General features: G+C 36.1%; 16 protein-coding genes, 1 long non-coding RNA gene and 6 pseudogenes across 29 annotated transcripts; 16 read left to right on the top strand and 7 right to left on the bottom strand.

The window, feature by feature from the left end:
• Positions 1-67,079: 67,079 nt before the first annotated feature.
• On the top strand, positions 67,080-586,968 carry LOC309844750 (ephrin type-A receptor 6). Of its 2 annotated transcripts, XM_082691954.1 has the most exons (19): positions 67,080-67,186; positions 89,183-89,221; positions 98,692-98,847; positions 120,156-120,491; positions 260,216-260,340; positions 300,756-300,803; positions 301,209-301,371; positions 332,929-333,037; positions 336,269-336,342; positions 339,221-339,346; positions 378,448-378,633; positions 428,509-428,634; positions 445,023-445,084; positions 472,401-472,610; positions 546,634-546,783; positions 562,142-562,335; positions 564,516-564,587; positions 573,003-573,152; positions 574,486-586,968. In XM_082691954.1, exons 3-19 carry the CDS (start codon positions 98,835-98,837, stop codon positions 574,598-574,600), a joined length of 2,259 nt encoding a protein of 752 aa, XP_082548080.1. In that variant the 5' UTR covers positions 67,080-67,186; positions 89,183-89,221; positions 98,692-98,834; the 3' UTR covers positions 574,601-586,968. The 2 variants fall into 2 exon arrangements, with proteins under 2 accessions (XP_082548080.1, XP_082548081.1); XM_082691955.1 differs by lacking the exons at positions 89,183-89,221; positions 300,756-300,803.
• On the bottom strand, positions 301,415-330,121 carry LOC309841038 (ferritin light chain pseudogene; annotated as a pseudogene). Its single transcript has 3 exons — positions 330,063-330,121; positions 327,698-328,231; positions 301,415-301,484 (listed from the first exon to the last, which is right to left on the bottom strand). The product of its transcript is annotated as a ferritin light chain pseudogene (transcript).
• On the bottom strand, positions 386,808-387,627 carry LOC309862428 (small ribosomal subunit protein eS6 pseudogene; annotated as a pseudogene). Its single transcript has one exon. The product of its transcript is annotated as a small ribosomal subunit protein eS6 pseudogene (transcript).
• A 2,510-nt stretch (positions 586,969-589,478) lies between the features above and the next one.
• On the top strand, positions 589,479-631,443 carry ARL6 (ARF like GTPase 6). 3 transcript variants are annotated; one of them, XM_082688385.1, is made up of 9 exons: positions 589,479-589,911; positions 592,624-592,773; positions 598,744-598,805; positions 599,244-599,312; positions 602,987-603,081; positions 617,218-617,347; positions 621,109-621,164; positions 628,865-630,681; positions 630,732-631,443. In XM_082688385.1, exons 2-8 carry the CDS (start codon positions 592,651-592,653, stop codon positions 628,888-628,890), a joined length of 561 nt encoding a protein of 186 aa, XP_082544511.1. In that variant the 5' UTR covers positions 589,479-589,911; positions 592,624-592,650; the 3' UTR covers positions 628,891-630,681; positions 630,732-631,443. The 3 variants fall into 3 exon arrangements, with proteins under 3 accessions (XP_082544511.1, XP_082544512.1, XP_082544513.1); XM_082688386.1 differs by lacking the exons at positions 628,865-630,681; positions 630,732-631,443 and adding an exon at positions 624,927-625,050 and having other exon boundaries at positions 589,490-589,911; positions 621,109-621,163; XM_082688387.1 differs by lacking the exons at positions 599,244-599,312; positions 630,732-631,443 and having other exon boundaries at positions 589,494-589,911; positions 628,865-629,833.
• A 22,496-nt stretch (positions 631,444-653,939) lies between these two features.
• CRYBG3 (crystallin beta-gamma domain containing 3) lies at positions 653,940-763,945 on the top strand. Of its 3 annotated transcripts, XM_082695200.1 has the most exons (23): positions 653,944-654,306; positions 669,962-670,028; positions 687,254-687,681; positions 696,140-698,232; positions 700,399-702,389; positions 703,683-703,727; positions 704,478-704,593; positions 705,530-705,677; positions 710,514-710,650; positions 711,962-712,076; positions 713,237-713,272; positions 715,309-715,442; positions 719,865-719,991; positions 728,723-728,865; positions 728,984-729,110; positions 729,990-730,022; positions 735,554-735,660; positions 739,136-739,262; positions 751,469-751,608; positions 754,268-754,391; positions 759,750-759,908; positions 761,354-761,513; positions 762,252-763,945. In XM_082695200.1, exons 1-23 carry the CDS (start codon positions 654,158-654,160, stop codon positions 762,338-762,340), a joined length of 6,795 nt encoding a protein of 2,264 aa, XP_082551326.1. In that variant the 5' UTR covers positions 653,944-654,157; the 3' UTR covers positions 762,341-763,945. The 3 variants fall into 3 exon arrangements, with proteins under 3 accessions (XP_082551324.1, XP_082551326.1, XP_082551325.1); XM_082695198.1 differs by having other exon boundaries at positions 653,940-654,306; positions 696,140-702,389; XM_082695199.1 differs by lacking the exons at positions 653,944-654,306; positions 669,962-670,028; positions 687,254-687,681 and adding an exon at positions 687,984-688,029 and having other exon boundaries at positions 696,140-702,389.
• Positions 759,968-761,347, bottom strand: LOC309846454. The gene is made up of 2 exons (XR_014301944.1): positions 760,243-761,347; positions 759,968-760,030 (listed from the first exon to the last, which is right to left on the bottom strand). It is a non-coding gene; the product is annotated as an uncharacterized lncRNA (long non-coding RNA).
• Positions 763,875-797,044, bottom strand: RIOX2 (ribosomal oxygenase 2). Its single transcript, XM_082695214.1, has 10 exons — positions 796,988-797,044; positions 791,190-791,661; positions 778,293-778,412; positions 777,082-777,210; positions 771,809-771,912; positions 768,664-768,766; positions 768,071-768,242; positions 766,314-766,402; positions 764,960-765,046; positions 763,875-764,312 (listed from the first exon to the last, which is right to left on the bottom strand). Exons 2-10 carry the CDS (start codon positions 791,625-791,627, stop codon positions 764,154-764,156), a joined length of 1,401 nt encoding a protein of 466 aa, XP_082551340.1. The 5' UTR covers positions 791,628-791,661; positions 796,988-797,044; the 3' UTR covers positions 763,875-764,153.
• A 12,574-nt stretch (positions 797,045-809,618) lies between these two features.
• GABRR3 (gamma-aminobutyric acid type A receptor subunit rho3) lies at positions 809,619-856,453 on the bottom strand. Of its 2 annotated transcripts, none has more exons than XM_082687132.1 (11): positions 856,200-856,453; positions 854,233-854,379; positions 853,900-854,094; positions 844,803-844,907; positions 839,288-839,355; positions 836,724-836,947; positions 832,516-832,598; positions 830,683-830,823; positions 824,581-824,733; positions 814,576-814,772; positions 809,619-810,427 (listed from the first exon to the last, which is right to left on the bottom strand). In XM_082687132.1, the coding sequence occupies exons 4-11, from the start codon at positions 844,897-844,899 to the stop codon at positions 810,125-810,127; spliced, it is 1,266 nt and encodes a 421-aa protein (XP_082543258.1). In that variant the 5' UTR covers positions 844,900-844,907; positions 853,900-854,094; positions 854,233-854,379; positions 856,200-856,453; the 3' UTR covers positions 809,619-810,124. The 2 variants fall into 2 exon arrangements, with proteins under 2 accessions (XP_082543258.1, XP_082543257.1); XM_082687131.1 differs by having other exon boundaries at positions 844,803-844,921.
• Positions 856,454-885,137: 28,684 nt separating this feature from the next.
• On the top strand, positions 885,138-886,058 carry OR5AC2 (olfactory receptor family 5 subfamily AC member 2; the record flags this gene model as incomplete). The annotated part of the gene is made up of 1 exon (XM_082682142.1): positions 885,138-886,058. The coding sequence occupies one exon, from the start codon at positions 885,138-885,140 to the stop codon at positions 886,056-886,058; it is 921 nt and encodes a 306-aa protein (XP_082538268.1).
• Positions 886,059-904,683: 18,625 nt separating this feature from the next.
• LOC309846416 (olfactory receptor 5AC1-like) lies at positions 904,684-905,617 on the top strand (the record flags this gene model as incomplete). The annotated part of the gene is made up of 1 exon (XM_082695297.1): positions 904,684-905,617. Exon 1 carries the CDS (start codon positions 904,694-904,696, stop codon positions 905,615-905,617), a length of 924 nt encoding a protein of 307 aa, XP_082551423.1. The 5' UTR covers positions 904,684-904,693.
• An 8,618-nt stretch (positions 905,618-914,235) lies between these two features.
• LOC309846423 (olfactory receptor 5AC1-like) lies at positions 914,236-915,159 on the top strand (the record flags this gene model as incomplete). Its single annotated transcript, XM_082695313.1, has 1 exon — positions 914,236-915,159. The coding sequence occupies one exon, from the start codon at positions 914,236-914,238 to the stop codon at positions 915,157-915,159; it is 924 nt and encodes a 307-aa protein (XP_082551439.1).
• Positions 915,160-923,289: 8,130 nt separating this feature from the next.
• Positions 923,290-970,611, top strand: LOC309845474 (olfactory receptor 5AC1-like; the record flags this gene model as incomplete). The annotated part of the gene is made up of 2 exons (XM_082693508.1): positions 923,290-923,325; positions 969,613-970,611. The coding sequence occupies 2 exons, from the start codon at positions 923,290-923,292 to the stop codon at positions 970,609-970,611; spliced, it is 1,035 nt and encodes a 344-aa protein (XP_082549634.1).
• Positions 970,612-978,775: 8,164 nt separating this feature from the next.
• On the top strand, positions 978,776-983,027 carry LOC309846390 (olfactory receptor 5H2-like). Its single transcript, XM_082695293.1, has 2 exons — positions 978,776-978,915; positions 982,028-983,027. Exon 2 carries the CDS (start codon positions 982,046-982,048, stop codon positions 982,973-982,975), a length of 930 nt encoding a protein of 309 aa, XP_082551419.1. The 5' UTR covers positions 978,776-978,915; positions 982,028-982,045; the 3' UTR covers positions 982,976-983,027.
• A 12,603-nt stretch (positions 983,028-995,630) lies between these two features.
• On the top strand, positions 995,631-1,000,360 carry LOC309846377 (olfactory receptor 5H2-like). Its single transcript, XM_082695277.1, has 2 exons — positions 995,631-995,771; positions 998,923-1,000,360. Exon 2 carries the CDS (start codon positions 998,941-998,943, stop codon positions 999,868-999,870), a length of 930 nt encoding a protein of 309 aa, XP_082551403.1. The 5' UTR covers positions 995,631-995,771; positions 998,923-998,940; the 3' UTR covers positions 999,871-1,000,360.
• Positions 1,000,361-1,019,270: 18,910 nt separating this feature from the next.
• On the top strand, positions 1,019,271-1,020,212 carry LOC309846436 (olfactory receptor 5H2-like; the record flags this gene model as incomplete). The annotated part of the gene is made up of 1 exon (XM_082695349.1): positions 1,019,271-1,020,212. Exon 1 carries the CDS (start codon positions 1,019,283-1,019,285, stop codon positions 1,020,210-1,020,212), a length of 930 nt encoding a protein of 309 aa, XP_082551475.1. The 5' UTR covers positions 1,019,271-1,019,282.
• Positions 1,020,213-1,035,200: 14,988 nt separating this feature from the next.
• On the top strand, positions 1,035,201-1,037,599 carry LOC309846367 (olfactory receptor 5H2-like; the record flags this gene model as incomplete). The annotated part of the gene is made up of 1 exon (XM_082695241.1): positions 1,035,201-1,037,599. One exon carries the CDS (start codon positions 1,035,201-1,035,203, stop codon positions 1,036,128-1,036,130), a length of 930 nt encoding a protein of 309 aa, XP_082551367.1. The 3' UTR covers positions 1,036,131-1,037,599.
• A 16,590-nt stretch (positions 1,037,600-1,054,189) lies between these two features.
• LOC309846431 (olfactory receptor 5K3-like) lies at positions 1,054,190-1,055,137 on the top strand (the record flags this gene model as incomplete). Its single annotated transcript, XM_082695338.1, has 1 exon — positions 1,054,190-1,055,137. The coding sequence occupies exon 1, from the start codon at positions 1,054,208-1,054,210 to the stop codon at positions 1,055,135-1,055,137; it is 930 nt and encodes a 309-aa protein (XP_082551464.1). The 5' UTR covers positions 1,054,190-1,054,207.
• Positions 1,055,138-1,063,338: 8,201 nt separating this feature from the next.
• LOC309846044 (claudin domain-containing protein 1-like) lies at positions 1,063,339-1,076,861 on the bottom strand (annotated as a pseudogene). The gene is made up of 5 exons: positions 1,076,782-1,076,861; positions 1,075,932-1,076,084; positions 1,065,842-1,065,978; positions 1,065,466-1,065,686; positions 1,063,339-1,063,509 (listed from the first exon to the last, which is right to left on the bottom strand). The product of its transcript is annotated as a claudin domain-containing protein 1-like (transcript).
• A 6,396-nt stretch (positions 1,076,862-1,083,257) lies between these two features.
• On the top strand, positions 1,083,258-1,084,230 carry LOC309846600 (olfactory receptor 5H2-like; annotated as a pseudogene). The gene has a single exon. The product of its transcript is annotated as an olfactory receptor 5H2-like (transcript).
• A 10,748-nt stretch (positions 1,084,231-1,094,978) lies between these two features.
• Positions 1,094,979-1,095,908, top strand: LOC309846399 (olfactory receptor 5K3-like; the record flags this gene model as incomplete). The annotated part of the gene is made up of 1 exon (XM_082695294.1): positions 1,094,979-1,095,908. The coding sequence occupies one exon, from the start codon at positions 1,094,979-1,094,981 to the stop codon at positions 1,095,906-1,095,908; it is 930 nt and encodes a 309-aa protein (XP_082551420.1).
• A 10,444-nt stretch (positions 1,095,909-1,106,352) lies between these two features.
• Positions 1,106,353-1,123,932, bottom strand: LOC309847135 (claudin domain-containing protein 1-like; annotated as a pseudogene). The gene is made up of 5 exons: positions 1,123,836-1,123,932; positions 1,117,412-1,117,530; positions 1,107,461-1,107,588; positions 1,106,830-1,107,047; positions 1,106,353-1,106,463 (listed from the first exon to the last, which is right to left on the bottom strand). The product of its transcript is annotated as a claudin domain-containing protein 1-like (transcript).
• A 370-nt stretch (positions 1,123,933-1,124,302) lies between these two features.
• Positions 1,124,303-1,127,830, top strand: LOC309847649 (olfactory receptor 5H2-like; annotated as a pseudogene). The gene is made up of 2 exons: positions 1,124,303-1,124,813; positions 1,127,719-1,127,830. The product of its transcript is annotated as an olfactory receptor 5H2-like (transcript).
• A 17,686-nt stretch (positions 1,127,831-1,145,516) lies between these two features.
• Positions 1,145,517-1,149,212, top strand: LOC309846379 (olfactory receptor 5H2-like). Its single transcript, XM_082695282.1, has 2 exons — positions 1,145,517-1,145,646; positions 1,148,075-1,149,212. The coding sequence occupies exon 2, from the start codon at positions 1,148,093-1,148,095 to the stop codon at positions 1,149,020-1,149,022; it is 930 nt and encodes a 309-aa protein (XP_082551408.1). The 5' UTR covers positions 1,145,517-1,145,646; positions 1,148,075-1,148,092; the 3' UTR covers positions 1,149,023-1,149,212.
• Positions 1,149,213-1,153,433: the final 4,221 nt, after the last annotated feature.

Genomic DNA, 1,153,433 nt, shown 5'->3' on the forward strand with positions numbered 1-1,153,433 from the left:
GGAGCCTGCTTCCTCCTCTCTCTCTCTCCCTGCCTTTCTGCCTACTTGCGATATCTGTCAAATAAATAAATAAAATCTTAAAAAAATAATAAAAATAAAGAAATAATAAAAAAAAGAAATATTTCATAGGTGTTTTTTCAGAAGGTTCAGGAATGGATCTATGTCTCTTTGTATGGACTTCTTAATGCATGTTCCTTTCAGGTTTTATCCCCCTTGTCTTAAAGTTTCCACCATAAAGGTAATACTTCTGTCTGCTCAAACCATCATTACAAATAACTGACAAAACAGCCTCCATATTCCCCTAATAAGTCACATGAAATTCATTATTTTTCTCTATATCCAGTCATATTTGTGAACCTCGTTCAACATCATAGCTTACTGTCCTTGAACCTCTAACATACTTCACTTGTTTTGAGTTACTCATTCCCAAACAACCATCAGTTGGAGTCTCCACTATGTGTCAAGTCCTTGTCTCGCCTACTTTTGCTTCACTTAGGCTCAGCAATATCCTGTAGATAATGGTTATCCAGAATGGTTATAGTTCTGCATTATTTGTTCTGAAAATTACCTGTATAAACTGGCTGCTTTTAATTTTAGTGATCCTATTGAGGTCAGATTTCCTGGAAATAGACCTAGAAGATGCATTTGTATTCAAGACATTTACTGGGGAGTCCTCCAAGGAACAACACCTCTGAGGGAATGAGGGACCTATGACTGGGTGGATGCAGAAGTTGAATTGAGATGCATTTGCAAAAATGGCTTCTAACAGATTGCCCTGGAACTAAAATGGCCATTCAGAATTGTCCCTAATTGAGGCAAGAGGATCCTCTTTGTTCCCCCTCATGAACAAGCCATTGATATGAGCTGCACACCACACTTTATATGAGCAGCTTCTCCTTTTCTCAAGGTAAGTTCCCAAAGAGGTACTCAGCTATGTTCCATCAGCAGCACTCTTTGCAGCTGATGTAATGAAAGACTCAGTCCATAGAAGGGGATCTGGGTGGCATACTATAGTACCTACAGAAAACATCTTCCCTGGCTTTTCTCTTTTTTCCATCTGGAAGTAATACCGATCAAGGTCAGTCCCTCCCTTCCTCTCCCATCCCTTCCTCTCCCTTCCCCTCCCCTCTCTCTGTTTTTGTATTCCTCTCCCCTAACCCTCATAGCATTTCATCTGTATTTCTGTTGTAACATTTATTGCATTTTACATTTTATTATGCTTTTTCTAGTGTGTATGAGTTAAATTCATCACTATAAGGTAGGGGTACTTTTAACGTAGAAACTGTTCTAACTGTATTTCTTACTGACATGTACACAGAGTTAGATCTTTTTTTAAAAAAATATCTAGTGGAGGTCTGCCTGGATGGCTCAGTTGGTTGAACTTTTGGCTCAAGTCATGATCCCAGGATCTAGGGACTCCCTGCTCAGGGACTTCTCTCTCTCCCTCTGCTGTTCCACCTGCGTATACTCTCTCACTCTCTGTCAAATAAATAAGTAAGATCTTTAATAATACATATCTAGTGGCAAAATGTCCTATAGACTTGTTCTTTATAATTTACCTATGAAGAAAATAAAACAGTTTGTGTATATCTAGAGTCATGAGAGATGTAAGAGATTTAATCACTTTTTATTTCATTTATAGATCAAGTCTAGGTATTCTCTACACTAGAATTCTGCAGAAATATTATTGGTTTTGTGTGTGGTATCTCGGGACAGATGGCCAGTTCCTGAGCACCATGAGGAGGTGATTACTACTTCTATCATAACATCTGCTGCTATTATGCTGTTCATTCAGAATATAAAAGTGAAAATTGGATGTAGCAAAAGCAGTTTTATCACAGAGGAGCTCCTTGATCAACAAGGGCCCTTACCCTCCCTACCTTCAATTACATTTTATAACCTTGAACCATACTTAGAAGAGCTTGTCACACCAACCACTTTTTAATAATGATTAAGCTTAATTCACATCAAAAAGAATCTAAAAACTTTGCTATGGATTTTCAAGTAATAACAAATGGCTATGTTATAAATTGGTATGGACAATTCCTTAAAATTAAGGATTTTACTTTTACTACCAACACAACTGAATTTAATATACATTAAAATTACTGGATTAATTTCAGATATGTCTTCTCATAGCTTCATCACCACAAAATTTTATATATTAAGGGCATCTGTGTATGTTCTGTTCTTTTATTATTTTATAATTTCAGAAATGTACTTTGATGATTCTAGGTCTAGTGTAATTTTATTTTCAAATTGTCTCTTCTCAGTAAATATTAACAAATGATAATCACTAGGGTCCTATGTCTTCTGATTTAAGATATGTCCAATATTCTTTTAACTCTATAGCTTATTATTTTCTTCATTGATTAAGATCATAAGACAAAAACACATTTTCTAATTATGAATGGACTTACTTATTTAAAAACCATTCTGGAATTGTCTTGTGTATATATGGGATTGAAAAATAAATAGGATGCTTTTTTTTCCAAAATTCTCACAAGTGTGGTGGAAGATGTTTCTATACAAGCGGATCTAATGCAATTGGATCAAAGCGCTCTGGCACTGTGAAGATTGCTATTGGGAGCATTGAAAATCAAACGAATTCTTGACAGATTTACTGGAAAATAAAGTGAATGAAAGAGGTTGTGTTTGAGCTGATCCTTGTCAGCTAAGCCTGATTTCTGATCTGCATAGAGTATGCATGAAACATATTTCCAGTAGCTGGAAAATGGACTATATGATGAGTAGTAGAACATGACAGAGGCCAAATTAAGGTCAGGTATTAAACAGCCTTAAAATAATTTTACCTATATTTAATGGATAACTATTTAAGGATTTTTTGTTTTGTTTTGTGTTTTTTTGTTTTGTTTTGTTTTGTATTGTTTTGTTTTTGAGAAAGAGAATTACTTGATCGCATCTTCATTTCAGAAAGGAAGCTTTGATTGTATGTATAGGATAGATTATGAATGGAAGCCTAAATGAGAGGCAATTTAAATAATCCAAGGATGAAATTGTTGCACTATGAATGAAGGCAAGGAAAACTGTCAGATATTTATTGCCAGCTAGATGAAGAAAATACAGGAGAGGAGAAGTGGGACATTGACTGGAGTTTCTAGCTTGAATGACTGATTGCATGGTGATAGAGTAACTAATGTAAGGTATGCAGGAGAAGAAGCTGAGAATGCAAGGTAATATTAATTCACCTTTGAAATGTTGTCATCTTGGGGCGCCTGGGTGGCTCAGTCAGCTCAAGTCATGATCCCAGGGTCCTGGGATCAAGTCCCACATTGGGGTTCCTGCTCAGCAGGAAGCCTGCTTCTCCCTCTCCCACTCCCACTGCTTATTTTCCCTATCTCTTACTCTCTCTCTGTCAAATAAATAAATCTTTAAAAAAAAAAAAGGAAATGTTGTCATCTTCCATGGGACTTTGGCACAACCAGATGTATTTATTCTATAGGCAGCTGCAAATTTGCGTGTGTAACTCAGCATCATTACTACGTGTGCAGGAACTGGTATCATTAAAATCAATGGGAATGCTAAGAGGTTGAAGGAGGAGGGAAATAAAGAGAATGAGAATAGAGTATATACTCTCAGAATATTATGAGAATATAGATTAAATGAGAATTGAGACTAAATTGATGAGAATGAGAATAGAGATTAAAAAAAGAGTGAGGACTCCTGTCATATTCTTTGGGGACATATGTCCTTTGTGTAGTTACAGTCATTGTGTGAACTCATTTAACATTATGCCCTAAGTACTTTCTCATTTTGTTATAGAATGAAAGGCCTTTTAGGATGCTGGAGTTAACTATATTATAGGGGCACTACCACTATATTTTATCTAAATATATCAAATAACTACTATAATAGGCACTTTTAAACAGAATCACCCTATTACCAAACTCCCTTAAAAATAATCACAGTATCTAATGGCCTAGTTTCAAAAGATGATCACTTATATAAAAAGTTTTTGAGTTTTGGCCCAAAGGCAAACAGGAGGTGAGTCAGCAATGGAACTTTTTTTATTAATTTCCTTTCATTTGTAAGATTTTCTTCTGCAGTGAGAACATATAGAGTGAAAGGGGAAAAACTAGGAAACCTATTATTTGCATGTATCCAATTATAAAATGCTAGCTAATTTTAAATATTTTATTTTAGATTAGAGGACCATGCTCTTTGAATCAAGGCTTCAAGCCTGACTGCATTCATTTGCAATCAACTACACATGTATATCTCATAAGATTTAGAAATTATTTGGTCATAAGAAGCCAAGAGTTAGATGAATGGCACAGCATAATTATTTTTAAAAGACATTAAAATATATTTCTTACATTTGGTAGTCAATTCATATACAAAGAACCATGTATTATTTAATATTATGTTCATCTTCTTCAGTGTTGGGTACATTGTTAGAAAGCAATAAGTTTCTATTTCTATGAAAAATGTATTATGTATTATAAGCTTTATTTTGATCTCCAAATACTGTATCAAATAAACAGGATGCCAAGAGTTCAAATTCATTAATTTGAATAAAATCATCAAGAGATTATACTGTATTAAGGTCTAATTTTGAGTTAGTGGTCCAGAGCAATTTTATATGCAAGAGATTATTTCATAGTCTTCTGTTTCTTTCAAACCCATTTCAGGGTACCTGTCAACTTCTGATTCAGATTCTGTGTAGACTAAGTATGCATATTATTAAGATGTGCACTGGAATATCATTTATCTTCTTTTCTCATACTTAAGTGTTCTGCTTCAGTTTTGGAACCCTGTCAGTCATATATATTCTAGAATCAGAGATTCTTTCAGTCAAAAATTACCTTAAAACTACCTAGTCCAAACACCTGCCTAACATGTATAGTCCATTTCACAAATGTTCATTCAACTTGTGCTAAATCTCTCAGAGACTAGTAAATATAAAGATCTTGCCTAACATAAATCCTCTCTTGCCTCATCTTAACATGTTAACTCCTTTTCTGTTTTGGTGGGGCAGTGGCTTCTAGTCTCTCAGTTTGAATACCCAGATCCATTTTTATGGTGTAAAACCCTTACATTTTAGATTCATGCACATGTGGCTTAAAGCACTATTTCCAAACGTTAGTACTTGTAATCTTGGGAAGTTAAGTTCTCTAATACTCAGTTTTCTCATCTGTAAAATGGCAATAGCAACAAATACCTTGGAGAGGTTGTGAGAGTTAAACATGAAAGTATCTAAAATATTTCCATACAATACCTTTGCTGTGTCATGCATATTCATTTCCTTTTCTAACTTCTTATGGTCACTGGTTGATCAATACTATCACTTCAAGCAATCTAGATATGGCTAAGTTATACAAAGATTGCATTAGCTTCTTGTCAGTGTCATTATGCTATTTATTCACAAGGAGCTGTCATAGAAAATTATAAATCCCTTTTGTATAAGAGCTGCTAGCTTTCATATCACCCTCATGTATACATTTTTGTCTTTTTTTTTTTTTTTTTTTTGTATTTGGTATAATGCTTTTTGGTAGAGTCTGCCTGTGGCTCCAACTTGTTAAACAGTCTTTTAGAATCTCATTCAGTTAGCCCATGTATCTATCGGCTAGGTTCCCAAATTTGTCTTCTGTGGACTTGATGATTTTTCCTCCTGAATCAGTGATGAAACACTGAAACAAGGGTGGGGAACATATGCAAGCCAGGCTACCAGGGAACTATGCACTGACCCATTATTCTGCACCTTTCATTCTTGCACCTACTTCTAATTCATCTTACCTTTGCAGAATCTAACATATTTCTTTAGCTGCATATCTTCTACAAAATTACTATGAGGAAAAAAACAAGTGCATTGCTGAAAAACAGAATGATTATACCTGTTCATCCCTCTGGACGCAGGTCAGTAAGGACCATCAACTCGTGGGCCAATGTCTCTGAGAAGACCAGGAGCAGGCACATTAAAAAGCTGACCCCAGAATCACAATCCTTCTGAGGTTTCAAAAGCACTGTACCAACTACAAGAGCAGGGCTAAAATCCAGAGAAAAATCAAGTAACTGCAAAGAAATGAAATGAAATGAAATGCAAAGAAATGAAGAAATGAAAAAAGATTGAGAGAGGATAACAGGAGAATTCTAAGTGATTATTATTGATGGACAAAAGGAAGTATTTTTGCTTTGCCTATGTAATTTGAATTATCTGAATTTGTGAAAAGGGAAGAAGCAGAATGAACATGCATACATAAGTTCCCATATTTTTGGAGTATTTCAGTTATTAATTCTACTTTGATTCGGGGAAATGTTTAGCTGTCAAATGGTTTGGGGTAAGACCAGGTTGGTTCTTTGTTTGCTACCCTTCCTTTGCAGAAACTGTTAAGCATTCCTATAGTAGGTAATTTCATTCAGGATCAACATAAAGCCAGATGAAGGCTGAGACTCATTTGCTCACTGCCAGTGTTGCAGACTTACCCCAGTCTCACTGTTTCCCAGGGGTCATTGATGAAATCATTGACTCACACAAACGTCTCCATGTACCACTGTGATATAATGAGTCTGTATAAGAAAATTCCAGAAAGAAACTCCAGAAAGAAAATTAGAGTAGTTAGATACCTGCTTAAAATCCCTTACCCGTTTGGAGTTCAAATTCCTTTTTTGTCAGTATGTCAGATATTTTTTCTGGGTTCAAAAAATGTTCTTGCTGTATGAAGCAAAATATGAATTTAGATACTTATTTTGCATCTCATAAAATTTAGTGCTTTGATGAAGTAGACATCCTGTTTTTCATTTATAATTTGTATAATTTTAAAATAAATCATAGCATGGTTCTTGTTTTCTTAGAAACTAATTCTTCTTAGAAACTGGGTACAGTTGAGTTTTATAAAACTTGATGTGCAAATGTATGTTTTTATTTAAAAAAAAAAGGTTATAAAACCTTGTGTGGATGTTACTTGTACTGTTTAGTCACTCAACTCTGCATGATTATGAAAGTGCAGAAGCATGAAAATTAGTAATTGCCCAAGCAATTTAGACAGATAAAAAGATAATGAACTGACTCAAACCTGCTAGACAAACAGCTGACATGTAGAATGGGTTTAAAAAGTAAAACATCTTGGTTAAAACCATGATTGTTTACTAAAAGACTATTATTCATTGCCATGTTTCTATTAACAGACAATTCATAGGTCATGAGCTTTGTCTTATAACTTACCTTTAAGCTAACCTAAAAACTAATGTGTTTAAAAGAATGTTATTTTCTGAATCATAATAGCATGACTCTATGGTCCGTGGGATTTGTGAATATAATTATTAGATTTTACTATCATTAACCAAATAGAGTTTTCAGCATTTGTGGTATATTAATTAGTAAGTATAAACATACCACAGTATATTGGCCCTAAATGATTTTATAGTATAAATTTAAAAAGCACTGGCTTCTAAATAATATTTAACATGCAAAAGATACAATTATTCTAAATTGAGATGATAAATACTTAAATGCTTATTAGTTATTAATTCTATAAATGACAAAATAGATTCAGAAATATTATATCCAGCCAAGATCATGTAACTATTGAGAGAAAAGGGAGTTAAACCAAAGTCCATATTCTTTTCAATATAATAAACTGCTACAAATAGAAGATGTAGCCATTTCCCTTGTTACCAGTTTAAAGAGTGAGTCCTGATAGTATCACCCAATTTCACAATATCCTAAGAAAGTAGTTTCCAATTATTTTGAGATATAAACTCCTTAGCAAATCTGATAAAGAGCTATGTACCCTTGCTCCAGAAAATTCACAAATGCCCATTCATGAGCTGGATTTAGTAATGGCCCGCTGAGCAATTATCAGAGTGCTAATCTAAAAGTAACACTAACGTGGCACTAGGATTATGTTGAGGTAGAGAAGAACTGCTCTAAGTGAATTCTTCTTAGGGACTATCCTTTATATAGCTGGAAGAATTATTTTCATAATTCTCTTAGGAAAGGAGAGGTGATGTCAAAGATTTGGGCCACCTCTAGACTATGTGGCATGTTGGTGCATACTCCTGCCTTTTAAGTGGACCTAGTTGGACAGGGTGGGCAGCTTCAGGAATCTAAATATAAATTGGTTTTCCACATTTATTTGTCCTCTTGGCTGGATGCCATTGTGACCAGATCTAGAGACCTTGCCCACAGGCAGAAGCTCTGGTAGCAACAGAGGCTTTATAACTGCCCTCTCAAGAGGTTGGATTCAGTTAACAGCAAGATTCAATATTTACTGAAACGATTATACCAGGGTAGGGTGGGGAGGATAAAGGATGACTGTTGCTGCCACTGCTTCATTTCTTTACTTTCCCTGAAGCAGAGAAATCTGTTTCAGCTCCACAATAATGCTGGACAGATATATTGAGAATAAATTGAAGAACACCAAATCATCAGCCTACTCTATACTTCATACTCTCAGGAATGTTTAGGTGTATTGGTCTGACCTGCACATTTATTAAATATTTTCTATACATTTTCAGGGAGTTTACAACCAATTGATGCTTACAGATGTCGCTATGTCTTTCTTCACTAATTATTTATTCAGTGAAAACATATATTATGTGCCGTGAATTAAACCTGTTTCCAGATATGTCTTCAATAACAAGTGTAATAATTAACATACTTGGTAATATTAGACTTAAGTTTATAATGTAAAAATTATTGTAAAATTCACATGAATGTGGGGCGCCTGAGTGGCTCAGTGGGTTAAGCCTCTGCCTTCGGCTCAGGTCATGATCTCAGTTCTGGGATCGAGCCCTGCATCAAGCTCTCTGCTCAGCAGGGAGCCTGCTTCCCCCATCTCTCTCTGCCTACTTGTGATCTTTCTCTCTGTCAAATAAATAAATAAAATCTTTAAAAAATAAATCAATAAAAAATAAAAAATTCACATGAATGTGTCATTGAAAAGAAAAGAGAAAACAACAACAACAACAAGAAACAGTGAGTAGAAATTTATTTGGTCCTCTCTCATTTTGAGCTTTTCTCAATTGGTTCTCTGATGTCACCAAGCTTTGTGCTTATAGGAAGAATCAGCTTGAATTTTTTGTGTGTCTCTGTACTTAACAGTATCATTTCTCTGACATGTAATCATAAAATGAAATACTTACGGCTTTCAATTGAATTTACACATTTTTTAAAAAAATCATACTGTTTTAATGGATTTCAGAATTACTTGCTGTTATACATCATGTTGATTTGGTAAGCATGGAAATCTATTGATTTTATGTGTTCCAATTTTCTACTGAGTGGTTAATCCTTTTATAAAACAAAATGTATTTCAGTGGGAAGAAAGAAAGCAGTGCAAATATCTTTAGGCTGATGAAATTTTCCTAGCATCAGATAAATTGAGTGATTCATTATTAGCTTGCATACAACATTTCACTGATGGATACTTAACAATGATTAAAGGCTGAAAGCCCGATTGTAAGAGATTGTTTCATCCAGATTGAAGATACATGTTTATGTCACCAGTAACCTTAAAAGCCACTTAGGAACAGTGTTATTTGTTTAAAATTATTTATATAAAAACCTGTAAAAGTGGAAAGCACATAATAAAATTATATAGTTAAATAAAAATATATATGTATACAGTATATATGTTATATGTTAATTCCTACCATTTGTAAAAATAAAAGATATGATATTATTTGATGTTGTATTTGAAAAAAATGTTTATAGCTATCTTATTTATATTTCTTTGACTACAAACCATTGTTCTTATGTATATGTAGATTTGTCCCAGAATATTTTTCTTTTATCTGATTTAGAAATAACTATAAGCTATGCTGCTTTTAAGTTTGATATCAAAAGGAGTATTAATATTTGTGTTATTATTTAATCATTTATCCAATACCAAATGAAAATCACAGATTAGGTATAAATTCACATTTTTGATAGTTTAAACATGTAAAATAATAGCACATGTAGCTAATACTACTATTTATGTTTATACTTGGATTGCAACAGAAGATTCTTCTCTTTAAAAATTCAGTAATATATTTAAAAATTCACATATGCTGCCATAATATACTTTTATAGCTAATTATTCATGTGTACAATGTCCTAGCTTCTCATCTTCTTTTTTCTCCTTGTATAATGGTATTCCAAGAAAGGAGTTCAGTCTGCCTTAAATAGCACTCAGGTTTTGGCTATCCAACTTTATTACCATTTTGTCCAACTTTATTACATTACCATCAACACCTCTCCTTTCCTTAAATATAGCAACCCGTAAGGCATAGGGTAATCCAATGAGATAACTCCTTCAAATATTGAAATTAAGAACAAAATCTTTGAAATGTTAACCAATATAGAGATGGGGCTGGGCTAGCCATTTTCAGGCATGTGCATTAGGGTAAATCAGTGTAGAAAGCAGTCTTCAAGGAGAACCAGAGTAGATCAAACATATAGACAGAAAGGGTCAATAGACCATTGTGGCCTACAGCAATAGTGTACAGAAGTCAGCTTACTCCATTTTGCAAGAACCAATTGCTTAATTTTAAGGTATCTTTGCAGTCAGGTTGACTTCAGTTGATAGTTCAAAATCTGCCATGGTGGTATATTTACACCATGGAACCTGGCAAACCCTCCAAATCAGAGCTTCCCTGTCCCTGAGAGCTGGTGATTATACATTTAGCCAACACTGGCAATGCCATAGGCACTAACAGACGCAGACAGAGAGAAAGCAGGAGAGTAGTTCCCCACATGACTGACAGGTTCTTAGGTCCCAGTTCTAAATCCTTGCTTTATTTTTGTGAAATGCTTTTATAGCCTTCCAAGAAACCGCATTTATCTTATCTTATCTTATCTTATCTTATCTTATCTTATCTTATCTTATGCAGAGAGTCCACAAGCAGGGGGAGGGGCAGGCAGAGGGAGAAGCAATTTCCCTGCTCAGGGACTGGATCCCAGGACCCCAGAATCATGACCATATTTGAAGGCAATGCTTAACCGACTGAGCCACCCAGGCAGTCTCTATGTTATCTTCATTTTACATAGTATGTACACACACACACACACACACACACAGTTTGACCAAAGATGCCTTCAAAAAGGAGCATCCCAAATAATCAACTAATTGCCACAATTCTATTCAATGTAAGTGGAGGATAAATAACCTGAGGGTGGCAATTTATCATATTCATGTGAAATGTCTTATACATACACATGTTTAAGTCTCTATGCTTCTTTATTGATGTCTTATAATTTAGATTTAGCCCCAACTAACACCTAAGGGCAGCTCTTTTGGTATCATGGTGAAGCATTTCTTCATGTGTGTTTTATTGTTAATATGATCAGCACCAAGAGAAAATTTAAGGAGGGAGGAATAAAGAGGATGAATGTAGTATCCTAAAAGATAATAGAGTATTTTATTAAGGACTTTGTTCTTGCTATAGCCAATTTCTACTGTCAGAGGCATAATGAGAAGTTGGATTGGATAGGTTGGAGAGTCAGCCTGATTTTTTTTTTTAAAGGGAAAAAGAATGATGCTAACTTTTTTTGCCTTTCTGGATTTTTCCAAGTCTTGCTTTCATGCCACTTCCTCTAATGTCTTTTAGATTAAGGTTTGTAAATATTCTGTCACAAATTACCTTTAAAAGACTCATATTTGGACATTACTTTGAGGAGAGGTCACGACTTATTCTCCCTATTTTATTACAGCAGCTAAGCTTTTGGCTTAGCTGCTATAATATATATATAAAATATATATTATATATATATAATATATATAATTCAGTCATACTAAGATAATACTATTGATCTTGGCAAGACATATGCAAACTTATGTGCTTGATCCTAGGAGTTACTAAAGCCCAGTAGTCATGGCAGGTCCTGTCTTTATTGACCTCAGAAATTTTAAAGTTAAGGGGTCAAATATCAGCAAGGGATATTAGCAGTTCCAGATCTATCTTTTGACTTGCTGGAAGCATCTTTACTAAAATAAAGTGACTGACCCACTTTTTAAAGGTTTTACAAATCTTAATTGGGAGCAGGTTGACCCCTCCAAGTGCCAAAGGAAGAATTTTACCTCATTAGAAGAAGTCCAACTGTATCCTTAGAAAAATGGGGGGGTGTCATAAAGGACTCTTGGGAAATGACAGGCCTTTGGGCTATCATATGTAAAGATAGAGTGGGTTAAAGCCTCTGCCTTCGGCTCAGGTCATGATCCCAGGGTCCTGGGATCGAGCCCCGCATCGGGCTCTCTGCTCTGCAGGGAGCCTGCTTCCCTCTCCCTCTCTCTGCCTGCCCCTCTGCCTACTTGTGATCTCTGTCTGTCAAATAAATAAAAATCTTTAAAAAAAAATAAAGAAAAATAAAAAGAAACCATTGTTCTGCCTTGTTTTGTGTTTTGATTTGTTTTGTTTTGTTTTAAATGCCACCAGAAGAGACTATTATTTTCCTCTTTGAACTTAAAGTCAAATGATGTTTTAGGGCAAATGTTAACCTTTAGCTGAGAAAATATTTAGTTTGGTTATTTATTGAAACATGCTTCTAGTGATAGTTTCTGGCAAAATACATAAAGTACAGAACGTGAAAGGATTCCTATAGAAGTTGACCCAGTTTGACAAGGCTGTTTGGTGGGGGGGGGTTGTGTGTGGTTTTTTTGGTTATATTAGTATGAAATTGTAATTCCCTAGTACGATATAAATAAGTAGAAATGTCTCTAGAAATTTAAGGTCACATCTGTTATTGAGTTACTTTTTTCCATTAATGCAATAATATGGGCAGGTATTCATTGGAAGGCAACATGAAACAGTATAATTTGTCTTTGGGCTTGTAAGAATGTAAGGCATGTTACTTTTTGGTATTGTAAATATTCTAAATTTTAAATAGGGATTAGGTTATTCTTTCCTTCTTCTAAAAGAAATAGAAAAATGAAAGCTCTTATAGGTGTGTTGATAAATAAATGATTAAAGTGAAAAAAGTATTTTCAGACAGTATTACTTAAACACAAAAGTGGTTAAGTTTTTAATTATTAGTCTACTCAAAGGCTGCTGACCAGTTAGTCCAGAAAATAGACACACACACACACACACACACACACACACACACACACACACACTTCTGCCTACACCCCTCTTGCACTGAATTCCAAGCCCAGTTATAAATGCTTTCAGATTGTTTTACAGTATTCACTCCAGTTGTAATAAGGACATAAGTAAAGGCTATTGATGTAGTTCATCTTTGTAGAAGACTGAGAAACGGCTTCAATCAGAGTCATATTTCCCACTGCGCTTTGGTTTAGTGAATGGGTTACAAAATGAGACTTATTCAAGATCAAATGGCAAGCCAGGCTTGCATCCCAAGGCTGTGATTATATGACAAAAACCTATCTCAGTGCAGGCATGGGATTTCCTACTACTTTAGAAGACAACTTTTTTTTAGCCTTCACTGTATTGCTAGTCTCTTAAACTTTTGAAAAGACACTGCGGTTTCTTTCCTTGACCCAGGCTTGAGATTCATTGATTTAGATTTGATGACCATGTTAACATGCTCTTACCCCCATCTGATTCGTCTAATAGCTAGGGGATTGCACTTCTGTTGTCTCTGAGTCTACCACAGAGACAGCTAGGAATCCAAGAATGCTAACTCCAGGTGTGAGACTTCATCTGGCATTCCCTGAATACTGAAGAAAAACCATAGTTTTCTTGCTTTTCTGAACAGCTATCTCAGTCCAAAAACAAGCAAAAAAAAATTATGATAGTTTTATTTTTGGGATTTAGCACAAATGAAAATACAATTTCACAAAACTACCTCCAAATAATTACATAAAGAAACATAGTAAGAAATAATTTATTAACACCTCACTACTAAATAGCTTTCTCCTGGGAATTAAGATACTGTTAAGAAAGAGATACTGTTAAAAAATATTCTTAAGAAGGAAAAAATTATGACACTTGTTAAAGATGGGAAGACAAACTATTCAAGGAGCATCATTGTGATAAGAATGCTGGGGTTACTACAATGGGGTTTTGTAATAGGAGAGAGAAATCGGGTTCAATTCCAAATAGCACAAAAGAAAGTGGGAATTCATAGCCACGAGAGGGTCAAGAATTTAGTATATGGGAATTTACTAAGGGGAAACATCCCAGAAGGATTTGGCTGAAGTGGCTAACAGGATTCTGATGAAGGCTGGGTCAAGGTGATCATTGTCACCTGGGGGATGGTGGAGAATCATGAATATGATCAGACATTGAAGACAACCAGATATGAAGGATAGGGAGTTCCAGTTAAATTGACTTAGCAGCATTCTTGCTAAAATTGGACAATGGAGGCCCAAAATTTATGGAATAGTTGAGAAAAGGATTCAGAGCAGCCTGTGTAGAGCTTGGTGACATAGAGAAACTTTGTTGCTATGCTACACCAAAAGATGGCAGATTACTTCCCATGACACCCAAATCACTGCTACTAGGTTTTTATAAATGTTACATCTGTTTTTGCTTTGTGTTCTGTACTAAGGAAAGGTGGAAATGTAGAATTCTACATTTCAAGTAATACGGGAGAATAAAATTAAATATATCAGAACTAAAACTAGTATATACATTCAGTTCTGATGTTCAGATGATCAATATTAGTTTATTGAAAATCAGTTCATTAAGAGCATAAGGATGAGGATGAGTGAAAGGAGGAAGCTTAAAAAAACAACAAAAAGCTAAAGATGTAGTTGAGAAAAAAATAAAACAATGACAAGCATAAAATAATAATAGAGAAAAGTACCATTCCATAATAACCTTGATAAAAGGATATGACATTCTATAATTTACTTTGCCTCTGTTGGATTATACTACTTGATAATTAGCTTGATATAGATATAGAAAAAACACCAGACACTAAAAATTAGACATTTATTTAGATATTTTTACAGTTTCCTTTATTCTACTACATGAATTATTATGTTCCCATTGGAAACACCAAACTAAAATTATTCAGAGATAATTTCCTAAATGTCTATTGTGTGCAAAGGTACAGTGGCAAATTATGTGTTCACAGTGTGCAGTGAAACTATAATGGAACTTCAAGGTCTGTCATTTGATCAAAATGAATATTATTTGGTGTCTGTCAAAGTGGATTTTGTTAGTGAAATTATTTCTTTTCCTTGAGTGGTAGTACATGGAAACTATCACTAATTTCATGAACCAACATTTGTTATTTTCTTGTCAGGTTATTCATGTCTGCAAGTATTCTGTTTACCCTCCCTACATTTTATTAACATGTCAAGTTTTTTTTTTTTTTACTTGTTCTTTATTTGCCATCTGTCAAGCTGAATTTATAGTTCCTCTGCATATGGATAATTATATATAATTTGCCTTTATTGTAAATTGATTTGGCCATAATTCAGATATAATATGATTTTATAGTATCCTATTAACTTTTTTGTTTTGTTAACATCTGTGCCATATTTGATTATACAGGTATTTCTAATTGAGTCAAATTTTCTGACCCTGTCTTGAATGCTATTTTTGTCATCTTTCTATTCCAGTTAAAGCAGACCCATTATCTTAGGCTTTACAACATGAATTTCAGAATTTTCTCTCAAATATATCCCAATTTATCAGTTTCCTTATGTATTCATGTATCATCCCAGCTTGACAAATTCTCTAGCTATTCTCATGGCAATATGCACATTAATTAATTCATCTAACATTAGGGGAACATTAAGGAACATAGGAACAATACTAAGACTACATACAGCTTTTAATTAAACTGTCTATTCTAAGCAGTGTGTATATACTGAGATCTGCTAAGAGTGAAAGTATTTCAGATATCCTCCCTGTGATTTGCCCTGATTATAGCCAAACTATCTTTTTTTTTCTGCTGAGAAGGGCTAAATATGTTTCTGAGAAGATATATTGCTGCAGAAGTTTATTGTTACCATGATTATTTTATTACAACCATTCATATGCCACTTAATTTACAAAAAGTGGTCTTAAATCATTTGGTAGTTAATTCTTTTATGTTTCCATGGGGAAAAAATCAATAGTGCAGTTTATTTACACCTGTGAAGCTCTGATACTGAAATGGCAGATTAAAAATGCCAGAGGAGAAAAAGAACTAGTATTTAGAGAAGTAGTGTTATGTAGATTAAAACCCAAATGTGTGTTTTGCTTAATTTTTAGACACATATGAAAGAAAATATACAGAAGTCTCCATTACATGAATGCAATAGTAGCATCCTATATGTAGGAATTTAAGAAATACAAATGAAAGTAGTAATATATATGTAAGTTTATATAAATATGGATGGATAGATGAGTGTGGGGAAATAGATAACGAGGTAATACATCCTTGTCAATATCCCCAAAGAACTGTATAAAAATGAAAATAGATCAAGGCTACTTAGAATATTTCTTAGTCATAATAATGATCAAATTAAACTACAGCAATAAAATAACTATAATACTGAATTTTTGGTCCTGATTCCATTGTAAAATGGTAAGTTAAAGATGAAATAGGAAAAATCTGTGGGTTTCTATAATATTTATTTTTTTCAAAATATTATCACAGAAGTATAGTTCTTTTCTTCCTCTGAGAGAGGACAATCATGTACAGATGACCTTATTTGCAAATGGAAAGCTAAAAATGACCCAACTAGATGCCTGGTGTATTATCTAGGACACCTGCCCAGATACTGGCAGCAAACAGGTAACGGATCAGAAAATTTTTCATTTCAATCAAGGCATGTGGGGTAATAAATATTCTCTTGTTATTGTACTCTTATTGCTAAAAATACTAAAAGAGATGCTTTCTTATCAAGGTGTGTGGCTGTCTGCTTATACATTAGTATATAGGCTGTGTGTCAGCAGATCAGTCTCTGGAGGTAAACAGCCCATAGTGGTTTCAATTATAATATAAATGACCTGCCATGTTAAAACTAAACTGATCTGTTTTCCACCAGAGATTAAAAAAAAAAATTAGGCAAATTTAAAGTGTATAAAAAAGTGTATAAAAACTATACATTACATGGTACCAGCCCATGTGTCAAAAATCTGTGAATGCCATTGTACTATTCAAAGAAGCCAGCCATCAAAACAGTTCAATAATAGTGAAAGCAAAAGTTATATATAAATATGTATTTAATTAGTTAAAGAGTTAACAAATTAATCAGAGCCTTTGCTTTACAGAATTGCCATCCATTTTGTAATCAATTCATATGCTTATTAATCCACAAAACAAATAATTGATAAGCACTTACCATGTGTCAGCGACTATTTCAGGACCTTGAAATGCATGGCAGTACTTTTCAAGAGAGGTACTTTCCAAAGTATAGGAGGTGGAAAACTGCTAAATCATTCACTCAACCTATTTTCTTTGATAATTTCTTATTCTGCTCTTATATTGAAAAGCCCTTTATTTGGCTAGGTAGTTGATTCCTTTCATGATGATATTTAAGGATATAGTGACATGTTCTCTTGCTCAAAATGATCTTTTCACCTGCTTATTTCCCTGCCTTAAATGGTGCAGTGAATAAATATTCTCTAAAATCATAATGCACTTTGCAGGGCTTGACACATCAATCTCACAACTTTTATTCTACAATCCTTAAATTGTGAGTTTATCAGCTTACTTTACTCTTAGCCAGTTGAGAATACAGAGCTGAGTAAAGGTGCAATTACACAAAATGGGTCTGAGTGGAACATTGTCATGTAGAAAAGTAGGTAAATGGATACTCAAAGTAAATTTACAGAGAGTAATCAATGTATACTTTCTCCCAGGGCTAAACTTGCTGCTGAGTTCAATTGATATAAAAATAACAAAATAGAGAAAATATTATCTGTTCTTGGGAATATTATAGCCACTCAAGGCAAGTTTTCCTGCTTATAGGACAGTAACATTATAAAATCACACACACACATGCACACACACAGAGAAATTTAAAGTAGAATATTAGATAATCAGCCCATTAACACTGACAGCATGGAGAAAAAATTACTGGTGTTCTTAAGCTTTCCAGTGATTGGTAAAAGTTGAAACTTGTATTAAAAGGTAGTAGACATAGGGGGGTTGGGAGAGGGTGGTGGGGTTATGGACATTGGGGACGGTATGTGCTATGGTGAGTACTGTGAAGTGTGTAAACTGGGCAATTCACAGACCTTTACCCCTGGGGATAAAAATGTATATTTATAAAAAAAAATTTGTTTTTTAATTTTTTAAAAAGGTAGTAGACCTATATTGTAGAGGCATGACATCCAGTGGAAGAGAGCAATCCCCTTCCTGTGACTGAAATAGAGGTGGATAAAGTAGGAAGAGTAATTTATGTTGGGCCTAGAATATTGGAATAAGTCATGTGTATTTGGTCAAGTCAACTTTTGACAAAGTTGCTCAAATCTTAAGTAACAAATTTTAAAGCATTTTCAAATTGAGTAAATTGGTATAGGGATTTATGAGTAAACTTTTCAAATGACCTTTCTTATCTGCTTTGTCTTCTTTTTCCTACAAAAAAATTATCAGAATCATTATTAGATATGTACAAAAAAGTACATGTAGAACCCTTATTAAATATGTAGAAAAAACATGTAATTGACAAAAGTGTTCAGAATGACTCTGAAGACTGTAAGTGTTTACATTCAAGGGTTAGAAGATAGAGTTACAATTACCAGGAAATATTATGTCAAATGCTCATTTGCAAACATAAATCATAATGTATTTTGTAAAATATCTCTTAATATACCAAGTTTTGGAATGGCATAATGGTGTTCCCTTTTGGAACTTGTAGTAAAATTTTAATATTAATAATTGAGACTTTTAACAGTATGAAAGTGATGAGAATGCTATAGGAATGCCTGTACCACCTAGGAGATCGAAGTGGTCAAAAGTATCTTCTCTAATAATGAGTTTATTTTTTTTTTCCAAGAGGGAATTAGAAACTTTATCCTTTTAAGTGTATTAGTATAACTGAAGATGTTAATTCTATAGTAGATAAATGAAACTGAGTATGATATGTAAAATTCTATTAGCTGCTAAGAGGTGATTTTAGAAAAGTAATATTATATTTGAAATAAAGAGAATTGCTTCTTACCTGGTTTGTAAAGTAAAATTATCTCTTATTAAAATGATTTCCCTTAATACTACTTTTATGCATATTTGTATCAGTAAAAACTGACAAACCAAAAAATACTTCCTGAATTAGGAAAAAAATCACTGCATTATAAGAAAATTTATTAATATAATGAAAAAAGGAAAATAAAATTTCAAATTTACTGATGTTTTAGTGTATTGAATCAAATAAAAAGAAATCAAGAACTAGACTACAACCAAAATAAAGAAATTTGAAATAATAGTACTGAATAAGTAATGATGATCCACTCACTTGAATTTAGAAATGTATATGTTAAAAGAGTTTTCAGCTTAACTGAGCACATGAATCATAATTTTAAATATTTTGGTTTATTATTTTTTAAAATGCCAATTTTAAATGTTTAACCAGACATTTAAGGAGAAAAAAAAAAAAATGAATAACACGTCTACTGATGTTTCCCGAGCTCAGTATTACATTTGAGATGAAAACACATCAGTCTTTATAATTTATGTTACCAAAATACAAATGACTAATTCATTTTACTCATTTATGGATTAAGTTTAGTTTGTCCAAAAATACATTTTTGAACTATATAACAACTATATAACAACATAAAAAGAATTGGGGAAAATGGGGAATGTTGACTTTGTCTTTTGCATTTCATAAGAAATTGGGGGTAAAATAAGTACTGTTATTTCCCTAAAGTCAGGAGAGAGTGCAATCAGAAAAGTGCAAAACTATCATGACACTCAAAAACTTGAAAAAACACATATTTGTGTTTATTCAGCCTGTGCCCAGTACCCAGGAGGATATAACATGCTGACTTTAAAGAACTCCCGCATTCAGAATGTGGCTTTTTCAATAACAAGCTGCATGAAGTTGAGAAAAATCACTTAACCTATGCAAGTCTATAAATTTCAGATCCAGTTGAAATTTCTACTCCTAGAGCCTAAAACTTTATTTATTGTATCTCAGAACCCACCCCCTGGCATTTCTCTTTGGAATTATCTCCATCAGAAAATCTGAAAAATCATTTCAAAATTTTTGTTGACACACCAGTAGCAGGTATTGAAAGTAAACACTGATTATTAAGTGAAAGTTGGAGATCATTCACCTAAACTTCAATTTTTATTCATTCATTTTTAAGATATTTAAGATACCTAATAAGTATAAGGATCTTATATGGGATTATTCTGAGGCCAAAGCTGATATCCCTGCTGCCTCACATAAGTAAAGCCTGCAATTCCTAGCAGTGTAGCAGGTCTAGACCTGAAGTTTTTGCACTGAAACAAGAACTCTCAAAAGGGATTTAAGTGATCTCAATTATTAGTACTCAGAGACCCACTGTAGAATCATTTATGCATTTTCTACTTAGGAAAGCATTCCCAATTATGCCTTTAGGATTCCCACACATGACACTCAATGAAATGTGGACTTCTAAACTAAAAGTATTCAACATTCATAGAACCAAGCTATTATGAATCAGCAGAAACAAAAATCAAACAGACCTGCATGGACAATGGCCTAGATATTATATAAAATATCTAAAGAACTTAAACATGTATTTTTTAAAAGCAAGGTAAAGAAACCATCAAGTGAGACAACATAAAAAAAAATTTAAAAAACAAAACAAAACAAACAAACAAACAAAAACAGGGACACCTGGGTGGCATCCAGTTAAGTTCCTGCCTTTGGCTCAGGTCATAATCTCAGGGTCCTGGGATTGAACCCTGCATTGGGCTCCCTGCTCAGAGGGGAGTCTACTCCTCTCTCTCTCTCAAATAAATAAATAAATCTTAAAAAAAAAAAACAAGATTAAAATAAAAGGTCAATAAATAGGTTAGATAGCAGAATAAGATAAATAGAGAAATGAATAGGAGATAGATTTGAATAAATTTCTCAGAATGCAACACAGAGAAGTATATGAAAAATACAGATACATATAAAGCAGAATGAGAAGTTATACTATCTATGTAGTGTCCCAGAAATTACAGATTGTAGTAATTAAAAGTGCTTAAAGGCATAATGACTGAGTATTTTCCATAATTGATTAAAGATAATAATCAACAGATTCAGGAAGCTCCATATATAAAAAGCAAAATAAGTATACACATAGACACACTGAGAAGAAATTTCATACCAAAGAGAGAAGATCTTCAAAACATCCAGAGAGGAAAAGGGCATATCACCTACAAAAGAAGGACAAAGGATGGATAGGAAATTTCTAAAAGTTTTAATGTAAGCCAGACATGCACAGAATTGTATAGTCAAAGTATTAAGAGAAAATAACAATCAGTCCATTATTAATTATGCAGCAAAACTATCTTTAAGATGGTAAGATTAAATAACAATACTTTCGTATAAAAAGTATATAAATTGTGACACCAGCATTTTGTCATTTATGGAATCTGTGATGGTATTCTTCAAGAAGTTGACAAAGACACCCTAAAAAAATAAAAAAGTATCCAAATCTCAATCTTAGTCATGATTATATATAATAAAATATCATTAAAAGAATTCCTGTATTACATGAAAAGAATTATATCTGAAATGTAAATATTCTTCAAAATTAAAAAAATTAAATATAAAAATATCAATACATGAAAGTAATTTTAAAATTTTATGTTATATAAATCAAAATTTATGAATTCAGTGTGGAGACAGGTAGCAAAAACTTACCCACTTTTGAGATTACTTGGAGTTCTGCAATTTAAAATATTCTCCTGCCTTTTGTATGAGTTCAGACAGTTCCTGCATCCTGTTGTCTTTTGGGTCTTAGATTTTCTATTTCTTACATTCTCTCCGTCCTGTGGTTGCTTATTGTAGATTTTGTAGAATTGGCCTTTCCTTGCCAAAAACGTAGGCTAGAGTCATTGCTTGGATTAAACTCTAAATCTAACCTTTGAACTTGGACAATTTATTCTCCCCTTTTCAGTTTACACATCTGTAAAATGTAGATAGTAATTGAATCTACAAAGTTGTTTTAAGGATTTTCAGTCCCTGAAATATGACAAGTGCTCAATATTGTTTTCTTTAAGTCATCATATGATATTTCAATGCCTTTAACATAGAAATTTATTTAGCAAAATTTTTATAAAACTGTATTGATATTTTATTGTGAAAAAGAAATTAAACCATTTGCCAAATGCCATTCGTAGACTAGGTCTAGAAATACGTTTTACTTACTGTCTACTACTTTTATGAGTAAGAAAAACTACCTCCATTCTTATGTTTCAGCATTTATTAATATTCAAATAATAACTTGCTTAAAATATAAAATAGTTACAAAATCAATTTAAAAATATTGTATAAAGTAGGTTACAGATTGTACCACAACCACATTACTTCATGGTGCCGTATCACAGGGAAGAGGTTTTCACTGTGTGTGGTCCAATTCTGTTAGGCCCTTGGAGAAAGTACTAAGAGCAGCTGCTCATACAACTACCTCATAAGCTTGCCATATACTAGACAGCAAAGTTATTTTTTTTAAATATTCACCAAAAACTAGTATGATATAGAAATATTATAATCTTATAAATGCAGTTTTGTTATTCTCCATGGTTTAGTCAATAGTTTGCTTTGTGTGATATCAGAAAATACTCTTCTAGTGTCCCCACCAATAATAAGTGTTAGAGAACTTCCTAATTTTGTCAGCAGAGTGGGTATAGGTGGTCTCATGCTTACTTTACTTTAAATTTCTGTAATCAACAGTGAGCTTAAAGATCTTCTCTTTTTTGGAATTGTTTTTCTGTATTTTCATTTAATACACTTTACACATTTAAAATTATATCCACTTAGAATGGCCAAAATTAACAAGACAGTAAACAATGTGTGTTGGAGAGGATGTGGAAAAAGAGGAACCCTCTTACACTGTTGATGGGAATGCAAATTGGTGCAGATACTTTGGAGAACAGTGTGGAGATTCCTTAAGAAATTAAAAACTGAGCTACCCTATGACCCTGCAATTGCACTACTGGGTATTTACCCCAAAGATACAGATGTAGTGAAAAGAAGGGCCATCTGTACCTCAATGTTCATAGCAGCAATGACCACAGTTGCCAAACTGTGGAAAGAGCCCAGATGCCCTTCAATAGATGAATGGATAAAGAAGATATGGTCCATGTATGCAATGGAGTATTATGCCTCCATCAGAAAGGATGAATACCCAACTTTTCTATCAACTTGGATGGGACTAGAAGAGATTATGCTGAGTGAAGTAAGTCAAGCAGACAGAGTCAATTATCATATGGTTTCACTTACTCGTGGAGCATAAGGAATAACACAGAGGACATTGGGTTGGAGAGGAGAGATAAGTTGGGAGTATTCAGAGGGGGAGGCAAACCGTGAGAGACTATGGACTCTGAGAAACAAACTGAGGGTTTTGGAGGAGAGGGAGGTGGGTGATTGGGTGAGCCTGGTGGTGGGTATTAAGGAGGGCATGTATTGCATGGAGCACTGGGTGTGGTGCATAAACAATGAATCTTGGAACACTGAAAAAAAAGTAAAATAAAATTACAAAAAAATTTAAAAAATAAAATTATATGCAGAAACTTTAAAATCATATAGGTAGATAGGTTTATAGCAGAAAGAAACCAGCCCCTATACACCCTCACCTCATTTCTTATCTCGCTATCCAGAGGCAATCATTTTTCTCTTTCTAAACATTTTTTTGTAATTTTTATCTGCATATATTTAAATAAAATGAATATGCCACAATCTCCATTTTAGACCTTATTTATCTATTATTGTAGATTAATACTTGCAGTTATCTTTCCTTTCCCTTCCTCAAATGTTGCTAAATCCATACTCACTATTTCTGTTGCTACAGTGCTCCAAGTATTACAGTTCATTGTTGGACCATGTAATTAACATACAAGGAAAGAAAATTTTCTTCAAATATTTTTAACCTGGAATTAATAATCTCTTCATGTTTTTTTAGTGTATCTATTTTTAAAACATGAAAGTAATTTACCTTCATATCCTATATGCTATATTTCAATACAATTTTTCATAAATAGTTCATATATATATATATTTTTTCCACTCTGTAAACTTTTCTTTTGTATATCTCATTTTGTTTTTGCTTTTGTTTTAAAAGTCTGCTGCAGAGTGCTTGTCTTAACACTACCTTTTGCTCAAACAGACTGAGAGTTGCTGGGGGGATGTGGGACGGGAGAAGGTGGTGGGGATATGGACATTAGGGAGGGTATGTGCTATGATGAGTGCTGTGAAATGTGTAAACCTGGCGATTCACAGACCTGTACCCCTGGGAATAAAAATACATTATATGTTTATTAAAAAAATAAATTAATTTAAAAAAAAGACTACCTTTTCCTCATTCTTGGATTTACTTTGCCTTGTTTCCCTTCTGAATCTCGGTTTTGAAATGCTATGTAGAACATTTTTCTGTTACTGTTCTTCTATTTTTATGGTCTGTATATTCACAAAGCTTTTTGAATTGCTGAGAAATAAAGTTGAGAAACATAAATGTTTAGTCTTTGTATATCTTTGTTTATACACAGAATTCTGTATTGAATAGGGAATAAAAAACATCCCTTTAACTCAATGTTAAGTTAATTTTTTTCCTTAAATTTTATTTTACTTTGAAAATGTATTCACTGTACATGGTAAATAGAATTAAACCAGAGAGACCGATATGAATGAAATGTAACACTCTCACTCTGAATTTTTTTTTTTTTTACATTTTTTTTTAATTTATTTTTTATTTTCTCTGAATTTTTAATGCATGAAGAGCTTACTCTAATTTTTCTGCATTTGTTTTCCCAATTGTATCATACAGGTCTTTATTTGTATTTAGAATATAACCCTCATTCTAATGTATCTTCATACTAAGCCATTGTCCAGAAAGTCTCACTCAAAATTAAATTGGTTAGTACTTTCTGGATATTCTGTGCTTTTTACATTTAATTTTCTCCTTAATCCAAATGGGTTTTATTTTTCAACTTTTTAAATAGGAATATTTTAGACTTTTCGTTGCCTATTTTCCTTGCATATGAATTTTTCTTATCTGTTTTTATTTCTTTTGATTTTCCTACTTTTAACTTTAAGATAATGTCTTTAGCTTTGGGAAATGACAACAATAAATAAGGCATTTTTGTGTTCTATTCTAATGTCCTATTTTGTGGTTAAATTACCACTTGTTCTCATTTCTACAAAGAGCATTTCTTTTTTAAATAAGGTTTAATTGGAAGAATTTGGCAATTTCTAATCAGTCCCGGAACTCTACTGTGTAGGTCTCTTATTTTGTTTCAAACCACATTTACTGAAGGATTTATTTTTTAAATGTGAAGATTGTTTTCTGTTAGCTGAAATAAATCCAGCAGTGATTTTTGTTTTTACAAAACAGTATTTTGGGTACAAACTGTAGCTTAAAAGAGAGTAGCAAAATGCAACATATAAAGACTTGAGCACTTTCCAACAATTCCAGGAATGTGTTGGTTGTAAAATTGTTGTTATCTGCTTTTTACCAAGTCAGAAGATTTCTAGTGCGCTTTGGTGAATTTTCTGGCGTTATGATCTGTCTTCAATGGAAACTCTCTTTGGTTATTTGAAGCATTGCTGTGGAGAACCTAATAAAACATAGTGGTAAAATGGTGAAGTGTGCAAAAATTACTAAATACAAATTTTTCCATAATTTTATTACTCTTAAAGATTTTTGAATTAGCTCATTCTTGTATATTGGCAAATTTGTTCCAAAATATTTAGCTTAAAATATAATGTCCCATCTACTCTTTTATTGTTCATTTAAAATTAGCCAGTATAAACATCCTGTGAAAAGTTACTTTAGAATACTATATCTACACTGACTGACATTATTTATAGCTTTAGCACTGTTCACCTTTTTCTGCTTTTCAAATCTCTGTCCTTGAGCATTGAACTTCCTTTCCAGTTTCTGTGAAAAAATTTTCTTGGTTTTACTCTACTCTTCCTTGCCATGCTTTCCTAGTGTCCATTGCTAGTAGATCTACTTCCACCCATGCATTAAATGTGGGTGTTTTCTGACAGTTCAAACAACAACCTTCATTTCTCGTTCTGTATGCTGCTGGAGAATATAATCTAGTTTTATTATTTTCAGTACCATCTATATGTTAATGTCTCCCAAACTGTATTCCCAGCCTGTCTCTCTCCTTAGAGCCATTTCTAATAATCACCAGGCTTTTGGGCATCCCTACATTATGTCCTCAAACTCAGGCATTTTATACCCAATCTGTTCAAAACCGAAATATTCTCCAATTTCCCTACCCCCAAACTCTTTGCCTACTATATTCCTTATCTTAGACAACTCACAGCAGTAAGTCACCTTATCAGCTGAGTATACATTCAAAAGTGGTACTTCCTATCCCTATTATTCTTATTTTTCATATTTGATTTTATGCATATCTAGCAGATACTACTTCTTTTGAAGTATCTTCATCCTTAGTTCATAATCTCAATATTATTTCTTGATCACTAACAGTTTTCTGATAATTTCCCATTCCTAGTTCCTTCTACCTCGAGTTTGCTTTCCACATTGATGCCCAAATATTCTTTCTGAAATGCAAAGAAGTTTAAAAGGAAATAAAAAGAAAAAAATTGCAATATGTGAAATGATATAAGTTGTTCTTTTAATAAATTGAAAAATGCAAATCTTATTTGTTAAGCTCTTACTTTCATTCAGTAGGGAAAAAAATCCTTTCTTAAACTTCGATCTTGATTGCAATAAAATTAAAGACATTCCCAAAACATGCTAGTAGTAGCATCATGGGTTCCAGATACACTAAAATATTCGCTTCCTTACCTAAAACTCTTTTTTATCCTTTTAATTTTTTTTAATTTTTTTATTAATTTTTTATTTTTTATAAACATATATTTTTATCCCCAGGGGTACAGGTCTGTGAATCACCAGGCTTACACACTTCACAGCACTCACCAAAGCACATACCTTCCACAATGTCCATAATCCCACCCCCTTCTCCCAAACCCCCTCCCCCCAGCAACCCTCAGTTTGTTTTGTGAGATTAAGAGTCACTTATGGTTTGTCTCCCTCCGAATCCCATCTTGTTTCATTTATTCTTCTCCTACCCACTTAAGCCCCCATGTTGCATCACCACTTCCTCATATCAGGGAGATCATATGATAGTTGTCTTTCTCCGCTTGACTTATTTCGCTAAGCATGATACGCTCTAGTTCCATCCATGTTGTCACAAATGGCAAGATTTCATTTCTTTTGATGGCTGCATAGTATTCCATTGTGTATATATACCACATCTTCTTGATCCATTCATCTGTTGATAGACATCTAGGTTATTTCATAGTTTGGCTATTGTGGACATTGCTGCTATGAACATTCGGGTGCACATGCCCCTTTGGATCACTACATTTGTATCTTTAGGGTAAATACCCAATAGTGCAATTGCTGGGTCATTGGGCAGTTCTATTTTCAACATTTTGAGGAACCTCCATGCTGTTTTCCAGAGTGGCTGCACCAGCTTGCATTCCCACCAACAGTGTAGGAGGGTTACCCTTTCTCCGCATCCTCACCAGCATCTGTCATTTCCTGACTTGTTGATTTTAGCCATTCTGAATGGTGTGAGGTGATATCTCATTGTGGTTTTGATTTGTATTTCCCTGATGCCGAGTGATATGGAGCACATTTTCATGTGTCTGTTGGCCATCTGGATGTCTTCTTTGCAGAAATGTCTGTTCATGTCCTCTGCCCATTTCTTGATTGGATTAATTGTTCTCTGGGTGTTGAGTTTGCTAAGTTCTTTATAGATTCTGGACACTAGTCCTTTATCTGATATGTTGTTTGCAAATATCTTCTCCCATTCTGTCAGTTGTCTTTTGATTTTGTTAACTGTTTCCTTTGCTGTGCAAAAGCTTTTGATCTTGATGAAATCCCAATAGTTCATTTTTTCCCTTGCTTCCCTTGCCTTTTGCGTTGTTCCTAGGAAGATGTTGCTGCGGCAGAGGTCGAAGAGGCTGTTGCCTGTGTTCTCCTCAAGGATTTTGATGGATTCCTTTCTCACATTGAGGTCCTTCATCCATTTTGAGTCTATTTTTGTGTGTGGTGTAAGGAAATGGTCCAATTTCATTTTTCTGCATGTGGCTGTCCAATTTTCCCAGCACCATTTATTGAAGAGGCTGTCTTCTTTCCATTGGACATTCTTTCCTGCTTTGTCGAAGATTAGTTGACCATAGAGTTGAGGGTCTATTTCTGGGTTCTCTAATCTGTTCCATTGATCTATGTGTCTGTTTTTGTGCCAGTATCATGCTGTCTTGATGATGACAGCTTTGTAATAGAGCTTGAAGTCCGGAATTTTGATGCCACCAACGTTGGCTTTCTTTTTCAATATCCCTTTGGCTATTCGAGGTCTTTTCTGGTTCCATATAAATTTTAGAATTATTTGTTCCATTTCTTTGAAAAAGATGGATGGTACGTTGATAGGAATTGCATTAAATGTGTAGATTGTTTTAGGTAGCACAGACATTTTCACAATATTTATTCTTCCAATCCAGGAGCCTGGAACATTTTTCCATTTCTTTGTGTCTTCCTCAGTTTCTTTCATGAGTACTTTATAGTTTTCTGAGTATAGATTCTGTGCCTCTTTGGTTAGGTTTATTCCTAGGTATCTTATGGTTTTGGGTGCAATTGTAAATGGGATTGACTCCTTAGTTTCTCTTTCTTCTGTCTTGCTGTTGGTGTAGAGAAATGCAACTGATTTCTGTGCATTGATTTTATATCCTGGCACTTTACTGAATTCCTGTATAAGTTCTAGCAGTTTTGGAGTGGAGTCTTTTGGGTTTTCCACATATAGTATCATTTCATCTGCGAAGAGTGATAATTTGACTTCTTCTTTGCCGATTTGGATGCCTTTAATTTCATTTTGTTGTCTGATTGCTGAGGCTAGGACCTCTAGTACTATGTTGAATAGCAGTGGTGATAATGGACATCCCTGCCGTGTTCCTGACCTTAGCGGAAAAGCTTTCAGTTTTTCTCCATTGAGAATGATATTTGCGGTGGGTTTTTCATAGATGGCTTTGATGATATTGAGGTATGTGTCTTCTATCCCTACACTTTGAAGAGTTTTGATCAGGAAGGGATGCTGTACTTTGTCAAATGCTTTTTCAGCATCTATTGAGAGTATCATATGTTCCTTGTTCTTTCTTTTATTGATGTGTTGTATCACATTGACTGATTTGTGGATGTTGAACCAACCTTGCAGCCCTGGAATAAATCCCACTTGGTCGTGGTGAATAATCTTTTTAATGTACTGTTGAATCCTGTTGGCTAGTATTGTGTTGAGTATTTTCGCATCTGTGTTCATCAAGGATATTGGACTATAGCTCTCTTTTTTTGGTGGGATCCTTGTCTGGTTTTGGGATCCAGGTGATGCTGGCCTCATAAAATGAGTTTGGAAGTTTTCCTTCCGTTTCTATTTTTTTGGAACAGTTTCAGGAGAATAGGAATTAGTTCTTCTTTAAATGTTTGGTAGAATTTCCCCGGGAAGCCATCTGGACCTGGGCTTTTGTTTGTTTGGAGATTTTTAATGACTGTTTCAATCTCCTTACCGGTGATGGGTCTGTTCAGGCTTTCTATTTCCTCCTGGTTCAGTGGTGGTAGTTTATATATCTCTAGGAATGCATCCATTTCTTCCAGATTGTCAAATTTATTGGCGTAGAGTTGCTCATAGTGTGTTCTTATAATAGTTTGTATTTCTTTGGTGTTACTTGTGATCTCTCCTCTTTCATTCATGATTTTATTTATTTGGGTCCTTTCTCTTTTCTTTTTGATAAGTCAGGCCAGGGGTTTATCAATTTTATTAATTCTTTCAAAGAACCAGCTCCTAATTTCGTTGATTTGTTCTATTCTTTTGGTTTCTATTTCATTGATTTCTGCTCTGATCTTTATGATTTCTCTTCTCCTGCTGGGCTTAGGGTTTCTTTCTTGTTCTTTCTCCAGCTCCTTTAGGTGTAGGGTTAGGTTGTGTACCTGAGACCTTTCTTGTTTCTTGAGAAAGGCTTGTACCGCTATATATTTTCCTCTCAGGACTGCCTTTGTTGTGTCCCACAGATTTTGAACTATTGTATTTTCATTATCATTTGTTTCCATGATTTTTTTCAATTCTTCTTTAATTTCCCGGTTGACCCATTCATTCTTTAGAAGGATTCTGTTTAGTCTCCATGTATTTGGGTTCTTTCCAAACTTCCTTTTGTGGTTGAGTTCTAGCTTTAGAGCATTGTGGTCTGAAAATATGCAGGGAATGATCCCAATCTTTTGATTCCGGTTGAGTCCTGATTTAGGACCGAGGATGTGATCTATTCTGGAGAATGTTCCATGTGCACTAGAGAAGAATGTGTATTCTGTTGCTTTGGGATGAAATATTCTGAATATATCTGTGATGTCCATCTGGTCCAGTGTGTCGTTTAAGGCCTTTATTTCCTTGCTGATCTTTTGCTTGGATGATCTGTCCATTTCAGTGAGGGGAGTGTTAAAGTCCCCTACTATTATTGTGTTATTGTTGATGTGTTTCTTTGATTTTGTTATTAATTGGTTTATATAGTTGGCTGCTCCCACGTTGGGGGCATAGATATTTAAAATTATTAGATCTTCTTGTTGGACAGACCCTTTGGGTATGATATAGTGTCCTTCCTCATCTCTTATTATAGTCTTTGGCTTCAAATCTAATTGATCTGATATAAGGATTGTCACTCCTGCTTTCTTCTGATGTCCATTAGCATGGTAAATTCTTTTTCACCCCCTCACTTTAAATCTGGAGGTGTCTTTGGGTTTAAAATGAGTTTCTTGGAGGCAACATATAGATGGGTTTTGTTTTTTTATCCATTCTGATACCCTGTGTCTTTTGACAGGGGCATTTAGCCCATTCACATTCAGGGTAACTATTGAGAGATATGAATTTAGTGCCATTGTATTGCCTGTAAGGTGACTATTACTTTATATGGTCTCTGTTCCTTTTTGATCTACCACTTGTAGGCTCTCTCTTTGCTTAGAGGACCCCTTTCAATATTTCCTGTAGAGTTGGTTTGGTATTTGCAAATTCTTTCAGTTTTTGTTTGTCCTGGAAGCTTTTAATCTCTCCTTCTATTTTCAATAATAGCCTAGCTGGATATAGTATTCTTGGCTGCATGTTTTTCTCATTTAGTGCTCTGAAAATATCATGCCAGCTCTTTCTGGCCTGCCAGGTCTCTGTGGATAAGTCAGCTGCCAATCTAATATTCTTACCATTGTATGTTACAGACTTCTTTTCCCGGGCTGCTTTCAGGATTTTCTCTTTGTCACTGAGACTTGTAAATTTTACTATTAGGTGACAGGGTGTGGGCCTATTCTTATTGATTTTGAGGGGCGTTCTCTGAACCTCCTGAATTTTGATGCTCATTCCCTTTGCCATATTGGGGAAATTCTCCCCAATAATTCTCTCCAGTATACCTTCTGCTCCCCTCTCTCTTTCTTCTTCTTCTGGAATCTCAATTATTCTAATGTTGTTTCGTCTTATGGTGTCACTTATCTCTCGAATTCTCCCCTCGTGGTCCAGTAGCTGTTTGTCCCTCTTTTGCTCAGCTTTTTTATTCTCTGTCATTTGGTCTTCTATATCACTAATTCTTTCTTCTGCCTCATTTATCCTAGCAGTGAGAGCCTCCATTTTTGATTGCACCTCATTAATAGCTTTTTTGATTTCAACTTGGTTAGATTTTAGTTCTTTTATTTCTCCAGAAAGGGCTTTTATATCTCTCGAGAGGGTTTCTCTAATATCTTCCATGCCTTTTTCGAGCCCGGCTAGAACCTTGAGAATTGTCATTCTGAACTCTAGGATCTGACATATTACCAATGTCTGTATTGATTAGGTCCCTAGCCTTCGGTACTGCCTCTTGTTCTTTTTTGTGTGTTGAATTTTTCCGTCTTGTCATTTTGTCCAGATAAGAGTATATGAAGGGGCAAGTAAAATACTAAAAGGGTGGCAACAACCCCAGGAAAATGTGCTTTAACCAAATTAGAAGAGATCCAAAATCGTGAGGGGGGAGAAAGGGGATAAAAAGAGGTTCAAAAAGGAAGAAAGAAAAAAAAAAAAAAGAAAAAAGAAAAAAAAAAAAAAGAAAAGAAACGAATTAAAAAAAAAGAAAACACCTTTCAGAAAGTGGTTGTTTTTCTGTTTCCAGAATTGCTGTTCTTCTTCTCTTTGATCTGCCGATGGATTTTCAGGTGTTTGCAATCTTTAGATAAGCTATCTAGCTGATCTCCGGCTAGCTGAAGTAGTCTCAGCCTGCTACTTCTCCGCCATCTTGACTCCTCCCCATATCCTTTTAATTTTTAAATTATGTTATGTTAGTCACCATACAGTACATCATTAGTTTTCAGTATAGTGTTCTGAGATTCATTGTTTATGTATAACACCCAGTGCTCTATGCAATACGTGCCCTCCTTAATACTCACCACCAGTCTCACCCATCTCCCCAACCTCCTCCCCTCTAAACCCTCAGTTTGTTTCTCAGAGTCCAGTCTTTCATGGTTTGTCTCCCACACCAATTCCACACCCTTCTCTTTTCCCTTCCTAGAACTCTTTTTGTCTTCTTCTTTCCCTGGTGAAACCCAGTTCTTTCTATAAAACTTATCTTGGATGTTACCTCTTATGACTGAACAGATTTTTTTTATATCTTTTTAAAATAGAGTGAAATGCAGATATTTATTAAAGAGTTGAGATATATTTGAACACATTTGATTATTTTATATTTACAGTCTCTGTGTGTCTTCGACATTAACTCCCACCCAGGCTCCACATTCTATAATAATTTTTTATTTATTTGGCTTTTCCCCTTCCTTGACTATGTCTTCCCTGAGGAAAGAGATTGCAAGTTTTATTTTTATGTTCTCTCTGCAGAGCACAAGTTCAGGCACAAAATAGGCATTCAATAAATAATTGATGACTTAATGAAATGATCTCATCCTGATTAATTTTTTTACTACAAAGCTATTTGACTAGTAGAGAAAATAATATTAAGTCTTTCTGGAAGTACAACTGCCTCCATTTTATTAACAAAATAAAATACTTAGTTGTTTGTTCATTCATTCATGTAAGTGATTAGTTATGTAACAATTATACTTCAGCAAAACTATACAAACATGCATCAAATTGATAGGATTAAAAAGCCACTGTGAAAGCCCATATTGGGGACATTCTACAGAATATCTGACCAGTATCTCCCTGAGACTGTCAAGGAAAGTCTGACAAACTATCACAGACCATGAGAGACATGACAACCAAATGCAATATGGCAACCAAGATTGAATCATAGAAAGAAACTGAAAAACTAGTAGAATTCAAATAGAGTCTTATAGTAAATAGTAATGTACTTACTAACATCCATTTCATAGTTTACTGTGGTGATATAAGGTATTGACACAGGATACTAGGTGAAGGTATATGAAAACTAACTCTCCATACTATATTTGCAAATTTTGTATAAATCTAAAATTATTCCAAAATTAAAAAATGCAAACAAATGGCTTGTTAGTGTAGTACAATAAACAGATTTTCTAAATTATATGCGCACTCAGAGAACACTTGCAATAAAGAAACATTTAATTTTTAAAAATGCAATCTTTTTCAAAATTTTAGTGGGAAGTTATAATTGTTAAAATGCAATTTTTCTTTTTTTATAAGCTACTTGCTGTAAGATTGATTTTAAATTGAAGTGATCTAAATGCTTTTATTATCACACACTGCACTGTTAATGATCTCTTTTATATCAAAATTTGAAGACATTATTTTTCACCTGTTTTTGTCAAAATTTTTATGTAAAACTCTGACCTTGAAATCAATGGAAATTCATATTGACTTTTGTCTACCTGAATATTATGGACCATGTTCAATCTTTATACTTTTAAAATCCCTCACAGCAAAATATGTTTGAGCAATTGGTCTTTTCATCTATTACAAAAATAAAACATCCATTTTCTGATATCCGGGGACATTTTGAGGGGTGGGCAAGCATACATTTGTTTTTCTCTTTTATTAATGTTTTGCTGGAGGGCAAATGTCAATGTAGCCACTTTCATTTTTTTACCCCTCTTGTTGAAAGCTCCTGTAGGGAAATTCTGCACATGGGTTTCTTTGATGGTTCTTTTCATTTTTATCTCCTGCTGTGACTTTGACAGTCAGACTGGCAGTAGGAGACAGAAATAAAAGAAGAAGCCTTAAAGAAATGTTATAGCCTCATGCTGTGAATTTAGAAGATGACAGGGTTTTTTGGCTTGCTTCCTCTGGCCCATGACTAAAAGAAGAACTGTCACCAGGTTACAGTGCTAAGGGGAAGTAATGAGAACATATTTTCTCATGCAGGCTACCTAGAAGACTTTGATGCTCATGGCCCACCCAAGTCAATATGAAGCCCTGAGGCTAAAAACCGCTGAGACTGGATCCAGAACCATATTACTGGGGAAAAGGCTTGACAATTCTCTATGTATAGCTTCCACGCAGTAGGCATATAATAAACATTCATTCATGATAATGGCATGTAAATTTTCCTTTCACACCACTGCATCAGCAAGAGTCTGTAATCAGTCAGTTTGTCTATCCCTATTATAGCTAGAGTATTCTTAAAAAGAAATGATGAAATTAGTGTGGTCGATTTGACCTTCTTATTTTTCCGTAGAAAGGCATTTCCAACTCTTTGTTAACCAGCAAGGGATTACATTTCCATTAATGAGGATCCTTAGGGCCATGCAATAACTAATAATATTTCTAATTAGGAAATTCAAGAATTGTCTATGAAGATTTCAAATTGTGAAATTCTTTAAGCTTATAATAAATCTTGAGAAATAGAATTAGCCTCTGATGGATTATAAAATGATCAAATTTATCTTTTTAAGTAAAATGATATAAAGTGATCAAATTTATCATTTTAAACACATATTTTTATGTAAAATGTGATTAATTTCTAAAGTATTTGGTCCATAAGGATGATATATATTTATCTTTGATAGAAAGATTAATATGCTTTCTTTCAACTGAAATGTAGTCAAAAATGTGATTAATTTCTAAAGTATTTGGTCCATAAGGATGGATATATATATATATATCCATGATATATATATCATGATATATATTTATCTTTGATAGAAAGATTAATATGCTTTCTTTCAACTGAAATGTAGTCAATTTTGTTAATTTGGGGGGAAGTTTAAAAATGTATTTATAAAACAGATTCTAGAATTTCATGAAATTACATATATACATTCACATATATATTTAAATGTATATTGTAAAAAGCAAAATGGAATGTTGTCCTTTACATATTAAAATATGTAAATCAAAAATGTTGAAATTGCAAAAGTGTAAAATATGTTCCACAAAAAAATTGAAATATTTTCTCCTGAATATAAATTTTTTAGAGTTGAGAGCTCTGCAAAGTTAGAGACAATACAGTCTACACAAGACTGCCTTATAAGTTCAAAGGTTCCCCAAACCACCATCACCTTAAAAATCACTAGAGAGATTCACAGAAATCACTGAAAGCTGCTATACTCATGGTCAGAGTCTATTACACCTAACGGATACAGATCAAAATCAGACAAGAGAAAAAGGGCATAATAGAGTCCAGGAAAGTTCCAAACATGGAGATTCCACTTGTTCTGTCTTCAAGGCGTCAAGACATCATTACCTTCCTATTATCACTGGGTTACAGCACATGCAGGGTATTGCCAATAAAGGATGCTCACCCAATTTTGATGTCTAGAGTTTTAACTGGGGCTCCATCACATAGGCATGATTGATTTTTAGTGTGACTGATCTCAGTCTTCACTCCCTCTGAATCTCAGCTAATACCATGTGCCCCAAAGCCACCCTAAATCACAGTGTAACTGTCTGGCTGGCCCAAGGCCCCCACATAAAGATACTCCTGTCACAAAGGGCATTATAAAGACTTAAAGATAACCTCTTAGAGACCAAGTGCAAGGGCCAGATCTCATTTTGTATAAGGCAAAATTCTTTGCCACAGGACTTAATACGTGTATGTTCATATTACTTCTGTCTTACTTTTTTAAAAATTGCTACTGTATTCTTAGTTCAAAATAAGAAATATTGGCTTTGATTTCTTAGTTTATCTGATAACAGAACTTATTCATCCTTTTTTTACTACATAAGTGTTTTTAATTATAATTCATATATATAAATATATATATATACATATATGTATATATATATATCAGAGTGTGTCAAAGATTATAGAAACTCCCCTTAGAAAGGTTTTGAATAACCTTACCAAATTCTGTGAATTTAACTTCCAACTTCAAAGTTCAGAAGTGTTCAATTCTGACTTATAATTTATTCTTATAAGAAGACAACATTTCTGTCCTGAGTTATGATGAACTTTGGCATAGAAGCAATAAAGTAATTATCTTTTCTACTAGTCTTTAAAAAAAAAAAAACAATATAACAAGAAGCAGTCTCTTTTCTCTAGTTATAAATTTGATCTGCAGGCTAAATAAAAGCACAGAAGCCTTCATGAATATGGTGATTATTTGAATGTAATTTTCACTACCATGTCCTAAATCAGGCCTTCACTACTGAGAGACAATTCTCTGTGGGTCTCTCATGTTTCCGTACATCTTTTAAGCTGTCTTTGTTTTGGACTACCATTTCAAGGACATTTGTATAGTTAACAGCCTTGGATGAAAAAGAGTGTGTCTCTCTGGAGCAAAGAGTAGCTTTGTTTACTTTCCAGTATAATAAAGTTCATCTAACTCTGCAACAAAATTTTGTCAGCCTTACTGCTTTATATAAAAGATTTAGTTTCCTCTCCTATAATGCAGCCCACTGAGTATGTATATACCACCTATCTCTGTGGGAATTGGGCTTAACAAAACAACACAAATACTGGTGGTATTGGATTACCTCTGTAGCTGTTAGCAATAAAGTCCTTTGTCTCTGATCCAGGATTCTCTTGTCTTTTGCCAGTGTTCAGAGAACTGTGGCAGACAAATATGTAAGTAGGATAAATCTCAGCCCCGTCACAGTTTCTGACACTCAAATCCTTTCCTTAGTCATAAAAAGTGTTTCCTTTTAGTCTTAATTTCTGACTTCTTTAATTCATCATAATATAACACTGATCATTGTTTCTAATGTCCACTTTTTGACTCAGATCTCACGGCTACCCATTGCTTATTGATTAAAGTATAAACTTTAATTAATTCACTAATTTATTGATAAAAAAAATCTCAAAGCATTTATGACTCAAATTTTAGGCACCCAAGATAAAATTATGAGCAAGTTAATTATGCAACTGGTCCCCAGAAGCTTGAGGGTAATTGTAGTGCATTAAGCTGGAACTCTCCAGTATCCAGCCTTCCTTGTGTTATTTTATACTTTTCTTGTCAAAGAACCTATGTTCTGGCAACCTGGATTGAATCCCAAAATAGATCCCCTAAGTTCCAACCCCATGCTTTTGTCCGTTTCTGTATCTTAAGTGGTGTTCTTCTGGATCTGCACCTATTTAAAACCAGTCTATGTTCTACATATCCTTTTAATAACAATTTTTTTAATGTTTCCCTTTTAACTTTACTTAGAAGTGATTTTTGCTTTTGTCTGTATTTATTTGTTACTCATTTATATTGTGATCATTAAATCCATTCCTTATTCTTGTACTGGACCTTGTCCCCTTGAGGAAACATAAAATATCCTGTGTATCTTTTATGCCTTACATTGCGTCCTACTTAGTAGGTGCTCAATAAAATTGGAATAAGAGACTAAATACAGATATGAGAAATACCCAAAGCCCCATAAGCCAAGCCAAAAACTTTCTTTTATTTATTTATATATTTGACAGATAGAGAGAGAGAGATCACAAGTAGGCAGAACAGCAGGCAGAGAGTGGGTGTGTGTGGGGGAAGCAGGCTCCCGGCTGAGCAGAGAGCTCAATGCAGGGCTCAATCCCATGACCTGAGCTGAAGGCAGAGGATTAACTCATTAAGCGACCCAGGTGCCACCAGAATTTTCTTTAACTATCATCATCTGCCAACCAAATGCACTTATAGATATATTTTCTTCCTTTAGACTTGGCCATTGGAGCACAAGCAACACAAAGCATAGGTCTGCTGTTCTGAGTTTAGTACTGTCTGTGCCTTATTTACATCATTTTTAAGAACTAGATAAAGATTATAATTAAATTTTGTGCCTTACTGAGAAGTTTCAGAGCTCCTGAAAAGTAATAAATAAACTGAAAGATAAATCTAGCCAATCATTGCATGAGAAGTTCCATGCCAAAAAGTGAAATAATTTATTTCCATTTTAATCAATATAATAAACATAACTCTGTGACCTCATTATTAAAATTACTATGATTCATATTGAAAATATTCTATAATTTATATTATGATTAATTTTCATGAATTTTTATAACATAAAACAATTATATTTAGTATGTTTATTAATAACAAAAAGAACTTATTGCTCATTGTGTGCCAAACATTATTAAATGCTTTATATACTCACAGTATCTTTAAGAGGTAGATTCTGTTAGTATTTCCATAAGTAATGTAGAAAGAGAAATTAAAATCTAGAAACATTAAGTAGCTTGCCTGGGAACACAAGTAACCTTTAAAAATTAATGGCCATAAATATTGAGAAATAAGACATCAAAAATCCAGCTTTATTTGGGGAGTATGCTCCTTTGCAAGGGCTGTGTTTCATTAAGTATAATCTTTGACAAGAGAAGCAGAGAAGAGAGATATTAACAGATTGTTTAAGGTTGTTTATCACAAGTGTGTTTTTTTTTTTTAAGATTTTATTTATTTGACAGAGAGAGATCACAAGTAGGCAGAGAGGCAGGCAGAGAGAGAGAGAGAGGAGGAAGCAGGCTCCCTGCTAAGCAGAGAGCCCGATGTGGGACTCGATCCCAGGACCCTGAGATCATGACCTGAGCCGAAGGCAGCGGCTTAACCCACTGAGCCACCCAGGCGCCCGACAAGTGTTTTTAAATTAGGGAGGGAAAATAATAGTTTGCATTAGCAGAGTTTTTATTGATAAAATTCACTACTGCAACAGCCCCAACTCTTTACCAATTTTTAAAGTTTTTATTTAAATTTCAATTAGTTACCATATAGTATAATATTAGTCTCAGGTGTACAATATAGCGATTCAACCCTTCCACATATCACCCAGTGCTCATCACAACAAGTACCTTCCTTAATCCCCATCACCTATTTAACCCATCCCCATCCCTTTCCATTTTGGTAGCCATTAGTTTGTTGTCTATAGTTAAGAGTCTGATTCTTAGTTGCCCCCACCCCCGCCTTTTTCCCCCTTGGTTCATTTATTTCTTAAGTTCCACATTATCAGTGAAATTGTATGGTATTTGTCTTTCTCTCATAATCGTATGGTATTATGTCTTTTGTCTTTCTCTTGACTCAAGTCTTCCCACTTAGCATAATACTCTAACTCCATCCATGTCATTGTGCAAATGGCAAGATTTCATTCTTTTTTATGGCAAATATTCTACTGTATGTATGTACGCATACACACACACACACACACACCACTATTTTTTAATGTAGTTCAGTTTTGAATTTTTAATTCTTAAGATAATATATGACACAAGGAAAGCAAAGTAAATATTTCAGAAGTGAATTACAACATGACTACTTGAATTAATTTATTGATTTATAAATTTATCAGTGCCACAGAACACGAAGAAGTCAAATATCTTCTTTGTCCATGCTTTTCTATTAGCATTTTCTTTTTTAAAATTTAATTTAATTTTTTTAGTGATCTAAAATTTATTTTTTATGCACCACACCCAGTGCTCCATGCAACACATACCCTCCTTAATACCCACCACCGGGCTCAGCCAACCCCCTACCTCCCTCACCTCCAAAACCCTCAGTTTGTTTCTCAGAGTCTATAGTCTCTCATGGCTTATCTCCCCCTCCAATTTCCCCCAGTGATGATGAGTGACATTGAGCGCTTCTCTCCATCTCCCAATATCCTCCATGTTATTCCTTATGCTCCACAAGTAAGTGAAACCATATGATAATTGACTCTCTCTGCTTGACTTATTTCACTCAGCATACTCTCTTCCAGTCCCATCCATGTTGGTACAAAAGTTGGGTATTCATCTTTTCTAATGGATCCATTGTGTATATGGGCCATATCTTCTTTATCCATTTATCTGTTGAAGGGCATCTTGGTTCTTTCCACAGTCTGGTAACTGTGGCCATTGCTGCTATGAAAATTGGGGTATAGATGGCCCTTCTTTTCACTACATCTATATCTTTCCAGTAAGTACCCAGTAGTGCAATTGCAGGGAAGCTCAATTTTTAATTTCTTAGGGAATCTCCACACTGTTTTACACATTGCCTGATTTCAAGCTTTACTACAAAGCTGTGATCACCGAGACAGCATGGTACTGGCACAAAAACAGACAGATAGACAAGTGGAACAGAGTAGAGAGCCCAGATACGGACCTCAACTCTATGGTCAACTAATCTTTGACAAAGCAGGGAAAAATATACAATGGAAAAAAGACAATCTCTTCAATAAATGGTTCTGGGAAGGTGGAAAGATATGTATAAGAGAATGAAACTCCACCATTCTCTTACACCATACACAAGATAAACTTGAAATGGATAAAAGACTTCAGTGTGAGGCAGAAATCTATCAAAATCCTAGAAGAGAACATAGGCAATAACCTCTTTAACATCGGCCACAGCAAGTTCTTTTAAGACATGTCCCCAAAGACAAAGGAAACAAAAGTGAAAATGAACTTTTGGGACTTAATCAAGATCAGAAGCTTCTGCACAGCAAAGGAAACAGTCAACAAAACAAGGAGGCAACCCACAGAATGGAAGAAGATCGCAAATGACACTACAAAGGGCTGATATCCAAGATCTATAAAGAACTCCTCAAACTCAACACACACAAAACAGATAATCATGTCAAAAAATGGGCAGAAGACATGAACAGACACTTCTCCAAAGAAGACATACAAATGGCTAACAGACACATGAAAAAATGTTCATCATCATTAGCCATCAGGGATATTCAAATCAAAACCACATTGAGATACCACCTTACACCAGTTAGAATGGCCCACATTAACAAGACAGTAACCAGCAAGTGTTGGAGAGGTTGTGGTGAAAAGTGAGCCTTCATGCACTGTCGGTGGGAGTGCAAGTTGGTGCACTCACTTCTTTATCAATTCATCAGTTGGTGGACATTTGAATTCTTTCCATAATTTGGCTACTGTTGATAATGCTGCTATGAACAATGGGTTTGTGTATCCCACACACACCCATCCAATTAGTATTTTTTTATCCTTTGGGTAAGTAGTTAGTAGTGCATATGCACTACTACATAGGCATAGGGTAGTTCTATTTTTAACTTTTTGAGGAACCTCTATGCTCTTTTCCAGTATGGCTGCACCAGTTTGCATTCCTACCATCAATGTAAAAGTTTTCCCTTTTCTCCACATCCTTACCAATCTGTTGTTTCCTGTTAATTTAAGCCATCCTGACAGGTGTGAAGTGATATCTGATTTGATTGATTTGTATTTCTCTGATGATGAGTGATGTTGAGCATCTTTTCATGTGTCTGTTAGCAATCTGTGTATCTTCTTAGGAGAAATGTCTGTTCATGTTTTTTTCCCATTACTTAACTTCATTGTCTTTGGGTGTAGGGTTTGATAAACTCTTTATAGATTTTGAGTAGTAACACTTTATCTCAGATATGTCATTTGCAAATATCATTTCCTATTGTGAAGGTTGCCTTTTAATTTTGTTGATTGTTTCCTTTGCTATGCAGAAGGTTTTTATCTTGATACAAGTCCCCATAGTTCATTTTTGCTTTGCCGCCAGAGACATGTCTAGGAAGAAGTTGCTATGGCTCATGTCATAGAACTTGCTGCCTGTGTTCTATAGGATTTTGAGGTTTCTTCTTACATTTAGGTCTTTCATCCATTTTGAATTTATTTTTATGATGTTGGCTATTATTTCTTCTGTCTTATCTGTGAAAGCAGAAATAAATGATATATAAACAAAACAAACAAAAAAAAAACCACGGTAGAACAGAACAATAATACAGGAGCTGGTTCTTTGAGAGAATTAATTAAATAATAAACCTCTAGTCAGACTTACCAAAAAGAAAAGAGAAAGGACCAAAATAAATAAAACACACCTTCACAAACAATCTTTATTGGGTACCTCTAGATTGGAAGTTCAAGAGACAATCCTTACATCATGTGGGATGAATGATGCTATAGCCATCTGAATTAGGCAATTGAACTAAAATATAATTCATTCACATTATTAAACCACCTTTGAATATGTAAAATAGATAACTCTATAAGGAAATCAACCTAGTTCTATATAAAATGTAATTGAAATAGAGGTTCTACTGCATTGCACTGTTCTATAGGTTTTCTCAGGAATTTCAATACTTTGAGTTTTTAATATTATGATTAACTTTTCTAAGTAGCAGAGAGAAATTAGAAATCTTAAAATAAAAATAGATAAACATTAAGTAAAGATTCTTTTAAGGGGTCAAAAATATAGTATTAAGAAAGAAAATTCAAACTTCTAATGTTGCATTGAATTTACAATACTGTCAGTTTCTCTTTTTTGTTAGAGTAAGGAACTTAAACCCAAACCTAACTGACCCGAGTGGGCTCTGTCCCTTGGCAGTATGCCTAACAGAATCTTCCAGAAGTCATTCAAGTTTTTTGAGACTAATCTTGCTCATTGAATAAGCAGTATAGAATTAGAAATAAACTTCATAATAAATATGAAAATTGCTCAATACAAAAATATTGTAATACTGCTCCCATAAAAAATATTCACAAACTTAGAATCTTTAAGGAACACAAATTCTTAATCCTGTGGTTCTTTCACATCAGAAGTCCAGGTTGATTGGACTGGTTTCTTGGCTCTGTACTGTATAAAGTTGAAACCAGGGTGCTGGCTGGCTTGGGTGTTATTGAAAAGCTCTAGGAGGAGCTGGAATACTTGCTCATTCAGATTGAGAGCATAATCCAGTTCCTTGTAGTTGTAGGACTGATATTTGATTAACCTGTCTACAAAGTTGGGACTGCCCTTAGTTCCTGTCAGACTTGACTGCTTACATATCGGAGCCTGCATCTTAAAGCCAGGTATAACATGTCAAATCCTTCTTATGCTTGAAAGCTCTCTGACTGCCCCTTATGGTGCCATTTGACTGAGATAGAAAGCCCCTGAGACTTTAGTCAGATTTATTTTTTACCCTTCAAAATCCCTTACCAGTAAGACTTACCAGTAAGTCTGGAATAGTTGCAACGTTTGGCTCACTAGGTCCTGTCAGCACAATATCATCAATGTAATGGCCAGTATAATATCTTATGGAAGAGAAAATTTATCAAGATTCCTTCAAACTATATTGTGACTATGTACTACTGGTCTTTCCAGATGAAACTAACAAGGTGGACCTTGTTGCAGGATGGAGAAGAAGGTTTTAGTAGATCAATAGCTGCATATCAGGTACTGGGGATTTATCATTTTGCTGAAGCATTAAAACCATATCTGGTATAGTAACTGCAACTGGAGACATCACCTGGTTAAGCTTAGCCTAATCCGTTGTCATTCTCTGTATTCTGCATAGGCTAACTGGGAAAATTTGAGGGAGGGTGTTGTGAGAATCACCATCCCTGTATCTTTCAAGTCCTTGATGGTATCAGTAATCTCTGCAATTCTTCCAAGAATGAGGTATTGGTTTTAGTTTACTGTTTTCCTAGATGGGGACAGTTCTTGTGGCATCCAGCTGACCTTTCCCACAGTAATGACCCTAGCTTCAGAGGTAAGGGACCTAAAGTGGGAATTCCACCAGTTGGTAAATATATTTATTCTAATCATGCATCTTGGAATTGAGGAAATAATCACAGGATAGGTTTGGGGTGCCCCTGGGTCCACTGTAAGATAAACCTTAGCTAAAATTCCATTGATCCCTTGACCTATATAAGCCCCTACTCTGATGGATGGACAACAGTGGTGTTTTGGTCTCTTGGTATTAATGTCCGTTCATAGCATTGTCCAGTAGTTCCCCAAAAGTCTGATAATTTCCATTCCCCAAATCACATTTATCCTGGTAAAAGTCCACAGATCACTTTAAGAAAGTCTGGGAGAAAGATTAATAATACAAATCTTTGAAGAGTGTCAGGGTCTTTCCTCTAGGGGACCTAGCATCCCCTTCATTCTAAAGATATTAGGTCTGTAAAGGCTCAAGAGTGGAACTGAGGGGCGCTTGCGTGGCTCAGTGAGTTAAAGCCTCTGCCTTAGCCTCAGATCATGATCCCAGGGTCCTGGCATGGAGCCCCACATCAGGCTCTCTGCTCACCAGGGAGCCTCCTTCCTCCTCTCTCTCTGCTTGCCTCTCTGCCTACTTGTGATCTCTGTCTGTCAAATAAATAAATAAAAAAAATTTTTTTCATAAATGTATCATTTATTGCTTTTTTTTTTTTATTAAATTTTTTTATTTTTTATAAACATATATTTTTATCCCCAGGGGTACAGGTCTGTGAATTACCAGGTTTACACACTTCACAGCACTCACCAAAGCACATACCCTCCCCAATGTCCATAATCCCACCCCCTTCTCCCAAACCCCCTCCCCCCAGCAACCCTCAGTTTGTTTTGTGAAAATAAGAGTCACTTATGGTTTGTCTCCCTCCCAATCCCATCTTGTTTCATTTATTCTTCTCCTACCCACTTAAGCCTCCATGTTGCATCACCACTTCCTCATATCAGGGAGATCATATGATAGTTGTCTTTCTCTGCTTGACTTATTTCGCTAAGCATGATACGCTCTAGTTCCATCCATGTTGTCGCAAATGGCAAGATTTCATTTCTTTTGATGGCTGCATAGTATTCCATTGTGTATATATACCACATCTTCTTGATCCATTCATCTGTGGATGGACATCTAGGTTCTTTCCATAGTTTGCTATTGTGGACATTGCTGCTATAAACATTCGGGTGCACGTGCCCCTTTGGATCACTACATTTGTATCTTTAGGGTAAATACCCAATAGTGCAATTGCTGGGTCATAGGGCAGTTCTATTTTCAACATTTTGAGGAACCTCCATGCTGTTTTCCAGAGTGGCTGCACCAGCTTGCATTCCCACCAACAGTGTAGGAGGGTTACCCTTTCTCCGCATCCTCACCAGCATCTGTCATTTCCTGACTTGTTGATTTTAGCCATTCTGAATGGTGTGAGGTGATATCTCATTGTGGTTTTGATTTGTATTTCCCTGATGCCGAGTGATATGGAGCACTTTTTCATGTGTCGGTTGGCCATCTGGATGTCTTCTTTGCAGAAATGTCTGTTCATGTCCTCTGCCCATTTCTTGATTGGATTATTTGTTCTTTGGGTGTTGAGTTTGCTAAGTTCTTTATAGATTCTGGACACTAGTCCTTTATCTGATGTGTCGTTTGCAAATATCTTCTCCCATTCTGTCAGTTGTCTTTTGATTTTGTTAACTGTTTCCTTTGCTGTGCAAAAGCTTTTGATCTTGATGAAATCCCAATAGTTCATTTTTTCCCTTGCTTCCCTTGCCTTTTGCGTTGTTCCTAGGAAGATGTTGCTGCGGCAGAGGTCGAAGAGGTTGCTGCCCGTGTTCTCCTCAAGGATTTTGATGGATTCCTTTCACACATTGAGGTCTTTCATCCATTTTGAGTCTATTTTTGTGTGTGGTGTAAGGAAATGGTCCAATTTCATTTTTCTGCATGTGGCTGTCCAATTTTCCCAGCACCATTTATTGAAGAGGCTGTCTTTTTTCCATTGGACATTCTTTCCTGCTTTGTCGAAGATTAGTTGACCATAGATTTGAGGGTCTATTTCTGGGCTCTCTATTCTGTTCCATTGATCTATGTGTCTGTTTTTGTGCCAGTACCATGCTGTCTTGATGATGACAGCTTTGTAATAGAGCTTGAAGTCTGGAATTGTGATGCCACCAACGCTGGCTTTCTTTTTCAATATCCCTTTGGCTATTCGAGGTCTTTTCTGGTTCCATATAAATTTTAGAATTATTTGTTCCATTTCTTTGAAAAAGATGGATGGTACTTTGATAGGAATTGCATTAAATGTGTAGATTGCTTTAGGTAGCATAGACATTTTCACAATATTTATTCTTCCAATCCAGGAGCATGGAACATTTTTCCATTTCTTTGTGTCTTCCTCAATTTCTTTCATGAGTACTTTATAGTTTTCTGAGTATAGATTCTGTGTCTCTTTGGTTAGGTTTACTCTCAATAGATGCTGAAAAAGCATTTGACAAAGTACAGCATCCCTTCCTGATCAAAACTCTTCAAAGTGTAGGGATAGAGGGCACATACCTCAATATCATCAAAGCCATCTATGAAAAACCCACCGCAAATATCATTCTCAATGGAGAAAAACTGAAAGCTTTTCCGCTAAGGTCAGGAACACGGCAGGGATGTCCATTATCACCACTGCTATTCAACATAGTACTAGAGGTCCTAGCCTCAGCAATCAGACAACAAAAGGAAATTAAAGGCATCCAAATCGGCAAAGAAGAAGTCAAATTATCACTCTTCGCAGATGATATGATACTATATGTGGAAAACCCAAAAGACTCCACTCCAAAACTGCTAGAACTTATACAGGAATTCAGTAAAGTGTCAGGATATAAAATCAATGCACAGAAATCAGTTGCATTTCTCTACACCAACAGCAAGACAGAAGAAAGAGATATTAAGGAGTCAATCCCATTTACAATTGCATCCAAAACCATAAGATACCTAGGAATAAATAAATAAAAATATTTTAAAAAAAAAGAGTGGGAATTGATTGAGGAACTATGACTTTTTTTTTTTTTTTTAATGATTCAGGCTAGACTTTTGTTCATTTGACCTAGAATTTTTCTGTTTATACAGATCAATAAGAATTTAGTAGGCTTCCTATCTGTTTCCCTTCTAGGAACATATGTTCAACTAGTCAAAAAGTATGTGAGTTGAGGCTTTTCTTATTGCTGCTTTGACTTTGCTGTCCACTATACTAACCACTCCTACCTTGACTTAGCAGTTGAGTGATGCCATTCAGCCTCTGCCACCAAAGGATCCAACTTCTTGCATTGCATTTATATTTCCCAATTCAGTGATTGTAGTTCTTACTGTAAGGTTTGGCCTACAGAAAAGAGTAATCAGAGGTCATTTCAAAGGATAGTGAGGTTCCTTTCACAAATTTATTTCTCATAGTCATGGTGAAAGGTATGTTTTCTAGACCTTCCCATTATGGGCATGTGGGTCTTAAATGACAAATTCACTTTACCACTCCAGTCTCCCTTTGCCTTTGAATTCCTTCCTGTGCATTAAACCAAGGCAGTCTTAGCCAACCAAACAGAGGCCTTTGAAACTTCCTGAGCTATAAATTCAGAATTTTTGAGTAAGCCTGTTACTCAAAGTTAGCCTAATACAACATTATGTTCCATAATTAACCCAAATTCTTAACATTTATTCTTACAGTGTTCCCCAGATTTCTGTTTGTATAAATCAGAAAGCTCAGATAGTTCCTTTGAAGTATAGTATACCTTCCTCATGGGTTACACTTTCACCTCATCTCTAGGGTCCTACTGAGTTTTGTTTATAGTTACAGGTCTAGAAGCAAAGAAGGATGGTGAGGGTGGGTCCTGAGGAGACTCTGCATTATATCTTGCACAGCAACTGATTGGGGTGAGCTGATAGAGTTTCCTCAGGCAGTTCAGGGTTAATGTCTTCAGATGAAGGTAAGGAGGATACTCCCCAAGGAAGTGGGGAGGCCTCTTTCACCAGCAAAAAAGACACCAGAATTTTGAGGTTCAGTGTCCCCAGCTTTGCAGGGTCTTTCTACACATTCCTGTTCCAACTTACAGTATCCCATTTTTTTCCCAATCAGTGCCCTCCCTTGAACAGAAGATTCTCATTATGGCCAGAAGTTCAAGCTGCATTGCAATTTAGGCAGTCACAGGATAAAATTCTGCATTTAATTTTCAGTAATCTCAGCATTTCAGGTAAAGGAGTTATGACTCTGAAAGATCACATAGAAGCTTTCAGGTCATTTATGTAGAACTAGAGCTGGGAATTTAAATTTCTGAGCTCATCCTTTTCTCTCCCCATTTTGTTTAATGACATTAGGGGCAATTAGCCATTGTATTTGTTTGCTAAAAATATTCAAAGTATCATACACACAACAACTCAGATCCTTGCTTCTTATAAGTGGCTGCTTAGGAGTGTCCAGTGAAAATGTGTTTGCACATCTCCATGGTCAGATCATGCCATAGATAATCAATGCTCTCTTTATTACTAGAAATAGTAGTTTTTAAAATAGAACCAAATCATTTCCTGTGTCTCTATGTTCACACAGAAAACTATTTTGGACATAAATTCAGGCATTAGTAAGTGGTTCAGGTAACCAGACCTCTTATAGATATAATTTCAGGAACTATACATTTTTTTGGTCATCCAGACTTACCATCTTATTATTTTTCTTTACAAACAGTAAGTCATACAATTTAACCGAAGTTTTGAAAGTAATGTTACAGGAGATACTTACCCTATTTCTGAATTTAACATTTCTGTTAAAATGCATTATCCATTACATATGGCTTGTTTTCATGACAGCTCTTAGACTAACACGTACATAACATATCAAAAAAATTTTTTTTGACCAAACATCACTGAAATTCCCATGTGGTTATTTTTTATACTAATAAGCTAATAAATATGCATACACTAGTTAAGTATTTAGCATTCGCTATGAATTTTGCTGCTTAGAACAGTAATAAGAATAACATAACTTCATAAACTTCTTTTTAAACATTGAATACGTGTCTCTTAACAGTGCTTTATCTAGCATTGTTTTGAGTCTGCCAGTATCTGAGGCCTCTTTTTAAATGGTAGAGCCTACATCTGTAGAGACATTAAAATGCCAGGTTTTGACTTTTCAGAGCTCCCTTTCAGAGCTCTGAGAAGAGCTTCCTTTCCCTGGAGCATGGCATGATGTAACTTCTGCAAACGAGTTTCATAGGCAGCTACACCTGATTTCCAAAGAAAGCAGAAGCAGCAATTCTATTGGCAGTATCTAGGGACACATGGTGGTGGTGCTTGTGGTTCACACTATGACATCTCATGTCCAGATCTAGTTAGAAGGTTGGAAGATGTTCTTTGCCATGGTGTTGGATTGTGGCCCCTGAATCCAGTACTGTATCCCCAAAATTCTGGGGTCTACCCAATATTCTTTTGTTAAAGTACTGTTCCACTTGTATCAGCTACATTCTGTCACATTCTGCACTAAGCCTAATACACACACATTAATAAAAATTGTGTAAAATGACCTATATAAATATTATCGTTGGCCATTATTTTGGATGATTTTTTTATGTATTTTGCACAGACTATTAGATTGTTATAAGTTTAACTACTTACCTTGCTTATTTTTTTTCTCCTCTGTTACTTTTTAGTCTTATTGTTTCCTTTAAAGTTACAAAAGAAGTACAGGCTTGGTTTAAATACTATTTAAAATTGAGAACTGGAAACATTGAGTATTTGGTGTTGAGGATATATTGTATTCATATGGCATATATTGCTAATTTGGGAGACAATCTTCTCTTCATAACGAAGTAATTAAATCTACTCTTAGTTTCTCTCCTCTCGCAATTAGTTGTCAGATCCTATTGGCTCTTTCATGATGCCATTCATGTATCCTTACTCCCACTACCACAATCCTATTTGAGGGCCGTATTAACTCTTTCTGGAATGTTAATGACTCTTTATTTCTTCAATCAATTCTGTTCAAACTTCTGTGAGGCTGACTTAATCGTGCAAGAACACAACTCTTAGCAATAACCTTTATTTCTCACCACTGCCAGCTAACTTCAATATGAAATCCGCAGGTTAACAGATAAAACACTACGGCCTCAGTTCACCTTCTCAAATGTATTTGCTACTGCTCTCTGGCATATATAAAGCTAGATCAAAACTGGTAAATTTACTATTAATTAAATGGTGTCTTTATTTTTGTATTTGGATCATTTTGTTTGTGCTGTTATCATTGGCTGTTACTTCCTTGTACCTGACCTATATAGTCTCTTCCTTGGAGATAACTATCTGTACACCAAGACCTCCTCAAATGTTTCTTGACTCTCCAACAAAATACAACCTTCCTATTCTCTAAAATGTCACATGAGTTTGCCTAAAATCTACTTCAGGGATTTATAATGGATTATATTTCCAACATCAGATTGCACACATCTTTTTGAAAGATTGTATTTGTTTATTTGAGAGAGAGAGAGAATGAGGGATGTTGGGAGAGAAAGAGCATGTGTGTACAGTGGACGGAGGGGTAGAGGGAGAAGCAGACTTCCCACAGAACAGGGAGCCCAATGATAGGTTCCATCCCAGGACACTGAGATTATGACCTGAGCCCAAGGCAGATGCTTAACTGACTGAGCCACCCAAATGCCCGAGATTGCAAACAGTTTAATAAATTATTCCCAATAGTGTATCTTCTGCATATACATACTGTGTGAAGCTACAAGATACTTAATAAATATTTTCTAAAGATTTTATTTAGTTATTTGAGAGAGAGAGATCACAAGTAGGCAGAGAGGCAGGCGGGAGGGGGGGGGGAAGCAGGCTCCCTGCTGAGCAGAGAGCCTGATGTGGGGCTCGATCCCAGGACCCTGGGATCATGACCTGAGCCAAAAGCAGAGGCTTTAACCCACTTTAACCCACTGAGCCACCCAGGCGCCCCTTAATAAACATTTCTTAAATTTTATTCATTGATGTAAGTGTTTGGTAAGTTTCAGGTTGCATAATAATCATGGGAAATGGAAATCAGAGCAAATAAATGTATAATGTTGGCTCTAAAGAGGAATAGAAAATGTCTGAGGCTGGTAATGAGCAGAGAAGTCAAGGCGTGTGGACTGAAGTGAAAAAGGCTAGAAGTGATTGTTATTGCCTGGGATCATTATAACTCTGCCAGTTAAGTTTTCTGCAGAAGGGAATGAAGCTTTCACTAGCATCAGTGAACACCATTGAGTGGAACAAATAATCTAGAAAGTAGTAGGTAAAGAGCTTCATACTAGAAGTTGAAATGGTATTATCTTTCAATGATTAATGATTTCTTTGAAAGTGGATTTTTAAGTATTCAGTAGAAATTACAATGTGTCTTTTGTCTATACAAAGCAAGTTTGCAATACAGTCTGACAAATATAGACACTTTTGGTTTCCATTTAAAAGACATGACTAGATTTCTTTATACCTGTGAAAATGTATCTGTCTCTTCCTTATAAGATTAGTCTTGCCTTCCCAGGGACTTCTGTGTTTCTTTAATATTAAATTTGGGTGATTGTTTTATTGCAGAAAGCAAGTACTCTCCCAAAGGAAGTTTTACATTTAATGCAACAAGCATTTGGTAATACCATCTGTTGTTATTATGTGCAAATATGTAAGTGCTGCTATGAAGGACACAAGATGTGGTTCTTAGTCCTGAATACTTACATGCTGTAAACAATTAGTTTTATCTTAAACCTTTACAAGTTAGAAAAAAAAAAAGAAAAAGTATAATAATTAGCCAAACATTTATGTTTTCACCCTTTGTAGCTAGGGTAGAAAAGCTGAAAGTATGTATTTTTTTTTTTTAATCAAAGCAACAAACTTGTGGATATTGGTCTCTGTACATAGAAGAAACCCTGCCTGAGATCATATATATCCTAAGTGCATGGATTATCAAATTAGTTTGGAAAATTAAATTGGAAAAGAAGTTGGAAGTCTTTTCTCATGTTTAAAAATCTCATAGTTATTCAGATTTGGCAGATGTTTTAGAATCACTGGCTTTAAAGAATCTTTGATAAAAATATTGAATTAAAATGCAGCTTGAGGGCTGCTGTAAACAGTTGTTCAGGCTACAGACTGCATAACTCTAAAGGCTCCATATATCTTAGAACAGCTACGTAATTTTGCAGTAACAATCGGTCCCTAAATCAGAGTTGGTTATCGTAACAAAGTTTTTTTCTGTTGATCATGCTATATGACCAGTGCTAATCAGCAGTTCCTCTGCTGTATGTCATTTTCATGCAGGTCTTAGGCTGGAGATATATATTTTATTATGAACTTCTGGTCACGATGAATGTGGCAGCAGGGGCAGGGAAGCAGAGGGGAAGGAAGCATAGGAAAGCACACGTAGACTCCTAAAGCTTCTACCCAGGAATAATAGAGAAACTTCTGTGTATATTTTTTTGGACAAAGTAATTCAAGTGACCACAATTCACCAAGGCATAGAGAGGTATAATCTCACAAGATAAGGCGGGGAACTTTAGAGAACAATAATAAAATGTACCAGAGGCTTTTTCATATGAATGAATGCTGAGGTCTCGATGTTTTCTGTTTTTGTTTTTTTTTTAATATTTTATTTATTTATTTGACAGAGAGAGATCACAGGTAGGTAGAGAGGCTGGCAGAGAGAGAGAGAGAAAGAGAGAGAGAGAGAGGGAAGCAGGCTCCCTGCTGAGCAGAGAGCCCGATGTGGGGCTTGATCCCAGGACCCTGAGATCATGACCTGAGCCGAAGGCAGCGGCTTAACCCACTGAGCCACCCAGGCGCCCCTCAATGTTTTCTGTTTAACTTAGATTCTGAACTTTCTATGTTTGAATTCTCCCTATACATCGATATTAGTTTAATTTCTTTAAAAACCTTACTATATCTTGAGGAATGGATATTCATATTTTAATATTTTATTTAAAAATATCTCTATCTAAATGAACTAGAGAATTGACTTGGACATGTCATTAATTTTGAACTTCAAAATTTTGAGTATTAATAATGAAGCTAGCCAGCTGATAACTCCTTTTGCTTTAAGTTTTAAGGTGTCATAAATGATTACTTTTGTCCTTTTTTATGTTATCAGACTTTAAATAATAGTATTCATTAGAATATTTTTCATGAACAAGAGCCTAATTTATCCAAGTCATTTAGTATATAATCTGTTTAAAGTCAACATTATTATTTATTAATAATTGATTCTAACAGATAATAAGTTTTGAAATATATATTGAGGCTAGAAGCTCTCTTAAAAGAAGATCTTTCACAACTCTCATTACTAGTTTCACAGCATCAGTCTTGTGAAGCTTTATTTACTTATTTTATTACTATATTAATTAAGATTTTAGACTTTACTCTCCCCTTGGTTTCAGAAACAGCAATATTTAAATAGTAGTTGTAGGTTATAAAAGAACTCCATTTTGGATGAATTTATTCATTAACATACACTCTAGATTTCATTTATAAGGCAAATAAGATCTATTGATTCTGTCTTTTTTTATATCATGGCATATACCCTTAAAATAATTAATTCTGTTTATAGTGTTGCTGCAGAATTAGAAATGTTATTTGGTATAAAGCCATTAAAATAGTTATCATATTCTTTTTATGGCATTCAAAATACCGTGTTTGTAAATTCTGATGTCTCCTTTTTCATTTCATCAAAGATTCTAACACCTCTGTTCTTAATTCCAAAGCACTTTTTTTGTAGTATACATGGAGTGGGATCACATTTGGTGTCAGCTTATTATATATAGTCACATTTAAGTGCTAAATTGGACACTGCCTTCTTCTCTCTAAAAATATCCAACACAGGGACGCCTGGGTGGCTCAGCTGGTTAAGCAGCTCCCTTTGGCTCAGGTCATGATCCCAGTGTCCTGGGATCGAGTCCCACATCGGGCTCCTTGCTCAGGAGCTTCTCCCTCTGCCTCTGCCTGCCACTCTGTCTGCCTGTGCTCACTCTCTCTCTCTCTCTCTGAAAAATAAATAAATAAAATCTTTTAAAAAAATCCAACACAGCCAGGTTTTCCTCCAGCACTGAAACAGTTGATACTTTGTTATTTGAGCTCCAGATGAAGTTGTTTGCTGGGGTTTAGGGGCTCTTGGGGGGTAAAACATGCATATCTTCGTTTCAAGTCACACTTAGTGTGGAATTACATTTGCTGAGGCTAGGTATATGAAAGACATGTGGTAGCTTAGCCAGTAAGACACATGGAGGCAATAACACATTCTCTTCTATTTCATTTTCAATCTAGAATACACATTTATTCAGGGAAATGGCCAGTAGAATTCTCTTCTGTGTTTAATCTGCCTTCTTCTGGGGTGCCTGGGTGGCTCAGCGGGTTAAAGCCTATGCCTTCGGCTCAGGTCATGAGCCCCACATCAGGCTCTCTGCTCACCAGGGAGCCAGCTTCCTCCTCTCTCTCTCTGCCTACGTTTCTGTCTACTTGTGATCTACTTGTGATCTCTGTTAAATAAATAAATAAAATCCTTTAAAAAATAAATTAATTAATTTGCCTTCTTCTCTTCCTTTACCCATTCACCCCCTGCCACTCTTTCTCTTTCCATCTGTATCTCTTTTCATCAGTATCTTGTATTTTTAATGTGATTTCACTGAATACATATTTAGGTGGTTATTATGGCCACATCATAGATTCACTCTTTGACATATCTTCCCATTTCACTTACAGGCGTATAGAATCACTGTCACATTAGTGTAAGTGTACAGATACATATGTAGACACTAGTCCTTCATAAAATACAGTCAGTTATATATTAATTACTTGCTTATCTTTCCTCTTTCCTCATTCAACCTCATCTTAGACCTCTCACTCGAATAAATGAATTAACTTTCCCCAACTCAAAATAAAGTTTGTAGAGATTTTAACCTTATATGTACTTACCTACAATAGATTTCTTATGTGATTTGGAATACAGACATGAACAAAGAGGCTGGAAATGACCCAAAAGTGGAAGAAAAATGTAGATGTTATTTATAAGCACCTTGCTAAATGCACTCAGAGACTTCAAGAATTAAGTAAGAGAGCCTTATATTGGATGGAGTTGGGAAGAGCGACAGTTTTATTGCTGAAGGTAATAAGCAAATGAAAGTTGTTACCATTAAAGCCAACTTCTTTTGTACTCACAACTGAGTCAAGAAATCCACGTTATATAGACTGAGAGACCACTCTTAAGAAACTTATTTTAACACCTTGGGTTTAATCTGCATGAATGAACCCTTGATGAAGGGTTCATTCATGGATAAAGTTGCAAATATAAAGCTTATCCTTGGAAGAGAGTAGGAGAAATGGGACCAGGTCCAAAAGAAGGTGAGAGAAATAAATTCAAAGGCGTGACACATAGGCACTCTGCATATTGCTGATTGGAGGATCTGAAAGCCCTTTTATTTTCTTGAGAATAATGCAAAAATGAGTGATAAGCTCACTATTAGGCTTAGAAACTAACTAGGACAGAATTCTGTCTCAGCTAGAGGAAAAGATACTGGACCACAGGAGTTTAATACCAGCTTCAGATTTATAAGAGACAGAAAGCATTGATTTTACCTGGTATGGTATGGAGACCAAAAAAAAAAAAAAAAAAAATGTAATCAGTGTTTGTTGAATGAATGAATGATGTCAAAAATTAAGTACAAACATTTATTCCAAAGGCATAGAAATAAATTATCTACCATCTAATGAATTTAAAGGTGAGATGCAGATAAAGCCTGCATTTTGTTTCAGTTATGGAGGAAAAAAGTAGTAAGGTTAATGTATAGGAGAGTGATATCAGTGGGTAGAATCTGAGAGAGAAAAAGGTGCCCAGGAATCCAGTCAGCTATGTTTATAAGAAGTAAGAGATAGGGACACCTGGGTGGCTCAGTCAGTTAAGCAGCTGCCTTTGGCTCAGGTCATGGTCCTGGGGTCTTGGCATTGAGTCCTGCATTGGGCTCCTTATTTGGCAGGGAACCTGCTTCTCTCTCTCCCTCTGCCTGCTTCTCTCTCTCCCTCTGCCTGCTATTCTGCCTGCTTGTGTTCTCTCTCTCTCTCTCTCTCTCTCTCTCTCTCTGTCAAATAAAGAAAATATTTTAAAAGAAGAAGAAGAAGAAGTAAGAGATAATGAAGATAGAAAACAGGCATGGAAAGGAAGGGAGACATGCAAAATATATTGCAAGGATAGAGCCAGTAGGCATTTGAATTGGTTTGATGTGGTATCTGGGTGAATTTGGAAGCATAGACAAAATCCAACATCTAAGTGTTATTGATTATGAGAATGGTGGCTCTGCTACCAGAATCACAGCAAAGTAGAGGAGAAGCAGATTTAACTAGACCGTCATATAGTTAGTGAGGAGAGGGAAAATGGTCAGTTCAGTTTAGGACATAATGAGCTAAATAACCATCTAGGAAGATGTCCAGAAAATAATTTGTCATAAGGCTGTGTGATCTGTGAGAGGCCAAAAACCATGAAAATCACCAAGAATCAATTCTGAAGGGGTGCCAAGGAAGACTAGGGAAACTAGGGATTAAAATTATGGAGTAATTACAGAAGAAGACTATACCATCATACAAGTCAAAGCAGTGAATCAAGAAGGAAGCTTTTCAACATCGTGCACACCAATATTTATGTGGAGAATTAAGAAAGGCAATATGTAACTTGTTTACCCATAATGCAGGTTTTGTGAAATGGTAGGAGTCAAGTCAGGTTGTAATGGGCTGAGGAGGTGGTAGGTGCTGTCGTGAATGAGGTGTGTATAGACTGCTCTTGTGAAAGTTTTCTGTGAGACAATGGTTTGACAGAGTACGTAGTGAGCTGCCTGGAATATACTGCTCAAGAAATGTGAAATATGTAGGAATAGGAATTATATCTTAGCTATTGTATATCTCCTGTGGAGCTTTGAAGTTCTTGGCACAGAGAGTCTCTTAATAAATAAGTGTTGAATTAACAAATAGTGAGCAAAGCCAGCTGGAAAGCTACTTGCTTTCCTATGCAGAATCCTGAAACCTTGTCTTTGCAACTATTTTGGGAATGGATAGCTTAATCAGAACTATCTAATTACACTGTGATTCTTATTCCTTCTAAAATCCTTGACTAGTATATACACATAGAGAAAACACGAATTTATGCTCTGATGCAACTGTAAACAAATAAAAATAAGTCATATAGTTAAACACAGTGGGGGGGAGCGGTGAATTAGATTCATTTTTAAGTGTTGCTTCTGACCCATGAATATTTATCACTGTAGGGTTGTGTACATCCGCTTTGATCAGAACATTACAAGTGTCATGTCTTAAAATTAATGAGTTGCTCTAAAATTGCTCTAAAATAAAGGAATTGCTCTAAAATAAAGGCATTACAAATAAAGGTTTTTACTATCCATCAATACCTTAACTAGCTTTCTTTGAATAATAGCATCATCAGTCTACTGCCCTGTTGTCCAAATGACCAGTTATATAACACAACCAAATTGCTGTATTTTCAAGGAGTCAAGAGTATTTACATTTTTATTGAGCAGACAGTGATTTTGGGTAACTGATGATTTGAAAAATTATTCATACCCAGCAACAACAAAATTATTTCATACAGATTTCTATTGAATATGATTTGATATTTTACTCTAACATGCTTGATTTTGACATTTTCTATTACTTCACATACTGTATGCTATATAAATATATTGACCATGTTTTGAACTATCTCAGAGGTTCTGATTAGACCTAGACTTAAATTTTGAGAAGTTAAATAAACTACTAGTAGTAATAAACATCAATGTAAAATGCCATAAACTACTTTTGAAATGTATTAAAATTCAGATGTCAAAGGTGACATGTTAGCATATTCTAGAAATAAGATTTATATTAAATGTCTTAAAATTTTATTTTCAAGATGTAAGCATGTTAGTTTGGTCAGGCTGCCATAACAAAGTACCAGAGACTAGGTAGTTTAAATGACAGAAATTGGTTTAATCAGGGTTTTGGATGCTAGAAGTTTAAGATCAAGATGTCTGTAGGTTTGGTTTCTCCCGTGACCTCTCTGTTCCACTTGCAGATGGGCTTCTTCTCCCTGTGTCCTTGCTTGGCCTTGCTTCTCTAAGCATCCCTGGTGTCTCCTTGTATGTCTTCATCTCCTTTTCTTATAAAGACCTTAGGGCCCACTCTTAGGGTTTTATTTTAACCTAATCATCTCTTTATAGCCCAATCCCAAATACAGTTACATTCCGAGTTACATTCTTACACCATAAGAATTTTAGGGGAACACAATTCAGTCCAGAAAAATGAGCTATTGGTGGAAATTTCTGTTCATCCAAAACATTTCCCAAGGTTCATACAAAAATGTAGAAAAATATTATGAAATACACATCTAGTAAACCCGGTGTGGACAAAGAGGCCACTGCATTTTAGTGATTAAAGAATTAGATTTGTAATTAGATTATTTAGATTCTAGTTTCAAATATGCCAGGATATCAGAGTCAGAAGATTTTTGGAAAATTAAGTTGTATTACTATAGTATCAGGAAACATAACATTTGGCTAGAGTCTCAATTCTACAAGTACTCCCAGAAACTTTCCACTTATCATTATAAAATTATTAGTCTAATACTTATTCAGGCAAATATAGCCCATAATTCAAACAGGAGGTGAAAATAAAAGTTCATTTAATTTAAATGCATAATCTTGGAAATTATTAATTCCTGCCAAAGACACATATGATGCATTTAAATACAAGTATGCACCAGGCTTTTTACTTTTCTGTGTTTGTAGACACTTTCTAGATTGCAAAATAAATCATGCAATGATTTATGCCCAATAATTACTTTTTAAAATTCTATTTAATAAATTGAAGTTATCTGAAACAGTCTGTTTATAATCATTAGAATATTTGGCAAACTGATTTAGTAATAGTAGACAAACAATGGTTGATGACTCATCTTAAAAAGGCAAATAGGAAAACTAGATTTATGTCGGGGATACCAAATGTATTTAAGCAACCTAAAGCTTTATCTCTTGAGTATCACCTCTATTCAAATAGCTCCAGGGCACAGAGGCTACCCCAGACACTGGGCATGTGCTTTTGACTCTGACCTCTAACATAGTGATTTATCCAGGAGCAGGCACAGCTGGACCAATTAGAATCCCTCTTCTTGGAAAGGGAGAAATATAACAGCCAAGAGTTGAGGAAGATGAGTCATGCTGGTGGGCATACTTCAGAGTAAAGGCCCACTTACCTCTGCTACAAAAGATCCTCGGGAGGTACCTGGCCCTCTCTCTGACCTTCTGAAGGTCCCAGTTGTTTTTCAAAAAATTGAGGGAGACAAACCATAAGTGACTCTTAATCTCACAAAACAAACTAAGGGTTGCTGGGGGGAGGGGGTTTGGGAGAAGGGGGTGGGACTATGGACATTGGGGAGGGTATGTGCTTTGGTGAGTGCTGTGAAGTGTGTAAACCTGGTGATTCACAGACCTGTACCCCTGGGGATAAAAATATATGTTTATAAAAAATAAAAAATTAAACATGCAAAAAAAAAATTGCACCTTGTGTTTCTTTCTTTCTGTTTGCTAGTTTGGCTTATACTGTCCACAACTCAAATAACATTAAAATATCTCTCTAGTATAGTTTCATAAAACAATAATTTGAGATTTTCCTGAGATAAATAATTGTTTCCTACTGAAATTCCTTAAGAATACTGACTTTCTCCCCAAATTTGTCATTTAATTCCATATTACAGACTTGCTTACCTAACAGGGAACAATATTGAATATGTATTTAAGAAATACACAGAATTGTCAATTTCACATTGACATTTCTTATAGATTGGTTATTATCAATTGGCTGTTCAAAGCTATGTTTTATTATTCTTTATTGTTAGTATATTGTGGTTTCTCTCCTGGGACATAAGCAGCATTTGTCCTTATGGAAAATTAATGAAGTCAAGATAACTATATCTTAATCTTGTCAGAAACAGAAAGAAATCAAGAAATGGGTCTAGTTTCAACCAGTCCTGATGATTTTGTGCAGGAAAAAGTAGCTCCAGGAAGTCTATTCTAGGAGAAAGTACCTTTAAGAGAGTTGGCAGTTTTCTTCGTTGATATTTGAAAGCAATGTTACTTCCCATATGGCTTCATATCAGAAAAGACTATATAATTCAACGTCTTAAATGAGAAAGCTTGAATTTTGCAAGTAATGAAGCTAAGGACACAGCTTTTGTTTTGCTTCAAAGTGGGACCTAAAGTGCCTAGGTCCCAATAGCCAGAGGAAATAAAGACAAAAATTTATAATAGAAATGTTCAACTATGGCAGTTTTTCCTTTTGTTTTTGTGGAGGAAGGGTAAAATGTTTTATTTATTTTATTTCTTAAAAGATTTTATTTATCCACTTTGAGAGAGTTTTCATCTGCCAGTAAAATGGGTAGAGGTGGGGAGTAGCTAAAGGGGAGGAATAGGGACAAGCAGATTCCAGCTCTGAGCACAGAGCCCTCACCCTGGGCTTGAGCCCAGGATCCTGAGATCAGCACCTGAGCCAAAACCTAGTCTGAGCTTAACTGACTGCACCACCCATGCACTTCTAATTTCACTTGCTAATGCTTTGCATTTGAAATTCATAAAGGATTTTCATATATATCTCTAACTTTCATGTGTGATCTGAGAAGTAATCATAGTAACCCATTTTCAAATGAGATGTGACCAAGTAGAGTCAATGTAATTTTCCAAATATCATCCCACTGACTTAAGTTTAAGTAAAAATTAGATACAATCCCATAACTTTGGAAAAATGTTGATTATCACAAGAAATAAAAATAAATCAAATTAAAACAATGATATACAACTTAAAATTATTAATTAAGACAAAAATAGGGATAGTAAGCAGCAGAAAAAATTATTCCTTTCATATAAAACTGTTAGAATCAACAACACCTTTCTTTTTTTTTTTTTTTTTTTAACTTTTTATTTTTTATAAACATATATTTTTATCCCCAGGGGTACAGGTCTGTGAATCACCAGGTTTACACACTTCACAGCACTCACCAAAGCACATACCCTCCCCAATGTCCATAATCCCACCCCCTTCTCCCAAATCCCCTCCCCCCAGCAACCCTCAGTTTGTTTTGTGAGATTAAGAGTCACTTATGGTTTGTCTCCCTCCCACACCTTTCTGCTGGCAATTTAATGATATATTGAAAAACAATATAATTGATTACCAACAATTCCATCAAGAGTTTATCCCAAGAAAATAATCGTGAATGAGCATTAGCTATTTTACAACAAAATTAGTTATATTTTTGTTAAAACTATAAGGAAATAGAAACAATGTAAAGTGTAATAAGAGGAAATTGACTAATTAAATTACTATATATCATATATTTAAAGTACTATCCAGCTGTCAAAATGATTGTGTAGAAATCAACTTAAGAACACAGAAAGAAAGGGGCGCCTGGGTGGCTCAGTGGTTTAAAACCTCTGCCTTTGGCTCAGGTCATGATCCCGGGTCCTGGGATCGAGTCCCGCATCGGGCTCTCTGCTCAGCAGGGAACCTGCTTCCTCCTCTCTATCTCTCTGTCGTCTGCCTCTCTGCCTACTTGTGATCTCTCTCTGTCAAATAAATAAATAAAAATCTTAATAAATTAATTAATTAATTTTAAAAAAAACACAGATGTTCACATTTTATTAAATGAAAATAATGGTTTGAGATAGAATGTATATATGTGTTCATAAATAAAATTAAATGTTGTGTGTACATATACAAATATTTCAGATATATATAATATTAGTTGATATTTTTGTTAGTTTAATTGATGAAAAAATTTTGCTTATATGTACTCTGCAATTTTTTGCAGTGAACATGAATCTCCTTTGTTATTACTCCCATAGAATTTAATTATTTCACTTATGTATAAATATAGATTTTTTATATCATTTCATTTGAATGCTGTGAAGAGTGATGACTTAATAACTACAGGTCATTTCTGAATACCTGGAATGCGAGTAAAAGTTTTAACATCAGCAATTAGTATAGCTTTATTTATAATTAGAACATTGTGATAGATTAGATAAAAATGAGGCTACACTCAATTATGCTATTGTCCAGCTGTATTTTATGTCCTCACTATATTTTATGAATTGGAAGTGTCATCACCCTAGTTCAAAGTTTCTCAGACATGCATTTTGAGGGAAAGCAAAGGAATATTTCATACATTATTCGTATTCTTTACAAATTCATGTAAGAACAGGTATGTTATTCTAGATAGGATTTTCCTTTGTCAATATCTTTTATCTTCTTTCATTGAAAGTGATGACCTCATTTTATAATATTAAACATGTTAGCTATTCTTGGCTGTGTTGGTTGGCTGTGTGTGGTGTACATGTGTGCACACACATATACATGTATGTTTCCTGAACATAGCTTCAGATTAGATCCCGTCAGTCAGCATGGTAAATTTGTTCAGACTCCAGACCTTCCTTTTCCATTAAATTAACCAATCAATGTCTGAGGCAATCAATGGATTCTGCAGCAGCTGACATACATTCAGCAGCAGCCCAGTAGTAGGATTAGTTCAGTTCTATGGTATAGTTATAGGCTTTTTTCACAAGATAATATAGTGAACTCACTACTTGAAAAAACTTTTAAAGTACCAATAAAAAATAATCTGTTTTATATAGTTTTATAGATAGAATTATAAAAGTATATACCTGAAATAATTTTCTGTACCATTCTTTTAGAACAGTAGTGATCTACCTTTGCCGAGGTATTTTATTTTACAAAAGACCCCTTACGCTTTTCCTTTTCTTTTTTTAATCTTGAGATTGACTATCATTCTTAGAAATAAAAAAAAAAAGAGAGAGGCGTCTTCAAGGTTATTTTTAAAGCAGTGGAAACTAATATAGTGTGTTGTGTTTTCAAAAGTAGGGAATTGTTCTTGCATTTTAAGTTCTACACCCTGGACATAACTCCCAGTCTACTGTTTCCATGGCCTATGGTTTCACTGTCTGGATTGTGCTTCCTTTACTCAGATGTTCCTTTGCCATATCTGAAGTAAATATTAAAAAAATATGCCTTTCTCGGGAACTAAGCTGACCTCACAGTCTGCTTTCTGTTGGTAGAATTTGGGGCCCAATAGTTGTTTTTAAGTTTTTAATTTTTCTAATACAGACTTGTAGGTTTTATGGCAGTACAGCTCACAACTCTTAACAACTTGGTTATATTTTCATCCATTAAATCTAACCTGTTCCATGTGTTAAACTCATAAATCTTGTTCTAATGCCTCTCTCTCAATTTAACTGTCAGTACCTAGACCTTGGGAGAGCCAAAGTATCTTGGCTGTAGTATCTTTTCCCATAACCATTTTGTCTTAAAGGACTTATTGGGGACCAAATTAATCAGTTCAAAAGTTCTAATAAAGTATGTGGTAGTCTAGCCCTTGAGTTAATTTCTCAGCGTTTGCCACTGAAAACATTTCTCAATGGATAGAGATGAGAAACAACCAATTCTTTCAACCCTTCAAGACATGAATCTTGAGTAGCTATTTACTTCCACTGCCCTTTGCAAAACATCCAATTTCATGTGTGTGTTTGTGAGCTCATCTCTTCCTATGACATTGTCAAATAGAGCCAATAGCATTTAAAACACATTAGTAACATTTAATTCCCCAGTCTTTTCATCTAAAACTAAATGCCATTTGGCGTGTTATCAATTTACCCAGTGTTTCACCACCATATAATATTGGTTACCATCTTCCCAGCTCAGTAACTATTCTGTAGCCTGACCTAGGAGATGACACCACATATTTTAGAGTTTGGGTTTTTCTTTAATATAAACACCACATTTTTAGCACTAATTCATGTAATAAGTCTTCTACATTAGATAGTTTATGTTATGAAAACAAATGGCTCAAAATATCAATTGTGGCTTCAACAATAATCTCACCTCTTGTTTACTTTATATGTTTGCTATGGGGCTTAGCCCTATGGCTCTTCTTCATTCTGTAATACAGTTTGAGGACCACCCCTTTTCTGAGATTTGTTGTTGGGAGTCAGAAGGAAAGGAGAAATGGTAGAATGAAGCGATGACTCTTGAGGCTTCTACTTACAAATGACGTATATCATTTGTGTCCCTATTATATTGGCAAGACACAGGATCAACCTAATGTCAGTGGGTAGATAGGGTAGGGAGGAGCAGTTAGGGTAGTAAATGATTAGAAATAATTATACAATAATTGACACCTTCCTTCGAAATTAAGAGAATGCAAATTAAAATGTATAAAATATCATTTCACACATCCCTGATTGGTAAAAATCCAAAATGTTGATTTTACCATCCATCTTTGAAGATGTGGGGAAATAGAAACTCTCATTCATTGCCATTGAAACTATAAGCTGGCTTAATCACTGTAGAGAAAAATTTGGTAACACGTAGTAAAGCTGAAGATTATGTAGTCTATGATCCAGAAATTGCGTGTTTTCCGGTATATTTTCCTACATGCCTACCTGATAACATGTGCAAGGAGGTTTATCACAGCACTATTTTTTTTTAATTTTTTATTTTTATTTTTTTTATTTATTTTTTTTTAAAGATTTTATTTATTTATTTGACAGACAGAGATTACAAGTAGGCAGAGAGGCAGTCAGAGAGAGGAGGAAGCAGGCTCCCTGCTGAGCAGAGAGCCCGATGTGGGGCTCGATCCCAGGACGCTGGGATCATGACCTGAGCTGAAGGCAGAGGCTTTAACCCACTGAGCCACCCAGGCGCCCCTTTTTATTTTTTTATAAACATATATTTTTATCCCCAGGGGTACAGGTCTGTGAATCACCAGGTTTACACACTTCACAGCACTCACCAAAGCACATACCCTCCCCAATGTCCATAATCCCACCCCCTTCTCCCAAACCCCCTCCCCCCAGCAACCCTCAGTTTGTTTTGTGAGATTAAGAGTCACTTATGGTTTGTCTCCGTCCCAATCCCATCTTGTTTAAAAAACAAATTGTTTTATTTTTTAATTTATTTTATTTTTTTTTAGACTTTTATTTTTGTATTTGAGAGAGAGAGAGAGAGCACATAGTGGGGAGATGCAGAGAGAGAAGCAAGGAGCTTCTCATCCTGAACAGGGAGCCCAGTGCAGGGCTCAATCCCAGGACCCCAGGATCATGACCTAGCTGAAGGCAGATGCTTAACTAATTGAGCCCACTAGGTTCCCCAAAACGCAATAGTTTTAAGTAACATAAGTGATCAGCAATATAGAAATAAATTATAATATTTTCATATAATTGGATGTTAGACATCATTTACAGTGAATCAACTACATCTATATATTTTAACATGGATAACTTTTACAAATATTATTGTTGGGGAAAAAAACAAATTTCAGTGTTGTAAGTTGTCTGCCACTGTGACATTATTATATTCTATTTTGCTGAGGATACTAGAAACTTTTCTACAGGATGTCTGTAAATTCTGGACAGGTGAAAATATAACACCATGAAGGACAACTTCTATCTGTAAAAACTAAATAATATTATCTATGTTTTCAGACTTTATGGACACTATAGTATGAGATCTGGCAAAAAGTATGAGTGAAGATTATCACCATAACAATGTTTTTTAAATGTCTTAAATTGTTTAAGACATATAACTTGAAAAACACAAGCTTGCTTTCAGAGCACAGAATCATTCAGATGCTATGGAAGTTAGGTCAGGTAAGGTTAGTTGCCTAAATTATTATTGTTTCTAAGCAGGGACAATGAATAGTGAAATTAAAAACAATCATATAATTTTTTGTTGTTATTTTCTCCGAACAAAATTATAATGCTTTTTAAATGTATGGGCATTTCCATGTTATGATTTAGGCAAGAAATGGGTAAAGTAGAATGGAATTCTGATTATATCTCTTTAGAAAGATGAATGTAGCCTCAAAAATATCCTGTATCCCTACCTCCACTTTTCACCACAAAGTCCTTTTACTTTTAACCTTTTGACTTTAGAGATGGGAAATTATTAGAGTTTGCTCCAAGAGATGCTTATAATAATCATAGGTTTACTGTTTGCTTTTCAAATTTTAAGTCATTGTATGGTCTCTACTTAGTTCAGAAGTTTTAGCTTCTACGAAATAAACCATTTCTACTTTTAAAATACAAAACAAACAAACAAACAAACAAACAAACCATGTAATATTTCCAAGATGCTTATAGATTTCCTGGGGGTGGGGGGGAAAAAGAGAGAGTGAGTTCAGGGCTTTATAATTTGGTAGAACTTCCCTCACTGTGGGTGACAGTATATAATATGGGTGATGAATAAGGATCCAATTACACCTGAATGGAAATACCAGAATCTTTCATAAATTCTTTCATAAATTGACCCAAGCACTAGTGGTGGGCAGGGTCAGTAGAAACTGCTTATGAGAGTTTGTGTAATTTGAATATCTGTAGGGCCTAAGTGAGGACATGCTACAATTCTGAAAGAACACTACACAATGACCAAATCTATACTAGTAATAGGTACTATCATGTTTCATCCTTTCACTCTTACCACTTCAGAATTCACTGGCTTGTTGAGGCTAGATTTTATTCTTTGAAGAATTAATGTGCCCCAGGAGCAGCCGTCAGTGAATGACTGTTGTGAACAAACATCCCAACTTCCTCACTTTGGTGGGATAATTCTCAGGTGCCTGTTCTACTCTTGTCTCCCAAAGTTTCCCAGCTGGGTTAAACTCTGTAATCATCCATTCTGGTAGCTGGCTTAAAAACAACTTTTTAAGGTACTGCCTTCCTTCCTTATTTCATTACCCACCCAATCCCCAACCCGATCTGGCCCACTTTACTTTCCAGATAAATGACTTAGACTGGATGTTTATTTCAGAGTCAACATCTGAAGGAACCCCAATTAAGGTAAGAGTGTTGCCTTCTATATCCTAACTCAGCTTCTTAGCACAGTTTTAAAGGATGTATTATATTTCAAAGAGAAATAAGGAGACTCTTTAGTTAGAAGACATCTTTAAGGTGTCCTCAGATCTGAAAACATTGATGGAGCTGTAAGGATCCATTACAGGAGGGAAAAACAAACAAACAAACAAACAAACTGTGACTTTGTTTAAATTCTGTGACTGTTTAAATTCCCCTGGTGCGGTCATCTATATCTGGCATAACTTTGATTCTAGATTCAGCATAATCGTGAGCTCTCCTCTGCTTGCTGTTCCAACTTCCAGCTTCTAAATTCTAACACAATAACTACAGAGCTCCCTATCCCTGGCTTCACTTTACTAAGTCTGCATAGGCTGTGATATAAATAGCACTCAGGATTGCTCAGCTGCATCTTAAGAAGACCTAAGGGGATAAGGTAAAACGAGTGAGTACTTTGCTTTGGCCCTTTTAATTCCTAAGATTTTCAATTGGCTGAAGGAACCAAAACTAAGTTTACATAGGGATAAAAACCAAACTTAACAGAAGGGAGATTTTCTTACTATTCTTTCCTTTGCTTCATGTTCTTGAAATAATAAAGCCACTTTTAATGAAAAGTCATTAAACCAAAGATTTAATATTGAAAGTGCCAGTGTCTGAATACATTTCATGTTTAAGAATGAACTCAAAATTAGAGAAACAAAATCGTTTTCACTGGTTTGAAAGTCGATATTTCTGTCTGTATAATTTCCTCCTCCAACTTGGATGGCAACTGCGACACAGAAGGGTCTGGCATTTATTCAGCCTGCTTCTCCCTCTGACCCGCCCCCTCTTATGCTCTCTCTATCACACACACACACACACACACACACACACACACACACACACACACACACATACTGTCTCTCTCAAACAAATAAAATCTTAAAAAAAAAAAAAAGGCTAGTACTCTTGTTTCCTTTAAGAGTTTGCTTACCTACAGTTGAGCTGAGTTTACTGGCCAAGCAGAACATCAGAGTCCTGAGGCATTAGGGTTGTTGGTATAGCAAATATGAGACAAAGAGAAAGTTGGAAGAGAGTTCTCCTGGCTCCTTAGGTCTCCTTCCACCTTAGCTAGTGGCAAGCATCTTGCTTGAAAAGAGTAATATAATAATGAATTTGTTTTTTGTTATTATTAAACCATTAATGAGAGATGGCTGGGAACTATGACTTTTTTCATAGAAAGGGGACATGATCTGGGGGTGAAAGCAAGGCAATTATCTGGGTATTATTTTTTTCCTAATTTCATTCAAAATTGTAGAAATGGGTTACAGGGAACACACCTGTCCTGTCATGGTACTTATCAACCCTGGCTGCACATTAGAATAATTAGAATAACCTTGGAAACTTTGGAGAATGCCCTCACCTTCACTTCCCAGAGATACTGACTTAATTGGCCTGAGGCATGACTAGGCCACCAATAACTTCCAGAGTTCCTCAGGTGATTTATTTTATTAACATGTAATGTCCTTAGGTGATTTTAATCTGCCCCTGGGGTTGAGTGTTGGAGGATTGAATTTAGAGCAAGACAGTATGCATTCTGTCTTTGCCTGGTTTTGCCATCTTTGTCAGTCTTAACTTGTGTGGAATCATATTAGTTCTTTAAACAACCAATGTTTAATTCCAGATATTGACATGTATTTACAATGTAAAAGATACAAATATGAATCTGGAAATTGTCTCTGACCTCAAGGAATTCATGAGCTACTGTACGGGGTTGGGGATGACCACAAGTTAACTTAAATATGGACCTTAACTGATGCAGATAAATCATGGAGAACAATGGCAGCAACAGCTGTCCTGTTAGATAGAAAAATCTCAAGCTCATGAAGAAACTCAGATTCGAGGCCAACTTTGAACAAGGGTATTCTAGGCTAAAGAGCAGTATTTCCAAAGGCTCTGGAGGATGTAGAGTATGTTTGGGAACCAAAAGTAGCGTAGGGTGGCCACACTAATTGACACAATAGGCAAGAAGTTATGAAGGCTTCCCAGGACCAAATTGTGAAGGGTCTTAAATACCAGGCTCTCATTCACACATGACAACTAATAGAAATGTGATAGCAATGTCAAAAAATTTTGTTTACGTTTTGAGAAATTGTTCCCAATTACCATCTAGACTCCTACCTGTGTCAATGCTACAGAGTGGTTTTAATTGACAAAAACCAGGAATCAAACTCAAGTTTGAAAGCAGAATGCATTAAGTTTTAATCATCACTCCATATTGTCTCTAGGTTCTATGTATATTGCAGTGAGATAAATCCTTCCTACCTGATAAAGTGGCTGTGACTGATTGAATGAGATGCTGCATGTATGGTGTTTCACTGCCTACCTGATACATATTAAGTGCTCAGTAAATTATGTATTTCTGTCCTGTGATGCTTTCAATCTGGCAGCCTCTGTGTCTGTGTTCCCTCCAGCAATGCAAGCATGCACACTCAGCATTTTCCCTTGTGCTGCTTAGTTACACAATGACTGACAGTCTCCATTACCCAGATTCATAGTATAGTTTCTCAGTTCTCTCATCCAATTTAATTCAATAGGTGTTTGCTAAGAGCTTACTAGTGCACAGCAGACCATTTAGGAGGCCTGCAGTTGGATATAAGAGGACACAAAGATGAATATGACATAGTCTCTGCACGCCAGGAGCCTGCAGTCTAATGGTTGAAATAGATATATTCATAAACACTTAATAAAAAGCCAGTGTGGACGTAGCTTTGATTACCTGCTGAAGGCAGAGATAAGGAAGTTGTAAAAATCTGAGAGTTCTGTGCAGTTTATTTTTTAATTAGGCCCAAGCATAATGGCTGCTTTAGGTTGGTTGGAAACATTTGGCAAAAAGCCTAAGGTACTGTGGTTCAAAAATTATACATGATTTATAATCAAATTGCATCTTAGGAAATAGAAGAAAACATGTCTAATTGCTGTTTGTGAATTTTATCTATTTTTCAATAACCAAGAAACAAAAACTAATTTATCAGTTAGACATTGGTACTGCATATCAAAATGAGTGTGTTCAAGATATCAAGATATATTTTATAGAATTCAGTAAATGAGAATTTCATTTCCTCCAATAAATTATCAAGAAGTGACCCTTGTCAGTGTCTCTAAAGTCTCTTCAAATCATTGAAGTACTTTACTCATGAAACACATCTATAAAAAATGTGACAACATAGAAAATTGTCTTGGGGAGTCTTTTGATTTGCATTAGTTTTGCTTCTTTAATCTTAAATATCTTATAAAGTATTTAAATTATTTTTTATAGTTACAGTCAATATAACCAAACTGAAATTTACTTGAAACCTATAATCTATTAATCATATTTACAAAAACTTGAATTCTTAATTCAGGTACTTTTATTCTCTATCCACTGTGCATGGCACCTGATTCACATTAGCTTACCTTCTATTAAAAATAAAAATATACAACCATTGGGGCTTTATTTATTGTTAAAGTAAACATGTCTAAAAAACATGTCTAAAGTAAACATGTTTAAAAATATTATCTAATTAGGAAGGATACTTTGCAGAAAGCAAATATTGAGTTCTTTGCAATAATTTAATAACCTCTTTTTTTTCAAGTTAAAGGAACAGAATTGTCTTTTTTATATAACACTAAGATATCGTAATTAAACTGCTGGCATCTTTCATCTTGCAGCTCTGCCTCAGTGTTCTCATCTGTAAGGCAATAATACATATTGAATAAAGCTAATTCTGGCTTCCAATCTTAATTAAGAAAGTGCTGTTATATGCAGCAACACATAGCCCTTACATTTCCCAATACCCAATACCCAGTGAAGACATAAATTCCTCACTGCCTGAGTTAACACTGGCACACAGGCACATAAGGACCAGAATCTTCATCACTAGCTCATAATTTTTGATTGCTCATCGTTGGCAAGTTACTCTAACTAGGCACTCTAATGGGTACACACATCACCAAACATGCTGACACCATTGCTTTTACATCTGAGGGTTCCACGAAGGCAAAAGAAGCCTCAAGGAGATGACAGAGTAATGGGGAAAACTGCATTTTATGAAGTAAGGAAAATTACTAAAAGGCTAGAGACATAAATGAATATTGCCCCTCAGATAGAACTCTTGTATATACTCTTCATGCAAGAAACTCTTTTATGATACTCAAAATAGTCCCTCTTTCTGAGAACAAAGATCATGTTTATTGTAGAACTAAGAGAGAACTGTTGAAATTGTTTGAGAACATTCTGAAGAAGTCCAAGGTCCAAGCTCTGGTAGGGGCATCCTGAGGGTATGTTAAAGAAAGAATATTAAAGAATTTATCTTCTCCAGAAAAAAGTGATAACAATTTACTGATAATTGACCTGGAAGATAATTGACCCTATATTGACCATCAGAGTCATAATCACCCATTCAACAAATACTTACTGAGTAAACTCGTGTTGCCAAGTTCTGTTCTAGGCACAAGGGATAAGTCATAAACAAAAATGATGTTTTCTGGTCTCAAGAATAGCAATAAAAACCAATTAAAAAAACAAAATTTAATCTTCTAGTAATATTATGCAGAGGATAAGAACACATGATGTGATAGAATCTACTTAGAAGATCAATTCTAATGCACAAATATCTGCTGTATTCCAGAGGAGAAAGAGGGACAGTATGACTGGGACAAAATGAGGGTAGAGGAGGGGATTGGAGAGGTAGGCAGGGTCCAGATTTTACAGAAGTGCATTTTAAGCTATGTAAGCAATATAGATTTTATTCAAAATGTAATTCTAACAATTAAAGGGTTTAAACAGTGAGGTGAAAATATTTTACTCTAAAGTCTCTGCCTGTACATGCTGACTTACATTTTTAAGAAATTGCCCTGACCATAATGTAAAATTTATTGTAAGGTCCTGGGTGAAAAGTAGAATCATTGGAATCATTTAGGCAAAAGATGATGGCAATGTGGACTTGGAGATAAAGGGATAGATATAGCATCCATTTGGGAGTTAAAGACACAAGAATGATGTAGAGATTTGCCAGCTGAAGGCAAAGTTGGGCCAACATAAGACGTTTGACATTTATACAGATTGTTCATAAGTAGGGAAGTTGCCACAAAACAAGTCATTAACCAAACCATAGTGTTTTTACACCAAAAATACTACAGGTGGCATGGATTATGATGCTTCAAGAAGAAGGAAAGAGATAAGAGAAAGCTGATGAAATATTTAAGGTGTAGGGATCTGAGGCCCGATTGTAGTGTGGAGGAAATCTTTCCTCCAGGAAATCCAAGCCGTCAGAAGGCAGGAGTTCTAAATCCACCCCTGGTACTGTTCCAATGTGAAATTCTGAGGAATGAGTGTATCTTTCTAAAGTTTTGTGTCCTTTGTAAAACAAGAGTTTACTGTGGAGTATTATCTTATAGTTACTAATAACTTAAATATTTCATCGTCCCTATTGTATTAGTTTTTTACTTCACAAAAGGACAGGTGAGTGGCCCCTGGGTGGCTAATTCAGTTAAGCATCTGCCTTCAGCTTAGGTACTGGTCCTGGGGTTATGGGATCAGCTCAGCAGGGATCTTGCTTCCCTCTCCTTTTGCCCTTCCCCTGCACTCATGTGCTCTCTCTCTCTCTGCTGTCTCTCTCAAATAAATAAATAAAATATTTTTAAAAACCTTAAAAAAAGAAAAATGTGTGAGACATGTATGATAAAAGTTATATAATTGTGTGTTTTAAATAATTTTTTCATCAAATTATTAACTATTTTAAACCTTGAAAATAGTCCAGAACTTTGAAAAGAGTAAATTTTATTCATATGAAAGGCAATACTGTTTAAGAAATGATGAAATTATAAAATATTTGCCTTATGTATTGAGTAACTATCCACTTTCCAAATAGCAATTTCATTTTTTTTAAGAGTTATTTATTTGAGAGAGAGAGAGGAGAGGCACGCAAGTTGGAGGAGGGGCAGAGGGAGAAAATCTTCAAGCAGACTCCTTGCCAAGCACAGCGACAAGGGGCTCAACCCCAGGGGCACCTGGGTGGCTCGGTGGGTTAAAGCCTCTGCCTTCGGCTCAGGTCATGATCCCAGGATCCTAGATCGAGCCCCACATCAGGATCTCTGCTCAGTGGGGAGCCTGCCTCCCTCTCTCTCTCTGCCTGCCTCTCTGCCTACTTGTGATCTCTGTCTTTGCAGGTAAATAAATAAAATCTTAAAAAAGGGGGGTGGGACTCAACCCCATAAACCATGGGATCATGACATGAGCCAAAATCAAGAGTCAGACACTTAACTGACTGAGCCACCCAGGGGCCCCAATAGCACTTCACTTCTCACGTGTTAAGCTCCCAAAATATAAAGATCCCTTACATGATTAGATAAAATCATATATAAGGGAATCATTACACAGCACTTACTGTGTAAGAGATACTAAGTACTTTAGAAATATCAACTCAATTATCAAGCTACCCTTATAAGATAAATGCTGTTTTTTTTTTAATTTTTATTTATATTTTAAATTTCTTTTCAGTGTTCCAGAATTCATTGTTTATACACCACATCCAGTGCTCCATGCAATATGTGCCCTCCATAATAACCACCTCCAGGCTTACCCAACCACCCTCCCACCACCCCTCCAAAACTCTCAGATTGTTTTTCAGAGTCCACAGTCTCTCATGGTTCATGTCCCCCTCTAATTTCCCCCAACTCCCTTCTCCTCTCCATCTCCCCATGTCCACCCTGTTATTCTTTATGCTCCACAAAAAAGCAAAACCATATGATAACTGATTCTCTCTTCTTGACTTATTTCACTCAGCATAATCCTTTCCAGTCCCGTCTATGTTGATATAAAAGTTGGGTACTCATCCTTTCTGCTGGAGACATAATACTCCGTAGTATTTGAACCACATCTTTCTTATCCATTCATCCATGGAAGGGCATCTTTGTTCTTTCCACAGTTTGGCAATTGCTGCTATGAGCATTGGGGTACAGATGACCCTTCTTTTCACTACATCTGTTTCTTTGGGGTAAATACCCAGTAGTGAAATTGCAGGGTCATAAGAAAGCTCTATTTTTAATTTCTTTCTTTCTTTCTTTTTTTTTTTTTTTTTTTTGACAGAGATCACAAGTAGGCAGAGAGGCAGGCAGGGGCGGGGGGAAGCAGGCTCCCCACCAAGCAGAGAGCCTGATGCGGGGCTGGATCCCAGGACCCTGGATTCATGACCCAAGCTGAAGGCAGAGGCTTTAACCCACTGAGCCACCCAGGCGCCCCTATTTTTAATTTATTAAGGAATCTCCACACTGTTTTCCAAACTGGCTACACTAACTTGCATTCTCACTTACAGTAGAATAGGGTTGCCCTTTCTCCACATTCTCTCCAACACACATTGTTTACTGTCTTGTTAACTGGCCAGTCTAACTGGTGTAAGGTGGTATCTCAATGTGGTTTTGATTTGAATCTCCCTGATGGCTTGTGATGTTGAACATTTTTTCATGTGTCTATTAGCTATTTGTATGTCTTCATTGGAAAAGTGTCTGTTCATGTCTTCTGCCCATTTTTTGACATGATTATTCGTTGTGTGTGTGTTGTGTTTGAGGAGTTCTTTATAGATCCTGGATATCAGTCCTTTGTCTATATTGTCATTTGCGAATATCTTCTCCCATTTTCTGTGGTTCCTTATTTTGTTGACTGTTTCCTTTGCTGTGCAGAAGCTTTTGATCTTGATGAAGTTCCAAAAATTCATTTTTGCTTTTGTTTCCTTTGCCTTTGGAGACATATCTTGAAAGAAGTTGCTGTGGCCAATGTCGAAGAGGTTACTGCTTATCTTCTCCTCTAGGATTCTGATGGATTCCTGCCTCATGTTGAGGTCTTTTATCCGAGGTCTTTTATCCATTTTGAGTTTATCTTTGTGTATGGAAAACGGTCAAGCTTCATTCTTCTATGCATAGCTGTCCAATCTCCCCAGCACCATTTATTGAAGAGACTGTTTTTCTTCACTGTACATTTTTTCCTGCTTTGTCAAAGATAATTTGAACATAGAGTTGAGGGTCAATCTCTGGGTTCCCTACTCTGTTCCACTGGTTTTTGAGTCTATTTTTATGCCAGTACCATGTTGTCTTGGTGATCACAGCTTTGTAGTAAGGTTTGAAATCAGGCAATGTGATGCTCCTAGTTTTGTTTTTCTTTTTCAATATATCCTTAGCAATTCAGGATCTCTTCTGATTCCATACAAATTTTAGGATTGTTTGCTCCAGCTCTTTGAAAAATGCCAGTGGAGTTTTGATCGGAATGGCATTGAAAGTATAGATTGCTCTAGGCAGTATAGACATTTTAACACTGTTTATTCTTTGGAAGCCTGGGTGGTTCAGTGGGTTAAGCCTCTGCCTTCGTCTCGGGTCGTGATCTCAGGGTTCTGTGATGGAGGCCCTCATCGGGCTCTCTGCTCAGTGGGGAGCCTGCTTCCCCTTTCTCTCCACCTGTCTCTTTGTCTACTTGTGATCTCTCTCTCTGTCAAATAAATAAATAAAATCTTTTAAAATAAGATAAAATAAAAACAATGTTTATTCTTCCTATCCATGAGAATGGAATGGTCTTCCATCTTTTTGTGTCTTCTTCAATTTCTTTCATGAGTCTTCTATAGTTCCTCAAATAGAGATCATTTGCCTCTTTGGTTAGGTTTATTCCAAGGTATCTTATGGTTCTTGGTACTATAGTAAATGGAGTTGATTCTCTAATTTCCCTTTCTGTATTTTCATTGTTGGTGTATAAGAAAGTAATTGACTTCTGTACATTGATTTTATATCCTGCCACATTACTGAATTGCTGAATGAGTTCTGGTAGTTTAGGGGTGGAGTCTTTTGGGTTTTCCATAGAAAGTATCATGTCATCTGCAAAGAGAGTGCTTGACATCTTCATTGCCAATTTGAATACGTTTTATTTCTCTTTGTTGTCTGATTGGTGTTTCTAGGACTTCTAATATCATGTTGAACAAGAGTGGTGAGAATGGGCATCCTTTTCATGTTCCTGATCTCAAAGGGAAGGCTCTCAGCTTTTTACCATTGAGGATGATATTTGCTTGGGTTTTTCATAGATAGATTATATGAAGTTGAGGAATGTTCCCTCTATCCCTGTGCTTTGAAGTGTTTTAATCAGGAACGGATGCTGGATTTTGTCAAATGCTTTTTCTGCATCAATTGAGAGGACCATGTGGTTCTTCTCTCTTCTCTTATTGATTTTTTCTATCACATTTTTTGATTTGTGAATGTTGAACCACCCTTGCAACCCAGGGATAAAACCACTTGGTCATGGAGGATAATCTTTTTAAAGTACTGTTGAGTCCTATTAGCCAGGATCTTGTTGAGAATCTTAGCATCCATATTCATCAGGAATATTGGTCTGAAATTCTCCTTTTTGGTGGGGTCTTTGCCTAGTTTGGGGATCAAGATAATGCTGATTAAATAAAATTGAATATTCAATTCAATAAATTCAATAAAATTGATAAATTTCAATAAAATGATTCAATAAAATTGAAGCAGAAGAAAAACTCCCAGACTCTTCATAAAAAGAGTCTGGGAGTTTTTCTTCTGCTTCACTACTTTGAAACAGTTTCAGTAGAATAGGTATTATTTCTTCTTCAAAAGTTTCATAGAATTCCTCAGGGAATCCATCAGGTCCTGGGCTCTTGTTTTTTGGGAGGCTTTTGATCACTGCCTAATTTTGTTACTAGATATTGGTCTATTCAGATTGTCAATTTATTCCTGATTCAGTTTTGGAAGTTTATAGTTTTCCAGGAATGCATCCATTTCATCTAGTTTGCTTAACTTAGTGGCATATAACTGTTGACAATAATTTCTGATGATTGTTTCTATTTCTTTGGTGTTAGTTGTGATCTCTCCCTTTTCATTCATAATTTAATTAATTTGGGTCTTCTTTTCTTTTGGATTAGTTTGGCCAGTGGTTTATTGATCTTATTGATTCTTTCAAAAAAACAGCTTCTAGTTTCATTGATGCATTCTACTGTATCTCTAGTTTCTACCTCATTGATTTCTGCTCTAATCTTGATTATTTCCCTTCTTGTATGTGGAGTTGGCTTAATTTGTTGTTGATTCTCTAGTTCTTTAAGGTGCAAAGAGAGCTGGTTTACTCTGGATTTTTCAATTTTTTTGAGAGAGGCTTGGATGGCTATGTATTTCTCCCTTTTTGCTATATCCCATAGGTTTCTCCCTCTTTGCTATATCCCATAGGTTTTGGATTGAAGTGTCTTCATTCTCATTGGTTTCCATGAATTGTTTAAGTTCTTCTTTGATTTCCTGGTTGATTCAAGCATTCTTAAGCACGGTAATCTTTAGCTTCCAGGTGTTTGAATACCTTCTGAACTTTTTCTTGTGGTTGAGCTCCAGTTTCAAAGCATTGTGATCTGAGAATATGCAGGGAATAATCTCAGTCTTTTGGTGTCGGTTGAACCCTGATTTGTGATCCAGTATGCAGTCTATTCTGGAGAAGGTTCCATGTGCACTTGAGAAGAATGAGTATTCTGTTGTTTTAGGGTGGAATGTTCTGTATATATCTATGACGTCCATCTGATCTGAAGTGTCATTCAATGGTCTTGCTTCTTTATTGATTTTCTGCTTGGATGATCTGTTACTGAGAGTTGTGTGTTAGGTCCCCTACTATTAATGTATTCATATCAATATGATTCTTTATCTTGATTAACAGTTGTCTTCTGTAGTTGGCTGCTCCTGTATTGGGGACATAAATATTTACAATTGTTAGATATTTTTGGTGGATAGACCCTTTAAGAATGATGTAGTGTCCTTCTCTACCTCTGACTACAGTATTTAGTTTAAAATGTAATTTATCTGATATGAGAATCGCTACCCCATTGAGGCCCATTGGCATGAAAAATGCTTCACTTTCAGTCTGGATGTATCCTTAGGTTCAAAATGGGTCTCTTGTAGACACCATATGGATGTGCCCTGTCATTTTATCCAATCTGCAACACTGTGCCATTTTATGGATGCACTTAGGCCATCCATGTGGAGAGTGATTATTGAGAGATACGATTTTATTAACATCGTGTTACCTGTGAAGTCTTTGTTTCTATAGATTGTCTCCATAAATTTCTGTTCAATGATATTCTTTGTTTTTTTTCCTCTTTTATAGAACCCCCCCTTAATATTTCTTGTAGTGATGGCTTAATGGTCACATATTCTTTTAAACTTTGTCGGTCTTGAAAGCTCTTTATCCCTCCATCCATTTTGAATGTCAGTCTTGCTGGACAAAGTATTCTTGGCTGCACGTTCTTCTCCTTTAGTGCCCTGAATACATCAAGCTCTTTCTGGCTTGCCAGGTTTCTGTGGATAGGTCTGGTGTTATTCTGAGGGGCCTTCCTCTGTACATAAGGAATCTCTTCCCCCTAGTTGCTTTCAAGAGCTCCTGTCTAAATTGCAATTCATTATTTTCACAGTGAGGTTTCTCGAGGTCTTTATAGATTCTGTGATTTTGGGGGGAAAACTTTCTGCCTCTAGGACACGAATGCTGCTTCCATTCACCAGATTGGGAGGAATATTTTCATGGAGAACGTGTTCAACTATATCCTCTAGTCTTCTTTCTTCTTCCTCCCCCTCAGGGATTCCAATAATTCTGACATTGGAACGTTTCATGGTGTTATTTATTTCCCTAATTCTGTTTTCATGGTCTCTAAGCTGTTTGTTCCAGGCCTCCTCTAGATCTTTTTTCTCTATCGGTTTGTCCTCTAGGTCACTAATTCTGTCTTCTGCCTCAGTTACCCTAGCTGTTGCTGTTTTTACAATTACTTCATAGATGAGAAAATGAGACATAGAAACATTCACTGATGTTCCTAAGGTCACATAGTTAATAAGTGGATGGGTCAAGATTTTAATCCAGCATATCTGGCACTAGGGTCTCTGCCTCTAAATATTACTTTATATCTGAGGTTGATAAAGGAAGGCTTGTATTCTTGAAAATTTAACAGAGAAAAAGTTCCTGGATTTATATGATAAATTATTCTCCATCATCATGAGGAAAAGAACAAGACACTCAAATCCCATAAAAGGAATTGTGAAGAAATGAAGAAGAGACTTCTTAATCAAACACTCTAGTGCACTTCAGCAGAATTGATTGAATAAGAAAACAAACAAACAAACAAAGATTTCTGTGTCAAAAGCCCCAAACCCTATCCACAGTGATAGGGTTGCCATCATTAAGTATATTAAATATTTAATAGATATTATTTTTAAAGATTTTATTTATTTATTTGGCAGAGAGAGACACAGCAAGAGAGGGAACACAAGAAGGGGGAGTGGGAGAGGGAGAAGCAGGCTTCCTGTGGAACAGGGAACCCAAGCTGGGCTCAATATCAGGACCCTAGGATCATGACCTGAGCCAAAGGTAGACGCCTAACAACTGAGCCACCCAGGCGCAACTTAATGGTTATTTTTAAAACCACACTTAATCTCTACCTTGTTCTTTGTCCTCATATTTTAAAAATGATTTTTTTTTCATAATGTCACTTTTTCCTCTTTTCACCACCACCAACCTTGATGTTAAATATTTCTTCTCAGGATCAATTCCTTGGTCTTCTACTCGGTCTCCTTGCTTCTTACCTCAGACTACTTTAATAGATTTGGTACACTGTCAACTGATTCCCATTTAAATTACACTTGTGTTTCTTCATTCAAACACTTCTGTGTTCTTTAATGTAAATATGAATTGCTTTAAGCTATTTTCTAAGCCTCTTGATCACCACCCCCCATTAACTACTTTATATCTCCCTTTCCACTGTCAACTCTTTATTCTATTCAAGCGGGTTTCTTCTCTGTGTTTAGGAATTTGTGGTACTCATTTTCATTTTGCATCTTTTTTTTTTCACATTCTTTTTCCTATTTTACCTTTCCATGGAAAAAGACCAGTTAAAATGCCACATCTCTAGGCTGATTTTAGCTACTGCACTGCTTATTAACATGTTTCTTCTTGAAAGTCTAGGCATTTATTATCCCTACCATTCATGAGGGGTTTAATCATATAGTGTCTAATATTATCATATAACTCGAGGTGTATACTCATTACCTCTTCACTGCATCTTACACAATCTCTACCCATGACTTCTCTATTATATGCTGAGTGAATAGTAACTGCAGTCAATTATGCATTTACCAAAGTTGTTCCACTTGAGAATAATCAAAGGTGATTGTACTTGAAAATGCAGTATCAGCTAAATGGTTTTTGCAATAGCACTGTTATTTTTATATTAATTTTCCTGTTTGTAAAGGTGCAAAAAAGGAAAATTACACATGCATTCAAATTAAAATATGCAGTCAAACATGGAAGCTGAATATATTTGTCAATACAGCAATTTGAGACAAAAGTTCTAAAATTGTAGACCTCAAAATAAAAGTGTGTATTACAATTTGGGATTAATTTTCTAAATTGTCAGTACTTGAATATAATATTTCTTTCATAACAGACATAGTAAAATTTTATGTTAATTCCTGGTAACTTTTGAAAGTGTTTCTGCCTCCTTGAAGCTGTATCAGAATATTTGTAATTTATTAATATTTGCTGTATATTTAAAAATTAGTTTTGTAAGTCAAAGAATATCAAAAACCAAAATGTTTTTGGTTATTCATTTAACAAATATTTGTTGAACACCTAATATATACTAACCACTGTAGTAAAAAAATGAGAATTTTAACACAAAGATAGTTTACTCTTACAAGTGCTCACACATTGGCGTTGAGGATCCTAGAATCATAACACTGCAAAAACAAATATCTGCTTAAATGGAAGTCCATGTAATATACACTTGCAACAAACATGAAAGACGAATTGTTCATGTTGATAATGAAATTTTGGGGCTCAATAACTATTTACCTAGGTATCTAGAGTATGAGTATGTCCCAATTTAAGGAAATGTGATACACAAATGCATAAGATAGATTAATTAGAGAGTTTGGAGCTGCATAAAGGAAAGTCTGCTAAGAATTACACTACTGTGTTTAAAATATTTATACATGCATGGATATAAAAGACTTACACAAAATTTGATGAGTATATAGCTTCTGATTAATGAGATTTATAGCTAAAATTGAAAACTGTCCTTATGGTTCCAGGTTTTCCAATGGCAACACTTATTATGAAATGCTCATGATGGTTCATGAAATGGTTCATGAAATGCTATAACTGGTTTTTCAGAAAAGCTCATGCTTGTTGTGAAAAATTATATTATCCAAGCACTAGCTTACAGATGATCTGCCTGTGTGCAAAAGAGTCGTTGGGAAATTTAGTCTCAGGCCAATGGCATTAATACATGGAATGGATCTACCTGTTGGAACTAGGTATGAACCAAGTTAAGAGACCATATTCTGGTCTGAAACATCACATCTGTACAACCCGCACATCATAGTCTCTGCTGATTACACAGCCATATAGAGCTATTGCAAGCAATGCATTGAAGGTAGTGAATCTTGAGTGTCTGCTGTTGCCGCATGTTGAACGTGCCTTTATGATCCATGAGACTCTGTTATACCCAAACCATGCTGGATCAGTGTAGGTACTCTGCTTGTCCTGGATAGAAGATGCTGTTCTAATTTACTTCAATTTAGTATTTACAGAACATTCTAATGAAATGTGAACCAAGGTTTCAATACCCTGTTTTAAAATGGTAACAGAGGTGAGGCAGCTGGGTAAGCATCTGGCTCTCACTTTGGCTCAGGTCCTAATCTTATGGTTGTAATCTCACATTTATGAGATTGATTCCTGCATCAGGCTCTGAGCTTAAAGTGGAATCTACTTAAGATTCTCTCTTTCCCTCTCCCTCTGCCCCTTTCCACCATTCTCTGTCTCTAAATAAGTAAGTCTTAAAAAAATAAAATAAAATTTTAATAGAAATGTGATAAAGCAAATACTGTTTAGTAACATCATTAGTTGTTATTCAACATAAGAATATTAACTGTGATATTGAATGCAAAGTAAAACAAACTATAAGTATGAAATTCAAGCACTTGGGTTTTATTATAGAGGGCTACTTATAGTGGAAAAACATTGGAAACACCCATTAATATTTCAGCTAATGATATAAGTAATCATTTTGAACATCTACAGAAAATAGGAAGAGATATTATCTGAATATTTACTAATGGAAAAAATGGTCAATGAAAAGGTTTAAGGAAACAAACCATAAGTGACTCTTAATCTCACAAAACAAACTGAGGGTTGGTGGGGGAAGGGGATTTGGGAGAAGGGGGTGGGATTATGGACATTGGGGAGGGTATGTGCTTTGGTGAGTGCTGTGAAGTGTGTAAACCTGGTGATTCACAGACCTGTACCCCTGGGGATAAATATATATGTTTATAAAAAATAAAAAATTAATTAAAAAAAATGTTAAATGATATTATAGTATTTTATCTTTATAGTTTTTAAGCAAAGAAGGTGGTGAATATTTTGGGTATCTACTCTTCTTAACTTTATTCTATAATATCTCAAATAATTTTGACTAATTAGTATATTAATTATGTATAAAGTTAATCCATATAGCTGATGTTTGAGCTTCTGCTATGTCTGCAGTATTGTCCCAGTGCAATAGCATATATAAGAACCTTACTTTTAAGTAATTTACAATATAGTTCTTAAATGACATAAATAACAGGTATCAAAATGTGGAATACAGATGATAATTGCAATGACAGATTACTTAAGAAGAGATGAATTTGTGTGCCAGGAATATCTTCTAACATATTTATATATACATATGTATGTGTATGTGGATGTTTGTTTATATACATTTACATTCACATAATAACAAGGTATTGTCCCAAACAAAATTTGGGCTAAAGAATCAGAGAGACCTTGTTTGAAATCCTAGCTTGCTCATATAACCTTGAGCAACTCTTAAAGCCTTCCATCTCCTTATTTGTAAAATGAAAATGTTGATACCTACATCATTGGATTTTTTTTAAAGATTTTATTTATTTTATTTGACAGAGATCACAAGTAGGCAGAGAGGCAGGGAGAGAGAGAGAGGAGGAAGCAGGCTCCCTGTTGAGCAGAGAGCCCGATGCGGGGCTCGATCCTAGGACCCTGGGATCATGACCTGAGCCAAAGGAGGCTTTAACCCACTGAGCCACCCAGGTGCCCCCATCATTGGATTTTTGAAAGACTTAAATAGAATAATGTTTTTAAACACCAATTCATTGTGGACAAGAAATTGTGATTATTATATTAATTATCGATATGCTTGATAACTCTATAAAAAGAACATGTACACTTTTCTTGTTAGTAAAATTTTTATAGTGTATAACTCAGCAATTTTTACATAGTTTTCTGCACCATTCAGCTACAGAAATACCACAAATACATGACAGCGGGACATTCACAATTGTCAGATTGAAGAATGGATTATAAGTTCGCTGCTAAGCCAGCAGAAGATATGGTTGTCAAACTTTACTGAGGTGTCAGAGTACTTGAGACTTAGAGCAATGATGAGTTAGTTTGCTCAGTGTTCAAATCATGCATGATGCAAGCCATTTTATGATGCATCTGTTCTTTAATTCTAGGTTGAAAGATAAAATGTCTTGCTTATTTTTTTCTATAAAATGGGGTTGTCACAAACGTGTTTTTTATGAAATAAAAGTTGTGAAATACATTTTTATTTCTAATGGCCTAAATAAAGATATACTTGTTTTGCTTCTTAGGAAAAAAGATAAGTGTCTAAGAAGACATAAAACCATTAGTTAGAATTGTTCCTATTGATTAAATTCTACAAAAGAGTATTTTTTTTAAGATTTTATTTACTTATTTGACAGAGAGAGAGATCACAAGTAGGCAGAGAGTCAGGCAGAGAGAGAGAGAAGCAGGCTCCCCGCTGAGCAAAGAGCCCGATGTGGGGCTTGATCCCAGGACACTGAGATCATGACCTGAGCGGAAGGCAGCGGCTTAATCCATTGAGCCACCCAGGCGCCCCAAGAGTATTTTTTATTATGACATTTATTTATAATCCAAATACCATCACCAATTATTCTCTAAAAGTTGTGGTTCATTCCTTCACTGCTCTGAGTTACAGCATAGGTACATTCCAGATAATGAGCCAACCAGTGTACTCTATGATGAGAACTCATACTACAGACTAAAAAGGACTTGGGTCATAACTTTGGCTCTCCTACCATTTGACTTTAAGCAAGTCTTTCAGTTACTCAGTGTGTCATAAGAAAATATCCCCAAAATTTAATGCCTTAAAATAACAACTCATTTATTTTGCTTATAAATGTGAAATTTTGACAGAGTTCAGCAAAGACAGCTCATCTCTGCTTCATGCAGCATCAGCTGAGGTGGTGATACAGGAGCCTGGAGAATCTACATTCTAGATAGCTCACTCACCTGGCTGGCAAGATGGTACTGATTGCCAGCTGGGAGCTCAGCCAGTGCTGTAGGCCAAGGGCCTGAGTTCTTTACCTGGGCCTCTCCATGGCTGCTTGGCCTTCCTCCTGACATGGTGGCTAGTTTCTAAACATAAGCATCCCAAAAGCAACAGCTCTATCACCATTGATGACCTAGCTAGCCTAGGAAGTCATATATATACTCCCTGTAGTCACAAGCACACCCAGATTCAGGAGATGGGGAACATGGACCTGAACTCTTTATGGAAAGAGTGTCCGTGAGATATTGTCGGAAGGGTGGAGAGTGGGAGATATTGTTGAGGCCATTTTTGGAAAACACAGTCTGCTGTAACAAGTTGCTTAATATTGCTCAACTTCAGTTTCCTCATTTAAGTAGTAATATGTTGGGCACCCTTCTGATCACTCTACACATAATAATTAAATTCTCACAACCCCCCTGAGTTAGGTGCTATTACTTATCCCCATTTTTCAGACAAGGAAAATGATGCATAGAAAAATAAGTTGACTGAAATGACAGAGTTGGTAAAATACAGGAACAGAACTTGAGCCAAGTAATCTAGTTCCAAAGGCCACACTCTTTATTATCCTTTGTAATTGATTTTTATAAGAAAAACTAAAAATATATATATATGAAGTATTTTGCACAAATATCTGGCTCATTCTGAATGCTCGATAACTACAAATGATTATGCTGTAGCTATTATACTATATCTTACAGTTAATCACTGAATGTTTTCTCTTTGGGATAGTTTTTCTTATTCACTAAAGTAAATTTAGGCTGACTTAAGGAGTATACAAGAAAAGAATATTGAAGAGAAAGTTAGAAACTGATATTACAGGAGCATCTGGGTGGCTCAGTGGGTTAAAGCCTCTGCCTTCGGCCCAGGTCATGATCCCAGGGTCCTGGGATGGAGCCTCACATCCCACTTCCTCCTCTTTCTCTCTCTTGCTTGCCTCTTGGCCTACTTACTTGTGATCTCTGTCTGTGAAATAAATACATAAAATCTTAAAAAAAAAAAAAAGAAACTGACATTACAGTTGGGTGTCTAGAAAAAACAATCATGAAATAAGAATAAGACTCTGATTAGGGAAAAAATGTTAAGTGGCATCTCATTTCAAAGTATCTGGAAATATGGTGACAGATGCAATAAACACATTTTTTATAAAAGTAGTGATAAGTATGAAGGAAGTTGTATTAACAGTGTAGGCTTAAGATTAAAATATACCAGGGCGCCTGGGTGGCTCAATAGGTTAAAGCCTCTGCCTTCAGCTCAGGTCATCATCCCAGTGTCCTGGGATCGAGCCCTGCATCAGGCTCTCTGCTCGGCGGGGAGCCTGCTTCCTCCTCTCTCTCTGCCTGCCTCTCTGCCTGCCTCTCTGCCTACTTGTGATCTCTGTCTGTCAAATAAATAAATAAAATCTTTAAAAAAAATTAAAACATACCTGGACATAATAAATTAATTAAGAATAACATTAGAAGATGAATGTTAGAACACTGAAAAGATGATCTGTTATTTATAGGGAAAAAATTGGTTAACTTTTAATATTGTACCAGTATTATTACCAGATTGCTTTCAAAATGATAATAAGTGGTAATAAAAATAAAAAGTATCTAATCATAAAAACTGCTTATATAAACCTCTTGGTTTCCATTACCTCCACTGACTTACTCTCACACTAAAAACATCCTTAGAATTTTAAATTTGCATGTCACAACCTCAGACTACTGAAGAATTTCTGACTTCACTATCCAAGTAATGCCCTGTCCTTGACAATTATCCACCTCTTGAAGTAATGTGCCTTTTTCAACTCATCTTTAACATAAATTATGAGTCTATGAATGAGAAAAATGGTAGAAGATAAAATAAGGTCTAACATATCTAGTTTATGCTTGTTAATGGCAACTTATGTGGATTTCTGAATATATCTCTTTTTTATAAGTTACCATGTCACATAGTAAAAAAAAAAAAAAAAAAAAAATTGTATTTAGTTTCTAGGTTCTTCTTTATCTAACCAAAATTCAAAAGCTCACTGCTAGTCTGAGACCTGAGTAATGGTCTTTTGGTTCAATCTTCAAAGTCTTTGGTATGTTAAATAGAATCAAATCTATCAAAACTACATATGTGTAGTTTGGGAGTAAAACCAGGAGTTCATAAACAAACCTACAGGGTTGATTTCTCCAGCTTCTCTCTCTCCATGTTCTTCCCAGTACTCTCTGGTTTACTGTGGCTCCTCTTTTTAAAATTTCTTGGCAGGAAGCCTGGCTGAATATTTACTCCACTCAGCTGTGCACTTCTTCAAATGGCTAAGCATCCAGGGCCAAGTGAGATAAGGACAGAGAGAAAAGAAATGCAGTTGGTGGGAGTTGACTCCACCCTCTCAGAACCTCAGCTTGAGTGAATGGAGAGGAAGTTTTCCCTTCTTAAGAATTTTGACTCCTGTGGGCTTTCACTACTGACCACCACCAGCCCCACCACTACCGCATGATTGCTTGAGGGACAGGCAGAAGAAAATGGAGAAAAGAAAGAGAACCAAAGGGGGAAGGGATTTTCACATTCTCTCCTGAACATTAGGAGTTCTGTTTCTCACTTCCAGAATGAAGATGAGCAGTCTTGCCCTAGAGCTCTGTCTGTGACCTGGTATCCACTTCCAAGTGTTCAGGCCGTTCAGTCCAGGCTCCAAGTATTAGGGAAGGCAGGAGGGATGGAAGGGAAAGAAATATGGTCAAGTCATCACTAACTCATATTTTTATTTTCTCTAATATACCTGCTTCTTACTTTTCAAAGTCTTCAAATATCTGCTGGGTATGGTGTGCTCAGATTTTGTAGATAAGCAAGAAAAATACGACACAGTTTGCTTATTCCATCCTTTTCAGAACCAAGGCCCCTTCCTCTGATTCTTTAGGATAAAAGGTCTGATGGTTTTTGTAGGTCTGATGGTTTTTCTGTTTGTTTATTCAAAAGAGAGTCCTCTTTAAACATTTTTTTGATGAAAGTAAGAAATTAGAATTAGTAACAGGACAATTTTATATCCATTATCTCATGAGGACTTTATAGTGGTCTGCAAGAAAGGGTAAGTTCAATATTTTGAAGCACAATGTACAAGTTTAATAGACTTGCATTTGATCTTGAGATTTTCCTTGGGTTGTTAGTAATAGATTATTCTGAAGAAACAAAATATTCATGGTTGTTTAAACTTAGATTTTAGGTTTTTCTTTTCTTTTCTTATTATGTTTTAATTCCCTAATATTCCCTGCCTTCTCTGTCTACATGACAGCAAAACTTAATTTTCATAACTGCCGAACAGCTTCTAAGAAAACAGTGATGAGATTATCTATCCCAAGTTCTTAAATTCATGAATTCTAATGTTTTGAGACATGATGCAGATCACATATTTTACTGATAAGTCATTCAGGTTTATCTAAACTTACAGACTATTGACCACCGATGAGGGAAAAGCAGTCAATTATATTAATATCAGTTAATCTCTGTCGCATAAGATGCAATTCAATATTTCATCAAGTGGTGAGAACTGCATGATATGCCAACTAGGATTTCTTGTGGTCCTTTGTCTTAGAATTCTCTGATAATACAGATAAACCTGCAAAACATTGCTACCAATGTATGCCTACCCATTCTATGTTTAAAATAAAGTTATGTACAGACAGGTTGTACATTTCTTGATTTTGTTTTAGCAGAGACATTGTGTGTATATGTATGTGTATGTGCCTCAAAGTACTTTCAAACTGTATTTCAGTGATACCCAGAGACTTAAATTTATAAGGTAAATTGCATTGCAAAGTATGTATTTCATTAACATTAGTGGTAATTCAGTAACTATACTCATACTGAATGTTCCTTTAATACATGCTTTTTGTAAAAATTATTTTGACCTTATAATATGTATCACATCTCTTAATACTGTTATTTTATTTTTAAAAAATATTTTATTTTTATTTGAGAAGGGGGGAGAGAGAGAGAGAGAGCGCAAGTGAGACCACAGACCACAAGAACAGGGGGACGGAGAAGTAGACTCCAAATTGAGCAGGATGTGATGTGGAACTGCATGCAATGCAGCCTTGATCCCAGGACACTAGGATCATGACCTGAGCCAAAAGCAGTGACTTAACCAACTGAGCCATGCAGTGGCCCCTTTTACTGTTATTTTAAGCAAACATTTAGAGTTCCTCAAATTAGGAGCAGTAAGGCATCCAGCTCTTGATCTCAGGGTCATGAGTTTAAGCCCCATTGTGGGCTTGGAGTCTGCTTAAAAAAAAAAAATAGAGTAAAAAAAAAAATAATAATATAGTTCCTCAAGTTATAAACATATTTTTGAAGTAGAAAACTATATTTTAACTTGGATTATTTATTATATGATTTTATAAGAATACTTATATATTTTACATTTTATAGATTATGATCATCAAATTACATTGCATTTGTAGTAACACTCTTGCTACCTTTATGAGTAGGTACATGGAAACATGAAAACACATATTTAACAAATAACGGGTTGATTATAATTTGATTATTTTCAATAAAATGTATTCTAATTATATGATTAGAAGTTTAGTAAAGTGTAAAACTTTTTGTTTAAGAATTGTTGCTGAACATATCAGCTTATTTCCATTCCCTCAGGATACTTCACCAGAATAAGGGAACATAGAAAGTCTACACTAACAAGGACAAAACAGGGGGTGAAAGGAGTAGAAAATACATCAGGTGAGAAAGATCAACATGTCAACAAAATTACAAAAATTAAAAATCAAAAAATCAAATCAAAATTAAAAATTCAAAAATAAAAATCAAATAACTCACCTAGCAATGGAATTTGGTATGATTGTCTGCAGGGATAGAAGCTGCTTTCACTTTGTGCTATTCTGTTGGGTATATACTTAGGAGTAGAATTGTTATGTCAGTAAATACTGCCAAACAGTTCTACAAAGTGGTACCAACAGTTAAAACTTCTCCTGCGATATGAGAGCTCGTATTGCTCTATCTCCTCACCAACACTTACTATTGTGTCTTTTTCACCTTAGGTATTCTGGTAGATGGCAGTTGTATTGCAGTACTGTGAAGTAAGTTTTTTAAAATATGTCTTTGAGAAACTAGCAGGTGAACTTAGATAGGAAAAGGACATTATACAACAGTGAAATAGGGGTCCCTGGGTGGCTCAGTCCCTTAAGCGTCTGCCTTTGGCTCAGGTCATGATCCCAGGGTCCTGGGATGGAGTCACACATTGGGCTCTCTGCTTATCAGGAGTCTGCTTCTCCCTCTCCCTCTACCGCTCTCCCTGACTGTGCTTACTCTCAATTTCTCTCTCAAATAAAATTAAAAAAACAAAACAGTGAAATATGAATATAATTGGGAAAGTAAGAATTTAAGATGATTAAAATAGTCTGATTTTTACTTGCAACCATGATATAGTAAATATATGAAAAAAAATTTTTAAATATATGAAATAAATCACAAATATATATGGAAATATGTATGAAATATATACACAAAATATATGAAAAAATACATTTTAAGACAAAACATCAGATAATGAAAGACTGTGATCCCTGCTAGATGGTAAATAAAGGAGGAGAGCCCTACAACTGTTCCCACTTGAGAGAGTTTCAAGGCCATGGTGCAGGAAGGAGGGATTCTTACAGAAGTGAGCAGACTCCTTCTGTGGATTGAGAAGACAGATCTGAAAGTCCATGTAGACTCAGATATTCAGATACACCAAAGCAGAGTATGAAAGAGGAGAGGGCCTCTCTGATAGAGAACTCCAGAGAGCTGTCAAAGTTCTCCAGCGTATTCACCTGAGTTTGCCCATGAGCAAATAAACCAACAAAGGAGATTCAAATGAGATCATGAAAAGGATGCAATTATTTAAAAAGAAAAGAAAAAAGGCAGAAAATGGAGCAATAAACAAATGGGAAAAGTGGGGGAAGAAACATCAAGATAGACTTAAGCCTAACCATATCATTAATCACATTAAATGTAAATAGACTAAACACCCCAATTAAAAGAAAGAAGTTGTCAGATTGGACTTTGAAAAATAAATGCAAGACCCTGGTATGCTCTACCTGCAGGAAATGTACTTTACTTTTAATTTAATTGAATTTTTTTAGAGAGAAAGAGAGAAGTGCAGAGAGAGACTCTTAAGCAGGCTCATGGTGGGGATGGAACTGGACATGGGGGTTCAGTCTCAAGACCCTGATTAATTCATGACCTGAGCTGAAATCAAGAGTCAGATGCTTACCTGACTGAGCCACCCAGCTGCCCTAGAAATGTACTTTAAATATAAAAATGCAGGGGCACCTGGCTGACTCAGTAGAGCATCTGAATCTTGATCTCAAGATTGTAAGTTCGAGTCCCATGTTGGGTATAGAGATTTCTAATATCTTTAAGAAAAATTAAAATAAATATAAAGATCCAAACAGGTGAAAATAAAGGGACACAAGGAAACTTTTAGGGTTGATGGATCATGCACTATCTTGTTTGTGGTTAAATATTCAAAGTTGTACACATATGCCAAAATTTAACCAATTGTATACTTTACATGCAGTTTATTCATGCAAATTAGACCTCATATCTTACTAAAGCTGTTAAAAAATAGTATGGTGTGTGTGGTATGGAGAATAGAAAGAAGTCTAAAATTTATGTAGCAGTGGGAGGGTAAGTTTGAAAAAATAGGTGTGAGCTCAACTGTGAAGCAGTTTAAATGCTCAACTGAGTTTGGACTTTGTGCTAGAGACCAGGTGTTAGCAAACATTTTCTATAAAGGGCCAGACAGTGTACGTTTTGGGCTTTGCAGGCCAAGAGTCAAAATCAGTGTTACCATGTACCTATATAATCTTTTAAAAATCCAAAGACTATTCTTAGCTCACAAGCTGTACAAAACCAGGCAGTGGACCAAATTTGGTAAAAGTACAACAGTTTGCCAACTACTACCCTAGACAATAGACAGTAGCATGGTCATCTCTACCATTTAGAAATATAACTGACAGTAACTATGGTGTAGATTTGAACAGGCAGAAAGCAGAGGCAAACAGATGAGTTGAATGCAATAGTATAAGAAATGGTGGTTTAACATAATGTCCTAGTATTATGGTGGAAACTAAAAAAATTGATTCATTATAGATCTTCTTTATCCATTCATCCACTGACAAATACTTAGGATGTTTCTGTATCTTGGCTATTGTGAATAACCCTGCAGTAAACACAAGAGTTCAGATCTCTTTTTGATATCTTGCTTTCATTCCTTTGGATAAATTTTTAGAAATGGAATTGCTGGTCATGTGGTAGTTCTATTAATCTTTTAAGGAACTAAACTGTTTTCCATAGCAGCTTAAACAAGTTATCATCCCATCAACAATGCAGAGGAGTTCCTTTTTCTCTAAAACCCCTCTGACACTTACTTTCTGTCACTTTGATAATAGACATTTTAATAAGTATGAGGTAATACATCATGGTTTTGATGTGCATTTTGCTGATGATTAGTAAGGCTGAGCATATTTTCATGTGTCTATTGGCCATTTGGATGTCTTTTTTTTTTTCTGAAAAATGTCTATTCAGTTCCTATACCTAATTACTTAATTTAATTACTTAAATTATACCTAATTACTTAATCTAATTCTTTTCTTGTTGATTTGGATTAATTCTTTATAAATTTCAAATATTAACATCAGATAGATGGTTTGCAAATATGTTCTTCCATTTCATGGTTTGCCTTTTCATTTTGTTGATTGTTTCTTTTGCTGTGCAGAATCATTTAAGTTTAATGTAGTCCTATTTGTTGATTTTTGTTTTTGTTGCTTCTGTTTTTATTGTCATATCAAAAAAAAAAAAAAAACTAAAACAACAACAACAAAAAAACTTTGCCAAAACCGATGTCAAGGAGCTTTTTCCTATGATTTCTTCTAGGAGTTTTATAGTGTCAGGTCTTATATTTAAGTCTTTAAGCTATTTCAAGTTAAATTTTGTGGGTGGTGCAAAATAGGGATCCAATTTCATTCTTCTGCTTGCAGCTCTACTAGTTTTCCCAGTAACATTTATTGAAAGGATTACCCTATCCCTATAGCTTATTATTGGCTCCCTTATCAAATATTAGTTGACCAAATGTGAAAGAGTTTATTTCTGGTCTCTCTGTTCTGTTCCATTGGTCTGTGAGTCTGTCTTTTCTTGTGCCACGATGTTACTGCTTTGATGACTGTGAATTTTAGGATAGTTTGAAATCAGGGAGTGTAATGCTTCCAGCTTTTTCTTTTTCAGAATTGCTTTGACTATTCAGGGTTTTTTGTAGTTCCATACATATTTTGGGATTTTTTTTTATTTTTGTGAAAAAATCTCACTGGAATTTTGATAGGGATTGTGATGGATTTAAGCAGTATGGACATTTTAACAATTAATTCTTCTGATGCACGAGCATGAGTATGAGATAGTTATTCATTTATGTCTTCTTCTTGGTTGAACTATTTACTCATTCACTCATTAAATTTATAAGCATGTGTAAAGGTGAAAGATATGCTAAGTATTAAAGATATATACCCACATCTGACTTATGGCAGTTCCAAGAAACTGAGGTGATAAATGTGACAAGATCATTATTATCTCATACGATGCAAGCTAAAAGAGAGGTGTATGGGGTAGACCATTAATGTGTGCTACATAAAGAGAATGTGAGTACCTAGAACATTGGCTTTCTAACATTTTTAACAGCATATTCCTATGTTTTGAAATGAAATATTATACTTAACTTTAATATTAAAATAAGGTAATATTTTAACAATCTAAATGTATTTTATAAGTTCAACACTTTAAGATTTTTGAAAGCAATTTTGATGTGTACATAGACATTTCAAATCAGAGATAAGGCTGAGAACTGCAGTACGAATATCCAATTAATATTTGTATTTTTTGTGGTAGCCAAAATATTCAAATTCATGATAATTTCAACTGGAAAAGTTTTTTTTTTTTTTTTTCTAATAGCCAGCTCACCTTGAGATATTAGAATAATTACTATTGAGTTGCAACTGAATCTCTTTCAAAATCTTTATTCAGGGTTTCCATCCCTTAAGAGTAATTCAGCAAGCCAAAAACAAAACCCATAAATTTATAGTAAGATGAATTATGCTATGCTCAGAACGTACATTGAGTAGAAATGCATAATCTTCTGCAGGAATTTAATTAGCAAAGTACTCACACTCTGTCCTATTCAGTGAAAAAAAAAAATGTATCGAACACCTACTCTATGGTAATGACTGTTACCAGCCCGCCCTTGAGGACCTTACAGTCATTAAACAAGTAATGGCCAAGGTATTGCTGAAAAAGTAACAAAAAGGATGCAACCACCACAGATTAACCCTCGAGCCGGACCCAGGGAACTGAAGGCTCCTCAACCCCTTTCCTGTCCTTGGACTCTATGATCTGCCTATCATCCCCATAATGGGAGCTCTTTTCAAGGACAGAACCTTGAGAGAGTAAGATGCTATTGAGACCATCTGGACTGTATACATGACTCATCCCATTTAAGGCCTCTATATAAACTTTTAAGATTCTGGAGGGTAGGTGCAGAGAGCTGTTTATCTTACAACTGCCCAGAACGAGCCTCCTATGTCAGCTCCCCTGCTTATGAAACTTGTCACCTACCAATCTGGAGTGGCCTGCCTCTTCCGTCTCCCCCCCGCATTTCATGCACAGCACTAGTTTGCAAACCAACAAGTATGCTATTGTTGAGAAGTCACAGGTGCTTAAAGAAGCTATTCTAGAAAGTCAGGAAGAAGTGGGACCTGAAAGAGGGTTAGGAGTTAGCAAGGTGATTGGGTCATGGGATGGGATGGAGAAGAGAGATTTTCAATAGAAAAGGCTCAAGAAGAAGAAAGATCATGATAGATTCATAGAAATTAAAGGAGACTGTCAGCAAGTCATTCGTTCATTCACTGAATACTGGGGAAGGACCAAATAATGCCTGGTGCTGGTCTAGGCACTGGAAATACACCTCAGTAAACAAAAGAAACAAAAATCTCTGGCCTAACAGAGCATACATTTTAAAAGGAAGTAGCTTAAAAAGTTAAACATATCATGTGTCAGATGTTAAGTTCTTTGCAGATAGGAAAAAGAGTGGAGGGTAATATAAAACACTGTGGTAGGACGTAGCAGGGGGTGCAGTTTTAAAAAGGGAATCAGGCTTCATTAATACGATATCATTGTTACAAAGATCTGATCTAAGGGAGGGAGCAAATCATACAGAGAGGTGAGTAAGAGCAAGTGATAAAGGCTCAGTAACAGGAGCATGATTTCATGCAAGACTCTGAGGGAGGCCAGTGTGGCTGGAGCAGAGGACCTGATGGAAAAAGAGTTGATGAAAAGCAGAGTCACAAGGAAGGGAAAGGGAGCAAAATCATGCGATGTCTAGTAGACAATTAATAGGGCAATGGCTTTGCTCTAGGAGAGATGGAAAGCCACCAGAAGCCTGGAGCCCAGTGATAATGTGATCTCATGTAAGTTCTGAGAGCATCAGAACTGGGTTGAGAATAGACTGTAGAGGGGCAAAGCCTTAATCAAGGGAGTGTGAGAGGGAAGCAGCTTCATGTGATGTGGTTAGAGCTTCAGGCTGGGTCAAACCACAGGGGAACTTGTAATGCAATTGGTTTTAAACTTGAACATAGAGATGATGGGAAGTCATCAAAGTTTTTTCAGCAGGGAGATATAATGAAGAGATTTCTGTGTTCAAAACTGCACTATTCGGTGTGGTAGCTCATAGCCGCATATAAAGTGAGTAGGCACTTGAAATGCAGCTAGTTTGAATTGAGATGTCCAGTGAATGTAAGATACATATCAAATTAAATAGTATAAAATATTTAATACAAAAAAAACCCAAATAATGTAAAATATTCCAAGAGCTAGTTTATGTTGAAACGATAATATTTTGGTTATATTATGTTAAATAAAATATTTTTTTAAAGGGGCCCCTGGGTGGCTCAGTGGGTTAAGCCTCTGCCTTTGGCCTAGGTCATGATATCAGGGTCTTGGGATTGAGCCCTGCATCTGGCTCTCTGTTCAGCAGAGTGTCTGCTTCTCTCTCTCTCTCTCTCTCTCTGCCTGCCTTTCTGCCTACTTGTGATCTCTCTGTCAAATAAATAAAATATATATATAATTACCTCTTTTTAGTTTTTTAATGTGGCTCCTACAAAAATTGAAATGACATATATATATATACTTACATATATATTAGTTTTAGTACTATCCTATATATAGTACATATATACTTCTCTCTCTATATATACACATATATATGTATATATAGATAGATATAGAGATGTATATATAGATATTGATTTATAGAAATATAGATATTATATATATATATATATATATATTAGTTTTTAGTACTATTGGACAGAGCTGGTTTAGAAGATCCTCCTGTTTACAGAATAAAGTAGGCAAGATGGGTGCTGAGACCATTTAACAGCCTGGTCTCTAGAATGGTTTGAATATCACTAACCTATTCTAAGTATTTTAAGAGCTGCTTTAAGCACTCTAAAATTCTAAAAGAAGGTGAAATATTAGCTGAAAACACTTCAGATAAAAAAATATTTAAATTTTTGTTTTTTAGTCATCAGAGAAAATAAAAGTTGACAGTGTTTCGCTGCACAAAATGAAGTTATTGGCAGGCTACTTTATATGCTAAACAGTGTTTATGACCGAGATTTGAATGACCGATAACAGAAAGGAGTCAATATTTACAGCTCTTGTTTATGATTCTTATAGGTTTTGTATCTGCACATATGATAAACTTTAATATAGTCCTATAGTGTTCACATTCCTAATTAATTTATTTCAAAAGGCTGTTATAATAATATTTAAATTATATTTTAACTAATATTGGAATATGCAGAATGCAAGCTCCCCATTTAAATTTGCACATTCTCTATAAACTGTGTGGCTTATTAGATTTATAAATATTGTAATAGATGAGCTCAAGACATGATTAAATTTCTAGTTGAGTTCAACATTTAGAATTACTTGCCAAAGTATTATAAATGTATTCTATGGAATATAATTAGTTATTTTAAACTTCATAATTAAGTAGATGATAATTACTTAATTGACAAAATATATATGTTAGATTTGGTAAATATTTTATAACACATTGTCTTTTAACTATTATAGCATATTAAATTTAGAAATTTGGTATTTTTTAAAAGATATTTTATTTGTGAAAATTTTAGGGGTTGAGTATATATATTATTTATGTACTCTGAATTTTGACAGGATTAGAGAGCTATTTGATGATACAGTGTTTTTACTAATTAGTTATATAATATTAATTAATTTATCAGCATGTTAAAGAGACTGGTTGATATTTATGTATCAACACTAATAGCTTCATTGATAGTAAATAACCAGGTTTTTAAAAGTAATTTTACTATACAGAATTGATTATAACTTCTCTTGAATTACTAGGTCATTTGTATAAAGCATTATTTTTTCAGTGTAATTTAACTTAATTTTTTTTTCAGTGATCCAAAATTCATTGTTTATGCACCACACCCAGCACTCCATACAATACATGCCCTCCATTATACCCACCACCAGGCTCACCCAACCCCCCACACCCCTCCCCTCCAAAACCCTCAGTTTGTTTCTCAGAGTCCACAGTCTCTCATGGTTTGCCTCCCCCTCTGAATACTCCCACTTACCTCTCCTCTCCAACTCCCAATGTCTTCTATGTTATTCCTTATGCTCCACAAGTAAGTGAAACCATATGATAATTGACTCTTTCTGCTTGACTTATTTCACTCAGCATAATCTCTTCCAGTCCCATTTATGTTGGTACAAAAGCTGGGTATTCATATAAAGCATTATTATAAAAGCAAATGGTCAAAAATAACCCAGTCATTGCATGTGTCTAGATGCACATGTGTAAGTGTTTGTGCATGTGTGCATATATGTGCACACACCTCTTATAGTTTACGCCTCCTAGAGGCTGAGTCAGTGGTACACAGTATACTACTGACATCAATCATATTGCAGTCCTTTAGAGCTGTAGAAATATATATTAAAATATATATCTAGGAAAAGACAAATAGTTATTTTATTGGGACTCATTTAATTATGATTCCAATTTCCCTTAAAATTTCTTTCTTTCCTGAATATATAATCAGGAGACTTATCAGGAGATTATTGTTTATTATTGTTAGTTATTTTATATTTTTAAATCGAGCATTTTGAGGGGGCACCTGGGTGGCTCAGTTAAGTGTCTACCTTTGGCTCAGGTCATGATCCCTGGGTCCAGAGATCAAGCCCCGTATCAGTCTCCCTGCTCACTGGGGACCTGCTTCTCTCTCTTTTCCCTGCTTGTGCTCTCTCTCACTATCTGTGTGTCTCTCTCTCAGATAAATAATAAATAAAATCTTTTAAAAAATGGAGCATTTTGTGAAAATGTGTTAGATTAAAAGAAGTAGTTTGTTAAAACATTTTTAACATAATGTATGTTACTGGAAATTTATTCTACTTTTATTTTGTATATGTGTTAATTTAGAAAGTGGTCAGTAGTGGTTTTTGAGACTAGAAACAACTACCCCCTCAACATTTAAGACCTTGAATGCATATTTAGCATAGGATCTTTTTTTCTAGATCTTCCATTCCTGTGAAAAAGTTTCCTAAGAATGACAACATGGGTTTAAGCAAAGAGAAAATGCGGCCTAATAAAATATATCATCATGTAACTTTTATTATTTACATTTTATTTTCATGATTTTTTGTGAAAATTTTGTTGTTTACAATTTTCATGGTTCTTGCCATATACAATTTTCATGGTTCTTGTCAATAAGCATATATATATCTTATTGACTTAATATTCTGTCTATCTACTTTTGAAATTAATTCAAAATTTTAAATGAATGTGTTTCAATATAATAGAAAAAATTGCCATAAAAATAAAAATAAACTGATTTAAAAAAGCAATGTTATGAAACAATAGGTAGATCTTGCTAAAATCTCTGAACCTAAGGCCAACTTTCATTTTGTTAAAAAAAAAAAAAAAAAAAATATATATATATATATATATATATATATATATATATATATATATATATATATTCACCAATAGGACAGATGTTAAGGTATACCAGCACCACACTGGGACTTTCTCTTTTAGTTCTTAGAAGGACTGAGGGAAAAATGGAAAGCAAATATATTTTACACAGTGTGATTCAATGTTATTTAATTCTATCTCCTAGAACTACACAAAATTATTTCCCTTACTTCCTGGGAGGGGCATCTCCACCCTCTGGTAATCAGCTATTTTGTGTATGCATATTTCCGGTATGCTATCCAAAATTAGCAACCTGAGCCTAAATATGATGTCACCATTATGTTACTGATTTTGAATAACTAACTTCATTAATATTAACATATATTGACTTTTCTGTATATGTGTGACACTGAACTCTGAGATCAAAATGTATATCAATTAAAATATGGTGTATGTGTACAAGTAAAATAGCGCAAGCAATAATAGCAATAAAAGTATTTTTTCCTGTTTTTACAGCTTGCAGACCAGGATTCTATAAAGCATTTGCTGGGAACACAAAATGTTCTAAATGCCCTCCCCACAGTTTAACCTATAAGGAAGCAACTTCTGTCTGTCAGTGTGAAAAGGGTTACTTCAGAGCTGAAAAAGACCCACCTTCCATGGCATGTACCAGTAAGTCTCTGCATTTTTGCATTTGTAAATCCTGTTTTCAACCCTTTGATCTCTTTATTCTAAATTGCTTTAAAAAGTAAATGTGCAAAATTCTGTGGCAACTATGTATTTGACTTTGAAAACAGTGAAGAAAAAAGTTTCTCTTTCTCTCAACATAGTTACCTTTCATCTGCTTGCAAAGGAAGTGCCTATTCTTCAAAATTCACCTTTATCCAGGAGATTAAAATCTCAGCACTGGTGTGAGGCCCTGGAAATTTTTCCAAACCATAATCTGTCCTTAGGAAGTTAAAGCAGTTTAAGGCTACCTAAGAATTTATAAATAAAACTTGTTCTTTGCTTCACCCTTGTCCATTTTAAGGCACATCAATTTAGGAACACCAAGTTTAGTGTGGGGGAACTTCCAGATGGAACTTTAAAAGTCATTGTGCTGTCGTTTTGCAGAAAAAGTTCTAGTTTTCCTTGACATTTGTCTTTAAAGGAAAGTGTTTTTGAATTTGTCTGCATTTCACCTTTCACTTTCCAATTTTTGGGTTGGAATCAGTAGATATTAAATTTAAATGTGAAGGTCATTTAACTGCATGCATCAAGAATTATAAGTTATCTGTACTCTTTTATTATAAAATACTATGAATTACCTGTACATTTAAAAATAAAATAAAAAATTAAAAAGTAAAAGTGAATTTATTAATGCATTGCTAAGCTATGCAAAAGTAAAATGTCACCTTTTAGGTAGCTATAAAAGCCTTTGTTAATACATAAATAATATACTGCAGTGAAAATTTGCCCTTCTGTTTGATGAATTAGTACCAAACTATTGCTTATCTTCTGTAATTCCATAAAGGCAAAAACAGATTGAGAGTTATATAATGTTGCATATTCCTTAGAGACGATGGTGATGTCCCATTTCTTGTAAATGATGCAGCCTATAGATTTATCTGCATTACTACAGACTTTAATATAAAATATTTTATAGAATATAATTAATTAAAATGCAACACGTTCATTAGTAGATGTAACTTTTGCTTTCTGATTGTAAATGCTGAGTGACCATTTTCTTCAGAAAGTTCCAGCCTGGGAAATTACTACCTGGCATTTTTTTCATTGGGAACATATTTTAAGTTAATAAATAGAAAAGGAAATTTTGAAATATAATTTCTCACCTAATTATATAGAGTTTTTAATAGGAAAACCTTGCTGTTACCACATATATGTAATCCTTCTTCAACGGTTACTATATATTATTACATTACATTGTGAACAGCTTACTCCAGTTTAGGTAAATGGTGGATTTCAAATGGCTACAGTACTGCTAGGAAGGTATTTCTCAAAATCTGTATCAGAAACTGCAACTTCTGAAGTAAGTGATCAGGAATTTTTCTTTTTATTTTCTTAGGTGGCCATAAATAGACAATTGACAAATTGAAGGAATAAATTGGTTCCCATCAATCTAACCCTTCAGTGACGTAGCAGGGTAGGCATGCAGTTCTTTGGAGTGAGGGTCTGGTTAAGGAAATAAATAGTGAATGCAACAAAGTCCACAAACCTGATAAACTAATCAGTCATTGAATCAGATATGTGTATTTATTAGCTTAATGTTTTATGTTTTTTGGATTTTTCTTTCCTCTAATACTTTGTATTATAAATTATGTTTTTTTTATCCTTTTCTGTTTTAATTTTATTTTAATCAATATATATAATTTACCAGGGAACTCTAATTTTCTCTCTGGCCTTTTTCCATCTTTATTAACCTCTCATTCATGGCTGATTTTTTTTTTAAGATTTTATTTATTTATTTGACAGAGAGAGAGATCACAAATAGGCAGAGAGACAGACAGAGAGAGAGATGAGGAGAAGCAGGCTCCCTGCTGAGCAGAGAGTCCAATGCAGGACTCGATCCCAGGCCCCTGGGATCATGACCTGAGCTGAAGGCAGAGGCTTAACCCACTGAGCCCCCCAGGCGCCCCTCATGGCTGATTTTTATTTCATTTAATTCCAGTATAGTTCACATACAGTGTTATATTAGTTGCAGGTGCAAAATATTTTGACTCAACAATTCCACACATCATCCCATGCTCATCACTAGCCTGCAGTTGTACTAAACAGAGGCAGAGAAAGTTTTGATTCTGATCATTATTGGGCAGTTTTAGGCAGAAAATAGCATATTGTTTTGCCATCAAACACTGAAAGATAAAACCCTCCTTAAAAAAAAGTGAAAACTTTAGTGAGATCTCGCTAGTCCAGCCTCAGGAGGTCCCCCTCTCAAGGTTTTTCTGTGCTACTTTCTTAAGAACTTCTGTTGTGTTTTAACAAAACTTACCATACTGTATTGTAAGTTAACCATCTTTTAGAGTCAAATTATTTGAGTACGAGTTTTGGTGTTAGTGCTTAATAGCTATGTAACTTTGGGCAAATTTCTTGACCTCTCTCAGCCTCAGTTAACCCATACATAGTGATAATAACAGCATATATCTCATTCTGTAGCTATTATGATTAAATAAATTAATTTTTGAAAAGTTCTAAGAACAATACCTATCACATAGTAGGTGCTACATAAATGTTTATTTAACCCAGAAAGCTATTCTCCTGTGATTCATTTTGAAATTGTTTTTGATCAGCAGGTATTCAAATTGTTATAACTTTTGGAGGGGGTTAAATTGAATTTTTGATTGATTGATTGATTGATTGATTGATTTGAGAGAGAGAAAAGAGATAGCGAGAGAGAGCACACATGCAACAGAGCACAAGCGGAGAGGAGAGGACCCTGGGATCATGTCCTGAACCTAAGGGAGACACTTAACTGACTGACCCCTCCCCCAGGCACCCCCACTTTATGGCAGATACTTCTATACTGAGCTCATGGCTCCCATCATCTGCATTCTTATAAACTGAAAAAAATAATATACTGAATTGTTTACATTTTCACAAAGTATTTTAAGTCCTGCACCTCTATTGCCTGAGATGAGGTTTTCCAAATTATATTTTGACTAGGGTGAGGGACCCTAGCAGTTATTATAAAATGCAGAAAAAGGAAGGACCATAAACTCCAAAGTATCATTGCCCCTAAAAATTGGAAAATGAGATGGTTGGGAGAGAAAAATCAGAAAAGTTACAGGTGAGGATGAACGATAAGAGGACCAGGGTAAGTTCAGGGTAAGTTCACTGAGATAATAGAAATTTTGAGGTCAAGAATCAAACAAGCAGTCAGTCTTTTCCGTCTTTCATTAACCACAAATAAGTGTCAAATTTTGATAATATGCTCTCTTAACTTCTAGAGAAGTATCTATGAATTAGCCATTCTTTATCACCTTTGTTCCAATAGTGTGTTATCTAAAGCTCAGAATCTGGGTCAGTTAGCAGTCAGTGCTACCACTTCCTGGTGTTTTTATCAGTCTTAACATTTGAAACTGCTTTCAGAGAATCTTCCAGGAATTTAAAAAGAGGCAGTTTCTTTCCTTAATATCAGGGACAAAGAGATTTTGAATGTATGAGTTTAAAAGAAAGTGAAGGACTAAAATATCAGAAATGACAAACCAGGACATTTGACTAGTCAATGGCCTAGTAGGGAAAGATTTTATATATAGGGATAGCATGTGATCATATAGTTGATATGATTTTAAGGACCCCAAGAATCTTCCCCTGCTTCTTAGTGCCATCATCAAAATAACAATAAACATCCTTAAAAATATAATTTTACTATTAGGAGTTTTATGATTTCTTTGGGTTTTCACTGTAGAGATAGGTATCTTTTTATTTTATAATCTTGAAATATAAGATTTATTCTCATAAAAATCTTTATTAAGATTTTATTCTTTTAGAGCAGTTTGAGATTCACAAACAAAATCAAGAGAAAATACAGAGAAGTCCCATATACCTCCTTGCTCCCTGATATGCACAGCTCCCCCCATTATTAACATTCCCCATTGGAGTGATACTTTGGTACAACTGATGAATCTGCATTTGCATGTAACAATCACCTAAATTCCACAGTTTACATTGAGGTTCACTCTAATTAGAATGGTTCACATCCCATTCTGTGGGTTTGTATAGGGCATGTATCCATCATTATAGCATCATACAGAGTATTTTCACTCCCCTGGAACTCCTCTGTGCACTACTAATCTCTGCCAACCACTTATCATTTTACTGTCTCCATACTCTTGCCTTTTACAGAATGTCATATAGTTGGAATCCTAAAGTATACAGACTTTCAGATTGGCTTCTTTCACTTAGCAATGTGCATTTAAGATTATTCCATGTCTTTTCATGGCTGGATAGCTCATTTCTTTTTCATGCTGAATAATATTCTATTGTCTGTATGTACCGCAGTTTACTTATCTATTTACCTATTGAAGGACGACTTGATTGCTTCCCAGTTTTGACAGGAAAAAGCTGCCGTAAACATGCATGTGCAGGTTTCATATGGACATAAGTTTTCAATTCTTTTAGGGTAAGTACCAAGGAGGATGATGACTGGATCATACAATAAAAGTATGTTTAATTTTGTTAAGAAACTACCATTTTGCATTCCCACTAATAAAGAATGAAAGTTCCTATTACTCCACATCCTCACCATCATTTGGTGTTGTCAGTGTTCTGGACTTTGGTCCTTTCTAATAGGTATATAGTAGAAACTCATTGTTTTAATTTGTATTTCCCTGATGACATGTGATGTGGAGTGTCTTTTCACATGCTTATTGCCATCTGTCTATCTTCTTTGGAGAGGTGTCCACATAAACATTTTTACACTTCTAAGATAGCTACAATTAAAAAAAAAAAATGCCTCATATTCAAAGCTATTCTCTCTAGTAGTGGCGGGCGAGAGGATGACCTGATCTTCAACCTTCTATTGGGCCTGGCTCTTGTTAGTTTACTTTCCTTACATTTTTGTTTCTACTAACCTCTTCCTCACAACCTATAGGTATACCCAAACTCCTATTGTTAAAAGAATACTCCAAGTCCAATATTTTTTTCTCTCCCACTTCCCCCAAATAATCTTGGAAAAGCAATCTTTATTGGCTATGCTTACTTCTTTATTTTTTTTAACTTTTACTTTTTTTAATTTTTTACTCTACTATATTCAGATTTTTACTCTTCACTCTAAGAGAGTCATCAGATTTTTTCCCCTACCGAAGTAAACTGTCAGAAAAATTCACCATTGATCTTTGCCATTTTGTGTTAGAAGTATTTTTGTTCAGTTATTTATGATATCTCTGTTGATCCTTCCCTCTTTCTTTTGTTTCTTTTTATTGTAGGACATTGTAATCTCCCTTTCATCCTCTTAATTTTCTCACCATTGTATTTATTGCCATTAATGGTTTCTCTTCTTTTCCTTATCCATTAAATGTTAGTTTTCCTTACATTCCTTTCTTTGCTTTCTTATTTTTCCATATGTCCTCATTCTCATGGCTTCAAACATCACCTGTAAATAGATGATGCCCATATTTTTATTCAGATCCTGGGCTTTTCTCCCAAAGTCCAGAGTTATCTAGCCAATTAATTGTATGATTTGGCAACCTAAAGGTCTTGTGGAAACCTGTCCAACTGTCTGACCTTACCTCATACCCTACTTCCTTTGGTTATTAAACTCATGGACTTCCAAGGTACTGAGCTTGTTGTCATCCTTGGTGCCAGCCATTTCTTCTACTTAAAAATACTCTTCCTCAAGGTCTTATGGCTATTTTCTTTTTGCCCTTTAGGCTCAAATGTCAGCTCTTTGGACAGGCACTTCCTGACCAATCATTCAAAAATAGAATTTCTCCCCATACTCTTTTTTATGTCACATTTCATTTTTTTATGTATTGTCTCAGTCTTTGAAATTTCTGATTTAGTTGTACTCTTGCTTCTTTGTTTATCATCATCCTAGCCATACTGGAGTATCAGACCCATGAGATCATGGGTGTTCTTTCCCTCCTGTATCTCCAGCGCTAATAATAATACCTAGATACTAGACACTAGGGCCTAAATAAATATTTGATGAATGAGTAAACTAATAATTTCAAATCCAACCAGTAAAAGATAATTTATTGTTTTCTCTCTCAGCCTGCTTATTCACCGCAGCTTTATTTTTTTATGCTGATGAATCCTCATCTACCCATACTTCTAAGCCAGAAAGATTGGAATCATAATTCCTGCCCTGACCTTGACATGTAGTAGTCACATGTCCTATCAGATCTACCTATTAGCATTTCTTCTGTCCATTCCTTCCTGTCATTTCCTGGTCCCATCCTTCTAGTTGATGTCTTTGACTCTTCCTTAGGCTAATTTAATAATATCCTGGCACGTATCCTGTCTTTAGTCTTCCACACCTCCAAAATATTCCAAACTGTTAGACACAAAATCATATCATATTGATCATATCACCACTCTGCCTAATGTCTTTCAAAGCCCAACCCCTATTTTCCAGACCCATTAGAACCAATCCAAGGACATTCAAAGTCCTACCCGACCTATTTCTCTCCCTTGAATTTTAAGCGTAATAGGATCTCTCAAACAGCCCTACTAACCAGTTATATCAACAACATACTTAAATTTAGACCTCAATTTTTTAAAAAAATTCCTTGTGTCATTTTTGCTTGAACTTCAAAATATAGAAACAGAATTATGAATAAGAAATTTAAAATGAAATACTGAATATTTTCTCTAGATTTTTAATGTACTTCATAAACTCTGTTTCTCAGGTGACTAATTAATGTATATTCTGCTCTTTAAAGGGTGAGCTGTGGAGGGCACTCCTTAATATCAGGTCTTAGTCAATTAGGGATGCCTCTGAGAGCATTTGAGAGCACAGGAGACCCCACTGCTGCCAAAAAATCTGTTATCAAAATAACTACCTAAGGTTTTTCCAGACCCAAAGGCAAAAATACTCACTGAGGTTAAAGAAACAAAGGAAAATAAAAATTACTTTAAAAAGTACTTATCCAGCAGGAAAGGCAGAGAGCATGAAAGGATCAAAAGACATGAAGTGACAGTCTAACATATGGATGCATGAAAAGTTAGACAAAATATAATTACACTGTCATGATTTTTACTTTGATGTTTCTCATGTGTTTAAATCAATAGGATCTTTTAGCTGCTGAACAGGTGCTGGAAGATTAACACATTCAACAAACATTTGTGTTACCCACTTAGAAAAGTTCAAAACATAAGATGTAAATCATATCTCTATCTATCTATATGGATAATTCTCATGGACATCATTAAGAATTTCTCTCTCTCTCTCTTTATTTTTGTCATCTAAATATGAATCAAGTATCTTGTGAGTAAAACCAGTTTGTTCAAACTTCATTCTTTTTTTAAAGATTTCATTTATTTGTTTATTTATTTAAAAGAGAGCACAGAGCAAGAAAGCAGAAAGAAAGAGCAAGAAAGAAAAAGCAGGGGAACGGGCGGAGGGAGAAGCAGACTCCCTATTGAACAGAAAGCCCAATGCAGGGCTTGATCCCAGGAAGCTGGGATCATGACTTGTGCGGAAGGCAGATGCTCAACCAATGGGCCACCCAGGGGCCCCTCAAACATCAGTCTTACAAAAAGGCAAATACCATGTTTTTATATCTTTGTATTTGAACTACAGTGACCAGGATTGACATGAATGTATAAAAGTTTGATTTACTTTTGATTTAAGGCTAATATTGTAAAATGACTTTTGATGGAATAATTGGCAACTTAAAAAAAAGGCCACGATTCTCTCATTCTTAGTTTGAGTATAGAATAAGTGGTGTGTTGAGATGCCCCAGGAGAGGTGATCTTCATTTCAATTTCCCTACTCAAGTCCCCCACTTCTAGTTGGATATAGAATGTTCACACCCAGGTACCCCTGCTCTGCTTGTTAATTCTTCTTTTTCTTTTTCCCTCATATCTTTAAGTTTTTTTTTCTTCTTTCTTTCCTATGCATGTTTTGCATGAAGAACTCATTCTGGTTCCTTTCCTTTCCATTTCACAATTGAAATACAAAGTGCAGCTGATTGGGTAGGTGGCTCATTATAAACACAATGTAGGAACCACAGTTTTGCAGATGGCAAGATGGGAGAAGTTGCAAAGATGGATTGTGTTACCTCTGGAACACTGTATTGTATCTTGTCTTACTGTAGAAGATAACTTTAAATATTCACTCTGTCTATTGCAGTGGTATATTTTTAAAATTAAGATGACCCTTACCTTATGGAATAAATACCTATATGAGATGAATCCCAGTTTCCCCAATATTGGTCACTGATGTAGGATCTCATTTGAGCTTCACGGGGTTTCCTGAATGTAAATACTATAATTTTTACTTCAGCAGAGCAGGTTCTTGTATGAAATCACCTGAGTTTCCTCTATAGTAAGAGATATTAAATGGTCATAAACTGCTGATGCTGGAGAATTGAATTACCACTTGCTACCAGGACTCTACAGTTGGAATTCAGAGAGTATTGTCCCATTCAATATCAATTACTTATACACAACAAACCAATTACCAAGAAGCATCCATAATTGGAAAGATAGCATTCATTATTATCCCCACAGTGTTATGCATTTTGAGAAAGATTATTAATTTGTTTTAATCTATTAATTTATTGTTTTGTTTTCGCTCCCCAAATATGGCTGTGCTTAGTCTTTTCATATTTCTCTTTTCTATTTCTAATGAGACTTTAATTAAAAATAATTGACTCAGACGCAGAAAGGGCTGTATGTAGGTATGCATAATTTTTTTTTCATGGTATTAAGGAACTGGATGATATTTGACTCAGAAGACCCAAAGTCAGCCTTCTCATTATTTCATTTGTATTTTAGTGAGCTTTTATCAATATATGTGATTTTGCCATTTAACTCTTGACCTGTACAGCTATAATACATTTCTATGATCCATATATTTAGCTATTCTGTGAGTTTATAGATTTTTTTCTGAATTGATGAGTGTAGTCTATAACTATTTCTTGGAATTTTTCCAAGGTAAAGTTGTATCTGTGTTCTACAGTGTAGAAATTTGTGGCCACAGATGTTTACTTTTCAAGTTTTTAAGTGTCCACAGAACTATATTTTGAGAAGTTTTATGTTTATTTTTTGAGAAGTTTTAAATTCCTTCCCAACAGATAGAGAGATGGGTGACTACCCTTACCATAATATAAGCATTCCCTTTTGCTTCTTAAGTGATTTTCAAGTCATGTGAATCTATCTGTAACCAGTAACACCAGGCTCTTGGAAAGATTTTAATCTCAAACCTCCTGTTTTCCAATATATGTGGAAATTAGCACTATTTGAAAAAAAATTCATGGAGGATTACACAAAACCATGCATTCTATTTTTTCCCTTTGTTAAAGCACATATTATCTCTGGATCAAGCTGGACCATGTTAGACTTGTATACAGTGATACACATATTTCAGTGTAATTTATACATTTATTGTTAGTTACATCTATAAAATGGTTATTATTAACTACCTTTGGGTTTATCATGATAACTGAATTAAATAAATCACATGGAATATTAAGTACACATCTTAGAACAAAATCAGTGCTCAAAAATGTTGGCTTTATTTTTAAAAATCATACCTGTAAGGTATAAAAGTGTTCCTTTCTGCCTGAGGACCAATAAGGAAGTGTCACAAAGGGAGTAATGCCTAAACTGGAACACGAGGGATGAGTAGGAATCTTCCACAGAGCAAAGGGACATAAAGGAACAGCATGCACAAAGGCATTGAGATGCAGGAAAAGGAAGCAAGAGGCCTGGTTATAAAGAAACATGGTAAAAAGGTTGAGAGGTTTAGGTTTTATTTTGGAAGTGAATTGTATCTGGTCTATTAGATTTTTATTTTCTTTAACTGTGGATTTTAGAAATAATGAAGAATCTGAAAAGAATTATCTAAGTCATCATTCACAGTACTATGAAAACACTTAATGAATAGTCAATTTTGGCATCAATTTAGTTACTGAAGTTGGTGTAAAAATATTGAAGAAAATGAAAATATGTTGACTAAAGGATTTGACATGTGCATTCTGTTGTATTTTGAGCAATACTTAATTTAATAGCAAGATTTAATTTTCAATTGCTCTTCTGTGTATAACATTATTATAAAGTGCTCCAAGATAACATTATTAAAAAAAGAATCTGTCGTCAGAAGGCAATAAATTTCTCATTAATTTGTATGTTCTGAAAATTTGTATTTGACAATACTCTCTAAGCAAAGCACTATAAAATACTTTAAATATTTATTTATCAGAATTTTTTTAAAATATTTATTTATCAGGATTTTTTTATCTATAGGATGAATACACATAGCAGTGTTAAAAAAATTTTTTTAAACCTGAGAAGACATAGGTATCATCCCATCATGAACACAGTGCGTGAACTTTACATAACTATAATACTTTCCTGGACCTCATTTCTTTATCTGACTAAACTGATTTATCTTCCCTCTGGTGAGGATGAAGCCCCTCTTTTGTGATTACTCATCATCCATTTATTTCCAAATGTAAAATATTGTATTATTGTATGAATAGAACTTAGAGCACAAATGGCTTAGAGAAGGAAAATATAAAATTCTGCTTACATTTACACCTATTAACATATTTTTCAAAAATCATTTGGGAAGGACATTATATTAACAATATACCTATAGATAAAAGGTAAAGTTAATAGTGATAATTCAAAAAATGAGGTGACTTTTAGAGTTTTAAATTAAGCCCATATGCAAATCTGACAACCTATATATTCAGTACATTACTAAAATCTAGAGATATACTTTTTCATTTATTGCTATGTGTTTATCTTTCTTTAGCAAAGCTTATAATTTACTCATTGCAAAAGTATTTATCTAAATATTTCTAGATGGTTCAATATATTTTTTAAATGTTCTCTTTGACATAGATCAACATAGGACTATTTTTCTCTCATTTGTAAGCTCATATATAAGAAGAAATTACTTTTTTATTAGGAAATGCTACTATATTTATGATATCCATTAAATTAACAAACATATTAAAATTCTTTGCCAAATAGGAACCTAGTAAAATATAGTTTAGTAAACAGTAGCCTTCTATGACTTGATTTCCTCAGTTATTTGGATCAAATTTTCATTGTTCTTAAGGTTAGAAAATGCATCTACAAACACAATTAGCTATACAGTTCATGAGTACTCAATCTCGAGTCAGCAATAAGGGCCTGTTTATTTGTGAGTTAGCATATTTCTATAATTATAATCATGAAATATAAATCTGCAACTATGATGTAGTAACTGAAATATGATCCTTACGTTTGCTCTCCTTCTATGTTAGCCTGTAAGAGTGTTCTGTACAATGATAGTTTTGCTATAGATGCTTCTTGGAAAATAAGTTTCTATAAACAAATGTTTGGGAATTTTGGATTCACGGAAGAGAAACAAGTTGTGTTAATTTTGTTTCACTGCCAAGTCGGCCAGAGGAGTCTTTTTTTTTAATTTTTTTAATAAACATATCATATATTTTTATCCCCAGGGGTACATGTCTGTGTACAGGTTTACACACTTCACAGCACTCACCATAGCACATACCCACCCCAGTGTCCATAACCTCATCCCCTTCTCCCAACCCTCCTCCCCCCAGCAACCCTCAGTTTGTTTTGTGAGATTAAGAGTCACTTATGGTTTGTCTCTCTCCCAATCCCATCTTGTTTCAATTATTCTTTTCCTACCCCCTTAACCCCCCATGTAGCATCTCCACTTCCTCATATCAGGGAGATCATATGATAGTTGTCTTTCTCCGACTGACTTATTTCGCTAAGCCTGATACCCACTAGTTCCATCCACATGGTCGCAAATGGCAAGATTTCATTTCTTTTGATGGCTGCATAGTATTCCATTGTGTATATATACCACATCTTCTTGATCCATTCATCTGTTGATGGACATCTAGGTTCTTTCCATAGTTTGGCTATTGTAGACATTGCTGCTATAAACATTCGGGTGCACGTACCCTTTTGGATCACTATATTTGTATCTTTAGGGTAAATACCTAGTAGTGCAATTGCTGGGTTATAGGGTACTTCTATTTTCAACATTTTGAGGAACCTCCATGCTGTTTTCTAGAGTGGCTGCACCAGCTTGCATTCGCACCAGCTTGCATTCGCACCAGCTTGCATTCCCACCAACGTTGTAGGAGGGTTCCCTTATATCTGCATCCTCGCCAGCATCTGTCATTTCCTGACTTGTTAATTTTAGCCATTCTGAGTGGTGTGAAGTGATATCTCATTGTGGTTTGATTTGTAATTCCCTGATGCTGAGTGATGTGGAGCAATTTTCATGTGTCTGTTGCCCATCTGGATATCTTCTTTGCAGAAATGCCTGTTCCTGTCTTCTGCCCATTTCTTTTCTTCTTTTCTTTTTTTAAATTTGATAGACAAGTAGGCAGAGAGGCATGCAGAGAGAGAAAGGGAGGGAAGCAGACTCCCCGCCGAGCAGAGAGCCTGATGCGGGGCTCGATTCCAGAACTCTGGGATCATGACCTGAGCCGAATTCTGCCAATTTCTTGATTGGATTATTTGTTCTTTGGGTGTTCCGTTTGCTAAGTTCTTTATAAATTTTTGACACTAGCCCTTTATCTGATATGTCATTTGCAAATATCTCCTCCCATTCTGTCAGTTGTCTTTTGCTTTTGTTAACTGTTTCCTTTGCTGTGCAAAAGCTTTTGATCTTGATAAAACCCCAATAGTTCATTTTTGCCCTTGCTTCCCTTGCTGTTGGCGATGTTCCTAGGAAGATGTTGCTGCGGCTGAGGTTGAAGAGGTTGCTGCCTGTGTTCTCCTCAAGGATTTTGATGGATTCCTTTCGCACATTGAGGTCTTTCATCCATTTTGAGTCTATGTTCCTATCTGGTGTAAGGAAATGGTCCAATTTCATTTTTCTGCATGTGGCTGTCCAATTTTACCAACATCATTTATTGACGAGGTTGTCCTTATTCTATTGGACATTCTTTCCTGCTTTGTCAAAGATTAGTTGACCATAGGCTTGAGGGTCTATTTCTGGCTCTCTATTCTGTTCCATTGATCTATGTGTCTGTTTTTGTGCCAGTACCATATTGTCTTGATGATGACAGCTTTGTAATAGAACTTGAAGACCAGAATTGTGATGCCACCAACTTTAGATTTCTTTTTCAATATTCCTTTAGCTATCCGAGGTCTTTTCTGGTTCCATATAAATTTTAGGATTATTTGTTCCATTTCTTTGAAAAAGATGGATGGTACTTTGATAGGAATTGCATTAAATGTGTAGATTGCTTTAGGTAGCATAGACATTTTCACAATGTTTATTCTTCCAATCCAGGAGCATGGAACATTTTTCCATTTCTTTGTGTCTTCCTCAATTTCTTTCATGAGTACTTTATAGTTTTCTGAGTAGAGATTCTTTGCCTCACTGGTTAGGTTTATTCCTAGGTATCTTCTAGTTTTGGGTGCAATTGTAATTGGGATTGACTCCTTAATTTCTCTTTCTTCTTTCTTGTTGTCGGTATAGAGAAATGCAACTGATTTCTGTGCATTGATTTTATATACTGACACTTCACTGAATTCCTGTACAAGTTCTTGCAGTTTTGGAGTGGAGTTTTGGGTTTTCCACATATAGTATCATATCATCTGCGAAGAGAGATAGTTTGACTTCTTTGCCGATTTGGATGCCTTTAATTTCCTTTTGTTGTCTGATTGCTGAGGCTAGGACTTCTAGTACTATGTTGAATAGCAGTGGTGATAATGGATAGCCCTGCCATGTTCCTGACCTGAGCGGAAATGCTTTTAGCTTTTCTCTATTGAGAATGATATTTGCAGTGGGTTTTTCATAGATGGCTTTGATGTGCCCTCTATCCCTGCACTTTGAAAAGTTTTGAGCCCGAAGGGATGCTGTAATTTGTCAAATGCTTTTTCAGCATCTATTGAGAGTATCATATGGTTCTTGTTCTTTCTTTTATTAATGTGTTGTATCACATTGATTGATTTGCGGATGTTGAACCAACCTTGCAGCCCTGGAATAAATCCCACTTGGTCGTGGTGAATAATCCTTTTAATGTACTGTTGGATCCTATTGGCTAGTATTTTAGTGAGAATTTTTGTATCTGTGTTCATCAAGGATATTGGTCTGTAATTCTCTTTTTTGATGGAATCCTTGTCTGGTTTTGGGATCAAGGTGATGCTGGCCTCATAAAATGAGTTTGGAAGATTTCCTTCCATTTCTATTTTTTGGAACAGTTTCAGGAGAATAGGAATTAGTTCTTCTTTAAATGTTTGGTAGAATTCCCCCCGGGAAGCCATCTGGCCCTGGGCTTTTGTTTGTTTGGAGATTTTTAATGATGGTTTCAATCTCCTTACTGGTTATGGGTCTGTTCAGGCTTTCTATTTCTTCCTGGTTCAGTTATGGTAGTTTATATATCTCTAGGAATGCATCCATTTTTTCCAGATTGTCAAATTTGTTGGCATAGAGTTGTTCATAGTATGTTCTTATAATTGTCTGTATTTCTTTGGTGTTAGTTGTGATCTCTCCTCATTTCGGTGCTTTCTCTTTTCTCTTTGATAAGTCTGGCCAGGAGTTTATCAATCTTACTAATTCTTTCAAAAACCAGCTCCTAGTTTTGTTGATTTGTTCTATTGGGTTTTTTTGTTGTTGTTTCTATTTCATTGATTTCTGCTCTGATGTTTATGATTTCTCTTCTCCTGCTGGGTTTAGGGTTTCTTTCTTGTTCTTTCTCCAGCTCCTTTAGGTGCAGGGTTAGGTTGTGTACCTGAGACCTTTCTTGTTTCTTGAGAAAGGCTTGAACCGCTATATATTTTCCTCTCAGGACTGCCTTTGTTGTGTCCCACAGATTTTGAACCGTTGTGTTTTCATTATCATTTGTTTTCACGAATTTTTTCAATTCTTCTTAATTTCCTGGTTGACCCATTCATTTTTTCAGAGGATGCTGTTTAGTCTCCATGTATTTGGGCTCTTTCCAAATTTCCTCTTGTGATTGAGTTCTAGCTTCAGAGCATTGTGGTCTGAAAATATGCAGGGAATGATCCCAATCTTTTGATACCGGTTGAGGCCTAATTTAGGACCAAGGATGTGATCTATTCTGGAGAATGTTCAATGTGCACTAGAGAAGAATGTGTATTCTGTTGCTTTGGGATGAAATGTTCTGAATATATCTGTGATGTCCATCTGGTCCAATGTGTCATTGAAGGCCTTTATTTCCTTGTTGATCATTTGCTGGGATGACCTGTTCATTTCAGTGAGGAGGGTGTTAAAGTCCCCTACTATTATTGTATTATTGTTGATGTGTTTCTTTGATTTTGTTATAATTGGTTTATATAGTTGGCTGCTCACATGTTGGGGGCATAGATATTTAAAATTGTTAGATCATCTTGTTGGACAGATCCTTTGAGTATGATATAGTGTCCTTCCTCATCTCTTATTATAGTCTTTGGCTTAAAATCTAATTGATCTGATATAAGGATTGCCACTCCCACTTTCTTCTGATGTCCATTAACATGGTAAATTCTTTTCCACCCTCTCACTTTAAATTTGGAGGTGTCTTCGGGTTTAAAATGAGTTTCTTGTAGACAACATATAGATGGGTTTTGTTTTTTTTATTGATTTTGATACCCTGTGTCTTTTGATTGGGGCATTTAGCCCATTAACATTCAGGGTAACTATTGAGAGATATGAATTTAGTGCCATTGTATTGCCTGTAAGGTGACTGTTACTGTATATTGTCTCTATTCCTTTCTGATCTACTTCTTTTAGGCTCTCTCTTTGCTTAGAGGACCCCTTTCAATATTTCCTGTAGAGCTGGTTTGGTGTTTGCAAATTCTTTCATTTTTTGTTTGTCCTGGAAGCTTTTAATCTCTCCTTCTGTTTTCAGTGATAGCCTAGCTGGATTTAGTATTCTTGGCTGCATGTTTTTCTCGTTTAGTGCTCTGAAAATATCATGCCAGCTCTTTCTGGCCTGCCAGGTCTCTGTGGATAAGTCAGCTGCCAATCTAATATTCTTACCATTGTATGTTACAGACTTCTTTTCCCGGGCTGCTTTCAGGATTTTCTCTTTGTCACTAAGACTTTTAAATTTTACTATTAGGTGATGGGGTGTGGGCCTATTCTTATTGATCTTGAGGGGTGTTCTCTGAACCTCCTGAATTTTGATGCTTGTTCCCTTTGCCATAATAGGAAAATTCTCTCCAATAATTCTCTCCAATATACCTTCTGCTCCCCTCTCTCTTTCTTCTTCTGAAATCCCAATTATTCTAATGATGTTTCATCTTATGGTGTCACTTATCTCTTGAATTTTCCCCTCGTGGTCCAGTAGCTGTTTGTCCCTCTTTGCTCAGCTTCTTTATTCTCTGTCATTTGGTCTTCTATATCACTAATTCTTTCTTCTGCCTCATTTATCCTAGCATTGAGAGCCTCCATTTTTTATTGCATCTCATTAATAGCTTTTTTTATTTCAACTTGTTTAGATTTTAGTTATTTTATTTCTCCAGAAAGGGCTTTTATATCTCCTGAGAGGGTTTCCCTAATATCTTCCATGCCTTTTTTAAGCCAGGCTAGAACCTTGAGAATCGTCATTCTGAACTCTAGATCTGACATATTACCCATGTCTGTATTGATTAGGTCCCTAGCCTTCGGTACTGTCTCTTGTTCTTTTTTTTTTTTTTTTTTTTGTGGTGAATTTTCCCTCCTTGTCATTTTGTCCAGATAAGAGTATATGAAGGAGCAAGTAAAATACTAAAAGGGTGGCAACAACCCCAAGAAAATATGCTTTAACCAAATCAGAAGAGGTCCCAAATCATGAGGGGGAGAAAGGGGATAAAAAGAGGTTTAGAAAGAAAGAAAAAAAAAAAAAGAAAAGAAACAATTAAAAAAAGAAAACGAATAAAGAAAAAATATAAAAAAGTAATATATATATATATATATATATATATATATATATATATTTGATAAACTAGTTAAAAAAACGTTAAAAAAGCAAAGGGTAAAAGTTAAAACAAAATTAGCAGAAGAGAAAAAAGAATTGAAAAAGAAAAAATATTAAATTAAGGACAAGACTAAAGAATCATGGGGAGAAAGCCAAGAGTTTCGTGCTTTGCTTTCTCCTCCTCTGGAATTTTGCTGCTCTCCTTGGTATTGAAACTGCACTTGGTCCTGGCTGGATTTCTTGTTGATCTTCTGGGGGGTGGAGGCTGTTGTAGTGAATCACAAGTGTCTTTGTCCCAGGCGGAATTGCACTGCCCTTACCAGGAGCTGGGCTGAGTAATCCGCTCGGGTTTGCTTTTGGGAGCTTTTGTTCTCTGAACACTTTCCGTAGAGTTCCGGAGGACAGGAATGAAAATGGCGCCCTCCCTGTCTCTGGCCCGGAGGAGCCGAGAGCCCAGGGCCCCACTCCTCAGTGTGTCCTCAGAGAATAGCGTCCATTTACTCCCATTTCCCTGGCCTCTGGCTGTGCTCTGAGCTCACTGAGCCTGCGACCGGTTCAAGTTAACCCCCAGCTAAGAGCTCACTCCTGGCCTCTGTCTCTGTAACCGGCTTCCTCTTTCTAATACCTGTAAGCTCTGCGACATTCAGACATCCCCTGTAGGACTTGAGGCCAAGCTGACCCCGCGTGGGTTTCACCCTGGTTTAGCCTCTGGAGCGATATCCCTCAGCAGAACAGACTTTTAAAAGTCCTGATTTAGTGCTCCATTGCTCCGCCGCTTGCCGGGAGCCAGCACCTCCCCCTGCGGTCTATCTCCCCATCGCTTTGGATTCACTTCTCCGCCAGTCCTACCTTTCAGAAAGTGGTTGATTTTCTGTTTCTAGAATTGCTGTTCTTCTTCTCTTTCATCTCCCGTTGGATTTGTAGGTGTTTGCAATCTTTAGATAAGCTATCTAGCTGATCTCCTGCTACCTGAAGTAGTCTCAGCCTGCTACTTCTCCGCCATCTTGACTCCTCCCCCCGCCAGAGGAGTCTTAATTGGAATACTAACTAGATTTTTGTGTGATAGTTCATGGGATTAGAGATACTGCACAGGATATATTTTGGGAAATGCAATTCTGTTTAAAAACATTTTACATAAGATGAAATAAAACAAAATAAAAATTGTAACCCACCTGGCCTCTGCTACTCAGAGGAAGATGGGAGCTACAGACTCAAATGCTTTTCTGGTAAAAGAAAAGTCAGCACTGTCCTAGGCTTCTCAGAAGTTTGCTATTAGAGCATTATTCCTTTATTCTTTAAAAGTGTAAAGGGGGACCCAAACTGAAGCAAAAAATAAAAAGAAGATTAAAGGGGCGCCTGGGTGGCTCAGTGGGTTAAGCCGCTGCCTTCGGCTCAGGTCATGATCTCAGGGTCCTGGGATCGAGTCCTGCATCGGACTCTCTGCTCCATGGGGAGCCTGCTTCCCTCTCTCTCTCTGCCTGCCTCTCCATCTACTTGTGATTTCTCTCTGTCAAATAAATAAAATCTTTAAAAAAAAAAAAAAAGAAGATTAAAGATGTATTTTCTGGATACAAACTAGTAGAAATAAAATTGTGATTTTAATGTAAGATTTATTATGTGTTGGACTTGAAAAATGTCCAGTTGCAAATCAGACTAATTGCCCTTCTCTTTTGAAGTCAGTTTGGAGGGTGAAGTGTGGAGATTGCTTTCTTCTATGTGAATTACTTGTTTCTCTAAAGAAAAAAAAAAATCAACATAAGGCAATCCCTAAGAGTTTTCAATATAGATATCTCCAAAAGGGTTATTGCTGCCAAGTTTTTTTCCCAATGTCACATAATCTTTGTATAATTTATAAATGATAACAAAGCAATCAGGCCACATTCATAAAAGCCCAGTGACACATAATTTAGTTGAATCTGAGGATTAGAATTAATTGTCTCTCTTTGTTCCAAGTTCTAAATCTTAGTAAATGATTCACTGCATGTCATTACAGCTTAATATTTGCATGAAATCACAGTTTAGCTGGCATAATTTAACAGCAATTAAAAAGCTATTTAATCGTCATGCAAATTGGTATAAGGGCCCTTGAGTAAAAAGGGTGTCTGCTTTTTTTTTTTTTAAAGTATCTCCAGACGGACAGTTATACACTTGCAGACACCCATAACATAATTGATAACATTCTTCCTATTCATGAAATATAAGTGAATAATACTTCATTTTTTCCTTTATAAATAACAGAAAAGAGCAACAATATGAATATGTCATTCTGTAGGAAGGCCTTATTATGATAATGATAATGTATCTTTATCTTCCAGGCATAAGTCTAGGTTGGAGGTAAGCTACACAAGTCCTCATCCTCTAGCTTATAATACCTTCCATATTTTCCCTTCTGAAGAAAGATACTTCTGTAGCTCTCTGAAACATGAAATGGCATAAAGCAAAGTATGCAGAAACCTGTTAGAAAAGCTAACCATTCCATTTCTAGGTCAGGCTTTAGGTAATATATGTACAGATGACTGAGGCCCTTACCCATCAGGCTGCTGTTATCAGGATCCAGCAAAAAGAAAAAGGAAAATATAAAATAACAACTCCTAATATTTTAAACCTAACACATAATCCTGTAAATTTATGAGTAATGTTATACTACTCTAACACTGTATAACAAATCTCACTAACAAGTCCCCTGTACTTATTCAAACTATTCCCTACATGGCAGCCAGAAAACCCGAATGTTCTTTTTTAAACACTTTACTTCTATATATAAAATCTCTAAGCCTGTTGCTGTTGTGCATAGAAAAATATCCAGACTCATTACAATGAGCCTAGGAGTCTTACACTTTCCAACCCCTTCCTCTTCCTTAAAGCTCATTTCTTTCTTTTTCCTTTTTCATTCTAGCCATAGTGGTTATCTGCCAGTTCCTTGGCTATTTTCAGATCTTTCTTGACTAAAGAACCTTCTACCCTTAATACTTCTCACTCCACTGACATCCTCTTCCTCACCATCTCCATGAAGCTTTCTCATAATGATTCTCAGATTAGTCTTCCTGATAATGTTTGGGCTTTTTAAATATTTATTTATTTATTTATTTATTTATTTATTCATTTATTCACTTACTTATTTTGAGAGAGAGAGGGAGAGAAAGATCATGGAAACGGGGGAAGAAGAGCAGGAGGGAGAGGAACAAGCAGATTTCACATTGAACATGGAGCCAGATGTGGAGCTTGATCCCATGACCCTGAGACCATGACCTGAGCCAAAATGGAGAGTCAGACACTCAACTGACAGCCACCCAGGCACCCGTGGTCCTCCTGACAGCCACCCAGGCACCCATGGTCCTCCTGTTAATGTTTAGTTCACTTCCTTTCCTTTTGATGTTTGCAATTGTACTTAATACAATTTGAATTTTATTCTTCTTTTAATGTTTGCCTGCCATTCAACTTAAATATATATAACAAAGTAGGAATTTATTACATTCACACTGTAAGTCCCAAATCTAACAGGTTATCTGGCACACATAGTAGTCAGTCACTTAAAAAAAAATTATTTCATGAGTGAATGACTGTATCTCAAGATCCAAAAGAACCCTATACCAAAACTTGAATTTCTTTTCTATGAAAAGAAGGTTGAAGCTAATTCTATACCACCTTCTAGGCAAACTTTCTTGATAGCAGAAATTTAAAGAATTGTTTTAGATTTCTTTAAACTAATCATTCTAAAATATGACAGGATTGTTATTTTATTATATTTATACAATGAATCTATCAAAAGCATATTCTCTTACAGATAGGATTCTGTATTATTTCACACATAGTGTAGTGCTGACTCCCAGTAGACCTTTAGTTAATGTTTATCCAAGGAATGATACAAAATGAGGTTTATTTGTTTGTTTGTTTTTTTAAACTGGGATTTAAAGTACTCACATAAGTGTAAAAGATTATTGGCACAATTTTAAGAAAAGACTGGAGTAGTTAAAGTTTATTAAGTACTCTATGCAGTGTGATCCACATGGAAAAATATTAAGAAATATTGTGGTTTTGTATATGTATGTATTTTTTTCAAATTTTGAAAATGGTGATATAATTATTAAAATGTAATTAATACCATCACATAATTTAAAATCATTTTTGCTTATGATATATTCCAGTAAACAAATTTTCAAAGTGTAATTACCATATCTTTTGGATATTTTTGGCTTTTGATATTTTCATATTCATATACCAAAGTTAAGAGAGAGGCCATCTTTCCCCCCACCCAAGACTTCCAGGCTTAATCAGATGTTTTTAACCATATTTCTTTATGGTTCCCATCAGAAAAGCTCAAACTAATATACAAGACAAATGTTTATTGATGAAGTTTTCAAGTTAGCATCCTTCTAATTCATTGTCCTACACATGTACATTTGTTTTTTAATTGCTTTTCTCTAGGGCCGCCTTCAGCTCCTAGGAATGTGGCTTTTAACATCAATGAAACGGCCCTTATTTTGGAATGGAGTCCACCAAGTGACACAGGAGGGAGGAAAGATCTCACATACAGTGTAATCTGTAAGAAATGTGGCTTAGACACCAGCCAGTGTGAGGACTGTGGTGGAGGACTCCGCTTCATCCCAAGACATTCTGGCTTGATCAACAATTCTGTGATAGTACTTGACTTTGTGTCTCACGTGAATTACACCTTTGAAATAGAAGCCATGAATGGAGTTTCTGAGTTGAGCTTTTCTCCCAAGCCATTCACAGCTATAACAGTGACTACGGATCAAGATGGTAAGTTCCATTGGTATTCTCTCTAAATAAACCCATAATCCCTTCTCATGCATAATATCCCTGGTGGGCCTTACTCACTGAGGTGCAGTTGTATATTCTATACACTAAAGAGGTGATCTTCTGGTTGTTGTTCTTACTGGTTTCTAAGGTCCAGAAGATTTTTATATTACTTCTTATTAGTGAAGTTAATTAGATATAATACTTCTCAGCAATGTTTATGCACTGCTTTTGATATAATCCTATACAAATACATCTTAATGAGCAAGTCCATATTACTTACAAACAAATGTCAGATAAAAAAAAATGTTGCTAAAAAAAAAAATGTTGCTAAAGGAATTGAAATTCAGTTACTCCACTTATGCTGTCATTCCTTTTCCATATCAAATAAAGCAAATAGTAAGAATTTATGTTAAGTATAATTCGTATCTATGTTGTAAAAACTGCCACCAACATGCTTAACTGTGATCTACTCTGAAAAAAAAAAGCAAAAAATATCCAGAAATGTATCCAAATGCTGTTGTTAAGTATCATTTGCAAAATGTTGGTGAATAGTCTTTTTAAAAAATCCAATTGCTTTTAGTTAAATGTTCCCTTCATAACAGTATAGATTTTTACTATAACATAGGCACAAATACCCCTATGATTCTTGTAAGAATATATTCTCTTTAGTTCCCTCATAACATGATTTATTGCAGTACACGATACAGGAAAAGCATCAGAGATTTTAAAAACTCCTTTCGAGAAGCATTCATAAATTATGTGGGCACACAAATGATTTACTTATAGCAGAGAGTGTTGTTGTATATAAGCATATATATGTGAGACAAATTTATAAAGATAAAACTATTCTTATGCTGTAGCAAATGCCACAAACTATGTGGTTTAAACAACAGAAATTTATTTTCTCACAGTTCTAGAGGCTAGAATTCAAGAATAGTGTATCAGCAAGTTTGATTTCATTACTCAGCAATAAAAGGGAACAAATTATCAATGCACACAACTTAGATGAACTTTAAGAGCTCCTTTGCTGAGTGAAAAAGACAATTTCAAAGGGATGTATCCTGTGTGATTCACTTATATAACATTCTTGAAATGACATACTTATAGACATGAAGAATAGATAAGTGGTGGCCAAAGTTGGGAAGTGGGGGAGAGGGATATGGCCATGAAGGGCAGGAGAGAGACTTTTGGTGATAATACAGTTACATATCTTGATTGTTGTGACAGTTACATGAAGCTGCGTATGTGATAAATTGCATAGAGCTACACACACACACACACACACACACACACACACAGTGTATTTTACTAATGTCAATTTCCTGGTTTTTATTTTGTACCATAGTTACGCAGATGGTTAACACTGTGGAGGCTGAGTAGATGGTGTATGGGATCTCACTATACATATTTTTTTGAATCTATAATAATTGCATAATTTTAGAAAGTTGCTAAACCTGTAAGATGTGTACAAAGAAACTTTAATATTCTATTAAAAAACTTTAAATGAATGTGGCTTTTATTTAAATGGTTACACGTAAATTCACTTTGCTGATAATTTTCAGAAATAGATCTGATAAATAAAGCAAAGTCATATAGTACTGTGCAATCATCACCTTGTATATACCATGCAGTTTTACCCTTCATTTAGCAAATAACTACACATCATAGAATTTGCTTTATGGCTTTTAAAAAGGAATTCCTATTTCCTCTTTATTTCCTTCTTTCCCATAGTATCAACAAAATCTGATCAAATATATCTTCAGGATATAAGAGATTAGCATCTTCTGTTCCTCTCTACATTAGCAGATGATATCTAAAGCGTTTTGGCTCCCACTGGGTCAAAAAAATACAACTCAGAACAACCATTCTTAACCATAGGGTATAAATAATTAATTTGGGTGATAAAAGCAGTATTTCACTTTAAATAAAATATATATATATATCTTTATTTACATAATTTCATATATATTGCATTCAGCAGTCTTTCATTCGAGGATTAAAAAAGAATTCATTTACTCTACTTTCTCACTTAGCAGAAGACAGAATATAAATTGTTTCTCATTTTTAAAATGAGAGAATTCAGTAAAACTGTATTTCTTTGAAGACAGAAGTTTAATTAGGCACAAAATAAAATATAGTATCCATCTATTGAGACTATACATTCTGGAAGGATACTATTACTAAGCAGGCCTCCCCAGTAAATTTCATTTTGATGAAGAATATTAAGAAATAATCATTGTTAATTTAATTTAACTGTATTTTAGATGTAAATAGTAAGAAAAATCTAAACATATTTAAATTTTATTTGAAAAGTACATAAAGGACCTAACTGAGCTAAAATATTGCCAAAAAATTAATGAAATATTATGACCATCAGAAAAAAGACAAGGATGTCCACTCTTACCACTTTTATTCAACATATTTCTAGAAAATCTACCCATAACAATCAGACAACAAAAAGAAATAAAAAACATCCAAATTGGTAAGAAAGAATTGCAGTTGACATGATACTCTAAATAGAAGACCTTAAAGATTCTACAAAAAAAAAAAAATACTAGAACTGATAAACAAATTCAGTAAAGCTGTAGTATACAAAGTCAATGTACAGAAATTTGTTGCATTTTTATACACCAATAATGAAGCAGTGGAAAGAGAAATCAAGGAATCAAACCCATTTACAATTGCACCAAAAACTATAATATAGCTACGAATAAATCTAACAAAAGAGATGAAAGACCTGTACTCTGAAAACTGTAAAAACACTGAGGAAAGAAACTGAAGACAACAAAAAGAAATGGAAAGACATTCCATGCTCATGGATTGAAAGAACAAATACTATTAAAATGTCTATACTACTCAAAGCAATTTGCACATTTAAAGCAATCCCTATCAAAAACCACTAGCATTTTTCACAAAACTAGAATAAATAATCCTAAAATTTGTATCGAACCAGCAGAGACCCCATATAGCCAAAGCAGTTTTGAAAAAGAAAACAAAGCTGGAGGCATCACAATTCCATACTTCAAACTATATCACAAAGCTGTAGTGATCAAAATAGTATGGTATTTGCACAAAAATAGATACATAGATCAATAGAATAAAATAAAAAAACCAGAAATGAGCCCACAACTGTATGGTCAATTAATCTTCAACAAGCATGCAAGAAAGAATACCCAATAGGAAAAAAGCAGTCTCTTCAACAAATGGTGTTAGGAAACCTGGACAGCAACATGCAAAAGAAGGAAACTAGACCACTTTCTTACACCATACACAAAAATAAATTCAAAATGAATTAAAGACCTAAATGTGAGACTTGAAACCATAAAAATTCTAGAAAAAAACATACACAGTATTCTCTTTCACATCAGCCATAGAACTTTTTTATAGATACATCTCCTAAAGCAAGGGAAATGAAAGCAAAAATAAACTACTGGGACCACATCAAAATAAAAAGTTTCTGCACCAAAAACAAAACAAAACAAAACAAAACAAAAAAACTTTCTGTACAGCAAAGGAAACAATCAACAAATCTAAAAGGCAGCCTAAGAAATGAGAGAAGATGTTTGCATATGATACGTAGAATAAAGGGTTAAGATCCAAAATATATAAAGAACGTATAAAACTCTTAACACCTAAAACAAATAATCCATTTAAAAATGGGCAGAAGATATGACCAGCCTTTTCTCCAAAGACATCCAGATGGCAAACAGATACCTGAAAAGATGCTCATCATCACTTACCATCAGGGAAATGCAAATCAAAACTATGATGAGATATCACCTTACACCTGTCAGAATAGCTAAAACCAACAAGACAAAAACCAACAATGTTGGTGAGAATGTGGAGAAAAAAAAGATTCCTCTTTAACTATTGGTGGGAATGCAAACTAGCACAATCATTCTGGAAAACAGTATGGATATTTCTTAAAAAGTTAAAAATAGAACTCCCTATGATCCAGAATGACATTACTGAGTATTTACCAAAGAATACAAAACACTAATTTGAAGGGATACATGCATCCCTATGATCATAACAGCATTATTTACAATTGCCAAATTATGGAAGCAGCCCAAATGTCCATACAAGATGAATGGATAAAGAAGATGTAGTATACATACCATGGAATATGATTCAATGATAAAGAAGAATGAAATTGCCATTTGCAATGACATGGATAGAACTAGACAGTATAATGCTAAGCAAAGTAAGTCATTCAGAGAAAGACAAATGCCATATGGCTTCATGCATATGTGGAATTTAAGAAACAAAAAACAAATGAGCAAAGGGGAAAAGAGAGGGAGAAAGTGAGATTAACCAAGAAACAGACTCTTAAACTATAGAGAAAAGACTGATGATTATCAGAGGGAAGGGAAATGGGTGGGATGGATTAAATAGGTGATTTGTTTAAGGAGAGCACTTTTCATGGTGAGCATGAGCTGATGTATGTATGGAATTATTGAATCAGTACATTGTATACCTGAAACTAATATAAAATTGTATGTTAACTAACTGGAATTCAAGTAAAAAATTTAAAAAAAAACACCAAAAATAGTCCTGTATACAGGATGGTAGTGAGCCATTGAATATTAAAACACATTTACCTGGCCCTAACCAAAAAAAAAAAAAAAAAGGTATTATGATCAGCCTCACAAGTATGAGTGACTCTCCCCATGTCACAATTTTGAGAAACACCAAGAAAGCCTTGTCGCTCTGTGCTGAAATTCTGACATTAGAATATCACATCTTTAAAAAGGCAGATGATTTAAGCAAGGGTAACAGTATAAAATAGCTCAATCAGTGCATGTTATCAGTTATGCTTTTTTTTTTTTTAAGACTTTATCCATTTACTTGACAGAGATCACAAAGAGGCAGAGAGGCAGGCAGAGGGGAGTTGGGGGGGAAGCAGGCTCCCTGCCGAGCAGAGAGCCCAACGCGGGGCTCAATCCCAGGACCCTGGGATCACGACCCTAGCCGAAAGCAGAGTCCCTAACCCACTGAGCCACCCAGGCACCCCTATGCTTTTAATATCATATCCTACTGTTGGATTAAAAAAGGACCTTATAGTAACTGGAGTCTCCCAGAAGCTGGCTTCAGCTGTTACAGTGTGTGGCAGCCTTAATAAGATAATAGATTTACTGTTGCAAATTGAGAAGGCATTTTCTATCATCTCAGTTGGGTATCCTTGGAAGGTCTCTTTGAAGCAATTTGAAAGTCACTTTTCAAAGTTATTTAGTAGGTAACACATTGCAATTTTGTTGGACTGAGAGGACCACAGTTAAAGATTTCTCTCATTATCTTTAGGTTATATATCATTGTTTTTAAGCTAAAATGGAAAACTGATACTTGCTCTTCACAAACCTTTAATTTATTCAACATATATATATATATATTGCTGAGTGAGCCCGTATGAACCTTACACTCTGGTGGGGAAGCAGATAATTAAAAAAAGAATTTGGCAAATACATAATTAGTAGGCAGTAAGCCCCACTAAAGAGAAGAGCAGAGTGCTCTGAAAGCATGTATTCTCTAAATCTAGGAATAAGGTTTTCCTGAGGAACTGGCAATTAAATTAAGTTTTTCTCTGTGAGATGAGTAGGTAAAACAAGACTGTGTCAAGGGAAAGGATTCTGAGCAAAGGTTAAGCAATTGACAGTTTAGGTAATGATGACCAGTATAACAAAAGCATCTAAAAAGTTGACATATTGCAGAGGTACATCAGAATTTGAGCTGAAGATTTAACTTAAAATTTGGATAAAGGAGTGAGTATCTATAAAATAGTCAAGACAAGTTAGAGAATCACCCATTTAGCAGAAGATATTGCTATATTATTAGGGCCACAAATAGGGGAAAAAATCAGCAGAGTAATAATATTGTTCATGAGGTGACACTTGTGTAAGTAAGGAAATAAAATATTAGAGACCAAAAAGTATAGACAACTGAATTATGTTTTTACTGCTTTTTGTGTGCACAGTGCAGAACATGGAGATAATGAGGACATCTGTATAAAATAGCCTTTTCCTTCATGTAGTTGGCTAATATGTATATATCTTTTCTCATATTTAGGAAACATTAAGGAGAGCATATTAAATAACCCTGACTTAATTGTTTGCTATCTGTTTACAATTAAACAAATATAAAAAATTCCAAATCACTTACAACCACTTAGCTGTAGTTAGGAGAAACATTCCTTGATTATTCTGATTCCGGTTGGATAAATAAGATTATAGATTTAAAACTATGACTCTCATAATTAGGAATCTTTGCAGTAAACCTTAATTAACTGACTTCTACAATCCCTAAGAGCTATTTTTGCAATCTTCTATTTTCATAGTTTATTTAAATGGTTTTTAAAGGTGTTTCATTTAGAAAGCAACACCTAGAAAACATTTTATTTTAATCTTCAATGCATGATAGGAAAATTAAGGTGTGTAGTTCGTAAAAGAAATTATTCAGGTCATGGACAGTAAAGGAAAATGTTAATTGTGGATAGTCAACCTGAAACAAATTGTGTTTGTAGATACCCTGACATGTGCAAAAACCTTTAGGGACAATGTTCAAAGTGAAAGAAATGCTAAATTACAAACCAATTCTGCTGATATTTGCTAACAGGACCTTAAAGCAATTATTGTCAGAACCAAGCTGTCTAATTCCTTAAAATAACACTTCTATCTCTGCCCTTGGGTGACTATTTGGTATAGGTCTTGCCTTAGGCTCACATTTTGATTGGAGATTTCATATATTTGCTCAGGCAGCAATAATTAATTGAACTAACATTGAAAATAGATTTAAATAAACAGAATTTGTATATACTTACAAACTCGAGATGTCTATTTCAAAAGCCAACCTTTTATACATTGCTGAAGAAGGTAATTAGGGATGTTATAAATGATCATTTATTTTTATATCTGTATTTTAAAATAGTTTATTTCTGGATATCTCTCACAGTCCTGTAAGAATCTTGACAGCTAATAATTATTTTTTCCAAAATCTGCACAAATCTCTTCAAAGTGAGCAAAAAATCAGTATAAAAGTTTTAAATGCTTACTAAATATACACTGATTATAAGCCAATGACTTTTTTTAAAGTCAATAATGATAATTTATGAGATGCTGTATTATTTGTATTTTTCATATTTTTTAAACACAAGAAAATTACATATCAAAAACTACAAACTACTTATATCCGAGTATAAAATGTTCCTATCTACTCAAGAAGTGTTTCTGCTCTAAGAAGTGCACTGAATATTTTCTTTATGGAAGATAATTGAAATGTTGGTCTAGTTAATCATAACTAAATGATTTTGTGGTCCAGCCAAATATTAAATTATAATAGAGCCTGGATGATTGCAAACTTTTTACTCCTGAGAAATGTCAAATTACTTCCAAGTCTAGTGTCTTTTGTGGCATGTATCTTTTGGGTAAATGAATGATCTGGAAAAGTCCCTTAGACTTTAGCAGTTAATTTGCTGATGTTAGTCAGTGGCTCAGCTCTCAGTCAACACGTGCAGAAATTGAACTGCTCCCAGTCAGTTATGTTCAATAGTTCACATGTTCCTATCTCACTGAAACATAACCATATTTTTTTTCATATTTTGCTTTTCCAACCAATATATGAGCTTTTTGAGAGCAAATATTATGTGTTTTTGACTAAGAATATTCTCAACTTCCATTGTCTATAACTTCGTAAATATCCATGGACTTGCATTAACAGAAATTGGAGATGGTTTGAGTTATCTTTCATTCATTCATTTATTAATTCATTCATTCAAAAATATTTATTGAATATTTACTGTGTGGCAGGAACTATTCTACATACTAGAGGTATAGCAAATAAAGGAGAAAAGCAAACAAAAACCAGTTATATTCCCCTGCTTTTCTGGTTACTATATATTCTAAAGGCAAGTAGTGATATATCCCATGAAGAAGAACTAAGCAGAGTAGGAGATTTGGAAGAAAAAGAAGGAGGTATTTTACTTGGGGAAATCCAAAACTACCTCTCTTGATAACGTAACACTTGAGCAGATTACAAGTTGAAGAGAAAACCTGTGAATACATAAAAGGCTATTCCAGGCAGTGGGAATAAAAAGGGCAAAGCCTTAAATTTAAGCAGACACTTGTCTAGAAAGTAACAAGAAAATATTATTGCATATAGTTTCTTTAGCACATACTAAATTTTGTGCTCACTAAATCCTCTGGTGCTGTGCTTACAGAATTTTCAACAAAAGGTTTTAATCAACACTAACCTATTCTTTAATGGCAATCATGGTTTTTCTTAGTGATCATACTTGCTGGAAAAAATGTGTTTAATCCTAAGCCTCATTTTAAGCAGTTGGCTCTTAAGAGTTAGCAGCTGTTTCTCTGAGGAATTCATTTGTACTTTTTTTTTTGCTTTTTTTTTTTTTACTTTTAATTTTTTATTTTTTATAAACATATATTTTTATCCCCAGGGTACAGGTCTGTGAATCACCAGGTTTACACACTTCACAGCACTCACCAAAGCACATACCCTCCCCAATGTCCATAATCCCACCCCCTTCTCCCAAACCCCCTCCCCCCAGCAACCCTAAATTTGTTTTGTGAGATTAAGAGTCACTTATGGTTTGTCTCCCTCCCAATCCCATCTTGTTTCATTTATTCTTCTCCTACCCACTTAAGCCCCCATGTTGCATCACCACTTCCTCATATCAGGGAGATCATATGATAGTTGTCTTTCTCTGCTTGACTTATTTCGCTAAGCATGATACGCTCTAGTTCCATCCATGTTGTCGCAAATGGCAAGATTTCATTTCTTTTGATGGCTGCATAGTATTCCATTGTGTAAATATACCACATCTTCTTGATCCATTCATCTGTTGATGGACATCTAGGTTCTTTCCATAGTTTGGCATTTGTACATTTTGCAGGAAAGATGACTATTTTCTTCAGTATAAACTAATAAGATCTTATTGCTATTATAACGCCTCTACTACTCTATGAACAATATTAACATCATTTGTTCATACAAACTGAAAAGTAGTGGTAGAAGATTGTTAATAAAATATTTTAAATCCTGAAAAATAAACTTGATTATCGGTGAAGATAAACGTATATGATTATATCATGAATTATCTGTATCTGCCAAAGGATATAAGGTTCTACTTTATGGTAGGCATATGTCTAGCCAGTTATTTGCTCATTTCCAATACAGTTCTTTGTTCGGAGACAGAAGCCAATTTAATTTCATAACTAAACTCTCCCTACAAAATAAAGTAGCTGATTTAGTTAACTGATGTCTACGAGGTCTTTAAAAATATATTTTCCAAACCCTCCTTGTTTTAAATATTATAAAGGATTGAAAAAGCATTAATGTGTAATATTTAAACTAAAAGATTTTCAAGGTTGACAGATTATCCTGATCATTACTAAAAATGTGAAATGTCTTCATACTTAAATACTTTAAATTTATAAAGATTAAAAAAAATTGCTGACCTCTTAATCAGTCTGAAATTCCATATAGAATCTTCAGATTAAATAGCTTTTTCTTTTCTTCCATGTGTTCCTCAGCACTTTTATATTTGGTTTGGATTCTAAACAGTCAGTTCCAGCTACATAATTTGTGATGCCTGGTGAAAAGTGAAACTGCAGGACCCTTTGTTCAAAAAGCAGGAAAAAGGGGTCATTAAAGGTACTAAAATATAAAGGCTTTTCCTTCTGCAATTTCTCTCTCAACTTGTCATGGTGCTTTTTAATTGCCATTTGATGTCCTTATAAGTAACAACAACAAAAAAATACAATTTCAAATTATTAGCATAATCTTTACCATTCATCTTTATATTGCTCAATGCCACTTTTAAATTCAAATATAAATATATTTAACTCATCTGCAAAATCATCAAAATCATGAAATTCTTTTCCTATAGTCCCTCTTCTGTCACAGTCCCTAAATATTTTTCAAGTAGACCAGAGCAGACGAATGTAAGCCACACTCAGAAAGGTTGGGAGGAGAGAGAGAGGTTTCACCAGGAACTGATCCAACCCAGTGAGTGGGCACTCCCCCTGCATGGGATTCTTTTAGAAAGAACGAAGACACCCCCAGGTTCCCAAGACCTTCTCAACCCACAGTGGAAGGAAGAACTGTTAAGGTCTTTAAACCGTCTTTCTAGAAATCTACCTGCACAGGGTGGGTGAGAAACCTGCCCCAGTAAGACGTGGCCTCTTTAGAACACAGATGGCCAACACACACACACACACACACACACACACACACACACACAGCTTTGCACTCCCCAGGGCTAGTGGACCTAACCTAGATCCTGCCTGTGCACATGTCCAGACCCCCACTGGACATAGGAGATGCCCCAAAAATGTGATCCTGCCTCCTCAGTGGTCAACACAATCACCTACCCCAGGTGGAGGGTAGCAACAATGAAGGGGTGAGGCAGGAATTGGAAGACTGCATAGAAGAGAACAGGGGAGTCTGCCAAGGAAAACACATCTTGGATATGTGAGAAGGTGACCAGAGGCTGCACTTTGCCTAAACTCAGGGCCCCAAGCTCTCAGGGATGCTCATTATCCTGCCACACTCACTTACAAAACATGGGTTCAAAGATAAAATTATTAAGAATTTCAAGGTGGAAGTAGCTGAGCATTAAAACCCTAAGTGGAGTGAAGGAACTGTGCAGGTTGGTAAGTCACACATTTATGAAGCAAGCCCGGCAAACATTTTACAAAATAATAATGTCACTGTTTTTCCCATTTACTTCTACGTGTTAGTCAGCAAACAAAATATACTTGGTGACAGTGTTGTGCCCAGGACTGCGCTATATGCCAGGTAGTGAAAACAAGATGCGCTTTTGAGGGTTTGAGACGTTATGCCCACTGAGGAGCAGCCAATACTCAGTCTTTCATTCTCTGATTTAGAAGTGAGAGTTTGCCTAAGTAAAAAGAAGATTATATGATATCTGATTCAATATACATTTTCAAGAACTGAGTATCTGAAATATTACTCAGGAGACAAGTCCTTAAAATATGTATAAAGTAATAAATGATTAAATAGTGATATGAGAAGGAGTGAATGTTGACATTTCACTTGTCTAGTTTCATGAAAGAGAGCCTAGTTGTTTGACCACACATTTGCTTTGTTAGGCACTGAGCAAAGCTTTCAGTTATGAAAGATCAAAAACAAAATAATTGAAAGTTAGTTCCATATTGTACCTAATGCAATTCTAATTATTTTGACATCCTAATAGACCTAAGGTGAGACTCCATGACTATGATACCTTTATGCTCTACTATATATTGTTTTACTGAGTCATTTTCAAAGTATACCCTAAGATAGAAAAGTTTTTTTCTTAAAACAATTATGAATTAATTTGAATTATGTATATTCATCTTTTTAAATTGTAATCCAGCTTATACATTTCTTATGTCATCTTTCATTAAAGCTAGTAAATAAAATGGCAAGGATGATAAATATATATACATATATATGGATAAAAGTGTACTTTTCATTCCATTTCATTTTGTCTTTAAAAACTTATTTAACACCTCTGTTCTAAGATGAGTATTACCTTTTACTTTATAATGTTCATAGAATTGATGACCTCTTTTTTATACTTCCTCTTTAACAGCTTCTTTGTATAAATAGTGAATGATTGACTTGTTTCTATCTCTGAGTTTAGATTATATTTTGATACGTTTATTTGATAGTTATGTCTTATGTCACAATTTTATATTTTTAAGTTTTTCAATCACTTTTCTTAAAGATAAGTGTGTTGGTCAGTTATAGATATGAACCGCACATTCAGATTCCTAAAAATTGGGAATAGTTTCCTCGTACTTATTTTTACAAGAAGAAACACTTAATGTGCTGAATAGTTTTGAATATTTAAAAGATTCAACTGCTGTTTTTATTTAGCTGTTTTAGAAAATGTGAGTTACTTGTATTAAGAGCAGAACAATTAAACCCTATTTCAAATGCAACTTAATTATATATTTAAATTTAAACTATAACTGACATGCAAAATTATTTCCTAAAATAAACTATTTTTCAACATTTGAATTTTATTAACTTAACTGCTGCCATCTCATATTAGTTTTACACTTATTTTACAAGATGACAATTTTCATGTGCCTTAAAGAATCTCATGAGACTATAGACTTCAACTACAAGCTATCAGGCAGGATGTACATATAAACCTTATACTATATGTATATATATATATATATATATATATATATATATATATATATATTATATTATCAATAAGTGCTCTTTTCTCTTATTTCAAAGATCTCCTAAGAAAGATTTCCAACCTCTTGTATCATTTAACTGACTCCTTTAACATGGTTTTCCATGTATGTCATTAAAATCTTTCTGTCTGTTAACCTATTTAAGAAGAAAATATAAAAAATAAATTGTGCATCAGAAGATGGAAGGTCACCATTCTCTGCATCATCATTGTCTATAGATGGAAGACCATCAGTACACATTCCAGTTGGGTCATCCTTACTTATTTCATTTGTAAATTTATCAACCCCAACCCAACTGCTTCTACTATTCTCTAATTCTATAAGTCTAGTAGACTAGAGAAGTACTATGTATTCATGGTCACAAATCTTAAAGGAGCCACAGGAGAAAGTGTCCCCTTAGATACATTTTTGAGGTAATCTAAGAGACTCAGAGTCATTCTCTTATATGACTGCTAGGCAATGTTAAGCTCCAGAGAAGACTGTCATTCTGGCACAGTAATGGTGGCTCCAAGGAACATTTGTACAAATGAAAAAAACAACAACAAAAAACCAAAAAATACTCTAAATAGCGTGTAGTTACCATGATGAGCAGTGAGTTTAAATTTACTCTTATAGCTTAAAATCTTAACATTTTCAACTCAGAACATTCAGACAGGGAAGTATTTGTTCTGTAAAAATCATCCATTTTTTAAAAATGGATATTCATATTGTACAACCCACAATATGAAATTTCATGTTAAAATATTGCAGAGTACTTGAATCTTCTTTTATATTACTAACCTGAAACTAACATGGCCATGCTAAAAACACATAACACATTTGACATAGTCAAGTAATTAGAACTTTAAATGTAGCATATATTAAAATAAAAGGATTATTTGTTTATGCCAAATTTTAAAATATGGGGAAAAAATCTTAAAGTTTCATGTTCAAATCTTATTAAACAGTTTTGCCTTAGATTATTGATTTAATAAAACTATAAGACTAATTTCTTGTAAATATCATGCCATTTAATTTGATATTTTTAAAGTAAATATTAGATCTAACTAATATGAAAAAATGACTTATTTGTTAGAAATAAATTTTTAAAATAAATGGTTAATATATTTTTCCTAATTTTCACAATTTATAAAAGCTATGATGATAAATGTAGAGCAAAAAGTCACCAATTTTTTTTTAAGATTTTATTTACTTATTTGACAGAGAGGGGGAGAGAAACAGTGAGAGAGGGAACACAAGCAGGGGGAGTGGGAGAGAGAAAAGATGGCTTCCCGCTGAGCAGAGATTCCCAAAAGGTGGCTCAGTCCTAGGACTCAGGAATCTGCCCTGAACCAAAGGTAGACTCAATGACTGAGCCACCCAGGCATCCCTGATTAGACAAAGTTTTAATGAGCTTTCAAGGTAGAAGTCCTCATTCTTATACTATGATCTAGAACTAGGTATTTTTCTCTATCCTACAAATGTTCCATTTTTGAAAATTTCTCTTATTAATATTAATTTATTTTTTGCTTAAATTTCATAATCTACTTCCATAAATTTTCATTTTCCTCCCTGTGGTGCTGCACAGTCTCAGAGGAGGGAATGAGGTGATACACCTGCCTTTCATTTGACTTTTAAACCCATTAACAGTTTGTCAAGGTGTGAGAAGCATCATAAACATAATATGTGAAAATTACCCATTATCTGACATACATTTGGCCAATAAGGATTTGATTTATAAGGGAAAACTATAATTTTAGAGTCAAAAGATGAGGAAATTATTGCCTACTTATTTATTAGTTAATAGACAGATGAGAGGAATAAATGTTTGGGATTTATAATAACCAGACAAACCCTCAGATTCCACACTGTCTAAACTTAATTTATAAACATGACAAACACATGGTTTTGCTATGTAAGATTTTGCATAAAAACCCCTTTATTTTCAGATTCTTGCTTTCTAAGAACTAGGTACTTTGCTCATGATTCTATTTCGTTACTGAAATTTTGCCTAATTTTCCGTGTAAAAGTTCTCTTAAGGAACATCCATCATATTTTCATAATATTTTCCAAAAATTGGTGCATTGCATTTCAGTATTAAAAATGTCATCTGTTGCTAAGATAATGAACGTGTTACATAAATGCAGAATGTAGTGCTGCTCCATGAGGATATGTCATTTTTTTTAAATGGATTCTCATCCAAGAATATCCCCCTTAAAAATTGAAAAGTATATTTAATCAAAATCAACTAATGAATAATTAGCTTACATTTCAGGAATTAATTTGTTTTCCTAAGGAGAAGATAAAAACAGTTTCTGATCAAAGGAAAAGAAGACATAGCCTTGAAAAAAGAAGTTCTTAATATAAAAAAAAAGATTTAACATAGGGTGAAAAAAACATCTGAAATTAATGGGGGAAGTATATGTTATTGAATAAAATTTTTCAAAGGAAAATAATTATTTAAAACATTAACAGGGACACCTGGGTGCTCAGTGGGTTAAAGCTTCTGCCTTCCACTCAGGTCATGATCACAGGGTCCTGGGATCCAGCCCCACATCGGGCTCTCTGCTCAGCAGGGTGCCTGCTTCCTCCTCTCTCTCTGCCTACTTGTGATCTCTGTCTGTCAAATAAATAAATAAATCTTTTAATAAAATAAAATAAAAATAAAACATTCCCAGTTAATCTTTAACTAAGAAAATACCCTTAAACCAATTACAAAGGATTAAGCAGATAAGCATTAAATACAAAATTTTAAGAAAAAGTAAATGTGGGTAAATATTGACTAATAGTAAATGAAGAAACAAAAAGATTAATTACAAAGCAAAAGATAGATGAGTTTAATAGCAATTTTATTTTTATAAAGGATTTTGTTTATTTGACAGGTAGAGATCACAAGTAGGCAGAAAGAGAGAGGGGAAGCAGGCTCCCTGCTGAGCAGAGAGCCAGATTCCCTTGATCCCAGGATCTTGGGATCATGACCTGAGCCAAAGGCAGATGCTTTAACCCACTGAGCCACCCAGGTGCCTCAGGAACTTTATACATCAAAGTCCTAATAAATAAAATGAAAATAAACGTTAAGCTGGGGAAATACTTGTGATGAATGGACTATGGTAAACATGGGCAAAGGACATGAGCTTTCAATTCTCAGAAGAAATGCAATTGTCTAATGTGTATTTAAAAAAACTTCATTCTTGCTAAAAATCAAATAAATGAAAATTAAAACTGATAGATAATTTTCTTCTACTCAGATTGGACTTGCTTTTTGTGTTTTGTGGTTTTCTTTGGTAAATGGTAATGGTCATGTTTGTGAACGGCATGATTTGGTCAAAACTATGATACTTTTACAGGACTATAGGAGTAACTATAAAAGTATATGGCAGTATGTTTATAACACCCTAAAATTATTATACTCTTTAAATTTCCTCTTGTATATTAGTATCTAGGAAAGATAAGACATATAGAAAACTATATATGTGTGTAAACATGCATTATGGATGCATAATAAGGAAATGTATAAATATCCTAAATGACCAACAAAAACAATAAATAAAATGTATTACGTCTATAAAATGGGAATGTTAAGTTTAATGAAAAAGAATAATGCTCACAATATCCTAAGTGCCACAATAGAGGCTTTCTGTATGTTATCAGATAATTATGTAAATAATTAATGTACACATTAGTCATAAGAAAATGAGTAACAAAATTTTCAAATGTTGGTACTGTTTCTTTCTGTGTGATGGATTATGGTTGATGATTTCTCTAAAGTGACTTGTAATGTCCTTCATGATGCTGATGCTGACCTGATTGTCCTTTTATAAGTCGTTTTATTTATCCTGCCATAGTACTTATTACCATGCTCTGCATTTCAGTTGCATGTCAGTTTTTTCTATTAGATTGTTGATAAATATTTGGATCCCAAAGGCTTGACATAGTCCCTTTCATCTAAAATCTATGCACTAGGGGCACCTGGGTGGCTCAGTGGGTTGAGCATCTGCCTTTGGCTCAGGTTATGGTCTCAGGGTCCTGGGATTGAGCCCCACATCAGGCTCTCTGCTCAGCAGGGAGTCTGCTTCCCCCCCCCCTCTCTCTCTCTCGGCTTACTTGTGATCTCTCTGTCAAATAAATAAATCTTAGAAAAAAATAATAAAATCTATGCACTAAATATTTACTACGTAAATTAGTGAATTAAGTATGGGGATATGTATACATATATATTCACATGCACACACAAACACATGAAATTCTACAATACTCAAAGTGAATCTTTTAAAGCTTTAATATCATGATACTTTTGTCCCTTAGGCTTAAAGTTCTCACTAAGGACATCAATAGTAAGTATTCTATTCATAGGCTCGCTGTCCCGGAACAGATATTCAGAAGACAGAGTGTTTAGTTGTGTAAACCTAATCAGGAATGCCCTGAATATATGCAGAAGATATTATTGTCCATTTGGTTTTATGGGTCCCTAGGGCTTGAAATTTCATATCCTGTGTACATAGTTTTGTCTTCTATTTGCCATCTGCATACTCATGAATGTATAGCTCATAATGCCATTTTTTTTTCTCTTGAAATGTCAAGTAGTTTAGTCATACAGAGAGACAGGAAACAGCTGGTCAGAATCTGATCAACCCTAAGTTCTAGTCCCTAAACTGCTACTATCCAGCTGTGTAAATTTAAGCCAGTTATTTCATCTTTCTGGGCCTCAGATTTTTCATCTGCAAAATGAGAATATTACATTGAATAATATGTTGAACATTCTATGCACACAGTCTTTTTATATTTAAAATCAGTTTTTCTTAATTCCAAAGACTTGATATAATAAAATTAAAAAATGTAGTTGATGCAACATGGGGGTTTAAGTGGGTAGGAGAAGAATAAATGAAACAAGATGGGATTGGGAGGGAGACAAACCATAAGTGACTCTTAATCTCACAAAACAAACTGAGGGTTGCTGGGGGGAGGGGGTTTGGGAGAAGGGGGTGGGATTATGGACATTGGGGAGGGTATGTGCTTTGGTGAGTGCTGTGAAGTGTGTAAACCTGGTGATTCACAGACCTGTACCCCTGGGAATAAAAATATATGTTTATAAAAAATAAAAAATTAAAAAAAATGTAGTTGATAAAGATGCAAAAGTTTGGGGTTTTTGTTTGTTTGTTTTTTGTTTTTTGTTTTTAATACCTCCTCTAAGAAGATAAGCTTTTCAGGCAAACAGCTCCTGCTATAGTTCTTTATACTAATACTTTGCAGTATTCTTGAAAGTTCACCATGGTGTTTTCAGGTTATAGTTATTTTTAGAAGGTTAAAAAAAAAAAAGATATCTCAACAATAGTTCCTCCCATGTTCAAGTCCGTATCACTTTACACTCAATGAAAAGACAAATTTTTTATGGTTACTGAAAAGTAAAAAAATATGTCACATTGGAAACCTGAATATGGGGACCTCGGTGGCTCAGTGGGTTAAAGCCTCTGCCTTTGGCTCAGGTCATAATTTCAGGGTCCTGGGATGGAGCTCTGCAATGGACTCTGCTCAGCAGAGAGCGTGCTTCCCTTCCTCTCTCTCTGCCTGCCTCTCTGCCTACTTGTGATCTCTGTCTGTCAAATAAATAAATTTAAAAAAAAAAAAGAAAGAAACCTGAGTATGTAAGTAGAAACAGTTGATTTAAGCATAAGAGGAAAAATGTCTCTTCCTCTTTTGTTTTAGTTTTATTTCATGTTTTGTTCTCTGTCACTTTCAACCTTTTTGGTTTTTGTTTTCCACTTGTTTTGATCATATGTCAATTTCCTAAGACAGTACCTAAGTCACTTTCTTCAAAGTGGTTTGTATGTCTTCTTTATTCCATCACTTAATTCCATATGTAATAAATTCCAAATATGATTTGGTCTTTTGGCAATGGAATTTATGCTCCATGAGGATGGACTTTTTCACTATTTTATTGGTTGGTTCATTTTATCCCTGGAGTCTCAAACAGTACATTTATAGTGTACTGAGCTGTGAACAAACATTTATTAAGCCACAATATATGATCAGTACTCTACAGTCCATCATACAGGATAAGTAAGAAAGGACAAAGCTAGTGTGGCTTCCTCAAACACCTTACTTTAATTGGGGAAGCAATGTTAGCAGACTAAAAAAGGCTCACAAAGAAGAAAAGAGATAATATATATATATTTTTAAGTTAAATGCTTCAGTAGTAAGATACAGATTATGAATGCTTTAGTTCAGAAGAGTAAAGATTAATTGAGGTGGAATACTTCCTGGAGGAGCTTTACCTTAAAGGAAGAACAGCGTTTGGAGTGGCCGTCCAGGAGGGTTGAGCCTTTTGATGATGAAGGCATGCAGGAAGAACAAGTTTTCACTATTTGTTTCTTGCGGGGTTGTGGGAAAGCCTAATTCTTCTCACACATTTCTGAGGAAGGCTTCACTGAATCAAGATTCACACCACAGTCAGTCTTTGCTAAGAAAATTATAGAATCATGCTCATTCAATTTAGGAAACAATTTTGTATGTGGTATTATGGATTAGGTCTTAGTAGCAATATTATATTCTGCTTCCTCTGCAATGCCAGATAAAAAGATTTGAATATCAAAGGTGAGATTTATGAGACAGGGAAGCTTATTTTTGGGGGTGGGATTTGTTCTTTTAAGGAAATAGGCTTAGCAAAAAATATTTTCCATCTAGGAGTAAATTTACATGGCACTGTTATAAGATGCGCAGTTTTGATAGTGATTTATAAACAGCCATTAGAGTGGGATACTCGTTGTCTTCCCATAGCAACATCTCTGAGCACTAAGCACTTTTTGGTCAAGCCCCTAGGATTTAACTGCAGGGCGTTCAGTTATAAAACCATTTTTCATCGATCTGAGCTGTTGAGTTCTTAACTGTAGCTTATTTTCACTTTGATTTTGAAATCCATAAATGCTAGTCATAGCATTTAGGAACTAAAATCATTGGCACAGGAATTTAAATGAAGAGTGATAAATCAAGGCTGCCAGTGGCTACTGCCTCAACCAGATGCAAACACCACAACCACGGTTTTTAATAGCTTTGCACGCCTAATTTCAAATTAAGTGTGACAAATTAAGCAGGAAGTTAATTACTATCTTGAAACAAATAGTCTGATGTTGATTGGAAAGGGTATCATAAAGCTGTGTTTTACCTTAACAGAATACCCAGAGGAAATATTAGAAAATAGAGATGTACAAATAACAATTAGTTCAAGTAAAAAAAAGGGGGGGGGAGATGATTATTATGCATCTGGTTAGGTAAGTCCAGGTATTTGAAAAGGGGACATCCTCTGAGAATAGTTTCATTAGTTTGAAACAGGAAGTGATTTTGCAGATGCATCAGAATCTTGGTACCTACATAGTGAATGTGGGAAGAGGAGGCTTAGGTATGTATATCTGTACTCCTACTGACCAAAGAGAAGACCCGTCAACTCTCTACTCCCTCATTTATTTTTCTGGGCCTGCACTCCATGGTTCTTCTTGTATTTAAACATTTGCTGGACAACTATTTCTTCTGTAAGTGACTTTCTACTTAATGGTTTTTAAAATATTTTTTGAGAGAGAGAGAGTAAGTGCACACCACCAGGAGTGGAGGTCTGGGAGGGGCCAAGGGAGAGAGAGAAAAAAAATTAAGCATGCTGCACATCCAGCGTGGAGCCCTGACATGTGGCTCGATCTCTCAACCCTGTGAGATCATGACCTGAGCTGAAATCAAGAGTCAGAGGCTTAAACAACTGAGCCACCTAGGCACCCCTTGACTTAATGATTGTTATTATTGTTAGAAGGAATAGAAGCAATGTTTCTTAAAAAAATATATGTTCTTTGGAGTTCAAATGAATTTTAAGAAAGATAAAGTCCAACCTTCATTTATTGCAGTGAAGCTACAGATTGCTTACTGTGTCAGATACTGTTTCTAGCACTTAGCATTCATTCATAAAATAAACCAACCCAATAAGGTATTGTTTGGGGTGTTTTCCAGATAAAGAAATTGGCACACAGAGACTAAGTAAAAAGTATCACCCAGGTGGACCATGGACAATCCAGAATTTGTAACCAAACAGTCTTGGTCCAGAAGTCTGAACTCTTCACCATTAGGGCACATTGCCTTTTGAAACCTGAGCCTGGAGAGAGCTTTGGTAGTTATAAAAGTAATTATTTGTCATATCTGATTCTCGCCAGTCTTTTTGCTTCTCTGCCTATTGCAATTGAGAAACATACACTCATCAGAAAATCAAAATTAACAAAGATTAAGATAGCCTTTTGTCAGACTCTATAGAAAATGTGGTAAGCTACCACAGTGAACATATAGACTTCAGGTGGCTTTTGAGTACATGAACTAGGAGTACATGAGCTGCACTAGCCTCCCACTACAATGTCTTGCCTAACTTAAAGGAGACCATAATCAAAAGAGGATACTTATAATGAAAGGTCTTTCGGGGTATTTTATCTTGAGTCGAATACAAGTATTTTTGCTCTTTCTTAATATCCATATGCTCATAATACAACATTTAATAAATTTCAGAAAAAAACAAAATTAAAAGATATATTTAATAAGGATGAGTTCAAATTTAAAATGTATATATTTTCTGATATCCTTGTACCCATACTGTATTTTGTCAATTCAAATTCCATGTAGGGCAGGACTTTTTGTTTATTTATTTGTAATGTTTATTTGCTATATTCCCAGTGAACCTGCCTCCTACTAGGCACCTAGTATTTTTTGAATGGATGAATAATGAGTAAGTGAATATTTCTTAAAAGTTAGCATTATGATGATTTATTAACCACTTTATAATTAGTCTAATATGTCTATAAATTAGAATTGATAGAAAATTCTGTAGCAAAAGTAGCTAATATTTACCATTCAAATATCTTTTATTTTGACATTTTAAGTCTAGTCAATTATTAAAATACTCTGTAGTCAGCCTTTTTTTTTTTTTTTTAAACAGTGTTAGTTGCGAAGCAGAATCAATTTATGTGGGGTTCCTGAGTGACTCAGTGGGTTGAGCCTCTGCCTTCTGCTGAGGTCATGATCTCAGAGTCCTGGGATCGAGCCCTGCATCAGGCTCTCTGCTCGGTGGGGAGTCTGCTTTGCCCTCTCTCTCTGCCTGCCTCTCTGCCTATTTGTGTGTGTCTCTCTCTGTCAAGTGAATAAATAAATAAAATGTTTAAAAAAAAAGAATCAATTTATGCTTATTAATGACCATGGCTTACAGATGTGTTTCTGGGGAAGTATAAAAAAACATATCAAAATTATTTTAAAGAACCAGTGTTTATAGGTGTTACCACAGCCAATCTAAATATTTCCTGCTTTCTAATTAGAAATAAATTGAATTCATTGTTGTATCTTCAAGACCCAGTATCATGCCCAGCACCTAGATGGTGTTCATAAATATTTGGTGAATAAAGGAATACATGATTAGATGAAGGAATGTACTTTTAAGTTAAAATTTTATGATGCTTTACTAAAATGCCTTCTACTTAGTGAACAAAAAGTGATTTTGTTACCTAGGCAAATAATACTTGCAAAGCAACAATATAACCACTTTTCTTCACTTACGATAACTTCTAAGATATGTAAAGATATAAAACTTGTTATTCTTTTTTTAAAGATTTTATTTATTTATTTAACAGAGAGAGATCACAAGTATATGGAGAGGCAGGCAGAGAGAGAGAGAGAGAGAGAGGGAAGCAGGCTCACTGCTGAGCAGAGAGCCCGATGTGGGGCTCAATCCCAGGACCCTGAGACCATGACCTGAGCCGAAGGCAGTGGCTCAACCCACTGAGCCACCCAAGTGCCCAAAACTTGTTATTCTTAAGAAATAATTTCAATAAGGAACTTAACAATATCAATTTACTTATTAATGTGTTTGTAAAGGATGTAGAATTTAAAAAAAAAATCCTTAAGTTACAGTTTTCCATGATTATATCAAAGCTTTTTTCTTTTTTTTAAAATTTTTAAATTTTTTTTATAAACATACAATGTATTATTAGCTCCAAGAGTACAGGTCTGTGAATCGCCAGGTTTATACACTTCACAGCACTCACCATAGGACATACCCTCCCTACTGTCCATAACCCCACCACCCTACACCCCTTCTCCTGGCCCACCTCAATTTGTTTTGTGACATTAAGAGTCTCTTTTGGTTTGTCTCCCTCTCGATCCATCTTGTTCCATTTATTCTTTTCCTACCTCCCAAACACCTCCCCCCACCATTGCATCTTTACTTCCTCATATCAGGGAGAGCATATGATAGCTGTCTTTCTCTGATTAACTTATTTCGCTAAGCATAATACCCTCTAGTTCCATCCATGTTGTTGTAAATGGCAATATTTCATTTCTTTTGATGGCTGCACAGCATTCCATTGTATATATATACAACATATTCTTTATCCATTCATCTGTTGATGGACATCTAGGTTCTTTCCATAGTTTGGCTATTGTGGACATTGCTGCTATAAACATTTGGGTGCACGTGCCCCTTCGGATCACTATGTTTGTATCTTTAGGGTAAATACCCAGTAATGCAATTGCTGGGTTGTAAGGTGGCTGTACTTTCAACTTTTTGAGGAACCTCCATGCTGTTTTCCAGAGTGGCTGCACCAGCTTGCTTTCCCACCAACAGTAGAGGAGGGTTCCCCTTTCTCCGCATCCTCGCCAGCATCTGTCATTTCCTGACTTATTAATTTTAGCCATTCTGACTGGTGGGAGGTGGTGTCTCATTGTGGTTTTGATTTGTATTTCCCTGATGCCGAGTGATGTGGAGCACTTTTTCATGTATCTGTTGGCCATCTGGATGTCTTCTTTGCAGAAATGTCTGTTCATGTCCTCTGCCCATTTCTTGATTGGATTATTTGTTCTTTGGGTGTTGAGTTTGCTAAGCTCTTTATAGATTTTGGATACTAGCCCTTTATCTGATATATCATTTGCAAATATCTTCTCCCATTCTGTCAGTTGTCTTTTGATCTTGATGAAGTCCTAATAGTTCATTTTTGCCCTTGCTTCCCTTGCCTTTGGCATTGTTCCTAGGAAAAAGTTGGTGTGGCTGAGATCAAAGAGGTTACTGCCTGTGTTCTCCTCAAGGATTTTGAAGGATTCCTTTCTCACATTGAGGTCCTTCATCCATTTTGAGTCTATTTTCCTGTGTGGTGTAAGGAAATGGTCCAATTTCATTTTTCTGCATGTGGCTGTCCAATTTTCCCAACACTATTTTTTGAAGAGGCTATCTTTTTTCCATTGGACATTCTTTCCTGCTTTGTCGAAGATTAGTTGACCATAGAGTTGAGGTCTATTTCTGGCTCTCTATTCTGTTCCATTGATCTATGTGTCTGTTTTTGTCCCAGTACCATGCTGTCTTGATGATGACAGCTTTGTAATAGAGCTTGAAGTCCAGAATTGTGATGCCACCAACTTTGGCTTTCTTTTTCAATATTCCTTTGGCCATTTGTGGTCTTTTCTGGCTCCATATAAATTTTAGGATTATTTGTTCCATTTCTTTGAAAAAAATGGATGGTACTTTGATAGGGATTGCATTAAATGTGTAGATAGCTTTAGGTAGCATAGACATTTTCACATTTTCACTCAAAGCTGTTTTCTAAGTTATACCTTCTTTTGGTATAATTTTGACACAGAAAGTTTACAAAGTCAAAATAAGAAAAAATATAAGACAAGGTGTATGTTGCTAAAGAAGAAAATATAATGTGGTAGATATGAAATTGAGGGCCCACAGTTCCTGGTTCTTATTCTGATTCTGGCCACAAATTTGAGTCAAATTGAAACATCACTGTAGTTTTCTATACCAAATCTTTTTTTTTATGACATAAACAGGATAGTTTATAATAATTATTCCAAATAAAAAACAGGACTCTATATAGGTAGATTCTAGATCTGTTCATGCATTCCCCTATAATGTAACTTTTTTTCTGTCAAGGGCTAGATAATAAATATTTTCAATTGTGCGTGTCATATATTCTCTGTCAGACTACTCAGCTCTACCCTTGTAAAGGAAAACAACCATAGATAATACATAAATGAAAGAGCATGGCTGTGTGCTAATAAAACTTTATAAAAACAAGCATAAAAATATATGTTTATAAAAAAAATAAAAAATTAAAAAAAAAAGAAAAAGAAAGAAAAAAAAAAGAAAGAGAGAAAAAAAAAAACAAGCATAGTTAGTTTATAAACCCATACCTAGATGATAAAGCTTTTATGTTCTTAGATAAAGTAATTGGATGCTTTTGATTAATATGTTCGTAACTTTTTTTTAAAAAAAGTAGTTTAGAAGGACAACTGGAAAAAATGTGCTCATAACTTACTATCTAAAAGGAACGATTCTCCAAAAATCTAGGTTGTTTTTCTTATTTAGAAATAAACATTATGGGGTTACTTGGATGGCTAAGTTCAACTCTTGATCCCAGCTCAAGTCTCAATCTTAGAGCTGTGAATTCAAGCCTCAGCATTAAAAAAAAAAAAAAAAAAAAAAAAGACATTTTGAAGTCTAAGTAGCTGATAATTTTATTTAAAAAATTAAAGGCACATGAAAAAGGGTATTTGTGACTTTAAGTCTTCAGAAAACGATGTGAGGCATTGTTAATCTTAACATAAGAAAATGAAATTGTGATCAATTTTCATATAATAAATGTGTACTCATAAAGTAGTGCAATTTAAAGAAATTTTAATATTAAACATAATCCCTTCAGTAAGCATGGCAAGTAATAAAATTTTATCATTCCCTGGTTCCTCCAATTCCAGATTTCATTTAAGGATGAGCAATACAAAACTAAATTAAATTTAATGGAGAAAAATAAAATGCTGATTTCCAAGTTAACAGGAATTATTATCACATGAATATTATTTACAGAGGTTTTACGTTAAAAGCAAAACAAAACTGGACTTCTGTGGAGATTTTATTACCACTAACAAAAACAACATATTCCAGCTATTTAGCTTTTACTTTATTTGATTATTGCTTACAAATTTAGTAAATCTAATTCAAGAGCCATTGGCAAAAACCTAGGTGGACTGGTGTAGTATGAGAGGACTATAATATTGAACTGATTTGTGCCAAGATAAGAATAACCTTTCTCCATCTAACATTTTTCTTACCTTGACAAACTGCACAAAACCTCCAGGAAACTAGTAAGAATGAGCTAAAAGTGTGGTACAAATACAATACAAAGAAAGATTAGAATTTAAAAATCTGACATCTGAATTTTTTTTTTTAAGATAAGCCTGTACATAACTATTTCATCAGAGATTTCCATGAGATTATTTGCATATAGATAAAGTCATTTATGTGTAAGGTCAGTTTATACTCCACTCTCCATTAGAAATAAACAGGAATAAAGAGGGTTGTCATAAAATAGAACCAGAGGCAGATCTATTGAGATCTGTAGCTAATGTTTTGTAACCACAGTAATTTGTTATTTTAATGTTGAAATATGAGTTTAATCTGCTGTTGTGAGAAAATTAGCTGGTTACATTTTTTGTTGTGTTTATTTGCTTATTCAAATTTTGAGTATGGGTGCCTATACCTGTGAGCATTGTGTTGATTTAAAGAAGTAATTAAATAACAAATGATCCCACAAGTCAGTTTAAACAAATGTAATATATTTGCCCTCTTTTTCCTCTACTTTTTTTCTTCTTATAAGCTCTATATTTGTAGGAAATCACTTAATGTCCTTTTTTTCTGAACACAATGGTTGGTCCTCTGTGGTCTGAGATACCTTTTTCTGCCCGCTAAAAGAGAGAAATATAATCCTATTTAGATTCACTTTCATAATGTTTGTCAAAGTCAGCCCCTATTAGAATAATAGTTTAAGATCAATAGAAAGGAAGGAAGGAAATAACACAAAAAAATACTATTCACCACATCTTCCCTGAGATACATACAGTATGTGTCATATAATAGACCTTTAAGTAAATGTTGGTTGACTGACTAAATGAGTGAATGAGTAAAGGAGAAAAATAATTTGTGTTTATATTTACTATTCATATTTTAAATTTGAAGCTTACTTGCTTTGGTTTATGAAGTGTTGCTTTGTTTTGTTTTGTTTTGTTTTGTTTATTTCCTTCTCTTGATCCAAATGGAAGAAAATAAAGGTATTTAAACCTAAAATTTACCAAACATGATTACAGTGGAGTAAGGTTAAATGGGGTCTTCTAGGTCCAAGAAAGAGTTGTGGAAGTGTTCCTCTTCACTCTTATAATTAGGAAAATACTCTAGAGCTGTTTTTGTTTTCTGAGCAATAGAGAGGTTCCCAGGAAATCATGCCTGAAAATGGAGAAAGTGAAGATGAGTAAATAATTCTATCAGTTAAGAATGCATTTGGCTAAAAGTAACAGAAAAACTGAGTTTCTTAAACAAAAAAGGGGGGTGCTTTATTTGTTTTTGTTTTCTCATGTAACAGGAACAGAGGTAGAATTTTGGTGGAGGTGGTAAAACTATTCAGTGATAATTCATGGCTTTAGGATTTTCTATATTCCTGCTCTATCACACAGAGTGTTGGCTTCTTTCCTCCTGCAAAGATGCTAGCTGCACATGCAGGCAGCTTATCTCTTTTCAAGGCAGAAAAAAAAAAAATGTACAGAAAAATAACATAATAGCTCTGTCCCTTTTCAATTGAAAAGAAAAAGCATTTTTAACAAACCATAACTATCAAACTTCTGTTTAGATTCCATTAGTCAGAAGGTGGCCATATAGCTATCCCCACCTTCAAGATAGGCTGTAAAATCATGGTTGATATATTTCTTTTTTATTCTTATTATTTTAATTATTTATTACACACACACACACACACACACAGCAAGGGGCAGGCAGAGGAAGAGGGAGAAGAAGGATCCCCAGTAAGCAGAGATTTCCCCCCGCCACCACCCTGGGATCATGACCTGAGCCAAAGGCAGACACTTAACTACTGAGCCACCCAGGCACCCCAAGTTTGGTACATCCCAATCCTTACAAAGAAAAAAGAACATCAAAGAACACACCTGAAAATGGACATTAAGTAGACTAACCTATAGTGTGTGCCCCAATAATCTTTAGCAAGTTCATTAATTGAACTATATATTCTGAGAAAATTAACCAGTATGACTATGTAAATGAATTATAAATAACATTTAGATCATAATTTTATTTCTAGGTTTGGAAAAAACAACTGTGAGGCTAAATACTAGAACCACTGGAAGTGGTATTTTGGGAAATGGAATGATACCTTTTTTTTCTTTTTGCTATTGCATTTTAAAAATACTTTACATTGAGATATTTTATTAAAAGAATAAAGAATAGATTTTCTAAGAAAATCATTATAGAGAGAAGTTAGAGGTTTTATATACTTTAATGTTGATTATACTTAATAGTTAATGATTCTACTTTATAAAATATTGGAAATTAAACCACTGCATGATTAATACTACTTACCATCAACTAGTTAGTATAGGTAGGAAAATAATAAGTTATGGTAGCCTATCTTGAACATATCACTACTCTCATTTAGGATATCTTTACATTTATTTAATCTACAAAACACAGTTGAGTTAAATCCATATATTGTTGGGCTGATGATAAGAAATTTTTTTTTAAATTCACAAAAGACAGGAATAACTACTTGAATTTGCTTTGTTTTTAGACAGATATAGTCCATCACATTAGCCAATCATTCTTATTTTTATTGTACTTTTTCTTGTGGTTAATCATTTCCTCTTCATATCATGATTTCAACTTCATAATCGTGTTTTAAAATCTTATTTTAAATTTCATGGGATTAAAAGATAAAAGCGCTCTCTCTCCATATATATATATATCTCCGTATATACTCATACACACACACAACATACTTAAATGTTCACAAGAATCCATCAAGTAATTTTGAAGAACACATAGACAAGTTTTATCTAATCTAGAGGACATAAAGTTTTAGGAAGGAAAAAACACAATAGGAAAATTTCAAAAGCTAGGATCAAATGTTACACATGCACACACACAGATTTAAATTCTCAATATATCTAAAATAACATAAGTGGCTTTAAAAGGCACAGTTTTTGTAATGAGCATGAAAATGTGTGAATCTTTCCTAAGCTACAGATATAAACCAATTAATATTAGAAGCACTAAAATCATGGTTTTAATGGTCCAAACACAAATAATTTTAAAAGAAAAAATTAAAGTTACTTATAAGTTATTAAACAATTGCTCTCATTAGTAAGAAAATAAATACAAACATTATAAATGGGAACTTTTACATACGAAATTAGTATGATTAAAAAATACAAATTTAACTGATGAGGGTGTTGCAAGATGAAACTCTCATATACTGTTGATGGAAGTTAAGTGTGTTAAACTGTTTAAAAAGCATATTAAAAATTACCAAAAAAAATAGAAAAAATAAATTAAAGACATAAATATTTAACAAGAAGAATGATTTAATAAATTATGAACACTCTTAAAATAAATTATTATGTGCTGTAGAGGAAGAAAAATTTTCCCTTCTTCCCTTTCTAGGTTCTTTGGCTGGTGTAATAACTAAATTGACACAACACAGATTAACAGCAAAGAAACATGATAAATTTTATTCTGTATGTATGGAAGCCCTTTAAAAATGTGAGACTCAATGAAGTGACCAAAGCCAGTAGGTCTATTATAACTTTTAGATAAAGAAGCAATGAATTTGTGAAGACTTGGCAAGAGAAAGGGGTTTGGACTTGGGATAGTAAATGGTGGACAAGTAACAAGTTTGGTCCATAGATCCTTCCAGGCCCTGAACTCCCTCTCTGGTGATAAGAATGGATTCCACCCTCCCAATACAGGGATGGTACATTTCACGTGGGGGATTCATCTTCTGCTTTCAACAGGGACAAAGGAGGCTCAGAATAGCCTTCTTGCACCAGCTATTTCTCAAGTACCTTTACTTCAAAATAAACAATATACCAAAATTACCTGTTTTGGGGTGTCACTCTTTTCCCTTTCATACCAAAGTCCCAAGTTTACCAAGAGGTAGAAGCACTGTATTTTGTATCATTGTCTCCCTCCCATGTCCCCTTGGCTAAATGAAACAAAGTATATAAGAAAGAAATGGTAGTTATTTATTCATGTTGTTCAAATAACAGAAAACTAAGTAAACTAAGGGTTTTAAGTCATAAATTTAGCTATTTTTATAATATAATTTTTGACTTCTATTATTTTAATTATCTTTTATTAAAACACTTCCCTCCTGAAATTTGCATATCATTAAATTCACTGCTAATTTCATAATCCAATATTACATGGACCTTAATTTGAATATTGGTTGCCTAGGCATTTTCAATAGGAGTGTAACTTTTAGGAAAGTCTAAAAATAGTGATTGAATTAAAAAGCATAAATATTTAGATTGACTTTGCAATTAGAAAAAAACATAATTACTCAAAAATAATTTGAATAAAAATAATTATTCATATTGATTCTTCTACAAATGCTGCCAACTTTGTTTCTAGTTCTAGAATATAAAAGGGGGGGCCCAAGAATATGTTGAGAAACTCTCCCAAGGGATTATTTTTATCATTTTTTTCACTTGCAGGTTTAAAATTCTTTTTACATTCCTGAGATCTCTTTCTTTGCTTAAAGCATATTAGCAGTCTCGCCAAAAAATTAATGATACATGTAATCTTGGCTTGCTATAGGGTATATTGTTGCATTTGTATTTTTTCATGCTACAAAAGAATATACTTATAAAGCAAGTCATATTTGCCTTAGATGACAAAATTATAAGCAACTCCATTTACCTTAATGACAGATATGCTTTTAAAGCTTCATAGCATAACTGAATTAGGTCGTCTTTCTATAGCCAAAACAAGGCAGAAATGCTTCAAGACTGACTGTTTTGTTCAGTCTTCCCAACCACTTTTTTTCTTCCTAAACATTTAAACTCAGTAGCAGAGTTGCCAAGTTAGAGTAGAGAATCTTCATGATACTCTCCAGTGCAGTGACTATGAAGAAGGTCTCCAGTGTAGACTCAGAATGTTTTTTCTTCTAATTTTCTAACTTCTTTACTCATGGACAAGTATGTAATAGTACAAACACATGCAGTAAATATAATTGCATGACAGAAAGCCTATAGACCATTCCTTAAATTCTCAGAGTCAAAAAGTAATCTATAGCTAATGCTTTAATTTTCCCAAACCCTATGGTTGTCTAAGAGCAGGAGCCATTGAGGATTCCAAGGGTGTATATAGCCCTTACAAAGTATAACTCATGTTTGGGAATCCGGGCACTCATTAATCCTCTCAACTGTGACAGTTAGAGAATAAAGGCCAGATGATGGGTCATCAAGGACTAAATTGACTAATACACTTTACATCCAAACTGGGACATGTCTGAAGTGATAGAGGAAGCTCTTTATAATCATATCGTTCACCAGGCATTATCTTGAATTGTTTCAGGCAAGCCTAGCTATAAACAGATATATCGATGAAATGAGTGATCTTCTAGATTGACATATTTCTGAATGTACAACCATACCAAACCTATAGTTCCTCTAGTACATAATAAATTCAGGAGAGGAACTATATTACTGTGTTTTTTGTGTGACTTCTCCTTTTCAAATCCTTTAATAGTTTTAAAGATACAAAAAGTCCTCCAAAATTTCTCTTAAAATTTATACAATATTTGTTTTGGTACAATTTAAATTAAACCAATTAATGTCATAGATATGTTCATAAGTTTTCATCAATAACAGGAAACCAATGGCTACTTCTTAAAGGATGTTCATTAAGTACTCATTTCATTCTTTTTCTTATTTTGATTTCTCATACATTTTTTAAAGCAAATATAGTGAAAATTAAAATCAGAGTTTAGACCCAATGGCTGCTACTTTCTTTTATCCTATTTAATGTTACAAATCATTTTATATGAAAGAATAACACTGCATTGAATTTAGGATTAGTAATTTAATTCTGCAACATTAGACATAAAGTTATGTCCAGGATAAAGGGTACCTATCAATTGGTAATTTAGCATATATAGGCAGTTCTTTAATTTTTACAAAAGGGATGCCTACAAATATGTTTTAAAGTTCATAAATTGAACAGTGCCTTCCAAGTGAATAAAGGGATTCCTGGAGAGCTACATATATTATAAAATATTGAACTCTTTTTCTAAAGACATGGTTTCCATGAGTCCAGTCAAATCCAAAGAAATAAATGAAAAATATTCACAGGTTACCAGAAGATTACAGGAGAAAATCCCAAGAACTTCTCTAATGCCTTTCAGTTCAGGTACCTCTACTTTTCAGTGGCCTGTCAAAATGGCCAAACATATTGTCAGGCAGCCCAGATCCTAATCACCAAATGGAGGGCTCTAGTACTCACTCAGCTCATGAGGTATGGGTAGAGAAAGTCTATATTCTTTTTGCCATGGGAAGGGCCTCCATGTGATTTTTTGAGTACTCCCAATTACGAGTCTATCAGCAGATAAGAGTACTTGGTTATCCTCTAAATCCTGAATGAGGAGGCGCCTGGGTGGCTCAGTTGGTTAAGCGTTGGACTCTTGGTTTTTGGCTCAGGTCACATCAGGGCCTTGAAATCAAGCCAGCATCAGGCTCTGTGCTCAGCTTGGAATCTGCTTGAATTCTTTCCACCTCCCCATTGTCCTGCCCCTCTGCTCTTCCCCCTGCTCATACTCACTTGTTCTCTCTCTCTCTTTCTCTTTCTCTGACTCTCAAATAAATAAAATCTTTTTAATAATGTGCTGAATGAGGATGGACAGTTGAGCAGAGGGAAAAGGAATGGTAGAGTGGTCACCCACTAAGGTCATGCAATCATGGATTTTCCAAGGCCTGACTGGCAAAGGTTCCTGATGGGAGAAAATGTGTGTTGAGTCATGGAACTGGGAAAAGCAACAGAGAATCCTCAGCTTGGTTGGAGTCAAGGATATGGTGTTTTACTAGACACTCTCAGAAAACTACTATTTTGTACAGTAAAATCTAAAAGTATTCTTTTCCTCTACCTTGGTGACCACCCAGTCTTTGGTCCTAGCACCCATCCATAAGAATTACATATCAGATAATCAGAGAAAAACAAATTTAATTCAACAAAGTTTTATTCCCAATGCTAATTAGATATCCTAACAAATGGAAAATATGAGTGACCTCCAGGTTAAATTTGTTTTATTCTAACCCTAGAAAAGATTACAATCACTAATTAAACAGTGTAGTACAGAAATATTAAAATAAGCACAAGTTGCAAATTTGTTGTTAATTCTTCATGAACAGATTAATAATAAGCCATTTTTGTTCTTTGATAAGGAAATATGAATGATTCTAAAGTGACTGAGTTTTAAAGCACTATAATAATCTATATTACATCTACATAATTTCTCAGTGGATCTTTTTTAGACATTTTAAAATGTCTGTTACAGAGTCAACTCAAAAAATGAGAACACAAAAATCACAGAGTAAAAAAAAAAATTCTAGTTTTGCTATGACCTTCAATGTATTCTTAAAAAAATGTTTGAAAAGAGGAAAAAGGTATTTATAATCTATTGATATTATTTATGATTTATTAGCAATGTTCTCACTGTGAATGTTAGAAAAAATTATTTTTTAAACGGCATCTTATTAGAACTCTCTTACCAAAAGTGTACTATTTTCTAAAGAGAAAAAGTCACTCTAACAAGTGTGACTCAGTGGGAAAAAAATGAGCCATCATAAACATCTTTTGAGTGCTGTCAGATTGCTCAAGTGAGGAGAATAGGAAACCTATAAACTAAAGCGGGTCAGAGCAGGGAAAGTGCAAATTAAAATCAGGTAAGGCTTAAGCAAAATGAAAGAGAACTTTACAAGAAAGTCCAAATCTAGTTACACAATACATCACAGGCAGGAAGCCAAGCAGAGAATCAATGAAAACTGGTTATGATCAAGGTGGATTCAAGGATGGAAGAAGATAGCAAAGAGTAAATGTTTGACGTTGATTTTTACTGAGGACATGAATGACATTTTCACTTCCAAATTTCTTTAGAAGAAAGGTCAGAGATATTAGATCAAACACTATCCAATTTATAGGTGTTGTTAATCCTATTAAAGAGTAATGAATAAATTATATGCTCCCAAGCATTTTGAAGTAAATTTAAAGATGAAATTGTGAAAGTGTTGGCCTAAATATTAGGAAAGTAGCTTAATTGATGGATTTCCTTACCTGTAAATTAAGGGTTGATAATTGTGTCCCCCTTGAAGGATTGTTGTGAAGATTACATACAATGACATAAGTAAAATTCTCAGAAGAGTCCCTGGCATGTTTTAAGTGTTTAAATAACATTATTATTTTTGTTAGTTAGCAAACCAAAAAAATATTCAAGTATATAAGGGATTATTAAGAAAATAAGAGGTGAAACACAATAAACATGAGAAGAGTCACAATATGTGGATCACAGCCTTTCCTCTCCAATCTTCATGACCCTTTCTCAAGGCACCTTATTTTTTCTGCACTTGTTTTGTTTATTTATAAAATTAAGAGATTTAACTAGAATATCTCTTTGGTCCCTTCTAGCAAATTTATAATTGTTAGGACCTTACACATCAATAATCTTAACATTTTTATAGAGTTATATTACTAAACTATTTAAGTATTGATATTTTGATTATGTATTTCTTCTTAAGATTGTGAATTTCCATACATTTTACAAACATGAGAGCAAGTTCCAATACCAAAATTTTCTGTGTCACTCTCAAAGCAAGTCTAGAGTTAGTTCTCTGTCACTCTTTGATACATAATTTTTGAGCATATTGAACATGTCCCACAAGACAAGAAATATGAATGCACTTCCCCTCTCAAATAATACAAACAATAAACCTAACAAATGATGTAGTACAGATCTATAGTCCAGTTATTCCTCTAAATACTAAAGAAATTTTGTTGGTTATTAGTGCATTTTTATCTACATAACTCAGTTACTTGGCAATTTCTGCACCATTTTAAAATTAAGCAAACTTTCTTATCAGGGTTGTTTGTAAAGAAACAAAAGTGGCTTTGATTTACTTAAGCTACATAGGGATCTCACAGAAATTAAGAAAAATGATAGAAATATGGATCTAGGAAAGGATTAAAAAATAAAGCAGTCTGGGATCTAGGAAACTTGGGCATTTCTCAGAGCATTATTAAGACCAATAAGCTCCAACCACATTTATTATCAGGTTCAAATAAATAAAATGAAGACACTGATATTCCTAGAATGTGCATGGGGCATAAACAGAGGCATTTGGCATACTACCCCAACAACTCCACACACAGTGATGGGAACAGGTATCCTGAGGGAAGATGAGAGCTAGACCAGAGAAGTTAGATATCATCACATGATGGGGGTTTGGGGCATGACTTATAAAAAAGGAAGAAGAATTTTATTTTCAACTTGTAAAGATAAGATCTTTGTGTTGTGTATAGGTGTGTGTGTTGTAAGGTTGCTGCTTTATTTGAATTATGTATTTAAATACAATTATCTACAACTTCTCTTGGATCAAAAAAGTATATCTGCCAATGAAAAGGATGGATCACATTTTAATTTATATTTTATTTTACATAAATTTTTATTTTTATTTGCATTTCTCTTAAATAAATGTAGACATTTTTCATTCTGTTAAGGGAGAAGAAATTTTTAATCTCCTTAATTAAATATGCCTATTACAATCAATCTCTTACTCTGATTTCAAGGATTTTCACCCTATACTATAGAAAATTGCATAGAATACCCAAAAAGAAGTTCAAAGAGACTCAAGTTGTAAGCCAAATGAAATAAACTGAGGTTGTAATAATAACATTATTAACATCATTATGATTGTGAGTTAGATTTACCCAGTGCTTTCCATGGGCCAGATACTATTCTAAAGTCTTTACATACATTAATACATATGATCTTTATAACCTGCCTTAGTGTGGTAATAGTTATTACCCTAATTTTATAGCTGAACAAATTAAGGCACAAGGGAGTCCTCAGCGTCTGACAAGAACTAGGTGGCTCACTCAAAGGGAGTCAGCTAAAAACGATTTAATGAAGGAACAGTTTATAGAAGGGTAGAAAAGTTTAAGAGAATGGATGGGGTTGATAAAGTCTGGAGCACTAACACAGAAGGGAACTATTGCCTTTGGGAGCCTGAAGGAGAAAGAGGAAGGAACCTATGTTCCTGTAACCGTGTAACTGTAGGGAAATGCAGCCACCAAAAGTCAGTGGAGGGTCAAGAAAGGAGCAAGTATCATCTGATTTCACTTACTTGTGGTGAATAAGGAATAACACAGAAGACACTGGGAGATGGAGAGGAGAAGTAAGATGGAGGAAATCGGAGGGGGAGACAAACCATGAGAGACTGTGGACTCTGAGAAACAAACTGAGGGTTTCAGAGGGGAGGGAGGTGGGGGTTGGGTAAGCCTGGTGGTGGGTATTATGGAGGACATGTACTGCATGGAGCACTGGGTGTGATGAATAAACAATGAATTTTGGAACACTGAAAAGAAATAAAGTAAAATGGTTGGGGAAAGAGGAGCAAATGGGAACAAATATTCCAAACTGACTGGTAGCTCAGATGTTGTAGTTCATATGGATTGGCTTTCTGGAGCATCTAACAGGGCATAGATGAGTGAAGAAAGCATATGGTGAAATCAGCCTAACCAGCACATCTTAATTACTTGATCTGAGTCATGAAGCTTGTGAGTGTCGATGGAGGGATTAAGTTGGTGTTCTGATAAATTAGTCTGCCATGGTAGCCACCCACATCAGGACTATTGGGACAGTTTGCTCAAAACAAAAGCACCCCTATCAACTCATACTTGTTCTAAGATATGGCCAGCCACAGAAAACCCTCACTTCTAAATTAGTACAATCCTTCCTCTTCAGAAATATGCTCAAACTTGCTTATTTATACCCTTGCAGCCAAAGACTACCAAATGTTCCTGAAGACCAAGGAACACTTACAAAAATCTCATTTTAATAGAATGCTTGCCCAGTCAGAGACTGTCTCGGAATTTTCTCTCTCTCTCTCTCTCTCTCTTTTTTTTTTTTAAGATTTTATTTATTTATTTGACAGAGAGAGATCATAAGTAGGCAGAGAGGCAGGCAGAGAGAGAGAGGAGGAAGCAGGCTCCCTGCTGAGTGGAGAGTCCGATGCAGGACTCGATCCCAGGACCCTGAAATCATGACCTGAGCCGAAGGCAGTGGCTTAACCCACTGTGCCACCCAGGTGCCGTTGGAATTTTCTCTTTTTATTCTATAGCAGTATTCTCTTCTAACGCTTTTGAAGCCTTGCTGAAATACAGCAAATAGGTTCACTTAATAAAAATTTATTAATAAATAGCCTTTGTTAATTGTATATCCAATTTAGTTTTATCTTTGACAATTCGTAACTATAATATTTTATTATTTCTCTAGAATACTGCTGCTACAGAACTAATAACTTAATTAGAGCAAAGGTATGGATATATACTCCACTGGCCATATTGGGATAAATCTGAAAATCAAAATAGGTCAGTAACAAATGATCACCTATTGAATAAAATAATTTATGAAGTTATACTGACCATAAAAGTAAACAAACAGGCACATAAGAAAAATAAATGAGTAAAAAGATAAATAAATAAAAGGAAAGGGAAACTTACATAGTAGAATGTCTTCTAATAGAAGATATGAAGGACTTAAAAATCACCATTTTCCAATCATCATAGCAAAAATATATTCAGGCTTGAATTATCAATGAATATTGAATCTGGAGGATAGGAGTGATTTGATGAGGAATGAGATATTTATAAATTTTCAAAGAATATTCTCCCAAATTCTTAATTAAAAAATGAAAAATTATAACCATTAACTGGATAAAACAGACAATACCTCAACAGAGTGATGAAATTTGCCATCTCTGATCAGGGGTAAATGGATACTATGTGCCTTGGAATGTGAGAACTTGACATCACTCTTGATGTTGAGGTTTCAACACCATGTTTGTATTATTTCAGATAGCAATGCATTACCTAGATGCATAACCAGAGGGAATAATCAAGTAAAAATTGAGAGCATTAAACTAAAGAAACTAGGGGGAAAAAAAAAGAAAGAAAGAAAGAAAGAAAGAAAGAAAGAAAGAAAGAAAGAAAGAAAGAAAAATATACAAGGAAATAATTCAGAAAGACAAAGGTCAAATGATACATTTGAAAACAGAGGAAGCCCTGATATGCATGAATCAATTCAATACCTGATTTTTGAAGGATAAAATACAGACCAGTAACTTGCAAGTGAATTTTCTTCTCAATACTGGAGATTAAATTGAAAGTTAAAAATTAAATTAAGGAAGTTAGCACAGAAAAAGAGGTTTTGTAAATTATCACTAACAGAGTGCATCATAATACATGTCTGAAATTTGAAAACCTGGATGAAAATTATGATTTTCTAGGAAAACCAAATATCCTTTACAAGAGAGAAAGAAACTAAAAATAGACAAACTTGGATGAAACTGAAAATTTTATCAGAGACCTGAGCAGGGTCAGATTTAGATGCATACCAAAGGATATTTAGTGTATATATATACATATTTGTTATAAATAAACTTTTATCTTTTAAGACTATATGTCAAAGCATCAGGTTTCTTTTGTTTTTTTTTTAAACATCAAGTTTCAATCCAAACAATCAACTAGAGACACAAACTAATTGAATTTAGTTGAATTTAGTTGAATATAATTTAAGACTATATTTCAAACCATAATCTTTACTTAGAAATGTAATAAGTTCTATGATGTCATAATCCTACTCTTCTAATCCTAAAGAAGTTATTTCAAGAATTCTTTTTATGTTTCTATTACCCATTACTTAACTCAAAGTATAGCATTTAGTAGACAATTCATATTGAAATAATAAATCAATAATAAATCCCTAAATCAGAAATGTTTAGCCCTAATAATTTTTTAAATAAAACTATTTAATATTTACTCTTCATGACATTGTACACCTATTTTGCATTAAGTAGAATGGATGCTTCTTCCCAAATGCATATTTAATCTTTATAGTTTAACTAACTTTTAAAATCTGTCCACTTTTATTACTTTTGAATTAAAAAAATCTCTGCAAGTTTCACTTTAAAATTGATTTTTCTCCATTTTTCTGGGAGAAAAGGCTGTTAGTTTAAGAACTCCCATTTTTCTTGTAACCTTTAATCTTATTTTGAGAACTTCTTCTCCCTTTAAATCTTTACATTTACTTTTTTATCTTAACCTATGAGCCAGTCCTATTTTGCATTTCCTCTCTCATTTCTTTTGTTTATACATTTTAATTGCATGCTCCAGTTAGTACCTCTACTCCTCTGCTAAATCAGCTTTTCTAAAAACAGCATCTTCCAAATATGTGACTGCTGACTCCTACACTAAGAAGGCACTCACTGCTGAAATGCCTGTTCAGCAGTATGGAGTAGAAGTGGAAGTGGAGTAACATGACATGAGAAGTAGAAGAGGAATAGCATGACATGAGAAGCAGTGGACTATTCCAGGTTGCACCCTATTGTTATAATAATAATTCATGACAGTTGCTATTAATTTGGGAGAAACAAATCCCTTAAGGCATTTACCAATAAATATAGATCTTTCAAATCCTTAATTTGCATACTATCACAACAATTAGAGTGGTAGGTATACAATAATTATATAATTAGTGTATTTTATTTTAACATTTTTATAGTTTCATTTAAATGATATTATGTGTAATAGTTTAGGAGAATCTTTTTTTTTGCCTTTTTAATTTTTTTAATTGATGTGTAATTAATGTAGTTTTATATTACTTTCAAGTGTACACTGTTATTAAACAATTCTATACATTACTCAGTGCTCCTCAAGAAGTGTATATTCTTCATCACCTTTAACTATTTTATTCTTTTCCCTACTTCTCTTTCCTCTGGCAACCACCAATTTATTCTCTGTATTTAAGAGTCTGTTTATCTTTTTTTTCTTTGTTAGTTTATTACATTTCTTAAATTCTGTATATGAGTAGAATCATATGGGTCTTTCTCTGACTGACATATTTCACTTAGCATTATAACCTCCAGGTCTATCCATGTTGTTGCAAATGGCAAGACTTCATTCTTTTTTATAGCTGAGTAATAATCCATTTAATACCACTTCTTCATCCATTCATCTATGGAAGGACACTTGGGTTGCTTCCATATCTTGGCTATTTTAAATAATGCCACAGCAAACATAGGGGTATGAAAACACTTTTTGAATTAGCGTTTTCATATTCTTTGGGTAAATACCCAGTTGTGGAATTACTAAGTCATATGCTGATTCTATTTTTAAATTTTTGAGGAACTTCCATACTGTTTTCCACAGTGACTGCACCAATTTACATTCCTACTAACAGTACATGAGGGTTCCTTTTTTTCTCCACATCTTCATTAACATTTATTGTTTCTTGTGTTTTTTTATTTTAGCCATTCTGACAGGTGTGAGGTGATAACTCCTTGTGATTTTGATTTGCATTTACCGGATGATTAGTAATGTTGATCAACTTTTCATGTGTGTTGGTCATCAGTATGTCTTCTTTGGAAAAGTGTCTATTCCTGCCTCTGCCCACTTTTTAAATGGATTATTTGGCATGTTTTTTGGTGTTGAATTGTGTAAGTTCTTTATTTATTTTTGGTATTAAACCATTATTAGATATATCACTTGCAAATAAATATCAATAGTTTGCATTTTGGGGGCACCTGCGTGGCTCAGTCGGTAAGTGTCTGCCTTTGGGTCAGGTCATGATCCCAGGGTCCTGAGATTGAGCCCTGCATCAGGCTTCTTGCTTGGCAGGAAGCCTGCTTCTTCTCTCTCTCCCACTCCCCCTTCTCAAGTTCCCTCTCGCTGTGTCTCTCTCTGTCAAATAAATTTAAAAAATCTTTTTTAAAAAATAGTTTGCATTTTTGTTTTCTTGTTGATTTCCTTCACCATGCAAAAGCTTTTTATTTTTGTGTTCTTCAAGTAGTTTAATTTTACTTTTTTTTTTTCCTTAACTGAGGAGATATATCTAGAGAAATGTTTCTATGGTCAATGTCAAAGAAATTATTGCCTATGTTTCCTTCTTGGAGTTTTATGGATTCACGGCTCACAGTCAGGTCTTTAATCCACTTTGAGTTTATTTTTGTGTATGGTATAAGACTGTGGTCCAATTTCATTCTTTTACATGTAGCTGTCCAATTTTCCCAGCACCATTTGTTGAAGAGAGTATTTTCCCTGATTTTTGACTATGTACCTATCAAAAAATTTGTCTGACCTATGGGTTACTGCCATCTAGTAAAGCACTGTGGGTAGTCACTGATTTGTCCATATAGTTGAAATTTAAAACACCAGTATTGATCTTTTAAATATAAACCTCAAAGACATCAGTGAAGGTTGAATATCTCAATGTTGTCAATTATTTAATTACACAAAAGTATGACTATAATTAAATGAGTGTAAGATATTGGGTACATAGAATATTTTGTTTAGGGTTTTTCTTGTTTATTTGTCATTATTTATAGCAGTAAAATGAGAAATGTAACTTCATTTTATATTTGTAAAATTTCTAATGTGCTTATAGGACCAGGTAGTGTAGAAAACTAAATATGCCTAGATTTCTATAATCAGCATACTTCAATATAATAATTTTAAAATATTCAACAAAATATTTAGGAACACCCTTTAAGAAGAATCTAACATGTACAATAAATCAACATAGCATTAAGTCATATGGTTAGTTGTAGCATTATTTTTAAAATTTAAATTTTATTAATAAATTATAAAACTTAAGAAAATTATTAGGAAAATTCTACATGAGTATGAGATAAACTTGTCCAAATAAAAGTACAAAATTCTTTCTCATAGGTCAACAATTTACTCACCTAAGTGAGCCTGTTTCATTCATCTTCTAAAATATTACCATCGAACAATATATTCCAATTGTTAGACATTCTAAAAATATTCCAAAAACATATTCCTATACATTCATATACATATATATGGGATAAAATGTATTCCAAAAATACATGCATATTAAAATGGTGATTAAAACGCTTGAAAGAGTCACATTTCTACCTAATATTTGTGATCATTCTTCAATCAACAGCAGTATTTTTTTAAAGATTTTATTTATTTATATGAGAGAGAGAGAGTGAGATAGTCCATGAGAGGGGAGAAGATCAGAAAGAGAAGCAGACTCCCCATGGAGCTGGGAGCCCAATGCAGGACTCAATCCTGGGACTCCAGAATCATGACCTGAGCTGAAGGCAGTCGCTTAACCAACTGAGCCACCCAGGAACCCAGTACAGCAGTCAGTATTAATGACTACTTTTTCTTTCTACTTAAGTTGATTTTTAGATTTGATATCAATTTATAAGTGAATATTTTGTCTAGTTCTAGATTTGAAAGTGCAAATACTATTTTTCATACTGTAATTATATAAAATAAATGGGTTTAGAAGCAACAGATTACATAATACTAATGTGAAGGCAGCAAGAAAATATAGCAAATAGTAGTAGTTTGCTTTCCATGTCTGTATCTTGAGATGGATTACAGTAAGGTAGCATACTGTATCTTGCCATGAGAACTACATCTTGACCTATTTATATTTTAGCATTTTTGTCTCCTTTTAACATCTTAATAAATGACTTGCATAATTATTTTAAGACAGTTTTAAACACAACTATTTTCTATTTTTTTTTTCTTTCCCAAATCCCTTGAAAGATTTTGTTTCAAAGATAATGCCAGATCTGCCCTATCTGATAGTGCAGAGTTTACCAGAGCATTTAATTTCCATTCCTGTCATTGTCTCCTGAATTTGTCCTAGCAATGAGAATTTCAAACCTAGGGATGCATTGTGATCAAGTTTTATGGCTAATTTCTATAAGGAATGACAAGGTTAAGACTTCCACAAATCAATCTTAGTATGGCTATGACTGCACTTCCTGTGAGCACAAGCAAGTGTTAGATAACAATTATCACTGTGCTGAAGGAATCATGGCATTTTGTTTCACTCTTAGTTGCTTGTTTCTAGCATAGAGGAAGAACCTAGTAAATTATTAATTACACTGTGAAAGCTACTACCTCACTTGACAATTTCTTTTAAAAATGAACTATACTCTTGGTTTCTTCTTAAATAGCTTTCTTATCCTTTACACACATCTAAATTGTCTACAATGTGCTTGGAATGCATGATTTAATCCCAGTTACTAAATATATAAAACAAACAGATTTTATGTTCTTCAAAAATAAAATAAAAATTATTAGTCAGTATTAGTATTAGTTAGTATTTGCTATTTAGTAATAAATGTGACCATTACTCACAGTAATGCACTCATATATATTAAAATATTTTGGGATTGATCTGCTTCTAAACCCTATTTTCCACCAAAGCTCAATAAATACAATGTAGCCACTAAAACATTTTTTTCTCAATATTCAGAAAGAAAAAAAAAATCACACATGAACTCCTAATAAAAAGATAGAATCTGATTAGGAATCTAAAATTTAAATTCTTCCTTCATTTTAGGCTTCTTGATTAACTTGGGAAAAGTATTGCATTTTTTTCTACTCAGTCTGATTTTGAAGTAGTTATATGCATTTATTTAATATGCATTTTAAAACATTGCCAGCTGATGATCATATAAAATTTTTCTCAATGCTTGAGAATATAATATTTCCTGAAACAAAATTTTACAGATTTGGGGCTTATTATTATTAACACAGAAACTTAATTGTATATCTACCAAACTTTAGTATCTTTTAAAATCTTTACAATTATCCTTTGACTGGATAAATTTCTATTGTTGATGTGTGAGTATGTATGTTCATTTTAGATCCCACTGTTTTCTTATTCGAGGAATATCTGGCCATATGAAAACATATCCTTTTATTATTTAGATAAACTATCTCTTTCAAAACTCATGAAAGAAAAACAACAACAGCAAAACCTATTTGGGTTTCAGCCTGGTGCCTCAGGATTGAAAAACATGCTTTATCTAGAATCAGCACAAAAAGGAAATAAATAAGAGAGATTTTGTTTATGTTTAAGGTGAAGGGTCTTTTCATATTACAGAGCTTCAGAGGAGACCTGAAGCAGCCCTTTGAAAAGAGTACATGAGTATTTTTCTTGTTTATTTTTATCCGAAAGGAAGTTTTAAGAGCACTGAGAGTCCATTGACATTAAAGATATCATAGGGAGATCAGAGGACACAAAGCCCATGACGTAGAATATATTTGTCTGACTTAAAAAACTATGTAAAGTTGATCCTTGAATAATCAAGGGGTTAAGGGTCCTGAACCCCTATATGGTTGAAAATCCACATATAACTTTTGACTCCCCCCACCAAAAAATTTAACTATTAACAACCTACTGCTGACCGGAAGCATTATCTGTAACATAAATAGTCAATTAACACATATTTTATGTTATATCTATTGTATACTGTATTTTTATGATAAAAAAAACCCAAAGAGAAGAAAATGTTATTAAGAAAATCATAAGGAAAATACTTTTACAATGCTATATTATATTTATCAAAAATCAATGTGTACGTAAACCTACTGTTCAAACCTGTGTTGCTCAACGGTCACTTGTGTATGGTTTTATATTTTTTTCTACTTAAATGGAAAATTTATCTCAGGGAACTATTTCTCTTAATAAATTGTCAAATCACACATAGGTTCCTAGGAACCCAGAATAGCAATTTTCATTTGACTTTTAAGTTATGCCTAGGTTAGAAAAGAATTCTATTCAACATATTTCATAAGGAACACATGGCCTTTAGGGAACTGAACCTAGTACATAATTGATTGTATGACCTTGGTTAATTTATTAACCAACAGTTTCATTCTTATAGTATGATAGAAAAATTAGGATTCCATCACTACATATACAACATTTTATTCACTGAGTATTCAGAGGAATATTTCAAATGAGATAAAACCTCAAGAGTTGAAATTAAGGATGACTAACATACATAACTTTAGAGAATATTAGATATAAATTCAATCTTTAACATTTTTCTTTATTATTCTCTTTATTGTAATTGCCTTTCCATGCAAAAATCTAAAATAAATGGAGAAAAATTACACCAAGAATTCTTCAGATCCTGGGTTGGGTTAACACCAATACAAAGAGTTACTGCAGTACTTGAAGCTTTATTACATCTGCCTGTATTAAAAGCCACTGTGAATTTTGAAAATAATTATAATTTGAATGAAGACAGAAAGTTTGTGGGTGTCCTGGATTAAGGACAGTAACCATCAGACATTACACTTGACTTTCACATAAGACAGTGCTCATGCCCTCCTCTAATCTCTCAACATGTACCCACCACACAGATGATCATTTTCACTTCCCCCCACACAAAACTTGAATGTACTTACACACACACACACATACATAGTAGACAGCAGGTCAAACTTGGTAACTCAGGAACATCTTTAAGATATATGTCAAGCAAGTAATGGGGATGTGACAAGAGCTTTGGATACCTTACTTTGCAGTTCTTTTTTTTTTTTTTTTTAAGATTTTATTTATTTATTTGACAGAGAGAAATCACAAGTAGACGGAGAGGCAGGCAGAGAGAGAGAGAGGGAAGCAGGATCCCTGCTGAGCAGAGAGCCCAATGCGGGACTTGATCCCAGGACCCCGAGATCATGACCTGAGCCGAAGGCAGCGGCTTAACCCACTGAGCCACCCAGGCGCCCCACTTTGCAGTACTGAATACCAGGAGATGTCCCTGAGTCAGAGGTGCCCTCTACAGTGAATTGGGATGAGCTTGGGCTATTGGAGGGACAAAGTTTAGGGCAAGAAGGCCAGTATACTCTTGGAAATGTTTTGCATTGAGAGCTACATGACAATAGGCTTGAAGCAGGACTTTGCACATTTGAGAAATGCCAACATGAAAAAAAGAGTAGTGATATCTCTGTAAAGTTATCATGGCTTTTAGGATTTGCCTCAGTAAGATTTTTACCGAGATTACATCCTATGAGAGCCCTGAAATGATGTGTTCCCTTTTATCAAGCCCCACTGAAAACACAATGTTACTTGCAGCATGTGACCCCTAGCCATGTTGAATCAATAACTGTAAGTTAAACCATCCTGCCCAGCCTTTGAGATTCTAATTTCCACCTTTTATTGATCCAAATAGCAGTCCTAGAAACAGCCTCCAGTTTTGGCAATGACCTCATGCCCATACTCTCCTATGACTTTCAGAAAAATACAATCTTGGTAGAGTATTTAAAAAAGCATAACAAATGCTAGGTAAGAAGCGTGTTTTAACTTTAATTATTTTCTGTTTTCCCTATTTATCCTATAACCTAAAAAATTCTTCCCTGCTATTTCCCTGCTACTTGTCTTCTACAAACTTAGCTTATTGAATTCAGCATGATAAACAGCCAAACTTTACTATTATCCCCTTGATTATTGATTGTCTCATATTTATCAATTTAACAAACACATAACCCTCACTATGTGTCAGACTGTGCAAATTGCTTTACAGATATAAATTCATGTATTTCTTATAACAATATGAAACACTTATTTTTTCTCATATAATAAATAAGGGAACTGGCGCAGAGAAAGAATAAATACATTGTCCATCATGGTCAAATAGCTCATAAGTGTTGGAGCCAGGTTTCAAACTCGGGCAATCTGGTTCCAGAGTCTCTATTGCTAGCCATTTTGATCTGTTGCTCTTATCACACTGTGCTTTGACAATATCCTCACATCTTCCTCCCTATTAATATTGACATGACCAATCAATATTTATTAAATAAATGAAAGCTCTGACATTCATATCTTTGTTTAGATGACCTCATAGTATACTTTAAAACAGTGGGAAAAAAATCATCCTACAAATTGATTAAAGTTTAACTTATAATTATACTATGAACCTGATATTTGTCTGATAATACTTATAGATCACTCACATATATATTGAGCAACACAGTTGCTTATTTGACTTATATTTTAATCATGTCACCTATTAGAGAATGAACAGTTATAACAAATGCTTATGGTAGAAATAAATAACTAGTAACTTACGTATTCATAGTATACTTTTACTACCAAATTTTATCATTTGCCGATTAAGTCATTTTAAAGAGAATTAATGACTACTTTCCTTGCTTTCACTTCATGTTGAATTTGGTATGTTCAACCAATTCAACATCTGCTAGTTAATGCGCCTGTTTCCTTTTCTTACAGCATTTCAGAATAGGAGCTATTGATAAGTTGGGGGCATTTTTGTCAATGACATGTACAATTTAATGATTCTCTTTGCAAAAAGGGAAGTTAGTATGATGCTACACTTTTATTTTTGAATTTTGGTTTATTCTGCAAAACCTGTCAGGAAGTAGAAAAAAAAAGAACAGCTCCTGTCATAATACAATATTAAAAATTTAAAGAAATTGTTTCTAAACTGCTATGTGTTATTTTGTTTACAGAGATTTTCCCAAGCATTCATATTTTTACACAGAGATTTTCTTAAGTAATGATATTTTTAACCACAGGCAATTCTTTTTAGTCACTGTCAAAAATGACAACTACCTATAAGTAGTACATATTGTCTCAGCATAGGAAAGCATCATATCTAATGGCTTATGACATTAATTATAGGTACTAACATTTTAAAAATAAAATGTCATAAATGACATCACATTGCTTACCTCCACAATATTTCTGTTTGGCAAGCAATTTGATCTCTGCCTGGAAAATTAAAGACTCAGTCAGCAAGTTCTATTGATTGGTATATATCCCTCTCCCTCTGCCCCCTCCTACTGTGTGTGTGTGTGTGTGTGTGTGTGTGTGTGTGTGCGCGCGCACGCGCGCATGTACACATACACACACTCTCTCTCTCCAAAAAAAAAAAGAAAATTATAAGATAATTCATGATTTAAAAAAAAAAAAAAAAGTAGCGCAAATGACCAGGAAAGTTAATATTAGTCAGAATATGCTGTTGTAACAATTAACAGTTCTGGAAATAATCATGCCAGATTCTCACCTCATAATTTGTGCTTAAACAAAATACAACTATATAACTGTGATGGTTAATTTTATGTGTCAACTTGACTAGGCGGTGATGTTCAGTTGTTTGGTCAAACATCAGTCTAGATGTTGCTACGAAGTTGTATATTAGATATAATGAACATTTAAGTCAGTAGACTTTGAATAGAACACATTTCCCTCCATAACAAGGATGGGTGTCATCCAATCAGCTGAGAGACTTAAGAGCAGAGACCGAAGTGTCCAAACAATCTCTTCAACACTACAACATCAACTCCTCTTTTTTTTAAAGATTTTATTTATTTATTTATTTGACACCGAGAGAGCGATCACAAGTAGGCAGAGAGGCAGGCAGAGAGGGGGGGGGAAGCAGGCTCCCTGCTGAGCAGAAAGCCCAGGGCAGGGCTCAATCCCAGGATCCTGAGATCATGACCTGAGCTGAAGTAGAGGTTTAACCCACTAAGCCTCCCAGAACCCCTACAACATCAACTCTTTGCTGAATGTCCAACCTACCTGGCTGCCCTTTTCAGACTTTCTAGACCCAAAGTCATGTGAGACAACTTCTTAAAATAAATCTTTCTTCTATTGAAGAGAAAACTGATATGTATCTTATTGGTTCTCTTTTCTGGAGAACCCTGACTAAAATAATTATGTATATGTATAGAATAGAATTAAACACTTGTCAAAACTTCGTGAGGTAGGTGAAATTTCTATGTTTCAAAAAAAAGTAGAAATAGAGGTAACTACATAAAAATGTAATACTACTTTATGTAAAATACTAGCATTAAAATAAAATTATCTGGGGAATGTACATCTTCTGGTAGTTTTGTCATTTGAACTCAAATACAAAATAAGACAATTTCCAAATAAATACCCTTTTCTTTGTTGCTTTTACCACCATACACCAAAACCAGAAACTTGGGATTCATCTTTAACTCCTTGTGTTTATTTTTGCTACCAACATGTGAATTTCCACCTCATTATAATTTTATAAATTGTGTTCTTTGTATATGTCCTGTTTTTGTCCCTTGCTAAAACTACTCATTAGTTCAATTCTCATTTCTATGATTATAAAAATAAGCTATAATTCCTTTTCCATTCCTGTCCCTCAAAATGTATCCCTTTCAAAACTGCTACTATGAAAGTCTAGCCTTCAAATAAAACCTTTCAATGAATCTTATCACCTATAAAAGAAAGCAGGTTCACCAAAATCTATTACCTTTCTACTTCTGGTCAAATCTGACTGCACTTCTGCTCAAATCTGACTGCTCTTCCATCTCTTGTATTTTACAAACTAGTAACACAGAAGAAATTTAACGTTACTTCAAATACGATTTTATTATTTTACATATCTATTCCTTTTCCCCAGAATGCCTTTCACCATCTTATCCCTCTGTTAACTTCTTTGCATCTTTCAAAACCCAGCTCAAGCTTGACTTTTATGTCATCTTTATTGATCAACGTGGAAAAATAAAATGAATATCCTTCTATGAACTCTGCTGTTATCATAAACAAACCTCTGGTCCAGAATTTATTTCATTGTTTTATAGTTGTTAGTTAGAATGTGTAACTCACTTACTGCATTATTAATAATTTATAAATAGCAATTATTCATTATTTGAACTCTACACCCTGGCTTATGTGTACCCAGTGAATGATTCTGAACTATGAAACATGTAGTTTGACTACTTCATGAATTCAGAAAGAATTTACAGTGAAACAGAAATTAACTTTGTGATTTGCTTCAGAATATGTGAGTTTAAATCAGTATGCAAAATTAGGGTTGCCTGGGTAGCTCAGTAAGTTAAATGTCACAACTTGGGGTTTCAGCTCAGGTCATGATCTCATGAGTTGTGGGATCAGTTCTGAGTCAGGCTTCACACTCAGCAGGGAGTCTGTTTGGGATTATCTTTCTCCTCCTCTGCACCCCCCAATTGCATTTGCTTTCTCTCTCTCTCAGATAAATAATCTTCAGTATGCAAAATTATATTTGCTTTTTTGACATTTTGCTTTCATTATTTTATATGGGCAAAATTAATAACAAAATTGTAATAACATACAGTCCTTGGGTAGTTGATTTGTAGGTGATTTTTATTTTGTATATGATTTTTGGATATTCAGTTCAGAAATTATGAGGAAAGGTAGAGGAAACTTTAATTGAATACATAAAATGTATTACAAAAATACTCTTAATATTTCTATCAAAAACACAGTCTGACTATGTTATATAAAAACATAAAAATATTTAAAGATTTATTTTCACCCAGTAGTAGCGTAATTTATTGGAAGGAATACTGGACAACTTAGTAATATTCTTGTTTACTTGTCCATAAGAAGTTAGGCAAAGCACTATTACTTTTCCAATCTGTATACTTAGTACAGTATTGTACAAGAGACTTTTCAATGATTTAGATGTACTGTCATTAAAATAATTAAATTATTAATTTAAATTATTCAAAATAATTTAATATCTTTAAATACAAAATATTTAGTAGTAAGTAGTAAGTGTTTACATCTAAATTAGAGCACAAAACTCTAATGAAGAGTGTAAAACTCTAATGTGAAAATTTCTTATTTTACTTAGAAAATACTTTTGTAATAAAAATCAAATATCTGTCATCTATACACTAAAATTAGGTGCTGAAGTAATTTAAGAACTGCTAGTTTGTTGGAAACATATTCAAGTACTTCTTATGTATTTAATTATCTCTTTTTATTTCTTTATTCCCAGAACTACTGCACTAATTAGATGATAAGTTTTAGTATAATTTCAATAATACACAGTGTAACTAAGTTCTGAGAAAGAGGTAGAATCAGCAAACATATTTTGACAGAAAGAAACCCTTGGGAAAAATGTCTTATAAAATTTAAGATGAACAAACAAAATGCTTCTAGTAACCACCTTTGTAATTTAAAAACAATACAAAAAAATAAAAAGATGAGCATTTTTAAAAGTCATTGGTTTAACTTTTTACAGTAACCACCATAAGTCACTGCACTATCAAATAATAACTTCAAATTTTACTTTTGAAAACCATTATTTATTCCAAAAGACACTAATAAATTTTCAAAGAACAGATTAGTCATGTAATTTTTCTGGTCAGAAGACTTTGGTGACTCTTTCTTTTAGGATAAGCCAAACTTCTTAAACCCACCCTGTGTTCCTCTGAGGACTCTAAAAAAAACTATCCCTCCCTACATTTTCAGTACCATATCAGAAGTGCTCATACTGTAAATGTCAGAAAACTCAACTCCATGTTTATTCAATAAAGAGTTACTTTACTTTCTCAGAGTTGTTAGGAGGCAGTGGACGTCATGAAAGCTTATATATCAACTTGGAAAAGATGAACCCTCAGTCTGGAAAAAGCAAGCCAGAACAGACCACCTAATCTCAAATGTATTAAAATCTCTAAGAGAACCATTGGAAAGTTTGAGAAAAAGGAAGCTGAGATAAAACAAGCTTCATTAAACATTAAACATCAAGTCTTGGATAACTTGAAAGCTCAATATGATTTCTTCCTGTGGGAATTTGAGAATAGCATGTACAATTTGATAATCAATGTTGCTCCAAAAATTAATACTCTATTAAGAATATAACCCTGCTTACAATACCTTGGTTCTTATTGCTACTGTTTGTAAATTTGAAGTCAGTATCTTAAAGGAAAGGCAGAGCATTGAAATGGCCTTCAAGCTTGAAGTCCTCAACAAATACTTGTCCTCAACTAATTATTTTTTATGTATTTTCTCCAGGCTAGATTACAGCTTAATTTGCTGTATTCTTTTTGGTCCTACAAAGTGTCCAAGAATTATTTTAAACATAGAAATCTTCCATAATTATTTATTGTTTCTCTTTGCTATGGCCAAAGTAGTGACAATCTTTCTTTGAGATCCATCTGAACAGACCCATCACCATTACAGAAATCTATGTTCCATGGAAAGCTACCCTTGATATTTTTATATCCTGCTTTTATAAGATGCTGAGCAATCTAGCAGAAAAGAGTGGTGGTAACCAGTGCAATGGCACAAGCTCTCCTCTCAATTCTGGTGAACTGGATGCTTTTTCAAGCTCAGTTGCTGAAGTACCTAAACTGGGAAAATATTTCTTCTATTCTTCTTCTCCATACTGAAACATGGAAGTGTTGAGAACAAATGGTTTCCATATCTTAAAGATGAGAACTCTAGCCACACAAATCACTTTTCTCTGGGATAAAATGGTTAAAAATGGATGACTCTGAACAAATTTTCAAATATACTTTTGAAACACACTCACTATAAGTTCCCTCTCCTATCTTGTAATAATTGTGTCTTCCTCAAGTTCTCATAATTGTCTTTGTCTGCTCTGATTTCTCTGAAGACTTAGTAATACACAGCTCCATTATACTCAATTGTCATTTAGATGATGCTTTCATCAAATTAAATTGATAGTTTGTTTTGGATCAATGCTGTGTGTGTGTGTGTGTGTTTCATACAGGTATCAAGTTGCTCCCATACCATTTAGTGAAAAGAGTTTCCTTCCTCTCTTTGATTGCATTGACAACTTCCAAGATATTTAAAAATCCAAATGACTAAATTGTATTTGAACTGTTTTATTTGTTTGTCTTTCCTTATGCTAATACCACACTGACGTATTGCTGTAGCTTTATTATAAGTTAAGAAATTTGATGGAATGTTTCTAAAATCTATATTATTTTTCAAGATTAGCTTGGCTAATCTATGTACTTTGCATTTTTTATATCTCTTTTAAAAATAAGTTTATCAATTTCTACAAAAATAAAAGATACTTAAGTTATGAATGGGGATACATTGGGCCTCCAAATCAATTTGGAGAGAATAAACACTTAATAATATTGAGCTATATTAAGATTCTTCAGAGAAACTGAAACCCATAGGATATATAGAGAGATACATGAAGAGGAGATTTGTTATAGGAGTTGGCTCACCTCATTAAGAAATCTCACAACCTTCTGCCTGTAAGCTGGAACACCAAGAAAGCCATACAATTCAGTCCAAGACCAAAGACATGAGTTTAGGAAGGCACTAGTGTTCATTCCAGAGTCAGAAGTCCTGAGAACCAGTAAATCCAATGTCTGACAGCAGGAAAAGATGAGCTCGCAGTTAAAGAAGAGAGAACATTTGTTCTTCTTTCCCCTTTTTGCTCTATTAATGCTCTCAATGGATTAGATGGTGTCCATCACAATGGTGAGGACTGATCTCTACTTGGTCTACTGAATCAAATGCTAATTTCTTCCAGAAAAACCTTCACTGACACATACACAATAAACATTTTGCCCAGTATATGCACATCCTTTAGAACAGTAAAGTTGACATGTAGAATTAACCATTATCAGAGAATTCCAGTGACTCTGGTCTCTCTCCATATATTTTGACTTGAATTTATCTTAGCAGTATTTTGTAAATTCAGTGTTGAGGTCTTATACATTTTTCATTTAATGTATCCCTATCTAATGTTTTCTAATTTTATTTTCCAATTCTTTTGACCCTTATATAGAAATACAATTTTTTTTTATACATGGACCTTGGATCCACAACTTTGCTAAATTCACTTATAAGTTTTAAAATTTATATGAATCCATTTCTCCCCTCATATAAGCAATCATATCATCTGCAAATAAAGATAGATTTACATCTTTCTTTCTAATGGTTATATCTTTTTTTTTTTCATGCTATATCACATGGACTAGTACCTCAATAAAATACAGAACAGATGGTAATAATAGACATCCATGTTATGGTCCTGATTTGGGGGAGGTGGGGAAACATCACTGTTGGGTATGATATTAGCTTTATAAATTTTTACTTACTTCTATTAGATTAAAGAAGTTTATTCCTATGATTGGTTTTCTGAAAAGTTTGCTTTTTTTAATAAATGGCATTGAATTTTACCACTTTCTTTTTCTGCATCTGTGATGTGTGAGTTTTTTCCTTCTTTATTCTGTTGCCATTTTGACTGATTTTGAAACTTTACCTTGCATTACTGAATTTTGGCTGCTAAACAAACCTTTCATTTCAGGGATAAACCCTAGTTAATTGTGATATATTATTGTTTGTATTGGCCAAAATTTTGTTGAAGATTTTTACATTTATATTCAGGCAGAATTCTGGTCTATAAATTTTCTTTTCTTATAACATCTTTGTCAGATTATGATAAAAAGATTGTACTGGTCACATAAAGCCATTTGAGAAGTGTTTCATCACTCTATTCTGAAAGAGTTTTCTTTTTGTTCTTCTTGTTATTTATATTTGATAGAAATCTGCAGTGACACCATGTGATCCTTGAGATTTCCTTGTGGAAATCTTTAAATGACAATTTATTTATATAAAATGTATAGAATTAGTCAACCATTCTGTATCTCCTTGTGACTATTTCAACTGTGATGTTTTTTCAAGAGATTTCTTCATTCCTCCTAAATTATCAAATTATTGGCAGAGGGTTGTTCAAAATATCTATTGTGCTTGAAGGATCTGTAATTTAGCAATTAGTAATTTGTGTGGGGGTGGATTATCTTAATATTGCTAGGGGAATAGCTGTGTGTGTGTGGTTGTTGTTTTTTTTTTTTTTTTTTAAGATACTATAGTAATTTGGGCTTAGTAAAAATCAATTATTTGTTTTTTAATGTCATTTATATCTGTTTATATCTGTAGTCGTTTTTCTTTCCTTGAGCATAATGTGCTTTTATTTTTTGTTGACCAGTCTTGCACTGAAGCTTAAATCATTTCTTTTAATACTCTCTTTTCTACTGTAAATACCTAAAGTTAAATTTTATTCTACCTATTGGTTTCATTACATTTTATAAATTTCCATTACTACTCAATTCTAAATATTTTCTATAATCTTAACTGTACATATTAAAACTGTTACTTGTTTTGTTTAACTTGTGTTTTCTCATTATTATGGTAAGAATGATGGTCTTTCATGACTTTTTATATCTAACTGATAGTGGAATATCTATAATGTACTTTTTAAAAACATGATTTGATATGGTACAGAGTGACATTGTTTCTCTTTATTTTCAAAGTGTTTTGTATTTTATATGACTGTTCCTTCTTATTTTCCAAGCCATTATCTACATTGTGATTTCAAATTTTTTTATTTCAATATGTATATTTAACTTCTAATTTTCATTATATAATTACTTTCAGCATTTCTAAAACTCTTACCATTACTTTGAAATGTAGAATCAAAAAATGTACATACTGCTTTATTTTATTTTTATTATTTTTTGAGTTTTTATTTTAATTCTAGTTAGTTAACACACAGTAGTATACTAGTTTCAGATTTATGATATAATGATTAAGGAACTACTTATATCACCAGTACTCATCACAAGTACACTCCTTTATCTCCATCACCTATTCCCCTCATCCTTCTATCTCCTCCCCTCTGGTAACCATCAGTTTGTTTTCTGTAATTAAGAGTTTGTTTCTTGCTTTTCCCCTTTTGCTCATTTATTTTGTTTCTTAAATTCTACATATGAGTGAAATTGTATAGTATTTGTCTTTCTCTGACTTATTTCACTTTAGAATGATACTCCAGCTCTACCCATGTAATTGATAATGGGAAAATTTCATCCTTTTTTATGGATGAATAATATTACATTGTATATATTAAAAGTAAATTTTGTTAATTTTGTATTTATTGCCATTTTAATCATTGTTTTTTAGTTGTTTCTGAAGATTTCCTCTGATCTTTCCTTGTCTTTCTCTCTTTCTTGGTTTGCTGGTCTCTTTTAGTGGTATGTTTGGAATTCTTTCTCCGTATTCTCTACATATTTATTAGCGGTTTTAATTTGTATTTACCATTAAGTTTGTATATAATGTCTTCTGCATGTAGCAGTATATATTAAATTGATGGCCATTTAAGTTTGAACCCATTCTTTATTCCTCTCCTCCCCACATTTTAGGTATGTGGTGTCATATTTTACATCCTTTTATTGTACAAATACCTTGACTAAAATTTTTTACAGAAATATTCATTTTTACTGCTTTTGTGTTCCCTGACTTCATAGTGTCACTTTTGGTCTTCTTTTGCCACTTGAAGAGTCCCCTTTAATATTTCTCACAGGGCTAGTTTAGTAGTTATGAACTCCTTTAGTTTTTGTTTTTCTGGGAAACTTTTATCATTCTTCCTCTTCTGACTGGTAGCCTTGTTGGCTAGAGTATTCTTGGCTGCAGATTTTTCCCATTCAGCACTATGAATATACCATGCTACTCCCTTCTGGCTTGGAAAGTTTCTGCTGAAAAATTTACTGATAGCCTCATGGAGTTTCTCCTGTATGTTACTGCCTTCTTCTTCTTCTTCTTCTTCTTCTTCTTCTTCTTCTTCTTCTTCTTCTTCTTCTTCTTCTTCTTTTTCTTCTTCTTTTTCTTTCTGCCTTTAAAATTCTTGCTTTATCACTGTATTTCACTGATTTAATTATAATATGGCTTGGTATGGATCTGCTTTTGTTGATTTATTGGGGGATTATCTTTTCCTCCTAGATGTGGATATCTATTTCCTTCTCCAGATTAAGGAAATTTCAGTTATTATTTCTTCCCCCTTTTGCTCTCTTCTTCATCTGGGACTTTTATAATATTAATGTTATTACATCTGATGGAGTCACTGAGTTCTCTAACTCTATTCACATTTTCCATAATTCTTTTTTATCTCTTTTGTTCAGCTTGATTACTTTCCATTACTCTGTCTTCTAGGTCATTAATTCATTCCTCTGCTTCTTACAGCCTGCTGTTCATTCCATCAAGCATATTTCTTATTTCATTTATTGAACCCTTTATCTCTACTTGTTATTCCTTAGCTTCTGTTAAGAGTCTCACTAATGCCTTCCATTCTTTTCTCAAGTCCAGTGAGTATCTTTATGATCATTACTTTAAATTCTCTATCAAGTATATTAATTATATCTGTTTCACATAGGGCTCTGGCTGTGGCCTCTCATTTAGAACAAATTCCTGTCTTCTCATTTTGTGTAAGTGTGCCTGATTCTCTGTGTTAGGAAAGTCAGCTACATCTTTCATTCTTGAGGGTAATGGTCTTATGAAGAAGAAATCCTAAAGTGCCCTACTGTGTACCATCCCCTGTTTCCCAGGGCCTGGTGCTTTAAGAAGTACTCCAATGTGTGCTGCATGTACTCTGCTGTTTTGTCATGTCCACTTTATCCTTTAGGCCAGTCATCTGCAGAGGTTCTCTTTGCTTGTTGTGGGCAGTGTTTTATCCCTGGCCTGAATGTGATGAGTTTTAACTAGATATTCTCTGGTCTGCTTATGAAATGAGACCTGTTGCCAACACTACCAGAACCAAGGCTCTGCAAAACTCTCAGGTTATGAGACATGGTGTTAGCAGGGGCTTGGGCCAGTCTTATTGTGGAGGGATCTCACCACCCTGAGATTCAGGAAAGTGTGACTAGGAAGGAAAATTCCACCGAACATGACAGGGTGGGCTTGGTATAAGCAAGTTTGGTAGGGAGTGTCAACACTGCACTGGTTCCTGCAGGTGATCCTGTGCTTATGCTGAAGGGTGGGGGAGAGGAAAATGGCACCTGCCAGTTCCTTTGTTTACATAGGGGTCTCTCTGGGAATGGTGCTTCTGGTGAATGGTGAATGGTAGGGAATATAGGGCTTGGTATAAGCAAGTTTGGTGGGGAGTGTCAACACTGCAGTGGTTCCTGCAGTATTCCTATGCTTATGCTGAATGGGGGGGGGGGTGGCACCTGACAGTTCTTTTGTTTACATAGGGGTCTCTGTGGTGAATGGTGCCTCTCTGGGACACACTCCAAGATGAGTGTGCCACCGTGTGCCCCAGGCACTATTCAGATTGCTGTTTCCACACTCTAGGTCCCCAGACTGTTTGCCTTACTTTTTTTCTAAGCTCCAGTGCCCTCTGGGCTCTATCCCATCCAGGCCTACTAACCTTCAAAACTCCAGTCTTTCAGCCACACTGGTTGTGAGAACTCTCAAAATTCAGCCCCTCTTGAAAAAATGAAACAAAATGGGACCAGGAAAGAAGACAAACCATAAAAGTCTCTTAATCTCAGGAAACAAACTGAGGGTTTCTGGGGGTATGGAGGTGGTGGTGGAGGGAAGGAGGAATAGGGTGGCTGGGTTATGGACATTGGGGAAGATATGTGCTACGGTGAGTGCTATGAATTCTGTCAGATTGATGATTCACAGACCTATACAACTAAAGCAAATAATACATTATCTGTTAATAAAGAAATTCAACCCCTCTTGTTTTCTAAGCCAATTGCTATGGGGATTCATCTTCCATGTGTGCTCCCTTCTGTACTACTCTATCTCTTGCACTTCTCAGTGGCCATGGCTTCCTCCTGCAACAGTGGCCCTGATCCATTTCCCTCCAAACTGTGTCTCTACATTTCCTACCTTCTTCAGTGTGGTCTCTTCTCTACCTTTAGTTATGTGGATTGTTCTGTCAGTCCTCAGATTGATTTCTGAGGTATTTAAGATGATTTGATAGTTATCCAGTTGTATCCATGGGATGAGACAAGCCTAAAGTCTTCCTACTCCACTGCCATCTTCCAACTGCCCTCATACTGTTTTTACTTTTTTTAAAACAGGAAAATATTTTATATGTAAAGGCTATAATTTTTAAAAATATATTATTTAAAGTATTTTTATATCCTGAGCTGGACTAAAGACAAACTACATTTTATTAGGTAAAAAGTAATGAGACAATTAAAACTTTTAGATAAAATACAAAATGTGACACCACTAGTTCTGTCATGATTTTAGGGGTGGTTTTGATATTTAAACAAGCAGTTAATTATTTGAAAACTTTTGATAACTATGGGATATCAATCCATTTTCACAAAATTTCAATTTAAAAACTTTCTTTAAAATCAAAAAGAGATTTGTTAAGTCCCTCCCCCACACACACAGATTCACATCCTTTCCTTTTCTTTTTCTCTACCATTGTCATTTTCTTTAAAGACCGGTATTGGTTTACAATAGTCTTAATCACACACTCTTAGGAAATAAAATGTCTAATTTCAGAACAGGAAACACAGAAATATTTAGCAAACAATAAATTTCATTAGAAAACTAAATCTCAGATTAACTAAGAATGTCCCATTCTTAATAATTTCTATTCCCCATTTATTTTGTTTTGTTTTGTGAGCAGTAGTTTTATTTTTAACTTTAGAGATTAGAAAAAAACCCATTTATGTATGAAATATTTACACATAAATGGATGCATTTTAAACAATAAAGAAGAGTTATACTTGTAATTTTCTTTCCTTTCTCTGTCAAACTTAATAGAAGTTACAAAATGAAGGCAAATCAAGAAGAAATAGAATATGGCCTCTGAAATATACTAAATTACTAATCTTCTGCTGGCCAATCTATTTGGTATTCTCTAGAGTAGAGTAAAGGTGTGAATATTTTCCATTAGAGAGACAATGAGTGAAATTATTGTAGAGAGAAACATGTTATCATCCTTCCTCTTTCAAAAACTCAGAGAGGGAAACTCACCCAAAACTTGTCCAAAACCTGTATTCTTGTTCAACTGCACAGTACCTAACCCCATCAAGTACTTATGTTTGTGGGAGGTATGGAAGAGCATCCAGCATAGTTTGTGATTTTGCTGACCCATGGCTGAGAATTAAGGAAAGAGACAAGTGACACTTATTTGGACCCAAGGGATGGTTCTTTTTTCCTGGGTTTATAAACCTAACATAATTCTGACCTTGAAGGGGCAGCTTATTTACCACATCATTCTGTGTTCTCAGGGGGAAAAAGTATGAATTTAATTATATCCTTGTCAAGAGGTAATTCCATCTCAAAAATTAATTTTCAGTGCTTTGGAGTTATTGCACATTAAAAAATATTGTCACACAAAAAACGTGGATGGCCTGTCACAAACATTATGAAACTATTGACCTTATATAGCTTCATCTACACAAATATTGATTTTTTTTCTGCCTTTATTTTGACATTTCATATGATTTCATCTAAGATTCATCACTGTGGAAATGTCAGGTTTAAGGGTGTACTTTTATTGTTTGGGAAGAGCCATCTTAGAAATGGTTTACTGCTTATCTATTAGAAGCAGTAGGCTGGATTCATCAACGTTGAAATGATTCAGCATCAAGTTATCACACTTATTTTTCCAGAGGTTTCCAGATTGCTCTTTTTCTCCTCCTGAGAAGTGAATTGGGTTATCACTTTGGGTATTAGATGTCAATAATTCCTAACAGGGCTTTAAAACATTCTTAATTTAAGGGCTTCCTGGTTTGAATGATACAGTTGTTAATACAGTTTCTATTTTTTGGGAAGGTGATGGGGGCTCTAATACATTTCCAAATGCCACATTATTCAGAACATGGTCAGAAACCAATATTTTAATGCAATTTCATCATAAAATTTTTTTGTCGTATCCAGATTTTCAAACTAGATTCTTCATGTTGTCTTCTCCCCACCCCAATGGGAGATAAATAAAGTTTTAAAGACCCTGAATGGGGTCTGTGACCAAAATGTCATCTGAAAATATGTCTTCCTTTTGCCTAGCTAGCTTTTTCAAACTGACATTTGCAGCACGTTACAAAATAAACTGAGGACTTCAAATCAACAGTGAATAATTTATGTGTAAATAGCCTGACTTTTATTAAGTATAAAAACTGGAAGAAGAGTCAACACATTATTTATGTTACTATAGACTAGTTTTAAACCAGCCAGCAGCATGTGAAAAATCATATTTTCAGGCAGAACCAGCTGCATAATTTGCAAGGCTCAATGCAAAATGAAAATGTAGTACACTTTGTTCAAAATTATTAAGAATTTCAACAGCAAACATTAAACTAAGTCCAAGACCCTTCTAAGCCTAGGAGCCTGTGTAGCTGCACAGGTTTTATGCCTCTGAAACTAGCCCTGTTTCCAGTTCCTATCCATGAAAATTTAACTTTTTGATTCCATTTGCTGATGAAGAACTTGACCTTTTTACACTACAGTTTTCCTTCCTAAAGAAAGAAAACCTCAAACTGAGATGATCTATATACAGATTTACTAAAATACCATTAACTTACTAAAATTTTAAAAAATGATAATGTTAAAGTATACAAAATACCATCTTGTTTGACTATATTTTTCTTAAAGTCTCTGGATTAGAGATATGGTTTCAATTTTGTATAACTGACTAAAGTTAAAAAGCAAAGTAAAAATAAAAGTAAATTCCACTTAATCAATCTCATGCTAACGTTCCCTTTTTATGGAAGGTAATTCCAAAAGGTTTAAGTATCTCTCCATCTGTTGTCAGATTTACAGAGAAAAGAACTGTTAATGAATATGACAGTATACACAAGGTGACCTTTATAAGTTACCCACTATTCTCAAAATGACACTGTTTTCCACTGCAGATAAGAAACTATTATCTGAGTTGCATTTTCTCAACCACTTTTTATGGAAGAGGTAATGATTGATTTAAAAGGAAAGAAAACATTATAATATGACTATATCTCATTTATTAATGAAATGTTTTTCTATCAGCTAGGAATAATTGTTACCAAGAAAAATATTATGCATAAAATACATTAGGAAATTTATTCCATATGATTTTTGAATCCTAAGTTTTTACAATGATTTAAAACCAAGTCACTCTACTAAAATCCAATTACATTTTTAGTGGCACATTTTTTTTTCTCTCTTTAATTGAAGGAAAAACTAAGATTTTTTTTTTTTGAGTCGTTAATGTTTTAATTATGGCATTTGATTCAGTGAAGAACAATTCTCCTAATGAGAGCTGGCCTACTTAATGACATTGCTCAGTGTATTATTTAACTAATCAGATTTTTCCTTCAATCCCAGCATTTACTACTTTATTTTACATATTCAGAGCAGACATGCTAGCATGTGTATTAATGTTAATTGAAGTTATTCAGGTGGATGACAAAGAAAATTAGACCCCTCAGGGTGTCAAATTCCCTTGTAGTTTGAAAAAAAAAAAAAAGCTTTCAAGAACTGCGTGTATAAAATTAAACAAAATACTCAACTCCACATGCCACTTCAGATTTTCTAAGCATTTGATCATGCAGCTGAGAATGTCCCTTGCAAGATATCTGACAAAAAGAGATTAAATAATAAAAATGGGCTTATAAAAAGAAATTCCACAAAAATTCTGAAAGGTAATTTTGAGTATAAAGTTATAAGGAAAACATTTTAATAAGCTCATCTTTGTTGAGAAATGGTCATGTTTATATCAGTCAGTTCTCTGATCTGTTTCTAAATCATGGGACTTAAACAAAAACATTATGCCCATGAAACTTGCAAGATATTTAAAATCTTTTAAAAAGCTTGTGAAATTTCTCTTCCAAAGCATGTTGTTTTATACTATATTCAAATCCCCACCTAAAAAATATGTTAAGAGGTTTGATAAAATTGCAAAATGTATATGGATTTATTGACTTTAAGCAGAATAAAATCAGAAAGAAAATAAACTCTTTCTCCCAGTAGTACCACAGGGAGAAAGAAACACAGTTTCAAAGCACAAGAGAAGTTAAAGATAGCAGTATTTTAGTGGAACTATAAAGAGCCAGAATAGAATTTAGAAGCAGTGTCACAACTTTAAAATTATGTCTTAAAATTATTAGATTGAGAAGGATTCCGATGGAAGTGTAAATCTGAAGTCACTTCTCAGTTACTTAGTCTATGAACTAAAGCAGTTTTTCTCTGTGGATTAAAAAAGAAAGAAAGAAAGAAAGAAAATGCAGGCTCTGTTGATTGGGTTATCCTCCATACTAAGCAGAAAGCTTCAGGAGTTCCCAAGAATTTTTAATCCTTTTCCATTGCCTATCTCACCCTCATTTTCCAGTTTGTCTCCCTAAAGACCTCTCCTTTTATCTTCCACTGCCTCCTCCCTCTGTGCACCTGTGGATCCTGTTTCTCCCATCTTCACAGGCTGACACCTCAGGTATTCTGAGGGACCATTTAGATGCCACCCTCATTTCCAAAGCTTTCCTGAATCTACCAGAGCAAAGGCATACTCTGTCCTCTGAATTTTTATAGTCATTTTTCACAGTTTGGTAACATATTTCATTCTTTCTTCTAACTTATTTCTTCATGCATGTTTTCCTTCTTCTATTATCAGATTCTAAGTTTTTTTAAGGAAAAAGATAAGTATTACACTCATGTCTAAATATGTCATTTGCACATACACATTTAATAAATGTTTGGTACATAAATAAATGATGAATCATTGAGTTTTAACATTCCGTTAGTCTCTAAACTGAGCCACCACATTCTGAATGGTATTAATCAGGATTAGCGATGTTGCTCTGGAGGCACACTAGCTGCCTGGAATTCTGGGCTTTTATTATATTCATTGATGTATGATTTGGGGCAAGTCACTTAACACCTCTCTGTTTCAACGTCTTTGCCTTTTAAATGAGCATGGTAATACAGGAATAATTTGAGGGATAAAGAGGTTAATCCATTATATTAGTTTGCTTGTGCTGTCATTACAAAGGACTACAGACTAAGTGGCATTATGAACAAATTTATTTCTCCCAGTTCTGGGTACTGGGATTCCAAGAAGGTGTTGGCAGGTTTGGTTTCTTGTGTAGCCTCTCTTTGGCTTGCAGAGACCCTTTCTCCCTGTATCTTCATACAGTTTTTCCTCTGTGCATGCCCACCTATCCCTAGTGTCTCTTGGTGGCCCAATTTTGTCTTCTTACAAGGACACTAGTCAGATTAGATTAGCGCCCACCCTAAAGACTTCATTTTAACTTAATCCATTTAACTTAATCCTAATCTTAATCCTATAAAGGCCCAATTTCCTGGTAGTCACATTCTGAAGTCCTGGGACTTAGGGCTTCAACATAGAACATGAGGGGGTAAGGTATATTCTGCCTGTAGTATTCAGGTAAATCACATAATACAGTACCTCTCACCATAATACTTGGTAGGTAGCTTGGTAGTGGTGGTGTTGCTATTTCTCTCACTTTAGCCTTACTCTCTGTGTCTTCTGATCATTTGGGGCATCTTTGTCTTATTCTACCAATGGATATTTTCTTTTCCTTTTAATTTAAAGATAACTTCAAATCTGGATCCCATGGCTACCTCCCCTATGCCTATTTATCTTGAAAGCAAACTGTTGTTTACTAATAACTATAAATATTTCATTATTCCATCATATTTAACTGAAATTATAGACTTCTAAGAATCTATGTTCTCAACTGTGCTTATTAAAAACTTTAGTGTAAGTTGTTTTAAGGTGTAAAGGATTTTTTCATTACCATAGAATAATTGAAGAGATAAGAATAACTGAAATAAAAGAGATTCAAGCAGTTTGATAGAAATGGACATAAAATATCACATATATTACATGTATATTATACTGTATGAGAAAGATAGTGATCAGAGCTAATAGTGAAATATAGAAGTTAGTTACCCAAGAGTCACTATATACAGAATAATTTGTCACATTGGAGAATCCATATGGCACAGAAATTGAAATAAGTCAATTCATAGACATACTGTAATCTAGAAATATTTGCATGGAAATTCCTTCAGTTATAACTGTGTGCCATGACTGAGTTTTATGTCACATACAGATAAGGAAGGCAACTGCTTCTAGTAGCTTTTTGTAGAATTTTATACAATATTTAGAGTACTTTGGCCTTGACACCATAAATCAGCCATCCTTTTTTCTTATTTTTGGAATATTACATTAACCAATATATATCTTACATTTTATTTTGAATAAATGGTTCTAGCTAGCTTAGTAGTGATCAGAAAGGAGGAAAAAATAGTCAGGAAAATAATCTGACCAAGATGTGGAAATTACCCCCAGTGCAGAGATTTAACTGCCCACAGCCCATTTCTAAGCAAAAATGAATTAAGGATACTCCCTTAGAAACCACTTAGAACTTAAGAATCTTAAATTTATATAACTTGAGGCAGAAATGAGTGCTTTTTACAGAAGCTTCAGTTTTTTAGTCTTCAGTCAAGCAAATGATATTGGCAGAAATTGAAAGCACACATCATGAAACAGCAAAAATCTCTCCCACAGCAAAGGACAAAATAATTTTAAACAAACTGTTGAACTGTTGTAATTGTAGAAGAAAGCACTGGAAATCTGATGAGATTTCTAAGAAATACGATTTGCCTCATTGCAGAGCCTCTGAAATTAAATTTGAGAAATGTCTTAATTTGCATTAAAACTGCCTAACCAGTCCACAGATGCTCTTTAGCACAATGTTGTGTATCAGTTTCATGAATTCTAACAAGAACTTATCATTAATTTCAGTGTTATGGAGTAGCTTCTCAGTAGCAAGTAGATTCAGTCACCAAATGCCATGAATAACACTCTCACCATTGAGGTTATCAGACTTTGTTTTAGGAGGACATTTGAGCCTAGGACTCCTCTGTCACTTTTAAATTCAGGTACTTTTGATTGAACCAGGAAAGTTCACTGCTAAAAGTAATAAGCAATAAATTACATTATAAAACATAAGAATACTGTGTGGTGCAACCAACCCTCCTCTATTTTATATATATACTAACTCTAAGTCTGTAAATTGCTTTCTTTTTATTTTATTTTTTTTTAAGAATTTATTTTTTATTTGCGAGAAAAAAAAAGAGCACGCACAAGCTGGGAGGAGGATCAGAGGGCGAGGGAGAAGTAGACTTCCCACTGAACAGCGCCCTGACACAAGGCTTGATCCCAGGTCCCCAAGGTCATGACCTGAGCAAAAGTCAGGTGCTTAACCAACTGAGCCACCCAAGTGCCCCTGTATATTGCTTTCGTAAGTACAATTCTTCTATACTTTCCTAGAAAAATAATTCATTAGTTTTCTTCTTTGAAATGCATTTCAAGGTCCACTTTGTACATCTTCACAGAATGCTTGTAATAAAAGACATTTTCCTCTTATTTTGTAAACATGAAATGAAAATGCATATTAATTACTTTACAAATTTACATGTACTATTCCTTACTATAAACAGAGAAGGAAATAAAGATGACTAAGAGGATTTTCAAGTTTATTTTTTTAATACTCACTTAGGAGCCCATTTAGTAATAACAGAAAATTCACTATATCCTATCCTAAATAACATCTTTATAAATACATAATTATACTTTCCAAAACAACAAAAAAGCATTTACTGACAAGGGTAATCTTATATTTTTAATTGACATTTTTATTGAAATGTTTATAGATTCACATGGAGCTATAAGAAATAACAAAGAGATCTTTGTATACTGCTTATGTACTTTGTCCAATTTCTTTCTCAATGGAAATGTTTTGCAAAACTATAGTATAATATCACAACTAGGATATTGGTATTGATATACCAATTTTCTTTAGCCTTCCCCACTTTTACTTGTCTTCATTTGGGAATGTGTGTGTGTGTGTGTGTGTGTGTGTGTGTGTGTGTATATATGTTGAGTTCCATAAAATTTTATCACTTCTGTAGCCTTGTGTAACAAGGTACCAAATAGTACTAACACCACAATCATCCCTGGTATTGCCTTTTTGTAATCACACCTCTTTATCCCCTTCCCTACAGCAAATACTAATATCTCTTTCATTTCTGAAATTCTATTTTTAAAAAATATTATGTAAATGGAATTATACAGTATGTAACCTTTTGGGAATGGCTTTGTTCACTTGGCGTAATTTCTGCTAGAGATTAATCCTAGTTGTCTCAATATTATAATTTTTTTTATCACTGAGTAGTATTTCATGATATTTTATATATATCTATATCTATAGATATAGATATATCTCAGTCTGTTTAATCACTTTTCTGTTGAAGAACACCTTGCCTGATTCCATTTTTTTGATATTACACATGAAATGACAAAGTAAATTTATTTACAGGGTTTTTGTGAACATGATTTTTCACTTCTGTGGGATAAATGCTCAGAATAGAATTACTGAACGTTATGGTAATTGCATATTTAGGAATACAAAAACTGCCAAACTGATTTCCAGAGTGTATATGCCATTATATGTTCCCACAAGCAAAATATGAGTGACCTGGTTTCTCTACATCCTTGCATTTGATGTCACACTATTTTTTGGCTTTGATCAGTATAATAGGTGTAGCTACATCTCACTGTAGTTTTAATTTGCATAGCTAATGATGTTGAATATCATTTCATGTGCCTATTTGCCATCTGTATATCCTCTTTGGTGAAATGTCTTTTGATGTCCTTTTCCCATTTTCTGATTTGATTGTTTTTTTTTTTTTTACTGTTGAATTTTTAGTTCTTTATATAGTCTAAATGCTATTCTACTGTCAGGTATGTAGTTTGCAAATATTTTCTCCCAATCTGTAGTTTCTCTCTTCATCCTCAGGACATGGTCTTCACAGAGCTAAAGTTTTTAATTTTGTTAAGGTATAATTTATCTTTTTTTCTTTTTCTGGATCATGTCTTGGTGTCAAGTCTTAGAATTCATTGCTAAGCCCTTGATCCTAAATATTTTCCCTTATGTTTTTGTCCTAAAAGTTTTATGCCTTACATTTAAGTAAATTTACATAGATATTATATGTAATTCAGTTTGAGTTAGTATTAATTAGGTTTATGCTGTGATTCTTTTTTTTTTTTTCCTTCTGCCTGTGGATGTCTACTTGTTCCAGTGTCATTTGCTGAAAAGTCTATATACTACTTCTTTTATTGAATTGTTTTTGAATCTTTGTCAAAAATCACTTGACCAGGTTGCGTGGGTTTATTTCTGGATTCTTTGTTCTGCTTCATTGATTTGTATGTCTGTATTTCCTCTAATACCACACTGTTTTGATTACTATAGCTACAAAGTAAATCTTTAGTAGGTAGAATATTTCCTCCCTCTTGATTCTTCTTCATCAAAACTGTTGCACATATTCTAGTGTCTGTACCTTTTCCTTATTTCCAACAAGCTTGTCTGTGTCTTCAAAATGGTTCGTTGAGATTTTGATTGGAATTGTATTAATCCTACAAGTCAATTTGGGGAATAATTGACATCTTTACCATACTGAGTCTTTCTGTTCATGAAAAAAAGCATATCTCTCCCTTTATTTAGGTCTTTGATTTCTTTTTCCAACATTATGTAATTTTCAACATGAGGATCCTGTAGATGTATTGTTAAATGTATACGTATTGCATTCGATTTGGAGCAAATAGAAATAGCATGGGGTTTTTAACTTCAGTTTCCACATTTTCATTGGTAGTATATAGATATGTAGTTGATTTTTATGTGTTGGTCTTGTATATTGCCATCTTAATGAACTCACTTATTAGTTATAGGAGGGTTTTGTGTAGGGGGGTTGTATATTAAGATTTTTTTACATACACCATCATACTTTCTGCAACCAGAGATAGTTGTTATTTCTTTCTTTCCATTCTGCATGATTTTTCTCTCTTTGTTGTGTTACTGAAGAGACTAGAACTTTCAGTACTATATTGCATAATAGTGCTGGGGGTAGACATCCTTGCCTTATTCTTTTTTTTTTTTTTTAATTTATTTGACAGACAAAGATCACAAGTAGGCAGAGAGGCAGGCAGAGAGAGAGGAAGGAAAGCAGGCTCCTCTGTGGAGCAGGGAGCCCGATGCGTGGCTCGATCCCAGGACTCTGGGATCATGACCTGAGCCGAAAGCAGAGGCTTTAACCCACTGAGCCACCCAGGCGCCCCTCCTTGCCTTATTCTTGATAGTGGGGGGAACACATTCAGTTTTCACCATTAAATATGATGTTATCTATATGTTTTTATAGATGCTTTTTAGTAAATTGAGGTAATCTCCCTCCATTATACTGAGTGTTTTTATCATGTGGATGTTGGATTTGTGTTACTTTTTCTGTGTTGATTGATCATATGATTTTAATTCTTTAGCTTGTTGATGTAGTGTATTACATTGATTGGTTTTGAATCATCAAATCAGTCTTACATGCATAAAATAAATCCCACATGGTCATGGTGTATAATTCTATACACTGCTGAATTATTTTTGCTAAGGCTATATTGAGGATTTTTGCATTTAAGGTTCATAAGAGAGAGTGAATGTTTGTTTATTTGATATTGTGTTTAATTCATTGGTCTTAGGGTAATATGGACATTACAAAATTAGTTGTGAAGAGGTATTCTGAAAAAGATTGTATAAAATTGTTCTTAGTCTTTAAAATTTTGGTAGAATTCCCCAGTGAAACTATATCAGCCTGAACAGTTATTTTAATAAAAATTTAAATTATGAAATCAACCCTTTAATGGTTATAGGATAAAGGTAGAGTCCTCTTTCTGTACTGCAGATGGCTGCCTCTTTACCGTATTCTCATATGACAAAAGAGAGAGAGACAGAAAGACAGAGAGAGAACATTCCCTAATCTCTTCTTATAAAGTTGTTAATCATGTTTATCATGAGGATCTTACCCTCACGACCTTATCTAAACCTACTTTCCTAAGACCCTATTTCCAAGACCATCATGTTGAGGGTTAGGCCTTCAACATGTAAATTTGTGAGGAGCACATTTCAGCCATTTGCAGAGCACTTGAATAAAGAGTATTCTGCAGGGGCATCTGGGTGACTCAGTCAGTTAAGAATCTGACTTTGGCTTGGGTCATGATAATGCAGGAGTCCTGGAAGCAAGTACACATCAGGCTCCTTGCTCAGCAGGGAGCCTGCCCCCCCCCTCCTTTTGCTACTTCCTCTGCTGGTACATGTACTCTGTCTCTCTCTCTCTCTCTCAAGTAAATAAATAAATGAAATCTTAAAAAAAAAAAAAAAAGTGTTCTGCTGTTGTTAGGTGAAATGGTCTAGATATGTTTTTAATCATTGACTTCTAAAGGAAAACAACAGAACTAACCAAGAATTCTGTCTTACATTTTATCCTTGTTGGACTTTAGTCCTATATTTGACACAAGACTAATGTATGCCTTTATGGATTGTTTCATTCTAACAGATATCAGACAGGCCAGGGTATTAACTCTTTTAGAGGGTTTAATTTTATTTCTCCTGCCTAGTCTTCCCAAAGTGCTTACAAAAGTTTTGTTTTTCATTTTTCAAGAGGAAGAAAGAGATCCAGGAATTATTCAATTGCATTTTACAACTCTTGTCAAAGAGAGTTCAGTGTCTTAGAGATCTCTTTCTATATGACCTATATGAAATAATAGCTATTTAAAGACAGAGAAATTAATAAACAAAAGATAATCACATTCTTCATTGTTACATATTCAAGAGGAAAGGACCATATATTTAACTCAGGTCTAGGAAATAGTTTGGTGCTTTTTTGTCCAGATTGTCAAGGATGGGACAAAGTTCAATAGTGATTGTAATAGGTCACCATGACTATAGGATGAATGGAAGTGGTAAAAATAGATATTTAACAAGAGAATAGGATTGTGTGATAATGTTTAAATGGCAAAAACATGATTTTGTGCAATTAACAAAAAGCTACTGCAAGCAAAATAAAACCTTTATTGGTAACACACACACACACACACACACACACACACACACGAGTTCTCATTACATAGTGTTCTCTTAGCATCCATTAATACTTTAAAAATTCCAGAATATGTCAACATTTTAAAAACTTTTATAAAACACAAAGAGAGACACCCATATTGTGATGATGGCATGAGTTTTTGAATCACAGATTGATGGATTTTATTGGCATTGCAGAGGATGAAATAGGCAAATTGTAATGCTCTACTTTTACCTGCAGGTGATGAACCTGATCTCTGACTTTATTATAAAGCCAATTTGCAACTTTTTTGAAATTACTGCTCATTTCAAAGAAAAAGTTTTAAATAGTAAATTACATGTTTAAAAACCTAAGTGACCTTAAAATTCTCTTCATTAATCCCAGACACTCATTATTTTGAGGAGTCCTAAACTTTAATTGGTCTGACCCATTTTACTAAGTCACTCTATTTCTCTTCTTTATCATTATTTTCCCTTTCTCCCCATTTTAGTAGACTAAAAGAATAAAAATAAATAACGTTAACTCTACTTTTTCCATGCTAGGGTTTATCTAGGACATATTTTCAAAAAATACAACCCAGAGGATATATGACAAAGCAACATTTATTGCCACACACACTTTATTGGTGTTTGTGCAACATTTGTGCTATAAACTTTTCCCCATTATGGTAGAAAGTGTGAAGCTTACTTTCAGGAATGCCACGTATTTACTACTCTTGAAATATAACGGGGGAAATGAGTCTTATCAGCCCAGAAATCTGTACCATTTTCACTCTAATAAGCATGAGAAATACAATATTCAAAAAGATGTTTTATTAAAATAAAATAAAATTGAAATTTTTAGTCAATAAACCAGTAAGTATCACAATAATCAAGTTTATACTGTGAGAATGTATTAGCTCACTCTTAGCAGTGGGTATGAATGTATGCCTCTGCTTGGGATAACTTAATCATCTAAGAACTAAGAGGACTGGATGGATTGGATGAGTGGAAGGGGGGAAATGAAAAGAGGAATCAAGGATGACTCACAGATATTTGACTTGAGCAACTCAATGGATGGATAATGTAGCCATTTTTTGAGACAAGGAAGACTAACAGGGGATTAGATTTATTTTGGCCATGTTAAATTTGAGATAACTCAAATTTCCAAGTGAAGATGGACATATGAGTTTGGAGCTCAATGGAGAGACCAAAACTGGGAAAGTACAAGGAAAGCTCAGATAATAGTTGGATTTTTTTGCTCCACAAACAAGTAAAACCTATTAGCCTTTGAAAGCCTATACCCTAGGATCCTTTCCCCTCATACCCCTCCCATGTTATACAAGTCTACTTGTTTGTCTCAGACAGGATCTTACGCCAGTCAGACCAAACCTGTGTCATAGTCACAATATCTGATTAAAGTAGGCATGCAATTAAAACTTAATTAATGAAGACATGAACTATGTCCATCTTGTTGCAAATTTGATACCTATTATGCCAAAGGTAAACTGCTTGGCACCTGTGGCATCTCTGAAATGCCCAGATATCTACCCAGAATATCTACCCAGATCACATGACTACATTTTTATTTTATGCTGTGTACCCCTACAGCCCTTGTTTGAACATTCAACATGTTCAGCTGTGGCCTTGCCCTGGGGACACTAGATTTCTATTTCAACTCAAGTGAATCATTCTCTCAAACTCAGAAACTAATGCTGCCAAATCCATTATAGCTGACTCCCAAGTATTGCCACAAGCTGGAAACTTCAGAAGCCTTACAACACACATCATATCAAATATCTGAGATTTTATCACTTGTCCAGTTTGCAACTTTTTCATATGAGTTTGGAAACTGCTTTGAAGTATTACTGTATTACTATATTATTCAGTCCACTTTAGTAAGTAGTATTTTGATTGTAAGTGAGAAAAATGCAAAAAAGAGTAGGTGAGATTTAATGGAAGAACACTGGGACATTTCACATAATCAAAAACTTTGCTATAGTAAAGAAGACTATTCTAGAGATATCAGGGATTGGAACAAGGAATTCAGTTGCCACTCTGGTTATCTCTCAATCTCTGGCTTTCTCATCATTCTCTACCTATTCTTACTACTGTATACAGGTTCTTTTTAAGAGCTTGGAAACATGATTGTCTATGGATCCAGGCTTAAATCATCCCTGCTTATAATCTCAGTGAAAAGAGATGGCCTACATCTTACTGTCTTCAGTAAATAAATAATTGGTGTTTTGGAGATGGAGAAATGTGATGGGCAGTCCTATCAGAATCACCAGATGTGGCAGAAGATAGAGGATGCCATTATTGGAGGAATGGGAACAGGTATACTGGAAAGATGCAAACAGAGATCTCCCTAATGGCCTACCATACTTCATGACTGGATCCCTACAAGATCCAGTACTTATATTATCAAAGATTTCCTTAGCTTAATGTTGACTTTGACCCCTTAGGCCACCATCTCTTCTTCACTCCTTCTTCTTTCCTTTAAAGTCCTTTTTATCTTATCCTGGAGAGAAAAGAATTAATAGTGTCTGGGTAGCTCCTCTGTTGTGTAATATTTCATAGTGGCAATAGATTGAAGTATTTAACAATACAGGCTTTGGGGTCAGGCTGATCTGAGTTTATATCCTGATTCTGCCGCTTACTCTCTTGACCTCAGACAAGTGACTTCATATTTCTGTAAAACAGGGATACCAATACCTACCCTAAGAAATTCTTAGTATTAAAAGATATAAGAGGGGCTTTTCAGAGAATGCTAGGACAAAATCAAACTTGTACAACTATTGCACAAGCTACAAAACAGAAGGAAAAACAACACATATTACAGAGGCAAATAGCAGCTCACAGCTAGCACCTGAGTACCCCAGAGGTCATGACCTGCCCCAGGAGAAGCAGCCCACATCCTAAATTGAGTGACAAAGTCTGTGAGGTGAACAGGTGGCCTTCATCAATGCCACAGAAGGGCATACAACAGGATGTATTCTGATAGCTTAGCTCCCATTGAGCTGTTTAAGAACCAAAACTTTATGCCAAGAAAAGTCATAGGCTGGGCTAAAGCCAGCTGGCTTATCACAGGGCTTGGGGTCTGTGTGAAAACGGTGATAGTCTAAATGTCTTTTCCAAATGAAATTTTAAAATACATCAAGAATTTATGAGATGGATATTTATAGTCTATTAAGGACAAGTGCTACCAAAGACAAAGCTCTTATTCCAAACAATGTAGCATGAAGGGTTTCGGTTACACATTTAGTAGTTTTCCAGTGGTAGAAATTGTTTTCATGCTATTCCTAACTGAAGGCCTTTTTGTCTATGTAGACAGTCCCTGTGGCTCCTCCCATCCACATTTGGGGGGCATCACTGTCACCATCACTGGAACATTGTCATTTGGGATATAAGAAGGTCAGAATCCAGCTAAGTGACAATCTGGGTAGGTGGGGAGAGGCAGGTTTGGTTTATTAAGAGTTCAGTGCAGTCATCAAGGACTCAAGTTCTTTCTCTCCAACTGCTACCCTCATCCTGTCAGTTTTTGCCCTTGGGTTTTTTCTTCATGAGGTCTAAGATATGTGCCCAGCAATGTCCAAAACCTGGAAAGAGAAAGTGGGTGTTTCCTTTAAGTATTAGTCTGCTTGAGCTGTCATAACAAAGTACCGTGGACTGGGTAGCTTAAACAACAGACATTTATTTTCTCACAGTTTTGGAGAAAATAGAATGATCAAGTGCTAGATCCATGATCAAAATGCTAGAAAATTTGGTTTCCAGCAAGAGCTGTCTTCCTAGATTATAGATAGCCACCTTCTCACTGCCTTTTTATGCGGCATTTCCTCTGAACTCCTGTGGAGAAAGTGATCTCTGGTGTCTCTTACTCAACTTAAAAGGACTCTGGGCCTATTGGAATAAGGCCCTATGCTATGACCTCACTTAAACTTTATAACCTCTTTAGAGGCCCTTGCTGCAAACACAGGCACATTTGTATCAGAGCTTCAATATATGAATTTTAGAGGACGCAATTCAGTCCATAACATCTTAATCTTGTTCTTTTTGAAGCGTGAGGAAAATTTTTCCCAGAAGCAAAAGCAGCTTCTCCTCAAATAAGTCATTCATTGGTAGGAGGAATAAAATCACTGTAGTTGTTTACCTGCCAGAACCAGAGTGAGCCAGCCTCCCCTTAGACACCTGAACACCCAAGGAGTGGGTGTTAGCAAGTCCGAATGAGAAGATGCCAATGTGAAGGTAACCAACAACGTTGGGCATAGTGGCTGACATAAAAACAATTTAGAACTTAAGAGATTTTGTACATTTAAACTTAAAGGCAATGAAAGGCCTGAGAGAAAATAAAACACTTAGAAGAACTAGCTCAACAGCTGGTCATTCTGTGGTGTTCTGTTCAGACTAAAATATTCGTGTTTTCTCTCTCACTGATTGATTTTAATATATACTAAATTTATTTATGTAATATTAAAATTTATAAACATAATTATAGAGTATATTTTAATTTCTTTGACTTTCCTTGATGATGTGGCAATTAAAGATTAATTTTTAAAAGATTAATTTTTTAAAAGATTTTATTTATTTATTTGACAGAGATCACAAGTAGGCAGAGAGGCAGGCAGAGAGAGAGGGAGGAGGAAGCAGGCTCCCCGCTGAGCAGAGAGCCCCATGCGGGGCTCGATCCCAGGACCCTGAGATCATGACCTGAGCCGAAGGCAGAGGCTTTAACCCTCTGAACCACCCAGGTGCCCCAAAAGATTAATTTTTAAGAGACCTAAATTCTCTTTCTCAAAGTATCTTCTTGTGTTCTATGCTTTTATATATTTGTGTTAATTGAACAAAATCAGTTTCCCCAGATACATTACTGAGAAAAAAATTCATAGACAAGAGATTTTCGTGTGAGAAGAGTTTGAGACAGTGGGCAACTGTGAAGAATATAACTCTATAGGACAAAAACACAGAGGACACTTGATACAGAAGACATCAAGATGTTCCAATATGTTCTGGAAGCTAGAGCGAGAAACAGCAGGGTATAGACAGAAATAAAGAAAAGAAGAAATGACTTCAAAGATAAATGGGGCTCTTTCAAAAAAATTGCTTATAATTAATCTTAGGCAAAGAGAAGAGAAATTCTTTTTCTTCTTTCTGCTTCCTAATCCATATAGTCCTACATTCGCAGGATCAGAACTCCAAGCAAATGTTTTTATTGTGTTTTTTTTTTTTAAATAAGTCTTACCTCTGATTCCCATTTTTTTTTAAGTTGAGGCATAATTTACACAGTAAAATTCATCTCTTTTTTATTCTACTGTTTTTTGAGTCTTGACAAATGTATGTAGTTGTGTGGCCATTACCGCAGTCAAGATACAGAACACTGTAGTCAACTTAGCTAAGTTCCCTCATTGCCCCCTTTGTCGTTAACCTCCTATCCCTAACCCTTGCCTTGGCACCCAGTGTTCTAATTTTTGTGTCTATGGGTTTGCCTTCTCTAGAATGCTATACAAATGGAGTCATACATTGTATAGTCTCTTACGTGTGGCTATAATGCCTTTGAGATTCATTCATGTTGTTGCGATGACCTGTAGTTTGTTTCTTTTTATTGCTGATCAGTCTTTTATTGAATGGATTTCCAACAGTTTATCCACTCAGTTCAATTGTTAATGGACATTTGGATTTTTTTCTCTTCAATATTTAGTTATTTTTAACAATATTATTCATAATGTGAAAAATAACATGAATAATAAAACACTGAAATACAGTGTTTGTATATAAGTTCTCAATTCACTTGCATAAATACCTAGAAGTGGAGCTGCTGGATCATATGGTAAGTGTGTGTTTAACTTTATAAGTAACTGTCAAATTGTTTCACAGAGTGGCTTTATCATTTTGCATTCTCGTCAATTATCTTTGAGAATTCAAGTTTCTTCATGTCATTGTCAGCACTTAGTATTGTCTGTATTTAAAATTTTAGTTATTCTTGTAGGTATCTAGTGGAATCTCCTTATGGTTTTAATTTACATTACTTGTTGGCCAATGATGTTACATGGATTTTGTTTTTTTAGCTTGGAAAGAATATTATGGATTCTATAGTAGAGAAATATTGAGGGTTAGGGAAGGAAAAAGAAGGAAAGATGGAAGGGAGGGAGGAAAAGACAGAGGAATGGAGGAAAGGAGGAAGGGTGGAAGAGGGGAAAGAAAATGATTTGATATTTGTGCTCGAGCCAATAGTAAGTTTGAAGTAAATGTTTGAAGCTTAACCAATAATATAAATTTGGCACTGTTTACTTCAGGGAAGTCAAGTAGAAAAGGGAGAGAAAGTAAGGAAGAATGCTCAATGAAGAAAAAAAATGTTGGAACATGAATACTGTTAGTAAAATATTTCACTGTACACTATCAAGGATATGTCAAAATAGTGAAGCAAATAGAGGTATGCATTAAATGTAATTAGCATAAATTTTGATACTGTGGCACTAAGAAACTGGCCAAAGAAATCTCCTTAGATATTGGCATCATGAATACAGTCAGGACCAGTCACAGAGAAATTAAAATGTAAGCCAGAGAAGGAAAACAACAAGAGTAACTCTATGCTGATATGAAATACTTTTCTAAGAAATCTTATTCTTGCCTCTTTTCTTCCCCTGTGCCTTTATGCGAGGCTTGACACATGTAAGGATTCTATAAATAAAAGGAAGACTGATGACAAGGCAAGTCTTCTAGTTTGGTTGAAGTCAGTCTAGAAATAAGAGCAGATTCCAAGTAGTTCATGGACAGTGTATTGACTTCTAACAAGCTACATTATTGATGACTGATAAGATACTGACTAGATGGTATTTCAGTATCCAAAATTTAGGGGATTTGAATATATCCAAAATTATAATAATAAATATATCATATTAATAATTTTTAAAAGTAGATATTTGATACCTATTTTCTGCTTAGCAATAAATCCTGAGTTCCACAAAATATACAACACATGGCATAGTCTTTACCCACAAAGTATTTATAACTCAATGAGATTTTTTAAAAATGTAAGCCTTGTTAATCTTGATGGCTCCTTCTACAGTAGCTATGGTTGCTTGGAATCTTGAATAATCAGGCAAAAAAAATGAGAATATATTTTGAAAGTATTGGTAGATTTTATTGATGGTCAAATACCTGCCGGCATTGGGAAAACAGGTCATAACCTTTCTCAAGACCATCATGAAAACACTTACAAAAATTGCATTAATTAAATCCTGCCCCTTATTACATTAATACATTTCCCCAATTCTGCTCCCTCCTCTCATTATACTACAAATCCATCTAACAGACAGAGTCCAATGAAGCTTCTGATATTTTTCTTTTTTTTTTTTCCTTCAGGGAAGATAGGGGTCTCCTATTCCATTCTTTTACCTTGCATAATCCATTTCATTACCCGATCGATTACAATCTCTGGAATGTCTTTGTGTTTTTCCCTCTCAGAGTCTACAACCACATATTTATAATGCTGAGATCCACAGTTTTTACATAACCAACTGAGAAAAATGAAGTTCCTTTGGAGGGAGTCATTCATTAGCATTGAAAAAACAATTAAACATAAAAAGATATATTTTAAAACACTTAGCTAGGAAACCAAAAGAAAAAAAGGAAGATTATTACACAAAATTATTAAAAACCTAGATTATAATATAGTACCATTGAGAGTGTTTTTCCCTCCTTATTGGTCACTTTCACATCCTCATATCTTCCATCTGTGGGTACAAAATGACTGCTTCGACTCCTACCATCACATGCCCATTCTATAAGTAAGATAAGGGAAATCCATAGAACATACTCTTTTGTTTTATAAATATGACTCAACTTGCATACATAATTAAATTTCTTTGGCCAAAACCTACACAAAGGAGGCTGGAAGATATCTTTATGTGGGATACTAAATTTCTATCTTGCATTTTAATTACTATTGAAAAGAAGAAAGGCAATTGGAGAGCTAACCCATGGTCCTTGCACTGTACCATCCACCTGCACAAACAAAATTTTTAAGAGTTATCTTTATGCAATTTCCCTTCCTAGCAGATTCACGCCATCACAAAATCCTGTAGGTTTTACCACCTAAACTTTACTTATGTCTGCTCTTATCTCTTCATTTTTACACCCATTCTAGTGTAATTTACCAATGACCCCTGCCTAGATCCATAAAATTTCCCCTGACTTATTTCCTTATATTTACTCCGATCTCTCAGTAAGCAGTTCTCTATTTTTCAGGGGAAATTATCTTTTTTTAAAATATTTTATTTATTTATTTGACAGAGAGATCACAAGCAGCCAGAGAGAGGGGAGGAAGCAGGCTCCCTGCTGAGCAGAGAGCCAGATGCAGGGCTGGATCCCAGGACCCTGGGATCACGACCTGAGCTGAAGGCAGAGGCTTAACCCACTGAGCCACCCAGGTGCCCCAGGGGAAATTATCTTTTTAAACTTGGATGGGTCTGTTTTGGACATTGACATTTCTTAGATAAGAGAAAATTAAACTAGTATAGGTGTCTGTTTTAGCTCATTATTACATCCACAGTGCCTATTACAGAGTAAATGTGGGGGAAAAAAAAAAACTAAATGAATTTGATAAATAAAATCGTTGAATGAATATTTTGATTTTTTACTTTGGGTGTAGGAAAGAGCAAATAGCTCTGGGAAGGGTAATACAGTACATAAAAGTGACTCAAAGGAACCAATGGAAATGTATTTGAGGCTGCCTCTACTAAATTCCCACTCCAGAAGCAAATATTTGGAGGGGAAGAGAGTTGTGGTTAGAGTCAAGTTTATAGATTAAAGTAATAATTCTTAGAGAAAGCACAGTTGTTAGGCATTGCCTTTGACAAGCTTCAGTGGCATGGAGCTTCCTGACTGAAACTTTGCATGGTTTTATGAAGTATTTTATCAGTTGAAAACTCTTACCATAAACTTCAGTGTCTCAGGAATGAATTTCTATAGTAAATGCATTTATCACACCTAAGAAATGAATTAAAAAATGAATCTTTTTGAGAGCCAAATATCAAGATAAGATATTTTTAATTAAAGAAGCATCAAATTACAAATGTATAGTTTATTACCCTAAGGTTTTACCTAATTTTCTAAAATTTTATAGTAACAACAAAATTACTGTCCTGTGTTAAAGGCACCAACAAACATTTTAAACTTAATTTTTGAACAGTTTTATTTTTGTTTGTATATGAAAGAAAACTACTTCATATACATTGTTTTTATGCTAATATTAAAGAATAAAATAGTATAAAATGACAAAGTAGCATAAGATAGTATATGATTCCTTATAAAGAACAGAGTGCCACAAGCCAATTATTATTTCTAAAATACTACATTTATTTTTTTGAAAAAAAAAATAAATCTGATAATAAAGATCACCCAGATATTGCATTGCAAATTTAATTGATTATTGTCAAAGAACAAAAATTCAGTTGAGAAAATTTGAAGATCTAATGAGCTTTATTCAGTGATTCATAAATGGGATAGTAGCCCACCTAGTAAGCAGAGAGATGCAAAGAGGAATATACAAAATAGAAAGTTTTTATAGGAAGAAGGTGGGGCAAGGAATTATTAGCAAAAGAAAGGATTGTTTCAAGCCAGGACCTGCTCTTCTGGAGGAATGGAACCAGCAAAATTTTTATCATGCAGATTACCTCACTAGTGCTGACCAGAAAACTTCAGATTATTAAAAGATCACATTCCTGGGATAGACTGAAAATGTAAGTCTCAGTGTTATGGAGGCAAATGACTCTATTTTAAATTTGTTGTTTCTTTTTTATCACTATGATATCCGTATACTGACTCTGGTCTAATTATTTGATTTTATAAATTATTTTTTCTTGTTTACTTTCAAAGGTTAAGAGCAAGTGAGTGGGAATGAATATTAAAACTTGACAAAAATAAATATCAGATCCTTCTAGATTTAATTTAATTTTCTTTCAAGTTATTTAAACATAAGCTTGTTTCCACATATGAAGTAGAGTGATTATTTTTTGCTTATGTAGTAGCTTTTTCTGGTTATTTGAGAATCATTATTCTACTTGAAAAGCTAATTTATCATTATCATACTCAAAAAGTATTTATTAAGCAACTAATTGTGCATAACTGGGATAGGTGAACACACAAAGATAGTTACATAAGTATAATTTATGAAATTACATAAATACAGGAAAATAAGTATTTGATAAAATATTAAATATAGTAATATGAGGAAGTTTTTCATCAAGTGCTAATCAAAGATAAATTAAGTTTATGATATAGTGGGTAATAGAGTGGGAAGAATCTGGAAGCATACACAAGTTGGATGAAACTCAGATGAGTAGTCATAGATATTTTTCTTTGATGGATAAAGGAGTGGCACTTATAGAAGTATTGGAGTGAACCTGAAGTCCTTTTCAGGTCTAGTTACAATGGTAATTGTTAGGTCCCCCAATAATGGGTCCGTGATTAAAGGAGCGAGACTGATATAAAGTGAAGGTCAAGCAAAGCTTTATTCTGCACCAAGCATCAAGAATCAAACCAACCGCCTGGGGCTGCGCTTCTTACAGAGAGGGCGACCTCTCTCTGCTTCACAGACTAGTTTTTAAGGGTAAAGGCCATGTGGCTGGGTTTGGCCACCCACAGGTGGCCAATGAAATTGTAACACATAGAGAAAGCTGCACAGTCATGTTAGGTCACACATAAGTGACCAATGGAATTACAATTTACCCTAGTAGATATTTGAACTAGCCTATCATCTTGGTCAGAATTGGCGCTCAAAAGGTGCCCAAAGGGCGGGGCCAATACTCCTTGGTAACTAGGGAGACAGTATGCACCCCCCCCCTCACTGATTAGATGTCTCTACCTGGCCTGACCTACCCTTGTATTTGGGCTTTGTTACCTGGGATTGGTTTCTGGGACTTGTTTTTAAGTTAAGTCCCCTGGGGGAAAGGGGGCAGGGACAGTTTAAGTTTTAAACAACAAAGTTATTGTTTAACTGGATGGAAGCACTCTGGCTAAATAGGTCCTTCCAGTAATGTAAATTTACCAAATGGAAAATTATCAGAAATAATTAAAACACTTTAACAAATAAGTTCAACATTTTAGTAGCTCTTTTGGGTACTTTCCTCACAATAGTGCTTTTATACTGACTGTAAAAATAGTTTCTATATCCTAACATTTACTCAGTACTTATCTGAATATGGGAGCATATTTCCCATCACTGCTTCATGTAGCTTTAATATTGATCTTGGTTTAAGTTTCCATGCGTTATTAAAATCCCCCTTCAATTTATTTTATATCAAAATTCCATTTCACTCTTATAAAGGGTTTTAATAAAAGTGAGAAATATTACTTTTAGACTTATCTTTGATCAGGATTTTAGTTTTGGAAAGCATCAAACATCTATTATATGAAATGAAACAAATCAAAGTTCAGGCTCATGATAAACCTTTTGGGTAAAGTTAACTCCAAATATATGAATAATGTTTTTGGCATTTATAATCACCAGATATACTTACTTTTCTCTTCAGACTAATCTATAACCCCTCATACATACCATTGCCACATCATCAACCAATATTTATTGCAGAAATGTAGAGCACTATGCAAAACAATAGCAAGACAAAGTGATATATAATATCTTCCACAAGGTATTTATAGTTTTATATATGCATTCCCTTTGTAGTTTCAGAGTTTTATAAAAATAAAGGAATGAGTCATGGAGAGAAAGTGTAAAAATTGTGGCTGTAGGAGACTGAAAAGTAATTATTCCTCTACCCTTCTAGGTTCCTGGCTGAGATCCTCCTTATAATAAAAGACAGATTCGCAGGAGAAAAAGCAAACATGTGTACATCTTGTATATGTGGGGTACCCAGGAAAACTGAATAACTCCCTAAAATGGCCCAAGCCATCACCTTGAGTCCCATCTCTAGATAAAGACAAAAGATATTGGCTTGGAGGAAGCAGTTATGGAAGTTATCAGGCAAAGCACAGTAAACAAGGGGATGGTTGTTATGCAGACTTAAGTCCAGGCTTTCTTCATTGAAGAAAGTTTATGTGATCTTTTTCCTCTCCCTGGTATGGAGGAGGAGACACCCTTACAAATGGAGATTTCCATTATAAATGTAAATAACCTCTGACAAAGGGGTAACTTTTCTCTGTTTTCAGAGCTTTTCTTATGTCTGTTGTTCCTTTTTTTTTTTTTTTTTTTTTTTTTTAAGATATATTTATTTTAGAGAAAGGGAGAGAGAGTGAGCACAAATGGAGGGGCAAAGGGAGAAGAGGAGAGAATCCTTAATAGACTTTGTGTTGAGCATCCATGCCTGATGGGGGGCTTGATCCCAAGACTCTGAGATCATGTCCTGAGCCAAAACCAAGAGTCAGACACTTAACCAACTGCGCCACCCAGGCACCCTCTATGTCTGCTGTTTCTTAACAATAATCAGCCTGAAAAAATCATTATACCAAAGAGGCATATTTTGCAATGACCAACTCTGCTCCCCTTCATGGCAGACACGATTGCTGCACATCAAAAAGCAATCTTTTTTTTTTTTTTAACTTACCTCCATGAATTTAATTTTGTTCAGGCAGTAGCATGCCTAACTCCAAGAGAAGGTATTTTTGCCTAAGCTAGGGGTTTCAATGAGACTTTTGAAGCACAAAGTCTTCATTGAGCACATCTTTCTGCTACCAGGATCATGTTTACTGTTCTTGGCCCCTACAATTCAAATATGTTCCAGGCACAGTAACAATTAAAAAAAAAAAAAATGCTGTCAAATGTTTCCAAATCCCACTTAGAGAGTGGTGCTACTTCTAGCTGGGAAGCAATAGTCTTAAATTAATCATGGTGACCCTGTTCTCCTTTGCAATTTTTGATCTAGGAACTGCCATGTGACCTAGTTCTCACTGATGGTAGTACAAGATGATTCTTATGCTTGCTTCTGGGAAATTTTTTACTTCATGACAAAAGACATAAGCACTAGGGAAAGAGTTTTGCCTTGTCCCTTCTACCCTCCCAGGTCTGGATACTACTGAGTGAGGATCTGCTCTCTGGAATATTAGCAGCAGTCTTCTTACTCTGAAACAAAAAAAGCCTGACTCATTGTAAAAAGTCTTACCCTGAGAATGGTGGAACTGAAAGTTAAAAATCCCTAGGCTTTGTAGACATCATCAAACAGCTGAAACACACTAGGAAGATATATAAAGTTTTTTACTGTTTAAGGCTTAATTAGCCAAGTAATCAGTTACTGCAGAACAATTTAAAAGACCTATCCAACACATCTGTCATATACAATCTTTTCTCACATATTTCATTTTTAGATTAGTTTACAAATATAGGGACCCCAAGAAAAGTATTTTAGAAAAACCACAAAGAAAAAGGAAATAAATTAAAACTATTTTAAGATGTTCGAAAATCATATTTTTGTGTGCAAGTATGACTTAAAGGACACCTTGAAGGACACCTCAGCACACATCTAATAATACCATCTCCATCTAATAAATAACCCCTATCATTTGTCTAATTTTTTATTACAACCACTCCTTCAAATGGTACAGCCTCAGCCTATACACATCCATGAATATAGAACTTCACTTCCAAGGCATCCCATTGCATTTTTGGACAGCTGTCATCATTAGAAAATGAGCCTCAGTCCCTTTCAAATCAGGGTACCTATTGTTTCCTCTATATTGGTTCCATGCTTAAAGCCTTAGAGAAAAAAAAAAAAAAAAACAATCTCTCCTTTCTTGCTAACAGATTTTTAATTAGGCAAGGTTAACAAGGAAGGCAATGATAACCTGTGGGATGAAACTGAAATATGACATGTCAGAGAATTCCAGCCCCACATATGCAGACAGGCCTTGCTAAGTGACCTTGTACATCTCCTGCTAAGCATATTTGGTCTTCAACTCACCATCCATTCATTGCCTTTTAGTGCCATTAAACCTGCCATCCTCAAGCTCTAAAAATGAACAACACACTGCATATGTTCATAGCTATTTTAGTAGGGACCAAAAAAGTGGCAGAAGTCCATCCTTCTGTTCATGCCAAAGTGCAATTTGTCGATTGAAAGATGTTAGTTGATACAGTGAGAATGGGCTGGAAAAACTCATTTGGCATGCCAATGTAGCTTTTATATAATGATTTCAAATTTTAAAAATAGACTGGCCAACTTTCAACTCAGAGGTGACCTGGATCAGGTTATTTAATGCTTATAAAATAATGACTAAATGTATTATCAAACAAATTCTAAATCCTGAGCAATATTCATGCGGTTTTCAACTAAAATGGATTCTATTGTTTTTGTTATGCTTTTATTTCTTACAGTAGAAAATTATTAGCAATCCCAGGGAGATATATTATAACTCTTGCCAATTTGGAAAAAAAGAAAGTGAGGTCTTATGATTTATCATGTTCAAATTTTTGGAAAAATGTACATTGAGGGAAATTATTGATGAAAACAAATCTGTTAAAAACATTTGTTCCGTCTCTGAAATGACTCATAGTTTTCAATGACAAATAGAGGCAACTTACTCTGATGAATTTAAAATTAAAACCAGAGGTGGATCTTTAGCTTGAAGTAATTAAAGTAGCTATTTTGGGATTAGAAAATAATTTAAAATCATTAGAAGATTATTATATATGATACAATTTGGCTTTGTTTTTCCTGGAAAGAATGTCAACCTGTAAGAAGTAGAAACTCTTTTTTTGTTGTTGTTTATGATGAGTGAGTTGGGACTGTGGGGTGTGGGAGAATGGAAAGTGGGAGTAAATATTAACCATTACAATATAGTGTAACTAACATACCTTATATTGGTTTATAATTCAATTAAAAACAGATCATTATATTTGAAAGAAATATTTAGTAATATACATAACTTCCAGTATTACTGTAACTATGTATAGCATAGGTCATGGAGACAGGATTGACAAGGGAAAAAAAAATCACATAAACCAAGATAAGGATCTAAAATTTTATACTAGACTTAATTAAGAAAATGTTCAGGAGAAGTCGATTGGTCAGATATTGAGCAGGTCAATTTAATTGCTTTAAATTTTCTATACTCTACAAGTTTGTCTATATAGTGTTTGTCTTATTTAGTATTTTACACATTTATCAGAATGGTTATTTCCCCTAAGAGCATTCTGTATTTATTGAATGGAGAAAGAAATGAATGAATGAACGAATCAATGAATGAATGAATGAATGAATGAGAAAAAAATGCACATCAGTATTGTAAATTTTAAGTTATCAGTAAGAACTTCTCTGTTTTTGTAACAACTGAATAGAGGTGCCTGGGTAGGTCTGTCAGCTGGGCATCCAGCTTTTTATTTCAGTTCAGGGTCATGAGATCAAGCCCTATATCAGGCTCTGTCCTAGGTGTGGAGCCTGCTTAAGATATTCTCTCTGCCCCTCTCCCTCACCTCTAAAACACACACAGACACACACACACACAGACACACACACACACACACAAACACACACACACACAAACACACACACATACACACACATATATATTATTTATATGTATAAATAAGTGAGTAGTTTCTATTTGACCAGTTGTTCTGCAAATAGCAACTATAAACTCTGGATAAAATATTTAAAAAAAAATTTAAAAACAACAAAAATAAAATACTACCTGAAGGTTCTGGAGATCTAAAATGAGGCAAATACTGGCCAGGGGGTTAGGGGGGTGACCTGGAGGAAGGAAGTGAACTACACTTGACAAGTTCCCATTTTTACAGTTTTTGCTTCAGCTGTGCCATGCTGAGCACCAAAATTGGAAGAGAAAACCCTCGGTCATACCAACATTCAGAACTAGAACAAGCACAACTGGAAAATGAGGGATAAGAAATAGCAGAAAAGAGAGAGTCACAGAGGGGAAGCCCTAAATTCTGTGTGTAAACTCTACCCTAATCTCTGGCTGATCCCTGAACTGCATGTGTGTGGGGCAGATTTCAAGAGCCATACTAAGGCTGAGAGAAGAATACTGAGATTTCACATGATACCCACCACAAAGGAGGAAGTTTGCAGTTTGAATTCAACCAAGTTATTGACTTAAAAAAAAAAAAAAAAGTAGGTTCAGAGAACTGTAACAAAATACACAGCCTTATAATTAATCATAATGTCTAGAATACAATCCAAAATAAGTGGACATAAGAATAGTTTGATGTAGCTTAAACTCGAGAGGAAATATAATTAATGGAGACTTGTCCCAGAATGACCCAGGTTTTGAAATTAACACATTAAGTATTTTAAAGCTATTCTTATAACTGTGATAAAGGGTGTAGAAAAATCCCAATAGAAATTATAGGAGAGAAAAATGAAATATATGAATTTAAAAATTCACTGGAATGCGTTAACAGTAGACTGGAAATGACAGGAGAATTGGTGAACTTATAAACAGACTAATAGATGGTATTGCAATCTAAAGAACAAAGGGAAAAAAAACTGGTGCCTAAGGGTCCATGGGTCAATATCAAACATATTTGAGTCTTAGGAGGATAGGAGAAAGAAAATGGAACAACAAGTAAGTGAAAAAATAGGGGCAAAAATTCCCTATATTTGGTGAAAAACAAATTTATAGATTCAAGATGATCTACAAATCCCAAGCAGGATTTATCAAGAAAGATGAATCTTGGTACATTATTTTAAAAAAAAGAAAATCTTAGAATCATTAGTGAAAATAATTTTTACACTTGGCTATAAGACAAGTATGCACATATTTAAGTAGATTGAAATGTTGCAGATATTCTCTGAAATGGGATTAAATTACAAACCAGTAGCAATAAGATAAAATTTCATAAAATGAAATAAAATAAATAAAATAATAATAAATAAATAAAACAATTAATTAATTAATTAATTAAAATAAAAATTTCATGAAAATTATACAATATACTTTAAATAATCCAAAGAAAAAATATCAAGGGAATTACAGAATATTTCAAAGTGAATAATTAAAATACATCAACCCCAAATTTATGAAATATAACTAAATCAGCACTTAGGGGAAAATGTGGAGTTTTAAATGCTCGTAGTATAAAGGAAGAAATGTCGAAATCAGTAAATTAAAGTTAAAAAGCTAGATACATCATGGCAACTTCTTTGAAACCACAGGAAGTCTTGCTTTTTTTCCAGTCAGCCAAAGAGTCTTATATAACTCAATGTGATCATGGGAGTGACATTTCATCATGATTGCCACATTCTGTTGACTAGAGACAAGTCACAGGTTCTGTCTACACCTAAAGGCGGGGGGATTATAGGAGGTTATGAATCCCTGGAGTCATTATAAAGTTCTGATCATCAGTTCTCAAATATTAGTCATTGCAATGTTTAAGATAGTAAAGGTTAATACTTTTAAGGGTGAAATATACAGTTATATTTGTGTGAGATAATTTTAGATTTTTTCAGATCACAATAGGCCATTTTCAAACACTAAAACAAGTTTGGTAAAAATTTCCCATATTGACTCGTTGTCTTTCAATTTTAAAGATTTTAAGTGGGAAAATTTTTAAATGAGAAAAAAATTTCTAAAATATAAGGGCTCTACAGATTTGTATGAAATCTCTAATCAACTTAATTTATTCACATGAAAAATTAAATTATTGGAAATTATTATTTCCATGAAATAATATTATTGGAAAATATTAATAATTTTTAAATATTTTTTACCCATTTGATAAAAACAGACTTTTAACATTGGTTAGAAGAAAGAATGAAGTCACATGTCTTTGTTTCACATTTGACTCTAACTTTCTAATCTTTCACATCATCTAATCTAAAATTATAACCACATGAATTTTGCTCTGCATTATTAACTCAAACTGCATTTGGTTAATGTAACTTGAGAAAATAAAACTTATTTAAGACAATGTTTGAAACTCTAAATGAGATCAGAGGAATCAGTGATAAAGGACATAATTTTAGATAGTATAATTTATAATGTAAGGAGAAATGTAATTATGTAAGCAAGCAATAATATTTAAGTTGCTTGTCAGTCTTTACTATCTCCCCTTATACATGCTCTAACACCTTAGCTAGTGTCTACCCTGAAATGCACCTATGTATGTTTATGTTGGCCCTATTAGCTCAATGAAGCACACTGAGTGACACATCTCTGTAGGAGACATTACTCAGCTCCCTTTCATCAATAAGATGAGCCCTTTTGAGTTGTTTTCCCAATGCTATAATTGTGATGCACTGTAGTGAGTCTTCCACCCAATGGGGAGCAAGGATTACTTTGTTGTTACACATCTCATAGGAATTTCGGTTTTTTGTGTGTGTGAACAGCACAAAAATTTCATAGGTATGCATCATTTTTGGCACAGACTAGGCAACCTGCCTCATTAATGTGTGCATCTAGAGTTGCTGTAACTATTAGTAAGAAACTGTGTTAAATAAATGGCTTTGTTTTTTCACCTGCTAGGCTCTAATAGCATCCCCAAAGTAATCTTGGTCTAACAGCTTGAGTCTTTTGCAAAAGCGATCGAGTGATCAATTCCTTTTAACACTGAGAGGTAAACTTCAGTGCTGTGCAGAATGCCAGGTGCAGGAACAGTTGCCATGAATAACACTAGAAATTTAATATGAGTCATACAATTTAGCATGGGTCATTGCTAACTGATTTTTTTTTTTAAGTCATTACACCATGTCTGAAAGAAGTGAGGCAGGGGGTCTAAAGAAAATCAGACAGTTGATCTAAAAATATGTTTTTATTCATTCAGAAAATAGTGCTTAAGCATCTAAAATGTGCTAGGCTGTGCTATGCATTGATGATAAAGCAATAAATTAGGTTGATTTGGTCACTGCTGGCACAATGCACATTTTGGTAATGGAGAGAGATAAATATATGCAAAAACAATAGTTTTAACTAAAATTTAATTATCCTGTGATACAACAGACATTTCAATGTGTAATAGGAGCAAATAACTTAGAGATTTAGATATATCTCATTTTCAAAGAATCTAATGGATCTGAATAATATGTCTGAGTTTGGTAAAGATTGATGCATATAATTTTGTTATTCAGTATTGCCAATCAACATATCTAATATATGCCCACATATATTTGGGAAAGAATTCCTTTAAACCATGTATCTGTGACAAAGCCATGATACATTGTAACTCTAATCTTTATTATAAATAAACCCATCTCATGCAATATTTATAATTAAAATTCATAAAATGAGAAAGTTAAGATTTTCATTATATCTGATTATCATTTCACATTTATTATTTATTTAAACATACTTAGGCAAAATAGTAATTTAAGAATATAATTCATATATCATATTTATGAGCTAATAAGATTTCATTTTTATCATTTCTGATTTTTTAATTTAAATTCACAACCTTAATACATTGTATTAATTTCATTGAAAGGAGATGTATCTGGGCATTTTTTAAATATCTGTGTACCTTGTTTCATGCTGTTTTATGAAAAATACAGCAACAAGAACCCTATGGGTTAATTGAATCCACAGTTGAGTATTCACACATTAATTAACTTGAAGGAAAGTCTATTGAAGTATGCAAACTACCAAGTCAAGGTGTCAATTTCATTTTTGTTTTAATCAGATAGTCCAATCTGTGAAGGTGCTTATGGTCCTAGTTAGTAGAGGGATATGTGGAAGTTCATTAATATTGCTATAATGCTTCTGAAAAAAAGAACAAAATCTATGTTTGAAATGGAGGTAATTTAATTACATATTTATAGTATCCCAGGAGAATTCACTGTGGCTATACTTTGTAGACTTTGCTTTTTGTGTGAGTGTAATTTATTTAGTATAGGAATTAATATGGAGGTGTTGATCCTAAGGTTAAGAATGCTCCAGACAACAGCAGTCCTTAAACTGGTGACAGGTATATTTCAGTAGAAGATACCAAAAGCCAAAAAAACCTACATTGCTCCTGCTCTATATTTAAGAAAAGTCTCAAGTGCTACAAAGCAAAAATAAATTACCTCTATGGGTTATCTAAGCTTATTTTTCTAAAATTGTAACAAAGTTTTAAACATCAAATTGAAGTATAGACCATTGGCTTGGGAATCAGGATACCTGGGTTTGCACATCTCACAAATTCCCTAGAATCAGGACAGCAGAGTTTGCATTTTATTATAAAACAATGGGGTAGATAAAGGATTAATTTCAAGGCTCTTTTAGTATGAACTTCTACAGTCTACAGTGGATGTACAAACTTCTTTTTTCCTTCTTTTGATTTTTATATATTTCAAACTTTTTAAGCCCAAATTAGGTACAGAAAACGGAATGGCAGTTTTCAAAAACCTAAAAATAGAATTACCATATGACCCAGCAATTTCACTTGTAAATATATACCCAAAAGAATTGAAAGCAGGGACTCAAACAGATACTTGTTCACTTGTGTTCATAACAGCATTATTTATAATAGCCAAAAGGTAGAAACAACAGAAATGTCCATGAGCAACAGATGAATGGGAAAAACAAATTGTGGTATGTACATACAATAGAATACTCAACCTTGCAGGGAAGGAAATTCTGACATATGCTACAACATGGACAAACCTTGAGAACATTATGCTAACTGAAACAAGCGTCACGAAAGGACAAACACTTCATGTTTTCACTTATCTGAGGTACCTAGATTAGTCACATTCATAAAGACAAAAAGTAGAATGGTGGTTGCTAGGGCCTGAGGAAGGGAAGTTATTGCCTAATGAGTATGTAGTTTCAGGCTGAGATGATGAAAAGGTTCTAGAGACGGATAGTGATAATGGTTGCACAGCAATGTGAATGTATTGATGTCACTGAACTGTACATTTAAAAATAGTTAAAACAGGGGCGCCTGGGTGGCTCAGTGGGTTAAGCCGCTGCCTTCGGCTCAGGTCATGATCTCAGGGTCCTGGGATCGAGTCCCGCATCGGGCTCTCTGCTCAGCAGGGAGCCTGCTTCCCTCTCTCTCTCTCTCTGCCTGCCTCTCCATCTACTTGTGATTTCTCTCTGTCAAATAAATAAATAAAATCTTAAAAAAAAAAAATCTTGACAAAAAAAAATAGTTAAAACAGTAAATTTGGAGACACCTGGGTGGCTCAGTTGGTTGACCATCTGCCTTTGACTCAAGTCATGATCCCAGGAACCTGGAACTGAGCTCTGCATGGGGCTCTCTGCTCACTGGGGAGGCTACTTCTCCCTCTCTCCCCTGCTTGGGTTCTCTCTCTCTCTCAAATAAATAAAAATCTTAAAATTTAAAAAAAAGTTTAAAAAATAAAACAGTAAATTTTATCTTAAGTCTATATATTACCATAACAAAGAAGTCTTGACTTTTTGGAAAATTTTTGAGAAAAATCATTAGGACAATTATGAAAGAATCTAATACCCAGTACTATTCTTTGGGGGGATTATATTTTAATATGGTAGATAAGTTTAGTGTTGCCTCAACCAATTTTTGAAATCTTAGTCTTTTTTTCTTTTTTAATTAACATATAATGTATTATTTCCATCAGGGTTATAGGTTTCTGAATCTTCAGTCTTACACAATTATAGCTCTCACCATAGCACATACACTTCCCAATGTCCATAACCCAGCCACCCTATTCCTCCCCCCACACTTCCAGCAAAATTCAGTTTGTTGCCTGATATTGAATCTCTTATTGTTGACTTCCCTCCTGATCCCATCTTGTTTCATTTTTTCCCTCCCTACCCTCCATGACCCTCTGCCCTTATGCCCTTATGATCTCTCATATCACAGTTATCATATGATAACTGTGTTTCTCTGAATGACTTATGTCGCTTACCATAATTCCTCTGGTTCCATCCACGTCATTGCAAATGGCAAGATTTCAGGTTTTTGATGGCTGCATAGTACTCCATTACATACACACACACACACACACACACACACACACACACATCACACACCTGCTTTATCCATTCATCTGTTGATGGACATCTAGGTTCTATCTTTAGTATGGCTATTGTGGATATTGCTGCTATAAACATTTGGGTGAAGGTGCCCCTTCAGATCACTACATTTATATCTTTAGGGGAAATACCCAGTAGTGTGATTGCAGGGTCATAGGGTAGATCTATTTTCAACTTTTTGAGGAACCACCACATTGCTTTCCAGAGTGGCTGCACCAGCTTGCATTCCCCAAAAGTGTAGGAGGATAACCCTTTCTCTGTGTACTTGGCAACATCTGTCATTTCCTGTCATTATAGCCATTCTCACTGGTGTGAGCTGGTATCTCACTGTGGTTTTGAATTGTATTACCCTGGTGCCAAGTGATGTTGAGCACTTATTCATGTGTCTGTTGGCCATCTGGATGTCTTCTTTTTTTTTTTTAATTTTTTATTTTTTATAAACATATATTTTTATCCCCAGGGTACAGGTCTGTGAATCACCAGGTTTACACACTTTACAGCACTCACCAAAGCACATACCCTCCCCAATGTCCATAATCCCACCTCTTTCTCCCAAACCCCCTCCCCCCAGCAACCCTCAGTTTGTTTTGTGAGATTAAGAGTCACTTATGGTTTGTCTCCCTCCCAATCCCATCTTGTTTCATTTATTCTTCTCCTAACCACTCAAGCCCCCATGTTGCATCAACACTTCCTCATATCAGGGAGATCATATGATAGTTGTCTTTCTCTGCTTGACTTATTTCGCTAAGCATGATACACTCTAGTTCCATCCATGTTGACGCAAATGGCAAGATTTCATTTCTTTTGATGGCTGCATAGTATTCCATTGTGTATATATACCACATCTTCTTGATCCATTCATCTGTTGATGGACATCTAGGTTCTTTCCATAGTTTGGCTATTGTGGACATTGCTGCTATAAACATTCGGATGCACGTGACCCTTTGGATCACTACGTTTGTATCTTTAGGGTAAATACCCAATAGTGCACTTGCTGGGTCATAGGGCAGTTCTATTTTCAACATTTTGAGGAACCTCCATGCTGTTTTCCAGAGTGGCTGCACCAGCTTGCATTCCCACCAACAGTGTAGGAGGGTTCCCCTTTCTCCACATCCTCGCCAGCATCTAGTCATTTCCTGACTTGTTGATTTTAGCCATTCTGACTGGTGTGAGGTGATATCTCATTGTGGTTTTGATTTGTATTTCCCTGATGCCGAGTGATATGGAGCACTTTTTCATGTGTCTGTTGGCCATCTGGATGTCTTCCTTGCAGAAATGTCTGTTCATGTCCTCTGCCCATTTCTTGATTGGATTATTTGTTCTTTGGGTGTTGAGTTTGCTAAGTTCTTTATAGATTCTGGACACTAGTCCTTTATCTGATATGTCGTTTGCAAATATCTTCTCCCATTCTGTCAGTTGTCTTTTGATTTTGTTAACTGTTTCCTTTGCTGTGCGAAAGCTTTTGATCTTGATGAAATCCCAATAGTTCATTTTTGCCCTTGCTTCCCTTGCCTTTGGCGTTGTTCCTAGGAAGATGTTGCTGTGGCTGAGGTCGAAGAGGTTGCTGTCTGTGTTCTCCTCAAGGATTTTGATGGATTCCTTTCGCACATTGAGGTCCATCATCCATTTTGAGTCTATTTTTGTTTGTGGTGTAAGTAAATGTTCCAATTTCATTTTTCTGCATGTGGCTGTCCAATTTTCCCAGCACCATTTATTGAAGAGGCTGTCTTTTTTCCATTGGACATTCTTTCCTGCTTTGTCGAAGATCAGTAGACTGTAGAGTTGAGGGTCTATTTCTGGGCTCTCTATTCTGTTCCATTGATCTATGTGTCTGTTTTTGTGCCAGTACCATGCTGTCTTGATGATGACAGCTTTGTAATAGAGCTTGAAGTCCGGAATTGTGATGCCACCAACGTTGGCTTTCTTTTTCAATATCCCTTTGGCTATTCGAGGTCTTTTCTGGTTCCATATAAATGTTAGAATTATTTGTTCCATCTCTTTGAAAAAGATGGATGGTACTTTGATAGGAATTGCATTAAATGTGTAGATTGCTTTAGGTAGCATAGACATTTTCACAATATTTATTCTTCCAATCCAGGAGCATGGAATATTTTTCCATTTCTTTGTGTCTTCCTCAATTTCTTTCATGAGTACTTTATAGTTTTCTGGGTATAGATTCTGTACCACTTTGGTTATATTTATTCCTAGGTATCTTATGGTTTTGGGTGCAATTGTAAATGGGATTGACTCCTTAGTTTCTCTTTCTTCTGTCTTGCTGTTGGTGTAGAGAAATGCAACTGATTTCTGTGCATTGATTTTATATCGTGACACTGAATTCCTGTATAAGTTCTAGCAGTTTTGGAGTGGAGTCTTTTGGGTTTTCACATATAGTATCATATCATCTGCGAAGAGTGATAATTTGACTTCTTCTTTGCCGATTTGGATGCCTTTAATTTCCTTTTGTTGTCTGATTGCTGAGGCTAGGACCTCTAGTACTATGTTGAATAGCAGTGGTGATAATGGACATCCCTGCCGTGTTCCTGACCTTAGTGGAAAAGCTTTCAGTTTTTCTCCATTGAGAATGATATTTGCGGTGGGTTTTTCATAGATGGCTTTGATGATATTGAGGTATGTGCCCTCTATCCCTACACTTTGAAGACTTTTGATCAGGAAGGGATGCTGTACTTTGTCAAATGCTTTTTCAGCATCTACTGAGAGTATCATATGGTTCTTGTTCTTTCTTTTATTGATGTGTTGTATCACATTGACTGATTTGCGGATGTTGAACCAACCTTGCAACCCTGGAATAAATCCCACTTGGTCGTGGTGAATAATCCTTTTAATGTACTGTTGAATCCTATTGGCTAGTATTTTGTTGAGTATTTTCGCATCTGTGTTCATCAAGGATATTGGTCTATAGCTCTCTTTTTTGGTGGGATCCTTGTCTGGTTTTGGGATCAAGGTGATGCTGGCCTCATAAAATGAGTTTGGAAGTTTTCCTTCCATTTCTATTTTTTGGAACAGTTTCAGGAGAATAGGAATTAGTTCTTCTTTAAATGTTTGGTAGAATTCCCCCGGGAAGCTGTCTGGCCCTGGGCTTTTGTTTGTTTGGAGATTTTTAATGACTGTTTCAATCTCCTTACTGGTTATGGGTCTGTTCAGGTTTTCTATTTCTTCCTGGTTCAGTGGTGGTAGTTTATATATCTCTAGGAATGCATCCATTTCTTCCAGATTGTCAAATTTATTGCCGTAGAGTTGCTCATAGTATGTTCTTATAATAGTTTGTATTTCTTTGGTGTTAGTTGTGATCTCTCCTCTTTCGTTCATGATTTTATTTATTTGGGTCCTTTCTCTTTTCTTTTTGATAAGTCGGGCCAGGGGTTTATCAATTTTATTAATTCTTTCAAAGAACCAGCTCCTAGTTTTGTTGATTTGTTCTATTCTTTTGGTTTCTATTTCATTGATTTCTGCTCTGATCTTTATGATTTCTCTTCTCCTGCTGGGCTTAGGGTTTCTTTCTTGTTCTTTCTCCAGCTCCTTAGGTGTAGGGTTAGGTTGTGTACCTGAGACCTTTCTTGTTTCTTGAGAAAGGCTTGTACCACTATATATTTTCCTCTCAGGACTGCCTTTGTTGTGTCCCACAGATTTTGAACCGTTGTATTTTCATTATCATTTGTTTCCATGATTTTTTTCAATTCTTCTTTAATTTCCTGGTTGACCCATTCATTCTTTAGAAGGATGCTGTTTAGTCTCCATGTATTTGGGTTCTTTCCAAACTTCCTCTTGTGGTTGAGTTCTAGCTTTAGAGCATTGTGGTCTGAAAATATGCAGGGAATGATCCCAATCTTTTGATTCCGGTTGAGTCCTTATTTAGGACCGAGGATATGATCTATTCTGGAGAATGTTCCATGTGCACTAGAGAAGAATGTGTATTCTGTTGCTTTGGGATGAAATGTTCTGAATATATCTGTGATGTCCATCTGGTCCAGTGTGTCATTTAAGGCCTTTATTTCCTTGCCAATCTTTTGCTTGGATGATCTGTCCATTTCAGTGAGGGGAGTGTTAAAGTCCCCTACTATTATTGTATTATTGTTGATGTGTTTCTTTGATTTTGTTATTAATTGGTTTATATAGTTGGCTGCTCCCACGTTGGGGGCATAGATATTTAAATTTGTTAGATCTTCTTGTTGGACAGACCCTTTGAGTATGATATAGTGTCCTTCCTCATCTCTTATTATAGTCTTTGGCTTAAAATCTAATTGATCTGATATAAGGATTGCTACTCCTGCTTTCTTCTGATGTCCATTATCATGGTAAATTCTTTTCCACCCCCTCACTTTAAATCTGGAGGTGTCTTCGGGCTTAAAATGAGTTTCTTGGAGGCAACATATAGATGGGTTTTGTTTTTTTATCCATTCTGATACCCTGTGTCTTTTGACAGGGGCATTTAGCCCATTAACATTCAGGGTAACTATTGAGAGATATGAATTTAGTGCCATTGTATTGCCTGTAAGGTGACTGTTACTGTATATGGTCTCTGTTCCTTTCTGATCTACCACTTGTAGGCTCTCTCTTTGCTTAGAGGACCCCTTTCAATATTTCCTGTAGAGCTGATTTTGATTTGCAAATTATTTCAGTTTTTGTTTGTCCTAGAAGCTTTTAGTCTCTCCTTCTATTTTCAATGATAGCCTAGCTGGATATAGTATTCTTGGCTGCATGTTTTTCTCGTTTAGTGCTCTGAAAATATCATGCCAGCTCTTTCTGGCCTGCCAGGTCTCTGTGGATAAGTCAGCTGCCAATCTAATATTTTTACCATTGTATGTTACAGACTTCTTTTCCCGGGCTGCTTTCAGGATTTTCTCTTTGTCACTGAGACTTGTAAATTTTACTATTAGGTGACGGGGTGTGGGCCTATTCCTATTGATTTTAAAGGGCGTTTTCTGAACCTTCTGAATTTTGATGCTCATTCCCTTTGCCATATTGGGGAAATTCTCCCCAATAATTCTCTCCAGTATACCTTCTGCTCCCCTCTCTCTTTCTTCTTCTTCTGGAATCTCAATTATTCTAATGTTGTTTTGTCTTATGGTGTCACTTATCTCTCGAATTCTCCCCTCGTGGTCCAGTAGCTGTTTGTCCCTCTTTTGCTCAGCTTCTTTATTCTCTGTCATTTGGTCTTCTATATCACTAATTCTTTCTTCTGCCTCATTTATCCTAGCAGTGAGAGCCTCCATTTTTGATTGCACCTCATTAATAGCTTTTTTGATTTCAACTTGGTTAGATTTTAGTTCTTTTATTTCTCCAGAAAGGGCTTTTATATCTCTCGAGAGGGTTTCTCTAATATCTTCCATGCCTTTTTCGAGCCCGGCTAGAACCTTGAGAATTGTCATTCTGAACTCTAGATCTGACATATTACCGATGTCTGTATTGATTAGGTCCCTAGCCTTCGGTACTGCCTCTTGTTCTTTTTTTTGTGTTGAATTTTTCCTTCTTGTCATTTTGTCCAGATAAGAGTATATGAAGGAGCAAGTAAAATACTAAAAGGGTGGCAACAACCCCAGGAAAATATGCTTTAACCAAATTAGAAGAGATCCCAAATCATGAGGGGGGAGAAAGGGGATAAAAAGAGGTTCAAAAAGGAAGAAGGAAAAAAAAAAAAGAAAAAAGAAAAGAATTTAAAAATAAGAAAATAAATAAGAAAAATATAAAAAAGAATAATATATATATATTAGATAAACTGGTTAAAAAAACTTAAAAAAGAGAAAGGTAAAAGTTAAAAAAAAATTTTACCAGAAGGCGAGAAAAAAAAACAAAAAATGAAAAAGAAAAAAATTAAATTAACTGCAAGACTAAAAAAAATCACAGGGAAAAAGCCATGAGTTCCATGCTTTGCTTTCTCCTCCTCTGGAATTCTGCTGCTCTCCTTGGTATTGAAACCGCACTCCTTGGTAGGTGAACTTGGTCTCCGCTGGATTTCTTGTTGATCTTCTGGGGGAGGGGCCTGTTGTAGTGATTCTCAAGTGTCTTTGCCCCAGGCGCAATTGCACCGCCCTTATTAATCCGCTCAGGTTTGCTTTCAGGAGCTTTTGTTCCCTGAGCGCTTTCCGTAGAGTTCCAGAGGACGGGAATACAAATGGCGGCCTCCTGGCTCCCGCCCAGAGGAGCCGAGAGCCCAGGCCCCCACTCCTCAGTGCGCCTCCAGAGAACAGCACCCAGTTACTCCCGTCTGCCTGACTTCTGGCCGTGCTCCGAGCTCACCGAGCCCGCGACCAGTTCAAGGTAACACTGAGGTGTGAGCTTACTGTCGGCTCTGTCTCTGTAGCCGGCTTCCCCATTCCAATACCCGCAAACTCTGCAACACTCATACAACCCCGATCCTTCTGTGACCCTTCGGGACCTGAGGCCACACTGACCCCGCGTGGGCTTCGCCCCGGTTTATCCTCTGGAGTGATGTCCCTCAGCGGAACAGACTTTTAAAAGTCCTGATTTTGTGCGCTGTTGCTCTGCCGCTTGCCGGGAGCCGGCCCCTCCTCCCGGGATCTATCTTCCCATCGCTTTGGATTCACTTCTCCGCCGGTCCTACCTTTCAGAAAGTGTTTGTTTTTCTGTTTCAAGAATTGCTGTTCTTCTTCTCTTCGATCTGCTGGTGGATTTTCAGGTGTTTGCAATCTTTAGATAAGCTATCTAGCTGATCTCCGGCTAGCTGAAGTAGTCTCAGCCTGCTACTTCTCTGCCATCTTGACTCCTCCCATCTGGATGTCTTCTTTACAGAAATGTCTGTTCATGTCTTCAGCCCATTTCATGAGTGGATTATTTGTTCTTTGGGTGTTGAGTTTGAGAAGTTCATTATAGATTTTGGATACTAGCTCTTTATCTGATATGTCACTTGCAAATATCTTTTCCCATTCTGTCAGTGGCCTTTTGGTTTTGTTAACTGTTTGTTTCGCTGTGCAAAAAGTTTTGATCTTGATGAAGTCCTAATAGTTCATTTTTTCCCCTTGCTTCCCTTGCTTTTGAGGATGTTTCTAAGAAGAATTTGCTGTGGCTGAGATTAAAGAGGTTGCTGCCTATGTTCTCCTCAAGGATTTTGATGGATTCCTTTCTCACATTGAGGTCTTTCTTCCATTTTGAGTCTATGTTTGTGCGTCATGTAAGGAAGTGGTCCAATTTCATTCTTCTGCATGTGGCTGTCTGATTTTTCCATACCATTTGTTGAAGAGATTTTTTTCCCCCCAGCGGACGTTCTTTCCTGCTTTGTGGAAGATTAGTTGACCGTAGAGTTGAGGGTCCATTTCTGTGCTCTCTATTCTGTTCCATTGATCTATGTGTCCGTTTTTGTGCCAGTATCATAATATCTTCATGATTATAGCTTTGTAATAGATCTTAAAGACTGGAATTGTGATGCCGCAAACTTTGGTTTTCTTTTTCAACATTCCTCTGGCTATTTGGGGTCTTTTCTGGTTCCATACAAATTTTAGGATTATTTGTTCCCTTTCTTTGAAAAAAAATTGGTGGTACTTTGATCAGGATTGTAAATGAGTAGATTGTTTTAGGCAACATAGACATTTTCACAATATTTGTTCTTCCAATCCATGAGCATGGAACAAAATTCTATTTCTTTGTGTCTTCCTCAATTTCTTTCATGAGTACTTTATAGTTTTCTAAGTCCAGATTCTTTGTTTCTTTCATTAGGTTTTCTCCTATGTATCTTATGGCTTTGGGTGCACTCATGAATGGAATTGACTCCTTCATTTCTCTTTCTTCTGTCTTGCTGCTGGTGTATAGAAATGCTATGCATCGACTTTATATTCTGACACTTTCCTAAATTCCTGTATAAGTTCTAGCATTTTCAGAGTGGAGTCTTTTGCGCTTTCCACATTAGGTATCATCTCATCTGCAAAGAGTGAAAGTTTGACTTCTTCTTTGCTGATTCAGATGCTTTTTATTTCATTTTGTTGTCTGATTGGTGAGACTAGGATTTCTACTACTATGTTTAATAGCAGTTGTGATAGTGGACATTCCTGCTGTGTTCCTGACATTAGGGAAAAACCTCTCAGCTTTTCTCCATTTAGAATGGTATTCACTGTGTGATTTTCATAGATGGCTTTGATGATATTGAGGTATGCACCTCCTATGCCTACACTGTGAAGAGTTTTGATTGAGAAAGGATGATGTACTTTGTCAAATGCTTTTTCAGCATCTAGTGAGAGGATTGTATGGTTCTGGTTCTTTCTTTTATTAATGTATTATATCACACTGATTGATTTGTGGATGTTGAACCAAACTTGCAGCCCAGGAATAAATCCCACCTGGCTGTGGTGAATAATCCTTTTAATATACTGTTGGATCCTATTAGGTAGTATTTTGTTGAGAATTTTCACATCTGTGTTCCTCAAGGATATTGGTCTGTAGTTCTCCTTTGTGATGGGGTCTTTATCTGGTTTTGGGATCAAGGTAATGTTGGCCTCATAAAATGAGTTTGGAAGTTTTCCTTCCATTTCTATTTTTTTGAACAGTTTCAGGAGAATAGGTATTAATTATTCTTTAAATGTTTGATAGAAATCCCTTGGGAAGTTGTCTGGCCTTGGACTCTTGTTTGTTGGGAGATTTTTGATGACTGCTTCAATCTCCTTACTTGTTATATGTTTGTTCAGGTTTTCTATTTCTTTCTGGTTCAGTTTTGGTAGTTTATATGTCTCTAGGAATGCATCCATTTCTTCCAGATTGTCAAATTTGCTGGTGTATAGCTGTTCATAATATGTTCTTATAATTGTTTGAATTTCTTTGGTGTTGGTAGTGACCTCTCCTCTTTCATTCATGATTTTATTAATTTGGGTCCTTTCTCTGTCCTTTTGAATAAGTCTGGCCAGGGGTTTATCGATCTTATTAAGTCTTTAAAGCACCAGCTTCTAGTTTCATTGATTTGTTCTGCTGTTCTTTTGGTTTCTATTTCATTGATTTCTGTTCTGACTTTATGACTTCTCTTCTCCTGCTGGGTTTAGGTTTTCTTTGCTGTTGTTTGTCCAGCTCTTTTAGGTGTAGGGTTAGGTTGTCTACTTGAGACCTTTCTTATTTCTTGAGAAAGACTTGTATTACTTGTATTACTCCAGTCTGGAGAGGAAAATAATAATTTGTTACTTTTAGGAACAATTGTCATTGTTCCTTTCTGGTCTGTTACTTTTAGGCTCTCTTTTGGCTTAGAGGACCCCTCTCAATATTTTCTATAGCACTTGTTTGGTGTCTGTAAAATTATTATTTTCCTCTCCAGACTGCCTTAGCTGTTTCCCAAAGGTTTTGAACAGTTGTGTTTTCATTTTCATTTGTTTCCACAAAGTTTTTCAATTCTTCTTTAATTTCCTGGTTGACCCATTCATTCTTTAGTAGGATGCTCTTTAGCCTCCATGCATTTGAGTTCTTTCCAACTTTCCTCTTATGGTTGAGTTCTAGTTTTAAAGCATTATGGTATGAAAATATGCAGGGAATGTTCCCAATGTTTTGGTACCAGTTGAGACCTGATTTGTGACCCAGGATATGATCTATTCTGGAGAGTGTTCATGTGCACTAGAGAAGAATGTGTGTTCTGTGACTTTGGAATGAAATGTTCTAAATATATACATGATCTCCATCTGGTACAGTGTGTTTTTTAAAGCCCTTGTTGATCTTCTGCTTAGATGATTTGCCCATTTCAGTGAGGGGGTGTTTAAATCCCCTACTATTATTGTATTATTGTTGATGCATTTCTTTGATTTTGTTATTAATTGGTTTATATAGTTGGCTGCTCCCACATTAGGGGCATAGATATTTAAAATTGTTAGATCTTCTTCTTTGACAAGACCTTCAAGTATGATATAGTGACTTTCGTCATCTCTTATTATAGTCTTTGGCTTAAAATCTAATTTATCTGATATAAGGATTGCCACCACAGCTTTGTTTTGATGTCCATTAGCATGGTAAAATATTTTCCACCACCTTCACTTTAAATCTGGAAGTGTCTTTGGGTTTAAAATGAGTTCCTTGCAGAAAGCATACCAAAGGGTCTTTTTTCTTTTTTTTTAAATCCATTCTGATACCCTGTGTCTTTTGATTGGGGCATTTAGCCTATTTACATTCAGGGTAACTATTGAAATATATGAATTTAGTGCTATTGTATTGCCTGTAAGTTGGCTGTTGCTGTATATTGTCATTGTTCCTTTCTGGTCTGTTACTTTTAGGCTCTCTTTTAGCTTAGAGGACCCCTCTCAATATTTTCTATAGCACTTGTTTGGTGTCTGTAAATTCTTTTAATTTTTGTTTGTCCTGAAAGCTTTTTATCTCTCCTTCTATTTTCAGTGACAGCCTAGCTGGATATAGTATTCTTGGCTGCATATTTTTCTCATTTCATGCTCTGAATATATCATGCCAGTCCTTCCTGGCCTGCTGGGTCTCTGTGGATAGGTCTGCTGCCAATCTAATATTTCTATTATTATACATTATAGACCCCTTGTCCCTAGATGCTTTCAGGATTTTCTCTTTACCACTATGATTTATAAATTTTACTATTAGATAACAGGGTGTGGACATATTTTTATTGATTTTGAGGAGGTTCTGTGTGCCTCTTGGGTTTTGATGCTTGTTCCTTTTGCCAAATTAGGGAAATTCTCTGCTATAATTTGCTCCAATATAACTTCTGCCCCCCCTTCTTCTTCTGGGATCCCAATTATTCTAATACTGTTTCATCTTATGATATCACTTATCTCTCAAATTCTCCCCTCATGGTCCAGTAGTTGTTTGCCTCTCTTTTTCTCAGCTTCTTTATTCTCCAACATTTGGTTTTATATATCACTAATTCTCTCTTCTGCCTCATTGATCCTAGCTGTAAGAGCCTCCATTTTTGGTTGCACCTCATTAATAGATTTTTTTTTTTATTTCAATTTAGTTAGATATTACTTCTTTTATTTCTCCAAAAAGGGATTTTATTTCTCCAGAAAGGGATTCTCTAGTATCTTCCATGCTGTTTTCAAGCCCAGCTAATGCCTTGATAACCATCATTCTGAACTCTAGATCTGACATAGTACTAATGTCCATATTGATTAGGGTCCTGGTCATCAGTACTGTCTTTAGTTTTGTTTGTTTGTTTGTTTGTTTGTTTTGTGGTGAGTTTTTCCACCCTGTCATTTTATCCAAATAAGAATAAATGAGAAAAGAAAATACTAAAAGGGTAGCAATGACCCCAGAAAAATCTACACTAACCAAATCAGCATTGAAAATTAAGAAAAATTTTTTAAAAGGTAACAATAAGATGAAATAATTTTTAAAAAGTAAAATAGGAACAAGAGAAAAAATAGAATAAGAAAAAAATTTTAAAAATTTAACTTTGGAAGACTAAAGAATCATGAGAAAAAAGCCATGAATTCTATGTGTTGCTTTCCCCTAGCTCTGGAATTCCATAGTTCTCATTGATTGGTGAACTTGATCTTGGCTGGATGTTCTTGTTGATCTCTGGGAGAGGGGCCTCTTGCAGTGATTCTCAAATGTCTTTGCCTGAGGCAGAATTGCTCTGCCCTTGCCAGGGGCCAGACTAAGTAATCTTCTCAGATTTTCCTCTCTAGCTTTTGTTCCCTGAATGCTTTCTGCACAGTTTTGGAGGACAGAAAAGAAAATGGCAGCCTCCCAATCTTTGGTCCCATAGGGACCAAGAGCCCTACTCCTCAGTACACCCTCAGAGAAAAGTAGTCAATCCCTCCCATCTCCCTGGTATCTGGCTGCACTCTGAGCTCACTCAACCTGTTACCAACTGTTTCTATCTCTGGCACATGGCCCCCTTTGGGGTCTCCAAACCCTGCAGATTCCTGCCTCACACTCTTGTGCCACTCCTCCCAGAGCAGGAAGGTGAGTCTCCCCAGATATGACTGTGCCCTGGATCATGGTTTAAGGTAATGCTGAGCTAAGAGCACATTCCTTGGCTCTGTCTCTGCAGCCAGCTTCCCTCCTCTGATATCTGGGAGCTCTGCAACACTCAGAGACACCCAGTCTTTCTGTGACCCTGCAAGTCCTTAGACCACACTGTTCCCACAAGGGCTCCACCCTCACTTAGCCTCTGAAGCAATGTTTCTCAGTGGAGCAGACTTCTAAAAGTTCTGAGTTTGTGCTCTGCTGCTCTCTCATTTTCCAGGAGCCAGCCCCTCTCTTCACAGTCTATCTTCCCGTTGCTTCAGATTCCCTTCTCCACATTTCCTTCCTTCCAGGAATTGGTCAATTTTCTGTTCCTAGATTTGTTGTTCTTCTTCTCTTTGATCTCTTGTTGAGTTTGTAGTGTTCACAATGGTTTGGTAACTATCTAGCTGAACTCCTGGGACATGATGACATTCAAACCTCCTACCCCTCCACCATCCTAGTCTTTTTTTTTCAGTTGATTTAATGAGTGTTTTTCCCCTACTTTGTTGTAAGTATTTCAAGTGACATTAAGAAGGCAGGGTGAATTTGAGATGTGAGAAAGCATGCGATGGAGGGCTATTTTTTTTTTTTCATGTGATTAAAGTTCCTTAGAATTATGGAACAACTAACAAAAATTTTAAAAAAACTAACATTCATGATTAAGATTGTATGTTAAGGGAATATACAAAACAGTCACATATAAAAACACAATTTATTTCTATACTATTCTGATGCTTTGAATTTATATTTATATTAATTTAGTAATTACACCAGAAACTGTCATTATTGCCCTTAGTGGAATCAAAAGGCACTTTTTCAAAGAAAGAAAGAAAGGAAGGAAGGAAGGGAGAGTGAGAGAGAGAGAGAAAGAAAGAAAGAAAGAAAGAAAGAAAGAAAAGAAAAGAAAAGAAAGAATCCTCTTCAAGTAATGCATAATTTCTTTTGAAATTTGTTTGGCATTTACTTTTAAAAGTAGATGGGCCTGATTTTCTTGAAAGTCACTTCAAAAGATCAGTGAAGCACAAATTGAAGACTTGAATTTATATGTCCATCTTAAACTAAACTATCACTAACTTCTCCATTTAAAGAAAATACCTTTTTTCAGGTTGTTGTCAGCTTTAAACTGAAGGCAAAATTAACACTTAGATTTCAAAGAACTCTACTGAATACAAAGAAAAAAGGAAAATTTTGTGTTAACAAGGCAAGATATTATCAAGATCTTGAAAACTACATCAACCTTCCTAAAAACTGATATAGCAAATGTATTCATGATACTGAGTTTACTTAGAGACATTTTAAAGACATTCCTTTCTTCAGAATAGAGATATTCTAAAGCAATTGAAGGTCAGCAGTTGATGAAGCTCAGGTTTTATCATGTTCTATTTTATTTCTTCTAAATACCATCCTAACCTTCAATAGCAAAACATTTTAAATATTATGATAGAAAAAAAGGAAACATTTCAAAAGATTGTATTTTCCACTCTAGATCGAGGAGTAGACACAGGCTTCTGCTCACTTTCTTGTGGTTTTCATGTAAAGCATCCATGGATGATTTTAAATAAAAGATTGTTTTAGGTTTGCTTGGTTTTGTTTCTGGTGTGTTTTGGTTTGGTTTGGTTTGGTTCTCCTAGTTATATCTGTTCTGTCTACCTTATCTGTAGGTGAGGGGTTTTACTTTGTTTTTCAGAATTTTGCAAGATAAAAAACAATTTCACTCTTTGTGGGAAGTAAAATTCACTCACTAATGGAATAAAATTCTTATTTGCTACAATCTGGATTTAAAACCCACCATTGCATCATCAGCATTTCTCTCTTGCAACAGTTATGGAAAGATAACTGAAAACTCGGGAGACTGTCTCTGCATCAGAGAAAATTCAGTATGGTTTTGTAGTTTTGGCTTATATTGAAAGGACTTTCTAACAGCAGAAACTCCACATTGTGCCTTGCTATTCCTTCTCCATCTAAATAAATCTAGATATTCTTATTTTCTTGTTCTTTTAATATTGTAGGCATTTTAACTTTATGTATTTTTTAACTTGTGTATATTAATAATATCAGTATGTTAGGTATAATACTTTCATTAATTTGTTAATTCTGCAAGTATTTATTTAGCGACTACTGTGGACCACGCAATATTCACAGTTCTGAAATAATTGCACTGAATAAACCCAGTAAGCAACAGTTTAAAATTTTCCAGTGGTAGGCCCCTCTTTTAAAATTAATAATTAGATTGAGTTACTTAGGTAATTAAGGGAAATAGCACTGTGATCATATACATGTGTGCGAATGTTACTTCAAAGTTGGCTGATTGTTAATAGCATAATCTCGGCTTGAATGAATAGCATGCCACCATCAAATGTACTATTATTTCTCATTGCCCACTGAAACCAGAGTGAGGATAAGCAATAACTGCACGTGATGATGAGCAAAGCCAACAAAGTGTATGTTTGGGAAAACCAGACAATAACAAAATATCGGCCATGATGATGTAATTATGTAGAATATAAACCTGGTAATTCACAGACCTGTACCCCTGGGGATAAAAATATATGTTTATAAAAAATAAAAAATTAAAAAAAAAAAAAGACTTGTATCCTAAGTCAGAACTTGGATCACAATGCTACCTGTCACCCTTCTTTGAAAACTATATGGCCTTAAATCCCTTGAGTTCACTGAACTTCAGTTCTGTCCCTGTGAAATGAAAGTCAGAGCTGGCATTTGTAAGCACTTCCCACATGCTAGCAACTATTTTCAGCACTTTAAGTGTATTGATTCATTGAATCTTCACAACATCCCAGGAGGAGATATTATTACTGTTCCCTTCTTACACATGATGAAATGATGGTACATAAATTAGAAAATTGTCCAAAATCACAAACCTTATGAGTGGGAAATGAGCTTTGAATCCAGGAAGTCTTACTCCAGAGCCCATGCTCTTAACCTGTGAGTGTTTTTATGAGGCTATATGTGAGATAATAAAAATGAAAGAGTTTTGCAATCTATTGTGTCAATAAAACATAGTAATATTATTATAAAAGTGTGAATGATGAACACTTATCTATCTGTGTGAACTCATTTTTAAAGTAAGCAGAAAGTAAGTTTACTGCCCAAATCAGGTAAAAGCAGGTCATGTGCTCAGACTTAGCCCAGTAAGACACTGTATGGGAACAGCAAGGAGAGTGCGGTCCCAGTATTTATTTTCTGGCTCTCTTACTTGCAGGTTACTTCTGACTGGTTATGTCTCTGGATGGCAAGTCACCTCTCCTTTTCCAGCAGCTTTTCTCTCCTTCCCAGTTAGCTTCTGGCTCCCTTCTATTAGATCCAAAAACAGAAACAGTTGTGTTTTGGTTTCAGGGTTGTTGTTTTTTGTTTTTGTTTTTGTTTTCTGTTTCTTGCTCTGCATTATTCCTATGCTTTCCTTACAGTCTACACATATCTTTGTAAACAATCCCTTTTATAAACCCTTCCAGAATTACCCCCAATTTGAATGTGCCATTCCTATTGATGACCTAATTGGTATGGTATTTGCTCTTAGAAGACATTTGGGGCAGGGGGTGTTTCGGGTACTACTGGTAAGTTAATACAACTATTAACTAAAACATCAATGTTAAAGAATAATAACAATTATAATACTCTAGTGAAAAATCTATCACTACTTTAGAAATACAATTTCTTAAAATAATTAGTACATTGAAAATACACAAAACCAAAGCCAAAAAGCAATATAGCATGCCCATGCATAACAAGAGCCTGACTGTGATTTTTTTCTAACTTACTCTCTTATGTAAGTAGCATTACTTTTACACTTCTTAAATAATTCATACATACTTTCACAAGTTCAATGGCGCTGACTTCAAAACTCAAAATTTACATATTCTTTGTTTGGAAACATTACCATATGTTGGTAAACACTGAACCCATCTGGAATATTTTAAGCCTTTCCCTAATAATATTGTAAAGAATCAAATGCCAGAAAACTACTCTTTTTTTCTGAGACAAATTTCAGTTAATCGTTAATCTCAACCTGGAGACATTTTACTTTCTGTCTGTGGTCTTCATTATATTTTATTATTTGAAAAAGAAAAGTAAGCTAGTCAACATTGACAGATGAAAACAAGAAACTATGACATTTCTGCTTCTACTAAAATATTGCGTGTGGATAATTTTGAAATGTGTTTACTTTATAAATATATATACACCAATATGGCAAAAGAAGTCAACAATATTTCATCATGTATAAACTTGCTAAATTTGAAAATATAAATGTCTACACAAAGATAAGTGGCATTTTCATTTTCATGAACCACATTGCATAACTAATGCTTTCCTTTATTACCTTGTAAACCATACATACTAGTCAAAGCAAACAAAGTATATTTATTGGATTTATACTTGCTACATTTTTCTTCATTTTATTCATCACGAGATAAGAAAATAAACAAATAAAAGTATTTACTCATGGTAATCACTACTGTAAGGGAAATAACCTGGTTGCTATGAAAGATAGATTGACCTATTTCGGATGCAGAGGTCAGAGTCTCTTTAAGGAGCTGACATCTAAAGTGATGTCTGAAGGATGAGAGTAACCCAGCCATGTGAATTGCATTCTAGAAGTAAGAAAACGCATATGACCCTGAGCTGAGAAAAAAAGTTCTGTATACCTTGACAGAGGACTCCAGTGAATGGACTCCAGTGAATGGAGCAGTGTCATGTCATAATGATGGAATTGGGGGCTCCTTGGAGCCAGAGCATGCATGTGAGAAGTGTGAATCATGTTTTATGATCTTTTTGGAAGATATTGGAAGTTTTTCAATAGAGATTTTGAATTACCTCTTGAAAAGATGAGTCTAGCTACAATGTAGGAAAGGGATTGAATGAGGTCAAGTGTGAAAGGAAAACAGTCAGTTGAAAGACTATTTCATTAGTTCCATCAAGAGATGAAGGTGGCCTGGACTGTTGTGGTGGTAATGGAGATGGAGAAGTGAGTGGAGTCAAGATATACCTTGAAATTAGAGCATACAAGACTTGCTGACAATGGTTTGGAAATGTGCGATCAAGCAAAATGGAGGACTCTTAGTTGACTCTCAAGTTTCTGCTTTAGCGACTGGGTAAATGGGGGTTCCAGTTATAAGACTGGGGGCTATCAGAAAATGAACAGTCTGACATTGGTGGCTAGCATCATCTTCTTGCCTTAAGTCTGATATGATTCTTATCTTGGCTTCTATTCCTTGCCCCTTGGACTTCCTCATCCTATGTGATTCACAAGTCCTACTGATGGATACAGTGATGCATTTCATGGCTTATTTAATTTATCTGCCTTCCTTGTAACACTTATATACTAATAATATGTGTCCTTCCTATACTTTGTAAGTTATAAATAATTTCTAGAGTTATAGCTCCTTCTATTTGTCATATTTGGAATATGTTGGAGTATTCTTTCACCTTCCATATCCTTTACTTCTCTCCACCCCTACCCCAGGACCCCACTCCACCCCCACTTTCAGCCATGTGGCATTTGGGACTGGTATGGCAACAAATTCAAACCAGACTGATGTTTGGAGCTTATAATTTGCTATGTGTGATAACTAACTGGTACATGAATAAAGACTAAATTGCTTTCATTAATGAAGAAGTTAATTTGATTCTGTCAAGGGACTCTTTCCATTTCACAACTTTGTTTTCCTGAAAATTAGCATAAGAAGAAAACTGATAATTGTTTCTTTATTCCTTCATTCTATATCATTCTCTATGATATAAGAATGGTGGCTATGTGACAACTTTAGGAATATAAATATGAATAAGAGAAGGTTTTGACCCCAAACAGTTTAAAGTATAAAAGGGGAAAAGTGTAGTACTGACATCTGTCTGCTACTTTTCTCTCTGCCACTCTTACAAATAGCAGTTCTACATTATGGATGCATCCAACAAGTTAGCTGTACTTTGTAATTTGGATACCATGTAAAGCCAAAGTATATACAAAAGTGAACTTCAGGGTTCTTGTTAAAGAATATTTATTAAGTGTTAGCTAATATCATAGTATTAGTTTAAATGCTACAGACTCTAAAAAAGAGGAGGAAGTACATAGTTCTTATTATATATTAAAGGGTATTTTATTTTATTGGCTTCAACACGACAGTTTGCCTCACTCCAGGCAAGATGATGAATGAACATTTTCTAGTAATTACTCTACATTAAGCATTATGTTTTGTGTGTTAAAAACAGAATCTGATTTATGTCTTTGAAGCAATAGCACAAGACTGCAATTATAATCACCATATTTTGAAGGGGAGGCTGAAGTTTAGAGACTGTGAATAAGTTGTGCAAGATCATATAGTTCATGAGAGATGGAAGTGGGATGTATGGCAGTCATCTGATTTATTTCCTCTCCTATGTACTAGAGAATTCTAATTCCTTCTATTTCTGGGATTATGAGTAAGGATGAGAGATCAACAGCCTAATATTGTTTATCAGCTGAGTTTTTCGTAGCTAACTATGGTTAATACATGCAAGAAGACCCATAATTATTTGAGGGAGCCCTGGGTCCTAAAATCTTTCTTTTTTAAAGACATCTATTTATTTATTTAACACAGAGAGAGAGATCACAAGTAGGCAGAGAGGCAGGCAGAGAGAGAGAGGAGGAAGCAGGCTTCCTGCCGAGCAGAGAGCCCGATGTGGGGCTCCATCCCAGGACCCTGAGACCATGACTCGAGCCGAAGGCAGAGGCTTTAACCCACTGAGCCACCCAGGTGTCCCCTAAAATCTTTTTATTACAAATACCAAATTTAACATAGTGTTTCAGTTTTTTTTAGGTTAAAAGAACAATAAATTCAAACTTTCTATTTTTAAACTTGGTTCTCAAAATAAGCATATAGACAAGATGCAGAGAAATCAAAACTTTGATATATTCTGAGGGAACATATTATCTGGTACAATCACTTTGGAAAGCAAGGTGATGGAAGATGTATATATACTTCCTACTATCTAACAGTTCTACTTGCAGATTCAAACTTGAACATATCTTCATATGTGCCCAGGGACATGTGGGCAGATTCGTTCAATGCAACATTGGCTTCAATAACAGTAATTTGAGAAGGACTTGCATTTTTATCAAGGAATAAGTAAATAACTTTTGGTATAGTCATGCCATGAGATATTATACAGTAGTTAAAGTGAATGGACCAGATGTACATGCATTAGTATAGATAAATTTAGAAATTTATAAAATGAACAATTGAATTAAAGGAATAATACACATAAAATAATACATTTTAAGTAAAGAATAAAAATACTTCAAAAATATTGTATTACCCTAGGTAGTATGCTACATTTCATACTATACCATATAATATATATTATGTTGTTGCATCACATATAACATATTAATTTTTCATTTATGCATGTCTATAGTAAACACATGAAAACCTAGATGAAAAAGTTGCATACTGACTTCAGGTTGATGGATACTTTGGGGATAAAATTTGATTAAAGAGGTTACAAAAGGGACTCATTTATCTGGAAAGTTATTTCTGTTTTGTTTTGTTTTGTTTTATTTAATTACGCAAAAACAGATGAAAACCATATCCTTCAAATGTTTCCATTTGTTAAAACGGAGTCATGATATATGGATATCCATTATAGAATTATATTTTTGTTTGAGTATATGAAATTTGAAAATAAACAGAAGGCTTGCCCTTGAAATTTTCTTTGTAAGAACATTATATTTACACTATAAAATTTCCTTTATTTACATTATAAAGAGATTTGTCTCCATTTTTTGTAATTCCTTGTTTATGAAGTATAATTTTGGAGTGAAAAGTATATTTTTAATCCCTCATTGAAATGTATGCTTTTATATTAAATGGCTATCACAAAGTTAAGGACAAATATTTTGGCTGACATTCAGTTATTTATCCTTTTTTGCAGTTTCAAAAATGTACCCTGCCTATGATCTCACATTCAGCCTCACAATGGCAGTGTAATAATAAAATATCAATCACAACAACAGGCTGTGGAAATAGACTAGTGGACTCCTCTTTTCCAGTGAGTTAAGTATTTGAAAAATTTGTAAGTTCCCAGCCACTGTGATGGTATTCATTTCTTTGTTAATAGGGAAAGTAAGTCAGTTTTAAAGATGAGGTAAAATTAGAATATTATTTCACAAGCCATTTAGTTTTGAAGTCAGAAAATTGATCCAAGAATGGCTTGTTATTTGAATTCATCAGCCACGAAGTCAGTAACTATTCAGGCTTTTAGGAAGTAGTACCAGTAATAAGAAATACTGCTTTTGAGATATTATAACGTGATCTGAAAGATAAAGATGTTCATTTTTAAAAGAAAATGCCATTTGATTCTAAACTGATCTTTTTTTTTACTATCTTGCTTTATTCACGAAAACTTCAAAACTTCAGATAGTATTATCAATTTAAAAAGCCATACAACTATCTCATTCTATACCCTTAGGCAACAAACTTTTTCTTCTCTACAAAAAAATTCTTTTGTCTGTTTTTTTTTTTTAAATCAGTTGCTTGCTATGTAAAATAATTGAAAAATAATTGATATTAAATAGTTGTTGGATATATATTTCTCAAAACCAAAGGAAAAAAAATTAAGTTGTTCTATTGTTAAACCCATGGCTTTTATTTTTATTTTTTTTTTAACTTTTTATTTTTTATAAACATATATTTTTATCCCCAGGGGTACAGGTCTGTGAATCACCAGGTTTACACACTTCACAGCACTCACCAAAGCACATACCCTCCCCAATGTCCATAATCCCACCCCCTTCTCCCAAACCCCCTCCCCCCAGCAACCCTCAGTTTGTTTTGTGAGATTAAGAGTCACTTATGGTTTGTCTCCCTCCCAATCCCATCTTGTTTCATTGATTCTTCTCCTACCCACTTAAGCCTCCATGTTGCATCACCACTTCCTCATATCAGGGAGATCATATGATAGTTGTCTTTCTCTGCTTGACTTATTTCGCTAAGCATGATACGCTCTAGTTCCATCCATGTTGTCGCAAATGGCAAGACTTCATTTCTTTTGATGGCTGCATAGTATTCCATTGTGTATATATACCACATCTTCTTGATCCATTCATCTGTGGATGGACATCTAGGTTCTTTCCATAGTTTGGCTATTGTGGACATTGCTGCTATAAACATTCGGGTGCATGTGCCCCTTTGGATCACTACGTTTGTATCTTTAGGGTAAATACCCAATAGTGCAATTGCTGGGTCATAGGGCAGTTCTATTTTCAACATTCTGAGGAACCTCCATGCTGTTTTCCAGAGTGGCTGCACCAGCTTGCATTCCCACCAACAGTGTAGGAGGGTTCCCCTTTCTCCACATCCTTGCCAGCATCTGTCATTTCCTGACTTGTTGATTTTAGCCATTCTGACTGGTGTGAGGTGATATCTCATTGTGGTTTTGATTTGTATTTCCCTGATGCCGAGTGATATGGAGCACTTTTTCATGTGTCTGTTGGCCATCTGGATGTCTTCTTTGCAGAAATGTCTGTTCATGTCCTCTGCCCATTTCTTGATTGGGTTATTTGTTCTTTGGGTGTTGAGTTTGCTAAGTTCTTTATAGATTCTGGACACTAGTCCTTTATCTGATATGTCGTTTGCAAATATCTTCTCCCATTCTGTCAGTTGTTTGATTTTGTTAACTGTTTCCTTTGCTGTGCAAAAGCTTTTGATCTTGATGAAATCCCAATAGTTCATTTTTTCCCTTGCTTCCCTTGCCTTTTGCGTTGTTCCTAGGAAGATGTTGCTGCGGCAGAGGTCGAAGAGGTTGCTGCCTGTGTTCTCCTCAAGGATTTTGATGGATTCCTTTCGCACATTGAGGTCCTTCATCCATTTTGAGTCTATTTTTGTGTGTGGTGTAAGGAAATGGTCCAATTTCATTTTTCTACATGTGGCTGTCCAATTTTCCCAGCACCATTTATTGAAGAGGCTGTCTTTTTTCCATTGGACATTCTTTCCTGCTTTGTCGAAGATGAGTTGACCATAGATTTGAGGGTCTATTTCTGGGCTCTCTATTCTGTTCCATTGATCTATGGGTCTGTTTTTGTGCCAGTACCATGCTGTCTTGATGATGACAGCTTTGTAATAGAGCTTGAAGTCCGGAATTGTGATGCCACCAACGTTGGCTTTCTTTTTGAATATCCCTTTGGCTATTCGAGGTCTTTTCTGGTTCCATATAAATTTTAGCATTATTTGTTCCATTTCTTTGAAAAAGATGGATGGTACTTTGATAGGAATTGCATTAAATGTGTAGATTGCTTTAGGTAGCATAGACATTTTCACAATATTTATTCTTCCAATCCAGGAGCATGGAACATTTTTCCATTTCTTTGTGTCTTCCTCAATTTCTTTCATGAGTACTTTATAGTTTTCTGAGTATAGATTCTGTGTCTCTTTGGTTAGGTTTATTCCTAGGTATCTTATGGTTTTGGATGCAATTGTAAATGGGATTGACTCCTTAATATCTCTTTCTTCTGTCTTGCTGTTGGTGTAGAGAAATGCAACTGATTTCTGTGCATTGATTTTATATCCTGACACTTTACTGAATTTCTGTATAAGTTCTAGCAGTTTTGGAGTGGAGTCTTTTGGGTTTTCCACATATAGTATCATATCATCTGCGAAGAGTGATAATTTGACTTCTTCTTTGCCGATTTGGATGCCTTTAATTTCCTTTTGTTGTCTGATTGCTGAGGCTAGGACCTCTAGTACTATGTTGAATAGCAGTGGTGATAATGGACATCCCTGCCGTGTTCCTGACCTTAGTGGAAAAGCTTTCAGTTTTTCTCCATTGAGAATGATATTTGCGGTGGGTTTTTCATAGATGGCTTTGATGATATTGAGGTATGTGCCCTCTATCCCTACACTTTGAAGACTTTTGATCAGGAAGGGATGCTGTACTTTGTCAAATGCTTTTTCAGCATCTACTGAGAGTATCATATGGTTCTTGTTCTTTCTTTTATTGATGTGTTGTATCACATTGACTGATTTGCGGATGTTGAACCAACCTTGCAGCCCTGGAATAAATCCCACTTGGTCGTGGTGAATAATCCTTTTAATGTACTGTTGAATCCTATTGGCTAGTATTTTGTTGAGTATTTTCGCATCTGTGTTCATCAAGGATATCGGTCTATAGCTCTCTTTTTTGGTGGGATCCTTGTCTGGTTTTGGGATCAAGGTGATGCTGGCCTCATAAAATGAGTTTGGAAGTTTTCCTTCCATTTCTATTTTTTGGAACAGTTTCAGGAGAATAGGAATTAGTTCTTCTTTAAATGTTTGGTAGAATTCCCCCGGGAAGCCATCTGGCCCTGGGCTTTTGTTTGTTTGGAGATTTTTAATGACTGTTTCAATCTCCTTACTGGTTATGGGTCTGTTCAGGCTTTCTATTTCTTCCTGGTTCAGTTGTGGTAGTTTATATGTTTCTAGGAATGCATCCATTTCTTCCAGATTGTCAAATTTATTGCCGTAGAGTTGCTCATAGTATGTTCTTATAATAGTTTGTATTTCTTTGGTGTTAGTTGTGATCTCTCCTCTTTCATTCATGATTTTATTTATTTGGGTCCTTTCTCTTTTCTTTTTGATAAGTCGGGCCAGGGGTTTATCAATTTTATTAATTCTTTCAAAGAACCAGCTCCTACTTTCGTTGATTTTTTCTATTGTTTTTTTGGTTTCTATTTCATTGATTTCTGCTCTGATCTTTATGATTTCTCTTCTCCTGCTGGGCTTAGGGTTTCTTTCTTGTTCTTTCTCCAGCTCCTTTAGGTGTAGGGTTAGGTTGTGTACCTGAGACCTTTCTTGTTTCTTGAGAAAGGCTTGTACCGCTATATATTTTCCTCTCAGGACTGCCTTTATTGTGTCCCACAGATTTTGAACTGTTGTATTTTCATTATCATTTGTTTCCATGATTTTTTTCAATTCTTCTTTAATTTCCCGGTTGACCCATTCATTCTTTAGAAGGATACTGTTTAGTCTCCATGTATTTGGGTTCTTTCCAAACTTCCTCTTGTGGTTGAGTTCTAGCTTTAGAGCATTGTGGTCTGAAAATATGCAGGGAATGATCCCAATCTTTTGATACCGGTTCAGTCCTGATTTAGGACCGAGGATGTGATCTATTCTGGAGAATGTTCCATGTGCACTAGAGAAGAATGTGTATTCTGTTGCTTTGGGATGAAATATTCTGAATATATCTGTGATGTCCATCTGGTCCAGTGTGTCGTTTAAGGCCTTTATTTCCTTGCTGATCTTTTGCTTGGATGATCTGTCCATTTCAGTGAGGGGAGTGTTAAAGTCCCCTACTATTATTGTATTGTTGTTGATGTGTTTCTTTGATTTTGTTATTAATTGGTTTATATAGTTGGCTGCTCCCACGTTGGGGGCATAGATATTGAAAATTGTTAAATCTTCTTGTTGGACAGACCCTTTGAGTATGATATAGTGTCCTTCCTCATCTCTTATTATAGTCTTTGGCTTAAAATCTAATTGATCTGATATAAGGATTGCCACTCCTGCTTTCTTCTGATGTCCATTATCATGGTAAATTCTTTTCCACCCCCTCACTTTAAATCTGGAGGTGTCTTCGGGCTTAAAATGAGTTTCTTGGAGGCAACATATAGATGGGTTTTGTTTTTTTATCCATTCTGATACCCTGCGTCTTTTGACAGGGGCATTTAGCCCATTAACATTCAGGGTAACTATTGAGAGATATGAACTTAGTGCCATTGTATTGCCTGTAAGGTGACTGTTATTGTATATGGTCTCTGTTCCTTTCTAATCTACCACTTGTAGGCTCTCTCTTTGCTTAGAGGACCCCTTTCAATATTTCCTGTAGAGCTGGTTTGGTATTTGCAAATTCTTTCAGTTGTTGTTTGTCCTGGAAGCTTTTAATCTCTCCTTCTATTTTCAATGATAGCCTAGCTGGATATAGTATTCTGGGCTGCATGTTTTTCTCGTTTAGTGCTCTAAAAATATCATGCCAGCTCTTTCTGGCCTGCCAGGTCTCTGTGGATAAGTCAGCTGCCAATCTAATATTTTTACCATTGTATGTTACAGACTTCTTTTCCCGGGCTGCTTTCAGGATTTTCTCTTTGTCACTGAGACTTGTAAATTTTACTATTAGGTGATGGGGTGTGGGCCTATTCTTATTGATTTTGAGGGGCGTTCTCTGAACCTCCTGAATTTTGATGCTCATTCCCTTTGCCATATTGGGGAAATTCTCCCCAATAATTCTCTCCAGTATACCTTCTGCTCCCCTTTCTCTTTCTTCTTCTTCTGGAATCCCAATTATTCTAATGTTGTTTCGTCTTATGGTGTCACTTAATTCTCGAAATCTCCCCTCGTGGTCCAGTAGCTGTTTGTCCCTCTTTTGCTCAGCTTCTTTATTCTCTGTCATTTGGTCTTCTATATCACTAATTCTTTCTTCTGCCTCATTTATCCTAGCAGTTAGAGCCTCCATTTTTGATTGCACCTCATTAATAGCTTTTTTGATTTCAACTTGGTTAGATTTTAGTTCTTTTATTTCTCCAGAAAGGGCTTTTATATCTCTCGAGAGGGTTTCTCTAATATCTTCCATGCCTTTTTCGAGCCCGGCTAGAACCTTGAGAATTGTCATTCTGAACTCTAGATCTGACATATTACCGATGTCTGTATTGATTAGGTCCCTAGCCTTCGGTACTGCCTCTTGTTCTTTTTTTTGCGTTGAATTTTTACGTCTTGTCATTTTGGCCAGATAAGAGTAAATGAAGGGGCAAGTAAAATACTAAAAGGGTGGCAACAATCCCAGAAAAATATGCTTTAACTAAATTAGAAGAGATCCAAAATCGTGAGTGGAGAGAAAGGGGATAAAAAGAGGTTCAAAAAGAAAGAAAGAAAAAAAAAAGAAAAGAAAAAAATTTTTTTTTTAAAAAAAGAAAACACCTGAGAAAAATGTAAAAAAGAAAATATATATATATTAGATAAACTAGTAAAAAATCGTTAAAAAAGAAAAAGGTAACAGTTAAAAAAAAATTTTTTTACCCGAAGGCGAGAAGAAAAAGAAAAAAAAAAAATGAAAAAGAAAAAATTAAATTAACTGCAAGACTAAAAAAAAATCACAGGAAAAAAGCCATGAGTTCCGTGCTTGGCTTTCTCCTCCTCTGGAATTCTGCTGCTCTCCTTGGTATTGAAACCGCACTCCTTGGTAGGTGAACTTGGTCTCGGCTGGATTTCTTGTTGATCTTCTGGGGGAGGGGCCTGTTGTAGTGATTCTCACGTGTCTTTGCCCCAGGTGGAATTACACCGCCCTTACCCGGGGCCGGGGTGAGTAATCCGCTTGGGTTCGCTTTCAGGAGCTTTTGTTCCCTGAGCGCTTTCCGTAGAGTTCCGGAGGGCGGGAATACAAATGGCGGCCTCCTGTTCTCCGGCCCGGAGGAGCCGAGAGCCCAGGGCCCCACTCCTCAGTGCGCCCTCAGAGAACAGCGCCCAGTTATTCCCGTCTGCCTGACCTCCGGCCGCTCTCCGAGCTCACCGAGCCTGCGATCGGTTCAAGGTAACATCGAGCTGTGAGCTTACTGTCGGCTCTGTTTCTGTAGCCGGCTTTCCCGTTCCAATACCCGCAAGCTCTGCGACACTCAGACACCCCCGATCCTTCTGTGACCCTGCGGGACCTGAGGCCACGCTGACCCCGTGTGGGCTTCGCCCCGGTTTAGCCTCTGGAGCGATGTCCCTCAGCGGAACAGACTTTTAAAAGTCCTGATTTCGTGCGCGGTTGCTCCGCTGCTTGCCGGGAGCCGGCCCCTCCCCCCGGGGTCTATCTTCCCGTCGCTTTGGATTCACTTCTCCGCCGGTCCTACCTTTCAGAAAGCGGTTGTTTTTCTGTTTCCAGAATTGCTGTTCTTCTTCTCTTCGGTCTGCCGATGGATTTTCAGGTGTTTGTAATCTTTAGATAAGCTATCTAGCTGATCTCCGGCTAGCTGAAGCAGTCTCAGCTTGCTACTTCTCCGCCATCTTGACTCCTCCCCCCCATGGCTTTTATTTTTAACTAGAAGTAAAACTTTTCAAACCTTTTTCAGAGAACAAGATATGTTCTCCAAATTTCTTCTTTCTCAACATTTCCTATACTCTAGGCTCATTCTATATTTTAAAGGGTTAAAGTAAAAGTTTTAAGGCAACGTTCTAAACCCCATATACCTTTCCATTCTTATTTACAAATAAGAATGTTCCTATGTTCACAGGGGCTGTCCTAATTCTTCCAGATTCAAATCCGGTACTCTCCTGTTTTCATCTCTTTCACCATTAACATTCTCACTCTCTTACCTACTAGCCAAGAATTAGTTACCAAAATAACCATCCATTTTAGTACCTCTTATTACCGGTCTTCCCTAGGGCTACATGGCCTCAAACCTGGATTACTGTAGCAGTCTTCTAAATGTTCTCCTTGATGCCATTCACTCCTTATCTTGACAATCTACTCCCATCATACTTTTTTTTTTTTTATTTTTCCCATACTTCATTACTGGATTTAAATGTACAATCTGTTTTCTAATGATATTTACAAGTTCTTGTTTTCTGGCTTTTGAAACTTTGCATGGTCTTTGTCAACACTGATTAGACCTAATGCTGGGACAGATATTTATTGAGCAGTTACTATGTGTTACCTGTGTTACATGCAAGCAGTAGATACACATCAATGAACAAGGCAAAGATGATTCTTAATGTACCACCCTCTTTAGTCTATATTTTTCTTCTTCCTCTACAAAGTAAAACTACCTTTTATTCTCCAATGAACAAAGTCTGCTAACTTATGAAGTTTGGAAAATAGTATGATTCGTACATACACTAGCCATCCTGTTTCATAGATCTTTATTCTTCTTCTTGCATAATAAAAGGGAGGGTATTTTGGAGGGGGGAAAAAAACTAATCATTAATCTACCCTACCCACTTCTGTTGCTTCTGGTTTAAGATTAGTGTCTTCCATATCACTGGAAACATATCCAGGAATTTCATTATTATTATTTGTATATTAAACTATGTAGCTAAATGGTAATTTTACTACATTCTATTCCCATCAACTCCTGGGCCAGTGTGAGTGGAGGGAAGAATTGAGGTGACAAAAGCTGTTGTAGTAAGATGTGCTAGATATAACTTTTCTTCTCTCTTTTATTTATTTACCCATAAAGAAAACTAATCAGTTTTTTCTGACTTTAAGTACAGAGAATTAAGGACATAGTTTATGATCATATCCTAGTTACTATTTCTCTGCTTAATTTACTGAGAAAATTTAATTATCATGTTAATAAACAAATTGTCTTTTTTTAAAAAAAGATTATTTATTTATCAGAAAGAGAGCACAAGCAGGCAAAGTGGCAGGCAGAGATAGAGGGAGAAGCAGGCTCCCCGCTAAGCAAGGAGTCCCTTCTAGGACTCAATCCCAGGACCCTGGGAACATGACCCGAGTCCCGAGTCCAAGGCAGCCTCTTAACTGACTGAGCCACCCAAGTGCCCCCAAAATTGTCTTTAAATATATGAACTCTTACTACAGATATAAAATTAATACTTGAAAAAGTTAATAATGGAATACTACTTAGTAGCTAAAAGGAAGAAACCACTAACACATGTACCAATGTAGATGATCTCAATTTATTATGCTGTAAGAAAGAATCCATGCAAAAAAAAGATGACATACTGTATGATTCATTTTCTAAAATTATAGAAAATGCTAACTAATTCTATAGTGAGACAAAGCAGATCAGTAGTTGTCTGGGACAGTTGTGGAGGAGGAATGGATTACAAATGAAGGTATCTTTTGCTGGTAATAAAAACATCTGATATCTCAATTATAGCTGTGGTTTCCCATGTACATACATATGTCAAAACTCCTCAAATTATACAACTTAAATATATACTGTTAATTACATATATGAAATTATATATAAATATATAGATATAGATATATACAGTATACTTCAAGAAAGAATAAAAATGTAAATATTGGAGAGAGATACCAAGATCATATTTATATATGATACAGATTTTTTTCCCCCAAAAGGTACTAATTTCAGTAAAATAAAAGTATGGAACTATTTTAGAAAGGTAGATTGACCTACCTCTGGAAGTATTCAAAATAAAATAAGCAGGCTTCTGATTGAAAGATCATCTGGCTAATAGAACTGGTTGATCATGTGTTCCAGTTCCTCTTTAAAATGTCTATAAAGTACATTTAAAAACAAAAAAAGAATAGTCACAGGTATGCAGTCAGTTAGGATTTATAGCATAATGGCAGAATCTGAAAGGATTCTCTAAATCCCTAAAGCAGAAAGAATTGGATTGAATTTGGTTTTTATTTTCTGGAAGTAAAGAATTTTCAGCCTTTTGCACTATGTTTGATAGACTCTGAGAACCACTGTCTTTTAATTGATGCAGTTAGACACTTGTAATTCAAAGGGAATACTGGTATAGTTGGACTACTATTAACCATATTTGTCACTGTTTTCTATTTGTTGTTCTTGTTCTTTGTTTTTATTTTTGTCTTCAGTCTTTTTTTGTTTTTGTTTTTAATTAAGCATTTTGTGTGATTATATTTCTCTACTTTTTTAGAGTATTGATTAAGCTACTTTTTAAATTCTTTTATTTATTTAATGTTTTTAATGAAAAGGACTGATATAGGGATTGACCTCACAACCCTGATATCATGATCTGAGCTGAAATCAAGAATCAGTGGTTCAATGGACTGAGCCACCCAGGAGCTCCATACTGATTATACTTCTTTCTTTACCTTTTTTAGTGGTTGCTCTACAATTTTTCTAATGGAAATATATGCAAAAGCCTGTGAGATAAATAAAATACATAAGATTTTTTTCTCAAAAAATAACTATTTAATATAAAGTTTTCTGAAAAGATTTGTAAGCATAATAATAATAATAATAATAATAATAGCCTATTTATTTGCTAGTGATGCCTATTATATCCAAGTATTGAGCTAGTACTCACTTTGTAGAGATTATCTTGTTAAATTTCCTACACCAATTCCATTAGATAGATGCTATTAGTTTATAGATGAGAAAGTGAGGTACAGAGAAAATAAGTGAATTGTCAAGAGTTAAGCTGCTGATCCAGAATTCAAAGTTAAGAAAATCTAACTCCAGATTTGACTTTAAAGGATTTTACATTATTCACCTTTATTAAGTAAGTGCATCACACTTACAGGACAGACAAATTAAAGAGACAGACATCTTACATTCACTCAATTCCTATGTCTTCATGAGAACAATCGTGTGAGTACTCAAAAGTAATTTCTATTTTTCAGCAAGTGAGAATGTTATCAGGTTTAGAGGTTTTGCTGATGTATGTATTATATACAAATGAAACATTTTGTTAAGACTTAGACATGTTAGGGGCACCTGGGTGGCTCAGTAGGTTAAAGCCTCTGCCTTCCGCTCAGGTCATGATCCCAGGGTCCAGGGATAGAGCCCCACATCGGGCTCTCTGCTCAACAGGGAGCCTGCTTCCTCCTCTCTCTCTGCCTGCTTCTCTGCCCACTTGTGATCTCTGTCTATCAAATAAATAAATAAAATCTAAAAAAAAAAAAATAATAAAATGTTAAAATAAAGAAAATTAAAAAAAAAAAAGACTTAGACATGTTAGAAGTATTTTGGAGCATCAAATAATCATGCCTAATTGAATTTAAAAACTTTTTAGTAGGTTATGAGCTATGGTTATTTTTGGGTTGACCAATTTAAGATCCTTTCACAATTTGGAACCCAAGAGACTGATTAACACTAGCTGAAAACTAGAAGCATCTGTAGAGAAAGTCTTTCACTCATTGTTTTATTGTTATTTTTTCTAGTAGACTCACAAAGTTATATTAAACATAACTAATATTTATGTACAAATACAAGAAAGCAGAATTTGATTTTATGTAATATAAGAGTGTACAATGTTAACTAGAAATGTTTGTTTTAGATGAACTATTGTATGGAAAATAAGCATGTTTTAAATGGGAGTCTGATAAGCATCTTAGCAAAATATTTAAATTACAGTAACTGATTTTGACATCTTCAGTAAATGCCAAGAAACATAGCTTTTACAGCAAGTTCATGGAAATGTTCAGATAAAATATTCATGAATTCTCTACTAAAAGAAAAGCCTCTTATGGTTTTGTTTGACAGAAGATGACCTTTGCTTCAATAAGTTCCAATCTTTGCTGTAACTTAGTGTTTAGATGCTCTGCTTAGATGAATAAAACATAGCATTTTGTTCTTTGTGTTTTCTAGTATATGTGATAATTAATAGAAAGGGAGACTTTGAAGTTTTAAAATGAAGTAAATGGGTTAAAAAAAAAAAAGGCATTAAGAAATCTTTGAAGATCAATTTCCCAGCAGGAAATTTGTCAAAGCAATTAGGATCCACCCTGACTTGGGCAAGCACAGTAGTGCTCAATTGATGTGCTCTTTCAAATAACTAAAGCATTTTTAACTTTAGTGATCTGTGCTAGTCATACAGTCAACCACCTGATGGTTTGTACAAAGATGGATCAACAACTGAGTTATGTACCAAACAAACAAACAAACAAAAAAACCCAACCTTTATGAGGATTAAATCAGTCAAATATACTGTAGTTTTTATTATCATGAAAGGAAAACGAACAGGAAAACATGAATTGGATCATTTTCAACAAGATGTCCTATAGATTCAATCTAGTTTCAATTTTAGTATTTGTGCTTCTAGCTTTAGTTTTTGTATTCCTTGACTAGATAGACAGTATTGTTTTCTACTGATACATATGCAGAAACTAGCAGCAGTTAAGGTACACAAGAAGTCACCTACTCACGTCCTAAAGATTTAAAAGTTTGCTAAAATAGCCATCTGTTCCACCACACCCTTTTAGGAAATAAGGTATCATCTGATTCAAAGGGAAGCACCACATTAATTTCTGTGGTCATAGGACACTGTTGATGCATTTTTTAAAAGATTTATTTATTTGTTTTAGAGAGAGATAATGCGCATGTGAGCAAGGGGAGGGGGCAAGGGAGAGGGAGAGAAGCAGACTCCCTCCTGAGAGGGGAGCTGGACAAGGGAACCTGAGATCATGAACTGAGCGAAACTAAGAGTTAGTCCCTTAACCAAATGAGCCACCCGGGCACCACACCAGTATTGCATTTAATTACTAATTTACTTAATGGCCAGACCCAGACGTAGGAGTTTATTTCCTGGTATTAAAACATTAATTAGGACCTCAATATATAGATGTAGGGAATAAAGTGTGGACTCATTAGCATTTTTATGATGATCTCTCTGTATAAAGGATGTGAAAATTTGATTTTAATAAAGATGTTGACATGACATGTCTCTGGATGAGAAGTAATGTGTCTCTGTTGTGGAAATCATATTTATCTTATGCCAAAAATCTCTGATATGTACTGGACACATCCAGAAACATTGGAAGAAGGATATTACCCATATTTGGTTAATATGTACTTGCAGAACTAAAATAAGTAAAATGCCAAATTCATATTATTGAAATCATTCACTGAAAAAAAAAAAAAAAATGCCCGGAAAATAGGATTCTAGCATACTGTCATTATTTTTAACCTGGTGTTTCCAGTTCATGAAGTACCAATGGGGAACATGAAATTTATGTATGTTCATAGATAGCAATCAGTATGATCTTGGAAAATTCCAAGAAGATATATTAGTTTGGATAAATGTTTAAATTTCCAGGACTTATCTTCTAAATGTGATTCTATACAAAATTAGTCCTTGACATGCTTTTCAAAAATCTTTTCCTTGGTCAGTTGAATTAAGGAAAGGTGCATACAATATGACCCTCACTGCTTACAAAACAGAATAACACATTAAAATCTCTGACAATATCTTTAATAAGGGATTTTTTTAAATTTAATGTTCCCCCAAAATGTACTTAATTACAAAATCCTTTCACTGTGCAACAATTTATTAAAATCTTAAACATAAAATTTTCAGGAAAAAGATTTCCAAAGTAACACTTACCAAAGACATTCAAATTTAATAAATATCCTTTGGAAGATATTTGCCAAAACTCTTTCATACATGAAGAAACAAGTTGTTTCCCTCATGGCTTTTCAGCATGTGGGATATGTAAGGTTTTCCTAGATTTGTGATATTAACTATTACAAAATATTTTATAGGATTTATTAATGAAATTGCTTCTTTGTTTTGTCTACAACAATAATAATAGACAATTTTGAGTTCTTACAATATGTCAAGAATTATTTTAAATGCTTCGAATGAAATAACATATGTAATCCTTACAGCAACCCTCAGTGATGGATATTATTATTTCCAATTATTAGAAGAAAGAAATGAGGAAGCAGAGTGGTTAAGTAAATTAATCAGTCACATAACTAGTGAGTAGCAGAATGGAGATTCAAAGTTATGCAGTCTGGCCCCAAAGCCCATGTGTTTGATCAGAGCACTGTGCTAGGACTTAAAATGAGAGCCTCTCTTAAGGCTCTCCTGATAGTCCCTCTATCCCTATTCATTTGTAGCGTTAGCTTTCTCAGTGAAGAGGGTATCTCAGTGAAGAAGAAACCCAGTTTCGCTTCAGAAGCTTAAGGCACTTTATAATCTTTCTGACACTTGCCAGCAATAGGGCAGTAATCAATACAAATTCTTGAGCCATAGCCAACAGAATAAATTTTTCCAAAGTTAAGCTAACTTTGTTTCCAAAAGTAGTGTTGTTGCATTCTGATATTTTATGAACATGGTGCCAGTGAAAGTTTTTCATTTTAGATAATATGAAATAAGAGAAGTATCACACTATCTCCTCTTTTTTTTTTGATATTTACAGTAACTTTATTTAATCTAGCATATTCCAAATTTATTTGAAGATAAATGAGATACCTTCTTTGTGGCACATCTATTAACATCTTGAAGAGCAGTGTTACAACCACCCTAAGTTTGATAAACTGAGTTATGACCAGTAATATGCTAGTGTTTAAAAACTGGCTCTCCAGAGCAAGAAGGAAGAAAGGGAGGAATGGAGGGAAGTAGGGAGGGAAGGTAGAGGGAGAAAGAAAGGAAGGACGAAGGGAAGGAAGAAGGGACGGAAGGAGAGAAAAGAAGGAGGGAAGGAAGAAAGGAACTAATTTATCGTGTTTGAAGTGTTTGAATGTTGAATAATGAAAAGATGAGTACAGTAGGTTCTGGCAAGCAGATGAGAGCTGGTTCTAGCATACCATATGTTTCTCAATCTTCTCAAAATTTGGCATTATGTCTGACATCATCATAAAAATTGACATCTCTTGGTGTGGAGGCAATTACACGTAAGAAGCCAAGAGGGATTTTTAAGGTTTTTAACTAAGGGGCTTATTTGAATGATTTTGTGTGGACTCAATACAGGAATGTAAAAAATTACATTTGAACTAACTCTTTACCAATATACTTGTGAAGCCATAGACTTTCTTCCAAAATTCCTACTTTAGATGCATATATAGATTACATATATACTAATAATTCTACATATACCTATTTAAATATACTCCCACCCCAAAAAGGTATTATAAAAGAGACATAATACATAACTAAGCAGGAAAACTCTAAAGGGACTAACCATAAAAAAATGAAGTGAGAAATTTAGACCCAAGTTTATCTTAAGAATCCACTGACTATAGATCTTTGCTCTCTGAACTGTGTGCCCTGTGGAGTTCCCTCTAATTCCTTGCAAATTTCCCTTTATCTAAACTTACTTTATGCATTACTATGAAGTTGCATGTTGATATGTATAAGCATTTCAGTCAGGCTCTCATGAAACTTTTAAGCCAAAAATACCATCCACAATTATACTGCTATCTTTGAGGGCCATGCCCATTGCATTGAAACTCTCAGGGAGGATCATCTTTTTCTCTACCCTCTTTTGTTTATTGTTTGGGGACCAGAACATCAAATTGACAAAAGGCAGATTACCAAGAGAAAAGACAGATTTTAGTCATGCACACACATAGGAATTCTCAGAAAAACTTGTCTCAGGGAGGAGATTAGAATTTGAGACTTCCAACACATCTTGAAGGTAAGGGAAGCGAAATAAAGGTACTTATGGGAAAACACATGATTTTTTGAAAAGATAAATGGGATCTCAGAATACATGAGAGATAGGATAGTTGTGTGAAAATGTCTTTAGGTGATGTCTTATTTTGGTGTTAACTTCTTCTCTCTGGTGATTCTGGTGGTCTTATAAATGTGACACCTGAAACCAGAAAACTCCTAGAAGAGACATAGGCAATAATTTTTTTGACATCAGCCATAGCAATATTTTCTAGATATATCTCCTCAGGCAAGGGAAACAAAACCAAAATTAAACTATTGGGACTACACCAAAATAAAAGTCTTTGCACAACAAATAAAACCATCAACAAAACAAAAATGCAACCTATGGAATGGGAGAAGATATTTACAAATGATAAATCTTATAAAGGACTGACTTCCAAATATATAAAGACCTTATGCAACTCAACACACACACACACACACACACAAAAGTGAAAAAAAAAAAAAAAACTGTCCTGCTAAAAAAGATCCGAATAGATATATTTCTACAGACAGATGAAAAGATGCTCAACATCACTCATCAGCAGGAAAATGCAAATCAAAATCACAATGAGATATCACCTCACACCTGTCAGAATGGCTAAGATGAAAAACATGAGAAATAACAAGTGTTGGCAGAGATGTGGAGAAAAGGGAGCCCTTGTGCACAGTTGGTGGACATACATACATACTTGTGATAAAGTTTAATTTAAAGTTAGGCACTGTAAGACATTAATAGTGACAACAAAATAGAAGAGTTACAACAATATACTGTAATGAGAGTTATGTGAATGTTTGCTCTCTCTCAAAATATTTTATTGTACTGTTTACCCTTCCTGTGATGATGTGAGATGATAAAATGGCTATGTGACAAGATGAATAAAGTAAGGAGAATGAGATAGGTTTGTGACACAAGTTAGGCTACTACTGACCTTCTGACAATATGTCAGGAGGACCATTTGTTTCTGGACCACAGCTGACCACAGATAACTGAAGCCACAGAAAGTGAGACCATGGACAAGGGAGGACTAGTGTATAAAGTGTTGAGGGTAGAACAACAACCTAACATGTGGGGAGATAGTGACTGAAGTAAGGAAATTGGTCTGACCAAATTATTCTCAGGTTTTTCTAAAACACAGCTTCGGGCAAGGAAACATCATTGTGGGTATCTGGGAAAGACTGTCCAGTAGACAGGGGTCATTTAGTGGTTTTATGATAAGGGCCAATTTTTGCCTAATAGGCTACCTTGAGCAAAGATTTAGTTTCCCTAAGAAGCAGGCAAAATTATGCAACCAAAGCCTACAAATACAAAGGGAAAATTAAATTTAAAAAAGAAAAAAAAAAAAAAAACCTGCCCCTCAATTGAAATTGATTTCTAAGTCAAAGCAGAAGACAATGATAAAAATTACAATAAGTGACACAGTTCTGAAATTGTTAAGGACAATAGTTTACACATTCAGGGTGATTCTCAAAATACTTTAAAATATTGTGGTATAAGCATCAACCAGATAGAAGACTGTTGGCTGTAAACCATTGATACAGTGTGCCTGCTGAATGTCAGCATTTCAACAGCAGGTCTACCTCTTTTGTTATCTTATCATTTTGCCCACACTTAGCTAATAAAATTTAAATATTCAGAAATTACATGTTGCTGAATTTCAGTAGTTTTTAAAATTAATATTACATTTTATATATGTTTCATATATACTGCAACATCAATTGTAAGTTAGTCCTAAGATAGCAAACACTAGTTGGTTGCATAAGTTCACCTTGCAAATGTAGAGACTAAAAGAAATTGATTTTTATTGACATGCTTATTTCCTTATAAATAGAATTTAGAAAGAAAGATTATTTAGCATATCATATTACATTTCAAATGAAGTACAAAAAATGTGGCAAAGGTTTGCATTATTCATTATTAATAATAGTCATTTTTAGTTTACAAAATCTTTGTAATACTATTAACATCTCTGGTATATATAGAACAATGCCATTTGGCTTGTTAAGAAAGTTATCATAAGAAAAAAAAAAAACAAGGAGAAAAAGTATAAAATGCATTGAATGCCTTTGCAGGTACTGTGAGAAAGAAAGTGAAGTAGAAATTATGAGCTAGCAGCCAGTACAAGATACACAGCCTTTTCCTCCTCATGCAGTCAGTGATTTGTAAACAACAATTACTAACTAGAGGAAATGAGAGGAAAACACAAAGCTCAGCCAGGTGTTATTTTACGTCAGTGATTTACTCTGCTATTTGATCAATGATGAGAACAAAATCACCCATATCCTTAGGAAGCCATGAATGTTTCAAAGCAGCTGTGGGAGCACCTGGCTACTTGTCCTACACAAAGACTGCCTCCATCAAAGAAGAATCAAGATTTATTCCTCTTGGCTTCAACCAGAAACAATGCCAATGAATCTGCTGTTGCATTGCATTATTTCTTTAATGAGAGAACAAAAGCAGTTTTACTGTTCCATTTCTGGTGACTTGGCAGGAACACAACTGCATCCTCCTGAATCAGTTGCGACAGGATCTTTCAACATTCCCTCAAGAGGCCAGCAGTATGTGTACTTTCCCCCTTTTTATAGCTTCTGGACACACACACACACACACACACACACACGACTCTCACTTTCAAAAAGTAAGAGAAAAAAGAAATCCCCAAACGCAGCTTTTTAAATATTTTACATCTATATTTTATAGAAAACATAGAATCTTAGGATTATAACCTACAAAATCTATGGAATCCAGCAGAATTTTACCAATCAAGATGTGTTAAACTGTGACTAGAGCACTCTGTGAGAGCACAGTGTATGGGGTGGAGCAGGATATGGGGATGAGGAAGATGCCTTTAGAATTAGTGAAAAAGCTATTGATCTTGGGAGTACTCTTAATCAATAATCAAATAACTCAGAATATTTTGGTTTGGCTTTAATTTCTCAATTTAAGTACTTTTTTTCAAATAAAACAGCTAAATAATGGAAAATATCAAAAATTCAAGAAACGAATCCAAGATAGATCTTAATATTATATAATTAAATTAGAGTATATCCATTTTGGTCAACACCATATGTTCAAACTCCTATCACTTTGCAACTTTACTTCTTTTCTGGTAATATTATATGTTATTATATATTACTCTTACATTAATGTACTCATAAAATTATTGTCATATGCATGTAATATATGAATCAGTTAGACAGTGTTCCTATGGTACCATTGGGGATTTATAAAACAAAAACGCAGAAGACAGGACAATTGTCTGATAAACCTTGAAACAAGATTTAAACAAGTTTTGAATGGAAGATAGTCACATAAAAGGTACCTAATGTGTTTGTGTGGCACCATTCTAGGTCTATGGGATATTCAGATCCTGAATGCCACAATCACTGAGGTACAGTCCATAGTACCAGACTTAGTCTACAGTCTGCTCCTTATATTTTACATAATTGTGAGTTGCTTCCTGTTTTAACCTATGTCCTTACTTCTAAAATAATTTATTTATTTATTTATTTATTTATTTATTTATTTATTTATTTGAGACCGAGAAAGAGAGCACAAGCAGGGGCAGGGGCAGAGGGAGAGGGAGAAGCAGACTCCCCACGGAGCAGGGAGCCTGACATGGGGCTTGATCCCAAGACCCCTGGATCATGACCTGAGCTCAAGGCAGACGTTTAACAGACTGAGCCACCCAGATGCCCCTGTCCTCACTTTTAACATGAGATTAACTGTACCTATAAAATCACAATATGTATTAGGTGATATATGTGATAGAGCATGGGAAGTGAAGTATAATGTAAAAGTGAAAGTGAAGTGAAAGTGAAGTACAATATATTATTATATATTCTATAAAGAGGAATATCAAGAACTTAAGATAAAGGTAGTCAATGAGGAATAGAAAATAAATCTTTTAGGACACAGACATCAAAATCAATTCTATCTGAAGTGATTAAAAAAGTCTTAAGCTAGTCCATAGTTCTATCTTAAGGGGAAAAAAGGTAATTGCTACAATTTTATCTTATCTTATGAACAGTTCCTTAAATGTGAATCTTTCTTCTCAAATTCCCAAGGTTATCCATGAGTTGTTTCACAGCCCCAAAATGGGACTGAAATTTTCATGTCTGTTTATGCACCTTATGTGTCCAACAGCACAGAATATGATTTTTTTCCCTTTTTTGAGGCATCCAATAAGCAAATCTATAACATTTTTAAAACTAATTTTCATAAAGCTTCTTAGTTTAAAATACTTTGGAAGCCAATGTTCTTTCAACTACTTCCTCTCCAATTTTGTATCATCATAAATTCAAGGATGACAAAAATATAGGGAACAACTAAAATTTGATGACTCTTCCATAAACTACATGTATTACTTTATATCATAGCTTATAAATCTATTCATATTTGGGTTTAACTTTTTGAAATTTATTAACATTTGAATTATATATTTTTTAAAAATTTTATTTGAGAGAGAGAGAGAACATGATTGGCAGGAGGGCAGACTGAGAGAAAAGAAGACTCCCCTTGAGCAGGGAGTCCCCCTTGGGGTTGGATCCCAGAACCCTGGGATCATGACCTGAATCGAAGGCAGATAGATGCTCAACTGACTGAGACACACAGGCACCCCAACTTTTGAATTATATTTTTGAAAATAATTTCAGATTATCACATTAGCTATCACTAAGATTAAGTAGGTTTTTGAAATAAAATCATATTCCTTTTCAAGTACTTTCAAAAGTTATGGATAATATAATTTGTTAATGTAATTTAGAAATCAGTAACTATTGGTCAGTTGTTAGATTTGTTTCTGCTTTTCTCTTATATCTAATTTTTCTAGACTAACATGAAAAGCCACTATTGATAGCTTGATATGATTTCATTTAAAAATCTATAATATGCATATGTACAGATATTATGCTTATATATGCATATATATTCATTATATTTTTAATAGCCCAAGGTTCAGTTCTATTCAGAGCAAAGGGAAAAAAAAGCTTTTGATCTAGAAGAAAGTCAGCCATAGGTTTGGAATCTGTACTCAAACTATGCATGCAATGGAAACAGTATTCTGCTAATATAATTGATTTGCCACTGCATTTATCTACTGTTTGTCTAAAGTTAACAGTTTTAAACAGAACAGTTCAACTAGTATTTAGAAGAGTCTTTCTAGTATTAGTGTCTGGCACAGCATTCTGCTTCTCTTTGCCTACCTAGACTTCCTCTTCTTCAATATAGTTAATTTTGATATTGAACGTCTTGCAGATCTCCTCATTTGTTTTCCTCTTGATCATATTGGTAACAGTGTTACATGTAACATCAAAAAAACCCTTCGATGTCTAAGTATTTTGCAGCTAGAATAAGTTCAAAAAATCCCCTTGGTTAACTTCCAAAAATTCTTAGTCTCAAACAGGGATATCAACCATTTGCTTTTCTTTGTTCTCAACATCAGGCTCAGAATGAGGGTCATCTTTGTGGCAGATGCACCACTATTTTTTTTTTTTTTTAATATTGCTGATCTAATGGCAGGGAAACCAGGTCATCATTTCTTCATTCCCAAATCTTCCAACATGGTCTTGATAGTTATATAATTTAGTTATATAGTAGTTACACAGTTTAGTTATACAATTTGGAGGTATCTGCTACTTAGAATTATTTTTTGAATCATAGCATGCATGTTGATTTACAACTTATTTTTGTCACTTTAAATATTGAACTTATTTTCCCATGCTCTTAGATCTGTCATTTTTAAAACAGCTCCATTAAAATGTATTGTACAGAGTTTTTTCAAGTGTCCAAACTTTTTGTTTTTAAATGTAGCAATAAAACCTGTAGAGCTCTATCAATTTATTAAAGATTTATGTTTTACAAGTTTTAGTACTTTTTGTGCTTCTTTTCCACAATATTAGTTAAAGTTATTTTAGTTGTTTAAGTTGTTTTAGTTGTTTATGAATAAATGACTCTCCTGGTCACTTCCCCCCACCTTTTTGGGGGGATTGGTATTTAAGTGGGGTAATTTTTTCCTCCATATCTGGAACATGATATAAACTTTTTAAAAAAGATTTCTATTTATTTATTTATTTATTTAAGAGAAAGAGAGGAGAGGGTCAGAAAAAAAAGAATCTCAGGCAGCTTCTGCTGATTGTGGAGCCTAATCGTAGGGCTTAATCTCCGGACTCTGAGACTATGACTGGACCCAAATTAAGAGCTGGCCACTCAACACTGTAAGTCACCCAGGTGCCCCATGATACAAACTGTTTGATGAATCATCTGAGGCTCAGAAGTTACAAACCATATTCAAATATAACTATAATATTATATTTTAAATCTATTTATATAATTTTCATATATAGTATATATAATTGTACAGTTCAAATAATAGTACTTTTGGCTAGAAAAATCACTAGAAACCAGGATTCCTGATTTTAATATAATAAAATTTTTATGAATAAAGCAATTGTTTGAAGTTGAACTGAAAAGGGACACATTCCAGAATCTTCTCTATGGTCAGGCCAACTTTCTGAGATTCTGATGAATAGCATATACTAAATGCCTAGAAAATATGGGTACAACACATATATCTTTTTAGTGAAAATTGACAGGTAATGATAAGTTCGACAGAATCTCAGACTGGTCTAATTTGGATTTTTTTTTTTCTTTATAGCTCAAAGAAACTACATTCTATAGCATCTGTCATATAAACTATCTCTCAAACATCTCTGGAATGATATAATAGTCAGTAGAGGTATATGATATAAATTACGCTAAATAGCAGCCTAAAAACGTGCTTAACAGTGAGCATATTAAATCAGCCAGTCATAAAACTAATAAAACAGAAATTTAAAAGGCACAGATAATGCTGAAAAGAACTTTAAAGATAATGTTTTAGGTCTTCCTCTTCCAGGGCTGTACCACTTTGAATTATTATTAATCAAGTGATTTTTCACTGTGGCTCCACAGGTAATGGGAGTTTACAGTGCAAATATTCCCACAATGTTTACTTATCTTGTCAAGCTCCCTACAAGCATCACATTGACATGGTAGGAAGAAGTAGAGTGAGCAAGCTTAGTGTTACATGATGTTAGTATTTCTTTGGGAAAGACTTGAAATTCAAAGCTAAGGGCCTTTGAAAATATAGAACAACCTTTACTTTGAGGAAAAACTGGAAAAAAAATTAGACCTATGTCACCAATAACTTAAGGTGGTATAATCAGAAAGAGGAGCTCCTCTCTCTTTTTAAATAAGAAAAGCAGAGAAGTGAGAAACCTGACAAATTGTAAGTTAAGTAAAGAAAATCTTTAGAACCAGAGTATCCAATTTTTTTTCAAAATGTTTTTTAAAAAACAAACATATCGAATACTTTTTTAGAGTAGTAAATACATCAAATGAATTAGGTAGTTAAATTGATAAGTGTCTTTTTTTTTTTTAAAGATTTTACTTATTTATTTGACAGACGGAGATCACAAGTAGGCAGAGAGGCAGGCAGAGAGAGAGGGAAGCAGGTTCTTTGTTGAGCAGAGAGCCCGATGAGGGGCTCGATCCCAGGACCCTGAGATCATGACCTGAGCTGAAGGCAGAGGCTTAACCCACTGAGCCACCCAGGCGCCCCGATAGGTGTCTTTTTATCAGTTTAAGAAACTTTTTTTTCCTTAGGAACTTGTTTTTTAAAACCCACCTACTATGGTCCCTACAGAACCATGAATGCATCCCAAATTAAGGTCTTTAAAGTAAATCAGTTGAATCATTGTGAGAGGCCTATTGTTATTTGAACAAATTACCACAAATTTACTGTCTCAAGAACAGATATTTATTATCTTACAACTCTGGGTATCAGAAGTCCAAAATGAGTCTGACAGGGATAAAACAAATGCATCAGGAAGGGCTGGTTCCTTCTGGCAGCTCCAGGGAGAGTTTGTGCCTTTGCTCTCCTTGTTTCTGTGGGTTGCCTGTATTCTTTGGCTCACCACAGCCTGCTTCTCTATAGACAAGGTACCTCCTGCCTCTTTCTTATGATTATATCCAGCCCACCTGGAATATTCAGGATTGCCTTTCTATCTCAAAATCCTTAGCTTGATCAAAACCGCCGAGTCTCTTTTACCAGAGAGGAGCATTCACAGGTTGGGGATTCAATGTGAACATATTTGTGAGCCATTATTCATTCTATGACAGCTGTCATATGGCTTAGCATACCACAGTGTTATTTCTAGGTATAGGAAAAAAGACAGAAATTATACAGAGAAAATAAAGCATCAGTTCTGCCTTAAGTATGACATGCATATTTCACTCATAACCACACTTCAACTACATGGGGAACGTAGGTAATATATATTACGATTAAACTCTGATTTCTGGGGGAACATCAAAAGAAGAACACATGAGGCAGATACTCATAGGATATATTATGGTATATAAAGCACCAAATTTCCAAACAAGATATAGAACAAAAATAGTTTGAAGTATGCTCTCAGGTTTCAAAAATTTCAATTCACATGATAAATATCACATTTACAGAATTTCACAAGTTGAATTACAGTATTGATTGTCGCATATCCCTTTCTTGAGGGTCTACAGAACGAAGCTCTCTTACCTGTTCTTGCTTTGCAACTATACCCATTGGTTCATTAGCAATGAAAAAGGGAAACTCAGAGTCTCAAGAGTCTGTTCTGATTTGCACTTTCTAGTGCATATTATTTATTATGTTATTGTTTTTTATTTACATTTCATTAAGTCATTGATTATATTTCCTATAACACATGCGCATGTGCACACACACACAAACATACACATCTCTCTGAAAAGAAACACAGGGAAGAAAAGAAAGGAAAAGAATTTTAAAAAGACAGTAAAAAAGCACTAAAAAAAGGAAATGTAGAAAGAAGAGAGGAAGGAAGGAAAGGGGAAAGAAAAGGGACGGGAAGAAGAGAAAAGAGAAAGGAGAGAAGAAGAGAGAAGAAGAGTTTGATAGATGAGCAAAAGTGTGCCTTAATGCTAAAGGTAAGAACCAGGACTGAGGTTGAAGTCCCAGGAAAAAAAACAAAGACTCCATGAAAGAATTTTTTAGCAATTTGAGATTTTCACAAAGAAACTGGTAGCCCTATGGAGTGGTGTACTCTCTACAGCAACTGTTGAAACAAAAAGTGGATAATCAATGAACAAGGATATGCTAAGAGATTCTCTGCATTGCTGAAAAGTGTATAAAATGACTTACAAGTTCTATCCTCATACTAAAGATTCTATTATTTAACATTCACTGTCAAGATTTTCATTGTCACAAACACATGTGCGTAGGACTGTGCTCTTGCTCTCTCTTTCACCTAACCACACACACAATTAAGTCTTAATTACGAGCAAAATAATTAAAGAGAATAATTTACTATTATTTCGGGTATTTCCACATAAGCGTTAGAAAATAACACTCATCCTAATGTGAATAAAAACTCCTTTGTTCACTAATTCCATTATGTATTTTTCTTATTCTGCCGTGTAGTTCTTGGTAAACTACTTGAGATTCAGAAAATGTAGTAATCAGAAAGGTTTGTATTAAAACATTTTCAAAAACATGGTAATCTATTCAATAATCATTTATTTTGAAGGTCAAAGCTAAGATTTTGAAAGCTTAAGAAAGGATGTATATCAGAAATACAATTCTACTGAAAACTATACTGAATACACAATTCTGTACTCCGGAAACATTTCTTGAGCCTTCAGGTCTCTCAGTCTCTGATCTGACAAACTCCAGAAGATCTTATTTCCCTATTAATTCCTTCTCTGACTTTTTAGAATCAGAAGTAAAAATCAATAGTTGCCCTCTATGTTCTAAAATTAGTTTTTCTCATGTGGAGGAATAAATGTGTTTTCCCCTTTAAGTCTGTTAGTACTACAGTATTGTCACAATATGCTAAATTCAGATGTTACATAAACTCAGGTTATTAATAAAACAGATTTATTAAATATATTCAGAACAAATTCTTGAGGCTTCATGTATTGAAGCTATATTTTAAAATAAAATTCCATATGGTGTTAGCCTTCTCAGAAAATAGAAAATACAGCATTTGTGATGTATATTGACCTATAAATTGTTTTCCAAATTCTCTGCTTTAACTCATTAATTGTTTAAAATGTGTGTCTGGTATATATTGTGTAGCTCTTTTCAAAAGCAATATATTAATACACAGTATGGCTCAGAAAATCCAAATTATGTAAAGCACTTTTCTCTGTAAAATAATTTAACAAAATCAAAAATGTGTGTATAAAGTGTGAGAACTCTACCAAGATAATATTGGAAACTTCAATATTAGAGGATTGATCTGATAAAGTATAAACATAGTGGAATATTTTATCCGTTAAGGTAATAATTATAAAAACAATATCAAAATATGGAATAGGATTTCAAATATATGGTTAACAAATAGAATTATCAAAAATTATGTATATTTTACAACTATGTAAAATATGGATATTTACATATGAAAGGGATGTCCAAAGTGAAAAGATTTTAGAGGTTATATAGTTGTTGGACCCTGAAGTCCATGTATAAGTGAAGGAACAATAACTAGATTAGCTAGAGAATGGTGTAGTTAGTAATACTTCCCAGGGTAGTTAGGGAATGGATTTTTTTTTATTTCTATTTTATAGAATAGTATAGTATAGGAGAGCACTCATAAAATCTGTACCTTTACAGATTTAGTAATTAGTAATTGAGCTATTAGTAATAGAAAAGACAGTACCTATGTGTTAATCAATAGTCATTCTAATATGCTGCCATGATTGAATTTATAATCAGTTTTGCAAGGATTATGCCACTTGACCTTGAATGATAAATAATTATGTGGCAAAATGTAGTATACTGGTAATATTGTTGCTTTATGACCTTGCACATTAAACTGAAATTTAAGCATAAGATTTTATATATGAAAAGGATATTTTCAAAAATTGTAATGAATTGATACATTTAAGGCAACTTGTAATTTGTATGAGTGACCTTAAAGTTTTAATTTTTCCATAAAACTCCATTTAATACATTATTATACTATAATTCAAAAACATTGATGCAATTTCCAACAGCAATAAACTTATTACTGGTAGTTTATTAGTAGTTAATATGAATCAATTTAAATAGTGAATTATTTGAGCATCTTTTATCTTTACCATGCTATCTATTTCCATTTGAGCTTATAAAACAAGCTCTTCTCTTTTTTACCAACTTCTGTAATTATCACTCATCCTTAGGAATATATTTTAGTGCAACAAAAATGCTTTCATTGAACAACTAGAAAGAGTATTAAATATAATTTCTAAAGTACTTATTTTCTTAGGAGAACCAAACTTGTCATTCTCATAAATGAAAGAAAAACTTTATCCTTACAATACAAAGTGAACACTTAGAAATAAAATACCAAACTTAATACCCAAGTCTTTCTTAGAAATTTAAAGCATATGCATTCTAATTGTAGAGAATTAGTTTTTTTCAAATTCTGTTCTCACCTGCAATTGGTTTATTTGAATAGATTTCTGGAAATGACTTGGGAATACATTATGAGTTCATAATGATAATTCTAATTCGAGTTTATCATTAATAGAGTTTTTATGTACCTCCATTGATTTGATATCTATATCCCTATTTCCCATAGAAAAAACAAACCCATCTAGTCCCCAATAACACCAAAATAATTACTCATTTGTTTTAACCCTAAACATACACACACAGATTCAGAATTACTATACTGATATTACCTACAACATCATTACTATAAACAGTTTAATAATTTTTATGGATTTTTTTAATCCTTAAAATTATCTCATTGGGATACATGCTAAGTTTCTATTTTTTAGAGTACTTTTAAGTAGTTAATCTTGGAGTCTTGCCTCAATACACAAGTTTCTTTTACTTTTATTTTCCTTTTTTTTTTTATTTTTGATACTTTTTTCAGTACTGATTTGCTTTCTAACCATTTAACTATTAAGGCAGATTCTGAGACTTCTATCTACCAACCTTATACTGTCCATCCTATTGCCTCCCACCCCTGAGGATATCCATTGTTATCACTTTTTCTATTCTTGGGATTATCCTTACACTGCTTTTTATACATTTTTCCCACCCTACTTTTTCATTTAAAAATATATCCTGAAAAAAAACTCCATTATAGTATTTATAGATAGCCATAATTCTCTGGTGGATGTAGCATAGTTTTTCAACCAGTCCCTTTCTGATGGACAGTTAAATTGTTTCCAATCTTTACAAATAAATCTCAATGAGTAGTCTTGTAAATATGTCACTTTGTATTTGTTCAGTGTGTCTTTGGGATAGATTCCAAAAGCCCAAGTGTAAATGAACATATAATTTGCCTTAAATTGTTGAATTTCCTCTCATAAAAGTTGTACCATTTTGCATTCCCATTAACAATGTATTGAAGTGCTTTTCCCCATAGCCTAGTCAGCAGAGCCTGCTGTCAAATATTTGGATTTTTGCCAATCTTATTGGTAAGAAATGGTATCTCAGTATATTTCATTTATATTTCTCTTTTTATGAATGAATTTTAACTTCTATATAAAAGCCTGTTTTTAAAAATTAGAATATTGAAAATGAGAAAAGAGTCTATGATATACATATTCTAGGAAAATTCTGGAAGTTTAATGCAAGATTAGGTTAGGATTGGGTTGTTAAAACAATGAAATATTGAGGGAAAGAAGACATGATTCTGAAAATAAACTTCAGAAGTTAAATGTTTCAATTTTATTCAGATGTCACAGAAATCATGCAAAAAATAATTCTCATGTTGATATGCAATAATTTATAGTTAAGAAGTTTGTGCTATAAACTTTCATAAATCACTAAGACTTCATGAAGTACTAAGTCTTGAGGAGAAAGAAAAGCCTATAAATGATCCTGTAATTGCAGTGTTTTTCTACAGCATACTTAGACTTGCTAAAATATAGGATCCAGATGTATTGTACTTCATGCAGTAGCCTAAAACCAAAGCCATTTTAAAGAAAAATGTCCTCCTCTAACAAAGACTAAGATGATGACTTCTGGCTCTCATTCTTGGACTATTTGAGTTTTTCCCATGTTCCCTAGTAGTGTTTCTAAATCTATTTAAATAGTTTATTTGGATTAAATAGAGTAGATCCTAAGGCTTTCTTATTAATCTGACATTAACATTGCTATCCTCTTCAACAAGAATTATATTTTCCTTGGAAGACAAAATAGTAAAGAAAAGATTATGGAGAATGATTCCTGCCAATTAATTCTTAGTTATTTTCTTTCCTTTCAGCACCTTCCCTGATAGGTGTGGTAAGGAAGGACTGGGCATCCCAAAATAGCATTGCCCTATCATGGCAAGCACCTGCTTTTTCCAATGGAGCCATTCTGGACTACGAGATCAAGTACTATGAGAAAGTAGGTCTTATTTGGAGCTTCCTAAAAAACTACATATACATATATATGTATATATGTATATATCAAGCATGTTGTTACATTATTTTACTTTAAAACCTGTTCTTTGACCTAACCTCATACCTACTATGTCTTTGAAAACTCTCTAATTTACTATTATGCTTATACTTTCTAAATTAATTCATTTTGTTTTGTATCAGAGTATAAAAGTAGACAAGATGTTCATTTCCATCATGACTTACTATAGGGATTTTTCCAATATAGCAAGAGTTAGTAACTCCTTCAGCTTTCTACAATTCACTTGGAAGACATGGTAAAATGGAATTGCTATAACCTCAAGAGAGAGTTTTTGTAGCCCATATTGTTTGCTGATGAGTTTAAAGTTACAGTTCACTATATTTGGAAAGGATGATTTAAGGGATAAATGGAAATAGCTGATGTATTAAAATTTTTCTTTACATTTAGGTCAGCTGTTTTTCTTTTTCTTTTTATTTTTTAAAGAAGCTAGCAAGATAAATCTGGTTAATAATTCAACTTAATCTTAAATTTCATTTTTGTCATTTAAAATTGTTCTCAGCTCTTTATTTTCCCAAATTATATACTTCCTTACCTTTGTTGTATCCACTTTTTTCTTTATGTTTTTTTTCCCCTGATTTCTCACTGTTATTGTGGCTATAGGCATTATAGTAGAAAACATAGCAATTCTGATATGTCTCATTGTGCTACTGGTGCTCTGGAATACTGATAAAGGGAACACTTAATTTAAAAAATAAGGTAAAAATCACACATAATTTCTAGTTGTGTACTACAGTAAGAAGGAAGTCTTGCACTTCCGTAACTTACTAGAAGCAAAGGAACATCACAAATAAATTTTTATTTCTTCTGAAGAAGTACAAAAACAGAAATAGAAGTCTGTCTTTTTCTATTCTATTGCTTCTGAGCAAATATAAATTTGAAAAGGAGCCGGCCTGTATCCATTTTGACACCCTGGTAATTTCAGCATTATGTAGTCAATGAAAACTGCCATTATCATGAACCAACGGGAATAACTCCACAGTCTAAGAAAGGGTAAATTGAGTTTTAATTGGATTACAGATTCTGCACATTAGCCAGGCCAGGATGTGCCAGAAATCCTGTTGAGCTATCCTTTCAAATGTTATAACCTCTAGCATGCTGTCACAAAATATACATATTTTCTGTCTACTTATTTATTAAATAGATCTTTAGGTATGAAAAAATTATCATAATTTTAAAAGGCAATGGGCACATATATAAGCAACTTTTCAGAATGAGAATACTCCTTTATGGTTTATGAAGGCTATATTTTGCACATAGAAAATTGTTCTCATTTTATAGTCATTGATGCTTAGTATGTTTGAAGATGAAGATAACTTGAATATTTCCAAATAAGGACAAATCATACAGATTCTGTAAAAAGGGAACCATATTCATTCAATCAAAATTTTAGAAATCAATAATATTCTGGAAGATGGTAATTGACATAATTTCCTTGTTTTAATTATAGAATAGATAATGTTACGAAGGAGTCTATTTTGTAAGAAAATGGCAATGATCCAGTGCTAATGGAGTTACTGTACATGTAGTAAACATGGAGTTGGAAGCCAGGGATTCTTAATTCATGCTCTGATTGTGACTTTCATTATGCTTGTGGCCAAGAAACTCAATTAATCTCCCTATGTTTCACACTTCACATTTACAAAAGGGAAATGAAGATATCAACTCTTCTAATGGGTTATAAAGATTAATTTTATAAACAGACCCAAAGATGAAAAGCACACTAAATCAGGATTAGAAATCATTTAAGAAAGAATTAAGGAAATATTTGACATATAATACAACATAGAACAAGTATACAATAGCATGGAAATTATATACCGATTAAATAAAAATCAAAACTTTTCATACATAATGTATAGGCAACTAATCAAACGCGTTAGAATATCAAACATTTCAGAGTGAGCATAAAATAATTGATAGGATTAAAACTGTTTCCAACTATGTCTTCATATTGTAACTGTGCATTTTTTCTATATACAGCTATAACATGATTTCTGCTTCCAAGTAAAAGTTTTTGTAAAATTTATAACACCTTACAATAGAACTCTTAAAGTGCTAATTTCCTTCTTTATTAGGAATGTAAATACTGTTCATTAAGAAAGCAAGATACAAAGAAATACATGTACAAATGATCCTAATTTTTGAATACAAATATCCCACTGTATTTGTGTGTGTATGCATATATATATATATATATATATATATATATGTATATCTAAGATTATATATATAAGATTATATAAATACAGAGAAATATGGAATGGAACAGAGTGTACACCATGCTGTCTCCAGTATTGCTTGTTGAGTTGGAATGGGATGGGGAAGCAAATACATGGATGGAAGCAAGGAAGAGAGAGGGAAGTAACAAGCATAGATAAACATGGATGGATGGATGAATGGATGGGTCTAAAACAGCTTTGCTTTTTCTCTCATATCTAGTTACCTATAAGCAACTAGAAATCATGACAGAGGATTTTGTAAGCAAGTGATTAATTGAGAAGGCTCCCGGGAGGGGCGCCTGGGTGGCTCAGTTGGTTAAGTGACTGCCTTAGGTTCAGGTAATGATCCTGGAGTCCCAGGATCAAGTCCTGCACTGGACTCCCTGCTCAGCCCGAAGTCTCCTTCTCTTGCTGACCCTTTCCCCTCTCATGCTCTCTCTCTCTCTTTCTCTCTCAAAAATAAATAAATAAATAAAATCTTAAAGAAAAAAAAAAGGGGGGGGGTGCGGAGGGAGAGAAGCTCCTGGGAAAACCAGTAGAGAAGGGGGAACAAGACTCTGAAGAAAATGCCAGTCAAACTCAGAGTGACCAAGGTTAGTTCTGGAGTATAAATTACATCTCAGAGTTCATCCTGTAAAGAGAAAGAAGCTGAGCTAATGGGCTTTACAGAAAAAAAGTATATATATATCTTGGCACTTCTGGTTCTCTGTAGTGGCTTTAGGAATGCATATGGAGGTCTGTAAAGAAGGTGCCAGATACAAATCTTTACAGTCAGAAAAGCAAACGCTGGGGGAGTGGGAGCAGGAACACATAAATGTGATCTAAGGGGGTGTGGTGGCACACCAACTATATTAACTAAGGTACTTGTGTGCTCAGCAAACTTTGAAAGAATTTTAAGCCTCAGCTCATTGTAATATTCTTCTCTTCAGTCTTTAGTATTGGTGCATCAGTCTTTAAGGTATTCTAAACCTTCCATTTCCTTTTGATAAAGTTACTCGGTATTGCTGACTCATAATCCACAAATGATCAATATTTATACCACTCTTTCAGGAATTCATGCTGTTTTTTATGTTCTGCTTAAGAGCGTTATTCTGTAAATCAGGAAAGAAGTTAAGCTGCTTAGAATGTGGAACGTCTACAAATATCTGAGGTCAAACAACATAGTATTGTTATCAGTGACCTTTTCTCAGGAAATGTGTAGTATTAGAAAAAAGTCTTGGCCTGGGTGTTCAAAAACTTGATTTTGGCTGAGATCTTAACTTTCTTAGTCCTGTTTTTTCATCTGTAAAAAAAAAAAAAAAAAAGTGTCTAGAAAGATAATCTTTGGTTCTAGCTGTTTCAGAATGTACATCCATACAATTTATAGATACGTTATCCCAAATAACGATAGTTTTGCATTCATGAAATTAAATGCACACACATACACATTTAAAAAATACTTTACCACAGGGAATAGTATTCTTCACATTATAATTATACATAAAAATTAAGAACTTAAATTGTCTTCTGTCTCTGTGTGATAAGAAGGGTATGGAGAATAAAACATATTGCTTGTTGATTATAACTAATTAGATATTATCTGTTCAGTTCTTTATACCCCCCCCAATTCTTAGTTACATTTTTTATACTCAAAGTGTTTTATTTTTATTCACTCAAGTGAATAAACTTTGAACATGAAAAGACACTTCAAATAATGAAGAAAGTCAGATATTTACCAAAAAAATCCTTTCATATTTACTTACTAACAAAGAAGAGTTTACTCATAATGAGGGAACTGTTAAAAAAAAAAAAAAGGCAATTGAGGTGATACAAACATGATTTATTTACCACTTCGAGAAATGGACAGTCTCAGAGAACTGTAAAACGGCAGAAGGCGGGAAACTTTTATAGGTTAAAGAATAAGAACAAAGAAGAAAAATTGAAAATATCTGATGACTGAGACCACATATTTAATCTTACTTGGGATGAGAAGGAAGGAGGAAAGAAGTATCGAGTAGGCTTGGCATTTGGGGACTGGCTGACTGGATACACTGCGGTTTTGGTCAAACAGAATTTTCAAGGATGCAAACATCGTATTCAGTTTGCTGACGTGGCACCCCAGGTAGGAGCAACTCTATCTTGGGCCTAGAATGTTATTTCAGTAAAACTAAAACATTATTTGCTTCCACCACCTCAGTCTCCACCTCTAAAATCTACAAACCTTCTTGTAGTCACAAAATACCGAAAAGTCCATTGAGTATCCAACATGCCCTTTCCTTATCTCTACTCTTCCCTCTCTCTCTACTCTTTTTGTTCTCATTCTTAATATTTTCCCTCTCTTTTTCTCTACCCAAGGCACTTTTCTTTCTCTTGCTTCTTTGTTCTTTTATTTTATTTATCAAAGTTAATCTTTTTCTTTTAAAGATGTATTTGAGAGAGAGAGAGAGCACAAGCAGGAGGGGCAGAGAGTCTCAAGCAGACTCTGTGGTGAGCCAGACATGGGGCCAAAATCAAGAGTCAGATGCACCATCTAGGCACTCCTTAAAGCTAGTCTTCATTAGAGTCATTTATGTAGATTTCCAACTCTCTCACTAGTGTGTGAGTCTGAAGAAAGACCGTTTTCTTGTTTGTCTTTGTCACCCAATGCTCAGTCAGTGCCTAACACTGAAATACTATTTGCTTTCAGTCATCCTAAACAGATTAGTAAAAATCTTCTCCTTCTTCAGAACTCATTCATAGGAAGTTGAGATAAGTCACCCAGCCACTGTGAAATTACCTGAGCAATTGAAAAACAAAAACAAAAACAAAACAAAACAAACAAGCAAAAAAAAAAACAGAGAAAGCCACCAGAACTCCCTATTTCTACCTCTTCATAATAAAGACCCATACATGTGTCCATCAGCTAAAAAGATGTTATTTTAGTAAGTAGAATGTCAGTCCAAGAGGCCAGCGATTTCCTCTCTACTTTCACATCCCCAGCATCCAGAGAAATGCACAGTTAATAATTCAAGGACAACAATAGTTAGCTTGTTACACTGCTAGGTACTTTTAAAAGTGTTTTTTCATGGACCAAATAATTCAGTCCAAATAACAACACTTTGAGATAATAAATACTATTCCTCTTCCCATTTTGCAGATGAAGGAACTAAAGCGCAACAAAGGTATGTAACTTTATCAAAATCACACAGCCAGTAAGGAGTTGTTAATGCTGGCCTCGGTACTTGCATCACAATTTGAGGTCTCAAAAAGTCAGTGCTTTCTGCTGATTCTGATTTTCTGGGTTCCCTGAGGCCAAACACTTCATTACTCTCCAATGCCCATTTTGCATCTGTAAAATGGCAGCCATAAAACATACCTATTTCACCCGGGTGCTGTACAACTCCACTAATTACCAACTGGTAGCTCATTTTGCAAACATGAACCCCCATAACAGTTAATTATTCTTACATCCAGTACTTAAAGACACTGTGACTGGTAAAGTCTTTTCCTTAAAAGTTCTCTTGTTAATTTTTACCAGAGTCAGCAGTTTTTAGATTTTTGTTCAAGAGAACTCATCTTGAGAAAGGAATCATTTCTTATGTTTACATGGTCAATATTATCTACATAAAATAATTAACATATCTGCCACTGTTTCACCTAGTACCAATAAAGTATCTGTTAGTTTTGTATAAAATTCTATAATTTCATGTCATGAGAACAGTGTATTGTTTTTAAAAAATGGGGAGAGGAGATTTGTAGGAAATTTTTAATTATGGGAATACTTTCATATCCCAGGGGTGATTTTAGGTAGCCTCTTTTGAGAGAAGTCTGCATTCATGGTGTCCTTTATGAAGTCACATACTTCTCAATACCAAACTTTATACAAGTCTCTTTCTTTCTCACCTCCTGTCTTATTCTACAGTTTCAAGATAGTTTTTCCCCAGATAATAATTCAATAAATATTGCTCTTTTTTCCTATGGTTCTAAAATCAGTAAATGTGCATCTTTATTTGATTAAAAATATATGAAGAAATTACTGAAGAAATAATCAACTGAAGAAAGAAAAAGAATTTTCCTTTTTAAGAAAAAAAATGCTCAATGTGCATCTCTCATTTTCTTTTGTTGAATTTCCTTCACTTTGGTGTTTGCCCAAGGAATGAAGAGAACTTTCTCTTCACTTCTATGAATGCTACTCTTACCTTCATCTACTCTTTGGGTATAGAAATATACCTCCTCCATTTTTTGCACCCTCTTTTCCCTGTGGTCATCTGAAAGTTGTACTTTTTTTTTTAAAGACTTTATTTACTTATTTGAGAGAGAGTGTGTGTGCAGAGTGAGAGAGAGAGGAAGCACGAGCAGGAGGAGGGGCAGAGGGAGAAGCAGATTCCCCACTGAGTGGAGAGCCCTACGTGGGACTTGATTCCCAGGACACTGGGATCATGACCAGAGTGGAAGGCAGGTGCTTAACTGACTGAGCCACCCAGGGATATCTAACTTGCACATTTTGCGATCCAAGTGTAAATTTGCATGTAAACCTAAGTGTGGTTATTACACGTGAACTAAGGAAAATGGGATTGAGGAGAGCACAAGGATCACCTGGAACACGAGGAGCTTTTTGAAATGTGGATGATGACTCAGTTGACTGGAGGTGGGTTGACAGCATGTGGAACAGAATGAGGATTTACATCAGGAACAGTTTCCCAGGGAATGCTACCAGTGCTGTTCCAAGGACCAAGCTTTGAATTTTAAGTCTTCAGAGGCTGATTTTCTGTTACCTTACTTTATCAAGTGTGTAGAGAAGGAAAATAATCACAACCATGAACTTAAACATGCCTCATCTTTATAACTAGCTAAGACCTCTTTAGGTGCTATATGATGCATATGATGTTAGAACCCAAAATATTAGTTTGAAGCAAAATGCAGTAAATAAAGGACCAAGTCAGTTTCAGATACAGTCGAGTTCTTCTAATGAAAATCAGGAAATTCCTGAGCTATTAAATAAAGTTCTGTGGGTTTTTTTTTCCTTTCTTTTTTGTAATCCTTATTTGTTGCAATGTCCACCACAGAGAAATTGGATACGAGCATTTGGTACTAATTAAAACAACATTACCTGATAGAAAATGGACAACAAGGGAATTTACAGATACAAACACTCATTATGGAGATTTCATAGCCAATTTCCGTGTTGTGCAGCAACACCGCACTGCACAGAAGCCTGTCTAGTTTAGTGAGCCCAGGGAGTCCCACAGTGCCTGGAGCAGAGATTCTCGTGATAAGCAAACCTAGGACTGGTGCCAGTACAACATCAAAATCAGCATCTGTATGGTTTTCACATATCAAAATAGAAATTTAAAAGATATTTACACTATTCCATCAAGCACAGAGTCTGCAAGTACATGAAAATTGCCAAGTATCTACTAACTACTCTAGCTTTATATTATCTCCATCTTCCTAAGAGTTCCACTATCTTTATCTTTCGTTTGTTTTGAGAAATGGATTCATTTGAAATGACAGAAGCTGGGGCTTAGTATGTGGAAGTTTTGGTACCTCCCCAAAAAAGGAAAAAATTAAGTGGGGAGAACAAAGTATTCTAACTATAGACTTCATTCAAAGCTTTAGCATATACCTCAATCTATAGACTGAAATGAAGATCATAAACAAAATAAGTGTCAAAAATGTATGTTCTTTTTCTGAGAACAATAAAACAATACTCCTTCCATCATGCTCAAAGGGCCTGGGCTTCTTTCGGTGAAATACAGTCACGAGAAGAGCAGTCACAGCCTGATGTTCTGTGTAGTACAAGGTAAAGTTGCACATTCATTAACCACGCTTCTGCCAAACTTATGTGTTACAGTTCGATCAGCTCTAAGGTCCATGTTTTAATTCCATTTCACATTTTAAAGTCAGAGTCAGTTGCTTTAGGTACAGTAATACTCCTGTACCTCCCCTTCTTAAACTGTTTCCTCATCACTTTTCCTGAATTTCATGTCTTTCTTTTTAGATGAGGTTAGGGTAAACTAAGTGTTTTCCAACTCTGAAGTCCCATGATTACATAAGCTTATTATGTTTAGTGTGTCTTGTTTTGCTGTGCAAGGAGATAGTAGATAATCAAGTAAGAGTAATGAAAAAATGAGGAATTTAATGTTTCCTATGAAATATTTGAAAAATTATTGGAAAGTATTTAAAAACCTTAAGGATGAAAGAATCATCCAATCTCTTCAACAATCCATTTATTACAAAAATAATATTAGAAAAATATTACTATTTAAAAATGATTAATTACTGATATGAATTTCCACCTTCTCTTAGAAGTTATTGTTAAGAGGGAAGAAATAATGCAGTATAATATATAGCTTTGAATAGAGGTTATAAAACTTGCTACAATATCAAATTATCAGAGCATCACAAATGTCCCTTTGAGTTGGAGGTGGGGATAAGGTGGTGGGAAGGAATGCTAGAAACTATTCTGGGTAAAATATTTGGACTGATGCCTACCAAAAATCAGTGTAGTCTTAGAGCATGCAAAAATAGTATTTTTCTTTTATATTTTCATTCCTTCAGAAAATCCCTTCTGGGACACAAATTCAAACTTCCTCTAAATTTCTGATCTAGTTTGGTAAAAATCAGGCAAAAAATTTCACTGACAGACACCAGTTTTTCCAATGCAGTGTCTCCTTGAATTCATATTGTATTCAGCCTTCAAAGAACTACTCTTACATTAGTGGAAAATGCAAATAAATGTTTCTACTTTTGAAAATTAAATATATAAGTCAGATATCTACCTTTCTATCCTAAAATGATGAAAGAGTAAATACTACTATATAATGCCTGTAGCTAAATCTTGCCAGCTTTTCTAATATAAATTTCAAGTTAAGAGCTGCAATTACATTGTGTTATCTAACCCTTAGCAAGTTTTTCCTTGATCACTGGCCTTATTAAAAAGTTGACTGAATCATATTACCTGGGGGAGAATGCAAGATTTGCTTATTTTAAATGCAGTTAAAAATACAACCATATTTTTGCTTGTTCTTTAAACAATTACAGTGTGAGGCCAGAAGTACAAACATAATTGCAAATTCATAAATTTACCCTTTCTCTTCTGATATTCTACTCCTACTCACTTTCATCCAGCAGTTAATAAGAAACCTGTAATCATATGAAAGAAAGATCATGTGGAGTTATCTTGAGCTATTTCCTAAAAGATGGGAGGGCAGTTTACAGAATGCATTGTTTGGTTTCATTTTCCTTGAGGGATTTATTCAGGGAATACACCCAGAGGAAATATGGACCATACAGACGGTAAGGCAGAATAGCAACTTGTCTTGGTAGCCGATCAGGAATTTGGTGGGCTTTCCTCCCAGAAATAGCTCACTTCAATAAATACTTTTGTGAAGAATCTGTACATGTTTTTAAACTATACATTTTAAGCACCATTTTTATTAGCTCTGTAGATTTTGAAATATTGTCATATTATAAAGAAAATTTAACCTTTTTATAAAAATTTTCTGTAAGAAATATGTGAGCTGCTCTGTGCCTCTGCTGCTTCACTTGATTTGCAGATTTTTTACTGCCAGAGGGGAAGTCTAACATTCAAAATTTGTAGTGTATTTAGAGTTAGGAAACCAGTCCTTATTTACTGCAAGACCAACATTTGATTTCTGTCAGATAAATTAGAAAAATAAAAAAGAGTTGGAAGCTAAAATGTGCACATTTCTGACCCTTGAAACTTTCAATCTTGACTGAAGGTAGAGAACAAAATCTTGGTGTTAATAATGAAGTTAGATTATGAAAAAAATAATACTGACATTTATTGAATACACTACCTATATTAACTAATTTTAAGACACGTTAATTAGTTGCTAGCTAAAGAGAGACACCTACCTACTTCATGAGTACCACTTAGATTTTAGCCTCCACCTGGCCACTTAATAAGAAACTGTAATAAAAATATATTTAGATATTGATAAAACATTAAGAGCAACTAGGCTATTATTTAGTTCATTTTTCTTCTATTCCTTATTTAGTTTTTGTGTCTCTTTGGTCAATTCACCCTGATATTATGAAATAAAATATTTGACCCATAGAACAAAAGTGTATTATAGTTTAAAAAAATAAAGCAATTGAAATGAAACTGAACTGGGTAGTTCTACTACCAACTCTGCCTCTAAGTAGTTGTAGACCTTGGACAAGCCCTTAAACTTCTTAATTTCCCTCGGTCAACTTCAAAGTGGCCTTATGATATTCTTTTAAAACTTCCTTTCAGCTGTTTAGCAATCAAAGGACATCATACTCTATCATCATAGTGGATTTTGGCAGACCTGTGTTTGAATTCAGGCTTTGACACTAATTCACTGTATGACCAAAGCAATTACTATTTCCCTAAACTTGAATTTTCTCATCTGTTAAGAGAGAAATGATAACAACCAAATAAGCTATTATGAAGTATAGATTAAATAATAATTTTAAATATAAACCATATTACTACTTAGAAAGAATAGGCATTCAATACATTAACCATAGTAAAATTGGTATTAGATAAAATATTGGCAACAGTTTGGGCTTTAAATGGTTTCAGTCCCAATTTAAAAAAAAAAAAAAAGGTAAAAAAAAAAAATGGTTTCAGTCCCTGCACTAAGATTCTTTAAATATTTGTTACCCAAACAGAATAATATCTTATCTAAACAGCACCAAAAGAATTATTCAGTTCTATAGGTAATATGGTAATAAGCCAAAGAGGTATATAAAGTTCTTTAAAAAAAAACCATCCACGTTAATGTTAACCAGTTGATACCATCCCATAATATCATTGTATTTTCACTGCAGAAGTTTTAGTATAAGCATTTTAATGTGATAACATTTTAATTTGGAAATCACAAAATCACTTTCTTAACATGTGAATTTACATAGATCTTGGACTGTAAATGAGAAACAATTTTTTTCTTAAAAATTAGATAGAAAATATAGTAGTATAGCAAGAAAGATGGAAAAATAGTTGTATTATGATTATGCTTTCCAAATATATATTAAATATATTGATGACAACTTAGGCTATATTTTGATACAGAATTTGTGCTCTTCTAATTAAGACAAGTTTTTTATATATGAGAACAATCCTTTAAGCATGATGTTCTATTTATTTTGGTAGATTTTATTATTTCATTGCTATCTAGTTGGGATACATTACTCTAACATGTCCATTTTTCATATTTTCCCTCCTGGTTCTCATTTCTTCTTTGTCTTCTTATTCCATAAAGGCCAAAGTAGATTATGCAGAAGATACATGACAACTAAACATTCTCTTTCCCTCTTCTATGATCCTTGAAATAGCAGTCTTCTCTCTTTATTTATTAATCATTTTTGAAAATAGGCAGATATCAAAAAGTAGGCAATATTGTGGTAAATAAAGATTTTTGCAAAGGGGTTTCCAAACTGAACACATGAAAATACTCTTAGCATTGCAGAATTTAAAAATATGGTCATTGGGGCACCTGGGTGGCTCAATGGGTTAAAGCCTCTGCCTTCGGCTCAGGTCATGATCTCAGGGTCTTGGATCGAGTCCTGCATGGGGCTCTCTGCTCAGCAGGGAGCCTGTCTCCCTCCCTCTCTCTCTGCCTGCCTCTCTGCCTTCTTGTGATCTCTGTCAAATAAATAAATAAAATCTTATAAAAAAATAAAAATATGGTCATTGCGGCAAATTTAACCTGATATATATTAGCACGCTAGACCCAGAATAATTGTGGCTTCTGTAACATTGGCCAAGATCACAATACGGGTATCCTGAATGCAAGGCTAGATCTGCTCTAATATTCCATATTGTTTCAGAAAGCACCATCACTTAGAAGATGTTATTCAGTAGGCTAACCTTTTCGGGAAAGATACTGAACACTAACCTCATCTAAAGATCAACACTATTAGTTTTCTGTTACTCTATAACAAATTACCTAAATGCTTAGCACCTTATAGTAATGGATATGTATTATCTCACATACCAACCAAGAATCAGAAATCCAAGAGTAACTCAGCTGCATAGTTCTGTCTCAAGAGATTGTAGTCAAGCTATTTTGGGCTGCAGTCAGCTGAAACTGAGGCTAGGGGATCTTTTTTCAAGCTCATTCATATGAGAAGAAACTTCCCCTGCTCATCAGGTGGGCTTGATCACATGTGAAAAAGAGTGCAATATCTTTTATAATCTAATTTTAGCAGTTACTATCACCTTTTTCATATTCTATTGGTCATACAGACCAACCCTGGCAAAACATGGTAGGGGACTGCATAATGGTGTAAACACTAGAAGAGGGGGATTGTTAGGGTCAATCTTAGAAGTTGGCCACTGTATCCATCTTCTCAGAAGGATCTGTGGTGCTTTAATTTGGCTTCAACAAAATATTGTCTCAAGGAAATGCTATGTAGCTATTCTGAAATACCATGGCTTTTAAAACATACTCTGGGTGGTTCAATGATATGGCCATTTCATTTTTCAGAATTTTATTAGAAGATTGTACTATGCTATTCAAAATTCAAAATATAAAAGCCCAACTTCATACATATAACAGATCTCTTTTTTTCCCAAGTAATTCAATCATGTCATTAAAATAGCCATGTAGTTGTTTTTCTTTCTCTAAAGTAAAAGTAAAATAAAAAACCTAACTACATTTCCAAGTAAACTAACCCATTCATAATCCTCATGATGGGGGCACCTGGGTGGCTCAGTGGGTTAAGGCCTCTGCCTTAGGCTCGGGTCGTGATCTCGGGGTCCTGGGATAGAGTCCCGCGTCGGACTCTGTGCTCAGCAGGGGGCCTGCTTTCCTTCCTCTCTCTGCCTGCCTCTCTGCCTGTCTCTCTGCCTACTTGTGATCTCTGTCTCTGTCAAATAAATAAATAAAATCTTTAAAAAAAAATCCTCATGATGAAGCTTAAACAGAAAAACTTATACCTTTGGCCTTATAGTCAGCTATAATTAAGGATATATGTTGCTTTGACTCTTGCAAAAACTTAATGATTTCTGATAGTTTAAGTGGACAAGATCCCATGAAAGCACAATTCCCTTGGCCATACAAAAGGATAAAATTCCCCTTAGAAACAACAGAAGTCTTCTCTCACTATATAAATACTCCTGGATAATAAAGATACAAAGGAAAGTAGTTAATGTTTTGTAAATAATTTAAAATTTTAATTTATGAAAGAGAGCTCTAAACTTGATTTTATGAACCAAAACAGTACCTTTTCACGTCATTAAAAAAACAAAATATTTGAACTTTTTCCCAAATAAGTATTAATTAAAATATTAAAAAATGTATCAAGTGTTGTGCCACATAGTTTTATAAGGAACCATGGAAGATTAGGAGATGAACTTATAGTATGGAAAAAAATGGGCAAAAATGTTGCATGAATGTGGGTATTTGTGTGTGTGTGTGTGTGTGTGTGTGTGTGTAAATGTAAAATTAAATCAAGAAAGGTCATTTCCCAAGAAATTTATATCTAGATTTGTATTACCTGATATATTCAAATAAATGTCTTAATAAAGGCATGGCTAAAAACTGAGCATTTCTTTGCTTCAGCCAATCCTCTAAACTGATATTTGGCTCATCTTTTCTAATTATTAATCAGTGCATCTCTTCACAAAGAAATTTTGTTTGAGAAAATGCCTTACTTTCTTAATTTAGAAAGATACTTAACATCCTCAAGAAATGCATCAGACCTCTAAAATTTAGAAAAAAATATAATTACTACAAAAGTGCTCTGGGACTTAAACTATTACAGAAGAACTCTTTCAGCTTATTCCCGCATAGTAAGCGGTGTGTAGTAAGCTGCTTCATTTCCCGGCTCTGCTATTATTATCCTGATTCCTCAGGGGAAAGCTTAAGTGTCTTAGATTCTCAAATGAGGGGGAAAAACCTAAGTCTGTTATCTGCTTCAAATAAGTAGAAATAATTATGAGGCTTCTCTGACCAGATATAATTTTTTCCTTGGAGAATAAAGCAAGGCCCTTTGCAACAGCCATTATTAATGACACTGATATAATTACTATTTGAAAAAAGGAAATCTGCCCAGGAAAATCAATTATAAACCACCAAATGTTCCTTGGACTTTTCAGAGAGGTTCTCTGCCTATTGTCCCTCATGACCTCTCCATTAAGAGAATGGCTGGCTCTACTCCTAATGGTTGCCTTCAATTATTTACAGGGGATTTCTAAGCTTTGGTATTTCATATTAAAATGGCCTGAAGAGCATTTCCTGATTGTCTTTTTTGCAGAACAGAGAAGTCACTCTGGGGAAAGCAGTAATCCAGATGGTTTTGTTCTAAAAAAGATGACTCGGAACCCTCTCCAATTAGCACTGCTTGTCGTGCGAACATTGGTTCTCATAAAATGAAGCAAACAATGTATGATGATGTTACTGTCACTGAAAAGTTACAGGAACAATGGTTAAAATAGTCTTTAGGAGTAGTTACCTGTAATCTATGTGTGTCAGCGTTTTTGTGTGTCAGCATTTATCAACTCTGTTTTTAACTGGTCACACTGAACCAGTCTCAGCATCAGCTCAGTGTCCCATTTCCATCACATCTCCCAGGGCGACTGGTGGGTTGTAATTCTGTTTTGCCTATCCTTTGCCACCTTGAAGTTTGTAAAATTAAGGCACAATTTGCAACAAAGACAAACTGTAAAAAGTGATATAAAATACATCCTTGTCATGCTACATTTGAGATCAAGATATGACTTTGTGAAAGGGCCAAAGAAACTTGAACTCCTTCCTTTGTAATGATCACCAACTTGATCATATATACATCTTTCAATTACAAATCCTACCATGTTTTTTGATAAAGCTTTTTGACAAAGGCTATAGACAGGAAGTATTTTTTATTTGTTTGTTTTATTAGATGAACTTATTAAGGAAGTGGTCTTTTGATTGAATAAGATCTGGGACTTGTAGGAAATTCATTTAAGGTGTTTATTTGTAGCAGACCACAAAAAGACATTTCAAAAGACATTCACATATAGTCTCTGATCTCTATCCCTTGTTAAATTAGATGATCGGAAACAAAGTGTCTGCAACGCAATATATAAGCCCATATTCTGCCTTCAAAACAACATTGGTTGACATTATTTTCTACTGATTTATTCAATAGCCTTTATTTTTTAAAGCACTCATATATTTTTACTTGAGTAATATTTGAGGAAAAATATAATTTTCTAACTTTAGTTTTACCTTGTTTATTGTTAAAAAATAAATCTATTTCTCAATTTCACTTAATTGCACAACTTTTGAATCCAATTTTTGGCCCAAGTATTGTAATCTGCAGAATACAGAAATCAAAAATACCCACTCCTTTTTTATTCTTACAAATGAGCATTTTACCCTGTATCAATATTTTGTTTCAATAAAGGACAATGTGACAAGCAAAGATAGAAAATGGAAAAAAGGAACTAAAATATATTGTATGCCCCTGAGCTAACACATTTTTGCAACCTGTCTGACAGCAAATCCAGAATTTCTTCTTTCACGCCATGCTGTACCCTGAACATTAAATCCAAGAATCTTTTGCAGCTAAAGTTACATTAGAATTTAGAGTCAAGTGATTTTCTGTAATAAAAATCCTTTGTGGATACAACTTTAAATAATTAAAGAGATAAAACATTTTCGTTTTTGGCTTAGGTACCAGCCCACAACTTAATATTAACAACTGTGGCAAAATGGGGAGACAAAAGCCTTCTAGGCAAAAAGAACACTTTTGTGAAAACCCAAGACAGAAAAGAAACCCAAGGAAGTTGTCACGTTCCAGGAAGAGACAGTTCACTAAGCTTGAATACAGAAAGGGGGGAAGAGGAGTCGGACTGCAGCAGTGCAGAAGCTAGCCCCTCCCCCGGGCCCTCTTCTCCTTCCTTTCTTCCTCTCTTCCTTTCCTCATTCAACAAATATCTATCAAACATTGACATGTGGTGCTGTTTAGCACTGCAGATTCAGGTTAAGGATGATATTAAATATTTTAAGTAGTGGGGTGCCTAGTTGGCTCAGAGGGTTAAAGCCTCTACCTTCGGCTCAGATCTTGATCCCAGGGTCCTGGGATCAAGCCCCACATCGAGCTCTCTGCTCGGCAGGGAGCCTGCTTCCTCCTCTCTCTCTCTCTGCCTGCCTCTCTGCCTACTTGTGACTTCTATCTGTCAAATAAATAAATAAAATCTTTTTTTAAAATAAAATAAATAAATATTTTAAGTGGTGCTTTATTATATTTGGTTAAATATGCTTAAGATATAATAAACTGTCATTAGAAATATCATGTCTTTCACATTTATAGAATATCTTTATGTCTTTCATTAATACCATTTAAACTTTCCATTATTTTTACCCAATCCATCACTCAGGAAGTTAATTATTTTATACATCTCATCCATTTAATTTCCTTTTTAAATGCCCAAATCAAAAAAGGTGTTTATAAATGTCTTTCTTTTAAGCATTTGCAATTACAATAGTACTTTTGATTCATAAATTTAATTTCCCAAAATATTCAGTTTGGGATGAATCCGAGCAAAATATTGCATTATTTCAAAATAGAAAACATTTCAAGAAATGTAGATCTATGATCAGATGTGTATCTTAAAATCAATTATAATTCCCATATATTTTTCATTACAATTTTATTTTATTTTAAACATATGTCAGTTGCCAAGTAAGGAAGATTTTTGCAGGGACAAAAGGGAATTGCAAGTTACCGTAGACCTTTCTATGACCCTGCTTGTCTCCATGTGTTAGATTGTGAGTCATCTTGAAATCATGTCTGATGCAACTTTGCATCTCCGGCATCTAGTACTTGGCCAAATATAATGTAATGATTCAATAAAAGTTTAGATGTAAGTGATTGTATGAAGAAATGGTTTGTTACTCATAAACTCCTACTTTCTTTTCTGCTATGTTTTTGGGGATTCTATTGAAAAAAGGCTTTATATCAGTCTCGGGAGAAAGTGACTTACTATTTTCTAGAATGATGGCAGACTAAGTATTCCTAAAGAATCTTCTTGGCAAAATAAGTAGGTATATAATAAAGCGTACTCTCAATGTTTATTTTGGTCTCACAAAAGCTAAAGGAAAAATTCAAGTATTTGTTTTTTCCTGTCCAAAATAGTAATAATAATAACAATAATTATAGTCTGAGAGTGCAGGAGAAACACACTGTCAGTCTGGTATGATGGGCTTTCTCAGAAGATTTCTCAGTATTCTGAAAGCACCATTATAAAAATTAGAGTATTAGGCCAACAGCTAAGAGGGGGCACTCATTCTGGGTTTCCTGTGCTGAGCCAAGATGCTCAAGGAAAACTGAAGTGGCACCATTTCATCAGCAGCCCCCTGCGACTCATAGACATACAAGAAAATCCTCTCTGGAGAAAATGTAGGACTCAATGACACCACAGACTATGATGAGGCAATAATATCATAATCAAAGAACACCAAGCACAAGAGAAAGCAAGAAGACATGAATGAGTCATCAGAAACAGTCAGCAACAGATTTAGAATCCCACAGATTAAATATGATAAAGAATCATACATAGAATAGTTATATATAGAACAAAAGCAATCTTGAAAATGAGAGATGAGAAGAATAGATTAAGGGAAAAGGGAACTTCTAAAATGAAAATATGTGACTATAGTAAAAAGATGCTCAACCAATGGATTAAACATTTATTCATTTATGTATAAATTATATATATATCTATGTATATAAGATGCATATATATATATATATATGCATATATAAAATTTATATATATACATAAACAATAATAAGAGGAGACATTTAGGAAATTTGAAGATGTATCTGAAAATGTTGTTCAGAACTCAGCCCAAAGAGACAAGTTAAAGGAAATTTTATAAAAGAAAAAGAAATGTGAAAAATAGAATAACAAAATCAAATATACACTGAACTGGATTCTAAGAAAGAAAAAACAAAAGGAATGGAGAGCATGCAGTACTTACACTCATAAGAACTACGAATTTTCTAGAACTGGTGGATCCACAAAGTCAAACATATTTAAAATAGGAAAAATAACTCATGTTAGAGTTAGGAACTTTTTAGTACAACTGCAGCTTATAAAGAAATAAACTAAGAGGACAATTTTTAAATTAGTGAGGCTTATCTGTTATTCTGTTGACAAAAGGATGACAGAATTAAAGCACATTTCTTAGCACAACAGAAAACAAGATCGAAGAATATTACCTTCAGATTTTTGATCAAGACCATTCATCAACCCAGAATCATCTATTGAACAAGGATAAAATAAAGACATTTAGAGATAAACAGAGTTTGTCATCAGAAGACCTACCATGGGGGTGCCTGGGTGGCTCAATCATTAAGCCACTGGCTCAATCATTAAGCCACTGCCTTCAATCATCAGGTCATGATCCCATGCTCAGCAGGGAGCCTGCTTCTCCCTCTCCTACTCCCCTTGCTTGTGTTCCCTCTCTTACTGTGTCTCTCTCCGATGTCAAATAAATAAATAAAATCTTTTAAAAAAAGAAAAATAAGGTCTACTATGTAGGAACGCCTAAAGGGTGGCTTCAGTAAGAAGGAAAATTATTCCAGAAGGAGAGTATAAGAAGCCTGGGTGGCTCAAGTCATTAAGCAACTGGAGGTTATGATCTCAGCGTCCTGGGATGGAGCCCCACATTGGCTCTTTTCTCAGTGGGAAGCCTGCTTCTCCCTCTTGCTCTGTTGCTTCCCCAGCTTGTGCTCTCTTGCTTTCTCTCTCAAATAAATAAGTAAAGTCTTTGAAAAAAATTTAGATATTCAGCTTTAAATAGAAGCCATTTTACCAAACTTTCAAGGAACACATCATTCCAAACATATGCAAACACTTTCAAAGAACAGGAAAAAAGAGGGAATTCTGTGAAACACACACTATATGACCAGAATAACCCTAGCTCAAGGAACCATAGGAGAAATAATTACAGGCAAATCTCAGAAACAAAATTACAAAATTCTAAACTAAATACCAGCCAACAAATCAAACATTATTAAAAAAAAAAAAAAGCAAACCAAAAAAAAAAAAAAGAGTAGGTTTATTTCAATAACGCATGAGAGTTTTAGCAGAAAATAATTTATAAATATAATTTTTGTTAGGAGATTAAAGGAGGAAGTTCTCAATAGATACAGAAAGGCATTTGATATCTAATACCTATTCTTGAGTGGAATTCTTAGAAAACTAGGAACATAAGATAACTTCTTTAAGGTAATTAAAACCAAGAAAATATCCTTCTTAGGGAGGAAATATTAAAGTAAATCTAAAAATAGGAACTATATGAAAATGCTTATTATCATTGTTTCTACTAAATATTATAGTTTCTATCTATTTCAATTAGATGTAAAGAAATTATATAACATAGTCATATAAGTTGTAAAAGGAAAACTCACATCTCAGATATGACTTTCTACATAGAAATTTTCACCAAATTTATATACAAGATGTTTAAAAAATTTGTATCAAAGCAGCTGGTTATAAAAGTTTAATTGTATTTCTGCTTACCAGCAACAAACAGCAAATGTAATTTTTAAAGAAATTACATTTGCAATAGCAACATAATCTGTGAAGTATTGGGGAATAAACCTAAAACATATCTCAACAAATGCAAAACAATTATAAAACTTTATAACAAGACATTTAAAAACACTCAAGTAAATGGAGAGTTTGCATTCATGGATCAGTGAAACTGTCTTAGAAAGAGGTCATTTTTCCCTCAAATGATATGTAGACTCAATTCAATTCTAACAAAAAGTCTCACGTCTTTTTGTAGAAATTGACAAACTGACTATAAAATTAACATGGCAATGAAAATAAAAGAGGGACAATGAGGGGCACCTAGGTAGCTCAGTCAGGTCAGTGTATGACTCTTAATTTTGGCTCAGGTCTTGATCTCAACGTGGTAAGTCTGAGCCCTGGGTTGGGCTCCCGGCTAGGCATGAAGGGACAATGATTGAATAAGACATTGCTTATGAAAATAAGTCAGGACTACCTTCCTTCACAGATATGTAGAGTTACTCCAAAGTTCAGTCATTAATGATAAGTGATGTTGCTATAGAGTGAGAGAATGTGATGAAAGTATCCTAACAGAGAACCCAGAAGCAGAACTACTATAGTATGGACCTTAAGCATATGACACAGGTGACGCTGCATATCATTAGGGAAAGAATAGCTTATTTATTATATGATGCTAGGCAATCTATATTGGAAGAAAAAAAGAAAGAAACAAACTAGATACATCAAACCACTTACAAAAATTAAGTCCAGATATTCTAAGGACATAAATGTGATAAGAAAATACTTTTTAAAAAGATTTTATTTATTAATTTTAGAGAGGAAAAAAAGAGAGAGAGAGTGGGGGAGGGGCAGAGGGAGAAGGAGAGAAAAAAATCTCAAGCAGACTCCCCACTGAAAGCAGAGCCAGACACGGGGCTCAAATTCAAGCACTGAGATCACGACATGAGCCAAAATCAAGAGTCAGGTGCTTAACCATCTGAGCCATCCAGATGCCCCAAGAAAAAACTTTTAAAATTGAGTACTTTTAGAATATTTTAGAAGAAAAATATGGAATAATATTTTTATCACTTTGAGTAAGAAAAAGTTTTCATAAATGAAATACAAGTCATTATCATAAAAGACAAATTGATAATTTTAATTAATTTATTTTAAGAATTCTTTCTTTCAAAGACCCAACTAAGATTATAAAAGATAAGCCCAAAGTAGAAGATAAGTGCCATATATCTTGCTAGCAAAGGAATTGTTATCCAAAATACATAAAGGGGCACCTGGGTGGCTCAGTTGGTTAAGCATCGGAGTCTTGATCTCACCTCAGGTCTTAATCTCAGGGTTGTAAGTTCAGACCCTGTACTGGCCATCACAATGGGTGTGGCACTTACTTTAAAAAACAAAAACAAACAAAGAAACAAAACTTAAAGAGATCTTATAAAACAATAAGAAAAAGTACAACCTAATAAAAATAATAACCTATAAAACCTGAAATTGACTAACTAAATAAAATGGATATTATGAGTAAAAAAAAAATCAAGCTATATTAAAAAATATGCATGATTTCATTAATGATAAAGAAAATGTGAATTGAAACCACAATGAGCTAACATTTTATACACACTAGATTAGAAAAATTTAAGAAATCTGATATTTTTAAGAATTGAAGATGATGTGGAACAATAGGAACTCTTATGTTGTTAGAATGGGTATAAATTGATAAATCATTTGGGATAATAAGTTTATAAATTTCTTTATTTTCATCCAATGACTCAGCAATTTCACCGCTATGTATATACCTTAAAAATCTTACATGTGTGATTAAGACAATATCATAGGATGTTTAAAGAAGCATTTTTTTTTTTTTTTGGTTGTGGGGTTTTTTTTTTTTTTAGGTTTTTATTTAAATTCCAATCAGTTAATATACAGTGTAATATTAGTTTCTGGTGTACAATACAGTGATTCAAGAGTCCCATACAACACCAGGTTGTGCATGTATGCATGTATGTGAGATATATAGAGATATATCTTCTTTATCCATATCTTCTTTATCCATCCATCAGTCAAAGATAGATGGATAGATAGATAAATAGATCTCAAATCTTCTTTATCCAGCCATCAGTTGAAGGACACGAGCTGTTTACATGATTTGACTATTTTACATGATTCTGCTATAAAAGATGATATTGTTGGGATGCATGTATCCCTTCAAATTAGTATTTGTGTATTTTGGGAGTAAATACCTAGTACTGCAATTATTGGATGGTGGGATAGTTCTATATTTAACTTTTTGAGGATTCTCCACACTGTTTTCCAGAGTGGCTGCTCCAGTTTGCATTCCCACCAACAGTGGAAAAGGGTTCCTCTTTCTTGTTTTAGGAAGCATTTTTTTTTTTTTCCTTTACTGACTCATCTCTACTTTTTTTTTTTTAAATTTTTTATTTTTTATAAACATATATTTTTATCCCCAGGGGTACAGGTCTGTGAATCACCAGGTTTACACACTTCACAGCACTCACCAAAGCACATACCCTCCCCAATGTCCATAATCCCACCCCCTTCTCCCAAACCCCCTCCCCCCAGCAACCCTCAGTTTGTTTTGTGAGATTAAGAGTCACTTATGATTTGTCTCTCTCCCAATCCCATCTTGTTTCATTTATTCTTCTCCTACCCACTCAAGCCCCCATGTTGCATCAACACTTCCTCATATCAGGGAGATCATATGATAGTTGTCTTTCTCTGCTTGACTTATTTCGCTAAGCATGATACGCTCTAGTTCCATCCATGTTGTCACAAATGGCAAGATTTCATTTCTTTTGATGGCTGCATAGTATTCCATTGTGTATATATACCACATCTTCTTGATCCATTCATCTGTTGATGGACATCTAGGTTCTTTCCATAGTTTGGCTATTGTGGACATTGCTGCTATAAAGATTCGGATGCATGTGACCCTTTGGATCACTACATTTGTATCTTTAGGGTAAATACCCAATAGTGCACTTGCTGGGTCATAGGGCAGTTCTATTTTCAACATTTTGAGGAACCTCCATGCTGTTTTCCAGAGTGGCTGCACCAGCTTGCATTTTCACCAACAGTGTAGGAGGGTTCCCCTTTCTCCACATCCTCGCCAGCATCTAGTCATTTCCTGACTTGTTGATTTTAGCCATTCTGACTGGTGTGAGGTGATATCTCATTGTGGTTTTGATTTGTATTTCCCTGATGCCGAGTGATATGGAGCACTTTTTCATGTGTCTGTTGGCCATCTGGATGTCTTCTTTGCAGAAATGTCTGTTCATGTCCTCTGCCCATTTCTTGATTGGATTATTTGTTCTTTGGGTGTTGAGTTTGCTAAGTTCTTTATAGATTCTGGACACTAGTCCTTTATCTGATATGTCGTTTGCAAATATCTTCTCCCATTCTGTCAGTTGTCTTTTGATTTTGTTAGGAAGCATTTTTAAAGAAATCAATTTCATCAAGAAAGGGACTAAATTATAGTGTAGTGGGACATGAGTAATGTATAGTAGTGAAAATGAATTGACACTCTGTATAAATGTGCTTGAACGTAATGTACAAATGAATGGTATGAACAGTGTAATTTCAATATGTTAAACTTAGAAACAAAATGCAAGTCTCAGAAGACTAGGTATAGTATAACAATATTCACGAAAACTTCAAAGACCTACAAAACTAAATAACGTGGCATTCATGCACTCATACAGGTACGATAATACTTACTTTTTAAGCAAAGATATGCCAGGCAGGCCTTTCTTGACAAATGCAGAACCCTTCTAACACAGTGTTCTCTCTGGGAATCCCGAATGCCTGCCTAAAACTTTCAGAATTGCACTGCCATCTGAGGCAGTTTCTACCCAGTCCTGTTTTCTCAGCTCTCTTTTCAGAGGTGTTCTGAAAGCTGTCCTTGTCTACTTGATCTCTTTTCCATTTTACCTACACTTATATTTCTGTCCATAAATATCTTCAGTTTCAGCTTCATTTTGAAATGATGATGGGGTGATTTGTAATCTGTTCACCAGAAGACCCAAACTTACACAATCACAGAAATTTTTTTAAAAATTTACCTTAACAATATATATTCCTTGGAATACTGTTTATGGGAAAACCTTTGGGAAATGCTATTTTAAGGCAAACTTTATTGCTGCCAAGTGTAGAAATTATAAAAACATAAATGCTTGCTTTAACTCATTCAGACTTTTATAGTAAAAAAATATTTTTAAATGATATATGTATCCCTTTTTCCTGTAATTTTTTTTTCTTTATTTTCAGAAGGAGGGCTATGGAGAAATAATACTCATTTCCACAGTAAATCACTCCCAATATCTTTAATAAATAACTGTTCTTCTGATGTATAGTCTTATTTATTTTGCTGAAGCATGAACTTAAAGCAAGAGTTCTAAGGAAGAAAAACTAAAAGTAAATATTTTTTCTCCATTTTTATTAAATTTTAAATGTTACATAGTTCTATAGCTAAATCAAATTACATAATTTATTATAAAACTCTTATTCAAACTGCTGACAAAACCAACGAAGTAGTTATAACTCACTGAGCATCACAAAATATTCTATACCTCACAAATACCCTATAGTCAGAAACATTTTGACAACCTCATTTTTTTTGTTTCTACGGATGAAAATAGTTCCAATAAACTAATAAAACCGAAATCCCTTTGACTTTTTTTTAGCACTAAAATACAGTTAAATTTTCCCAAAGCACTAGCTACAAATACATAAAGAAGTATAAAACTTCTTATACATTATGACCCAGTATTTCCACTTGGAGAAAAATCCTTAAGATAAAATATATCAATATTTGGAAAGGTCATTCTGTATAAAGATTATATCACCATCACAATTCTGTTTTTTTTTAATGGAACTAATTCAAACACCTAATAAGAATATTATATTAGCTAAAGAAACTATGAATCCCATATGATGAAATTCTAGAATTCAAATGTGGGAAACTATCAGAGCATTAGGTAAATGTATGTAGAGATATAAATAAACTTATAGAAATAGTTTAGAAATAAAATAATTTATAGTTATGTAAGATATGACACATTAATCATATACCTAGAGGTGACCTCATAGGAGTTAAATCACAAATAAACTTTACAAAGTGAGCAACTATAATGTCAACAATATATAAAATATCTTAGGAAATCACTCATTCATTTATCAAAATGGGTTTGATTAAACTCTCAGGAGGCAGACACCTGTATTAGGTATTATAAATATTTGTTGGATTAAACTTCCACTTGCAAAAAAAAATAATCTAATTTAGAATTCATTTTTCAAGTACTTATCAAGACTAGAATATATTTGGTTTCACAATTATGATTGTATTTTTATTTGGAGCAATTAAATAATTCTTTTGGATAGGCATATTGAAATCAAGAAGACTACATTCATTACTTTAGTGATATAAAGTTTAAATGAACCTCTCTTCATAAAGCATTCATTCTGTATTCTTTTTAAAATGCATTTGTCTTAATGGTTTCAAATGTCCTTCCCTGGTACTGTTGTAAGGGAGGCTGAGTTAACAGCCTATTATTATGTACTCCTTACTGAGCTGTTAATAGCTTTACAGTCTTTCAAAGAATACACCTGCTGCTCATAAAAACATTTATGTTGCTACAGAATTTGGCTGTGTTTTAATATCATGTATTTGCAGTGACCTTGTAGAATCCATACTAATCTTATTTTTTAGGGGAACAAACAAAAATAGAAATCTGTCCATTTTTGGGTATCCCAACAGAAAATTAGAAAATAATTTGATCATTGTAAGGGCTTCAATATCTGAAGTTATTTTTCTTAAATGGTTTTAACTCTCTTGGTAATTTTATATACTATTTGAGTTTGTTTAGATTTTCATTCTTGAGATTTTGTTGTCTCAATTTATGTATGTTGAAAAAGACAGGTTTATATTCCTATAAATATCTATATATTTTAATTAGAAATGGGTGACTTAAATACTATTAGAAATATCAAAATTTCCACAGATAATTTTCTTCCTATTTAGTGAATTATGCATCATAACAGTTTTTATCTTAGCATGTTTAGCAACTTTACATTTTAACAAAATGACCATGTATAGACTTAGTTCAGTTTTTGGTTAGCATAATAATGAAGGTCTTTTATTGCTGCCCAGCAACAACATGGCAAATAAATGGAGGTAGTTGGCAGATGTGTAAATCCCTCTCAGCTCCTGAAACATGTCACATTCAAAGATTGTTACATGCAAGTCACAATTTTAAATCCCAGATTGGTGTCATTGTCCCAGCGAAGGTAACATTAACTAGTCAACTGATCATGTCCACAGAAGCAAGTAGCTCACTTGAGGCCCAAGTCACTGACTCAAAGAAAGTATCTGTCAGTTGAAGAAATCTGTAGACATTAACGTTATTCTCACATATAGGTCTTACCTACATACCTAATCGTCTAAGGCCTCAGACACCTGGGCACTTGGCAACTTATCCTACTAACTAACTTGACATTGAATTAAAAAACGAAAATTTCTGTGGTTCTGAGTGATTAATTTACTAACAAAAGCAATTTTCATCCACTAACGTATAATAGAGCTCATTATTAAAATTACGTCTTGGGCACCTGGGTGGCTCAGTCAGAGTGTTTGCCTTCAGTTCAGGTCGTGTCCCTGGGGACCTGGAATGGAGTCCCACATTGAGCTCCCTGCTCAGTGAGGAGTCTGCTTCTCCCTTTGCTCCTCTTCCCTGCTTGTGATCTCTCCCTCTCTCTCTCATGCTCTTTCTCTCTCTCTCTCTCTCTCAAATAAATAAAACTCTTAAGTAAAATAAAATAAAATAAAATAAGATAAAAATGTCCTACTCTAAAAATAAAAAAAGATGTTTCCAGAAACTACATGGACATCTTTTTAGTAACAGCAACAGCAATAATAATCATTCTATCTTACATTTGAAAACGATGTTCCAGTTTAGAAATCGCTTTCATATACATTCTTATTTGATCCATCACAATGAATTTGTGCAATGGGTGGAGCTGAGGGTTTTATGTTCATTTTTTCATCTTATTATACTGTGGCTCAGAAGTATTATGACACACTGAAGGTCATCTGTCCTGTGAGTCACAGAAAGATGGGCTTGTGTCTCTGCATTCTGATCCAGTGCTTTAAACTGTAAGATCACTCAGTTTATCAGTATATATAGAAGATCCTGTTAAAACTGTAACAGAATTAGAAATCCCTACTTAAAGCCTAGAAAAGCTTTTATCTTCTGATTTGTAGCATAGCTGTCCTCCTAAACTTACTACGATGAAGAAATTGAAATGAAAATACAAATAAAAGAATTTAGTTTGGCTAATTCTTTCTAGGTTACCTTCATAGGTGAGTTTAGATACATAATTTCATTGTTGTAATAGAAGAAATAACATTTTCGTTCTTTCAAATGATCCTCTTGGCTTATGCAAAGAGAGAGACTGAATATGTGTCTTGAGCCCACTGGCAGTAATAAATGCCATAAAACAATAATAAATTGTAATCTATCTCAACTTTTGCCAGACTAAGTACTTTGAATTTCAGACGTTCATATACTATGGTTAGGGCTGTAGATTATTTATGATATAGAGAATCTAGATTAACTGTTTTCTGTTTTCTTTACATTTATGTTTGTCAATATATTAATAAAAAGGGAATATAATATCCAACATACTTAATTTATAAAATTCTTAGTGATATGTGGCTATATTATAATACTTGATATTGGAAGCTACACAGGGTAATAAGTAAGACAGAATCCAGAGCTAGACACTCGAGATTCAAATCCCAGCCCTAACACGAAATTCCTGAGTGACCCTGGGCAACTTACAACCTCTCTGTAGGTTTTGTCATTTGTAAAACTTACTTCGTAGAGTAGCTCTGAGGATTTTCTGAGTACTGGGAGTACTTACAGAGCCTGCCACATAGTAAGTACTACCAAAGAGTTAACATTAAGAAAAAAATCTACATTATGCTCTGTTTATATTTTCAGTTGATTTGTTTTGACTAATTTAACCTGTCACTTCAAGCTAAAAATTCATAAATCCTTCCAAAGAAACAGATAATTGAGATATTTCAGTTGGGTAAATTTTGTATGTTATGATAAAATCTTCAAAATGCCATCAGCAAATCTAGTGGCAAAAAATAGGATCAATTAACTACTCCTATAAGATAGGGGACTATGAAACGCAGATTAATGTTCAATCTACTTGTTCCAGTTACCCATTACTGCATAACAAACTGCTCCCAAAATGCAGTCACTTTAAAAATAACAATCTGTAAATATTATATCTCATGCATCTGTGGATCTGGAATTTGAACCAAATACAACAGGGCCAGCCCATCAATGCTGCAGTTTCTGGAACCTCAGCTGAGTGGATAGAAAATAGCCTAGGGCCTGGGAACACTTGGCGACTGGCCTTGCGTCATCTTCTCTTTATCATCTCCTTTCCCTCATTCTCTCTTCCCTCGCACTCCTGCTTTCTCTTCCTCCCCTTACCTCATGACCTCTCTCTCCAAAGGCCCTCCATGCGGTTTTCTTGGGATTTCATGAAGTTCAGAAGTCTAACCCTACTTCCTATACTGCAATGGAGTTCCAAAACAAAGTTGAAAATGGCCAGTTAGAGGCTGAACCAGTTACTGGCAGTTTTATCACTTCTACTTTACTGATCAAATCAGTCATAGGCTAGTCATAGGCTAGACCAGATTCAAGGTGGAGGGGGGCGTTCTGACTTTTCAGTAGGAGGAGTGTGAAAGAGTTTGTAACCATTTTTATTCACCATACTACTTGATTTTAAACCTGCATAATATTACATTATGTGCTTTGCTTCTAATTTATACTAATGTAAAAAAAATATATTTTTCAGTTCTGGGCCAAAGCAAATTTGTTCATTTTGAATATGTATGAAATGCTGAAAATTCAAAGTCTATTTAAATAATTATCTCTAAAAATATTACAGAGCAAAAAAAAAAAAAAAAAAAAAAAAACCATTCATAAAAGTAAAGAAAAAAGAAAGAAAAAAGAGAGAAAACTTCCGCAAAGAAGTTTTTCCAGTTCTTTGAATTTGGACTATATATTGAGTTGTGTCAGTGTATTCATTACAAATAAAAAATAAAATAGCTATACAGATCAAATTATCCAAACTTGGAAATAAGGAGATATCTGCTTGCCCAAGGAAAAAGCATCCATTACTAGCACCACCAACTCTCCCAAGTACAAACTGCATAAATATTTAAAATGCGCAACATCTGTGGCCACAGAACAGTGACAGCTTCACTATGTTGGGATTACTTTTCCTTTTACCCTCAATTTAACTTATTGCTTCATCATATGTAGTTTTCTTTCATTCTAACTTGATTTCAAAACTGGTTTATGCATATGAGTAAATAAATAATATATATCCACCATTTGGTAAAGATAAAGATTAAAATGATGTTACTGGGAAATGAGTTTGCTTTGCCTTCAATTCCTCTACATTTATTTAACACTGTCTGCAGTCATTGATATATTTACAAGTTCCTTTGGTTTGAAATATCCATGTTGGAAATAAAAGAAGAGTGTGTATGTGTGTGTGTGTGTATGTGTGTGTGTATGTGTGTGTGCATGTTTTCTGTGGGAAAGTGTCAACGACAGCAATCTATTTATTGCTATAATATTACTTATTTTCTCTCAGGAATGAAATACTACTTAGTTTTCAGTCACAGTATCTAGATAAACTTACATTTCACTATAAATCTTGAGGCATTCATTTGATGCACATTTTAATATTACCAGTCCTCTGAGGAAATTCAAAATCAATGACAGAGTTAGATCATTAGCTGAGAACATTGCGTTATTTAGAGCATAATGTGATACATTTCAAGTCAAGATGATATCACTTCTAAAGAAAGTTTTAAATCTTTTGGGAGGTGGGACTCTGTTCCTTGAAACTTAAATTACTCTTTGTAGCTTCGTAGATCAATCTTAACAGATATCTTTGTTTTAATTTTGAACAAAACAAATATATCTGTCACCAGATCACATTTAAGACCATAAACAAATATTTAAAAAGTTAAAACTTTCATCATGGTGACAAAAGCTATTTAAATGGAAAAGATAAAAATGAAAAATAAATCTGCAGAAGGTGCTTCTTTCTTATTCCAAGTGAGGTTAAGGAATTCTCATGCTTGTATATTTAAATGACTTTCTGCTTTCTTTTCAATGGGAGAAGCAGCCCTTATATCACGTTTTGTGTCCAATTTGGACAAATGCAAGACTTTACCTGCTACTTACAAATGATACTGTTTCCAGTGGAGGATTTTGTACAAACTATTTTTTTGTTTTGTTTTGTTTTCTTATTTTACAAGCATTCTCCTCTAGTGAATTCTACCCATTTTAACTTTCTTGTTTACTTCCATTCTATTGGAAAATCTAGCAACCATCAGTTGGTTTTAGAGGCTAGTCACCTTCATTTGCTCTAGTTATCTCATTTTCAAAAATTTGTCTTTTGCTATCCTTTATTTTTCTTATCTATTATGTATTTCAGTTAGCACTATTGTGAAAAATCTGCTTTATATTTTTGCTTTTTAAAAAACAGATTCTCTTTTCTAGTTTTGTTATTTTTTAAATTCACATTGCAGTTAGGTAGAATTAATCAAGGCACCATGCATGACTTGCCTTTCTAGTTTTATCCCACTGCATTCATCCGTATTGTCCTAATAATTTAACTTTGAAAACATTCAGTTTGAGATTTAGAACACCAATTATATTTGAAGAGGTCAACATGTGTGTATTAATGTTTCCAAAGATATTTAGTGTTCTTTTTCTCTCTAGGTGTCATTTATTACTAACTTATCCTAATTTTATTTTCAAAGTTGTTTTTAACCAGCTTTTAGGTAGCTGTTTTAATACTAGGTCTAAACTACAGACTTAAGGAATTTGGAAATTTTTCTAAAAATGTTTAGTTTAACTATAATCCTTAAATACTCTTCTGATTATGATTTTTCCTTCTCATTTCCTCCCTTTAGTTAAAATAGTCTTATTTTACTTTTATTTTTTTATTTTATTTATTCAATACTCTAACAAATGATTTTTAATGTCTTATTACATATATTTCCTCCTTTTTCTATCTGTATATGCATTATTATAACCAAATTTACATCTTTTAAAACTCATACAAAATTATCAAAAGCATTAAGAATTAATTGCAAATTTAAAAATATCTATAATATACTTTTAAAAAAATCATTAAGAACTTTTGAGTGGGAGGACTTTGTTCAGGGACAGCTATCAAGTCTTAAACATTTAATTTTTGCTTGAATACCATTATAAATATTTATAGAGTTATAGAGCACAAAAGAAAAGCCTATATCTTATCTGTACGAAGGTAGGTTACATGAAGACAGATGGGAACATTAAAACTGAATAAATATTAAGATATGTATAAACAGATATTTCAACAAAATCTTAGGTTTTTATAAGCATACAGTTTTTGCAAAATATATTTTGGTAAGTAGAATCTTGGATGTTCTCCACAATGTTCCTTAAAAAAACAAGCCAGCTATACTGACGTAATATTATTACATTTCCATTGTGGAAGTACTATAAGCCTGCAAAACAATTTTTCTCATCTGTCATTTGAATTGTCATTAACTTGTGCAAGCTGATTATAAATTGTTATACCAATAGATAAAATTTTAAATCTAAACTTACAGAGCAATAATTCATTAATTTCTCTATTCAATCATTTGGCTAATATGAGAGCCTATAATATTCTAGGTATATTAAGCAATGGGAATATAAAGGCTAAAAGGAAAACAAAACAAAAACAAAATTTCTTTAAAGACCCCACATCAGCATCTGCAGAATTACCTTAAGGCACAAACCTATCATTGCCCCAAATTAAATGTACCACCTCCCGATAATAGTCCTAAAATAAAGAAATTGTGCTATACTACACATCTGCTGAAGCCTGTAAAAAGGTTTTACACATTATTTTGCTTTATCCTTACAACAAGCTTGGCCCTTTGAGGTGATATAACCTTCCCAAGTTTCACAGATGAACTGGCTATAAGTAGAATCCCACTGGTCTCATCCTAGGACCAGTATTTTCTAAACATCACACTATAACTGTTTAACCATTTCTCCTAATAGTATATTTAGCTACTCTTTCAAGCAGTTAATTATCTACATATAAGTTTTCTGATAATCAATTTTAAATGTTTAATTCCAGGTCAATATTCTATCATCAGGTGTCCATTTGTGCCATCTCCTACTATTGCTTAACATTTAATGTTCAAGGAATACATTTAATTTTCACTAGAGGTAAAACACGATACATATTGGTAAGAATATGAGAAAAAATCATGAATGCATTTCAAAGTGATTTGGGGTTACCTCCTATTTTGGACCACTGGGGCTAATCAAGAGTTGATTGTTGTAAATTATAGCCGTGGTAAGCTAAATGATACTTCTAAAGTGCTGTCAGAAAGTAGTTGTGTGCTTAGAATACTGGCTTCTACATTTTTCTTACATATGCATCATTAGTAATTTTGTTATAGCAGTGGCCAGTTTTTACCTAACAAAACATGTCAGAACACTCTACCCACTAGTGTAGAACATCCTATCAACAAGCTTGATAACCCCTTCATCTTCCAAATTACAATTCTGTCTTATGTACTTCAATAAACGTGAGAAAAGAATAATCATTCTAGCTTCTTTGTGTCTCTGGGGCCCATCACCTTTGTTGAGCACCAGGCCCATCTCCCCAGCTGGTGGGGTTAGCTTTGATCTGCTCACAGGAGAATCAGTGTGAGCTAGAAGCCATCCCTTGCTGCACTCCTACTTGGAAGCAAAAGTTTCAGCATCCAGTTCCCAATGATATGTGAGCAGAACTATATCAGATGCCCTCTGTGTTAAACAATTTAGGTATTCTGCGGATATCAATCACTAGACGTATATTAAACTCTAACTATGCATCCAACCCTACTTTGCTTTTTTGGTTTTGGTTTATTGAAGAAAATACAGACCACATGTCTGAAGAAATTGCCGTCTGCTTGGAGATATGTATGGACACACACTGAAATAACTAGAAGAAGGGACCAGGTTGTATAAAATTATTTCATGATTCTTTGAATCATTCTTTGAAAATCATGCACAAAATTAAAAAAAAATTAAAAACCTCCCCAACTCACCTCCAAAATTTATTCATTTGAAAATTTAAAATATAATATTAAATATCACCTATTAAAGGGTAACAAACTTAAATTATAAATTATTTTAAAATAAAAGACATTGAGATACACATACATTCAAACCTTTGTGATATGACCAATACAGGAAAAAAAAAAAAAGAAGGCATTAACAAGTTTAAGATTTTTAAACAGTAATTAAATGGATTCAATAAAATGTGTTTAATTTAAAAAAATCAAAACCAAGTTCTTAAAAGACTGAGTTCCTTTTAAAAAATGAAATCTTTCTAAAATTCAAAGCTAAGTTCTCAAAATAAACAAGCTTGCCAACGTGGTGGAAAATGTTACTTATGAAAGAGATTTTTAATGATGAGACAAGACTAGATATAAATTTATAACAATAAATGTAAAACAAATTTAATAGATAATTTTCTCTTAATTACCAAAAGTAAACTAGAAGACAATCAGAATGTAGGATAAAATAAGTTTTAAAAGATGGTTAATATCTACTCCCAAGATGGTCCATTTCAATTAAATTTTCAAGAAATAGATAATTCCCATGTTATATAAATTTTTCCAGAATATTACTAAGGGGAAAGTTTCATAACATTCTCTAAATATAATCTAATCCAAATATCACAACCAGAGACTGATAATAAAAATGGGAAAATATAAGAAAACTCTAGGCCAAGATCACCTATAAACATAGGTTTAAACATTCTAGCTGAAATATTACCAAATTGCAACCAAAATTGCAATAAAAATTTTGTGAACAAAAATTTACTAGTAGAATTTATCTTAGGAATGCAAAGATAGTTCTTCATAAGTGAAAGGTGAAAAAACATATAATAAACTTGGAAAATACAGATAAATTTTTTGTAACATTCAGAACCCATATCACATTTTAAAAACATAATACAAATGCAATTACAGTATAAGAAAAAGGAAGAAAAGTCCTTAACTGGTTATCAACAGAAACCTAAGTCAGATGTGATTATGTTTAACAGTTGCACATTAATAGCCATTCCATCATAGAAAAAAGGAAAATAAAGTTCCTGTTTTTACTTCTATTATGCAATATTCTGCTAAAATCTTAGCATTACAATAAGAGAAGAAACGTAAGAAATTTTCCTTTTGGTTTCTGCAATAAAATGTTATGGATTTATTCATACAGGTTTTGCATAATTTTATCATATACTCAAGTATCATAAGGTTTTTGTTGACATAGTAACTGGAATATTTAAAGTAGAATTTTAATTGGTCACTACTAGTATATAGGAAAACCACTGATAATTGTATGTTGGTTACCTAGCTGACTTTGCTTATTAGTTGTGAATCTTTTCAGTTAATTCTCTAGGGAGTTCTGGGTAGAAAATCATACATGGCAGATAGAAAATGAGGTTTATTAGTTAAATCATTACAAAAGACAGTTCCCCCATAGTAAGGAAAAAATACTGGTTTCAGTTTTCAATAAGATAATTAAGTTATGTTTTAGGAAGAACCTTTCTGTATACCTTAAGGTTTGGTTAGAGTCAAGTAAGATTATTTCTCTTTAAATATTTCTTAAGGGGCACCTGGTGGTTCAGTCAAACATCTGCCTTGGGCTCATATCATGATCCCAGGGTTCTGGGATTGAGCCCCAGATCTCCTGGCTCCTTGCTCAGTGGAGAGTCTGCTTCTCCGCCTCCCTATGCCTGCTGCCCCCCTGCTTGTGCTCTCTCTCTCTGTCAAATAAATATATAAGGTCTTTTTTAAAAATTTAAAAAGAAAGATATCTTTAAAAAGATTAGATCAGCACTTCAGTGAGATAAATTCAGGCAACTAATAAAAGAATAGAGATGGATGAATTTTTTAGTACTATGAGCTCTTTTATGATAATGTCTATTTTACAGGCATGCTAATACTTCAATTTCTATATTTATGCCTACTTCTATAGCACTTGGGAATCCACATTAGCAATCAACAGATTGCATCATCAAAGTGAAGATATGAAGAATCTTAAGAAATCTTTCAGCCAGAGTCTGATATACAAGTACCTGCCTCCATGTAGTGCTCATTCATATAGGGACCTGTGAAATCAAATCCACCAGATTCAGTAGCTCTTTCCTTTGGGAAACAAGCATCACACCCTGAGCAGATCTAGTACTCAAGCTTTCCTTCTAAGGTCATGTGAAAGAACTTTCTTTTAATCAAGTAAAGTATTTTCAGGATTTGCTAATATCGTTGTTTAGGCAAAAAGATTCTTTGATAACCATTCAAACTTTGCTTTTAGGCCACACAATTCTTGATTTATCAGGAAAAAAAAAAAATCTTTCCGCAGATAGTAAGTCATGTTCCGAATGTGGTTTTAATCTGTTTAGTTTTGAGAGGATTATTGCGGAGATGTGTCGCATGGGCTTCTATCATGTATTGTTTAAAGAATGTGTGTTTGCCTCTGGGACTGAGAGGCAGGGTAAGAAAAACAAACATAGAAATGGAGAAAGACAAAGGATTAAAAAATGACTTAGGTAATCCCTAACAGAGGCGTTAAAAATCCACTTGCAGTACTGTTTTATTTTCTCAGGAATTATAGCTTCAGTCTGCTAGCCAATAGAACAAGAATTTTACCATTGGCTTAGTTAGAACATTGCTAAAATAATAATGATAGCAGTAAATAGTAATAATAATGACTGTGATAGTAAAGTGCTGATTTTTTTGGCCTATTTCTGATCATTTTACACTTGGTATGACTTGAAAGGATAAAAGAAAATCCAGCAGTTCTTTAATCTGTCCTCTTAGTACTGTTCTATGAATAAAGCCATCCAGGTACCTTCATACATCAAAAATTCTAGAAAGATCTCCTGGACCTCATCAAATAAATTGTATTCCCAGCCCTGAACAAGAATAGTTTATGTTCCATGCAAGATTAGATGAGTTATAAGCCCCCTGTATTTCCTGGAATCTGTCTATAGGACCCACTATAAAAAAGAAAAAGAGAATGAAAATAAAGACAGGATGCATGGATGTGTTAACCATAGTAGAAAATAATTTTATCTTTGAAAAAACTAGCTAAAACCTTTATTGTTGAGAATTGTCTCTCTCATTGAGGAGATAAAATATTCTGATGCCACCAAATCATTACTATCTGGATCACAGTTTGTTTTAAATTTGAAGTTATTTCTAGTGGATGATCAAAAATGTAAATGTAAAATGTAAAGACATGACCTTGGCTCAAAGTCTAATTTATTAGTGTATTTGTCCTGGACACATCTGTCTTAATTGGATATAGTGAAAAAGCACATCTTAAATGGGAACTTTTAACTAGTTATGTGACTTTATTTGGTAAGTGACTTATTCTTTTTTTAACCAGTTTCATTGTATGTTAGGTGAGAATAAAAATATCAGTTCTTTTGCTTCACACAGTCTTAAGAGTATTATATAAAGTATGTGTATTGCAAAACATTACATAAATCATGGTTCTCTTATGATTGCTAATCTTTATATATAAATATTTGTAGAAAAAATGTCTACAACAATTTTAATCACACCTATAATCAATTAATTTAAAATTAAATAGTAAAACAAAGACAAAATATCTGGCACAAGTCTCACTGGACCTAAAGATTTTAAGAGAAAGCAAACCAGCTAAATGATGACCACTTTGTGGACCTATTGATTCTACTTCCACTGGTGGGAGTGGTAAACCAACAGTGAGATAAGGAGTGATGAGAATGGGTCACAGTAGAAGAGAGGGGCCTTGTATTTCTGACATAAAAATAATTATAGAATTTAATTGCTTAGTTAGAGCTTTGGTGATTATGTACCATACATCTGTTAGAGTGCCCTAGAACCTCCTTAAATATAGTAGGCATTCAGGGTCTCTGGAATGAATGAATTTGCAATATGAATAAGTCAAAGTCTTCAAGGTGACTTACGAAGATACATAATGTAAGTAGAACCAACACCAAGCCTAAGGCAAGAAAATTCCAACCCAGAATTCTCTACATGCTGCCTTTTGTTGATACAGGCCATCCTACCACTGATTTTAGAAAGATGGAGCCATATGAACTGAGCACCTTAGCCTATTTATTTTCACTGTTATGGTTTTTAGGTTAATGCTAATAGGATCCAGAATCTGGCAAGAACATCCCTTTTAGTTACCTTGAAGAGTTGACATCTACAGAGATAAAGCTAGATTCAGTAGTTTAGGTAAACAAAATGTTGAATGTGACAGTAAAACTAGACTCCCCCAAAGCCTTGATTCTCAGCAGCTCGGAAGGAGCAGTGTCTGAGTCTAAGCTGTAGGACCTAATCATGGAAAAAGAACAGGAGGTGAGGTCAACATCTCTAGAGATCAGGTCATGCACATTATGTTTGACAACGACTCATGTTCACACTATTTCGTTCTGAACTATTTAAAGAATATATATAGATACAAATATATAAAATGGAAATTATATCTATATCTAATTTTTAAATGATATGCATAATGATACATTGAAATACATTATTACTAATTTTTTCCCTCACAATTGGTGCTATTACTCATGCTCATCCAAGGAGAAAGAGTGCAACAAGCAGTTTTACTTTCAGCAGCAAACATTATGCAAAAGGCTGCCTGTGTGCTCAGCCATCAGCATCCACTATCTTATTCATAGTTCAGTGCAACCAGGGGTGTTTTGCTTCACTTTGTGCCACTTATTTACTGCCTGAAAACTTTTCTTGAACCATGAAACTGTACAAGTGACAATATTAGATTTGTCTACCACAAAGAATTAAAAAATCATATAGTTTTGCAAATACTTAGAACTGATTGATAATACACCATAGGAACTTACAGTGTCGTACTTAAAGTGAAACTTGTAGACTTACTTTGTATATTTGAAAAAGATATACTGACAATCAATGAATTAAGCATGAAATGCAGGAAGTTAAAAGACTGAATAATTAACACAAAGAAACTAGAAAGAAGTAAGAAAATTTATAGAAAATTTATAGTAAGAGCAGATATTAAATGTAATAGAAGACAAAGATGCAGTTAGATAAACAAAACCGAAGTTGTTTCAAACCTCTGGAAAGCTTGATCAAGGGGGAAAAAAATACAAAATTAAATAAAATTAAGAACACAAAAAGGATTTCACTACAAATTTAGTGAAGATGAAAAACATCTTTAAGTGTTTTATGAACAACAGGATGGATTACCTAGCAAATTGAACACACGCATGTCATAAAGCCAGCAATTCCACTGTGGTACAAACTCCAGAAAAACTTGCACACATATCCCATTCAAACATGTCCAGAAACCAGCCTGTGAGGAGGAATACATCTAGACATCTAGACAGATGGCTCTGTGGCAAAGGATGGTGACAGCTACTTAGAATTGGAGTTGATATATCAGCAGAAGCAATTAGCCAAAGTTCGGGACTAGAGGGTGCTATGATTGTAATGGATAGTGCTAACTTAGTTTCCCAAGAGGTTGGAAACACCAGCAAGGAGGACTGCTGCACAGTGGAAAGAGGAAACCTTCATGAGTGCTGTTTTCCGAGTCCCTCTCTTTGGTATGCTGAGAAGTGGCAAGATGTTGAGACAACAGTCACCACAGCACGGCTGTGATTCAGGCTGAGGAAGCATGGAAGCACATTTCCTGCTTGAGGATTTGTATTCCAGAGATGGAGCAGCTACAGCTATACTTTTGTATATAACAGCAGAAATGCTAAAAGTTGTTTGCAAAAAGTGTCCTTTCTTCCCTGTAACTTTACTAAGTAAGAAATTACTAGTTAGCTACATTTTGATGAAGGAACAAAGACAGTGTGCCATTGGCGTGCTGCCATTCTAAGAGTAGATTTTTCAAATCTGTATCTTCTCCCTTTAGGATAAGATGAAGTTTATTTTTTCAGGGCTTTAAAACTTCTTTCTCAGTCATCATTTCATATTGTGAACTACCAATCAAAAGACACCCTTACATTGCAAGAAATTCTGTAAAAGGTGGACTATGCTCCTGTATGTGAGATTGAAAATCCAAAAAGTTTGGCAAATTTCTAACCAGAAACAGCATCATCAGAAATAGTGCCCAAGCATTTTTTTTCCCTCCACTATGCAATATGGTGTTAAGCTCCCTAACTGTAAAGTCCTTGATTTATCTCCTTTTAGCGCTTAATTGATTACTACCCTCAATGATTGTACAGACTTTATTTCTTTGGATTTTATGTTAGGTAGGTATATACTTACTTTCTAAACTCAAAATTAGAGATAAATATAAACTGCTGTTTGTCAGTTTTGTCTTTTTTAGTTAAAATGTTGCTATTGTTAACTCATTTTTTTTTCTTTGCACTTTGTGTTCAATAACTAGTTCTATTAGGGGTATAGATGGCAAATTCAATTCCTCAGCTAGACTCAAAAGAACCATGTAGCATATAATGTTCTGACAAATAGGGCCATAAAATTTAAAAATGATCTTTAAGAATAGGATATTTTTCACAAAAGTAGCTTAAGGGAAATGATTTTCATAGTTCTAAATCTTAAAACATCCCCAGCAAATAAATGGAGTTTGACACATTGTACACAGGTGTAGATTTTTATAACTTCGTTTGTTAATCTGGAAGATCTGAACAACAGAGATTTTCAGGGAAAGGCTAAGTGAAATCTTGATGAGAATATTATAGATATAATTTAGGCATCAAATGAGTGGTTCAGTTAATGATCTTGAAAGTCATTTCCCTCCCTGAGAATTTCTATTGTTAGATTTATGAGAATAGTGGAGAATTAACTTAAGGACCTGGTGGCCTACTTTGACTTATGAATTTAGAAGAGTTACTCATACAAATAACTATTTTTTCCTAGATACTCTATTAAAATATCATTATAAAGTTACTGAACAGTAACCCTGTACAAAAACAGTATTGAATTTAATTTGTCTCCACCACCAGCATATTATGGACAGTCTCTTTTATGTGCGGGTTAAATGAACTATCCTGTTCTAAGCTGGTGGGCAAGAGAGTCCCCTTGAAAGACCCCGACTGACCAAATCATGCAGTCAGCTGTGGAAAACCCTTCCAGTTAGTGAGGAGAAGTAGTCTGGCAGTTAACTGCAGGTGACTGGGAACCTAGCCTCCATCCCTGCCTCTAGTTCTGCAGGTGTGGTAGCCTTTCATACCTTTCTGGGACTTTGATGCACCTACATGGGCAGACTGTTTTAAAATCTACCTCACAGGGATGCCTGGGTGGCTCAGTGGGTTAAAATCTACCTCACAATGACTGTGTAACTTGTGCATCTTCAAAAAATAAACTGTGATATCTGGGGGAGGAGTCAGTTCTCCCTTAAGGGAAAATTTTCTTAGTTTTATGTTTCAAGTTGGACTCAACTTGAGTTGTTAACTACTATGGCATCACTGAGTTTTGGAACAAAGCAATTGATTCAGGATAAACTACTTCAAATTTTAAAAAACAATTAATTTATTTTTCCTTTCACCCACAGGTCTACCCACGGATAGCGCCGGCATTTTGGCACTACCTGCGGGTAGAAGTGAGTAGCGGGTACTTGAATTTTCCCACCCTTGCTCCTTGCACTCTGCTGGTGTGGTCTGATCTGATGTGCCCATTTTGTTCCCAGTGCAGCTGCCATTCTGTGTAAACGTGCTCTCACGCCACCACCATTCCTTAGAGTTGGATCAGAAATCCAAATCACCAAAAATCGAAGTGCAAGTTTATATAAGATAATCATCTTTCTTAATAAATTACCAAATCAAGACCATATCATATGCATCATAATGATAAATAAGTGCTAAATTTTGGAAAACCATGCTTACACCTCTCTTTAATCAATATTTTTGACATTCAGAGCATAATTACTCAGCTTAACTTGGGAATGTTTCTAGAAAAAAGTGGAATAACTCTGCTTCATTTCCTTTCTCCTCTTCTCTATTCCCAGGAGCATGAGCAGCTTACCTATTCCTCCACGAGGTCCAAGGCACCCAGTGTCATCATCACAGGTCTCAAGCCAGCCACCAAGTACATATTTCATATCAGAGTGAGGACTGCAACAGGATACAGTGGCTACAGTCAGAAGTTTGAATTTGAAACAGGAGATGAGAGTAAGTTTTACACAAACATATAAAATAAGATGTTAATTTAGTACTACTTCAATCTGACCTGATCGGTAAAAATCTGATGTCCCCAGTTGTGAATAGTTTCATCAAACAGGATTCTGTTCACGTAAATACTCATATTGTCATTTCGGTCAATGTTGCGGTGATATCATTAAATACCTCCATGAAATGCCTTACTCTACCACAATTGTAACGTGGCCCCAATACATCTCTTTATGCAGAATTCATCACTCATGCTATAGCATAGAGTTTCAGTGGGCGGTGTTAGCCTAATTGTTTGCCAGTTTTGGCATCATAATATGATACTAATGAAAACTTGGAAAGGAACAAAGCCATGAGCAAATGATTTTAGCAGTTAGTTCAAAATTGTACAGCTTTGGCTTGTTATCTCAGATCAATAAAAAACAGTAGTCAGGAGAAAAACTCCACTGAAATGTACATTACAAGTTTAAATATAGACACATGGGCTTAATTAGAAACTCAAATTAGTTCCATAGCCTTGATGTGTTGAAAAATCAAAATGGGAGACAAAGGGAATGAGGTATTCCAATGTCATGTAACATAGGCTTTGAAATGTCTTATTTAGTCTAAATCCAGCTCTACTATTGAATTCAATTTTTGCTTTCGTAAAAGTATCTTACTGCTATCTTTGTAAAGATAGTATGTGTGGCTTTTGTAATGTTCCTTTATGGAAAAATGTCCAAATATCTAATTATAATAATCTGTCCCCATCATTGCTAAAATACCCGTATTTATATAAGAATTCAAGAATAGCAAAAAATTTTAAAAATTCTTTTATAAGTAACAATAATAGCTACCATTTATTGAGCTTATATCGAGCTACAATTTATTGAGCTCCTAATAAGTACCAGAAATTATATACCTTATATCTATTATTCCATTTAAACCTTTCAACATCCAGTAACACCAGTATGATTTTTCTAATTTCACTCATGAGAAAACATAAGTCTAGAAAAATAGAGCAATTTGTCCAGATACTAGTAAGAAGCTAGGCTATAGGGCGCCTGTGTGGCTCAGCCATTAAGCAGCTGCCTTTGACTCAGGTCATAATCCCAGGGTCCTGGAATCCGGTCCCACATCAGGCTCTCTGCTCAAGAGGAAGTCAGCTTCTTCCTCTCCCACTCCCTCTGCTTGTGTTTTCTCTCTCTCTCTCTCTCTCTCTCCTCTTCTGTGTCAAATAAATAAGTAAAATCTTTAAAAAAAAGAAATAAAGAAAGAAAGAAAGAAAGAAAGAAAGAAAGAAAGAAAGAAAGAAAGAAACTAAGCTGAAATTTGAAACTGAGGGCTACCTTTTCCAAGGCCTATACTCTGAACTACTCTACCATCCTACGGAGTTCTTTCATTGGAATTATTAAAAAGAGCTAATGGTAAGATCAGGAAACAGACCACAATTCCTCTAGTATGTCACTTCCTCAAAATGAAGCTGTTGGAACTTCAAATTCTATGATGGAAGGAGTGTTGTTTTTATATTGACAAACAATATCAGTTTGTAAGAACGTCCTCGTTGCAACTATTTGTCGCTAAAAGGTGGGAAAACACCAGCATAAATTAAGGAGGAACACAGCTTAGGGAGAGAGAGTAAACTAATGAATAAAAAGAACACATATAACCTGGATGTGTAATATCAGTAATGGTCATTTATAATCCTGCTGGAGACTATTGACTTCTCAAGCTAGAGATGAAATTGTTGGGAGTGGAATGTAATTATCACAAAACATAGTTCCATAATTAAAAACAATATAAAAATATTCAAAGTGCCATCCCTCCTGTTGACTCTTTTCCCCCTGCTCTCATGTCAAGACTTTGCCTTGATGCAAAGCCAGAGGATGTATTTCAAGGAAAGTTTGGTCCTGGGAAGAGTCCTGTCATTGTGTTGTTCAGGCTGTGTGTACAGCATCCCTGCATCTCAAGTTTCCTTACTGTTTTTCACTGATGAGAAATTTATCTTTTTAAAAGTATGACATTTTTGAGTATTACATCATTAAGTCAAAAATATATTCTCAGACAAATTTATAGGGCTAAATCTAGATAAGTCATTTGTGTTTATCTGGGACTTCTATAGAAAACAATCTAGTCTAATTTAAAAAATAGTTCTACTCTAAATATGAAAATTTTAATTTGGTTTAACTCTAAATTTCAACTCATTGTACTTCCAGGACTAGAATTCTTTCAGATATTATATAAAAGACAAGTACTTTGAGATTCCTGATCAGAAAAGGTCCCATGCTCACCAATGACTCAATATAATATTTATTCATCCAACAAAAATGTATAGGACCATTAATATGTGCCACACTCTCTGTGAGGCTCTGGGGATTTAAAAAAAAAAAAAAGTAGTAATAAGACCAACAGCCTTCACATAATTTATAGTCTAGATTTGTGGGAAGAAAATAAAAATTTAAATAAAAAATACAAGGTTAGTGAATGTACCATCATAAAAATATGCAAAGGGTGCTCTGAAAGCATAGGGAAGAAAATTTTTAATTTAGCATGAATGGATTATGAAGGGATCAGTTGGAAGGTGAGGAGGCTCATTCTTGAAAGAGGAGCAGTAAAGGAATAGCAAAAACACTGAGGCCTGAAATACCATGAAAAATTTAAAGAAGAGCAAGTAATTTGGTGTGGCTGCAGTGAGGAGTCATAAAGGTGAAATGGTGGGAACAAAAGGCAGAGAGTTAGACAAGGGCCAACACAAAGGTGCTCTTTTGCCCCACGAAGGATGCTGAGCCTTCGGAAGATACTGAGGAGCCAGGAGGGGGGTTTAATTAGGAAGGAACAGGACCAGTAACAGGTGCAAGACACTATCCTGAGCAATTTACACAAATTATCTTTTTAATTCTGACAAAATTATTTCTCCTTTTAGAAACATAAGTAGCTTTACCAAAACCTGATAATCAATGAGTGGAGGTTCAGGACTAGAACCTAGAACCATATGACAATGGCCACAGCAGACAGCAAAAAACATGTTCTGAATCACAGATTCAGGAAGTTACTTTTATTAGATCCTTGAAAAGACAGAATCTCTGAGAAGAATCTGAAAAATATGTTTGTCTAAATCTGGAATTTGGGTAAAATAGAATGGTTCCCAAGTCACTTTACAGCCTAGGGGGAAATCATTTAAAGGATCGTTTTTTATCTGGTTAGTTTTAAATTGCATTTTCAAAGCATGCTGTTTATATCCAGAAGAGAATTTCAGTGAATAATGTCATAGTTGGATATGAGCAGGTTTACTATAAATTTGGGTATATAATAATATGAATCCCTATCTATAGCATCAGTCTTTTTCTCTTCATACCCTCCTAGCTCATCTTTCAATTTTGGTAGCTTTTGTCTCCTGAGTAGTGCCTAAACTAAGTTCTCTCTTGTGCATTCTATTTAATTAATTAAATTTACAGTACAGACATAGGGTTGGGGGTGGATTGGGGAAGAGAGATGAGGTTCTCTCATTTGATGGTCTGGTTCAATTTCTTTTTTAAGTAAACAGAGTGAAATACTTTGCAATTTCATTTTCTCTAGCCGTATCTGTTTTGCTTGTTTAGTTTGCAAATAAGACAGTAATACAAAATATGAAAGAACTCCTTTTCAAAATCATAGTAGTCTTAACCCACTAGTGTTCTCCAAATATAGTGGCATCTGAATAACAATCACAGTTACCTCTCTTGTCTTCTGGACCAGAAACTGGATTTTTTTCCAGAGTCAGATTATGTAGTAGAAACTAGCTAAACAAATGTAAAATCACTAATGATGATGGCTAACACTATGAAAAGAGCCTACTTGACCTAGACCTGTTAGTTTCCTCTCTCCCCAAGACTACAGAATAACCTCTTTACATATGTGTATATGAAGAGATAAATAGATAACATATAGGTGGGTAGATATAAGTAATTAATTGATCGATAGATATATACATGAATAGGTATATTCATGTACATGTACATGAATGGGTCATGAAGAGATCAGTTAGAAGGTGAGGAGGCTCATTCTTCTGAAGAATGTACATGTACATGTACATGAATATACCTATTCATGTATATATCAATCCTATTTACTCCTATATAGCCACAAAAGACTTTTCTGTTTTATTGCTGTAATTCCATTATGTCTGCTAATCTCTCTTTGATAAAGAATGTACAACTAAATATTATGTCCACCTACAGCATTTATTGGGTACCTATTGTGTACTGGTCTTTTTAATCAGGCACTGTAATTGATTCTCCCACATTTTTATAATGGATATAATAAAATTACAATAAATTATAGAATCAGTAGTAAGAAAGTAAAAATATATAAACATTACATGTGGATCTTCTTGAGAAAGGTAAAAGATTGGTGTCAGATGCTAATATAAGAATTGTCTCCATATTAAAATGAATTTACATTAGGCCCAAAACTATCAAACACACACACACACACAGATTAAGTAGAGACCTTTTGGGCTTATATGAATGAAACAACAGGAAATGTTAACCACCTTATATTTATTATAATTTTGTTCTTATTTTCTGAAGAAAATGTTCTTCTTTTCAATGGAGAAAAAGATAACAATTAAAATTCAAAAGTTATCTACATAGCCAGTAGTATCCATATCCTTGAAAACTTCTTTAAAAAGATCTTTGATTTAATTTTTTAATAATAATTTCTTAAAATTACACCTACTATTTTTTAGAAAAAGCAATAATAATAATTTAAAGATAAGGAAGTTAAACATTTGGTTATTTAAATCACCAAAACTTTTTTTTTTTACAAGATTTATTTATTTATTTGAGAGAGAGAGAGAGAGAGAACTGGGGTGGGGGGAGAATTCCAAGTAGACTCCCCACTGAGCACAGAACCAGAGGCCTGACTCAAGCTCACGACCCTGAGATCCTGACCAGAGCTGAAGTCGAGATGTAGAAGCTTAACAGACTGAGCCACCCAGGACTCATAAAACCCCAAGACTTATCTAATATCCAAATGTATTTTAGAGTAGCAGAAAGTAATTTCATGTACACATCCTTTAAAACTCAAATAAAATATATCCTGCTGTATTGCAGCCAACTTGAACATTTTACTTAAATATTTGTGAAGAAAACTTGTGAAGCTGTCAAAAGGGTGCGGAATCCATATCTTAAAGCCAATTTTTGAAAGAAAGCTGGAAATTTACACTTAGTATTTAGTAGTTTACCTCTCCCATTGCATTAATGGTTATCCAAATGACCCAGGAGAAGTATACATTGCCAACATGGAAGCATTGCATTCTTTTCCCCTGGAAGGGCTAATTATACATATACATTAAATTTCAGCAACATACAAACTTGGGTTTTTACCTGTAAGCTACATAAAGCACTTTTGTTGCACAAAAGCCACATCTGTCAACATTTTAAAATGTATTATTTACCAAAAGTATGAACAATGGACTAAGTTTATATCACATAACATAACTGCCAAAAATCATCATAATCAACTTTACCAACCAAACAATAAATTACTCGACCATAGTAGGTATTTCAAAATAGAATCTTATGTCATGGGGCACCTGGGTGGCTCAGTCATTAAGCCTCTGCCTTGGGCTCAGCTCATGATCCCAGAGTATTGAGATCCTGTCCCACCTGGGGCTCTCTGCTCAGTAGGAAGCCTGCTTCTCCCTCTCCCATCCCCCCTGCTTGTGTTCCCTCTTTCTATGTGTCTCTCCCTTCCAATAATAAATAAAATCGTATGTCGTGTCTTGCACATGTATACAAAAAGTGTTAGTGTAGTTATAAATGAATGAATTTAATCAATTAATTATTTTAAAACATCCATAATAGTTAGCTGTTTTTAGTATGGTTTCATAGTTAAGCAATTTGATTGTTTAACAATTTATAAATGGGAAATGATTCTAGAAATTAAGGTTCAATATTGTGTTCAATATTCCTTCTTCCCTAATTTGTTCTTTATGGTTCAATTGGACCAATTTTTCTATACTTCACCCTGTCCACTTAAAAGCTCCCAAATCATTGAGTATTTTCTACCACATAAAATGTGAATTTCTCAACAAATATTCAAGTCTCCCTCCAATCCTAATCAACTAACATCATTCTTGTATCATCTCCCTCTAGTTAACACAAACTCTGAAAAAATGTATGGATGCTTTATACATGAAATTTTCTGAATCTGCATAATTTCTAAGCTTTTTCTATGACTTCCAACTGGAAGATTCAGAAACCTATCACAGTACAGCTGGTCCGTCCAGCTCATCTGCTACCCCTCCTGAAATGTTCTGGATCAGTCTGGTGAAAAGTCATCTTATTTGCTAAGTTGTTAGCTCTTCAAGGTTAAGAACTATAGCTAGTGTATTTTTGTGTCTTGTGAAATGTCTTGCTTATAGTTTCCAATGTATATTTAATCAAATAAATGAATAACTTACAATTTTAAAGGCTGAAATTGGGAGAATAGCATGCTGCCTGCCAGTCTAAACAGAAAGAATCAAATATTTTTTATTTGCCACAGATAAACATTTTAGCTTGCTTTATTTGGGCAGTCAGGCTGTAACTGGCTTGAGTTGTATAGAAACATAGTATGTAGAACTTTAATCACAAATTAATTTTTAATTCTAAAACTAAGGGCATTTTAGGTAGAGTTAAATGCTATTTTTGTTGTTGTAAAACATATTTTTTTCATTAAACTTCCTTTTGAAAAAAATCTCTATTATGCTTAAACAAACAAACAAACAAACAAACAAAAACCTCTATTATGTTTGATCTGGTCTGTTGGTTGAAGCCCAATCTGTACTGCTTCAATTACTTAGGATGAAATTAGCTACATCATTATTAACAGCAGCCAGAAATTTGAGGATGGTTATTAATGATGAAGCATGAAGCAGAAAGAGGACCAGCTGACCCTGGTGGAGTAATAAAAAAGTTAATTAATCAAGCAAGAGGCAGATTTCATATTTATGAGTCTACCCAGAGGAGGACAAATACCAGTATGTAAGATTTTAATTTGAAATAATCTCCAATCAATAGAACACTTTTTTCCCCCTAATCAATAGCACACTTTCAGTGTTGGCAACCATAGCTATCTAAATGCAAACGGCAGTAGGAAAGAAGAATTTTCTAGCAGTTAAGTTGTCCAACTATAAACTAACCCACCTTATGAGGTAATAAATGCCCCCCATGATAAGAATTTGTGCCAACTAGCTGGATACGTTTGCAGCATATCATAAAGGAAATCCTTGCTTTGTTTAGGAGGTTGTGATACAATCTTAAGGTAACTTCTAACATTGAGGTTCCAACAGATAATATTTATTGAATTATAATTATTTTCCAAGCACTTATGTATTCTTTGTGGCTACTAACCTTTGAAGTACATACTATTACCATGTCCATTTTATGGATCAGGAAATCAAAACACAAAGAAGGTTAGTAACTTACCACATTCTACTAGTAAGTTTTGGAATGGGCATATTATATTATATGGGGATAGTATTTTTCATATTAATGTTCAGAGTTAGGACTGAGTTCCCTTTATATCCAATTCAGTGTTTTTACTTTTCTTATTCAACTTGGTCATTAGCTGTGATTTTTAAAAATATTTTATTTATCCATTTGACAGATAGAGATCACAAGTAGGCAGAGAAGCAGGCAGGGGGGAGGGGGAAGCAGGCTCCCCACTGAGCAGAGAGCCTAATGCAGGGCTTAATCCCAGGACACTGAGATCATAACCTGAGTTGAAGACAGAGGCTCAACCCACTGAGCCACCCAGGCATCCCTAGCTCTGATTTTCTACATGATTATTTTTTATTCTTGCCTCCAATTCTTCACCCTCCCTTAAACAATTATATTCTTTCCTAACATAATGTGTGTTTGAATATAAACATAGATTTTCAGAAGACTATAATTATACATAAATCACTAAGCATCAAGTTCAAAGAGCTATGTGTATTTTAATACAGATTTCTAGACTAATGCACACATGGGAGACTAAGTATAACTCTAAAGGGACAAAATAATATACTTAGTTTGATTACCTTACATGAGCAGGGACTTGATGAAGAGTAAGTATTTGCATAGAGAATGGAAGTCTCCTCTTAACAAGACTTTGATTAAAAAAAGATATTTTGCTTCCATTTTGCCTGGATCAAATAAAGACCTTAAATGATGGGAACCAAGCTCATGTACTGTAAGACAGACTGAGGGTTCCAAAACAAAAAATATTAAAGATCACAACTTTGCTAAATGAGCTGGAAAAAATCATTAACAGGGTCTTAGAAATTATAAAATGTGCATATTAATATTCAGTGTTACAATTGGTCTCATATCAAAAAAGGAACTATTAAAAATGGGGGATCTAGTTATAAAAATAGAATATAGGTTTATTTTAAGCCAATAACCTACAGCAACATATACAAAAATATGATTTCTTTGGGATATCAGCCATCATCCTTTGACCGGAAGTTTGTGAGGTTTTTTTGAGATCAGGAACCATTTCTTACTCATTTTTGTGTATTTTATATTGCTTTGCTGACACATAGAAGGCTTTCAGTGAATATCAAATAAGTTTTTGTTATCCAGTAAATACTCAATTAGCATGCGTCTGTTACTTCAAAGAAATCACATGTGTTTTATTATTTTATTTATATATTTTCAGTATCTTGTTTGTGTTTTTGTGCATGTATATAAAAACAGTATGCTGAATGTTAGTCAAAAGATGCAAAATGTCATTTATGCAGGATAGTAAGTTCTGAAGATCTAATAATGTAGACAATAGTTACAGATCTGTAGATCTATAATGTGACTATAATAGTATTACATTGTGTATTTGAAATTTTCTAGGAGAGTAGATCTTAAATGTTCTTACCACATACACACATTCTCACACACACAACATATACATGCACAATAAGTATGTAAGGTGATGAATATATTTATTAGCGTGATTGTGGTGATCATTTCACAGTGTATACTTATATCCAAACACTACATTGTACACCATAAGTATGTGCAATTTTCTTTGTCAGTTATACCTCAATAAAGCTAGAAGGAAAAAAAATATATAAATAATAAACATTTTCTATCTTCAGGAAGCTTAGACTAAGCCACACCAGAGACTCTTCTAACAGAATTTCCTATATATGCCATTCTCAAAGTCTAATTTTAATTTGACTTGATTTGAGAGGAGATGGATTTTTTCTATCAGCTATCATATAAATTGCCTGAATTTTTCTGTCAAGTTACTTGACTTTACAACCTTGAATTCTTGTAGAGAGCAAAAATATTCCATAGACATTTCAAATTGCTCCAAATTTAGTGAAAAATATATTTCCTATATAATACATGAAGAATTACAACCATTCTTTGGACTAGACAAATCAGCTTTATTGATTTGAATCTTGAAGTGGCTTATAAAAATGTCATATTCTTGTGCTTAGGAAAGCATTAAGGGCAAAGTCAAGAAAACTTAATCTCTTAATATAACTGTGTATAGCCAGCCTATCTGGAACTGCTGGTGGGATTCTTAATTGTGGCTGACCTCCTACTTCCATCAATTGCATGATTATGTACTCTGCCCAAGACAAGATAAAGAGTATGGTGCTATTCAGTAGCTACTTCTGGAATGGCATTCTAAAGCAGGAGGGGAGTTCTAGTTCGCTGTGGAATGATGCCCAGTGGTGATACATAGCTTTAGTTCTTACAGGGAGAGGGCAGAAACACCTGAGGCTGTGATGAAATTGTCCTTTAGGAAATCCCAAGCTGCAAGGATGACACAGCTTGCTATAGTACTTCCCAATGGAATTCTATCCATATGGTAAGCCATGATTTTTAGAGCTAAGAAACTTGAGAGTTGAATGAAAGAGTTGTCAAACTCTCCAAGGTGGGTGAAAAGTATTTTATATACAATATACAAATACTAAATATTATCTCCCTATGTCCAAAATGTGAAAGCATAATTTGAGTTTTTCTATTTGTATGATTCTAGGATACAATAAAAAATAAGTTTCAATTATCCAATGTAACATCTTTTAAATTTGTATTCACTCAGTGCAAGTCATCTGTTTTTGCTGTACCTCACTGTGAAGTCACAATATTGAATGGACAGATGTTTTTAAAATAAACCCAGCCAGCTCTACCAAACCTTGTTTGAAGAATTAAGAGACAGCTTAAGTATTTGCATTACACTTTAGTTTTTCAAGTAAACAGTAGTTCAGTGGAATTTAAGTTAAATAACAAGAATTCTTGGCAGAATAGCTGGAGCCCTTTAAAGGATGTAGCTGTGTGTGCACAAACCAGAGCATGACATGCATGAACATATTAGGGCACTGTAAAGATAGACAAAGTAGCAGAATATGGCAACTTTACCACCAGATATAAAATAGCTGATTCACAACAATTGAATTTCATATTTTCTTATGCTTTGGGGAAACTGAGCATCCTTTAAAAAATGCTCCTGCACTATAGTTATTTTTAAAATAAGTATATCTTATATTTGCTAGATATAAAACCAGAAAGCAGACTAAATGATTTTTCAACATTTTCAACATTTCTGTAAACAATGATCAGTGCGATATTGCTTACTGAATTTAGCATACATATTTATACATACATACATGCATGTAATACATATATTCTGCATTCATGCACTCTTCCTATTCTCATTTGAAATGAAGAAATGAAATTGACAGTGTCTTCAAAATTGTTGTTTAAGTTGTTATCCTGGGAAGTAAGAGAGTTTATTTCTAAATTTGATACAATGTTTGTTTCTAAATTTGACATAAGGAGAAAATGAAGGGCATGTGAAAGGAAGCAAAAGCTAAAGCAAACAGAATGTTTAATTGTTCGATTTATTCATTCACTCTTTCACTTGGTTTAAAAGTACTAACCCATGGGCCAGATATAGAAGGAGGCACTGTGGATCCAAAGATAAAAGGAAGAGACTTGTGCCTTGCTTTCACAAAAGCTTGTGAGAAGTTTAAAAAAATTCAACAAGTTTACGAGGTTATATGTGACATTTGGGGAGCACAAGGAGAAGAACCCAAACAAACTTATGTTAAGGAAAGTTTTGAAGAAGAAGTGCTATCTTAAAGCAACTTTAAAGTTAAATAAAACTTGGCCATGCTAGTGAGGGGGGTGGAGTGTGATGTGGGGGGTAAGATAAGAGGGTCAGGGAGCTTCTGCCCTTTCATGTATGCAGGCGTGCAGGTGTACAGATGAAAGTGAATATGGAACCTTCTAGCAACTGAAAGCATTTTAGTATGGCTAGAACCATAGTTTTCAAAATGTGGGTCCTGCACCAAAATCGGTAGCAACGATACCAGAGAAAATGTTAGAAATGCAGATTTTCGGACTCAACCATATACTTCTGAATCAAAAACTCTGGGGGTGAATCCGACATTCTGTTTTAACAAGCCCTCCTAGTGATTCTAAGAAGACCCAGCAGCTTCAACAGAGGTGGGGGTAAGGAGTGTTGGGGGTGATGATCTTGGTACAGAAAATACAAGACATGTGACTGGAGTCATAGATAGGCAAGGGCCATACGATGTTGTCTCTGATCTTGCCAGGAAACCTTCCTGAGTTTTTATTTTTCTTCCTTTTATCTGTAGTTTGGAGACAAGCAAGCCAATCAGAATGAGCTTCCCATAACTGACTTCTCTGGTACCACTGCTAACACATCTAATTTTCTCACCTTCATTTTATCCACACTAAAAATAAAACCTTCCAAATATCTTTTTCATTGTTGCTCTAAAGCTATTGTAACTTCCAAACTCCCTAGAGACTATTTTAGCTTTAGAATTCTCCTACCAAAGGTGCTGGAACCTTGGGGATTATCAATTTAAATTCTAACACATGCTTGCTCTCTGCCAGCATGTGAGCCTGCATATTTCACCTTGACAGTTCATATTTGGTCTCTGGACTTTCAAGACACAGTGAATTATGACCTTCTCACCAGAGCCTCCTGAGAAAACTGGAGCTGAGCCATCTCATGCCAAACTTTCAACAGAAGTTGGTCAGTCGCAGATGTTCTAGAAATTAACCTATCTGGAAAACTTCATGAATCTAGATATCATAAAGGTGATATGTTAGTGAAGCAAAGTTAGACATCAAGACTAACATGTCACACAAGGCTGTGATGGACCTGTCTCAGGCTAGGTTACTTGCTTGGTTGGTCCAATTGGTAAAGGCAATGTAACACTTGGAATCCTGGCTCATGACCATTCTCTACTCTAGACATTAGTTTCTCATCAGTAAAATAAAGGGAATGTGCTAAATGAGCTATGCTTGCTCTAAAAATAGAGAAACTCTGAATGAAGCGGTTAAGCATTTGGGCCAGACCAAGCTCTGCCACTACCTAGATATTAGGACCTAAGAAAGGCAATTTAGTTTATGTAAGCTTTGGTTTCTTCATCAGAAAACTGGAAATTTATTTATTTGTTTGTACACTGATTTATTCCAAAAACATTTGTGAAAACACACTCTGTACTCTATACTAAGTGCTGTTCTACATGCTGTGGCTATAGCAGAAATAGACAAAGATCCTCAGTGTCCTGTCCTAGAGCTTATGTTCCAGAGAGGAGGGGGACAATAAGCAAACAAGGAGTAAAATATTTAGAATGTTAAGTGATGCAGAGCTCTGGTGTGTTGCCTAGACCTCCCCTTCAGGACCCAGGCACGCACTTAATCTCTTAGCTAGTGGGTGCGCTGCCTGCCAAAGGCTCCTGGCTGAATTCCTTTCCAGATGTTGGCTCTGTCCCAGTGTAGCTCTGGGGAAGCTACGTTCCCCAGAGTCATTTCCTTTCCCCAGAGGTGGGCAGAATCCAAGTCTGGTCATTGTGGGGCACAAAGCTTTGTGCCACTGTTCAATTCGAGACAGTTGTGAAGGGTCCTCTCAGCACTTGAGATTTGCAGAGGTCTTTGTAGCTACCAGATGGCAGTTTCAATGCTCCATTTTTTCCTTTTCTGCTACCCTCACTTCCTAACCTGTCCACGCTCTAAGCCAGGTGATGAGAGATGCTCTGGAGAAGAGTAAAGCTGAGAAAGAGGATAGGGAGTGTTTGTCTCCTAATGTGATTATTAAATGTTAACTCTCACTATAATTTGAATTAATTCTATGAGCTGGCAGCTGGAAAACACTTTGTGGAGGAGGGCCTTCACCCTGGCCTTGAAGAAAAGGAAGGATATAAATAAGCAGAGAGAATGAGGAGATTTTTCATGATAGCATCTGATTCATGCAATTCAACTTGATATATATTTCACAGATAAATAGATAAAGAAAACTAGTGAATTTCAGTTAAAAGTTCAACCTTTGGACTTAACTCTGGATTTAGATCTTGACCCTATCACTATCTTTGTACAAGTTAGCTAACCACTCTTCGCCTCAGTTTCCACATAAGGAAAACTATGGGTAAGAATATCACCTACTTCCTAGTGTTCTTGTGAGTATGCATTGGTTCAATGCATGTGAAGTACTTAGCAGAATATCGTACTTGTGTGGTTAAGGGGTCAGTCAATTTTGAGTATCAATATTGACATTATTGGTATTAATTTTCAGCCCTAAAATTCCATTCAGACAATTTCAAAATGGTCTTTAGAAAATGAAACAATATTCTTATCTTCTTGTATCTAGACACCCTATAGAAATCAAGTCATTCTCTGATTCTTCCTTTGACATTTATTTTTCATGCCCATTAGCTTACCCTAGAGACAGCTGGCTAGTCTTGATGTCAGTTTTTGTTTCATTTTTACAGGTGACATGTCAGGGTTAGTGGGCTTCCTCAGATGAGTTGACCTCCCGGTGCCTAAGCACTGGAGTGGTGGGCAAGCTAGCTCCACACTTGAACTTCTGAGATACCAGCCCTTAACCAGCACAGTTTGCAAGTCAGGGAGTCTCCATCAGTCCTATTCCAGAGGCATCACCTTGTGGACCCAGAACCACTGTCCCTCCTGTGTCTGTGGTAATCAGATTATTTATGGGTTGGGCCACTTTTCTTCTAAATACTTAAATCATAAAAAATTTTCATACAAACAGACAATATAGCATAAAGGTTGGAAACTGTAACTCTGAACTAGGTTATCTGCACTTAAATTTTGGTTCCACCACTTCTATCTGTATAACCATGGCAAATTAATTAAACTTTCTGTGCCTCAGTTTCTCCTTCTATAAAGTATATCCTAAATTATATGTGAAGTAGTTAGAACTGCAGATAGCACACATAAGCACTCTGGAAGTAGTTTTTGGAATAATGACTGTCCTCATTCTGAGGAATAGTCAATCACATCTTGGGTACATAATGGTATTTTGTATGAGCCTGTGCTATAAATGCCTTACATTTCTTAAGGAAGAAAGAAAAAAAATTTTTTTAATGAAAAAAAAGTGTAATTTTAGAAAGAAAACTTCCTTAGGGACTTTTCTATGGAATTCTCAGTCTTCATGTAGAAATGACGTACAGCCACCTATCCCTCAATAATTTTTTTTATTAAATAAATAACCATTTAACTGATTTTATTGCACAGGAATAAGAAATCCAAAGAAAATAAATGTTAGCTGTATATTGAAAATTATATTTTGGCTCAGAATACTATTAGTTATATGGACATTGGGGAGGGTATGTGCTATGGTGAGTTCTGTGAAGTGTGAAAACCTGGAGATTCACAGATCTGTACCCCTGGGGCTAATAATACATTATATGTTTATAAGCAAATAAAAAAAATTAAAAAAAAATACTATTAGTTATACTGTAAGTTCTATAAGTAATAAGCACAGAATATCTTGTTTGAGGAAGCATTTTACTTTTTCAGTTTATGGAATAGATACAGGTTTGAGAATATTTGAACTTTTTATTTAAAGATTTTATTTATTTATTTACTTGACAGAGAGAGAGAGAGAGAGAGAGAGCAAGAGGGAACACAAGCAGAGGGAGTGGGAGAGGGAGAAGCACGGTTCCCGCTGAGCAGGGAGTGGGATGCAGATGCAGGGCTCTACCCCAGAACCTTGGGATCAGGACCCTGGGATCAGGAACTAAGCCAGAGGCAGACACTTAATGACTGAGCCACCCAGGCACCCCCATTTGAACTTTTATAAAGACACATTTTACTTTGCATAATCACAGGAAAGAGGGCTCTTCCATTCTTTCATTCTTTCCCAAATTAATCCAAATTCCCCAGCAGACAAGTGTTATCTAATTGCCTTTAGCACAATATTCTTCTTCGCTTTGTCCTAGTCTGTACAGCAGCATTCAAATGCCTTTTGAGTCCTTCTAAACCACTTCTTCCTGTTTGTATTTCTCCATCAAAGAAGCTGCACCATTTTATTTTTAATTAATTCATTCATAAATTAATTTAATTAAAATTTATTATTATCATTAACAAATTTAATTAAAATTTAAATTTTTAAAACTTTTAAATTTTTAAATTTTAATTTGTTTATGAACATATAATGTATTATTTGTTTCAGGGGTACAGGTCTGTGAGTCATCAGTCTTACACAATTCACAGCACTCACCATAGCACATCCCCTCCCCAATGTCCATCCCACAGCCAGCCCATCCCTCTGACCCTGCTCCCTCCAGCAACCCTCAGTTTGTTTGCTGAGATTAAGAGCCTCTTAAGGTTTGTCTCCCTCTCTGGTTTCATCTTGTTTCATTTTCCCCTCCCTTCCCCTATGATCCTCTGTTTTGTTTCTTAATTTCCTCATATTAGTGAGATCATATGATACTTGTCTTTCACTGATTGACTTATTTCACTTAGAATAATACCCTTTAGTTCCATCCACATCGTGGAAGCTGCACCATTTTAAAAGAATCTACCTTTTTGTCATTTTTCTTCCTCTCATCCTGCTCAAATGCCCACTGGGAAGATAGATATCAAATTGAGTTAAACAAAATGTAAAGATACCCAGTTAATACCCATGGAGCTTTTTGTTTTTTGTTTTTTTAAGATTTTACTTATGCACTTGAGAGATAGTGAGAGAGCCCATGCTGAGTTGTGGGTGGGGGAAGAAGCAGAGGGAGAGGGACAAGAGACTCTGAGCCTAGCACAGAGCCAGCCCAGCACAGAGCTCAATGCCATAACCCTGAGATCAGGACAGGAGATGAAATCAAGAGTTAGATGCTCAACTGACTGAGCCACCCAGACATCCCCCCCAAGCCCCCATGGAGAATTTTTTTAAAAAGTTATATACCTTTACAATGGCTGTTTGCTTGATTTTAGCAATATTTTTAAGCATTGTAAAAGTATATCATTCATGATCATACTCTACCATTACCCTTAAGGTAAGATAAATTTAATGAATTTTCATAAAACACACACACACACACACTCAAACTTCTGCACATGAGACTGTATCTCTGTCGTTATTTTTCACAATGCTTTTACTGCCTAAGATGGAGGGAGAGATACTTTACTGGAAAGGAAGGTGAAAAGTGATTCCATAAGAGATTGATGGGGAAATTGTACCTTTACACTGACCAGTGACCTGTGCCTCTAAGGCACAAGGACTTACATACCAGAGGAGAGATGGAGGCATTCCTGCTCCATCCATGACTGTGGAGACAGTTGAAGGAGTCGTATATGCACCCTTCTCTTCAGACTTCTAATAGCTTATACTTTGGCAATTGGGGCATCAGCACAGGTAAAAAATAATAAAACTCAGTTTGGAAAACAAAAACAATTAGAAAAATACCTTTTGGTAATATTTAGAAAAGCAGCAATGTAGAAAACCTCACCTGAAGCTAGAAAGTATGCACCTCCATTGCCCCCACCCCCACCAAAATAAGGGATGCAACACATGAATTAGTCAAGCTAATAAGTATATGGAATTTGAAAATTCTTCTCATGTTTTAAAAAGAGATAGAATGACCTCTATTTTTTTGTTAATCATCCAGAATTATTTAATCAAGAATTTTGTTTAACAGAACATGCCCAAGCTTACATATAACCAATCTAAGTCATTAATACTTATTAGTAGAGATGAGAGAGAATTACAAGTATAGTCAAATTTCATGTTCTAGGAAGAAAGCTAAATGCTTTAAGCAGTAAGTAGCATGATTTATCCATATATATGCTAACTTATCTAAATTCCCCTTAATTTTTATAGGGATACCCTCTCAGAAAATCTGATTAAACAGAGGAATGTTGACTTTTATTTGACTTTTATTGCTCTTCTCCTTAAAAACAGTTGAGGAGGTCTAAAACACATATACAAAACGTTTACTAAATTATAGCTAGAAGTAGAAAATTTGATCCATAAAACCAAGAGGGAACAGAATCTCATTTTGAGGATTATTACTAGAGGTGCACTACATGTACATTATCACTGCCTCTGAGATTTCTGGAAGCAGCTAGAGAACAGAGATGTCCTCATGTTCTTATGATGTGAAGCACAAATGTAGGAAAGACAGATGAGGAATTTGGGGATAATGGCCTCAAGCAGTTTTTTTTTTTTTCAACACATGCAACAGTGTGTTTATTTTATTATTTTTTTTTTAATGTGGACTTTTGTGACCACAGCCTTTGATAGAAGAAGGCCCAAGGTAAAGTGTCACTGATGGAAGGAGATTTCCATGCTGGGAATGAGATGAGTGAGAAAGTTTCCTTAATACGATTCCATGTATACCGTCTTCAAAAGAGCTCATATATCTGGGGAGTGAAAGAAAAAGAATCACTTTTTAAGTTTATTTTCAAAATATTTATTCTTTGGTCAGAAACTAAAAAATCAGAAAACCGTAAGGCCCTTTGGTTGCAGGTATCAAGTATGCCATGAGCGTTAAGCAAAAAGAGATTTGAGAATGTCCCTGACAGGGCCACAGTGGAAACATGGGGACGAAACATGGCTAGGCTTCAAAAAGGACTGAAACCAGAAACTAGAAAGCTCTTGAAATGAAAGGCAACTAGTCTTTTTTTTTTTTTTTTTTTGGTCCATACAGCTACTCGTTTCTGTTTCTCTCTCCTAGGACTAGTTTTACCTGTGTATATGTTCAGTTAGGAAAATATATCTATCTGCTTCGTGGTCTGCAGTGATATATCTTCCGTTCGTTCCAAGCAAAATCACCAAACGGACCATAAATCCTAATTCCAAAATTCTGGAAGAGAGATCATGTTTGGGGCCCAATATGAATCATGTATCCATCTCTAATCTAATTCATGTGAGTAAGGACCAGGGACAGAGAGAACAATTTTGCAAGACCCTGCTGTGGAGGAAGAGGCAGTTTTCAGAGACAGGGCTGAACAGTTGCCTCAGAGGAAACTTACTAAGAATTTTGGGGTTAGTCTTTAAAGAGAGCTTAGAATGTGATTTATCTATTTTCATACTGATAGATGGTATAAATGCTTTAAAAAGAAGGTGAAGCAATACAGAAATCTTTCCACTGTTAAAGGAAAGACACCCAGCCAGTATTTTTGCCTATCCTTCTATTTGCACTGAAATGGCCTGGAAGCGAAGCAAAGCAAAGATTGTCTGCATGAAGCAGAGCTGAATCTGCTCCAGCAATTAGGAATACTCTATATTAAAAGCCCAGAGTTCCACATCACTGGATGCTGTGAAAAAAGATGATTCTGGCCTGGAAAATTTTCAAAGCAGGTGTTCTAAGTCATCAAAAAGAAACCCGAGGAGTAATGCTCCCATGGAAAACGTTATATTGAACTGCATAGTTTTGCAGCATGCTTTCTAGGATAAGCTGTGGAAAAAATACGCTGGTACAAAATGGAATAGGTTGTCTTGTTTTGTAGAGTTTTGATCAATCACCTTCTGTGTGCCGAAGAAAATGATTTTAGTTTTGATAAAGTTGATGACGTGCAATCCCTTCTGGCAGCAGTAGGATGACAGAATTATTTGTATCCAGAAATCAGTTCTAGTTGTTGAAAGCTGAACCCATATCATCAGTATATAGGAAAAGGCATATCTTTCTAACAAGATAACACACACCCATTTTGTCTATAATCAGTATCATGTCGTGAAGATATTGGTGTAAACGGTAAATAAATGAGACACAATACTGTTTTATAGAACATGAAATTGTGAATGCATATGTCAGGAAATTTTTTCTTTTTAATTTCTTCAAGGATATTTACTCTACATTTCCAGAATCACAATACTAAGCCTCGCTTTTGAGTTAACTTGATTTTCTGGGCAATGAAGCCAAAATTTAGTGAAAGATCAACAGGCAAAGCAAACAACCTTATTTTCTTGAAATCAATGGCTGTAAGTTGTAGTACAATATTGTGCCTCAAACCCTCTTGTTTCTAATACAAAATATTTAACTCGGAGACTTCACACATGGTTCAAGAGAAAGCACAACACAAGTAATAGAGGGAACATTAAGAAAATTGATGGAGCCATAGTTTTTTGGGACAAGGTTGGCTCCGTTAGAATCTCTCCAGACTTCGTTGCAGTGATCAGTTAGAAGTTGAGGTAAACAGTTTGCTGTTATTCAGTGCAGGCTTCGAGAAGTTTCAAACAATGATCTAAAAATATTTCCTTTAAAAGTTACTAATTTTCAGGGGATAATCAAATGAGTTTTGGCATAGGGAATAGCAGGTCCCTGTTGGATGCCAGTGATCAGAATTAGTTGGAGCACTGCGCTTGGGTCCATAAAGCTAAGAGAAATTGCCCTCAACTGCCAACATTGTTGGTTTGGGTGCTTTTGTAAAGCTTCCACTGAAGCCATATAAGAGAGCTCAGCCATCGCCTCAAATCTGCTTTATTATTAACTGTGAAGATTAAGTAAAGATCTTTACAGATATTTGTTCAGCTCCAGATTTGGTAGCAGTGGGTTTATAATTAGATGTGTTTAAACTGGGCAGATTCTTCCACAATCTGATTTTAACAATGTTGTCTAGCTAAATTTTCAGAAATGTCTGTTCATTAGTTTGTATTTTTGGTGTGTTTTTACATCCATGTAGATTTTATTAAGTCAATACATGAGGTCCATTCAATATAGGACAGGCAGGACTAATTTTATCCTCTGACCAATCAGTCCATTAAAGATAAAGAAAATGGGTTTTTTTCTAACCAGAAGATTTGGTATTCCTTGTATAAAAAAAGGATTATTTTAAAAAGGAAACCCCGGGGCGCCTGGGTGACTCAGTGGGTTAAGCCGCTGCTCAGGTCATGATCTCAGGGTCCTGAGATCAAGTCCCGCATCGGGCTCTCTGCTCAGCGGGGAGCCTGCTTCCCTCCCTCTCTCTCTCTGCCTGCCTCTCTGTCTACTTGTAATCTCTCTCTGTCAAATAAATAAATAAAATCTTTAAAAAATAAATAAATAAATAAATAAATAATAAAAAGGTAACCCCCCCACCCTATTTTCCTTTACTTTTCCAATCTCATTCATCTAATTATTGAGGCAAAGGCTGTGTTCTGCATTGAATAAAAATTTAATAATAAATGGAGATTAAAAACATCTAACTCAAATAACATAATAAACAATAATAATTATGAGTAGCTAATTTAGAAATATGAAGACCCACTTATCTTCCCTTCCCCTCATTATAGGATATGCAATGGACAAATACAGCCAAATTTTCTCTTCTTTGTTTCATTTCATTAAGTAGGACTCTCATTTTCAAGTGATAAAAACCCTACTGACTTGATGAAAAGTGAGACCTTATTACCTTATTAATAAAAGCTCAAAGAGTAGTGTGAGATTCAGACCAAATCCAAGCTCTCCAAACATGGCCTCAATACTTTCTCAATCTCAGTTCTGCTCTCTCTTTTTTTTTTTTTTTTTAATCTCCTCAATTGGATTTATCTTCTGGCAGTTTCTTCCCATACATTTGCAAGAGTTTCTATCTCCAGTAAGAATTGCAATTTTAAGTAAACTCCCATCTCCCTCTATTCCACTCCTGAGAAAAACACAAGCGTGCTGATGTTTTTAGTGATGATGTCACTAAATTTTCATGACCCATTCTCTCCACCTTCCTATTCTTGTTCCTATCCTGTCTCAGAGTGCATGTAAAAAATTCCAAGTGCTGTGTTGTCTCCATATATATGCAATGTCATTTCTTCACACTAGAATGTCCCAATATCTATTCATCACCTTGGTTACTTGCAAATTTCTTCTGATCCTTTCAGATTTGGCTTAAGAATCAACTCCTTTGGGGCACCTGGGTGGTTCAGTGGGTTAAAGCCTCTGCATTCGGCTTAGGTAATGATCCCTGGGTCCTGGGATGTAGCCCCACATTGGCTCTCTGCTCAGTGGGAAGCCTGTTTCCTCCTCTCTCTCTGCCTGCCTCTCTGCCTACTTGTGATTTCTCTGTCAAATAAATAAAAAAAATCTTAAAAAAAAAAAAAAGAATCAACTCCTTTTTAAGCCTTCCTTCCCTTTTTCTTTTTTTTGAGATTATCACGCTCCTACTCTTCCCTCAAGACCCTCACACATGCCTCCATTTTAGCAACAGTTTCACCATATTACAGTTAAGGTTTGAGTATCACCCTGGTTGAAGAGAAACTACTAGGAGGATAGGAAACATGGCTTAATTAAGCTTTCTTTGTCTCCCCAGTCCCTATATCACAGTGTTTAGCACATTTTAAATGATTAATATTTTTGTTTGTTTTGATGAATGAGAATTCACTCAAGAAATTTTTTCTTTTTTTTTTTAAAGATTTTATTTTATTTATTTGACAGATAGAGATCACAGTAGACAGAGAGGCAGGCAGAGAGAGAGAGGGAAGCAGGCTCCCTGCTGAGCAGAGAGCCCGATGCGGGGCTCGATCCCAGTACCCTGAGATCATGACCTGAGCCGAAGGCAGTGGCTTAATCCACTGAGCCACCCAGGCGCCCCTCAAGAAATTTTCTAGAACTTTTTCTAAATAACCACTGTGTGCTTTTGTTTGTGTTTGTTTATTTTCTAAGTGTTTTTTAATTTAAATTCAATTAGCCAACATATAATACATCATTAGTTTCAGATGTAGAGTTCAGTAATTCATCAGTTGCGTTTAACATCCAGTGCTCACATCCCGTGTCCTCCTTAATGCTGGTCAGCCAGTTAGCCCATCCACCTACCTACCTCTCCTCCAGCAACCCTCAGTTTAATGTGTGCTTTAAATCAAGATTATTTTCTTCACATACTTTTCTATGAAAAATAGATTCTAAAGAAACCTTTGAGTTTGTAAGCCTTATGAAATTTGTGATCTCTAATGACTATGCATTTAATTATAAAGCTTTTTACCTCAAGCCACACTGTTATATAGAGAAGCTATAGCCTCAAGTGCATGTATATGTTTACAAATATGCAAATACTCACTATTAATATTATGGTGCACATTAAATAGTCTTTTGAAATTGAGTATCGATTGTTCCAGGGAATTTGTGAAATTTGTAAGGAAATTCTATTATACACTGGATCTTAAAAAAAAAAAAAAGATGAAATATGCATGTATAAAGGCATAAGTATTTCAATTGCAAAATACGTTATCAAAGACCTATCTCAACTGCAAATAACAATATGAAATATAGACAATTACAAATTAAATCCTTGACATTTAGAATGTTAACAGAGTTCCAGATGTTTAAATGCCTCAATCACTTTTCTTTGTTCTTTGTCATATGAAGCCTGCCTGTCAAGGCATCTTGACCATCTATTAATGCACACAAGAATCTTTAAAACAAAACAAAATGTGTTTCATGCTGCACTACCTGCTTCTGCTTCTGCCTCTCCATCAAGATGTACCCAACTCACATTTTCCAATTATCTCTGTGTCATTTGGCATTTTTATCTGACAAGTAAACTATGGTCATCAAGAAGGGCAAATCTTGAAATCTTCTCTGTCCCAATGTAGCCACAGATTGATGTACTGAATTGCATCACTTCTGGAGAACTGGCAGCCCAGGGTAGGAAAGCACAGCAGTGAAATCACTTTCTGAAAAAGTATAATCCCAGCTAAGGATCCCTACTTCAATAGATATGATCCATGAGGCTTTTTTTTTCTATCCAGTAGAGAATTATTAACTGGTTTACTTGAGTGGAACACAGAATCCCTTGTCTTTGCTCTCTCTCTCTCTCTTTCTCTCTCTCTCTCTCATCTTAGAAGTATTTTTCCTGTTGGTAAATGGCAACAAATACTGAACATAAAAGAAACATGTTAATATAATACCATTGCAAATATTCTCCTCTAAATATTTACTTCTCTAAATATTTACTTCATTCAAAGCTTAAGCAGAGGTATTTGAATAAAAAATCTTAAGTCACACTATTTTCTATTAATTTATTTCTGAACATATTTAATACCAAAAAACAAATGTATAAGGGGCTGTTTGTATAACTAGAACATTTTTAAGCAGGAGCATTACCAAATACCTCATATATGAAAACTCTTCTTTAGCCAGGGACATTTAATCCTTATATCTAGAATGTGTTCTTTATCACTTCCTCATGAATATTTATTAATTCTTAGATTGTGTAAGGCACTGTACTAATCCCATGTGATATAGAAATTTGAAAGATATTATTTCTGCCCTCAAAAAACTTACAGTATAATTGAAGTAAGCCAAAACCCCTGAAATTCTCAGAAAGTGAATCTTTTTTTGACCACTGAAGTTTTCAGACAAAGGTTTGGCCTTAAAAGTATTATTTTATTATTTTTAAGTATTTTCAGAGACATATTTTTCTAATCATGCTCCCACAGACTCTTGCCCTTTTTAAATAAAATACCTTGGACATAAGTCAGCATGCTGTGATTGACTTTATATGATCATGTTGATGTTTTGAGTTATAACATAGTGAGTCCTTCTGTGCTCTCTGAATTTTACAGGGATATTTGATCCTAAATTCCTGACTCTTGAGTAGTGTATATTTTGGGAGCATATGTCAGATTTTCAGTTTCCCCAGTTCTTCTGGTGGTCAGCCTAGCAGCGCGCACTTCTACTCCATTCCTTCTCTTTAGATATCTTACTTTTGGCCTCCACTTACTTAATTTACTATTACTCTACTGTTTTGTGAACTTGGAAATCAATAAATACATCTGAAGTAAGAGTGTGAGGCATCAAAGCTGTTTTATGGAGTAAACTATGTATTCTTTAGTATGTGAATATCTATCGAATGTCTCTTCAGAGGCTTTGTGTCCACGTTGTTATTATTCCACTGCATTCCACATAGATGGAAGTTGCCATCTTGCTGAATTCAAATACGTGTGATGAGTATCTGAACAGCTGCGGGAACAGGAGAGAACGCGGATCAAAGAATTACTTAAAATGTAGGAATGGCAGAATTGATCAACCTGAAGGCGAAGGAGAGAATTACAGGAGGGCTGAGTCCAGGTTCAGGCCTGGATATCTCTAAGAATGGTGTTTCCACTGCCATGGGATGATTTTACCCTCTAGGCACTGAGAAAGACTCTGAATATTTTAAAATTTTATTTTAAAGAATAACCATGTGACCACATAATGTGAGATGGATTGGGAAGAATACTGTAGAAAGCCATTTGAATAGAAAAATATAAACGTAGTCTAATCATGGGAGGCTGAAGCCTGAAATGAGGTTGTGCTAGTGGTAATAAACATAAAATAATGTAAGACATGATAAAGATTTGATTCTGGACATGAAATTGTAGGGAAAGGTAGAATCAAAGATGACCACACATTTCAAGTCCAGGTAGACAAGAGAATAACAGCATCATCTACAAAATCACAAAATTCTGTTTGTCTGGGAGAAATATATCCTCAGCTTTCATTTGTATGTTATACACATATGTCTATATAACCATATAGTGTTGAGGTTTTACAGATTAGTTTCCATTATATATTGCTAAATCTTTGTATATGTATCTCATTTCATAAGGTTAAACTAATCCTGATTACAGTATATGACCTAAGGAGAATTTTTTTTTCCAGAAAAAAAAAAAAAAAAGCTAAAGATTTCCTGCATGGTCTGTCAATAAATCTTAAGATTAGTTTACTGGGTACTGTCATTCCATTACAATGTTGAGATTTCTCCTGTGCTTTAAAAAAAAAATCATTTTGGTGAAATGAGATAATATCACTTGAAATTTTGATGTTTCATCAAGAACTGGGAGTCACAAATAAAACATGTAAATACGAAACAATATATACCACCATTTATTTCCCTGGCAAGCATTTTAAGAAAACTTTACTCAAAAAGAGAAAATTATGTAACTGCTGTCTTCAATAACTTTAAAAAGATGTTCATAACAGAAAAGAGTTAACTTTAAAAGCTATTCCACAGAAAATGACACAGCATACAAATAACAGATTTTACTTTGAAATGTAAATATAAACTAGAATAATCTTGATTACAGAGAGACAAAAATCATGTCTCAGTAGAAGAAAATTCTTTGGTTAAAAATAGCCAAATTGCTTTTCTCTCATATCCTAAAGACATGAAATTTATTTTCTTAAATCTATTTTTTAGAAGTATTTGGATTCCAAGTAAAGAACCTCACTTTTTTTTCTCTTTAATTAGAAACAACTAAAGTAAACCTCACTTATAATGGCATCCTGACTTATGCCAAGCATTGGCTAGGTACTAAGCTCTTGTTCAGGAACAATTTTGCATCTCTTTTTGGGTAATTGCTTCCTCTTAAGGACATGTGCCTCTTTCGCCTCTTTCCAAACCATACAATGAAATAATTATTTTAGTATAGTTGTATTTTTCCAAGACTACGACCTCATTCCATTAAGCAAAGGGACAAATTTCCGATCAACATTTCTTACCTTGATGGCATTGTTTCTTTTTAAGGACACATTTGCTCTTAAGGGTCTTATTTACGTTAGTAAATGATATGCGTTTTCTCCTATAAAACTAATTAGAAATAATCTTTTTAGGATTAAAAAATGACTAGATGATACTAACAGACAAGTTGTCATACTTGCCAGGGGATTTGTACCTATACTGTATTTTTCTGGAATCTATTTGGTAGATGATTTTAAGGTTTCTCTGTCTAAATGTCTACTTAAATTAATCAGGTCCTTGAGGTCTCTAACCAAGGAAAAAGTACACCTCCTTCTCTTTTTTCCCTCCTTCTCTTCCTCCTCCTTAACACAGGTAGTTGACTTTGAACAACACGGGTTTGAACTTTGCATGTTCACATACACAGAGATTTAATTTTATTTTAGTAGGGTTTTTTTTCCTTGCAAAAAGTTTTATTGTTTTCACTTGGCCCAAGACTTGGGATAAGGTTCCAGAGTGGTTAAAATGCTGCATAGTTGCTGCAGGGAAAGGATTAGGCAGAAGCCCTGACATCAGGACCTCTGAGCCCCAGAGGCTCAAAGCTGCACTGGAGCCCTTTTTTTTTTTTTTTTTTTTTTTTGGTAATTTTATTTTATTTTATTTTTTCAGTGTTTCAAGATCCATTGTTTATACACCACATCCAGTGCTTTATGCAATACGTGCCCTTCTTAATATTCACCACCAGGCTTTTAAAGAGATACTGGCCCAGTCCAGCCTGGGAACCACCCAGCCTGTGGAGCATAGTCAGGTGGTTGCCATCTTCTTGATGAATTTCACCTTCTCATCCAGGAAGTGGTTCTACAGGAAGTCACAGAGACAGGGAAGTGTGTGAGGCAGAATCTGGGGCACGCGGATCCCAAACAGCTTGGCCCAGGCTCTTCCTAGGGCCATGGTGGCTTTTACAGCATCCAGGGTTTTAACCCACTCATTTTGGGATGGTTTCTGCATGTCCTGGAATAGGGCGTGACCATCCCAGCTGGTTTTGCATCTTCAAGAGCCCCTCAGTGCCCTCCTGCTTCTCCTACCCCACCTCACAGAAGAATGGCCCACACCCTCCAGAGCCACATTATGAGGCTGAAATAAAAGCGAAAGAGAGGTAGGTGCAGGAGGCCAGCTGACGCTTGTTGACCAGGTGGTTGGCAGCGGCCTCCACCTCGGTGGAATAATTCTGATGAATCTGGGAGTTCACGTTGCTCAGCAAGAAGGAAATAAGCTCAAAAAATGGTATTGACTAGTCCCAGAGGAAAATGATGGCTTGAGATTATGATTTCAAAGGTGGTGACTGGAAAAGAGTTAGGAGGGTGGCCCGAGGCTGGAAGAAGGGATGTTGTTGATAATACACACAGTATGTGCTAACCAATTGTTTGTATTATTGGAAAAGGCTGCCAATCAATAATGGGCTATTACTATTTAACAGTAGTTAAGTTTTGGGGGAGTCAAAAGCTATGCAGTGATTTTCAACTGCAGGGGTTGGCACTGTAATTCTCACGCTGCCCAAGAATCAGCTTATTTCCTAACTGCCACTCTGCTGACTCATTGCTAGTGACTGCTTATTCTTTTTCCAGAGCAACCCCTATGTATCCCTTTTGTAACAGTTCTTACACTTGTAATTATTTGTTTATTGTCTATCTTTGCCATGAACAGTAAATCCAGGAAGGAAATGATGGTCTTTTTTCTTCATCACTGAATCTCCTGTGTTTATCTCAGTGTCCGCCATGTAATAAGTGCTCAATAAACATTTGTAGAATGAACTGATGAGTTCTTAACCTTAGAGTCACATTTCTAAGCTTAATTAATTTGATTTAATGTAGAAGTCTGTACTTCCTAGTAGTTCCTGCTTTCTGGGAAGTATTATCTCCAAGCATACAGAATAATTTGATTCTTCTGATTAAAATTATGTTGGGTAGACTTACTTCACGGGAAGGTGAAGATATAGATTATCTTAGGTTAATCTGATTTTTTTTTTAAACAGAATCACCCAATGCAAACCATCATTCAATCCATTCCCTCAAATATTTATTGAGCTACTACTATGTATTAGGCCTTATATGCTGAATACTGTATTAAGTTTCCTAGAGCTGTTGTCATAAATGACACACACAACAGAAATTCTTTCACAGTTATGGAGGCCAGAAGCATACACCCTCCTAAGGCTCTAGGAAAGAAACCTTCCTAGTCTCTTCTGAGTCCTGGAAGCTCCAGACATTCCTTGCCTTGTGGCTGCTTATCTCCACAGTCTCTACCTCTGTCTTCACATGGACTTCTCTTGTCTTCTCTTTTGTCTCTTTGTCATTGGATTTGGGTCCACCCAGCTAGTACAGGATGACTGATATCCTTAACTTATTTGCACCTGCAAATTCTCTCTCTCTCTCTTTTTCTGTAGGGGCAGAGAGAGGGGTAATGCAGATGTCATCATTCAACTTACTATAGATACAATAGTGAATAATAAAATCCCTGACCTCATGGAATTCGTAAAAAAAAAAAAAAATTACAAAAGAAGTGATTTCAATAAAACATGATAGAAATTTATTGGTAGAGGTAGTCTAAGGGTCTGTGGGAACATAAGTCTGTGAACTTAATCAAATCTAAACAGTCAGAGAAAAGCTCCCAAATGATATGATGTTCAAGTAAGAGGACTGACTAGGACTTGACCATGAAAGAGAGTTTGACACTCTCTTTCAAGCAACTGGAAGAAATTCAGCATAGTTAGTGAATGATATTAATCTGGAAATATGTATTTAGAGCCATTTGTAGAGAGCCTTGTGAACAAAGTTAAGGACTATAGACAGCCTTCATCCTGAGATAGAGCTCAGTGACTGGCCAACAGTAATATGATAAAAAGGTGGAAATTATCCCCATTAAGGACCAAGAGCTGCAGCACAGGTCATGAGTGTCTCTTTTATTTTCAAAGGCAAATCTTGTTCTTCCCAATATTTGTAGTCTTTATGGATAACACAATATCATAATAAAATTGCTCTGAGAGGTTGTGACAGATATTTAATTAAACATTCTCATTCTACAGACCTGACACCATGGTCAAGCAAAATGGATTGAGGTCCCACAAAAGCACTGGGTCTAGCCATTTGTTCTGTTAGTGAAAATGGTCATGTAAAATATTGGCATCAGCATGGGCCTGGAGCCTGGCAAATCAGAGTTAGATTGCCAGCTTCCCTGTGTACAAGAAGTGTGACCTTATACTAATACTATAACCACTTAAACTAGGAATAATAGTAGTACCTACCTATTAAGATCATTGTGCAGAATAATGCTGAATTTGTGCAGAATGGTGCTTAATTTGAAGTACTAAGCATAGTGCTCGAGGAGAGTTTATTATGAAACAAATAGTGGCTGCTGTTGATGACGATGATGTTCCTAATATTTTCATAATCATCCCAGCCCCATAATCCATGGCATTTTACTCCCAGTATAATAGTGTATCACCATATGGGCTCTTATTTTCAAATGACTTATATATTTATATATAGCTGAGCTTTAAACAACATGAGGGTTAGGGACAGCAACCACCCCTATTGCCCTAGCAGTCAAAAATCCACATACACATTTTGACTCCCCCAAAACTTAACTATTCTAATAGCCTACTATTGACCAGAAGCCTTACCAAAAACATAAATAGTCAATTAACACATATTTTGTAAGTTATATGTATTATATACTATATTCTTGCAGGAAAGTAAGCTAGAGAAAATAAAATGTTAAGAAAATCATAATAGAAAATACACTTACAATATCATGCTGTATTATTTTTTTTTAATGTGCATATAAGTGGACCCATGCAGTTCAGACTTGTGTTGTTCAAGGGTCAACAATATGCTAATCTTCAAAGAAGAGTGTCTAGGATTTCTGGTGCAGATTTTAAAAAACAATTACACAGGTATATGTATTTTTCAAATTGTTACAACTTAATATTCTGTTATTCAATTAAAATTTTAATTGAAGCAAAGTTCATAAATACGTAATTACAAGGGTGAAAAAGAAGATACATTAGTAAACCTGGCAATTTGCTAAGTAATTATTTAAGTTAAACAACACAGTATTCTATAATAAAATAATCTGATTTTCAAAAGGCCCAATTACATAATCTTCTCCTCCATCTGAATTTTGAATATACGGCCCCAATAAATTATTTGCTACCTGGCTATAGTGAAAATATAAACTCCAGTTTTTAAAACTCTTGAACTATATTATATATTTTACAAATACAACAGTTTTACCAAGTAAATGTTTTCTTTTTAAATGCCATCTTCTTTATCTTCAAAAAGTTAATGTTGTTTTCTGTAACATCTATTCTTTATAATTTGTTATTCAATAATTTTCAGTGTGAAAATGTGACATTTTAGAGCACACATTAATTCCCATAATATCAGTGCTATTTTGAAGATTAGGAAATTCATTGAGGACCTAATAAAACATCTTCACATTATTGGATAAGGTGCAACACTTTAACTTTTATCTGGGCAGATTATGAGCTAAAAGAAATAGATGCCTGAATATATCTTAATTAAATCATACTGATGAAAATCTAATTCCAAGGTTTAATAGGTTTCTTACTGAAACCTGAACATAAATGATTTTTAATTTTATTTACATTTAGATTTCTCAAAAAGCCTTTTGAATGCTATGACTAGTTTCTTACTCAACAATAGCTTTTAATGTTCAGATATTTTCTAGTAGGTATGTCATTTTTATTGAAGTTACTATTCTGGATATAAATTTGCACATAGCATACTGCATACTTGATTCCCAGAAGAAGATCTACTTCTGTGAAAGTCTTGAAGTATCCAAGTTTAATAAGTTGTTGTGTTAGAAAATTAAATGTTTTTCAGTTATATTCTTTCTTTGGTTCAGTTTTCTGTGTGTAAATGATTTGATTAATAGATTTTTACAGTAATCAAAATAAAAATCAAGCTTTATTCTAGTTAAAGGAGATTAAGGGACTGATTGACTCAATATTTTAGAATATTGGTAATTAACTGAATTATGACTTCAAGGTATAGCATAAGGAGAAATGAAACAAAAATCTGAAGGTTGAATTCTGGTGACAATCATGTGTAGAGTTGGGCAAGTTTTGTACCTTCTCTGGGCTTCAGTTTTCTTGCCTCTGTTCCTAAGCAATAGTTCATATCCTATTCAATAAAAAATATATCTGATTACAACTTCAGTAATACACAAAATAAGAAGTGCCAATTAATTAATTGAACTAATATATTTTAAAAGATTCCTGGGAAGTAGTAAAAGCATCCAATATAGTTTTAGATAGTTTTGTCAATGAAGAATTAATATGTTGATACCATATGTTATCTAGTCTTCTCTTCAAAAAAGGAAGCTTTCAAATGTCATTTTTCCAATTACTGCTAGACATCTAAGAACTTACCATGTACACTCTTGTGCTGTAGAGTGAGAGAGTTCTTAAATTTCATGTTTGAGTTAAGCTCCATGAAATATGAAAAAGCTCATTCTTAAGTGAATTATGCAGTAGTCTTTCCACTTTGTGGAAATAGACACCAAACAGTGGGTAAAGCCTGTTGATCAGAGTGTTTAAGGAAATAAATTAGCAATTACATAAACAAAATCCTTTTAAGTCCATCTGCTGATTTAAATTTGTGACAAATATTTATTCCTAAAATGAGGGATACTAAGAATCCATCTACTTTACTTGTATTTTTCTGAAAAAAGAAGAAAATGTGATGTGGGTTATGACCTCAGCCTTCATCCCTTACTTTAAGTTTGCATCCTGTGTGCCAAATAAAAGCAAATACAGTATGGATTTTTGGTGTCCATTACTATATTTTCAAGTACATACTAAGTTGTAAAATAATTTTAGTAGTGAAATGTCATCCAGGGAAATTTTAATATTGTATTTGTGTTTCAGCTTCTGACATGGCGGCCGAACAGGGACAGATTCTCGTGATAGCCACTGCGGCTGTTGGGGGATTTACTCTCCTCGTCATTCTTACTTTGTTCTTCTTAATCACTGGGAGGTAACTAAAGCATACCAGATGATTACCAAGATTTGTGAATAACCGTTCTCTTATATATTTTGTATTCATACGCTTTTCAACATAACAAACCAGGTCTGAGAGAATAGGGGATCAGGGGAGATTCTGCTCTAAATGAAGTTTGTACAGTAACAGAACCACCTGGCTAGTTCTCTGTTATCAATACACTTGAATATGAAAGCAACTAATGATTAGATTAAAACACTTTGAAAGCTATGAATGATAAATTCTTACTCAATTAAGTTACTTCTGAGGTTTTCCTTTGCTACATTCAAATTATCCCATCAAAGGGATTTTTCTTGGGGGAAAAATAATTCAACAGAGAATTTGTATAAAAGCTTTTTATAAATAGTGTTACAGAATATATTATATTTATTCATTAAATAGTGAAAGGATCTATATTAGTATTATGTTAATTGGTTTTTTAAACCTGGTATTACTCCACTTTAGTGTAATAAGGATGAAAATTTAGAGTAACAATAAATTTAACATAACAAAAGACCTAGATTGGAATCCTGACTAGCTGGTCAAAGCGCTTCACCCGTCTAAAACTTTTATTTCTGTTTTTGTACATATTTGGTATTACAATGAATTAAAACCATTTATTGGCTTTTTGATATATTGGATTATTACCATGAGCCAAGTACTGCCAATACAGAGATGTGAGTAAAGATAGTATGTATGAAATCACATAAAAGAACAAGTAGTATTTCTTATGTAAGCCTTGATATTAAGCCTCAACAGGCCTTTGTCAGATATTGTCAGTAGATTACATTATATTTTTATTCCCACAACAGGAGCAATAATTCCTGCTAGAATATCAGTAGGGGCACAAAAGAATACCTCAAGAGTTTTCTTGATAATCTCAAAAACACACACATTTAAAAAAACCATGTCATGATCTAAAAGTGCAATGAGAATGCCAGCCAAAAACTGTGCATCCATGAGGACACCAGCCAAAGCATGCCATCTCAACTGGGAAATGTTGATATTTGATAATAATCAGAAATGACAAAGAGCTACCTTCAGGGACAATAGTTCAGTGAACTATAAACACCTTTTGTTTTGTTCATTTTAAAACTTGACTTATGTATCAATATTTTATTAAAATTAATTTTAAAATTATAGAGGATATGCATGCATGGAAAATTTATTACCTACAATTTTAGAGCAGGCTAAAGGTGCAGATCAATAAATTCACAAGTATTTAGAAGGCAGTTGTCAAAGGTAGGTCCCTCCCTGACTGTAATTGGTACCCATTGGAGGTATCAGATTTAGTTGTAACAAACCCACTTTTATAGAACTTATCAAGGAAAAGAGAAATACCTGAATATTGTAATGTGGTTGAGTTGAAATGGTGACTTCTTTATGACATTAATTGTACCCATGTGTACTTAAATATTTTCTGAATTAATAGGCCTAGCATTGCTCTTATAATAGAGACTATCTCAGAGTCTCTTGTGTTGGGAGACTGATTAGATGATAGAAAAGTCATAGCTATAGCAATAAGAAAAAAGAAAAATATCTAATGAAAGAATGCAGGAAATACTGATAAATTAATCGTATTAGAAAGGACTAGTTTGGGCATGGCCTGGTGACATCACCAGACACCATTGCCCAGCACTCTCCTATTTCTCACTCCCTTTATACCTCGTGCTAACCTCTCACAGCTCCTGCCACCATCACAGTTTTTACAACTGTTTTTTAGTGGGCAAAAAACAAATTTTGGATTCTTTAAACCAACTAACCATTTGGTTGAAAACAGAATATTCAATATAATATCCTACAAATACTAAACAGGACCTACAAAATCCTAGTCATTAGTAGGGGAGAACTGGTTATAAAAACAACAGCAGCTATGGTGAGTGCTGTGAAGTGTGTAAACCTGGCAATTCACAGACTTGTACCCCTGGGGATAAAAATATATGTATATTAAAAAAAAAAAAAAAAGCAGCAACAACAACAGAAAGAAGAAAACAAAACGCTGTGCATCCTGGTGGAGGTGTAAACTTGTTTGCCAGAAAAAACAAATCAAAAACCCACAAACACAAAAAACAAAACAAAAATCCAAAAATAACAAGTTAGAGTTTTTCTGATCCTATCTAGGACTGTCTTGCAGGAAGAGGGATTAAACACAGTTTTGGTGCATGGAAAGTCACAATGATAATTAGGTTAAAAAAAAATAAACATACCAACACTTAATGTGTTGTTATATGTTTAACCTTTAGTCCTTAGGCTAACTCAGTTTGCCGTAATAAACTTGAGAGCTGGGCTCAAATGTTATCTTTATTTGGGATTTCTGAAGCAGAATTTGAATATCACTTAAAAAGATAATCCAATGATAAAAGAAAAATTTATACTAAATTATTTTCAGCTTTTACTTTCCATGTTTGCCAGCTTATATGACATTAGAAACTACTTTATTATTCTACATCCTGGGGAAGACGATTTCAATTACACAAGATTAAAAAAAAAATTCATTTTGAAGTATCCCTTAAGCACTTTGATAAGGGGAGTACTCATTGGAAATTATTCTGTAAAAACTCTAAAACATTTCTGAATAAATACTCAATTTCCCTAGGATTTGAGGACAAATTCACATTGAGAGATTGGATTGTATACCACAGATGTATTCTGTTTAATCATTTGGAATTAGAAATTTGATGAACTGTCGAATCATATGGATGCTGATGAATTTAATCATGTTGAAGAAATCATGCAAGATAAGCATCTCCCCTTTCTTAGAGCACAATCATCCCAAGAGAGAATGGAACACACCTCTACCAAATTTCTGACATCAAAAAAAAGAAATCATGCTCTTTAGCAATGAAACTAGAAGACAGTTGTCTAAATGCCTGAGATTTTTGACTCAAAAAACATGTTCTCACTTTGACTTTTAATGCTTTTTGCCAGCTCTAGCTATTAGAAGTTATATAAGGAAGGATATGTTGGTTATTTCTGATTATAGAATATTCTCTAAGATTCCTATCATTTGGATTAATCAATCCACTTGGGAGTATTTTATTCTCATTTAGTGTTAATTTCAATGTATATAAAAAACCTTGTATGGAGTATTTTCACATGTTATAAGTATTTTCACTAAAAAATGGCCTTTATGATAAGAACTTTGCCTCTGGATGATAGGTATTTTAGTTGGTTTTGATTCTCATTCATTCAGTTCTAAAAATAAGATTCTATTTACCTTTTTAAAAGGTGCCAGTGGTACATAAAGGCCAAAATGAAGTCAGAAGAGAAGAGAAGAAACCACTTACAGCAGAATGGGCATTGTAAGTAGTACAGTGACTCTTCCATTGTTTTACATTGTTCCAGCCCTCGGGACTTCTTTTAGACTTACATCCACGGAGTTGAGAAAATCTGAAAAAGTGTACTTCCAGCCTTAAGAGTTTTCATCTGGTTCCCAGGTTTGTTTGTGGAAATTGCACCTGCTTCTCATTAAATGACAGTACTTTTTTTACTAATTCTGCTTGATGGAAAACACAAAGACTGAATATGCTAAAAATACAAGATGACTGCTTATATCTAGTCATTTTCTGCTCACAATGGCTCCTGAATGTGAGTTGGTTTTATTTAGTAGAGCATTTGCCATAGAAATATTAAGGAATTTTTATTCCTTCTTGTAGGGATTGTCATTTTAAACATATAACAAATCATTTTACAATTCATTAGCGCTAAAAAAGAAAATCAGCTCTTTAACTTTTAGAATATGTATGAAATCCTTGAGCTGACTACAAGGTTATATTCATTTGTAGAATCTCTTTCCAAGCAAGCTATAATTACCACTATAGTTGGTTTGATAATTGCCACCCTCTCCTCCCCAACGCCCACCTATACCTCCACATCCAAATGGCAAACTACTTTGTCAAGACAGTTTCTCTGTCGTGAGACTCTGAATTAACAAGAAAGGGATGTTCTCTAATTAACCGCAATATAGAGATAATGTGTGAGGCACATTGTTTAACTATTTAAATTCATCTTTACTTCAAGTTGAGCAAAAGGAATAAGGGACTTTTCAATCTATACCACTTGCTGAAGGGGGCAGAAAGGATTTAAGAGATGGTTTAGGGCTATTTCAGAGGCTCACAGATTTTTCAGGGGTCTGCGGACTATCTGCATAGAATGTTCTCTCCTCCCTCACCCATGTTCTGACACAGGGGATCCATGGTAGGGCCAAGACACACAGTTTTAGCAAGGTCTCCCTAGTTGTTCTTTTTTTTTTTTTTTTTTTTTATTAATTTTTTATTGGTGGGATTAGTTGTTCTTTTTTTTATAATACGTTTGAGGCTTGCTGCCCTGGCACAGAGCAGAATGCTGACAGCCACTACCAACCACGAGATGAGCTGGAAACACTGTGAACAGTTGTAGAAAACTGGATCCAAACACCTGGACAGATGACATACGCTGAGAAACCTTAAGATTCACTGCAGGGCATTTAGTACTGAAATGCAGAAGGAAAAGATGCTCCTGAGGTATTTGTTATCTGTTTCCCAACTAGCAGTTTAGCTTAAACTAAACCAGGTGGGCCCAGCAAGAAGCAGTGAAAATAACCATAAGCAGCCAAAGAAGTAAAAGAAAGATAACAAACAGATGTTTAAGAAGACATGGATAAGTTAAATAAGTAACGAGATAGTCAAAACTGGAGCTAAGTGGTTTTTTCCCCTATACTGCATATACTATGTTTACAAAAAAAAAGAGATATTAATGCCATAAATCCAATTAGACACCACAAGTCATCTAGTAGTAGCCACTGGATTTTTCAATCTGAAAACCACAATTCCTATTAAGTTATAAAAATATCTGTTCTCTTTTCTTCCAATTTAAACTTTGAGAAGTCAAGAAAAGCACAGTACTTCAGAATCATTGTCAGGTCTAAATATACCTAGAATGCTTTATTGGCATTATTTTGGGAAGTACTAATCTCCTCATGGTTGCATAGCTGGTAGCAGGAGACAGTAGGCAAAAAGTAATGAAAGAAGGCAACAAGCATAGAATTCACGACAGAAATTCTGCTTATAGTGGGCATTTTATCACCTCCTCTAAACTCACTTTATTACTTTTTCTTTGTTTGTTTTTGAGGTTTTCTTGCAAGAGCATGTTTCTAAGGAAACCTAGCCAACACTTAACTAAGGGTATTATATGGTTTTCAAGATCAAAAAGCAACAAAACTACTATCATCCATCCACTATGCCACAAATTTGTGTTGATATTTTAATCCCTACTAATTCAACTTTATTAAAGGTTTGCTGTGTGATTATTGCCTATAAAACCATACTTCAGGCATTTGGAAAGATATGTGTAAGAGATGATCTGTCCTTCAGAAACTAGCAATCTAACCTGGAAAACTGAAACCAATTAGCAAAACCAAGGAGTATCCACAAGCAGTCTGACTTCTTTAGATATTAGAAGAAATTGTGAATGAATATATCATCACATATTTAAGATTTCCAGGCATCCCTATTCATCATCCTAACTTCCAGTGGACTGTGAGCACTGCATACCTTTCAAAGAGAGTAGGGGCTACACTGCCAGTGACCAGATTTGGACTTTAGATCCCCACCCTTAACTCCAGGATAGGCAGGGGTGGAGGGGTGAATTCTTTCCAGGATCATGTAACTTACGGAAGCAAGCCCAGGAACAAGAGGGGCTCCATTGTCATTGTCCATTGCTGTGCCATAGGGTCTGTTCTTCATTGCCTGAGAGTTTCTGGACTGAGGAACGAGTTTGGAAAACCCAGTGCTTAGTGCTAGTACAAAAGGTCCAAGAGGGACACTAACAGGTTTGCTTATTTGGGGGGGGGGGGGATTCTTTTCTTTCTCCCCCATGTCCAGAGCTAGATCAGGTATGCAATGTATGAGTTGTTATTGAATAAGTGAGCTGATTAAATATTTTACAGAGATATAATAAATATATTTTCTGGAATCTATCATCTCACTTCTCTGTTATACTACCAGGTTGTTTTACATTAACAGGTAAATAAATTTTTAATTTTAAGTACTCAAGACTTAATGGGGGGTGAGGAGAAGAGAAGTGAATTTAAATAATTAACAAGAATGACTACTTTAGTATGTCAGTCCTTGTTTTAAACATACACAATATGTGTAATCGCTAAAATATTTTAAACTAAATCAATCTTTTATTTTGTTGCAGTGCGTTTCCCAGGAATTAAAACTTACATAGATCCAGATACATATGAAGACCCATCCCTAGCAGTTCATGAATTTGCAAAGGAGATTGATCCCTCAAGAATTCGCATTGAGAGAGTCATTGGGGCAGGTAAACACAAAGTCTGTATTTTTGAAGATAAGATTCCTTGAAGGTTTTGTGGCTGGTTTATCAACATAATATTTTAAATCTTGGTAGTTTTAATCATTGAAAACTTTAAAGAACTGAAAATTAAAATTATCTTATATATGTTTTTTTTAAGTATTATAAACATGTAAATTCATTTTCTAAGCAATGAGAGAATTCACAATTTTTTTTTTTTAATTCCTGTAGTCTTCTTTCAATATGGAGATAACTTACAATGAAACCAAAGTGATGCGGAAATTTGTTTTGAGATGCAACTTCAGGAGTTTTTCATAAGTTACTATGGATTTACTCAGGTCCCAACGTCTATAGACATATACTATAATTAGTATTTATATTGAGGACCTTGAGGCGCTGCAAGATCCAGAAGTGTTCTGAAAATCATTGAGGATAAAATTAGCTTCAATATAATGTTTTATGTCATTTCAATGCTAATTAGTGATTTTTCTTATGTAGAATGTTCAAATTGAACACTATTTTATACAGCTGTTCTGGATAAACACAAATTTGTTGTGAATTGGCTCCCAGAAGTTCACGCTGTACATTACTTAGGATAGAGACTAAGCTATTGTATCAGAGACCCCAGAATATTTAGTCCTCTTTCAAATCTTTGATCTAAGATATATAGTCCATGTTAGCAGAGGAGCTATTATTCAGGAAGTCTTGAAAGGACAAAGTTCTTTCACTCTTTGCTCTGGTTTCCTCTAGTCTATCATCCTCCTCTGAATGGCCAAAGCAAGCCTATTAGAAGGAGAAGGAAAGAGTTCAGTCATTTTTTTGGGGGGGTGGGGTGGGGAGGCTTTGTCTTTAAGGTAATAACATGGCAATTGCAAACATGTCTTCACATCTCAATTGTCCAAATGCAATTACCTGGGCACAAAGAGAGAGAGTTTTGAAATATAATCTCTGACTGGGCAGCCATGCATGCAGCAAAGAAGTAAAGAGAGAAGTGTAAGGAGAGAAAGGAGACTGGATCCTGAAGAGGGGAACTGGTCTCCCCTAGATACTGGTTATCTGCGGAATCTTTGGAGACAACAGAACATACCAAAGTACGGCCATTCCAACTAGGTATCATGTCTTCACAAAGCCCAAAGAAAGCGGGTGATTATCCTTTGTCTCTTTCTAAAGGTTTTCTTCATCAGAGGGCCCGTTGCACAGTCTGCAGGGACCAATGCAAAATGAAAACGTCAAGTCTCTTGTTAAAAAGTCACTAAGAATTTCAAGACAGTGACATCAGAGCAAATGACAGGGTCCATCTAAACTCAAGACTCTGTATGACTGTTTGTGTTAAATGGAATCTGTCCCCTGAATACACAGAAATCTAGCCCTGCACAAAAATTCCAGAGACACTTGGAGAGAGCCCTTCCTTATATCACTTTATTCCCTATGCACAGTGAATCATCTCATCTCTTGCAAGGCCAGATCTTCCTTTGAAAGCTGACACAAGGGGCCTATACACTTAATTCTAATGCTCACTTCTGAAGAGGCTATCTTATCAGAAAGATGAAGAACCTGGAATGAAACCAGATTCTCTATTATCTTCTGTTGAACATAAAACACATCAATGGGCATTAAAGCTATAATTGAAAGAGTAATTGCATTATATTCATTTAGTTTGGGGATTCATTTACTTAAGACAGCAGAGAAATAGAGGAGAGAGGAAGCCAAATAATGCCACTGCACCCTGCACTTGGCCTTCTTCTTCTGGTCCTCAAAAAAAAGTGGTATGTCCTTTTGTACTTCAGTGTTCTCTCCTCATGTAGATTCAGTAGAAGCATTTTCCATTATAGCCCTTTGTGCACAAATTAAATGTCAGTGTCTGAAATCATAGTGTTGAGAAATAAATTCAAATATCTAAGTGTTAACAAATAAATTATTTTCATTTTTAGTTTTTAGATTTTCTTCAACCAACATGTACATTTTGCCCTAAAAAAGTAAACATATTGCCAAAGTAAACTAACTGTTAAAGAGACTCTTTTACTATCATATTCCCCCTATCCTGTCTAACCTCTAACATGTTCTATTGGGATACCTCTCATTTGGCAAAGACAGAATATCTAAACCATATAATCAATCCTATACATCAATATCTCCTTTTTATATTTATTCAACTTTGATTATTTCAACTTTCAAGCAATATGCTGTCCATCTTCAGAAAAATCATAAAAATGCTTTATGAGACAAAGTTTTAGCATAACATTCCTCTTTGCATTCCTGGCTAGTAGGACTTTGTTAATTAACCCCTTTATGTCATATTCCTCAAACTCTATTTGTATGTGGAAAAAACTAGTGAATGTGTGGACATTTCTCACAGCAGCAGAGTGAAAAAAACACTGTTTGGTCAAACTAAAGAAAAATTAATAGAATTATGTTAACATCTATGACATAATTATGTAACTGGTTACTTGCCCAATATTTTACTCTAATACTTTCCTTAGATGGTCTCATATACTTTAGTTTTTCCCCACCTATTTAATTGTTTCTTCTCAGACTCTTACTTTCTCATCATCTGTGTGCATTAGGTATTCCCCTTGGAAATGTAAATTAAATTACTTAAGTGGCAGTGTAGACACAGGACAGAGGTGTGTTGGAGTGGGTGAGATGGGAGAGGCAAGATACCAGGTCTTAGCAATTGTCAGGAGAAAGATATTTAGGCCTCATTAAAGCACTGCACATAGAGAGTAGCCATAGAGAGGATACCTTTGTGTAATCCACACAAAGGATATCTTTGTGTAAGAGGAATTTACAGTTCATTACTGAGGAAAAATCAGTAAAACATATGTGGCTTTTGGTGAAAAAATTTTTAAATGCTTTTCTGGGCTCTGTCCAGAGTAGTGAAATGTTCCGACTCTATGCAAAGAAGAGCCTACAGAGTCAGACTGTGGGTAGGCAACAGCTAGAGTTGGTAGGCCTCTGACTTCTGCGGTTCCTTTAGTGGGATTAGATTGTGGATGAAATAGAAAAAAAGATGAGGGTTGGTAAAGCCTATGCTCCCTACAGGCTCATGCTCTTAATTCAGATTAGGTCTAGATAAGTGTGAGTGTTCCAATTTGAATAGTTCCCAAAGTTGACTTGAATTTGGAAGTTAAGTTGAAACTGAGCTTTGGAGTCAAACAAAATCAAGTCCAGTAGTGATTCTGTGATTTAAAAGCTGCATGATTTGGGCCAAATTCTGGGCTTCAATTTCCTCATCTGTAGAATGGGTATACACTACCTAACTTCTGGGGTTGTTGCCAGACTTAATTGAGATATACATGTATAACACCTGGTATTCAGCACAAGGGATGCAACAAATCATCTTGACCTGTCTCTTTTAGTGTGTTTTATCATTGAAGCCTTAATATAAATTGATACCTCTTTTGTAAAAATTGAATTTTAACCCTTGGTAACAATAATGCTTACCCTAACTACTTCCCTTTGGAGATTCTTTAATTCTGATGACAGTGATGATGATGATGATGATGATGATGATAATGATTAACACTTATTCAGCACCTACTCAAGGCCTGGTCCTGGGTTACGTGCTTTATACATATTTCCTTGTAAAACTGTCAAACTAATTCCATGAAGTAGGAAGTATTATTCTCATTTATAAATATAGAATGAGGTGAAGAAAGAGTAAGTGACTTGCTCAACATTATAAGACTACATAGTAGAAGGAAGACCTGGAGTTTAAACCCACCTTTGACGGACCCCCCCAAATTATTTCTGAGGCCAAAGAAATAATGCTTCAAATAAGTAAAGAAGCAGATCATTAAACGTTTTTACGGTGGGGGTGGAGAGACACTGTTTTGTGCAAGGCTGTTACATGCTGCCAGCCAATGGGTCCTATTAGAATTATTTTCCTTGTGTTTTGCTCTAAAGAACAAATGTCCTTCTAATGCCAATATTGTCAAATGCCTTTTATTGCTTGTATTTACATTTCTAAAATTTGCCTTCACCTTCTTAAATAAAGGTATGTCTTCCTAGAATATTAAAAGCCCTGATTTAACTCATTAGTTACTCAGAATATTAGATTATTAGATTATTCAGAATAAGTAAAACATCTTTGAGCAACTGACTTATCAATGTAATTCAAATGAACTGTTTCAGAGAAAAATTAGCAAATCTCATGTTGGTTCAATAAATAGCAATAAATAGCATCTGTTTGGTTTTTTTTTTTAAAGAATGCTTTCCAGGCTTCTAATTGGGAGACATAGTATATAATCATTAAATATTTCTTAAATTAGTTGTTAAAAAATTAGTTGTTTAAAAAAAAAAACAAAAAAACAAAATAGCTACATCAAAGTTTTAAGAAAGAAAAAATTATGGGAAATGTTTTAATCTTTAACGTTTTTTAACATGTTCACTGAGAAATGTTTGTTAGATGGCTAATATCTACTTATAAAAGGCATGGTGCTAAATTTTTTTTCATAGTAAGTCACTATGCTTACAAAAACATGTAATCAACCTGCCTTCTACAACCTTTGTCCTGGGATTCTCAACTTTATAACTACCCAAATACTATGTGACAAATCCTTAGAAAACTTATTCAATATCTAGGCTGAATACACACACACACACACACACATACATACATATCTATATACATACTTAAAATTCCCTATGTTTCACTGTAAATTTTACTTTTTTTTCTTAAATGAGTTTTCTAGGGCACTTTGTGTGTGTGTGTGTGTGTGTATCACTATCCTATTTAAGTGGCAGCTTATCTTTGTTCATCAATACAGGCCTGAATTTCCATGAAAATGCACATTTCCATTTAAATGAAGTGAGCAGCTCTGTTGCATAGGAGACTATCAAGATCATCTATCTTCTTTGACTTTTTGCATCATAAAATGAAATACTGTGGCCAGAGAACTGTAAAACAGAAATTCCCAGGCTAAAAAACCAAGCCAGATTAGGACAGAATCATTATTTTACACATATCTTGAGTAATAATGAGAAAACTGGTAAATTGAATTTTAATCATGGGCTGGAAAAGGTCATCAAAAGGCTCTCCCTTTTTCAGGGCAGTACTGAACATAAACCATTATAAGAAAAACTTGCCTTGCTGAATATCTGTAATTTTGAAACATTATTCCATTGAAAAAATCATTCTTGTGTCTCTAAGCCCATAGGGCACCCTCTTATATTTGACCTTCCCTCTTTCCCTAGTCTCAGCGGAAATGCATAGTATCTCCCGTCATTCATATTCTGTTTCTTTATCTGTACGGAACTCATTATTGCCTCTACTATCAGCCTTCTCTTTTCTTGGCTTAGTGTCACCATTTTTCTCTTTCTAGAATAGTTCAGGAAGTTTTAACTGTTGGTTTCTCAGCAATCATCTGCAGGTAAAAGAAAGTCAAAAGGACAACAAAAAGGATATAAAAAGTGAATGACAAACCAGTGATTTATTCAGCCTAATATTTGGTTCTGTTATTGCCATTTCCTTTGAGGTCCTGGTTGGACTTGCTAATGTGCAAGGCAGAGTGCTTACTTTCCTGGCCCCTTCTAATTCACGGCTGCCATCCCCCACCTAGCCTTTCTAAAATCTATTCTTTTTTTTAGTTAGTATAAAGGAACTCTCTCAACCCCTGTATGATTTTTGTTCCTCTTCTGCAACTATATTGTATTTTTCACAACGTTACAAGAGGAGTGTAGAAAGTGTTCCAAATGCGGTTTCACAATTCACTTTTTATGAGAAGAAGCTTGAGTTTATGGCCTGTTTGGTTTTTTTTTTTTTTTTCTGTATTTGATGAGATGATCTTCTCAAATGAAAGTGTTGTTCTTGTCCATCCATTGCAAAGATTTATGGTAGAGGTCATATTAATTTTCTTTTCCATTTCTAGAAACCCCTTTGCCCAACCAATTAGACTGAAAATAAGATTAACAGTAGATTCTGGCAAGACTTTTGTGCCTTTTACTTAAGAATTTCATAGCATTCTAAATCAAATGATGTAATGAAAGATGGGCTTTATCCATTCTCCCTGGATATTATAATATGAATAAAAGAAACAGACAAGAGCCAAACAGACCCAGGCTTGAATCAATTTTACTATTAATTCACTCCAAAACCTTCGGCAATTTAGTAATTTCTCAGAAATTTGGTCTGTTCACCTATAAAATGGATTAATAATAATAATAATAATAGCTATCTTGTAGGATTAATGTAAAACTTAAAGATGACACATACTGAGGCTCTGCCATACAATAGACACTCAGTAAAAGGGCAGAAACATGACCATTGGGTTAAAAATAGTTTCTGTATTCAGTTGAAATGGCTAAGAGTAATGGCACTCTATACTCTTAAAATACTTTTGATATAAACATCTGCCCATACAGAACTCTATTGCCAAACCCATAGTATCCCCCCTGTATCTCATGAAGTTATATTATATGTGTGTTTATGTGTTTATTTTTACTTTAAGCTTAATAATCATATGATGAAATGACTTCAACAAAAGAAAATTTATTTCAATATCTTAATGTAAAACTATTGTAAACTAGTCTTATCAATTTATTCCTGCAACATCTAAAAAATTAATAGGTTGATTTATTAAAGATAGGAATATATATCAATTTCATAGACTTTAATTAATTTTATTTACTTGTATTTCAACACTCCATATTTTATTTGGGGAGCCATTTAATGTACATTTGCTATCTTGCACATGCATTCCTACTCATGCAAGATGCCTCATGTTAGTAGTAATTTGGGAAATGGTTGTAAATAAATAAATAAATGAGTAATTAAGTGAATGACTAGAAGAATATAGAATAATTTCTAAGTAACTCCTTTAAATGACTATGTCTATCCAGTAATCAGCAAAAATGCTAATATGGAGGGTAAGTTAAAGCACAGCACAATAAATATGATATAAAATCAAACACATAATATATATAAAGTAAAAGTAAGGAGGAAGAACAAACTTATAGAGAACAATTGTGAATTATAGTAGTTGCAATACTTCATGTTAATAACTGACTTGATAAACCAAACTCTTACAACTTATTATAGGCCTTTGCATTTGCATAATGAAAAATTGAATCTTAAGGAAAGGATTACATTGTAATTTTACTTTCTATTGTTTGTGTAACAGATGAGGTAATTTTGAAGAATTTTTTTATTACTTACAAAGAACTTAGTAATTTTCCACTTTGATAAATATTGATAAAATATTTGGCAAAATGAAGAAAACTTGACATCTTCTTTTCAAAAAAGTACTCCAAAGAGATAGAGGAACTTTGGGTGCATCTTTTATAGAAAGGAAAAAAAAAATGATACATTCTTTTAACGCAAAGGGCCACAAGAAAACCTATACATCATCAACAATTTTTGTTCCTTATATTTCATTATTTATCTCTCGCTACATAACAAATCACCCTAAAACCTAAAACAATAACATTTATTATCTTTAAGTTCCTATGGGTCAGGAATTCAGACACAGCTTAGTTCCTATAGGACAACTCACAAGGTTGCTGTGAGGGTGTCAGCTAGGGTTACGTGTGAAGGTCTCATGTGATGTTCAGATGAGCAAAAATATACTTGCAAGCTTATTTATATGACTGCTTCCAGGATACAGTTCCTTGAGAATTGTTGCACCAAAGGCCTTAATTCCTCACTGCCTGTTGGTTAGAGAACAGCTATGTGGGTCTCTCCAACAGGCTAGCTAATTTCCTTAAAGCCAGTAAGAGAGTCTGCTGGCAAGATAGCATACTACATTGGTGAATAATGAGATGTGAATTAAGATCATAAATCTTATTATATGACTTGCTTATTTCATACTGTAGTTCATTTAGCATGAGATAATTGGTTCATTGTTCACATAGTGATATTTATATTCTCAGTCTATGTGTTTAACTAATGACTTCTGTCTTTGTAGCCTGTCCAAGTTATCTTTTGCTATGTGACAATCCTTCACAAAACTAAATGGTTCAAATAATAGTCATTTCATTTACTCATAATCTCTGTGATAGCATTTTGGTATCGGGTCTGCTAGAGATGGGGGTTGTCTTCTGGTCTCACCTGGGATCACTCTTATAAATGACAGTTCAACTGGACAGAGTCGCTATTAGATGGTTGGTCTAGGGGGATCTGGTTCCATATGGCTTCTCCCTCCGGCACAGGCTAGGGCAACAGTCTCAAGGCAAGTGTCCTAAGCAGATAAGAAAAAGAGTTGTAAAGTCCCTTTAGGCCTTGACCCTGAACTCCTACAACATAATGCTAATACTTAATATTGGTCAAAGCAAGTCACAAGACCCGTTGATATAACAAGGTGGAAAAATAGATTCTACCTCTTGATGAGAGGAAGAGCAAAGTCACATCACAAAAGACATGCATACAAAGTCAGGAAGAATTTATAGTTGTGTTTTACAATCTACTATAGAGATGATTACTTGAACAAAAACGAATCATCTTTTGTGAAGCCTGGGATGGATAACAGGTTATGAGTTTATTTCCTATTTTCTCTCTATGACCATTTTTGCTTTGCATTCCTAATGAATGATATCCGTGTTTTCCTTATTTTGTGACTACTAGGTAATAATAACTTGGGTTAGGTACCATGAGATTTACAGAAATGAATAGCAAAGGAGCTCTGGCCCAAGAAGGACATGAAGGAGGGGCACGTGGGTGGCTCAACTGGCTAATCATCTGACTCTTGATTTCAGCTCAAGTCATGAACTCAGGGTCATGAGATTGGGCTCCATTAGGTTCCATGCTAGGTGTAGAGCCTGCTGAAGAATTTTTCTCTCACTCTCCCTCTTCCTATTCTCTCTCTCTGTCTAAAAAAAAAATAAAAAATAAAAAAAAAAGACATGAAAGAAAGTATAATACGTAAGGTAGACTAGAGATATAGAAAGGAAGTAGAAAGAAGAAGCATCATAAGTGAACAAAACATATGTGTAAGTCACTTTTGAAATTCAAAGAAAACCTAGAGATCACTGCAGACTTAGCAATTAGATTGAATTAGGAAGATGGCATTTGAGAGATAAGAAATGCCAAGATGAGGGAACCACGGCATAGACAGGGAAAGAAAAGTGGTAGAAGAGGAGGTAAGAAGATTATAAAGAGGAATTTTGGAAACTTTCAAGAGATTTTAGAGTTAGATGTCACTGACTCTTTACTATATCTAATTTCTCTTAAAAGCCTAGGCTTTTGCTTTTTCTTGACATATATATAACTCTAGGCCTGCTTCTTGGCTTTTAATTACAATGACCTTTTTGATTTAGTGACTTTTTAGTTTTAATAACCTATAAAGTTTAAAATGATTAAAGATAAGAGGAATTTTTACTTTTATTAGGCAAATAATGAAAACAAAATGCCTTTGCTTCATCCTGCCTTGAGAAGCAGATGAAATAAAGTTGATTTTAACTGACCATCAAACCTTTATCAAAACATGACCAGTGCAAGTGTTTACTGCCCCACCAGACAGCACACTCCCTTGAGAACAGTCCTAATAAATCAAGAATCTCTGTAAGTAAAAATGTGCTTCCTTATAACACTGTGTATATTCTTAGAACACTACCCCCTGATACAATTTCTGCAAAACTGAATTTATTCAAAGTAACTCCACTCCTTCTCCTCTACTCCATGACCCTTCAGATGTTTGAAGATAATGTGTGAACCTCATAAATCTTTCTTTTCCAGTCTCAGTTTGTCCAAACCTTTCAACCATTTTTATCTGATGTGATTTCCAGATACTTCATCATTCAGAAAGCCTTCTCTGGGGAACTAGAGTTTTTCTCTAAGTCTTTTTAGAATTGAACCCAATACTCATTTTTTTTTTTTTAATGAATGCAGAAAACACAGGGCTAGTACCTTTCCTGCTGTGCCTCAATTAATGCAGCCTGAGTTTGCATTTTGCTTTTTGAACAGCTGCCATCACTATTGGCACAGGAAGTGCTTGTTGCCAGCTTGACCCCAATGGTCTTTCTCCGATGAGCTGCTCTTGTGCCAGACTTGTTTTTATATGTGTCCAACTGATTTTAGGATGGTGAGTGCAAGGCTATTTTTTATTTATATACCTATACTATATATCTATATAAATTATATATATTCTCTGTCCATCCAAACTGACATATATTTTCCTCATATTCCCATTTAATAAATATTCCTATCAAACCTTATCTTGTTTGTATAGGTGGATTTTCCTAAACTCTCCAGGTCTTTTTTCATCTCAGTGAGGTCAGCCTGCATAATTAGGGTCCTTTCCCATATCATCTGAATTTGTTCTGCTTTGCAGGTTAGCTATGTGTCTTTTTCATGACTGAGCTCAGAACTCACTTTGTGGCAAGTTTTTTAATACACTCTCCAATTTTCTTCTTTGTTAGGGTAACTGTGTTTGCATGATTGGAATTCTGTATCCTATGGACACCTAACCCTCTCTTTTTATAAAATCTCTGATTCTGGAATCCAACCCATTCCATGTACAGTTTTTTTAAACTGTACCCTGAAGTTTAATGAAGTGTAATTGCAGTGTCTACAGTTCTGGCTTGGGCTTTTTTCTTATTCTTTTAGGTTTCATAAAATGAAAATAGTCAGTTTGGGAGCACATCGGTAGTGCATACGGCTAAGCATCCAACTCGTGATTTCTGCTCACGTCATGAGATCAGGTTTATGAGATTGAACCCCACTCGGGCTGGAGGTTGCTCAGTGAGAAGTGTGTTTGAGTTTGTCTCTCTACCTCTACCCCTCCCCTGCTCGCTCGCTCTCTCACTGAAATAAAAAATAAATCTTTTGTAAAAAGTTTACAAGAAAATGGTCAGTTTTCCCAAGTTTCCAGCCCTTACATTTCATATGTCTTTATTCAGAAGTAGGTCCAAATCACAATTCATTGACCTTTTGAAAGATGGAAACAGCAACAAGGCTGGCATTTACGATCTGTGTAACCTCTCCTGTACTGCTCTCCTGGTGAAGTCAATATACTCACAGGATGAGAACGTGAGCTATGTAAGGACTGTTTAGAGCTGGCAGCAGTGGGCTTTATGTGTTGGCCATCGCAGTTCTTTGTTGAAAGGCACACGTTCGATACTCTGCCAGAATCTTTCCTGTGGTTCCCCTTCTTGCCACATCTGATCAGGAAATGTAGTCTCTCTTTGATATTAATAGTAGGCGAGAGTTTACTAACTGTTGACATGATTGAAGTGAGCTTTACATGTATTTATCATCTCTCTAAGTCCTCACACTGCTGAGAATCATGAGTCACATATGTCCATTTTACAGACAAGGAGGCTAAGACCTTATAGAAATTGAATTACATGATCACAGTGAGCCAGCTAATATAATAATAATAATATCAAATTCAGCTCCAGAGTAGTCTAATTTCAGAGCCCATGTTCTTATTAACTTTATTATAAAGAATCTTTTGTGTTTGTGAATCTATACTTTTTCCAGAAGGATAGCATCTTCTGACACTTGTGCAATAGCTCTTCCTTAAATTGCATTCATTACCACAATCTCCGCATATCTTCAGTGAATTTAGCTGTGTTCCCTGCTTTTATCCCAGCCATCTGTCTATCTGTGTGTCAGTAGTCACTTCTCAACTCCATGATATGAGGACTGTGCTACCGTTGCTCTCTGTTCTGGTGATCTGTAATGGCAGTTATGAACTGTCACTGCCATCACTGTCTAACCCCATGTGCACTGATCCACTGAAAACCCCTGGCTTACCAGGGCCAGTGTTAATGTGGATACTCACTGTTATCATGAGACTATTCTTTAGGGTGACATCACAAATTTCCCTCATTGGAAAAATGGTTCACGTGTTCATATACGCTTTATCTATCCTCAGCTAACACTGTCAGCTCTGCCTTCAAAATATATCCCAGAGCCCATCATGTTTACCACTTCACAGCTACAACCCTCCCCCAACCCACCAACATCGCTCCTGGCCTCCCTCCTCCCACCTTTGCCCCTCTGTACTGTGTTCTTCACACATGCCATGGAACATATACGTATGTAAATCAGATTGTGTCACTTTTAGCTCACCAACTTCCATCCATTACTTGATTCATTTAGAGTAGAAGCCCGTTCATCTACTAGCTACCTCTCCAACTTCATCTCCCACAACCCCTCCCTCACTCAAGGCCCTTTGGAAACAGTGAATTCCTTGTTCATCCTCAAACATGGGTGATGTATGCCCATCTCAAGGCCTATGTACTTATGTTTCTTCTGACTCCAAAGCACTAGCTCTAGTAAAACCATGGCTCTTTCCTCATTCCCCTACTTCTTCCAGCTTCCGGTACAGTGTCATTTTAATCAGACAGACCTGTAAGGATGTTTATGAAGTAGCAGCCTTCCTCCCACACTCTTTCCCCCTTACCCTGCTTTTTCTCTATAGCAATTATCACCAAGTGCCATATATTCATTTTGTTTTTCCTATCATATGTCTTCTTCTGTCTCTTATTTGCTGCTATTCCCTTAGCCCTTTAAATAATACTTGGCACGTTGTAGGTGCTACATAACCTTAGTGAATGGGTAGAGAATTTCTAATGTACAAAATGATGAAAGTATTTATTCATCCATAAATGACTTTCATCCTCAAAAGGGCTATAGCCTGGTATAGGATCGGAGTGAGGAGAATGAGATAGTAATTCACCTTATATATTCCCAGGGTTAAGTGTTGTGATGGAGGTATGATAAGGACATATCAGCCTCTCAGAGGAAAGGCATACAAGCTAAATTGGAGGATCAAGGAAGGCTGACCCAAGAGATGACTTCATCCTGCAGAGATTGAAAAACAAGCAAAGAATGTTAGAGTTACACAATCAGATTTACAATTAAGACCACCCCTCAGATGTCCTGTGGAGGAAGAATTTCAATAAGCCGTGATTGTCAAGAGAGTTACCAGTAAGAATGCAAGGACTCCTGAGAACAAGGCACACAGAGTTAGTCTCAGTTTTCTGACCAGAATGTCTAAGATAAGAACACAGGAACAAACAAACACAGGGATATTTAGAAGATTTACCAAATTTCAGATGTTGAAATATATGTAGAAGGTTCTAGTAATTTTCTAGCCAAGAATGAGTCTGGGCTCTTTTGATGTTGTTTTGTTTGTTTTTTTGTTTGCAAATATAATCAGAACGCTCTATTTTAGAATTTTCAGTTCTAACTATGAAAATTGTGTTTAGACATTATGAAAATGACTTCTACAAAAATGGTAAAGTCGCTATGCTCTTACCATATTAAATAACATTTCTTTACCCCATTATCTATACTTCCTATGAAGATAAGAAATAACCAGAACATTATAAAGAGATTAATTACAGTGTAGAACCCTACCTGATGGGAAGCAACTCTTAAAATACAATGCTCATTTTCTAAATACCCATGACCAGGCTAGTTAGAGAAGAGGAAAAAATGAAGTTCTTCCCAAAGCAGGCAGAATGTCTTGTTTGACAAAGTTGTAAACAAAGTCCAGAATGCATTGCTCAGCTCCTTGTTGGGTAGTGGGCCCAGGCATTGCAGAAGCTAATTCCTGGCTAAAGATAGAAAAATGAAGAGGTAAAGGAAAAGAGTTATATTTTATTTTTTAAATATTAAATCTGAAAAAGAATAAATGTGGTTTGTTGTCTTTACATTTGATGCATTAATCTATTAAGATTCACTTGCTAATTAATGGAACAAATGTCCATAGAACATTTAGTACATATTACACAATAACACCTGTTGCTTTGTTCCATGAAACTTAACAGTACTTGCCACAAAAGCAGTGGTCAACAATTTTAATTTTTAAAACCCAAGTGACTTGCCCATATCTAAAAAAATTAAAACAGAAGAACTTGTAATAAAAATCACAAATTACCACCCCTTCCCTTCATGCCCATCCAGTTTCAAGTCCTGTGCATCCATGACAATACTTTTTAATGGATTATTGTGGGGTTTTTTGAATTCTAATGGTTATATCCATATTTATTGTAACAATTATCTATTGACTTCTTATTATCACAGATAAAGATTTAGCTTCCTTGTAACACCTACCTCTCCCTTATAACTTTAAATATTGTTTTTAAGTCTTTATATACTGTTCCAACAAATATAAGTAATTTTTATACTTAAAGCTTTTTTTTTTTAAACCTGTAATCAAAATGCAGATATAAAAACAGCTTATGTTCAAAGTGCTACACTAATGTAAATGTTTTTTGGCCCTTTCTGCTAAGATTTCTGCTCTGGGAGCTCCTGGTACTCAGATGCTAGTTTTTGCTAAGGTGGGAAGAGAGAAAGGTTTAGCCTTTCTTAACCTGACTGCTGAATTGTGCAGGTCCTTTTAAATTGTGCAGCCTTCTCCACAGTAGATCTAGATCCTATTCCTAACGCTGCTGCAAATGCACAGCTGAGCTTCTCCAGGACAGGGTTTCACAAACTCTGGTTTGCAGGCCCAATCGCCTGTTCTGCTGAAACACGGCCACACCCATTTGTTTACTCATTGTCTATAGGTCTTCTGGGGCTACCGCTGTAGAATTAAGTAGCTCCAACAGAGTCAGAATTTTCCACAAGCCTAAAATGTTTATTACCTGACCACAAACTTGCCAACCCCTGCTCTGATTGCTGTGAACTTGAGTATCATTCAGGACAAGCGTTTCTGCCACCACATTCCTATAAAGCCTGCTCTCCTACCTCTATCCGGACTGACACAGGAGTCTCATCCTCTGTTCTGGTCACTTAACTAAGCTGGATCCATTATTTCCTGTATCCCTGATCTTTCTTTCTTTTGATTTACTAGCTTCACCTTGTTACTGACTTCCTAATTCATAGGGGAGAGTTTGCAGGGGAATTACATTTTCTGGATTCTTTTATATCTTAAAATGTCTTTCAGGTAAACACAGTAAATAATTAGTCTGGGCATAGAATTATAATTTTAAAACATTTTCTCTCTGAATTTTAAAGGTACTGCTCTCTTAGCTATCTTTTAATTGACAACAGGGCAGCTGACCAGTTCCATGTTCCATGCCTGGAGGTTTCCACCTTGGAATTACATATTAATGTGCTACACACATACAGGCTCTCTCAATCCAGAGATGCTAGCTTTTTGAAAATGTTTAGTATTATTTTTCTTTTTTCTTTTCCTAGAATAAATTATGTTCCATCTCTCCTATTTGAGAAGGCAGGAAAATGTGAATTCCATTTAAAAAGATTTCCATCAGAATTTCTTTTTTATTATCATAGTCAAACACAGTGTTATATTAATTTCAGGTTTACAACATAATGACTCAACAACCCTATGTATTATGCTGTACTCATCACAAGTGTAGCTACCGTCTGTCAGTATACAATGCTATTACAATACCATTAACTACATTCCCTATGCTTTACCTTTCATCCCCATGACTTATTCATTCCATAGCTGGAAGCCTGTACCTCCCACTGTGCTCTTGTGTGTTTTGTTTTGTTTTATTTTGTTTTGTTTTCTCACCTGAGCTCTATTAGTCTGTTAGTCATTTGTGGAACCCCTGGTTTGAATTTTTGCCATCTTAAGCATTAAACTCATTCATTTGGTGTTTGTGTTTGTCCTCTGTAGGGGCAGATTTGTTCTATTTTCTAGCAGACTTCTTCAACTATACTATCTTCTAAGACTTCTGTTAAGCCTTTTTTTCTACCATTGAATTTCCAGATATTTCTCTATTTCATTATTTCTTTCAACATCCAGATGTTTCTTGATGGATGAAATATCTTATAACATATTGTCACTGCTTCTTTTAGTTTCCTTGTTTCTGTTTTATTATTTTTGCCTCTCTTTCATATTAGAAACTCTTTTCACATGACCCTTGATTCCTGGCGTTTCATTCATATTCACAAAAAGGCACTGTTTTTGATGGTTCTGTGTGAGAATGTAAACATGTCTGCAGTAGGTGTCATTTTAGGTGGTTGGGAGATTATTTTATCGGAGATACTCAAATGCCAATATGTGGTTTGTATTTTCATTCAGAGTATTTATCATTTTTAAAGAAAATAATCTTCTGATAGTTCACCGGAAATAGTGGTCAACTCTTCCTTAAAGAAATTCCAGGCTGTACCCTTGCCTATTTGGGGTCCTATGTCTCACTCCTGCCCTTTGCTGTAAGGAGTGCATCTAAGCCAAGAGTCCATGTATGTTTCCACCGTAGGAAATTCTCTCAACAGAGCAACATTGTCTCCCTTTCTACGACCTACTGTACCCATTAAATCTCCTCGGTCACTTTCTATCTTTAAAAATTGGAGGACCTCTCATCCACTGGAGTCCCATGTTCTTCTGTCCTTTGTCCTTGAGGGTTTATACCTAGTGCTTTCCTTTTCTGTTATTAGAGAGGCCTCATTGATGGAAAGGAGATAAGAATAAAATACAGTACTGTCTTTACCCAGAATCCAAGACTACTGTATTTTTGATGGCCATGAGATAAGCACTGAAAATACCTCAAAAATAAATATGTTTATTTCTAATGTATTTATTTCTGAGCTTCTTCCTTATCTTTAACCCTTAAACCTCTTCCATGTTTTTCACAACATGAAGTAAGGGACCATTAGAATTGTTTCCTATGTATCTTCCTAGATAAACTTTAAACATTAAAAATCAATCAATAATCTATATTATTCAAAATATTTAAAGAATATGTTGTCTTTATGTTTAATTAATAAAAAGCAAGTGATGAATTGTTTTTATCTCAAGAGAGTAGCTACTGTATAGAAATGCCAGTTACATAATATATCAAATAAAGGCTTCTCTGTATATGCAGACCAAAGGGAATATATTTTAGTCTTTAGTTTTTCTGATTGTTGCTCTTTTCTAATCAGAAGAAACATGGCATCCATGACAAGTGACATATAACTTTCCTTTTTTTCCACTAACATGAACACTGTCACATTCATGATTTTCCATGCAACAAAATCCTAAGCAACTATTTGATCTTCCACTATTTAAAAAAAGAACAAAGAAAAATAAACAATAAAAATACTTAGCATCTTTCTTTGTTATGCTTGCAGTCTTATATGCCTTCAAAAAATGCTTTCTGGAAGTTTCTGAAAATTCTACTGTTTATTAATCTCAATTTCAAAGAGTTATATGATATATATTTTTGTATTAAAAATGTATTTCTCTTCACTTCTTTCTTCCATTGACCTAAATTTAATGTAAACAAACAAACAAACAAACAAAAATACCTCTTAACATCTTTTCCAAATACTACGTGGTTAAACTTAGGAAATACTTGAAACATGGTAATATTGCAGCTATCAGTCATTTCTTGAGCTTTTAATCTAATAAATTAGATGTTGTTCATGTAGCTTTAGCAGATACTCTTGCAGAGCTTAAGTAGTAGAGTTGAACCCATTATATTCCCTCTCCAACATGAGAGGAGCCATCTAATCTTGGGTGACTCCTGATATTCATGATTACTTTGGAGACATTGAAAATAATATAGCCTTACATTTTGAGTTGCAGGTACCATACCAAAAGTATAGATTTTAAATGGATTAAAAATCTAAGGACCTGCTTAAATATGTTTCAAGAATGCCAGATTGATAAGAACATTCAGGGCCTGTATTCCATGTACTATTTATATTCTTAAGGACAAAGGGATGAAAGCAGTAACCATCCCAGCAATGAGAGTGGTCCTTGTGGATGTAATGGAGAAGCATGTGTTTGTCTCTCACTAATATTCCAAAATGTATGGATGTTTTCTGGACATCTCTGAATTAACTAATTCTAGTATTATCAGTGGATCATCTAAAGAAGTTTGAAGGTCCTAGTATTTTTAAATTTTTTTTTAAGTTTCATGATTTAGTAAGGTGTGAACTAATTTATATGAAATAATGAAAATAGTGCCTAATACCCATTTAGTTATTATCATTTTCACATAATAGGAAACAAAAGTATATTAAAAAACAGAAGTTTTTCCTAGTTTTAAAATGGCCAGACTGAAGCAGAAGTTTTACCTATTCTAACACATGGTAAGCAATATTTTCATAATTTCTAAGATGGCATTCACTATAAAGGATGACAATTCTGGACTTTAACTTTTTACATCTCTCAACAATGAGATGTATAAAAACATATTCCAAACAAAAAAAGCAAAACTTAACAGTAGTAATACAATCAGAACTTGAAAAAAATCTGCCAATGTAGTAGAAGGTTTTAAAATACTTCCTTTAATAATTGCTAGATCAACAAGAAAAAAATCAGTGAGGTTAGAGGATGTGAGCAATACAATTAACAAATTCTGTCTGATGAGTATAGAGAAGAATAATAAACCTAAATTTGCAGCATCCCATTCTCTTTAAGTACACAAAATATTCATGAAAATTGACTATGTACTAGGCCACAAAGCAATTTGCAACAAATCAGGTTTTATGAAATATATTTGTAACCAAAATACAATTAGGTTAGAAATAAATAATAGAAAAGTAACTTTATAAATAAAAGAGCTTAGAATGCACCTTTAAAAATTCAGATTATTTTAGTATAATTAAATAACATTTAAAAACTTCATGAGTTATTCTAATACACATTTGAAAATCTCTAGAACTAAATAATAATGATAAGGAGGTGGTTGGGGAATGGGGTAACTGAATGATGGGCATCAAGGAGGGTATGTGATGTGATGAACACTGGTTGTTATATGCAGCTAATGAATCATCATTGAATCATCTGAAACTAATGATGTACTGTGTGTTGGTTAGTTGAATTTAAATTAAAAAAACAAAAACTGCATCTTCAAATGTATGAGGAGCAACTAAAGCACTTTTAATCTACTTCAAAGGTAGATATACACCGTTAAAATGCTTGGTTTAGAAATGAAGAATGCTAAAAATTAATGAGCCAAATAAGCATCCATCTTAACAATTTAGAAAAAGAGAAATACAATAACCACAAAGAAAGTAGAAGAAGAGAAAGAGTAAAGGACAAAAACAATAAAATAAAAAACAAAACAGCAACAAAATAAAAATGTTTCCTTAAAAATATTAACAATATTATTAAGCTCTGAAAAAAACATATAAATATGAGGTATAAGTAAACAATATTACAGATTGAAAATGATAACCACTACTAATAAAACAAATATTTAGAAGCAGTAGGAAAATATAAGTTTCATGACAATAAATGCAAAAACTAGATAAAGGGACAAGTTTCTATAAAATTATACATTGCAAAAACACATGAGGAATAGGAGGAATAGGAACCTCCATTGCCCTATATTCAGTACTTAAACCATATCAGTCATTAGCAATTTCCCCCCCCCAAAGGAAATTTCAGATCCAAACTCTGAGGGTTTAGAATGTTTTACCAAACATAAATTCAAAAAACAGATAAATCCAGTTTTACACAAACTCTTTCGTAGAATATTAAAATTTTATTCCTCAGACAAAACGGAGCTGAAAAAAAAGTTGATTTGTGTTTGGGATTAATGAAATATGTGCTGGGCATTTTTCTTTGGTTAAATGTATCATTGAATAAGTATTTTCACTCCTTTTGACTTTGTTTAAGTAAGAATATTTTAAGTGCTACGGCACCTGGGTGGTTTAGTCTGTTGGCATCCAACTCTTCACTCTAGCTCAGGTCATAATCTCAGGGTTATGGGCTCAAGCCCTTCATTGGGCTCTGCCCTGAGTGTGTGCTGGGCATGCAGTCTGCTTCAGATTCTCTCTCTCCTTCTACCCCCCTCACCACACTCTCTGCCTAAATAAATATTTTTTAAGTGCTTATTGCTCAGCTAATGTGATGGAGTGAAATTATAACAAATTTCAAATTGCAAAAATATTGCTCTATAATGCTTATAATAAAAAAATTGATGGTAAATGCTGATTGAAAAGAAAATAATAGAAAAAATTGGGACTTCAAAGCTCTTTAAAAAGGGACTTGTTAAAATTAGTTATAGGATATGTAATAGCATGGAAACTACATGTATAGTAAAGCCTTGAACAACACAAGTTTGAACTGCTCAACTCTATTTATAAGCATATATTTTTACAGTACAGTACTATAAATGTATTCTCTCTTCCTTACTATTTTCTTAAAATATTTCATATTCTGTAGCATACTTCATTGTTAATGCATGATATCTAACACATATAGCATACAAAATACATGCTCATCGACTATTTGTGTTGTTGGTTAGGTTTTCAGTCAGTAGCTAAGTTTTGGGGAGTCAGAAGTTGCATATAGCTTTTTGACTGTGTGAGATCAGCACCCCTAAGCCCCACATTACTCAAGGGTCAACTGTACTGTGATGGTCAGTGAATATCATTCTTAAGTATACACAGAAAAATACTATATATTATGACTACAACTTTATGAAAAGAAAATTTAAACTTTATGCTTAGGAAATAAGATTAGAAGGATATACACCAAAATGAGATTGCATTCCAGTTATTTGTCCTATGGATTTCTTCTCTTCTTTCAAGTTTTGATCAAGTAAATTTTCTCATTTTAATATTGAATTTGGGTTGCTTCTTACATTTGATAACATCCATAGTTTAATCAGCAGCAGTTTTTCCTTCTTAGATTGTACATATAGTACATTCTGCAGTCTAGGACTGGGTGAAAATATCTTTTGAATAAGTAAAATAAAAAAGCATAAACTTTTTAAAATGATAAATATGATGAATGTCTTCTGAAAGAGAAAAATGACTGAATAAAATTTTACCTAAAAAAGAAAGGTTTACAGTAGTGAAAACATGAAAATAAACTTTCTAAATGTTCATTGTTTTATTAAACATCTGCCTCTTATTATCCCTTGAGAGTAAATAAGATCACATTAAAATGTCTAGAGTTCTGAATCATGGTTTAATTTACAGAGGTGTAAGTGATTATATCTATTTTCTTTAGTTTAAGATAAAGTGATCTAATATTATAATTTTATTTATAAACGTTTACTAAACTAAAGCTGTGCTTCTATTGTTATTAAAAACATACTATTTTTAATAATTCAGGACACTTACTGGCTGTTGTAGTCAAAATAATTACCTATGAATATTTGGAAAGATGCTTTTTCTCTCATTTGTGAAAACATTTTGACCACTACAGTTGACAATCCACTAGCTTCTCTTAGTCATGCTTGTCTAAACACAAGCCCTCCACTGTGAATACTGATCACTTTTATTGCCTGACTGCATTCCAAAATGTCTTATTTGTGCTAGTGCAAGAATTCACACAAACTGGGGTAAATGATATTCTCTCATGGTTGCTGTCTCAAATAAAACTTGAAAACGTTTAGTGCATATTTTCTCATAGACAGTTAAATACTGATAAAGGTGTCTATTGTAAGGATGTTGACTCATGCATTCAATGACCGTTAGTTACCCATTGTGTTTTCTAAGATAGACACTGGAGATTGAAATGAAGACAAACCCCTGTGAGAGTTTGAGAGAAGTGATGTTAATAGAAGAGTGTTAAAGGGTGCATTAGAGAGTAAAAAGAAATTACACTTAAAAGGAGGATATTTATCCAGGTTAAATAGAAGCTTAGATTTAAGAACTTGCTCTATGACAAGCCTTGTGCTAAGAGCCAGCCATTATAACAAACTAGGGGTTTAAAAAACACAAAAACCATTTTTCTGTCAGAAGTCTAAAATCAGTATCACTGGGTTGAAGTCAGGGTGTTGACAGTACTGATTCATTCTGGGAACTTATCTGTTTCCTTTGACTTCCAGCTTCTAAAGTTTACCTATATTCCTTGGCTTGTATCCCCTTCTCTATCTTCAAAGCCAGCATCATGTATCAAGATAGCTCTCCGATCCTCTCACCTCTGTTTTTATTATCACATCTCCTTCCCTGACCATCCCTCCTGCCTCCCTCTTCTAAAGACCCTTTGTGATTATGTTGGCCCCACCTGGCTCACCCAGAATAATCACATCTAAATCATTAACATAATACATCTACCAAGTCCCTTTTGCTATATAAGGTATAATGTTCACAGGTTCTGTGCATTAGAAAGTAGGGAGCCATAATTCAACCAGGTGTGGCTACTAAACAAATTAAGGGTTGAAGATGAGAAAAGGGGTTTTAAGTGATGCTGTTGATTGAATAGCATCTCCCTAAATTCATATGTTGAAGCCCTAACTCCCGACCTGACCGTATTTGAAAATAGGTTTTCTGGTTTTAATTAAGGATAAACAAGGTCCCAAGGGTGGAGTCCTAATCTGATAGCACTGGTGGTTTTAGAGGAAGAGAGAGAGAGAACAGAGAGCTCTCTGGCCACATCAAGGAACAGCGATGTAAAGACATAGAGCAAAGATGGCTGTCTATAAGCCAAGGAAAGAGCTATTACAAGGAACTGAATAAGCTGGCACCATGCTCCTAGACTTGCCAGTTTCCAGAACTTTGAGGAAATAAATTTCCATTGTTTAAGCTACCCTGGTTTTGATAACTTTTTGTAGCAGCCCAAACCGACTAGTACAGAGGATGATGATGAGATGGCCCCTGGGAAACTTCCAGGTGGTTACAAAAATGTAATGTTCAAGAAAGAACATTATCCTGCCCTGTTATCCAGGGCAGAGTGCTCAGCAGTCTGATTGTGGTAGGAGGAATAGGCAGATGGTTGAATTGGTCATGTGGGGTGGTGGGGGGAGTGTAGGGGGTGGTTGGGCAGGTGGACAAGTAGAAATGCCAGGTACATTTACACCCCATAATTCTGCAAAACACATAGATAATGTTTTATAGATAAGGAAACAGAGATTTGATTCCAGACAAGGAAACAATGACTTGAAGACATTGAGTAACTTTCTCTCAGTCACAGAGAATTTTTTAAATTAGATTTTATTTCTAATGCTATTCTTTTTTTTTTTTTAAGACTTTGTTTATTCATTTGAGAGAGAGAGAGAGCAGGAGCAAGTAAGAGTACAAGTGAGAAGGAGGATCAGAGGGAAAGGGAGCCAGAGGCAGGGCTCCATCCCAGGACCCTGGGATCATGACCTGAGCCAAAGGTAGATGTTTAACTGACTGAGCCACCTAGGTGCCCTAATGTTATTCTCTCTCTCTTTTTTTTTTTTTTGGTGGCATATTAACTTTATTACATTTTCTTTCATTCTTTTTTTTTTAATTAACATATGATGTATTATTTCCCCAGGGTTACAGGTCTGTGAATCATCAGGCTTACACAATTCACAGCACTCACCAATAGCAATAGCACATACCCCTCCCTAATGACCATAACCCAGGCACCTTATTCCTCTCCTCCCACCCCCATCAAAACTCAGTTTGTTTCCTGAGATTAAGACCCTCCTATGGTTTGTCTCCCACTTTGGTCCAATCTTGTTTCATTTCTTTCCCTCGTTACCCTATGACCCCCTGCCCTACCTCTCAAATTCCTCATATCAAAGAAATCATATGATAATTGTCTTTCTCTGATGGACAGATTTCGCTTGGCATAATACCCTCTAGTTCTATCCACATCGTGCAAGTGGCAGGACTTGGGGTTTTATGATGGCTGTGTAATATATATATATACCACATCTTCTTTTTCCATTCATCTGTTGATGGATATCTAGGTTCTTTCCATAGTTTGGCTATTGTGGACATTGCTGCTATAAACATTTGAGTGCACGTTCCCTTAGGGTCACTACCTTTGTATCTTTACGGTAAATACCCAGTAGTGCGATAGCTGGGTTTTAAGGTAGTTGTATTTTCAACTTTTTGAAGAACCTCCATGCTGTTTTCCAGAGTGGTTGCACCAGCTTGCATTCCTACCAGCAGTGTAGGAGAGTTCCCTTTTCTCTATAGCCTCGCCAGCATTTGTCCTTTCCTGGCTTGTTAATTTTAGCCACTCTGACTGGTGTGAGGAGGTATCTCACTGTGGTTTCATTTGTAATTCCCTGATGCTGAGTGATGTTGAACAAAAGCTTTTGATCTTGATGAAGTACAAGTAGTTCATTTTTGCCCTTGCTTCCCTTGCCTTTGACGATGTTTCTAAGAAGAAGTTGCTGCTTCTGAGGTCAAAGAGGTTGTTGCCTGTATTCTCCTGAAGGATTTTGATGGATTCCTGTCTCATATTGAGGTCCTTCATCCATTTTGAGTCTATGTTTGTGTGTGGTATAAGGAAATGGTCCAGTTTCATTCTTTTGCATGTGGCTATCCAATTTTCCCAACACCATTTGTTGAAGAGACGGTCTTTTTTCCATCGGACATTCTTTCTTGCTTTGTCAAATATTAGTTGACCATAGAGTTGAGGGTCCATTTCTGGGCTCTCCATTCTGTTCCATTGATCTATGTGTCTGTTTTTGTGCCAGTACCATAATATCTTCATGATTATAGCTTTGTAATAGATCTTAAACTCTGGAATTGTGATGCCCCCAACTTTGGCTTTCTTTTTCAACATTCCTCTAGCTATTAGGGGCCTTTCCTAGCTCCATATAAGTTTTAGAATTATTTGTTCCATTTCTTTGAAAAAAATTGATGGTATTTTGATCGAGATTGCATAAAATGTGTAGATTGTTTTAGGTATCGTGGACATTTTCACAATATTTGTTCTTCTAAGCCATGAGCAGGAATGATTTCTACTTCTTTGTGTCTTTCTCAATTTCTTTCACAGGCACTTTACAGTTTTCTAATACAAATTATTTGCTTCTTTGGTTAGGTTTATTCCTAGATATCTTATGGCTTTGGGTGCAATTATAAATGGAATAAATTACCTAATTTCTCTTTCTTCTGTCTTGCTGCTGGTGTATAGAAATGTAACTGATTTCTGTGCATTAATTTTATATCCTGACACTTTCCTGAATTCCTGTATGAGTCCTAGCAGTTTTGGAATGGAGTCTTTTGGGTTTTCTGCATAAAGTATCATATCTTCTGCAAAGAGTGAGAGTTTGACTTCTTTGCTGATTCAGATGGCTTTTATTTCATTTTGTTGTCTGATTGATGAGGCTAGGACTTCTACTACTATGTTGAATAGCAGTGGTGATAGTGGACAGCCCAGCTGTGTTCCCGACCCTAGGGGAAATGCTCTCAGTTTTTCTCCACTGAGAATGATATTTACTGTAGGTTTTTCATAGATGGCTTTGATGATATTGAAGTATGTATCCTCTATGCCTACACTATCAAGAGTTTTGATCAAGAAAGGATGCTATACTTTGTCAAATGCTTTTTCAGCATCTAGTGAGAGGTTCATATGGTTCTTGTTCTTTCTTTTATTAATGTATTGTTTCACATTAATTTATTTGTGGATGTTGAACCAACCTTGCAGCCCAGGAATAAATCCCACTTGATTGTGGTGAATAATCCTTTTAATGTACTGTTGGATCCTATTGGCTAGTATTTTGGTGAGCATTTTTGCATCCGTGTTCCTCATGAATATTGGTCTGTAATTCTACTTTTTGGCAGAATCTTTGTCTGGTTTTGGGGTCAAGGTAATGTTGGCCTCATAAAATGAGTTTGGAGAGTTTTCCTTCCATTTCTATTTTTTGGAATAGTTTCAAGAGAATAGGTATTAATTTTCTTTAAATGTTTGGTAGTATTCCCCCTGGAAAGTCTTTGACTTTGGGCTCTTTATTTGAGGGAGTTTTTGATGAATGCTTCAATCTCCTTACTGGTTATGGGTCTGTTCAGGTTTTCTATTTCTTTCTGGTTCAGTTGTGGAGGTTTATGTGTCTCTAGGAATGCATCCATTTCTTCCAGATTGTCAAATTTGCCGGTGTATAGTTGCTCATAATATGTTCTTATAATTGTTTGAATTTCTTTGGTGTTGGTTGTGATCTTTCCTCTTTCATTCATGATTTTATTAATTTGGGTCCTTTTTCTTTTCTTTTGAATAAGTCTGGCCAGGGGTTTATCAATCTTATTAATTCTTTAAAGAACCACCTCCTAGTTTCATTGATTTGTTCTGCTATTCTTTTGGTTTCTATTTCATTGATTTCTGTTCTGGGCTTTATGACTTCTCTTCTCCTGCTGGGTTTAGGTTTTCTTTGCTGTTGTTTCTCCAGCTCTTTTAGGTATAGGGTTAGGTTGTCTACTTGAGACCTTTCTTATTTCTTGAGAAAGGCTTGTATTACTATATATTTTCCTCTCCAGACTGCCTTAGCTGGGCCCCAAAAGTTTTGAACAGTTGTGTTTTCATTTTCATTTGATTCCACAAAGTTTTTCAATCCTTCTTTGATTTCCTGGTTGACCCATTCATTCTTTAGTAGGATGCTCTTTAGCCTCCATGCATTTGAGTTCTTTCCAACTTTCCTCTTATGGTTGAATTCTAGTTTTAAAGCATTGTGGTATGAAAATATGCAGGGAATGCTCTCAATCTTTTGGTACCAGTTGAGACCTGATTTGTGACCCAGGATATGATCTATTCTAGAGAATGTTCCATATGCACTAGAGAAGAATGTGTATTCTTTGGAATGCATTCTTTGGAATGAAATGCTCTAAATATATACATGATGTCCATCTGGTCCAGTGTGTCATTTAAAGCCCTTGTTGGTCTTTTGCCTAGATGATCTGTCCATTTCAGTGAGGGGGGGTGTTTAAATCCCCTACTATTATTGTATTATTGTCAATGTGTTTCTTTGATTTTGTTATTAATTGGTTTATATGGTTGGCTGCTCCCATGTTAGGGGCATAGATATTTAAAATTATTAGATCTTCTTGTTGGACAGACCCTTTAAGTATGGTATAGTATCCTTCCCCATCTCTTGTTATAGTCTTTGGCTTAAAATATAATTTATCTTATATAAGGATTGCCACTCCAGCTTTCTTTTGATTAACATGGTAAATTGTTTTCTACGCCCCTCACTTAATTCTGGAGGTGTCTTTTGGTCTAAAATTAATTTCTTGCAGACAATGTATCATTGTGTCTCGTTTTTTTATCCATTCTGATACCCTGTGTCTTTTGATTGGGACATTTAGTCCACTTACATTCAGAGTAACTACTGAAAGATAAGAAATTAGTGCTATTGTATTGCCTGTAAGGTGGCTGTTATTGTATATTGTCTCTGTTTCTTTCTGGTCTGTTACTTTTAGGCTCTCTTTTTGCTTAGAGGACCTCTTTCAATCTTTTTTGTAGGGCTGGTTTGGTGTTTGAAAATTCTTTTAGGTATTTTGTTGTTGTTTGTTTTGTTTTTAATTCTTCTATTGTCAGTGACAGCCTAGCTGGATATAGTATTCTTGGCTGCATATTTTTCTTGTTTAGTGTTCAGAATATACCATGCTTGTCCTTTCTAGCCTGCCAGATCTCTATAGATAAGTCTTCTACCAATCTAATGTCTCTACCATTGTATGTTACAGACCTCTTGTCCTGAGCTGCTTTCAGGATTTTTCTCTTTGTCACTAAGACTTGTACATTTTACTATTAGATGATGGGGTCTTGACCTATTTTGATTGATTTTGAGAGGTTTTTTTTGTGCCTCCTGGATTTTGATGCTTGTTCCCTTTGCCAAATTAGGGAAATTCTCTGCTATAATTTGCCCCAATATACCTTCTGCCTCCTCTCTCTTTCTTCTTCTTCTAAGGTTCCAATTATTCTAATATTGTTTCATCTTACAGTATCACTTATCTCTAGAATTCTCCCCTCATGGTCCAGTAGTTCTTTGTCTCTCCTTCACTCAACTTCTTTATTCTCCATCATTTGGTCTTCTATATCACTAATTCTCTCTTTTGACTCATTTATACTAGAAGTAAGAGCATCCATTTTTTATTGTAACTCATTGATAGGTTTTTTTTTTTTATTTCATCTGGGTTAGATTTTCATTCTTTTATTTCTCCAGAAAGGGATTTTATTTCTCCCCCCAAAATTCTCTAGTATCTTCCTGCTTTTCTTGAGCCCAGCTAGCACCTTAATAATTGTCATTCTGAACTCTAGTTCTGACATGTTACTAATGTCATATTGATTAAGTCCGTTTATGTCAGTACTGCATCTTGTTCTCTCTTTTCTTTTCTTTTTTTTTTTTTTGAGGTGTTTTGTCACCTTGTCATTTTATCTTAATAAGAATAGATGAATGAGAGAACAAAATACTAAAAGGGTAGCAACGACCCTAGGGAAATATACACTAACAAAATCAGAAGAGACCTGAAACCAGGGAGAGAAGAATGGAGGATAAATATATATATCTATAAACCTATCTATATCTATATCTACACATTGGACTGCTGAATAGAAGAGAGCCACACTCTTGATTTTGAGTGTATTTTGGACTGTTACAAGAAACTGCCTCCAAAATTCTAAAGAAAGAGAAACTTATATATATATACAAGAGTAAGGGTAAACACGTTGAAGGGATAGAATATGACTGAAAAGATGAAAATGTAAAAAGATTCTAAAAAAAGAAATTGATAAGAAGTTGGTTGAAGGAAAAAAAAAGGAGGAAAGAATGTGATCACGTTGGAGACTAGAGCAAAGCCATGCACTAGGTTTAGGGTATATTTTGATCTATTAGAAGAAACTGTATCCCAAAATTTTAAAGAAAGAAAAACCTATATGTATACAAAGTGAGATTAAATACAATGAAGGGATAGAATATAACAATGAAAATTTAAAATTTTTTAAGAAGTTATTGATAAGATGAAATAGTTAAAAAGCATTAAAATAGAAAAGAATTTTTTTTAAAAATTGAATAAGAAAATAATAAAATTTTAAAAACTTAACTTTGAAAGACTAAAGAATCGTGGGGGGAAAAGCCATGAATTCTATGTGCTATATTCCTGTAGCTCTGGAATTTTGCAGTACTCATTGACTGATGAATTTGGTCTTGGCTGGATGTTCTTGTTGATCTTCTGGGGGAGGGGGCCTGTTGCAGTGATTCTCAAATGCCTCTGCCCAAGGCGGAATTGCATCACCCTTCCTAGGGGCCAGGCTGAGTAATCTGCTCAGGTTCGCTCTAGGGAGCTTTTGTTCCCTGAACACTTTCTGAACAGCTTTGGAGGGCAGGAATGAAAATAGCAGCCTCCCAATCTCCGGCCAAAGAAGCTGAAATCTCAGGGCCCCCCTCCTCAGGACGCCCTCAGAAAAAACAATCACTCCTATCTCCCTGGTCTGCGGCTGCACTCTGAGCTCACCTACCCTGTGACCGAGCATTTCTATCTCTGGCGCACATCCCTGTTTGGAGTCTCCAAACCTAGCAGATTCCTCCCATGCACTCCCACGCTGCTCCTCCTAGAGGAGGAAGGAGGGCATCTCCTCAGATCTGCCACATGTGAGGTCCCTGCTCAAAGAGCAGTGCCCTGACTGTGCCTTAGATCATGGTTTAAGATAAGCCCGAGCAGAGAAACCTCTCTTCAGCTGTCTCTGCAACTGATTTCCCCACTCCGATCCATGGATAATCTGCCATACTCAGGCACCCCTGGTCTTTCTGTGACCCTACAGGTCCTGTGACCACACTGTCCCCCCGAGGGCTCCACCCCCCACTTAGTCTCTGGAGTGACCTACCTCAGGGGAGCAGACTTCTAAAGTTCCGATTTTGTGTTCCACTGCTCTACTGCTTGCCTGGGGCCAGCTCCTCCCCCCACAGTCTCCAGTCCCTTCTGTCACTGTTCACTTATCTGCATGTCCTACCTTTCTGGAAGTGGTTGATTTTCTGTTTGTAGGATTGCTGCTCTTCTCGTCAATCTCCTGATGAGTTTGTAGGTGTTCAGAATGGTTTGATTGCTATCTTGCTGAACTCCTGGGACCAAGTGATACTTGGTTTCCTACTCCTACTCCTCTGCCATCTTGCTCTCCCCCCCCCCATGCTATTTTTATGATGCCAAATGGAGAATCAGTTTTGATAGATCATCACACAGAGTTTTGAAATGCAAATTTTTGGGTCTTCCTTTCAGGCAAGAAAGGAAGTGGTGTGAGAGACAATCTGGTAGAGACTAATACACTGGATTAAAAAGGTGCTCTGGGGAATAGGATCAGTGTTTGAAAAGTCAAAATATTGTGAATAAGAGTATTCAGTAGATAAATAATGTACTGAACTTATGATGTCAGAAGAAGAGAAAATTTTAATCTCCTTGAGGACAGCATTGCATTTGGGAGCATGTTTTAGCAGAATAGAATAAAAAGTAGGAGGTACAGATTTCTACATTTAGAATGAGTAAGTCATAGGAATAAAAGGTACACAGCATAGAGAATAAAGTCTGTGGTACTGTAATAGTGTTGTATGGTGACAGATGGTGGCTACACTTGTGAGCACAGCATAACATATAGATTTGTCAAATCACTGTTGTATACCTGAAACTGATATAACATTGTGTGCCAAGTATCTCAATTGAAAAGAAATAATTTAGGTTGCCTGAGTGGCTCAGTTGGTTAAGTGTCTACCTCCATCTCTGTCCCAGAGTCCTGGGATTGAGCCCCACATGGAACATCCTGCTCAACAGAGAGCCTGCTTCTCCCTCTCCCTCTGCCTGCCATTCCCTCTGTTTGTGTTCTCTCTCTCTCTCAAATAAATAAATAATCTTAAAAGAAAGAAAGAATTAAATTCAATCAATAATAAATAATCTTGTGCTTGAATCATGAAGTTAAATCCTCAACCCCTCCTTGATGATGTACCCATAAAGTTTAAGCATATGGAAGTTTTATTCATTCAACAAATTGTTGAGTACCTATTTGATGCTAGGACTCTTGCTAGGTGCTGAAGTATAAAGACCAATAAGATATGGTCTGTGTCCATTTATCTATTGATGGACATCTGGGCTCTTTCCATAGTTTGGCTATTGTGGACATTGCTGCTATAAACATTGGGGTGCCATTTCAGATCACATTTATATTTTGGGAGTAAAGAAGATGTAAAGCATATATATATATATATATATATACTATATATATATATATATATATACTTATATGTACATACACACACACACACACACACACTTACACAGTGGAGTACTACCATCGAAAAAATGAAAAATGACATCTTGCCATTTGCAACGACCTAGGTGTAGCTAAAGCATATTATGCTCAGTGAGATAAGTCAAGCTGAGAAAGACAATTATCATATGATCTCATTCATATGTGCAATTTAAGAAACAAAACAGAGGATCATGGGGGAAGGAGGAAAAAGGTAAAACCAGACAAAATCAGAGAGGAAGACAAACCATAAGAGACTCCTAATCATAAGAAATAAACAGGATTGCTAGAAGGGATGGGGCCTTGGCAGATGGGGTAGCTGGGTGGTGGACATTAAGGAGGGCACATGATGTAATGAAAACTGGATATTATATAATACTGATGAATCACTGACCTCTACCTCTGAAACTAATAATACATTACATGTTAATTAAATTTAAATTAAAAAATAAAATAAAATGGAGAGAAAGGGGGAGTCTTGTAGTACTAAACACTTACCTGGTGGGATCTCCATGTTAAGAGTGTCAGAATTGAGTTGACTTGTAGGACACCAAGCTGGTATAGAATTGCTTCGTGGTGATGGGAAAAAATCCACACACTGGAATTTGGAGTAGAAGTATATCATAGATTTGGCTACTCCTGCCTTACTTCAGATGCATCATGATGCTACAAGAAGCCTATTGTCATGTAAATATTTGTTTTTAATACTAGTTTTTATTGTGATATGCCCAGCAATGTTTAAACATTTTCCCCAAACGCAATCATTACAATTAATACTGTAATATTAATATATCATGTAAATTTTTAAAACACAAAATGAAAATTGTAAAAGATGAGATATAAAAACAAAAAAAGGATATGGTCTCTGCTTTTAAGATGTTTAAAGTTAGTAAGGAAAAACATAATGAGTTAATAGTTGAAACCAAGAGACACTAGCACTAGAATCATAGTTGATCCAGGAAAACAGGGAAGCATGAAGCAAGGAGCAGTCAACTCAGACTTTTAAAGGAATGTTTATTGTACTAGCATCCTTAAATTCTTATTAATGAATCAATCAGATAATATTTTCTTGTCAGCTGGTGCCAGCATGTTGACTCACTCTCATGTGTCCTAATAATAAAGGCAGAATTTTATTGAAAAGCAAGCCCTGTAACACAATGAAAGTCCCCTTTTGCCTCAAGTAAATAAACAAAGACAAATTTTTATCAAATGCAGGGCTTTGTTTGACAGAAATAGATGTGTTTGCCAGTAGACAGCATACATGCATCAACATCAAATGCTGTTTGGAAAGTGCATTGAGAAGCAGCACTGTAGGCATGACTATGATTACAGAAGCTGGCCACTCCAGACAACTGACTGGGCTGTGAAATTGGATGCTGATTATGAACAAAAGGGCCCATCATCTAGGAAGTTAGTGTGGAGAAACACTTCCATGCACAAACAAAGCATGAAAATACAATGTAACTTTCCAAATATTGGGGCAGGGGGCAGAGATGAGTGCACTGAAGTCAAGAGTCAACTTTTCAGCCATCTGGAATGATTGCATTCTTAATGCTTCTGGATTGCTGTCTTGCATCCTCTTACTATATGCACATCACAAAAATTTGAAGGAATTATGTCATTAAAAAAAACAGAAATAAAAAGAAGCTATCTCATGTGTGGGGGAAAAAATAGATAATATGGGATAAGGTGTTATTTAATTCATTCACTGAAAAAATCCTTACCTGTTGTTTGATGAGGAAGTTAAAAAAGTCTTTCTCAGGTCTTAAAGAAATCCTGTTTCCTGACCTAGATTTTAAGAGCCTCGCCATGAAGGATACTTAGAATAACATATTTAACATTTCTACTGTGGATCCAGCATAATTTGAGAAGATTCAGTGGTTACATGGAAACCTTTTAGGACTCAAAAAGCTTTGCAAGTATTTACACCTTAATCTTTATCTCTCAAAAAGTAACTAGGTGGTAGATATTTAAAACCCCTTTCCCCAAAGATACTAAAGCAGGAAGAAATAATGTGACTTCCTCTAATACCACAAAACAAATTAGTGGTGAAGGTGTACATAGAAGCCCTACTTTCTAAGAAACTTTCCTCTCCCATGTCTTAATCAACTCTTCCTACTGAGAAATCTTGTTAAACATGAGAAATCTTGCATCATGTTGAATTTTTCTGTGAAGTTGAATCAGAAGCGTTCAATATTAAATATGATTTCAACTGGTGTGAAATTATAAAATTTCTGAAAATTGTTGTTCTCTTTCACTGTAGAAGGTATGTATTGGGAAGAAATCCAATAGAATTTCATAAGTGCCTGAATACAGTTGGGTAGTTGACCCCTCTGATAACATTAAGAATAATGGAATTTACCTTAAGTCCTGAAGAGACTAATAAATCCCTCTAGAATTAAATTAAAAATTAGCTATATGTTTTTCCTTTATGGGTCTTCTTTTTTAATGTCTTTTTAAATATGACACAAAGATATTCTTCCTGTTGCCTTCAAACTCAGGAAGGAAAGTGGAATATGTACAGTTAAGTTTAAAAAAAAAACTGAATGCAGAAAATATTGAGACATCGCTCAAATGTACACAATGAAAAGAAAGCAAAGGAGACTATGTAATTTTTTTAAAAAAGTTACTATATTAGAAAAATCCCTGTACTCAAAGTATCCCAACTATGGGTCTAGATCTACCCCCCCCCCCAATTTATTCATTCTGTTCATTCAACAAATATTAAGGAGTTGTTTGTTATGTTCTAGGTACTATGGATACAACAAAAGATAGAGATGTCAAGGCCCATGCCTTTCTGACTTATAGTTAACCTGGTCAAGGCGATATTTTTGAAATGGAGCTATACATACCAAGTGTATAAGGTTATTAAAAATGAATGTCAAGGGCGCCTGGGTGGCTCAGTGGGTTAAGCCGCTGCCTTCGGCTCGGGTCATGATCTCAGGGTCCTGGGATCGAGTCCCGCGTCGGGCTCTCTGCTCAGCGGGGAGCCTGCCTCCCTTTCTCTCTCTGCCTGCCTCTCCATCTGCTTGTGATCTCTCTCTGCCAAATAAATAAATAAAATCTTTAAAAAAAAAAAAAAATGAATGTCAAATAATCAAAAGTGCTATACAGTAATATGTTATACTAATGCTCTCAAGGCAAAGATCGCAAAATCACACTATAGTTGAAAACTAGGGTTTATTGTTCATTTCAGCAAAGGAAAACACACAGCATGTAAAACTATAGTGTGTGTCAGTAAGGGAATGTTAGATGAAACCTATTATAGGATTTGGGCTTTGATTGGATGATGTGGGAAATCTAAGGAAGCAGAAGTTTGCTCTAAGATGAGATGCTGTCAGAAAGCAGCAACAATTCTGTAATTGAGTATGTGCTTGGGTTTTTTTATATTAAGTATTTTTTATCGTATTTATTTTTACTGACATATATAGTTGATACACAATGCTACATTAGTTTCAGTTGTACAACATAGTGATTCAACAATTGTATATATTATGCTATATTCATTACAAGTGTAACTACCACCTGTCACCATACAACACTGTTACAATACCATTTACTATATTCTTTATGCTGCATCTTTCATCCCTGTGGCTTATTCATTCCATAACTGGAAGCCTGAACTTCCCTTAACCCTTTCTTGCCCATCTCCCCACCAGTTCTCCTTTGGCTATCTCTAGTTCTCTGTATTTATAGGGCCATCTCTGCTTTTTTTCTTTATTCATTTTGTTTTTTAGATTCCATACATGGGTGAAATGATATGGTGCTTGTCTGACTTACTTCACTTAGCATAATGCCCTCTAGGTTCATCCATATTGTTGCAAATGGCAAAATCTCGTTCTTTTTGTTAGCTGAGTAATACCCTGTTGTGTATATATACCACCTCTTCTTTATCCATTTGCCTATCAGTAGACACTTAGGTTGCTTCCATATCTTGGCTATTATGAATAATGTTGCAATGAACATGGGAGTGTAGGTATATCTTTAGTACCCTTTTTTCATTTGGGGATGGGGGTAAATACCCAATGCTAGAATTATTGAATCATGTGGTATTTTTATTATTTTAAATTTTTGAGGAGTCTCCATACTGATTTCCATAGTGGCTGAGCTAATTTGTATTCCCATGTAGAGTGCTTTACTCTGTTGATGTGATTGAGATCCTCACCCTAGGACCATGGGATGCCAAACACACAACACCTTTCATTAGGCAGATGAGATTGGTTGATATTTATTAACTGTATTCAGCCCAGGGGTGAAGGGGACACCATACAGGGCCACCTAGTGGTTATACTTGGGAACCTAACAAATAACCAGAGGGCTGTAACAGGATGTAGGATGAGGCACCCCTGGTTCCCTTAGGAGGATGTGATTGGCTTATTTGAATCATTCTACAGACTGATAGGAAAGTGGAACCTGCTATGCAGGAATAAGGAAAAACAATATCTGATCCATTTGATAAAGAGGGATGTTTGGCTGGAAGACCTTATGTATGGGAGCAGAGTGGAAGGGAGAGACTTTGGGAAGGTTATTTGAATCCTTCCCAATTTCCACCAGATATTAAAGCAACACATAATATTGGGCTTTAATTTTAGGACTTACACTACAGTATCTTAAAGAATTTTATCTACATGGAGGGGAGACTAGAACAAGAATAAGGTTATAACTGGTAAAGAAGCAGCAGCTACTCATTTTAGCAAAGAGGTGGGCATATTTAGTATTTTGGCACGTGATGTTGCCTTTCTTTGTCATTGCTTAGGCAAAATTTTGCCTATCTCATTTTATCATGCTCTCAGGATGACCTTGTCAAGTCTGGTATAGTGTGTGATAGGAGAATAACATAGCCCAGCTCTGAAAGTGAGGCCAGATTCTGATTGTAGAGCAGCTAATTTTTTTTTCTTTTTCATTTGGGAAGGAAGGTAGTAGGGATTAAATTCTATCGATCAACCAGAGGACGTTTTTTGAAGGAGGAACCTCAGATCTTGGCCTTCACCGCTACTAAGAAGCCATCCACATAGAGAAAGACTGAGGAGGATGGAGACAGGGAGGAAGGGAGACAGTTTGTGGAGAGCATTCCTGTCAGAGAGAAACAGAAAATGTGAAGAGCAAAATACCTCATTAGACCTGAGAGATATGTTCCAAAAAGCCATTGGGAGTGTGGCTCTTTTCTTTAGTGATGCTCAAGGGGTTGGAGGTAGGGGAGAAACAGACTCTCAGAACATGGAGAAGAAAAGTTTGGAAAGCCTCCAAGAAATTGTGAGATGACAATCATCCAAAATGTATGGTCCCTCACTACCTCTACCATTCTCCCAGTTTTATTTGGTTAGATAGACTTTATATGGAAAATCCAATACTAATTGTTATAGCATAATAACAAAATGTTAACTGTGATTAACATCCCGGCTGGCAAAAAAGAGTGGTTATAAGCATGGACCATGAAGTCAGACTTCCTGCGCTCAAATTATAGTTTTATTACTTTCTAGCTATGTCACCATAGATAAGTCATTTAGCTCATGTATCTCAGCTTCTTCAACTGTAAAATGAAGAAAATAATGGTACCCACCTCAAAGGTTTGTTGTCGAGGTTAAAGTACATATTTAGTTTTTAGACCTGACTCATGGTAGTAAGCACTGTATAAGAGCTACCTGGGTAACAATGATGGTGAAAAAGATTGGAAAGGAAAAATATCTGAGGTTAACACCATATTCCTATAGTCATGAGTTATGATGGACTAACCAGGATATATAAATGTATACACATCTTATTGAGGAATGATTTATCTTATTTATGGTTATATACAGGGCCTCCACTCTTGCTGCAAGGACAACAATATAATAGATCAATCTTTGGTAATATCTTGAATTATGCATTTAATTTAAAAATTTTTTTTCCTTGCTGTCTGATATGTTTGATACAGGCAGGCCTACCACAGATAAGGGTTTTAATGGGTTCTGTGACTGAATTTTTTTGGATTTTCCTAAAGAATGTGCTAGGAGTCTCAGATCTTTAATTGAGGCAACCATATTTAGTGTCACTGAAATAAGTGTGATAACAGCTTGATCGTGCAAAGTTTGACATGAAGAAAACACCTGCCTGGTGATAATAGGATACATGAATTTCAGACAACAGAAAACCAAAGAAAATTACCACTCTGCCTGCCTTGATCAAATAACAACAGATTTTCTGTTCATTTCACTATATTCAAAAGTTTATTTGGATTACTATGAAATGTTAACAGAAAATCACTTGGGTTATTGGTTCATGGCAGGTGAGGAGTTTTAACATATTGCTAAGCTTTTAGATTTACTAGCAGACTTACTAAGGCAAGGTAAAAGAAAAGAAGAAATACCTGTCTTGTTCTGGATATTCATATGACAAACCACAGTGATTTGAAAAGGAATTTCAAGTTAGTAGGCTTGGGTATATCAGACATTAACTTAAATGTATGTACATACCTTTTCTTTCAAGGTTCAGAGCCCTTAGAGGTTGAACGTCTCTATCAACTGCCATTTTTTTATGTCTGAGTGAAAATCTTTTGAAAAATAAAAATATATATATATTACAAACAAAACTGAAAAACTGTGGCTTCTTTTCCCTGTGAGCATAAGAACAGGTTGAGAGCATCATTAAGCAAAAAAGATATTTCTTGTTTGGATGTCAAATTAAACAAGATTTGTAAAACTCCCATATCATAGGCTCTGAACTTAGGGATCCCACTGTAGTCTGTGTTTTCTGTTTGCTTATTTGTTGGCTTAACATGTATAGAGTAAACCCTCTTGTTAGACTGCTTTCTATTTCTAATGGACATGTTGCACATAATTTGAGAAGCAACATTTTGGCTTGTTTCCTTCTTACATTGTTTTTGTTTCTTTTTTTTATTTAAACAATATCCTAGCATTTATACCAAGAAGTACTTAATATTGATATGGAGTCAATATTAGGTTAACTATAATGAATTGCTCCAAAGAAAATACAGATAACTGAAATCTGTGATACTACAAAAATTTAATTTGGTCCTCTACACTCATATTTACATTGCATTGAATTATTAGCCAGAACTTCTAGCTAATAAACCAATTGGGGATTGTTTAATTTTCATTTTTTTTACCATTCCAAAGATCATATAACTTAAAGCACATGAATAACGCTTTACAGTTGACAAGGACTTTTACATGTGTCATCACTTTTGATCTTCCTAATATCCTTACGACATTACAGAATTATGGAAGGTTTTATTAGTATCTTCACTTTCCAGATTAATAAATTGGTGATCAAGCATCATACTTTTAAGTAAATGAAGGTAGTTGGTCTCAGAAAATTTAAGTCTTGAATTTTAAACTTTATTGAACTTACTGAATTTCACTGAGAAAACGTTCAACCTTCTTCCCCACAATAATCCCTCTAGTCATCCCTCTGTCTTTATGGCTTCCAACCTTTGAAATTTTGTCTTCACTTTTCTCACTCTCTGGAATGTCACTGTTTTTCTTGAATATCCAAATATTGCACCCATCACTCAAGGTCTAGCAAAAGTTTGACCTGCTACAAGAAGTCTTCTAGAACCCACCGTTTTTACTTAAAGAATACAGCATTTGCAGAGATTGGTTCTTATGTTCTTAACGTGCTTTACTTATATTCAGCTAAACTCTTCTACTCGATTATAAGCTTCTAAGAACAGAGACCAACTCGTATTCTTTGAAACTCATAGCACTCTATCACTGGATATACATGTAGTAAATTAATCATAAATATTTGGCTATTATTCCTTACTATGCAATGAAATCATTGTTGAGCCATAGATCATCCTACTATATCTGCATTGCAGCCATGTAACTTGTAATTTAGTTCGTATAATCACCTATTATAGTTGAGGTCAGGGTAGTCATTTCAATATGTTCATATACCAATTGACCCATGCATTGATTTCTGATGGTAGTGAAGCTCAGACATATGGCCTAACAGGGACAAATCCACTACTTTGCCTGATGGATTCCCTGAATAGAGAGGCATTTGGCCCATATATCAGTACTAAGAATAGGAACAGGAAATGTTATGCAGCGATTGCTTTTCTATGGAATTAAATTAACATCACCAATTCTGCTAGTCATAATTTTTCTAGAGATCAGGGAGAACTATCAATGATAGTTCCTGTCCTACCCCATAGGAAAATGCATTCCATTATTCATTATAAATGATGCTGATCAAGTATATTGTCATTACAAATTCAATTTTTAAGAAAGAAATCTCCATGTGGAAATGACACCCTTGACAGTCATTATGTTAAAGAACAAAAAGATGCTATCATATGACAAAGGCACTTCTTCCGGATGTAGGTATTCTGTTTAAACAAACAACTGCTTTTGTTCTTATTTTAAGGAGAATTTGGAGAAGTTTGTAGTGGACGTTTGAAGACACCAGGAAAAAGAGAGATTCCCGTTGCCATTAAAACTTTGAAAGGTGGCCACATGGATCGACAAAGAAGAGATTTTCTAAGAGAAGCTAGTATCATGGGTCAGTTTGACCACCCAAATATCATTCGACTAGAAGGTGTTGTGACAAAAAGTAAGTACTGATTTTCTTCATGACTTCTTTTATGTATTTCTATCTCGGTTCCTTAAAAAACAAACAAACAAAAACTTAAGAGCAATACCACAGCCATTAAGGGGATAGTTTAATTTCTGATATCATCCCTCAGAGCCTTGATATTTGTCTATGACATTATCAGGGTTTGCACTGGTCACCAAACAGCTTTGAAATGGTATTTATTACCTATAAATCATTTGTTATTTTAACTTGAAGTAATGAATCAAAAATAAAGTATTATATATTTTTCCTAATCTCCATAAGCTATTCACTTCTTCTAAAGCTGTAAAATTTTAATATGAGTAGAAGAAACACTTTGAGTATTTTGGGTCATTAAAGTAAAATATTTCTGTTTAGAAAAAATCTCATATACAAATATAGATGTTTTATGGAACCCATCTACAAAATGCCATTAGATTTAAATTATTATAATTTATATAAAATGGATATAAGAATTGCAACTTTGAGAAAAAATCCCATTTTTATAGAAATAGTGGGATCAAAGCCATTCCTTTGAAGTCTCTTCAAAATACAAAATTAATCTTACACTCTAAGAAATAGATTGCTATATAATCACTTTTATTTGAATAATGATAGCACACAAACCTTAACTACATTTCTCCTTATTTTATTCACTAATGAACTATAACAAATAAAACCTAACAGAGAATGGCATTGAAAAGACTCATAAAAAATAATCTTTGAGACACATTTTTTCAGAAAACCAAAATTTCTTTTAAAACCATTTATACAAAATTGAAATTTCATGTCATATTTGAAAGCAGGAAAATATAAAAACTTATGAAAAACATTAATTGGCTATGTCCTCCTAAGTCTTTCTCACAAGGCACTGACCAACATTTGGACCAAAGGGAACAGAAGAGTATCGACAGCCTCCATAGTTTGAAAGACACAAAAGCGCTTTTTTTTCCCTTTTTATGGTTTTCCATTTTTTTAAGTTTTTATTTAAATTCCCGTTAACATATAGTATAATATTAGTTTCAGAAGTAGAATTTTGTAATTCATCACTTATGTTTAACACCGAGTGTTCATCACAAGGGCCCTCCTTAATGCCCATCCCCCACTAACCCATCCCCCACCCACCTCTCTCCAGCAACCCTCAGTTTGTTCTCTATAGTTAAGAGTCTATTACGGTTTGCCTTCCTCTCTCTTGATGACAGCTGTTGGACTGGTCTGTTACTTTAGTGACTGTAATGGTGCCTGCCAGCATTTATGTACTTCTGTTGTTCTCTCCATCAATTCTGGGCTTGTCCATGTGACTGGCCTTGGCTAATGGGACATTTAACACATGTGATGAAAGTGGAAGTATCTTACATGTCTGCACTTTGGAGCCTGTCCTCTTGCAACACTCCTTCTTGTAACCCAGCCTCCAGTTCTGAGCAAAGCCAGTCCATATGGTGAGGCGTCAAGCAGTACTGCAGAGAGGAGAAAAGCAAGACTGTCTAGTCAACAGCTCTGTCTGTACCTCCTGCAGACAGCCTGAATGCCAGGCTTGAGATAAACCATCTCAGACATTGCAACCTCTCCCCACTAACACCACCACCACCTACAGATGGCTGTAGTTGCTGTTGAGATCTTGTAGAGCAAAGGAACTGCCCAGCTCAATCCAGTCAACCCATAAAATTGTGAAAGAGGATAAAATGACTGTTGTTTTAAGCCACAAAGTTTTGAAAAGTTAGAAGTCTACTCTTGCCACTCAAGACTTGTGCAGCTTTAAATTATTTGCCATCTTTAGCCTTTACTTCCACATCTATAAAAATAGGGCCAAAATAGTTCCTACTCTAGGTTTATCCAAGGCGCGATTATTGCTAATTGTAAATGTAGGGGTGCCGGGTGGCTCAGTGGGTTAAGCCTCTGCCTTCAACTCAGGTCATGATCACAGGGTCCTGGGATCAAGCCCTGCATCGGGCTCTCTGCTCAGCAGGGAGCCTGCTCCCCCCTCTCTCTGCCTGCCTCTGCCTTGTGATCTCTCTCTCTATGTCAAATAAATAAATAAAGTCTTTAAAATAAATAATAAATAAATAAGTAAATAAATTTGTAAGTGTATACAGCATTTAGCATAGGATGTGTTATAATAAACCACATTAAATGGTAGCCGTCACTGGTGTTATGTGCCAGGCACTTTACACATATAGTTTACCATTTCATTTTCATAGTAACTACTGTGATTATCACCCACTGAAGCTCTGACTAATTAACCTGTAGAAAGACCTCTAACCCATAGTTAGTAGCATGGCAGGTATTCAAGCTGAGGTCTTTTTGACTCTAAAACCCATAGGGTCTGTGTATGTGTGTGTTATGTGTGTGTACGTGTGTGTGTGTTGGGGTTTTTTCCTATATCTATATATATCTATAAATATATTTCTATATTTTTCTATATCTATATTTTTTCTATATCATTCAGTGAATGAACCAGTTTTATACTTTTAATTATCTTTATCTTATCTGAATTAAATAGCATTAAGTAAATGACAATCTGAATAAAATGATATAGTACTAGTTTTTAAAATCAACTATTTAGGTTAGTGAAATAAATTACTTCTAAAATGTAAAAATTGGAAAGATCCAGCTATACCACAATAGCTAGCAAAGACTATAATCTAAAAGAGACAGAAAGAGAGAGAAGAAATAGCATGTTAATTATTTTGTTTTTATTTTCTGACTTCCTTGTCATTAATTTAGCATGAACTTTTCAAGTCATTCCTTCCATCTTATATCTCTCTGGAAGGAAAAATACAATTTTAAAGTTGGCTTCTACATCTTTGCATATCTGCAAAGCATTTAAAATAACAATTTAAATATAATATTAAAGTCCTCTTATGTGTATTTTTGCATGTAATATCTGGAAAGAAGTGTCAGATAATATATTTAGGGATTGAAAATTATTAGACCTTTTCTTTCTCCCTTTTTATAAATAATATATATGACTTTATCATATAGCCCTATGTATTTTATTCACATATTATCATATATTTTATATGCATATATATGCATAAAGTATATAAAAAGGAAAAAGATTTATAGTCCCATGAAGTAGTAAGATTTAGTTATCTTAATCAGCTGAATGGGTTTAATGAGATAGTCTATGGCACCTGTCTGCCAGTTTGAAATACTCCATTTATTTCACATAAACATGCAAACAACTAACACAGTGACTGTTTGACATTTCTGACAATCTTGTCTTAAAAATGGGAACAGTGACCTCTACAAAGCCAGATTTTTATGCTCCCTAATTCAAGGTCTTTTTTCTATTTCAAGAAAAATAAAGAAGTGAGGGAAGCAGGGAAGGAAGGAAAAATTTTAAAAAAAAAAGATAATTAAGAAAGGACAGGCTCAATATGCTTTTGAGTGGCAACCATCATTACAGTTTCAACTTGTACAAGTGAGCCCCATATAAGGTTGTTGTGCTGCTGCTGAGGTGGGTGGTGGAGATGGAAAAAGGTGTAATTCACACAAAGATAAGTGGGCATATTTATACTGTTATCTTCTTGACTCCAGTGCTATGAGATTTTTAAGAGAAGGCAATAAATAAATTAATGCCTCATTCCCATAAATACATGGTAATTGTTCCAAGATTGGCCTTAAGTAGCTAAAAGATATCTAGCAATTAATGCTCCCTAAGGACTACCATATTGCATAAAAGATAATATTGACAAAGATAAAGATGCGGGATAGGTTTATGCAGTCACTTTAGTAGAGTATCCTGGGGTTCTCTGAAGTAAACACAGAGACTCTCAGTTGAAAGTAATGCAAAATTATAGATCAAAATATTATCAGGTCCTTTTATAAATTCTTAATATGCATACTTTTTATCTTATGTATACTTTTTTTCTCTGAGAGATACCTATTATAATGTTCTTGGGAATGCTTTTGCTCTTTCATATTTGGTATTATAGCTATCTTTATTTTAAACTTTAAAGTTAAATGATGAAAAGCTGCATTATATAAAAAGTATGTGTGATAAAAGTTGAACTTATTTATTTGATACACATCACAATTACATTAACCTGTTAAGATAAAACTGGTATAAAAAGGGATTAATCAAGCTAAACCATGTGTTTAGCACATACTTTTCCTCCAAGAGGCAAATAGAAGCCATTAGCTAGAGAACAGACTTGTAGCCATTAGTAGCATGGATAGTAGCAATTTGTAACTGGTAAGGTATACACCAGTGTCATTAATTACATAGTCCAAAAGAGAAAAAGTTACTCTTCTATAAAAAGATAAGAACTATGGTTAGATAATGAAGCAATACAGTGCTGTAACCACACTCCAGGAGACCAGGCCCAGCAGTCTGAATACCCATGATGGAAGGAAGAAACAAAAGAGAACTAATGAAGTTCCCCTCTTCCAGCTTAGTAGCTGATAATTAAATTTAGATAGAACAACTACATCTCTAACAAATCATAGATCTAGAAAGGAGTATAGAAGCCAATCAGAATGGCAAACAAATTCCCCAACATAACTTCATTTCATTGTTGGATATCCCTAACAACTATAACAGAAAGTGCTGGGTCTGCCCAAACCCTCTTTAAATAATCCAGAATATTGCGGGTTCCTTCCAGACAATTTCGGTGAGTTTGCACAGACTCTAAGTCAGAGAGCAGATTCCAGCCAGTCAAGTACATTGTACAGTAAATACCGAAGAATTGTCTCTCTGGTCCCAGAAGTACATTCTACTTGTCAAGTAATACACTGTCCAAGTTTTTAACTATTATGATACCTGTTTCTCCACCATGGTATGTATCCTACTGCCTGTTACAGAGTCTCAGACAAGTCACCCAATGTCTTTAAGCCTCAATTTTTTCCCTCCACACAAAAAGATTAAGATATGAAGGTTGGATTAGAAAACAGCGAAGGTCACATCTAGCCCTAATATTTTGGATTCCATTCCTTTGCCAAAGGAAGAGGAATGTCACAAGATGTTGGTGAAAAGAATTTGTACCATGATAACTTATCACCCCACTTCCAAGTTGTTGTCTGTTTTTTTTAATAACTTCAGGTTTGTATCAGTGATCCAAAGAGAAGATAGAGAGGTTCAGGAAGAAACAAAAAGTACCTTCAATAAACTTTTATTTTAGCATCTGTGAGGAGGAAAAGTATGGGTAAAATTGTTCCTGTAAGCAAAATCAAGGTTTGGATATAAGGAGTATACATTAAAGGGGTAAGTATTCTGCATATCTGATTCTAATGAAATAAATAAGATGGTTATTACCCCTACCTTCGGAGTTCAACTTCTCTGCTAGCTAAAGTAGGTTGAGAGTTTTGTCCTTGCTTTGTTTTCCAAGGAAAATTTCCTGAGTATCACCAGGTATGAGACATTATTGCTGATTAAAACCTAGAGCTAGAGAAAAGAAGCATTCAGTATTCTTGAGAAGCCCACTTGTTGGTATCAGTCCACTGGGAGCAACAAACCAGTAAGCCATATTTCCCAGTATGGTGTGTGTTATTTTGGATACAGTTATTATTAATGTACACATTTACTTATTCAGTAAATATTTATTGGATGCCCACTCTTCTAGATACTGGTAATACATTATTGAAAAAGAGCTTCTATCTACTGGAAGACACCAAAAGCAATTAAATATATGAATATGATTTTAGGTAAAGAGAAAAGAAACCTGAATAAATGAAAGATCAAGCCATGCCAAGATTTGGTAGGCAAATTTTCCAGGCAGAGGAAATAGCTTCTCAACCCTTGTGGCTAAGTAAGAAATCAGGATATTGCAGGCATCCGAAGCATCTGGAGCAAAGTGATAACAGTACAGGTTACATATTGAAAAAAAATTATAGACAGGCAAAACAGTATGGAGGCTCATGTGGTAACCCTAGTGAAAAATAATGAGAAAATAGATTAGATAAGTAAAGATAAGAAGAAGGGAATAGCTCCAAGAGCTGTTTCCAAAGCTAAATTGGGATACTTTAGTGACTAAATTATACATGGAGAGTAACGGAATGGGGATAATTTCAAGATGCCTTAGAAGTTTCTGGTTTAATGTAAGTAAGGGAATAGAAAATTCTGGAGAAATACAGATTTGGAGATAAAATAATGAATTCTAGTTTGGATATGCTGTGCTTGGCATGCCTAAGACATTTACAGACTTCTAGAAAGCCTCTGGAACCTGGGTAGATATCTGGACTATAGGTTAAAATCTAAAAGGTAGTCCCCAGATGAGCAGTGATTGGCAGTTGAAGCTAGAGGGAGGGTGAGCTTTCCTAGAAGACTAAGGAAACTGATCCTTAGCAAGCAGACTGAAAAAGAAAAGCTAATGAAAGAGATGGAAGAAACAACCTAGGAGAAAACAGGTTTCTTCCCCTAAGAATGGGGGAGAGATCCATAGAATCAAATGAGCTGGGAAGTCAAGAAAGATAAGAATTGAGAATCTTCTGTTGGGTGAGGCAATTAGGAGGGCACAACCCATTATAGCATATCTGAAGATGGTCAGCCTGTAGTGGACTGTGAAGTGTGTGCACACTGTAGTCAGATGGTAGGTTAAAAATGCAAATTAGATTATGCTGGTTTCTTACATTCCAAATGTTTAGTCTTCATTCATGCAAGTAATATTTATTATGTGCCTAACCATTCTGTCCAGGCACTTTAATAAGCAATGAGTATTTAGCAGGGAATAAGAAAGCACTTTAATAAGCAATGGGTATTTAGCAGGGAATAAGAAAAGGAATAATTAGACTCCTGTCCTCCTGGATCAGGTCCATGTACCTCGCTCCTCTGGTTCTTTACTAGTCTCCTGACTCCTAGAATACATTCAGGTTAAATGACAAAACATCTTAAAACTTACTCTCATTTCTTCCATGTGCCTCTTCCTCTTCCAAACCTCTGAGGAGATGGAAAGAAATGTACTAAGTGCACCCTACATGGGTACATAGAGAACTATGATATGAAAAGAACATAGGTACCTGGAAGGCCCAGACACCTCTGAGGTTACCAGTCTCCCTTTTTTCAATCATGTGCTGAAGAGATAGGAGAGGCCTTGGGGTATTGGTGAAGTAGCCCCTGAGAAAAGTGTGAAATGAAACTGATCATGAAAAATGAGGATGATTGTGAGCATGACACAAGAGAACTTGAGGCTCAAGGCAGAGCTGCTGCCCCCAAAAATGCTGTTAACAAATGGCGGCAGGGTTGGGGTCGGTGGGGGGGCGTTGATAGCATGAAAGTGGAAAGCGGTGCAACCTAGGGGAAAAGGAAACATGAGAGGCAGCACAAAGAGAATAAATTTCGAGTTTTTGTATTTTCTCTCTTCTCTTAACATCCTTAATATTTACTCTTTGGTGTTACTGAAAATAGTGATGAATTATTATTGTGCAATTTCTGGAGTCTCCGTGGGTTCTCAGGATATTTACTCTAAAGTATTTACCATTCAGAATTATTATGTATATATATTGATAAGAGAAAAAGAACTAAGTGTGACTGTAACAAATAGGAACAAGATGACATGCTCTGGTAGCCCTGTGAATCTCTGTGTTCAAGCAGCACTGAGGCTAATTGGGATCACCAGCTTATATTCTGCCAGAGTATACTTCCCTATTTACAACAGAGAATATACTTCGCCTGTATTCAGGAGGAATTTATTCTTGTTCTTTCCATGTTTAAGTATCTGGGTTTTCTCAAGGCCGTGCAGAAAATGACCTTCCTAGATCTGTCTCTAACTTAAATGTTTCCTTCCTGTGGCTCTCTCCTCTCCCTAACCAGTCTCCTAATTATTGGGTAGACTGTAATAAGATGGAACAGGTTAAAAATTCTAGTAACAAGTTGCTCAATGTGAAGATAACACTATAAACTGTAAGAACTAGGAGAGAAAAAGGAATATAAATACAACTTTATGCATACATAATATTGTCTTTTAATATCTCAAAATCAAATCGAATAGAATTATCTAGATGGTGAAACCTTACTCATTTCCAAAAATAAAAATTCTTGCCAAATCATTCATGATGCAATTTTTTTCTGGCAAAAAGTTTGATGATGCTAAATTGGAGAAGGGCTATGGTTAATTCTATCTAATAGAAATGAATAAGAACTGTTCTGCAAGACTGAAAGTTCAGGCAATCAGTCATTCCTCAGGAAACTTCACTGGGTTCCTGATGGTCTTTTTAGCTACAGACCAGTGAAAGTCTTTTTTTTTTTTTTTTTTTGGATTTAATGTCTGATCTTATATATTTGTCACTCTTAGAAAATCTCATTTTTGACTGGACTCAGACTTAGAGGTAGAAGCTTTCAGAGAGGACAGCCTCCGTCTCTTGGCAATCTGTTCCTGGCGTTTTTCTTTGGCCTCCTTCATTCTCTTGGCCAAAAGTTTAGCATATTCTGCAGCCTCTTCCTTGTTTTTCTTAGTGCGCTGTTTCTTCAGAGCAATATGCCGACGTTTGTGTTGGAGGACACGTGGAGTAACAAGACGCTGTATCTTGGACACTTTGGTTCTAGGTTTCTTACCTTCTTTGTTTAAGGGCTTTCTCACAACATACTGGCGGACATCATCTTCTTTAGAGAGATTGAAGAGTTTGCGGATTCTGCTGGCTCTTTTGGGCCCCAGGCGTCGAGGCACAGTAGTATCAGTGAGTCCAGGAATATCCTTCTCCCCTTTCTTTACAATGACCAAGTTGAGAACACTGAGATTGGCATCCACGATGCAACCCCGAACAGATTTGCGCTTTCTCTCTCCCGTCCTCCTTGGTTTGTAGCAGGAATGCCCCTTACTCAGCAGCAGGCGGACACGGCCATGGGTCAAGACACCCTGCTTCATGGGGAAGCCTTGTTTGTCATTGCCACCACTGATTCGGATCACATAACCCTTCCATTCTTCACCGAGGGCGTCCGCAGCAACTTCTGTGGCCATACGCTTCTCATAAAAGGTTCAAAGTTTGTGTTCATCGTCCACTTCAGTGAGTTTCTGGCAGCCAGTAGCTGGGAAAGAGATGTTCAGCTTCATCCTGAAGCAGCCTCTAGTCTTTTTTTCTTTTTAAAGATTTTATTTATTTATTTGACAGAGAGAGAGATCACAAGTAGGCAGAGAGAAGAGATGGGGAAACAGGCTCCCTGCCAAGCAGCCTGATGCAGGGCTCCATCTCAGGACCCTGAGATATGACCAGAATGGAAGGCAGAGGCTGCATCCACTGAGCCACCCAGGCACCCCCTAGACCAGTATAAGTCTTAATTACTGAAAATGATTATCCTTGCATATGTGACTACTAATAAAAAATTATTCATAAAGTTATTGAATAGAAATCTAGCAAGCTCCTTATTTAATCTCATGATGAATATTTTAATGCTTATTTTATTGTTGTTGGGATACATTACTCTGACTTTTCTCTAATTTTCATTTAGATATAATTTCAGACTTACAAAAAAAGTTGTGAAAATAATACAGTTCCCATAAAACTTTACTCAGTTTCTCTGATGCTACTGTTTTACGTAACCATAGGACTATTATCAAAGCCAGGAAATAAATATCAGTAGAGAACTATTTACTAAACTACAGAATTTTATTCAGATTCTCTCAGCATTTTCACGACTGTCCTCATCTGTCCAGAATCCATCCAAGCTCCCACATTGCACTCACTTATCACATCTCCTCAGTATCTTCCAATCTGTGACAATTCTTCGGGTTTCCCTTGTTTCTCATGACCCTGATGCTTTTCAAGAGCACTAGTCAGTTGCTTTGTAGAACGTCTCTCAGTCTGGGTGTGTCTATTGTTTTTCCATAATTTGATTTGCAGTTATGTGTTTTTGGCAGGAGTATCACGTAAGTTAGTACCTTTCTGAGTGCATTGTATTGGAGGAAACATGATGTCCATATGCCTTCCTGGGGTGTTAGCATGGATCACTTGGTTAAGGTGATGTCTGCTAGATTAGCTACTGTAGAGTTACTTTTCCCTTTTTGTAATTAGTATATATGTGGGTAGAGATAATTTACACTATAAAATATCCTGTTTTGCCTCAAACTTTTCCATAGTACTTTTATCATCCATAGTAGATCTTGCCTACAAAAATTATTACCTTTGTATTCTAATGGTGATTATTCTGTTTCTCTATTTTTTCTACATTTTTAAATCAGAATAATTCTTTCAGGAAGAGTTATATTTCAGAATATTCTATTAATTGAATTATATAGTATGAAGCCTTTTGAGTCTGGCTCCTTTCTTGTAACAGAAGGCACTTGAGATTCATTCATGTTTATTGTTGTTACTGTTGAGCAGTTTTTCTTTGTATGGATGTATCATAGTTTGGGTATGTATTCAATGGTTGAAGGACATCTCGTTTGCTTCTAGTTTAGGTGATTATTAGTAAAACTGCTTTGGGATGCTTGGATGGCTCAGTCAGTTAAGCCTCTGCCTTTGGCTCAGGTCATGATCTCAGGGTCCTGGGATAGAGTCCCATATCGAGGTCCCTGCTCAGTAGGGAGTCTGCTTCTCCTTCTCTCTCTGCTCTCCCCCTGCTTGTTCTCTCTCTCAAATAAATAAATAAAATATTAAAAAATCAAACAATCAATCAATCAATCAGCACATCAATGCACAGGTTTTTATGTGAACACACTTTTACATTTCCCTTGGGTGAATAAGTATGAAATGACTAGATCAGATGGTAAATATGGGTTCAATTTTGTAATAAACTACCAAAATATTTTCCAAACTGAGTATGCCATTTTACATTCTCACTAGTAGTTATAGGTTTCAGTTGTTCTGTTCTACTGACAATACTGGGTATTATAACTTAAAAAAAAAATGAGCCATTCTAGTGAGCCAATATTGGTCTCTTACTGTCATGTTAACTTGCATTCCTTAATGACTATTAATTTTGATCATCTTTTCATATGTTTATTGGCTATCCATATATATCTTCTGGGTGAAGTGTATCTTTGGATTTTTACTCATTTTTTCCATTGGGTTAGTTTTTTCTCAATGTCGATTTTTTGAAGTTTTAAAAAAAATATATTTTCTAGGTATAGTTCTTTATCAGATATGTGATTTGTAGGGAACCTGGGTGGCTCAGTCAGTTAAGCATCTGCTTTCAGCTCAGGTCATGACCCCAGGATCCTAGGATCAAGCCCCCATTGGGCTCCCTGAGAACCGGCTTCTCCCTTCCTCAATAGCTCCCCCTGCTTGTGCTCTCTCTCACACACACTCTCTCTCCCTCAAATAAATAGATAATTTTTTTAAAATGTGGTTTGTAGATATTTTTCTAGATCATAGCTTGGTAGTTTGTTCTTTTTTTTTTTTTTTAATTCTATGAATAGTGTCTTTAACAGAGTAACCTTTTTAAGAGTTTGGTCATATCTAATTTGTGCATTTATGTTTTTTTTTCTTTTATGGATTATGCTTCCTAGTATGATATCTAAAAAATTACCTAGGTGCATCTCAGTGGCTCAGTCCTTTAAGCAGTTAAGTATCTGCCTTCAGCTCAGACCATGATCTCAGGGTCCTGGGATGAGCCCATGTTGGGCCCAGCACTCAGTGGGGAATCTGGTAGTTCCTCTCCCTTTGCCCCTCTCCCTGCTCTCTAGCACGCATGCGTTTGCTCTCCAAATAAATAAAATCTTTTAAAAAAATGAATAAAAACTCTACCCAACCCAAAGTCACAAGGATTTTCTCTTCTGTCCTCTATAAGTTTTATAGCTTTGCACTTTACCTGTAAGTCACTGATCCATTTTGAGTTTATTTTTGTATTAAATGTAAGGTATGAGCCAAGGTTCTTTTTTTTAATTTTCATATTAACCATATCATCACCACTTGTTGAGTTAGGTTTTTGTTTGTTTGTTATATGAAATTGCTTTTACTCTTTTTTTTGTTTGTTTCCTTCTTTGCCTAAAATCCTTCAATGGCTTTCCTTCACCCCAAGAACAAAATTAGAAATTTAGAATACAGAAATTCAAGGTTCTGTATGATTGGCCCCTGATTACAATATATCTTCTCTTCTACTCCTGTATAATCTGTTAATAGTGAGCCATTAGTAATTTCTCCAAACAGATCATGCTGTTTCTTATTTCACATATTTGATCATAGTTGGCCTTCTTTATGAGAAATTCCACCCCCCCACCACCACCCTTTACTCAGCCAGCAAACCCTACTTCTAAGGGGATGATTCCACTTAAATGAAAGATCATTTCTTATCTCTGAGGTGGTTTAGACATCTGCACTGCACTTAACATGTACTGTAATCACCATTTATATGCATGGCCCGGAAGTCTGGTATATTCTTAGCCCTTACACCATAATATTAGGCCCTAGCACCCTTCTGCAATGCCCCTGGGGTTTTTCTGGGACAATCCCACCTGTTTGTTAACTGTTACCTGTTGGGCTCACTCTTACCTACAGGCTACCTGCCACAGCTCTTGTATAGCCTTCCCCAGCCCAGCCATTGCCCAATAGTAGACCAAAACAATCTTGTCATTCATGCACTTATCTGAGGTCTTCCAAGATCCCTGATGTTGCTGGACCCTGTGCTGAGTAAAGCAAGGAAATGGGCTTTCTATATCTCCCTGATCCCTCAGTTTTTCATTTAGATACCAAAGCTGCTCTCATGTACTCTAAGCAGCCAGAATCTCTGTGGACCATTTTCACTTGGTTTATGATAACCCTAAATTTCCTGATAATAAAAGATTAAGCTATGTACCAGCTACCTTGTTTTCTCCACTTAATCTTAATTTTCTATCCTAGCTCTACTCAACTCTTCCCTCGATCTCCCTCCTCCTCCCAAATTTCTAATATATAACCCCTCCTATATATTTTAAACTTATTTGCTTTTGAATAGAAGGGGAGATCCTTCATATTGGAATGGGCATTTGGAGGAACCCATGATCTGTTGAGGACAGTCTGTCTTGCTTATTGTGGTGCCCAGCATGGTGCTAAACATAGAGTAAACTGTAAGTACATGTGGGTGAAAGAAAATGGTAAGAAAAGAAGGAAAGGAAGGAAAGGGTAAGATAGAAGAAAAAGAAGAGAAAGAAAAGGTAAAGAAGGAACCTAATTTTTCAGACATCAAGCTGAATTCTTAATTTGAACACTCTCTGATGTCAGTCACATTTATATGAAATTGGCAGCTTTTGTCATAATTGTGCTTCTCTGTTCTTTGGTAGTTTCTCCTTTCTCTGAACAGCAATCATATTTTTTAGCTATTCTTACCCTCAGAGATGTTACTACTTACTACATTGCATTATAATTATTTAGGTGCATGTCTTTTTCTACTATAGATCAGAATCAACTTGAAAGTAGGACCACGATTAATTCATCTTAATGTACTTCTACATTACCTAGTTGGTGTCTTCTATGTCATAGCACTCAGTCCCAACTTTGGAATGGATAAAGAAATATGCTAGTATGTTTTCTTTTCCTGAGAAATAAAAGTAGGCACGACTTAGTCCACCCATGATTGAGATACAGAAACAATGATGTGAATTTATTGACATTTTTATTAGGTTACATCAGTCACTGCGAGTGAATTTATTCACTTTCCACTCATCACAAATGTCAACCAAAGACATCAATGATTTTTTTTCTCCTTTTCATTCAGATGCAATGGCTATTTCAGGATTCTTAGCCCTGAAAGTAATGCATTGACCTTTCCCCTAAACATTAGTGACATGATTTTCCTGAAGTAAGTTCAGTTTTCATTTTGGCATAGCCATATATCATATGAGACATGCCACTGTATTTGGTACAACAGTCCATAAATACAAAAAACAATAGCACCTCCATGACTCTATCAGCATTTCATGAAACTAATCACTGAAGTATTCCATTACACTGAAATGAAAGTATACAAAAAGGCTTTCCATTAGCTACAGTTTCTGTGATTTAATGATTTCTTTAATATAGGTTATGTATCATTATAAGAAATCCCAGGATATTCTCAGGGGGAAACAGGTCTAGAGAAGAATATAAGGTTGCTGCAGAAACTCAAGCATATAGAGGGGCCAGTTAAAGAAAGGAAGAATCAAGGGTGAGCCTAGGGGGTTTACTAGTTTGTTCCAAAAAATGGAGAAAGTTGTCATTTCCCTAAAAGAGGATTTATAATTCATATAACTACTTCTTACATTTTGGCTAAATAAATTCAATAAAACAAAAACAAAATGTTCCCTTATGTCAGTTCCAATGTTCCAAATTTGTCTGCCTAAATGGAACAATATTCCTTGGTCATAGAGTTGACTGGTAACAGATTCAGAAAATATTTCATATTACCTCCAAGTAAAACATTTGGAAGACTACGCTTATCACATGATGAAAGCTTTAATTATACAACATGGAAAGCTTACAATTACTATTTTTTATAAGATGAATCAAATGAAACAGTTCCTCTAGTTAAAATAATATTACCACTCATGTGTTATATTCGTGAGGTTTTAGCTACAGGGAAATGCTCAGTAGCTAACAAGACCCACCCTCAGTCTAACTATAGATGCCTACCCTTCTTACTAATTAAGAAATTGAGAACTGGCCAGAAAAGCAGAAAGAAAAAAAGATTAGTAGGGAAGTTACTGTGAATGGAGCAAACCTCTCTCTAAATCAAATTCGAATTCCTTCAAAAGCTTATGAGGAACCCAGTTGTAAATTTAATGGCTGAAGGGTGTATTTTTCACTGGTGTTAAAATATCTCCTTTATAATAGGAGAAAAACTTTCTTTTTAAAAGATAATGTTATTCACAGACATTATGACAAATGACACACTACAATTTAGAATCTCGATGTCAATCATGGAAAGACAAAGCAAACCTATATCAAACATTAACTTCAATGGGGACAATTAGAGGTGAGTATGGCCATAAATTCTAGTTTTGTTGATTCCAAATATTGTCCAGAAAGCACCTTCTCATTGATGCAGAAACAATAAAACACTGAGTATCTAGTTATAAAGACCATATGCTGGTATCATAATAATGTAAATCTTTCATAAAAACAAAGTGATCTATTACAATCTTTTAGAAAGCAGAGGTATTCTTTGCTTTACACCATTTCAGCTTTCAAAAATTTTCACAGAAAGCCTCTATTTTCTGTTACTGAAGGAAATCTGTATTCTGATTTTCAAAAGCCATTAACTTCTTTTTGTTTGTTTGTTTTTTTTTAATGTCTCATAACATTTTTATTGGCCAAAATTGAACTTCATCCTGCAAAAACATTACTCCCAATAGTGAAGTTATAGTTAAATGAACACACTAGGGAACATGTTAATATCTACTTTGTGACTCTCTCATACTTTAAATAAAGCAGTTTTTTCTAACTTTAATGTAATCGCCTTGACCTACTCTTTTTGCTTGTTGCCTTACCACAACCTATTTTTCACACCAGAGTGATTTAAAGGAAAACAAAAATGTGTAAACTGCACTTAGGAAAAAAAAATCCAAAGTCTTTACTTTGGCCTGCAATGCCTTTAATCGTCTAGACCCTGCTTGCTTCTTAAATGTTGTCTTCTACTTCCATCCCCTCCTATTGTCCATGTGTAGACCATCCTGGCCATCTTAGGACCATCCAGACCATCTGTGTGCCTTGAACACACCAAGGTCACTGCTGCCTCAGGGCCCCAAATGCTCTCCTTCACAGCTATCACAGTCCCAATATCCTCACTAGACTGCCATATGCAGAACCCTACCTCCGTCCCCCAGATATTCATTGTCCTATATCTCTATGTTCTTCCCTTCTACATATAATCATATAAAATCATGTAGGCTTCATTCTGATGTGCTTAAGGTATTGTACACCAAGGAAAGTTCCGGCATATACAGAAGTAAACACTCAACAGAGAGTTGCTTTATAAATTAATGAACCATTTTAAGCAATGATATCATTAAAACAATACCATACTAGCATTTCTGGAATCCTCATTTTTACTCATGCCTTTATTTTGGCATGTTACCAAATATAGATTGTTAAGACCAAGTAGATTATTCAGTCTAAAACTTAAAATGTAAACTAAAGCATATTCTGTAAAATATTTTTATAATGCATCAAATTGGATTTACTAAGATTATCTATTTATAATTATTTATAAACCAAGCATATAATTAATATAAATACTCTGGCATTGGGATTATGTAGCAAATAATGGAATTATCAAGCACTGCATATGTTGAGAATTTTATAGAGACGTCTTTTCAGTTTAGATGGGTTAGCCTATTTGCAGTTTAGTTAATAAAAATAAACCTCAAAGAAAAGCTTAAGGCAGGACATTTTTAAAAAGTAAATTAATTTTATAAAGCATATTTATTGGAAAGCAAGGTGAATTTTTTAAATTAAATCATTTCCCAAATAACAAACTTATCATTAACTTAATGGTTTTTTGGTCCAATAAAATTATTTTCTAAACCAAGTTTATTATGGGAGAGAGAACAGACTGAAAATATAGTAGGATTTATTTTTGGATTACAGTTTTGGAATAATTTTGTTTGCTTTCATCTTTGTATTTTGCATATTGTCTGTGCTTCCTAAAATAAACAAATATTGTGTTATTATTTTGTTTCTAGGCTGTAATGAAAAAATCTTTATATTAAATTGAACAATCTTGTGAAATTGCCACTTTTGTAGGTGAGAAATTGTTGAATGTAGGAAATTTCATATGGTTCTACCTAAATGTTAGGTTTCATTTCTAATAACATCAGTTTGCAAGTAATTTGTCCAAGCTATAAATGGAATGTTATGTTTATGCATAAGTTTTTTATAATTGAACCCTTGAAACAATTGAGGGAAATACCTCACCAAATAAAATAGTAAATTAATCTATGGCATAAACCCAACTCATCTTAATTTAAGGAAAATCAAAAATATTTGTTGAGTCTCATATCCGAAAAGTATAGTAACCCAAAAACTGCTAGATGCAGGAGCTCAAACAACATTGAAATCACTGAACAATCAACTAATCGATCAGCCAATAGATAGATAAATGCATAGATTACTTTACTCTGCATGCTCCTTTGGCTTCCTTTTTAAGCAGATTCTTTCTACTTGTTGGAAAGGTGACTCCCTGCAGATCTGTTGACTGTGTTGTCCATAGTTGGGCCCCAAGCCCATCTTTAGTGTAATTGTGTCCAGGTGGTTGGAGTTCTCCATCCATTACTGTGTCACATACCACCCCTCTAGACGGAGAGACTGACAAGAATAGCTTGGAACCAGTAAAGGATATTTTCCAAAAGGAAAGACAACAAAGAAGTAATTGATGTTTACTTTATGGATTAAAAAAAAAAACCTCTAGACAATTAATTTGTTTGGTTTTGATAGTTATGAACGTAACTCTATGTTAGTATGTATAAACTATATATAGCAATAGTAGACACTATCAGATTTGTAGGGTAATTCAAAAAATAACAGACTGGGAAGAAAGTCAGATCTTTTAGGAAAACAAATACATTGTTAACAGCAGCAGTTTAGCGTAACTATGATTATGTTGTTCATTAACTACAATTTTATGTTTTCTTTCAATAGCTGCTTGTAAAGGGAGCTAAGAAAATAAGTGGATCTTTTTGCTTTTTAAATTTATACTTAAAAAAATTAAAAATATGAAGAATGAAAAGAAATCAATCTGCCTCTAAAAAATTATTGTTAAACATAAAATGTGATAATTCTTCTGCCATCCAGTTCCATCCCCTAGAGTTAATCCCTATTAATCCAGAGATAGGCTTCCTAAATATTCTATGTATATGCCCACATTTCTATCGGTGCCTCTGTATATATTATTTTACACACAGAACTGGAATCATGCTATATAAGTTAGTTTTAATATCTTGTAGTTAGCCATTATATTATTTAATATTAGGTCTGATGATAAGTAACGGAACAACTGTAATCATGGTGGCTTAAATTAAGAGATATATTTATTTATTCTTCACATAAAAGTCTGGTGAGACAGTACAGAGCTTTGTAATAGTTCCATGATTATTAAGGAGCCAGTTTCTTTCTCTCTCATTTTTCCGCTCGCCTCGTGATAGGCCTTCAGTCTCACAATCCAAGATGCCGTCCTTGTTCTACATGTTCTGTCTACCTCTAGCCAGCAGGAGGGAGGCTGTTGCTGGCTGGTCACATTAAAAACATTCCCTGCTTCCTCCTCTCTCTCTGTCTGCCTCTCTGCCTACTTGTGGTCTCTGTCTGTCAAAAAAAATTTTTTTAAATCTTTAAAAAACATTCCATAAAAGTTGTGCTGAGAACAGCTGCAAGGGAGGCTAGGAAATGCAGTTTTTATCTTAGTGATCATGTTATCTATATTAATTATGCCTTTTTACTTTCTGATATTTTGACATCTGGGATATGCTAATCCTAAAGAGACTGTTCCTCCAGGGCAACTAATTCTCAGAGATGGTAGAGGACTCACTTGCAACTGGGTCTTTCAAATGCAAGCTCATCAATACCTCCTTTATTGAGCTCTCCCATCCCAAACTATTATCCCCCTGTCCTAATCACCCCAGAGCCAGGGATCAGACAAGCCCTACACCTTGAAGTCCCCAGAAATCATCCTAACTAGCCAAGTATAAACGTGATTGGCCATTCCTTGCCTTGCCCACTCCTTCCTGCTAAAACCCTAGCAAAGGTGTGGTCCACATTTTCCCCCTCACTCTTGTTCCCTCTTGACCAATTCTGGTGCTTTTCATGTGGCCCTGTGGGGGTTGCTGTGCCTCCTATTTCTAGGGGTCTTTGAGACTAAAAACATATTTCTGCATGACTGTCATTTTCAGTTTATGTCTTACCACACTTGATCAAAACAAATCCTGGGTACATTTAAAAACATTACGAGATAGTGTCAAATGTTGCACACCACTAAAATCAAAGAATTAAAACCCTTGAAAAAAGTGAATTTTACAGTATGTGAAATGCATCTCAATAAAAAAAATTCAAGTGTGCTTTTTTTTTTACAGTAGAAAAATGAAATAATAGGTATTGGGGGTCAATAGCCATGCTACAATATTGTGTTCCAGATTAATATGTGTATCTCTCTTTTTCATGTCTGCCCTAAGTTACATGGTTATAGTTTATTCCGTTTTTCATTTAACAGTACCCATATAGAATTCTTCCCTTTTTTTCTTCTTATAAACTGTGCTATATACCACATTATGCTTTTATTATCATAAGATAGATTTCTAGAAGTACAACTCTTAAGTCAAAAGGTAGCTTTTAAAATAGATACTGCAAATTACCTTCCAAAAATTACACCGATTTAGGATCCCCTTAAAAGATAGAATGCTTATTGATTTTTACTTAATTCTACCTGTTATCTATCTTTTTAAAATAATTTTTATCAATCCAACTGGCTATAAAAATACATTATTTTAATTTGCACATCTTTGACTATATATGTTAATCTAGCATTACCATTTTCATCTCTTTCTCTGACAATTGCCTATTCATGTCCCTAACTCTTTAGTAACCTGGAGTATAAAACTCGTTTTTAACCACAGACATTGGGATTAACCTAGTATCTCTGTTCAGAAATGTATAAGATAGTTTCTTCATCTTATATGACCGCAAGATATGTCTAAGAAAATGCCTTCTTTCTGTTAATCCTAACTGGCTCTCATGTGCCTTTGAGAAACAAAAGTTAATTTTTTTTTTTTTAATCTACTTCAGGGTAGTTATCTTCAGCTGTTTCTTTGCAAATTACTTCTCCTCTTTTTTTTTTTTTTTTTTTCACTCCTGCTGGAACTCACTGAATATGCACACTAGATAACCTAAATCTAGCATCCTTATATTTTGTATCTTAACTCAAGATTTTCCATTCTCATGTGATTTAAAGATAATTCTTCCTGGGGCACCTGGGTAGCTAAGTCATTTAAGGGTCTGACTCTTGGGGGTGCCTGGGTGGCTCAGTCCTTGATCATCTGCCTTTGGCTCAGGTCATGATCCCATCAGGCTCCCTGCTCGGGGAAGGACTGCTTCTACCTCCCCCACGCCCCCACGCCCCCTGCTTCTGTCCCCTCTCAATGTTGGGTCTCTCTCTGTCAAATAAATAAATAAAATCTTAAAAAGGGGGGGGGGCTTGACTCTTGGTTTCAGCTCTATAGTGATCTCATTGATGATGAGAATGAGCCCCACCTAAGGTTCCATGCTGGAAGGGGAGTCTGCTTGAGATTCTGTCCATCTGCCTCTCTCCCCATGCACATGTTCTTTCCCTATCTCTAAAATAAATAAATAAATCCTTTAAAAAGTAGTTCTTCCATACTTTTGAAAATGAGTATTGAATTTTCACTAGTGTCCTTTTTTTTTTTTTTTCCCTTAGGTGTATTTTTCCTTTTCCTTTACAAGGTCTTATTGTACTATCTTAAGAATTCTTAGCATACATTTTAAATTACTCTTCAATTTCATCAAATGTAACTGCTTTAGAAAAGCCATCTGCTCTGGCTGTTCAACTTGGTCTCTTTTGTTCAACTCCATTTACCTCTTCTTTACTGATTCATGTCAGAGGATCGGTTCCCTCAACAAGTACAGGGCAAGAAGTAGTAGATTGGGCAATAATAAGATATTAATCAGACTTTCTTTTCCAGTGTAGAGTTTATCTACTTGAACTGGAGGGGACAGAAAAAGAGAGACCACTTGATTTATCAGAGGGTTGTGCAGCTGAGATGAGAGGCTTTTTTCCAGTTGACTGAAGGCTTCTCAGACAAGAATGGCCAGCTTTCCACACAGCTTTTCCCCAGGCAGCTAACTGCCACAGAACTTCCCGTCTTGTGATAAGAGCATCCACTTAGCTCCAGGCTCCCACAGTCAGTCTCAGGAGTGGGAGTCATTACCTTCCAGTTCTGCAGAGCTGAGCCTTTTATTGGGCCACTGGCTATCTTTGATTTAATTAATGAGTAAATCTCAGACTTTACTGACTTATTCTGCCTCATGTGTTTACTTCCTGTCTCTCCCAGTGCCATAGCTGTTTGTCTTTTGTCCTCTTTCCTGCTTTCCGCTACACTCTGTCTTCTACATACGTATGTATATATTGCCTGCATATACTTGTATAAGGCAATATTAATGTAACTTAGAAAAGAAAAATGAAAGTAAAATCATATTTAAAAGGCTTTGATAAAATAGATCTAAGCCTTTAATCAGAAATGTATAAAGCAGGAACACCTGGGTGGCTTAGTCATTAAGCATCTGCCCTCGGCTCAGGTCATGATCCCAGGGTCCTGAGATCTAGCCCTGCGTCCGGCTTCCTGTACGGGAAGCCTGCTTCTCCCTCAACTGCTCTCCCTGTTTGTGTTCCCTTCCTCACTCTCTCTCTGTCAAATAAGTAAATAAAATCTTTAAAAAAAAAAAAAGTGTATAACATAGTTACCTCTGAGTTGCAGAAGGATTATAAGGTCTGGAAGACTTTGTTGTTGTTAATACCATTTTGAAGTATTTGTAGTACTTGTCATGCTTCCTAACAATAATAACAATTCTATTATATAGGCCTTATAATTATAAAATATTATATTACTCACTTAAAGTAGTGTATTAAATATTGAAATAAATATATTAAATATAATTATTTTATCTCTTAAAATATTAGATTATATATAAAATATTACCATTACTTTTTTTCACAGTAAAATTTAAATTGAATGGCAAAATTACACATTTTAAATGCTGGCTATATGGACCAACTTTTTTTTTTTGGTGGGTATTTTGTTTACTGTAAGTAACCACAACAAACATTAAAAATAACATATTCACAATAATGGGCCATAAAGCCAGTTCAGCTAAAATAAAGGCAAATTTTACAAATTTCTTAGTACCTCCAAGGTCCAGGATATTGCCACATGGTGCATGGTTGACATTTAAAAAAAAAATCAATAGATAAAAGTTTCAATTCATGTTAACTATTAAAAACTGTGATATATAAGTGTGACAAAAATTGCCAACCAACATATTCTTTTCCCAAAAGGAAAATAATTCATACATATTGGATCATGTAAAAGAAAAAAAAGAAGAAGAAAACAGTAACATTTTGTTGAATTTGATCAATATAAAGAATTACTATTAAATGTACAAAGGTCTCTGAAGCTAATGTCAAAACTGAAGAAGTCAGCACTGTTACACCCCTTAAGACCAGGTGCTGCATAATCAGAAGCCATACTAGAACAGAAGCTTAGGCATGGTCCATGTAAATGCCTGACATATGCAGTACCTAGAGGCAGGGGAAATATCATTCTCAGTGTCACAAAAGAGAGTAAAAAAAGGATAGAGGCAACTTGCTCAGCCTGGGATGATATCCATGATATCCAATCTATATACCAAGAGAGAAATGGTTTACAGACAATAATGAAAGCCAGAAGAAAGACTAAGAAGGCTCCTGCCAAAATGAATTTTTTTTTAAAAAAGGACAATTATCACAAGTGCATAAAGAAATTACCCGAATATCAAAAAGAGTCTGAGCAGTTAAGAACAGCTCTTTGAAGTCCACTACATTCATCAAATGCCACGATTTATAAAGTTTGTTAGAGGTATCCAGGGAAAATTAGTTTAAAGAAAATAATGTCAAGTAATTCTGCATTGTAGCAATATTAACAATATTGTTCTTATAGATGATTATCATAACCTATAATTATGGCTTTCAAAGAGAGAGGACTATATATAAAAGAATAACTATGTGTATGATTTATAAATTCTAAAGAAAAGTTTTCAAATTCTGCTTTCTAAATAATTCTGACTTCTTTAACTCAAGTAAGCTCTAATGGTAGCTATATATCAGAATGTAACTTGAATGTATTAGATATATATAATAAGATATCAGAATTTATAAATTATGAATACAAATACCCACATGCTTATTAAGGTTTTTTGTTTTTTTTTTATTTTTATTTTCAAGCTTTTGCCACTGGAAGACATCATAAAGATAGGAAGAGCCTTTATAGAATTTATCAAGTAAATATTAGAAGGCAATTTCAGTGCCAAACCTATTAACCAAACCTCCTTCATTTCAGTGAGAAACCAAAAACTTAAGGAATGATTCTGCTAAAAATCATATTTAATTATTACTAAATTTAGGATTATTTGGACAATAATGACTTGAAGTCAGTTTTATATGTTGATTATTCAAGTTTATTTGCAAAATCAAGGCAGTTTTTGTAAGAAGTCACAGAAATCCAACTCATATTGTATTAATCCAAAGAGATTTTGTTGACTCTTATAACTAGAAATATAGGATAATTTAGGCTGCAGGTATGGCTCGATCTAGGACTAAAAACAAAAATTGTTTTCAATCTCTTGGCTATGCTTTATCCTCTAATGACTTCAATCTGAGGGTGAACTCTTGTTATATGGCAGCCCCCTGTATTTTGAAGTTAATCCCCTACCTCATCCAGTTCCAATGAATGATTGCCTTTATTATCTAATCATTGTAACAAAGTCCTGGAATGAGTCTCATTGATCTGACATCTGATGGGCTCATTTTGAGCTCAATGGGGAAAGAAAGGTGGATTAAAACTCCACCACTACCGGATAGAAACCATATGAAATGAGACAAAGGAAAGGTTGTTTTTAAGGAATGTCAATGTGCTCTTCTAAAACCAAAGGAAAATGGATTGCAGGCACGCAAAAGCAGGTGTCTACTATATTCAGTTGGATTCATTTTTTTATTCTTAAGATGACATCACATCTGGCACACTTAATATTATAGTGTTGTGGAAAGAGCATTGAGAATGAAAGCAGCAAGATCTAATTGTATGACCTTGAGTAGGTCACCAAGCCCTTCTGAATTTACTTTCTTCATACATAAATTGTTAAAAATACATTTATCATTGCAATTCTATGAATGATTTGATGAAGAAAAAAAAAAAAAGCCTGGTAAAAAAAGCTCATGTGCCAAAAATAAATTGAGGCCTGCTATATTATACAACTTCCAAGGACATTATTCACACAGAATACAAGAGAAGAAATGTAGCAAATTTGTCTATCAAATGGGATTAATAATACCTTCTTTACAAAGTGCTATGAAGATTTAATATTATAATGTGTGAAAGTGTCCAGCTTAATGGTAGCCACTGTAACAGATTGAATTGTGTCCCCCAAACAGACATGTTGATGACCTCTCTGCCAGTACTTCAGAATGTGACCTTATTTGGGAGAAGAATGGTAATAGATGTAATTAGTTAAGATGAGGTCATGTTGGAGTAAAATGGACCCTTAATCTAATATGACTGGTGTCCTGACAAGAGGAGAGAAAGATAAACAGGAAGGAGAATGCCATGCAAGGACACAGAAACACATGGGGAGAAGACAGCCATATGAAGACACAAGTAGAGATTGGAGTAACATTTTTACAAGCCAGGGAACACTAAGGACTGACAGCTGTCTCTAGAAGCTAAGACAGAGGAATGAAAGAAATTCTCCTTCAGAACTCTCAGGAATCAATAAGACCAATACCTGCTTTCAGACTTCTAGCCTCCAGAACTGTGAGCAAATGAACTTTTCTTGTCTTAAACCACCCAGCTCATGGTACTCCTTACGGCATCTTGTAGGAAGCTAATGCGGTAGGTCACATTGGAGTCAGTCATGGTTAGTTAAACTTAAAGTATTTTAATGTTTTTGAAAGATAGTGTTTCATATATATTTTAAGTCTACTGACATTTTAAAATAATATTTAGCAACTGTTTTATTAGTATTGGTGAACTTATATCTCTATAACTTTTTCCACTTTTGCCTATTCCCTCCTAGAAAGCCTGCCTTGTCCTACTTGGTACCCTTCTCTCCCAGCTCTCTTCTTACTCTGTTTTCTGGATTTATCATGTCCTCTTCTTCCTTTGTCCTTCATTGTTTGTGGAGTCCACTATTGGACCCCCAACCTTCTTTTTACTGGGGTTGTCACTGACCATTCATGCATTACCAAATTCAGGTAGAGCCAGCCTCCATCCTTGGAGCTTCAAATATGCAACGACTGGTTCTTCTTCTCTATCTAGATATCAAACACAGCTCAGAGTATGTCCACAACAGAGTCATGATCTTTCTTTAGATATACTTCTCCCTCATTGTAAACCCATCATAGAATGTCCCTTTCCCTTACTCTTCACATCTGATCCAGATCCACACTCCCTGGCTTCTGCGTTCACTCATGTCTTTCTCCCCTTGTTCATTTCTATTACTACCTTGATTAAATATCTCATCATCTCTTTTCTGAATTAAAGAGAATCACATCACTGGTATCCCTTACCTCCATTTTTGCCACTCTTAAACTCCTTCTACCCAGTGTAGCAGGAGTGATCTTTATAAAATGCAGAACAGATAAAATTAGTCCCCTACTTTATAATTTTCAAGTTTCCCCACAGTTTAATGGAGAAATTTTAAGTTCTTTAGTGAAGTATTCAAGGCCCCCATTGATCTGGCTCTTGCCTCCTCTCTAGGATCATTTTGCTAACTGCTGCGCAAGTTCCAGCTCTATTCAACCACGTAAAGCTCCCAGTGAGAGCCATGCTCCCTACAGCAGCTCCGTCTGTACAGAATTTTCTTCTCCTCTATCTCAGTATCGCTTTTCCCTTTTAGGTTCAAACCAAGGCTTCACAACTTAAAATAGAATCATGACTTTATTCCGCCCCCCCCCCACTGTACCCTTCTCAAATATCCAAAATAACATCTAAAATGCTGTGTTACCCTTATTATTTTATGTACGGTTATCTCTTCAAACACCTCATGAAACAGGCATTCTTCTTGATATATCTCAACATATGACATGTAGTGTTGATAAATATCTGCTAAATTAATGAACAAAAAGAGAAACAATAAAGTAATGAATGGACAAGTGTTAGGAGTAAATATTGAAGAGCAGTCCCCTGTTGAAATATTTCCCTTGAGCATAAATGCTTGGTTCTGTATACATTGATGATTAAAAGCATAAACTCTGTTGTCAGGTTATTTAGAAACTCCGTCCTGTCATTTATTTAGGCGACTTTGAGCAAGTTACTTTACTTCTCTGTAAAAACAAAACAAAATCAAAACAAAACAAAACAAAACAAAAAGTATATAATAGTTCTTTATTGGATTTTTAGGAAATTAATGGAATATTTATATTATTAAGAATATATTTATGAAGATTAAGTAAGAACATAGTAAATGTTATACATGGTTAAAAATACTTTTCATGATGCTAGATTAGAGCGAGACTTTTGCTTTAATTGGAAAGAATTCTTATTCTTGCAATCAGCATATATTGAAAACACTAAATGTTATGTTACCATTAACAGTATTTCTGTAACTACTGGTACTTTCCAATATGCATGTAACACTATACCCACTTATTTAAAATAACAAAGTTCCTTCTTTCCTGTTGCATGTTGAGCGAATGCTTGCTGTGATCAGCCATTACTCCCTAATGGTTTTTCTCTGTATGGGATTGCAGAACCAGAGGGGAGTTATGTAAGTCTCCATGGCTTTTGTTGAATCAAATCATGTTGAATTCTATACAAAAAAAAAAAAAAATAGTATGCAGAATGCACTGGCATTGTATTACTTTTATTTTACCCAGCTGCCCCCAGCAATTTTGTGGTTGAAGTCCACATAAGTAGAATAAAAAAATTAAAATAAAATGAACTTGTGATGCAAATACAAAGGTAAAGGAGTCAAAGAAGTGAGTGGTCAGGAAAACTCTATGAAGGAAAAGGGCCAGGAATTGGGAAGAGAAAGGCGTCTGGGATTTGAATAAGCAAACAGATGGAAAGGCAGGAATTCCAAATGAGAAGAGCAACATGAGCAAATGCACAAAGACAAGAACATTTCTGTGTTTTGGAGACAGGAAGCACCTCAATATGCCATAAGTTTTAGGTTTACATGATGAGGAATTAAGATAAAAATCCAGAAGGTGCATTAAACCATATTCTGAAAAGTCTTAAATGTGAAACCACGATATTTTAACCCTATCTAAAATGTAATAGAAAGTTTTTAACAATAAGAATGGTTTTTGAAGGTTAGAAAGTTTTGAAGAATAGAAGATGACAGGTCTTCCTGAAGGGGATGGTGTACAAAATTGCCAGAATAAGCTAGAGGTTAAATTCCAGCCAGACTGCAAGGAAATAATATCCTTCCACAAGCAGTTATAGAGTCAAGAAGCTAGAATGTGGCACCGAAGAAGTCATCTTCACATTCTGTTAAGAACTGAAAAAAGGTCAGCAAGAGAAGGGTCAAGATGAAATAGTTCACAGAGTCAGGGAAAAACGGTTTGAAACTGGAAACCCAAATTCAGGGGTAGAGTCTGGGATGAATGGAATTGGCACACGGTAGGCAGAGCCCAGGTGAGATTATGTTACCACATATAAACATATCACATGTGCACAGTAGGGAGTGGTTATCTGGGGCAACAGTCTCCATTCAAATATTGCTGCCAGGGCAGCCCAATGAATTTAATAAACCCTAACAGGGAAAGAGCAGAAGTAAAGGGACCAATTAGGAGCCTGTTGCAGTAGTCAAAATTAAGGGTAATAAGGGGCAGGCATAAAATGGTAGAAATGGGATTATAGGACTTGACAAAAAGAAGATTCAAGAGAAAAATACTCCTTTTCAAAAAAGTTCTAAAGTTAAAATATCATCTTTTGAAGCAACTGCCTATGTCAGGTAATTTCTCTAAAATGTAAGTGCTAATTGATAGATTCTAAAGCTGAGTTGCAAGCTAAATTCTTATACTTTTTGGAAAAGTTGCTCTCTCAGTGACCTGGCTACAGCATTATCATTTCAAATGCCATTTTTTCTTATTATTTCATTATGATATAACCTTCAAAGGACAAAAATTACCTATAAGTCATAAATCTTATTTTCCTAAGACCAGAAGAGAGTCTGCCCTGAAACTCAAAACTCTCTTCTCTATTTCACACTGCAAAATAGACACCCACTCAACCCCAATTTTTCTATTACTCTGACTTACCATGAATTTGCTGTTAAAATAGCTTTTAATTGAGATCGAACATTAAGAACCTACAAAGAAGTGGATTCTCAGTTCACAAAAGACTAATTGCGAAGGTCTGCAACATTTATAAGCATCAAGGTCAAATTGAAATGTAGAAGGTCAATGAAACTTATGTGTAAAAGAGCTCTGGTCTCAAAACAAACATTTCAATGTATAACACACTAGCAGCTTTCCAGTATACCTCTGCTGCCACTTCCTGTTCATAAAATCGTAAGGTTATTTTAATCCAGTTTTACTTTTTTCCTTTAGTCAGCATGTTATCCAAATATGCAAGCTGTCCTTTTAATCTTGGCAATTTATTTGAAGTAGAAGCTTTCTTGGACCAAAAATCTATATGGTTCTGATTAATACCTCAGTGACCTTAAACACTAATCTCTTAGTTGCTCCTTTTTCCTGTTTTGTGTTTTATGCTGATACTGTAACATGCTTGTTGGGTTATAAAGCACTTATGGTAATAGAAGCCCTTAGCCAGGTAACATAGTCATAGTAAATGATACCCTACATGATACATGGCCTTCTGGTTCCCAGATTTTAAATCTGAGGACAGTATGAATGTGTAAGATGTTTTTTAATTGTGTTGTTGTATAGCTGACTCATTAGCGACCAATTTTCCCGATAGAATTTCCTTCTCCTTTGCCTGTTGATTGCCCATTATGTTCCAGATACAATACTATGCATTCCTCATACACAGTTTTATAAATCCTCACAAACATGGCAAAGCTAATTATTATTATTTTTCCCATTTCACGTATAAACAGATTACTTCAAGGATGTTGAGTAACTTGTGCAATATCACACAGCTTGTTGGGGGCAAAGTAAGGCTGTGATTTGTGTCTAACTCCAAAGCTTATGCTCTTTAATTATGTTAGGTAAAAACCTCTACTTTCTACCCACATCTTCATAACAAAATCCATATAGATTATATTACACTCCTATAGGTAGGACACTGCTGAATTAAGTATAAGGCAAGAAAATAGCTGAGTTTCTTAGTAAAGAATAATTCCAGACTCACAGCTTTTTAGTAACAACTGTGCCTATATTGAATAACTGTGCCTCCCAATGACATTGCTTGGAAATTGTTCAACTATTTAAAGGGTAGAAAGTGTTGATGAGATTCTTTTTTTTTTTTTTAAGATTTTATTTATTTATCGGGGGGGGGGAGAGCGAGCACAGGCAGAGAGAATGGCAGGCAGAGGCAGAGGGAGAAGCAGGCTCCCTGCTGAGCAAGGAGCCAATATGGGACTCGATCCCAGGACACTGGGATCATGACCTGAGCCGAAGGCAGTTGCTTAACCAACTGAGCCACCCAGGCGTCCCTGTTGATGAGATTCTTAATCTTCTTATTTGTGTACAAGGAATTCACTATGCCTGACAAGGGCCAAAATAAGCAAGAACTTAAGGAATAAATGTCAGTGTACTTTCACGTTATATTAAATAAGAAAAGCCTTAAAGCTGGTCAGCTGAAAACCCCAGTGGATTTTTGCTGGTCACAAGTTCAATAATAGATTGCAGTGTGACATGGCTTTTACCAAAAATAATCATGTTTTAGGTTCCACTGATATAAGAAAAGGATATTTTGAAGGAATGAAAGACTCCTTTAACAGTCTGTATCTGGTGTACTATGATCAGTTCCAGAGGTAATATTGACAAAGTATATTTTTTTCTAACAGTAGGGTGATTAAGGTGGTGAGATTTTAAAATAGGTATCTAATAAATCAAGGTATATTTATCCTACAGTCAAAAACATAGGAAGAAAATGAAAGGAAAATAACAGGTCTCCACAGAAACAATATGTGTTGTTAAATACAACAGTTAAGACCAGTAGATAGAAGTTGCATGAAGGCAAATTTTGTATTGATTTTGTATTAGTTTAGAAAGCCCAACAATGAAACAGACTGATACAGAGTATAGTCACAAAGGTGCAAATAAAACAGTAAAAGGGTTTCCACAATATACAGGCTCTTCTCAATTCTAAGATACTTTGGATGAATAGTAGACATGATTATTTAATTTTATTTATCAACCTATCATGTAATGTGCACCAACTCACTTTTACCCTCTTTTTATTTAAACAACTTAGAAGAAAGTACTAACTTAATTGCTTTGAGAAGAATTGTGGGCTTCTCTCAGAGAAATCCAAATTGCATTATCAAACAGAGGAATGGTTTTAATAATTTATCCTAAAGGCTGAATTTATATAGTCATTCAATCAACAAACATATATTGAGCAGTTAATAGGATTCTAATACAAATAAGGCTCAGTCTATTCTCCCAAGGAGTATATAAGTCTAGTAGAAGTGACAGAGATGTGGAGGATTAATACTTGAGGGCAATAATAGGTAATGGACGAGTGAATGAGGGTCAAGCTCAGCACATTAGATCCATCTAAAGAAAAGTAAGAATAAAATAAACTTTCTTAGAGGAAGTAACACTTAAGCAGAGTCTTGAAGAATGAGTAAGAATTAACTTGGTTAGAAAGGTGAAGAAAGGATATATTAGTAGTAGAAAAAGCATAGTAGGAAGAAGCTACAGAAGTGTGAAACAGGTTAATAGGTTTACAAACCCACAAGCATTTTCTTATTGTGGGAGCAAAGTGTTATTAGATTAAAGCAATTTTGGAGATGTGGCCAGAGAGATTGACAAGGTGAAAAGTAACTGATAAAGAAAAAAACTGCAATATTTATTAAACAGATTATTAATATGGAAATCAGATGATGAATTTCTAAGAATCATTTTTAAAAGTCCCTATAAGAGCAAAAATATGAATAAACAATTTGCATAAAACAAAAATGATCAATAAAAATAAGAAAATACATTCAATCTCACTATTAGCCAAAAAAGGAAAATTAAAACCCAAAGTAAATGATTTTTACCTAATTAGCAAAAAATAAAAAAATATAATAATATCAGTGGTAGGAAAGGGTATAGGAAAATAAGAGTATATTTTTCATTCACTAGTCATAAGAGTATAAATTGACAGAGATTTCTGGTGGACTGTTTGAAAGTATTTATCATATTTTAAGATCATATTGTTCAACTCGGAAATTCCACAACCATATAACTATTCTAGCTATATGCACAATAACCTATGTACTCACTAGGAAGAAGATGGTTAGGTAAGTTATTGCCTATTTGTACTAGTGAATATTACGGTGCAGTTAAAAAGAAGGTGGTAGATCGATGCAGTGCAGGGTCTACAATGTCATGTAATTGAGTTTAAGCATAAAAAAGCATATTTGTATATCTATGTGCACGAATATACATAGCATGCAAAAACACCTGAGAGGGCACACATCAGAATGATAGCAGTAGAAGGCTGAGAGTAGATGAATGATAAAAGGGAATTTTCATTGTTTTGAATCACTTAAATTTTAATAAGAATATCTTTGTATATTACAACATAATTTAAATTGTAAGTATTATTCTTAAATCTGTGCGGAACTTTCAAAAGGTTTAAACAGGGAAATCACATAAACACATTTACATTTTGGTAATATCTTCCTGCCAGCTGATATAAGGGGGACTAGAAGGAAGCTAACCTCGATCTAGGGAAGGCAGTTTAAAAAGGGATTGCAATAATACAGAGTAAAAGTAATGGCGAACTTAAATAAGCTGTACAGTTGCAGTGAAAATGCAAGAAGGAGATGACTGAGAAAAGTATTTTCTACATGAAATCCATAGAACATGTCCAGGAGGATCAGAAGGCAAATATGAGAAAGGTCTAAACAATCCTCAAGTTTCCAACTTAGCAATTAGCTGAATGGTCAAGTCTATTCACTAAGTGAAGAGTTACAGAGAGACGTGTGTGTGTGTGTGTGTGTGTGTGTGTGTGTGTGTGTGTGTGTGTGTGTGTGTGTTTTGGGGGATGAATGATAAGAAATATGATCCTTTGATCTTTGCTATCTTGAGGAACTGGGGCAGGTGGGGTGGGGGAATAGGAAGACTATCTCAAAAGAGATTTTCTGTGAAAACTTTTTGTCCAAGAAAAAGTACCCACCCTCCATAGAAGATGTCAATGGAAATGATTTCTGTCGAAATACACTAGATTCCTATAAATCTTCAAGAAATATCCAGAGTCCACAAGAGTTTTTCAGTAAATGTTTCACTTAAGTGATCAAGGGAGCAGACACATCTACCTTTGATGTGTATAGTGGCATTGTGAGAAAAGTGTATCTGTCTCATTCACTAGAGTAGACTCCTCCCACATGCCCTCCATTCCACTCACCACCAACCTGACCAGCTGACGTCCAGGGGGAGCACAAATTGTGAAGAATGTCTTCTGTCAGAATGGCCTGCGTATACATTGACATATAAATCTTGACAAGCATGGATTCTTTGGATCAGTAATATTTTTTCCCCTCAGATTGATCCCCAAAGTTACAGAAGTTAAGTGTAAGAAGAATTCAATTCCAGCAGACTACTTGCTTTTCTAAGTTAAATGCATACCACCTTTATTTAATCTATATACTTTGCTTTACTGTTGAAAGATAAAAATAGAAACTCATTCATGTACAAAACTGTGACATTAAAATTAGATTAAAATGACCCATGGGATGCTTACTTTTATTAATCAGAATTCATTCTTGTCAAATTAAAAAGCTTCTATCTAAAAATGGTAGAAAATATATGAAAAGAGATTCATTTAGTCATTTGTCAGTTTTTAAATGCTAGGGATACAATGAAAAGATCACATGATATTAGTCTCAGAGAAATTATCTAATGGCGTAGATGTACAAGAATAGTCTAGAATGGCCAAAATGATAGTTATGAAGGCTGTTTCAAAGTATGAAATAAAATAATCATGGGATTTTAATGCAGTTAATTCAGGGACCAGGCATCTTAAAAGAGGCAAACCAAAAATCAGTTTAAGGTTAGATTCTTTGGGGAGTAACAGAAAATCCCAAATAACAGAATAAAAATTATTTCTCTCATGCATAACCAACCTCCAGAAGTAAGCAATCTATGGCTAACAAGAGGATATCGTGATTCTCAAAAACACAGGCTCCTTCCTGAACGGCTGCTTCTGCACACCACCCAGCTACCAAGGATGGTTGCTTAAGTTCCATGCTTTGAGGAGGAGAAAAGTGTAAACATTGGTATATTTTCTCTTTTTAGGTACACTTACACTTATTTAATCATATAAACTTAATCACCTAGCCTCATCTGGATGCATAGGAAAGCTGGAAAAATATTGTCCTTATTCTGGCCAGCCATGTGCTAGCTAAAAATCAGGGGCTCTGAAGTAGGAAAAAGAAAAAAGCAGATTTTTATGGGTCACTATCTTTGCCAGGATGAGGTCAGATCATGACTAGGGATGTAGCACCTTCCTCCATCATCAACAATGAACTGAGGTGGTTCCTTTGGTGGAGTGCCCCATCCTATGATGTAAGGGGTTTAGTTTTTTAAAGTTGTTTCAGTTGGGATCTCGTCACATAGTGAAGATTTTTCTTTTCTTTTCTTTTCTTTTTTTCATGATACACATAAATTGAAGAAAAAAAAATCTCAGGAAAATGAAGGTTTTTTTTGTCTCATGTCTCACTGAATATTTGAAAAAGTCTCACATTCGTTCATTGGATGAGATTGTGCTTAAAGTTTGGTAAATCAGTACTTTACAAACACACTCACACATAAGGACACAAACATACAATTTTATCTTTAGGCAGTCATTTTTCTTTGATTTATATATATGTCATTTACCTCCAAAAATCTTATCTGCTCTTCCTTGTTTATTTCTTGACAAGCCTAGTCCATTCTCCATTATTTATCTCTGCCAGCACTTCTTTTCTATAAATACAGCTTGCTGGATTATACTTAAATACGAACTTTCTGGGATGCTCTCCAAACTGAGTTTGTGATTTCAGTTAAGCAATGATATTGTCACTTACTTTTTCCTTTCCTGAAAGTACTTCATCTTCTTAGGTCACTGCTATTTGGTGTTGTGAAAATGGGACCGAAAAAGCAAGCTTAAAGGGAGCTTTCTAATTAGGCTACACTCATTTATGTTTTCCCAACCCTGTACCCAGGTTACCCTAAAGTTATATGCACCCAATTAAAGAACATTCCGTTTGAGATCTATATGCCTTTGAGTATGAATGGGTAACGCTCAATGATTGAGCTTGATCTGGCTGCTCATTCAGCTGAAGTGAATTAAGTCTTCCAGGGCACCAGGGTGCCATTTAGGAAATTACCTCTGCCAGCGCACTAAATTTCCCTCACATGGGTGAGCAGCATTCTTCCAGGGAAGAGTTTCATCACCCCACTTCTGCACCAGCCCAACCTTATTGACGAGAAAGGGTGATTCATATGACACAGTATTTCCCCACAGCTCAGACAATAAGCCTACGCAATGATCTGCTCCATTTAAGAGCCCACATGCCGGTATTTAAAGGGTAAATGAGAGCCATTTTGTTTGGATTTTTTTTATAAATCAAATATAAACCAAAGTGCATCATCATTCCCTAAACTCTGAAACTGTAACACTTTGTGATAAATTCACCACCATATAATAATTTGGCCCCTTAAAAGTATCAATAAGCAGACATCTTTTTCTTTAACTGTTAACACATGTACACAAAATGAGTCTATCTAAATAGCAATAAAATGGAATGTAATACTTTGAAGGCAGGAAGTTTTTCTTTTTCATTTACAAATATAAATGTCCTTTTAATTTTAACTTACTCCAGTACTACTCTTAAATATTAATTCCAGACATTTATTGGTTCCTCTTTTGAAAACTAACATCCAGAGCATAAAATACTTTTTGTGGTGCCATAATTTGTTAAATAATGCTTTGAAAGTGGCTGGGTGCCCAAAGAGCCCATGCAGAAATAAAACACATTCAAACTGCTGCCAAATGTTTTCCTCTCCAGATACATCATGTCAGAAGCCGCCGTTCCTCTCACACTGTCACTATATCCAAGAAGCTATAATCATGCACCACCACTAGAATATCTTAGCAAATTGCCCAAATTTATATCCAGGCCAATATTCAAATGTAATAAAAAAGCATGTATGTTAAGTGAACCAGCAATCTAATAACACAGGAGTCTGAAATTGCTCTGGAATTGGCTCTGAAAAATACATTAATGGGGGTATTTTCAACAGTGAACAACACCTGCTTGTTCTCTTTTTCTCACTTTCTCTCTTTATATAACCCATGAATCTCCTTCAGCAATTCTCATAGAACAGGCTGTACCTGGACCCTCATTTTGAACTCAGTCTAATGGCCCTCCTGGTCCAGTCTAATAGTAAGCAGTAGTGAAAATGGTGGCACAGCGAGGGCCTGGCAGATTGTCAATGCAGATATGATTTTAGGCAATCTGGCCATGCCCAGGTCATGTGGCTGAAAAGGAAGAAAAATCAAGCTTCTTTGAGCTGGTTTCTATTTTTCTCCCTTATTATCAGCAGTGAGCGCTACCTCAAATCAGATCTGAAAGTTAATATTGTTCCCAAAGGTATCACACTTAAAAATAGGAATCATCTCAATAAAAAATTAAGAGATACATGAAACTGAGTAAGGCCTGACTCTTTTCAAGCCTGCTTCATACATATGGTTGTATTTGGAGATAGATCCCAACACACTGTTACTAGTTTGCTTCAGGCCACCGTCAAATTTGCTGGCTTAAATCTGGAAGAATTAGACCCACAGAGAATTAACGGTGAGTCAGTCTCTCCCTCAGAGAACATCATCTCAAGTTCTGTGCTGCACTGTTCTCTGGGGCTTAAGCCCCGAGACTGCTCTGCCCTTGAGATCTTCTCTCTTTGTCCCTTAAGTACATAAATGAGAGGGCACATATGGAAAATGGGAAGAAATGAAGGAAAGGGCATGTATGGACGCCACATGTCTGGCTGTTTGTCTCATTATGTGCCCAGCTGTCTGTCTGAAAATAAAGAACATATGAGCCAGAGAGAATGGCTTTGCAGGTCATGACATTCTTATGACTGATTTTGACTAACTCGTTAAACCAATCACAAGGATTTGGTCATTCCACTGGTAGAAGCTGCTGTCAGAACCATCAATATCGTTGTTATGAGCTAGGGAGACGCGGATACACCTTACACTTCCTGTGTGTAAGTTACCTTCACAGTGGACCCCTCTATGCAACACACCATGCCAAGTTCTGTCAGAAGGATAACAATGAGAAACTCCTTAGGGAACGTACCATAAGCTATGCCATGAACATAAAGAATTATATTACAAGGAAAAATGTAATAGTACATGACCAAAAGAGGGAAAAGAGTCGAGAAAGGTAGGTAGGGAAGACTTAAGTGAGTGACTGCTTTGCGTCAGGCATTTTTTAAAACACTATCTTGTGGGGGCATCTGGGTGGCTTTGTCGGTTAAGCGTCCAACTCTTGATTTCAGCTCAAATCATGATCTCAGTGTCCTTGGATCAAGCCTGGTGTCAGGCTCTGCACTCAGTGTATCTGCTTGAGGATGTTCTCTCTCCCTCGCCCACTCCCTCTGCTCTCACTCTCTCAGATAATAAATAAAACTTTTTAAAATTAAAAAAAAAAAACACTGTCTTGTATAATTGTCCTCATAAGAGTGTTTTCCACCTATTACCAAAATGGGAACTGAGGCTCAAGGAGTGAATTGAGTCGCATGACGTCATCCAACAAGGTAGATATTGAAATAGAGTCCCTCTGACTCCAGCACCTACATGATTTCCATGGCAGCTTTACTGCCTCTTGAGGGAGCATAAATGAGGGCAAGGTTATCCCAGCCATGAAAAATGAAAAGCCTCTTAAAAGAGGTGGCACTTAGGCAGGGCATTTAGAATGGGTGAGGCCAAGATAGGGCATTCTTACTTACTTTGTGCTGAAAGGAGTGAGCAACGCATTTAAATAACAATGAAAATTCTAGTGCATTTGTAGTAAAAGTCAAGAATTTTTTTTAAAAGATTTTATTTATTTATTTGACAGACAGAGATCACAAGTAGTCAGAGGGGCAGGCAGAGAGAGAGGGGGTAGCGGCCTCCCAGCTGAGCAGAGAGCCTGATGCGGGGCTCGATCCCAGGATCCTGAGACCATGACCTGAGCTGAAGGCAGAGGCTTAACCCACTGAGCCACCCAGGTGCCCCAAAGTCAAGAATTTTTTAAACCACTTTTAAACAGAAAATATATTAATGTAGTTAACATGTGAACATTACACTTAGGTGGTAAAATTCAGATGACAAATATAAGATAAATATCAAATAATATCATACTTTCAGCTTAATAGAAAGTATAACAGTTATGACACTCATGCTTAACAAATTGGTTAAGAGAGAAATGGGCAGGGGTGTCATGGAGATATGCAAAGATTTACCTGTTCAAAAATCCTTAGCCCTTCTGAGAAAATATAAATGGGATCTATGTGGCAAATATTTCTGTAATGTGGTTTCAGTCCATGCATAGTGATCATCATGCATTTAAAATAACTGCAGTTGGTTTGAACACAGAAAACTGGATTCAAAGGAAGTCTTTGCTCAACAAGCTAATGATAGTATGACTTCCTTATATTTAAAAATGTAGTTTAAGTTTGGAAAGTTTAAGATAAACTTTTAAGATAAATCATTTTTGTTTTTACAATTACTTTTAGATATAATGGACACTATGCTACATAAATAGGTATACTGCTGTGCAATTAAGTCCAGCTACTCTACTTTATATTTGTTAGTCATCATCAGCACAAATTTTATGCTTTAGAAGAAATAGATCAAATCAACAAAATGGTTATATTTAATTTTCTTTTAAAGACAGATTAACCAAATTTAAGGAAGAATTGATATCCCATTTTCAAATTACTGATACAAAATTATCAGAGAATAGTCATATATTTTGCCCAATATCAAATAATGTGCAAAAAGCTTCCAGGATAGATGCATTTCCTGTTCAATTTCCAAAACTAAAGAAATACTTTTAACTGAAAGCATTTACATTCCTGGCTTTCTAAAGTAAACACTTTACTTTCTAAAGTAAAGTAAACACTGGCTTTTTAAAGAAAACAAAGCACAAAAAATTATCTCTCAGTTTCTGAATAGCCCACTTAGTTACATAAAGTATTTCCTGCCCCAACACAGTCTCAAATTCAAAAGATATTTACTGCCTAAGCATATGACAAACCATCTTCATTTCAAATCGGTTGGTCTGTTCCCATGGCAACACTGTGGAAATCCCTTGGTTACCATAAGTCGCATTAGTTGACTATAGAAATCTCAATTTTCTTTGCATCTTGAGCTTGGTCTTTTCTATACACCAAACAGACTAAATCACTTGTTATTTAATATATAAAACTCCCATCAGAGTGAGAACCACATGTGTCTTAATAGGACTGACAAAGTAGGGTTTCTTGGCCACGAGACTGATTTCCTTCCTCTGACATCTGGTCCAACAGCATCATGAGTCTATGGCAAAGTAGGAAGAGAGTCATGGCCTGGATTGGAGGCAATGAAACCTGGTCCACCTATCTCTGAAACTATACTTATTCCTTGGTTTTTATTCAGCAGTAGAGAGATTGTGGACTTTTTTAAATGAGGAGTAACATGATCTAAACTGGAAGGACTCAGGGTCCTTTTTTTTTTTTTTTTACCATTTTTAATCTTTTTTTTAATAAAACAATTTGAGGCTGTATAAAAACTTTAGTAAAAAATTAGCTTTGAGAGCCCACAGATTTCGACTATGAACTATTGCTGGCACTCCTCCCCTGCCACCAGACCTTTCCCAGCCCAAGGCCCAGGGCTGCAGTGCCAGAGAAGAGGGGTGGGGTGGGTCAGGGTGGGGCTGTGGACTGTTGGGGCAAAGCAGCCAAGGTCAAGTGAGGAAAGAGCATCACATGACATAAAAATATTGCATCTTCACCAAAATGTCCCCCACTGAGTGTTTCAAAAACCATGATATTCCTTTCAGGAGGGGGAAAAAAAACACACAGAAGAAGGGTAAAAGAAATATGTTGATGTGGTCGAGTCCCTCGACCCCCCCAAGCCACCCCCACGAGCAGCCGGCCCACCCTGGAGCACCTAGGTTGGGGGCCACAGCCACCACTGTCTCTTGGAGTCCCTTTTCCATGGAAATGAAGACACCTTGGTGGTGGGCCACTAGCATGCATGGGGTGGGGGTGTGTTTAAAGTATGCAGGTGGCGGCATGGAAGGAAATCCCACACATGTATTCCAAGCACAAAGTGGCTACCTGGAAAAGTAGACATGTCTTGGCCACGAACACTACCATTATGGTGCTGTTACAATCATACATTTGTTGTATCAGAATTGGTGTCAAGTCATTAGGGTCTTGATTAGCTTTGTTCTCTATTAGCTACTCTCAATTATTTTTTAAGGACTTACTGTGTTTTTGATATTTTCAAGACCAAATTCTCAAAAGATAATTACTAAACCAAATTATCCTGCCATCTAATCTATGCCATATAGATGCCAAATAAGTACTATTCTTTTTTTTTTCAAAGTTTTTATTTAAATTCTAGTTAATTAACATACAGTGTAATATTAGCCTTAGGTGTATAATATAGTGATTCAACACTTCCATATAACACCCAGGTGCTCATCACAAGTGCACTCCTTAATCCCCATCACCTATTTAACCCAACCCCTAATCCACCTCCCTTCTGGTAACCCTCTGTTTTTTCTCTCTAGTTAAGGGTCTGTTTCTTAGTTTATCTTTCTCCCAAATCAGTACCATTCTGGCCTTAAAAAGCTAACAAATCTTTGATAGGAATTTAAATATCTTAGCCTTAAATAAGATAGGTTTGGTATGTTTCAACATGTTTGTTTGTAGATGAGATGGCAACGATGTTATCAATATCTAGAAGTGAAACTAAATCCAAAACATTCTCTTTCATACTTTGTATATGAGAGACAACAACACAGCAGGTACATGCTGGCAATCAATGTCTAGTCCCAACTAAAGGCAGCCATGAAAAATTATAAAAAGGCAGAAGTAGCCTGCCTCATGATCTCTTTATCAAGTATACTCCTGGTACAAACTTCCCTTTAATAATGTGACAGATATAGCCATAGTTCATAAATATTAAATACGTAGCATATTTTGCCTATGAAACTAAATAGACTAGCTCTCAAACACATTGATAAATGTTGCTTAGCAGCTCCTTAGCTGACACCTTGGCACCTGAGGTGTAAAAGCATTTTTTAAAAGAACATTCAATTTTAGAGTCTGAGCCCAGAAAGACAAGGGTAAGTAGCAATCTGCTGACCAAGGCCTTATGTGGTGACTCAGTCACGAAGACATGCTTTTCAATTTCAGGTCACCCGTTCACTACTTCTTGGAGAAAGGAACTCTAGAATTTAAATTTTTTTCAGAATTTTAGTTGCTCCTGGTTCCTAAATATTGGCTCTTTATAAACATTTAAAGCGGAAAGTCACAAATCTCATTGAACTTTAATAATTATACAGGTTCTGAGGATATTTATATTATTAGAATATAGCTGATCTTAATCTCACAAAACAAACTGAGGGTTGCTGGGGGGAGGGGGTTTGGGAGAAGGGGGTGGGATTATGGACATTGGGGAGGGTATGTGCTTTGGTGAGTGCTGTGAAGTGTGTAAACCTGGTGATTCACAGACCTGTACCCCTGGGGATAAAAATATATGTTTATAAACAATAAAAAAATAAATTGAAAAAAACAAGAAAAGAAAGAAAAAAAAAAAGAATATAGCTGATTTTAAAATCTTTGACATTGGGGTGCCTGGGTGGCTCAGTGGGTTAAGCCTCTGCCTTCAGCTCAGGTCATGATCTCAGGGTTCTGGGATCGAGTCCCGCATTGGGCTCTCTGCTCAGCAGTGAGCCTGCTTCCCCCTATCTCTGCCTGTCTCTCTACCTACTTGTGATCTCTCTCTCTCTGTCAATAAATAAATAAAATATTTTAAAAAATAAAAATATTTTTAAAAATTTTTAAATTTCTGACATCGAGAAAACTCAGTCTAATGTGTATGCAGATAAAGTCTAACTGCTTTTGATATTCATATAATTATGATTTTAATTCAACTCAATAAATATGACATTGAGCTCCCACTATGTGCAAGCTCTGGGACTAGACATAAAGAGAAGAATAAGACATGCATGAATTGTCCCTGTTCTTAAGGGATCAAATCCTAATAGAGAACACAAACATATAAACAGAAGTCACCTGATGGCAGCCCAAAGGCTGAAGTCAGCTAAGAGGTGTGTTTTATTGATTTCTACAGTGTTCTTTCAACACCTGAATTTGTTGCCCTTAACCAGAACTTTCACCTTTGACTCAGTGCCTTTGTAATCAATTTTTTGTCATCGATTGGATATACTAATTTATTGTAACTAATGGGCCCTAAAGGTATTTGCATTTGGCATTGCAAAATTGTAAACAAATAAATACTGCATCTATAATAGTGTTCTACCTCTATTCTAGTAGCTAAGATTTTATGGGGGTCATGGTAGAAAGAATAATGAGTTCTCTCTGGATAGGTCAAGCATGTGAGACCAGAAGGACAGAAGGTCTTTCCAAGAGAAGGAGATATCATGGAAGTATGGAGACATGAAGTGATAGGTCAAGTTTAGGGAATTATGGAAAGTAATATTTATCCCTAATTTATTGCACACTTACTGTTAGCCACTAATAGGCACTTCCTATATGGTCTGCAATAAACCAATATAAGTGATATATTTATTATTAGCTCCATTTTTCAAGTGAAGACATTGAGTATCAGAAAAGCTAAATAACTTACCCAAGATGAATCTTCTAGTGAATGGTTGAATAAAAGTTCTGGTCTCGATATTAAAACCTGATGGATATATCAGCATATTACAGATTTAGTCAGGACACATTTTTGGTAATTAAGATTCCAAGTCCTACGACATAAAAGCATAGGTAAGACCACTGGACATAATCCATGTATGGGAGAAATACAAGCTTAATTCAATATAACAAATGAAATAAAAATTACATAAATAGACTTTTAGAACTAAAGGAAATTAAGGGAAGTTCTGGTCCAAGTTCATTATTTTACAAATGAAAAAACTCAGACATTTAAAATATTTGTTTTTAAAAAGTCAGGGTGCTTGGGTGGCTCAGTCAGTTAATCATCTGCCTTCAGCTCAGTTCATGATCCCAGGGTCTTATGATTGAGCCTTGCATCATTAGGCTTCCTGCTCCACGGGGAGTCTGCTTCTGCCTCTGCTTATTGCTCCACTTGCTTGTGCTCTTTCTTTCTCTCTGTCAAGTAAATAAATAAAATCTTTAAAACTGTAAATAAATAAAAAGTCAAAGAATGTCTATTTTAATACAAATTAAAATGCATTTTTAATAAATGTCTTATTTTGATCAGCTTCAAAATATCTTCTCTTTGTTAATACTATAGTTTTATAAAATTACAGCAACCATAATTTCGTCATACATATCCTACAAGTTTAAAAATAACTCAGGAAAAGCTGAAAATTTATTTTTAAAAACACTGCAGAAATAACTCATAAAAATCTAGCCATGAAACTGCCCTTTTTGCTTCAATACTTTTATTGTGACCTATTGAACAACAACAGGATGAGAAATCTATAAAATTCATATTGCAGTGACCTGAAGGATTAAAAAAAAAAGTCAAAACAAAACAGTAATGGTTGCATGATCTTTAATTGTATTTGGTGCTGAAGAATCTTCATGGAGATTAGCTGTGTAGTTAGCTAAACAGGAAAATACTAATATAATTGAAGGCATATTTCCATTTATAATAATTTAGGAAATGGAAAAAAAGTCTGTAGGTATAACTTTGGTTTAACTTAGTTAGAATCATTTCCCGGGGGGTAGGGGAAAGAATCATTTCCTGAAAATAATAGTATCCTCTCAAAAATTGATTTCCTCCTTTTGTACCAGAAACGTGTGTTATAGTGCCAAGTTAAAACAACAGCAACAACAACAACAGGTGCTTCAATAAATACTTGCTGAACAAATGACTAAGTCTATGAATGAGTTATTTATGAATGTAATGGTTCTCTTTCACATGGTAAGCCTAATTGAAAATTATCTCTCATCTAGTCATTAGAAAGTTACTATAGGCCTAGGAAGCAATTGAGTAGTCTGAGTACTTCCTTAGATCCTAGTAAGATATTTGCCTAAGGAGCAATTTGTCACTTCTCATTTGATCATTTTTTCAAACCATTTATTCAACTGGCCATTATTGAAACCCTACCCTGTGTAGCTTCCGATCAAGTTAGAGCAGCCTATGCCGGGGTCCCAGCCAGCTCACCTCATGAATCACGATACAGCAGGAATCTTTTCTCTACTAAACTAGGCACAGCAGCTCAGTATTTCCTAGACCATGTGTTATTAAATAAAGAGACCTAAACAAAGGTTTCTATGGAAGAAGAATGCATTCTTTTTTTTTTTCAAAGATTTTTATTTATTTATTTGATAGAGATCACAAGTAGGGAGAAGGCAGGCAGAGAGAGGGGGGGAAGCAGGCTCCCCGCTGAGCAGAGAGCCCAATGTGGGGCTCGATCCCAGAACCCCGAGATCATGACCCAAGCTGAAGACAGAGGCTTAAACCACTGAGCCACCCAGGCGCCCCTTCTTTTAATACCTTACATGACAATGGCTCTTCTTACTGTTGCTAGTCTTCCTTCAGTGGTGATGTAACTCAGAGTCAGAGTCTGAGGCTTCATCCACAAAAAGTTAGGAAGCATGTGTTCAAACAACAGGCTTATTTTCTTTCACTTCCCTCAGTGTAGGAAAGAATGTGTAACCTGTAATTTATTGTAGCAGAAATAGAAGAGAAGCACACTGGAAAGAAAACACGAGATACACAAGGAGTAGAGGGAAACACACTGACAAAGGACAAGTGAAATTGATTGATAGGTAGATCGATAGATAGATGATAGATAGGGAGACATTTCTATAAATAGAGAGCAGAGAATCTTGGAAGGTTCTGAAGTGAGCATTCCTCAGGGAAAACAGACCTTGACATAGCATTTGGTTTCACAGACTATGTTATCATTAAACTTTGAAGTTATTCCTACTATAACTCAGAGGTACCATCATTAATCCTAACCACACAGCCATGGAATAGCTACTGTGTGCCCATTAAGAACTGAATACTGAATTCTTAAGGCTGAGGAAAGGATCTCTATTCTGAATGCATATATACTCAATTCTTAGCTCTCCAAAATTGTAGTCATGCCCCTGTCAGTAACCATGTTTGAATCCAAACTCTACTCTGAATATTAATTTACTTATAAGCCATATATATTTTCTGTTTTACTGTGTTATGCTTTTATATTTACTCTAAGACAAAATATAAAAGGAATAAAATTTAAATATTTTGAAATAATATTCATTTTATATACTAACAGTGTAAGATGTATCAATTTAGTATCCGATTACAAGTTCAGCTTATTTTGATACTTGATTTCAAATAATAATCATACCATACACACAAAATATACATAAGATACTATATATTTAGAACATTTTGTGATCTCTTTTCATGTCAGATTAGATCATCCTGGCATTTCACATTATAGTTGACAATTCTTTTTAAGAGTAGAAGACATAGATTTTCTATTTTGTGTCCTATGTGTTTGCTTGGACCTTGAATACCTATTTTCTGATGTATATCCAAGGTTGAGAACCACTGTGTAAGGAGCAGCATGAATTCTAGGTTCACTGCCCTGGGCCAGATGAAATCAAGGCCCTGCCCTAATTGTTCAGCTCTTGAAGTAACTGTTTTACTTCATAAAGTCTTTAGTAGGATTTCTCACTGTTTTATTGCTTAAATGAGCATTGTCCAAAATTCTCTGATTACACGCCTCTAACAATGAAAATGTTTGAGCATCCTCCACAGGGAATATTATGAGTATATTTTATTTATAATTTATTTGAGTCACATGTGTGCATGTGAATACTTAGAATACTAAGTTTACAATTATAAATGTTTTGCTTTTAACTGAATCTAGATATTCTTTGTCTACACATAGATCAAATTGGGTATCTGCAAAAATAAAACCAAATGGAGACAATTTAAATGAACCACGTCTCAAAAAATTCCCATTATAGGGATATTGCCTTTATTAAACTTTTCAAGCAAAGTTAAATTATTGATATGTAATCTTCAAAGAAGAGATTTCTTCTGTTAGGTTTTTAATCTATGTATGTGGGGGAGGCAGGTAGTTCTGCATTAGAAAAATTTAATCAGTCTACCTCAATTTCTCACCCAAAGAGGTTTCTTTTGGGCACCTAGGTGGCTCAGTTGATTAAGCAACTGCCTTTGGCTCAGATCATGATCCTGGAGTCTCGGGATCAAGTCCCACATCGGGCTCCTTGCTCAGCAGGGAGTCTGCTTCTCTCTCTGACCTCTCACCTTTCATGCTCTCTTTCTCTCTCAAACACAACCTTAAAAAAAAAAAAAAAAAAAAAAAAAGGAGGTTTCTTTTCTTAAAGCATTAGGACTTTGGGGCCGTGTGGGTGGTTTAGTCTGTTAAGTGTCTTGATTTCAATTCTGATTATGATATTAGGGTGATGAGATCAAGCCCCACATCAGACTCTATACTGGGCATGGAGCTTTCTTAAGATTCTTTCTCTCACTCTGCCCCCCGCCCTGCTTGCTCTCCCTATTAAAAAAAAAAAAAAAAATGGGACCATCTGATAATAATGTCTCATATTTATGATTATTTACTTTATTTAATCCTTACATTAGTATTATTAGGTAGGGTGAATTGTTATTTTCATTTTATATATGAGGAAATTAAGGCATGAAGAATCCAAAGTCATAGTCATTTTGTTATACAAATTCTAAAGATCTAATTTCCAAGGTAAAGTTATTTCAAAGAGATTCCTGCAAATCAATGAAAATGAGATTTTGTTTCATCGAGTTTAAGTGTTATATATATCTTATTTTAACTCTTTGAAAACCGGCAACTCTACAGACCAGATTACTTTCAAATAATCTAGATAATCAAAATCCTCTATTAACTGATCAAATCAGATGTCAAAACTCAGGCCAATCATGTCAATGTATGCTTTTTTTTACAACACAGTCAATAGCAACCAATTTTTTTTTTTTTTTGGATGCTTTGCTCTCATACAGTGTTTCTCAGTGGTGCTGCTATCATTTTGAGAGAAATTCTCCTTTGTGAAGGGGGTATGTATACCAGTTATTATAATGCCTTTAGCATACATCCTGACCCTCACCCCAAAAATATGTCTTCCCTTAGTCATAATTTGCATTACTACCTAAGGGATATCAATGACCACTGAACTACGGAAGGACAGATAACCTGCAGCCAGTGACTTATGTTAATTTACCTTATACCAGTAGTTAATAGTGTCTTTCGTGAGTCTTAAAATCAAAAGTGTTTGAAATTATATTGGAGTAAGGTTTCAGATTTAGCAAATAAAAATATAGGATGCCCAATTATCTGGCAACTCTATATTAGAGACAATATAATGCTAATATCCTGTTATGGTATTTCTTTAACCCACTTACTCATGATCACTAACAAACTGGAAACTCTTTATTTGAGATTAGTAAAGCATATGTGAAGTGACACATCTTATATTTTCAAACTTGTAATGAAAGGGAGGAATATTCTCATCAAAAGTCTACTTTATCTGACACATAACTCAAACTACTGAATGCAACTAAAAACAATACATCTACATTTATCCTGCTACAGATAATAGCTGTTGTTTATTCTTTTGCTATAATATAATTAATAAGTTCAATACTTGCTTATTTAGTTTGTTGTTTCCATGTTTAATTCCAGTACAGTGTAATATTAGTTTCAGATGTACAATATAGTGATTCAGCGCTTCCATACAACACCCAGGTTCTCATCAGAGCAAGTGCCCTCCTTAATTGCCATCACCTATTTCTCCCATCCCCCACCCACCTCCTGTCTGATAGCCATCAGTTTGTTTGCTGTAGTTAAGAGTGTGTTTCTTGGGGTGCCTGGGTGGCTCAGTGGGTTAAGCCTCTGCCTTTGGCTCAGGTCATAATCTCAGGATCCTGGGAGCTAGCCCCACATTGAGGCTGGGGAGCCTGCTTCCTCCTCTCTCTCTCTGCTGCCTCTCTGCCTACTTGTGATCTCTTTCTCTGTCAAATAAATAAATAAAATCTTTTTAAAAAAAAAAAAGAGTCTGTATCTTGGTTTGTGTGTCTCTCTTCTTTCTGTGTTACAATTACTTATTTAAAAACTAAAATAAAAACAGCCAAAGACAGCAGTGTAAGCAATACAACAAACCAGACTAAAATTATTTCATATCCAATCCCAAAAGGTTCCTGAACTTAATTTCTTGTAGATTACGAGATAAGAGAATTATAACAAAGAATAAGTTCAGCTTCATTATTGAATTGTGAAAACAGAGCTGTAGTGTTTCATGCAATCTCTACTGACATGACTGACCCTAAGGAGAAAAATGATAAGACGTTATTAGCACGTAATATGATATTTCAACTGAATATGTATTCATGTACACCTGCTTTTCTGGTTGTTTGTTTCATATATGTATATAAAAAATGACAGTTCCTTAAGGAAGATATGCCACAATAAATGAAAGATCTTTTAACCTGCAGTAAAGAAACATAACAAAGCTATAATGAATGATGCAGCAAGTTTAAGAAAATGAAAGCTATTATTAAATATGACAAGCTGTCACAACCACAAAAATAGCAATCAGAGTAATCATAGCAATAATATAATATTTTTATTTTGTTTCAAGAAGTTAAAATAATGGATATCTTTTCTTAGTTAACAGTTTCAAGTAATATGGTTAAAATAGCAAATATAAAGACAAAAATCTCTAAATGTGAAGCATATTAACATTATTTAAAGTCTGCTCTACATGCTTTTTTCCTTCCAATTTCTTTTATGATAATTATATTTATATTCCTTTGTCTTTCCTGTACATGATTATGTTATTCTTTTCCTTTACAATCTAGGATTCTTTAACCCAGCTTCCTGTCACTTAGCTTCACTAAATCCATAATCAGCTAGAATTGGAGTATTTCTGTTTGAAACAGCCTATACTATAATACGAATTTCTTATATAATTCTTTTCACTGAAACAAAATCACCATTATTTTTGTAACTTTATTTTTTTAGATTTTTATGTATGTATTTGACAAAAAGAGATTACAAGTAGGCAGAGAGGCAGGCAGAGAGAGAGGGCAAAGCAGGCTCCCTGCTGAGCAGAGAGCCGATGTGGGGCTCGATCCCAGGACCCTGAGATCATGACCTGAGCCGAAGGCAGAGGCTTAACCCACTGAGCCACCCAGGTGTCCCACTTTATAACTTTAAGAATGAAGTATAAATCTGTAATTATCTCTACCTGGTATTCAGTGATGCTTCTTGGCGATGGGCATTTTCCCAGAATGTTGAAATATTGCAATGTGGAACGTGTGTAAATGAGGGCACACTTTTGCTCAATGATCTATACCCTCATGTAGTAGAAATTAGAGTCACTGTTCACCAAAAGTTACCTCAGAACATTCTGTGGCCTACAACTTGGCACTATAGCCACATCTCTTAAAGCTTAAGGGACCCAAACTCCTCTGGGCCTTTATACTAAAGCCTCATAAATCAACGACAAAATGGATTTATTTACAGTAAATGATTTCCTTTCTATGCTTTCTTTAATTCAATGTACAATGGGCAGGCCTCACCCATAAAACATCTCTAAAGATCTGAGAAATGCTGGCTTTTCTTTAGCAACGAGTTTCTCCAGAGAAGCAACTTGTATAAAGAGTGATAGGTATACCAGGTCTGTTTAATCCTAGCCCAAGTCCAAAGAGGCTGTCAATTTTAACATATTGTAGGAGCAAAATTTGTGTCAAGGAACAGAATGAAGTCTCTTTGAAAATTCAGGACTTGTTAAAACTGAGCATGGGAGGATTGATCCCCCAGTCTACTTATCCAGAAACTGCTGGTCCTGGTTGGGGTTTCAGAGGCCCCGAAGGATATGGGTGCCTTACCACCATCAGTGTAACTTGCTTGTAGGGTATTATTGTGATTAAACTTGGATATACCATATCAATTACCAGTGCGGGCCATGCACTGACAGTGCTTGTGTATTAAATTTTCTTCTGAATGACTTTAGTATCTTTCAGGTCATTGAGACACCAAATTGTAATGCTATTATTCCAAACTGCGGGGTTTCTAATTCACATTCAGAGAATAGCAGTCTTCCAAATGTGAAGTGGCTCATTATTTATTTTTAATCTGTAGTGGAAAGATTTTTGTGCTATGAGTCCGCCAGCTCACCGGCAGCCCTCTCCCTTCCCATGCCTCAGTTTGCTGCTCTGTAAAATGAGGACCTGAATGATCTCTGATGTCCTTTCCAGCTCTGACAGTCTTTTATTCTACAATTCATGATATAATCTTATGGATAAACTTCCAAGTAGTTTACTTTTTGTTTTTTGTTGTTATCGTTGGTTTTTTTTTGTTTGATTGTTTTTCGTTTTGTTTTTTGGGGTTTTTTGTTTCGTTTTGCTTTATAATAGCCCTCTTGAAAGTGAAAAAGCATCTGGTTCCACCTTTGCAAACTCTGTCTTCTCCCGAAAAGTATAACAAATTAAGAATTGTGTATATTGAGTTCCTTGCCACTATTTCAAAAACGCACTACTGCTGACATACCTAAACAAGGCACTGTTCCTTCCATGCACCTTCGATGTCTCATCCTGCTGTGGCTGTCTTCTGTAACCCTGGGTGTGCATTCTGCAAATAGACAACTTCAATGACTTATTTATATCCACTTTGTCAAATGGGGGGTTGGAAATTTTATCTTAGCATTCTTTTAAACCATGTGTGATTGTAAGTAGTTTAGAGTAGCTTTCTTTTCAGAAACTAGGTGGGTTTTTTAAGGTTTATGAATAAAAATGCATTCTATCCCTTTTCATTTTATCACTTCTTTTAAAGTTTGATGTCTTTATTAATCATAGGTGTTTTTTTCCCCCAGTTAAATGATCAACAACTTCTCCACAAAGAAGGTTTTGATTAATGTCCATTTTTATCTCTTGAAAGGATCCTTCCCGGCCATTGGGGTGGAGACGTTTTGCCCCAGCTTCCTGAGGGCAGGGTTTTTAAATAGCATCCAGGCCCCGCATCCAGTGCCAGGGGGAGGATCTCTGCCCCCCAGGATTCCTGCTGGTAGGTATTTCAGGTGAAGTTTTCTGCCACCATATACCTCAATAGAAGTGTGCTCACAATTGAAAGATCCATAAGACAAAAATAAATATTTCTATATTGTTGAAAGTAAATGCGAGTGACTTTTCTCTACTGCAGGGATCACATTTATGATACCTAATGCTTCAGAAGTTGTGAAAGGAAGTGGAAGAAAAATCTGTAACCTGAACACCCAACTAGCATAATGCTGGGACTTCTTCTAGAATGATTTTTACATGAATAAGAACTAGAGCTTTAAATCCCAAATTTCATAAATCAGGAATAAAAATAAAGATAAATTTGACCTATTTTGCCACTTGGAACTGGCTAGCAAAGAGAATTAAAAATAACATTATTAACAGAAAGAGTAAGTCCATATTTGGATGAGCTTATAGAGATTTAATTAAAATTTCATTTCACTAAAGAGAAATTATTGGAAGAAATGCCCAAAATGTAGCAAATTTGGAAGAACCTTTTGAAAAAGAAAATTAATACTCAGTTTCCCCTGAAAATGTCAATCTGACCAAAGCTATATTTTATTAATCAGAGAAACAAAATATAGAAATTGAGCACTTTAAAGTGCAATTTCAAAGTTTACTAAATCACTTTCAGATTATCCATGGTAGTATTTGAGTCACAAATTGTTTCTCTCCTCTCATTTTTAAGATATCCAGCTGCCTTCTTCTTCTGTATGAAGGACACAAACCTGCTTTGTATTTCACATGTGTCTTAGCAAAATAGAATTAGGATATTGATTCTTGGAGTTTTATCTATCTTAATTCTTGTTTTTTATCACAATTAATAATTATGCAACAAATTATAGTAATGACACCAATGTATTCAGGAGGGTCTGGCCCATCCAACCAATACTGGGAACAATTGAAGACACTTGGAAATCCAATAAAAACAAAATTCCAACATGCACATTTCTTGCTTTTCTTGACACAATTATACTGACAAAGCCTAAGATTATTATGCTTACATTTTTCTGTTGTTTTTCAATTATCCTTGTCTATTAAATTACAACATACAAAATAACAAACTATAAATATGCTTTGATGTAATTTGGTTTTATCATTGAATAATTACAGATTGATAATGGTTTGAGGCTTTGTGGCAAACAAAGCCACTGATAGGTAGGAACCAAAGTTATGTGAATTAAAAATTAGCAATTTTAATTCTAATGAGTGCTACTTTTTTCCTCTTTAGAAATGAAACTATCAATTGCACAGAAATGTTGCATTCTTACTGTTGGTGGTGATGGTGGTGTTGATACAAAAGACTAGAAATAAAAATCCATATATGCTAAGCTCTCAGAGTTACCTGCAAATATAAAAAGGCAGTTTTCACATATATTATTAATATCTCAGTGATTGGAATTTTGTAGTGATTGGATGATTTGTAGTTTAATGGCTTAATTCTTAACTCTTACTGACAAATCATGGTGGATTTAGGTACATTTGGCAGAAATGACATTATGAAGTTCAGGAGTGACTTGAATTATTCAGCATCACTGGTAAATAAATAAATAAATAACCCTTGTCATTTAGCCACTGAGAAAGATAGAAGAAAGGTGATGTTTCTATAACACATACACAGAAAACAACTTTCTAGAGAGAGATCAGAAAGAACACTCTAGCACTCTATTCTTCTTGGCTTTAAGCCAAATTTGCCTCCAGCTTTCATAGGAGAGAAAACTCAGTTCAGTTTCCATGACTTACATACAAATCAGGTGTAACAAAATTGCCTCATAAAAAATTTATAGATCTAAACTTGTTCCTGTTCCCTCAAACTGAAATTAACTCAACTCACTTTTCCTAGCTTATATCACTTTGATAAGTGATCCCTGTACACTTCCTCTGGCACTTTTCAGTAATGACGGCTACAATTTCAAAGGTAATTTTTATCCTCTTCCATTTATCTACAGCTTATTTCCCAAGAATTTCCTTTATGATTTTGTGTAAAGAGGCATGAATCTGTAATCACAAGAAGTGTTTATTCTTTTATATTTTTAAAAAGTATTTCTTTGCTATCTAATAGAAGAACTCATAACACTTCAGGTTTAGGACATCATCAAAAAAGCAGTTCCTCCCATGACCTGTACCATGGTATTTTAAATAGTTAGCCAGAGGTTGATGTCCATGGGGCACCAGTTAATTTGCTTTCTCCCAATTGACTGTATTTCACAGTACTTCAAGGGTCAAAAGACATTAGCTATGTCGTTCAAGGAATCACAAAAACCTATTCTAATGACGGGGCTCATTTAATTCCCAGTAACTTATCTTAATCAAATTTAAATGAAATATGTGATGCTATCTTGTGTAAAATAGTTTCTTCAAATTCATGTCATACTGTGCTATCAAGAAGCAATGTTTTTTTTTTTTTAAAGAAGCAATGTTTTTATAGTAAATTTTACACTTACTGCAATAATGAGTGCATCATTGACTCATGAGGTCCAGAAAACAAATAAGCCTGAAGTTGGTAAAATTATGTAACCATTGTCAATTGTTTATACTGTTTATATGTCCTTACTATTTTTTAGAAAGGTCATAATAAAGAGTTTTTATTCTTAGTTCCAAACAGAGAAGGATACCAGAAAGTAATTGGCTAAAAATTGAATAGCAAGTATAGTCATGCATTGAATGCAATGCCTTTCATATAGAAGTTACCCAACAAAGTAAGGAAAGTCACAGGAGAGAAGAGAGGAGGGGTAGGGGAGATAAGAGAGGAGGGAAGCTAGAAGAGAAGATAGAATTATGTAACTGCTATTATATTTTTTAAATCAAAATCTTCCCTTCTGTATTCTTCCCTGCTCAAATCAAATTCTACCTCCCTGAAAAGAACTGATGTCCTTCTTCTAAATATGTAATCAGGCATATATTCTAAAATGGTAATAAGTTTTCTTCTTGGCTCCATCTAGTTATTTCTTTGACTTAATTCTGTAGCCACACTGTATCTGAAAGTGGGATAGAACATTTTTATATGCCACAGAGTACTGATTACACATAGGGTCTTAGACTCGTAGCTTATCTTATGACAGATTCTGCCTCTACCCAAACCCTTTATCTTTTTGGCAATTTCATTTCACATACCATATACAAATAAAAGCAGCATAATAAAGTCATTGGGAGATAAAATTATGCAGTTATAATGATGGAGTAATACATGGAAGTTTACTGATTCAGTCTTTTCTGTCACTGCACAGCATTAAGTATCTAACATCATGTAGCACCTTAAATTTAAACTAAGATCCAAATATTACAATGTATCTTAAAAATTAGACTTATTAGTAAAATATAAAGGCATAAAAAATATAAGGGCATATTCACTACCTAGTAATTAGTCAGAAAATAACATCCTAGATGGGTATGATTAGATCAACAAAATTCTAAGTTACATTTTTCTAGCAGTTTTCTGTCAGTTATGGGAGACATATTTTTCACTAAAGAGGCAAACATTTTATATATATAATATACATATATTATATATATTATATATACATTTTATATATATATAATATATATATTATATAATATAATATATAATATAATATATTAATTATAATATATTTGTATGATCAAGACCAAACTCAAACATATACTTCAAACTAAATGATTTGTCAATTATAATCAAAGTCTGTGAAAGAGAAAACAAAGGAAACAGGCAGCATGTGGGATTTAGAAACAGATAAATTCTGATAGAAATCAATGTCCAAGATTTCCCTAATACTTCCTTTGTGGTTAATCTTGGAAGCTCTTCAGTTGTGGAAGGACTATTCTTCTGAAACACCATCATAGTTTTGTGTACCTGTGCTTTAAATACAATGCTATATATAAAACACCTCTTTTGACTTCTTTACCTGAGCTTCTCTCCATTGCATTCCATGTGTTGGGGTCAAATTAAATGGCAAAGATGGAGTAAATCAATCATGTGAGACTTCCTTTCCACTTATACTGAATCAGATAACAAGAGAAGTCTTAAAATTGGGTCTCAAACACCAGATTTGCAATTAAATTGCAATTAAATGAAATCAAATATATAATTAATAAAGCTAATAAATAGTGATTTTTTTTTTTACCATTTGAAAAAAAGATTTGGATGAGCCTTATCCTCAAATAGCCAGACATTTTCATATCTTCACGAGTGTCCCCTGATTAGCAGGAAATGAATACACAATCCAGTTTTCTATAAACTGATAACAGATCCAACTAGACCATTTTTATAGCAAAGGACTTACAGAGCTGAGCCAATATTAAAATGTCTTCAAAATCTATTAGCCATGATTATCAATATTTTCCTTTCCATATTTCATATGAAATCCTATCTGATATGGAGTCAGGGCAAATATTACATGCGCTATAATTCAGGCAAAAATTTTTCTTATTCAGAAGGCATATAGTTTAAAAGGTAGAAATGCTAGGAATGATAAGTAAGGTTAAAGCTGCAGAGAATCTCAGATCTAAGAATATAATATTATCAGATTTTGATGCATATAGAGGACTGTGGAAAAGCAGTAACACAAATATATAAGACTAAGTGGCAAACTTAGTTTGCCATAGTTTGACTATAAGTTTAGGAAAATTGGCATTAACTCAGTATACCAAGGGAAATGAATAGTTGAAAAGTATATAACTTTTAAATACAATCAAACCATGGTTCAGTAAAATCAAAGTAAACCATTTCATTTTTTTTATATGATTAGGCATTCTAAAAAAGGTCAGTAACTTTGCTTGAGATCCATAATTTGACATTTCAAAGTTAATCATGTCTAACAAAATAATTTCTATACTTTGGTTATCGTTCTTCTGAGGATGATTATTCTTTTTATATTTTTATGTAGTATAAACAACAATTGGCCTTATTTTATCTTTAACAAAATGTTGTTGCAGTCAATGTATATAAAGGTTAAGAGATCGTGGTTTACTTTTTAAGTACGAGATCTTCAAGGGGAAAAATAATCTCTTTAATTAAAGGGTTGATATTTTATACATTTCTACAGTTGAGAATGTTGTCAATTACCCTGAGTGAGGTGTGTGTTAATGAGTGTTTGCAATCACCTACTTAAACCAAAAACTAATTATAAAAGGTATAGGAAAAACTGGAATAAATGCGCAAAGTAAAATCCTGAATAAACGATTCAAAGTGAATTACTGTTAAAAAAAGAAAAACCTCTCATTTGGATTCCTAAGTCCTGCTTACTTTATTCCTTTCCATTTGTGTGATTCCAAATAGGACCCAATAGGCCCTAATCAATACTCATTTGTACAGTTCTCCCTAGAGAACTCTCCTCCTTGAAAGTCTATGTATCTGCATGCTTTAGAAGGAAACTCTGCCGAACTAGAACTAAGCTATTAGAAAAACTAGGATGGGGAATCTGGGGCAGGAGTGGGCAGATGACCAACATTACTCTAGTTCAGGACTGAGAAGTGGCATAGAGAAGAGAGGGTCACTGATAAAATGATAGAGGAGAGACCACACCCAGCCAACAGAAGCACAAGGAAGGTGACGTAAGTGATTGTATTTCTAGTCATACACCAATAAACAACCCCTTTAAAATATTTTCACACTGTTATTGCTATATTAGAGGATTATTTAAAAACACCTTTTGGAATATACTGATAGTTTCCAAAACCTGTGCGAGAGGGGCTGGCCAGTTAATGCAAAGTTGCATTCAGTCTGCTTCCTCTATTGCTTGAAGTCATTGTTTCTAAAGAGTGTGGTTCTTTGGCTTACCTGAGGAGAAATATGCAAAAGATCAGAAAATAATTTAAAGCTTAAGGAAGACAACTTGAAGATACCACTTGAAATAAGAAAAGTCAGAATGGAAGCATACACAAAATTGAAGGTATAATTCCAACTTTCAAGAAACAGTCAGTTTATAAAAACTTTAACCTATTGAAGTTTATGAGTTTAAGGACTCTTATGGATTCCTGATGTTGTAGTATGGGTCATGGACTCAGATTCCTAATGGATTGTACTTGTTTCTTAGCCAAAAATAACAGACTCTTCACCAAGAAAATTGACATATGATCATATATAAATATTTACATACAATTTTAAGAGGCCTCTGGACCTCTTGAAGTCCATAAATGAAGAATCTCAGGTTCTTAAAAACTCAATTTTTTTTTACATAAGGTTGTGCTTAGTTGACATAAAGGATTGATAGTGCATTTAAAAGAAAAATTTTAAAAAACAGCGCTGCAGGATGCACTTGATATCAAATTCTTGAATATTTACAAAGAGAATTTCTATTCTTTTTCTTCCAGAAGACATGAAAATTATTAAAAGAAACTTTAAGTGATATCCAAATATTTTACTAGTTCTTTTTTACTTCTTCATTACTTGTATTTTTCATTATTTTCAGATTCTTTAAATACTTCTAGCTTTTGACCTTAGCTATGTATTCTTGATAGCATAAAGGTTGCTTTTTCTTAATATCATTTGAAGAAGTTTGCAACTAAAAATCCGGACCCTCTTTATATGGCTGTTTAAATTCTCAGTTGAGAATATATATCTACTCTCCAGAGATCTTCATGTTTTCTTATTACAAATTGTGTATTTTTGATGCTATTCAAAGAAACTGTCAACACTTTCAAAAGATTTATCCCAGAATCATTTTCTTTTCACAAAAGAAAATTTTTTAAAAAAACTTTATACAGCTGAACCAGTATTTAATCTTTGTGTTGGTGGGAATTGTTGTGTCTGTGTGTGTTTACCTTAATTGGAAACATGATAAACAATCGAGTGGCTCAAATGTCTTTTCCTCTCCCACAGGGCCACGTGCATGCCCTCATGGGCTGCTGGGCCTCTTAAGAACATAAATAAGTGGGAATAGACCAAACCCTGTTATAAAACATATCACATCTCAGCATTCATTCTTGTGACTTGTAGGACAAAGCTTGGTAGAAGTTGCCTAGTGGCACAATGTTGGCTTTTCCTAGTTTTGTTCACAGAGGTCTTAAAGAAAGTGTAATTAGCAAAACTGAACTTTCTTTTTCTTTTTTTTTTTTTTTGATTAAGCCCCTTTAAAAATTTGAAGAAAAGACTCAAAAATAATTAGTAACTTTCCTACGAGGGAAAAAAGGAAACTAATTGGTAGTTTAACTTATATCATAGATGTTTTCTCCATTATAATTAAAATATCACCATAAATAACTTATATAGTTAGTATTAAATATATCCTCTCCAAACATTTGCTTTAGTTTTAAATTTTGTGTTTTATTTTGATTAGTGAATGATACAAAAGGCCAAAAAACTGAATATTTGATTGGTTATGTAACCATAAAACACTTCTGAAGCCAGAAATGAAGAATAGCATTTGAAACAGTGCTGTAAAATATGATATTTTCTCTCAAAAGCTTCAAGAGTCTCTCTTAAAACATTTCTTGTAAAGGAACCTCAGAATCATTATCATAAATTGATGTGTGAGAATGGAGAAAGCAAAATCTAAAGATTTTGCCAGCAAGTTTCCTAACATGTATTTCCTCTTTATTTAGAATATTATATTGCTTTACAAGGCTTTAAAATCGTAGAACTTCTCAAGAATAAAACATCTTTAGGAGCAGCACAGTGCCCAGTCCATAATAACTTTTCAGGATTGTTAAGATGAGCCACAGAAATTTAGGGTATTACTTTATGTCTCCAAATTACTAATGAAGATGCAAGTATCATTTGGGGGTATAAGAAGATGGTTAAGCATTCAGATTCTGGAACCACATCTCCTGCCTTCAAACCTTGGCTCTGCCAGTTGCTCACTGTACATTCTTGGACAAGTTAAACTCTCTGTGCATCTGTAATTTAAGCTGTTAAATTGAACTAGTAATTATATCCACCATAAGAGTATGAAGATTAAATGAGTTAACACATGTAAAACTCTTAGAACAGAACCTGGCAGATTGAAAAACTTATTTTTTAAAAATTAGTTATTACATATATGCTGATTTAGAAATAGTATCTATTGTTAAATCATCTACACAGAAGATTTTCACAGAAAATAACAAAGGCAGCATGACTCATAGATTTATTTTATTTTACTTTTTTAGATTTATTTTAGAGAAAGAGAGAACAGAGGGAAGTGCAGAGGGAGAGGGAGAGAATCTTCAAGAAGACTCCCCACTGAGCATGGAGCCCGACTCAGAGCTCGATCTGATGACCCATGAGATCATGACCTGAGCCAAAACCAACAGTCAGATGCTTAACTGACTGAGCCACCCAGGCACTCCTGGTTTAATTTGGTTTTGAACTTGTATATTACACAGTATTTCAAGTTACGAGAATGGTCTAATACATTTCGTCCATTGCTACCTAATGGTAAATAATTGTTCACATTATAATTGATTATTGTATAACCATTTCTTTCAAAATGGTTGAAAACAAAAAAAAAGTAAAAATCAGATAATCTCAAAACATATACTTTTAATTTGATAATTGTCATTATAATATTTTTGTAAATATGGATACAGTACAAATCAAGAAAGTCATTCTTAAAAATGCATATGTTATTAAAATTTTGCAGTATGGTTAGTGTCTTATAGTGGAAACAAAATCTAACATTAGACATCTTTGGCAATAACTTTTATTGTCAACAAGACACTTCTAATTAAGAAGTCTTTTTGCCCATATGGTAATTTTCTGTAGAAAGGATAGTACTGAATATTACTGAAGTTAATTGATGCAGATGGTATGCCACTGCTCTCTGGAACTGGCAGGAGAATTATATTTCATTTTTTTAGCCTCATACCTTTCATTTACTCTAAAACAAATCTAGATTAAGAAATGCCACAGTTTTCATAAATGCAATCCTTCCTCCTAATTTCTGCTCAGCTGTTTTGTCATTGGATAAAGTAATTTATTCTTCATCATTTCTCTCAGGGCATTTAGATCACATCTAAGTTTTAAAAACAAAATAAAGAAATTAAGACAAAGCATGGAACAAATTTCAAATAGTGTTAAAGTTAAAATCAATTCCAGGGGTGCCTGGGTGGCTCAGTCAGTCAAGCATCTGCCTTCAGCTCAGGTCATGATCTCAGGGCCCTGGGAGCGACCCCCCATTTGGGCTCCCTGCTCAGTGGGGAGCCTGCTTCACCCTCTCCCATTATCCCTGCTTGTATACACTCTCTCTCTCTGTCAAATAAATAAATAAAATCTTTTAAAAATTAAAAAATAAAATAAATTGCAAATTAACCATGAAACATATTGTTATAGGTATAAATAAATATGTAGAGTACAGAAGATGCAGCATAGCTTGTTAGATAGGAGTAAGAATCTATTTCCTATACTAGCTATTCCCCAGAAACTGTATGTGATAGCTTGTCATTTAAAATAAGAAAATGCCTATTTTGATTATGTTACTCTACTCTAGGAGAAACCATCTTGCTCTATAAAGCAACTTCAAACCTGTCAATTTCAGGTGTATAGGATTCTTTTTTATTATGTTCAGTTAGCCAACACATAGTACATCATTAGTTTTGGATGTAGTGTTCAAAGATTCATTTTTTGCATATAACACCCAATACTCATGGCAGCATGTGCCCTTCTTAATATCCATCACCCAGTTACCTCATTCCCCCACTCACCTCCCCTCCATAGCCCTCAGTTTGTTTCCTGGAGTCCAGAGTCTCTCAGAGTTTGTCTCCCTTTCTGATTTCTTCCCATTCAGTTTTCCCTTCCTTCCCCTGTGGTCTTCTGTGCTATTTCTTACACGTTTCACATATGAGTGGAATCAGGTGTATAGGATTTAAATAGACCTTTGAGACCATCAAGGAAGCTCCTAAATATACTGATCATAGTCATTTTCAGTTATGAGTCTTTTTAACTAGGAAAGCCACTTCTTAGATTACAATTCAGCATCTAGCCAGTAAGGTAAGATGTGATATTTGCCATTTATTCATTCATTCATTCTTTAAGCTATTATTGGGTGATTTGGTATTTAGTGTAAAGTACTATTCTCTCTTTTAAACACATCATCTCTTTTACTCTCACATATCACACAATGGAGGAAGTGTTATTATTCATGTATATGTATACATATGAATAATAATAACACTTCCTCCATTGTGTATACATATACATATGAATAAGGAGATAGGCAGTAACATAAGTGAGCTATGAAAGGTCACTTAACCAAAGTGGAAAAGTCTTCATTGTCACATTATCTGACTTTAATACAACTTCTAATTGCACTGTGCTGATTCAGGCACACAAAGGATAAGGTAACCAAACATTCAAATTGTCCTGAGATATGAGAATTTCAGTGCTAAAACTGGGAATTTATTGTATTACATAAAATGTGTAACTAGTGGTCATTTTTACTTTGCCATAGGATATAAAAGAATTTTTTGTCTCAGTACCAAGCTACAATAAAATATGGAAATGATCTATTTTTATAAAACTATTTTTGGCTACACATTGCTATGAAATGTGTAAGTCTGATTATTCACAGACCTGTGAATTTACAGACCCCCCCTAGGGCAAATAATACATTATATGTTAATTTTTTTTAAAGGAAGAAGAAACAGATAATTGTGCTCAAAAAGGAAGGAAAGTAAGTGTATACCAACATTTTTAAGTGCCAACGATTGCCAGACTCTGTGAAAACTATACATTTTTTTCATCTAACTCTTTGAAAACCATATGTAGTAGATAATATTATCCTCATTTTATAAATGCAAAAACTGAGAGAGCAAAAATAACTTGCCCAAGATCATGTAATAGGCAGCAAGACTAAAATTTGAAGTTTTCTTTGTCTCCAAATCTATATATTATACAAGGCAAAGAATTTAGGATTTCTTGATTTGCTGTTCTGTTATTTCAGTAATTCTTTTCTTGGTCGTCACAGGGAATATCTTTATGTGTGTATTCCTTCTGGCATTCCATTAAAAAAATGAAATTTAGTACCTATTCTGTGCCTAGTTCTCTGCTCAACAGTGAATTTGCTGAGAACTATGCACAATTCCTGACGTCCAGGGCATTTTAGAGGGGGCAGCAGACACCTCCACAGAAACACCAATACTATGCCGTAAGTGTGTCATATAGTAGTTTGATTAAGATGTAAAGGGAGGAGAAAGCAAACAGCCAGGTCTTCCTAAAAGAGAAAGTGTTCATCGAATTGACCATGGAAACAGTATTTAAGCTCTACATTTTCCTTTTTAAGTATATGATTTTACAATGAGAAGGAAGTCTTCCAGGGAAGAGAGGAAGGTATAAGTCAAGTCATACTTCATGAATTATGAGGATTTGAAAAACAGGAAGTACAGGACTAGAGGGAGGTAAAAATGACACGAGAACAAAGGTAGAGGAGAAACTGTGAAGGAATTTATTGCCAAGCCCTTTAAACTTTAATCCTACAGCAAAGAAAACAGTAAGTAAAATGGTTTGTTTTTTTTTAAAGATTTTATTTATTTATTTGACAGATCACAAGTAGGCAGAGAGGCAGGCAGAGAGAGAGAGAAGGAAGCAGGCTCCCTGCTGAGCAGAGAGCCCAACGTGGGGCTCAATCCCAGGATCCAGAGATCATGATCCGAGCTGAAGGCAGAGGCCTTAACCCACTGAGCCACCCAGGCGCCCCAATAAAATGGGTTTTTAAAGAAGGAGATGAGGGCTTAGCCATTTATGTTAATTGACTGTTTACCTATTTCTGTTCCCCTTTCCACTATACACTTCATGAAGCAAGGATCTTGTATTGATTGAGGATTTGTTTTGTTTTGTTTGTTTTGTTTTGTTTTGTTTTGTTTTAGAGAGAAAGAGACCACACACAAACATGTGAGGGGGGACAGGCAGAGGGAAGAGAGGGAGAGAATCTTAAGCAGACTCCACACTGAGCAGGAGCCTGATGCAGGGTTCCGTCTCATGACCCTGAGATCATGACCTGAGCCAAAATCAAGAGTCAGACACTTAACCAACTGAGCCACCAAGGCACCCCAATTAAGGATGAGTCTTTGGAAACCAGAGGAGTACTTGATATATAGTAGACATTAAAAAAATGTTTGATGCATCACTAAATGTTTGAAATAATGATTATATAAGCATTAGAAAGTATAACCAGTAACTGATTTTGTAATAAGTGAAGGAAGTAGAAGCAAAAGCAGGATATAGGCAGCAATAATTTTATATAGAATCAGCATCATTTAATAATTTATGGACTAACAGGGTTTGATAAAGTGAGAAGTCCAATATTAGAGTAGGATTTCAAACCTGGGTAACTAGATAGATGGTGATGTTTTAACCCTGACAGGAATATAGGAGGGGAAAAAAAGTTCAGAGGAAATGTTAAAAGATTTGATTTGAATTCACCTGAGCATAAGATTCCTTTGGGACACAATCTGATAATGACCAGGCAACAGTATAAGGGAAAAATCATCCCCCAATTTTAGGACTTATCTTGTGATAAGTCCTATATTGTAATTTTGTTCAAATTTATGTCATCCATATGAATGCCTTAGAGGGATAAGAAAATTTTTTATTCTTAAATCCATTCGAGATTATAAATATAATTCACTATCCCTACATCAGAAATGGGGGCGGTAGAAATAGGTTAAAAATAACTGGCTCCAAAAATCCAGAATTGCAACTGGGGGGGAAAATACAAGCAACCCATCAAGCCAAGTTATCACCACAAATTGTAGATAAAATATAGACATGATATAATGTTAAATAAACTAGAATCTATTTAAATCTGTAATAGAGTTTGGAGGTCATTGAGATTTGTTTAGAAATGGCTAAGCTGATACAAAATACTACATCCAGCAAAAACTCATTACTTTTATGAAAATGTTAAATTTCCCCTATAATCCTCTTCTTTCACAAATGTTCTTGAGGCAAACAAACAAACAAAAATACTATTTCACTTGCAAAATATTCTCCCCAAGTTTCAAAATCATCTCAAGTATTGGGTACCTGTAAATATAGAAGAAAAAAAATTAGTCAATAGTCCACTGAAGTCCCAATTAAAGAAAATAATTTTTCTCTGTAACAGAAAAAGATGATCTGAGATTTTGTGATTCATTGTGTTCTGGATATAAGTAAGAGATTTCTTCCAAGGGTTTGATTGGGAATGGGAATGCAATTTAAGATATACATAAACATTTCTGGGCTATTTTTTGAAGGGAAATGAAAGGAATTTACTTTTTGTGTGACTTATAGAAGTGCTTTTCAAAATCTCTTAAAGCAAACTGATAAGGCTTCTAAAAAAGGTCTAGGGATTTTGACACTTGACTAACATTCAAGAATCTTGGAGTCTATCCACTGACTTCAATACAGTGCAAATACTGAGTTAATTCTGTGACATGAGGTCTTTGGGAAACTGTGTAAAATTTTTTTTAAAAAGTGAGAAGAAAAGCTGAAATATTTTGAAAATATAAAAAGAGAATTAATCACCTCCAAATATATTTTCCAATAGCAATAATGTATTATATAATTTTTACATATTTGAAAATAAAACAAATTACTGTTTACCAGTAGACTTCTGTCACCTAATCATATATTTGAATACTATCCTTTCATAATTTCCCTCATACTTATCTTTTTTTTATTATAAAATGTGATCATAGACTGTATAGTTTCTTGTAATCTTCACAGTGTAGCTAACCTCCCTATAGAAAACCACTAGGAAACAAATTACAGGTTAGATGCCAGCAGTATTCTAATAAAACAGCTCCTTAGTTTAATAATAGCAGCTCTAAATCGATGTTACTGCACAAAATACAAAAGATGCCAAGCTCAGGTGTGAAAGTTCTAATTCACAAGAAACTGGGGGAGTCTTCATTTGACTCTTTATTATCTTTAATGAGAAGATGAAACTTGTCACTGATGAATTTCAAGGCTGCATAAAGTATCTCCCAAGGAGTTACAGCTAGAACTAATTTCAATGTACTTGGTATTCACATAGATTAGAACCTTACTCAAATACTTTGGTGTTACTCTCTGAGGAATTAAGAAAATTGTTGAGAAAAATCTACCTGTTACTATAAATAAAACTCCTACTCTGCTCAGTTTTACAGGATGTGGCTTTGAGAAACCTAGTGAATGGGGATACATAGCATCTGTGGGAAGTGAAGGGAGAAAAACAACCTAACCTAGAGCCAGGCACAACATTTTATAATGTAGACAATAAATGTGACGAGAATGCCACTATAGGAAATATCACTATGGGGGACTTTCAAGGAGGAGGTACAGTATGTAAGTTCTAGGGACGTGTGGAATGAGATTAGGAAGAGAAGCAAATCAGTAGATAGTCCTGGCAGGGGGATAGCAAAAGGAAAAGCAGAGGAGACGGAACTGAACCAGTACAGATGATAATGAAGCTAGGAACAGGAGATGGTAGGGCTAGTTAGGAGAGATGAGGTCCAGCACGGAAGGATGAACCTTACAGCTTTGATCTATAAATTATGTCTGAGAGGCCCCTGTGGCATAAAAGCTAAGAGCTTAAGCTCTGAAACACTCTGCCTGATGCTGCCACTTACCAGCTGTTGGACTCTGGACAAGAACTTTAATTTTCTAACCCCAATTTTTCTTATTTGTGTAATAGGTCTAATAATAATTTGTATCAATACAAGGGAAGTGCTTGCAAGCTCTTTTTGTTGTATCAAGACTGACATTCTTAGGGAGAGGATTTTTGTATGTGTATGTATACATTTTATATATATATTTTTGTATTTGTATGTGTATGTTTTATATATATATGTGTACTAATTATATATATACATATGTATATGTGTATATATGTGTATATATAACATATATATATATTTTTTTTAACTAAATATGTTTCTCTGGCAGCAATGGTCGAGGTAGATTAAAAAGATGTGACCCTGGGCAGGTGAACTAACTCAGGCAGTCACTGTAGCAACCCAGTTTTTCCTCTTAACTTCCATGATCCGTAATAATTGATACTGGAAAATGGGTTTCAGAATTTTCATATTTAATCATAAAAAATGATCTTGTATTGTCCCTATCTTGCTAACCAAGTGTTTGTTTCAGGCTTCTGTTTCTAAGCTCTCTAAATCCAATAGCCAAATAAAAGACATCCTGTCAGGTTTAAAATCTGGATCTTCTAGATCCTTGCTACAATTGTGCCAACAGTTAATTTGACCTCAGTATTTTCTGATAAAGTTCTGTATCTGTATTTGGGTGAAATTAATGACTTTGAGGAATATTATGGAAATCCACCAAAATGGAAAATTTCTTTGGATTCTAATACTATGCATGATAAATTTGAAGTTTTATTACTACTTTTAACCTTTAGCACATCTTTCTTTAAAATATAGATTCAAATGTAAAATCTAGCATTTGTAGACATTGTACTAATTTGTTACAGTCACCCTTTTAACCCATAAGGCTTTGAGTTCATAAAAGGGACATGAATTACAATATGAGATCTAATATTTCCATCATTGGTACACATAATTTCTTTCCAGATCTTTTTTGTACTCATGAGGGAAAACCTCTGTGCGCTGTGCAGATTCAATTGCTAAAAATTTCAATGAGAAGCAAGAAATACAGAAGTAAAAAGTAAATGTGTCATACATATTTATTTCAGGTAAATATCACTCCCCCTTCATCTGAAATGAGTTTATCTTTTAAGCTTGAGCAATTTGGCAGAACAAATAGATTCTTCTCTTTGAAACAAATCTAAGTTATTTATGCCAAATATTCTACTTAATAGAGGTATTGGGAACTGTAACAGTTGCAAATAGATATGATAAAGAAGAAATAAATGATGTTCAGCTTCGGATTTTAGCTTCTTACTAGACTACAAAATCAGGGTTACTTATTTTTCATGTCCTGCCATCATTGTTATGTTGATCTAATCTATGTCCAATGGAGCCATGATCAAGAACTATTGCAGAGCCCACCCACTTTGCAGCCAGCATCCATCAATCTGATGACAGCTTTCCACTTAGAAGCCCTTATAAGCAGACTATGACTGATGGTTTATAATTTCCTAAAGAGAATTTATAAATGTCTCCCCTCTGCTTTGCCTTAGGAATATTACAGACATGCCCGGTCTAATGTTTCAAGAAGTTGGACTGAGGCTGCCCTGTGTAAAGCCTCACTTTTGCTTGTTGATGGTCTTTTAAGGAAAAGCTTAGGACAAAGAGAACATAACCTACACAAGTGATGGCAGAGCTTTAGAAAAGGAAATGTTTAATTCCTTTGTAATTCGTGTTCCTTTTATGAACTCAATGGAAATAATGCTACAAAAAATGGAGAAAAGCCCATGTATAATATTAAGACTTCTGTGGAAGCATGTTGGAAAATGAAGTTCCTATTAATAAAACACAAATAATTTAGCTGCCACAGCTGGAGATCTCTAACTGCAGCACATCTTTCTGTAATTGCTCTAATCCTTGTGTGTTCTCTGGCTCTTTTTGCAGGCAGACCAGTAATGATTGTGGTGGAATATATGGAGAATGGATCCCTAGACTCCTTTTTGCGGGTGAGGTGTTCTTTTCTGATGGCATTTAAATAAGCTATTCTGAGTTCTAGATTTAAATCATTTATCATAAATTAATTTTTGCATAATGTTATTCATGGATTTTTTCCATGAAGAATAGCAACATTTCCTCTAGGGTGCATTTCTCTGAAACTGTGATACATTAGCATGTTACTAACGGGAGGAGTATATACACATAATAATATAATTGATTTTGCCTATAAATTCATATGCCATATTAATATATATATTTCAAATGATGTTATAAAGAGATTAAGTGAAACTCAGTTGCCGCCCATAAGCATTCATTTTACTTTTATCACATTTAACTATTCAGTGTGATGTTTTATACACGATCTATAAGGCTGAACCCCTTAAATTGATATGTATCTACCAATAATGACTCAAGTTCGTATTAGACAACTGGTTTTATCCCTCTTAAATTCATTTGTCTGACTTTCAGAAAACAAAGGAAATACAGCAAAACTCTAGCAGAGATCTGTTCCAGAACAAAAAATTTAAAGCACTCTTTAAAAAGTGACTTATCTTAGTGCTCACTTCAGCAGCACATAATACTAAATTGACTTATCCTTGAGAATACGGTGTGTACAAAACTCATTAGTCTTGGGGCACCTGGGTGGCTCAGTTCGTTAAGCAACTGCCTTCGGCTCAGATCATGATCCTGGAGTCCCAGGATCAAGTCCCACATCGGGCCCTCTGCTCATCGGGGACCCGGCTTCTCCCTCTGCCTCTCGCCCCTTTCATGCTCTCTCTCTCTCTCTCTCAAATAAATAAAATCTTTAAAAAAAAAGTCATTTGTTTTATATAATAGTAGAGAATAACAGAGCTGAGAAGGCACCATGAAGTTATATTTCAAGTATATTTATAATGTCTTTACTATTTAAAAAGCCATCATATGCAACAAACGTGTTCATTGATAATTTAAAAAACAGAGATATAAAAAATAATCGCTACAGTAAATACGTTTCATCCCCAACAGAGGTCACATATTTGAATGTCACTGTATTCTTAAATATTTATCTATCTACAGAGACATGGCTGTTTTTCTTAATTATAACATCACTGGAATTTTGTTATTTAGAATGTATTACACTATTTTTAAAATCTTTTTATTATGTTCAGTTAGCTAGTATATAGTACATTAGTGTTACACTGTTTTTTATTATCCCTTTTATATGATAAAAATGGTCTCAAGCGTTCTTTCTTCACTTTATTTTTTTCACTATATTACTTGATCAGGTTCTGCATTTCACCTTTCTTTTTTTTATCTCATTTTCATTTATTTTTCTTGAGTTCATGCCCTCTTCTTCCAACCTCTCTCAATATTAGCAGTGATGATATATTTACCCTGCAACTGGACTTGATGCCCAGATTCAATGCCAGAAGCTGAATTCAGTAAAATTGGCCAGTTATTACAGAGCAATACTCCTTGCACAATGCAGACTCTCAACCAAGTGTGCTCTTTAAGGCAAAATGAAATTTGTAAGTGTTTGGGGACATGAACTATTTGTTTGTGGTTGTTGTTTTTTTCCTGTAGCCATTCTCGGAATGTTATTTTACGCTTGTATTCATTTCTCCTGTAAATGTGCTAAATTATTTTAGAATAATTTATCAGGACCACCTATGGTACTTGGAAATGCATATATAGTTAGGCTCTTCCATTATTTTTATTCCAAAGCTCATTTTTATCAGACATACTCCAAAATGACTTATTCTTTAATGATGTTTAGGATATGTTTTGGTTTTTTTTTGTATCAACTCTATCCTAGAGCTGAATATAATGGCAAATAATGTAGCGCATACTCAGTCTAAATTGCTGCTGAAAATTGGATCAAATGACTGCCACAGCAAATTAGGAGAGAATTGTTTGCTTCAGATATACTTTTTATCCTGCCAAATCCTGAATTAATTAAAATATGTTATAAAGAAATGATAATATGCTATCAATAAAATATGTATTTGTAAACATTCTACAACATGTTTATAAGTGGTATATTTCATGATTTAAAATTTAGAAACTAATATTTTTAGTTGTCACTCACTGTATCAGTAAGACATCATACAGTCTGGGAAAGATTAGCTGTTCTGTTGATGTTCGCTACCATTATTCCTGCTATGAGACACTTAATTATGTTAGCTCATCTTGGCTCTGTCATTTACCAGCTGTGCAACCTTGTGACTTGGGCAAGCTACTAACTTGTGTGCACCTCTGTTTACTTATCTATAAAATGGGTATATTAACAACATCTACTGCATACAAGTGTCATGAGGATTCATTGAGTCCATGTATTATTATAAAGTTTATATAATAATACTTGACATATTGTAAGTGGTAGAGTGAAGATTCAAACTCAGGTCCCTGACTCAAAAATCCATGTTCTCATACACCACTTCTCCTCCTCCTCCTCCTCCTCCTCCTCCTCCTTCTTCTTCTTCTTTTTCAAGTAAACCTGCTTATTACTCCTTTTTATAAGTTCACTGCCATCTCTCCATGTGAACTTGTATCCTGTCTGCGTGTAAAATTTCTATTAAAAATCATATGCATGAGAAAAAAATTCACAGGGCCAAATACTCCCTTCTTACTCTTTTTTTTTTAATATTCTTACCTTTCTTTGTAATCATATCTCTTTTATCCCCGAAGCTCAAAGTGCTATATAAACTTTATGTCAATAGCAGATACTCAACTCCCCATGGCAAGAAGAAATAAAATTTATAAAGATATAAATCCCACAAATTCTCAAAAACGAAGTCATTTTTCAAACTACTGCTTTAGAATTTGATAATCGCAGCTTCTATGAGCACAGAGGAAGTGGCTAAGTGCATTGCGTTGTAGGGAAGCTATCCATGGCTCATTAATAGCATTCTGTGCTTACTAGAAGAAAAAAGATTTCCCCTTGGTCTCCCACATACTTGAAAATCACTTCAGTTTACTGTTTTATATGAAAGAGTGGTAGCAAAACTAAGTACAAAAGTACAATCTTGTGCCAGTGGAGGTGGCTGGCTGGCTGTGATATTGCACTGGATTCATAAATCTTCTACTGTTTAGGATGCTATGGACATTCCTCCAGATATATGTTGGCAAGAGGTGGTATGGTTAAGTGCCTGTGTTTGTGTGTGTGCACGCTTGCATGTGTGAGCACATGCAGAAGGGATGTGGGTGGGTATGTAACTATATGCGCACTTTTCCATTTTAAAATAAAATGCGTCCTGACCTGGCAGGCAGAACATCAGTCCTGCTGCCCAGAATGTATGACTTCACTGATGTGCAAATATTCCTAACTTTTCAAAAGAAATACGGTAGTGTGAATTAAGTGTCATCTTGTCCATCATCCCTGTATGGTCTCTCTCAATGGATTTCATAAACACTTTTTGTAGCATCTACCTGGCATTTGCTTGCCCTGAGATCTTTGGACTTCCATTTTTATAACAGTATTATCAGACAATTCAAATAAAAACAGTTTTAAAATACTTTAAAATTTTGAGATACCATATGCCAACCACAAAAATATATTTCTTCATTTTATAACATTTGTTGACTGTGGATTTGTTTATCAATTCACACAATTTAGGTATGCAAAAATTTAATACCACTAGTTTCTATATAAGATGTTATATTGTGTGTTCATGCTACAACCTCTTGCTGCCATCTCAAATCCTTTGATATGAGAGAAAAGACAGAAACATTATTTTCAAAGCACAATCATCTGAGCAAGCAGGGAGTCAAGGTAGGGGGAATTGATAAAAACAAGATCCAACAAGATCAGATTGAGTAAGGAAACCATATTTTAAAACATAATCAGGAGGGGGGCCTGAGTGGCTCAGTGGGTTAAAGCCTCTGCCTTCGTCTCAGGTCATGATCCCAGGGTCCTGGGATCGAGCCCCGCATCGGGCTCTCTGCTAAGCAGGAAGCCTGCTTCCTCCTCTGTCTCTCTGCCTGCCTCTCTGCCTACTTGCATTCTCTGTCTGTCAAATAAATAATCTTTAAAAAAATAATAACAAAATAAAACATAATCAGGAAAGGATGCTTAGGAGTAAGAAGAATGTTTGGAAGGTGGTGTTACCAACTGATTTGAAGATACAGAGTAAGAATAGGATGGGCAGGTTGTTTGGAAATGCCGAGTTTCATTTGAGTTGTATTCCATGCCTATGCAACATGCAGTGAACATGTCCAGACAGCAAAGAAATACAAATCTGAAGCTGAGGTGAAATATATGACTAAAATTAAAGATCTGGTAGCCGGTAGCATAAAAGTGGTTCTTAAAGCCAAACCATGATATTTTCTGAGAACTTTTAGAGAAAGGCTAGGAGTTGAACAAGGTTGGAACTCTATGGTGCGCCAACCTAGGGAGGCAGCAGAGTGGAGTTTCCAAAGGTGACTAAGAATAAGTGGTCAATGAGGAAGGAGGAGGGAAATAAGGACATGGAACCCTGCACACCAGGCAGGAGCAAATAAGCAATTCTATCAAATACAGCAGAGAAGTTCAGAAAAATAAAGACTGAAAAACATCAATGGGATCTCCACAAAAGCATGTTTAATGGGTTGATCCCAGCCAGAAGTCAGAACGTGTAGGGCAAAATGAGAATGAAAGATGAACAGGAATTGATAATGGAGGTTTTTTGTTTGTTTGTTTGTTTGTTTGTTTTGTAGAAAGTTGGTGAGATAGCAAGGCAAGAGAAAAATCAGATGCTAGGAGACAAAAAGAAACATGAAGGGTATTTTTTTAATAGAAAAAAATTGATAATTTATACACTGGGATATAGGGAATTAAAGAAAATACACTGGTAAGACAACAAACTATCTCAGGATATAGGAATATACAAAATCAAGGACCCTGGTGGGGGACTGACTTTGAATAGTAGAGGACTCCACATCTTCCAGGACCCATGGGACCATGTGTTATAGATCTAGAGAGATATATGAAAGGCATTAAATTGAAGGAAATGATACCTGATGTTGTTGCTTTTCTATGTGAAGTAGGAGGAGAGTTTACTTGAGAGTTTGAAAACGAACTTTCATTTAAAGTGAATGTTTAGAATAATTGCTGAAGTTAAAAAGAAAAATACCTAATCACTGCTCAGGCCAAAGGAAATAAAATGGGTGGGCATCAAGAGCAGGCTGGGCACCAGGAACAGCTTTTATCTGGGCCCCAGCAAGGGCAACCAGTTAAAAATGTTTACTAACGTTTTTAATGATAATGCAACCCTCAGTGGCTGGTAGTGGATCTTCTAGACTACTGGTCCAGTAATTGTCATTAGATCCCTGTATTCTTCCTCCAGTTCTGCCAGACCACATCTTTCATCCTGGAGAAAGTAAAATAATTAACTAATACTGACATCCAGCTGATGCTGGATACATGAATGTTTTGGTAGTGGCATGAATGTTTCCAGGACTTTCTGCAGGAACACTCAACGCAGATATAAGAATGGAGATAACAGAGGCCACTGTATGTAGAGCAGGTACAACAGAAGACACACAGGTATTAAAGGGCAATTGGGGTGGTGGAAAATGAATCTTGTAGGTAAGCTACTGGTGAATCCAGGCTAGACAGAGAAGGAAATAAAGAGACTGATTGGCTAGAAATGAATAGAAACATCATTAGCTGGGAGCTGTGGCTATGTTAAAGAGGATAAATAGTTGTATGATGAGGGAGAGTGGGAGAGCTGAAGGAAAAGAAGAGTGTGTCAGAAGTAGGATATGAGCAGTGGTTTGTTAGAGACAGATTATTTCAGCTTGTGAGAGATGATTACTAAATGGCCAGGAATTTAGGGAGCTGGTTGTTAAGCTGTTAGTAGCTTGAGATTGGCCATGATGGAATTATTTACACTATGGGAATTGGCAAACACCACAGATCAGTGCTTGTTTGTTTTTCTCCAGAGGGCCAGTTTACCAACACAGTATATTGATACTTAAGATTTCTGAAACAAGGCAGTTTTCGGGGTGACGGTTTCCAGGTGTGGACCTAGGAATCGGTGGCTAAAGCAAAAATGAAGGTGAATATCTTTAATTAACTAATATAGTTAGCATTTATGTGTGCTTTCTATGAGTCAGGAATTATTCCAACCCCAAGTATTCATTAATTCACCAAGTTCTTACAGCAACATTATGAGGTGGGTGTTACTATTATCCCCATTTTACCAATGAGGAAACTGAGGCAAAGCATAATAAGTAACTTGCCCAATGTAAAACAGCTGATAAATCTTTTTTTTTTTTTTTTTTTTTTTTTTCACAAATATGTTTTCAAAGACTATAGTAGACCAGGCACTATTCTGGAGGCCAGAATATAGAAGTAAACAAAACAGAAATAAAAAAACCTATTGGGAAGAGAAATAAAGAATTCAGCAAAATATATGGTATATCAGACAGGGAGAAAAAGTAGGAAAATTGAAGGTGGAAGTGAGATTAGCTTTCAGTATTAAATTGAATAAACAGGTAAAGTCTTACCGAAAAGTGTCATATGAGTAAAGGTGGAAGAAGGTGAAGGAACAAGCCAAGTGGATACCTGGAAGGAAATACTTCACAGAGTAAGAATAGCAGGGGCCAACGCCCTAAGTTTGGAGTATTTTATACCCAAAGAATTACAAATTAAGCCTTTATGCTTTATGATCAAATGCCTGTTTTGCCTAGAACAGTGGTAATTCGTGCTTACTGCCTCTTCATAATTGTTAATATTGACCCTTTTACCCTGCACTTGGGTTAATAAAATATGTCGTCACCCTGTGGTTATGACTAGAATAGAGTATCTAAGGGGAAGGTGGTAGAAGATGAAGTCAGAGAGTTTTTGGAGGCAGAAAGGGGCTCAAATGTTGGAGCAAAATGATTCTCAATCTTGGCTTCACATTATAATCATTTAATTTAGAAAGCTTGTAACAATCCCAAGTTCTAGTCTGCATCTCAAGTAAATTAAATCAGTATCTCTTGGTGGAACACATGGATTCGTATTTGTTCAAAGTTCCCCCAGTTGAGTTTAATAAGCAACCAAGTTGTAAAAACACTGAATTGGGGCATTTTAGGTCATTGTAATGTGTTTGAGTTTTCTCTGGGTAAGATGTGAAGTTATTGTAGGGTTGGGGTAGAGATACAACATAATCTGACTGTGTTTTTAAAAAATTGCTATGGCTATATTCTGAGTGAAGTACAGATGGATGGAGAGAAATTTGGAGGCTTTTGTAACAAAAATCCAGGTAAGGAGATGACAGTGGCTTAGATGAGGATTGTTATAGTTGAGCTGATGGAAAATACTAGATACTGAGATGTATTTAGAAATTATTTGTATTGGTAGAGCTTATAGACTTTGCTATTAGATTGGCTGAATTGTACAGGCAAAAGGGAAGATTCAAGGACAACTGTCATCCATAAAATAAGGCCAAGGATAGGGATAGGCAGTAACTACTTCCCACAGTTGTTGTGAGTTTCATATAATATTAAATTAAATGGTTAATAGACCTAAACTCCTAGAATATGTGTCTAGGCACGTAGTAGAGTCTCCATAATATAATGTACTATTATAATATATATCAGAAGATGTCACTAGGAGTTTTAAAATTGTTTTGTCTTTTTCTAGTAGCTAAAAATAGTTATATTTTTCACATTTAAAAAATCTAGATATACGTCAAGAATATGAGTATTTAAATAATACATATCAGTGCATATCAGCCTTTCGAAGGCAATGTGAGTCATTTGAAGAGTTTCCTTGAACAAATGTAAAACAAATATTAATTTAAAAAATTAAAGGGATCTTTTAAATATTTATGTAGTCAAATTATAAATCTAGTAAAGATGGCATTTTACCTTATGCTGGTTATATATTAATAATGAGAGCTGTATTTTATTAGCACATTTTCCTTGTAAATTGTGTTGTGTGGAATTATATTTGTGCTAGGATATGAGAGCAAAATTAATCTACATTGCATTCATTTAATATTCAACAGTGAAAAAAATGAAGTCACATTAACCTACCAATACTATTTTTTAAACCATAAACGTTATAGTTGAATTAATCCCCTTAATTACTTTTTTCAAAAAAATATATAAAACTTCATGTAGATGAATGTTATTATTTATCATGCCTATGCCAGCTTAATGCCAAATACTATTCTAAAAATAATGTGACAGTAAACATCCAAATATGTGAAAGCAGGGTATACTTGGAACCATGCATGTCACTGGCTGAACTTCTTATTTTTAAATTAGAAGTTAGAGTATTTTTTTTTTTTACTTCCAAAAGCCTGAATTTATCTCTTTTAACATTATAATATTGTAAATGCGTTATGGCATTTGGAGTACCTGGTACCATGAAATTGTACTATGACTTTCCTTACTAATTCTTCTTTTGCATACAGGGGTTTTTTTGCATACAGGTTTTTATTCTGATTTTAAATTGGTATGTAATTCATAATTATAGTGATGTGTAGAGATATTCCATACATTTTACTTAACACCTCTATGGTCAATCCTATATCCCCATTTGGACCATACAGGAGACTTCGGATTTACAGAACTAAATATTAGACTCGAATCTTGCAGTTCCCAACCATGCCTGCAAATCAGAATCACCATTCTAAAGAAATTTTATAAAATATAGATGCAGACTCAAGCAGCGATATTTTACAAAAACTTCCTTGGGTAATTCTGATGCTCTGTACTGATGCTTCGTCAAGACTTTGGCACTCTGTGACAGCCTTCCCCAGATGTCAAACAAAAAAAGTTTAAATTTTCTTGGCTTTACTTAAGTGAAGCACACAATAGCTAGTGCAGGTTACATTCTCATAAACCTAAGCAAAAAAAAAAAAAAAAAAAAAAAGGAAAGGAAAGATCAAATTCATTTGTAAGCTTTGTAAACTAAAGTTATATTAAAGTTATATTATATTCAGACTCACTTTAAGCTCTTAAAATGTAAATTTTAAGACCATGTTTCACAAATCCATATCTACTTTTCTTCCTAGATTTTTTAGGTACATTAGAAATGACATTTTTAGTTTCCTCATGATTGAAATTTCTGATTCTGTTATTGGGGGCCTCTCCTTCTTTAACTAAAAATATAACTCTGCCTAGCTTAAGTGCAAATCTACAACGACTACAAAAGAAAAAGTCTTGAAGGATTTAGTAAAAATCCTACAGGAAATCATAATAAGATTTCAACAGGGGAGGCCATAAGAGCCGAGAATTCAGTAAAAAGGAGATATTGACTCTTCTTTGTTCCGTGGTTATTTTAAAACAAAAATGACTTAGTCTTTTCAAATCTATAAATAACTTCAGCCATTTCTTTTTTGAATTCAGGAGAATTTTTAAAAGTCACAGCATGGTCAACTTTCTGATTTAGAAACATAAAAACTGAGTGTTAACTTTAAACAAGTTATAGAAGTAACCCTCTAAGATCTGTTTTCTGCCAAGTCACTTACAAATCAATTGTTGAAAACTCAAATGCATTTTCCAGTAAATATTTCTTTTAAAGATATTGCTTAAGTCCCTAAGCAGATTCATAAATGCCTCTTTAACTCAGACCACAGCTAAAGGTTATAACTTCCAATAAGGAAGGGGCCAGGACTTCCCTTCAAAAACAAAAAAGGGTGTTTTCCTCCCTTCTACATGACTTGCCTTGGGCAAAATTTTTTTAAAGGCCATTTCTCCTGGGGCCTCCATCCCTTTTCTCATGTCCTCTTCCTGGGTTCAGCTGTGACTGTTTTAAATCACATGTGGTGGCACACACGGCCCACCTCCTCTTATCCACAGGCTAGGTCTTCTTCCATCTCATAGAATCACCTCTGTCTTGGACTGCCCTCCCTCCCCACCACACCCTGCCCAAATATAATTTTCTTTTAAAATTTTATTCTGGAAGTAACACAATATATATTCTCTTAGCAAACTGTCAAGTGCACAAAACAGTATTACTGACTGCAGGTACAGTGTTGCAGCAGACCTAGAGAGCTTATTCATCTTGCTCAACTAAAACTTTATGCCTGTTGATTAGTAGCTCCCCACATCCCCCTGCCCCAGCCCCTGAAAACACTGCAGGAGGAGGACTAGAGATTTACAAAGTCCACTGTTTATATACCTCAATCTTTTGTAAACCACTTAGTGAGGTACATTTTTTGCATCGCCATTTTATAGCTCAAGTCAGCATTTTAGAAGTAATCATTTTACAAGGCTTCAGCTAACCCTTCTCTTAGTGTCATTCCATTTTGAAAGGCTGGTGCCATTCCTTATAACTCATGGTTAGTGAACCAAAAATGTCTTTTGACGTGCATATGAATCAATGTTTCATTACTTCATTTTAGAGCATAAATTGTCATTATCCAATAGTGTTTTTTATGCCAGATTTGTGAGAAATCTTTGAAGTTGATTTATTTGCTGAAGGTAACCAAGACACTGCATAGTGAATTGTATTCTCTGTAAATGTTTGCTAAATCATGATGTGCAATTTTTATTAATTCTACTCTATAATAGCAGCTTATCATCTACCAGTTGTAATATTGTTTATCACTCATATGTATTTCAGGACACTAAATCACTGCAATTATTTTCTGTATACAAAAAAGTATAGCGCACTTTCAACAACAAAATTTTAGGACAGTGATTTATATTGTGGTCCACAGACCTTTGATAGTTTATAAGCCTATTCTGTTGATAGGATCAACATCACCATTCTCCAGTGAACACCTACAAAGAAATATAGTAGAAATCTGCATACCAAGTTTATCCCCCTTTTCCTCACTCCTCAGAGAAAATGTTAAGAGTCTGATGGTCATAATCAGAGTCAAACCAGAGTCTTAACCTCAGAAGTAAAGACAGTTGCAAGTGTAGTCAATATTCTCATTTCCTCCTGATTTTTTCGGAGAATCTCTTATAGTATTCTAACTTTCCATGAAAACTCCTTCAAGAAAATATCCGGGGTACCTGGGTGGCTCAGTGGGTTAAAACCTCTGCCTTCAGCTCAGGTCATGATCCTAGGGTCCTGGGATTAAACCCCGCATCTGGCTCTCTGCTCAGCAGGGAGCCTGCTTCCTCCTCTCTCTCTGCCTGCCTCTCTGCCTACTTGCGATCTCTGTCAAATAAATAAATAAAGTCTTAAAAAAAAAAAAGAAAGAAAAGAAAATATCCTACTGACTAAAAGCCCAAAGTACTTCACTCCATTAAGATAAAAATAAATTCAGTTCAGTTCAGGTATTCAATCCCATGAATACCTCTTGAATATCTGTCATCTGCCAGGCATGATGCCAGGTCCTGAGACTTCAAAGATGACCAGTATGTTCAAGCCAGTGGGAGAGACAGACACATACACATAAGGCTTTAGTCAATGTTGGTGTAGACAGGATGCTTTGATAGTGATAAAGAAACTTGGTCCAACTTCATTCCTCCAATTTCCTGACCAGTCCCAATCTCCTTCCAATCTGTTGAAGGTACTGCTGGCTGTGCCATGAAATAGATCTCAAATGTGATTCAAGCCACCAGTTTATTTCTCCTGTGCTACTCTAAGAGCTTCCAAATTAATCTCCCTGCTACCATTTTCATATGGAAGTCATAGTATATCACTCCCCAATTAAAATTCTTCTCTAACTTGTCATTACTTTTAGAATAGATTTCAGACTATTTGCCAGAGCTTATGACAATAACCTACCTGATTTTGCCTGTGCCTACCTGTCCTCTCCCTCTTCCTCAACAAGTTCCAGTCTCACTGGCTTTTATTCCTCAAGTGTGCCAAACATTCTTGACTTAAGCCACTTGTAACTGCCAGGAACGACTCACAGCCTCCAGCTTATTTTCTTCTTTCATAGCACTCCAGTTTACTTATTTTATAGTTCTTCATTATTTAAAAGTAATCTAATTTATTTCTTACCTATTTATTTTCTGTCCCTGTGCCTCCAGTTAAATGTTGGTTCACTTTTCTCATTTGCTTCCCACTTTGACTCCAGCAATCAGAGCGACAACTGACCCATAGTAGATGCTCAGTGAGTATTATTTGAAAGAATAAACTTAGAGATTCAGCCAGGACCTCCTAGAAGACATAATACTTCTCATGAAAAATTCAGGTGACCAAGACCAGAAGGGCATTCCAGGAAGAGGGAACTATATAAGCACAGCACATCAGACATGAAATAACATGTTGTAGGAGTGAATTAAACACACACACAACAAAATGAATCAGAATAAGTTGAGACTAGGGATAGAAACAAGGGTCATGTCCTTGTATTGAGTACTACACTTTATTCTTACTGAAAGTCATCGAAAGGTTTTAAGGAAAGGGGTGATATGCTGATACTTGTGTCTTCATAGAATTCGAATATATTTATTTAAAAAAAAATACTAATAGTGTGATGAATTCAGGACAGCATAGCACTCACATCCTACATTTGTCCTCAACACAGAGTAAGTACTTGAGCTCAGCCTAAGATGACTGGACTCTGAGAGGCTTAAAGTGTTCATGCAGCACCACCTATGAGGCAAGGCCTTGAAAAACATCATCCAGAGTTTGTATTACTTGCATTATGAAGACAGTGTGACATGCCAATGACTGCTGAGGCCTGGTGGGTGTCTTGTTCCAGGGTCCAAGAGTCTGGTGGCCTGCTGCAGTTTTTGGAAATAGCAGGCATTAGTATGTATAGCTTTCAGAAACCATCTTCCAGGGGGGGCCCATCCTCTCTGGCACGAAGAGGTTAAGCTCCATGTTTCTCAGCAATCAGGTTGAGAGAGTAAGGAAAAAGAAGGAGGAAGACAAACTGAATTCTAGCTACTAAGCTTTGAGATGCAGTGTGTAAATATGCCACATTCTCTCTCTTTCATTTGAACCTGCCTCCCTGGGAAAAAAAAAAAAAACATGTGTCATAAAAAAAAATTCATAGTTTCTTTTTGATTAATCTCTAGTAGGAAGCCCAAAGATATTAAATCTCAGTGCTCTCACATTTTTCTCCTCCCCTCATAAACAATTCAATTCAGTTTGAATTAATATTTATCGAGTGCTGACACAAGGCATGGCAGTATAGTGGCTGCTATGATAGAACTGCTACATAAAAGAGAGAAAACCTGTGTCCTATCTTAAGAAAACAGTATATATATATATATATATATATATATATATATATATATATGACAATAGGAACAATATAGCAACAAAAACCAGTGCCCTACAAGATGGTATCAAAGGTTGTTTGACTCAGGTACCATTTATTAACCATCCACCATATTCAAGATAAACAGCATGTCTTAAACCACACTTGAGGAGGCTGTGTTGACAAGTACTAGAAAAAGGAATATAGATTTTGTGTGAAGGAGAGAGTCGCATCATTTGTAGAGAAAGAGATTTGTGCCATACCTCATGTGGAAATAAATGGGACTATTTCACTCAGCGACAGAGATAAATAGATTCTCATTTGTTGGTTTATCTGGAGTGTTCTTGTTTGTTTGTTTTTGGTTTATTGGGCTCAGGGCTCTTTTATATACCTTGTTTTATTAAGCCAAATTATGCTTCCCAGACTAGCCCAGACTGGGTCATTATGGCAAAGTTTAGGTCAGCTCTTTTCTAGACAACTCCAATTAAAAAGAATACAGGCTCTGGAATTAGACTGCCTGGATTCAAATCCTGATTGCTACTCAGTAGGTTATTAAATATATTTGTCCTTCAGTTTGACCATCTATAAGATGGAGATAGTAACTATACTTAATATCACAGAGTTGTTACAAACATTGAATAAGACTATAATAAAAAGCTTATAACTGTAACTGGTTTGTAGTGTTTAAGGAATGTTAGCATTTTCCCCTCCTATGATAATGTGGCAACAATGGCAGTATGTTTTCCTAAAAGAATATAAAACTATGGTTGGCACCTCTCTTTCATTGAGCACACATTTTATAAACAATTGAGAGAAAGAGAGAGAGAGATTATCACAGGTTGAGCACCCAGGGAAGCAGATTCTAAAAGGAGATACACATGAAGAAACTCCACTGGGGAGAAGCATCGGGGTCATCTCCCTTATTACTATTGGTTCTAGAGTTTGGGGCCCTGATAATCCTTAGCTGGAGTTCATCTCTGGGAAATGGCCTTGGCTAGAGAAAGCCACTATACCCAAGATCATGGCGCCTTTACAGGAGCAGCTTGTAGCCAGTGATTGATTGATGTGGCAAGAATAAGGACCCAGCTCCTTTTCCTCAATTTGAACCAATTATGAAGAGTTATCCCAGACCCAAGACATTCCATGGGGTATATGAAGGACTTTGTTGTGAATGCACTGCATTTTAAGTTCTCCTGCTGCCCAATCCTTCTTTTTTCTACACCACCCCCACCAAGATTTTGGCCTAAGAGTGTGTAACCGGGGATCAATGTTTAGTGAAATTAATAAATTTTCATCAAATACTTGCTTTGTCAAATACAATCTCATTCTTATACAAAATTGCCCCCCTTTAATTCGTTTGTTTAGTTCATGTGGTGGAGAATATGAGGATAGATGATACTAGTACAGTTTGTTTTGGTGCTACTACCTTGATCCTTAATTTGTGTTAAGGCTCCTGTAACTTTACCCACCAGAGTTTTGTACCATTGGTACAAATATCAACATAGTGGAAAAAAGGTAGATGTATGTCTTAGTGCTAGCATAAAAACAGTTTTGACCTCATGGACTCCTGAAATGTCTTGGCCATGGGAATTAGAAATACATATTCTACATTATGTAGTTCCATGACAGAACATGGAGAAAGTGGTTTATCTTCTTTTCAAATACCAAACTCTCATTTTTAATGAGGACACTTACTGTTCTTGGAACTGTGATTGCTATGACACTGAATTAAAGCAATTTAAGTCTCTCTAAATACTGGCAATAAGAAGAGCTGAAATAATTTTGAAATAACTTGCATGGAATACAAAAAAAAATGGGACACTCCTAAACTCATTTTATAAGACCGGTATTACTCTGATAACAAAGCCAAAGATGCTGTAAGAAAACTACATGAGATATCACTTCACACCTGTAAGAATGTAAAATCAACAACATAAGAAACAACAGGTGTTGGCAAGAGCATAGAGAAAGGGAAACTCTCTTGCACTGTTGGTTGGAATGCAAACTGGTGCAGCTACTCTGGAAAACAGTGTGACAGTGACAGTTCCTCAGAAAGTTAAAATAGAACTATCCTACAATCCAGCAATCATGCCACTAAGTATTTACCCCCAAAATACAATAAACTGAGGGTTTTGGAAGGGAGTGTATGGGGGTTGGGTGAGCCTGGTGGTGAGTATTAAGGAGGGCACATATTGCATGGAGCACTGGGTGAGGTGCATAAACAATGAATTTTGGAACACATATACAAAAATTTTAATTTAATTTAATTTAAAAAATACTAATTCAAAGGCATACATGCACCCCAATTTTTAAAGCTGCGCTATCTACAATAGCCAAATTATGAAAGTAACCCATTGTGTCCACTGACTGATGCATGGATAAAGAACATGTGCTATGCGACAAGAATGCCCACTCTCACCACTCTTGTTCAACATAGTATTAGAAGTCCTAGAAACAAACAAACAAAAAAAGTCCTAGAAACAGCAATCAGACAACAAAGAGAAATAAAAGGTACCCAAATTGGCAATGAAGAAGTCAAACTCTCGCTCTTCACAGATGACATGATACTTTATATGGAAAATCCAAAAGACTCCACCCCCAAACTACTAGAACTCATACAGCAATTCAGTAATGTGACAGGATACAAAGTCAATGTACAGATATCAGTTGCTTTCTTATACACTAATGAAAAAACACAGAAAGGGAAATTAGAGAATTGATTCCATTTACTAAAGCACCAAGAACCATAAGATACCAGGGAATAAACCTAACCAAGAGGTAAAGGATCTGTACTCGAGGAACTACATAACACTCATGAAAGAAATCGAAGAAGACACAAAAAGATGAAAAGCCATTCCATGCTCATGGATCAGAAGACTAAAGATTGTTAAAAAGTCTATACTGCCTAGAGCAATCTATACTTTTAATGCCATTCCGATCAAAATTCCACCAGTATTTTTCAAAGAGCTGGAGCAAAAAATCCTAAAATTTGTATGGAATCAGAAGAGACCCCAAATTGCTAAGGAAATGTTGAAAAAGAAAAACAAAACTGGGGGCATCACGTTGCCTGATTTCAAGCTTTACTACAAAGCTGTGATCACCAAGACAGTATGGTACTGGCATAAAAACAGGCACATAGACTAGTGGAATAGAGTAGAGAGCCCAGATATGGACCCTCAACTCTAAAAGTCAAATAATCTTCGACAAAGCAGGAAAAAATACACAGTGGAGAAAAGGCAGTCTCTTCACTAAATGGTGCTGGGAAAACTGGACAGCTATATGTAGAAGAATGAAACTCGACCATTCTCTTACACCATACACAAAGATAAACTCGAAATGGATAAAAGACCTCATTGTGAGGCAGGAATCCATCAGAATCCTAGAGGAGAACACAGGCAATAACCTCTTCGATGTCGGCCACAGCAACTTCTTTCAAGATTTGTATCCAAAGGCAATGGAAACAAAAGCGAAAATGAATTTTTGGAATTTCACCAAGATCTAAAGCTTCTACACAGCAAAGGAAACAGTCAACAAAACAAAGAGGCAACCCACGGAATGGGAGAAGATATTTGCAAATGACAGTACAGACAAAAGGCTGATATCCAGGATCTATAAAGAACTTCTCAAACTCAACACACCCAAAACAGATAATCATGTCAAAAAATGGGCAGAAGGGGCACCTGGGTGGCTCAATGGGTTAAGCCTATGCCTTCGGCTCAGTTCATGATCTCAGGGTCCTGTGATCGAGCCCCACATCAGGCTCTCTGCTCAACAGAGAGCCTGCTTCCGCCTCTCTCTCTGCCTGCCTCTCTGACTACTTGTGATCTCTCTGTCAAGTAAATAAATAAAATCTTTTAAAATTTTTAAAAAAATAAATAAAATGGGCAAAAGACGTGAACAGAGACTTCTCCAATGAAGACATACAAATGGCTAACAGACACATGAAAAATTGTTCATCATCACTAGCCATCAGGGAGATTCAAATCAAAACCACATTGAGATACCACCTTACATCAGTTAGAATGGCCAAAATTAACAAGACAGTAAACAACGTGTGTTGGAGAGGATGTGGAGAAACGGGAACCCTATTACATTGTTGGTGGGAATGCAAGTTTGTGCAGTCACTTGGGAAACAGTGTAGAGATTCCTTAAGAAATTAAAAATAGAGCTTCCTTATGACCCTGCAATTGCACTACTGGGTATTTAACCCAAAGATATAGATGTAGTGAAAAGAAGGGCCATCTGTACCCAATGTTCATAGCAGCAATCACCAAACTGTGGAGAGAACCAAGATGCCCTCCAATGGACAAATGGATAAGGAAGATGTGGTCCATATACACTATGGAGTATTATGCCTCCATCAGAAAGGATGAATACCCAAATTTTGTATCAACATGGATGGGACTGGAAGAGATTATGTTGAGTGAAGTAAGTCAAGCAGAAAGAGTCAATTATCATATAGTTTCACTTATTTGTGAAGCATAAGGAATAATACGGAGGACACGTGGAGATGGAGAGGAGAAGGGAGTTGAGGGAAATTGGAGGGGGAGATGAACCATGAGAGACTATGAACTCTGAAAAACAATCTGAGGGTTTTGAAGGCGCAGAGGGTAGGAAGTTGGGTGAGCCTGGTGGTGGTATTATGAAGGGCACATATTGCATGGAGTACTAGGTGTGGTGCATAAACAAAGAATTCTAGTGCACTGAAAAGAAATTTTAAAAATTTAAAAAATTTTAAAAAAGAACATGTGCTATGTATACATAATGGAATATCATTTGGCCATAAAAAAAGAATGAAATCTTGCCATTGGCAACAACATGGACAAAAATTAATAAAATACAGGAAATGGCTTTTTCAGTATCTGATATAAAACTCTTCTTGCTATTAAGTAGCAAGAGAGTGGTGAGATCTGCTCTGGGTATTAGCATAATATTTTTTTCTGAAAAGCAATTGGGCAACCAACATCAAGAGTTTTAATAATGGTTATATCTTTAACCATAAGAGACTCTTAATCTCACAAAACAAACTGAGGGTTGCTGGCGGGAGGGGGGTCAGGAGAAGATGGTGGGGTTATGGACATTGGGGAGGGTATGTGCTATGGTAAGTGCTGTGAAGTGTGTAAACCCACAGAACTGTACCCCTGGGGCAAATAATACATTATAAGTTTATAAAAAAATAAAATCAATTTAAATTAATTTAAAACAAATAATGGTTATAAATTCTTCTGCAGTGTATCCTTATGAAAGGATGGATACATGTGGATTTTACTGAAATTTTATTAATAAAAATTAAAAATAAAAACTTATAAGAATTTGGTACATTTATATATTAGAAATTATATTATCTTTATAAATAATATTTTATAGTCTTTAATAATCTGTCATTTTCATAATATACTATTAACAATATGAGGTTAATCTTAACAGAAAAAATTAGACTATCAAATGATGGGTCTTAAATATGAATGAATTTATCTCTTCTTTATAGTTTTCTATTATATTCCAAAATTTTCACAAGGGATTCATATTACTTCCATAATCAGAAAAATATGTTTGGTTGTTGTTTGTTTTTAGTATTTGCTTTTATTTTGTTTTGCTTTGGTTTGGTTTGGTGTAAGAGCTCAGTTAGAAGCAAGAGTCATTGATGTGTTCAACAATCAAGCCCCATTTTAGGAGACTCAATGTCTAAGCTCAGGTTAATAATTAGAATAAAATGTACGGATGATGAGTGCTCTTCCCCCTGTAAAGCTGGATCTGAGGTAATAATTTAACAAATACTTAGTGACCACTCAGAAATCATCCTACCTGCATTCTAAGCCCAACTCTCTCATTTACTTACCTTGGATGAATTATATAACTTTATTGGGACTCAGTCTCCTCTCAAATGAGTGAATATTCAGCCTACTAGTGGTCATGAGTAAAAACCAAACTGATCAGAATTACCAGGGATAGCTTTAAGCCAGTCTAACAAGAGCCAGTCAGAATACTAATTGAAAACTTGTTTTCACTAGAGTTTTTGTCCTCCGGATCTGATAATAGTACTGATAATCTACTACGCTGCTTACTTCTGCTGGTAACAGAAGTGGTAGGGTAGCTAATCATACTCTTGCTTTATTTGTTGTAGCAAATTATTTTTCAATAATAATGCTTTGTGTATTATGTGTTTAATTAAATGCTTTTAAATGATAATTTAAAAAAGAAAACTACATGTTAATATTGCTGATGAACACAGATGCAAAAATTTTCAACAACATGTTAGCCAACAGAATTCAACAGTGCACTAAAAGGATCAGACAGTGTGATCAGGTGGGATGCAAGAATGATTCAACAAAATGAAAGATAAAAATCATATAATCATCTCAATAGATGCAGAAAAAGCATTTGGCAAAATTCAATATCCATTTTTGATAAAAAACTCTCAACAAAGTGCATATAAAGGGGAACATACCTCAACATTATAAAGACCATATACGAAAAACCTATAACAGACATCATATATAATGGAAAAAGTAAAACCTTTTCTTCTAATATCAAAAACAAGACAAAGATGTCCTTTCTTGCCACTCTTATTCAATGTAGCATCAGAAATCCCAGCTAGAGCATTTGGTCAAGAAAAAGAAATAAAAGGCATCTAAATAAGAAAAGAAGTAAAACTGTCTCTATTTGCACATAACCTCTTATATATAGAAAACTCTAAAGATTCCACCAAAAACCAGTTAGAAATAAATAAATTCAGTAAAGTTTCAGGATACAAAATTAATATACAAAAAATCAGTTGCATTTCTATACAATAGCAACATACTGTCGGAGAAATTAAGGAAACAATCCCATTTACAATTTTATTGAAGAAGAATAAAACATTTAGGAATAAATTTACCCAAAGAGGTGAAAGATCTGTACACTGAAAACTACAAAACATTGATAAAAGAAATGGAAAACAATACAAATAATGGAAAATTATTCTTTACTCATGGATTAGAAGAAGTAATATCATTAAAATGTCCATGCTACCCAAAACAATCTGCAGATTCAGTGCAATCTCTATCAAAATTCCAATAGCACTTTTTACAAAATTAGAACAAATAATCCTAAAATTTGTATGGAAACATAAAAGACCCCAAATAGCCAAAGTAATCATGAAAAAATGAACAACACTGGAAGCATATCATTTCCTAATTTCAAACTCTATTACAAAGCTATAGCACTCAAAACAGTACACTAATGGCATAAAAACAGACACATAGATCAATGGAATAGAATTGAGAACACAGAAATAAACCAATGAGTGTATGGTCATTTAACTTATGACAAAAAGAGCCAAGAATATACAATGGGAAATGATAGTCTCTTCAACAGATGGTGCTAGGAAAAGTGGACAGCCACATTCAAAAGAATGAAACTGAACCCCTATCTTATACCATACACAAAAATTAACTCAAAATGGATTAAAGCCTTGAACCTAAGACCTGAAACCATAAAATTCCTAGAAGAAAACAGAGGGTAAATTCCTTGGCTTTGGTCTTGGCAGTGGTTTTTTGAATTGACACCAAAAACAAAGACAACAAAAGTAAAAATAAACAAATGGGACTACAGCAAACTTAAAAGCTCCTGCGCAACAAAGGAAACCATCAACAAAATGAAAAGGTAATCTATGGAATGGGAGAAAGCATTTGTCAATCATGTATTCCTATAAAGGGTTAATGTCCAAATTTTTTTTGTTGTTGTTCCTAATATGTAGTTTGTTTTTTTTTTTTTAACTTTTTATTTTTTATAAACATATATTTTTATCCCCAGGGGTACAGGTCTGTGAATCACCAGGTTTACACACTTCACAGCACTCACCCAAGCACATACCCTCCCCAATGTCCATAATCCCACCCCCTTCTCCCAAACCCCCTCCCCCCTGATATGAGGAAGTGGTAATGTCCAAATTTTACAAGGAACTCCTGCAACTCAATAATTATATAAAAAAAATTTAAATGGGCAAAAGGCCTGAATAGACATTTTTCCAAAGAAAACATACAAATGATTCAACCGGTAGAAGAAAAGATGGTTAACATCACTAATCATCAAGGAACTGCAAATCAAAACTACAATGAGATATTACCTCACACCTGTGAGGATGGCTATTAACAAGAAGACAAAAATAAAAATACTGACAAGGATGTGAAGAAAGAGGAATTCTTTTACATTGTTGGCAAGAATATAAATTGGTATAGCAAATATGAAAAACAGTACAGAGGGTCCTCAAGTAATTAGAAATAGAACTATCATATGATACACCAATCTCACTTTTGGTATATATCCAGAGGAAATTAAACCATTATCTCAAAGAGATATCTGTACTCCCAAGTTCATTGCAGCTTTATTCATAACAAGAAAGATACAGAAATAACCTAAGTGTCTGTCAATGGTTAAGTAAGTTAAGAAAATCTGGAAAATATATAATGGAATATTAATCAGCCTTTAAATAAAAGGAAATCCTACTCTTTACCACAACATGGATAAACCTAGAGGACATTACGCTAAACAAAACAAGTCAGACATATGGACATTGGGAAAGATCTGTGCTATGGTGAATGCTCTGAAGTGTGTAAACCTGGTGATTCACAGACCTGTACCCTTGGGGCTAGTAGTATATTATATGTTAATAAGAAATTAAAAAAGAAAAATAAGTTAGACAGAAAAAGACAGATATTGCATGGTACACTTATATGTGGAAGCCAAAAAAAAAAAAAAAAGTGAACTCCGAAACAGAGAGTACAAAAGTGGTTGCCAAGGGTGGGGTGAAGTAGGAGAGATAGAGGGGTTTGTAAAAGAATGCAAACATTCTGTTATAAGATGAATAAGTGGTGACTATCATTAATAACTGCATTGTAGAATTGATATTTGCTAAAGGAGTAGAACTTAAATGTCCTTATCTAAAAAGGGGGAAGGGGAATATGTGTAACAAAATATATATATTGCATGATAGCCAAAAAGTGGAAGTAACTCTAATGTTTATCAGCTGATAGATGTATAAATATATATAAATGAATAAAATGTATAAATAAAATGTACAATATGATGTATAAATGAAATAAAATTTTAAATAAAATAAAATGAATTATATACCAGTAAAAATAATATAAAATCCTGATGAACCTTGAAAATTATGTTAAGTGAAAGAATACAGTCACTAAAGAACATATACTTTATGGTTACATTTAAATGAAATAACCAAAATAGGCAAAACTATAGAAAGTTAATTAGTAGTTGCCTAGGGCTGGTAGAAGAAGTTGCAGGAATGGGGAATGACTGCCAGTGAGTATATAGTTTCTTTAGGGAATCATGAAAAAATTTTAATGGTGATTATGGTGATGGTTACACCTACTCTGTGAATACACTAAAAATGATAAATTAGTATAGTTTAAAAGTATAAATTGTATGATATGTGACTCATACCTTAATAATCCTGTTAAAAAAATAACTTGTAACAAAATATTAGCAAATTCAAGCCAACATTATATAAAAAGAATTACACCCTACAACCAAGTGAGATTTACCCTGGTATGCAAGAACAGTTCAACTTTCAAAAGTGTATCAATGTCATCTATAATATCAAACGACTAAAAAAGAAAAATCACATGATCATATAAATAGATGAAGAGAAAGATATTTGACAAAACTGAACGCCGATTTATGATAAAAACTTTCAGTAAAACTAGAAATAGAAGGGAAGTTCTTAAACTTGATAAAGACTATCTATAAAAACCCTGCAGCTATTATATTTAATGGCAAGAAACTTAAAGGTGTTTCACCAAGATCAGGAACAAGGCAAAGATGTCATTCTCACTACTCCTTTTCACTATCATACTGGGAAAATACACAGATTAGGAAGGAAAAAATAAAACTGTCCTTGTTCACAGATAACATGGCATCCATGTTGAAAATCTGAAAGAATTGACCAAAACAATTAGACTAATAAGCAATTATAGCAAGATTGCAGAATACAAGGTTAATACACAATGTATAAAAGTCAACAGCTTTCCCACATATCAGCAATGATCAAGTGGAATTTGAAATTAAAAGCACAATACCATTTATATGAGCACCCCCCAAAAATGAAATACTCAGGTATAAATCTAACCAAATATGTACAAGATCCATATGAGGAAAACTAAACTCTAATAAACAAAAGCAGGGAACTAAATTAAAGGAGATATCTTCCATGTTCATAAGGACATGCAATATTACTAAAATGTATTAAAATGTCAGTTCATTCCAACTTGATATATATTTTCCATGCAATCCCAATCAAAATTCCAGTAAGATATTTTGTGAGTATCAACAAACTGATTCTAAAGCTTATATGTAGAAGCAAAGGACCTATAATGATGAACACAGTAGTAAAAAAGGACAGAGTTGGAGGACCGATACTACCCGACTTCGACTTCAAAACATAAACAGGAATCAAGACAGTATGATGTGGGTGGAAGAATGAACAGGTCAATGGAACAGAATAGAAAGTCTGTAATAAACATGGTCAACTAGTCTTTGACAAAAGAGCAAAGGCAATACCATCGAGCAAAAATTGTCTTTTCAGAAAATGGTGCTGGGACAACTGGACATCCACAGCAAAAATTAAAAACAAACAAAAAACTAGGCAGAGAACATTACTCCCCCTACAAAAATTAAGTCAAAATGGATTATAGGCCTAAATGTAAAACACAAAATTATAAAATTCCTAGAAGGTAACATAGGAGGAAATGCTAGATGACATTAGATATGGCAAAGATTTTTTTGGTACAACTACAAAGGTACAATCCAAGAAAAAAAAGAAAACCAATAAGCTGGACTTAATTAAAATTTAAAACTTCTGCTCTGCAAAGGATAAAGTGAGAAGACAAGCCACAGACTGGGAGAAAATGTTTGCAAAAGAGACATCTAATAAAGGACTTAACCTAAAATATACAAAGAACTCTTAAAATTCAACAGTAAGAAAACAAGCATCTTTAAAAAAAAAAAAATGACCTTACCAGGCACTCCACAAAAGATATACAGATGACAAATAAGCACATGAAAAGGTGCCCCATACTGTATGTCATCAGGAAAATGCAAATTGAAGTAATGAGATACCACCTATTAGAATGGCCAAAATTGGTAACACTGAGAACACTAAATGGTAGTGTTGATGTCAAGCAATAGTATTTCTCTTTCATTGCTGTTGTTTGTTGTAGGAAGGCAAAATGGTACAGCACTTTGGAAGATAGTTTGGGATTTCTCACAAAACTAAACATACTATTACACATAAAAGCCTGCAGCTATAAACATGCTATAAACATTATAATTATTTATTTTTAATTGCCAAATATTGGAAACAACCAAGATGTCCTTCAGTGGGTGAATGGATAAATAAAACTGTTGTGCATGCAGATAAAGGGATTTTATTTAGCACTAAAAAGAATGGAGGCATCAAGCCATGGAAAAGACATAGAGGAATCTTTAATGTATTTTATGAAATGAAAGAAATCAATCTGCAAAGGCTACCTACTGTGTGTTTCCACCATATGACATTCTGGAAAAGGCAAAACTATGAAAAAAGTAAAAAGATCAGTGATAGCCAAGGTTTGGTCAGGGCAGATGAATAGATGAAGCACAGAGGATTTTTAAGACAGTGAAAATACTCATCATGGTACTAACATGGGTTTATGTCATTATAAATTTGTCCAAACCCATAGCATGTAAAATACCAAGAATATCATTCCCTGGTGAGGGGATGATAATGGGGGAGGCTATGCCTGTGTGGGGGCAGAGGGTATATGGGAAATCTCTATACTTTTCTCTTACTTTTGCTATAAACCTAAAAATGCTCTAAAAAAAAGTAGTCTCTTAAAAAAAAGGAAAGAAGGGCGCCTGGGTGGCTCAGTGGGTTAAAGCCTCTGCCTTCGGCTTGGGTCATGATCCCAGGGTCCTGGGATCGAGCCCCACATTGGGCTCTCTGCTCAGCGGGGACCCTGCTTCCCCTTCTCTCTGTCTCTCTACCTGCTTGTGATCTCTCTCTCTCTCTCTCTGTCAAATAAACAAATAAAATATTAAAAAAAAAAAAAAAGGAAAGGAAGAACTTGGTGCTTTTTGTCACTCTCAGAATAGACAGGAAATTAAATTTCAACCTGGAATTAAATAATAATTTTCTTTTATGACGTAGGAGTTTATGTTACTCAACTGATTTTTCAGCAACGTGGGAGGACAATTCTCTGATTCGTATCAGGGCACCTGAGTGGCTCAGTGGGTTGGGCCTCTGCCTTCAGCTCAGGTTGTGATCTCAGGGTCCTGGGATCAAGGCCTGCATTGAGTTCTCTGCTAGGCGGGGAGCCTCTTTGGCCCTCTCTCTCTCTCTTTCTGCCTCTCTGCCTACTTGTGATCTCTCTCTCTGGCAAATAAATAAATAATCTTTAAAAAAAATTACATGAGCTACATGTAATTGTAATATAAGGTTTTATTAAATAATAACTATTATTAAAATAAGTCAGGGGATGTGCTGTGTGTTTTCTATGTGATACTCACTGCACCTCTGAGTTAGATTATTCTATTCTCATTGTACAGATAAGAAAATTGAGGCATTCCTTAGTTTTCAGATGGTCCATTAACATTTCCTACCACGCAGAAATTATGCATTGATGAGAACTGTGATACCAGGCAACTCTATTTCTAATAGGTAAAAGAGCCACCTCTTTAAATTTAGTGTAATCCTTTCTAGGCCAAAAGAATTTATGCTTTGAATTCTACTCAAAGGCTTTGAGAGTCCTAATAGAGGAGAGGTAGGTAGGGTACATGATAGAAGAGGCAGATTTCATCTCATAGTGCACTGTCTAGGAAGATGGATTGGAAACATAAAGAGCTAATAACACCAAAGATTTCCTTTGCTAGGTTATCTTTTATACATTAATTATACAGAAGAGCCTGCTTAAATGGATACTTTTGCTATAGAATGTTTCTTTTAAAAAGGGTTCTTTTACTTACTCTGCACTTTGGTTGAGAGATATTATCAGAGAGCTATCAGGGAGATAAGTTGATATAAAGACAAAGTTTATTTCATTTGTAGTATAAGCTTATTCATTTAACTGACCAGTGAATCATCTTTGTATAGAATGTTGTGTCACTGTGATGCAGTCAGATCACCCGTGTATTTAACCCACACTATAGTTTTAAATCATATATCCAGGAAGACTGCTATAACTTTGCAAATTTGAAGACAACTCTTATTTATTCATCTACCACACTGTATAAGGTAATATAGTCCCATAGTCGTTTGTTAGATATTCATTTTTATAGCATTCATAAATAAATGTTACCTAGTGTATAAAACCAACCTGAGAATCTTTCACGTTTCTCTATAACTCCTTTGAGGACGACTGTCCCCAAATAACTATGTAAAACAATATTCTTTATTTTTCAAACTAAATATATTTTTATTTAATTTTTCTCTAATTTTGGGGTAGTGTGTGTCTGATCTTATTGGTGTACACGTCTTACATGGATGACAACTGAATTTTTTCCTTTCAAAAATGTTATTTTTAAGTCAAGACGGGAAGAATAAGCAATCAAGGGATTGAATGCTGCGTACCAGTACTATGCCTTGTTATTCATATGACTTCATTTACTCTTCCCAACAGGGAGCTAAAATAGTCCTGTTTTCAGTCAGTTGCCAGCAACTTTCTTTTTATTCACTCTCTCTATAATAAAAGAATGGGAAAATCTAGTTATTTTCTATTTGCATATATTTTTTTCTCTCTTTCCTATAGCTTCCCTAAACTTATTTCTTATTTATGCAAACAAGTCCTCTTTTTCCTAAGCAATCATTTTTCTCATTTCAAATTATTATGAAGTTTTTATCTAGTCTTAGGTTCTGCTGTCCTGCCCACCTGTACATAGGTCACAATTATGGAAAGTTAATTCTGTTCTTTTGGTAGTCATTGCTGCTACGTAATTAGACTTAGGTCCCTCTTATTACTTAAGAGTTTTTGAAATTAGTTAATTTGGTTGGTTCTCTTCTATCCTTTGTTTTCCTTCATCACTTCCAGCTAGGTTTTCCTTTTCTTTAAATGTCAAACAAATTCTTATATTTCATGCTTAGCAGATTTGATGCTTGTATTCATTGGATCCAGTAAAATAAATTCAAAGGTTTTCCTTAAGGTTACACATACATGCATGCCTGCACTCACATATGCTACATTAAAATAAATCAATGTAAACTATTGTGATTCTCTTTCAGAAACATGATGGCCATTTCACAGTCATCCAGTTGGTTGGTATGCTCCGAGGCATTGCATCAGGAATGAAGTATCTTTCTGATATGGGTTACGTTCATCGTGATCTAGCAGCTAGGAATATATTGGTCAACAGCAACTTAGTATGCAAAGTTTCTGATTTTGGTCTTTCCCGGGTGCTGGAAGATGATCCCGAAGCTGCATATACAACAACTGTAAGTTTACATGTCCTTTTCCAATATAAGTGGCTTACCTGTATTGTTTTTAATATTATAAGAATAATTGTGTTTTTGGTTTCCTAATTTTCTGCTCACACCTGTCATTTTCCAAATTTAACATCATCAGTTTTTTTTTTAATATTTTATTTATTTGACAGAGAGAGACACAGAGAGAGAGGGAACACAAGCAGTGGGAGTGGGAGAGGGAGAGGCATCCAGCCAAGCAGGGAGCCTAATGTGGGCCTCAATCCCAGGGTCCTGGGATCATGACCTGAGCCAAAAGCAGATGCTTAATGACTAAGCCACCCAGGCACCCAAACATCATCATTTAACTGAGAAGTATTTGCTTTATCTGAGTGCCTGGCCAAACAACAACAACAACAACAAAGCTTTCTTATATTTGACTGTTTTCTTTCTTCCATAGTACTGGGACTTTAATATGATGCTTGAGGTCCAAGTTTTGATTGCCCTCACAACAAATCTGCCTTTGCCTGAGGTATTCTTGATGCTTAATAATTATCTCCTTTAAATGGAGTTCTGTATAGGCCAATGGTGAATCAATTAAGTCCGTGCTAGTGAACAACCAATGGTTATGAAATGACATTTTTTTTCCTCACAGCAAATGTTATGGAATGACCTGATTATACTTACAAATGAACAAGATAAGTTTTTCTGGAAATATATAAATACACTCTAAACTTTTTTCTGAATGATACTTGGGGAGAATATGAGCAGGAATAAAAGACTAAAACTTTAGAAGCAAACTATCATCCATAGAATATATGATCTAACCTTAACTCATGAATAGTTTAAGCATTTCTGAATGCCCCCAAACCAGTTCATTCCACTGAGCTTTTTGGTTATTGTTCCAAGGATTTCAATCTCTGAGTCTTTCTTCAGCTATCTGAAAACAAGTAATTTGTAAAACCATACACTATTCTGTTATTGTTCAAACAAAACCTTCACCATTGACTCATTTGACAGTCACCTTCAATGAAAAGTCAGTCAGTAAAATTATTCAAGATGTTTTTATCCTCTCGTCTTTCTCTAACCTTACACATTATTATAGAAGAGGCAAATCCATTATTTAGTTCCCTTTTATTTCATTTTCTGTTAGATTGTTTTGAAACTTCACTGTATTCAATTACTCCAGAAGAGATGCAAGTTTAATACTATGAGTGAAACATATTTTGCCCTGACTATATTTGTACTGTAGAAATGCTCTATATTACTTTATTGTAGATATTTCCACTAATTTCTCCAACAAAGAAATATAGTGCTAAGGAAAATAAATTAATCTCTGAGAGCCTGACATATAAGGTAGCAGTATCTATTGATCTTTTAATTTGACCAAACACCTTCATAAAAGTAAAAGTCTATCATGTCTGAAAATAAATTGTTCATCTCAGGAAAAGCAGTATTTCCAGTTCCATTTTCTAATTGGAAAATGTCATAATTTTTTTCATTTTTTTGAGACTTTCTTTTCTTTTTGTTTTTTATAAATGTGTAACTTAAAGCAACTTTTCAAGTTACAGAACAATGTAGATAAGATTTTTCTATTATGCATATTATTTCCAACCTTGGAGAATAGTGTTTAAAATTATTATAAAAATTTGTGCAATATTTACAAAAATTCCAACAAATATGATCTACTTAAAGAACAAAATAATATAGAATAAAGCATAAAATAGGAAATAACTACGATATTCTTTGTATGCCTGTATGATGTATTTGAGATTCCTATTAAATAATATTTTAAATGCATTTTCAAATGGGAAGCTCATTAAATTTAAAGTACTAATAAAACTGTCAGGGTAACCCAAATTTTGAAGAATATATAGGTTTTATTGTATCAGATTTGAAATCCAGATTCCAGGCATGTTCTTCTATCTTATATGATTATAGAAACTGAAAGGCCTAGAACAGTGCTATTTTAATATAAATCTGACTACAGTATTAAAAATCAAGTCAGGTAACTAGAATATTAATGCCCCAAAAGTGCCTCTTGAAAGCTATAGATTGTCTCTATTAAGAAATAAGTTTCTGAATTTAAGAGGCATCAGTTGAATGGTAAACAATGTAAGTATTATTTTAATTGTTTTTATTTTTTATTCTACTATCATTAATGTAGTGTTGTATTAGTTTCAGACACATGATGTAGTGATTCAACAATTCTATACAGTACTCAGAGATCATCACAATAAGTGTACTCTTAATCCCCTTCACCAGTTTCACCCATCCCCCCAACCACCTTCATCTGGTAACCACCAGTTTTCTCTCTATATTTAGAAGTCCGTTTTTTTGTTTGATTCATTTTGTTTGTTTGTTTTATTTCTTAAATTCCACATGCAAATGAAATCACATGGTACTTGTATTTCTTAGACTGACCTATTTTCCTTCCAGATCCATCATGTTGTTGCAAATGGCAAGATTTCATTTTTTTTATAGCTGAGTAATATTCCATTGTGTGTTTACAGCACACCTTCTTTATTCCTTGATTTACCCTTGGACATCTGGGCTGCTTCTTGGTTATTTTAATTAAGCCTGAAATAAATACAAGGGTACATGTATCTTTTCAAATAAGTGTTTTCACATTCTTTGGGTAAATACCTAGTAGGGGAATTACTGGATCATGTTTTATTTCTTTTTAAGTGGTTACACCACTTTTCATTCCCACCAACAGTGCACAAGGGTTCCTTTTTCTCTACATACTCGCCAACACCTGTTGTTACTTGTGTTTCTGATTTCAACCATTCTGACAAGTATGAGATAATATCTTTTTGTGGCTTTCATTTGCATTTACCCAATGATTAGAAATGTTGAGCAACTTTTCATATGTCTGCTGGCCATTTGTTTGTCTTCTTTGGAAAAATGTTTATATCCTCTGCTAATTTATGTTTTTTTGGTGTTGAGTCATATTAAGTACTTTATGGTTTGGAAATAAACCCCTTATCAGATATGTCATTGGCAAATATCTTCTCCCAATCAGTAGGTTGTCTTTTTGGTTTGTTGATTATTTCCTTTACTGTGCAAAAGATTTTTATTTCGATATTATCCTGATATTTTTTTAAAGTGTCATTATTATTTATTATTATTTTTTTAATAATTTTTTTATTTTTTATAAATATATATTTTTATCCCCAGGGGTACAGGTCTGTGAATCACCAGGTTTACACACTTCACAGCACTCACCAAAGCACATACCCTCCCCAATGTCCATAATCCCACCCCCTTCTCCCAAACCCCCTCCCCCCAGCAACCCTCAGTTTGTTTTGTGAGATTAAGAGTCACTTATGGTTTGACTCCCTCCCAATCCCATCTTCTTTCATTGATTCTTCTCCTACCCACTTAAGCCCCCGTGTTGCATCACCACTTCCTCATATCAGGGAGATCATATGATAGTTGTCTTTCTCTGCTTGACTTATTTCGCTAAGCATGATATGCTCTAGTTCCATCCATGTTGTCGCAAATGGCAAGATTTCATTTCTTTTGATGGCTGCATAGTATTCCATTGTGTATATATACCATATCTTCTTGATCCATTCATCTGTTGATGGACATCTAGGTTCTTTCCATAGTTTGGCTATTGTGGACATTGCTGCTATAAACATTCGGATGCATGTGACCCTTTGGATCACTACATTTGTATCTTTAGGGTAAATACCCAATAGTGCACTTGCTGGGTCATAGGGCAGTTCTATTTTCAACATTTTGAGGAACTTCCATGCTGTTTTCCAGAGTGGTTGCCCCAGCTTGCATTCCCACCAACAGTGTAGGAGGGTTCCCCTTTCTCCGCATCCTCGCCAGCATTTGCATTTCCTGGCTTGTTGATTTTAGCCATTCTGACTGGTGTGAGGTGATATCTCATTGTGGTTTTGATTTGTATTTCCCTGATGCCGAGTGATATGGAGCACTTTTTCATGTGTCTGTTAGCCATCTGGATGTCTTCTTTGCAGAAATGTCTGTTCATGTCCTCTGCCCATTTCTTGATTGGATTATTTGTTCTTTGGGTGTTGAGTTTGCTAAGTTCTTTATAGATTCTGGACACTAGTCCTTTATCTGATATGTCCTTTGCAAATATCTTCTCCCATTCTCTCAGTTGTCTTTTGATTTTGTTAACTGTATACTATGCTGTGCAAAAGCTTTTGATCTTGATGAAATCCCAATAGTTCACTTTTGCCCTTGCTTCCCTTGCCTTTGGCGTTGTTCCTAGGAAGATGTTGCTGCGGCTGAGGTCAAAGAGGTTGCTGCCTGTGTTCTCCTCAAGGATTTTGATGGATTCCTTTCTCACATTGAGGTCCTTCATCCATTTTGAGTCTATTTTTGTGTATGGTGTAAGGAAATGGTCCAATTTCATTTTTCTGCATGTGGCTGTCCAATTTTCCCAGCACCATTTATTGAAGAGGCTGTCTTTTTTCCATTGGACATTCTTTCCTGCTTTGTCAAAGATTAGTTGACTGTAGAGTTGAGGGTCTATTTCTGGGCGCTCTATTCTGTTCCATTGATCTATATGTCTATTTTTGTGCCAGTACCATGCTGTCTTGATGATGACAGCTTTGTAATAGAGCTTGAAGTCCGGAATTGTGATGCCAAAAACTTTGGCTTTCTTTTTCAATATTCCTTTGGCTATTCGAGGTCTTTTCTGGTTCCATATAAATTTTAGAATTATTTGTTCCATTTCTTTGAAAAAGATGGATGGTACTTTGATAGGAATTGCATTAAATGTGTAGATTGCTTTAGGTAGCATAGACATTTTCACAATATTTATTCTTCCAATCCAGGAGCATGGAACATTTTTCCATTTGTTTGTGTCTTCCTGAATTTCTTTCATGAGTACTTTATAGTTTTCTGAGTATAGATTCTGTGCCTCTTTGGTTAGGTTTATTCCTAGGTATCTTATGCTTTTGGGTGCAATTGTAAATGGGATTGACTCCTTAATTTCTCTTTCTTCTGTCTTGTTTTTGGTGTAGAGAAATGCAACTGATTTCTGTGCATTGATTTTATATCCTGACACTTTACTGAATTCCTGTATAAGTTCTAGTAGTTTTGGAGTGGAGTCTTTTGGGTTTTCCACATATAGTATCATATCATCTGCAAAGAGTGATAATTTGACTTCTTCTTTGCCGATTTGGATGCCTTTAATTTCCTTTTGTTGTCTGATTGCTGAGGCTAGGACCTCTAGTACTATGTTGAATAGCAGTGGTGATAATGGACATCCCTGCCGTGTTCCTGACCTTAGCGGAAAAGCTTTCAGTTTTTCTCCATTGAGAATGATATTTGTGGTGGGTTTTTCATAGATGGCTTTGATGATATTGAGGTATGTGCCCTCTATCCCTACACTTTGAAGAGTTTTGATCAGGAAGGGATGCTGTACTTTGTCAAATGCTTTTTCAGCATCTATTGAGAGTATCTTATGGTTCTTGTTCTTTCTTTTATTGATGTGTTGTATCACATTGACTGATTTGTGGATGTTGAACCAACCTTGCAGCCCTGGAATAAATCCCACTTGGTCGTGGTGAATAATCCTTTTAATGTACTGTTGAATCCTATTGGCTAGTATTCTGTTGAGTATTTTCGCATCTGTGTTCATCAAGGATATTGGTCTATATCTCTCTTTTTTGATGGGATCCTAGTCTGGTTTGGGAATCAAGGTGATGCTGGCCTCATAAAATGAGTTTGGAATTTTTCCTTCCATTTCTATTTTTTGGAACAGTTTCAGGAGAATAGGAATTAGTTCTTCTTTAAATGTTTGGTAGAATTCCCCCGGGAAGCCGTCTGGCCCTGGGCTTTTGTTTGTTTGGAGATTTTTAATGACTGTTTCAATCTCCTTACTGGTTATGGGTCTGTTCAGGCTTTCTATTTCTTCCTGGTTCAGTGGTGGTAGTTTATATGTTTCTAGGAATGCATCCATTTCTTCCAGATTGTCAAATTTATTGGCGTAGAGTTGCTCATAGTATGTTCTTATAATAGTTTGTATTTCTTTGGTGTTAGTTGTGATCTCTCCTCTTTCATTCATGATTTTATTTATTTGGGGCCTTTCTCTTTTCTTTTTGATAAGTCGGGCCAGGGGTTTATCAATTTTATTAATTCTTTCAAAGAACCAGCTCCTAGTTTCATTGATTTGCTCTATTGTTTTTTTGGTTTCTATTTCATTGATTTCTGCTCTGTTCTTTATGATTTCTCTTCTCCTGCTGGGCTTAGGGTTTCTCTCTTGTTATTTCTCCAGCTCCTTTAGGTGTAGGGTTAGGTTGTGTACCTGAGACCTTTCTTGTTTCTTGAGAAAGGCTTGTACCGCTATATATTTTCTCACAGGACTGCCTTTGTTGTGTCCCACAGATTTTGAACCATTGTATTTTCATTATCATTTGTTTCCATGATTTTTTCAATTCTTCTTTAATTTCCCGGTTGACCCGTTCATTCTTTAGAAGGAATCTGTTTAGTCTCCATGTATTTGGGTTCTTTTCAAACTTCCTTTTGTGGTTGAGTTCTAGCTTAGAGCATTGTGGTCTGAAAATATGCAGGGAATGATCCCAATCTTTTGATACCGGTTGAGTCCTGATTTAGGACCGAGGATGTGATCTATTCTGGAGAATGTTCCAAGTGCACTAGAGAAGAATGTGTATTCTTTTGCTTTGGGATGAAATGTTCTGAATATATCTGTGATGTCCATCTGGTCCAGTGTGTCATTTAAGGCCTTTATTTCCTTGCTGATCTTTTGCTTGGATGATCTGTCCATTTCAGTGAGGGGAGTGTTAAAGTCCCCTACTATTATTGTATTATTGTTGATGTGTTTCTTTGATTTTGTTATTAATTGGTTTATATAGTTGGCTGCTCCCACGTTGGGGGCATAGATATTTAAAATTGTTAAATCTTCTTGTTGGACAGACCCTTTGAGTTTGATATAGTGTCCTTCCTCATCTCTTATTATAGTCTTTGGCTTAAAATTTAATTGATCTGATATAAGGATTGCCACTCCTGCTTTCTTCTGATGTCCATTAGCATGGTAAATTCTTTTCCACCCCCTCACTTTAAATCTGGAGGTGTCTTCGGGCTTAAAATGAGTTTCTTGGAGGCTTATTCTGATATTTTAATTTTGCTTTTGTTTACCTTGCCTTGGAAGCCATATCTAGAAAAATATTGCTATGACCAAAAGAATTATTATTTGTGTTCTCTTCTAGGATTTTTATGGTTTCAGGTCTCACATTTAAGTGTTTCATCCATTTTGAGTTTATTTTGTGTGAGGTATAAGAAGGTGGTCCATTTTCACTCTTTTGCATGTACCAGTCCAGTTTTCCCAATACCACTGTTGAAGAGACTGTAATTAAGAACTTTTTAAAAAAATACATCAGAAATACCTGTTAAAAGGCTCCTAGGGTACAAATTATCATACTTGACTTTATGATGATTAAGAACTTTTAATATTTGAAACAACACCACTCTTGCCTTCAAATACCTTATGCTTTTACAGAATGGACTCGTGCTTTCTCTCTGTTCAGTGCATTAAATGTTGACATACATGTCTGAAAAAGAAATATGGAAGTATCAAAAAGCAGAGGTCTCAAGAAGACTTTACAAAAAACTAAAATTTGATCCAAATATTAAAAAATTTCTTTAGACAGATTGTTGGGGAATTCAGATTGAGGAAACAGAAAAAGGAAAAAGACATGGAAATTTGGGGAAGTGAATGGACATGTTGTTGGAAATGTGGAATGGGGAGAGAAGGAGTGAACAATCAAGGTTTCTAAGGAATAATTGCGAAGTGGGTGGCACATCAAGAAATTTGAAGGTTTTCCTATGGCAATTAAGAGACAGACATTGATTTACTTAAATGGGAGAATGACCAAACACATGCATGTCTTAGAAGCTATTATTGGCAACAGTGTGAAAGAGAAAAGTATTGAAGGATAGGAAGAATGGTTATAGGAAACCTGTTAAGGCATTATTGCTATAGATGAGAAAAGCCATATGACTTAATTAGGGCAGTGGATTTTGGAATAAAGAGGAAGGTAGAGAACTAGAAAATGTATTATGACTATACAATTTATAAGACTCAGTAACTAATTAGATATGAATTATAAGAAGGATTTAAAGATGACATCAATATTTTTGGATTGAACAACTTGTTGAATGAGATGCCATTAATCAATTTAGAGGATCCCCATTAGAGATGGCCGTTAGATTACAAAACAAAATTATAATAAAGGGTCACAGGCACTCTGTCTCAAAGTCATCAAGATAATGGTAGATTAAACATTGGCATTCTGTTGCAATTGTGTTTAAAATGTTTAGGGCTTTATATAAATGAACTTAGGCTCCAAGCCCTTGCAAAGGGATCTTAAGAACTAGTAATGGCATGAAAACCAAGAAATGTGAATGGAGGCTAAAGACAGAAGGAAAAAAATGCACAAAAGTAGGATCTAGACAAGGACTGAGTTCTTGCTTTTACATGCCAATTCTAAAAATAGCTTATAGGCATTTCGTGAGGGAAGATTGGTGAATAATTATGAAGTACACCTGACAATACATATACAATTATTGATATATGACTAACTTAATCATACAGTATTTACTGAGCTTGAATTATTCTCATTTGATTACATGGTCTTCTGTCTGTTTATAATTTACGTGTTGCAAAATCTCTCCCTTTTCTGAATCCTTGATGCACATTCACATGGACAACTGTTTTCTATCCAGTTCAAGGGAGGGACTCTCTCATTTGAATATTACCAAGCAACAAGTCTTAAAGTTACCTTGAAAATGCTAACATTCTGCTCTGAACTATGGAAATGAGGTCCTTTTTACCTAAAAACAGTATTAAACGATATATTATGGTTCACACTGATCTGTTTTAGGGATAGATTTTATTTCAAATATAATGGCAGTCACTGTATGGATTTTTTTTAAATTAAAAAAACAAGTAACTCCCTTTCTTATATTTTAAAGATCAAAATAAAATGGAAGAATTATTTTCTCACAATATCTACTAAAATTTCTAAGATACTTTTACTCTTTCAATTGTGTTCATTTTATGTTATCCAAGGCAAATTTTGCTTTTTTTCTTTGACAACACCAATTCCATATAACTACTTTCTTAGTGTAAATATGGTAACTCATAACTGACAACACATAATCTGTCTAATCACAATTCTGTTAACATCTTAATTCTATTACTTTGCATTCATAAGACCTCTTCCAAGCTCCAACTCTTTTTTTTTTAAGATTTTATTTATTTATTTAACAGAGAGAGAGAGGGGGAGAGAGATCACAAGTAGGCCGAGAGGCGGGCAGAGGGGGTGCGAGAGGGGGAGGGGGAAGCAGGCTCCCCGCTGAGCAGAGAGCCCAATGTGGGGCTCGATCCCAGGACCCTGAGATCATGACCTGAGCCGAAGGCAGAGGCTTAACCCACTGAGCCACCCAGGCGCCCCCCAAGCTCCAACTCTTAACCTCCCATATTCTATGTAAGGTATGAGAAAAGTTAAATCTCATATTGATCTAAAAAGTCATGGTCTATACCCAACATGGAGCTAATTATAATGAATCATGGAGCAGCATGAGGGGGACTTTTACTGTGTATTCCAAAGTTTGGGAAATCTAAACCACTTTCCTCCTTTACCTAACTCAAGGGTTTACAAATTGGCTTGACTTTCTTTCTTTTTTTTCTTTTTTTTTTTTTTTTTGGCTTGACTTTCTGAAGTGGATTTTTAAATCTTGAGACATGTCTACCTTTAAGAATAAATATTTTTTATAAAGATGAGATAAAAATCACTTTAGATCATTCACTATTCTGCTTTTAAATGCTTTAATATGAGTAATTAAAATTTACCTGGAGATCATGCTTAAGCTGCTAATAAAACATATTCAGAATTCTTATTCATGTTTTTATATTTTAAATTAAAAAGTCACTATAGAAAGTTAGGCAGTAAAAAAATATTGAATGCCTTTAATTAAAAATCATATAATATCTGATGCACTGACTAAAAGAACTTGTTCGGAGAATGTTTCTAATTTCTTAGATTTTGAAAAATAAAACTTTTCTTTAGAAATCCTACTACTCTATCAAGTCATGGATAGTAGAGGTGACATTGTGCTAAGAAATATCATTTGATAAAATGCATATTCTATGTCTATCCTAGACAAACCAGAGCCAACCTGAAGAATGATTTTTATTTCAATTGTTCCTTCTGATTTAGCCAAGCTAAAAATGGAGTGGGTATGACTGCTTCAGGCACAAAGACAGATCTTTAGGTAGACAACTATGAAGCCTACTACTAGTTCCCCAAAAAGCAACATATGGAAGCACAAACAGAATATATGGACAGTCTCCTGCACAGAATTCACTGAAAAATTAAAGGAAATGGTAGTTTCTTCTAGGAAAGTGTAAATTCAGTAGCCTGAGTATAAAGGAAAAAAGTAAGAAAAATAACAATGTTATCAGAATGCTGTAACATTGAGATTTAAATAACTTTTTTTTAAAGATTTTATGTATTTATTTGACAGAGAGAAATCACAAGTAGATGGAGAGGCAGGCAGTGAGAGAGGGAAGCAGGCTCCCTGCTGAGCAGAGAGCCCAATGCGGGACTCGATCCCAGGACCCTGAGATCATGACCTGAGCCGAAGGCAGTGGCTTAACCCACTGAGCCACCCAGGCGCCCCTAAGTAACATTTTTTTTTCAATAAAAAGATGATGAACAAATAAACCTTGGAAGAATGAAAAACAATAAAATCCTGGTGAGAAGAACCACATACAACACTAAAAAAGGAATTGTGTCATTGGGGAAAAACAACTAAATGACTTTTCACCAAAAAAAAATAGTTCTCACTTGGCAGACACTATGATAGCAGTCAATCAAAATCAGTCTAATACAGAGACCATTACAATTAGCTGAAGAGGGAGAAATCACTGTGCCAATATTATGTTTCCCAATTTCAAAGGGAAAAAAACGTGTCCTTGAACCAGCAAGTGTTTGATGGACACTTCTTATTATTCTTATGAATTCTTATTCATAAGAATAAAATCATAAGAATAAAGATTCATAAGAATAAAATCTGACCGTTTTTATTTACCTTTGTCAATATAAGCTCTTTGTAAAAGAAATTCTAATGATCTAACGTGTAGAAACTATATTCTCAGAAATGAGAATCTCTGCACTTTGAGCCCAAATGCCAGATAGCAAATCCCCAACTGTGATGACGAAAGGGCAGCAAAGCTTTATATTAAACCAAAGAGAATATGTGTTCAATGCAAAGCAAGAGTCTTCTTCAATAACTGTTCAAGAGGTGAATGCCACACACTCCAGCTTGGATCACAGGCTGAGAGACCCAAATCTGAGTGATAGTGGTCTGCAGTTGTGGCATCAGAAGGACACAAAACTTCTTTGAAATGTACTGCTTGAGTGAATTGACAATGGCAGATCTTGAGCATAATATGGAAATGGGAATCAACAATACCAGAGGAAATTTATATTTAAAGAATCATTTCTTGAAAAAGCCTCCTCTCTGAAGCTTGGAAAACAACAGTTTGTGATCATTGCAGAGTTCTCTGTAGTAAAAAAAAAAAAAAAAAAAATGAAAAAGATTTGAGGATTATCAGATACAAAGGAGAAAAGTACTGAACAAACAGAGAGCCCTATCTGAAATCTGGAAGACAGAGAAGACCCATCTAGCTAAGTCATGCAGCCCCTTAAGAAGCCATGCCTTGCTTTGGAAAAATCTCCATTTGCCATTTGTGCAAAGCATCTATGAAAACAAGAACTCTGTCTTTCTAATATACATTTTAAGGACAAGACCTTAAGGTCTTAGACCTGGAAAGGCATTTTTTTTTTAACCTGGAAATGCATTATTGAAGGCAAGAGACTACTGAGAAACTTTGTGTTTAGCTCTCAGGGTTGGTGTGTGACTTTCAAGTAATCTGTTTGGTTTTATTAAAAGTAATGAATTCCTTTAAGTTTGTATAAAACCCTAAAGAACAGGAGAGTTATCATTTACATTTTTCAAAGGATTTCCAATACCTAAAATAATGTTATTTAATGGCTACTTCATTAATTACTGATAATTAAAATAAGAAAAGGATAGAAAGTGACAAACTCTAAGAACACATTTTTCAGTGAAATTACATTTATTTCTTCTCTGAGGTCACTATTAATCACAACCCATCAAATAAGTGAACCTAAAATAACCCTTAATGCATTAGAAAGGGGTGGAAAAAATGCAATAGAAAGCAACAAATGTAACAAACATTGAAGCACTTACAACAAAGACTCACAAAGGGGAAAATTCTGTTTTTAAAGTCTCTGAACACATCCCATGGAAAGCTTTGAGCACAAAAGGATGCCTACAGCATAGATAAGATACAAGACAAATGGTTCATCAAATCGCATGATGCATACAATTTTGATACCTGAAATAAATCCAGTCCTTCTAACCTAAATGCTAATCAACAACGAATAATCAAATGCCAGTCACAGTTCTCAAAGTATTCAACATACACCTGATGATTAACCTGAAGAACCACGGGAAATTAGCAGGTGCAGTTTGTTTTTGTGTTAGCAACATCCAACGCTGTCTAATTCAGAGTTAGTCTCCCTGCTCCCGGTGATTTTAGAACAAACCAGGACTAAATAGTTTTACTGAGAAAGATCAATCAGCAGATGTTCAGCAAGCAGAAAGTACAGTGCTCACTGGCCCATCTTGCTTGTGCAGAAAAAAGACAAAGTAAGACAGTGAACACAAAGCTGCTGGCTTTAAACCTAGAGTTTCAAAGATACCACCTGAAGAAATGAAGTCATTACTAATGCCTAATTGTGAGTTTCATCCCTGAGGTTGAAAGAAAGCTTTTTGTTATTGTTGTTGACAATAAAAACTAGAAAGAGAGATGTTACAAATGCTGGATAAATCACATGAAAGCTCTGTGGAAAAGCTTACACATTCCCAGTGTAAAAAGCTTCACATCAAAGGCAAATAAATCGAAAAAGGTTATCAGTTATTTATACTGTTTCTAGTCGACCCTTTTAGCTGCCTACTCAACTTCTTTTCTCATCTTTTCCTTGCTTGCTAATAAAATCTTTACTAAACTGGGATGTTTATAATGAGCTCGGGCCTAAGAAATAAATCATGATTTATATAAGCCAGTTATATTTTTACCATTCTCCTTTGACATTTAAATTTTACACTTTGGGGACGCCTGGGTGGCTCAGTTGGTTAAGCAGCTGCCTTCGGCTCAGGTCATGATCCCAGCATCCTGGGATCGAGTCCCATATCAGGCTCCTTGCTCGGCATGGAGCCTCTTCTCCCTCTGCCTCTGTCTGCCTGTGCTCGCTCTCTCTCTCTGATAAATAAATAAAATCTTTTAAAAAAATAAAAAATAAATTTTACACTTTGGTCACTTAAAGGGAAAGGAAAGTGAAAATGACAACTTTGGGAAAAATTTCCAGTTGAGGTCTACCAGAAACAAGATTGAATGAAGAAAGAGCTGTCTAGTATTGGCCCTTGCTCTTCTTTATTTCCTCGAATATAGTTTTGGAAGGGCATAGAGCTGCTACAGCCATCTTTCAGACAGGAAGCAACAAGCCTCAGGAGACAACTCCAAAGCTGAGGATGGCCAAAAAGGAAAATCAAAAGAACCTGATTCACGATGTGGGGATATTGTACAGTAGGAGGGCATTTGACCACAAAGAGCCTGGTTCTCCGGTGAAATTGTTGCACCTCTGTTGTCATTACAGCCGTTTGTAGTGTACGAGCAGAAACCACTTACTCCAGTTATTTGCTTATAATTTAATTAAATGCTTTATTTGCTTGAGTTCCTGAGAAGTGGGCATTCTATAACTCTATGACTTGTAATCCAAGACATTCTGATACAGTAATCAATAGATAGAAAACCTTTGCATTAATAAAGAACATAAATAGAAAAATGACAAATAGAAAAATATTTAAGTAAAATATCACTTCAAACAAACTTAATAGATTAAGCAAACTGTAAATATACAGTTAGTATGAAGATGCAGTTATCATAATTTATTCATCTAACATATTTCTTAATATTATTAGATAACAAGTTGGATAATGGAGCTGAAAGTGCTTCTTAGGATCTGGGAAGAGAACAGACATTAAGTATTCATGCTATTGAACATATAGTTAAAATCTGAGATTTATACAGCACATGTACTGTCTACTTGTGAGGATACTGTTCTGGGCATTGGGGATACTGCAATAAACAAGCATGGAGTTTACAGTCTTGAGCCTGGTGGGAACAAAAATAATAAAGTTGTTCTTTAAAAAGAGAATCTCTCATTTTAGAGAGTGATAAAACTGGATACATAATACGTTTTTTAATAATTTTTTTAAAAAAATAAAAGTGAGTAAGGGCGCCTGGGCGGCTCAGTAGTTGAGTGTCTCCCTTCAGCTCAGATCATGGTCCTAGGGTCCTGGGATTGAGTACATCAGACTCCCTGCTCGGTGGAAAGCCTGCTTCTCCCTCTCCCACTCCCCCTGCTTGTGTTCCTTCTCTCACTGTGTCCCTCTGTCAAATAAATGAATAAAATCTTAAATAAATAGATAGATAGATAGATAGATAGATAGATGTGTGTAGCTACCTTGGAAGTCATGTTCAGGAAATACCTCTTTAATGAGATGGTATTTGAAATGAGACCTGAAAATTATAAGGGTACAAGCCGAGGGAAGATCTGAAGCCAAATGTTCTAAGATGAAAGCAAATATAGATCTTAACGTGGGGACAAGCTTGGCATATTTTAGGACTAGGACTAAGTCCAAGATGGTTGACACGTTGAGAGATAAGTAAGAAATAAAGACAGGGCAACCAGATCCTACAGAAATTCAAAAGTCATGGAAAGAAATAGACATTTATTCTAGTTGCAAAGGGAACTCACCGGAAGATTCTAAGGTGGTGATGACATAACATAATTTTGCGTTTTTAAGAGCTCACTTCAGTTATATGTTGAGAATGAATTAGTCTACTACCACACTATCATGAACACGCCCAATCTCGTCTGATCTCAGAAGCTAAGCAGGGTCAGGCCTGGTTAGTACTTGGATGGGAGAATGAATTAATTGTAGAGGGTCAAGGGCAGAGAGAGCAAGGAGACTCATTTATACTACCTTAGACAGGAAATACTGGCAGCATGATCTAAACTCGCAATAGAAAAAATAAAGTGTGATGGGGATACTTGGGGCATCTTGTTTCAATACCTTTGCCTAGATGTGTGTGTGTGTGTGTGTGTGTGTGTGTGTGTGTGTGTGTGTGTGTGTGTTTTAAACAGAGAAGGAAATTGAGGCCCAAAGACATTAAGTGGTGTACACTAGTCACATGGCTCTTAATATTGGAAACGATGTCAATCAACCATGACAGTAATGACGTGGTAAGGGAAAATGTCTGTCCCACAATTGAATCTTCCTCCTCCTCCTCTTACAATACTTCCCACTGCACCTTCTCTTCTATCATTTGCACACTCCCCTCTGTCTCTCACCTCTGAGATCCATGCCAAAGGCAGTAGATAGCAGTAGTTGAAAGTCATTAAAGATTGAGAAATAGATTGATCTCTTAGTCTTTGGTGATCCATCTTTTGCTTATTGAACTTTTAAAATTATTCTGCAATGAATATTTTAGTTTTATGATTAAAAAAATATATGTTATAAAAATAGAGAAATAGCTCCTGGCAGAGTTCCAAGATATTTTTCTGACCAGCATATTTAGTTTCTCCTTGGTATTAGTCAGTGACCAAACAATGTGTGTAATTGTTTGAATGCAACTTCTCCAATCAAAAAAGTGGCTGAAGGTCATTTCACTATGCTATATTTATTTTTAAATGAAAAAAAAAAAGAAAGATAAGACTAAAGAAATGAAAATTATGATTACTGATTTTTAAAATGGAATTCTGGGCAATATTCCAAGAAACCTCAGATTCTGCCTCAGAACTTCAACTTTAATACCTATCCCTCATTGTTACCCCAGGGCCTACCATTAAGACCCTTAGTCATCAATTTCTCCTAAGCCGATAAACAATCATTAAGAGATCAGAAGCTAGAGAAAGCACTACAGAATCCTGGAGTCTGCTTTTAAAAGACATAAAATTGAATATTAAGCATTACAAAAATGTATTAGTATCTTTGTTAGGAAATGAAATAAATATTTTTCTCCTATTTATTACTTTTCTCACCTGGTTATCCCTTGCTTGGATTATGCTAGCTTACTTACAAATTAGATTTTCATAGGACAAACATTGCAGCCATGGCTTGTTATAGGAAAGCAAAAGAGGGCCATTGAAAAGGTGACTGCAAAAAGTTTTCTCCAAACTCTCCCTTGGGCTTTCTCTGCAAAGAATAGCTCTGGATGCATCCACGATCCATCAGTATTTTCATATACTCAGATCGTGACTTGTTCAAATTAACATAAACACAAAGTTTCACTGTACCTAGTTTTGCCTCTTTAAACTTGCAATAAGAACAGGGTGTTATTATATGAAGCATGTACATTATTCAGTTGTTTAACCATGTTCTTAATCAGTGTATAATATGTGTCACAAATAGACAGCTGCTAGATGAATTATACATAAAGATAATGTTTTCTAGATTACTCTTGCCTGTATATGTTGCATAATTTAGGTCCCAATACATTCTGGTCCTTAATTCTCTTCTTTTTATAGAAACCTAATCATTACCTTGTTATTTTTAGTGGTTCAAAAGTTTATTTTTCATATATGCTATACAAGTAAAATCTCCTTAAGGGAAGGCAACATTTTTAATGTTTTTAATTTTCTTTTTTATGAAAGCTGAGATTTCTTCTTTTTCTTTGGAAAAGTCTTCTGACTATGGTTCTTACTTAAGTTGCAAATACATTTGCCTTTAAAGATAATTGCTACTTAAAGACACAGATTCAGTAGAACTACATTGTACTCTAAAATAGTAACTAACAAAGTTACTTCATGTCACCCTCCATGGAGTTCCATAATCAAGGCATTTCAATACCCCAAAGTGTATATGGAATCATTATGTATGGAGAAAACTTTTTAGACATACTATGGTAGAAACTAACACCTTGGAGCTGTAATTTTAATCTCAGTTGAGTGATAATTCAGTGAATAAACATGGATCATTAATTTAAAATCCTTGTGCCTCAATTTCTACATCTTGAATAGAATTAATAAAACTGTGCACTCTCCACTTTATAGAAATGTTGTAGCAACCAACAAGATAATAAACAAAGTAAAGTGGGGAGCCTGGATGGCTCAATCAGGTAAGCATTTAGTTCAGGTCGTGGTTTAAAGATGCTGGGATCAGGTCCCTGCTCCGCAGACCGTCTGTGTCTCCCTCTCCCTCGGCTCCTCTCCTCTACCCCAACCCCCACCCCGCCTGCCCCACTGGTGCTCACTCTCTCTCAAAATAGCTAAGTAAAATCTTAAAATAAATAAATAAATTAAAACTTTTAGAAATAAAAATAATTATGCTAAAGCATGGATCATAGCCTCTTTGGGGATTAACAGCATAAAAATCACCTAAGGCATTTATTTAAAAATGTAGACTCCCAGTTTCCAGCTTCAGAGATTAATTTTCATTCAGTAGGTGTGGGAGAGGCATAGCAAGGTATGATCTGCAAATCTGGATTGTTAATAAACACCAGGTAATTGTGAAACAGGATATTTAAAGACTCCATTTTGATTAAGTTCTGTAATACAGTCTAGACACATATCTAATTATTTCTTCCACCAGCCTTACTGAAGTCACAGGTGGGTAAAAGATTTGTCAACACAGTGGGAAAGGGGATGGGAGGTAAGGGAAGGAAGAGGTGTGGGTGATGGGAAATTAGAGCTGTTGTGGCTCCACTAATAAGAGAACATACCATACAACAAAACTGATAGCTCCTCTGACATTTATTCTTTGAATACGTATTCCATGTAGAACAAGGATTTTGTTTATGGTTTCTCATGGAAAATAGTTTCCAGTGTAAAACATGCTTACTAATAAAAAGTGGAATTGTTAGCTCTGATGTTAATTTTTCTTTCTGTTGTTAAGTTGGTTTTGATGGAGTCAGTATTCTCTACTTTTTGCTACCTTGTTGTAGTTTCTTCTCTTTAAGATATCTGTAAGGGTCATTTCTCTCCAATATTGACTGAGGTAGAAATGTATGCCCCTCTCTGGGCATTTATTGAAGACTTGTAACATTTTGTGAACATACTTTAAACTATGATATATAGTAACTTGTGGCAAAAACATGAAAAGTTTTGTTTTGTTTTGTTTTGTTTTGTTTGGGGGGGGGGGGGTCCAAATAGCAAAGCCATTTGGTTGCACCAGCTGCTGAATTTTATCTCCGTCTTAAAACAATTGTGTATTTTTCAAATTATGCCATTGATTGCTTAATATATCTAAAGTTGATGGGTTTTAAAAGTACTTGGAAATGATTAGGTTTTACTTAACTCCAGTTTACCTTATGGGAAATAGAAGAAACTGCTGGAATTGCAGTTCCTAGATTTTGACCTAGAATATTTCTTCTGTTTCTAAAGTGAAATTCATTCTCCAACCTTAACATTAGAAACTACAGTACTCTTAGGTCACTTTATAAAAACTGCACATGCTAAGAAAAAAACAGACATGAAGGTATAATAAAACTAAACAAAATAAAACTAAACAAAATAAAACAAAAGCTTCGTGAAGGCATCATCAAATGATATTACCACAGGGAAATGGTACATTTGTATCAACATGCCCCCTTGTGGTGATGAATGGGACACAGGACATACGAAAAGTTTTCTTGAAATCAAGGCAAAGCAACTTTGTTTTTTGTGGTTTAATGTGGTCTGAGATAGAAGATATACATTTTAATGAGCTCTGATCTACAACAATTTTACTTATAGGTTGTTGATTAAAGCTCAATAACTCTGAACCATTTATCTATAAGAACAGAGGAAGGATCAGAGGAAACTGATTGAATCCTAATATTTAACTGAGAAATTTCTTAGATTTAAGTTGAGACAAAAATGTAGACTTTATTTCTTTTCCAAAAATGTAAACTTTAAAATGAATTATCATTGTTCCCCTCTACAAAATCTCAGGTATAAGTAGAAACATACAGTAAGAAAAAATCAAATGTAAAAATCAGAAAAAGAAGTTGTTAAGGTACATGAAAGCAATGTATATTTAAAACAAATCAGGCAGAAGACAGAAAGGAGTAGAAGAAAACTTGAAGAAAAAGAAAGGAAGACATGCATACTTTTCTTTAACATTTTTAAATGCCTTTGCTAAGTTTTATCACATATAAGTGAAATTCATAATTTTGAGAATATTTAAGAAACCATGAAGAGGTCATTTAATTAAGGGCAAGAGTGCAATGCAATGATGATTTTTGGAGGAGATTTAAAGCAATGAGAAATCCTACAGATTTGGGCTCAGTAGCTTATATCTGATACATATGAGAGAAGAATGTGGATAAAAACCTAACAACCTGATCGAACTCTTATTAATGAAGAGAGAAAACAGTCAAGGGTTAAACTTTAAAAGAATAATAAAATGTAAAATGCTCCAGTGGATTTTCTATTGTATCAGGAACTACCAGAAATAATATCCATGACAGGCACTACTTTGAAAAATTGTACTGATTTTATGGATGTGTTTTCCCAAATCTACTGTGGATATGAGGATAGTAATATATAAATTAATTTTTAATAAAACAATTCTAAATTATGTTCCTGCCTTACTTCAAGTTATACTTTATGTTATATAAACACAGAACTTAGACCACATTTATTCAAGTAAGAATTTCTCTGTCCTATCAACACTATTATAGTTTATTCAAGTACTAGAAATAGCCCAGAAAAATATAAAGCATTTTAGCACCTAATAACCTCATAGGATAATGTATTTGTAAACAGTTATTTTTCTTATCCTGAAATGAGGGAATATAGGAAGTCTCAAGATCAAAATAGTACATTTCCTGTGACATTTTGAATTATGTTTGGGGCTACATATTTCTTTTTTTTTTTTCCTATGCTGAAAAACTTATAAAACATTGACAGAAAGAGGATTATAGTAACCATCTTAAGATATAATACCACTTATTATACTCCTTTTGGTATTTTGCACTGTTCTTTGGATTTTTTAAAAATATCACTATATATTCATTTTTTACTAGTTTTCTAACTTTGAATTTTTAATGTGAATCTAGGTCACATTTCCAATATAGCCTCTAATGAAAGTTTTTAAAAACTCTTTGTATCCCTCTAGATCATAACCTGCCATTCACTTTGGCAGGAAACATAGCATGAGTGAATCTCAACTTTGGAATTTGAAGGGTGTTAGAACCAGACTGTGAAGGCCCTTGTCTCTCACTGTACATAGCTAGAATCTAGTTTGCCTGGAATACAAAACAGAAGAGAGGATAAGTGAAGTAGGTCACAATTTATAAGAGATAGACAAGAATGAGAAAAACAAAAATGAAATATGAGTGTGGCACAATGTGACAGAAATGTGCTCCATTAGAACAAGGTGCTTTTGCCTGCCCTGTCCCAGAACCTTAGCTGTCACAGTCAGAGGGGGTCTTCCAGTAAAGGTATTAACAGTTGACAATATCTGGAGAGAATTCTTCAATTCTGGATTCAATTCTTCAATTCTAGATGACAAAAAGATTACTTAACACACCCTGAACCCAGGTGATGAAGATAAAACAAGAAACATTTTCCCATATATCAAATTAACCATAGATCAAGTCAGCATATAAGAAAATACATCCTAATACTAAACCCCAAGTTTTTCTCAGTAGAAATATATGTAAAACAGTGATTTTATATTGGTCTAATCTGAATTCTTCCAGTTTTCAACGACTCCTTTTTGTATCTTGTCATTTCTATCAGTACATTTGCTGAGAGTTTACTTTAGGTGCAGGCTTTTCACTGCATTTCTGAGGCGAGTTCCTTCCTATAATAAAGTTGAAAATACTAGCTCCCTGCTGTCTTTATAAAACCAAAAATAACATCTTTTTGTGGTGCCATGGCCCTGCCATTCTAGTCCTTATACTATACACTGCATTTTTCATATGAATGGAAAATATTGATAAAGAGGGTGTGTGTGTGTGTGTGTGTGTGTGTGTGTGTGTGTGTGTGTACCATTACCAGGAGAAGTCCAGAAGGAAAAGAATTGTAGTTAAAATCGGGCTCCTTAATGTTGGTCAGCTCACTCGGGTGGTGCCTCAAGCCCCTACATTCATTTTAAGGAAGGTATTAACATAGTGTAAGTGCTCTTCCACTGGCTCCAAATATTCAAGACACTTTTTAGAACACTGGAGTTTATGATGGATGGGGCACTATTACTGAGACTTTATAGTTCATAAAACTCCGGTATTCCAGCAGCAAATTCTGCAATCTTTAAGTAGTATAATCAGGTTTGCAGACATCCAGACTAAAAGACCTATTAGAAATTTTCTTGACCTAACTCTCTTAGTCATCTTGGGCTGCCACAGTCTATAACCATAGACTATGGGTAGCTTAAACAGCAGGAGTTTCTTTCTCACAGTTCCTGGAGGCTGGAATTTCAACCTCCAGGTGCCAGCCTATTCATTTCCCCGGTGAGGGCACTTGCCCAGTCTTGCAGACAGTTTTCTCTCTGGTGTCCTCTATCTCTCTTCTTCTTATCAGGACACTAATCCCATCCTGGGCACACGAATCCCTACCCTTATGATCTCACCTAAACCTAACTGCCTCTGAAAGACCTCCCCCTCTAAATACCATCAAATTGACGGGAAGGACTTCAACGTGTGATTTTTGAAGGGACACAGTCCATTCATCATACTAATCAACTCCTAAAGAGCTGAAAACCAGGAGACGTGTAAAATTCACCCTTGAAAGATAATCAGTTCGTGTTTTCTGTGGTGGTTGTTAGATGTTAGTTCGTTATTTTCAGGTCAAACCATTAAAAGGGAAATTCTAATACTTGAGTAAAAGGATCTCAGAAGCCAAGTTGTAATGAGATTTGCTTTTCATTTCAGGGTTTCTCCTTCAATATTACTACCCCATCACATCTTTCAGGATTTCTCAAATGTGCACAAGTTGGAGGGTTTCACAGTTAGAGTTCCTCTGATGGGTGTCCCTGTAATCTTTGTACACACAGCACATGAGCTGCATGGACAAAATCAGCACTGCTCTAAGACCACTCCTCAGCAAATTTGTGAAAAGTGCTTTGCTCTTCGGGTAGAAAAGTATACTTCTTCCCTCCATATATGTTGAAATGTCAAAAGCATTGTTTATGTATGATTTAGAATGCCATCCTAGTTTTCCATTTAGGTCCCATCCATCATCCCTGACCTCAAATAGAAGATAGAAATCTTTTCAGTATTTCAAAATAAACAAGATTGAGGAGGGGAGAGAAGATGAGGAAGGAGGAACAGATACCAAGTCACTTTGCCCTGGGCTTGGGCAAGCAGCTTATTCCTTTTTGCAATTATCTCCTGATTCCCACTTAAAAAAAAGTAACTTAAAAAATTAATATTAATTAAACAAGTGAGGGAAAAGACAGTAAAGGTGAAACATATGTTTCAAAGCATCAAACAAAATAGCCAAGGATTCAGCAAACTATAAACTGGGAAGTTAAAAAGGGATTGGAAGCACCCTGGAGAACAGAGGATTCTTCTTGGATGAGGGTGGTAAGAGGCTGGGACCCAAGCCCTGTTCTCACTTGCAGCAAGGATAGCTTGCCTGCAGCACCCAGATCTAAGGCATCAAAGCAAGCTGCTCTCTGTGAGAAATTCTAACTCATCTTCCAGTTCCCTTCATCTCCGACAATCCAGAATAAACAGTCTCCCTTCCTTCAACCGATTTTTCACACAGAAGAATTTTATGGGAGATTTATATTACTTCTTAAATTGAAAAATAAAATAAATCTTTAGGGAATGCTTGAAGATGCCTGTGTTTTACGGTATACTCTTAGCATCTTCTATTAAAAACTGAGAGATGGACGGGACTGGAAGAGATTATTATGCTGAGTGAAATAAGTCAAGCAGAGAGAGTCAATTATCATATGGTTTCACTTATTTGTGGAGCATAACAAATAGCATGGAGGACATGGGGAGTTAGAGAGGAGAAGGGAGTTGGGGGAAATTGGAAGGGGAGGTGAACCATGAGAGACTATGGACTCTGAAAAACAATCTGAGGATTTTGAAGGGGTGGGGGGTGGGAGTTTGGGGTACTAGGTGGTGGGTATTATAAAGGGCACGAATTGCATGGAGCACTGGGTGTGGTGAAAAATAATGAATACTGTTATGCTGAAAATAAAAAATAAATTAAAAAAAAAAAAACTGAGATGGGGGAGCACCTGGGTGGCTCGGTGGGTTGAGCCTCTGCCTTCGGCTCAGTTCATGATCCCAGCGTCCTGGGATCGAGTCCTGCATCAGGCTCTCTGCTGGGCAGGGAGCCTGCTTCCCACCCCCCAACCTTCTGTCTGTCTGTCTGCCTACTCATGATTTCTCTCTCTCTGTCAGATAAAGAAATAAAATCTTTAAAAAAAGAAAAAAAAAAAAACTGAGATGGGGTGCCTGGCTGGCTTAGTCAGTAGTGCATGTGACTCCAGATCTTAGGTTTGTAAGTTCAAGCCACACACTGGGTGTAGAGACTACTTAAAAATAAAATCTTTAAAAAAATGGAATAAAGATCTGCTTGCATTAAACAGCCACCAACAAGAAAATAAATATCCATGTGATGGGGCGTATAGCTGACACTGACAGCATGCTTCTTCTGTTTCTCATCTCCCTTTACCATCTTTGTATACATCATCTCCCAGTATGCCTTTGCTCCACACCAGCCAGCACCTGGGGCTTTGTCGGAAGGCTGCTCTAAAGACTGCTGACACCCACTTTGCCTACAGGCAAAAAGAGTTGGAAAGCAATTGAGAATCAACATCCCCTCAGGGACCACCTTGGACCAATAACTGACAGGGGCAACTTTACTGGTATAAAGACTTGAGCCTTCTTGCTTCTGATCTTGATGACTCAAAAGGGAAATTTGAAAAAGAATGCATGTGAATGATAAACACCCAAGTTTAGAGTAGGAGGTGCCAAGGGCTGGGAGTCAGGGGCAGAACTGATAACTGGAAGAGGAAACCTTAGGGCTTAAATTGGATTAGAAGGGCTGTATTATTTTTTTCAATTTAATCTAATTTTTTTCAGTGCTCCAAGATTCATTGTTTATGCACCCTATTTTTAAACCCAACCAGTGTATATACGGATGATCCCTACACTGATCTTGATGTGGCTCTTATGGGTCTAAAATATTTTGTAATATTTTTAAAGAATTTTTGGAGATATTGACAATATAACAACTACTTGCTTTTCATCAGCATTCAGAACTATATTGACATATTTAAAATGTTAAAAAAAAAATCCAATGTCCTCACATTTGTCCTCCAAAGAGAGTACACCTACCCAAATCCAGAGTTAAAAGAGAAGTCCTTAATGCAAAATTCTATAATGACCCAGTCTTCCACTTCTCCCACTGACCCCACTTTTCCTGTGCTTGATGTACCTCATCAATACATGCCTTTCCTACACTGTTTTCCCTCACTTTTCTCCCCTGCTTTGATCTCATGGTCAGCTATTTCAAGACATTAATGCCTGTCCCCTTCATCTTCAGCCTCTTCAGTATTCAGTGCTATGTAACATCCAATCTCCCTTTTACCTATTTCTACTTTCAGGCTCCTGATGTTGCTATTTAAGTGACAAAACTCTGCCAATGGGATTTTCTACTTTAATGACAGACAAGGCACTTTGAGGATAGAGATTATGTTTTTATTGCTATTTCTACCCCTGTATTAATTAGCTGGAGCTGCCAGAATAAAGCACCACAAACAATGTGGCTTAAGAATTTATTCTCTCAGGCGTACATGAACTCTAATGTTTATAATAGCCATATCAACAATAGTCAAACTATGGAATGAGCTTAAAAGCCCATGGACTGATGAATGAATAAAGAAGATGTGGTATATATTTACAATGGAATACTACTCAGTCATCAAAACTAATAAAATCTTGCCATTTGCAATGACCTAGATGGAGCTAGAGTGTATTATGCTAAATGAAATAAGTCAATCAGAAAAGTCAAACCATAGGATTTCATTCATATGTGGAATTTAAGAAACAAAACAGGTGAACATTCAAGAGGGAGAAAAAGAGAGAGAGGGATACAAATCATGAGAGACTCTTAACTATAGAGAACAAACTGGGGGATGTGGGTAGGGCATTGGATAGATGGGTCATAGCTATTGAAGAGGGCACTTGTTATGATGAGCACTAGGTGTTTTATGTCAAGGATGAACTACTGAAATCTACTCCTGGACCAAAATTGAACTATATATCAACTAACTAGAATCTAAATTTTTAAAAAAATTATTCTCTCATAGTTCTGGAGACTAGAAGTCAGAGACCAAGATCTATACAGGTTAGTTCCTTCTGATGGATGAGAGAAAGAATCTGTTCCATGCCTCTCTCCTAGCTTCTGGTGGTTTGCTGACAATCTTTGATATCCTTAGCTTACAGAAGCATTATCTCTATGTCTGCCTTCATGCTCACATAGCATTCTCCTAGTGTGACTCTCTATGTCCAAATTTCCTCTTTTTACATGGGTACCAAATATATTGAATCAGGGACCAACACCAACACAATCCCAGTATGACCTCATCTCAACTATTTATGTCTGCAACAATCTTATTTCCAAGTAAATTTATATCCTGAGGTATTAGGTATTAGAACTTGAACACAGGAATTTGGAGGAGAGACATTTCAACCCATAAAATCCCCTATTTCTGAGATTCAAAGCAATGGGAGGCTGTCTTTCCATGAACTAAGAACAGCCATCTGGAGAAAAGGCTTTAGTTTGTTACCCAAGAACTATTCCTTGAACTCAACTGAAAAGTACTGAAGGAATTGCCATTTCTCTTTTGAAGTGAGACTTTTACTTCAGTGTTCTGTTGTAATATGCAAAATTCCAACAAGTTTGTCTTTTAAATACTACCTACCTCTTTCCATTAAACAAGAGAGCATTATTTTCCACCCAATGTAGCCTTGTAACACTACCATATTAGTTTCCCTAATGGGTTATTCTGACTTACAAATGTTGGGTTTATTTTGGCTTACTTATGAAGTTTGATTGCATGCATTTGTAATTGAGCTTCTCTTTTGGTTTATTAATCAGAACCATCATATCATATCTCAAAATGATAATTAGCTGGCAAGTTGTGGCAAACATACACAAAGTTATTTATAGGTATCTCTCCATTTCTCCTTGCATGTTAACATTGTCTAATGAATCATATAACTGTAGAAGTGAGAGAATACCCAGAATAAATCTACTTTTATTGAAAGTATGACATTTTAGAGTAACATTCTTAAACATTCACTATGTCTATAGTTTAATTAATCTAGTGCTCCATAATTTCACTCCTTAATATGTAGAAAGGACCTCAAAGATGTGGTTACCATACAACATGAAAGGGTATTGGGTTACATGTTCTGAGTTTATTTCATGCAATATCACCTCTGCAAAGATGTTGCTATAGATATATAGATACAGATATAACATTTCTCTTTTCCTATTTACAGTTTCACTTTTACTGTAGAAAAATGCAAAACTCATGTAATGCATTTTAACATTTTCATATCTGAGTGTCTATAGATAAATAAAGGGGAACAGTATGAGCTGATAAAACTTCTTTTCTAGGTAGATATACTGAAAGCATCTGATTACCTTAAAATATTACCCAGGGAAAATTGAGGAACATACAACTAGAGCTTCCTTATTAGCTTTAATTCTTTTTTTTTTTTTTTTTAACCAGCAGTTACTTGGGGGGGGGGGGAAGAGGAATGTAGATTGAGACATTCGGAATAAGAAGGGGAAGAAAAGTATCTCTTTTAGAGAATAGCCTAGACGATATCTAAAATAACATGGAGATCCTGCCCCGTAGAGAGCAGAGTGGACAAAGGTTTGAAAAGGCAAAATTCTATCCTTGCTTCTCACATCTGCTCTTCATCATGGAGCGAGTGACCCAGTGGAAGCTATATGCCTTTGGACACCATTTCTACCAAGCTTCTATTGACCCTTTCATATCTGTTGGGGACCAAAAGAGCAGGACAATGAATAGAGAAAACACAAAAACTAGGTTGCTTTATCAGTTTTTCTCACAAGAGAAAGATCATCAAGAGATGGTTCACTAAATTTCTCTGACAATTGAGGTTTTAGTTTTTCACATTTGTATGAGAACTGGTCTATGCCAAGCAGGTCATGGCAAATAACTCATAGTCTTTTTATTAGATAACTTTACCCATCTAAACATTTGAGATGACTTAGAATGAGCAACCACCCTCATGGACTTGCTTCAAGTTAAAATTAGAACAGGTCAGAATAATTCTGCCTCATGTATCAACATTTAATATACAAATAGTTATTAACAAACTGGTACAAGAATTCAATACCATTTGTTCTGTTAGATCAATGAAGTTCTAACTCTCCAGTCTTGTAAGTGATATCCAAACATCTTGCCTGTAAATCTATCAATTAAGGAAGTCTAGACAATATCCCAAGGCCAAGATTCTGTAGCCTTATAGGCCCAGCAATCAGACAGATTCAGATTCATTGTCTGAACCATTTACAAATTATTGAGAGATTATAATCAATCCCTCAGGTGATAGGCAAGCTACAGGTCTATCTGACTTCTATACCCTGACTATGCAAGAAGAAATAGTTAATCACTAAATTAATTTATCCAATCTATTATCTTGAATGCCACTAACTTCACCACTTCTAACACCCATTATGCTGGTTAAAAAGCCACCAATTTAACCAATAAAATTTCTTTTTCTGACATTCATTATAATATTTATTGAAGCTTGTGGTAAGATCCAGTATAAATAGCTGCATCTGTTGTATGGGCCCCCTCTGGAGCCTGGGCTTCCTTTCACAATGCTAGTGAGCCATGACTGAGCTGTGAGAAGGCAGCTGAAGTATAACCTACATGAATTGTAAGTAATTCATAGTAAATTCGAGAGATTGTAGTATTATAACAAATCTCTAAGAACTAAGATCTTTTATAATACCATTATTTAATTGACCAGCCTCCTTTTTTTTTTTTTTTTCATTTTCTTTATGCCCATGTTCTCCTTTTTGCAAATGAGCATCCCACTCCAGCTTCTTCTCTTCCTTTAGTTGATAGGTCAGTCTATCTCTGATTTCTTATCTTGTGCCTTCTAGGAAATAAACTTTTTTTTGTCACTGTCTACATTGATAATATCTTCAAGAGAAGTCTCTAGACTACCTGCTTCAGAATCATCTGGTGTAAATTGTTAAAAATGAAGATTCCTGAGGAATACCTCTGAGGTTCACCTAGAAATCTGCAATTTTAATAGACACACTCCTGCTCCTTATTCTTATACACACTGAAGTTTGAAACTGCACTCTATTTGCATGTTCCAGTCAAGTAGTAAGATCTGTATTAAACACAAACTGTGTGCAGGTTGGTTTTATTTGGTATTTTATTTGGCACATCTACTTTCTAGCACATTGTGGAACCTTCATAAATATGCAATTACCGGAAAGCAAACTCTCAATTATTCAGGTGTGAATTAAATAACTGATGGATTATCTCGGCTCTCAGCTTCTTCTGCCTTCTCCTTAATGCATTTTGGCTATTTCTCTGGGGAACAATCACTCATCTGTTGCAACTTGTTAGCAAGTTTGATGAAAAGCCCACTTTCTAGGCATATTGAAATGTAGTTGGGGGATTTTCTGTGCAATAAACATCCTACCTAAGAGGATGAGATAATGAGGAACTAGCATATACACCAATCAAACAAAGGCAGAAAAAACTTTACACATCTCCTGGAAATAAAATACTTCATAATTAGCTTTATAAGTTAAAATACATATTCCTAACTACCCATATAAATACCCATAAATACCCCAAAATACAGCTAGATTATAGAGTAATTAAGTACAAGATAAAAAATGCTTCCCATAAGGGTCTGAAAATGCCACAGACTGATATCTTTAGCAAAAATTGGGAAGCCATTAGACAAAAAGAGACAAGGATAAGCCTTTCTCCTTAGATAGATCCACATAAATATAGTAGAAAACAGAATCTCTAGTACCTCGCAGAAAAAGACATATCTACTTCAACACTTTTTCATCTCTTAGGCCATCTTTCTTTCCATAAGGTTTTCTCAGGTCTCCTGACATGTTATTGCCAAACCCAAACCTACCTGTTGATTATAGGCACATGACGTTTTAGGACTTTCCTACTCAATGGTAGTTTCTTATTTATCAGCAACTGTGTGGTCCTGTAGCATACATGGCATGGATCACTCACTTCCAAGTAATTTAGACAACAGAATATGGGTATTCATCATACCTTTAAACAGGAGGGGAAAAAAAAACTCTCTTTGATTTGAACAGTGTCTAACACCTTAATGGATTTTTAGCATGTGGCATACTCATTGCATTCTAGTATATACCCTTTCCACAGAGATCCTTTGTAAACCATCACCACCATATGTGCACTTCTGTTTCTTCAGAACAGGTTTTGTGAAGGCATCTCTAATTTTTTTCACTAGGCTACTGCTATTATCTTCTCTGGACTCATAAGCCTTTTACAGTGAGGGTTTCACTTATCAGAGCTGGGAGCTAGGGGGTGATAAAGAACCTCTAAAAAACATCTAAGTTTAAATTATCCTAGAAGACCTTCTAGAAGGTCTATATTAGCTTCTTTCAGGGTCCTCGGTGGCCTATATATGGTGTCAGCCCATTTACTAACCATGCATTTTTTAGTATACCACCAAGAGTCTGTTTTTCCATCTGTAAAAAATGTAAATGATACCACTTATGTGGCTCATTCTATGCTTGGTCTGTCTAGATCACAAATGGCCTCAGAACAGAAAGCTGGCCGAGAACAGAAGACGTGGGGTTTAACAAGTTTACAAATAGCTACTCTCTTCAATCGCTGCCTGCTTCTCTCTCATTTCTATTATCCTAGAAGATTTGGGCAAGGTAGGATTGAAGGAAAAAGGGAATAATGACAGATGACAAGACATATGGACTTCTAGAGTATGTTCATAAAGAAGAAGCAAGTGAGATAAATTCTTGTCCGTCACTCTAATACTTTCTAAAAAAGCTGGCTTCAGTCTTTTGTTGCTTGATTGCAGATCTATGTGAGATCTATGAGCATGTGAACTCTATGTGTTTGAAAGTATGGGCTTATGAACACATATTCAATTGGATTATGCAAGTGGTCTAGTCCTTGATAGAAGTCAAATATAATATGCTTAATTCACACATTGCCTTATTATTCTTTAATATCAAGTCTCCTTGCTGAAGACTTGATATTGTTTGCATGGAAGATGGTACATTAAAATACCTTTTACTTTGGATACTCTCAGTTCAACATGATTTAATGCTCCTTTTTTTTTTTTTTTTTTTTAAGTACCCTATGTAAGCAGGAATTATTAAGAAACTGCTTCAGGAGTCTTAGGGCAAAAGATGGAATCCTAACATAGATTTTCAATGTCAAAAAAAAGTAGGAATAGAAACTCTGATTCAGATCATTTTCTACCCAAAAGGTTTAACCTTCTTGCCTATGTACATGGCAAAGCTGTTTAAATTCTCATTTCAGTTGGAACACCTTTGCCTGCACCACTGTGGCTACTCAGAACTTGATTTAGGATACACTACACACTGTTGGATTATGCAGTCCATCACTGTTCCTGAAAGGATGAGCACTTTGTGCTTTTCAGATGAAATATGGAAACGTTTCAAAGAATTTTGTTAAATCCCAATTAAATTTAGATCCAAAATTGTATCATTCCTTTCTTGACCAAAGAGACTAAATTATATAATGAGTCTTTTTCAATTCCAATTTCAAGTTCTGGTTCTCTCCTATTAAATCACCCAAAACGCTTTTACAGGTCTACCAAGTAATATTCCAACTTCCAACTCTGAAGAATGCTTCTTTCTGCTGCCTTTCTAATGATAACCCGAACACTTTCCTCCCTGCATCTCCTCTCTGAACACTATTTTGCTATGACCCATCCTTTCAAAAGTATTCTTATTTCTGCAAGTTTTGGGGGCTTAGTTGGCTTCAAGACCAGACTTTTATTTACCATAATTATCCTTACATGTTATGGCTGGGGGGATGGGAGGTAGTTAGGGGCAGTTTAGGTAGAAAGCCAGAATTGCACTAACAATAAAAACACCTGTGAAGGTCACATGGAGGCAAAACAGCCAAATGACTGGTGGAGAACACAGACTTCCTGCTGTATTCCCACCTACTGTTCTTTAGTTTTAAAAGAAAGAAAGGAAGGAAAAAGAAAGAAGCAAAGAAAAAAAATAAAGAAAAAGAGATAGGGAAGAAGGAAAAAGATAGAAGGGGAAGGAGAGAGGGAAGGAGAAAGGGACAAAAAATACCTTTGAATATGTCAGAATAACTCCTCCTTAAACTATATTTAAGACTGGTTTATTGCTACCATTTTGCATAAGTGACCACTCTCGGGATCATGTGTAAACAGAAACATATTCCTTACTCTAAAATCTAAACTGTATATTTTTCCTTAAAATTGACTTTGCTAAAATGGATTTTTCATATTGCAACCTCAGCTTTGATGCCTTTGCATTCCAAAGTGAAAATGACCTGGGTAGTGAGAAAGAAATAGAAACTTCAGCAGATAACACCTCTTTGTGCCTCACAGAAGTATGCAGAACTGAGTCTCTATAAAGCTCAAAACCTGTACACTGGCCATAAGTTAAGGCCCTAGGGAGACTGACTATTAAACAAAGTATGGTGGAGAATTCTCTTTTTAAATGAAGAAACCTCTTTAAAGATTAATTATGCTCCCACAACTTCTCTACCACCAGTTTCTGTTTCTCTAAAGTCAGAGTTGGATGTATTTGGTTTGCAAAAAAAACATTTCTGAGTTATCATTTCAATAACTTTAGTTTGGAAAAGTTTAAGGGAAGAAGGGAAACAGAGACAGGAAGAGTAAGACAGAGCAAAAAGAGAAAGAAACAACTGGTGTTACCCAGGACAGGGAGTGGCATGAATATTCCAGCAAATTCCAGGCATAGGACCAGGGAAGAGAGGAGATGAAACTATTGTCTTAAATGGATAACATCCCTATCCTCCTTTCACTGATGGAAAACAAACTGAATTAGCAGTTATTGGAACATTGTCTCGTCTGTGATTATCTAGCTGACTTCTAGGAAGCCTTGCCAGCAGCCTCTCATGATCTGGTAGAAGAGAAGTTAGAACCAGTTTGAAGATTTTAGTCCCACTCTAGGTCCTATGGAAGGACAGGTTTCCTATAATTTGAGGACCTCAAAACAAACTTTCCTAAGAGAAGCCTCCCCAATCAGGGTGAACCTTGCTCCATGGGCATCTATATACTGGGCCCACTGACGGAGTCCATCTTTTTTGAAATGTTTGCTCAGGTCTTGATGTACTTCTGAGTACAAAGGGAGCAAAGGGTTCATAACCCCCTTGTGGCAAGTCAGGGCCATCTTAATCAACTTTCACTTGAAATATGTCTGTCTCGTCTAAGAAAAACTATCTCTTGCTTCCCCTGCAATAATTTATAATTGTAGTTCTATCTACTATTAACAAGAACATGTTTTACCTTTGATTTAAATGTTATAACTTATATAGGAGTAGGGTATAAAAGCTTTACCAGAAAATTCTTTTTTAAAACATTCTAAAGGAAAAGAAATAAGTAGAACTATATCAAACTAAAAAGCTTTTGCAGAGTGAAAGAAGCCATCAACAAAATGAAAAGGCAACCTACTGAAAGGGAGAAGATACCTGCAAAGAATATAACAGATAAAGGGTTAATATCCCATATGCATAAATAATTCACACGACTCAACATCGAAAAAACAAGCAACCCAATTAAAAAACAGGCAGAGGACCGGAATAGACATTTCTCCGAAGTAGACATACAGATGGCCAACAAACACATGAAAAGATGCTCAACATCACTAATCATCAGGGAAATACAAACCAAAACCACCATGAATTATTCTCTCATGCCTGTTAAAATGGCTAGTATCAAAAAGACAAGTGTTGGCAAGGATGTAGAGAAAAGGGAACCCTTGTGCGCTGTTGATGGGAATGCAAACTTGTGCGGCCACTGTGGAAAACAGTACAGAGAGTCCTCCAAAAATTAAAAATAGAAATACCACACAATCCAGCAATTCCACTTCTGGGTATTTATTCAAAGAAAACAAAACACCAATTTGAAGAGATATATGCACCCGTATGTTCATTGCAACATTATTTTCAAGTGCCAAGATATGAAAGCATCCATCAGTACATGAAATGATAAAGAAGATATATTTATACAATAGAATACCACTCAGCTATAACAAAGAATGAAATCTTGCCACTAGTGACAACATGGATGGACTTAGAGGGTATTATGCTAAGTGAAATAAGTCACAGAGAAAGACAAGTTTAGTATGATCTCACTTATACTTGGAACCTACAAAACAACAAACAAAACAAAACAGAAACAGACTCACAGATACAGAGAACAATCTGGTAGTTGCCAAAGAGGTAGGGGTGGGAGATGGGTGAAATAGGGGAGAGGGATTAAAAGTTACAAATTTCCAGTTTTAGAAGAGCTAAGACACAGGAATGTAATGTACAACATGAGAATATAATCAATAATATTATAATGACTATGTGGTGACAGATGGTAGCAGATTTATCATGGTGATCACTTCACAATGTATTTAGGTGTTAAAGTACTATATTGTGCACCTGAAACTAGTATAGTATTGTATATCAACTACACTTTGATTTCATATATATATATATGTATATACATATGTATATACAAACACATATGATATATATATGCATACATATATATGCAAAATGCTGCATATATATATATATGGGAAAAGCATCATTTTCTAAGAAAGAGCTATACTTGAAATATATGTATATATATATATATATATATATATATATATATATATATACACATATATATATTTTCCAATGGGAAAAGCAGCATTTTCTGAGAAAGAGCTATACTTGAAATGGTGTGTATGCAGAAAACAGAAAAAAACCTACTAGCTAAGCACAACACTATACCAAGAAAAATAAAAACCTAGATGATTAGGTAGCGATTCATTGCCCAGGAAATAATGTCTATGTGAATGGTAATGGGAGCATATTAACAATGCTGTGCTTCTTTCTAAGCACCAGGAACTGCATTCCAGCCAAGTGCACATATTGTCTCAACTCTACGACCCACCTAAGGATTTTAATAAGTCTACATTGATCCACATTGGCTCTGTTATTAATGCTTCATAACATGCTTATGCAAGAACAGTTACAATGTATTTCTTTTCAGCAATTCAGATTTATCCATTTAAGCATGCAGTTTTTAAGAATATCTGGGGACTTTTGCTCTACGAAGCCATTTTCCTTTTTAGGCAATAAGTAATTCACTTAATCATCTTATTAATTAGTGGACCCATATTCTGCATCTTCAATAAAGAGGATGAAAACAAAATTTTCTTTCGGCAGGACCAGCTTCTGCTGGTTTCTGCTAGTGTTGTACCCTCGTGACTTAGAGGAATCAGGAAAATCCAATTATAGAGTTTGAATCAAGTCCTTGAAAAGTACAGTACAATGGCTTCTGCTTACTGCAGCCACTTTAAGAAACAGTTATTTGAGTCTAATAACTGACTGATTCAATTAAAAGAAGACAAGGAAACCATTTGCTGAAGCAAGCCACTGTGTGTGTTATTCAGTGCCATCATCTAAAGCACATCTCTGAAACCACAACCTTGTAAGCCAGTGGGCCTCCTCCTTTTTCTGTCCCACTCTATTTGAAGGCTATGGCACAATTGTTTCCTACTTACTTCACTTCTCAGCCAGGAGGCAGGAGTGTGCGTCAGAATTTGGGGTGAAATCACATGAGCAATTAGAACTTGGCAGGATTCTAATATGTCAAGACATACAGCCATATGGAGAGTCATGCTCCCAACCAGAGGAAAATCACATTTCTGGGCCCTTGCTTTGCAAGAGACAAATGAAGAAATAGCAGTACATTGTTATCCATTCAGTTCACACAAAAACAGTAGAAAACAATCAGAGACCTGCTTCAGTTCTGGTTTTATGGTTAAACAAAACCTGCAAGCCTTGGATGGAAGGTTTAGAGAAAAACCACACAGCGACAGAACGTGACATCCCAAAAAATGTACACAGCATGACTCCTGCTTTGGACCCTACCAGATCAAACCTAACTTCATCAGCATGACTTTGGAATTCCTTTTATGTCGCAAAGGGTGATAACTCTACCTGAAACATTTGTTCTCCATAATCTCTGAATATGTATTTATATACCTTACAAAAATGAAAAGTAACTTATTTCATTCAATCTTTTTATCGAACTGTAGATACATAGATATATTGAATCTTACACCCAAAATAGAATATTGTTATGATGGATGTCAGCCTGTAGTCTTTTAACTTAAAAGGTAAAAGAGTGACTGCCTTCTCCAAATTCTAAAACATTTGAAGGAGTTAAAAAGAAAAATGGAGGTAACTACAAGTGAGGCAGTTCTCAGGGTATTGTTAGTGTAGAGCCAACAGCTTCACTGTAGCACAGATGTGAGGGAAAAAATAGAGAAAGGTGGAAAGGAAAATTCCAGGGCTTTCTGGGCAACCTAAAAAGGAAGAGTGCAGAGAGGAGCAGTTACAGAAGGAGGAAAAATTGTTTGATATATGTGGAATACGTTCTGTGGTACTGGTGGGCATGATAAACAAGGTTGTAGGAAACTGCTTAAAAGTAACACTAAGTATCTCATGCCTGATTAATGTACTATAATATGGCCCATGCTTAATGAAAGAATCATTAACTGGAGCATAATTAGATGTTTAATTCAGCCCCTAGTCAATCATTTGCTTTTAAATACACCTAAGAGTAAATAACCTCAGCTATTTTGGTTTTTGCCTTCATCTTGCCTTGAACATGAGCAGAGGGGAATCTGTGGTGTGTACATAGAGGTGCCAAAGCATCTTTCTTTGAGAAATGTTTCCCAGGATCCCCAAAGAGGGTCTGTTTTTAAGTTATTGTAGTTCTCTGTTTCTCTGTTGCCTATGCACCAAGGCACATTAACTTATGAAAGGCCCTCAGAAGGCTGAAACATTCAGACGTCCATCTAACCCTTTGTGACCTGAAGTTATTTGACCATACAATCTTTTTTTTTTTAATATGATTTTTTATTTTTTATAAACATATATTTTTATCCCCAGGGGTACAGGTCTGTGAATCACCAGGTTTACACACTTCACAGCACTCACCAAAACACATACCCTCCCCAATGTCCATAATACCAGATGGGAGACCATACAATCTTTTGCTTGCTTTACACTAGCAATTTATTTTCAGTGGCACCTATTATGGGAAATGGTGCTGCATGATTTTCTGCTGTGAAATGCTTAGAGGAGTTACTTTTACTTCTTCAGAGTTACACTTGATTATAGAGCTCCCAAAGTACTTGTATCTTTGTATCTTTGATATCTTTTAGAGTTTTAATGAAATATCTCTGTCATTTGGACTTTGAGCTTCCCCTTCCTCTTTCCCTGCACCAGTCTACAAACGACCCAACTATAAACCCAATGGTGGGAATGGACCAAGAAATTACAGCCATATCCTCAGACTCACTTCCATTCTCTAATGTCTAAGGATTCATCTAACACATCAGTCTCGTAATGCTCACTCCATTACCCTGTGTTGTGCTTTCTCTGAGAGAGTTCCCTTGTTGAAACAGACTTCTGGCAGGCTAGGCCCACAAGTGTACAGTGCAGATTCACCCAACCATGGCCCGTATTCTCTGGGATCTCTGTACAAGTGTGTACATGACTGTCTCTCTGGTTAGACTCCTAGTTCTTTGAAGGAGACATCTAAAAAAAAAGATACATGTTTTTGTATATCTACTGTATGCAACAGAGATACTTGAATATTGTTGAATGACAAATGTGAAAGTGAAAAATAGTTGGGTTCCCCAACTTCTCTAATTTTAGTAATTTCAGATAAAGGCATTGAACCTAAAATTAAAAAGACATGACTTTAACTATATCATCATGGTTTGTTTAAATTTCAGTGTCCAAATATTTGCACACTGAAGTGGTTTTTTAATATTGTGCATTGAAGTGTTTTAAATGAAAGGAGACATGAAATTAAAACTACTTTCTACAAAAATGAAGAAGTAAAAAGTTTCTGTATTTTTACTTTTGTAATGAAAATTTGTTAAGCATTCTTTTAAAGGATTTTATTTATTTGAGAGCGAGAACAAGAAAGAGAAAGAGCAGGGGTGGGGAGGTAGGTTGGTGGAGAGGGAGAGGCAGGCACCCAATTGAACAGGGATCCCAAGGCTGGGCTGGATCCCAAAACCTTGGGATCCTGACCTGAGCTAAAGGCAGACATTTAACCAATTGAGCCTCCCACGTGCCATATCAAGCATTTCTTATAACTGATGTACCACACACATGCATGGAAAAATATACAGAATCAGCATCAGGATTAACAAAAAGCAAAGGTAAGTAGGTAAAGACAAATGATAAGGTATTTTGTTCATGGATCAAGAGAAAAAAGCAAATAGCCAATACAAAAAAAAAAAAATGGAAAAGAAAGAGCAATTCATGGAAGATGAAATACAAATGACAGTAAATATGAAAACTTGTTCAACCTCACTAGTAATCAGAAAAATGCAAACTAAAACAACAAGATTCTATCTTCAACCATAGTACTGGCAGAAATTTAAAAGATTTATAATATTCAGAGCTGGCAGTGATAAATGGAAATAGGCACTTTCACACACTATTGGTGGGAGTATAAATTGATAAATCTGTTTTGAAGAGCATTTGGCAGTATCTCAAAATTTCAATTTGCAACTCTTAGCTAACAAGGACTCTCTGTAGAAATACTTTCACATGAGAACAAAGAATTACATATAGGGTATTGATAACAGCATTGTTTGTGATAGAGAGAAATTGAAAGTAAATTGAATATTCTCCAATGCAGGAATTTTAAATGAATAATTATACATTCAACACTTCCATTACAATACTGGCACTCAACACAAGTGCATTCCTTAATCCCCATCACCTATTTCACCCATACCCCCTCCACTGCCCCTCTAGTAACCCTCAGTTTGTTCTCTATAGTTAAGAATCTGTTTCTTGGTTTGCCTTGCTCTCTCTTTTCTCCCCATTTGTTCATTTCATTTCTTAAATTCCACATATGCGTGAAATCATATGGCATTTGTCTTTTTCTGACTTATTTTGCTTAGCGTAATACTCTATACCTCTCTCCATGTCATTGCAAATGGCAATAATTATACATTCATACTATGAAATACTATGTAGACATAAAGAATAATGAAGCAGATTTTAATGGATTGACTTGGAAAGCTCTCCAAAACATAACGTTAAAAGAAAAAATCAGAAGTATATTAAAAATTTAAAATTTGAGCACAATACTATTTATATGAATTTCTGTATGTTTATTGAACGAATGAATCTGTGACTTGCAAAGGCTTTTTAAGCTACTCAGATATCTGATGCACTGATCTGCTTTGAATGAAATACTACATTACAAATGAAGAAGCAAAATGTGCTGAAACAGAATTGTGTAATACTCACCAAGCTCAATAATTGTTACTTTTTTTCCCCAACAGTTGTTACTAATGGGGAGAAAGATGAAGAGGAGCTAACCTGTTTTACTCTATACAGTTGTGTAAAATTTGAATCATTTGTGCCAAAAATGTATTGCATATGTCATTTTAAAAATATATTTGGCCTCTAGTAATCATAAGATTTGTTACAGCCAATGTATAAAGCCTCCTCAGCTTAATACTTCCATGCCGAGCAGTTGAAAGTTTAGAATAGCTAATTGCACAGGTGTGAGCAGCATTACACACTGACTCTTAAGAGCAAACAGTGGCCAAACTGTTTCTTAATAATGGTAGGTACATCTAATTCAATGATTTAAATTAACTGTTTCTTTCGTTCTAACACAGACTACTTCTCATATCACCGGGTAGGCTGTGAGTGGGTAGCCAACTCTCATATACAGCTCTGATCTAGGAGAGGCAGGTGAATGATGTGGTGAAAGCCATCATAGCTTTAAACAGGTCAAAGGAGTGGAGATGATGGTGAAATGTCTCAACTCTGATCCTTCAATAAATCATTTTGCAGAGCATCATTAGAAGCTAAACTAAATGATTTAAGGAAAGTAAATAATCCCCAGGGATTAATAAAGATATCTAGGATGTTAGTATTTACAACCCACCTAAAGCATGCCTTTTTTTAATTGACCCTTCTACTTATTGACATATAGAATGATCAATATCTATCTATACTTCCATACAATTTTACAATGCTGAGCAAGTTACATCTCAATTTCCTCTGTCGACTCTGACTCCTCACTGCTTATCTTGAAATCCTTTTGCAGAAGTAATGATCTCTCTATTAAATTGTGGTTGAATCATTTGTGCTCAGTAGAGGGTGCATTTAGTTCAAGCAATACATTTTCCAGCAGCATGAACACTAACTCGGAAGCCCATGTGCACGCCACACATGTCACATGGTTATTTTTCCAGTGAAGGACACTGAAAAACTATCTAAGAGGTCATTTTCCTCTTGGTCTATCATCTGTATACTCTATGGACAGCCTGTCACTAAATTGTTCAAAATAAAATGCATTCTCTCATATTGGAGTGTTAGGATTTATAAACATGGAGATGACCCACCTAGTTACAAGTAAAAAATGTAACAAATGTCAGTAACGAACTACAACCTGACTACATCTTAATAACAGAGAGCAAAATCTTCCCTTCTATTCTGAGTTCATTCTTATAAGATTTGTATAAACTTATTTTAACACTTCCCCAGATACCATTTTTTATTGGCTGTATCTGCATTTTCCAGTCACAACGCTGTAGAAAAATCTGTTTCCCCTTTAAGAAAAAAAAAAAAAGGTCTTGGAATATTTTGAAATTACAATTTTTTTTTTAATTTTTTTAGAGGAGGAGAAAGCAAAGCACGGACTCATGGAAATTACAATTTTTAATTAAGCTAAATTCTCCTAATATGAGAGAACTCAGCCTTTATTGACACTATGCTCCTGTGAATATGTACAAGTTTAATTGCATTCAGGTGATATTTTAGTTCCTGACCATTGTATAAAAAAGAGACCTTTTCTGTAGTTGTCTGCCTTATATCACTACACATTCTCTGATATATGCAGTAACATTCATTCAACAAAGATAGCTCCTGGTAATAACTGTTAATTGGGAAAAATTATAGAAAATAAACAGCATAATAACCCCCCAAACATTAGTGCAGATGTAGTAACTATAAAAAGGATAATCAAATCACCCTCTGAGGCATTCAGTTGCTTTTCATATTTGGACCAGAATTAAAGTAATGAAAAATGAAACTTTACCATTTTACAGAGAGGAGAGTAGCTGGCAAAAAATAGCTTGTCACGGTTTAATTTGACGCTTTCTAGCTTATTAAAAATTTTCTTTTTGAATTCTAAATTCCCTGAAGCATTGTCCATCCAGGGACAGGGTAGCTTGAGGGTTGATTAATTGGGCTGCTCACCAACCCCACAAAATGCCTTATGTACTACTTTCCACATTACTGCTCTATACCCCCTCTGTATTCAGCATGGCTCTCTTCCTGGTTGCAAGGAGCTCCTGCAGTTCTAAACAGAGGAAAAAGAATTGTACACTAAGCACTCCCAGAAGCCCCTCATGTCATACTGACCAATGTCCATTCCTAAATCAGTCGCAGGCACGGAATAGAAGTACCACCAATGGTTTTGTGAACATGATTTCGGAATAAACTGGATTACCCAACACAATGCTGCTCATCAGAGAAAGAAGAAATAGTTTGGTGAATTTTTATTGGATAGACATTAAATAGGATCTACTACTCCCTGGATTTTCTGCTTACTAGAATCTTGGCTACCTCTCCATGACAGTGTATGGCCCCTGGGAACAAATATGGTATTCATATTTGTGTGTCCAGTGCATGTTAGTCAGTGAATACCTTTCAATTAATGAACAGATGGATGAATGAGTATAAAAATAAATAAATAAGTAAATATTTAACCCATAAGAATAGAAAAGCTTTTATGAGACGTTAATAAAGCTTCAGCTTTAGGTTCCTTATAAGAACATAAGAAGAGCTAGAGAAATGTAGTCTTGTGATCATCTATCATAAAATCTGCAAAAGAAAGACATATTAACTGCTGTTGGTTCAACTCTGACTTATCTTCCAGTAACATTTCTCCTGGTGTTGGAGTGACCATAAGCATTTGGGGAATTCAGTTACTGGAAGGTTGAGTTGGGGATACATTTGTTTTTAATTCAGTGCGATATATTTATGTATTTCACAGTCATTTCCACATATGGTGATGTTATTGCTAGCCACCTGGGATAGGAATGGTTTCCAGAAATACCCCTCCACCCACCCCATACTGAATCACTGCAAGACAGTATAAAGGTACAGAGCCAGAAACACTATCAGGATTAAACATGCCTTATAACATCAGCCCTGAAAGAATGTTAATAGTCAACGAGAAATAGGGATTGAAAGGGAGGAAACCAAAAACTAATCTGTACAAATTTTTTTCAATCATCAGATGTGTAAAATTTTTAAGTATTCAGTTCTTATCAAGGTCCAACTGGAAGAGGTCCTGTCCTGTCAAAAATATATTTGAGGTGAATTTGAACATCTTTTCGTATGTTTAAGGGCCATTTTTATATCTGCTTTAGTGAATTGTATGTTTACTTGTGTTCTCTATTTTTCCCTTGGGTTTTTTGGTCCTTTATTCCTCTATTTTAAGTGTTCTTTATATATTAGTGATATTCACCCTTTGTAACATAGTATCCTATTTCTAAGAGTGTCCTGCTCTATGGACTGAGTTAGCCAGGAAGTTGCCTGTAGTATCCTATTTCTTGTATCATAGTTTGGGTTTTCCTTGTTTTTTTTTTTTGTAGTTTATATAAATAAAGTCATACATATAAAAAATATATGTATATTTGAGGTGTGCTTGGCTGGCTCAGTCAGTAGACTATGGGACTCTTGATCTCAGGGCCATGAGCTCGAGGTCCATGCTGGGAGGAAAGCTTACTTAAAATATCCATATGTATTTATTTGACAATGCGGCACATATATTTCTTTCACTTTTAATGTATATTTCATGAAACAGAATTTATCAGAATTCATGTGTTTGTAGGATGCAATTCTGTAGAAGTACAGCAAAGGACAAGTATTCTTAATACCTGTTTAATACTTAATACTTAATTCTTAATAGCAAATATATTAGAGAAACTTGATAGGTTTTTGTATATTTAGCAGCCATCACAGAAATGTACCTGATATCACCCATAGAAAGTTATGAAACTGAAAGGAAGTTTTTCTAAACTACTAATAAAACCTAATTTTAACCAACCATTCTAGGGGAGATAAATTTCCTTTGTATTCTCTTTATAGAATTACAAAACTGTTGCCAAATGAAGAGGTGAGCAAAGTTATACAACCAAAACTGTAGCTAATGGGTATGTCATTCCAAAACAGCAGAGCCTAAAATAAGAATAATAGCTAATTCCTATGGAATGCTCTCTAAAGACTTTTACTTCCTTAAATATATTTACCATAACTCACTGAAGTTCAGTATGGCTGAAGTTCAGGATGCCCCACATTATATAGCAAAGGGTTATAACCCTCTAAATCTCAGTGGCTTAACCCAATGAAGGTTTATCTCTTGCTTACTCTTTCCTATCCTATAATTAGAAATTGTGCTCTATTTGGTTGTTGCATAGAGACTTAATATGACGGTGCCTCCATCAACTGGAATATATCCAGTCACTATAACAACGAGAAAGAAAATGACAAATAGCATATTGATTCTTAAAAGCTTTGACTGGGATTGACACTCATCATTACTACTTGCATTTTGTTGACCGAAGCAAGTCATATGGCCATGCCTAACTTCAAAGAAGTGGGCAAAAATGATCTCTCCATTTACCTAGAAGAAGAAAAAGTATTTATAAACGGCTAATAATGATTACTGCAGGTATTAGTATCACTAATTGACATATAGGAAAACTAAAACATGGGGAAAATTAAGTAAATAGATAAAAATTATACAAATAATGAAATATAAGGTTAAGATTAAAATACAGGTTCCAGAGTCCACAAGCTTAACCACTATGCATCTACATCATTTGATGTACATGCTTTGGTAAATCCTTAAGCTCTAGAATAGCAAATGGTATTACCCCAAGATTTATATTCTTGCTAAAAAAAATTATGACGAGTAATACAAGCAAGAGCCACACATTTCCTAGTTTAATGAGCAATATAGCTTATATTCTCAATCATTACATTTGTTCAACAGTTCTAAAGCACATTCAGAAGTTATAAATGGTATAGTTATTCATTTATGATGTGTCATCACATCAGTTTCATGGAGAAAGATAAGAGGAAGAAATTCCTCTAACATTGACTAGAGGAAGGAATTATCTGGAGATTAAGAGTCATCTATTGGACATCTAATAGCTGTAACAACTCATTGCTAATGATCAATACCCTGCCTTTCCAACCTGCTTCTTTTTTCCCTTTCTTTCTTCCCCCACTTTCCCTCTTTCCATATTACTTCCCTATTCTCTTTCACAAAAATGTATTGCAGTCCTGGTAGGTGGCAGGTATTCGGAATTGGAGAGATAAATAGGAATAAGATCTATCCTCTGTCTCCAAGGAACTCACAATCACAGCCCAAAATGAGATGCACAAATGCAATGTAAGATTCAATGAGACATACTGAAAATCTTTTGAAATTCAAACTCTAAACGTATGCCTGATTTTATAGGGGCAGGACCAGACTATAATTTGCCAGGATATGTTTATTACAGCTCTCAGCCTCTGGATTTATTAACACCTCTCTAATGTACAAGACCTTTTGGTTTCATTCACTGTTATGTTTACAACTGATACACACTATCTTTCCTGGCTTTTGTACCTACATTTGTTTTTACTGACACATGGTGCCTATAGCTTTATGCTTAGATAGGATTTCAAGTGTTTTCCCTGAAATCACTGAGAATTATAGTAAAGAGACGCATTTATAACCACCAGGGAACACTGGATCTTGGATTCCATGTTCTTTGGCATCTGTTAGTAAATATCTTCCTACCTTCACTGGCTTTAGGGTATACATTGTTTACCTGTGGCACAGCAAAAAATGCCTCCCATATTTTGTGGAGAGAATTCTGTGTCTGACTCTTGTGGTTCTGAGAGTTGTTTACAGCCATCTGGCAGAAATTCTTACTTGTACTTCACCTGCAATGATTTGTGTGTCAGGCTTTTTGTCTCTTATGGTGCATGAAGAGGACAAATGAAAGTCCTTTCCCCTGCAATCTCTCTCCTGCTCATAAAAAGTTATTTTTCCAAACTTTAATTACTGCCGTGATATCCCATCTCCATTCTTTAATGTCAGAGGTCTTATTTTGCTTGCTTCTTCAATTACATCTTTTTCAAGTGCTTTATGATTTTAGCCTGCCATAGATCTTTCACTATAAAGAGCAAAGATAACATTTGTGCTATGTTACAACCGTCTTATCTCAATCTGTGTCTTCAGTTTTCTGTGTAGAAGTACCAGTTCTGTAGTTGTTAAAATATTATTGGATACAGTAGCCATAATCCAGTTTGCAAACATGCTAGCATTTTCAAGAAGTTCAAACCAGAAGCAAGTATTTTGTTTCATTTTAAGTTGTCAGAGATCATAATATAATGCAATATAATAAGCCTATTCCCTGTTTCAGAATGAGACTTTGAGGACAGCTGAGGAAGGATCCTGAATTAAGTTATTTTGTACAGTGTTTTTCTTTCTGGGCTTGAGGTACACCTTTCCACATAGTTTCTTTTATAGCAGAGGCTGTATAATTATGTTGAAATTATTAACGTTTTTAGGATTTTGGAAAGCTTAGGAAAGCAAAAAAAGAGAGCTAGTTTCATAATAATGTTGCATAATAAGCAATACCCCAGCCCCCCTGGCTAAAGACAAGCCTTTATTTCTCACTCATGAGGCTGCAGGTCAGCTGTGGCAGCTCTGCTTCAAATGTTAGTTAGGTTCAAGTTTGCTCCACATTTCTCATTCTGGCACCCTGGTGGAAGGAGCAGCAGTTCTCCAAGTCATGTCCTTCTCATGGTGTAGGCAGGAGCGCCAGGGTGATGGCCAAACCTTGCAATCATATAAAGCCCTGGTTGGATGTGACATATGCTACCTCACGTTGCATTGGCCAGGCAAGTCTTAGGCTGAAACCAAAGTCAGTGAGCAAAGAATTGTGCTTTCCCTCACAATGATGAGTGGCCATGGCAGGAAGGAGTAGAAGACTTGTGACCAAATCACACCATCTACTGTAAGTATCAATGGTGATTCCCTTTCATCCCCATATGGAATATGATAATTGCAAGTGGAGTTTGTTTTTTTTTTTTTTTTTACATTTTAACAATTTTTTTTAAATTTATTTTTTATTTTCAGCATAACAGTATTCATTATTTTTCACCACACCCAGTGCTCCATGCAATTCGTGCCCTTTATAATACCCACCACCTAGTACCCCAACCTCCCACCCCCCACCCCTTCAAAACCCTCAGATTGTTTTTCAGAGTCCATAGTCTCTCATGGTTCACCTCCCCTTCCAATTTCCCCCAACTATTTATTTTGTAGGGCGCCTGGGTGGCTTAGTTGGTTAAGCGACTGCCTTCAGTGCAGGTCATGATCCTGGTGTACCAGGATCGAATCCCTCATCTGGCTCCCTGTTCAGCAGGGAGTCTGCTTCTCCCTCTGACCCTCCCCCTTCTCACGCTCTTTCTCTCTCTCTCTCTCATTCTTGCTCTCTCTCTAATAAATAAAATCTTTAAAAAAATTTATTTGAGAGAGACAGACAGACAGAGTGTAAGCAGGCAAAGGGGCAGAATGAGAGGGAGACAGACTTCTGGAGCTGGCTCCCCACTGACACCGGGCTTCATCTCAAGACCCTGACTGAGATCATGATCTTGAGATCATGACCTGAGCAGAAATCAAGAGTTGGATATTTACCGACTTAGCCACCCAGGCATCCCTTGCCAGTGACTTCTAATCATGCACTGTAATGTGCTTTAAGATAAAACACCTTTATTTTGGGGGAGTATATTTCTTCTGTTATTTGATATGTGGTTTTCTATTTGTCTTTCATGAGTTCAAGTTAGGTCAAAAAATAGTATGTGTTTCTACCATAATTTATTTTAATTGATATAAACCACCAATAATATGGTTCTTTTCCAGATGGCTATCACTTTTTTAAAAAGAAAAAGTTATTATTTTATTTTTTTTTTTTAACTTTTTATTTTTTATAAACATATATTTTTATCCCCAGGGGTACAGAATGTTGAAAAGAAAAAGTTAAAGTGTACTTCTCCCTACATATTTTCTAAATGAGATTATAACTTTTTAAAAATTAACTTGTGCTTTGGCCTACTTCTAAATATAAGAAAGAAATAATAATTTCATTAAAAGAGTAAAGCTCCCTTTTATGGTTGTTCTGAATTTTTATTTAAATTCTAGTTAGTTAACATATAGTGTAATATTAATTTCAGGACTAGAATCGATTCATCACTTATATGCAACACCTAGTGCTCATCAAGTGCCCTCCTTAATACCCATCCCCCATCTAGCCCATCCCCTACCTCCCCCACCTCCCCTGAGGGACCCTCAGTTAGTTCTCTGCAGTTAAGAATCTGTTTTCTGGTTTGTCTTTCTCCCTCTTTTTTTTCTTTTTTTTTCCTTTTCCCTATGTTCATCTGTTTTGTTTCTTAAATTCCATGTATGAGTGAAATCATACGGTATTTGCCTCCTTTTATCCACAATAGTGGATAAAGTGAATGATGAATGATAAATGAAGATGTTAAAATATTTCCAATATATTTAGATTTGTTATTTAAATTTGTTAAATTTATTGAGTAAACCAAATACATAGATTACATCAGGTTTTAAATGCTGTAAACAGTTTTACTTTTTTCTTCCAAGTTCTCTCTCCCTGTGAATCTTGACATGCCATATATTTGTTGTAATAGTTCACAACTTAAACTAATCAAAAGATTTTAAAACTTTTGGTTTAGTTTACTTGCATTAAACTTATAACAACGAATATCATTTGAAGTAAATGTAATTTGCCAAATAGTGCCATCTGCAGATAATGAGTCATTATGAAGTCATATGAAAGTTCACAGAATATAAAGTAAACTTTGGTATTTATATTAGAGATTGGCCAAATAGTTTGTGCTCATTCTAGCATCTGTGATGTTTGGCTTATTCATTAGCCCCCAGAAATAGGGCACAGCCAACATATGGTCCTTCCAGGGTCATAGTAAGATGTATGTTCAAATCCATTAAAATCAATGATGGGCTGAAAAACATGTTTGATTTTGGCTAGATATACAGAAATTAATTTTCTTCTGGAAGCTAGGAATTTTTTGGTCCGGGGTTTGTTTTGATTTTGTTTTTTGCATATCAGCTCTGAGAGGTGAGATCTATGAGGAAGGTGAGCAGGCATCTCCCCAGATATGACTCCAGGTGAAAGTGAAGCTTTCATGTTTCCTCCTGGCATTCCACTCTGGGCTGCAAATGAGTGGCTAGAAACTCGCAACCTCGTTCCAGGAGCTGAGTGAGCCAGTCTTCATATTGCTGTGTTCTGTTTAATAACTTTAATGAGACACAATTTATATACTTCAAAGCTCACTCATTAAAATATACAAGTAAATAATTTTTCATATATTTGCAGAGCTGTGCAACTATCACCATAATCTAATTTTAGAACATTTTCATCATTAAACAAGAGAAACTCCCCTTATCCATTAGCATTCACACTCACCCACAGCCCTAGGCAGCCATGAATCTACTTTCTATCTCTATATATTTGCCAGTTCTGGACATTTCATTCTAATGGAAAGTATGTAGCCTTTTCTTACTGGCTTCTTCACTAAGCATAATGTTTTCAAATTTCATCTATGTCATAGTATATATCAATAGTTCACTTCCTGTTGCTAATAATATTCCATTATATGGATATAACTTATTTGGAGCCAATCATCAGTAGTGGACATCTGAGTTGTCTCCACTTTGGAGCTGTTATGAAAAATGTTGCTATGAACTTTTGTATACTAGTTTAAGAGTAGATATATGTTTTCATTTCTCTTGGATATATATATTGCTGGATCATGGTCGACTTAAACATGGCAACTCCATGTTTAATTTTTTGAGGAGCTACAAAATTGTTTTCCAAAAAGGCTGTGCCGTTTTACAATTCCACCAGCAGTGAATGAGGATTCAGATTTCAATACACCCTCAGCAACACCATTATTGCCTTCTTGGTTATAGCCATTCTAGTGGGTGTGAAATGGCATCCCATTATGACTTTGGCTTGCATTTCCCTAATTGCTGATGATGTAGAGCAGCTTTTCATGTGCTTCTTTAGAACCATTCATAAATCTTCTTCAGAACAATGTGTACTTAGATCCTTTGCTTATTATTAAAATCAAGTTGTCTTTGTATAATTGAGTTATAAAAGTTCTTTATATGTTCTGCATACAGTTCCTTTACAGATACATAATATACAAATATTACTTTACATTCTGTTAGTGGTCTTATCACTAACCTGGTGATGTTATTTGAAACACAAAAGCTTTGGGGTCCCTGGACGGCCCAATTGATTGATTGTCTCTGACTTGGGTCACAATCTCGGGGTCCTGATCAAGCCTCATGTGGGGCTTCCCTCTCAGTGGGGAATCTGCTTAAGATTCTCTCCCTCTTTCTTGGCCCCTCCCCCCACTCACACTCTCTAGGTCTCTCTCATATAAATAAATAAATAAATCTTTTTTAAAAAAAATGTTTTAACTGTTATGAAGTTAAATGAACTTATCTTTCTTTGAGCATCTGTGCTTTTGGTATTGTGTTTAAGTAATCATTGCCTAGCCCAAGGTCACAAAGATTTGCTGTTATGATTTGTTTTTTAAAGATTTTATTTATTTATTTGACAGAGAAAGAACACAAGTAGGCAGAGAGGCAGTCAGAGAGAGGGGGGGAAGCAGGCTCCCTGCTGAGCAGAGAGCCCAATGCGGGGCTCGATCCCAGGACCCTGAGATCATGACCTGAGCTGAAGGCAGAGGCTCAGCCCACTGAGCCACCCAGGCACCCTCCTGTTGTGTTTTCTTCTAAGACTTTTATAGTTTTGGCTTTTACATTTAGTTCTGTGATCTAGTTTGCATTACTTTCTGTGTGTGGTTTAAGATAGATGTCTAACTTCATTCTTGTGAATGTGGTTATTTAGTTGTCCCACAGCATTTACTGAAAAACTATTTTCCCCCACTGAATTGTCTTTACCCTTTGTTAAAAATCAACTAACCATAAATATTTAATCATGATCATTTATTTTTAGTCTCTTGATCCTATTCCACTGACCTGTGTGCCTTATTTTATAATAGTACCATACTCTCTTGATTATTATAGCTTTATATTAAGTTTTAAAATCTGGTATTGTCAGTCCACCAACTTTGTACTTTTTCAAGGTTGCTTTGGCTATTGTGGGTCCCTTGAAACTTGATTTGATTTTTAGAGTCAAAACAGAAGCTCTTTTAGCTGATTTTATTTTTTTGTTGATTTGGTTTTTGTCTGAATTACACATAAGAAGCCTAGTAAATTATCTCATAAAATAAATAATATGGGTGTGATTAAGGGAAGATTTGCTGACTTTTATACATATACATATACATATATTCACATACCAAAATATCTCCAAGCTTTAGATATTCTCATAAGATTCTTGCTTATGGAAAAGAAGATATTTGAATTTCATACTCTAATAACCCTAACACCCAGTTCACAGAGCATCTTATTTATCTTCTTGCACTAAAATATCCACTGAAGCAATAGTTGTAAATTAACATTGATGTGAACATGATTAGGTTTGGAAGGGCACAAAACACATGACATCTTGAGCAAAAAAAAAAAGAGAGAGAGAGAGAAAATTGACTCCTAGCCCTTTCTGATGTACTCGCTTTGAAATTTTAACTATGCAAACTTGTTTTATAAACAAGAAAAAAAGAAAGGTGACCATTTCCTTAAAACCAGAGAAGAGCAGCCTTAGAAATGATTCATAGAACTGAGGAAATGATTGTTGGTTTCATGCTTTGCCCAACAATCATGATCTTTGCTTGGATCTGAGTTTATTTTGGTGGCAAAGGTCTTATAAAGAGACTTCCACCTGGGCATGGCCCTAAGAATTTAATAAACATGGGGTGCCTGGGTGGCTCAGTGGGTTAAAGCTTCTGCCTTTGACTCAGGTCATGATCCCAGGGTCCTGGGATTGAGCCCTGCCATCAGGCTCTCTGCTCAGCAGGGAGCCTGCTTCCCTTCCTCTCTCTCTCTCTCTGTCTGCCTCTCTGCCTACTTGTGATCTCTGTCTGTCAAAGAAATAAATAAAATCTTAAAAAAAAAAGAATTTAATAAACTCACTTCTTCATTCCCAAAGTTAGAGAATTGATACTATAAAACATTGACTTCTCTGTCAGCAAATTTTTCCCTGCACGGGAATTTCTTTTTTATTTAGATTGTGTCCTACAGCCAAATTTGTTAAAATAAATTATTTTCATCTGTTTCTTTTCCTCTTGTTCTTAATAGTTATGCAAAAGTTTTCTGGCCAAATACAATTAACTCCCTTATTCCTTATGTAGGTCTTATTCAATGATAAATGATTAAGGAGTACTTCTGGCGTATGTAGTAAACCTTTTGCAAATGATCAATATTTGATCAGAATTTCTTTTTTTTTTAAAGATTTTATTTATTTATTTGACAGAGAGAAATCACAAGTAGTCAGAGAGGCAGGCAGAGAGAGAGAGAGAGGAAAGCAGGCTCCCCGCTGAGCAGAGAGCCCAATGCGGGACTCGATCCCAGGACCCTGAGATCAGGACCCGAGCTGAAGGCAGTGGCTTAACCCACTGAGCCACCCAGGCGCCCCCAGAATTTCTTAATAGATACTTGGAGGACATTTCAAAAACAAGGTTTTGGTGCTGTTTTGTGTTGTGTTTTTTTTGTTTGTTTGTTTTGTTTTTTCTGACTCAAGCCTTTTTATGGTAGAGTTGCCAGAAATGCCATAAATCTCAAAAAGGTCATTCTTGTCCTAAACCGATTGACCCTTCAGTGCTGAATCCTCAGTTAGTTCAGGCGTTCTACTGGACCTCACTGCCATTTTCTGAATAATTTATATGATTTACAATGCCTTGTAAAAAGTACTGAAACATCTCTGTGTGTGACTTGTTTGCTTTTGATTTACAGTGACATCCTTTCATACTAGTCCAAAGTTGCTGAAAAACTTTTCTGAAACATTATGCTTTTCCATTCATACCCAGACGACTGTAGCTCAGTTATCAGTGACCTCAATTTTCTGCCCTGTTGTTTTTCAAATTAAACTGTTATGCTGAAAATAAAAAATAAATTTAAAAAAAAAAAAAAAAAAATACATGCAGGCAGTCTCTTCATAAAAATCACACATGAAAGTGCTTTTACCCAATAGATCATTATCCTGTGTGCACTCTGCCATTACCAGTGGTTACCTGACCTTTAGAAATAAGGAAATCATTACGAGCATCTATTGAGATATTAAAAGCTATAAGATTACTAATGTTCCTTAGGGTCAGCTGGAATGTTTACATTGCTGCTATGTCAATGACTCAGAGAATGACAGGTATGGTTGGTAGGTGGCCCTTGTCAAGGCTCTATGATGGCTAGTAATAGCAAAGAAGGTAAATGAGGGAAATACGATCTGGTTCAGTGAGATAGGCATTTGCAAAGAAGATTGAGCACATACGAAGTGCTCTTCCCAACACAGAACACAAGGAGATACAGAGTACCTGCCATGTGGGTGCCTCATCATTTAAATCAGGCATCTTGGGAAGATGCTAAACAGCATCAGCTATACAAGGAGGGGCACATAAATTGTTGGCGGGGAGATTCAGAAGTCAGGATCAGCAGCACCAGTGTATGTTTAAATAAAGCCATTTTTCTCAAATACATAAAACAGGATCACGCCTTGTCTTCTGAGGAACAATTGTTTCTACTATTTAGCAAATATAACTAGGATGATTTCACAGACGTAATTATCAGCAAAAGTGATTGCATCAAGGACAAATGAGCCTTGTGTTTTTCACTGTTGAACAGGGATTTTGTATGGAAGAAAAATGATGTTGATAAGATTTAAGATCGTGTATGCTGATTTGAGACCATTGTTTTCTGGAATCTGTGTTTCAGAGCAAGTGTTCAGATAAACTGAAAAGGCAAAATAAGTTAATATTTGCAAAATGTCTATCAGAGTGTTCATTAAGCACTCAGTAAGTGTTAGCTATTCTCACTCATCATCATCATCATCGTCATTCTTTTCTTCTGGTGGATGGTTATAGTTGTGCTTGGTCACGTAGACATTGTTTTGCAGAAGGTCTTCATCAGATGTAAAAGAAATAAAGAACTTTGTGCTCAGCCCATTAGCCCCAGACTTATACCCTAACTTAGCTATTTAAATGCAAATGGTCCACAATTAACTTTGATTATCTTATATCAAGCACTGAAACAATTATCAAAAAATCTAGTTTCTAGTCTTACTCTACCATTCACTTTCGTGTGACCTAGAGTAACTCTTATTCTCTCTAGGTCACAGAATAGATGCTATCTATGAATGCCTTTCATATCTAATATTCTGTGGGGTAGCTCAAGGGGCACAATTGCAGAAAAAGTATTATAATATATTGCATTCGCTTTTAATCTGTCCTTGGAAGTCACTTCACTTCTGCCCCAAGCAAGCTCCACATCTTGTTTAAGAGTGTCATTTCCCTGAGTAGTACTGCAGGCGGCAGAAACTTCCATTGCACAGTGTCACAGTGCTGTGGATATTAAATATTTACTAGGGATAAAAAAACCCTGCTATAACCTACTTAGAACCAAAAATTGAACTTTTAGAAACTGTTTTATAACAGAGAGACAGATACCCGTTGTCTCCAAACTATCTTTTACCATTTGTAGTGCCTTTGACCTTCATGTGGATTCTATAGTAAATGAAGTCAAACTTTTTTCAACTGTTTATCCCTGGGCAGTACCATCTGATATGAATAGTATTCCATCAAAATGTGTTTTTTTCCTGAGGAAGTCTCGCTGCAATACATCATCAGAGTGACAGCCAGTGTATTATACATTACAATAAAACATCCCCAGAGCAAAGGTACATGTGATGATGAATTATGCTAATATGTTATTGTCATTATGTTATCAGCACTCAGAGAGTGATTCAGTGAGATACATCATCAGTGAGAGATTATCTGATTCCATATTACTCAAAAAATGACACCATCATGGAAAACCACAAGGAGATTCTGTTGATTAATAGGGTTGGTGATATTCTAGTGCCAGAACTCATGTAGAGTGGTATATTAAAATGTCTTTTGAAACAGAAAACAAGCTAAAGAAAGATGAATCCATGAGGTGAGGTTATAAAAGCACTGTCAATTTAAATACTATTACTGTAGACAGAGTGGAGAGTTAAGTATAAACCAGAAGTCATCCTCTGTCCTTTATTCAAACATGTGACAAAGATTTAGTTCTACTTAATTACATTGAGAAAATGGAGAATGTTTTATAAGAAGCTGTCTGTTGTAAGACCATAGTTATCCTAGCTTTCTACAGTCTACAAGTGACCCTTCACAGTGATATATGTATGCATTATGTTCCAGACACTGAACCAACCAAACATATCATGAAACTCTTGCTGAGTGGCTGTTTATTCAGGACATAAGTGGATCGCTTTTGTTACAGCATCTTCTTGTCAACAGAACCTTGCAACCTTAAAGGCTCCACACCTACTTGCTTAGTTCAACAGATGAATTTCTTACAGCTTTCAATATTCAAAACCACCAAACAACATCTGACACCAAATTGTTAGATTAAAAGAGCCAGACACTGTGGGTTGCAAATTTAAAAAAAAAAAAAAAAAAAAAAAAAAAAAACATTTCATTTTTCCTGGCCTTGCCCGTTCTATTGCAATGGCGAAAGCTAGTGCTTTTTTCCTCACAGCTTTCATGCTGAGGTCACCAACCCATTCACAGTCAGAGCAGGAATGGGGATAAGAAAAGGTGAGCAGCAGGGTAGATCTCACTTAATTGGAATGTTCTTGATCTCATATTAATGATCTGAGCTTGCTGGGTAATTGAAACTGACTTTTTTTCTCATGGAATACTTTGACCGGTTCTTTGGAGACCTCCTCTCGATTACTATATGTCTCTTTCCTGAAGATTTCCTAATTGTCTGTGCCTTTTAGAGCTTATGGTCATTTTATTAGTCTCTCTTTTCCAGCTATTCACCTGTCCAATGTCATCTTACATTTTTGGACAAAGTTCCTTAAAAAAAAAAAGACCAAACTGACCCCATTTCAGAAGATCCCATATCTGATCCACAGGAAATATACTCCTCTGCTTGTTGTCAGTGAAAGCACAGCGGGATACTAATGGAATAACAATTACATTAACTGACTTTTGTTGAGTACATACTATGGTCAGGCATTGATGCATATATTAACTTACTAAACTTTCCCAAAGAGGAAATGGTGGTATTTTTATCCTTGGTTTGCAGTTGAAGAAACTGAAACATAGGGACATTGATTTACCCAATGTCGCAAGACCCAGAGATGAGAGCCAAGACTCAAGATTTGGTGGTCACAGCTTTACTGTGCATGCTTTTAACTATGATATTAAATTACAGATTTAGTATTAACACCAAATACTAAATTTGGCTTTAGAACTGCATACCAGTGTCCTTTCATTAGACTAGGCATCAACCAACCAGTGTCTCATCTTTAATCTTTTCCAGGCATGGACTCAAAGCAAGTGCCTTGAGTTACCCCGAACTCCAATAGTAAATAAAAATTCTCTCAGTGTTCCTATCAAGATCCCTTACTAGATTTAACAAGAACGTTGGCACAACATACCAACTACATTCTCCAAAAATAATTATTTCCATACCAGCCTCGTCTACCTCAGTGATCTGGGTACTGAGCAACAAGTCATAAAACCATTGTTTTTGGTTTTTTGCTCCTACTTTCCTCTTCAAACCTGTAATAATGTAGGAGAGATCTGTAACATAGAATACTTACTATGTACATTTTTTTCTCCTTGGCCTTTCTGGGCCTCGGCTAAAACGGAAACAGAAAGAGACAGAAATTATAACATTCTTTCACGAAAATAAAGGCCATTTTCTGTCACCTAAAAGATAAGGATACAAGAGAATAGGGCTTCTAGGAACGAGTGGGTCTGTCTCCCGTGTCAGTAGTAAAAACCTGAAAAGATGAATGCGTTCCAGACCTCAAGAAATGTTTCAGGGTCATGAAAGGGATTTTTACTTTAGCTGATTTATTTGTGCAATTTCAATAGGGTGGCCTGTTCTCGAGTGCTTCCAGGGATCCGCTGGTTATGCCATGATGAAGCTGGTATCAACCTGTCAGTGTGCAATTTGGTTTGGGGGTTTTGTTATCAATTTCCAAGGTATCTAATATCCTCACCGGAGCTGACAGGGTGTGGGGCACTCTCACCCTAGGGATCATTGTGTCGGTCTCTCCCACACATGAGGGTGCTGCCAGCCCTCATCTCCAGACGGCTTCCCTTCAACACTTCCCAAGAACACTCCCAGAACGGGTGCTATGACTCTTCTCTCCTCCTAGATACTGTGCCTGGCCTTAGTTTTATTGGCATGCTAATTGAAATAAATTATTAATGCATATTTAAGATAAAAACAAAGTATTAAAGATAGGGTATGTTTGTTTGATTCATCTATCTACTAAGAAAGAGTTATTGTCTTAAGGAGAAACCAGCAATGACAGCAACAGAAATTAGTGACAAGCAAGCTGTTTCACAGCCTAATTCTTGGCATCAGGGTTTTTTATAAAACTGTGTTTTGCCACCTAAAAACTCTTCTTCCTTAGGGAAGAAGTTGAAAGAGGAAATCTGGTGCCTAAAAATGTGAAACAGTAAATTGCAAGATAATAGCACAATATGATTAATAGGTAAAGCTCTTTACATTTATAGAATATATCCATAAGACTTTACTGAATTTTGACAAAAGTAGAACAGTATCACATAGCACTGGTCTGAAGGCAGAGACGTGTGTCCAAGTCTCAGATTGGACGCTTTAGTGGGCCATGTCACCCTAGACAATTTCCACTCCTTGGCTGACCTCCCTTTTCTTTGTCTGAAGATAGTGGCAACTGTTTTTATTAGCAGTTAGTAAGCTGAGCCTAGGATCTGTGCCTTATTCATCTTTGTGGCCACAGGTCCTAGTCCAGTGGCTGGCAATCAATGCTTCACAATAAGTAAATAAGTCTGCAATGGATTATCATCTTCTGTTTACAGGTGCGCAGAGTGAGCCTCAGAAAGTTTCCATGGCCTCGTTTTACATGGCCAGTAAGGAAAATCCCATGGTAGGTTGGAAAAGAGGATCATATTCTGGGAATTCTGCCGTATGTGGAGTCCAAAACAGAAGCGTTAGTCACTATGAGAGAGAACATCCACATGTATATTGAAAAGTTGATTTCAGGAACGTATATACTTCCGGGCATTCCACTGGGGGACAAGTTCATTCCCCTCCTCCCAGCAGATTCTTACAATCAGGAACAAAGGCTGCGATGCCATCCCTCTTGGTGTAGATAAATGTATAACAGGGATACCACATTGTTTCCCATTTTGAAACGACAGAAATTTTTCTCATGAATATATCCTATAACATTTAGCACAGAGACTAAACATAAAAAGAAATAACACTAACAATTACTCTCAGATGAGCTAAGCACTGTTGCAAGTATTTCAAATGCCTTCTCTTCTTTAATCCACAAACCAGCCCGGTGCGATACTAAGATTATCTTCTCCCTACAGGTGAGAAAATTGAGGTAGGGGAGGAGAGAAAATTTGCCAAAAGGCACAGAGCTCCTGAAGAGCAGAGGCAGGATTTGGATTTAAGCAGGATGACCGAAGGCCCTGTGCTTTTAACCTCTATACTTCACTGCCCCAGATAGTAAACAGAGAAATACAGGACACACAGAAAAGATCTGATATGCAATTTCCAAGTCCAACACAGAAGTTAAAACTTAACTCAGCAAGAACACAAGGCCTAGAAGAAAAAAATAAACAACCGTGCTTCACAGAAAGACCAAAAAAAAGTCTAGAAAACATATGGAAATTAATTCTTTTTTGCCTCTATTTCTCTTATGCAACAATTTTCTATAACACGTATTCAGATAAACATTTTAACTAAATATAGTTTGTCTAAACTTGCATATGACTTGAATAAATACCCTGAATTTTCAAGGGTGACAGAAATACTGATTCTGTGGCAACTGTCTCAGCCCAGGGTCTCAGAAAAGAAGTTAGAATGATGAAGCTTTATTTGGGAGGCACAAAAGCAGGGCGCCTAGACAGAGGGGAAATGGAAATGAGGCTCAGAAAAATGTAAAGCAATACCACCGGCTGTTATTGTACTTGCTACTTCCACAAAACACAGCAGTTGAGAGATAGGTCCCCTAACTATGTAGAACTTCTCCAAATGGGTCGTGTGGAGAAACTATGCTTTGAAATCATTCATGGGAAGAAAGAAAAAAAAGGGATTTCTCTATGCAACTCATTCCCATCTCCTGTTTCCCAATGGCCAGTGTCTGCTGAATTGTGAGTGAATTCCCCCTTGCTTCCAAGTTGAGTGGCGGGGCACCTTCATGGCCTCATGATATGCCAAGTTTCACATTCATCAGCGTGGTATATCCAGTCCAGAAGTGAGGGAAGTCACAAATTCTGAGCTGATAGCTAATGGACCTGAATGAGTGGAGGTAAACTTGGTATTCCCAAGGCAAGGGCCCAGTCAGCCCTCAGGGATGGCAGCATGGTCCAAGAGGCAGAGGACACTAATAGAAACGGACATGTTCCTTAACATTTGTGTGACTTTTAGGAAATCAGCTTTAGCTTAGACAAACCAAATCGAAAGTCAAGGCCACTAAGAAAGAGCCATTTCCTTTTTTAAGGTATGGCAACACCTAGGGTGTAGGCTATCAAGGAAAAAGAAGTACACACATACACACATATAATACACATATATACATACATATGTATATTGAACATATATATATAATTTCCTTCGATATCACAAAATAGTCAATACTGTGTATTATAATCCAACCACAACCACTGGATTTTTAGAAATATAATTCTGAAAAGATGTGGGTATTCAGAGCCAGCATTCTATCAGTGGTAGATCAGGACAAGCCTAATAAAGCAGGAAGAAGAGCAGAATATTAGGAAACCTTACACAGGCTAGTCACATGCCAAAGACCAGGAAGCAGGTGGGTGGTATCAGAGGTTAAAGAAGGGTTTCCCTGCTGGTAGGCAAAACATGGTATCTGGAGCATCAGGCAGCAGATACTGAGTGGCAGTCCAAGAAGACAAACAATCTGTGCTAGGCATAGCTTATAAATTTTAGAATCGAAAACCAGTATCACTTTATTCTGCTGAGACCTATAAACTAGATGCGGGAAGACAAATATCTACGTATGCAAAGTAGACAGGGATTGAGCTCAAATAACCAAGCAGGAGCTAATGGACAAGGATGCCCACAAAGCTCATTCAATTTTGAGTCTTACAACGTTAGGGGCTTCCCATCTAGGGGTAACAGCAGCCCTGGGCCTAAGAAAGAACTTAGTACACCAGTGATGACTGGGTATTCCTTCTTAGGGAGATGAGAGGACTGTGGAGGGTAGGGAGTCAGATTAAATGCCCAGGCCAGTTTCCTGAATTAGAGTACACTAACAGTTAACCAGATTCTTTCAGCAAACATTTACTGAGCACTTACATCTGATATTTAATACATATTTCAGACTAGCAACATATACAAACATTCGGCAATTTGTTGATTTCAATAGTCTGCTTTAACATATCTCTACCTGAACATGTTTCTCATGATCATGGAATACAACTGTACATGTACATATTTGTATACATATGTGTAGTGTTCATTATCATTTAATATTACTATTTGAATTTATCCAATAATGGTTACCTACTTTCTAGACTGTTGTGCAGTATAATTCATACTTATCTGGCTTTCGGATTCACCTGTATTCCTCCTTTCCATCCCCCATCCAGCTAATGCAATCAATTCCTTAAACCACTGGTGATAGAAATAATGTACAGAGGTACCTAGCTATTTCCCCAAATTTATAAATTGGGTGCCAAGTTGAAAATAATGTCAGGTATCTGCATTTCTAATTTAGTGCTCTCAAAGGTAGCCCGCTGACAACTGGCAAAAGTATCCTGCTCTGACAGCCTGACCCTGACACTCCAATTAAATATAAAAACAGATCTGAATCTTTTTCACCCAGTTGTACTGTCAAGGCTAGTATAACTTGACTGTCACATAGAGCTCTTTAAATCAGGCTGCCAAGAAAATGTGATTGTAGTACAGATTTTAGCATTCAGAAAAATTCACTCCCCTTTCACTTACACAGATTTTTAAGGGTCAAAGCTATGCATTTTTATCAGATATTTTATTATCTTTCAACCTTTGTGAAGATCAATGCATTAGAATAGAGGAAGAACTTTTTCTCCTTTACTGCTGAAGTGATTTGGTACAAGGGAAATACTAATGAGGATTTTTTTATTAGTTACTAGAAGTTCCCATTGGACAACATGAAAAAGTTTTAGAAAGAAGATGGATGCAATGTTAAAATTCCATAATACTTTTGGAAACTAAGCATCGGGTCAAAATAGATGAGCATTTAGGAAAGGGATAAAAGTGTGGAGTTTTGAATTTTCTTAGAAATATGATGCTTCCAACTTGCAGCATGTTTCAGCAAAAATTTAAACCATAAGAATCCTGATTTATAAGTGCAAGGAAAGAGAGAAACTTTTGGAAGTAGGCTTTTAGCATTTAATATAAATGCAATATAATTCTTATTATAGGCCTAATAATGATCAGGGATTTTTCAGCATTTTCCAACCTAGGATGGAGACCTCAAGTTAGTCACTATTTTCCTTATCATTTTCATCCCACTGGTGATACTTTTAGGAGGTAGCATGCAAGTCATTCTGGCTTCAACTCCGTGGAGTTGATTAAAATAATGTAAAATAATTACAATATATAAATATTATATAAATAATATAAAATAATTACATTATTTTACAGGTTCCATAGTGAACTTCGTCATTTAACAGAAGTGTCTAGGATTTTCTCTTCAAACACACAAAAATCCTAAATACAGAAATCCAGGCTAAATACAGTTAGGCTATTATCACAAAGTTATCATCAACCACATGAGCACCTACCTTACTCAATGTGTCTCTTTTTCCTTAAATTAGGAAAGTTGATCTTTTCTTGATAAGAGCTACAGGAGAGGGAGGGTGTGATCATATTAGGGTTCATGAAAGTGGAAGATTGACAGCCCTGGCTGAAGTCAGGCAGAAAGTAGCGAGCCCTGGGGAAGCATTGCTGACAGCCACGCTAATGCACTACCACGCTGACATGAAACTTCCTCCAGATTCCAGAAAAAAGCCGTTTGGGAAGAGCCTGTCAATAATGTAAAACAATAATGTAAAACTGGGCCCAGTGGTTCTGGTTGTGGACTGCTAGCCAAGGTCTACCCACAACTAATTGGAGAGGACCAAACTCATGTTTCAAATGAAAACTAGGAGCAGAGCCATCCTCAAATGAAAGGCGCTTTCCTGCAAATTAGAATGTTATTTGTTAAGTAGTATTATGGGGTTTAAGATCTCAGGTATTTTTCTATAAGCAGATATTTTTTTTCTTCCTGAATTCTCTGAGCTCTGCTTTAAGTTCAGTTTTGTTTACCAGAAAGATACGAGTACAAGTTTTATGCTGTGAAAGACGTTTTACTTAGAGCAATAATATGACAAGCAGAACTGAACACGTAGCAACTTGCACATCACATAAAGCTTTCCGGCCAATGCTGGCTTTAAAATCACCAGTGAACTAAAGAACTAAAAAACAAAATAAAATGTAAATACCACGCTCAAGGTATAGATGAAAAGCACCCTGTCCAAAACACAATTAAATTAATTCTCCTCTTGTGTGCTTAAATATTGGAGGAAGCTATGGCAAGCAGAACGGTTGTTATTGTTGCCTTGAATTGCTTCAACAGGGTTGAATTCTCTGGAGTATAACATTGAGCCCATATGAAGTCCTTTTCCCTGAGCAAATCTGTTTTCAGAGGGGAGGAAAAAACAACTAAAAATTGATCCTATCGAATTTCATAAGTGACAACAGTGAAAAACAACCTTTCTGAGTGAATGTTCTTTCTTCAGCCCACTACACATAGATATGAGAAAGCAAGAAAGGGGGCGGGGGGAGTTGAACACTGTCCTTCTTCCCCTTCAGGTAAACTACTCAAGCTATAAATTTAATATGGAACAAATCACAAAATTATTGTGGATTAAATGAAGAAGATAAATTGTTTTTTAAATGTTGCATTATTAATTTTAAATATAAGAAATCTTTATAGTCTAATTAGTCCATCCTTAGAGGATTTGTTCTAATACATAAATGTAAAGTATATGTAAATGATGCTTCCATAGTGGATGATAGTCCTTGAGAAGAGAATTTCCAAAATTAGTTTTTGAATATTCCTCCTTTAACTTTGTTTACATGATTGATTTGAACTTTCCATTTTAGATATGTTAAGCAGAGTAAATGTCGTCCCATTCTTCTCTGGAATATGGCAAATATCTAATCAGAGGAATTGAAATAAATGCTTTTAATGTATAAAAATGTGGTACTATATGTGACTATTACAGAATTATTAGATAATATTACTAACTCCCTAGATGTGGCAAGATTTTGCTGCTTCTTTTCTTCCCTCTATTTGCCCCAACAGCAATCCACAATGCGGCCAAGATGATCTAAAACAATAGCAAAACCCCTGGTTTTATTACCCCATTGCTTGAAACCCTTCAGTGATTTTCCATTGCCATGAGAAAAGGTCCAAATTCTTTAAGTGTATTAGGAAGCCCTTCATGATTCCATGCCCTGCTTGCTTCTCTAGCCTCTGTCTCTCCCCACTCCCCTGTCTCCCATTCTAGTCAGTTACAACTTCTGTCAATATTTCTAAATCTGTTGTGTTCTCTCTTTCATACCTGTTCTCTCTACCTAGATCAGTCTTCCCTACCCCCAACCCCATCTCCTCCTTTCTCACACCTCTTATTTGTTTAACTCCCATCTTCCATAAGGTCCAAGACTAGACATCATTTTCTGTTGGGAGCCTTCCCTGACTCTCCCCTACCTTGGCACCTATCAGATTTCACAGCATCATTTATTATGTGTCATTATCATCCATTAGATGATAAGTACTATCATGATCTTATGCTACAGCACCAACGTTCCTACAGTTAATATTAGTGGAGTATCTATAATGCTCAGACTCATTTCTAAGCACTGAGAAAACAGCAAAGAACCAAGCACACAAAATCCCTGCCTCAGGGAACTTGTCTTCTGCACATACAGTAAACACTTACTAGCAAGAACAGAGTAAAAGAAAACAGGACGGTAGAGAACAAAGGGAAGAGAACAGGTTGAGAAGAATGCACAGAGGATGTAAGAAAGGGCCAGGAGACATTTAAGGTAAAAATGGGACTCATAGAAATGCAGGTTGATCTCTTAAAAAGCCCCACTCCACAACTAGATAGTCCCTCTGTTATTTTTTTAAATTTATTTTTTATTTATTTTCAGCATAACAGTATTCATTGTTTTTGTACCACACCCAGTGCTCCATGCAATCCGTGCCTTCTCTAATACCCATCACCTGGTTCCCCCAACCTCCCACCCCCCCACCACTTAAAATCCCTCAGATTGTTTTTCAGAGTCCATACACACTATGGAGTATTATGCCTCCATCAGAAAGGATGAATACCCAACCTTCTTAGCAACATGGACGGGACTGGAGGAGATTATGCTGAGTGAAATAAGTCAAGCAGAGAGAGTCAATTATCATATGGTTTCACTTATTTGTGGAGCATAACAAATAGCATGGAGGACATGGGGAGTTAGGAGAAGGGAGTTGGGGGAAATTGGAAGGGGAGGTGAACCATGAGAGACTATGGGCCCTCTGTTATTTAAAACTTTGCCACTGGCTTGTGATATTTGAAGATGATAGAGATCATGCCTTTTTTCATGCTACTTGCAGCCAAGTACCTCCAGATTCTGTCATTCAGCATTCCAGATATGTCCTCCAGAGCCATCTGCTGTCCACAATGAATTAGGCTTCAAAACCCGAGTGATATACTGAAGCCTGAACAAAATAAGCTGAAAGCTTATTTTATAAGTATTGCTTCTCCAAAATGTATTCACTGGGAAAATCTGCTATAAAACAGTAGACCTTTCAATCTGCTTGGTATGATGCATGATTGCACATACTTACTGCAGGTGATTCTGCAAGAAATAAAAGTAATTTAATTTTTTTATTAGACATTCAATATACAAGTCAAAATAGAGGTTGAGGACCCCCATCATCACCTATACTTACAAAATTATTTGCACTTTTTACCATGTGATTCAGAGCTTTGAGCCACAACAAAATTAGAGTGAAAACAAAACAAAAATCAATCAAATCAAAGTGTATATAATTTTGCATAGAGAAATAGGGATGCATCCGAAATCATAAAATCCTGTGCCTTTCAACTCTGTTCCTTCTGAGGAGATGCCCTGGCCTCTTTGTCTTACTAGTCAAACTCCTAGTTATTTTAAATTCTTCCTAAAACTTACCTCTGTTATCTCACCTTTTTGCTTCTTCCCATAGTCCGTCCCAGCAGCTGATCCTCCTTTTTTTTTTTTTTTTTTTTTTTTGGTCAAATGAATCTAGTACAGACTTCTGTTAGAGCCCTGACCCTTTGTGCTGCCATTATTTGTTTACATGGAAGTCTCTCCTACTGTAACATGATCTCACTGAGGACAAGGAGGATGTCTCTGTGACTCAAAAGCCTGGCATGTGAGATTTGTTAAAAAAAAAAAACTTTTTTGACCAAAAAAAGAACAAGAAAATGAATGAATGAGTAAATGAAAGCCACCACTGACCTTCAGTCCTCTCTGGGTGAGGCCCTTTATAAACTGAAAATTCAGATTGGGAAATTGCCCTTTCATCTTTTCCTTACCATTAAGCAAGTTCATAATAATGACTAAGAAGGAGCTAAAAAGTGAAATTTGAATTCCCCTTATACAGTATGGTTCTGAGACTGTGCTTTTCATGTCACATCATTTCCCTAATTCATCTCATCCTGTTGTCCCCTCAGCAAATACTCATTAAATTCTATCATAATCATAGCACCATGCTAAATACCATAAAGTAGATTATAAAGAAGAATAAAAGACCCTCCAAGATTGTTATAACCTTTCTGGGAAGACAGTACAATTTAAAAATCCAGATCATACATAGTACACAGAAGGTACCTGATGCTAAGTACCAAATGAGCGAGGCAGACAGTGGGTGTTACAGGCAGGCATAAGAGGAACAATCACTTTAGTGATGAACAAAATAGAAGCTAAGGAAAACACTAATAAGACAGCATTCCACGTTGGAACAATGGAATCATTCCATGTTGGAATAATGGATGAAGGTTTGACTTTAAATTTCATCAACTAAGATGCTAAGGACGTAAGACAACTGTCCTCCATATTGTAATCAGTTCATCACAAATTTAAAACTTACTCAAAATAATAGCATTTTAATAATTCTTTCAGCCAAAGTCTAGTTTCTAAATAGATTTATCTGTATAAACATTTTTGGTATTTCCAGGTCCAGGTACTTCCTTTTCTCAAGTTCTTACCCATCTTTGGGTGTGAGCCCCTCAGCCCCAACCTTTCCATGGAGTAAAGCTTCCTCAGTCATTCAGAAGATTGTGCCCTCTCCTCTGTTAAGTATCTGGTCCCAAATAGACTGCCTCTAAAGATGTCATTATGTCACCTTGTCTCCCCTCTTTGGTTTATGCTCAGAGCTAACCTTTTTGACAATGGGCAATTTGAGGTCACAGGGCTGCTCTGAACTGATGTATCACAACATTTGATGAGACAGTGGCAAGAGAAGACCTGTTTCTCAAATCTGTTCAAAGTGTGGGCCTGTCACAAGAGTCAGATTTAATGAATAAGCCTCTTGTGGGCATAAAGATGATGCAGGAAGCCACTGAGCACAGAACTAACCCTTTTTGTCTATGTTTCCTTAGACAGAAGTGGAGGTTGTCCCTTCTGTTTTAACTCACTAAGGTATTCACATATTAACAAATCATGGGATATTAAAACTTCACAAGAGCTACAAAATCACATGGTCCAATACCCTCAATCTTCAGAGACTCTGTAACTTGTCCAACACCACACAACAAATTAGTGGGTGGCGGGGAGAGGGTTTAGAAGACACACATTTGGCTCCAAAGTCACTTTCTCTCACTATATTGTACATTCTCCTTCTAAAGTAAACACCCCTGGGTTTATGAAAATCACCACTGTGTATGCCCTAGGGCCTTCTACACTTTCTCCATCCTCTTTGAATATTTGTTTTCAAACAAGAGTGTAAGTAATGCTAGTATAAAAATAGATATACCCCATTTTATGTAGTCCCTTTTTCTAAAATTTGGGATCTGAATTTTTTCCCAAATGCATAGTATCAGATTATGGAGGTAGATAGAAAGCATAAGTTTTTTTTTTAATTTTACTTATTTTTTTGACAGAGAGGGACACCGCAAGAGAGGGAACACAAGTAGAGGGGAGTAGGAGAGGGAGAACAGCCTTCTGGTGGAGCAAGGAGGCCAGTGTGGGAGCTGTACCCTAGGACCCTGGGATCATGACCTGAGCCAAAGGCAGAGACTTAATGACTAAGCCACCCAGGAGCCCCAGTGGCATAAGTATTAATCACTGCCTGTTATTAGTATTATTCTTATAGGGCAACTTGGTAAGAAAGCAAAGTATTGACTCTTTAGTGGTATACATCAATTTGAGGCCATTCAGAAAAAATTCTTTATAGATATTGGTGTTATATACATGAAGAACTGTATTATTTTACATATTAATTAGCATTTAATGTATTAAGTATCTCAGTATTAATGGCCCAAATAATCTTTTACTCTCCTTTATGATTTATGTGGTACATTTTTTAGAACTAGTACTTCTGCATTAATATCCATACGTCTTTGCCATAAGTAGTATAGACGAGAAGCTTAAGAAAATTTTGTTAAAATACACTGCAGAGGGAACAGAGTAGTAGCCAGTCTTCTGTATAGCTGGATTCAAAAGAAAAAATAAGAGAGACGGATAGGCGAGAAAAGATGAAGGGTAGCATGCTACTGTCCAGGAAGGGAGGAATAGGATTTTTCACTCTATTAATATCCACTATCCCCTTCAGACCTTACCATACAGTATATTCACAAAACCATAATGAATGATAGGTTGTCTTGAAAAAAACTACCTCTAGTGTCAGTGGTATTTAAGTTATCTATACTCAGACACAATGGCAATCCTCATAATAATGTATATGTTTAATTCTAGCACATTACAGTAACATTTTGTCCTACTTTATCTGCCTTATAGGATGGCATAGAAAATCTAATTTAACAGATGTCCCCCAGAACAGTGTTATTCACTTAATGATGTAGCACCTATGTTCTCATCGAAAGAGAGTAAGTACTGAGAAATAGGTGGCAATGAATTATTTTCAGGAGCAATTTAGGAGGAAGCAGGTGAAACGGATTCTAATTCTCGAGGCTTTGAATAGCACGATAAGCACTGTTTTATTATGGGAACAAAAAAAAATTAGCATTCACTGAGCTGTTTATGCATTTAGACAATGAATAAAAATGTAGTATAGTTCCAGGTAGATCATGTGAGGAGAGGAGAATGAGAAAGTCTTTCCTTCCGTAGTTAGGGATGTTTTTAGAGAGTAGAAAACAAAACTGGCGACATAGCTATTCCTGTTTATTTGAAATCGTTTCTCATTTGGTCCTATTCTTTATGAAAAACGTGGTCTAAATAAATTTCAAAAGTAGTTCATTGTTCATTTCATAATCAGAAAAGGAGGTTGCATTGAAGTTTGAGTTGGGAAGGTGAGACAGCACTGCCTACAGTGGCCAGGAAGATAATGGAAATAGGGCAAGTGTGTCTGAAGAAGATTCAGTGAGATGGTGGAGTGGTGGGGCTCTGTTTAAAGGCATTTAGAGACTCTAGGGGGAAAAAAAAAACTTAGCCCTGGAAAATCCAATTGTATGTCCATTTCAGCTCAAAGCTAAACAGTTGGTTAGCTCTGGATTCAGTAAAATCCAAGACCCTAAGACCTCAGTGAACACCCACACAAAGGTCCTTGGCACAGGGAGTGAAAGCCCCGAACACGAAACAACTGTTAGGAAATCTTTGTCTTAGATAAAGGTATTAAAATGGCTGTTTCATATTTGTGGCCTAAAACAACGCTATTTACTACAAATTTTTAAAGCACTTATCTTCCTATAAAAAATTGGTTATTAAGAACCAATGACTTATATTTTTAAAATACTATGCAAGAAGGGTCTTCTGCTTACAGCACGAGTGTCTCAACCTGGCATCTAGAATCATATGTTCCTGATGCAGCATGGTGTGTGTGTGTGTGTTTCATGAGGAGAGGAGGTTTGTAATTTACCCCCTGTATCAAACCCCACAAAGAGAAGAGAAACCCTCGGGAAAAGGCAAGAAATCCTCTGAGAATCATTATCAGGCAGATCCAGCTGTAGGCAGAAATCTGGCTGCCAACATTTAGCCATAGATAATGTTCTTTGATGACAGAATTATACCCATGAAAGAATGAGATGAATAAGATATGTCTTCAGTCTCAGAAGGGCGCTGGTGGTGCACTGGCAGGAAGCTAGGCATAGAACAGAACGCACTGAACCAAAATAGATTTCCTCAAACTGGACAAGACAAGTCTAAATTATAAGAACTGAGTCAGAGCTTGTCTACCAACGATTGATTTGTTGCCTCTGGCTCCTAAAAGCTCTTGTGTGAGGAGACTATCTTGAGCCTGACACTTTAAGGGGTAGGCTAGTGACTCCAGATAAGAAAACTGGCATGCTGATATGGGCTGAAGTCACCAAGCAGGTCCAAAAAAAATGAGATATGTTAAGTGCATAAATTAAAGAGACAAGTAACATTTCCAGAATGCCTACCATATGTTGGCAGCTAAGAGGGACTTCATGTATACTATCTCATTTAATCCACTTAATAAATGTTATCTAGAAATCTATAAGAAGATTTATCCTTTGTGACTACAGATGAATTTGTTCCATCCTAGTCCTCCATCTTTCTTCAAAGGACAGATATTATCCTCCTATTTCAGAAAAGGATAAAACTTCACACAGTACCAAAGTTGTCCTAGATCAGGAAACTTCAATGAAGGAGGGAAGTACACATCCCTCAGAGAGGGAATGGGGATATATTTTTAAAAAGACTTACACAATATAATGTAGTTGTACATAATGATACTACGATTGGTTGAGTTGGGAATACAAACTAGAAAGAGATACTCAGAGATGGACTTACCTCTCAAGATGGGTAATTCTCAAGAGAAAAAATAACCCCCCTGTGAGGGTTGGGTTGTCTGTATAACTAGCATGTGAGAGAGTGATTTGCTCTGACTTCCTAGGACACCATACTGAATTAAGGTGGAAGTCCTCAGAATGCCAATTCCTCCACCATAGCTTCCCAAACCAGACCACCACTGCCACAGGTAATCCCCACTGACAAGAACTTTTCATGTAAAATGACCTTTCAGCAAACAAATTAATGCCTTTCATCTGACCTCAATAAGTGTCCGTATAATGAGTTTTCCAAATAACCAGTGGTTGCTCATTAAGTGTATTTTAACCCATTAAGAGTAAAAAGCAAAAAGGGGGAAACGTCAATGTCCAGGTTTCGTGCCTTTCTAATATGTATTTTCATACCCCTGCCTTCTTAAACTAAAAGTGATTAAGTTATTTTTTACCCTTCCTTACTACTCAGGAGGATCCCTGTGACCATTAATGACTTGTCTGGGATGTGAAACACGAGTGTGCTTATCTCCACTACCGTCTGTCATCAGGCTATCTGTCTACATGGACTAGGAAAAAACTCAGATGGCCCATCTACTCAGTTTAATGGGAGCCAAGAAACTGCAGGCACATATTAAAACCCACTAGAGTTTATTATTTTATGATCATCAAGAAATTAAAAATAGAACTTCCCTATGATCATCAATTCAAATCCCTTCATTTTCCAGATCTGAAATATAACTCAGAGTTAAGATTTGCCTGAAGTCACACAATAGATTGTAGAAGACTTTCATCTCATAAAGAAAAATATTTAGTTAAAATTGCCATTAAAAATTTCTTAAATTAATCTTTAAGCATAGTATATATGTTTTCTGTAGTGTAATTCTTATATTCCTTGAAGTTTGGGTACCACAGAGGCAGATCAAGGAAAAAAGAAAAAGAAAAAGGCAGATTGCTCTCTATTCGAACCATTTGCCTTTAAGATAACCATCAAACCCAATGCGTGAGAAATGGAGAGAGATTTAAGTGTTCTTGTTTCTTAGTGGAAAGTTTCTATTTGGTTTCAGAATTAAGCCTTTGTAACCTTACTATATTTCAATTGATTGTCTCCTCCGCTGAAGATTAGAGGATCAGGTTCTAAACCTCAGATGTTAAATACAACCATAATACAAGATAGAGGGTGTACAGGTATAATACAAGGCTCCTAGTTGTTTCTTCAGCGCTTTTTCTGCTGTGACCCCATTTTAGACAGCAAGCTCTGCATAGGACTTAAAAAACAGGAAAAATCTTTTCAGTAGCCATCCAGATCCAGACCCAGTTTGCTTACTTCCTGTTTCTCCTTTGTTCCCTCAGTGATTAAGCTCTTGGCATAAGGGAAGTGCCAGCAACTGGAGAAAACTTTAGAGTTACATTCAGTCATTTTGATTAGCATCATTGGTAACTTTTTTTTTCCCTTCATAAACATATGGTAAAGCAACATGTAATGTTCCAATGATTGTGATTTCAAATCTAAAGTACTATTTGTTCATTCCTGAAACCTGAAACAAACATCTGGTGGTTAATGCTTTGAGAAAAAAGTAATTTAGTGCATTACCTCTGTCTATGATTCAAGATCATCGGCAAAAATAAGTAGCTGAGATTAAGCCACATGTTTGCTGGTCCATTCAATTAAAAAAAAAAAAAAGGAAAAAAAGCTAAGCTTCTGTGTTTCCTCTAAAATAGGAAGGGGGATAGAGACCATGCCATAATTGCAAGGACCTCTTCCTTTCAGGCTTATCTTGCACTTAGATATACTCAGTCTATACCCTCCCACTAGAAAAAAAAACAAGATTTGAAAGCTTCCTTATCTTTATTCCATACATGTTCAGAATTACTGAAGTCTGTACGTACTGTCAGGTTCATGTTACCATGCATTTTTATAAATTAGAATTATATCCCTACCTTAGCACTTCTGTGATAATTTTTTCATCTTTAAGATTTATTCTAGGGGTGCCTGGGTGGCTTAGTGGGTTAAAGCCTCTACCTTCAGCTCAGGTCATGATCTCAGGGTCCTGGGATGGAGCCCCGCATCAGGCTCTCTGCTCAGTGGGGAGCCTGCTTCTCCCTCTCTCCCTGCCTGCCTCTCCGACTACTTGTGATTTCTGTCTGTCAAATAAATAAATAAAATCTTAAAAAAAAAAAAAAAAGATTTATTCTAGCTCTCACTTCCCATTTCAAGATGGCTCTTGGCAAAGAATTTGAAATAGAGATGTACTGTCCATTTTGCAGTGTTGCTCCTCCTAGATAAAAATCTTTCTATCTTTCTTTCTTTCTTTTTTTATTTCTTTCTTTCTTTTTTCCTTTATAAGAGTGGTGTTATCAGTCGGCTAGGGCTACCATTAACAAAATATCAGAGGCTGGCTGGCTCAGGCAATAAAAATTTACTTTTCAGAGTTCTGGAGGCTCGATATCCAAAATCAAAATGTGGGCAGGTTTGGCTTCTCCTGAAATTTCTCTCCTTAGCTTGCAGATGGCCATCCTCTTGCTGGGTCCTCACATGGCCTTTTCCCTATGCCTACATACCTCTGGTGTCTCTCTTCATCTTCTTAGAAAGACGGTAGCCATACTGGTATAGGGCCCACCCTTATGACCTCATTTAACTTTGATTACCTCTTGAAAGACCCTACCACCAAGTACAGTCACATTGAGGTTTAGGGCTTCAAAATATGAATTTTGAGAAAACACAATTCAGTCCATAACAGATAGAAATGCTATTAATCAAATATTCTGTAATATCTTCTCCTCACAGGAAAAAAATAAAATCTTAGGAAAGGGGAAAGGTTATTATTTACAGGTGATATCAACCTACATGAAGTATAAATGTATATGTGAATCACTTATATGAGGTATCATTTATAAGAGAATGCACCTAAAATAATCCTTAACTGTATTTTTTTAGCCTGCCTTAATAGAACTCACAAAGATTTAGCAAAGGAACAGTCCCAGCAGATTAGCAATTCACACTTCTACACATTGTTTGCTGGAGAGACAAAGAAAGATCCAGAGTCAGAAATGTCAAACAAGACTGCTGCTCTTACATCTGTTCTGAAGTCAACTACAAATTTGGTCTTTATTCTCTGCAACTGAGGCTTCCATATTAGAACAAACCTGAGCCTGACTTAAGCGGCTTCAAAATGCAGAGCTACAGGACCAAGGTGCTTTAGCCACAAATAGGCCATAAAACAAAGGCTGCTAGAGGGCTGGTACACAAACACGAGTCAGAGTGTCCTTGTCTCCTCATGAAGTATAGACCACGCAGGTTTGTTTTTTTTAGAACACTAACGTTGTGTTGGATCATTTACAATATTTCCATTTACAATATTTCCATTTCTGGATTATTTTTTCGTGTTCTGTGATTGGATTGCTTGGTTTAGTAAATAAAAATATAGGATGCCCAGTTTGAATTTGAATTTGAATTTCAGAGAAACAGTGCATTTTGATTTTTAGTGTAAATGTCTCATGTAATATGTGGGATGTCCTTACACACAAAAATATATTCCTTTATGGGACATACTTCGACAACAACAACAAAAAAAGTATTTACCTGAAGTTATTTACCTGAAATTCAGTCTAACTGTGGGTCCTGCATTTGACCTGGCAATTCTACTCTGGGTTTAGAAATGAATCCTCCTCTTGCAACTCCCTTCCCCTACCCATCACCCTCTTAAACTACTAGCACCGACTTTGTAAATTTAATTTCCCGGCCTTAATGTGGTACTGCCACGAAGCGTAAACACCCCAGACTTCAGGCTTCTAGTTTCCTCGCATTATATTACGATGATATATGATTATAAGATGCCCAGGGTTAAAACATTAAAGTTCGTTTGGCCCAGCTTTTCCTCCCCGATGAAGTATTTACAACTTTATATCAATACCCCATAATGCTATTATAATAACGTTAGTAGACATGTATTTAATAATGTGGAGAGGAATCTCTTAATCTCTAAACCCTGTATTCGGTCACTCACCTGTAAAATCAGGGGATTGAATTTAAAGTATTATCCTCAAGGTTCCTTGCCTAAAGTCTTTAAGATGAGGATTCCATTAATGCACTCATTTGCCTGGTGAACCCAATTATTCCCATTTCGGATGCATCGCTTTTCTCTTCAAGTAAGTAATCTAATGCTTAGATTACTTTAAAAAAAAAATTTTTTTTTTCACTGCTTCACCTTTTAAAGGTGTCAGACCCAACTTCCTCAAGGGCCAGAGAATGCACTCTCTATCGCCTCCCACCCCCGCTCACCCTGACACCGGACTTTGGGAGACGTGGGTAATGAGATGATGTGGAAGTGTGGCTATTGATGAGGCAATTCCATCCTGGAGCTTTCTGACAGTTAAAGATCTGCGCTGCCTGCAAAAGCTTACAACGCGAAGCCAGAAAATGCTGTCCGGGCACAGCTCGTTGTTCTCTTCCGCCATCTAGTGGCGACAGCGGTGCTCTCTCCCCGCTCGACTTGCTGTTCAGAGCTACAAAAATTTCAAAGATTGTACATCAAATGGATGAATTGTTTTGTTCTTGTCATTACAGTAAAAAGGATTTATAGAGTGTTTTGAGAGATAAAGTGTAATAAATGCTGATAAAAAAATAAGTATAACACAATAGCGGGCTTTAATACCTGACCAATATAGATTAAATTCATGCTATTTCATCTCTTTAATATGTTCAAATGTGAAAGGGAACACTGAAGAACTAGAATATAATCTGGCCTAAAGTGTTCCAAAGAAGAACTACCCTTCTTAGGTGCCCTTGTATAATGTTAAAAGATTTTTTAATTTAAAGTAAATATAATCATAGATAAAAAGGAAAGAGGGAAAGTCCTGATAAATATTGAACCACAGAGAATGTCTCAGTTCTGCATTTAACCATTTATCTTCAATTAACTTAGAAGTTATTCTCATTATTATTTATACATGTAATACAATGTTTAATGAATGTTGAATGATATTTAGTTTTAATGTTCTATAATCCAGAACTTTCTTCAAATGGCACGATAGTGAGTTTAATTGTGTGAATCTAAAGTGAAAATAAATTTCCCCAATGAATGAAATAAAGTATTTCTGAAGTGTGACTTATTTCCCATTAAAGTTGCTAGCACTGAATAATTATTATAGGAAAAAATATTTCTGACATTTAACATTATTCTTATTCTCTTATTTTTATTTAAAATGCCAATGCTATCACGCAGTATTTAGATCTTTCTAACAAAAGTTATTTAATTGGACTGCCATTTTATTTTTTAATACACTTGTGAGCCAGCTGAGAAATTTCCAATTTGTTTTCCAGGGTGGGAAAATTCCCATAAGGTGGACGGCCCCAGAAGCTATTGCCTACAGAAAATTCTCCTCAGCAAGTGACGCGTGGAGCTATGGCATTGTCATGTGGGAGGTCATGTCCTATGGAGAGAGACCTTATTGGGAAATGTCTAACCAAGACGTAAGTGCCATCAATAGTTAAACTGCCATTTTGTGAGTATAAACACGTTAACACTGAGGAGTAAATATGTCTTTTGCCCTCACTCAGATTAGCCCTTCTCTTCCTGAGAGTTGTTCAGGGTCTGTGGCTGAGTTTAAGAAGCTAAGTAACCTTTCACTCTGAGCTGTACTGCATGTCACAGGGGCCAGCTGATGGGCTTTGTTGCATGATCCCTGATCCACATCTTACATTCGAGACTCCTACACACGTTGCTCCTACACACATGACTGTGCTAATGCAACGGTCTTGACCTACAAGTAACAAAAATAATGTTTACCTTTCATTTCTTCCTGAGGGCAATGTAATCCGCCACTGTAAAAAGCAAATTAATTTAAACTAAATAATACTTAGAAAAAAAAGAGCAAGTACTTTCAGGCAATGTATTATCAGTATGAAATTTGATATGATCCTTTTGAGATATATGACCCTTTATGCAATTTCTTTTGTTCCTGTTTTACCTGTAAAAATTACCTTGGTGATTAATAATATTATACAACAAGAAAGTCAACACACATGTGATTTCTATGACCTCCGAAGAGATAAAAACAGTAGTCAGGAAATATAAGTACCTGACAATGCCAATAAGTATACTGTTAGAACTGAAAATAGATTTTAATTTCACACTTTCTCATCTCAGAATTTGTGGACTTTGTCCACTCATTTACCTTCCTCAATGCTAATGGGAGCTCACCTCTAATGTGCTTCTGGATGTTCACAGTTAAAAAAAAAAAAAAAAGGCAATTTAATCATAGAAAACCCCTATACATACTCAGACTAAATCTATTTTCACATCTCTTTTTGTTGCTGTTGTTGTTTCTGTTTTTCCCAGTCATTTGCTTGGGCATTCCATCCATACCTCCTACCTCATTCATTATTCCATCCCAACCTCAAGTTGTCCAAGGATCTAAAGGACTTACTGAGTAACAAACACAGTTTTAATACCAGGAATGGAGAAGACTGGATTTGCTCACCATGGCGATTGTTTCTCCCTGCCAGACAGTGTGATTTTTGAAGCTGAGTCCTACTCAGTCTATGGGGACCTGTTGACTCTGGAGAATGCCGGTCTAGAAACCTACATGGCAGCAAGTTTGAGGTCACACACACTGTACAATCATTGCTCTCCAATGAGCATCATCGAAACACAGCCCATGTGGGTAGGTCCCGCAGTGCATCTGCCCTTAAGTATAGACTGTGCCCTAACCCGTGACCTCGGCTCAACTCCCAAAACTTAAAGACTTTTGGATGCAGGTTATCTACCAAGAGTCTACTATTCTTCAGGGAATTTTATTTGAAGGACCTCATTGCTCTTTTCTGCCACTGGGCCTTGTTTGGAGCAACTTGTGATCGCCAGTCCAGTTCTTCTTAAAACTGAATATCAGAAGCAGAAATTTGCCCCTTTAATCCTGAAAGGAACCAATTTTTTTTTAAAAAACCCATTATCCATGGTAATGGAAGCCCTGCATTCAGTCACCATAGTTCCTGCTCTGCTCTAAGCTCAAAATAATGCTTGCCTACTTATCCTACTTTCTCATGACTAAAATAGGCCACTCAAGCAAATCTCCAGAATAAAAAATCCTTTTCCCAGTGAGTAAGTCTCCACTGCACAGAAGAGCCCTCACTTCAAGTGCCATCTTTCATTAGTATCCCATTTAGTCCTTAACCAGTTCCCCCAGCAGACTTCAAATAAAAAATGCCCAATTCATAGGCTCCAAACACTACAAACAATATACCCTTACAGATAAAAAGTTCTCAGGCATTCACAGCTGACATATATTTGTTTGTGCATTATGTACAGTACTACCATACTAATATATTCATTTATTCATCTAAAAATATTTATTGGGTGCCTTCTCTGTTCTAGGAACTAGAAATAGAACAGATAAGAAATGTTATATCTGGAAGGGACCAAAAGATTATCTAGTCCAGCCCAAGTCCAACATACTTGTGAAATTGAGGTATACAAATGTGACATGATTCCCCTAGAATCATATAGCGAGCAATTTGATGGTGATCTTAGAGGACATGCTAATAACCTTCTAGAACAAGACATGGGCAAGGAAAAGAGAGGAGGAAATAACTGCTTCTTTTTTGGTTTGGTTTACAGTCCATGTAGCTCCCTATGTAGCCAGTGATGTCTAGTCTTCATGGAGCTCACCCTCCAGCAGAAGGAAGATAGACTGTAAACAAAGTCAGAAGTGAAAGACGTAGTATCATAACATGATAATCCCTGCTTTGGGGGAAAAGAACATAAAAAGAGAATAAAAAATGCAAAGGGTTTGATTTTGAATACATTATGTACAGTGCCAAATATGTTCATCAAAGTCATTTTTGTGTGGTCATAAAGTCATAATTAGTTATTCTTTGTAAACATTTATAAATAATCTTTCTTATAGTAGAATGAGATAAATAAATGTAAAGAGAAATTCCATTATTTTTCCTGCCTCTTGAATTGCCATCTTACCAGCTAGGGTACACTGTACTGCCAATTAAGTATCCATGGCTATCATTATGTGGACTATATTTCAACAATAAAAGCCCACTTAATTTTCAAAGTGCCTCAGCTTCATGACCAATAAATATAATAAAAGGACTGGGTTAGGTGATTTTTACTATCCCTTTTAACAATAATAAGCTATGATTTTTAACATCTCTGGAGAAATTATCATAGTTGTGTCGACAAGGGAATGATCCAGGTGGTTCTTTTCTGAAGTTCAGGACATTCCAGAATCTCTGCGGAGGTGACAAGAAGGAGACAGGACTTCCACAGAACAGAGTGGGTACATGTTTAACATACCACAGCACAAGCCAGATTTTTTGGAGAGCAGCCTCTGAGGGGAAAATGTCCAAATGTGTAATTTCCAACATAGACGACCATGTAAATCGTTCTTAATTGTTGCCTAGAGGGTTCCCAACTCTGTTGCCGACCCTTCCCTTCTCGGATCTTGCCTAACAGCTTACCCAGCCGTTCTGGCCATGGTTATTGATGATCTGTAGCCAAGATGACCATTTAGAGAATAATTCTGTCTATTAGACCTCATTTGGCCACAGAGACTATACCTGGAACCAGAAGAAGCTGTTGCAGCCAGTAATTGACTCCCAACATTAAGGTTATTCTCATTTGTTCAGGATTGCCAATGCCCGCAGCACAGGGCTGAGCCTGAGTGCTCCCTCCACCCAGAGCTTGAATGTTTTTTGAGGACCAGGTAGAAACTAAGCTGGAAATTTTCATCATCTCTGAGTGGTTACCAAAAAGTATTCAAGCAAGAATCTAAAAATAAGAGAACAAAAGCTTCTGGGTGTGAAAGGGATTCAAACTCTTGAGGTCCTCAGATCAATATAAAACCAGAGGAAAGTGGTAAGAGCTGAAATCTTTTATGTATCTTGTGACTATTTTTTGCTGCTGCTGTAAGGAGTTGAAATTCTGTGTAGCTTAACATATTGGAAGTCAGCATATCTGTGATGGATCCTGTAACCAGAATTTCTGTTTGGAAGCAGAAATAGCTTAATCAAAACTTTCCCAGCTGCTCCTCTCCAAATACCAGTTATTCCCTGTTTGTTCTACATTTCTCATTTATTTGGTCAAAGTATTGTCTTTTGTTTGCCAAGGTGCATTTTAAATAAGGAAAGTAATATTTTTGGACAATAAAAATCCAACTATGTTCTTTTTGAATATTTTATACTTTTACTACATTTTGTGAGTTTAAGCTGTGGGCTTAGTTAAATACAGAATGCTAACGTGTTTTATGATTTTAAATGAGTTCAGGAAATTTCAGAACGTTTTTATGAAATAGTCTCTCTATTCTGTAGACCATGGCATATTTTATTACAGTGAACAATTCTGAGTTTGTAGAATCTGTTTTAGTGAATAATATAATGAGTTTCCCACAGGTCAGTAGTATTGTACATTAGGGAAAGAAAATGAGAAAAGAGTAGACAAGATTAGACCATAAAAGAACTTACAAACATAACAGCAGGTGCCATCTGCTTAGCTAGTCAGCAGTTACTTATTAAACATGTGCCAGTCACTGGGCCAGGTATGCCTGTGGGGCGGGGATGGAAAAATAGAAACCCAGTCCCTGCTCTCAAGGAGGCCACTATGTAGGTGAGAAGGGGAACTTCTGATATTCCTGAGTCCTAGCCCTGCCCCCAAGAGAATGTGCATTCCTCAAGGGTAGTCCTCATGCCTTCTTTTTTCTTTTTTCTTTTTTTTTTTTTTCTTTTTAAGATAGAAACAACACTGTGAATGGAGCATAGTTATTTTTTTTCCTAATATATGTCAGAAAAAGCATGCAAACTCTATTATTCAGCATTCCTTTGATTATAAATGACAGAAACTCAACCCAAACTAACTTGAGTAAAAAGATTTTTAAACATTTCATTCATGAGACTAAGAAGGTTAGTGATGCTGCATCCCAGGGATCATGCAGGGTTTTTCGTGGTTCCCTAGATCTGTTGACCTCATTTTCTCCTACAGGGAATCATGCAGGGTTTTTAGTGGTTCCCTAGATCTGTTGACCTCATTTTCTCCTACAGCAAAGGTCCTCTTTGTTATACTCTTTATACTCCAAGGCTCAGCATTCCAGCTTGGCAACCTTGGCAGAATGAAACTTTTTCCTCTGTGAAAACTCATATATGACTCCCAGAGAAGACTCTAGTTGGCTCTGTCAGGGTCCTGCCCAACCCTGAACCCAAACCAGGCCAGGGAAGTAGACACTGTGATTGACCCAGCTAGCTTTATGTACCAGCCTGTGCCTTCATAGGCAGATGAGCACTGTGATTGGCAGTTTCGCCATAACCACAGGCAGTGAGGGGAGAGGTCCCCCAAAAGAAAGCAATTGTGTTGCCTGAGATATACTACTGTGTCCTTTTTTGGTATAAATTTTTTTTTTCAAGAGCAACTTTATTTACTGCAGTATCAAAACATTAACATCGTGCACCACCTTATTCTAGTGAGGCCTCTGGTATATCGGCAAGATCATGAGAGCTTTGGAGCAAGGTTTCTCAGCCTCAGAACTATTGGCATACCACATGTTGGGCTGAGTAATTCTTGGTTGTGGGGGGCTGCCTTGTACATTGTAGGGTGTTTTGAAGCATCCCCAGCCTTTACTTTACCCCTGAGATATCAGTACCGTCTTCCCAGACATGACAACCAAAAATGGCCCCAGACATTGGCCAGTCAGAGATGGGGTACAAAAATCACTGCCAGTGAAAAGCCACTGCTTTAAGGCTAGAAAGAGCTGGGTTCAAATCCCAGCTCCACAATTCACTGGCTGTGTTATCTTAGGCAAGTTGTTTAAGCTTTCTGAGATGCTATCCATAACAGGATTCAGAATACTCAACTGCAGGACTAGATAGTATATGTAAAACACCTGGTACCTAGAAGGTGTGTAATTTCAAGTGTAATAATCATAGTTTCCATTTTCTGAGCCAAGTATTTTAGATTATTAGCTCATTTAATCTTCAAAATAATTATCTAAAATAAATACTATTATTACTACCATTTCTAGGTAAGAGCACTGAGGCTTTCCAGAAAATTTAAATAACTTACTCAAGGTTACTAGCTAGTTAATAGTAGAACTAAAGGTCAAGCCCCTTGGTTACTCCAAAGTACATGCTTTTACCCTCTAAGTTATACTGTAGAAGTCTAATATTCAAAGGAATCTCTATACTACAGAGGTTCTATATAATGAAATGAAAGCATCTTTAATTATGTATGCCAATCTGTCACAAGAGAAGTGTTTTTGTTTTCTATTAGCAAAAGAATGCAGATTGACTTGCTGTTGTTTGGAGCGACAAATCTTTTTTGTAATGTTCTGTGTCTGAATATTAAAAATTTATAAAATGTAACAAATTTATTACATTTCTCAAAAGCATATACAGCAGTAAGTTAAAATCAAATTCTAATGATGGAAAAATTAAGCCTACTACCAGAAACATGTCATAGACATGTTGAAGGTGTACAGTTCCTTGCTGTTTCCTAGCTTTCTTTCTTTTTTTTTTAAAAGGCATTGCTGGGTTATTTTTTATGTTATTTTCATCCAAGTTCAAGTAATTGTTGTTTATTATACAATGGAAGTACAATGTAATGCTAGGAACTATGCAAGTTCCAAAGATGACTCCAAGGGCACCGCGGTTCTTCCAACACTTACACTGTATAATGTGCTTAACAGAAGAAAATGGAAGCAAAACATGAACAGTAGGCAACATTAAATAACCAAATCCCCACAGAGTTAATATGTAGGAAAAAAACTAATACCACATAAATGAAAGGCTACTTGGCTTGATCTTATGATCTAAACACAAAACCAGAGTCTTGGGTTTTGTTTTGTTTTGTTTTGTTTTTTCCTTGACATGATGCTGTTTAAAAACAAAACGAAACAACATAGACAAAAACAAACAAACACACACACACACACACACACACACACACACAAACTTGAAGCAATTTGAAACCCAAATGTCTCATGGGTATGGTTTCATTTAGGCATATGCTACTAAGTTAGTTCATTTTTCCAAAAAAAGAGCCAGTATTAGAGAACATCTTGTTTGACACTTACTAGGAAACATAATGCTGCCTCAGTCTTTCTGAGGGGGCTATGCTCCTTAGTTTTCGAAAGCTTTTATAGAATAGTAAGTTTTGTTTTAGATTGCTTTCTGAAGCTTACATGAAGAAAAAAATTAGAGTTTATCTTCAGGGTTTTCTTTTTATAGGTCATGCAGTTGAAAAGAACCTTTTGACCTTATTGGAATTGATTTCTTTTTTCAAAAATTTATAAAGGAAGAAAATAACCTTTTACCCTATTTCTTGTTTGTCCTCATAATTCTATAACCTTTACAATTATAGGTCAGTATTTCAGCCAAGAATAGTGGATGGGTAGAATCCACTTACCTAGAAATGCAGTATGATTTTATGACTCAGAGAGTCCAGTCATTTCCAATTTTTGTCTCTGATTAGATTTTCCAAACTCTTCTTTATTATGTAATGGTCTTTGTGTAATGATCTGTGTAAGAAAGATACAGGAAATTGCTAAAGGCCCATTCCCATTATTTCAACCTTTCCATATTACTGAGGGAATTTTTGCATTTATTTGAATATGTACTATACCAAGGCAATTGCCAAAATGGCCTTCCTTTGCACAATTTTTCAAGAACTGCTACTATCAGTATGTAGGCAATAGCAGCATTTTAATTAAATATATACTAATTATACTAGCATGATGCATGTCTGCTAGAGTCAAGAGTGATAGAGAATATTATGAAAGGCAATCAATCACCATTGTAAATAATTCAGATGGTAAAGTTCCAAGTAGTGGAAACCAATAACCAATATGCTACTACCACAGGGTAATTTTCAAGGGAAACTTTTTTGTAACTAAGTGACCACAAAGCTAGAAAATGTATACATGCCAGTAATGTTTTCATAAAAAATTAATTATACCTTTGATATATTTACATATCGAAATATTTTTACATTCTTTAGCTCTTAAAATTTTTATTCCATCTTTTGCTCTCTTTGGAGCATTTACAAAGAGGACATTTTAAGAGCCCCCTTTTCTTTATACTCATAAAGTTGATTTCCATATGTCTTATCTAGCCAGGACAGTCTCTAGCCCTGTCTAGGGTTTGGTCTCTCTGCATTTGGAATTCTGTGGGAAAGGAAGTCCTAGTCTGTGAAGGCCAAATCTAGACCTGGAGGTTACAGAACCTCAGATTGTAGAGAGGTTACCAAAGGCCCTACAGATAAAGACCTCAGTTTCAGGGACTCCAGCTTTTTGAGCTAAACGGTAAAATTGCAGGCATTGAATCCAGTTGTCTTTTCTTCGTTAATGAGGACATAGAGGCCTGCCCAACAGTTTAGCACTTCGATGCAGTTCAGGGGATTGCTTTGCTAATGCTCTTTGCATGACTTACAAACTGAAACATCATTACATAATGTTAGTTATTTGTCACAACAGGTGTGACTTTCAACCATTAGGGGTAAACAATTCTCCAAATGGCAAATCTTACCAAGAACCTTTAACCTCTGAGAGTCCTACACTTCATATTGTTCCTCATTGTGTCCACTCATTCAACAGTCTCAAAGGTGGTAACCTCCTATAGACAACCACTCTTCATTTTAAAAAGGTCCTTGATATTCTATAGTGAGTTCCAAAAAGTGAGGTTTGGGAACTGCCCTAAATGTAGACTTTCAAGGAATTTGTTATCTTAAACTTGAAAAGGAAATCTTGAGCTTCCATGCCCTAATGATCTACAAATTACAAATGAGCCTCTGAAAAAATGTTTTCTGTCTGTACCTTATTTTTTTCACTACCTTGTATCCTTTTTTCTTATCAGACACTGAATTTCATTTGGGTCTTGATTGCCTTTCACTGAATTTTAAATCCTGGATGTGAAAAAATATCGAGTAAGAAAATCAGTATAAAATTATAAATGCTATTTACTTATAACTACGTCTTTCCTTCCTTCTTTTCCCCTCTCCCATGTAGACATAATCTTTATGTTGCATATCAGGAAAAGAGATTACCAGTGTTTTCAGCATTATTGTATTAAATATCAAATATCCTAATAAATATAAGTAATCATTACCCCAAAAAGGAAGTATATATTGGTACCCTTTGCCTCACTATCTTCTTTCTACCTAAGACTATAGGTTTTCCACAAAGCCATGATGAATATTTAGAGGGAAGATAAGAATAAAATCATTTCACATTCCATTTACTAATGTACATTTCGGTAGACTAAAATTTTGAGACAGTTTCTTTTAAAAGAAAGTATGAATAACTAAAGTCAATGTGCTTCTTTTTGGAGATACTTAGCAGCCTTATAACATAAAAATGTGATTCCCTGCACAACCCAAGCAGTCCTTGTTCAATGGTATTGTTCAGGGATGTCTTAACGTCTTCATATTGACTGTCTACTTGTTTTCCTGGCTTAATAAAAGGTGCACATTGCCTGCTTTGATTCAGAAACTGTCAACACAATTGGAAAACTCATCAGATTCAGCAAGAGCAGAACAGTCTGCTACGTGCCCCAACTGAGCCTTATGTTGATTCTAGGCTGCTAAAAATTGCGGTGTCAATGACAAGGAACCAGTACGGTCTATTTGGAACAACCAGCCAGGTTTTAGATAATAAATTCTGACAGAATCTAATTCCTTCTACCTCTGCATGGAAATTATTACTGCAGTCATTTTCATATTTTTTTCACTTTATTTTAATTTTCTTCTTGCATTTTTAAATAAGGGTTTAACCTTGTATAACTTTTCTCCAAAGGATGACAGCCTACACCTATCACAAACTGTTACAAAATTCTCTGTAGTTAATTATCACCCCTTCATATCCTAAAACAACAAACCTCAATTAGTCTTTTAGACAAAGTATCCCATATGCTTCTAGCCCCTCATGAGCCCTTAACTAAGGAATCAGAAAATACCTATAAAACAAAGCTGCTCACCAAAGACATGTTTATGAAGATAAAGGTTAATATAGGTTTTCTCAAGCTGCCCATAAAATATAGCTTTCATAGATCACATATGTGACCACTGAAGCTCTATTTTTTTACTTGACAAGGCATTGTGCTAGATGCTGGGAACCTATGGGCAAAAGAAACAGTTGCTGCCCTTGAGGGGCCCAGCTCTCCCAGCTGAAAGAGCACAAGTGTTTTGGAATGGCCAGAGCAAAGGCCTGGACACAGACAAAGGTGAGGACTAAGAGCCAGGCTCAAGGCAAGCAGCCACAGAATTTCAGACGTGGGAGAAATGGGATCACAGTACCACCTCAGGATTGCTTCCGCTGCACTGTGGGAGATGAGTGGAGAAGGGAAAGGAAGAGGAGTGGACTCGTTAGGAGGCTGTTAGCAAACTAGGAAAGAAATCATTTGGAGGGAGAATTCAAAATGGAGCGGATTTAAAATATATGAAGGTAGTAGCATTAGCATGAATTCAGGTGCTTTTGAGCATCAGGGAAGAGACAGTCCCAAATGACTCCTTGATCTCTGTGTCGAGTCACTGAAGAACAGTGGTACTCTTTGCAAAGGACAGGAATCCCAAAGGAGGAATGGGATGAGTTTTTGTTTGTTTGTTTGTTTGTTTGTTTTTAAAGATTTTGTTTATTTATTTATTTGACAGACAGAGATCACAAGTAGGCAGAGAGGCAGGCAGAGAGAGAGGAGGAAGCAGGCTCCCTGCCGAACAGAGAGCCCGATGTGGGGCTCGATCCCAGGACTCTGGGATCATAACCTGAGCCAAAGGCAGAGGCTTTAACCCACTGAGCCACCCAGGCACCCCTGGGATGAGTTTTGAACAAAATAAATCTAAGGTGCCTGCTTGACAACCTCATAAAGATCTACTGAAAGTGATAGATTTAAAAAACCCACAGAGAAGGCAGAGCATGAGCTGCGGCTGTGGCCAGCACATGCAGGTAGGTGGGGCAGCATGGAGTGCACAGAACGGGGAGAGAGGCTCAGGATTTAATTCTGGCACAAAGTCAGGGATCTGGCTCAAGGCTCAGGACAGATGTTCTCTACCACTACCACGATCCAGAGGCTATCAAGATGATAATACCAGTTCTTTTTTCAGGGAATTATTAGCTATGCAATACTGACCCAATCTATGTATCAGTTTGAGCTTCAGCTTTCTTACCTATAAAATATGCATAACCATACTTACATAATAAGGTAATCCAAGACCTAAATAAAGCGAGCTAAGCCAGAGTGTGGCACATAATAAGCTCTCAAAGTTAATATGTTATTTGAATCTGAAACCAGAAAGCTCAGAGGAAATTGAACTCATCATCACTCCGGCCCCAAAATTGTTTCTTCTCCTGTGGTCTCTGTCTTTATCAGGATACCAACCCAAAAACCTGTCCTGCCACGTCTAACCTTAACCCTATCCTGTGTTCCTGTCCAATCGCCCACTTCCTGTATGCCACAGTCGTTGCCTCCACTAAGGCCTCCACTAAGGCCATCTCTTGCCTGGATCACTGCAAACCTCCTTCCTGATCTCCCATTCCTCCCAGTGTGCTCTCCACACTGAAGCCAGCGTGAGCTTCCCAAAAGCAAATCTAATGTCATTTACTTGCTAAAACCCTTTTCCCTTTGCAAAAAGTCACTCGTAGCATACAAAACCATTCATGACCCTAAGAACTATTATTTTTACTTAACCTCCCAACCTCAAATCATGCCATCCCTCTCTTTGAAGTCTCTATTCTAGCTGCACAAATCTGCTTTCATTCCCTGAGCAGGTCCCATAGTCTACCTTCAACCTATCCAGTTGACCCTGCTACCTTCTACACTTCCCGTAAGATCCAGCTCACCTCCTCTGAGAACCACGGCTAGGTTAGGCAGTTCTTCACATGCTCCCATAAACTCCCTGTTCTACTTGGCACTTACTGTATTCAAATTCCCCAGTCTTCTTGACTAGATTATATGTTTCCTAAAGACAGATATTTCTTACCCATTTGTTACCTCTTATACATAGCATGCTCAATAGTACATGTTAAATGGTTAATATATATCTCTTAGGATGAATAAATTTAAAAATTCTTTAGGAAGTTGTCTTTTAACCTTTTTTGTGAATCACATTGCTTAAATCTCTTCCTTTGGCTCCCTTGAAGCCAGGACTTTTAAGGGTACAATCTTGCACAAGTTAAACCTCTATTTACATTCCTTTTCTGTAAGGTAGGGAAAGTGATAGTACCTACCTCACAGGTTTTTATGAGGACTGAAAGAGTTGATACATGTAAATCATTTAGAACTGGTACCTGGAAGTATCCGAAAGCTCTCATTAACAGCTGTTATTGTCAGGGTTGTTATTGTTGTTACTATTATCCTACAAGGACCCTTTATGTATGACAATTGACATGATACTGGGCTCCACAAATTTTACAAAGTCACAAGTTAAAGAATTAAGGGAATGTAAAAGTCAGAGTTCAACCAGAAGAAAAGGCCACTGTCCCCACAGAAAAGCATCCTGGGGCCAGCAACATTGCTGAACTCATTATTGGTAAAGGTTCCAGACAAGGGTCCACACTCTTTTACAGACAATTATGAGAGCAATTTGTCAAAAGAGACTATGAGCAACCCACTTGGCACTAAGCAGTCTGCACTGGACATTAATTATTTACCACAGTTGTCTAGGAAAGTCAGCAAAGGACCATGAAGACACTGAGAAATAGTAACCCCTCTAGACAGGAGGAAGAAGCCACCAGTCTCACAGAAAGCTGAGTTTGAGTCCAGTCCTTCTCTCCTGGGGAACAGCAAACCCTGGTCTCACTGGCTCATTGTCCAAGAAAACCAAAGTGAGATCATGAGATCACTTGGAGAATGCAGCGCGATGCACCAATTTTTGATCAACATGTCCTTCCTTTGGAGGGGATTCCAAATGCTGCCATGCTCATACTTTGAATGCCTCTTGGATAGTTTAAAACTTCAGGTTTTCTAAGAATTTGCTGCTCTATCAAAATACATTCAAAAATTTCTTCTAATAGCTTTTATTTTGTTCCCTAATATTTATTAATGTGTTAGACATCATACTAATTGATAAGAATGTAAAATCTATAGGCATAATTCCTGCTTTCAAGTATGTATAGCCCTAGTGGAAAAGCAGATGAATAGTTACAATGCAATGTAATAGATGCAATAATAGAAATGTGTACAAGACTCAGAAGCATTCAGAAATCACTCTCTTCAGGCTAAGATAACATTTTACAAACTATGAAGTAAATACATGTTTGATTTACACAGAATATAAAGTTGAGATCCAAATAAAAACAATGAAGTCAAATGCTATGACAAAATGTAACATGGAAATCATTCCTATGATCCTGTTAATTGATATAAAATTGGAAAGGAAGATTTATAGTGAGAACTAAAAAGCATTTCTGGGGAGTGGTCAGAGAAAAAAGTTTGGAAGCTAATGGAACTCAGTTTAAATGATAGCTCTGCCACCTATGCTGTGTGAATTTGGGCAATTTTCCTAATCTCTCTAGGTCTAAATTTTTTCACTTAAGAGTAGGACAATAAAGGGCACCTTGGAAGCTCTGTCCATTAAGTATCCAACTCTTGATCTCAGCTTGATCTTGATCTCAGAGTCATGAGTTCAAGTTCCACATTGGGCTCCAATTTTTTAAAAAAATAATAGCAATAATAACAACTATTGAATTGAGTTATTTTACACAGTGAAGAAAAAGATGCAAATCATGTAGCGCCTGATAGATACTCAATAAGCAGCTAATATTTTTTTTTCTCAAAATATAACCTCACTTATCATCTATTTCATTCTATGCACTTATAATTAGGTAACTGGGGTAAATCAACTACAGTGCTCTCCTAGAGTGGGATTTTAAAGTCTTTTTATAATCGAATTCTGTCCTATTTTTCTTAGCTACTTTTCAGAACTATCCACAGTAGTTTTGAGGCTATACAAGCATTTTACACATATCTTATTTTACTAAAATGTGTCACAAAAGGTCTTAAAATCCAAGCTTAGTTGATAACAAACATAATCAGAAAACAGATAAGAAAAAAATCTTGTTCAATAATGGTATAAAATGAATACAAAAATGCTAGTGTCATGACAGGTTAAAGTATTCTGGTCACAAAGACACTGATGGGATTATAAGAAATTCCCTAGTACCACATAGCTAAAGCTTAGCAGTTTAGAGGTTCTTACAGGCATATTATTGTTCCTTTTTGCGAACTGCTTCTAGCATGAATTATGGACATTTCAGAGTCCTGTCAACAGTGTCAGTTAAAAAAGATATTAAGATGTGTTTTTACAAATTACAAAAAGTATGTAGCTGATGCTACCATAAAGACAGGTCTCAGGTTAACAATCTCAACACTTGCATTTTTGTATCTATTGTTGATGAAGGCAGGGATGAGGTTGAGGTGTGCCTGCCTTTAACTATCAGTCTGTTCCTCAGCTTCCCACCTCAAAAATGGGGGATGGACCCTTTCCTTTTTCTTTCTTTCTTTCAGAGATGATATAAGAATAAAGGGTTGCATAATGGGGCGCCTGGGTGGCTCAATTGGTTAAGCACCTGACTCTTGGTTTCAGGTCGTGATATCGAGGTTGTGAGTTCAAGCTTCATGTTGGGCTCCACACTCAGCATGGAGTCTTCTTCATATTCTCTCCCCCTCTCCCTCTGCTTCCTCCCCACTCTTGCTCTCTCTCTGTCTCTCTCTCTTGCTCTCTCTCTAAAATAAATAAATAAAATCTTAAAAGAAAAAGAAGATAAAGGGCCACATGAATACTTTGAACACATAAAAAAAAATAAGCTATATAAATTCCAAGTCAATTGTGTTATATTATTAGGAGTTCCCAGGTGGGCCATATAAAAAATAGATAACTATCCTGCCTTATTTTATATTTGATCTCCTGAGTTCAAAAAAGCAAAACAAAAAAAACTACCTTATTGTCATCACGTTGTTATTCTTAACTTCGGCTTCTTATAGAGATTCCTTTCCCTAGACCCTCCCTCTCCCATATAGTAGCCGCTAGCCACATGGGGCTATTTAAATTTAAACTTTAATGAATTAAAATGAACTAAAACACAAAGCTCAATTCCTCAGTCTTTTTAGCCACATTTCAACCATTCAACAGCCACACGTGACTAGTTTCTATCATGTTGGACAGAGAGAAAAAAAGTTCTATTGGAGAGCACTGTCCCTGAGGATACTCAGGCTTGAATGATCCTGTTTGCTCTGTAGTCTTAAGCTAGCCACTGAGAGCATTTCAAGGATTGAACGACCTTAGGAGTTCAGAGAGGACTTCATAATCATGTTGGAGTCAGACTAAGGGAAAGGCAGAAGTAAGCAAAGAGAAATTAAATAAGCAATAAAGAAGAAAGAAGGAATGATAGCCAGCAAAAGAACACACAGTGACATTATTATAAAAGGATAAAAAATGACTCAGGAGTTCAGTGCTTCAACAGAGGTACGATTTTACTTAACACATTTGTCACATGTGGTTTGCACCAAACACATCAATCTTATACTGACTTTCTGATGCCCTAATTGGGTTTGAGACGTTCCAGTTAAATCACACAGGAACTATTTCTTGAAATTGTGATGAAGCTTAACCTCCCCTCTGAATACCACATGTTTAGAAACATTTTCTTCAAAGAGACGTCAGCAGATATTAATGTAGATACTTACAACTTTTGTATTTATCTTTGTTTGGGCTGCTTGTACCCACAAGTTTTCATGTTTACCAATATTTTTGTTTCTACTTCCCGAATAAAAAAGAATGATAACTTAGCATATGTCGTGTTATTTGTCCCCAAAAATAAGAGACTAACTTGTGTGTGTTTGCATTTAGGTCATTCTGTCCATTGAAGAAGGCTATAGACTTCCAGCTCCCATGGGCTGTCCAGCGTCTCTACACCAGCTGATGCTCCATTGTTGGCAGAAGGAGAGAAATCACAGACCGAAATTTACTGACATTGTCAGCTTCCTGGACAAACTGATCCGCAATCCCAGTGCCCTTCACACCCTAGTGGAGGATATCCTTGTGTAAGATGCATAGTGTTGATTTTCTTCCCCTGGACAGTCATTTCTTTCAGGCTATAGACAAGACTAACAGGTAGAGAGGAGAAAGTTTACCATGATAACTATCTACTTGTCAACCTTTTAGAATATTTTATACAAACCATATTTTATTTACCAGCTGTGAAAAAAATTTTCTAAATTTTTTTTTTTTTGGTCTTAAGAAAACAGTGTCTCCTTTTGTTCTCTCCGTATCTAATTTTTCTGAGTTACTTTTGTTATATTTTTTTCTTGTGGGGGTCTTTGGTATTTGTGTATCCTTTCTTTATTTATTGACCCTGTAAATAGAATTTACGTCTGTAAGTAGAATTTGTATCTACAGATTCTTTAATTTTCTTGTCCATTCTATGTTCTGTCCCTCTGTTTGAAACAGCAAGCAAGACAGGGGCAATTTGTGAATCAGCCGGGAGTGAGAATGTTTCCTGCTGACATGATCACACCCAGCTGTTGTTACTTTCCATTTCTAAAACCAGAAAAAGACAGATGACAAGACAAGAAAATGAAGGCACTCCTATGCCATTTTATAAAAGTCAGTAGAGTTGAGAAGATCTTCTCACCTCTCTCTAAAAAACAATTATAAGGGGAGAGTAGAAGGAAAGAGACACTTATCTGTTTCTGAAAAGATTACATTTAAAATATTATCAAATTGAGAATATATGTGTTTAGGCCAAATTGGACTTAGAAATAACAAAAGCATTTCCAAAGCTCACTCTCCTAACTCAGGGGACAGCCAACGGAATATATAGATGTTCAGCTTGAGGTCATAGGTTCAAGTCAGTGCAGGCTTTTTGTGATAATAAGGCCAAAGGCTCTTCAAGGACTACTTAAGCAGGCCTCAGTTCACTGCAGAGCACATAAGAGTTCACCTCTAAATCACTAATTGGCAGCCTCAGTAAAGTGAAGCCAAGCATGAAATAGCTAGAGATTAAACTATTACTCTAGCTCATCTTCCCTAAAGCAGTCCAACAGAAGAAGCAGTAAAGGGCTGGGGTGGGGCGGGCTTGGGTTGGGGGAGTGACCTAGGATTTTATCATAAAAGGACACTTAGTGAAGGATTTTAAGCAAGAGAATAGCATGATCACATTTGCGTTTCTAAAAGATCACTCTAGAGCTGATTTAGACTAAGTGCAAAATAAGGAACAAGACTAGAAACAGAGACAGTTATGTGTTTGAAGCCCAAGCCAGAAAAGATTAGGGTCTAATTCATGAAATGGGAGTAAGTTTGGGGTTGGGAGATAAGAGGATGGATTTGTTCTCAGGCAAGGAGAGCAATGTGTCTTGGTCATTGATTGAATATGGGAGGGGGAGGAGAGAAAAGAGTCAAAGATTCTATCAAGTTACCTTCTTAGACAAGCCGGCCAATAATATTACCACTAAGAGAGAGAAGGAAGATAGGGTTTTGCAATAGAAATGAAACCATTTCAAGTAAACTGAATTGAAGATGCCTGTGGGGCAGGTAGGTGGAGTTGTCCAATAGGCAGTTATATTTGTAGTTGAACCTCAGGGGGAAAGATCTGGGCTGAAGATTTGAAGATCATCAACATAGAGACGATAACTGAAGATTCATGCATAGTTGAGATGACCCATGGAGACTATCAGGTATGAAAATTAACAGAGGGAAGTAAAGAAGGGTGTTCTCTGGAACACCAAGATTTAAGAAATGAGGTGAGGGAGAAGACCCAAAGGAGACCAAGAAAGAAGAGAGCCAGACCGGTAATAACTAAAGCTGGGAAAGGGTGGTGACATAGAAGCAAAAAATGGGAAGAGTTCCAAGGAGTGTAACGTCCAAGACTTCACAAGAGCTTCAGCAAGATAAAAAGTGGAATGGGTCCTTCGAACTTAGCAGCAAAGTGGTCAGGTATCTATGGGCAGCCTTAGCAAGAGCATTGGAATAAAAGTGTGTAAGACAGCTGGCAATGGAGCAGGGGTAAATATGAGATCAGAGAGAAAAGCAATACAAAGTACCTAGAAGCCTGTCCCTGAAGGGAAAGAGAAGTAGTTAAAATGTTTCTTCATTTTGTTTTTATGTTTTACTGAAGAGATGGGCATGCATTGACATTGAAATGAAAGAGCTAATGCAGTGAATGTGTGTTAATGGTTTTCTATAAACTGAACTCATTTAATCCAGGCCTCTCATTGTGGTATAGGGTTAATGGACCCCACAGCCAGTGCCCATCAACAGAGCTCTCTAACTGTTCTATGGCAGTAGAAGCAGGCAGGTAAGAGCCTTTTTTTTTTTTTTTTTAAGAAAAGCAAGTACAACAATTTCTTCCCTGCTTTTTCGAGACTATGAATGTTTATCATAGCTGGAAAACACTGATGAAGACTCTGAGATGAGAAAATGCCAAAAGTCAAAATGATCCAGAGGTAAAGTCAGTATGAGGACTTGTGTCATGGAGCCAGAGATATAGGGTTTAAAGGGTTTAACGGGATGTGCAGCCATCCTGTGGACAGGCCAGCAGATGGCAAGTCGGTGATGGTACTGCCACACGCGGGCGAGAGTTGGGTACTTTACATACAGTTGGCAGTTTGATTTTATTCTGAAGTCTGATATCCGGGAAACCAAATAGAAGTTTCTGTGACTGATTTGCTATCCTTGTTTCTGACAAAGATCTATGTACTAGTGTTTTCTGCCTTTAATACACTTTTCTTGGAGAAACAAAGAAAAACAGAGTTCTACAGGTACACATGCCTGAACTGTTATCACCACTCTTATTTTCACAGCAGCCTGAGCAGGTTATCCCTGTCAACCCCTTCACCTCCAGTACTATCCACCTACCCTGTCCCTGATCCCAGAGAACTGAGACTGTTTAAAGGAAAAAGATAGGGCACCTGGGTGGCTCAGTTGGTTAAACAGCTACTTTTGGCTCAGGTCATGATCCTGGAGTTCCGGGGTCAAGCCCTGCATCAGGCTCCCTGCTTGGCAGGGAGTCTGCTTCCCCCTCTGACCCTCTCTCTTTTCATGCTCTCTCTCTCTCTCTCTCTCTCTCTCATTCTCTCTCTCAAATAAATAAAATTTAAAAAAAAATAAAGGGAAGAGACATGGTATGAAGGATAACAATTTAGCTAAAGGATTTGTGGTTTGTTTTGTGCTTATAAAACTGTGGTACTGTCCATCCCCCAACTCCCAAAGCCCAGTCATCTGTATCAGTGCGCTGGATTAAAGGAACATGACAGGGAGTAGAATTTCAATCTCTCCGCCCATTTATCTCTCAAGCAGGTAAAGGAGTTTAAGGGTGTAATCCACAGCAACTCTGATTAAACTCACCTATACTCTTATTAGACTCTGGAGTCTCCCCAGTCTCCTGGGATTCCCTCACGCTTCTGTACTGACATAACTCTCTCATCCACTAGGTCCCCATGGCTTTTATTCCACTCTAATTGCTTTTTTCTCAACAATTCACCTGAGAAGCTTTTATCCTTTCTCTTGACAGAATAGTAAGAAGGGAAAAAATTAAGGCAACAAAGGGGAAATGAGGAAAGCTGTGAAACCCGCAGCTCAGTAATTTTATACTAGCATATTAGAAATTTTATAAATCTTGTATCTGTAATTTCTCTTCTCAAAAGACAGAACACCCAATAGATTAAAAAAAAAACAAAAAACTGTTGGTCAGGGAAAGCTTTCATTGGAGCAGCTGTTCTGAATAATGCTGATGTTCTTGGGCCTGGCACACTCCCGTGGGAATATTCAGAGCTCTGTTCAGTTCTTCTCTTTTACTCAAGAAAGTATGTGGATGTATAAGGGAACATGGCAATATTATAAGTATCATTTTAAATCTAATTGATTTAAAAAATAATTTGCAGAAGTACCTTGTTAATATAGGTAATCACCCTTTCATAAATGTGAATTTCGAACTACCTTCACTTTTATTCATTCAACAATGTTACCTTATAACCTCCTTTTTAAAGTATTTGTAACTATCACATGGTGTACAGCCCCTGGGCGAAAAGGCCGACTTTGAAGCCAAGTCTATGTGGAGAATGACATCAGGAGCAGGGCCTGGCCATGACCTTTGAAACACCACTCACTCCCTTTCCTTTGGCCCTCATGATAAATGCTATAGCTACTCTCAATCCCAAGTCAAACATATCCCCATGGTTCCCAGGGTCACATCTGAGGTCCAGTGGTTTAATAGTGTAATAGATTAATGACTATATGAGTGTTCCTTCGCCCGGCCCGACCTTCCACACCCCACCCACGTTATTCTACACATTTATTCTCCAACCTCTTCAACTCTCACCCCTGATTCCTTCACACACCGAAGCACTACATTGAAGTCAGCTGGCAGTGCCTTTTTGACCAATGTGACCATGTAATGGAAAATAATACTTTTCTCTAGTCTCTGCCATAGATCCCCAGCACTGACAAAAACTTTTTTACAGATTATGGGCTCTTTGGTGATATCAGCTTAAAAAGGGGCATCCAGGGATGGGCAGCAGTTGACCAGAAGGACAGTCCATGGTAATCACCTGCTTCAGAAATCATGCTCTGCCCAGGCCAAGACACTTAAGAATAGTTTCTTTACCCATGGGACCACAGTTAAGGATCTTAAAACTTTAGCTTTTAGGAACTGGAACCACCACTTTCCTTAGTACACATAAATCTCTGTTGAACTTCCAACTACTTGGGTATCAGTAATGTGTGAATCATGAGGATAGGGAAAAGTTCAAACCAGTATCATAATTAAGAACCTCTGCTTTAGAAAACCACAAGTAAATGTTTTAAGACTAAATGGTACTACCTCCTCCATCCAATTCATAAAGCGCCTCTAATGCTGTCTTCTGAGGACAGGAACTTTCAACAATTGGATATGAATTTTTCCATTGATTTCAAGAAGATCTTGTTCATTGCTGTCTAGGCTACACATAATCAGCACTTGCCTGGTTGTTTCTACCAGGTCATAGACGACTTGTTCTAATTTCTATAACTAGAAGTTTTAATGGTATTTCCCATGAGAGAGAAATGAATGGCTAGCCAAAATCGGTGTTGTAATTGATTGATTATCAAAACTCTGTGGAAGGAAGACAGAATATTAAATATTAATCAGGAAATAAGAAACTTCTACCTGTTAGATAATCTAAACTTAATTCACATGAGCTCTTGGCACAAGCTAATGATAATACTGATGTTAATACCAATATTAATACTGATAAAAATTCCAATATATATCATCAATAATAACTTTTATTGCCATTTGTTGAAAGCCTACTGTGTTTCAGTCATTGTACCTAGGTACTTTTATCTATAAAATCATTTAATCCACCCTATTATTATCCCCATCCTTCAGATTAAGAAAGAGAAACTCAAAGAGTAAAGAAAGTAATTAGTGGATCAGACATTTTAACAAGGTCCACCAACTGCAAAGTCCTTGTTATGTCCACCACACAGTGTACAATCGTGCAAAATGGCAAGGTTCTTCCCATTACGGCACTGTTTTAAAAATATGATTATAAGAAAAGTACTTTTTTTTATATTTCCACATAGATTTTCTCTGAACTAATCAGACTTCCTGGATGGGGTATATTAAAATCCCAAAAAGAATTTGCAGTGGAGCACAGCCTGTTATTTTATGTTCTACTAAGCAAATCCAAGGAGTTAGAGTATATGCCCTCGTTCATGGGAATAAGTAACAAACACTTAGTCAATATATCCCCTCAACATCCTCCTACAATGTTCAGCCATGTTCAAGATTATGTTCAAGTTTGCTATCCCACCTGACTATAGAGAGGACAAGGTTTTCTTTTTCATCTGATAAAACAAATTCTTCCTTCAAAGTTTAGGTAGATAATTTGTATATTATGTATGGATTAACTAAATAGTGTGAAGTGTAATCCCTGAGTTATGAGATCAGAAATGCACATGAAAGTGGTGATATTGAATAAGTTGAACACTGTTGCTATTGTTCTAGATCACTTCACCCTGGGCTACCTCACTCCACCTATAGCTGCCTCTCTCTCCACTCTGAAACCCACAAAGGCAGGGATAAGCAAGCACCATCAATATGTACTTACTATTCAATTTAAGGGAACTAAGTCAAAATAGATCATTCATCATGAATCAGCCATTATGTCATGGACTAAACTTTTCTATACAGAATACTCAAGTCTAAATCACCACTTATTTAAAATTCCTATAAAACTTTCAGCATTGTGCTAAGGCCTACAGAAAATAGAAATATATGTGAAATCTGGTCCCTGCCATCAGGGAATTTTAACTTAACCTTTTTAAAAAATTCTTCTGTCTTATAGATTTTTCCCAAAGAAGTAATTTAACTGAAACAAAAAGATACATACTATAAGATTGAGTAGTCATCTGTAATAAAAGAATATTGCTAGCCCCATAGGAGCCTAACTCCAGGGAATTAAATTATTAAGTATCAAAATGTAGATCATTATATACTCATTTGATTAATATTTATGAATACTACTGAAACATTCAAATTATTAATAAGTAACTGAAATAAAGGCAATGTAAAATAGAATGGACCTAATCTGTGCAGTTCCGCTAACCATGTATAACAGCTAGGGGGGAAAAGTTATCTTAGAGTCATAAAAAAAGAAAAGCCTTTAAGCATGTGATGGTTTCATATTAAAACAAGATCTTACTTTGCAATAGTATTTCTCAAAGTATAACTTTTCTTGAATCATTTTTAATAAATCTATTATTATTATATTTGCATGATAAATATAAAACATGGAAAACTTTTGGAAATAAAAACCTTCTTGCTATTTACTGGCAGTTTCCATATCTATTGATTATCTATATAAGAACTTTCTAAATTAAAAGACTAGTACTGGGTCACCCAGGTGGCTCTGTCAGTGAAGCATCTGACTCTTGGTTTCAACTCAGGTCATGATCTCAGGGTCCTGGGATCAAGCCCCACATGGGGCTCCGCACTCAGTGGAGAGTTTGCTGGAGATTTTCTCTCTCTCTCTCTCTGCCCCACACCCCCTGCAGGCATTCTCTCTCTCTAAAATAAATAAATAAATCTTAAAAAGAATAGTACTATTATGAACTCAAAGGGCTCATTAGAGTAAAAAATTATTGGCTCTATCAGTGCTACTCATTTTTACATACTTAGATGTATTACAAGTATATATTTATTGAACCTTAAACTGTGTCATTACCTATTCTACCTATATTCCAGCCCTCTCTCTAATCTAAATTGACCATCATTTATACATTTATAATTTCCTAACTTTACCCCTTCCTCATTTTTCTGAGGGAAGTGAGAGACCCCTGACCTTCTGTTCTACAATATGTACTTTTTTTCAACATGAGTTGCAGATTTTGTTGTAAAGATATTTCTCAGGTGGGCAGCTCCCACTAATCACCAAAGAGCAGAAATTTCTATGCGCTCAGCAAATGGCAGACTGAATTTATCATTGTACATGGTTGATAAGAAAGGGCATTTATTGTTTATTAGGTAATATTCCAGAGAATTCATGTGACGGTGATGGTACCCAGCCCTCAAAGCCAGAAAATAGCAGCATTTTTCAACTTCGTTATAAGATAAGGTGAAAGAAGAGTTATTGCACAGTGGCTATGAACAATGAGGGGATCCTGACCTTACTAAATCACCTGCCAGTGCAGTGGTAGAAAGGCCAAAGAGTAACTAGGTTACTAAAGATGTGTGGAGAGAAAGGGAATTATGGTATTGAAACATTCTGGGAGCAAATAGTGCATGCTTTTCAACAGAGAAATAGGCCACTTAAGTCATTTGGTATACAGAATGTCCTTCCATGACCTTTCTATACTAAGGATATAAAATTAGCAAATTACATTTCCACTCACGGATTATAAATTGTGAACGCTCGAGAGTTATTCCAGAGTTATCTCAGGAGAGGGAAGTAGAAGTCACCTGACACTGTCTGTGCATCAAGTCTGGCATGGGACTATGAAGGGAAAGTCACTTAAATACATTCTTTTAATTTTGTTCAGTCAACAAACTTCTTTGACAATTAAAAGATATGGGAGCCACCTTGTTTTAAAATAGGACATTCAGTTTCCTAGCATGTGTGGCTTTATGTTAGTCAGCAAAAGGGTACCCTGATCATTTTGATATTTAAACTTAGTAAATTATAGCAGCATTTCTTAAACTACGTTTTATAGAAACTAGTCAGATAATTTAGGAAAATAATGTAGATGCCATTGCTAATTTTCTTGTATGTTCACATTGTACATTAGAACAGTGAAGACTTCGAGAAATGCTCTTAAAAATCCTATTTAACTCTGTTTGCAGTGGATACCTTTATTAGTTTTTATTTTATATGAATTTTGCTTATTTTATAATACTTACTGATATTAACATCTCTAGGAAGCAACAAATATGGCAATAATAAAGTATTTATGATAGGTTTTCAATCTTTGGACATAACTAATCTTCATTAGGGTCAAATCATGAATCACTCCAATATTAATTTGGATGAATCAGCCCACAATCAAAATAGCATTGCAATTTATTGTATAAGAAAAAAGCATGTAGCTTTTATCGGCCTCCCAAATTGGAAATATAGTAACAGAAATGATTACTAGTAAAAAAAATACAGATCACTCTTAAGAATTACCGGACTCAATATGAACCACTATGTAGTCACAAGATACATGCATTTAATTTATGCAAATTTGAATTATATATTAAAAGCAAAACCCCTATTTTTTCCTCATTTTCTCTCTTCATCTTCATCCCCATCTTCAACTAGACCCCAGTCTGGGAAAAGGGAAGTCAACATAACAATCAAAGGAAAACCAAAGAATGAACTCGAGGCCTTTAGTGTGGGGACTTTGTCCTAAAAAATTCCAAGTGACCTCTTTCAGAGTCTTCAAGAGTTGTACAATGTACAGGGCCTGATGATTTAAGGGTAATTTAAAGGATTTTTATGGGTAATTTTGATTATTAGAGGTTTTTATGTTTTACCTTATGCACTAACCTTATAGCCTAACTCCCATTCTCATATATTTTTAACAAAACAATACCAGAGTTATACAACATGCATACTCCATTCTGTCTCACAATGGAGTTCTTATTTCATGTGGTTCACATACTGTCGTTAATATACTAGTGTTCATACACTATCGGTTTCTAGTTAAAGTGAAATAGTTCAAATATGAATGGTAAATATGATTATAATCAAATATTCCAAATACGAATGTTAAAACTATGGATCTAGTTAAGTCCCCATGGATTCTTTCCTTCTGTAATTTTATAAAAAATTAAAAGCAAAGTAAATGAAATTTGGATTAACCTTCTAACTTTTAATGGGAATATTTTCATTACTTATAAAATACTGATTTGACTCAAATACCATCACAAAAAAAGGTTACTGCCCTACTATTTAATATAAACTCTAGACCTAATAACTTTTAATGATGTATATATTACCCTAGAAGACTAATAAAATGCTTATACAAGCACTTTTTAGTGCCAGGTAGAAGCAGAATAATATAGTTTATTGCCAGAATCAGTTAAATATATAATTCTTAGTTAATTTTACTATAGTTTCTAAGGTTACTTCCATGCTTATTCTATCTTTAGCTTATATAAAACTATTCTGTATATATATGTATATATATACATATATAATGTATATATGTATGAATACACACACATCTGCTAGCCTTTCCAAAATAATACCTTTATATTATTTTTATATTAAAAGTACAAAAATATGGGACTCCTGTTTGTAGCTCAGTTTGTTAAGTGTCCGCCTCTTGATTTTTGGCTTAGGTCATGATCTCAGGGTTGTGAGATTGAGCCCCATGTCATGCTCTGTGCTGGGTGTGGAGCCTGCTTAGGATTCTCTCTCCCCTTCTGCCCCTTCCCTACCTCCCAGCCTCTCAAAAAAGAAAAAAAGAAAAAAAAACTACAACAATATCCCCAACTGCAATGCCCTTTCATTAAATATTAGAAACAAAAATACAGATGTCTGTTTCACTTACATTAAGATCCATTAATGCTGGATTCCCTTTTCTTGTTAACCCAAACTTGCATTGATTTTGCTTTGTTTTATGCCATATTATATCTGTGCTTTGGGCTGTTTTACTCTAGGCTTGAATGTATGTAAATCTTATTCATGCCACTGAGCTCTGTAACAGCAGAGATTATTTTTTAATAAATAATAAATTCTTGTTGAATGTTTGAGAATAAATAAATGGAGGCTTGATCAATGAATTCACTGTGAAAAGGAGAAAGGACTGTCATATCAAATGTAAAAAAGGCAAAAGGGCAAGGATTTGGTGACAGGTTAGAAAGTATAAGAGTAAACAGCCTATGGCTACTAACTGTCCTTTGGGGATGAGGACTGGGCTATTCCTCAGGTTTGAAAACACAATTTTATGCAAGAGGAAAAAGTAAATAGCAGTTCACAAGATGTGGGTTTTCTCAAGCTATATCTAGTATAAAACCCAGTTAGTAGCAAAAAAGCAGAAAAAAAGTGATAAGTGAAACTGACCAGATAAAAGTGGCTGATTTGAATATAATGGAAAATTAGAGATTATTTTTTAATGGAGTATGAAAACATTAGAGGCAAGGATATTGTAAAAGGAAAAAAAGGGACTTGGATATTTTTTGCTGTCTCTGACTTTTAAATGGTCACCATGGGTTTTGTTTGTTTGTTTGTTTCTTTTCTTGTAGAATGCCAGAATCCCCTGGTGAAGTTCCGGAATATCCTTTGTTTGTCACAGTTGGTGAATGGCTGGATTCTATAAAGATGGGGCAATATAAAAATAACTTCATGGCAGCAGGGTTTACGACTTTTGACCTAATTTCAAGAATGAGCATTGAGTAAGTGGTCCTAGGATTATTATTATGCTTAGCAGTCCACTCAAGTTGTTACAAATTCAAATACCGGATCAAAACACCATGATTCAACTACATTTCCTAATGCTAGTATGGCATTTCCACGTCTTTCCTCACCATTTCTGATTATCATTCTAGTGGTAATTGACATTACACTTTTAACTATTTTCCTTTGGAAGAATATGTTTAATTCGAATAGCTATTTTAAAAATTTGTAAATGCTTTCTGAAATGTATATTACTCTCATTCACATCCTAGACTACATCAGCACAGTTTACCTAAGCAAATTACTTATGACTCACATATACTAATCTTGCATAATCAATTCCTATTACCTTCATCAAATGGAGTAATTGCAGTAGTACATTATCATCATGTAATTTCAGAGCTCCTTATCTATATTATACAAGTTGGACATTTTTCCATTGTCTCAAAAATTATTCCTTGCCTGGGTGCTATAAAATGTTCTTATTCCTTGGCTGGGTGCAGTAAAACATGTGCTTAAAAGGTAGATACTAAAACTAGTTGGTTGAATCATATGAGATTGCCATTAGTTTGAAATAGTAATGGCAACTTTATATAGTTCAACTTAATACAAGAATATTTTTTTCAGATTATTTAATGACCATAGGGCTCAGATACAGTCCACATTGTATCTTCTACCCTATATATTATTTTGCTAACACTTTAGATATAGTTATCTAAATTGTAGAATTTAGATAATGATAAAAATTTTCAACAGTTAAATTGTAGAATTTAGATAATGATAAAGATTTTCAACAGTGTTAACTGGGGCACCTGGGTGCTCAGTTGGTTAAGCATCCAGCTCTTGATTTCGGCTCACATCATGATCTCAGGGTCATAAGATCGAGCCCCTAGGTGGGCTCCGCACTCAGCAGGGTGTCTGCCTGACATTCTCTTCCTCTCCCTCTGCCCCTCCTCTCTCCCTCTCTGTCTCTCTAAAATAAATACATAAATCTTTTAAAAATTGTATTCCCTTTAGGTCTATGGAATGTCTGAACATTACGTTGGTACCTGAATGTGAAATTTTCCTTTGTATCCTTAAATTTGAGGTAGACTTGATACATTATCTGGCACCAGGGAGAAGAAAAATGTAACTGTTCACCTGTATCTCTGCTTAAACTCTCATTTTACCAGCTATACAATTTTTGTTAAATTCATAAGCAAATCTGACATGGAACACACTTACCATATGTAAATCTTCATTTCCTATCTCCTTGTACTTACCAGATCTAAATATTCATATTCTCTCTCCTCCACTCCCACCCCCATCTCTACATCTTTTTCTCTCTCACAGTGATATTAGAAGAATTGGAGTCCTACTCATTGGACACCAGAGACGGATAGTCAGCAGTATACAGACCTTACGTTTACAAATGATGCATATACAGGAGAAAGGATTTCATGTATGAAAGTACTACAAGCACTTGTGTTTTGTGCCTCAGCATTTCTAAAATGAAAGATACCCTCTCTACTACCCTCTCTTCTGATTCTCCAAACATCACTTCATAAACTGCAGTCTCCTGTTCAGACTACGGGCACGCACCTTTTGTTTATGCTTCCAACCTGAATGTTAAAATTATGCCTCATAGCTCCTCTCTGAATAATCTGCAAATAAAACCCTGGCCCACCTCAGATTATCACTACACAATGGTAAATTACTCAGCATGGATGTGTAACTTTGTACAACAGTATTTGGAAAGTGTTCACGAACTTAACCCAAAGGAATTTGCCCAGGTGTGGCTTCCTTAATGATGTATTTAGAGTTTGATGGTAGATGAAAAAGAAATAGTTGACATTTCTTTCATGTTTTGTGATCAAGTAGCTTCCAAACTGACATGAATATTTTAGATAATTATATTCAACTCTATGGATCATATTGTTATTTGTTTTATTTGTATGTGTATTTATTTGTATTATATTTATTTAACTATTGATGCCTGATGTTGTTAGAATTATTTGCAGAAATAACCAGTGATGTCATTTGGTGAATTCTGGTCAGGTGTAACTGCACTAAGGAGGAGGTTATCAGGGAGGGAGAGGGAGAAACATACTGTACTTTTCAATCTTCTAAGGCTGGGTTTGTTTATTTTTTTTAATTGACTTTATAGTGTCCTACATATTTAGTAGTAAGTGGTAGTTTAGAGGCTTTTCCCTTCTACGTTTTGCTAACTATAGTATATTTCTCTCCAAATATTCTCTCCAACCTTATGAAGATCACCCCAAAAAGGGTAAGAGTGAGACCAGTTTTTGAAAGGATTTCATAGAGTGAAGCATGAAATAAAACCATGTCTATTCCCTTGGTTCACCTTCACAAGTTTGCAAAAGCAGTTATCAAAGCACTGAGAAAATTAGTTATTTTCAGTAGAGTTGCTTTGAATAAAAAATCTAAGATTATCACCTTAGACTTAATGTAAAAAGAGTAATTAATTTAGTTTAAACACAATTTTATGATAGCTATATGGTGGCCCCCCAAAATAAACATATCTAGCTGAATGTCTGCTATTGGTGCATTTTGCAAGTTTAAGAACTTTTGTATTTTCTTCCTAAAGTATAAGTTACATGAATATGCTGAGCTGTTTTCCAAACCTTTCAAGAGACAAGTATGCCACTGCATGTTCCAAAGAGGATATGAAAAGACCTAACACATGAGCATATATAAATTGTGTGTCAACCTGGACCCATAACACAATAACATAAAAATGTGAACACAGCTAGGGTATGTTGTCATAATTGTCTCAGAGGCTGCAAAAAAAAAGGCAAATGTATTTTTCAGGGAACTAAGCTGAGTCATTTTATCAAAACAGTGTTGCTTTATGAGTAAGTTCAATTGTAAAATCAGCTGTTGACTGTGAAAATACAGAATGGCTCCTGTGGTGAGTTTGGAAGAGTAGGCAAGATGTGTTGAGAGAGAGCGATTTTAAAAATAGCAGGCTGTCTAAAGATGCTTATTTAATAAATCGGTTTTTCTTTGATTTAAGATGTAAAGGTGCCCAACCTACTTCTCCAGTTCCCACCTAAATCACATTTTTTGGTAATAGCAGCTGTCTTGCTATTAAAGGAGACGCACTTTCTTTTATTCTTTTAGGTTTGTTGATTGTCCCATTAGACTAGAGCCTTCCACACACATTCTTTTGCTGACTTATCTCCTGACTTTTGTCTACCACAGCTTAATTTTTTCTCATTTAAAAAAAAAAAGTGTATAGAGCTAGAAGGAAGAGTCTTTAAAGTATTCCTTAAAGTATACTAAAAAAGAAAAAAAGTGAGAAATGCATCACTTTTTAAGTAAGTGTGTCCGAAATAGCTAGCAACATTTTCTAGCCACCATGTGCATGGTCATGCATCACTCATACACTATCAGCAGTTTGCTTGATACATTTACACAGATCTGGTTACATGTAGAGGAAATATAAAATTTCCACATTTACCTATCTTCAAATATATATTAAATAAGAACAAATATAAAAAAGATTAAATTTATTAATCATATATATTTATTTTTATAATACAACAAAAAAGTATTTAGAAAAATAAGGAATAGAATAGTTATGGTCTTCCATAGGACTCTGTCAGCAACATCTGTATACTTTGTTGAAATAAATTCTATAAAGTATTTAAACTTCTATGAGATGGGCATTCACTACTTGCAAGATTAAAGTTCACAGTTAAGAATTTTTCTCTTCAAAAATACAGAGATCTTTTTCTATATCTGATTAATTTATATTTCTTTTTTTCTTCCCTAATACCTTTCTACAGTATTATAAAACTCCCTTTCCCCTTCGTCCCTTACCCCAAATGCTCTTTAAAATTTCTTTATAATTACATTTATATTTTTCAGAACTGTAAACATGATAATCCTACGTGTAATTTTGAACCTCCTCATGGTCAGAGATGTTGTGTGTACACGTGGTTGAAATATTTGTGCACGATTAAGCAGAAACATTAAAAAAAACAAAGGTATCTATTTCTTAATTGCCTACCATTCACAGACCCCTGATCCCAAGGATATTATAAGATCCAGGAATACTAACAGTTAAATTGCCAAATTTATTTGGAAATTTTATGTGAAATATTTTGAGACTTACTAGTGCACATATTTAGTAATTAACACTGTTTAAAATGCTTAAGCGTAGACCTTAATTCTAGAAAGAAAATTAGTAACTTACATAAATCACAGCCTTCAGTAATGATTTTTGATAACTTCAGTATGCATATACATTCATGTACCTACTTTATTTTAAATTTTCTAATCTATACTACTGAGGAGCTTTTTGGATTTTGTAAATCAAACAGTTGAAGAAACCATTTTCATTTTATTTCCTGAGTGGTCATTTTACAGTCTATAATCAACTCATTATTCCATAGTATAAGGCATATTTGGGAAAAATATGTAAAAACAATGCACAATCAAGAAGAGAGATTAGGTATGTAAATCATTAAAAAAGCAATCAGAAATTGCAAAGCTCTTGGATTAACAAGAATAAAAAAATTACAGCACTTTTGCACTGAGTTATCTTATAGCTGTTGATAAAAAGTTATGCATGCCATAATAAAAAAAATTGTATACCTGAATACTCTGCATTACTCTTTAAAATCTATCCAGCTATCACCTGAATAAAACAGCCTTCTAACCACAGTTCTAAGACCTATCTTAGTCCTCAAAGGGGAAAAAAATCCAAATTCAATTCTTGAAAAGCAAAGTCTTTACAAAAATTCTTCTGAAGAGGTGGTGAAGAATTAACCTTAACCATACTGCTTAAAAAATCAGTTTTTTATATCTTTTCCCTACTGAATTTCTACTTTATAAATCATTCAGTTAACTCTTATTCCAAAATTTTCACCAACATTAGGTTTATTTTTTCTGTTCCTTCATTAAATTTTCTAAAACTTCCTTCCTCACCCTCTCTGTTTTTCTCTCTTTATTCCTCCATCCCATCTCGTTTCCCTTCTCAGCTTCTGTCATTCTACGCTGATCCCTACTGACAAAAGAGCATAGAAAATCTAAAAAAAAAAAAAAAAAATCTTACCACTCTCCTTTAGAAGAGGCCGAAGATGGAGGGAAGAAGGGAATGATGCAGAACTCAGACATTAGTATTTGGGGCCCCACCACATAAATGGGAGCATTGGCACTCACAGAGAAGGAATGGACTCTGGCTTTTTATTAACTGGGAATTAAGTGCTTTGGAAAGTAATTTCAAAATGGATAATGAAGATCCTTTTCTATAGCTTTAGGTAAGGAAGTTTATTATTAATTTTAAAAAATTTGTATTTTAAGAATCAAAAACCACTATCAGTTCACAGTTGGTGTACATGTACATATAACAGAGACTAGAAGGAAATATATCACTTCTTTTAATATCATCAGCTTAGCTTTTCCAAGCTTTAAGATTCCATTTAGTAGAAAAGACTCATATCACTTCATGTTCAATCCAAAAATATTTTCATGCTTTTTATATGAAGACTCCAAAAGGTAGAGGAATACACTGAGTCAAACTGATATTAGTCTCTCATTTGGACACCGGCCACTGAATCACTTAACTTTTGGTTTTTATGATTAACACTTCAGCAACTTTCAACCTTTATAATGGTCAGTAAAGACAGTATAAACTTTATTTAGTTCAATTTAACAAATACCTGTGAAGTGTCTCCTACACACATAAGATTTTTATGGCAAAGGTGAGTTCGGCTATACTGTCCTTATCTTCAAAATAACTCTTAAGCTTAAAACTTAGAGATTGGAGCCTGTTGTGTTTCCTGTGATTGCCAAGTCACTAAGGGCCAGCTCTTTCCATAGAATAAAAATACATTAAAAAAATTAATAAAGTCTTGTCCAGTGTGACCTGGGTTTGCAATCTTTATGGGAAGAAATTTATTTTGTACCTCAAATTCTCATAGAACACCCCCCACTTCCTCCAGAATAGAGGAGCATACTTGGAGAATTCTCTTAAGACATTCTCTCCTTAGGAGTCAGATTTTTCTTGTCCAGGGGCAAACTTTTCAGTTTGTGCATAGATTCACTACCTCAAATTTGCCTCCAGTTAGGAAATATTAGCCTTTTTTCAAAACAACTCTGGAAGCATTTCTTGCCCAGGTCAATTCACTGGTGTTAGTAAACATAATAATAATTATGAACCTGCAATAGTTGCATAAAATTCTTTCAAACATGATACATATAACAAGAGAAAGAGATGATTACTCATGCCTAAATCTAACACATTACTAGATGAAATAAAGGAAAGGAAAAATCTTAAGTTGCAGAGGCATAAATAAGCCCACTTCCTCTTATTGTTTCCTTAAAAAACAAAATATTAGTCAGGTATTTCAAAGATTTCACAGGATAAAAATGAATCTTGTATGTTATATGGGATGTGACACTTCCAGGATAAAAAGGTCAACAGATCCGAAGATACAGGTCATCAAAATATAACTCTAATCCTCTTTCTTCTAATAATTAGCTTTGAATTTCAAGTTCATGATGGATTTATATAAATGTATAAAAAAGGATGTTTACATCTTAATTGAAAAATTTGGGGGGCACCTGGGTGGCTCAGTAGGTCAAGTGTCCGACTCTTGATCTCAGCTCAAGTCGTGATCTCAGGGTTGTTAATTCAAATCCCATGTTGGGCTCCATGTTAGGCATGGAGCCTACTTAAAAAAAAAAAAAAAAAAAAAAAAACTTGGGTTCTTTGCTTTGAATTCAAAACAAAAATTGGTTGGTTGGCATTTGCTTTTTTAGGATTTTAGAATAGATTTTAAAGTCTACCTTTGAATCAATGTTGATTCAAAATTACTGAATTTTAAAAATGAAACAAAAATAATAGGAAGAAAAATTTTCATTTACTAAGGGTAGCAAAGCACTACCAAATGAATATAAAGTTCATCTTTCAAAAAATTCTGGAAAATACAAAGTTTTATGTATCTCTTAGTGATACCAAATCACTTTCATTATATTATATTTTTGCACTTTCCCACTGAAAGAAGTTTCTTTCAAAACAAAGAAAGGTTCTCACTTGAGTTTCCATGCCATGCTGGTTAACTTCAGCACCAGATCTCTATATCATTAAGAGAACTTTTGATTTGTTTCATTGAAGAGGAAAAATCTCAAGGAAGAATTTCACTCTCCTTAGACATACCTAATTCATCTTGAAGAATAACAAAGGCATTACAGGAAAACTACATGACAGATGAGTATGAAAGATAGTTCTTAAATGTGATATAAAGAAGCGGTTCCTACTTTCGATTAGAATATGAAGTACAGATTAACAACACAATTTCCTGGAGTTGTAAATTAGAAAGGTATCAAACTCAGTGAAAAATCTTCTCTCAAGTAAAGCTCTTTGCTATATTTTTCCATTATTTTTAACCTCTGGATATCTATTTTGTTATAAGAAACTCACTTTTGGTTAAGATAAGTTATCCACTCAAATAATAAATCAGGCAACTGAGATATGACTTTAGAGTATTCTACAAAATAACAAAAGAAGAACAACCTACTTCAGGATTCCTATTTAGTTAGCCCAGTCTCTAGCTCATTAGCCCTCAATGAAGGGAAAACTGTCTTTATTCCAAAATGATATATTATAATAAAGAAAAATTCAAGGTACAAGAGCCTTCATTTTTCATATATCCAAAATTTATAGTTAGACATTATTAACTTTGAAGATAGATGTCCTTGTTTTCATACTTAAATATGAGCTTACATGCAAGCAATATTGATGTAAACATTCCTATGAGTTTTGCCACATTTATAGATCATCATCCTCAGAACAGTCTTCATTTGCCTGTGTTCTAGAAAAATCAAGTATCATTTAACTTTTTGAAATAATGATAGATGGAGTGAATAGTACTAAATCATAAAGATGAGTAAACAATGCACTTACAAGATTTTTACCTAATTTAAAATGTCCTCTTCTATTGCCTTTATAATAAACTAAATCTCTCTTCTACATTTAGTAATTTGTAGAATAAAATGTACGCATTAGCTAGAAATTGCTTTTGTTAAATTTTTATTTAAACACATCTTCACTCAGAAGCTAGAATATATTTCATTCTATTAGCTCATTTCTCATGCAAAGTAGTAACTTTTGCTCTCTTTAGAATTATTTACCCAGTAGTATCATCATTTAAGTTGTAATAAAATTTTTCTTTGACTGTACATGCTTTACTTACTGCCACATATTTTTATCTAAGAAATAAATCTGCTTAAAATTGTGGTCTTTAGAAGCTCTATGACAAAATCAATGGCTACTCATTTGCTAACATTTATAACTGAATGAGCTATTTTTTCCTGTCCATGTGATTGATGTGAGCATTGTTAAATCTAACTTATTTGAATATTCATTGGTATTTTATCTAAAGCTATTATTTCAATATCTTTAAAACTATCTTTAAAATAGTAATGAATTTCATAGACAATATGACAATAAACAACGATTGGGGATTTTTAAAATTCCTGCACTGCTTGAAAAATAAGGCTTAATGTGCATAAATGTTTATCGTTGAAGCTCTTAATTTGCTTTAATGTGATGTTCCCACATCATACACGTTCAAAGAAAATTATATTAATATATCTATACTATGCAAAAAACTCATCATCGTACAAATATAGAGTTTTCATATAATTGGGGGTTTTTTTTAGGCCTCTAAGAGAAAAAAAAATGTGAAATAGGAGCATTTTTAAATATTTTTTGGTAAGGCATAATATTTGGCAGTCCTAACAAATATGAGTAACATTTGACTTTAAATATTACTATATGTGCTTTATTTCTGATACATTATTAATCACTTTCTTAATCACATCCCATCTTAGATTGTTTCTTTGAAAATCTGAAAAACTACAGGATAAAAATATCTATGGACATTTTTCATAAACCATACTTGGGTTTAATTTTATATTCAGTACAAATTTTGACAGCTTAATTTTTATTTTAATAGTTTCTTAATGTTTCTTAAAATGTTGGTTATGTAATACCTTCTATAATAACCTTATTTTTTAAAACTCAGAGGCAGAGCATTAATGCAGAACTTGGAAACAAACCAATTTCCATTAAAACTGAGGAAAAGACAAAAGGCTAAGACAAACAGAAGGGTTCTTTTTTTTTTTTGTCAAAACTATTAATTACCACATTAAAAAAAACTATCAGAAAAGAGTGATCAAAAGTTTTGTCATATGTCTATTTTGGTAATTTTGGAACTAAAATGCATTTTGAAGATGGGAATCTCTAAATAAATCTATTAATTTTTTAAAAATATATAGTGATACATAAAATCAGAAATTTTGCCAAAATATCAAAAATAAAATTTATTTTTTAAAAATTTATTAATAAACCAAATAATCACAATTATTAACATTTCCATATTACTAATTCTTTTCATTTCTAAAACCTATATATAATAAAACAATTTGTAAAAAAATACATTGAATATTGGACAGTCAAAGCATTTTATACATATCAATTAATCATTCTCATTAATAAGAGTTTTTTCTTCTGATATTATTAAATGTGAAAAGTTTATATAAGATTCAGATAAAAAGAACTGAGTTAAAAGAAGAGTAGTCTTTTAAATCAATTTATGCTTTTATGCAATTATATAAATTTTACATAGTTTCAAATGTTTAAAATGTGGGATCTGCATATTAATTTTACGTTATATGATATGATGTCAAAGTGCTTATATTCTTTCAAGGAGATTGCCTTCTCTTTTCAGTTGTTACTAGTATTATAAAAAAGAGCTGCTTTATATATTATATTTCCATTCAGTCTCGTAATGCTTATAACTTTCCAGTTCTCAAAGAATTAAAACCAAATGCCAAAACACAGTGGTTAGAAGTTATTATTTCTGAAGTTATTTATTTTTTTTTTATCTAATGTGGTTCAGATATCTCATAAAGTCTGCTGGAGAAGGCAAACTCTTAGTTTCTCATGAATAGAAATACAAAAAGAAAATCTTATATTGGACTTTTTGTATTCAAAATAGTGAACATATATTTTTATAGTTAATTTTCACTACTTACTGTTTATTCAGTTTTTCAAATTTCACCGATGGGATACCGCAAACAAAAGTGAAAGGCCATTCAATTTTTGTACAAACTGCTTTCAGAGTCTCCAAAAATCCCTTTGAGGAAGCAAAACATTCCTTTTACCCAACTTACAATTTCTCTCTACCATTAAATAAAAAGTTAGGTTACAATAGTTTAATATAAAAAATAACAACAGAGCATGATTTCTCCAGTCAAAGGTCTGACACTAGGAGAAACAGATATAATGAAACAAAAGAAAAAAAAAAAATAAAGGAAGTTCTATCTGTTTGCTAGTCCAAAATTATACAATTCCTAAATTTTAAGATTAGCACATACTGATTTACTTTAAGTATATTTATCCATAAGTTCGTCTGTTCCATTAACTAATGTTCATTAAACACTGTCATTATCAGTGTCCTGATTTTTAAGCAGTGAAAATACAGAGTGACGAAGATAAGCAAAAGCCCCTGCCTCATGGAACTGATCTTCCAGTGGTAGAGGTACTCAAAAAAGAAATGTTATGTTGATAATTAAAAGCAATAAAGTTACATAGCATGACTGTGGTTTTTACATTAAATTGGTAAAAGAAATTTTCTCCGAGAATGTGACATTTAAACTGTTGTCTGAAAAGTATGAAGGAACCAGTCAAGAGAAGATTGGAGGCAAGAACATTCCAGGCAGAAAGACCAATTTAATGTGTGTGAGTTTGGAGTGTTTGAAGGTAGAGAGAATGGTGTGCTTGGTACATAGCAGAAGAACTGAAGGAAAGGCAAAATAAGACAGCAGTGAAAGAACATTTATGAGGCTACGGCAATAGTTTAAGCAGGAAAAAAAAAAAGTTGGCTTTTGTTAAAGTGGAAGTAGTAAAGATAGAGAGAAGTGGAAACTGAGCTATGTTTGAACCCTGGGCTTCCTAATGAATTGGGTTTGAGGTCTGAAAAAGAAAGAAAAATCAAAGATAAATTATATTATTTGGGGAGTGAGAGACTAAGCTCTACTGGGGAGAATCAGGTTTGAAGGGAAAAATCAAGAGTGAGGTTTTAGCTACATAATGCCTGAGATGCCTGTTAGATATTCAAATGAAGAGAACATGTGTATAAAAGAGTTCCAAGGAGCGATCAGGGATAGACATCAAGATCTGGAAGTCATTAACATATAAATGGTGTTTAAAATTTTGAAATTACCTGGGAAAAGTCTATAAGGTAGAGAAGTGGGCTGCAATTGAGGTCTAAGGCATTCCCATTTGTGGAAGTTCGACGAAGAATTGGAAGTCAACCTTGGGACACTAAGGAGTATAAGGTAAGGTAGAGAAAAAAGAAATCCAATTGGTCATCTGGATTAAATGCTTATAAGTAGCCACAGATTTGGCACATGGCAGTCATTGGTGACCTTGACAAGGACAGTCTCTATGAAATAGTGTAGTCAAAATCTGATTGAGGTGGATTAAGAGATTGTAGGAAAGCTGGTGGAGTCAGTATCTATAAACAACTTTATCAAGAAATTTTACTCTAAGAAATGGGGCAGTAGCTGGAGGGAGATACAGAGTCGCGAGAGGTTTTTTGGTGTGTGTGTGTGTGTGTGTGTGTGTGTGTGTGTGTTTAGAGAAAAGATGCTAGAGTGTATTTATATACTAATGAGAATGATCTGGTAGAAAGGGGAAAACTAATTATGATTATGCAAGAAAAAACATAATAATAGAAAATATCTTGAGAGGTAGAAGGGTTAGGATTCATACTGTAAGTAGGGAGATTAGTTTTCAATAGGAGGAGACAGAACTGCAGTAGGAGGGAAGACAAAATTGCAGATAGGTTGGTAGATGTGTGGTAGAAAGGTAAGAATGTTACTATGTGAGTAGTTCTATTTACCATTGACATAAAAGTCAATATGCAGAATGGGAAGAGTATAGATTGGAAGAGAGGTATAAGTAGTTGGAAAGGGGAAAAGTGAACTATATATACATATATATGTGTATATATGTATGTATATGTATATATGTGTACGTATATATACATACACACACGTGCATATATACATAAGCACAGTGAGTGGGTATTTGTGTGTATGTAATACACCATGGGGAAAAGATGTATAAAATATTTTAAAGCCATTCTTACTGAATATTTTTGAGACATCTTATTTGAAGGACCCGAAATAATTCTGTGCTTTCTGAGGACTCTAGCGTTCTCTTTTCCATAATGTAGAAATTAAGTGAGGACTTCTCAATGCCATACATACGTCTCATGTTTTGTTGTTTATTTTTGTCTATCACGGAGTAAAAGGCAGAAATATTTTGTAGCTATTCTAATTCAAAACCTATGAAAATTAAAATTAGTTTAATCTTGAAAGATGTGTATTATATACTCAAGCTGGCAGTTTTCTTAAAATACGTTTTGGGGAGAGTTTGAGCTCCCATCTGAATTTAAAAAAAAAAAAAAAGGAGGCAAACAGGCTCTAACCATTTAGTAAAACAATACTTTTATTTTGTTTTGTGTTCATATGAAAATCATCAGGACCATCTGTCATTTAGGAGAAACACATGGGCAATATGGTTGTTTTGTTCATTGTGCCCTCTCTATCCTATTGGAAGGATGTGATCTTTTAACTGTGCTTGGATCTTTATTTCTGGATAGGATGTATGTAATTCAATGTGTTGAATGTATAGGTGCATATGGATTTGATGTAAAATTAGATTGTGATTAATGGAATAAGATTGCTCTCCATTCTTTTGCTGTTTTAGCATAGACAAAAATATAAAGATGTACATGTACATATGAATATGTATTTGATTAAACACTTAATATTTAAATGGCCATGTCAAATATTAAATGGTAGATGTCGACAGTTGCAGTGAATTAAAAATAAAATAGTTATAAAACTCTTTGTAGCACAAATCCTAAAAAGTTTAATTTAATACTTAATAGTACATTTAAATAAAATACCTAAATAACATCTGTCTAGGCTGAGGCATTTAATCCCTCAAAGAGCAATATTTGACTAATGAAAAACTGCAGCTGAAAACGTTTCTCCTTCCTAGAAGTATGAATATGATTTTTAAAATGTATCTCTCTGTAACCTGTCATAAAGTTAATTATCACTAATTATGGATTTAGCAGTGTACCCATCTCCTCTTATAAAAGGGGGAAAAGATCTATTTGTGAGAATAAGGAAGTACAGCACCGTATTTTTTTCTCTTTGTTATTACTGTTTCTCTTTGGTATCTATTTAGAGCTTCAATATATGCCTTCCACTCAGGTTCCTTACACAGACTATGTTCTCTTTTCTGGTTGTAAAACAAGATTATAGAGAGATAAACACAGTAAAAGGGTGTTAACAATTCAACTGCAATCCTACCTATTATCTACTTTGCTATAGCAGTGAAGTAGTCCAGACTTACTTCAAGGTGGCATTGTTTTCATCTTATAAAAATCTACTGTAATATTACAATGTTCCATGTAAATTTTCATGTGCTGGCATGCTTACAAGTAATAGTGTTATAGAATGCTCAGCTCTCAATGAGGGATTGTTTGTGGTTAATTGCATTACATACGTCATCTATCTATTTGCTGAAAGAATATGGTGTTCAGCAAAACTACCTGCTGAGCAACATAATAAGATTTTTGTACAAAGTACAAATTACTAATTATTGTATTTTATTTTTCTATGATTTCCTAAGAGGCATTACCAGGGTCCTACAGATGGAGTAAGCCTGTTTATTAAAATACCTATTAGCAAATAAAAGTAACAGTTCTGGTGGTTAAATCTGTGACTTTTTTGTACTGTTGTATTAATGAATATTAAATATAATTCATTTTTTAATCTCTTAAATCTAGACGCTCTTTAGATATATAATTCTGGATGCAAAATAATAGCTGTAATTTTTCAAAATAATTAACATCATTAGTGTCAAGGCATAAAATCACATAAATCACTATAAATGGATACACATTTTTGTAGTGATTTAATACTGACAAACTATTTTGTGATCTTAAATAAATTAAATTGTTCATTGCAGAGGTAATACTGTACATAAATTGCAAATGACCAAAAAACATACATAATGTCCAACTATTCATGGCTTTACACCTCAGCACTCATTCCAAAAATGTGCAATAAATTATGAATCAGGGACTTTCTATATTCTTTTAAAAGCTGCTGGTAAGAAAACACATAAAAAGTTCCTCAGTTAATCAGAATAGTGTTGTTGTCATCATTTTAGATTTAACTCTTTTATAATTCTTCTACTACATTTCTTAAAGCTGGTTATAAAATACCTGAAGTTTCCTTCTCTTATACAGGTATTTTAAGTAGCCTCAGAAAATTACATGCCATTTTTAAATCTTCTCACCCTTATAATAAAATGAAGACAGCCAAACTAACTTATTAAATCAAGTAGAAAAATTTTTATGCTGAGCTTTTCAGTACTCAAAAGCAGTTTCAGTTCACAAAGTACCAAAACGCAGATTCAACCATATGAAATATTTGTTTTTAAACTTTTACGTATTCTTAAAACTAGCATTTTCTATGTTATTGAGTACACTGTGGGTTTCACTATTTCATCTCTAATGATAAGCCATCACACCAACTACACTTATCTAAGATAACAATTTACTTAGCTATTTTTTTGTCAAAGAATTATGTATATGCCTAAATTTACTGAAAAGTTGAATATCCAATCTCCCCATCAGATTTCCAGTTTTCACCAAATGTTTTGCACTAAGCAATAATAGAAAACCTAAGGTCAGAAAATACCAACTCCAAACAGGAAAAAATAAATCTTTCTGAAACATAAGATTTCTACTTAACTCTAAGAAGAAAAAAAAGTCATATTCAGGCTACAAGGAAATTAGCTTCCATTTCTCATCAAAATGAATCACTAATGCCCGACACAATGAAAATAAATCAGTACTTCCCTGAAAATGGATTTACAGTCAGAAGTTAATGAACCAGAATATTTAGGAATTGGGTCAAATCCTATCCATATAATAAAAATTTCAGGATAAAGGAAGACAGGAACTTGTTTACTGAACACCTACTATGTGCCAAACAATATACTTTTTAAATCTATTCAATCCTCAAAACTACCAAATGAGATAGTGTATTTTTGAAAGTGAGGAAGCTAAAGCATGAGCATGAAGTGTTAAATGGCCTAAGGCCACACAGTTAGGAAGAACATATCCATACTCCCATTTTTTTTAAGGACATTGTAAACATTTTGGAATACAGAACTATTGAGTTTTTGTTAGTTTTAGCCTTTCAAGAGTCACTTACCCAGAACCATACTGTTTTTCATTGTAAAACAACCGCTGTTACAAATTTGGAAACATAACAACAAAAACATCCCCCTATAATCATCCACATAAACACTCCCCTCATTAATTTTATATAGTTCTTGTAGTCTTTTTTCACCGTCCTAGTCCGCTTAATAGGTATAATTAATGGGCCAAAGATCAGGCAGGGTGGTAAAAACATAACCCTAGCTAGTGTGTGTCTGTTTGGTGGAGGTGTGTGTGGGGGGTGGTGTCCCATACTCCCGGCCAAAAAGGAAACTGTAAAGGAAACTTCTAAGAGGAAGGGTTTCATCCATGAAAACCACTCATTGGTGTGGGTGGTGGGAAGGGTGAGGCTAGGTAGGTTGAAAGATTATTCCAAATGTAGTCTGTCCCTTGGAAAACGAGGTTATAAAAATGTGGACAAATAAGTAAATCTAAATATTTTCAACTGGAGTATCACTGCTACTGTAAAATCCCAGGGCAATTTTAAAAGGTAGTTAACGTTGAGCATTCAGACTATTCTCCTCCTGACCACCTACAGATTTGATTCTGGGGACAGTAATCTCATCACCGATTATGGCTAGTGTACATCTCTTTAGGCGATCACACAGCTAAGCCGCCAGGTTACAGGCATACTTCCTCTGCCAAGTCACGCTTCCGACTTTTCACACCAGTGTCATCTCCACTCCCTACCCACAGTATCAGTTTTCAGGGCTCCAGGGTCTGTGGCCTATAAGACCCCGAAAGCCTCCGTGGGAGGGGCAGCGGGGAAACTGGCGCACGCGTCTCCAGCTGCGTTCTCCGGCCGTTGCCACCACGCTCTGCGCGTGCCCGGTAAAAACGCAGAGGTTCTTCCTCCCCCACCCCAGCGTGCTGGAATTGCAGATGTTTCCCTGCGAGTCTGAGAAAGACGTGGGCGGAAAGAAGCGCACGCAGCAAACGCGACGCCAAGCATTTCCCAGCAGGCTGTGCGCACGCCTACAACTCCCATCATGCTCCACTCGGACGCCGCTTCTCTTCGCAAGAAGGCGGCTGTTCACCCCGCCACTTGTCTTCACACCTTTAATACTCCTCTGTGTGCCTCTGACGTTCTCCGGAGCTCGGAGCTCTCCAATCCCGTAAGCAAGAACACCAAGGCTACGCTCAGAAGTTCAAGGAGGCGTGGCTTAGGGACCGGAAGAACGTCCGGTTGCCAAGGGAACCCCACGCGCCTAGGCGCCGGCCCAGCCACTGATGCTCCGGCTGAGGCACAGGCAGCCGCTTCACCCAACTTGTAGAAGCGGCACTGCTCAGGAGCAGGAATTCTTACAGAGGCGGCATAGAGACGAAGGCTGAGAGACGCCCGATATTTATCCCACAAACGGATACGAGCGAGTGGTCCTTTCCTGTTCTCTTCAGCCCCTGGGTCCGCAGGGTTGACTTCAAAAACCAGGTATCTTCCCTCTCCCTCCGCCCTTGTTTTGTAGGCAGCGCCGCCGCCACCGGCACCGCGCCTGTCGCGTTTTGGAATTGCACTTTGCTCTTTACTGTTTTTCATTCCGTACCGTTGTTTCTAAAGAGGTGGAAGAGGACAGAGGATTTGTGCGGTTAGTACTAGGGATCTCAGAAGGCTCATGGTTTGGGCGAATTTGTTCGGTTTTATCACCGCCCAGATTCGTGTTTTTATTTAGTGTGTGGGAAATGATTGAAATTTCATCAATAAAAATGTTTGAAGTACTGAAAATGTGCTATAATTCACTCTAGGAACTTTTTTTTTTTAAGTTTACGCAGTACCATTCATGGTGTGTTTCTTTGCCCTGCCACTGTCTGCGGCTTACTACCTTCCAAGCTCTTTACTGTGGATAACATCCTAATTCTTCAAGACTTTTGTGGCAACAAGTAATCCTTTAGAAAGCAGTTTCTCTTCTTTAAAAAAAAAAAAAAAGAAAGAAAGAAAGAAAGCAGTTTCTCAGATAACAACCAGGAGAATTTGATTGGCTGGTGCGCAGTAAAACAGTAAGATAAGAAAAAATTAAGGATAGAGCAGAGCCAGATTGAACCCTAAAAACTGCACGTGGACTTGGTTCTGAAAGCCAGCAGTTCTCCGTAGTTAACTGTACATCAGAAATACTTGTAGTTTTTTAAAAATACTGATGCCCTAATCCCATCACCAGAAATACTAATTCAGTAGTTGATTCCAGTGTGCAGCCAAAGTTGCGAATCATGGCTTTAGGCATAGGGAGCTACATAAAACTTTATCTCCCATTGTGCGCGTAGGGCATGGTGAACACATGTTGAGTGGCTTAAATTGTTATCTTTCCTCCTTTCTCGTACATGGGAAAAGTAAAAAGTTACAGAAATGTATGATTACTAAGAAATAGAAACATATATGTATAAGGCTATAGTTAACATCTTTTAGAGCAATTGACTTCTAAAGTGTATGTCCCAAAATATTTCATTAACAAGCATTAGTTTTAATAATCCATGAAAAAGGGCTGGAAAATCACAATCCAGTGTTCTTTGTAAAGTGAATATTCAAGTATCAAGTGTTTGACAGTGCTTTCTACTGGATGCCCAGAGGATGATGATGTGAGAAGTGGTCATTTTTTTTTTAAATTTGTTCAAAATTGTATGGAAAATGGAAAACAAGATTTTTTTTAAAAAGTTAACGAATAATGTATTATTTGCTTCAGGAGTAAGATATTATCTTCTTATCAATATGTTCAGTACAATAAATAGCAAAGTGAGGATAGCAAATCTACTTTTGAACTAAAGTAGTCTGTGTAAGAAGTTATTTCTTGGTTTAGAAGGCTAACGTATTGCCGATTCTACAAATGTTCCTTAAACTGAGATTTAAAGGAATGGATTGAGTGAGATTTGAGTCTCCAACACAAGGAGAAAAGTGGTACAAATGGAGAACCTGAAATCAAACCCATCCCTTAGATAAGACAACTGTGAATCTCTCATAGGCCCCATGCTCTTGTGGGGCACTGTGCCTGCCCTTTTCTGCACATCATTGAAATTTGGTTTTGAAATTTCTATCAGTATGCTCCCCCAAGGGGCCTTAGCAAAAATCCATGATGCAGCTTCCTTTTGATGCGTTGTCTTGGAAACCTCATCATTTAAGTTGCTGCAGCTTCACATCCTTCAAGGTATGGGCCTTGCTTAGGATAGTGTGAGGTAAAAAATAATGAAAGAGTTGTGGGATGACAGGCTTCTGGAACTTTAGATGGAGAGGAGAATAAATCAATCAAATTAGATGAATATTTAGAGAACTTTGAAAATGGTGGTTAGGAGAGTAAGGGGAAATATTTGGGATGTAGGCAGATTGTAGCCATTGCTGTAGCAGTCCCTGCACCAGTTGAGGGCTGGCAACAGGGATATCTCTCTTCTCCCATGATAATGTTTTGGGGAGTGATGGACCCAAGGGGAACCACTTTAGAAAGTTTCATTTGGAAAGTTCATAGCAGGTTATGAGCAAGTGATGTTTGTAGCAATATAGTATATATTAAAGTAAATATATCTGTTAGTATTTGTTTCACTTGATAGAAAATGCAACTTAAACCAGATATAATCAAGCAAACAAACAAAAACAGTGAATTTAATAGTTATTGCTTCAGATTATTGCATAGTACAACAATGGGGTTGGCTTCAGAAGATTTATTTAACTCAAATAGTATAACCAAAATCTTAGTTTTTCTCATTTCTGATCTGCCTTCTATTTTCTGAACTTTAGCATTAGGCTGTACATGGACTCCTTTGCCTATACATTGTTCTGGATTTCTAGAAAGGCTGCAGTGCTCGCTTCGGCAGCACATATTCTAGAAAGGCTGCAGATACTTTCAAGATCACAAGTGCCAGACTCCCATGTTATACTGAGTTTAACAATATTTTTATCCTAAATATTATAATTTACCAGAAGACATATACATCTATTTCAAGGGCATTGTTCTTTGTGTTGCCTAGGGATATAAGCTGCCAATCTGCAGTTCAGATAAGGTCCTTTGTGCTAATCAGCTTAAACTTTGTTTAGTAAATACAATGCTACATTGACATGGTTTTTCTGATTGTGTCTTTAAATTATTAAATTTTTTTTATGCTCGTGCTTATATTTTCCAGACCTAAGTTTGTGATTGATATATCTTTTTTACTTTCTAATTTGTAGCTGGTTTGTAAATATTTGAATCACAATATGGGATTGCTAGACAGACTTTCAGGCTTGCTTGGCCTAAAGAAGAAGGAGGTTCATGTTTTGTGCCTTGGGCTGGATAATAGTGGCAAAACAACAATCATTAACAAACTTAAACCTTCAAATGTAAGTATCTTTGTTAGATGCTTTATGTATTTTCTGTTAGAGAAAGTTAACATGCAGAAATATTTTTGCGTGTTATTGCAGTAATTATTGCCATCATTATTCATATAGTCATATTTTGAAATCCTATTAACTTGTAGTAGCTTAAAGTAATAAATGTCAATCAGACATAATTTACAGTGTATTTTATGCAGATATATAGGTGAGTCTTGATTATTTAATCTGGAATATTTTCCAAATGTCTTTTTTTCTTAAAAAATCCTAACAAATTTGTGAAATTCACTTTTAGGTAGCATTGCTTTCTTTTTGGCTCCCTCTTTACAAGAGAAACAAAGCAGAGGGAATGGTGAATCATTTTTATGGGTTCAGTGGATAATTAGCAGCTTCCCAGGAGTGTGGTATGCATATCAGTGATAATATGCAGAATGACTTGAAGTCATTTAAGTAATAAGTATATGAACATGTAATTTTAATAATTGAAAAATAAATAAAGCTAGCACATTCAACACATGGTACATAGAAGATAGATTTTTGCTACCTAAAAAGAAAACCCTTATAACAATAGACTAAATAAGATAGAACCTTCTTTTTCTAATCTAAGTAAGTCCAGAGGTCTTCCAGGGCTGGTAGTGCATCTATGTAGTCAGTCATGAGACATCTAGGCATCTTCTATCTTCCTTTCCTGCTGTTCTAAGTGCCCGTTTTCAAGATCTCCACATGGTCACCTTGGTTACCTGTATTCTAAGTCACACGGAGGAAAAAAGAATCAAGGCAAAAGAAGGGGCCCACTTGCTAAATAAGCCTTCTTTAAAGAACTTACCCAGAAGCACCAAGTAATGATTCCTAACTTCTGTCTCATTGGCTACCCTTATCTGTAAATGAAGCTGGATTTTTTTTTTTTTTAAAGCAGGTCATACTGCTGCTTCCAAAAATAATAGGGGTCTTATAACTATGGAAGAAGAGGAGTATGGTTATTGGATAGACAACTAACATTTACAGTTGTAAATACACTTATTTAGGCAAAAGCCATTAGTGAATTAATGAAAAATATAGAGGGAAAAAATAATATAAACTACATACAGATAGGGCAGAAACTAAGAAGCTGATACCGTTAATGAGTAAATGGCTAGAGAATGGGAAATAATTGCTCCTAAATGTGGTAGTTGCCTCCAAACAGTGTTTTGGGTTGGGCAGAATAAGCAACCTTACTACTCCATTTTATTTTGCAGTAGCTTCAGTTTTACCTTTGGAGATTGCTCTGAAATACAAAAACACCATTCTTTCTTTCTTTTTTTTTTTTTTCCTTGGTCATTATTCCCTTCTACATAGAGGAGTTTACCACATAAGAATAGGTAACTGCTGGTGTATTTTCAGGTGGGAGTTAGTGTGAGATGGTCAGGATAAGAAACTGAAAATGGATTTGGAAGGCAATTTAGGTGTTTTAAGGAGTTCCTCAGCTGAATTGGGAGTCAGCTGAGGTATACATGCTGAAGTCAGGCAAAGATAAAAAATATCACCTTTATTTAATTTTGGAGGGCAAAGGTTAGGTCTGTTAAGAGGACTTGCTAACACTTGATTGTATTGAGATTGACCTCCCAAAACTTTGGGGTTTCCCAGTAGGAAAGATCCTACTGCTTGGGGAAAGATCCATTTCTTGGCTAAGATCAGATGAGAGTGCATGCTTGTGATAGGCTTATGGCACTCAAATGAGAGAGTAGAGAGAGGCAGAACCAAGAATGCTCAGTTCTATCCCACAAACTGAACAAAGGAATAATTCTCTACCCATGGAGAGTAATAAATTGAAGGAGGTGAATTAGAGAAATATCATTTAATGAATTTTTTTCTATATGTGAAATAGGGGGAAAAGGTTAAAAAAGCCCACATACATTAGAAATCTGTCTCCTGATCTAGGTGATTACAAGAAATTTATCAGTTCTTAAGAGGGAGATAAAGCATCCTACACAGTGGAATGGGGTCCAGAATTGAACTTAAGAGAACAGTGAGTATATGTTAAAAGTAGAACCATACCCAGTTGTGCTTTGGTCCGTAATCAGTACTGTAGATCAGCTATGAGCAGATCAGGCTGGGTTAATGCTTAAGAATCTCAGTGACTGGTGACCTGAACTTCTGTAGGTGAACCTATCAGCAGTAAGCAAGAGTATAAGGAAGTATTTTTAGGTTAAGGGCCTATTCTATCAGAGGGGTTTGCATTTTTCTCTACATTAAGGAATTGCCTCAAAAGTAAAAAAAAAAAAAAAAAAAATTTAACTAGTCTTGGGTGGCTATGAACCGGTTAAGTGTCTTGATGCTTGATTTCAGCTCAGGTCATGATCTCAGGGTCCTGGGATTGAGCCTTCTGTCGGGCTCTGAGCTCAACACAGAGTCGGCTCCAGATTCTCTCCCTTTCCCTCTGCCCCTCCTCTCTCTCTCTCTCTCTCTCTTGCTCGAATAAATAAATAAAATCTTTTAAAAAAATTACTCTCAAATAGGTAGAATATAACTGAAACCGGAGCCACCATTAATAGCCACAAAATGGTGCTGTGGTGGCTCAATCAGTTAAGCATCTGACTCTTGTTTGTTTTTGGCTCAGGTCATGATCTCAGGGTTGTGGAGTTGAGCTCCACATCAGGCTGTGTGCTGAGCATGGAGCCTGCTTGGGATTTCCTCTTTCCCTCTCCCACTCCCTCACTTTTCCTTCTCTTAAAAATAATATATAGCCACAAAATGGACCAGTTCCCCAATGTCTGCTGTACTCAAATTGGCAGAAATAACATTCAAAAAACAGCATAGAAATTACAGTCTCTTACCATCATCCCTGATAGTATAGTGATTTTCCAAGGCATGGTTATTCCCATAGGAATAATCTTGGATATGAATGGGAATACCTTTCTTCTCTGAACAAGGATATACTTTTAAAGACACTTGCTCTTATTTTTTAACCTACTTAGGGATTTTTTTTTTCATAATTTCTTTTGTCATTTCTAGGGATTTGGGGCAGAAAGAGGAGATACCATGTACTCTGTGATCTTAAAATACTCTAATACCCCCATTTCAGACTGGCCTTGTGACCTCTTAACCCTGTCTAATGCACCACGTTAGTTAGGGAGAGCCCGCAGGAAAACCTGAGTGCACAGCCAATAAATAAGGCTTTTTAAATTAATCTTCCAGTGCTTTCCAACATCTCTGCTTCTCTGTTATCTCTGGTAAATTATGGAACTAGCCTAGACTTGCTATAGGGATATTTTAAGGGGATCACCTATTTTCTGATACCACTTCCTGAGACTTAATCTTTAGTTAATTATCCTTTAGATCCTGAGAGCACAGTAAGTTGCTTTGCGTTTTTTTTTCTGTTTTGTTTTTGTTTTTAATTTGGTGCTGATAGCCAAAAGACCACTTGAAATAGAATTTCTTAAAGACCTCAAAACTTCTATCACACAGGTATAGATAAAACACTTGTTTCCTCATGTATCTGAACTGAAGAAATCTCTTGTGAACTTACGTCCACTATTAGAAACATAATTTTTAATGAATTAAGTTAATTACAGAAATCTACAATGCAAAAAAAATCACATAACTCATTTTATAGTTGTGTCTCTTATTTTTTGTGGGTTAAAATCAATTTCTAGATAACTAGATACTTCTGGACCCAAACTGGCTTTAGGCTATCTTAATGCTTATTTATTGTCAATATATTGAGGTTGCTGGTGTTTTCTAAACTGATGAATGAGGGTGGGGAGATATTTTAACTTGATGACTCAAGAATCCGGTCTTAAGTGTATCTTCTTAGAAATGTACCCTATAAGTACCTTGTTTCCCCAATTTGCATTACCTCCCTTTGCCAGCATAAATCCTGTCATACTACCACATCACCCAGATTTATGTTCTCTCCCTCTCCCTATCTTCCTGCTAATGTATACTCTCTCTGTCCTTAAAAGAAAAAAAAAAGTGATGGGAAGAAAGTTGATTAATTTTATCCTTGTTAAGTAGAACAGCAAGTTAAAAGAGAAGCTCTGGGAAGCAAAAAAAGTCTGTGAAGAAGTTGGGTGATTGTGGGGAGGCTAGACAAGTGTTCTAATTACAGTTCAGTGAAGATAGGGCTACTATTTTGAGGTATATTTTCTGAGATTTCTTTAAACATTTAATTTCCTCACTTTTTTATTATTAGTATTTTTTGCTAATAGTAATAACTGGTGATTTTTTCCACAATTGTGATCAAAATCAAAAGTCAAAACAGTGGAGTATTTTGGGACAACAAAAGTTAGGAAACTATTCCAAAGTTTTTGTGCAGTGAAGAAACCGTAAGGACTGAGGCAGGACTCTGAATGGCAGGAAATAAATTCTAACATAAACAGAATGATATTTTTGGAAGAATAAGGCAGCTCACAGGATGGAAAGAAAAGCTGAATAAACAAGCTTTAGAAAGGCAAAACCAGGCATCTCCAGAGAGGCCTTTTCACTACTACATTACTTCTAAGGTGGTTAAGTTCCAGTGACTTTTCAGCTGCTGTCTTTTCATTTGAATTTTAAATTTCCAGAAGTGGACTACCAAATTGAACATAATGGTTTGGAGCAACAATTTACCCTCTACTCCTGTTTTCACACAAATGCAACATAATGAATTAAAGGTTTTTTTGTTTTTTGTTTTTCTTTTAAAGTTGTACTGTGGCTGTATAGAGAAAATTGGAAAGACTGAAGTCAATGACAGTATACTTATGGTATTTTGTTTAGTATTTGCTGAGTATGTCCAATGGACCAGACACTGTGTTGAGTATATTGCATTCAGTAACTCATTTAATTATCATGATAACTTTAAAAGTTAAAGATAATAATAGATTTCACATTTGAGAAAACCAAGGTTTGGAGAAGTTGAGTAGCTAGTCTAAGGAGTCACATTAACGATTAGGAGTAATTAGAAGGTTTTTGTAGGTTTTTGTAGTAAATCAAAGCAAGAAATGATAAGGGCCTGAACTAAGTTAGTGAGATAGGACCAACTTGAGAATGTTTATATAAAAAAAATGTAAGAAAAGGAGGAGTCAAGAGTGACTCATAGGTTATCAGAAAGTAGATGGTGTTTTTTATTCAAAAGGAGGAATAGTTTTGATGGTGGAAGTGTTAGGAGGGGTTTGATGTCTTGTCAGTTTAAGGTGTTTTAATTGCCTGTGGGACTTGCTAACAGATCTCCTGGTGTACTCTTGCCCCCTTGTAATCTCTTCTCCATACAGAATTCCCCACCATGGCCTTCAAGGCTCCACAGCTCTTTGTTACATATAGCTGTCTGCCTTACTCAGGACATTTTAGACATACAGGCCTTATACTTTGCCTGAGTGGCAAGTTCCTGCTTGCATTAGGGTCATTGTACTGGCTAATTCCTTTGACTGGAATGTTCTTTACCAAGATCTTGTCATAACTTTTCTCCTTTTTCATATTCTCTCTTGGGTCAGATATGACCTCCTCAGAGAGACTTTTTCTCACAGCATCCTTTGCCCATGCCCCATACCATTGCTCCTCCCCCACCGCCTCCCATCCCCAATTCACCTTTCACTGCACTGTCTGAAATCATGGTCACTTGTAGTTTACTTGGTTACTGTTATTTACTTTCTCTAGATAATAAGCTCCATGAAAGCAGGGACCATTTAAATTCACCATCTAGATATGAGAACAGTCCGCAGTATATATGTATAAACTATATATATATGTGAATTCAGAATGACTCATGAATCCACAATACAGCTATGGGAACTTGCAGCAAGCCACAAAATGTGAATTAAGATATAAACATTTCATAATTAGTAAACCTTAAGCTTCTGTAAAGAATTCACACACAATGATCCCACTGCAAAAATTATAGTTTTGTTTAATTGTCATCTCCTCAGTGACAAATTTTAGAATTGGAAACCTGGATGCTTTTTTTAGCCCAAGGAAAAATTCATCTTTTGTAGTTGCAGATTTCTCAATTTATCTTTTCTCTTGAAGGCTCAATCACAAGATATAGTTCCAACCATAGGATTCAGCATAGAGAAATTCAAATCATCCAGGTAATCCACTTTATTATACTTGTGACTAAGAAGTTGTGGGTGAAAAGTGATAATATTAGATCTACCTAGTCATTCTTTCTACTCTTAGAAAAAGTAATTTTTTTTTCAGAAGTCCATAGATGGTAAATTATTTGTACCACTACCTCCGGATTATTTTTTAGAATTTAGACTTTAGACAAACTGATAATCTCACTAGCAAGGAAAACATCTTTTTTTATGTGTTATTCATTACAAAATCATATTTATATTACAAAATTTGTTTTGTGGGACTCATACTTGAAAATTGGCTCAAGTTGAATATTGTATATTCAAGGGTGGTTTCTTTGAAAACAATTTAAAATTTTAAGTAAAAGTGATACCTTATTTTAGTATCTTATAATGTAGTCATGATTTGTTTTGTTTCGGTGTTTGGTTTTGTTTTTTGTTTTTTTTCTGTAGTTTGTCTTTTACAGTGTTTGACATGTCAGGTCAAGGAAGATACAGAAATCTCTGGGAACACTATTATAAGTAAGTATGTTTATAAGTGTTGGTTAATTAGGTGAATGCATTTTAATAAAAATGATCAACAAATTCAAAGGATTACATGGGCTAGGTTGCACTATTTATTTTTCATATAATTTAAGCACATTTTCTAAAGAAAAAGTGAAAATGTTTTCTAATGAAAAAGTTTAATCATAGTTCATATTGTTTCTTAGATTTTTCAGGCCATTCATGACCTTGCATCTTTGCATACTTTTCTCTCTGTTTTTAATATCCTGTTCTATTTTGTTGCAGTTTAAAGTTAATATAGTAATGCTTTAAGGTTAACTCAGAAGTCACCTCCTCTGTGAAATTCCACCATTTTGCCCGGTTACTCTGTTCCCAGTGTCCACACAGTATTTTACCATATTATTTATGTCTTCAAGTCTTGTACCATAGCTACCTCTCTAAGGAGGGTGTGAACTGCTCAAGAGCAGGCATTATTTCTTATTCAGATTATTTCTTCAAGGTCAAGTATGATGCCAGGCATATAGATCAGTAAGTATTTATTAAACAAATTTAGTTAAAATAACAGTAGTAACTAACAGTTGATCCATTTGTTCTAAAAACAGTTCTAAACAAGATATTTTTCAGCATATGCTAATAAAGTGCTCACTAGTTACTTCAGATTAAGAATGGTCAAGTTCCTGTACCCAGATTATTTTGACCTCTCAGGATTTGTGTGTGGTATTAAAACAAATACGTTAACTGTCCATATTGCAAGGACTCTTCATGTAAAAGCAATGTAACTTACTTTTGGAGTCTGAAACTTAAAACCAGTATCCCTTGACTAACTGTCATTAGGAATTCTTGTCTTGGAATGGTTATGAGATGACTGCCAGGTCATAATTTAATTTTTATTGAATAGTTCTTTCCTGCTAATGTGAGAACAAACAGATATTCTTTTCAATGAGTGATTTAATAGATTGAAATCATGTTCAAATTGTACAGATCTAGAGGACCTCTGAGATACAGAGAAAAGAGTTCTTCAGATTTGAGAGTCAGTTTGGTAAAAGAAAATTGGCATGTTTATGGTACCTTACATTAAATTCTCTGGGGGAAATGTGAATTGTTTGGGGGGGGGTTGGTTTTTTTTGTTTTTTGTTTTTTGTTTTTTAGGAAACCTGAGTTTTTAGTTTAGGATTATTTTTTTCTTCCTCCAGTTAGTTGATAATTCTTTTTTATTTAAATGTATTTATTTTAGCTACTATTTTTAAAATAACATTTATTTTAATTACAGATAACAAAAATACATAGAAAATAGTTTCAAGAAAAGGAAACGTTTCAGATTTTAATTCCTTTTCCTTCAAAACCTTACTGGAAGAAGTTAATTAGGAACACTGTAGCTAAATTGTAGGTTGAATAGTGAATATGGTTACTATGGAGACATCTACAATAATAGACTATATCTATCTTTTTCTAATTATGAAAGAACAAGTGCATTTTAATCTATTAGACTGAAAGAGGTTAAAAAGATTAAGTCTACGATGGCAAAATAAGCCACTGGTAGGAATGTAACATCTTTTTCAGAGAAATTTATCAGTATCTTATAAAATGAAAAATTTTCTTGCTCTCTAGCCATATTTTTTTTTCTTGAAGAAGTATCCTATGACTAGCACTTGTGGACAAAGATATAGATAGAAGAAAATGTTTTGAACACTGCTTATAATGGCATATCTCAATTATAAAAAGAATATTACTACTCTTAACAAAAATATGTACTTGGTATATTTAGAGAAGAAAAATAATTTAGTGGCATGTGCACGAAACCATTAATAACATTTGTTTTTGCAACACTAAGATTAGAAGGGAAGTTTACTTTGTTATTTATTTGATACTGTAATTTTGATTATTATATAATTATTGCTATTATCTTTATAATATGAAAAATAAAGTATAAAATATAAGGAGTACACATTTTTTAATATTTAGAAAATGTAGAAAAGAATATAAAATTTTTTTCTATAAATCTCACTTATAATAAATTTACCATTGTTAATCTTTTTGTGTTTTTCCTTTTGAAATATAAAATATATACTTTACATAATTGAGAAAAGAGTCTTCTAAGTTATGTACCACATATAGTTTTTTACCCTGCTTTTTTAGATAACATTAAATGATCAGAATAAATCAGGAAAAACATAAAAACATACAAAGAATATAAGTAATGACTGGCTGCTTATTATTTTTTCATATGCCTATGCCTATTTTTTAATCATTCTGGTTTTGGACATAAAAGCTGTTCTCAGTTGTTGAAGATTATAAATAATCCTCCAGTTAACACACCTTGCTGCATAAATCTTTGTCATAGTTCATGTGTCCTTAGCATAAATTCCAGAAATGTAATTATTGGCTCAAAGAGATTGAACATTTTTAAAACTGTTGGCAGATATTTCCAATCATATCTGTTTCTGTGGCTAAAGTTAATGTATGACTGGTGATAACCTATGTTCATTTTTTTTAAATGATAGGAGAAAGTGGTACTCAAAAGTGTTTTATTTTTATATTCATGTAATTGCTAATGATATTGAACTTTTAAATTCTTAGTTTGTGAATGGAATAAGTGATTCACAGAAATAGGTAAAAGGCCCAATAAATATATGCAAAGATAGTAAACTTTACTAGCAATTAATGAAATACAATATAAAATATTATGTTGTTAGAATGACAAAAATGGAAAAGGATGTTAAGAGCCGTGCTGGAAAGGGGGTGAGAGAAGTACTGGTAGTATAAATTGTTAAAGTATTTCTGGAATACAGTTTGTCAATGTTTACCTAAAACTTTAAATTTGGTATGTATTCCTAGAAATTCCTAATTACAAGTCTTAAGATATCTAGAAATTTTAAAAATGTATTTAGGAGGATTTTTATTCCAAAGTTTTTCACAGTAATAAAAATTAAAAATAATCTCTAAGTTCACAGTATTTGATGACATATCCATGCAATGGGATATTTTATAATAATTAAAAGAAAGTTGCAGAGGGAATCAGTGATTTTTTTTTTTTTTAAGTGCCACTGTGATCTGTAAATGAATGCTAAAGCCATTTCAGTGGCTGGTTATCAGCTTAAAAAAAATGAAATAGAATAAAATAAAAGCTATTTGTAAGTATTATTTCTGGAAACTTATTTCAAATGTAGTTACATATACTTACATGTTTACTGCATCCTAATATAAAATGTATTTTTCACTATGGTTATGGTAAGATATATTTGAGAAACAGTGGTGTAGAACTTTAATGTTTCATTAAAAAGTAGTTCAAACTATACTGCAAAAAAAGATCAAGGAAATGTGTGTGAGAAAGGCAGGGTATAAAACAGCAAGATTCCACTTAAGTACAAATGTAGGTACTCCCATGTGAATATACAGAAAAAAATAACAAAATTGATTTACCCGAGAATATTAATAATGAATGCATCTGTGTAATAGGATTATAGTTTCACTTACAATTTTTAAAAATTATGAAACAAGCATTAAATGTACCATATTATCAACCAACCTAAAAGAAATTATTTTATATGAAATATGACTAATGGTAACATATTAGTCACTCATATAAACTAATACGTAATGAAAAGATAATACAGAGGGTAGGAAATGCAAATGAATGCTACACATGGAAAAATGTGTAAGTTTACCTTTACTTTTTCTCATTCTTTATACAGAGAAGGACAAGCCATTATTTTTGTCATTGATAGTAGTGATAGATTAAGAATGGTTGTGGCCAAAGAAGAACTTGATACTCTGCTAAATCATCCAGGTATGTGTGTCTGTGATATTTGTGCTTTAGGGTCTGTTTATATAAGATTTTTTTTTTTTTTGCTCTTTGGTATTGGCAGAAGTATTCTATGTAGTTCTCTCTTATTTAAAATTTTAAAATTTTTCTTATTGAAACATAATTAACATACAGTGTTCTATTAGTTTCAAGTATACAATATAATGATTCAACAGCTCTCTACATTAATGAATGTATTACTTCCTTTTTTTTGAATTTTAAAATACAGTAATTATTCAGAATTCATATCTACCGATAGCATCTTATATTTTTTAAATTTCAAAGCAGTGTTTTCCAGGTCTCCAACCTTTATTTTCCCTAAAATTAAAATGTTCTGATTGCATAAATAATATGTGTCAGTAGCAAAAAATGAAGACAGGGAAAAAAGAAAGAAGTAAATATCCATGTATTTCAACTGTCATTAGAATTATTTTGGTTACTATGTTTGCAGACATGTATATATATATAAGCAGCATTTCTTACATATTTATTCGAGAACTCTTCTAAAACAGATATTTTCTGTATTTATTTATTAAAGATTTTATTTATTTGTCAGAGAGAGAGAGAGAGCACAAGCAGGCAGAGTGGCAGGCAGTGGCAGAGAGAGAAGCAGGCTCCCGGCTGAGCAAGAAGCCTGATGCTGGACTCGATCCCAGGACTCTGGGATCATGACCGGAGCCAAAGGCATATGCTTAGCCAACTGAGCCACCCAGGGCCCCTCTTTCTGTTTTTAAACTGTAATTGCCAGCCCTACCCTCTTTTCAAAATACCAGTATTAACAATTTGGTATTTTTTCTTGTTATTACTTATAATTTGGGGTCATATTCTCTACACTCTTCTGCATCTACCTATTCTTGGAGAACACTAAATGCCAGAAATCCTTTTTTTTAAAAAAGATTTTATTTATTATTTATTTGACAGACAGAGCTCACAAGTAGGCAGAGAGGCAGGCAGAGAGAGAGAGAAGGAAGCAGGCTCCTTGCTGAGCAGAGACAGCCAGATGCAGGGCTCAATCCCAGGACCCTGGGATCGTGACCTGAGCCAAAGGCAGAGGTTTTAACCCACTGAGCCACCCAGGCGCCCCTGGAAATTCTTTTAAATCAATGTATATATGTAATTATTCTTTTAATAGTGACTAATAAGCTGTACTATGAGAATAGCGACCATTTATTCTGTTTTACCTATTATTGGATATTCTTTTTTTTCTCTACAATACATTTCTCCAGTAAGTATTGTGGAACTCTGCATTTCTAGTTTTATTCATGGGAGAAGATTTAAGTGGTCTTTGTGCTATGACTTAGGAAGAGGTGATGGTTTAAAAGAAGTGTGTATTTGTTAGGAATAGAATGGAAATAATGTGAGGCTTTCTAACAGTTCTTCCTGTTTAACCACAATAACTGTTATTTTTATTGAACAACCTTAAGCTTATTCATATATTTGGGGTAATAATTATCTAGACTGTACATTTTATGTGACTCTTGCACTTCTAAAAACTTATGTCTTTAACTGGATTATCTGGATTGAGAATGCATTTTTGATCATGCATTCCCTTTGTGTTAATCTTTCCACTTTTCTTCAAATACTGTTATAATGTTGCCAAAAAGATGAAATGATTCCTACAAAATCAGCTTCAAATACAATGGAAAACTTGGTTTCCTTAGCTGAAGACTTGTTCAAATGAGTTATCTTTATGTACTGATGAATTTATTTTGGGGGAGATTATTCCCAAGGAAGGATTTCTCAGCTGAGGTATACATGAACTTTAAAAATTTTTTTTTTTTTTTTAAAGATTTTATTTATTTGTCAGAGAGAGAGAGGGAGAGAGAGCGAGCACAGGCAGACAGAATGGCAGGCAGAGGCAGAGGGAGAAGCAGGCTCCCTGCTGAGCAAGGAGCCCGATGTGGGACTCGATCCCAGGACGCTGGGATCATGACCTGAGCCGAAAGCAGCTGCCTAACCAACTGAGCCACCCAGGCGTCCCAAAAATTTTTTAATTTAATTTTACTTTCTTACTGAAATATAGTTGACATACAATGTTACATTACTTTCAGGTATATAATATAGTGATTTAACAATTATATATATCATGTGGTGCTTACCACGATTAGTGTAGTTACTGTCACCATACAAAGTTATTACAATATTATTGACTATATTCCTTATGCTATACTTGCCAGCCCTACCCTCTTTTCAAAATACCAGTATTAACAATTTGGTATTTTTTCTTGTTATTACTTAAAATTTGGGGTCATATTCTCCACACTCTTCTGCTTCTACCTATTCTTGGAGAATAGGAAAGACTTACTTATTTCAAAATTGGAAGTCTGTACCTCTTAATCCCTTCACCTATTTCACCCATCCCTCCCACCCTGTCTCCTCTGGCAACCACCAGTTTGTTCTCTATATTTATGAGTCTTTGTTTTGTTGTGTTTTTATTCATTTGTTTGGTTTTTAGATTCTGGATATAAGTGAAATCATGGTATTTGTTTTTCTGTGACTTATTTCACTTAGCATAACACTCTCTAGGTCTATCTACCTTGTCACAAATGGCAAGAGCTTGTCCCTTATAGCTGAGTAATATTCTATTAATTGTTTACCACATCTTCTTATCTATTCATCTAATGATGGACATTTAGGTTGCTTCTGTTTGCTGTTACTCTAAATAATGCTGCAGTACACATAGGGGTGAATATTTCTTTTCAAAATCATTTTTGTTTTCTTGGAATAAATACCCAGTACTGGAATTACTGGCTTGTATGGTATATCTAAGAATTTTAATTTTTTGAGGAACCTCCATGCTGTTTTCCATAGTGGCTGAACCAATTTACATTCCCACCAATAGTGCATTAGGGTTCCCTTTTCTTTACATTCTCACCAACACTTGATTTTCTTGTTTTTTTGATACTAGCCATTCTGACTGGTATGAGGTGATACCTCATTGTAGATTTTGTTGGTATTTTCCTGATGATTAACGATACTGAACATCTTTTCTATTTGCCATCAGTATGTCTTCTTCAGAAAATATCTTTTCAGGTCCTCTGCCATTTTCAAATTGGATTATTAGTGTTTTTCAGTATTTAGTTGTATGAGATCTTTATATATTTTGGAAATTAATCTCCTATCAGATATATGATTTGGAAATACTTCCTCCCATTCAGTAGGTTGCCTTTTCATTTTGTTGATAGTTTCCTTCACTGTGTAAAAGCTTTTTAGGTTAATGTAGTACCAGTAGTTTATTTTTCTCTTATATCCCTTACCTGAGGGAAAAATGTTGCTACAGCTGATATCCAAGAGATTACTATGTCTTCTTATTGGAGTTTTATGGATTTGGGTCTTAAATTTAGGTCTTTAATCCATTTTGAGTTTATTTTTATATATGGTTTAAGAAAGTGGTTCAGTTTAATTCTTCTGTGTGTAGCTATCCAGTTATCCCAATAGCATGTATTGAAAAGACTGTCTTTTCCCATTGTATTTTCTTGCCTCCTTTGTCGTAGATGAGCTGAACATATAAGCATAGGTTTAATTCTGGGTTCTCTATTCTGTTTCATTGATCTGTATGTCCATTTTTGTACCAGTGCAATACTATTTTGATTACTGTAGCTATGTACTATAGCTTCATATCTGGGATTGTGATACCTTCAACCTTGTTCTTCTCAAGATTGTTTTGGCTATTTGGAGTCTTTTGTGGTTCCATACAAATTTTATAATTATTTGTTCTATTTCAGTGGAAAATACTACTGGTATTTTGATGGGAATTGCATTAAATCTGTAGGTTCCTTTGGGTAGTACAGACATTTTAACAGTATTCTTCTAATCCATGAACATAGTGTATCTTTCCATTTGTTTGTGTTGTGTTCAGTTTCTTTCATCAGTGCCTTATAGTTTTCAGAGTACAAGTCTTTTACCTCCTTGATTAAGGTTATTCCTAGGCATTTTATTCTTTTTGTGTAGTTGTAAATGGGATTGTTTTCTTAATTTCTCTTTTTGCTGCTTCATTATTGGTGTATACAACTAATTTCTGTTTATTAATTTTGTATCCTGTAACTTTACTGAATTCATTTATTTTCAATAGTTTATGGTGGAACTTTTGGTTTTACTTATTTGTAAGCAGTGAGTGACAGTTTTACTTTTCTCTGCCAGTTTGTATACCTTTTATTTCTTTTTCTTGTCTAATTACTGTGGCTACAACAGTAACCACAATAAAAGTGGCAAGAGTAGACATCATTGTCTTGTTCCTACTATTAGAGGAAAAACACTGTTTTCTACCATTGAGTATTATGTTAGCTATGAGTTTTTCATATGTGGCCTTATTATGATGAGGTATGTTCTCTCTAACCCCACTTTGTTGAGAGTTTATCATAAACTGATGTTATATTTTGTCAGATGCTTTTTTTAGAGTGTTTTTTCTGGTTTTGGTATCAGAGTAATGCTGGCCTTTTAGAATGAATTTGGAAGGTTTCTTTCTTCTTCTATTTTTTGGAATAGTTTGAGAAGGGTAAGTATTAACTCTTCTTTAAATGTTTGGTAGAATTCACCTGTGAAGCCCACTGGTTTTTTGTTTGTTTTGGTTTGTTTTTTAGGAATCTTTTGTTTTTGATTCAATTTTATTACTAGCAGTCAGTCTGTTCAGATTTTCTGTTTCTTCCGATTCTGTCTTGGAAGATTGTATGTTTCTAGGAATTTATCCATTTATTCCAGGTTGTCCAATTTGTTGGTATATAATTTTTCATAGCAGTCTGTTATAATTCTTGGTATTTCTGTGGTTTGTCTTCAGTCTTCTCTTTCATTTCTGATTGTATTCATTTGAGTTCTTTATGTCTTTTTTTCCTGGATGAGTTGGCTAAAGGTGTATCAGTTTTATTTATATTGGTTTCATTGATCTTTTCAGTTGGCTTTTTAGTCTCTATGTCATTTATTTTCTCCTGGAACTTTATTTCCTCCCTCTAGTAACTTTGGGCTTTGTTTGTTGTTCTTTTTCTATTTCTCTTAGGCAAAGAATCATATGTTTATTTGAGATTTTGTTGTCGTTTCTTGATGTAGGCCTGCATTGCTATAAACTTCCCTCTTAGAACTGTTTTTGTGAGGAATGCCTGGGTGGCTCAGTTGGTTAAGTGTTGGACTCTTGATTTCAGCTCAGGTAATTCTCTCGTGGGATGTGGGAAGTGAGCCCTGCATTTGCTTCTCTCTTTCTCCCTCTCCCTCTGCCCCTCTACTCCTCTGTGTATTCTTTCTCTCTCTCTCAAAAAGAGATCTTGAAAAAGAAAATCTTAGAAAAAAAAAAAAAACTGCTTTTGCAGAACGTCTGGATTGGTCAGTTGGTGAAGTGTCCGACTTTATTTTGGGTCAGGTCATGATCTTGGGTTTCTGAGGTCAAATCCTGCATCAGGCTCTGCACTCAATGTAGAGTCTGCTTGAGATTCTCTCTCTCCCTTTGCCCTCTCCCTATGCTGCTTATGCCAATCTTTCTTAAATAAAAATTAATAAATAAAATCTTTATTAAAAAAAAGAACTGCTTTTTGCTATTTCTGTAAAATTTTGAACTATTATGTTTTCATTTTTGTCTCTAAGTTTTTTTTTTTTAATTTCATCATTGACCCATTGGTTGTTTAGTCTCTATGTATTTGTGTTTTTTCTGTTCATTTTTTTGTAATTGATTTCTTGTTTTATACCGTTGTAGTCAGAAAAGGTGCTTAATATGATTTGAGTCCCTTTAAATTTATTGAGACTTGTTTTGTGGCCTAACATGTGATCTGTCTTGGAGAATATTCCATTTGTACTTGAAAAGAATGTATTCTGCTGTTTGGGGATAGAATATTCTGTGTATATCTGTTAAATCCACCTGGTGTTCATGCAAAGCCACTGAACAAAGTTCCTTATTGATTTTCTGTCTAAATGATCTATCTACTGATGTAAATGGGGTCTTAAAGTCCCCTACTATTCTTGTATTATGGTCAATTTCTCCCTTTATGTCTGTTAATACTCACTTTATATATTCAGGTGTTTCTATGTTGGGTGCTTTGGTATTTACAATGTACAATTGTTATATCCTCTTGTTGAATTGATTTCTTTATCATTATGCAGTGCTTTTCTTTGTCTCTTGTTATAATCTTTGTTTTAAAATATATGTTATCTGGCATGAGTGCTGCTACCCCAGCCTTCTTTTGCTTCTTTTTGCATGGAATATCTTTTTCCATGCTTTCATTTTCTGTGTCTGTGTCTTAAGGTTCTGAAGTAGTCTCTTGTAGGCAATATATAGTTGGGTCTTGTTTTTTTAATCCATTCGGTCACCCTATATATGAACATTTTTAATTGAAATATAAGCAGTTCATAGTCAGATGCTCAGGTCTTAAGGTATAGTTCAGTAGTTTTGACAAATGCATACATTCATATAACTACACTGCCTATCAAGAAACATTTTCACTACCCCAGAATGTTCTTCCACACCCCTTCGCAATCAATACTTCACACCTCATACCAGGGAACTAATCTGATTTCTATCACCAGATTAATTTTGCCTCTTCTACAGTTTCATATAAATGGGAGTAAGAGCACATACATTTTCGTGCATAGGTTTTTTTTATTTGGCATAATGTTTTGGGGAGTCATCTATGTTGTTGTATATATCACTTGATTACTCCTTTTTATTCCAATGTAACATTCTATTATGTATTTATACCATAGTTTGTTTGTACAGTATCCTGTTCAGTGACATCCAGACTGTTTCTAGTTTAGGACTAGTATGAATAGACCTGATATAAACATTCTTGCAAAAGGCTTTTTATAGACATGTTTTCATTTCTTTTCAAAAAATTCTTAAGAATGATAATGCTGGGTCATAGGATAGATGTATGGGGGATATTTAAAGAATTTCAAAGTGGTCAAACTATTTTATAGTTAGTAACATAAATGAGAGTTCCAGTTTCTGCATCTCCTTTCCAATGATTGATTTTTTTTTTAATTTTAGCCTTTTGATTGAGTATATAATAGGATCTCATTGTGCTTTTAATTTGTTTATTACTGATGATTATTAATGTTGATCACTTTTGCATATTCTGTTTGCCAGTCTTGTACATTCTCTTATAAAATGCCTTTTTAAGTCTTTTGCCCATTCATTAATTTGGTTGTCGTCTTATTATTGAAATTTAACATTTCTTTATAAGTTCTAGATAGAAGACCTTTGTTAAATATATGTGTTTTGAAGATTTCTCATCAGTATCTTGCCTGTTTATTTTCTTCACAGTATCTTTTAATGAATAGATACATCTAATTTTGATGAGGTATAATTTATCCATTTTTCTTTTAAATACAAGCTTTCTGTGTACTCGCTAAAAAAAATCTGTGCCTAACCTAAGTTTTCTAACATATTCTCCTATGGTTTCTTCTAGAAGCTTCATAGTTCTGGCTTTTATGTTTAGATCTGAGATCCATTCTGAATTTTTGTACTTCCTTCATACAGCTATCCAATTATCCCAAAATATTTGTTTGAAAAAATTTTTTTTTCACTGAATCACTTGTCAAAATCATCTGACTTTCATACTTACTGAATTTAATTTGAAAAAAAACCCATATATATATATATATATATATATATGCACACACACCAATTTCTGGACTCTGTTTTCCATTCGATTGATCTCTTTATGGCTTTTCACATTTGGCCTTTTACCGTGGATTTTATAATAAATCCTGAAGTCAAATAGGATAAATCCTCCAAACTTGATCTACTTTTTCAAGATGATTTTGGTAGTTCTAGGTGTTCCATATTTCAAATAAGTTTTTAGATCAACTTACTAATTTTTTTGAAAAACTTGTTGAGATTTTATTTTAATCATATTTGGGGATAGTTGACATCTTAACATTGGACTTAACACTGAATGTTCCACCTCATGAGCATGGTATGTCACTTAATATGTTTATGCTTTTCTTAATTTCCCTGTCCTTTATGGTTGTCTGTAGGGGTCTTATACATCATTCATTCAGCTTACCCATTAGTTTTTTATATTTTTGAAGCTACTATAAATAGTATATTTTATTTCATATTCTAATAGTTCATTGTTAGTATGGGAAAATATTGACTTTGTATTCTGGGAGTTTTTTAAATATATTTACTCTCATAGTTTTTCTGTATATTTCTTCAAATTTTCTATGTCTAAAGCCCAACATCAACAGAAATTCTACTGCTTCTTTTTTAACCTTTATGCCTTTTATTCTTTTTCCTATCTCACTGCACTGGCTAGGACCTTCAGTACAATATTGAATAGAAATGCTAAGTTTTGTCTTATTACCACTTTCTTCCTGTCCTAAATACTGGTGCTTGGTTCTCTTTTTTTCTAATCAATGTCCTTTGTGGCATTTTGTTGTTGTTGTTGTTCCGCAATAGGGCACTTTTCCCCCCCCCCCCGCTTTAAAAACCTGTTCAGGTGATAACCTTTTTCCCCAGGGATTTTCTTAATGGCATATGGAAATTCTGTCTGGATCTCTTGGTTGGCAGACGCTACTTCTTCTGTTATTTTGACATTTTTTAAGGCAAATCTCTTTCTGAAATTACCAAACTATCAAATTCTCTACCTTCCCATTGCTTTATGTTCATATCGTAACTTCACCTTTTCTTGAATCATGTTAGAATATATACTATAGGAATGCCTTTTTATAGCAATTCGGCACCCACACAGAAGCTACATTTTCAGTATGAGGTAAATAGGTATTTCATGAAAAGTACAAGATTTTCTTGCGTGCTGGTGTAACTACAACAATGGCTTCATGAACTGCCTTTTATTTTTTCACAATGGCCCCTATACTGCATTCATTTATCTTGAAATGGTGGCCATCCATAACTGCAGATCTCGATCTGTGATACTTATCAAATAATTCCACTTTTTCCTCTAATGACATGACTTTTCTGTGGTTCTTGGGAGCACTTCCAGCATGACAGGTGGTACTTTGTATGGGTCCCGTGGTTTAATTCAGGATATACAGTATTACACAAAATAAAAAAATATGTGAGAACTGTGAGAGATAGTTTTTTGTGGTACACGATTTCCTGGAGAAAGGAACTGTTTATATAGGATGATTAGTATCACATAGCATTTTAAGCAGATACTTCCAACACTTGAGCTCACTGCAATAGTAGCTACAGGAGATGGCTATGAAATTAACAGTGGTACAGTATTACTACAATTTTATGCAGTTATGATTTAATACTGCATCCTTTACTCATTTGCATTTTTCTTAACTGTGAATGCTACCATATTTGGTTTATGTGTGCATAAGTATTGATAAATTTTAAATTTTTATAATAAATTTGTTTATCTTTTATGGTAGTTAGTGGTAAAATAATCTCATTTCTATATATATTTTATGTATTCATGAAATGCCTAACCTTTTCTTAATTTTCCTTCAGGGTTTCTAAGCTTCATGATTTGTTTACAGGATTTTTCAAATTGTTGCATATCTCCCAAATATTCTTCAATATATTTACTGAAAAAAAAAGGCACGTGTAAGTGGACTTGCATAATTCAAGCCCTTGTTGTTCACTATCATTATCATTCATCCATTGATAGACACTTAGGTTGTTTCTATACCTTACTCCCATTCTTTACATTTATTTTACCACTAATTATGATGCTCACTAGGGTTTGCTTATATCTTTATTAGGTCAAGGAAATTTTCTGTTATTCCTAATTTTTCAAAAGGTTCCATTATATCCTTGTGTTATAATTTACCAAATACTTTTTCTACATTTGTTACAGCAATAATACTACACTGTATTCACATCTATTAAACCAAGTATACATTCCTGGGTTAAACCTCATTTGAGTATTAACCTTTTGATATATCACTGAGTTGGATTTGCATTTTGGTAAAAATTTTTGGTTTTGTGCTCATAAGGTTTTTGGCTTATAACTTTCTTAAAATGCTTTAGTCATCATGGTGATAGAGGTCTTATAAAATGAGTTGGAAAATATTTATTCTTTCTCTTTTTACTTTATTTTTTGGATTGGGTAGAATTGGTATTATTTTGTCCTAAATGTTTGATAGAAGCTTTCAGGGTTGGGATTTTGTGTGTGTTGGCGGGGAATATAAGGGAGTAAGAGGGACTGTGAATTAGGAGTTAAATTTCATTAAACGATAAAAGACTATTAAAATTTTGCATTTCTCCTTAGGTTACTTTTGGTAATTTTTGACCAGATTTTAAAATTAATTTATGTTATCAAGTGTACTGACATAAAACTGTTTGTATTATCCTCTTACTATCCTTTAATGTCTGTAAGATCTGTGTATGTTCCTTTATTTCTGATATTGATCATTTGTTTCCCCCATTTTTTCTTGCTCAATTTTTTAAAGAATATATTGGTTTTATTAACTTTTTAAGAACTCTGGCTTTGTTAATTTCTTCTGTTGGGTGCTTTTAAAAAATTTTGTTAATTTCTCTTCTTTGTTTTATTATGAATTTTCTATATATATATTGTTTCTCATTGTCTGTTACCTTTTTCAGATAGAAGTAGAAATCATTGATTTTATACCTTTTCTAATATGAGCATTTAAAGCAGTACATATTCTCTAAGGATTTAGTTACATGTCACAGATTTCGATGTTTGTTTCCTTTTTTATTTAGTGTGAAGTATTTTCTAACTTACCTTGTGAGTTCTTTTTTGATCCTTAGATTTTTTAGTAGTGTATTATTTAATTTCTATATATGGGAATTTTCTAGGTTTCTTTTTGTTACAGATTTCTAACTTAAATCCATTTGATGAAATAACATATTCTGTAAGATTTCATCCTTAGAAATATTGGGCCAGTATTTATGTTATGGGAAATTTCTAGGTTTCTTTTTGTTACAGATTTCTAACTTAAACCCATTTGATGAAATAACATATTCTGTAAGATTTCATCCTTAGAAATATTGGGCCAGTATTTATGTTGGTCTGGCTTGGTGAATGTTCCATCTGCAGTTAAGTAAAATACGTATTTTGCTTTTGTTGGATGAAAGGTCTATTAATGTCCGTTAATAGTATTCATTTATTAGGTGCATATACAGTTAAAATTATTTTGTTGTTTTGAGTGAGTGACACTTTCATAATTTTTAAATGCCTATCTTTTTCAAAGAGAAAGAGGCAAACCAAGAAACAGATTCTTAACTTTAAAGAAGAAACTGATGGTTACCAGTGGGGAGATGGGTGGGAGATGGGCTAAACAGGTGATGGGGATTGAGGAGCGCACTTGTGATAAGCAGGGGGTGTTGTATGAGCAAGTGGTGATGTATAGAAGTGTTGAATCACTAGATTGTATACCTGAAACTAATATTACACTGTATGTTAACTAGCTGGAATTTAAATAAAAACTTTAAAAAAGCACTGACATATAATAAACTGCACAGAGAGCAACAAGTATCTGTTTTTTCCCTTCATCTTGAACACTACTTTGTAGTCATGCAAGCTTTCTTACATTTAAATGTATGCATGTGTTTTTATCCAGTTCCTCTTGGCTTGTCTGTGTCCTTATGTTTAAAGTGTGTTTCTTATAAACATTGTATGATTATGTATGGCTTTTTTACCCATTCTGACATTCTCTGTTTCAGGGTAAATTTTAGCTGGACTAAATATTTAAATGTAAAAATCACACCAATGCAGCAGTAGAAGAAACTATGGGAAAAGTTTAAAATCATTCTGGGGCAAGAGGAGGCCTTTCCAACTATAACACAGAACCCAGAATCCTAAAAGATTGATGAATTTGACTACATAAAAAGTTTTTAATTACAAAACAAACCATGAGCGGTCAAAGGCAAATGACAAGCAAGTGGGTTATTTGCAGTTCATATCAGAGCTACAGGACTTTTTTCCTTATTACTTATGGTGTTCCTACAAATCCTAAGAAAATAAAAACTTAGGGGTATCTGGGTGGCTCAGTTAAGCGGCTGCCCTTGGCTCTGTTCAGGATCCCAGGGTCCTGGATCAGGCTCTCTGCTCAGCGGGGAGCCTGCTTCTCCCTCTCCCTGTGCTTGTCACTTCCCCTGCTTGTGTTTCCTTTTCCTGTCAAATAAATAAAATTTTAAAAAGAGAGAGAGAGAGACTTAATTGAAAAATGCAGAGTGGCACTTGAGTGGTTTAGTCAGTTAAGAGTCTGCCTTCAGGGCGCCTGGGTGGCTCAGTGGTTAGGCCGCTGCCTTCGGCTCAGGTCATGATCTCAGGGTCCTGGGATCGAGTCCCGCATCGGGCTCTCTGCTCGGCAGGGAGCCTGCTTCCTCCTCTCTCTCTCTCTCTCTGCCTGCCTCTCTGCCTACTTGTCATTTCTCTCTGTCAAATAAATAAATAAATAAAATCTTTAAAAAAAAAAAAAGAGTCTGCCTTCAGCTTAGGTCCTGATCCCAGGGTCCTTGGATGGATCGTGGAGTCAGGTTCCCAGCTCAGAGGGAAGTCCGCTTCTCTCTCTCTGCCTCTCAGCCCCATTCATGCTTTCCTTCTCATTCTCTCTCAAAAAAATAAAATCTTTAAAAAAAAAAAATGGGAAAAAGCTTGGGTAAGATAGTTCATTAAAAAAAGAAATAGAACCATCTTTTGAATATATACAAAAATTCTTGACCTTTTTCAAAACAAAGTAAACATTCTGATAATACTTTTTACCTATCCACCATCATAAAAAGGTCAATAGGTTTGATAACACTCTTGGCAAGGGTACTGGAAATGTTCATTCTTACACATTATTGTTGATACATAAATTGATACATTTTTAAAGGAAGGCCTTGCAGTAATCACTACAAAATAGCAATTTACGTATCTTTTTTTTTTTTAAAGATTTTTATTTATTTATTTGACTGAGATCACAAGTAGGCAGAGAGGCAGGCAGAGAGAGAGGAAGGGAAGCAGGCTCCCTGCTGAGCAGAGAGCCCGATGTGGGGCTTGATCCCAGGACCCTGAGATCATGACCTGAACCAAAGACAGGGGCTTAACCCACTGAGCCACCTAGGTGCCCCAACAATTTACATATCCTTTAACTAGCAACTCTACTTCCCAAATTTACCCTACCAGACATACTGCCCATGTACAAAATTTACGGTGTACACTTTTATTCATTTCAGCATTTTTTATAGTTTTAAATATTGGCAACAATACAAGTATAATCTCACTGGGTACTGATTAAACAAATTATGGTACATAGTACTAACAGGCAGAATATTCTACAACTGTTAAAATAGTGAAGAAACTGCTCTTTATGTACTGGTATGGGACAAGCTCCAAAATATGAAAGTAAGTGAAAAGCCGGAGATATCAAACTGAATAGTCTGCTATTATTTGTATAAAGAATAATATATAATAAGTGTTTGAAAATATTTCTAAAAAGATGCCAGGTGATAGGTGATATACGTTAACACTTTTAGAGAGAACTAGTGGATGGCCTGGAACAGGTAGGAGGGAAATTCTTTTACTGTATACCATTTTGTGTCATCTGAATTTTGAACTATTTAAATGAATTAACTCTTCAAAACAATGAAAAATTTTTCCAGAGTTATAACAAACTAAAATATCTTGTTAAAATATCTAGTTTGTCACTTCTAACAAGTGCCTAAATTTAAAATCAAGATCTAGTTTGTCTCCCTTCTACTTTCATTTTGAAGTTTGACTCCTTTCTGTTGACAGAAAAAACAAAACTAAATATTTAATCCCTTTGTAGATACTTCTTAGTAACTGCTTACTGCGCCCCAACTCCCACCACACTCATCTTTGTTTTAAAGCTCCAACCAGAGGGCAGGTGTCGTCTTTTTTTTTTTTTTTTTTTTTTTTTTTTGTCAGAGAGAGAGTGAAACAGCAGAGCTGCTCCCTGAACAGGGAGCCAGATGAGGGAATTTGTCCCAGGACCCTGGGATCATGACCTGAGCCAAAGTCAGACACTTAACAGACTGAGCCACCCAGGCGTCCCAGGGGGTGGATAGTCTTAAGAAAAAGTATTTTGTTAATTCTCCTGTCATTCAGATACATTCTTAACAGTATATGTCTTTAAATGTTTGTGTATATGTGGTACAGAAAAAAGTGGTTGGAAAATAGTTTTAGTGAATTTCAATTTGAAGAATTTAGGGAAATGACCAAAAAGCTGAAAGGGTGATGACAGTCTTACTTTGTCTTTTAGATATTAAGCACCGCCGAATACCAATCTTATTTTTTGCAAACAAAATGGATCTTAGAGATGCAGTGACGTCTGTAAAAGTGTCTCAGCTGCTGTGTTTAGAGAACATCAAAGATAAACCATGGCATATTTGGTAATGTTTTATACTTACTCTTCATTACAGCTTTCTAAAAAAAATCTCCAAGCTTCAGTTCTTTGCTAAGCTTATGTGTAAGACACCTAACATGATAGGATGTAAGCCAAGGATTTAGTTGTATTAGAATTGTAGCAGTGCAGGTATTCATGAATATATTACTGTTAAAATTTTTTCCAATCTTGGCCTGCTTGGCTGGCTCAGTCAGAGCATGCAGCTATGGACCCCAGAGTTGCGAGTTTCAGCCCCACAGTGGGTGTAAAGTTTACTTAAATAAATAAATCTTTAAAAAAAAGAACAAAAAAAAATTCAAATCTTTCTGAGGATATGAAATAGAAACAACTCTTTAAAAGATCTAGCCAACTTACCCAGTTTCAAGCCCACTAAATTCCTTCTGCATATTGAATCCAGCAACCACAGTCCCATCTCAGGACTTTTGCACTTGTTAGTCCCTTTGTCTGAATCAGTCTCCAAAGTGATTTTCCTGGCTTGCTGTTGTACTTCCTTCAGGAAACCTCTCCTCATAACCCTCCAAAATATTATACCTTACCCCCCTGTCTCTCGTTTTTTTATATGCTTTGCTTTATATTTCTCTTGCCATGTCCTCTTTGGGTTTTGCTTGCTTTATAGTCTGTCTTCCTATACTACTGCATTAGTACCATGAGAGCTGGCATTTTATCAGTTTCGTTCACTCCTTAACCTCTAGAATGATAATAGTACGAGGTACTTATCATGTACACAACAAACACTGGTGTATATGATTATATAGAAATGTAAATATTAATTTCATTTGGATATACTAATACAGTTGAACTCTTCAGTGTTTAGCATCTGAAATTATTATACATGTTTATTTGGAAAGCAGTGTCTTATGGATATATTTAACTCTGGTGTGCCTTTCTGCCAAAATATTCCAATAAGGATAACCAGAAGTTATATATTAGATAGTATTTTAGTGCCTACCTTATATTAATTTAAGCTTCTTTCTATCCACCCACCTACTCCCTCTGCTACAAGATGTCCTTCTCTTGCCAGTTCTCCCTTTTTTAAAAGAAGGTAATTATGGAGAAAGCCCTAACAAAGAGGCAGAAAAGTATACTACCCCTAGAAGAGAAACAGAATATGGAACAAGGAGATTCTAGAGCTCAAAAAAGAACTTTTAGGTGAGAGCCTGAGAAAGCCCTTGAAAAGCCTCAGTACTCAGGGCCACCAGCTCCTTTACCCAGGAGTGAAACCCTATATACCTATCTTGAGTAAAATCCTCCTTACTTTGGAATCAGAAGAGTCAGTTTTATGAAATGTCTTTTGATTTAGAATTGTGGTTCTGTGATACTTGGTTGGTAAAGAAAGGAGGGATTTTAGGTAGAGAAGTATCTTAAGGTGAACCTTTGTATTTCTCTCTAAATCATACCTAAATTAGTAATGCTCAAAGTAGACTAGTTTTTAATTTTTGCATTGTACTAAGTAAGCATTGTTTTGATAGAAAGTACATTAAAAACCATAGGTCTAATTAATAGTAAAAGATGCAGTCCTATTTTTAATTTTGAAATAGAAATTAATTTTGCAAGTGGAAAAAAATCTCTTTCTACTTAAAATCATCAGCAGTTGGATTTTAACAGATTTCTTTATTCAGTTGTGACATCTAAATACTTCTCAGTGAGAGAAAAGGTAATGTCCTCATGCTATAAGGATGTGTAGTATTACATTGCCAGGTTCCTATGTTTTCTGTATAACTTATAGAAGAATGCCAAGTATTTCTTTGAAAGTTGTTTATAATTTTGACTATTCAAATAGTATCTCACTAATTTCTAGTGTTTCATTTGTTAAGCTTGTTTTTTAATTTTTTGTTATTTTTTAAAGCATGTATAAAATTGAAAATACACTTATTTTTCTTTTCCAGTTTTAGGAATAAAGGTAACACTCGGTGTGCATATAAAATATTCTTTTTTTTTTAAGATTTTTATTTATTTGATAGAGATCACAAGTAGGCGGAGAGGCAGGCAGAGAGAGAGGAGGAAGCAGGCTCCTTGCTGAGCAGAGAGCCCTATGTGGGGCTTGATCCCAGGACCCTGGGATCATGACCTGAGCCGAAGGCGGAGGCTTCAACCCACTGAGCCACCCAGGCGCCCCCATATAAAATATTCTATCTCTCTTGCCTTAAGTGCAAGTAAATTTACTGGACAATAAAGATTATAGAGAAATGAATACTTTTGTGCTTTATTTTTAATCATTGTACTAAATATATAGCCAACTCTGATTTTTAGGCTCTGATTTTGTTAATGGTTTTTTTAAAAAAGTTCTTTGACAAAGTCCCTGGCACAATATGTATATACATATTTGCTTATTTACTCTCTTATGAGGGCAACAGGTAACAAATCAGATAAATAGATACATAAAATATCAGCTGGAATGATGAAGAAGAGTAGAGTAGGACAATAAGAGAAAGAATGAGAGGTGGTCCCTCTGTGAAATCTAACTGAAGTCAGAGAGAAATTCATGCAAAAGTTTGGAGGAATAGCTTGCCCGACAGAGAGGCCAGCCAAGTGAAAAGGCTCCTAGATGAGAATGTACCCTATGTGTTCCAGGAATAGCAAAAAGTGCAGGCTGGCTTGAGGAGGGAGATCTAGGGGGAAGTTGTAGGAGATGAGGCCATTGAGAAATAGCCATAGGCCATATCACACAGGTCCTAGTAGGACATGGTAAAGACTTTGGCATTTATTCTAGTTACAGGTCTGATGATGTATTCAAAGGGAAAGGTAGAATTCAAACATTTGGGAATTATTAGGAAAAGATGCAGGGTTTTTAGTATGGCACTAATGCCACCAGTAAAGGGAACAAGTTTTTCCATTTTATTACTTGTTTGGTTGAGACCTTAGTCTTGCTTGGGACTATAAGTGTGTGATAAAAATCAATACATTGATCTTTCTTGATTTAAGCATTGCAGTTACTAATGTTTTGCTGCTGATATGGATAATCTATAATTTACTTTGAATAATTATATATCACATGCTGTTGATTTCTGTCTTTCTATTTTAAAATAATTTTATGATAAGTCATATTCATAATCTAATTCCTTGAGAGTAATTTGTTTTGATTAGAATCAAATTAATTATTCAGGTAACTATGTACACACTTAAAGGAGCCCTAATCATTGAGAAAATCCAATTATTTATACTAATTGCTATCAGTCTATGTCTTTGAAAGACATTTGATAGTATAAAAATCCTCTGCATTTTATTATTTTAGTTTATTCAACACCATTTTATAGATGCTACAAATAAAGGCGGACAGTTGAATAGCCTGTCCAGGTTCCTGAAGCCATTAGATATAAGGATATGATTGAAATCTGAGATTTTTTTTTTATTCTCCCAGTTTACCAAAGTTATAATTACAGGTTTCTACCTTATAGATATAAAATTCCATTTCAAATAAAGTCACTCCGTCGTGTGCCTAAATTACAACCTAAGTCAAGCATTTCTAATGGATAAATGTTATTGAGCCACTGGAGCTGGGCAAAGTAGAATAATAACTTTTTAGTGATAACACTTTTCCAAATGTCTATTATAAATCATGAATAAATTTCTCATGTCTTTTCTGAGCACTCAGACTTTTTCCTGTTTATATTCAGTTTCAGCACTTACCAGTTTTTCTCAAATATAGGTTATTAGACTATATTAATTTGCCATATAGCAAAATTGTAATTATTATTATGGTTTTATGAAGTAATGAAATGGATATGTTTCTTATGGATTTTATTTCAGTGCTAGTGATGCCATAAAAGGAGAAGGATTACAAGAAGGTGTAGACTGGCTTCAAGGTACATCACAAAATACCGTGCATCTTCAGCCTTTATTCCCATTCTATTCATATTTTTCTTTCCCTTTTTACATTTCATTTTTACTATATCATTGCCTTTCTTATTTCCATTTATTTCTGCTGTCAGAAAAAACAATCGAGTAAGTATCCAATACCTTACTACATGTATTTTGTTGTTGTTGTTTGTTTTGTTACTTGGTTTTTGTTTTATTTTCTTGTTTTTTGGGGTTTTTGTTTTGTTTTGTTTTTTTGGACAGGACAGGACCAATGGGCAGAAAAGACCTGTACTGGGGTTGTGAGAAGCAATTGATTATATACTGTGAGGTGGGGAGAAATAGGGGAAATGGGAGGTTTTAGAAAGAACTTTCATATGCTAAAGAGGACCTACAAGATAAGGGAGGCCTTGCCTTTGTCCTGTTAAGGTTGTTTCTCCCTCTAGCAAGGCTTTAACATTAAGATAGTTAGGAGCTTCCTGGAAGAATGTGTCACATAGCCTATGGAGGAGTGTGGTGGAGGGCAGATGGCAGGGTGTCTGCTTAAGCTTTGTCTTAAGCAAGCCTTCTGCTCTCTCATCATTTTCCCCATGAACAGTTTTGATCCTTAAATATGTTGAAGATGGAAGGTCTCATCTTCTTTAAGTTCTTCCTGCTGAATGGGGTGTGGAGATGTCCCTACCTATGGGTCAGTATTGGTCAGTTATGGAACAGATAAAGGAGATACAAAAGGGGGAGGCAGCTGAATCCAATGTGGTCAACATATATGAACCTCCATGAGTAGAAAGGATCATCTCATGGAGGTTCATGTCAGCTGGAAGTTAGGCAGTGAAGTTGACACTAGGCAGGGTGACACCAGAAATGGCAGAATAAGATTAATATTATAATGAGAAAGAGAAATCAGAATAAAAGAGCTTTGATAGTTGACCTTTGATAATTTTCCTCTAGTTCAGGACTGTAAAGCATTCACTAAAGGAAAGAGAGATCATTTAAAGTGCTAATTTGAGTATCCATTCATTTAGAAACCCAGATTTATTTTTGTGGTAATCTGGAATATATAAACAGCATTTTGTTTTTTATTTTAGCACAAGTTTCACCTTAATGTAGCAGTGAAAACATCTAATGCCATTCTATATTGTAAAACTGGTTCATGCATATGTGTTACTTCAGTATTTAATGGAGAAATGCTATTGTAAGTGTCCTTTAGGGCTTTGACCATGTACTAATTAAGAGCTTCCATGTGCAAAACATCCTCCAGTCTCAAAGAGGGAACAAAGATGGATGCTAGGTGGTCATACCAATGTAACACAAAATGTGTCCACTGTTGTTTTAAAATTGGAAGATTCGCTGGGTTGGTAATAATTTTAATAATGTGTCTGTGCATTCAGGGGAAACCCAAAGTAAGGCAACCTATCCAGCTTGGGACACAAGTTAGAAATACATAGTCAATGGGTTTTGTTAGGGCCTAGTCATATAATTTTGGGCATCCTTTAACTGGTGTTAAGATATCAAGGGCTATTCAGTTTTAGAGGGCCAACTTTTGAATTTGTTGGTGACTGCCATGTCAGGCTTAAAGATGGTCACTGTATGCTTGGCTAAAGTCTCTACTTGTAATTTTACATTAATAGAGGTAGTTCCTAGACAAATATTACTAAGGAATAAAACCATTAAGAAGCCCTCTTTCTTTGAGGTCCAGCCTTAACAGTATCCTAATTACAAGGAATCACTGTCAAGTGAGAGACTTGTCTCAAGAGATTAGGGCAAGTACATCCCCGAGTGCATCATCCAGTCCAATCAGAGAGAAAGTGGGGTCATCCATTATCTCCACAAGTCTGTAATTAACCTCATGGAGTGGGCTCCAGCTTTTAAAAAAGTTTTCATTTTCCTTAAATAAGGAAATTGGTCAAGATGACATTTGAGTTATATAGTTGTTTGGGGATTAATCCTATTTTCCAGTTGTTTAAATAATAATGTGCACATGGAGGTCCTCATATTATTCCCACAGCATAACAAGCAATAAGATTATCTGTATATGAGCTGTTGTATAGTAAATATATAAAAACTATATCTCTGCAATTTACCTCAAGTTGTCTAGCTTAAGCAAACAACATTTAAGAACAATCAAAACTAGGATTTAAGATCTGTAGAGGTGGGTTATTGACACATAATTTTTCTCTTTAAAATAACCCTCATTTCCAGAGATAGCCAAATCAAGATGAATTTGTCTACAAAACAAGTCCAATTTTAATAAACTTGGCCAAATTATTTACATAAGTAGCCTCTCCTGGCCAGAAGCCAAGTCAAGTACTTGCCATCGGACATGCCTGCAATTCCTGTAGGTTTAGGCGGATTCCTCTTCACAAGGTGCCCAATATATCCTGAGGTTCCTGTACTTCCCAGAAGTGACATTCTTTGCTCACCTGGTGATGCTGCTGGGAACTCTGTAAGCAAGGTATTTCCAAAGGGCTTTATGCGCCATGTTTTGTGAAGTCAGCCTTAGTTCCTCAAAGCCCTTTGGTCATATCTGAGTCTAGGTCTGTCTCTCAAATATGATATTCCAGTCAAAGCCTTGATAAAATAACCAATGTTTCCAATGGTGTCCTGTTACAAGAACAGAAATAATAATAAAAAAAATTAAAGCGTTTAACTTTTTTATCTACCTGAATCCTCCAGAATTCAAAAGGTCCCAGTAAATATTCTTTCTTCCATGGCAATCATAGTAAATTACATAAGTTTGGTAAGACTCTGTTCTTCTTGTAACAGGCTACATTTACTTCTATTACATTTTTCTGAAGGGTTTATTTAAATAAATAATTTGCATCTTTACAATCAATATACATGGCAACTCTAGAAAATTTAAATTTATGGCAACAAATTTCTGTCAGATCTAGTGACAGAAGCACATTTGAAGTTTGGGACAAATTCCAGGCCTTAACTGTCAATAATTAAAAATAAGTTTGAATGGCATATATCTCCTAAGAATCATGCTGAACTCTGTATAGTTCCATTTATACATGTTTACACAAATTTTAACACTCATTTAGTATTGTAGATACCAGTGTTCTACTGATGTTTTGTATATTTCAGTTTTGTTATCTAAAATAGCTATCATTGATTAGTACAGTATTTTACCATCATCAAGGAATAAATTAAGATGTATCATTTCCTCTAAGATTACATTGTTTATAACCATAGGAATGGATTCAAACAGTGACCCACACAGAGCCATAGATGTGAAAGAAACCAAGTCCTTTGGGTTCTTTTATTACAGGACATGAATCAGGCTGAAAAATGTCCATTTGTGAGCAGAACTGGGGATCATTCCTATCAAGAATCTCCCAGCCCTGAACAAGGATAAATAACAAAATATTATTAATTCTACTTGTAGTCTTGTGGCTATAAGTTTAATTTCTTCTACACTGACCTTTTAATGCTAGTTGTATATGTAATTTTGAGTTCTCTTATGCATATCCTGGTGAATCTAAGAATAGCCTGCTTGACCATGCATAAAGAGACATACTATCTCTTTGGTTCAGAGTATTAAATGTATAACTGATAAATATTTTTATGTGTTATGTGTGGTATTTTCATAAACTGCACAGACTGGTTTTTTTTGTTGTTTTTGTGTAGACATCATGACATTTACCGTTAAACTATAAAGAATGTTATAGTCATACTTTACAATTAAGTAAAACATAATTGAGAACCTTTAATGGTGATAACTGTTTTACACTTCTGATGCTTTTATGGGACTTATTCTCTATAAAACGGGTTAAGGAGCAATGTTCTACAGAAGATCAGAAGCATATGTTCAGCCTTGATTTATTTTCCCAGTCCTTATTGCTCACAGTGAAGATATAGCATGGATAAAACCCTACTGTTGCTCATAAAAATATAGTACCTACTGAAAATAGGTTGATAAATTGTAGTTCTCACTTCCTTTTTTTGTTGGTATATTTTGTCTGTAATAACATGGCCACTAGGTGTCAGTAACGATCTAACATCACAGTTCCGCTTGCCAACTCTGTTCTTATTACTAATTTTTGTGTCTTTGATTTGTCTGATTTATTATCTTTGTATCTTACTTCCCCTTTTGTAAGGAGGATACACTATTGGAAATATTTTTGAGCCTTTGTGTTACCATATTTTATGTAACTTTTAGAGCAGTTTTCCGTGAACTGTTTCCCTATCTTATGTAGGGAATATAGAATAGCAATAAAAAATATTTGAGCTTTTGAGTCTAGCAGATTTATTCTACTACTTTCTATTAACAATTGTATGTTATTTTCTTTTGAAGATAATTTTTATCACCTATACAAATAAAAAATAAGAAGTCAGAAATTGTATGGATTAAATAAAACACTGTGTTAAAGTGTCTCAGATAAGAAAAAAACCCAGTAAATGTTAAATTCACCTTCTACCTAAGTGCTCTCTATTTAGGAGAGGAGGAAACTTAGTACATAGATGTTATCAGCTTGGTTTTGAATAGGAGATCCTTTGTTCATCTTTCCTATGTAATAAATAGTTTACATTTTGATTCTCCAGACTGTCTCTCTGGATTTAAAAAGAGGTAAAAACTCATTTTGCAAATTAGGTAGCAGTAAATATAGGAGACTAATCCATGCCTGTAACTTAATTTATTAGCCACTGATTTTTATGTAAATTTAGCTATGAAAGATATTCTGAATTTGTATCTTTTCATTTTGCTTCCAGAATTATGAAATTTCCTAGTATGATAAACAAGAAAGTCTCTGGTTCGTTTTGGACCAGTTTAATCTTACTATTTTAATGTTGAAAATTTTTGAGTAAAATATTAAATGACATATATTATGTCATGATCCCCTTCTCTTTTGAAAGGATTTTCAATAATTACCTATATCTTATAATCCAAAGACAAGAACCCCTGGGTAGACTATGAAATGTCTTTTAAAACTACCAAGGACTACACAGAAACCATTGCAGAGGCATAAGTTGTTTTCTAGCTCTGAAACTTTCAAATGAGATTTATTTTAAAGATTTTATTTATTTATTTGACAGACAGAGATCACAAGTAGGCAGAGAAGCAGACAGAGAGGAGTGGGGGAAGCGCTCTCCCTGCCAAGCAGAGAGCCCAATGCGGGGCTCGATCCCAGAACCCTGGGACCATGACCTAAGCTGAAGGCAGAGGCTTTAACCCACTGAGCCACCCAGGCACCCCTCAAATGAGATATTTATGAAAAGAAATATTTCCACATGACTAGTGAAACATACTAATTTAATCACTTTATCGGGGAAAAGTTAATGTTTCCAAGATTTTAAAATAAGACTTTTATATGCATATGGGCATTCCAATCAAAGATAAAGGACGGAACACACGCTTGGTTTCATCCTCTTCTCAAATCTAACTTAAAGGGGGGGGCCTTTGGTTTAAAGACATAACCCTACAGGGACAAAAAAAAAAAAAAAGACAAAAATGGCAACCAAATTTTAAAAGCTGGATGTCTGATGAATGTTGGATCATTTAAGAGACCTGAGGACGGTGAATTCTAAACTAGCACTGAGGAAAGCTGGAAAGCATCCTACTTTACATTGCAGATCCTCTCAAAGTCTCAGATATTGATGAAAGGTGGAAAGAAGGATGAGATGGGGCTGAAAAGATAAGAGAGTTAAACTTTCTTGCCCCCAAGAAAGATTGGAGGTTCATTCTTGGAGAGAGAGTATCTCCAGACTGGGGAATACCAAGCACAACTGTGTGTGGCAGTGCTGATCTGAAAATGAAGAATAACTGAAAGTTTTTACACCACATAGTGTAATCATCTTCCACCTTTTCCTACGTCTCCAAGAAGACACTGTCAGTAGGCAGGATATAGAAAGTCATCTTTGAGGAATCAGACCAGCGAGAGAAAAGATCTAAAGCTATTAACAACAAAGATTCCTGAGAAAATGGTGTAGCTAGCTACACTAGAATAAATATCATATTTTATAGGCCTCACATACATATTGAAATTTTGGTTAGCTTTATAGTGTTCATTCATACTTATGAGAAGATGGCAAAGGATCATCAGGTATTTGAAGACCAAAACATTAAAAATAATGGAACATCAACATACCAAAAAAGTGGGTTATAGAGGAAGTAGTATTTATTTAGGGAGAATATTAAAAAACAACAACAACAAAACAAACTATTGGGGTATTCTCAAAGAGATAAGAAAAGGTATTACTTTCATGAATATGACCAGGGATACTAGTTGGAAAGGACCAATGGGGGGGGGGGGGATGTTCTTAGAAAATAATAGAACAGAAGAAATTGAAAACTCAATAAAAAGATAAAGGCATTCTCTCAAGAAAGTAGAGCAAAAAGGTAAAATTGGAAAGAAAAGAAAGAGGGGGCCCAATATCCAAATAATACAAATTTTAGAATGAGCGAAGAGAAAATAGAAGGGAAAAAATTTACCAAGTAAATCACCAAACAGTATTTTCCAGAACTGAATGATGGATTTAGTTGAAAGGCCTCTTGAGAGCCCAGTGCAGTGAATGAAAACATTCCCACACCAGGGCTCACCATTATTTAATTTCAACACTGAAGACAATGGAAGATTTTACAGGCTTCCTGGAAAGAAAATAAGTTTCATGTTAAGGATAAGGGAGCAGAAATAGCATTATATTTCTAATCAACATTTGGAAGCTGTAAGATAATTGGGCCGTGGAAAAGTCCAAGAAGAAAATAATGGAATTATATGCGCAGGCAGTGCCAGTTTATTGTGACTGTAGAAATTAAACATCTTCAGTCATGCACAGTCTCAAGAATGTACTTTCTATACCTTTTACTAAAGTAGCCATTGGGAGGTATACTCTTAAAAGACAAGGGAATAAACCAAGAGGTGAAAATAAGAGACCACGAAACAGGAAAACCAGCATAAGAGCCTGTGTGAAGGATCCTCAGGATGATCATGAAAGATAATGAAATCCTAGAATGGTAATGAGAGATCCCTTATGAAGATGGCTGGGCAAACATAGAGAACAACTGGTCCACATTAGAGAGTTTTGGAAGAAACTCTCTAATGGAGAGTTCTTCAAGAAAGTGGAATTCATAGGCTATGTAATGTGCTTCATAGTAATAAAGGTTTAAACAGTGTGAGACTAGTGGCAATGAATTAGTGTCAAGTATCTTGAAAAACTAAGACAAGACTAGAGAATAAGGCACACTTACTAAAACAGGGAAAACAAAATGTAGAAGAAAGGAAGAATAACAGGGAGGGAGATACAACCTGTCTCAGTTGTGAGTAGCATGTAGATTCATCACATGACTAGATTACTGTGGTAGAAGAATAGGAGTGCTGGATGCATAACGGTTGCAGGGCAGCACAGTGAGAACTGAAGCCTCATACTACATTGAAGGAACTGATATTTCAAAAAGTAATTTTTAAAAAAAGTGTATTACTTAGAGATACAGAGATAAATCTCCGAAAAGGGGTTAGAAATGGTTGCCTAAGAAAGAGGAGATGAGCCAAGGGATTGCTATTTTTCATAAAAGCCTTGGAGAACTAGTTGGCTCTTAACTGTGTGCATGTACAATGACAGAATCAAAAGCTACAATGTGTTTGTGCTTTAAACAAACAGTTGTGTGCATAGGCTTCCACAGTGTTTTTATAGATTTTTCTTGGATTACTTTAGAAAATGGATTTTGCCTGTGGAGACTGATAATTTTTTGTTTGGTTTTTGTTATCAGATCAGATCCAGGCTGTGAAGACATGAAAAGATAGTATTTGGAAACCTCAACAGTTTTCAATTCAAGGAATGTATCTTAAGGCATACTGAATACTTCATATTTTTTAAAAGATGTTTGTGCATCTAGGAATACTTCAGAATCTTCTGCTTGCATTTATGGACTCTGAATGAACTTTGTAAGAACATAGGACTTCAGGTATGCTAATCTGACCATTAATTTTATTAAAACTAAATCATTCCTCAGAAGGGCTCCTTATCCAGAATTATCAACTTCTTAGTAAAAGTCTACATTTGATTGTAATTAGAATGTTTAAACTGAGAGTTATAAGCCACCTCAATATCTCATCATGATTTATAGTATGTTTAATGCATCTTTTTCAAATTGTCTTACAAAGTTTAGTTTATGGTATGACTTTGCAGTATGATTGTGTTTGGAAAAAGAACTTTAAATATTTATAAGGGACCATGGGTAATTAATATATACATAAAATTTTTACTATATGTCACTATCAATAAACTTAATATACAATGTACAAACTAGTGTACTTTGTTTACACTGAAAAGAATAATGCTGTGTTAATGTAATATTTAGTATTTTACTGTCAAGCATTTGTAAGTTTTCTGAGACCAAATTAAGCTGAATTTATTTATCCCATGAATGTGTATTGAACCTCTCTGTACCTGTACTAGTCTGATATTGTCCCAGGCAATGGTGATACAAGGTAAATAAATCAAGACATATTCTTTATCCATAGAGAACTTAAAATTAATGAGGGTGATTTTGAGAACCTTTTCAAACATGGTATCATTTTATTTTTGGCTACATGACTATCTTGGATTTTAAGATTAAGAGGTATGCAAATGAACTAATGATTCTTAAATAATTACTTTAACTGACTTCTTATTTCTTTAAAATGCCTCCAATTACTATGGCACTTTCTTAAAATAAATTATGACTCACCAAACTGTATTTTTCCTGAGCATAAACTGATAAAAAAAAATGTTTAGAATTTTAGACACATCTCAGGTATCTTCTCTATGCAAATTGTGTTAGTTCTCAAAACTTAATTAGAGACCACTTAAAATTGTGATCTCTGAGTAGAAGCTTTCATTGTAAATTAACCACTAGAAAACAGTATATAGAGCAAGGGTGTCAATCCTGAAAAACACTACATATAAAGAACAACTGTAATATACATGTGGAAAACATCTTACCATGTCCTTAGCTGTGAAAATGATAAAAACAGGAGGCAAGGGGCACCTGGGTGGCTCAGTCAGTTGAGCTACTGCCTTCAGCTCCTGCCCTTTTCTCTCAAATACACAAAATATTTAAAGAAAATAAAAATTAAAAAGGAGGCAAAAGATAAGTGAGTAATACTAGGTACATTACTGTAACTGTGGTACTGGTTGTATATGCCATAGAGATTTGAATTGAAATAGTTTTAAAAGTAAAGTTCTGTAATTCAGTTTCTCTTAGGCCAAAAATCCCAGTGGTTTGGAATCTGATAAATTAAAAGTTATCCAGAATATTTGAATAGTCCAGCATTTTAGCTAGCTTACAGGCCTCTGTTTTGATGAGGATACAGAGTGAGATTCTCATTAATCTAGAGTTGCCTCAAATATAAAAGGGACCTGAAAACACTGAATGTAGTTTAACAAAATACTTATATTCTGTTGTTCTGGAGGATAGGAGAATAGTTTAGGAGGATGAGTATATTAGAGTTCAAATCCTTGTCCACCAGAACGATTGTAATACTTCAATAATAATAACTATCACTATATGAACAATATATAATAGCTATCACAATAATAATAATAGCTATCACCATATGAACAATATATAATAGCTTTCACAATAGTAATAATAGCTATCACTATATGAACACTATATTTTGAGCTAGATATTACTACACATACTGGATTTTGCATTATTTAATTGTCGCAATAACCTTGTGTGGTGGGTAGGTTTTATTATTTCATAGACAAGGAAACAGAGACCTGAAAAAATTACTTGCTAAATGGCACTAGTAAATGCTGGTGCTATGATTTGGAACCAAGCCATCTGTTTAAGATAGATGAATTCAAGAGACAAGAGTATTACAGATCATAGAAATACAGAGCTATCTGCCACAAGGATAGCGAAAAGGATTGAAAAGGCTCTCATTGGGGTGGAGACCAGGATGGGGGTGGGAAAGTCAGAGAAAAGTGACTACTATTTTGTTTTTGATTGTTTCTTCTTTTAAGTCTCTGAATACTTCAGATTTTCAACTCTGGCTATAAATGAGTAATAAAAATACTTTTTAAAACTACACTGATACTAAATTAATGAGTACTGCACAAACTGCTGTAACTCATACCTGTGCAAATATTTAGAAGAGAGAAAAGTACTTTTTCCTTAGTTTCCATGATCTCCAAATCTAGTTTATGCTCTATTAACATCTATTCTACTGTACATTTTCATGTGAAGATTATGTAGAAGCACATTGGACTATAGGATGCCATAAAAGTGTGGATAAGCTGAGGTTATTGCATTTGTATTTAACATGGTATACAATTAAAATTTATTTCATTAAAACTCAAGCAAGTGTTTTTTCATGTTTAGACATCACTCTGTTGCAATTTTAATTCATTAAGTTCTATATTTCAATATAAACACTTCATAAAATGTTCAAAACTTACTGTATGTATTGTACTTAAGTATTTATATGTGGCCCTATTCAGCCCATGCCTTGTAAATCACGAAAGAGTTCAGTTTTATATAAATTTGTTTTTCATTTATAGGTTGTCTGCTAAAAACTGTGAATTATTTTTTGATTGCTTAAGTTTTTTTTTTTTTCTTTAGAATTCTTGGCATAACACGTTGTGATTTCCATAAATATATGCAGTTACTCTTGGGAATACTTAAGGCAGATACCTCCTACATGTAACTGTGGTGTGTTAAAATGCTGTAGCATTTTAACTATGAATATTTTCTGCTTTTTGATTATTCTCTTACTTTTTAGATTAAAAATAAATAAAGCAGATTAAATGTTCACTTAAATGGATTTAAAATAGGTTTGTCCATTTCTGTGGCTGGGGGTAAATACTACAGTAATAGAAAATTGGTTATTGTGTTTAATTGAATGTTTTAGGTAACTTAGTTATTATATTCATAGTGAATCTTTCTCATTAAGGATGCTTCTGCTGGGATTTACAAGGGACTTCCTCGGGACCATTACTGACTCTTCCTTCTTTTTTTTTTTTTTTCAAAGATTTTATTTATTTATTTGTCAGAGAGAGAGAGAGAGAGCAAGAGCGAGCACAGGCAGAGTGGCAGGCAGAGTCAGAGGGAGAAGCAGGCTCCCTGCGGAGCAAGGAGCCCGATGTGGGACTCGATCCCAGGACGCTGGGATCATGACCTGAGCCGAAGGCAGCTGCTTAACCAACTGAGCCACCCAGGCGTCCCCTGACAACCTTATGAAATAGGTGTTCTCATCTCTATCAGGTGTCAGCAAACTACCAATCTGGTTCTGTATAGCCCTCGAACTAATAATTTTATATTTTTAAAGGATTAATTAAGAAAAAAAGAGCAATAGATACTGTAATGTGGTCTGTAATGCATAAAACTATTTATACTCTGGGGCTTTACATAAAAATGGTTGACCCCTGTTACATTGCAAATAAGCAGGACTCTGGATTTTGAGTCTAGAAAATCCGGCTCCAGAATGTATGTTCTTAACCTCTATGAGGTTTGTCAAAAAGCTAAAGATTTTCTAAAATGGAATAGAACAATTTTTAAATCACTTCTTTCTTAAATAATTATATTAAGTATGAAAAATTAGATTGAGATGCCTACAAAGTAATGCTCTTTGAAATCTTTTTTTCTCCCCTGGTAAAACTGATGTCCTAGCCTTCTGAAGTGTTTTTCCTTCCTTTTCTTTAAATGAGTAGCAATACATTGGGCAGATTCTGAAACATCAGACATGTTAAATTTTAAAGAATTATTTATTTATTAGAGAGAGTGCATATATTGTGGGGAAGGGGTGAAGGGAAAGGGAGAGACAGTCCTAAGTGGACTCCATGCTGAGCATGGAGGCTGATGTGGAGTTCAGTCTTATCATGCTGAGATCACGACCTGAGCCAAAACCAAGAGTCGGACACAACCCCCTGAGCCATCCAGGCACCCCTGCACACATTAATATTTTAAAGTATAACCACACACACAGGTTATCCCTAAGCACATGCTTTGACTTTCCAGATTTCCCTATTACTTTTACCGGTATATTTTGACATAAATGATAAGTAGTATTGATAGTCTTGAAATACATATGGTAAAATTTGGGAACATTTATGATTCAGTTTGTAGATATGTGTTTTTTAAAAAAGATTTATGTTTCCTTTAAAAAAAATAAAATAAAATAAATAAAAAAGATTTATGTATTTTTAGTGAGAGCACAAGATGGGGGAGGGACAGATGGAGGGAGAGAATCTCAAGCCAACTCCCCACCAAGCAGGGAGCTCCATGTGGGGCTCGATATCTGGACCCATGAAATTATGACCTGAGCTGAAATCAAGAGTTGGAAACTTAACCGACTGAGCCACCCAGGCACCCCGTGGATATGCATTTTAAGTTAAGTGATCACGAGTAACAACTATAGCTAAAAATATGTTCTTGATTATAAACTTTGTGGTTATCCCTCCATCTTCTAAATTTTTGCCATGTGACTGGTGATATAACATATATCCATCCATAAAGTATGAGGCCCTAAGTTAGTCTCTCTCTCTCTCTCTTTCTCATTCTCTTTTGGAAAAGTATATAAATTCTTCCAGGTATTTTATGGAATACCTTAATGTAGTAAACTGAAATGGGTTTATGCTTCTTCCAGTTAAATGAAATCATTAATGTTGGCAGTTAAAGCCAATTGTACATTCAAGCTCTCTCTTAGCCTTAGTGTACTCTGTGTGTGTGTGTGTGTGTGTGTGTATGCTCACACTTCACTCACCAGTGATCATTAACTTTTTTCCTTCGGCTTTCTTGGGCAGATTCGTAGATCTATCTTGCAAATGTTATTCTTACCATTTTTTAGGGTTTTTAAAAAAAATGTTATTTGTTTTTATAACTCTTAAATGTGATATATCTGCTCTTGTCATTTCTGGAAACCTTATTATTTATTTGATAGAGTTTTAATATATTTTTAGATGCTAGATTATTAATGTCTTAAATACTATCTGCTAATTCAGTAAGTTTAATTTATACATTCACAAAATATAACTTACCCTTTTTACATTTAAAACCCTTATACTATGAATAATTTTATTTATGCATAGCAGGACAAGATTTTTTAAGAACACATCCCAAAACCCTAGGATTTTGAAGAACATAAAAGCCACCCTCAAGTAAGCGTAGTGATAGTCACTTGATCAAATGTGACCTTGGAAGGGACCGCCTGGGTGGCTCAGTCAGTTGAGCATCCAGCTCTTCTTTCAGCTGAGGTCATGAGGTCAAGCCCTGAATGGGGCTCCGTACTCAGCAGGGAGTCTGCTTGAGATTCACTCTCAATTTCCCTCAGCCCCTACCCCTGTTCGTGGGTGCTCACTTTGTTTCTCCCTCTCTAAAATAAATAATTTTATTTTATTTTTCTAAGAAAGCTACCTTGGAAGTTCTAGGTCTGGGTAACTTGGAGTAAGCACACTCCACTATGTCCACCCTTTGAATGCAATGGTAAAACCTGCATAGACCAGCTATTTGAATGCATGGGCAGCCACTTGAGGACTGAGAAGTAAATAGTAGTGGGAAGACTGAAGAAGACTGGAATTTAATGTGCCACGATCCAACAGTGACTATGCCCATTTTTTTCCCCTGTGGTGTCCCCACTACTTTGGCTTAAAGCAGCTTAAAACCCAGAACTAAGCATCTGTGCAGACATAGCTCCAGGAGGAAATTCCAGCTCAGAGTGGGAAAGGAGTTTGCTAACAATCAGCAAAAGTTAAGGAAATACTAATTGTTTTCTACCCCTTGTTGTGCATGAACCCCCAATCTCAAGTACTCAACAGTAGCAACAGTGGCAGTGGGTAACTGATAGCTAAAATTCTGAAAAGGAGAAACCATCCTCTACAGTGAGTCCTTATGGTCCTAAGAAGTTGTGGCAAATGCTCATTCCTTTTATTCTGTTTTCCAACCACTTGGCCCCAGACAAGAGCACATTCAAGGAAAGAGTATGGCAAAATAAGGTTCGTAAAGCATCAGCTTTCTAGATGGTGGATCAAAAAGGGAGCCCCAGAGAACTGGAAGGTGTAGGGGAGATTGGGAGAAGCAGAAGATCAACAAAGCTACTCCATAAAGTTGTTTGTGGACTTTCAGCCTTAACCTCACTAAGGTCTGAGCATAAATGTGTATACTTTGAGACCTGAACTGTAGGACATGGACAACCCAAATTCTAGATTGACCACTTAGGTGGCACATACATGGACTAGATCTGAATAAAACCACAAAGGTTTTTGAAAACAGAAATAACATTGAAACTATAATTGCTATGACGCTGGTTGGAACTTTTGACCTGAATTCAACCAGGTTGAATGCCTTCTAAAAGAAAATGGTCAACAGTCTCCACAGAATTTAAAGAATACTCAGACTCATAATATTTGAGATGTCCAGGACACAATGCAAAATTCTTAAGTGTGCAAAAGCCAGGAAAACATTCACATGGGAAAAGAAAAAGCAGCTGATGCCAATGCCAATATAATACAGATGTTGGAGTTATTTAACATATTTATCTAACTTTATTTTTATTTTTATTTATTTATTTAACAGAGATCACAAGTAGGCAGAGAGGCAGGCAGAGAGAGAGGAGGAAACAGGCTCCCTGCTGAGCAGAGAGCCCGATGTGGGGCTCCATCCCAGGACCCTGAGATCATGACCTGAGCCGAAGGCAGAGGCTTTAACCCATTGAGTCACCCAGACACTCTATATTTATCTAACTTAAAATAACTATTATAAAAATGCCCAAAGTAGAGATGAACATTCCTGAAACAAATGGAGAAATATAAAGTCTCAGTATAGAACCAGAAGATGTAACAACAAAGATAAATGAACATTTTAAAAACTGAAACATACGGTAGCTGGAATAAAAACTCCCTGGATAGATTCAATTAAGACATAAAAATGACATGGATTTTGGGGCGCCTGGGTGGCTCAGTGGGTTAAAGCTTCTGCCTTCAGCCCAGATCATGATCCCAGGGTCCTGGGATCAAGCCCCACATTGGGCTTTCTGCTCAAGCAGGGAGCCTGCTTCCTCCCTACTCTCTCTCTCTCTGCCTCTCTGCCTACTTGTGATCTCTGTCAAATTAAAAAAAAAAAAAAAATGACATGGATTTCATTTTGTTGTCTGGCTACTATAGCATGGTCTTTCAATACTCTGTGAAATGTGAGAGTGCACATCCTTGCCTTATTGGCCTTAGGGGAAAAGCTCTCAGTTTTTCCCCATTGAAGATGATATTAGCTGTGAGTTTTTCATATATGGGCTTTATTATAGAGGTATATTCCCTCTAAGACTACTTTGTTGAGGATTTTTATCATGAATGGATGTTATACTTTGTTAAATGCCTTTTCTGCTTCTATTAAAATGATCATATGTTTCTTACTCTTTATCTTACTGATGTGATATGTCACATTGTTGACAGGTAAATATTGAAGACCCTTGCAACCTAGGAACAAATCCCACTTGATCATGGTAAATAGTTTTTTTTTTTTTTTATTATTGTTGAATTCAGTTTGCTAGTATTTTGAAGATTTTTCCGTTTGTGTTCACCAGGGATATGGGCCTATAGTTCTCTTTTTTAGCGGTATCTTCATCCAGTTGTGTCAGGATCATGCCAGCCTCATACAATGAATTTGGAAGTTTTCCCTTTTTTTTCATTTTTTTGGAATACTTTGAGAAGAATCAGTATTAATTCTTTAAATGTTTGGTAGAAGTCCCCTGGGAAGCCATCTGGTCCTGGACTTTTCTTTGTCGGGAGTTTTTTTATTATAGATTCAGCTTCTTTGCTGGTTATCAGTCTGTTCAAATTTTCTGTTTCTTCCTGTATCAGTTATGGTAGTTTGTAGTTTATATGTTTCTAGGAATGTATCCATTTCTTGTAGGTTGTCCAATTTGTTAGCATATAGTTTTTTATAATACTCTCTTTTAATTGTTTGTATTTCTGTGGTGTTAGTTGTTACTTCTCCTCTCTCCTTTGTGATTTATTTGAGTGCTTTCTCTTTTTTTCTTGATAAGTCTGGCTAGAGGTTTATCAATTTTACTGACCTTTTTCAAAGAACTAGCTCCTGGTTTCATTGATCTGTTCTATTGTTTTTTGGGTTTCTATAGAGAACTATAGGCCCATATCCCTGGTGAACACAAACGGAAAAATCTTCAAAATACTAGTAAACTGAATTCAACAATAAAAAAAAAACTATTCACCATTATTTATTTCTGCTCTAATCTCAGTTATCCTTTTATTTCTGCTCCTTTTAGGTTTTGTTTGTTCTTTTCTAGATGCTTTAGGTGCAAGGTTAGGTTGTTGAGTTGATGTTTTTCTGGTTTCTTGAGATAGGCCTGTATTGCTATAAACTTCGCTCTTAGAATTGCTTTTGTGGAGTACCCTGGGTGGCTCAGTCAGTTAAACATCCCACTCTTGATTTTGGCTAAGGTCATGATCTTGGTAATGAGATCAAGCCCTGCATCAGGCTCTGTGCCTGGTGTTGAACTGCTTAAGAGTCTCTCTCTCTTCCTCTGGACCCCCACCCCACCCACTCACCCTCTGGCTTTAAAACAAAACAAAACAAAACAAAACAAAACAAAAAACTGCTTTTACTGCATCCCAGAAGTTTGGACCATTATGTTTTCATTTTCATTTGTTTCTATGTACTTTTCTATTTCTTTTTTTTATTTCCTGGTTGACCCATTCATTGTTTAGTAACATGTTATTCAACCTCTGTATATTTGTGGTCTTTCCAGATTTTTTCTTGGGGTTGACTTCTAGTTGTATAGCATGTGGTCAGAAGAGATGCATGGTATGACTTTGATCTTCTTGAATTTGTTGAGCTTTGAGTTTGTGGGCTAATATGTGATCTATTGATCTATTTGGGGGAATTTCCATATGCACTTGAATGCATATTCTCCTGTTTTAGGATGGAATATTCTGAATATATCTGTTAAATTCATCTGTTCCTGTGTCATTCAAAGCCATTGTTTCCTTGATTTTCTATTTAGATGATCTGTCCGTTGATGTAAGTGGGGTATTAAAAGTAAAGAAAAGGAAGTAAAGGTAAGAAAGAAGAAAAACTTATACTATTTGCAGATGACATGATACTCTATATAGAAAACCCAGAGAGTCCACCAAAAAACCCTGTTGGAACTAATAACCAAATTCAGTGAAGTTGCGGATACAAAATCAATCTAGAGAAATCTGTTGCATTTCTGTATACCAATAATGAAGTAGCAGAAAGAGAAATTAACAAAACAATCCAATTTATAGTTGTACCAAAAATAGTAAGATACCTAGCCAAAGAGGTAAAAGACCTGTACTCTGAGAGCTTAAAACACTGATGAAGAAATGGAAGATGACACAAAGAAGTAGAAAGGTATCCCATGCTCATGTATTGAGGGAACAAATATTATTAAAATGTCTGTACTACCCAAAGAAATCTATGCATTAAATTCAGTTCCTACCAAAATACCAACAGCATTTTTCACAAAACTAAAACAATTCTGAAATTTGTATGGAGGGGCACTTGGGTGGCTCAGTGAGTTAAGCCTCAGCCTTCAGCTCAGGTCATGATCCCAGGGTCCTGGGATTGAGCCCCACTTCAGGCTTTCTGCTCGGTGGGGAGCCTGCTTCCCCGTCCCCCACCTGCATCTCTGTCTACTTGTCATCTCTCTCTCTCTGTCAAATTAATTAATTAATTAATTAATTATAATCTTTTAAAAAATTAAAATAAAATTTGTATTGAACCAAAAAAGACCCTGAAAAGCCAAAGCCATCTTGAAAAAAAGAAAAGCAAAGTTGGAGGCGTCACAATTCTGGACCTCAAGTTATATTACAAAACTGTAGTAATCAGAATAATATGGTACGGGCACAAAAGTAGACACATTGATCAATGGAACAGAATAGAAAAATCAGAAATAAACCAACAACTGTATGGTCAATTAATCTTTAACAAAGAAGAAAGAATACACAATAGGAAAAAGTCTCTTCAATAAATGGTGGGGAAACTAGATAGCAATAAACAGAAGAAAGAAACTGGACCACTTTCTTACACCATATACAAAAATACATTCAAAATGGATTAAAGACCTAAAAATGAGACCTGAAACCATTAAAATCCTAGAACACAGGCAGTAACTTCTTTGACATCAGCCATAGCAAATTTTTTTTTTTTACATATGTCTCCAGAGGCAAGGGAAACAAAAGGGAAAAGTAACCAGTTTGGACAATAACACAATGAAAAGCTTCTGCACAGTGAACCTAAAAGGCAACCTGTGGAATGGGGGAAATATTTGCAAATGACATAATAAAGCATTAGTATCCAAAATACATGAAGAACTTAAATAACCTAACAACCTAAAAACAAATAATCCAGTTTAAAAATGGGCAGAAGACATGAACGGATATTTCTCCAAAGAAGACGTACTCATTACCAACAAACACATGATAAGATGCTCATCATCACTTACCATCAGGGAAATGCAAATAAAAATTACAATGAGATATCACCTCACACCTGTCAGAACAGCTAAAATCAGCAACATAACAATTGGTGTTGGGAGGATGTAGAAAAATAGGATCCCTCTTACATTGTTGGTAGGGAATGCAAACTGGTACAGTCACTTGGAAAACAGTATGGAGTTTCCTCAAAGAGTTAAAAACAGAACTACCCTACAATCCAGCAATTGCACTACTGGGTATTTATTCAAATAAATCAGGTGGTGCATCACAGTATTGTTTTATTTCTTATTCTCCTACTGTTTTGACTACATGGGTGTGTGTAGATACCAATATAAACACACATTTGTTTATATGTTTGAATCAAGACATTTAGGACACTGAAAAAATAGATGATCTTTTATAAAATTAGTTTTAAAGAATATTCTTTGTATTTCTACTTAGAAATCATAATTTACTAATACAAGTGATACCCTAAAGTTTCATAGAACATTCATTGTCTGAAAATACCAAGATAATATATTTAAAACTGTTAGTGAGGTTTCCACAAAATTTTAATTTCATTTATGCACATTTTAGAAACCTGGCGTGGCTGTATTTCAGTAGTACTGATAATCAATTTCATTTCCTGCTGTTATGTAAAGGTAAATGGCATCATGTATCCAGTCCTAAATTTAAGGTATATAAACAAGTGGGAGAGTTGAATAATCACAGTATTACGTTATATAAGCTTGTCAAAATCAGAATTTATCCATTATAATAAATATTCCATTTCATTTGCAAATGAAAGTAGTAATATCCTATATGTGATGTATCAACTTGCATTAGTCCATTTATCCAACTAAAATATCAGCGACTAAAAATGGCTTCATTGATAGGAAAGTAATAAAAATGACACAATGCAAATTATCCATTATGCCAAAAAAATCAATAATCATAACAATTAAAATATGAAGAAGAGATATAATTTCTTCTCTCATGTCCCTTTTGCAATTCATCAGCAAATTCTGTTTTTAAAAAAGAAATCCAGATTCTGACCTCCCACCTCCCGCATTAGTACTGTTCTGGTCCAAACTGTGGTAAGCTGTCTGGACCTCTAAACTCATTTCCTCGTTAGTCCCTCTGATTCCCTTCTACTTTAACAACAATGTTCTCCCTTACACAGCAACCAGTGTCATTTTTGTTTTTAAGAAATAAATCCTGTCATTCTATCCTTAACCTTTTAATAGTAGCTTCCATCATATAAAATCCAAAATATTACCAGAACTATAGACGTTTCTACCTAACATGTTCTAACTCTGTCTTTAGCCTCCTTCCTAATAACTGGTTGGCCTCACTTACTGCACTCCAGCTTACTGTTTCTCGAATGAGGCAAACTCTTCCTCTTTAAGACCATTATATTCTTTCCTCTACCTGGAATGCCTTTCCTTGGATCCTTGCATGCCTCACTCCCTAATTTCACTCAAGTCATACCCTTAGAAATGTCATCTCTGACTATTGTATTCAAACTAGTGAATCTATACCTCTTCCCTATTCTATTTTGCTATATTTTTTCTTATTGCACTTTATCATGACCTGGTATTATTACATATATATTTTATATATATATACATATATATATATATAGAGAGAGAGAGAGAGAGGGAGAGATTGTTGGTCTTTCACACTAGAATATAAACCCCATGAGTGCTGAAAATTTGTTCACACTGAATTACAAGGGGCTAAGACACTGCATGGTGTACATATTAGGCCCATATTTATTGAATTAGTTAATATGTAAGCCAATATTACATATAATTTTTGCATGGTCCACAAATTTTGGGAGCATAATAAGGAAATAAAATTGGAATGTTAGCGAAGGTTAACACTCTATTAATTTAAACAAGATATTAAATTATTCAGTAATTAACTTCTTATACGTCCATTTCTATTCCTAAAGATATTCTTAAGCTTCTAGCCATGAAGATGGGGCTAGTAATATATTATCTTTTTCATTATTTTAAAAATAAGTTGAGGGACGCCTGGGTGGCTCAGTGGGGTAAAGCCTCTTCCTTTGGCTCAGGTCATGATCCCTGGGTCCTGGGGCCACATAGGGCTCTCTCCTCAGCGGGGAACCTGCTTCCCTCCCTCTCTGCCTACTTGTGATCTGTCTGTCAAATAAATAAATAAAATCTTAAAAAAAGAAATAAGTTGAGACTGAATTACGCTTCTGAAAGAGTGGGATAAATTTCTGATAGACCAACCCTCCTACAGATAACTATAAATTCTGGGCAGCAGCAAAAATATTCCATGTATCTGAAGTTTTTAGAGAATGAACAAAAGCAAGCATATTTTGGAGGGGAGTTGAAACTTAGAAGGTGGCAGTGAGTGTGGTAAGTTTCCCATTTTGAGGTTTTTTGTTTTGTTTTGTTTTTTATTTAGTAAACTCTGTGCCCCTCTTGGAGCTTGAGCTCACAACCCTGAGTTCAAGAGTCATGTGTTCGGGATGACTGGGTGGCTCAGTTGGTTAAGCAGCTGCCTTCGGCTCAGGTCATGATCCCAGCGTCCTGGGATCGAGTCCCACATCGGGCTCCTTGCTCCGCAGGGAGCCTGCTTCTCCCTCTGACTCTTCCTTCCACTCTGTCTGCCTGTGCTCACTCTCACTCACTCTCTCTCTCTGACAAATAAATAAATAAATAATAAAATAAAAAATAAATAAATAAAAAGAGTCATGTGTTCTACCATTGAGCCAGCAAAGGGCCTCTTCATTTTGAGGCTTTTAGTCTGAGAACAAGCAGCAGTCATAACTAAAACTGGGCTGCTAAGCCTCTGACAAAAATTTTGCCATATTTTTGCCCTGAAGAAAAGAGGACAGGGCGTGGGACAACCAGAGCCACTGCAAAGTAAAGAGAAGAACATTCAGTAAAGGATAGATCCAGAGAATGGGAGTCTAAAATTCTAGGTATAGACATTCCCAAGTGTCTGGCTATGTCCCAAACCAGAAGCAAACAAAGCAGACTCAAAGCAGGTTATAGCTAGGGCTAAAATAATGAACTGAGATTTGATCTGCTGTCAACAATCAGTAAAGCCAAGTTTGCAGTGTGAGTTTAAACAGTATCTCCATAAAATAAAAATGGAAATATATAATAGAATTTGGAATTATGTAATAGAATCCACAGTCTTCTACACCATAGCATTCAAAATATCTAAGAGACAAAATAAATGATAATCCAAATTGACATATGGAGAACCAGAAGACTATGACCAGAAAACCATTTTCAAAGGAAAAGTTAAAAGGTCAACACTGAGATGACTCAACTAGAATAATCAGAAAAGTACTTTAAGGCAGCTGTAGTAACTTAATGAGATAAAGGGAAAAATGCTTATAAATAGAAATTTTCAGCAGAAAAATAGAAAATATTAAAACTAAATGAAATTCTAGAACTGAAAAATACGATGTTTGACACTTAAAAATCACTGCGTAGACTAACTGTAGAATGAAAATGACAGAGGAAATAATCAACAAACTTGAAGATATAGATTAATAGAAATTTTCCCATCTGGAGAAGAGAGAGAAATATGGGGAAAACAACAACAACAAAACCTCAGGATCCTGTGGGATAATATCAAAAATATTTTTTGCATATATGTAGTTGGGAGTCCAACAGGGAAAGGAAAGAGATTGGAGCAGAATAAATTTTTAAAGAAATAATGGCTGAAAATTTCCCAAACTGAATGAAAGACATAATTTATAGATTTAAGAAGCTCAGCAAACCTCCAACAGAGTTAATACAAAACAGAACAAACTCCCTAGGTACATCATAGCAAATCATTGAAAACTAAAGAAAATTTCAGAAATACCTAGGGTCAGGATGGAAGGAATATATTTATATACTAAGTGATATAAACTATTATATTTCTTACAAGAAATGCTCTATGCTGGAAGACTATAGTACGATATCTTTTTTTTTAAAGAATTTTTTTTTTTTTTTTGACAGAGAGATTACAAGTAGGCAGAGAGGCAGGCAGAGAGAGACAGGAGGAGGAGGCAGGCTCCCTGCTGAGCAGAGAGCCCGATGCGGGACTCAATCCCAGGACCCTGAGATCATGACCTGAGCCGAAGGCAGAGGCTTTAACCACTGAGCCACCCAGACGCCCCCTAAAGAATTTATTTATTTATTTGACAGAGAGAGATCACAAGTAGGCAGAGAGGCAGGCAGAGAGAGACAGGAGGAGGAGGCAGGCTCCCCGCTGAGCAGAGAGCCTGATGTGGGACTCGATCCCAGGACCCTGGGAATCATGAACTGAGCCGAAGGCAGGAGCCCCCACTGAGCCACCCAGGAGCCCCTATGTACGATATCTTTAAAGTGTTGAAAGGAAAGAAATTATTCAGAATAATAAGATAGAACACTTAGAAAAAAATTTACCAGCTGCTCTGCACTATCATAAGAATAAGTTCTTCAGGCTGAAGGGAAATGATACTAATCTAATTTTCAGGAAACAATAAAAACCAATGAAATGGCAAATATTTGGGTCAATATAAAAGATTTTTTTTTGCTTTAATGTCCTTGAAGTATATGTGAATGTCTAAAACAAAAAGTGAGCATATTCTTATGAGGTTTGTAATGTGTGTGTGTGTGTGGGGGTGTGTGTGATACAAATGACATATGGCAACTTCAATATAACTGATAGGGTAGATCATAAAGGGTCTAAACAGTTGTAAAACTACATTGTACATGAAGTGATAGAATATCAATTTCTAGTTGACAGTGTAAATTAAAAATGTGTATTAAAATCCCTATAGCAACTATTTTAAAAATGTAAAGAGATATGTTAAAATGCCAATAAATTAAAATGGAATTCATCAACTGATCCAAGTAAACATCATCCATAATAGGACAAGTGAAAATCATGTGCCACCAGACACAAGAAGAACATAACATTACTTTCGTGGTATTTTTTGCCAAAAAACAGCCTGAATTTAACCAGAAGGAAAACACCAGACCTAAGGATTTAACCATAAGGAGACATCAAATAGAGAGATGTCTCCATTACTGCCAACCAACAAAACAAAACAAACAAAAAACTGACCCTTAACATTGAAAAGTGTCACAACCATGAAAGTCAAGAAGAGACTGAGGAACTTTTCCAGAATGAAGGAGACTATAGAGACATGACACATAAATGTGATATGTGATTCTGGATTGGATCAGTTTGCCACTAAAGACATTAGTGAGACAATTGACAAAACAGGAATAGGGTCTGAGAATAAGATGGTAGTACTTTTTAATTTCTTGATTTTGAGGGTTATATTTTGGTTATTCAGGATTTTAGGACAATGGTCATGTTTATTAAGTGACATTAAGTTATTTAGGGGTGATAGGACATCATTTTGAAAACATACTTTCAATCATTAAATGAAAGAGGTTTTTTGTACTATCGTAATTTTTCAATAAGTATGAAATAATTTCAAAATAAAAATTACCTGTAGATAAAAATAACTTTATATGATGGGGCACCTGGGTGGCTCCGTGGGTTAAAGCCTCTGCTTTCGGCTCAGGTCATGATCCCAGGGTCCTGGGACCAAGCCCCGCATTGATCTGCTCAGCGGGTAGCCTGCTTTGCTTCCTCTCTCTCTGCCTGCCTCTCTGCCTACTTGTGATCTCTGTCTGTCAAATAAATTTAAAAAAAAAAAAAAACTTTATATGAAAAGTAAAGAAAATGGCATTCTCTATGAGAAAAATCAGAACAGAATGCAGTAGATGAGTAATTTATTTTCATAAAAAAAGTCTGAAATTGTTTTGGTCATATAAAAATTGACTACCTGAATATGTGGATAATTGCAACCATTATGTGAATACGGATATACTTATATGAATTACAGAATTCTTGAAATTTACAGATATAATATTAGAAAATATAGTACTGCTTCCAATTTTTGTTTTGGGGGGACACTTTAACATCTTTAACATATTTAACATCTTTAATAATCATAAAGATGGACCAATTGACTTTCTGGATTTCACAGTATTAACAAGATCAACCTGACAACTTTTAGAGTGAATCCAAGGTAATAGCTATAAGAAAGACAATTTATATAAGAATGTCAAACATGTCAAACTTGTTTTTGCATGTACTTGATTTGGGCCCCAAATTAGATATGGTTAGTAGTAAGACTTCTGCCTGAAGTACTGGTCTGACCTGCCTTGGTCAATAATTGGCAGCTATAAACTCAAATTATGTAGGTCATGTTAGAATCATTGTAGCAGTTTTTCTACTTGCATATTTCTCATACCTTATCTTGTCATTTACTTTTAATTATGCAGTTCTTTTAAATAATGTAGCAGAGTTCACTTAAAGGTAGTTTCATATTAACATACCAAAGTCCTTGAATATTCTTACATATAGAATTTGATGATTCACAATGTAGTAGCACCCATTTTATTGCAATATTTTCTCACTAAATCAGACAGTACATATTAATTATATGTCTATTGTTGGCCCAGTATTTTGTGCACTCTTACTGGGCTTTGATATTGCTTTTTCATCTAATACAGATTTTATCTAATTATCAATTTGATTGATTATAAATTTATTAATTTTGTCTAATATAGCTTTCTAATATGAATATATGTCAATAGTTATTTTACCTGGTTGTAGTTGCAGAACTTTATGATCTATACTTCTGGAGCTGTGATTTGTGAAATCTATCCTGGACCCCAAGTATAACCTGCCCAACTGATACAGTTAGGCACTTTCTTCTCCCTTTGCTCCTGCACATGTCTCCATTATTACATTGTCATAATCTGTAACTTTTGCTTAGTTCTGCTTCCTTCTTTGAGACTAAGCTTCTTGATGATAGATCACAGTGTTCTATTCCCATCACCAAACACAAGACCTGGAAGTATTCAACCAAAGGTTATAGAGTGGGCAGAAGACCATAAGGTAACTTTTTATAAGTGAGATATTATTTTTCTTTCTCTTATTTTTTGATATGTATTTCTCCCACCAAATCTCCTAATCAGGGTTGAAGCAGGTAACACTAGAGTAATGAATATTAGGCCAATGATCTTTAGATTCTATTTACAGATTTCAGAATTTCCTATTTGGGGGGGGTGCTTCGTCTTTCCGAAATGTAGACTGGTTAATAGATTTTTCTATAAATATGTAATTCTTTTAAGTTCTCTGATACCTTTCTGACCAACTAAGAAGGAGTTTTGCCAACAAGTAGTTACTTGTTAAATTTTATTTAAAAATACATTTTTTTCTAAGCTAGATTGTGTTTTATTTAAGCTATCTAGACCCAATATACCTACAGAATGTACTTAAGTGGTAGGAAGAACTGGAATGAAAATGGCAGAATTTAAAATGAGTAAGTTAATATCCATTCCCCTCAGCTGCATGTGGGTGATAGTTTTATAGACAAATTCTCTACTGTGGTGTGGTTAGCTACTTCATTTGATGATATACATGATTGATCATTTGAAGTGGAGTTCCTGTTAAACCAGATGGAAATGGAATCATCATTTTTTTGAATTACTTAAATTAATACCAACTGTGAAGTTCAAAAAACCATTTGTTCATTTAACTGTCTTCCAGATTTGGAAATTCAAAGAAGTATATCAATATACTTATATGTATGAGAGGTAAACCAAATTATTTATAAGGAAACTACCTAGAGATGCTTATTTGAAAAGCTGAAAGAAAAATAAAATAGAAATAGAATATAGGCATGATTGATATTTAAGAATGGTTATTACTCTGAGGTCAGTTATGAGAATGATCTTTTTACTTATGTAATCATAGAGTCAAAATATTTCTATTGTAACTTCTTGACTTCTTTTACCTTTGTCATAGGTTACTTACTCCTTTTTCTCTTTACCAGTGAAAAGTTGACTGGAAAAGGTGAAGAAGGAATTCAGTTGCAAGGATAGACTGATGAAAATATTTGATATTTTTGTTCATTATTTGCAAAACTACTTACATTATAGTTTGACAAATTCATATAGATCTTTAAAAATGGAGTTGTTGAGAAATGTATTTGCTACATTTCTTAAAAAATCAAAATTATATCCATTGCAGTAGTACTTGGTTTTATAAACTCCATGCAGAGTTTTTTGTTACTACATTGAGCAGTACTTTTAAATGAAATTTTTTGAAAGTTTATCATTGATACTATTTCATAATGAATTATGTAAGATTTCCATAGATAAGTATGTCAAATTTATTTGTATATGTCATCACTCCCGATTATAAGCAAAGTAAATAGATTTCTATTCCATTCTATACAAAGAAAACTCATGTAAATGAACTAATGCTAATCTCAATTTTAAGTTAGGCAAAGTCCCTATGTGAAGAGTGGTCCATCTTATATGACAACCTGTATCATTTCCAGCTGCTTTCTCTCTCTAATCAAAACATTTGTTCACAATAACAGCTGCCTCTATGTCGTGGTTTTAAACCATTTGTAACAAATTAAACTGGGAATAACGTGTCCATAAGAAGAGAATTCAGGATTCTGGGACATGTATATTCCTAATCAGAAAAAAGGAAAACCAGTTCACGAACCAATTATCATTGTACTTTAAAGCTTTGTTTCATGAAGCCCTAATAAAATTTGCAATCAACACTAATATAGTGTTCAGAACTTTCTAATTATTCTTTACAGAATAGCTCCATTTAAAATTGTGTATCAGATTTGCGCAAGATTTGTTTGCCAAAGAAAACCTTCTTCTATTCATACACTTTTTAGAGTATAATTTAGTATTATCAATAATTTTACTGTTTAAGAAATAAATATTGAATTGTTAATGTTATATATTTGTATACAATTCATTTCTCTTTGCAAATATCATATCAAGAGAATAAAGGAGTAAGTGTAATTTAAGTCAGACTAACACATCTTAATTTAAACATTGAAAGATGTGTATTTGAAAAATCTCAATCTCCACATGTTCTAGAAATAAAAGCCAGGCAAATAATACAATAAAACTTCATGCATCCCATAGAAGTCTGAATAACCAATTACTTAAAAATTTCACCATCTGCTCTCACTGAAGCAGCAAGACTGAGGCATTTTCCCATGTTATAAACCATGATAATCAGAATATAACAGGATGAAAAATGCTAACATCATTTCCCTCCCTTTCTTATTTGCTGCTGTTGTTCTTAATGAAAACTTGAGCTATGCAAACAAAAGAAAGGGGAGGATATTCCCCGCCCCATCTCCTAATTGAGCGCTTACATCCAGTAATAGCTTTTTGCTGCCCTGGGCAGCATGACATTGCCTCATTTGGCCATGCACAGCTATTATTCTAGGAGGCAGCTAGTGAAGTGCCCCAATCCATCTGCTTGCTTTTCATGGGCTGGTGCTTTCCTTGATGTTGACAGCTGTCTTAATGTTCCTGGGCCACCTGCCACATAGTAAATACTGTGCTCTAAGATATAGACAGAAGCTTATCCCTCTGGTGGACTTTTCAGAACAAGAAGCTTAGCATTTCTAAACTACACTTGCATCCTTTTTTATTTTATTTTTATTTTTTTTTAATTTTTTATTTTTTTTTAAAGATTTATTTATTTATTTGACAGAGAGAGATCACAAGCAGGCAGAGAGGCAGGCAGGCAGAGAGAGAAGGAAGCAGGCTCCCGGCTGAGCAGAGAGCCCGATGCGGGGCTCGATCCCAGAACCCTAGGATCATGACCTGAGCCAAAGGCAGCGGCTCAATTCACTGAGCCACCCAGGCGCCCCACTTGCATCCTTTTTTAAATGCTTCAGGGATCAGCACTCGTAGTCTATTCTCATACTTTTGAGGACTTTAGGGCTTATGCTTTGGGAATCGCAGTGTGATGAACTTCAGGTTTTCTCATGATATATGCTATTGAATTACAATCTTTTTGTGGAAGTCATCGTGGCCACAGGAGGTGAGGAGAGAGCATGATAGTTATTTCCTCTGTGAGCCTTACTGGAAACTCCTAGATTATAATGGGGGTCCATCCTGTATGTATGCTCATAGGAAGCCTTCCTCTCTTATATCCCCTTTGCTCATCTGTTTCCCCCATCAAACTTGCCCCTCAAGGGAAAGTATCGAAGTCATTGTATCTCTAAGAATGAGCATGCATCTGACATAATAGTTGGCACTTAGGGACAGATCCAGGTTCAGAGGCACCTGAAGATTTTTACAACTTGAGCGGTTCTTTTTAAAGAAAAATGGTTTAAAAATAAGACTAAAAATTAGATAAGTGAGTGAAAAAATAAATCATGTGAATTACCAATTTTAAAAAGTTGACTTAACAAACATCACAAAGTCTAGAAAACCAATATAGTTTCCATTAACTCCTTGGCATACCTCTATAATACCATTTTCTTTTAATTTTTATAGTATACTTTTTGATAGCCTTTCATATGACACTGATTTTTTAAAATTAATTTTTATACACAACATGGAGCTCAAACTCATGACCCTGAGATCAAGAGGCACATGCTTTACTAAGCCAGCCACACACCCTGATGATGACTTTCTAATATCATTTTCTGTACATTTGGTTGAGTGTATTATTGATGGAAGGGCTATGCAAATATATAATACTTTCACACATATACCCACTGTACTGCTGCTATAGGTTTGTGCCCTATGATGAAGAATTCTGATAAATTCTAGGTTACATGATTTTCATTTAAAAAGTTTGATACATTTACAATTATAAAAATTGTATATGCTACATTTTTAAAAAAGATTTTATTTATTCAAGAGGGAAAGTGAATGAGCAAACACAAGGCTGGGGGGGTGGGTGCTGGCACAGAGGGAGAGGGAGAAGCAGACACTCCCTGAGCAGGGATTCCCATGACCCCGGGATCATGTCCTGAGGCAAAGGCAGATGTTTAACCTATTGAGCCACCCATGTGCCCCTATTCTGCATTACTGAACATATTACTGCTATGAGAGAAATAACATCAATTAGAAGTGGTTCTTCCTCTTGCATTTTGTCTTTGGATGCCTGAAGTAATTTTCCACAGTCCCCCTTTTGTTATTATACATTTCCAATCTTGTTTCACCTCTACTATCCACATATTTTCAGTGTCAGGGGTCTTAGGACATGTTTATATCTTAATAGGACCTCTGGTCTAACATCTTGGATATAATGCTTGGCAGGCTGCGTGATAGACAAACTGGAATTTAAGCAATAACTTAACTAAATTTTGAAGACACTGACAACCACATAAATATACCCCACTAAATCTAAAGTAAATATAAATATATTTTCTACTCAAATTCCCCAGAAGATGCCAAAATGTCCCCCTAAAATTCAACACCAATTGACATTAGGAGAAGTGGGATACTGGGGGCAAGGGTGTGGGAATCCAGGCAGAAAGAAATGGTGATCTAAGTCGATTAAATGGTGATCTAAATCGAGTTACTTTTATAAATTTTCGCAAAAACACATGACCATGTGATCACATTCCCAAGTTCACATTGGAAGAGACTGCTGGTACTGTAGGCCTTCACTAAATGTCTGTGGAACAACTGAATTATCAAATGAAGACAACTTTGCTAAATTTTTATCTCTAACATCCTCACAACTCTAAAATGCAACATTTTTACAGACTTCCTAATGCAAGGAATACTAATAACTTTGTATTCAGAAGTTATGTGTCAGAATATAAGGATGTAAGATATTTAGAAACTGATAAATACTAGAAAAGTAAATGGATGAAAATGTGGGTGTCATGTTTTATGGTTTTAAACTAATGTTTCATATACAAAGTTTGCCTTAATGGAGGCAGGACACCATTTGTATTTACAATTCATTCAGAATGTTGCTTTGTTCTACCACGGAGTAGATATTAGAGTATCATTAGATATCGTTTCCTTCATGAAGTTGTTGCTTTGGAGAAAAAAAATCTATCATGGATATGAATTGGGCCAACTGTTCACTTTAGGCACCTTTAATAACATCTACAATATCTTATACCTTTATAAGCTGTTCATCAACAGAAGGGATTCTAGCTGGAGGAGGAGTAGCATTATTTCCACTACTTATACTATCCTTACCAACATTGGAAAATTTTTTTATGATGGATGTTACACATTATGATTCTGATGCCTTCTCACTTAGGCAGGATAGTATTGACTATTGAAGAAATAGGACTATCACAGCATTTTCCTTGAGAGCTCTTTTTCAGAGAAGCTTTTATTCTTAGAAAACTGTTATTAGTTAAAATCAAAATTCAGTACTAAATCTTGCTGGTTTCCACCCAATTTAATCCCCAGAAAGACTTCCCAAACAATTAGCCTGCTGGGTGGGTAGTAGGGTATAGGGCCCACTTTTCACAGTACAGATGGGGGATACATCTGATAGTCCCCTAACTTTCTTTGGGGAGATAAATTATTCTGTGGGCCTTCTAGTGGGGGATAACAGTTTGCTTCGTTTTCTCTTTGTTCTCATGTTCTCTGGGCTTTCTAGTAAGTTGGTATTTAATGGAGATTCTCCCCCCAAATAATAAGGCAAGAACTGGGAACTTTACTTGTCCTATATATTATTCCAGCTTTTTCCTATTTTCTCAGACTCACAGAGGAGGAGGAAATATTCCCAAGTGAGAAAACACTGGTAAGTGTTGAATCCAAGCTGAAGGAAACTGCTGATTTAGATTTGGTGGGTTCGATCAAAGCCAGAACAAATTAGAATGAGTGCCTTGGGTTCTACTGCAGTTAGTAGGGGAAGAGTGCTTCTAGGAGGCAGCTGTAGGATAGCAGGGAAGCTCAACAGTCACCAGCTGATGCTGAAATGACTCAGGCTTATAGATGGATAATTTACTCATAAACAACCTTCTCTTCTCTAGCACGGCAAAACAGAGGAGGGGGCACCTGGGTGGCTCAGTGGGTTAAGCTTCTGCCTTCAGCTCCAGTCATGATCTCGGGGTCCTGGGATAGAGTCCCGCATCAGGTTCTCTGCTCAGCAGGGAGTCTGCTTCCCCCCCCCACCCCCGCCTGCTTCTCTGTCTACTTGTGATCTCTCTGTGTCAAATAAATAAATAAAATATTTTAAAAAAATAATAGAGGAGGGATGACCCCCAAGGTAACTTTCTTCCTTTCCCCCAAGACAAACTGCCTTGGGCATTTCGTTTACTTGTATACAATTTTTATACAAGTAAATGTCTGATAGCTCTGTAAATATCTCTGATTTCCACAGTCTCAGGGTCTCAGGAGCAATTTAGTTTTAAAGCAAGCAAATAAACACCTGGGGTTAAGGGGCTTCATTGTTTTTTGTGCTAGCCAGTAGTGTATTAAGAAACTAAGAAAATCCATATTATTTTTATTAGTGAAGTCAGACACAGAAGAACAAATACTACATGATACCACTTAGATGATCCATCGAATATAGCCAAAATTGTTGTAGAGTGGAATGGGGGTGGAAACAGAGAGCTCTTAGTCAAAGGGTACAGTTTCAGTTCTGAAAAATGAGTACTTTCTGGAGTTCTACTGTACAGCACTGTGCCTATAGTTAACAGTACTGTATTGTACACTTAAAAATTTCCTAAAAAGCCACACTTTATGTTAAGTGTTCTCAAACAGTAAGAGGGCAGAAGGAAACTTCTGGACGTTTATGGCATAGATTGTGATGACAGTTTCACGGGTGCATATCTCCAAACTCAAACTCATCAAGATATATACATGAATTATGTAGGGCTTTCTGTATATAAAACATGAAAAAAAAAAAAACCCTCCATAGTACTATATTTAGACTGTCCTTTTTAAAAGCATTCTTAAAGACTGGCTTGCAGATTTCAGTTAAGTCTGTGTAACGACTACAAAATAGTTTTCAACACGTACAAATTTAAATCTCTTGTTTTTAATCAGTGTCGTTTTTGTAGGAAGTTCGCAGAGTACTAGGGAGCATGGAGTGTGAGAAATTTAAAGTGCCTCTGGGTTACGAAAAGTTTCTGCAAACTTAAGGGAGTTGACAGACCTACAGGACACCTATGCCCCCACCCTCACTTCTGGGGCTCCGCCGTGGGCTACCACCTCTTTTGCAACCCCGGTGGAAAGTGTTTTTGGAGTAGCTGTTAGCTCAAAGACCGCCCGAGGCACTCTGATACCACACTTTACCAGGTTTTCACAGACTAGTTCCCTGGCTTCCTTCAAAAGTCTGAGTACTGTTTTCGCTCACTGGCCGGAGAATGGAAAACAAATCAGTAATACACAGTAAAAACTGAGCGCAAAGCCAAAAGGGCTGCAGCCTGAACTCGTTTGGGCGGGAAACCGGCAGCCCAGCGTTCCGGACTCAGCGTTCCCCCCACCCCGGGGTCTCCTGCTTCCGCCTCCCGTGAGGACCCCGCCAGCCTGGCGGACAGCCGCTGGGCCTTGAGCTCTGGGCGGGGCCGCGGCCTCTGGCTCCTCCCGGGGGCGGGCTAGTCGGGGGCGGGAGGAGGAGCCAGCGCGCGGTTAGAGCTCCAGCCGCGCGGGGAGCGCGTCGCGCCCGCGCCCGTCCGGCCGGGAATGGACTGAGCCGCGCGGGCGGCCCGTGCCGAGTCCGTCCTGCCTTTGCCGGGTCGCGCTACGCCGGGCTCCGGACACAGGACAGCGCCTTGCCGGTTCCCCGCGGACTGCCCCGAACCCGCAGCCGAGCCGGGGAGATGTCAGGCGGCCGGAGGAGGGGCGGCGCCCCCTGGCACACCTTTTCCCGGTTCTTCGCACCCCGAAGCCCTTCGCGGGACAAGGAAGAGGAAGAGGAGGACAGGCCAGGGACGAGCCAGCCGCCCGCTCCAGGACAGGACCCTGCCAGGTGGGAGCCGCGGGGGGCGGCGGGGGCCCTAGCCGGACCGCCTGCAGCCAGCAGTTCTGGGGCCAGGCTCCGCTCGCCACTTTCTGTTCTCCTTTGCTAAAGTTTCCTCCTCCTCGCCCAGTTCCCGTGCCGCTTCACTCCCTTTTCTTTGGTTAGTTAAATCCGGGTGAAGTTCGTGACCCGCGGCTGGGTGCGTTCCCACCGGGCCCAGGCGGCGCGGTGCTCTTCCTTCCCACCTCCCCCTCCCCGTACGTGATTCTGTTCCCGTTCCGCACGGGCGTCTGCGCTCCCAAGTTCTGTGGCACACGCGAGTCCCCCGGCATCCTGCCGGCCGTAATGGGAAACAGTTGTGAGCGAGCCGAGCCACCGCCGGGGCAGAGCGGGCGTGATCCCAAACCTCTCGGGAGGAAAGGTGAAGCGTCGGAGCGCCACCCCCTCAGCTTTTGCCAGCCTAGTTAAATTCACTCGAAGCGATTTTTTTTTTTTTTTTTTTTTTTTTTTTAAAGAATTGTGGTCATGAGTTCCTAGGACTTCGTCAAAATACAGAAACCTCGCTGGTTTTATTTAAATGATGTCGCCCTTCTTCCCCCTGTTTCTTTGGAAACATTTGCCTCAAGTTCCCCAACAGATTTCAAAAAAAACCAAACCAAAACAAAAAAAAAAAAAAACAGGACGACTCCTGTCTTGGTTTCAGCGTGGAAAATGTGCCCATTCTCGGCAGTCGTTGCTCCTTCCTCCACCTGCTGTGAAATCGAATATATATATATAATTTTTTTTAAGACCGGTTTCCTTAAAATGCCTGTTTCTGAGTCTTTTCATCCATTTGGAGGAAGGAAGAGGGGCCAAATGAAATACATCCCACTGTTTTAAATTTTTGATGAGAAGACAGGCTTATCCTCTGTCCTCTCCCAAATTGCACCGGAATTGTGCAATCCGTTTTGATTAGAAGGCCGCTCTCTAGAAAGCAATGTTCACTTCAGATTTTAAAGACTTCGGGAGGACTTCAGAGGAAAATGGATAGGAAGCAGAACTGTCTGAGTGTGCTGGTGTCATTAGTATGCAGGTCTTGTGATTTGACTCTAGGCATTTATGTGTTCCTCAGTTTCCCTACTTGTGAAACATTTGCATTATGAAAGTCATCTTTCCAAGAAAGCACCTGTAACTGGGAAACTTTTCCTGGGAAGCTTCAGCTGTTGTTGCCCCGGTAAGGGAGATTTTAAAATTCAAAGTTACATGGTAGTTAAAAATAGTTTTGAAGTCTGACAGGGTTCAACCAGAATGTCAGATCTGCTCGTGTGGGCAGACAGCCCGAGGTGCCTGCCATCCCTGCAACTACTCTAATCATCTTGGATAATATGGAAGCAGTGTTTAAAGGAAACTCCAAGTAAACTCAGCAAAAGTTGGCAATTCTAACACTGTTAGAAAGGAATAAGCTGGCCACTTTCAGGTTCACAACAGGATTGTGCTGAAACTCTGCCTACCTTCCTGCCCTAATTTGGCTCTACAGACACTTATCAAATCTAATCTCTCTCTCTGGATAACCTCTCTAGCAACTAGCTCTTGTCTATTTAGCACTTCTCCATTCTCATAGGCACAGGCTATGGCGTTTGGACACTGAGAATTTTAATTGTGCTTATATGAACACTAATTTTGTCCTCATCTTTTTAGAACTTGCCAGCTGTTAAGGGGATAGCAGTAATCTTTTCTGTGGGTGTTTTACCTTTTAAATGAGCTTTAATCTTTCTTTTCAAGAATATAAACACACAAAGCCTTCATTGAAAGTTTAATGAAACAAATGGAAACTCTTAGTAGTACCCAGTGTCCTAGTAACACAACACCCTGGTGTTAACAGGATTGGGAACAGAATTGCGATCTGTCACTGTGTTCTTCTTTCAAAATGAAAGGGTATTTTGGCTGTTTCTCTTAGACGCAGTGAAAGCTTATAGTTTTAATGGGAGCCCAGTTTACCTTTTATACTGGTAACCCCAACAGCAGACATGCAGTGTGGTATGTAAAGATGACTGAAAAAAAGTACTTTCTCTTGAGGAACAGTAAGCTGAAAACACCATTTGCAAACAAATACTAGTACATTTTATGCATATATCTAGCACTTAACACCTTAAAAGTAGTTTTAAGGATATTACACTTGAAGTTGGACAAATCTTTGTGATCAGTGTCCTCATTTTACTGTATAAAAACAGAGTTAAACTTGCGGAAAGGCACATAGCTACTTTTCAGTCAGTGAACAAGTAATAAGTCGAATGCTGTGCCTAGAACTTTGAGACCCCTGAAAATACATGAAGGATTGGTAACTGCTTTCTGATTTTTCAGTGTACTTAAAATGCATTCTCTCAGACTGCCAACTTGTACGGTCTCCTTTTCTACACTCCCAGTGTTGCTTATGTGAATTTTATTATATAATTTATGCATGTACAAATACGAAATGGGATTTAACGGAATTCCTTAAGAACAATGAAAACTAAACCATAAGACCAATAAAAGTCCATTTTTAAGCATTTAAACTCATTTTTGGTTACCCACACAATGCAATGGTACCATCTGGAACAAACCTAAGGTCTTTGGTGGTTGCCATGACTTGACAGCTCTGTACTCTGCCATGATTCAGGTCTTCTAATATTTCTTTATTTGAATCGCAGGAAAACCTTTGCTTTTATGATGTGCTCTAAGTTATTTGGGCTTCATTTGGTGCGAACACATCATTTATATATTGGGTTTGCTATTATTCTATTCTCATTAATTTTTGGCAGTTAAGAAAGGTCTGTTTACATCAACACTGCGAATTTAGGTATGGACACTTGAATTGCTTGTTAGTACTTTCCTTGGATGACTGACCAGATCCAGGAGGTGCTTATATTTTAGATCATATAGAAATGAAAAATGTGACTGAAGCTTTCATGGGAAACTTGAGAACTCTGAGTTCTGTGGATCCCAATTTGAGAATCACTGCTATAATGTTTAACCTAATTTATGTGCACACAAGGAAAGGACTCAGTACAAGTAGTAGGGGTGAGCAGGGAGGGCTTCACGGTTGAGGGAGTTTTACCTGGTTCTTCAAGACATTGGTAGTGTTTTAGGAAGGAACTTAAACAGGAGGACAAATAGGGAACAGGTATTCTACATTGAGCAAAGGCCTATAGGAGGTTGTGATCTGCTGGGGACTATATACATTAGGGGACAGAGTGAAAGATGCAATAAGAAAGATTGGAGGTGGGTCATGGGATTCTCTAGATAGTATTTGGTTCTCAATTTAAGTTTTAGACTATTGTGAAAGCCTGTTAAACAGACACTGCTAGAATGTGAAATTTGGAGAATACCTACCTATTAATTCTCCACTTAGAGAAAATGATTGCTCACTTTTGTTTCTTTGCTATATCACACATGGTAGACCTGTTTAAAAGGAGCTCTGTATGACATTTTAACTCAGGAAAGGGGATAGTAAGGTGAGATCAGCATTTACCAATCGCTAATTGAGCATGTACTACTGGGCTGGGTACTTTTACTTTCAGCATCTCATTTAAACCTCACCTTTAGCCTTGAAGGTTGGTATGCCTATCACTATTCTGACAGCTGAGGAAACTGAGGGTGAAAAGTTCTTAATGGTGAACACTGTTGGTATCTTGGGTGGAACAATTCTTGGTGGAACTGGACTCTGCTGTCCTTTGCAGGACATTTCTCATCCATGACCCCACCCACTAATTAATTTCCAGTAGCATCCTCTAGTAATTGGGATAATCCAAACACCTCCACCCAGGTGGATGGGAGTTATGATACCTCTCCCAATAGAAAAATATTTACCCCAAATCATGAGAGTAATAAGTTTCAGAAGAGAGATTTGGACCTTTGTTTCTCTGACTCTAAAGCTCTGGTTCTTTTTTCCACATCATCTTGCCCACCACAGTTCTGAACTAGGCTCATTCAAAACACATTTGAATATGTAAGTCAATTGGAATTTTTTGTACTCTGTTCCAGAATCGGTGGCAGAAATGTGGTCCATTTCAGATATACCTTTTTTTTTTTTAACTGTTCTTTCAGTGTCCTAGTATATTGTTATTGAAAAAGGTAAGACAATCATTAGACCAAGGATGGAGACTGTGTCTTATTTCTTTTACCTAGCTCAGGTGAGGAGTGTATCATTGTTGATAGAGTATTAAAGCACTTCTTAGTGGGTTTCAGCCAGTAGTACCCTCCCTCTTGAGCTGGACATTTAGATATGTGAGGGATCTTGAAAGGATTCTACAGTGTTTGGCTCTCTGTCAAAGTTCAGAGAATTTTTGCTTCTCACCATGGCTGAGGGTGTTAAATGGGTGAAGCCAGACCTTTAGTGGCTTGCTGTGCAGGAGATACTCTCATTAAAAAATGTCAGCTGTGCCCCTGATGCATGAGAGCTGCTGTCCTTCAACTTAAAGAACCAGTGCTGACCACAGCATCATTTCCTCACACCAGTGTGTGAGGAAAAGGAGCTGTGTCCTCTGACTTTCATGGTGATTGTATTTTCATTGATTTGAAAGCAGTATAGAAAATACTTGGTAACTAGTTTATTTGAATAGGGGATACCTGTGTGGTCTTGAAGGACCACATCAACAGTTCATATCCATTGTAATAAAGATGACTGGAAAATTCCAGAAGTCCTCAGCAGTATATATGTAATGAGAATCTTGAAATCCCAGGCTGACTGAAAGCACAGAAGCTACCTTTGGAAGTAGAGTAGAAATATAGACTGTTTTAAGGCATTGGAACTATATCCTCTTTCAAGTGAGATTTCTATCTTTGGGATTTAACAGGGTATCTTCCAGTTGCCTAATTTGGGGATTCTGTTTCTTGGTTAGGGCATTCCTTGTAAACTAACTCAGTTGTACATTCTAAATGTTAAAGTAGCAGGTACCTCACGTCCCACAATAAGCTTATCTTCTCAGAACTTCTAACTGTATTGAAACAATGATAGCATTTTTTTCATCTCAGAGGAAAATATGTAAAGGGATATTAACAGATTTTGTGAAGAGGAAAATAATGTTCCCTTCAAGATAAAATATTTCATTTTCTAACTAGAGTTCTGATCACACTGCAGCCTAGATATGCTAGAAATGCTGATAAAACTGTTGTAGTGAGAAAACATAGGTTGGTGCAAATTTAAACTCAGAAAAATAATCTGGGCTATCTCCTGAAAAGAAAAGATCATCATGAAATAAAAGCTTAAAAACATCATTTATTTGGACTCTGTTCATTCCATAAATTTGAATAGCTACTATGTGTCAGATATACTACGCAGTAAGGATAAAGATCAGTGAATAACCAAAACTGCTCTTGAAGAGTTCATAAATTAATGGAAGAGACAAAAAGGTACATCTCTGTTCTCAAGATGAGCTCTTTTATAAGCCAAAAATGTTTTTGGCATTTGTGACTTTTTTGGTTCAGAACATACTTACTGTTTCATGACCATCAAATATTGTATGAGAGCTTTATTTGGGCTTTCAGAATATCTTCCCACATTATTAACTTTTCTCTGAACATAGTTTGATTAACATCCTTTGCTAACCAGAATACTGGGAAGATGGGACAGTAACTGGACCAGCAGGCTGAGTGGCAAGTGCTTCTAGGAATCCTCTTGCTCTTCCTAGACTCCACAACTTTGGCAAGTTCTAGATGGAGGCAGAAAAGCACATCCTCTTGGAAATTAACACTTCACATGAATGGAGATCCTTACACAAAATAGCTTGATGTTGATAGAAAAACAAGTTGAAGCTTTGCGACCAGAAACAGCTCAGACTTAATATTTGGTTGGCAGTTGTGAATGGCCAGTGGTATAGCTCCAGCAGGACTATCCCTCAAAGTGTAATCCCTTGGGGATATTTAATTGCAGGTACCCTCAAAGCAGTGAGACAACTGTTTGCTTAGTCAAGTGTTTTTTCCCTTGTTTTTTTTTTTTTTTGTGGGGAGGTGTTGTTGTGTTGTTGCCTGACAGATTAGAGAGGACAAAAACTAAATTGTCCTTTATTGAGATCTTAATTAGACCCAAGCCCTGTGCCTGGGACTTTAAATATACACATATGCTTAATCCTTAGCAGCCTTTAAGAAAGGTATCTTTACACCATTTTACACATCTATAATTTAAGGCTTGGAGAGGTCCAATAGTTAGTCAGAAGTCTCACAGCCTCTGTGGTAGAGTCAAATTCTCCTTCCTGAACTCAGAGTCTACAGCATTATGTGATTGCTTCCTCTGCTTAACTTAGGAAGACCCATAAAAGAAAGCTGGCCCTAGAAAATAGTTTCGAATGGAAATAAAAAACAATGGCATGCAGCTGGCCATCTGCCCAGATGGCTCAGGTCAGCACTCCGTACAATAAAGACTTTGTGGTCCTGACAACTGAGAAAAAGAAAACAAATGTATGTATCTATCAAATGACAAATTTACATTTAATCACATGAAAAGGGTCAATCTCCTTCCAAATATATGCAAACTGGAAGTATTAGCAAGATACCATATTCCATCTATTTGATAAGTAAAACTTGAGTTAGAGGTGGGTAAACTGGAAGTGGTGACTGGTGGGAGAATAAACTGGTCCCCAGCCTTGGACAGGTTCTCTCAGTACTACATATTCACATACTCTGATTCAGCACTTTCTCTGCAGGAATTCCATCAGATGTACATAGCTCGCAGACAGGCCCAACATTGCCTACACAAGGCTAACCATTGCAGTGTTACTGTAATAGCAAAAGAAGAAATAGATGTGTGTGCCATCAAGTAGACGAAGGGATAAATCATGGTCTAATCATGTAAGAGAATATTACACAGCTGCCAAAAAGAATGACAAAGCTTTTTTTTGTACTGATAAGGAAATACCTCCAGGATTCATTAAGAAGAAGAAAAAGCAAGCTGGAAATCACTGTGTGTAGTACATTCCCATTCCTATGTAAATGAGGGAGTGTGAAATAAGTCTTGCTCTGGCTGTGTTAACAAGGGGGGATGGGAGACTTGCTCAAGAAATGAGCAACAGGAGGGAGACTTCTCATTTTATACCTTTTTATATGTAAAAAAATTATGTGAATTACCTATTTCAGGGAAAGAAACACTAATTTAAGACCTGGTGAATATCTGTGTATAAATGAGTAAAAATCGAGAGAATTTAGGATCCTGACTTGGCAGAGATCTTCCAAAGAAAGAATGAACTACATTAACTTGTTAACTTGTCAGATCACCAACGAATATACCCTGGTTGGAGGGGTGGCGCTATGCTCTATTAGTCTGAACTAGAAATATGTACTATAATAATTTCGATTATGTCTTTGTTCTCTGAAGGCAAATAAGGATCTTATTTGGCAATATTGTATATATTACCATTATGTAATTTGTGATATTAGTATTTTGTAATTTGTCTATGATAAATTCATTTCCAATAACCTGCATTTGTTTGCTTTTTGAAATCAACTACAATATTTTGTATTTTTTTGTCCTTTTAATAGTAATATATGCTATTATAAAACAGGTATGAAAGTATAAAATCAAAAAAGAAGTACAACTCATAACCCTACCCATTCAGACAAATACTGTTCTTACGTACATTTCCACATATATACATATTTTTTACAAAAAGTGGAAGTTCTCTTCAGGATTTTGAACGTTATTTTTTTTTTCACTCAACAATGATGCTCTAACATTTTCTGCAATAGTATATATATTTATACAAATTATAAAATAATTCTAAATTTAGTCCTTTAAAAATTTGTTTTGTAATCATTTTTCAGAATTCAGTTTGGATATCTAAATGTGCGTAGGGTTTAATGTGTGTAGGGTTTGCATTTGAATGGGAGAGGGTAGAAAATTAACAAGTTCTATAATACGTAATGTGCTCTGAAGTACGATAAAGCAGGATGAGGGAATGGGACACAATGGAGGTAATGAGACTGGAGTAAGGTATAGAGAGAATGGTTATGAAAGACCCCTTCCTTGCATAACATTTGAGCAAAGACCTGGATGATACTTGGGAGTGGGAGAGAAATCTGAGAAAAGAACTTTCCCGGCAGTGGGAACAGCCAATTCCAGGGCTCTGGGGCAGGATCATGTTGGCACAGATGCCAGAGTGAGCAGAGCCAAAAGAATGGAAGGAAGAGTGGCTGTCAATGACACGGGGAAGGGAGTTGGGGGCCAGAGGAGGTAGGCAAAGGTAGGGAGTTGAGATGTTTACTTTTTGAAAGTATCATTTGGATGCAGATTTATATATGTTTATGTATGTGTGTATGTTTATATATTCTCACAAAGATTGCTGGTTTGTTGATGTCTGGAAGATTTGCAGTGAGAAGGAATTTGAGTTGGAGGTTAGAAGTGAGATCAGCCTTGGTCAGGCTCTGGGAAGGCACAGTCTGGCCTGTCCTTGGATCTCCAGTGCCTCTTCCTTAAGACAGTTTGATGAATACTACATGAATTGGTGCCCATTTTAGAGGGCAGCCAGAACACTGTTTCGAGTTCATGTCACAGCAAAAGATTGAGGGTGTGGATTTATGTGGGGTAGGTCATAAATGTTCAGAATCTGGAGGGTGTGGGGTAGAGGACTTTGGGAGAGGAGAGCAGTTACTGGTGTCACCTGTAGACAGCTCCGGCACACATCAAACAGACCAGTGTCCTCTCTAGCCCGTGACTGAACTGCAATTATGGGTCTTGTTTTGGGGGCATGGAATAGGGGACAGGAAGTAAATCAGCTTCCAAGTGGAAACATAAATTACAGGAGAAGGCGGACGTGATGGGGAGGGACTGTCAGAAGAGGCTAAGGCTGCAGAGCAACAGAGCTTCATAATCATGTTTATTACCTTTCCTCCCTTCTCCCAGTTTTTCTCCGAAGAGTTTGCCAGATGTCTGAGCTAAAATACATGCTGTTCGACTGCCTTAAAATTGCAGCTTTTAGTTACCTTTTAATTTGAAGCCCAGAAATAGTGCCATAACCACCTGTTTTATATTCTGTTAATGGTCACTTGAAAAATACAAGTACTAGTCTACCACTGGCAGTCGCTGTTTATGAATGGACAGTTTTCCAGATGGCTGTTTGTAAATCATCAGTGTGGAACTCTGTCCCCATAGAAGCAGGGTTGGAAATGGTAGATGGCCGCACCAGGCCAGTGCACAAAAGTCAGTTTAATCCATAACATGCCTACAGTCAAATATTGAACAAAGAGAACCTCTAAGCTTGCCTTGTGAAGCTGTGTTTGTAAGAAAAAATTCCAAGGTAGTATAGATGCCCCCAAGGCAGAAGCAGACCCTTTGAAAGTTTGTGGGGATGAAAGCCCATACTGTATTTAAGGACCCAAGTGTGGGCGGAGAGGGTAGTCTAAGGGAATACAGAACAGGCCCTGGGGGTGGCTTCAGTAGGTTGGAAACAAGGACTGCACAAGTTTCTCTTTCTCAGAATGTCCCAGCATTAATTTTGATACTGAGCTGGTTTCTTGGTTAGAGTCTCTCTGTTCCTTCACTACAAAAACTTCAAGGTTAGGCAAGCATACCTTTCCTTTTCCATTTTCCCTGCAACTGGAGGATCATATGGGATTTTAGATCTGGCAGAGAGCTCGTCTGATGCTTTCATTTCACATATTTGAAAAATCGGATTTAGAAAGGTGCATTTTGACTGAAGTGACCTTTGTCCCTAAGGTCTGTCCCTGAAACATAAGTTCATTTTGCAAAGCATTTCGCTACTAATGACAGCAGGAAAGGGTGTGGATAGGTAAAAGACCCCTTCTTGTTCTCTATTATTTTTTCATTTAGTTCTCCATGGTAAAGTCCTACCTGGAGGACCAAGTATGATTTGATCACATTTCAGAGGAAGGCCAGATTCTGGCTACTTCTAGAGTTTCATCAAAGGAATGGTGACAAGTAGGCTCTGAGGTGAGGAACAACATGTCAGGCAGGAGGCCTGATGGAGTTGTGGTGGAGAGGGTGATGTTGTTTAGTAGACCCAGAAGAAGTTTAGGTTAGTGGCAGACGAGAAAACAAGATATGCCTTGACTCCCTTTTCCCTGTCCTCAGGTCTGCTGGTTCCTCTATTGCAGACCATACCTCATACAATGGAAGTGAAAATCAGTGGGAAAATGATTTCAGGCAGCATCAGGCTGAGTGGGATAAAGAGGAAGCAGAGAAGGGAAATCCTTCATTTCCCTAGGGACAGTGGAAAGTCCCCGTGGACCGTGAATCTGCGGAACTGTCTAGATGTATAGGGCGTTCCCAAATAGGGGACTACATTTTATTAAGTGGCTTTGTGTTTAGAAATGGTCAGAATTACTGCCAGTAATTCAGTCATTCAGATGTCTTCAGCGCCGAGCGTTGCCTCCTTTCTAAAAATGGCAAGAAGTAATAGATTTTCTGCATCTGTAGAGAATGGGCAAGCCTCCAAAAGACAGTTTTGAAAGCTGTATTCAATTCTTTAACATTTCCAGATTTTTTTGATCCAGCCACAGGAATGATGTGTGAGAGAAAAGGCAGAGTAAAGGCAATGCCCAGCAGCTGTGCTGCAGAAGAGGGAGGAGTGGAGGGCCGTCCTCTCCCTCACTGTGTCTCCACCCCATCCTCCGAGACTGCGTGCTGTCCCTGCGTGTCTGTTGACCATCTAGGAAGTTGCGTGCTTGCCGTGTGAGGAACTGAATCTGGGAGAGGCCCAGCAGCATCCCTTGTGCTTCAGTCTGTGGTACACACTGAAAGAGAGTACTTTTTCTCGTTGGTCACACTCTGGACTCGGCGATGCTTCTCATGCTCATTAGGGCAAAGGCTCTTTTGGGGGGCCAGGAGCTCTGCAGGGCCTGGGTGTTGGAAAATCGGTGATGTTTTACATGACTGAGTTTTCTACATAATGGATACCTACACTTTATCAACACTTAACACATTTAAATAGTACTAACAGGAGATCTCTCACACTAGATCATTCTCTTCCTTACACAACTCTCAGTGGCTGGCTTCTGAACATAGAAAGGCTCTCAGACCATTGTTTATCAAGAGTGTGGTCAGAGGGCCAGCTGCTTCAGAACAACCCCAAGAAGAGCGCGTCGGTTATTGAAATGTGTATTCCTGGGACCCACTCCAACTGGAATCCTTGACAATTGGGCACACAGATTTGCTCTATAAATACAATTGCCCAGCTGATTGTGGTGCATTTAGGTAGGGATTCTGAAGGAGTGAGGGCCAGGATTTCATGTGGTGTGTTGCCTGCACCCCAGCGCCAAGAACAGTGCCTAGCACTTAAAGGGCATTTAAAAACAGAGGGGTCCGTACTTATCTGGTGAGTGAATTTCTGCTTCTTCTTTGCTGTGGTTGGGGAACCCTCTTATGATTTAATAAAAAATAAGACTATAAGATATAATGACAGGATGGGGCTTTCCTCTTTGTAAATTATTTGGACTCTAGAATGTTAATGTGCTCCGTTTTTTTTCTTGGCCCAGAGATTTGTCTTAGTTTGTCTGGAAAGTAAATGTTAATGGCTGCACATTGGATTCCTTGTTTTCAGGTATGGTTTAACTCAAGTTGCTTCAAAAATGAGGAACTTCAGTGTTACTTTGACCTTGATATTTTTCTGGGCTGTTTTGAAGGATTAATTTCCAGAGTTCTGTTAGCTAAGATGAGGCTGTTTAGAAATGCAATGTAGTCTTACTTGCCTACGTGTGGTTATGATCCCTGCCCCTCACCCCCTGCCATGAGCAAAATGTGTACTTTCTAAAAATACTGCTATTGAACTATTCCCCAGGTCCCAAAGGGGGTTAAATTGTGAAAGAACAATAAGAACGGATTGTCGACTTTCTTAAGGTTTGAGATCATCTGGATTTGACCATGTTTCTCTTTCTCTCATATATTAAAGAGTCTGAGAACACTATTTCAAGTCTTTTGAGTCTTTTTATGTTACATATTTTTTAACTAAGCAGACATCTAAGTATAGTGTTTTCAGTATTTTCACCTACTCTGTTTTATTTTTGTGTGTTTTGCATTACATTGTTCCCAATGCAACATTTTTTTGATTAAGCAGGCACAAATGAAGAGCCTGTTTGATATCATTTTTTAAACAATTTAACAAATATTTGAGTACCAGGGACAGTGCTTGGCCCTGTGATACAGACATGAATAATACAATTTCTGAATTTGAGTTCAAATTCTCGTTAGCCAGAGCAGAAGTGTGTGAATGGTATCACTGGGTTCAATAAGAACCCCCCCAAAATAGAGATTAAGCTAGGATTAAATTGTAAAGGGCTAAGAGTTGGGCAAGGTGTTGAAGGATGTAGGAGGCAGAGAAGAAAATGGTTTCCTCGCATGTTCTGAGAATGTGAAGTTGTTCTATGTGGCAGGTGTATCTGGAGCCATAGGAATAACTTTCTATATCCTAAGGACTCTTCATTTTATTCATCAACTGAAAGAGATTCACTGAAAGGATTTTTAAACTGCACAGTGGGATGATCAGTTTAACAATCATTTTGACAGGAAGAAGGTGTTGAAACAGAGCAATCTTGAAGATGCCAGAGATCAATTAAGAAGGACTCTTTTTTTTTTTTAGTAAACTAGAAAAGAGATGGAGAAAGCTTTACTTGAAACACCGATTTTTATAGCTAAACCAAAACTTTAAAATGTGTTGTTTACTTTAGAACTCAACACATTTTGAAATTTTTGTTTAACAGTAAGATTCATGAGACTTAAACATAGGCTATAAGTTTCAGAACGTTTTATGAAGTGTCAAATATTCTTTTGGGTTTCTTTTAGTTGTTTGCTCAATATGGAATACTTGTGTGCTGATCTATGAATGTATTTTTCTGGCATTTTGTGTGTGTTTATAGAGTGGATATAATTATAGCTACTTGAGAATACTGATATCTGTGTTAATCCCATGAACCTGGAGCTACATTTTCTACAGAGGTTTTGTACTGGAAAGGAAACTTTTACCATTTTCATTTCCAATTCACTAAGGCAGTAAGTTTACAGAAAGTGCTATAACCACCCTTAAGTACAATTACAGGAATCTTGAAAAGAACTAGGAGACTAGGGGTGCCTGGGTGAATCAGTCAGTTGAGTTGTCTGCTTTTGGCTCGCCCCACATTGGGCTCCCTGCTCTCGGAAGCCTGCGCCTCCCTTTCCTCCCTCTGTTTGTGCTCGCTCTCTCACTCTCTCTCAAATAAATAAATAAATCTTTAAAAAAAAAAAGGGCACAAAAATTAGGAGACTAAAATCCTTGTATGTTTAGTTTTTAGATGGGTCATTCAAAATAGATTACAGTTAGAGAATATACTTATAAAATCACTAAGGTCAATATTATCCTTGATTATACTCCAGATTCTTATGATGTGCTCTTTTTACATGTATTGCACCTGTCTCTCTCTCTCTCTTTTTCTTTTGAGCTTAAATAGACAAGATTTGACATTTAATTTAAAACAAGAATTGTAAACAAACTTGTGACAAAAAATAAAGCTAAAATAGAAAATGGAGGTAAAAACCCACTCAATTTTAAAGTAGCAGTGTTGGAGACATTCTTATTTTATAGATATATAGATGTATTTGGTTATAGTTCTGAATTGTACAATATTTTCCACTTCTGTCCCTGATTTTTCACATGGAGTTTTCACCTGTTAAGCACACAGCTCATGTATTCATCTTCTTTACTTGGTTGCTTTTGCTGTTGACATTTAAAAGGCTTGTGAGTGTGACTGTGTTTTGTTGGACTGTGTATTTCTGCATAGAGTCTGAGACTTAATAAAATTTAAATTTCATTGTATTTTTCACATGCTTGTCATCTTTCTGACTGTGTTTTGACCATTACCATTTGTTCCTTGGTTAGTCTACATAATTGCACTGGGCATTATGGATAGAAAACCTAAAAGTAGCCTAAATCCTGTCTTCTCTTCATCCTGTCTAATCTGAACTATTGAGACCACTCCTTTTCAGTTGCTCTGCCACAGCCACCACAATTGCCTGTATTTTCCCATTTCAGTCATTCTGCCTGCTTTATGCTTATCCCCTGGCTCAGGGCTTCCCAGTGCTCGTAGGACAAAGATCAAGTTCTGAAACGGGTCAGGCAGGTTCTCCATAGTCTGGCAGGCACTACTTCTGGTATCATTCTCATATCTAGCAGAGTCACCTCTGCCAAGTTGTTGTGCTCCAGTCTTATATTAAAACAAACAAAACATGGTTTCCTGAAAATGTCATGTTCTCTATTCCTGCCTCCTTTGTCTCCTCTGTGGGCACTTTCCTGAGGAGGCAGAATTGCTGTTCCTTGCTTCCTTTGTGCTCCATGGTATTTTGTTCATTTGGCAGCTGTAACTTTTACCAAATTGTATTATTAGTTTGTGTATCAGTCTCTCCTACCAGCCTGAGTTTTATAAAGACCCTGACCTACTTGTCCTTACATACAAGGCCAGACGTGATCCCTGGGGCATGGCAGACAGTCACGATAATCTTCAGTGGGGAGCTGTTCAGTTTGTCTAGCATCTTAAGTATGAAAACAAAATAATGTATAAACCTAGAAATACAAACTTTTTTTTTTTTTTAAGATTTTATTTATTTATTTGACAGACAGAGATCACAAGTAGGCAGAGAGGCAGGCAGAGAGAGAGGAGGAAGCAGGCTCCCTGCTGAGCAGAGAGCCCGATGCGGGACTCGATCCCAGGACCCTGAGATCATGACCTGAGCCGAAGGCAGCGGCTTAACCCACTGAGCCACCCAGGCGCCCGAAATACAAACTTTTGTACTTGAAATGTATGTGTGCCTAATAGGAAGCATTATTTATTATAACCTCTCAGAAGGCATCTGTGAAGGTATTCTAGACAAGATAATTAGAAGTGGCAGTCTGGAAAATCAGGATCTTAAGGTGCCCTCTGGGACACCTTTGGGGCTAGATAAGCCTGCATTTACATTTGAGTATTCCCAAACTTCACTAGATGATCCTGTATGTTGATAAAGACTTACTAAGGAGAAATAGATTCTACTCGCATAGTACTCACTATGGGCTTTAAAAAAAAGATAAGGCTATGGAGAAACTTAATATAAATAAAATCGTAGAGTGTTAATCATTTTCAAGGTTGTGATAGTTGTACAGTGTTGCTTCTTTGTTCGGGTGCATCATTGCTGTGATGCTGATTATCAGCATAAGAAAATGTAGCACATAATAGGCTCACCAAAATTTCTGAGGACTGGATGAATATTTTCGAATGTGCTTTCAACTGCGGAGGTTCAAATCAACATATTCTTTTTTTTTTTTTAAAGATTTTATTTATTTATTTGACAGAGATCACAAGCAGGCAGAGAGGCAGGCAGAGAGAGAGGAGAAAGCAGGCTCCCTGCTGAGCAAAGAGCCCAATTCGGGGCTTGATCCCAGGACCCTGGGACCATGACCTGAGCTGAAGGCAGAGCTTAACCCACTGAGCCACCCAGGTGCCCCGCAAGAGACATTTTTTTTTTTTTTTTAAATTTCTTTTCAGCGTAACAGTATTCATTGTTTTTGCACCACACCCAGTGCTCCATGCAATACATGCCCTCCTTAATACCCACCACCTGGCATATTCTTTTACATTTGGTACATGAGTCTTTTGAGCATTGCATATAAAAGCCCTTTCGATTTTTCTTTAAACTCAAGCTGTATGATTTTGTTAATTCTCTTTTAATTTCAAAGAAACTGTGGTTTTTATTTTTCAGTGTTGAAAATGAGCCCATGAGCACAAGTCAGAAAAAGGAAAATGTACTTTCATCAGAAGCAGTAAAGGTATAGTTTTAATATTTTATATTAAACAAATATTTCTCTTAATTTCTGTTCCTACTTCTTTTAGATTCTCTTGTCTCATTTTATATTTTACATTTCAAAAAGAGCACTATATTATTTATGGCAATCCAGCCTAGCTCTGTTGGGACTTAGAATTTAGGTGAGATCGGGTAAGGGAGAGGGTCATCGGGGAGAGTTCGAGAGTGGGGTGTCCTTATTCTAGCTTTGCCACTAACCAGCTGTGGGGCCTTCACCTGAGGAATTTAATGTCCTTGTCCTTAGTTTTCTGATCTGTGAATTGGATTGTCTGACCTCCATAGTTTCTTTTCCTAGGATGTTCTTTGATTTATGATGTGTTTTTCTTTTTCTTCTTTTTTTTTTTTTTAAAGATTTATTTATTTGCCAGCGATCACAAGCAGGCAGAGAAGCAGGTAGAGAGAGAGAGAGAGGGAAGCAGGCTCCCCACTGAGCAGAGAGCCCGATGCGGGGCTCGATTCCAGGACCCTGAGATCATGACCTGAGCTGAAGGCAGAGGCTTTAACCCACTGAGCCACCCAGGCTCCCCTATGATGTGTTTTTCAAATACTGCTAACATCTGATAGTGCTTTTGGCAGGTGGAAGTTAATAACATGTTCTTAGTATGTGATGGATATTTTGGTCAGCTCACATATGAACCAGCTTCTATAGAACAAGCATGAAAAGAGTATAAGCTACACACCTCCGTAGGTAGTTACTTCCCTAGGTAGTTACTGATAAGTGTGGTTAAAAAATCCTTGAAAATCAGGGTGCCTGTGTAGCTCAGTCATTTGAGCATTCAGCTCTTGATTTTGGCTCTAGTCATGATCTGAAAGTCCTGGGATGGAGGCCTGCATTGGGCTTCCCAATCAGTGGGGAGTCGGCTTGGGGATTCTCTGTCTCTCCCTCCGCCCCTCTCTCCTCCACTTGCTTTCTCTCTCTCTCTCTCTCTCTCTCTCCCCCTTTCTCCCCTGCTCTTGCTCCCTCCCATTCTCTAAAATAAATAAATCTTAAAAAAAATCCTTGAAAAATCACTGAACCTTGTACCATTTCTTTTTACTCATAAGTGATTTTCTAGAACCTGAGTGTTTGTGTTCCTCAGTGTTGTGATGCCAAGTATGTGATCGAGCTTTCGTATCTGTCCCACAGTCATAGAGTTTGGACCCAGCAATTTTCTTTTTACATAGTTTGTGACAATCAGTAAAGCAGAATGCTTGTGCTTTCTATGAATTTCAGAGTAAATTAGTTTGGTCAATGGAAGGACCGTAAAGTCATCTGAATTCTTCATCACTGATAAGGAGACTTTTAAACATTATATAAGGTCCAAAGGCATTAGGTATGGTGAGGATAAAAGCTGTTTTCATTCTTCCCCTATCATAATTAACAATATAAATATTTTTTGGGAGAAAATAGCAAGGATCTGATTTCTTTGACTTTATCAAAAGAAAGAAAATCAAGATCACCTTGCTTTCCTTATCTTTTTTCATTCCTTTGCTCGTTTGGCTATTAAATCCAGCTTTCAGGAGCATCGTGGTTGCTCACTCCTTTAAGCATCTGCCTTCAGCTCAGATCATGATCTCAGGGTCCTGGGATCAAGTCCTGTGTCAGGGTTCCTGCTCAGCGGGGAGTCTGCTTCTTCCTCTCTCTGCCCCACCCCATGCTTGCTCTCTCTCAAGTAAATAAATAAAATTAAAAAAAAAAATCCTGCTCTCAGACCTTATAACATCTCTACCTACTCTTTTTCTATCAATTTAGCCAACTGTTAGCCAGCCTACTGGTTTACCACTGCAAGGCTTTTTGCATGTCTTCAGTTGCCTTACGTCAAGACTTTTACTTCTAATGGTATATATGCAGCCTTTTTCTTGAGTTGTTTTACGAGAAATATTTTCTTTTGAGATCTCAAACTTTGATGTTTCTTTGGCTACTAACTCCTGTCACTCCGTCTTCTAATCCCTTATTGCTTCCGACCTTCACCACACATCCTGCTCTCCTTGCTGCCTTCCCCCATCTGAGGCTCCGCTTGTTCCCCACTCAGCCTGTAACTGATACTATACTACTTCGGCTCTGATCTTACTGAAAAACAAAAACCAAACACCAAAAAACCAGAACAACAACAAAAAATACCTTCAGCCTTCAGACTTGGCCTTTCCTGTAGTCCTACTTTATACCTGCAGAGATTTGTTCCAGAAAGTCACATCTTTGTAGATGCAGTAAATATATACGTTGGGCAGATATAGTGTCTGGGCCTCCATGATTCGTCTTTTCTATGCATTCTTAATATCTTGGTTTGATTGCCCAGGTTAATTTCACTTTGGGATCTGGGTCCCCAAGCAAATACGGCTCATAGTCATGAGATTGTTTCTTTTAGGATTTGAGGCCCATTGCATTACATAAACATGGGCAGCGCAGTTAGCTTGTAATGTAGAGTGAGCCATGTTACTTTCACTGCAGTGGCCTGAGCATTTTGGCCCTTGTTGTTGTTGCTTTATCTTCCAGAAACTACTAGTAAGATTTCTTCAGTCTAGCCACATAGGCCCCAATGGTTTAGATACCTGTTGTCAGGCATCAGAAATACATATTTTGATAACACCAGTAGTACCATACCTTGGAGAAAATGGGTTAGAACCATATTTATGGTCTTGTTATTCTAAATAGTCTCAATCCAAGTATTTTCATTAGCAAGTGGAATAAAATGTGCATGTGTTTTCTTTCTAATGAATAATTTTCTATAGCAGCACTCCACTGTAATGTGATATTTGTGTTCCCATGCTTCCATCTTGTTAATCTGAATTTATGATAATGCCTTCTATGATAAGAAAAAATATACAGCATTTTTCCTGTTGAGTCTGAAACATAACAGAATTATGAATAATAAATGTTCTTATCCTTTTCTTTTTGTATTTGACTTTGAGAAGCCACATCAAGATGTTGATAATTGTTTGGTTAGAAGTTTAAACTATGAAAATCACTTATATTTTCAAACAGTTAAAGACTATAGAAGCTTTATATTCTCCTTGGACAACCTTGTATTCTTAGTTTTCACTTACATGCTATACAAGGTTTGCTGTTTTTTAACATTGTAGCCATTTCTAATGCTGGCATTTTTAACATTGTAGCCATTTCTAATGCTAGCATTTATCATTTATGATTATCATTTATCATAAAATAAATATTTATTTTTGTTGAATTAGGTTCTTGTATCAAGATGGCAAAACTTCTAGATATTTAGTCCATATTCTACCTTTGTTTTTCTGTGGGTTCTACAATTTTGTCTTGTAGTCTTAGACACTTGGTCCTGTTGCATTCATGTCTATTGTTATTTAAAAGAGTAGGAATGCATGTTCTAATTCCCTGCTGCCATCTACCTACTTCAGAGGAATTTTCATCCCTTGTTGCCTTCCTAGGATAAGCCCCATGCTTTTGGTTTTGATCCAGCTTTCATCCTCCTGGTTTTGATCTCTTACTTCCTGCCTTCTCTTAGACCTTGTCTTGATTATCCATCCCTCCATCTTCACTGGCTTCTATTTCTTTTCTGATACACAGTTGTTTTGGGGGGGCATCTGGGTGGCTCAGTTAGTTAAGTGTCTGACTCTTGATTTTGGCTCAGGTCATGATCTCACAGTTGTGAGACTGAGTCCTGTGTTGGACTCTGGTCTGGGAGTGGAGTCTGCTTAAGATTTTCCCCTCTCTCCCTTCCCCTGATTCCTCCCACTTCCCTCTCTCTCCCCCTCTAAAAAATAAGCAGATCAGCTTTTTTTTTTTTTTTCCCTTTGGTGGGTTAGGTTTCCTGTCAATCTATTGTTTTATGTCACTCCCAGTTTTTACCCAAAAATTTCTTATGAAAGTCTTTTTCAATCATCGTTTAATTCTTAATCCTTTCTAATTTGATTCCTGGCTCTTCTCTCGTTCCCTCAGACATGGGAAACTTAGTACTGTGCCTGGTACATGTGTCGTAAGTACTCAATAAATAGTTAAATAAGTAAAAGTCATTCCATAAAACCAATGATCTCTTACTAACCACAGTCAATAGTCCTCTCTTAGTTCTTATTTAAAATGTTGAGACACTGATTTTCCAGGTCTTGTCTTCTTTCCAGAAATATGCTTTATTATCTTTGTTTCCATTAATATTGTACTTCATTGCAATTCCTGCCCCTGGCCATTTTCTTCTGTTTCCTTCGGACTTTCTGGTTAAGTTACTTTTCATATAGATGTTTCTCAAAGTCCTCATTCTTCCTCAATGTCAGTCTTCCAAAGTTATATCTTTCAATCATATTGCTTCATTTTTTGGCTCTCAGATCTCTTCTTGACATCCTCCTTGTACTCTAAGCTTGATTTTGGGGGTTCCAGACTTTTCTGTATGGATGGCTTTTAATACCTCGAATTCAGTCTGCCCCAAATTCTCAGTATCTTCAGAGATGTTCTTTCTACATATATTTGGTTGGGAGGTGGAGGTGGTGGGAGGTAGGAAGGATCATTTAACTGCTTGGGATGGGAGAAGAACCCTTCCATCTGGAATTTTTTTTTTCTTTTTAAAATTTATTTCAAAGCATGGGGAGAGAATGAGAGGGTACATGAGCCAGGGGAGGGGCAGAGGGAGAAGCAAACTCCCTGCTGATCAGGGAGCCCAGCATTTCCTGGGATCATGGCCAGAGCCGAAGGCAGACACTTCACCACCTAAACCACCCAGGTACCCTTCCATCTAGAGATTTTCAAACTCTTTACTTTTAATCCCATGTTTCACACTGTCCTAAGTGGTACCTAGTGTCTTCAAAACCTGAACTTTTTCAGGCTGTCTGTGGAGTAGATTGTTTCCCTCATGATCAGAGTTACCCCTTGCAGACACTTGGGTAGAAGCTTCCTGTGGTCAGTTACTCTGCCTTCATCTGTCTGTGCCTTCTAAACCCTTTTTGAAATCTCTTATCTGCTCGTATCTACTCTCTCCCTCTCTTTGTATTTATAACTGAAACAGTTCTTTTACTGTCATTTTAGAATGTTTTGTACAAAAGAAACAATCAGTACATGTGGTAATCAGAATTTTTTATCTCTTTTTGTAATTGAAGAAAGTAAATCTCAGAGATTTTCACTTAACAAAACCCACAGTTAATGAGAGGAGACAAGAGAATTCAGATGCAGTTCTGTATAATGTTTTCCATTTGTGAACTTAATTTATAAGATATTCATAAACTAAATTTACCAAAAAGAAATCTTATTATAAAATTAAGAGAGCTATGGCAGTAAGTCTATTTTCAGAAGTGAGCCATGAGCTAAATAAAATGAATCAAACCTGGATCATAGGTTGTAGATTCTCTAACCCAGACCTAAATAAATTGATGATTATTAGAGCTGGTTCTCAGCAGCTTGACATCTGCTTTATATAAAATTTAACTTTTGTTCCATTTTAGAATTGTTGTTTATAACTAATCCTACAAATCTGATGAAAGTTCTGGAGTGGGTTTTTAAAAGGCAGTGGTTGATAGATGCATATGATGTTCTATGAATAATCGAAGAGTATCAATCTAGTGTGTATTATTTTTACTTAAGATTTGTAACACTTTTTAAAAAAAATTTATTTATTTATTTATTTGACAGACAGAGATCACAAGTAGGCAGAGAGGCAGGCAGAGAGAGAGAGAGAGAGGAGGAAGCAGGCTCCCCACAGAGCAGAGAGCCCGATACAGGACTTGATCCCAGAACCCTGAGATCATGACCCGAGCCAAAGGCAGAGGCCTAACCCACTGAACCACCCAGGTGCCCTGTAACACTTATTTTTAATCTTAGAAGCAAATAATTTACAACGAAAAGTTACACTTTTTTTTTTTTAACTGTTACCTCTGTTTACTGATAGGTAAAGATGGAAACATTATAGCTCAAGAATATCTTACTGAAGAAAAATAGTCACTCATTGTTTTTTATATTAATCCTATATTGAATGAACAGTGCTGTTTAGAAGATGGATATATTAAATTTATACATCTGATCATATTTTGATTTGTGTAAGTCTTCTTTCCTTACTGATGTTTTTCAACATTCTCTTGGCCAAAAGTGAAATGATAGTCAAATTTCAATGCATTAAATTTTTTCTTGGTTAGGTTAAGGGAAAATTGATTATTGAACTAATTTTTAAAATAAATTGTGGCCTTAATAAATGCTTGGCTATCCTTTTTTCTCATTGATATAGATAATAGCAGCAGTATGACATCAACTTATAAAGATTTTCAAATACTGGAACTCCTTTTAAAAAATTTTGACTTATTTGCATTTGGAACCCATTTATAAATAGATTAACTTTAATTGATGGGAATGTTGATGAGGGGAATGAGTTGTCTCATAGTGAGCCACTATTTCTCTGCTTCTGCCAACTATGAGCGCCCTTGGAAATGTTTTAAAATTAACATATGCAGTGATAGAAAGAACAGCCTTTGGAATCAGGCAAATCTGGGCTCTAATCCCAGCTTTCCATGTGGTAGTTTTGTAATCTTGGAAAATTTACTCAACCTATTTAAACTTTGGTTTGCTGATCTGTATTGGGTGTGTGGGGGGGTGTTCAATCCTGTTTTATGGAAGTGTTTTGGAATAACTGAGATAACCTATAGAGCACTACACAATGCTGAGCACAAAATGGGTACTCAGGGAAAGAGGTACCTTCTTGCCATATAAAGTCTGGCTAAAACTTAGAAATAACTCTTTGTTTGAGAATGGTGCTGTTTTTTTCTGTGTGAATAGTTTTAAAAAGCTATTAAAAACATTGATTCTCTATCACATTTGAAAAGAGGGCATACATGGAGATACACATATTGAAATTTAGCTAGAAGTTTAAAATTTTCACCCCTTGACTCAAACTTCTATAAAGACTGAGTGGTGTCAGGGAGCCCAAAGTAGAGATCCCACCATGCCACTCTGTGGTGCATATGCCCAAAGGGACTGGCAGGGCTGGAGCCTGTCAGTCCGGGGCCTCGATATCTTTGAGTTCCTGGGTGTTGCAGGTGTTTTGAAGGACCTGGTTTGACTTTCAGCGGTTCGTTCTGTCATAGAACTGTAGTGGTCCTACTTTATGGTATCATGGAATACCTTGTCAAAATGGAAACAGACTAAGGAAGTCATGTATATACTGCAAATTTTGTGAGTACATTGACCTCCATAGGTGCCAGATATTGAGTCAAGAACATTAGAGGGGGTTCTGAAAAGCTCTCCTAGAAACAAAAACATTTATTATTCTTCCCAGTGTTTTCACTGGAGATCTCTTTATATGGTAACAGAAGGGAGTGGCTTTTCTCCTACCTTGTGTCATTTTGTTCCTTTTTTTTCCTGTCTTTCCACACCTGCTCTGGTTGATTTGATTTCTACCTGCATCATAGCCTGTGACAAAGCTCACATCTGTCCTTCCAGCCCAACATGTTTTGCTGAGCATCAGGGTAATAGAACCAATTCTTTACACCTTTCCTGCCAGTGTTGCTGGGTATAAGATTTGTCATACTCAAAGTTGAACTCAGACTATTTTATCCTAATTTTTTTCTTTTTGTGTTCCTGTCCAGCTAAAAAGTGCTACCAGTTACCCAGTCTTGATGTTTGATTCTATCATTTTGTCTCCATCCCCATTGTGCCAGGGACCATCAACAGCCCTTTCTTCCTGTCCATATCCTTTGCTATTCTATAGTTCAGACTTTTCTCTTTTTTTTTTTTTTAAGATTTTATTTATTCGACAGAAAGAGACACAGTGAGAGAGGGAACACAAGCAGAGGGAGAGGGAGAAGCAGGCTTCCCGTTGAGCAGGGAGCCTGACGCGGGGCTCGATCCCAGGACCTTGGGATCATGACCTGAGCTGAAGGCAGATGCTTAAAGACTGAGCCACCCAGGCACCCCACGGACTTTTCTCTTTCACATCAACAGTTTTTACTCCTGTGTTGTTTGTTCTGGCACATACAACAGATGACTGTCCTGGGTCACTTATGGTTAAGGGTCCTTATTTGGTATACCATATATAACTACATCCTTTTATCAGAAATTACATGGAAATGAAAAACTAAAAGTAACACTTCAGCTAAAATCTTAATTCCATTCTAGAGCATTTTTAAAAAGTGAAATTTCAACTTCTAAGTAACTTTAGTAACAAATTATTTGTGACATGTCAGAGCTGATCACCGCACAGCATCATGACATTAAATTTGCAGGTAATTTGTTATGTTAAATAATAACCAGCTTAGAGCAATATAGTTGATGGCCAACCTGCTGGCCCGTTCTAATTTTTTAGTGGAAAAATAATACTGTGATAAAAATGTAATGTTATCTTTCAAGCAAAATTACTTTAACAGTGGGGGTATAAATCCCTCATCTTTGCACCTTACCATTAGTCCCGAAATCCATTTATTGAGAAATTTCATTCATGAAAATATGTATCGGTAGTTTATATGGAATTAATCTGGCATCCCACCACAAATTAAATCCATTAGGGTGAAGGTAAGCAGTAATTTTGATTTAAAATTAAACTATACTCTGCAGCCAATTAAGCCGACTGTGCTCTTTGTCTGTGGGGGCCCAGTGTGCATGGCTGCAAACAGTAGCCTCCTCGGTAGTGTATGCAGCCTGTTGATTGTATGGGTTGCCCTAAGGGACCTTGGAGACAGCCCTTTTGGTGTATGCTGGGGTCTGACCTCATGGCTATCTCCAATTTAGGCTGCAGACAGGTATGCGGGGTGCCTTTGGAAAGCCCCAGGGCACAGTAGCCAGGGTCCACATTGGCCAAGTCATCATGTCCATCCGTACCAAGCTGCAGAACAAGGAGCATGTGATTGAGGCCCTACGCAGGGCCAAGTTCAAGTTCCCTGGCCACCAGAAGATCCACATCTCCAAGAAGTGGGGCTTTACTAAGTTCAATGCGGATGAATTTGAAGACATGGTGGCTGAAAAGCGGCTTATCCCAGATGGCTGTGGGGTCAAATACATCCCTAACCATGGTCCCTTGGACAAATGGAGGGCTCTGCACTCATGAGAACCTTAGCACTACCCCTTCCCGTCATTCATGCCCACCAATAAATCCAACTTCCTGTCAAAAAAAAAAAAAAAAATTAAACTATAGCTTCCCTCAGGATATTGGTAATAATCTGATAATAGTTATTTTCCTCAAAATTGAGGAAATTTTAACTGTTGATGGTAGAATTTCAAATATTGACAAATTTGCCAAGTAATATGTTGCAGCCAGATGTCTAAGGAGAAAACTAACTGAATTCTCAAGTAAACAGCTGGTTTTAGTTTGAGTGCCAGATTTTAATATGTATTAATAATTTAGGTGATAGTCATATTCAGGATGAAAATGTATACAGTTGTTTGTCTTTACCTTGTGATAACAAGGAAAACAGTTTTAGGAATGTTCACTAGAGGAACATGTACATAGGCAATTTCTATTCTGAAAAAACTTATGTTGTAGTAGGAATTTCCCAGACAAAGAGGCCAAAGAGTAAGTGGTCTCAGCAGTGGGAATAGTGTTATTGCAAAGATGTTCTGTAGAAAGAGAGAGAGAGGAGAAGAGAGAAGGGGAAAGAATGAGTGAGGCTGGGTATGATGACATTAGGTATTTGCAAGCATTGTGAGTGGCAAGAGATGAAACTGGGGAAAGACACACGGGACTAGACCCACCAACATCTTGAATGCCATGCTTGAGAGTTGGGATTTTATCCTGACAGCAGAGCTGTGATTGTGATTCAAGTCCTTTAAGGTTGGTCAGACTTGAATTCTAAAAGATTGCTCTAGTTTTTGTCTGGAGAATGGACTGGGGACAGTGCAAGCAAGGAAACAGATGATGTTTTGTCTGACTTTTTAACAAGCGGAAATGTTAAGATTTGCAGAAAATGAAAGAATGGAGACAAAACATGGGTACATTCAGTTTTGGATGTACTGAGCTTGGGATTCCAGTGAAGTATCCAAGTGGCTATGGATGCCTGATTGATAGTTGAACCTCCTGTGTGAGCTGCAGATAAAAACCTGGGAATCATCTGATTAATCTGTGGGAAATAAAACCTTGTACGAAGGTCATGAAGCTAAAGCAGGCCCAGGCTAGAAATTGAAGAAATGTGTTTGGTAAGGAATGGCTAGAATGATGTGAAGTTGAAGGAGATGGAGAAAGTGTTTGAGAGAAGGAGGAAAATCTCAGAGTAATGTCATGGTAGTGAATAGAAGACTGGTTATCAGAATGAGATTCAGTCTCACATTCTGCAGGTGCACCGTGTAAGAAGTGTATTGAATTAGCAAGTGGGAGAGTGTTTCTTAGAGACAGTGATCAGCACAACTAGGGAGGAAGCCAGATTGTAAGTGATTAGAGAGTGATTGGGAGGAAAGGGAACAAAGGTGGTGAAGATTAGGAACCATTTTTTGAGGAGGTTGGTAGAGGAGAGGGCTATCCTTGTGCATTTGCTTTTGAATGATGGGCTTCTGGAAGGGACAGATGAGGAACTGTGGTTCTCAAGGAGACCTCAAGGATTGTGCACTGGTGTCCTGGTGGGGAAATTCACCTTGGGAGGAGTCCATCCTTCCTGGTGAAGAATGGCAGTAAGTGAAGGAGGCATGCCGATGCTGTTGGGAGTCAGGGCTATGAGGGATTGTCTGCATGAAATGGAGAGTAGGGACCTCTGCTGAGCAAGGTGGTGGGATAGTGGAATGGGGGGTGTGGAGGTGAAAGAGCTGCTGTAGAAAATGAGGAAACGTTACAGAGAGATTTCCAGCTGGGGCTGTAAATTGTGAACGGTTTGGTTCGTAGCCCAGATCTGCATAGTATGCATATCCTTGTGGTTTTTTAAAGCAAGACTCACTCACTTAGTTAGAAAAAGATAAAATTAGAATTTTTCTGAGTGGGGATGATCAAGCAGTACAACTGACACTTTGAGGTTACTGGTTATATTTGATGGCTGGATAGAGAAGCTAGGAAACTTTGTGGGAACTGAAAGGGACAGTGTAAGGGAAGGCAGAATCTGTATTGGGGCAGGAGGAGTGGTATGGTGGGTTTACTTGGGACAGCGGGGTAAAACAGCTGAAACGGGGAGAGGGTGTGCACACAGGGAATGCCTGAGATTGAGTTTGCGAGGGATGCACTTATGGGGGACTAACTAGGGTCAAAGTTTATGAAAGAGGCAAGAAGAGCGGAAGTAGAAGTTACCAGAGGATGTTAAGGAACTAGAAGTCAGGGTATTCTTAAGGATTATCCTTGCTACGCCCAATAAAGGCAGAGTCTGAGGTAGAAAGGATGACAGGCCCAGTGCTTGACACAGTAAAAGAAGAGTCACCTGGCTCTTCATTATTTTCCATTCAACAGGATCTTTGGTGACCATCCTGTGACCTTTTTGATCTTATTCCCTGTGCCACTTACCATGTTGGCACAGCACCTGCCACCTGCTCTAGGCTATTTGAAGAGGTGACAAACTAATACCAGCTGGACTTGCAAATAAATTCTTACATCACTAGAATGCGGGCTCCATGAAAGCTGGGCTATTGGTGTTGTGGGTTTTTGTTTGTTTGTTTGTTTTTACTGTTGCATCTAAACACCTGGAATGGTATGGTGCTGTATGTTATTTACTGAATGAATGAGTGAATGCTTTCAAGCTTGCATGGACCCTACCTACTACTTTCTATACCCATTTCAGCCTATTACTGCATTCCCCAGAGACATTAGTCCCAAGTCTTCTCTGTTTCCCAGTTCCACTCGCCTGTCCCTCCTTTGGCTTGCCATTCTCCTCTCACTTACTGAGGTCAGAGCCACTTGTTGGACCTTGTTCTTCGTCTTCTTCTTTTACAGAATTCCTCAGGCCTGTCTCTTCCTTACCTCTTTACCTGGAAGAGAATGTGTCCATTAGCCTCTTCAAGGCTAATATTTTCCCTTTCTTTTTTTAAAAAAGATTTTACTTATTTACCCAATAGAGATCACAAGTAGGCAGACAGGCAGACAGAAAGAGAGAGGAGGAAGCAGGCTCCCCGCTGAGCAGAGAGCTTGATGCGAAGCTCCATCCCAGGACCCTGAGACCACGACCTGAGCTGAAGGCAGAGGCTTTAACCTACTGAGCCACCCAGGTGCCCCTCCCTTTCTTATTAGAAAAAGTATTAGAGGCTTTACTGGCCTCTTTATCTCAATTTATGCTTTTCATTCTCTCTTGTACAACAGTTATTCTCTAATAGGTGTAGAGCTGATCTGCCAAACAAGAACAAAAAGCCATTCTGTCTTAGACCTTAAACTGTCATATTCTTTTTTTTTCCTAATTTCTCTAAGTTTTGCCTTTTGTCTATTTACTGACTATTCCTATCCCCTCACCTACCTACTCACAGTTTAACACTTTGAGTTTAGGGCTGTACTCACAAATTCCTGAGCTGTTAAGATTATTTCTCCTGCATTCCTAGTGCTTCTGTGTAGTCCTTATTTCTTATTTACTAATCTAACAACTGTTGGAGCACCTCTTATTGTCAGACACATTTCGAGGTGCTAGAGATACTGCACTGAATAAAATAGACAAAAATTCCTGCACTTGTGGCTTTTACTTTCTAGGGGAAGAAACAGATTTTAAAAAATGTGTGTTATGTGTGTGTGTATTTGACACTAGCAAGTACAAAGGAGAAAAGGAAGATATTGGCACTTTCAGAGTGGAGGAATTGGCAATTTTGGAGTGACTGGGGAAGCTTTCAGTGAAGAGATGACTTGTAAATAAAGATCTGAGGGAGGTGAGGGGGAGGGAGTCATATTGCTACATGGGAGAAGAAAATTCTAAGCAGAGAAGAGTGAATGTACAAGTCTTGAGGCATGAGTGTGCCTGATGTTTTTGAAGAACAGTGGGATAGGATAGTCATCTTTCTAGACCTCACAATGGCATTTGGCATTTGGCATTTGCTCCCCATTTGCTTTTGGAAATATTCTTTGTCCTTTGCCTTTGGAGACCAGTATTCTGGAGATAGGACCTCGTCTGGTTTTTGCCTTCTCCATCTCTCTCTGATTCCTTCTCTAATTTGCACCTCCTTTTAATCTCTCTCTCTCTTTTTTTTCCCTAGAGCTTTTTTGTTGGTCCCCTTTTTATCCTGCGTACACTGTGTATGGCCAAATTGCATTCTTAAACAGTGCTTCTGACTGCTTTCCAGACCTCTCCTGTCGTACAACAGCAGGGAACCAAACATTCAGTGACATCTAAGTAATTTGTTGCCTTACCTCCTCCCATCCCCACAAAGGCCCTGATCTTACCTCTCCTATTTCCCATGTCCATTTTTTACTTTACTCAAATTGTTATCCAGTTCAGAAAACTTAGTTATCTAGGACTTTATCCCTCAGCGTCTGCTTCTGTTAGTCATCTTCTCTACCTCATTCTCTATTCCCTGTACCCCATTCATCTTCAACCACACCCTTGCCTTGATAAACACAGTTCACAGTTCTGTATCTTTGGATATGTTATACTGAGTGTTCAGGATGCTCTTCTCATCCTTCAGGAGCAAGCTCAAATGTTATGTCTTCTATGCTGTGGATTCTCTTCTAAGCCCCACACAGTGATACAGCAATGAGCTTCTTGCTAGACTGTAAGCTCCTTGAAGCTGAAACTGCGTCTTCCTAATCAGTGTCTCTGATGCTTCCCTGGGCTTCCTGTATTAGGCACATAGCAAATAGAGGAGATAGTTGGATGAAGTTGACCTAAGGGCAGTGCATTATAGCATATTGAGGGTGAAGGGAAAAAATTTCAAATCTCCCAGTTTACATATGCCTTCTCAGTAGCCTTTGTTGTTATATGTGGAATACCAACATCTTTGAGAGCAACTGGAATTGATGTTTTGTTTGCTTGAATCCTGACTGCTTTCATTCTCTTTGTTGGAACATTGGCAGGCAGTCTTGTTGGCAGGCAGCATTGGCCCTCGCTCGTGGCAGGCTGAATTTTATTGTTGTTTAGGCTGAGGGGAAAGAGCAGCTGTTTTAGATCAGACTTAAAATTTTAATTCTATAAATTAAAAATTTATTGTGTTTACTTCAAATAGCAGTGCTCTTTTCTGCTAGTTTTTGTTCCTATTTTAGATACCTTTTTCTTGTTGGGAGTATTTCACTGATAGAAGTTTCTCAGAAGAGTATTAGGGAAAAGTTAAGAAATGAAGCCCTCCAAGGACAAAAAGTACTCTTCAGTAAACTGATGATACAAAGATTCTGGAATAGCAAAGAAGCTGAAAATAAAGGGAAGTAGGAAAAAGTGATTTTTAAAAAGATTATATGTATAATTCTTTTTTTTTTTTTTAAGATTTTATTTATTTGAGAGAGAGAATGAAAGAGCATGAACTGTGGAGGGTCAGAGAGAGAAGCAGAATCCCTGCTGAGCAGGGAGCCAGATGCAGGACTCCATGCTGGGATCCTGATTCTGGGACTCCAGGATCATGACCTGAGCCGAAGGCAGTTGCTTAACCAACTGAGGCACCCAGGCGCCCCAAATTATATATATAAAAGTTAAATCTGGGGGCACCTGGGTGCCTCAGTCAGTTAAGCCTCTGACTCTTGATTTCAGCTCAGGTCATGATCCTTAGGGTCATGAGATCAAGCCCCATGCTCCATGTGCTCAGTGGAGTCTGTTTGTCCATCTCCCTCTGTTTCTCTCCTGCTCACACTCTCTCTCAAATACATACATACATAAATAAAATCTTATAAGAAATAAAAATGTTAAATGTAAAGGTTTTTAATTGTTTAGCAAAATGTATCTCTTTTGTTGAGAAAGCAGTTTATTGTGTTTTGAAAGGAATTATAAAAAATAGTTGAGGCAGTGAAATAATATTTTGATAAATCATCTTGAGATTTTATTGATGTCAAAAAAATGTAATTTCCTGGGGCGCCTGGGTGACTCAGTCATTAAGTGTCTGCTTTTGGCTCAAGTCATAATCCCAGGGTCCTGGGATTGAGCCCTGCATAGGGCTCACTGCTCAGCTCACTGCACCAGGGCTCACTGCTCTGCTCACTGCTGCTCCCTCTCTCACTCTCCCTGCTTGTGTTCCTTCTCTCACTGTGTCTCTCTCTGTCAAATAATAAATAAAATCTTTTTAAAAATGTAATTTCCATGTTCTTTTAATGTTCCTCCTCTTGTAAACCTCTGCCCCAATTTTTGACTCTTATGAATTTCTTAAAAATTTTAAGAATATTTATGATATTCTAACAAATAGCCTATAGTTTACTTCCTTCAGAAAGCTACTCAGGAAGAGCAGTTGTTCATACTAGCTATAGAAAAAAAAATCATTGTTCTGTTCATGTTACAGTCTTAATTCATTTTGACTCAGGAAGAAATGTTGCGGCTGCTAATTACAACAAATTAAATGGCATAGTTAAAGGACAAAAAATATTTATGTGTATCAAGATATTTTCAGGAATGTCAACTAACATTTCTTTTGCTAAACTGAGAGGGCCATTATGTCAGGAGAGGACACAGCTAATTTATAACGCATTCTCCAATAATGAGCACAAGGTTGGAGGGATGAGATGGAGACAAGTGGGAGTGAGTTGCAGTTGAAACCAATAAAAGGTGAGACTTAGAATGACTCTAGAAGGTTGGTCATATTCTAAATGTAGAGACTCACAAGTTTTATTAAGTTCTTAACACATAGAAAAATGCTGTGTGTTTCCTCAAATATACGCTCTGACTCTGAAGGTGGGGAACAGACTTATAATACTGCTTGTGGGGCACCTGGGTGGTTCAGTGGGTTAAAGCCTCTGCCTTACATTCAGGTCATGATCCCAGAGTCCTGGAGCCCTGCATTGGGCTCTCTGCTCAGCGGGGAGCCTGCTTCCTTCTCTCTCCCTGCCTGCCTCCTCCTCTCTCCCTGCCTGCCTCTCTGCTGACTTGTGATCTCTGTCTGTCAAATAAATAAATAAAATCTTAAAAAAAATAATAGTGCTTGAAATTAATTTCCTGGGGTAATAGGTTATAAACCTTTTCTCAAGCTTTCATATGCTAAGTTTTGTTAGTGGTTAATGGAACACTGAATTAAAACTATTTTGAATTTGAATTAAAATATGGAAAGAGGTAAACAAATAATATTGAGATCATGATGCTCTTGCCTGCTTGAAGATCAGCCTCTTATAAAACTGTCATGTGAACTCACAGTGGCCTAAGGTGACTTTACCTTGCTGTACTGATCTTTTTTCTGACTCACACTGGAGCTTTTCTTTCATAAGCACTAGTGAGCATGACATCTGACAGATACTGTCAGGCAGGCATTCCTTCTACAAGTAGGTGGGCAGGCATATTTGGAAGGCAGGCTGAGTTGGTACATGGGCCTAAGGTTAATGAAGCTTCAGGGAAGAGTGTGACAAGGAATGCCAGCAAGCTCCTTGATAAGAGCAGCTCCGTCTTGTTTCACAGAGAGTATGCATGAGTGTGAGTCTGTTTTGCTAGTAATTTCATTATGAGCAGTAGAACACACCCGGGAGGTGTTGAACATCTGCAGGAATTCCCAGTACTGTGCAGGTTTGTGTTAATGCACATCTGAGGATTTGGTAGTTTACTATTAAGGATAATGGGCTTTTCCTCTGAATTGATACACCATGTTGCTGTCTTTTCTCATCTTTCTGAGAAACAGTTTTACACAATGCAGCAGTTCTTTGTGGGTTAGGACAGTGCTGAAATGAGGTCTATTTAGGTTTACCTATTCTACAGAGTACTTGAAAGTACTGTCCATTAGTTCTGAGTAATGAAGGCTAAATTTAAATATACCTAAAATTTGCCATGATCTGTCCCTTTATTTATCTCTCCCTACGCATCTCTCACTCTTCTCATTTTGTACCCTAACCTCCATTCATCTTTAACTTCTTAGAAGCTGTCACATGACTAAATAGAGTCGGGGCGGAGGGAAGAAGAGAGCTAGGGAAGGAAGGGGATGAACAAGCATCACATAGTCAGTAGTAGGTGTCCTTCCGAGGGCACTTCTAGGAATACTCCTCTGTGTTGCGTCCTCTGCTGTCACTGACACCAAACCTGGACCAGTTACTCCTGTTCTGGCTTCCCACATGGAGTGTATTTCTCCCCTCATGACATTTACTATATAGCCTTGTTTAAGTTGTGCTGACCGTGCCCTTCCCTAGACTGTAAACAGCCTGACGAATCAGAAGCCACCAGTCTTACTCACAGATGTATCCCTGGCATCTGGCACAAAGTGTGTCATATGATACTTTATTAGTAGATCTGTGGGATTTTTTAAAATGATGACGTTTATTTTTCTCTGTTTTGTTTTCAAAGATTCCCCAAAGTGAGGACAAAAGGAATCATGCTGAGAAGTTAATCACTCTTCCAACGCAGGAAGATTCCAAAAAGCCAAATGACCTTTCCCGTTCCACCTCAGATACCAAAATAGGAGAAAACGATAGACAGCCAAAAGAAAGCTTTTTTCAGTTTCTTGGTAACTTATTCAATATCTCAGGAAAAGCATCTCTTAGTGATGCCAAGCAGTCTTCTTTCAAAGGTGACCATGACAGAACTGAAAAAGATCTACAAAATCCCAGTGACCATCCTGAGGAAGAGGTCAAAAGGGAGAGGGAGATTTTCAGTGGCTCCCTGGGAACAAAGGCGCTTCCAGCAGAAGAAGCAGAGAACTCAGATGAAACCTCAGATGCCTTTTCTTCGGATACAACACAAGACAGTGAACAGGAAGCCAGTGATTTACTAAAGTAAGTTTACAGTTAGCCAAAAAAGTGAGCTTTTGGACCTAACTTTTAAGTCTCAGTTCTACTCTTATTAATTAAGGGGAATGGAAAAAGTATTCTGTAATGTCCCTGCTACTAGGTAGAAAAAAAAAATTAATGATTCTGTGTATTGTAGATATCATCTAGGGCCTTAGGACCTATTTTAAGGGGCAGTACTGATACCTTTTAGGTGCTAACTTTGTTATAGTGCAAATTTTATTTCTAATTTAAGACTTCCTTGAATGAGAGTGTTTTCTGTTGTCTGAATTCTTCCTGTATTAGGACAGGCAGTGAGTTCAGGATCTGCATTTCGGGAACAAAAATGATTCTAAGGTTTGTATTCACATTCTGTTAATATCTTTGTGGAATGAAATTAGAGGGGTTAGAAATGTTAAATTGACTCTACTTGTAAAATTGGCCTTGTGATTCATTTCCACAGCTGAGAAACTGAAATCTTACAAACATATAAAGATTATTTTACCATCCCTTTTTTCTTTCTTTGACTAACAAACAGGCACCAACTTGTTTTTCTTTTACTCAAATGAGCTTTAAGGATTATTTTCTACACAGGAAATATGTATAACAATGTTTAGTCCATTAACCATTTTATGTAACACAGAAGTATTCATTCTTAGCTAATATTTTATTTTTAAGTTCTAGCTGTGAATTGTATTTGAAGAGGCCATCAGTAAATATATCTGTGTAGTTCTTTATAGTTTCAGAGCGTCTTCATGTATATATCTTGAGGTAATTCCTCATAGCAAGCTCCAGAAGTAGACACAGATCCAACTTATACTTGCGAGAAACTGAAATGCAGATAGATTTCAGTTTGCCCATGAAGATTGATGGGGGTAGGGCTTGCCTTAAGAGACATAGGTGTGCTGAATTTGAAACAGTGTCATACTAATGTAATATTTACTAAACATTTAAATGGAACAGAATAGATTGTCTAGAAGTAGACCCTTGTATATATGTGAAGGATGTGGTGGCACTTTTATGTTCTTTTTAAAATTTTTAATTTTTGTTTCCTGTTTATATAAAAGAAGACTTTGTGAAGTTGGTTAACAGTTTGGAGAAAAATGTTTTTAAGTTTTTAAATTTTTTTTTCCTGTTTATATAAAATAGGACTTTGAGCTTTGTGCAGTGACAGTATTGTAGCCACTGAGGTTTATCCGAGGTGCGATTATTGCTAATTAAAACCGGACTTTGTGAAATTGGTTAACAGTTTGGAGAAAAACATAAAAGCTAGATACTTAACTCATTGGTATATTAAAACAAAATGGAGGAACAAATGTTTTTTTTAAAAATACACAACTGAGAGTAGCTAAATGAGAATTCTGTGTTGGTGAGAAACAGCTTTTTATGCATGTTAGCAATGGAAAGTGTCAGGAAGGAGATTAGTAGATTGGATCACTTCTAATTTTCAAACTCCCATGTCAAACAAAATAATGATACATTATATGGGCAAGTGAAAAAATTAGGCACAAAAAAATGTCAGAATGCTTTAACTGATAAGCATTTTAGACACTAGCTCAATGATAGAAGAAAACAGCAACTGATATAAACAAATAAAACAAATATAAAGAGCTAATACATAAGTGGAAGAAAGGCTTATTCTCACCAGCAGTCAAGGAAATGCAAACTACAATGGAGTAACCTTTCTCCTATTGAATCAATAACAGTAATACTAAATGATGATTTTCAGTGTTACTCAGAGTTGATGCAGCTGATGCTCCATATAAAGTGCTCAGAGGAGAGGCCACAGTTCAGAGCAGTGTGTGTCAAGAACCTCAAAAAGTGTGTAGGTTATTTCTAATGATCTACATGACTGTTGCTGAAACATTATTTACGGGAACATACCGTTTGAAACAAATGTCCAACAGCAGAAATGGTTAAATTGAGGTACCTCTGTAATAAGGGATTGTCTAAAGTAGTGCTATTTAAAATGTGGGATTTGGATTAGTAGCATCAGCATCACCTGGGAATCGTCAGAAATACAAATTACCTTGGCAGTAGGGCCCAGCAGTCTTCTAACAAACTCTCCAGAGAGCTTTTTGTACCAGAGAACTTAAAGTGGTAGGGATTTTGAGGTTGTTGTATGGGAATTAGGTGGTTTGGAAAGTTTGTGGTTTTTTCCTCTTTTTTTTTTTTTTTTTTTTTTAAAATCCCCCTTTGGTTTTAATTAGTAGGTCAGGTTTATTTCTTTGGTACTAGACAGAAGAAAATGGAAGATGATACTGTGCCTCTTATTTCTTGTTGGTAACGCCTTCCTTATTAATGGAACAATTGCTTAAGGCAATTACCAGAACCAGCTCCACAAAGCTTTTGTCTTGACTAAGATACAAGCTTCCTCTGGCCCAGCTTCAGAAGTCCTACAAATTACCAGGTTGTAGAATAGCAGTTAGTAACTTCCTATGGACAAATGTCAATTTGTTTAGGAATTATATAAAAGTTAAATACCATTTTGTTTAATAGTTTATCTTGACAATATGATTAAGAACTACTTATAACCAGTTTTAGAAATTTGTATCTGGGGAAAATATTTACTAATAATTTTAAGACTGTACTAGAAGTATTAAAGTTCTTTTAGTTCTGTGATACAAATTTACTAAAAGCAAGGATATATTTAATTTTTTAATCAGAATCATGGGAATATTCCAAATATAAAATGTTATTTAAAATTAAGATTTGTTGATGTTAAATTAACAAATCTGTAGAATCTCTGAAAATAAGAGTTTTATTCAAGCCCAAGTTAGAACAGCTGGCTGTAAAACACATACTTCATAGGGAAGAAAATGCTCTGGGGAATGAACAGTTTTTACAGGGTTATATACTTTTTGACATCAAAAGATTATAGATTAGGATATAGGGAGGAATCACAGGTTTTTAACGTCAAGGAATATATGGAGTAGAAGCATTGATCAATATCTTAAGGACAAAATGGTTTTCTGTTAGCCACTCATTTATAAAGCATACAGTGTATGCTTGGTGAGCCTTAAATCAGGCTTCTGGATTAAACAAAGTTAACATACAGTCATGCTGACTCCGAAAGAAATCTGAAATGGCCTCCTCTTGTATCTCAGGCCTTTAGAGAGTGTTTTCTCTCGAAGTCTATATTTCTGAAATTAGTAGGAGAGTTCTGCATCACAAAAAATTTCAGTTTTTTAATATAAGGAGGAGTGAATTAACTAAGGTTTTTGCATCATCTTTATCACATAAAAATGCCCCTACTATTATTCCTCTATAGATCTTTTATAGTTAGAATGTACTAAAAATGGTTAATAATTAGCTTAATTTAGACAAGTTTATATTCTGTGCTGTATAATGCTGTCTATTACTAAAATATCAAACATACATTTGAAATCACTATTACAGTTTTCAAAATTTTGACAAGTTATGACCTATAATTTGAAGAGTGTTTTTAAAAAAATCCTACTCAATAGTCATTGTAAATGATTTCATCTTCACTTACTTAAAAATAATAAACAGATTTTTAGTTGTTTTTATGTGTAGTTCACTATGCAGAATTCATTTTTAATATCCATAAAGCCTTTTATTAAACCTGTTTGGTAACAACTTTTAGAGTGTCTTCCATACATTAACTTATGCTTCCAGAATAATTAAGAAGATACTTCATTGTTGGGTTGAAATTTTAAAAAGTTCTATGGTTTTTTTGTTTTCAACAGATTCATTTCCATAATGAACTTTTTTTCTGTCAAAGCTTTATTTCTATTTAAAAAATATTGCTGTGGGCACATGCGTGGCTCAGTCGGTTAAGCATCCAGTTCTTGATTTTGGCTCAGGTCGTGATCTTAGGGCTGTGAGATCGAGCCCTGCATCACCCACCTTGTGTTAGGCATTAGAGCCTGCCTAAGAGTCTTGCTCTCCCCCTGCCCCTATCTCCCAAATAAATAAAATTTAAAAATTGCTGGATTTGCAACTTTTCTTTACATGGAAAAGTTACAAGCTTTTTTTTTTTTTTTTTATTGTTAACTATGTATTTGAAATGAAATATGTCTTAATGCTGAAAAGGTAGCTTAATCATACTTTCCTAAAAATAAGTTAGATACTTTGCTCTAAGGCAATATTTTTAGGCTGTTATTTAGAATTTTCTTTGAAGAATGACACATGTCTTTGGTTGACCTTTGAAATATTTGGTATATCAAATATATACAAAAAAGAGACAGCCCTGTGTGGTATTTAGAGGCTTAATAAATCTTTACATGTTAGGATGTCTTGGGCTAAAATGTATAAAACCTTTTCAGACTTCCAGTATGTACATATGTTTACATAAGTACTTGAAATGTATAGGTATGTTATTTGTTCTCCCCCCCCCTTTCTTTTGTCTGGATACAGTGTTTTTATCTGTTCTATGAAAAGGTAGGGCTTTCTAAGCCCCTCCTGTTCTTTAGGGGGCCTGGGATGGAAATACAAATGTCAAGGTTGGGATAGTCTCTGTGTGTTGGGGATGAGTTAGAGGCAATGACTCCCCAGCAGTTAACAACTACTCTCTTCCTCTTGTGCTCTTACTAGAGCTGGTGGTCCAGGGGTCTCTTTAAGAGGCCATGTGGACCTTAAGGTCCTCCACTTGGTTTCTCTAGCTAACTTCATTGTTACACCAGGAAATGAGCTAGACAAAATGGTATTTGAGGTCAATGCCAGTCCCAGCATCAAAGATGAAAGAGTGGGGGCTACTATTAAAGTTTCCTGAGACAGCCCTCTGTTGCTTGTTTCACTACCTTCTTGATGTCCTCATTTCTGGAGGCTTTCTCCAGGTGTTAGGTCAGATCTACAACTGACATGTTGAGAGTGAGGACATGGAACAGCATGCCAGGATGCTTCCCATTCAGCTCAGGGATGACCTTGCCTATAACTTTGGGGATGCCAGTAGAAACAGGGATGATGATCTGGGCAGCCCATTAGCTATAACACTACAGCTTCACAGAAGAACCATCACAGTCTTCTGGGTGGCACTGATGGAATGGACTGTGGTCATGAGTCCCTCCACAATGCCAAAGTTGTCATGGATGACTGTGGCCACAGAGGCCAAGCAGCTGGTGGTGTAGGAGGCATCGCTGACAATCTTGAGGGAGTTGTTACACTTCTCATGGTTCGCACTCATCACAAACATGGAGGCATGAGCAGAAGGGGTAGAGATGATGACCCTCTTGGCTCTACCCTTCAAGAGAATTCCAGCCTTCTCCATGGTGGTGAAGGCACCAGTGGACTCCACAACAACCTCAGCACAAGCATCACTCCATTTGATGTTGGGAGGATCTCTCTCCTGAGAGATGACGATGGACTTTCCATTGATGCCGAGTTTCCTGTTCTCAGCCTTAAGTGTGCCATTGAGTTTGACATGGGTGGAATCATACCAGAATATATAGATCATAGAGTTGAGGTCAATGAAAGAGTCATTGGTGGCAATGGTATCCACCTTGCCAGAGTTAAAGCAGCCCTGGATATCAGACTCCAATCCATCTGAGACTTGACCTTCACCCTGCTGTCTTGGGAATGCAGCTGGCCTTGCACAAGAAGACATTACTCTCTGTCAAGGGGGGAGGAGTAGAGAGCCTGTTTTACTTTGTTCTTACTATGTTAGGATCACATACCTTTGGTTATATGGGATGAACTGTAGGTCCCATACACAGTTTACATAATACATGAAATTAATACTCCCTTTTCTCTATATTCTCTAAATATTATTTTCAGCTTATGAAAAATCTTTTTAAATTTTCCATCTTCAGTCTATTTTTAAAGTTGCATGTTTTTGAAATTTCCAGTTTATTTACCAGAGAAAATGGCAATAAAAGAACAGTTTTATATTCTTAATACTACTCAATTATGGAGACTCAACTGCATCCTGGGAAAGAATGGTGTAGAAAATAGACTACATTGGCATGACTAACCTTTTAAAAAGAGGGAGTACAGGTCATCAGTACCTGAGAGAACTAATTATAGTATATGAAGCTAAGCTTGAAACTTTGATGCTCAGTACTTTAATCATGATAATATAGTTGTTGAGTATAAACAGAGCATATTTTAGTTACAATCATATAACATTTCCACCCAGATACTGCAGGAGATTATCTAGTTAGAAATTTAAACTAGTTTGTATAAATCAATCACTTCAGTTGAAACTACCCAGCAAGTCCTAAAAAATGGAAAAATGATTTCCCTCACCCCTGAAAGGACTCCAAAACTACCAAAAGGCATTATTAGAGGGAGTTGAAATTTAATGGGTTTTTCTGTTTGGTTTATTTTATTGGAAGGCCTTTTAGATGAAAAGGTGCATTATTGGATTGGTGCAGGATAAAATGTGTTGAGGTGTTTTCAGGAGGGAGTTGATAGTAAGAGAACTAAGATTCCTAGAATAAAATTCTGATTCCTATCTCATTTCCTGTTTCCTTGGACATTAATATATATTTCTTTGTGTAGACATTTTTATTTTATCAGTCCTTTGAGGAAAAAAATACTGCAGCCTGTTGGAAGTTGGTTGTAAGTATAAAATATTAAAGCTTTGAGAGAAAAACTCACCAAACAGTAAAATTTCTTGTAATTTATTCAGGCTTCTGGATCTTCATATGTTGTTCTGAAGGCTTTTGTATTTTCTGAATAATTAGTACAGTTTGATACCAGATTTCACCAGTAACATTAATTTACCTACATAGGTTTTTCTCTTTTTACGTATTTCCATAGACAGTTACCTTATTTACTTTTGAGTTTGTTTTATAACAGTCTTTGATCTACCTTAACACATGCTGAAGCTAAAACCACTTTTGTAAGGCAAAGCCTATCTCTGTGCTTCTCCTTCAGATGCTTTCTGATGGACAGTAAAAACGTGCATATTACCATACAAAGTTTTACAATGGTGTAACAGTATTTGAGGGGCCAGCAATTAAATAGATTGAAATACATTATTTCAGCTAAAATTCAAGAAATATTTACGAGGCACAGTTGATGAAAATTTGACATTGTGTCAAAGGAGGTTTACTTTCTCTTTTATCATGTAGACAAGTCTAGTGTTCTTGACATTGCTGCTTTAAAGTTGGGGAGAAAATGTATTATTTTAGATACTGGGATACTGGTAAGTGGATTACTTATTCACATGGATTCTATCATGTTTTGTTAATTATATGTTTAATCTGAAAAAATTAGAACATCAAATTTTTCTGCCATCCATCGTTAGAGTCAAGACACTAAAATGAAACTAGAGTTCAGAATTTAAAACACTTTTATGTCTTCTGTTATAATTAAGACAGTCTGGAATGAATTGCAAACTAAGAATTTACTGTTATTTACTGTCATTGCTTTATTTAGTCATTCGTTAATTCACAGAAAGTTATTACCCATGTTTCCCTGATTTTGTAGGGGGCATTTAAAAATATAAAGATTAAGACACTGTGCCTTCCTTCAAATAGCCACCAGGTGAGCAGGGGGAAAATTAATAAGTGCCTAGATCTTTATAATTTAATATGGCAAATGCTGTGCTCAAGGTTCTTTGCACCCACAGATCAGAAGCTAACTGCCCTGTTAGGAAAGGGCCCCTGGGATAGGTATGCTCTGGAGATAACTTGTGAACTCGTAGAAGATGCTAGAGTTTCTCTCTCAGACTGGAATTGAAGGGGAGAGAATGGTATGTATAAAGGGTTAGTAGGCAGCATCAGATAGCATGAGCACTCCAGAGACAGATTCTTCAAAGCAAGTGGGATGCTGAGAGCCGAGGAACTTTGTGTTGGCTCTGAGAAGAAGTAGAGAACTTTTTCCAGAAGTCCCTGAACTTACCCAAGCAGTTTTTAATACTCACTACACTGATCAAATATTTGAAGACCTTAACATGAGAGGATTTTTAAGGCAATTCTCTCATTGAGTTAACCATCATTAATGTATACTGAGTGCTTGACATGGGCTACACATCTCACCAGTTGTTTTCCTTTAAAAGTTCTCTCCCTGTGTGCTCAAAGTTGCTGTTTAAATTCACATCTAAGAGTAAAGGAAGAGAAGCTTACTATGATCCTCTGATATGGTGGAGAAATTTGTATCCATGAACTTGCCAGCATGAGACATACAGGCAGTGTGGTTCCTTCCAGTGAAGCACTGCTTTGAGATTATAACTAAAGCCCAAGCCTTGGACTTGTCAGTCCACATTCTCTCCATTAACCACAGTGAGAGAGATGTACAATCAGGTAAGGGGGAAAGGTTCTAAGGAACTCAGACATGCATGCTGCCTTGACATTCACATGCTGCTTGTCAAATCTTTATTATTATTATTATTTTTAACAAAGACAGGTTTAACCTAAAACATTTTAGGATCTCCTCCTCCAATTAATACATATTAAAAGTTGGAGTAATTGGAAAGATAGACTTTCCCACACTTTCTAGGATTACTACGAAGTGTTACTAAATATATTTCCTGATATTATTGTGCTGTTGCTTTTTACAGACAACTGGATGGCAAACCAGAGAGGCCTTCAGTAACGTATGCAACATATCGAGGCCCCAGACAAATCAGGAAATATTTGAAGCACCAGACTGCATTGGAAACTGTGACTCCCTCGGACAGAGAAAGTGAAAGTTCTGACTCTAGTACAAGCATCCGTATTGGTCCTGGAAGCGAGACAGAGGCAAGGATGGCATCGTCATTGTCATCAGCTAGCACAGATGTATCTGTGAAAGGACATTTGTTCGAAGGCCTTTTAGAAGACTCTGATTGTAGTGAAATAAATCTTAACGTGGAAAGCCATCTGACAAACAACCCAGAATTGCCCAATACTGCTTTTTCTAAGGATGTTTTAAATAAAAATGATCCTGGGGGACCTGTGAGAAGTAGGTCATCCCCTTCTTCTGGGACTAACTCCAGCTCCCCTGTTACAGAATCTGACTCACAGCACCATTTAAGTGGTGCACCAGTTTCTCAGACTGACAGAAATTTGGTATTATGTTCAGTGTTGTTTACAGGAAGTAACGGTAGTAAAATTCCTTCCAGTTCAGATTTTCAGGGGGTAACAGAAACTCCAGTGAAGGAAGCCAGCTTGGTGATGAGTGATGGGACCTTGGTGCAAAGAGAACATGTTGAGCCTGTGAGCCCTGCTGTTTCTGACTTCTCTTATAGGAAGTCTGATGGGAGCAACACTACCAAACAGGGAAGTACAGATCTGCCAAATTCAAATAAATCAATTAGGCTTGAAGATCCACAGTTGCCAGAGAGTAAGTGTTCTGACAAGCAAACAGCAGACAACTCAGCAGAGCAGGCTGCCAATCACGCCAGTATCCCCACTCTTCAGAGACGTGCTGTGACAGAACCTGTAAATGAAGGAGACAGATTGTGTGCCCAAGACTCACAGAAAAAACTGGTTGCTAGAAGAATCAAACAAGAAACAGAAAGCACCTTGGTTGGTGAACCCACAGCTTCAAGTCTCGTAAAAGCTCTAAAAGATAGAATTGAGCCATTACCCAAAGATACTGACCAGTCATTTGTAACAGAAGCCAAAAAGCCTGATTTTTGGCCACATGGCAAAATGTCTCACGTGGTTAGATTAAATCAAAACAGCCCTGCTTCTGTAAAACAGATCAGTGAATCAGCCATTGTAGCATGCTTAGAAAGTAAAATAGCACCTGAACTGGGTCTTGAACCTACCCAAAAGCTCATTTCAGAATCTCTTCTTGATTCTGAGAGTCTTCAACAAGCCAAAGCATCTGCTGGTGTCAGAACATCTCTTACCCTTGATTGTAAAAAATCAGATTTAGGTATTTCATCTCCTACCTTTGTTTCCAGAGTTCCAAGCAAATTAGATATTCCTGTTTTAAAAGACGAATGTTCTTCTGTGCTCCCCGAAACAGGGGATGTCAACGTTGTTGGTATTTCCATTCAGCCCGGTCAGTGTCAGTGTTATGTGGCAAATCATGCTGAGGCAGCAGATGGGAAGAGTCTTCCTGCTTGCCTTCATCTTAAGCATGCCTCTGCAGCTCTAGAATCCAAGGACGTTCTTCCTGAAGGCGAAAAAGGTCAGTTTCCACTAGATCTTAAAGCCAGAGACGTTCATGTAACTAGAGTAGACTCGAGATTGGAGTCTGAAAGCTTCTTTGAGGACCACAGTTCCATTTCATTTCAAGACCCTACTAAAGCAGAATTGATGCTTTCCAACACAAGACCAAGTAAGAGCACTATAGAGAAGTCTCATTCTCTTTCCTTGGAAACCAAACCTAACATTGCCAACATTTTATCAAAAGTGGAAGTTGATGGTCAAAACAGTGTTCCTATTGAGCTGCATTCTGGAAGAGGAAACACTGTAGCCCTCTCCAAGATAGCTGTTTCCCAGACAGAGCCCAGAGACATTTCTCAGGATAAAACTTCTCCATTTGAAGTTACAGATCTTCCAGGAAAGCTTGTTTTATTGAAATTAAGTTCCCAAGAGGTTGAACAGAGCAAAAGTTTTCAATTGATGGACCATAAAGAGGGCAAAGAGAAGTATTCATTTTCTGGCCCTGAAGAGAATTGTCAAACTGAAGCTTCTCTTCCTGCCTCCAAATACCAAGGTATTCAGGAAACAGAGGCAGAAGCCATAGTTTATCTTCCTGCTTTTCCCAAAAGTAATACATTTGAGATTTTACCTCTTGTTCCTAATGAAAAAGTCACTAGGCAAATGGCACAGAATTATGAAGCTAGTGCTTGTGTAATTCATCAATCTTCAGATATTTGTGGGACTAGAAAGATGTCTGGTTTCTCAGAAATGGCAAAACTCAGCCTAACCAGTGCTTCCCCACAATTCGAAGAAACTGACAGCACAAAAGTAAATTCACCTTTTCTGGATTCTGATAAAAGTTCAGAAAAAAATGCCTTTGCATCTGAGGGTTCACACTTTCATAATGCTCCTATGTTGAAATCAGAAAAGAAAGCCTTATTTCATAGAAAGAAAGCGAATCCTCATTTCCTAAGTGATAGTATTGATAGCATGTCTTCCTCCAGTACCTCTGAAGAAAGCGTGGTTTTAAGTTCACATAATCCCCCAAATAACTTCAGTTCTATAAAAGTTACCATGGATGCCACACATGAAGGTGCCTCTTTAACTAACCTGCTGTACCCTAAGAGCTCTTATTTGGAATTGGAAACACCTGTCCCAACAGGGTCAGAAGTGACCCCATTTCAGAAACATTTTGGGAATCCTACAGGGAAGGGATCTCTTGATTTCCCAACTGCTGCCCAATTTGACAATCCCACGGAAGCAGAGAGTGGAGCAGTTGCTGGGGCTTTAACGTCAGTTAACAGCTCAAGCCAGCAGTGTTCTGAAGCATCTACTGAGCACATAGAAGCAAGGAGGAGAGCACATGACCAACTTTTGGACCTCAAAAGTGGTTTACTAAAAAAGGCTGATACATTGATTAGTGAAATTTTTACCTCTGTCAGGGAAGAATTAAAATCTAAACACATAGTTGCTACCTGCCAGGAGCATATAGCCACAGATGGCGTAATGAATCCAGGTACTCCGAAAGAAGACCTTCCTGAGAATAACCCATCAGAAGGGACACTGACAGGGACCCAATTGACAGAGCATTTGGAAGAGCAGGGTATGGAAAGCAGGTCAGCTGTCCAAGGGCAAGAAAAGGTCTGTGTTTCACCTACAGCTGGTGAGAAGAGTCTCCTTTTTGATTCTGATAGAATGAATTTATCTTGTTTGTTAGAAGATCAAGCTAGGAAATTAGTCAATGAGATTATTTATTCAGCCCAAGAAAATTTGACAAATGATCCTTTTGAAGATACTAAGGATACCTGGGATTCTGAACTTCAGGATAATACTTCAAAAATTCTGAACAGTGATAATGTTAAGCCACACGATACATTAAGGGAGTTCTTGGTGTCCGAACAGGCAGTAAATCAAGGCACGTGTGAAATCAGTGAAAATAAAGTATTAGGTAGGTTCTTCTCCGTAAGTGACCTAGTTAATGACCCAGAGTCAGCTAAAGGAAGAGAAATTGTTCTCTACCAAAAGTCCCCTTTTTCTGGAAATGGAGCTGAACAGTCTGATAGTAGAAATTTGCTGAAATCAGATACTGTTTTGCTAGTGGAAGACACATGCCATACAGGGTTAGATAATAAGGTAAAAACACATTTATTTTTCAAAGAGGACTCTAAAGAGACCGTGGAAATAGAGTGTGTGGATAATCACAACACTGGGACAGAGAATACAAGGACTCTTGTATTAAATTTCAAATGGCCTCCATTTGCAAATGATGACCTTCATGTACCCGGGACATCCAAAAGCAGTTTGTCTGATAGTCTTGTGTGTATGTCTGAAAAAAGCTCACTGGGACACAGTAATAAAAGCACACTCCTTACATCAGAAGTAGGGAAAGTACACAAGAAAGATATTGAAATAAATATGGGGAGAATGGAGCTTAGACCTTCCATGTTAGAACTGGGAGAAACAAACAAAAAGGATGCTGAGTTGAATATTATGAAATATGAGGCAATCCCTCCTGTGTCAGAGATGGGAAGAGCATATGAAAAGGAGGCTGAATTGCATATCACAAAAACTGAGCCAATAGATGACATTCTTACAGTGAGAGAGAGATACCAAGTAGATGCTGAGAGGTATATTGAAAAAACTGAGGGATTACCTGCCATTTTAGGAATGAAAAAAGCTTATAAAAAGAGAGATATTGAAGGTGATCTTGGCAAAACTGACATGCTGCCTGTTATTTCAGAAGTGAAAAATCTCTACCGAAAAGATGCTGAGGTAATTACGGGAAAGACTGAAATGATACTTCCCACATTAGAGATGGAAAATATTTACCAAAAGGATGCTGAAGGGGATATTGTAAAGACTGAGGTGACACCTGTTGGATTAGAAATGGGAAATATTTACCAAAAGCATGCTGAAGGTGATGTTGGCAAGACTGGGATTACAGCGGTTATGTCAGAAATGGAAGATATCTACCAAAAAGACTTTGAGGGGATTACTGAAAAGACTGAATTGATACCTGCCACATTAGAAATGGAGGATATTTACCCAGAGGATGCTGAAGGGGATATTGAGACTGAGGTGATACCTGTTGGATTAGAAATGGAAGATACTTACCTAAGGGATGCTGAAGGGGATATGGACAAAGCTGAGGTTATGCCCATTATGTTAGAAGTGGTAAATATCTATGAAAAAGATGTCGAAGGCATCACTGGAAAGACTGTAAGACCTGTATTGGAAATACCTTATCAGAAGGATGCTGGAGAGGGTATTAGGAAAACTGAAATGATAGAAGTGGAAGAAGCACACAAGGCAGCAGCCCCTGCCTCCTTAGAAATGGAAAAACCATGTAAGAGAGAGGCTAAAGAGATTCTCGGCATGATGGTGTCCATGCCCTCTCCAAGAGAAATGGAAAGATTATCTCCACAAGATTCTGATGAGGCTCTCAGGAAACATAAAGTGTTATCCACAATGATAAACATTCAGAAAACATACGGAACAGATCTGGAATTGCCTATTACACAAGCAGAGGCCATGCCTCCCATATATGAAGCTGAAGAAACCCCGCAAGAGTCTGGTGGACAGAGTGTTGGGGAAAAGGAGAGAGATTCCCCTGAAAGAAAGGAAGGCTTGATAGTGTGTGACAACAGACTTGCCTCCTCCTATTTCAGGGGATATGAATCACCGACATTAAGTAAGGATTATGAAGGCTACCCAGCTTTAGCAATGCCAGATTTTCAACCTGAGAGTACCATAGGGAAGCTAGACAGAAGATTATCTGTTACTGCAGTAGCTAATCAAATAAGAGATGATGATTATAGTGGTGAAAAAGAAGAATCTAAATTAGCCTTTGTTTCTCAGGATGAACAAGAAAATTCTTCCTTTACTATACTATATGAAGAACCCCTTCAAGATGAGGATAGGTGTGCTACTGCAGAAGTAAGAAGAACACACTCTGTCTTGTTTCCTGAGACATCCACTGATGGCATGCCTGTTTTTGCATGTGAGAGGTCTGAGAGCAGAACTGACCTCGTCCATCATTTTGAAAAGGATACTAAATTAGGTGAGACATCTGATAGTGATAGTTCAGAGTCATTCTTATCAGTGGAGGCCAAAAGGTACAAAATTTATCCCTTAGCTTTGTCTCCCATTTATGAAGATGACAGTTCTCAGGAGGACATTCTGTCCAGCGAAGTCTCTCCTGGTCACCATGGCTCCACAAAATCAAGAGAGAGTGCAAGCCAGCCCTCTTCTGTTTTATCCCTTCTCCAGTCAGTATCAGAGCGTTTAAAGATGAATTTTGATGAAGACAGACAGGGAGTAGAGGAAGAGGAGGAGGAAGAAGAGGAGGAGGAGGAGGAGCCATTACATAAAGGAAGCCTGAGAGCTAGGAGGAAGGAAACCTTCAAACTGCCAGACCCTTCCATCGCATTTTACCCAGATGATAGCCAGGAAAGGACTGGAATTTCTAAGAATTCATATGTAATGTCAAATGAACCTACTACCTCCACCCTGCAAGTTGGTCTGTGGCCAGAAAAGACTTCATTTCTACAAAAATCTGACCTTACTTCCAAACTACATTCTTCTTTAAAGAGTGCTTATCATCAGTATTTGCAGACTTCTAAAACCCATTCCGCAGAGAAAGGAGCCCGATTTGGTGGGATTTTTCAGGAACCAGTGTCAAAATATTTCCAAGCTCAGGACATCTCAGGCAGATTAAGCCCGTTCACAGAGGTAAGTTATTTTGATTATTAACTAGTGAGGTAGTTAACTAGTTACCTAGTGAGGTAGTGCTTTTGGTCATGAAATGATATGAAAGCTTATTAAGAAAATTAGTGTTTTGAGGTTGTGTAAAGATTGTTTTAAAAATATATCAGAGGTTACTTTATCCTTTAATCAAAGTGTGTCATAACTCCTTTATTTTAGCTGGACTGTTAAATTGAGAAAACAAATTTGTCTAGTCAGAATTTAAGAGGCATAGGGTGAAGCATGTTATTTCCTAATTCTTTGTTAATATTTAGTTTTCAAGCTAATTTAAGTGACAACATTTTGAATTTCTGAAGGCACTATATATGGGGAATTTGCAACTGGAACCATTGAGCCTATGTATCTCAGTAAGATATTTCATAATATTTTAAAATATTTAAGTGACAGCCTCACAGTATCCTCTCACTGTAATTGCTCATGTTGTTCATACAAAGTAGGGCAATAAGCAGCCTAATTCAAAGAAAAAGCTAAGCATTATAGCTGGGGAATGCCTTGAAATCCAGCTATATGTATTCTTTGCCTTAGAAATATTTAAAGTCTAACATAGAATATGCACTTAATGTGGGACTTTCCTTTCAACCAGTAGCATGCAAGGCAAAGTCTTTTTGAAAGAAAGGGTGGGATTTGAAGAAGTGTTTCTTTAATGATTCCCCATCACCTACCAAGTCACGTGGAACATCTTCACAGCATTACAGCACACCCAGGTCCTTTTTGTCCAGCCTTGTCTCATGCTCTGGTCATGCACCATGGGTTTCCTATCACTGTACTTTTCCTCAATATGTTCTCTTCATGGAAGCTTTTTTCCTTCTACTCCTGACCCCAGCCTGGCACATTGCTTTGCTTATTGAAATACTGTTTTTCAAGGTCTTCTCCATATCACTTGCTCAGACAAGCTTTGGGCCCCTCCCTGTGCTATCGTCTGACCTCTATGATGGTGCCATTTCCCTTTATTGCCATCACTTGGTATCTTTTTTGTGTTTTACCTGTAGTTTAACTTAACCCTTCACTTAGGAGAGTCATGTGAATGTGATTTGTTTCCCCCTTTGTATCTCTAAGCTTCTTGAGGGCACAAACAACACATTATTTTTCTTTATATTTGCCCTGACAGCCCTTGTAGAACCTAGAGGTGTGCTTTGCATTTAATGGCCCCTAAGTATATATGTGATAAATTAAATTTGTGACTGCTAAGAAACTGAACTATATACAACTTTCTGTTGATGCTTCTTAAGGCTTCCTTCTTACACTTTTTTATTATTACAGAATATTAACAAACAAATTTTGAGGTGTAACCCAAGACCTGGGAAGGTAAGCCTAAGTTTCTTTTCTTGTTTGTTTGGTTTTCTTTTTAAAGATTTTATTTATTTGAGAGAGAGTGCATGAGAGAGCATGAGGGACAGAGAGGGAGAGAGGGAGAGGGAGAACCAGACACCGCTGAGCAAGGGGCCCGATGTGGGAGTCAGTCCCAGGACTCTGAGATCATGACCTGAGCTGAAGGCAGATACTTAAATGACTGAGCCACCCACGTGCCCCAGTAGGTGTAAGTTTCTTATAGACAGAGATAAAATATGAAGAGTACGGTTATTTTAGGGGCATCTGGCTGGCTCAGTTGGGAGGCAAGCGACTCTTGATCTCACGGTTGTCACCTGAAGCCCCACACTGGGTATAGAGTTCACTTAAAAAAAAAAAAAAGTAAGATTACTTTCAGATTTGAGGAGGTTAAATACTTTTAACTGACTTTTTAAAAGTTTTTATTTTTTTGAGATATTTATGTATATATGTATGTATGTATGTATGTATGTATTTGATGAAACCTGACATGGGGCTCCATCCCAGGATCCTGGGATCATGACCTGAGCTGAAGGCAGATGCTTAACCAACTGAGCCACACAGATGCCCATAACTGACTTTAAAAGGGATTATTTTACTCACAGATTTAACATCTAAAAAAATTTCTTTATATATTTAGGATCTTTTATTTTCTACATTCTAGGACATTTTGAAATTTTAAATGCATTCTTAAAATTAGTTATTGTGCCTGCTTACTGTATGTTGCAGATGGTTATCTATGATCTCCATGGAAGTAAATATAAGCAAGAGATCTACTGTAGTATTCCTGATGCTACATCATGGTCCTTTCCGAATGGGGTACTGATAAAAGTTGTAAGGGGCTGGTAAGAGAGCTTTTAAAATTTTGTAGCCTGTTCCCCCAACTAAGTCTGTTTTCTTACTATTTATGTGTTTTTAATTTTTTATTGAAGTCACATCCCCTTTTGTCTAGTTTTTGACAGAATATTTTGAAATCTTATTACTGCTTTATAATTTAATTGTTCTTTTTATCTACGGTGACAGAAAATATAGGTTGTTCTCAGTGCTTAAAGCCAGCTATATGTAACAAGACCTAGTATATATATTATATACAATCAATACCATTCCGAAACTATGCTGTTAGCAGGATAGATTTGGCAAGTTGAGTTAAAGGCGTGAGTTGAAGGAAGCATAGCTTTGAAAATGAGTTCAAAATTTGTGGGATGCTAAGGAATGTGAAGGGCACATACTTAGGGTCATTTGTATAGCTGACATAGTCAAGAAATGAAGGATTCTTTGTGTGGTATAAAAATAAGGGAAAACCTCAATCAACCATTATCCTTGGATAAGCTGGAGCCAAGATTTCTTTGTCCAGTGTCTCAGTTACTCACTGATCAATATTCATGATGTATATGATAGGATGTAGTGTTGTCTTCATGTAATAAAATGGGATACATGTGCTTTCATTTAAAATTTGGAATTGTTAAGCTGCTGTTTTAATAGAAATGTATTGGTTTGTTTATATACCATCTAGAAAGTGCATTTGTCCTTTTATATGGGTAGGCATAGGTTATGTTCAGGAATATTTCCAAGTTGTATGTCCTTTTATTCTTATGCTATTTGTCTTTACTTAAATTAGTATATATCATTGTTTCAAATAGAATTATATGCTAATGGTGGAAAATAGCTCAGGTTTTAAAAGTTAGGTAGGTGAGATAGTCTGTGGTCTAAGTATCATTTGTTTTATGCCTCATTTCTTAGAAAATTAATTATAAATAATCATGCTTTTTTGTTTTTCTCAGCTGGATTTTATATGAGAAGCCACATTTCCAGGGTCAGAAATGTGTGCTGGAAGAAGGGGAAAAGGTGTTAAATCGTGACTGGATCCTTCAGAACAGAAAGCATCCACAGAGAGACTTTGTATTGGGTTCTATCAAACGTGTCTTAAAGGTAGCATGATCATTGATTTTCCCCTAATTTCTGTATTGTTTCATTTGTCATGTAGTAAAGCTATACTTTGGCCTAGCAGTGTTTAGAAGTGATTGCTAATATTTTTGGTAGTTTTACTAATTTTTATTATATTGATGATGATCTTTTGAATTTATACATATGAAGTATTAGAGTGAATGATAATTTAAACTGTTATATATATATATATATATATATATATATTTTTTTTTTTTTTAAGTAATCTCTCCTGAGTGTAGGGGGGGAGAGAGAGAGAGAGAGTGAGTGTGTGTGTGAGTGATGAGTGTTACGGGAAAAAAAGAGAAGGAAGAGTGGCAAAACAAAGGGTAGGTATATTGCTTTTTTATTTTCTGTTTAGAAAATATCATTTAATACTTGCATGAGGAAGGTCTCCCAGTATAATAAAACATTTCATGGGAAGTGCTGTGGTGGTTTAGGGGAGAGGTGAATTAGTGATTAGGAAAGATCTCAAATAGGGACAGAATTTTCCCAGTATATTCTTAAGAGTTCCCTTAGCAAGAAAACAGCACGTGGTTTACTACAGTTATGAATATGACAGTCACAGATATATATTTTTTACTTTTTGTAAGATTTACTTACTGTGTCCGAGAGAGAGTGCGTGTGAGAGAGAGCGTAAGCAGGAGTGAGCATGAGCAGAGGTAGGGGCAGAGGGAGAGGGAGAAGCAGGCTCCAAGCTGAGCAGGGAGCCCTATGCTGAGCTAGATTCCAAGACCCTAGGATCATGACCTGAGCTGAAGGCAGATACTTAACCCACTGAGCCACCCAGGGTCCCCTATATTTTTTCAAGTTATGGAGATTTTGTTTATATGCCTAAAAATACAAATTAAGGTGGATCCTCTCACATTGATTTGGGTTGATGTTATTAAATTCTTGATAGTTGCAGATGGCATAGAGAAAAATTAAAGATAGCTTATAGAAAAAGCCATCATGAAAGGGGTATCTGCATGTATTTTATGTGGATTTATCCTTCCTGGAAAACTGCAAACAAGCCTGTGTCTTCATAAATTTGTGTTCTGCTTTTGGGCCCAGCACTGTGATAGGCATGAGGAATGGAAATACAAGTGAGATATGATCTCATACTCCAGATCGCTTAAAGTTGAGGGGAAGGGCGCTGAATCACATAACCATATGAAGTAAAAATGCTCTGCAGGGCCCTCGGGGTGCACACAAAAGGGGTACCTCACCTGGAGGAGGTGACACCTGATTGGAATCTCGAGAAAGTAAACACGGGTTAGGTGGGTGGGAAATGTGAGCAAGTTCTTGGCAGAGCCGCCTGTGTTAGATGCAGAGGTGAAGGTTGGTAGTACTACAAGGGGATAGAAGGCCACAGTGTTGAGGGCAATGTTCGTTTTCACTGAAAAATTTAACTGAGCAGTGCAGCTCAGCAAGGAGCATTTGAGTCTCATTTAATTAGCTAACTTACTAGAAATTAATATGAATAATTTGTAGGTAGAGTGTTCTAAGATTTAAGTAACTTACGGTTTTGTGCTGTTCTTCTGAATGTCAGGCATCATGCCAAGCCCAGTGGGGGAAAAAGATAAGTTGTTGAAAATAGCAACCTTCTCACCACCCAGAAATCCACCTACAATAAAATCAAGCAAAAGACTCAGTCTGTTTAAAATGGATATATAAATGGGTATTTGCACACCTGCTATTTGCTTAGACTACATTAAAAGAAAGAATAAGTGTTGCTTGTATTCTTTCCTTCTTCCAGTGTTTGTTCTTGGAGTCATTTTTTAATCGCAGTGTGAGTGCCCACATGTCTTGGACAGGCTAGCAACTTTCAGTGAGGAAGGAAAAACTGTTGAGCATCTAATGGAAAAGGCATTAGCATTGTTCTAAATGTTTTACAAAGTAAGAGTCAGGCATCAAGCCGTTTCCTTTCTCCAGCCTTGTCAAAATTCTCCCTATTGATGGCTTCGTTTTCATGGGGACTGTTGCCATTTCAAATTCACCTAGGCCTAAGCCCAGAACTAACCTTATCTTGCTTCATCATTCATTTGCTCTAATCTGAGTAGTCAAAACTTCATTATTCTCTAAAGATAATTTTTGATCATGTCTTCAGTTTGCTGTGAAGAGCTGTGGGGGATGCCAGCAGTTAGCAGTGGTTGTAGATTCTGCTCAAGAGCCGCCATCTTTGCTCCCAGAGATAATTGGGGTGAGGTAGCATTGCAGTAATTCTTGAGTCAGATATTTCTTTTCTCAAAAATTAGAAGTGAATATTGCAAATTACTGTTTATGGTGCAGCTAATATTTTTTTAAAGGAATGACATTTTTCTTATGGTCAGAAGTTACTTTGGTTTTATCCTCATTAATTTGCTGAGAAGAGAGATCTGTTGTTAGATCAGGGACTGAAGGTGTTTTATGGAAGGTGAAGTCAATTATATTTTCTTACTGGTTTTGTTAACTATAATCCATTCTTGCCTGTTTCTCTCTTGTAGTTTTGCCTTCATGCCTACAAAGGCTTTAGTAGTCTAAGCTTGCAAGTTTCATCAAGATATCTGTGAAGTATATTGTGACTAGAAAAGTTGGGGAGGAAGCCATACAGACTGCTAAGAATGAAGTGTTCATTGTTGCTAGGTTACTATAAAGTATCCTTCAGTTGTTAGTGTTTACTGCCCTGGTCTATCAAGAATTAGGCAAGTCTTGCAAGAGACATTATTTCTTTGAGAATAGCCACCCTGAAGAAGATAAAACTTAACCGGTGAAATTTTTTTTAGTTAACTAGAGAAAAAACGGATACTCTGGCTGAGGACATAAACATTCTTATTTTTGTTTATTTTCCATTTTTTAGCCATCATTATACTTTTTTCCATTATGCTGTTTCCTTCTGCATTGTGGCAGACTCAATTGCCTTTTAGCTTTTTCCCTTTTAAAGCACACCACCCATGCATTGTTTGTATAACACAATGCAGAGGAAACTAACTTGTGTAAGTATTCTGTTACTGTGCCTACCATCCCTGGGGGAACATTAATATGGAAGCATTTTAAATACTGTTACTAGAACTCTATTATTAATAACGAACAAAAGCCTTAAAGATTGATGGGTGACTGTTGTGGATGTTTCTGGCTATCTTTTTTTTTTTTTAAGTTTTATTTATTTGACAGAGGAGCAGAGATCACAAGTAGGAAGAGCAGCAGGCAGAGAGAGAGGGAGGGGGAAGCAGGCTTCCCTCTGAGCAGAGAGCCTGATGTGGGGCTCGATCCCAGGACCCTGAGATCATGACCTGGGCTGAAGACAAAGGCTTAACCCACTGAGCCACCCAGGTGCCCCTGACTATCTTTGAAAGGAAATTTTAAACAGATATATACTTTTAAACTTTAAAGGATATTTTAGGTTGTGCCTCTTTACTGTATTGCATTTTAGAACTAGTTTTCTAAAAATAAAATCTATTAATTTGCTTATACATATTAATAGGAATGATTAAGAATGATTAATAGGAAAACTCAGTTTAGAAGGTTAAAAAATCACAAAATTGCAGTTATAAATTGCAAAACTGATTATAATAAAAAATACAATTGTTCAGCCTAATGTCACCTCTGATTCTTACCACATTTACCTGTTTCATTAAAGCATAATCACTTGAATTTTGCAATTTCTTAGGTTAGAATTATGCTACTGAAAGTTTGAGTTGTATAATTAAACACTCATGATTATGGAGTTGGTGTGTTCAGACAAACACATCGTAATTTCAGAGAAGGGAAAAATAATTGTAGCTTTGATTCTCCAAGAAAAAGATGAAGTCTTTTTTGTGTTAGAACTTGACTATTAGAAGATTTTCATTGGTAAGAATATAGAAAATTCTCCCTTTAGTTGCAATGGGGGGAAACATTTACAAAGAGAAGCCATATAAAGAAGGGGATGGGGAGAGTATGGATACCAGTATGGCTGAAGAGGTGTGTGGAGTTCCTGAGGGTCACTGGGTTGGTATCATGTTGTAAAAAGGCAAACAAATGTAATTTTTTTTTTAAACAAATGTAAATTTGATATGCTTGGGTGTTGAGCCAAGGAGTGTCATGAGCAAAGTAGTGTTCTCTAACAAGCCCAACTGTATAAAGTGTGGCAAGTACTTGACTGGTGATACAGGCCTATAATCAAAGTCTTAGCCTTGATGAATGGCCTTGACAGTGGGAATAGAAAAGAGAGATACATAAGTGAAATTTTAAGGGAAGGTTTGACGGAACATGGTGGCAGTGAATTTGGGATGGAGGATGGGGTGAAATTTCATAATGCCTTTCTTCTTCAGACCAACTTGTTCTAAAATAAACAGAATCCCACAAGTAGGAAAACAGATTTCCTTTACCCTCACTTCTAATTCCTACTTCTTTTGTCAATGTAAATTAGATAACACACTGAGGGAGTAGTGTGCCTCTCTGTTATTTATTTTTTATATCCCCCATGAGATCAACTTTTATTCAACTCCCTTCCTCCTTATGGCTTTGTTATGCTTCTGAGAAGGAAGGCTTAAAGACTTTTGGCACTCACAGAGTTTGTTAACTGAACATTGATTGCTTAATAGAACAAGACTTTTAAAAACAAAGCAGAAAAAAATGAGTAATACTTTTTCAATTGATAATATTTATAATTTTCATGTTAGCAATGTAACTTCTTAGAAAAAAATTCATTTTAAAAAGCTGGTGAAGTGAAACAGTATTTCCTTCATGGTGTTTTTGTGAAGAAATTCAACTGAACAGTGAAAATAATTTTAATTGTGTATCCAGGGTATTGAGAATACTGAATTGTGTGTGTCTCCAGATGATTTCAAAGCCAATTTTTTCTTTTTTTTTTTTTTTCAGGATTGCAGCATCCCAGAGATAGAACTTTGCCCACAGGCTGACCCAGCATGTTGTCCTATCCATATACAGCGAGCAGTCCCCAATTTGGAAGAGCTGAATATCCCCAGATCTGTGTCCTTCACTGTGAAGTCAGGAGTGTATGTATCCGTTTCTCCCTATTACAGCCAAACTTAACTTTTTACTTCAAATTTCAGTGGATGACCTGTATATTTGTGAAGTTTTGATTTTATTTATGCTCCTGGATACTCAAGAAAGACCGTTGCAGGGATTAAAACAGATTCTGTCTTCCTTTGGATCCAATTAAGTCTCTGATGTAGGACTCACAGGAGCAGATAGATTCTCAGGCATAGTTCTTGATAGATGCATTCATCATGTTTTCATCCACCAGATTTGGGGACTGAGAAATAAAAGCATGTCCTGGCCTAAAAATCTGGAGCTTGAACTGTTTCAAGGGTGTCTCGGTGCCAGTAGTTACTGAGTGCCTCCACAGCACGAACACGCAGTGCTTTTTTTGTTTGTTGTATTCCTGTAAGGTGGGTGGAGCGACACATTTTACAAATGAGGAAATTATATGATTTGCTTCAGCCTGTGTCTGCTACCAAACCTTTCTGACTCCAAAGGTATCTTTTAGATTCTGGGTATGACTGAGCTCAGTCTTAATTTAGTTCCAGATTAGCGCAAATCACAACTCTGTGATGCCAGTTCAACATGGGTTCCTTTTCTGTCTTTCATTCTTTTTTATTTGCTTTGATGATGGTTGGTGTAGATATTTGGGGGTCACCATAGGACATCTTTCTTCATCTCTCCCAACCACAGATTAAAACTGTGGGCAGACCCAATAATTGACCCTGCCCATGAGATAAGTCTGTAATTACCAAATTTAGTTACAAGGTAGGTCTGTCTTTCGGGGATCTCATTTCAGATACTGTTCCTGCAACAGGCAATTGAACTGGTTATTGATTCTAAAAATGTGGGTCAAAGATGTAAAATGCCTTGATTGGGGGAGGAGGGGAAAGATGTAAAAGGCCTTATGGAATCCCACCTTTGATTGCCCCACTGTTAAAAAAAAAAAAATATATATATATATATATATATATAGTGGAATTTTTTTTCCTTCCAGTTATATTCTGCTTGAGTCAAGGGTGTCACACCTCCTAAATACTAGAAAATTCTAAGAAAAGTAATATGTACTGCTTGGAGTATGTATAATAGACTTAAAGTGTTTGAATATGAGTACTGAAAAATACATTAACTCTTGTTGTATGCTATCTAGTGAAGTCATTTCAAATGTGTTTTACTGGTTGTGATTCTGCCATGAAGGTTTTCTGTTTTTTTGTTTTGTTCTTTTCGTTTTTGTTTGTTTCATAGCCCTTTATACTTTTAACTGTTACAGTACCAGACTAAAGTATTCCTATTATACTTTAACAAACCATTCATTTCTTATTTAGTTGGCTTGCCTACCCAGATATTAATTTTAAGGGGCAAGCTACAGTTCTGGAGGAAGACCATGGACTCTTTGAGATTTCTGCCACAGAAATGAAATCATTGCATCCACTTCAAATGGTAAGCAAATTTAAAAACTGGCATTTTCCAAAGTGCCCATGAATCTAAAATAACTGTGGTGATTGCTTATGCCGTCTATCCTGAGAAATGAATATGTGTACTATTGGATCAGCAACCTATACATTATTTTTCTGTGCCTCTATATTATAGAGAATAATAGAGAATATCTATGTAAAAATATTTAATGTTTTCTAGAAAACAAATATCTGAATTTATTTTGTGTTGCGAGTTATTACAATGCATGCAGTTTCCTTATAAGTATTGTTCTGTGAAAATTTTGAATACAGTTTTGAAATTTTTTGATGCTTATTTGAAAACTACTTTTCTAATTATGCTTTTCCACCAGAGTAATGAATGATAAGCTCAGCATTATTAATAAATGGACAGTTCTATCAGTGGTTGCTTTCTTTTTTTTTTTTTTGGTTGTTTTCTTAAAGTTAATAAGTGTATACAGTATTTTTGTTGCAAACATTTTTAATTGGGGGCAAACTCTTCAAATAAATGTTAGCTATGTGATAAACCATTTTTGGCTGTTCTGTGCCTTTAAAAAATAAAAACTAGGAAAAACTTAAGAAATTTTAAGAAATACCACAGTGTGGAGTAGCATTAAAAACAGGAAATTCTAGAATTACTTTGTTGAGGAAGGGGTTACTTTTATGCTGTACAACCTTGAGGTCACAAAGATAGTTAATGATAAAAAGTGTTGATGGAACTTGGAAGGGGAAGCACTCTAATTTAGAAAGCCTGAGCAGTTGTCGGGAGGAAATGCAGGGTCAGTGGTTTGGAAATCTACTCTGCCAAGTGAGATGTTTTAAATCTAGCAACACCACTCTGTTTCTTGGGACAATCTGCCTTGGGCTTAAATCTTTACTCAGTCATGTGAGCTTAAGGACCAAACAGCTCAGTTTCCTTCTTTGTACTAGTTTTAATCTGGAAAGTATATTTTAAAGATTTCTTACTGCATCTACATTGATGAGCTGTCTGACTTGGTTTTGACTACCATAGAGTTCTGTGCTTAAATTTTAAAAGTTACCACAACTTAAAGTTGGCTGGCATATAACCTTGAACTAATCAGATTTTTTTGTATAACCTACATATGTCACTTACTTTCAAGTGTTCTAAATTTTTCTGTATCTAATATTAAAATTTCTTTTCTTAAGGGTGGACTAAAAGTGGAAATGCCTATGAACTTAAAGGTAAGTCTTAAAAATGGACTTTTATAGCAGGATAAAAAGTTTGAGTGTTGAGCTTTAAGTATTTTGATTTTAAGTATCAAAATACTTAAAGATGGCCTTACTTTTTTTTTTTTAAATAAAAAAAAAAAAGCTAAATATATGGTAATAATATCTAGCTAGTGCATGTTGGAGTGAGGTGACAGCACAGAACGGCCAGTGAGGATGCATGCTATGAGGGCAAATTGGGTCAGTGTGCAAGGATGGAGGTCAAGCACAGCAAATATCAAATACAGGTTGGAAAGGTGATATGTTTGATTTTTGATTAGGTGGGGAGGGGGCAATTGAGGTGGCAGCTTGACATTCTAGTGGCGGTATATAGCAGATGTTTGGGAATAATGCTCACAACATTGTAAGTATAAGTATCTGAAGGGAACAGCCGAGGGAGGCAGTGAAAATTGGAGCAGTAGTGGCACCAGGTTTAAGCACATTTGGGGAAAGAAAAGGAAATTACAAAATGTGTGTGAAAAGAGATGGAAAGAAAACCAGTGCAGTGATCAAAGATGCAAACAGACCTCTGCTTGTCTAGGTTATAGCACTTCCAGAGGCAGGCGTGGGAAGTATTCTTCCATCCTTTTCCTGTCCTGCAAAACAAGACACAGCTCCTCCAATCCTCCCATTTCTGGAGGCTTCTTAATTGATCGAACTGACCACCATTCTCTTAATCACATAGGTGGAATCTTTTAAGACTTAGTAACCTTGTTGGAGTCATATATATCCAAGTTTAAAAAAAAAAAATACTTAGTCCTGTATTGGTCTGGGATATGGTCAGAGCTCCTCAGGTGATTCTAATAACATGCAGCCAAGGTTTTCGAACCAGTGACCTAAAATATACAGGATTAGCTCTGACACTTTCTCAGCGACTCCTGTCTTAGGCTCTTCAGGTGTGACAAGCTCGGTCTTCCTTCGATGTTTGCAGTTTGACAGGTTGTAGAGGTATATGAATGAAATAACTATCATATAGTGATGGCTTACTCATCAAAGAATTACTGCTTCTTAGTCTGATTGGGTTCAGCATATGTAGAAAGTCTTAAATATAACTTCAAATATAGCACCCTGTGAAAATTTAAAATTTGGAAAATAGGAGCTGTAGTGTGTATTTTTTTCAGCTTGTTTGATGTTATCAATTTTTGGAAACAGGGAAGCTATAACTTGTTCAGTGCTTTTAAGCATGGGGCCTTATTTTGCTGTTTGTACACCATGTATGCCATCAGCCACAAATAGAACCAGGTGATAGAGTGTGGATAGATGAGTGCTGTTGTCGTCATTGTCACTTCCACATACTAAAGGCAGTTGGGTCATAGTTGGGAAGTAAAGAGCACCAAAATGGCGGAAGAGAAATATTGGTACCAATTCAAATTTGAAGTAAATGAAATGCTAGGAATGGATTTCCCACTGTACTTACCCCCCGCATATATGAACCCAGTATCCAAAAAAAACCATAATTTTTCCAATCACTTCTTTTTATTAGAAGGTTTTTTTTTCAAATTCAGGAATTTACATATCTTTTATCAGTGAATAGCAACTGCCATAGAAGCAATTAGTGTTACAAGAAGCGGCCATGTTTTCTCAATCCAGTAGATAATTTATTGTGCCGTAGAACCTCTGTAGAGAGGGTTTTGTTTTGTTTTGTTTTGTTTTTTTCTAATAGGGAAAATTCACAGAAGGCAGGTCTGTATTAAATTCCAAACAGCTAAGTTTGGTTAATTTAAGCGTCCATTATAAGACCTTTTACCCTTTGAGATGGTCGTAGGATTTGGGTCACCAGAACAATGGCATCATATTTGACTGTTATTATGAGAGAAACATGCTATTAAGATATTTTATCTTTACAATGATAACTCACATATTCCTTGTGAATATCAGACAGCATGCTATATTGTAAATATTAATAAAAAGGACAGTGATCCCTATGTCAGAGTCTTTAGTTTCACTTAAGTAAATGAGTTTTGTGTCTATTCCAAAATACAAGCATGTTAATTTTCTTTCATATCTTGCAGGTTATTATTTATGAAAAACCTCACTTCCGTGGACAGGCCAAAGAGTTTAGTGAACACATAGATTCTGTCCCAAAGTTTTTAAAAAATAATGGGGATTTTCATGGAATTGGATCAATTCGTGTCATCGGTGGAGTGTGAGTGTTATATTTACAAATTTGATTTAATAGTCAATTTTTATAGGTCAGCATAAAAAATGTGCCAAGCCAAGCATAAACAATGTGTTTTAATCTAAAAATATTACCTCCCTTCTGGAAGGTACTCTTAAAAAAAATATTAGTCACAACTGGCTTTTCTGTGAACTCTTGTTTTATTAGAGAGTTTGAGGTAGATTAAATGTAGAAAATAGTTTCTAAAACTTAAAACAGTATTCTAAACACAATATAGAAGATAAAAATTACAAAAAAATATATTTATATTTACAAACTTCAGACATGAATGAGAACCCCAGTTTTTATTCTCTATTCTGTGGATCTTAGTTGACCTTCTGTGCTGAGGATCTTGGCAGTGAGTCCTTCATTAAAGAAGTAGCCTAGGTTGTGTGTCTCCCAAGTCAAGGATTTTTTAAATTTTTTATTAATATATAATGTATTATTAGCCCCAGGGGTACAGGTCTGTGAATCGCCAGGTTTACACACTTCACAGCACTCAACATAGCATATACCCTCCCCAATGTCCATAACCCCACCCCCCTTCTTCCAACCCCCCTACCCCAGCAACCTTCAGTTTGTTTTCTGAGATTAAGAGTCTCTTATGGTTTGTTTCCCTATCAATCTCATCTTTTTCGTTTTTTCCTTCCCTATCCCCAAACCCCTCACATTGCCTCTCAAATTCTTCCTATCAGGGAGATCATATGATACTTGTATTTCTCTGATTGACTTATTTCACTCAGCATAATACCCTCTAGTTCCATCCATGTTGTCACAAATGGCAAGATTTCATTTCTTTTGATGGCTGCGTAGTATTCCATTGTGTGTATATATATATATATATATATATATATATATATATACCACCTCTTCTTTATCCATTCACCTGTTGATAGACATCTAGTTTCTTTCCATAGTTTGACTATTGTGGACCTTGCTGCTATAAACATTCGGGTGAATGTGCCCCTTCGGTTCACTACATTTGTATCTTTAGGGTAAATACCCAGTAGTGTGATTGCAGGGTCATAGGGTAGATCTATTTTCAACTTTTTGAGGAACCTCCATGCTCTTTTCCAGAGTGGTTGCACCACCTTGCATTCCCACCAACAGTGTAGGAAGGTTCCCCTTTCTCCACATACTTGCCAGCATCTGTCATTTCCTGACCAAGTCAAGGATTTTTAACATTGGTTACCCACTGGCCCTGTACTGTTTTTGAGGAAGCACCCCCCGAGAACCTCTCAGTATAAACCCAAGTGTCACCAGTCATTGGTACCATCCTAGTATCAGTCAGCAGTTTCTGGGGCAGGTACCTCAGAAAAATCTGTGAGTGCATTGGGATGTGCCTTTGTATTTGTATCCTGGCAGATAAAAATCAGAAGAAGCTTTCTTCATAGTTTATTTGCCATTGTCGACCCAGTTCTAGAGTTCCTCTAGAAACACTGTTGGTCTCTTTGTTGACACAATGGTTTATTTGGAATATTAGTTCATTTTAATTTAAGTATTGATGTCTTATTATTTGTAGTAATATTATAAAACTTGTTTATGCTATTCTATCATAAGATGCTACTAAACCATTTTATTCATAGGTGTTAAATGACTGGTCTAAGATCACTCAAGAATCTGTATTTAGGGGCGCCTGGGTGGCTCAGTGGGTTAAGCCACTGCCTTCGGTTCAGGTCATGATCTCAGGGTCCTGGGATCAAGTCCCGTATCGGGCTCTCTGCTCAGCAGGGAGTCTGCTTCCTCCTCCCTCTCTCTCTCTGCCCGCCTCTCTGCCTACTTGTGATCTCTGTCTGTCAAATAAATAAATAAAATCTTTAAAAAAAAAAAAAGAATCTGTATTTAAAGACTTAGACTTTGCAGTTTCTGGCAGTAAATCTAGTGATGGCTACACTAGCCAATATGGATATAAAGGAAAATGTGCCATATATTAGATATGTAGAACATATCCAAAATTGGTCTAACATATTGTAATGTAACCATTTAATTCTTTATCCTTCAGTTTAAAAAAAAAATGTTTTGGATAAATTTTTATTGTGTCCTATTTATTTGTACTCTAATCTATGAATATATACCCTTCTTGTTAACCCTGCTAAATATTTTTGCATTTTCTTCCCTTTGGGATCTGAATGTTTTTCCCATTAACTAGATCATGATTTGCATTGTTTTCTGAGGGTTTTTTTGGTAATTTTATTTTATTTTTTAAATTTTTATTTAATTTAAAAAATTTTTTTAATTTTTAATTTTTATTTTAAGAAAATATTATTGTTTGAAATAGAACACAGGAGAAAAATTTCATGTCCTTATTTAAAAGTGAACAGTTGAGGGGCTCCTGGGTGACTCAGTCGATTAAACATCTGACTCTTGATTTCAGCTCAGCTCATGATCTCAGGGTCATGGGATCAAGTCCTGTGTTTGGCTCACTGCTAAGCACAGAGTCTGCTTCTCCTTCTCCCTTTGCTCTCTCTCCCCTGGCTCTATTTCTACCATTTTTCACTTTTTTTTTTTTTAACTGTTTAACTGCAGGTAGTAGGAACTCTGTCCCATCTTGAGGAATCTAGGGAAAGTGAGGTTGATGTTTCTTCATTTTTCTCAGATAACATCTGTTTTTAAATATTCCAGATGGATATACAAATTGATTCTTAAAATTTTTTTAAAAGCTGAGCAGATTTTTGAACTATCATCATTAATAATTTATTAATCTGTCTTTAATATTAAGGTCTTCTATATATATTATTATTTTTCCCATTCAGATATATTAAAGGCATGTTCTGAGTAGCCACATTTATATAATGAAAGCCACATTTAGAATTTGAAAGTTTTCCTGTGCAATTTATTTTCACATAATAGTTTAAGAATAAAATAATGTTGGTTTTTTTTTTTTAAGATTTTTATTCATCTATTTGACAGACAGAGATCACAAGCAGTCAGAGAGGCAGGCAAAGAGAGAGAGGAGGAAGCAGGCTCCCTGCTGAGCAGAGAGCCCGATATGGGGCTTGATCCTAGGACCCTGGGATCATGACCTGAGCCGAAGCCACCGAGGCTTCGGTGGGTATTTTTGTAAAAGACCCACTAAAGTCTTACCCAATGTTGGTCTTTTTACATATTACAAACCCACTAAGATGTATAAGATGTTTATTCCAATGCATGTGGACCTCTTCTTCCCCAGTCACATACACACCTATATGGTGAGGGCAAGGATGGATTCATGATTGCTGAGTGGTTACTGTTATTTTGTACCCTATGGAAACAATTTTTGGAGTAGTTTTTTTCATTTTCTCAAAACAATAGTAGTCAGCCCTACCCAGCTTTGTTTGTCAAGCCCCAGAATTCAGAAGTCCCCAACCTAGGAGCTCAAAGTAGTCATCCTAGAGTCTGCCCCATTGGAGGGGGTCCCATTCTAATAACAAAGTGCCTCAAAAGGCAGATTGAAGCAGGTCAGCATGTGTGACGAACCATCTATGCCCACATTACATTCATTAGCTGCTGTGAATTAGTCCATTAAAAAGGTAAGTTTCATGGAGGAACTTAATGACTAATGGTTTTATCAGTGTTCTAAACAGTTTTTGATTAGAAGTACAGAAAGTGTCCAGTCAGTTAAGTGTCCTGGATGGGTGGCTCAGTCAGTTAAGTGTCCAACTCTTGATCTCAGCTCAGGTCTTGATCTTAGGGTCACTGGAGTTCAAGCCCTGCATTGGGTTCCATGCCGGGTATGGAGCCTACTTTAAAAAAAACAAAAATAAAAACAAAAACAAAAAAGCTTGTGCCCCTGGAAGGTACTCTGCGAAAGTGCTACCCATTGCCATTATCACCACTGATAATATGGTGGGAACAACACTGCCTACCTATAAATATTTACAGAAGTATTTTAATTGTGTAGGCCATCAAGGCTAATGTCAGCCCATTTGCATTTCTCTGCTAAACCCACCAGTAATGTGTTTTTGATGGGAAACCCAGTGAGAGGTTCCTTTGATTTACAACCTAAATAAATGCTAAATACAGTAATCATTCTGTGATTCCAGAAGGGCTTTCTCAGTAAAATAAGAATAATTATCTTTGAATCTCAAAATGGGTTTATAAGTTTACTCATTGGCTATTGGTGCTTTCCATTATTTTTTACTTGGCAGACTATCCTTTCTCCACATTGAGATAGGGTATCAGGTCATACCACAAACATTTAACGAGCACTGCTCTATCACAATCCTGTAAAAACCCTTTGTTGGGAAAATCCTCCAAATTATAAAGCTGTTGATCCTTGAAGCATACAACATCTGTCTGTCTTTATAAATGGTAACAAATGTGTTGCTTTTTAAAATATGATAATATACAATGAGGTACTTTATCATGATTTTCTCTTTTTTTAAAGTTTATCTTATTAATGTCTCATTTGGATGTCCTTTGTATTTCTAGGTGGGTTGCCTATGAAAAAGAACATTTTAAAGGCCAGCAATTCTTGCTTGAAGAAGGAGATTTTGAAGACAGTAATGCCTGTGGGGCATTAAGTGGCCCCATCTTGTCTTTCCGGTTCTTACAAGCTGTGAGTTATCATCATTGTTCTTAGTTTTCTGCTGGTTTTCTGTCCATAAAAGCCAAACAGAGTTGTGATAGAACATGAGGTTATCAAATGTTTGGAATACCTGAAAGCATTATGCTGACCTGCTTATATGGCTTGCCTGCTTTTCTTAATGAATACTTACGGAATTGATGGATGAAAAGCAAACCTAAGTATTTGTTGAGCACCTGCTTCATGAGCCGGATTGTGTCAAATGCTGGTGAAACAGTGGCCAGAGTCTCTGTCCTTGCTTTCAGAGAGCTGGCAGTCTGATAGGGAAACTAGGACTTTCATAAATGCTTGATAATGTTTGCCTATGATCGGATTAGGCACCAAGTACTCACCAGAGAAAGGTCAACTGCTCCCACTTGGGAACAGGAAAAGATAACTGTTGAACAAAATTTCAGGTTCAAGAATTGGCCAAGTGGAGAGGTTCCAGGACTGACTGAAGAAGAAAGGTGTAGGTGCTATTTTAGCAAGAGATTAACATATAAAAAGGCAAGGATGTGAGTCAGTGGTTCTCAGGTAGAGGTGACTTTACCCCACTGCATTTGGCAGTGTCAGGAGACATTTTGGATTGTTATGACTTGGGGTGCGGGGTGGGGTGTGATACTGACATCTAGTGGGTAGAGGCCAGGGGTACTGCCAAACCTCCACAGCTCATAGGACAACCTTCTCACAACAAGATGTCATTAGGTCCAGGGACACCTGCATGACGCAGTTGGTTCAATGTCCAACTTTTGGTTTCTTTCTTTTGGTCGTGATCTCAGGGTCATGAGATCCAGGCCCTCATCGGGCTCTGCACTGAGCACGGCAGAGTCTGCTTGAGATTCTCTTTCTCCTTCTGCTCTTCCTGCTTGTGTGTGCTTACTCTCTCTCTCTGTAAAAATAATCTTAAAAAAAAAAAAAGAAAAGTCATCAGGTCCAAAATGTTAATAGCGCAGAGATTAAGAAACCCTCATGTAAGTGAAACTGGTGTGTTTGGCAAATACAATTAAGTCAGGATGTTAATAAGCAGAACTTCGGGAAAATGAGACCAAGAGCCAGATAATGAAGGGTATTTTATGCATATTGAAGAGTTCAGATTTTTTTTTCTTGATTTGACCTTGAGCCTCTCATGGATTTTAGGCCTAGTGAGCAAGATTAGATTAGAAGTTTCACAAGATCTTCTTGGTAACTCTTGAGAAAAGGTTTGGGGTGAAGAAGATAAGTCTGAACACTATAGGACTCCAGGTGGAAGCTGATGAGTTCACAGAAAAGAGATAAATGTTAGAGAGTTCTGTAGGATATCAGGGTTTATCAAACATTGCTCATTTTCCTCACCAGCTCTAGAGACTTTTTAATGTGTTCACAGGGACATACTTTCTTAAGATTTACCACTGTAGTCTCTTTTCCATAGTAATCTGTATCCATATAAACCCTGAACTGTCTGGAATGGTTTCCAAAGCCCTTTTTGAAGGAATTGATATTGAAGTGAAGAGTGATTATGGGGTCTGTATGGACTTCGAGTGAGCACAGGTTGGTAGTGTGCTCTGGTCCTTCAGGTTTTTATCTGTTGGGGCCCTTCACCTGATCAGGCAGGAAGGCCAGAATGGGAAAAGTAGCATAGGGAACAATGATCTTTTTTAGTAAGAACATGAGTTGGAAATCAGTTCTACCTAAAAGACATATAGGACAGTCCACTGAAGACTGCACACTGAGTTTGCTTGAGCAATGGATAACTTTTGAGGTATTTAGTCCACCAATCCTATTCTGAAAGGGTTTTTCTCTATCTAGCTCTTCCTTACTTGACCACTAAAAGGCAAGCAAGACAAAACAAGATAGAACCTCATCTTTTATTTTAAGTCTTCATGACCACATGCATTCAGGGAACTATGGGTCGTGATTCAAAGTGTCTTCCACCTAATATTGAATAATTTTTAATTTTTCCCTCTTTATTTAAAAAGCAGTTGAACAGAAGCATTGCTGATTCTAGAAATGTTCAACAGTGAATGTGATGGCACCTTCCCAGGATGACTGTGACTAAAACACGCAAACAAATAATAAAACCCCAGGTCACTCCCTGAAGTCTCCCAATAGTAGAAAATGTGAAGAGATATAAATACTATAACTATATAGTTAAATAATTAGAGGGTATTTAGTATAGACAGTATGATAATATACATTGGAAAAATAGGCAGGAATTGGCACATTGATTACTGTTACAGAGAAAAGTTTTGAGCATTTACAAAAATAATGATACCATTTTTATATAAGTAAATGAAAATGCCCTTTTTAGAAAATCCTCTGTTCTCTTAAAATAAGATTTTTTTAACAATTAAAAGACTACTTGCTAGGTTATAAAGATATTTTGTCCTCGTCATTATAATCTTGACATTTATCAAGAACTTATTAATGGCCTTACATGCATACTTATACTTAATCTTCATAAGATAGAAGATACTCTTCTATGAGATACTCTTATGATACTCTTATGATCTTTATCTTACAGGTACAGAAACAGAGGATCTGAGAGGTTAGGTACCATGCTCAAGTGTAGAGCTGTGATATCTTACTCTAGAGCCCATGTCAAATTATCCTTTTTTTTTTTTTTTGTTATAGAATGATCAGACTAAAAAAATCTTAGCAGAAAACCGGATTTCATTCAACTAAAGGCTTATTAGCATTTCATCTGTAGCTATAAATATATGGTCGCATTGCAGACCAATACATATGTATAGTAAATATTTACATGGCTTTCAGACAGTTTGTAATTTCATGTTCACTCAAATATTTTCAGTTGAAATATTTTATATTCTCCAGATATAGCATATAGTTGGGGAGGAGTTTGGTTTTTTTTTTTTTTTACTTTATTGAGATATTATACAAAACCTGTACATATTTAATATATACAATTCAATGACTTTGTGGATAAGTGTGCACCTGTAAAACCATCACCACCATCAAGTGACAGACCTATCCATCTTCTCCCAAAGTTTCCTTCTGCCCCTTATTTTTTTGTGATAAGACATAGCATAAGATCTACCTCTGAAAATTTTAAGTTTATGATGTAGTTAGGCATAGGATTTTAAAAACTCTGTGGTTGTTTGGGTCCCTGGGTGGCTTAGTTAAGTAAGCGTCTGCCTTTGGATCAAGTCATCATGATCTTGGGGTCCTGAGATCAAGCCCCAAGAGGGGCTCCCTACTCAGTGTGGAATCTGCTTCTCCTCCCCCCTCCCACTATTATCCCTATATCAAATAAATAATAAAATCTTAAAAAGAAAAAAAAAACCTCTTATGGTTCTCTTCGTCTATTGAAGGTAACTGGTAGAGTTGACATGTGACATCTTTTCATATCAGTTCTCCTAGTGTTCCTAACCTGGGAAGAAATGAAGGGCTATATGTAAGATCTAAGTTGAAATAATATAAACAAAAGGATAGAGAGAGAAACTGTACAATACAATGCAATTTTCTAATGTCTTGGCTTCAGTATGCAGAACACTCTGGATCCACTAAGGTCAAATTCTGGACATTTTCCTTAGGGATAATGTAATCTGTGTCACAGAGTACTTGGAGAAGACAACAGGAAATATGTTTCTAATTCCAAATGAGTCAGGCAGATACATAATGACTTTGAGTTATTTTTTTTTTTTTTTTTTTTTTTTTAAGGAGAGGTCCAGAAGAATATAGGAGTATTAGGCTCCAGGGATTAAAAAGGATTTTTTTTTTCCTTGGCTTCCTGGATAAAACTTTCTTGGTATGCTTATTTTTCCTCAGTTTTATACTAGCTTAACTTTTGGATTTGCTTTTATTAAGATTTTCAGCCTTGGGGCCTCTTTTTAGATCTTTGAAACCGGGTGGTATGCAATGGAGATTATTATTTCTTCTGAATTAATAGGTATACCAGATCTCCACTGGTGTCTTATATTACTTTGTCCACCAGAGGGTTATAGCACAAGGGCTCCGGGGCAGTTCAGCTGTGGGATCTTATGGAATTTAAGAACACCCAAATTATAAATTCTTAAAAAGGCATATCTTTGGTCCTGAAGCATCTGCTTATTGGTTTTTGGTTTGTTTTTGTTTTTGTTTTTGACAGTGGGGAGTTCTGTACTAGAGACCATAGTAAGCTATCCAGATTTTCCCTTGGATGTAAATGCTTCCAAAATGGAAAGCAGAGTACAGATTTGAGTTCATTTCATCATTATTCATTCTTAAACAACAGAGCTCCACTTAAGACTTTCATAATTATTTTACTTGTGCCTGGTAAAGCAAGATGCTAGTAACATCTTAATATATACAAACCTCATAGTGCCTACCATGGACATGATTCTGAGTGCCTGTTGCAGTCACCTGAACAAGGCAGTTAGAGGTTTTGGTTTTTGCGTTTTGTAGGGTTTTGCATGTCTTATATCACACTTCATACATGTGATCCCTGGAGATTTAGCCCCAGGTGATTGGATTTGGCTTAGAGTTAGAGCTCAGGGACACCGTATTGATGGTAACTAGTCAACTAGATCAGACACTGTATATTTGGTAGGTTTGAGAGCAAAATGCAGAGAGTGTGAAAACCAGGAGAATGGCTCAGAAAGATGCTTAGAAAAAGATAGAAGGCAAAAGCTGTAAGGCAAGCAAAGCCATGAATACACAAAAGCAAATGTAAAGAAGAGAGTGATGCCACTTAAGAGGTGCCTGTGGCCTTCGGCCAGGTCTCAAGGAGTAGCAGGCAGAGTAGAAAGGACACAAACTCAAGTCACACGAGTACATTTGTTTGTGAAATTGTATGCTGCCAGCTCTTGGACTGGGTCCTGTGATAGCACATCCCTTCTTCCTTCCCTGCTCACCTCCAGCCTTGTTGCCAAGCAGCCCCAGCCTGCTTGCCAGCTCACTCTCCCACAGCCCACACGGTAGGACTTATGCAAATCATTGCTCAAGTAAAGTACATCACATCATAAGTTGTTTGTTAATGAAAGGGCACAGACACAGCACATTTGCACATGTCCATATTTATTTCTTAATGTCTTGTCCTGTTTTACTCCAACACAAAGTAATAACCTTGGCATTACAGCTTATCCTCACTCCCCTATTCCTGCAGCCCTCATGGAGAGTACAGAAAAGTTGTAGGGGCAGAAGTAGAAGCAGAGATGGGACATTCCAGAGTCACCAGAGTAGGGGAGTAGAGGTCCATATAAATTTTTGAGAACTGCTGAACACCCTCCCATTTATGGTTGGGCCTTATTGGTTAGTGGCTGTTGATAGTGGTTCCTGCCCAGGACCAGACAGGGCCCCCTTCAGTTCATCACATTGTATCCTCACGGCCACCTTGAGCTAGTTACGTACTTTCATGTGAAACAGTCATGTTCAGATGATGGAAGTTGATGTTGTCAGGACAACCAGATTTGCTGGTGTGCCTCCTAGGCTGTAAATGTATTTCAGTTGGAAGGCTTGCCTTGAGGACTTTAAGGCAAATCACTCATGGGCTATCAAAGCCTTGCTTTAAGGTATACACACACACACACACACACACACACACACACATTTACACTTATATATATTTATATTGGCAAAATAGCAAATCTGTGTCAAAATAGATAATGTGTGTGCTTATATATGTATATATATGCATGTTTATGCATGTATATTACACATATATGTAAAATTTCAGGGCTTAAGGGAGCTCAATAATGATAAAAAAGGACAAGTGTTTTGAGAATAACATGTTATGTTAATAGAAGGAGGGATGGGGACAGTGAGGTAAAAAAAATCACCCAGCTCTCATTTTTTTTCTTTTTTTAAGATTTTACTTATTTGAGAGAGAGAGTAAGAGGGGGGTGAAGGACACAGGTAGAAGCAGGCTCCCCACTGAGCAGGGAGCCTGATGCAGGGCTCAATCCCAGAACTCTAGGATCATGACCCAAGCCAAAGGCAGACACTTTATTGGCTGTGCCACCCAGGTGCCCCAACAGCTCTCATTTTTTTTTTTTTTAAGAACCCTGTGAAGGTAACGAAGGGAACACATATCCTCAGGTTCCAAAGGTTTACTGTCCAGGGGTAAATAAAAATATAATTATGAGTTATGAATTATAAATATTTCAGGTAAAAATCCTTTATCTTTTATCCTAAAGTCTCAAATGAAATTTGATCTAGTTACATGAACAATCTTTAAATTCTTGGAATTTGACAACTGAGTAGTAAATGAGGAAATTATTTTAAGTGTATTTTCCCTCTTCTTACAAATGCTTTGGTTTTTGTTTCTGATACTGTTCTGCTTGTTCATATAAAGTGAACGTTTATCCTAGAAATCTTTTCTTAGATTATATATACTATATATGTATGCACATATATATCTGTATATATATGTGCACATATATATGGATTTTATTTATTTGAGAGAGAGCACAAGCCCCAAATTTATAATACTTTTAAAGGGGGGAGAAAAACTGATATTGAGACTTATAGAAGTTGATAACATTTCCCATAGATCTGAGACTTAAAACAAAGTAGTGACAAAAGAAGAGATTGTGTTTATTTATTTATTATTTTTTTAAGGTTTTATTTGAGAGAGAGAGTAGAGTGAAAGAGCCCAAGTTGGTAGTGGGGTGGGGAGGGAGAAGCAGGCTTCCCACTTAGCAGAAAGCCCAAAACCGGGGCTCCATCCTAAGACTCTGAGATCAGGACCTGAGTGGAAGTTAGATGCTTAACCAACTAAACCATCCAGGCACCCATGTTTATTTTTTAAAAAAATAATGTATTCTGTGTTTTCCAACTATGAAGTCTATTATAAAGAGTTGAAAAAATGTAAGTTAAGTTCTTTCATTCTATCTGACAGGGATTAAGAGCTTAGGGTAATAGATAGGTAGATAAATTTGGACTCAAATTCAATCTCTGCCCCTCAGTAACTGTGTTAACCTCAGGCAAATTAGTTACTTTCCTTAGCTGGAAAATGAGAATGATAGTAATATAATCTCATGTGGTAGTTCTTTTGGAAATAAGGCACATAAAGCTCTTGGCCAGTAGTATTGAATGTACTGTTAGCTTCTTCTTAATTATATTCCATCAAGCTGTAGCTAAGATGCATAAAGGTATATGTTTATACATCATTTGGGCATTTACACTGTTTATAGCTTTTCAGTATTATTAAAAAATGCATCTTTGCATATAAATTGCCCATTGTTTAGTTTCAGGAAATTTTTTCTAGCCTAAAAAAATTTCAACAGTATCGGAGAGTTTAAAAATACTAGTCTTTTAAAATGTATTTCTAAATTATTTTCTAAAATAGCTATCCAATTTATTTTTCTACCAGCAGTGTTCTCAGACAAAACTGGATTTTTAGGTTCTTCTTACTTTAAAAAGTGAAAATTGTATAATGGGTTTAATTTGAATTTCTTTATTTTTACTGGCGAAATTTGGCATTAGCCAAATTTTTGTTTTAAAGATTTTATTTATTTATTTGACAGAGAGAGATCACAAGTAGGCAGAGAGGCAGGCAGAGAGCGGGGGAAGCAGGCTCCCTGAGCAGAGAGCCCTATGCAGGGCTGGATCCCAGGACGCTGGGATTATGACCTGAGCCAAAGGCGAGGCTCAACCCAATGAGCCACCTAGGCGCCCCTACTTATTTGGGGTTTTTTGTTTGTTTGTTTGTTTGTTTTTTAATTTTTTTCATTTATTTTCAGCGTAACAGTATTCATTATTTTTGCACCACACCCAGTGCTCCATGCAATCCGTGCCCTCTCCAATACCCACCACCTGGTTCCCCCAACCTCCCACCCCTCACCCCTTCAAAACCCTCAGATTATTGCTTATTTGTTTTTTGTTGTTGTTGTTGTTGTTGTTGTTGTTTTTAAAGATTTTATTTATTTATTTGACAGAGATCACAAGTGACAGAGAGGCAGGCAGAGAGAGAGGAAGAAGCAGGCTCCCTGCTGAGCAGAGAGCCCGATGTAGGGCTCCAATCCCAGGACCCTGGGATCATGATGTGAGCCGAAGACAGAGGCTTTAACCCACTGAGCCACCCAGGCGCCCTTGTTGCTTATTTGTTTTTAATGCTTATCTTTTTCCTGAATTGTCTATGTCTTTTGCTGACTTATTAACTAGGGTCTTAAAATTTCTTCTGATATTTTTTGTTTTAAATATTTCATCTAACTATAAAGGCTTTAAAATTTTTTCCTTTTTATTTTTTTGATCTTTTGTCAAGGAAGTTTCATTTTTTTATGTTAGTTACCATACAGTATACCATTAGTTTTTGATGTAATGTTCCATGATTCATTGTTTGCATGTAACACCCAGTGCTCCATGCCATATGTGCCCTCCTTAATACCCATCATTTTTTCTTTTACATTTAAGCTCATAAATCCTCTCCCCCAAAATGCCAACTGCACATTGTATGTGAACTCTATTTCATGCTGTGGCTTTTACTCTTTAGGCACAAGTGAAACTTTAGTTTCCTTTATCATTACTGTAACATATAATAAATAGTTTGTGAGTCCCAGAAATTTACCAACTCTTGGTTAATTCCCACTTATATATAAAAATGTTGTTTTCCTGATTAAAGTAAATCCAAACTCATTTTTTCTTTAAACTATTGAAGAGTAGCAACTATTAAAATTGTTCCAGTTCCATTTAAAATTTTTCCTGGAGTTATTTGTGTAAAATTATCCCATGTGGAAATTGTGCTAAGATAGAGCAGCCTAAGAAACAAAATCCATATGTTTTTCCTTACCTTTCCTCTTCCTCTTTTTAGAATTTTATAGAATCTTCTATCACATTATTTGACTCTGACCTAGAAAGTGGGAAGTTTATTGACATTACAAATCAGGAAATTTCTGACTTGGAAGAAGTCGGCTTTGGCAGTGAAACAAGATCCATTCATGTTAAAAGTGGCGTGTAAGTTGTCTCCTATTCTGGGAACTTGGAGAGGTAAAACCAAACTCTCTTTGGTTTTAAAATGTCGGTTGCTCGCATTTGTATTACCTCTGTTCTTTCTCCCTTTTTTCCCTACTAGATGGGTTGCTTACCAGCAGAAGTTCTTTTGTGGAGAACAGTACATTTTAGAGAAAGGGAAATACAAATGCTTTTTTGACTGGGGAGGATCAAATAATATAATCATGTCAATACGACCTATCCAACTGGTGAGTTAAGAATTACCATAACCAATTCCAGAGCATATTATGGCATACACTTGACTATGTGGAACAGGCTTTTTAAAAATGAAACTGCTGGATTATGTTATGTGAATATATAAAGAAAATGAAATAGCATATGAATTTTCTTAGACTCTATAGGGAGCTTGTAGTAGTTGGTATGAGCTCATCAATGGCTATAATTTGATCATTCTTTTAACAGTATTTATTTCATGCCTCATATGTCAGACACTACTGATCACTGGAGATACAAGATGAATAAGATTGCCCTGATGGGCCTCTGTTTCTTAGAGGAGATTGATGTGTAGGTGATTGTGGTATGATTAGTGAGGAGGTGGAGTGTGTAGGTAGCACTGCGGGAGCCAGTGAAGGAGCCCTCCGAGCCTGGGAGTTGGGCATCATGCCACACCTGCATTAAGTGATATCTTAAGGGATAAAAGCACTTTTGCTCGACAATGGAGTAGGGCAGAAAAGGCAATCCTCAAAGAGGGAAATAATCTCCTTATGTGCAGAGTCATGCAGTTAGGAAAGAGTGTGGCCAGTGTGGAAAATACATACCCCAAGAAGAGTGCCCATGATACAGTGTGGGAAAGGTAAGGGCAAGAAGCTCAGACTCTCTCTTTCTGATGGTCATTGACACACACATTTTTTTTTCCCCCAACTACATGACTCAAAATGAATTAGTAAGGAATAAATACTAAAATTATTATAATATCCAATAAATTATTTGAGGGTCATAACCAGTTCAAGAAATCTAGTAAATTTGACCTTTTCCCCCCATTTTTTAAAATGGTATTTTAAAACTTTCAAAAAGAAAACTAAGATTACATGATGATGGTTTTTGAAATGTTTTCATATATGTTTCAGGAACCACTTGGAATAAATGAGCCTCCACATTTGGTATGTTTCACAATTTTTTAAATTTACTATTTATTAAAAGCATTTGTGCTCTTTGTCTTAGTTCTTTCTCTTTCCATCAGATAAATTTCTTATGTTTATAAATCAGGGCAGTTTATTTGGTACTTGATACCTGTGGGCAGCAGAGTACCCATCTCCGTGACAGGTTCTCTTGGCCTGGACTTGTCACATTTCCTTTTGTTTTCTCCCCATAGAGCTTTAGCTCTGACCACTTTGGGATCATTTTGAACCTCTGCCCCTCCTTTCCTCCTGCCTGTCCATTCTTCAGTGTCACATTTTCATTCAGCACAGCACCTTCTGCTGTCTTCAGAGGAGCAAACTTAACATGGAGAACTGGCTGTCTGGGCATGCTTATTATGTAAATGTATTTTTAATACCTAAGTCAAGCATTTCTTAAAAGCACGAGTAAAACTGTAGCCCTGCTTGCTTATTTCTAATGTGTTAATGGTTTGAAGGATTGGGCAATACTCTGGAGCCTGACATTTATTACCCATTGAGGGCTACAAATTGCACTTACTTTATGCTTCTAAAAACTCAGTGAGGTCAAAATTAATCCCAGTTATTGATGAGAAAACAAATATTTAGAATGAAGTGTCATTTCACACAGCTAGAAGTAGGAAAATAGGCATTTTTTTAGCTTCTGACTCCACTCAACTCAGCATTTTCAGGATTTTGTATCAGAGAAAGACCTATCATGTAATCCGTACATCCACAGGAGTAAGAGGGGATGAGAGACCTTGCTTCTTCTGTCTTATTTTAACAAATTTGGAAAAATTTCTGTCAAAACCCAATTGAGTGATTAATTTTAAATATTTGACATTTGCTGGCTTTAGATAATGCTTGATCTTTTTCTCTTAGTGTTTTTATTTTTCATGTTCATATCAGTGTTTCTCTATTTCAGGTTAGCTTAGTTGTAACCATGTTTCTGTTCATAATGTTTTCAGGTTTTCTTATTTTCTAATTAGCTCAGGCCTATTGGGAACATTTCCTTTTCGAATATAATTAAGTTGTTATACTTGGAGATGCTTCCTGCGAGATCTTTATTTCAGATCTTTGAAAACTCCAGTGGTGAACTTGTAAAGAACTTGTACATGAATCAGCATAACATGAGCAATTAAAGAGTTAAGCAGGGATAATTCCTAACTGCACATTTTCTGAGTTTTAAGTGCAGATAAAAGTCATATTCTTGTAAGTTCTGTTTTTTCCCTCCTACATTCCTATTCTTTTTTACGGACTTCCTTGTTTGGGGCAGATTGCTTGAAGGATTTTCTTTATAGTATTTCCAGTCTGACTTGAAGAGAGAGGAAGCAGCAGAAAACACTGAGTGAAATCAGCCCCACTTCATATTTCTGGATCTGACTCAGCCATCGCCTTGTGAATTAAGTGTTTCTGACAGGTGTATGATAGCCAGATATTTAATAACATGCAGACAAAGCCTCCTTAGTTTACCTAGTATCAAAGTTTGTACTGTTTTCACTGGACCAAATTTTCAAAATGTTTTGCTTGTTTTCACTTGGGGAGAGAAAGAGGTTCTTGGCTAACTTGGCAAACTCTGGTTCCATTCAGTAACTAGAAAGTGTTTTCTTCTTCACAAATAGCTGTCATAGTCAGATTGACTATTCAGATGCTGTGCTCAGATGGAATAGTTATTTTCCCTGAGGACTAAGGAGGAAATGACATCTCAAAGTTCAAGTCCAAGGATTTTTTTTTTTTTTTTTTAATGCTGGTGATTTTAAAGGGAACCTCAAGCAACATAAGAAGGGAAAAGCCAGAATATGCATATATATAGATATAAATAAACATCATGAGTGTTACTCTGATAAATATATCAGTTTTGGTGTGTCACCATATTATAATAAGGTATGTCTTATTTGAGATCCAGAACACCTCCTTTGAAAGATTCTTATTTGTCCTCTGGCTGAAGACCAATCACCAAGTCTAACTGACAACTCAAAATATCTACATCATTATGTAGTTCTTCATAATAGCAGTTGGCATTTAATTTTGTTTTTACTTTCTCTCCAAAGAAAACAAAAACAAACAATATGGATTATGTTCATAATGTCATCATCTTTTTATTTTAGCAGATCAGACGTCTCACTACATTAAATCCTATAAAATTGAGTTTAGTTTTCAGGGAGGTTGTAGTCAGGCACAGTTCACTAGAAATTCTAACAAGTTATTCCCTTTGATACAACTAAGGACTTTTTTTCCCTTAAAATATTTTTCAAATCCATGTGCAAATGTTAAAACAAACTTTGATTTCTTTGTATATTGAGCCCCTCCCATTTTATACATGATTGTAGTTGAGAAAAAAGCAACTGGATATTTTTTATATTGCATAATTTGGCCACATTGAATTTTAGAGTTGTCGTAGGATCTTTAACAGTTACTATGTATGGGGGATAGGAAAGTGACAGTTTTGGGCAAATATCAGTAAGATTGAAGAATATTAAAGGAAAACACTTCTTCGTGGTGTTGCAGTCAGACCATTTTTATAGAATTCAAAGACCAGAAATAGGAATAGCTACTTTGCTAAGTAAAAAAAGCCCTCTATGAGTAATGTAGGAAGTAAAATTACTGTGTAGTAAGTATTTGATGTGAGGAGTACATAACACTACCACCTGAGACACTATGATGTAATAGAAGAATAGAAACTGATAGAAACAAGACTGTTCCTTGTTTAACAATTAACATGTTTGTGTGAGGAAAGTCCAAGGGCTGCAGAAAGTCAAATATGCAATAGAAAGTTTCTCATAGAAATTATCATAGCATTGGAAAAAATAAAGTTACTTTGAAGAAATTATTCTGATATTGTGACATTAAGCACAACTTATATGTTTGGTCAGTAATTAAAATTCTGAGTTCTCAGTTTGTAACATTAAAAAGCTATTACATTTATATTCATGTAGATCATAAATGAAAAGTATGTAATAAGCCTCTGTGCAAAAAGTTCCTCATAAAATGGTGGTAGTTTCTATCTGAACTGGTTCCAAGAATTAATATATATGAAAAGGCAGTTGGCACTGCAAAACCGAGGTACCGTGTGTGTGTGTGTGTGTGTGTGTTTATGTTTATCTGTACAATTCTGTTTGGGAAACTGGTAGATATTGAAAAGGAAACCAGAATATGACTTCTCCACCTAGCTTTTCCCAGGTCTTAATTTTACCAAGGCACTGTCAATTAATTTCACTAGGCGTAGCAATCACAATTATTATAATTAATAAGCACAGACTTGGTTTTTTCTTTAATTTTTTTTTCAGAATTGGTTTCTGTATGGACCATTCTCAGAACATTATTATGAGAATTCTATTCCAAGACATTTGTAGGGTAATCAAAATGAGGCATTACTTCTCTGGGGTTGATCAAAATTTGGGTGAATCCTATGGCACTGTGTATCATTTGGGGAGTAAAAATTTTTAAAAAGCTCAGATCAGCATTAAGCCTGGTTTTTCGGTTTGGGCAAAGAATTAACCCATCAAATCCAAAAAGTATTTTATGGCAAATGTGTATGTGTTTGTGTGTCTGTGTATACTTTAATTAGTGTTCCTGGGACTAAAGACAGACTAAACACTAGAGTTGGCTACTATATATACGCCATCCAAAATATGCTTAACTTGCATGGTCAGTTGTCTGGATTTATGGTGAAATTGTGAAGTATAAACCTTATGCTCAGCAACATAAAAACAATGAAGAAACTGGGTAGTTGCAGAGTAAACAAAACAGCTGTGACCTCTGTTCTCATGTGGCTTTTCCAACTCTTAATCATGAATTAAGATATTGGCATGTAGAAGAAATTGCATTTTTTGGAAGTAAAATTGTGATTTACTTCTCCGTCTTTTTTGTTTTGTAAGTCTTTAAGTTAAAACACATAGTTTGTAAAATGACTAACCAAAATATGTGTTTGTCAAGGAAATGATGGGCAGTTTCCCTGATACACGGAGTTGTTTTTCTACAAGGAATTATTTCAGAAGTCTGCCTCATTTTGGACTTCCTGGTTGTTGCTAGCCTCTATCCACCAGAAGGACCATGATGGAAACTTGCTGGTTATACCTCCATAAGGCAGGGAATTCCTTGGTGTTTGAATGCTTCAAATGCAGTCTGGTTTCACAGTAGCAAATCAGGTTGTACCATGCCTTATGGTTGGTCCAGGGGAGCTGATTCTCCCCTTTCCTGATTTTTGGTGGTCTTTGATGTCAGAGCAGAAGGAGATAGTCAAGAATCGGTTCCTCAGAACTTAGAGACTATCAGCCTCTAAGAGGACTCTTGGGAAGATGAAGGAGGCAAACATCAGTGGCTCAAAGCTGCTTTGTTCTTGATACAACTCGAGCGGGAGAAAGGACAGTGGTGTCCAGCCCTCAGTATAATGGATTATTAGCTACAATGCAAGCCTGTGCAAGATGAACCTGTGGGCCGTTTTATTTCAAAGCGCCAGTGTATTTTGAAATATTTATAGGGCTCATTTATTCTTTCTTCCCTATTATGTAGATCCAAGGCCACTAGAGTTGCAGATCATTGTGTATCTGGTCTGAAGGGAATCATAGTTGAGATTTCATGGATTTTTTAACAAAAGGGACGAAAGTAGAAATGTGCTTGTATATGGTTGTAAGCTTTATATTTAAGATAGTCTTAACAGTAAAATGGAGCCCGTTGGCTGAAATGCATGGATGTCTTTCTTTTTTCACCATAAATCTTCTGCTCATCTCGTTGTCATTATCTTCTCTGCCATCTGCCCCTTTGTTCTCTCAGGCCCACTTGCCTGCATTCACTCATACTCTGCCCTGCAACCTTTTATTAACTGGATCTGTGAGACTTGGGAAGAGAAGAGGCTTATCAACCACTCCTCATACTAAGTGAAACTACCTTCATATTTAGAACTAAATTGCTTCTTATCTTAAACATGTAGTCTCAGCACAAGGGATAATTGATACAATGGGCAGGGACCACATGTTAGTGGAGAAGGGATTCTGATTTAATCTTACAGGTAGAATTGTTTTCTGGGCCTTTGTGCCCAGAATCTGGTGGAAAAGATCGATGAAAATGGTAACTGTGGCATTTCCAGAAATGGGTAAGGAAACAAAAATGGGAGTTTAAAGAGAATATTATCCTTAACAAGGATCCATTGGTAATAGATAAAGCACTCATATTTTGCTGAATTTTAATTTTTAAAAGATTTATTTTATGAGACTGATGCACTACCTACTGCACTAATGAGGCACCTACAAAAGATTTATTTATTTTAGAGCATAGCAGGATTGAGTGGCAGAGGGAAAGGGAGAGAAATGCTCAGGCAGACTCCCCATGAGCGTGGAGCCTGATGGGGAGCTCAGTCTCATGAGCCCGAGATCATGACCTAAGCTGAAATCAAGAGTTGGATGCTTAACTGACTAAACCACCCAGGCGCCCCAATTTTGCTGGATTTTTTACAAACATAAGAAATAAAAGGTTTTCATTTGCTTTTGTGATAATGTCAAGCAGTTTTTTTCTGCTAATTAGTTGTGTTATTCTCATAGCTCAAAGCATTCAGTAAACCAGGGTTCCAAGGTGAATGCGTAGATTTTACAGAAGAAATTGATTTGACTTCATTCACGCCATGTTCTTTTAAAGTTCTTCGGGGCTGGTAAGTATGCTTGTTTTGAGTGTTTTCTACTAATGTTTAATAACTAAATTTCTTTTGAATTTACAGATATTTTACTTGCTTTAGTATTATTTTTGATTCACAGTGAATTAAAGTCTTTTAGTCTTTGGTCAGTTGCTAATTAGCCTATAGTAATTTTGTCTGTCTTGTGTTATGGGCCATTGTGTAATACAGAGGGAAAAAATGCTGATTAGCTAACTTTGGGAGCATTGTGGGCATTTTATTTTCTTACTGTTATTTTAGATTATTTCCTAAATATTTTGAATACTTATATTGTATGCTATTGGATAGCATAATAGAATGTTATATAAAAACTAGTGCTTTGTCCATAGTAGACCTATTATACTGAAATTTAAAAAATTGTTTAAAGTATGTATCAATCTCATCTCACAGATGAGGACTCCTGATTTCAAAGTTAGGGTTTCCTATGATCACATGATCACAGTTTATCATATTAACCATTTGAAGTGTGCAGTTCAGTGGTAGGTCTGTTTCAAGTATCTACCTAATAACTCATCAGAATTTTCTGTTCATTCTTCAAGATGTCTTGGATTCATCAGTTCTCCTTTTCCTCTTGAATCATTTCTTCTCCTTGCAGAACCCCAGTCTCCTGGTTAGCTTCACTCCAGTATTATCTTCCTTCCATCCTTTACCAGAAACTGGTCATAGCCCAATTATTTGTCCCACAATCCAGCTTATTATTTTTATTACTCTGCTTTACATTCCCCAGTCCTCCTCTGCTACCAGCCAGATCGAGTTCATACGCGTCCTTTTCCAGATTTACTGTCAGTTAGTCTTACCTGCCCCACCCATTCCCCATTCCGTCCTTCCAGTGTCTCCCTCTCTTCCCCTCTTCCCACCTTCCCACATTTACTCCCCCGAGTATTTTCTGCTTACCCTCTATGTCAGGGGTATTTTCTGCTTACCCTCTATGTCAGGGGTAGACCTTTTCTTTCAGGGTCAGGTAGTATTTTTGGCTTTGTGAGTCTTGCAGGCTCTGTCCCAGCTATGCAGTATGGCTGTTAGGAGCACAGACGCAACCACAGATATGAGTGGCTCAGCTATGTTTCAGTAAAACTCTATGGGCATTGAAATTTCAGTCATATAGCATATTCACATATCACAAGCTGTTCTTTTAATTTTTTAAAATTATTTAAGCACATGAAAATCAGACTTAGCTTCTGATCTGTACAGAAACTGGCAGTTGGACAGACGGCCCACAGGCTGTACTTTGCTAACCCTGCTCCCTATGAATGGCTCTAAGTTTCAGGGAAACCTAGCCAGCAGATGTTATTTGTTTGGCCTACACACACTGTTAAAAAAATATATCAACATTTTGGGTTAGGGTTTTTTCACGTCTTTAAAAAAAAAAAATCAGAAGATTTGAAAACTGAGAAGCACTCACCTTTGGGAGTAATTAGTGAGTGTTAACTAAATGGCATATGTGATTCCAGTGAGCTATAGGATATATTCCAAGTTGATTTTGTTTTGTTTTTTAACCTGGTATACTCTTCATGTACATTACCTGCCTGGCCTCTTATAGGTATGTAAGCTTATGGCCCCCATTTAATACGAAACCAAGTATATGCTTATGGGTCAGCCCATCCCCATTCCCTCTGTCAATCTTCTTGATTAACCCTAATTCCACCAGTCTTTATCTCCCAGATTTTCTATAGCTCTTCCTAGTTTGAACTTGTCTCTGCATGTTAAAAGGATATGAAGGTATTTATAGGATATGAAGGTATTTATTTGGCCCTTCCAATTTATTGCAATATTAATATTAATAATAACATTAAAATTATTAAATAATATTAAATTTATAATATATTATAATGTTAACATTAAAACACATAAAATAGGACACTATAAGTTAGACTGTCAGCAACTCTTCAGTGAGAGAGAAATGTATAGTGGGCATCTGAAATAACTTTGTTACGAGTATTTGGCTCTGAGTTTCTTCTCCACCAAGATAAAAGAAATTGATTTAAGATATATTTGCCTTTTCTAATAAAGGGAAATATTAAAGGTTTTCTGGTGGAAAATGTTTTTTCTTGACACTGAAATCTAGGAAAAATTAGCCATATATTCTCTTTATATAGAGAATATACATTTTATATATGTGTATATATCTATATATGTATATATCTATATGTATATATCTATGTGTATTAAACTGCAGTTTAATAATAGAATATAGGAACCCTGGCAGTTTTGTAAGTACATGGAAGACCTGGATTGAAGCCCAGTTCTACCACTTCCTAGATACATAACCTTAAACAAATTGGATTACTATCCAAAATTAGTTGTTTTATTCTGTAAAGGAGGGATAATAATGGTACCTACCTCAAAGGATTTTTTTAAAGATTTTATTTATTTATTTGACAGACAGAGATCACAAGTAGGCAGAGAGGCAGGCAGAGAGAGAGAGGGAGGCAGGCTCCCCACTGAGCGGAGAGGCCCATGCGGGGCTCGATCCCAGAACCCTCTGGGACCATGACCTGAGCTGAAGGCAGAGGCCTTAACCTATGGAGCCACCCAGGTGCCCCTCGAAGGATTTTTATAAGGGCCAAATAAATGATGCATATTCCATGCCTGACATATTAGAAACATTTGATAAAATGCATAGTTACATAGGAGATACGACAGTAAGTTATAATGTTACAGAGCATCTCTTTGGTGGTCCAGAGTGAACCTGGCCTAGCACAAAGACAGTTCTGGTGGTCTTAGAGTGTCAGGCTAGGACTTAAACACACTGGACTGGACGTGAAAGGAGGAAGAGCCCCTTCATTTCTCCCTTGGGCTCTTTCTTTTCAAAAAGGTATTTCCTAAACAAACTTCTGATGAGTGATATATTGAAGATAACCACTATCAAAGAGTCTAATGGACTTAATTCTTTTATTAAAAAAAAATTCCATTAACAGATGTATAGGTGACAGATTTTATATACTGCTGTGTGATTTTTAGAGTCTAGTTTCTGTATTCCCCAGACTGACAGCAAGCCCATTATTAAATGAGGATAGAAGTGATTTTTTTCCCTAAAAGAACTTCTAATCTTTTCAAGTACTTAATAATCACTATAATCTGATCCCAGGGTTTTGTACGTAAGGACACTAAATGAAGCTAATATTGGTAGCCTAAAGCAGATGTCCTGTTTCAAATTTCAGCTCTGCCATTTAGCAGTTGAGAAGACCTTGGGCAAATCATCTACCCTTTCTAATCCTTGGTTTTGTTGCCTATAAAAATAAGGATGTGTTTCTACTTCATAGAATTGAGGACACAATGTAGTAATACAGGTTACATATCTAACCCACATATGGCACAGGGTAGGTAAGCAGTCAGTAAAGAATAGTTTTGTTTGTTTGTGTCCTACTCCTCCCCCAGTTCCCACAGCACGATGATGAGCCTGCCCTCCCAACTGATGCAATTTGACTGACTTGTCTCACTGCCTGTTTTTAAGCTGGCTCCTGTATTACCAAGAGGACATTTCTGATAATCAGTGTGTGTTAGAAGAAGGCCTCTATGCTGACCTTACTTCCTGTGGCTGTCCAACATCAAGGGTGAAATCACTCAAGCCCATTGATTATGTAAGTACTTTGCTTGAATGCATAATTACAAGATTTTTTCTTATCCAGTTTAATTACCATGAATGACGTGACATTGGAAGAAGTGATACATGGGTAAATATAAAAATGTGAATAATTTATTCATGGACTGTAAAGTTGCATTTCACTCGTGAAATCCAACCAAAATGTAGACTGATTTATATATTTAAGTGAGAATTCAAAACACAGGAACTAGAATAATGTGTAGAGACCTGGGCTTAAATCCCAGTTTGATACTTTAACCATTTTGGATGACATTTAATAAAGTTTCTCACTTGCTTCATCTGTGAAAAATAATAGTATTTTGTAAGGCCACTGGGATATTGAATGAGATGACTGTTATAAAATGCCTAGCACGTGGTGAGCACTTATTAAATGTTAGATATTAATTAGCGGTAAATTTTTGGCCATAATTGTAGCAGTTGCTTAATAACAATAATAACCTGTTCATTTTATTACTCTAGTAGATAAGTCACACGATAATTTGCTAGTCCGGTGTACGGTGTTACTTTAAGGTATAGATCTTGATATAGCCACTGGTACTGACCTCAAACCTTCGTTTGGGGGAACTAGAGATTTCCTGCCTGGTTTTTGCAGAGTTACCTGTGTCACCTTGGAGACCCACATTTTTAGGGTTGGTAGTTTCTCCCTTCTATCATCTTTACTCAGAATTTTAATTGGAGCAAAACAGGATCACTACTTTGCAGCATTAGTTCACACTCCATGTTTATAGGGTCTGTGCAGAGGAAGTAATGAGGATCTGGGATTATCGAGATGTCTGATTATGATCATTTCATCAGGGCATTTAGTCAGAAATGAGGTTTACACAGAGGTGATTTGAAGCCCTGTGTAACAGTAGTAGTGACTGAGACCTTTCAACCAGAGCTGACTCCAAAGATGATCATCATACTCAGAATCTTTGATCCCAACCTAAGCCGTGTAGTCTTATTTCACAAGACATTCCTGGATAGAGTATTCTTGGTATCAGGCTAAGAATAGTCTTGGGTGAGAAACAAGAATAGAAACAGTCTGTGGTCTCTCTCCATGGCCCTTTAGACACCAACTGGGAAAGACTAAGTGGCTATTGATACTTACTGTCTGTTGGACAAAAACCAGTGGAGAAAAAAGAATGTGGTCTGGTCAGTCTCTCCCAAGTATTGATAAGGCTGAAAAAGGCATGGAAAGCAGTCCATATTTACTGGGAAAGGAATTTGCTTAGCAATTTTTGTGGTCAAACCAGCAGACAGATACTTACTTGGTATTAACTAAAAGCAAAATAGATAGCTCTCAATATGAAAGTACCATCTTGAAAGGATTTTGTAGGACTTCTGATTCAGCATGCTAAACCAACTAAATTTCTAGTGAACGCATTTTAGAAACAGTCAAAATGAATGAGTGTTATTTTTCTTTGAAGAATTACAATTTTACATTCATGAAGTCAAAAGTGAAGAATTAAGAATGAAAATAGAAAAATGTTTTTAAGTTTTACTGCAGAGTTGCATGTCACTGTTTGGGTTCCATGTAAGTGAAGGTGTCTCTTGGGAAGGGCCGGGGAGCTATAGACAGAACCTTTTCACTCCAAGAACTGATTAAAGTTTCACTCCAAGAAGAGATTTAAAAAGCTGAATATAGTCAGGTTATGTAAGGGCAACACATTTCTCTTCTTAATGCCTTTACATAGGGTGTTTTAAATCTTGGAAAAGTCTTTGTTGAGGATACATTAGGTTTGGTTTTAAACTGGAGGGAATGTGTTGTGAGGGTGGGCATCCCAGCAGAGACACCCAGATTGAGCATGAAGAAGCCTTAACAGAGATAATGTTTTCTTGGTGAAGTCAACCATGCTACCCCTGGTGGCCCTGATGCCCTGAGTTGATCAGACCTAGGAGACTGACACGTGAACCAGGTCAGTACACTGATCTGTAGTAGTTGGATTCTCATGGCTGCAGTGCTTGAGAATTCTGTCCTGAGCATTTTTCACCCTCTCTAAGGGAACAGGGGAAACTGAATTAGTCCTCAGAAGGTTATTTGTTGAGCATAAGTTTTAGGTAAAGTGAAGTTCGTTATCTTGAGATTAGTTAACTCAGCTAACATTCCCCACAAAAGAGACTCCTAGGGGTCTCAGTTGTGTGCGTGCTCCAAATTGTGTTGTCTTTCCCTGGGAAATGCAAGACATACTCTACCTATCCTGCTTCTCTGATTCAGTCACCTCTCCTCTGGCCTTTTTCTCCAGATTTGTTAATACTATAACATAAGCCACAGTCCAGTGGGTTTCTGGATTCATTCTGGGAAATGTTTCTGTCTAGTTGAGTTGCTTTTACATATATACATGAGCCAGACTCATGATTCTGTCAATTAGTTACAACTGCAGAATTATGAAGGTGTTGCCTATAGCTGGCATTTCTAGACACACTATAAATTACTGTTGAAAAGTCATAACAGTGTAATATTGGGAAGTTTTAAAGATTCCATCTTCATACAAGATTAGTATGTTTTGCAAATGACTGTTTGCTCCAGGCTGATTTGTTTGCCCAGACTTATGTTACATTCTAGAGACCCTGGATAATTTGCGGTCATTTTACAGTGACAGGACCTTGGGAGCATAGTTGATAGTTCTGCTTCTCACTTACCATGACACTGGGAAAAATCACTTAATTTATTTGTACCTCCATTAACTCATCTGTGAAGAAACTGTTAGAATAGGTATTTTCAAACCTTTGTCTGTCTTTAGTTCTGTTGCAAATAAGTATCTGGATATATTTCTAAATGAATATAAAAAACAAGGTATCCAGTGTTAGGACTCCTGTGATCTGAGGGAATAACGTAGTATATTAGCTTTTAGTAAGGTTATGCCATAGAACAGTCCCAAAACAGTTAGTTAGGAGCTGGAGGTGAATGGGGAGCCCACGTAAATGCTTGAGGCATTGGCCTCATAGTGTGTGGGATAACCTGCCTTTACTGTGTTTCCGTGCAAGTGGCCTTCAACCCACTGCTTCTGTAGTGTCTCCGTGGTAGCCTGGCATGGACATGGCCTCTTTTGAAGTAATAATCCAGTCCTGGCTGCTAGCAGCAGCCAAAGCAAAAGAAACATTGTAACAAGAGGCTGTAGAAAAACTTCAAATGAAATTATAACTGTGATGACATACATAATATTAGAGGTAGAATAAGAATTGGCAAGGCCTTGCAAGGGTGCTGAATCAGGGCCCCAGCTAGAAATAGTAGAAGACTGTCAGTCCAACCCCAGAATGAAAGGAAGCAACGAGCTCATAAAGTGTAGAAGAATTTGGTTACTATTAAATTTTTCAGCTGAATCCATATTGAGTTAATAGTTTTAACTCTTTTGTACATTTTAAAAAGGAAGGCTAGCAAAACCCTGCAGAGTAAACCTCACAGTTCCTAGTGAGACAGTTGAAGCATTTCCCTTCAAATTCAGGCAGAACAACAAGGTCTCCATAATCACCATTTCTATTCAATAGTATTCTGGAGCCACAGCCACTTGAATAAGATTAAAACCAAACCAAACAAAAACATTAAGAAGAAACAAAATTGTCAAGAGTATGTACAGACAAATTCTTAGAGTTAATAAGAATTTTTAGAAAGTTTCTGGATATAAAGAAAATGCCAATTAAACTACCAGGTACTTAAGAATCTAACAAAGTGCTAATACGTCCTTTATGCAGAAAGGTATTTAGAAGACTTTATTGAAGGGTGTAAAAGATGAAGCGATGTAACCTTTTATAGATGGAGAAAACTCAATATTGTGAAGCTGTGGTCCTGTCCAAATTAATACACTTCCAGGCAAAATGCTTATAGAATCTTCTGTCTTTCTAGAGGTGTGTCTTTTTAGGGTGGGACGGGAACACGTGAGAAACTTATCCTAGGTTTGGAGAAGACAGGGATCCAAAATAGCCAAGATAATTCTTAAGAACAACAGGCAAGATCATTTGTCTTCCCAAGTATATATTGCAGCTACAACAATAATAATTAAGATGGTGGGTAGACATGGAAGGAGAGACAATGAAAGAATGGAAGCAGAGAGCATAGAAACTGACCTTCATGAATAATGGAATTGGAAGCTGACCGAAATAGCATTACAATGAGGATATTATGAGCTATTAAATAAATAGTGTTGGGACAGTTGGCTCTTTACATGGAAAAAAAACCCCAAGAGTTAGAATTTTGGTTTACTCCAAACTCAAAAATGAGTTCCAGATGGATTATGGCCATCTAAATGTGAAAAACAAGCTTTAAAACTTAGAGGAAAATATGGAAACTCACCTAATGATAATGGAGTATGATGGATTTGGGAAAAAAAAAAAAGTGCAGGTCGGTAGAAGAAAGGTAAAAGGCAAGTATATTCATCTCCTATTGCTGCTGTAACCAATTACCACAAACTTAGTGGCTTACAGCAACAAACTGTCTCACAGTTCTAGAGATCTCAGTGGTCTTAGTGTGGTAAAATGAAGATGCCGGCAGGACTGCATTCCTTCCAGAAAATGCTAAGGGAAGTATCTGTTTCCTTATGAATTTTCCAGCTTCTCAAGGTCCTCAGCATTCCTTGGCTCATAGCCATTATCTGTCTTCAGAGTGTATCACCCCTACTTCTCTCTGTCCTCTGACCCTCCTGCCTTTCTCTTATAAGGACCTTTGTGATTGTATTTTAGGCCTCTTTGGATAATCCAGACTAATATCCCCACCTCAGGATTTTTAATTTTTAATCACATCTGCAAAGTCCCCTTTAGCACATCAGGAAGCATATTTACAGGTTCCAGGGATGAGGATGTGAATATTTGGGGAGTGGAGTTGGGGGGGGGAGAGGTGTAGAGGTGGGGGAATATTAATTTTTTAGCCTATCACAGCAAGCCTCAGACTGGGGGAATATATTTGCAGCCCTTATAAAACCTGTAAAGGTTTAGTGTACAGAATATAAAAAGAACTCTTTCAAATCAGTTGAGAAAAAAGGAAAGCCTATTTCAAAACTTGGCAAGAGGACACAAAAAGGCAGTTTGTAGAAGAGAGGAAAATGGCTAAGGATATGCAAAAAATGTTAAACCTCACAAGTAATCAAGTAAATGAAAAATAAAACAATAATTAGGTAACATTACCTTACTTGAGATATGAACATGTGAATGTCTGACAACACCTGGGTTTGGTGGGGTGGGAAAGAAATGGAATTATTCATGCACAGCTTTTGGAAGGAGGGTTGGTTACATGGAGCAGGGTAGGGGAACAAGAATGTTTGTTGCAGCACTGATGGATGAAAAGTGAGATCCAGGTATTACTAACGGGTGTTATTGTAAGATACATTTCAGTGATATTTAAAAACAAAGGATGCATGACCATTAGTGAAATATAAAAATACGAGCTAGAAGGATTCACATCTTCAGCATAGTGATTACCTTTACAGAGGAAGAGAGGTTCAAATTTAGCCACACCTGTTATGTTTTATGTATTTATAAAATTCAGTACAAATATAAAAAATTTATTATTTTTGGGTGTTGGTTACATGGTCATCTATACATTCTTTTTCAAATGCAGCATAATTTATTTTTAAAGGGAAACCAATTAGGAAAGGTAGATCTATAATGAAACCTATTATCTAAGCCAAATGAAAGCAGTTCTCTGAGGAGGATTATAGTTCACTGAAGAGTCTAGTCTAAGAGCCTGATGGACCCATACTTATCAGCTAAGTGGACCTAGGCATGTTTCTGACTACCCTATGTCTCAACTTTGTTATCTAATAAAATGTGAGGTTTAAACAAGCTAATACATGTGCAGCCTTTAGCTCATGGTAAGCACTCAGTACTAGAACAGCTCACAGACAATAACTAATATGTGTCATGCAACATCAAGACTACCATGAACTCGTGAGGCTGAAGGGATTTATATGTTTTTGTTTTTAATAGGCCAGACTTAAAAGATTCCAGATTACAGTCTTATGAGAGCTTTATGAGCCTTCTGTTAAATTTATATCATTTCACATAACTTTTTGCCAGCACACTGTTTAGTACTGCTCTGGAACAGAGTGGTATTAGAGGTATGCATTATGGTTATTTTTCTTTAATTCACTTAAGTTGTACTTAGTGTTTTAGCCATGGTTCTTTTGGCAAAGGGTTGAGATGAAGCGATGTTGTCAGGCTATACAGATATGGCTGTTTTCAGTGGCTGATGGCTGAATATTTTGAAGAGTGTATATTATACTTAGAGTCTAACCAAGTAATGTAATCCTGAGGGTACAATAAACACCTTTTCCAGATAAGTGGTGATTTGAAACTCAAAAGAACTATACTATACAGTTGCCAAAGTAAAGAGCTGTAGTTTCAAATAAAAAATTAGATTTATCTAATTATATTAAAAGTATGTAGATGTAGGGATGCCTGGGTGGCTCAGTTGGTTGGACAGCTGCCTTCAGCTCAGGTCATGATCCCGGAGTCCCAGAATCGAGTCCCGCATCGGGCTCCCAGCTCCATGGGGAGTCTGCTTCTCCCTCTGACCTTCTCCTCACTCATGCTCTCTCTCACTGTCTCTCTCTCTCAAATAAATAAATAAAATCTTAAAAAAAAAAAAAGTATGTAGATGTAAATGTGGTCCTTGTAGCAGAGTACTTATACCAGGATCTCAGAACTTCCAGTTCAGGTGGTTGACACACTTTTTAAGCCACAGAGGGAGGTAAGAATAGGGGACATATGTATTCCCCAGTCAAGCAAGTTGGAGTCAAGTGCTCCAGACAACAGAAGCCAATCAGAAATACTATTCTGTGTTATAATCACTGGTTTTAAAATCTGTTAAGCCATAATGTAGGAGTGAAGAACATGGCCTCTGAGGTCCTGTTCTCTGGATTCAAATGCCAGCTCTTCCACTGCTCTGTGTCACCTGGGCCTTGACTCTTCATCTGTAAAGTGAGGACAAAAATACCACCCACATCAGTGAGAACTTTTATGGGTTAAAAAGTGAACAAATTCACAGTCCCCTAATCTCAATGTATTTGGGGATTTGGGATTTTTCTACTTTTAAATAGTGGTATGATTCACACATAGCCTTTAAGGAAATATTCCCAAAGGGTCCCAAAGGGTTTGAAATAGCACCACATAATTAAACTCATTCCTATTACTATAGCAATATATTTATAGCTACACATATTGGAGAAATATTAGAAGTAGCCTTCCACTTATTCAGGTCAGGTTTTGTTGCCAATTGAATTAGGGGGGGAAAAATTGGTTTTAGAGCTTCTTTGGTTTCAGGATTATGGGTAAGGGGTCACAGATGCCGGAAGCTAAGCAAGGTTGGGCCTGGTTGGTGCTTGGATGGGAGGGGTTATGGGTGGATATTTTTATATATAATGCCTGGCACTCAGGAAGGTGCTATATATCTTAGTTATTATTGGCTTTGTCATTTAAAATGTATTTTACTTGATGGGATGATGAGGGATATGTAGGTTTTTTTTTTTTTTCTCATTAAAAGTTCTTTATACAATTTGTTCAAGTATTCCTTTTCTTTCTTAGCTATGTCCTCTTTTTAGAAAAGGTGTCTGATCTTTGCCTGGCTTAGACTTGACCCAGCAGGAATGTCCTGTTACTGCTGACACCTAAGAAGAGCTTTTGACCCCAAATGGTGGGCTGGCTTTTAAGTTAACATGGGCAGAGGCCACGACATTTGTAGAGCTCAGATTGTAGTTAAGTTCTGGTGTTTCCTATTGTCATTGCAAAGTTCAGATTATTCTGTAGTCTGCAGTTTTGAAGACTATTAATAGTTTATATTTCTACTTTCATGTCTGGAAAATGTATCAGAAACAAATGTGATTTTTAAGATAGGTCTTCAGGGTTCTTTATTTCTGACTGATGACCTGCCAGTTCCCCTCCATCATCCTGTCCACATTAGCACTTATGTTGACCTTCCTAACCTTTACATACATTTTTAAATCAAGGGCATTTATAAATTTAAGTATATTTTATAAATTAAAACTACTTAAATTTAAACAATTTAATCAGAGAAAGATCAAGTTTAATACATATTTAACCTCTAAAGGGTAGATGACTTTAAGCTTGGAAATAATGGATGTTCTCAGATGAAAAGTCTGATGGATTGAGCCACATGATGACCCCATTGTTGTTAATGAAGGAGTGAGGTATTTTTACTGATTTCTATAAACTCATAAAAAAATACTGTCTCTGTTATTTTCTATAATTTCATTCCCACTCTCCTCACGTCATCATTTTAAAACCTATCTTCTGTGATCCCCAGCATCAACTTTTACATTGCATGCTAAAATTTGTAGACACAGAATTGCCAGATTGTCTTTAAATTGGGGAGTGAATTTGATGCCATTTAAGTGATAATGGCAGTCTTTTAAAAAATGTCTTTATGGGCATTTTGCAAAAGGAAGAAGAAAAATATACACAGGTCCTTTTTTTCTCAGAATAACATTTAGCATTTAAGTTACATTCTCCTAGTAAGCTTTTAGTTTTTTCCCTCTTGGGTTTAAAATAGTACATTATGTGAGTCTTAAGTACAGGCATCTGTCAATCCACGTTAATCCAGGCATCTGTCAGTCCACCACAGTGAACTTTTTACCTGGGAGAATGTTGCTAATGGTTGATTGTGAGCCCTGACCGGGATCCTTGCCTGTCTGCCCTTCCTTACTAATTAATAACTCAACCAAGTGTGTAAAGCGGTGAGCCAAAATGCATGTATTTATCTATCTAGCTATCTATCTGTCTATCTAATTAGTTAGTAAATTTAAGGGTGAGGATGTTGGGGAAAGTCCAACAATAAAGTCAGGAGCTTATGTGTGAATTTTGGTTGTCCACCTTCAGTTACCAGTTCTAGTGGGTAATTTAAGTCTGATGTTGGCTACATTTTTACATTTCTAACCTGCTGTTCTGGACTCCTATAAGGATATTTCTTCTATAAGCTCTTGGGATGCTTCCAATTTTGATTTTCTAGGTAGCAGAGGAGGTGCCGAATCTTGCTTGTGGTCTTCCAGTGACTAGAGATGAATTTCTATTCCTGACCTAGTTTATGGTGTTTACTGAAGGAAAATCAATGCTTCTGGGCAGCCCATTTATGCCTGCCTTATTGTCTCACTTCACACAGTGACGGGTACATTCTTTTCCAGTATCCTCTAATTCCTAAATCTGTATTGTCCATTACCACAGCACGAGCCGCATGTGGTTATTTAATATTTATATCTGTAATATTTATATTTAATATTTAGTTCAATAAAGTAAACAAATTCAGTCCCGTGGCCCCACACACAAGGCACATTTCACATGATCAGTAGCCACATGTGGAAGAGCACAGATACGCAACCTTTCTCTCACTGCAGATGGTTCCGTTGGACCCCACTTCAGACCTTCCCTAGTCAGCAGGGAACCTTCGCCACATGATGTAAAGAGAAAACGACTCACCTATTTAAAAACCTGGACATTTCTTTGGCATTCTTTTTTCTATCTTTCCTTATATTTCATCCTTTCAAAGTGCTCTTTTCCCACATGGACTGATTCCAGTCAGAGGTTCTGAACTGATGGGAAACAGTGGGCTGGACCACTCACTTCTGTAGTACCTTCCCTCTTCTCTTGCAGTAGTCAGCCTCTTTCTATCCACCCCCAATCCCCCGCCCCGTCACCTTCCACTGTACCTGCAAACATGGGCCTAGGCCACTAGCCCATTTCCCTCCTTCTCTTCACCAAAGATCTCTGAAAAATAGCCTGTGCACCCCATCTACGATTCTTACAGCCTAGATTCCACCCTCATCTCCTCTGTGTCACTCAGGGAATTTTCTTACAGGTTTCCAGCTGCCACCTGATCACCAGACTGCAGAAGCCTCATCACAGCCGCCCTCTTCCTCACCATGGGAGAATTTGACACTGTGGACAACTCTTCCTCATCCTTCCCTTTCCCCTTGTCTTCTGGAGTATTTTATCTTTGGGCTCCCTTCTCCTAGTACACTCCACCCCCTCACAGCTCTGTCCTCCTCCATATCCCCCCCCCCCCGACCCCCTGCTGGCTTGTGTTTCCCAGCTGTGGAGAGTTGCCATACATACTTACCATGCCTACATTGGATTTGTTTTCCTGCCCTCCAGATCAAACAGTCCAGTGTTTGGTAAACACTTCTGTTCAGATTATCCTGTGTCTACCTCAGCATTAAAACATTCAGTCCTAAATAGAAGTTCTTAGCTTCTGGATATATTTTGCCTCCAGATTTCCTCATATATAATAAATTATACCACCATGCCCCAGCCACATCTTTTCACATCTTTTTCTGTATTTACTCCTTCCATATGTTTGCCTTATTCTATCTATTTTATCACTGTGATAGTAATTCTGGGTGTCTCTTATTCACCTGTCCTAACCTTCCAGCAGCCTCCCCCACCAAAACATACTTGTAGTTCTGGCCCTCTTTTTATCTGGACTAGAGTATTTTCCCCCATATACTTCCATTTATTCCATTCTTTATTCTTCACTCATGTTGTTGTCTGATAGATTTCTTGAAGTCCATTTAAAGAAAATCACACACAAAATAACCAAACATGTGCAAAATTTACATTAATAATCACCAACTTAAATTTCTGAATGAGTATATTTCTACGGTTCAAAAATCAAAAAGTACAAAAGGCATGTAGTCAAAACTTCAGCTCTCACTTGTGTCTTTTATGTTCTCAGATCCTAGTCTCCTGACGGGTAGTCATGGAGTAGTTTCATGGGTTTTTTGTTTGTTTGTTTTAGAAAATTGTTCTTGTATATATATGCGAATTATGTGTGTACATGTGCCTGAGTTTTCTCTTCTTTCCTACAAAGTGGAAGCATAAGAAGTACCTCCTTCCACACTGCTCTTCACTGCGTATTTGCCTCTAAAGAATACGTTTTGGAGATCTTTCATAAAGATCTCCTCATTCTTTTTACAGCCATATTTCTCTATGAATGTACCATAACTTATCTAGCCAGTCTCCTTTTGATGGACATTTAAGTCATTTCCCATCCTTGTTATTCCAAAGACTGCAGGAAAGAGTAAGGCTGTCATAATTCATTTTGCTCTTAGTTGTTTTACAGTTCTTTGAACATCCCCAGTCCCTGCCACCAGTGCTCTGCTTCTCATGTACCAGCCCACTCTTAGCTCCCCATCCAAGAGCCTTCAAGGACTCCCCATTGGCAGTAAATCTGTCTCTGCCTGTCAGTGGCAAGGAGAAGCAGACAGACAGTTCAATACCCATAGCAAACAGTGGGGGCACCTGACACTTTTCTGTCAGACTCGATCTGGCCAAGTGGGTCTATTTGCCTTTCCCTTCACATGTTCCTCTGTGCATTTGTCTCCCTTCCTTTGTATAGAGTGCCTTGCCTCCATTCTCTCTGGGCCTGTCCAAACCCACTGCCTCCTTAAAGACCGAACTCACATACCACAGCATCCACATCCATGGAGCTTCCTCGATTCCTGCTCCCTTCTGCTAAAAAGAATCTAGTCTTCTAGATTCTGAGTACTCTCAGGGCATATCCTTTCCTACCCTGGATTCCATTTCAGTGTCTTTGCAGTTCTCCTAACTTAGTTATTAATGCCCCCAAACACCAGGAACAGCACCTTGCTTTGTCCTCTCATACCTGAAAAGCCTTCTAGCGTGGTGTCCTGCATAGACCAATGAATGGAAAAGAGCAAAATTGATTGTGTTCTTTGACACAAGAGGTTGAGAAATATTAACTGCTAACGTGAAAAGCAGTCCTGTCCCTGGGCATTCTGGCTTCTTTTTTTTTTTTTTTCTCCCTGTAAATTAAAAATGTCTTTTTCTTCCTCCTAGGAATGTTTTTAAGAATCTAGAGTCACCAAGTGTTGCATTGTCAGTGACAGCTACTGTGGCCTTCTGGGGAAACCAGGGTGCCATTCCATCCCATGTTTATTCTGTTAACAGCTGCAAGCACTGGCAAGACCATGATGTCCATATCACAGCACAACAGACCTTAATTGGAACCAAATGTCCATTTTCATTATGAGATTGATTGCTCTTCTAGAACTTTAATTTACTAAAGAAGTGAACAAAAATTATGAATAGAATTTAATCTCACCAGTGCAGTTTTGACTATAACGTCATTAGAAGGTAGACCAGTGGACTGTTTGCATTCGAGGACACTGAGTAGGCTGCCTCGGAGGTCACTGAAATGAGGTCACCATGTACGTTGATGCTTGCACTTTTTTGTGCTCTTAGGTTTTTGAAGAACCCTCCATTAGCCTTTTTGCTCTGGAACATTGTGAGGGAAGAGAGCTGCATCTAGAAGACGCTGTGAACTCCGTTCTGAACAAGGACCTGCACTTTTACACCCAGTCCGTCTGGGTAAAAAGTGGACTGTAAGTATGGGACAGTGCTTGGCCTGCTTCGGTCACTGTCTTAGGAGAGAGTTGCACAGTTGCTTTTGATTTCTCCACTGCTGCTGTTATGTGACCTGATGATACTGCCACTCCTTTACTCTCTCACTGTAATAATGGTAGATTCTGTTCCAATGAGACAATGGACCAGGTCCAGTATGTAGTGGCATGCGGAGGTCTCAGAGAAGGGCCCTTCAGGGGAGAAGGGTTGCCGTGTGTTTGGAGCCTGCTTCTTAGTATAGGTGGACCAGATGACCTTAACCATTCGAGCCCACTTCCCTTTCAGGACATATGTAATGAAATCAGTAACTTCTTTGGTTGACACCATTGCCTGCCTAACACAACTATTTGTAAGACTCTTAGTGTTTTGTTGTCTTTTGATTTGGCATCTTGTTTGCTTTAGAACTCTTTGTTCCAGGTACTTATCTTCACACTGAAGATCCTGGTGGACCCGGCCCAGCCACCAGTGTTGCTGTTCATATAGGTTGTCAGGGTGCATCCGGGGTGTGTAGGGCCTGCACTTACACAATTTGGGAGACTGCTTTACAAAAAGATATGAACAATTATGGTTAAATAAATTAGGTATGAACTTGCATATTTATTTAGAACAAAAATGGTAAAGGCCTGCCTGTGAGAGGACTTGAGGTGAAGGCTGGAAGTCCTCCTGGGGGATCTGCCTCTCAGGGTGTTTCTGGAGTGTGGGCACGGAAGCCGCCCCTCCTTCCCTACTGCTGCTGTTTGGGTACCAGAAGTCAGCTCAAAGAAAACACATAGCTCACGAAGATTAATGTAAAGATGATTGTTTTTATTTCTTATGACTTTTAAATTGAGTGATAATCAACTCTGCTTATATAAATATTTGGGGATAACATAGCCAAGAATATAAATTGATTTGAAAAATAAGTCAACTATTATAATAAATGGCTTTTGAATTATTCACATGTATAGCAATTTTTCTTCTTCAAAGCATTTGACATTGGTGTTTCTTAAATGTAAATTGACTCACTGTCTCTAAGCATAATAATCCCCATACTATATACCTGTACATTATTTACCACTGAACTAAGTCTGTTGGCATTGAAAGCTGCATCCCTGTGATATAGGACTTGTACAGCATTTTTATACTTTTCTTTATACTCCTACATGGAACTGATAATTACTGACTCACTTGTAATTTCTTACCAACTTATTTCAGTCTTTTGTAGAAAACTGGCACTTTTTAACCTTGACTTTATTTCTTCTCCTTAGCTTATTATCCACCTACTCTCCCTGTTCTGGATTCTCAGTAAGAGAATGGGAACACAGAGTAAGGAATAGGGAAGGCTGTCGAACGGTTTTCTTAGGCTACAGATGGCTTAGAATATGACAGTGCACAGCCAGCTACCCTCAGTGACAAGTTTTGTTTTGTTTAATCCCCATATTATTGCATATCTCTGATTTGTGATTATAATAACAGTCAAGATTTAATGCCTTTTGGTTGTGGAATTCGCTGAGATTAATATAGAGAGAGGTGCAATTTATAAAGTCTTGCCTAGGTTTTATAACTGAAATTTCCCTGCCTATTTAAAAAGTCTACACAGCTGGGGAGATAGATAAGCATTTCTATGGTCACGCTGTCCTGACTCTGCTCCAGTCTGATGGCTTAGATTTGTGTAGGCGAGAAGGGGTAGAGGAAAGGTCATCTGTCCTATCATCCATCCGTGAAAAACCAGGCCAAGCCTGATCTTGTCTGTGGGGGCAGGGTGCTCTGTCTGAACCAAGCAAGGTAGCCACCCTGTCTTCCACACGTAAGTTCCGAAAGCACTGTTTGTGGTCACCTGGAGTGGTGACCTGGAGTCCTGAGAATTAGATCTTCTTGGTAGTCCCTGCTTACTCCCCTTCGCTATTCAGCTTGATAACCACCTCCATCGGGCTCAGCAAACTTTGTCTGGAAGGACCAGATGGCATTTTCGGTCTGTTGGCCGTCCCATCTCCCTCACGACTGTTCGGGCGCTGCTGTGGGGCGAATGCAGCTGGTGTCAGTCAGTAAAGGAATGGGCATGGCTGCATGCCCCAGAGGTTTCAAGACTCGTCTCAGGGCCATGCAGGCTTCTATGTGCTCTCACTTGGCCCAAGTGGAAGGCCCTAGGGGTACTGAGGATTTGCAAAAGCTCTTGGGTCTTGAAGCAAGACAGGGGATTTCTGTGGATCATATGAAGCTGTCCCTGGTGGCCTTGGGGAAATTATAGGAGGAGGTGTGTCTGAGTGGTCTCTGAAGCCCCCAGGAGGGGCCCTGGACGCAGCCAGGCGTGGGAGCAGGAACTAGTGCTGCGTAACTGGAAACAGTGAGAGGCTATGGTCTGTCTTTGAAGGTTGAAGAGTTATGAAAAAAGACAATATTAGCAAAAAAATTTTAGACCTGGTGGGAACCTTGTTTTAGCAGGTTAGAAACCAGAATCCTAGTTGGAATGCAAATCTTTTGAGCCCCCAGTGCAATGGGCTTTCACCTAGTCCTTCCTGCCTTTCCATTATACATTTTTTCCCTTAAAAATCTATAAGCCTAGAAGTTTTAAAGAATGAACCTTGTATAAAAGAAGGTATTTTTGACAAGGTTTTGCATTTTATTTTTAAGTACCCTAATTTTTTTCCTGCTCTCATATAGGTGGATAGCTTATGAAGGATCCAATTTCTTAGGAAGACAAATCTTACTTGAGCCTAATGAGATCCCCAACTGGACAGCATTCAGCGGATGGAAAACAATTGGTTCCCTCCGTCCTATGAAGCAGGTAAGGAGAAAGAAACACACACACACACACACACAAAAAAAACCCCGTAAGACCCAAAATAGCTTGATTTTTTTAGTAGAAATGTCATGAACCTTAGAAACTGAAATATTGATCATTTAGTTTGACGTTTATGTTACAGGGGCTCCAATTAGGATGAGGAATATTAGAGACATTAACCAGTTTGTTAAGTTATATCTAAGGTCACTGTTGGATTTTAGCTTTGAGTCCAAAGTCTTATTGACCCTACTGACTTCTCACGGAAAAATGAGCAGCATAAGCTCTGTGGGAAGCAAAGAAAACAATGAACTCTGAGTCTGCCCTAGTTCTACTTTCTAAGTATTGGGAACTTTTTTCCTCTATTTACGTAAAACTCGGGATAAATCTTGGTATTTATGACACACCTACTGCTTGTTAGTCTTCTTTTCAAAATCTTCCTGTATCCTTTGGGATATGAGCTGACCTTCTCAATGTGCCTGTGTGCTATGGCCCCCTTGCTTCTCCAGCCTGTTCCCTCACTGGTCTCCTCCTCACTCAGATGGGGCCATGACACAGCCACCAACGTGCAGATTGCTTTCCTGCTCAGGTTCTTAAGGTGTGTCCTCTGTCCAGAAGTTTCTTCCCTCCTTCTTTGCCTGGCTAATTCTACTCATCTCTGTGTCCCATCTTCCAGGATGCCTCTTTCACCCTCTGTCCTAGTCTGAATTAGATCCTAAAAGACCTGGTTCTTTCTTTTCCTACAAAGATGAGGCATAAAGTCTGTAACCAGAGGTTGTAGTTGGACGGGGCATGTTCTTACTCTACCACATGCCCGGGAAGGCAGGGGCTGTGCATGTTTAGCTTGTAGTTCTACCCCTAGTATCTGGCACAGTGTCTGGCACATTGTAAGAGTTCAGGGGCTGTTTAATGAAGAAGTAAAGGTATAAATGGATGTTTGACATGAGGCTAAGAATTGTGGAAGATTTAAGGAATAGATATGATACTCTGCTTTACTGGAACTTTTACATGTTCGTTGGGTAAAACAAGTCCAACTCAAAATGGTACCAAAAAATGCAAAACAGTGTATAGCCATCAAAAAGCTACAGGCAATGCCTGGTTTACAGAAAGGGAGTATGAGCATGTACAGAGTGGTGGAAGGTTTCACAGAAGGTGAGAAACCAAAGCCTGGCTGTTGGGTGCAGTGGTCTGTGGATACTCCATTTGAAGCCTAATTAGAAACATTTCTCACTTGATGTCAACAGCCCTTTAAGGTAGGAACTGTTATTCCCATTTTCCAGATGGGAAAATCAGGGTCAGAGAGGTAAAAGCAAATAGGCAAAAGACATCCAAATGTAAGAACCAGGACTTGAACCCAGATTTATCTTCTAAACTTTGTGTTGAGCAACCACACCCTACTTTCCTCCAAAACAAGATCAGTATTTGCAGAGTGGCACCATATACTGCAGGCCCCAAGCTGAGGGTAGCAGAGTGGATGTAAGTGCTGAGGCTCTGACGTGCACATTGGACATATTAAGTGTTCAATAAATAGTAGCCAATAAACAATTAACCTAAGTGGTCTTTCTGCCCTCCTCTCTCTCTCACATGCACACACACGTGCACCATGCTCATTCCCACCCCTCTCTGGTTCTGTTGGTTCAAATCCTAGCTCTGCCACTTGTAAGCAGTGTGAGTCTGTGTGAGGAATCCGGTTCCTCTAGTGGAACAGTGATCACACTGCGTACCTCTCAGTATTGCTTTGAACATTGAATAAGAAAAATGTATACAAATAGTCTGACACAACATCTGGCTTACATTATTACTGTGGTAACACACTTCTTTTGAAAGTTCATTATTCATTGTGTCCCTTGAGAGAATCAGAGATGCTCTTTTGAGGGTGCTAAGGTTTAGCAGGCTTTTCTGGCAGAGGCTATGGTGTGGGATTTCCTGACCCTCACGTATTGCTTACTCCTCACTCCTGTCACATGGGATGAGGGGTAATCACACTGAAAAGCCCTGGGGAAAAGCAAGGCAGAAGTGGGAATTCAGTTTAGCTTTTATCAACTATATAATAATGCCTAATCCTATGTTGCTAGGAACTCTACAAGCCAAGCTGGATGCTGAGACGATTTTCCTCACTCCCGAAAGGTGGTTCCTTTTTTTTTTTTTAATTTCTTTTCAGTGTTCCAGAATTCATTGTTTATGCACCACACCCAGTGCCCCATGCAATGTGTGCCCTCCACAATATCCACCACTAGGCTCACCCAGCCTCCCTCTCCCTCCCCTCCAAAACCTTCAGTTAGTTCCTCAGAGTCCACAGTCTCTCAGGGTTCGTCCCCAACTCCCTTCTCCTCTCCATCTTCCCATGTCCTCCGTGATATTCCGTATGCTCCACAAATAAGCGAAACCACATGATAACTGACTCTCTCTGCTTGACTTATTTCACTCAGCATAATCTCTTCCAATCCCGTCCATGTTGATACAAAAGTTGGGTATTCATTCTTTCTGATGGAGGCATAATTCTCCATAGTATATATGGATAGTATCTTATTTATCCATTTGTCTTTTGAAGGGCATCTTGATTCTTTCCACAGTTTGGCGACCGTGGCCATTGCTGCTATGAACACTGGGTACAGATGGCCCTTCTTTTCACCACATCTGTATCTTTGGGGTAAATACCCAGTAGTGCAATTGCAGGATCATAGGGAAGCTCTATTTTTAATTTCTTAAGGAATCTCCACACTGTTTTCCAAAGTGGCTGCACCAACTTGCATTCCCACCAACAGTATAAGAGGGTTCCCCTTTCTCCACATCCTCTCCAACACATGTTGTTTACTGTCGTATTGATTTTGGCCATTCTAAGTGGTATAAGGTGGTATCTCATTGTGGTTTTGATTTGAAACTCCCTGATGGCTAGTGATGATAAACATTTTTTCATGTGTCTGTTAGCCATTTGTATGTCTTCATTGGAGAAGTATCTGTTCGTGTCTTCTGCCCATTTTTTGACATGATTATCTGTTTTGTGGTTCCTTGCTGGGGAAGGTTGTCTCTGGGATTGTTCAGGGTCCTGCGATAAAGGAGAGCTAGAAAAATAGCTTCTAAGTTTATGTAAAAGTTTTTTTTGGCCATTAACATTGTGCTATCATTATGCTTTAGAAACCATCTGATTCATATTCTGGTTTAACATTTTATTTTAAAATAATATTGTTACAGGTTATTTTGCCTTTGCTTATTTAGGCCACAGCTTTAAGACCCAGCAAAGGAATTCTGGCCTTCTAAAAGGGTATTATGGGTCATTTTCTTTTTGGTAAGGCTGCTGGTACTGCTGTAGTTCATATTCTTGTTTGGAAATCAGTAATAATTAAAATGCGATCCTCTTTGAGTTTGGGAATTAGGGAGTCACTAAGGCACTTATAATGCAAACCAGTATTTTACAGTATAATTACAGAAGAGTCAGACTACAAGTGTGTAATAAGGGTAATTAGTACCTTACTTGAGTTAATTGATTAAAACTGTGATATTTGGTCCTAACATAATTGGAACTCTGTCCTCTGTGGAGGTCACACCTGTTTTCTTCTACATATAAGGTAAGGAAACTAATAAAGATGTACTGAAGCCTCAAGAAATTAATAATTGCAGTGGGAGACTTACTGAATTATATACATGTACTATCAGTCACAGATATTTAAGTACATTACTGTTGCATTATGAATGTGGAAGTAGTGCTTTGAAAACATTTAAAACATTTTGCCTAGTAGAGGTCTTTTTTTACCTGCTTTAAATTACCAGATAAAAATTTGTCCCAGAGGGATGCATAGGTGGCTCAGTTGGTTAGGCAGCTGCCTTCGGCTCGGGTCATGATCCCAGTGGCCAGGGATCGAGTCCCACATCAGGCTCCTTGCTCAGCAGGGAGCCTGCTTCTCCCTCTGCCTCTGCCTGCCATTCTGTCTGTCTGTGCTCACTCTCTCTCCCTCTCTCTGACAAATAAATAAAATCTTAAAAAAAAAAAATTGTCCCAGAGTGTCTATTTCTATAGAAATAAGGAAAAAATTCACATAGCAGCAGTGCACCAAAATTCAACTGGCTTCCTGTTGATCTAAGGTTTAGAGTGTAGAATATGGTGGGCTTACCATGTTACATTATTGCATTTCCCTAACACATTTCTCAGAATGATAGTGCTTCCTTAGTAAATAGTTTGTTATTTAGCAAAGTTCCCCCTAGGATGCCAACATATGACCTAAGGTGGGGATGTTGAATATCCCATCTTTAATTCATCAAGACTGGAAGCTTAAGGCCAAAAGAATGGTTTCTGGGGAGTTTCCATCCTGTGTGATGTCCTTTCATTATCTGACTTCATTCACACTGCCACCTTTGGACTTGGTCTCGTATTCCCTGTGTCTGAGGGTAACTAGTATATTTCAGCCAACTTTATTTAGAGCATCCTGCTTAAGAGGGATGGTTTTGGTGCAGGCTGACCCAGCTTCTCCACATCTGTGGTAACTTTGTAAAATTCAGATCATAATTGGACTGTGTGTGTGTGTGTCTGTTTTGGGGTGCTGAAACCCGGGAATGATAATTGGATTTTCTTAAAGGGTTCTTCTGGTTATTAACTTAGATAATACAATGGCCCAGAAAGCATTTAGCACACTGCTTGACATACACTAAGCTCTCAATAAATATTAACTATTATCCTTAGAGGCAAGTCCTAGATTTAATATTTTATTGGAAAACTTTGAGTATATATTCCAGGCCCAGGGGATAAAGTTCTTTGTTACCCAATTTTTGAATACCTACATAGTGATTAAACATGCATGGTCTCTTCCCTTGAATTAGTGTAAAGGTCCACAAAGTATAAAGGCAAAGAGACATTACCACAGCTGCCCAGGCCCTCAGCTTCACCTGGGTTTTTTCAAGACCTCCCAGAGCAGGCATTTGGCACTTGACCATAGCTCAAATGGTATGTGTGATTACTGCAGCATTGGCTAGGTTGTTGTGAGAGCCTTGCAGGTGGGCTGTACCTTGCCTTCCTGCTCGGGGTCCTCTGCCTCCCCCAGCATAGCTAGGACACAGTGGTTCCTGAATGAAACTCAGCAAGTCCGGAACGCCGCACCACCCCTTGCCATGTGGCATTCAGTAGATGAAGCTATTACCTTTTCCTCTTCCAGAAGGGGATTTTTCAAAAAAGTAGAATAGAGATTATTGTACAACTTAACCTACGTGTTCAGTGGTCTAAGGCCTATCAACAGAAAAATAGCAATTCACACTTACTGGCTAAAGGGAGGAGGAGTGAAAGTGTGTAAACTAGATCCCCTTACTCCTTGCCGCTAAGTTTGCCTTCTATGAAACCTGATTTCCAGGTTAACAATGGCTGTTTCTCCATCCTAGCCTGCAGTGTACATCAGGATAAAGAACCGGGCCCAGGATGAGTATCTGACAGTCACTGGCAATATTGCTGACACAAGGGCCACCTCCGTGTGCGTTTCTCCCTACAGCGGGAAGACAACTCAGATCTGGCACTACTGCCGAGGACTCTTTAAATCCAAGGTAAGCAGGCACCCCGCGGACTCTGCACCCCATCTTTTGGCCTTCGATTTTTTTTGGGAGGGGGGGAGCCAGAATCTTGCCTAATAAAATGGCATTATAAAATAATGCAACTTCCGGGGCACCTGGGTGGCTCAGAGGGTTAAGCCTCTGCCTTCGGCTCAGGTCATGATCTCAGGATTCTGGGGTCAAGCCCCATATCAGGCTCTCTGCTCAGCATGGAGCCTGCTTCCCCCTCTTTCTCTGTCTACCTGTGATCTCTCTCTCTCTCTGTCAAATAAATAAATAAATTAAATATTAAAAAATAATAATAATAATAATGCAACTTCCTAGAAACACTGTTGCATGATTATATCAATACTGCCATGTAAGGGTACCTGGGTGGCTCGGTCTTTAAAAGTCTGCCTTCATCTCAGTTCATGATTCCAGGGTCCTGAGATCAAGGCTCACGTCAGGCTCCCTGCTCTGGCGGGAAGCCTGCTTCTCCCTCTCTTACTCCCCCTGCTTGTGTTCCCTCTCGCTGCATCTCTCTCTGTCAAATAAATAAATAAAATTAAAAAAAAAAAAAAAACAAAACCTGCCATATTACTAAACCTTTTAACTGAGAATGTTAGAAAATTCATCTAGAAAATTCAATTTCTGTTTCAAAGTAAAAACTAAGGTTATCACATACTATGGCTCTGCCTAAATGATGCTTTAAAACCAGTGACAACTAACTGGATCCAACGGGCCATTGTGCTCTTTCTTGTGACACATTCCTTTCTCTGTGGTCCAGATAAAGTCAGCTGTTTGTGATTCTAAACATCTTGAAACTTTCAGTTTCACACTACCTAGTGAAGTAGTAGTATAGAAGTTACTAAAAAGCTTAGAAAATAAAGTTTACATTTCTTTATGACGCCTCCATTACATCTGATGTTCTGGGGAAGAGAACACCAGTTTTATTTTGTCACCAATGGACTTTCTCCTTTTGTCTCATCAACACAAATGAAAAGCACTTCAAAGCAATTATTATATGCTATCTGGCACATCATCCAATGCTTTTATAAGAAAACCACACTCAGGGATGGCTGCATGGCTGTTAGGCATCTGACTCTTGATTTCAGCTCAGGTCTTGAACTCAGGGTTGTGAGTTTAAGCCCTATTGGGTGTGGAGCCTGCTTTAAAAAAAAAGAGAAACCAAGGTCCACCTGATACATTTATGCTAACAGAGACTTAATATTTAATTGTAATTCAGCAAACCTTCATTTACCATCTGTTGCCAGATGCACCTCTACTTCCGTGGGTTTGTGTCTGTACCATCTCCTTCCTGTAGCCCTAAAGACAACTTAAGCAGTTGGTGAAATTGTAACTATGCTGGATAGTCTTCTTTTAGATCAGAGCGTGTAAAGGGACCCAGTTCACTTGACTGGAGCTAACACAGTACCACCAATCTGCTTCCTAACCTTTAGGCCAGTGACACATGCCTTGATGTGATTGGAGGCCGGGACACCCCTGGGGCTAAAGTGGCTCTTTGGACCGAACACGGACAGTTCCGGCAAAAGTGGAGGCTAAACAGAAATGGCACCATCAGCTCCTATCTCAGCGATCAACTTGTCCTGGATGTTAAAGGTGGGCCTTTGAAGAAACCCAAAATTTTGTGCCCCTAGGTAGAATTTTAAATTCCAAAACTCCTCCTGGGTAAAAGAAATCCTGATGCACAAAAGAAATACTAATTCATTTCTACTTACTCTGGAAAAAAGATACGCTATTTTAACAAACAATCAGTGACTTGGATCAAGCAGGAAAAGCCTAAGGACAAAATCTGAGGTTTTGTTCATTAGGACAGTTGTAAAATTCTCATTTGGTACATGATCTTTGAGAACAATTCTAAAATTAAAGCTTCATCAGCCACAAAATGTCTCATTTCTTAGAAATCTCTTTTTGCCTTGAATTGCTGTAGGCCTTAAAAGCCCTTACTTAAAATTGATGGTAGGTATCATTTAAACTTGGTTTGGAATTGAGCAAGGTCTGGGCTGTTGCTTTAATTGGCTTAGTCACAGCCACTGTCCTTGTGGAAACAGAAACAGAGCCTGACATTCAGGGCGAGCTCTGCTCTCTCCATGCACTTTGCTCCAGCATTGCATTGTTGGGCACACGGCTTTGCAGGTAACGGTTTTACCTCTTAGTTTTTCAATTTGAATCATACTATGGTTTGATTTGAGGTTAATCATAGCTAAGCTTATTTAAACTCAGCTTCCCACTTCAGGCTGCTTTGGAAATGAAGTCTTAATCCACCACACAGTGGGCTGAATACTGTTGAGCTTCTGTGTGAACAAATAATCTTTTCTTTTGGAATTCCCATTTTAGGAGGAAATTATTATGACAAGACTCATGTAATTGTAAATCAACCCCTGGAGGGAGAAGAAACACAGAAATGGGACATTGAAATATTGTGAGAATCTGCACCATCTCTAGAAAGAACAAAGAAGGAATCTCACATCCCTCAGAAAGGAATTTACTTATCCTCATGGTCCTACATCACTAAGCAGAATGATGTTTTCTTCCAGCTTCTAAGACCATTGCTCTTAACCATGGAAACACTCAAGTATTCTTACCAGTTGTGTAGTGTCCTATGAAAAGCATGTTCTGATTTCTGTGAAAGGTGCTAGTCCTGCTTGGTCTCCAGTGTGTGGTGAGCAAGTTCCCTCAAGTGTGTGTTTTCTCACCTACCTACCAGACACAAGTCCTATTCCTGACTTTCATTGTAGGACACTGGTGACTGTCAGCCTGTATTAGTTGTTAATATCCTAGGAGACGGTATGTGAGTGCTAATAAGCACAGGGAAACCAATTCCTTTAGGTCAAGTCATCCTTTTGCAAGAAGAAGAATTTTTTTTTAGCAATACCTAAAAACATATTTATTAATAAAGCTTCCTATTAAGCTGCTGTATTAGATAAGCCTTAAAGGTTCTTCTCTACTGAGGCTTTTATAACTGAAGCACCGTTAAGTATTCGTACTTGTAACTGACCCCAGGGAAGGACCTCAGCTTTGTGCAGGAAAAAGGTTTGAATACTGGTATATTTTCTATGGCCAAACTAAAAAAGCACAAATAAGTTGTGACCATCCTTGCTCTCTTTAGTAATAGACGCCCTTCGGGTGACAAGACTAACCAGTGGTCACCTGTCCTGGTGCTGAGACCTCACCCTAGATTTTGCCTCATCCTGCCCTCAAGGAGTAGTTTAGTCACATTGTTCTTTGTCTGCCTGAAGTAGTAAAGGGAAATTCCAAAATGTTTAAATTAAAGCCAAGCAGTATTTGAGCCTTGACTATACCATTTTACTTAATGGCTGAAAATTCAGTTTTTCATTTCCATTTTTAAGCAAAATCAGGTAGGATATCAAGTAATCATTACCACCTTTAAAAATTATACAGTTCTTAAGTTTAAAACCAACTCAGGAGGGAAAAATACTTAAGTTGAGACAACTGTTCCCTTTGTCCCAAACTTTTACCAAAAAGCAGAAAACTGCTCTATTTTTATATAGAAATATTAAATACTCCAGTGATATTTTTAAATATCAGCCTATGAGCACTTTAGAATGTAAAATAACAGTGAATTGTTTAAATGCAAAGACCCACTATTTTGAGCATTTTTTATAGAGACTTGGTCTTTCCATGTAAATACTGAATATTTTTCCTTCAATCTCAGGCTTTGTCATCTTTGAAGCAGCATCTATAAAATTCACATATGCCCACAGATGTGAGTCCTTTCATTAGTGTGACAGTATTTAATAAAACTTATGTTATCAGGGTAACTTTATTTTAATGGGGGGGAGGGGTTGTGTATACATAAAGGTATGTATATTTTCATTGTATAAAACCAATTTAAAATTTTTCTTTGTGTTAATTGTTTAAAAGATTTTTGTAGGGCCAATGAGGCTCTTTAAAGAAGTTGTTTCTTCCAAAGAACAACGACAAAGCCAGGTAACGACCTTTAACTTTCAATGATACATTTATTGGAGTTGTGCCTTTTCTACACACTGGAATAAATGAGTTTGCCAGAAGTATGGTTTTATTACTGAGACACTTTTTTTTTGTATGCCTAACTCCCTGAAACAGGTACGGCTCATGTTATTAGAAACACAGGTAAGGAAAATCGTTGTAAGACCAGGTCAGTCCCAGTCGACTGACTCAAAGCACCACATCAATCATTGCTCTTCTTTGCACATGTGTGTATCTGTGAGACGGTACACCCTGGATTCTGGGAAGGCACTAGACTACCTGGATTAGGCATTCTGTCCAGAGGGATACCACCAGGTTTTCCTTTTCCTCATCTGTGGTAAGTTTCAGGTCCTTGACAGAAATAGCTGAGTGGTCCCAAATTTGCTTCAGTGCATCCATATGTGATAAAGGGAAGCGAAGTCCATGGGACTGAAAAACGATAAACTAGTCAGATGAAAAATATTAAAGTGGTATTTTCATAAAAACTTGTACAGTTCTCAGCATTTTTGGTACCCTTACAACTAGACAATGTATAGAATTTGCCAATTCCCACATAAAAACTCAGACTTCACAAAAGGTCTCTGAGTTTATATCCTAAGAAATTAGTCATTTAAAATGCTTCATATTTATATTACACATTTCCTACCAGGCTACCGGGTCCCAGCTTATATCTTTTTTTTTTTTTAATATTTTATTTATTTATTTGACAGGTAGAGATCACAAGTAGGAAGCGAGGCAGGCAGAGAGAAAGGAGGAAGCAGGCTCCCCGCTGAGCAGAGAGCCAGATATGGGGCTCCATCCATGACCCTGGGATCATGACCTGAGCTGAAAGCAGAGGCTTTAACCCACTGAGCCACCCAGGTGCCCCCCAGCTTATATCTTTTAAAGGTGGTATATGTGTATGTATATCACAGAACTGTCTGACTTAATCATCCCTTGCAAGGGCTCTGTCAATTGAGTGAAACTTTAAGCCCACGCTGCAGTCACAAGAAAGCACATCCCCCATAAATTAAAGGTAACACATTCTTCCCAGCCATCACCAAATCACAGGAAAGACATTTTAGGTTGGAACAGACCTCTGTTTCCTCATTTCCCATCATGTGTGTCTCTCTCCTATTCTTCAAGGAATGATAGATGTAAACCATCTTTTTCTGAGCTTCATCCTTAAATAAAAGGTAAGAGTTGTCAACAACACAGTATGGAGGAGGTCAACCCAAGGAGGGTTCTCCAAAACAAAATTCAACACCAAGAATCTTTTTGGCACAAAGTTAGAATATATATATATATATACACAAACTATATACCTCAGATTACTATTTGTATATAGCAAATAGGCAGTGGTCCTTTTTTTAAGATGAAACAGTATGGCTTAATGAAAAAGCAACTACTTACATATCAGCTTATCAATGAAACATTCAAGTTTCATTTAATCCAGCCAACACCTTTTTTATATCCATATATGATATTCCCAGTTATAAGCTGGCAATTTATGAACACCACAGAATGAATGCTACCTCTTCAGAAATACTGGCTGTGGGATCTATAAAAACTTCCAATTACTGTAGACTCCCGTCCATCCATCTTACACAGCGACCAGAACCTCAGTCCTTGTCACCTCTTAGATAAGGGTTACTAGGATTTTTTTTTTTTTTTAAGAATACAAGAGAGTTTTGAGGTTTTCTATATATACTATAAACCAGTCCTGTCCAGGTGTGACCCTGATGGCTGTGACACTCTGGTTATGCACACATCTAGCTCCCTCACTCCCAGCCCCTCCAGTCACTCCTGGAGTACCTCCCAAGATGGCTGGCCAAGAGGAAGAAGGTGAAGCTATAGCTCGAGGTCCTTAGGATTATGGAGGGAGCTTTAGTAATAAACACGGAAGCTGTAACCCAGATCAAGTGAAGCCCAGGAATTTATTATTTCTGAAAGTTTTCCAATTGAGTCTAGGATCAGTATGCCAGTTTTAGGAACCATGGGGCTAGGTGGCAAGGTTATGGATATAAATTTCCTTCTCCATGTCTAGAAGATAGAACATCAACAAAATCGTACATAATGACAGACTGGGCAAGGTACAGGATGGGAGAGTGCGTGAGGGAGGTGGGGGAACAAGGAAGGTCTGCAGTTGTCTGAGCAAGTGCAGTGTGGCCTGAACCAGAAGGCAGAGACCAGGCATCCAACACTGCATGAGGGAATTGAAGGAGGGATCTGTGGGCATGCAGGCCCACCACCAATGCCCAAAAGGCAGGCATCCTTGGCATAGTGAGATCTGGGTACCCTCTGATGGAAAGTGAGGGCACTACTTTAGGAGGACAGACGGCTGCCCAGTGGGTCTGAAAAGGCAGGGGCCGTCTGTTAGTTTGATAACCTGAGGTCTGTGATGGAAATGTCCTGGGAGGAGAGAAGACCTCCTCCCCTCTGGATACTCACAGATTGATCCTGATCCGGCCCTACTGTGAGGATGGTGTGGTCTTTAAACTGCAATCTCACTGTGCTGTCCAACTTTGGTAACTGTCCACCTAGAAAACCCAGAGGAGGAAAGCCAGCCTTCACTAGAAAACCCAGGCTCAAATTTATGTGCAGTGAATCCAACTGTGGGGTGCCCTCCAACTCTAGTATTGGCTTACCCCATATTTATAATGATACTGAAGTACAGTTTACAACCTTACGGAGCTCATTCTTACAGATCTAAACCAGGCCACAGAAGCAGAGTAGCTGTACCTTCTGCACCCTACACTGGCTTCCCCAGGTTCCAGCCTCCGTCTGCCATTTGCTCTGTGTGTCAAGCCCAGCAGTACAACAAATGAGTCCATACCACACCACCTCACCAAGGACTAGTTGTGTAATCCTAGAAACTTAACCCATCCATGGAGGTCAAGCACTGTGTTATGAAAGCCACCTAATTAAGCTCACAGAAAAAAAAGTCTTTTCCAAGTTGGATTTAACTTCATACAAAAGTTACCCACTAAAAAGAGACCAGACTTATGGGGTCATCTGGTTGAAGAAGGAGTCTTGAGGGAACATAGTGTTACAGACTCTAGCGGCTAAGATAAGAGTTCTGGTAAGATACTCTGTGCTATAAGCTGATACTCATAAAACTTTTACTAAAGATTAAAATACACATGTTGGTAAAAATCTACTTTGAACAGGTACAAAAACACATCCTAAACTTCCCCGAAAGATGAAATTATAAAGTGGAATCAATGTTAAAGGTGACCTTACAGATTTTCTTATTTTAGTGGGTCTCAACCATGAGAAAGGAAACTTTTATAAACCTTAGTAAAAATAATCATCTCAACTCTACAGAGAAGGAGAAAAGCAGCAGGAGAGCTGGCCTGGCACTCACAGCCCTGTCTCAGTGTTCTCCTGCTGAACACAGACCATTCCACAGAACACCAACATTCAACAAGGCTACTCTGAAAGGGCGAAGCAAAAGCAAGACCAGTCCAACATCATGTCCGAACTCAGGCAGAAGCAAGCTGATCTCCTCCCTTACTAACTGCCACCTCAGCCTCATTTCATCCCTCCTGCCTATACAAGACCAAACAGACTCCTTATTTTCTGACAGCGTCCATCCGAGAACAAAGCCCTGCTTTCTCAACCCTCCTGAAAAATCACCTAACTCAAGCTATAAATATAAATCCCTCTAAAAATCTTACACTGAGATGCCCCACAATTCCCAGCAGTGTGTGGTCTTCCCTGTTGTAACAAGTCCTAAATCCGTCTGTCCCACTGCAGGAGTGTTGTACTGATGGCCTGCTATCACCACCTATCCAGAAGGGTTAGGTCATTTGCAGCCTAAACTGGTCACAAAATAGTCAATTGGAACTCTGGGAATGTGAGTGACAACCTTGGGTATTCTTACATTTCACCCATCCTTGAGATAATCTTGCTGGGATTATTTTAGTGTTCAAGTTCTTAAAGCTTCCTGAAGATGGTGAATACCAGAGTGCCCATAAATACACATATTTCTCACCCACAATCACAGGGCTCTTTCTCCCCATCACGCTGGGATGCAGGTTCTTTACAAAAAGACTTGTGAGATGCAGGATCCCTAAAGCAACAGCATGTCTCATCCAAACATAACATGCTAAAGATAGATCTAGGTCCACCTTAATTCTAAAATGCTGCTCACTTTCCACCTGTCCAAAGAGGAGCCCATCCAGGAAAGCCTTGAAATACCGCACCTGGTGTTGAAAGCTCCGCTGGGTCTCCCATGTGGTAAGGGGGGAGTCTGTTCATAACAAAATCCTTCTTCATGTCAGCTGAAAGCAGCTCTTTGGTGCCCTCCAGCCGGTCGGCAAGAGTCCTCAGAAAGCCACTTAACCTTCTCCTCGCAACAGCCGTGGCGTCCACCTGCTGGAAGGAGAAGTGAGTCCTGGCCCGACCTCCAGCAGGGCTGCCCGCGCATGTCCTGGTCTCCAGAGCAGCCCTTGGAGCGGCACCAGCCAGCACAGCCAGTGGGGCTCCTGCACAGGTCTCGCTCCTGTGGACTGAAGCTAGGGCTCTCCCTGTCACGGGACTCAGATTCAGCCACTCCCTCAGCCAGCATTCCCACCCTGCCCTCTAGCGCCCCCGCGCAGTCTACACAACAGTCTCAGCCCTTCAGCTCCCACATAACGCGCACAGCGCGACGGTCTCTGCAAACCATACATCGACGCAGGAGATGAGCTTGACTCCAGTGGGAAGAAGGATCCTGGAGTCCAGAGGAGGCAGGCCACAGCGTCTGCTGGCCTGGGCTGCCACTGCCCACCCACCGACCCAAGTCTTTACTCCTTACCAGGAGCAGCTGCCGGGGTATGCCAGCCCGGAACTCCAGATCTTCCTTGGCAGTGTCGAATACAAGCCCAGAAATGGTGTCCAAAAGGAAATCTCCCCACGAACTGCAACATGCACCCAGAAAGAAAACAGTGAACACCCACGGAATCTACATAAAACACTGATTACTAGTAAATCCCAAAGCTACAAACTACATTCTGACTCCCCAGGCACAGTGAGTTCCATTAATTAGACATTACACAGCACAAAAAAACTTGAAGGCCTTCATCAATCACACTGCTTCTCCCCCTCCCCTTTCCCAGACACTCATGTGGAAAGTTAGAAGGTGGGAAGCTAGGCTTTAATTCACGACTTCTTTCTTAAAAGATACCACACAATCCTATACAGGTGTAAGTAGGAAGTTCAAGGGTCCAATTTATTTTTAATGTTTTCAGTTGTAACACAAATGTTTTTGAGAGGAGCTCTGTAGGAAATTTTTAACAATCATAGGACCTAAAATATAGTTTATGTTAAAAAAAATTCCAAAAGAAATACATTTAGGGTAACAGCAAAATCCCTGGACTGTTACACATTATCTGAACTGTAAGACGTTACATTTTCCTTTTTCCCTTATAAAAGAGGGGCACTCTTCCTCAGTGAAATACCCAACATCAATTAATTTCAAAACAGTCAATATGCAACTTGTTAAACTCTAGCAGGGCTAGAAGGGTAGAATCCGGTGGCCAAAAATAACATCTAGGGATGAGCATCAGTGTTCAATCACCTGAATTTGCCTGGGCCATTTACGGTTGGCGCACTCCTAAATGTGTGCCACTGCAGAGACACTCTGTGGGGTTGCTCTCTTTAAATATTTCTAGCTGTTTAAAATCTTCCCTCAGTATCACCAGATTTCAAATAGCTGGCTATGTACAAAAATGGGAATTCACAGTATCACTTTTGCTTCTCACTCAGTAAGCAAAATTAACACTTTTATGCTTCCTTCCAAAAAAGTGTCAGAAGACAAAAGTCACATCAGTGACACTTTCCCTAAGATGTCTACCATTTGGTGTCCTCACACTCTGCAACTTAATGTTACACCCAGCCTCACATCTGACTGAATGAGCTGCCTCCTGGAGGTCTTTTACCAGCACAAAAAGAAGCTCTTCTTTCACGGGGTCCTAGGTGAAATGGTGCGACAGTTGCTCGTGAAGAGGGGTCATTGCAGTTAAACTGAGCTCTGTGCTCTTGTTAGAATCAGAATGGATCTTGGGCCAAAATTTGAGATTAATATCTCTTGAGGGGTTCACTTTGGCAAAACAGACAAATTAACCTGCTGCTGTCCCAGATCTCAGACACTCCCAGCAACTGACCCTTGAGAGGGTTTAGGGAAAGGCCTCAATCCTCCCCGTGCCAGTGTCAGGGGACCAGGCCCACGGCACAGGGACATCTCTGGGGAGCAATGGTTCCTGAGTTCCAGTTTGTCCCATTCTAGCTCCAGCACCACTGATAAAGGCACAGGTCAGCGTCTGACCTGAGACTCCTCAATTATGGTGCCTGTCCACCTCCCCCGCTGACCAGAGAAGGCATGTGTGGGGCCCAGGGGCAGCCCACCAGATCTTTGCTCTTAGGATTGGAAAACAGTTTAGCAGAAGTAGAAGCTATTAGATTCAGGGAGATAAAGGAGGTCAGATAAGTAACGGATGACGGCTTATGGAGGAGTCCATGGTATGAGTGAACAGGAGATGAGGAAGGAAAACAAGGGCATGAAAAGCCACTGACTAGAAAACTAGTTGGAGGCATCAAGTGAATGCAAAAGACAGAGAATCCCAGATGGGGGAGTAGCTCAGTCACATTAACGGCAGGACACCAGAAGCTACACAGATACCCACAGGGCCAAACTGGCTGCTAAGGCCCGAGCTGCTTGACACCCACTGTGAACTCCTGGTTCCAGCCTCCCTGGGGCTGGCCCCTCTCCGGTTCTTACGATCCCACTCCCCCAATTTTTCCTGCTCTTCTTGAGCCTGCCGCGATGACCTTCTGTTGCTTTGGTCAGCCTCGTAAACACATGGGTTCATGTCACCCAGAAAAGCCAGATGAGGAAGAAGTCATGCTCACTTGTTTTGCAAATCATGGCTCTGAAGGTAGGAGGGGGCCTGCTGTCCACTGGGACGGGGATGCCTCTCCTCCCCTGACCATCTGACCCACCTCTGCTTTCTCATCCTTTAAGACTCACTCAGCCTCGGTGTCATTTCTGCAGCCTTCCCTGTGCTCCTCAGGAGTCTCCTCTGCACACCCATGACGGAGTTATCCCACTGCTAACTATTTCCCAGTCCGTGTCCTCTCTCACCACCACTTCCAGAGCGCAAGCTCTTTCCAAGCGCCTTCCGTCCCAGGCCGCATTCCCAGCAACTGCACAGGGTCTGGTGCCTGCACGCCGCAGGGCGGCGGCGACGACTGGCAGGTGCGAGGAAGGCGGCGGCTGGCCGGAAACGGCTCACGGGGAGGCTGCTGCCGCCCAGGTCCTGTGAGGCGGCACTCACCGAAATGGAACACGGTTTTAATTAGAACTGTGTTCAGCACATGTGCTTTTAGGTCTCACTGTTCCAGACTTCCTTTCCTACTCAATTTCATGAACTTTATAAAAAGTGGAACCCTTAAAAGAGATCTGGAGGTTTCAGTGAATACAGACTTTCTGTGTGGGGTGATGAAAATGTTTTGAAAACAGTGGTGATGGTTGCACAACAGTGTGAATATAATTAATGTCACCAAATTGTACAGTTAAAAATGGTTAAAGTGGCATATTCTATGTTATAAATATTTAACTGCAATAAGAAAATGTTAGAGAGGCCACAAGCCCAGCCTGGCTTCACTAACACAGCACCACAGCTCTGGTTCTTTCTTCCCGAACTCTGGGAGCCTCATGGGGCAACATCCAATGTTCTATACAGTTAGGCTCAGGATATTCCCAGGAGGAACCCCAGCTGGACCTGCAGCATGGGCAGGACTCTATAAAGGAACTGGAAGTTAGCAAGGGAGCCTGAAGGAAACCCCTGAGGTTGGATAAACAGGACAGCAGTGGCCAACCCCCTCATTCCCTTTTGCATGTGGCTGCCATGGGCCACAACTTGAGCCTCCCTGGGATGGACGGCTGGGAGGAGAGAGTTTACTTGTTCTGGTAGGTGCTGATGGTCACGTGAGTGGAGTGGGCCAGCCCTGGAGGAGTGTCCGCCTGATGAATGGTCCCTCTGGGAAAGTACAGGAAATCACCTGGCTGAAGGAAATTAAAAAAAAGAGAGAGAGAGAAGGGAGTTAATAAGGAGAGTGTCTTTTCAATCCTCCATGTCTTAAAGAGACAAAAATAGGCTCTGGGTTTCAGTCTTCCATTCTAGAAACCTACTTTGTGATTCCTGAGGTGGTCTGTGTGCTGGGCTCCTGGGGTCCCAATAGTCTAGCTTCACCATGCCTATGAGCCTGTCACTGTGAACCCCAAACCTGGAGAGGGTTTCAGTATCCACTTTGTTTACTCACAAGCTAAGAGCAGGTACACTGAAACTGTCCTGCCCCAATCCAGGGATCAAGCAGGTGACACGGTGGGAAGCCTGCACCCTCCCCTGTCTCTACCCTTCAAGTGGTGAACAGTAGGAGGCTTAGAGTCAAACAAACATTGCCATTTACAGGCTAGTGACCCCAGGAAATTACTGAACCCCCCTAAGCCTCAGCTCCTTCACCTGTAAAAGAGAGGCACTGGCCCAACAATCACAGACATATTTTCAGGATTAAAGGAGATGCCATTTCCAGACTTCCTGGAGCCATAACGGCAGGAGGTTGTTCTGTAATTACTGTACCTGCCACCGCCCCCCCCCACCATTAAGTTGGTGAGCTCTTCTAGGCAGGGTCAAGGTCCTTTATGTATTCCCCAGAGCCTAAGCCACCAAAGCATCAGGTATACGACAGAGGCTCAATGAATGTTTAACCCTTCACTTGAACCTAAAAACTAGATGTGAGGGAAGATTAGTCACTCTCTAGGGCAGGTGAATTTCTACTCTGTCCCAGGTCTCGCCCAAGCCAGGGGCAGAAGTATCCTTCCTAAATCACTCCAGAGGCTATACCCTCACTAATCCCACCTGGATAAAAAAAAAAACCCAAAACTGCCACAACAGGAAGCAGTCAGCTCACTGATGAAGAGTATGGGCCCTGCAGAGGCAGCTCAAGAAACAGCAAATTTAAACAAAAACAAAACAAAACAAAACAAAACAAAACTTTTCTTAATGTTAAGATTTTCCTTAAAGCAAGAAACAATACACAATGAAACATATTCGCGAGCGCTATCTTGGTGGCTCACGCACCCTGAATGACACCAAGCTGACAGGGAAATTACTCCTTCAAACAAATGCTTTACTCACAATTACACCTATCACTCACTGACTGTCTCTGCACCACCCCTCTAAATGGGACCTTCATTTGTGCATTTATTCATACCACAAACATCTGATTAACTAATCTCCACCCTCTTCCCATGCCAGGCACCATGCTAGGCACTGGGGATAGAGCGGTAAACAAAACCAGGCCTGCCTTTTGGTAGTTCATTCAAGACAAAGAGCAAACATGAGGAGAAGGAAGAGTCGACGGATACCATAAAAACACTCCAGTGGAGCAAGGCAGATAGAGCAGTAAATAAATAAGGTCCAGTGGTGGTAAATGCAGTGAAAATGAAAGAAGCAAAAGGAGAGGAATGAAGCAAACGGGAGTGGGGGGGGGGCAGGGTGTGCCTGGGGTAATGGGTGCCATTTTTATTCAGGATGGGCACGGATACCTCACTCTGCTACAATGACATTTCAGTTGAGACTTTAGGAAATGAGCAAGCCAGCATGGGACTACCTGGGCAGAAAAGATTCCAGGGAGAGGGAAGAGCAGCACAAAGGTCCTGAGGTTGAAAATGTCTTGGCACGTTTGAAAAGCACTGGTCAACGTGGTAGGAGAGTAGTGAGGGTGGAAATGATGGCAGATGAAGTGAGAAGGCAGCAGAGGGGCCAGATGACAGGGCATTCTGGGCTGTTTTAAGGATTTCGGCTTTTATTCTAGATTTAAAAGAAAGGGCAAAGGGTTCAATGGCTCTCAAAAGTAGGTCTGGGCAAAGGGTTCAATGGAACTCGAAAGGATCATATGGTTGCTACGTCAGAAAAGTCTACAGTGGGGATACCAAATAGGAGGCTTTTGTATAGATCCACATCCAAGGGTTTTATCCTGAACAAGCAGGAAAATGGAGAGCCAGTTACAGGAAAGGAGGCTAGGGAGAGGATGGGAAATGGGAGTTTGCTTTGCAGAATATTAAACTGGCAATACCTTTTACCTTTATAGTGAATATATTAAGTAGGTAGCTGGATATAAGTCTAGAGTTTAGATATGTAGGCTAGAGACAGAACAGAACATAGCACAGAAAATATGGCAGTCTAGAGGGAATTTAAAACCATGGGAGTAGGTATGGATTGAGGAAAGAGGTCCAGGAAATAAACCCTGGCACCCTACCATTCAGAGACACAAAGACTGAGGGCAAAAGAGCAAAGAGACTGAGAATGAAACATATTCGTGAGCGCTTACAACCTACAAGGTAACTATTATGATCTCCTTTTCAAAAAAGGAGAAACTAAGACTGAGAAAAGAGAATGAAGAAGAACAGCCAGTAGGTGGGCAAGAGAAGAGAGGGTGGGATCCCGGAAGCCCAGTGAAGAAGGCAGGAATGCCCCACTGTGTCCAGCAAGGCTGACAGGGGGCTGCTGGATGCAGACTCGGAGGTAAGCACTATTCTGGTCTTGACAACATGGAGGCCCCCAGTAACCTTGGGGAGAATGGTTCTGGAGGAATGGAGGAAAGCCTGGTGGGAGAAGTGCCCGAGAGCACGAGAGAAGACCAGGAATGGTGACAGGGTCCCTACTGTCTATGTCCTAACCCCGGGCACCTATAAATATTTAGGGCACACGGACAAGGCCAATGAAGGCTGCTGGCAGGGAAATTATTCCAGATTATCCAGGCAGGTACTTAAAAGTGGAAGAGGGTACAGCAAGAGAGAACCAGAGATGGCAGTGGGAAAAAGGCTGGCTTTGCAGATGGAGGAGGGGCCATGAGCCAAGGAATGCAGGCGGCCTCTGGAAGCTGGAAAAAGCTGGAAATGAATTTTCCCCCAGAGCCCCTGGAAGGAATCAGTCCTGCCAACACATGATTTCAGCCAAGTGAAACCAAATCCCTTTTGTACTGCTGAATTGCACAACTATAAGTTAATAAATCTGTGTTGTTTTAAGCCACTGAATTTGTGAGAATTTGTGGGATTTGATAAGCAGCAATAAATATGTTGACATAGAGCCCTCTCTTCCAAGGAATTTCATTACAAAGAGGCACTGAAACATATTTTTTAATTCTTACAACCTACAAGGTAACTATTATGATCTCCTTTTCAAAAAAGGAGAAACTAAGACTGAGATAAATAAGATGCCCAAGAACACACAGCTCTTAAGTAACAGCAGCTGAATTCAAACCTAGGTGTGTCAGATCCCCAAACCAGAGTGGTTTTTCCATTGTAGGAGGGGTCTTCATCCTGAGACCCTGGGTTTGGTGACCCTCACTGTGGCCTTCATGCCCTCCCCACCCAGAGTGACTCAGCTTCTCTGTTTCATACACGGGGCATTTACACAAGATTTCATTTGAAGAGCATCACTGATTTAAACCCCATATGTAGGGACGCCTGGGTGGCTCAGTTGGTTAAGCAGCTGCCTTTGGCTCAGGTCATGATGCCAGCGTCCTGGAATCGAGTCCCATATCGGGCTCCTTGCTCCGCAGGGAGCCTGCTTCTCCGTCTGACTCTGCCTTCCACTCTGTCTGCCTGTGCTCGCTCTCGCTCACTCTCTCTGACAAATAAATAAAATCTTTAAAAAAAAAATAAAAAGAAAAAAGAAATAAACCCCATATGTATACAGACATGCAACTTGAATAAAAACCCATGGTACACAATGCTTGTTTCTCCTCCCAGGGACTTGGGGCTGCTCTTAATGAACTGAAAAAGGATGGGTATGATTAATGGGCATCACCACACCTCCTCCCAGTCTCCCACCACTGCCTCCCAGAACCCACACCATCTATATCTGAAGACCACTAGGAAGACCAACCTTCTTGGGCATAGCAAGTAGCCAGTCATCAGGCTAGGTAACTCAGCGCTGGCCTTAGACACCATGGACAGCTTAGTCTATGGCCTAAAAATAATCAACCAAGAGCCTATTAAACATGCTTCACCAAGAGAGAGGGTTGGTGAACTCTTTCTGTAAAGGGCTCCAGTAAATAGTTGTGGTTTGCAGGTCACGTGATCTCCATGGCAACCAGCCAACCCTGCAGGTGCGATGTGAATGCAGCCCTAGATGGCAAATAAGAAAGGGATATGGCTGTGTTCCAGTAAACTTGATTTTCGAAACAAAGGCAACAGGGCATATTTTTGGCCCATGGGCCATCGTTTGCTGACTGCTGACCAAGAACTTAAAAAAAAAAAGTTACCTTTAATTGTATTTATTCAAATCTCCTGTACTATAAACACACATCTACAAAAGGAGATTATTTCTCCCAGTCACAGGCAAACAGGAAAAGCTTTTGAAATCAAGGAAGGGCCATAAATCATTGAGTAATAACTAATTACAAGTTCAAGTCACAAGAAAAGCAACAATAATAACTATATGCAAGTCTATCAGGTTGGTAGAATTTTTGGAATGATTTGAGCTGTTTTATCTTAATTCAACATAAAGTTGAGTCCAGAGAGTCTAGTGTACTATTAAGAGGAAAGTGGGTCATGCTAGAATTTCACCAACAAAAAAAACTAAGGGGTTCCTGGCTGTGCTCTGCCTAAGTAAGCTATAACCAGGTCCCGTGGGCTGGCTTAGATTTGGTGAAGCCGCCCAAGGCCAAACCTCCCACTTCTACTCTGGAGAAGTTGGTGGTCAGCCAATTCACAATCCATTCCTGTGGAACTTGGATTATATTTGGAGACGGGTTGTTTAGAAAATGAACTTAACGTTTCCTCAGCCGTTCTACCGGTACAAACACCAAGTCTCCTTTAGATGCTGCACGTGTTGGGCGCCTGGGTGGCTCAGTGGGTTAAGCCTCTGCCTTCGACTTGGATCATGATCTCGGAGTCCTGGGATTGAGTCCCACATTGGGCTCTGCTCTGCAGAGAGACTGCTTCCTCCTCTCTCTCTCTCTACCTGCCTCTCTGACTACTTGTGATCTCTCTGTCAAATAAATAAATAAAATCTTAAAAAAAAAAAAAAAAGCTGCACATGCTAACGAGCGAGAGCCAGCTCGACCCCACACTCTTGCATATATTCCCACGGGGACCACCGAACACACACTAAAACCCAAACGGAAACCTGTGTCAGGAGCAGCAGCCAGGACGGAAGTCGTGTACCTTCAACGTGAACTCATGGGTCGGCCTCCCAATCCTGTCCTCGAACTCCACGCTGTACTCCCGGGCCAGGGGCACAGTCGGACGGTAGAGACGCCAGTGTTTCTCTCCTTCCAGCTGCAGGATGAAGACCTACAGAGAGCCACAGGGCCCAGGAGTGTCAGTGAGCTTCCTGACAACTCACGTGGCAGAGTGGTGCTAGAGCATTAGCCCTCCAAAGGCTCAGATGGATTACAAGTTTCAGATAAAAAATAAAAATGAGGGATTAGTGAGGCATTTCACTCTACACTTAAAAGTTGCCACCGCCGGTTTCCACTTTTAAAAACAGGTGACCATGAGCCCCGATACTGGAAAGATATTCATTCTCTTCACTGTAATAAAGCCTCACTGGGTTCTTTATATCCCCCCATCTCCTGCCTTTAAATCTTCCATCAGACAGCTGAAAGCCCATAATCTCCGATGGAAAAGCCAAGCTTCATATATTCCTCAGGGTCTAAAATCCTGAATATCATCCTTGGCAGACAGGAAAACTTCAAGTTTTTTATTCTTCACTCAGCCAAAGGTATCTCAAAGCTCTGCTTAAAATATTAACAACAAAAAAAATTTTAGGCAATGTATTGGTATGAAAGTGCTTTCAAATGGGCGAAAAGGGGCTTTTTACTAATAACTCTGTGTTCATAACCTGTCTTAGCATAAAAGGAAAGCAACAGACTCCCTAGGCCAAAGGGATTTTGGCAGCCACATGACAGTGAACCAACACTTGTCAAGGGGCCAGACCTTAAGTGAAACCATGACCTCCGTTCAAGCTGCCCCGAGATTTTCACAAATGGAAAAAATTATCTATTTTTGGCAGCTCCAGAAAAAGAACAGAATGAAAGCAGATGTAAGGATTACTTGTGACCTCACTTTACTAAAACCCTTACATTGTGAAATTAGAGAAAAAGCCAATCACGCTTTTCTATAGACAGGTTCAATAAATACCTGTTCATAGGAGTGTGTAGCTCTTTATATTAGTAAACCTAGGAACCACCTCTCCCCTTTGAGAAGGAGCAGGAAACTAGTTTGGTGGAATTGATCTGACACAACATCTAGGTGAGGTCAAGATCTCTGGGGCCACACAGCAAGAAGGACAGGGAGCTGAACTGAATCCCAACATCTAACTCAGTCACAAGCAGTGACTCCTTCCCTGAGCAGAAGAATTTTCTTCCTCTTACCTCCACATCATCATAATGGGGTGGGAGGCCCTGGGATCCTGCAGGCGTTATGTACACATTCGAGCCAACCAAGGAGCCAAAGTAGCATTCTAGCTTCTCCTGGATCCTCCAAAGCTCATCCTTAAAAAGAAAGGAAGGAAGAAAGGTGGGAGAAGAGGTGAAAAATATGTCAGAAACAAGAGCAAGAACATGTTCTTATTCACTTAGCAAGTCTTTACTGCACAGCTATCATGTTCCAGATGCCTGAGAATTCAGCAGTGAAAGAGCCAATAGCTCTGCGCTCAAGAGGCTTCCATCCTGAAGATGGTGGAGGAGGAGTAGGAGATCTAAATTTCATCGGGTCCCAGGAATCATCTAGATAGTTATCAAACCATTCCGAACACCTAAAACTCAATAGGAGATCGAAGAAAAGAATAGCAGCAATTCTAGGAACAGAAAAGCAACCACTTTCTGGAAAGTAGGATGTGCGGAGAAGTGAATCCAAGGCAACGTACAGGAAAATAGTCCATGGGGGGAGGGGCCGACTCCCAGTAAGCGGTAGAGCAGTGCAGCACAAAAACATAACTTTTAGAAGTCTACTCCACTGAGGGATATTGCTCCGGGGGGTGGAGGGGGCCCTCATGGGGACAGTGTGGTCTCAGGACCCTCAGGGTCACAGAAAGACTGGGGGTACCTGAATGTGGCAGAGCCCCCAGGTATTAGAGTAGGGAAGCCAGCTGCAGAGACGGAACCAAGGAGTGGGCTCTCACCTCAGGGTTGCCATAAACCATGATTTCTGGCACTGCTGGGCCACAGCTCTTTGAGCAGGGACCCCACAAGTGGTAGATCCCAGGAGACTCCTTCCTTCCCCCTCTGGGAGGAGCAATGCGGAAGCGTGTTGTAGGAATCTGCTGGGTTTGGAGACTCCAAATGGGGTTGTGTGCCAGAGACAGAAACACTTGGTCACAGGCTGGGAGAGCACAGAGTGCAACCGGAGACCAGGGAGACAAGAGTGATTGACTATTTTTCTCTGAGGGTGCAGTGAGCAGTGGGGCTCTGAGCTCTTGGCTCCTATGGGGCTAGAGATTTGAGGCCGCTATCCTCATTCCTGTCCTCTAAAGTTGTATGCAAAGAATTCAGGAAACAAAAGCTACAGAGGCAAACCCACACAGATTGCTTAGCCTGACCCCTGGCAAGGGCGGTGAAGTTCTACCTAGGACAAACAAATCTGCGAATCACTGCAACAGGCCCCTCCCGCAAGAAGATCAACAAGAACATCCAGCCAGACCAAGTTCATGATCAATGAGAACAGCAGAACTCCAGACATAGGGGAACATTTGGTATACAGTTTCTTCTAACAGATCAAAATATACCCTAAATCTAAAGTATGGGTTTGTTCTAGTCTCCAGGCAGATCACATTCTCTTCTTTCTTCCTTCCTTCCTTTCTTTTTTTCTTTATTCAACCAACTTCTTGTCTTATCAATTCCTTTTTAAGAATCTTTTTTTCATTTTCATCTTTACAGTCATATTCCATTCCTTCATCATGTTTATTTTTGTATATACATGTTTTTCATTCTTTATATGTTTTCTTTCTATATATGTTTTACTTTCTTTAAAATTTGGGGAGGCAGACCAAAATACACCCAAAATCAAGTGTATCACTCTGTTCTAATCATATATATACATATATATAAGCATATATATGTGTGTGTGTGTGTGTGTGTGTGTGTGTGTATTTTTCTCCTTCTTTCTCCTTTCTTTTCTCCCCAATTTCAGGTCTCTTCTGATTTGCTTAGAGTATATTTTTCTGGGGTTGTTGCTACCCTTTTAGTATTTTTTCTCTCATTCATCTATTCTTATCTGGGTAAAATGACAAGGCAGGAAAAGTCACTTCAAAAGAAAAGAACAAGAGGCAGTACTGACAGCAAGGAACCTAATCAATATGGACATTAGTAATATGTTAGAACCAGAGTTCAGAATGACGATTATCAAGATGCTAGCTGGGCTTGAAAAAAGCATAGAAGATGCACAGAAGATACTTGAGAATCCCTTTCCGGAGGGGGGAAGAAAAAAACCCTTTCTGGACAAATAAAAGAACTAAAACCTAACCAAGTTGAAATCTAAAAAGCTATTAATGAGGTGCAATAAAAAATGGAGGCTCTTAACTGCTAGGATAAATGAGGCAGAAGAGACAATTAATGATACAGAAGACCAAATAATGAAGAATAAAGAAGCCAAGAAAAAGACAGACAAACAACTACTTGACCATGAGGGGAGAGTTCAAGAGATAAGTGATACAATATTAGAATAATTGGGATCCCAGAAGAAGAAGAAAAAGAGAGAGAGGGGCAGAAGGTATATTAGAGAAAATTACAGTGCAGAATTTCCCTCATGTGGCTAAGGAAACAAGGATCAAAATCCAGGAGATACACAGAATCCCCCTCAAATTCAATAAAAATAGGACAACACCTTGTCCTCTAATAGTAAAACTCACAAGTCTCAGTGACAAAGCAAAAATCCTGAAATTAGCTCGGAACAAGAAGTCTGTAACACACAATAGTAGAAATATTAGATTGGCAGCAGACCTATCCACAGAGACCTGGCAGGCCAGAAAGGACTGGCATGATATATTCAGAGCACAAAACGAGAAAAATATGCGGCCAAGAATACTATATCCAGCTAGACTATCACTGAAAATAAACGGAGAGATAACAAACTCCCAGGAAAAACAAAAACTAAAAGAATTTGCAAACACCAAACCAGTCCTACAGGAAATATTGAAAGTTGTCCTCTAAACAAAGAGAGAGCCTAAAAGTAATAAAACAGAAAGGAACAGAGACACTATACAGTAATAGTCACCTTACAGACAATACAATGACACTAAATTCATATTTTCTATAGTTACCTTGAATGTAAATGTGCTAAATGCCTCCAGTCAAAAGACACAGGATATCAAAATGGATTTAAAAAAAAAAAAGACCCATTGATATGCTGTCTGCAAGAAACCCATTTTAGACCCAAAGACATCTCCAGATTTAAAGTGAGGAGGTGGAAAACAATTTACCATGCTAATGGACACCAAATGAAAGCTGGGGCGGCAATCCTTGTATCAGAACAATTAAATTTTAAGCCAAAGACCACAATAATAGATGAGGAAGGACATTATATCAATCTTAAAAGGTCTATCCAACAAGAAGATCTAACAACTTTAAATATCTATGCTCCTAACATAGGATCAACCAAATATATAAGCCAATTAATAACAAACTCAAAGAAACACATTGAGGATAATATATAATAGTAGGGGACTTTAACACTCCCCTCACTGAAATGGCCAGATAATCTAAGCAAAAGATCAGCAAGGAAATAAAGATTTTAAATGACACAAAGGACCAGATGGACATCACAGATATATTCAGAACATTCCATCCCCAAGCAACAGAAGATGTATTCTTCTCTAGTGCCCATGGAACATTCTCCAGAATAGATCATATCCTGAGTCACAAATCAGATCTCAACTGGTACCAAAAGATTGGGATCATTCTCTGCCTATTTTCGGACCACAGTGCTTTGAAACTAGAACTCAACCACATGAAGAAAGTTGGAAAGAACTCAAATACAAGGAGGGTAAAGAGCATCCTACTAAAGAATGAATGGATCAACCAGGAAATTAAAGAAGAATGGATTAAATTCACGGAAACAAATGAAAATGAAAACACAACTGTTCAAAATCTGTGGGACACAGCAAAGGTGGTCCTGAGAGGAAAATATACAGCAATACAAGCTTTTCTCAAGAAACAAGAAAGGTCTTAAGTATACAACCTAACCCTATACCTAAAGGAGCTAGAGAAAGAATAGCAAAGAAAGCCTAAACCCAGCAGGAGAAGAGAAATAATAAAGATCAGAGCACAAACCAATGAAATAGAAACCAAAAGAACAGTAGAACATATCAATGAAACTAGGAGTTGGTTCTTTGAAAGAATTAATAAGGTTGATAAACCCCTGCCAGACTTACCCAAAAGAAAAGAGAAAGGACCCAAATAAATTAATAAATTAATAAAATAAATTAATAAAATCATGAATGAAGAGGAGAGATCACAACCAACACTAAAGAAATACAAACAACTAATCCAACCAACTATACACCAGCAAATGTGACAATCTGAAAGAAATGGATGTATTCCTAGAGGCATATAAACTACCAAAACTGAACCAGGAAGAAATAGAAAACCTGAACAGACCCATAACTAGTAAGGAGATTGAAGCAGTCATCAAAAATCTCCCAACAAGAGTCCAGGGCCACATGACATCCCAGGGGAATTCTACCAAATATTTAAAGAAAAATTAATACCTATTTTCCTAAAACTGTTCCAAAAAGTAGAAATGGAAGGAAAACTACCAAACTCATTTTATGAGGCATTACCTTGATCCCAAAACCATACAAAGACCCCACAAAAAGGAGAATTACAGACCAATATCCCTGATGAACACACATGCAAAAATTCTCACCAAAATACTAGCCAATAGCATCCAACAGTTCACGAAAAGGATTATTCACCACAACCAAGTGGGACTTATTCCTGGGCTTTAAGGTTGGTTCAGTATCTGCAAATCAATGTGATAAAAGACATTAATAAAAGAAAAAATAACCATATGATCCTCTCAACAGATGCTGAAAAAGCATTTGACAAAGTACAACATCCTTTCTTAACTAAAACTCTTCACAGTGTGCAGATAGATGGTATATACCTCAATATCATCAAAGGTATGAAAAACCCTAGCAAATATCATTCTCAATGGGGAAACACTGAGAGCTTTTCTACTAAGTTCAGGAACATGGCAGGGCTGTCCACTATCACCACTGCTATTCAACACAGTACTACAAGTCCTAGACTCAGCAATCAGACAACAAAAAGAAATAAAATGCATCCAAGTCAGCCAAGAAGTCAAACTCTCACTCTTTGCAGGTAATATGATACTTTATGTGGAAAACCCAAATGACTCCACTCTAAAACTGCTAGAACTCATACAGGAATTCAGTAAAGTTTCAGGATATAAAGTTAATGCACAGAAATCAGCTTCATTTCCATACACCAACAGCAAGATAGAGAAGTTAAGGAGTCAATCCCATTTACAATTACACCCAAAACCATAAGACACCTAAGAATAAACCTACCCAAAGAGGCAAAGAGTCTGTACTCACAAAACTATAAAGTACTGCTGAAAGAAATTGAGGAAGACACAAAGAAATGGAAAAACATTCCATGCTCATAGATTGGAAGAAAAAATATTGTGAAAATGCCTATGCTACCTAACGCAATCTATGCATTTAATGCAATCCCTATCAAAATACCATCAATTTTTTTCAAAGAAAGAGAATAAATAATCCTAAAATTTATATGGAACCAGAAAAGGCCCTGAATAGCCAGAGGAATGTTGAAAAAGAAAGCCAAAGTTGGCGGCATCACAATTCCAGACTTCAATCTCTATTACAAAGCTGTAATCATCAAGATGGTATGGTACTGGCACAAAAACAGACACACAGATCACTGACACAGAATAGAGAGCCCAGAAATGGACCCTCAACTCCTTGGTCAACTAATCTTCGACAAAGCAGGAAAGAATGTCCAATGGAAAAGAGACAATCTCTTAAAAAAGAGGTGTTTGGAAACTTGGATAGCCGCATGCAGAAGGATGAAAGTGGACAATTTCCTTATACCGCACACAAAAACAGACTCAAAAAATGGATGAAAGACCTCAATCTGAGACAGGAATCCATCAAAGTCCTTGAGAACACAGGCAGCAACCTCTTCAACCTCAGCTGCAGCAACTTCTTCCTAGAAACATTGCCAAAGGCAAAGGAAGCAAGGGAAAAATGAACTACTGGGACTTCATCAAGATCAAAAGCTTTTGCACAGCAAAGGAAACAGTCAACAAAACCAAAAGACAACTGACAGAGTGGGAGAAGATATTTGCAAACAACATATCAGATAAAGGGCTAGTTCCAAAATCTATAAATCAAACCCAACATCCAAAGAACAAAAAATCCAGTCAAGAAATGGGCAGAAGACATGAACAGACATTTCTGCAAAGAAGACATCCAGCTGGCCAACAGACACATGGAAAAGTACTCCACATCACTTGGCATCAGGGAAATACAAATCAAAACCACAGTGAGATACCACCTCACACCAGTAGAATGGCTAAAATTAACCAGTCAGGAAATGGCAGGTTTGGGCGAGGATGCGGAGAAAGGGGAACCCTCCTACATTGTTGTTGGGGATGCAAGCTGGTATATCCCCTCTGGAAAACAGTATGGAGGTTCCTCAAAAAGTTGAAAAGAGAGCTACCCTATGACCCAGCAATTGCACTACTGGGTATTTACCCTAAAGATACAAATGTAGTGATCCGAAGGGGCATGTGCACCTGAATGTTTATAGCAGCAATGTCCACAATAGCCAAACTATGGAAAGAACCTAGATGCCCATCAACAGATGAATGGATAAAGATATGGTACACAAACACACATACATACACACACACACGAATACTATGCAGCCATCAAAAACCCAAAATCGGGGCGCCTGGGTGGCTCAGTGCGTTATGCTGCTGCCTTCGACTCAGGTCATGATCTCAGGGTCCTGGGATCAAGTCCCGCATCGGGCTCTCTGCTCAGCAGAGAGCCTGCTTCCTCCTCTCTCTCTCTGCCCGCCTCTCTGCCTACTTGTGATCTCTGTCTGTCAAATAAATAAATAAAATCTTTAAAAAAAAAAAAAAATCTTGCCATTTGCAACAACGTGAATGAAACTAGAGGGTAGTATGCTAAGCAAACTAAATCAGAGAAAGAGAATCATCATATGATCTCTCTGATATGAGAAGTGTGATAGGCAGGACTGGGGTCCATGGCGGGAATGGAGGGAAAAATGAAACAAGATGGGACCAGGGAGACAAACTATAAGTGACTCTTATCTCAGGAAACAAACTGAGGGCTGCTGGAGGGCGGTGGGCAGTAGGGACAGGGTGGCTGGGTGAGGGACACTGGGGAGGGTATGTGCTATGATGAGTGCTGTAAATTGGGTAAGACTGATGATTCACATACCTGTACCCCTGGGGCTAATAATACATTATATGTTAAATAAAAAATAAAAAATTAAAATATATATATATATACATTAGATCTTTCATGGCCCTGCGTAAAATCCTGCATGACTCCTGATTCCCTGCCTTGCCAATTTCTCAGTTTTCTGTATTATTCTTCACTAGGGTGGAAGCTTCTTTTATTTTTTTAAATTAACATATAATGTATTATTTGCCCCAGGGGTACAGGTCTGTGAATCACCAGGTTTACACACTTTACAGCACTCACCATAGCACATACCTTCCCCAGTGACCATAACCCCACCACCCTCTCCCTGGCAATCTTAAATTTGTTTTGTGAGATTAAGAGTCTCTTATGGTTTATCTCCCCAACAATCCCATCTTGTTTTATTCTTTTCCTACTCCCCCAAACTCCCCACGTTGCCTCTCAACTTCCTCGTATCAGGGAGATCATATTATAATTGTCTTTCTCCGATTGACTTAAAGCATAATACCCTCTAGTTCCATCCACGTCATCGCAAATGGCAAGATTTTATTTCTTTTGATGGCTGCATAGTATTCCATTGTATATACATACCACCTCTTCTTTATCCATTCATCTGTTGATGGGCATCTAGGTTCTTTCCATAGTTTGGCTATTGTGGACATTGCTGCTATAAACATTCAGGTGCACATGCCCCTTCAGATCACTACATTTGTATCTTTAGGGTAAATACCCAGTAGTGCAATTGCTGGGTCATAGGGTAGCTCTCTTTTCAACTTTTTGAGGAACCTCCATACTGTTTTCCAGAGGGGATATACCAGCTTGCATCCCCAACAACAATGTAGGAGGGTTCCCCTTTCTCCACATCCTCGCCCAAACCTGCCATTTCCTGACTGGTTAATTTTAGCCATTCTACTGGTGTGAGGTGGTATCTCACTGTGGTTTTGATTTGTATTTCCCTGATGCCAAGTGATGTGGAGTACTTTTCCATGTGTCTGTTGGCCAGCTGGATGTCTTCTTTGCAGAAATGTCTGTTCATGTCTTCTGCCCATTTCTTGACTGGATTTTTTGTTCTTTGGATGTTGGGTTTGATTTATAGATTTTGGAACTAGCCCTTTATCTGATATGTTGTTTGCAAATATCTTCTCCCACTCTGTCAGTTGTCTTTTGGTTTTGTTGACTGTTTCCTTTGCTGTGCAAAAGCTTTTGATCTTGATGAAGTCCCAGTAGTTCATTTTTCCCTTGCTTCCTTTGCCTTTGGCAATGTTTCTAGGAAGAAGTTGCTGCAGCTGAGGTTGAAGAGGTTGCTGCCTGTGTTCTCCTCAAGAATTTTGATGGATTCCTGTCTCACACTGAAGTCCTTCATCCATTTTGAGTCTATTTTCATGTGTGATATAAGGAAATGGTCCAGTTTCATTTTTATGCAGTATCTGTCCAAGTTTCCCAACACCATTTTTTGAAGAGACTGTCTTTTTTCCATTTGACATTCTTTCCTGATTTGTCAAAGATTAGTTGACCATAGAGTTGAGAGCTAAAGTACATTTCTGAAAGCTCACTCTGGCTACTGTGTGGAGAGTGGCCTGGAGAAAATGAAAAGACCTCAGTTGGGGAGCTATTAAGGCAGGAGCCCAGGCCAGAGATGAGCAGGGTGGGGGGGGGGGAAGAGGAGGTGGAGATGCACACTGGAAGTAGCACAAGCTGTGAGGGATTATGATGAACTACAGTGGGGTTTGGGAAGGGGAAGGGGATTAAAACCCTTCTAGATTTGGCTGGGTAATTAATTAGTGCCTGCTTCACCTTACTGAAATGGGAAAGACTCGCTAAAGTACAAGAATTTTTTTGCAGGTGGGGAGTGTTGTGGGGGTGTGCAGGGAGAGTTCTACAGTAGTTCCTGAGAGAGAGACTATGAATGCTGATTTTCCTGAGAGAGAGACTATGAATGCTGAGGAGAGGAGGGGAGCAATCAGGCCAGGCAGGTATTAGCCCCCCTTCTCTGCCAGGCCCTGTTTCTAAGTGCTTTACATACACTGGTTATATAAGCCTCCCAACAACCCTGTCCCGTAAGGGGAGCAATGTCTTAACGTCCGGTTCACAGATGAGGAAACCAAAGCACGAGAACACACAGCTAACATATGATGGAGCCAGGATTGAAATCCAGGCAGCCTGGCTGGAGCCCTTTAGCCCTGGCCCCATACTGCCTCTTTAGGAATCATCTGAAAGGAAACACAGGTCACTTCAAGGACACTAGTAGTTATTAAAGACATTCAGTCTCAAGGATATGAATGTACAGTGCTTAGCATACAAAAGACACTAAAATGTATTTTTAAAAGTTTGGGGAGTCAGCCAATGACTACAGCTTGGGAGTTGGTCTTACCATTTGACTAAAAAAGGATCTACAGTATTAAAAGTATCAAGTGGGAAAGAATTAGGTCAGTAGGAAAAGCACTTTGGAAGACACCTTTATAAAGACCACTGGGCTACTGATCCATTTATAGATCAAGGGTTCTACTTAACAGAGGAAGAATAACTTAATGGCTTCTGAGTAGCTCCAAGGAGTTAAGAGAGCCCCCAAAGAGCCTAATTTATACCAGGGAGGAGCCAGCAGGATCTGGCTTTGTAATTACACCCATACTATAACTGGAACCATTAGAAAACCAGGGCTACTCCTTCTGATGGCCTGAGAGGCATCTCAGGACCAGATGGGTGACTTTATGCCTCCCAGCTCAAGCATCTGGGTCTATCGGTTGCATAATTTTTCAATTCTCCTGGACCTTTAGCTCCTGATTCTGCTAAGTATAGCCTAGTAGAAAGAGACATGAAGTCAAACCACCTCAATCCAAGTTGTAGTTACAAACTAAATGACTTTAGCATCTTTATTGTAAAATGAGTACTCCCCCACTAAGACTGATAAAACAACTTAATTGCAAGGCAATATACAAGTGTTATTGCCTCACCAACACTGACTTACTTAGGCACAAACAAGGCTCTTAAAACCTATCTTCTGGGGCACCTGGGTGGCTCAGTCATTACATGTCAGCCTTTGGCTCAGGTCATGATCCCAGGGTACTGGGATCGAGCCCCATGTCCAGCTTCCTGCCGAGCAAGGAGCCTCTTCCTCCCTCTCCTGCTCCTCCTGATTATGCTCTTTTCTTTGTCAAATAAATGAATAAAATCTTAAAACAAAACAAAACACCTGTCTTTTTTAAAAGATTTTTTTAAAAATGTATTCATTCATGAGACAGAGAGAGAGAGAGGGAGAGTGCAGGACTCGATCCCAGGACCCCAGGATCATGACCTGAGCTAAAGGCAGACACCTAACTGACAGAGCCACCCAGGCAATCAAAATTTGTCTGCTTTAAGTCAGGACTCCCAACCTTGTCTGGCGATGCCAGTGAGGACCCTGGAGCAGAGAAAAGCGAAGGTGGAAGCTTCTCCCCTAGCCAGGTACAACCTTCTCTCTACACTGACCTACTCATAAAAATCAAAACTGAATGCAACTGCTTGTGGAACCAGAAGCCCATGGGTACACCTAAAGAAAGGCAAAAACAAACATGGTAAAGCCCTGCTACGTAGCAATCAACATCTTTAAAGGTATGGCAGGAAAATGCCTTAGATTTGGAGTCAGAAGTCCTTACTTAGCAGCTATGGAAAAGGCCCATAGCTCTGAACTCCAATGTTTTCACATACAAAATAGAGACCACAGTGAATGCCTTATTTCAAATGTCTGTTAGAAGGTTCCAAAGTGGGGCACTTGCGTGCCTCAGTAGGTTATGCGTCTGACTTCAGCTAGGGTCATGATCTTGGGCTCCTGGGATTGGGCTCTGTGCTCTATGGGGAGAGTCTACTTCTCCCTCTTCCTCCACACTTCCCCCGCTCCTGCTCTCTCTCTCTCAAATAAATAAATAATATAAAAAAAGACAATTCAAAAGTGAACATATGTGGATTTGGTAAACACACTCAGACCTCTGACATATGGATATCCAAAGAAGGTGGGAAACAACTTAGAGCTCTCTGATTACCTCCTTATTCATTTCCAGACCAACTAGAAAAGGATTTGTACACATTCTGAAGACACTGTCTACTTTAACAGTCTCTCAACCTAGCCAGTGATGAGCTGCCTCTAGGCTTTTACTATCCTGATATTAATATGCACATTCCTAAACACACACACACACACACACTAAACCTTCTCATAATAAACTATTTAGAACCCAGCATCCACTCTAAGAGGGTGAGCTCCTACAGGTCTCTCAGGTGGTAGAAAGAGAAAATTAGCAGGGTATATCCCAGTCTAGCCAGGGGGCTGACTTTAGACCAAGAAAGCTCATTCTTCCCACTTTCCTAAACTTGGCCAAAGAGCTGAGTCAACAGGGCAAAGAAAATACATTCTTGGCCACCTGAAATCAGAGAAGAAATGTGCAGGACTTAAGAGATGAGCAGGAAAAGCCCAAGATGATTCTAGAGTAGAGTAATGACAGCCACTAAGGACACCACTCATATGGCAAATGATAACCTTTTACTAGTTTGTTACCAAATTACATATAATCAACTTCGTTGACCTTTTATGTTCATAGTTATTAAGTGTCTAAAACCCACTTTTTAAAAAAAGTGCTGCTTCTATCCAATGTAAGAGTCAAGGACTAGCTCAGAGAGAAGCACCATGGTATCCATATTTCCTGAATTAAAATCATGACTTGGTCTGGCAAGTTATTTATAAATTCTTTTTCAGTGTTTGGGCCAAAAGGTTGGCACTCCAGGAACAATTCAACTTCTTATGACTGCATGAGATGAACTATCTGAAATCAGGACTTGTACTGAAACATCTAAGAATACTTATACTTTATCCAGAGCACAAATAGGTTCAAGTTACTCTGGACAAGAGAGGAAAAGGCATTCACTAGATCTGGCCAATGGGCTCTAACAAAGCAACTAAATTCAGTCATAGGAAACAGTACTGATAACTGCTGACAAAGTCCCAGGAGCCATCACACAGCCAGAATCCTCACCAGGGAACCTCAAAGACAGCTCTCCTCCTCCTCCCACGCTGCCATTTTGGTTCAGCCATGGGTCATGAAAGGGGATTTCTGAACTGAAAAGAGGCCCTCATTTGTTCTGGGCTACCTGTCATCTAAAGATCTCAAACATCTACAAAAGCAGATTAGCTAAGATTGTATTTTATGAAGCAGACACTGAGCAGAGAGAAAGTCAATTATTTCTTGAATGTTAAGCCTGATATAAAATAAATAAAAATGAGCCAAAACTCCCAGACTTGCAAATCAAAGCTACTTTCCACCTGTGATGGCCTCCCTGGGAGTAGTTCCAGGACCCACACCCTCCAAGTTACCTGGAGGCTGTTAATAAGGGTAAAGTCTCATTCTTAAACATGCATCTGGTACTTTATCTGGTCACAGCTCCAAAGCCTCTACTTAGCTCGTTGTGAGCAGTAAAGGGAACCAACTTCCAAGAAGAAAATGATCACCCTGACACTATCATGTCTTAAATTATAATGACAGGACAAACCAAATAGAAATGTCTACCATACACACCGAAACATAAACCACCCACAGAACATGCTCCTGGAGGTTTAATGTTAATTTATATACTTGCAATACAGTTTTTGCTGTATGATGACACCGAATTATGTCCCCTTGAGTTGTTGGGTGATTCTAACAGTTTAGCCAAAAGATAACACAGGATCTCCTAATTTGGAATGGATTTTAAGAGCATTCAAACTGGCAGGACGCTAATCATCCCAGGTTCATCCCTGAACTGATCTGGGGCCAAATGTTAGCACTTTAACACACGAAATGATTCTGTGATGAGGAGAATCTGTTACCTTAAATCTCTGAGGTTGGTGAAACTGAATTGTTGCCCTTTTCTGGTCAAAATCTTTTCTCAGCTGAAGGAAGTGCACTTTGCCATCTTTATTTAAAACCTTCTTCTTCCCGTTGACACAGCGGCAAACATTCACATCTCTTCCATAGTACATACCCCGGCTGCAGAGAATCTTCAGATCTGACAGCCTGAACAGAGACTGGTAATATGTCGCCACTGCAGGGTCATCTCTCTGAATGAGAAGGGGCTTCTTCTCCCAGAATTCCCTGAAGAAAGTCTCTGTCTTGATGGGGGAGATTAAACTTTCAAAGAGATCACTGGGGCTTTCAAAATTCAAAGTGGAGCAGGGTCCATCAGCTGCCTCCATCTTCAACTGCTTACAGGGAACAGATCCCTCTTCCTTCCCCTTCCCTGTGGGCTTTGCTTTCTTCGGCATCATTGCGTCCTCAAGACAAAGCAGTGAGGAAATGGACCTACCAAAGAACAAAGCACACGCATGGTTAGGCTAACGAGGAGTGCCAGTGTCTGTGTTAGCACATCATGCACATGTGACCATGACACTTTCAGGAGAATTTGGAAGTCAATGCCATCTCCTCTGGGATGTGACAGAGCCTCCAGCCAACACCACAAATCCCAAGATAGGATTCAGCCTCAACCACTCTCCGATTACATATTCATCTAAAAGAAAGCATGTTTTTCTTGTACATCAGCACTAAGTCATGAAATTTGTTGTCTGTTTATTAGGAGGTATAATGATCCCAAATGAATGGTTCTGCTATCTTGGCAGTTCCGGGTCACAGGTTCAGCTGGCGGCCGCTGACACAACAGTCAAAAATCCCAAATTTGGCTTCTGTCAGCACCAGGTCCCAAACCTAATTAGATGTACTCTTAAGTTACAAACACTTGTCTCGAGAACTACCGAGAGGGGCCCACTGCCAACTGCTCCTCGGCACAGCACCACCCCCAACTGCTTCAGGAAGGCGACCAATGTGCCCTGGGCCAGTGGCATCTCCTGGTGGCGGCAGCGAGAAGCTGCCTGTTCCCAAATCTTTTCCTCACCACATAAATCTCCTCACTTTTGATCTGCAGCTTATTCTTGAAAATTGCTACGTTATGGGAAACCCCGCTCCCATTAAAAAACAAACAAACAAACAAAAAACCCAAAAAACACGAGTTAGAGGCTGCAGAGTAAAAGCTAAAGATAGGTATACCCCATCTTTAAAAAGCTTTAACTTTTAAACGAAGAGAAGACACAATAAAATACCAACATCAGTAACCTCAGACACAGTGCTCCCCCCAACTTTAACATGCACGCCATCACCTGGGCATCTAGGGCTGAGGCAGGGCTGAGGTTCTGCATTTCTAACAAGATCCCAGGTAATAATGCTGCTGCTGGTCCACGGCCCACATCTGAGTAGCGACACCTCCAGCTTTGCTGAGCCTCTCTCGGAACTGCCCCCAAACCGCAACTACTGTCACATTTATAATGCTGCTGTCCTTCACCATGGATTCAAGGATGGTATTTCAAATTACTTTCCAGAAAACTGCAAGATTCTATTTCAGAGTGTATGTGTATCTGTATATTTGGGGTGTAGGCACATTGTTCTCAGCCGATTCTTTAAAAGAGTTTTTGGCCCCCCAAAAAGGTTAAGAACCATTATGTTTATAAAAAACAATTTTTCCCAAAGTCCAGTAACTTAATAGATGTTATGGTTTTCTGTTTTGTAGGGCTAGCAGAATTGTAAGAATACTGTTTTCTGCTCTTTTGTTATTATAATTAAGGTGCATTTCAGCTATATAGTGAACTAAGTAGAATTAGTGGTCTGGCCTGGCAAAAAAGTACCCTGGAAATACGTGTTACACACTGTAACAAGCAATTTATAAATGAATGCAACCCAAATGTAAATGGAGCAATTTAGGAAGTGGAAACATCAAAATATACAACAACTCTAGTGGCCTCATTTTAGCTTCTAAACTTTGTACCCATAAACAGCTCAAATCAAGTGCTTTTGATAGGAAAACACAGGACTGAAGAGGAAAACGATTACAAATAGACACTAAAAGCTTGCGTTGGAGGAGTAAGGGATTAAGCTTAGGGGAAAAAATTTTTTTTGCAGTTTTAGGATATGTCATCCATAAGTCACATTTCTGAAAATGTTCCCTATTCCTCCTAAGTTCCCGAGACCAGTTTGATTTCTTAACTGAAGAATCAAGGCTTCAGTGAGACAAAGTATTGCTAGTACTTAGAACCCAGATGTGGTAAAGAGACAAGGAGCTATGAAGACAGATTCAGTAAAGACTACAACTAGTGCAGAAGAGTTACTACTGCCTGTCCTTCCAAAGGCCCCATGTTTGGCTATTGTCTGAGAACTTAGATTTCAGGAGCATTCCCACCACCTTTAATTAATAATAACTCACTGTGCCTATATTGTTTATGCACTGTGGTTTATAATGAAGACCAGTTTTCCTTCTGGGAGTCTGGAATTCTGGTTGGGGCTTAGCACCAGGCAGAGGATGCCTACATGGTCGGCCCCCAATAAAAACCCTGAGTTCTGAAGTGTCTGTTGAGCCTCCCTGGTTGGCAATATTTCACAGGTATAGTCACAACTAGTTGCTGGGCCAATTAAGCATGTAGTCTGTTGCTTTAATAAATCAGCTGTGAGTCCCAGCAAATGACTGAACTTAGGAATGGTCTTAGAGAACCCCAACACATTGCTCCCAATTTTTAAAGTGTTAAATTGGTTCAGAAGGTTTGTATCATTAAGGTATCCTATAATGAAAAAGTAATTTCATAGTTAGCCATACATGTCTTATCTCTCAAAACTAGTCAGTTTAAAATTTATTTAAGGGATGTGGAGAGCAGAAGGACAATAAAAGGCTTTTCTTTAAGCCCAATTTATAAATACAGTATAAGCACATTCTCTAGGAAGTGTGGTTAAACAAAGTACAAAAAATACTTAAGCTGAAAATAAAATCACTTTAAGCATTTTTTCCCATCTATAATCACCAATAAAATAAACCCAGCACTGACTGCATAACAAATGCTTTTGTTAGAATATAAATTTCACTACTCACACTGCCAAAAGTTACAGCATGTTTTTCTACGCTCATATTGAAATGATTTGAGGCTCAGTTCATTGGAAACTGGCTAAGAGGTTACTGGGAAAATATACTATTTCTCTGATTCTCACACTACCCATATTGTAAGACAACCATTCTTTTTAACAGCTTTTGGGGGTGGAGGGGAGAAGAGATGACACACCTTACCACATTAAACATGTAAAAATCTTAAGATGCATCACAATTTCAGAAAAAGTAAAAAAGCCTATTTCAGAATCTAAAAAATATAGTAATTAAACAAGAACAACCTTTGTCTAGAAAAGTAAAGCCAACACAAGCCAGACCATAAACCTCACAGACCACCCAAACAGAAGTTAGAGTAAATATTTTTAAAGAGCTACAGGGGAAAAAAAAAAAAAAAAAAAAAAAAAAAAAAAAAAAAAGCTTTAAAAAAGTAATTGGGGGGTTGCCTGAGTGGCTCAGAGGGTAAAGCCTCTGCCTTCAGCTCAGGTCATGGTCTCAAGGTCCTGGGATGAGCCCCGCATCAGGTTCTCTGTTCAGCAGGGAGCCTGCTTCCCCCCTCTCTGCCTGCCTCTCTGCCTACTTGTGATCTCTCTCGGCATCAAATAAATAAATAAAATCTTTAAAAAAAAAAAAAGAAAGAGAAAGTAATGTGTGTGTGTGGGGGGGGGGGTCCCCAGGTGGCTCAGGCTGTTAAGCAGCTGCATTTAACTCAGTTCATGATCCCAGGGTCCCGGGATATAGTCCCACAGTGGGCTCCCTGATCAGTGGGGAGTCTGCCCCTCCCTCTCCCTGTGCTCCACTCCTGGCTTATGCTTTCTCCTCTCTTGCTCACTCTCTCTCAAATAAATAAATTAAATCTTAAACAAAAAACAAACAGCAACTGGTATCCCATAATGTATACAAATAGAAAATCATGTTATATACCTGAAAGTAATATTATCTATCAATTATATTTCAATTTTTAAGGTTAAAACAAATGTTCCCAGTCTGAGTTGACTATAAACATTAAAGTGTAAAAAGATTAAACCAAAACTCAGTTCATATTTGACTAGCTGTCCATAAATTAAAAAAAAAAAAACTAATCTAACCAACTTTAAAGAATGAACTCTACAATAAAATCAATACTGATAACCATTCCACAGCTGATGAATATAAACAGAGCCTTTATATTTTTAAGTGTCCTAACCTCCTTTTCTGTAGAAATATTCCCTGACAAGAGGTCAACACAGCTTCTTGAGGACAACAGCTATCTGCACGTTCCCAGAGCCCAGCACAGAACATGTCACATGGGTCCCCAAGAAATGTCTGCAGAATTCTTTTTCATCTTTTATATATAATTTTAGAGAAAAGTCCTCAAAACCCTTACACAAAACAGGGTTGGGGAAAACAGTTTATTGAGTGGGGATTGTTCTGATGGCAGTTGTAGCTTGGGTTTTCCACTGCACTGTCAGAGCTGAATGGCACATTAGCCCTCAGTGGTGTGTCTTTATAGTCTCCAGAGGTGTCTTTTACAGGGTAGTCACCAGGAACACTTGTTCACATGCACACTTCTGGGCCCCATATGAAGCCCATTGGATTAGTCCTTCTGGTAGCTGGGGCCTAGAAATCCACATGAACGTAGTAAATTCCCCATAGGAATTCTGGATCCATTCACACCGAGTATAGTCAAATTCTGCTCAAAGGCACACAGGACAGAAATATCATCTGTAAGGAGGTCGCCTAGGCTGACCTAAACCATTTTTTGCTCAACAGAAACGTTTATCCAGAGGGAAAACTGGTTCTCTTGTTGACCTAAAGCTGTAATTGGCAGTTATCTTCTTTCCTGCATTTTAAGGAGAAAATGGATTATACCACATTTTGGTATATAATAATAATATATAATCTCAGTATTTTGGTGATGCAGGACGTTCCAAAGGATGAGGCGGGAGAGGTAAAAGCATCCATCCAAGAGACTGTGGCAGAGGCTGGGAAAATCGGGCTCCTCCACCTAAACGCGAGTCCAGTGAAATCAATGGCCTGGCGTCAAATTTACAATTAATTAGTGGACTAATCACATCCTGTGACTCCCAGGCCCCTGCTTCCTGAAAATAGTCAGCAACCTGGCCTCACTAACCTGTTGGACAACCCACTGTCGGGCCACCAGGCTAGTCACACGTGCTGAGTGAACTGCACGTGGGGGCTGCAATTTTAAAGTTAGGGCTGGACAGAGGGCCGCGGCTGCCCTGCTCCGCAGCCCGAGCTGCAGGTTCCCCAGCCGGGAAGCCTGTCTCCTAGGCCCGACCAGACTCCAGGAGCACAGACCACGTGGAGGCCAAGCTCCCAGGCAGCCTGCCGCCGGGGCCAGGGCGAGCGTCACTCTCCCTGCCGAGACTCCAAACTTTCCGAGCGCTCGTCCCAGTCTCCAGACCACCGGCGGCTCACGGGGGCCACTCTCGGTGCCCAGGTCACTCGAGACCCGACCCCTCCATCCGGGCAGCACCAGACCCGGCGTGTCCTCCCTGCCCCGGTCCCCGTAATCACGGAGCGCGTCAGCGCGCGTCCCCGGTCCGGAAAGCACCAGCGCCCGCCAGCCGGAGCCCCCGAGGCTCCCGGGGGCTCGGCTCTCAGGTCGGCCCCCCAGGCCCCACCCGCACACGCGCTCTGGCGGGGGAAGAGCGCTCACGACCCCGCCAGGGGCCGCGCGGGACAGCAGCAGGCGGAGACCGCAGCACTCACCCTGCTCGGCCTGTTGCGCGCGGCCGCGAGCGGGCGGGGCGGCGGCTGGGGGAGGGGCGGGCGGGGCGGGGCGGGGCGGGCCGACGTGCGCACGCTGGGGGGCGGCCGGCTCAGGCTCCAGCTCCTGCCGCCGCCTTCCCGCCCCTCCCCTTCGATCCCGTGGTACGTGCTTCTGGCTCCCGGGTACCCGTGCGGGCTACGTGTTCACGCCCGCCTGTTTTTCTTTTTAGTGTTAAAGGACATAGATGGTTCTTGTGTTTGTGTTTGTGTTTTGTTTTGTTTTTAGTTGGAGGCGGATGAGCCTCTGGATTTGGGGCAACAGTTTTAGTACAACCGGGTTCTTACTATGGGGAAACTGAGGCCCAGAGAGGCGAGGTGAGCCGTCCAAGGGAGCTAGATGTCCAAGGGAGCTGGACGTCCAGGTGCTCCCATCACTTTCTTTGGGGCTCTCTATGCTATGATAGGCTGTTCTGTATCGTCAGCGGTAATTTATATCGCGTTGCTCCGGCAGTGAGAATTAATCTTGGTTTAAAAGGATACTGGAAGTTCAGCAATTTTTTCATTTCGGCCTAAGGCTCTGTACGTCTCACTCATTATGAGAAACGTTTGGGTAGGGAGGCTGGACCAACCGGACACCGGGTTCAAGGGCACATCTCTGCTCTGGCCTGTTTTCTTTGCTCTGTAGACCACCAAAGAAGACCCAGAGGAAATTATTTCATTCTGTCAAAATGACTGAGACTAATGCCTATTTCTGACAGGTGAGCAAATGGAAACAAAGTATATCTTTGTCTAACACTTGTCCCAAACTAACAGTAATAGCAAAACTTGAATGGAGTTCTTGCTGGCAGGGACCCTGCCAAATGTTTCATCTGCTCTTCACTTCATCCTTTCAACCTAGTACTTACCTTCACTTACAGCAGAGGAAGCGGAGTCTGGAGAGGTTATCTTGCACAAGCTCACGTTTAGATCTGGAGAAGATCTGTCTTTCAGGAAAGACTTTTTCAGAAAGATCTGTCTTCATAAAAGACTACAAAAAAAAATCCCTCTAATCCAGTTGACATTATATTGGTAATGTCCTTTCCTTTTTATTTTGACTACAAAACATCCACTCAAGATAATGTAAGAACAGTATTGATGTTACAAGGATTCAAAAAATGGTAAATTCTTACCCATGTCCATTACATGGAAAAGCAGTACTTTGTGTTTGTCGTAAAGAAAAGTCTCAATGTCAACACAAAAAGCCATTTCTCAGAATATAGAATAGCCCCTAAGACGTCTAACTGAACTAAAGTACATATTGAAGTCAGCTCTGCTGGGGAAAATCATACATTGTGTATAGGAGTTCTCCTGTTGCAAATTTTGTCTTTCAGTGTGTTCTCTCTGATATTTTCATTATCATCCAGATTTCTTAACATGACGGGCAAAACAAAACAAAATGAAACGAAAGTCATGCTCATTCTTTTAGATCTAAACACGGCGGCTGGCATGCCTATAAAGGAAAGGAGGAGGGAGAGAAAGTGAGGAAAAGGAGAGGAGGAGAGAGAAGAGCTTCCAGCACCTATGACCTTCCTAACCTACTGTGGGAGTAATTGGTTTGTTGATCTTTTGCTTTTAGTCCTTCGAGTTTAAAGTTCTTCCAGAGGACAAGCAGCAGACTGCTCCGCCGTCTCCAGCTTTTTTATTCCAGAGTTATTAAGAAGTTGGTTATTTTGTTTCTGTAATCCATTTCCTCATGAAAACAATGTCAGAGATAGCCGAGTCATGGATGGTTAGGGACCCAGCCCTGCCCAGAAAAGCCTGCAGAAGCCCCCACATATCTGAATCCAGTAGCCTAGTGATCCTCCTGTGAAGCCTGGGAGCAAGATGCTGAGATGATAGGAAAGAGCAGAGGTTTCCAGCCTTATCTTGTCTTGGACAGAAACCTGAATAGACTTGTCTAGGATTCTTACAAAAAAATAAACTGCAGTTCTGCAGGGGTGCTTTGTGTTTATGACCTTTGTGTTGCCCTTTAAAAGCCAAGTTTGTCATCCTCTCCTGTGATCTCCTAAGCAGTTCCTCCTAGGGAGCGCCTCACTGCTGCTCCCCACTGAGGCAGCCCTGCCTGGGCTTCAGGCTGCACCAGCACATCTCTGTCCTTCCTCCACCTCCACTCAGGATGGGCATGAAGAATCTTAGAATCATGGTGTGTGAGTGTCTTTTTTAAGGTTATTGGATCTAACTCAGGGGAGGAGATGCCCAGTATATGAACTTAGCTTCCTCTTTTTGCTAATGCTCAGTTTCCTCACTTATAAAGTGAGATTGAACCAAACAATTCTTATCCCTATTGGCTCCCAGATTCTATAAGCCTAAGGGTCTGTGCACCAATTTCCACAGGATATTACAAGAAAAATCAGTCTGACTGGAATCATTCATTCAGTCTATATACACGGAGGAGCTTGTAAGGTGACTAATATTTGTATTAGGAATTTTTGTTTCCAAACTTACTTTTATTTTATAGGCTATGCCATCGCAGAATTCCAGAAAGCACGGACATTGTTTTAAACTGTGTGAATAGTGCCCCCTATGTATTTGTATTCACTTTGGTCCAGAAAAGATCTAAGTAATTTCTTTCTTATATATGATTTTATAAAATATCTGTGCCATAATTACTATCATCCTAACTTTTGGAAACAATTTATATAATATAAGGAAGCCAAAGCATAACAAGGTTAAATAACTTGCTCAAAGTTATACAACCACTGGAGAGCAGATCTGGGACTTAAGTCAAAACCCCATGCTATCGACTCTTTTCAGACCTCATTTTCTGCATGTGTAAAAATGGTTAATTTTTCTTAATTTGTCCAACTCACAAAGCTGCTGTGAGTCTCAGGTGAGATAAGGCAGGCAGAAGAATGTTAAACTTTAAAATGCTAGGGGCACCTGGGTGACTCAGTCCTTAAGCCTTCTGCTCACGTCATGAACTCAGGGTCCTGGGACTGAACCCCAGATCCGGATCCTGGCTCAGCGGGGAGCCTGCTTCTCTCTCTCCCTCTTCTGCTCCCCCTGCTTGTATTCCCTCTCTCACTGTCTTTGTCAAATAAATAAATAAAATCTTATAGAAAAAACTTTCAAATGCTGTTCTCAGAGACATTATTGTTAAATCCACTACAACATCTTGAACATGATTCATAGAATGAATTAAATGCAACTGAGCCTTTTACACATATATGTTTCTCTTCATTGACTACACTCCTCCAGCAAGTCACCTTCTAACCAACATCATCATATTACTGTGGAATAATCTTGGTTGGACTTACAGTAACTTCGGAAGCACCACATTTTTTTTTAATGACCCAGGCTGAAGTATCCCAAAGTTATAGCTATGATACATCTCATTGAAATCAATCCAACTGACTTGAAAAAAGTATACAATTACTGTTTGGAATTATATTTTACATATTTATATAACTATGTTTTAAACTCCATGGAGCTATGGAGCACTTGCTTGGTTTAGTCCGTTGAGCAACCAACTCTTGGTTTTGGCTCAGGTCACTATCTCAGGGTCCTGAGATCAAGCCTCCCATTGGACTCCATGCTCAGTAGGGAGTCTGATGAAACTTCTCTTGCCCTCTCTCTCTCTAAATATAAATAAGTAAATCTTAAATAAATAAATAAACTCTTTGGAGCCAGGAAATTGCTTTCATTTGTTCTGAAAACTAGGACAGAGCTTTGCACAGTGTAGTTACTCAATGCTTACAAAATTGGATTGGGTTTGTATTCCCATGTTCTTGTCTTGCTTACAGTCTAATTTCTTTTACAGCCTACATCTACAGGAAAGTCAGTGATAGGCTGCTTAACTTTTTAAATAAATGATACTTCAGACCTCCCTTTTTCAATAGCCAAGCACCTGCAGATTAAAATACACCCTTGGGGAACGCCTGGATGGCTCAGCTGATGAAGCTTCTGCCTTTGGCTCAGGTCATGATCTTGAGTCCTGGGATCCAACCTGGCACTGGGCTCCCTGCTCAGTCGGGAGTCTGCTTCTTCCTCTCCCTCTGCTCCTCCCCCTTTTTGTGCTCTCTCTCTCTTTCTCAAATAAAATCTTTTTAAAAAAAGTTTAAAAAGTAAATAAATAAAGTACACCCTGGGTTTGGACCAGTGACTGTTTTCCTCAGAGTTTTGTCACTAAATATGTTACCCATAAACCCTGAAACAAGCTCTTCCATGATTCTTTTTTTTTTTTTTTAAGATTTATTTATTTATTTGACAGAGATCACAAGTCGGTAGAGAAGCAGGCAGAGAGAGAGGAGGAAGCAGGCTCCCCGCTGAGCAGAGAACCTGACGCAGGGCTCTATCCCAAGACCCCGGGATCATGACCCAAGTGGAAGGAAGAGGCTTAACACACTGTGCCAGCCAGATGGCCCTTGTCCATGATTCTTATAAAAATAAGATATGCTCCCACACAGGTCCTTTACGTTCATGCTTCTTGGATTGCTTTGTTAAAAAGTAAACAGGTGGGCACCTGGGTTAAGTGGGTTAAGCCACTGCCTTCGGCTCAGGTCATGATCCCAGGGTCCTGGGATTGAGGCCTGCATTGGGCTCTCTGCTCAGCAGAGAGCATGCTTCCCCACCCCACCCCCCCGCCTGCCTCTCTGCCTACTTGTGATCTCTCTGTCAAATATAAAATCTGTCAAAGATAAAATCTTAAAAAAAAAAAAAAAAGTAAACAGGCTTCCACTGAAAATGTTTCCTGGGACACTAGCACAGCATGTAGAGATGGTTGAGAGAAACTCACACTGAAATGGCACATTCATTAACTTATCTTTCCTTAAAAATTTTATCATAATGACCTAATAATGACCAATTGCTTGATCTCTAAGGTGGCGGTAGTTGGGAACTGACAGAACTACTAATGAATCTTTTTGAACTTTCAAGGAAGAGAAAAATATACTTTACATCATAAACTGCTTCTGAATATAGAAAAGGAAAATATCTCTTAAAAAAAGAAAATTATAGACTCCTGTTACTTATAAAAATAGATGCATAAACTTTGGCATGGATGGAAAAGGAGTATAAATCACATGAGGTCAGTCAGAGATCTCAGGATTAATGTCAATGAACCACAGTGTGTAGACCTCTAAAGACCCGCCACCAGGAATGACTACGTCATTGGCAGAGCTGTGTAAAAAATGAAAACATAAATGCCTTGCTCCAAAGGCAAGGGGAAGTGCCATTAAAGGTACTAAAATATAGAATGATTTATTTCCTTTGCAGATTCTCCCTTCACTATAATGGTGGTATTTTTTTGTTTTTTGTTTTTTGTTTTTTGGGGCTTTTTTTGCTATTCAATCTCATGTTCTAGCAAACACAGGACTACTTGAAAGGTGAGTACGTCCCTTCACAGGCATAGGACGGCCCTGTAGTGGCACTCAGCATCCACATTCGCACAGAAGCACATGGCAGACAGGCTTCCGAGTAACCTCTCCTGCTAGCCACTGGACCAATACAGCTGTGCCCAGGCCGGGGATGGGGAAATAAATCTTCCTGGTGTACTGGTCAGGGCCCCAACCCAAAGAAGATCGGCCAAACTCAAGAAATTGTCGCCTCTTAGCTAGGGCTCATACCATCCCTGCATAGGGGATGGGCGAGAGCCTTGCTCCAGTCCAGGACTTCTTTAAACACAGCATGGCACCATCAAACTAGGTCAGGGAAGCACTGTGGGATGTGTGGATTGGTATATAGGTCCCCATCAGGGCCAGGGGTAACGTGGGGCTCCAGTGGGGCTGGAAGAGGGAAGCAGGAAAGCAAGGTCCAGAACCCATCCCACAGGGCCAGAAGCAGAACTGCACATCCTGGGCCTTGGTACGTGGGCCGTTGTTCCAAAAGACTTCACTTACAAAAGGCATTCAAAGATTACATTATTAAGAAATTCAAGATGGCAACCGTGAGCATTAAACCCATGGGTGAGGCCTTGTGTAAGGATACTGGTTTAACGCCCATGACACCAGGCCTACCTGCCACCCAATGGATATCAACCAACCAAAAGAACTAAAACACGTGTTACTGAAAAGACTTTTGCCAGTTCTTTCCCTAATCCTCCCCATCCATCTCTTGTCCCTGAACCTGGTGGAATGGAGGAGGGTAGGAGAGAGGCATGTACTAGAGCAGATTTTTCCTTTTTCTAGGACAATTTCCACAGTTCAGGATTTAAGACTGAGGTGAGAAAAGTAAAGACACACTTAAATCAATCTATACTTTATACTTGAATCTCCATCATCAAAGTGAATGTTATGTATGTATGTATGCATGTGTGTGTGTCTATATATGGTTGCTGATTGATTGGCTGGTTGATCAATAACTCAAAAGTATCCAAAAAGCTGTGGGATCTACCTGAGATGCCATCAAGGGGAAGAGAAGTAATAGCCAATAAAGTATATTAAAAATAAAGTCATTCTATCTGTACCCCCAACAAGTTCAGATTATTTCACACAAAACAGGGTTCTGCCATATAATAAATGGTTAATCCACAAGAATCAAGTAGAAATTCTACCACTAAATATACTGCATAAAAGGGGTAAAAGATAATGTCAAGAGAGAATCAAATGATCCTAATAACTTGAATAATTTGATTATTTCGGTCAGGATGGCATATTACATTGATTACTTGGGGACCAACATGCAATTAATTACTTTGATTGCCCAAAGACATGCCATCTTTTGTACAAATGAGCAATAATCATCTGGTTGCATTAATCTAGACCAGGATATTATCCAAAATAATATAATATAATTAATTCTACCTTCAAATCCAAATCTTCCCTTAAGATACACACTATGGAACTCTGAGTTCATTTTATGAATCAACCACATTTTTGCTCCTACCGTTCTCTTTCTTTTGCCTTATTTTTCACTCCTGCTTCAAATTCACATTATCTTTGTAAGTCACATTAAATTATTAGAGCTCATTTTCACAAAACCGTCTCTTTCTTTACTGTGTTCCTGAACTGCATATTCATTTAAAAGCTCTTTAGCAGGTTCTGAGGCTTCTTTCACAATGATTCAGCATTAAATTTAAATATGACTTCATCCACACTACAACCTAATTAACAAAACTCCTTTTAGGTTATTCTGGGGTGGTGTGATTGCTCTAAAAATTTATCTGATGTGCAGGTTTATGTTCGTAACACTTCTTAAAAGTGTAAAACACTTGAAACACCTGCATTAATGTTCTCTAAAGAAGAGAAGAAATGAATGTGTGCAACCAGTTTGTTTCCTAAGGGGCCTGGTTCAGTAGCTAGTCTTCTTGGAAATATTAAAACCTATCTGTCCCTAATAAAGGACTCGGGCTTATCTATCAAACTTGAGAAACTGTTATTGCTTCCCAATAGGTTTAAGAATACTAGCTAATGATATTATAACTTCATCTCCTTTTGTTTGCCTAAGGCAAGGAGTGAACAACTAGCTGCATAATTTTGTAGAAAGCCTTTGGAGCACTCTTGTAGAAAATAAGTTTCTATAATGAACTGTATCGATCCCGGGACCAAAAATAATAGCTCATCCATCAAGTGACCTAATTGATAACAAAATGTAGTTCAATGTTTCCTACATCACATTAAGTATCAATATATTGAAAAGAAAACTATGGTAATTTTTCTCAGTGACTGAAATCTCTTTTCCGCAGTTGGCCCCATTATTGATCAAAAAATGTTGTGATTCAGCAGTAGATTAGAATTGGAAAAACAAGTGACAATGTTGAACTTTTTCTGAAGCCCCTGAGTTCCTGGAAAGAAGCAAGAGTCAAAAAATCTGCGCCCCCCCTCACACACCATTTTATCTTCTGAGAAATGACCGTGCTGCTGTCATATATTCTAAGTTAAGGGTTGCCTTGACCACTTCCACCTCCACCTCTGGATTAGACTCCCTTGTTTTTCTGGTGTGTGTGTGTTTTTTTTTTTTTTTTTTTTTTTTTTTTTAGTTTCTGGGCTCCCTTCCTTTATCTTGAGATGTTGCTCATTAACAAATATCCTTCCAGCGCATTTTGTCTTTCAGTTTCTTCACAAGAGAAAACAAAATGTCAAGTTCTTTGTCAAGTTCAGGGAAGTCAAACTGCAGTTGGAGAGTGATATAATTTTAAAATAACCAGGTGGCCCTTTTTTTCACTACATCAGTATCTTTGGGGTAAACTGTAACCGAATGTTCATAGCAGCAATGGCCACAGTCGCCAAACTGTGGAAAGAACCAAGATGCCCTTCAGCATATGAATGGATAAAGAAGATATGGTCCATACATACAATGGAATATTATGCCTCCATCAGAAAGGATGAATACCCAACTTTTGTATCCAGATGGATGGGACCGGAAGAGATTATGCTGATTGAAATAAGTCAAGGTGAGAGTCAATTATTATATGGTTTTGCTTACTTGTGGAGCACAAGGAATAACACCGAGGACATGGGGAGAAGGAGAGAAGTGAGTTGGGGGAAATTGAAGGGGGAGACAAACTATGAGAGACTGTGGACTCTGAGAAACAAACTGAGGGCTTTGGAGGGGAGTGGGGTAGGGGTTTGGGTGAGCCTGGTGGTGGGTATTAATGGAGGGCACGTATTGCATGGAGCACTGGGTAAGGTGCATAAAAAACGAATGCTGGAACACTGAAAAGAAATAAAATAAAATGAAAAAAAAAATGACCAGGATGTTACAGTTTGGCTCATTCAAAGCAGTGTTTTACAAAGAGCGATTAGGTGGCTCCATTTCACAAATGAGATAGATGGGCTGTGACATTGACTGTGTTGCCTAAGATGCTGCCGAGAAGTAACAGCAGCACCAGGTATAGGATTGAGGTTGAAATAGCAATTTCCTTACCACCTTTTTCTCTTCTTTGAGGGTGTTGATAATCTCAGTGGAATTTTGACTTTAGTAATGACTATAGAATTAGGTATGATTCCTTTCCTAATTAATCTCCATGTTAAAAAATTGTATGTGTGGGTGTGAGTAACTGGAACAGGATTATGAGTGGCACAATACAAAATAATAGACCTGATTCATGAAACCTAATCCACTTGCAAGGATTAAGGCAATGTAACCATAAATTATGATTATGTAGCAACTCATACACAAATATTTGCAATCTCACTTCCTACTTACAAAAAGGGCTTGTGATGGAAATCACAGTCATGGAAGAAAGTAGAATTTCAATAAATAGGACTGGTTTAATATAGATGTTTTATACAATGTCTAAATGGAATATATACCCATTTAAACAAACAGGTAAGCGAGTCTGATATGGCAGATTCTAATGGCATAGGAATTCTTATAAAGGAAATAAACACTGAAATTTGGATATGGTTAAAAATTGAATTTGTTTCTAAAATAATTTTACTTTGAAATATTCTTTTTTTATAAGATTTTATTTATTTATTTCAGACAGAGACAGAGTGCACAAAGGAAGGGGAGGGATGGGGAGAGGGAGAAGCAGACGCCCCACTGACCAAGGAGCCCAACATGGGGCTGGATCCCCAGGACCCTGAGATCATGACCTGAGCCAAAGACAGATGCTTAACCACTGAACCTACTGACTTGAGCCACCCAGGCACCCCTACTTTTAAATATTCTTTATGTTGTTAATTGCAGCCCATTATAATCACAGGCAGTAGGAAATAAAGCAAATGTTCCACAAGAAGAGATGGGTTAAATAAACTATAGTATACTCATTCAGTGGGCTGGTGTGCTGCATATAAAAATTATTTTGCAGGAAAAAAATAACATAAGTTGTTTATGAAAAAAATTTAAATAATTTAAAAGAAATGTTGCTTATGATCCAAAGAAGAAAATCTGGCTACAAATTGCATAAGTTAGACACATTTCCAATTAGAATGTAAGTTCAATGGGTTAGGGAATGTCCACCTTTACTGTATGCCCAACAGAGTGTTTGGTATGATATAAGGGCTTAAATTAATACATGCAAGTGTATAAAAAATGATTCCATTAAAAAAATGTATGTTGTCATAGAAAAACCCTAAGAATATGTATTGAAATGTTAATTTATTCTGAGCGGATTTTTTTTGCCATTTGCTATTTTTAATTTTTATAATGAAATTATATTTTTTTATAATCAGAAAACAATAAAAAATAAGTTAAAAATATATCTTTGCATAGATTTTTCCGGAGCAGTCCCTATAAAATACCCCATTTCTATTTTTAGGCAGTTTACAGAGCTGGCTGGCTTTTTCTTAAATCTTGGAAAGCAGCTTATTTTCTTAAATCCTCACATTTTATCCAAGCTTATCTCTCACTGAACAATCACATGCAATCTGTTCTGGATTGTGATCAGTAAATGAAGCGAAAATCAAAATGAGGTAACTATTATATGCTGTCACTCATACATTTCTCAGGTAGCTGTGATTTCATTCTTTCTGTAATAACAGAACCAGAAGCCTTGGTGCTCCCTGGTAGAAATCAAGTTCACAGAAACCGCTCTGTCTTCACAGTCTTCACAAACCACTGATTTAAGGAGATGAAAACTGGCCAAAGTCCCAGGGGCTCATTCTGAATGCTAATAATTCTCTTGAGCAGCAAACATATTTTAGATATTATGAAAGAGTGCAAAGACCATTTCTAGACATTAACAAAAGCTACGTTTGATGGCTAACAATTGTGCATTAATGCTCCTCAGGAGGAACACCGAGTGTATGAGTAGTATGGTGGAGACCTATTCTTCTAGCCTAGACTGCCAAATGTATTCAGGGATCCATATGATTTGAAATTGTGAAGAGAATATGTGCAGGGGAAGCTTTAGACATCCTGAATGGCATAGTTCAAAGTAGAAGAAAAACAGTCATACTGAAGAACCAGATAGTTAGAAGTGAACAGTGTAGGTTTGTTCTGTTCATTTATAGATTTGTCTTTTTTTTTTTAACATCAATTATATACAGAGTATGTCAGAATCAGAAGTATTAACCCAACTGTAGTGCTCTGCTCAAATAATAACGATGCATTCTCATAGGACCACACAGGATATTAACCAGTTCTATATTTTGAAAATATAATCCTACAAAATTAACTATTCCTTTTAAGTCAAACTTTCAAACTATTAGATAAATAGTTTTAAAATGTATTTATGGTCTATCTACAATTATATGGAGAAGGGTTTTAATAAATTATATTAGCTCAATTTGGGGCAGTTTCTTAGAAAAATATAATCCTTGAAAAGTTTTGAAAGAATTGCTGAAGTTGTGTTAAGAAAATAGAATGAGAAGTGAGTTGGGGGAAATTGGAGGGGGAGATGAACCATGAGACACTGTGGACTCTGAGAAACAAACTGAGGGTTTTGGAGGGGCAGGGGATGGGAAGTTGGATGAGCCCGGTGGTGGGTATTATGATGTGGTGCATAAACAATGAATTCTGGAACACTGAAAAGAAGTTTAAAAAAATAAATAAAAATTAAAAAAAGAAAATAGAATGAGGGGGCACCTGGGTTGCTCAGTCAGTTAAGCCTCTGCCTTTGGCTCAGGTCGTGATCCCAGGGTTCTGGGATCAAGCCTCACATCAGGCTCCCTGTGGAGCAGGGAGCCTGCTTCTTCTGCCTCTGCCTGCTGCTCGCCCTGCTTATCTCTCTTTCTCTCTGATAAATACATAATTTTTTTAAAAAAATCTTAAAAAAAAAAGAAAAAAACAATAGAATGATGTATCCCAGATACTTAGAGAAGTTATGATAGAGATGGAATTTGCCTTAAAATCTTTTGCACCGAAAAGGAAAATAAGTTTTCTAGTACCTTATGTCTATTCACAGCAAAGAACCAAAATCAATGTTATTGGTAAATAACCAGGAAGTTACTTATTTCTTCACTCAGCACAAAATAACTCAAATGATTTTGGTTCACTTTATGGAGAAATAAATGGCAATACACTGAAAGTAACACACCATTTAATTTATTTCCCTTAATTCAATGCCAGAAATCAAAATAGGAAGGGGACTATTTCATACTTCCTACTGAGGGCTGATCTGTAAATGGAATTTTTTCACAAAATACTTAACAAAAAAGCATGCACACTCCCAGTCTACAAAATGAATGCTGATCATTGGAGGTTTTTCTACTTAACATACATTTATTTAATACATACTAGACCTGATTTATTTGGTTCAACCAAAGTTATTATGGGATTACTGCAGGGTACATAAATTTCATTCAATTTTCACTCAATGTCATGTCTGGAAGCATTTTTAGCTGCTTATAAATTGAGAGTCCAACCCTTCATGCATGTTCTTTTCCTTCTTTTGGCATCTGCTTTTCAGAACTCAGATAGTATAGTGTATAAACCTCTACTTTTACAGCTAGTGCATTTACTATTTATGAAAGCTACCAGTTCACTATTGCTGATAGGCTGACAGCAGAAACGTCATTTTGTATTTTTTGTTTTTAACTACATAACATCTAATAAAGTGCCTGGCACAGATAGGAAGTCAATAAATATTTGGTGAATATAGTAACTAATTAATTAAAGGCCTCCCCAAAGCTATAAAACTATAACTCAACTACAAAATATAAGATCCTATTATTGAAGATTGATGTATTAATTTAATATTAGGATAGGAGCAAAGTTTAGATTTTCTGCTCTTGGAGTCAACAATCTATGAAACATAATACTGAAATGAGATAAAAGACTTGGTTGGAGACGCACAGGGAGGTTCTTCATGAGCATCTCAGCTGTTTGAGTGCCCATAGAACCGCCTTGATGCTCATGTTTTTCCTTACAAGGGTTCAACTCTGTTAGGAAATCTGGTACTTGACTAGCACTAAGGAATAAATGTTTCTCAAATGATTGTCATAGTTTTATTCCTCAGGTAAATACAAATATATATCTATATAGCAAGGAAGATCTAGGGGATGTAGTTACAAAGTCCTTCCTTATGGAAATTGTTTTTCTGTCATATGCATGCCTATGACTCTTATATATGGAGTCAAATTCTTCTGGGACCTTAAACTCTTGCCTGGATGTAAATCAGTCAACTTTCAAATCTTTTGTAATCCAGGAGACTTGACTGGCTGACTCCCAGTTTAGTCTAGTACTGTCAAACTGATAGTGAAGAGTTGTTTGTTGCTGTTGTTGTTTTTAACATAATCTGTTCCCAAACAAGTATCATATATTGGGAATTTCTCCTCACACATATATGCCCCAGTAAAACAAATTAAATATAATATACACAATGGGGAAAAAAATCCTTGAATATGTGTCGATGACATGGTTATTCTCCAGAGTGATTCTACCAACATCCTCTCCTAAGGATTGCCTTCTCTTTATCTGAGATGAATTTGTGCTGGGACTGCCTGTGGATCTTTCTTGTACGGAGTCCTCTTCTGAGTGTAGAGAAAAGGAAGTCTGGTCCATTTCAGTCTTGCAGTCATGGTAACAACCATCGAAGGCCATGGCTTGAACTCTATCAATATTATACATTCCAGAAGGCTGACAAAAAGACTTTTGTTAGTAAGTCATGAATATGGTTTTGTATGTAGGAATTACAGTAAAAGTCTAAACAATCAGATTTTTAAAATAGTTCCAAGAAATGCTAAGAACGTTTTATTTATTTTAGAGAATAAAATTCTTGTTTTGTTTTTGGTATCTGGCTAAAAGTCATTTTAATAATAAATGGAAAACATCATCATAGAGATTTGTTTTTAATAAGGATTTAGCAAGGTTTATTATTATCTCTATAGAGATATTTGAACATTATACAAATTAATGTTTCACAATTATAATGTCAATGTCTTCTAATTTAGTTCTGGCCTGGTAGACTGGAACACTCAAATGTTTCTCCAGAAAGGAATACTGTTTCAGTTATTCCCTTTGTTTCTGAGTAGTATGAATTATTTGCCCTAAGTTTAAGTTGAAATTGAATATGATTTATCAGAAGAGCAATATAAGCCAGTTGGATTTGCTTTTCAACATATTTTTCTCTTTAGAGAAAACATAGCAATACACCCAGTCAGTGTAGGTTTTTTTTTTTTTTTTTTTTTTTTTTTTGCCCCAAACCAGAACAATATCATCTGGTGATCCATTTATGCTTAAATTTGAAGTAGGGGACAGAAATTATTTTAGCTGCTCTTTTTAAATGCAAATTGGCCAAGTCTTCCCATTTTTGCTGGTAAGTACCTATAAATGATACTATCATGGCCCAATTAAACAACTTGAAACTGCTTATAGAATGAGAGAATTATCAGTGCTTTCTGGCTCCAGTGCCTGATTGAATCTGAACTACCATTTTTCTTTAAATTTTACTTTGAAGGAGATCTTGGTTCTTGCTGATACAGAACAGTGTCTACAAAGCAGCTGTTACTAATTTCCTTCTGAGAAAATTGAATCACTTCTTGAACTACAGTGAATTTAACAAACAAACAAATATAAACAGGCTACCACTGGATGAAATTATTTGGAATTCAAATTGGAGGCTACAGAGTGAGTTCTGCCAGAACATGTATTTGGTTCATAGCAATTAAAAACCCAATATTCTACTGAATTCAAGAGACAGAGAATATTTTTTTGTAGTCAGTAAACTAACCAAAGACCCATACTCAAGTTATGCTGTCCTTTTTTTTTGTTTTAGCCATAGAAAACTTTTCATAGTAAAATGAAAATGGATCAAGACTCAAAAACTAACTTCAGAGAGCAGAAATAACATTAATAATACTTTGAACTCTGGATCTGAGGATAGAATAACTAATACAGTCTCTTCAGTGGTTTCACTATAGTCATCCAGAACACTGCTGGCTTATCCTACTGGACATTATGATAATTTAGAACACTTATATAATTGATTAAATCTCAGAGTATACAATTTACCAGTAAGGTGCTAATTTCCACAAATGTGTAAGTTGGTTGTTCTAGTAGAAACAGTTTTAGAATGGGTCTTTAATTTTTCACACTAGTGAAACCACCTCCTTTAAAGGCACAATTATCTCAAAGAAGTGTCCGACCTGCCATTCCTATATTTGTGGGGCAAAATGAAAGAGTACAAGATTTGGAGTCCGAAAAAGTGATGCCAAACCTAACGCCACTACTTCCTAGCTCTGTGTTTTAGGTTGTCTCCTAAACATCATTCTTAATTTTCAGAATGTTGGCATTTCTCTCTTATTTATCTCACAAGGCAGTTGTAAATGGTATAACAAATGGGTACGAAACTTTTGCAAACTATAAAATGCTACACAAATGCTAAGTTCTTTTTGTGACTAGTGCCCAGAGCAGAGGCTCTGAAAGAACAGCAGTTTTAACAAGGATAGTGGGAACCGGCTGTCTGAGATGAGAAACGGTTAAAGGGATAGGATGTCTTGGTGAGGCACAGGGTAGAAAGACATGTCTATAGTTTTGGGAGATAACCAGCGACACTTCTCTCCTCTATACCTGAGTTTTAGAGAGAGAAAGATGTGGGGGCCAGACAGATAGAGAGGATGATGTCATCTTTGTTGTTGACAAAGCAGTGGGGAGGAAGTGCCTTAGATATGTGAGCAGGAGGTCTCACTAATACTTCATCACCGTACTAAACCTACTTATTCCTTTAGTCACTGGTGAAGCTAGACAATTCAGGACTCACCTTGTAAAGACAGGGAAGGTACTGCCTAGTAGTTTCCAGAGGCTGGGGAAAAGGGGGAAATGGGGAGTTGTGTAATGGCATAGTGTTTTTGTTTCGTCAGATGAAGAAGTTCTGGAGATTGCTTGTACAGCCAGGTTAGTATTCTTAACACTACTTACAAACAGTTAAGATAGCAACTGCTACATTATATGGATTTTACCCCAATTAAAAAAAAATCTTCAAAAACATACGATGCTTATTAATTCAAAAGATTTTCTTCTTAGTGGTATACAAGAAGAGTTTGTACGACCCTAACTAATGAAAAAGGAAATTCAGTAGTGTGAACACATATGTTCTGTGGCTGGTGGGGGTGGGGAGATGTAGACAAGTTTGGAGTCAAAAGACTAGAGAGAGGTGGGCCTGGATTACTACAGTGCCTCTTACTTAGGTTAACAACTTCCCACATAAAACAAAACAGAAGAGCAACAAAATTCTTTTCCTCATCACACATTTTTTCTCTGTCACTTTTTACTTCATGAATTATCCAAATTATGACTATTCGCAGTGTGTGTAATGGACCAACAGCAGTTGGGGCTCGTTAGAAATGCAGACTCCCTGATCCCACACCCCAGACCTACTGAACAAAAATCTGAACAAATCCCAGGTGATGTGTATACACCCTTTCATTATTGCATACTTATCTAAAAGTTCCTGGTTTCCTCACACCTGCCAAGCCGTCACCATGAAAATGTATGTGGCAGGAACACATACTCACACGTTGTCAACAAAAGAAATGGAAGCATCAGCAATAAAGCAAAATCAGCTCCTATTACAGCTTTAACTCAAAGGATATATAATAGAAGAATGAAGGAGCATTACAGGAGATCTGAATTGCAATTGCTTCTCTCTTGGCTGTGAATCTTTTGGCAAATCACTTTCCTTCACTAAAACTCTGCTGCTTCATTTTAAAAATAGAGATACTAATCTCTAGGTCTACCTCATGGAGCTGATATGAAGGTTTAATTTGAAAAGAGGCTATAAAACACTCTGAAAATAAGAAATGCTCTCACTACAAGTGTAACAAATATTAAATAATGTTTTAGGCATGTATAACTGTGCATATAAGAATTTCTTAAACCAATGTGAATATATTCCATTAAAATTATGTGCATATCTTTGTGTATGCACACACACACATATAGTCTCAAGTGTAGACTACAAACAAATTGATATGATCAATCAGGTTTCTGAAGTACAATATCTTATATCAGTTCTCATTATAACAGCAAACTTGTGCCCCAGTCTTTTGTGAAATGAAGCAGGTAGATGTCAATCTATCCATATTTATTAAACAATGGCTCAAGAAACACGTGATGACATTTAAAACCCAAAAGACACCTTTTATTCCCAGTATACTGTGGAGAGGAGAACCTCTCTTTTATGTTCTACCACTCCCCCAAGTGACAAGAAGAGAAACAGAAATCCCAGCTTTTGTGGAGAAAAATATATCATTTAGGGATTGAGAGCACAGCCATTAGAGTGAGAGAGAGCCAGAAACAAATCCTGATTCCTCTTGCGCTGTGTGACCTTGGCCAAGTTACTCCCTATCTGCTCCCATTCCCCCTCTGTAAAATGAAGGTGATATAGGAAGATATAACCTCTGGGGGTTACTCAGAATTAAATGACATACTGTATGGTAGGTGGTTGGTATGATATCAATACATTACATGGTAGCTATTCTCATCACTGCCATCATCGTCATCACCTACTTGAAAGGTATAGTTTGCACATCAACACTTCTTTTCAAAGGACAGAGTCAATGAAGAGGGCACACTGAGAGAAATTCCTCACACAAAAAAACTCCTGGCAAAGTTGAGTAAGGATGCTGAGGAAAGCAGCCAGCACAGACAGAATAAGATTCAATATTAAATCCTGTAAACTTGTATCTGGCCAAGGCGTGGAGACTTAATAAAAGGGCTTACAACCCTGTCAGGAGAGGATTATCGGTAAAGATAGTCTTTTTCACATTCCAAAAGCCAAGCAGTACCTTCCCTGTCTTGTTGGAATGTTTCCGCTCTTCCATGGTGGTGAGGTAGTTCACAGCTGCATACTCAATGACTGACAGGAACACAAACAGGGAGCTGACCCACAGGTACACGTCCACGGCCTTGATGTAGGACACCTGGGGCATGGAGGGGCTCATGCCAGAGATGATGGTGGACATGGTCAGCACTGTCGTGATTCCTGCCATTGGAGAGGAGCGACAAGATCAGAGACATAGCCACTCCGTTCTGGGATCTGGTGCTGGTTTATATCAGTGGATGTATTTGCCCACAATATCTGGTGAGCAAGGTTGCGGTGGGGGGGGATCTCTGCACATTACCCTCATATACACCATGAGCCTTAGCAAGAAGCTCTCCTTGGATTTGTCTTTCCATCTTTTTCTTGCCCTTACCCCAACTGTCCGTAGTGTTTCCTTCCCTCCCTGGAAAGACTTCACAGGCTCATACATATCTCTAAGGATGCATTCCTTTGTCTCCGTTGGGCCTCTTTAAAACAACCCAGAAAAATAAAAATGGGTTCAATTTTAAAAATCTCCTGGGAAGCAAATTCTAAAACATTTCCTATTACCCTTTCCCATCATTTTACACTTTTCCTGTTAAAGAAATTGTCTTTGAGTCAGTCTTTTATCGTTCATTCATCAGGGAGTCATCTTGTCATGTTTCATATTTTTCTTTCGAATAGAATACTTATGAGCCATCAGTATTGCTATTATGTTGTCCTTTGTTACTGAAGCTATATTTCAATTGAGATTTGGAATGGAAGTGTGCTGGCGGAGACTCAGTTCAGTGTAAACACTTACTGTGAACCTGTGAAAGGCCAGTTCCTCTCCCTTTCCCTCCCCATACCTCTCCCTTTCCCCCTCCTTTTCTCCCTTCCTTTCTTTTATTCTCTGGCATAAGCTACAGAGGTGATGAGATCAGCGTTCTGGGGGGACAATGGAGAAAGACTGACTCTGAGATTTCCTTAATAAAATGCTGGCCTGGGGGAGGGCTAGTCTGTGTCTGCACTAATTTCTCAGAGGGTTGCTGCGCGAGTGCTGCCTAGAGAGAAAGTACAGTATTGTAAATATTTGAAATGTACACTAGCTGGCATGGCTTTATTTCCTAACTTCCCACCAGGGAGGCGCAAATGGAGTCCTTAATGATTTTTATAAGTTGTGAGGACATTTTAATGTCAACAGACAGAGTCCCAAACAGCAGGAAGAACGCCGTGATTTACTCCTAAATGTACAGACACAGCATGTGGACAGCTTTCACCAACACATTTCTACCCTTTGTACAATAATTCTTCAAGGTTCTCCTCTGAGGGAGCCCATATCAAAGACAATGACGAATCTACAGAGCTATTCAATTTCAAATTAAGTTTTTGTGTTTGTATGATCCAGACCAAAGACATGGCAATTTGGCAGTCACCACAGGAGGGCCCAGGGATCTCACCTTCACCCTGATTTGAACTCCGGGAGAAGACACCCGAGTGCCATTCTAGCTCATACCATTGAATGCAGGCCATGGTCTCACTGAGTCCCAGGCTTCCCCAACAACGGTAATATCAACAGTCCGTGTATCGGGGATGCTGTTTGCAGTCCTTGCTACATAAGCGTGGGGATGTGAAATTTTTATTCCCATTACAGGTGTACATGTAGCTGAAGCCAAGATTATTAAATAAAGCTTCCTTGCCTTTATTGAATGTTTATCCACCGCCTAGGTAAATATTAGCCACACGGTGCAGAAAAAAAATGTGAGCTGGGAGTGGGTAAGTAACTGGCCTGAGTTTTGTCAGGGGCAGGATTGGAACATTTCTGTTTGAATGCAGAACCCATACTTTTTACAGGAAAAGCTGCTGCCTCTTATTCTAGATCTGTAAAGGGAATCTCTTTTTGTTTTTAATCTTATAGACCAATCTCTGGGCACCTGGGTGCCTCAACCGTTGGTTGAGCATCTCACTCTGTAAACAAATGTCCACAGGGATCGTGATCTCAGGGTTGTGGGATTGAGCCCCATCTCATGCTCTGCCCTCAGTACAGTCTGCTTAAGATTCTCTCCTTATGCCTCTGCCCCTTTCCCTACTCATTCTCATTCTCTCTTTCTCTAAGATAAATAAAACCTTTTTAAAAAAGGGTTATAAACCAATCTCTTTACATGAAGCATCTCTGAGAGAAGACACTACACACCTGAGGGTAAAGGGGTGCCTGGGGGGCTCAGTCAGTTAAGTGTCTGACTCTTGTTTTTGGCTTAAGTGATGACCTCAAGATCATGAGATCAAACCCCACATTGGGCTTTGCACTCAGTGTGGAGTCTGCTTGAGATATTCTCCTTCTCCCTCTGCGCCCTACCCCTGCTCATACTCTCTCTCTCTAAAAATAAATGAATAAAATCTTAAAAAAACAAAACAAAATGGGGTACAATTATGTAGGAAGCATGAAGGTACTTGTGTTTTTCAAAAAGCTAAAAGTCTCACTCTTTTCAAGACACTACTGCTAAAACTGAATCCTACATTAACATTCATATTCAGTAGCTTTCCTTATTAGTTCAAAAATAATAGCTACCATAACTTGGAATGTGGGATGGGTTAAAATACTAATGTATCTTTCTGTTTGATTTGGTGTAGAGAGGAAGTGAGGCTATTAGAAAGCTGTCCAATGGTGGACAGAAAGCTGTCCAATGGTTCTACATTCAAACAGAAATGTTTCGATCCTGCCCCTGACAAAACTCAGGCCAGTTACTTACCCACTCCCAGTTCACATTATTTTCTGCACCGTGTGGCTAATTTACCTAGGCGGTGGGTAAACATTCAATAAAGGCAAGGAAGCTTTATTTAATAATCTTGGCTTCATATTCAGTAGCTTTCCTTATTAGTTCAAATAATTTTCAATGTCTTTTCTTACTGGTCTTCTAAGATAGAACTTGATTTTTTTCAATGGACAGTAACATGGGGCTTAATGGACAAAATAAGGATTTAGAACAAACATGTGAGTATATATGCCAGGCAGGTCTTGTCATGCATTTTAAATTGATGATTATGGAGCCAGTAAAGGAAACTGCATTATCTATTTTTTTTTTTTTTTTTTTTTTTGCCAGAGAGCAGTAACTATAAGTCATTTTCCTTCAAAGTATACATAGTGCAGCTAATTTACCATAGCTTTATTTCTTTTGAAACCAATATTTTAGATTTTCCCTGTTTAAAATGAGCAATTAAAAAAAAAATTGAGAGTGGGGAGGAGGGATTGTTTGAGTTTGCAAGTAAAGGATGGGAAAGCTGATCCATAAATTCTTAACTCAAAAGAATTTGAGTCAGGAGTATTACAGCTACTAATTAAACACAGTTACATCTTGAGCCACTCCTTAGAGATACATTGATCTTAACAAAATGTATTCCTTTCAAATCCATTTAAGTTAATATCCTAGTAAAGGCACTTTAAATATATAAAGTGACCATTTAGTCAAATAAAGTTTCTATGCTGGAACTAGAAAATTATTTTCTTACCTACTGATATTTCTGGGCATGGTCAGGAAAATGTTAGGACACTATATTTAGTCTGATACATGCGACTCAACTCCCCTAGCCCACAGTGTTTCACTATATTAACTCTTAAGGACACGTCTAGGACCCAACAAAACCCTTTGCTCTGTCAAGAGTTACTCCTCTTTGTGTTTCATTGACCATTTTGGGCCATATATGAAGGAGAGGTTCATTGGCTGGTGTGATGATAATAAAGCATGTAGGCATGACTTGTAGAACTACTGAGTCAGTTCATCCCTTCAGAAGTTGTGTTGTGGGCAGCTCTTTTGAAGGGATAGGAATCTACATTCACCTTTAAATGAGTGAAAACACTTTCCATGTAAGCCTAAGTAGAAAGAAAATATTAAGTAATGTGAGAGAAAGGAAGGCAGGCTGGATATCCTACCACCACCAATCTATGGCCAGAAACCACAACCATTATCCCACGAAGGTGGTGCCAGAGTCCACTGCCTGGAATTCTGGTAACCTCTATGATGGTTAAATGAATTGCTCCTAAGTACTTACTTTTTCAGTTATATGTCATATTCTCTGTTAGGAGACATTTTTCTTTATCAATGATGATGTACCTGAACACTTCAGTTGTCTGTTTCCTGGTAAATGACCCCATGATTTAATATGCTGTACACAGATGGCATACTCCATGCAGAGGGGCCAAATGAGAAAAATGGAGTCAAGGAAAGGAAGGACATAGAAAGAAGAGATGAAAGTACAATATTACTCATCCTTCCATGGGGGTTAGGACACCATTGGGCAGCTTTCTAATAGTCTCACTTCCTCTCTACACCAAATCAAACAGAAAGATACATTAGTATTTTAACCCATCCCACACTCCAAGTTATGGTAGCTATTATGTCTTAAGTCACAAGGGATACTTCTATGCTGTTTAGCCTCTATCGTTTTTCATCTGAAACATGACAAATGTGAAATGATTTTAACCAGCAAATGATTCATCCTTAATTCACAAATGAGTCCAAATATGGAAAGGTCTTAGACAGCAATGAATCATCATTGTTTTCAGTTAGTAACTAAAATATAGTTAATTAAAAACATGATAGGCTACACATTGGCAATTTAAAAACTATGTATTGAGCACAAATATGTGCAGGGTATAGTTTTAGTCACTCAGAAACAAAAAGGGTGGTAATAATGATCCTTGTCCTTAAGGGATTCACCTTCTAATAGAGGACACAAGATAAGCTACCAAGGCACTCCATGGCTACATACAAAATAGAGGAAGTAGAAGAGATACCTTAGGAGAGATACAAAGCACCATGTAGTTCAAATATGGGAGACACCATGTCTGCCTGGAGCTATTAGTAAAAGCTTGTGGCCATTGAGAAATGGCAAGTCTTTGACAGAGAACGATAGGTAGAGAGAACATCCTAGGTAGACTAAGAACAAGAACAAAGGTACCAAAGTACTATAGGGAAGATAATCAGTTAGGCATGGGTAGCTGTTTGAGAACACTGAATATTCAAACTATTTGAAGCTTAGGGCAACTCTACTGGGGCAGGAATATGGTTGAAGACGTAGCAAATAAAAATACAGGACACTTAGTTATATCTGCATTTCAGATAAACAACAAGTAAAGTTTTAGTATAAGTATATCCCATGCAATATTTAGGATATAATTTTATAAAACATTATTTGATCCTTGTCTAAAACTCAAATTTAACCAAGTGTCCGTTATTTCATTTGGCAACTTTCAAGTGACACCTTGGATTCCAAACTGAGAGTATTTATTCCAATGGCATTTGAGATGAGAGTATTTTGATCACAGTTGAGTTCTGAGATATTACTCTGGTAGTAGGGTTGAATTGCAGGATGAAGAGTAGGAAATGAAATAAGCAACTATAAGGCCTTTACAAGCCCAGACTACAGCTTTGTGGAAATTAATAAATTTTTTGGTGGATATCACCTGCTTTTTCTGAAGGATGTCACCCCAAACCATGTCCCATGGAGCTTGGGCTGGACTTCTGCTCCCTACTCCCATTTGGGTCAGATTTCACAGCCTTGCAAGATGACACTGGGCAGATAGAGGTTAGAGGAATCCAGGGAAAATTAACAAGGGTCCCAGGTTTGGTCAAGGCAAGAGGAATGGAAAAGAAAGCACAAGGATATTATAAAGAAGGCTGACTCTGAAGATTTAGACACCTTATAGCCACAGTTCTCAAAGTGTGGTCAGTGGGCCCTTTGGGCTCTCCAAGACATTTTCTGAGGGTCTGTGTAGTGAAGATGGGTTTCACACTAAGATATTATTTACTTTTTTCATTATGTTGATATTTTCAACGGTGTGAAGCACTGGTGGGAAAAGCTATTGTTGCCTTCACATGAATTAAGGCAGAAGCACCCAACTAATCTAACAGTCACTGTGTTCTTTAGCTTTTAGCATCACAATAAAAAAATCAGGAAAAGTTGCTAATTTTATTACATTATAACTCTTGTGTATATGCCTTCTTAATATTCTGGTTGATGAAATGAGAGATATATAGAAGGCACTTTTGCATACCAAAGAGCAATGGCTGTCTGGAGGAAAAGGACTCAGGCCATTGAGTTACACACTGAACACCAGACATTTTGAAAAATGGAACACCACTTTCACTTAAAATAACAACTCACAGACAAATTATGGTTGTCCAGATTTGGGTATCTAGCAGACATTTCTCAAAACGGAGTAATGTAAGCCTCTCACTTGAGGTAAAACAACCCTGATATTTGTTATCTTTTTTTTTTTTTTTTTTTTTTGTTAAAGATTTTTTATTTATTTATTTGACAGAGAGAAATCACAAGTAGATGGAGAGGCAGGCAGAGAGAGGGGGGGGGGAAGCAGGCTCCCTGCTGAGCAGAGAGCCAGATGCGGGACTCGATCCCAGGACCCTGAGATCATGACCTGAGCCGAAGGCAGCGGCTTAACCCACTGAGCCACCCAGGCGCCCCTGATATTTGTTATCTAATAATAAAATTTGAGCTTTCAAATCAAAACTCAAATGATGTTAAATACCTATCCATCACTATAAGCTTGAGAGCTTCCCACTACTCAAACACTTTTTCATGAGATTAATGGTGACATTAATAAATGTGACTTTTTAGAAGATTTTATTTATTTATTTATTTATTTGTTTGTTTAGTGTGAGCAGGGGGAGGGGCAAAGGGAGAGGAAAACAGAGAATCTCAAGCAGACTCCCTACTGAGCACAGAGCCCAACACAGGGCTCTGGGATCTTGACCTAAGCCAAAATAAAGAGTTGGACGCTTAGGTGACTGACCACCCCCCCAGATGCCCCAAATGTGATTTTTTGACATTGTATAGTGCATTACGTGAGCTTTGGGAAGATATAGTTCAGTGCACTAATAGTTTTCAAATGATTGATGCCTAGGTAAAAAGATCCAGTCAAAATGCAAGGTAGGTCAATGCATTTTAATCTAATAGAATAGAAAGAAATTCATTGATATGGTTTCAGATTTCACACTGTAACTAACCTTTAAGAAGCTGTCACTTGCTGAGTTTTGGTACAGTGTCACGGAAGACTATGCACAATTACTGGAAAACACTATTGAAATGTGGCTTTTTTCCTCCAACCACATATCTGAGCAATGTCAGTTTTTTTCCCCTGTATTTCAACTGAAACTTTTACAACAGATTGAAGAAGCAGAGGTGAGAATCCAACTGTTCTCCAGAAGGCCAGATATTAAAGATCTGCAAAAATGTACAACAATAATTTTCCTCTCACTAATTTTTTCTTTTAGAAAAAACGTTATTTTTCATAGCATGTATTAACTTGTAATGAGATTATTGTTTTTAAATGGACTAACACATATTTTTAAAAATTCTGTTTTAATATGCAACATGGCTAATAATGATAGATATAACCCACAAAAACAAATCTCTCTGGGGTTCCAGATAATACCTAAGAATGACTGCTAAAGACTAAGAAGGAAATTGAGGCTCCAACTATGAAAGATTCAACACCTTGGGGGCCCTTAAAAGAACAAGAAAAGCCAAGAGAAAAAAATGGAGTTAGGGCAGGAGTCTAGAGGGGGCAATAACAATCTGCTGGGTTTTGAACAAGTGGAACACTTGCAGAACCTGGAGATGACGTTCAGCAGGCCGCTGGGAATACTACCTGGAACCTGAGAGAAAGATCTGAGATAAAGACTTAGATTTGGGATTTTTTTCTTCTTTTTTTCCATAGAGACAGTAGTCAGAAACAAGAGGCTTGCTCCATTTGATGAGCAAATCAAAAACAAGCAAAACCTTGGGAGGGAGTTATCCCAGACTCAAGGAGTGCAAGGAAGACAAGTGAAAGAAAAGTCTAAAAGAGGAGAAAACGTAGGCTAGCACGTACTGCAAATTTATTTGCAAATTTATTTGCAGAGTTCTCCAAATTTATTGCTAGTTTGTTTAGTTTTATCAAACACTATGGGGCAGGCCATTGAGACGAAAGCTCCCATTCATTTCATACAGTGACCTTGGAAGGCTGTATTAATCATCTCATTTTGCAGATGAGAAAGAGGAGGCTGGGGTTTTGACCATTACCCTTGGTTCTGAATTCGGTAAGAAGGCTTAATAGTACTAAATACTTCAGGGTGTGATGAAGGGGAAACAACTGATAAAAGGCAAATGAGATAGACAGTTAGAAGGAACTTCTGGAGAATCAGTTGGCCCAGTATTTGGAAACAGCCAGTAAAGCAGAGTGCAAAATATCTATATCTTATTTTGTTTTTCTAAGAGCAAGACGAGAGAGAGAAAGAGAGAGAGAAAGAGAACTGAGGGGAAGGGAAAGGGAGAGAGAAAATCTTAAGCAGGCTCCAGGCCCAGCACAGAGCTTGATGTAGGGCTCAATCTCCCGACCTGAGCTGAAATCAAGAGTCGGATGCTTAACAGACTAAGCCACCCAGGTGCCCCCCAGAGCACAAAATATCTTTGAGAAGACTTGAGGGTGTTAGGAAGCAAAAGCCTGAGAGGGTAAGCCGTGGAATAGGAATACTACAGTTCCCTTTATTAAGAGGGGAGAGAGACAGTTCTGATTTATATATTATTTTACATAAATCTGCATAGCAATTTCCCAACACCTTAGGGAATCAGATGTAGATGCAAGAAGCACAGAATTTCAGGGGCGACTTAAAGGCACTTCAGTGTTCTCCATTCTCCCCAGCCCGCCCTGGAACCAGCTTTTATTACTTGTCATTTTCAAAGTGTAAGAGCTAAGCCGTCGGCTTCAGGAATCTGATTGGAAATCATGTTCATAAACCTTTAGAGACTGAACGTCTTTCTCATTCTGTCTTGAGGGCTGGAAATGTGCCTCTCATCTCCTGGGCAGCTCTCCCCTGCCCCACTGCGTAGCGAGGTCAGGGCGCGACTGCTCCCATGTGAAGGTTCAGCCGCAATAATTTAATTATCATTCAGGTGGTATTTTTTCCCATGAAGATAGTCAAACCTCAACTGCTTATAGATTGAAGCTTTTAATAGGGGAAAGAGGTGAACAAATTATTAATATTAATGACAATTTATGTCTTTCAAATGATCTTTTGAAGTATGCATATAATTTGTGAACATTAGCTTAGAAATCACCCTTTCTGGAATGAATTGTGTGATAATTACAATGATTAGGAAGCACTTATAACAATCTTCTGTCTGGGTAGAGCATTACAGGTCAAAGAACAAAATCAGCTGAAATGAGGGAGCTCTGCCCTAAAACAACTGAGAAGGCAAGTGGGATTGACTCTCGGGTTCTGATTCAGTAACAGGTTATCCAAGTGCTTAGCCAGGCATCTTCCACATTATAAGACCTCAGTCACCACTAAGCAGGCCTGAAATCGTTCCCATAAATCAGTCTGTGTGACAGTGGCACGTGCATGCTAGATGGAGTAGATAATCATACCTGTGTGATGACTTAATGAAGCTGGCAATGTCTGCCCCCATCCCCCGCCCCTGAATCTCTTGCCAAGTAGAGAACCATAGTAACTGGAATTTCACTGGGGTTGGTTCTGATTTTGGTGTTTAGGTTAAGCCCTGATTTCTAATTAACATTGCCCCCTACCCAAGAAGTCATATATTCAAATACCAATAGTACAGTGTGCGTTAGTTTGAAGGATTCTTTTTTTTTTTTTTTTTTTTATGATGCAAAAGTTTGTCGCACAAAGAGAAATGGGTTGGGGCAAGGATGAGGAGGTTTCCCTGAAAGTGAGGAGACAGGTTTCTAAAGTGAGGCTGTTTATGCTCCGTAGTTTCATAATTTCTCCTTATTATTTCCCTTTTGGTCGGCTGGTGCAGGCTTCGTACCTAATGCCTCAGTTCCCAAGGAAAGAGTCCAATTACAGTTTGCCCCTGAGGTTGTGAAGATAAATGTTGTAACCTGAATGCGTGTCTCTAACCACCCCTAGTAAACCATGACTCTTTTTCTCTCCACTTTTTTTTTTTTAACCTTCTTGAACTTTCTCTGATATTAACATTTCATAAAGGTACTTACCCAGGGAAACTCTTGCAGGAACAGCTCTCTGGTCAATCCAAAATGAAACCCACGAAAGCATCACCATCAGCATAGCTGGGAAATAGGTTTGTAGCACGAAGAAGAAAATATGCCTCCTTAGCACAAAGTTGATGAAAAGCCTATTGTACCAACCTATGAGAAAAATTGAGTTTTCCTTAGAACAGGTGTCCTCATGTAAACTTCACACTAAGTGAAATCACGTGCTTCTTTAAACTCTAAGCTCTAAGGGAACATGGAACTGAACACACTCATCCTTGTTTACCCAGCAGGAGGACAGGGCCTGAGCCTGTCGCCCCATCCGTGTTTGTTGAACTGCCCTGTAGTCTGCTTAGTTATGTGATTCAAAGATTCCCCTTAAATTTCATAGCTGTTATTCAGGAATGACTGGTAATTATATTTTGTGGATTGGCCTTTAAAAACCTTTCTCCAAAATATATTGTTTCTGCAAGTGGGCAAGTCTTCAATACATGACTAATGACTGGGGCAACAGCCAATAAATCATTTATTAACTTTAACGAATGAAAGGGAACATTTTATCTGAAGGAAAAGATTCACAGTGGCTACTGAGTCCTTGGATTCCAAGTTGGAATCTAGGTAGCAAGGGATTCCTAAAGACTAGTGGGTACCATTAATTTATCTATAATAAATCTGAAAAAAATAATCAATTGATGATGTTTCTTTGCTTCTGGTTGGAATTATATAAACTCATGTTGGCAATATTGATTGGTTCATGCTGATCAGAAGCAACAATTGTGGTCACATTCACGCAATTTTGTTCAGGTTTCCTTTTTCACACTGGCTGGAAGGAAGTGTAAAGCCAAAAACAAACCCAAGAAACTATAGGTTAAAAATTACAAAGCAAAATCACAAGCATTGCAAAAGGGTTTAGAGAACATTTTGTACCAGTCTCAGGAGTAGTTTCTTAGGAAACTCAAGATGGCACACTTAATAGATGTATCAGGTCACTATTTGGGCATTCAGCCCAAACATAAATCTAGCAAACCCACCCTAAATTGGCAGACTCTCCTCTTAGTATTCTATTCTCAGTTACATGCTGATGACCCTTCTTGTCCTTATCTGTTCTGGAGTTCTCTCTCACCATCAGTTGATATATGTTCCAGGAATAGCAAAAAATTTCATTCCCAAGGGAAATAAAAGACACATTACATAGTACATTGTAAAGTCAGAATATACACTATTTTTTGAACTGTTCATTGTCTAATATTTCCCATGTTATAGTCCTTCTCCATTATTGTGTGCAGCTGAGAATTTTGATTATAGCTGTAAAGTGGGATAACAGCCTCTCTGATATTATACCTTCATATAATTATCATGAGATTAAAGGAGATAAGGAAAAGTTGTAGAAGAATTTCATAAAGAAAGACACTGTTAGTTTATATGGTTTTAACTATGAACAGGGTCCTTTCTTTAGTCGTAATTTTCTGAATAATAATTTTGTTTTTGTCAACCGAGCAGGAGAAACCTGTTCTGTTGTGTGGTTCTTCAGGGCAGGGGAGACTCTTCCTGGCCTATAGCTTCAACCACAATACCATCTCTTGTCTCCCCTAGGGAGACTTAAGGAGTCAGTCTCAAGACAATGTTCGAGAAGGTTTTTATATGTGGACACTGTCACCTTCAATGGCCTGTGACCCTAAAGGCCTCATTCTGTTTTGAAAGGATCCTGATGACGTTATTGTTGAAAACAGTGATGAGCTAATACTAGCTCTACTAGCTAATATTTCCTGAGTATGGCAGACAGTATTCAGAGGTATTTATGGTAGACAGTATTCTAAATTATTTAAATGTATTAAATCATGTATCTTCACAACTCTATGAGGTAGAGAGTGTTATAAAACCAATTTAAAGATGAAGACATTGAGGCTTAGGGAGACGAAGCAACTTGCCTACATTTCTAGTAAGTGGCAGGGGCAGAATTTGAACTCATGCAGTCCGTCTCCAAAACTTGAACTTTTAGCCTCTATGTTATGCTGCAATAAAGAGTAATGATCAATGCATTCTTTAGGGGCAGGAGTCATTTTTGTTTTTCTTTGTAAATTTATAGTGCATGATTGTGAGGGACATTGAAAGTTAAGAGAGGGCAGAAGCCCTCCCCTGCTTGTTAACATTCTTGGGAGGTGGTAAAGATGCCAAGGAAAAAGTGGGAACTGATGGTTCAGCTATCAAATGGAAACTAAAGTTGTATAATTATAACTCTATTTCTGGCTCTTCTAACCAGAACCAGAAGTGCAGTTTTTCCTGTATAGCTGATTTGGCTATACAGAGGTTATGGGGGTTGTTATAATGTTAGGAATATAAATGTGAACAGATTATTTCTGATGAAGCTCATATGTTTAAACAGGATACTAATCTAAGAAAAACATCTGGGTTTAGGTCTCAAGAGGCCATATTTAATAATTCATGATTAATGTGAGGCAGAACTATCATACACTTGTAAGCTAAAATAAATTTGTAAGTGTTAATCTTTCTGAAACCTAAGCAGCATTGAATAAACACATATATGATTAATAACTTGATATTTGGAGGTGCCTGGGTGGTGCAGTCGGTTAAGCTTCCCATTCTTGGTTTCAGCTCAGGTCATGATCTCAGGGTCATGAGATCAAGCTCCATGTCAGGTTCCACACTCAGTGAGGAGTCTGCTTACGACTCTCTCCCTCTCCCTCTACCCTTCGCACTCCCACTCTTTCTCTCTCAAATAAATAAATAAAATCTTAAAAAAAGATATTTGACTACAACTTCCAAAATGCTTTACTCTTATATTTTTATAGTCTTAAAACAGATTGTAATCTTTCTTATTAGAAATGTATGAGTTGGGGATGCCTGGGTGGCTCAGTTGGTTAAGCAGCTGCCTTGGGCTCAGGTCATGATCCCAGTGTCCTGGGATCGAGTCCCATATCGGGCTCCTTGCTCGGCAGGGAGTCTGCTTTTCCCTCTGCCTGCCATTCTGTCTGCCTGTGTTCACTCTCTCTCCCTCTCTCTCTCTCTGACAAATAAATAAAAAAATCTTAAAAAAAAAAAGAAATGTATAAGTTGTAACAATTTAAAAATACAGACGTGTTGAAATAAAATTGAAAATATCGCCACTCTATACTCAACTCTCAGAAGTATCAACTATTAATCTTTCTGGACATTCAAAAACCACATATAAAAATCCTTTAAAAAAAGATTTTATTTATTTATTTGACAGAAAAAGAGTGAGAGCACAAACAGAGGGAGTGACAGATGGAGAGAGAGAAACAGGCTCCCCATTGAGCAGGGAGCATGATGCAGGGCTATATCCTAGGGCCCTGGGCTCATGACCTGAGCTAAAGGCAGATGTTTAACTGATTGAGCCACCCAGGTTCCCCTATATAAGTAAGTGCCTTTTAAAATAACAAATATAGGATTATATATATATTCTTCTATAACATTATTTAACATTTTTAAAAATTATCATGGATAATTTTCTATCATGTTATACAAACCATGTATATTTAAACCCAATTCTTTTCTTTTTTAAAATTTTCTTAGAAATAAAAATGTTTTTTCTTAAAATTGTAACCATCCTGGACTGTTAAGAATTTTTAGTGGATTTTAAGACACTTAAAAGCATTTTCCTGAGTTTTACAATATAAGCTTTACAATATAAGTATTCTGTGTGGCTTTAGGTGGACTCTAAAACATGACTAGAGGAAGAAAAAAATCAGCTAGTGTTGGACCTGTCTGGTAGGGCTTAAAAAGTCTCACTAGGACAAATAAAAAGATGGTGAGGCCAATGGAATGGCATACTGGTGAAATAAGAATTTGGAAGTGAAAATTAAACTTTTCTTTATAAGACGATGGTTGGGTGAATATTTTGGATACTTGTGTTTCAAAATCTGAAGAGACATTGCCATTTTATATATGAAGCATATATTCTGTGCAGGAAGCAATACTCTTGAATTTCTATGCTTCATATATATGACATTGTAATAGCTTCAAACACTGAAGAGACTTTGTCCTAATCTATCATGTGCCAAAGTTATTTCATCATAACAGCAAAATGAAAATAGTTATAAATTATACTTGGTATGTATCATTGTTCATTACACACATTCCTTTGTTTAAATATTAATTAAATTTAGGACTCAGAGCATTAAAAATCCTGATAAAAAATACTCAGACAGTTGACCCTTGAATAATGTAGGGCTTAGGAGTGCTGGCCCTGGTATTGTTGAAAATCTACATAGAAACTTACAGTCCCCCAAACCTAACTACTAACAGTCTACTGCTGCTTAGAAGCCTCAGTAAACATAACAGTTGAGTAAAACATATTTTGTACATTTTATGCAGTGTATTTTTACAATAAAGTAAGCTAGAGAAAAAATTGTTTAAAAAAACCATAAGGGAGAGAAAATACATGTGCAGAACCATACTGTATTTATCAAAAAAAATTCACATTTAAGTGGACCGTACAGCTCAAACTTCTGTTGTTTGAGGGTCAACTGTATCTATCTATATAGAGAAATACAAAGAGAGAAAACAAAAAGGAGAAGAAAATTTATAAAAATAATAACATTTTATCTCTAGGAAGGTAGGATTACAAAGGCTTTTTCTTTAAAAAACTCTGAATTTTTTTTTTCAAATTATTTACCTCTCATTCATTCATTTAGCAATTACCTATTGAGCATCCACTATGTACCAAGGGTATATAAATGATTAAAACAAATAATATGTGTGTTACTTATATTATTACAGTTAGTAGCATTGCCTGCTGTATCCCAAGCATTATAGACAAATAAGTGAAACAGAGCGTTTGTTCTGGATCTAAATGGTTACATAGCTGTTGGTTCTAAAAAGACCTTTACCTTCCCTGTGATGTACATTTTTGATTGCTCTCTTAATGATTCAGGTTTTTAGATAATACCCAGAGAACCCTCTCCAGAGTCTAAGGGCAGAATAGAGCACCTCTAGGGAGAAAAGTCAGTAGGTAAAAAGATTCTAGGCAGGAGGGCTCTGAAACTCAGTGGCAGCATACATTTTCCAGGCTTCAAAAATCTGAAATGGCATTTTATAGGGATTCTTCCTTAAATGACCCAGAATGCTAATAACCAGGGAAGAGGAAGCTACTTCCAACTTTAATCAACAGGGATCAAATATTATTCAAAAAGTACCAAGAGTTCATGTTGCCAAATGACAAGTATATCTGTCATAGTGAAGAGTATACAATATAGGCCTGATATTGAACAGACTTTCTGTGTTTCTGCCTGACTCCCCCAGTATATGTGCTGCCGAAGTAAGCATGGCGGTATTTATTGAGTATCTATCACGTGCCATGCCCATTCCAGATGCTGGGGAAGAAACGGTGAACAAGGCAGACTGATGTCGTGCACTCTTTCTAGTCAGGCCCTCAGGAAAGAAAGCAGTCAACGAGAGAGATATTTCAGGTAGTGTTAAATGTTGTGAAGACAAATAGAGACAGGGAATGGTGAGGAAGGAGGCCTAGTTTAGACACGATGGTTAAGAAAGCACTCTGCGAGATGGTATTTGAACAACACCCTGAATGGGAGGAGGGAGCTGGTCATGAGAAAACTGGGGGAAGATCATTCCAGGCAGAGAGAGGAAAGGGCCGAAGCAGAAGCTGTGTGGGGAGAATGAGATAGGTGTGTGTGTGAGGACAGGCTAGAAGGCCAGTGTGCAGAGAGCAGAGGGGGGCGGGTGTAGTGGTGAGGTCAGAGGTAGATCATGTGCGCCTTGTAGGCCATTTGAGACACGTGAGTTTTGTTGTAAGTGTGGTGGAAACACACTGGAAGGTTTTAAATAAGAAAGGATTGTGGTCTTTATGTTTTCAAAGATCACTCAGTCTGCTGTGTTCAGAGTAGACTGTGGAGGCCAGGTGTGGAAGCAAGGCGTTTATTCAGAGGTGACTGCACAAGGAAGAGAAGTCATGTACTAGAAAGGTGGAGGAGGCTGCCTGTGAAGAAGGAAAGAGGGTGCTGGCCAAACGGGACATGTTTGGATTCAGGTTTTTTCACAGGTTGTGGTGCTTTGCAAACAGTGGGTGTTCAGTAAATGCTGATGAACTGTGCACATAATATAAGGCACCTGTGCTGCTGTAGAAAGCGAATCCACTGGATGCACTGAAGTCCTCAATGAAGAACTGAGAAAGGGAAATATGCTCATCAGTATTTAGGGACCTGTTTCCCTGTTTCCAGTACAGCATTAGATCCTCTTCATTGTAGGCATCTAAAACAAGAGAATAGTATTCCTGTCACTGGAATCACCGGAATCATGAGGTGCCTGGTCTGGTGACGTGTAGATATGGGATCCTGAAAAACGTTTGCTGATAGACTAATAATACCCATTATCAAAAAAAGAGAAGAATAGTCTCCCAAACTTGGGCCTAATCACTGGCATAGTGTGGTGGTCTTTCTTGTGCCCACACGTCCTGTTAAAACTCTCCAAATGACTGTTCCCCTCCCTGTGTGCCCTGAGTCCTCACATACAGAACCACCTGCTCCAAGTCGGAGGCCTGACCCCAGTTCATCAGGGCCCTCTAGTTTTGCAGCTCTCTTGGATGAAATTCCAAAATGAGCTGAATTCATAAAGAATTTTCTTCTGAAGATGTGATTATATATATATATATATATATATATATATATATATATATATATGTATATGTACATATATGTGTATATATATATGTATACACACACGCACATACACACACACAATGAATTATTATGTAGCATCAAAAAAACCCCCAAATCTTGCCATTTTCAATGATGTGGATGGAACTAGAGGGTATTATGCTAAGCGAAGTCAATCAGAGAAAGACAATTATCATGTGATCTCCCCGATATGAGGAATTTGAGAAACAAGACAAAGATCATAGGAGAAGGGAGGGAAAAATAAAACACAATGAAACCAGAGAGGGAGACAAACCATAAAAGACTCCTAATCTCAGGAAACAAACTGAGGGTTGTTGGAGGGGAGGGGGGTGGAGGGATAGGGTGGCTGGGTGATGGACACTGGGGAGGGTAAGTGCTACGGTAAGTGCTGTAAATTGTATAAGACTGATGATTCACAAATCTGACCCCTGAAAATAGAGTATATGTTAATTTAAAAAATCCCCGTAGAGAGTCTCATTTAACCTCAGTTTCATTTGTTTTAGGGTACTTAATATCTAGCTGACAAGATATCTTAAAAGAATGGAGATTGTCATGTGGAGGGATGAGGTGATGAAGAGAGACCAAGGGACAGTTTTTAAAAACTCAATGTGTCAATAAAAAGGAACTTTTCACCAGAAAAACAAAAGCAAAAATGAATTTTCTTCTGAAACCAAATAGTGTTACAGAAAGCTCCTCATGCACTTGGGGAGGAGCATCCACTGAGATTCCCAGCGTTTTGGCCACATTATGAAAATCTGCAGTCAGCTTTTAAAACGTGGTGCCAAAAACCACTGAGGGCTCAGCACCAGTGATTGACAAGGAGACAGCTCAGAAGCCCCCCGGCAGCTTTGATTAGAGGGTCTATGTCTATAGCTGCCTTTTTTTCTGGGGAGCCCATGTACATTTAGTGGAAGACTGTGACTTATTTGGGAAAATGAATTCCAGAGCTTTCCAAATTTGGGAGGTGTGTCAGTCTATGTTAATAACATTAGCAAGAATATACCCTTTTAGGGAACTTGCTCCTTTATAATCAGGTGGAAACTACAGAATACGTACTTATGAAAACATCCTTTCCCTGGGTGTTCTCTTTTGAGAGACAATCTGCATCATCTTTGGTTTAAAAAAAAAAAAGTAATTATTTTGAATCAATATATTTAACTTATATCAAGATTTGTAAATGCTTGGTAAGTACATGCTTACATACATGCAGATATGTGATGGTATGTTCAGATCGTGAGTACTCACTCCATCAGGAAGTAAGACTTACAGCTTTCCAGTTCAAGGGAACAGCTTTGAGTGTCAAGAGGAAACCTGCTGAAATCCATAAGGCACATGGCTGACACAGTTACCCTATAAAAGGAGAGAGAGAACAAAAAAGTGCAGATCATGTCACCATATGGCCAAATAAACATGCAATATTGAAGCTCCCTTACTGGGATGTTTGTTTTGTGTGCCTTTCAAGAATAATGGGAAACAGGCATTGCCATCCGCTATCGAAGTAACGTCTAAGGAGACGAACCCAGGAGGTGTGTGGTTTGCCGAAAACACAGGGTTAATGCAGGAATTCCTGCTCTAAAGATTGTTCCTGTCTCCTAGTCCATGCCCTCTGTATTATTTGGCTCTGATGTCTTCAGAAAAACATACTTCAAAGGGAGACGACTTTTAAGTAGATTTAAATATTTTCTGCTTTTTGGAAGATCCAAACTTTGTTTCCAGTCATAAAGGGCTGGGATGGTGGTAATAAAAACCTATGGGTAAAGGTTTCTCTCACAAAACAAGTTTACTTGAGAAAATTCTTTTTCCAGGAGGAAGGAGAAAGCCTGGAGCATTTTCAGTTATAGATTTATGTGCACAATGCATAATTCAGGTGCCATTAAGGCTTGCATACTGATGAGAATTGTTTTTTCAAATTTTATATTCTCCTAGGTTTTTCTGGCTTTAGGCAGAGGCTGCTATGCTATGATCCTGCCTCAAAGTACAGACTCTGGTATACACAACAGCAGATCAGAGGTTTACAAAAGACCCCTGAGCAAGTCTGCACAAAATGAAGGCAACAGCTGCTCCTACCTGTGGTGCCCCCAAGTTGTTTTTATGTTTTGTTTTGTTTTTAAAGCTTTTATTTATTTATTTATTTATTTATTCATTTGAGGGAGAGAGTGTGAGATGGGGTAGGGTCAGAGGGAGAAGCAGACTCCCTGCTGAGCAGGGAGGCCAATGCGGGACTTGATCCTGAGACTCCAGGATCATGACCTGGGCTGAAGGCTGTCACTTAGCCAACTGAGCCACCCAGGTACCTCCGTGCCCCCAAGCTAATCAGAGAAGTTGAACCAATTTATCTTCAATAGTCATGCAGCAAAATGAAAGCCAAGGAGTTATCTGGATGACACTGTGTCACAGAACATACTCATTTTGGTATATTCCTGATACACCTGAACCTTGAACAATGCAGTGGTTGGGGGAACCAACCTCTGCACAGTTGAAAATCATGTATAACTTTTGACTTCCTAAAAACTTAACTATTAAAGCCTTACTGACAACATAGTTAACACATATTTTGTGTATGTATTTTATATTGTTTTTATTGTAAAGCTAGAAAGAAGAAAATATTAAGAAAATCATAGGAGAAAATACATTCACATTACCATATTATATTTACAAAAAAAAACCCACATATAAGTAGACATGTACAGAAGGGACCTGTGAAATCTTTGAGTTTACCTCCTTCATAGTAGATATGAATAAGTTAACAACCACAGTGGTTAAATAAGTGGTGGTAAAGAGAAAACCACTCATGGGGCGCCTGGGTGGCTCAGTGGGTTAAGCCTCTGCCTTTGGCTCAGGTCATGACCTCAGGGTCCTGGGATCCAGGCCCGCATTGAGCTCTCTGCTCAGCAGGGAGCCTGCTCCCCACCCCCCCCCACCCCCGCCTGTCTCTCTGCTTACTTGTGATCTCTCTCTCTCTGTCAAGTAAATAAATAAAATCTTAAAAAAAAAAGAAAAGAAAAAACTACTCATAACCCTTGTTCAAGAATAGTAAGGGAGATTTTATTTAGGGGGACTACTGTAATTTGGTTTATTAACAAGGGTGAGAGGAGTGGGGTCAACTCCAAATACAACAAGGAAAAGTAGAAATTATAGCCAAGGAGCAGGGTTATAACCAGGGGCAATGAACAGAAACATTACTCAGAGGAAACATCACAGGTAGTTGGTGGGGGTGGGGAGTTCTGGCTAAAAGGTCCTAAAAGGATTCTTGCTAATGGCAGGCCAGGGTGATCAGACATTGCCTGGGGTGGTGGAAGATGAGGAATCTAATCAGATTTGGAGGGTGATCAGATATTGTGGATGGAAGATTCTGGCTGAATGCACTTAGAGAGACAAACACAGAAGCTCAAAAGTCAGGGATTAAGTGAGAAGAAAGTTCAGAGGAGCCCAGCAGAGTTTGGCCAAAGAGAGAAGCTTTGTCAGTCGATGGTGTCAGAACAAAGCCTGGAACCAGGTAACCTGGCTCCAGGCTTGGACTGGCTGTGCTGCCAAATGGAATAACTGTGTGGACAACAATTTTGAGTCCTATTTTTGGGGATTCCCCAAGACCACCCTCCGGTTCCATGATTTGCTAGGAGCACTCACAGAACTCATCAAAGCTGTTACACTAACACAGTTATGGTTTATTACAATGAGAAAGACATAGATAAAAACCAACAATGGAAAAGTCACAGAGAACAGGGTCCAGTAGAGACCAAAGAAAGTTTCCAGCTGTCCTGTTTTAGTGGAGTTACGTGGGCAGTGCTACTGTCCCAACATTGATGTGTGACCGTGGGGTACTGCCAACCAGGGAAATTACCTGAGCCCTGGGGTCCAAAGTATTAACTGAGAGTTGGTTCCATAGGTCTAGCTGACCTTGGTCTCCAGCTGGTCCAGAGGTCAAGCTGATACCAAGTAGCTCAAAACCTCCTCCATAAATCCCATTGTTAGCATAGATTACCTGCTATGGTCCAAAGCCTCAGGGTCAACAAAGATCCTCTTATCAGGCAGGATATTTCAAGGGCTTGGAGACTGAGCCAGAAATCATTCTTTGGAATGTGCAGGGTAAGGACAATCTACTAGAGTTAATTCTTTCATCACAATAATTAATTTTAAAAAGTTAAAAGTTTTTAACAGTTGATTCCATGGCCAGAAGCTGTCATTCTGCTTCTGATTCCTAGTGAGGCCTGACTCCAGTACGTATTCAACTCCCAACGTACTCCTGACTTAAAAGTTCTATCAAAAGTAATACGTTCCTTTCATTGCATTTTTAAAAACATTAACAGCAATATGGCAAGAGTATCTTTGTCCTAAAGTGAGCATGGTGTTTCTGGTGAACAAAAAGAATCTGTATTAATTTTCTATTGCCACCATAAAAAACTACCACAAACTTGGTGGCTTAAGACAACAGAAATTTATTCTCTTGCAGTTCTGGAGGACAGAAGTCTGAAATTAGTATCACTATGCTAAAATTAAGGTGTCAGAAAGGCTCTGTTCCTCCAGAAGCTCTCAGGGACAAATCCATTCCTTGGTTTTTACAGCTTCTGGCATCTGCTGGCAGACCTGTGCTAGTGGTTTTATCATTCCAATCTCTGTCTCAATGGTCACATTGCCTTTCTTGATCAAAGAGGCTTACGATTGATTGATAGCATCTGGGTCCCAACCAATTGATCCAGGATAATTTTCCTATCTCAAGACCCTTAACTTAATCATATCTGCAAAGATTTTGTTTTTCCCCCCCAAATAGAGAAATTTTCACACGTTCCAAGGACTAGGATGTGGAATCCATTGGGGAGCCATTTTTTTTTTTTTCTTCTTCAGAGTCTTACTGGAGACTTTCTGGGATTTCTAAGACATGAAAAACATTGAATTACTTGGATTTACTAGACATTTTTAGAATTACCAATGATAAGCTATTCAGTATGCACAGGATCATTAGGCTAAAAGAACATATTGTGAATTAAAGATGGAGGGCTGTTATAGCATAGTGTCGGAAAACAAGGTTTTGAATTAAAAAAATGAAAAGGGAGTAAACAAACGTGTGGTAATTTTGAATGATGAATATACCTTCTTGTAAAAAATGAAGGAGATAATTAAGAAAACTATTTAATTAACCCAAGGTTCCAAGACTGCTTGGTCATGTTCAGTTGATAAAAAAGAAAAGCAATTTTGTGCGCCTATAAAATTGTGGGCCAGACTCTTAGGGATTTCCATAATCCAGCTCCACTCTGTCCAACCTTATTTTCTATTATTCTCCAACGATATGCTGACTAAAGTAGAAAACTAGTCTTTAAAATGTGAAAGTTAGAACAAGGAATAATTACATTTTCTGCTTGTGTCCCAATCTTCAACATGACTAAACAAACAGTAATATTGTGAGTTTAGTCAGAAGTGAGATCCACTAAGCTTTAGTGTAGACAGCCAGGGAAGCCAAAGGTACCCAGCCCACCTTACCTGAGACTGAAGAGGACATTTCCATCAGGGTATACGCGCAGCATTATGTTCTCCACAGTTGTATCATGAATGAAGGATCTTTTAGAGTGGACAAAAAAGATGTCAGGCACCCAGATCTTTTTGATCAATCTATGATCAAAGGTCATGCTTTTGTTTGTTGTGCTAGGAAAGGAGAGCCTCTCATCTTTCCAGTAATGTCTGAGATAAAAAGTCATTGTAAAGTCCTAGGCAGAGAGAAAAAGAGACAAGTCAAAGCCAGTAGGACTATGGTTCAGGATGATCAATTAATACCATTAGTCCTAGACTGATTGGCATGGGTATTAATGACCTATAAAGTGAATGGCTTATATTGTATTTTCAGGAAGATTTAGGATGAAGCCAGTGAGCTTGAATTGCAAAGCCTCCCCTTCACCTGGAATCTGGCGAATATTGGATTTCTAGGAACCAGAGAGAATTTGAATTGGGGAAGGGAAGCCAGGTTATAACTGGAAATATATCTTCATAAGCACTGGTAAATTCATTAAAGAGATCTTGGAAGTAAAGGGTTTGGAACTACATGGCCCAGTATTTTATTTTGACTTATTGTTTCTTTGTATATAAACATTTACCTTTATAATGATTTCTCTATACATAAATTCTTTTTTTTTTTTTTGTTAAAGAAGCCCTGACCCCAAGTTGAATAAACTACAGTCCCACAAAAATGGATACAGCATTTATTAGAGTTGATCATAGAAAGCATGCTGTCAGAGATCCCGAGATGGAGACAATGATTTTCCTCAGCTTGAGAGAGAGAGAAAGAATACCAAGAAATGGTGGTTCTCAAAATCTAATGTGCAAAAGACTTACTTGTGAATCTGTTAAAACAGCACATTCCCCAGAAGCTAGTATTCTGAGATTCTGACCCAAAATGGCTCAGGGAACTGGATTGTTAGTGTGTAACCCAATTGTGAAGAGATAAAGATGGTGGATGGGCAGAGCAATATTAGCATTATTTTATTAGAAAAAAAAAATGGTTGGTCAATACTTTGAGCTTTGTTTGGCTCTCAGATGCTACATTTAACATCTTGTTTGTTTGAACAAAAACTCCCCCAGCTACATCCAAGTCACTGGGTGTGGATGATGATGATATGTTTCACCTTGCACAACTGTTTACTTCTTACTAACATTTATTTCCCAACAATACTCAAATTATTCTTGAACTAGCACATGAGACAGAACTTTGACATTTATTATGTAAGTGAAAGACAAAACTCAGTAAACTACAGATAAGTCACCAATTAATGATGAGGTTTTTTTTTTTTTTTTTTTTTTTAAGGTTCAGAATAGAGGTACATTGTATTACTGCTCTAGGTTAATCTGGGAACATCAGACATGTGTAATTTTGAATTAGGTTGAGAGCAAATAAATAGAATGATTCATTCATTACCATAACACTGCTCTACAGGGAGTTGTGTGAGTTACTGCATGGATTGCTTTAGTAAGCATATATTTAGAATTAGGTGCTCAATCTGATTTGAGCTTATGTAGTCAAATAGCAGACATTGATTGGTACATTTCAGTGACACATCAACACCACCACTAGTGGGCACCATCATGAGAAATCAGGCTGAACACCATGTTGAGAGGAGAGTGGGGTAAAACTTCAAGGAACTGAAAGTGAATTCAGGGTGGGAAGATGAGAAATGAGAAGAAAAAGAAGCTAACACTGGGGGCCACTGATAATTAGAAACCATTTTCACCTTGGGCATGGAGAATCCAGTGCCATTTTAGCTGATACTGAGTCCCATAGCTCATCTTATTCAGGAGAGAAGGATGAGGCCTAGTTTTAGGGGCACTGGGGACAATGAGATTTTAGATGCAGACAGGGTCATTCAGGGATAATTTAGAGATTATGCCAGCGAAGAGGAAAAAAGTACTTGTTCCTGGAGTACAACAGACTCAAGAAAATGTTGGTGGAAGGTGGTTTTGGTCAAGAAAGAGCCAAAACTTTCTAAACAAGAAAATTTTGAGTGAGAACTATTGGTGTTATTCCCTTTAGGAGTAGGGTGGTTAAAATGAAGGAAGTTTCATAGTGAAACTTGAAATAAATACTGAATTCAATAATGATAAGGACTATAAAAACATTAACTGAAGGTTGAAACAAATATAACAAATCATAGAAAGTTTGTTTAGAATTTGCTGGAATTTTTATATGTTCTATAATTTTTCATTCAGTTAGTCAATGACTAGATGGAGGAATCACTATAAATAAAAATATTAATTACATATATAAAAAGATTACTGATCTTCCAATTTCATAGATTTATATTTTCTAGGTCTGGTTTCTTAAAGAGATTTCCTACCTTTTTTTTTACATTTTATCTTTAACTGTAGTATTTGCATAAAGTAACATATAAAATCTAAATTCAAGCAGAAAGAAGTGAATACAGAGCAAAGTAACTGCAATTCTATGAAAAAATACATATTAGTAACATACATAATTAAATTGGTTTACTAAGACACCAGTGATTTTGACACTATTCTCTATCCTTTCAGGAAAAGACCAGTATCTCAGAGAAACTTACCATGTTAACCTCTGAAATGCTGTCAATGCTTTCAACCTGGACATCTATACCTACTGGCACTGGAGACCCTTCAGAAAGAAGAATGAATGATATATTGAGAAATCATTAAAATTATTTTGGAAATGTTCAAGCAGAGATAGAACAATGTTGTAAGTGAATTAATTTTAAAAAAATTAACAATAAATTTCTCTATTATCTATTGATATATTATATAGTCAATTACAATAAAAAGGCATGTGTAAATAAATGTTATTTCAATAAGCATTGCACATTTGCTTAGAAACAACTCAATATTTTCCTTCTTATAGTATACTCAGAGTATAGAAGTAGCAAGTCCAATTTTTGTTTTTTGTTTTAGCTAGCAGCGATTTAAAATGGAACAATGTTTCAAAACCATGTCCAAGAGTGTATAGAATTATGTATTTTCGATTGTAAGGATCATATTTTATAGTCAGGGACTGGAGTAGTCGTGGAGCTCATGACTCTGAAAATGTTGGAGCCTTTTCTCCCTTGCCAGAAAATCAGCTTCTTTCATTTGGCAGGGCGTGGCAGGCTAGATAAGATACGGTAGATAGAACAGTGCTAAGCAGGGATGCCACACATTCACAATAGTCTCTTTGCAGGACGTCAGTAACCATAATCTGCAGTTGGGAGGAAGCAAACATCCTTAGAAATGTGTTTGATGAGAATGTATTGTAAGTCAGAATTGGAGAAAACTCAGACAAGTACCAAGATTTATTTGAAGTTGGGTCTCAATGAATCCAGTTCATGGGTCCTGAGAATATGGATGACAATGCCATAAGAGAATCTAGACCAGACCGAGACCAAGGTGTTTCCTTGCTACACCTCACCAAAGGTTTCATCAGTTCCTGTGTGAGGGTAAACCAATAATAACAACTTTCTTCTTTAGTACTGTGCATGGAATTTGGTGTATATATGTTAAATAATTCATATGTTTATACATGTAGTCTTCATATGTTTTCTTTTCATAGTAACCAATTCTCAATGAAATTTTATTGTCTCTGTAGAATTAGACATTTAGATAATCAGTCCACTCCTGACAAGAAGATGATTCAGTGCTTCTCACAGAGCACTTATTTTATGAAAAAAACCTGTGAACAATTTGCATGTAGAGTCTTGTGACTTGTAAGCAGAGCCTAATTGCTAATGACTATTCCTGCAAGGCTGGGGGAAGTCATATAACATCACCACACATGGAGATATTCATGCACCAATGAAAAGCACTAGACCCTCAGGGTTGTTGGAAGACTGGTCTGGGGTAAAGAGTGGGGCAAAAACATGGCTTGTCTATTAGGAATGGATTCCTGGAAACATTATTGATTTCTTTCTTTATCCATTCAATTCTATTCTTGGGGGAATGAGCGCTTCCGTTTTGAAGAAAAGTGCCCTCAGATGCCATCTGACTTCATTTTTGGCTCTTCTGGACTTCATGCCCAAGTGTACCTTACTTTGGGGTCTAGGAATCTAGATATTCTCAAGGACAGTGTGAGGGGGAGGGCCCTGTAAAAGCAAGATGTAAAATTACAGAATTTTGGAGCTGGCTATCATTCCAAATACCATTCTTTTTACAGATAAGGAGCTGAGTCTTAGAGAGAGGGTAGTAATAAAGCGGATGGATTAAAATCATGGAATTTCTAGCTGCTAAACCTGAGTTAAAGCCAAAACTTCCATAATCCTTTAATTTCTCCAAGTCTCAGTTTGCTTATCTGTAAAATAGGGGAAATAAATCTATGGTACTTACCTACTAGCCTTGCTGTGAGACTAAATGTTCAAACATCTTACCGACCAAACTGTCTAGCATTGGTTGGATCAGTAATGCGTAGAACACCACCAACAATAACAATTTCACAAATACTCCCATTAATACCATATATAAAGCATTTGGAATATAGTGAAAATAAGGAAACATTAGCCATTATCATTATGTGTTAATTTCCCAGGAGCAATACGTAGGTAGTAGCACACACATTTGTTGTCTTTTTTATATACATAAAGATAGACCATCAGTCTTTTTTTATCCATGCTGGGATAAAGATTGTTAAATAACAGTCATATATATCTTATGTGTATAGTGCACTTAAAATACATGATACAATATATTATCTCATATTACCATTACAGCCATTTGTTAGGTAGGTAGGTAGAACCCATATTAGCTCCATCTGACTTATGATGTAACTCACTCGGAGATGTTAGCAGCCTTGCCTGAAACCCAAGGCTAGTTAATGAAGGAACACATCCAGTTCCCTCTGGCTCCCAGACTAGCCCTTGTGCTTGACAAACATAGATTCCATGGGTAGCTTTCACAACGTCAGCTTTTGTCTTGACTCAGGAACCAGGATCTAGACGCTCAATTGATTTCATTTTAAAGGAACAAAGAAATCATCATTTCTAAGACTGAAACCAAAAGCCCTCGGTGATGAGAGATGTAAAGGGTAGGAAAAACATAAAGAAAATGAGCTGCAATTTATAACCCAAGTTAAACAAAAAGTTCCCCTAAATTTATATCCTCCTGTTTCCACATAATGAGTCAATTAATCTTCTAATGCTTTATAAAAGTAAAAAACACTGCAGTAGCAGCTGGTTTTAATGTTAAAGCTAATTAGGAAAACACATTAAGGCAGGAGAAGTGCTGAAGTTACATTTAGCTCAAGAGGAAAGAAGTATGTGCGTGTGTTTATATTATGGACAAGTATAAAGAAGAAGATAAATTAAGCCTGGCTTGTATATCCTGCAGCCTGATTTCCTGGGAAGGCAGCTTTAAGAGAACAGAGAAATGGGTCCCTGGTAGAAGCTGTTCCGACTAAGACCAGATATGGTTAAGGGCTGTTTTTCACAGAACTACCAGGCTGACAATTCTGCCTGAATTTATGGATTTTTCTGCCTGAGCTGACTGAACACATAAGACATTTGGACACCATTTAGCCCCAGTCTATGATTGTCAGAAAAATTTCTTCATCGTGGGATGATTTGCCACCTGCCACTAAGTAGCACGTTTCAATTGCATTTTTAATAACCCCACAATGTAGCCTCAGGAAAAATAATTGCTTTTTAATAAAGCATTCCCACTCAAAATCAAATCTTAACATGTATCTCAAACAGATCAAAAGAAGTGGAAATTTAAGGTCAGTTTTATGTTTTTCTGGGGGACCAGGATGATCTAGGGGAGGGAGAATGAAGATTTAAGTGTTTTAAGGTAAGAGCAGAAAGTCCTCCTCCAGTCCTCTGTCCCAGTGTCTCTCAAATTGTAAAGTGGATTCAAATCACCGGGGGATCTTATTAAAATGCAGATTTTTATTCAGAAAGCCTGAGCGTGGGGTCTGAGCTTCTGTATTTTTAACTAACTCCCAGGTGATTCTGCTGCCAGTCCTTGAACTACATTGAGTGATAAAGCCTTTCTAGAGTGCTTGTTTCAAGGTCCAAATTCAAGGACAGCCATTTTTCTTTCAATCTTTCTGGCTTTCAGTGGTCTCAAATAGACCCACATAACCCTTTCTTCTAAGATAGGAATTCATTTAATTGAGGAGCCTAAAGTGACAGGAATTAAGGCGGTTTTTGGTACCGGTGTTGAAGAGGTACATCATATTGAGCTTCTAATTGCTGTTCAGGGGAGGCCAGGTCCAAGCCATTTCTGTGCCACTGGCGCCCTCTAGTGCCTGAAAGGCCCACGGCGGGGCAAGTTTATCTTCGTAACATTTTCTCCAGCTAAAAGTTGGTAGGAGAAACTTTAGAAACTTTTTATAGAATCATGGACACCAAGGAACAGAATAATTGCGTGATGGCTGTAGAGTATATGGCTCAAACTTTGGGCAAACTTTCGTTGGGGGAAAGAAACGGTCTGTTGGGAATGGTAGCTGAGGGCTCAGGCATTTTGGGGAGAATTCTGGTAAGGAAGACATGTCTGAGGAGCAGTGATGTTGAAGAAAACAAGATAAAGGAGCAGTCCCGGAAGTAAACACAAACACATCTTTAAACCTGATTAATTGCGAGGCTTCTAAACGCTTAAATTAAGTTTAATAAATGTTAGAAATACTCTGGAAAACCACAAGATGAAATGCCCCAAGATTTAATGTGATGCTGAGAATCTAATTCAGCAATTATCAAACATGGTTCTCAGACCCGCTGTATCAGCATCACCCAGGAGTTGATTAGAAAAACACATTGTTGGCCCCACCCAGATCTGGGAGTTGCCACCTGGGTATAGGAGTGGGGCTCTGCAATCTGTTGTTAAGAACCCCTCCGGGACTTTGATGCTTGTTAATGTTTTAGTCAGGAATCTAATAAAATCAAAGCCAGACCCTCAGAATTGCAACCCAATGGATTCCACGAAATTAAAAAACAACAAACATCCCTCAACATCACAACTCCTGACCTGCTGTTTTATTTTACCTGCTAACAAGTGAGTTCTCTGAGGTACCTGCATGCCTGCTGTGCATCCCTTGGTCATAACCACAAGAGAGCCAGTGCCACGGGTGTTACCTCACTCTGAAAACTTAAAATATGAGTTGTTTATGAAAAAGCTGCACCTGTCCTATAGCTGAGCGCCCCCCCCCCCACCTCCCCGCCCCTTCCTCAGCCTCACAGTCACTTCTGCTATAGCCGCACCTAGTAGTCTGGAAAGTTGTTAGCTCAGGCATGGTGGGAGTGGAGACTTAGGTCAATGACAGAAGCCTCAGGATGGACTGAGCAGTAAGGCGGAGAGTTCAGATTCACTGCTTGATCCCACCACATCTTGTGGGTCTCTGGAAAACTTGGTACCCTCAGGGATACAACTGGATTCACATTAAGCAATCTGAGGGCAGGAAAGACTTTGTTCCAAGTATGTCCTTTTAGGGAGTCCTTCGGTCCTGCTTACCTGCCCTTGCACCTTGGTTGCACCACATATTGGTGTTTCCATGGCTTTGAGCAAATCTCCTAAGCTCTCTACGCCCCAGTTTCCACACTGGAGTATTAGGGATCATGATCGTGCCTACTCACGAGGCACTGGGAAGGTGGAATAAGTTAGGGCATTAACAGGCTAGCCCAGTGCCTGCATACTCCAACATTCTGGAAGGTGCTGGAAGTAATAAAAAGAAAAACCTAAACAGAGGGTTTCATAAGAAGTCATGGCATTTGGTGTGTTAGTCCTTTCACCAAAGCCAGGCATTCAAGCTCATAAAGTTATTCAATAAGATATTATGGCTATCATCACAGAATCCAATTTATAGGTTTTAATTGGAGAATAAGTTGCTGTATAGGCATGATCTACTCACTATTTACCGAACACACACTATTTGTAATTAGTAAATAGTGTGGATACATACTAGAGACATTTATCTATCTTTTTTGATCAATTTAAAATTTATCAATTTTTCTCATTCAAGAGAATATCATTGTAAGTTTTTTTTTCTTAATTGATGGTCTTGTGTTTTGGTCTTAATTGCTTCAAATTTTTGACTTCACTTTCACAGTGCAAGGGATGGCGGCATTAGAGTTTTGTAAAGAGAATACTTACCTCCAAATCCAGGTCTCATTGCAAAGTCGTGTTCCTCTATATGGAGAAGTTGCTCATATTGCAGGAGCCATGCTTTGGTACTGTCATCTTTCCTCATTCTGGCTTCTTGTTTGTTATCCCTCCAAAAGGGGGAAAATACTTTTGAGATATACATGTTCTGGGTAATTTAATTTAGATTAGCCTTCTGCATTCAACTTAGTATCCTCTGAAATATAACCATTAAAGCTCATTTTCTCAGCTTATACTACACATAACTAAAGAGCTGACAACATTTACTCTTTATTTATATAATGGTGGGCAGGTAAGGTAACCCCAAATTTGGAGCATCTTAGGTGATAAACCAAGTCTGGATGTAAAGCACTGGCAGGTAATGTTTCTCAGAATATAGGTTTTTAGACCAGGAAAACCTTGTCACTACCACCTTGGATTCACGCATCCCACCCCAAATCTCTTAAACCAGAACCCAAGGAAACAGGGCCTAGGAATCTGCATTAAACATGTTACTTAAGTGAGTCTTGGGGCCACCAAAGTCAAATGACTTCTGCACTAAGACAGTAAAACAAAAACAAAGATAAAAACAAAAACAACAAAATTGTTGCAAAATTGTAGACTGATGAAAATAGTGTTTTACAAAATGAGCAGAAAATGTGCGTGCAAGTTGAGATAAGAGCAGAATGTCTGTAGTAGGTTCTAGAACCTGAGGGATGGCACTGGGAATGGAGAGGAATCCAGAGCAAAAATGGATGGATTTAGCATTGTACTTGGTTTTGTATTTGGATTGTACTTGACGTCCGGTCCAGTTATGAAGTAGGTGAAGTCAATTTTCATCTATAGTTCTTTGGGGTAAAGGCAAAGTGGGGTGTGGTCTCTTGGGTGTCCTCCCCACCACACTCCCTCCCCTCACCCCCAGAGTCTGATCTGGGAGTTATTCTGTTACTCCCTGGGTCTGTAAACTTGGAAAAGTTGCTGAATCTCCTTGACTCATTTTTGGTCCTGTGATCCAGACTTCGTAGTGGTTTGCTAAGTGTGGAGGCAGGATGTTCGTGGAAACACAGCTCCTCTGGAAGTGGAGCAATCCTCTTGTCCCAGGTGCTAGCAACTCTGCTCAGCTCCTTCCTGAGGAAGATGCCTGCCAACCTCACTGTCAGCAGCAGCTGAAGCAATAACAAGCCAGACACTGAGGGGTCTACTAAGTGAATTGCAGTTACTCTGAATTCCTGATATGCTTTTGCATTCATAAATGTCTTCTCCAGAAAGCATGGTGAACTTTAATGGAAGACTTGTAGATGCAATTTCTTAGCTCAATAAAGTGCCTGTGATGGTGAGAATTTCACATCCTGAAACAGCTGGATGAAGAAATATGTCTAGGCTTATGGGCATCTATCACCATCCAGGATGGTTTTTCAATAGGAAAGTTTCTGGTACACACCCTCAGAGATTTATTTTTGCCTTTGAGAGAAATGGGGGAAGTTGGAAGACGAAATCTGTCTTGGGTAAAGACAATGAGTTTGATTCTATACATATGAAACCATTATATCCTACAAATAACTGAATACACAGAACTATTTCTTCCAAGGATCTCAAATTAATTAGAACATTTCTTTTCAGGAGCAAGAGTGAGCTATTTATTGAAAAAGTAATAGCAGCTAATATGTTTATTAAATGCCTACTATGTTCAAGGTCTCATGTCAGGATATTTGGTAAATATCAAATATTATCTTCTTTGGCATGCATTTGAATCACCTGGCTTGCTGGGACACATGCCCAGAGTTTACATTTATAACAATTTTTTAGGAGAACCACTGGTCTGGAAAATAGTAGACATATAATCAAAGCTAGCTAATTGTTACTATCTTAGGAAAAATAAAATGTGAATTTGATGAAAACTCATGAAACTCATCTTTGGTAATATAATACAACTAAATGGTCATCACTCATGTGTCTTTTCAGAGCATACATTTTCAGAAGCATCATGAGATTGGAAAAGATCAATCTTAATTAAGAATCACCAGAACACTGAACACAGAGCCTCTTAAGAAGCACACTCTTGGCAGTACCGAAAGGACACACACCTGTTCTTACTTCAAGGGCTCTTTTGATACACAGTGAGATGTCCCGTACCTATTTATCTTTACCTTGCCTATTTTGCAAAAAGAATTATGTGGCTTATATACCCTCTAAAAGAATTTTGAAAACCTATGTATTCATACATTTAAAAAGATGTCTATAATTTTCTCATTATAAAATTTAAATTTACTCAAATATTGACAAATATTGATAATTTAAAAGAAAACTCATATTCCTACCCTTAATCTATTCAATGACTCTACATATTCACATTATACATTTAAAAATACATGAAATGGGGTGCCTGGGTGGCTCCAGTTGATTAAGCATCTGCCTTTGGCTCGGGTCTTGATGCCAGCCCACACTGGGCTCATCAGGGAGTCTGTTGCTCCCTCTCTTCTCCATCCCTGCCACTCGTGCTTGCTCTCGCTCTCTCAAATAAATAAAATCTTAAAAAAAAATACACAAAACAAACTTCTCTTTAAAAATAAGAAATTTTCTATTACTCTTTGCTTTCTTTGAACTTGTATTTCCATTTTATTTTCTTTATAGAATTTTATCACCTCACATATTTCTTTGCAAGAATATATGCATTCACTTTGAAATGAATTCTTAGCATCTATGACTTACAAATGAAGCAAAATATAACTCATATAAATGTTGATACTTATGAAAATTATGAACGAAATCTATTAGAAAGGTATTTCTTGATGAAATGATTGCATATTTTCCCTAATTACATTATGTATATGGATATTACTTCTTGCTATAATGAAATCAGATCTAGCATAAATTATATTCCCATTCTTTACTTTATAGATGAAATTATTAAAAAAACTTTTACATAATGAATTTTGAAGAAATTCTGTTTCAGCATTGTTTCAGCAATAACTTAATTAAATTCTTTCTTACTTTCCAAAACTCACATTGTGATCTATCATCCATAATTATTTCTAGTGATTTGTAACCTGACAAATTAATTAGGTTCTTCGATTTTATTAAAAACAAAGAAAAGGAAAGTCACCCAGTTTGGAAGACCATGTGTTATTTACACTAACGTCATGCACTACCAATCAACAATAATATTTATAATGATCTCTTTGTACCTAGGAGGATTTTATATTCCGGAAGAGGGAGAGGTATGCCTTTATTTTGCCAAATGAGACAGAGCCATCATGAAGGAGACTGCAGTCAAGTTTTCAGGTAGATTAATTCTAAGAAAGAGGTCAGAGGAAGTCAAAGATCCAGAAATTGATTGTTTTAAAACTATCTGTGTCCACATGCCCCTCTGATAGCTTGCATGTACCTTTAGGAGTATAGGTGTCCTGCCATGAAGACCTTGGCTTATAAAATAAGATATGCATAAAAATTAATAAAGTGAAGACCAAAATAGGACAAAGGCAAGAGAAGCAAATATGCCTAATAAGGGGGTTAATAAATGATGGAGCACCAGGTTTAGCTCAGAACTTTCTGGTCTAATTCAATATATATATATCACTTTAAACTACTTTGCGTCTCCTGCCCTCTCCCCTTTTCTAGAAAAAGTAACTTCATTTTTAGTAGCTACTGAAAGAAGGTTTTTGGATAACATCTGAGAAGAGGATCTTCTAAAAGGCTCAGTGCTAATAGAGTTGAGCAAAGAAATCTCAGTTCACGGAAGAGTCTTACATGAGAACTGTCAATCTTTGTCTTTGCCAACAAATCCTGAGGAAGAGTAGGTGTAAGTCTTGTAATAGTCATCGCTTCTAGCTTTGAGTAGAGTCTTTTCCTTCCTGGATGAGACAAAGGAAACCTATTTCCATGCTCTCCCTCTTCTTGGTATCAGAAACTCTAATTTTGTGATTAAGAAAGAGGGGGAAGAAAAGACTGGATTTTGAGTGGATTCAGAGAGATTAAGGGAGTCTTTGAGGAGGATTTGTTATGCAAAGAATTAAAAGTACTAGAGGCAGATGAGGAAAAGTAAATACATCTAAGTCATTCTGAGGCATTGGGGTTAAATAAATGGAATGACAAAACTCATTTTAATTGAGACACTAACACTCAGCAGGTTATTTACAAAGCTGCTTTCCCAAGGGTCTATATATTTAATTTACTAGGATGAAACTAGTTGAAAACAAGTAAGCTGACATGAATAGACTATTTACCCAAGGAAGAATATAATTAACAAGCATATTAAAAAAAAAATGTTTAATCTAGGAGTGCCTGGGTGACTCATTCAGTTAAGCATCTGACTTTTAATGTCAGCTCAGGTCATGACCTCATGGTCCTGGGATCTAGCCCAGTATCAGGTTCTGGTCTCACCGGGAGTCTGCTTAGATTGTCTCTCTCCCTCCCCTCCTGCCCCTCCTCCTGTGTGTGTGTGTGAGTGCACCCACTCTCTCTTTCTCCCTCTCTCTACTAAATAAACCTTGAAAAAATAAAAATAAAAAACATGTAATGTAGAGAGTTAACAGCAAGATATCAATTAAGAACAATACCATTTTATACCTATTAAATGAGCCCCAAACACAAAATCTCAGTAGCCAACCATGTTAAAACCATGTTAAAATGGTATGACAAAATGGAAACATTTACACTTTGTAGGTGACAGTGCAAATATTTGCAAAACCCTTTTAGAAATAAATTTCAAGTGCTATGAAGATAATTCATATGCTTTGACTCATAATTCATTTCCCGGAATTTTGTAATTTTTATTGGTACAGGGAAAACTACATGCATGAAAATATTTCCTGCTGTGATTCACAGCAGTGCAAAACTGAAAATAAACATTCAAGAATAATTGATCCTTTAATTCAAAGTGATATTATGGAGTGATTAAAATTACCAACCATTATAATGACCATGAAACAATGAAGAAAGTGATGAAGTTAAAAAAATACAAAATAGTTTCTATACACTAATTTTAAACATGAAAAATCATGGAGCTATAGGAATAAGGATTAGAACTTGGAAAAGGGAGAACATAATTGAGATTCTTTGTGTTGTTTCCATGTAAAATTCCGTTACTGAATTTGTATAATAAATGCTTTATAAATTATCTGGAACAAGCTGAACCTGCCATCTTGGATCTTTTCCAGAGAAGGGTTCAGGCACCACTCTCTGCCTTATCATTCCAGAAGCATGTCCTGCTGCTTAACATGGAGGTTTTTTCTTTTTTTTCTCTCTCTCACTGGAGCTCTGTTACGAACCAATACACCAAAGGAATCCAGTAGTCTCAAATAATGTGTAGGCAACATTTAAAAAACTCTTTGCGTAGATTTATTATTTTCCTTTTAAAAATACTAAAATGAAGCAAAAATGTCCTAATGGGCTACATAGATGCAAATCTATGAATGCAATAAAGTAGGAACATAAGGTGATCCAGTTTTTGATCACTAGGACCACCTTCATACTTCTGGATCTGATGCTTATATCTAGGTCCCTGAGGCTTTTGCATTTTCTTAGGGAGGACATGGTGCATTTTATAGAGCAAGTCTTGTGGCTTTGACTGAGCTGTTCCTGAATTCTCCAATTCTGGAAAGACATACCTGACTTTAGTCAACGTACCGTCTCTTATAAAGGAAAAAACCCCATACAGAGAAACATTTCTGTGGAGGAGCCACCCAGAGAGAAGGCCCCATTTGAGATACGACAGTTTCTATATCTTACTTGGGTCTCTATCTAATCATGAGCTCAGTGATAAGGCCTCAGTTTCCCTATCTGTGAAATAAGCAAATTACCAGTTTAAGAGCTGGTCTGTAGGAATTTTTTTTTGTATAGCCCATATGTTATATTAAATTGGAAAATTTCACATGAAAATCTTACTTTCCTGCGTCTTTTACAAAATCAAAGAATCTGGCAAGACCGGGGTCAAGTTTTCTTGCAACAAGAAAAGGCTGGACATGACCAGCTATGGGCTTCAGAGGAGCACTCTGTCTGTAGTTGGCCCAACCTCTACCACTGTCTTCCTTGCAGGAGCACTTGCACTTGCCATCCCTAGGACCATCCCTTTATGTTAGATTCATGGATGTGCTGGTAAATGTTTAGCAAGTTGTTCCCCGGGAGCACAAAAACAAAAACAAAACCAAAAAAACCCCAGCCCTATTTTTAGTGTTTGCTGATTTCCATAATGTCAATACTTCCATGTGGCTGATTTCAAGGTACTGACATGACCAAGATGTGCATACGGCATAGTGTAGTGCTATAAAATATAACATAACATAATGTAATTTAACATGATTTAATGTAATAGATAGGATATCTATCTTACAGGCAGGATAGAATGAAAGAATGAGGTAATGGTAAAATATAGTAAAGGAATAAGGAAGTGGTGAGTTTTAAGTATTTATTACCTTTTTTTTTAAAGATTTTTTAAGGTTTTATTTATTTATTTGACAGAGAGAGAGAGAGAGAGAAAAACAACAAGCAGGGGGAGCAGCAGGCAGAGGGAGAGGGAGAAGCAGGGTCCCCGCTGGGCAGAGAGCCTAATGTGGGGCTCAATCCCAGGACCCTGAGATCATGACCTGAGCAGCCACTTAACCCACTGAGCCACCCAGGTGCCCCTTATTACCTTTTAAAGAAATAATTATTTAATTGTATGTTTATAAATTATACACATAGTTTAATTTTTAATGATGTTTATTTTCAACAGCTAGCAAACAGATTTCTTGGAAATGGTAACACTTGGCTCTTGCCAGCCAATATAGGCTGACTCTAGCACTCTACTCACTATTCTTGAGGCCAGAGACACTGCATCTGTCCCCTAACATCCTTAATCCCCGACCAGGCACTTGGCATATAAAAGGGCACTCAATACAACTGTTGGAAGAATGAATAAATATTCAATGAGTCTATATGCCTAATCCTCTTTGTATCACCAGGGAGCCAAATCTCTTCCCTAGGCAAAACAGGGACATTTATCACCAGCCAAAATTTACTTTATTCGCCAATTCCCCTTCTTCTCCTGTTTTGTTTTTAAGAAACAAAAGGTATCTTTAGGTAAACAATTTTCACAATATTTGGATAAAAAAAGGAATATTTGGGTAAAGAGTAAGATGATATTCTGAAAGAAAATAATTAATAACAAAGCATTTAAGGGACTGATTGTATGAAAACCAGCTCAAAATAATACACAGGAATGCCAGGTTATGTAAATACATCCACTTCATAGTTTTTAAAGAAAGATCATGCCTTTTTTCAATGTTCATTCTATTAGTTCTCTTGTGTTATAAAAGAATGGATTATTAATTAACTAATTCATTACTTACTTAGTTATTGATAATCAGATTGGGTGAGAGCAAAGAACCTCACAGTATTTATTCACATATTAAGGTCTGAAGAATCCTGGGCTCCTTACTCTAGAAACTACCCTAATAGAGTAACTTCTGTGTTTTTGTCAAAAATGCCTTCAAATCTGCATGAGAGACTGGCAAGTGACAGCTCGGAAATTGGCTGGCTGGATTACTGGGTTCGCTCAGGGAAAATGATGGCTTTCATTCTAAGTGGCTACTTTTGAACCATGGTTGATGGTTTATTCAATCCTTATTGCCCTAGAGGATTTTTCTCTGAAGAACAAAAAACACTAATAGAAATTTCAATGAGTTATATTCTAGCTTGTTGCTGAAAGGGGTACTTCACTTAGGATATGGAGAAGTGAAAACACACGTTTGGCCCCAAGAAGCAGACACCCTGAGATTCCCTCTTCATTTAAATATGGTCTAACAAGGATACCTCCAATATAAGAACAAAAAAATTTCTACCTCACCACAAAGAACTGACGTTCTCCTCTTGCCGCTTAAAGAACACCTAAAAGACCACACATAGTAGATGTTTCTGCAGCAACTCTTTACTCATAGTGGGTCTGTGTGATGTGTTGGCTCCTATGACAATCTCTCTTTTCCTCAGTCTGGTGGTGTAACCTTATGCTCCTCAAATACTGCTCCCCTGACTGTCTTGAAGAAGACTCAGAAAGTGGCTAAACTGGACAAAATTTATTATCTCAGATCCGAGTGTGGGAAAAAATGCATGGGAAAAGAGTGTGAGAGGTGGCCCTTGATTTTTTTTTTTTTTAATTTGGTTCTTGATTTTTAAGAGCAGAGCAGAAATCAGGAGCCTAGTAAATTTTTCCTGCCTACCCCCTCACCTCCCAGTCGCTTCCTTTGTTTCTGGTCATCAAACCTGAGGCTTCACAAGGATTTATTAAAATTTCATGTTCATTTCCCTGATCTTATTGGGAGTGCTTCATAAATATTCAAGATGAGACGGCAATCTGGCTGAAACAGCTGTCACCTCATTCATTGCCAAGGTTGGCTGGGTGACGTAACTCACCTAAATTCCTCAATTTCCCCTCCTGGGTATTTTTCAAAGTATTGCACTTGGTGAAAAGGAAAGACTTCCCCCAAGGCAAGAAGTCACTTTTTGGCTATTAAAGGCACTTGTGTGGGACCCCTAGTACTAAAACCCATGGGTAAAGCAGGATGAACGCTCTACCAGCTCATGTGCCTTTGCTAGCACGTGTGCACATGCTCTCAATTATTCATGGTAAGATAATGATGATAATATATTGACATTCAGGGTAATATTTCAAAGGTATTAAAACTCACCTTGGAAGGCAACAAATGGCTTTAATGCTTTCCATTACTATGTTATTGATATATGGAACTATCCACTCTTGGAAGTCCTTGATTTTAGAAGTTGTTACTTAGACCAATTTTTACTCAAACAAATTTGGGGAAACTTTCAACTTGTGTCATTATCAGTAGTAATAAATGCATTATTCATTGAAGAAATACATTCCCTGAAAGAAGATCTCTATGTAAGCCCTTATTTTTTCCAAAAATAAGCATACAATTGCCAGAGACAGACCCAGGCTTCTGCTCTTCCTGATACTACCCAGAAGTGATTTATTTTGATGGGTGAATGCTATCTCTAGAGACAGTCACCCACAAATATGTGATACCTGTGGAGATTTGTTTCTAGGTTTCCCATAGGTCTAAGGAAGCTGGTGCAGGAGGGCAATGACTGAGGAGAGGATATACTATGACTCTCTTACCGGGATCTTTTCATTGCAGGGGAGCACTGCGGGTGGGACTTCGTGATTTCAGAAGCAGCACATTTAACCGGCATCAGTGCGATCCAGATGCTGGTGAAGAAGACCAACGGGGAAGCCAGGATCATCTCTTCCGAAAGAAAGGAACGTAGATGGATGCAGGCAATATTGCGACCCGTAGTGCTTCTTCATGCGTCTCTTTAAAAGGAAATAGAGTGCCAAGTAAAAGGAAAAGGAAATAGAGGGCAAAGTAAAGTTATCAAGGAAAAGGGAGAGGCATTGCCTTCAATGCGGTGTCTTCTGTTTTAGTAGATTAAATAGGTTCACATCACTTACAGGCAAACATCTGTCTGGCTCATCCGCAGTTTAGGGAGAACAAAGCAGATCTTTTCATTTTCAGTTTCCATCCTTTAGTTCCTCTTTCCAGGGAAGGTTCTTAGTGGGATGCCTGATCCCCTACTCAATGAACTCTCAGCTCCGGTCCTTCCTCGCAGACAAAGAAGAGAGGTTAGGCATTAAATCCCCTTAATCCAACACAATATCATTTGAATATATTTAATGATCCAGCAAAATAATATGCTTAAAAAGAACAAAGATGATTAATTTAATTTTAATTATTCATTTGAAGACCTTTTTTTTCTCCTGGCTCCCTTTTAACCAGAAATTAATCTTTCTTTCCCTAAAGGCATACAGATTGTCATAGTGCATACAAAAAATAAATTATTAGTTTTGTTGGGCAAATAATCATATTTTAAGATGATTGTGTATCCCATTGAAAGCATAAGTGGTTCAATTTAAGATTTAATATGTTAAGCAGCCTGATAAATAAGAAAGAAATTAGCATGGGCTGTGTGTAAGGAATACTGTCACTGTTAAATTATGATCATACACATTCCTATAAGTTCTCTGCACCCATAGAGTAGAAATATTCCCTGGAAACATTTCCTCTATGTATGCAAAGGTCCAAAGAATGAGTATGTCAGTGAAATTAAATTTCTCCAACAGGAATATCACAAAGTGAGCAATATAGCAACAGCTGACCTGTTTACCAGAATTGAGGAAGAATACCATTTTCTTCTCAGAGCTAGAGTTGAAGGAAATTCTTAAATTTCCTGGAATTGATTGGTCTCCTTGACACCTTGTATCCTATGATATTGCTTTGGCACATTAATTTATTTTCCTTAGGTTACATCTTCTCTTAGCCAATGTCATAAAACCTTCTTGTATGTTTCTTAGCCATGCCTATTCTCCTTAAAATATGTGCTTAATACAAAATATTACAAATAGGCAGAATGATGTAATAATTTCTTACCTCTCCCCTTAACCTCTAGGGTTTATAATCATATACAGTTAAACTATTTACAAACCTTTTGTATGTTTCAGAAACTTTAAGGAAATGGTGACCTATTATACTGTTACTTCTGCAACCTACTTTTTCTCTTAACATTTTGCTTAGAGATTTATTATGCTGATAGATATAACTCTAGTTAAGTCACTTTTTAATTGCTATATGGCATTTCAGTGTGTGTGAATAACTAACATTTAACTTATTCTTTTATTAGCAGACATTATTTCTTCTTTTGCTATCATAAACTATCTATTATAAACGATTCTGGAGTGAACATTTGTAAATATTTCCTTGTGCACAGGTGTATGAGTTTCTCAGTGTGTAGGGTACATACCTAGAAGTAAAACTGGGAGGCTGAACAATTTTCACACCTTCAAACTTACTGGATACTACTATATTGCTCATAACACCAATAATACCAATTCACACCCCCACCCCTAAAACACGAGAGTCCTCATTTTTAAAAATCTTATTTTAAGCTTGGTATTATCAGGTTTTTAAATATTACCTAATCCAATGGCTGTTGTAGTTTTTCTTTTGTTGTTGTTGTTGTTTTTTGTTTTTGTTTTCAATCTGACAGAGACACAGTGAGAGAGGGAACACAAGCTGGGGGTGGGAGAGGGAGAAGCAGGCTTCCCTCTGAGCAGGGAGGTAGATGTGGGGCTCAATCCTAGGACCCCATGTGGGGGCTTGATCCCAGGACCCGGGTGGGGGGGGGATCATGACCTGTGCGGAAGGCAGCTGGTTTGTGACTAAGCCACCCAGGCACCCCGCGGCTTTCGTTTTAATTTTAATTTCCCTACTGGCTAGAGAAGTGTCAACCTTAGAAATAAAACTGTCTGTTATTTTACTGTCAGACCCAGGTTTATTCCAGAACAGGGAGAGAATTGCAGTCCGGGACAAGCGAGCCCCAGCAAGGTATCTGCAAGTCGGTAGAACAAGGGGACGAACTCACCTTTGTGGAGGAAAGGGGAACGTTGGGAGGGGCTGTTATAAACAGTGCACTGCAATCAGCTGGGAATCCGAAGGGTAGGGGCTTCTCATTGCCAGAGTTGGGCGGCAAGTGAGCCTTTCTTCCTCCTGGCTGGGATATTCAAGCAGGAGCCTCTGGTGTGGTTTGTCTTCCCATTGGGTCCGCCGTTGACAAGGACTGGTTGGCGTCGGAGCGCCCCCTGCTGGCCGCGGGATTCCATTCGAAAGACGGTTTCCTTTCACTCCTTTTCCCACAGGTCAGCACTTTTCTCCTGTATTTCTGGGCCACTAAGCTTTCCTCTTCTGCAAAGAGCCTGTCAACAGAAGACATGCCAGAAGAGCTGTCGGTCTTAAACTACTGTCACTTTGGCTGCTGGAGGACCTCCTTGTGGTCACAGTTTGTTCTGCCCCTCAGTGCTCTGGTGGGATGCAGGACCTGACCCTTTGAGCCTACCACCCTATGCTACACAGGTCTGTTCTCTTCACTTAGTACCATTATCTGCACCAGTATTTCCCAAAGTAGTTCATGGCTACACGAGATATTTTGTGAAAAATTGGTTTGTGCTAAGTGAGTTTGGGAAATAGATTTTTACTACCCTTTCAGGGATTTATAGTTCACATTATACGGTACAGTGGAAGTATTCCTGTCCTGTAACAACTTGGAGGTTGTTTGTTCCATGGTCTTAGTCTCAGTCCTTATCTTGTTTGGTCTATTAGAAGTATTGATGCACCTGATCTCCCTCCTATTTGAAACGTTTTCTTCACCTGTCTTCTGGAATTCTGTACTCTCCTGTTTTCCTCTCTGGTCATTCTTCTGTAGTCCTATTACCTGATTCTCTCTCCTCCATCAAACTGCATAATATTGGAACGGTCCCACCCTCAGTACCCCAGTACTGTAGCACTGGTCTTTCCTGTCAACTCACTTCTTTAGGGATCTCATCCAGTCTCAAGTCTTTAAAAACCATACCAACACTCCCCAATTTATATCATTGGTCTTTCTTCCAAAATTCCATCTCATATTGCTATGGTCTCGGTGTTTGTGGCCCCCAAAATTCATATGTTAAAATCCTAACCCCCAAAGGTGATGGTTTTAGTAAGTGGGTCCTTTGGGAGGTAATTAGGTAATGAGGATGAAGCCCTCCAAAAAATGGAATTAATGGCCTTATTAAAGCGACACCAGAGAGATCCTCACCCCTTCCACCATGTGAGTATACAGTGAAAAATCTGCAACCCAGGAGACTCTCATCTGACCACACCAGCACCCTGATCTCGAACTTTCAGCTTCCGGAACTGTGAGAAACAAATTTCTGTCATTTATCAGTCACCCTGTTGATGGTATTGTGTTAGAGCAGCATGAATGGACTAAGACACACATCCAACTGCCTGCTTAATATTTTCACTTGGATGTCTGATAAGTATCTTAAGTTCAACATGTCCAAAAGTAAGCTCATTAATATTTCTGTTCTGATTCACCTACAACTTTCTCTATCTCAACTTATAACAATACTGTCCTTTCTTGACTCCTCTCCTGCACTCCATGTCCAATCCACCTTAAAAATACATCCAGGACCCGAATGCTTCTCACTACCACCTCAGCCACTTCTCTGGTCTTCAGTCACCATCTTGCTTGAATTTTTGCAAGATTTAAGTGGTCTGCTTGCTTCTTCCTTTGCTCTGTTTCATTTAATTCATGACAACCAGTGATTCTTTCAAAATAAAGATCAAGTAAAGTCACTCCTCTCTTCCAAACCCTGGAATGGCTTCCTCTTTTTCTCAATTTACAGACTTTTTACAATGACTAGGAAAGCATCATATAATCTACAACTCGCTCCTCCTCTGCTTCTCTGACTCCTATGTTCCTCCGGTCCGGTTCCCATCAGCTGTTCTGCAAACACAGACCTCTGTTGTTCCTTGAATGTTAGCAAGAATGTTTCCACCTCAGGAAACTGAGATGGAAATAGGTTGTTACACTTGCCTGACACACTCTTTATCCAGGTATCCAGGTAACTCCTTATCTTTGCTCAAATGTCATTTACCTCAATGGTATGTGCCCTGACCACTCTTAAAAAAAAAAAAAAAAAAAAAAAAAAAAAGTAGTAGGTTCCCTTTCTTCCAAGAACCTGTGCTACAGTCGACCTTTTATGGCCCTTAGCACATTTTATACAGCTTAATTATTATGTTTATTGTTTGTTTTCTGTCTAACCTTGCTAGAATGTAAGCTGTACAAGAGAGCAATCTTTCTTTGTTTGTACCTTGGAGTATTCCAAACACAACCATTTTTGGGAAATAGTCCGTGTTTAATAAATATTTGTTGAATGATTATTAACGCATCAAAAGCCTTATTAAAAGAGCTTGTTTAGTTTTCCTGAATTCTGTTTCCCAAACTTGGTTGGCCTCAGATCTCCTTTAAAAAAAAAAAAAAAAAACAACAACTAATGTAACCATCCCTCAGAACAACGTACTGCTTAAAATATACTTATGAGAAATTATACTAGTTACCAAGCATGCTTAGATATAGCCTTAAAAAAAGCATGTACTGGCAACAGGCCTCTGGGGAAGAGGACGATATACGTCCTTGAAACCGAGCAGTTGGGGATGCCCAGCTCACTCAGGGCAGACTGCTGCCTGCTTCATTTTTCTGTTATCTCCCCTTCCCCAGAGAGCATCAGCAGTTAGTCAGATAATCCTTTCATTTGAGCTTGCTTACTGTAGGTCATGTACTACATGACCAGACATGTTTTGCCTTTCTTCTTACATATGTACAAGACCAAGTACCATGAGGTCAATGTATAATCTACTCCGGCTTTGTTGATTATTACTCACTTTCTAGTAACTATGAGACTGAGGAGTTTTTCGGGACGACAGTCTTTTCTACTGTTGTCCCCTGCTCCCATTCTCTTACAGTTGACTTGTTTGTGCCTCATTTTCCCCCCATGCACCGTCAGGAGGGGACAATCTACAGGACTTACTAATATTCCTCAAATAGAGTGCTCCTTTAGAACACCCATTGGGAAATTCTGATTTATAGGCTCTGCTTTACACATCCTCCCTATCAAAATGTTATGTCCCATCATCTTGAGACTACTTTTGATGACTGCTGAACTTTTGAATTCATAGCATAATAGTGTCAGCTGATTAAAAAGAAATCAGCTGGGTGGCTCAGTGGGTTAAAGCCTTTGCCTTTGGCTCAGGTCATGATCTCAGGGTCCTGGGATCGAGCCAGCATTGGGCTCTCTGCTCAGCAGGGAGCCTGCTTCCTCCTTTCTCTCTGCCTGCCTCTCTGCCTACTTGTGACCTCTGTCTCTATCAAATAAATAAATAAAATCTTTAAAAAAATCAAGCAAGACATTAAAAGGGGGTTTTGAAGCAGTATTTTGACCTGAAGGAATGAGGCACTAAAGCAGAAATTGTCTACATTTTTGTTGGTAGTGGAGCTATTTTGGAGCACATGATTTTTAGACACATCTGGCAGATCATATGCCTTCCACTATCACTTAAATCACAGTGGTGTGCCCCTCTTCACATTGTAAAGATGAATCAATGGTGCAAATCCTTCTGACCACTTTACTGAATGATCTTTGCTAGACCAACTACCCATAACAATAGTAACTTTAAGGGAGGAATAAAAGTAGTTTATATTTTCTCAGCTATGAATTTTAAGTGGGAAATGGTTTGCATCAAAATCAAAATAAGGCACTGGCCTAGGCTACAAAGAGTTGGCCTGTGGAAGGCCTTAGGGTTTCAGTTCAATTACAATAAGACATCTGTCTCTGTTGATACTGAATCGACTCCTTAACATTATCCCTGTAGTACTTTCTGGGAAAGCCCAGTAAGCTTCTTAAGAGAAAAGCAGAAAACCACATCTTTCAAAATTAGAAAGTGGCAACTACAAGGAAACAAAATGAATCACAGGGTCACTGGAGAATTGTGTAATGGTTTAAGTCCCCCTCGAATAAATTGCCTCTTGTTCACTCTTGGTCCACCCTGATGGTATCAGCCAGTTACTATCCCTTTGACAGGGAGCCAAAGAGAAAACTCAGTCTAGCTGTGTCCTTAATGTATTCATCATGGGTCATGTAGCTATGACTTTGCCTCCAAAGAGGGAAAAGGAAAGTGAAGTGAAAATATTATTTAGACTGGGTCGAGAACATCTGAAAAACAACCATAAAGTCCAAGCCTCCAGAAATTTCCTGATGTATCTGCGTGAATATCCTGAGATGAAAATCATAGAGTTGTAGGATGTTGTTATGGAAAAAAAAAAAAAAACTTTGGAAAGCATTTAGACTATCCCTTCCTCTTTTCAATATATGAAGAAACTGAGATTGGAGAGATTATACACATTTTATTTGCATTTGTTTTCTCATTTATTTCACTTTGGTTCTTTGGAAATAAAACCTGGCCATGCCAAGAGCAGCCAGTAGGGGGCACTTGCTCCCCCCGAATCTTTGTTCTCATTCAGAAATGGTGTTTTCTCTTCTGTTTCCCCGAATTACCAAGTCCCAGTAAAGCTTCTATCCTTTTTACCACCATTTTATTCACCCCTCCCAACTTCAATTCTGAGATACAGAATGAGCTGAGGAAGGAGAGGAAACTGAAGAATCTTGCTCACTTTAGAGGAAAGTGGGTGACATTAAAGCAGAGCAATCTTCATCCACCATGCAATAGTACAATATGGTCACTAGATGGCAGCATAGACTACACATACCCATCCAGATCCCACTATTCGTGTCCTCTCCCTCAAGAAAGGGGAATCTCAATGATTTGCGCTTAACGGCACAGACAAAATTAAAGGAAAGGATTAATAGCATAATGCCAAATGACTCAAAGAGAAAAGGTCCTTGTTATCAGAGGAAAAGGCAGTTATTTACCTTGAATGTAGATCGACTAATGATGTGGTTTCTCTGAATAGTGAGTATATTTTGAAGGTTTCACTTCTTACTAGATGTAAGAATGGCACTTTGTTTTATCTCTGGGACAGCTAGGAGGTAGAACTGAACACTGTGGTTGGAATGAGGCAAGATGGTGGGGGACTAGCAGACTGATAAGACATCAGGTCCCAGGAGCTCAGCTAGATAGTATCAAGCCATTTCAAACACCTACAACCTCAACAGGAGATAGAAGAGAAGAAGAGCAGCAATTCTAGGAACAGAAAATTGACCACTTCATGAAAGGCAGGACGTGCAGAGAAGTGAATCCAATTTGACTGGAAGATAGACCAAGGGCGGGGGGGGGGGGGGGGGTTGCGGATCCAGCTCCTGGCAAGCAGTGGAGCAGCGGAGCACAAAACCAGAACTTTTAGAAGTCTGCTCCACTGAGGGACATCACTTCAGAGGTGAAGCGGGGGTGGAACCCTCTTGGGGACAGTGTGGTCTCAGGTCCTGTGGGGTCATGGAAAGACCGGGGTGCCTGAGTGTGACAGAGTTCCCAGGTATCAGAGTGGGGAAACTGACTATAGAGACAGAGCCGAGGAGTGACCTCTCAGATTGGGGTTACCTTAAACTGTGACCAAGGCACTGCTGGGCCACTGCTCTTCAAGTAGGGACCCCACAAGTGGCAGATCTGGGGAGACTCACCTTCCTCCTCTGGGAGGAGCTGTGTGGCAGGAATCATCTGGGTTTGGAGACTCCAAATGGGGTTCTTTGCCAGAGGTAAAATGCTGGGTCACTGGCTAGGTGAGCACAGAGCATGGACAGAGACCAGGGATATGGGAGTGATTGACTGCTTATCTCTGAGGGCACACTGAAGAGTAGGGCCCTGAGCTCTTGGCTCCTCTGGGCTGGAGATTGGGAGGCTGCCATTTTCATTCCTGTTCTCCAGAGCTCTATGGAAAGCATTCAGGGAACAAAAGCTCCTGAGAGTGAACCTGAGCAGGTTACGTAGCCTAGCCCCTGGCAAGAATGGTCCAATTCCACCTCAGACAAAGACAGTTGAGACTCACTGCAACAGGCCCCTCCCCCAGAAGATCAGCAAGAACATCCAGCCAAGACCAAGCTCACTGATCAAGGAGAACAGCTGAACTCCAGAGCTAGGGGAAAGCAACACATAGAATTTGTGGCTTTCCCCCCATGATCCTTTAGTCTCGCAAAGATAATTAAAAAATTTTTTTTTCTTATTCTATTTTTTTAACTTTTATTCTTTCTTCTTTTAACATTTTTTAACTAGTCTATCTTAACAATAACATTGTAAACCTTTTTAAACCTTCATTGTTATAGTCATATTTTATCCTTTCATTGTACTTAACCTTATTTTTGTATACATATAGATATTTTTTTCTAAAAAATTTTAGAATACAATTTCTTCCAATAGATCAAAATATATCCTGAATCTAGCACATGGCTTTGTTCTAGTTAGCCTAAGCACATTTTCTCCTCTTTCTTTTTTCTTTTTCTTTTTCCAACCAACTTATCTTATCAATTCCTTTTTTATAACTTTTAAAAATTTTCATCTTTACAGTCGTATTCCATCCCTTCATCAAGTTTAATCTTATTTTTATAGATATATAAGTTTTTCTTTCTTTAAAATTTTGGAAGGCAGTTTCTTGTAAGAGAACAAAATACATCCAAAATCAAGTGGGTGGCTCTGTTCTTTTCATCAATCATATATATATAATTTTCCCCCTTTTATCTCCCCCCAGTTTTGGGTCTCTCTCTGTTTTTTTTAATTTTTTAATTTTTAAAATTTCTTTTCAGTGTACCAGAATTCATTGTTTATGCACCACACCCAGTGCTCCATGCAATATGTGCCCTCCATAACACCCACCACCAGGCTCACCCAACCTCCCACCCAAACTCCCTGCCCCTTCAAAACCCTCATATTGTCTTTCAGAGTCCATGGTCTCTCATGGTTCATCTCCTCCTCCAATTTCCCTCAACTCCCTTCTCCTCTCCATCTCCCCATGTCCTCCATGCTATTTCTTATGCTTTGGGTCTCTTCTGATTTGGTTAGCATACATTTTTCTGGGATCTTTGCCACCCTTTTAAAATTATTTTATTTATTATTATTATTTTATTTTTGTTTATTTTAATATTTTATTCTCTCATTCATGTATTCTTATCTGGATAAAATGACAAGGCAGAAAAACTCACCACAGAAAAAGAGGAGGCAGTACACATGACTAGGGACCTAATCAATACGAACATTGGTAATATGTTAAATCTAGAGTTCAGAATGATGATTCTGAAGATGCTAGCTGGGCTTAAAAAAGGCATGGAAGATATTAGAGAAACCCTGTATGGAGAAATAAAAGTCCTTCTGGAGAAATAAAACAACTCAAATCTAACCAAGTTAAAATCAAAAAGCTGTTAATGAGGCACAATAAAAAATGGAGGCCCTTACTGCTAGGATAAATGAGGCAGAAGAGAGAATTAGTGATAAAGAAGACCAAATGATGGGGAATAAAGAAGCTAAGCAAAATAGGGGTACCTGGGTAGATCAGTTGGTTAAAGCCTCTGCCTTCAGCTCAGGTCAGGATCCACGGGTTCTGGGATCAAGCCCCACATCAGGCTCTCTTCTCAGTGGGGAGCCTCTCCCACCCAGCCTACCTCTCTGCCTACTTGTGATCTCTGTCTGTCAAATATATAAATAAAATCTTAAAAAAAAAAAAAGAAGAAGAAGCTGAGCAAAAGAGAGACAACTACTGGACCACAAGGGGAATTTGAGAGATAAGTTACACCATAAGACAAAACAACATAAGAATAATTGGGATCCTAGAAGAAGAGGTAGAAAGAGAGAGGAGGACAGAAGGTATATTGGAGCGAATTATTGTAGAGAATTTCCCTAATATGGCAAAGGGAACAAACATCAAAATCCAGGAGGCACAGAGAACCCCTCTCAAAATCAATAAAAATAGGCCCACACCCCATAATCTAATAGTAAAACTTAAAAACCTCAATGACAAAGAGAAAGTCATGAAAGCAGTTCGTGACAAGAAGTCTGTAACATACAATGGTAGAAATATTAGATTGGCAGCAGACTTATCCACAGAGACCTCACAGGCCAGAAAGAACTGGCATGATATATTCAGAGCACTAAATGAGAAAAATATGCAGCCAAGAATACTATATCCAGCTAGGCTATCATTGAAAACAGAAGGAGAGATAAAAAGCTTCCAGGACAAACAAAAATTAAAAGAATTTTCAAACACCAAACCAGCCATACAGGAAATATTGAAAGGGGTCCTCTAAGCAAAGAGAGAGCCTAAAAAGTAGTGGACCAGAAAGGAACAGAGACTATATACAGTAACAGTCACCTTACAGGCAATACAATGGCACTAAATTCATATCTTTCAATAGTTATCCTGAATGTGAATGGGCTAAGTGCCCCAATCAAAAGACACAGGGTATCAGAATGGATTAAAAAATCAAAACCCATTAACATGCTGTCTACAAGAAACTCATTTTAGATCCAAAGACACCTTCAGATTTAAAGTGAGGGGGTGGAAAACAATTTACCATGTTAATGAACATCAAAAGAAAGCTGGGGTGGCAATCCTTATATCAGATAAATTAGATTTTAAGCCAAGGTATATAATAAGAGATGAGGAAAGACACTATATCATACTTAAGGAGTCTGTCCAACAAGAAGATCTAACAATTTTAAATATCTATGCCCCTAACATGGGAGAAACCAACTATATAAACCAATTAATAACAAAATCAAAGAAACCCATCAACAAAAATACAATAATAGTATGGGACTTTAACACCCCCTTCACTGAAATGGACAGATCACCAAAGCAAAATATCAACAAGGAAATAAAGGCCTTAAGTGACACACTGGACCAGGTGGACATCACAGATATATTCAGAACATTCCATCCCAAAGTAACAGAATACACATTCTTCTCTAGTGCACATGGAACATTCTCCAGAATAGATCAAATCCTGGGTCACCAATCAGGTCTCAACTGGTACCAAAAGATTGGGATCATCAGTCCACAATGCTCTGAAGCTAGAACTCAATCACAAGAGGAAATTTGGAAAGAACCCGAATACATGGAGGCTAAAGAGCATCCTACTAAAGAATGAATGGATCAATCAGGAAATTAAAGAATTTAAAAAATTCATGGAAACAAATGAAAATGAAAACACAACTATTCAAAATCTGTGGGACACAGCAAAGGTTGTCCTGAGAGGAAAGCATATAGCAATACAAGCCTTTCTCAAGAAACAAGAAAGGTCTCAAGTATATAACCAAACCCTACACCTAAAGGACCTGGAGAAAGAATGGCAAAGAGAGCCTAAAACCAGCAGTAGAAGAGAAATAATAAATATCAGAGCAGAAATCAATGAAATAGAAACCAAAAGAAAGAACAGTAGAAAAAATCAACAAAACTAGGAAGCGGTTCTTTGAAAGAATTAATAAGATTGATAAACCCCTGGCTAGACTAGACTTATCAAAAAGAAAAGAGAGGGCGCCTGGGTGGCTCAGTGGTTAAGCCGCTGCCTTCGGCTCGGGTCATGATCCCAGGGTCCTGGGATCGAGTCCCGCATCGGGCTCTCTGCTCAGTGGGGAGCCTGCTTCCTCCTCTCTCTCTGCCTGCCTCTCTGCCTACTTGTGATCTCTCTCTGTCGAATAAATAAATAAAATCTTAAAAAAAAAATTAAAAAAAAAAAAAAAAAAGAAAAGAGAAAGGACCCAAATAAATAAAATCATGAATGAAAGAGGAGAGATCACAACTAACACCTAAGAAATACAAACAATTATAAGAACATACTATGAGCAACTATACGCCAGCAAAATCTGGAAGAAATGGATGTATTCCTAAGGACATATAAACTACCAAAACTGAACCAGGAAGAAATAGAAAACCTGAACAGACCCACAACCAATAAGGAGATTGAAGCAGTCATCAAAAGTCTCCAAAGAAACAAGAACCCATGGCCAGACAGCTTCCCAGGGGAATTTGCCAAACATTTATAGAAGAATTAACACCTGTTCTCTTGAAACTGTTCCAAAAAAATAGAAATGGAAGGAAAACTTTCCAACTCATTTTATGAGGCCAGCATTACATTGATCCCAAAACCAGACAAAGACCCTGCCAAAAAGGAGAATTACAAAGCAATATCCTTGATGAACACAGGTGTGAAAATTCTCAACAAAATTCTAGCCAATAGGATCCAGCAGGACATTAAAAGGATTATTCACCATGACCAAGTGGGATTTATTCCTGGGCTGCAAGTTTGGTTCAATATCTGCAAATCAATCAATGTGATATAATACATTAATAAAAGAAAGAACAAGAACCATATGATACTCTCAATAGATGCTGAAAAAGCATTTGACAAAGTACAACATCCTTTCTTGACTAAAACTCTTCACAGTGTGGGGATAGAGGGTACATATCTCAATATCATCGAAGGTATGAAAAAACCACAGCAAATACCATTCTCAATGAAGAAACACTAAGAGCTTTTCTACTAAGGTCAGGAACACGGCAGGGCTGTCCACTACCACCACTGCTATTCAATACAGTACTACAAGTCCTAGCCTCAGCAATCAGACAACAAAAAGAAATAAAAGGCATCCAAGTCGGCCAAGAAGAAGTCAAACTCTCACTCTTTGCAGATGATATGCTACTTTATGTGGAAAACCCAAATGACTCCACTCTTAAGCTGCTAGAACTCATACAGAAATTCAGTAAAGTTTCAGGATATAAAGTCAATGCACAGCAAAAAAAAAAAAAAAAAAAGTCAATGCACAGAAATCAGCTGCATTTCTATACACCAACAGCAAGACAGAAGAAAGAGAAATTAAGGAGTCAATTCCATTTACAATTGCACCCCAAACCATAAGATACCTAAGAATAAACCTACCCAAAGAGGCAAAGAGTCTGTACTCACAAAACTATAAAGTACTCATGAAAGAAATTGAGGAAGGCACAAAGAAATGGAAAAACATTCCATGCTTATAGATTGGAAGAAAAAATATTGTGAAAATACCTATGCTACCTAAAGCAATCTATGCATTTAATGCAATCCCTATCAAAATACCATCAATTTTTTTCAAAGAAAGAGAGTAAATAATCCTAAAATTTATATGGAACCAGAAAAGGCCCTGAATAGCCAGAGGAATGTTGAAAAAGAAGGCCAAAGTTGGTGGCATCACAATTCCAGACTTCAAGCTCTATTACAAAGCTGTAATCATCAAGACGGTATGGTACTGGCACAAAAACAGACACACAGATCACTGACAAAGAATAGAGAGCCCAGAAATGAACCCTCAACTCCTTGGTCAACTAATCTTTGACAAAGCAGGAAAGACTGTCCAATGGAAAAGAGACAATCTCTTGAAAAAGTGGTGTTTGGAAAACTGAACAGCTGCATGCAGAAGAATGAAACTGGACCATTTACTTACACTGCACACAAAAACGGACTCAAAAAATGGATGAAAGACCTCAATATGAGATAGGAATCCATCAAAATCCTTGAGGAGAACACAGGCAGCAACCTCTTTGACCTCAGCCACTTCCTAGAAACATCACCAAAGGCAATAAAAGCAAGGGCCAAAATGAACTATTGGGATTTCATCAAGATCAAAAGCTTTTGCACAGCAAAGGAAACAGTCAACAAAACCAAAAGACAACTGACAGAATGGGAGAAGATATTCACAAATCACATATCAGAGAAAGGGCTAGTATTCAAAATCTATAAGAACTTATCAAACTCAACACCCAAAGAACAAATAATCCAATCAAGAAATGGGCAGAGGACAAGAACAGACATTTATGAAAAAAAGACAACCAGATGACCAACAGACACATGAAAAAGTGCTTCACAGCTCTTGGCATCAAGGAAATACAAATCAAAACCACAATGATATACCACCTCACACCAGTCAGAATGGTTAAAATTAACCAGTCAAGAAACAGGTGTTGGTGAGGATGTGGAGAATGGGGAATCTTCCTACATTGTTGGTGGAAATGCAAACTGGTACAGCTACTCTAGACAACAGTATGGAGTTTTCTCAAAAAGTTGAAAATAGAGCTACCCTATGACCAGCAATTGCACTACTGCGTATTTACCCTAAAGATACAAATGTAGTGACTTGAAGGGGCATGTGCACCTGAATGTTTATAGCAGCAATGTCCACAAGAGCCAAAATATGGAAAGAACATAGATGTCCAGCAACAGATGATGGATAAGGAAGAGGTGGTATATATACACAACGGAATACTATGCAGCCATCAAAAGAAATGAAATCCTACCATTAGCAATGATATGGATGGAACTAGAGGGTATTATGCTGAGCGAAATAAGTCAATAAAAGAAAGACAAATATCATATGATCTCCATGATATGAGGAATTGAGAGGCAGAGTGGGAGGATTTAGAGAGTAGGGAAGGAAAAAAATGAAACAAGATGGGATTGTTAGGGAGACAAACCATGAGAGACTCTTAATCTCACAAAAGAAACTGAGGGTTGCTGGGGAGAGGAGGGATATGGAGACGGTGGTTGTGTTATGGACTTTAGGGAGGGTATGTGATATTGTGAGTGCTGTAAAGTGTCTAAACGTGATGATTCACAGACCTGTACCCCTGGGTCAAGTAATACATTATATATTAATAAAAATATTAAAAAATAAGTGAACACTGTGGAACAGAAGCTTTCTATCAAAACAAATTGCATTTAGCTCCAGGTCTAGTCCATTGAAATATAGCAATCATAATTCATGTTAGCTGCCAATCTTATTGCTCTCTACTAATATAGTCTGCATTTCCAACATCATGATTTAGATCATGCTATCACCATCCTCCCGGTCTCCCAGTCTCAAAAATTTGAAATCATCTTTGATCCTTCCCTTTACAAGATTTTCTTTTTTTTTTTTTCCCACTTTTTACCTTTTATTTATTTATTTTTTATTAATTTATTTATTTTCAGCATAACAGTATTCATTATTTTTCCACCACACCCAGTGCTCCATGCAATCCAGGTATTATAAAGATTTTCTTTTAAAAAAAATTTTTTTTCCTTCAAACTTTCTTTTGCAGTTCCTTTGTATTTCCTTTGTCACTAGACCTTTTTGCCTTTAATATAAATATATAACTAAATTAGCCTCCTTGTCCCAAGTCTTTCTAGTTACTCTCTTTTATATGTAGTTGATAGTATATATTAATGATACTTCTTTCTCTAGTATCCTTTCTCTGGAAAAAATGTTTTCCCATTGCTTATGGGAGAAATTTTATTCTGTTGTTGGTCTTATGTTATAATCTCTTTGCTAATACTACACTGTCTTGATCATTGTAGCTTCATAGTAAATAAATTTTAAATTCCTCCAACTTTATTATTTTTCAAAGATGTTTTAGTTATTCTAGTTTTTTTTCCTTGTTATACAAGTTTTAGAGTTAGCTTTCTACTTCTACAAAAAAAAAATTCTGCTAAGATTTCCATTGGCATTGCATTAAACCTGGATCAATGTGGTAGAATCAATCATCTAATCAACAAGCACCTACTTAGATCTTTTATGCCTCTACTTGGGTCTTTTATGATTTCATCTATCAGTGTTTTATAGTTTGCAGCATATAGATCTAGTACATATTTTGTTATATTTATACCTATGTATTTTATGTTTTTGGAGTTATTATAAATAGCATTGATTTAAAAGTTTTGGCTTCCAATTGTACATTGCTAGCATATAGAAAAATGACTGATTATTTCTTCAGTTTTTAAAATTGTTATAAAAAACATAACATAAAATTTACCATCTTAACCATATTTTGGTGTACAGTTCAGAATTAGTAAGTACATTGGAATTATTGTGCAATCATCACCACTGTTCATTTCCAGATTTTTTTTTTTAAATAAGACAATTTTTTTACAAAAGTTTAAGGTTCACAGCAAGGTTGAGAGGGAGGTACAAAGAATTCCTACATAGTCATTTCCCTTACACATGCATAATCTCCCTATTATCAACATCTTCAACCAGAAGAGGGACATTTGTTATAATTGAGACCCCTAATGTAGATACAGCATAGTTACCCAAAGTCAGTAGTTTATGTTATTTTTCACTTTTAGTGTTGTGCATTCTCTGTGTTGGATACGTGAATAATGACATGCATCCACCTTTATAGTATCATGCACAGTATTTTCACTGACCTAAAAATCCTCTGTGCTCTACCTAATTATGGCTTTCCCCTCAAACCCTGGCAACTCAATGTTTTTACTAGCTCTGTTTCCCCCATAGAGTATGCAGGAATTACCGTTGGCTTCTTTCACTTTGTAATATGCATTTAAGTTTCCTCCATGTCTTTTTGTGGCTTGATATCTCATTTCTGTTGAGCACTGAATATTAGTTTATTTTCTATATATACCATAGTTTATTTATCCATTCACCAATAATGTGGGACTTGGTTATTTTCTAGTTTTTGCAATTATGAATAAAGCTTCTATAAACATCTGTGGGCAAGTTTTTGTGTAGACATAAGTTTTCAACTTCTTTTGATAAATACCAACAAGTGCAACTGCTGGATCATATAGTAAGAATGTTTTTGTTTTATAAGACACCACTACACAGTCTTCAAAAAAGGCTGGACCATTTTGCATATCCACCAGCAATGAATGAAAATTTATGTTGCTTTACATTTTTGCTAGGTGTTGTCACTGTTCCAGATTTTGGCCATTCTAATAGATTTGTGGTGGGATCTTACAGTTTTTTAAACTTGCATTTCCCTGGTGACATATGATGTGGAGCATTTTTTAATATATTTTTTAAAGATTTTATTTATTGATACAAAAGTTGGGTATTCATCCTTTCTGGTGGAGGCATAATATTCCATTGGATGGCACTGGAGATTTTACTGAGTGAAATAAATCAAGCAGAGAGAGTCAATTATCATATGGTTTCACTTGTGGAGCATAAAGAATAACACGGAGGACATTGGGAGAAGGAGAGGAGAAGGGAGTTGGGGTAAATTAGAGGGGGAGACAAACCATGAGAGACTGTGGATTCTGAGAAACAAACTGAGGTTTTTAGAGGGGAGAGTTGTGGGGGATGGGTGAGCCTGGTGGTGGGTATTAAGGAGGGCACTTATTGCATGGAGCACTGGGTGTGATGCATAAACAATGAAGTTGGGACACTGAAAAAATAAAGCTTAAAAAAAAAAGTTTTTATTTATTTGAGAAAGAGAGAGAGAGAGATATCACAAGCTGGGGGGAAGGGGCAGAGGGAATGGGAGAAGCAGACCCCCTGCTGAGCAGGGTGCCCAACACAGGGCTGGATCCCAGGATCCTGGGAATGTGACCTGAGCGAAAGCAGATGCTTAACTAACTGGGATACCCTGCTTCCCCATCTTTTTATATTATTATTTGCCATTTGTATATCTCCTTTTGTGAGGTGTCTGTTAAGATGTTTGGCCCATTTTTTTATTGGTTTGATTATTTTTTTAATCATTGAGATTTGAGAGATCTTTGTAAATTTTGGATACTATCCTTTATCAGCTGTATCTTTTCTAAGTATTTTTTCCCAGTGTGTGGCCTGTCTTCTTGTTCTCTTGACATTGCTTTTTGCAGCACAGAAATTTTTAAATTTAACAAAGGATAGCTTATCAAACTTTTTCATGGATCATGCCTCTGGTGTTGTATCTGAAAAGGCATCACCATACCTACTTTCATACAGGTTTTCTCTTATGTTATTTTCTAGGAGATCTATAGTTTTGCATTTTATATTTATGTCTGTAATCTATTTTGATTTAATTTTGTGAAACGTGTAAAGTATGTGAACAGATTACTTTTTGTGCATGTGGATGTTCAATTCTCTGTGTCTCATTGTATTACATTTGTTACTTTGCCAAAGATTAATTGACTATATTTTTGTGAGTATATTTCTGGCTCTCTGTTCTATTCATTGATCTATTTGTCTTATACCATATTGTGTTGATTACTGTCACTTTTATAGTAAGCAGGAAGTAAGTAGCTTGCTAGGTAACATCAGTTCTCCAGCTTTGCTCTTTAATATTGTACTGGCTATTGTGAGTCTTTGATTCTCCATACAAAATTTAGAATCAGTTTGTAGATATTCACAAAATGACTTTCTGAGATATTGATTAAGTCTAAAGATCAAATTGGGAAAAATAGACATCTCAGTAATTTTGATTTTTCTACCCATTAGCATGGAGTATCTTTCCACTTATTTATTATTCAAATTATTTATTTATTTTTTTGATTTTATTCATCAGAGTTTTGTAGATTTTCTCATATATATCTTGTACATATTCTATTAGATTTATATCTGAGTATTTTACTTTTTGTGTGATAATGTAAGCAGTATTTTGTTCTTATTTTCAAATTCTACTTGTTCATTGCTGTTACATAGGAAAAACATAAAATCCTGTATATTAACCTCATATCCTGAAACCTTAGTATAATCACGTAGTAGTTCTGGGAGTTTAAAATGGTTTTCTGGTAGACAACATATAGTTGGCTTCTGTTTTTTGATCCATTCTGATAATCTCTGCCTTTTAATTGGTGCACTTAGAATACTAGCATTAAAAGTGATTATTGATATAGTTGGGTTAATATATACACTGTCAAAAATATATGAAGACAAATGAAAATGAAAACACAATAGCCCAAGAATCTATGAAATCCTAGCAAAAAAGCTTAGTAAAAACTGTTCTAAGAAGGAAGTTTATAGCAATACAGACTTACCTTTACCTTACACCTAAAGGAGCTAGAAACACAAGAAGAAGAAGAAGAAGAAGAAGAAGAAGAAGAAGAAGAAGAACAACAACAACAACAACAACAACAACAACAACAACAAAACCCTCAAAGCCTGTAGAAGGAAGGCAATAATAAAGATTAGGGATGAAATAAGCCAAATAGAAACTGAAAAAGTATTAAAACAGATCAATGAAACCAGGAGCTTGTTCTTTTAAAAAATGGACAAAATTGATAAAATTTTAGCCAGATTCATCCAAAAGAGAGAGAGAGAGAGAAAGGGTCGGGGGAGAACTAAAATAAACTAAATCAGAAATGAAAGAGGAGAAAGAACAACCAACACTACAGAAATACAAAAGATTATAAGAGAATATTATGAAAAACAATATGTTAACGAACTGGGCAACCTAGAAGAAATAGATAAATTCCTAGAAACATATAATCTCCCCAAATTGAATCAGGAAGAAATAGAAAATTTGAACAGACAGATTACCAGCAATGAAATTGAATCAGTAACCAAAAAATTCCCAACAATCAAAAGTCCAGTACCAGATGACTTCATAGGTGAATTTTACCAAACACTTAAAGAAGAGTAAAAACCTATTCCTCTCAAACTATCCCCAAAATAGAAGGAATAAAAGCATCCAAATTTATTCTATGAGGCCAGCATTACCCTGAAACCAAAGCCAGGTAAAAACACTATAAAAAAAAGAGAACTACAAGCCAATATTTCTAATGAACATAGATGTAAATATCCTCAACAAAATATTAGCAAACCAAATCAGCAATAAATTAAAAAATTCATTCACCACAATCAAATGGGATTTCTTCCTGTGATGTTAGGATAGTTCAATATTTGCAAATCAACGTGGTACATCACATCAACAAGAAAAAAATAAAAACCATATCATCAATTCAATTGATGAAGAGAAAGCATTTGGCAAAGTACATTCATAATAAAAATTCTCAACAAAATAGGTTTAGCGGTAATATACCTCAACATAATAAAGGCCATATATGAAAAACCCACAGCAAACATCATACTCAATGGTGAAAAACTGAGAGCTTTTCCCAAAGATAAGGAATAAGAGAAGGATGTTCACTCTCACCACTTCTATTCAACATAGTACTGGAAGTCCCGGCCACAGCAATCAGATAAGAAGGAGAAATAAAAGGGATCCAAACTAATAAGGAAAAAGTAAAACTTTCACTATTTGCAGATGAGATGATACTATATATAGAAAATCTTAAAGATCCTCCTCTCTCTCTGCCTGCTTCTCTGCCTACCTGTGATCTCTGTCTGTCAAATAAATAAATAAATAAATAAAATCTTAAAAAAAGAAAACCCTAAAGAAATCACCAAAAAAATCATAGAACTAATAAATGAATTCAGTAAGTTCACAGATTACAAAATCAACATACAGAAATCTGTAGTATTTTTATACACTAGTAGTGAATCAGCAAAAAAAAAAAAAAAATTAAGAAAACAATCTCATTTACAATTGTATCAAAAATAATAAAATACTTAGAAATAAACTTAACCAAAGAGATGAAAGATCTATGAAAACTATAAAACACTGATGAAAGAAATTTAAGATGATATGAACAAATGGAAAAATATTTCATGTTCATAAACTGGAAGAACAAATATTGTTAAAATATCCTTACTTCTCAAAACAATCAAAAACATTTTTCACAGAACTAGAATAAATATTCCTAAATTTTTTATAGAACCACAAAATACCCCAAATAGCCAAAGCATTCTTGAAAAAGAACAAAGCTAGAGGTACCACAATCCCAGAGTTCAAAGCTATAGTAAACTACAAAGCTATAGTAATCAAAACAATATGGTACTGGCATAAAAATAGACACACATGAATAGAACAGAATAGAGGGCCCAGAAATATGCCGGTGAATACATGGTCAATTAATTTCCAACAAAAGCATTAAAACTATGCAATGGGAAAAAGTCGGTCTCTTCAACAAAGAGTATTGAAAAAAACCAGACAGCTACATGTAAAGAATGAAACTAGACCACCTTCTTACACCATACACAAAAATAAACTTCAAAATGGATTAAAGACTTAAATTTGAGACCTAAAGCCTTAAAAGTCCCAGAAGAGAGTACAGGCAATAATTCTCTGTCATCAGCAGTAGCAACATTTTCCCAGATATCTCCTTAGACAAGGGAAGCAAAAGTAAATTATTGGGACTGCATCAAAATAAAGAGCTTCTGCAGAACAAAGGAAAAAAAAAACCACTAAAAGATAATCTCCTGAATGGGAAAAGATATTTGTAAATGACATGTCTGATAAAGGGTTAGTATCCAAAATACATAGAGAACATATACAACTTAACACCAAGAACAACCCCCCAAATAATCCAATTAAAAATAGGCAGAAGACATGAATAGCTGTTTCTCCAAAGAAGACATACAGATGGTCAACAGACACATGAAAAGATGCTCAGTATCACTCATAATCAGGGAAATGCAAAGCATAACCAAAATGACATATGTCATGCCTGTCGAATGAATAAAATAAGAAATGCAAGAAACATGTGCTGGTGAGATATGAAGAAAAAGGAATATTTATGCACTGTTGGCAGTAATGCAAACTGGTGCAGCTATTGTGGAAAACACTTGACATTCTTCAAAAAATGAAAAATAGCATTTCCATAAGATCCAGTAATTCCGCTACTAGGAATATACCCAGAGAATATGAAAATACTAATTTAAAAGGATATATGAACACTTATGTTTATTGCAGCATTATTTAAAATGCTCAAATTATGAAAGCAACCCAAGGGCCCATCGACAGATGAGTGGATAAAGATGTGATACGTATGTGTTTATGTATGTATGTATATATGTATGTATCTATGTAGATAAATAGATAAAGAGTGGAATATTACTCAGTCATAGAAGGAATGAAATCTTGTCATTTGCAACAACATAGATGGGTCCAGAGGGTATAATGCAAAGTGAAATAAGTAAATCAGAGGAAGACAAATACCAGATGGTTTCACTCATATGTGGAATTTAAGAAACAAAACAAATGAACAACTACAGAAAAGGGAGACAAATCAAAAAACAGTCTTTTAATAATGGAGAACAAACAGATGGTTACCAGAGGGGAGATGGGTGGGTGAATGGGTGATATAGGTGAAGGAGATTATGAGTATATTTATCATGATGAACACTGAGAAATGTACAGAACTGTTGGATCACTATATTGCACATCAGAAAGTAATATGACACTGCATGCTAACTACGCTGGAATTAAAATTTTAAAAAATCTACCACGTCATTAGCTTTTTTCTCTTTGTTGCCATTGTTCTTCCCACTTTTTCATCTATTGTTTTTCTGGCTTTTGTGGTTTTAATTGAGCACTTTATATGATTCCAACTATTCTTCTTAGCTTATTGATTATACTTCCTTTAAAAAAAGACAACTTTTTAGTGGTTGCCCTAGAGTTTGCAATATACCTTTAAAACTAATCCAAGTCCACTTCCAAGTACATTTATACCACTTCATGGGTGGTGTGAGACATTACAATAACAAAAGATTCCTTATTCCTGCCTCTCATCCCTGTAGAATTATTGTCATTCACTTCATATACATATGAAATACATATATGATATATATATAAGCAACCATAATCAAATACATTGTTGGTGATATTATTTTGAATACACTATTGCCTGTTAGATCAATTATGTATAACAAAAATAGAAGTTTTTATCTTACCTTCACCTATTCCTTCTTTGATCTTTTCCCTTACTTTATGTAGATATGAATTTCTGACCTATATCATTTCCCCTCCCTCTAAAGAATTTTAACATTTCTTACAAGGCAGCTCAACTGCGAGCAAATTTTCTCAATTTTTATTTGCCTAAGAATGTCTTTATTTGTCTTTCACATTTGAAGGATATTTTGCACTGTACATATGGATGTTTTTTTCTCTCAACACTTAAAATGTTTCACTCTATACTCATTCATTGCATGGTTTTTAGGAGAAGTTGGATTGTTGTAATTTTGTTAAATTAACATTGGTTTAGTAGAGCCTTATGTGGAGTGTTGGATTGTGAGCCACTAGTCAACAAAAACCACAGGAGAAAGTGAGATTGAAAAGTTTATTACTCACAGGTCCTGGAGGAAGTACACAACATGCTTGTGGAGCCTCACAAGGATCTCAAGGCAGGGTACAGGCAGAATGCTAGCAAAGGGAACTGAGACTTATGGCTTTATTGAAGTCTTTGGTTAAAGTGTTTCTGGGGTCCCTAACCTAAGGCTGGATTGGTTAACTCAAAAAATATTGAGGTTTTGGTAAGCTCTGAGGGGTCTTATCTAAGGAGTGCACAAGAAGTAGCTGGGAATTAGGAGAGACTATTTATCACCAGGAGTATGGTGGAAGTCAAAGGGGAACTTAACATTCTTTACTGTGTGGGGTATTATCTAGGGCATGCATTCATAAAAGTTGTTAGAATCAGTTCAAAGCCTCTGCAGGCATTTAGCCACACAAAATAAATGCCAAAGCATTGGTACATATGTAATTCTTCTCTTAATTTCTCTATAGGTGAGGTGTTCTTTCCTCTGGCTTCTTTTGGAATTTTTTTTTTTTTTTTTTTTTAGTTTCCACATGACTTGCATTGTATTAGAAACATTTTTAATGTCTTCTCTATCTTTATTGAGGAATAATTAAAAACAAAATTGTACATATTTAAAGTATGCAGAGTGATGATTCTTTTTTAATTTTTTATAAACATATATTTTTATCCCCCAGGGTACAGGTATGTGAATTGCCAGGTTTACACACTTCACAGCACTCACCATAGCACATATCCTTCCCAATGTCCATAATCCCACCCCCCATTCTCCCAACCCCCCTTCCACCAGCAACCCTCAGTTTGTTTTGTGAGATTAAGAGTCACTTATGGTTTGTCTCCCTCCCAATCTCATCATGTTTCATTTATTCTTCTCCTACTCCCTTAACCCCCTATGTTGCATCTCCACTTCCTCATATCGGGGAGATCATATGATAGTTTTCTTTTTCCGATTGACTTATTTCGCTAAACATGATACCCTCTAGTTCCATCCACGTTGTCGCAAATGGCAAGATTTCATTTCTTTTGATGGCTGCATAGTATTCCATTGTGTATATATACCACATCTTCTTTATCCATTCATCTGTTGATGGACATCTAGGGCCAGACGGTTTCCCGGGGGAATTCTACCAAACATTTAAAGAAGAACTAATTCCTATTCTCCTGAAACTGTTCCAAAAAATAGAAATGGAAGGAAAACTTCCAAATTCATTTTATGAGGCCAGCATCATCTTGATCCCAAATCCAGACAAGGATCCCATCAAAAAAGACGAATACAAAAAAAACCAACTACAAACCAATATCCTTGATGAACACAGATGCAAAAATTCTCACTAAAATACTAGCCAATAGGATTCAACAGTACATTAAAAGGATTATTCACCACGACCAAGTGGGATTTATTCCAGGGCTGCAAGGTTGGTTCAACATCCGCAAATCAATCAATGTGATACAACACATCAATAAAAGAAAGAACAAGAACCATATGATACTCTCCATTAATGCTGAAAAAGCATTTGACAAAGTACAGCATCCCTTCCTGATCAAAACTCTTCAAAGTGTAGGGATAGAGGGTACATATCTCAATATCATCGAAGCCATCTATGAAAAACCCACCGCAAATATCATTCTCAATGGAGAAAAACTGAAAGCTTTTCCGCTAAGGTCAGGAACATGGCAGGGATGTCCATTATCACCACTGCTATTCAACATAGTACTAGAAGTCCTAGCCTCAGCAATCAGACAACAAAAAGAAATTAAAGGCATCCAAATCGGCAAAGAAGAAGTCAAATTATCACTCTTCGCAGATGATATGATACTATATGTGGAAAACCCAAAAGGCTCCACTCCAAAACTGCTAGAACTTATACAGGAATTCAGTAAAGTATCAAGATATAAAATCAATGCAAAGAAATCAGTTGCATTTCTCTACACCAACAACAAGACAGAAGAAAAAGAAATTAAGGAGTCAATCCCATTTACAATTGCACCCAAAACCATAAGATACCTAGGAATAAACCTAACCAAAGAGACACAGAATCTATACTCAGAAAACTATAAAGTACTCATGAAAGAAATTGAGGAAGACAGAAAGAAATGGAAAAATGTTCCATGCTCCTGGATTGGAAGAATAAATATTGTGAAAATGTCTATGCTACCTAAAGCAATCTACACATTTAATGCAATTCCATCGTTTTCAAAGAAATGGAGCAAATAATCTTAAAATTTATATGGAACCAGAAAAGACCTCGAATAGCCAAAGGAATATTGAAAAAGAAAGCCAAAGTTGGTGGCATCACAATTCCGGACTTCAATCTCTATTACAAAGCTGTCATCATCAAGACAGTCTGGTACTGGCACAAAAACAGACACATAGATCAATGGAACAGAATAGAGAGCCCAGAAATACACCCTCAACTCTATGGTCAACTAACCTTCCACAAAGCAGGAAAGAATGTCCAATGGAAAAAAGACAGCCTCTTCAATAAATGGTGTTCGGAAAATTGGACAGCCACATGCAGAAAAATGAAATTAGACCATTTCCTTACACCATACACAAAAATAGACTCAAAATGGATGAAGGACCTCAGTGTGCGAAAGGAATCCATCAAAATCCTTGAGGAGAACACAGGCAGCAACCTTTTCGACCTCAGCTGCAGCAACATCTTCCTAGGAACATCACCAAAGGCAAGGGAAGCAAGGGCAAAAATGAATTATTGGGATTTCATCAAGATCAAAAGCTTTTGCACAGCAAAGGAAACAGTTAACAAAACCAAAGACAACTGACAGAATGGGAGAAGATATTTGCAAACGACATATCAGATAAAGGGCTAGTGTCCAAAATCTATAAAGAACTTAGCAAACTCAACACCCAAAGAACAAAGAATCCAATCAAGAAATGGGCAGAGGACATGAACAGACATTTCTGCAAAGAAGACATCCAGATGGCCAACAGACACATGAAAAAGTGCTCCATATCACTTGGCATCAGGGAAATACAAATCAATACCACAATGAGATACCACCTCACACCAGTCAGAATGGCTAAAATCAACAAGTCAGGAAATGACAGATGCTGGTGAGGATGCGGAGAAAGGGAAACCCTCCTACACTGTTGGTGGGAATGCAAGCTGGTGCAGCCACTCTGGAAAGCAGCATGGAGGTTCCTCAAAATGTTGAAAATAGAGCTACCCTATGACTCAGCAATTGCATTACTGGGTATTTACCCTAAAGATACAAACGTAGTGATCCAAAGGGGCACATGCACCCGAATGTTTATAGAAGTAATGTCCACAACAGCTAAACTATGGAAAGAACCTAGATGTTCTTTTGGAAATTTATCTTTGATTTGTAGAGTTTGAAAATGATATGCTTAGGTATAGTTTTATGGAATTTTTCTGCGTGGTGTTTTCTATGCTTCCTGGATCTGTGGGTTGATGTCTGATATTCATTTTGTGAAAATTCTCAGTCATTATCATTTCAATTCTTGAATTTCTTATGACAATGTAGCAAGCCTATCACTCATAATTTTTAGTAACCACCAGTGATTGTGAGTTGAGTATGTATGAAACCACAGAGCATAGCTTGTGTAAGTGCTGAAATTGTAGGTGCTGAAATAAATGCCTAGTAAAGGAAAGATATGACCTTAGTTGTTTTAAATGCAATGATAGGGGCACCAAGATGGCTCAGTTGTTAAGCATCTGCCTTTTGCTCAGGTCATGATCCCAGGGCCCTGGGATTGAGCCCTGCATCTGGCTCCCTGCTTGGTGGGAAGCCTGCTTCTCCCTCTCCCACTCCCCCTGTTTGTGCTCCCTCTCTCGCTGTCTCTCTCTCCAATAAATAAATTAAAAACTTAAATGCAATGATATAAGATTTATACATAGTATTACCATTTAATCCCATATGAATATTCTTTTATTGTTTTTGGAGATCCAACACAACTCTCTCTATGGTAGTGAATTGGACCTGGAATTTGCTGTCTAAAAAATTACAGATAACATTAGTTTCTTTCAGTATGTCATCAGATAATCAGTTTGGGGTGAAAGGCTGTACATATACAGACAGTTCACAAGAACCTAACTGGAATCTTTTCCTAAGAAATATTTCTCTTGCCTTCTAAGAGTCTCATATTTCAGCAGATATTTTATTTATGAGGGACAGTTCTCCTTTTTTTTATTATAATGAAGTATATAAATAAATTCATTGACTATCAGTTGAGATATTCAAAGCATACGCTAGTTACTTAATTTATATAGTTGGAGTGAAGTGAATAGCCTCTATTTAGCATTTATAACTGGCCAGTTAAACAAAGAGAATCCAATGGTACAAAGATTTTCATTTGAGGTTTTTGTTCTTAAACTTCAGTGTACATGAGCTCATAGGTATTAGATTTAATAGATCATTGTTGGGCTTGAGATACTGCATTATTCAGAAGCATCCCAGGTGATTCTGTTGCCAATGGGATTTTGGTCACATTTTGAGAGACAAAGCACTAAAATTGCTCAAATATTCATAACCATCACCTTAGATTTTGAATTCTTCTTTTTTTCTTAATAGGAAAGTTTACCTTACAAATGAAACAAGAAAAAGAAGTAAAAAGCACCCAAGTTGGGAAAGAAGAAGCAAAACTCTTACTATTTGTAAATAAAAAGATACTATACATAGAAATCCTAACAATTCCACCAAAAATATTGGAACAAATAAGGAAAAAGATTGGGGGATGGGCTAAATCAGTAGCAACTAAGAGCTATAAATTTCCTGTTACAAAATAAATGAGTCATGGAGATGTAACAAAATAAGGAACACAGTCAATAATATTGTAATAACTATATATGATTATAGATGTTAACTATACTTAGATGGTGATCATTTCATAATGTACATAAATGTCAAACCACCATATTCTATACCTGAAACTAATACAATATTGTATGTCATACTTAAATAAAAAGTAGTTTATGAAAAATTATGTACAGTAGTGCCATAATTTTATTTTTATATGTATCTATAAAATGTTTATATACTATGTAAATACAAATATATGTTAATTACATATAATGAAGTATACATAAATACATGTATGGGTTAATGATAGGAGAAATATATACTAAAAAATTAACTATACTTATCAGTGATTAGTGAAATGAAAGTAATTTGTTGTTTTTTTGCTTTTTTACATTTTCATTTTTTTCCTACCATTAACCAGTAATGCTTTGTTTGCAGAAAAAAGAAATAAGCTACTAAAATAATAGTTACTAAAGAATGTTCTAAATGATTAGTTGATTAGTCTATAATGCCCAGTAGGTTGATTTCATTCTACAGGGAATCTTTTGGTGCCATTGAGGGAGTTTCAGTATTCTCCTCATAAATGGGTTTGAAGATGAAAAGAAATAAAAATCTTTCCTTCCAAACTGCATTTTTCAAGGAAAAATAATGGGAGAAAAATAGTGGGCTTTTTTCAAAATTCATTTTACATTTTTGTTCTTGTATTTTAAGAGCTCTTCATGAAAGTTTATATTTTATGGCATCTCTGCATCTTCTTACAAGAATTGGGTGAGAATGCGGTGCTTTATTTTATTACAATTATTCTTTTCATAAAAACATGATAGGAAATATCATTTTAATACCAAGAGTTTTTCATGATGTAACAAAATTAATGAAAAATATTTTTCAGATGATTTATCTTTCAAATGGAATATCCTGAATTAAATAGATAATAAACATTATGTTTATTTCCTCTGAAAACTTTTGGATATGAAGATATATGTTTGTAGAATGAAGAATTGAACCCATGCAAAAATATTATAGCACTGTGTGCTTCACCACCATGTCATCCTACCTACTAAGTAGCAGAGAGGAGTCATGGTCACACAGGCTGTGGGTAGAAATGTATCAGAAAATGCAGGGCTTTAGAGGAGAATCTCAAAACAAGGGTCATAAAGCTAATAATCATGTGGTAATTTAGAGGTAGAACTGAGATTCAAGGCATCTGAAATTCTGTTACATTTTTATTAACTTTTTTTGGGGAGGCCAGGATAATGAATTACAAAAGCAATTTTTAGTATTTTTTGTGTCTTTGGAAATTAAAATTCATTCTGTCATTTAACTTACATTGGAACTCAAACAGAATGAGGAAGATTCCTGACTTAAGAATCATAGAATCATAGAATTATGGGGCTTTTTAAGGGAATGTATGACTTCTCCTTCAATTTGAATCTTTAAGATGATATTTCGCTGGAAATAGGAAAAAAAGAAAAAGTTCACCACAAGTATTGAGAAGCACCACCCATTGTTATAAAGGATAATCAGGTTCTTGCAGGGACTTGACAGCAGTGTGTTTGATCAATGATTACTGCCACTGTGACCAGCCTCTCTACTGGTGTTTCTTCATGTTTAGAATAAGTCTCAAACAAATTTTCTCTTTTCCTATTTCTCATGAAAAAGGAGAAGAACAGTTTTGTTCAAACTAGCTTCTCTTTTACAGGGGGGAAACCTCCAGGTGCCTTTTTATAGAACATACTCCAATTTTTCCATATATTTTTAATGTTCAAGCATTAGTCTCATTAGAACTGAGTTTTTCACAAACCCTGTCTTCCCTCAATTTTCGGTACATTTCCTACCTTTGAATGACCAAGCAGGCACATTAGAGACATGTTTCAGGCCAGCAGAGACTTGGAGAATAAAGTCTTCACTTCTGTACAGAATTGGTGACAAGTATAGAACTTAACATGTGTTGGAATGACACCAACTTGGGTAGTCTTTTCATAAAAGCCTGGGAGCTGTGAATCCAAGACTGGTAAATAGTCCCTTGAATGATTATATATTAGATCAGCTGTGTGTAAATGGGTAGACCCTGCTTTAGATGGTAAGAGAGGACATAAAACATATTTTATGTTCAGAATTGTGCATAATTTGTCTTTGATGAAATACACTGTGATGATGAGGACTGAGTTTTTTTCTCTTGGGTCTCCGCAGGACCCAGCCTTCTCCTTTGCTTCCCAGGCTCATAAACCTCATGGATCCATTTGTAGTTAGGGGCTGTTATCTGCCTTGACTGTCTTTATGTTAGTGATTGCCTATTACTGTGGTTCATCTTTTCACATTTGATTTGCATTTTAAACAGATTTTATGATTTTTACTATTTAAATTGAATCCACCTTTTCAAAACACTGGTTATTTTTTCAACTGTGGTTCCATTTGTAGTGTTTCATTCACCCTGACTTTGATAGTCCCACTTGCAACCTCAAAAAGAGCAGGAAAAGGAAAATCTTTTTAATCATTTTAAAATTTGTGCCTCTGAAATATTAACACACCCTCAGTTAACTGGATGGTAAATCCAGGCCTGAAAATGACAGCCCTTAGATCCTTCCCACACCTGCAAATAAGACAGTAGTGTATTTGTTTCTTCACTCCTCTTAAAAGAGGGGTATTTTATCATCCTTGGTTTAATGACAGAGGTTCTATGAGCTCAGAATGACAGTGCTTTAACTTAGGAGGTACTCCATAAATAGCTGGTGACTGAATGAATGATTATGTTCACATATGAGAGTTTGTTGGGGATATTTAAAAAGAATTAATTAAAAATTTGGAGGAGTTTGTAGTATGTGTAATCAAAAGACTTGATTAGGAATTTGGGGTGATTTTGATGAATATATAATCAAATAATAATGATAATGGATAATAAAACAGTAATGGGATATTGATTTACTATCTTATACCTCAACCTATTAATGTCTTAAAAGGACTGAATGATGTATATTGCTGATATCAGAGATAGAGTCCATTTTTCATTCAATAGAAAAGAGGCACAGGATTTTCCGAGAAAGGGTGATGACATCTTTGAAACTGAACCACTGCTGCTCCTACAGATTTTCTTATAAAATATATTTTTTAATTCTTAATTCTGGAAAACAGTTCACTGTTAATATATTCAATTTTAAATATATATGCTTAAAACCCTCTTTTAAAAATCTTTTTCAAAATTATTTTTATATACTTCATAGTCTTAAGTATGTTTTTAAAAAACCTATACCTCCATATCTGTTGAGAAACTGACAACTGAAATAGGGAGCAAACATTACCATCCCAAGCCAGTTTTCCTGATTCTTGATTAAGTTTTTCCTTTACATATTCTCTCCTGGTAGTGATCAGCCCCTGTGCATCTGATGGAGACAAACAAGACGGAAGTGACTGAGTTTGTTCTCACAGGACTTACAGATCTTCCAGGGCTGCAGACACTCCTGTTCCTGGTGTTCTTGGTCATCTACCTCACCACCATGGTGGGCAACCTTGGACTGATTCTTCTCATCTGGAAGCATCCCCAACTTCACACCCCCATGTACTTACTCCTTGGCAGTTTGGCCTTTGCAGATGCTTGTTCCTCATCCTCTGTGACTCCCAGGATGCTTGTCAATATCTTAGACAAAAGTCAAATGATATCCCTCTTTGAGTGCATCACCCAATTTTATATTTTTGCTTCCAGTGCCACCACGGAATGTTTCCTCCTAGTAGTGATGGCCTATGACCGCTATGTAGCCATATGCAACCCTTTACTTTATCCAGTGGTGATGTCCAACAGGCTCTGTACTTGGTTGATAAGTTTGTCTTATGTAATTGGTTTTCTGCATCCCACAATTCATGTAGGGTTATTATTTAGATTAACTTTCTGCAGGTCCAATATAATACCTCATTTCTACTGTGAAATTTTGCCACTATATACAATTTCTTGCACTGACCCATCTATTAATGCATTAGTACTTTTTATTTTTGCTGCTTTTATACAAGCCTTTACTTTTATGACCATCATAGTGTCTTATACCCGTGTCCTCTTTGCCATCCTGACAAAGAAGTCCGAAAAGGGCAGGAGTAAAGCCTTCTCCACGTGCAGCGCCCACCTGCTCTCTGTTTCCTTGTTCTATGGCACTCTCTTCTTCATGTATGTGCGTCCTGGGTCTGGCCCAGATCAATATCAGGATAAAATGTATTCACTGTTCTACACGATTATCATCCCTCTGCTCAACCCCTTTATTTATAGCCTAAGAAATAAGGAAGTTTTAGGGGCACTGAGAAAAATTATAAAGAAATAAATATTTCTCAGGAAAACTTTCATTATTCCTTAGATTTTATTCTGTTTAAATAAAACATGTGTCCCTGGGTTTTGCACATAGTAGGGCCTTAATATGTACTTGTTAAGTTAATGAATAAAAAATTCAGAGTAGATAGACTTGCTTTCATCCTAAGTTCTTGTGATCATCGAAATAATTAATGAGCCTCATAAGGATGGACTCCACTTACCTTGTGTTGTTTTAAATCCATTCTCAAGGATGAAACTAGAATGAAATCTTCAAATTATATATTTTTGTAACTTTAATGAGCTTTGTGTTTCCAGATATCCACACGTTTTAGAATAAATATTTTATTTATTTATTTTTATTTGCGAGAGATTGAGAGAGAAAGCACAAGCAGAGGGAGGGGCAGAGGAAGAGGAAGAAAACTCTCCACTGAGCAGGGAACCCAAAGTGGGGCTCAATCCTCAGGCCCTGGGATCATGACCTGCACCAAAGGCAGAAGGTCAACTGACTGAGCCACCCAGTCACCCCTCTAGATAAACACACTTTAAAACCCTTTTGCACTTATTTTTTTTTTTTAAGGGAATCTCTGTAAACCTTCTTTTTAAAAAGTTCTCATGCCTGTTAAATAATTCTTGAGCAAGGAATTTTTTGAAACCTTCTCTTGAGGATTTATAATTATCCAAAAAATATGTCCATCAAAGTAATCTTGTTAGACTGACTGTGACAGTATATAACCTCATGAGGCATTCTCTTCAAGGTTTAAAAGTAATTTTGAAAATTATATTTGCTTTGCAATCACTGAAAGGTATAACAATTACATATATAAGAGAAAGTTAGTTTTCCTGCAATATAATGAAAAGTTCTGAGTTCTTTAAAAACGTCTACTTTTTAACTTATAACCAATCTTCCTAAACATCTTGTGTCTGACTGACATATACAAATTGAATTTTTTTCTCCTGGAATGGACATCTACCTGAAAGAGCAGATGTTCTTGGTAAATTTGTAATTATGCAACTTAACTGATTTTTTCTTTATAGAAACTATATATGTGTTCTGTCTGGCCCTTTTGCATTTTTTGAGCTCCTGACTTTATTATATATGGCTCTGTGAATATTTTAGTCAAAAACAAAGGAAAAATATGTAGTTGGATCCATAGTATGTTATTGATGGAGCCAATTCTCATAACCCTTAGATGTCTTTTATAGGCCATAGAAGGGAAAAGGAGCATATAAATCATGGGTAGTGACCTTGGTGCACTGTAGGAAAAAAAAAAAAAAAAAAGAAAAGAAAAAAGTACTCTAACACCTACCCTATTATTTTGATTTGAGGATAGAAACAATTTGCTGAGTCATGGAATGGCAAAGCCTGAGGTGGGGCCAACTGGCTTCAGCACTGTGTTTGGGGCTGTTTCCTCAGACCCCTGCTCCTCTTGCTGCATCTGGCTCTGTTTCTGCTGTGTGGGCTCCTTGGAAGCAGGTTACTTCCTGTGGGTGCAGAATCTCTGTGGAAGTTCTTACCTCCACCTCTCCACAGTGAAGGCCAGTGGCAAAACTCTCTCTCTTTTTTTTTTTTTTTTCCTTATGTGCCATGAAGCCTGTTTTGGGTATTGACTGCATACAATTGCTGTCTGTCAATATATAGATATTCTCTGTCTTCTTTACACCTTTATTATTTCAGGCAGCATGGTGCCCGAGTCCTTGCTTTTAACCACTACCCATGGTGCTTCTATTAGATCATAACGTCTTATGTGAAACCCAACACTGGCTGAAGAGGCACTTGGAAGGAGATGGTACTGGCCAAATCCAGATGTCCCTTTGCTCCACCAGTGTGCCCTGTGGCTAAGAGAATGGAAGTAAGCCTCTAGATGTGCTTCCTGGCTTCTTCTTTTCCTCTAAAGCTCTGGTCATGGTGCTAGGTTTTTATAGGGTACTGTGAGTTCTTTGCAGAAAATTTTATTTTTCATGGTTTTATATTTTATGCAAAAGATGGTTTGGAATCCAACTACTAGCTGCATAATCCATGAGAATGACAGCATTTCAGGTGTTTCTTGGGTTTATAACATATTGTAAAACTGAATATATCACACCCTGCTGATAACAAGTAGCAGAATTAGTGACTAAATGTCACCAATCAAGTCTTGCATATCTTCTTCCTCACCCTGATGGTATGGATCCATGGTTCTCACTCTTGGTTCCCACCTCAAACCAAACAAACTAGGATTTTTAAGAAGAGGGTAGTTTTCTAAACCACTCTGAGTGATTCTAATATTCAGCCAGTGTTGACAGTCACTAGGGAAAATCCTCATGTGAAACTTGGCAAGCTTCCAATGAAGATTAGATTAGGTGATAATTGAGTATAGAAACGTCCCTGTATGACTATTACAATGACTGTTTTGCCAAATGGCTACTTTATCATAGTTTATGCAATTTTTGATATGTTTTTATCTTTATTCCCTCCATTTTGATGGAACAAAGGGAATAATGATGCATAAATGATATGTTTATTGCATAGTGTGCTTTTTTTTTTTTAAGGTTTTTATTTATTTATTTGACAGATGAAGATCACAAGTAGGCAGAGAAGCAGGCAGAGAGAGAGGAGGAAGCAGGCTCCCTGCTGAGCAGAGAGCCCGATATGAGGCTCCATCACAGGACCCTGGGATCATGACCTGAGCCACCCAGGTGTCCCAATGGTGTGCTTTTTTAAATTTAAGGCAGTGATTCTCAATCCTTCCTGGAATCCTCTAAGGTCCTTAGAAATTAAAATTCTCTGATCCAATCTCAGACCAGTGAATTCAGCTATTCTGAAAATGTGACCCAGCTATTTGTCGACCTTTATCTCTCCAGATGATAAAAGTATAACCCAGGTTGAAAACTACTGGCATAAGGGGAAAATAGAATCTTCGTATGGTTCTTGATTCTTCAATTGGTTTTGGAAGTCTGACACAATTATCTATGGGATAGTGAACAGCGATCTGCAGTTTGCTTTCTGAAAACAAATTCATTCATAAAAAAGTTGTAGATAGCACTAATTTCTTTCAAATTCCTACCAGATAAACAGTTTGGGGAGACAGGCTATGCATAGCCAGACAGCTCATAAAAAGTTGCTTGCAATTCTTTCCTAACAAATGTTTCTCCTGCATTGTTAGAGTTTCATATTTCAGCAGGTATTTTATTTATATTGGACAGTTCTCCATTCTTGTCCATATTGTCACATAGTATAAGCAACCCCCTGAATGTTAGTGGGGATATTACAAAGTGTCTACATACTTTATTTGGTTGGAGAGTATAGCCTCAATATAACATTCATAACTGGTTTACTGAAGCAGAAGAAGAACCAACGATGTGAAGATATTTCACTTGAAGTTTTCATTCTTACACTTTTGTGTGCATGAGCCCACAGATATTGAATGCAGTAGATTGTTGGTTGGTGTGAAACTATATTTTGAAAGGCAAAGCAGTAAAATTGTTCAAACATACATGATGATCACTTTAGACTTTGAAATTTGATTTCTTAATAGGAAAGCCTACCTGTTCTCATCTGAATATTTGTGTACTCCCCAAATTTGTATTTTAAAATCCCAACCCCCAAAGATGATGATATGAAAAGATAGGCCCTGTGGAAGTTGCTGAAGTCATGTGGGGGGGGCTCATGATGGGATCAATGCCTTATAAAAGAGGCTCTGAACAGATCCCCAACCTCTTCCTCCATGTGAGGACACAGGGAAAAGACAATGTTATGAATCAGGACGAGGACCTTCATCAGAATGTGATGATGCTGACAGCTGGACCTTGGACTTTCAGCCTTCAGAACTATGAGAAATCAGTTTCTGTTGTTTATAAGCCAGCCAGTCTGTGGTATGTTTTATGGCAGCCTGAGTGGACTAAGGTACTTCCTCCTATTTAAATATTACTTCAGGACTCTTAGAGTGGGTTCATCGGAATCATCTTAATTGATCCTTTCAGTCACTTTGGAAAAATGGAAGGAAGGTGGTATTTCTCCAGGTGTGAGGCCACCTGGAGTAACAGAAAAGCAGAGTGTGTCAGTTCAGATGATCTGTTCTTTTATTCCTGAGTCTTAGGTGAAGCTAAAAGTGACTACAAGCACCTTCGTTAAAATTTCTGGGTCATACAGAGGAGAAAACAATGAGTGTTTGATGATATTTAAATGGGCACTGCCTCAATTTCTTCATTTAGATAATGGAGATAATAACACGTACTTGTGTCCCTATTTAGTTGATTGGGAGAGACAGTATATGTGAAGGTACATTACAGACCACAAATCACTGTATAAATACAGGTTTTGTTTTTATGAGGAAGTTAATGTCCTACTTTCCTAAAGTTATATAAATAATAAGAGGCTAAGCTAAGAGAAGAAACACTGTTAAAACTGCACTGTCACAGGTGGCCAATGTGTCCACACCAGAATTCTTTTCATTATGTAAGGTAATGTGAGAAATGTCAGGTGCTCCAATACTGTTGAGAAATTAAGAAAGTTTATATGAATATATTTTTGTTGAAAGTAAAGTACAAAAATATGTTTTTATGATAATTATTATTATATTTTTATTAAATATGTACATTAAAAAATTAGTCTTAGGAGACCTTAAAAAGCAAGTGTCTGTAAAATCCTTCTTTGGGAGGAAGGCTTTGAAAAGTAACATTGCCCCAAATGGACTGTTTCTGGCAAAAAATAATTGGATTACTCATGAGAGAGAAAAGGCAGTTTCTTACAAAGTGAGAAACAGGAAACATTGACGAGAAAGAACTTGACCCAAAATGCATTTTTATTGACTCACTTTTTTCCTTTCGAAGAAAACTCCTGACTAGGGTTTACTATACCAGACACTTAAATGTATTTTTGGAATGAATTACTAAGCTATTCAAAGTAAGCCTTTTAAAATCACCAACAATTTGCCTCCAAGAAAGAAGGTGGGCTTATGAAACTATGAACTTCTGGCTAGGTCAAATAAAACTAAACAAATGGTTAGACATTTGTTTAAAAATTTTCGTGATAAATGTCAAAACATTTTCTCCTACTTTCCTCTTTTTTTTTTTAATAGTTGTGTTAAGTATTTCATCTAAGAAAATGTAGAACAGGGGGCGCCTGGGTGGCTCAGTTGGTTAAACGTCTGCGTTTGGCTGAGGTTATGATCTCAGGGTCCTGGGATGGAGCCCCACATTAGGCTTCCTGCTCAGTGGAGAGCCTGCTTCTCCCTCTCCCTCTGCTGCTCTTTCTTGCTTGTGCTTGCTCTCTCACTCTCTCTTTCTCATCAAATAAATAAAATATTTTTAAGAAAATGTAAAACAAATGACAGAATTAAAAATTACCATTTATTTATTTATTTTTTTAATGATTTTTTACATTTTATTTTTTCAGTGTACCAAGATTCATTGTTTATACAGCACACCCAGTACTCCATGCAATATGTGGAGTGATACCTTAATACCCACCACCAGGTTCACCCATCTCCCCCACCCCCCTCCGTTGCAAAATCCTAAGTTTGTTTATCAGAGTCCACATTCTCTCATGGTTCATCTCTCCCTCCGATTTCCCCCAATTCACTTTTCCTTTCTGTCTCCTAATATCCTCCACATTATTCCTTATGCTCCACAAGTAAGTAAAATCATACAATTGACTTTCTCTGCTTGACTTATTCACTCAGCATAATCTCCTCCAGTCCCATCCATGTTGCTACAAAAGTTGGGCATTCATCCTTTCTGATGGAGGCATTATACTGCATAGCATATATGGACCACATCTTCCTTATCCATTCATTCAACCGTTGAAGGGCATTTTGGTTCTTTCCATTGGCGACTGTGGCCATTGCTGTTATGAACATTACCATTTAAAAATCCCTAATAATATAATTGGTTCTGGCAAGAGTCATCAAAGAAAGCTAAAAACTTTAGCTAAATAAGTGGATGGGAACCTGGAGAGCTGGGAGGTGTGAAAGTATCATATCATGAGTTATTTGCCAGATGTAAAGGAAAACAGATAAACTTTATAGTGGAGAGATGTGACTATTAATACCTTAACCCAGAGATCACACTGAACTCTACCAGTAGTGAAACTAACAGGCTCCCTGCACTTCCTGATGTTATGCCATATGAAATTTATTAGCATCATTTATAAAGAATTCATGCCAAAATGTTTAATCAAACATTTAGCTATAAATTCCACTGAGAATGGAAAAATGCAAAGAGTAGGAGAACAAGTCAAATAAGCAGCCAGAAAAATCCAGAATGTGGGAAATTTCATAAAACAATTTAACAACTGGCCCACTCTCTCCATGTCATTTCATTAGGGGGAAAAATAAGAAAGCCATTATGACTAATAACAACAACCAAAAAGTAAAGAACGTGGAAAGAAATGACACTGTTTTGTATTAAAAGAATCTTGATAGGAAGAACAAACAAATGCAATGCTGTAAAAAAGTGGTAACAATTGAAGAAATTTGAATATAGACTAGTTATTTGATGGTATTGGAAGAATCTTATTTATTTGATCTGATGGCCAAGTGGTATCGTGGTTAGGGAAAAAAATGTCCTTTCTTCATGATGCAGTGTGAAATGTTTAATTATGAAATGTATCTGTAATTTTCATTAAAATAAAGGTTCTCTTTAAAATGTGTTATGCCTATAAGTTCTTTCTTCTAGAAGTTGTGACTCCACATAAATCACACTACTTACTGGTCTGTGTGCCAACCTGCAGATGGATTGAGCTAATTGTAAAAGTATTTTATGTACAAAATTAAACTGCCATTGTTATAAATTGTTATAAACACATCTCAATATGCTCTCTCCAAAACTGTTCTTAACAAAAGAGCTTAACTGCTTTATTCTGCATAATTAAAATAATTATCACAAATAGATAAAATTACCAATTAATAAGATTTTTTATCTGTCAAGTATAGTGCTGAGGGCTTGGCATTAACCCTCTCGCCTGATTCTTGCAAAAACCTTGTCAGGGCACTTTATTTATTTTATTATTATTTTTTGTTATGTTATGTTAGTCACCATACAGTACATCGTTGGTTTTTGATATAGTGTTCCAAGATTCATTGTTTATGTATAAAACCCAGTGCTCCATGTAATATGTGCCCTCTTTTATACCCATCACCAGGTCAACCTATTCCCCCCTCCACAACCCTCAGTTTGTTTCTCAGAGTCCACAGTCTCTCATGGTTCGTCTCTACCTCTAGTTTCTCCCCCTTCATTTTTCCTTTCCTTCTCCTAATGTCTTACATTGTTATTCCTTATGCTCTACAAACAAGTCAAACCATATGATAATTAACTTTCTTTGCTTGACTTATTTCACTTAGCATAATCTCCTTCAGTCCATCCATGTTGATACAAAGTTTGGGTATTCATCCTTTCTGATGGCTGAGTAATATTCCATTGTGTATATAGACCACATCTTCTACACTGGGATGCATATGGCCCTTCTTTTCACTATATCTGTATCTTCAGGGTAAATACCCAGTAGTGTAATTGCAGGGTCATAGGGTAGCTCTATTTTTAATTTTTTGAGGAACCTCCACACTGTTTTCCAAAGTGGCTGCACCAACTTGCAATCCCACCAACAGTGTGAGAAGATTCATAAGGGCACATTATTAACATCATCTTGCAAATGAGGACATCAAAGCTTAGAAAGTTTGTTATTGATCAAAGTCATAGAGGCAAAGCCCAATGAACCAAAATCTGTCTCCTTCCAAAGTCTATACTTTTAGTCAACATTGCTACTCTTCTTCCCCATGTTTGGAAGTAGGTATTCAGATTTTAGTGAATTTGTATCCATAGTGAATCTTGGTAACATCAAGCATAGTTTCAGTTATTACAGTTAACTTTATGGTATATTGCAAACCTGGCATGGGACATCTCCCTTCTTTATTTTTTTAGGGCATTAAAAAAATCTCTTTGCTCTTACAGATGAATTAATTTTCTAGTTCAACTATTTCTCTATGATTTTATTTAATATTTCATTAAATTTATAAGTTAATTTAGAAAAATTAATGTCTTTTCTAGACAAGTCTTTCTGTTTGATAAAATGATGATTTTTCACATAGTAAACACATTTTTATACCCCTCAGTAGTTTTTAAATTTCTACCAAATACATACAGGTCAGGCATATTTCTTACCAAGTTCAATCATATACATATATATACACACATATGTTTATATGTATACATATATTTTTCCAAGAAATGTGTTGGAAAATTTGTGATAATTTGAAAAAACTCTCAGATGAACTTCATAGTCTGGAAATGTCAAAAAAATTTAAGAAAAAGGTATGTTACAGATGCATAAAATATATGTGATACTAGTCTATTTTATCACTTACTACCATAAAATGTACAAAAATCTATTATAAAAAATTAAAGTTTATCCAAATCAACACTCAGAGACTGTACATGGAACCAGTGGCAGTTGAGAGAAAGTAGCATTAAATCATAACTGCATGAAATTAACTGTAGTACATACTGCACTACTGTAATTTCATAGTCACTTTCTTTTGCTGTTGCAGTGAGCTCAAGTATTGAGTACTTGTTTAGAACAACCTACCATGCTAATCTTTACAGGAGCAATTGGTTTCTGTAGTATATTGCATATTGCAGTACAAACTGATCTCTTGGTTCTCATGTATTTTTCGTGTTTAGTGCAATCACCATAAACCTTGACTAACACTAAGGGACTCCTATGAAGTACCAGTAGTGATGCTGTTAGTGCCCCAAAGATGCAGAGAAGGATCATGACACTACAACACGAAGCTGAATTGCTTAAAATACACAGTAGATTGAGGTCTGCAGCTGTGATTGCCACCATTTAAAGCAGTGTAAGGACCATTGTCAGGGGGAAAAAAAAAAAGAAGAAAAGAGAAAAAAAAGGAATTAATTAATATATTTATTTATTTTGATTTTTACTACATCTTTTTTTTATTTACTTTTTATTTATTTTCAGTATAACAGTATTCATTATTTTTGCACCACACTCAGTGCTCCATGCAATCCGTGCCCTCTCTAATACCCACCACCTGGTTCCCCCAATAAAATTTTGAGAGAGAGACTGAGAAAGAGTGAAAGGCAGGTGGGGCAGAGGGAAAGAGAGAATTCTAAGCAGCCTCCACACCTAGCATGAGGCTTGATGACATGGGGCTTGATCTCATAACCCTGAGATCATGACCTGAGCCAAAATTCGTTGCTCAGCTGACTGAGTCACTCAGGAGCCCCCCAAAAGAGAATTCTTGAAACCATCATTACAGCTATGCCAGCAGACACAAAAACCTTGCATTTTAAAAAAAGTACCTTTTTATGTCGTATTAAAAATGCAGATTTATGTCAGTGCAGAAGTGCTATAAGAAAGGCATTCCTGTATACTCTAATTTGATTTCAGAAAAAAACAAAGGCATATGAAAACTTAAAGCAAAAGGAAGGTGAAAGATCTAAAGTTGGAGAATTTAATGCCAGCAAAAGATGGTTTGATAATTTTAGAAAGAGGTTTGGCTTAAAAGATGTCAGGATAACAGAAGAAGCAGCTCTGCCAACTAAAAGGCAGCAGATGAGTTAGTTCCCAGATGCCATTAAAAAAATCATTGAGGAAAAAAGGTTTTTAATGCAGATCAAAGTCTCCTATTCTGGAAACAAAATTCCACAAAGGTTATCTATTATTAAGGAAGAGAAGTGAGCACTGTGATTTAAGGCAATAAAGGGTGGGCCACATCTACTGTTTTGCACAAATGACACAATGCTTCTAAAAACATTTAAGGCTTGCTATACACAATAATCTATGGAAGGGATTATCAACAGTTTGGGAGAGAACCCCTAAAGGGAAAATATGAAAGTCTGGAACAATGATACCATGGAAGATGCCACCATTGTGATAGGAAAAAGCCATGAAAGCCATCCAGCCCTAAACAATATCTGCTGGAAAAAACTTCAGCTACTGTGCACAACAGGATTTATGACAGGGATAGTCAAGGAAAATAATGAAAGAAATTCTGTGTATGGCAAAAAAAAAAAAAAAAAAGTGGTAAAGGGTCTTAAGATATGGATCTTAGAGAAATTCAAGAGCTGATAGACACCATACCAGAGAAATTAATAGAAGACAACTTGACGAAGATGAGTGCTACTGAACCAGCTCCAGATGATGAGGAAGAAGACATAGAAGAAACAATGCCAGAAAACAAACTAGCACTAGACCATCTGGCAGAAGTTTTGAATTATTCAAGACTGATTTTGGCTTTAATGATCTGCACCCTTCCATGATATGGGGACTGAAAATAAAGTAACTGGTAGAAGGAGGATTGGTACTGGGTAGAAACACTTTTAGAGGAATGAAAAAGCAAAAAAATGAGAAAGAAATTACAAGGTATTCTAAATTTTTTTCTATAACACAATGCTATTTTTTATTTTTATTTTTTTAAATTTTTTATTTTTTATAAACATATATTGTTATCCCCAGGGGTACAGGTCTGTGAATCACCAGGTTTACACACTTCACAGCACTCACCAAAGCACATACCCTCCCCAATGTCCATAATCCCACCCCCTTCTCCCAACCCCCCTCCCCCCAGCAACCCTCAGTTTGTTTTGTGAGATTAAGAGTCACTTATGGTTTGTCTCCCTCCCAATCCCATCTTGTTTCATTGATTCTTCTCCTACCCACTTAAGCCTCCATGTTGCATCATCACTTCCTCATATCAGGGAGATCATATGATAGTTGTCTTTCTCTGCTTGACTTATTTCACTAAGCATGATACGCTCTAGTTCCATCCATGTTGTCGCAAATGGCAAGATTTCATTTCTTTTGATAGCTGCATAGTATTCCATTGTGTATATATACCACATCTTCTTGATCCATTCATCTGTTGATGGACATCTAGGTTCTTTCCATAGTTTGGCTATTGTGGACAATGCTGCTATAAACATTCGGGTGCACGTGCCCCTTTGGATCACTACGTTTGTATCTTTAGGGTAAATACCCAATAGTGCAATTGCTGGGTCATAGGGCAGTTCTATTTTCAACATTTTGAGGAACCTCCATGCTGTTTTCCAGAGTGGCTGCACCAGCTTGCATTCCCACCAACAGTGTAGGAAGGTTCCCCTTTCTCCGCATCCTCGCCAGCATCTGTCATTTCCTGACTTGTTGATTTTAGCCATTCTGACTGGTGTGAGGTGATATCTCATTGTGGTTTTGATTTGTATTTCCCTGATGCCGAGTGATATGGAGCACTTTTTCATGTAACACAATGCTATTTTTTAATTAAAAAGCACAAATTTTAAAACCATATCCACAAAGCAACCCTGTACAATTTGTAAAGACATATACAAATTTAAAAAGATAAACCAGACACATCAGTGGGTGCCAGAGGGTGGGGTAGGTAGGGAGGAAGTGGGGGGAATCACTCTAAAGGGAAAAGTAAGGGAAATAAAATGAGAGAGATCTTGCACAGCCCATTGATATTTTACTATACATTCTTTTTAGAGATCTGATGAGAGTAGGCCGGCCTCTCCTGCCACTTCCTCTACTTCCTCCACCTCTACCACCTCTGTGACCTTGGGACAGCAAGACCAACCCCCCTCATCCTCCTTCTCCTCAACCTACTCCACGTGAAGATGAGGATGAATACTCGTATGATGACCAACCTCTACTTCATGGACAGTAAGTAATCATCATGCCAAACTGCTAAAAAACAGGTTTTTTATGTGTCTTTGTGTGAAAAGCTTAATAACTGTACAGCAAGAATTGTGTGAGATATTCTCCTGTCATCATCATCATCTATGTACTCATCCTGTAGAACATCATGTGCAAGTCCTGTGTGGAAGAAGACAGCTTATCCTTACACAGGAATAAGGTAAGTGATATTTAATATAAAATTAATAACTTGTTAGTTTTACAACTTTGCTTTCAAAGAATTACATTATCAATAATATGTCTCTTTCTCTTTCATAATTGGAGAAACTTCTTCTCAGCCTATCATCACAGGTAAGTGGTTTCTAAAAAAATGTAACAATGTTTCTAATACTATATTATGAAAATGGTGATAATATGGTATGCCATAAAAATTAGTAACAATTCATTCATTAGTGTATAGGCTAGACTACCATGAAGCAGTCATATTAATTATAGTAGGCTACCATAAAGCAATAATATTGCTACTTCTTTGTATCAGTGCATGCATTGTTCTTGCAAATAAATATGAATTTCTTTTTCACATTTCTATATTCAATGTCTAGACTTAGTCACACATATAACATCTATATTGTTTTGTATCATAAGACAATATTAATGTAGGTACTGACAGACTATGCATTTTGTAAACAAAGGATGTCAGCTTAGAATATCAACAAATACTGTATATAACTATAAATGTACTTTCTCTTATAATTTTATTAATAATACCTTTTTTCTCTAGCTTACTTTATTGTAAGAATATAGTGTATAATACATGTAATATAAAAAATATGTACTAATTAACTGTGTTATTGGTCAGGCTTACAGTCAACAGCAAGCTATTACAGTAGTTACATTGTTGAGGAGTTGAAAGTTATACACAGACTTTCAATTGCACAGATGATCAGTGCCCCAACCCTCATGTTGTTCAAGAGTCAACTGTATCTCAACATGGTTTTGATTTGAATCTCCCCGATGGCTAATGTTGATGAACTTTTTTTCATGTGTCTGGTAGCCATTTGTATGTCTTCTTTGGAGAAGTGTCTGTTCATGTCTTCTGCCCATTTTCTGATGTGATTATCTGTTTTGTGTGTGTTGAGTTTGAGGAGTTCTTTATGGATCTTGGATATCAGCCATTTGTCTATAGTGTCATTTGCAAATACCTTCTTTTATTACATGGTTTGCCTCTTTGTTTTGTTAACTGTTTCCTTTGCTGTGCAGAAGCTTTTAATTTTGATGAAGTCCCAAAAGTTCATTTTCACTTTTGTTTCCTTTGCCTTTGGAGACATGTCTTGAAAGAAGTTGCTGTGGCCCATGCGAAGGAGGTTACTGTCTATGTTCTCCTCTAGGATTTTGATAGATTTCTGCCTCACGTTGAGGTCTTTTATCCATTTTGAGTTTATCTTTCTGTATGGTATAAGAGAATGGTTTAGTTTCATTCTCCATAGCTGTCCAATTTTCCCAGCACCATTTATTAAAAAGACTGTCTTTTTACCACTGTATATTTTTTCCTGCTTTCTCAAAGATTAGTTGACCATAGAGTTGCAGGTTCATATCTGGTCTCTCTACTCTGTTCCACTGGTCTATGTGTCTGTTTTTGTGCCAGTACCATGCTGTCTTGGTGATCACAGCTTTGTAGTAAATCTTGAAATCAGACAATGTGATTCTCCCAGGGTTTTTTTTTTCCCCCAACATTTCTTTAGCAATTCGGGGTCTCTTCTAGTTCCATACAAATTTTAGGATTGTTTGTTTCAGCTCTTAGAAAAATGCTGGTGAAATTTCAATCAGAATGGCATTGAAAGTATAGATTGCTCTAGGCAGTATAGGCATTTTAACAATGTTTATTCTTTCAATCTAATTAGAATGGCCAAAAGTAGCAAGACAGTAAACAACAACTGTTGGATAGGATGTAGAGAAAGGGGAACCCTCTTACACTGTTGGTGGGAATGCAAGTTGGAGCAGCCATTTTGGAAAATAGTGTAGATTCCTTAAGAAATTAAAAATAGAGCTACCCTATGACCCTGCAATTGCACTATTGGGTATTTACCCTAAAGATACAGACAGAGTGAAAAGAAAGGCCATCTGTACACCAATGTTTATAGCAGCAATGGCCACAGTCACCAAATTGTGGAAAGAGCCAAGATGCCCTTCGACAGAAGAATGAGTAAAGAAGATATGACCCATATATACATAGAATATTATGCCTCCATCCAAAAGGATGAATACCCAACTTTTGTAGCAACTTGGACGGGACTGGAGGAGATTATCCTGAGTGAAATAAGTCAAGCAGAGACAGCCAATTATCATAAGGTTTCACTTACTTGTGGAGCATAAGGAATAACACGGATGACATTGGGAGATGGAGAGAAGGAGGGAGTTGGGGGAAATTGGAGGGGGAAAGAAAGCACGAGAGACTGTGCATTCTGAGAAACAAACTAAGGGTTTTGGAGGAGAGGGGATGAGGGGTTAGGTGAGCCTGATGGTGGGTATTAAGGAGGGCACATATTGCATGGAGCACTGGGTGTGGTGCATAAACAATGAATCTTGGAACACTGAAAATAATAAAATTAAATTTTAAAAATTAATAAATTAATAATTTTTAAAAAAAGTCAAGAGTAATGATATAGAAGACTATAAATGTGGGCACCTGGGTGGCTTAGTTGGTTAAGCATCTGCCTTTGGTTCAGGTCATGATTCCAGAGTCCTGGGATCAAGGCCTAGGTTGGGCTCCCTGAGCAGTGAGGAGTCTTTTATCACTCTCCCTCTGTCTCTCCCTCAGCTTGTGTGCTCTCTCTCTGTCATGCATGTGTATGCTCACTGTCCCTCTCAAATAAATAAATAAATAAAGTTAAGAAAATAAAATTATAAATGGTGAATTATTAAGTTAAACATAGTTTATGAAAAACCATGTATAGCAGAGGCATTATTTTCTTTTAAAATGTTCATATAAAACTATGTATCTCTCAATCTATAAATATATATATATATATAGTAACTACACACATGGGTAAATGATAGGAGAAATATACACCAAAAACTTGACTGTATTCATAGTGTTTAGTGAGATTACAACAAGTTGGTTTCTTTGTGCTTTTCTACATTTTAATTTTTTGCTTCAATTAATCTGATTTTGTTTGCAGAAGAAACAAGCTATAAAAATATAGCTAAAAAAAGTACATTAAAAATGATTTGTTGACTAGACTATAATGCCCAGTAGATTGACTTCATTCTACAGGGAATCTTTTGGTGGCATTGAGGGAATTTAGATATTCTCTTTGCAAACAGGTTTGAAGATGGTAAGAAATAAATATCTTTCCTTCCAAACTGCATTTTTTCAAAGAAAATAACATGAGACAAGTAGCTGTCTTTGACATCTTTCTTCTTGTATCTTATGAGTTCTTCATGAAAATTTATTTCTTATGACATCTCTGCATCTTCTTATAAGAATTGGGTGAGAATAGAGTGCTTTATTTTATTGTCATTATTCTTTCCACCAAAAATGACAGAACATATCATTTTAGTACCAAGAGTTTCTCATGAGCTGTCAAAATATCTGAAGTTTTTTGAAATGTTTTATCTATCAAATGGAACAGAAAGGAATCCTAACTGAACAGCTAAATAAAAATTATGTTTGATTACTTTAACCCCTTGTAGCAAGACACTGTATAATTGTAGAATGAGGGTTCAAATGATTATAACATCTGTGTGCTTCACCACCATGCTATGTTACCTACTGAATAACACTAGAAGTTAGAATCTCATAGACTGTGAGCAGAAATGCACCTCAGCAAATCTCGTGCTTTACAGAAGAGAACCTTAAAATGAAGGTCAAAATGGTTTAGACACCTCACTTAGTAATTTAGAGGCAGACTTGAGACTCCAGCTTTCGGAACATTATTATATTTCTGTTAACATTTTCTTTGCCAGGACAATGAATTATAGAATAAATCTAATAATTTGTCTTTGAAAGTAAAATTCATTCTTTCACCTTATTAGGGAAACCTCATAGAAGTAGGGAAATTTTCAAATAGATAAGAATTAGAGAGTTATAGACTTTTAAAGAGAGTCTATACTTTCCCCTTCAGTGTGGCTCTTTTTTACATAGTTCTTGTCAGGAAATCTGCAGAAAAGAATTCACCGTATTTGCCAAGACCCACACCTTACTGTTGTATTCTTAGAAGAGTGTGAATATGCATGTATGTGCACTGGTATGTGCAGTGATTTGACAGCTATGTGCTTATTTGATGATAATTGTGACCAGACTCTCTGCTGGTGTTTCTTTGTGTCTAAAATCAATCCCAAATTTTGTCTTTTTCCACTGGAGATGAAGAACTCTGTTCCTCAATATAGCCTCCTTTTTAAAGAGAGAAACTCCAGGTGCCTTTTTATAGAAAATATCCCAATTCTTCTCTATATTTTTACTGTTCAAAAATTATTTTCACCAGAACTGAATTTTTCACAAATACTGTTATTCTTTCTTTTGAATTACCAAATGGGAGGTTTGAGATATTTTAGGCTAGCACATACAGGCAGGGAATCTTCAGCTATGTGGAATTGGTGTAGAAGTAAATGTATGTGTTGGAATGACACCCACTTGGATGATCTTGTCATCAAAGCCTGGAAGCTGTGAGCCCAAGAATGGTAAATAGTCCTGTGAATGGTTATATATTTAGATCAGCTGTGTGTAAATGGGTAGACCCTGCTTTAGATACTAAGGGAGGCCATAAAACATTTTATGTTCAGACTTGTGCATAATTTGTCATTGATGAAATACACTGTGATGATGAGGATTGAGGTTTTTTCTCTTGGGTCTCCCCAGGACCCAGCCTTCTCCCTTGCTTCCCAGGCTCATAAACCTCATGGATCCATTTGTAGTTAGGGGCTGTTATTTCTGCCTTGACTGTCTTTATGTTAGTCATTGCCTATTACTGTGGTTCATCTTTTCTCATTTGATTTACCTTTTAAACAGATTTTATAATTTTTACTATTTACATTAAATCCACATTTTCAAAACACTGGTCATTTTTTCAACTGTGGTTCCATTTGTAATGTTTCATTCACCCTGACTTTTTAAAAAATTTATTTTTAATTTTCAGCATAACAGTATTCATTATTTTTGCACCACACCCAGTGCTCCATTCAATCCGTGCCCTCCTTATTACCCACCACCTGGTACCCCAACCTCCCAGCCCCCACACCTTCAAAACCCTCAGATTGTTTTTCAGAGTCCATAGTGTCTCATGGTTCACCTCCCCCTCCAATTTCCCCCAACTCCCTTCTCCTCTCTATCTCCCCATGTCCTCCATGCTATTTGTTATGCTCCACAAATAAGTGAAACCATATGATAATTGGCTCTTTCTGCTTGACTTATTTCATTCAGCATAATCTCTTCCAGTCCTGTCCATGTTGCTACAAAAGTTGAGTATCCATCCTTTCTGATGGAGGCATAATACTCCATAGTGTATATGGACCACATCTTCCTTATCCATTTGTCCGTTGACGAGCATGTTGGTTCTTTCCACAGTTTGGCGACTGCGACCATTGCTGCTATAAACATTGGGGTACAGATGGCCCTTCTTTTCACTACATCTGTATCTTTGTGGTAAATACCTCGTAGTGCAATGGCAGGGTCATAGGGAAGCTCTATTTTTAATTTCTTGAGGAATCTCCACACTGTTTGATAGTCCCACTTGCAATCTCAAAAAGAGCAGAAAAAAATCCTATTAATCATTTTAGAATTATAAGCCTCTAAAAAAATAATGAGACTGTAAAAATGTTAAAACATTTTTGGTTAACCACATGATAATCGTATACATGTGCATGTTTAATGGGAGCTCTCAGATTCATTCCAAATGTGCCAATAGGCTGGCTAGTGTTTTCGTTTCTTCTCTAGTCTTGAAAGAGTGGTTATTTTAGTTTCTCAAGTATGACATCAGGATTAGAAGATCTATGCGTGATGGAGCTAAGAATGATAATGCAGGAGCACTAAATAAATATTTGTTAACTGAATGAATGATTATGTTCACATATGACAATTTATTGGGAAAGTTAAAGATTCTATTAGAAATTTGGAGTGACTTTGAAGAATGTAAAGTCAAAAGGGTCTTTTAGGAATTTGAGGAGAATTTGTTGAATATAGACTCAAATGACATAATGGTAATAGACAGAAAATAGCTGAAATGGGATTTTAAGTTACTCTTTCATTATTCTATACAGTAATGTCTTAGAGAGAGAGAGAATGATATATATCAATACCAAATATATAGTCCAGTTTTTATTCAATAGAAAAGATATGAAAGAGTGCCTGAGAAAAGGTAAAAATACATTTGAACCTGAACCAGTGTCTCTTCAAGTATTTTACACACACACACACACACACACACACACACACACAAATTAGTATATGCTCACATTTAAAAGTCTTTTTAATGAATTTTACTTCCTGAAACTACCTATATTTAACATCATTAGTGTGTTTTAAAAAAGAGTAACTCTAAACTTTAGTATTTGTTGAATAAGGGCCATCAGAAATAGAGGGGTATGATATTGACATATAATACAAGTTTTCCTGATCCTTGATTAAGTTTTTCCTTTACCTGGATGGGACTGGAGGAGATTATGCTGAGTAAAATATATCAAGAAGAGAGAATCAATTATCATATGGTTTCACTTATTTGTGGAGCATAAGGAATAGCATGGAGGAAATTAGGAAAAGGAACAGAAAAGTAAATTCGAGGAAATTGGAGAGGGAGATAAACCATGAAAGACTGTGGACTCTGAGAAACAAACTAAGGGTTTTGGAGGGGAAAGGTGGGAGGTTGGGTGAGCCCGGTTGTGGGTATTAAGGAAGGCAAATATTGCATGGAGCACTGTCCATGGTACATAAACAATGAATCGTGGAACACTGAAAAAATAAAAGAAAATAATAAAAAGTTTTTCCCTTACATATTCTCTCCTGGTAGTGATCAGCCCCTGTGCATATGATGGAGACAAACAAGACGTGGGTGACCGGGTTCATTCTCACAGGACTAACAGATCTTCCAGGGCTGCAGGCACCCCTGTTCCTGGTGTTCTTGGTCATCTACCTCACCACCATGGTGGGCAACCTCGGACTGATTCTTCTCATCTGGAAGCATCCCCATCTTCACACCCCCATGTACTTACTCCTTGGCAGTTTGGCCTTTGCAGATGCTTGTTCCTCATCCTCTGTGACTCCCAGGATGCTTGTCAATATCTTAGACAAAAGTCAAATGATATCCCTCTTTGAGTGCATGGCCCAGTATTATTTTTTTGGTTCCAGTGCCACCACAGAATGTTTCCTCCTGGTAGTGATGGCCTATGACCGCTATGCAGCCATATGCAACCCTTTACTTTATCCAGTGGTGATGTCCAACAGGCTCTGTACTTGGTTGATAAGTTTGTCTTATGTAATTGGTTTTCTGCATCCCACAATTCATGTAGGGTTATTATTTAGATTAACTTTCTGCAGATCCAATATAATACCTCATTTCTACTGCGAAATTTTGCTGCTATATACAATTTCTTGCACTGACCCATCTATTAATGCACTGGTGGTTTTCATTTTTGCTGCTTTTATACAAGCCTTTACTTTTATGACCATCATAGTGTCTTATACCCATGTCCTCTTTGCCATTCTGAAAAAGAAGTCCGAAAAGGGCAGGAGTAAAGCCTTCTCCACGTGCAGCGCCCACCTGCTCTCTGTTTCCTTGTTCTATGGCACTCTCTTCTTCATCTATGTGCGTCCTGGGTCTGGCCCAGATCAATATCAGGATAAAATGTATTCACTGTTCTACACGATTATCATCCCTCTGCTCAACCCCTTTATTTATAGCCTAAGAAATAAGGAAGTTTTAGGGGCACTGAGAAAAATTATAAAGAAATAAATATTTCTCAGGAAAACTTTCATTATTCCTTAGATTTTATTCTGTTTAAATAAAGCATGGGGGGTGCCTGGGCGGCTCAGTGGGTTAAAGCCTCTGCCTTAGGCTCAGGTGACGATCCCAGGGTCCTGGGATCGAGCCCCACATCGGAGTCTCTGCTCTGCAGGGAGCCTGCTTCCTCCTCCTCTCTCTCTCTGCCTGCCTCTCTGCCTACCTGTGATCTATGTCTGTCAAATAAATAAATAAAATCTTAAAAAAACATAAAGCATGGGTCCTTGGGTTTAGCACATAGTAGGGCCTTAATATACTTGTTAAATAAATGAATAAAAAATTCAGTAGATAGACTTATTTTCACCCTAAGTTCTTGTGATCATCAAAATAATTAATGAGCATGGTAAAGACAGGTTCCATTTACTTTGTGCTCTTATTGTTTATAATCCATCCTCAAGGATAAAAATGAAACAGAATATCCAAATTATTATATCTTTGTAACTTTAATGAGCTTTGTGTTTCCAGATACACACATTTTAAAACTTTTTGAACTTACATCCTTTTTTTTTTTTTTTTTTAAATTTAGAGGGAGAAAGAACATGAGTGGGGAGACAGGCAGAGTAAGAGAAGAGAAGACTCTTTGCTGAGCATGGGGTCCAAAGCAGGTCTTAATACCATGATGCTGGGATCATGAACTGAGCAAAGATCAAGAGTTGGACACCCAGCTAACTGAGCCACCCAGGTGGCCTTGAACTTCTATTCTTTTATAGGAAGAATTAGCTTGTGTAAATCCTCTGTTTAGAAACTACTCATGCCCTCCTAGATAATTCTTGAACAAGTAATTTTCAAGAGTTTGTAGGTATAAATATCTTTGATAGATGTTTATAATGATGAAAACACTATATATGACAAAGTAATACTGTTAGACTAAATATGACAACATATATTCCTCATTTAATATGAATATATCTAGAAGGTTTATAAGTAATTTTGAAAATTAACTTATATTTGCATTGTATTCATTGAAAGATACAACACTTTAGCAATTAAATACTTAAAATAATTACTTCCTGCAATATAATGAATAATTCTGAGCTCTTTAAAAATTTCTACTTTTTAATTTATTGAATAATTTCACCAGGCACCTTCTTTCCAGCACTAATATACCAGTTGAATACAAATCCCCCCCACCTCTCCCGCCCCCGGAATTGACAACAACCTGAAATAGCAGGTGTGCTTGATCATCTTGTAATTATGTAACTTAAACCATTTTTCTTTTCCTTACAAAAGTCTTCTGTGTTTTCTGTCTGGCTTTCTGACTTTATTACATATAGACTTGTGAATACTGTAGTGAAAAATAAGAAAAGATATCCCATACTCATGACACATCCCTATTATTTTGATTTGAGGATAGACACAATTTGTTGTCTCATGGAACAGCAAAGCTGGCGGTGGGGCTGACTGGCTTCAGCACTGTGTGTTTGGGGCTCAGTTTCCTCAGACTCTGCTCTTCTCACTGCATCCGAGCCCTGCTTCTGTTGTGTGGGCTCATTCGAACCATGTTGCTCTCTGTGAGTGCCAAGTCTCTGTTAACTTTCTGTCATCACCTCTTTACACTCCAAGAGCAGCGGCAAAACTTTCTCTTTTTCTCCCTCTATGTGTAATGCAGACTGTTTTAGGTATTGGCTGTGTGTAATTGTTATCTGTCTATATATGTCAATATATGTCAAAGTCTTCTTTATTTTTTCAAGCAACACTGTTACTAAGGTGGGGTATAATCCAGTAGCAAATTGTTACATTCTCTATGTTTTGTCAGCACAGGTGATATATAGCTGAAATGTCATCTTCACAGTTACCCTGGAGAAACAACCACAGAAGTTCCATAGTTCTTGGGGATAAATTTCTTGCAAATATTAAACCATGCAATTTAAATATCCCATTTTAGGGACACCTGGGTGGCTTAGTCAGTTAAGCAACTGCCTTCAGCTCAGGTCATGATCCCAGGGTCCTGGGATTGAGTCCCACAGGCAGGCTCCCTGCTAGGCAGTGAGCCTGCTTCTCCCTCTCCTTTTGCTGTTCCCCCTGCTTGTGCTTGCTCTCTCTGAGAGAATCTTTAAAATAAAGATTGTCCTTTAGTAAGACAAAACATTTTAGGGACCGTCTTTCTACTTCCAACATTTCACATGCTACTTCCCCATGCCCATATTTTCATATACCATCTCAGAGACAAAGATGGAAAAGATTTAAATTAATTTCTTTTCTGCCATGTAGAATGTAGTGGATATTGCTGGATTTATTTAAAATAAATAAATAAAGATCCCATTTTATGTTTCTTTTTATGGCATTTAAAGTTGGAAAAAGCTAGTTCTTGACTGTTTAGGGATTCTTTAAGTGGAGACTATCTAAATTTATTTATTTCCTTCTTTTCACTAGGGATATACCAGGTTTGGTGATCTCACCTCTTCTCGTTTTCTTCTATGATTAGGGGGTCTTATACTTGCTACTCTGATACAAGGAGGACACGTCCTAGAAAGGGACAAGTTTACCTCTTCTGGCTCTGGGAGGTTACAAGGGAGACAGAGGAGGGCAACAGTAGAGGAGAAATGAGACAGGTCGTTTTTAATTTCCCCCTCTAGACAGGACTGGTATTTGGAAGGCAGGGAGGCAAATTAATAGTATGAGGTATCGTATTCTCTATTGCTGTTAACAAATAACCATGAATAGTGGCTTTAAAAATATATACACGTATTATATTAGTTCTGTTGTGCAGAAGTCTGACATGAATTTCACTAGACTAAAATCAAAGTGTTAGCAGGGTGAATTTTTTTTCTGGAAGGTTTGGGTAAGACTTTGCTTCTTCCCCTTTTCTGACTTTGAGAAGTTGTCTACTTCATTTGGCTCATGGGCCCCTTCTTGCAGCTTCAAAGCCAGCAAGGTTGCATCTCTTGGTACCTGCCTTTTGCTGTCACAGTTTCCTTAGACCCTGATTCTTCCCCCTCCCCCTTCCACTTTAAGGACCTTTGTGATTACATTAGACCTTTCCAGATAATTCAGGAAAATCTCTTTATTTCAAGGTCAGCTGATGAGCAACTGTCATTCTGTCTACAGCCTTCATTCTTCCTTTTTTTTTTTTTTTAAGATTTTATTTATTTATTTGAAAGAGAGAGAAAGATCACAAGTAGGCAGTGAGGCAGGCAGAGAGAGAGAGGGAAGGAGGCACCTCGCTGAGCAGAGAGCCTGATGTGGGGCCTGATCCCAGGACCCTGAGATCATGACCCAAACAAAAGACAGAGGCTTAACCCACTGAGCCACCCAGGCACCCCCATTCTTCCTTTTCATGCAACCTAATGTATTTTCATGTTCATGTCACTGATGGCTGTTATTTTGCCTATCATAAGTAGCCTTCTAAGAGAAGAACTTTTGCCCAGATTCCCATTTCAGTCACTGGAAAAAAAAAAAAAAACAACTATTTTTCACTGTGTTCCTTCCATATGTACCTACATCACAATGAACTTTGTCCTGCAGAGTGTGCAGGCCAGACAGCCTTGACGTTTTGTTTTGGAGGATGCTTCCCCTTACTGCATTGCATGGCCAACACCTGGAAATTCCTGCAGTGTTTGAGAGTGGCTGAGAGACTTACTCCTCAAAAGTGACTGTAGAGGACGGGCTGGGGCATGTAGAAAGAGGGTATAAAAGAGGAGCTAAGGGGTTACCAGACCAAAGAAAGCTGGGAGAGGCAGAAAGCCTTTCAGGATAGACAAGCCCTATTCCATTTAAGAGACCAGATCACAAGTTCCAACAGCTGAAAACACGAACAGTCCACAAGAGTGTGAGGATATTAGTAGGACAAAACATTTTAGGGACCGTCTTTCTACTTCCAACATTTCACATGCTACTTCCCCATGCCCATATTTTCATATACCATCTCAGAGACAAAGATGGAAAAGATTTAAATTAATTTCTTTTCTGCCATGTAGAATGTAGTGGATATTGCTGTACCTATCCCATGGATTGCTCAACAAATTATTGACTAGAATCATAGATCTAGGTCATCTCCAGGCTGAAGACATCACCTCATGACAGAAAGAATGGGAGGTAGCAAGATGAGGGACAAGGAATTAAATCCCCTTCTTGGACTCTGAATTTTTGAGACTCACTTTTTTTTCTGAGAACAGATCAATTCCAACAGTGATAACTCAGTTCAGAGAGATAGCCTGGGATATATTTGTGAAGACCAGATGTGGGAGGACATGACCAGAGTCTCTAGTCAAGTGTGAAAAAGAACCTGAAGCTTGTCAGGCAGCACCCAAAGCCAGTGTGGGAAATCCTGTGAAATTAGCAAGTGAAGTCATAGTAATCTTCCAACAATCAGCTCATCCAGTACCTGTTTTCACTCAAGCCAGACAGGTATGGCAGAGATGGGGCTACAAATTGGGAGTAGGAATGAGCATGTAGGAGAGGAGAACTCACAGAGAAATTGGGGTTGGGGTGACATTCTATACTTTCTGACGTCTTATCAGAGACAACTGCTAAATCTCCAGATATTTCAGACCCACCCTATATCTATGCCTACACAAGGGTAGACTTGCTGGCCACATAGTGAGATCCCTGGAATAGAGACAGACTGAACACTGGAGTTGGGGACAGCTGCTGAACATCCAATATCCAGTTTATCTCAGCAAAATGTTGTTAATCTGTAACATAGTCAGAAAATCAGATTAAGGACAGAGGTCTTCTTGCAGTGGATAGATCCCTCAAAAAAAAAAGTAAGTCTTTTGAGTGGCGTAAAGTTTACTAAGAAGAGAATGTAATGGGTTAAGAGGACAGAAGGAATATTTATTTGGGGGATGTTTTGTAGAGCACAGGCTGGTTCATTTATATTGACAATATTATGTTGATAAAGACTGGATATTGTGCAAAGTTCATGTTCTCCAGAGGATGACAGATAAATCCTATAAAAATCGCATATTGTCAATGTGTAATTATAACATGTGCCAAAATACTAAAAAATTTCTTGGTTTCCAGACACAGAACAGCTACACCTGGATTTGATGGAGAGGCCAGAGTATCAACTGGAGATCCTAGCTTTTTCTTAGATTACAGGCTAGATGGTAATTGGATTTGACTCTCTTGGGAAGATGTTGAAAGTACTTGTCTACAGGGGAAGGAGGGCAAAACAGGTAAATGAGAATCAGAAACTATAGTCAAATCAGGAGAAGAAACTGTTAGGTGACCTCCAAATCTGTTTTCTTTTTATCCTAGACACACAGACCCACTTTTCAGTTGACTATAGCGATATGATTGAGTTTAGGATTGAAAGTGATGTATATCACTTACATTTCTGGGTCATAAGAACCTCACATTTGGAATCCCCTTGAACTTCCCTGTTTTAGCTTGATCCAAATGGAAACACAAACCCTGAAGGAAATCATATGTGAAAAATGCTTGAGTGACAAGTTGGAAAGAGTTTGCTACTCTGAATCATCAAATGGAAGGAACAGCTGTTCAGTTAAGAACATGTACTTCATACTTACATAAAGGAGAACTAAACTTCTATTATGTCGATCAAGTAAAATATTGGCTATTATTTGTGAATTCAATTAGTGTTACTATAAATAATATATACATGTAATACAAAAAAACCTTCTTCAACTGTATACAGTTAATTACTGGGTCTATTTCTCAGAAATATCGAGAAATGGATATTTAGGATTGCCAATTTTAGTTGTTATTCTATGTGGAATGAGAAGTTATTTATACATGTTGAGTGGGGAAAGTGTGTAGGGGATGATGGTGAAATGGTGTGCATTTTATAAAAATCAGTCTGGCATCAGTGTGGAAAATGGAAAATGAAGTGGATGACTGTGTGAGCAGATATGGATAGTGTTGCTAGGAATTTATTTAATAAGTCCAGGCAGGAGATGAATGCATTATCGATTTTACGATTAACTGTACAAATAGTTGGACTTAAGACATCTTTGGCACATAACATCTAGAGGTAGTAGTAAAAAAAATGGAATTGAGGAAGAAGTTAGTTTCATGAATATGTTCCTGATTTATGGTGTGCACAAATACTTGTTTGCAAACCCTATTCCCTGAGACAGGGAACATTGGAAGAATACCAGGTTTGGGGATGGAATGGAGGAAGATCTTAATTTCAGATTTGGATATGTTAATCCTAATGTACCTGTGGGATTTCCAAGTGGACAAGAATGTATTTGGGTAGTGGGACCATTAAAAGAGACAAGAGGAAGGAAAACAAGCTTATTCTAAACTTTATTCGGTGACATTTTATAAACATGTCCCTATGGTAAACCCTGAGGACAGAATGTACCGTTTTAATTGTTATAACTATTGGTGTGTAGATGATTTGAGGATTAGCTCACAAGGCCCAGTAGAACAACTTTGACTTCATCCTATTGGGAATCCTTCTGAAGCATTAAGGGAATTTCAGAATTTTTTAAAGAATAGATTTGCAGATAGCAGGAAGAAATGCTATCTATCTCCAGTTTGGAGTTTCTAAGGAAAATCAATGCACAAATAATACTGCTTCATTTCTGTACCTTCTGTGTTACTTCAAGAAAACATTTCCAATTTCCCATGATTTACAGGAAGTAGGTGAGAGAGCAGAGATTTTCATTAATATAGTGTTGCAATTTGTCTGTATGATAACAAACACCTAAGTAAGAAATTAATGTCCTGGAAAGGACTTTTAAAAAATTCTATCTACACTCAGTGGTTAAATGTTGTTTCCCATTGACAATTTCCAAAAGAAAATGTTAATTTCTCTGAAGACTACTTCTGTCCTTAACTGATATATACATGCAAAAATTAACAGATAATTGCATCCTAATTTTATAATGCACTCTTCAGTGAAAATCTTGAAAAAGAAAACAATAGGATTTCATCATACTTGTTTCTTTTCCCCATTATTAACATGTTGGAGACTCTCACACATCTCTTTATGTATGTATAAAGGCCTACATAGACATACACACAAATAAATCAATTACATAATTTTATGTGAAAGAGATCATAATATATATGCTGCTGTTCTCATAGAACATTTATTTTGACTTCTCTCTTTTCCTCTTCTCCTTTCTCCTCATTTCTACCTCTACTTCTATTCTAGAAAGCCCAATGCTATCAACTTAATTTCTAATTTCCACATTTTTTTCCGGGTAGAAGATTTAAAAATGCATTGCTCATCTTACAATAATGAAATCTTATTTACACTTCTCTGTATCATATTCTTCTAGGGTAAAAATTACATCATGAAAATTCCCAGTTCAAGTGGAATGACTCCTTTTTTCATGGCTGAATTGTATTACAAAACAAAAGTATACATAAATATGATTTATTTAGCCATCTCACTGTAGATGTGTCTGGTCTTTGCCACCTTGAAAAATAATGCATTGGATATTCTTTGTATATCTATCTTTGAATAGTTGTGATTTTATTTCTAGGGTATATGTAAGGCAAAATGGTAAGTCAAAGGGTATATGTATTTATTTAAAATTTAAATGGTATCATATAAAACTGCTCTTTCTAGAAGACTGTTGCAATTCATAGATCCACAATTAACATGAAAGGAGCACTTTTCTCACCTCAGTCAGCAGTATCTATTCACTTTAATTTCTGCTAATCTGATATGTGAGAAAGGAAGTATCTGTGTATGTGTTTGTGTGTACATGCCTGCACCTGCACATGTGTGTTTATGTGTGACACACAGGAAACTAGGCATCTTTTCATTTTATTTGTTGGTTATTCATCTGTAAACTTGCTTGTTCATATCCTTTATTCATTTTTCTTTTAGATTGTTTGCCTTTTTCTTATCTATTTGGTGTTATTCTTATATATTATGTTATTCATAAATCTGTATCTTTCATATACACTGTAAAATGTATTTCCCAACCTATTATATGCCATCTGACTCTGTCCAATACTCTTTCCTGGATAAGAATTTCTCTAATCACTATGTTATATTGTTGGCTCCCAAATTTCTTAGAAAGTATTTATGCTGTGAGTTAGGAGCCTAACCTTGTTCATATCCAGACAGAGAGCCAAGAATGGCAGCACAATCCATTAAACCCATCATCTTTCTTCTACTGAACTGAAACATCGTATTGTCTTATGCCACATTTCTGTATATAATGGAATCTATTTCTGAGCTGGCTGCCTATTATTGCATTGACCCTCTTCTGTATTCTTATTCCACTACCTTAATGTTTTGATTATTATATCTTTATATTGTAGTTCAGTAGAAATTAAGGTTAAGAACTCTTCACTGTTCTTAACTATTTACATTTTTCTTGGGTAAAATGGGAAATTTCTTTCTTTCATATAATGTTTAGATGAACATATACAGTTCTTAAAACCTCTGTTGGGTTGAGAAGGATTTGTATTTAATTTACTTGTTACTTTAGGTGAATTATCATTTAAAACTTTTTATTACGGAAATTTTTGAGTGTATATTAAAGGACACATATAAAGGTAAAAATTTAAAAATTGGTAATCATATGAGAGGCATCTTTTACATCAGTTACACAAAAAATACACAGTTTTTATGATTATTTTGTGACTGTTTCAACAATATTTTTCTTTCATTTTACCATCTGGACAGGTTGGATATGGCAGAAGAAAATAAGACACTCGTGGCTGAGTTTGTTCTCACAGGACTTACAGATCTTCAAGGGCTGCAGGTCCCCCTGTTCCTGGTGTTCTTGGTCATCTATCTCACCACCATGGTGGGCAACCTTGGACTGATTTTTCTCATCTGGAAGCATCCCCATCTTCACACCCCCATGTACTTATTCCTCAGTGGCTTAGCCTTTGCAGATGCTTGTACTTCATCCTCTGTAACTCCGAGGATGCTTACACATTTTTTATCCAAGAATCATGTGATATCACTTTTTGACTGTATGGCTCAATTTTATATTTTTGGTTCTAGTGCCACCACAGAGTGTTTCCTGCTGGTAGTAATGGCTTATGACCGCTACATAGCCATATGCAACCCTTTGCTTTATCCAGTCTTAATGTCTAAGAACCTCTGTACTCAGTTCATTGGTGTTTCATATTTCATGGGTTTTCTACATTCAGCAATTCATGTGGGTTTGTTATTTAGATTAACTTTCTGCAGGTCCAATGAAATACATTATTTCTACTGTGAAATTTTACAACTTTTCAAAATTTCTTGCACTGATCCTACAGTTAATACACTTCTGGTTTTAATCTTTTCGGCCTTTATACAAGTCTTTACTTTTGTGGCCATCATGGTTTCTTATATCCGTATCCTCTTTGCCATCATGAAAAAGAAGTCTGAAAAGGGCAGGAGCAAAGCCTTCTCCACATGCAGTGCCCACCTGCTCTCTGTTTCGTTGTTCTATGGCACTCTCTTCTTCATGTATGTGCGTCCTAGGTCTGACCACACTGATGATCATGACAAAATGTATTCTTTATTTTACACAATAATAATTCCTCTGCTAAATCCTTTTATTTACAGCTTGAGGAACAAAGAAGTTATAGGTGCCTTGAGAAGAATAATGAAGAAATAAATAGTTGCCAATTTTCAAAATGTTTCTTTTTTATCATCTGCTGAAAAAACACCCCAAGTCCTGACTGCCATTCCACCAGAAGGCTAATGGTCAGGGGAGTTAATAAAGTGTGTGTGAAGCATCCCAGCTTCACAATCAGCTTTCTTGGAATGGGTCCAGTTATAGTTTGGGAACATTACCTCTAGAACTTGCTTAATTAGAAATATAGTGCTTTATTTTTATCTGAAGCATTTAGCTTTTGAAAATTAGTTATTTTCTAGGACTTTCCAAAATTCCAGATAGATACAGACAATTACGGAGGGAAATAGCTGTAATAGATGCTGCCATATAGAGTTAGTTTTTTAGTTCATGAATGAGCCCAGCCCATTTCTCTGGACTTGCAAATCAATAAGGCTTTGTTGTTTTCTGCCACACATAGTTACTTCATTGACTGCCCTGCTTCTTGGGAAAATATTTCTTAAGAAGAAATGTACTGTTTGATGATAAAGTTAAGAAAAAAATGAAAATTTCTGAAGAAAATTGTGGATGTTAGGAAGAAAATGAAAGTTGGCATGAATTAAAGAATGAAATATCAAAATTAACCACAGCTCAGAGCTGTAATTTCATGCACTGTTTTTTTTTTTTTTTAAATCAGGGATACTGCATGCAGCATGACATTCAATAATTTATAAATTTAGGAATATTTGAGTGCAATATAAAGCAATTTTGATCAGCCTCGTGGTTGCATTACTATTCCTATCAGTTTTAGTTAGAGTAACTAAGGGAAAGGCAAAGAGGTTATATCAGAGATAAGAACCTGACTTTCCATGTAGAGATATACAATTATCAGTGGATTTTCTTTCACTAATTTACTTCCAATTCAGGGATATGATCACTTAAAATATATATATATATATATATATATATATATATATATATATATAATTTCTATATATATATTCTAATTTACTTTAGAATTATATAGGCATAGATGTTTTAAGTCTTCTTTTTGCAAAACAATTATATTCCTTGAACAGTCTGATTTTTTTTTCTTTTTTGAACACACTCACTTAGGGAAAAACAATTATACAAAATGAGAATTAAGTTTAAGTTGTAGAGGCATGAGAATATGCCTGTTGTTCTAGTATTTTTAAAACACTTTAGATCTTGCCAATAGTTCCAACAAATATAGTAAAAGTATTACAGGCATATGATAAATATCTCTTATCACTTAAATTTATTTATCTCTCATATAAACTTTATTGGAAAATTAACTTGTTTGTATGGTCTTAAAATTAATTTCAGTTGGTCCCCAATAACAAAATTTATTTTAAAAATATTCCACATGATTAAGTTTATTCTTTTTAAAAACCATCTCTAGTTGTAGGGTGATTTCAGCAATTTCACAGTATTTGTGACTCATTTTACAAGGACTATAAACTACACCTTTCTTTCTTTTTGATTAAGCCCTTTTTCTATAATTATGATTGGTCTTTTAAAAGTAATTCTAAAATACTTTTTGTTATTTACATAAATGTAAGTATATTTGTTTCTTAATGTACATGGAACCCATTTTACTTGAAATGTCTTCAAAACCAATCATATGCTATGATATTTACACTCTTTTACTAGCTTCATAATTGCACAAGTAATGTATGATTTTATCAGGAGATATTTTCAGTAATATCCTGGGTATTATATTACTTTGAAAGTAAATAGTTAAGAGCTGAACTGTAATTTTTTTAAAATTTATTTTCATCATAACAGTATTCATTGTTTTTGCACCACACCCAGTGCTCCATGCAATCTGTGCCCTCTATAATACCCACCACCTGGTTCCCCCAACCTCCCACCCTCCGCCCCTTTAAACCCTTCAGATTGTTTTTCAGAGTCCATAGTCTCTCATGGTTCACCTCCTCTTCCAATTTCCCTCAACTCCTTTCTCCTCTCTAATTCCCATTGCCCTCCATGCTATTTGTTATGCTCCACAAATAAGTGAAACCATATGATAATTGATTCTCTCTGCTTGACTTATTTCACTCAGCATATTTTATGCCAGTTTGAGGACCCTCTAAGGAACTGATATTTATACAGTCTTCCAAAGCCAACCCAATAGATACATTAACTTGGGATAAATTAGATTCCTCGTGAGGTTAGTATGAACCTATTACTGATCCAAAATGCTCTTAAGTATGTTGTACATCAAGTGTGTCAAGTTTATCAAGATTGTTCATTGTAGAGCCTGTTTTTATGGTATGCAGTTGCACTAAAATTGGATGTGAGGTAAACATCCCTCTAAGTGCTTGGTTATAAGCAAGTTATCTAAGCTGGAAGACCCCCGACATGGTACCTTTCCTGTGCTGAGTGATCTGTGCATACAAGAGTTTGTATTCAGTGAATGAGGCTTTGGAAACTATCAGAGTATTCAAAGCTTCTGTCATGTTACTGTTATGCATGCTGCTGTTTTACTTGTGTATTCTTGCTTAAGCTACGTGAACTTGGATAATAAACTTGGGTAAATAAACAGTGGATAAACCTATTTTATCTTGTGATTTTGAAGTCATTCTACACTTGAAATTTACTTGAATGGCCTTTGTGAAGAAGGATGGGTAGGGGAAAAATCCTCTTTTGAGACTTTGGTGCTGGGATAGCTGAAACTAACCCCTGGTTCATGATAGTGGAAAATAAATTTTTTTTCTTTGAGGCAAATTACAGTATATATTTTATCAATGGAATTTAAGTTACATAGTTTCAAACATCTAGGATTTAGCAAAATGGTTTGGTTAATAAACCACTTCGGAAAACAGTGTGGATATTCCTTAAGAAGTTAAAAATAGAGCTACCCTATGACCCTGCAATTGCACTACTGGGTATTTACCCCAAAGATACAGATGCAATGAAAAGAAGGGCCACCTTTACCCCAATGTTCATAGAGGCAATGGCCACAGTTCCCAAACCATGGAAAGAACCAAGATGCCCTTCCATGGACTAATGGACAATAAACAAAGACAAATAGGGATAATGGCTAGAGACATTGCTTGTTGGTTATCAATAGCATTAACAAAATGGTAATTCTATCAGAAGAACACAAAGAAGTGGACTGGCTTAGGAGAGATGTGACAAATATATAAAATAGAAAATGAGTCCTAAAGTTTTTTGCTTGGCTGATATTATATTCACCTGGAAGCCAACATAGTCACTGTCCTTGAGAATGAAGGACAAAACCAGGTTACCATAGAGATGGGGGGACATTGTTAAATAAGTTTGTACATTTTTCCAATAAATAAACACTAGAAGTCTGATGATTTTTTGTTAGTCCAGACACTCAAACCATATGATCAAGGGCATTGTATTTCAATGGTAGAAAATTCATTGAGTCTGAATGGAGATGATTAAATGGCCTGATGAATGTAGACTTCAGTATACATTTTCTTTCTAAATAATGATACTACCATGGTTAAGGTAGAAATCTAACAAGCTTCCATTGAAAAGGGTAACTGCCCATTTTTTTTAAATGACTAATGCTTTCAAAAAAATTATTTTATTTTTTCAGTGTTCCAAGTTCCATTGTTTATGCACCACACCCAGTGCTCCATGCAGTACATGTCCTCCTTAATACCCAGCACCAGGCTCACCCATCCCCCATGCCCCTCTTTCAAAAACCCTCAGTTTGTTTCTCAGTCTCTCATGGTTTATCTCCCCATTTTTTTTTTAACCTAATGATACATAAAATATCCCTGCATAAATGGTAGTGGATATGTTCTAACTGGAGATAGCTTAGATTGTATATAGATAACAATAATATCACTCCTAATGAAAAATGCTTCCATGCAAACTTTGAGAATTCAGTGATAAGGACAGTTCATTATGCTTGGAACCCTTATACAATCTTGTAGGAAAACAAAATATAAAGACAGCTATAGAAAACTTGTTAGCAATCTCTTTTTCCTGGATATCAGTGACAGAAAAAAGTTCTGTGCTTTTCAAAAGAAAAGGAATAACCAAAGATGGCATAGTCACATGTATTTATTTTGGTGCCTCGTGAAAGTTGGATCAAAAAGAAATAAATTGGTGAAGGTACTATATAATACCTGATGGTGATTACTGTTTGGGAGGTGGAAAATACTTGATAGTTTGGGCAACTGCACTTGCCTTGCTAAAAAGAACAAGACAGATTTGTTGTATGGGATATGTTGTTTGGGATATGTCAAAATGTATGTGGTAAAATAAAGTGAGTGGGCATGGGTATGGGGATATTCCATTTGTTAAGACAATAGAATAAGAAGATTGAGCTCTACTTCCAAAATATTAGCAGAGAAATCCAAACATGAATGACTGGTCTAAGCTGAATGGCTTAGTGTGAAGTGAAATTCGTGGATCATATGGTAGTTCCACTTGTGATTAAAAAAAAAAAAAAAAAAAAAAAGAACCTTCTTACTGTTTTCCATAGTGGCTGTACTAATTTACATTTACAACAACAGTGCACAAAGGGTTCTTTCTTTCTTCTTCACATCCTCACCCACACTTGTTATTGGATAATAGCCATTCCAACAGGTCTGAGATGATTTTACACTGTGGATTTCATTTGCATTTCTCTGATGATTAGTGATGTTGAGAGTCTTTTCGTGTAGGTATTGGCCATTTGTATGTCTTCTTTGGAAAATTCATTCATTCATTCATTCATTAATTCATTTATTTTTAGTCTCTCTGCCTATTTTTAAACTGGATTGTTTGTTTTTTTTTCCCTCTATTGTATGAGATTGTAATATATTTTGGGATACTAATTCCTTATCAGATATATTGTTTGCAAATATCTTTTCTTTTGTTTGTTGCCTTTGCAATTGTTGTCAACTCCAAAACGTCATTGCTAAGACTGATGTCAAGGACCTTACTCTCAGTTTTCTTATGGAATCTTATGGCTTCAGGTCTTACATCCAAGTCCTTATTCTTTGTTAAACTAATTTTTTTGTATGGCCTCAATACACAATATAGTGGTCTTATTTCATTCTTTTGCACATGGCTGTCCAGTTTTCCCAACACTCTTGAAGAAACTGTCCTTTCCCTATACATATTCTTGTCTCCTCTGTAGTAAATTAATTGACCATATATACATGGTTCTTATACTTTTTTTACCCTTGCCCTTTTTTTAAAGTAGGGTCCATGCCTAGCATGGAGGCCCAACATGGGGCTTGAACTCACGACCCTGAGACAAGACCTGAGCTGAAATCAAGAGTCAGATTCTTAACTGACTGAACCATCCAGGGGCCACAATTCTTATATTTTTCAATACCCCAATTTCTAAATATTTGATGGATTAAAAATAGACAAATTAAAACTACAAGAAAAAGCAGAACTCTATCATCCTTTTCCCCCATTATTCATTATTACTTAAAATTCTTATAGATATAGAATAGAAGCATTCAGTTGTATATGTAATTTTCACTAAGCTAAATTTACCTTTTCCTCCAGATATATTTTAAGATTACCTTTTCCAGATGTATTACACAAACTAGAGAGTAAGGATAATTTCCCAAAGTATCTTTTCATCCAGAGGGTTAATGTCTAGATAATTTACATTTTAATTTCAGTATATTTTTAAAAAGATATTATTTATTTATTTGAGAGAGAGAGAGAGACAGACAGAGAGAGAGACAGAGAGTGACAGAGAGCATGAGAGGGGAGAAGGTCAGAGGGAGAAGCAAACTCCCTCCCCATGGAGCTGGGAGCCCAATGCAGGACTTGATCTCAGGAACCCAGGATCATGACCTGAGCTGAAGGCAGTCACAACTAACTGAGCCACCCAGGCGCCATTAATTTAGGTTTATATGTGAACCACCAAATACTGTATTTCAGCATCAGTGTGGATTTGAGATTAAAATAATGTTTAGGGGTACCTGGGTACTCAGCTGTGCAGTCTGTTTCTCTCTCTCTCTCCCTTTGCCCCTACTCCTGCTCACATTCTCTCTAAAATAAATAAATCTTTAAAAAATTAAAATAATGTTTGGTAAATAGTATTAGGTCAGCTAATATTATGATGCCATAATTAACACTTAATTCTAGTTATTATGTTGCTACAAAAGTTTCCGTTTTATTAAAGTCCCATGTATCATTTTTTTTAACTGGTCACTGCATATTTTATCATCTGAGAAACCTATGCCTTACCTTAAGGTCAGGGAAGTTTTGTCCTCTGTATTTTTCTAGAGGTTTTAGAGTTTAAATTTTAACATTTAGCTCTAAGAATGATTCTAATTTGCTTTTTATTTATGGGATAAATGTATTTATTTTCAAGCAAATATCCAGTTTTTAAAAATCATTTTTTTTTGATTTTTGGAAAAGATTGTCTTTTTTTGATTTTGGATTATCTTTTTTTTGGATTTTTGGAAAAGATTATCTCTTCTATCATTGAATTACACTGGTAGACTTGAAAAAAAAATTATCTGACCATATATATCAGTTAGAGTTCTCCAGAGAAGCAGAACCAATAAAGATATTTATTTTAAGGAATTGGTTCTCATGATCGTGGGGACTGGCAAGTCTGAAATTCACAGGGCATGCTGGAAACTCGGGCAGTATTTCTCTATTATAGTCTTTAGGAAGAATTTATCTCCAGGCAGTTTTTGCTCTTAAGATCTTGTACTGACTGGATGAGGCTCACTCAGATTATTTACAGTAATCTCCTTTACTTAAAAGTCGACTGACTGTAAATATTAATTTGATCTAGAAAATATTTTCACAGCAATATCTAGACTAGCATTTAACTGAATATGACAAGGCTCACTTCATATGTTCTTAGGTGTCACAGCAGTTCTATGCTGCCTCTTGTCTGCTTTCTGAAACAGCTTTTCATATATTTGTCCAGCTTTCTGTGTGTAGTGAAAGTTCAAGCCTCACAACAGTTACTTTTTCCCTGAGGAAAACTGAAATATTAGACACTGTTTTCTATCATTTCTTACCCCTGACTAAAATCTCCTAGTACTTTTTTGGCTATCTAATAGAGTCTACATTTCTTAGAATACTGAGAAGATCCATAAAGGAACCAAGCAAATATTCTGCATTCTTGCATTAAATAGGTAATTTACTTGTTTCTGTGACTTTGGTCCTATTGCTCCCTTCTTTCTCAAGTGGAAAACCTTCTTCATCTTTCTTTTCTAAAGTGTGTCCTTCAGAAGCACCTGGGTGGCTCAATTGGTTATGTGTCTGCTTTCAGCTCAGGTCATGAGCTCAGGGTCCTGGGATTGAGCCCCAGGTCGGCTCCCTGCTCAGCTGGGAGCCTGTTTCTCCCTCCTCCTCTGCCTCTCCCCCTGCTTGTGCTCCCTCTCTCAAATAAATAAATAATAAAGTGTGTCCCGTAGAATTCTAAGAAGCTTGACCATCCTGAAAGTGTTCAGTTGTTTCTTTGAACTTCATTATTACTCATGCCAAATTAGTTTATTCATTCATTCATGATTTTATTTAAGAAAACTTATTAAACATCTAATAGATAAATTTAGCCAGTTATTATTTTCAAAGAACTTACAGTCTAGAGAAAGAAATGTGTTTGTAAAAATTTTGACTGTAATAGAGAATGAAAGTGCCGTAAAAGAAGTACAAGGGGGACACCTGGCTGGCTCATTTGGTGGAGTGTACAATTCTTGATCTCAGGGTTGTGAGTTCAGTCTCCATGTTGGGTACAGAGATTACTTAAAAATAAAATCCTTTAAAAAATTATAAAGTGGGGCACCTGGGTGGCTCAGTGGGTTAAAGCCTCTGGCTTCGGCTCAGGTCATGATTCCAGGGTCCTAAGATTGAGCCCCACATTGGGCTCTCTGCTCAGCTGGGAGCCTGCTTTCCTTCCTCTCTCTCTGCCTGCCTCTCTGCCTACTTGTGATCTTTGTCTGTCAAATAAATAAATAAAATCTTAAAAAAATTAAAAAGAAGTACAAGAAATAGAGCTGGTATAAAAGAGATGCAGCTCAATTCTACTTTATGGTAGTAATGGGGGGGGGGGATCATAGATAACTTCCTAGAAGAGATGGCATTGATGCAGGACTAGAAGCATATGAGTTAGCAAGAGTCCACAAGGCACTCGTGCCAGAATGAGGGAGCATAATATATAAAAATAATGCTCCAAGTTTGAAATCTTGTGGTTAAATCTAGCTGAAACAGAACGCGATGGAAGATGGCGATATCATAGATAATATTGGAGATGTAAGCAGGGATTAAACAATGGAAAACCACTTACGTCATGCTAATGAATTGGATTTATTATAGGCAAAGGAGGTACAACTGAAAGGTGATGAGCAAGATAAAAAAATACATTTTGGAAGTTCATTTCTTGTGATAGCATGAAAAGCAGATTAAAACCAGGGTCAGATTAAACACAAAGAGAAAAATAATGTCATAGATACAAATCATTAAAAATTTCTTTTCCCAAATTTCTAGAAATATTGCTCCACTGTGTATGTCTGGATTTATATATTGCCATTGAAAGCATCTGAGGCCAACCTGATATTCTTTCTTTTGTCTGGAAGCCCAGAGGGTATTTATTCCTTTTACTTTAAAATTTAATATACTATGACTCAAACAGTTTATTTAACTTTCCAAAGCATATAATGAACTTATTAGTGATGCATAAATATATTCTTATTTCTGAAAAGTATTCTTAGATTATAATATTCATGATTCTATTTAATTGATTTATTTTTCTTCTTCAGGGACTCATTACCTATATGTTGGATTTTACTTGCATATCAGCTATATCAATATTTTTTTTCTCTAATCATTTTTACCTCTTTTTACTTTTGTTTTTCTCCCTTGGCTTTTTTCATAAGTTTTCTGAATATTTCTCTTATTTATTTATTTGTAAAAAATCACCAAAATTTAGTGACCTACCAACAATCTAATTATTATCTCTTATAATTCTGTGGATTGACCAGGCTCAAATGGGCTGTTATTTTGCTCCACATAATGTCAGCTGATCAGCAGTAATCTGTAGCACAATTGTTTTAGATTTTCCAACATGGCTCATTGATAAATCTGGTCAATTGGTGAAGATGGCTAGAACACTGGGATCAGCTGATATATTGGAATCTTTGGGCCTCTCTCTCTCCATGTGATCTCTCAGGATCCAAAAGTAAAAGCAACTCCTTAGGCTTGAATCTGCACTGTATCACTTTTGCTGCATTCTATTGTTTAAATAGAGTCACTGGGCCAGCCCAGATTCCATGTAGGTGGGACTACACAAGAGCATGAGTACTAGGACATGTAGATAATTTTTTGGAAACTGATTATCACATTCAATTTTTTGCAAAAAAATCTATTTTTCTTGGCACCTTATATATAAGTCTATATCAGAGGATGTTTTTTCTTTAATTCTTTCCTGAATCTGGTCACCTTATTTCAGATCTTAATATTGGTCCATATCAGTTGTTAGTTTAAGAATTTTTTATTTAAATTATTTTTCTTATATATCTGCATATTTAAGGATGTTTAATTTGAGTTTGTATCATGTGATTCTATGTTATAATCATGTTGTCCCGTTTGGGTGTTTTTAGGGGGAAAACGTAGGAATGAATTAATTTTTATATTGTCATAGCTTACTGTGTATATTCTCAGTTGTGTTCTGGTCTTTTGAAAAGTTATTTTTCCAGGACCATCACTTATAGGTGTTGACATATGTATAGAATGGGTTTGGTTAGTTTACTAGATTTTTGTAGTTCACCATACCCTTCTTCTGGTGGTCTATAGTAAAGTGAAAGTTTCAAATTTCTAGGACCTTCCTTGGAGGAGAGTTTTAAGTATCTTGTGATTTTCTCTTTCCTCTTAACTATCAAGTTTCAGGCTGGTTCTTGGTATTTTCTTCACTCAGGATGGAAATTTATATTTTGGGGATTGAATTTATCTATGTTCTGCTACCCTGGGGCTTCATTTCTACTTTTTTTTTTTTTCTCCCCTCTTTCTCTCTTTTTCCCTGTAGAGTTTCTGTCTTTTCTGTAGTCAGGTCCAGGCTCCAGAGTGAATTTTTGGGTATAATTTACTGCTTACCTGTAAATTAAAGTTCATAGTATTCTCTGTTTCCTAGGTATGTGAGAGATATGTTTTATGGCTATTTTTTAAGAGAGTTATTTATTTATTTTAGAGTGCATGCATGTATGCACATGTGAGTCAGGAAAGGGGCAGAGGGAGACAATCCTCAAGAAGACTCCCTGCTGAGCATGGAGCCTCACGGAGGGCACTGCAGGGGGCTCCAACTCACAGTGCATGAGATCATGACAGGACCAGAAACCAAGAGAACCACAAGTCTTTCACTTAACCAATGGAACCACCCAGGTTTCTTTTTGTGGATATTTTTGTTTACTTTTTTTCAACAGTATTTTTTTTTTTTTTAATTTGAGGATGTGTGGGAGAAATTTGTATTCTTCTGGTTTCCAGTATCTCATGGAAACCATATGGATAAAAAGGATTAAATTAATTTTTAGGAGCCAACATTAATTATGTTTAGATGACACAGGGCACAAATAAATCAACTGAATCTATTGTATGCCTTAAATAAAAACAAAAACAAAAACTTTTCTGGTATGAAGGTGAGTCAAATTCACTTTAAGGGCTCAGGATAGAAACCACTATATCTTTTTAAATGATAATGATGTTAGGGATTTGACCCTCACAGATGTCCATATTTTACTATATATCCTTTAGAGCAAAATAAGGAACTCCATGCATTCTTTACTGTTTAAACAGAAATAATGTCAAATCTTGGATTTATAATTTCCCAAGTCTGTGTCAACCATGGTGTGCATTCATAAAGGCCATAGCTGGGCTATAGTACATTTACTTTATTCTTTTCAGGGCTTTTATCTTCATTAAGGTTAAGAAGATGTTGAAATTCTGTTGCTGCCTTAGGAGAATTCTGTACACCTCTTGACTAGTATTTGTCAATCTAGTCGTAAATTCCACAGAAATTAAACTTAGTGTAATGTTAAATACATCAGGCACTGTTAACAAGCAGAGAACTGAATCAATATGGTGATCCTGTTCTTAATGGAGTAGATAATTGTAATTAATAAAACCTGGCATCAATATGATATTAAAATTCAAGTGAAGGACAAAGAAGTCAAATATGTTAACATATTTGTTATGACCATAAAAGTTGAATCCTCAAACAATATGATACTTGGATTCTACAGCAAGACTGATCCATGTCATCTATAAGTTCCATAACTATTTATTCACATTAAACAACATATAAGGCTATCACTAGTCAGACAACATGTTTGTTTTGGTTATCACTTTGTAACCATAGAGGATTGGTCCTCTTTAGGGTAACCTTAAGAGGGTGTTAAACAAAGGTAGGGAGGGCACATGTAACACTTGAAAATTTGCATATGTAAATACTTTAGGACAAATTTACTACTGTCAGATTTCACGGTTACTTATTTAGCTGTCAATATGTATATAACTCTTATTAATGGATTCTTGGAGCATTGAAGACTACAAATTATCATGTATCCAATAAGGGGAATGAAGATAAATTAGAAATAAAAGATAAAAAACCTTATATCTCTTACTTTGGTGAGGTATAAAACTGAATTTTTAAGATTGTTTTTAAATAAAAGGCTCAGGAAATGTCAGAGTCAGTCTTTTGGGTTAGTTAACTACCCTCTGAACAGATAACCTTAGGTCAATATCCCAGGTGGGTAATTAAGTGAGAAGAGACTAGTTCAGGGAAAAGTCACTTGGTCTTGACCTGAGGAGAAACTGGCACAAGGGAACTCTCCTTTCAGTGCAAATTTATTCAGGGCTTTTAGAGAGTAAGGATGAAGCCAACAACTATAATGATTGAAATATAGCTTATGTTATGACTTCTGTTATACCAGCCTTGAGAGTGATCATCTTTGCTTCTATGGGGAAAAAAAAGTTTAACAGGGTGCCAAGAGAATGGTAATTATTTGAAATAATGAGGAACTACCCAAGGGAAATTTGCAAAAGTTTGGTGACAGGAAATTAGATAACAGTTTCACTAAATAACTTTCCAATTCTTGTGTGAGGAGCAATGGGCATTATTAGCCAACATTTCCATTACCAATCCCCAAACATCTCTTCTAATGAGTACTGGGTTAATAATGAGAGACTTTAAATTGGGATTCAAATTACATAGTGTATTGATTAATTCAATCATTATTAATATCAGCCCTTATTAATCTTGATTCAAATCAGGTCCTTGTCAACTACGGATTCTTACTTGCTTCTTCTTTCCTGAGCTCCATCAATGTCAATGTTCCTGGCCCTTTACAACTCAATTATGGAATAAATTGATAGCTATAGTCAACTGGCTTCTACAATATATTTGGAAATGACCAGTTCTCAATCTTTAATATGCACACATTATCAAATTCATAATATTAACTTCAGAAAATTTCTCAATCATTTTGACCCACCAGTCAAAAATGAACTTCAGAAGATACTTCTGAGAAGCAAGATAGCAAAACAATATTTAAAGTGAGCATAGCTATAATTTGGTTTGTCAGATTCAGGGAGGAGCTATTGTAAAGTGTTTTGCTTTATTTCTGCAACTTTCAACAGAGAACAGAGAGAAGAAAAATTAATGAAATAATTACATCATACTTATTCTAGACTGCTGAACATTAAAAAAGATCCCTATGATTTTCCTTTATTTGACCTTGTTTGCTCTGTAACATTTTTAGTTCACATATCTTCTCCCAGGTCTACCGAAGAGAAAAGCAAAAAATCTTGTCCAAAACTTTCTCAACTCTGCTTAGGTAAGTAGTTATTTAGCTTCCTTTACAAAGTATCCTGCATCCACCCTCCTACATCTAAAGATGTTTGGCTAATTTATTCTGCCATGAAATTCCCCTTTTTATCTTCTTAGTAGCTCCCTACAATTCCATATAAATTTTGCTGTCTTCATCCTTTAATTCTTCAATCTATATTTTTTGCTTTCCATAGTGTTCTTTTTTTGTTGTAGAAAATTTTAATCTTGAGCATTTTACAATTTTTTTCTCCACTCATTGTATTCAAGTTATTTTTCTTTGTGCTTCACATTAATTTTAAATTCCTTTAAAGAACATTACATGATGACAATAGCCTCCTGTATCATTCATGAGTGCAGAAATCCTCAGTAACATTTTTTTAGGTTCTACTGATACCCAGCATTTTAAGCCCTCTCCCTCTCCCAGAGGGTGTATATCCCAGCACACTGAGAAGACGTAGACTAAAAGATTCATTCTAAATTACTATGGCACAAGGTACATTTCCCAGTTACATATGTACTTTGTTACTCTAATCATAGTTATTTGGATTGTACTGGCTAGATTTTTAGCAGAGTGAATAAAAGGACATAAAACTATTCAGTGAATTCTGGAAAACTATTTATATGTTCTCTTTCTATTCTGTTCTCTCCTTTCATAGATTGAATAAAAATGTTTTCTTGGAAGGAACATGGTGCTAAAGTGAATTTCTAGGGAACTACTTTATAAATGTTTTCTTGGAAGGAACATGGTGCTAAAGTGAATTTCTAGGGAACTACTTTATAAGAATTTACTGAGCTATTTCTTCTTTCAGTAGTCACTAATGGGATTGAGTTGAATATTCTCAAGTGACACAGCTTACCATAAGTCTCAGAATATAGAAGAACATACATAGATATTTAGTGAAAAATACATATGTTCTTTTTTTAAAAGAATATACATATGTTTTTATGTAATTTTAAAGTATAAACATAAAATTTATGCATTTTGAAAACATTTTTACCATATGAGATATACCATATAAAGATCTATTTATTTAGCAAACATTTATATGACATTCATTTAAGGCAGTGTTCCAAATATAAGTATTACCTCACTTAATCATCAGAGAACCTTTTAAAGTAGAACTATTTTGTTCTCATTTTACAAATGAGAAAACTGGAGTTTGTGGTGGAAACTGGAAAATGTGAGTAGGAGCATTTCAGGTGCTCCCAGTTCACAGGATTATTTTAAAGCTAGATAATCCTCTTACTCATCAGACCCTGGAGATAAGCAGTAATGTAATTAATGAAAAGTATTGGATTTTGTCTTGTTTGCTTTCTTTTACCATACCTTCCTCTAAAAAATATAAGTTGGTGGTTCTCATTCTTTACTGCAAAAAGAATTACCTGGAGCAACTGTAAGAAATAGTAACATCAGGACCCAATAGACTAAACACAATCAGAATTGTTAAGGGTTAGGCTCAGTATTTTTTCAAAGTTCCCTGGATGGCTCTAATGTCCATCCAGGGTTGAGAATTATCTATAATGATTGTTGGAATACAATTTCCCGTGGGTCTTGAAGTTTCAAGGAACTGGCACAAAAGCTGAATAATGCTGTGAGTAATAAAATCCTTTGCCTGTAACCTGGTTGGCTCAAATCTTCTGGCAGCATGAATACAGCAGACTAACACCAGTTCTTTTTTTTTTTTAATTTATTTTTTATTTATTTTCAGCATAACAGTATTCATTATTTTTTCACCACACCCAGTGCTCCATGCAATCCGTGCGCTCTATAATACCCACCACCTGGTATCCCAACTTCCCAGCCCCTGCCCCTTCAAACCCCTAAGATTATTTTCAGAATCCATAGTCTCTCATGGTTCGCCTCCCCTTCCAATTTCCCCCAACTCCCTTCTCCTCTCTAACTCCCCATGTCCTCCATGCTCCACAATAAGTGAAACCATATGATAATTGACTCTCTCTGCTTGACTTATTTCACTCAGCATAATCTCTTCCAGTCCTGTCCATGTTGCCACAAAAGTTGGGTATTCATCCTTTCTGATGGAGGCATAATACTCCGTAGTGTATATGGACCACATCTTCCTTATCCATTCATCTGCTGAAGGGCATCTTGGTTCTTTCCACAGTTTGGCGACCGTGGCCATTCCTGCTATAAACACTGGGGTACAGATGGCCCTGCTTTTCACTACATCTGTACCTTTGGGGTAAATACCCAGGAGTGCAATTGCAGGATCATAGGGAAGCTCTATTTTTAATTTCTTGAGGAATCTCCACACTGTTCTCCAAAGAGGCTGCACCAACTTGCATTCCCACCAACAAATTCCCCTTTCTCCACATCCCCTCCAACAAATGTTGTTTCCTGTCTTGCTAATTTTAGCCATTCTAACCGGTGTAAGGCGATATCTCAGTGTGGTTTTAATTTGAATCCCCCTGAGGGCTAGTGGTGATGAACATTTTTTCATGTGTCTGATAGCCATTTGTATGTCTTCACTGGACAAGTGTCTGTTCATATCTTCTGCCCATTTTTTTGATATGATTATCTGTTTTGTGTGTGTTGAGTTTGAGGAGTTCTTTACAGATCCTGGATATCAACCTTTTGTCTGTACTGTCATTTGCAAATATCCAGTTCTTGACAATAGTTACTTCTTAAACCTTGAGAAACAAGTTGTTGAAGATTAGGCGATTATAATTAAGTCAGAACTTTTCCTGTTTAATGACTACTGTGACACTTACATCAAAATGGAAATCTCATGGGGGATTTAGCTAAGTTCCTATGGTACCTCTCTTCATTGTTCTGGGTTTTTATGCTTAATGAAGCATAGAGGTTTTTTTTTTTTTTTTTTTCTAAAAAAGGAAAAAGTATATTCTTTACTTCAGGGGAGGAGAAAAATCTTCAAATGATTATAAATAGTAAAAATTGACATAAAATTTAGTTTTCTGAAAAGAAATATGTATAAAAATGGCAAACACTAATTTCTGTTCAACAATCATCAAATAGTCATAGACTATTCAGATAAAGTGAGTGTAGTTCTTTCTGGAATGATTATTTTTTTTTTTTTTTAAACGTGGAATGATTATTTCTAATGCCTTTTCAGAGTTCCTTATTGTAGAAGGTGTTTTATTTTTGTTAAATAGTACTCCATTTTTGTTTATATTACAGTGAAATAAATTAATTCACTATCAGTTGAGCTTTTAAAATGTGTCTATTTTCTACTCTGTTTATATACACCTATGTAACATTTGCAATTATTTTTATATAACATTAGCAATCTTCAGCTTAAGGGAAGAAATGGTAGAGTATGCACATATTTAGACTTATTTGATTCACCAGATCTTTGATAGAGTCAGGGTTTCTGCACTGTAATAAACATCTAGGTAATTATGATTCTTATGGATTATGCTTTTAGAAATAACCTACTGCAAATTATTTAAGCAATCCTGAAGATAATTGTAATTATAAGTTTTTCATCCTTAAATCATATTTAAATAATAGTAAATGGCATTTAAACTCCTCCATTAATCAGTCTTCAAAATAAGGGAAGGCAGCTTGCATTGACCCATTTTTATTTTATTTTATTTATATATTTCACTGTCAGACTTTATTACCACAAGTTAAATGTGTCAAATATTGTAAGGCAAAAACTTAGACTTTTATAGAAACAAGTACACTAGAAATACTGACATTGTCTCTTTCAAAGTTAAAACAATATTGAATCATTTCTCACACCGTAGCTGCTAAATTGTACTCTATGATTCTATTGCTCTTTGTAGTAATTAATATCCCTCAATAAGGTAGAAGTTTACCTCCCCCCTGCACTTTTATTAATTATCAAAAACGATTCAAGAATATTTTTCGTTTAACCTGTTATAGCACCATAAACTTCTTGGCTCCTCAAGTTGTTTCAAATTTTCACAGTAGGATTTCTTTCATGCTGGCCTCTGCATTTTCTTGAAAAGTCTAATGATTTTTGGAAAAATACTTTTTTCTTTTTTATGAACAAGATTTTCCATACTCACTAGATACTAATGTTCCTCAAGCATAAAAGTAGTGATTGTTCTATGGAACATCATTTCTTCATGTGAGGAACAGTGTTTAGAAACCAACATCTTGGGGTGCCTGGATGGTTCAGTGGATTAAACCTCTGCCTTCTGCTCAAGTCATGATCTCAGGGTCCTGGGATTAAGCCCCCTGTAGGGCTCTCTGCTCAGTGTGACCCTGCTTCCCCCTCTCTCTCTGCCTGCCTCTCTGCCTCCTTGTGATTTCTGTCTGTCAAATAAAACTTAAAAAAAAAAAAAAAAGAGAATCTGGCATCTCATACCAGCACCTGCAGTTTCCATTGGGTGCTCAGAATTTGTCTTTCCTCAGACATTCTATATTTACAAAGTCATTCTTCACATGAAAATCATGGTTCTCCAAAAAAATAACTGTGACTTTAAGAATGTTGTGAATTTGGGATATAGGTCTTTTTCTTTAAATTTGTAGTCAGTTAGTTGGCCAATGAGACTTTTTTGCACATTTCCTCTTTCTCGCTAATCTTCTAATCTCAAAATGTGTCTAATTACTTGATAAATGCACAAATAGATTCTTCACATTATCTACTTCTCTCATGATATATGTCTCTGTACTTTTAAAAAATGCCAGTATAGTTAACATACTGTTATATTAGCTTCAGGTGTACAATATAGTGATTAAACAATTCTATGTACTACTCAGTGTTCTTTATGATAAGTATACTCTTAAAACCTTTCACCTATTTCCTACATTCCCCTAACTCCCGCCCCTTTGGTAACCATTTTTTTTTCTCTCTGTAGTTAAGAGTCTATTTTTTTTTGTTGTTCATCTCTTTTTCTTTTAAATTTGTTTTGTTTCTTAAATTCCATAAATGAGTGAAATTATATGGAATTTATCTTTCTCTCACTGCCTTTTTTGGTTTAGCGTTATACTCTCTAACTCTATTCATGTTGTAGCACATAAGGTAGTTCTAGTTTTAGTTTTGAGAAATTTCCACACTGTTTTCCACAGTGGCTGCACAAGTTTGCATTCCCATCAACAGTGAGTGAGTGTTTTCCTCCACATCCTTGCCAATACTTGTTTCTTGTGATTTTTATTTTAGCCATTCTGACAGGTGTGATGTGATATTTTATTGTGGTTTTTATTTGAATTTCCCTGATAATGAGTAATGTTGAGCATCTTTTCATGTGTCTGTTGGCCATCTGTATGTCTTCTTTGGAGAAATGGCTGTTCTTGTCTTTTGCCCATTTAAAAATTGGATTAGTTTTTGGATGTTGAGTTATAGAAGTTCTTTATATATTGGGGTACTAACCCTTTATTAGATATGTCATTTGCAAATATCATCTCTCATTCAGCAGGCTGCCTTTTACTTTTGTTGACTATTCTTTTGCTGCCAGAAGCCTTTTGTTTTGGTGAAGTTCCAAAAGTTTATTTTTGTTTTATTTTTCCTTGCCTCAAGAGACAAATCCAGAAAAAATTTGCTATGGCCAATGTCAGAGGTATTACTTCTTGTGCTCTCTTCTAGAATTTTTGTGGTTTCAGATCTCACATTTAAGTAATTAACCTATTTTGAGTTTATTTTTGTGTATGGTGTAAGAAAGTCATACAGTTTCATTATTTTGCATGTAGCTGTCCAGTTTAGTTTTTTCAATACCATTTGTTTAAGAGATTGTTATTTTCCCAATGCATATTCTTGCCTCCTTTGTTGAAGATTAACTGACCGTATAATCATGGGCTTATTTCTAGACTCTCTATTCTATTCTACTTTATGTGTACCATATTACAGCTTTGTAGTATATATTGACATCTGGGATTGTAAAACTTCCAGTTTTGTTCTTTTTAAAGACTGCTTTGACTATTTGGGGTATTTGTGGTTTTATAGAAACTTTAGGATTATTTGTTCTAGTTCTGTGGAAAAAAATGTATTCTGGTTCTGCTGGCATTTTGAAGGGATTACAATAAATCTGTAGATTGCTTTGGGTACTATGGAAATTTTACCAGTATTTGTTCTTCCAATTAATGAGCATGGAATATCTTTCTATTTGTGTCATCTTCAATTTCTTTTGTCAATGCTTTTCATTAAAGTTTTCAGGGTTTTTCACCTCCTTGGTTAAGTTTATTCTCAGGTGTTTTATTATTTTTTGGTGCAATTGTAAGTGGGATTGTTTTCTTAATTTCTCTCTCTTCTGCTTCATTATTAGTGTATAAAAATGCAACAGATTTCTGTACATTGGTTTTGTATTCTGCAAACTTACTGAATTCATTTATCAGTCTAGTGGTTTTTTTGGTGGAGTATTTAGGGTTTTCTATATATAGCATCATGTCATCTGCACATAGTGAAAGTTTTACTTGCTTATTCCAGAAATTTTTATTTTTAGATATGACAGCATATTGTAGTTGATAAAACAAAAATATTTAAATTGTAAAATATGTCATTTTTCCCGAGCCTTAGATGATGATAGGAATAAGATTCCACAGACTTTGTTGATCACACTAGTCTTAGCTATATTTTTACACATATAGATATAAGTAATAAAAATAGTATTTGATGTCAATACAAGTGGCCAAATGCTTAATTTCTTCAGTGATGTGATGTGATGTTATGTGAATGACAAATATGATAAATGTAAATGACAAAAAAACCATCTTTCTTGGAGGGAGGTTGCCAGAATGATGTGAAGAACATGGCTCAATTAGCAGGGCAATCATTCAGTCTCTGGAGATGAACAAAGTGCTTACAATAAATTGAGAAGCACTTACTTAACAAAATATATGAAAACTTGATGAGAAGTATGGAAGTTCATGAAACTTGAGTTGGTACTGCACTCATGCAAGTCTATGTTGTCAAAGAGCTATTCCAGCAAACTTAGCAGCTAAATGGTATTTCCTCCAGATGTATTTTGAGTGGCACTCAAGAGAGTGGCACTCAAGAGAATCTGGCACTCAGAGAATATTGAAAGATTTCCTCTCCCCCAGGTCTATGCTCCAGAATTTTTTATAGGACAGTGGTGTTGGCAAAGTGGTAGCACAGTCTTTGCCATTATACCCCTAACCTTTATAGGTTCTCCTCTGTAGAGAGAATAAGGGTGGAAGCTGATGAAAGTGACTTTTCTATCCTACACTATTCTAGTTCCCTAAGACAGAGATTCTGCCTACAGGAGATAGGATAAACCCTCAAAGACTGGCACAACTTACCAAATGTCATAAAAAACATGGCCAAAATGTGTATGATCAATATGCACAATGCGGAAGCTTAACAAACTCAAAGTAGGATAAATGCAGAGATTTATCTCTAGACACAAATTTAAAATGTTGAAAGCCATAAATTAAGAAAAAATATTGAAATTAGAAAGAGAAAAATACCTCATAATGTATAAGAGAACCACAAAGATTAACAGCCAACTCTCCTCAGAAACAATAAAGAGTAGAATGAAGTAAGATGATATATTCAAAGTGCTTAGAGGAAAAAAAAACTCTCATCCAAGTATCTTCTATCCAGCAGAACTATCTTGTAAAAATAAAAGTAAGACAGAAATATCGAGAATAAACACAAAATGAGAGAATTCATACCTAGTAGTAGTAGTAGACATGCCTTAATTAGGGAAATTCTTTAGGCTAAAAATAAGTAATACCAGACAGTAACATATCCACACAAAATAACAGAGTGGCAGTAAGGTAACTATGTTGTAATTAAAAAAGCATAGTACATTTTTCTTTTCCTTTCTTCTGTGAGCTGATTTAAAAAGCAATTCATTAAATGATATGTATGAAATTGAATTATTATGTTTATATATGAATTTATATATATATATATATATATATATGACATAGAAATGTAATATGTTTGACTACCACAACCAAAGGTAACATGTGGGAACAAACATATACTAGAATAAGGAAATTATACTCTATGGTAACTGAAGATAACCAGAAATGGTAATTAAGAAGGTTAATAAAACAGATTTTATAAGTATATATTTTCTTTCCTTTTTATGTCACAGCTAATTTAAGAGTCAAAACATTATATTAAGCAATCATTGTAACAATGGGTCTGTAACATATAGATATATCAGTATATGTCTTTCTTATCTCTATGGTCTTAAATTAGTATAAGTCTGAAGTAGATTATGATAAGAGAAGATGCATATCATAAGCTCTAGACCAATCACTAAGAAAATCACTCAAAATATATTAAAAATCATTAAAAGTATTGAAACAGTAGGAAATATCCACTTAATATGAAAAAGGTAACAAAGGAGGAATAGGGGGAAAAATGACACAAGATGTATTGAAAACAAAAAGCAAGTGGCAGAAATAAATCAAACTATATCAATATAACATTCAATATGAATAGATGAAACAATTCCCCAAAGGCAAAGATTGTTGGACATCATCATCATTATCATCACCATAAAAGCAAGATACAACCATGTGCTGTTTACAGGAAATGTACTTTAGATTCAAAAACACAAATGGCTTCCATTCTTCTAACTATAAAATGATATATGATGCAAATAGCAACAATAAGAAAGCTGGAGTGGTTATACTAATATCAGACAAAAGAGACTTCAAGACAAAAGGTAAATTAGAAAATATTTTGGGATGAATGGAAAAAAACCACAACAAAACCACAGGATATAACCAAAGGTAGGACTTAAAGGGAGATTTATAGCTGTAAAAGTGGAAAGAAATAGAAAAGAACAGCCTAAACGTCTATCTCAAGAAACTAGAAAAAGAAAAACAAGATAAATACAAAACAAGCATAGAAGACAAATAATAGAGAGAAGACCAAGTATTAATGAAACAGAGAACAGAAAAATAGTAGAGAAAACTAGCAAAACCAAAAGCTGATTCTTTGAAAAGATTTTTAAAAAAGGACATTTCTTTAGTTAGACTGAGCAAGAATAAAATAGAGATGATTTAAAAAACTAAGATCAGAATACCATCAATGATATTGTAATAGAAATGTAATGAGACAGATGCTGGCTACACTTGTGGTAAACATAGCATAATGTATAAATTTGTCAAATCATTAAATTGCACACCTGAAATTAATTTAACATTGTATGTCACCTATACTCAAATTTAAACAAAAAGAAAAAAATACATATTGCAAATATATAATTATATACCGAGGAGAATATGTATTGTGAGAAAAAAATACAAATTATAAATATTGATATTATCTCTCTGTGGGAGACAGAATAGTGGTCCCCAAAGATATTGACATCCCAATCTCAGTAACATATGAATGTTTCCCTTTTTGGCAAAAAAGTCTTTCAGATGTGATTAATGGTACAGAATCTGAAATGGAGAGATTATCCAGAATTATCCAGGGAGCCCAATCTAATTACATAAATCCTTCAAATGAGAGGAAATTTCCTGGATCTAGTCAGTGAAAGAGATGTGAAAATGGAAAAGGTCATAGGCTATATTGCTGGTTTTGAAGGTGGAGGAAGGGGTATGAACCAAAGAATGAAAGCAGATTCCAGAAGCTGAAAAAGCCAAGGAAACAGATTCTCACCTAGCACTTCCAGAAGGCACTAGCAGTCACACATTGACTTTAACCCAGTGATACTGACTTTGGACTTCTGACATCCAGAACTATAAGATAATATACCTTGTATTGTATAAGCTACCAAGTTTGTGGTAATTTTGCAGCAGCAATAGAAAATGAGTTATTCTCCTATAACAATGGCTTTGTAATACCTTTTTTATATAAAAATATGAAGATAATAAAATCTTCCCTCTACCAAAACAACAGCAACAACAACCAAACAACTAAGGTCAGTTATCAAGAAGGGGATATCACTACTAAGCATACAGAAATGAAAAGAATTACTGAAGAACAGTATGAACAACCCCATACCAGTAATTAGATAATTTAGAGGAAGTGGATAAATTTGTAGGAAGTAATAAATTACCAAAACTAACTCCAGAAAAAATAGAAAATCTGAATAAACTTTAGTAAGAGAATGAATCAGTAACTTTAAAACTTTCCACAGAGAAAATCTCAGATGGCTTAATTGGTGAATTCTACCATACAGTTAAAGAAAAATTAATAGTGATTTTCTACAAATTCTTCCAAATGCAGAGGAGGAAATATTTCCCAACTCATTCACTAGGGCCAGTACTACAGATAAAATTTTGTTCCCCTCCCCACACTATTCATGTATTAAAATTGAATCCTCAAAGTGAGGGTATTTGGAGATGGGGCTTTCTGGAGGTAAATAGAATTTGATGAGACCATAAGGTGATGCCCTCATAAATGGGATTAATACCCTTCAAAGAGTCACAAGACAGTTTGCTTCCTCTCTCTGCTCTTCTGTGAAGATACAGCTAGAAGTCAGTGGTCTTCACTGACTCTCACCAGAAAGGGCTCTCACCAGAACTCAACCAATTTGGACTAAACTCTAATCTTGGACTTCTCTGAAATGTAAGAAATAAATTTCTGTTTGTAATCCACCCAGTCTATGACATTCTGCTATAGCAGCCTGAACTGTGACAACCAGCACTATCCTGATAATAAATGCGAAGACATCACAAGAAAATAAAACTAAAAATACACCTTATGATCTTAGAATCAGGCAAATCAAAGTCACCTAGTTGGAAAAGAAAGAAAGAAAGAAAATGATATATTTGTAGATGACACAATCTTTTGTATAGAAAATCCCAAGATGTATGCTAAAGAACAAATAGAACTTATAAATGGATTCAGCATTGTTGCAGGATACAATATTGATAAACAAATCAATTGTATTTCTATGCACTAGCAATTAGAAATCAAAAAATAAAATTAAGAAAAATAATCCTATTTATAATAGCATCAAAAGAAATTAGAACATATGTCCAAACAAAAAAATCTTGTACATGAATGTTTACAGTAACATTATTCATTAAAGCCAGAAAGTGAAAACCCATGTCCATCAACTAATGAATGGGTGAAAAAAAAAATCATATGATGGAGAATTATTCAGCAATGTAGAAGAATAAAGTGCTGTTATTAGCTACAATATAAAAACCTTATAAAACATTATGCTAAGTGAAAGAAGTCAGTAAAACCACACACTGTATAATACTATTTATGTGAAATGTCCAAAATCTATAAATCTATAAAGACAGAGAGTAGATCAGTGGTTGGCTATGACTGAAGGAGGGAGAACTGGGGCTTGACTATTAAAAGGTAAGAGGTATAATAGATATAATTCAACTATGATCTCAGGTGGGATAACACAAGATCTTGATTTCAAACTTAGACATGGTAACTGTAAGGTACCTTTGAGACTTTAAGGAACAGGTAAAGTAGGTATTCGGATGATGGCATCATTAAGAGAACCAAGAAAAAGGAAAACAATTACTTCCTGAAGCCTATTCATTGATACTGTGATGTCTCACAGTAATCCCTGTGAATTAGAAATGCAGCTTTTAATTCTTAGAGCTAGTTGTAGGGGTGAAATGATGATTAACTCACAAAGCCCTGTAGAATGAATATAATTTCATCCTACAGGGAAATCTTGTGAAGCATAGAGGGATTATCTTTTCTTCCTTACCCTGTGTTTTTAAAGAACAAGTTTGAAAATAGAAGTAATATATATCTTCATTCATGTAAAGTTACTGGTGAAAATCAGTATGCCAGCAATCACTGCCTCATTTCTGCATTTTTGACATTGCTTCTGAAAACCATCACTTTCTAATTTCCCAATTTTTCTGGGAACTGGATGAGAGTGCAGTGATTTCTACATTTTCTATTACTTAGAAACAATATATTTGTAGATGACAATATATTTGTAGATGACACAATCTTCTTCAAAACAAAAATAGTGTTTTGCCATTTGTCTTTAGATAACAAAGTATCTATGTAAGATATCTATGTAAGAAATTCAAATTCCAGTGAGGCATTGAGATTTTTCTCAATCAGTGATCAAAATGTGATGGATTGGAAAGGATGATATATTGTAGAGAAGACAAATTTATTACAAAATTTCATAAGTAATTCATAGAAAAATGAAGTAAATAGGAAAAATTAATCATGATAAGAATGATTCAATAGCTTTAAATTTTATTTTATAATTCAGAGACTTTAGAATTCAGAGAGCCATATAGCTTGTATTTACCTTATTTGTAACTTTGCAGAATGAAGATAATCCTAAACTTTGAGTTTGGTGGCTGTCTGTAACACATAGCTCTTAAAATTTCATGCAATTGTGAGGGAATAAGGGCTGCGATATAGCTCTTATACAACATAATATATTATATATATAGCTAACACTGTCTCCGTTATTCCAACATGGAGATGTTTCTTTCACATTACTCTTTTTTTTCTTTTTTTAATTTATTAAATTATTTTATTTAAATTCAACTAACATATAGTGTATCATTAGTTTCAAATGTAGATTTAAGTTATTCATCTGTTGCATATAACATCCAGTGCTCAGGTACATCAAGTGCCCTCCTTAATGCCCATCATATAGTTATCCCATTTCCCCACCCACTCTCCCTCTAGCAATCCTCAGTTTGTTTCTTATTGTTGAGAGACTCTTATGGTTTTTCTTCCTCTTTGATTTCATCTTATTTTATTTTTCTCCCTTCCCCTATGATCATCTCTTTTATTTCTTAAATTCCAATTGAGTGAAACAATATGGTAATTGTCTTCCTCTAATTGACTTATTTCACTCAGCATAATACCTTCCAGTTAAAAAAAACTAAAAGGCAACCTATGGAAAGGGAGAAGATATTTACAAATGATGTATCAGATAAAGGGCTAGTATCCAAGACCTAAAAATAATTTATTAAACTCAATACCCCCCAAAACAAATAATCCTGTCAATAAATGGGCAGAAGACATGAACAGCCATTTCTCCAAAGAAGACATACAAGCTTTTGTCTTCAGCTCATGTCATGATCGCCTGCCTCTCTGCCTACTTGTGATCTCTCTCTCTCTCTGTCAAATAAATAAATAAAATCTTAAAAAGAAATAGAAGGAGAGATAAAAAAGCTTCCAGGACAAACAAAAAATAAAAGATTTGTAAACAGCAAACCAGCCCTACAAGAAATATTGAAAGGGGTTCTCTAAGCAAAGAGAGAGCCCAAAAGTAGTGGACCAGAAAGGAACAATATATAATATTGAATAATATACAGACAATATACAGTAACAGTCACCTTACAGGCAATACAATGGCACTAAATTCATACCTCTGAATCATTATCCTGAATGCAAATAGGCTAAATGCCCCCAATCAAAAGATACAGGGTATCAGAATGGATTAAAAAGACCCAAAACCTATCAATATGCAGTCTATAAGAAACTCATTTTAGACCCAAAGACACCTCCCGATTTAAAGTAAGGGGGTGGAAAACAAGTTATCATGCTAATGGACATCAAAAGAAAGCTGGAGTGGCAAGCCTTATATCAGATAAATTAGATTTTAAGACAAAGACTATAATAAGAGATGAGGAATGACACTATATCATACTCAAAGGGACTGTCCAAAAGAAGATCTAACAATTTTAAATATCTCAGCCCCTAACATGGGAGCAGCTAACTATGTAAACCAAATAATAACAAAATCAAAGAAACCCATTGAAAACAATACAATAATAGTATGGGACTTTAACACCCACCTCACTGAAATGGACAGATCATCCAAGCAAAGGATCAACAAGGAAATAAAGGCCTTAAGTGACACACTGGACCAGGTCGACATCACAGATCTATTCGGAACATTCCATCGCAAAGCAACAGAGTACACATTCTTCTCTAGTGCACATGGAACATTCTCCAGAATAGATAAAATCCTGGGTCACCAATCATGTCTCAACTGGTACCAAAAAGATTGGGATTATTCCCTGCATATTTTAGTCCATGATGCTCTGAAGCTAGAACTCAATCACAAGAGGAAATTTGGAAAGAACCCAAATACATGGAGGGTAAAGAGCATCCTACTAAAGAATGAATGGGTCAACCAGGAAATTAAAGAGGAATTGAAAAAAAAATCATGAAAACAAATGATAAGGAAAATAACTGTTTAAAATCTGTGTGACACAGTAAAGATAGTCCTGAGAGGAAAACATATAGCAATACAAACCTTTCTCAAAAAACAGGAAAGGTCTCAAGTATACAACCTAACCCTACACCTAAAGGAGCTGGAGAAAGAACAGCAAAGAAAGCCTAAACTCAGCAGCAGAAGAGAAATAATAAAGATCAGAGCATAAATTAATGAATAGAAACCAAAAGAACAATAGAACAAATCAACAAAACGAGGAGCTGGTTCTTTGAAAGAATTAATAAGATTGATAAACCCCTGGTCAGACTTATCAAAAAGAAAGAGAAAGGACCCAAATTAATAAAATCATGTACAAAAAAGGAGAGATCATAACCACTGCCAAAGAAATACAAACTATAAGAACATGTTATGAGCAACTATAGGCCAGCAAATTTGATAATCTGGAAGAAATGGATGCATTCCTAGAGGCATATAAACTACCAAAACTTAACCAGGAAGAAATAGAAAACCTGAATGGACCCATAACCAGTAAGGAGATTGAAGCAGTCATCAAAAATCTCCCAACAAACAAGAGTCCATGGTGAGACGGCTTCCCAAGGGAATTCTACCAGACATTTAAAGAAAAATTAATTCCTATTCTCCTGAAACCATTCCAAAAAAAAGCAAGGGAAGGAAAACTTTCAAACTCATTTTATGATGCCAACATTACCTTAGTCCCAAAACTAGACAAAAATTTCACCAAAAAGGAATATTACAGACCAATGTCCTTGATAAACACAGATGTGAAAATTCTCCCCAAAATACTAGCAAATAGGATCCAACAGTGCATTAAAAGGATTATTCACCACAACCAAGTGGGATTTATTCCAGGGCTGCAAGGTTGGTTCAACATCCACAAACCAATCAATGTGATATAATACATTAATAAAAGAAAGAACAAGAACCATATGGTCTTCTCAATAGACGCTGAAAAGCATTTGACAAAGTATAGTATCCATTCTTGATCAAAACTCTTCAAAATGTAGGGACAGATGGTACATACTTCCAATATCATCAAAGCCATTTATGAAAAACCCACAGGGAATATAATTCTCAGAGCTTTCCGCTAAGGTGAGGAATACAGCAGGGATGTCCATTTTCACCACTGCTATTCAACATAGTACTAGAAGTCCTAGCCTCAGCAATCAGAAAATACAAAGAAATTAAATGCATCCAAATCGGCAAAGAAGAAGTCAAACTTTCACTCTTTGCAGATGATATGATGCTTTATATGGAAAACCCAAAAGACTCCACTCCAAATCTGCTGGAAGTTGTACAGGAATTCAGGAAAGTGTCAGGATATAAAATCAATGCAAAGAAATCAGTTGCATTTCTCTACACCAACAACAAGACAGAAGAAACAGAAATTAAGGAGTTGATCCCATTTACAACTGCATGCAAAATCACAGGATACCTAGGAATAAACCTAACCAAAGAGGCAAAAAGTCTGTACTCAGAAAAATATAAAGTACTCATGGAAAAAATTGAGGGAGACACGAAGAAATGGAAAAATATTCCATGCTCCTGGATTGGAAGAAAAAATATTGTGAAAATATCTGTGCTACCTAAAGCAATCTACACGTGTAACACAATCCCTATCAAAATACCATCAATTTTTTTCAAAGAAATAGAACAAATAATCCTAAAATTTATGGAACCAGAAAAGGCCCCGAATAGCTAGAGAAATGTTGAAAAAGAAAGCCAAAGTTGGTGGCATCACAATTACAAACTTCAACCTCTATTACAAAGCTATCATCATCAAGACAGTATGGTACTGGCACAAAAACATACACATAGATCAATGCAACAGAATAGAGAGCCCAGAAATGGACCCTCAGCTCTATGGTCAACTAAGCTTTGACAAAGGAGGAACAACTGTCCAATGGAAAAAAGACAATCTCTCTTCAACAAATGGTGTTGGGAAAACTGGACAGCCACATGCAGAAGAATTAATCTGGACCATTTCCTTACACCAAACACAAAAATAGGCTCAAAGTGGATGAAAGACCTCAGTGTAAGACAGGAATTCATCCATGTTACAGAGAACACAGGCAGGACTTCTTTGACCTCAGCTGCAGCAACTTCTTCTTAGAAACATTGCCAAAAGCAAGGGAAGCAAAGGAAAAGATGAACTATTGGGACTTCATCAAGATCAAAAGCTTTTGCACAGCAAAGGGAGCAGTCAACAAAACCCAAAGACAACTGACAAAATGGGAGAAGATATTTGCAAACAACATATTAGATAAAAGGATAGTATCCGAAATGTAAAAAGAACTTATCAAACTCAATATCCCCCAAACAAATAATCCTATCAAGAAATGGGCAGAGGGGGGAGGAGTCAAGATGGCGGAGAAGTAGCAAGCTGAGACTGCTTCAGCTAGCCGGAGATCAGCTAGATAGCTTATCTAAAGATTGCAAACACCTGAAAATCCATCGGCAGACCGAAGAGAAGAAGAACAGCAATTCTGGAAACAGAAAAACAACCACTTTCTGAAAGGTAGGACCGGTGGAGAAGTGAATCCAAAGCGACGGGAAGATAGACCCCGGGGGGAGGGGCCGGCTCCCGGCAAGCGGCGGAGCAACCGCGCACAAAATCAGGACTTTTAAAAGTCTGTTCCGCTGAGGGACATCAGTCCAGAGGCTAAACCGGGGCGAAGCCCACGCGGGGTCAGCGTGGCCTCAGGTCCCGCAGGGTCACAGAAGGATCGGGGGTGTCTGAGTGTCGCAGAGCTTGCGGGTATTGGAACGGGAAAGCCGGCTACAGAAACAGAGCCGACAGTAAGCTCACAGCTCGGTGTTACCTTGAACCGATCGCAGGCTCGGTGAGCTCGGAGCGCGGCCAGAGGTCAGGCAGACGGGAGTAACTGGGCGCTGTTCTCTGAGGGCGCACTGAGGAGTGGGGCCCTGGGCTCTCGGCTCCTCCGGGCCGGAGACCAGGAGGCCGCCATTTGTGTTCCCGTCCTCCGGAACTCTACGGAAAGCGCTCAGGGAACAAAAGCTCCTGAAAGCAAACCCGAGCGGATTACTCACCCCGGCCCCGGGTAAGGGCGGTGTAATTCCGCCTGGGGCAAAGACACTTGAGAATCACTACAACAGGCCCCTCCCCCAGAAGATCAACAAGAAATCCAGCCGAGACCAAGTTCACCTACCAAGGAGTGCGGTTTCAATACCAAGGAGAGCAGCAGAATTCCAGAGGAGGAGAAAGCCAAGCACGGAACTCATGGCTTTTTTCCTGTGATTTTTTTTTAGTCTTGCAGTTAATTTAATTTTTTCTTTTTCATTTTTTTTTCTTTTTTTCTTTTTCTTCTCGCCTTCGGGTAAAATTTTTTTTTTTTTTAACTGTTACCTTTTTCTTTTTTAACGATTTTTTACTAGTTTATCTAATATATATATTTTTTCTTTTTTACATTTTTCTCAGGTGTTTTCTTTTTTAAAAAAAATTTTTTTTCTTTTCTTTTTTTTTCTTTCTTCCTTTTTGAACCTCTTTTTATCCCCTTTCTCCCCACTCACGATTTTGGATCTCTTCTAATTTAGTTAAAGCATATTTTCCTGGGGTTGTTGACACCCTTTTAGTATTTTACTTGCCCCTTCATTTACTTTTATCTGGCCAAAATGACAAGACGTAAAAATTCAACGCAAAAAAAAGAACAAGAGGCAGTACCAAAGGCTAGGGACCTAATCAATACAGACATCGGTAATATGTCAGATCTAGAGTTCAGAATGACAATTCTCAAGGTTCTAGCCGGGCTCGAAAAAGGCATGGAAGATATTAGAGAAACCCTCTCGAGAGATATAAAAGCCCTTTCTGGAGAAATAAAAGAACTAAAATCTAACCAAGTTGAAATAAAAAAAGCTATTAATGAGGTGCAATCAAAAATGGAGGCTCTCACTGCTAGGATAAATGAGGCAGAAGAAAGAATTAGTGATATAGAAGACCAAATGACAGAGAATAAAGAAGCTGAGCAAAAGAGGGACAAACAGCTACTGGACCACGAGGGGAGAATTCGAGAATTAAGTGACACCATAAGACGAAACAACATTAGAATAATTGGGATTCCAGAAGAAGAAGAAAGAGAGAGGGGAGCAGAAGGTATACTGGAGAGAATTATTGGGGAGAATTTCCCCAATATGGCAAAGGGAACGAGCATCAAAATTCAGGAGGTTCAGAGAATGCCCCTCAAAATCAATAAGAATAGGCCCACACCCCGTCACCTAATAGTAAAATTTACAAATCTCAGTGACAAAGAGAAAATCCTGAAAGCAGCCCGGGAAAAGAAGTCTGTAACATACAATGGTAAAAATATTAGATTGGCAGCTGACTTATCCACAGAGACCTGGCAGGCCAGAAAGAGCTGGCATGATATTTTTAGAGCACTAAACGAGAAAAACATGCAGCCCAGAATACTATATCCAGCTAGGCTATCATTGAAAATAGAAGGAGAGATTAAAAGCTTCCAGGACAAACAACAACTGAAAGAATTTGCAAATACCAAACCAGCTCTACAGGAAATATTGAAAGGGGTCCTCTAAGCAAAGAGAGAGCCTACAAGTGGTAGATCAGAAAGGAACAGAGACCATATACAATAACAGTCACCTTACAGGCAATACAATGGCACTAAATTCATATCTCTCAATAGTTACCCTGAATGTGAATGGGCTAAATGCCCCTGTCAAAAGACACAGGGTATCAGAATGGATAAAAAAACAAAACCCATCTATATGTTGCCTCCAAGAAACTCATTTTAAACCCGAAGACACCTCCAGATTTAAAGTGAGGGGGTGGAAAAGAATTTACCATGCTAATGGACATCAGAAGAAAGCAGGAGTGGCAATCCTTATATCAGATCAATTAGATTTTAAGCCAAAGACTATAATAAGAGATGAGGAAGGACACTATATCATACTCAATGGGTCTGTCCACCAAGAAGATTTAACAATTTTAAATATCTATGCCCCCAACGTGGGAGCAGCCAACTATATAAACCAATTAATAACAAAATCAAAGAAACACATCAACAACAATACAATAATAGTAGGGGACTTTAACACTCCCCTCACTGAAATGGACAGGTCATCCAAGCAAAAGATCAGCAAGGAAATAAAGGCCTTAAACGACACACTGGACCAGATGGACATCACAGATATATTCAGAATATTTCATCCCAAAGCAACAGAATACACATTCTTCTCTAGTGCACATGGAACATTCTCCAGAATAGATCACATCCTTGGTCCTAAATCAGGACTCAACCGGTATCAAAAGATTGGGATCATTCCCTGCATATTTTCAGACCACAATGCTCTAAAGCTAGAACTCAACCACAAAAGGAAGTTTGGAAAGAACCCAAATACATGGAGACTAAACAGTATCCTTCTAAAGAATGAATGGGTCAACCGGGAAATTAAAGAAGAATTGAAAAAAATCATGGAAACAAATGATAATGAAAATACAACAGTTCAAAATCTGTGGGACACAATAAAGGCAGTCCTGAGAGGAAAATATATAGCGGTACAAGCCTTTCTCAAGAAACAAGAAAGGTCTCAGGTACACAACCTAACCCTACAGCTAAAGGAGCTGGAGAAAGAACAAGAAAGAAACCCTAAGCCCAGCAGGAGAAGAGAAATCATAAAGATCAGAGCAGAAATCAATGAAATAGAAACCAAAAAAACAATAGAAAAAATCAACGAAAGTAGGAGCTGGTTCTTTGAAAGAATTAATAAAATTGATAAACCCCTGGCCCGACTTATCAAAAAGAAAAGAGAAAGGACCCAAATAAATAAAATCATGAATGAAAGAGGAGAGATCACAACTAACACCAAAGAAATACAAACTATTATAAGAACATACTATGAGCAACTCTACGGCAATAAATTTGACAATCTGGAAGAAATGGATGCATTCCTAGAAACATATAAACTACCACAACTGAACCAGGAAGAAATAGAAAGCCTGAACAGACCCATAACCAGTAAGGAGATTGAAACAGTCATTAAAAATCTCCAAACAAACAAAAGCCCAGGGCCAGATGGCTTCCCGGGGGAATTCTACCAAACATTTAAAGAAGAACTAATTCCTATTCTCCTGAAACTGTTCCAAAAAATAGAAATGGAAGGAAAACTTCCAAACTCATTTTATGAGGCCAGCATCACCTTGATCCCAAAACCAGACAAGGATCCCACCAAAAAAGAGAGCTATAGACCGATATCCTTGATGAACACAGATGCGAAAATACTCAACAAAATACTAGCCAATAGGATTCAACAGTACATTAAAAAGATTATTCACCACGACCAAGTGGGATTTATTCCAGGGCTGCAAGGTTGGTTCAACATCCGCAAATCAGTCAATGTGATACAACACATCAATAAAAGAAAGAACAAGAACCATATGATACTTTCAATAGATGCTGAAAAAGCATTTGACAAAGTACAGCATCCCTTCCTGATCAAAACTCTTCAAAGTGTAGGGATAGAGGGCACATACCTCAATATCATCAAAACCATCTATGAAAAACCCACCGCAAATATCATTCTCAATGGAGAAAAACTGAAAGCTTTTCCACTAAGGTCAGGAACACGGCAGGGATGTCCATTATCACCACTGCTATTCAACATAGTACTAGAGGTCCTAGCCTCAGCAATCAGACAACAAAAGGAAATTAAAGGCATCCAAATCGGCAAAGAAGAAGTCAAATTATCACTCTTCGCAGATGATATGATACTATATGTGGAAAACCCAAAAGACTCCACTCCAAAACTGCTAGAACTTATACAGGAATTCAGTAAAGTGTCAGGATATAAAATCAATGCACAGAAATCAGTTGCATTTCTCTACACCAACAGCAAGACAGAAGAAAGAGATATTAAGGAGTCAATCCCATTTACAATTGCATCCAAAACCATAAGATATCTAGGAATAAACCTAACCAAAGAGACACAGAATCTATACTCAGAAAACTATAAAGTACTCATGAAAGAAATTGAGGAAGACACAAAGAAATGGAAAAATTTTCCATGCTCCTGGATTGGAAGAATAAATATTGTGAAAATGTCTATGCTACCTAAAGCAATCTACACATTTAATGCAATTCCTATCAAAGTACCATCCATCTTTTTCAAAGAAATGGAACAAATAATGCTAAAATTTATATGGAACCAGAAAAGACCTCGAATAGCCAAAGGGATATTGAAAAAGAAAGCCAACGTTGGTGGCATCACAATTCCGGACTTCAAGCTCTATTACAAAGCTGTCATCATCAAGACAGCATGGTACTGGCACAAAAACAGACACATAGATCAATGGAACAGAATAGAGAGCCCAGAAATAGACCCTCAAATCTATGGTCAACTCATCTTCGACAAAGCAGGAAAGAATGTCCAATGGAAAAAAGACAGCCTCTTCAATAAATGGTGCTGGGAAAATTGGACAGCCACATGCAGAAAAATGAAATTGGACCATTTCCTTACACCACACAGGAAAATAGACTCAAAATGGATGAAGGACCTCAATGTGCGAAAGGAATCCATCAAAATCCTTGAGGAGAGCACAGGCAGCAACCTCTTCGACCTCTGCCGCAGCAACATCTTCCTAGGAACAACGCAAAAGGCAAGGGAAGCAAGGGAAAAAATGAACTATTGGGATTTCATCAAGATCAAAAGCTTTTGCACAGCAAAGGAAACAGTTAACAAAATCAAAAGACAACTGACAGAATGGGAGAAGATATTTGCAAACGACATATCAGATAAAGGACTAGTGTCCAGAATCTATAAAGAACTTAGCAAACTCAACACCCAAAGAACAAATAATCCAATCAAGAAATGGGCAGAGGACATGAACAGACATTTCTGCAAAGAAGACATCCAGATGGCGAACAGACACATGAAAAAGTGCTCCATATCACTCGGCATCAGGGAAATACAAATCAAAACCACAATGAGATATCACCTCACACCAGTCAGAATGGCTAAAATCAACAAGTCAGGAAATGACAGATGCTGGCGAGGATGTGGAGAAAGGGGAACCCTCCTACACTGTTGGTGGGAATGCAAGCTGGTGCAGCCACTCTGGAAAACAGCATGGAGGTTCCTCAGAATGTTGAAAATAGAACTGCCCTATGACCCAGCAATTGCACTATTGGGTATTTACCCTAAAGATACAAATGTAGTGATCCAAAGGGGCACATGCACCCGAATGTTTATAGCAGCAATGTCCACAATAGCCAAACTATGGAAAGAACCTAGATGTCCATCCACAGATGAATGGATCAAGAAGATGTGGTATATATACACAATGGAATACTATGCAGCCATCAAAAGAAATGAAATCTTGCCATTTGCAACAACATGGATGGAACTAGAGCGTATCATGCTTAGCGAAATAAGTCAAGCAGAGAAAGACAACTATCATATGATCTCCCTGATATGAGGAAGTGGTGATGCAACATGGAGGCTTAAGTGGGTAGGAGAAGAATAAATGAAACAAGATGGGATTGGGAGGGAGACAAACCATAAGTGACTCTTAATCTCACAAAACAAACTGAGGGTTGCTGGGGGGAGGGGGTTTGGGAGAAGGGGGTGGGATTATGGACATTGCGGAGGGTATGTGCTTTGGTGAGTGCTGTGAAGTGTGTAAACCTGGTGATTCACAGACCTGTACCCCTGGGGATAAAAATATATGTTTATTAAAAAAAAAAAAAAAGAAAGGACCAATACCCAACTTTTGTAGCAACATGGACGGGACTGGAAGAGATTATTATGCTGAGTGAAATAAGTCAAGCAGAGAGAGTCAATTATCATATGGTTTCACTTATTTGTGGAGCATAACAAATAGCATGGAGGACATGGGGAGTTAGAGAGGAGAAGGGAGTTGGGGGAAATTGGAAGGGGACGTGAACCATGAGAGACTATGGACTCTGAAAAACAATCTGAGGGTTTTGAAGGGGTGGGGGGTGGGAGGTTGGGGTACTAGGTGGTGGGTATTATAAAGGGCACGAATTGCATGGAGCACTGGGTGTGGTGAAAAATAATGAATACTGTTATGCTGAAAATAAAAAATAAATAAAAAAAAAATAAAAAAAAAAAAGAAATGGGCAGAGGACATGAACAGACATTTCTGCAAAGAAGACATCCAGAAGACACATGAAAAGTGTTCCACATCACTCGGCATCAGGGAAATTCAAATCAAAAGACAGTGAGATATCACTTCACACCAGTCAGAATGGCTAAAATTAACCATTCAGGAAACAACAGGTGTTGGCGAGGATGTAGAGAAAGGGGAACCTTCTGTTGGTGGGAAAAGCACTGTTGGTGGGAAAGCAAGCTGGTGCAGTCACTCTGGGCAACAGCTTGGAGGTTCCTCAAAAAATTGAAAATAGGGGTGCCTGGGTGGCTCAGTGGGTTAAAGCCTCTGCTTTCGGCTCAGGTCATGATCCCAGGATCCTGGGATCGAGCCCTGCATTGGGCTCTTTGCTCAGCGAGATGCCTGCTTCCTCTCTCTTTCTCTCTCTCTCTCAGCCTGCCTCTCCCCCTACTTGTGATTTCTGTCTGTCAAATAAATAAATAAATAAAATCTTTAAAAAAAATTGAAAATAGAGCTACCCTACTACCCAACAATGGCACTACTGGGTATTTACCCTAAAGGTACAAATGTAATGATCCAAAAGGGCACGTGCACCTGAATGTTTATAGAAGCAATGTCCACAATAGCCAAACTATGGAAAGAACATAGATATCCATCAACAGATGAATGGATAAAAAAGAGGTGGTATACACACACACACACACACACACACACACACACTGGAATACTATGCAGCCATAAAAAGAAATGAAATCTTGCCATTTGCAACAACATGGATGGAAGTAGAGGGTATTATGCTGAGCAAAATAGGTCAATCAGAGAAAGGCAATTATCATATATATCCCTGATATGAGCAATTTGAGAGGCAGAGTGGGAGGTTTGGGGGGTAGGGAAGGAAAAAATGAAACAAGATGGGATGGAGAGGGAGACAAAGCATAAGAGACTCTTAACCTCACAAACAAACTGATGGTTGCTCGGAGGTGGGGGGGGGGCAGGGAGAGGGTGGTTGGGTTATGGACATTGGGGAGGGTATGTGCAATGGTGAGTGCTGTGAAGTGTGTAAGCCTGATGTATTACAGACCTGTACCCCTGGGGCTAATAATACAGTATATGTTAATAAAAAAACCCCACAATGAGATACCACCTTACACCAGTTAGAATGGCCAAAATTAACAAGTTGTTTAATGACAGATGTTGGCAAGGATGGGGAGAAAGGGGAAGCCTCCTATGCTATAGGTGGGAAATCAAGCTGGTGCAGCCACTCTGAAAATAGTGTGGTGGTTCGTCAAGATGTTAAAAATAGAACTACCTTACTACCCAGCAATTTCACTACTGGGTATTTACCCCAAAGATACAGACATAGTGGAAAGAAGAGGCACCTGCACCCCAATGTTTATAGTAGCAATGTCCACAATTGCCAAACTGTGGAAGCAGGCGAGATGACCTTCAACATATGAATGGATAAAGATGTGATTCATATATACAAAGGAATATTCCTCAGCCATCAGGAAGGATGAATACCTACCATTTGTATCAATATGGATGGAACTGGAAGGGATTATGCTGAATGAAATAAGTCAGGCAGAGAAGGACAATTACCATATGATTTCATTCATATGTGGAATGTAAGGAATAGTGTGGAGGACCATAGAGGAAGGGAGGGAAAACTGAATGTGAAGAAATCAGAGAGGGAGACAAACCATGAGAGACTGGGAACCAAGCAAGGGTTACAGAGGGGAGGGGCATGGGGTAACAGGGTGAGGAATATTAAGGAGGGCACATGTTGTGATGAGCACTGGATGTTACACACAACTAATGAATCATTGAACACTACATCAAAAACTAATGTACTGTATAATGGCTAACTGAACACAATAAAATTAATTAATTAATAAAAATGATTGGTGATCAAAGTTTATATAAACTTCTAATCTTGACAGATAAATGCTTTTTTTATCACTTTTCTGTTATCAGTAGATATTATACTCATTTTGGTTTATTGCTTATCTGACAACTGAAAATGATGTATCAATTTAAAAATATTCCTAATGAATATGGAGGATGAACATTGTTTCATATATTTATTGGTCAAGTCAACTTACTCTCCCATAAACATGTCTCTTCGTATTTTTCCCCCATTTGTTCCATTGGGTTATTTAACTTGTTTTTACCTAGTTGTAAGAGGTTGTGTATGTGTATGTGTGTGTTATAAGTATTAACCCTACATATGCAGAACATGTTCCAAATATTTTTTTGTCCTTTCCCTTTGTTAATGAATTTATGTAGTAAAAATTATTACATGGTCATACCTATGTAAAAGTTATTAGTCTATTTCTCTTCCACATACAAGAGTTTTACATTTGCATCTCTTCTACTTGTGATAGTCTTCCACATAGTTTTAATATTGCCTCAAAATTTGCATTTATTTCAGGTTTTTTCAATTTTGGGGTTAGGTACTTAAACAAAGAATTTTTAAACCATCTTACTATAGGGTGAAAGTTAAGTTTGAGAGACTATGGACTCCAGGAAACAAACAAAGGGTTTCAGAGGGGAGGAGGATGGAGGGATAGGTGAATCTGGTGATGCATATTAAGGAGGGCACTGATTGCATGGAGCACTGGGTGTTATGCACAAACAATTAATCATGGAACACTACATCAAAAACTAATGATGTTCAGTATGGTGACTAACATAACATAATAAAAATAAAAAATAAAAAATAAATTACTAATTAGGTGGAAAACAACACTAAGGTACAATGTAATTTGCAAACAAAATGTCATTATTTTGTGTTATCTTTAGTAAATTTCTTTGATACATATTCTCATTACAGTGATCAGGTGTGAATATGTCAGAAGGAAACAAGACTCTCTCTGCTTGACTTCTTTCACTCAGCATAATCTCTTCCAGTCCCGTCCACGTTGCTACAAAAGTTGGGTATTCATCCTTTCTGATGGAGGCAAGCAGAGAGAGTCAATTATCATATGGTTTCACTGATTTGTGGAGCATAACAAATAGCATGGAGGATATGGGGAGATAGAGAGGAGAAGGAAGTTGGGGGAAATTGGAAGGGGAGGTGAATCATGACAGACTATGGACTCTGGAAAACAATCTGAGGGTTTTGAAGGGACGGGGGTGGGAGGTCGGTGTACCAGGTGGTGGGTATTATAGAGGGCACAGATTGCATGGAGCACTGGGTGTGGTGCAAAAATGATGAATACTGTTATGCTGAAAATAAATAAAAAATAAATTAAAAAAAAAAAAAAGAAGGAAACAAGACTCTAGTAACTGAGTTTGTCCTCACAGGAATTACAGAGCAATCACGGCTGCAGTTCCTTCATTTCCCTCATGTTCTGGGTCATCTACCTTATCACTATGGAATGCAGCCTCAGTCTGATTCCCATCTTCACATGTCTATGTGCTTCTCTCTTGGTGGTTTAGCCTTTGTAGATGCATGCACTTTAACCTTTGTAACACCCAGGATGTAGGCCGATTTCTTAGACAAGATGCAATGAAATCCCTACCTTAGTGCATCCCCCAAATTTATTTTTTTGGTTCCATGCAACTACAGAATGTTTCTTTCTGGTAGTCATGGCCTATGGACACTATGTAGCCATATTAACTCCTTGCTTTATCCAGTGATAATGTCCAATAGACTCTGCACTCAACTGATAAATATTTCATATACAATTGGCTTTCTGCATAGCCTGATTCATGTGAGAAATTAAGAGGTTATAGGTGACTTCAGAAGAGCTACAAAGAAGTTAACAGTTCCCAAAGGAAATTTCAAATTGTTTCTCTTTTCACTCTTTGTGTAAATAAGTCTTGCAGATTAGCCATGGTCTTGCCCTTTTACTAAAGAGCTAGTTGTCAGTGTAGTTATTGAGCACTGGGTGAACGAACTCAGGTTAACACAATGTTTACTTGGATGAGGGTCCAGTTATGACTCATATTACCAATAGTTGATTTATTTAAAAATATTGTAATTTTTTTATGGGAACATTTAGTCTGAAAACTTGATATCTTTAAGGGACTCCTTCAAATTCCATATAATAACTGACAGTAACAGGCTGTTATGAAAGTGGGAATCATTTAGTTCATGACTGATCCTTGCTCACTGAACTAGATCTGCATGTTAATAAGACTCTGTGATGGCTTACCACAACATGATAAAATGAAAAAAAACCTTAGATTTTTGGCAAAAAAATGTTTCTGAAATAAAAATGAGGAAAATTAAGAAAAACGAGATTTAAAAAATCGGTGCATCTTCTAAGATTTAAAAAATTGATGCATCTTCCAGATAGATGTCCATCAACAGATGAATGGAGAGAGAAGATGTGGTATATGTATATACAATGGAATACTATTCAGCCATCAAAATATTGAAATCTTGCCATTTGCAATGATGTGGATGGAGCCAGAAGGTATTATGTTAAGCAAAATAAGTGAGTCAGAGAAAGACAATTATCATATGATCTCACTCATATGTGGAATTTAAGAAACAAAACAGGATCATAGGGAAAAAGAGGAAAAATGAAACAAGACAAAATCAAAGAGGGAAACAAACTATAACAGATTCTTAATCATAGGAAACAAACTGAGTGTTGCTGGAGGTGAGGAAGGTGGAGAGGTGGGGTAACTGGTGATGGAACATTAAGGAGGGCAAGTGATGTAATGAGCACTGAGTATTATATAAGACTGGTGAATCACTGACTTCAACCTCTGAAACTAATATTTAATGTTAATTAATTGAATTTAAATAAAAAATATTTAAAAATTGGTGCATCTTAGTAATAACAATTAAAAAAAAGGAAGTTGGTTTGAATTAAATAGTGGAGCATCAAAATTTAAAACTTCCTATATCTAAAAGTGCACATACTAATTTTCACACAGAACATTATAATACAATGGTATTCAGGAATTTTCTGATTTGGAAATATTTCAAGATAAATCTTTCTCAAATATTATAGATATCCTGTACACTATTTATATGATTATTTTGTTTGCAATAGTAAGCCTGGTAAACATTTGCATAGGGATTGCATTGTTATCCTTACAATAGATAGAAGGCAAAGCAGAGAGCAAGGATGAGAAACTGGTTAAGTATATACTGATGTAGAGGAAAAATTGAGGTAGTGGTCTCAAAGCTCAGACAATGCTCTTATGATCTCAGCCACCAATTTACTTCTAATTCAGTGACAGGACTATATTAGTACATAGACTAATTTATTTCAGTATAATAGAATTGATATAGATTCCTTTTTCTTTTTTGGGGAAGACTTAATTATGTTCCTTGAGCAGTCTGTTTGTTTAATCACTGTTTAGGAAAGGAGGATTCATAGAAAATAAAAATTAAATTCTAGTTATTGAAGCAAGAGTGAAAATGGTCCTCTTTTTGAAGTATTTTAAAAGTTATATTTAGATTTTTTCCTATAATTCCAATGAACATCAAAACACTTATCTAAGAGGATATAGTAAGAAACATAAATTTATTATTTGACTCATGAATATAAATGAAAATATTCAATTTATTTTTATAGGTCTACAGGTTTTCACTGGCAAATGATTTTTTTAAAAAGATAGACAACTGAATGTGTTCTTTTGAAAAATACTATTGACTGCAGAAAATTCTGATTAATTTTACTCTCTTGGTGGTTAACAATAATATAGGATATTTTTATTTCATAATTTAGGATTGATTTTTGCTATTACATTTTCTTTACTGCTGGTTAGAGCTCTATTCCAATAATTTACTGTTATATCCTCTTACAATCTCTTAAATTCTTATTATTTTGAGAAAAATAAATTTATTTCCATATATGCATCTCAACATTTTTTTTGAAGTTTGAATGTATTGCCCTACATAATGTTTCTAATTTCTGCAATATTTCATGACAGAATTGTTAAATCCACAAACTATTATTAAAAAATTATTAACCTTTTAGTACATTAATGCTAAGTAAAAAGACTGTGTTTTAACATAACCACAGTACAGTTATCATACAAAACAAAATTAATTGCTTAACATTATTTAATATTAATGTGTTCAACATTCCCAATGTGTCTCAAAAATTTTGTTGTTTCTTTGTTTGAATCAGGATTTAAACAAAGTACACCCAGTGCATTTTGATGATTTTTTAAAAATTATGTATCATGTCTGTCTTTCTTTTTTTTTTAATTTGTTCAGTTAACCACTGTATAGTACATAATTGGTTTTGATGGTTTTTAAATTTCTTTTAATCTACAACAGTTTTCTCTTCCTCCATTTTTAATGTCATTTGTTGAAGAAACTGGTTTAGTTGTCCTGTAGAATTTTTCACATTATGGATCTGGCTCATAGTATCTTTGTGATAAAGGTAACTGTGTGAACTGATAGAAGGAATTAGATCTACAAACTTGCTTAAGTCCAGAGTATTTTAATTTTACTTTGTTTTAGTTGTTGTGGACTTCCTATTGTTTGCCATTAAGAACAAAATTCTAGATTTTATTTCTTAATAAAACTATTCATTTCATCTAGATTTTGACATATATTTGCCTTGAATTAGACAAAGATCCACATAGTGATTTTTACATTTATTGGGTTTGAAAGGTTATTTCCCTTTTATCATTTTATTTTTTTCTCCCACTTAGAAAAATTAAAGTTAACTAGTAATTTTTCTATTTTGTAGGTGTTTTACAAGAACTAGGTTATGATTTTAAAAATCATATCTAACTTTGCTCTTGTCTAATTCATTAATTTCTCATATTTAAAATTTTTTTTCTATTGGTCCTCATAATATCTTTTTTCTTCTGGTTTTTATATTTAGAGTTGAATTTGTTGATTTCATTTTAGCTTTATTATTGATATTGTATGCATTTGTATTTTATATTGTGCTTACTTCCAAACTGAATGAGTTGCTGAGGATTTCATGTTTTGTTTTTTTTTTTTTTACTTTCTGCCTCTCATTGTTCATATGGAATTTTCACTTATGTGAACTGCCTATGGGTCCAACATAAAACATCAGTTCTACTTTGAAATCTTGTTGTCATATAAAATTTCCAAAAAGATGTATCTATTAATGCACTGATTCTTTTCGTTTTCTGTCTCTATTCAAATTTTATTCCTCTGAACAATTAAGTCTCTTGCATCCATGTCTTCTTTGCCATACTGAAAAAGAATTATGAAAAAGGCTGAAGCTATGCCTTCCTCACAGTGGTGCCAGTATGTTCACTGTTCTCTTGTTCTACTATAATGCTCTTTTTCAGATTCATGAGTCCTGAATCTGGCCCAGATGAAGAGTAGGACAAAATGTATTCTTTGCTGTACATTATTGCAAATTTCTGCTAAATCTCTTTTTATACAGCAGAAGAAACAAATTTAAGGTGGACTAATAAAATGAAAGAGGAATATTTGTTTCTCAAATAAAATGTTCCTACTATTTTTCAATTTTTATTTAAATAAGCACGACACCTAATAGGACATCTTGCATATTGAATACATTCAATACATTTTTTTATTGAAAAAATGGAAAATGTGTAAACTTTATATGATTATGTCATAAAAATATGGTTGATGACATTAAGTAATTTAGTATTCTAAATACCCAGATAGTTTGTCAGAATGTATGGTTTTTATTATTTCAGTTGCATTTACTATTATAAGCAATATTTCAGTTGCATTTACTATTTATCATCATCTCAGTAGATAATAATTGAATGAGTAAACGCATGAGAACTCTACCTCCAATAATAGCACTTTTGGAAACTGAAGCAGATGTAGTCTTTTAAAAGCCTTTCATAAAACCAAACCATTTCCAGTTGCATTATTCTTGCTTTGTAAGACTTTTATGTAAGTTTTTTTATTATTTGTGATTAAATAATATCAAGTTCATGAGTTTTAAAAACAAAAGTTTTGATAGCATTTTAAGGTAATTACAGCCACTTAAAAAAGTACTTTTAAATAAGTATCCTCCCTGCTAACATTAAAATATTTGTCTAAGCACATAGACAAATACCTAGCAATAAGTTTCACAAATAGTTAAAAATTTCTGATAAGTATTAGTTGCCACTTTTATTCTGACAGATAATATCAATGAAAAAAATCATTATTAGAATTACTATTCGTACAAAATTATTATTATTTTTTAAAGTAGGCTCCAAGCCCAGTGTGGAGCCTAATGTGGAGCTTGAACTCAGGACCCTGACAAGACCTGAGCTGAGATCAAGAGTCAGAGGCTTAATAGACTGAGCCACCTAGGCACTCCCAAAATTATTTTATAGTAACATTACAAACCACTTGAAAATTTTCAGTGCTTCTAATTGGTCTTCTAATAATGATGTTTCATTTTAGAGAGACTGATTAAATTAAAAACTTTCTTATATTTTCCTATGTCTTTATGCTTTTTTGCTTAGAGCATGGTATCTATTGTATGCTTTTTGACTTCGTTTTTTATATTCTTGTATTTTCATGAAAAATAAAGCAATAATATTTGTCTAAATAAATGAATGATGTTTTTCTGTTTCTGCTATATTTCTTTCCTATATATGATTCTTAGATAGCAATACCCAATTTTTCTATATTGCTTAATATATATTTTTACAGAAAATTCTGTTTATAAATTAGTGTTTATACTGGAGAATAGTCTATTAAACTCTATGTGCCTCCTATACCACTGTTTCCACTGGACCCAAAGTAGGTCTGTGGGACTAGGTGTTCAGTTGGTATTATGTGTGGGTACCACCTTGGCAACAGTGGATTCAAGAAGTCACATAATTCACGACCTTTCAATGTAGAGCCCTCTCATCATTTTTTTTTTAATGTTTCTGTTTTTTCTATTTCTATATACATCCATTCATGCCTAATAATGCATGGGATCAGGTCATGTGACTATGGCTTATATCGTCACTATGAATGCCATGTTTAGTTAAAAATCTCTTAATATCATAAAACAAACTGAGGGTTGAGAAAAGGGGGTGGGATTATGGACATTGGGGAGGGTATGTTCTTTGGTGAGTGCTGTGAAGTGTGTAAACCTGGTGATTCACAGGCCTGTACCCCTGGGGATAAAAATATATTTTTATAAAAAATAAAAAATTAAAAAAAAAATCTAAGACTAGGATGCCTGGGTGGATCAGCTGGTTAAGCAGCTGCCTTTGGCTCAGGTCATGATCCCAGCGTCCTGGGATCGAGTCCCACATCAGGCTCCCTGCTTGGCAAGGAGCCTGCTTCTTCCTCTGCCTCTGCCTGCCATTCTGTCTGCCTGTGCTCGCTCTCCCCACCCCTCTCTGATAAATAAATAAAATCTTAAAAAAAAATCCGAGACTATGATATTAATAAGGCTAGTTACTCAAAAGTACTAAAATTTCTGTAGGGACCAGATGAGTGGTCATCTTATGATGTAAATCAGTGATCATATAGCAGAGGAAATATTATCTATTTGTAATAAAACTGATAGAAGAAATGATAATGGACATTTGACATGTATGAAATAAGTTGTTGAATGTTAGAATTCATCACAAATTACCTATTAGATGGGGTACCTGGGTGGCTCAGTTGGTTGACTCCCTGTTTAGCTTCTCCCTTTCCCTCTGCCCCTCCCCCTGTGTCTCAAACAAACAAGTGAAATTAAAAAAAAACCAAAACAAATTATCTATTAGAGATTGTTCATTACCCTAAGATATCTGAATATCTTTTGTAGCTTTGGCGCATGTAAATTTTGGAGATGGACTTGAAAAGGTAGGTTGGAAAAAAAGTTTGGAGAAGTTTTGAATGGCTGAGGATTTGGGGCTTTATTCAAATTGCAATAAGGACTCGGAAGATTTTTGACTAGAGTAACTTGGTAAGAGCTGAACTATATTTGAATGCATGATCTTAAATATGGTCATGCCCATGGACTGTTAGACAACATTATCAATGAAGAAATATGATGCCTTAGCCATACTAAGAAATCTGAGAAAAAGGAAAATTAGGTGATAAATGTAAATCTACCTCCACACCCCATCACCCAACCTAATGGAACCTTGTTTCTATGAATGTCATCATTAAGAAAAACTGCCCTATCAATAGTGGACTGATCTGATTTCACCAGGACATTTCATTGTACTGAGACAAAATTATAGCAGTTCAATGGAAATATTGTGGGGTGAATTTATGTCAATATGTTAAATATTAATTAGTATTCTAGGCTACAGGGAGAAGAATAAAACTTCAAGTTGCTGCTCTGTCACTTTCTCATTGATCCAAGGTCTGAAGAAAAGATTAAAAACTCAGTGTATGGAACATACTTATTCAGAAGGATATTTTATTTCTTCTAGTAGTTAGGAATAAGGTTGCTTCTTACATAGGGAAATCTATCCCATAAATTTCTACCTTGCCACTCTCAATGATACACTAAAAAAGGGGTGGGGGAGCTGAATTACAGCCAAATCAAGAAAGAATGAACATTTTTTCCCCATCTCTACTTTTTTAATTCCTAAGTGGTCCTAGATCCCCAAAAGCAAAAAATCCTTAGAATTCCAGGTACAATGAAGAGTAGCTTTGTAAAGCAGTTAGGATCCTTTAGTCAAACAACTTCATTTTTTGCAAATGAGGAGTGTTAGTGCTATAGGACACAGAAATAACAGAGGCAGTTCCTTATAACTCCAATTCTCATTTCAACACATCAGGCTTCCTCCATGTATATTCAACACACTACCACCTGAGCAAAAGAGACTTCATTAATTAACGGAATTCAGGAGACTGGTGCAGTCATCAGGCCCAGGATTTGTTTTGTATAAAATGGTGATACAAGTCAACAACACCAGAAGTCTGAAGTTGGAATGAAGGCCCTGACACTGGTTGAGTAAGAGAGAATTAAGTTATTCTGAAGGAGGGTGGGGGGAATGAAGCTTTCGGCTAAACTGGTAAGAAAGTCTCTGTGGCCAAGAGTAAAATATAATGCAATGTTTAAGAGTTACTACTCTAACAAGAAAATATAAAGTCCTTGGTATTAAATTTGTATAATCCAAAAAACTACCCATAGACAGCATAATTTCCCTTTTCACTGGGTGAATCTCATGGTTACTACATCACAGGTATTTCTCACAGGAAGCCTTTGCAGCTCAAGACAGCTGAGCCATAAATCCTATTATCTTCCAGAAACTCAGGATTTTACTATCTCATACCTAGATCAGATTTTTTTGTTATGCTTTACTATGTCCAAGACAGTGGAAGGACAAGTTTATGACTATTGTTTTTCATTATCTTATGACCTGTTTGAAGATCTTATGACCTGTTCAGATTACTGCAGAAAATGTAGTGCCAACCAGTGGGCACTGTCAGACTTCTACTGGATTCTTGAGCCCTGTCAGCCTTATCACAAAAGGGTGTGTGTACTCCTCTCACAGATGCAGCATGTCAGGTAGAGTTCTAATGGGATGGAGAAATGCTGGCAATTCAGCCACTTTTTAAGGAGGACTTACTTCTTCTTCTTCTTCTTCTTCTTTTTTTTTTTTTTTATGAGAGGGAGAAAGAGAGAGAGCTGGAGAGGGGAGAGGGAGATAAGAGAGAGAATCTGAAGCAGGCTCCATGCTCCATGCAACTCCAAAGAAGGGCTCAATCTCCGGGCCCTGAGATTATGACCTGAACCAAAATCAATAGTCAAATGCTTAACTGACTGAGCCACCCAGATGCCCCAATATATTTTCTCTATTTTACAGTACAGAAAATCTGTAAAATAAAATTACAATTACACTAAGATTAGAAAAACAAACTCTGAATTTTTTCCTCATCAACACTGCATACAAAAGTCATGCTATTTTAACTTTTTTAAAAAATTATTTCTTTTCAGCATAACAGTATTCATTGTTTTTTGCACCACACCTAGTGCTCCATGCAATACGTGCCCTCCTTAATACCCACCACCAGGCTTCCCCAACCTCCTACCCCCCCCTTCAAAACCCTCAGATTGTTTTTCAGAGTCCAAAGTCTCACATGGTTCACCTCCCCTTCCAATTTCCCTCAACTCCCTTCTCCTCTCCATCTCCCCTTGTTCTCCATGCTATTTGTTATGCTCCACAAATAAGTGAAACCATATGATAATTGACTCTCTCTGCTTGACTTATTTCACTCAGCATAATCTCTTCCAGTGCCATCCATATTGCTATAAAAGTTGGGTATTCATCCTTTCTGATGGAGGCATAATACTCCATAGTGTATAGGGACCACATCTTCCTTATCCATCTGTTGAAGGGCATCTTGGTTCTTTCCACAGTTTTGCGACCATGGCCATTGCTGCTATAAACATTGGGGGGCATCTTGGTTCTTTCCACAGTTTGGTGACAGTGGCCATTGTTGCTATAAACATTGGGGTACAGTTGGCCCTTCTTTTCACTACATCTGTATCTTTGGGGTAAATACCCAGTAATGCAATTGCAGGGTCATAGGGAAGCTCTATTTTTAATTTCTTGAGGAATCTCCACACTGTTCTCCAAAGTGGCTGCACCAACTTGCATTCCCACCAACAGTGTAAGAGGGTTCCCCTTTCTCCACGTCCTCTCCAACACTTGTTTACTGTCTTGTTAATTTTGGCCATTCTAACTGGTGTAAGGTGGTATCTCAATGTGGTTTTGATTTGAATCTCCCTGATGGCTAGTCATGATGGACACTTTTTCATGTGTCTGATAGCCATTGATATTTTAACTTTTTAATTAACTGTAATTTTGATTTTTAATTTCAGCTCTTTAGATCAATTCTGAAATATCCTAGTCATTCACCTAAATGAATATATTAGCTATATCAGACTGAACTTTTGTATAGAGGATAATAGGATAAGTTTTAGGATGAGGGAAGGGATATACAGGCTTAAAGGTTTTGATCTTTATTCTAAGAGTCATCATAAGTTATATTTAAGGGTTTAAATGCAGTTGCATCCATGGGTGTGAGAATGGTGCTGATCTTAGTGATTTGGTATTTTATAAAGGTGACATTGGCCCAAATGCAGACAGTGGTAGGAGAAAATACTAGAAAGTGCACATAGATTATTAAAGTGTTATGTCAGTATTCTAGGTGGATGATAGACTTTTGAGAGAAGTGGATGGTTACAACAGATATTAAGGAGATAAAAGCCATGGGTTTGATAATAGTTTTGACAGGGTTTCAAGGGGGAATTCAGTTTCAAGGGATGAATATCAGGTTTCTTTCTTTAAAAATGGGATAACGATGGTGCCATTAACGTAAATAGGAAGGCAGGGTGAGGCCACATTTGGTGATAGTGTTGGAAAAGACTGAATTTGGATCTTTACATCCTGAGTTTCATGAGTCTTAGAGACACTGAAAGAAACTATCAGGTGGTTGGAATGTGACAACATCAAGAGAAATAAGAAAAAGGAAAGTCATATGACCTAAAAACTGCTCAGGGGCAGTTTGTCAAGTTGCCCTTGCAGGGCACTCCATTGACACAAAGTGTGCTTCTAATTGTCACACCTGGTGTGTCTGTGTTATTCCCTGATTAGCTCACAATGCCCAGTAGAACAGCTTCACCTGAGTCCTACAGGGAATCCATTGGTAGCTTTCACTGAGGGAATTCCAAAGTTATTTTTTTTTTTCTTTTTCATGAATAGATTTGAAAAAGAGTACAAATAAACATGTCCCCACTGTTGAGGTTTCCAAGGAAAATCTTTGCCAAGTAATCACTGCTTCATTCTGCACCTTCCACTTTTCTTCATTTAAAGTTTCCAAGATGAAGTACAGCTGTGGACATGAAAACAACCAGCAGCTTCATCAGTTTGGTGATTCATAAAGATGACTGGCCCCAACAATGTAAAGTATAGTAGAGGGAAATTTACATTTTTTTTTCCTTTGGAAACCCACCGTCTTTCATTAAAGTTACCCATCATTCCTCACTCTCCAAAAGACTTAAAGAAACTGAGCGAGGGCACTAAGATCTAATTTCCATTATATGTAGTTTTCAATTTGCTTATTTGATAATGAAGTATCCAGGTCAGAAAGGAAAATCCTGGCAACCCTATGAGATTATCTGTTTCTCTTCAGGATAAACCATTCTGGATGCTTGTCATGAGTACTAAATGTTTGACTGTTGAAGAGACACATATGATATTTCTTTTTAATAGTAACAAGATAAGAGAAAAATGAGACAAATGAAAAAATAATGATAATTGAAAAGTTTCAAAGATTATTTCATATTATGGACAAACTTATTTGTCAGGCTAAGGACAATTAAGTTATATTGCTTAAACTTCCTTAATTTGTTAATGGAATTGTGAAAAAATAACTAAAGTCACCACTGATAATATTGTTCAGCCTCTTAATTCCAAATGAGTATATGTGTGTATATATCTATGTGTGTGTGTGTTCATAGGGACACACACACACACAAACAGAGTGTATATCTACATCTATCATCTATATAAAAAATATATATACTTATACACACATATAAATATATATAATATAAAGATAGGTAGATAGATAGATAGGTATAGAAAAAATCCAAGTCCTTAATAACCCTTGACTAATTAGGAAAATAGGGTATATCAAGTATGGGTTTAAAGTTGTCAAGGAATCAGAGTAGGCTCATTCAGAACAAAACCTCCCCCTTGGAAATTAAATGACTTGCCATCAGTGTCCATTAAGGCCAATTTTTAGAGGAGACATTTCAGTCAGTCTCTGTGCTGCATGTATTATGTCTCCACGGCTTCTCAGGGGTATATACTTTAAAAGATAATTAAAAAAAAAGATTTTATTTACTTTTTTGACAGAGAGAGACACAGCAAGAGAGGGAACGCAAGCAGGGAGAGTGTGAGAGGGAGAAGCAGGGTTCCTGTGGAGCAGGAAGCCCAATGTGGGACTCTATCCCAGGACACTGGGATCATGACCTGAGCCGAAGGCAGACGCTTAATGACTGAGCCACCCAGGCACCCCAAAGACAAATTTTTAAAGATAAATTTTTCTTGTTCTATTCTCAGAGAAGATAGAAAATAACCCTCTCTTCTCCCTAATGTTGAACCATTAAGAAAAACCTTGCCTATGCACCTATTTTAAAGGCAAACAATACAATTTTGGTAAATAGGTAAAAATTTTGTGTTTTAATCAGCACGAAGTAAATACATAAAATTGGGTTATTCATTTTACTCTGAGAAACAATGAATATACACATCAAATTACAGGCAGATTTTTTCTTGTAGATGATCTAAGAATCTAAGACCTAAGTGCATTCCCTTCTAAATATCTTGTGATCTCTTCTGTTTAATTCTTCTTTTAATTTTAATTCTTTGATTCTTCTGTTTAATTCTCCCTCCTTTGTTTTATTACTCTCCTATCACCTATAGCAGAAAATAAATATTAACAAGCTAGGGTCTATCATTTCACACAGGCTTTCTGTCCATACAGTTATTTGCAAATACACATTTGCAAATGTGTGGATGTGTTCATAGGTATACAGAGTGGGAATTTTAAGACTTTGTTGCCGGTGTGTTTAAAGGGATAATATTAAAAAAATTCTTTGCATCTTATTTTTCTCACATTCCTAATAATTATGGAAATTACTTTGAGAAAAGTGGTAGAGCAATAACATTTTAAATGACTGCCATACTATTGATTAGTATGATTATACCAGGATTTGTTCAACGATTGCTTCATCCTGTCGGTTTACATATTATTTCCAGTCTTTTGCCACCATGAACAATGCTGCAGTAGACTTCTCTCCCTATGAAATGATATGTTAATGCTATAGAATGGATTGAAGGCATGGATCACTGAGTTGAAAAGTATGTGCATTTTTATTTTTTAAAAAATATTGCTAAGGGAGTTGGGGGAAATTGGAAGGGGAGGTGAACCATTAGAGACTATGGACTCTGAAAAACAATCTGAGAGGTTTGAAGTGGCGGGGGGGTGGGAGGTTGGGGGAACCAGGTGGTGAGTATTAGAGAGGGCACGGATTGCATGGAGCACTGGGTGTGGTGTAAAAATAATGAATACTGTTATGCTGAAAATTAAAAAAAAAAATTGCCAAATTATTTTTCAAAGTGTTAGTAATTTACATTTTTACCAGTAAGTGTGAGAATGACCTTTTTGTATTTTGACAACCAGTAGATTTTGCTAATCTGAGGGATGAAAAGTAATGTCTTATTTTATTTGCACATCTTGAGTATTGGGAAATGTGAACATCTTTTCCCACATTTATTGAATGTTTTGGCATACTCTTCTGTGACCTGCCCTTTCAATTCTGTTTTTATTTTTTCATTGACTTACTTGACATTTTTTTACCAAAAAATAATATTTCTTTGCATTTGAGAAATACTAATATTTTACCTCCTATATTAATTACACATATTCTTCCAAAGTCTTATTCATCTTTTATCTTGTGAAAGATTTGATATATACTCTATTTTCATGAATTTAAGCATTAGATTAAATATATCCATATTTTATCTTTCTTTGTTATGGCTTTCTTATATTAGTCATTTTTTTTTCATTTTATTTATTTATTTGACTAAGAGAGAGAGAGAAAGAGAGAGAAGAGCACAAGCAGGGGGATCAGCAGGCATAGGGAGAGGTAGAAGTAGGCTTCCCACTGAGCAAGCAATCCAATGTGGGACTCAATCCCAGGACCCTGGGATCATGACCTGCTTAGACAACTAAGCCACCCAAGCACCCCTAGTCAAAGGTTTTGTAATATATTTCATTATATTTATTTTATGAATTTTCTTAGAAAGTTTTTTTTAAATTTTTTTACTTTGAAGTCCTTGATCCAATAGCAATTTTAGATTTTATTTTTTATTCTTAAAAAGATTTTATTTATTTATTTATTTTAAAAGATTTTATTTATTTATTTGACAGAGAAAGAGGTCACAAGTAGGCAGACAGTGACAGAGAGGGGAAGCGGGCTCCCTGCTGAGTAGACTTGGGCCTCGATCCCAGGATCTTGAGATCATGACCTGAGCCAAAGGCAGAAGCTTAACCCACTGAGCCACCCAGGTGCCCAAGATTTTATTTATTTTTGGACAGAGAGAGAGAGCAGGGGAAGGGGCAGAGGTGGAGAGAGAATCTCAAACTGACTCCATGCTGGGAATGGAGCCTGATGCAAGGCTCAATCTCAGGACCCTGAGATCATGACCTGAACTGAAAGAGTTGGACAATTAACTAAGTGAGATACCCAGGTACCACAATCCAGTTGCAATTTAAAGCAAGCGTAGGAAAGGAAGCCATTCTTACTTTTTTCCAAGATAGGCAAATATAGTCATAATATTTGTTGAATAAATCATCATTCTCAATTGAAAAATCATCCATGTACTATATTAAATTCCAACAAATACACTTGAATCAATCTTTGGAGTCTTTATTTGGTTTTACTACTATATTTTCCTATTTCCATGTCACATTACATTCTATTAAATGGCTTATGTTTTAACACTACTGCATACTTGACTTTCATATTTTCCTTGTCTCAAAATACCTTTATTTTATAAGAATTTTATGCTTATGCTATCACATTAAAAAGCAATTGGGTTCTAACTAAAAATAAATTGAATTCTACTGACATATTTATAATACTAAGTATTCATATCTGAGAACATATTTTGGCTGTCTATTTCTTTAGAAATTATATCATATTCTTTGGTAAGTTTTTACTATTTAATTCACATAGGTCTCACATATTTTTAAAAATATTTCAATGTATTTTAAAGTTTACAGTTATTATAATTGATATATTTCCCTTTTATTTCTCTTCCTTGCTTGCAGAGAAAAAAATCTAGTGGTTCTATATGTATTCATCCTTCATCTGGTGCTTATTAAAGTCATAATGTTCTTTAAGTATAATAATATAAAGTTAGAAAAATAATGAATTTATTTCCTACAATTATTATGACATTTTATTATATCTTTATTAAATTACTTTCATATCTTAGATGTTTCTAAAAAAAATACCATACAATAATGGTCAAAGTAAGCATTTCAATCTGTTCTTAATTTGAGGGAGATGCTACTTTATTTAGAATATATGAGATTGGTTTTGATAACTAATCTTTAGCATATTTAATTCTCAATTTTTTTCTTTTTACAGAAAGAGAGAGGTCAGGTGCACACGTGAGTTGGGGGAAGTGCTGAGGGAGAGAGGGAGAGAGAATCTTAAGCAGGTTCCATGCCCAGTGCAGAGCCCCATGGGGAGCTCAACCTCACAACCTTGAAATCATGACCTGAGCTGAAATCAGGAGTTGGACATTTAATCAACTGAGTAACCCAGGTGCACCTAGCATATTTTAAAAAATTCTATTTCTATTTTTAAAGATTTTAAAATTAGAGGATGATTATTAAATTATAATAATTTTTTCCAAATAAAAAAATAAGCCCACTTCTCTTATACAGTAATTAATTCCATATATATACCATATATATTCCCCCTAATTTTTAGGGACAGTTGTCCAAATATACATTGTTTGTAAAGAATACTCAAATGTAAAAGTATATGTTCTGATTAAAAGGGATACATGAACAGGGAAGATAAATTTATTTTCAAATAAAATGTGACTATTTTCATGGTATTTTATGACTGTGTTCTTTTTTTTTTTTTTTTTTAACTTTTTATTTTTTATAAACATATATTTTTATCCCCAGGGGTACAGGTCTGTGAATCACCAGGTTTACACACTTCACAGTTCTTATTCTTTCATTTCAGTGATTAGCTTCAGTGAATCTGATGGAAACAAAACACAGGTGACTGAGTTTGTTCTCACAGGACTTACAAATCTTCCAGGACTTCAAGTCCCCCTGTTCCTGATGTTCTTGGTCATCTACTTCACTACCATGTTTGGCAACCTTGGACTAATTTTTCTCATTTGGAAGGACCCCCACCTTCACACCCCCATGTACTTACTCCTTGGCAGTTTGGCCTTTGCAGATGCTTGTTCCTCATCCTCTGTGACTCCCAGGATGCTAATGGATTTTTTATCTAACAATCATATGATATCCCTGGTTGAATGCATCACCCAATTTTATATTTTTGCTTCCAGTGCCAACACAGAATGTTTCCTTCTGGTAGTGATGGCCTATGACCGCTATGTAGCCATATGCAAACCTTTGCTTTACCCAGTGGTGATGTCCAATATCTTCTGCATTCAATTATTAAGTGTTTCGTATATTATTGGGTTTCTTCATCCTATGATGCATGTTAGTTTATTATTTAGATTAACTTTCTGCAAGTCCAATGTAATACATTATTTCTACTGTGAAATTTTACAACTGTTTAAGATTTCCTGTACTGACCCTAAAGTTAATATGCTCCTGATTTTTATATTTTCAGTCTTTATACAATCTATCACTTTCATGACAATTATCATCTCTTACTCCTATGTCCTCCTCACAATTCTGAAAAAGAAGTCTGAAAAGGGCAGGAGCAAAGCTTTCTCTACGTGCAGCGCCCACCTGCTCTCTGTTTCTTTGTTCTATGGCACTCTCTTCTTCATGTATGTGCGTCCTGGGTCTGGACTAGCTGAAAATCAAGATAAAATATATTCTGTATTTTATACAATAATAATTCCCCTGTTAAATCCTTTTATTTACAGTCTGAGAAACAAAGAGGTGATAGGTGCCTTGAGGAGAATAATAAATACATAATAGTTCTTAAGGCAAATTTTAAACTTGTTCTTTTCAAGCTCTGCAAAATACAAGGGATCTGAAGTTTTATATAAATTAGCCCTGGCTTTACAATTTTGCTAGAAGGCAAAGTCTAGGGTAGTTTCTGAGTGCTGTGTGATGAAAGTCAACTTCAGTGGATATTTATTTCAATGGAGGAAGATTTTAATATCACACAGAACTGAATTCTTTATGAAAAATAGAACATCTTTTTAAAATTAAGTATTTAAAATTTGTGCTTTTTTACTCTGTAAATTTCCTCTAAATTAGATATAATAGTTTATAATTTTATTGTGGCAGACATTTGGCAGCATGTTTCTTTGTTGAAGCTGGTGTGACTGAGCGAAGACAATTGCTTAGAGCCGGCATATCAAAAATCTTGCTGCTTTTCCAGTTTATATCCCCACCAACAGTGTAAGAGCGTTCCCCTCACCAACATCCGTTTGTTTCCTGTGTTGTTAAATTTAGCCATTCTGACAGGTGTGAGGTGATATCTCACTGCGGTTTTAATTTGTATTACCCTGATGATCAGTGATTTTTTTGAGCATCTTTTTATTTGTGTTGGCTCTCTGCATGTCTCTGGAAAAATGTCTATTCATGACTTCTGCCCATTTTTTAACTGGGGCTTGTACAACAACCCTGAGAACAAGACCTGAGGTAAGATCAAGAGTTGGATCCTCAACTCACTGAACCACCCACGTGCCCCTTGTTTATTTATTTTCTGTGTGTTGAGTTGTATAAGTAAGTGAAACCATATGATAATTGACTCTCTCTGCTTGACTTATATCACTCAGCATAATCTCCTCCAGTCCCATCCATATTGATACAAAAGTTGGGTATTCATCCTTTCTGATGGAGGCATAATACTCCATAGATATATGGACCACATATTCATTATCCATTTGTCCGTTGAAGGGCATCATGGTTCTGTCCATAGTTTGACGACTGTGGCCATTGCTGCTATGAACATTGGGGAACAGATGGCCTTTCTTTTCACTGCATTTGTATCTTTGGGGTAAATACCCAGTAGTGCAATTGCAGGGTCATAGGGAAGCTCTATTTTTAATTTCTTGAGGAATCTCCACTCTGTTCTCCAAAGTGGCTGCACCAACTTGCATTCCCACCAACAGTGTAAGAGGGTTCCCCTTTCTCTGCATCCTCTCCAACACTTGTTTACTGTCTTGTTAATTTTGGCCATTCTAACTGGTGTAAGGTGGTATCTCAATGTGGTTTTGATTTGAATCTCCCCGATGGCTAATGATGATGAACATTTTTTTTTTTCATGTGTCTGTTAGCCATTTGTATGTCTTCTTTGGAGAAGTGTCTGTTCATGTCTTCTGCCCATTTTTTCACATGAGTATCCAGTTTTGGGGTATTGAGTTTGAGGAACTCTTTATAGACCGTGGATATCAGCCTTTTCTCTGTAGTGTCATTTGTGAATATCTCCTCCCCTTCCATGAACTGCCTCTTTGTTTTGTGGAATGTTTCCTTTGCTGTGCAGAAGCTTTTGATCTAGGTGAAGTCCCAAAAATTCATTTTTGCTTCTGTTTCCTTTGTCTTTGGAGACATATCTTGAAAGAAGTTGCTGTAGCCGATATCAAAGAGGTTACAGCCTTCTCCACTAGGATTTTGATAGATTCCTGCCTCTTGTTGAGGTATTTTATCCATTTTGAGTCTATCTTTGTGTATGGAGAATGGTCAGGTTTTGTTATTGCATACATAGCTGTCCAATTTTCCCAACACCATTTATTAAAGAGATTGTATCTTTCCCACTGAATATTTTTTCCTGCTTTGTTGAAGATTAGTTGACCATAGAATTGTAGGTCCATATCTGAACTCTCTACTCTGTTTCACTGGTTTTTGTACCATGCTGTCTTGGTGATCACAGCTCTGTAGTAAAGCTTGAAATTAGGCAACATATGCCCCCAGTTTTGTTTCTCTTTTTCAAAAATTCTTTAGCAATTTGGGGGTTTTTATAGTTCTATAAAAAATTTAGGATTGTTTGTTCCAGATCTTTGAAAAATGCTGGTGGAATTTTGATCAGAATGGTATTGAAAGTGTAGATTGCTCTAGGCAGTATAAGGCGTTTTAACAATGTTTATTCTTCTGATCCATGAGAATGGAATGCTTTTCCATCTTTTTGTGTCTTCTTCAATTTCTTTCGTGAGTGTTCTGTAGTTCCTCAAGTACAGACACTTTACCTCTTTGGTTAGGTTTCTTCCCAGGTATCTTATGGTTCTTGGTGCTATAGTAAATGGAATCAATTCTCTAATTTCCCTTTCTGTATTTTCATTGTTAGTGTATAAGAAAGCAACTGATTTCTGTATTTTGATTTTGTATCCTGGCACATTACTGAATTGCTGTATGAGTTCTAGTAGTTTGGGCTGTAGTCTTTAGGGGTTTACATATAAAGTATCATGTCATCTGTGAAGAGAGAGAGCTTGACTTCTTCTTTGCCAATCTGAATACCTTTTATTTCTCTTTGTTGTCTGATTGCTGTTGCTAGGACTTTTAGTACTATGTTGAACAACAGCGGCAAGAGTGGGCATAGAGATGCAGGGAAAAGAGGGGCCACAGGTACTCCAGTGTTCATTCAGCAATTGCCACAATAACCAAACCATGGAAAGAGCCAGAATGCCCTTCAACAGATGAATGGATAAAGAAGATATGGCTCACATATACAACAGAATATTATACCTCCATCAGAAAGGATGAATACTCAACTTTTGTATCAACATTGATGGGTCTGGAGGAGATTATGTTGAGTGAAATAAGTCAAACTGTGAAAATTAATTATATGGTTTCCCTTACTTGTGGAGCATAAGGAATAATATGGAAGGTATTAGTAGAAGGAAAGGAAAAGTGAACTGGGGGAAATTGGAGGGACAGATGAACCATGAAAGACTGTGGACTCTGAGAAACAAATTGAGAGTTCTGGAAAGGAGGGGTGGGGGATGGGTGAGCCTGGTGATGGGTATTAAGGAGGGCACATATTGCATGGAACACTGGGTGTGGTGCATAAACAATGAATCTTGGAACACTGAGAAAATAAAATTAAAAAAAAAAAAAAGAAACATTACCAGTGATAAAGAGAGTCATTGAAAAATTATACAGGGTTCAATTCACCAAGAAAACAAAATAATACTAAATATGTAAGCACTGATCAATGGAGCTTCAAAAAACTGATAGAATGGAAAGGAGATATATACAAATTCACAATTAGAGAATAAGACTATCGTACTCCTTTTTAGTAATTGATAAGACAAGTTGAGGGGACATTAGTAAGAGTAGAAAAAACCTGAGAAATACTATTAACTAACATTATATTTATAGAATATTCCATTAAGCAGCAGCAAAATATACAGTATTTTTATGTGCATACCGAATGTTCACTAAAATACACCATATTCTGGGTAATATTTAAAATTATGAAATTAATGAAAAATATAAAACATAACAGAATTTAACTTGAAATCAGTAAGACAAAGATACCCATTAGTTTTTATATATTTAGCAATTAAAAACCATCCTTCTAGGAGTGCCTGGCTTGCTCTGTTGGTGGTATGCAACTCTTATTCTTGGGGTTGTAACTTCAAGCCCCATGTTGGGTGTAGAGATTACTTAAAAATAAAATCTTTAAAAAAAAAAAAGAAGAGCCTACCAAATATCCATGGATCAAAGCGACAGTAACAAGTGAAGAATAATATATTTTAAATACAATGAAAATGAAAATACAAATATTTAAATGCGTGGAATACAGCTAAAATGGTGCTTATAGAGAAATTTATATCATTAATGTTTATTGAAAAAAGAAAAAGGAGTGATGTGATGAGCACTGGGTGTTATATGCAACTGATGAATAACTAAACTCTACCTCTGAAATCAATGATGTACTATGTGTGGCCAATTCAATTTAAATTAAAAAAGGATTGAATTAATGCTCAATGTTTCTACATTGACACTATTAAATGAACAAATTGAAGCCAAAGCAAACAAAAATAAATTTATAAGTTAAGAGCAGAAATCAATTAAATTGATAGAAAAATAACAGAAAACTCAATCAAATGAAAAACCTTGTTCCCTGAAAAGACCAATAAAATTTATAAGCTTTTAACAAAACTGGTCAAGAAAAGAAAATATTTAAGTCACTGAGTGACTGAAAATGCAAATATCTGTAGAGAAAGAAGGTACATCATTAGAGACATTATAAATGTTTAAAGGACACTAAATACATAGTTTGAATAGTTTTATGTACAAAAATTTTGTCAACTAGGTGAAATAAACAAATTTTCTGAAAACATACAAACTACCAAAGCGTATATAAGAAGAAATCATCTCCTGTGGCACCGGGGTGGCTCAGTGGGTTAAGCCTCTGCCTTCAGCTCAGGTCATGATCCCAGCGTCCTGGGATCAATCCTCATATTAGGGTCCCTGCTCAATGGGAAGCATGCTTCCCCCTCTCCCACTCCCCGTGGTTGTATTCCCTCTCTCACTATGTCTCTGTCAAATAAATAATAAATAAATAAATAAACAAACATCTCCTTAATTTCATTCTTCTGTCTTGTTGTTAGTGTATAGAAATGCAACTGATTTCTGTGCATTGATTTTTATATCCTGTCACTTTACTGAGTTCCTGCATGAATTCTAGCAGATTTGGAGTGGAGCTTTTTTGGGTTTTCCACATAAAGTATCATATCATCTCCAGAGTGAGAGTTTGATTTCTTCTTTGCCGACTTGGATGCCTTTTATTTCTTTTTGTTGTCTGATTGCTGAGGCAATCAGTGTTGAATAACAGTGGAGATAGTGGACAGCCCTACCATGTTCCTGACCCTAGGGGAAAAGCTCTCAGCTTTTCCCCTTTGAGAATTGTATTCTCTGTGGGTTTTTCATAGATGGCTTTAATGATATTGAGGTATGTACCCCCTATCCCTGTACTTTGAAGGGTTTTGATCAGGAAAGGATGCTGTACTTTGTCAAATGCTATTTCAGCATCTATTGAGAGCATCAAATGGTTCTTGTCCTTTCTTTTATTAATGTATTGTATCACATTGATTTATTTGTGGATGTTGAACCAACCTTGCAGCCCAGGAATAAATCCCACTTGGTCGTGGTGAATAATCCTTTTAATGTACTCTTGGATCCTCTTGGCTAGTATTTTGTTGAGAATTTTTATATCCATGTTCATCAGGGATATTTTTGGTGGAGTCTTTATCCTTTTATTTTAATAAATGAATTTCCTAAGAGAAGGAAAAGAGGAAGTGCAGGAGGTATCAGAGGCAGGACTTAAACTCCTTTCTCTAGCGCTTTCACTCTCTTTGTATTAAGCATAAATAGCAGTTCATAAAGCTATGTATACTGCAAATTTTCTTATTGCAAACATGTGGATATATGTATGCATGGACACTGTGCACTTAAAGGCATATGAAAGCTGTCGTAAATATGACTAATAATGAGCAAAATCTCTACCCAGAAAAAGAAAAAAAAAAAAGCTTTTCTGAAAGAAATTGAAGAATACCTAAATAAATGGAAAGATGGGTTGGAAGATTCAATATTGAAAAAAATATCAATTCTCCCTAAATGCATTCACAGATATAATAAAAACCCAGTAAAAATCACAGGAGGTTTTCTTATAGAACTGATAAAGTTGATTCTATTACTCACATGGAAATGCAAAGGATATATAATAATAGTCAAGACAGCCTTGAAAAAGAACAAAGTTAGAGGATTAATAATACCTGATTCTATGACTTCATATAGAACTTCAATATCAAGACAGTGTCATATTGTTGTAAACATAGACAAATAGATCAGTGAAACAGAATAAAGCCCAGAATTAAAAAAAGCATATAGACAGCTGATTTTACAAAGGTGCAAAAGTAATTTGGCAGAGAAAAAGATAGTTTTTTCAACAAATTATGTAGAAACAAATTGGTTATCTATATGCAAAAGAGGAACTTTGATCCAGAGAATACACAAAAAGGATAATAGACATAAATATATAATAAAAGAAATACAACACCAAGAGCACCATCCACAAAATAAAAAAAGATAATTAATTTCATTAAAATACTTGCTATTCAAAAAATATTTCTAAAATAAAATGACAAAAGAGAGTATTTCAGAAAATATGTATAAATTATTTAGCTGATAAATTATGGTTTCATATTCAGATATATGGAGTACTATCAAAACTAAAAAAAAAATCTGATAAATAATCCAATTAAAAATTGGCAAAAGATTTGAATAGACCACTGCAGATGGCATACAGAAGTCAAATTAGGGCACAAAATAATGCTAACCATAATTAAGGAATTTGCATGAAGAAAGTGCAAATTAAAACTACAGTGAACCACCACAAACTACCTATGAAAATAGCTGAAACTGAAAAGACAATCAGCACCAAAAACAGCAATGCACACATTTTGTACTCATAGAAATGCAACAAAATGAGTTAGGAGATAAGGACACAAAATTTGAGGCAGCAGGAAATTTCAGCCAAGCTTTGGTTATGGTAAAAGATACCTCTGGGGGCACTTCAGTGGCTCAGTTAAGCCTCCAACTCTTAATTTCAGCTCAGGTCGTGATGTCAGGGTCTTGGAATGGAGCTCAGGCCAGCTGAGTACAGATTCTCAAATAAATAAATAAAATCTTAAAAAAAAAAATCTACTTCTGCACATCATGCTGCTTAAACACTCAACCATTTTGCAGAATATTCACAGTGACTTCTTTTATCTATGTTATTTTTTCTTCACTTCCTTTCACTAATAACATTTTTTTAAAAGATTTTATTTATTTATTTGACAGGGATCACAAGTAGGCAGAAAGGCAGGCAGAGAGAGAGGGGGAAGCAGGCTCCCCACTGAGCAGAGAGCCTAATGCAAGGCTCCATCCCAGGACCCAGAAATCATGACCCGAGACAAAGGCAGAGGCTTAACCCACTGAGCCACCCAGGCACCGTTCACTGTTAACATTCTAAAGAGTGTTGGAAATCCAGGAAAATGGATTAAAAAATCTATCAAAAAATACATCTCTTTTCCTTGCTTATGTTGGTAGCCATGATGCAACTGGATGTTAATTTTTTTAAAGATATCAAATCATCATAAACAGTTAAATTAACTTTTATTTTTCTAAATAAATGTTCATTAGTAACTTTCTCTGTAATGAACAATAAACAAATCTGAACCAACTTTTAAATCGCTCAATAGTTTTCCATTATATTAGGTTAAAAAAATAAAGCCCCTAACCCATCCTCCAAAGTCCGTTGTGATCCATATACGCTGGCCTCCCAGATCCCAACTGGCTCTTGTCTGCTACTTTCCTAATGTGCCAGCTACATTTACAATGCAGTTCTTCTCCCATGATATGGGCCCTCTGAAAATCTAGGGCCTATAAGGACAAAAGCCTTGTGGATGACACAAATCCAGAGGCAGCAATCACCATGTAAGAAATGAAGACCTTCAGGCCTCACCCAGACCTACTCACACAGAATCTGCATTTTAACAAGCTCTCTCTCTAGGAGATTCACAGGCATTAAACTTTGAGAAGCACTGAGCTAGGGTACCTCTCAACTGTGGTGCCTTATCTTTGTTTCCCTTTGCACTTCCCCTGACCTTTGCCTACTAGGATTTTTCATCAGATTTCAGCTTAGAGTGTGGAGTCAGGTCTAGATCTGGAATGTAAGCTGCAGTTTGCATGAGGACAACTTTCCTTGGGGACAAGTTTCCTTGGCTCCTGAAGGGAACCTAGAACTCTGGCCTCAATAAATCATGTATGATTAGCTCAGACAAGAACATATTCATCAAAGCAATTAGAATAACACCTATTTTATAGTTAAATTGATTTGCATAACATGCCAGAAATGTCGTTTGTGGTGGAAAGTAATGATATAGTGTGCAAATTAAACTGTTACAACTAGAACTGTATACATGACATAATTATGATTTTGCAGGCTGTAATGTCCAGTGGGACATGTGGACTTTTCATACAGATTCTAATCTGCAATGCCCAGAAGAACAGCTTGGTTTTGTCCTAAAGGGAACCATTAGGAATTCTTCACGCCTTCCTCTTCTGGTAAAAGCACACAGTTGTACAACTTGGTGACTCTTGCATTCAAAGCAGATTTATATAAACAACATTTTGCTGTTTTGGTAAATGAAGCCTCCAGAATGAATCGGTGTGCAAAGAATTGCTGCTGGTGCTACTGTCATTCTGGTCCAACTCTTAATTTTTTTCTACTTGAGAAAGCCTAACCCTGAAAGGATTTCCACAATGTCTTAACAGATATTGGTAAGGGATTGATTTATGTAATACTCCTCATTTTTTATAGAAAGCTGAAAATACTGTTACATTTAGAAATAATTTTGATTTGGTTTATAAGATGACCAAATAGCAGGTTGAAAATGGAAAACAACTAGTATTATACTATATTTTAACTACCCAGAAGTTAAATAAAAAGTTGAAATGAAAAAGAAAAGAATACAAATAATGAATAATCTAATAATATTTTGTTATTGTGAGTAAATCTTGGTAAGCAAAATAGCTCTAAGACTGACTGTAATCTTTAATTGTATTTAATTATCTGCCTAGTAAAATGACAATGACTCCGTAGGATGAATTTTGTTACTAAAAGGTCAGACAGCTTAAAAATGGGTTTAAGGATTTAGGTCATAATGTTTCCTATGTAAGAAATCTCTCTGAAGATTCTGTTCAAAATGTTAATTCCATTTAATTAACCACATTCTCTGACTAACTTTTTAAGTTAAAACACTTAGCTGTTCACCTGTGTATCCTTGTACCCTCTCACCCACGTTTGACAATAATTTCATATACATGTACGAGAATGCAGAAAATGTCCCTCCAGTGTCCTTTCTACTTTCTGACTTAATAAAGGACCACAGATTGCACTTGAGAATTTTAAATTATCTCGTAGTTTGGGATTGCATGGAAGAAAACCAATTCCAAATAAATATATATTTACCAATTGCAATTATTGGCATAGGTCATTTATATTGCTAGGAGTAGCTTTCAGGCTTTAGCTCAATTTTATTCTGCTAAAACCTAGTGGAGAGGAAAGGGCTCTCAAATGAAATGAGAGTAGTTAGAGAAACTCAGTTCTAACTACAGTAACCACAAAATAAAGTGACTTTTAAATGTGGAGTGTGCTTTCAGCAATGTTGATATATTTATGACCAATACAAAGTTTCTAGGCTCATATTAAAATGAAAAACTCTATTTCATACACATTTTCCATAGAAAAATAAAGTTGGAATTTGGAATGAAAGAAAAAGAAATTGTGCCCACTACTGAAATGAAAACCACAGTTAAGACAAATATTTACCTGGAGTGTCTGAGCTTTTCCCCCAGTTTCATCTTCAGCCTTTCTCTGATACTTCCTCTTTCTCTCTCTTCATGTCTTGGCCTTTCCTATCCCTTATCCACCTACAAAAACACCATGGATACTCAGTGGACAGCAGCTGATTGCCATCTCCACCCCACATTCCTCAGCACACCGTATTTCGTTCTCCTCACTGTTGTGCCCCATGTTTCCCATTCTCCTCTCTGCTCTCTGACCTCAACTCCATCAGAAAATGGACATTGCTCTCACACAAGTCACCAGGAATCTATTAATTCCCACACTTAATGATCATTGCTCTCTCCTATTTCACTAGAGCATTTATTTCACTTTTGGCACTGTACTTCACTTTGTCCTGGTTGAGGTTTTTTTCTCCCTTTAATTCTGCAACACTCAGCTTTCCAATTCCTTCATGCATCTCTGGCCACTCTGCTCAGTGTTCTTTTCCGTTTTTTTTATTTTTTTATTTTTCTCACTTTTTAAGCCAGAGCTCTTGGTTGTCAAAGGAAATGAGTTAATTGAAAGGAAATTGGCTTTCATGTCAAAATGTTAGGGGACTGGAGAAACCCACTGGAAAAATGGGCAGGAACACAATGCAAGAAAGTCTGCGAAACAGCCAAAATCTGTCCTAGTCTATCTAGCTTGCTAAGAGCTGCTGTGCTTGCTACTAGATGCAGATGCAACAGCTTCCTTTGATATGCCTACACCATTGAGGTGTAGGATACATTTTCTAGGGTCATGATATTGTTTCCTTGGTTGACTTCGCAATCCAAATTCTCCTTTTCCCCCCTGGCCGTTTGTCCCCTTCTCTCCATTTACCAAATCCAGCATATGTGACTTTTATGGGCAAACCTACAGCAAGTCCTCTATGATGGAAAAGTCAGTTTATAGAACTTTTGGCTTCTGGACTTAATGACAGCTTCTGTTTGCCACCAAGAGTCATATGGTAGAATAGATGATCAAATGTTAGCCAATGCATACATGATGTATATCCATTTTGTAATCTCTTTAACTTCCACAAGTTTCTTTCTCCTCCTTCTCTTTTACCTTATACACTTTAATGGATAGGTCATACAAAACTATGCCTTTAGTCACTCTAATGACTCCCCAGTCATCATTTCTATTAAGCACCTATAGAACTATTCTGCTGAGTGCATTTCACCTGGGTGTTTTCAGAATGCTCCTTGAAAAAACTGCCTGCCACACCTGAGTCCTCAATCTCAATGCTTGATGACCATCTACCAAGCACCAAGTGTCTTCTTTTTTCTACACCGACCAACTCCCTTCAAATTTATTATGTCACTGAGTTTTATTGACTGCACATTCTGATATACTTTGAGCTACCTCTTTGTCCCCTCTTTATTCCCAGTGTCATATTGCACACAGACCAAGAACTGCACATGCTGTTCAAGCAGCCCGGGAGCTTTTATAAAATGCACATCATTCCAACCAATTCATGAGCTCTGAATCAATTTGTATAGTAATATCTCAAAACCTATATTTTGTACAAAAACTGTCCTAGCCAATTTTCTTGTATAATTTGGTTTGGGAATTGCTGGACAATAATATTGGCTTCCTGTTTAGTGTTTTTCCTCTAGTTTCCCCTCCCTTCAGCCTAATTTTCTACAACCAAATATTTAATTTAATAAACATCTGAGGATGACACTTCCTTTCTTAGAAGCTTTCAGTCCCAGCCTATTGTTTGAAGGACACAGCTGAAGATGTTTCACAGGGAACTGATCACTTGATGATCCAGGCCTTTCTAACATTTTTACTTTTCATGCTGCATTAATGTCCTATACACAGAACTTGCTCATGTTAAGAATGTTTTTCTTATCTTCTAAATCTGTTTATCTTGTACATAGTTTGAACTTAAGTAGTTATATTTTTGCAATATAAAAATTCCCCCCAATAGTTGCCATATTAGAGGAAATAAAATTGAAGTGCCTTCAAGCTAGTGTATGGTTTTATTTCAATTACTCTCACCGAACTGTCTTTTATAAATCATTAATGAATATTCTTTTTCATTTACACATTTAATTTCAGAGACCATCTATTAAGAATATGGAAACTAAAAATGCAACAGAGCTAGAAGAGTTTGTTCTCACAGGATTCACATATCAACCAGAGTGGCAGATTCCCTTGTTCCTGGTGTTCTTGGTTATATATCTCATCACCATTTTGGGGAACCTTGGGCTGATTGCTGTCATCCGCAATGACCCTCACCTTCACATCCCCATGTACTTATTTCTTGGGAGTCTGGCATTTGTGGATGCTTGGATATCATCCACAGTATCCTCCAAGATGCTGGTTAACTTCTTTGCCAAGAGCAAGATGATCTCTCTCGCTGAGTGCATGGTACAATTTTTTTCCTTTACAACTGGTGCAACCACAGAATGCTTTCTGCTGGCAACAATGGCGTATGATCGCTATGTGGCTATATGCAAACCTTTACTCTATCCAGTAATTATGACTTACAGACTATCCATGCAACTGTTGGTTTCATCATTTGTAGGTGGCCTTCTTCATGCCTTAATTCATATAGGCTTTTTATTCAGATTAACCTTCTGTAATACTAACATAATACATCACTTTTACTGTGACATCATGCCATTATTTAAAATTTCTTGTACTGATCCTTCTATTAATATTCTCATAGTATTTATTTTTTCTGGATCAATTCAGATGGTCACCATTCTGATTGTTCTTATATCTTACACATTAGTTCTCTTTACAATCTTAAAAAAGAAGTCTCTACAAGGCATAAGGAAAGCCTTTTCCACCTGTGGAGCCCATCTCTTATCTGTCTCTCTGTACTATGGCCCGCTTCTCTTCATGTATGTGCGTCCTGGATCTGCGCAGTCAAATGATCAAGATATGATGGATTCTCTATTTTACACTGTCATAATTCCTTTCATAAATCCAATGATCTATAGCCTGAGAAATAAGAAAGTCATAGATTCAATGAGAAAAATGTTGAAGCGAAATGCTTAGATTTCATACAAATATCTCTTCTCCTTTCATTAAAATGACAAATTTATGCCGACTAATGTTGGTATGATTTTTTTTTTTTTGCAGTTATAATTACCTTAGTCTTTCAATGACTAGGAGGGTCAATCTAATAATCTCCTTAAAATATTTGTGTGTATTTTTCAAATCCCACAAGAAATTTTATTATATATTTTTTATTTTTTTGAAGATTTTATTTATTCATTTGACAGAGAGAGAGAGAAAGAGACAGCAAGAGAGGGAACACAAGTAGGTAAAGTGGGAGAGGGAGAAGTAGGCTTCCCGCTGAGCAGGGACCCCCCCCCCACCCAATGTGGGGATCAATCCCATGACCTACAGATCATGACCTGAGCTGAAGGCAGAAGCTTAATGACTGAGACACCCAAGCACCCACACAAGGAATTTTAATCAAGTCTTCATATCATACTTAAATAAAACAGAAAACAAATATGAAAACATTTCACAGGATTGTCTGTTCCTTGGTGTGATTTTATAAATCCATTAAGTACTAAAACAGTATAGAGGCTTTGAACAGAACTGGATTGTGATGTCTTTGATACTTATGCAGCTATATAGCCAAGACCCATGTTACATTTAACTGGATAATAGAGGCAGATTTGTGTTTGAATGAACAGAGGTAAATCCTAGGAATTCTGTTAGCCATCAAGAGGTTTTCTTTCTTTCTTTTATTTGGAGCATAGTGAATTTTATCTCTCATGTGACTTCAACTCTGATATCATGGAGAGAAATAAAAAGAAAAGAGAGCAATGACAAGGGTTTAAGGCAATGAAGAAAGGGTCAAGCTTTAAGAGATACTTTTAGGCTAGTGTGCTTCTTAGAAGAAGGCAGGGGCAAGTTGCCTCTCCCTGTCTATGATGTCTACTATAGGCCCTTTCTAGCTGTGTTTGTATGTTGTTAGGCAATCTGGAAAACTTCATTAATAAATAAAGCTAACACATTCACCCAGGGCTTAAGTTGGCATGGACATAGACTTGGATGGAAGTGTTCTCAATATTCCTAGAATATAAAAAAAATTAAGCTAGAAAGATTAAGAAAATCAATTATATGTAGTTTTTTGGAATATGTTATTGACAATAAGGGGCTTTAAATGCATGTTACCAAAGTCCAAATAATCTTAAGGTGATATAATGTCAAAGTGGGTATCTGAGAGATATGAATATTTATACAAATTATGATATTTTTGCCTCCAGGTGCATAAATGTTCATTTTTATCATACTCTATTTGCAAAGTATAATGAGTGATCCATCTTCAATCCACTCCTACCTTTTGTCTCTCACCACTCACTCACACAGTCCTGCTGATACCATTGAGGCTGTCATCCCCATAACTACCCACTTCTGTGATTTGCAAAACTCTAATTACTTATCCCTTCTTTCTTACTGATAACTCTCTTACTTCCCCAAATCTGTAAACATAACTGATATCAATGATACTATTTTTAATAACATTTACTACATTGTCTTTGCTACTAGGTTATGTAGTACAATATATGGTATATTTATGTAGAGCTAGCTATCTGTTTTCTATCTATCATCTATATAACTATCTAGATACAAATATGCATATATTAGTTGGCTCATGTGTAAGTCTAGAATATTCGATATAGATCTACACTTATATCTATATTCACATATCTATCAGTATCTTCTTCATCCTGCCTTTGTTCACTCTGCCATTACTTGAGGTTTTATTTTTAAATAAACTTTGGCTTAACACTGAAGTGCTTTTCCTCCAATTCACCCAAGACCGTGTTTTATACCCTTATAAAGTTATTGAAATCCATCTAGAAACACCTCATTCTCTCAGGTTCATGTGGGTCTCTCCACAGAAAATAAAATCCTCCATGACACCCTAAAACTACTCATGTTTATTTGCAATGGAAGTGATGTTTTTTCTTTAAGGTCTAGCAACATAAGTGTTATAGCTTCCTTGATACATTTCCAGATTACCACAAAGAGGATAGGAATTCATAATCATTTGAAGCATATTAGTTTACTTATTCTTCTTAGATCACACCTGGCGTTGTATAGTACTTATTTTTGGTTTACACACTCTTTTAGAATATAACTTAGAAGTCCTAGTACTAATTTTAAAAATGTAACAGCATGAACACATAAAACGCAATAGAATGTGTCACTCTTTTTCAGCAAGTTAATGAGCCCAGGGAAATTACTGGGGATAGCTGCTGTAGGCCAGCTTTTTTCCTGTTTCTTTCATGACTATCTTGAGCATCATAAACATAAAATGAATTCTTCTTCTTATCACTAGAATCAGTTTCTTGTATGGAGTATGAGACAGTATCAAGGAGAAGCCCTTTCATTAGAGGTTTGTTTAAAGATATAACACATATAACTATTTAATAAAAACATCATTATTGAAAAAAGAAAGGTGAGGTGCCTGGATTGCTCAGTTCCTTAAGCATCTTCCCTTATCTCAGGTCATTATCCCAGAATCTAGAGATCAAGCCCAGCTCAGCTCAGGCTTTCCACTCAGTGGGATGCCTCCTTCTCCCTCTACATCTCCTCCACCTCCCCCCTGCCCCTGCTCCTGTGTGCTATATCTCACAAATAAATAAAATCCGGGGACTCTGGGGATCATGACATTTAATGACTGAACCACCAAGGCACCCCTCACATGTGGAATTTAAGAAACAAAACAAATGAACAAAACAAACAAACAAAAAGAGACAAACAAACATAAAAAGGAGACTTAAATATAGAGAACACTCTGGCAGGTGGGAGGTGAGTGAGGGGATGGGTGAAACAGATAAATGAGATGAAGAATATACTTATCTTTATGAGCACTGAGAAATGTATAGCATTGTAGAATCATGGTATTTTGCATCTGAAAATAATATAGTACTCTATGTTAATTATCTTGAATAAAAGTTTTAAAATAACTCATATTTATTATTTCTTTAACTGTAAATAATGTAGTATATAAACACTTTTCTCATCACTTTATGATACTTTCTACCATTCAGAAGACTGCTAACAAAATTATCTTAGACTGTATTCAAAGAAAAAACATAATTAGGTTAAAACAATTCAATCAATGGTAGAACATTATTTCTCAATGTCTTCATTGTAGAGCAGCTATGGCAAAATATTAGTGAGTATGTATATTCATCATGTCAAAATCTCTCTGGTATAGACATTCATATTATTCTTTTATAATGGTGATTCTTAAACTATAGTGGGCATCAAGATCATTTGGAGAACATGTATATTGATAGGCTCCATCATTAGTGTGTTTGATTTGGCAATGTTAATGCTGTTAGTTTAAAACCATACTTAGGAACCATTGTTTTAAAATAATCAGTGAAGCAAAATTTTTATAATAACAAAATATTAGAGACCAGTCAAAATGGAGTTTCTACACATCCCCTATCTCCTACTTAACCACAATATGTGAATATTCTAAAGGTTTCTACCCTTTGGTTTGCAATTTCCTCCCTGCTATGGGAGGGTGAGTCTAACTTTCAGTGGGGCTTTTGTTTTAAAGGACAAAAGATTGTGGACCTTTTAATAACTTTCTCTTGGAAACCATGATTGAAAGTGATGATAGCTGGGGTGCCTGGATGGCTCAGTGGGTTAAAGCTTTTGCCTTTGACTTGGGTCATGATCCCAGGGTCCTGGGATCGAATTCCGCATTGAGCCCTGGATTGGGTTCTCTTCTCTGAAGGGACTCTGCTTCCTCCTCTCTCTATGCCTGCCTCTCTGCTTACTTGTGATCTCTGTCTGTCAAATGAATAAATAAAATCTTAAAAAAAAAAAAAAAAGGAAGTGATGATTGCCAATGAAAACCCCACTGCCTTGTTTGGGTAAGGTTAATAGATGAGACCTTAGTTCATTAAAAAAGTGAGTTTTTTTTAATGTGTCAAATTTATTTTTTAAATTATGTTCAGTTAAAAAATGAATTTTTAAGTAGAATGAACTTTTGGATCCTCATTTTCAATGAAATTTCATATATAACATGTTCCAGTGGCACCTGTGTGGCTCAGTCTGTTAAGCATCTGCCTTTGGCTTAGGTCATGATCTCAGGGTCTGGGGGCACAGCTCTGTATCAGACTTCCTGCTCAGTGGGGAGTCTGCTTCTCCTTCCAGGTACAGGGATCACTATTGTGTGTCCTGATGACAGCATTCCTCACTTTGGCTCCAAGACCTCTAGACAACCAGAGGATAAAATCAAGTGTACATGAAGCAAAAATTATGCTGGTGGCCAAAAAAATAATAATAAAAAAAATGCTAGTGTATTCCTAGCAGTAACAGTGAGTGGGTCTCACTGAACCAGTATGGTGCACTGGATGCTGACTCAGAAAACATACAGCCTTCTGGAAATACTCTAATGCTATAAGGTATCACATGTATTTCTGCTATAAATGAGTCTCCAAAAAGGCTCTTTCACCATTCTACCAAACAAAAAGCTTCAGAATTATGGGGAATGGATAAGACCAATGAATTTTATGGTCCTAGGCCCTTTGCTGCATTCTTTTTTTTTTTTTTAATTTTTATTTATTTGACAGAGAGAGAGAGAGAGAGAGAGAGAGAGAGCATAAGTAGGCAGAGAGAGAGAGAGGGAAGTAGACTCCCTGCTGAGCAGAAAGCCCGATGCGGGGCTCAATCCCAAGACCCTGAGATCATGACCTGAACCAAAGGCAGAGGCTTAACCCACTGAGCCACCCAGGCGCCCCCCTTTGCTGCATTCTTTGGCTGTGATGTAAATTCGTTGGTCAGAAGATATGTTGCATGTAATCCTATGACCTTGGATAGTCAATAAGGAATTCTGTTAAGTTCAAGATGATGCTTTTGGCCAATGGTTTATTGATCTCATTGATTCTTTCAAAAAACTGGCTTCTAGGTTCGTCAATGCATTCTACTGTATCTCTAGTTTCTACCTCATTGATCTCGGCTCTAATCTTATTTCCCTTCTTGTATGTAGGGTTGTTGATTCAACAGTTCTTTAAGGTATAAATACAGCTGGTGTATTTTGTATTTTTCAAATTTTTTGAGGGAGGTTTGGATGGCTATGTATTTTCCCCTTAGGTCCACCTTTGCTGTATCCCATAGGTTTTGGACCAAAGTGTCTTCATTCTCATTAGTTTCCATGAATTGTTTAAGTTCTTCTTTGATTTTCTGGTTGATCCATGCATTCTTAAGCAAGGTGGTCTTTAGCTTCCAGGTGTTTGAATTTCTTCCAAACTTTTTATTGTGGTTGAGTTCCAGTTTCAAAGCATTGTGATCTGAGAATATGCAGGGAATAATCTCAATCCTTTGGTATAGGTTGAGACCTGATTTGTGACCCAGTATGTGGTCTATTCTGGAGAAAGCTCCATGTATACTTGATAAGAATGAGTATTCTGCTGTTTTAGGGTGGAATGTTTTGAATATATCTATGAGATCCGTTTGGTCCAAAGTGTCATTCAATGCTCTTGTTTCTTTATTGATTTTCTGCTTAGAGGATCTGTCTATTCCTGAGAGGGATGTGTTAAGATCCCCTACTATGAATGTATTCATATCAATATGACTCTTTATCTTGATTAACAGTTGTCTTATGTAGTTGGCTGCTCCCATATTGGTCAATCTAATCCAAAAGAAAATAAAGAAGACCCAAATTAATAAAATTATGAATGAAAAGGGAGAGATCACAACTAACACCAAGGAAACAATCATCAGAAATTATTATTCAACAGCTATATGCCAATAAGTTAAGTAACCTAGATGAAATTGATGCCTTCCTGGAAAACTATAAACTTCCAAAATTAAGTCAGGAAGAAATTGACAATGTGAATAGAATGATATCTAGTAACAAGATTGAAGCAATGATCAAAAACCTCCCCCCAAAAAAGAACCTGGAACCTGATGGATTCCTGGGGGAATTCTACCAAACTTCCAAAGAAGAAATAACACACCTATTCTTCTGAAGCTGTTTCAAAAAATTGAAGCAGAAGGAAAACTTCCAGACTCTTTTTATGAAGCCAGCATTACCTTGATCCCCAAACCAGGCAAAGACCCCAACAAAAAGGAGAATTTCAGACCAATATCCCTGATGAAGATGGATGCTAAGATTCTCAACAAGATCCTAGCAAATAGGATCCAACAGCACATTAAAAAGATTATCCACCATGAGTAGGTGGGATTCATCCTGGGTTGAAAGGGTGGTTCAACATTTGCAAATCAATAAATGTGATAGAACAAATCTAAAAGAGAAGAGAAAAGAACCGAATGGTTCTCTCAATTGATGCAGAAAAAGCATTTGACAAAATCCAGCATCCGTTCCTGATTAAAATGCTTCAAAGTATAGGGATAGAGGGAAAATTCCTGAGCTTCATAATATCTATCCATGAAAAACCCACAGCAAATATCATTCTCAATGGGAAGAAGCTCAAAGCCTTCCTGTTGAGAATAGGAACATGACAAGGATGCTCACTCTCACCACTCTTGTTCAACATAGTATTAGAAGTCCTAGCAAAGCAATCAGACAACAAAGAGAAATAAAAAGTATTCAAATTGGCAATGAAGAAGTCAAACTCTCCCTCTTTGCAGATGACATAATACTTTATATGGAAAACCAAAAAGACTCCATTCCCAAACTATGAGAACTCATACAGCAATTCAGTAATGTGGCAGGATACAAAATCAAAATACAGAAATCAGTTGTTTTCTTATACACTAACAATGAAAATACAGAAGGGAAATTAGAGAATCAATTCCATTTACTACAGCACCAAGAATCATAAGATGCCTGGGATAAACTAACCAAAGATGTAAAGGATCTGTACTCAAGGAACTATAGAACACTCATGAAAGAAATTGAAGAAGACACAAAGATGGAAGACCATTCCATGCTCATGGTTCAGAAGAATAAACATTGTTAAAATGTCTATACTGCCTAGAACAATCTATACTTTCAATGCCATTCAGATCAAAATTCTGCTGGCATTTTTCAAAGAGCTAGAGCACACAATGCTAAAATTAATACAGAATCAGAAGAGACCCCACATTGCTAAGGATGTGATGAAAAAGAAAAACAAATCTGGCAGCATCACGTTGCCTAATTTCAAGCTTTACCACAAAGTTGTGATCACGAAGATGGCATGATACTGGGAAAAAAACAAACACATAGACCAGTGGAACAAAGAAGAGAGCCCGGATATGGACCCTCAACTCTATGGTCAAATATCTTCGACAAAGCAGGAAAAAATATATAGTGGAAAAAAGACGGTCTCTTCAATAAATGGTGCTGGGAAAATTGGATAGCTATGTGTAGAAGAATGAAACTCGACCATTCTCTTATACCATACACAAAGATAAACTTGAAATGAATAAAAGGCCTCAACGTGAGACAGGAATCCATCAGAATCATAGAGGAGAAGATGGGCAGTAACCTCTTCGATATCAGCCACAGCAACTTTTTTTTAAAAATTTCTTTTTAGTGTAACAGTATTCATTGTTTTTGCACCACACCTAGTACTCCATGCAATATGTGCCCTCCTCAATACACATCATCTGGCTCCCCCAACCTCCCAGCCCCCACCCCTTCAAAACCCTCAGGTTGTTTTACAGAGTCCATAGTTTCTCATGATTTACCTTCCCTTCCAATTTCCCTCAACTCCCTTCTCCTCTCCATCTCCCCATGTCCTCCATGTTATTTGTTATGCTCCACAAATAGTAAAGCCATATTATAATTGACTTTGTCTGCTTGACTTATTTCACTCAGCATAATCTCTTCCAGTCCCGTCCATGTTGCTACAAAAATTGGGTATTCATCCTTTCTGATGGAGGCATAATACTCCATAGTGTGTATGGACCACATCTTCCTTATCCATTTGTCTGTTGAAGGGCATCTTGGTTCTTTCCACAGTTTGGCAACCATGGCCATTGCTGCTATAAACATTGGGGTACAGATGGCCCTTCTTTTCACTACATCTGTATCTTTAGGTTAAACCCAGTAGTGCAATTGCAGGGTCATAGGAAAGCTCTATTTTTAATTTCTTGAGGTATCTCCACACTGTTCTCCAAAGAGCAACTTCTTTCAAGATATGTCTTTAAAGACAAAGGAAACAAAAGCAAAAATGAACTTTTGGGATTTCATCAAGATCAAAAGCTTCTGCACAGCAAAGGAAACATTCAACAAAACAAAGAGGCAACCCATGGAAAGGGGGAAAATATTTACAAATGACACTACAGACAAAGGGCTGATATCCAACCAAGATCTATAAAGAACTCAAACTCAAAAGACACAAAACAGATAGTCATGTCAAAAAAATGGGCAGAAGACATGAACAGACACTTCTCCAAAGAAGACATATACAAATGGCTAACAGACACATGAAAAAATGTTCATCATCACTGGCCATCATCAAAACTACATAGAGATACCACCTTACACCAGTTAAAATGGTGAAAATTAACAAGACAGTAAACAAGTGTTGGAGAGGATGTGGAAAGGGGGAGCCCTCTTACACTGTTGGTTGGGAATGCAAGTTGGTGCAGCCACTTTGGAAAACAGTGTGGAGATTCCTTAAGAAATTAAAAATAGAGATTCCGTATGACTCTGCAATTGCATTACTGGGTATTTAACCCAAAGATACAGATGTAGTAAAAAGAAGGGTCATCTGTACCCCAAAGTTCATAAAGGCAATGGCTACGGTCACCAAATGGGGGAAAAAACCACCATGCCCTTCAACGGATGAATGGATAAGGAAGATGTGGTCCATATATCTATGGAGTATTATGCCTCCATCAGAAAGGATGAATACCCAACTTTTGTTATCAACATGGATGGGACCAGAAGAAATTATGCTGAGTGAAATAAGTCAAGCAGAGAGAGTCAATTATATGGTTTCACTTCTTTGTGGAGTAAGGAATAACACAGAGGACATGGGGAGTTGGAGAGGAGAAGGGAGTTGGGGGAAATTGGAGGGGGAGATAAATAATTGAGACTGTGGACTCAGAGAAAAAGTTTGAGGGTATTGGAGAGGTAGGGGGTGGGAGTTTGGGTGAACCTGGTGGTGGGTATTATGGAGGGCACGTATTGCATGGAGCACTGGGTGTGGTGCATAAATAATGAATTCTGGAACACTGAAAAGAAATTAAATATAAATAAAAAATTTTTTAAAAGCTGATGCTTTTGGTAGAATAAATGAATTCACATAGGGTAAATCTGTATATAGAATAGATATCTTTTCCAGTAAAAGATAAAAACCACTTCCCTTTTATGATGGCAACTTTCTAATGTAATCAACCTTCCACCAGGTAGCTAGCTGATGATTCTAATAGATACTAATATTTAAAAGACTCAGTATTATCTCAGTTCCTGGATGACTGAGCACTCAGCAATGGCTGTAGCCAAAGTGGCCTAGGTAAATGAAGTCCATGATATGAACACATGCATGGCTTCCTTCCCTGACACTGGATCATTTTGTTCATGAATTCACTGGATGATGACAGAAATGTCTAAAGAAAGATGATGATTGTCCAAAAGTAGGTCTTTCCATCTACTTGATTTTTTAAATCCTTCTCTGCTGAGGTCACACTTTGATGATAGTTTTTATGAGACACAAATATCTTCATGATTTTTGGAGAGATGTGTTTTCATACCTCTTCCACAAATTTCCTTGTCTTCAATTTCCTAGTAAAATTCCTTCAAAGTCTCTGATCACCCAGTAAATCTTTAGTCATAGCTCATGGATTGGTATATAATCACACATCAGGCCATTTCTCTTTCCAGGGTGAGCAACCAGGTTCCTTGCTCCAAGTTCTGCCACCTGGAAGATTTCCATTCACCTCTGTTGTACAGGAAAATCACAGAGAGGATTTGTAGTATTGTAGCTGTCTACTTTTGGATGATGTCTACATTTTGTGCAGAAACATCTATTCACCAGGACTCCATTTTCCCTTCTGTCAATTGATCATAAAAAATTCCCCATGAGACCATAGGATCAGACTAGGAGAGAGAGGCCCGTGTAGCAGGCATAAGGGCCATGAGCATTTAGGTCACTTGTTCATGCAACTGCTTGTGCCTTCAGGGCCTGCTCTGACTTCTACATGCATATAACTGCTTCTTTCATTTCACAGTGGAGAGTTCCTGTGAATGTCTAACTTAATGTCCTGGTGGATCAAATGACATCCAGCTTGTAAGGGCAGCTTTGGTTGCATGTTCACTTAGTGGCCTATGGTTAATGAGTCAGTCCTACCTAAGAGCCTGTCGCTGACCAATGGGTGTTTCTTAACGTTAGAGTAGTTATCCACAGAGGATGGCAGGGCTTCGCTCCAAAATTCTAACAGTCTGCATTGAGGATCTCCTATGAGGCCTATCAAAGGCTTTGAAGCCTCCCTACTGGATCTGCCACTTCAAGCACCATTGCCTCTGCTGAATCACATGGCCAAATTTGTGAAGCGCCATGGACAGCAACCTATATTTGTTACAAAGCCTTTTCCTGTTCTGAGCCTATCTCAAAACTACTAGTTTATCTGTTCCCTTGGCAAATGGTCTGGTATAATACACCCAAATGAGGATGATGCTGTGTCCAGATCCACAGGAACTCACTAGGTGTTGTGACTCTTTTTCAGTTGCAGGAAGGGCCAGATGCAGCAACTTACCCTTCACCTCAAAAGGGAAATGTCCACGGGCCCTATATCTCTGCCCCCACTAGGAATTTCACTCAAGAGTAAGGGCTTTTAATTTTTTTTTTTTTTAAGTAGACACCACACGCAATGGGGGGTTGGAACTCACAACCCTCAAATCAAGAATTGCATGCTCTATGCAGTGACCCAGCCACGTACTCTGGATTTTGTTGGGTTTATTTTTCCCCCTCTGTCATGCACATTTCTTACCAGGAAGCACTGAACAGTTGCTACTTCTTGCTCACTGGTGTCAAACATCATAATGCCATGTGTGTACTGGGCCAGTTTGATATCTTTGTGGGAAAGAAAGACAACAAGAATCCTGAGAAATACTTGCACATCATATATCTGATAATGACTTGAACTTGTATATAGGAAGAATTTACAAAACACACTAATTAAAAAACAATTTACTTAGAAGAATTAACTCAATTAAAAACTTGTCCGGGATTAGAACATACTTCACCAAAGAGGATATAAAGATATCAAAACAGAACACAAGAAGATGCTTTATACAGTGTGTTATCAGCAAAATGCATGTGAAAACTACAACCCATTTGTTTAAAGGACCAAGGTTGAGAAGACTACTCTTATTGAAAGCAGCATCACAGACCTTCTGTGATCAAGGAGGCAACAAAATGAGTTAAGAGGTATTTATACAAAATTGAAGGGGTCAGTAGGTTTAAGCCATTTGCGTTATGTTGAAGCCACCTCTGCACACCATCCTGCTTCCTCCACCCTTCTACTAAGTTTTCAGAATGACATTATTTTATCAGTGCTGTTTTCCCTCCTCCATTTTGGCTTGCACAAGCAAAATTATAAGGAAGCAAGAATATTGATCAATCAGTCTGCCAAAACAGATGCTGTTTGCTTTCCCCTAGCTGCCAATCAAGTCCCTTGTGAAGCCTGAACATTTTTTCTACTCTTCAAGTAGTAAATCACAATGTTACAAAGAAGTAAATTTTTATTTTTCTGAAGGAAAGTTCATTGACAACTCACTTTGTAATGCACAAAAGGCAAACCCAAACACATATACCACCATGTTCAAAATCCCTCATTTCCTTTAAGCTGGGGTAAAACACGAAGTCTCTGAATGAGCCTCCAAGGGCATTTGTGATCCCATCCATGCTGGCCTCCCCCACACCATCTGGTTACTCCTAGCTTCTCCCTTTGTAATCTGTTAGATTGTGCTATTCCCATGATCTGGGCTCTCTGAAAATCTAGCCCTCCAAGGACAAAGTCTTTGTGGGTGATACAAGTCCAGAGGCAGCAATCACCAGGTTAGAACTGAAGACCCTCAGGCCTCACCCAGACCTACTCACACAGAATCTGCATTTTAATAAGCTCTCTCTCTAGGAGATTTGCAGGCATTAAAATTTGAGAAGCACTGAGCTATGGCACTTCTCACTGTGGTGCTTTATCTTTGTTTCCCTTTGCATTTCCCCTGACCTTTGCCTACTGAGATTTCTCATCAGATTTCAGCTTAAAGTGTGGAGTCAGGTCTAGATCTGGAATGTGAGCTGCAGTTTCCATGAGGACAGCTTTCATTGGGGATGGCTCCTGAAGGGAACCTAGAACTCTGGCCTCAATAGAATCATGTATGATTAGCTCAGACAAGAACATATTAATCAAAGTCCTCAGAGAAAGACCAATTTATAGATAAGCTGATTTGCCTAAACGTTCCAGAATTGTCCTTAGTGGTGGAAAGCAGCAGCACAGTGTGCAATTTCAACTGTTGCAACTAGAACTGTATATGTGACATGATGTTCTCAGTCTATAAAGCCTATTGGGACACCTGGACTTCTCATACAGATTCTGATCTACAATGCCCAGAAGAACAGCTTAGTTTTGTCCTAAAGGGAACCCTTGGGTGCAATTAGGGGAATTCTTCTTCATGCCTTCCTCTTCTGGCAAAAGAACACAGTTGTAGAATTGGTTGACTCTTGAGTTCAAAGAAGATTTATAATAAACAGCATTTTGCTGATTTTTTAGTAAAGGAAGGCTCCAGAATGAATCGGTCTGCAAAGAATTGTGGCCTGTGCTGCTGTCATTCTGGTGCAACTCTTATTTTTTTTTTCAGCTTGAGACAGACTAACCTGAAAGGATCTCCACAATGTCTTAACAAATATTGGTAAGAGACTGATTTATATAATACTTACTATTTTTTTAGAAAGTTAAAAGTACTGTTATTTTTAGAAATAATTTTGATTTGGTTTATAAGATGACCAAATAACAGGTGGAAAATGAAACACAACTAATATTCTAGTATATGTTAACTACCTAGAATTTATATAAAAAGTTGAAATGAAAAAGAAAAGAAAACAAATAGTGAATTACTAATAGTATTTTACTATTGTGAATAAATATGGGTAAGCAAAATGGCTCTACGACTAACTTGCACTCTTTAATCATAGTTAATTATCTGGCTAGCAAAATTACAATGACTTCCTAGGATGAGTTTGGTAACTGGAAAGTTAGATGATTTAAAAATGGGTTTAAGGACTTAGGTCATAATGTTTCCTTTGTAAGAAATCGGTCTGATGATTCTGTTCAAAATGTTTATTCCACTTAATTAAACACATTCTATGACAAACCTTTTAAGTTCAATCACTTAGATGTTCACTGTGTATCCTTTCTCCCACTTCTGACAATAATTTCATTGAGTATCACATATATATATAATGTATATATGTATAAATATGTATGTATGTATATGAGAAAATGCAGAAAATGCCCTCTAGTGTCCTTTCTACTTTCTGACTTAATAAAGGACCACAGATTGCATTTGAGAATTTTAAATTATCTCGTAGTTTGGGATTGCATGGAAGGAAACCAATTCCAAATAAATATACATTTAGCAATTGCAATTATTAGCATAGGTTGTTTATATTGCTAGGAGTAGCTTCTAGGCTTTAGCTCAATTTTATTCTGCTAAAACCTAGTGGAGAGGAAAGAGCTCTCAAATCAATGAGAGTAGTTAGAGAAACTCAGTTCTAACTACTGTAACCGCAAAATAAAGTGACTTTTAAATGTGGAGTGTGCTTTCAGCAATGTTGAAACATTTATGATCAATACAAAGTTTCTAGCCTCATATTAAAATAAAAAATCTCTATTTCATACACATTTTTCCATAGAAAAATAAAGTTGGAATTTGGAATGAAAGAAAAAGAAATCATACCCTATACTGACAATTTTAATGAAAACCACAGTTAAGACAAATATTTACCTGGAGTGTCTGAGCTTTTCCCCCAGTTTCATCTTCAGCCTTTCTCTGATACTTCCTCTTTCTCTCTCTTCATGTCTTGGCCTTTCCTATCCCTATCCACCTACAAAAACACCATGGATACTCAGTGGACAGCAGCTGATTGCCATCTCCACCCCACATTCCTCAGCACACCGTATTTCGTTCTCCTCACTGTTGTGCCCCATGTTTCCCATTCTCCTCTCTGCTCTCTGACCTCAACTCCATCAGAAAATGGACATTGCTCTCACACAAGTCACCAGGAATCTATTAATTCCCACACTTAATGATCATTGCTCTCTCCTATTTCACTAGAGCATTTATTTCACTTTTGGCACTGTACTTCACTTTGTCCTGGTTGAGGTTTTTTTCTCCCTTTAATTCTGCAACACTCAGCTTTCCAATTCCTTCATGCATCTCTGGCCACTCTGCTCAGTGTTCTTTTCCGTTTTTTTAATTTTTTTATTTTTCTCACTTTTTAAGCCAGAGCTCTTGGTTGTCAAAGGAAATGAGTTAATTGAAAGGAAATTGGCTTTCATGTCAAAATGTTAGGGGACTGGAGAAACCCACTGGAAAAATGGGCAGGAACACAATGCAAGAAAGTCTGCGAAACAGCCAAAATCTGTCCTAGTCTATCTAGCTTGCTAAGAGCTGCTGTGCTTGCTACTAGATGCAGATGCAACAGCTTCCTTTGATATGCCTACACCATTGAGGTGTAGGATACATTTTCTAGGGTCATGATATTGTTTCCTTGGTTGACTTCGCAATCCAAATTCTCCTTTTCCCCCCTGGCCGTTTGTCCCCTTCTCTCCATTTACCAAATCCAGCATATGTGACTTTTATGGGCAAACCTACAGCAAGTCCTCTATGATGGAAAAGTCAGTTTATAGAACTTTTGGCTTCTGGACTTAATGACAGCTTCTGTTTGCCACCAAGAGTCATATGGTAGAATAGATGATCAAATGTTAGCCAATGCATACATGATGTATATCCATTTTGTAATCTCTTTAACTTCCACAAGTTTCTTTCTCCTCCTTCTCTTTTACCTTATACACTTTAATGGATAGGTCATACAAAACTATGCCTTTAGTCACTCTAATGACTCCCCAGTCATCATTTCTATTAAGCACCTATAGAACTATTCTGCTGAGTGCATTTCACCTGGGTGTTTTCGAATGCTCCTTGAAAAAACTGCCTGCCACACCTGAGTCCTCAATCTCAATGCTTGATGACCATCTACCAAGCACCAAGTGTCTTCTTTTTTCTACACCGACCAACTCCCTTCACATCTAATGTGTCACTGAGTCCTAGTGACTGTACATTGTGATTTACTTTGAGCTACCTCTTTGTCTCCTCTTTATTCCCAGTGTCATATTGCACACAGACCAAGAACTGCACATGCTGTTCAAGCAGCCCTGGAGCTTTTATAAAATGCACATCATTCCAACCAATTCATGAGCTCAATCAGTTTGTACAGCAATATCTCAAAACCATATTTTGTACAAAAACTGTCCTAGCCAATTTTCATGTTTAATTTGGTTTGGGAATTGCTGGACAATAATATTGGCTTCCTGTTTAGTGTTTTTCCTCTAGTTTCCCCTCCCTTCAGCCTAATTTTCTACAACCAAATACTTAATTTAATAAACATCTGAGGATGACACTTCCTTTCTTAAAAGCTTTCAGTCCCAGCCTATTGTTTGAAGGACACAGCTGAAGATGTTTCACAGGGAACTGATCACTTGATGATCCAGGCCTTTCTAACATTTTTACTTTTCATGCTGCATTAATGTCCTATACACAGAACTTGCTCATGTTTAGAATGTTTTTCTTATCTTCTAAATCTGTTTATCTTGTACATAGTTTGAACTTAAGTAGTTATATGTTTGCAATATAAAAATTCCCCCCAATAGTTGCCATATTAGGGGAAATAAAATTGAAGTGCCTTCAAGCTAGTGTATGGTTTTATTTCAATTACCCTCACTGAACTGTCTTTTATAAATCATTAATGAATATTCTTTTTCATTTACACATTTAATTTCAGAGACCATCTATTAAGAATATGGAAACTAAAAATGCAACAGAGCTAGAAGAGTTTGTTCTCACAGGATTCACATATCAACCAGAGTGGCAGATTCCCTTGTTCCTGGTGTTCTTGGTTATATATCTTATCACCATTGTGGGGAACCTTGGGCTGATTGCTGTCATCCGCAATGACCCTCACCTTCACATCCCCATGTACTTATTTCTTGCGAATCTGGCATTTGTGGATGCTTGGTTATCATCCACAGTATCCCCCAAGATGCTAGTCAACTTCTTTGCCAAGAGCAAGATGATCTCTCTCTCTGAATGCATGATACAATTTTTCTCCTTTGCAATCAGTGCGACCACAGAATGTTTTCTGCTTGCAACAATGGCATATGATCGGTATGTGGCCATATGCAAACCGTTACTTTATCCAGTGATTATGTCCAATATGCTGTGCATCCAGCTGATAGTTTTGTCATTTTTAGGTGGCCTTCTTCATGCCATAATTCATACTTCTTTTTTATTTAGATTAACTTTCTGCAATTCCATCATAGTACATCACTTTTACTGTGACATTATACCCTTACTTAAGATTTCGTGTACTGATCCTTCTATTAATTATCTGATGCTATTTATTTTCTCTGGGTCAATACAAGTATTTACCATTTTGACTGTTCTTGTGTCTTACACACTTGTTCTCTTTACAATCTTAAAAAAGAAGTCTCTACAAGGTATAAGAAAAGCCTTCTCCACCTGTGGAGCCCACCTCTTATCTGTCTCTTTGTACTATGGCCCCCTTCTCTTCATGTATGTGCGTCCTGGATCTGCAGAGGCCGATGATCAAGATATGATGGGTTCTGTATTCTATACTGTCATAATTCCTTTCTTAAATCCAATTATATACAGCCTGAGAAATAAGAAAGTCACAGATTCACTGAGAAAAATATTAAAGAGAAATGTTTAGATCTCATACTAATATCTATTCTCCTTTCATTAAAATGACAAAATTCTGTGGACTACTATTGCTATGTGTTGAGTAATAGTCATTATTTTTGCAGTTATAATTACCTTAGTCTTCAATGATTTGGAGGAAGAACCTAATACTCTCATAAAAGAATTTGTGTATATTTTTCAAACCACACAAGAAATTTTATTATTATAATTTTTTTCAATATTTTATAGATTTATTTGACAGAGAGAGAGAGAGAAAGATACAGCAAGAGAGCAAACCCAAGCAAGCAGGTTGGGAGAGGGAGAAGCAGGCTTTCCGCCGAGCAGGGACACCCCCCACCCCGCACCTACCTAATGTGGGGATCAATCCCAGGACCCACGGATCATGACTTGAGCGGAAGGCAGAAGCTTAATGACTGAGACACCCAGGGACCCACATATAAGGAATTTTAATCAAGTGTTCATATCATACCTAAATAAAACAAAACAAAAATTAAAACATTTCACAGGCTTGTCTGTTCCTTGGTGTGATTTATAAATGCATTAATTACTAATATGGTATAGTGCCTCTGAACTGAACGTGATTTTGGTGTCTTTGATACTTATGCAGCTATATAGCCAAGACCCATGTTCCATTTAACTGGATAGTAGAGGCAGACTTGTGTTTGAGTGAACAGAGGAAAACCCCAAGAGTTCTGCCAGCCATCAAGGTTTTCTTTCTACTTTATTTAGGGCATGGTGAATTTTACCTCTCGTGTGGCTTCAACTCTGATAACCACAGAGAGAAATAAAAAGAAAAGAGAGCAATGAGGGAAGAAACTGACAAGGGTTTTAAGACAATGAAGAAAGAGGGTCAAGTTTTAAGAGATGCTTTTAGGCTAGTGTGCTTCTTAGAGGAAGTGAGAGGCAAGTTGCCTCTCACTGTCTATGATGCCTACTATAGACCCTTTCTAGCTGTGTTTGTATGTTGTTAGACAGTCTCTAAAACTTCACTAATAAAGAAAGCTAACACATTCATCAAGGACTTAAGCTGGTGTGGACATAGACAAAAGTGGCCAACTTGGAACCAAGTGGTCTCAATATCGCTAGAATTAAAAAAAAAATTATGCTAGAAAGATTTTAAAATCAATAATATGTAGTTTTTGGAATGTGTTATTGACAATGAAGGTCTTTAAATGCATGTTACCAAAGTCTAAATAATCTTAAGGTGACTTAATGTCATAGTGGGTACCTAGTGGGTACTTAAGAGAGATATGAATATTTATATAAATTATGGTTTTTTGTGCCTCAAAGTCCATAAATGTTATTTTTTATCATACCCCATTTGCAAAGTATACTGAGTAATCCATCTCAATCCACCTCTACCCTTCCTTTCTCACCACTGATTCCATACACAGTTCTACTGAGACCACTAAGCCTGTAATCCCCATGACTACCCACTTCTGTGATTTGCACTACTCTAATTACTTATCCTCTTTAGTATCAGTATCTGTATCCTACTGATACTCTCTTACTTCCTAAACTTTGTAAACGTAACTAATGTTAATGATACATTTTCAATAACATTTAATGGATTGTCTTTGCCACTAGGTTATGTAGTATAATATATGGTATATTTTTGTAGATATATATGTATCTGTCTACAAAAATATATGTATATAAATATATATGTGCATATATATTATATATGTGTGTATATATATGGTGAACATACAAAAAATGTATGTGTGGACATATGTGTGTGTGTGTATATACATATGCATATATATGTATACATATGCATATCTTTTTCTGCTCATGTGTAAGTCCAGAATATATGATATAGATCTAGTTAGATCTACACTTACATATATATCCACATAAGTATCAGTATCTTCTTCAGCCTGCAATTGTTCACCCTGGCATTATTTGAGGTTTTAAGTAAACCTTGGTTTAACACTGAAGTGCTTTTCCTCCAATTCTCCTAAGACCATGTTTTATACCCATATAGAATTATTGAAAGCCTTCTGGAAACACCTCATTCTTTCAGGTTCAATCATTTGCCTATTTAGGTCTCCCCATAGAGAATAAAATCCTCCATGTCACTCCACAACTACTCATGTTTATTTGCAATGGATGTGATGTTTTTTCTTTAAGGTCTAGCAATGTAAGTGTTATAGCTTCCTTGATGAATTTCCAGATTACCACAAAGAGGATAGGAATTCATACTCATTTGAAGTACATTAGTTTATTTATTCTTCTTAGATCACACCTGGCCTTGTATAGTACTTATTTTTGGTTTACACACTCTTTTAGAATATAACTCAGAAGTCCTAGTACTCCTGAACTTGTTCAGCATGTAGAACAGTGACTTACACATGAGGTCTTAAGTAAGTATTTGTGAACAACCTGTGAAATTTTAAATGTAACAGCATGCACACATAAAACACAATAGAATGTGTCGTGTCACTTGTTTTCAGTAAGTTAATGAGCCCAGGGAAATAACTAGGTTGGGGATGGCTGCTGCAGGCCAACCCCTCTTCCTGTTTCTTTCATGACAATCTTGAGCATCATAGACATAAAGTGAATTCTTCCTCTTATCACTAGAATTAGTTCCTTGGATGGAGTATGAGATAATATCAAGGAGAAGCCCTTTCAGTAGATGCTTCCTTAAAGATATAACACATATAAGTATTTAAGAAAAATATCACTATTAAAAAAAGAGACACAGGGTGCCTAAATTGTTCAGTTCCTTAAGCATCTTCCTTCAGCTCAGGTCATTATCCCAGAGTCCAGAGATCAGGCTTCCTGCTCAATGGGGTGCCTGCTTCTCCCTCTACATCTCCTCCACCTCCCTCTGCTCCTTCATGCTTTATCTCAAATAAATAAATGAAATCTTTAAAATAAATAAAGAAAAAAATAAAGAAAAATATCATTATCATGTACTTCTGGAGGTACAGATCACAAGATTAGACCAGGTCATCTGCTCTCTTTTTCTTTTTTTTGAGAGATACTCCCAAGAGCTAGCAAAGCAACTGAATGGATTAATGTGCAGCTGTTTCTACTCTTTTATTTTTTTTTTAAGATTTTATTTATTTATTTGGCAGAGAGAGATCACAAGTAGGCAGAGAGGCAGGCGGACAGAGAGAGACAGAAGCGGGACTCAATTCCAGGACCCTGAGATCATGACCTGAACTGAAGGCAGCAGCTCAACCCACTGAGCCACCCAGACACCCTGTTTTTACTCTTTAAACTTGAGAATTTATATCTTCCTTATGTGTGCAATTTATTGATTCTTTGCTTTATGATATTCCTATCATTCTGATTTGTCCTGTTAATTATCTAGACTTTCCTTGTTCTTTCATTTTTATGACCTCAAGACAAAAATAGTAATATAAACTACTACTGTGTATTTCTTCAGTCTCAGAAAGGTCTGTTTTCCTAATTGGCTTTTTCTTAGAATGAGAAAGACTCACATCCACCTGTGAGTCTGAGAATGTTACCTCTCAGGTCTGACTGTAGGCTAGATGAGTATGGGACAGAGAGCTGGGGGTCTCTCAGAAGCTCAGACTTCCTCTGTAGCCTCCTCTTGTATATTTCAGGTCTGTAAATTCATTTCTTCTGGTTGGAACTTCAGTAAAATACCAACTGTCTTATTCCTTCCAGAAATCCACCAAAATCCTTTGTCCACCGATGTAATCCCATTCTCATTTCTGTTACAGCGCTATTCATTTTGTACACTATTTTTGTGATGTAAGTAGCATGTCAGAAAAGAGGTAAAAAATATATATCTGTGCAAAGTCCATATTATAGACAAGATATTCTATCAGTCCTTTAAAAAGAATATATGACATTACATATGTATTATTTAATAGATACTTAGATGAAAAGGATGATATCACAATGTTAAGTTTGTGTATTTGTCTAGAACAACTGCTGCTGATGTGGGATTCAGTCATCCCTTGGAAACACAGATTACATACTTTGCACATTTTTTATTATGAAGGTTTATTTTCTTAAGTTGAAGATTTAAAAGAACTCAATTCCTGTAAAAATCTTCTGCACAGCAAAGGAAACTACTACCACCACCAACAACAAAAGGCACCCTATTGAAAGGGAGGAGATATTTCCAAATGATATGTCTGATAAACAGTTAGTAGTCAAAATATATAAAGAATTTACACAACTGGACACCAAGGAAACCCAAATACTATGATTAAAAACGGGCAGAGGACTGAAATAGAATTTTTACCGAAGAAGATATAGATGGCCAACTGACACATAAATGGATGGATGTTCAACATCACTAATCATCAGGGAAATGCAAATGAAAACAATGAGATATCACCTTACATCTGCCACAATACTTATAATCAGAACCACAAGAAATAGTAAATGTTGGTTAACATGTCTATAGAAAGGAAAACTTGTGCACTTGGTGAGAACACAAATTGGTACAGACACTATAAAAAACAGTATGGAGGTTCCTAAAAAAATTGAAAAGTAGAACTATTATGTGATACATTAATTGCCTTACTGAGTATTTATCCAAAGAAAATGAAAACCTATTTCAGAGAGATATATACAACTCGATTTTATTGCAACATTATTTAAAATAGCCACGATATGGGAGCAATTCATGTCCCTTGGTTGATGAATGGATAATGAAGAAGTACACACACACATACACAAAATGGAATATTATTTTGCCATAAAAGAGAAAGACATCTTGTGATGTGCAGCAACATGGAAGGACCTAGAGGGCACAATGTTAAGTGAAATAAATCAGTGGGAAACAAATGCCATAAGATTTCATTCATTTGTAGAATTTAATAAAAAACAAATGAAAAAATAAAACAAAAAAGACAAACATACATAAAAAGTAGACTTAAATATAGAGAACATCCTGTAGATGGGAGGTGAGGAGGGGTGGGGGGATGGGTGAAATAGATAAAGGAGATTAAGAGTGTACTTATCTTGATGAGAACTGAGAAATATATAGCACGATATTGTTACACCTGAAAATAATATAATAATATATGTTAACTATCTTGAATAAAAGTCTCAAAAAGAACAACTCATATTTAATATCTCTTTAAATGTAAATAATGTCATATACATACACTTTTCTCATCACTTTACAATACTTTCTACTGTTCAGGAGATTGCTAACAAAATATCTTACATGGTATTCAAGGAAATAATGTAATTAGGTTAAGAAAAACATCAGTCAACACTAGAACAGTATTTCTCAATGTCTGCATTGTAGACCACCCATGACAAAATCTTACTGAGTGTGTATATTCAGTATATGTCAAAATCTCTCTGGCATAGACATTCATGTTGTTCTTTCACAATGGTGATTCATAAATTATAGTGGGCATCAAGATCATGGGGAGAACTTGTGAAAGCATATTGATAGGCTCCATCAGTAGTGTTTCTGATTTAGTTATGCTAATGCTATTGGCTTGAAGCCATACTTAGGAACCACTGTTTTAAAATAATCAGTGAAGCCAAGTTTTTATAATAACAAATATTTAGAGACCAGTCAAAATGGAGTTTCTGCACATCCTCTCTCTCCTACTTAACCACAATATGTGAATATTTTGTGTGTTTGTGTGTGTGTGTGTGTGTGTGTTACCAATAAAGGTTTTATTTTGCTTGCAGTAGCTTTTTGTTAATTGCACAAAATCATGTTTTTGCCATTTAAACATTATCACACAATCCTATTCTGAAAGACAAATGTTCATTAAAAACAAAGCAAAAATAAAAATTCACAACCTTAATTACCTAGATTTGTCATTTAAAGGAGTTTTAAAGGACAAAAAACGGGTCATGGAAGAGGGGCTTTCTTACAAGCTTTTTCACAAGTGTCACATTTTCTCCTAAAAGGGAAGGATTTCAAAACAAAGGTGAAATAGCTTAAATAGAAATACTCATAAAAAGAAACTTTACAGACTTGTCAACAATATTAAGACAATATTGACTAACCAGTTTCATTACAGTATTCTCCCCACCCCCACCCTCCCCGAATTTTCTGGCTAGGACTAGAACAGGCTTTGTGTTCAGAGAGAAAAGAATTCCAAATCCCAGTGAAGTTATGCCAAAAACACATAGCATCTTCCCTGCCCTCCCCCTATGTCTTCTGAGATCCCTTGCTTGGTTTCTGATCAGCGGGAAAGGGCCAAGGTTGAGGGGGAGGGGTCAATACTAGTGTGGTCTCATTCTGTATATTCACTAGAAATGCTGACCTGAAAAGTGTGACTTTGGAAAATGCAACCCAAGCAGAGGGAGAGAACACTGACATCCTTTAGGTGACTTCTCGTTTTTATGCCACATTCCAAGACCCTCTGGTTTCCTATCCAAGGAGAAATGTTAGGGTCTTGAGGATGTCTTGGGTCCACCTCTGAGGGTCAGATAGTTCAGGCTGGGTCAGGTCCAGTTCTCTTCCCTCCCGAGAGACCCTGAGGCCCTGGAAGCATCGAAGACCATGCTTCTGGCTGAAGTGAAGACACTCGTTCCTGTTTCAAGAGCTGAGCCTAAGAAATGGCTGTTGTTGGTCAGGCTGGGTTTGGGCCAAAGAAGGGACAGAAAACACTGTCTCCACGGGAAGAAAATGAGGAAGAGAGAATGAAGAGGTGGGCAGGTGGGGAACATGTGCAGGAGTAGGCCGGAGAGGGTGAGTCAGAGTGACACTTGAGAACTAGGTGGGAGTTTGCAGCATAACGGAAAACAGGAAGGAACCCCTCTCCTCCCTCTTCACTCCTCTCTGGTGGCCCTCAGTATCCCCTTCCCAAGTTATTCTAAAGGTTTCTACTCTCTGATTTGTACTTTCCTCCCTGCTTTGGGACAGTGAGTCCAAATTTCAATGGGACTCTTTTTTAAAGGATGACGAATTGTGGACCTTTTATAACTTTCTCTTGGAAACCATGATTGAAAGTGATGATAGCCAATGAAAACTCCATTGCCTCATTTGGGTAAGGTTAATAGATGGATCCTTAGTTCATTCAAAAATGAGTTCTTTTTAATGCCTCAAATTTCCTTTTTCTTAAAATTATGCTCAGTTAAAAAATGATTTTTTAAGTAGAACAAACTTTTGGATCATCATTCTCAATGAAATTTCATATACAACATATTCCAGGGACACCTAGTAGCTCAGTCTGTTAATCAACTGCCTTTGGCTTAGTCATGATCTCAGGATCCTGGGATACAGTCCTGTATCAGACTTCCTGCTCAGGGGGGAGTCTGCTTCTCTTTCCAGCTACATGGATCACTGTTGTGTATCCTGATGACAGCATTCCTCACTTTGGCTCCAAGACCTCTAGACCACCAGAGGATAAGATCAAGGGTACATGAATCAAAAATTATGCTGGTGGCCAAAAAATTAAAAAAAAAATGCTAGTGTATTCCTAGGGGTAACAGTGAGTAGTCCCACTGAACCAGTATAATACACTGGTTGCTGACTCATAAAACATACAGCCTTCTGGAAATACTCTAATGCTGTAAGGTAACGCGTGTAGTTATGCTATAAAGGTGTCTCCAAAAAGGCTATTCCACATTCTATCAAACAAGTTGCTTCAGAATGGAAGGGAATAGGATAAGACCAGTGAATTTTATGGTCATGGGTCCTTTGCTGCAGTCTTTGGATGTGAAGTAAATTCCTTGTTCAGAAGATACACTGCATGTAATCCTATGATTTGGGGCAGTGGATAAGGAATTCTGAAAAGTCCAAGATGATGATTTTGGTAGAATAAACCAATTCAAAGGTAAATCTGTGTATAGAATAGGTGCCTTTTCTAGTAAGAGATAAAAACCAGTTCCCTTTTATGATGGAAACTTTCTAACGTAATCAACCTTCCACCAAGTAGCTAACTGATGATTCTAATAGATACTGATATTTAAGAGACTCAGTATTATCTCAGCTCCTGGCTGACTGAGCACTCAGCAATGGCTGTAGCCAAGGTGGCCTAGGTAAATGAAGTCCATGATGTGAACACATGCATGACTTCCTTCCCTGACACTGGATCATTTTGTTCATGAATCCACTGGATGATGACAGAAATGTCTGAAGAAAGATGATGATTGTCCAAAAGTAGGTCTTTCCATCTACTTGGTTTTTTAAATCCTTCTTTGCTGAAGTCACACTTTGATGATAGTTTTTATGAGACACAAATATCTTCATGATTTTTGGAGAGATGTGTTTTCATACCTCTTCCACAAATTTCCTTGTCTTCAAGGAAACCTTTAGTCATAGCTCATGGATTGGTATGTAATCACACATCTGGCCATTTCTCTTTCCAGGGTGAGCAACCAGGTTCCCTGCTCCAAGTACTGCCACCTGGAAGATTTCCATTCACCTCTCTTGTACAGGAAAATCACAGAGAGGATTTGTAGTGTGGTAGCTGTCTACTTTTAGATGATGTCTACATTTTGTGCAGAAACATCTATCCACCAGGACTCCAATTTTCCCCCTCTGTCAATTGATCATAAAGAATTCCCCATGAGACCATAGGATCAGGCTAGGAGAGAGAGGCCCATGTAGCAGGAAAACGGGCCATAAGAATTTAGGCCACTTGTTCATGCAACTGCTTGTGTCTTTAGGGCCTGTTCTGGCTCTGACACACATACAGCAGTCAGTTTCATTTCATTTCACTGTAGAGTGTTCCCATGAATTCCCAACTTAATGTCTTGGAGGATCAAATGACATCCAGCTTGTAAGGACAGATTTGGTTGCATGTCCACTTAGTGGCCTGTGACTAAGCAGTCAGTCTTAGCTACAAGCCTGTTGCTGACCAATGGGTGTTTCTTAAAGCTAGAGTAGTTATCCACTGAGGATGGCAAGGCTTTGCTCCAAAATTCTAACAGCCTGCATTGTGGCCCATCTAGGAGGCCTATCAAAGGCTCCAAAGTCTCCTTAATGGATCTGCTACTTCAAGCACCATTGTCTCTGCTGAATCACATGGCCAAATTTGTGGAGTGCCATGGACAGCAACCTATACTTTTACAAAGCCTTTTCCTATTCTGAGCACATCTCAAAACTAGGGGTTTATCTGGTCACTTTGTGAATGGTCTGGTATAATACACCCAAATGAGGATGATACAGTGTCTAGAATCCACAAGAACCCACTAGGTGTTGACTCTTTTTCAGTTGTGGGAGGGCCAGATGAAGCAACTTATCCTTCACTTCAGAAGGGAAATGTCCACGTGCCCTATATCACTGACCCCTAGGAATTTCACTCAAGTATAAGGTCTCTCTCTCTCTCTCTCTCTTTTTTTTAAAGTGGACACCACACCCAATGGGAGGGTTGGAACTCAAACCCTCAGATCAAGAATTGCATGCTCTATGCAGTGAGCCAGTCAGGTACTCTGGATTTTGTTGGGTCTCTTCTCCCCCTCTGCCATGCACATTTCTTACCAGGAAGCATTGAACAGTTGCTACTTCTTGCTCACTGGTGTCAAACATCATAATGCCATGTGCGTACTGGGCCAGTTTGATATCTTTGTGGGAAAGAAAGACAACAAGAATCCTGAGAAATACTTGCACATCATATATCTGATAATGACTTAAACTTGTATATAGGAAGAATTCACAAAACACACTAATTAAAAAATAATTAACTCAAAAGAATTAACTCAATTAAAAACTTGACCAGGATTTCAACCAATAGTTCACCAAACAAGATATAAAGATATCAAAACAGGACACAAGAAGATGCTTTATACAGTGTGTTATCAGCAAAATGCATGTGAATACCACAGCCCACTTGTATAAATGACCAAGGTTGAGAAGACTACTCTTACTGGAAGCAACATCACAGACCTTCTGTGCTCAAGGAGGCAACAAAATGAGTTAAGAGGTATTTATACAAAATTGAAGGGGTCAGTAGGTTTAAGCCATTTGCGTTATGTTGAAGCCATCTCTGCACACCATCCTGCTTCCTCCACCCTTCTACTAAGTTTTCAGAATGACATTATTTTATCAGTGCTGTTTTCCCTCCTCCATTTTGGCTTGCACAAGCAAAATTATAAGGAAGCAAGAATATTGATCAATTAGTCTGCCAAAACAGGTGCTGTTTGCTTTCCCCTAGCTGCCATTGAAGTCCCATGTGAAGCCTGAACATTTTTTCTACTCTTCAAGTAGTAAATCACAATGTCTCAAAGAAGTAAATTTTTATTTTTCTGAAGAAAAGTTCATTGACAACTTACTTTGTAATGCACAAAAGGCAAACCCAAACACATATACTACCATGTTCAAAATCCCTCTTTTGCTTTAAGCTGGGGTAAAACACAAAGTCTCTGAATGAGCCTCCAAGGGCATGTGTGATCCCATCCATGCTGGCCTCCCCCACACCATCTGGTTACTCCTAGCTTCTCCCTTTGTAATCTGTTAGATTTCTGTTAGATTGTGCTATTCCCATGATCTGGGCTCTCTGAAAATCTAGCCCTCCAAGGACAAAGGCTTTGTGGGTGATACAAGTCCAGAGGCAGCAATCACTGGGATAGAACTGAAGACCCTCAGGTCTCACCCACATCTACTCATACAGAATCTGCACATTAACAAGCTCTCTCTCTAGGAGATTCACAGGCATTAAAATTTCAGAAGCACTGAGCTATGGCACTTCTCACTGTGGTGCTTTATCTTTGTTTCCCTTTGCATTTCCCCTGACCTTTGCCTACTGAGATTTCTCATCAGATTTCAGCTTAAAGTGTGGAGTCAGGTCTAGATCTGGAATGTGAGCTGTAGTTTGCATGAGGACAAGTTTCTGTTGGAGGCCAAGATAAGGCTTGAGATGAGGACAAAACCAGTCCCTGACTTGTGTCTCCCTTTAAGTCCAAATGCCTTAATAAAGGGTTACGAACAGGAAAGGTTGAGTAGCACTGAGAAAGGGTCTGTGCTCGCCTATGTGACTTCCCACACACTCTCCCTACAGAAGGGAACAATGTGTTCAGGGGCATGAATTCTTAGTTGGTCCTTGTTGTTCCTGTACCTCCCATAATCCACTCCCTTGGTTGGTTGTAACTTCTTGTATCAATAGTAGCTAATGGCATTAGCTGTGACTACCTGGCATCACCAGATTTCTTTGTAGTTAATGTAAAACTTGTTATAGGAACTTGAGGTTACCCCTTCTATTGTGATCTGCCTTATAAAAGCTTGTAAGATGCGGAATAAAATCGACACTGTTGGACATCCTCCTCAGTGCTCCTCCTGCCCCCATCTCTTTCTCTCTTAATTTCTTTTCACCATCCTCTTAGCCTCACATTCCTGGTCGAGTTGTTGCGCTAGTCGTGACAAGTGGCACCCGAACAGGGACGTGAGCACATTTCAAGGGAGTGCGCATAGACAGGCAAGTAGTTGCCGGACAGTCAGGTAAGAGGAGCCCAGGTTGACAGGCGACAGCAGGAGTAAAATAATATGGGGCAATCACAGTCTATGGAACAGGATCTTTTTGTTACGACATTGCAGGTCCTTTTAAAGCAGAAGGGGTCTAAGCACTCAAAGAAGGCCTTACACCAATTTTTTGGTGTGGAGTCTGATCTTTGTCCTTGGTTCCCTAAAGAAGGAACGGTAAATTTATAAATTTGGCAGCAAGTAGGGCAGAAATTAAAAATCAGTTGAGAATTAGAGGACCGTGTGCTTACCCTGAAGGAACCATGAAAGTTTGGGAAGATATTCCAGAGGCTTTAGATCTGCAACATTCTATAGAGTTAACCTCTATAGCTTCTCATGAGTCTAACAAGAAGAGCGCCCCCTGGACCTAACACCCCCCACTCCAGATCTTCCCACCCAGGTCTCAGGTAAACATTCGAAACGGAGTGGAACCAGGTGGAATGTAAATCAATATTTGAACTAAATTAAGTTTGTTGGGTTAATTAGGGTAAACATGTCTTTTGAGTTAACAGTAGTAAATGTGAAACTTCAGAGTTTTTACTTAAAGTCAAATAAGCTCGTGTTATTTGTTAAAATCTGTTGAAATCTGTTAGCAAAGAAATGACTAAACTGATGGTTAATTGTCTGTCTCAAAGTTTTAATGGGTAATAGTTAAAGTAGATTTCAAAGTCTTTGCTAACCTGAAACTTTAAATCAAATGAGATAAAATGCTAGAGCGCTGGTCGCTGGAACTAGGTTTGTGCTTTTGAAATCTGTTGGTAAACATCTTTTGTGCTTAACTGAATTCTGTTGTAACAGCCCCGGGGCCACTGTCTGAGCTAGACCCATTCATAAAGAATGGAAGGGGAGACTGATCACCTCCCATTAGCCAGGGATACCCAAAGGGGAGGGTGTCCAACCTGTTTGAATCTGAAGAGTACCTGACTCTGTGAATGTGTCTGTATGGCTCCACCGCTTCAGCTACGGAGTCTGAGTGGGCTGCATCCTGAGTCTCGTGGGTCGTCATATGGCATAACGGCATCTACTCCACGGAGTAGCCTGGTCCGGGGTTTATATGGACAGACCTTAGCTAAGATGCTCCTAAGTTCTTGCGAGGGACACGAGCAGGACAGCATCTGAAAGATCCCCCTCCCTTTGTCTATGTCATCATTTACTTTGGGAGGGAAACGCAGAAAACTCAGTCTTAGGAAAAAAAGAGGAGACACTGGTATAGAAAGGCTGATGGAAATGAGAAAGCAACTCTATATGTAGGAAAGTAAGAGATACATAAGAAAGATTTAAGGAATGGGAGTACATTTTGTTAAAAGTAAGAGAAGGTAATTTTGTCCTAAATGAGATGGTTGTTTGGAAGGAAATGGCTTGGGACAAAACCTGAATGCAAAAGCAAGTTGTAGAAGGTTCATGAGGGGGAAATCTTCAAAAAAGAATTTTAGGTATGGTCAGGATGGACTAAGATTAACTGTACACACAAAAAGGAGGGCCTAAAAGAATGAGTAGTTTTGTCTTAAAGTGAAAATGTCTGGTTACACCAGAACATGAAAGGAGATAAACCTGAGGGTATATAGTAAGTCGTAATAGAATCAGGGGAAGTGACTTTTATTTGCTTTGGTTTATAGGTTTTAAAGGAAACAATGAAATATGTTAAAAATTTGATCGTATTAGATTAGTTTTGGTGGATTTATTCACAAGAGGAGAAAAAGGACTAATGAATCTTTTTCTGTAAAATGTTTCTGTTCAAATGAGGCATAGTATTTAAGAAAGAAAGACTAAAGCCCTCTGTCATGGCAAATCTTTATTGATGATCCACTCAAGTACAAAACTTTCCTGGATTAATTAATCTACTGTTAAAAAGAAAATGTAAATGGTTTTCTCTTTGCCTGCCCAGAGTTGTAAATGAGGCCTCTTTTACTCAAGGCTTTTCCTTGATATGTTAAGTTACTCAGTACTGCTAAACCAAGGATAAACCTTGAGTTACATTTGGGTAACCACCCTAAAGGAAAGTCAAATGGGAGATGTTTGGGACAAATACAGGTCTTTGATATGTTAAAATCCTGGGATCTGAAATGGGTAAAAATTTCCAGAAGTAAAAGCTGCATTCAGAGTAAACCAGAATTAGTAACATGGGACTAGATGAACTTAAGGAAGTTGTAATGTGGTGGTCTCTTAATGTTTTGTCTTATTTTAAACATTGCTGGTTCTCTAATGTTTGCTCTTCCAGACTAGGGATATATTTTTTAGATATCTGTGACTTACAAAAATGTAAAAATACTTATTTGAAAACAAATCAGAACATTCAATGGATATCCCCTATAATTCACAAGGACAAGCCAATGTTGAAAGAGCTAATGGTACCCTTAAATAATATCTTAAAAAATTAAAAGAGGGGGAGATACTACAGGGAACAGTGATATACTCTCCTCATATGTATTTGATTTTAACTCTTTATATTTTAAAATTTTTTGAATGTCGATGATACAGGTCGCACAGCAGCTGAATGCTTTTGGCATCCAGACTTTTTTCCTCTTCCTTATGCTAGGTGGAAAGACCCCCTGAGAGGCATTTGGAAGGGTCCTGACCCTGTCCTCCACAGAGGATGCGATTTTGTTTGTGTTTTTCCGAAGGATGAAGACACCCTTTCTGGATGCCAGAAAGGTGGTGCCGAATCCTCGCATCTCCAACAGAGGATTGCTCTCGCCTCACATTGAATGGCCAGAACAGATGGAGAAGAAGACGTCTCCCCACTTACAGCTGAGGGATGTTTCATGCAGAACTCTGGAGACTGGTTGCTGCCCTGGGACCAATCGGAGTGCAAATAGCCAGGAGTGGTTATACTGCCACAAAAGACTTCAATCTGACTTTGCAGGCCTGTGTTCCTGGACCTTTTTTACTGGTAGTGGGCTCAATATATCTCACCTCTTTCCTAGGGGGACATCTATTGTATAATATCCATTGTGACCATTGTGTGTTATCAAATTTTCTACCTGTTTCCCTGCCTTCATCAGGCACAGGTCCCATTAATAGTGTTTATAACTATGCAACTTCCATATATGTTATTACCGGTGGAAGTAGAAGAACCTTGGTATGCTAATTATGGTTTCATAGTAATGTAAGTCTAGATCTTGCAGAGTTGCAAAAGGAAATTGTTAATAAAGGACATTCACAACTAGATGTACAAAATCCTGCAACTATGGTATCTCAGATTTTAGATGGTTTGCATGGGTTTAATTCTGGAAATATAATGAAATATTCCTTTTGGTTTTTTATCATTATATTCATTGTCTTGGTTATATTGATTGTAGGATGGGGAGTTTCCTTATTTCGTACAGGACAACAACGACTGCATGCTCGGGCACAAATTCATATGCTTGATTTATTTAAAAAAGGAAGGAGGAGATGTTGGAGGCCACAATAAGGCTTGAGATGAGGACCAAACCAGGCCCTGACTTGTGTCTCCTTTAAGTTCAAATGCCTTAATAAAGGGTTACGAACAGGAAAGGTTGAGTAGCACTGAGAAAGGGTCTGTGCTATATGTCCTGTGCTCGCCTATGTGACTTCCCACACACTCTCCCTACAGAAGGGAACAATGTGTTCAGGGGCATGAATTCTTAGTTGGTCCTTGTTGTTCCTGTACCTCCCATAATCCACTCCCTCGGTGGTTGTAACTTCTTGTATCACTAGTAGCTAATGGCATTAGCTGTGACTACCTGGCATCACCAGATTTCTTTGTAGTTAATGTAAAACTTGTTATAGGAACTTGTGGTTACTCCTTCTATTGTGATCTGCCTTATAAATGCTTGTAAGATGTGGAATAAAATGGACACTGTTGGACATCCTCCTCAGTGCTCCTCCTGCCTCCATCTCTTTTTCTCTTAATTTCTTTTCACCATCCTCTTACCCTCAAGTTCCTGGTTGATTTGTCGCACCAGCCGCGACAGCTTTCCTTGGAGTTGGGTCCTGAAGAGAACATCGTACTCTGGCCTCAAAAATCATGTATGATTAGCTCAGACAAGAACATATTAATCAAAGCCCTCAGAGCAATACCAATTTATAGATAAACTGATTTGCCTAAACATGCCAGAAGTGTCCTTAGTGGTGGAAAGCAGCAGCACAGTGTGCAATTTCAACTGTTGCAACTAGAACTGTATATGTGACTTGATATTCTCAGTCTGTAAAGCCTATTGGGACACCTGGACTTCTCATACAGATTCTAATCTTCAGTGCCCAGAAGAACAACGTAGTTTTGTCCTAAAGGGGACCCTTGGGTGCAATTAGGGGAATTCTTCTTCATGCCTTCCTCTTCTGGAAAAAGAACACAGTTGTAGAATTGGTTAACTCTTGAGTTCAAAGAAGATTTTTTTTAAGATTTTATTTATTTATTTGACAGACAGAGATCACAAGTAGGCAGAGAGGCAGAAAGAGAGAGAGGAGGAAGCAGGCTCCCCGCTGAGCTGAGAACCTGATGCAGGGCTCAATCCCAGGACCCTGGGATCATGACCCTAGCCAAAGGCAGAGGCTTTAACCCACTGAGCCACCCAGGTGCCCCCTGATTTATAATAAACAGCATTTGCTGATTTTTTAGTAATTGAAGGTTCCAGAATGAATCGGTGTGCAAAGAATTGTGGCAGTGCTATTGTCATTCTGGTGCAACTCTTATTTTTTTTTTCTGCTTGAGACAGCCTAACCCTGAAAAGATCTCCACAATATCTTAACAAATATTGGTAAGAGACTGATTTATGTAATACTTACTATTTTTTATAGAAAGTTAAAAGTACTGTTATATTTGGAAATAATTTTGATTTGGTTTATAAGATGACAAAATAACAGGTTGAAAATGAAAACAATTAGTACTACAGTATATGTTAAATACCTAGAATTTATATAAAAAGTTGAAATGAAAAAGAAAAGAAAATAAATAGTGAATAACCTAATAGTATTTTACTATTATGAGTAAATCTGGGTAAGCAAAATGACTCTATCACTAAATTTGCACTCTTTAATCATAGTTAATTATCTGGCTAGCAAAATTACAATGACTCCCTAGGATGAGTTTGGTTACTGGAAAGTTAGATGATTTAAAAATGGGTTTAAGGACTTAGGTCATAATGTTTCCTATGTAAAGAAAACTCTGATGATTTGTTCAAAATGTTTATTCCATTTAATTAACCACATTCTCTGACAAACCTTTTAAGTTAATCACTTAATTACTCACCTGTGTATCCTTTCACCCACTTCTGACAATAATTTCATTGAGTATCTCATATATATAATGGATATACGTATAAATATGTATGTATATAAATGAGAAAATGTAGAAAATGTCCCTCTAGTGTCCTTTCTGCCTTCTGACTTAATAAAAGCCCACAGATTGCACTTGAGAATTTTAAATTATCTTGTAGTTGGGGATTGCATGGAAGGAAACCAATTCCAAATAAATATATATTTACCAATTTACAATTATTGGCATAGGTCATTTATATTGCTAGGAGTAGCTTCCAGACTTTAGCTCAATTTTATTCTGCTAAAACCTAGTGGAGAGGAAAGGGCTCTCAAATGAAATGAGAGTAGTTAGAGAAACTCAGTTCTAACTACTGTAAATACAAAATAAAGTGACTTTTAAATGTGGAGTGTGCTTTCAGCAATCTTGGTATATATATGACCAATACAAAGTTTCTAACCTCATATTAAAATGAAAATCTCTATTTCATACACATTTTTCCATAGAAAAATAAAGTTGGAATTTGGAATGAAAGAAAAAGAAATCATACCCTGTACTGACAATTTTAATGAGAACCACAGTTAAGACAAATATTTACCTGGAGTGTCTGAGCTTTTCCCCCAGTTTCATCTTCAGCCTTTCTCTGATACTTCCTCTTTCTCTCTCTTCATGTCTTGGCCTTTCCAATCCCTATCCACCTACAAAAACACCATGGATACTCAGTGGACAGCAGCTGATTGCCATCTCCACCCCACATTCCTCAGCACACCGTATTTCGTTCTCCTCACTGTTGTGCCCCATGTTTCCCATTCTCCTCTCTGCTCTCTGACCTCAACTCCATCAGAAAATGGACATTGCTCTCACACAAGTCACCAGGAATCTATTAATTCCCACACTTAATGATCATTGCTCTCTCCTATTCCACTAGAGCACTTATTTCACTTTTGGCACTGTACTTCACTTTGTCCTGGTTGAGGTTTTTTTCTCCCTTTATTTCTGCAACACTCAGCTTTCCAATTCCTTCATGCATCTCTGGCCACTTTGCTCAGTGTCCTTTTCTGTTTTTTTTCTTTTCTCACTTTGTGTAAGCCAGAGCTCTTGGTTGCCAAAGGAAATGGGTTAATTGAAAGGAAATTGACTTTCATGTCAAAATGTTAGGGGACTGGAGAAACCTACTGGAGAAATGGCAGGAACACAATGCAAGAAAGCCTGTGAAACAGCCAAAATCTGTCCTAGTCTATCTAGCTCGCTAAGAGCTGCTGTGCTTGCTACTAGGTGCAGATGCAACAGCTTCCTTTGATATGCCTACACCATTGAGGTGTAGGATACATTTTCTAGGGTCATGATATTGTTTCCTTGGTTGATTTTGTAACCCAAATTCTCCTTTTTCCCCCTGGCCCTTTGTCCCTTTCTCTCCATTTACCAAATCCAGCATAGGTGACTTTTACTGTCAAACCTAAGCAAGTCCTCTATGATGGAAAAGTCAGTTTATAGAAATTTTGGCTTCTGGACTTAATGACAGCTTCTGTTTGCCACCAAGAGTCATATGGTAGAATAGACGATCGAATATTAGCCAATGCATACATGATGTATATCCATTTTGTAATCTCTTTAACTTCCACAAGTTTCTTTCTCCTCCTTCTCTTTTACCTTATACACTTTAATGGATAGGTCATACAAAACTATGCTTTTAGTCACTCTAATGACTCCCAAGTCATCATTTCTATTAAGCACCTATAGAACTATTCTGCTGAGTACATTTCACCTGGGTGTTTTCAGAATGCTCCTTGAAAAAACTGCCCACCATACCTGAGTCCTGAATCTCAATGTTTGATGACCATCTACCCAAGCACCAAGTGTCTTCTTTTTCCTACACCGACCAACTCCCTTCACATCCAATATGTCACTGAGTCCTAATGATTTACATTGTGATTTACTTTGAGCTACCTCTTTGTCTCCTCTTTACTCTCTGTGTCTTATTGCACACAGACCAAGAACTGTACATGTTGTTCAATCAACCCGGGAGCTTTTATAAAATGCACATTATTCCAACCAATTCATGAGCTCTAAATAAATTTGTATAGTAATATCTCAAAACCTATATTTTTGTACAAAAACTGTCCTAGACAATTTTCTTGTGTAATTTGGTTTGGGAATTGCTGGACAATAATATTGTCTTCCTGATTAGTTTTTTAAAATTTTTAAAATTAACATATAATGTATTATTATCCCCAGGGATACAAGTCTGTGAATTGCCAGGTTTACACACTTCATAGCACATACCTTCCCCATGTCTGTAACCCCACCACCCTCACCCTCCCCACCTGATTAGTTGTTTTACTCTAGTTTCCACTCCTTTCAGCCTATTTCCTACAATCAAATATTTAATTTAATAAACATTTGAGAATGACACTCCCTTTCATAAAAGTTTCAGTCCCAGCCTATTTTTGAAGGACACAGCTAAAGATGTTTCACAGGGAACTGATCACTTGATGATCCAGGCCTTTCTAACATTTTTACTTTTCATGGTGCATTAATGTCCTATACACAGAACTTGTCTACCTCATTCAATACTACTCCATGAATTTGTCATGTTAAGAATGTTTTTCTTATCTTCTAAATCTGTTTATTGTGCACATAGTTTGAACTTAAGTAGTTGTATTTTTCCAATATAGCAATTCCCCCCAAAAGTTGCCATATTAGAGGAAATAAAATGAAAGTGTCTTCAGGCTAGTGTATGGTTTTATTTCAATTACCTTCACTGAACTGTCTTTTATAAATCATTAATGAATATTCTTTTTACACTTACCACATTTAATTTCAGGGACCATCTGTTAAGAATATGGAAACTAAAAATGCAACAAAGCTAGAAGAGTTTGTTCTCACAGGATTCACATATCAACCAGAGTGGCAGATTCCCCTGTTCCTGATGTTCTTGGTTATATATCTCATCACCATTGTGGGGAACCTTGGGCTGATTGCTGTCATCCGCAATGACCCTCACCTTCACATCCCCATGTACTTATTTCTTGGGAGTCTGGCATTTGTGGATGCTTGGTTATCATCCACAGTATCCCCCAAGATGCTAGTCAACTTCTTTGCCAAGAGCAAGATGATCTCTCTCTCTGAATGCATGATACAATTTTTTTCCTTTGTAATCAGTGCAACCACAGAATGTTTTCTGCTTGCAACAATGGCATATGATCGGTATGTGGCCATATGCAAACCGTTACTTTATCCAGTGATTATGTCCAATACACTATGCATCCGGCTAATACTTTTGTCATTTTTAGGTGGCTTTCTTCATGCCATAATTCATACTTCTTTTTTATTCAGATTAACCTTCTGCAATTCCATCATAGTACATCACTTTTACTGTGACGTTATACCATTACTTAAGATTTCGTGTACTGATCCTTCTATTAATTATCTGATAGTATTTATTTTCTCTGGGTCAATACAAGCATTTACCATTTTGACTGTTCTTGTGTCTTACACACTTGTTCTCTTTACAATCTTAAAAAAGAAGTCTCTACAAGGTATAAGAAAAGCCTTCTCAACCTGTGGAGCCCACCTCTTATCTGTCTCTCTGTACTATGGCCCCCTTCTCTTCATGTATGTGCGTCCTGGATCTGCAGAGGCCGATGATCAAGATATGATGGATTCTGTGTTCTACAGTGTCATAATTCCTTTCTTAAATCCAGTTATATATAGCCTGAGGAATAAGAAAGTCATAGATTCACTGAGAAAAATATTAAAGAGAAATGTTTAGATCTCATACTAATATCTATTCTCCTTTCATTAAAATGACAAAATTCCGTGCACTAATGTTGCTATGTGTTGAGTCGTACTCAATTTTTTTTTTGCAGTTATAATTACCTTGGTTTTTCAATGACTAGGAGAGAGAACCTAAAAATTTCATAAAAGTATTTGTGTATATTTTTAAACCACACAAGAAATTTTATTATTTAAAAAAATTTTAAAAATATTTTATATATTTATTTGACACAGAGAGAGAAAGAGACAGTGAGAGAGCAAACCCAAGCAGGCAGGGTGGGAGAGGGAGAAACAGGATTCCTGCTGAGTAGGGGACCCCCCAAATGTGGGGATCAATCCCATGACCCACAGATCATGACCTGAGCTGAAGGCAGAAGCTTAATGACTGAGACACCCAAGCACCTACACAAGGAATTTTAATCACGTCTTCATATCATACTTAAATAGAACAGAAAGCAAAAATGAAGACATTTCACAGGTTTGTCTGTTCCTTGGTGTGATTTATAAATGCATTAAGTACTAAAATAGTATAGTGTGTCTGAACAGAACTTGATTTTGATGTCTTTGATACTTACGCAGCTATATAGCCAAGACCCATGTTCCATTTAACTGGATAGTAGAGGCAGATTTGTGTTTGAGTGAACTGAGGTAAACCCCAAGAGTTCTGCTAGCCATCAAGGTTTTCTTTCTACTTTATTTAGGGCATGGTGAATTTTACCTCTTGTGTGGCTTCAACTCTGATATCACGGAGAGAAGTAAAAAGAAAAGAGAGCAATGAGGGAAGAAAATGACAAGGGTTTAAGACAATGAAGAAAGGGTCAAGCTTTAAGAGATGCTTTTAGGCCAGCGTGCTTCTTAGAGGAAGTGAGAGGCAAGTTGCCCCTCACTGTCTATGATGTCTACTATAGACCCTTTCTAGCTGTGTTTGTATGTGTTGTTAGGCACTCTGCAAAACTTCATTAATAAAGAAAGCTAACGCATTCACCCAAGACTTACATTGGTGTGTACATAGACAAAAGTAACCAACTAGGAAGGAAGTGGTCTCAGAATTTAAAAAAAAAAATTAAGCTAGAAAGATTTAAAAAATCAATAATATGTAGTTTTTTGTAATGTGCTATTGACAATGAGGGGCTTTAAATGCATGTTATCAAAGTCCAAATTATCTTAAGGTGATAGAATGTCATAGTAGGTATCTGAGAGATATGAATATCTATACACATTATGATGTTTTATGCCTCAAAGTCCATAAATGTTATTTTTTTAACATTGCATTTGCAAACTATATTGAGTAATCCATCTTTAGTCTACCCCTACCCTTTCTTTCTCAGCACTGATTTCATACACAGTTCCACTGATAACACTGAGGCTGTCATCCCTATAACTACCCACTTCTGTGATTTTCAAAACTCTACTTTGCTCCTCTTCTTACTGATACTCTCTTACTTTCCAAACATAACTGATATTAATGATACCATTTTCAATAACATTTAATAGATTGTCTTTGCTACTAGGTTACATAGTATCATATATGATATAATTTTTTAGAGATATATATATAGAACATAGACAATATATATGGACATATATGTATATATATGCAAATGCATATATATGTATACATATGCATATATTTGTCTGCTCATGTGTAAGTCCAGAATATGTGGTATAGATCTACTTAGATCTACACTTCTATATATCCACATATCTATCAGCTTCTTCTTCACGCTGCATTTTTTCACCTTGGCATTATTTGGGGTTATATATATATATATATATATATATATATATATATATATATATATATAAAAGATTTTATTTATTTATTTGACACAGAGAGATCACAAGTAGGCAGAGAGGCAGGCAGAGGAAGAGAAAGAAGCAAGCTCCCTGCTGAGCAGAGAGCCCAATGTGCGCTCCATTCCAGGACCCTGAGATCATGACCTGAGCTGAAGGCAGAGGCTTTAAACTCACTGAGCCACTCAAATGCACCCTTGAGGTTTTATTTGTAAGTAAACCTTGGTTTAACACTGAAGTGCTTTTCCTCCAATTCTCCAAGACCATGTTTTATACCCATATAGAGTTATTGAAAGCCTTCTGGAAATACCTCATTCTTTCAGGTTCAAACTTTTGCTTATTTAGGTCTCTCCATAAAGAATAAAATCATCCATGTCACTCCAAAACTACTCATGTTTATTTGTAATGGATGTGATGCTTTTTCTTTAAGGTTTAGCAAAGTAAGTGTTATAGCTTCCTTGATGCATTTCCAGATTACCACAAAGAGGATAGGAATTCATACTCATTTGAAGCATATTAGTTTATTTATTCTTCTTAGATCACACCTGGACTTGTGTAGTACTTATTTTTGGTTTACACCCTCTTTTAGAATATAACTTAGAAGTCCTAGTATTCTTGTACTTGTGCAGCACGTAGGAGAGTGACTTACATGAGGTCCTAAGTAAGTATTTGTGAACTACCTGTGAAATCTTAAAAATATAACATCATGAACACATAAAACACAATAGAATGTGTCACTCGTTTTCATTAAGTTAATGAGCCCAGGGAAATAACTAGGTTGGAGATGGCTGCTGCAGGCCAACTCCTCTTCCAGTTTCTTTCATGACAATCTTGAGCATCATAGACATAAAGTGAATTCTTCCTCTTATCACTAGAATTAGTTCCTTGGATGGAGTATGAGATAATATCAAGGAGAAGCCCTTTCATTAGATGCTTCTTTAAAGATATAATACATATAAGTATTTAAGAAAAATACTTATATTAAAAAAAGAAACACAGGGTGCCTAAATTGTTCAGTTCCTTAAGCATCTTCCTTCAGCTCAGGTCATTATCCCAGAGTCCAGAGATCAGGCTTCCTGCTCAATGGGGTGCCTGCTTCTCCCTCTACATCTCCTCCATCTCCCTCTGTTCCTTCATGCTTTATCTCAAATAAATAAATGAAATCTATAAAATAAATAAAGAAAAAATAAAGAAAAATATCATTATCGTGTACTTCTGGAGGTACAGATCACAAGATTAGACCAGGTCATCTGTTCTCATTTTCTTTTCTTGAGAGATACTCCCAAGAGCTAGCAAAGCAACTGAATGGATTAATGTGCAGCTGTTTTTACTCTTTAAACTTGAGAATTTATATCTTGCTTATGAGTGCAGCTTATTGATTCTTTGCTTTATGATATTCCTATCATTCTGATTTTTCCTGTTAATTATCTAGACTTTTCTTGTTCGTTCATTTTTATGACCCCAAGACAAAAATAGTAATATAAACTACTACTGTGTATTTCTTCAGTCTCAGAAAGGTCTGTTTTCCTAATTGGCTTTTTCTTTGAATGAGAAAGACTCACATCCACCTGTGAGTCTGAGAATGTTACCTCTCAGGTCTGACTGTAGGCTGGATGAGTATGGGACAGAGAGCTGGGGGTCTCTCAGAAGCTCAGACTTCCTCTGTAGCCTCCTCTTGTATATTTCAGGTCTGTAAATTCATTTCTTCTGGTTGGAACTTCAGTAAAATACCAACTGTCTTATTCCTTCCAGAAATCCATCAAAATCCTTTGTCCACCGATGTAATCCCATTCTCATTTCTGTTACAGCACTATTCATTTTGTACACTATTTTTGTGATGTAAGTAGCATGTCAGAAAAGAGGTAAAAAATATATATCTGTGCAAAGTCCATATTATAGACAAGATATTCTATCAGTCCTTTAAAAAGAATATATGACATTACATATGTATTATTTAATAGATACTTAGATGTAAAGGATGATATCACAATGTTAAGTTTGTGTATTTGTCTAGAACAACTGCTGCTGATGTGGGATTCAGTCATCCCTTGGAAACACAGATTACATACTTTGCATAGTTTTTATTATGAAGGTTCATTTTCTTAAGTTGAAGATTTAAAAGAACTCATAATTCCTGTAAAAATCTTCTGCACAGCAAAGGAAACTACCACCACCAACAACAACAAAAGGCACCCTACTGAAAGGGAGGAGATATTTCCAAATGATATGTCTGATAAACAGTTAGGAGTCAAAATATATACAGAATTTACACAACTGGACACCAAGGAAACCCAAATACTCTGATTAAAAACGGGCAGAGGTTTGGCTCGGGTCGTGATCCCAGCGTCCTGGGATCGAGCCCCGCGTCGGGCTCTCTGGTTGGCAGGGAGCCTGCTTCCCCTTCTCTCTCTGCCTACCTGTCTTCCTACTAGTGAACTCTGTCTGTTAAATAAATAAATAAAATCTTAAAAAAAAAAAAGGCAGAGGACTGAAATAGAATTTTCACCAAAGAAGACATAGATGGCCAACGGACACATAAATGGATGGATGTTCAACATCACTAATCATCAGGGAAATGCAAATGAAAACAATGAAATATCACCTTACATCTGTCACAATACTTATAATCAGAACCACAAGAAATAGTAAATGTTGGTTAACATGTATATAGAAAGGAAAACTTGTGCACTTGGTGAGAACACAAATTGGTACAGACACTATAAAAAACAGTATGGAGGTTCCTAAAAAAATTGAAAAGTAGAACTACTATGTGATACATTAATTCCCTTACTGAGTATTTATCGAAAGAAAGTGAAAACCCACTTCAGAGAGATATATGCAACTCGATTTTATTGCAACATTATTTAAAATAGCCACGATATGGGAGCAATTCACGTCCATTGGTTGATGAATGGATAATGAAGAAGTACACACACACATACACAAAATGGAATATTATTTTGCCATAAAAGAAAAAGACATCTTGTGATGTGCAGCAACATGGAAGGACCTAGAGGGCACAATGTTAAGTGAAATAAATCAGTGGGAAACAAATACCATAAGATTTCATTCATATGTAGAATTTAATAAAAAAACAAATGAAAAAAAATAAAATAAAAAAGACAAACATACGTAAAAAGTAGACTTAAATATAGAGAACATCCTGTAGATGGGAGGTGAGGAGGGGTGGGGGATGGGTGAAATAGATAAAGGAGATTAAGAGTGTACTTATCTTGATGAGAACTGAGAAATATATAGCATGATATTGTACACCTGAAAATAATATAATAATGTATGTTAACTATCTTGAATAAAAGTCTCAAAAAGAACAACTCATATTTAATATCTCTTTAAATGTAAATAATGTCATATACATACACTTTTCTCATCACTTTACAATACTTTCTACTGTTCAGGAGATTGTTAACAAAATTGTCTTACATCGTATTCAAGGAAATAATGTAATTAGGTTAAGAAAAACATCAGTCAGCACTAGAACAGTATTTCTTAATGTCTGCATTGTAGACCACCCATGACAAAATCTTACTGAGTGTGTATATTCAGTATATGTCAAAATCTCTCTGGCATAGACATTCATGTTGTTCTTTCACAATGGTGGTTCATAAATTAGAGTGGGCATCAAGATCATGGGGAGAACTTGTGAAAGCATATTGATAGGCTCCATCAGTAGTGTTTCTGATTTAGTTATGCTAATGCTATTGGCTTGAAGCCATACTTAGGAACCACTGTTTTAAAATAATCAGTGAAGCCAAGTTTTTATAATAACAAATATTTAGAGACCAGTCAAAATGGAGTTTCTGAACATCCTCTCTCTCCTACTTAATCACAATATGTGAATATTTTAAAGGTATCTACCCACTGGTTTGTACTTTCCTTCCTGCTTTGGGATGGTGAGTCCAAATTTCAATGGGGCTCTTGTTTTAAAGGATGAAGAATTGTGGACCTTTTATAACTTTCTCTTGGAAACCATGATTGAAAGTGATGATAGCCAATGAAAACTCCGTTGCCTCATTTGGGTAAGGTAAATAGATGGGACCTTAGTTGATTCAAAAGCAAGATTTCTTAATGCATCAGATTTCTTTTTTTTTTTTAAATTATGTTTAGTTAAAAAATGAACTTTTTTTTTTTAAGATTTTATTTATTTATTTGACAGACAGAAATCACAAGTAGGCAGAGAGGCAGATAGAGAGAGGGGGAAACAGGCTCCCTACGGAGCAGAAAGCCCGATGCGGGCCTTGATCCCAGGACCCTGAGATCATGACCTGAGACGAAGGCAGAGGCTTTAAACCACTGATCCACCCAGGCGCCCCAAAAATGGACTTTTTAAGTAGAACGAACTTTTGAAATATCATTCTCAATGAAATTTCATATACAGCATATTCCAGGGATACCTAGTGGCTCAGTCTGTTAATCATCTGCCTTTGGCTTAGTCATGATCTCAGGATCCTGGGATACAGTCCTGTATCAGACTTCCTGCTCAGTGGGGAGTCTGCTTCTCCTTCCAGCTACATGGATCACTGTTGTGTATCCTGATGACAGCATTCCTCACTTTGGCTCCAAGACCTCTAGACCACCAGAGGATAAGATCAAGGGTACATGAATCAAAAATTATGCTGGTGGCCAAAAAAATTACAATAAAAAAATGCTAGTGTATTCCTAGGGGTAACAGTGAGTGGTCCCACTGAACCAGTATAATACACTGGTTGCTGACTCAGAAAAAATACTCTAATGCTGTAAGGTATCACATGTAGTTATGCTATGAATGAGTCTCCAAAAAGGCTATTCCACATTCTATCAAACAAGTTGCTTCAGAATGGAAGGGAATAGGATAAGACCAGTGAATTTTATGGTCATGGATCCTTTGCTGCAGTCTTTGGATGTGAAGTAAATTCCTTGTTCAGAAGATAAACGGCATATAAACCTATGATTTGGGGCAGTGGATAAGGAATTCTGAAAAGTCCAAGATGATGCTTTTGGTAGAATAAATAAATGAAACTTATCATTCTCTTATAGCATACACAAAGATAAACTCGAAATAGATAAAAGACCTCAATGTGAGGCAGGAATCCATCAGAATTCCAGAAGAGAACATAGGCAGTAACCTCTTCAACATCAGCCACAGCAACTTCTTTCCAGATATGTCTCCAAAGGTAAAGGAAACAAAAGGAATCACATGGCCCAATTGGTGGAGCGTCATGGACAGCAACCTGTACTTGTTACAAAGCCTTTTCCTGTTCTGAGCCCATCTCAAAAATAGCAGTTTATCTGGTCATTTCATAAATGGGCTGGTATGATACACCCAAATGAGGATGATACAGTGTCCAGAATCCACAGGAACCCACTAGGAGTTGTGACTCTTTTTCGGATACAGGAGGGGCCACATGCAGCAATTTACCCTTTACCTCAGAAGGGAAATGTCCATGTGCCCTATATCACTGACCCCTAGAAATTTCACAAGTATAAGGTCTCTAAATATTTTTTTTAAGTAGACACCACACCCAATGGGGGGTTGGAACTCACAACCCTCAAATCAAAAATTGCATGCTCTATGCAGTGACCCTGGCTGGGTCCAGGTACTCTGGATTTTGTTGGGTTTATTTCTCCCCCTCTGTCATGCTCATTTCTTACCAGGAAGCACTGAACAGTTGCTACTTCTTGCTCACTGGTGTCAAACATCATAATGCCATGTGTGTATTGGGCCAGTTTGATATCTTTGTGGGAAAGAAAGACAACAAGAATCCTGAGAAATACTTGCACATCATATATCTGATAATGACTTGAACTTGTATATAGGAAGAATTCACAAAACACACTAATTAAAAAGCAATTTACTCAAAAGAATTAACTCAATTAAAAACTTGGCCGGGGGCGCCTGGGTGGCTCAGTGGGTTAAGCCGCTGCCTTCGGCTCAGGTCATGATCTCAGGGTTCTGGGATCGAGTCCCGCATCGGGCTCTCTGCTCAGCAGGGAGCCTGCTTCCTCCTCTCTCTCTCTCTGCCTGTCTCTCCATCTACTTGTGATTTCTCTCTGTCAAATAAATAAATAAAATCTTAAAAAAAAATAAAAAATAAAAAAAATAAAAACTTGGCCGGGATTTGAACATACTTCACCAAACAAGATATAAAGATATCAAAACAGGACACAAGAAGATGCTTTATACAGTGTGTTATCAGCAAAATGCATGTGAAAACTACAACTTATTTGTATAAATGACCAAGGCTGAGAAGACTACTCTTACTGGAAGCAACATCACAGACCTTCTGTGCTCAAGGGAGGCAACAAAATGAGTTAAGAGGTATTTATACAAAATTGAAGGGGTCAGTAGGTTTAAGCCATTTGCGTTATGTTGAAGCCACCTCTGCACACCATCCTGCTTCCTCCACCCCTCTACTAAGTTTTCAGAATGACATTATTTTATCAGTGCTGTTTTCCCTCCTCCATTTTGGCTTGCACAAGCAAAATTATAAGGAAGCAAGAATATTGATCAATCAGTCTGCCAAAACAGATGCTGTTTGCTTTCCCCTAGCTGCCAATCAAGTCCCTTGTGAAGCCTGAACATTTTTTCTACTCTTCAAGTAGTAAATCACAATGTCTCAAAGAAGTAAATTTTTATTTTTCTGAAGGAAAGTTCATTGACAACTTACTTTGTAATGCACAAAAGGCAAACCCAAACACATATACCACCATGTTCAAAATCCCTCTTTTGCTTTAAGCTGGGGTAAAACACAAAGTCTCTGAATGAGCCTCCAAGGGCATGTGTGATCCCATCCATGCTGGCCTCCCCCACACCATCTGGTTACTCCTAGCTTCTCCCTTTGTAATCTGTTAGATTTCTGTTAGATTGTGCTATTCCCATGATCTGGGCTCTCTGAAAATCTAGCCCTCCAAGGACAAAGGCTTTGTGGGTGATACAAGTCCAGAGGCAGCAATCACCAGGTTAGAACTGAAGACCCTCAGGCCTCACCCAGACCTACTCACACAGAATCTGCATTTTAATAAGCTCTCTCTCTAGGAGATTTGCAGGCATTAAAATTAACAAGATAGTAAACAACAAGTGTTAGAGGATGTGGAGAAAGGGGAACCCTCTTATACTGTTGGTGGGAATGCAAGTTGGTGCAGCCACATTGGAAAACAATGTGGAGATTCCTTAAGAAATTAAAAATAGAGCTCCCCTATGACCCTGCAATTGCACCACTCGGTATTTACCCCAAAGATACAGATGTGGTGAAAAGAAGGGCCACCTGTACCCCAATGTGCATAGCAGCAATAACCCCAGTTGCCAAACTATGGAAAGAACCAAGATGCCCTTCAATGGACGAATAGATAAGGAAGATGTGGTCCATATATAGTATGGCATATTAAGCCTCTATCAGAAAGGATGAATACCCAACTTTTGCATCAACAAAAATGGGACTGGAGGAGATTATGCTGAGTGATATAAGTCAAGCAGAGAGAGTCAATTATCATATGGTTTTGCTTATGTGGGGCATAAGGAATAACAAGGGGGACATAGGGAGATGGAGAGAAGGGAATTGGGGAAATTAAAGGGGTAGACCAACCATCAGAGACTGTGGACTCTGAGGAACTAACGGAGGGTTTGGAGGGGAAGGGAGTGGGAGGTTAGGTGAGCCTGGTGTTGAGTATTGTGAGGGCACATATTGCATGGACTACTGGGTGTGGTGCATAAGCAATGAATTCTGGAACACTGAAAAAAAATTTTTAAAAAATTTAAAAAAATTGAGAAGCACTGAGCTATGGCACTTCTCACTGTAATGCTTTATCATTATTTCCTTTGCACTTCAACTGACTTTTGCCTACTGAGATTTCTCAACAACTTTCAGCTTAGAGTGTGGATTCCGGTCTAGATCTGGAATGTGAGCTGCAGTTTGCATGAGGACAGCTTTCCTTGGGGATGGCTCCTGAAGGGAACCTAGAACTCTGGCCTTAATAAAAACATGTATTATTAGCTCAGACAAGAACATATTAATCAAAGTCCTCAGAGCAACACCAATTTATAGATAAGCTGATTTGCCTAAACATTCCAGAAGTGTCCTTAGTGGTGGAAAGCAGCAGCACAGTGTGCAATTTCAACTGTTGCAACTAGAACTGTATATGTGACATGATGTTCTCAGTCTATAAAGTCTATTGGGACACCTGGACTTCTCATACAGATTCTAATCTGCAATGCCCAGAACAGCTTAGTTTTGTCCTAAAGGGAACCCTTGGGTGCTATTAGAAGAAATTGAGTTTTCTAGTGCTTCCTTTTTTTTTTTTTTTTTTTTTTTGGCAAAAGCATGTAGTTTTCTGAGGATTAGTTGACTCTTGCATTTAAAGCAAATTTATATAAACAACATTCTGCTGATTTTGGCAAATGAAGCCTCCAAAATAAAAGTTGCTGCCTTACGGCCATTGCAGAGCTACTGTATTTTTTTCTTGTTTTGAAAGCCCAACGCTTTGAAGTGATTTCCTCAGATTTCTTGTAAGATATGGGTAAGACAGAAATGATTTCTATAATATTCATTATTCTTTATTTATAAGTTGGAAATATTGTTACATTTATAATAGTTTCATATTGGGATTACAGTTACCAAAAACCAGATGAATAATATAAAGCAAATGGTGAATAATCTATATATTTTTGTTGATAGCCATAATCTAGATAAGCAAAATAGCTTTGAGACTGAATTACTCTCTTTAAAAATATTTTATTATCCCTAACATAATTATAATGACTTTATAAGTATAGTGAATTAAAATGGAAAACATTTAAAATTTAAACTGCCTTTAAGTATCAGGTCTTAATGATTCCTGTGTAAGAAATCTTCCAGGTTATTGTGATTAAAAGTCCATTTTGTTTAACTGAATACATCTTCTGATTAAAATTTTCAAGGTAAGTCACTTGGATATTAATTATCCTTTATCGCACTTTATAAAATTTTTTAAACTATTTTATTTATATGTATATGTAGCAAGAAATAGGCAGTAAGTATCCCCTCATAGCACCAACATTTATGGCTTGATAATTACCACACTCAAATTGAATTTGAGAATTTTCAATTATTTAGTGATTTGGGATTGCATGGGAAGAAGTCCTTTCCAAATAAATATGCCTTTAGTAAATGCAGTTACTGACTTCAGTTATCTGTGCCCCTAATATTTTACTCTGGTTTTTGGTTCAATTTTATTCTGCTAAAAACACTGATGGAGAAAACGTGCTCTCAAGTAAAACCAGCAGGATTTCTATAAAAAGTTTTAATCACTGTAATAAAAAAATATAAAACAACTTTTAAATATGAGTGGAACTTTTAAGCAGTGCTTATATATGTATATATATACAGATACGTATATGAACAGCATAAAGTTTATAAAGTTAAACTGAAAAACTCTTGCATACACATATTCCATAGTAACGTAAATTGGGAAGTTTGAAGAAGAGAAAATGAAAAGATTCCAATGTTGACAACTTAATGAAAACGAATGGAAGATAAATATTTGTCCCCCCAACTCTCTGGGCCTTTCCATTTTGTTGTTCTTAGCCTTTCTCTGATGTCCTTCCTCTTTTTTCTCTGTAGTCTTTCTCACCCTTAACCATCTGTGTGTATGTTATTCTTTGCCTATTTCTCTTCCTCCATCTCCTGATCTTTTTTAAAAATTATAAAAAATTAAAAAAAAATTATTTTATTATTATGTTCAATTAGTCAGCATATAGTACATTAGTTTTTTGCTTGCTTGTTTTTAATTTTATTTTATTTTTTCAGTGTTCCAGGATTCATTGTTTATGCACTGCACCCAGTGCTCCATGCAATACACCATTAGTTTTTGATGCAGTGTTCAATGATTCATTAGTGGCATGTAACACCCAGTGCTCATCACCAAACGTGCCCTCCTTAAAACCCATCACCTGGTTACCCCAGCCCCCAAGCCCTCCTCTCTTCAGTAATCCTGTTTGCTTCCTAGAGTTCAGAGTTTCTCATAGTTTGTCTCCCTCTCTGATTTCTTACCGTCCCTCCCTTCTTCTGTGGTTCTCCATGCTATTCTTTATGTTCCACATATGAGTGAAACCATATAATTGTCTTTCTTTGCTTGACTTATTTCGCCTAGCATAGTCCCCTTTAGTTCCAGCCATGCTTAGCCAACTGTCCACTTGGGCACCCTCTCCTGATCTTTTCACCACCAAAATTTCTCCTCCTTCTTGTCTTGTCTCTTTTCTCTTCTTGATGCCTTCTTCTCCATTTCTCTCTTTTGAAAACTTTATTAGAACAATATTAGGGAATAAATGCTGTATTTGTCAAAGCACTGTAGACATCTAACAACTATCCTCCACAGTCTTGGAGTATTTGATATCGTTTCCCTGTTAACTGTTGTGCAACTTGTTTCCCATTCACGGCTCATTATTCTCTGGCCTCAACTGTATCATATGATGAAAACTGCTCACACTAAAACCACTAAAAACATCTTAGTTTCCATGCTCAATCACACCTGTTTGCTCCTTGTCCTACTAGAGCATTTATTTTATTTCATTTTTATTTTTTGAAGATTTTATTAATTCATTTGACAGAAAGAGACACAGGGAGAGAGGGAACACAAGCAGGGGGAGTGGGAGAAGAAACACAAGCAGGCAAGGCAGGCTTCCCATTGAGCAGGGAGCCCGATGTGGGGCTTGGTCCCAGGACCCTGGGATCATGACCTGAGCTGAAGGCAGATGTTTAATGACTGGGCCACCCAGGCACCCCAGTGGTAGAGCATTTATTTAAAAGTGATTTGGCACCATAACTTTCTTTTTTCTTCTTGAGTATCTCCCTCTCTTTATGCTCATGACACTCATCTTTCCTGTTTCCCTTCTCTTCGTGATCATTCTGCTCAGTATCCTTTCCTGGTCTCTCCCTGTCTTTATTCACTGCCAGTCAGAACTATTAGTTTCAGGAATAAATTATTTTTTTGGATTGAAGTCTAACAGAAATGCTAGGAGATTAAAGGAATCACAGCTGGAGAAAAAATGGGAAGAAACAGAAGGATGCAAGGTAGTCTGTCAATAGCAAAAATCATGTCCGAACATTGGCTCTATGAAGGCTGCTATTAGTCACCAGGGCTCTGTGAGTATGCCACTGCTCACACTGACAGAGTCACGGATGTGGATTCAGGGTACATTTGCTGGAACTTCATGTTTAGCTTTGGTTGCCTTAGCAACTCAAAATCTCTTTCCCTTTTCCTCCCTCATTCCAAATTCCAAATGCAGTGTAGATGGGTTTCAGTTGCCAAAGTTACATTGCACTGTGGTTGTTAGAGGGATAGGAAAGTCTATTGTAGCTCTTTTGGCTCCTAGAGTGGGTGGTAGACTGTCTGGCTCCATGATTATGTGGTAGAAAGAGGACTGTCTGAAAATGACACATATCCTCCATAATCATGTTCATATACTTTGTCAGTTTAGTTCCTCTGTCTTCTCTTCATGTAGCGTATTCTCCAATGGTTAGGTCTTACATAAGTATGCCTTGAGCTACCCCAGTGACTTCCAAGTCATTACATGTGGTAGACTCCTACAACGAAGTATATACCACCTGGATATTCAGAGGACATTCTCTCTACAAACTGATATTGCATCCTAATTTCAATGAATTTTGAAAAATTTGAATATAGTTGGCACACAATGTTACATTAGTTTCAGGTGTACAACTTAGTTATTTGACAAATGTATACCTTCTGCTACGTTCACCACCAGTATAGCTACTATCTGTCACCACACATTGCTCTTACAATATTTTTGACTATATTCCTTATGCTGTGACTTTTATTACTGTGACTTATTCATTCCATTCCATTCCATAATTGGAATATCTCCCACTCCCCTTCATCCATTTTGCAAACCCCTCCAACTCCTATCTCTCTGGCAAATAAGTTGTTCTCTGTATTTACAGGTCTGATTCTGCTCTTTGTTTGTTATTCATTTTTTTAGACTCCACATAGGAGTGAAATCATATGGTATTTGTCTTTCTCATTCTGACTTATTCTTTTAGTGTAATAGCCTGTATTAGCCTGTTGTGTCAAATGGCATGATCTTATCCTTTTTTATAGCTGGGTTATATATTACATATATATATATATATATCTATACATATCTATCTATCTATCTATCTATCTATTTTATACACACACACACACACACACACACACCAAATATTGCTTATTCATTTGTCTGTAGATAGACACATAGGTTGCTTCCATATCTTGGCCACTCTAAATAGGATGCAGTAAATGTAGGGGGTGCGTGTACATTTCAAATTAGTGTTTTCATTTTCTTTGGGTAAATGAAAACCTACCCAGTCACTAAGTGACTCCTGTTTCACACTGACCACCCCTTTACCTCCAATGTGTCACAGAAGTGGTGTCTCTACATTTTGAAATCCTTTCCATTTCCCTTTTCATCTTCGCCATTGATCCTAATGTCATTTCATCCATGGACAAGCCATGTCACATGTATTTGGAACACTTGGGGAGCAAGGGTAAAATGCAGATTATTAGATTTCATTATTGAGCCACTAAATCTAATTCTAAAGAAAGCTTTACAATCTATATTTTGTACAAGAGTTCCTCAGAGAATTTCAGGGTATAACCTGGTTTGAGAACCAGTGGGCAGTAGTAACATCCTCCTGACTAGTACTCATGACCCCAACTTTACATCCTTGCAACCTATTTCCTATACTATAACGTACTCATTTAAAAAAAAAAAAAAAAAGGCCTTACAGTGCCACTCCCTGTTTTCAGTGCATGCTTCTTCCCTGATGAACAATGTTCAAGATCCTTCACATGTTATTCAACTCATTTTTTGCCCAGGTTCTTCAAGTTGCTTTCCTCTTCACCTTACATCCATGTCCTAGGTACAGAATTTCTCTTTCCTACTCAATCCTATCCCATAAATTTAGCATTTACATACAATATCTTTCATTTTCCCAATTATTTTCATTGTAGCACATTTTAAAAATGGAAATAATCGCATTTATTACCAAGACCCCCAAACAACTCCATCTATTACAGAGGTAATACAAAAAATTAAGAGGGTATTTATGAGGTACATAATTTTATTCAACTCTTCTCCCTATAATTCATGTTACAAACTGACTGGATTTTTTTGGTCATTTGTTCAATTCCATTTCAGGCAAAACCAACTGAGGACATGGAAAAGGATAATGCAACATTCCTGACAAAATTGATTCTCACAGGACTCACATATGAACCACAGTGGCAAATCCCCCTGTTCCTGTTGTTCTTGGTTATCTATCTACTCACCACTGTGGGGAACCTTGGGCTGATTGTTCTCATTTGGAATGACTCTCAGCTTCACATCCCTATGTACTTATTCCTTGGAAGTCTGGCATTAGTGGATGCTTGGTTATCATCCACAGTATCCCCCAAGATGCTAGTCAACTTCTTTTCCGAGAGCAAGATGATCTCTCTCTCTGAATGCATGATACAGTTCTTTTCCTTTGCAATCAGCGTAACCACAGAATGTTTTCTGCTGGCAACAATGGCATATGATTGGTATGTGGCCATATGTAAACCGTTACTTTATCCAGTGATTATGTCCAATACACTATGCATCCAGCTGATACTTTTGTCATTTTTAGGTGGCCTTCTTCATGCCATAATTCATACTTCTTTTTTATTCAGATTAACCTTCTGCAATTCCATCATAGTACATCACTTTTACTGTGACATTATACCATTATTTAAGATTTCTTGTACTGATCCTTCTATTAATTATCTGATAGTATTTATTTTTTCTGGGTCAATACAAGTATTTACCATTTTGACTGTTCTTGTGTCTTACACACTAGTTCTTTTTACAATCTTAAAAAAGAAGTCTCTACAAGGCATAAAGAAAGCTTTCTCCACCTGTGGAGCCCATCTTTTATCTGTGTCTTTATACTATGGCCCCCTTCTCTTTATGTATGTGCGCCCTAGATCTGCACAAGCAGATAATGAAGATATGATGGACTCTCTATTTTATACTATTATAATTCCCGTGTTAAACCCAATGATCTATAGCCTGAGAAATCAGAAAGTCATAGCTTCACTGAGAAAAATGTTAAAAGAGAAATGTTAAAGAGAAATGTTTAGTACTTATGGAACATTTTTTCTTCTTCCACTAGAATAATATGAAATTGTGCAGATTAGATGTTGCTATGTGTTGATTAGTGTTCAAAGGTTTTGGCAGTTATAATTGTCCTTGCGTTCAAATGACTTAAGGTGGGACTACAAATAACTATCTTAAATATGTGTGTATATTATTGAAAAACATAGAATTTTACTCAAGTTTTCATGTCATACTAAAATAATTAAGAAAAATATTGTACATGTTTTTTAAATTTTCGTTTATTTAAAAAAATTTTTTTCAGTGTTCCAGAATTCATTGTTTATGCACCACACCTAGTGCTCTATGCAATAAGTGCTCTCCATAATACCCACCACCAGGCTCACTCAACCTCCCACCCCTTCACCCCTCCAAAACCCTCAAATTGTTTTTCAGAGTCCACAGTCTCTCATGTTTTGTCTCCCTCTCCAATTTCTCCCAACTCCCTTTTCCTCTCCATCTCCCCATGTCCTCCATGTTATTTCCTATGCTCCACAAATAAGCAAAACCATATGATAATCGACTCTCTCTGCCTGACTTATTTCATTCAGCATAATCTCTTCCAGTCTAGACCATATTGATACAAAAGTTGGGTATTCATCCTTTCTAATGGAGGCATAATACTCCATAGATATATGGACCACATCTTCCTTATCCATTTGTCCGCTGAAGGGCATCTTGGTTCTTTCCACAGTTTGGCGACTATGACAATTGCTGCTATGAACACTGGAGTATAGATGGCCTTTCTTTTCAGCACATCTGTGTCTTTGGGGTAAATACCCAGTAGTGCAATTGCAGGATCATAGGGAAGCTCCATTTTTAATTTCTTGAGAATCTCCACACTGTTTTCCAATGAGGCTGCACCAACTTGCATTCCCACCAACAGTGTAAGAGGGTTCCCCCTTTCTCTCCCTTTTATAGGGATATAGTTGTGCAGCCTGAAGCCTCACATCACATTTCACTTCACAGTGGGGTCAGGTTTATATTTGAGTGAATAGAGGCAAAAAAGTATAATAAGTGATCAAATTTCAGTCCACTCCTGCCCTTCCTCTCTCACCACCGCTTCCATATTCAGCCCTTCTGATACTGCTAAGGGTCCCACAGTAAGATTACTCACATCAGTCATTTGTTATATTCTTGTTACTTCTACATCCTATTGATATTCTTTTTATTTCCTAAGCATTGCTGTTAGGCTATTCTTCATAAACAGAAGTCTAAGTAATATCCCTCCTGAATAGATTTACAAGGATTGTCATATCTACCAGATTTTGTATATATATATAGCATACGTATCAAGAACTCTATATATGCATATGTATATATTTAATGTCCAAGTACATGAATGGATTACATAAACACATCTACATCTATATATTACCCTGCATTTGTTACCCTGGCAGGACTTGAGGTACTTCCCAATAAAATCTCGATTTGACTCTAAAGTCTCCTTCCTCACAATTCTTCTACTGGACCCTGTGTTTTACCCCAAATAATTTACTGAAAGCCTTCTGGATACCTTCTTTTGATATATGTTGTTGTTCATATGGTTTCTCCACAAAGAATGCTTCCTCAAGTGTACCTATCTTCATGTACAATTTAAATGGTGCCCTTTCTTCAAGGTCATTCTTAAATGTTCCAGCTTCCTTAATGCATTTCCAGATTACACTGAAAAAGATAAAAATGCTCACTCATTTGAAACATTACATATTTTATTTATTCTTTTAAGCCACTAATGCTATATGTAATACTGAATTTCATCTATAAAATTTTTTATTTTTTATTTATTTTTACTTTTTTTTTAAGTTTAACATCTTAATTTAATTTTTCTATTCATGTTCAAGATTTATTGTTTATGCACCACACCCAGTGTTCCATGCAATATGTGCCCTCTTTAATATCCACCACCAAGCTCACCCATACCCCATAACCCTCCATAACCCTCTTTGTTTCTTAGAATCCACAGTCTTCCATGATTCATCTCCCCCTCTGATTCCCCCAATTCACTTTTCCTTTCCTTCTCCTAATGTCCTCCATGTTATACCTTGTGCTCCACAAGTAAGTGAAACCCTATGATAATTGACTTTCTCTGGTTGACTTATTTCATTCAGCATAATCTCCTCCAGTCCTGTCCATGTTGATACAAAAGTTGGGTATTCATCCTTTATGATGGCTGTGTAATATTCCACTGTATATATGGACCATATCTTCTTTATCCATTCATCTGTTGAAAGGTATCTCAGTTCTTTTCACAGTTTGGTGGTTATGGCCATTGCTGCCATGAACATTGGGGTAAAGATGGCCCTTCTTTTCACTGCATCTGAATCTATGGGGTAAATACCCAGTAGTGCAATTGCAGGGTCATAGGGTAGCTCTATTCTTAATTCCTTAAGGAATCTCCATGCTGTTTTCCAAAGTGGCTGCACCAACTTGCATTCCCACCAACAGTGTAAGAGGGTTCCCTTTCTTGACATCCTCTCCAACATGCTATTTCCTGTCCTGTTGATTTTGGCCTTTCTAACTGGTGTAAGGTGGTATCTCAATGTGGTTTTGATTTGAATTTTCCTGATGGCTAGTGATGATGAATATTTTTTTATGTGTCTGCTAGCCATTTTTATGTGTTCTTTTTAAAAGTTTTTATTTTAATCACTCTGTGCTCACCTTAAGTACAGTCTTTAACTCCCATTACTTATTTTACCCCCCTTCCCACGTCCCCTCTGGTAACCATGAGTTTGTTTTCACTAGTTAACAGTCTGTTTATTGGTTTGACTCTCTCACTCTCTTCCCCCTTCACCCTTTGCTTATTTGGTTTGTTTCTTAAATTTCACATATGAGGGGCACCTGAGTGGCTCAGTGGGTTAAGCCTCTGCCTTCAGCTCAGGTCATGATCCCAGGGTCCTGGGATTGAACCCCATATCAGGCTCTCTACTCAGTGGGGAGCCTGGTCCCCCCCCACACCTGCCTCTCTGCCTACTTCTGATCTCTGTCAAATAAATAAATAAAATCTTTAAAAAAATTTCACATATGAGTGAAATCATATGGTATGTGTCTTTCTCTGACTTATTCTACATAGCATTATATGCTCTAGCACCATCCATGTCCTTGAAATGGCATGTTTTCATTATTTTTGATGTTTGAATAATATTACACACACACACACACACACACACATATATATAGTTGTGATATACATATATATCACAACTTCTTTGCCATCAGTTGATGGACACTTGGGCTGCTTCCATATCTTGACTATTGTAAATAATTCCCCTATGAACATAGGGGTGCCTGCATCTCTTTGAATTAGTGTTTTGTTTTCTTTGAGTAAATACCCAGTAGTGCACTTGCTGGATAATATGGTAGTTCTATTTTTTTTAAAAAGATTTTATTTATTTATCAGAGAGAGAGAGGGGGAGAGAGGAAGCACAGGCAGACAGAATGGCAGGCAGAGGCAGAGGGAGAAGCAGGTTCCCTGCCCAGCAAGGAGCCCGATGTGGGACTCGATCCCAGGATGCTGGGATCATGACCTGAGCCGAAGGCAGCTGCTTAACCAACTGAGCCACCCAGGCGTCCCTGGTGGTTCTATTTTTCACTTTTTGAGAACCCTCCATACTCTTTTCCACAGCACTGCATCAGTTTACATTTCCCCTCTCAACAGTGTGAGAGTGTTTCTTTTTTCTCCACATATTCAACAGCAGTTGTTTGTTTTTTTATTTTAGACATTCTGACAGATGTGACATCATATCTCATTGTAGTTTTGATTTATGTTTTCCTGATGAGTGATGATGAGAGCCTTTTCATGTGTCTCTTGGCTAGCTGTATGTCTTTTTTATTGAAAAATGGCTGTTCATATCATATGCCCATTTTTTTTCAATTGGATTATTTGTATTTTGGGTGTTGAGCTGTAGAAGGTCTTTATATATTTTGGAGACTAACTCTTTATTTGATGTGTGATTTGTAAATATCTTCTCCCATTCTGTAGGCAGCTTTTTAGTTATGTTGATTGTTTCCTTCACTGTACAGAAGCTTTTTATTTTGATATAGTCTCTATAGTTTAATCTTGTTTTTGTTTATATTGTTTAGGGGACCCATCTAGAAGAAAGTTGTTACAGCCTATGTCAGAGAAATTACCGCCTGTGTTCTTTTCTAGGATTTTTATAGTTTCAGGTCTCACGTTTAGGTCTTTAGCCCATTTTGAATTTATTTTTGTGTATGGTATAAGAAAAAAGGTCCAGTTTCATTCTTTTGCATGTTGCTGTTCAGTTTCCCAACACCATTTGTTGAAAAGATTTTTTCCCTTTGCACATTCTTGACTTCTTTGTTGAAGATTATTTGATCATATAATTAGTTTTATTTCTGGATTTTTCTATTCTGTTCCATTGATCTGTCTATACTTATGTCACTGCCATGCTGTTTTGATCACTGTAGCTTTGTAACATATCTTGAAGTCTGGAATCGTGATATCTCTAGCTTTGCTTTTCTTTTTCAAGATTGCTTTTTCTATCCAGGGTCTTTTGTGGTTCCATATAAATTTTACAGTTGTTTGTTCTAGTTTTGTGACTAATGCTGTTGGTATCTTGATAGGGATTAAATTAACTGCTTTGGGTAGTATAGACATTTTAACATTTGTCCTTCCAATCCATGAGCATGAAACATTTTCCATTGCTCTGTGTCTTCAATTTCTTTCATGAGTTTTTTTTTAAATTTTTAAATTGTTTTCTGGAGTAGAATTCAGTGATTTGGCACTTACATACAACACCCAGTGCTCATCAAAGTGCCTTCTTTAATACCCATCACCCATGTAGCCCATTCCTACCTCCTACCTCCCCCATCAAGCCTCAGTTTGTTCTCTATAGTTGAGTCTCTTAAGACTTATTTCCATCTCTCCTTTTCCCCCCTCCCACATATTCATCTGTTTTGTTTCTTGAATTTCACATACAGTTGGGATCATATGGTATTTGTCTTCCTCTGAGTGACTTATTTTACTTAGCATAATATACTTTCTTTATCCACAATGTTGTAAATGGCACGATTGCATTATTTTTGATGGCTGAGTAATATTCCATTTTGTATATGTAGCACTTCTTGTTTATTCATCCAACAGTTGTTGGACATATGGGCTCTCTCCATTGTTTAGCTACTACTGATAAAACCGCTATAAACACTGGGGTGCATGTCCCCCTTTCAAATCTGTATTTTTGTATCCTTTTGGTAAATACATAAGAATGCAATTGCTGGATTGTAGGATGGTTCTATTTTCAACTTTTTGAGGAAACTTTAAACTGCTTCCCAGAGTGGCTATAACAGTTTTCATCCCACCAATAGAAAAACAGTGTTCCCCTTTCTCTACATCTTCACTAACACCTATTGTTTCTCATGTTATTAATTTTAGTCATTCTGACTAATGTGTGAGGTGGTATCTCATCATGGTTTTGATTTGTATTTCCCTGATGATAAGTGAAGTTGAACATATTTTCATGTCTCTTAGCCATCTGGATGTTTTCTTTGGCAAAGTGTCTATTTATTCTTGTCCATTTCTTAATTGGATCATTTGTTTTTTGGGTGTTGAGTTTTGTAAGCTCTTTAGATTTTGGATACTAACCCTTTATCAGATATGTCACTTGAAAATCTCTCCCATTCTGTAAGTTGCCTTTTAGGTTTTCTTTCTTTCTTTCTTTCTTTCTTTCTTTCTTTCTTTCTTTCTTTCTTTCTTTCTTTCTTTCTTTCTTTCTTCCTTCCTTCCTTCCTTCCTTCCTTCCTTCCTTCCTTCCTTCCTCTCTCTCTCTCTCTCTTTCTTTCTTTCTTTCTTTCTTTTCTTTCTTTCTTCTTATTTTTAATTGTTTCCTTTGCTGTGCACAAGCTTTTTCTCTTGATGACGTCCCAGTAGTTCATTTTTGCTTTTGTTTTCCTTGTCTCCAGTGACATGTGTAATAAGAAATTGTTACAGCCTGGGTCAAAGAGGTTTCTGTCTGCTTTCTTTCTTTGTCTCTGCTAGGATTTTGATGGTTTCCTACCTCACATTTAGGTCACTCATCCACTTTGAATATGTTTTTACATATGGTGTAAGAAAATGTTCCAATTTCATTATTCTGCATGTTTTTGTCCAGTTTTCTCAACACCATTTTTTAAAGAGACTCTTCTCCATCAGATATTCTTTCCTTCTTTGTCTAAACTTGGTTGACTATGTAGTTTTTGGTCCATTTCTGGGTTCTCTCTTCTGTTCCATTGATCTATGCATCTGTTTTTGTGCCAGTACCATACTGTCTTGAACACTATGGCTTTGTAATATAGCTTGAAATGTGCAATCATTATGCTTCCAGTTTTGTATTCTTTTTCAGGATTGCTTTAGCTATGTGAGGTCTTTTGTGGTTTCATAAAGATTTTAGGAATTCTGTTTTAGCTCTGTGAAAAATTCTGTGTTATTTTGAAAGCTATTGCATTAAACGTTTAGATAGCTTTGGGTAGTATAGTATTATAGCAATGTTCTTTCAACCCATAAACATGGAATGTTTTTCCATTTCTTTGTGTCCTCTTCAATTTCTTTCATAAGTGATCTATGATTTTTAGAGTACAGATCTTTTACCTCTCTAGTTAGGTTTATTCCTAGGTATATTGTTTTTGGTGCCATTACAAAATGGTATCTATTCCTTGATTTCTTTTTCTGCTGCTTCATTATTGATGTATAGAAATGCAACAGATTTATGCACATTGATTTTCTATCCTGTAACTTTGTTGAATTCATGTATGAGTTCTAGCAATGTGTGTGTGTGTGTGTGTGTGTGTGTGTGTGTGTGTGTGTAGTCTTTTGGATTTTCTACATAGACGATCATCTCATTCCAAAGAGTGAACATTTGGCTTCCTTGTAGATTTGGATCCCTTTTCATTTCTTTTTGTTGTCTGATTGCTGAAGCTAAGACTTCCCAGTATCATGTTAAATAGTAATGGTGAAAGTCAACATCCTTCTCTATTCCTGACCATAGGGGAAAGGCTCTAATTTTTTTCCCATTGAGGATGATATTAGCTGTGTGTCTTTAGTATATGACCTTTATGAGGCTGAAGTATATTCCATCTATCCCTACTTTTTGAATTTTTTTTCAAGAAAGGATGCTTTATTTTGTCAAATGCTTATTCTGCTTCTTTTGACAGGATCATATGGTTCTTATTCTTTCTTTTATTAATGTGGTGTATCAAGTTGATTGATTTGTGAATATTAAACCAACCCTGCAACCCAGGAATAAAAATACCTTGACTATAGTGAATAATTCTTTAATGTACTGTTGAATTTGATTTGCTAATATTCTATTGAGAATTTTGGAATCCATGTTCATCAGGGATATTGGCCAGTAATTCTCCTTTTATTGGTATCTTTGGTTTTTGAATCAAGGTAATGCTGCTGTCTTTATATAATGAGTTTGGAAGTTTTTCTTCTGTTTCTTTTTTTTTTGGAACAGTGTGAGAAGAATACATATTAATTCTGCTTTCAATAGCTGGTAGAATACCCCTGGGAAACACTTGGTCCAGTTATTTTGTTTGATTTCTGGGTTTTGACTACTGATTCAATTTCTTAGCTGGTGATGAGTCTGTTCAAATTTTCTGTTTCTTTTCCTTTCAGTTTTGACAGTTTGTACATTTCTAGGAACTTGTTCATTTCTCACAGGTTGTCCAGTTTGGTTTTTTTAAAGATTTCATTTATTTGAGAGAGAGAGAGAGAACAAGTAGGGGAGGGTTAGGGGGAGAGGGAGAGCCAGACACCCTGCTGAGCATGGAGCCCAACATGGGGCTCAATATCAGCACCCTGAGACCATGACCTTAGCCAAAGTCAGAAGCTTAACCAACTGAGCCATCCAGGTACCCCCAGGTTGTCCAGTCTGTGGACATATAATTTTTCATAGAGTTCTTTTATAGTTGTTTGTATTTCTGTAGTGTTGGTTGTGATCTCTCCTCTTTTATTTGTGATTTTACATCCAGGTTCTTTCTCTTTTCTTTTTGATAAGTTTTGCTAGGGGCATAACAATTTTATTAATTCTTTTGAAGAACCAGCTCTTCATTTTGTTAATCTGTTCTGTTTTGTTTGTTTGTTTCTTTCTATAGCATTTATTTCTGTTCTATCTTTATCATTTCCCTTCTGCTGGCTTTAGGCTTTATTTGCTTTTCCCTTTCTAGCCCCTTTAGACATAAGGTTAGGTTGTATATTTGAGACTTTTGTAAGCAGAAAATCAACAAGGAAACAATGGCTTTGATTGATACACTGGACCCAATAGACTTAACAGATATATTCAGAACATTACATCAGAAAGCAGCAGAATTCACATTCTTTTGGAGTGCACATGGAACATTCTCTATAACAGACCATATACTGATCAGAAATCAGCCCTAAACAAGTACAAAGAGTTTGAGAGCATATCATGCATATTTTCAGACTCTAATTCTATAAAACTTGAAGTCAACCACATGAAAAAAAAAAGCCTGGAAAGATAAAAAATATATGAAGGTTAAGTAATATCTTACCAAGAATTGAATGGGTTTACCAGGAAATTAAAGAAGAAATAAAAAATATGTATGGAAACAAATGAAAAAGAAAACACAACAGTTCAAAACCTTTGGGATTCAGCAAATGCAGTCCTAAGAGGAAAATACATTGCAATACAGACATACCTTGAGAAGTAAAAGTCTTAATTTTATATCCTGAAACTTCACTGAACTGACTTACCAGTTCCAACAGTATTTTTTGGTAGAGTCTTTTGGGTTTTCTATATAGAATATCATGTCATTTGCAAATAGTGAAAGTTTTACTTCTTCCTCACCAATTTGGATGACTTTTATTTCTTTTTGTTGTCTGAATGCTGTGGATAGGACTTTCAGAACTATGTTGAGTAAAAGTGATGAATGTGGACATCCTTGTCCTATTCCTGACCATAGAGGAAAAGCTTCAGTTTCTCCTTATTGAGAAGAATGATGTTAGCTTTGGGTTTTTAATAGTCAGGCCTTACTATGCAGCAGTATGGTCCAAATTTCTTCAGTTAGATTCTTCATGTATCTATCAAATATATTCCTTGAAAACTCAACTGTTTTAAGTAATCCTTTGTTCTTTTTTATCCTAGAGACTTTTCCTGAAGTATCCATCATCCTCTTCCAGACTAGAGAAGTGGCTCTCTGGGCCCAATGATCAAGTGCCCTGCTAAGAATTCCCTTTGCTGAATTCCTGTGTTAGATACTCTGTTTCTAAGCTTTCTATTGCTTTCTTCATCGTCCATTCTCTTATTTTGCTAAGAGATTTCATTTCTTTGGCAGTCAACATTTGGAGTCCAGACCTATTGCAAATGATCTTTGCTCTTCCCCACACATAATTAATAGTTTGGTATCTGCAGAATTCTAGGTTTAAAATAATTCTCCTTCTTAGACATTGAAGGCATCCTTCATTTATATTCTAGCAAGCTGTGTTGCTTCTGAAAATACTTATGTCATCTTATTCACATTCCTTCGTTGTCTTTCTGGAAATTTTAGCAGCTTTATTTGCCACTGGCTTTATAAAATATCAGAATGAATATCTTTGGCACTTTTAAAATTCATTTTCTTACATAGTGGTAGATTACTTTTTACTTTCTTCCTTGACTGCTTGGCTCTCTTTTCCTTTTGCCTTGCCTTCCTTTCTCTTCCCTTCCTTTTATTTCTTCCTTTTTACATCCTATTTTCCTTTGCCTCTCTTCTTCTTCCCGTCTCATCCTCTTTCCTTTTTTCACATTGAATACTCATAGTTTTACTTCCTCAGTGAAGACAACCTGAGAATACATAATAGATACAATTCACATAGAGAAAGCCAAGAAACCTAGTTACCAGTTTTCAAAAAAATCAAAGTGTTTTCTCAATATCCTATAAAGACCATTAACATTTTGAAAATTATCATTATGAACTTGTAGATTTGAATATGTTTTATCAGCTTAATTCCATTATAATTATTATTCTTTTGGATGCCAAAATTATCTCATCTTTGGCTAGTAGAAACAAAACAGAAAAACTTAAAGATAGTTCCTGAGTCTTTCTCATAAGAGTGCAGTGGCCTCTGATAGATTTCTTGCTCTCTTGTACAAGATGTCTAGGCAAAACCTGGGGGCTTTTTACTGCAGTGTGGTAGTTAGACCTTTTTCCAAAGAAGCCCAATGTGCAATAATAAGTCAATAAATTATGGTTTATATCTCCTCTGTTTCTTTTAAAAAGACAAGAAAACAAAGACAAAAATATGCAGGCATATTTAAACAATCGTATTTCTCCTTCTTCCTTACTCAAGTGGTAAGGAATCCATGCGTGCACACACTCACATACTACACTGATTTTTTTTTCCTTTACTTTAAACATGACAGGAAAATCATTCTGTATCAGTATGTAGTGATACTCTTCTTTTTCTTTCTTTTTTTCTTTTTCAAACAGTAGGACTCTTCTATGTGAATATTGAGCTATTTTTTTTAATGGGCTTTTAGCTTATTTTTTATACTTATTTGATACACCTCCACTCATACCTTTACTTGTAACTTTTTGAGTCACTTTGTTTGTATCTGTTGTACAAAGTATAGAGCTGAGTTTTCCTTCTAGAGCAAATCTGAAAATGTTTTATTGCAATAGGTGAATTAATTAATTTATATTAACTTCTGTGGCTGGTCCAAACTCTTTCATATTTTTTTTATTGTTTATTTATATGACTTGTTTTTCTCGTGTTTTTTATTTCCTTTTGTTTTTGAGATGGTTTGTATTTTCATTTTGGTTGTTACCTTTATGTTAATATCTTTATTATATATCCAATCCCCTTTTCCACATTTTTGATGCTACTTTTGGTCTGGTAGCTGTAAATAATATTACTTCAATATGACTAGTATTTGCGTGTTAATGAGCTTAAATTTAGCTCTCTACCTCTGCTTATTAAAAAAAAAATAGCCTTTTATTTTATAAGTATTTTCAGAAGAGTTAGAATGAGACTACAGAGTTCTCTGGTACACTTCACCCAAGTTCTACTAATGTTAACATCTTAAATAATCATTGCACTTACATTAAAAATAAGATGTTTAATTATGCACCTCATTTTGGATTTTAACTTTTTTCCCCCAACAATGTCATTTTTCTGTCCCAGGATGCCAGTTTGGAATTAGCTTCATGTCTCCTTAATCTCCTCCAATCTGAGAGTTTCTCAGTGTTTTTTTTTTTTTTGTTTTTTTGTTTTTTTGTGACCTTGACAATAGTGAAGAGTACTTACTGATCATATTCTGTAGGAGGTCTCTAGATTCTGGTTTGTCTGGTATTTGTTGATGATTGTACTTGTGTTATAAATTTGGGAGATGATAATCACAGAAGCAAAAATTCTTTTTCATTGTGTCATATCAGGGATACATGATAACCACAGGGCTTATTACTGATGATGTTAACCTTGACCACTTGATTAAGGTGGAGTCTGCTAGGTTTCTCCACTGTGAAGTTAACTATTTTTCCCTTCTCATACTCCATTCATTAAAGATCAGTCACTTGGTATAGGCTACACTTAAGAGGAAAATAGTTATGCTCTTTTCTGTGAAAATATATTAACAACACTCCAGTAAGTAATAAATAGTTGGGGGGAGACATTTTGAGACTCTACAATACCTTACTTCTCAAAGTTGTGCCTACCTGTAGACCTTGACTGTGACAATTATTACTGTGTATTCTCACAGGAATTTTCTACTTCCCTGATTATTTTTACATATATTAACTAGAAACTATAGATGGATATAAAATCCTTGGTTCACACCTTTTCCCCATGAGTTTATTGAAAGTCCTGAGTTATACTTGTCTTGTTTTGTATGTTACTATTGAGATACCAAACTGATTTCCTTTTTGAAAGTGAGGTGTAGATAATTTTAACTTGAAGTCAAATGCTTTACTAAGATATATCTTAGAGTTTACTTTTCTGGGTCAATTATCACAAATATGGCTAAATTCTTCTGGTTTTCCCCAAAAGTCTCTTGGATTATCAATTTAAATACTATTTTTGTTCCATTATTTCTTTTCTTCATCAGGACTCCAATTTTATGTTTGTGTATTATCTTTGCTAATTTTTCATACTCTTATACCTGCTCTAAATCTTTTACTCCTTTATTTGTTTCACTTTCATTCTCTTGGCTATTTCCTTTCCATTCTTCAAAGACCCTTTTATAGATAATTCAGTTTTCTTACTCCTTGAGGATCTTATAATTTATTCTCAATATCTAAAGTGATTGTCTTTTTCTCCATATATTTTCTACATTTAGTCATCTTTCATCTTGTGCATTTATTTTTCTCCATCTCTATTTTGTTTTTTAATTTTTCATAAAAGGTGCTTTTCTCATATCTAAATGCTTGTTTAAGGATAAGGAGTTCAGGTTGAAAACTATTAGAATTTTTCTCTTTCTATGCTTATTTTTCTGAAAATATTTTTTCTGTTTTTTTTTTAATTTTATTTTTTTTTTCAGTGTTCCAAGATTCATTGTTTATGCACCATACCCACTCCTCCATGAAATATGTGCCCTCCATAATACCCACCATCAAGCTCACCCAACCCCCCCTCCAAGACCCTCAGATTTTTCTCAGAGTCCACAGTCTCTCCTGGAAGAATCTTCATTAAATGAAATATTTCTATTCATATTTTCAGTTTTCTTTTTATATTTATTTTGTGGAGACATAGCCTATTATTTTTCTCCCTATTTTTAAATGCCTACTTTTTATTTTCTGAATCAGTAATGATTCTATTTAGCAGGAGGGAAGCTATACTATAGTTTAAGAAGTTACTACTTTGGGAATAATCTTTTCTGCTGATATAATCTATCTATCCTTTAATAGATGGTTTATCTCTGAAAGATAGGTTTAATTGTGTTGTCTGACCTTGTGATTTTCTTTTGTTTCTGTTGAGAAACAACAGAAATTTGGTTGAGAGTTTCAAAGCAACAAAGTTGCCTCCACGTGGCTGACTTGAGGCATGTTGTCTTTACTGGGAGCTCTAAAATGATCTCTGTTTTGGACAAGTTAGAGCCTGGCAAGAACAGTAGCTGGTTTAGCTTTGAAAAGTTGGAGCCTATGCTATTAGGAACATGCAAGCCTCTACCCAGGCACTATAGCACTTCATTCATGTGCCGATGAACAAAACTGGGTGGCCTCCATTAGCTATCATTCTGTGTACTTGGTAGTTTAGTATTTTTTTGATGATAGATGCTCTCTGGTATACTTTCACATGTAATATAAGGAACTCCACACTTCATATCCACTCCAGTACATCCATCTGTATGCCTTTTCCTCAGATTTTCTGGTCACTGACCTTTTACTCTGTCTGCCTCTAGGCTATTTACCAAGATCCAAGCTATTATCTCTACTATGAATCTATACATTCTCACCTTGGACCACTTCTTTCTTTACAACGAATATAGGTAATCAGGACACTACTTGAAGGGAGGATTTCCACTTATTTGTTGCCTTTTAAGGTCACACTGGGTGGAGCTAGGCTTTAGCAGCCAAGCATCTTGACTTGTCTCAACATACCAAGGTGACTAGGAACCAAATTGGCCTTTGAAGTCAGACATGTGAGATGAGGGCAATGGTGAAGTGTAACCATCCCTCAGAACAACATACTGCTTAAAATGTAACCTATGAGAAGTTATACTAGACCAAACATGCTTAGATATAGCCTTAAGAAAAGCATGTACTGGCAATAGGCTTCTGGGGGAGAGGACGATATAGGTCCTTGAAGCTGAATAGCTGGGAACATCTGGCCTGCTCAGGGTGGAACACCACCTGCTTCATTTTTCCATTATCGCCCCTTCCCTGGAGCATCAGCAGTTAGTCAGACAATCCTTTCGTTTGGGCTGCTCACTATAGGTCATATAACCAGTCATATTTTGCCTTCCTTCTTACGTATCCACAAGACTCATAGTCATTGTGTAATCTACTCCAGCTTCTTTGTTGGCTATTACTCACTTTCTAATAATATGAGACTGAAGAGTTGTTTGAGTCTACAGTCTTTTCTACTATCATCCCCTGCTTCCATTCTCTTGCAGCTGACTTGTTTGTACTTCATTTTCCCCCCGTATGCTGTCAGGAGACATCAGTGAAAGATGACACAAAATTCTAGGTTACCTGCTTGTCTAACCTATTTTATTCTCAGACTCTGCTCATGCCAGATCCTTAGGTGTGCTGCTTTCACCTTCCAGTGAATTACTACTGGACCTGCTCAACCTTATACTTGTTAGTCTGACTAATTCCAGCTCATGAAAGAATTCTGCCTCTTGGTCACATATTGTCCCAAGGCTCAGAGCTCTTCATATAGCAGAATTTATAGCAGAGAAGGAAGTTATTTTTTTAATAAATCCTGCAGAGAACAAAGACTTGCTCTAAAACCAGAAGGGTATATATTATGATTTTTCTATTAAAGTTTTCCATAAGCTGTAATATTGGATATTCTATATCCAATTTATTTCCATAAATTCTATTGTCATTGCTTACCAGAGTATGTGCAAATACAGTATATATCTAGATCTGCATATATGCACTTGTATATGTTTTATATGTTTGTGTTCATGTGTATGTCTAGATTTAATAAATAAATATATAATATATACTTATATAATATATATAATAGCTGCATACATAATACACTTAAAGTTAATTATTTTTGTTTCTGTTGCTAGGATTGGCTTCTGGGATGGACAATGACAAAATAGCAGGGAGAAGCTATTCAATTAGTTTGGTTTAAACTCTATTTGTTTAAAAGATGTTTAACTATTCAAAAAATTCAACTATTCTACAAACTGGAAGTACATATCACAAGATTAGACCAGATCATCTGCTCCTGAGGGATATCCCCAAGGCCCTAGGAAAGGGAGGAGTGGATCACAGCAAATGCTTTCCCCCCAGAACATCCATATTATTGCTGTGTCTCAGATATTTCTAATACTATTGGCTGCTGAGTCAGTATGGACCTGCTGAAGAGTTCTTTCTTGTTCTGAGACCCACTCAAAATTTGTATTCTTCTCCCATTTGAGTAGGTCTATCTGTGTATAGTATCTTTTCAACTTTGTAGGATTTTAAGATGTTTGGAAATAAATTCAAACAAGTGCTTGAATTGCTGTATCACAGTGTTAAGCTACGATTTAAATAATAAGCCATATATCACATTTTTTCTGACCAAGATGATTAATTAATAGTAGTGGTAGTGGAGAGTAAACAATGTTTTAATATTATTAATACATAAAATTAAACATTTTAATCCCATTTCTTTAGTCTAATTCTTTTTGAATTTCTCTTTTCATGTTTTATAATGCATAATATTTTAGTATAGTGGTACACCTATCTAATTTGTAGGTAAGAGTATATATATTTAGGACATACTACCAATGATCTTATTAGTATCAATGTACACCAAAATGGTTTGAAATATCTCCTCTACCGAAGCCATCAGCAGATGAAAGGTAGTTGAAAACAAAAGAGCAGATGAACTAATATGGGGAAAAGTCTAGAATGAAAGAAGAGGGAGGTCAAGGATACAGTCAGAAAGGAGCATCATTCAGGGCAAAGAGGGAAACATGTCCTAGTGTAAAACACTGAGATGCAGCAATCAAGGACAGAGGCAGAGAGCGTTACCGTAAGAAACCAGAGAAGACTTTAATAGTACCAAACACTACAGTTGGTTAGGAAAATAATTAGATATTCTTTGGAGGTGGCATTTAAAGTTGGTTGTGTCCTTGACGAAGGTTTTAGTAAACTGGCAGAGCAGAGAAAATAAATGATAAGGAATCAAATAGGACAATTTCCAATCTATTTTTCTTTTCTTTTTATATTACCTGTTGGGTCTCCTTGTATTATGTGTGAGTAAGCTTCAGCCACTCCAGTTTACTGTCCCTTTTTAAAATTAGATCTGACTGTTTTCCGAGTCCAGGCTTTTATACATGGCTCCCTCAACCTATTGGTTTGCCTCGTTCTTCTCCAATTATTATCCTGATAATCCTATAAAGTTAGGATTATACTTGGAATTATACTTCCACTTGAAAACCTTTCTTTCTTCCTCCTGGTTACCATTCCCTTCCCTCAGTATAATTTTATATAACATGTTTACACTTTTTTTAGTATTACAGCCCAAATTGCACACTAGTTACCAATAAAAGTGCCTTTCCTTCTCCCCACTAGATGATGAGCTTCTTGTAGGAGCCATATATAAAAACTAAGAACTTATCTCCACCATTTTCACATCCTGTGCCACAGTCCCCATTGTCTTTTCCAATACTCTACATACAGAAAGTACTTGATAAAAGTTGAACAGAATGGAAATGTTAGCAGTTAGTGCAGCAGGTATTGAAGATCTAACTCAATTTGTTGATAGTGTCTCAAAAAGGTGCATGACATGATTGGTGACAATACATGGAACCAATTCAATGCAGAGTGAAGGACTGATGTGAAGGAGTTGTTGAGCCTAGCTAAACACCCCACACATTTGTTCTATAAATGCTAATCATCTTTATAAACCATATTAATCTCTCCAATAACTGTCCAAACTAACCCAAGACTCTCTTTGGCTTATTTTACATTTTATGCACAGGATAATGAACACCATTCTAAACATGATGTCAGTTACATAAGAATCAGCAAGGTGATCATCAAATGACTTAGTGACTTTAGCAAAGATCATTTACTTTAACCTCATTGTCTCACAGGTCATCTTTAATTTATGTCACAGAGTTAATATGTTTTGGGAGCTGAATCTCCCCATAGAAATACACTGACATCATCGTAGGGAAGTCCCATAAGCATTTGATGGAAAAGTTTAGTTTTGCATTATAAGAAACATAATTATTGACACTGACTTCTTAGTCTCCTAGATTTTCATTATTTTAATCCCAAATGTTTTTGAGACTATAGTTAATATCTTGAAATTCTACAAGATATACCACCATTTAAAAAAAAAAAACCTGATATTGTAAGACTCTTCTCAGAGCACTCAGGTAAAGGAAGTATTCAAATTTATCTTTACCTTTACTATTAGCATCCATAAGTATTGATTAATCTGAATTAGTTAGCCTATATACATTGTTCTCCGCTTTCAACTTCTCACCTTTCTAGCTCTTCTCACAATTGAAGGCTATTTTAACTTAGTTTGTTTAACTATTTAAACTAAGTTTATGGTGACTTTTCCTGGATTATAAGGTATATCTTCAAAACATACAGTTAAGAATGCAGTTTAATTCAGAAGCAATTCTAGATTGTGTTGCGTATATAGGGTATGCTTGAGAATGCAGGAAGTAAAATCAGTGTGGTCTGGTGCATTTAGTTAAAACTTTCTTAAGTAACATTGTATGTAAACTTTGCTCTACATAAAGAAGAAGAGGACTGAGATATCTGGGAAAATAGACAGGAATGATGGGGTGGATAAAATCAGTTTTTATAGAAATGGATCTAATACCAGAGAAAGTAATGAAAGAGGTGAAAATATACAGACATTTACTTCCTTGGAGAACCAAAGTAATTTTCTTAAAGGATGAAAGTCTTATTCTTAAACTTTTGTGAACTTCATATAATTCCTAAGATAGAAATTTAATACTTGTTGAATGTTATTTTCAGGCATTCACTCCACCAGGAGAGTATATGGAATCTTTGTGCTCAATTACAAAAATGTGTATACATGAAAATTGATGGTAAATTTATTTTAAGGATCCTTAATACAAAAATTGAAACTGAAATTCTTTGTCATCAATGAACCAAATATGAGTATGCAAGATTTTTACACTATTCATACATGAATTCATGAAGACAAATATTTTCCATCGTAAGCATTCTTCTTGCAATTACAAAAATATTCATGGGAATGTTGATTTTCAGAATTGAGGTTATAAAATGACATGTTAGGGGAATGACTATCCCCTAGAGGTTTGTGTGCCTGTATCCAGAGATAGTAAGGGGAGTTTGGAGAAGCTTCTCTCTTTGCTATAAAAAGAAAAATTTGGAAATAAAGTTATACACATTCTAAATTAGAATCTTACATCTCCAGAATTCCTATCTCAACAGAGAAGGTGGATATGACTGAAAATAACTACTCCTTGACCACAGAATTTATCCTCATAGGATTTACAGATCACCCAAAGTTGAAGAGCCTCCTGTTTGTGGTGTTTCTCACTATCTGTGTGATCACTATGGTGGGGAATCTGGGCCTGGTGGCATTGATTTTTATGGAGCATCATCTTCACACACCAATGTACATCTTTCTGGGCAACCTGGCTCTGATGGATTCCTGTTGTTCCTGTGCAATTACCCCCAGAATGTTAGAGAACTTCTTTTCTAAGGACAAAACAATTTCCCTCTATGAATGCATGGCACAACTTTATTTTCTCTGCCTTGCTGAAACTACAGACTGTTTTCTCCTGGCAGCAATGGCCTATGATCGCTATGTGGCCATATGCAGCCCACTGCAGTACCACACCATGATGTCAAAGAAAGTGTGCATTCAGATGACAACAGGGGCTTACATAGCTGGAAACCTGCATCCCGTGATTCAGGTAGGGTTTCTCTTTAGGTTAACTTTCTGTGGGTCAAATCAAATTAATCACTTTTTTTGTGATGTTTTTCCATTATACAGACTTTCCTGTGTTGACCCTTACATCAATGAATTGATGCTATTTATCTTTGCAGGTGCAGTTTTAGTCTTCTCTGTTATCATAGTCCTAATCTCCTATCTCTGCATCCTTTTCTTGATTTTCAAAATGAAATCCAAAGAGGGAAGAGGCAAAGCCTTATCTACTTGTGCATCCCACTTTCTCTCTGTCTCAATATTCTATGGTTCTCTTTTCTTTGTGTACATTCGACCACATTCAGTTAAAGAAGAGGATGAAGATATACCTGGTGCTGTTTTTTATACTCTAGTGATCCCTTTATTAAACCCTTTTATTTATAGTCTAAGAAATAAGGAAGTAATAAATGCTATGAAAAAGGTTATAAAGAAAATTTTATAAAATTTTAAAGGAAGAATCATCCCCTGTGGAAAATTAATTTAAATTTGAAAAAAATGATTTTCAAAATCATGGAATATTGAGAAAGTAAAAAAGTACCACTTTGTTCATAAAATATTCAATTACTAATACAAGTAAGTATAGGAGTCAAATAAATAAGTTCTGCAAGGAGAGATTCTGCTACACTGTATTCCAAAATCTTAGCTACTAGCTCCCTTTAAGAATGAATTAAATAATTATTCTTGAGGTCACAAAAAGGTTAGCTAAACTATTAACTAATTCCTTCAAAGAGTAATAAGTTATAATTTTCAACAAATACAACAAATATTAGGAATACAAGTGAGTATATGTAAAGATCACCTCCATTTAATATTGTTGACAAATTTCTGGAATTCCAAAGCATAATCTTATAAAGTCTGGCACATTCTATGTTCTCAAGAATTTGTCCCTTCTTAAACTACAACATCTGTCAGATGTACACTGTATGTATTTGATTCCCAATTTTCTTTGAGTCTTTTTCATGAGAGTATATTTGAATATTAATTCACATGGAATATCTGTTCTGAAAAAGAATATTTTCATCCTTGTGGCACCTGGGTGGCTGTCAGTTAAGTTTCTGCCTTTGACCTGGGTCATAATCTCAGGGTCCTGGGATCGGGCCCCACGTCATGTTCTCTGCTCATCAGGGGGCCTGCTTCCTTCTCTCTCTCTGCCTGCCTCTCTGCCTACTTGTGATCTCTCTCTCTCTCTGTCAGATGAATAAATAAAATCTTAAAAAAAAAAGAATATTTTCACCCTTAAAAGGAGAAATTTTGTTACACATCATTAGCCACAATTAAAATTATTAAAGACAAGAAAAGAATACTATTAAAGATTTATAATTAAAAGAGACTACTTTGATCTTTAGTGTTCATCAATTTTACTCTCATGTTTTCTGAAGTAGTGTGTCTGTATACTTGTGATTTATCAATCTCTAGATGAAATAGATGGTATTCATCCAGAAATCCATATAGATTTGCATATTTTTATATAGTTTGATTAAGTGTCCATCAAAAATGAAGTGCAATTTTGAATACATTGTACATAATGTAGGTACTTATTCCAATGTAAACTACTGATACATTAATAGCATTAAGAAAAAGTTGGAGATGCTGTAAGCATAAATGAGGCACAAAATAGTAAAAATTCTAAATATCTAAATATAAATATTGATTGATCACTTTCATTTACAAATATAAATGAAGAAGTAATTTACTGAAAACGTATTTTCTGCTAGGCACATAGCTACACCTTAAATAGATATTACCTATTACCTATCAACTTGTTAGATATAATTTTTCATGAATTTTCTCAATAAAAATCCTCATACTTTGAAACATTGAGTGACTTGCTCAAGTTCAACCAGGTGATTCAGACTGAGCTCAAATTTGTATCAGTGTTGCTTGGAACTTCAGGAAATGGGGAGCCTTGTTACATGGGATATTTCGTCCGTATGCAGGATCAGAAGTAAGATGTGCTTTAAAAGTGATTTGTAGAAAATAATGTTTGACTCTCTCTGTTTGACTTAGCACTGGGTGTGGTGAGAAATAATGAATACTGTTATGCTGAAAATAAAAAATAAATTAAAAAAAAAAAAAGAAAATAATGTTTGGAGGAAAAAAGGAACGAGTATGACCACAGTCAATATTTATGGAAATAAGTGTGACAGTGGGAACTGGGAAGAAGGAGGTGAACCATGGACAGAGTCACAGAGCTGACAAAACTATCCTTAACAGGTGTTGTGGAATATGGGAAGTAAGGATGGAAGGGAATCAGGTTACTGAGAATCTTAAATGCCAACCTAAGGAATCTGAATTTATCTCAGAGGTGTCTGATACTGAATTCTTCCTAGAACCAGGTAATATGACTCTATTTTTCAAGAAAACTAATCTGGCAATTGATTGGGAAGGAGGCTAGAAACAATGAGGCTAACTGCCAGAATTCATATATTAGATGATCAGAGCTGACACTGGAGGATGAAAGGGGAGGAGGGCACAGATATAAGCAACATTTTAAAGAAAAAATAGCAAACTGTGACTACTTGATAATAAAATGAAGGCCTGTCTTCTTCCTGTGAGTACCAACCTAGTTATGACTGATTTTCTATCACTAATACTCAAAAAGATACCTGACGCATTTGGCCATTCATTAGCCATTTCTGTTAATATATTTTAATATAATCATTTAATTTAATATATGACATGTCTGTTATTTTTATTTTTAAATAAGTCAGTGAATATTTTTAATTTCTTGGTTTTAATTTCTAATATTGTAAATACTTTTAGCTGTAACTCACAAACACAAAGCTCTACAGGGTCTTAAATACATTTTTTTTTTTTTTTAAAGCATTAAAGGAATCCAGATACCTGAGTTCAATGAATGCTGTTTCTTTGTATCCACTCTCTGTTTTAGAAGATACTTTTGGTTATCAGATTCACATTCTTTGGTCCCTTTCCCTTTTCAAGGGGTACCACAAATTCTGTTTATGTATTTCTGTGCCACCTGCTTCCAACCCTTACCAACACTGAAGCCTAGAGGTCTGTTAAGGGAAGAGTTGGTGGCTTACTTGGGCCCAGTGCGTCAACAGAGGTAATTTTGTGAAAGTTTCTGGGTTATATGTTTCCTTTATTTTAAAAGAGATCTACAAGAAAAGGTAGTCTTTCATCCTCTGAATGTCATGCTGTGTGGATATAAAATCTGGCACAGTCCAGAACCATTTTGCTATCAAAAGAGAAACCAGCCTGGACATGAAGTCAACACACAAATGAGGGCATAACTGAGGGAATCACAGAGAAGTAGACCCAGGGCCTCTGGAATTAACTATCCCTTCTCATTTCAAAGTCCAGTAGATCTTCTTACCATTAAACTTGTTAAAAAATGCTTTTATTATAATTGAATAAATATTAATAGACACATTCATGTCTCTTGCCTCATCTGTCATTTTTGCTTTATTTCAAATTAATTCACAGACACCCTTTTAACTTGAAAATAACTTTTCATCAGTATCCATTTAACTACTCAACATATCTATCACATTTTTTACTTTTATTTCTATATTTTAATTTTCTACAACCCCACAGGAAAATGGAGAACAAAGAGGTTTCAAAATTTGTCCACAGAAATATTAAGGCAAGCTCAGGGATCAATTTAGAGATCAAATTGCCTTTTACAAAATCCATGTTCTTAACCACTAAGTCATGTTATACACAACATAGAGAAGTGAAAGTAGCAAGAGAGGAAAAATTACAAGAAACTAAGCTGTTAAGTGGATAGAGAAATAGGGCAGAGGATCCAGAAAAATGTGAATCAGTGACATTTTCCTCCAGATTTTTTTTGAAAAATTTCAAACCTACAGAAAAGTTGAGAGAATGTACATGAATTTTTCTAAATCAAGATGATTAATTGTTAAACTTGTACCACTTTTGCCCAATAATACATCTGCAAATGTGTATATACATGTATTTAATATACATATTTATGTCTATACATATAAATATAAGATTATGACAATTTATCCATTAATTCTCAAATGTACATCTCAAAATAACAAAGAGATTTCCTACATTGTCCTATCATTTTTTTAAGGATTTTGTTCATTTATTTGAGAGGGAGAGAGAGAGAGAAAGAGGGAACATAAGTGGGAGGGGGCGAAGCAGGAACCCTAGGTGCTTGGAGTCTGATTCCAGGACTCCAGGATCATGACCTGAGCTGAAAGCAGACCTTAACTGACTAAGCCATCCAGGCACCGCATCATATCATTATTATCCTTAAGAAATTTAGCATCATCTAATATGATGTTCATATTGAAATTATTCCCAATTTTCCCAAAATTATCCTTCCTAGCGATTTATTTTTTCATCAAGAATTCAATTAAAGGCCATTATTTGCTTTATTATCATTCTTTAATCTCCTGTAATGTAGAACAAACTTCTTGCCTTTTTTTTCCTTTCATGACATTTAAAAATTTTTATATATTTGTGTCAGACATAATTTAAAGTATTCCACCATCTCTATATTTGTGATGTATCCTCATGATTAGATTAAATTAAATAATTTAGCAATCACGGGTATACTGTTTTCTTCTCCCATCATGAAGCCTATCACATCAGCTTTTCTTGTTAACTGATGCTGTTCACCGGTTACTTCAGTTAGGTGGCACCCTCAGCAATAGGATAAAGATAACTATTTCCTTTCTAATAAAATCTAATCTTTAGGGTGATACATTGAGGTCATGTGAATTTCTTGTTCCCTAATAATTTTTCATCAACAGTTTTAGCATCTCATGACTTTAATTTTTTGAATCAATTATTTTCATTGGAAGAAGAAAACTGGTGATTGTTTTCCCCCAAGTGTTCTCTGGATTCATTCTGAGAAACAAAAAGTTTACCTCAAAGATTCTCATTCATTTTTAAAAGTTTTTCAAACAATATTGATTTATAGAAAATAATATAATATAGAGAATTCCCATATATGACATACCCACTTTCCTATGTCATTAATATCCTACATTAGTATGGTACTTTTGCTAAAATTAATGAGCCAATATTGATACATTGTGATGAAGTGAAGTTCATACTTGATGCAGATTTCCATAGTTTAATCTAGTGTCCTTGCATTGAGAATCCCATTCAGCATATCACTTTATATGTAGTCATCATGACCATTTAGTAATCAGGTGTCTGTGATAGTTTTTCAGACAATCCTTGTTTTTGATGTCCATGATAAGTTTTGAGAAGCACTAATCAGGCATTTTGTAGAATGTCCCTGAACTGGGATTCTTCTGACGTTTTTCTCATGATTAGACTGGCAGGGGGCGGGGGATAGCTTTTTAGGAGAAAAGCCACAGAGGTAAATCACCATTTTCTTTACATCCTACTGGTGGCAAATACTGTCCTCATCACTTGTAACTCTTTTGATGTTGAACTTGACCACCTGGTTGAGGTAGAGTTTGCCAGGTTTCTCCATGGTGGAACTGCTCTTTCTCCACCTTCTCTTACTGTGTTGGGTAAGGAAGAAGACACTATCCACAGCCCACACTTACAGAGAAGTGAGAGATGGATCACCTCCATGGGGCAAAGTATCTATATAATCTGGAATTCTTCTGCATGGAAGATGTGTCTATTCACCTCACTTATTTATACATTCAATCCTCTATTTACATGAGTATAGAATCATGGATATTTATTTTATACTTGGATAAAATTAAATACTACTCCATTAATTCTGGTGCTCAAATCATTCTAGCTTTGGCCACAGGGAGCTCTTTCCATGGGTTCCTGTATCCCTTTGGCATACATCCATCGCTGTGTATGCAGGGGAAGTTTTGTGTTTGTTCTTTAGCTTTGATTTTTTCCTCTTCCCTCCCTCCCTCCCTCCCTCCCTCTCTTCTTCTCTCTCTCTTTCTCCCTCCCTCTCTCTTCCTCCTTCCCTTTCTTTCTTTCTTTCTATTTATTTATTTATTTATTTATTATTTTTCTCTTCTTTTTTCTATTTTCTGGCATTACAAGATGTTCCAGGCTCATCCTGCATATTTATTTCCTACCCTAGTCACCACATCAGCTATTTCTTCAATTAGACTCAATTCCTTTCATTGGAAAATGGTATTAAGAACCAAATTCTGAGACATAGGTATACTAATTGTTTCTGCAATGTCACTGCTCTGGGTCCTGTCAGCTGGCAGAGTTGGGTATGTGTGTGTGTTCCTATCATTCCATATTCTTGCCAACAACTGGTATCTTTTATCTATTTTTTTAATTTCAGATTTCTTTTATGTTATGCCCTTTATAGTTTTAATTCATAATTCCCTATGGCAAATAATGTGGAGCATATTTTCATATGCTTATTTACCATCTGTATTTCTTCTTTGGTAAAATGCTTGTTCAGGACTTTTGTCCAATTTTTATTCGATTCTTTGCTTTTTGTTCATTGTTTATCAACAAACAACAAACAACTTGGATTTTCTTATATAAGTCTTTTATTAGAAATGTGTTTTTCTGGAACTCCCAGAAGCCCATGCTGATGCACTTACTGCTGGCTTTATTTCTCTGTGGGTCTGTGCATTTCTTCTCATTCTCTTTCTCCTTCATCCTTTGGATTGCATACTCTCTGTTGATATAACTTCAAATTCACCAATCTTCCGACTATCAGTTTAAATCTACAGTTGAGCTTCTGTGATATTTTTAAAATTTTAGTTGTACTTTTCAATTACAGAATTTCCACGTTTCTTTATACTTTCTCTTCCTTCATAGTCTATTTCACATAACATTGCATTCATACCTTCCTTATTTAATTTAATCCTGGTTTCCTTTAGTTCTATGAACACATTTATCATGATTATTTATTTTATTTTTTAAAATTTCTTTTCAGCAAAACAGAATTCATTGTTTTTGTACTGCCTCCAGTGCCCCATGCAATACGTGCCCTCCATAATACCCACCACCTGGCTCACCCAATGTCCCACCCCCTGCCCGTTCAAAACCCTCAGATTGTTTTTCAGAGTCCATAGTCTCTCATGGTTCACCTCCCCTTCCAATTTCCCTCAACTCCCTCTTCTCTCCATCTCCCCATGTCCTCCATGTTATTTGTTATGTTCTACAAATAAGTAAAACCATATGAAAATTGACTCTTTCTGCTTGACTTATTTCACTCAGCATAATCTCTTCCAGTCCCATCCATGTTGATACAAAAGTTGGGTATTCGTCCTTTCTGATGGAGGCATAATACTCCATAGTGTATATGGACCACATCTTCCTTATCCATTCGTCCATTGAAGGGCATCTTGGTTCTTTCGACAATTTGGTGACCGTGGCCATTGCTGCTATAAACATTGGGGTACAGATGGCCCCTCTTTTCACTACATCTGTATCTTTGTAAATACCCACTATGCAATTTCTCGGTCATAGGGAAGCTCTATTTTTAATTTCTTAAGGAATCTCCACACTGTTCTCCAAAGTGGCTGCACCAACTTGCATTCCCATATTAAGTTTTTTTTTTTTCCTGTTAAATGCAATATATTAGTACCCTTATAGGCAGTTTATGTTCTCCGCTAATTTTTCACTATCTCATGACTTTTTTGTTGCTCTTGAGAACTTGACATTTAAGATAATATACACTGTAGAACTCTGGATATTCATTCATTCTTGGATCTTGTCATATATTTGTTTATTTGTTTAGGAATTGGGTAGATATTTTGTGTGTGTGTGTGTGTATGTGTGTGTGTGTGTGAAGTCCATTTCTCTGCAGTGTAAAGACTCCAGTGTTGCTCTTAGAGGATGCAGTATGCACACAGTCCCCTGGGATGACCATGGTTTTATCATAGGTCCTCTTCTATCTTTCTTTGACCACAACCAGCTGTTAGGTCCCATTAACTCCTAGCAATAGAACAAGCACTCTCTTCCTCTCTCTCAAATGACTTGGGGAATAAGTTGTTCTACATTCATAAGCAATTAAATTTGGGCCCCTTTGAAGCATGGTTTGTGAGGATAATGTTTGAGAGTCTTCCTAAATAGAAGCAAACTCCTCCCATTTGCTCTTGCATTTTTCCAGGCAAACCAGCAGGATGTTTCACCAATGGTTCCACCAATCTTCTCCTAATCATCTTTTGCCAATAAAGTTACTTTCTTTGAGGGACACATTGGCGGTTGCTATACTTGACTAATGAATCATTGAACACTACGACAATAACTTATGATGTACTACATGCTGGCTAACTGAACATAATAAAAAATTTAAAAAAAAGAAATGAATCTCTTCTGAAAGGATATAAAAATATTTATTCACATTATTTAATGAGATAAGGAATCATTAAATTAAGATGTTCAAACATGTTTCTCAAATTACCATAAAATTCATACTTAGAAAAATCTGAAAATTATGTTTTAACTTTGGGGGTTGCTATCAAAGATTAGATGAAAAGAAAATTACAAAATTTGATTTGAAACTGATTTTCTACTATTAGTTTTAATAAAAAATAGTCAAATATCAGCAAATTCATATGGTTCTACCTAATTAGAAGCAAGAGACAGCTGGAAAACTAATTTTCACACCAAACGAAACAACCCACCCCATGTGTTGTAACAAATAAAGTCTTTGCAAGAGAGGATGACTTCAGCTATTGTGATATGTGATATGAAATACCAACCACAACATATATTAAACATGAGGATTTATAGTGCCAGCATTCCATGCTTCAGGTTGCTACCAGTAAGGCTGTAACTCACGAGGTCCAATATGCCTGACTTTCCACAGTGCATATTAAAGGCTGATGTTGGACTGACATTCACAGACAGTTTGGGGGTTACAAGGGGGTAGGGACATTGTCCTAAATAAATAAGTTCCTAATACAAAAATTCCATGTTAGTAACTATAAAACCCCATGCCCAAGTGCTTTGCATCTTTGTTAAGGTTTTCTGCCTTCCATGGAAGGTAATGAAAGGCATGATACTTGAAGAGTGAGGAAGAGGCAGAAAAGTGAGTAAGCAGCAACTGCATAGGCAATAATCAGCTGCAGAGTAGTACTGGCTCTGCTGTAAGTCAGAAGCAGACTTGACTATTTCTGTGCTATAGAACACAAACACCCATAGCCTTTCTATGACTTTTTAAAAAACTAGCCACTTTAAATAGGACACACAGGGTCATAAAACTCCCCTGAAAACATGTTTTTAAAACTCTGAAACATAATGGATAAAGAGGCTTTTCTTTTCTTTTCTTTCTTTCTTTTTTTTTAAGATTTTATTTATTTATTTGACAGACAGAGATCACAGGTAGGCAGAGAGGCAAGCAGAAAGAGAGGAGGAAGCAGGCTCCCTGCTGATCAGGGCTCAATCCCAGGACCCTGGGATTATGACCTGAGCGGAAGGCAGAGGCTTTAACCCACTGAGCCACCCAGGTGCCCCAGCTCTTATTTTCTAATGGGGCAAGGAGTTCCCATATTTTTTGGTAGATAAAACAGAGACTCCAGAAACAAGGCATTTTCTGAAGAACCACAGAGACACTCGTTCAGAATCCTGTACTTCTTTATCCTAAAATATTGAGATTTAAATCAACTCAGATGCGATATACTATTGAGTTTCTTCTTATTTTTTTATTTTATTTTAAAAAAGACAGATTTAGGATATTATAATAAATTACTAAATTTCATTTTTAAAAAATCTGTCAAGTCTACAGTAATGGAATAAATAAATAAGAATTTTAAAAATTCAATGTTTATAGACATTTTATTAAAAAATAACTGAATTAAAAGATATTAAATAATGTTGATACACACCAGGAAGGAATTTAGACAAGGAAGGCATGTCATTTCACCACAAGAAATAAAAACCTTAGTTGTAAATCAATGAGAACCCAAAACTTTAGGTCTTTTGGTAGGTTTTCCAAGCTCCAGAGGGTCATTATGGAGGAAACCTCTTAATGGTACTGAGCTAGAATAAATAAGATAGGAGTTGGAAAATTTTACTCTGTGACCCCAAAGTAGTTTTGGAAAGAAAGTACTCTTAATGAGCCTGATGTGTGAGGAGGCAGGGAGCAAAAATCCAAAATGGTTTGGTTGTACTGAAAATCCTACTGATGTTAAGGAAAGCTAAGAAACAAAAAAACAAAAAACAGAAAAAGTGAAGTAAAATAAGGTTAATCCTCTTGTTTGGCTGAATTGGAATTCTTACAGTTTACAAAGTTAAAATTTCAAGTAAACACTGTATTTTTCACTTCCATTCTTGTAGACAGACACAGTTTGGTTAAACAGCTGCCATACCTCACCTTGAATAAAGCTGTATGCACATATTTGGGGAAAAGGATCTTAGATAATCTCCTTATTTTATATTGCTTAAGTCTTTGAAAAGAGCATTAATGCTCTGGTTGGCTGACTATCTACAATGGCAAAGTGACCATAGGTTCTGACAACAATGAGAGGTTTCTCAGAGACACTAAAGAGTTTCTAGTTCAACAGATAGTTATTTACTGAAAAGTCTAACAGACTTCAGTAGACGTTTTTGGATCAATCTCCCACTATCAGTTTTCTTTCACAAATGTGTGGCAAGTGTCTACCCATTTTTTGCTGTCTGGACTCTAAACCCAGATTAGTTTGTTTAAAAGATGGACTCATTTGGAATAATCCACATACATTTTAGTGGTATTAAGAAACAAATGTCTGTGAATAAATAGAATGGATTTTCAGGATAAAATGGAATATCCACAAAGAAAAAAAATCAAATTAAAAACAATGGGGGGGAGACAAAGGGAAATATTAATATTGAGAAATAACAAAAATGGCAGTTGCAAAGCAGGCAGCTTCCCACCCATTCCACATGAAATGCTTTCATTAAGGTTTACTCTTTTCTGTTGGTATGAGCAACCCAGATGAAAAGAGCAGAAGCCATGAACTGTAAGGGAGCTGAGACGCAAGCCAGGCAGAAGAACCATTCAAATTCCCCAGACACCTTCTCAGACAGCTCTAGCTTCTGGTGGAGTAGTTCAGTTCCAGCATCATAACATCTTACTGAGCCCAGTATAAACAGATGTTGGAGGAAAACAAAACATAACTAGGTAAGAGCATAGTAAGAGCTTTTCAAGCGACAGAGCAGGGCATCAATATGTGGTTGTTTAAGAATTATGACTCTTTGTCTCTATGGAAACAGGAAGAAGATAAAAGGTTTGTATAATGACAAGACTCACCTGCAATAAGATGGAGAATGCCTGTGGCAATGGTGGGATACCAACTTTGGCAAATGCAAGCACAAAGTCCAATCACAGCCCTAAAGCACATCAAATCTAGATTAAAAATGGTGAAAGGAACTGGAAATGCCAAAGATCTGGTTTTGAAAAAGAGAAAAGAAAGATGTTACCATGATTTCAGACAGTTTTTTCACAATGACAGTTTCATGGGCTAATTAGATCTTTTCTCAAGAAGTGAGAAAGGAAGGGCCTCTTGATGGTGCAGTTGGTTGAGCATCTCACCCTTGGTTTCTGCCCAGGTGATGATCTCAGGGTCCTGAGAAAGAGCCCTGTGCTGGGTTCTATGCTTAGCGGAGAGTCTGCTCAAGATTCTCTCTCTTTTTCCCTCTGTCCCTCCCCCTGCTCATGCTCTCCCTTCTTCTCTCTTTCTCTCTAAAATATTTTTTTCAGCTACTGATCTTAAGTTGTTTTTTTCTTTAATTTCTTTTCAGTATAACAGAATTCATTGTTTATGCACCACACCCAGCGCTCCATGCAATACGTGCACTCCATAATACCCACCACCAGGGTCCCCCAACCTCCCACCCCCACCCCTTCAAATCCCTCAGATTGTTTTCAGAGTCCACAGTCTCTCATGGTTTATCTCCCCCTCCAATTTCCCTCAACTCCCTTCTCCTCTCCATCTCCACATGTCCTCTGTGTTATTTCTTATGCTCCACAAATAAATGAAACCATATGATAATTAACTCTCTCTGCTTGACTTATTTCACTCAGCATAATCTCTTCCAGTCCCGTCCATGTTGCTACAAAAGTTGGGTATTCATCCTTTCTGATGGAGGCATAATACTCCATAGTGTATATGGACCACATTTTCCTTATCCATTCGTCCATTGAAGGGCATCATGGTTCTTTCCATAGTTTGGCAACCGTGGCCATTGCTGCTATAAACATTGGGGTACAGATGGCCCTGCTTCTCACTACATCTGTATCTTTGGGGTAAATACCCAGGAGTGCAATTGCAGAGTCATAGGGAAGTTCTATTTTTAATTTCTTGAGGAATCTCCACACTGTTCTCCAAAGAGGCTGCACCAACTTGCATTCCCACCAACTGTGGAAGAGGGTTCCCCTTTCTCCACATCCCCTCCAACACATGTTGTTTCCTGTCTTGTTCATTTTGGCCATTCTAACTGGTATAAGGTGATATCTCAATGTGGTTTTAATTTGAATCTCCCCTAAGGCTAGTGATGATGAACATTTTTTCATGTGTCTGATAGCCATTTGTATGTCTTGATTGGAAAAGTGTCTGTTCATATCTTCTGCCCATTTTTTGATATGATTGCCTGTTTTGTGTGTGTTGAGTTTGAGGAGTTCATTATAGGTCCTGGATATCAACCTTTTGTCCGTACTGTCATTTGCAAATATCTTCTCCCATTCCGTGGGTTGCCTCTTTGTTTTTTTTACGGTTTCCTTTACTGTGCAGAAGCTTTTGATTTTGATGAAGTCCCAAAAGTTTAGTTTCGCTTTTGTTTCCTTTGCCTTTGGAGACAGATGACATGATTCTTTATATGGAAAGCCCAAAAGACTCCACCCCCAAACTACTAGAACTCATACAGCAATTCAGCAATGCAGCAGGATACAAAGTCAATGTGCAGAAATCAGTGGCTTTATAATACCCTAACAATGAAAATACAGAAAGGGAAATTAGAGAATCAATTCCATTTACTATAGCACCAAGAACCATAAGATATCTGGGAATAAACCTAACCAAAGAGGTAAATGATCTGTACTCAAGGAACTACAGAACACTCATGAAAGGAATTGAAGAAGACACAAAAAGATGGAAGACCATTCCATGCTCTTGGATAGGAAGAATAAACATTGTTAAAATGTCTATACTGCCTAGAGCAATCTATACTTTTAATGCCATTCCGATCAAAATTCCACCAGTATTCTTCAAAGAGCTGGAGCAAATAATCCAAAAATTTGTATGGAATCAGAAGAGACCCTGAATCGCTATGGAAACGCTGAAAAACAAAAATACAACTGGGGGCATCACGTTACCTGATTTCAAGCTTTATTACAAAGCTGTGATCACCAAGACAGCATGGTACTGGCATAAAAACAGACACATAGACCAGTGGAACAGAGTAGAGAGCCCAGATATGGACCCTCAACTCTAAGGTCAATTAATCTTCAACAAAACAGGAAAAGATATACAGTGGAAAAAAGACAGTCTCTTCAATAAATGGTGCTGGGAAAACTGGACAGCTATATGTAGAAGAATGAAACTCGACCATTCTCTTACACCGTACACAAAGATAAACTCAAAATGGATAAAAGACCTCAACGTGAGACAGGAATCCATCAGAATCCTAGAGGAGAACATAGGCAGTAATCTCTTTGATATCAGCCACAGCAACTTCTTTCAAGATATGTGTCTTCAATTGCTTTCATGCCAATTTGGATACCTTTTATTCTCTTTGTTGTCTGATTGCTGTTGCTAGAACTTCTAATACTATGTTGAACAAGAGTGGTGAAAGTGGGCATCCTTGTCTTGTTCCTGATCTCAACAGGAAGGCCGCAAGCTTTTTTCCCATTGAGAATGATATTTGCTGTGGGTTTTTCATGGATAGATTTTATGAAGCTCAGGAATGTTCCCTCTATCCCTATACTTTGAAGCATTTTAATCAGGAACAGATGCTGGATTTTGTCAAATGCTTTTTCTGCATCAGTTGAGAGGACCATGTAGTTCTTTTCTCTTCTATTATAGATTTGTTCTGTCACATTGATTGATTTGCGAATGTTGAACCACCCTTGCAACCCAAGGATGAAATCCACCTGGTCATGGTGGATAATCTTTTTAATGTGCTGTTGGATCCAAATTGCTAGGATCTTGCTGGGAATCTTAGCATCCATCTTCATCAGGGATATTGGTCTGAAATTCTCCTTTTTGTTGGGGTCTTTGCCTGGTTTGGGGATCAAGGTAATGCTGGCTTCATAATAAGAGTCTGGAAGTTCTCCTTCTGCTTTAATTTTTTAAACAGCTTCAGCAGAATAGATGTTAATTCTTCTTTGAAAGTTTGGTAGAATTCCCCCCGGAATCCATCAGGTCCCAGGCTCTTGTTTTTTGGGAGGTTTTTGATCATTGCTTCAATCTCATTACTAGATATTGGTCTATTTGGGTTGTCAATTTCTTCCTGGTTCAATTTTGGAAGTTATAGTTTTTCAGGAAGGCATCAATTTCATCAATTTCATCTAGGTTGTTTAACTTACTGGCATTAAACTGTTGATAATAATTTCTGATGATTGTTTCTATTTCCTTGGTGTTAGTTGTGATAGCTCCCTTTTTGGGGTAGCAATTCTCATATCAGATAAATTAGGTTTTAACCTAAAGACTGTAGTCAGAGATACAGAAGGACACTACATAATTCTTAAAGGAATATCCACCAAGAAGATCTAACAATTGTAAATATTTATGCCCCCAATATGGGAGCATCAATTACATAAGAAAACTGTTAATCAAAATGAAGAGTCATATTGATATGAATACATTAATAGTAGGAGATCTTAACATGTCACTCTCGGTAATAGACATATCATCCAAGCAGAAAATCAATAAAGAAACAAGAACATTGAATGACACATTGGACCAGATGAACCTCATAGATATATGGAACATTCCACCCCAAAACAGCAGAATACCCATTCTTCTTGAGTGCACATGGAACCTTCTCCAGAACAGACCACATACTGCATCACAAATCGGGTCTCAACCTATACCAAAAGATTGAGATTATTCCCTGCATATTCTCAGATCACAATGCTTTGAAGCTGGAGCTCAACCAAAAGGAAAAGTTTGTAAAGAACTCAAACACCTGGAAACTAAAGACCACCTTGCTTAAGAATACTTGGAGCAACCAGGAGATCAAAGAAGAACTTAAACAATTTATGGAAACTAATGAGAATGAAGACACTTTGGTCCAAAACCTATGGAATACAGCAAAGGTGGTCCTAAGGGGGAAATACATAGCCATCCAAGCCTCCCTCAAAAAAATAGAAAAACCCAGAATACACCAACTGTCTCTACACCTTAAAGAACTGGGGAATCAACAACAAATTAAGCCAGCTCCACACAAAAGAAGGGAAATAATCAAGATTAGAGCAGAGATCAATGAGATAGAAACTAGAGATACAGTAGAACGCATCAATGAAATTAGAAACTGTTTTTTTTTTTGAAAGAATCAATAAGATTGATAAACCATTGGCCAAACTAATCCAAAAGAAAAGAGAGAAGGTGCAAATTAATAAAATAAATTTAAAATCTTTTTTTAAAAAAAGTGAGAAAGGAATACTTTAATATTGGGGATTCTTTTTTAAAGCACTTTGTTCAAAAAGATGCTACCCGATAAAAGTAAAAGCACACTAACAGTTAATAATTACTGAGGCTCACTGTGTCAGGACTGTTCTGCACATGCTTTGTGTATTAATCCCTCCCTGAAGCTCTATGAAGGATTTATATATTTTATAAATGAGGGCACTGAGGCAAGAGATACAAATAACTTGTACAAGGTAACACAGTAAGTGGTATATCCAGCATTTGAAGTAAAACCTTCTGGCTCCACTTGCAAATAAATCTATATCCTTATAGGATCTCAAGGCAGGAATAAGAAGTTAATGAATGGTGATTATAAAAATTCTGTTGAAAGAATATACATTGAGCATAAAGCAGAGGATTTCAGCACTCAATAAGTGGCAACTTTAATTACCATAATTTCCTCAAGAACATGGGAAGATAGCTGATGACTTTACAAACCAACCCCTCCCATTTTTACATTATTTTAATTATTAGAAATGTCTTAATATCAACTCTAAACCAAATTTGATTTTCTAGGCCTCATTTAACTTTTTTGGAACTACACAAGTCTTTTCTCCAGTTTCCCTTCAAACTCTGTCAATAATAAACTTCTTCTTATATACTTGCAATACAAAATTGAATACCTTGAATAACATGGTTTAAGTGTACAGGCTGACATATATGCAGATTTTTAATAGAACAGTACTGTAAATGTATATTCTATTCCTTATGATTTTCATAGTAACATTCTTTTCTCTCTAACTTACTTTACGTAAGAATACAGCATATAATTTCATAATATACAAAATATGTCTCAATTGACCATTTTATGTTATTGATAAGGCTTCTGATCAACAGTGGGCTGTTCGTAGTTATGCTTTGGGGAAGTTAAAAGCTACATGTGGAATATTGACTAAGTGAAAGAGACAGTGCTCCTAACCCTTACATTTTTCAAGGGTCAACTCTATTTGCCATCTTTATTCAATGCTTCTTCTCATGACATTGTCATTCTATGCATAAGCTCCAGAAAGTCTCTATGGCCTGAATATCAGGTCCAAATATGAAGACATTATTTCCTAGGTAGTCGGACCATCAAAGAACAGAATGCTCCTAATAAATATTTTCATTATTATGATACCTATACTTTTGTTACTACTACAAAAGACTGGATTAACATTTTTCATAGTCCTGAACTTTGACACATATAGAGCATGTAATCAACTTTTTTCAGATATCCCTATCTGAACTCAGGAATGGAAATGTTTATCTCAAATATAGAAATTTATTATTTATCTAAATTTAATATTTGAGTACAGATTCTTTGCCTCTTTGGTTAGGTTTATTCCAAGGTACCCTATAACAATTGTAAATGGGATTGACTCCTTAATTTCTCTTTCTTCTATCTTGCTGTTGGTGTATAGAAATGCCACTGATTTCTGTGCATTTATTTTATATCCTGACACTTTACTGAATTCCTGTATGAGTTCTAGCTGTTTTGGAGTGGAGTCTTTTGGGTTTTCCACATGAAGTATCACATCATCTGCAAAGAGTGAGAATATAACTTCTTCTTTGCCGATTTGGTTGCCTTTTATTTCTTTTTGTTGTCTGATTGCTGAGGTGAGGACTTCTAGTACTATGCTGAATAACAGTGGTGATAATGGACATTGCTGCCATGTTCCTGACCTTATTGGAAAAACTCTGTTTTTCTCCACTGAGAATGATATTTGCAGTGGGTTTTTCATAGATGGCTTTGATGATATGAGGTATGTACCCTCTATCCCTACACTTTGAAGAGTTTTGATCAGGAAAGGATGCTGTACTTTGTCAAATCCTTTTCAGCATCTATTGAGAGGATCATATGGTTCTTGCTCTTTCTTTTATTAAAATATTGTATCACATTGATTTGCAGATACTGAACCAACCTTGCAGCCCTGGAGTAAATCCCACTTGGTAGTGGTGAATAATCCTTTTAATGTACTGCTGGATCCTATTGACTAGAATTTTGGTGAGCATCTGTGATCCTCATGGACATTGGTCTGTAATTCTCCTTTTTGGTGGGGTCTTTGTCTGGTTTTGGGATCAAGGTAGTGCTGGCCTCATAAAATGAGTTTGGAAATTTCTCTTCCATTTCTATTGTTTGGAACAGAGTCAGGATAGTAGCTATTAATTCTTCTTTAAATCTTTGGTAGAATTCCCTTGGGAAACCATCTGCTCCCGGTCTCTTATTTGTTGGGAGATTTTTGTTGACTGCTTCCATCTCCTTCCTGGTTATGGGTCTGTTCAGGTTTTCTGTTTCTTTCTGGTTCAGTTTTGGTAGTTTATACATCTTTATGTATGCATCCATTTCTTCCAGATTGTCAAATATTCTGGTATATAGTTGCTCATAATATGCTTTTATAATTGTTTATATTTCTTTGGTTTGGTGTTGGTTGTGCTCTCTCCTCTTTCATTCATGATTTTATTTATTTGGGTCCTTTCTCTTTTCTTTTTGATAAGTCTGGCCAGGGGGTTATCAATCTTATTAATTCCTTCATAGAACCAGCTCCTAGTTTCATTGATTTGTTCTATTGTTCTTTTGGTTTCTACTTCATTGATTTCTACTCTGATCTTAATTATTTCTGTTTAGGTTGAGGCTTTCTTTGCTGTTGAATATAGGCTTTCTTTGCTGTTCTTTCTCCAGGTCCTTCAGGATTTGGGCTTTTTTTGCTGTTCATTCTTCAGCTCCTTCAGGTGTATGGGTAGGTTGTGTACTTGAGACCTTTCTTGTTCTATAAATTACTCATGAAAGAAATTGAGCGAGATACAAAGAAATGGAAGGACATTCCATGCTTATTGACTGCAAGGACAAATATTGTGAAAAGGTCTATGGTACCTAAAGCAATCTACACGTATAATGTAAACCCTATCAAAATACCACATTTTTTTTTTTTACCACAGAAATGGAACAGATAACCTTAAAATTTATATAGAACCAGAAAAGACCCCAAAATAGCCAGAGGAATGTTGAAAAAGAAAACCAGCATTGATGATATCACAATGCAGACTTCATGCCTATTACAATGCTATAATCATCAAAACAGTATGCTACTGGCACAAAAATAAACTCATAGATCAATGGAACAGAATAGAGAGCCCAGAATTGTACCCTCAACTCTATGGTCAACTAATCTTTAACAAAGCCAGAAGAATATCCAAAGGAAAAAAGGCAGCCTGTTCAACTAATGGTGTTGAGAAAATTTGAAAGCCACATGCTTTCAATTAAACTGGACTATTTCCTTACACTACACACAAAAATAGACTAAAAAATGGATGAAAGACTCAATGTGAGACAGGAAGAAATCTATCAAAATCTTTGAGAAGAACACAGGCAGCAGCTTCTTCGACCTCAGCTGCAGCAACTTCTTCCTAGAAACATCACCAAAGGCAAGGGAAGAAGGGGAAAAAGTGAACTATTGGGACCTCATCAAGACCAAAAGCTTTTGCAAAGCAAAGAACCAAAAAAAAAAAAAAAAACAGTCAACAAAACCAAAAGACAATGAAGAGAATGGGAAAAGATTTTTGCAAATTAAATATCATATAAAAGGCTAGTATCCAAAATCTATAAAGAAGTTATCAAACTCAATACCTAAAGAGCAATTAATCCAATCAAATGGGCAGAAAACATGAGCAGACATTTTGGCAAAAAGACATCTAAAATGGCCAACAGATACATGAGACAGTGCTCAACATCTCTCAGCATCAGGGAATTACAAATCAAAACCACAGTGAGATACCATCTCACACCAGTCAGAATGGCTAAAATTTACAAGTCAGGAAATGACAGGTGCTGGAGAGGATGCAGAGAAAGGGGGACCCTTTTACTGTGATGTTGGGAATGCAAGCTGATACAGCCACTCTGCAAAACAGTATGAAGATTCCTGAAAAAGTTGGAAATAGAGCTACCCCATGGCCCATCAATAACACTATTGGCTATTTACCCTAAATCTGAAGGGGCACTTATAGCTGAATGGTTATAGTAGAATGTCCACAATAGCCAAACTATGGAAAGAACCTAGATGTTGATCAACAGATGAATGGATAAAGATGTGGTATATATAAAATGGAATAATATGCATCCATTAAAAAAAAGCCACAAAATCTTGCCATTTGCAACGTTGTGGATGAAATGAGTATGTGTTATGTTAAGGAACATTAGTCAGTCAGAGAAAGACAATTATCATATTATCTTTCTGGTGTAGGGAATTTGAAAGGCAGGGTGGGGGTTCACGGGGGGAAGGGGAAAAAATGAAATAAGAAATGACTGGGGAGGAGAAAAATCATGTTAAATTTTAAAAAATTTTAAAAAGCTATTGGTTTCATCACATAAATCTCTTTCCCTCAGAGAAGATGGAAAGATCTTAGTAACTCATGGGAACAAACTTTAACTGACTATTTTTCCTAGATGCCACTGAGGGAAGAGAGGAGGGAAAAACCTTATTACAAGGAGCACTCTTCTATTAGGGGAAAAAAAAAAAGAATATGAAGAGAAGATTCAGGTGTTGCTGATCATGATGCATTTACTTGTTATCAAGAATAGAAAGTAAAATTTCTTTGTACACTAAAAATAAAATAAAATATTTAAAATTTAAATATTTAAAAATATTTAAAATAAAATAAAATAAAATATAAAAATAAAATAAATTTTCCCTTTAAAAAATGGCCCACTATTGATATCTTTTAAAAAAATTTTTTTTAATTTATTTTTAGCATAACAGTATTCATTGTTTTTGCACCACACACAATGCTCCATGCAATCTGTGCCCTATCCAATACCCACCACCTGGTTCCCCCAACTTCCCACCCCCCGCCTCTTCAAAACCCTCAGATTGTTTTTAAGAGTCCATAGTCTCTCATGGTTCACCTCCCCTTCCAATTTCCCTCAACATCTTTTGGGGACGTCTGTAGTCTGTCATCCAATGTGTTCACTGCTTCTCTCAACTCCATATTTCTAATTTGGTAAGTATGTATCTAACTTTAAAATATATATTATCATAGTGATCCAAAGGGGCACATGCACCCGAATGTTTATAGCAGCAATGTCCACAATAGCCAAACTATGGAAAGAACCTAGATGTCCATCAACAGATGAATGGATCAAGAAGATGTGGTATATATACACAATGGAATACTATGCAGCCATCAAAAAAATGAAATCTTGCCATTTGCAACAACATGGATGGAGCTAGAGCGTATCATGCTTAGCGAAATAAGTCAAGCAGAGAAAGACAACTATCATATGATCTCCCTGATATGAGGAAGCGGTGATGCAACATGGAGGCTTAAGTGGGTAGGAGAAGAATAAATGAAACAAGATGGGATTGGGAGGCAGACAAACCATAAGTGACTCTTAATCTCACAAAACAAACTGAGGGTTGCTGGGGGGAGGGGGTTTGGGAGAAGGGAGTGGGATTATGGACATTGGGGAGGGTATGTGATTTGGTGAGTGCTGTGAAGTGTGTAAACCTGGTGATTCACAGACCTGTACCCCTGGGGATAAAAATATATGTTTATAAAAAATAAAAAATTTAAAAAAAATATATATATTATCAACAGAACAGCGTTCACTGCAATATCATTAGAGATCTTATTCCAAGTTGATGCAATGTACTGACTCATCTAGGTCAATAACAGAGATCAACAATTGGCAGATTTATTTTCTTTTTCCCTCAACTGTACTGCTGAGATCAATGTACTCTCAGGTCTGAAGCAGATGGATCCCTCTGCAATGGTTTCTAAGATCAACAAATTTCTCCACAAACTGCTCATTAAGTATGAAACTCATGCATGGTCACCACATCACATGACGCTGCAACACGACTAACAATACTGCTTGTTGTTTGAATTATAAACCTTTAACAAAAATCCCTTTCTGTAGTTACTCTCTGAAATAAAAAGCGATATAGAGAGATGTTCCCAGAGGACAACAACCTCTTTGGCCTTGAGTGACACACAGGATTCACTGATGCTCAATGAATGCCAGTGGTTCTCAGGCTTAACTCATGGGCACAAGGAAAGAAAAGAAAAGTTGGAGCAGTAAAATGAATGAGAATAGATATGCAAGAAGACTAGGAAGGTGGAGAAGACAAAGACATAAATAAATAGGACCTTTGATTGTCTTTGCCAAAGCTGCTCCTCAAACCACCCTCTTACCCATTTCAGTTAATGATAAATCCATCCTTCCAGTTCTAGTTCTTTCTAGCTCCATCCTTCTGGTTTTCAAATGGAGAGTAATTGTCTGTAATGATAGCAATGGCTTAGCTCTAAACCTAGGGGCCTGTGCTGTGATTTGCCTAGAGACCAGCCTAAGTCCCCTAAAAGCATCCTTATTTCTCACTATGCCTTCAACTACCATTAGTTTTGGTGGATCATGTGACCCAAGGAGTAGAGCACCTTGTACAGCTGTTTACACCTTTGTAAATCCTTCTCCTGTTCATATTCACACTTAAAACTAATAGCTTTCCTGGACACTTGGTAAATGGGTTGGTATAATACACCCAAATGAAGGTGACATTGGATCCAAATCCACAGACCCCAAAAGGTGCCTTACCTTTCTGTTGGTTGTAAGAGGGCCAGATGCAGCAACTTATCCTTTAAACATCTTAGAAGAGATGTCTCCCCATGACCCATTGCTGGATTGCCTAGATATAAGAGCCTTGAATTTTGTTGAATATATTTCTCAACTTCTGGTACACAAGTGTCTACCAATAGGTCTACAGTTGCTGCTTCATATGAAATAAATGTGATAGCTTATGGCAGGGAAAGAAGACGAAGGTCCTCGAATAAATATTTGAAAATCATGTATCTGATAAGAGCCTCATAAGCAGAATATAAGAAGAATCTCAAAGCTAAAAAGTAAGAAATATATCTCAATTTAGAAATAGAAAATATTTCAGTAGACACTTCTGTATATAAGATATGCACATATCAAACAGAGACACAAAAATATGTTCAACAAAATTCATCATTGGGAAAATGCACATGACTATAGTGAGATACACTGGCCCACCAGTTAAAATAACTAAAGTTGAGCGGCACCTGAGAGGCTCAGTTGGTTAAGCATCTGCCTTCTGCTAAGGTCATGATGTCAGGGTCCTGGGATTGAGTCCTGCATCCAGCTCTTGCTCAGTGGGGTGTCTGCTTCTCCCTCTCATGCTTCCTCTGTGCTCTCTCTCTCTCTCTTTCTTAAATAAATAAATAAATAAATATCTTTAAGAGAATAACTAATATTGAGAAGACTTCTAATATTGAAAGCAACAATATAGACTTTTGTACCCATAGATGGACCACAATATGAGGTGCGAGATAAATACACAAAATTGAAGAGAATAATTAATTTTATTTATTTATTTTTTAAAAGATTTTATTATTTATTTGACAGACAGATATCACAAGTAGGCAGAGGCAGAGAGAGAGAGGAGGAAGCAGGCTCCCTGCTGAGCAGAGAGCCCAATGCAGGGCTCAATCCGAGGACCCTGGGATCATGACCAGAGTTGAAGGCAGAGGCTTTAACCCACTGAGCCACCCAGGTGCCCCAAGAAGAATTAATTTTAACTCACATTTGGATTATGTTGAAATTTCCGGTACACATATTGCTTACACACCCTCCTACTGAGTTTTGACAGGGCTTCTATTTTATCTATGTAGTTTATTTCCCCCATTTTCTTTGGCTTTCACAAGCAAAGACTAAGCACACAATAAATGATTTATGACTTCACCAAAATATAAGCCCTTTGTTTCCCCCTAGCTGCCATCAAGTCCCATGTGGAGGTTAAGCACTTTTACTCCTCTTTAGATCCTAAATGAAAATGTTGCTATTTGTACATTGTACTCTTTTGACACATATAATGTCATTATTTTCTGAGTGAACATTATGTCACTTCTCTCTTCATGCTGAAAGGTAAGTATGAACACCTTACCACTGTGTTCAAAATATCTCACTAGTTGTCCTTAAAAGTGGGAGCAAGAACAAAGGGCCTGACCTAGCTTCCAGACCCCATGTGAGCCCAACCATGTTGGTCTTTCTCTTCCTATCTGGCTCCTCTTGCTTCTCTTTGGATGCCAGCTACATTTACCACTTTTCTTTATGTGCTTCTCCAATGATCTAGCTCTGAGACCATCTAGGCCCTCCAAGGATGGAAGGCCCTAAAGGTGGCAAATGTCCAGGTCATCACATTGTTAATGAAGACTTTGGACATCCTCCCTGACCAATCAAAAGAGAATATGCATTTTAGGAAAATTCCTAGGAAATTCACAGGCATTAATATTTGAGAAGCATTGATATATGGCACCTCCTACTATGGTCCTTTGTACCTCTGTGAAGTAAGATTTCTCACCTATTTACAAATGAAAGTATGAAGTTCAGTGTAGTTCTGGAACATGACCTGCATTTTGCAAGAGAAGGACACCTGTATTTGAGTTTCCCCTGAAGGGAATGCAGAACTTTGGCCTCATTAAAATCATGTATGATTGGCTCAGATGTGATCATACTAATCAAAGCACTCAGAGCATCAACATTTATACATGGAAATTTGCATAAATATGTCAGAGGTGTCATTAGTAGTGGAGAATAGGGGCATAAAATATAATATCTATGATGACTTGATGTTTATGATTTCAGAGTCTATAATGCCCTATGAGTTACCTGGACTTTTCACACATGTTCAAGTTTACATTGTCCAGAAGAACAATTTAGTTTTGTCCTAAAGGGAAGCCTTAGGTGCTATTGGGAAAATTTTAGTTTTTCATTCCTTCCCATTCTGGCAAAAAGCCCAAAGTTGTACAATTGACTGAGTGTTGTGCTTGAAACAAATTGGTATAAACAACATTCTCCTGAGCTTGTTAAAGGAAGCCTCCAAAGTGAATCAGTGTGCAAGAAGTTACTACACATGTTATGATCGTTTCAGTGCTACTCTATTTCTTATCTCCTTTAGAAAACCTAACACTTCAAAAGAATTTTCTCAATTTCTTATATGATATGGGTAAGAGAGAAATGATTACTATAAAATTCATTATTTTTTATACATAAATTTGATATACTCTTACATTTATAATAATTGTACATTGGGTTTATAAGAGCCAATAAGCCAGGAGAGTAATGGAAAACCAATAGTGAATAATTTACTTATTAAATTTTAATTACTATCCTCTAGTAAGCAAAATAGCTGTAAGAATGAATTACTCCCTTTAACAATGTTTTATTATTTCTTAACATGTCTCTAAGGAATTTATAAGTGTTCATGAACTAGAATGTTAATTTAAACTACATTAAATATCATTCCATAGTGATTCCTACATAAGCAATCTTTCTGCTTCTTCTGATTAAAAGCTCCATTGTGTCTAACTGATCACATCTTCTGATTCAAACTTTTAAGGTGAGTCAATTGTATATTAAGTCTTTCCTATCTCCCATTTTTGACAAGCATTTCATTGACTATTTATATATAAATGGGCAGTAGGTACTCCTTCACTTCTCTTTCCAGCATTTATAGCTTAATAAGTACCCACACAAATTGAATTTGAGATTTTTTTTATTATTTAGTGATTTGGAATTGCCTAGAAAGGAGTTTTTTTTCCAATAAAAATACCTTTATCTTCTCCCATTCCATCGGTTGCCTCTGTTTTCTTGACTGTTTCCTTTGCTGTGCAGAAGCTTTTGATTTACCCCAAAGATACAGATGTCGTGAAAAGAAGGGCAATCTGTATCCCAATGTTTATAGCAGCAATGGCCACAGTCGCCAAACTGTGGAAAGAACCAAAATGCCCTTCAACGGACGGATGGATAAGGAAGATGTGGTCCGTATACACTATGGAGTATTATGCCTCCATCAGAAAGGATGAATATCCAACTTTTGTAGCAACATGGATAGGACTGGAAGAGATTATGCTGAGTGAAATAAGTCAAGCAGAGAGAGTCAATTATCATATGGTTTCACTTATCTGTGGAACATAACAAATAGCATGGAGGATATGGGGAGATGAAGAGGAGAAGGGGGTTGAGAGAAATTGGAAGGGGAAGTGAACAATGAGAGACTATGGACTCTGAAAAACAGCCTGAGGGTTTCGAAGGGACAGGGGGTGGGAGGTTGGGGGAACCAGGTGGTGGGTATTAGAGAGGGCTCGGATTGCATGGAGCACTGGGTGTGGTGCAAAAATAATGAATACCGTTATACTGAAAATAATAAATAAATAAATAAATAAATAAATAAATAAATAAATAAATATAAAAACACACATACACACAAAAATACCTTTATCATGTGAAATTAGTAGCTTTCTTATTTCTATCACCTGTATTCCACTCCATTCTGCCTCAATTTTATTCTGCGAAAACACTGGTAGAGGAAAAGATGTTCTCAATAAAACCTTAAGGATTTCTGGAAAAAGTCAGTCCTAATCACTGTTATAGCAAATGTGAAGCAACTTTTAAATGTTAAAAACCTTTCAGGCAGTGCTAATATATTTATGAGCAAAGTTTATGATGTAAGATTTAACCAGAAAATCTGTTACATAAACATATTCCATGGAAAAATAAATTTGAAAATTTGAATAAAATAAGGAAAGAAAAGATTCCTATTGTTGACAACTTTAAGCAACACCCAGAGTTAAAGTAAACATTTTTCCCTAAATCCTGGGCCTTTATTTTTTTGTTGTCCATAGTCTTTCTCTGATATATTCTCTTTTTCTTTTAAAGATTTATTTATTTATTTTAGGAAGAGAGAGAGAGAGAGTGCAAGTAGATAGAAGGGCAGACAGAGAGAGAGAATCCTCAAGCAGATGCCCTACTGAGTGCATAGTCCAATGTGTGGCTTAATCCCAGGAATCTGAGATCATGACCTGAACTGAAATTGAAAGTCTGCCTCTTAACCCACTGAGCCACCCAATCACCCCTGATAGATTCTTAATCTTTCTTTTCTGTGTCTTTCCCACACTCATCTAGCCATGTGTCTATTCTTCTTTGCCTATTTCTGTGCCTGCATCTTGTGATCTTCACCCATCCAAATATCTCCTTCTGCTGTCTTCTTTCTTCTTTTTATGGCTTTCTCTCCATTTCTCTCTTTTGAAAAATTTTAATAAAGCAATATCAAGGAAAGATGTTCTATTTGTCCACCTGCAGTAGACGTATAACAACTGTTGTCCATACTCTTGGAATATTCAGTCTTGCTCCTCTTCTCACTGTCGTCCAGTTGTTTCCCACTCACTGCTCATTATGTTCTGGCCTCCACTGCATCACATGACAGAAACTGCTCTCACTAAGGGCATCTCTTATTTTCCATGCTTAATCACACCTGTTCACTCCTTATCCTACCAGAGAATTTATTTTAGTGATTGGTACCATAATTTTCTTTGACGTTCTTGACTATCTTCCACTCTTTGTGTTCATGACACCCAGCTTGATCATTCTGCTCAGTATCCTTTCCTGGTCTCTCCCTGTCTTTATTCACTGCCAGTCAGAACTATTAGTTTCAACAAGATATATATTTTTTGGAATGGAATCTAACATGGAAATGCTGGGAAATTAAAGGACTCTGCTGAGAAAAAATGGGCAGGAACAGAAGCAAGCATGGCCGTCTGCCAATAGCAAAAATTATATTCCAACATTGACTCCATGAGGGCTGTTGTCACCACTGCTATGTGAGAATTCCACTGTTCACATGGACAGAGTTACTGGTATGGATGCAGGGTGCATTTGCTGGAGCCTTCATATTGTGCCTTGGCTGCCTTTGCAATTCAGATTATCTTTTGTCCTTTTTCCTTTTCCTCCCTCATTCCAAATTTCAACTCTAGGGTGAGTGATGTAGAGTTGCCAAACCTACATCATGTCTCCTCACCCTAGATGTCAGAGAGATAGGAAAGTCAACTATAGCACTTTTGGGTCCTACAATGGGTGGTAGAGTTTGCTGATTCAAAATTCTGTGGTAGAAAAGAGGATCAGTTTGGCTATCTAAAGGAGATATATATCTCTCTAAAGGAGATATACATTGTCAGTTTAGTTATTCACCATTCTCTTCACTTTATGTATTCTCCAATATATAGGTCATATATAGCTATGCCTTCAGTCTACCGCAATGATTTTCAATTCATGATCTGCAGTAGACTCAAACTACAAAGTACACATGCACTGGATGTCCATAAACTGGCCACGGCATCTGAGTTCTCACTCAAATTTTGATGAGAATCTATGAAAGTTGCCAAGTGATGCCAAGTGAAGATTCCATTCTTCACTGACTAACCCTGCAATGTCAGAGGCACTGCCTCTACCTTCTGAAAACTTTCCATCTGTCTCTTCATCTTCCCACCAATCTCAGTGTCATTTCAAATATCCATGTCACATGTGTTTGGGTCACCTATAGTTCAAATAGAACACAGATTCTTAGCCTTAATACTTGACTCACTAAATCAATGTCTACAGTAAAACCTCAAATATATATTTTTCATAAAACTTTCCTCAGAATGTGTGATCTAGAGGACATTTAATTCAAAATATACATTTGATGTTTTACTATAGGTTCTGTTTTGAGAACACTGAATATAGTAATGTTTTTACAAGTATTCCTGACCTGAATTTCAAACTCTTTGCAGACTATTTTCTATACCTCCATATATTCACTTTAAAAAGAATTTACTGTTCTTTTCTCTTAGTTTCAGTCCTTGCTTATTCCCTAATGAATAATGTTCATGATCCTCCACATGCCATTTAACTCATTGTATTACTGAGACCCTTCAAGATCCTTTTCCCTATACCCTCCACCCACATCCCAAACATAAAATTTCTAAATTATTCGGATCCTATCCCATAAATTTAGGATGTACTACAATGTCTTTCATTTTTCCAATTCTGTTCATTGCTGCACATTTTAAAAATTGAAATAATTGCACTCATTTCAAAGCCCTCAAAATAGATTCCAATCAACAGAGAGGCAATACACAAAATTGAGATGATATTTTGATGTGCATAATTTTATTTCAACTCTCCTTTCCATATTTTCATGTTATAAATTGAGAGACTTTTTTCCAATTTCCTAAATGTCATTTCAGGCAACACCCCATGAGGATATGGAAAAAGAAACTGGAAAAGGACTTGGAAATGCAACATTGCTGACAGATTTGATTCTCACAGGATTCACATATGAACCACAGTGGCAAATCCCCTTGTTCCTAATGCTCTTGGTTATCTATCTTCTCACCATTGTGGGGAACCTTGGCCTAAATGCTCTCATATGGAATGGCTCTCAGATTCACATCCCCATGTACTTATTTCTTGGGAGTTTGGCATTTGTGGATGCTTGGGTATCATCCACAGAATCCCCCAAGATGCTGCCCAACATTTTTGCCAAGACCAAAATGATATCTCTTTCAGAATGCATGATACAATTTTTTTTTCCTTTGCAGTGAGTATAACAGTGGAATGCTTTCTGCTGGCAAAAATGGCATATGATTGCTATTTGGCCGTTTGCAACATTATCCAGTGATTATGTCAAATACACTGTGTATCCGCTTGTTAGTTTTGTCACTTTTAGGTGGCTTTCTTCATGCCATAATTCATAGTTCTTTCTTATTCAGATTCATCTTCTGCAATTCCATCATAGTACATCACTTTTACTGTGATATTATACCACTGCTTAAGATTTCTTGCATTGACCCTTCTATCAAGTATCTGATAGTATTTATTTTTGCTGGGTCAATGCAGATGTTCACCATTCTGATAGTTATTGTCTCCTACAAACTAGTTCTCTCTACAGTCTTAAAAAAGAAGTCTCTACAAGGCATAAAGAAAACCTTTTCTACCTGTGGAGCCCATCTCTTATCTGTCTCCTTATACTATGGGGCTCTTGTCTTCATGTATGTGCACCTCATATCTACACAATCAGAAGACCAAGATATAATGGACTCTTTATTTTACACTATCATAATTCCCTTGTTAAATCCAATTATCAACCGTTTAAGAAATAAGGAAGTCATAGATTCATTGAGGAAAATATTGAAGAGAACTTCTTAGAATTCACATTATTATCTGTACTCGTTTTATTAGAATGACAAACTGTACAGATTACATACTTGCTAGGTGTTGATTGGTGTTCATTTTTTGCAGTTGTAATTGTCCTAATGTTTAAATGATTTAAGGGGAGATTACAAAACAAATATATGTATATGAAGACAAAGATAGAGGGAATTTTAATCAAGTGTTCATGACACAAAAATAATTTATAAGGAAACAAAATATTTCACATGCTTGCATGTTTCAATGTGGCTTCATAAATGCATTAAGCATTGAAATAGGGTAATTACTCTAAAAAAGAATTTGAATATGATATATCTGACAACCACACAGCTGTGTACCCCAAAGATTCACATTACATTCATTCCACATTGGAGTCAGGGTTGTATTTGAGTGAACAGAGACCAAAAAGTATAACTAGCGATCATTTTTCAGGTTCACCTTTACCCTTCCTCTCTCACCACTGATTACCTACACCATTCTACTGTTATAATTAAGCTCTTCACACTAAGACTGCTCTTTCTGCCATTTGCTGTAATCCTGTTATTTCTACATCCTGTTAATATTCTTTCTTCCAAAAGATTGACTAAATAATATCCCACTTCGGCAACTTTTTATGGATTGTCATATCTACCATACCATATTATAATTAATATTATATATAAATATATAAAAATAATTATATTTAATTATTTAATATATTTAATTATTTAATATATTTAAATTAATATATTAATATTAATTATAATATAATATAAGTTATAAGTTATTATACAAATTTTAAAGATTTTACTTATTTATTTGAGGAAGAGAGATCACACAGAAGTGGGGGAGATGGACAAAGGGAGAAGTGGACCCTCCACTCAGCAGGGAGCCCAATGCAGGGCTATATTCTAGGACTCTGGGATCATGATCTGAGCTAATGGAAGACCCAAATGAGCTTAACCAACTGAGCCAGACAGATGCCACTATTGTTGTTGCTGTTGTTGTCTTAAAGTAGGCTCCACGCCTGGTATGGGACCCAACACAGGGCCTGATCTAATGACCCTGAGATCAAAATCTCAGGTGAGATCAAGAGTCAGAAACCCAACTGACTGAGTCATTTTGATGCTCTTGTGTTGACTAGTTTTAACCAATTTTTGCAGTTATAATTGCTCTAGTGTTAGTGACTTCAGTCCTAAAGTATTTTTATGCACAACTTTAATATCTGTGTATGTTTGTGGACATATACACTTGTTCTCCCTGGCATTACTTGAGATTCATCCCCCCAAAACCTTGATTTCATTCTGAAGTCTCCTAAAACACGCCTATGGAGTCTGTGTTATACTGATATGAGTTACTGAAATTCTTCTGGATTCTTTGTTCTTAGGTACACTATTTTGTTGATATAGGCCTTTCTACAAAGAATCCTTTCTGAATTGCACCCACCTTCACTTATAATTGAAATGGATCCTATCTTTAAGATCTGTCTTAAATGTTACAGCTTCCTTGATGTATTTCCAGATTAACTCAAAGAGGTATTATTTGAGGCATTGTATATTTCCTTTATTCTTTTAGGTCACTAATGCTCTTAGGTAATACTTATTTTTAGCTTATGAACTTCCTTAGATTACACTTTAGAAGTCCTAGTACTCTTCCAATCTTTTGCGGTGTTTAGCACAGTGGCTAAAACCCATGAGTTAGTAAATAACTATTTACAAAACATGTAAATTGAAAATGAAACTGACAGCACAAATATTTCAAATGAAGTGAAAATGCATCACTCATTCTCATACCGTAGTGAGTCTTGGGTGATTACTAGGCCTGGAATGCATGCGACATGCCAGTTCACCTTCTTGAACTTCTTCCAGGACAGTCACGAGTATCATACACCTAAAGTGAATCATTCGTATTCTTCTTATTATGAGAATTAGCCCCAGGGACAGAATACAGCACAACCTCAGGGAGAAGCTCTTCAATTAGGTGTTTGTTTAAAGATACAAAACAGGAAAACATTTAAAACAAATATTAATATGTATTCCTGGAGTTTCTGATCACAAGATTAGACTAGATCAACTGCTATGTGTTTTTTTTGTCTGAGCGATACCTTCAAGTCCAGGGAAAGGGAGTGAATACAGCAGAGTCCAGACACTGTTACTACTTTTCACTAGAGAATCCATGTTATTGCATAGGTCCGTGGTTTAATTCTTATTGTTATATTACATTTCCATTGTGCTTATTTTTTTTCTTAAATTATCTACATTTTTTGGAAGAAGCAGAGGAAGATAAGCCGTGTAGAGTTAAATTATGGAAAATCACACAACTTCACAGAAGAGGAAAAGAGAAGTCCTGGATCACAAAAGTAAATTTAGAGACTTCAGTGACTCCATAAAGCATAATAACATTATATCATAGGAGTTCCAGAAGAAAAAAAGAAGAAAACAAAGTACATATATTCCCTCATGGAAATCTTTCAAATTTACAACTGGCAGAACCTGTTTTCTCTTTGGCCACCAGAGCCCATTCTGTCCTCCTTCAGGTGAGGTCAAAAGTGACAGGGAACTGACGACACATCTCCCCACCAAGATCAGACCTCAGCCAATATTTATGTAGAACTGCTGTACAGTTCAGTCTTGAACAACACAGGTTTGAATTGCAGAGTTCCACTTATATGTGGATTTTTTCAATAACTACATACCGTACTACAAATGCATTTTCCTTTTGTTTTTTTTACTTATGTAATTTTATTTTTTAGAATTTTATATTTTGTGTTCCAGGTTCATTGCTTATACACCATACCCAGTGCTCCATGCAATACATGCGTTCCTTAATACCCACCACCAGGCTCAACATCCCCCTAATCCTCTACCCTTCAAAACCCCCAGCTTCTTAGAGTCCACAATCTCTCATGGTTTGTACAAAGATACAGATTTACTGAGAAGAAGGGCCATATATACCCCAATGTTACTTATGATTTTCTTTTTTTTTTTTCCCTCAAGTAGTCTTTTTAAAAAATTTCTTTTCAGTGTTCCAGAATTCATTGTTTATGCAACATACCCAGTGCCCCATGCAATACTTGCCCTCCATAATACCACCAGCAGGTCACCCAACCTCCCACCCCCCTCCCATCCAAGTGTTATTTGAGCAAATTCTACCTGAAAACTTCCACAATCAAGGGAAGAAAACAGACATTCAAGTCCAGGGGACATATAGAACCCCCACAACATCAACAAAAACAGGCCAACACCAGCACATACCAGTTAAATTTGCAAAATATAAAGAAAAAAATCCTAAAAGCAGCAAGACAAAAGAAGTCTTTAACTTAAAAGGGAAGAGAAATAAGGTTAGCAGCAGATGTCTCCACAGAAACTTGACAAGCCAGAAGAGAGTGGTAGGATGTATTCCCTCTACTGAATGGGAAAAATATGGAGGCAAGAATGCTTTATCTAGCAAGGCTATCATTCAGAACTGAAAGTAACAAAATTAAAGGAGCTCATGATCACTAAAGCAGCCCTGCAAGGAATATTAAAGGGAACTGTGAGGGGAAGAGAAAAACCAAAAGCAACAAAGGCTAGTCCGGAAAAGAAAATCTCCAAAAACAATGACAAAAAAAAAAAAAAAAAAAAAAGTAATGAAATGGCAGAAAATTTCTATCAATAATTACTCTCAATGTAAATGGACTAAATGCGCCAATCAAAAGAGATAAGTTTTGTTTCTTAAATCCCACATGAGTGAAATCATACTTTGTCTTTCTCTGACTTATTTTGCTTAGCAAAATACACTCTAATTCCAACATAGGGGAAGGGAAGGAAAAATAAAATAAAATAAAAACAGAGAGGGAGACAGACCATAAGAGACTTTTACTACTGATAACAAACAGAGGATTTCCTGGAGAAGGGGGTGTTACCAGGGGGATAGGGTAAATAGGTCAACGACATTAAGAAGGGCATTTGATATAATGAGCCCTGGGTGTTATATGCAACTGATGAATCACTAAATTCTACCCCCCAATTAATAATACATTACATGTTAACTAACTTGAATTTGAATAAAACAAAAAACGTAGACCAAGGTATCAGAATAAATTTAAAGAGACACATCCATATGTTGCCTACAAGAGATTCATTTTAGACCTAAAGATACCTGCAGATTGACAGTGAGGGGATGGGGAAATATTTAGAACACAAAAGGATGACTAAAGAAAGCTAGAATAGCCATACTTTACCAGGAAAGCTAGATTTTAAAACAAAGACTGTAAAAAGAGATGAAGAAGGTGACTGCATCCAAATAAAGGGATCTATCCAACAAGAAGATCTAACAAATGCAAATATTTATGCCTCAAATTTGGAAGCACCCAAGTGTATAACACAGTTATTGACAAACATAAAGGAATTCATTGGTACTAATAATAGTAGGGGGTTTTAACACCCCACTTACAGGAATGGGCAGATCATCTAAGTAGAAAATCATCAAGGAAACAATGGCATTAAATGACACAGTGGGCAAGATCAACTTACCAGATATATTCAGAACATTTTATTCTAAAACAGCGGAATACATGTTCTTTCTAAGTACACAAGGGGCATTTCCCATAATAGATTACATACTAGGTCCCATATCAGGCTCAATAACTACAAAAAGACTGTGGTCATACCATGCCTATTGACAGCTATGAAACTTGAAGTCAATCTCAAGAAAAAATTTGGACAGGCCACAAATAAATGGAGGATAAAGAACATCCTACTAAAGAATGAATGCATCAACCAAGAAAAAAAAAGAATAAGTTAAAAAGTGCATTGAAACCATGAAAAACAAAAACACGATGATCCAAAACCTTTTGGAAGCAGAAAAAGAGGTCATAAAAGGTACGTATATAGCAAAGCATGCCTACATCAGGAAGCAAGAAAAGTCTCAAATACACAACCTAACCCTAAACCTAAAGATGCTGGAAAAAGAACCACCAATGAAGCCTAAAGCCAGTGGAAGAAGGATATCATAAAGATGTGAGCAGAAATAAATGATATAAAAATGAAACAACCTAGTAGAACCGATCAATGAAACCAGGAGATGGTTCCATAAAAAAAATTAATAAAATTGATAATCCTCTAGCCAGACTTATCAAAAAAAAAAGAGAAAGGACCCTAGTAAATAAAATCACTAATAAGAGATGAGGAATCACAACCAACACTACAGAAATACAAACAATTAAGAGATATTATTGAAAATTATATGCCAAGAAATTGAGCAATTTGGAAGACATGGATACATCTCTAGAAACATATAAATACCAAAACCAAAACCAGAAGAAATAGAAAACCGGAACAGGCCAATAACCAGGAAAGAAATTGTATCAGTAATCAAAAATCTCCCAGCACACAAAAGCCTGGGGAAGATGGCTTTACAGGGGAATTCTACCAAATACTTAAAGAAGAATTAATACCTATTCTTCTCCTGCTATTCCAGAAACAGAAATGCAAGGAAAACTTTGGAACTCATTCTATAAGGGCAGCATTACCTTGATCCCAAAACCAAAGACACCACTAAAAAGGAGAATTACAGATCACTATCCCTAGTGAACATGGGTGTAAACAATTCTCAACAATATAATAGCAAATCGAATCCAACAGGAGATTAAACAGATCATTTGCCACAATCAAATGGGATTTATTTCTGGGTTACAAGGGTGGTTCAATATTTATGAATCAATCAACATGATACACCACATTAATAAAAGAAAGGACAAGAACCATAAAATCCTCTCAATAGATGCAGAAAAAGCTTTTGATAAGGTACAGCATCCTTTCTCAATAGAAACTTTCAGCAAAGTAGGGATATAGGGAATATGCCTCAATATCATAAAGGCCATATATGAACAACCCAAGATAAAATCATCCTCACTGGGGAAAAACTGAGAACTTTTCCTCTAAAGTCAAGAGGAAAACAAGGATGTCCAATCTCACCACTATTGTTTAACATGGTACTGGAAGTCCTAGTGTCAATGATTAGACAACAAAAAGAAATAAAAGGCTTCCGAACCAGCAGGGAAGAAGTCAGGCACTCACTCTTTGCAGACAACAAGATACTCTGTGTAGAGAACCCATAAGACTCCATCAAAAAAATGGCTAGAATCGGTATATGAATTCAGCAAAGTCACAGAATGCAAAATCTACATACAGAAATATGTTGCATTTCTATAAAATTATAATTAAGCAGCAGCAGTATAAGTAAAGAAACAAATGCCATTTTTAACTGCATCAAACCATAGGATGCCTAAGAGCAACCCTAACCAAAGAGGTACAGTGTACTCTGAAAACCTTAAAACACTTCTGAAAGAAATTGAAGATAACATAAGGAAATGAAAAAACATTACATGCTCATGGACTGGATAAACAAATATTGTTAAATTGTCTTTACCACGCAAAACAATCAACTCATTTAAGGCAATACCTATGAAAGTACCAGTAGCATTTTTCACAGAACTAAAACAAACAATTATAAAATTTGTATGGAACCACAAAAAGACCCCAAAAAGCCAAAGCGGTCTTGAAAAAGAAAAGCAATGCTGTAGGCATCATGATTCTGGACTTCAAGCTATATTACAGAGCAGTAGTGATCAAGTTAGTATGGTACTGTTCCAAGAATGGACACATAGATCAATGGAACAGAATAGGGAACACAGAAATGGATCCAAAACTATATGGTTAACTTATCTTCAACAAAACAAGAAAGAATTGTAATGGAAACAAGACAGTATCTTCAACAAGAGTTTTCAGGAAAACTGGACAGCAACATGTAGAAAAATGAAACTGGACCATTTTTATATAGCATACCCACAAAAAAATTCAAAATAGGTAGCAGCCCCAAATGTGAAACAGGAAACCATCAAAATCCTCAAGGAGAACACAGGCAATGACTTCTTTGACATCAACTGTAGCAACTTCTGTTTTTTTTGTTTTTTTTTTTTGTTTGTTTGTTTTTTTTATTCCTGAGAAAGAGAGAGAGAGAAAGTGTGTGTGAGAGAGAGAGATTGAGTAGGGAGAGGGACTGAGGGAGAGAGAGAATCCTCAATCTGACTCCTTGCAGAGTGTGGAGCCTGACATGGCACTCAATCCCAGGGCTGTGAGATCATGACCTGAGCCAAAATCAAGAGCTAGCCACTTGACCATATAGAGTTGAAGGTTCATTTCTGGGGCAGTAAACAATAAGTTTTGGAGAGGATATGGAGAAAGGGAACCCTCTTACTCTCTTGGTGGGAATAATCAGTTAAGTATCATGTAAATCAGGAAAAGAAAAAAAAATCAAATCTATTTAAAAGACCTAGAAAAGTTCTCATGGAGGAGACCTGATTTGAGCTCAAGGATGAGTAGTATTGAGATAGAAGGAAAGAAAGAAGGAGTTTTAGATGATGTCAACATTATCAGTGAATTAGCTAAAGCACAGAAGGATAGTGAAGGGATGTATATGGCCAAGTGCCCTGACATAATAGGTAGAAAGCAAAGTGATGGATAGGACACAGGCTGACTGTGGAGAATCTCGAATACCAAAAGAAGAAAAATCAGGAATACCAAAATAAGAAAAATGGATTTGGGAGTGTCTGCATGGCTCAGTCAGTTAAGCTTCTGCCTTCGACTCAGGTTATGATCCTGAAGTCCTGGAACCAAGCCCCAGGGCCCCATGTCCATCTCTCTGCTCAGCAGGGAGTCAGCTTCTCTCTCTCTTTCTATTTCCTCTGCTCCTCCCCCCCATTCTCTCTCTCTCTCAAATAAATAAGTAAAATCTAAAACAAAAACAAAAACAAAAAAAATCCTTAAAAAATGGATTTGGTTTGAACTCTAAAAAGAGAGCATTGCAAGTTCCTGAGCAGTAGACTTCATTATTTTAGTCATCCAACAAATATTGTTTACACAACCACAAAGTATCATCTTTCGTGGTGTTAGAAATGTAGGAATGAACATAACAGAAATCCCTATAGCTAATTGTAGCAGCTGGCAACAAGTGATGGATTAGAGGCAACTCTATGTTGTCTATGTTATATATATTCTATATATGGTATTTATATTAATTAAATTTTATTAATGATACAGTATATTTATATGAATAATGGCGTGAAGGGGGAAAGCAAGGTAAGAAGGATAATGTAACTGGGGAGAACTGAAAAGAACAGAGCACAACTCAGTAAATCATATGTGTGGCTAAAGGGTGATAGCAAAGTCTCCACGAGGGTTTTGCAATACATGGAACAAATTCAACTCAGAGTGAAGGAGTTGATGAGCCTAGCTAAACCTCCCACACCTTTGTTCTCCTCTCTAAAAGCTAATTATCTTTTATAAACCATATTAATCTCTCCAGTAACTGTCTAAACTGACCCAAGACTCTTTGGCTTATTTTACATTTTATGCACAGGATAATGAACACCATTCTAAACATGATGTCAGTTACATAAGAATCAGCAAGGTGATCATCAAATGACTTAGTGACTTTAGTGAAGGTCATTTACTTTAACCTCATTGTCTCACAGGTCATCTTTAATTTGTGTCACAGAGTTAATATGTTTTGGGAGCTGAATCTCCCCATAGAAATACACTGACGTCATCATAGGGAAGTCCCATAGCATTTGATGGGAAAGTTTAACTTTGCATTTGTAAGGAATGTAATTATTGACACTGACTTCTTAGTAGTCACCTAGATTTTCATTTTTAATCCCAAATGTTTTTGAGAGCATAATTTATATCCTGAAATTCTACAAGACATACCACCATTAAAAAAAGCAATCTGATGTTGTAAGACTCTTCTCAGTGCACTCAGGTAAAGGAAGTACTCAAATTTATTTTTACTTTTGCTATTAGCATCCATAAATATTGATTTATCTGAATTAGTTCTGAGATTTCAACTTCTCACTTTTTTAGCTCTTCTCACAACTGAAGGCTATGGCAAATTAGCATGAGATTTAAACTCAGTTCATGCTGACCTTTTCTGATTATAAGGTATATCTTCAAAACATACAGGTAAGAGTGCAGCTTAATTCTGTTAAATAATTCAGGCAAGTATATTGAAAGTTAATTCTAACATAGCTGAATAATTAAATGGCTTATCTTTAGTACTTTAAAACAAGAAAATAAAACATTCCACCTGTGCCTATATTTTGATGTTTTCATTATGGAAAAATAAACCCATTTTGAACGGAGAATTTACATAATTATACACATTGGTCAAAATATCCTAATGGATCCCTATGTCATCATAGAAAATAGCCTTTGAAGTAAAACCAAATTTGTCTTTGAAAATCATATTTAAATTTTTAAAAAATTTATTCTTTTGATAGAGAGAGGGGCAGACACAGAAAGCTCAAGCTGGGGGAGAGGGGGAGAGAGGAAGAAGCAGACTCCCTGCTGAGCTGGGAGCCAGACATGGGGCTCAATTGGAGGACGTGGAGATCATGACCTGATCTAAAGGGGGACACTTAACCATCTGAGCCACCCAGGAGCCCCATCTCAAAAATCATGTTAAGATTTTTTTCCTTTTTCTAAGTAGTATAAAACTAAAATATACAGGCAAGCTTATTTTTACTGGATTTCAAACTACTGTGATATACATCAGAAAATCTTATATAAGTTTCTTAGGAAGCAGGAAAATAGTGGATGTGTCAATTCAGATAAGAAAATGATATAAAACTTTTTTAATGATTGATTTCCAAGAATTTCCATTGTAGGCTCTTGTTCAAAATTAGCAGTCATAATTTGCAGAAAGCAAAGAGATCATTAAGGATCAGTGGTAGTATACTGACAAGTTCACCTATCTCAGGTGATTGAAGCTAGTACTGGAATCAGTACCTTTTTCCTCTATAACACAAACAACTCATAAGTCATAACTAAACTCAAATGTCTACAGTTCTAATAACAAAACTGTGCATGCACATAGGGAAAAAGCCATGTATATTATACACAAGCAATTCTGGATTGTGTTGCATATATAGTATATGCTTGAGAATGCAGGGAGTAAATATCAGTGTGGTCTGGCGCATTTAGTTAAAACTTTCTTAAGTAACATTATATGTAAACTATTCTTTACATAAAGAAGAAGAGTATTTATATATCTGGGAAATATCAACAGGAATGATGGGATGGACAAAATCAGTTTTTATGGAAATGGATCTAATCCTAGAGAAGGTGATAAAAGAGGTGAAAATATACAGATATTTACTTTCTTGGATAGCCAAAGTAATTTTCTTTAAGGATGAAAGTCCTATACTTAAACTTGGTGATCTCCCTACAATTCCTAAGATATAAATTTAATATTTCTTGAATGCTATTTTCAGCCATTCACTCCACCAGAAGAGTATATGAAATCTTTGTGCTCAGTTACAAAAATGTGTATATATGAGAATTGATGGTAAATTTATTTTAAGAATCTTTAATACAAAAATTGACAATGAAATACTTTGTCAACAATGTACAAATATGGGTATGCAAGATTTATACACTATTCATACATGAATTCATGAAGACAAACTTTTTCAATTGTAAGCATTCTTCTTGCAATTACAAAAATATTCACAGGAATGCTGATTTTCAGAATTGAGATTGTAAAATGACATGTTAGGGGAATGACTATCCCCTAGAGGTTTGTGTGCCTTCATCCAGAGATACTAAGGGAAGTTTGAAGAAGCTCCTCTATTTGTTGTAAAAAGAAAAAGTTAGAAGGAAAGTTATATACACTCTAAATTAGGATCTTATATTTCCAGAATTCCTCTCTCAACAGAGAAGGTGGATATGACTGAGGATAACTACTCCTTGACCACTGAATTTATCCTCATAGGATTTGCAGATCATCCAGAGTTGAAGAGCCTCCTGTTTGTGGTGTTTCTCACTATCTATGTAATCACTATGGTGGGGAATCTGGGCCTGGTGATGTTGATTTTTATGGAGGGTCGTCTTCACACACCAATGTATGTCTTTCTGGGCAACTTAGCTTTGATGGATTCCTGTTGTTCCTGTGCCATTACCCCCAGAATGTTAGAGAACTTCTTTTCTAAGGACAAAACAATTTCCCTCTATGAATGCATGGCACAGTTTTATTTTCTCTGCCTTGCTGAAACTACAGACTGTTTTCTCCTGGCAGCAATGGCCTATGATCGCTATGTGGCCATATGCAGCCCATTGCAGTACCACACCATGATGTCAAAGAAAGTGTGCATTCAGATGATCACAGGGGCCTACATAGCTGGAAACCTGCATCCCATGATTCATGTAGGGTTTCTCTTTAGGTTAACTTTCTGTGGGTCAAATCAAATTAATCACTTTTTTTGTGATGTTTTTCCGTTATACAAGCTTTCCTGTGTTGACCCTTATATCAATGAATTGATGCTATTTATCTTTGCAGGTGCAATTCAAGTCTTCTCTATTATAATAGTCCTAATCTCCTATCTCTGCATCCTTTTTATGATTTTCAAAATGAAATCCAAAGAGGGAAGAGGCAAAGCCTTATCTACTTGTGCATCCCACTTTCTCTCTGTCTCAATATTCTATGGTTCTCTTCTCTTTGTGTACATTCGACCACATTCAGTTAAAGAAGAGGATAAAGATATACCTGGTGCTGTTTTTTATACTCTAGTGATCCCTTTATTAAACCCTTTTATTTATAGTCTAAGAAATAAGGAAGTAATAAATGCTATGAAAAAGGTTATAAAGAAAATTTTATAAAATTTTAAAGGAAGAATCATCCCCTGTGGAAAATTAATTTAAATTTGAAAAAAATGATTTTCAAAATCATGGAATATTGAGAAAGTAAAAAAGTACCACTTTGTTCATAAAATATTCAATTACTAATACAAGTAAGTATAGGAGTCAAATAAATAAGTTCTGCAAGGAGAGATTCTGCTACACTGTATTCCAAAATCTTAGCTATTAGCTCCCTTTAAGAATGAATCATGCTTAGCGAAATAAGTCAAGCAGAGAAAGACAACTATCATATGATCTCCCTGATATGAGGAAGTGGTGATGCAACATGGAGGCTTAAGTGGGTAGGAGAAGAATAAATGAAACAAGATGGAATTGGGAGGGAGACAAACCATAAGTGACTCTTAATCTCACAAAACAAACTGAGGGTTGCTGGGGGGAGGGGGTTTGGGAGAAGAGGGTGGGATTATGGACATTGGGGAGGGTATGTGCTTTGGTGAGTGCTGTGAAGTGTGTAAACCTGGTGATTCACAGACCTGTACCCCTGGGGATAAAAATATATGTTTATAAAAAATAAAAAATTAAAAAAAAAAAGAATGAATTAAATATTTATTCTTGAGGTCACAAAAAGATTAGCTAAACTATTAACTAATTCCTTCAAAGAGTAATAAGTTATAATTTTCAACAAATACAACAAATATTAGGAATACAAGTGAGTATATGTAAAGATCACCTCCATTTAATATTGTTGACAAATTTCTGGAATTCCAAAGCATAATCTTATAAAGTCTGGCACATTCTATGTTCTCAAGAATTTGTCCCTTCTTAAACTACATCTGTCAGATGTACACTGTATGTATTTGATTCCCAATTTTCTTTGTGTCTTTTTCATGAGACTATATTTGAATATTAATTCACATGGAATATCTATTCTGAAAAAGAAGAATATTTTCATCCTTGTGGCACCTGGGTGGCTGTCAGTTAAGCCTCTGCCTTTGGCCTGGGTCATAATTTCAGGGTCCTGGGATCCCCCCTTTCTCTGCCAGCTGCTCTACCTACTTGTGATCTCTCTCTGTCAGATAAATAAATAAAATCTTTTTTTTAAAAAAAGAATATTTTCACCCTTAAAAGGGGATATTTTGTTATTTACTTTTTTTGCCACAATTAAAATTATTAAAGACAAGAAAATAATACTAGTAAAGATTTATAATAAAAAAGACTTTTTATCTTTAGTGTTAGTCAATTCTACTCTCATGTTTTCTGAAAGAGTGTATCTGTATATTTTTGATTTATCAATCTGTAAAAGAAATAGATGGTATTCATACCAAAATCCACATAGATTTGGATATTTTCATATATTTTGATTAGGTGTCCATCAAAAATGAAGTGCAATTTTGAATACTTTAATCTTAATGAAGGTGTTTTTCTCTTTGATATTACTTATCATGTTTGTTACTAGGAATTCCACCCACCTGTATTTATTCCAATGTAAATTACTGATAAATTAATAGCATTAACAAAATGTTGGAGATACTGTAAGCACAAATAAGGCACAAAATAATAAAATTTCTAAATCTCTAAACATAAATATTTATTGATCACATATATACATATATGAATAAGAATAATTTACTGAAAACATGTTATCTGCTAGACACAAAGCTACACCTTAAATAGATATTACCTACCAACTGGTTTGATATAATTTTTCATGAATTTTCTCAATAAAAATCCTCATACTTTGAAACATTGAGTGACTTGCTCAAATTCAACCAGGTGATTCAGATTGAGCTCAAATTTGTATCAATGTTGCTTGGAAGTTTAGGAAATGGAGAGCCTTGTCACGTGGGATATTTAATCCTTATGCAGGATCAGAAGTAAGATGTCCCTTAAAAATGATTTTTAGTAAATGATGTTTGGAGGAAAAAAGGAATGAGTATGATCACAATGTTTATGGAAATAAGTGTGACAGTGGGAACTGGGATGAAGGAGGTGAACCATGGACAGAGTCACAGAGCTGACAAAACTATCCTTAAAAGGTGTGGAATATGGGAAATAAGGATGGAAGGGAATCAGTTTACTGAGAATCATAAATGCCACACTAAGGAATCTGAATTTATCTCAGAGGCATCAGATACTGAATTCTTCCTAAAACCAGGTAATATTATTGTATTTTTCAGAAAACTAATCTGTCAATTGATTGGAAGGAGGCTAGAAACAATGAGGCTAACTGCCAGAATTCATATATTAGATGATGAGAGCTGACACTGGAGGATGAAAGGGGAGGAGGGCACAGATATAAGCACATTTTAAAGAAAAAGTAGTAAACTGTGACTACCCAATAATAAAATGAAGGCCTGTCTTCTTCCTGTGAGTACCAACCTAGTTGTGACTGATTTCCTACCACTAATACTCGAAAAGGTACCTAACACATTTGGTCATTCATTAGCCATTTCCATTAATATATTTTAATATAATCATTTAATTTAATGTATGACATGTCTGTTATTTTTATTTTTAAAGAAGTCAGTGAATATTTTTAATTTTTTGGTTTTAATTTCTAATATTGTAAAACTTTTAGCTGTAACCCACAAACACAAAGCTCTACAGGGTCTTAAACACATTTTTTTAAAGTGTAAAGGAATCCAGATACCTGAGTTCAAATAATGTGTTTCTTTGTATCCACTGTCTATTTTAGGAGATACTTTGGGTTGTCCGAGTCACATGCATTGGTCCCCTTCCCTTTTCAAAGGGTACCACAAATTCTGTTTATGTATTTCTGTGCCACCTGCTTCCAACCCTTACCAACACTGAAGCCTAGAGGTCTGTTAAGGGAAGAGTCGGTGGCTTACTTGGGCCCAGTGAGTCAAAAGAGGTAATTTTGTGAAAGTTTCTGGGTTATATGTTTCTTTTATTTTAAAAGAGATTCACCAGAAAAGGTCAGCTTTCTTCCTCTGAATGCCATGTTTTGTGGATATGAAATCTGGCACAGTCTACAACCATTTGCCACCAAAAGAGAAGCCAGCCTGGAGATGAAGTCAACACACTAATGAGATCATAACTGAGGGAATCACAGAGAAGCAGACCCAGGGTCTCTGGAATTAACCATCCCTTCTCATTTCAAAAATACAGTAGATCTTCTTACCATTAAACTTGTTTGGAAGTAATGCTTTTATTACAATTGAATAAATATTAGCAGATACATTCATGTCTCTTGCCTCATGTCATTTTTGCTTTATTTTAAATTAATTCACCCACACCCTTTTAACTTGCAAATAACTTTCATCAATATCCATTTAACTACTCAACATATCTGTCGAGTTTTTTACTTTTATTTCTATATTTTAATTTTCTACAAGCCCACTGAAAAAATGTGAGACAAAAGGGGTTTCATAATTTGTCCACAGAAGTATTAAGGTGAGCTCAGGGATCAAATATAGAGATCAATTCCAAAATCCATGTTCTTAACCACTAAGTCATGTTATACACAACATAGAGAAGTAAAAGTAGCAGGAGAGGAAAACTTACAAGAAACTAATGCGTAAGGTGGGCAGAGAAATAGGGCAGAGGATCCAAAAAAATGTGAATCAATGACATTTTCCTCTAGATTTATTCTTAAAAATTTCAAACCTACAGAAAAGTTGAATGTCCATGAATTTTTTTAAATCAAGATGATTAATTGTTAACCTTACACCACATTTGCCCAATATCACATTTGCAAATGTGTATATATACATATTTAATACATGAATTTATATCTATATGTACATATATAAGATTATGACAGTTTATCCATAAATTTCTCAACATAAATCTCAAAAGAAAAAAGACAATTCCTACATTGCCAAATCATTTTTTTTAAGGATTTTGTTTATTTATGTGAGAGAGTGAGAGAGAGAGAGAGAGAGGGATCATGAGTGGAAGGAGTAGAAACAGAAGCCCTAGGTGCTTGGGGTTTGATTCCAGGACTCCAGAGGATGATGACCTGAGATGAAGGCAGACACTTAACTGACTCAGCCATCCAGGCATCCCATCATGTCATTATTATCCCCAATAAATTTATCATCATCTAATATGGTGTTCATATTAAAATTATTCCCAATTTTCCCAAAATTGTCCTTTCTAGCAATTTATTTTTTCATCAAGAATTCAATTTGCTTTATTATCATTCTGTAATCTCCTGTAATGTAGAATAAATTTCTTGCTTTTTATTTCCTTTTATGACATTTAAAAATTTTTAAATATTTGTGTCAGACATCATTTAAAGTATCCCACCATCTCTATTTTTGTGATATATCCTCATAATTAGATTAAATTAAATAATTCAGCAATCATGGCTGTACTGTTTTCTTCTCCCATCATGAGGCATATCACATTAACTTGTCTTGTTAACTGATGCTGTTCACTGATTACTTCATTAAGGTGGTACCCTCAACTCTATGATGAAGATAACTTATATCCTTGCTATTTAAAATCAATCTTTAGGGTGATATATTAAGGTCATGTGAATTTCTTCATGTGAAGATTCATGTGAATTTCTATTGTTCATAATTGTCTATTGTTCACAAATTCATGTGAATTTCTATTGTTCTCTAATAATTTTTCATCAACAGTTTTAGCATCTGATGACTTTAATTTTTTGAATCAATTATTATCATTGGAAGCAGAAGACTGATGATTGTTTTTCCCCAAGTGTTCTCTGGATTCATTCTGAGAAAAAAAACTTTACCTCAAAGATTTTAATACATTTATAAAGGTCTTCAAACAATTTTGATTTATAGAAAATAATAAAGATAGTATAGAGAATTCCCTTATATGACACATCCATTTTCTCATGTCATTAATATCCTGCATTAGTATGGGGCTTTTGTTATAATTAATGAGCCAAAATTGATACATGATGATGAAGTGAAATTCATACCTGATGCAGATTTCCATAGTTTAATCTATTGTCCTTGAATCCAGAATCCCATTCAGCATGTCACTTTATATTTGGTCATCATGTCCCGTTAGTCGTCAGGTGTCTGTGATAGTTTTTCAGACAATCCTTGTTTTTGATGTCCTTGGTAAGGTTTGAGAAGTACTAATCAGGCATTTTGTAGAATGTCCGTGAACTGGGATTCTTCTGACGTTTTTCTCATGATTAGACTGGCAGGGGGCGGGGGATAGCTTTTTAGGAGAAAAGCCACAGAGGTAAATCACCATTTTCTTTACATCCTACTGGTGGCAAATACTGTCCTCATCACTTGTAACTCTTTTGATGTTGAACTTGACCACCTGGTTGAGGTAGAGTTTGCCAGGTTTCTCCATGGTGGAACTGCTCTTTCTCCACTTTCTTTTACTGTGTTGGGTAAGGAAGAAGTCACTATCCACAGCCTACACTTACAGAAAAGAGAGAAATGGATCACCTCCATGGGGCAAAGTATCTATATAATCTGGAATTCTTCTGCATGGAAGATGTGTCTATTCACCTCACTTATTTATACATTCAATCCTCTATTTACACCAGTATAGAATCATGGATATTTATTTTATACTTGGATAAAATTAAATACTACTCCATTAATTCTGGTGCTTAAATCATTCTAGCTTTGGCCACAGAGAGCTGTTTCCACGGGTTCCTGTGTCCCTTTGGCATCCATCGCTGTGTATGCAGGGAAGTTTTGTGTTTGTTTGTTCTTTAGCTTTGATTTTTTTCTTCCTCCTTCCCTCTCTCCCTCTCTCTCTTTTTTTCCTTTCTTTCTCTCTCTCTCTCTCTTTCTTTCTCTCTTTCTTTCTTTCTTTCTTTCTTTCTTTCTTTCTTTCTTTCTTTCCTTTCTCTTCTCTCTTCCTTCCTTCCTTCCTTCCTTCCTTCCTTCCTTCCTTCCTTCCTTCCTTCCTTCCTTTCTTCCTTCTTCTTTTTTTTAATTTTCTGGCATTACAAGATGTTTCAGGCTCATCCTGCATATTTTTTTTCTACCCTACCCTACCCTATCCTATTCACTGCATCAGCTATTTTTCCAAGTAGACTTAATTCCTTTGACTGGAAAATGGTATTAAGAACCAAAATCTGGGGGGCACCTGGGTGGCTCAGTGGGTTAAGCCACTGCCTTCGGCTCAGGTCATGATCTCAGGGCGCTGGGATTGAGTCCCACATCGGGCTCTCTGCTCAGCAGGGAGCCTGCTTCCCTCTCTCTCTCTCTGCCTGCCTCTCTACCTGCTTGTGATCTTTCTCCGTCAAATAAATAAATAAAATCTTTAAAAAAAAAAAAAAAGAGGTTGCTGCCTGTGTTCTACTCTAGGATTCTGATGGATTCCTGTCTCACGTTGAGGTCTTTTATCCATTCTGAGTTTATCTTTGTGTACGGTGTAAGAGAATGGTCGAGTTTTATTCTTCTACATATAGCTGTACAGTTTTCCCTGCACCATTTATTGAAGATACTGTCTTTTTTCCACTGTATATTTTTTCCTGTTTTGTCGAAGATTAATTGACCATAGAGTTGACGGTCCATATCTGGGCTCTACAGAACATTCATGAAAGAAATTGAAGAAGACACAAAAAGATGGAAGACCATTCCACGCTCTTGGATAGAAGAATAAACATTGTTAAAATGTCTATACTGCCTAGAGCAATCTATACTTTTAATGCCATTCTGATCAAAATTCCACTGGTATTCTTCAAAGAGCTGGAGCAAATAATCCAAAAAATTTGTATGGAATCAGAAGACACCCCGAATCGCTAAGGAAATATTGAAAAACAAAAATGAAACTGTGGGCATCACGTTACCTGATTTCAAGCTTTATTACAAAGCTGTGATCACCAAGACAGCATGGTATTAGCATAAAAACAGACACATAGACCAGTGGAAGATAACTGTTTCTTCAATGTCTTTTCTTCTGGGTCCTGTCAGCTGGCAGAGTGAAGGTATGTGTGTGTGCTCCTATCATTCCATATTCTTGCCAACAACTGGTATCTTTTTAAATTTTTTTAGATTTCTTTTATATTATGCCATTATTGTTTTAATTTGTGATTCCCTATAGCAAATAATGTGGAGCAGATTTTCATATGCTTATTTACCATCTGTATTTCTTCTTTGGTAAAATGCTTGCTCAGGCCTTTTGTACAATTTTTATTGGGTTGTTTCTGTGCTTCCTGTTCATTGTTTATCAACAAACAACAAACAACTTGGATCTTCTTATACAAGTCTTCTATCAGAAATGTGTTTTTCCTGGTACTCCCAAAAGCCCATGCTGATGCACTTACTGTTGGCTTTATTTCTCTGTGGGTCTGTGCATTTCTTCTCATTCTTTTTCTCCTTCATCATTTGGATTGCATACTCTCTGTTGATATAACTTCAAATTCACCAATCTTCCTGCTATCAGTTTAAATCTAGAGTTGAGCTTCCACAGTGACTTTTAAGATTTCAGTTGTACTTTTCAATTACAGAAATTCCACTTCATTGTTTCTTTATAGTTTCTCTACATTGATAGTCTATTTTACATAACATTACATTCATATCTTCCTTTCTTTTATTTAATCCTGGTTTCCTTTAGTTCTATGAACACATTTATCATGATTATTTTTAAGGTTCTTTTTTTCCTGTTAAATCCAATATATTATTACTTTAACAGGCAGTTTGTGTTCTCTGCTAACTTTGTGGTGTATAGGTAACACTTTTTCCCTATCTCACGACTTTGTTGTTGTTGAGAATTTGGCATTTTAGATAATACATTATAGAACTCTGGATACTCATTCATCCTGGGATCTTGTTATATCTCTGTTTATTTGTTTAGGAATTGGGTGGATATTTTGTGTGTGTGTATGTGTGTGTGAGAGAGAGAGAGAAGAGAGAAAGAGATAGAAAGATAGAGAGAAGTCCATTTCTCTGCAGTGTAGAGATTCTGATGTTGTTCTTCAGAGGATGCAGTGCGCACACAGTCACTTTGGATGACCATGGTTTTATCATAGGTCCTCTTCTATCCTTCTTTGACCACAACCAGCTGTTACATCCCATTAACTCCTAGCAATAGCATGAGCACTCTATTACTCTCTCTCAAATGCCTTGGAGAATAAGTTATTCTACTTTCATAAGCAATTTAATTTGGGCCCCTTTGAAGCATGGTTTGTGAGGATAATGTTTGAGGGTCTTTCTAACTTGAAGCAAGTTCCTCCCTATTTACTCCTGCATTTTTTCCAGGAAAACCAGCAGGTTGTTTCACCAATGGTTCCACCAATATCCTCCTAATCATCTTTTGCCAATACAGTCACCTTTGAGGGACACTTTGGCGGTTGCTATACATGATTAATGAATCATTGAACACTACAACAATAACTTATGATGTACTACATGCTGGCTAACAGAACATAATAAAAAAGGTAAAAAAAAAAAGAAATGAATCTTTTCCTAAAAGGATATAAAAATAATTATTCACATTATTTAGTAAGATTAAGAACCATAAAATTAAGACTTTCAAACATGTTTCTTAAATTACCATAAAATTCATACTTAGAAAAATCTGAAAATTATGTTTTAACTTTGGGGGTTGCTATCAAAGGTTAGGTGAAAAAAGATGAACAAAACTTGATTTGAAACTGATTTTCTACTATTAGTTTTAATAAAAAATAGTCAAATATCAGCAAATTCATATGGTTCTACCTAATTAGAAGCAAGAGACAGCTGGAAAACTAATTTTCACATCAAACGAAACAACCCAGCCCATATGTTGTAACAAATAAAGTCTTCGCAAGAGAGGATGACTTCAGCTATTTTGAAATGTGCTTGAAATACCAACCACAGGGGCGCCTGGGTGGCTCAGTGGGTTAAGCCTCTGCCTTAGGCTCAGGTCATGATCTCAGGGTCCTGGGATCAAGTCCTGCATCAGGCTCTCTGCTCAGCAGGGAGCCTGCTTCCCCCTCTCACTCTGCCTGCCTCTCTACCTACTTATGATCTCTGTATGTCAAATAAATAAATAAAAAATCTTAAAAAAAAAAAAAAGAAAAGAAATACCAACCACAACATATATTCAACACCAGGGCTTATGGTGCCAGCATTCCATGCTTCAGGATGCTACCAGTGAGGCTGTAACTCACAAGGTCCAATAGTACCTGACTTCCACAGTGCATATTAAAAGCTGATGTTGGACTGACATTCACAGACAGCTTTGGGCTGACAAGAGGCAGGGACATTGTCCTAAATAAATAACTTCCTAATACAAAAATTCCATGTTAGTCAATAATTTTAAAACCCATGTTCAAATGCTTTGCATCTTTGTTTAGGTGTTCTGCCTTCTATTGAAGGTGATGAAAGGCATGATACTTGAAGAGTGAGGAAGAGGTAGAAAAGTGAGTAAGCAGCAACTGCATAGGCAATAATCAGCTGCAGAGTAGTACTGGCTCTACTGTAAGTCAGAAGCAGACTTGATTATTTCTGTGCTATAGAACACAAATACCCACAGCCTTTATATGACTTTTTAAAAATCTAGCCACATTAAACAGGACACACAGGGTCACAAAAATATGCTGAAAACATGTTTTTAAAACTCTGAAACATAATGGTTGAAGAGGCTCTTATTTCCTAATGGGGCAAGGAGTTCCCATATTTTTTGGAATGTAAAATAGAGACTCCAGAAACAAGACATTTTTTGAAGAACCACAGAGATACTTGTTCAGAATCCTGTACTTCTTTATCCTAAAATATTGACATTTAAATCAATTCAAATGTGACACACAATTGAGTTTCTTCTCATTTTTTTATTTTATTTTAAAAAGGACAGATTTAGGATATTATAATAAGTTACTAAATTACATTTTTAAAAACCTGTCAAATTTACAGTAATGGAATAAATAAATAATACTTTTTAAAAGTTCAATGTTTATAGACATATTTATTAAAAAATGACTGAATTAGAAAATGTTAAATAATGTTGATACACACCAGGAAAGGATTTAGATAAGGAAGGCACTTTATTTCACCACAAGAAATAAAAACTTTAGTTGTAAATCAATGAACACCCAAAGCTTTAGGTCTTTTGGTAGGTTTTCTAAGCTCCAGTGGGTCATTATGGAGGAAACTTCTTCATGGTACTGAGCTAGAATAAATAAGATAGGAGTTGGAAAATTTTGCTCTGTGACCCAAAGTAGTTTTGGAAAGAAAGTACTCTTAATGAGCCTGATGTGTGAGGAGGCAGGGAGCAAAAATCCAAAATGGTTTGGTTGTACTGAAAATCCTACTGATGTTAGGGAAAGCTAAGAAACAAAAAAACAAAAAACAGAAAAAGTGAAGTAAAATAAGGTTAATCCTCTTGTTTGGCTGAATTGGAATTTTTACAGTTTACAAAGTTAAAATTTCAAGTAAACACTGTATTTTTCGCTTCCATTCTTGTAGACAGACACAGTTTGATTAGACAGCTGCCATACTTCACCTTGAATAAAGCTGTATGCACATATTTGGGGAAAAGGATCTTAGATAAGCTCCTTATTTTATATCACTTAAGTCTTTGAAAAGAGCATTAATGCTCTGGCTGACTGGCTATCTACAATGGCAAAGCGACCATAGGTTCTGACAATAATGAGAAGTTTCTCAGAGACACTAAAGAGTTTCTAGTTCAACAGATAGTTATTTACTGAAAAGTCTAACAGACTTCAGTAGATGTGTTTGGATTAATTTCCCACTATCGGTTTTCTTTCACAAATGTGTGGCAAGTGTTTACCCATTTCTTGCTGTCTGGACTCTAAACCCAGATTAGTTTGTTTAAAAGATGGACTCAAATTTAGAATAATCCATATAAGTTTTAGTGGTATTAAGAAACAAATGTCTGAATAAATAGAATGGATTTTCAGGATAAAATGGAATATCCACAAAGAAAAAAAAATTAAATTAAAAACAATGCAGGGGGGGGAGACAAGGGGAAATATTAATATTGAGAAATAACAAAAATGGCAATTGCAAAGCAGGCAGCTTCTCACCCATTCCACATGAAATGCTTTCATTAAGGTTTACTCTTTCCTGTTGGTATGAGCAACCCAGATGAAGAGATCAGAAGCCATGAACTGTAAGGGAACTGAGACACAAGCCAGGCAGAAGAACCATCCAGATTCACCAGACACATTTTCAGGCAGCTCTAGCTTCTGGTGGAGTAGCTCAGTTCCAGCAACATAACCCAGTGAGCCCAGTGTACACAGACCTTGGAGGAAAACAAAACTTAACTAGATGAGAGCATAGTAAGAGATTTCAGGCAACATGACAGGGCAACAATATGGGATTGTTTCAGAATTATAACAAATAACATGGAGGACAAGGGGAGATGGAGAGGAGAAGGGAGTTGAGGGAAATTGGGAGGGGAGGTGAACCATGAGACACTATGGACTCTGAAAAACAATCTGAGGGTTTTGAAGGGGTCGGGGGTGAGAGGTTGTGGGAACCAGGTGGTGGTTATTAGGGAGGGCACGGATTGCATGGAGCACTGGGTATGGTGCAAAAACAATGAATACTCTTACGCTGAAAAGAAATAAAAAATTAAAAAAAAAAAGGATTATGACTCTCTGTCTCTACAGAAACAGGAAGAAGATAAAAGTTATGTATAATGACAAGACTAACCTGCAAGGAGATGGAGAATGCCTGTGGCAATGGTGGGATACAAACTCTGGCAAATGCAAGCACAAAATCCAATCACAACTCCAAAGCACATTAAATCTAGACAAAAAAGGTGAAAGGAACTGGCAAGGCTGAAGATCTGATTTTGAAAAGGGTCAAAGATCTGATTTTGAATAAAAGGAAAAAAGATATATTACCACAATTTCAGACAGTTTTTTCACAATGACAGTTTCATGGGCTAAGTAGATCTTTTCTCAAAAAGTGAGAAAGGAAGGGCCCCTTGATGGTGCAGTTGGTTGAGCATCTCACTCTCGGTTTCTGCTCATGTGGTAATCTCAGGGTCCTGAGAAAGAGTCCTGTGCTGATTCCATGCTCAGCAGGGAGCCTGCTTAAGAGTCTCTCTCTTAACCAATGTGATACAATACATTAATAAAAGAAGGAAGAGGGATGCCCGGGTGGCTCAGTGGGTTAAAGCCTCTGCCTTCGGCTCAGTTCGTGATCCCAGAGTCCTGGATCAAGCCCCATGTCGGGCTCTCTGTTGAGCAGGGAGCCTGCTTCCTCTGCTCTCTCTGCCTGCTTCTTTGCCTTATTGTGATCTCCATCAGTCAAATAAATAAATAAAATCTTTAAAAAAATAAATAAAAGAAAGAACAAGAACCATATGATACTCTCAACAGATGCTAAAAAAGCATTTGAAAAAGTACAGCATCCCTTCCTGATCAAAACTCTTTAATGTGTAGGGATAGAGGACACATACCTCAATATTATCAAAGCCATCTATGAAAAACCCACCACAAATATCATTCTCATGGAGAAAAACTCAAAGCTTTTCTGCTAAGGATAGGAACATGAAAGGGATGTCCATTATCACCACTGTTATTCAACATAGTACTAGAAGTCCTAATCTCAGCAATCAGACAACAAAAAAGAAATTGAAGGCATCCAAATTGGCAAAGAAGAAGTCAAACTATAACTTTTTGCAGATGATATGATTCTATATGTGGAAAACCCAAAAGACTCCACTCCAAAACTGCTAGAACTTATACAGGAACTCAGTAAAGTATCAAGATATAAAATCAATGCACAGAAATCAGTTGCATTTCTCTACACCAACAACAAGACAGAAGAAAGAGAAATTAAGGAGTCAATCCCATTTATAATTGCACTCAAAACCATAAGATACCTAGGAATAAACCTAACCAAAGAGGAAAAGAATCTATACTCAGAAAACTATAAAGTACTCACGAAAGAAATTGAGGAAGACACAAAGAAATGGAAAAATTTTCCATGCTCCTGGATTGGAAGAATAAATATTGTGAAAATGTCTATGCTACCTAAAGCAATCTACACATTTAATGCAGTTCCTATCAAAGTACCATCCATCTTTTTCAAAGAAATGGAACAAATCATCCTAAAATTTATATGGAACCAGAAAAGACCTCGAATAGCCAAAGAGATATTGAAAAAGAAAGCCAAAATTGGTGGCATCACAATTTTGGACTTCAAGCTCTATTACAAAGCTTTCATCATCAAGACAGTATGGTACTGGTACAAAAACAGACACATAGATCAATGGAACAGAACAGAGAGCCCATAAATAAACCCTTAACTCTATGGTCAACTAATCTTCAACAAAGCAGGAAAGAATGTCTGGTGGAAAAAAGACATCCTCTTCAACAAATGGTGTTGGGAAAATTTGACAGCCACATGCAGGAAAATGAAATTGGACCATTTCCTTACACCACACACAAAAATAGACTCAAAATGGATGAAGGATCACATTGTGAGAAAGGAGTCCATCAAAATCCTTGAGGAGAACACAGCAGCAACCTCTTCGACCTCAGCCACAGCAATTTCTTCCTAGGAACATTCATTGCCAAAGGCAAGGGAAATAAGGGCAAAAATGAAATATTGGGATTTCATCAAGATCAAAAGCTTTTGCACAGCAAAGAAAACAGTTAATATAACCAAAAGACAACTGACAGAATGGGAGAAGATATTTGCAAATGACATATCAGATAAAGGACTAGTATCCAAAATATGTAAAGAGCTTAGCAAACTCAATGCCCAAAGAAGAAATAATCCAATCAAGAAATGGGCAGAGGACATGAACAGTCATTTCTGCAAAGAAGACATCCAGATGGCCAACAGACACATGAAAAAGTGCTCCATATCACTCACCACCAGGGAAATACAAATCAAAACCACAATGAGATACCACCTAACACCAGTCAGAATGGCTAAAATTAACAAGCCAGGAAATGACAGATGCTGGCGAGGATGTGGAGAAAGGGGTACCCTCCTACACTGTTGGTGGGAATGCAAGCTGGTGCAACTACTCTGGAAAACAGCATGGAGGTTCCTCTAAAGGCTGAAAATAGAGCTACCCTACAACCCAGCAATTGCCCTACTGGGTATTTACCCTAAATATATAAAATGTAGTGATCCGAAGGGGCACGTGCACCGGAATGTTTATAGCAGAAATATCCAAAATAGGCAAATTATGGAAATAATCTAGATGTCCACCAACAGATGAATGGATAAAGAAGAGACGGTATCCACACACACACACACACACACACACACACACACACACACACACACACAGTGGAATACTATGAAGCCATCAAAAGAAATGAAATCTTGCCATTTGCAACAACGTGGTTGGAATGAGTATATTATGCTCAGCAAAATAAGTCAATCAAAGAAAGACAACTATCATATGATCTCCCTGATATGAGGAAGTGGAGATACAACATGGGGGGTTAAGGGGGTAGGAGAAGAATAAATGAAAGAAGATGGACTCGGGAGGGAGACAAACCATAAGAGACAATCTCACAAAACAAACTGATGGTTGCTGGGGGGAGGAGGGTCGGGAGAGGGTGGATGGGTTATGGACATTGGGGAATATATGTGCTATGGTGAGTGCTGTGAAGTGTGTAAACCTGGCGATTCACAGACCTGTACCCCTGGGGCTAAAAATACATTATATGTTTATAAAAAAAATTAAAAATTGATTAAAAACAAAAGAATTCTCTCTCTTTCTCCCTCTGCCCCTCCCCCTGCTTATGTTATCTCTCTCCTTCTCTCTCTCTCTAAAATAAATTTTAGAATCTTTTTTTTTTAAATAGTGAGAAAGTAATACATTAATATTGGGGATTCTTCTTTATTTTTTTAAAGATTTTATTTATGTATTTGACAGAAATTACGGGTAGGCAGAGAGGCAGGCAGAGAGAGAGAGGAGAAAGCAGGCTCCCTGCTGAGCAGAGAGCACCATGCAGGGCTCGATCCCAGGACCCTGGGATCATGATCTGAGACAAAGGCAGAGGCTTTAACCCACTGAGCCACCCAGGGACTCCAGGGATTCTTCTTTAAAGCACTTTGTTCAAACAGATGCTATCCGATAAAAGTAAAAGGACACTAACAGTTAACAATTACCAAGGCTCACTCTGTTAGGCACTGTTCTGCACATGCTCTGTGTATTAATCCTCCCTAAAGCCCTATGAAGGATTTATAAATTTGATAAATGAAGGGAATCAGGCAAGAAGTACAAATAACTTGTACAAGATAACACAGTAAATGGTAGATTCAGCATTTGAAGCAAAACCTTCTGGTTCCACATACAAATAAGTCTATATCCTTACAGGTTCTCAAGACAGGAATAAAAAGTAAATGAATGGTGATTGTGAAAGACTTATTGAAAGAATATACATAAGGCATAAAACAGAGGATCTCAGCAATCAATAAATGGCAGCTTTAATTACCATAAATATCTCAACAACATGGGATGATAGCTGATGACTTTACAAACCAACCCCTCCCATTTTTACATTATTTTAATTATTGGAAATGTCTTAATATCAACGTTAAACCAAATTCAACTTTCTAGGGCTTGTTTTATTTTTTGGAACTACACAAGTCTTTTCTCCAGTTTCCCTTCAAACTCTGTCAACAATAAACTTCTTCCTATATATTTGCAATACAAAATTGAATACCTTGAATAACATTGTTTAAGTGTACTGGCTGACATATATGCAGATTTTTAATAGAACAGTACTGTAAATGTATATTCTATTCCTTATGATTTTCATAGTAACATTCTTTTTTCTCTAACTTACTTTATGTAAGAATACAACATATAATGCTCATAATATACAAAATATGTCTCAATTGACCATTTTATGTTATTGGTAAGGCTTGTGATCAACAGTGAGCTGTTCGTAGTTATGCTTTGGGGGAGTTAAAAGCTACATGTGGATTTTTGACTAAGTGAAAGAGACAGTGCTCCTAACCCTTACATTATTCAAGGGTCAACTCTATTTGCCATATTTATTCAATACTCCTTCTCGTGACATGGTCATTCTATGCATAAGCTCCAGAAAGTCTCTGCGGCTTGTATATTAGGTCCAAATATGAAAACAATATTTCCTAGGTAGTCTGACCATCAAAGAATGGAATGCTCCTAATAAATATATTCATTATTTTGATATCTATACTTTTGTTAATACTGCATAAGACTGGATTAACATTTTTTGTAGCCCTGAACTTTGACTCACATAGAGCTTGAAATCAACATTTTTCAGATATCCCTATCTGAACTCAGATTACTGAAATGTTTATCGCAAATCTGGTAATTTACTACTTATCTAAATTTCCTATATAAGTAAAGATTTTTTTGCCTCTTTAGGTAAGTTTATTCCTAGGTATCCTATAGATTTAGGTGCAATTGTAAATGAGATTGATTCCTTAATTTCTCTTTCTTCCATCTTCCTGTTGGTGTATAAAAATGCAACTGATTGTTGTGCATTGATTTTATATCTTGACCCTTTTTACTGAATTCCTGTATGAATTCTAGCACTTTTGGAGTGTCGTTTTTGGGTTTTCCACATTGAAGTATCACATCATCTGCAAAGAGTGAGAGTTTGACTTCTTATTTGCTGACTCAGATGCCTTTTATTTCTTTTTGTTGTCTGATTGCTGAACTAGGACTTCTAGTACTATTTGGAGTAGCAGTAGTGATAGTGGACATTCCTGCTGTGTTCCTGACCTTAGGGGAAAAACTCTCAGTATTTCCCCATTGAGAATGATATTCGCTGTGGGTTTTCAAAGATGACTTTGATGAAATTGAGGTATGTACCCCATATTCCTGCATTTTGAAGAGTTTTGATCAATAAAGAATGTTGTACTTTGTCAAATATTTTCCAGCATCTACTGAGAGGATCATATGATTCTTGTTCTTTCTTTTGTTAATGTATTATATCACACTGATTTGTGGATGTTGAACCAAACTTGCAGTCCAGGAGTAAATTTCACTTGGTCGTGGTGAATAATCCTTTAAATGTGCTGTTGGATCCTATTGGATAGAGTTTTGGTGAGAATTTTCACATCAGTGTTCCTCAAGGATATTGGTCTGTAATTCTCCTTTTTGGCGGGGTCTTTGTCTGGTTTTGGGATCAAGGTAGTGCTGGCCTTATAAAATGAGTTTTGAAGTTTCCTTTCAATTTCTATTGTTTGGAACAGACTCAGGATAATAGCTTTTAATTCTTCTTTAAATCTTTGGTAGAATTCCCTTAGGAAACCGTCTGGCCCTGGTCTCTTGTTTGTTGAGAGATTTTTGTTGACTGCTTCCATCTCCTTCCTGGTTATGGGTCTGTTCAGGTTTTCTGTTTCTTTCTAGTTCAGTTTTGGTAGTTTATATGTCTCTAGGTATGCATCCATTTCTTCCAGATTGTCAAATTTTCTGGTGTATAGTTGCTCATAATATGCTCTTATAATTGTTTACATTTCTTTGGTGTTGGTTGTGCTCTCTCCTTTTTCATTCATGACTTTATTTATTTCATTCATGACTTTATTTATTTATTTATTTATTTGGGTCCTTTCTCTTTTCTTTTTGATAGGTCTGGCCAGGGGTTTATCAGTCTTATTAATTCCTTCACACTTGATCTTGGCCAAAAGGCCGAGAAGTAATTATTATTAATTCCTTCAAAGAACCAGCTCTTAGTTTCGTTGATTTGTTCTATTGTTCTTTTGGTTTCTATTTCATTGATTTCTACTCTGATCTTAATTACTTCTGGTTTAGGTTGAGGCCTTCTTTGCTGTTGGGTTTAGACTTTCTTTGCTGTTCTTTCTCCAGGTCCTTCAGGATTTGGGCTTTCTTTGCTATTTATTCTTCAGCTCCTTCAGGTGTAGGGTTAGGTTGTGTACTTGAGAACTTTCTTGTTCTATAGATTACTCATGAAAGAAATTGAGCGAGACACAAAGAAATGGAAAAACATTCCATGCTCATGGATTGCAAGAACAAATATTGTGAAAAGATCCATGGTACCTAAAGCAATCTACACATGTAATGCAATCCCTATCAAAATACCACCTTTCCCCCCCCTAAAGAAATGGAATAACCCTAAAATTTATATGGAACCAGAAAAGACCCTAAATAGCCAGAGGAATGTTGAAAAATAAAGCCAACATTGATGGTATCACAATTCATACTTCACACTCTATTACAAAGCTGTCATCATCAAGACAGTATGCTACTGGCATAAAAATAGACACAGAGATCAATGGAACAGAATAAAGAGTCCAGAATTGGACCATCAACTCTATGGCCAACTAATTTTTGACAAAGCCAGAATCAATATCCAATGGAAAAAAGGCAGCCTCTTCAACAAATGGTCTTGGGAAAATTGGACAGCCACATGCAGAATTATGAAACTGGACCACTTCCTTATACCACACACAAAAATAGACTCAAAAATGGATGAAGGACCAATGTGAGACAGGAATCCATCAAAATCTTTGAGGAGAACACAGGAATCAACCTCTTCGACCTCTACTGCAGCAACTTCTTCCTAGAAACATGCCAAAGGCAAGGGAAGAAAAGGCAAAAATGAACTATTGGTTCCTCATCAAGTTCAAAAGCTTTTCCTTATCCATTCGTCAGTTGAAGGGCATCTTGGTTCTTTCCACAGTTTGGCGACCGTGGCCATTGTTGCTATAAATATACACTATGGAGTATTATGCCTCCATCAGAAAGGATGAATACCCAAATTTTGTAGCAACATGGATGGGACTGGAAGAGATTATGCTGAGTGAAATAAGTCAAGCAGAGAGAGTCAATTATCATATGGTTTCACTTATTTGTGGAGCGTAACAAATAGCATGGAGGACATGGGGAGTTAGAGAGGAGAAGGGAGTTACAGGAAATTGGAGGGGGAGGTGAACCATGAGAGACTATGGACTCTGAAAATCAATCTGAAGGGTTTGAATTGGCCGGTGGGTGGGAGGTTGGGGTACCAGGTGGTGGTTATTATTGAGGGCGTGGATTGCATGGAGCACTGGGTGTGGTGAAAAAATAATGAATACTGTTATGCTGAAAATAAATAAAAAATAAATTTAAAAAAAAGATCAAAAGCTTTTGCACAGCAAAGGAAAAAGTCAACAAAACCAAAGGACAACTGGCAGAATGGGGAAAGATATTTGCAAATGACATATCAGACAAAAGGCTAGTATCCAAAATCTATAAAGGACTTATTAAATTCAACACCTGAAGAACAAATAATCCAATCAAGAAATGGGCAGAAAACATGAACAGACATTTCGGCAAAGAAGACATCCAAAATGGCCAAGAGACACATGAAAATGTGCTCAACAGTGGTCAGCATCAGGGAACTACAAAGCAAAACCACAATGAGATACCACCTCACACCAGTCAGAATGGTTAAAATTAACAAGTCAAGAAATGACAGATGTTGGCAAGGATGCAGAGAAAGGGGAACCTTTCTACACTGTTGGTGGCAATGCAAGCTGATGCAGCCACTCTGGAAAACAGTGTGAAGATTCATGAAAAAGTTGAAAATAGAGCTACCTCACTGCCCAGCAATCACAGTACTGGCTGTTTACCCTAAAGATTGAAATGTAGTGAACTGAAGGGGCACGTGCACAGGAATGATGATAGCAGCAATGTCCATAACAGCAAAACTATGTAAAGAACCTAGGTGTAGATCAACAGATGAATGTATAAAGATGTGGTGTGTGTGTGTGTGTGTGTGTGTATAAAATGGAATAATATGCAGTCATTAAAAACCCCCACAAAATCTTGCCTTTTAAATGTTTTGGATGGAACTAGAGGGTACTATGCTAAGCCAAATAAGTCAATCAGAGAAAGACAATTATCATATGATCTTTCTGATGTGCAGAATTTGAGAGGCAAGGTAGGGGTCCTAGGGGGAAGAGGGGGAAAAATGAAATAAGATGCGACTGGGGAGGGAGAAAAATCATAAGACTCTTAATCTCAGGAAACAAAGTGAGGGTTTCTGAGGATGGTGGTGGGAGAGGGATGAGGTGGCTGGATTATGGATATTGGGGAAGGTATGTGCTATGGTGAGTGCTGTGATTCATGTAAGACTGTTGATTCACAGAACTGTACTCCTGAAGCAAATAGTGCATTATATGTTAATTAAAAATTTAAAACAAAGCTATTAGTTTCATCACATAAATCTCTTTACCTCAGAGAAGTTGGAAATATCTTAATAATTCATGGGCACAAACTTCAATTGACTATTTTTCCTGGATGCCGCTGAGGGATGGGAGGAGGGGAAAAAACCTTATTACAAGGTACACTGTTCTAATAGGGGGGAAAAAAGAATATGAAGAGAAGATTCAGGAGTTGCTGATCATGATCCATTTACTTGTTATCAACAGACAAAAGGTTGATATCCAGGATCTATAAAGAACTCCTCAAACTCAACACACACAAAACAGACAAGCATATCAAAAAAATGGGCAGAAGATATGAACAGACACTTCTCCAATCAAGACAAACAAATGGCTATCAGACACATGAAAAAATGTTCATCATCACTGGCCATCAGGGAGACTCAAATTAAAACCACCTTAAGATACTACCTTACACCACTTAGAATGGCCCAAATTAGCAAGACAGGAAATAACATGTGTTGGAGGGGATGTGGAGAAAGGGGAACCCTCTTCCACTGTTGGTGGGAATGCAAGTTGGTGCAGCCACTTTGGAGAACAGTGTGGAGATTCCTCAAGAAATTAAAAATAGAGCTTCCCTATGACCCTGCCATTGCACTCCTGGGTATTTACCCCAAAGATACAGATGTCGTGAAAAGAAGGGCAATCTGTATCCCAATGTTTATAGCAGCAATGGCCACAGTTGCCAAACTGTGGAAAGAACCAAGATGTCCTTCAATGGAGGAATGGATAAGGAAGATGTGGTCCAAATACACTATGGAGTATTATGCCTCCATCAGAAAGAATGAATACCCAACTTTTGTAGCAGCATGGATGGGACTGGAAGAGATTATGCTGAGTGAAATAAGTCAAGCAGAGAGAGTCAATTATCATATGGTTTCACTTATTTGTGGAGCATAACAAATAGCATGGAGGACAAGGGGAGTTAGAAAGGAGAAGGGAGTTGGGGGAAATTGTAAGGGGAGGTGAACCATGAGAGACTATGGACTCTGAAAAACAATCTGAGGGGTTTGAAGGGGCTGGGGGTGGGAGGTTGGGGGAACCAGGTGGTGGGTATTGGAGAGGGCATGGGTTGCATGCAGCACTCGGTGTGGTGCAAAAACAATGAATACTGTTACACTGAAAATAAATTTAAAAAATTTTAAAAAGAGAACAGAAAGTAAAATTTCTTTGTAAGTTAAAAATAAAATAAAAATTTACTCTTTAAAATGGTCCAGTAATGACATATTTTGGGGATGTGTATATTCTTCATCCAATGTGTTCGCTGCTTCTTTCAACTTCATATTTCCAATTTGGTAAGTTATTATCTAACATTAAAGTATATTATCAACAGAACAGAGTTTACTGGGATACCACTTATTCCAAGCTGAGGCAATGTACTGACTCATCTGGGTCAATAACAGAGATCAACAACCAGCATATTTATTTCCTTTTTCCCCCAACTGTACTGCTGAGATCAATGTACTCATAGGTCTGAAGCAGATCAATCCCTCTACTATGGTTTCTAAGATCAACAAATTTCTCCATGAACTGCTCATTTGGTGTGAAACTTATGCACTTTGTGACTACATCAAATAAATCTGCAACACAAATATCAATGACTGCTTGTTGTTTGAATTATAAATCTTTAACAAAAAATCTCTTTCAGTAATTATTCTCTGAAATAAAAAGTGATATAGAAAGATGTTCCCAGAGGACAACAACCTCTTTGGCCTTGAGTGACACACAGGATTCACTGATGCTCAATGAATGCCAGTAGTTCACAGCAGTAGGCTTTAAAGTCATGGGCAGAAGGAAGGAAAAGAAAAATTGGAGCAGTAAAATGAATGAGAATAGATATGCAAGAAGACTAGGAAGGAGGAGAAGACAAAGACCTAAATGAATAGGAACTTTGATTTTCTTTGCCAAAGCTACTCCTCAAACCACCCTCTTACCCATTTCAGTTAATGATAAATCCATCCTTCCAGTTCTAGTTTTTTCTAGTTCCATCTTTCTAGTTTTCAATTGGAGAGTAATTGCCTGTAGTGATAGCATGGCTTAGTTCTAAACCTAGGGGCCTGTGCTGTGATTTGCCTACAGAGGCCTGCCTAAGTCCCCAAAAAGTGTCCTTATCTCCCACTATGCCTTGAACTACCATTAGTTTTGGTGGATCATGTGACCCAAGGAGTAGAGCACCTTGTACAGCTGTTAACACCTTTGTAAATCCTTCTCCTGTTCATAGTCACACTTAAAACTAATAGCTTTCCTGGACACTTGGTAAGTGGGTTCGTATAATAGACCCAAATGAAGATGACATAGGATCCAAATCCACAGACCCCAAAAGGTGTTTTACCTTTCTCTTGGTTGTAAGAGGGCCAGATGCAGCAACTTATCCTTTACCTTAGAAGAGATGTCTCCCCATGACCCATTGCTGGATTGCTAGAAATTTCACCTAGATATAAGAGCCTTGAATTTTGTTGAATATATTTCTCAACACAAGTGTCTACCAATAGGTCTACAGTTGCTGCTTCATAAGGAATAAATGTGATAGCTTATGGCAGGGAAAGAAGATCAAGGTCCTTGAATAAATATTTGCAAATCATGTATCTGATAAGAGCCTCATAAGCAGAATATAAGAAGAATCTCAAAGCTAAAAAATAAGAAATATATCTCAATTTAGAAATAGAAAATATTTCAGTAGACACTTCTGTAAACAAGATATGCAGATATTAAACAGAGACACAAAAATATGTTCAACAAAATTCATCATTGGGAAAATGCACATGACTATAGTGAGATACACTGGCTCACCATTTAAAATAACTAAAGTTGAGCGGCACCTGAGTGGCTCAGTTGGTTAAGCATCTGCCTTCTGCTAAGGTCATGATGTCAGGGTCCTGGGATTGAGTCCTGCATCCAGCTCTTGCTCAGTAGGGTGTCTGCTTCTCCCTCTCATGCTTCCTCTGTGCTCTCTCTCTCTCTCTTTCTTAAATAAATAAATAAAATATCTTTAAGAGAATAACTAAAATTGAGAAGACTTCTAATATTGAAAGCAACAATATAGACTTTTGTACCCATAGATGGACCACAATATGAGGTGAGAGATAAATACACAAAATTGAAGAGAAGAATTAATTTTATTTATTTATTTTTAAAGATTTTATTATTTATTTGACAGACAGATATCATAAGTAGGCAGAGGCAGAGAGAGAGAGGAGGAAGCAGGCTCCCTGCTGAGCAGAGAGCCCAATGCAGGGCTCAATCCAAGGACCCTGGGACCATGACCAGAGTTGAAGGCAGAGGCTTTAACCCACTGAGCCACCCAGGTGCCCTGAGAAGAATTAATTTTAACTCACATTTGGATTATGTTGAAATTTCCGGTACACATATTGCTTACACACCCTCCTACTGAGTTTTGACAGGGCTTCTATTTTATCTATGTAGTTTATTTCCCCCATTTTTTTTGGCTTTCACAAGCAAAGTCTAAGCACACAATAAATGATTTATGACTTCACCAAAATATAAGCCCTTTGTTTCCCCCTAGCTGCCATCAAGTCCCATGTGGAGGTTAAGCACTTTTACTCCTCTTTAGATCCTAAATGAAAATGTTGCTATTTGTACATTGTACTCTTTTGACACATATAATGTCATTATTTTCTGAGTGAACATTATGTCACTTCTCTCTTCATGTTGAAAGGTAAATACGAACACCTTACCACCACGTTCAAAATATCTCACTAGTTGTCCTTAAAAGTGGGAACAAGAACAAAGGGCCTGACCTAGCCTCCAGACCCCATGTGAGCCCAACCATGTTGGTCTTTCTCATCCTATCTGGCTCCTCTTGCTTCTCTTTGGATGCCAGCTACATTTACCACTTTTCTTTATGTGCTTCTCCAATGATCTAGCTCTGAGACCATCTAGGCCCTCCAAGGATGGAAGGCCCTAAAGGTGGCAAATGTCCAGGTCATCACATTGTTAATGAAAACTTTGGACATCCTCCCTGACCAATCAAAAGAGAATATGCATTTTAGGAAAATTCCTAGGAAATTCACAGGCATTAATATTTGAGAAGCATTGATATATGGCACCTCCTACTATGGTCCTTTGTACCTCTGTGAAGTAAGATTTCTCACCTATTTACAAATGAAAGTATGAAGTTCAGTGTAGTTCTGGAACATGACCTGCATTTTGCAAGAGAAGGACACCTGTATTTGAGTTTCCCCTGAAGGGAATGCAGAACTTTGGCCTCATTAAAATCATGTACAATTGGCTCAGATGTGATCATACTAATCAAAGCACTCAGAGCATCAACATTTATATATTAAAATTTGTATAAATATGTCAGAGGTGTCATTAGTAGTGGAAAATAGGGGCATAAAATATAATATCGATGATGACTTGATGTTTATGATTTCAGAGTCTATAATGACCTATGAGTTACCTGGACTTTTCACACATGTTCAAGTTTACAATGCACAGAAGAATAATTTAGTTTTGTCCTAAAGGGAAGCCTTAGGTACTATTGGGAGAATTTTAGTTCTTCATTCCTTCTTATTCTGACAAAAAGCCCACAGTTGTACAATGGGTTGACTCTTGTGCTTGAAACAAATTGGTATAAACAACATTCTCCTGAGCTTCTTAAAGGAAGCTCCAAAGTGAATCAGTGTATGAGAAGTTACTACACATGTTGTGGTCATTTCAGTGCTACTGTATTTCTTATCTCCTTTAGAAAACCTAACACTTCAAAAGAATTTTCTCAATTTCTTATAAGATATGGGTAAGACAGAAATGATTACTATAAAATTTATTATGCTTTATATATAAATTTGATATACTCTTATATTTATAATAATTTTACATTGGGTTTACAAGAGCCAATAAGCCAGGTGAGTAATGGAAAACAAATACTGAATAATTTACATATTAAATCTTAATGACTCTCCTCTAGTAAGCAACATAGATGTAAGACTGAATTACTTCCTTTAACAATGTTTTATTATTTCTTAACATATCTCTAAGGAATTTATAAGTATTCATTAACTAGAGTGTTAAACAATTTAAACTACATTTAAATAGCATTTCATAATGATTCCTACATCAGTAATCTTTTTGCTTATTCTGATTAAAAGCTCCATTACATTTAACTGATCACATTTTCTCATTCAGACATTTAATGTAGGTCAATTGTGTATTAACTCTATGCTATCTCCCACTTCTGACAAGCATTTCATTGACTATTTATATACATGTAGCAGGAAATAGGCAGTAGTTGCTTCTTCACTTCTCTTTCCAGCATTTATAGCTTAATAAGTACCCACACAAACTGAATTTGAGATTTTTTCATTATTTAGTGATTTGGAATTGCCTAGAAAGGAGTTTTTTTTCCCGATAAAAATACCTTTATCATGTGAAATTAGTAGCTTTGTTATTTATATCACTTGTATTCTACTCCATTCTGCCACAATTTTATTCTGTGAAAACACTGGTAGAGAAAAGGTGTTCTCAAATAAAACCATAAGGATTTCTAGAAAAAGTCAGTCCTAATCACTGTTATAGCAAATGTGAAGCAACTTTTAAATATGAAAAACCTTTCAGGCAGTGCTAATATATTTATGAGCAAAGTTTGTGATGTAAAATTTTACCAGAAAATCTGTTACATATAGATATTCCATAGAAAAATAAATTTGGAAATTGGAATAAAATAAGGAAAGAAAAGATTCCTATTGTTGACAACTTTAAACAACACCCAGGGTTATAATAAACATTTGTCCCTAAACCCTGGGCCTTTACATTTTTGTTGTCTATAGTCTTTCTCTGATACATTCTTTTTTTCTTTTAAAGATTTATTTCTTTATTTTAGGAAAAGAGAGAGAGAGTGCAAGTAGGTAAAAGGGCAGAGTGAAAGAGAGAGAGAGAATTCTCAAGCAGATGCCCCACTGAGTGCATAGTCCAATGTGTGGCTTAATCCCAGGAATCTGAGATCATGACCTGAAGTGAAATCGAAAGTCTGCCTCTTAACCCACTGACTCACCCGGTCACCCCTGATAGATTCTTAATCTTTCTTTTCTGCTTGTATTTCCTACACTTACTAACCATGTGTGTATTATTCTCTGCTTATTTCTGTTCCTGCATCTTGTGATCCTCACCCACCCAAACTTCTTATGCAGTCTTCTTTCTTCTTTTTATGGCTTTCTCTCCATTTCTCTCTTTTGAAAAATTTTAATAAAGCAATATCAAGGAAAAATGTTTTATTTGTCCACCCACAGTAGACTTATAACAACTCTTGTCCAAATTCTTTGAATATTTTAATCTTGCTTCCCTTCTCACTGTTGTGCAGTTGTTTCCCACTCACTGCTCATTATGCTCTGGCCTCCACTGCATCACATGACAGAAATTGGTCTCACTAGAGCCATTTCTCAGCTTCCATGCTTAATCACAGTTGTTCACTCCTTATCCTGCCAGAGCATTTATTTTAGTGATTGGTACCATAATTTTCTTTGACGTTCTTGACTATCTTCCTCTCTTTGTGTTCATGACATTTATCTTGATCAATCTGCTCAGTATCCTTTCCTGGTCTCTCCTTGTCTTTATTCTCTGCCAGTCAGAACTATTAGTTTCAACAAGAAATTATTTTTTGGAATGGAATCTTACATGGAAATGCTGGGAAATTAAAGGAATCTTCTGAGAAAAAATGGGCAGGAACAGAAGCAAGCATGGTCATCTGCCAATAGCAAAAATTATATTCCAACATTGACTCCATGAGGGCTGTTGTCACCACTGCTATGTGAGAATTCCACTGTTCACATGGACAGAATCACTGGTGTGGATGCAGGGTGCATTTGCTGGAACCTTCATATTGTGCCTTGGCTGCCTTTGCAATTCAGATTATCTTTTGTCCTTGTCCCTTTTCCCCCCTCATTCCAAGTTTAACTCTAGTGTGACTGATGTAGAGTTGTCAAACCTACATCATGTCCCCTCACTTTAGATGTCAGGGAGCTAGGAAAGCCAACCATAGCACTCTTGGGTCCCACAATGGGTGTTAGAGTTTGCTAGCATCAAAATTATGTGGTAGAAAGGAGGATCAGTTTGGCTATCTAAAGGAGATATATAACTTCACTTCACTTTAGTATACATTGTCAATTCAGTTATTCACCATTCTCTTCACTTTATGTATTCTCCAATAGATAGGTCATACATAACTATGCCTTCAGTCTACCCAATGATTTTCAATTCATGATCTGCAGTAGACTCAAACTACAAAGTACACACACACTGATGCCCACAAACTGGCCACTACATCTGAGTTCTCAATCAAATTTTGATGAAAATCTACCCAGTTGCCAAATGATGATTCTATTCTTCACTGACCAACCCTGTAATATGTCAAAGAGGCACTGCATCTATCTTCTGAACACTTTCCTTCTGTCTCTTCATCTTCCCACCAATCTCAATGTCATTTCACACACAGATTAGCCATGTCACATGTGCTTGGTTCACTTCAAGTTCAAAGAGAATACAGATTATTAGCCTTAATAATTGACTCACTAAATCAATGTCTACAGTGAAACTTCAAATCTATATTTTGCATAAAACTTTCCCCAGAATGTGTGATCTGGAGGACATTTAATGCAAAATATAGATTTGACATTTTTCTATAGGTTCTCGTTTGACAACATTGAGTAGTAGTAACTTTTTTACTAATATTCCTGATCCTAATTTCAAACTCTCTGCAGTCTATTTCCTACACCTCCATATATTCATTTTAGAAAGTATCTACCATTACTACTCTTTTCTCTTAGTTTCAGTGCATGCTTATTCCCTAATGAAAAATGTTCATGATCCTCCATATGCCATTTAACTCATTTTATTACTGAAGCCCTTCAAGATTCTTTTCCCTTTACCCTACATCCACATTCCAAACATAAAATTTCCAAATTATGCAGATCATGTCCCATAAATTTAGGATGTACTACAATGTCCTTCATTTTTCCAATTCTGTTCATTGTTGCACATTTTAAAAATTGAAATAATTCCACTTATTTCAAAGACCATACAATAGTTTCCAATCAATAGAGAGGCAATAACAAAATTGAGATGGTGTTCTGATGTGCATAATTTTATTTCAACTCTACTTTCTATATTTTCTTGTTATAAATTGAGAGACTTTTTTCCAATTTACTAAATTTCATTTTAGGCAACTCATTATCCAGTGAGGATATGGAAAAGGAACATAGAAAAGGACTTGGAAATGTAACGTTGCTGACAGAATTGATTCTCACAGAACTCACATATGAATCGCAGTGGCAAATCCCCTTGTTCCTAAAGTTCTGGCCTAATTGCTCTCATATGGGATGACTCTCAGCTTCACATCCTATGTACTTATTTCCTGGGAGCTGGGCATTTGTGGATGCTTGGATATCATCCACAGTATCCCCCAAGATGCTGGTCAACTTTTTTGGCAGATCAAAATGATATCTCTTTCAGAATGCATGATACAATTTTTTTTCCTTTGCAGTAAGTATTACAGTGGAATGCTTTCTGCTGGCAACAATGGCATATAATTGCTATTTGGCCTTTTGCAAACCATTACATTATCCAGTGATTATGTCCAAGACACTGTGCATCCGCTTGTTAGTTTTGTCACTTTATGTGGCCTACATCATGCCATAATTCATATTTCTTTCTTATTCAGATTAACCTTCTGCAATTCCATCATAATACATCACTTTTACTGTGACATTATACCATTACTTAAGATTTCTTGCACTGGCCCTTCTGTCAATTATCTGACAGTATTTGTTTTTGCTGGGTCAATACAAATGTTCACCATTCTGATAGTTCTTATCTCCTACACACTAGCTCTCTCTACAGTCTTAAAAAAGAAGTCTCGGGCGCCTGGGTGGCTCAGTGGGTTAAGCCGCTGCCTTCGGCTCAGGTCATGATCTCAGGTTCCTGGGATCGAGTCCCGCATCGTGCTCTCTGCTCAGCAGGGAGCCTGCTTCCCTCTCTCTCTCTCTGCCTGCCTCTCCATCTACTTGTGATTTCTCTCTGTCAAATAAATAAATAAATAAAATCTTATAAAAAAAAAAAGAAGTCTCTACAAGACATAAAGAAAGCCTTCTCTACCTGTGGAGCCCATCTCTTATCTGTCTCCTTATACTACAGCGCTCTTGTCTACATGTATGTGTGCCCCATATCTACACAATCAGAAGACCAAGATATGATGGACTCTTTATTTTACACTATCATAATTCCCTTGTTAAATCCAATTATCTACAGTTTGAGAAATAAAAAAGTCATAGATTCTTTGAGGAAAATATTGAAGAGAACTTTTTAGAATTCACATTATTATTTCTCATTTCACTAGAATGACAAATTGTACAGATTTCATTTTTACTAGGTGTTGATTAGTGTTCATTTTTTGCAGCTGTAATTGTCCTAATGTTTAAATGACTTAAGGTGAGATTACAAAACAAATATATGTATATGAAGTCAAAGATAGAGGGAATCTTAATCAAGTGTTCATGACGTAAAGATAATTTAAAAGGAAACAAAATATTTCACATGATTGCGTGTTTCAGTGTGGCTTCATAAATGTATTAAGCATTGAAATAGGGTAATTACTTTAAAAAAGAATTTGAATATGATATATCTGACAACCATACAGCTATGTACCCCAAAGACTCACATTACATTCATTCCACATTGGAGTCAGGGTTGTATTTGAGTGAACAGAGACCAAAAAGTATAATGAGTGATCAGATTTTAGGTTCACCTCTGCCCTTCCTCTCTCACCACTGATTACCTACACCATTCTACTGTTATAACTGAGGTCTTCACACTAAGACTGCTCATTTCTGCCATTTGCTGTAGTTTTCTTGCTTCTTCTACATCCTATTGATATTCTTACTTCCAAAACATTGACTAAATAATATCCCACTTCAGCAACTTTTTATGGATTGTCATATCTACCAGATTATTATATATGGCATATGTACCTAGAACTGTATATATCTATATGCATATTGTACTCATATATGTATATGTACAAAATGAATGATATACAAAGATACCTACATACATATTATATAGATTGTATATAACCCTGGCAGATTATATATTTGCTATGTGCTGATTAGTAAGTTGTTGTTTTTATAAGTAAATTTTAAAGATTTTATTTATTTATTTTAGGAAGAGAGAGCACACAGGAGTGGCAGAGATGGGCAGAGGGAGAAGTGGACTCTCCACCCAGCAGGGAACCCAATGTAAGGCTATAATCCAGTGTGGGGCGCGTCGCCAGGCCGGCGGGAGACCCCCACTAGGGGCTGAGCGGGATGGCGAGTGTCGCGAACCCAGAACGCGCAGAGGAACTACACCAGGCTCGGGAGGTCTGTCAAAGCAGGATCTCGCTTTATTGAGCAGGGCAGGGGCTTATATGGGGTGAGGGAAGGGAAGTGAGGTCAGCAAAGTGGGGGCCAATGGGGATGTGCCGTGTCAGCGGGAGTTGGGAGAGACACGCCCTGCAGGGGGTGGAGGCTGGCGGGAAACAAAACTGATGGGAAACCGAAACCGCCACTTTGGCGCCTTTGTGGTAGGCCATGTGGGTTCCCGATCTGGAAGAGAAGGCCACCCGGGGCCATCTTAGCCTCTTGGGGCCCAACAATCCAGGACTCTGGGATGATGATCTGAGCCAATGGCAGAATCAAATGAGCTTAACCAACTGAGCCACCCAGATGCTACTGTAGTTGTTACTGTTGTTGTTGTTGTCTTAAAGTAGTCTCCACACCGAGTGTGGGACCCAACACAGGGACTGATCTAATGACCCTGAGATCAAAATCTTAGGTGAGATCAAGAGTCAGAAACCCAACTGACTGAGTCACTTTGATGCTCTTGTGTTGACTAGTTTTAAACAATTTTTGCAGTTATAATTGCCCTAGTGTTAATGACTTCAGTCCTAAAGTCATTTTATTCCCATCTTTAATATCTGTGTATGTTTGTGGACATATACACTTGTTCTCCCTGGCATTACATGAGATTCATCCCCCCAAAACCTTGATTTCACTCTGAAGTCTCCTAAAACACTCCTAATGGATTCTGTGCTATGCTGAAATGAGTTAACTGAAATTCTTCTGGACTCTTTCTTCTTAAGTACACAGTTCTGTTGATACAGGTCTTTCTGCAAAGAATCCTTTCTGAATTGCACCCACCTTCACTTATAATTGAAATGGGTCCTTTCTTTAAGATCTATCTTAAATGTTACAGCTTCCTTGATGTATTTCCAGATTACCTTAAAGAGGTATTGTTTGAGGTATTGTATATTTCCTTTATTCTTTTAGGTCACAAATGCTCTTGTGTAGTACTTAGTTTTAGCTTATACATAAATTATACTTTAGAAGTCCTAGTACTCTTCCAATCTTTTGTGGTGTTTAGCACAGTGGCTGAAACCCATGAGTTAGTAAATAACTATTTACAAAACATGTAAATTGAAAATGAAACTGACAGCACAAATATTTCAAATGAAGTGAGAATGCATCACTCATTCTCTCTCTCTCTCTCTTTTTTTTAAAAGATTTTATTTATTTATTTGACAGAGAGGGAGAGATCACAAGTGGGCAGAGAGGCAGGCAGAGAGAGAGGGGAAGCAGGCTCCAGAGAGCTGGATGTGGGGCTCAATCCCAGGACTTTGAGATGATGACCTGAGCTGAAGGCAGAGGCTTAACCCACTGAGCCATCCAGGTGCCCCTGCATCACTCATTCTCATACTGTAATGAGTCTTGGGTGATTACTAGGCCTGGAGTGCGTGAGACACGCCAGTTCACCTTCTTGAACTTCTTCCAGGGCAATCATGAGTATCATACACCTAAAGTGAATCATTCGTATTCTTCTTATCATGAGAATTAGCCCCAGGGACAGAGTACAGCACAACCTCTTCAATTAGGTGTTTGTTTAAAGATACAAAACAGGAAAACATTTAAAACAAATACTAATATGTTTCTGATCACAAGATTAGACCAGATCAACTGCTATGTGTTTTTTTGTCTGAGAGATACCTTCAAGTCCAGGGAAAGGGAGTGAATACAGCAGGGTCCAGACATTGTTACTACTTTTCACTAGAGAATCCATGTTTTTGCATAGGTCTGTGGTTTAATTCTTATTGTTATATAACATTTCCATTGTGCTGATTTTTTTCTTAAATTATCTACATATCTTAAATTATCTACATTTTTGCTTGTTCATGTAACATGATGAACCAAAGATTGTATTGGCAATAAAAACAACTGGTGTGTATTTCTTTTATAACCATAAATATCTGTCTCCCCAACTGGTTTTTTCTTTAAATGAAACAGTTTACATCAATCCATGAGTATATGAGTGTGGTGTCTACACTGACTGGTCCTACATTAGGTTGGGTGTGTGTGGAATAGGATTTGGGGGTCTCAGAAACTCAGACTTCCTGTGCAGACTTCTCTTGTTCATGTCTCATCTATAGATTCCACTACCCTATGTCTCTTTTGTTAAATTTTTGACTAATTTACGCCTTTCAGAAATTGACAAAAATCTTCTGTTCATTGGTGTGTCCCCATTCTTTTTTCTATTACAGAATTTTTCATCTATGTACATCATTTCTGTCAATTTAGTGTCATGTTGGGAAAGATCTAAAATATATATCTCTGCCAAAACCACATATTAGACAAGTTATTCTGCAAATTTTTAGAAAGTAAACTATAAAATTATGTATGTATTTCTTAATATTTACCTGTGGAGGATGACATCAAAATGCTAAGTTCATCCAGTTGTCTGGACTAATGCTGAAGGTAGATTAACCACCCCTTTAAAGTAATACTGTTATAACATAAACACCCTTTCTTATGAACATACTGATTTTCTTACTTGGAGATTTAAAAGAATTCATAGTACCTCTTTCAGAATACATATTTGTCTTCATCATGTTATACCCATTGAGATGTTGTTGACAACATTATCCTAGACTGTGCTCAAAGAATCACCACACTTAGTACTTAGGTAAAATCAAATACCAGGGGCACCTGGGTGGCTCAGTGGGTTAAATCCTCTGCCTTCAGATCGGGTCATGATCCCAGGGTCCTGGGATTGAGCCCCACATGGGCTTCCTGCTTAGCAGGGAGCCTGCTTCCTCCTCTCTCTCTCTGCCTGCCTCTCTGCCTACTTGTGATCTCTGTCAAATAAATAAATAAAATCTTAAAAAAAAAAAAACCCAAAAACAAAAACCAAAAAGCAGATACCAGTGGTAGGCAGCTAAAATGGTGGAGTAGTAGGAGGACCCTAAGCTTTCTTTGACCATGAAACACAACTAGATTAATAGCAAATCATTGTGAATACCCAAAAGATCTATCTGAGGATTGACAGAACAAACTGCACACAACTAGAGGAAGAAAAGAGGGCATTATCCTGCAAGTGGGGGTGCAGAACTGCAGTTTGGGGGAGAAACGGATCACGGGTGCTGTGGAGCGAAGGGAGCCCTTGTCACAGAGAAAGGTGAGAAAAAGAAAGAAGAGAGAGAGAATGAGATAAGGAAAGAGGAGCACACAGGGGGTTGCACAAGGAAAACACCTTCCCAAAGCCATTCACTAGAACAAAGAAAAAGGTTGCTTTCTATGAGTTTTTACAACCACTGGGGCTCAAAGACTGGCGTTTATAAAGGTCTGTGGTATGGTTGGCGTGGAGCCCTGGGGGCATTGCAGTGCTCCTGTGGAGAAGGTGGGCAGATAGCCCGGGGCAAAAGACATGAACTGAGAATCCCCTGGGACACTCAGAGAGATGATTCCTCCTTCTTGGAGTGACCTGGATAAGATGAAATGGTCTCTTCATGGAGAATAGAGCCTGAGCATCATTTCCTAACACCACCCTTCAGCACAGGTGAAGAGGTACTTACTGAGGGTCATTAACCTGGACACTGTTTCTTTGCTGTGCTTTGCTGTGCAAAACCCATGCTCCTGTGCTTTGATGTGATTGCCCCTCTGGGTCAAGTTGCAGTAGGTCCAGCAAGACAAGACCCTGTCACAAAGAACAAGTGGGTATCATGCCATGCCAGGTCCTTAAAGTTTGGAGTTTTAAAACTCCAAAGCCTTTGTGTGAAGGCTTCCTGGACAGAAGCAGGTGTGAACTCTCCTCTCTGGTGACAAGGAAAAGGCTGGTGCCATTTCCCTCCCACGCTGTTCAGCATAAACTAACTTCAATAAGTAGTACCATGCCAACACTGGTGGCCGAAGCTGCTTACACCAAACAGCACCCCCACCCAAAATCTGCTAGCACTGCTTTTCTTGGGCAAGTGTGCCTGAGAACCAGAGCAGCGGGACACTCCCCACCCAAAGACCAGCACATCCCCTGCACATACCATATCTACTGACCATAGAGTTCTGCAAAACTTCAGCTCTAGTGGAAATAGCATCAGTTCTTTTTAACAAGCAAACCAGAGCACACCAAGTAAAAACTCACCATACTCTGGTCAAGGTCCAGACATTCCCCACTACAGGCAAGGAGAAACTGCAGAAGACTGAGCTGTGGGAAAGACACAGCAGCAGAGTATACACAGCAGACACCAGAGACACTTCCTGAAGTGCCAGGCCCTGGACAGCATATGACCTCTTCTTCATAAAGCCATTACTTTCAGGAATAATGTCACAGGCTTTGCAAACATACAGAAGGACACAGAGACCTAAACAAAATGCCAAGGTGGAAGAATTCATCCCAAAATAAATAACAAGGAAAGGTCACAGCCAGGGATCTAATCAAAACAGATAAAATATGCCTTATGCAGAATTTAAAGCAATCATATAAGGATACTAGCTGTGCTTGAGAAAAGCTTAAAAGACATCAAGGGGTCCCTCACCACTAAATAAAAGAGCTAGAAACTAATCAGGTCAAAATGAAAAATGGAATACCTGAGTTTTGAATCTGATTGAGTGTAATGACCACAAGGATGGAAGAAGCAGAAGAAGAATAAGCTGTATAGAGTTAAATTATGGAAAACCATGCAACTTCAAAGAAAAGGAAAAGAGAAGTCTTGGATCACAAAAGTAAATTTAGAGACTTCAGTGAGTCCATAAGGCATAATAACATTATATCATAGGAGTTCCAGAAGCAAAAAGAAGAAAACAAAGTACATATATTCCTTCATGGAAACCTTTCAGATTTCCAACTTTCAGACCTGTTTTCTCTTTGGCCACAGAGCCCATTCTGTCCTCCTTCAGGTGAGGTCAGAAGTGCCAGGGAACTGAGGACACACCTCCCCACCAAGAACAGACGTCAGCCAGTATTTATGTATAACTGCTATACAGTTCAGTCTTGAACAACACAGGTTTGAACTGCAGAGTGCCACTTACTTGTGAATTTATTTCAATAACTACATTCTGTACTATAAATGCATTTTCCTTTTGATTTTTATACTTACATAATTTTATTTTTTTAATTTTATTTTTTGTGTTCCAAGATTCATTGTTTGTGCATCATACCCAGTACTCCATGAAATACATGCCTTCCTTAATACCCACCACTAGGCTCAACATCCCCCAACCCTCTCCCCTTCAAAACCCCAGTTTCTTAGCATCAACAGTCTCTCATGGTTCATCCAAAGATACAGATTTAGTGAGATGAAGGGCCATATGTACCCCCAATGTTTCTTATGATTTTCTTTTTTTTTCTCAAGTAGCATTTAAAAAAAAAAATTATTTTCAGTGTTCCAGAATTCATTGTTTATACACCACACCCAGTGCTCCATACAATGTGTGCCCTCCATAATACCCACCAGCAGGCTCACCCAATTGCCCAGCCCCCTCCCATCCAAGTGCAATTTGAGCAAATTCTACCTGAAAACTTCCACAATCAAAGGAAGAAAACAGACATCCAAATCCAGGGGACACATAGAACCCCCACATCATCAACAAAAACAGGCCAACACCAGCACGTACCAGTTAAATTTGCAAAATACAGAGATAAAGAAAAAAATCCTAAAAGCAGCAGGACAGAAGAAGTCTCTCTTACAAGGGAAGAGAAATAAGGTTAGCAGCAGATGTCTCCACAGAAACTTGACAAGCCAGAAGAGAGTGCTAAGATGTATTCACTCTACTGAATGGGAAAAATATGGAGGCAAGAATGCTTTATCTAGCAAGGCTATCATTCAGAACTGAAAGTGACAAAAATTAAAGGATCTCATGACCACTAAACTAACCCTGCAAGGAATATTAAAGGGAACTGTGAGGGGAAGAGAAAAACCAAAAGCAACAAAGGCTAGTCGAGAAAAGAAAATGTCCAGAAACGATGACCAAAAGAAAAAGTAATGAAATGGCAGAAAATTTCTATCAATAATTACTCTCAATATAAATGGACTAAATGTACCAATCAAAAGAGATAAGTTTGGTTTCTTAAATTCCACACGAGTGAAATCATACTTTGTCTTTCTCTGACTGGCTTAGCATAATACACTCTAATTCCAACATAGGGAAAGGGAAGGAAAAATAAAATAAAATAAAAACAGAGAGTGAGACAGACCATAAGAGACTTTTAACTACTGATAACAAACAGAGGATTTCCTGGGAAAGAGGGTGTTACCAGGGGGGATAGGGTAAATAGGTCAACGACATTAAGAAGGGCATTTGATGTAATGAGCCCTGGGTGTTATATGCAACTGATGAATCACTAAATTCTACCCCCCAATTAATAATACATTACATGTTAACTAACCTGAATTTGAATAAAACAAAAAAAGTAGACCAAGGTATCAGAATAAATTTAAAGAGACACATCCATATGTTGCCTACAAGAGACTCATTTTAGACCTAAAGATACCTGAAGATTGACAGTGAGGGGATGGAGAAATATTTAGAACACAAAAGGATGACTAAAGAAAGCTAGAATAGCCATACTTTACCAGGAAAACTAGATTTTAAAACAAAGACTGTAAAAAGAGATGAAGAAGGTGACTGCATCCAAATAAAGGGATCTATCCAACAAGAAGATCTAACAAATGCAAATATTTATGCCTCAAATTTGGAAACACCCAAGTGTATAAAACAGTTAATAACAAACATAAAGGAACTCATTGGTACTAATAATAGTAGGGGGTTTTAACACCCCACTTACAGGAATGGACAGATCATCTAAGTAGAAAATCATCAAGGAAACAATGACATTAAATGACACAGTGGGCAAGATAAACTTACCAGATATATTCAGAACATTTCATTCTAAAACAGCAGAATACACGTTCTTTTTAAGTACACAAGGGCATTCCCCTTAATAGATTACATACTAGGTCACATATCAGGCTCAATAAGTACAAAAAGACTGCTATCATATCATTCCTATTGAAAGTTATAAAACTTGAAGTCAGTATCATGAAAAAATTTGGACAGGACACAAATAAATGGAGGATAAAGAACATCCTACTAAAGAATGAATATATCAACCAAGAAATAAAAGAATAAGTTAAAAAGTGCACTGAAAAAATGAAAAATGAAAATGCAATGATTCAAAACCTTTGGGAAGCAGAAAAAGAGGTCATAAAAGGGACATATATAGCAATGTATGCCTACATCGGGAAGCAAGAAAAATCTCAAATACACAACCTAATCCTAAACCTAAAGATGCTGGAAAAAGAACCACCAATGAAGCCTAAAGCCAGTGGAAAAAGGATATCATAAAGATGTGAGCAGAAATAAATGATATAGGAATGAAACAACCTAGTAGCACTGATCAATGAAACCAGGAGATGGTTCCATGAAAAAAATTAATAAAATTGATAATCTTCTAGCCAGACTTACCAAAGAGAAAAGAGAAAGAACCCTAGTAAATAAAATCACTAATGAGAGATGAGGAATCACAACCAACACTACAGAAATACAAACAATTATAAGAGCATATTATGGAAAATTATATGCCAAGAAATTGGGCAATTTGGAAGGCATGGGTACATCTCTAGAAACATATAAATACCAAAACTGAAAGAAGAAGAAATAGAAAACCGGAACAGGCCAATAACCAGGAAAGAAATTGTATCAGTAATCAAAAATCTCCCAGCACACAAAAGCCTGGGGAAGATGGCTTTACAGGGGAATTCTACCAAATACTTAAAGAAGAGTTAATACCTATTCTTCTCCTGCTATTCCAGAAAACAGAAATGCAAGAAAAACTTTGGAACTCATTCTATAAGGGCAGCATTACCTTGATCCCAAAACCAAAGACACCACTAAAAAGGAGAATTACAGATCACTATCTCTAGTGAACATGGGTGTAAACAATTCTCAACAATATAATAGCAAATCGAATCCAACAGAAGATTAAACAGATCATTCGCCACGATCAAATGGGGTTTATTTCTGGGTTACAAGGGTGGTTCAATATTTATGAATCAACCAACATGATACACCACATTAATAAAAGAAAGGACCAGAACCAAACAATCCTCTCAATAGATGCAGAAAAAGCTTTTGATAAGGTACAGCATCCTTTCTCAATAGAAACTTTCAGCAAAGTAGGGATATAGGGAATATGCCTCAATATCATAAAGGCCATATATGAACAACCCAAGATAAAATCATCCTTACTGGGGAAAAACTGAGAACTTTCCCTCTAAGGTCAAGAGAAAGACAGGGATGTCCAATCTCACCACTATTGTTTAACATGGTACTGGAAGTCCTAGCATCAATGATTAGACAACAAAAAGAAATAAAAGACTTCTGAACCAGCAAGGAAGAAGTCAGACACTCACTCTTTGCAAACAACAACATACTCTGTGTAGAGAACCCATAAGACTCCATCAAAAAAATGGCTAGAATCGGTATATGAATTCAGCAAAGTCACAGAATACAAGATCAACATACAGAAATATGTTGCATTTCTATAAACTTATAATTAAGCAGCAGAAGTGTAAGTAAAAGAATCAATGCCATTTATAACTGCATCAAAACCATAGAATGCCTAAGAGCAACCCTAACCAAAGAGGTACAGTGTACTCTGAAAACCTTAAAACACTTCTGAAAGAAATTGAAGAGAACATAAGGAAATGAAAAAAAATTACATGCTCAGGGACTGGATAAACAAATATTGTTAAATTGCCTTTACCACCGAAAACAATCAACTCATTTTAAGGCAATCCCTATGAAAGTACCAACAGTATTTTTCACAGAACTAAAACAAACAATTAAAAATTTTTTTGGAACCACAAAAAGAGCCCAAATAGCCAAAGCAATCTTGAAAAAAAACAAAAACAAAAATAAAAACAAAACAAAACAAAAAACAAAGCTGTAGGCATCATGATTCTGGACTTCAAACTATATTACAGAGCAGTAGTGATTAAGTTAGTATTGTACTGACCCCAAAACGGACACATAGATCATTGGAACAGAATAGAGAACCCGGAAATGGATCCAAAACTATATGGTTAACTAATCTTCAACAAAGCAAGAAAGAATATCTAATGGAAACAAGACAGTCTCTTCAACAAAAGTTTTCAGGTAAACTGGATAGCAACAGAATAAAACTGGACCATTTTCATGTAGCATACACAAAAAATAAATTCAAAATGGGTAGTAGCCCTAAATTTGAAACAGGAAACCATCAAAATCCTGGAAGAGAACACAGGAAATGACTTTTTTGACATCAGCTATAGCAACTTCTGTATGTATGTATGTATGTATGTATGTATGTATTTATTCCAGAGAAAGAGAGAGAGAGAAAAAGAGAGAGAGAGATTGAGTAGGGAGAGGGACCAAGGGAGAGAGAGAATTCTCAATCAGACTCCTTGCTGAGTGGGGAGCCTGACATGGGGCTCAATCCCAAGGCTGTTAGATAATGATCTGAGCCGAAATCAAGAGTTGGCCACTTGACCATAGAGTTGAAGGTCCATTTCTGGGACAGTAAACAAGTGTTGGAGAGGATGTGGAGAAATGGGAACCCTCTTACACTCTTGCAGGGAATGCAAGTTGGTACAGCCACTTTGGAAAACAGTGTGGAGATTCCTTAAGAAATTAAAAAGAGAGCTACCTTAGGACCCTGCAATTGCACTACTGGATATTTACCCCAAAGATACAGATGTAGTGAAAAGAAGGGCCATATATACCCCAATGTTCACAGCAGCAATGGCCACAGTCACTAAACTATGGAAAGAACCAAGATGCCCTTCAACAGACGAATGGATAAGGAAGATATGATCCATATATACAATGGAATATTATGTCTCCATCAGAAAGGATTAATACCCAACATTTGTATCAACATGGGCGGGACTGGGAGAGATTACGCTGAATGAAATAAGTCAAGCAGAGAGAGTCAGTTATCATATGGTTTCACTTACTTGTGGAGCATAACAAATAACACAGAGGACATGGGGAGATGGAGAGGAGAAATGAGTTGGGAGATATCAGAGGAAGAGACAAAGGATAAGAGACTGTGGACTCTGAGAAACAAGCTGAGAGTTTTGGATGGGGGTTTGGGTGAGCCTGGTGGTGGGTATTATGGAGGGCACATATTGCATGAAGCACTGGGTGTGGTGCATAAAAGAATGAATTTTGGAATACTGAAAAAAATAAATTAAATTAAATTAATAAAAATAATGAGAAATAAGATGTAACCATGGCTATAATAAACTGTAAGTAAAATTTAGGACATATTTTCAGAAATAAAAATATGCATGCACAACTTTCTAATAAAATATAAGATTTCCTAAGGGGGGAAAAAAAAAGAGTTGGCCACTTTACTGACTGAGGCATCTGGGCTCTCCATTGTCTGTAATATCTTCTTACTAGACACTGGAGGTAAGGAAACAAAAGCAAAAGTGAGGTATTGGAACCTCATCAAGAGAATAGCCTTGTGCACAGCAAAGGAAGCAATCAACAAAACTAAAAGGCAAGTTTTAGAATGGGAAATGGTATTTGCAAATGACGTGCCTGATAAAGTGTTAATATCCAAAATCTGTAAAGAACTTATCAAACTCAACAACTCAAAAACAAAAGAAACCCAGTTAAGAAATGGGCAGAAAAGAAGACTGGACATTTTTCTCTAGAAGACATATAGATGGCTAACAGACACATGGAAAGATGTTCAACATCACTCAACATCAGGGAAATAAAAATCAAACCTACAATGAGATATCACCTCACACCTGTCAGAATGGCTAAAATTAAAGATAAATGAAACAGAAGATGTTGGTGAGTATGTGGTTGATGGCAATGCAAACTTGTGCAGCCACTCTGGAGAACAGTATGGAGGTTTCTTAAAAAGTTAAAAATAGAACTACCCTATGATCCAGCAATTTCACTATAAGGTATTTCCCCAAAGGATACCAATATACCAATTCTAAGGAATACATGTACCCTAATATTGACAGCAGTATCATCAATAATACCCAAATTGTGAGAAAAGCCCAAAATGATCATTGAGTCATTGAATGAAGAATAGAGAAAGAAAAGCTTAGATATTTCCATGCACACACACACACGGAATATACATGTGGCATAATATTATTATATAGAATATAATATATGGAATGTATTATTATATGAAATATTATTATTCCATTATATATAGAATGTGGAATGAAATTATTATTCCATTATATATACATATATAATGGAATATTAGTTGAAAAAAAGAATGAAATCTTGCCATTTGCAATGATGTAGATGAACTAGACTAAGTCAGAGAAAGAAAAATAACATATGATTTCACTCATATATGGAATTTAAAAAACAAAACAAAGGGAGATGGGGGGAAACAAAAGAGAGAGGTAAACAATAAAAGAGACTCCTAACTATGAGAACAAAGTGAGGCTTGCTAGAGGGGAGATGGGCAGGGGATGGGCTACATGAGGGATGGGTATTAAGTAGGGCACTTCTGATAGCACTAGGTGTTGTATATAAGTGATGAATCACTAAATTCTACATCTGAAAATAATATTATACTGTGTGTTAACCAACTGGAATTTAAATCAAAACTTTAAACTACAAAAGAAGAAAAAGAAAACCACAAGAAAACAAACCAAGATAAAAAAAATACCCCCAAATAATAAAATAAGATAAAGGAGCTTATTTTTAAAATTCAAAAAAATACCAATCAAATCCTGAACAGTTTTTCACAACCTGTGTTGTAAGCTAGCTAGGATACAATCTTATCAGTACATATGTATTTTTTTTTTAATATAATTTTTTATTTTTTATAAACATATATTTTTATCCCCAGGGGTACAGGTCTGTGAATCACCAGGTTTACATACTTCACAGCACTCACCAAAGCACATACCCTCCCCAATGTCCATAATCCCACCCCCTTCTCCCAAACCCCCTCCCCCCAGCAACCCTCAGTTTGTTTTGTGAGATTAGGAGTCACTTATGGTTTGTCTCCCTCCCAATCCCATCTTGTTTCATTTATTCTTCTCATACCCACTTAAGCCCCCATGTTGCGTCACCACTTCCTTATATCAGGAAGATCATATGATAGTTGTCTTTCTCTGCTTGACTTATTTCACTAAGCATGATACGCTCTAGTTCCATCCATGTTGTCGCAAATGGCAAGATTTCATTTCTTTTGATGGCTGCATAGTATTCCATTGTGTATATATACCACATCTTCTTGATCCATTCATCTGTTGATGGACATCTAGGTTCTTTCCATAGTTTGGCTATTGTGGACATTGCTGCTATAAACATTCGGGTGCACGTGCCCCTTTGGATCACTACGTTTGTATCTTTAGGGTAAATACCCAATAGTGCAATTGCTGGGTCATAGGGCAGTTCTATTTTCAACATTTTGAGGAACCTCCATGCTGTTTTCCAGAGTGGCTGCACCAGCTTGCATTCCCACCAACAGTGTAGGAGGGTTCCCCTTTCTCCACATCCTCGCCAGCATCTGTCATTTCCTGACTTGTTGATTTTAGCCATTCTGACTGGTGTGAGGTGATATCGCATTGTGGTTTGGATTTGTATTTCCCTGATGCTGAGTGATATGGAGCACTTTTTCATGTGTCTGTTGGCCATCTGGATGTCTTCTTTGCAGAAATGTCTGTTCATGTCCTCTGCCCATTTCTTGATTGGATTATTTGTTCTTTGGGTGTTGAGTTTGCTAAGTTCTTTATAGATTCTGGACACTAGTCCTTTATCTGATATGTCGTTTGCAAATATCTTCTCCCATTCTGTCAGTTGTCTTTTGATTTTGTTAACTGTTTCCTTTGCTGTGCAAAAGCTTTTGATCTTGATGAAATCCCAATAGTTCATTTTTGCCCTTGCTTCCCTTGCCTTTGGCGTTGTTCCTAGGAAGATGTTGCTGCGGCTGAGGTCGAAGAGGTTGCTGCCTGTGTTCTCCTCAAGGATTTTGATGGATTCCTTTCGCACATTGAGGTCCTTCATCCATTTTGAGTCTATTTTTGTGTGTGGTGTAAGGAAATGGTCCAATTTCATTTTTCTGCATGTGTCCGTCCAATTTTCCCAGCACCATTTATTGAAGAGGTTGTTAAGTGTGTGTGAACACCTCTGTAGTCTAGGCCTCCTTTTGTTATTGTTCTTCTTTTAAAATAATGGTTCTTAAACTTTAGTTGACCTCAGAATCACATGGAGCATTTGTGGAAACAAAGACTGATGGGTTCCATCTCTAGATTTCTTTCTTCAGTAGTTTATGTGGTTTGGTTGGGACCATACTAGATAACTACTCTTTAAAATGCAGTTTTTGCATATTGTCTATTCCTTACTTAAATAGCACTCTGAAAGTATTGTGAAGATTTCCACTGTCTTTTTTTTTTTTTTCCAGAGACTGGTTTTTATTTAAAATTTATTGTAATGGGATCCATGAAAAAAAAAGAGGGAGGGAAGGGTAGAGAACATGCAGGGGACACAGGAACATGAGGACATGGCTAGGGCCACAGCTTTTGTCATGAGGAAGAAGGATGAAGAGAAAAGACCAGAGCTGGAGCTGGGGTGAAAGAAAGGTTGGGGACATGTGGCTGTATTCCCTCATCCCCAGGAAGCATGCCTAATCCCTGGATCTCCCTCTGTTTACCCTGGAACCCTAGAGTTCTATCTCTGGTCCTGTCTCTGGCTCTAGTGGTTCATTCTTTGGCTCCCCCTTGTCTTGTTTTCCTCTGATAGGTCAACAGTTAGGGCTTGACCCCAAACAACATCACCTTATGAACATGCTATACCATTGCCTTCACTGCTTCTGTCCTTTCTCCAACCTCAGCTTTTCCCCTCTCTGAAAGGAGGGGGGGGGGAAGCACCAGCTCCCCAGGAAGGGGCAGCAGTTAGTAGTGGGACTTGTGTAAGGAAGAGAGCAAGGACCATCAAGGAGAAGTCTCACAGATCCTTAGAAGGGAAGGGCAGGGTTTACAGAGAGGAGAAGGGGTGAAGGCAATGGCTTCTCCTGTCCTCTAGGACTTTTATACTTCTCTCTGTTTGGGCAGCTGAATGCAGGTTTCAAGGGAACATATGCTTCAAAAAATGAAGTATTGTGCATGATTTTATAGTTTTTTCCTTGAAAACATGATTAACAATGATGATAGCCAATTAAGAGCCCACTGTCTCAAAGGTTAATGACAAGGCTATCCGTTCATTAGAAAATGTAATGTCATGCTGGGTCAACTTTTGAGTCATCTTTCTCAAATTAATTTTATATACAAGATAATACACATCTTGGAACATGTAATGATACCTCTTCATAAAAGTTACCTTTTAAGACAGAGTTATTTGAGTTCAATAGCTAACAAATGCATCATACTTCAGTCTCTTTCTCAGATTAAGAATAAGTCACTAATGTACAGGTAAAGTTTATATTGCTCAGGGTTGTCCAGAATACTGAACTAATAAGATATACCAATCTATAAGTTATACTTATACTTATACTTATACTTATACTATAAGTATACATATATATGTATACATATATATGTATGTATATATGTATAACTTATAGATTGGTATATACTAATAAGATATATGTATACATATACATATACATATACATATACATATACATATACATATACATGCTCAGGGTTGTCCAGAATACTGAACTAATAAGATATACCAATCTATAAGTTATACATATATGTATGTATACATATATATGTATGTATATATGTATAACTTATAGATTGGTATATCTTATTAGTATATATATATATATATATAGGTATATATATACACATATATATGTATAACTTATAGATTGGTATATCTTATTGGTATATATATATACCTATATATAGGTATATATATATACACCTATATATATACATATATAGGTATATATATACATTTATATATAAATATATATGACATTTTATATAAGATGTTGACTCATGTGAACATGGAGCCTGAGAAGTTCCATGATCTATTGTCTGCAGGGTTTGAGACCCAGGAAAGATGATGTTGTAGTTCTAAAATGGGAGAATAGGGGAATGAAAGAAAGTTATAAATTCCATCCATCAAGTCTGAAGGAAGGACCGAGGATCAAGAGCATCGAGGGCAGGAGACTATCAATGTCACAGATCAACCAGTCAGGCAGAGTGAATTCACCTTCCTCTGGCTTTTTGTTCCATTCAGGCTTTCAGTGGATTAGGATGATGCTCACCAGCATCAGGTAGAACCCTCTACTTACTCAAGTCAACTGACATAATACCAATTTCTTTTGGATACACCCTCACACATACAACAAGAACTAATATTTAACCAGTTAACTAGACATGTTGTGCACTAGTCAAATTGGCATATACAATGAACCATCACAAATCCACCCACTGTGGTGAAAGACCAGGTGCACTACTCAACATTCTGCCCACTGGGAGGAATTTTTCTCACTATCATCCTTCAGGGATGTTTCATAGCATGGCAGTAGTGCTACAATTGTCCACTTTTGAAAGGTGTCTACATATCTTGCAGAATTATCAGTAAGCCAGGCCTGGGTCATCTCTCCCTCTGTCTACTGATTACAGTGAACCCTCCATGAGCCCATAACTATTGCTCAAATAGCAAAGCCAGTCTAACAGGCATGGGGGACATGGGCATTTGGACCACTTCTTCATGTAACTTACTGATACCTTCAGGGACTGCTCAGGCTACATCATGTGTATATCACATCCATTTTATGATGCTGTGGCCATGTACTCTAAAATTTATGTCTTGGTGGGTAATACAATACACAGATCATGAAAGGCAGCTCTGGTTTCATGGGAAATTGCTGGCCCGTGGTTGAGCATTCAATCTCTACCAAAGCTTAGTAGCATACCAATAGCTCTTTATCAAATGAAAAGTAGTTGTCCACAGTGATGGCAGAGCTTAACATGAAATTTAGCATCTGTGCTATGATTTACTCACAGATAGCAGCCCAAGACTCCATACAGCATTCCCTTGCAGGGAATTCCCTTGCATACAGCATTCCCATACAGCTATTGCCAATTGGACCATCACTGTTTTTGGTGGATCAGGTAACCCAAGTGCCAGCGCAACTTGCATAGCAGCCCACACCTTTTGCAAGTCCTCCTTTTCTGAATCATACTCAAAAATAGTGCAAAATTATCTTATGGTTTCATTAATATGTAGAATATAAGGAATAGTGCAGAGGATCATGGGGTAGGGGAGGGAATCTGAATGGGAGGAAATCAGAGAGAGAGAGACAAACCATGAGAGACTGCAGACTCAGGAAAACAAATTCAGGGTTGTGGAGGGGAGGAGGGAGATGGTAACTGGGTGATGGGCATTAAGGAGGGCACCTGATCTGATGAGCACTGGGTGTTATACACAACTGAATCAATGAAAACTACATCAAAGACTAATGATGTACCATATGTTGGGTAAATGATCTTAATAATAATAATAAAAAAACCCTAGCAGCTTTTCTGTACATCTAGTAAATGTGTTCTGATAATACACTCAAATAAAGATGCTGTTGCCTCCAAAATCCACAGTTCCACTATGTGTTGCACCTCTTTGGTCACAGAAGGGCTAGATGCAACAATTTATCTTTTACTTAGAAGATATATCTCCAGGGGAGCCTGGGTGGCTCAGTGGGTTAAAGCCTATGCCTTCAGCTCAGGTCATGATCCTAGGGTCCAAGGATCAAACCCTGCATCAGGCTCTCTGCTTAGCGGGGAGCCTGCTTCCCCCTCCTTCTCTCTGCCTGCCTCTCTCTGCCTACTTGTGATCTCTGTCTGTCAAATAAATAAATAGAATCTTTAAAAAAAAGAATATATATCTCCACATGACATATCCACTGGACCTCTAGAAATGTCACTGAGATAAATAGGCCCTGAATTTTGATGGATTTATTTCTGAACCTCTAGTATGAAAATGTCTACCAGAGAGTCTACAGTAATTATTACTTCTTACTCATTAGGTCCAATCAGCATAAGACACTCGTGTCTTATGGGAATGAAAGATCAAGATCCTTGAGAAAAAATTTATTAATCATATACCTGATGAGAACTTTGTACCCAGACTATACGAAGAATTCTCAAAACTGAATAATATGTATATAACTGAATTTTAAAAAGGGAAATACTTGATCAGGTACTTCGGGAAACAATACATATAGACATCAAATAAGGCACAAAAATATTTTCAATAAAATTGATTAATGGGGATATGCAATAAAGACCATAGTGAAATATCATGACCTACCTATAAAAATGACAAAAAATGAGACTACTACTCATACTGGAAGCAGCATTAGATCTACTCTTCTGTTCAGTTTTGACAATGATTTTTCTTTTATCTGTGTTTTTTATTTCTTCTTTTTTTGGTTTTCATGAACAAATTCTAAGGACACAAGCTAAATGATTAATGAGTACCAAAATATAGACACTTTGATTTCCCCAGCTTCCTATCAAGTCACATTTGGAGTTTAAGCAATTTTCCTTCTCTTCACATATCAAATGAAAATGTTACTATTTCTACATAGTAATACTTTGACATTAAAAATAATGTCATTATTTCCTGAATGAACTTTCATTGCCACTTCTCTTTTATTGATGAAAGACAAAGATGAACACCTTACCACTATGTTCAAAATATCTCAGTAATTTTTAAAATTTGGGAAACAGTGCAGAGATTCCTTAAGAAATTAAAAAGAGAGTTATCTTATGATCCTGCAATTGCACTACTGGGTATTTATACCAAATATACAGATGTAGTGAAAAGAAGGGCCATCTGTACCCCAATGTTCATAGCAGCAATGGTCACAGTTGCCAAACTATGGAAAGAACCATGATGCCCCTCAACAGACAAATGGATAAGGAAGATGTGGTCCATATAAACTATGAAGAATTATGACTCCATCAGCAAGGATGAATACCCAACATTTGTATCAGCGTGGACGGGACTGGAAGAGATTATGCTGAGTGAAATAAGTCAAGCAGAGAGAGTCAGTTATCATATGGTTTCACTTATTTGTGGAGCATAAAGAATAACACAGGACATGGGGAGATGGAGAGGAGAAGGGAGTTGGGGGAAATTGGAGGAGGAGACAAAGCATGAGAGACTGTGGACTCTCAGAAACAAACTGAACGTTTTGGAGGGGAGGGGAGTGGAAGGCTGGGTGAGCCTGGTGCTGAGTATTATGGAGGGTACATATTGCATGGAGCATTGGGTGTGGTGAATAAACAATGAATTCTGGAACACTGAAAAGAAATTTAAAAAGTAAATAAAATAAAAAAAAAAAGAAACTGGGGTGATCCCATCTATGCTGGTCTTTCTTGCCCCATCTGATTCCTCTTGCTTACTTTTTGCATGTCAGGTACATTTACCTGTTTTTGTTGTTGTTGCTGATGTTTCTGCAGTTTTCGGTCTCTGAGATTATCTAGACCCTCTAATGCTGGGAGGCTCTGGGATGACAAATTTTCATAAGCATCACCTTGTTAGACACAAAATTTCTCAGCCTCACTCTTGACCTATTGAAGTGGAATCTGCATTTTCAGAAAACAACAACAACAGAGTATTCACCTACATTACAGTTTGAGAAGCACTCATATATGCCACCTCCCCTGTGGTCCTTTGTTTTGTTTTCCTTCTCTTCTCCTCTGCCCTATGCTTAACAAAGATTTTCATGTGTTCTCATATTAAAGTGGAAAGTTCATTGTAGGTCTGGAATGTGGCCTGCAGTTTGTATGAGGGTTGACAACTGAATTTAAATTTAAATCATGAAGACAATCAAGGGCTTTGGTCTCATTAAATTGGTATATGATTGGTTAGCTCAGAAGATCATACTAATCAAAGAAATAAGAACATCAAAGTTTTTAGATAAATTGAAGTTTACACAAACCTGTCAGAAGTGTCATCTGTGCTGGAAAATAGCATAAAGTAGTTTCAATTGTTAGCATTAGTACTGTATATAGTGACTTGATGTTAATGATTTCAGAATCCATAATGCCCAGTGGGACACTTGGACTTCTCACACATGTTCAGATTTACAACGCCCAGAGGAACAGCTTAGTTTTGTCCTAAAGGGAACCTGTGGGAGCTATTAGGGGATTTTCAGCTCTTCATGCCTTCCTCTTCTGGCAAAAGCACACAGTTGTACAATTGGTTGACTCTTGTGTTTGAAGAAAACTGATATAAACAACATTTTCCTGAACTTGGCAAACGAAGCATCCAAAATGAATAAGTGTTGTTACTTGTGTTTTGTCATTCCAGTGTTACTATATTTTTTCTACTTTAGAAAGTGTAACTCTCCAAAGGATCTCCACATTTTGTTATAAGATATGGGTAAGAGAGAAATAGTATCTACAACATTCACTCTTTGTATAAAAATTCAAAATACTGTATAATTTGTAATAACTTTAGATCAACTTACTAGATGCCAAAAATGGCATGCAAAAAATGTAAAACTTTTAATTATCTGTATATTTTATTTTCAGGACTAAATCTGGATAAGCAAAATACCTGTAAAACTGAAATTTTCACCTTAACATAATTTATTATCTTTCTAAGATATCTATAATGACTTTATACATTTTAGTGAACTAGAATGTTAAACTATTTAAGATGAATTTTAATATCAGGTCGTGTGTCCTACATAACAAGTCTTTCTGACTATGCTGATTAGATGATCTATCCTTTTTAATTAATCACATTCTGTGATTTAACTTTTAAGGTAAGTCATATACATATTAATTCCTCTAGCCTTTCTCCCACTTCTAGCAACAATTTCATTGAGTATTTTAAAAACATATTAGTAAGAAATTTATAGAAAAATGTGCCTCCAATACTCTTTACACCATATGGCTTAATACATACATCACAGAAATTAAATCTGAGATTTTGAACTGCATTTAAGAGAATCCATTCTAAACAAAAATGCAATTAACCACTGGAATTTTGTTAGTGGTTATTTGTGTCACCTGTACTAAGTTCCAGAGTTTAACTCAATTTTATTCTGCTGAAAAAACTGGTGAAGAACTAGTACTCCAAGTGAAACCAGAAAGCAGCAGGTGACTGGCTGCTTAAACCTACATCAAGTCCTGTCACACTAGATATGATGGGGATAGGAAACTAAGTTTCTGGCTCTTTTGACTTCTAGAGTGGTAGACTTTGGTTAAACCCATACTTGTGTGGCAAAGAGAATCAGTTTCCAGCTATCCAAAAAACACATGTATCTATTGTACAACCTCTTTAATGTCTTTTCTCAAGTTTCTTTCTTTGACCTTCTTCTGTTTACCTTATCTACTCTCCAGTGGATAGGTCATCTGTAAGTATGCCTTCAGCTACCAAAATGACTCCCAAGTCATTGTTTCTACTAAGCTTCAGTAGGCTCATACTACTAAGCTCTCTCACCTAGATGTCCAGAGGGATCTTTCTCCACAAATAAGGCATTTGATTTCTCAATCTCAACTTCTCAGTCTCAATCTCAACTTCTCAATCTCAACATCTACCCAGTCTCCATGTATCTCTTCTCTCCTTCACATCTAGCATGATGACTACCTTCTGATTTATTTTTATCTCTTTGTTCTCCTCATCCTTTCCAATATTACATTACACATAAACTAAGAAATTTATATACACTTGAATCAATTAGAAGGGATTTGTAAAATGCAGATTATTAGACTTCATTCTTTACCTTCTGAGTCAATGTCTAGAGTAATACCTCACAATCTATATTTTGTACAAGAAGTTCCCCCCAAATTCTGTTGTGTAATCTGGTTTGAGAATCATTGAACCATATTAAAAACTCATTAAGTAGTACTCCTGACTCTAGTTTCCCCTCCCTACAGCATATTCTCTTCACTACAAGATATTTAATTTGAAAATTGTTGTGAGGCACTTAAATGGTTCAGTCAGTGTCTGACTCTTGGTTTCTGCTCCGTTCATGATATTAGAGTTGAGAGATCAAACCCCACATCCAACTGTGTGCTCAACACAAAGTCTGCATGAGATTCTTTCCCTCTCCTTTTTTCTTTCCCCCTCCTCACGTGCTCTCTCTCTCTCTCTCTCTCTCTTTTTCTCTAAAATAAATAAAATGTTTTTAAAAAAATTATCTATGGTGGGACGCCTGGGTGGCTCAGTGGGTTAAGCCACTGTCTTCGGCTCAGGTCATGATCCCAGGGTCCTGGGATCGAGCCCCAAATCAGGCTCTCTGCTCAGCAGGGAGCCTGCTTCCTCCTCTCTCTCTGCCTGCCTCTCTGCCTGCTTGTCATCTCTCTCTGTCAAATAAATAAAATCTTTAAAAAAAATTATCTATGGTGCTACTGATTGTCTTAAAAGTTTTTGGTGTATGCCTATTGCCTGAGGAATAAATTTCAACATTCTTCACATGTCATTCAATTCATTTTGTCACAAAATTCTTTTCCCTTCTTTTCCCCTCAACCATGTGTCAGAATTATCTAAGACACTCAGTTTTCCCCATAAATTCTCTAACACACTCAGGTATCCCCATAAATTTAGTAATTTAATAAAAATATTTGAAATGTCTTTCTTTTCTTCTGAATCTGTTAATTCCTTTTTCTTTTTTGAACTGAAATAATTTCATTTTCTATTACCTCAGTTCCCCAAATAGTTTTCATATTTTATAGTAGCGGTAAATAAAAGTAAGAGCATTCTGATTAGTCTATGGCTTTATTTCAATTACTTTCTTCCTCTTTTCTTTCTATATAATCCTAGTGAATGTTATTTTTATACTTACTGCATTTCATTTCAGGGGTCATCCTGTAACAAGATGGATACTGAAAATGGAACATTGGTGACAAAGTTTATTCTCACAGGATTCACATATCAACGACAGTGGCAAATCCCCCTCTTCCTGGTGTTCTTGGTGGTATACCTCATCACCATTGTTGGAAACCTTGGACTAACTGCTCTCATAATCAATGACCCTCACCTTCACATCCCCATGTACTTACTCCTTGGGAGTTTAGCTTTTATGGATGCTTGGATATCATCCACAGTGACCCCAAAGATGCTGGTCAACTTCCTAGCTAAGAGTAAGATGATCTCTCTCTCTGAATGCATGATACAGTTTTTTTCCTTTGCATTCGGTGGAACAACAGAATGTTTTCTCTTGGCAACAATGGCATATGATCGCTATGTAGCCATATGCAAACCGTTACTTTATCCAGTGATTATGACCTATAGACTTTGTACCTCGCTGTTAGTCTCATCATTTGTAGGTGGCTTTGTTCATTCTGTAATTCATATAGGTTTTTTATTCAGATTAACCTTTTGTAATTCTAACATATTATATCACTTTTACTGTGACATCATGCCATTGTTTAAGATTTCCTGTACTGACCCTTCACTTAATGTTCTGATGGTTTTTATTTTCTCTGGGTCAATACAGGTATTTACCATTCTGATTGTTCTGGTCTCTTATATACTTATTCTCTTTACAATCTTAAGAAAGAAGTCTCTGAAAGGCATTAAAAAAGCCTTTTCCACCTGTGGAGCTCATCTTTTATCTGTGTCTTTATATTATGGCCCTCTTCTCTTCAGATATGTTTGTCCTGGATCTGCACAATCAGATGATCAAGATATGATGGACTCTCTATTTTATACTGTCATAATTCCTTTGTTAAATCCAATGATCTATAGCCTGAGAAATAAAAAAGTCATAGATTCACTAAGAAAAATGTTAAAGAGAAATGTTTAGATCTTACACTATTATCTGTTCTCTTTTTCATTTAAAGCATCACAAATTATGCAGGTTATATGTGTTCCGTTTGGTAAGTGTGCAGACTTTCCAATTATAATTGCCCTAGGGTTTAATGATTTATTACATGTGTTCATATCATACTAGAATCATTGAAGCATAAAACAAATAAAAATATTTTATATGCTTACATATTCTTCCTTGTAGTTTTATAAAATCATTCAGTACTATAGGTTGCACTTCCTCTGAACAGGAATTGATTATGATGTCTTTGATAATTATATAGCCATATAGCCTGGAGGGAGGGCCATGCACATTTGGCCATACACATTGGCCATACACACCAGAGGAGGCAGATTTATGGTTGAATCAACAACAACAAATCCCAAGAATTCTGCTAGCCATTTAAAGGTCTCTCATTCCACTTTATTTGGGGCATAGTAAATTTTACTTCATCTGGTTATTCAATAATTCTCAAAGCACTAAGGGAAGTAAAAAGAAATGGGGGAGCCATGAGGAAAATATAAGAAGGGAGTTAAAACAGTGAGGGTCCATCCAAATTTTAAGAGAGAGTCTTAGCCCAGTGTCTATGAGAAATGAAATGGAGCCAGGCAGGGGGGAAGGGGAATGTTGTCTCTCATTGTCTATGATGCCTTCTACACGCCCTTTCTAGCTGTGTTTGGATGTTGTAGGGTAATCTGTAAAGGTACGCTAATTCAGAAAGCTAAGAAAGGAGACTACAGAATTTTAAGGGGGATGGTCAGGGAGAAAAAAAGAGAAGAAGCAGAAGAGAAAGCAAATGGTCAATCTTTCTTTCTTTCTTTTTTTCTTTTCTTTTCTTTTTTTTTTAATAATGAAGCTAGTAAGACATATCAGTAATATATAATTTTTTAATGTGTTGTTGATGTGTGGGCTTCAAAAGCATGTTTCCAAAATTCTAATAATGTTAAGATAATATGATGTCCGAGCGCCTAGTGGGTGTCTGGGAAAGACATGAAAATGAGCAAGATTTTGGATGTTCTCTGTTCTAAGAATTTTTAATTTTAATTTTTTTTGTTCTAAGAATTTTTAAATGTTAACTTTCTTCTACTCCATACTCTAAATATAATGAATAAACCATTTTCAAGTCCAATCCTGTACTTCCTTTCTCAACATGGAAAATCCACACACTTTTCTAAAAACTGATACTCCTGAAGCCTTGGCCCTGATTCTGTGTTTTGTAAAACTTTAGTTACTTATCCTTTACATCCTGATACTATTCCTTCCATAACATAGTCACCTTGTTATTCTTTAAAAAATTCTGACTAAATCATATCTCTTTTCAATAATTTTTAATGGGTTATCATTGCTACCAGATTATGTGCAAGTACAGTATATCTAGCTCTCCATATATACACATGTATGTTTGTGTTCATGTGTATGTCTAGATTTATATATTTATTATACATTTTATATATTTATTTAGATACGTAGATTTTATATATATTAAATGTATATTTTTCCATATATATCTATCCATTCATTCCTTCTGTCTATATTTATCTTCATCACTCTGGTTTGCCATCTTGGTGTTATTTGAGGTCCTTTCAAATAAAACCTTAGTTAACTCTGAAGTCGCTTCTTCCAAAATTCTCCTAATTCTCCTTGTTTTATACCCCAAATGAGTTGCAGAAAGCTTTCTGAATACTTTCTACTCTTTCCAATACATGCTTTTGCTAATACAGGTCTCTTTCACAGAGAAAGGAACTTTCTTCAAGGTCTATCTCTAATATTACAGCTTTCCTGATTATCTTGAAGAGGATAGTAACGCTCACTTGAAACACTTAGTTTTTGTGTTTGAAACATTTAGCAGCTTATTCTTGTTAGGTCACACTTGACTTTGTATAATACTTATTTCTGGGCTACAGGCTTTTCAAGATTATTATTATGAATTCAATGTCCTAGTCCCTATTTTTCCCAGTGTTTGGGATGATGGCGTACATACATGAGGTCCTAAATAAGTATTTGTAAAATATTTGTAAAAGTGATTTGAATCTGAGAGCCCAAATGAACAGAATATAGTAAGAGTACATCACTCATTTTCAATATGGCAATGAGACCCAGGAGATTACCAGCCCTGGGATGGCTGCTGCAGCCTAACTCACCTTCTTGCTTCTTCAATGACAGTTACATATGTCATACACTTAAGGTGAATTATTTCTGTTCTTATTGCTAGGATTGGCTTCTGGGCTTCAATTAGTTGTTTGGTTTAAACAGTTATTTGTTTAAAATATGTTTTAAAATATATAAGCATTCAAAAATTATAACTATTCTATAGTCTGGAAGTCCACATCACAAGATTAGAGCAGATCATCTGCTCCTGAGGGATATCACCAAGCTCTAGGAAGGGGAGGAGTGGATCACAACAAAGCCGTTTTTATGCTTTTCTCCCAGAAAAATCCATATTGTTGCTATGTCTATAGTTTTTAAAATTTTTGTTGCTGTATAATATTCTCACTGTACTGACAGCTTCCTTTAATTGTCTTGATTTTTACTTATTCATTCATTATTACAACCTAAGGACTGGATTGATAATGCAACAATTAGTATCTCCTGCCATCATAACAGTCCAGTTCCCTAAGTGGTATTTTCCTTGAATGAGAAGGTTCACATCAAGCTGAGTATAGGAGTGAGGTATGTTACCTGAAAAGTCTTACTTTAGGTTTTATGAGTATAGGTCAGAAAATTGGGGGGCCTCTCAGAAGCTCATACCTCCTCTGCAACCTCTTGTGCATGTCTGATCTATAGATTCCTCTGCTCTAATTTGACCATCAGTGCAATACCAACTACTTTATGCCTTTCAGGAATCCATCAAAGTTCCTAGTCCACTGATGTGATCCCATTCTCTCTTATAGATATTTCTATCTTTGTACTTTACTTTTATTGCTTCAGTGACATGTGGGAAAAAGATAAAATATACATCTGTGCAAAATACACAGTTTGGACAAGATATTCTGCTGATTCCTTTAAAAAGAAACTATAAAATTACATATGTATTATTTAATGATTATTGAAGTATAAAATATAATATCACATTGCTAAGTTTACCCAGTTGTCTGGAACACTGATGATGTTGACTAAACCATCTCATGAAACTACCAACAATATACATGAAATTCTCTTCATTATACAGATGTATTTATTTTCTTAACCTGGGGATTTAAAAGAACTCATAATCCTTCTCATTTTATATACATGAATGTACTTATCTATTTTTTCTTATCATTTTCTAATACCTTATACCCTTCAGAAGATTTCTGACAGAATCTCTAAAATTGTATTAAAAAAAAACAAAAGAATTTAAATTTAGATTCACACAAAGAAGCACCAATCAAAACTGGAACTGTATTACTGAAGTTTGGTTTGTTGAAAGACTATGGCACAACCTCACTGAGTGCATTTAGGCATGTGTTAAAATCTCTCTGTTCTAGGCTTCTTTTTAGTTTTTTTAAAAAGAAAGTTCTCAAACTTCGGCTTAGAATCAACTAGAATAGAAAGCTTTTTTAAAACACAGATTGACAGACACTACCAAGAGTTTTTGATTCAGCAATGTTTATGTTGTTTACTGGTTTAGGCCCATATTTATAGAATCCCTGCTTTTGACTAAGTCTTGAATATTCCCTAAATTCATATGTTGTAGTCCTAACCCCTAATGTACTGGTACTTGGAGTGGGGCCTTGCCACTCCATCATAAGGAACCTTATGGAAACTTCACAATGTGAATAGTGTCCTCGTAAGAAGAGGAAGAGAGAGGACAGCCCTCGCCCTCTACGTGAGTACTCACCTAGGAAAAGTCATGTAAGCACACTGAGAAGGCAGCTGTCTATAAGCCAAGAACCAAGATCTCACCATGTGACACCTTAATCTTGAATTTCCCATCCTCCAGCACTGTAAGAAATAAAAATCTGTTGTTTAAGTTACCCAGTGTGTGGTATTTTTACAGCAACCAACCAGGCTGAGACAACCACTGTTTTAAAATAATCAGTGAAGCAAAACTCTAATAATAAGATATTTAGGGACCAGTCAAAATGGAGTATGTATACACCTTCTATTTCTTATTTAAATGCCCCTATGCAAATATTCTAAAAGTTTCCACTCTCTGTCTTCTACTTTCCTTTCTGTTTTGGGTAGGTAGATGTAGATTTCAATAGGACATCTATTACAAAGGATGAAGATGTTTGGATCTTTTTATAACTTTTTCTTAGGAAGCATGATACACAGTGATAGTATCAAACATAACACGATTGCTTCATTTCAACAAGGATAATAGGAGGGAAATCTGTTTTTTAGAAAAGAAATTGTAAGGTTGGATCCACATTTGTGCCATCCCTCCCCCAAAAATTCATATTTAAGATTTTCCACTGCTGCAATA

The sequence above is a fragment of the Mustela nivalis genome (assembly GCF_964662115.1).
Source record: "Mustela nivalis genome assembly, chromosome: 1".
Taxonomy (NCBI): Eukaryota; Metazoa; Chordata; class Mammalia; order Carnivora; family Mustelidae; genus Mustela; species Mustela nivalis.

What these genes read in the sequence shown, in the direction of transcription:
- GABRR3 (XM_082687131.1), bottom strand. Translation starts at nt 854,024, where the DNA reads ATGATCCTGGCTTCCCCGTTGGTCTTCTTCACCAGCATCTGGATCGCA. An exon ending in AATGAGACCTGGATTTGGAG is followed by an intron (nt 839,356 to 844,802) that starts GTAAGTATTCTC and finishes TTCTTTCTGAAG; the next exon opens with GGTCTCCAGTGCCAGTAGGT. An exon ending in TCCTGCAAGAGTTTCCCTGG is followed by an intron (nt 814,773 to 824,580) that starts GTAAGTACCTTT and finishes CTCCAATGGCAG; the next exon opens with GAATCACGACAGTGCTGACC.
- ARL6 (XM_082688385.1), top strand. Translation starts at nt 592,651, where the DNA reads ATGGGATTGCTAGACAGACTTTCAGGCTTGCTTGGCCTAAAGAAGAAG. An exon ending in ACAAACTTAAACCTTCAAAT is followed by an intron (nt 592,774 to 598,743) that starts GTAAGTATCTTT and finishes TTTCTCTTGAAG; the next exon opens with GCTCAATCACAAGATATAGT. An exon ending in GAGAAATTCAAATCATCCAG is followed by an intron (nt 598,806 to 599,243) that starts GTAATCCACTTT and finishes TTTTTTCTGTAG; the next exon opens with TTTGTCTTTTACAGTGTTTG.
- CRYBG3 (XM_082695198.1), top strand. Translation starts at nt 654,158, where the DNA reads ATGTCAGGCGGCCGGAGGAGGGGCGGCGCCCCCTGGCACACCTTTTCC. An exon ending in TTTCATCAGAAGCAGTAAAG is followed by an intron (nt 670,029 to 687,253) that starts GTATAGTTTTAA and finishes TTGTTTTCAAAG; the next exon opens with ATTCCCCAAAGTGAGGACAA. An exon ending in CACTCAAGCCCATTGATTAT is followed by an intron (nt 739,263 to 751,468) that starts GTAAGTACTTTG and finishes TTGTGCTCTTAG; the next exon opens with GTTTTTGAAGAACCCTCCAT.
- LOC309844750 (XM_082691954.1), top strand. An exon ending in CTTACAGCAGAATGGGCATT is followed by an intron (nt 336,343 to 339,220) that starts GTAAGTAGTACA and finishes ATTTTGTTGCAG; the next exon opens with TGCGTTTCCCAGGAATTAAA. An exon ending in CCCTAGACTCCTTTTTGCGG is followed by an intron (nt 445,085 to 472,400) that starts GTGAGGTGTTCT and finishes ATTCTCTTTCAG; the next exon opens with AAACATGATGGCCATTTCAC.
- LOC309846377 (XM_082695277.1), top strand. Translation starts at nt 998,941, where the DNA reads ATGGAAACTAAAAATGCAACAGAGCTAGAAGAGTTTGTTCTCACAGGA.
- LOC309846379 (XM_082695282.1), top strand. Translation starts at nt 1,148,093, where the DNA reads ATGGATACTGAAAATGGAACATTGGTGACAAAGTTTATTCTCACAGGA.
- LOC309846390 (XM_082695293.1), top strand. Translation starts at nt 982,046, where the DNA reads ATGGAAACTAAAAATGCAACAGAGCTAGAAGAGTTTGTTCTCACAGGA.
- RIOX2 (XM_082695214.1), bottom strand. Translation starts at nt 791,627, where the DNA reads ATGATGCCGAAGAAAGCAAAGCCCACAGGGAAGGGGAAGGAAGAGGGA. An exon ending in CCCATTATGATGATGTGGAG is followed by an intron (nt 777,211 to 778,292) that starts GTAAGAGGAAGA and finishes GGCTCTCTGTAG; the next exon opens with GTCTTCATCCTGCAGCTGGA. An exon ending in CCCATGAGTTCACGTTGAAG is followed by an intron (nt 771,913 to 777,081) that starts GTACACGACTTC and finishes AATTTCCTTCAG; the next exon opens with CCAGGTGATTTCCTGTACTT.